The sequence below is a fragment of the Aulonocara stuartgranti genome, assembly GCF_965226115.1.
Source record: "Aulonocara stuartgranti genome assembly, chromosome: 16".
Taxonomy (NCBI): domain Eukaryota; kingdom Metazoa; phylum Chordata; class Actinopteri; order Cichliformes; family Cichlidae; genus Aulonocara; species Aulonocara stuartgranti.
The window spans coordinates 6,696,716-7,566,521 of record NC_138952.1 but is presented as its reverse complement, the minus strand read 5'-3'; the positions used below and the strand labels follow the sequence as shown (position 1 = coordinate 7,566,521).

At 40.7% G+C, this 869,806-nt stretch overlaps 47 protein-coding genes and 3 long non-coding RNA genes across 85 annotated transcripts; 21 read left to right on the top strand and 29 right to left on the bottom strand.

Annotated features, from left to right (window-relative positions):
• Positions 1-25,652: 25,652 nt before the first annotated feature.
• On the top strand, positions 25,653-31,447 carry LOC309690612 (uncharacterized protein). Its single transcript, XM_082507774.1, has 2 exons — positions 25,653-29,727; positions 30,295-31,447. Exons 1-2 carry the CDS (start codon positions 26,384-26,386, stop codon positions 30,857-30,859), a joined length of 3,909 nt encoding a protein of 1,302 aa, XP_082363900.1. The 5' UTR covers positions 25,653-26,383; the 3' UTR covers positions 30,860-31,447.
• A 9,669-nt stretch (positions 31,448-41,116) lies between these two features.
• Positions 41,117-52,611, top strand: cops8 (COP9 signalosome subunit 8). Its single transcript, XM_082508728.1, has 7 exons — positions 41,117-41,247; positions 41,907-41,977; positions 42,125-42,173; positions 43,565-43,697; positions 51,059-51,166; positions 51,286-51,348; positions 52,045-52,611. The coding sequence occupies exons 1-7, from the start codon at positions 41,176-41,178 to the stop codon at positions 52,122-52,124; spliced, it is 576 nt and encodes a 191-aa protein (XP_082364854.1). The 5' UTR covers positions 41,117-41,175; the 3' UTR covers positions 52,125-52,611.
• Positions 44,651-46,747, top strand: trim63b (tripartite motif containing 63b). The gene has a single exon (XM_082508727.1). It carries the CDS (start codon positions 45,348-45,350, stop codon positions 46,398-46,400), a length of 1,053 nt encoding a protein of 350 aa, XP_082364853.1. The 5' UTR covers positions 44,651-45,347; the 3' UTR covers positions 46,401-46,747.
• A 20,082-nt stretch (positions 52,612-72,693) lies between the features above and the next one.
• Positions 72,694-173,289, bottom strand: LOC309691610 (collagen alpha-3(VI) chain-like). Of its 5 annotated transcripts, XR_014272069.1 has the most exons (46): positions 172,995-173,289; positions 165,457-165,571; positions 162,365-162,961; positions 159,956-160,549; positions 158,505-159,128; positions 157,818-158,405; positions 91,892-92,503; positions 91,075-91,695; positions 90,320-90,910; positions 89,574-90,185; positions 89,115-89,449; positions 88,317-88,395; positions 88,072-88,217; positions 87,895-87,987; positions 87,751-87,804; positions 87,546-87,617; positions 87,414-87,440; positions 87,266-87,310; positions 87,102-87,155; positions 86,957-87,019; positions 86,615-86,680; positions 86,381-86,434; positions 86,256-86,291; positions 86,110-86,172; positions 85,910-85,972; positions 85,765-85,827; positions 85,402-85,464; positions 85,175-85,229; positions 84,978-85,009; positions 84,796-84,858; positions 84,426-84,488; positions 83,887-83,919; positions 83,727-83,763; positions 83,594-83,605; positions 82,984-83,477; positions 82,790-82,892; positions 81,883-82,584; positions 81,634-81,736; positions 81,480-81,535; positions 80,929-81,189; positions 79,983-80,057; positions 78,835-79,020; positions 75,429-75,488; positions 74,466-74,651; positions 73,216-73,575; positions 72,694-73,158 (listed from the first exon to the last, which is right to left on the bottom strand). XR_014272069.1 is itself a non-coding variant. In XM_082509395.1 (44 exons), the coding sequence occupies exons 1-44, from the start codon at positions 165,023-165,025 to the stop codon at positions 73,535-73,537; spliced, it is 9,354 nt and encodes a 3,117-aa protein (XP_082365521.1). In that variant the 5' UTR covers positions 165,026-165,040; the 3' UTR covers positions 72,694-73,534. The 5 variants fall into 5 exon arrangements, 1 of the variants encoding a protein (XP_082365521.1); XR_014272070.1 differs by lacking the exon at positions 162,365-162,961; XR_014272071.1 differs by lacking the exons at positions 165,457-165,571; positions 172,995-173,289 and adding an exon at positions 164,449-165,040.
• LOC309690408 (collagen alpha-3(VI) chain-like) lies at positions 94,599-103,868 on the bottom strand (the record flags this gene model as incomplete). Its single annotated transcript, XM_082507442.1, has 10 exons — positions 94,599-95,221; positions 95,482-96,081; positions 96,302-96,895; positions 98,285-98,877; positions 99,085-99,703; positions 99,963-100,562; positions 100,815-101,414; positions 101,674-102,273; positions 102,526-103,125; positions 103,346-103,868. 10 exons carry the CDS (start codon positions 103,866-103,868, stop codon positions 94,599-94,601), a joined length of 5,952 nt encoding a protein of 1,983 aa, XP_082363568.1.
• On the bottom strand, positions 104,142-107,177 carry LOC309690407 (collagen alpha-3(VI) chain-like; the record flags this gene model as incomplete). The annotated part of the gene is made up of 4 exons (XM_082507441.1): positions 104,142-104,758; positions 105,013-105,612; positions 105,833-106,432; positions 106,655-107,177. The coding sequence occupies 4 exons, from the start codon at positions 107,175-107,177 to the stop codon at positions 104,142-104,144; spliced, it is 2,340 nt and encodes a 779-aa protein (XP_082363567.1).
• Positions 107,391-111,360, bottom strand: LOC309690406 (collagen alpha-3(VI) chain-like; the record flags this gene model as incomplete). Its single annotated transcript, XM_082507440.1, has 5 exons — positions 107,391-108,101; positions 108,329-108,921; positions 109,140-109,733; positions 109,922-110,587; positions 110,838-111,360. The coding sequence occupies 5 exons, from the start codon at positions 111,358-111,360 to the stop codon at positions 107,451-107,453; spliced, it is 3,027 nt and encodes a 1,008-aa protein (XP_082363566.1). The 3' UTR covers positions 107,391-107,450.
• On the bottom strand, positions 111,578-112,429 carry LOC309690405 (collagen alpha-3(VI) chain-like; the record flags this gene model as incomplete). The annotated part of the gene is made up of 2 exons (XM_082507439.1): positions 111,578-112,283; positions 112,424-112,429. The coding sequence occupies 2 exons, from the start codon at positions 112,427-112,429 to the stop codon at positions 111,633-111,635; spliced, it is 657 nt and encodes a 218-aa protein (XP_082363565.1). The 3' UTR covers positions 111,578-111,632.
• LOC309690404 (collagen alpha-3(VI) chain-like) lies at positions 112,179-113,287 on the bottom strand (the record flags this gene model as incomplete). The annotated part of the gene is made up of 2 exons (XM_082507438.1): positions 112,179-113,103; positions 113,275-113,287. The coding sequence occupies 2 exons, from the start codon at positions 113,285-113,287 to the stop codon at positions 112,430-112,432; spliced, it is 687 nt and encodes a 228-aa protein (XP_082363564.1). The 3' UTR covers positions 112,179-112,429.
• LOC309690403 (collagen alpha-3(VI) chain-like) lies at positions 113,243-114,095 on the bottom strand (the record flags this gene model as incomplete). The annotated part of the gene is made up of 2 exons (XM_082507437.1): positions 113,243-113,949; positions 114,090-114,095. 2 exons carry the CDS (start codon positions 114,093-114,095, stop codon positions 113,299-113,301), a joined length of 657 nt encoding a protein of 218 aa, XP_082363563.1. The 3' UTR covers positions 113,243-113,298.
• LOC309690402 (collagen alpha-3(VI) chain-like) lies at positions 113,845-115,542 on the bottom strand (the record flags this gene model as incomplete). Its single annotated transcript, XM_082507436.1, has 2 exons — positions 113,845-114,769; positions 115,020-115,542. 2 exons carry the CDS (start codon positions 115,540-115,542, stop codon positions 114,096-114,098), a joined length of 1,197 nt encoding a protein of 398 aa, XP_082363562.1. The 3' UTR covers positions 113,845-114,095.
• LOC309690401 (collagen alpha-3(VI) chain-like) lies at positions 115,761-119,128 on the bottom strand (the record flags this gene model as incomplete). The annotated part of the gene is made up of 5 exons (XM_082507435.1): positions 115,761-116,466; positions 116,631-117,286; positions 117,537-118,129; positions 118,336-118,982; positions 119,123-119,128. The coding sequence occupies 5 exons, from the start codon at positions 119,126-119,128 to the stop codon at positions 115,816-115,818; spliced, it is 2,553 nt and encodes an 850-aa protein (XP_082363561.1). The 3' UTR covers positions 115,761-115,815.
• LOC309690400 (collagen alpha-3(VI) chain-like) lies at positions 118,878-120,575 on the bottom strand (the record flags this gene model as incomplete). Its single annotated transcript, XM_082507434.1, has 2 exons — positions 118,878-119,802; positions 120,053-120,575. 2 exons carry the CDS (start codon positions 120,573-120,575, stop codon positions 119,129-119,131), a joined length of 1,197 nt encoding a protein of 398 aa, XP_082363560.1. The 3' UTR covers positions 118,878-119,128.
• LOC309690399 (collagen alpha-3(VI) chain-like) lies at positions 130,869-146,071 on the bottom strand (the record flags this gene model as incomplete). Its single annotated transcript, XM_082507433.1, has 17 exons — positions 130,869-131,575; positions 131,740-132,395; positions 132,646-133,238; positions 133,447-134,093; positions 136,109-136,694; positions 136,903-137,549; positions 137,777-138,362; positions 138,570-139,216; positions 139,444-140,036; positions 140,255-140,848; positions 141,103-141,695; positions 141,903-142,549; positions 142,777-143,369; positions 143,605-144,228; positions 144,455-145,071; positions 145,279-145,925; positions 146,066-146,071. 17 exons carry the CDS (start codon positions 146,069-146,071, stop codon positions 130,925-130,927), a joined length of 9,927 nt encoding a protein of 3,308 aa, XP_082363559.1. The 3' UTR covers positions 130,869-130,924.
• On the bottom strand, positions 145,821-147,518 carry LOC309690398 (collagen alpha-3(VI) chain-like; the record flags this gene model as incomplete). The annotated part of the gene is made up of 2 exons (XM_082507432.1): positions 145,821-146,745; positions 146,996-147,518. 2 exons carry the CDS (start codon positions 147,516-147,518, stop codon positions 146,072-146,074), a joined length of 1,197 nt encoding a protein of 398 aa, XP_082363558.1. The 3' UTR covers positions 145,821-146,071.
• LOC309690397 (collagen alpha-3(VI) chain-like) lies at positions 147,782-150,577 on the bottom strand (the record flags this gene model as incomplete). The annotated part of the gene is made up of 4 exons (XM_082507431.1): positions 147,782-148,445; positions 148,672-149,288; positions 149,495-150,141; positions 150,548-150,577. The coding sequence occupies 4 exons, from the start codon at positions 150,575-150,577 to the stop codon at positions 147,805-147,807; spliced, it is 1,935 nt and encodes a 644-aa protein (XP_082363557.1). The 3' UTR covers positions 147,782-147,804.
• Positions 150,714-153,922, bottom strand: LOC309691611. Its single transcript, XR_014272073.1, has 4 exons — positions 153,338-153,922; positions 152,654-153,235; positions 151,941-152,537; positions 150,714-151,764 (listed from the first exon to the last, which is right to left on the bottom strand). It is a non-coding gene; the product is annotated as an uncharacterized lncRNA (long non-coding RNA).
• Positions 173,290-201,348: 28,059 nt separating the features above from the next.
• Positions 201,349-256,198, top strand: mlphb (melanophilin b). Of its 6 annotated transcripts, none has more exons than XM_082508835.1 (16): positions 201,349-201,449; positions 204,256-204,427; positions 230,941-231,162; positions 232,530-232,669; positions 234,789-234,830; positions 236,761-236,813; positions 239,689-239,781; positions 240,205-240,346; positions 240,659-240,906; positions 245,238-245,321; positions 247,434-247,730; positions 248,453-248,602; positions 248,706-248,774; positions 249,089-249,137; positions 249,742-249,836; positions 253,411-255,459. In XM_082508835.1, exons 2-16 carry the CDS (start codon positions 204,303-204,305, stop codon positions 253,435-253,437), a joined length of 1,836 nt encoding a protein of 611 aa, XP_082364961.1. In that variant the 5' UTR covers positions 201,349-201,449; positions 204,256-204,302; the 3' UTR covers positions 253,438-255,459. The 6 variants fall into 6 exon arrangements, with proteins under 6 accessions (XP_082364961.1, XP_082364962.1, XP_082364964.1 ...); XM_082508836.1 differs by having other exon boundaries at positions 249,742-249,831; positions 253,411-253,455; XM_082508838.1 differs by lacking the exons at positions 249,742-249,836; positions 253,411-255,459 and adding an exon at positions 255,969-256,198.
• On the bottom strand, positions 216,766-220,211 carry LOC309691244. Of its 2 annotated transcripts, none has more exons than XR_014271918.1 (4): positions 219,750-220,211; positions 219,354-219,392; positions 217,561-217,650; positions 216,766-216,946 (listed from the first exon to the last, which is right to left on the bottom strand). It is a non-coding gene; the product is annotated as an uncharacterized lncRNA (long non-coding RNA). The 2 variants fall into 2 exon arrangements; XR_014271919.1 differs by having other exon boundaries at positions 219,888-220,210.
• Positions 256,199-267,763: 11,565 nt separating the features above from the next.
• Positions 267,764-272,609, bottom strand: LOC309691527 (ras-related protein Rab-17-like). The gene is made up of 5 exons (XM_082509239.1): positions 271,965-272,609; positions 268,746-268,897; positions 268,529-268,654; positions 268,329-268,422; positions 267,764-268,009 (listed from the first exon to the last, which is right to left on the bottom strand). Exons 1-5 carry the CDS (start codon positions 272,143-272,145, stop codon positions 267,879-267,881), a joined length of 684 nt encoding a protein of 227 aa, XP_082365365.1. The 5' UTR covers positions 272,146-272,609; the 3' UTR covers positions 267,764-267,878.
• A 2,493-nt stretch (positions 272,610-275,102) lies between these two features.
• On the top strand, positions 275,103-325,342 carry lrrfip1a (leucine rich repeat (in FLII) interacting protein 1a). 7 transcript variants are annotated; one of them, XM_082507158.1, is made up of 29 exons: positions 275,103-275,208; positions 275,290-275,721; positions 296,190-296,276; positions 302,023-302,040; positions 302,184-302,255; positions 304,686-304,727; positions 305,147-305,197; positions 305,394-305,429; positions 306,269-306,328; positions 306,411-306,452; positions 306,553-306,606; positions 307,905-307,982; positions 309,331-309,414; positions 309,960-310,022; positions 310,630-310,707; positions 312,033-312,125; positions 312,637-312,663; positions 312,767-312,892; positions 313,370-313,441; positions 314,019-314,189; positions 316,399-316,491; positions 316,719-316,811; positions 316,984-317,076; positions 317,181-317,325; positions 323,140-323,189; positions 323,305-323,419; positions 323,514-323,593; positions 324,144-324,248; positions 324,349-325,342. In XM_082507158.1, exons 2-29 carry the CDS (start codon positions 275,632-275,634, stop codon positions 324,454-324,456), a joined length of 2,226 nt encoding a protein of 741 aa, XP_082363284.1. In that variant the 5' UTR covers positions 275,103-275,208; positions 275,290-275,631; the 3' UTR covers positions 324,457-325,342. The 7 variants fall into 7 exon arrangements, with proteins under 7 accessions (XP_082363284.1, XP_082363278.1, XP_082363279.1 ...); XM_082507152.1 differs by lacking the exons at positions 302,023-302,040; positions 302,184-302,255; positions 304,686-304,727; ... (4 more) ...; positions 324,144-324,248; positions 324,349-325,342 and adding exons at positions 309,594-309,638; positions 318,914-322,798 and having other exon boundaries at positions 307,905-307,964; XM_082507153.1 differs by lacking the exons at positions 302,023-302,040; positions 302,184-302,255; positions 304,686-304,727; ... (4 more) ...; positions 324,144-324,248; positions 324,349-325,342 and adding an exon at positions 318,914-322,798 and having other exon boundaries at positions 307,905-307,964.
• Positions 325,343-326,381: 1,039 nt separating this feature from the next.
• tyw5 (tRNA-yW synthesizing protein 5) lies at positions 326,382-329,888 on the bottom strand. The gene is made up of 8 exons (XM_082509392.1): positions 329,716-329,888; positions 328,270-328,424; positions 328,016-328,085; positions 327,897-327,941; positions 327,656-327,793; positions 327,472-327,559; positions 327,043-327,159; positions 326,382-326,968 (listed from the first exon to the last, which is right to left on the bottom strand). Exons 1-8 carry the CDS (start codon positions 329,794-329,796, stop codon positions 326,661-326,663), a joined length of 1,002 nt encoding a protein of 333 aa, XP_082365518.1. The 5' UTR covers positions 329,797-329,888; the 3' UTR covers positions 326,382-326,660.
• Positions 329,889-330,115: 227 nt separating this feature from the next.
• On the top strand, positions 330,116-337,449 carry maip1 (matrix AAA peptidase interacting protein 1). 2 transcript variants are annotated; one of them, XM_082509393.1, is made up of 5 exons: positions 330,302-330,892; positions 330,980-331,051; positions 333,566-333,692; positions 336,256-336,403; positions 336,487-337,449. In XM_082509393.1, the coding sequence occupies exons 1-5, from the start codon at positions 330,524-330,526 to the stop codon at positions 336,563-336,565; spliced, it is 795 nt and encodes a 264-aa protein (XP_082365519.1). In that variant the 5' UTR covers positions 330,302-330,523; the 3' UTR covers positions 336,566-337,449. The 2 variants fall into 2 exon arrangements, with proteins under 2 accessions (XP_082365520.1, XP_082365519.1); XM_082509394.1 differs by lacking the exon at positions 330,980-331,051 and having other exon boundaries at positions 330,116-330,892.
• Positions 337,450-339,182: 1,733 nt separating this feature from the next.
• On the top strand, positions 339,183-358,548 carry pgap1 (post-GPI attachment to proteins inositol deacylase 1). The gene is made up of 26 exons (XM_082508626.1): positions 339,183-339,483; positions 342,405-342,558; positions 344,768-344,943; positions 345,102-345,273; positions 345,369-345,529; positions 345,710-345,762; positions 345,842-345,908; positions 346,048-346,153; positions 346,288-346,346; positions 346,980-347,063; positions 347,222-347,271; positions 347,424-347,475; positions 347,556-347,633; positions 348,328-348,403; positions 348,493-348,566; positions 348,649-348,700; positions 348,780-348,846; positions 349,199-349,304; positions 349,391-349,429; positions 349,545-349,729; positions 349,901-350,131; positions 350,211-350,346; positions 350,800-350,850; positions 351,093-351,304; positions 352,105-352,209; positions 352,291-358,548. The coding sequence occupies exons 1-26, from the start codon at positions 339,352-339,354 to the stop codon at positions 352,427-352,429; spliced, it is 2,817 nt and encodes a 938-aa protein (XP_082364752.1). The 5' UTR covers positions 339,183-339,351; the 3' UTR covers positions 352,430-358,548.
• A 1,278-nt stretch (positions 358,549-359,826) lies between these two features.
• On the top strand, positions 359,827-406,943 carry hecw2a (HECT, C2 and WW domain containing E3 ubiquitin protein ligase 2a). 5 transcript variants are annotated; one of them, XM_082508624.1, is made up of 30 exons: positions 359,827-360,680; positions 370,899-371,520; positions 376,830-376,937; positions 377,166-377,260; positions 378,482-378,548; positions 378,964-379,133; positions 379,452-379,591; positions 379,738-379,838; positions 379,927-380,780; positions 382,294-382,588; positions 382,717-382,809; positions 383,124-383,274; positions 384,091-384,197; positions 384,528-384,652; positions 385,483-385,668; positions 385,755-385,889; positions 387,725-387,827; positions 387,915-388,011; positions 388,157-388,240; positions 388,654-388,736; positions 390,492-390,612; positions 392,303-392,416; positions 393,005-393,157; positions 395,594-395,692; positions 396,265-396,394; positions 396,478-396,624; positions 399,855-399,969; positions 401,577-401,662; positions 402,107-402,219; positions 403,397-406,943. In XM_082508624.1, exons 2-30 carry the CDS (start codon positions 371,142-371,144, stop codon positions 403,506-403,508), a joined length of 4,563 nt encoding a protein of 1,520 aa, XP_082364750.1. In that variant the 5' UTR covers positions 359,827-360,680; positions 370,899-371,141; the 3' UTR covers positions 403,509-406,943. The 5 variants fall into 5 exon arrangements, with proteins under 5 accessions (XP_082364750.1, XP_082364747.1, XP_082364748.1 ...); XM_082508621.1 differs by having other exon boundaries at positions 387,707-387,827; XM_082508622.1 differs by having other exon boundaries at positions 359,827-360,835; positions 387,707-387,827.
• A 2,759-nt stretch (positions 406,944-409,702) lies between these two features.
• Positions 409,703-428,041, top strand: stk17b (serine/threonine kinase 17b (apoptosis-inducing)). Its single transcript, XM_082508956.1, has 7 exons — positions 409,703-410,245; positions 416,992-417,204; positions 420,148-420,286; positions 421,411-421,537; positions 421,871-421,919; positions 422,993-423,172; positions 423,554-428,041. Exons 1-7 carry the CDS (start codon positions 410,124-410,126, stop codon positions 423,771-423,773), a joined length of 1,050 nt encoding a protein of 349 aa, XP_082365082.1. The 5' UTR covers positions 409,703-410,123; the 3' UTR covers positions 423,774-428,041.
• A 155-nt stretch (positions 428,042-428,196) lies between these two features.
• Positions 428,197-432,807, bottom strand: cUnh2orf69 (chromosome Un C2orf69 homolog). The gene is made up of 3 exons (XM_082508957.1): positions 432,090-432,807; positions 431,151-431,389; positions 428,197-430,810 (listed from the first exon to the last, which is right to left on the bottom strand). The coding sequence occupies exons 1-3, from the start codon at positions 432,366-432,368 to the stop codon at positions 430,333-430,335; spliced, it is 996 nt and encodes a 331-aa protein (XP_082365083.1). The 5' UTR covers positions 432,369-432,807; the 3' UTR covers positions 428,197-430,332.
• Positions 432,808-432,929: 122 nt separating this feature from the next.
• ftcdnl1 (formiminotransferase cyclodeaminase N-terminal like 1) lies at positions 432,930-438,893 on the top strand. Its single transcript, XM_082508958.1, is given in 7 exon segments — positions 432,930-433,210; positions 434,175-434,309; positions 434,585-434,680; positions 434,961-435,116; positions 436,920-436,939; positions 436,943-437,108; positions 437,919-438,893. Coding segments are annotated over 6 exon segments (990 nt in total). The 5' UTR covers positions 432,930-433,210; positions 434,175-434,194; the 3' UTR covers positions 438,356-438,893.
• Positions 438,894-442,437: 3,544 nt separating this feature from the next.
• On the top strand, positions 442,438-544,888 carry LOC309691069 (nck-associated protein 5-like). 4 transcript variants are annotated; one of them, XM_082508599.1, is made up of 14 exons: positions 442,438-443,134; positions 461,901-462,036; positions 472,010-472,100; positions 475,053-475,223; positions 482,108-482,176; positions 486,102-486,140; positions 487,733-487,852; positions 513,323-513,502; positions 513,617-516,462; positions 517,916-518,030; positions 519,865-519,940; positions 529,422-529,808; positions 533,726-533,821; positions 538,603-544,888. In XM_082508599.1, coding segments are annotated over exons 2-14 (4,221 nt in total). In that variant the 5' UTR covers positions 442,438-443,134; positions 461,901-462,007; the 3' UTR covers positions 538,605-544,888. The 4 variants fall into 4 exon arrangements, with proteins under 4 accessions (XP_082364725.1, XP_082364727.1, XP_082364726.1 ...); XM_082508601.1 differs by lacking the exon at positions 529,422-529,808; XM_082508600.1 differs by lacking the exon at positions 533,726-533,821.
• Positions 544,889-555,557: 10,669 nt separating this feature from the next.
• On the top strand, positions 555,558-580,072 carry LOC309691083 (ly6/PLAUR domain-containing protein 1-like). 2 transcript variants are annotated; one of them, XR_014271879.1, is made up of 4 exons: positions 555,558-555,770; positions 560,702-560,830; positions 577,904-579,859; positions 579,939-580,072. XR_014271879.1 is itself a non-coding variant. In XM_082508619.1 (3 exons), exons 1-3 carry the CDS (start codon positions 555,722-555,724, stop codon positions 578,143-578,145), a joined length of 420 nt encoding a protein of 139 aa, XP_082364745.1. In that variant the 5' UTR covers positions 555,558-555,721; the 3' UTR covers positions 578,146-580,072. The 2 variants fall into 2 exon arrangements, 1 of the variants encoding a protein (XP_082364745.1); XM_082508619.1 differs by having other exon boundaries at positions 577,904-580,072.
• Positions 580,073-582,828: 2,756 nt separating this feature from the next.
• gpr39 (G protein-coupled receptor 39) lies at positions 582,829-622,281 on the bottom strand. The gene is made up of 2 exons (XM_082508610.1): positions 621,006-622,281; positions 582,829-585,134 (listed from the first exon to the last, which is right to left on the bottom strand). Exons 1-2 carry the CDS (start codon positions 621,787-621,789, stop codon positions 584,635-584,637), a joined length of 1,284 nt encoding a protein of 427 aa, XP_082364736.1. The 5' UTR covers positions 621,790-622,281; the 3' UTR covers positions 582,829-584,634.
• Positions 622,282-623,800: 1,519 nt separating this feature from the next.
• Positions 623,801-642,547, bottom strand: LOC309690847 (solute carrier family 35 member F5-like). 4 transcript variants are annotated; one of them, XM_082508237.1, is made up of 16 exons: positions 642,380-642,547; positions 639,857-639,961; positions 639,271-639,437; positions 638,849-638,998; positions 637,699-637,761; positions 637,529-637,610; positions 635,865-636,055; positions 635,668-635,749; positions 635,475-635,562; positions 633,727-633,791; positions 633,501-633,605; positions 633,247-633,406; positions 633,005-633,095; positions 632,583-632,737; positions 631,275-631,375; positions 623,801-629,237 (listed from the first exon to the last, which is right to left on the bottom strand). In XM_082508237.1, exons 3-15 carry the CDS (start codon positions 639,403-639,405, stop codon positions 631,294-631,296), a joined length of 1,449 nt encoding a protein of 482 aa, XP_082364363.1. In that variant the 5' UTR covers positions 639,406-639,437; positions 639,857-639,961; positions 642,380-642,547; the 3' UTR covers positions 623,801-629,237; positions 631,275-631,293. The 4 variants fall into 4 exon arrangements, with proteins under 4 accessions (XP_082364363.1, XP_082364361.1, XP_082364362.1 ...); XM_082508235.1 differs by having other exon boundaries at positions 639,271-639,441; positions 642,380-642,546; XM_082508236.1 differs by lacking the exon at positions 642,380-642,547 and adding an exon at positions 641,988-642,367 and having other exon boundaries at positions 639,271-639,441.
• Positions 642,548-643,152: 605 nt separating this feature from the next.
• Positions 643,153-658,849, top strand: sympk (symplekin). Of its 2 annotated transcripts, none has more exons than XM_082508234.1 (27): positions 643,153-643,331; positions 643,549-643,599; positions 643,906-643,971; positions 645,584-645,637; positions 645,722-645,795; positions 645,895-646,021; positions 646,129-646,378; positions 646,461-646,631; positions 646,821-647,060; positions 649,090-649,241; positions 649,327-649,477; positions 649,571-649,790; positions 649,926-650,076; positions 650,167-650,402; positions 651,094-651,175; positions 651,466-651,579; positions 651,678-651,825; positions 652,283-652,443; positions 652,616-652,724; positions 652,809-652,909; positions 656,322-656,412; positions 656,488-656,589; positions 656,673-656,860; positions 656,943-657,119; positions 657,218-657,328; positions 657,497-657,655; positions 658,555-658,849. In XM_082508234.1, exons 2-27 carry the CDS (start codon positions 643,582-643,584, stop codon positions 658,714-658,716), a joined length of 3,615 nt encoding a protein of 1,204 aa, XP_082364360.1. In that variant the 5' UTR covers positions 643,153-643,331; positions 643,549-643,581; the 3' UTR covers positions 658,717-658,849. The 2 variants fall into 2 exon arrangements, with proteins under 2 accessions (XP_082364360.1, XP_082364359.1); XM_082508233.1 differs by having other exon boundaries at positions 643,154-643,331; positions 643,491-643,599.
• Positions 658,850-658,972: 123 nt separating this feature from the next.
• adat3 (adenosine deaminase tRNA specific 3) lies at positions 658,973-664,427 on the bottom strand. Its single transcript, XM_082508247.1, has 2 exons — positions 664,340-664,427; positions 658,973-660,913 (listed from the first exon to the last, which is right to left on the bottom strand). Exons 1-2 carry the CDS (start codon positions 664,349-664,351, stop codon positions 659,864-659,866), a joined length of 1,062 nt encoding a protein of 353 aa, XP_082364373.1. The 5' UTR covers positions 664,352-664,427; the 3' UTR covers positions 658,973-659,863.
• Positions 662,303-664,882, bottom strand: alkbh6 (alkB homolog 6). 2 transcript variants are annotated; one of them, XM_082508249.1, is made up of 2 exons: positions 664,792-664,882; positions 662,303-663,285 (listed from the first exon to the last, which is right to left on the bottom strand). In XM_082508249.1, exon 2 carries the CDS (start codon positions 663,278-663,280, stop codon positions 662,576-662,578), a length of 705 nt encoding a protein of 234 aa, XP_082364375.1. In that variant the 5' UTR covers positions 663,281-663,285; positions 664,792-664,882; the 3' UTR covers positions 662,303-662,575. The 2 variants fall into 2 exon arrangements, with proteins under 2 accessions (XP_082364375.1, XP_082364374.1); XM_082508248.1 differs by lacking the exon at positions 664,792-664,882 and adding an exon at positions 664,340-664,428.
• osgepl1 (O-sialoglycoprotein endopeptidase-like 1) lies at positions 663,753-667,926 on the top strand. 2 transcript variants are annotated; one of them, XM_082508246.1, is made up of 8 exons: positions 663,753-663,963; positions 664,808-665,014; positions 665,118-665,505; positions 666,483-666,687; positions 666,768-666,916; positions 667,337-667,467; positions 667,560-667,631; positions 667,747-667,926. In XM_082508246.1, exons 2-8 carry the CDS (start codon positions 664,827-664,829, stop codon positions 667,829-667,831), a joined length of 1,218 nt encoding a protein of 405 aa, XP_082364372.1. In that variant the 5' UTR covers positions 663,753-663,963; positions 664,808-664,826; the 3' UTR covers positions 667,832-667,926. The 2 variants fall into 2 exon arrangements, with proteins under 2 accessions (XP_082364372.1, XP_082364371.1); XM_082508245.1 differs by lacking the exon at positions 663,753-663,963 and having other exon boundaries at positions 664,611-665,014.
• Positions 667,927-668,184: 258 nt separating this feature from the next.
• fkbp7 (FKBP prolyl isomerase 7) lies at positions 668,185-674,760 on the bottom strand. The gene is made up of 4 exons (XM_082508618.1): positions 674,491-674,760; positions 674,077-674,228; positions 671,737-671,864; positions 668,185-670,544 (listed from the first exon to the last, which is right to left on the bottom strand). The coding sequence occupies exons 1-4, from the start codon at positions 674,718-674,720 to the stop codon at positions 670,383-670,385; spliced, it is 672 nt and encodes a 223-aa protein (XP_082364744.1). The 5' UTR covers positions 674,721-674,760; the 3' UTR covers positions 668,185-670,382.
• A 593-nt stretch (positions 674,761-675,353) lies between these two features.
• Positions 675,354-717,362, top strand: LOC309691074 (glutaminase kidney isoform, mitochondrial-like). Of its 2 annotated transcripts, XM_082508607.1 has the most exons (18): positions 675,354-676,971; positions 684,624-684,720; positions 684,974-685,095; positions 688,414-688,543; positions 689,792-689,871; positions 691,578-691,741; positions 693,281-693,339; positions 697,876-697,908; positions 699,918-699,976; positions 700,547-700,613; positions 701,461-701,511; positions 701,862-702,038; positions 703,164-703,295; positions 703,779-703,871; positions 713,815-713,876; positions 715,030-715,106; positions 715,394-715,457; positions 716,321-717,362. In XM_082508607.1, the coding sequence occupies exons 1-18, from the start codon at positions 676,658-676,660 to the stop codon at positions 716,466-716,468; spliced, it is 1,929 nt and encodes a 642-aa protein (XP_082364733.1). In that variant the 5' UTR covers positions 675,354-676,657; the 3' UTR covers positions 716,469-717,362. The 2 variants fall into 2 exon arrangements, with proteins under 2 accessions (XP_082364733.1, XP_082364734.1); XM_082508608.1 differs by lacking the exons at positions 713,815-713,876; positions 715,030-715,106; positions 715,394-715,457; positions 716,321-717,362 and adding an exon at positions 705,394-710,728 and having other exon boundaries at positions 675,359-676,971.
• Positions 717,363-723,126: 5,764 nt separating this feature from the next.
• LOC309691546 (signal transducer and activator of transcription 1-like) lies at positions 723,127-733,975 on the bottom strand. The gene is made up of 24 exons (XM_082509268.1): positions 733,827-733,975; positions 732,878-733,005; positions 732,550-732,694; positions 732,361-732,456; positions 731,867-731,944; positions 731,696-731,774; positions 731,059-731,147; positions 729,603-729,754; positions 729,335-729,499; positions 729,148-729,240; positions 728,556-728,615; positions 728,392-728,421; positions 728,216-728,303; positions 728,063-728,104; positions 727,794-727,877; positions 727,574-727,675; positions 727,348-727,483; positions 726,645-726,697; positions 726,482-726,558; positions 726,221-726,360; positions 725,871-726,041; positions 725,596-725,653; positions 725,432-725,504; positions 723,127-724,178 (listed from the first exon to the last, which is right to left on the bottom strand). The coding sequence occupies exons 2-24, from the start codon at positions 733,003-733,005 to the stop codon at positions 724,029-724,031; spliced, it is 2,289 nt and encodes a 762-aa protein (XP_082365394.1). The 5' UTR covers positions 733,827-733,975; the 3' UTR covers positions 723,127-724,028.
• A 1,602-nt stretch (positions 733,976-735,577) lies between these two features.
• Positions 735,578-756,801, bottom strand: stat4 (signal transducer and activator of transcription 4). 2 transcript variants are annotated; one of them, XM_082509270.1, is made up of 24 exons: positions 756,646-756,801; positions 756,359-756,543; positions 753,462-753,597; positions 749,480-749,578; positions 747,943-748,035; positions 747,778-747,856; positions 747,604-747,689; positions 747,337-747,488; positions 745,907-746,065; positions 744,842-744,934; positions 744,696-744,755; positions 744,566-744,586; positions 743,140-743,230; positions 742,980-743,024; positions 742,197-742,280; positions 742,010-742,108; positions 741,291-741,426; positions 739,165-739,217; positions 738,880-738,974; positions 737,949-738,085; positions 737,576-737,767; positions 737,424-737,469; positions 737,220-737,325; positions 735,578-736,485 (listed from the first exon to the last, which is right to left on the bottom strand). In XM_082509270.1, the coding sequence occupies exons 2-24, from the start codon at positions 756,484-756,486 to the stop codon at positions 736,462-736,464; spliced, it is 2,214 nt and encodes a 737-aa protein (XP_082365396.1). In that variant the 5' UTR covers positions 756,487-756,543; positions 756,646-756,801; the 3' UTR covers positions 735,578-736,461. The 2 variants fall into 2 exon arrangements, with proteins under 2 accessions (XP_082365396.1, XP_082365395.1); XM_082509269.1 differs by having other exon boundaries at positions 743,140-743,233; positions 756,646-756,800.
• A 1,805-nt stretch (positions 756,802-758,606) lies between these two features.
• wdr75 (WD repeat domain 75) lies at positions 758,607-775,938 on the top strand. Of its 2 annotated transcripts, none has more exons than XM_082509266.1 (21): positions 758,607-758,770; positions 759,034-759,163; positions 762,034-762,099; positions 762,614-762,713; positions 763,129-763,253; positions 764,030-764,100; positions 764,519-764,635; positions 764,746-764,834; positions 765,347-765,505; positions 765,745-765,804; positions 767,222-767,337; positions 767,417-767,592; positions 767,709-767,866; positions 768,081-768,261; positions 770,278-770,369; positions 770,565-770,660; positions 771,617-771,786; positions 772,788-772,847; positions 774,312-774,458; positions 774,570-774,661; positions 775,371-775,938. In XM_082509266.1, exons 1-21 carry the CDS (start codon positions 758,685-758,687, stop codon positions 775,582-775,584), a joined length of 2,505 nt encoding a protein of 834 aa, XP_082365392.1. In that variant the 5' UTR covers positions 758,607-758,684; the 3' UTR covers positions 775,585-775,938. The 2 variants fall into 2 exon arrangements, with proteins under 2 accessions (XP_082365392.1, XP_082365391.1); XM_082509265.1 differs by having other exon boundaries at positions 767,709-767,875.
• Positions 775,939-781,715: 5,777 nt separating this feature from the next.
• Positions 781,716-792,048, bottom strand: slc40a1 (solute carrier family 40 member 1). Its single transcript, XM_082507996.1, has 8 exons — positions 791,618-792,048; positions 791,442-791,509; positions 791,000-791,159; positions 790,496-790,611; positions 785,269-785,395; positions 784,664-784,909; positions 783,931-784,566; positions 781,716-783,150 (listed from the first exon to the last, which is right to left on the bottom strand). The coding sequence occupies exons 1-8, from the start codon at positions 791,649-791,651 to the stop codon at positions 782,834-782,836; spliced, it is 1,704 nt and encodes a 567-aa protein (XP_082364122.1). The 5' UTR covers positions 791,652-792,048; the 3' UTR covers positions 781,716-782,833.
• A 7,551-nt stretch (positions 792,049-799,599) lies between these two features.
• asnsd1 (asparagine synthetase domain containing 1) lies at positions 799,600-803,749 on the top strand. Its single transcript, XM_082507150.1, has 4 exons — positions 799,600-799,675; positions 800,571-802,036; positions 802,292-802,473; positions 803,384-803,749. The coding sequence occupies exons 2-4, from the start codon at positions 800,630-800,632 to the stop codon at positions 803,628-803,630; spliced, it is 1,836 nt and encodes a 611-aa protein (XP_082363276.1). The 5' UTR covers positions 799,600-799,675; positions 800,571-800,629; the 3' UTR covers positions 803,631-803,749.
• LOC309690235 (glucose-1-phosphate adenylyltransferase) lies at positions 803,644-807,485 on the bottom strand. The gene is made up of 8 exons (XM_082507151.1): positions 807,152-807,485; positions 805,879-805,968; positions 804,766-804,845; positions 804,558-804,673; positions 804,367-804,464; positions 804,166-804,234; positions 804,033-804,091; positions 803,644-803,862 (listed from the first exon to the last, which is right to left on the bottom strand). The coding sequence occupies exons 1-8, from the start codon at positions 807,341-807,343 to the stop codon at positions 803,742-803,744; spliced, it is 825 nt and encodes a 274-aa protein (XP_082363277.1). The 5' UTR covers positions 807,344-807,485; the 3' UTR covers positions 803,644-803,741.
• Positions 807,486-809,217: 1,732 nt separating this feature from the next.
• Positions 809,218-815,480, bottom strand: cnot9 (CCR4-NOT transcription complex subunit 9). 2 transcript variants are annotated; one of them, XM_082508953.1, is made up of 8 exons: positions 815,137-815,479; positions 814,794-814,979; positions 813,829-813,944; positions 811,749-811,858; positions 811,546-811,655; positions 811,338-811,436; positions 810,224-810,315; positions 809,218-809,476 (listed from the first exon to the last, which is right to left on the bottom strand). In XM_082508953.1, the coding sequence occupies exons 1-8, from the start codon at positions 815,152-815,154 to the stop codon at positions 809,308-809,310; spliced, it is 900 nt and encodes a 299-aa protein (XP_082365079.1). In that variant the 5' UTR covers positions 815,155-815,479; the 3' UTR covers positions 809,218-809,307. The 2 variants fall into 2 exon arrangements, with proteins under 2 accessions (XP_082365079.1, XP_082365078.1); XM_082508952.1 differs by having other exon boundaries at positions 811,546-811,858; positions 815,137-815,480.
• Positions 815,481-815,542: 62 nt separating this feature from the next.
• usp37 (ubiquitin specific peptidase 37) lies at positions 815,543-831,901 on the top strand. The gene is given in 25 exon segments (XM_082508955.1): positions 815,543-815,702; positions 816,537-816,759; positions 819,850-820,000; positions 820,882-820,970; positions 821,058-821,173; positions 821,284-821,361; positions 821,579-821,670; positions 821,772-821,865; positions 822,687-822,842; positions 822,956-823,087; positions 823,239-823,362; positions 824,695-824,942; positions 825,023-825,140; positions 825,393-825,472; positions 825,613-825,777; positions 826,080-826,133; positions 826,268-826,415; positions 826,501-826,758; positions 826,760-826,798; positions 827,372-827,458; positions 827,870-827,930; positions 828,213-828,328; positions 828,657-828,726; positions 829,550-829,688; positions 829,786-831,901. Coding segments are annotated over 24 exon segments (2,877 nt in total). The 5' UTR covers positions 815,543-815,702; positions 816,537-816,585; the 3' UTR covers positions 829,874-831,901.
• ybey (ybeY metalloendoribonuclease) lies at positions 830,364-834,439 on the bottom strand. The gene is made up of 4 exons (XM_082508954.1): positions 834,023-834,439; positions 832,689-832,820; positions 832,503-832,571; positions 830,364-832,204 (listed from the first exon to the last, which is right to left on the bottom strand). The coding sequence occupies exons 1-4, from the start codon at positions 834,230-834,232 to the stop codon at positions 832,109-832,111; spliced, it is 507 nt and encodes a 168-aa protein (XP_082365080.1). The 5' UTR covers positions 834,233-834,439; the 3' UTR covers positions 830,364-832,108.
• A 142-nt stretch (positions 834,440-834,581) lies between these two features.
• On the top strand, positions 834,582-847,600 carry mcm3ap (minichromosome maintenance complex component 3 associated protein). The gene is made up of 28 exons (XM_082508951.1): positions 834,582-836,725; positions 836,877-837,124; positions 837,305-837,386; positions 837,489-837,645; positions 837,737-837,927; positions 838,019-838,158; positions 838,977-839,174; positions 839,320-839,588; positions 839,695-839,857; positions 840,599-840,756; positions 840,907-841,130; positions 841,270-841,493; positions 841,735-841,835; positions 841,942-842,073; positions 842,268-842,381; positions 842,862-843,014; positions 843,120-843,317; positions 843,408-843,476; positions 843,559-843,693; positions 843,776-843,929; positions 844,220-844,484; positions 844,571-844,668; positions 844,794-845,184; positions 845,281-845,547; positions 845,781-845,910; positions 846,149-846,334; positions 846,880-847,030; positions 847,108-847,600. Exons 1-28 carry the CDS (start codon positions 834,904-834,906, stop codon positions 847,267-847,269), a joined length of 6,582 nt encoding a protein of 2,193 aa, XP_082365077.1. The 5' UTR covers positions 834,582-834,903; the 3' UTR covers positions 847,270-847,600.
• Positions 847,601-847,870: 270 nt separating this feature from the next.
• Positions 847,871-862,868, top strand: lss (lanosterol synthase (2,3-oxidosqualene-lanosterol cyclase)). The gene is made up of 22 exons (XM_082508606.1): positions 847,871-847,976; positions 848,427-848,595; positions 848,756-848,894; positions 849,981-850,089; positions 850,470-850,591; positions 850,679-850,775; positions 850,986-851,121; positions 852,847-852,955; positions 853,800-853,918; positions 855,298-855,395; positions 855,542-855,569; positions 855,941-855,997; positions 857,153-857,224; positions 857,766-857,816; positions 857,962-858,111; positions 858,570-858,666; positions 859,041-859,146; positions 859,508-859,573; positions 860,836-860,916; positions 861,057-861,227; positions 861,357-861,435; positions 861,697-862,868. The coding sequence occupies exons 1-22, from the start codon at positions 847,963-847,965 to the stop codon at positions 861,814-861,816; spliced, it is 2,190 nt and encodes a 729-aa protein (XP_082364732.1). The 5' UTR covers positions 847,871-847,962; the 3' UTR covers positions 861,817-862,868.
• A 1,307-nt stretch (positions 862,869-864,175) lies between these two features.
• On the top strand, positions 864,176-865,116 carry LOC309690576. Its single transcript, XR_014271753.1, has 4 exons — positions 864,176-864,204; positions 864,293-864,368; positions 864,462-864,634; positions 864,959-865,116. It is a non-coding gene; the product is annotated as an uncharacterized lncRNA (long non-coding RNA).
• Positions 865,117-869,806: the final 4,690 nt, after the last annotated feature.

Below are 869,806 nucleotides of genomic sequence, written 5' to 3'. Positions count from 1 at the left end.
TATAAAGTAAAGCTGCTCATTGTCACTTGTATGTAAATGTATATTCTGAAATCTAAATTAAGATCCAAAGCAACTGGCAGAAACTGAAACTAAACCACATGAGGATAGTTTTTCATTAATAAGAAGACCCAAAAGCATCAATGCAGCTTTAATTTATGCTAAATGCTCACAGATGTTGGAGGTAAGACACAATATCATTACACAGCAATGTCTCAGGAAATACTTAAAGGAATCTTTCTAACCCACCTTCTGTACTATAACATGGTGTAGCCTTCAAAAAATGTTATCAACTGAAGAATAATTCTTCTTCTTTAAAACTATTGCAAAATGTTTCCTGAATAGGCAACAGTGTATTTATATTCCCTAGATCTCTGTTACCAAACTGCCCCCCTGGTGTTTCTTAACCCTTTCCTCCCTGGAAGTCTCTAGAACATGAGTAGCTGTATCCACTATTCAGGGACATCACTACCACTAAAGTGAACACAGCACTGTTGTCTGTCGTTCAAATTTGGTAGAGTTGTAGATTTTGTTTAACAGGTTCAATAATCCTGATGTGATTTATTCGTTGCTATAAGATGAGCGAAGAGTAGAAAACATGGCCTGGTTAGTTTAAATAACATCAAAGTATGGATCCTGTCATGCTGGTTCAGGGTGACAGTGGTGGCCCTTATTACTGACTGACCAATGTATAAACACCAGAGCCTATTGTTGACAAACATGTCCATCCCTTTGTGACCACAGTCTCCATCTTCTGATGGCTGCTTCCAGCAGGATAATCCACCATGTCACAAAGTTAAAATCACGTCAGACTAGTTCATTGAACATGGAAATAATTTCACTGCACACAAATAGCCTCCACAGTCTTCATCATGGATGTGCAGCAGATAAATCTGCAGCAAATTATGTGACACTATCAACTCCTACTGAATATATGCCATAAAGAATTAAGGCAGTGGGTAGTGTATATGAGACACACATTTAGCAACGTGTTATTCATTGAGTTATAGATTTATCCCTTACATTTTACTGCTGCCAGTCTTAGTGTCAAGCTTTAGAGGAAAAAAATGAAACAAATAGCCACATGTGTCCTTTAATAATAACTACAGCTCTGACCACAACTCCATCTTCAGAGGTCACAAGCAATTTCCTGGGCCCTTTCCTTGCTAAGACAAGAAGGCCCACAGCTTGGCATTTATGGGAAATATCTCCTGTATAGTACTTCCTTTTTTGTTCCAGGTTGTGCTATTATATAAAAATGACACTCATAAAATGCACTTCCTGACAACGTCTGCGATCCATAATTTAATCAAAGCATCAGTGCAAGCAAGAAGCTATTAACCACTAACAAACTAACCTACCTTCAAACTTGACCTCCATTACATTTTAAGATACTCAGCATGGTTGGAAGATGTCTCACATATTTGTAGGTTACACTTAAAAAGACTGAACATGAGTGACATACGACTAATACCTCTCCACAGTACAACGGCAGCAAGCTGTAGTTTCCAGTTTTTGTCCTCTCTGCCTGCTGATCTCAACATCAATAAGTAAAAGCACTTTGAAGGCAACTGCTAGCACTCACTTGAAAGCATGTGTCCAGTTTTAGAAAGTGGGATACGTGATCGTTTGATGCATGAAGGTCAAGATGTGAGAGGAAATGTGTCACTGTCCAACAGCTACGCGCTAAAATGTCACCAGGAAGTGCAAATGTGTACCCAGGCAGACAATAACAACATAAAAAACGATGAGCTGTAAGTTCCTGTAGTCACATTTTTATAAATATATGTCTTATGGATTTTGATTGCTAAGTTTAGTGTCCACGGTGTACAGAAGTAGCATCTGGTAGATGGAAAGAAGGGACCTCAATCTAGTCATAGCCTTTCTTTAGCCCAAAAGCCACCAAATATTGGGCTAAATTTAGTCAGACTGATTCTGTCCAAATTTAGCCCCCAAATGGGCTGTTTTGTTCTCTATATAGCCCCAATACAGCCACTAAATCAGGATTACATTCAGCACAGCAAAAACATAAAGTTAAAAACATGCAGTTTCTCATCTTTCTATGTCTTTCAAAGTCATAAAATTAGGTTCTTTACAACCAAAGAAATCGAAGGTGAAAAGAAGACATTTCAGGGTTTTGCAAAAATGTGTTAAGAGAAAACAAATCCTGAGCATTCAAAGAACTTGTTTTATACTCCACAGCACAAGTACTGGGGTAAATTTGGGTTCCAGTTTCCAAGACACTTCTGCAGGAAGAGGGGGGCATGGAAAAATTAGAAGCTTTTCCCAGCTTTATCACATCTCAGCTTGTAAGCAGAGTTATGCATTCGGCTTCATAGCACTTTTACTCCTGTAGCTCTATTTTCTATGTGCAAAACAGGTAGCCTTGGTGGTCAGTGCTGAAAAATCATTTCAGCCAGCAGCTCAATATACTGGATTTATATGAGATTTCACACACTTATGAAAAATGGTGAACTGGTGCAGTGTTCCACAAATGAGAATTTGGGTTTCAAGAAGTCATACTACTTTTTTAATCCATTCTTTAATTTTTACATGCATCTAGAAAAGAAAATGTACACTATAGGTAGGGCGTGAGTGGTTTTGGATCAATTTACCCATCCAGATTTTGTACATTTTAAAAATTAATTTCCAGAAAATCTAGAGGTGAACATGTAGACAAAAGTGCAACTCGTCACAGTCCAACGGAAAATGAATGAAAATAGTGTAAGAAATGGAAATAAGACATCTGTGTTTAATTGTGCGAGTAGTGGGTACAGGCTGTAATGATGGCATAACAATGAGTCAGCATGAATAGTACCAGGACCCTGAGCTGAAATACTATTTGGAATTAATTTCTTCTATTTTTCATCTATTAAGCCCTTCTGGACATAATGCATTTGACTTCTTTGTCTCTGTGCGGTCTGTCCTCTTAAAAAAAAAAAAATCCTGTCTATCTTGCTTTTTGGATGTTTGCCTGTGTGTTGTTTGTTCTTTTGGTCATACATTTATTTTGATTGCTTACAAAATGCTGCCTTCTCGTCTTATATAATAAAATATTCCAACCTACCTGCCTTCTCTTAGAGTCATGCTTTTTAGTCTCATACTGAGCCATTACAGCAGTAATGGATTTTGCCTTCAGTCAGAGGGTTTTTTTTTTTATTATCATTATTATTATTATTATCTTAGAAAATGGACTGCATAAAGAAAAACTGGGCAAAGCCCCAAGGTCTGAAGAGAAAAGCCAATGCAAAGTGCCTCAAACCTGCATTTTTTTCTAAAGGCCTAACTGTTTAGAAATCTATGGGAAAACTGCTTTCTCTGGATATGACCTTACCAAGCACTTTCCTGGTGAGTTTAAGGTCCACATCACCGGTTTAAGATCTTCTTTAATGCAAAATGATGTACTTTTTGTAAACACTGTGCCCCAGAGGATTAAGCAGGGTGTGTTCAAGAGTGCAGCTATCTTCTAAGTCACAAGCGGGACACGTATGAGTGTGCTGTCAATAAACTGGACGTGGCTCTGATGGAAAGTTCGAATGAAACTTTTCAGTCATTGCCCCCAAATTCTGGAATGACCTCCCTGCCCATTTTATGATGCCCCCAATGACCAAGGACAATATGAATAGTTTTCACGAATTTCAAACTATTATTTTGAATGCTGCACATGGTCTGCAGTGACTGCACCAGAGTCAATGCAGCATAATCTGACAATGTTCCAAAGAGCTATCTTGTGATGTCTGATGTGCTTGGCTTCCTCAGTCTTCAAGCACCCTCATAAATGTTTGATGAGGATGAGGTCAGGTGACTGTGGAGGAAATTAAGTCAGCACTCCTTCAGGATCTTTGGTCTTCAAGTACTTCTTCAAAGCTCAGAGGTGTGCTTGGCCTCATTATCTTGCGACAATATGAAGTATGACCCTTCTCATGGAAGGGACATACTCTAATCCCTTATCTGTCCAAGGTCTGTGTGTGTGTGTGTGTGTGTGTGTGTGTGCGTGCGTGCGTGCGTGCGTGTGACAGGTGGAGACTGCCAATTGGCCAATTTGGAGGGGATCACTGGATGGAGAGCAGCCTCTTAAACTCCGATTCTGCCCTCTCCTTGCCTCTTTTGCACTCAACATTGAGCAAACAAATGGTTTGCCATTTGGTTTGTGTGTTTCTGTCGGCAACAGAGTCCCAAAGTTGAGTTGCAAATTCTGACATCTGTGCCATTAACTCAAACCTTCTTGTGAACAGACTTTGTAAATAGTAAATACTGAACACAGACTGTAAATATTGAGCAGTTTACAGCAGGTTAGTAGGAGTGAGAAGCCCCTTATGTTGAAATAATTGTTAGGGAAGAGTAGGGATCATTTGAAACTTCTGTTGCTTTGGGCATTGCTCTCCTCTGAAGTAAATAAACTGCATCTCAGCATCTTGAATAGTTCTCTGCCACTGGCCCTATGTTATGTTAGACAATAACATGATATGTTATTGTCTAGATTACCTCTAGGCCAGGGACATAACAGTAGCAAGTGTGCCTCTAATCTCTGTGCAGGCTGACAGACCAAATGGGTGTTTGCTATCTTAGCTGCTGTTGTTGCGTCACCACTTCAGCTTTCTTTACTGCAACGTCACTGTAAAGATTTAGACTTTAAAACACAGTGGTTGGAGCTGTTAAGTGTGGCAAAGTTGAAAAGATATCCTCAGCTTCAAGTTTCCCCAATCAATAACTCATAGTTAAAATGCCACAGAAACACAAACGTTTCTCTCCAGCAATATTAAACAGCATGGGATACAACCAAATGTTGCAGCTCACCATTTGAAACATCAGTGTTTGCTTGTTATACTGCAGGTCTTAGTCTTGAAGGGAAAAAGCCTTTTAAATATTCAAAAGTTTGCATTTAAGGATTTTGTTCATTGCAATGTGTAATGTGTCGTACATCGATGGTTTTTGTTTGCTTATATTAGAAGACTTAGAAGGCTGATTGGGACCCACACCCAGTTTCACACCTTGGCTCAGGCGATTAGAGGATCATCAGGGTACTCCCACTAGGTTTATATCTGGGACTCTCCACCATTTGACTTAGAACTGAAGAAGCTTCTCGGATGAGAGGTGAAACGTCTTCAAGTAACTTAAAGAACTCCAGACGCTTTTTCTTTGCAAGCTCCTTTGATTAGAAGACTTAGCTTGGATAAAAAGATAAAAATTGCTTTTGCAGCCAAACTACAGCCTTTTCTTGAACCTAGCCAAGTAATTTTTAGTGCCCTAATATAACCGGTAGAGTAAAAATTAAAGCAATAAGCACACAGAAATAATGCAAAGTGCAATATGTCAAACGTGTCCGCACTCTGCAGTGGTAATAAGGAAATAATGCTCCCCTGCAAACTTGAGGTGCAGCCACATCTGTAACAAGTGAAAAATGAACACATGAACATTCTGATCAAAATCAAATTAATAAACTTTTTGTTATAACTTCATACAAAAGAAAATTTAAAAAAAACCCTAAACTGTGTGAAAAGTCTTCATTAACTTTGTATCAAAAGCTGATTCCTGACATGAACCAGTCTGCACTCTGTTTTGGTTCAGACTCAACCGCGTCTGCAACCCAGGAGGAAGAGCTCTCAGTCAAATGTGATTTGGAAAAGGAAAAGAAGGCCAAAGTAAGAGCATTTTCTGCACACTCTACATTCATCCTCTCTCACTGGAGGACACAAATGTGACCGCACAGTCAAGCAAGCAGATATCCAGCAGCTGCGTTTTCCCCGTATCCACCTTCAACGTGCACATGCTGAATGGTCTGTCCCTTTAAGTAAAAAGAAAAGTCAACGTGGTTTTCCCAACATGCTTTTATATCAAGCCTGTTACAGGAGATCAGCTGCTGTGGTGGATATGCTGCAGCTTACAATAAGCTGATTGTGTGCGCTCTGTCCTGCCACACTGACCGTGCCCTCATGGGTGCCAAATGTATCCCTCTGACTCCTTTCTAATCTGTGGCCTGCGGATAATGTGCCTGATGTTACATAACAATTTTTTTTTCTCAGACCTCTTCTTATTTGAATCACACTTGCAGTCAGTTTATTTTTGTTTCTTTTGATTTTACTATATTTATCTTTATTTCAGTGCTTTTTTCCCCTCCCTGTCTCATTTGTGTTTGATCATTTTTAGACACCAAATAGAGTCTAAATTTGTATTCTGAATCCAGCACAAAAATGCAGGTTCACTAAATTACTGCTCCAAAGAGGCGCATGATCTTCCTCTACATGACAGCAGTGCACAAGTTTGACTGTCCACTCAGAAATTCCTTTTACTCTGTCTCATCTGTTCCTCTTCAGCTCGTGTTCATACGCAGCATGGGTATGCTTTCAAGGTATGATGATCGATTCCTCTTTGATCTACATGACAGAATTCTGCCCTGCTGATGCAGGAGGAAAAGCACCAGGTCCTCGGTCAGAGAGTGGTGCTGTGTCAGTCCAAACCTGACCTCCTGATGTCCCAATCTGTCCATCAGTCTGTTGGACCTACTTCCTTCAGTCAGCTACAGGAAACAGAAAAGCGAGGTGCATCTCTCCTTCACTTCCCTCTTTTTCTTTCTGATCCCTTTCTGGATGTTTTTTTGTATGTTCTGCAACTGCCGCATCTTTTTTTTCTCAGCTTTTCAAGCCTAGGCGAGAAAATGCTATTTGCACACACACACACACACACACACACACACACACACACACACACACACACACATCTGATGTGTTACACTTGAGCCAACCCGCGCGACAGCCGCTCACAGTCATTAAATAAATCTCCACCCCCACCACCCTCAAAGCCAGACGCCGTTATTTGTGTCCAATGTTTCCATTAGCAGTATACACATCGACTGATGCGGATTCTTGTTACCTCTCATACAGAGGAGAGATATTAGTGTGAGATTGATGCAACTTCTCCCCCACCGAGATGACACAAACAAAGAGCTTGTCTCTTCTCTTTGATGGATCCCTGGAGCTGTCAGTGCAGCTGGAACTTTGCAACTGGAACTTAATCATTGGAACTTATTTATTTATCTCACATCCTGTTATGGGAAAATGTTTCCCCCTCCAAACAGTAAATTATTACCACATACTTTATGGGCTGTTGCTGGGGGAAAAAAGATTTCCTGTGCATCTTTTGAGCCAGTTATTTACATATTCATGTAAATTACACCAACCACAACTTCCCATCATGCATGTGTCTTCCCTTGACCTGATTTGGTTAATTTGACAGTTTTTCGAGATAAAGTAATTTTAAGTTTTTGTTATTCTTTCCCTTTCCTAATGCATATTTGCAGTCTGAGCACAAGGCCATAGAAACAGGAGTCTGGATTGATGTACTTCGGGAAACCCAACTGAGAAACCAGTGATTGGTTAAATGCTGAACACATTAGCATTCCTATTACCTTGTAAAGCGAAGGGTTGGAAAATCATGACAAATGCAGAGTAACTTTTGTGGACACCACAATCCAAACCACCAGCAAGCTTTCTGCAAACATTTTAATAAGATTTGCAGTCATATTTACTTAGTGTTTGCCAAGTAATTTTGGTGCCTATGCCAGATCAGGAGAAAGTCGAAACAATGAAACACTGAGTATATATGTAACACATGAACATATTATTCTGGAGGAAAGTCTTGAGAACTAGGCCAGTGCCTCTGCCAGCTCCAAAATGAGTGTTACGCAATATTTTTTTCATGTATTTTTTCATGTAGCATGCTTTTTGTTTTGTATATGTTTTGGACCAGCAAATCTGCTGATCAGAGGGTGTACAAGAGACCCTGCCAACCCTCTAATTTGCGGCAACTGCCTTGACTTGTAAGTGTTCAACCTCTTCTGAAGTTGTACTTCTCTAACTTTACTACATCTAAACTTACCTTACATTTAAACAGTGCAGAGTTCACTTTCTGAACAGGCATATTTTAACCAGAGATGAAAAAAATAACCCACCGATGAAGCAAAATAAAAAAAGAAGTACAAAAATTTTAGAAAATTAAAGCTCCTAATCAGGACATCAAATGAAGCATCCTGGCTGTGACATACTCCATCACTTTGTTTCCCACTCAGTGGTAATTAGTAACCATTGTTCTGCTGGGAATTAAAGGCTGTCATATTTTTCATGGTGGCTTTAAGTGGAGCCTCAAACAAAAACCAAAACTCATTTTTGTTTGTCATTTTCATATGTGAAAGTGCTTTAAAACATACATCAAAAATATTAACATGGAGAGAAATGTTGATTTACTTTGTTTTAACATGATTTTGTGCTTTGGACCATCACATTTAAAGCTGCGAGACTGAAGAACTTCCTAGGAATTTTTATATTCTCATCACATGTGCCATTCATCTACAGGACCTCCTCTCTATTTCTGCTCCAAGAAAGTGCAGAATCCCAAGCGTACCCCCCATGCTTGGACTTATACCATCACCACACCTCTGACTCTCTTCAGAGACCACTGTCTCATTCATCACCAATGATCATTAATGCATTTTACATAAGGCCACCAGTCATACAGACCTATCCAGCAAACATGCACCCTTGGTGCACATGAACCCTTGGTAGCGGGTTACATAGTGTGGACCTTGATACTGGCATGAAATCTAGGGTATTTAAAGGACCCACAGCTTACTAACAGTATGCCCACACTTTAGCTGGACTTCCCTACTGGAGGTCCACCCAGGCCTCATACTACAGTGTCTAGATGTGCTTAGAAAACCTTTCCTAATAAACTGGCATGATATTTGTTTGATCTCTTTTAGAAACGAGTTAAAATAAAATCACCCTGCACATTTTATGGGAATGTACATTACAGTAAGTGACAGAGAAGACAGAGATTCAGCCTTGAACCCACAAAAGTCATAGCAAGGAATCAAATTTCTCCTTTTGTGGCTTCTCTGCACCATTTGGGACGGGCACCATGGCACACTTACAGTCTGAGTGCAGGCCGACAGAAAGTGATTAATGCCCAGGTCTATTTAAGACTTTTTGTAATTACACAGAGAATGGGGGAAGAGGAACTAAGTCTACAAAGCCCTCACAGCAAGACGTGTGTGATGGATTGAGAACAGACCCTGTGACACATGCACTATAGAAAAATTTTTATTATATTTTAATGATGTTTGACCTAGTATTTGAAAGAATACTGTGTCATAAGTACAGCTTTGGAAATTGGATATCTGGTCTGATTAAATGAGAATAAAAGTGTATCACAGTGGGAGCAAATGATAATACATTTGATTCAGTCTTTTTCATTGCATATTGAAAATATGTATTAAACTGCAAAGCCTTGTCTTACAATCCCATTTTATTGAAATTGGCCATGACTATGAAATGACTTTGAGAAGTTGCAACAGCATACTTGATTTAAGAACGCAAAGTCTAATCTTTATAAATTTTGGGCTTTTATAGATTATAAACCCAATTATATGAATCACTCACTTAAACTGACATGCGGGAGCCATTATTAACTCTCCAATGGACTCCAAAGACATCCTGTAAGCTTTTGTAAGGCAGTATAATGTTTTCTCACAATTACTACACAATTACAGGGATTTTTCTCTGCTCTTTTTATCAGTAGATATTTGGGTGACTAATACAGTGTATTCTGTCCTGCTGAACATTTTCAAGTCCTTTGTATCCCAGAGTTTTAGGTTCTAATTGTAGTTTCTTGTCCTGATCCAGTTCATTGTTGTCCTCTCTCATCCCGCTATAGCTTAGTTCCATGAATGAGCTGTAAGCAGGCAGAAAAGCAAAGACATTATTAAACTTCAGTATTATTTTTGGCACAGTTTGTGTAACCACTAAAAGGTTAAAGCATGAAAAAGTCAAGATGATCAACCTGAACCTTATAGGGGAAATGGACCTAGTTTACACCCTCTAGTGAATGTGGGATACTTGCAAAACATATATGAAACATTCATGGCTCTGGAGAACGCTACTTGAAAAGTAGTGGTATTTTTAGACCTCTGTAGCTTTTCACCCATAATTGTACAAGTGTGGCACAGATTGATATTTTTATCTCAAGTTATATTTTGGAATGTGTATGGTGATGCATTTACATCCAAAGGCATCACATTATGCTGTTTTGTCACATGACAGCATCTCACCGTTACACACGAGGGATGTTTTGGTGTTGCTACAGCAATACTGGATGCTGAGAGAGAAACGTCATACTGGGATTCACAAACAACACTTGTAACAAAAACACATAATATGTTAAATTTACTGAGTAAAGTGTATGAACTAACCAGTCAACATACATATCTACCAGTGAGGCACCAACAGGGATAGAAAACCTAAGTGACACCTTAGGCTTTATAGTACTTCCTAGATATCTTTCAAATTTTCTTTTCATAGTTTTAAAATAATTTATTACATGCGTTCATGTCCATGCGCCATGAGAAAGACAATCTCAGTCTCAAACACCTCTCAGGTCCCACCTCTTACATACAATCTCATCACTGTGGTCTCTTTGTAAATACTGACCATACTTTTTACTGACCTTTGATTTCTTCCTATGACTAGAGAACACTAGCTGCCTTGTTTTGCCATCAGTGAACACACCATTGTGAAATCTATCTCTCTTTTATAAACAAAAGCCAAATCTGACCATCATCACTGTAACATAAATCATTATATATTAAGATGAAGATTCAGCCAGAGTCAATTAAAACAGAATGTTGCTTATTGAAATGATACAGAGCCAAAACAGCTGTTACCTTTGGCAAAAGTACATTATTAGAGAAACACCTTAAAATACTGATTTGTTGGGATTTTTTTTTTTTTTTTTTTTCTTCTTAGCAAGAACTTTAAAAAAAAAAAAAACAACAACTTGATTTTAAGAGGAAGAAAACTCCAGCAGAACCAGGCTCAAGGAGCAGCCTCTAGTCACAACTGGTCGGGATAAAAGAAAAGCAATAAACAAGAAGCAATAGACCTTAACGCCAGGATAAACTTTGGTTAGGCCCCAGTTAAACAGACCTGTCAGCAACCACCAACCGCTAAAATGTGTATTCCCCAACTTTCATCCACAACTGCCGAGAAAATGCTGCAGATTTCTGCCAGTTGCTGCTTCTACTGTTTTCACAGAAGTTGAAGTAGTGAAACTGCGTAAACTGCAATGCATCACACTTTTCATAGTTTCACTCCTGCTTGACCAGTAGCTGGTGAGTGTTCAGGGCGTTTTTTCAGCAAACTACAGGCAATCAAAGTAATCAGAAGGAGATTTTTGGAGCACATTCGTCATTCATCTAAAAATTGGCAACAATCTGAGAGCAAGTGCACCTCTTCCCCCAATCAAGAGAGCCTTTTTTCCCCATCATTTTTACTAATACTAATAATTACTGTATGTCTTCTTTCCTTTAATGTCCATACACACAGAGATCAAACCCATAGTTATTCGTAGTGACTGTCTTTGGTCTTTGTGCCAGCGTATTCACCAACAGGTTTTCAAACAGTAGGAGGTCACTGACTGCTCTGATGACCAGGGGTATTTGTTAATCCACATTTAGCACCATTATTGTAATCATAATCCGTAATTTAAAAAAAAAAAAAAAAAAAAAAAAAAAAAAAACAGGAGAATACAGGCAGTCAGTGGTGGTGTATCATTCCTAATAAAAGCCATGCTAACTTAAGTAGGTCTCTTAGTATGTCTATTCAATAAAGTTTCAAAATATGGATGCATTCAAGCAACTTAAAAACACATATCACCTGCCAAGAGTTCAATTATCTCTCAGTATTAAGACGCTTTTCTGCAAACTGATTGTGATTGCCTGCCAGTGATCGGATCAGGTATAAAGATTCCTGCTGACTAGCCCATAACACTTCATTACTCAGCTCGTGAGTATAAAATAAAACAATAAAACACTGAATTAAATATGAGTGACATCAAAGTAATGTGTGCCTCTGTTCTGAAACATTCACTTGTACACCTGGGTGTTTGGAGACCTGTACTCTGGGACCGGAGCTGATGCTGTCTAACTGGTGCACTCACACTTGTTTTCCCACTCATTACTTACTCGACGGGTGTGAAGAAATCTCTTGTGCTGCATGAGCTCCAAAACATGCTTCTCAATGCATACTATCTTGTTTTATTATTTCTCTGATTGCTTTGGAGTGTGCAGCGTGACACAATGGTTACACCAGCTGAATTCTTCGCACTTGCTGTCTATGATTGGCTCAACTTACAATACAAAGCACCCTGACTTAATTTTTTCTTGTCAACACATTTGAAAAGAAATCAGTTGGAGCTTTCTGAGCCTGAGAGTTAGATGATTTCTGCACCTTTCAGACACGTCAAATGATCGCTAACAATCCAATTCCCCAACTTTTGCCTCTGTGCCCTTCATCCGGTTGTTGTTCTCACTTGCAGCTATTTCTGTTTTCCAAGAGTTTTGTTTCTTCAACTTCCACAGACATGAGATGCAAATTAATTAGCATCATGCACCTACATTATGTCTTCATAAATTTATGCAGAACTCATTTGTGCCTTTGTTTCTATTTTGGGCAAGTTCATTTTCAGTGTTAGTGTACTTCTCACAAACGCAGCTCTAAAAATAAGGTGTCTTCAAAAGATGGCAAGGTTCAAAAGAGATTCTTCTTTAGATAAATTTGAAACAATGCCATCTGGCCAGTAAGAAGATTTCACAAGAGGGTTTAACTTAAAACACACTTTATTCAATCTTGCTAGTTTTATTCTTATTGTGAAAATCACAGGTTCACATGAAGGTGACAATTGGCAGGGAAGTTAAACAGGAATATTGAGGGCAGGACCCATAACCAGTCAGATCCTTCCTTAACTAATAACATCAAGTTTCAAACCTTCAAGATCTTCAAGACAGCCCATCTGCTTCAACCTAAGCAGGGGATCTTGACTGTGTTTCTATGCCTAAATGTATTGAAATTAACTCATTGGATATTTGTGTTAACGAGTAGTCGATCAGATGTATCTTATAAAGAGGCCGGTGAGTCTGTGTTGGTATTCTAATTAACACTGACAGAAGAGACAATGTGTGCTTTGTGGTAGGATTTGGATTGTCCAAAGTCTGCCCATTGAAAATATATAAAAGCTAGGTTTTTAAAGGTGATCAGGGTTAGTGTATTAAATGGTATTGTCAGGAGTCAGAATAGAAACTGCTGATGTGCACAGTGGATCAATAAGTCTTCTAAATTGGAGGTAAGGGGACCTTTGTAAATTTGGCTACAGAACAAATAGGTATTCAAGGTTACAGAGCAGTTAAAAAGAAACTAAAATCGACTCTCAGCTCAAACACAAACACACTTTTCTGTTAAACAGAAGGGCAGCCTTCCTACTGAGGCTGTTAGTGTCACGACTAGGGGCAGCAGTCGCGTGATGTGTGGAAAGGAGGACTCAAATGCAGCACTTATTAGGATGTGAGGGTGATTTATAAAGAATACCGAACATAAAGTGGGGATGGCAAAACAGAACTAAGGATGAACTAAACTTGGAGAAAACTAAACTATAGAGCAGCAAACTTGAACATGCAGGGGCTTCACGAAGTAATGTAGCGTACACAGGGTAAAATGATGAACACAGACGACGCGACAAGGATCACAGGCAGACACGCAGTATAAATACACACACCAGGTAATTAGGAAATGGCAGACAGGTGGGGACACAGCTGGAACTAATGGACATAACGAGACAAACCTACAAAGTAAAACAGGAAACTCACAGACTTTTTTACACTACCAACTGGGGACATGAACAGAACACAGAGGGGAGGCACAGGTAGGGATGATAGAAACATACAACTCAAACCCTAAGAACAAATACAAAATCAGAATAAACTAGAAAAATGATAATAATAAACTTAAAGCGCTGGGTCACCGACCCAGGACCATGATAGTTAGACTGGGCCCATGTGGTTTTATGGTTACAAAACCCCAACTGTTTTGGTACTTCAGACCCATAGCATCCAGTTCCAAGAAAACTCATGTTAAACTATCAGACCTTCAAACAAAAACTCAGCATAAAACAAAGACAGCCTGCAGGAACACAAAATACAAGTCTGAAAGCTATTTTATATTTACTGAACCAAAACAGATGTTTAATACTAACTGAGTCTGTGTGCAAAAAAACTGCTGGATTTGACACATTCCCTAGACTGATTATTACCAGCCTAGTTCATTTAAATTGTTGACCTTTTTTAGAAGAATGTGGTTGTTTTAGAGGTCTCACCATTAGCACAGTGTGCTAAAATTTAAAAAGAAAAAACGAATTCCCAAAGAAATGAGTAGGACAGCGTCGGAAATCTGTCAGTTTGGGAAGAATTACCAGACTATTCTGAGCCTCTGAGTTGGGGTTCTCACTGATGATGGCTTAGCCTTAGGCCATCAAACAGCTGAGGCGCATCTGATTTAAACCAGTGTATTCTCACTTTGGAATCAGTTAGAAGTTGAGCTGTTAGGTTAAAGAACATATCTCCACTGCTACCTCTATGAAAGTAACAGGGAAACATGAATTTTGCTGCTTGATCAAAAATCCAAAAAGAAACAACTACAGTGAATTAAAGCTGGAATAAATAAAAGTCCACAGACAGAGGTCAACAAAAGACAGAGAAATTGTAGGGTTAGGGGCGGAGCTAGAGTATCAGAAAATCAGACCTACTCATTTTATAGGGTTTCACTTTTTCACCATGCTGAAACAGAAACTTTTTACGGCAAAAATGCAAGGCCAAAATGGAAAAAATAGTTCTGAAACCATCCTTATTTAACATGTGCTAAAATGTAACCCCATCCCTAAATGGACAAGGTGGATGTTAAGACAATCAAATGAAGAGGAAACCTGTCAATTGTATATCAGAGATATTTTGTTTCAAGACAACACCTTCCTCATAAACAAATAATTAGGATGCATCAAGCAGCCCAGGGAGTGAGACCTTTCAATATTAACAGTTTTTGCAGGAATGTTTTCTGTGTCTGTGCTACCAGTAATTGAAAGTCTGTCTGTGCAGTTATCTTCAGAGAGAATTTAAACATCCCCATCAGTACCCTCATATTCCTCTGTTCATCTCCAGATGGTTCAAGTAGAGTGCAGATAAGATTTTGCATTATTGATGCACTCTGTTGGATTGTCATCAATAGCTCGGGCCATCATCGCTACCGGGGAGCCCATTTACTGTAATGTATGAATTGATGAGCACAGTCTTTGATTTGAGTTGACACACACTGAGCTGCAGTGGCCAATGGCAAACATTCAAGGAGACTCTGTTCAGTCCGCTGCTGGAGAGCAGAAAATAAAACAGCTGGAGCAGAAACAGCAGCAACACTGTAATCCACAAAGAGATGTATTTTTTCTTTGAGTCCCTATTGCATCAGCATTCTTTTACCGTGCTGAAATGTATCAGTGAGCCTTGTGTTTAAACAATTTAAAGAAGAGATAAAAGTTCATCTTTCTAGTTTTGTTACAGGGAAATATCTGCATCACTGAGTTACAGGGAAATTTCTGGGGGAAAAAAACAACTCATTAAACGAAAAAAATGCTTTGGTACCAACAACCAGAATATAATATATTTTATTTATTATGTCAGTGCGAACTTGTTAGCAGACAAGCTGAAAAACAAAATCACTGCACAGAAATAGCCATTACAAATAGCACTGAATGAATTATCTGCACCACGTCCTTATTTATAAATGTCAACACAAACTAAGAAAAAGAAAAGAAATTTTCCAAGGACCTCCCTACAGAAAGTAGAGCAAAGATGCTACTAACACTTTCCATGTTGGTCAAAATTTGGGTCAGTTGGAAATCCGTTCTAAGCTAAGGATAATCTTGAGGCTTGCTGAGGACCCTGTTGTCCTAAAATCCAGGCAGTGCATTCAGCTGCTATTATGTGTCTTGGTATGTGAATGTGTTTCTGCGGATGAGATGGAAACTCTTATGCCTCAAACACGTCCAATGATTCTCCAGATTCTGCAATAAAATTAACATCAGCGCAGAAAATAATAAATGTTATAATAGTGTCAATGACTCAAAACTAAAACATTTTATCTCAGGCAAAGGGAAAAGTATTATTCCCAGCTGAAAATTATAGTTACTTCCATTAACACTCAACCAAATATTATTTTTAAATTTGTGCCATGATCTTCTTGTCTACAAGGAGAACTCTGCATTCTATATCCATACTAAATCATTCCTTTCTGAAGGTATCAACAGTAATATTTAAATCTAATAAGTTTAAATATCCAGGAATCAGGGTGCAAAATACCCACCACGAGTAAACTGTTGAGACACAGAATTTTATAACCAAAACAAAGGTCATGACCTCAGAGATAGTTGTGTGGTTAACCAGCTGCTTGGAAATGAATCTCATACAACCAAAAAGTGTTTTATAAACTCTTATTTCTTATGCACATAAAGACTTTACTGTGTACCAGCCTTTTAAAAGATAATTCAAGTCTTTCAAGCTTTCAAAACACTGCACTTTTCATCAGCAACCTGAAATTGTGCAGGCTGTGACAAACTGCAATCAATTTTAATTAGGCTATTTTCCTCTAAAAGATCTCTGTAGTGCCAAATAATGTCATATTTAAATGCAGTGATTCGTCAAGACTTCTCTCCAGAATCAGTACGGGATGACTTTTATTTTTAGAAACCTTTGTTCCCACAAACCCAGAAGGCAGAATCAAGACTCTCTGACCACTTCCCCCACAAAATGAAACACACACATACGCACAAGTACCCGCCTCTGCATGTGTTTATGTGTGTCTATACAGCTTTCAGGTCACTATCGCATTTTATCAAGAAACGCATGGCAAGCCTTGTGTGAAATCAAAAAGCTGCACAAATTATTTGTGTGTGTGTGTGTGTGTGTGTGTGTGTGTGTGTTGGAGGAATAGACATTGATAATAATAATATGTAGGCACATATGGCTGTACACGTGTACACACAAAGCTTATGAGAATACCTCAAAATATACTTAGAATGCAAATAATTTACATGTGAGTTCTGCACAATACATTAAATCCACCTACATTAAATAAAGGAAAACTAATAATTTATCTCTGAAAGTCTCAATAAGTGAAGAATACTTACTTAGACTTATATTCTCCCATGCCTTATGTGGCATATCGGGGGGCAAACAAACACCACCAGGCTCGATCTTGTGCCCAGGCTTGTTCGATGTCTTTAGGTCTTGATGGAATGACCTTTGCCAGGTGTTGCGGGGGACGTCCTCGTGGTCTTTTAATGCCCAGGGGTTGCCAGCACATCGCTGTTCTTGTAATCCATGCAGAGGATATGGCCGGCCAGTCGGAGTCTTTGGAGTGCGAGGATGTTGTGAAGTTGTGCCACTCCTTCACAGGACCTCCGTGTTGGTAGTGTGGTCGGTGTAGCGGATCTTCAGAATCCAGCGAAGACATCGCTGCTGAAAGACGTCGAGCTTGGTGTTGATACAGGCCGACACCTTCCAAGTCTTGCTGGCATAAATCGCGGTTGGGATCACGATCGAATTAAGCAAGCGGAGTTTGATCTTGAGGGAGATGGTCGAGGAGGACCAGACCTTGTTCATCCTCCGAAATACCGCAGCTGGCTTTCCTGACATACACCTCCGCATCGCCGTCTTTGGAAATCATGCTACCAAGTTAGGTGAATTTCTTCACTTCTTCTAGCTGCTGTGTCCCAATGTAGATCCCCCATCGTGGGTCCTTGGAGCTGACGTGCATGATCTTCGACTTTTCAGAGCTGATCCTCAGGCCAATCTTACCGGCTTCTTTTCTTAGATCGGTCGTTCCTTGCTGTAGCTTCAGCTCGTGTTCCTCAAGTAGGGCGATATCGTCAGCGAAATCGAGGTCGCCAAGACGGTCTTGGCCAGATCAATGGATGCCAGTTCCTATACGGGCACCGGCTTTCCGCATGACGTAGTCGAGGGCAACAAGAAAAAGCAGAGGTGACAGGATGCAGCCCTGCCTGATGCCGGTGGTGATGTCGAAGAAGTCAGTGTGGCCATTTCTGGTTTTAACGCAACAGCATGATCGCAAGTACAGGTCATTGAAGATGTTGATGAAGATGGTAGCGACACTATACAAGTGTAGGATCTGCCAAAGCGAATCGCGGTGGATGTTATCGTAGGCCTTCTTGAAATTGACAAAATTGATGGTGAGTTGTTGCTGGTACTCGACGCACTGTTCGATTATGTTTCTTAAGGCAAAAATCTGTTCCGTGCACAATCGGCCGCTTCAGAACCTACCTTGCTCCTCTCATAGACGTTGGTTGAGGGCACTCCTCAGTCGTCGAAGGAGGACGATACAGAATAGCTTGTGTTCTGGGGACCTCTGGATGTCTGGAGTTTTGATCTCCTCCATACCCGCTTCACACCCTGGAGGACGGGGCTGTGGCCCCCCCACACTCCCTAGCAGATCATTACATGGAGAAACCTTTGGAATGCAAGCATGCTGATCCACACAGGTATGCACACATGGGTATTCACAGACGCGGACTAAAGCTTTCTTGGCTGCTGCCTCAAAGCACACTGTGCGCTGTCTATCTTGCGTGCTGCACAATATCGTTTATTACTTAGTAAATACTGATATCTATGACTAGCTAGTTTATTGTGATGGTGCTTTGTTTTCTCTATTATTATGTTGCTCTTTGTTGTTTGCTGTCTCCTCTGTTTGTTTTTGTTTGTTTGTTTGTTTGTTTGTTTGTTTTTTCTCCATACAGGTGACCCAGGAGTTTTTTTTGGTTTTTTTTGTCTCTTCTCCCCTTTGGTTTTCTTTCTTTCTCTCCCCCTCTCTCTCTCATTCATTCCCCCTGTCCTATTTATTAAAAAAAAAAAAAAAAAAAAAATGACAAAGGATGAACTGAAGCTCTGCCATCACGTAATGTCGCATACTGCTGTTTCTGATGTCATTTAGAAAAAAAAAAAAAAAAAAAAAAAAAAGAATAGCTTGCCAGGCACAGAGAGGAGGGTGATGCCTCTTCAGTTGGTGCACTCAGAGGTGTTGCCCTTTTTTGGTAGTTTGACTATGGCGCCCTTCCGCCAGTCCTCCAGCACTGTGCCACTTTGCCAGCACAGGTTGAACAGGGTCGTCAATTCTTCTACCATGGCTTGGCCGCCGTGTATCAGGAGCTCTGCTGGTATTTCATCTAAGCTGGCCGCTTTGTTGTTCTTGTGGCTCTCGATCACGATCTTCACTTCCTCGATGGTGATTCTGCCAGTGTTGAACCCAAGCTCATCTTGTGCATTCTCCACCTCGAAATTGTACGTCTTGGCGGGCTCTGGCTGGTTAACCCTTTAAGACCTACCATAGAACCAAGTCCGCCAGAGCTTATATTATATTTTTACATGCTGTGGAGCCATTTTTGGGAGCATTTCAAGTTGCTATACATCAATACAACCATTATAGCCCAGATTTTAATAATATGTATTCATTAAGTGTATAGTAATTACATAAATTGCAAAAAAGTGCAATAAACTACAAAAAAATTGAAAATCGTTTTTGATTTTTTAACATATATTTGTAGTTAGAGAAATTTAAGAGGCTTATCCCTCAAAACTGTAAATACAAAAAAGTTGCACAAAATAGTTTCCCACCACAGGAAATTTATTTTGAGTGTCTTCATAGTTTTATTTTTGAAATACACCAATTTTTATACACTGCAGGAAAAACGAAAATAAATATTATACTGCAAATTTGCAAAAAAGCAGCATATGCATCAAAATAAACTATTTCCAGCAGTGCAATATGAGTCCTAAGCATCCCAGAAACGACACAGAAAGTCATAAAGTCAAAGATAACTTTTAAAAAGAGCAGTATAGGCCCTGAGGCCCTGATCGCAAAAAAGACTACATTTCCGCGAAAATGACGTCACTTCCGGTTTCGGGCAGGTAATGGCGGAAATGCAAAAGTTCGCGCTGACGTCTATTCCAACGTAGGAAGTGTTATGGACAGCTGATCGGATCGGTAAAGCGTGTTTCTGGAATATTATGTTTTTGTTCCTGCAAGCGCTTTTTATGCAGTTTTTGCAAAGCTTTATGTGGAAGGAAACCGTGACCTAGGACAAGCTGATGGCATAAGATGTAAGTACAACTCTTCCGGTTTCATATGCAAAAAAAATTTTTGCACTAGCTTACGTGGTTGCAGTGCTACTGGGATTTAAAAATAGTTACGTATAACAGAGCGTTCCCGCTCCGATCGGCTCTAAAGGGTTAAGGGTCTCTTGGAAGTGTTCGGCCCATCTTTTGTGTTGCTCTTCTTGGGCGATCAGGAGCTTCCCATTTTTGTCCTTGACCTGGACGTTTGCATTGGTCCTCGATCCTGTAAAGGAAGAATTCAAGAAAAATAAGTTAATTTAAGTAGCGGTGTTATTTACTGTTAAAAGGGAGTTTTTCCTTCCCACTGTCGCCAAAGTGCTTGCTCATAGGGGTGCTTAAGTGCTTAAAACCAGCATTACTTCAAAAAGCCAGCAGGGGGCAACTCCTCTAGTTGGTTTTAAGTCTAAATGTATAGAAGTCAATGAGAAATAGACACTACTACTGTGACTTCAGAAAACATTTTCATGATAAGTATCTGATCTCAGTTGAGAGATTCAATGCCAAATAAAAACAACATTATATAATTTTATAAACTTTGCACCCATAAGTGTTTCTCTGGGCTTCATAATGGAATGTTACTAACAGGGTGCAGTGAGTCTGTCTACATCCATCTTTTATATAAAAGCTATGATACTGATTGTTTCAAATTGTTTCAAAAGAAATTTTTAAAAAATAAGAAAATAAGTAGGATTTTTTTTTCCTGAGGCAAATGCTGGGGCAGGGCTGCTGTGAGAGGAAGCACAGCAGGGTGGAAAGCTGCAGGCTTGGCAGATGCATCATTTCCCCACATAGCGAAAGGGCAGCAGATGTTGTCTACATTTCATCATTCTTACCTCTGCCACTGTGTACAGGATGCTCCCCCTGTTCTACTTTAGGCTTTAGGAAACAGCTGATCATATTTTTTTTTCTTTTCCTGTCAACAAATCCAGGAAAAAGAACCAACAACAAAGAAGTCCTACTAAAGAGTCCTGTCCTAATCTAGAGCCTGACTTCCCAGTACGCTGTCCAGTAGATCCCTACTGTCATGCCAGAGCTATTCTGCTGCAGTAGAAGACACATTTGTTTTGAAATTTGTCTCAAATATTGTCCAAACAATTCTGTCACTGTACTTATCATAGCACCAGTGTGTATTACAGTATTTGGTCCCTGAAATATTTGTCCTGAAACTGTAAAACACACCCAGGACTGAACCAGCAACCTATGCAGCAATCAGTCTTGGGGTCATTGCTCAAAAACATTAATGTATTACACATTTACTTTTTACTTTTTTTTTTTTTAAGATAATAATGTACTGCTCTTATTTATTCCGGCAATAAGATAGATTGGTAGATTAATTGCTCTGCAATCACTGATGGAATCACTAGTTACTAATATAACAATAAACCTTTCATCTACCCACATATCTACAGTAAACTCTATTCTAATGAGAATATCATTAAGATCCTTCTTTTAGCAGCCTGCTTAAAAAGTGCCACATAGCTAACATCAAAGTCTGTGACAGGCGACCATAGAGCACAGAATAATGTCTTACTGTAGCAGCGAGTTATTTACTGATGCACAGTCCTTTTAACTTTTGCACATTTGGCCGTTTAACTCTGTGGGTTTGATCCTTATAAGGGTCAGAATCTTCCTATCCAAAACTTAATTCTAATGTGCACTAACACGTGTATGTTCCAAATGGCAATAAAGTGTCTGCTTTGTTCTTTTTTAGTTAGAAATGAAGTGATGAAGAAGGGAAATTGTTTTCCATGCAGTAAGTATTCAGTAAGTATTCAGAGGCCTATGAGTCAGCCTAGTAGAAGCTTGGCAGGAAGAGATTAGCACCATCCAGAGAAATGTCAGTAAAATAACTGTTAGCAATGTGAAGCCGGTGTGTCCATAAGCAAATGTATCAACTTTGAGGCAAGTGATTGAAGCAGCTGGAGCAAATGATATTGTTGAATTACATATGACAGGGTGCTAAATACAACAGAGGGCCATTTATGCAACTAAGGCCTGGAATATCCACAAGCTGTCAACTAACAGCTACAAAGTGATGCCTAACAATGGTGACAAAGCTGTAGGTATCACTTTTCAACAACTCTATAGAGTTGTTGCTTTTAGACAGAGCCATTTGCTCTCTGCTTCCATATTCCTTTTGCCAGTAGCAATGAAAAAGGAAACTTGTGCTTATCTTTAAGATGCCAGCATCTGACAGTATGGGAATAAGAACAGGTTGTTTTAACAGGATGGTTGGATCAGTAACAATACTAGTATTTTCTTATCACTTGTCTGTACTGTTGGTGACATCTGTCACCATTTCAAAATCCCCTTTTTGAACTTTAAGTCTGTCTTAAGTACAGATAAAGCAAATAAAAAATGTTCTCAGAGACAGTGCACCAATAGATTAATTCAACTTTGACTGTTAGAAACTTTAAGCAATTGCAGTACTTGAAGCTACCCACACATGCATTGAAACATATAACTTTAAGGAAAAATCTGAGATAATTCCACTAAAAATCACACTAAGTTTAACGTGATGAGGCATTAGGCAACATGTTTTGAAGTAAAAAGCACTTAACTGTGAATTATTTTGCTTTGCATGCTCATGTTGATGTGTTTCTCACGCATTAAAGAATAGGAGCCATTCAGAGAGCAGTTCAAGGGGAAATTATATACACATCAAACATGTTTCATTTTGTCAGCTTTGAAAAAAACATTTTTTGGAGCACTCTAACACACACTCAAAAGCACACACTCAAAAGCACACACACACACACACACACACACACACACACACACACACACACACACACACACACACACACACACACCAAAACAGTAAAATCATAAATATTGCATGTCTCTATCGCTTATGGGAATATCGGAAAAATCTTGACATGCACCCGCCTACCATCTGTGAATCTCAGCCCATAGAAACGGCTTTTTGAAATGTGCCTTTCTTGGCATGAGAACACAACAAACTGGAGGATCAAAAGAGTTTGGGATGCGCCAAGATGAGCTATGATATGTGGTTGCACTAAAGTGAGCTTCTTGTTGGATCTAATGCATGACAAGTGTAGGGAAACTTGATAGAGTTGTTAAGCAGTAAGACTTAGGGAGAAGTGCACTTTCTTCCAGATGAAACTGTCTAGATCAAGGCCTTTTCCTTTGACTCGTCCAGCCATTACTGAATGATGAGTTATTGTGCCTTCAAACTTCTGTTTGTAATTCTTTGTCACACTTAATCCTCTGGGATTTTATGTATTCTGTGTGTAACCTTCGTGGCTAAGATACGGTAGCGGCAAGCTGTAAGATTCAAGGTGGGACAGCGTTCACTAAGAGACACAACTACATGATTGGGTTAGTGTACAGAAACATCTGTGCCACATATGGACTAGAAGTCCCCAAGTCCCAGTGGGAGATACCACCAAAGGTGGTTGGGAGCAACAGAGCTAAAGTCCTTTGGGTCTTTGAGTTCCAGACAGACAAGCAGCTGCTGACCAACCAACCAGACATAGTGGTGGCTGACAAGGGGCAGAAGACCCCAGTTATGAGAGATGAGGCATCCTCAGTGGACTGTCCTCAGCCCTATTATGCTATGAGCAAAAAAGTTGGGATTATGATTATGCTCACAGCGCAATATTTTCACTGGAGTGAAACTAGGCAGCAAGTAAAATCCATGCAAAAGTAAGTGCTAAAATTAATTACTCACTGGAACTTCAATTTCTTGGTTGACAGCGTTGTGATCTGGAATTTGTGTATTTCCATGTAAATGCTCTTCATGAGTGGATATGTTGTCAAGGATACATAGTATTCTTTGTAACGAGTGTTTTTTTTACTTAGCCTGTAAAAAAACACATCATACCTGCACTTCGGCTTTGCTTATCTGTTTGGTTGTGTGCCTGTAACATGGAGCAAAGGATTTGAAAGTGTGCTAAACCGTCAAAAAACAATATCTGCTAGTAGTGTCACATTGATGACTTTTACAGACCCAGAAAGCAAGAGGCTATGTGCTTAATGTGTTAAAAAAAATGTGGCAGTGCAGTGAGACTGAGTTGCACAGAGGGAAAGAGACAGGATCCATGCAGGATGGAGGCTGTGACTTGTAGAACTGATTGTAATATTTGGAAACAGTCTCACTTGAAGGAGAGGTGAGGAAGGAAGTTTTTTTTTAATGGAAGGTTGAGAGGTGCCGGAGGAGAGTGCACCAGCAGATGAACAAGTAAATTCTTACTCCTACAGGTGTCAGAGGTAACTAAGAGCCAAGAGATTCTGAATTAGCTGAGGAACAAGTGTTCCAGTCACATGATACAAGGTTGGCCCCAGGCTTCACCAGTGTGGCAAGAAACTGAGGCAACCTGCGACTGAATAACAGAGTTTAAAACACAAACCTAACTCCTTAAACTGCCACATCAAGACATCATATCCACTTCACTGCCCATGCCAAGATAACTTGTAGGGGACAAAATACGTATTACCACATCCTGAACACTTAACAGTAAGCTAACAGTGAAATGAAAGTATCCTTGAAATAAGACTCTGCAAACTACAAAGTAAGAACTGATGATATGAATTTCCAGCCTGTGGTGCAGCCCAAACTTTCACAAGTCCCCTAGGCAGTATCCCCTTTTTCTTCGAGGTATGGAAGCTTTTATTTATTTATTTATTGTCAGCCAGAGGCACCAAAAGTAGGTAAATGCCCCAAGAAAAACAGAAAGTGAAAATGGGAATATTCAAATGTTTGACTAATTCAAAAGAAAACCATTTAATAAAACATGTTTGGCCCTGATGGTATTAAATAAAATTAGGTAGAACTATACTTGAGATATAAGCATGGATTAAAAACGTGACTGAATTATTTAAGGTTGATTTTTTTTTCCCCTTCAGGTCCTGAAATCACCAAGAACACCATATTTTTAAATAAAGTTCTGAAGATAATAAGAGTAGTAATTTGTGCAGACTTAAAAAAGAGCAAAGCACTTTGATCATGTGCAAAGGTGCACTTTGTTTCTCCTGTTTGTTGGTTTTCTTTATTCCTTAACTCTATAAACTAAACGTGAATTTTCTGAGAAATCATACTTAATAACAAGCAGAGGAGCAGCTTGACTGAAACCCTTAAATCATCTACGGGAGCACTAGGAAAAGTAAAACAAATAAGACTGCAGTGACCCTGATGTGGGATGCATAGCAGTAACACACAGTTTGACCTGTTTTCATATAAATGTCTCATTTTGTAGAAAGTCAGGGTATATTTCTCGTCTGCTGGGACCAAACAGTCAGTGTGAATGATTTATAGCCTACAGCTGTGGGGACAATACACCTGAATGAGTTAAATGGGGCAGAATTAGACCCAACACAGCTGAATATTGATGCTTTAGTAATACTTGTTAACCTAGAAGTCTTCAGGCTGAAAGATTGAAAGATTGAAAGATGGAAATAAATTGTCAAATGGGAGACAAATTAAGAAGTGGTCTGGTTAAAGGATAGATGGATAAATTAGCATGAAAAGTGTCTTTGTTGTAGAAAGAGTGTTCAGTTTCTGGGCCATGGGAATTGTAGCACAGTAACTCAAATAAGTTCATGATAACAAAGAAAAAATTATTAGAAAAGTGTGATGGCTGCACTTACAGCCACACAGTGGTAATATCACCATGTTAGTGTAGAGGCTTATAAGTAACATTGCATTCACATTTCTTTCTTTAAATATAGGAATTTATTTACAGAACAATAAATAACTGGTTTTGGTTTAGAATTCATTCACATATCCACATAACGCTGCATTCTAAAATAAGTGCGCACATTTTAGTTTACACTGTTATGTATGATTAATCTTTTGTTTTCTGAGTTACCTTAGTTGCAGCTGTTCCAGTCCCTTGATTAAGGAGCCAAGAGGTGGAAAAGGGGCGGAGCGAGCTTTAAAGGAAGGCTACAAATTGGTTCACGCCATAACTCAGGACCATGGGGGGGAATTGGAGTTCATTATGTTTGGTTTAGTTAGGTTTTGTGTGTTTTACCCCTTTTCCTGTTTTTGTGGGCTGATCAGCCACTATTTAAGTTTCCCCTTTGTCTCATTAAGTTAGGTCAGTTTGTTTGAGTTATCAGTTGTGTTGTTAACTTTGAGTAGAGTTTTGTTAGTTTGACCTCTTTTATGGGCCCAAGATTTTGATTCTTTTTGCATGAGTTAACCAATTATGTTTTTTGGGTTAAATAAAAAAATCATTTTTTGGACTTTAACCTGTGCCTAAGTTTCCTTCACTGCTCGGTCCATCACAAGTGGTGTCAGGAGTGGGATCAGCAGTTGAAGGCACAGGATTTTTTTTTCTCTTTTTTCCCCTCTTCACTCATCAAGCCATGCACAGAATGGGAAGGAGTGGCAGAGGAGCAAAAGGAGATTGTCAAAACCAGCCAGTTGGAGTGGTAGAGCAAGTAGAAGGAGGAGAGGAAAATGGAGCCTCTGGAGGGGTGGATAGTACTGAGAGCCAAGGTAAGGAGCCGACAATGTCAGAACTGATTTCCATGCTTCGTTCTCATATGGGTCAGCAGGAGGCCCAGGAAGCAAGAAGAAGGGAGGAGTTTACCCGCCAGGAACAGCGCTTTAGAGCACTGCAACATCAGTTTCAGCTGTTGCAGGTAGAAGTGCAAGCTCGTACCTCCCCGGTCCCTGAGCCTCAAATGGAGGTCTCTGAGCCTCAAATGGAGGAACCTGAACAACCAGAGGTAGAGTCCTTTGAAGAGGAGGATCCTCCCTGTGCTGGCTCCAGTAATGAGCAAATACATCCTCAGTCAGGTCAGTCTCGCTTTTATGAACCCAGGCTGGAAAAATTGACAGAGGAGGATGATATTGAACATTTTTTAACAACATTTGAACGCATGGCTGTAGTTTGCCGGTGGCAAAAAATGGACTGGGTTTTTCATCTGATTCCTTTACTCACTGGCAAAGCAAGAGGTGCGTATGTTCATATGGATATGGATGACTCTCTAGACTATGACAAAGTGAAAGCAGCTATCCTTCAAAAATATGACATTAATCCTGAGACATATAGACTGAGATTCCGTTCACTGGAGGTAAAACCTGATGAGAATCCAAAAGAACTATATGCAAGATTGAAAGAGTTATATGAGAAGTGGGTGAAGCCAAAAGGAAAAACGGTGCATGAGGTTAGTGAAATATTAATTTTAGAACAATACTTGAGAATGCTGTCTCCTGAGTTACAGATATGGATTAAAGAACGCAATCCAAACTCTGCAGCGGCGGCTGCAGAGCTGGCTGATGTGTTTGTGGCGGCACGGAAAAAAGGACAGTCATGGAGCCACACAGCATGGAAAATGAGAGATGGTTCAAAATCTGTCCCTCACTACCAGAAAGCAGGGGTGAGTAAGCCTCCAAAGAGCCAGTCTGTCAATATGCCGTCAAGACCTCCACCCAAGACTGTGATTTGTTATTTGTGTGGGATGGAGGGCCACACAAAACCTATGTGCCCAAAGGATTCTACAAAAATAACTCAGATGTGTTTTGTGCCCCGACAAAGTGTGGAGCCTAAAGTGGAGTTTGAGAATGGTTTCAAAATGACCTTAGTTGAGGTTGATGGGAAACCATTAAAGGCCCTTGTTGACTCAGGAAGTACTCAGACTCTTGTGCACCGAGACTTTGTACCCGCAAATAAAGTTAATGTGGAGACAATCCCTGTTCGCTGCATTCATGGAGATGAGAGATCATATCCAACAGCAGATCTGTACATCAAGGTACAAGGACAAACGTATATTCTAAATATTGGTGTTGCAGAGAATCTGCCATTTCCAGTAGTGCTGGGTCGAGATCTGCCTGTGTTGTTTGACTTGCTGAATCCTAGTCATACATGCAATGTTGCAGTAACAAGAGCTCAAGCTAAGAAGAAAGAGGAGTCCCTACACCCACTCCGTGCCTTGCCCTTCTATGATGCGGACATAGAGACTGCACCCGGGAAGTCTCGTAAGTCACGTGGACAGAGAAGGCAAGAGAAGTTTCTACATACTGCTGTTCGAGAAGCTCCTAGCATAGAGCCTGAGTTACCTTTGGGTTTCAAAATCCCTGTTAATATTATTGAAATGCAACATGACGATCCATCTCTAACATCTCTGTTCCAGAAAGCTGCAGAGAGGAACCAAGGAACTAAGCAAGATTTGAACAGCAGGGGGGAGTTTCTGCTGAAAGATGGCATTCTGTATCGTCAGCAGGGTTCAGCATTGCAGTTGGTGGTTCCTACAGCAGTCCAGAAGGTGGTGCTCTCCTTGGGACACTCCATTCCATGGGCTGGCCACTTGGGAAAGCACAAAACCATGGCCCGCATTAGAAAATATTTTTATTGGCCTGGTGTGCGCTCGGATGTAACACTGTTCTGTAAAAGCTGCCCTCAGTGCCAGAAGTCTTCTCTTAAAATCCCCTCCAGAGCTCCTCTCCAGTCTCTACCAATTATCAGCACTCCATTTGAACGGCTAGGAATGGACATTGTTGGTCCTCTAGAAAGGAGCAAGGCAGGCAACCGTTACATGCTGGTTGTGACAGATTACGCTACAAAGTATCCAGAGGTCTTTCCTTTGAGATCAATAAAAGCCAAAGCAGTCGCCCTCTGTCTCATACAGTTCTTCTCAAGGGTTGGTTTTCCTCGTGAGATTCTTACTGACCGTGGCACTAACTTTATGTCCACTTTGTTGAAGCAGGTGTACCAGCTCCTTGGGATTAAGAGCCTGAGGACAACGCCATACCACCCTCAGACAGATGGCCTAACAGAGCGCTTCAATCAGACTCTGAAACAAATGTTACGCAAATTTGTCAATGAAACTGGTACAGACTGGGATCAGTGGCTGCCCTACCTCCTCTTTGCATATAGAGAAGTACCCCAGGCTTCTACAGGTTTTTCACCTTTCGAACTATTGTATGGCCATGAGGTACGAGGCCCCTTGTCTCTTCTAAGGGAGACTTGGGAGGGTGACCAAGAAAGATCACAGGCTGTCAATGTTGTCTCTTATGTTGTCCAGATGCGGGAACGGTTGGAGAAGATGACGGAGCTGGCCCAAGCCCACAAAGCGGAAGCACAGCAGCACCAGAAGGCCTGGTACGACCAGTCAGCTCGGCAAAGATCCTTCAGTCCTGGTGAGAAGGTGCTGGTGCTTCTTCCAAGTGATGACAGTAAGCTGTTAGCAAAGTGGCAAGGGCCATATGAGGTCCAAAAGAAACTTGGACAAACAACCTATAAGGTCGCTATTCCAGATCAGCCCCGCTCCAGCAGAGTACTGCACATTAACCTGCTTAAGGAATGGGTGGAGAGACCAAAAGCAGATGTCTTTCTGATCCGGGAGGTTTCGGAGGAGGAGGAAGTGGATGATCAGTATCTGCCAAAACCCACTCCTCAGGACCTGGATCTAAACCATCTTCCTGAGGAAAGACAGGCTCAGGTGAGAAACCTGTGTAAATTAGATGTGTTCAGTGAAAATCCTGGTAGAACGGACATTGTGGAACATGACATTGTGTTGAAAGATGGAGCTTCTGTGAGGAGAATGAGTTACAGGATACCTGAGCGTCTACTGATCCCGTTGAAAGAGGAGATCGACCTGATGTTGTCACTAGGAATCATTGAAGCCTCGAAGAGCGAGTGGTGCCACCCGGTGGTCCTGGTGCCAAAGAAGGATGGCAGTATCCGTTTCTGCATAGACTTCAGGTACCTGAATGCAATATCACAATTTGATTCATATCCAACTCCCCGCATTGATGACATGGTTGAGCGTCTTGGGAAGGCCAGATACCTGACAACAATAGACCTCTGCAAGGGTTATTGGCAGGTACCACTGACTAAGCGCTCAAAAGAGCTGACTGCTTTCCGGACCCCGTGGGGCTTGTTCCAGTTTAAAGCCATGCCCTTTGGACTGCATGGTGCCCCGGCAACATTCCAGAGACTGATGGACCAGATACTGTCTGATTTTGCTGCAGCCTACCTTGATGACATAGTGATTTTTAGTTCTACCTGGGAAGAACACCTGAAACACCTGGAGAAGGTATTGGGGCGTCTTCAGTCTGCAGGGTTGACTGTTAATCCAGCTAAGTGTGCCATTGCCAAGGCTGAAACTGAGTACCTTGGGTTTGTGATTGGAAATGGAGTAATAAAACCTCAAGTCAATAAGGTCACCGCCATAGAATCCTGTCCTTTGCCAGAGACCAGAAAACAGCTGAGATCATTTTTAGGTATGGCAGGATTCTATCATCGGTTTATCCCTCATTTCTCCGCCAGGGCAGCTCTTCTGACGGATCTGACTGGTGCCCGAAGTCCCAATAAGATCACCTGGACAGAGGAGGCTAAGATGGCTTTTCAGGACCTACGACAATCTCTGAGTAAGAGCCCAGTGTTGCACAGCCCTGATTTTGAGAGAAATTTCATTCTTCAGACTGATGCCTCAGAGAGAGGATTGGGAGCTGTTCTGTTACAGGGACCGCCTGGAGAGCGTCATCCAGTGGCCTTCATCAGCCGAAAGCTGTTTCCGAGGGAAGTGCGATACTCAACCATCGAGAAGGAGGGACTTGCCATCAAATGGGCCCTGGACTCCTTTAGGTATTATCTTCTCGGACGGGAGTTCATATTGGAAACAGACCACAAGGCTCTTCAATGGATAGAGAGAATGAAGGACACAAATGGAAGGATCACGCGATGGTACCTTGCAATCCAGCCATTCCGGTTCACCATCAACCACATCCCCGGCAAGGATAACTGCACTGCAGACTGTCTCTCTCGCTGTCCCAGGGAGAGATCTGAAGAGGGGGAGTGTGTGATGGCTGCACTTACAGCCACACAGTGGTAATATCACCATGTTAGTGTAGAGGCTTATAAGTAACATTGCATTCACATTTCTTTCTTTAAATATAGGAATTTATTTACAGAACAATAAATAACTGGTTTTGGTTTAGAATTCATTCACATATCCACATAACGCTGCATTCTAAAATAAGTGCGCACATTTTAGTTTACACTGTTATGTATGATTAATCTTTTGTTTTCTGAGTTACCTTAGTTGCAGCTGTTCCAGTCCCTTGATTAAGGAGCCAAGAGGTGGAAAAGGGGCGGAGCGAGCTTTAAAGGAAGGCTACAAATTGGTTCACGCCATAACTCAGGACCATGGGGGGGAATTGGAGTTCATTATGTTTGGTTTAGTTAGGTTTTGTGTGTTTTACCCCTTTTCCTGTTTTTGTGGGCTGATCAGCCACTATTTAAGTTTCCCCTTTGTCTCATTAAGTTAGGTCAGTTTGTTTGAGTTATCAGTTGTGTTGTTAACTTTGAGTAGAGTTTTGTTAGTTTGACCTCTTTTATGGGCCCAAGATTTTGATTCTTTTTGCATGAGTTAACCAATTATGTTTTTTGGGTTAAATAAAAAAATCATTTTTTGGACTTTAACCTGTGCCTAAGTTTCCTTCACTGCTCGGTCCATCACAAAAAGCAAAGACAGAAGAGAATGGTTGTTTAAAATTGAATTCATAATCGTGAGTACTGATTTGTATGCAGTACTGCACCGAAAACCTCTCTGCGATTACTTTGAATGCTTGCAGATTGCTGCAGTTGCCTCCAGTTCGAATAGAAAACATTGACTTGTCTACAAAGACTTGCCAGCTTCTCAGCAAGCAGTAGCAAAATTTAACAAAGTGCAATGCAAACCATCAAAGTAAGAGCTGTGTTTCAGCACTTCAACTCACACATTTCAGAATTTACCTTGAATGCAAAATATCTCAGCTTTTGTGTTTGTGTAACCCTTTTCATGACTTCACTATCACATGTTGGCAAATTTGCAGGCAAACTAATGTTTTCCATGCAAACTAAAGGCAAATTCAGCAATTGCTACTGCAAATTTCACCTAGCAACTGCCAGATACCACTCACCAACTCCATCAACCTGTGATTGCAATGGTGTCACTGAACCGTTTCTAGGCTTGGATGCATAAAGGAAAGCAATGAAATGAGCCAGAAGTAGAAGCAACATTGAGAACTGGTGACAGCTCCCATCCAGATCCCCCAGAGTACTTTTTACAAAGAACAATGAAAGGAAGAAGGTCTGAAATGAGAACGTAGTTGTGTAATGTAGGCGGGAGTTTATTGATCTCTGGGTACTGAACTCCATATAAAATAATCCTCAAATTTATTAAGCTTGATTATTGATTTAAAATACTGTTTGCTGTAACACTGGATTCAGATCCTTGTATTTCTAATAAATCATATGCATAACACATACAATGCCAACTTGAATTTACCAGCTAATGGAGAAAGGGATGACAATGTACATGCATTAAGAAGATTTTAGATTAAACAATGGTCCCTTTTTAAATTAAAAGGCACCATTATATATAAGATTAGTACCATGTTGTATTAAAAAAGACCTTAGAGTAGTGATTGATGAACCGATTGAAGTATTTAATGTGAAAAAGTTGAGTCATTTTTCAATAACATTACATACAATCTGACTTCTTATTGCAACCAGAAGAGTTGACCCCCTACTGTTCACTGGAAGTAATTCATGTAAATTAATTAACTGGGTTTGCTGGCAGTTATCACTGACGCTTTAGCTATTTCCTTGGAAAGCAAGGAAATAGGTAAAGATCCAAAATTGACACATGTAACACGATATTTTTTTTAAAATATGAAAACGTTTTACAATATCCTTTAAATTCCAAGGCTGAGATATTAAAACTAGTTTTCATTCTGATTGATTCTTGCGCTGAAATAGCAGCTTATAGTCAAGCTGTGTGTTCAAGTGGTTTTGAAAACCTGCAAACAAATTGCACAGAGCGTTCAACAAATAGCTTAATCAGTCAAGCAGACCCCCAGCCCTATCTGGCATTTAAAAAGTGGACACTCCGTTCAAATAATAGCCCAGAGGTTACAAGTAATCATCACAGAACAATTCTCCTGTTCCCCAAGGAAATAACTCCCCAAAGCAGCTGCATTGTCCTTTTCTGTAAGCCCACAGAGTAATAACTCAGGTCGACACAACAGTGTTCACACAATGTAAAGGGGAGAAATGACAAGACTGTGTGATTGGCACGTTGTTTTTCTTCTTCCTCTTTAATATTCTTTATTGAAAGAGTTATACAATAGGGCGCATATGAGGCATTATGAGAACAAAAGAACAACAGAGACATAGCAAATTCAAAAACTACCAGGCTGACCTGACCAGAAATAACAAAGCTAGACAACTGTTCAAGAGGGTTAAAACAACTGATATTTTGAGGGGGGTATCTTTTTAAATGATCTGAATGAGTGCATCTACCCCTGTGACAGACTGGCGACCTGTCCAGGGTGTACCCCGCCTCTCGCCCTATGACAGCTGGGATAGGCTCCAGCACCCCCCCGCGACCCTGAAAAGGATAAGCGGAAGCGAATGGATGGATGGATGGAGTGCATCTACAGGGTGGGCAATTTATATGGAAACACCGTAATAACATGGGAATGGTTGGTGAAGTTAAAGTCCTGTTTGTGACACATTAGTAGGTCTATATGTGAGGGGGCAAACTCCTCAATCTGGGTGGTGACCATGGTGGCCATTTAGAAGTCGGCCATCTTGGATACAACTTTTGTTTTTTCAATAGGAAGAGGGCCATGTGACACATCAAACTTATTGGTAATGTCACAAGAAAAACAATGGTGTCCTTGGTTTCAACATAACTTTATTCTTTCATGAGTTATTTGCAAAGTTCTCTTTGTTCACAGCCATTGACATGTCGAAGAGGTTAACACCTGAGGAGCGGATTGAAATTGTGTTTATATCTGGTGAACGCAGTAACCGGGTCATTCCAGCAAATTTCAATGCAAGACACCCTACGAGACCACCCATCTCCCATGCTACAGTTAGCAAACTGCTTGCTAAGTTTCGTGAAACTGGTTCAGTGTTGGATTTGCCAAAATGTGGACGCAAGAAAACTGTCACTAATGAAGAAACATCAGTGGCTGTCTTAGCATCATTCAGCAAGAGCCCACAGAGTAGCACTCGCCACATGTCGCAGTGGCATTGGTCGAACATCCGGATATTAGCTACTCACAAATGGCACCCTTACAAACTCCAGCTACTGCAGCATCTCAACGAGGGTGACCCAGATCAGCGCACAGAATTTGCAGAATAGGCAAAACAGAAATTGGAACAGGACCCTCAGTTCACGCAGAAGATTTTGTTCAGTGATGAGGCAAACTTTTATGTGAATGGTGAAGTTAACAAACCAAATCACCGCTATTGGTCTGACACTAACCTACACTGGATGGATCCCTCCAAGACTGTTGGAACAACAAAAGTGATGGTTTGGTGTGGTATATGGGGTGCAACGATAGTGGGTCCATTCTTCATCAATGGAAACCTGGATATTTGAAATTGCTACATGATGATGTGTTTCCCTCTTTATGCACTGAAGCTGGCACGTTCCCTGAGTTTTTCCAGCAAGATGGTGCACCACCACATTATGGGTGCCAGGTCCGAGCATTCCTAGATGAACAGTTTCCTGGAAAGTGGATTGGTCGCCGTGGGCCAGTTGAATGTCCCCCAATGTCTCCCGATATGACCCACTTAGACTATTATCTTTGGGGTCATCTGAAGGCAATTGTCTATGTTGTGAAGATACGAGATGTGCAGCACCTCAAAATATGGATATTGGATGCCTTTGCTGGCATTTCTCCTGCGGTGTTGCTATCAGTGTGTGAAGAGTGGGAGAAGAGGGTTGCATTGACAATCCAACACAATGGGCAGCACATTGAACACATTTTATAAGTGGCCAGAAACTTGTAAATAACTCATGAAAGAATAAAGTTGCGTTGAAACCAAGCACACCATCATTTTTCTTGTGACATTACCAATAAGTTTGATGTGTCACATGGCCCTCTTCCTATTGAAAAAACAAATGTCCATATAAATTGCCCACCCTGTACGATCTCCCTCTACAATCTCCACCATTGTCATCAGCCTCATTATCCCTAATAAGAAAACTGGTGTTGCTCTTGGCAGTTTGCCTTCTACCAGAAAGGCTTTCTGAGTTGGTAAATACTGTGACTCTGCAATCCAGCTTAATCAAGTAGCTTTGGTATCAAAGCCTCATCTACCAGTAACTTGAGAAAGAAAATGAATACATTGAAGAAACTGATGTAAACTGAAGTAAACTATTTAATTTACCAGTCAGGCCCTGAGTTTGGGATAGTGACTGAAGAAGGAGACCTGTGGTATAGGCAGTTTATGATTCCTGTAGGCTCAGAGATAGGGCTAGACACTGATCAGCTTCAAACCTGGCCAACCCAGACCTTTCTGTTTGGACCTGTTAACTGGGGTAGACTATTTTATTTAAAGACTACATGAAAATACTCTGCAGATTAGTGCAAAATAAACAGGTCAGTTTGCTGTACTGTGATGGTTTTAAAGTATAGAACAGTGTGTGACTGGTGTACAGTGACTTTGGTGCAAGTTGGGATACAATCAAGTTTAGCAGAGATGAATCTGAAGTTAAGCTGATGATGTTTAGATGGTTCATACCAACTTTAAACCATCTAGTAAACAGTTCTCCATCCCCTACACTGACTGAAACATATGCGTACATGTTGTTGGATTGTGTACAACAAAGTTTTGTATATCCACAAAGAGCAGTGAACCTCAGTGCATATCCATATCAGCTGATCACAGCCTGTACACTAAGAAAATTAACCTGTTGTAACCTACTTTTCCCCACACTGAGTGGCTACAACTGATGTTAGGGTTCCCCACATGCTGAATCCCACTTTAACCTCTTCCCTACTCCCCTTTTCCTGTTCAGAGGCAAAGTCACCCACTACAATGTAGACAACAGAAAATATAGGGTTTTTTTAAGCTTCCTTCTTTTCCTTCTGATTCAAGCTGAATATAACTAATATTAAAAATTAGACTAAAGTTTGTATTCCCATCTTCTAATATTATTTTGTTATTGGATAAGTAGCTTTGCACAAAACATTTAAGATGTTTCTTGTTAAACTGGACACAATAAGGTAATATTTGGAGAACATGAGACACCTGCATTCATTTTTGTTAAGTGAAAATAAGCAACCCAACAATTCCTCTCAGTGCATCCTTCTGCCCAAAGACTCAGTCATGCATTCAGCGTCATTAAACTCTTACAATTCAGAGATCAAAGACCCATTTTCTCAGTTATTTATAGAAGCCTAGCAGCTCTTAGTTGTGGAACTAAAGCCACACAACATCACATCATTAACAGTGTTTTCTCTTACAAAAATCACAGTTATTTTTATAATAGGGTGTTTATCTCATGGTCCTGGATTTCCGACGTAGGTTTTTGCTTTGGGACTCCTTTGGAATTCTTCTGCCTTCAGGGTCTCTTTTTGTTTGGCTTTCTTTTGGTCCTTGGTTTGTTGTCTACATTTTGACTTTAATTTATCAGGACAATTTCTGTTATTATTACTGAGTCTAATTATCCCTCAGGTTTCTGATTTCTCTTTTAACTTATGATCTTTATATTTTTCCAGTTCTACGTATTAATTATTTTGTTGTGTTCACTATAGTTGCCTGTGTTTTCACGTTTCATTTTTCCATTTACTTCCTGTTTTTCGATACGTCATCAACTTGAAATAAAGGGTCGCTTTGTGTTATTTCCGCCTGCCTTTTGGAGCCTGAATTTGGTACCTCAATCTGCAGGACATGACGGTTTATGAGGCTCTTAAGATGAGGGATTTTTTTTTTCATGTTTTCCCCATGTCAACATTTGATTGAGTCAGAGAGTCTCAGTAATGTCTGGAGCTGAATCATGCACATATATAAAGAATTAAGAACATCAAAAGTCCTCATGAATTCCGCTGATGCAGCACATGGGGATTTCTTCTCAGAGCTGAACACTGAGATATATTTAGAGAGGAGAAGCTAAGTAAATAAAATCTGTTTTTATTATTATTCTTTATATTCTATTCTATGTTATCCACACTTCAGAGAAAGAAGCTGTTCTGATGTTCTTTATGTAGTTCATCGTGATTCATTCATGTGTTTATGGGATTCTCTTTCAGCATTATTAAACTATTAAGACCACTGCTTTGCATTTCTTTGATCCTTTCCTTTGGCCTACAACATAACAGGGATTATGGTCCCTATATACTTTATTGATTTATTGAGGATTTGACAGGAGGGTCAAGGTAGTACATCTGAAAAGTCTTCTAGGTTTTCAATAAGTGGCTGCTGAGAACTGTAGTACTGTGATTGTAATGTAATGGGAAGTTCCAGAACGTTGAATTTGTCTGCACTGGGTCCTGCTTAAGAGTCCACATAATTTATTTTTCTATTTTGCATGCAACAGTAATCTCAAATAAATTGGTCCATATGTGTTGTTTTACAAGATATCTATTATTTCCATAGAGATTAAAAAGAGCTTGTGAAGCTGATAAATTGATTAGCGCATGTTGTGTTCCAGCATTGATAAAAACAAATATTTAGGAGGTTGTGACCTCCAAAAATGAATTTTAAAAATCTCAGATTTGTCATTATAACTGGATTTTTTAAGTAATTTAAAAATGTTGTAATTAAAGTGTGAAAAAGATGTCTGAGGGGTGGTTTTCGTTTGTTTTTACACATTTAGTGTTCCTTAAGATTGCAAAATACCACCCTCAATGCAGATTAAAAAAAAAAATCAAAAGCTTGGAGAATGATAAATTTTCTATATCAACAGTTCAATATCTATCTAAATGAAGAAAAGACATGAGAGCTGTGTCTCAGTTGCCAAGCTAATTTTTTAGAGGTTGAGGGGATAAAAAGGTATGTGTAGTCACCACCATCAAAGGCAAAGAAAAGATCAAAAGGAATTAAAATAGAGGAATGCCCACCACTGGCAGGAAGATCATTAGTTTTTTTTTTTTGTTGTTGTTTTTTGCCTGTCCCGTTTGGCTCTTTTGCCATCAGAATTGTTGTCTAAAGGCAAAGAAAGATGCCCAACGGATTTACTTTACCAAATTGACCATCCCAGCCTTGCCGTAATGGTCCATTTGATTCACCTTTTATTGTTTATTTTATTTTCATTTAGTGACATACGGGACAGACTTGACTGGGGGAAAGAAGGGGAGAAAGAAAGAGGGAAAGAGAAACAGCTGAGAAGAGGGACGGGGGAGAAGGGCAAAAGACAAAAACCAACAGAATGGGCAGAAAAAAAAAAGAAAAAAAATGCATATATCGATCACCTGGGTCACCTGCTGAGAAAGAAAAAAGAAAACAAGCAGAAGAGAACAAGAGTAATAGAATAAACAACATCACAATGATATATGGGAATATGACAGTAAATACTAAATATTAAACATTATTGTGCAGCACATAAGATCAACAGAACACAGTGTGCTTTGAGGTAGGAGCCAAAAAGGGTGTAGTTTGTGGGTGTGATCACCTGTGTGTACACCTGTGAGCATGGACGCGCTTGTTTTTGTTTTTTAAAAGGTTCCTTCATGTAATGATCTGCTAGAGGGTGTGGGGGGGGCCACAGCCCCGTCCTCTAGGGCATGAAGCAGGTATGGAGGAGATCAAAACTCCAGACATCCAGAGGCCCCCAGAACACAAGAGACCAAGGAAGACCAACAGAGGGGCAGCTGCGCCACTGTCCCAGAAAGAGCTGAGGAGAGTCCCAGATGAGGGCTCACTCAGCAGCCGCGGAGCAGAAGCCAGGGGGAGTTGCAGTGACGCGCCCGTGAGCTCCGCCGGCAGCCAGCCGGGCTGGGAGTGACGGAGCCCCAGGCCGAGAGGCCGGGGGCACCCCACCTCCGAAGTGGCCCGAGCGAGCCCCAGGCTCTAGGCCCCGATAAGCGGCCGCCAAGGAGTGAGCCGGTGTGTACCTTGACGCCCATCCCCGGACACAAAGAACCACCAACGCACCGATGTCTGAGGGAGTCCACCACTGGCAGGGGAAGTGGTGGTAGGGGGAGATAGGCCTCCAAACCTTGGAGGGCCTGAGATGTCCCCAGAGAGGTGGCGCCTGACACCCAACCTGACATATAGACACAGAAATACAGGCACACACATATACAAACATCCATTCCCACCCTCATGCTCTCATATGCACTTACTCCACACCCAACCAACGTGGAGACAGACATAAAGAGACGCTGTACACACGATCACAGGAAGATCATTAGTGAATTCAAAGAAAAAAAAGTATCTCTCAGCACTGGGAGTGTTATTTAAAGAGTGATTGTTTCCCTGGTAGAAGTACCAATAAATGTAAACTTGCATGTATATCTTAAAGTTGACAAACTACAGCATTTAATAATAATGACAAGAACTTTTATATGAATAAAACTCATTAAACTCTAAATTTACTTAAAGAAACAACAGTTTGTTATACATAGCTTGTAAGATTTTGCCCGTTTATAATATATTTAAGCTTGTTTGCAAGTATCACGTTTTCACAATCTAGTAAAAAGCTGTCATCATCTTTCATTGTCCACAAAAATCTTAGTATAGTTATGTGTTTGATGAACATTGTAGGAGTTTTCTAGATTATTTTTAAAGTGTTTTCCTCTTAATCTTTTGCCCACACAAAAAGTGTATAAATGTGCTTATTTATTCCTGATATTAGGACAATTACTTACTGTCAGAAATGGTAAATGGCCTGCATTTGTATAGCGCTTTTCTAGTCCCTAAGGACCCCAAAGCGCTTCACATTCAGTCATTCACCCATTCATTTACACACTGGCGATGGCAAGCTACATTGTAGCCACAGCTGCCCTGGGGCACACTGACAGAGGCGAGGCTGCCGGACACTGGCGCCACCAGGCCCTCTGACCACCACCAGTAGGCAAACACGGGGTTAGTATCTTGCCCAAGGATATTTGGCATGCAGTCAGGAGGCAGCCTGGGATCGAACCACCGACCTTCTGATTAGTGGCTGACCTGCTCTGCCACCTGAGCTACAGCCACCCCAGAAGATTACACACACAACAGTCCTCTCTGCACAGGTGACAACTAGCCAGCAAAACAACACCTGGTTGTAAGCTAACATTATGGCTGCTAATGTAAGGCTCCAGTGTTCTAAAAATCACACATATCCCTCTGATAAACAGTTTGATTGCATTGATTGCAGTCTTCCTCTGTGTAATTCAGACATGTTTGTCATACAGCTAAAATATGTATTAGGGCAGCTTCAGGGTGAAATTTGTTGAACTGACAAGTTTTTCCTTGTCACCAATGGCAAGTACTTAATTTTTAGTAATCTTTTTTTCAGAATGCCACAGCTCTGAGTCCAGCAGAGTCCAAGATCTCCATTTTGAAAAAAAAAATAAAAATGAGGCCATAGCATATGATTCACATACCCAGTGGCGGTCCTAGCCTGTGTGGCTCCCTGGGCAAACACTCCCTCTGCCCCCCCCAAACACACACACACACACACACACACAGACAGACATACACATAAAACATATTAAGGATTGTACATAAACATAAAACTGTTGTTGGAGCCATGCTGAATTTCACCAGAAAAACACACACACACACAGACATGTGAAGAGAGAGAGAGAGTGCGCCTAGTATGCAAACAGCCACCAAACAGCCATCATAATTCATCATACAATGAGAACAGAACAAATCAACAATTGACAATGATTAATTAATATTAAAACCTGTAACATAATGTATTGTTTGGAGTTTAGTCTGTTACTGTTACTATTTTTACCATTTCTTCTTGGAGCATGTAACCCACATAATTTCCTTAGGGATTAATAAAGTATTCTGATTCTGATTGTTTCAGAATACATGACCTGCCATTATCCAATGACACATCTGCTTACCTGTATCTTGTGCTCGTTTCTCCTCCTCTTCCTTTCTCTTTTTTCTAAGCTGAAGACATGATGGCTTTGAACTTTTCTTGTCCATCTTCCATTGGTTTTAATTTTACACTCTAGTATGAACACCCATCCCTCAACCCGAGGATCACCACAACATAACCTAATAAACCTACGCCTTAGTTCACTTTGTCTAGGGTTTATTTAGAGGATTTCGCACAACCCAGGATTCACTGTAGTTTGCGTTTTGGCCAGCAGAGGACGCGGGTGATCACACACCCGACGTCGGACTCGTAATAATACGGCGAAGACACCAAAGAAGAAGAAGTAGAAGCAGAAGTTTCCGGTGCAACAGCTAGGCATCATCATGCCTACTGCTGTGATTATGGAGGAAAATTTTGATAAACTATTAGAGCAGTGTGAAGCCCAAGAGCTTGAGGTAAGGACTTTGTGATCTTAAATATGAACAGGAAGGTCGCAGAGATTTTGTGGCTTTGAAAGCAGGATGGGAACGCTGCGGTTTTTAGATATATTAGGCTACCTTACTGGCTACGAAACCTAGCCTGTGTGTAGCCTACCTTAAAGCTCTGTGAAATTAACTTATCAAACACGTTTTCTCGTAGGCGAAACATTCTCATGTTAAAAATGAGATATAGGCTGTAGCAACGTGTTCATGTTGGACTGCTCTTTGCTTTACCTTTGCCTTTACTTGTCAGCAGATAGTAGGAAGTTAGCGATCATAATCTCTCCGTTAAATTGGAACATATCTGCAGGTCATGTGTTTGATTTAAGAACCTTTAAGTCTTATCTGTGTTGACAGTCTGTCTGTCTGTCTATCTGCATGCAGCCTACGGACTGACAGTTTATAGTATAAGAATAAATGAGCGAGACTAGTACTGTAATGTTAGCAGGAGCTAAAACTATTAACTGGACGCTTGCTGTTGGCTGGGTGAACATCAGCGACTATTATTTTTTCTTTATTATGACAATAATAAGACAATAATAATAACCCGTTTTCTCTGAGAAGTAACATTTGTTCAGTTTTCCGCTTGTTTTAGTTCCAATGTTTAATCGCACACCTGCATTTCTTTGTAACAGGCTCCAGGGGGCATTGCAACACCTCAGGTCTACGCTCAGCTGCTGGCGCTCTATTTACTTAATAATGACATGTAAGTCTCTGATCTCTATGTATTTATAAAAAGAAATACATTTAAATCTATATTTGGGTCTCAGATTGCAGGTAGCTGATTTAGTTGATGAGACCCTTTTTACTGCCTGTATCTGTATTATGAATGTGTTGTGTGTTTTCCTAACAGGAATAATGGCAGGTATCTGTGGAAGAGGATTCCCCAAGCAATAAAATCGGTAAGCTTGTTAAAACATGTGTAAACATTGCTAAAAAAAATAACATTTGAGCATGTAAATGTGAACAGTAAATGCTGTTTACTTTAAAATCCAATGTTGGTTTTATTACATTTTTCAAACCTACTCATACTGTCATGTACACAGTTACTAGACACTTTGTAAGGTGCACTTTGCTAGTACTGGATGAGCCCTCTTTTGCCCTCAGAGCTGCCTTAATTCTTTGTGCATTCATAGATTCAACGAGGTGCTGGTTTTAGAGGTTTTGGTCCATGTTGACATGATGTCATCACACAGTTGGTGCAGATTTGTTGGGTGCTTATCTCTGACATAAATCTCCTATTCTGAAACCTCTCTAAACGCTGTACTTGCTTAAGATATGATGACTGTGGAGCCCATTTGATTAGCCTTCCTATCAGTTCGAAACAGTTTGACCATTCTCCTCTAAACTCTGTCATCAACAAGAAGTGGCACTCATTTGATTTTTCCTTTTTTCTGAAAATACAGTGTAAATCCTAGATGAAAAATCCCAGCAGATCAGAAGTTTCCTAAATACTCAGACCAGCCCATCTGACACCACCAACCATTCAAAGTGTCTTGTATTACCATTCTTCGTCATTCGAATACTCAATTTGAATAGCATTTTGTCTTTGTCTCGTCTTGTGTGAATGCACTAAGTTAATGTCATGTGACTGGTTGATTTAATGAGTAAAGACAAACTCATGGATTGGAGAAGTCCTTTAATGACTGAGCAGCCAGATCCATCATAGCATCACAAAGGGATGGCACAAGGAGCCAATGGTGAGAGGCTAATAAAGATTTCTTTTTCTAGTCCCTGTTTGCTTTGGATCAACTGGAGGCTTTTCATGGAGCTTTCAGAACAATATGATAATAAGGAATTATATTCTAGCTTCAAATTAGAAGTTAGAAATGTATGGTCTGTGTTTTTCATCACCTTTTTGCCATTGTGGTGCCTGCATCACATTTAATATTAAGGGCATACCACCCTGACACAACCAGTTCCATGTTTCTAGAAAAATTGCTCAACTTTAAATGTAAGTAACTAAAAACATATGTAATTGGCATTTTCACTTGTATTGCAAAATGATCTTAAGTCCTGGCAGATCAATTTGCCCCACAGGAAAACTTTTTGGACCTGCTTAGACAACCAAGAGAGCACTATGAAATAAATGGAATTATGGTACTGCCAATCAAGTCATGACTTCTTGCCAAGTCCAAGAAAAGACAATTTAAGGATGATGGAACCATTGTGATCCAACAGTGTTACATATATATTGGGCTGTGAATGTTCTTCACAGTAGCATTAAAGCCACTACCTGGTCAAGTGTTGCATTCTGATTGTGTTTGAAATGCTTCTCACTTGTTTCCTGCAGGCAAATCCTGAATTAGCAGCTATATGGGCAGTGGGCCAGCGTATTTGGCAGAGAGACTTTCCAGGGATCTACACAGCCATTGCTGCTTATCAGTGGTCGGAGAATATTCTTCATGTCATGGAGGCCCTTAGAGGTAACCAAAAAATGTTAAGAACACTAGTTGACTTCTCGTGCCTCACGTTGACCTGTTATTACACTCTTCAGATTAATTATGCTTCCAAATATTCTTTATCTGATATATAAATTTGGCTCTGTTGAAACTAGGAACTAAGGCAACATGTTCTTTCAGCAGGTTTAAGTGAGTTCAATATTTTAAAAAAGTTTCATAAATCATTTAGAATAACTGCCAGCAGGGGGCAACAGCTGAACCCAGTCAGGGCTATGAGGCAACAAAGCAATGGGAAAATAAACAGAAACCCTCATGGTCATGAAGGGTACATCAAATAACCACAACAAGATACTTGCATATTAAGAAGGTGGTTGCGTACCTACATATTTTTCTGTTTTTCAGATCACCTTCTCAACTTCAAAGGAAACATCAGGTCATAAAGTTATATCATCTGATGGTCACAGTTCTAGCTGCATTTGTATCATGTGTCAATTACATTGTGCAACAGTTTAAGAATAGCTTCTCACTTATGTTTATGACACTGTGTGTTGATCAGATATTAATGCTCAGAACAGTATGTCATAGCACAGTTAAGCAACCACTGGTCATAACTGCTTAGTAGATGTGTGAATAAACATTAACAAAAAATGTGCAACAGTCAAGAGCTGCAGCATTTATTCAAGATTACATTTTTTTGCAATCTGACTGTACTTCCAGGCACTTAATGTACTGAGTGTATTCATGACCATCATACAGCTCACACTAATTAGAATATTGCATAATATACATTTCCAAACATATAAATTAATCTGAATATTTTTAATAAATCTGTTTAAATCAAAGCCACAAAACGAAGACATTAAATATATTGAGAACCTAAAAAGTAATAAAATATATTATCATCTTACCTTAAATTTAATTTAACAGTCTCACTAAATTGTGGATTTTATTATTAAACTCATCAGGTTCCAGTGCTGAAGAATAAGCATTGCAAAAGAAAGAGACTAGCAGGTAAATTATCATTTAGAAAAAAGAGGCTTAAATGTTGTGTCCGTGGTAGTTTAATAAACATAATTGATCCTCAGCCATTTGCTTTTACCGGTTAGTTTAATTTAAAACGTATGAAAATTGCTTTTCTGTACAGTCACTCCATTTACTAAACAGAACCGGTTACATAAATTGGCACATTGAGCAGATAAATGAAAAGAAATCAAATGGAAAAACAGCCAAGTCACAGGATCTTGACACAGACTTGTTTACCAATAATACTGAGCCCTCTTTCTCAGGTCGAGCTCCTCTGAGCCGGTCACATGGACCCTGTTTGTCTGTACTCAGTTGGCCACTTGGGTCACTGTTAGAGGGGACTCTGCGCCCACTGGGGCATGTGACACATGCTGCAATGGGTAGGAGGGGGAGTTTCTGTGAAAAGATCCTAGGCTAGCAAGCGGGTAGGAATGCCTGGTGGAAAGGATCGGGTGTCACCAGCTGTGAGTGTGCAGTATAAAGGACAGAGCCGCTAGCTCTCAACCAGAATAGATATCAGCATTTCAAGTACGGCACACCAACAGGAGAAGTTCTTAGACGCTGTACTCTCTTTTAGCGACTCAGCTTTTAGCTTTCTCCTTGTGAGAACATAAGACTTCCTAGTCTAGGTGTACGCATAAAACTTACGAAATGGACATCCAGAGGACAGGATCTGTAGTTCGGCCCCCCAGCCCCATGGATAGCCTTGAGAAGCAGCTGAGCTGCCCCATCTGCCTGGACATGTTCACGAAGCCTGTGGTCATCCTGCCTTGCCAGCACAACCTGTGCCGTAGCTGTGCCAGTGACCTCTATGACTCGCGCAACCCGTACCGCTTTTCTGGTGGCGTCTTTCGCTGCCCTACCTGCCGGTTTGAGGTTGTGCTCGACCGCCATGGTGTGCACGGGCTTCAGCGAAACCTGTTAGTGGAAAATATCATTGACATCTACAAGCAGCAGCAAGAACTAAGTGGCAGTGGAAAGACAGAAACCAACCTGAAGCCTAAAGAGTCCAAAGAGCCAAAGTGCCAGGAACATGAGGATGAGAAAATCAACATCTACTGTGTGACCTGCCAAACACCCACCTGCTCCATGTGCAAAGTGTTTGGCCAGCATAAGGACTGTGAGGTGGCCCCTCTAACAACTGTTTATGAGACCCAGAAGGGTGAACTGAGTAATGCTATCGATACGCTGGTGACCAGCAATGGTCTCCTGCAGTCTCTGCTTAATCAGATGGAAGACGCCTGCCGTGCTGTACAGGAAAACGCTCAGCGTGCCAAGCAGGGCCTCGCTGAGCGGTTTGATCTGCTATATGCTATCCTAGAAGAGCGTAAGGGCATTTTACTTGAGCAGATTGGGAAAGAGCAAGATGAAAAGGTGGCAGCTCTGCGGGCACTGGCTCAGCGTTACGGTGAGCGACTGCAGGCCAGCTCAGAGCTGACTGATTCGGCTGTGAGGGCATTGGAGCAGAGCGGAGCTGCTGAGTTCCTGTTGGCTTCGAAGGGCCTTATCACACAGACCAAAGATGCAGCCAAAGCCTCACTGGGGGAAGAGAGGCCCGAGCCAGGCTTTGAGAAGATGGACCACTTCACTATATCAACGGAGCATGTTGAAAGAGTCCTTGGAAAAATGGACTTTGGAGTGGTTGGAGATGATGATGAATTTGAGGATGCAGAGGAAGAGGAGGAGGAAGAAGAGGAGGAATGATGAGAATTGGAAGTTGTTTTGAACTTAAGTACTCTTGAAGGTGTTTTGAAATAGGGCAGTGTTTGTCTTGAGGACTGAAATATTAAGGAGGTGAAAGAGGATGTGGGCTGAAACTGTTTGCCCTGTCAGTGCAATATCTAATTTCAGTGTCATATTCATTCTTTTTTTCTTAAGTTCTTTTTATACTTTTGTACCTCTAAGTCTGTTAAATGTAGAAACAGGTAGTATTTAGGAATAGTTGTTATTTTAGATTTCCTTTCTCACTTTTTTTGTGGAATTGGTGATCAACTGACCTCGATGTAATCACCAAGTCTGTTGTTACTGGTAATAAACCTGCATGAATTGAAGCAGCAATGTTCTTTATTTTTAGCTCAATGTAAGCCCAACTTAAAATATTGATTTATTTATATTAAATAAATGGGGCTTAAAAGGAAAAAAAAAAACCCTACATGACTTAGGATTATTTTGGTGCTACAGACTTTTGGAGTGCTTCCATCCAAATGGTTCCCAGTCTGTTGCTGCTCTTACTTGGCAGTGGACTGTATTTAAAAATAAAGCCCCTTGCCATGTCCTGTCTGCTTTGCCTTTGCTGGTGAAAAGTGGGGGCTATTTTTAAGAGGTGAGATGGTGAGAGGTGATAGCTCACCCTGGAATAGACTGACAGGGAAGGACAAGCCAGGTCCCGTTTCTCCTGCATAAAACTCCCATCCTCCCACTCACTGATGTCTTACTCAGCACCTCCAACCCAACTCTGAAGTGTCAGAGGGGCATGCTAAGAAAGGCCTGTCCAGTTGCCACACAAGTCATTCTCTAGCGGCCAAGAGGCCATGGTAAAAATATACATCTTCCCTGAGGCTGGGTTACAGAAAAAACCCCTTGAGATGATCGGCCTTGTTGGGTCAGGAGCATTTGAATTTACAGATGGTCAGCTGCCAGAAAGTTGTTCCAACACAAGAAGCAGTTTTATAAGCTGTGTCTCTTTTTAATAGGAGTTTTTAGCATAGTGATGCACAACAAAATGGGTTTCATTTGGATTTCTTGATTTAAGAGGTTGTTTGAATCAGAACAGTATTTAAATAAATAAGGATTGTGGCTATTTGATCTCAGGCCTCCATTTCAGGGACGACACAGAGGACACCCAGTCAGTTTTTATAGTCCAACATATTTTTTTTAGTTTGTTTTTGGCTAAGCTTTTGTTTTCAGTGCAGTTTAGTTTGTCTACAAAAACTTTGTCTTTATTCGAGTCACAGTTACAGTTTGTTTTTTAAGGTTCAGGAAAAGAATTATTTAGAATAAGCTTCTGTAACATTTTAGTGAGACAGAACACCTCGCCAGAATATGATTATGAATTATTTGTTCAGGTCCCCTGAATCTTTTGGATATATTTAATGGTCCCCACCACACACAAACCCAAACACACACTGATCTCAATCAGTAGAATCACACCATTCTTCAAGCACTCTTCCTTTACATAAATAAAGATTTTTTTTATTTTTTTAATAAATTAATGGAAGAAACAAATTGGTGTATATAATGGTCAAACTTCCCTAGAGCTGGACCCACAGATCATCATCCCCCCCCCCCCCCCCCCCCCATGCTGAAACGCCACCTACAGTCATGACTTTGGTTAAAACTCAAGCGCAGCTGTTGCGTAAACGGTGTTGACATATTTTCCAAGACATGTGTTCAGCTTCTTTTTGCCTCTTTTCGATAAGAGCAGTAACATTTAGGACAGGAAGCTCGTTGGACATCACAATGGGAACGCGCTCTTGACAATCTCCGGCCTTCCCCTACACAGCTGTCTTTTCTCATCCCACTTGTTATTGTTACTGCTGCTAACGGCTGCAGCAGACAGGAGGATGATTGTTGGTATACACACAACCCGTTGCTAGGCTATAAAACACCAAAGGCCATAACCCCAAGGCACTTGCGTGATAGCTGCTGTAGCAGCAGCGAATACCTGCCAGCGTATGTTGTTTTTGAGGCCCTGTCACTCCTACAGTAATCTCCACAGCACGTCAAGTCAGGCTAGATAAACAGGGCAGTTTGGAAGCTGAAGCCAGAGCCTGCTGATAAAGTCTTCAACGGGTCTGTGGTGTGAGCTTATTTGTGATTCGGCTTAAGCATGCTTCATTTAACAGATCTTTAATTAAGTGTACTTGATTGTGGAATTCATTTTAGCTCAAGTCAAAGTTTCCTGAACAACAAATGCAAGATTTCACTTAAAGCAAACCCAGATGGTATGATGAATTAAAGACAATTTTTTTGTTAAGACTAGCTTTGTTTGATTTTCCCAGAGCAGTTCCTGTTAGAGCTGCGTGTCATTGTGTGTTTGTTTGGGCTGGGATGAAGTGACTTGCCAAACACATACAATTACCACAAGAAAGGTTAAAAATCTGCAAAGTCAGCAGAGTGAGAAACAAAGAGCTTCTTCCAAGGTCAGTGCACTGTCTAGTTTTAAAGAAATCAGCATCAGAATTTGTTAAGTTCCTTTCCCACCACATCTCTGAAATTTGGTCCAGGGGGCGTTGTGTAATCTTGCAGATGGACAGAGAAACAAATACCCTTACTTGACATTTACTCAGGATGTAACAATGTTGAAACTAAGACTAAAGCCATGATGCAGCTGTTCAGTTTTATTAGGATGATACGTCTCATACTTAAAACATGAAGTTGGGAAAACGCATTACTGATGATGTATGCATAATCAGTAATGCGTGAATGCATGTTGGGAGTGACAGATCTGGGTTATGGCATAAGTGAGACAGTACAAAAGATGGAAAATCCTCTCCAGCATTGACATTTCAGTATTAAGTGATGCCCCAGGGATGAGATCAGTGATGCACGCTACATGAGTGCAGCTGACCATAGCAGAACAAAGCCTCTGAATATCTATAAAACTAATCAATTACCTTAAAGTGTTAAAGTCAGTGGAAGAACACAAATTATTGCCTGAAAATGCAATAATGATTGGGCTTGAATTTATTGCATTGCATATTCAAAATGGAAATAGTTTGATAACCAGATTTCACTATTAAGGACCAAAGGCAGTGATAAATCATGTAAAAATAATAGAAGACAAAAACAATGTTCCCCCTCAATCCATGGAGAAATCAGTGAGTGATCCCAAGTGACCTGCAAAAATCATCAGATTTTGTGTACATCAGCTTTACTTTTTTCATTCAACCCATGCAAAATATTTCCAGAGTTACAGACCCTCAGAGTGCAAAGGTGTGGGTTGAAATTTGGAGCTTTTTTTTTTTTTAATCCGCTTACTGGTCCAGGATTTTAACTGCATGAGTACCAAAGAGATCCACATGACCTCTCCAGAGTTGAGGGAAAAATAAAAAACACATTAAGTTCTGTTTAAAAACTGGAGCCAAATCAATTTTACACCCACACTAAGGGTCATGGTCTAAGGAGAAAATGTTTCTGTCCAGCCCTGTAACCAGTTTTGAGCAACATTTTAATGGGATATATCATAGTTGAAATAAACTGCACCAGTTTAATGTCCACGAGAAGAAAAAAGCTTTGGTACCATAAATGTTTAATATGTTTCTGATCAGAATCAGAATCGTGTTTATTGGCCAAGTATATGTGCAGACACATACAGGGAATTTGGTTCCGGTAGATGGTGGCTCTCAAGCACAGTGATGTAAAACAAACACACACACACACACACACACACACACACACACACACACACACACACACACGTGTCTATATATACACATTACACATACATACACAAAGCTGTGTAAACCAACTATAAATAACGGATCTAAACTTATATACATAAAATACAGAAATGAATGAGGTGGAATGAATACTACAAAATGTACACAAGGTGCAGCTGCAGTCTGGCAGTGGGAGCAGTGTGACAGGTCAACTGTTAAGAAGGGAGATGGTGAGGGGAAAGAAACTGTTCCTGTGTCAGGTGGTCCTGGTCTGCAGGCTTCTGATCATTCAAAGGGGGGAAAAAACTCTAAAGTGTGATTCATGAATGATTGCTAGCTTGTGAAAACAAATTATACAAGCCCCCCCCCCCCCCCCCCCCCCCCACCACCACCACCACCACTACACACACACACATTTTCATACTAGCCTCATCGTCCAGCCACAGTTCCTTTTGGGTCAGAATAATTTTCCTTAATGTATTTTGACAGTCTGTAATTCTGGCAGGTTTCATAGCATGAAGGTAAAACTGTACATGGCTTTTTAAATATAATAAAGTTGTGCTCAGAGGGAAAGATCTATTCAGAATACTTTTTAAGTACATGTTTCATATGTAATTTAAAACAGCCTGTGAATATAGATTATTTGTGCTTTGTACGTTATGAGATGAACAGTCTGTTCAGTGGTTCATTATAATCTGATGTGTTTCTGGTTCTCAGAGCTTTGTTCCTTAGAATATAATAAATCACTCCTGAAGAATTGTTCGTCTCAGCATGTGACCTCCTGTGCTGTTGCTCATTAGAAGTGCTGTTTACACGAGACATGTTGCTTAAATATCATGTTAAAATGCTGTAACATCATACTCTCCTCGTGCCTGGAAGCTCCCAGCAAGTTGCCCTGTTTGCTGTGCACTTTAAATAGAACCAGAGCCTAGATTTAGCTCATATGCACTCCATATGCACCTATCTCATACGTCTTCACAGAGAGCACACGGCAGCGGGCGTACAGCCTTGTGGCCCAGGCGTACACTTCCATCGCAGCGGAGGATTTTGCTGCCTTTGTGGGCTACTCTGTGGAAGAGGCAGTGAAGGGTAATGTTATATCTGCTTTTTTTTTAATCAGTCAGTAATCTTGCTCTCAATTTTATCACATTACTTTATACAAAGTTATTAAGAATTTTTTTTTTTTCTTTTTTCCCCTCACTTCAAAGGTGTGGTGAGCCAAGGCTGGCAGGCAGACGCCAACACCAGAATGGTGATGCCCAAAAAACCAGGTAGGTGGCAGTGTTGCTCTGTTAAACTGCGACCAGGATGTACCCAAAAGGAGCATCCAACTCCCAGGCTTCTCCTCCCCGGGGATTTTATTAGACACATAAAAATGCTGTGAGCACAGATTTAGGACTTGGGTCATGCTGACATTGTTTTTCCTTGAAATTCTTGAAGTATGTGATTATCGTCCATATAGCCCAAATTTTATCACGGTCACATGTCCGCGATTCAAAGCGTCAAGGCCTAATCCACGGGTTTGTTGATTTATGTGGACATACCAGGGGACATCTGTCTTATCTGTAATCATCAGAACTTACTGCATGACTGAAGCATCTGCTGCACACATGCATGCATGCATGCAACCAACCAACCCACCCACATGAATCCCCCAACTTTCTTCCTTAGTTTTTATTGGCTCTTTTAGTTGTTGATCTCACACCAGAAACGATTCTATTTAAGATGGATGTAAAAAAATTGTGCTGGCCTGGCAGGTAGTTGTTGTTTAACAGGTGAGGAATAGTCTTGAGCTCACTTCTAGATGTGAACAGTAGGTCTAACTCGAATGAGCTGAGCTTCAGAGTCCGAGCATGTGGGCTAAAGAGCTAAAACTGAAAGGATGTAAGAAGATCGATAGCATTTGGCACAAGAGGAATCTCCCTCTGACTCAACTTCTCCTCCTCCGTGTCTCTCTCCTTCAACAGATCCTCCCCCTGTCTCGTTGGTTCCAAATGAGCAGCAGTTGGCCAGACTCACTGACTACGTGGCTTTTCTTGAGAACTGATAACCCACCACAGCCACTGCCACCCGTTTTCACCCACTCGGTACTGAGGGAGAATACAAGACTCTTCATCCTTCCTGCAGCCCTGGTTGAGACGTACACCCACCCCACCCCCCATCATCTTGCATGATTTCTCTGGGACATAGCTATTTATGTTCAGCGACTAATAAACCCTCTGCTCTTGATGTGTTGAAAATTTCAGACTGTGATGTTGTACATTTTTATGCTCTTCGCGAACCCACCTGATGTCTAGATTTGGCCGTTTTTCAAAGGAAGCTTCATTTTCCCGTCACCAACTAATTCTTTCCTCCCAGCAGAAATACACAAACCAGCTTGTACAGTCCACTCCTTCTGTTTTAGCATTTAAAGTTGGCCTTGATATAAATGTCATCGGGTAACAGGAGTCTTGGCATGCATGCATCACCGTACGGAGACCTCATTTTGAAATTTTATGTTTTGACTGGTGAATAAATATTTTGCTGTTTCTATATTTCTCGTACTGTTCTTCTGAGTTTTGTCTGTAATTGGTGTTGTATTTCAGAGTCAACATTCACTGTAAATGAAAGTTTGTTGTCTTCTGTGGCCCAATATGAGGAAGCAGCCCTGTATTTATGTATGATTATGGACCACCAGGTAAGTTGATATTGGAGCAAATGGATATTTATACCCCAAAATCACATAAATTGTTCTGGAAAATGAAACGAGTTGCAGTTTAATCCTGGCGGTGGAAGGCAAAACTTTAAACACACAAACATTTTTTAACATCTCTGCTAAATATAATAAACTTCTAAAGTGATGCTTTCTAATTAACATCAGAGAGCTCACGGACATTTTTATTCTGTGATGTCATATCTGGCTGCCATCTGTTCCTCACTGCTGCAAAATAAAAGCCTGTATAAGGCCTCTCTGTTCTGTTTTGAGGCATAATTTGAAATGTGCACTTCTCCTTTACTTTGTAGTCATTTCAGCTTTTATTGTAGCTGGCACTGGAAGGGAGAGGCAGCCATTTGATGTGATTTAGTGTGAAATCCTGGACATCGGGGCCATTCCTTGCACTTTTGTGGTTGCAAGGATCTCATTTATTTCATGGCATGGTTTGCTTTGTTTTGAAAATGCCACATTGGACACGACTGCAAGCATGAAAATTGCCCGTCTGTTTACATTTGCTGCTGTGTGTCCTTTTAAGTCTGTCTCGGTCTACAGATTTGCAGCATGTAAAGGGAACTGTGAACTTAAAGATACTTCTCAGGGACTGGCACTGAACCAGCATGACAGTATCCACCAGGTTTAGTCAACCATAAGGATATACACACAGATGTGTGTCCAGCAAACTATTGTGCATAAACTGCCTAAACTAAGTAAAGAGTGCTTAATTCGATTTATATCAATAATTAATGTAGTATTAAGCTGACTGGAAGTTTAGTGACTGAGGGGTCAAACTCGAGGGCCGGTGTCCTGCAGGTTTTCGATATCACACTGGGTCATCACACCTCCATCAAATGATTAGTTCATTACCAGGCCTCTGGAGAACTTCAAGATATGTTGAGGAGGTAATTTAGCTATTTAAATCAGCTGTGTTGGATCAAGCACACATCTAAAACCTGCAGGAAAACAACCCTCTAGGCCTGGAGTTCGACATCTGTGAATTAAGGAAACACTGGCTCATGTGAAATCCAGGGTTTGGAGTTTTGGGTTATTCTCACTGTTTGTGCAGGATTCAGCTGGCAGCAGAGTTAGCACTGCCCATACGGGCCAAGGACACTGTCACGAGAGGAAGCAGCCAAGAATAATTCGTATAGTGCTCACTGTACAGAAAACAAACTAACACCCGCGGAACCACCGTGAATGTGCATTGCAGCGTGGCCGGTTAGCTCAGTTGGTTAGAGCGTGGTGCTAATAACGCCAAGGTCGCGGGTTCGATCCCCGTACGGGCCAAGGTTCTCCTATTGGTAATTGAATATGTGACGCGTCGTGAGTTTTCCACGTTGTGCATGATTTCACCGACATGCAGTTCAAACAAAGTTTGTTTTGTTTTTTCAGGTTAACTGTTACAAGGACACCAGTCTTTTCCTACTTGAGACGAAAATGCCTGTATTTACGAGTTTTAATAATTAGGGTTACGTTTTTAAGTTATATATTAAGTTTAAGTTATATATTTACACTTAGTTGTCAGGCTCCTTGTAATGTTTAATTTGTTTGTGTACCTCTCTGCGCTTTTTTTTTTATGATATTGTATTTAATGGAGCTGGGGTGTTTTCGGTTGCCGTAACATTAATTTCCCGTCTTTTAAAGGTAAATACATTTTAAACAAGTATCAAAAGCAAAAAATAAAATGGCTGTTATTGTTGTGAGCAAGAAGCAAAGAGATGGCCACATGATCCAGGATTTCAGCACTGTGAAGCTATGTAATGCTTCTAGCCAAGACCCTCTGGCTTTTAACTAACTTAGAAAACATTTCAAACCATTTGTTTCTGGAACACTTGTTAAATGGAAATAACCATTCTTGTAAGGTGACTCCACCCACATCATGTGTGTATTTTATTTTATTTCATGCAGGGTAAATTTTGCCTTCCAACCTGCCAGGTTTATACTTTCAGGGACAACGCAGCCCAAGACTTTGTTTTTTTCCATCTTTTTAAAGATGTCAAAAACAGAGTTTCACTGAATAACTTTTAAAAACTCTGACTATTAACACAGAGTAATCTGATGTATGCAGAACACAATTCTCTAGGTTCATATGATACACAGTGATGCCAGTGCTTTGAAGTAAGGGCACAAGGTCACACTGTGTTTCCAGAATTGGCTCTGTGCTTTTACTACCGTGGGTCAACGTTTATACCTCGTGCTGGTTCAGATTACTGACACATACATAATGCCATGTGGTATACATGGCCTCATATCTGCTATCTGCATTACAATAATAAATTTGACCTCAGTGTTCTCATCTACCTTTAACTGATCCATTTTTGACACAGAGCTCTCATGTAGGAAGATTCTACAAGCACTGGTAACTTATTTTTAGATGAGGTGATCTATGGACTGAAAGTGAATGGAAAGTCACAATGGCAACTTTCAATTATCCCCCTCAGACTTCAGCTTCTTTTTCTCAGAAATCTTCGCAGTCATAATATAAAGTAAGACACTTTAATTTGTCTACATATTGTTACTGTAGTAAGTGGTAGCACTCGTGGGAAGGGAAGCCAGGCCTCATATGTTTTCTCAAACTTCAATTGTCATTTTAATGAAAGCAATTTGTTTAATGGTTTCGGCCATTCTCTGCTCTTCTCATTTCTCACTGACTGTAAAATGGACCACATGAAACAGCAACCCTCTGAATGCCACGGTGAATATGTGGTGAAACACAGTTTTGCACTCTCACAATCTGAAGGCTGAGCAGGACTCCCTTGAGATGAGGCTCTGTTTGTCAGATGAAGCCAGCTTTGAATTTGATTTTTTTTTTTTAGGTTTTAAGTAAATAATAATGTCACTACACTGCAGCTACAGCAGTTAACTCGTCATGGTAGGTGTACACCAAAACCTGAACTTCAGTATGGAGAGAAAATTTGGACTGTCAGTATTAGAATGTGACATGTGCCAGTGCAGTAGTAGCACAGCAGCAATTTCACTGGCTGTGGCTTTTTTTATGACAATAATTCCCGCACACTCAGGCACTACTGTACTTACTGACCTTATCAACTTAGAGGAGGAACATTTGTGGACACAACAGACTTTTCAACCCAGCGAAAAGGATTCTGTGAATGACTTGGTGAGGATTTCTACAACATTCACAGTGGTTGTGAGCAAGTCTGTCTTTGCACACAGGATGCTTTTTCACTCTTTTTAAGTCCACTTCTTGTACACAACCATTTTCAAAGCAATGGCATTTTTTAATACACAATTTAACACTGTTCAATGAAAAATGCGGGGATAAAAAGGCAACAAAGGATGAACCAGCGTTGTGTCTTTACTGGCATTTCTTTGGTTGAATATATGGAAAATTGCAAAGATAAAACAGTTTGACAGACATAAAAATAGTATTTTTGCACCATCTAGGTGATTTTGAAAGAGCTAGCTGTGTCAAAAGGAAACAGAAAAATATACAACACAGCACCTGGACATTGATCCATCGGAAGTTCACAAACACGGCATAAGAAATTGTTTCAATGAAAGGGTGACTGTCAAGAAACCTTTGCAGCGAAACAGGGAGAAAAGGTAAAAGCCAACGGAACGTGATCAAACATGGACTGGACTACCCAGAGCACCGACTTCAATATTATCAAAACAGTGTGAGATCGTCTTGATGAAGGAGAGAAGAAAAGACAGAAACTTTTTTTTTTTTAAAGACGAAAGAAACCTAGAGAAGTATTTTTGAAGGCTATTTAAAGATGTTACAAGAAAGCTGCCAAAAAGAGTTCAGACACAGTTGAAGAATAAAGGCGGTTATACCAAATATTCACTTCCAAGCTTATTAGAATTGCTCAAACTCAGCTTTCCCCTTGTATTCTGTATGTCCATATGTTTTCACATGTTTCAGTAACTCACTGCACATATTTTCTTTGCAAAATATAAAGAAACGAGGGGTGGCTCATGACTTCTGTGCATTACTGTATAATTGTTTTAAACAGTCAGGAAGCACGTATTTATGTATTTCCAGGTTATATTGGACATACTAAAATGTTGCACAGATTTTTCAGCTTCACTGATCAAGAGCCACGAGTGTTCTGTAACACACGACAGCTGCTGCTACAAAAATAATCGTCAGCTCTCCATACATGCAAATGCTGTCCACATTGCAGAACACTTTGTCTTTCACATTTTCAGTTCGGCATGTTTCTTTTGAAGAGGCTGAGATAACTGTTTCCGATTCCATGTTCAACCCTCTCATTGTTGTTTGCAGTGAGTCTCTAGACAGTTTGCAGATTTTAGAAAGAATTAACATGAAAAAATAGCCCAAGGAAAGACTGGCAGACATCTGGATGTTCCTGTTTTTGTTGTTAGGGTTTTTTTTTTTAATTATTATTACATTTTGTTTTGTTTAAGAAAAAAAAACCCACAACAGCACTTGAGTCACTGGCTCAGCATCTTTTGCACAGCTGCTTATGTTTAGGTAGGAACTGTTGTGGGTGAGGTCATTTTTTCCAGGGGTCAAAAGTGACTTCTTCCTCACATGATGTTACAGATGACTGCACAGATGAGTCGAGGCGCTTTTCCTTTTAGAAGTCTGTATTTGTTTACTGTTTCTCAAAATCAGTGGCCATTTTCAAAGCTTTGTGCACTTATTTCACCAGTTATTTTCAGTCTAACTTTTCATTTCAGTGGTCAGTGGAACATTAAAAATTGTACTTAGAATCCCCAGTAAAATGATATAAGTTCTGACAAGCTCTTAAACACCACTGGCTGAAATATGATCCCTTTCTCCATGTTTCCCTTCTGCTTCTGATAAACAAGCTTCAGTGAACAAGCTTCATTGAAGAGTTGATAGATCAGCTGAATCAGGTGCATTTCCTAGGTACTGTGTCAGGTATTTGCTGGATATTTTCCTATTTCTAATGGATGTGACTGCTGCTGCTGCTGCTGCAAAAAAAAAAATTTAAGGCCTGCCACTTCACCTTTTGTCCTCCATTAGTCCAGTTTTCTCATTGCTTTAAGCATGCACTGCATACCGTGTCAAGATATATATAAGTTTTCAGCTAATAGCTTTCTGGGAATCACCTTGTGGTATAAATAATTTTTTCAAGCTGTGAAACTGTTATCTTTGGCACAAAAGCCCAAATCTTTCGTTAAATGTGAAAACTATTTTGAATGAAAATTGAATTCATGTAGTATTTCCAACATTCGCCTTACAAAACTAGGATAGGCCCAAACAAAAAATGTGCACTGAGTATTTTGACATGTGGGCTTCATAACTTAAAAAAAAAAACAAGTTTCATAAAATTAAAGCTGACTTATCTTAAGACATAGTGAAAATAAAATCAAACGATCCCCCTACAATGTAATTATAATCTGATCACACATTTTTTTCAAAGTAATATGGGCTGATTAAACTTTGTGATTGTTTGTAATCTGTTTGCCTAAACAGTTTCATGTAACACTCAATCCTGCTCAGGTAACTATAAGAGCTGCATGTCACAGCCACTGTGCTGATAAACCACTGAAACTAACTTGCTGCTGTTTTAGGAGCAATCACAGGAACCGGAAGCCTGGTTGTTGATTGATGATTGATGAACTGACTGCTCTGAAATTCGGTGGGTGGTTCTGTTTATTTTATTGTAACATGTGCAGTTTGAGTCTGGTGACACAGACGTACGAGGACAATCATAACTTCTGTTAGTATCTGGATCAGGTGGAGACAATCTGTTCAGCAGTCTCATGATAGCTGTAGAGTGTTTTTACCTCACAGGGAATGCCTTGGATGTGAAAAGAGATTACATAAAACACTGTGTACTAATATGACCCACTGGGGGGCAGTCTTCGCCAACACTGTGATCTCAAAGTGAGCAAACTGATACAATAAATATTGTTTGCTATTTCCAGATGTCAAAACGTAAAAGACCATAAAAGCTCCCATTAAAACTAGTAGTATTTGGATAACAGCATAAAAAAAAGAAAATTCCTCTTTTTTCACGTCTCTTCTCGCTGCTCCAACTGCAGAGGGGGTGTTGTTTAAAATTTCATTAACAGCAGTAAAAGATCTTTCACATCCACACAAAAACTGTTTCCATGTGGGATGATGAGTCATAAGCATGAGACCAGAAGAAGACTCCAAGAGGATGTGGGAGACTGAACAGAGGATGGTGATGAGAAAAAACAAAGAGGATCAGAAAGGAGGAGGAGGAGATGAAAGCTGGGGCTGTGGGAGCCAAAGTGAAAGAGCTGGTAGATGTGAGGAGGGCAAAGGGAATGTTACAGAGGCACTGCTACAGGAGTGCCAAGTGGAGAAATCAACAAAAGATAAAGAAATAAAATTATATCATTCTCATGACTAGCGCAGCTGTTTCCATGACCATGTGACCTCAGTTAAGAGTTCCCAGATAATGGTCCATGGGGCTCCAAGCCCTCACATGTCCAATCTAAGAGATTTCCTAATCTGCTATTAAAAGTGGAGATATCCTGTAGGAGCAAACTTGGCTTCGACTGTGCCTCTGCCAGCCAAACTTGAATGGCTCTTTTATGAGTCCACCTTGTTTCATTCATGTCCTGCTCCCAGGGACATGACCTTCTGACTTTAAGTAATTAAAGAGGAAATTAAGGTAGGAAAATGAATACAGATCACCGGTAGAGTAAAGGGAAGACAAGCAAAAGTGTGTTGTCATTTAATACAGCTTTAAAGTTGACTTGATTTTAAAAACAAAACATTTTTAATGCCATTCATTATAAATCACCACTGAGTGCCAGAAGTCTTTTTTTTAAACTAGGACAGCTTCAGTGTTACACAATGCTTTCTGAAAAGTTTTAAGCTGAGGGAATGACATGGCTAAGGGCACACAGCAGACATGGCTCTTGCAATATGTGAGTCTCAGCCAGCTGGAACATTCATAATACACTTCTACCCCAACTGTCTGCTTTAGTTATATTTGATAAAAACTGTAAATTCTAGATATTTGGGGGTTTTCTGCTTTAAAAGAAAATATGTCTGGCAAAAATCCATGTTTATCATGCTGCAAACAAAAAACAACACTGAATGTATCCCACTAACATGTACATGTTTAAAAAAAAAACAAAAAAACAGAAATGGTAGAAATTACCAGTATTCCTAGAAGAATTTCACTCCTAACCATAATTAGGCTAAAGATCAATGCTAACCGTGCTTGTAGCACCTGTCATGTTGACTGGATGACTAATAACTCTTAAAAATGAAAAAAGGAAAAAAACAGAGTTTTTAGTCAGGCCAGGTTTTAATGGTTTTGATGGCTGGGGCCCAGTTTAGGGAGTCAATAAATAGCTGAAGCATGCAAAACAAAAAGGCACGCATTAAAAAACTGTAGTATTCTAATTCTAGTGCACTGTTTTGTATGTTGTTTGTTTTTTAACCATTAGTGCCATCTGTAACCTTTTTTAAAAAACAGGAAGTTAAACTCCTGGCATTAAGTAACTCTTTTGCATGAGTGTCTTTGACTTTGGATTTTTGATGGCAGAAGGAAAAGCTGTGCAGACCCCACTCCAAAATGCTGTACACAGGTTCAAACCATGCAGCCTCTTGCTTTGACACAATAGCACAAACCACTGTTCCACCCAAGAGTTATTTATGAGCATGTGGAAGGTTTAGTCTATGCTAAAAATGAAAATTGAAGACAGAAGCTCATTTTGTCTCATATGACATTAAATGTCAACCTATGACGTACCTAGAGGAAGGAAAGAAGGAAAGAAGGAAAGAAAGAAAGAAAGAAAGAAAGAAAGAAAGAAAGAAAGAAAGAAAGGGTCGTATTGACATTTGCTAAAGTTGAAGGTACACACTAAGCTGAGCACAGTCACTGAATCACAGCAGCTTAACAGACTGTGACTCATATAATTCCAGCTGTGCAGTTTTAAATTAGTTCTCACAACCTGCATGATGGTGTGATTAATAAAAGCTAAGTAGATATGGTGAGAATCATGTAGTTTATCACCAAGTGTTTGAGCTGCATGCTTCAGATCCTGTGTCAGAGTTTGAGGAACAGCTGCAACCAATATGAAGATGTGTGCAATACTAGAACTTAGAGGTGTTTTGGGAATAGTTTGTTTGGCTCACATCTACATTAATTACAGAGTTTTGCATTGTGTTCTGAGACAGACTGAAATATATTGTGTTGGGTAGCTGCTGAGCTGGCACATGTGCAGATCCCAACTTACAAAGACCAGAGGACTGCAGAAGGTCCCACATCATGTGAAGAAGAGTCTATGCATTGCAGTAAAAACACAAAGGATGTTTCAATGTGGACTTCTAAATGAAATATTTTTCCTTGTATTTTGTTTGCTGTAGCTGTATTTGTTCATTGGTTTCCTGCTTAAGGACCAGAGTATCATACAGTGGGTTGTTGACTGACTGGTGCAAACATAAAGATGGTGTGTTTTTGCTCATTTTTTCTGAACATGTCTCCTGTACTTGCATCCGCCATAAAATCTATGCCTATGACTTACAGTCAGCCTTTTCTTCTGGAAACCACCTCACCAACACAAGTGACAACCATAATTTAGCTATTGCTCACTCTTGCAATCCAGGCAGTTAGTATGCACTAAACCAGAATTAGAGGAATTTCAATGCAAAATAGACCAGACCGAATCTGGGTAAACATAAAAAGGAAAACTGAAGATTGTGGTTTACTTTGCTTCAAATTCAACAAAGGTGAAAATCTGGACTGCAGACTGTTATGGAACAAGTCTACAAAAACCACTTCCAGAGCATCTGCGGACATGTGACTTTGCACTGGTTGGCAGTCTGGAAATAAACCAAAAAACCTTAACTGACAGAATGAGCTGCTCAAATAAAAGCTGTACTTGTTTTCTGGACTTGCTGTGCGAGTGCCCCTCCTTTTTAAAATGATTGTTTCCATTTGTGCACGCCTACTTGAAGTTGACTTGTCATTGCAACTTTTCTATGGGTTCCTGTAGTAGAAGCATATAAGCAGCCCTGTAAACAACTAAAAGTATTTTTGATCAACTATGGGACAAGATTTCCTGCAACAATGAAGTGACTTGTTATCGTAAACATTCCTTCCTGTTTTCTTTTCTGAAATCAAAGCAGATTAATCTTAATTAAATTATCTACTTTGCAAACACTTTTCACACTGATGACTCAGGATGGAAGGAATGTTTTCCTGACAGACAGGAAATGGACGTAAGTTTTACTGCTGTCTGATTAAAGTACCTCAGCATGAAATGGAAAAAGGAAGGGGGGGGAACCATAATGGCAACAGTTTGTCAATTTGTTGGCTAAACAACAAATCTTCGATTTTTGTTCCTAAGACACCAAATCACTATAACGGAGAGAAGGGTTTTATGAATTTTTCACTCAGTATGAAATAAAACTGGCTTTGCAAAAATTAGACTGCTCCTGGAAAAACAAGTGGATAATCATCAATGAACAAAAAAACTCTAGGAATATGTTTTTAAGGGTCTGACAATCAATGCTAAGTTTAGCTTAAAGGCTCTGGTGGTTATAATGTTGACTTCTTGTTAGGTAGTATCTGACAAGAAAGTGAGCTATGTCATACTAACACAGTAGTAACATCGCTCCTGTGCCACCTACAGACTGTATATAAAAGGATTTATTTGTTAGTGTATCCATTTTCTCCCACTTGTCCAATTCCAAGTCACAGGAGGGGCTGGACCTAATCCCAGCTGTCATAGAGCAAGAGGTTGGGTACACCATAGACCGGTTGGTAGTCTGTCACTGACACAGACAAATAGGCAACCACTCACTCCAACAAGCAATTTCAAATAACCAAATAATCTATCCCTTCATGACATCTCTGTAAACTCAACCTGCAGCAGGTGCAGAACATGACCCAGATGCAGATGATGCAAATGATCTTGAAACAATCATGTTAGTGACTCTAAATGTATGGCCTCACATCTTCCATACTTTTGAAGGTCTAACAAATTGCCCTTAGCTTTTGGCTATACAATAGAGATGGGTAAGAAAAATCTGCCAAAGGACCAAAGGTTTTGAACCAGCCTCATACAACAGGTAGAGAAGCCATAAAGAGATTTAAAAGTCAACACTAACATTTTCAAATCAGTTCCGATACATACTAAGAATCTAGTGTGCTTGACAAACACAAACAACAGGTGATGTTGTTACCTCTTTGTTCTTGTTTGAAACCCAAACTGTTAAACCTGCAAATAAGTATAGATAAAAGATGAAGAATTACATTCATAAAGTTTCAAATTTCCTCTTAAAAAGTGAGTTCCTAATGTTTTGGTTTATTGAAAATCTTTATCATTCAAGCTGTCATCCACATACAAACACAGGAAGCTCTGTTGGACATGCACCTGAACAGTGTAATGAAGTGTTTTGACTTGAAACATTTTCCTGGCAAACTGCACACGACGTCAGATTTCAAGCATCTGTCGCTCTTTAAACAACCTGAGGAACGTGATGGGAAAATACTCCTTAATCTGTTTCTCTTCCACTGGAAGCAGCTGAATTCCTCTTGTGGTGATGTTGCTACCTTACATGGAGGTCAGGGACCTCAAGGAGTCAGTCACTGTAAATGATCCCAGTTCCCTTTCCCTCAGTACTAATCAGTTTGTAGCCTCTGAAGTGAATTGCGGGCAGTTTCTTAATCATCCTCAAAACCCTGTTTCTTTCGTTAACAAGTATTGTTGGGTCAAGAGTGCATTTATGGTTTTAATGTGAGTACAGGCAAAGTGGTATGTAATCAGTAAGAGCTGCACTGTGTTTGTTGTTGTAAGCCTCGGTGGGATTTTACTGCAAGATTTAACTGAACCAAAGGAAAAGGTTATGAATGTAGAACTCATTTGTGGGAAGAGATCCCAACTTTATAACAGGCGGTTTCAGTTATTTCAGAAATTATATAGTTATCTTTGTTTCATGGAGCATAAACATAATGCATAATTGTCCTCATCATAAAATCTCTCAAGTGCCTACAATCCATTGTTACTCCCAGATTTTTCTGATTAAAACTTAAATATTTAGAGTTTAAAGAAAGATTTTCAGTGTTAAGTGGCATTTTGCTCTGGTAACAATAGCTCATGAAAACAACTGGAATTATGTGCTTTGGCCACGATCTAATGTGAATTACATTTCTATTATTCTATTAGGGGATTTTTTTTATTAGGGCAGATGCAACTCCCTAAGTAGCAGGTTTATTGTACAAAATAGGGACGTTCCTCCATGACAAACTTCTTGTTCAACTTAGCATTAGACATCAGAATCACACGAGCTTAACTAGCCTTCTACTTTATTGAGAAATATCTGATCTAAATTATCATCAGACTGTGAAAAGACTTCCACGAGGAATCTCTCAGCCCCACATTTACTGTAAAATAATTTAGTCTAAAAGGGGAACATTTTTCCAGAACTTACTGGGGAAACTTTTGTTCCTTCTTTTGCCTCAGAACTCTTTGGTCTTTCACCTTAGACATTTAACTTGCCAGAGCCAAAGTTCACCAATCCAGAGAGATTTACAGACTGTATGCTCAGCATTTAGGCTGACCATGAATGAACAATAGCAGAAAGGCGTGCTGGGGATCCTAGAAAATGCCCATTTTGAATTCAAGTAGGCACTGAGGAAGGGAAGAGCTGAGTGTCCTTGTGGTTTCTTATGTGACTCAGAAGTTGCAGATAGCAGAAGTGCATTTATTGCTCTGCTGCTCAATGTGAAACTCATTACAGACCCCTGAATTTTATGGCTCTTGTGGAAAGACGCAGAGCCAGCAGTATGAGTCATCAGTGGATGCATGTGTGCTGCTACAGCAGTAAAAAATCCTCACTCCTTTCCCCTCCCCTTGTTCTTTTGGCCACAAATGTTATAAAACCTCCAGGGACGAAGCAGGGCTCCCACGCTCAGAGTTTAACCTTGCCAAGTTCATCAGCTGGAAAGTAGTTGAGCAAACCAGAAACATAATCATTCACCAGGATCACTTTGTCTATAAGACCTTATTAAATGTACTTTTGCCTGGCTTTCCTAACATCAAAACACACTTTGAACCACCAATTAGTATTTCACTCATATTCAGAAATGTTAATGCAGTTCAGGCTGGTTTTTCAAGTCCAGACCGCACATTTTTCAGTGATTTTCTTCAGTTTAAGTTTGTGGCTCAAACTTCAATGGTCTTCCATCCAACAATGTTTATGCTGGCTCTCTCATGGCCTCTATATAAATCATCAGCCTGTATGAACTGACCGCACAACCACAGGTTTGGTAAATGCACCATATGGTGGAGCCAAAGGAGCTGGTTGAGAGAAATAAAAGTGACTCCTCATGATAATATGCTGTCATAAAGTGGATACAAAATTGTTTGAGATCGGGTTCAAATTGCTCTTGTTTGTGATTCAGAAAGAAATGAAAAGGGGTTTCAGCGGAATGACTAAACTTTACAGGCAATTTGAATACACAAGCAGAAATATTTAACTTTTAGTGGTAGCGCACACTGTATGAGCTAATCCATGAAAATGAAAAGATTTACTTCATGCATATTTGGCAAAAGTCATCTTCTCAGATGGACAGACACCTGTGATATTTCTGTAGCTTTAGATCAGTTTTATTTTCACACTTTCAGTCATGAAACTGTATTCTTTAGTTTCACAACAGACCTCAAATTTCTGTCTCAAACCCACCTGAATTTCTAGGATTTTCTGAAAGTTTTCTAAGACTGTCTTCACAGAATTCTACTAAAATGTTCTGAAGCATCTGAAAATGCATCATTGTCCATTTGTCCATCAATTCATCTTTGTTCTCCTTCTTATCTAAATAAGGGTGAGAGTGTGGCTGAAGCCTACCAATAAATCATGAGCTGTCACAAGGCAAAAGGCAGGAGAGGTCGTCAGTTTGTGGCTCGGCTGCAGGAGAAGGTTGGAGCCGTAGGTTCAGGTGTGGTGTCAGCGGAGGCTGACCAGAACCTGATTGTCATGGCTGTGTGTAGGCAGGCAGGAAAAAGGACCCAAAATGCAGACTTGCTGAGGCGGAATTTAAACTCAAAGTCCACTGCTTTATTGCAGGCATAAATCAGGAAACGGAACAGAACAGAACGATGAGGGCATGAAAGTGAAACACACAGGCCAGAATGAGGGTACGACACCACGACGAGCAGGAGCAGACACAGACACTAAATACAAGAGGAAATCAGGGCAAAGGGAAAACACCTGGAAGACACAGCTGACATCAACTAACAGACAGAACTGGCAGACGCCAAACTAGAAACACCAACGTAGTGCACAGCCTGTCAAAGTAATGCAGGACACAAACTGGCACAGAACAAAACCAATACTAAACACTAGAAATCTCAAATTACAAGAAAATGATAAAATAACAATACACAAAACACTGGGTCACCGACCCAGGACCGTGACACTGATGACTATTGTCTGATCATGCCTTCTGTATTTGAGTAGGGTGTGCAGAGTGAAAGGATGCAGCTGGAAAGTTGCACAAAGGAAACATATTTTGTGGTACTGTAAATAAACATCTTTGAATGTGTACTTTCTCATGCCACATGCACTTTAGAGAGCATCTTTTATCTTCTTCAATCCAAACATACATTTTCTTCTATGCTAACACTAGCTAGCATATGGATAGGATATATAGGATAACACTAGCTCACACAGATTCCATATGAATGATTTAAACCTAGAATCTTCTTGCTCTTAGGCAATGGTGGTAATCATAATACCATTCTGCTGTCCCTTACTTTTTTCCATGTCTTGAAAATTCTGACTAAAAATTCCCATGACATGCAATCTGCAGTTCACATCTACAAAACCCCTGCAGAAAACACAGGATATGAACATTTTTTAGGCCCAAAGAAAAGTCACCAAAGTAAAATAGTACATTTTGAATGAAAGGCTCCAAAGAGCTAATGAAAGGATTGCTGCTTTTTCACATTCTCTATGACCCATTAATTACCTCACTATAACTGAAAGAATAGTTTCCTCTGTCACACAGTTCTGAAGTTATTTGTTTAGTTCAAATTCTGCCTTGTAGCTGCAAGTTGGAAGACAGTGGTTTGCTTTGGCCTGTGCTGAATGCCCCGGCAGTGTATCACAGTGAGCCGCTGTCAGTAACTCACTCCATGCTATGGAAACTCTGACACACAATTACCAGTTTCTGTGTCGTTTTTTCTACATCAGTGAGGTCTGGCAAGTTGGTTTTAACTTCTGTAGGTCTAGTTTTACAACCTGTGAACTTGCAGTGAACAAAGCCCTGTGTTTAAAAACAAAAAAAAGACTTAATCTGCGTGGGTGGCATTCCCTCAAGTATTAGTAAAAGGTGATCTATGATCCAGGAAGCTGTATCCTACATTTAGGTCATCTACCTTGTGAAATCATTACACATAGTGTATTACACTGAGCATTTGTCCCAAAATTAAAGAAACTCTGCCAAGATCTTCCTAATATAGCTGGCTAAATATATATTTGAGTCTTGAGTCTGGAGACTGAATGTGTCACTTGGATGAGTGTTAAAATGCAGTATCCAGATAAACAGAATAAACTTTTCGAGAAAGAAGAGTTAGAGAGGCAAGATTGAGATGGTTTGGATGTGTTAAGGAGAGATAGTGGTTATATTGGACAAAGGATGTACAATATCTATTTTCCTCCTGCCAGCCAGGATATTTGATTATTCATCAAATATCAGTGTAATTTTTGTCCTCGTGCATTAGTTTTTGTATCTTGTTTTTGGCAGAAAAAAAGTTCATGAAAACTATGGTAAAAATTGTGAAATGACCCCCCCCCCCCCCCCCCCCCCCCCCCCCACACACACACACACACACACCAAAAAGAAAAAAAAAATTCTGATAGCCCATTCGGAACCTTTATGTATACATCACATTATAATCTGTGTAAAATAACTTCTTAAAGTCTATTAAATTCCATAAAACGATCAATTTTATTTTTCTACATTTGTGTTTTTTTCCATGTTAACTGTTCGAAAAAGAAGATTTAAAAAATGAAATATACTGTTCAGAAGTCACTGCTGGTGGCTGGATGAGTTACTGATTCATTGCATCAGCTCTTGCATATTTGATCAGTTTGCACCACAGTGTGCCATCATTGCTCAAAACAAACCATTTACTCTGATAGATATAAAGGAGAAAAATGACAACTGTGACAAGTGTGTTAGTGATAAACTCCAGAAACATGCAACCCACAAATGTGTATATTCAGTATCTCAGAAGAGGATTACATGTGTACATCTGAATTTTAGCCTCAAGCAATGTAACCAATCTTTGACACATCAGACCAAAAGTACAAATTCCCACCCATGTAGAGAAAAAGACAGCACTGGTGTAAATACATCAAGTCTCACCACTAATTGTGAGCAGTTGTTTTTAGTTAAAGAACTGGTTTTGAATTATTGTCCTCTAGCGGAATGTTTGTGATATGCTAACAAGGTCTGACTGTATGTGATGTTTGTCATTCAAAATACTTTAACTAAAGCCTTAACAGCAAAGCGTGGAAAACCAAAACAACTAGATCATAGGGTGAGGTTTTTGTCTATTTATGTATCATGTCTGGAGCAGTACTTGTAAAAAAAGAAAAGAAAAGAAAAACGTTATATTTGATTGGTGTGGCCTTTTGCAAATAGAGTATTTAGCTACATATAAGTAGATATCTGAACATCACCCTTATGTGTTTGCTAAAAATGACATTCCAAAGTGTTAATCTGCTGGTTAAACTGCCTTCACTTTTCTTTCCAGTCACTCTTTCCAACCAAAGGAGAATTAGAGGCCCATCTCTGAGTACCACTACTGTGCTCAGTAATGGGCTCTGCCATATTCTATATTGAAAGTAGCCAGTTGGCATGGTTCGGTCATCTGACTTCGATGCCTCCTGGGCGTTTCCTGGGTGAAGTATTCCGGGCATGTCCTGTCCCAAGCAGGTCCTTGGCACACCCAGGATTCACTGGATGCAGGGGTAGCTGTCTCTGCTCAGACAGCTGCCCATGCAATGCAAAAAAAGATAACCAGCAGAAAATTGATGAATGAATGGATGAGCACAGATTGTGTATAAAAGCAAAGCCAGTACAGGCTTGTCTTAAACCAGGATTCTTTGTAATGACACTCATGCGTCACTCCTATGTTTGCAAAAAAAAAGTCAAGAGTATTAAAATAAATGGGTAAACCGCCCTGTGATCTGAGTAACAGGAGCTGAAGAGTTTATGGGCTCAATTTCTAGCTTCAAGTTCTATAAATATAAAATGACCATTTTGTAAATTTTGGTCCTCTAAGAATCAAAAACATCAATAAAACTGGGTGTGAACCTTGTCATCACAAGCATGAGGACATGGCTCAGTGAAACCAACAAAAGGACATCATCTACAAAAGGCAGAAACTGGACTTTGTTGCCACTGTTATGTCATCAGTGAAACTGCTCAAAGTTGGCAGATACAAAGATATTTGGCACAGTACTGATTAGTAACCACTGAGGGTTAAAAATATTTCAATCCAATAAATCAATGTCTTGATGACTGCTGGAGTGAGGGACATGATTGGCAGGTGTTTGGGGAATGAACTGTAGCCATGTTCCATCTGCTAGGTTTCACCTGAGCTAATTTTAATTACTGAACTCAAGCATTTTAGTGAAATTACTAGGCTAATAATATGGCTCACTGTGCACTTAACGTACCATCCAAGGAGTTGGTGCTTCGTTTCTGTGGACCAGGCTTGTTAACCTTAGGTGACCATTTTATCTGTCATGAGACAGCCTACGCTACTGATGTGTTGGGTGAGTGTAGCTCAGGATGTAGAGCAGGTCAGCTACTGATTGGAAGGTTCGTGATTCAATCTCTGTCTGCTCCAGTCTGCATACTAATATCCTTGGGCAAGATCCTAATCCCAAGGTGCTTTCTGATGCATTTATCTGAGTATGAACCTTTGATAGAAAGATTATAGGGGAAAAGTGCAAGGTGAGTGAGGCAAGTTGTATAAAGTGCTTTGAGTGCTCAGATAGAGTAGAAAAGCACTGTATAAGAATCATTTCATTTAACATAACTTAGCCTCCCATTCCGTCATTCAAATATGGTCATTTCTAGCTTAAAAGAACTATAATCTCAATAATGATAATATGAATCTTTTTTTAAGATGAACATTTAGTTTAACTTTCTGTTACTAATGTTACATTCTGTTGCATAATGGGAAACGAGGATGGTTGTGGTAAGATACAGAATGATGATGAAAGAACTGATAATATTTAAAGACCCCATGAGTGATGACATCTGGAGATTTTGCTGTGGCTGAAGAGAAATCACATCTGCAGACTTTTTATATTCACACGCTGTTTGCATTTCTCCTCTCCTTTGTATGCTTATGAAAGATTATCTGATCACTTTGGAATCTTTAAAGCTTGCAAATACAATGTGTTGCTTTAAAAGTTAAAAAGAGAAATGATCTATGAAATGATTTACGGATGCATTACATTCACAGAATCACAAAGGAGTAGAATAAAATTTCAGTGGCTGCCCTGAGAATAAATCAGAGATCATAACTGTCAGAGACAATTAATTGTAAATATTTTGATTTTTATTGTTTCTGGGAAGTAGTCGGGATTTTAAGAATATAGTGCTGTATAAAAATAGGATAGTTATTAATCACTGACATTTTCACCATACTTGTGAAGATAGGATGAATTATTAGAATCTGTCAGTTATAAGGATTAAGGATGCAACAGGGCTTCCATAAAATTTGGTTCTGAGCTTATTGTTACTGGATTGGAGATGCTGCAAGCTGAGCTGAAGATGAGCTCTTGTTACTGTTCAAAATCACAGCTCTATCATGAAAATACAGGAGAATCTGATAGATTATAACAACTCAACTGTAGAAAAAATATTTCATAGGAAGACCTACTCAGCAGCTATCTGAAAAAGATGGAGGGTTAAAATCTAGTCTTGTAGAGCAATCTCTGGAGGGTAAGGGGTTAACAAAGGAAAAAATATATATGTGTAAAACAATAAACTTGCTTTGAAAATATTTGCAGCCAACAGGATAAAACAAGTTGAGTCTAAGAATCTATATTTCTTATTGATGCTCATCAGAAAAAACAAATGAACTGTCTTCCATCAGCTATCTGCATGCAGAGGTCTGAGGAGTCTTCCAGGAATGGTGACGTTTTTTGTTTTTCCCAGACAATTGATTTGTCACCTCTCTACAGTGATAGGCAGTGATTTCATACCTCTTGATCTCTAATCTTGAATACTACCTGCTCTGGAGCAGGTTTTGTTCACCATGTTGATACATCCTGTTGTGAAGAGAAACACATCTATAGTACAAAAAAACCCAGGGTTAGGCCCGAAGTCAATAACCCCAAATCCAATTCATAGTACAGCCCTAATGATACTAGGTTTCTGTGTTTACTTTATGTCTATATTAATGAGTTTTAGATTTAGTGCTTTCTTGGGGTTTTTTTTTTTTTTTTTTTGGGGGGGGGGGGGGGGTTGCATCTACTTAGTTGTAACAGTTTTAGTGCTATAGTAGTAACTGTTATGATCTTTCTGGTGTTTCTGCTTCCCTTATTCTGTGTTTATTCCTTGGTCCTTTTCTGTTTCCTTGTTTCTTATGTCTTTTGGTTATTTCCTCTTTTACTGTGAAAGTTTATTTTCCTTTGCAGTGCTTCCTGTCCTTCTCCCCCTGATTGTCTCGTTCCAGGAACTGTCTAATCCCCAGTTAGCCCTCCTCTAGTGTGTATGCATAGTTCTATCTTCCTCAGTCTCTTTGTTCTCTCATCTGTTATGTTACCAGTTGTGCTGCCTGAGTTTTCTCTGAATGTTTTACATTTCTCTTGTGTTTTTAGTTCTTCACCATTTGATTCCTCTTTGCACAACCATCTGGGATTCATTCTGACCCCAATAAAGATTTGTAGTTTATGATAATCTGACATCATATATTACCAAAAATATGGGGGGTCGGGGGTCAGGGGAAGCCCTACTCAGCAGCTATCTGAAAATGGTGGAGGGTTTGGATCTAGTCTTGTTAAAGAGATTGCCTGGGGTCTAAAGGATTGACAAAGAATTAAGCTTGCCACAAAAAAATCAACCTAAATTTTTAGACAAATACTTGGAAAAATAACTAAGTTAACTAAGTCTACAATCCTAATGGCCACTAATTCAACTGAAAGTAAGTTCAGCACTAAAATGCTAGGTGCTTGTTGTTCTGCTTTTCTCTAGTTAATGCAATCAGATTGCCAACTAAAACTCTAAACCTCAGTACTTAAATGAGCTGTGGCCCCCTGATAGCACTGTCATCTCACTGGAGGGCCACTTTAGTGCTCAAGTTGTACAAAAATCTCCGAAAATATAGTGTTTTGTTTGTTTGTTGTTTTTTAAATATATTGTATTGCAAGACAAAACTGCAAACGTGAATGCAATTTTTTTCCCTCACTCTTAACTGAAGCCTTTCATTGAACTATCAAATAAACACATTGTTACTCTCTCTCTCTGACCAGACACGTGGCAGGACTTCTGCTATAATTTTGTTCATATTTAACAAAATAAAAATGCAGTCATAAGTGTACACAGTAGTTTTTGACTGGCAGTGAAAACTGTTTCCTTTACTCCAACTCTCTCACTGAACTAACACAGCCAGTCCCTCAACATGTATTCTCTGCTCATATTGTCTTCATATTATATAATGTTTTGTTTTACTTACGTTAACATTGCACTCAACAGCAAACAAGTCCTCCTTAACAAAAAATGTAATTTCAAGGGCCAAATTGCATTATATTTCTTCATGTCAATATACAAGTAAGTACGGTTGAAGTGGGCCGCAAATTTGATACCCCTGCTCTAAATCATGCTACTCCAATGAAGTAAACTATCACTTTGCAAATGAACTTCCATTAAACACATCTCTGTGTGACATGAATGTCTAGCATTTTACTGCTGTGCAACATTTAATTCAAAACAAGAAATAAAATGAATCAGTTGCTCATGTTTATTAGAAAGTCTAATTCATTTTTATTTCACCCTTTCCCACATGGAACATAACTTTCTGCAAATCCAAAATGAAATGAAAAATAAAAACAGCTTGAAAAGTACATTCTGTTTCTCAATAGCTGGAAATCTTGTGTTTGAGGCAACGGATCCAGAAGTGCACTAAACATTACATTAATGTTGGCATCCCAGCAGTTGGTCGCTGTCTTTACATACACACACGCTGCCACACTAGACTTGTGTAAACATTGCTGTGGATTTGGTGACAGTGAAATAGTGAAATAATCCACAGGGATGAAGTGAGTTTAAAAAAAAAAAACAAAACAATGCTGCTATGTGAATCTGGAATGTAAAAAGAAGACTTAACCACAATATAAAAAAAGATTACTGCTTTAAAATCCTTCATGTACTGAGTCATTGCTAAACACTGTCCAAGATATTCATACATGTTTCTTGTTTAAGATAGAACTTTATTAATCCCTCGGGTGGGTTCCTCTGGGAAATTCGACAATCATAAATCATAAAACTGAATTTTAAAAAAATATGAAAACTGTGATCGTTCAAGAGAACGTGATTTTACAAAACCAAATCCACTAAATAACTTCTGTAAAACAAACATATCATGTAGCACCAGTAGGTTAAAACAAATCATGCAGCAAATTGTGTTGCTTCCTTCTTGTTGTGAAAAAGACTACTTCAAGAGTTGGGGGATAAAGTCCATGTTTGTGGAATCCAGTGCAGCCACCATTACTTTATGCCCATTTTGGATGGTTCTCCTCAGAATCTGCTAAATGGAGGTAAGAGCTGGCCATGTCTGTGACTTTCGTCCTATGTTTTTATTGTAGCAATGACTCTTTGGTTCACTGGTTCTGGGGATGAAGGAAGAAGAAAACATGATTAAGTCCTTTGTATTTGACAAAATTCCACGTGTATTTCTATTAAATCTCTATTTAATCACTTGATTCTCAAGAGACTGTCTAGAGAAGTGTATGTGTTATGCTAGCAGCAACTAAACATCAATTTATTAACTCTATTTCTATGTAGATGCTTTACATTCAACCAAATATGGGCTAGCTAATTTGGTCATTATTAAAAGCATATTTAGATAAGGAAGGCAGGGGAGTTTGTGCTTAAGCCAGTTAAGAAAGGCTTGAAGATACAATTTTCTGCAACATGATAACAACCATTTTTCAGTGATAAGTGTGATCAACTTGTACTCCTTCAGAATGATGGCTTATGACTTTTAAACCTATTTTATGGGATTGTGTTGGGCGTCTCCTTGCCCATGCAAACAGTGAAATGGTTCATAATATTGTTTTCTGAGCAGCGGCTCTTTTTGGTAAAAGAGTGAAACATAGCTCAATATCATTATAAGCTATAAAACTTTATTTTGTTATAATCAGCCTGTTTTGTGCTGCATTTTAACTCCTTACTCCAAAGTTTTTTCCTGATCTGGGGTCAATTCCTTCCAAAAAGTCACAAAATTCATTTTTAGATACAGGAGAGAAAAATAAGGGCATATTTTCATTTCTGCTAGATTTGTCTTAAACATATCTGTGACAAATAGTTAAACAATAAGCCATCTGAAAGATTTATACATCTAAGATGATTCATCACATGATTTGATTTACTTGTGCTTAATGTCTTGTTACATTTACTGTGACATTTAGCGCAGAACAGCAAGCTGATTTCAACTTTTCCATTCATTAAATATGACCAGTCCCTACTGAGAGAAGAGTACTACTAACAAGAGGAGTACCTGGTTTTCCACAAGCCTTCACACACTGCTCGTAAGTGTCGAAGCGATTCTGGTTTCCACCACAGCCACCGTACCAGAAGCGCATGCAGCTCTTGTTGGCAGCATCGTAGTGCCACTTGAGAACAAATTTGGCACAAGTACCTTCTTCTTGTGGAAGCTGGCAAATGTCCACAGCTGTAAAAGCAGCTGGGAAGAAAATGAGAAAGAATAGTATTCAGTAAAAGGATGAAAACATGTGCAGCTAAAGGTTATGCGATATGTGCTAAATTACACTTTAAATATGAGATTTGGTGACTGATGGGATCAGCAGTTTTCCATATGAGATGAGATATGTGGACATATAGGTAGATAAAGGTTTATAGTACATTTCCTAGCTGTGAGTATGTGATGGCAGTTTACTCCAAAGCTGATAAGTTACTGATGACTTAACCTTGTTATCTAATAAGCCTTCTGCTAAAAAAAAGTAATGAATCCTTGAATATAGCTTTCTTTCCATTAATTTTCTCCATGTGACTTGGCTCACGCCATTGAGAAAAAAACATAACCTTGGCTTGGTTTTTTATTTGCACCATCAGCCATGTTTAGAGAATGTGAAGGGCAGTAGAGGATCCAGATGCCCCTGAAGACATAGTATTAATTGTACTGCAAAGTCAGCACAGCGTACAGCAGTGTGGAAAATATACGTAACACTAATATTACTTCCAAAGCCAGTGGCTGTTATGTATATGTTTAATGATGGTCTAAAAAGGTTTGATATGGATTTGCTTGCTTAAAACTAGACCAAAGGGAAAGTTTATTTTCTTCTGGTTAATATTTGCATACCATGCACATGCATTTACATCAATTTCAGCTAATCAATAAAGTGGGTTGGCAAGGAAAGCATGTGTAACATAATATTTTTGGAAAGAAGTAATCATGATATTCAGGTCTTAATATTGCCAGTGAGTGTATATTGGAGCTTACCAGGATCTGGGAGGACCTCCACCTGTTCAACTTGCTTCACCATTGGCTGAAGCTCTCCCACTGTGAAAATACAAAAATATTACCGTGGTTTAACCTTAAAGGGGCAGATGTTGTTATAAAATACATAAATAAATACCACAACATTTTTCATTGGCTGTTTCATAAGCTCCCACCCCTACTACCTGGTTTGGATGCTATTAGACTGTCTCAAAGTGAGCTGACTCCTGAAAAACTAGCTTTAGACTAGAAATAATTATTTCTGGTGTCTATGACTAGTGCCTCATTTTTAACAAGGTTTTGATTTTAAAATAATCTCTAGCAGCTTGAACTATATTAAAGGGTGCATTTTTAGGAATGACAGATGGTTGCAACTAGGCTAGGTTGGGATCTGCTAGACTTCAAACAATGGCCTATTCATGAAGTAGCTGTATGATAAGCCTTTCTATGAACTTTTGCGAGATTTCGCAAAAGTTCATCTTCATTTTTTTTTCTCCCATGTCCCTTGAGGGGCTCCGTAATATATGTCAAAAATGACAATTTAAATAGTAAGTTTTGCATATCCAGTTGAGGCCCATGTTGCATACGTTGCATTAACCAGGTGATGGCACACTCCCACTGAAATCCTGACAACATCACTTACCCAGAGGTGGGTAGTAACGAGTTACATTTACTCCGTTACATTTACTTGAGTAAGTTTTTGAAAAAAATGTACTTTTAAGTACAGTGTGTGAATGTGTGTGTGAATGGGTGGATGACTGGATATGTAAAGCGCTTTGGGGTCCTTAGGGACTAGTAAAGCGCTAGATAAATACAGGCCATTTACCATTTAAAGTACCTTTTTTGCACGATACTTTTTACTTTTACTTGAGTACATTTGTGAAGAAGAAACGGTACTTTTACTCCGCTACATTTGCAAAATTCGACTCATTACTTTTTTAAAAATAATTAGTTTAACACATTAGATAACATGCCACCAGTGGAGTTTCCGGTAACCTTTTTACCAATGAGATGTGGCCATGCAGTCACATGACCAGTTTGAAACTGTGGCGGGCAGAGCGATCCAAGCGTTTCAAAGTAGCGGACACACGGAAAGAAGAAACATGAAAACGTGGCAGAGTCTATGCTAGAGCTGAAGATGATGAACAGCATTTTCCTCACATACAAAGGATGTTTCGCTTAAAAGCAGTACAAAAGAACAGGTATGTCTTCAGTGTCGGTGTCTTCAGTGAGAGCCAAAACAAACCAACTTTTCAGCATGAAACAACTCAACTCGTGTAACCTGAGGAAACGGTAAGTTCTCTCTAAATATCTTTTTAGCTGTGGTAAGCTGGATGTCAGTCTTATGTTACAGCAGCTGTGTCGAGCTCGAGCTGCGAGTCATATTTTCGGCGCTACGTTGTAGTGAGATAAGTTTGTGGGTGTTTTGTGCAGCTTCGGCTGTCCTGTTAGCTGCTCGCTGGTTAGCCTATAAGCTAACAGCTAGCCTGGTTAATGACACTGGAGTTCCACGAACATGCAAACAGCTTGTCTCTACTGCTTAAACTGTTAAAACAGAAGGCAATACTGCGGCTGACAGGGTTTATTATGCGAAACAGCAGCTTGTTTAGTTTAAACAGTCTGCATTAAGCTGGTCAAACACTGCGATTTTTTTTAGTCACGTTATTCCGCTTCTGCTCAAACTGTACAATTAAATAGCAGAGGTTAGAAGTTCATAGGTCACGATGCAGGGCCTGATGCTCTGATGCGACCTGAGTGCTCAAACTGTGCATCCATAACATAAAGCTTATCATACAAAATCTGTCTCTCGCTCTCCCTCTTTGTGTCTTTCACTCACACAGACACACCACCACCATCAACTTTGCTAAATTACTAATGAAAAACATTGACCAGGCAGCTGCAATTGAGCAGCAATGTCCATCCAACTCTTTTCATGGTTGTTGTAGTCGTGATAATTTTGTGAGGCCACATTGAAAAGCCTCCGATACGTAAGCGTAGAGCTGCCACCCAGGCAAAAGAAAAATAGAGCTATATCATGTTATAACGAACAATATACTTTTCATGTTTGTACAATATACATAATTATCACGTTCGAAAGGTATATTGCACGAACATGAAAAGTATATTGTTAGAACAATAAACTTTTAACGTTATAACGTGATATAGCTCTATTTTTCTTTTGCCTGGGTGGCAGCTCTAGCTTACGTACTCGGATGAGCTTGCCTCATCCTACAAGTTGTGCCTCAATCTCTTGTGTCCAGATCACACGCTGCACTGACGTGCTGCTCCACCTTTTCACTTTCATTTCTGTGTTTGTGTGTGCGCAGTGTGAGAGGTTGCGTTGAGGGGCGACAGGATTTCAAACAGGTTTGATTATCATGGGACCATATGATTGATGATTGGGAGCTGGTCGTGAGGTGTTAACTGCTTTTCGTTACCCCATGTATACTACACGATGCACACACGATTAAGGCAAAACTCGGGCCGATCCCCAAAATGGTTGCGCGAGTGAAAAATCGTCTCAAAATGGGCCAAAAATCGCACAGTGTATGCCCAGCTTTTGGAGGCTAGCTCCAAACAAACATCTGCAGCTTGGCAGTGTATACAGCACTATAATGACCAGACCTACCGTAATTGTCGGGCTATAAGCCGCTACTTTTTGCACAAGCTTTGAACCCTGCGGCTTTTAGTCAGGTGCGGCTTTTCTGTTCCGCTGTTGTACGGCACTACGTTGCCTGGCGGAAGGGCATGTGATCAGACACACAGTATCGGGGTTCAAGAGTGGTATGTTGGTCACATGTCCATCCGCCAGGCAACATAGTGCTGTACAAGTAGCGTGAAAAACAAACTTCAAAGTAGCGCTATGCATTCAGCGGGAGTCGTGGATGACGAGCGGCGATAAACTTGCGAAAAGCAAGTTATGCTCAACTCCACCGGTGGAATCTGACAGCGTGGAAAAGTGTGCAAACATCCATGATCACCAACGGATTTCGAAGGGCTGGACTGCTGCATGATGGAGAGGAGGACACCGCCATGGCCCTTCAGAGGGTGTTCGACTCTGACACTGACCGGTACCGGTCCGTGACTCGTTTGGTACCGGGCCGCGAGAGTTGAGGCTCAGGTGTGAAATGTATGGTTTTCAGGGTTTTTATCGGTTTTCAGCGTTATTTTGTTACCGTTTTTATCGTTAACTCAGCTTTCCTGGGTCTTTTCACGTGTGTTATGAATAAATTTTCTTTTTTTCGGTACCGGAACTAGTTTTATTTTGTTGTATTTATCCGCAACACCTTAAAGGCCGGTCCGTGAAAATATTGTCCGTGGCGCAAAAAAGGTTGGAGACCGCTGTTTAAAGTAATGCTACTCTTACTTGAGTACAATTTTTTGATACTCGACCCACCTCTGCACTTACCTGACCTCACGCAGTTTTTCAAGCAGAGGGCCTCACTGTCGAACCTATTTCCATTCCCTCCACAACCTCCATACCAGAATTGTACACAGAACCCGTTCTTTCTGTCAAAGAACCACTTAGCCTCATAGTCTTTGCAGGGCATTCCAGGGTCATAGTCAAGCGAGCATGGGCCTGCCAATTCATTAACTAGAACATGCAGAACAAAAAACAAACAAACAAACAGATAGCTGTGATATAGCAGTGATGGAGGACAAATAGAGAAAGAGGATGCATTTGTGTGAGGATTAGATGAACAAATACAGCATACAACAAACTGTAAGCTTTGAAAGTAGCAAGTAAACAAATGTATTAGAAGTTCAGATGTATTTGAAAGGGGTTTTAAATTAGTTTAAGTGCCTGCAGAGGAAAAGAAATGGCATTCAGCATGAGACTATATCCACTACATGGGAGTCTGGATAATTGCAATATATTAGAAGAGGTTTTGCTTATTTAAAAAATAAAAAAGTTGTGATTAGAATGAAAGAAGATTATTTTTAAGTTTTCATGGATGGATCTGACAAGTTAGTTGTAACTAAATTCATTAAATGTTAGTTACTTTTGTGTTTTCATGCCTTAGTTGTGCTCTAAATTCTATGCCTTTCACAAGGACCAACAGCTATAAGGTTTCTTTTCCTTTGGTATTTTCTGATGAAACAAACTCCTTCATAGTGCCACACATTTTACCCACAAGTGCATTGTTTGTCACGATACATAAGGGAAAAGATTAGATTAACAAACCGAGACACTAGGGCTTAAACTGCCGATTTTGTAAGGTTTTGTAAACAACTTGCGGTGTATCTTTGCACGTACTAGTGACTTGATAAATAAAATATTAGTGCAGTAGTCCCATTTGATATTGCTGCATTACAGAAGACCACGATCTTTGACTTGAACCTACAGGTTTTATTTACATAGCTAATATAATACCTTGGAAACCCAGCAAAACACAACTCTATGGGGGCTACTTCGAAGATATATTACTGGCCCATTTTGATTACAGGTCCAATATACTGGTATTCCGATATATGGCTGCTAATTATATAGGAAATGTTATAAAAGCAAAGAAGTTTCCAAGCAATATACAGACACAAGCATGCAAAGTTACTCACCAGTTTCTGGTGTGTCCAGGGGTGTGGTATTTGGAGTACTTGTGTTTTGGCTGGCAAGCTTATGCTCAGCTGCTTCTGTGAAATAATAAATAATGTATTTGTCAATACAACTTTAAAAATAGAAAGCATGCAATAAATTAATTTATTTAGCTAGGAAAGGGCAATTCTTAGGGTGTGTCTGCGGCTTGAGGTGGTCCCTAAAACCAAAGAAGCTAAAACAAGCTAGTTCATTTTATTTTGCCATTTTGGGGAACTATTTAATTTGAATCACAGGGTTGGGACAGCTGTGAAATCAAGACCAGTGTTACATGGTGTTAATACAAATGTTAATACCAATGTCCACACATATTACAGTTTCCTCCTCCTGTACTGCAGTACCTATGTGGGGTAATCTGTATTCAAAGTATGGTAATCTGGTAGAGGTTGTATTCTATTCCATTCGGGGTAATTTATTTCGAGTCAAATCACACCAGTTGCCTCAGGGCACTTTACATTGCAAGGTAAAAATCCTACAGTGGTTTAAAAAAACAAAACAAAAAAACCCAACATCAAACAACTCTTTATGAGCAAGTACCTTTCAGCAAAAGATTGTTCCAATAATGAATGTACATGGTATACATCAGAATGCAGACACTTTTGTTTTGTTTATGATCTAATCACCATTAAGTTATCAGGCCTGTGGTAATTAAAAAAACAAACTCTAATATACTGAGAATTATACACCCCTAAAATTTATTAGGATACACAACCTGTAATGGATAGTTACATCTGTAACAGCTTGAAGCTAGCTCTTTTTAAGTGGTCTCCATAAGAGCTTTTGAAGACTTCCACATTTGTGCTTGTGTACTTCTGTACCCCAATGGCATGTTTACAGTTGAATATGCAACACATGCAAAATATGAATGAATAATTTCTGAAAAAGCTAAAGCTGTCTTTATAAACTCACTTGTAGTAATGACGCCTTTGAGAGTAGAGACAATTTGGCCCTCGGCCGTGTAAGCTGTGACTACAGCCTGATACATTTGAGCACTTTCCAAGTTGTCCACAGCAAGCTCTGTACCCGACACATTGGTCTTCAGCACCAGTGCATGGTCATGGAGCCTCACCACAACAACCTCAAAGTAAACAAAGAGCTTTGCATCTGGCCTGCTCCAACGCAATTTCAAGCTGCTGGAGGTGACATTAGAGACGTGCAGCTCCTCTGCATCTGTGTGTAAGAAAATAACAGAAAAAGAGTATGTTGTAGTTGTGGTGGATGATGTCAACAAATGTTATTTTGCTGCATGGCCAAGAAGCATAAATTTATAAGTAATCTTTACTTTGTGAAGCATGATAAAAGTAATATTCTAAAACAAGTGTAAAAATATTATTGAATTATGGGCAGGCAATTTTAGCAGTTAGCGACAGTGTGTATGACTTAAAGTGACCAAAGCTGTCAGTACTTCTAGCCGAAAATGCAAAAGTAGTAAAGAAAAATTTGTTCAACAACAGTCTTACCCTTGTGCTTTCTTTCATGAACTGCTTGGTGATTTTCATGATGCTTCTGGTGTTTCCTACAAATGTGGCAATGTTAAGGGAAAAAAAATTGTAAAGAAAACCACCAATGTTTCCAGCATTAATAATACAGCATTACAAAAATTACAAAACTTACTCCACTTCCTGTGATGGTGTGAAGGGGTTTTTTAGTGGCTGGTCATTCTGAAACCACTTGCAGTTTTTGGAGACTTCAGGGGACATGTGGAAAGCATTTTCAACTGAAAAGCAATGCAACATAGAACACAACTAGTTCAGGATTTGTTAGACTGATGTAACAAATAGAATCTATTCTAAAATATTAAAAAAAGAAAAGCAAAAGGTATTGAAAATGTATCATGCCCATCAAAATATATCTTGAACTTACTACTGATATACTTGGGCAGTAGCTGGCCAAAGGTCTGGATGTTTCTGTCATAAAAGTCTGAGCTACTCTTCAGCTGCTTGAAGAAGACATCTGAAGGCTCGCTGGCCATGTTTGACAAGACACTTGCATCCTTAGCACTCAATGTTTCACCTACACCAAAGATGACGAGGAAGTAGCCCCTGCACTTGACCTCAGTGGCAATGCGTATCAGCTGCTCCTGGTCTTGTTCCACACTTCCTGTCACAAACAGTATGAGTACCTTTTTGTCACGTTGTACAGGTGCCTTCTCAAACACTTGATCCACCGTCCTTTCAATTGCCTCTGCGAGTGCCCGGCCACCTTCCAGCTGGGGTGTTTTCTCTACCAGGAATTTGATAATATCTTGTGCTGAAGTGTGTTCAGTCAAGCCAATGTCAACATGAAGGGGGGACCCAGATTTGTTATTTAGGAACTCATAAGGTGCTTGCTGAATCACAGACACTCTGGCGTGGTTAGCAGATGATGTGGGATTTGAAGACACATGAAGATGCTCTACCATGTAAGATATATAGTGTTTAATCTCGGCAAAGACAGTTGGGTAGGTAGACTCAGAGCTGTCCATGACAAAAGCAATGTCAATGTCGACATCTGAGGTGAAAGATCTCCTATCTCGGCCAGCCGTTGGGGGAACATAGTCACAGATTTGGTCCGGAGAGCAGAAATCTTAAAAAAGAAGAAATAAAATTGTGCATTTTTTTTCCTTTACATGGACTGAGACAATCTGTATTCAACAGTTTTTCATCTAGTCTCTTTTTATACAATGCTTGGAAAAAAATGGCTCTATTCTTAGATAAAAGTACATCAAAATCTGACAAAATAAAAGTGAGAAGCTGTTTCATAAATACTAATCCACCCAAACAGGTCTTACCCAGGCAGACATGGCAGTTCATAACCTTCTGGATGACTGAATTGTACTGTGGACTATTAGCGTTGGGAAGGACAATGACCTGGGCCAGTGCTGTGTTGTTGGCCTGGTATACAAGGAGAGGAAAGTTATAAGTTGAATACAAACTGATGGCCTATAAGATTAACATTTGCTTTGGCTGTATGTTGTTATGTTACCTGCACCGCTCTGGAGAGTGCTCTGTCCTCCTGTCTGACCAGCAGCAAAGTGGCAATTCCAGCATTGTGAAGGCGGAGGGCTGCACGAGTAATTGCTTGTGGCCGACCAACTTGATCACCTACAAAGAAGATGGCTACCTTCCTTATGAGGAAGCCACTGCGTATCCTCTTGAAAGTGTTCTGGGCCACAAAGTTCATGGCTGTTTCCAAGTTGCGGGGCTTTCTTGTCTGTGGGATCTGAAGTCCTTCAATGTGTTCCTCCAGGGCACGTTTCTTCATGGCATCAGCAAACCGGACCTCAGTGGTGACTTCGTTGTTATACAGGGTCAAAGCAACACGAGCTCCTCTTGGACAGTTACTTTCAGCGATTGTAATTTTTCTGACTATGTTTAGGACTGTGTCACGCATGTTGTTGAAGACTGGACGGCCAAGGCCTTGTGAGATGTCGAGGGCAAAAGCCAGCTCAGTGGGGTAGAGTGGGCATTCCTGCTTACCTAATGATGTCAACATAAAGGATTTTTGTTCTCACTGTGGTTGTGGATACAGTACATAAACAAAAAGTCTAAGTCGAAGAAATTATTATTTCATTAGCAAATCATTTTGCACTTACCAAAGCAGCAAGCTGGTAAAGAAAATTGCACAGAATATGGTAAGATGTTTCATGAAGCACACAGTGCATAGGCATTAATAGTTCACAAAAATAAATTAAATCACATTGCTGAAAATTACTAAATTATACTTACGACAATTGTCTCTGATCTTTCTGACAAGGTCACATTGCTGAGGGAACAAAGAAACCACAGAAACATTTCTTTTAAAAAAGGCTGTGATGCGTAGAACTGAGTAAAGTTATGAGAATTATGCTCTGTTCAATGCAGTTCACACAAATATCTGATCAAATACCACAGCTCCTTGTCCTCTTTGTCCTTTGATACCCTGTTAGAGAGAAAACAGGGTATCAGCAACTAAATAAACATCCAGCCTAGGGGTGAGAGTTACAGCCAATATAATTCGATTCAGTTTTATTTATATAGCGCCATATCACAACAACAGTTGCCTCAAGGTGCTTTATATTGTAATGTAAAAGCCCTACAATAATACAAAGAAATCAGAGAAAACCCCAACAATCATATGACCCCCTATGAGCAAGAGCTTTGGCGACAGTGGGAAGAAAACTCCCTTGTAACAGTAAGAAACCTCAGAGAGAACCAGGCTCAGGAAGGGGGCAGTCATCTGCCGCAACCAGTTGGGGGGATAAGGTGAAGAGCTTACACTAATAGGTTATAAAATAATATAAAGAAATTGGCCATAACTGTGTATTTAAACATGAAACACCTGTATCTAGGCAAAGTTATAAATGAACTTGAAATAAACTTGTTGATGACATAATGTCATGCAAATTAAATTCACGCAAGTTGTAAAATAGATTTTTTGATGCTTACATATGGCCCAGGATATCCAACTTCTCCCTTTTGTCCCTGTGTACCAATATCCCCAGAGACTCCCTGGAAATAGTTAACAGTTAGGGGAAAGAAAGAAATTCACATTTAAAGCAGTTCAGATGTCCGTACTTTCAAACAGACCATCAGTCCCTGTACTTTGCTATCTTCAAACATAAAACAAATGTGCATGCAAGTCATTTGCTGCCAAGAATGCATGATATATATTTAAACCAAAACTTCAGAACCTGTCCTCTACTTCACAACAGCAAACACATCTGCTCAGCTGAGATCTGGAACAAAGCTGGGGCATCTGATGAAACTGTAACAGACGTGTATATTAACCTTATTCAAATGTGGACTTAAAACTTACCCTCTGTCCACGATTTCCTCTGGATCCAGGTCCACCCGAGGTGCCAGGGTCTCCAGCTGCTCCCTGAAATGATGGATAAAAAGAGGATAAATGGAAATGACGAGTATCTAATAATAAGTTTACTCATCTGAGGAAAACACAACAGTTTGTTTTAAAGGTTCACTGCTAGTGTTCTGCATTACCTTGGGACCTGGGAATCCTGGGAATCCTTCATCTCCCTGTAAAGAAGAATCACATATGCATTAAGTACTCTTTGTATAAAACTGCAAAAATAATTTTTATTTTGGATGCATCAGAGCCATCACCCTGTATACAGCTCTATTCAACATTACAGAAGGGGTTGTTATCTTTAATTAGGCATGTTCAGTTCACAAATCACTTGCCTTTCTTCCTTTAGGCCCTTGAACACCAAAACCATCTCTACCATCTTCACCCTGTAAAAGAAAAACATATTTTAATTCAAAATACTGGGGTAGCAGAGGGAAAACAATAGCAACGCTATCATCTTCCCTCCCCCCCCCCCCAATTAAACAATAATTTCTTGCTCAATATTCAGAAAATTTACATTCAGTAACATTGCAATAAAATAAGATGATTTGCTCTTACAGGCTCTCCAAAGGGGCCAGGTGGTCCAACATCACCTTTAGGTCCTGGTTCTCCTGGCTCTCCCTACAAAGATATGAAGATAATGAAATACCTTTAGATGTAAGGTAAATGTCAAAGTGATGAATAAAGTGTGACTATATATATTTAATATGATTGGTTTACTATAGATTTAACTAATAACATGTGCTTGTTTTGCAAGGAGATCCTTAATGTTTTCTTACAGTGCTTTCTGGTTCACTGAAATAGACTCCACATGTATGTCCAGTAATGTGATAGAGCTTGGCTTAAGCCAGTGTGTTTATGATTAAATCAAACTTGTTATGAAAGAACATGAGCCACTCCAAATTTAGTTCCATTCAGTACCTTGCGGCCAAGAGGTCCTCTTCTACCTTTTTCTCCACTAGGACCTGGGGTACCTCCAGGACCCTAGAATAGAAGAAATTAGAACATTAAAATTAGATTTTGAATGCAATCAACATAGAAAATTTGACCTATTGTATTCACTCACTCTAGGTCCAGGATTTCCATCTTCTCCTCTTGCTCCTGGTGCACTATTTGGTCCAGGCGGACCCTTGGAAAAAGACAAATCCGCCATCAGTGATGCACCACTTACTTACATATTAGAGCTGCAGTACCAGTTCATGAGACAGACAGACAGACAGACAGACAGATATGCACCAAAATAGGGTGAGAAGATGACAAACTTACCCTTGGTCCATCAATACCAGACTCTCCCTGCACACCAGGCGATCCAGGGCCTCCAACATTTCCCTTTAATGATAATGCAGAAAGATGTTACTGTCATTACGAGGGCAGGTATTAAACTCTATTTTAACAATGAAAAAGGCACTTACAGCTGGTCCAAGTGAACCTCTTCTACCATTGGGTCCCTAATGAGGAATGAGTAAATTAAAAAAAAAACTTCATTAACATAATCTTTGGCAAGTAAGTGATCAGAAAAGACAGTGAAAGCGTTTACCCTTCTTCCAGGTTCACCAGGGCCTCCCCTCCTTCCATCCTGACCAGGCTCTCCCTGTCATACAGGACAAACATCCCAGTGAATTAAATTCATGCTGAGAGATATCCAAAAATAAAATAAAACAACAAAACAAACGAACAATATACAAGAGATATTAAGCCTCAAAAATTAAATTGAGTACAGAGATGCAGAATTTATTTCAGCAGCACTATAATTAGCTCAGGGGGGTATTACCGCTGGTCCAGCATCACCAGGGTCTCCTTTGGGTCCTGCCTGGTTGTTATCTTGTCCAGTTGTTCCCTATTAAACAGAAATCACTCTTTCAGTCGCTGCTACATCCAAACACCAATAAATACAAATTTGTCTTAAAAAAACCAAACAAAATAACCATATTTAAACATTGCCTTAATCACAAGAACTGTATTCATTAGAAAGTAAGTATGTGCAGCTTCACATGAAGCATTAGTAACACTCTCTTCTTACACATTCCTTTCTCACATACTATGTATGCATGCAAAATAAAAGTGATGCACATAAAATCAGTCAAAAACTATGTCATAATAATCAGCTTCTTACAGGGTTTCCTCTGATTCCCTGTTGTCCTATGTCTCCTGTTTGTCCTTTGGCACCTTTGGGACCCTAAAAAAACAAAAGAATTTCTCAGCATTAACCATATTCAGTATTAAGAAAAAAAACAACCCAGATGCATCTAGTCACTCACTCTTCTGCCAGGGTTTCCTCTTTCTCCAGGGGGCCCAGCCACACCACTTTTGCCCTAAAACCAAATCAAACACAGCCTTTAAAGCTGATAATTTTATATGATTTTGTATGATTAATTGTTAATATATGGAACACATAGCATAAAAGACAAAATACATGACTCACCTCTTCTCCATTGATGCCATCAAGACCAAGTTCTCCAGCTTCACCCTGAAATAAGGGGGCAGTGGGTTAGCCTTTTTTTGTCAGAATGTAAGAAAGAAAGAAAGAAAGAAAGAAAGAAAGAAAGAAAGACAGAAAGAAAGAAACGTACCTTTTCTCCTGAGTATCCACGAGACCCCTAAATAGAAATAAAGAGTGTTAGATTATTGTATTCACGAACAAAACAATATATAACAATTAAACCATACAACTTGAATGGCAGGGTTAATATTAAAGGGCTTACCTTGACACCTCTCTGGCCAGGACATCCTTGGAAACCCTGGGTTCCATTCACACCAGGAGGACCCCGTTCTCCCTGTATTAACAGAACATGACAACAAAATTCACTGACAAAATACCACAGAACAGAATCTTAAGAAAGGACACAGAGAGGTGATAAATGAAGAAGATAATAGAACAACAACCATAAACAAAACATTCAAACTTACAGGTCCACCTTCATCTCCAGGATGTCCTTGACTTCCTGACAATCCTGGACCACCCTGACAGACAAAAACAAAACATATATAAGCTTTGTAATTAAAAACAAAATCTCCAAGTATAACTGAGGGGTATTTTTTAGGATAAGATACCTTAGATCCAGGCTGTCCAACTCCTCCTCTGTCTCCTCTGTTGCCAGTACATTTGCATGGCACTCCACAGATCTCTCTTTCTGCAATGTTGTCCTGTGCAGTAAAAGAAAGCATTTTCAGTTTATGGGTGTCATAAATGAAAGGCATAGTTTTTATGTATTAATCATCAGTACCCACCAGTTCTTCCAGAAGCTCATAGTCCAAGTCCATGATATTCAGTCTTAAGGGTCTTGTGTACCTGAAGCCACGACCAAATTCTAATAGCGACGCCTCTTCCAAATTGGGTACCCCCTCCAACCCAACCAGAATGAAACTGTTCACTCCTGTTTTCCAAAACGCAACATATTTAAGTTCACTAATTACCTTTGCGATTTCAGGATAGATAATACCTGAGTGCACTTTATGTTTCATCATCTTTTTACCTGACAGCCGAAGCTCCTCAACTCGCCTTTTCATTTCAGCATATGGAGCATCAATACCATCAGTCAGATGAATAACAACCTTCAGGGGAAAATAGCAAAAATACAAGTTTTATACTTTCTTAATTTTCAAGTTTCCAATAGTCTTTTCACTGTATAAACTCTAAAGTTTAAACTCTACAGTTTGGCAAAAAGGTTTTTTAGCCTTGATCTTATTCTTTAATATTAAAAAAATACAATTAATATACACTGGCAGTGACCAATTCAAGGACAAACCTAAACAACTGACCCCAACAATGAGGGGATCTGGCTGATTTCATGTGAAATTTTTACTTTAGCTCCAGGAAAGATTCAAGGTCATGGCATACTAAAGCTATTCTGATGGTATATGGTGTCCCAGGTAAAAACCAACAACCTAAAAAAAGCTTTTGGTTTGTTTGTGTTTTTTTTGTTTTGTTTTGGGGTTTCTTTGTTTTTTTGCTTGTTTTGTTTTGGGTTTTTTTGAGTTTTGTCGGCAATGTCTATAGGTCAAACTAACTCAGCTCAATAATTACACTAAGTTGCTAAACCAATCAAGTCAGATTATTAATACATGAATGAAACGTTAACTAAGAAGTGCACCAGTTGAAGCAAATGCACAAGAGAAATTTTATGACTCTTGTGACAATACATGACATTTTCAACATCAACTTGAGATATACATTATTTTAGCAGATATTGAAATATTCCTAGAATAGCCCTGACACCGACACATGTAAACTGCTTGGGCCATTTCTACTTTAGTATATTTGAGTAACTAACCTTGACAGTGTCATCCTGTCTGACTTTGAATCTGTTGGTGTAAGCTGATATGGTCTTGCCATTGAGAACAAAGGGGCCACGACTCCGCAAAGCTCTGAAAGCCTCAAATAACTCATCTGGATTTGTTGTGAAGTCCAGCTGGACCGGCTCAGAAGCAGAATCCATGGCCAGCATGCCCACTTGTACAGATGGAATCTGCCCATCGGAGCAGCTAATGGATGCCATTTTGGAAATCCTCTGCAAAATAGCCTCCATCTTGCTCTGGAGGTTGGTCTGAGAACTGAAAATATTCTGGGCGGACACATCAAATCCGACCAACACTTCTATATTGGAGGCTGTAAAACATAATATTATTTTACCTTAGACACTTTTGGTCACCCCAAATCATGTGACAACCTTTAATCATTTAATTTAATGTATCATCGACAAGCAAGAAACACATAATATTACTTCTCTTACTTTTAGCAAGTTCTTTCGCACCGACACACAGCTTCCCTTTTACTTCATCATCCAGAGTTTCCAGGATTTGTTCATTGAGCTCTGAGAGTTCCTGAACGGTACTTGCTCGAGCCACCATGGAAGGTTCACTTGCCAGGTTTTCCAACTCATTCTGAATGTTGCCCACTCCCACTGCAAAGACTCTCACACCTTTATTCTTCAAGCCAAGCACTGCTGATTTACTGTCATCAGCTGAGTTTCCTCCAGTGACAGTTATAAGAATTTGAGGAGTGCCCTCATCAGCCCGACTGCCCCTTTGTTTAGAAAAGTAAACATCTTGAATAGTGCGAAGGGCTGCACCGGTGTTCAGTCTGCGTCCACCTTTGTACTCTATTTGACCAAGAGCATTTAGCATATCATCCCTGTTACTGTATGTGTTGAGGTAAAAGCCATCATTGACATCTTCAGCATAATGTGCCAAGCCAATCTGTAAGTTATCTCTCTCAGTGAAGAACAGATCAATTAAGTTGTTGATAAAAATCATGATTTCTTTGAAGTCCTCACGGCCCACATTAATGGAGCCATCCACCAAAAACACTATATCAGCCTTTTTAGATGGAGGCAGGCCTGGTGCTACAAGAAGGGAAATACAGATATGTTAAGATATGTTTATATTGAAAATATTTACCTTGGTTTTTAGTCCAAATCCACAACACGTCCTAATCATTCTAGGCCCTGTAAAATGAGTACATTTTAGTGTTACTTACTTGGAGTGTCATATCCTGGTGTATCCTCAACAACATTCAACCTGTTAATAAACTTGTCCTTTATTGTTGGCAGGTTTGAGAACTTAGAAACCTGAATGACATCAGCGGAGCTCTTGGAAATACTCATCAGTTGCCTTGTGTCAGCACGATCAGCACCAATACCAATACAGTTAACTCGGGAGGTCTTGAGCAAAGGTCCATAGAGGGAAACATCTTGGGGTGAACGTCCACCTGTGAGAACCACAAGATGCTGGGAGGCCTCAGTTGGTCGAGCACCAGCAAAAGAGTTTAACTCAAAGCGCAGAACGTGATCAATAGCATCAGCCAGGTCTGACGATCGTCCACCCATCTGACGGAGTCTTCTGATAGCAGAGAGAACAGCTGCCTTGTTGTTGTGTGAATTGAGCGAAAATTCAGTTTTAACTTTGTCTGCATACTGGACAAGAGCGACACGAATTTTATCGGGCTGCACATCAAGTTGTTCAACAATTTTGAGGATGAAGTCACGGATGTGAGCAATCCCTTCAGAATCTGTATTATCTGAGCCATCAATTAGGAAAATAATGTCCTTTTTCCCGAGATCTAGAATGACTGAAAAAAAAAAAAACATAACATAAGGAAAGAAATGCCTCCATAACAGTGAAGGTAAATTATAAAAAGCAAATGATGTAGACAATCAGTAACTGCCTTTAGCACTTTCAGTTGAACTTAATTGGAGTCTTAAATATACAGAATGATTACACACTATTTCTTACCTTCTGGGACACGAGTATAAATTTCAATGATATCATCGGTGGATATTTTCTTGACTGAATCAGTAAGCTGTTTTTCCACCTTTGAAAAATCTCTCAAGCTGTCAACTGTATACACAAGCTCTGGCTTCATGGAAATCTGTCTCAGTTCATCTTGGTCTGCATTTCTTGTACCAATGGCCAGAGGTGCTATCAGGCTTTTCTTGAGTTCATTGGCTGAGCTGGATACATCATCAGTAGATTTGCCAGCCGTAACTAGAATGAGGAATTGAGGCACACGTTCCTCAAGACGGCTTCCGCCTGATCTCTGGTAGACTCTTCTGGCGACAAACTCGAGAGCACGTCCTGTGTTTAGATTATTTCCACCTTTGTTTCGAAGTCTCGACACGGCCTGGAGCACTTCATTTTTTGTTGAGTGTGCATTCAATAGAAATTCTATCTTTGGATCATCGCTGTACTGAACCACTGAAACTCGGACCTTATCCAGTCCTACATCCAGCTTCTCCACAACTCTTCCTATCATATCACGGATGGAAGGGAATTCACTACGCACTGCTGTTGTGCCATCAATAAGAAATACAACATCCCTTTTTTCTCCTCCTGTGGGTACAGATGGTACTGGTGCTTGAAAGGAATAGAAGCAAAATAACACAGTCTGATTACTAATCCTGAATGGAGAGTTCCTAATAGTGTACACAGATAAATATATATAACATACAGTATGATTTGGGGTATAATTCTAGCTTTAATATAGTAGTAACACAGTAATAATATAAATGAGGACTGTGTTAACCTGTAGATTTTATTAAATTCAATTTACCTTCATAAGTTGGGAACTCTGGACGCAACCTGCTGATGTCATCATCTGACAGCTCAGTGAGTTTGTTGATTAATTCTTCTTGAACTGTGTACAGGCCAGGAAGGTCATCTATTACGTGGGCGTAATTGGAGATATACGACACCACCCTCAGCTCTGTGGGGTTCACATCCCTGGTCCCAATGCTGAATGGAAGAACTCTAGATTGTTTAAGAGAAGAAGCTGCACGACGGACATCATCTGTAGAAGGCCCACTAGACACAACAATAACAAATTGTGGAACACCATCCTGTTTTCTGCTACCCCGTGCTGCTGTCAGAATATCCTGATTGAGAAACTGTAAGGCCTGACCCAGGTTACGTTGTGTTCCACCTTGCTTCCTCAGTCCCTTGATGCCATTCAAAACACCTTCTTTGGTTGTATGTGTGTTTAAATACATATTAGCCCGAGCAGTGTCACCATACTGGACCACACCAACACGGATTTTATTTTCGCCCACATTGAGACTCTCGACGACCCTGCGGATAAACTCCTGGATGATTGGAAATTCCCTTCCAACGCCATCAGATCCATCAACGAGGAACACGACATCCTTCTTGGGGCCCTGTGATGCAGCTGGAAAAGACAGAAGTTGATATTAGGCTCAGTTTCATCAATGTATGACAATAAAATGGTCGTATTGGTGGTAAATTGAGCCTACATCTTTTTTTATCATGAAGATTCTGGTGCATATTCGAAGAAATAAGTCACTTTTTTCCTGTTTTTGACAAAAAAAAAGTTGTATATCTCTTAATATATCTTACTCATTTCCAAGTTTTTCAAAACTTTCAGCTAGAAAGTTTCATAAAACCCCAAATTAGATCAAATTACGAAAATTTTACATTTCAACACCGGTTCTCCAAATGAGAAACTCAAAAAAATTAGACTTTAGGTATGACCCCAAATGAATGAAAAGAAGGCCCTTTTAAAATGTTCTTCTGATAATCAAACATTCTTGAGAGCTCTATATTTAAAAAAACAAAACAACAACATAATTTTACGTCACCCAGCAGCCTAAAGCTGTTGCAGCATAACTAACGGAGGATTCAAGGTCACCTGATCCAGGAAGTTTTTAGGACAGCGCAACACTAATTAATTACAATAGTCCAGCCTAGGAGTAATAAATTCAATAACTAGTTTGTCAGCATCACTCCGAGACTTGATGTTTTTATTTTTGTTTATTCATTTATTGCACAATTGCTGCAATAAATTTAATGTGCTGAATATGCACATTAAAGGACGTATCCTGGTCAAAAATGACTGGACAAGAACGTTTGATCTGTCTTGTGGCATCTATTGTAATACATTATTGGTTTGTAAATCACTGCACAAAAAATGCCTGAGACATTGCCTGCATTTTAATGTAAATAGTTATGTATATATTTATGTTGTTTGCAAAATTTGTACATAAGTTTTTGAAATTAAATTTATATTTGACTTTCAAGTTGGGCGCCTCCTGGGTGAGGTGTTCCAGGCATGTCCCACCGGGAGGAGGCCCCGGGGCAGACCCAGGACACGCTGGAGAGATTATATCTCTCGGCTGGCCTGGGAACGCCTTGGTATTCCCCCGGATAAGCTGGAGGAGGTGGCTGAGGAGAGGGAGGTCTGGGCCTCTTTGCTTAGGCTGCTGCCCCCGCGACCCGGCCCCGGACAAAGCGGATGAAGATGGATGGATGGATGGACTTTCAAGTTATGAAAATGATCTGTTAAACATGTTTGTGGGTATATTCAGAGAGACAGACAGATCCTATTTAAGTTTAATTGCAGGACTTTATTGAACAGTCTCAAAGAATAAGAGCTCAACAGAGCTCTGACTAATTGTCAGCCTGGCTACAGTGGTGAAAAGAAAACTGGAGTTGACTTGGTTTTAAGGATCATTGGTTAACAGTAAGATATCCTGGTTATCCAGAGATCTCTACAGTATAGATAAATTTGTATAGATAGCAACATGTTTTCTAGAGCTTACATGTTACCTGCATTAAAGTATGTGTGTGTCTGTGAGTTATACAAGGGACTCAATCACTTTTGATTGCAAACTGTCTTCATCGGTGGAGCCTCAGCATTGTAATCAGTTAGAATTCATATGCATTATTAATCATTTATAACACTTTTAATGGCATTATGAGATAAAAGAAATGAGTGGGGCTAGAATTTAGGCAACTACTCTGCATGTTGGCACATGGCATGTGACAAATTGATTCATTTCATGTATAATGATTTATATTATTAAATGCTTTTAACTATAGTAGTTCAAAAAGTGACAAATTCTACAGATGTAAAAGACGTGAGGTTATTTGGTGAAAATAGCAGTGAAAGAATCGTTGGTTTAATGGATAACAAACTAAATAAGATTGGTGGCTGGGGGATAATAATGAAAACTGCAGCCTCAAAAGACAATTTAAAATGAACTTCAACAATAAGAAGTTCAAAAGAGTGATTGACAAAAAATTAAATATCGTAGCTTAAAGCAGATGATGGAAAGTTCTGTGTTCTCACAGAAGTTCAGACGATCATACTATGTTCTCAAAGTCTTAAAGACAATAGCCTGGCCAACTTCTGTTTAAGAAAGACCAAAGCATGCTTCCAACTGGTTTGAAATGCACCAGAAAATCACATTCATTTATTTGCTTTTCCTCACTGTAGCTGAAATTAGTAACTTTTGGAGCCAGCATTAGGATGTGTCTGACAACGTACCAATTATGGTTGGTAATTCTGGGGTGACTTCAATAACTGCAACCTCCACAGAGGACTCAAGTTGCTGTTGCACTTTGGGTAGGTCAGTAAGTTCAGACACAGATAGAGCATAACTGGGCTCGCCAGTTATGGTCTGAAGTTCTCTGGGGTCAGAGCCTCGGGTTCCAATTGCAATGGTCAAGACACCCAGCTGTTTGAGAGCAGAGGCTGGTTCATCAATACTGTCAAATGATCTTCCACCAGTGATCAATATTAGGACCTGCGGAACTCCTGATGGTCGCCTGCTTCCGGCAGAGGCCGTGAAGACGTTATCCTTCAAATACCGGAGAGCTGCTCCAGTGTTGAGGGGTCGTCCGCCTTTGTGCCTCAAACCTCTGACACTGTCAAGGACCTCTCTTTTTGTGGTGTAAGTGTTCAGATAGAACTGGATGGCTGGATCGCTGCTGTACTGAACAACCGACACACGGTCTTTGCCATCATCCACACTGAGTGTGTCTACTTGTTTTTGGACAAAGTCTCTCATAGCTGGGAATCCACTTCTAGTAGCATCAGATCCATCCAGCAAAAACACCACATCCCTTCCTGCTGGCTGTCTGACCACTAAGAGACATGAGATTTACCATATGTTTAACTTGGTCAATCAAATATTTTGCAGCTAAAAAGCACCATGGTAAAAGTGAACTCTTTCTTTACAACCACAACTATTTTGTAAAAAATCAAACAAAAAAACAAACAAAAAAAGAACTAAAAAAAAAGAAAAAACAATCCACTGGCTGATTAAACACAGCAAAACCAAATGATTTCTTTTCACACTGTTTCCTACAATGATACTGGACTTTGAAGATGGGTCATGTTCTTACCAGTCACTGTTGGGGTTAAAGGTGTGACCCTCATTGGCACTGTGCTCAATACAGAAGAGAGCTGTTCTTGAACATTGGGAAGGTCAGTGAACTCAGACACAGATACAGCATGACTGGGCTCGCCAGTTATGGTCTGAAGTTCTCTGGGGTCAGAGCCTCGGGTTCCAATTGCAATGGTCAAGACACCCAGCTGTTTGAGAGCAGAGGCTGGTTCATCAATACTGTCAAATGATCTTCCACCAGTGATCAATATTAGGACCTGCGGAACTCCTGATGGCCGCCTGCTTCCGGCAGAGGCCGTGAAGACGTTATCCCTCAAGTACCGGAGAGCTGCTCCAGTGTTGAGGGGTCGTCCGCCTTTGTGCCTCAAACCTCTGACACTGTCAAGGACCTCTCTTTTTGTGGTGTAAGTGTTCAGATAGAACTGGACGGCTGGATCGCTGCTGTACTGAACAACTGACACACGGTCTTTGCCATCATTCACACTGAGTGTGTCTACTTGTTTTTGGACAAAGTCTCTCATAGCTGGGAATCCACTTCTAGTAGCATCAGATCCATCCAGCAAAAACACCACATCCCTTCCTGCTGGCTGTCTGACCACTAAGAGACATGAGATTTACCATATGTTTAACTTGGTCAATCAAATATTTTGCAGCTAAAGAGAAACATCTTGAAATTGAACTCTTTCTTCGCAAGCACAACTATTTAAAAAAAAAAAAGACAATCCACTAGCTAACTGAACACAGCAAATCACATTTGGTTTCTTTTCACACTGTTTCCTACCATGATACTGGAGATTACAAAGGAGTCACGTTCTTACCGGTCACTGTTGGTGTCATGGGTGTGGCCCTCACTATCACTTTGCTCATTACAGAAGAGAGCTGTTCTTGGACACTGGGAAGGTCAGTGAACTCGGACACTGACAGAGCATAACTGGGCTCATATGATATTTTCTGCAGCTCTCTAGCATCTGAGGTCCTAGTTCCAATGCCAATCACATAAATGCCCTGCTGTTTGAGAGCTGAGGCTGGGCTATCTACATTGTCAAAAGACCTTCCCCCAGTTAGTAAGATCAATATCTGTGGGACACCCTGCAGGCGTCTACTTCCAGAGGAGTTTGTAAAGACGTTGTCTCTGACGTATTGGAGAGCTGCCCCAGTGTTTAGGGGTCTTCCTCCTCTGTGTCTAAGCCCTCTGACCGAGTCCACCACATCCTCCCTTGTGGTATATGTGTTCAGATAGAAATGGACCCCTGGTTCTCTGCTGTACTGGACCACAGAGACATGGTCTTTGTTTTCTCCCACATTGATTTTCTCCACCACCCTCTCTACAAAATCACGCATGGCAGGAAAGCCATTCCTTGTGCCATCAGAACCATCCAGAAGGAATACAATATCTTTTCTGTCACGTGAAGCTGAGAAAAGACAGTAGGACAAAAAAATGAAAACCTTTCACAAAGCTTGTGAGATTATCTTTCACTGGCACACTAATATTTTAACAACACTAGCCTGGCCTACTTCTGTTTTAGAAAGACCACAGTAGGGCTGCCACGATTTGTCGACTAGTCACGATTACGTCGACTATCAAAATCGTCGACGACTGATTTAATAGTCGACGCGTCGTTTGAAGCTTTGTAAGATCACAAAAGAAGCAGGAATAAGTGGCAGGATTTAAGAGTGTAATAACGGACTGAAACAGAAGATGGCAGCATTGCATGTACAAGGATGTCAGCTACCGTTAAACCCCGAAGAAGAAGAAGAAGCAGCTGTGTCCCAGAATTCATAGCGCGGCCCAGCGCAGTTTCCAACAATGGCGGCAGTTGGTTAGTTTTAATGTTACTCTTATTATTCTTTCTGGGTCACAAAATAAACGTTTAACATATTTTCAGGCGAGAATGTAGCTGTGTAAACCTCAAATATCTGCTCAGTTTATCAGGACACCACATATTTTCAAAAGCGCTCCAACGTTTTCGGAGACATCTGTTACCCACTAGCTCGTTAGCGAGCGGGGGGCTAGGCTCACTAGCGCCGTGAGAACACGGGACTCCCCGCAAATCGTTTTCAAACCCACCGCCGTCTTTCGCTACTCAGGTTAAATATATATGAGTCACTTAGATAACTTAAAATGTTATTGTTTGGCTTTTTTTTTTAGTATTTTATTTGTTCCTGAGTAAATCAGTTTGTCTGAGATTAAAGTTATAGTTTTTACACAGCTGAATAAACGTCAAGCAGACAACTGATTATCAGAAGTGTGAGATGCTCCAGAATATACTCCAGTGTCCTGTTATATTTTAGATAGCAAGGAGTTTATTAAACTTCACCGAAACAATCCGCAAATTTCATTAAAATTTAATAAACTATCATCTTGTCTTTATTTTTAGTTAGCACAAACCTTAATCAGAATCAGAATACTTTATTGATCCCTGGGGGAAATTATTTTTTGTTACAGTGCTCCATTTTAAACCAACATTAAGACAAGACAGACAATACGCTAACTAAGAATAAACACTTAAAGCTGTAAGCTAATGATAGTTATATAAGAGCAGATGCTGCTGGTGCAATAAGCTGTAGTTTTGTGTCCAATGGATGATGATCTGATTAGTCGACTAATCGCAAAAATAATCGATGACTAGTCGACTATCAAAATAATCGTTTGTGGCAGCCCTAGACCACAGCATGCTACCAACTGGTTTGAAATGCACAAAAAACCTATACACACATCAGATTCATTTATTTGCTTTTCCTCACTGTAGCTGAAATTAGCAACTTTTGGAGCAAGCAATAGGATGTGTCTGACAACGTACCAATTACGGTTGGTAATTCTGGGCTGACTTCAAAAACTGCAGCTTCCACAGAGGACTCGAGTTGCTGTTGCACTTTGGGTAGGTCAGTAAGTTCAGACACAGATAGAGCATAACTGGGCTCGCCAGTTATGGTCTGAAGTTCTCTGGGGTCAGAGCCTCGGGTTCCAATTGCAATGGTCAAGACACCCAGCTGTTTGAGAGCAGAGGCTGGTTCATCAATACTGTCAAATGATCTTCCACCAGTGATCAATATTAGGACCTGCGGAACTCCTGATGGCCGCCTGCTTCCGGCAGAGGCCGTGAAGACGTTATCCCTCAAGTACCGGAGAGCTGCTCCAGTGTTGAGGGGTCGTCCGCCTTTGTGCCTCAAACCTCTGACACTGTCAAGGACCTCTCTTTTTGTGGTGTACGTGTTCAGATAGAACTGGACGGCTGGATCGCTGCTGTACTGAACAACCGACACACGGTCTTTGCCATCATCCACACTGAGTGTGTCTACTTGTTTTTGGACAAAGTCTCTCATAGCTGGGAATCCACTTCTAGTAGCATCAGATCCATCCAGCAAAAACACCACATCCCTTCCTGCTGGCTGTCTGACCACTAAGAGACAAGAGATTTACCATATGTTTAACTTGGTCAATCAAATATTTTGCAGCTAAAGAGAAACATCTTGAAATTGAACTCTTTCTTCGCAAGCACAACTATTTTTAAAAGAAAAGACAATCCACTAGCTAACTGAACACAGCAAATCACATTTGGTTTCTTTTCACACTGTTTCCTACCATGATACTGGAGATTACAAAGGAGTCACGTTCTTACCGGTCACTGTTGGTGTCATGGGCGTGGCCCTCACTATCACTTTGCTCATTACAGAAGAGAGCTGTTCTTGGACACTGGGAAGGTCAGTGAACTCGGACACTGACAGAGCATAACTGGGCTCATATGATATTTTCTGCAGCTCTCTAGCATCTGAGGTCCTAGTTCCAATGCCAATCACATAAATGCCCTGCTGTTTGAGAGCTGAGGCTGGGCTATCTACATTGTCAAAAGACCTTCCCCCAGTTAGTAAAATCAATATCTGTGGGACACCCTGCAGGCGTCTACTTCCAGAGGAGTTTGTAAAGACGTTGTCTCTGACGTATTGGAGAGCTGCCCCAGTGTTTAGGGGTCTTCCTCCTCTGTGTCTAAGCCCTCTGACCGAGTCCACCACATCCTCCCTTGTGGTATATGTGTTCAGATAGAACTGGACGGCTGGATCGCTGCTGTACTGAACAACCGACACACGGTCTTTGCCATCATCCACACTGAGTGTGTCTACTTGTTTTTGGACAAAGTCTCTCATAGCTGGGAATCCACTTCTAGTAGCATCAGATCCATCCAGCAAAAACACCACATCCCTTCCTGCTGGCTGTCTGACCACTAAGAGACATGAGATTTACCATATGTTTAACTTGGTCAATCAAATATTTTGCAGCTAAAAAGCACCATGGTAAAATTGAACTCTTTCTTTACAACCACAACTATTTTATAAAAAAAACAAAAAACAAAAAAGAAAACAGAACAAAAAAAAAAAGGAAAAACAATCCACTGGCTGATTAAACACAGCAAAACCAAATGATTTCTTTTCACACTGTTTCCTACAATGATACTGGACTTTGAAGATGGGTCATGTTCTTACCAGTCACTGTTGGGGTCAAAGGTGTGACCCTCATTGGCACTGTGCTCATTACAGAAGAGAGCTGTTCTTGAACATTGGGAAGGTCAGTAAACTCAGACACAGATACAGCATGACTGGGCTCGCCAGTTATGGTCTGAAGTTCTCTGGGGTCAGAGCCTCGGGTTCCAATTGCAATGGTCAAGACACCCAGCTGTTTGAGAGCAGAGGCTGGTTCATCAATACTGTCAAATGATCTTCCACCAGTGATCAATATTAGGACCTGCGGAACTCCTGATGGCTGCCTGCTTCCGGCAGAGGCCGTGAAGACGTTATCCCTCAAGTACCGGAGAGCTGCTCCAGTGTTGAGGGGTCGTCCGCCTTTGTGCCTCAAACCTCTGACACTGTCAAGGACCTCTCTTTTTGTGGTGTACGTGTTCAGATAGAACTGGACGGCTGGATCGCTGCTGTACTGAACAACCGACACACGGTCTTTGCCATCATCCACACTGAGTGTGTCTACTTGTTTTTGGACAAAGTCTCTCATAGCTGGGAATCCACTTCTAGTAGCATCAGATCCATCCAGCAAAAACACCACATCCCTTCCTGCTGGCTGTCTGACCACTAAGAGACATGAGATTTACCATATGTTTAACTTGGTCAATCAAATATTTTGCAGCTAAAAAGCACCATGGTAAAATTGAACTCTTTCTTTACAACCACAACTATTTTATAAAAAAAACAAAAAACGAAAACAGAACAAAAAAAAAGGGAAAAACAATCCACTGGCTGATTAAACACAGCAAAACCAAATGATTTCTTTTCACACTGTTTTCTACAATGATACTGGACTTTGAAGATGGGTCATGTTCTTACCAGTCACTGTTGGGGTCAAAGGTGTGACCCTCATTGGCACTGTGCTCATTACAGAAGAGAGCTGTTCTTGAACATTGGGAAGGTCAGTGAACTCAGACACAGATACAGCATGACTGGGCTCGCCAGTTATGGTCTGAAGTTCTCTGGGGTCAGAGCCTCGGGTTCCAAATGCAATGGTCAAGACACCCAGCTGTTTGAGAGCAGAGGCTGGTTCATCAATACTGTCAAATGATCTTCCACCAGTGATCAATATTAGGACCTGCGGAACTCCTGATGGCCGCCTGCTTCCGGCAGAGGCCGTGAAGACGTTATCCCTCAAGTACCGGAGAGCTGCTCCAGTGTTGAGGGGTCGTCCGCCTTTGTGCCTCAAACCTCTGACACTGTCAAGGACCTCTCTTTTTGTGGTGTACGTGTTCAGATAGAACTGGACGGCTGGATCGCTGCTGTACTGAACAACCGACACACGGTCTTTGCCATCATCCACACTGAGTGTGTCTACTTGTTTTTGGACAAAGTCTCTCATAGCTGGGAATCCACTTCTAGTAGCATCAGATCCATCCAGCAAAAACACCACATCCCTTCCTGCTGGCTGTCTGACCACTAAGAGACATGAGATTTACCATATGTTTAACTTGGTCAATCAAATATTTTGCAGCTAAAAAGCACCATGGTAAAATTGAACTCTTTCTTTACAACCACAACTATTTTATAAAAAAAACAAAAAACAAAAAAGAAAACAGAACAAAAAAAAAAAGGAAAAACAATCCACTGGCTGATTAAACACAGCAAAACCAAATGATTTCTTTTCACACTGTTTCCTACAATGATACTGGACTTTGAAGATGGGTCATGTTCTTACCAGTCACTGTTGGGGTCAAAGGTGTGACCCTCATTGGCACTGTGCTCATTACAGAAGAGAGCTGTTCTTGAACATTGGGAAGGTCAGTAAACTCAGACACAGATACAGCATGACTGGGCTCGCCAGTTATGGTCTGAAGTTCTCTGGGGTCAGAGCCTCGGGTTCCAATTGCAATGGTCAAGACACCCAGCTGTTTGAGAGCAGAGGCTGGTTCATCAATACTGTCAAATGATCTTCCACCAGTGATCAATATTAGGACCTGCGGAACTCCTGATGGCTGCCTGCTTCCGGCAGAGGCCGTGAAGACGTTATCCCTCAAGTACCGGAGAGCTGCTCCAGTGTTGAGGGGTCGTCCGCCTTTGTGCCTCAAACCTCTGACACTGTCAAGGACCTCTCTTTTTGTGGTGTACGTGTTCAGATAGAACTGGACGGCTGGATCGCTGCTGTACTGAACAACCGACACACGGTCTTTGCCATCATCCACACTGAGTGTGTCTACTTGTTTTTGGACAAAGTCTCTCATAGCTGGGAATCCACTTCTAGTAGCATCAGATCCATCCAGCAAAAACACCACATCCCTTCCTGCTGGCTGTCTGACCACTAAGAGACATGAGATTTACCATATGTTTAACTTGGTCAATCAAATATTTTGCAGCTAAAAAGCACCATGGTAAAATTGAACTCTTTCTTTACAACCACAACTATTTTATAAAAAAAACAAAAAACGAAAACAGAACAAAAAAAAAGGGAAAAACAATCCACTGGCTGATTAAACACAGCAAAACCAAATGATTTCTTTTCACACTGTTTTCTACAATGATACTGGACTTTGAAGATGGGTCATGTTCTTACCAGTCACTGTTGGGGTCAAAGGTGTGACCCTCATTGGCACTGTGCTCATTACAGAAGAGAGCTGTTCTTGAACATTGGGAAGGTCAGTGAACTCAGACACAGATACAGCATGACTGGGCTCGCCAGTTATGGTCTGAAGTTCTCTGGGGTCAGAGCCTCGGGTTCCAAATGCAATGGTCAAGACACCCAGCTGTTTGAGAGCAGAGGCTGGTTCATCAATACTGTCAAATGATCTTCCACCAGTGATCAATATTAGGACCTGCGGAACTCCTGATGGCCGCCTGCTTCCGGCAGAGGCCGTGAAGACGTTATCCCTCAAGTACCGGAGAGCTGCTCCAGTGTTGAGGGGTCGTCCGCCTTTGTGCCTCAAACCTCTGACACTGTCAAGGACCTCTCTTTTTGTGGTGTACGTGTTCAGATAGAACTGGACGGCTGGATCGCTGCTGTACTGAACAACCGACACACGGTCTTTGCCATCATCCACACTGAGTGTGTCTACTTGTTTTTGGACAAAGTCTCTCATAGCTGGGAATCCACTTCTAGTAGCATCAGATCCATCCAGCAAAAACACCACATCCCTTCCTGCTGGCTGTCTGACCACTAAGAGACATGAGATTTACCATATGTTTAACTTGGTCAATCAAATATTTTGCAGCTAAAGAGAAACATCTTGAAATTTAAATCTTTCTTCTCAAGCACAACTATTTTGTAAAGAAAAAAACAATCCACTAGCTAACTGAACACAGCAAATCACATTTGGTTTCTTTTCACACTGTTTCCTACAATGATACTGGACTTTGAAGATGGGTCATGTTCTTACCAGTCACTGTTGGGGTCAAAGGTGTGACCCTCATTGGCACTGTGCTCATTACAGAAGAGAGCTGTTCTTGAACATTGGGAAGGTCAGTGAACTCAGACACAGATACAGCATGACTGGGCTCGCCAGTTATGGTCTGAAGTTCTCTGGGGTCAGAGCCTCGGGTTCCAATTGCAATGGTCAAGACACCCAGCTGTTTGAGAGCAGAGGCTGGTTCATCAATACTGTCAAATGATCTTCCACCAGTGATCAATATTAGGACCTGCGGAACTCCTGATGGCCGCCTGCTTCCGGCAGAGGCCGTGAAGACGTTATCCCTCAAGTACCGGAGAGCTGCTCCAGTGTTGAGGGGTCGTCCGCCTTTGTGCCTCAAACCTCTGACACTGTCAAGGACCTCTCTTTTTGTGGTGTACGTGTTCAGATAGAACTGGACGGCTGGATCGCTGCTGTACTGAACAACCGACACACGGTCTTTGCCATCATCCACACTGAGTGTGTCTACTTGTTTTTGGACAAAGTCTCTCATAGCTGGGAATCCACTTCTAGTAGCATCAGATCCATCCAGCAAAAACACCACATCCCTTCCTGCTGGCTGTCTGACCACTAAGAGACATGAGATTTACCATATGTTTAACTTGGTCAATCAAATATTTTGCAGCTAAAGAGAAACATCTTGAAATTGAACTCTTTCTTCGCAAGCACAACTATTTAAAAAAAAAAACACAATCCACTAGCTAACTGAACACAGCAAATCACATTTGGTTTCTTTTCACACTGTTTCCTACCATGATACTGGAGATTACAAAGGAGTCACGTTCTTACCGGTCACTGTTGGTGTCATGGGTGTGGCCCTCACTATCACTTTGCTCATTACAGAAGAGAGCTGTTCTTGGACACTGGGAAGGTCAGTGAACTCGGACACTGACAGAGCATAACTGGGCTCATATGATATTTTCTGCAGCTCTCTAGCATCTGAGGTCCTAGTTCCAATGCCAATCACATAAATGCCTTGCTGTTTGAGAGCTGAGCCTGGGCTATCTACATTATCAAAAGACCTTCCCCCAGTTAGTAAGATCAATATCTGTGGGACACCCTGCAGGCGTCTACTTCCAGAGGAGTTTGTAAAGACGTTGTCTCTGACGTATTGGAGAGCTGCCCCAGTGTTTAGGGGTCTTCCTCCTCTGTGTCTAAGCCCTCTGACCGAGTCCACCACATCCTCCCTTGTGGTATATGTGTTCAGATAGAAATGGACCCCTGGTTCTCTGCTGTACTGGACCACAGAGACATGGTCTTTGTTTTCTCCCACATTGATTTTCTCCACCACTCTCTCTACAAAATCACGCATGGCAGGAAAGCCATTCCTTGTGCCATCAGAACCATCCAGAAGGAATACAATATCTTTTATGACACGTGAAGCTGAGAAAAGACAGTAGGACAAAAAAATGAAAACCTTTCACAAAGCTTGTGAAATTATCTTTCACTGGCACACTAATATTTTAACAACACTAGCCTGGCCTACTTCTGTTTTAGAAAGACCACAGCATGCTACCAACTGGTTTGAAATGCACAAAAAACCTATACAAACATCACATTCATTTATTTGCTTTTCCTCACTGTAGCTGAAATTAGCAACTTTTGGAGCCAGCAATAGGTTGTGTCTGACAACGTACCAATTACGGTTGATAATTCTGGGCTGACTTCAAAAACTGCAGCTTCCACAGAGGACTCAAGTTGCTGTTGCACTTTGGGTAGGTCAGTAAGTTCAGACACAGATAGAGCATAACTGGGCTCGCCAGTTATGGTCTGAAGTTCTCTGGGGTCAGAGCCTCGGGTTCCAATTGCAATGGTCAAGACACCCAGCTGTTTGAGAGCAGAGGCTGGTTCATCAATACTGTCAAATGATCTTCCACCAGTGATCAATATTAGGACCTGCGGAACTCCTGATGGCCGCCTGCTTCCGGCAGAGGCCGTGAAGACGTTATCCCTCAAGTACCGGAGAGCTGCTCCAGTGTTGAGGGGTCGTCCGCCTTTGTGCCTCAAACCTCTGACACTGTCAAGGACCTCTCTTTTTGTGGTGTACGTGTTCAGATAGAACTGGACGGCTGGATCGCTGCTGTACTGAACAACCGACACACGGTCTTTGCCATCATCCACACTGAGTGTGTCTACTTGTTTTTGGACAAAGTCTCTCATAGCTGGGAATCCACTTCTAGTAGCATCAGATCCATCCAGCAAAAACACCACATCCCTTCCTGCTGGCTGTCTGACCACTAAGAGACATGAGATTTACCATATGTTTAACTTGGTCAATCAAATATTTTGCAGCTAAAGAGAAACATCTTGAAATTGAACTCTTTCTTCGCAAGCACAACTATTTTGTAAAGAAAAAAACAATCCACTAGCTAACTGAACACAGCAAATCACATTTGGTTTCTTTTCACACTGTTTCCTACAATGATACTGGACTTTGAAGATGGGTCATGTTCTTACCAGTCACTGTTGGGGTCAAAGGTGTGACCCTCATTGGCACTGTGCTCATTACAGAAGAGAGCTGTTCTTGAACATTGGGAAGGTCAGTGAACTCAGACACAGATACAGCATGACTGGGCTCGCCAGTTATGGTCTGAAGTTCTCTGGGGTCAGAGCCTCGGGTTCCAATTGCAATGGTCAAGACACCCAGCTGTTTGAGAGCAGAGGCTGGTTCATCAATACTGTCAAATGATCTTCCACCAGTGATCAATATTAGGACCTGTGGAACTCCTGAGGGCCGCCTGCTTCCGGCAGAGGCCGTGAAGACGTTATCCCTCAAGTACCGGAGAGCTGCTCCAGTGTTGAGGGGTCGTCCGCCTTTGTGCCTCAAACCTCTGACACTGTCAAGGACCTCTCTTTTTGTGGTGTACGTGTTCAGATAGAACTGGACGGCTGGATCGCTGCTGTACTGAACAACCGACACACGGTCTTTGCCATCATCCACACTGAGTGTGTCTACTTGTTTTTGGACAAAGTCTCTCATAGCTGGGAATCCACTTCTAGTAGCATCAGATCCATCCAGCAAAAACACCACATCCCTTCTTGCTGGCTGTCTGACCACTAAGAGACATGAGATTTACCATATGTTTAACTTGGTCAATCAAATATTTTGCAGCTAAAAAGCACCATGGTAAAATTGAACTCTTTCTTCGCAAGCACAACTATTTTGTAAAAAAACAACAACAATCCACTAGCTAACTGAACACAGCAAATCACATTTGGTTTCTTTTCACACTGTTTCCTACAATGATACTGGACTTTGAAGATGGGTCATGTTCTTACCAGTCACTGTTGGGGTCAAAGGTGTGACACTCATTGGCACTGTGCTCATTACAGAAGAGAGCTGTTCTTGAACATTGGGAAGGTCAGTGAACTCAGACACAGATACAGCATGACTGGGCTCGCCAGTTATGGTCTGAAGTTCTCTGGGGTCAGAGCCTCGGGTTCCAATTGCAATGGTCAAGACACCCAGCTGTTTGAGAGCAGAGGCTGGTTCATCAATACTGTCAAATGATCTTCCACCAGTGATCAATATTAGGACCTGCGGAACTCCTGATGGCCGCCTGCTTCCGGCAGAGGCCGTGAAGACGTTATCCCTCAAGTACCGGAGAGCTGCTCCAGTGTTGAGGGGTCGTCCGCCTTTGTGCCTCAAACCTCTGACACTGTCAAGGACCTCTCTTTTTGTGGTGTAAGTGTTCAGATAGAACTGGACGGCTGGATCGCTGCTGTACTGAACAACCGACACACGGTCTTTGCCATCATCCACACTGAGTGTGTCTACTTGTTTTTGGACAAAGTCTCTCATAGCTGGGAATCCACTTCTAGTAGCATCAGATCCATCCAGCAAAAACACCACATCCCTTCCTGTTGGCTGTCTGACCACTAAGAGACATGAGATTTACCATATGTTTAACTTGGTCAATCAAATATTTTGCAGCTAAAGAGAAACATCTTGAAATTGAACTCTTTCTTCGCAAGCACAACTATTTAAAAAAAAAAACACAATCCACTAGCTAACTGAACACAGCAAATCACATTTGGTTTCTTTTCACACTGTTTCCTACCATGATACTGGAGATTACAAAGGAGTCACGTTCTTACCGGTCACTGTTGGTGTCATGGGCGTGGCCCTCACTATCACTTTGCTCATTACAGAAGAGAGCTGTTCTTGGACACTGGGAAGGTCAGTGAACTCGGACACTGACAGAGCATAACTGGGCTCATATGATATTTTCTGCAGCTCTCTAGCATCTGAGGTCCTAGTTCCAATGCCAATCACATAAATGCCCTGCTGTTTGAGAGCTGAGGCTGGGCTATCTACATTGTCAAAAGACCTTCCCCCAGTTAGTAAGATCAATATCTGTGGGACACCCTGCAGGTGTCTACTTCCAGAGGAGTTTGTAAAGACGTTGTCTCTGACGTATTGGAGAGCTGCCCCAGTGTTTAGGGGTCTTCCTCCTCTGTGTCTAAGCCCTCTGACCGAGTCCACCACATCCTCCCTTGTGGTATATGTGTTCAGATAGAAATGGACCTCTGGTTCTCTGCTGTACTGGACCACAGAGACATGGTCTTTGTTTTCTCCCACATTGATTTTCTCCACCACTCTCTCTACAAAATCACGCATGGCAGGAAAGCCATTCCTTGTGCCATCAGAACCATCCAGAAGGAATACAATATCTTTTCTGTCACGTGAAGCTGAGAAAAGACAGTAGGACAAAAAAATGAAAACCTTTCACAAAGCTTGTGAGATTATCTTTCACTGGCACACTAATATTTTAACAACACTAGCCTGGCCTACTTCTGTTTTAGAAAGACCACAGCATGCTACCAACTGGTTTGAAATGCACAAAAAACCTATACACACATCACATTCATTTATTTGCTTTTCCTCACTGTAGCTAAAATTAATAACTTTTGGAGCAAGCAACAGGATGTGTCTGACAACGTACCAATTACGGTTGGTAATTCTGGGGTGACTTCAAAAACTGCAGCTTCCACAGATGACTCAAGTTGCTGTTGCACTTTGGGTAGGTCAGTAAGTTCAGACACAGATAGAGCATAACTGGGCTCGCCAGTTATGGTCTGAAGTTCTCTGGGGTCAGAGCCTCGGGTTCCAATTGCAATGGTCAAGACACCCAGCTGTTTGAGAGCAGAGGCTGGTTCATCAATACTGTCAAATGATCTTCCACCAGTGATCAATATTAGGACCTGCGGAACTCCTGATGGCCGCCTGCTTCCGGCAGAGGCCGTGAAGACGTTATCCCTCAAGTACCGGAGAGCTGCTCCAGTGTTGAGGGGTCGTCCGCCTTTGTGCCTCAAACCTCTGACACTGTCAAGGACCTCTCTTTTTGTGGTGTACGTGTTCAGATAGAACTGGACGGCTGGATCGCTGCTGTACTGAACAACCGACACACGGTCTTTGCCATCATCCACACTGAGTGTGTCTACTTGTTTTTGGACAAAGTCTCTCATAGCTGGGAATCCACTTCTAGTAGCATCAGATCCATCCAGCAAAAACACCACATCCCTTCCTGCTGGCTGTCTGACCACTAAGAGACATGAGATTTACCATATGTTTAACTTGGTCAATCAAATATTTTGCAGCTAAAGAGAAACATCTTGAAATTGAACTCTTTCTTCGCAAGCACAACTATTTAAAAAAAAAACACAATCCACTAGCTAACTGAACACAGCAAATCACATTTGGTTTCTTTTCACACTGTTTCCTACCATGATACTGGAGATTACAAAGGAGTCACGTTCTTACCGGTCACTGTTGGTGTCATGGGCGTGGCCCTCACTATCACTTTGCTCATTACAGAAGAGAGCTGTTCTTGGACACTGGGAAGGTCAGTGAACTCGGACACTGACAGAGCATAACTGGGCTCATATGATAGTTTCTGCAGCTCTCTAGCATCTGAGGTCCTAGTTCCAATGCCAATCACATAAATGCCCTGCTGTTTGAGAGCTGAGGCTGGGCTATCTACATTGTCAAAAGACCTTCCCCCAGTTAGTAAGATCAATATCTGTGGGACACCCTGCAGGCGTCTACTTCCAGAGGAGTTTGTAAAGACGTTGTCTCTGACGTATTGGAGAGCTGCCCCAGTGTTTAGGGGTCTTCCTCCTCTGTGTCTAAGCCCTCTGACCGAGTCCACCACATCCTCCCTTGTGGTATATGTGTTCAGATAGAAATGGACCTCTGGTTCTCTGCTGTACTGGACCACAGAGACATGGTCTTTGTTTTCTCCCACATTGATTTTCTCCACCACTCTCTCTACAAAATCACGCATGGCAGGAAAGCCATTCCTTGTGCCATCAGAACCATCCAGAAGGAATACAATATCTTTTCTGTCACGTGAAGCTGAGAAAAGACAGTAGGACAAAAAAATGAAAACCTTTCACAAAGCTTGTGAGATTATCTTTCACTGGCACACTAATATTTTAACAACACTAGCCTGGCCTACTTCTGTTTTAGAAAGACCACAGCATGCTACCAACTGGTTTGAAATGCACAAAAAACCTATACACACATCACATTCATTTATTTGCTTTTCCTCACTGTAGCTAAAATTAATAACTTTTGGAGCAAGCAACAGGATGTGTCTGACAACGTACCAATTACGGTTGGTAATTCTGGGGTGACTTCAAAAACTGCAGCTTCCACAGAGGACTCAAGTTGCTGTTGCACTTTGGGTAGGTCAGTAAGTTCAGACACAGATAGAGCATAACTGGGCTCGCCAGTTATGGTCTGAAGTTCTCTGGGGTCAGAGCCTCGGGTTCCAATTGCAATGGTCAAGACACCCAGCTGTTTGAGAGCAGAGGCTGGTTCATCAATACTGTCAAATGATCTTCCACCAGTGATCAATATTAGGACCTGCGGAACTCCTGATGGCCGCCTGCTTCCGGCAGAGGCCGTGAAGACGTTATCCCTCAAGTACCGGAGAGCTGCTCCAGTGTTGAGGGGTCGTCCGCCTTTGTGCCTCAAACCTCTGACACTGTCAAGGACCTCTCTTTTTGTGGTGTACGTGTTCAGATAGAACTGGACGGCTGGATCGCTGCTGTACTGAACAACCGACACACGGTCTTTGCCATCATCCACACTGAGTGTGTCTACTTGTTTTTGGACAAAGTCTCTCATAGCTGGGAATCCACTTCTAGTAGCATCAGATCCATCCAGCAAAAACACCACATCCCTTCCTGCTGGCTGTCTGACCACTAAGAGACATGAGATTTACCATATGTTTAACTTGGTCAATCAAATATTTTGCAGCTAAAAAGCACCATGGTAAAAGTGAACTCTTTCTTTACAACCACAACTATTTTATAAAAAAAACAAAAACGAAAACAGAACAAAAAAAAAGGAAAAACAATCCACTGGCTGATTAAACACAGCAAAACCAAATGATTTCTTTTCACACTGTTTCCTACAATGATACTGGACTTTGAAGATGGGTCATGTTCTTACCAGTTACTGTTGGGGTCAAAGGTGTGACCCTCATTGGCACTGTGCTCATTACAGAAGAGAGCTGTTCTTGAACATTGGGAAGGTCAGTGAACTCAGACACAGATACAGCATGACTGGGCTCGCCAGTTATGGTCTGAAGTTCTCTGGGGTCAGAGCCTCGGGTTCCAATTGCAATGGTCAAGACACCCAGCTGTTTGAGAGCAGAGGCTGGTTCATCAATACTGTCAAATGATCTTCCACCAGTGATCAATATTAGGACCTGCGGAACTCCTGAGGGCCGCCTGCTTCCGGCAGAGGCCGTGAAGACGTTATCCCTCAAGTACCGGAGAGCTGCTCCAGTGTTGAGGGGTCGTCCGCCTTTGTGCCTCAAACCTCTGACACTGTCAAGGACCTCTCTTTTTGTGGTGTACGTGTTCAGATAGAACTGGACGGCTGGATCGCTGCTGTACTGAACAACCGACACACGGTCTTTGCCATCATCCACACTGAGTGTGTCTACTTGTTTTTGGACAAAGTCTCTCATAGCTGGGAATCCACTTCTAGTAGCATCAGATCCATCCAGCAAAAACACCACATCCCTTCCTGCTGGCTGTCTGACCACTAAGAGACATGAGATTTACCATATGTTTAACTTGGTCAATCAAATATTTTGCAGCTAAAGAGAAACATCTTGAAATTGAACTCTTTCTTCGCAAGCACAACTATTTAAAAAAAAAACACAATCCACTAGCTAACTGAACACAGCAAATCACATTTGGTTTCTTTTCACACTGTTTCCTACCATGATACTGGAGATTACAAAGGAGTCACGTTCTTACCGGTCACTGTTGGTGTCATGGGCGTGGCCCTCACTATCACTTTGCTCATTACAGAAGAGAGCTGTTCTTGGACACTGGGAAGGTCAGTGAACTCGGACACTGACAGAGCATAACTGGGCTCATATGATATTTTCTGCAGCTCTCTAGCATCTGAGGTCCTAGTTCCAATGCCAATCACATAAATGCCCTGCTGTTTGAGAGCTGAGGCTGGGCTATCTACATTGTCAAAAGACCTTCCCCCAGTTAGTAAGATCAATATCTGTGGGACACCCTGCAGGCGTCTACTTCCAGAGGAGTTTGTAAAGACGTTGTCTCTGACGTATTGGAGAGCTGCCCCAGTGTTTAGGGGTCTTCCTCCTCTGTGTCTAAGCCCTCTGACCGAGTCCACCACATCCTCCCTTGTGGTATATGTGTTCAGATAGAAATGGACCTCTGGTTCTCTGCTGTACTGGACCACAGAGACATGGTCTTTGTTTTCTCCCACATTGATTTTCTCCACCACTCTCTCTACAAAATCACGCATGGCAGGAAAGCCATTCCTTGTGCCATCAGAACCATCCAGAAGGAATACAATATCTTTTCTGTCACGTGAAGCTGAGAAAAGACAGTAGGACAAAAAAATGAAAACCTTTCACAAAGCTTGTGAGATTATCTTTCACTGGCACACTAATATTTTAACAACACTAGCCTGGCCTACTTCTGTTTTAGAAAGACCACAGCATGCTACCAACTGGTTTGAAATGCACAAAAAACCTATACACACATCACATTCATTTATTTGCTTTTCCTCACTGTAGCTAAAATTAATAACTTTTGGAGCAAGCAACAGGATGTGTCTGACAACGTACCAATTACGGTTGGTAATTCTGGGGTGACTTCAAAAACTGCAGCTTCCACAGAGGACTCAAGTTGCTGTTGCACTTTGGGTAGGTCAGTAAGTTCAGACACAGATAGAGCATAACTGGGCTCGCCAGTTATGGTCTGAAGTTCTCTGGGGTCAGAGCCTCGGGTTCCAATTGCAATGGTCAAGACACCCAGCTGTTTGAGAGCAGAGGCTGGTTCATCAATACTGTCAAATGATCTTCCACCAGTGATCAATATTAGGACCTGCGGAACTCCTGATGGCCGCCTGCTTCCGGCAGAGGCCGTGAAGACGTTATCCCTCAAGTACCGGAGAGCTGCTCCAGTGTTGAGGGGTCGTCCGCCTTTGTGCCTCAAACCTCTGACACTGTCAAGGACCTCTCTTTTTGTGGTGTACGTGTTCAGATAGAACTGGACGGCTGGATCGCTGCTGTACTGAACAACCGACACACGGTCTTTGCCATCATCCACACTGAGTGTGTCTACTTGTTTTTGGACAAAGTCTCTCATAGCTGGGAATCCACTTCTAGTAGCATCAGATCCATCCAGCAAAAACACCACATCCCTTCCTGCTGGCTGTCTGACCACTAAGAGACATGAGATTTACCATATGTTTAACTTGGTCAATCAAATATTTTGCAGCTAAAGAGAAACATCTTGAAATTGAACTCTTTCTTCGCAAGCACAACTATTTAAAAAAAAAACACAATCCACTAGCTAACTGAACACAGCAAATCACATTTGGTTTCTTTTCACACTGTTTCCTACCATGATACTGGAGATTACAAAGGAGTCACGTTCTTACCGGTCACTGTTGGTGTCATGGGCGTGGCCCTCACTATCACTTTGCTCATTACAGAAGAGAGCTGTTCTTGGACACTGGGAAGGTCAGTGAACTCGGACACTGACAGAGCATAACTGGGCTCATATGATAGTTTCTGCAGCTCTCTAGCATCTGAGGTCCTAGTTCCAATGCCAATCACATAAATGCCCTGCTGTTTGAGAGCTGAGGCTGGGCTATCTACATTGTCAAAAGACCTTCCCCCAGTTAGTAAGATCAATATCTGTGGGACACCCTGCAGGCGTCTACTTCCAGAGGAGTTTGTAAAGACGTTGTCTCTGACGTATTGGAGAGCTGCCCCAGTGTTTAGGGGTCTTCCTCCTCTGTGTCTAAGCCCTCTGACCGAGTCCACCACATCCTCCCTTGTGGTATATGTGTTCAGATAGAAATGGACCTCTGGTTCTCTGCTGTACTGGACCACAGAGACATGGTCTTTGTTTTCTCCCACATTGATTTTCTCCACCACTCTCTCTACAAAATCACGCATGGCAGGAAAGCCATTCCTTGTGCCATCAGAACCATCCAGAAGGAATACAATATCTTTTCTGTCACGTGAAGCTGAGAAAAGACAGTAGGACAAAAAAATGAAAACCTTTCACAAAGCTTGTGAGATTATCTTTCACTGGCACACTAATATTTTAACAACACTAGCCTGGCCTACTTCTGTTTTAGAAAGACCACAGCATGCTACCAACTGGTTTGAAATGCACAAAAAACCTATACACACATCACATTCATTTATTTGCTTTTCCTCACTGTAGCTAAAATTAATAACTTTTGGAGCAAGCAACAGGATGTGTCTGACAACGTACCAATTACGGTTGGTAATTCTGGGGTGACTTCAAAAACTGCAGCTTCCACAGAGGACTCAAGTTGCTGTTGCACTTTGGGTAGGTCAGTAAGTTCAGACACAGATAGAGCATAACTGGGCTCGCCAGTTATGGTCTGAAGTTCTCTGGGGTCAGAGCCTCGGGTTCCAATTGCAATGGTCAAGACACCCAGCTGTTTGAGAGCAGAGGCTGGTTCATCAATACTGTCAAATGATCTTCCACCAGTGATCAATATTAGGACCTGCGGAACTCCTGATGGCCGCCTGCTTCCGGCAGAGGCCGTGAAGACGTTATCCCTCAAGTACCGGAGAGCTGCTCCAGTGTTGAGGGGTCGTCCGCCTTTGTGCCTCAAACCTCTGACACTGTCAAGGACCTCTCTTTTTGTGGTGTACGTGTTCAGATAGAACTGGACGGCTGGATCGCTGCTGTACTGAACAACCGACACACGGTCTTTGCCATCATCCACACTGAGTGTGTCTACTTGTTTTTGGACAAAGTCTCTCATAGCTGGGAATCCACTTCTAGTAGCATCAGATCCATCCAGCAAAAACACCACATCCCTTCCTGCTGGCTGTCTGACCACTAAGAGACATGAGATTTACCATATGTTTAACTTGGTCAATCAAATATTTTGCAGCTAAAAAGCACCATGGTAAAAGTGAACTCTTTCTTTACAACCACAACTATTTTATAAAAAAAACAAAAACGAAAACAGAACAAAAAAAAAGGAAAAACAATCCACTGGCTGATTAAACACAGCAAAACCAAATGATTTCTTTTCACACTGTTTCCTACAATGATACTGGACTTTGAAGATGGGTCATGTTCTTACCAGTTACTGTTGGGGTCAAAGGTGTGACCCTCATTGGCACTGTGCTCATTACAGAAGAGAGCTGTTCTTGAACATTGGGAAGGTCAGTGAACTCAGACACAGATACAGCATGACTGGGCTCGCCAGTTATGGTCTGAAGTTCTCTGGGGTCAGAGCCTCGGGTTCCAATTGCAATGGTCAAGACACCCAGCTGTTTGAGAGCAGAGGCTGGTTCATCAATACTGTCAAATGATCTTCCACCAGTGATCAATATTAGGACCTGCGGAACTCCTGAGGGCCGCCTGCTTCCGGCAGAGGCCGTGAAGACGTTATCCCTCAAGTACCGGAGAGCTGCTCCAGTGTTGAGGGGTCGTCCGCCTTTGTGCCTCAAACCTCTGACACTGTCAAGGACCTCTCTTTTTGTGGTGTACGTGTTCAGATAGAACTGGACGGCTGGATCGCTGCTGTACTGAACAACCGACACACGGTCTTTGCCATCATCCACACTGAGTGTGTCTACTTGTTTTTGGACAAAGTCTCTCATAGCTGGGAATCCACTTCTAGTAGCATCAGATCCATCCAGCAAAAACACCACATCCCTTCCTGCTGGCTGTCTGACCACTAAGAGACATGAGATTTACCATATGTTTAACTTGGTCAATCAAATATTTTGCATCTAAAGAGAAACATCTTGAAATTGAACTCTTTCTTCGCAAGCACAACTATTTAAAAAAAAAAAGACAATCCACTAGCTAACTGAACACAGCAAATCACATTTGGTTTCTTTTCACACTGTTTCCTACCATGATACTGGAGATTACAAAGGAGTCACGTTCTTACCGGTCACTGTTGGTGTCATGGGCGTGGCCCTCACTATCACTTTGCTCATTACAGAAGAGAGCTGTTCTTGGACACTGGGAAGGTCAGTGAACTCGGACACTGACAGAGCATAACTGGGCTCATATGATATTTTCTGCAGCTCTCTAGCATCTGAGGTCCTAGTTCCAATGCCAATCACATAAATGCCCTGCTGTTTGAGAGCTGAGGCTGGGCTATCTACATTGTCAAAAGACCTTCCCCCAGTTAGTAAGATCAATATCTGTGGGACACCCTGCAGGCGTCTACTTCCAGAGGAGTTTGTAAAGACGTTGTCTCTGACGTATTGGAGAGCTGCCCCAGTGTTTAGGGGTCTTCCTCCTCTGTGTCTAAGCCCTCTGACCGAGTCCACCACATCCTCCCTTGTGGTATATGTGTTCAGATAGAAATGGACCTCTGGTTCTCTGCTGTACTGGACCACAGAGACATGGTCTTTGTTTTCTCCCACATTGATTTTCTCCACCACTCTCTCTACAAAATCACGCATGGCAGGAAAGCCATTCCTTGTGCCATCAGAACCATCCAGAAGGAATACAATATCTTTTCTGTCACGTGAAGCTGAGAAAAGACAGTAGGACAAAAAAATGAAAACCTTTCACAAAGCTTGTGAGATTATCTTTCACTGGCACACTAATATTTTAACAACACTAGCCTGGCCTACTTCTGTTTTAGAAAGACCACAGCATGCTACCAACTGGTTTGAAATGCACAAAAAACCTATACACACATCACATTCATTTATTTGCTTTTCCTCACTGTAGCTAAAATTAATAACTTTTGGAGCAAGCAACAGGATGTGTCTGACAACGTACCAATTACGGTTGGTAATTCTGGGGTGACTTCAAAAACTGCAGCTTCCACAGAGGACTCAAGTTGCTGTTGCACTTTGGGTAGGTCAGTAAGTTCAGACACAGATAGAGCATAACTGGGCTCGCCAGTTATGGTCTGAAGTTCTCTGGGGTCAGAGCCTCGGGTTCCAATTGCAATGGTCAAGACACCCAGCTGTTTGAGAGCAGAGGCTGGTTCATCAATACTGTCAAATGATCTTCCACCAGTGATCAATATTAGGACCTGCGGAACTCCTGAGGGCCGCCTGCTTCCGGCAGAGGCCGTGAAGACGTTATCCCTCAAGTACCGGAGAGCTGCTCCAGTGTTGAGGGGTCGTCCGCCTTTGTGCCTCAAACCTCTGACACTGTCAAGGACCTCTCTTTTTGTGGTGTACGTGTTCAGATAGAACTGGACGGCTGGATCGCTGCTGTACTGAACAACCGACACACGGTCTTTGCCATCATCCACACTGAGTGTGTCTACTTGTTTTTGGACAAAGTCTCTCATAGCTGGGAATCCACTTCTAGTAGCATCAGATCCATCCAGCAAAAACACCACATCCCTTCCTGCTGGCTGTCTGACCACTAAGAGACATGAGATTTACCATATGTTTAACTTGGTCAATCAAATATTTTGCAGCTAAAAAGCACCATGGTAAAAGTGAACTCTTTCTTTACAACCACAACTATTTTATAAAAAAAACAAAAACGAAAACAGAACAAAAAAAAAGGAAAAACAATCCACTGGCTGATTAAACACAGCAAAACCAAATGATTTCTTTTCACACTGTTTCCTACAATGATACTGGACTTTGAAGATGGGTCATGTTCTTACCAGTTACTGTTGGGGTCAAAGGTGTGACCCTCATTGGCACTGTGCTCATTACAGAAGAGAGCTGTTCTTGAACATTGGGAAGGTCAGTGAACTCAGACACAGATACAGCATGACTGGGCTCGCCAGTTATGGTCTGAAGTTCTCTGGGGTCAGAGCCTCGGGTTCCAATTGCAATGGTCAAGACACCCAGCTGTTTGAGAGCAGAGGCTGGTTCATCAATACTGTCAAATGATCTTCCACCAGTGATCAATATTAGGACCTGCGGAACTCCTGAGGGCCGCCTGCTTCCGGCAGAGGCCGTGAAGACGTTATCCCTCAAGTACCGGAGAGCTGCTCCAGTGTTGAGGGGTCGTCCGCCTTTGTGCCTCAAACCTCTGACACTGTCAAGGACCTCTCTTTTTGTGGTGTACGTGTTCAGATAGAACTGGACGGCTGGATCGCTGCTGTACTGAACAACCGACACACGGTCTTTGCCATCATCCACACTGAGTGTGTCTACTTGTTTTTGGACAAAGTCTCTCATAGCTGGGAATCCACTTCTAGTAGCATCAGATCCATCCAGCAAAAACACCACATCCCTTCCTGCTGGCTGTCTGACCACTAAGAGACATGAGATTTACCATATGTTTAACTTGGTCAATCAAATATTTTGCAGCTAAAGAGAAACATCTTGAAATTGAACTCTTTCTTCGCAAGCACAACTATTTAAAAAAAAAACACAATCCACTAGCTAACTGAACACAGCAAATCACATTTGGTTTCTTTTCACACTGTTTCCTACCATGATACTGGAGATTACAAAGGAGTCACGTTCTTACCGGTCACTGTTGGTGTCATGGGCGTGGCCCTCACTATCACTTTGCTCATTACAGAAGAGAGCTGTTCTTGGACACTGGGAAGGTCAGTGAACTCGGACACTGACAGAGCATAACTGGGCTCATATGATAGTTTCTGCAGCTCTCTAGCATCTGAGGTCCTAGTTCCAATGCCAATCAGATAAATGCCCTGCTGTTTGAGAGCTGAGGCTGGGCTATCTACATTGTCAAAAGACCTTCCCCCAGTTAGTAAGATCAATATCTGTGGGACACCCTGCAGGCGTCTACTTCCAGAGGAGTTTGTAAAGACGTTGTCTCTGACGTATTGGAGAGCTGCCCCAGTGTTTAGGGGTCTTCCTCCTCTGTGTCTAAGCCCTCTGACCGAGTCCACCACATCCTCCCTTGTGGTATATGTGTTCAGATAGAAATGGACCTCTGGTTCTCTGCTGTACTGGACCACAGAGACATGGTCTTTGTTTTCTCCCACATTGATTTTCTCCACCACTCTCTCTACAAAATCACGCATGGCAGGAAAGCCATTCCTTGTGCCATCAGAACCATCCAGAAGGAATACAATATCTTTTCTGTCACGTGAAGCTGAGAAAAGACAGTAGGACAAAAAAATGAAAACCTTTCACAAAGCTTGTGAGATTATCTTTCACTGGCACACTAATATTTTAACAACACTAGCCTGGCCTACTTCTGTTTTAGAAAGACCACAGCATGCTACCAACTGGTTTGAAATGCACAAAAAACCTATACACACATCACATTCATTTATTTGCTTTTCCTCACTGTAGCTAAAATTAATAACTTTTGGAGCAAGCAACAGGATGTGTCTGACAACGTACCAATTACGGTTGGTAATTCTGGGGTGACTTCAAAAACTGCAGCTTCCACAGAGGACTCAAGTTGCTGTTGCACTTTGGGTAGGTCAGTAAGTTCAGACACAGATAGAGCATAACTGGGCTCGCCAGTTATGGTCTGAAGTTCTCTGGGGTCAGAGCCTCGGGTTCCAATTGCAATGGTCAAGACACCCAGCTGTTTGAGAGCAGAGGCTGGTTCATCAATACTGTCAAATGATCTTCCACCAGTGATCAATATTAGGACCTGCGGAACTCCTGATGGCCGCCTGCTTCCGGCAGAGGCCGTGAAGACGTTATCCCTCAAGTACCGGAGAGCTGCTCCAGTGTTGAGGGGTCGTCCGCCTTTGTGCCTCAAACCTCTGACACTGTCAAGGACCTCTCTTTTTGTGGTGTACGTGTTCAGATAGAACTGGACGGCTGGATCGCTGCTGTACTGAACAACCGACACACGGTCTTTGCCATCATCCACACTGAGTGTGTCTACTTGTTTTTGGACAAAGTCTCTCATAGCTGGGAATCCACTTCTAGTAGCATCAGATCCATCCAGCAAAAACACCACATCCCTTCCTGCTGGCTGTCTGACCACTAAGAGACATGAGATTTACCATATGTTTAACTTGGTCAATCAAATATTTTGCAGCTAAAAAGCACCATGGTAAAAGTGAACTCTTTCTTTACAACCACAACTATTTTATAAAAAAAACAAAAACGAAAACAGAACAAAAAAAAAGGAAAAACAATCCACTGGCTGATTAAACACAGCAAAACCAAATGATTTCTTTTCACACTGTTTCCTACAATGATACTGGACTTTGAAGATGGGTCATGTTCTTACCAGTTACTGTTGGGGTCAAAGGTGTGACCCTCATTGGCACTGTGCTCATTACAGAAGAGAGCTGTTCTTGAACATTGGGAAGGTCAGTGAACTCAGACACAGATACAGCATGACTGGGCTCGCCAGTTATGGTCTGAAGTTCTCTGGGGTCAGAGCCTCGGGTTCCAATTGCAATGGTCAAGACACCCAGCTGTTTGAGAGCAGAGGCTGGTTCATCAATACTGTCAAATGATCTTCCACCAGTGATCAATATTAGGACCTGCGGAACTCCTGAGGGCCGCCTGCTTCCGGCAGAGGCCGTGAAGACGTTATCCCTCAAGTACCGGAGAGCTGCTCCAGTGTTGAGGGGTCGTCCGCCTTTGTGCCTCAAACCTCTGACACTGTCAAGGACCTCTCTTTTTGTGGTGTACGTGTTCAGATAGAACTGGACGGCTGGATCGCTGCTGTACTGAACAACCGACACACGGTCTTTGCCATCATCCACACTGAGTGTGTCTACTTGTTTTTGGACAAAGTCTCTCATAGCTGGGAATCCACTTCTAGTAGCATCAGATCCATCCAGCAAAAACACCACATCCCTTCCTGCTGGCTGTCTGACCACTAAGAGACATGAGATTTACCATATGTTTAACTTGGTCAATCAAATATTTTGCATCTAAAGAGAAACATCTTGAAATTGAACTCTTTCTTCGCAAGCACAACTATTTAAAAAAAAAAAGACAATCCACTAGCTAACTGAACACAGCAAATCACATTTGGTTTCTTTTCACACTGTTTCCTACCATGATACTGGAGATTACAAAGGAGTCACGTTCTTACCGGTCACTGTTGGTGTCATGGGCGTGGCCCTCACTATCACTTTGCTCATTACAGAAGAGAGCTGTTCTTGGACACTGGGAAGGTCAGTGAACTCGGACACTGACAGAGCATAACTGGGCTCATATGATATTTTCTGCAGCTCTCTAGCATCTGAGGTCCTAGTTCCAATGCCAATCAGATAAATGCCCTGCTGTTTGAGAGCTGAGGCTGGGCTATCTACATTGTCAAAAGACCTTCCCCCAGTTAGTAAGATCAATATCTGTGGGACACCCTGCAGGCGTCTACTTCCAGAGGAGTTTGTAAAGACGTTGTCTCTGACGTATTGGAGAGCTGCCCCAGTGTTTAGGGGTCTTCCTCCTCTGTGTCTAAGCCCTCTGACCGAGTCCACCACATCCTCCCTTGTGGTATATGTGTTCAGATAGAAATGGACCTCTGGTTCTCTGCTGTACTGGACCACAGAGACATGGTCTTTGTTTTCTCCCACATTGATTTTCTCCACCACTCTCTCTACAAAATCACGCATGGCAGGAAAGCCATTCCTTGTGCCATCAGAACCATCCAGAAGGAATACAATATCTTTTCTGTCACGTGAAGCTGAGAAAAGACAGTAGGACAAAAAAATGAAAACCTTTCACAAAGCTTGTGAGATTATCTTTCACTGGCACACTAATATTTTAACAACACTAGCCTGGCCTACTTCTGTTTTAGAAAGACCACAGCATGCTACCAACTGGTTTGAAATGCACAAAAAACCTATACACACATCACATTCATTTATTTGCTTTTCCTCACTGTAGCTAAAATTAATAACTTTTGGAGCAAGCAACAGGATGTGTCTGACAACGTACCAATTACGGTTGGTAATTCTGGGGTGACTTCAAAAACTGCAGCTTCCACAGAGGACTCAAGTTGCTGTTGCACTTTGGGTAGGTCAGTAAGTTCAGACACAGATAGAGCATAACTGGGCTCGCCAGTTATGGTCTGAAGTTCTCTGGGGTCAGAGCCTCGGGTTCCAATTGCAATGGTCAAGACACCCAGCTGTTTGAGAGCAGAGGCTGGTTCATCAATACTGTCAAATGATCTTCCACCAGTGATCAATATTAGGACCTGCGGAACTCCTGATGGCCGCCTGCTTCCGGCAGAGGCCGTGAAGACGTTATCCCTCAAGTACCGGAGAGCTGCTCCAGTGTTGAGGGGTCGTCCGCCTTTGTGCCTCAAACCTCTGACACTGTCAAGGACCTCTCTTTTTGTGGTGTACGTGTTCAGATAGAACTGGACGGCTGGATCGCTGCTGTACTGAACAACCGACACACGGTCTTTGCCATCATCCACACTGAGTGTGTCTACTTGTTTTTGGACAAAGTCTCTCATAGCTGGGAATCCACTTCTAGTAGCATCAGATCCATCCAGCAAAAACACCACATCCCTTCCTGCTGGCTGTCTGACCACTAAGAGACATGAGATTTACCATATGTTTAACTTGGTCAATCAAATATTTTGCAGCTAAAAAGCACCATGGTAAAAGTGAACTCTTTCTTTACAACCACAACTATTTTATAAAAAAAACAAAAACGAAAACAGAACAAAAAAAAAGGAAAAACAATCCACTGGCTGATTAAACACAGCAAAACCAAATGATTTCTTTTCACACTGTTTCCTACAATGATACTGGACTTTGAAGATGGGTCATGTTCTTACCAGTCACTGTTGGGGTCAAAGGTGTGACCCTCATTGGCACTGTGCTCATTACAGAAGAGAGCTGTTCTTGAACATTGGGAAGGTCAGTGAACTCAGACACAGATACAGCATGACTGGGCTCGCCAGTTATGGTCTGAAGTTCTCTGGGGTCAGAGCCTCGGGTTCCAATTGCAATGGTCAAGACACCCAGCTGTTTGAGAGCAGAGGCTGGTTCATCAATACTGTCAAATGATCTTCCACCAGTGATCAATATTAGGACCTGCGGAACTCCTGAGGGCCGCCTGCTTCCGGCAGAGGCCGTGAAGACGTTATCCCTCAAGTACCGGAGAGCTGCTCCAGTGTTGAGGGGTCGTCCGCCTTTGTGCCTCAAACCTCTGACACTGTCAAGGACCTCTCTTTTTGTGGTGTACGTGTTCAGATAGAACTGGACGGCTGGATCGCTGCTGTACTGAACAACCGACACACGGTCTTTGCCATCATCCACACTGAGTGTGTCTACTTGTTTTTGGACAAAGTCTCTCATAGCTGGGAATCCACTTCTAGTAGCATCAGATCCATCCAGCAAAAACACCACATCCCTTCCTGCTGGCTGTCTGACCACTAAGAGACATGAGATTTACCATATGTTTAACTTGGTCAATCAAATATTTTGCAGCTAAAGAGAAACATCTTGAAATTGAACTCTTTCTTCGCAAGCACAACTATTTAAAAAAAAAACACAATCCACTAGCTAACTGAACACAGCAAATCACATTTGGTTTCTTTTCACACTGTTTCCTACCATGATACTGGAGATTACAAAGGAGTCACGTTCTTACCGGTCACTGTTGGTGTCATGGGCGTGGCCCTCACTATCACTTTGCTCATTACAGAAGAGAGCTGTTCTTGGACACTGGGAAGGTCAGTGAACTCGGACACTGACAGAGCATAACTGGGCTCATATGATATTTTCTGCAGCTCTCTAGCATCTGAGGTCCTAGTTCCAATGCCAATCACATAAATGCCCTGCTGTTTGAGAGCTGAGGCTGGGCTATCTACATTGTCAAAAGACCTTCCCCCAGTTAGTAAGATCAATATCTGTGGGACACCCTGCAGGCGTCTACTTCCAGAGGAGTTTGTAAAGACGTTGTCTCTGACGTATTGGAGAGCTGCCCCAGTGTTTAGGGGTCTTCCTCCTCTGTGTCTAAGCCCTCTGACCGAGTCCACCACATCCTCCCTTGTGGTATATGTGTTCAGATAGAAATGGACCTCTGGTTCTCTGCTGTACTGGACCACAGAGACATGGTCTTTGTTTTCTCCCACATTGATTTTCTCCACCACTCTCTCTACAAAATCACGCATGGCAGGAAAGCCATTCCTTGTGCCATCAGAACCATCCAGAAGGAATACAATATCTTTTCTGTCACGTGAAGCTGAGAAAAGACAGTAGGACAAAAAAATGAAAACCTTTCACAAAGCTTGTGAGATTATCTTTCACTGGCACACTAATATTTTAACAACACTAGCCTGGCCTACTTCTGTTTTAGAAAGACCACAGCATGCTACCAACTGGTTTGAAATGCACAAAAAACCTATACACACATCACATTCATTTATTTGCTTTTCCTCACTGTAGCTAAAATTAATAACTTTTGGAGCAAGCAACAGGATGTGTCTGACAACGTACCAATTACGGTTGGTAATTCTGGGGTGACTTCAAAAACTGCAGCTTCCACAGATGACTCAAGTTGCTGTTGCACTTTGGGTAGGTCAGTAAGTTCAGACACAGATAGAGCATAACTGGGCTCGCCAGTTATGGTCTGAAGTTCTCTGGGGTCAGAGCCTCGGGTTCCAATTGCAATGGTCAAGACACCCAGCTGTTTGAGAGCAGAGGCTGGTTCATCAATACTGTCAAATGATCTTCCACCAGTGATCAATATTAGGACCTGCGGAACTCCTGATGGCCGCCTGCTTCCGGCAGAGGCCGTGAAGACGTTATCCCTCAAGTACCGGAGAGCTGCTCCAGTGTTGAGGGGTCGTCCGCCTTTGTGCCTCAAACCTCTGACACTGTCAAGGACCTCTCTTTTTGTGGTGTACGTGTTCAGATAGAACTGGACGGCTGGATCGCTGCTGTACTGAACAACCGACACACGGTCTTTGCCATCATCCACACTGAGTGTGTCTACTTGTTTTTGGACAAAGTCTCTCATAGCTGGGAATCCACTTCTAGTAGCATCAGATCCATCCAGCAAAAACACCACATCCCTTCCTGCTGGCTGTCTGACCACTAAGAGACATGAGATTTACCATATGTTTAACTTGGTCAATCAAATATTTTGCAGCTAAAAAGCACCATGGTAAAAGTGAACTCTTTCTTTACAACCACAACTATTTTATAAAAAAAACAAAAACGAAAACAGAACAAAAAAAAAGGAAAAACAATCCACTGGCTGATTAAACACAGCAAAACCAAATGATTTCTTTTCACACTGTTTCCTACAATGATACTGGACTTTGAAGATGGGTCATGTTCTTACCAGTTACTGTTGGGGTCAAAGGTGTGACCCTCATTGGCACTGTGCTCATTACAGAAGAGAGCTGTTCTTGAACATTGGGAAGGTCAGTGAACTCAGACACAGATACAGCATGACTGGGCTCGCCAGTTATGGTCTGAAGTTCTCTGGGGTCAGAGCCTCGGGTTCCAATTGCAATGGTCAAGACACCCAGCTGTTTGAGAGCAGAGGCTGGTTCATCAATACTGTCAAATGATCTTCCACCAGTGATCAATATTAGGACCTGCGGAACTCCTGAGGGCCGCCTGCTTCCGGCAGAGGCCGTGAAGACGTTATCCCTCAAGTACCGGAGAGCTGCTCCAGTGTTGAGGGGTCGTCCGCCTTTGTGCCTCAAACCTCTGACACTGTCAAGGACCTCTCTTTTTGTGGTGTACGTGTTCAGATAGAACTGGACGGCTGGATCGCTGCTGTACTGAACAACCGACACACGGTCTTTGCCATCATCCACACTGAGTGTGTCTACTTGTTTTTGGACAAAGTCTCTCATAGCTGGGAATCCACTTCTAGTAGCATCAGATCCATCCAGCAAAAACACCACATCCCTTCCTGCTGGCTGTCTGACCACTAAGAGACATGAGATTTACCATATGTTTAACTTGGTCAATCAAATATTTTGCAGCTAAAGAGAAACATCTTGAAATTGAACTCTTTCTTCGCAAGCACAACTATTTAAAAAAAAAAACACAATCCACTAGCTAACTGAACACAGCAAATCACATTTGGTTTCTTTTCACACTGTTTCCTACCATGATACTGGAGATTACAAAGGAGTCACGTTCTTACCGGTCACTGTTGGTGTCATGGGCGTGGCCCTCACTATCACTTTGCTCATTACAGAAGAGAGCTGTTCTTGGACACTGGGAAGGTCAGTGAACTCGGACACTGACAGAGCATAACTGGGCTCATATGATAGTTTCTGCAGCTCTCTAGCATCTGAGGTCCTAGTTCCAATGCCAATCACATAAATGCCCTGCTGTTTGAGAGCTGAGGCTGGGCTATCTACATTGTCAAAAGACTTTCCCCCAGTTAGTAAGATCAATATCTGTGGGACACCCTGCAGGCGTCTACTTCCAGAGGAGTTTGTAAAGACGTTGTCTCTGACGTATTGGAGAGCTGCCCCAGTGTTTAGGGGTCTTCCTCCTCTGTGTCTAAGCCCTCTGACCGAGTCCACCACATCCTCCCTTGTGGTATATGTGTTCAGATAGAAATGGACCTCTGGTTCTCTGCTGTACTGGACCACAGAGACATGGTCTTTGTTTTCTCCCACATTGATTTTCTCCACCACTCTCTCTACAAAATCACGCATGGCAGGAAAGCCATTCCTTGTGCCATCAGAACCATCCAGAAGGAATACAATATCTTTTCTGTCACGTGAAGCTGAGAAAAGACAGTAGGACAAAAAAATGAAAACCTTTCACAAAGCTTGTGAGATTATCTTTCACTGGCACACTAATATTTTAACAACACTAGCCTGGCCTACTTCTGTTTTAGAAAGACCACAGCATGCTACCAACTGGTTTGAAATGCACAAAAAACCTATACACACATCACATTCATTTATTTGCTTTTCCTCACTGTAGCTAAAATTAATAACTTTTGGAGCAAGCAACAGGATGTGTCTGACAACGTACCAATTACGGTTGGTAATTCTGGGGTGACTTCAAAAACTGCAGCTTCCACAGAGGACTCAAGTTGCTGTTGCACTTTGGGTAGGTCAGTAAGTTCAGACACAGATAGAGCATAACTGGGCTCGCCAGTTATGGTCTGAAGTTCTCTGGGGTCAGAGCCTCGGGTTCCAATTGCAATGGTCAAGACACCCAGCTGTTTGAGAGCAGAGGCTGGTTCATCAATACTGTCAAATGATCTTCCACCAGTGATCAATATTAGGACCTGCGGAACTCCTGATGGCCGCCTGCTTCCGGCAGAGGCCGTGAAGACGTTATCCCTCAAGTACCGGAGAGCTGCTCCAGTGTTGAGGGGTCGTCCGCCTTTGTGCCTCAAACCTCTGACACTGTCAAGGACCTCTCTTTTTGTGGTGTACGTGTTCAGATAGAACTGGACGGCTGGATCGCTGCTGTACTGAACAACCGACACACGGTCTTTGCCATCATCCACACTGAGTGTGTCTACTTGTTTTTGGACAAAGTCTCTCATAGCTGGGAATCCACTTCTAGTAGCATCAGATCCATCCAGCAAAAACACCACATCCCTTCCTGCTGGCTGTCTGACCACTAAGAGACATGAGATTTACCATATGTTTAACTTGGTCAATCAAATATTTTGCAGCTAAAAAGCACCATGGTAAAAGTGAACTCTTTCTTTACAACCACAACTATTTTATAAAAAAAACAAAAACGAAAACAGAACAAAAAAAAGAGGAAAAACAATCCACTGGCTGATTAAACACAGCAAAACCAAATGATTTCTTTTCACACTGTTTCCTACAATGATACTGGACTTTGAAGATGGGTCATGTTCTTACCAGTCACTGTTGGGGTCAAAGGTGTGACCCTCATTGGCACTGTGCTCATTACAGAAGAGAGCTGTTCTTGAACATTGGGAAGGTCAGTGAACTCAGACACAGATACAGCATGACTGGGCTCGCCAGTTATGGTCTGAAGTTCTCTGGGGTCAGAGCCTCGGGTTCCAATTGCAATGGTCAAGACACCCAGCTGTTTGAGAGCAGAGGCTGGTTCATCAATACTGTCAAATGATCTTCCACCAGTGATCAATATTAGGACCTGCGGAACTCCTGAGGGCCGCCTGCTTCCGGCAGAGGCCGTGAAGACGTTATCCCTCAAGTACCGGAGAGCTGCTCCAGTGTTGAGGGGTCGTCCGCCTTTGTGCCTCAAACCTCTGACACTGTCAAGGACCTCTCTTTTTGTGGTGTACGTGTTCAGATAGAACTGGACGGCTGGATCGCTGCTGTACTGAACAACCGACACACGGTCTTTGCCATCATCCACACTGAGTGTGTCTACTTGTTTTTGGACAAAGTCTCTCATAGCTGGGAATCCACTTCTAGTAGCATCAGATCCATCCAGCAAAAACACCACATCCCTTCCTGCTGGCTGTCTGACCACTAAGAGACATGAGATTTACCATATGTTTAACTTGGTCAATCAAATATTTTGCAGCTAAAGAGAAACATCTTGAAATTGAACTCTTTCTTCGCAAGCACAACTATTTAAAAAAAAAAACACAATCCACTAGCTAACTGAACACAGCAAATCACATTTGGTTTCTTTTCACACTGTTTCCTACCATGATACTGGAGATTACAAAGGAGTCACGTTCTTACCGGTCACTGTTGGTGTCATGGGCGTGGCCCTCACTATCACTTTGCTCATTACAGAAGAGAGCTGTTCTTGGACACTGGGAAGGTCAGTGAACTCGGACACTGACAGAGCATAACTGGGCTCATATGATATTTTCTGCAGCTCTCTAGCATCTGAGGTCCTAGTTCCAATGCCAATCACATAAATGCCCTGCTGTTTGAGAGCTGAGGCTGGGCTATCTACATTGTCAAAAGACCTTCCCCCAGTTAGTAAGATCAATATCTGTGGGACACCCTGCAGGCGTCTACTTCCAGAGGAGTTTGTAAAGACGTTGTCTCTGACGTATTGGAGAGCTGCCCCAGTGTTTAGGGGTCTTCCTCCTCTGTGTCTAAGCCCTCTGACCGAGTCCACCACATCCTCCCTTGTGGTATATGTGTTCAGATAGAAATGGACCTCTGGTTCTCTGCTGTACTGGACCACAGAGACATGGTCTTTGTTTTCTCCCACATTGATTTTCTCCACCACTCTCTCTACAAAATCACGCATGGCAGGAAAGCCATTCCTTGTGCCATCAGAACCATCCAGAAGGAATACAATATCTTTTCTGTCACGTGAAGCTGAGAAAAGACAGTAGGACAAAAAAATGAAAACCTTTCACAAAGCTTGTGAGATTATCTTTCACTGGCACACTAATATTTTAACAACACTAGCCTGGCCTACTTCTGTTTTAGAAAGACCACAGCATGCTACCAACTGGTTTGAAATGCACAAAAAACCTATACACACATCACATTCATTTATTTGCTTTTCCTCACTGTAGCTAAAATTAATAACTTTTGGAGCAAGCAACAGGATGTGTCTGACAACGTACCAATTACGGTTGGTAATTCTGGGGTGACTTCAAAAACTGCAGCTTCCACAGAGGACTCAAGTTGCTGTTGCACTTTGGGTAGGTCAGTAAGTTCAGACACAGATAGAGCATAACTGGGCTCGCCAGTTATGGTCTGAAGTTCTCTGGGGTCAGAGCCTCGGGTTCCAATTGCAATGGTCAAGACACCCAGCTGTTTGAGAGCAGAGGCTGGTTCATCAATACTGTCAAATGATCTTCCACCAGTGATCAATATTAGGACCTGCGGAACTCCTGATGGCCGCCTGCTTCCGGCAGAGGCCGTGAAGACGTTATCCCTCAAGTACCGGAGAGCTGCTCCAGTGTTGAGGGGTCGTCCGCCTTTGTGCCTCAAACCTCTGACACTGTCAAGGACCTCTCTTTTTGTGGTGTACGTGTTCAGATAGAACTGGACGGCTGGATCGCTGCTGTACTGAACAACCGACACACGGTCTTTGCCATCATCCACACTGAGTGTGTCTACTTGTTTTTGGACAAAGTCTCTCATAGCTGGGAATCCACTTCTAGTAGCATCAGATCCATCCAGCAAAAACACCACATCCCTTCCTGCTGGCTGTCTGACCACTAAGAGACATGAGATTTACCATATGTTTAACTTGGTCAATCAAATATTTTGCAGCTAAAAAGCACCATGGTAAAAGTGAACTCTTTCTTTACAACCACAACTATTTTATAAAAAAAACAAAAAACAAAAACGAAAACAGAACAAAAAAAAAAAGGAAAAACAATCCACTGGCTGATTAAACACAGCAAAACCAAATGATTTCTTTTCACACTGTTTCCTACAATGATACTGGACTTTGAAGATGGGTCATGTTCTTACCAGTTACTGTTGGGGTCAAAGGTGTGACCCTCATTGGCACTGTGCTCATTACAGAAGAGAGCTGTTCTTGAACATTGGGAAGGTCAGTGAACTCAGACACAGATACAGCATGACTGGGCTCGCCAGTTATGGTCTGAAGTTCTCTGGGGTCAGAGCCTCGGGTTCCAATTGCAATGGTCAAGACACCCAGCTGTTTGAGAGCAGAGGCTGGTTCATCAATACTGTCAAATGATCTTCCACCAGTGATCAATATTAGGACCTGCGGAACTCCTGAGGGCCGCCTGCTTCCGGCAGAGGCCGTGAAGACGTTATCCCTCAAGTACCGGAGAGCTGCTCCAGTGTTGAGGGGTCGTCCGCCTTTGTGCCTCAAACCTCTGACACTGTCAAGGACCTCTCTTTTTGTGGTGTACGTGTTCAGATAGAACTGGACGGCTGGATCGCTGCTGTACTGAACAACCGACACACGGTCTTTGCCATCATCCACACTGAGTGTGTCTACTTGTTTTTGGACAAAGTCTCTCATAGCTGGGAATCCACTTCTAGTAGCATCAGATCCATCCAGCAAAAACACCACATCCCTTCCTGCTGGCTGTCTGACCACTAAGAGACATGAGATTTACCATATGTTTAACTTGGTCAATCAAATATTTTGCAGCTAAAGAGAAACATCTTGAAATTGAACTCTTTCTTCGCAAGCACAACTATTTAAAAAAAAAACACAATCCACTAGCTAACTGAACACAGCAAATCACATTTGGTTTCTTTTCACACTGTTTCCTACCATGATACTGGAGATTACAAAGGAGTCACGTTCTTACCGGTCACTGTTGGTGTCATGGGCGTGGCCCTCACTATCACTTTGCTCATTACAGAAGAGAGCTGTTCTTGGACACTGGGAAGGTCAGTGAACTCGGACACTGACAGAGCATAACTGGGCTCATATGATATTTTCTGCAGCTCTCTAGCATCTGAGGTCCTAGTTCCAATGCCAATCACATAAATGCCCTGCTGTTTGAGAGCTGAGGCTGGGCTATCTACATTGTCAAAAGACCTTCCCCCAGTTAGTAAGATCAATATCTGTGGGACACCCTGCAGGTGTCTACTTCCAGAGGAGTTTGTAAAGACGTTGTCTCTGACGTATTGGAGAGCTGCCCCAGTGTTTAGGGGTCTTCCTCCTCTGTGTCTAAGCCCTCTGACCGAGTCCACCACATCCTCCCTTGTGGTATATGTGTTCAGATAGAAATGGACCTCTGGTTCTCTGCTGTACTGGACCACAGAGACATGGTCTTTGTTTTCTCCCACATTGATTTTCTCCACCACTCTCTCTACAAAATCACGCATGGCAGGAAAGCCATTCCTTGTGCCATCAGAACCATCCAGAAGGAATACAATATCTTTTCTGTCACGTGAAGCTGAGAAAAGACAGTAGGACAAAAAAATGAAAACCTTTCACAAAGCTTGTGAGATTATCTTTCACTGGCACACTAATATTTTAACAACACTAGCCTGGCCTACTTCTGTTTTAGAAAGACCACAGCATGCTACCAACTGGTTTGAAATGCACAAAAAACCTATACACACATCACATTCATTTATTTGCTTTTCCTCACTGTAGCTAAAATTAATAACTTTTGGAGCAAGCAACAGGATGTGTCTGACAACGTACCAATTACGGTTGGTAATTCTGGGGTGACTTCAAAAACTGCAGCTTCCACAGAGGACTCAAGTTGCTGTTGCACTTTGGGTAGGTCAGTAAGTTCAGACACAGATAGAGCATAACTGGGCTCGCCAGTTATGGTCTGAAGTTCTCTGGGGTCAGAGCCTCGGGTTCCAATTGCAATGGTCAAGACACCCAGCTGTTTGAGAGCAGAGGCTGGTTCATCAATACTGTCAAATGATCTTCCACCAGTGATCAATATTAGGACCTGCGGAACTCCTGATGGCCGCCTGCTTCCGGCAGAGGCCGTGAAGACGTTATCCCTCAAGTACCGGAGAGCTGCTCCAGTGTTGAGGGGTCGTCCGCCTTTGTGCCTCAAACCTCTGACACTGTCAAGGACCTCTCTTTTTGTGGTGTACGTGTTCAGATAGAACTGGACGGCTGGATCGCTGCTGTACTGAACAACCGACACACGGTCTTTGCCATCATCCACACTGAGTGTGTCTACTTGTTTTTGGACAAAGTCTCTCATAGCTGGGAATCCACTTCTAGTAGCATCAGATCCATCCAGCAAAAACACCACATCCCTTCCTGCTGGCTGTCTGACCACTAAGAGACATGAGATTTACCATATGTTTAACTTGGTCAATCAAATATTTTGCAGCTAAAAAGCACCATGGTAAAAGTGAACTCTTTCTTTACAACCACAACTATTTTATAAAAAAAACAAAAACGAAAACAGAACAAAAAAAAAGGAAAAACAATCCACTGGCTGATTAAACACAGCAAAACCAAATGATTTCTTTTCACACTGTTTCCTACAATGATACTGGACTTTGAAGATGGGTCATGTTCTTACCAGTTACTGTTGGGGTCAAAGGTGTGACCCTCATTGGCACTGTGCTCATTACAGAAGAGAGCTGTTCTTGAACATTGGGAAGGTCAGTGAACTCAGACACAGATACAGCATGACTGGGCTCGCCAGTTATGGTCTGAAGTTCTCTGGGGTCAGAGCCTCGGGTTCCAATTGCAATGGTCAAGACACCCAGCTGTTTGAGAGCAGAGGCTGGTTCATCAATACTGTCAAATGATCTTCCACCAGTGATCAATATTAGGACCTGCGGAACTCCTGAGGGCCGCCTGCTTCCGGCAGAGGCCGTGAAGACGTTATCCCTCAAGTACCGGAGAGCTGCTCCAGTGTTGAGGGGTCGTCCGCCTTTGTGCCTCAAACCTCTGACACTGTCAAGGACCTCTCTTTTTGTGGTGTACGTGTTCAGATAGAACTGGACGGCTGGATCGCTGCTGTACTGAACAACCGACACACGGTCTTTGCCATCATCCACACTGAGTGTGTCTACTTGTTTTTGGACAAAGTCTCTCATAGCTGGGAATCCACTTCTAGTAGCATCAGATCCATCCAGCAAAAACACCACATCCCTTCCTGCTGGCTGTCTGACCACTAAGAGACATGAGATTTACCATATGTTTAACTTGGTCAATCAAATATTTTGCATCTAAAGAGAAACATCTTGAAATTGAACTCTTTCTTCGCAAGCACAACTATTTAAAAAAAAAAAAGACAATCCACTAGCTAACTGAACACAGCAAATCACATTTGGTTTCTTTTCACACTGTTTCCTACCATGATACTGGAGATTACAAAGGAGTCACGTTCTTACCGGTCACTGTTGGTGTCATGGGCGTGGCCCTCACTATCACTTTGCTCATTACAGAAGAGAGCTGTTCTTGGACACTGGGAAGGTCAGTGAACTCGGACACTGACAGAGCATAACTGGGCTCATATGATATTTTCTGCAGCTCTCTAGCATCTGAGGTCCTAGTTCCAATGCCAATCACATAAATGCCCTGCTGTTTGAGAGCTGAGGCTGGGCTATCTACATTGTCAAAAGACCTTCCCCCAGTTAGTAAGATCAATATCTGTGGGACACCCTGCAGGCGTCTACTTCCAGAGGAGTTTGTAAAGACGTTGTCTCTGACGTATTGGAGAGCTGCCCCAGTGTTTAGGGGTCTTCCTCCTCTGTGTCTAAGCCCTCTGACCGAGTCCACCACATCCTCCCTTGTGGTATATGTGTTCAGATAGAAATGGACCTCTGGTTCTCTGCTGTACTGGACCACAGAGACATGGTCTTTGTTTTCTCCCACATTGATTTTCTCCACCACTCTCTCTACAAAATCACGCATGGCAGGAAAGCCATTCCTTGTGCCATCAGAACCATCCAGAAGGAATACAATATCTTTTCTGTCACGTGAAGCTGAGAAAAGACAGTAGGACAAAAAAATGAAAACCTTTCACAAAGCTTGTGAGATTATCTTTCACTGGCACACTAATATTTTAACAACACTAGCCTGGCCTACTTCTGTTTTAGAAAGACCACAGCATGCTACCAACTGGTTTGAAATGCACAAAAAACCTATACACACATCCAGTGTTGGGACTAACGCGTTATTAAGTAACGCGTTACAGTAACTACGTTATTATTGTGGTAACGAGCACGGTAACTAGTTATTATGCCAAAATCAGGAACGCGTTACTCGTTACTGGGATTTAGATAGGGTCGTTACTCGTTACTTCGAGTGGTGGCTATCGCGGAGCTTCCACAGATTCAGTAACATTAGCAAGTGGTGGAGGCAGCAGGTGGATGAAGGAAAAGAGACCCGAGGCTTCCGCCGGTCCAAGTGTGACCTGAACTTCAGGTAAGAAGTTATGACCTGCAGTCTCTCTGGGTCAGATATGAACCAAGTTTAGGTGGAGTTCATTTTCGTTATTCTGACTTTTTCCGTACTGCGTGCTAGCTAGCATGACGGAGTTTCTATACAGCTGGGTGGTGCTATGTTACTGATGTTGAACTTTATTTTGTTCATAAGTTATTACAGTTGCCAACCGTCCCGTCTGGTATTCAGAGAAATATTACGCGTTTCTTATTGAGGTGAAAAGGAACAGTTTGTCCCGTAATTCAGCTACAATGAAAAAGGCACAAAGCTGGAGTTATTCTGTCTTTGCTGCACAGCTGCCTCTTCTCTCATCCTCTCCCCTCCCTCTCCCATTTCTACTTCAATCATGAAACTGATCAATGATCAGCTGATCGGCTCTCTTGTTTGTTTATCGCTCACTTTGCGCCGAAAGAGGAAACCAGCGGATGTCGCGCTAAACAGCAGCAGCACGTTTAAGCTTGATCAGCTGTTGTTAGAATTTATTTAATATTAATTTCTAGTATCAGCTGATGTTTGCTGGAGCCACAGCTGTAAACCTGCTGGTCATGATATGGTTTGGTTATGTGATGAGAGGGAAACATGAAGATGAAACCAGGAGATGTCCTTACTGAATCATCAGAGCTGTGATGGAGAAACAGGTTTACCTTTTAGGTGACATGGATGAGTTGAAGGGAAGTTATGAACTGTTTCTGACAGACAAATAACACCAGGATCCTTTTCTAAGCAGCTGACAGCTGGTAACTGTGCAGGGGCGGATCTAGCAAAGTGTTGCCAGGGGGGCATGTAGGGCATTAACAGGGAAAGGGGGGCACAAAGAAATACTTTTCTTTCTTATTCTCATTTAAAATGTCTCGCTTTTAAAAAATAATTATCTGAATCTTACAACAAACGATTGATAGATTGATGCATATATACCATCAGAACAGTGAACATCACTGTCACAACTGTTTATTTTCACTCAAAGGCTTTATGATTTTTCCTATAACGGTGGGCCGGTCTCTAGTCAAAATGCCCAGGTCGATTTTTTTGTCCCAGTCCAGCCCTGTATGCAGCTCATCTGCAGTCTGCTGTTTCCTACATCTTCCTATTCAGAAGGCAGAATTTCTGAGTTCTGAGTACAATCAAAGCACCACGACTGCAGTTTTTGTGTTGGATGTAAAAGGCGCACATGACGCTGTGACGTAGGCTAGAATCATGGCAGCAGTCAATGACGGTCCAGGCGTGGGGTTTCTCTCGTGGAAATGTGCACATTATCTTTTCCTTTCTATTGGTCGGTGGCACAGTGCACTGTGGCAAGTAAGCAAGCTAGAAGGTTGGCAAAGTTATGGAAGAAACACATTAACAAGAGAATTCTGAGTAAAACCAAAGTTACTTTCCCTAGTAACTAGTTACTTTGAAAGTAACGAGTAACTTGAAGTAACTGAGTTACTTTTGAGAGAAGTAACTAGTAATGTAACTAAGTTACTATTTTAAAGTAACTTACCCAACACTGCACACATCACATTCATTTATTTGCTTTTCCTCACTGTAGCTAAAATTAATAACTTTTGGAGCAAGCAACAGGATGTGTCTGACAACGTACCAATTACGGTTGGTAATTCTGGGGTGACTTCAAAAACTGCAGCTTCCACAGATGACTCAAGTTGCTGTTGCACTTTGGGTAGGTCAGTAAGTTCAGACACAGATAGAGCATAACTGGGCTCGCCAGTTATGGTCTGAAGTTCTCTGGGGTCAGAGCCTCGGGTTCCAATTGCAATGGTCCAGACACCCAGCTGTTTGAGAGCAGAGGCTGGTTCATCAATACTGTCAAATGATCTTCCACCAGTGATCAATATTAGGACCTGCGGAACTCCTGATGGCCGCCTGCTTCCGGCAGAGGCCGTGAAGACGTTATCCCTCAAGTACCGGAGAGCTGCTCCAGTGTTGAGGGGTCGTCCGCCTTTGTGCCTCAAACCTCTGACACTGTCAAGGACCTCTCTTTTTGTGGTGTACGTGTTCAGATAGAACTGGACGGCTGGATCGCTGCTGTACTGAACAACCGACACACGGTCTTTGCCATCATCCACACTGAGTGTGTCTACTTGTTTTTGGACAAAGTCTCTCATAGCTGGGAATCCACTTCTAGTAGCATCAGATCCATCCAGCAAAAACACCACATCCCTTCCTGCTGGCTGTCTGACCACTAAGAGACATGAGATTTACCATATGTTTAACTTGGTCAATCAAATATTTTGCAGCTAAAGAGAAACATCTTGAAATTGAACTCTTTCTTCGCAAGCACAACTATTTAAAAAAAAAAAACACAATCCACTAGCTAACTGAACACAGCAAATCACATTTGGTTTCTTTTCACACTGTTTCCTACCATGATACTGGAGATTACAAAGGAGTCACGTTCTTACCGGTCACTGTTGGTGTCATGGGCGTGGCCCTCACTATCACTTTGCTCATTACAGAAGAGAGCTGTTCTTGGACACTGGGAAGGTCAGTGAACTCGGACACTGACAGAGCATAACTGGGCTCATATGATAGTTTCTGCAGCTCTCTAGCATCTGAGGTCCTAGTTCCAATGCCAATCACATAAATGCCCTGCTGTTTGAGAGCTGAGGCTGGGCTATCTACATTGTCAAAAGACCTTCCCCCAGTTAGTAAGATCAATATCTGTGGGACACCCTGCAGGCGTCTACTTCCAGAGGAGTTTGTAAAGACGTTGTCTCTGACGTATTGGAGAGCTGCCCCAGTGTTTAGGGGTCTTCCTCCTCTGTGTCTAAGCCCTCTGACCGAGTCCACCACATCCTCCCTTGTGGTATATGTGTTCAGATAGAAATGGACCTCTGGTTCTCTGCTGTACTGGACCACAGAGACATGGTCTTTGTTTTCTCCCACATTGATTTTCTCCACCACTCTCTCTACAAAATCACGCATGGCAGGAAAGCCATTCCTTGTGCCATCAGAACCATCCAGAAGGAATACAATATCTTTTCTGTCACGTGAAGCTGAGAAAAGACAGTAGGACAAAAAAATGAAAACCTTTCACAAAGCTTGTGAGATTATCTTTCACTGGCACACTAATATTTTAACAACACTAGCCTGGCCTACTTCTGTTTTAGAAAGACCACAGCATGCTACCAACTGGTTTGAAATGCACAAAAAACCTATACACACATCACATTCATTTATTTGCTTTTCCTCACTGTAGCTAAAATTAATAACTTTTGGAGCAAGCAACAGGATGTGTCTGACAACGTACCAATTACGGTTGGTAATTCTGGGGTGACTTCAAAAACTGCAGCTTCCACAGAGGACTCAAGTTGCTGTTGCACTTTGGGTAGGTCAGTAAGTTCAGACACAGATAGAGCATAACTGGGCTCGCCAGTTATGGTCTGAAGTTCTCTGGGGTCAGAGCCTCGGGTTCCAATTGCAATGGTCAAGACACCCAGCTGTTTGAGAGCAGAGGCTGGTTCATCAATACTGTCAAATGATCTTCCACCAGTGATCAATATTAGGACCTGCGGAACTCCTGATGGCCGCCTGCTTCCGGCAGAGGCCGTGAAGACGTTATCCCTCAAGTACCGGAGAGCTGCTCCAGTGTTGAGGGGTCGTCCGCCTTTGTGCCTCAAACCTCTGACACTGTCAAGGACCTCTCTTTTTGTGGTGTACGTGTTCAGATAGAACTGGACGGCTGGATCGCTGCTGTACTGAACAACCGACACACGGTCTTTGCCATCATCCACACTGAGTGTGTCTACTTGTTTTTGGACAAAGTCTCTCATAGCTGGGAATCCACTTCTAGTAGCATCAGATCCATCCAGCAAAAACACCACATCCCTTCCTGCTGGCTGTCTGACCACTAAGAGACATGAGATTTACCATATGTTTAACTTGGTCAATCAAATATTTTGCAGCTAAAGAGAAACATCTTGAAATTGAACTCTTTCTTCGCAAGCACAACTATTTAAAAAAAAAAACACAATCCACTAGCTAACTGAACACAGCAAATCACATTTGGTTTCTTTTCACACTGTTTCCTACCATGATACTGGAGATTACAAAGGAGTCACGTTCTTACCGGTCACTGTTGGTGTCATGGGCGTGGCCCTCACTATCACTTTGCTCATTACAGAAGAGAGCTGTTCTTGGACACTGGGAAGGTCAGTGAACTCGGACACTGACAGAGCATAACTGGGCTCATATGATAGTTTCTGCAGCTCTCTAGCATCTGAGGTCCTAGTTCCAATGCCAATCACATAAATGCCCTGCTGTTTGAGAGCTGAGGCTGGGCTATCTACATTGTCAAAAGACCTTCCCCCAGTTAGTAAGATCAATATCTGTGGGACACCCTGCAGGCGTCTACTTCCAGAGGAGTTTGTAAAGACGTTGTCTCTGACGTATTGGAGAGCTGCCCCAGTGTTTAGGGGTCTTCCTCCTCTGTGTCTAAGCCCTCTGACCGAGTCCACCACATCCTCCCTTGTGGTATATGTGTTCAGATAGAAATGGACCTCTGGTTCTCTGCTGTACTGGACCACAGAGACATGGTCTTTGTTTTCTCCCACATTGATTTTCTCCACCACTCTCTCTACAAAATCACGCATGGCAGGAAAGCCATTCCTTGTGCCATCAGAACCATCCAGAAGGAATACAATATCTTTTCTGTCACGTGAAGCTGAGAAAAGACAGTAGGACAAAAAAATGAAAACCTTTCACAAAGCTTGTGAGATTATCTTTCACTGGCACACTAATATTTTAACAACACTAGCCTGGCCTACTTCTGTTTTAGAAAGACCACAGCATGCTACCAACTGGTTTGAAATGCACAAAAAACCTATACACACATCACATTCATTTATTTGCTTTTCCTCACTGTAGCTAAAATTAATAACTTTTGGAGCAAGCAACAGGATGTGTCTGACAACGTACCAATTACGGTTGGTAATTCTGGGGTGACTTCAAAAACTGCAGCTTCCACAGATGACTCAAGTTGCTGTTGCACTTTGGGTAGGTCAGTAAGTTCAGACACAGATAGAGCATAACTGGGCTCGCCAGTTATGGTCTGAAGTTCTCTGGGGTCAGAGCCTCGGGTTCCAATTGCAATGGTCCAGACACCCAGCTGTTTGAGAGCAGAGGCTGGTTCATCAATACTGTCAAATGATCTTCCACCAGTGATCAATATTAGGACCTGCGGAACTCCTGATGGCCGCCTGCTTCCGGCAGAGGCCGTGAAGACGTTATCCCTCAAGTACCGGAGAGCTGCTCCAGTGTTGAGGGGTCGTCCGCCTTTGTGCCTCAAACCTCTGACACTGTCAAGGACCTCTCTTTTTGTGGTGTACGTGTTCAGATAGAACTGGACGGCTGGATCGCTGCTGTACTGAACAACCGACACACGGTCTTTGCCATCATCCACACTGAGTGTGTCTACTTGTTTTTGGACAAAGTCTCTCATAGCTGGGAATCCACTTCTAGTAGCATCAGATCCATCCAGCAAAAACACCACATCCCTTCCTGCTGGCTGTCTGACCACTAAGAGACATGAGATTTACCATATGTTTAACTTGGTCAATCAAATATTTTGCAGCTAAAGAGAAACATCTTGAAATTGAACTCTTTCTTCGCAAGCACAACTATTTAAAAAAAAAACACAATCCACTAGCTAACTGAACACAGCAAATCACATTTGGTTTCTTTTCACACTGTTTCCTACCATGATACTGGAGATTACAAAGGAGTCACGTTCTTACCGGTCACTGTTGGTGTCATGGGCGTGGCCCTCACTATCACTTTGCTCATTACAGAAGAGAGCTGTTCTTGGACACTGGGAAGGTCAGTGAACTCGGACACTGACAGAGCATAACTGGGCTCATATGATAGTTTCTGCAGCTCTCTAGCATCTGAGGTCCTAGTTCCAATGCCAATCACATAAATGCCCTGCTGTTTGAGAGCTGAGGCTGGGCTATCTACATTGTCAAAAGACCTTCCCCCAGTTAGTAAGATCAATATCTGTGGGACACCCTGCAGGCGTCTACTTCCAGAGGAGTTTGTAAAGACGTTGTCTCTGACGTATTGGAGAGCTGCCCCAGTGTTTAGGGGTCTTCCTCCTCTGTGTCTAAGCCCTCTGACCGAGTCCACCACATCCTCCCTTGTGGTATATGTGTTCAGATAGAAATGGACCTCTGGTTCTCTGCTGTACTGGACCACAGAGACATGGTCTTTGTTTTCTCCCACATTGATTTTCTCCACCACTCTCTCTACAAAATCACGCATGGCAGGAAAGCCATTCCTTGTGCCATCAGAACCATCCAGAAGGAATACAATATCTTTTCTGTCACGTGAAGCTGAGAAAAGACAGTAGGACAAAAAAATGAAAACCTTTCACAAAGCTTGTGAGATTATCTTTCACTGGCACACTAATATTTTAACAACACTAGCCTGGCCTACTTCTGTTTTAGAAAGACCACAGCATGCTACCAACTGGTTTGAAATGCACAAAAAACCTATACACACATCACATTCATTTATTTGCTTTTCCTCACTGTAGCTAAAATTAATAACTTTTGGAGCAAGCAACAGGATGTGTCTGACAACGTACCAATTACGGTTGGTAATTCTGGGGTGACTTCAAAAACTGCAGCTTCCACAGAGGACTCAAGTTGCTGTTGCACTTTGGGTAGGTCAGTAAGTTCAGACACAGATAGAGCATAACTGGGCTCGCCAGTTATGGTCTGAAGTTCTCTGGGGTCAGAGCCTCGGGTTCCAATTGCAATGGTCAAGACACCCAGCTGTTTGAGAGCAGAGGCTGGTTCATCAATACTGTCAAATGATCTTCCACCAGTGATCAATATTAGGACCTGCGGAACTCCTGATGGCCGCCTGCTTCCGGCAGAGGCCGTGAAGACGTTATCCCTCAAGTACCGGAGAGCTGCTCCAGTGTTGAGGGGTCGTCCGCCTTTGTGCCTCAAACCTCTGACACTGTCAAGGACCTCTCTTTTTGTGGTGTACGTGTTCAGATAGAACTGGACGGCTGGATCGCTGCTGTACTGAACAACCGACACACGGTCTTTGCCATCATCCACACTGAGTGTGTCTACTTGTTTTTGGACAAAGTCTCTCATAGCTGGGAATCCACTTCTAGTAGCATCAGATCCATCCAGCAAAAACACCACATCCCTTCCTGCTGGCTGTCTGACCACTAAGAGACATGAGATTTACCATATGTTTAACTTGGTCAATCAAATATTTTGCAGCTAAAGAGAAACATCTTGAAATTGAACTCTTTCTTCGCAAGCACAACTATTTAAAAAAAAAAACACAATCCACTAGCTAACTGAACACAGCAAATCACATTTGGTTTCTTTTCACACTGTTTCCTACCATGATACTGGAGATTACAAAGGAGTCACGTTCTTACCGGTCACTGTTGGTGTCATGGGCGTGGCCCTCACTATCACTTTGCTCATTACAGAAGAGAGCTGTTCTTGGACACTGGGAAGGTCAGTGAACTCGGACACTGACAGAGCATAACTGGGCTCATATGATATTTTCTGCAGCTCTCTAGCATCTGAGGTCCTAGTTCCAATGCCAATCACATAAATGCCCTGCTGTTTGAGAGCTGAGGCTGGGCTATCTACATTGTCAAAAGACCTTCCCCCAGTTAGTAAGATCAATATCTGTGGGACACCCTGCAGGCGTCTACTTCCAGAGGAGTTTGTAAAGACGTTGTCTCTGACGTATTGGAGAGCTGCCCCAGTGTTTAGGGGTCTTCCTCCTCTGTGTCTAAGCCCTCTGACCGAGTCCACCACATCCTCCCTTGTGGTATATGTGTTCAGATAGAAATGGACCTCTGGTTCTCTGCTGTACTGGACCACAGAGACATGGTCTTTGTTTTCTCCCACATTGATTTTCTCCACCACTCTCTCTACAAAATCACGCATGGCAGGAAAGCCATTCCTTGTGCCATCAGAACCATCCAGAAGGAATACAATATCTTTTCTGTCACGTGAAGCTGAGAAAAGACAGTAGGACAAAAAAATGAAAACCTTTCACAAAGCTTGTGAGATTATCTTTCACTGGCACACTAATATTTTAACAACACTAGCCTGGCCTACTTCTGTTTTAGAAAGACCACAGCATGCTACCAACTGGTTTGAAATGCACAAAAAACCTATACACACATCACATTCATTTATTTGCTTTTCCTCACTGTAGCTAAAATTAATAACTTTTGGAGCAAGCAACAGGATGTGTCTGACAACGTACCAATTACGGTTGGTAATTCTGGGGTGACTTCAAAAACTGCAGCTTCCACAGATGACTCAAGTTGCTGTTGCACTTTGGGTAGGTCAGTAAGTTCAGACACAGATAGAGCATAACTGGGCTCGCCAGTTATGGTCTGAAGTTCTCTGGGGTCAGAGCCTCGGGTTCCAATTGCAATGGTCAAGACACCCAGCTGTTTGAGAGCAGAGGCTGGTTCATCAATACTGTCAAATGATCTTCCACCAGTGATCAATATTAGGACCTGCGGAACTCCTGATGGCCGCCTGCTTCCGGCAGAGGCCGTGAAGACGTTATCCCTCAAGTACCGGAGAGCTGCTCCAGTGTTGAGGGGTCGTCCGCCTTTGTGCCTCAAACCTCTGACACTGTCAAGGACCTCTCTTTTTGTGGTGTACGTGTTCAGATAGAACTGGACGGCTGGATCGCTGCTGTACTGAACAACCGACACACGGTCTTTGCCATCATCCACACTGAGTGTGTCTACTTGTTTTTGGACAAAGTCTCTCATAGCTGGGAATCCACTTCTAGTAGCATCAGATCCATCCAGCAAAAACACCACATCCCTTCCTGCTGGCTGTCTGACCACTAAGAGACATGAGATTTACCATATGTTTAACTTGGTCAATCAAATATTTTGCAGCTAAAAAGCACCATGGTAAAAGTGAACTCTTTCTTTACAACCACAACTATTTTATAAAAAAAACAAAAAACAAAAACGAAAACAGAACAAAAAAAAAAAGGAAAAACAATCCACTGGCTGATTAAACACAGCAAAACCAAATGATTTCTTTTCACACTGTTTCCTACAATGATACTGGACTTTGAAGATGGGTCATGTTCTTACCAGTCACTGTTGGGGTCAAAGGTGTGACCCTCATTGGCACTGTGCTCATTACAGAAGAGAGCTGTTCTTGAACATTGGGAAGGTCAGTGAACTCAGACACAGATACAGCATGACTGGGCTCGCCAGTTATGGTCTGAAGTTCTCTGGGGTCAGAGCCTCGGGTTCCAATTGCAATGGTCAAGACACCCAGCTGTTTGAGAGCAGAGGCTGGTTCATCAATACTGTCAAATGATCTTCCACCAGTGATCAATATTAGGACCTGCGGAACTCCTGAGGGCCGCCTGCTTCCGGCAGAGGCCGTGAAGACGTTATCCCTCAAGTACCGGAGAGCTGCTCCAGTGTTGAGGGGTCGTCCGCCTTTGTGCCTCAAACCTCTGACACTGTCAAGGACCTCTCTTTTTGTGGTGTACGTGTTCAGATAGAACTGGACGGCTGGATCGCTGCTGTACTGAACAACCGACACACGGTCTTTGCCATCATCCACACTGAGTGTGTCTACTTGTTTTTGGACAAAGTCTCTCATAGCTGGGAATCCACTTCTAGTAGCATCAGATCCATCCAGCAAAAACACCACATCCCTTCCTGCTGGCTGTCTGACCACTAAGAGACATGAGATTTACCATATGTTTAACTTGGTCAATCAAATATTTTGCAGCTAAAAAGCACCATGGTAAAAGTGAACTCTTTCTTTACAACCACAACTATTTTATAAAAAAAACAAAAACGAAAACAGAACAAAAAAAAAGGAAAAACAATCCACTGGCTGATTAAACACAGCAAAACCAAATGATTTCTTTTCACACTGTTTCCTACAATGATACTGGACTTTGAAGATGGGTCATGTTCTTACCAGTTACTGTTGGGGTCAAAGGTGTGACCCTCATTGGCACTGTGCTCATTACAGAAGAGAGCTGTTCTTGAACATTGGGAAGGTCAGTGAACTCAGACACAGATACAGCATGACTGGGCTCGCCAGTTATGGTCTGAAGTTCTCTGGGGTCAGAGCCTCGGGTTCCAATTGCAATGGTCAAGACACCCAGCTGTTTGAGAGCAGAGGCTGGTTCATCAATACTGTCAAATGATCTTCCACCAGTGATCAATATTAGGACCTGCGGAACTCCTGAGGGCCGCCTGCTTCCGGCAGAGGCCGTGAAGACGTTATCCCTCAAGTACCGGAGAGCTGCTCCAGTGTTGAGGGGTCGTCCGCCTTTGTGCCTCAAACCTCTGACACTGTCAAGGACCTCTCTTTTTGTGGTGTACGTGTTCAGATAGAACTGGACGGCTGGATCGCTGCTGTACTGAACAACCGACACACGGTCTTTGCCATCATCCACACTGAGTGTGTCTACTTGTTTTTGGACAAAGTCTCTCATAGCTGGGAATCCACTTCTAGTAGCATCAGATCCATCCAGCAAAAACACCACATCCCTTCCTGCTGGCTGTCTGACCACTAAGAGACATGAGATTTACCATATGTTTAACTTGGTCAATCAAATATTTTGCAGCTAAAGAGAAACATCTTGAAATTGAACTCTTTCTTCGCAAGCACAACTATTTAAAAAAAAAAACACAATCCACTAGCTAACTGAACACAGCAAATCACATTTGGTTTCTTTTCACACTGTTTCCTACCATGATACTGGAGATTACAAAGGAGTCACGTTCTTACCGGTCACTGTTGGTGTCATGGGCGTGGCCCTCACTATCACTTTGCTCATTACAGAAGAGAGCTGTTCTTGGACACTGGGAAGGTCAGTGAACTCGGACACTGACAGAGCATAACTGGGCTCATATGATATTTTCTGCAGCTCTCTAGCATCTGAGGTCCTAGTTCCAATGCCAATCACATAAATGCCCTGCTGTTTGAGAGCTGAGGCTGGGCTATCTACATTGTCAAAAGACCTTCCCCCAGTTAGTAAGATCAATATCTGTGGGACACCCTGCAGGCGTCTACTTCCAGAGGAGTTTGTAAAGACGTTGTCTCTGACGTATTGGAGAGCTGCCCCAGTGTTTAGGGGTCTTCCTCCTCTGTGTCTAAGCCCTCTGACCGAGTCCACCACATCCTCCCTTGTGGTATATGTGTTCAGATAGAAATGGACCTCTGGTTCTCTGCTGTACTGGACCACAGAGACATGGTCTTTGTTTTCTCCCACATTGATTTTCTCCACCACTCTCTCTACAAAATCACGCATGGCAGGAAAGCCATTCCTTGTGCCATCAGAACCATCCAGAAGGAATACAATATCTTTTCTGTCACGTGAAGCTGAGAAAAGACAGTAGGACAAAAAAATGAAAACCTTTCACAAAGCTTGTGAGATTATCTTTCACTGGCACACTAATATTTTAACAACACTAGCCTGGCCTACTTCTGTTTTAGAAAGACCACAGCATGCTACCAACTGGTTTGAAATGCACAAAAAACCTATACACACATCACATTCATTTATTTGCTTTTCCTCACTGTAGCTAAAATTAATAACTTTTGGAGCAAGCAACAGGATGTGTCTGACAACGTACCAATTACGGTTGGTAATTCTGGGGTGACTTCAAAAACTGCAGCTTCCACAGAGGACTCAAGTTGCTGTTGCACTTTGGGTAGGTCAGTAAGTTCAGACACAGATAGAGCATAACTGGGCTCGCCAGTTATGGTCTGAAGTTCTCTGGGGTCAGAGCCTCGGGTTCCAATTGCAATGGTCAAGACACCCAGCTGTTTGAGAGCAGAGGCTGGTTCATCAATACTGTCAAATGATCTTCCACCAGTGATCAATATTAGGACCTGCGGAACTCCTGATGGCCGCCTGCTTCCGGCAGAGGCCGTGAAGACGTTATCCCTCAAGTACCGGAGAGCTGCTCCAGTGTTGAGGGGTCGTCCGCCTTTGTGCCTCAAACCTCTGACACTGTCAAGGACCTCTCTTTTTGTGGTGTACGTGTTCAGATAGAACTGGACGGCTGGATCGCTGCTGTACTGAACAACCGACACACGGTCTTTGCCATCATCCACACTGAGTGTGTCTACTTGTTTTTGGACAAAGTCTCTCATAGCTGGGAATCCACTTCTAGTAGCATCAGATCCATCCAGCAAAAACACCACATCCCTTCCTGCTGGCTGTCTGACCACTAAGAGACATGAGATTTACCATATGTTTAACTTGGTCAATCAAATATTTTGCAGCTAAAAAGCACCATGGTAAAAGTGAACTCTTTCTTTACAACCACAACTATTTTATAAAAAAAACAAAAACGAAAACAGAACAAAAAAAAAGGAAAAACAATCCACTGGCTGATTAAACACAGCAAAACCAAATGATTTCTTTTCACACTGTTTCCTACAATGATACTGGACTTTGAAGATGGGTCATGTTCTTACCAGTTACTGTTGGGGTCAAAGGTGTGACCCTCATTGGCACTGTGCTCATTACAGAAGAGAGCTGTTCTTGAACATTGGGAAGGTCAGTGAACTCAGACACAGATACAGCATGACTGGGCTCGCCAGTTATGGTCTGAAGTTCTCTGGGGTCAGAGCCTCGGGTTCCAATTGCAATGGTCAAGACACCCAGCTGTTTGAGAGCAGAGGCTGGTTCATCAATACTGTCAAATGATCTTCCACCAGTGATCAATATTAGGACCTGCGGAACTCCTGAGGGCCGCCTGCTTCCGGCAGAGGCCGTGAAGACGTTATCCCTCAAGTACCGGAGAGCTGCTCCAGTGTTGAGGGGTCGTCCGCCTTTGTGCCTCAAACCTCTGACACTGTCAAGGACCTCTCTTTTTGTGGTGTACGTGTTCAGATAGAACTGGACGGCTGGATCGCTGCTGTACTGAACAACCGACACACGGTCTTTGCCATCATCCACACTGAGTGTGTCTACTTGTTTTTGGACAAAGTCTCTCATAGCTGGGAATCCACTTCTAGTAGCATCAGATCCATCCAGCAAAAACACCACATCCCTTCCTGCTGGCTGTCTGACCACTAAGAGACATGAGATTTACCATATGTTTAACTTGGTCAATCAAATATTTTGCAGCTAAAAAGCACCATGGTAAAAGTGAACTCTTTCTTTACAACCACAACTATTTTATAAAAAAAACAAAAACGAAAACAGAACAAAAAAAAAGGAAAAACAATCCACTGGCTGATTAAACACAGCAAAACCAAATGATTTCTTTTCACACTGTTTCCTACAATGATACTGGACTTTGAAGATGGGTCATGTTCTTACCAGTCACTGTTGGGGTCAAAGGTGTGACCCTCATTGGCACTGTGCTCATTACAGAAGAGAGCTGTTCTTGAACATTGGGAAGGTCAGTGAACTCAGACACAGATACAGCATGACTGGGCTCGCCAGTTATGGTCTGAAGTTCTCTGGGGTCAGAGCCTCGGGTTCCAATTGCAATGGTCAAGACACCCAGCTGTTTGAGAGCAGAGGCTGGTTCATCAATACTGTCAAATGATCTTCCACCAGTGATCAATATTAGGACCTGCGGAACTCCTGAGGGCCGCCTGCTTCCGGCAGAGGCCGTGAAGACGTTATCCCTCAAGTACCGGAGAGCTGCTCCAGTGTTGAGGGGTCGTCCGCCTTTGTGCCTCAAACCTCTGACACTGTCAAGGACCTCTCTTTTTGTGGTGTACGTGTTCAGATAGAACTGGACGGCTGGATCGCTGCTGTACTGAACAACCGACACACGGTCTTTGCCATCATCCACACTGAGTGTGTCTACTTGTTTTTGGACAAAGTCTCTCATAGCTGGGAATCCACTTCTAGTAGCATCAGATCCATCCAGCAAAAACACCACATCCCTTCCTGCTGGCTGTCTGACCACTAAGAGACATGAGATTTACCATATGTTTAACTTGGTCAATCAAATATTTTGCAGCTAAAAAGCACCATGGTAAAAGTGAACTCTTTCTTTACAACCACAACTATTTTATAAAAAAAACAAAAACGAAAACAGAACAAAAAAAAAGGAAAAACAATCCACTGGCTGATTAAACACAGCAAAACCAAATGATTTCTTTTCACACTGTTTCCTACAATGATACTGGACTTTGAAGATGGGTCATGTTCTTACCAGTTACTGTTGGGGTCAAAGGTGTGACCCTCATTGGCACTGTGCTCATTACAGAAGAGAGCTGTTCTTGAACATTGGGAAGGTCAGTGAACTCAGACACAGATACAGCATGACTGGGCTCGCCAGTTATGGTCTGAAGTTCTCTGGGGTCAGAGCCTCGGGTTCCAATTGCAATGGTCAAGACACCCAGCTGTTTGAGAGCAGAGGCTGGTTCATCAATACTGTCAAATGATCTTCCACCAGTGATCAATATTAGGACCTGCGGAACTCCTGAGGGCCGCCTGCTTCCGGCAGAGGCCGTGAAGACGTTATCCCTCAAGTACCGGAGAGCTGCTCCAGTGTTGAGGGGTCGTCCGCCTTTGTGCCTCAAACCTCTGACACTGTCAAGGACCTCTCTTTTTGTGGTGTACGTGTTCAGATAGAACTGGACGGCTGGATCGCTGCTGTACTGAACAACCGACACATGGTCTTTGCCATCATCCACACTGAGTGTGTCTACTTGTTTTTGGACAAAGTCTCTCATAGCTGGGAATCCACTTCTAGTAGCATCAGATCCATCCAGCAAAAACACCACATCCCTTCCTGCTGGCTGTCTGACCACTAAGAGACATGAGATTTACCATATGTTTAACTTGGTCAATCAAATATTTTGCAGCTAAAGAGAAACATCTTGAAATTGAACTCTTTCTTCGCAAGCACAACTATTTAAAAAAAAAACACAATCCACTAGCTAACTGAACACAGCAAATCACATTTGGTTTCTTTTCACACTGTTTCCTACCATGATACTGGAGATTACAAAGGAGTCACGTTCTTACCGGTCACTGTTGGTGTCATGGGCGTGGCCCTCACTATCACTTTGCTCATTACAGAAGAGAGCTGTTCTTGGACACTGGGAAGGTCAGTGAACTCGGACACTGACAGAGCATAACTGGGCTCATATGATATTTTCTGCAGCTCTCTAGCATCTGAGGTCCTAGTTCCAATGCCAATCACATAAATGCCCTGCTGTTTGAGAGCTGAGGCTGGGCTATCTACATTGTCAAAAGACCTTCCCCCAGTTAGTAAGATCAATATCTGTGGGACACCCTGCAGGCGTCTACTTCCAGAGGAGTTTGTAAAGACGTTGTCTCTGACGTATTGGAGAGCTGCCCCAGTGTTTAGGGGTCTTCCTCCTCTGTGTCTAAGCCCTCTGACCGAGTCCACCACATCCTCCCTTGTGGTATATGTGTTCAGATAGAAATGGACCTCTGGTTCTCTGCTGTACTGGACCACAGAGACATGGTCTTTGTTTTCTCCCACATTGATTTTCTCCACCACTCTCTCTACAAAATCACGCATGGCAGGAAAGCCATTCCTTGTGCCATCAGAACCATCCAGAAGGAATACAATATCTTTTCTGTCACGTGAAGCTGAGAAAAGACAGTAGGACAAAAAAATGAAAACCTTTCACAAAGCTTGTGAGATTATCTTTCACTGGCACACTAATATTTTAACAACACTAGCCTGGCCTACTTCTGTTTTAGAAAGACCACAGCATGCTACCAACTGGTTTGAAATGCACAAAAAACCTATACACACATCACATTCATTTATTTGCTTTTCCTCACTGTAGCTAAAATTAATAACTTTTGGAGCAAGCAACAGGATGTGTCTGACAACGTACCAATTACGGTTGGTAATTCTGGGGTGACTTCAAAAACTGCAGCTTCCACAGAGGACTCAAGTTGCTGTTGCACTTTGGGTAGGTCAGTAAGTTCAGACACAGATAGAGCATAACTGGGCTCGCCAGTTATGGTCTGAAGTTCTCTGGGGTCAGAGCCTCGGGTTCCAATTGCAATGGTCAAGACACCCAGCTGTTTGAGAGCAGAGGCTGGTTCATCAATACTGTCAAATGATCTTCCACCAGTGATCAATATTAGGACCTGCGGAACTCCTGATGGCCGCCTGCTTCCGGCAGAGGCCGTGAAGACGTTATCCCTCAAGTACCGGAGAGCTGCTCCAGTGTTGAGGGGTCGTCCGCCTTTGTGCCTCAAACCTCTGACACTGTCAAGGACCTCTCTTTTTGTGGTGTACGTGTTCAGATAGAACTGGACGGCTGGATCGCTGCTGTACTGAACAACCGACACACGGTCTTTGCCATCATCCACACTGAGTGTGTCTACTTGTTTTTGGACAAAGTCTCTCATAGCTGGGAATCCACTTCTAGTAGCATCAGATCCATCCAGCAAAAACACCACATCCCTTCCTGCTGGCTGTCTGACCACTAAGGGATATAAAGTTTTCAACATGTTTATCTTGGCCTGTCAAATGTTCTTCAACATAAAGCCATTTATTCAACTCACACTCATTGTTTTCTTTTTTTCTTCTTTAATTAGAAATACAGTTACTGATTAATTTTTACTCACCTCTAATTCACTTGAATAAAATCTACATATTAAAATTAACGTATTAAATTTGACAAATCATTTAAATTCTTACCTCCCATTGTTTCCCCTTCAACTGCCATTTTAGTAAAGTGGCTCTTCAAACTTTCCTGAATTCGAGGCAGATTTACAAAGTCTGGGACTGAGTATTTGAAATTTGGGTTTGATGAAATCATTTCCATCTCAGCTGAATTGGACATTCTTGATCCAATTGCAAATGTAGTGACACCTGCTGTTTTAAGCATACTTGCTGGTCCTCTTGGAGAATCTCTTGATCTTCCACCAGCCAATACAATAAGTATTTGTTTGATTCCTTCATCTTGTCGACTTCCAGCATTTGGAACAAAGACATTATCCTTCACAAATTGCAGTCCTGCCCCAATATACTGTGGCCTTCCACCTTTGGGTTTAAGACTTGTAATGTGCTTTAGGACATCAGCTTTTGTTTTGTAAGTATCCAGATTAAAGTTAAGTTCAGCATTGTTGCTATACTGCACAACTGCAACTTTATCTTTTCTTTGGTCCAGGTCAAAGCTCGCAACCATTTTGGCAACAAATTCACGTATGGCACTGAAACTCATCCTGACATCATCAGATCCATCAATGAGAAATACAATATTTCGTTTTATGCTGGAGCTTGAACCTAAAAAAATTCAAAATCATGTAAATTTCTAAATGTTGTTTCTAACCAATTCAACAGTCATCAAATTACTGTTGAAGACACTTCAGCATGAGGTTTACAAGGTTTGTATTTAAATAATATTAAATGAGATATTTGTTTAATCAAACTTCATATCATCAAATGTTATTTTCACTTACCCACATGAGGTGTGATAGTACTTTTGAGAGAGGATATGACAGACAGCAACTGCTCTCTCACATGAGGAAAGTCAGAAGTATTCTTTATAAAATACATTGCTGTAGGAGCTAATTGTTCCATCTCAAACCTATCAGCATTATTCACACCAATGCCAAAAAGAACAATTCCCACATTTCGGAGCCTTTCTAATGGACCTAAGATTTCATCATTTGAATTTCTTCCACTGAAGAGTATCAGTATCTGTGGGACTGCATGCAGTGCTCTGCTTCCAGATGAAGCAGTGAAGACATTATTTTTCACATAATCAAGGGCTACACCAATGTTCACAGTGGACCCTCCTTTCAGTTTCATGTTGTCCAAATGATTAATGATATCATCTTTCATTAAGTATTTGTTTAGAAGAAACTCAGTTGTGGGCTCTGTGCTGTACTGGATTAAAGCAACTTGTGCTTTTCGTGGCCCAATTTCTATTTGCTTGACAAACTCTCTGACAAATTCCAAAGCTTGTTGTTCACTTGGTTGCATATCATCAGATCCATCAAGAAGAAAAACAATATCAGCACTCTGGAATCCTGTTTCTGCTGTCACAGATGTATCTGAAATGGGTTATGAAATATTTTACAACATTTACCTCTTACATATAACCTAAATGATAATCATGATATGCAATCATGTCCAGAAGGAAGCTATTATAAATTGTTGTTACTCTTACCAATAGTTGAAAATTCAGTTGTTTCTTTAGTGCCCCTCAACATGGCTTCCACTGATGGATCTAAGCTTTGTAGATTATTATAGTTTGTGACATAAAAATAATGTGCTGGTGTATAGGAGATAGTTTGCATTTCCAAAGTATCAGCATTCTCCGTTCCAATACTAAAGGTTTTGATGCCATTGTCTTTGAGTGATTGTGCTGGTCCTCTGACATCATCTCCAGATCTTCCACCACTAAAAACATACAGATACTGAGGGACCAAGTCTGCACGTCTGCCTCCAACTGAAGCAGAAAAGACGTTGTCTCTGACAAACTCCAGTGCTTTTCCAATGTTCAGTGGTCTTCCAAATTTATGTCTCATTGTTCTTATGGAATTGAGCACATCATTCTTGGAAGAATAAGAATTCAAGTAAAAATTAACAGTGGCATCACGACTGTACTGAACAACAGCCACTTGGTCTCTATCATTGCCCAAATTTAAACTTTCCACAGTTTTTTCAATAAAGCTTCGTATTTCTTCAAAACCATTCAGTGAGTCATATGATCCATCAATGAGAAACACTACATCATTTTTCTTAGAATCTGCAAAAAAAAAAAAAAATGTAAACAGAATGTGACAATGACGGTTTCTGAAAATCCTCCAAACTCTCTTCTTTACTAGATAATGAAAACATTGATTCTTACCGAGACCTGCTGTGGGAGCAATTTGTTCTACATGGTGCAAAGCCTCTCTTATCAATGCCAACACATCTTCCTGAACACTAGGAAGTTGTCCATATTCAGCAACTGGGAGCGCGTACTTGGGTTCATGAGCTATTGTCTGTAGCTCTAGAGTGTCAGCATCAGATGTCCCAATTACAACTGAAATGGCACCAATTTGCTTCATCATTCTGGCTGGGGTTCTTATGTCATCTGCAGATCGTCCACCAATCAGTAGTATGAGTATCTGTGGAATTCCCTCCTGACGTCTACTACCAGACATAGGGGTATATACATGTTCCTTCAAGTACTGGAGAGCAGCTCCAATGTTGTGAGGATAACCCCCTTTGTGTCTCAGACCATTTACTGCTTTAAGAATATCATTCTTTGTTGAATAACGACTCAAGTTAAAATTAATCTCTGCAGTGTCACTGTACTGGACCACAGCCATGCGATCTTTGTTTATATCGACGTTTAGATGCTTTGTTATCCTCTTTACAAAGTCAATAATATCTGGGAATTTTTGCTGAGAATCATCAGAACCATCAAGCAAAAAAACAATGTCTCTTCCGTTGGGATCTGTAATCAAGAGGAATTTGAACAAACTGGTTGATGATGACATTGAAAAATAAAATTGTTCTTGTAAATATGCATTTATCCTGCATACACAGCTTGTGCTTCAATTACAACTAATCAAGCAAAGGATTCTGTCAAGCAAAAGATTTGAGTGTGAAGGAGTTCATCATCTATCGTTCACCGAAAATAAGGGATTTCATGTCTGCAACAATCTGACAATCCATTAAGTCGCGCGCCCAGTGTAAGAGCTAACCATTACAACCTTACCGTGCGATGGTGGTTTGATGGCAGGGTTTTTAATCTCCTTCATGGTAGAAATGATTAGTTGTTCAATATCTGATAGATTATTGATATCTGCTGCATGGAAAGCACGGTCTGATTTTTGTGCAATAGACTGAATCTCAAGGGTGTCTGCATGATCTATTCCAACCACAAAAGTTGTTACACCCATTTCATTCAAGTTTTCAGCAGCATTTCTGACATCATCACTGGAACGTCCACCAATTAAAAGAATCAAAATCTGGGGGACACCTTGCTGGTGCCTACTTCCAGAGGAAGCTGTTAAAACATTATCCTTGACATACTGCAGGGCTGCACCAGTATTGAGGGGTTCACCTCCTTTATGCCTCAACCTTCGCAAACTGTCAGCAACATCTTGCTTTGTGTTGTATGTATTTAGGAGAAAATCAACAGAAGGTTCTCTGCTGTACTGCACTACTGAAACACGATCTTTGTTTTTGTCCACACTGAGTGTCTCCATGATTCTTCCAACAAAGCCAAGAACAGCATTGAAGGTTTTCTGCATTTTATCAGAGGAATCCAGTAAAAACACAATATCACGTTGAATGGGTTCATTTTGACCTGCAGGATCTTGACAGAAATGATGATGCTAAGTTAGAGTTAAGCATTATAAGACAGATAGACCATGAAAACATCAATAAAAAGCCTTACCTAAAGGACTTTGTGATTTTTGTCTTGGCTGCTGCCGAGGAACCCTTTTTAGAAGTGACACAAGTTGATCATTCATTCTCTCAATATCATCAAATTGAGTTATGGAGAAGGCATAGGAAGGGTCATGTGCAATCATTTGGAGCTCAAGTATGTTTGCATTACTGGTACCCACACAGACTGGAACAATTTTTTCCTGTTTTAGAGCAGCAGCAGCACTTGCAACATCATCTTGAGATCTTCCATCGCTCAGCAGAATCAATATCTGAGGGACACCTTGTTGATGCCGACTACCTGAGGACTCGGCAAAAGCATTTTTTCTTACATAGTCAAGAGCTACCCCAGTGTTGAGGGATATGCCTCCTTTGTGGTTCAAACGTTGGATTGCACCGAGAACATCTTGTTTTGCCATGTAGGTGTTCAAATTGAAATGTGTCTGTGGATCTCCGCTATACTGAACCACAGAAATACGATCTCTGTTCTCATCAACTGTGAGTGTTTCTACCATTTGTTCCACAAAACTCCTTATTGCTGGGAAGTCACTTTGTGTATTATCCGATCCATCCAAAAGGAATACTATGTCTCTTTGAGGAGATTCTAATTCAGAGAAAGAATATGAAAACCTCGTTTAGCAGTCAAACATAAACATAAGCCAAAATGTACTGTAGTGCAATAATTAGCCATTATGTTGTTGGCAAATATACTAAAACTGGTAATGAAATTCAAAGAATTATTGTTTTAAACGATGTGTTAGATGCAACAATTTGTAGGAAAACTGGCTAACAAAGAAAGATATTGAGAAATTACAAGCTAAGTAGCATATTCATCTTTCACGCATGAAAGATAGATTAAAGCCAAACAAGTTCTTTTGTTCAAAAGAACATATTTTCAGTCAATGATGTGATTATCACTGGCTCAAGGGAGAGCTTAAGAAAAGAAAGAAAAGCTCTCTGGAGTACAAGAAAAAAAAAGGATGGCAGCCAACCAAGAAGCAAGTAACACGTAAGATGTGTCTGGCCAGTGAAGAGAATTTAACAAATGTGAAACTGAATCAATGACATTCTTCAGAAAATAATTCAGTTTCATCACATTTGAAATTAAGAAAGACCAAATGAGCAAGAACAGAAACAGCGAGTCAGTTTAAATTTAAATTATATATTACATTTGTTTCTTACCTACAACAGTAGCAGGCTTAGCTGATATTTCTGTCTGGACAAATGCTACTAAATCTGGCTGAATGGACAAAATTTCAGCAAAGAAAGGCAAGTTGAAAACATATCTGGAGGAGAAGGCAATTTTTTGAAGTTCCTCTTGTCCAGCATTTTTCATTCCAATTGCAAAAGACATAACACCGATTTGCTTTAGTCCAAATGCAGCTCTGGAAACATCATCTTTGGATTTTCCCCCAGTGAGCAAAAAAAGAATCTGAGGAACTCCCTCCAGGTGTCTACTCCCAGATGAAGTTGTGAAAACATGGTCTTGCACAAACTGTAAAGCAGCTCCAGTATTGCGAGATTTCCCTCCTTTATGTCGAAGACTTCTTACAGCATAGATAATAGCTTTTTTGGATCTGTGAGTTATTAGGTTGAAGTAAATTGAGGCATCATCACTATACAGTATAACGCCCACTCGAACCTTATCTTCGCCAACGTCCAACTCTTCAACCATTCTTCTGACGAACTCTCGAATAGCTGGGAGACCATTTCTGGAGTCATCTGACCCATCAAGGAGAAACACTATGTCCCTCCGTGTGTCAACTAGATGATACAAGGATGGATAGAAGATTTGCGAATTACGCATTTGAGATGTTCTAACAGTCATGCATATTTATTAGCATGAGCAAGTCAAGCTCAGTGAAAAAACTGAGCTGTAAAGATGTGAGCTATTGCTCTGAAAAGTGGGAAGAAAAACATCTTTTTACCAAAAAAGATGTATAAGACATTTGAATGACTGATCTTCCAAGTGACTTCAAAGTAGTAAGTGAAATGGACACTTGGAAAGAAAAGATAAAACCGAAAAACACACCAAAATTTATTTCTTTTTCAGCTAGAATAGGCTTTTTAGTGAGAACAATCATGAAATTTACACAATAGAAATGGCTTAAATAATGGGGTGAATAATTACCAAAATCACCAAATAAAATTTTATCAATCATTCGAGTTTAGGGTTAGTTTTATGAGAAAATGCAACTGTGCTAAGGAGTAAAACTTGTCCTGATGAAATAATATTAGCTTATACACTGACATGACAGCTTTGTCTTGAGTGTCTTTGTGTCTGTTCAGTGAAATAATAAGTTGTGACTGGACTGAGGGTAATTCAGAAACCTTATATGTGAAACTAGGTTTGAGCGCAATCATTTCCAACTCTGATATTTTGGCATCTCTCACTCCAAAATGTTATGTAAAATGTAATGTTCTTTAAGAGGAAAAGCTGGGCTTCTTGCATTATCAGTGGACAGTTTGCCACTTAATTAAAATCTGGATGATTCCTTTTTAGTCTTCTGCTACCCATGGAGGAAGTAAAGACACTATGCATCACAAACTGTAGAGCTGCACCAATATTATGGCATGTCCCTCATTTGTGCCTTAAAATGTCTATCGCATTTAAATTGTAATTCTTTGTCTTGTGAGAATTTAGATAAAAGCTGACCTGAGTGTTATCTGCAAACTGAACCACAGACAGTCTGTCTTGGTTCTCACTGATATAAAGGTTCTCTGTTATGTTTTTAATGAAGTGTTTAATGTCTGTCAATCCATTTCCAGTGTTATCAGTGCCATCAACTAGGAACACAATATTTATTTTTACAGCATCATCTTGTGTTAAGACAACAATAAGAATCTAATTAAGATTAAAATGGGGTTAACATAAGTTAGATGAGATATAAAGCACCAAAAATTGCAGATTTTGTGAGTTCCGGACACCCGAAAAAAAATAATCTTACCTTGCTGTAGGACGACCTCTAACTCTTCCCTTGGTAGGCTCACATAATTATTCAGTCTTTGCGGTATGGTGCTGAGCTCACTGAATTCCTTAACGTTGAAGGCAAAAGAAGGGTTGTGCGAGATGGCCTCAATCTGCTTTGGGTCTGCGTCCTTGACACCAACACCAAACGGTACAACTCCATCTGTCTTCAGTGCTCCAGCGGGTTCCCTTACATTATCCGTAGATCGGCCTCCAGTCAAAACAATCAGAAACTGAGGGACATTTTGTGCAGCACGACCACCATAACTGCCAGACAGGATGGTGTCTTTCATGAATCTCAGAGCGGATCCTGTGTTTAAACTACGTCCACCAGTCACTCTGAGTCCTTGGACAGCTCTTATCACTTCATCTTTGGTTTTATAAGTGTTAAGGTAAAAACTTAGAGTTGGCCTTTCACTGTGTTGAACCACTGAAACTCGTACCTTGTCATCTCCAATGTCAAGTGGTTCGATTACTTTAATGATAAAATCCTTTATGTAGGCAAAATCTGCTTGAACTCGATCTGTGCCATCAATGAGGAAAGCAACATCTCTTTCAGCTCCAACAACTGAAGGAAAAAAATACAATACACATTTATTTATGTTTTGCCAGATATACAGTTGATCATATTTTTATTAGACAAAGAAAACAGAAATTCCAAACTAACCAGTTTCCTCTTGGAATACTGCCACGTCGGTATCGCCAACCACTATTACCAACTCTGGCATGATTTGTTCAGCAAGGCCTGGTAAACCAGAGAAGCTTCTTGCATGGAAAGCCAAAGTTGGAACAAAGGCAACATTCTGGAGTAGGGCCTCATCTGCTTGTCCAGAACTGACGGTGAAAGTCAAAACACCAGCCAGAGCCAACCTGTCAGCCACAGATTTAAGCTGATCTTGGGGTGGACCACCTGTGATCAGAACCAACACCTGCTGGACTCCTTGCCTTCTGCGTGACCCCCTTGATGAGTGAAACATGTTGTCCAGGGCATAATTCATGGCAGCTCCTGTATTCACAGCTGAGCCTCCGGTCAGCCTGAGTTGAGAGATTTTTTCTACAACCTCTTCCCTGGTCCTGTAGTTGCTCAGGTAAAATTCTATTTTTGGACGCTCAGCAAACTGCAGGAGACCAATCTGGACCCTGTCAGGACCTACATCAAGTTGGTTGATCGTATTGATCATAAAGTCTCTCACATAGGGCAAATTACTGCTTCCAACATAGTTTGAGCCATCCACAAGAAAGACAATGTCTCTGACCATTTTTGTAGTCTCCACTATGGTTTCCTCCGTCACTGAAGAAAAGCACAAAAAATGTATTAATTACTCTCTGTGTAATGCCAAGAACATGTGCTTTCAGTAATAGTGACGCATTGACTGTTGCAACATTTCTCTCTGTGCAAATGAAGAATTTAACATGTAAAGTGCCCAATATTTATTACTTCAATTTGTATTTTTTTAACAATTATTTACAAATATAACAGTGAAGAATATTTCAAACCACAAAGACGTAGTACCAAAGTAGGGAAAAAAATGCCAACTAAACATTAAAAATGTCACTAACACAACTACTTACTCAGGATCAATTTATATTTTTCAGCTGGCATGAAACTGACTCTTGTGTTTATACTCCACACAAATCACAGAATTATCCTAGTTTTCAATTTTGAATGGAAACTTTTGCTTTAGTTGTTTTTCCACATATTTATTCAAAGTTTTCCTTATCTATCACATTTATCAAAAGTTCATTTTAGTCCTAGGTTTCCCTTTCTAATTATCCTGAATTTCACTGAAAGACAAATCATTACTGACCACTTGAAATGAAAGCAACCAGACTTGTTTTTGATTTCTTAAACTGGACTGGACTTTCCCCTGTGACATTAAGAACCAACTCTTTGATCGACACGGTGGCTCACATGATTGTAGAGTGGGTTAACGACTATCAGTAACAATTCCAAGGGGATAACCCCACCATGGGTTAAATACCTCGGGCTCGCCACAGGTTTTTGACCTGAAAAAGACCCTTGGGTGAGATCGAAATTTCTTCACAAACCAAAGGGTGTCCTGTTGCCTTCATTTCAAGCACTTAGGGGCTCAACAACCTATATAGATGTAGCATTACCTGTTGTGGTGGGTACTCCTCCAGCTAAAGTAGAAAGAGCACTTATCATTTTCTCTTTCTTGGTTCTAATCAGTGGTCGTATATCCTTGTCGTAGAACACAGCATCGTCACTAATGGCAATCTGCTTCAGCTGCTGCTCATCAGCTGCCTTTGCGCCTGCAGCCAAGGTCAATACACCTAGTTCCCTCAGGGCACTTGCAGGTTCTTCCACGCTGTCACTGGATCTTTTGCTGGTTAACAACATTACAAGCTGGGGTACACCCTGCTGAATACGGCTGCCCTTCTCTGGCTGCAACATTCTTTCCCGGACAAAGTTCAAGGCTGCTCCGATGTTGACTACCTGTGCTGGTCTTGGTTTGATAGTACTCAAAGCAGAAATGATTTTCTCCTTGGTCCCATGGGTGTTGAGATCCATCTCAACTCTCGGGGAAGCAGAAAACTGTGCAATACCCAATTGAACTTGATCTGGACCAATTGGCATGCTTTCCACAAACTCTCTGATGAAATTCCGCACATTGTTAATGTTTGCTGTTCCCATTGTACCGTCAATAAGGAAAATGATGTCTCGATTTCCAACTGTTTTTGACTGAATAACTGGAAAAAGAAACAACAAAGAACATTACAGTTAGGAGGGAATATTAGATGCTATAATAATCGGTCTATAAGACTAAGTTTTTGGCTGACAAAACTCTGAAAATATATTCTGTTAATAAATGTATATTTTGTATTTGCATTAAATTATTTGGCATGAGGGTAAAGTATTACTGACATGGAAAAAAGTAGGACAAATTCAGATGCCTTCTAATAGACATCAATTACAATTTACAAAATGTTAGAAATGTTGTAACAGCTATAGATCAAGTGATAAAGTGATTTATTTTATTTCCTGAAACCCATATATTTTTATATTTTTACAAAGTACAGCTAGTGTGCATGCTCCTTTGAAAATAAGTTAAATACGCTAAAACTATCAGATTTTAAAAATCAATTTAAACTGCATAAATAATACAAATGCACAAAGCTCTTTCTGTTAACTGATTTAACTAAGATGATCTTATGCCATTGTTAAAAATATATATTGTCTAATAAACCACATTTTGAGCAACATACATCCTAGTTACCTAAAAAAAAAAAAGCTGTAACTCTTTGTAAAATGTAATTTAAAAAGGAATTCGATTATCTGCTAAAAGCTTAAATTCTGCATTTAATTACAATGATTACAACCTATCAGATACTGAAACTGAGAAATTTGTTTATTGAAAACTACATTATCATTTTGATTTTCTTTTTTCCAGAATCACTCTGGGAAAAGAAGTTGCATCAAATGATTATAAAATAGCATCCCAGAGAGTTAGAGACATTCACTGCTCAGTGATAAACACTTCCACAATTTGAGAATACAATTTCTGAACACAAAATTGAAGAAATAATAAACAATAAAATTTGGATTTCAAAATCTACAGGTATTAAATATTACATATTAAAATATTCTGAGAATCCAAAGACATTTTGTGTAAAAAGGTTGAGGGCCAAAATCACAATGGAACAGTGGATTACCTTTGTAGTGAAAAATAACTGCTGATAAGACTTGTGAAAAGTTTTAAACACATTAGAATCTTACTATTTGCCCATACATTGTTGCCTCTTACATTGAATCTTTTTAATGAGAACATATTTTCCAGCAACATAGCTTTGTAGTAAAAGAGCTTAGATGCTAAACTGGCCTTCCTGCAGTCCAGACCTGTACTCAATTGAAAACATTATGAAATAAAACAATTACAGAAAAGGCCACTGCTGAGCAGATAAAATTATTTACCAATCTTGAATTCACAAAAACTGACCTACAAGACAAGCTAAACATATATACAATCAATTCCAAAAATGTTCTCAGTTTCAACATTTGATATGCTGTTTTTATAATGATTTCTTCTTATTGACATCATATTCCAACTTTTATGGAAACACAAGCACCAGACCTACATACAAATATCTTTTTCTTATTAGGCTGTCTGGTACTAATGACATCTTTATCTTCATCAAACATTTATGTAAGTTAACCCTCTCAGGCTCAAATTAAGTTTTTTGTTGCTAATGCACAACCAAGTCCTGCAGTGGTACTTCTGAGTAAAAGAAAACCTCATAAAATATGTATGTGGGGTAATCAGGTTGTTAGTTTTTAACTGTTGCAAATCGGCAACGTCTGCCTTGAGAGGGTTAATGGAATGGAGTCAAATTTCAAATATTTTTAAAATGGTAATAAGACTTCTAAGTGTTACCACTTCTGTTATAAACTTAAAATTAGGGATATAGAAACTAACCTACCATGTGCACTATAACATATCAATTGAATTATGAAGTCCCCTTCCACAACCGTAATGCCCCGCCAGGGTTTACTGAGAAGTTACATACCTTCTGTGAACTCATTCTGAACTATAATAATGCGCTGGATCACCCCGATAATGAGTGGAAGCAGTTGGTCACCAATGTTTGCAACTTCTCTGACATCAGAGGCTGACTGGACAAAACTTATATCTGTAGCAATTGTATCCAGATCTGCAGTGGCAGTGTCACCAATCGCCACGCCGAATGTGATAACACTGGCCCTCTTAAGAGCTCGGTCACCAGCACCAGTATCATCAGTGGATGGCCCAGCAGTGATAACCACCAACATCTGGGGCACACCCTCGTCAGCCCTGCCCCCAGATGTTTCACTTAAAAGGCTCTCGGCCACTTCCTCCAAGGCAGCCCCCAGGTTAGATTCATCGCCCCCTGTGTAGGTGAGGGCTTTCACAGCATCCAGGAGTGATGATTTGCTGTAAAAGCTATTTAGATAGAACTTTATCTCTGGGCTGCTGTTGTACAGGACCAAGGCCACCCGAACAGTGTCCCTGCCCACATCAAGGCGCTCAATGATTCTCAAAACCAATTCACGCACATAGGGGAAGTTTGCTGCTCCAATGTTCTGTGATCCATCAATTAACAGTACTAGGTCAGCTGTGTCTTGTGCTTTAAGGAGAGAGAGAGAAAACAAAACAAAATGGAACTTGTGAAAGCGTTAAATAAGTGAATCTGAGACAGAGACATAAATCAAAGAACTCGTGCTAGCTGTGTCATTCAGTGAATAAATCAACAACACTGCAAAACATCATACTGCATGTTGGCTGAACCAAGGAGATTTCCTAAAGTCCTGTAATTTGTCGATTACTTTGCTCCATAGATTTTTTTTTTTTTACTTGAATTCAATTCTAATTACAGTAACACTAGAATTTATGTACAGAAAAGTCACAGTGTTTAAACTTTTTCTTATCTACATGTCTTCTGAACAAAAATACATTTTTCTATATGTTTTGAGACAATGTTAGGTCTTAGAGTTGGATGTATCTCACAGTTTTCTATGGGAATAAATTGTGACAGAACATGATCTGCTATTTAAAATCTGGAGCATCTAGGAACATAAAGAACTAAAAGAAAATCTGCAGATGGGCATAATGCATTAAGAATTTCCATTCTAGAGGAAAACAAATGATTAAATATATAAATAGATATAATCTTTTATGATATTTAATATTTAAAAAATAATGTAATATGCCCATTTGTATGAGCTCCGCTGAGTTCAACCACTCCATGCAGACTCTTGTTACAGACCTCAGATGACGTGACCAGTCATGACCCTGTGAACCATCCTTGGTGCCTGCATATTTGCAGTCATTGAGACGTATGATTTTGTTTAAAAAGAGCAAAACCACATATAATGGCAATGCTTCATTTGAAATGAACATGTACCCTTTGGATATTTGAGTATCTTAAATTACCATTCTTCATTACCGTTCGCCTTTCTTATGTCATTAAATTATGACAGCAAATAGATTAGGCTATTTAAAGATAAAAACATTCTCAAAGTGCTTCTACAGGTCAAGGATGTCTCCAGACAGGTTCATCACTGTTTCAAAAACAGAATATTGCACATATTTTACACAGATAGACATTGTGATTGAAAAAAGACAAACACACATGTGCAGGACACATAAGCAGTGGTGCATGGTTAGCTATTGTTAAAAGCTCACAGTTTGATTTTCGGGGGCTTTAAAAGCTTTTAAAGTGTCCCAGAGACCTTGTTATCTTCCAAAGGTTTTAGAAGAGGACACTGGGGAAGATCTGATCTTCTGAAAATGGCGTGTTGAATTATAACAGAAGCCATTTCAGCCTCTATCAGAGACCTACCTTTTGCAAAAGTACCAGGTACAACACCTAATGCAGTAAAGTGAACACATGCAAATCGTACTGTGATCTTTGAAGCATTAGAGGTATATTACATGTTGAAAGACAAATCAAAAAAGTGGTGTTAATGTTGCAGGTGAACAGTGGAAGGTTACTGTGGTTAAAAAAATCGTTATGTTAATTATAAAAAGGTCCAGTCACAGCCGCATGTGCAGCAGCTTCTTTCTGCACATGTAGACATTAGTATGGTAGTGACGCTGGTCCCATTTCATTACCTGTCCCTCCTCCAGCCACAGGGGCCTCATTTGCCACAGGAAACCCCCCTGACTGGGTCACTGCATCACAAAGTCCCACAACTAAATCTTGAATTATACTCTGTAAGGCTGGGAAAGTGTCTACACTGAAAACGTGAGTGCTTTGAGGTTGGCTAGCCATCTCCCTGAGCTCCCAGTCCACTGCATCCTGAACTCCAACTGCAAACATCTCCACGCCTGCCATCCGCAGCACTTGAGCTGGCTCGGCAACATCATCCTGCGAGCGGCCGTCTGTTAGCACCACCACCACCTGGGCGACTCCGTCAGCAGCACGGCTGCCCGAAGCAGCAGTCAAATGTGTATGTATCAGAAAATCCAAACCCAAGCCAGTCCGCGTGCCCCCACCACGGTAAGACATAGCCTTGATGTGTGCCAGGACTCCCTGTGCAGTTTTGTAGCTGTTGAGCTGGAACTCAGTGTGAGGCCTGCTATTGTACTGTACAAGGGCAAATTTAAACCTTTCTCCTCCGACCTGGTGCAGAGATTGTATCAAGGTGTACAGAAAGTGTCTGACATGCTCAAAGTTCTCTTGACCCATACTCCATGATGAATCCACTAGAAAGTACATATCAGCTGCCAAACCTTGTGCACAATCTTCCAAAGGGAGTGTTGGGAGGACAAAAGTAAAGACCAGTGAAAAGATGCTAACAAAGTGCACAATATAAATGTACTTCAGTTTGATAGCATCAGTCTGTTTATGTATGTTTAATGTGTCAAATGTATCAGACTTACTCTACTATAGTATCTCTTGAGGTTTTATATTCTAAGTTTTATGTCCCATTTTGAGGTTAACTGTTTGCATTCAGTCTTGAAAGCATAATACATGTAAAAGTCAGAAATGCAAATACAGTTTTATAATCCCTTTGCTTGCATTTGATATTTAAACACTTGCTTATTGAGACCCGGTTCTATCATCTGTAAAATGAGTGCTGCTGCTGACTGCAATGAGATTAAATTAGTTAAACTTACCTTCATCTTCCTGGGCATCGAGTTTAGGAAGAAGTCCTGCAAGCAGGACGACCAGAAGAGCACGTAGCGGTAGCAAATGATGACTCCTCATCTTCAGAAGAAACTAAGAAGGCACCTGTGAAACCAGAATTAGCGAAATATGAGCTATAAAGCATGAATATAAAGTTTATTAACCATAACCATAAAAGAGGTTTTGACACATGGTCAGTGGGCACAGGTGACTCTAGGCAGTGACTGTTAGCTAGGCTTCAACTCAGCAAATTCATGTACCTGAACTGGACCTCTGGTGGTGCTTTTCTAGAATGTTGACAAATAATATGCTTTAGTGTTCAATTAATTGCACTAATAGCTGGTTCAAAATATCTGTGTTCCAATTTTGGTGTGTGGAATGCTGTGTGTGGGAGATGCACCCATTGTACTAGCTGAATGTAGCCTAAAATGTGGTCATGTTGCCTCTTTAATTTCCCCATTCCAAAGCTATCTTTCCAAGGGAATAACTCTGCGATGAGTTATTTTCATTGCACTGTGCGTACATTTTTGCGTGTACTGATGTACATTCATGACAACCTATTTCCACAGTAAGTGAAGGAGCTACAGCATGTGCCGGAGTGGAGAGGGATGATGATCAAAACCACCTGTGAAAATTACCATCCAGTGTGCCTTAGTAATAAACTCTGCCTGGCAGGGACTCAGTTTTCCAGCTCACAAAAATAATGTGCTCTTAAAAGCGGTATTAGACTGGAAAGTCTGGTTTCACAGAGGATGTGCTTTTTTTTCTACTTAGTTAGATTTTCCTTCATTATGATGAGCGGTAACATCACAGGAAATGAAAGAGAGGTCACACATGGTTCACTTAGGACCTTATGAGACCTAAGCGCAAAGAAAGGTCTCAACCCATCAAGAGCCTGAAAAGACAGATCTACAGGTACAGGCACACACACACACACACACACACACACACACACACACACACACACACACAGTGGAGGACTTGTCTTTGACATGATTCATTCCCATAACCATCATAACCCATAAATCCCAGCCCACAACTCATTCAAAGCCCTTCATGAACAGAGAAGTCTGTACAGCTTTTCAAGATCCAAGAGCATAAAAGCAAAGTGCAAAAATCGTATCTAAGAAGAAGCTGACAGAGCGGAAATAAACATATGCTTGTAACATCTGCATGACTCACCACTCAAGAAGCATTTCAACTCAAGGAAGTGAATGCAAAAACAAAAAGGTTAATACTTACGAATGAAATGGCACACATGGCCTTTGACCAATAAATTCTTCTTCATTAAGGTAATGATGGATATTAAACCAAACCCAGAACAGTCTTTTTAATAGCATCAGAGCCTGTTAGGAAAAGCGCTAAAAGCTCAGCACTCGGTGGTTAGGTGTGAGAAAAGTCACATTTTGGATCATAAAGGGTTTATGGTAGATGTCTTTAGTTTATAAAAAGGGGAGGTCTTTTTCATGTCAACAAAGTTTGTATTTTCCAGTGCACAAAACGCAAGCTAAATAAACAGACAATTGACCTCTGGTGGAGAATGCAGATATAGCACCTTTTATAATAAAGTAATATATATCAAATTTCTCCAGGGATTGTTTGACCTTGATCCTGTGGTCTTTGTCAAAAAATCTAATTTTGAATGAGCACCCTCAATAGGGCCATTTTCTACAGTATTTTACATTTTTCTTGTTCTTTTTTGTTTGTTTTAGTCAGCTGGAACTTGGCTAATGCCATATTTTATTGTTAGCTTATTTTTATTGTGCGAGCCAGCATATAGCTGCCTTGTTGAAGTTATGGAAACTCCTCTAGATTTCCATGCCATGCATGAGCCCTTAAATCTGATCTTAAAAATGTCATGTGGTCAATTGAATGCCAGGTAAAAGCATGTTAGTAAGTTTAAGTGGATTATGCAGCAACTATTTGGTCCAAAATTAGTAGATATTGAAAATGAAAACACAAAAGAAGAATTTTCTGGCAAGGTGTTTAAAAACAACATTAAATTACATCAAGGCACTAGTGTTAGACTTGGAAGAAAAAGCCAAAAAAGTACTATGTCTGCTACAGTAGATTTAATCTATAATGAAGTCTAAACACATTGTACTCTATGCAGAATTGCAGGCACTGAGTCATGGTGTTTACACTTTGCTGTGCACTCTGTTTGTGCAGGCCATGTTTTGCAGATGACCATACAACTCTGTATTTGTATTCCCATCTTAGACAAGTGAGCCAGTATGACCTTTCAAATGCAAACAAAACATAACTTTTCAAAAGTTGGCCTGCAGATGAATGCTGGTGAAGGAAATAAAACTACTGAAAACAGCTGCAGAGCTGTGTCACACAAATAATATCAATCACATTTATAGGGTCAGTGTATAGTGCCCATAAAGTCCACGTTTGGAGTTATTCCTTAAATTTTCAGCATTAGTGTTTGCTTTATGAAACAAACATATACAGTATATAGATCAACCACATAAGGGAAGTGTAAAATATCCCCGTAGTCCCCAGATGCTGTTACTCTCCATATTGGGCTTAAACCAGTAAGAGCATTCATTTCAAGGAAATCTAAGCTGCCTTGGACACTGCGGCAGATGTTTGTGTTCACCCATGTGATTTGGGGTCACACAAAAACCACTGCTCTGAAGAGTTCAGCCAGGCTCGTCCAGTGTGTGAACACTATGGCTTCCCCTCATCACCGCAGAGGAAAACATAGCAGGGCAGGAGAATCTTGTTTTCACTGATAGAAGCAACCAAAACAATGGCAGCACGGGGGACAGAGCATTCATGAAGAAAATTAGCAACTTAAAGCTGCAATTTTTTCCCACTTCATCTCTAAAAACAAGCTGAACAGTTTGTTTCTGGCATGCTACCATCAGGTCCAGGTTTTGATAGCAAACAACAGAGCGCTAATGGAACGTCCAAGCCACAAAGAACAAACAGGGAAAGGTGCAAAAAGGCTCATCAGTGAGCCACTGAAATCAGCACACATTATTCTTTGTCATTTAATCTACTGTGAAGTACACACTGGAAGAGTATCTCTCTGTGGGTTTAATGTGAATAGAATCTTTAAAAATACCATTAAAGTTGTGTTTGAATAGAAATGAGCCAGTAACTGCAATAGCTGTTTTGATCTTTGTGTAGCTTGTAGCCCATTACATATCTTTTTTTCACAGCTTCCACTGGGTGGCGCCGATGTTTAGCCTTTTTACATTTTTAACTTTAGCAAGTTTATGATATTTTAGGTCATTCAACTACCTATATCATCTAGTGTACCTCGGTATGTGTACTTCAGTGAATATGCAACATCAACACTTTGTCTGTGATCAAGTCACGACCATGAAGTGTCAGACTGAAAACACATGCTTTAAGTTACACAAGCAGAAACACTCCACTTCACAGTGTATACAGTCGATTTACATTTACAGAAGATATGTGCTGCAATGTGCCTGCGAACCCTCTGTAAATACAATCGCAGCTGGTCCTCACACACACACACACACACACACACACACACACACACACATATATTGGGGGGACATCGGGTGGCACCCACTCCTTCATAATAGTGCCCCACCCACCAATGTCATTAGATGAGAGTGTGGATAAAACCAACAATGAAATATAACTATGTATGGTAACTTAAGTAAATTATGGAAAGTTTTAAAGTACAAGTATTTTATCAAGTAATGCTTTGTACTTACATTCCAACATATTTTCAATGTAAATGTGTACTTTGTACTATAGTGAGGTTCATCACTTGATGTCATGTACACATTACTCAATAGCTGTCTGCCATAGTTGATGTGATGCAACCATTTGCTGCTAGGGGAACATGTACTCCCCTGGTTGGCAGTGGTTCCTGGAAGAGCCTGGCTTACACTGGGATTTCACTCAAATCAGTTGGAAAGAAGGTGCTGTACCAAAAACCTCCTGTGTGATTATTGGTTGCTAGCAGATTGCCAAAGTTGCCTGTAGTTCCAACTATGAGCCCAGCAGTAGTAAAACTTGAAAAAGTGTGACACATACTGGAAATGGAAAAGGTTTGCCTTAAAAGTAAAAGCTGTGGCTTTTGAAACATGTTGACAGCGCTGAGGCACAACTCTTTACATTGAAGATGAACATTCTCCATTTTCACTTTGTGTTCCACTTTTCAGTTTTACAGCAGCTCGGAAAATACCCGGGCAGTTTTTGTAGACAGGTTTGTCACTGCTATTCAAACTACCACCTGTGAAATAAGCTAGTGACCAAGCAGGTTTTTGCCAATCTGTTAGGGAATACACCTTTTTCCCTAGTGACAAGTGTAGACTTACATTACTGAGACTTTCATTATCCCTGCAAATGCCATCACACTCCAAGCACCACTCACAACCATTTGGGACAAACTGTTTCCACCAGTATTTAGGCCTCTGTTACAGAGGCGTTATTCACTTCATCTGGACAACCTGGCAATCATGTTGACATGAATGATTAAGTGGCAGACAAGTTAATGTAAATGGTCAGTGGTCATGTGTCTGCCAAATTTATTATTTTAGATTTAGAATTATAAATCTAATGTATTATGGTGTCATATGTTAGAACTACAAAGTAACTAAATAACTAACTTAATAACTATGTCATTAAAATCATAAAAACTGTGACTCTGTAATGTAATTTGTATGTTTCTACATAATGAGCACTTTTATTTTACTCACTTTAAGTATAGTTAATGCTGTTTAATTTTTTGTACACCACACACACATTCTCAATGTGGATCATATTAACCTATAGGTTTTCACCATATGATGGCTTGTTTTTGCTCCAGCCAAGCACTAAACACTCAACGATTACAGATTTTAAAAACCCGTGTGTTAAACAGTGAACCTGGCCTGAAGTATACAAATTTAAGGCCCTGTGTTCAAATTAAACTATTAAAATTAATGTTGATGAAAGAGCTGCATTTATATAACACAGTTGGCATTTAGCCCTTACAGGTATATTTGGGACATTAAGTCTTTTACTTTGAAATACAATACTATCCTAACTTTAAAATAAAAGTGAGCCAGTGTCAATGGCAGTAGCATGTCTTCTTACATCACCTCAACTACTGGGAGCCACACATGATCTTTCATCTCACTGTATAAACAAGATGTTGTTATATTTGCTCCATCATACTAGCTAATGGTTTCCATTAATTTACTTTAATATAATTGAGTCATTAACTATAAATCTACACGTGCACTGCTGGAGAAGAGGGGGAACATTCTAACTGTTAGTTTAAATAAGCAAATAGAGGATAAAATCCACCTAACAGGAAACTTTAATGAGAAATCCACACTTTAATGAGTCATAATAAAGGCTGAACCAGCATCTACACTTTTATATCTTTCTTTTATTGTTACATTTAATGCCACTGCCAATCCCCACAAATCCGTTTTTAAGGCCTGCTCTCTATGCACAAGATGTATCTTTTATATCAGATAAGTGAAATCACAAGGCATGAGATTCTTACAAGTGTTCTGATCGTGAGGTGGTGCTACACCGCCACTCGCTGGTGAACAAATATCACTTGTGACTTTGTGCTCCAGCATGTAAAAGTCAATCCTGCATCTGTGAGGACCTGCACATCCAACCGCACGCCACCCCTCAGCTGTAAGGATGCAATGTGACATGTGTGGAGCAGATGAGAGGAAGATCAATGATGAAGTTAAAAAGGCGGGAGGGGGAGGCTGGCTGAACAGGCAGTTCTACACAGCTGGTGTGTGTTAGACCGTCTGACACCTGGCAGATGTGTGCTCGATCTGAGCCTGTTCACATATTAAACCTGACACTCCTGTAGCATTGGTAAAGACGAGAGAGATGCACACGCTGGATCAACTTGTAGCCAAGGAAAAGGTCTGTTTTAAAGCCTGATTTCCTTCTGATATACCTTTAAGCTGACCTGTGCAAGTGATTGCACTATAATTAATCTGTCTGCACGCTTGCAGCCACTCAAACGTGCTTTCACCAACCAGAATATGCTTCAGATTTCTTACAATTATTCATGGTTGCCTTCTTAAAAAGAGAAGATTGGGGTACTAAATCCCTGAGACTAGAGCATTCTGAAAACTCTTCCAACTTTCCAAACATCTGCACTGCATCACGGAAAAAAAGAGACAAAAGCTGGAGAGAGCAGAGCAGCTATAAAACACATTAATCGTGATTTATTCTGTATATCTAAAAATCCCTTTTGTTAAGAATCGTCCCGATGCACCACTGCCAATAAAGGTTTTGATACCAGCTTACAAAGGGAGCTGCAGCACTGTCGTAATGCTGGTAGTAAATCACGTCGAAAAAAAATTCAAACACATAAAACCAAATCTGGAGCGCACACCAAGTTTCCTCTAGCATATTTGAATCGCGACCAAGCTCTTCCTCTCTGTATCACAGCAACGGGTTTACACGCAAAACACACAAGTACGTGGAACAGTAGCTCATGAGAATTACTCATGATCATTTTTCCAGTGCATTCTCATTACGTTTGGATTCAGAAGAATATGACAAGTTAATTCATCAAATCCCACATGGATACACTGAAACACTGCTGAACTCCTCCATCTCCGCTTGGACAGTCGTACAGGAGAAATGGAAGATTAATGACTCACACCTGGTCAACTAAACCCTGCAGCTCCCCCTTCTACCACCACCAGCACCACCTCTCATCCACCCACCAATAGACTAGCCCTCTTTTGGCTCTCCTGGTGCATCTGGCCAGAAGCATGGAACACTTAGTTCACACTTTTCCACTTGTGCACTGGTTTCAGGGAGGGTGTGGTATTGGGCTGCAGCGGAAACATCTAGCCATTCGACTATTCTTCATTAGAGCTCTCATGTGGGTGGGGAGACTTTAAAATTTGGTTACTATAAGAATCCCCATTCGATCTAATGGAACAAATTATCCTGTTCTATCCTCAAAGACAAAAACAGTAGTCCTCACATCTTGATATTAGTTATTTAGTGAAATCGCAAAGCATGGTGCTTGTGGTTTTACTTGCTTAAAGGATAATTGTATATCATATGGTGCAAAGTAATGCCTTATTTTTCAAGACCTTATGTAGCATCTCTGGGATTTTACACCACATATTTATTTGACATTTATAAAGCAAAGACAAAAAAGTCACACAGAAGACAAAGTTTTAACAGAAGGGGCAAACATGCTTCTCTCTCCACTCACATGTATCATTCACTACATTGCTGAGGTCTCCTCCTTCACCCTAACTGCGGCTCACCTCTTGCCCTCACAGCACTCTCACCACTAAAGTATAGGTTTCAGTGTTAGTGCTAAAAGCATGCTGTTTGATATTTATGAGGTAGATGCCAGAAAGTCTTGCACAAACCTCCTATTATCTCACCCATCATGACTTTACATGTTCTGACTTGAAACTATGCTATGGTCAATGCACTATATATAATCATGTAAAGTGCAACTGAGGTCAAACTTAAAGTAAAAGTAAAATTGAGCGAGCATGCAAACTTTTTCTGCAACAACACCACCGGCACATTCAAAACTTACCCTGAGCTGAAGTAGCTGTACTCCACTGGATTCGTTTTTGAGGAAAAATGATATCAGTTATGTAAAACGACTGAGAACTAGACTACTGGGCATTATCCTCCTGGTAAATTCCCTTCGCTGGCTTTTCCAGCACCCCCCGAAGGAAGGTAGCTGAGCAAAGCAGTAATAAGGCCACTGATAAGAGATGCAGAGAGAGAGACAGAGAGAGGTCGTGAATGAAGAGGGGAAATGGTTGAGAAAGAAAGAAACAGGCACCCTCCCGGTCTCAAACCAGAGGAGCTGTGGTGCTGAGTTCAAGGCTGAGATGGGACAAACTTCTAAACTCCTGGAGTTCTGCCATCTCTCTTCCTCCGCCCACTTTCTCTAAAAAAAGAAGAAAAAAAGGAGGGAGAGGAGAGAAGAGAAGAGGGGGAGAAAAGAAGTAAATGAAAACCAGACACATGGCCCTGTTTGGTCTGGATGGAAGCAGCGGGGAGGATGATGTCACACATCTGGAGTGGGCTTTTCTCTTTACCTTTTCCTACATATTGTCATTTCTTCCTCTATCTCTGCAAAGCCCCTTTTTTCAAGCCTTTGCCATGTCAGCTAACTTGGTGTTCATTTGATTTTGAGATTTCGAATTGTCAATGCATCCTCCTTTTGATGTTGGACTCAAGTGACTCAAGTAAAAGCACAATGCAGTTTAACTAGCTTCCACCAATCAATCTAGTATTGTCAATGACTTATTAGAAGCTATGTCATTTTCTACTGTCTAGACAGCTGATGAAATGCACTGTGTGCGCTGGCCATTAAGTTTCACTAGCTCACCAGTAAACATAAAGCACAGTCAGGACAGTGCACTGGCGCACACTAAAAATTTGAGTCCTGCTAATACATTTTATTGCTCTGCAGCAACAAACTAAAATCAGCCATGAAGCCACGCATAATGACACTGCTTATGAGTTCATTTGTGTAACCACTGTGTCACAGGATGTATTTCACGCTGGAAAACTGAGAGAAGGAGCTAAAAAATGAACATCAACATAAACAATGTTGGTACTTGTTTCTGCTGGATGTGCATGTAGCCTGTTTGCATTTTTCTCTCCTTCATCTTTTTTTTTTTTTAGCATGCAAGTTACAGCAGATGCATGAAGCTGGTTTCTCCAGAATCAGTGGAAAAGTATAGAAACATACCTTATAACAAAAACTTGTGCAGGCACAAGTAGTTAGAAAGCTAAATTAGCACATACAGAGCCATGCCATATGTATTTTTTTGAAATTCTTTTAAAACATCATTGTGCCGTGCCTGTCCAGCTACAAAGTACACTGGTATTTTATCAGCAAGCAGCCTGTTTGCTTCTTCTTGTATCATGTTAGTACCTAACATATACAGGACGAAGAGACATATAAAGGACTTTTCCACTAAACTGCCACAAGTTAGTAAGCCTTGAGAGGAAGTACGGAACATTTTTACTCAAGGCGTAAACAGGAGGTCTAGTTAGAGATTTCTCAGTTGATCATGATCATGTTAGCATTTTAGCTAACTTAATATTTTTCTAGCCGTCAACTGTGTTCCTGCTAATTCACAATAGAAAACCTTTGCAACAAATTCCTTAAAATAAATGCTGTGTATCTCAAGCGGACACAGTTAGCAACTAGCTGGCAAACACACTGGGGCATTTAGCCATTTAGCAGCTGAAGAGATATATTTTTCTTGAGGAGAAGAAGAAGAGAATAAAGCTCAAAACATATGAATAACATGAATGTCTCTCATTTGTGTCTTTTCTGTGCTAAAATGCATGTTTAACAGCACATTTACCAAATAAACCTATTACTTGTTACTGCTGTAGATAGCATGATCCTGGAGTCGCTAGAGTTGGATGAAATATTTGAATTCCAAACCCTGATCTTTTCATGGATCATTTATATCATAAAATGATGCAAAAAATCTTAGAACGTGCAGATGTTACATACAAAATGTGCCCAACCATTTGGATGCAAATGGTGGACCACTCTTAAGCTGTGCTATGCTGCAACAGTTAGCATTTTCAAGTTGTTGGTAGAAATTTGAGTTAATAGACAGTGAATATTAGGACTCTGTGCAATGTTGCTGTTAAGCTAAATTTATGACAAAGAAGGCAATGAACTTGTGAAGAGCTGAAACCCCATATCAAGCAAGAACTGTAGAATATTCTGCTTTCCTCCAGTCATTGGCCTTCTCACTTACCAAAGTCCATCCATCCATTCGCTTCCGCTTATCCTTTTCAGGGTCGCGGGGGGCGCTGGAGCCTATCCCAGCTGTCATAGGGCGAGAGGCAGGGTACACCCTGGACAGGTCGCCAGTCTGTCGCAGGGCCAACACACAGGGACAGACAACCATTCGCACTCTCATTCACTTGCACATTCACACCTAGTGGCAATTTGGATTAATCAATTAACCTATCCCCACAAGCTGCATGTCTTTGGACGGTGGGAGGAAGCCGGAGTACCCGGAGAGAACCCACACAAACACGGGGAGAACATGCAAACTCCACACAGAAAGACCCCGGCCTGATGGTGGAATTGAACTCAGGACCTTCTTGCTGTGCGGCAACAGTGCTAACCACCATGCCACCGTGCTGCCAAAGTGCGTATTAATGACAGAAACAATGACAAAACCAAAGTGTGTATTTAAAAGAGAGGTTATTGAAACACAATGAGAACCATGTTCCTGTTGCAGTTTTCTTAAAATGCATTGTTCACATTATATTTTAACATGTCTTTGAACTGTTTTCACCTAAATATAGTCATTAATTACTCAAAAATCACTGCAATCTGTTTTTATAATGGGATAGTAGTCTGGAATCCATTATAAGGCAGTGGACTAAAGTGGATGTTAAAAAGAAAGGACTCATCATCACTCTTCTAGCTGAACTCTTAAAATGTTCAGACCAGATGGAGGGAGGATTGCTGTCGCATATTTCTGCCAGGGAGTTAAAACGGACTTTGCTCCTGGAGGTCAGTATGCTGCATCTGACTTAATTCCCTGATATCTGTGGGGGAAAAAACACTAGTAAGTGGAGGTACAACAACAGTTGATTATAAGACAAGATAACCTTTTATTCCACCGAGCTCTGTGTGCAGTCACACTTCCACAAACTGCATCCAAAAAAGGGATTTGAAAATGCACCATATGGAAGCATTTATAACAGTGGAGCAGTGCATCCATGTTCTGTTGTCTGAAGGTCATTACTCACACCACCAAAAATTTCCTGCAAACTCTGCACTGTTATGGTGCTGCTAGGCAACCCCACTGCTATAATATTGTGTGAGTAACAAGTTGTTATATGTTCAGAGAGGAAGTGAAGATGGATAAGCAGCAACTGTCCCAAATACCAAATGATGAATGAAACTGCTGACAAAATTCTGGGTTCTTATTAAATTCATTCATGTATGTTATAAGTTAAGATCAAAGTGAGATGTGGGTCGGTTGAATCCAAATATTCCTTCATCACAGAAAACATGTCTTACATATATTCCCTTGTGAGTGAGCAGTAACTGAACACAGACCTCTCACAATCAAAGCATTCAATAGTGTCAGTGTGAAAAGGACAGCTAATTATATTGTTGGCTGATGCTAATGTCCTGCTTACAGCTTTGAACAATTGTCTGAAGTAAGGCGATACTTTGATGCACACCACCAAGGTGACTTTGTGAAAGTGCGGCTCATTGTTTCTGTCATTAACTACCCGCAGGTAGAGGTGGGACTCACTTAACCTTTAATCACATCAAACAAAAACCCAAACAAGGGGGCACTTTCTTCGGCAACCAGACAATGTTTTGGGTGTGACTTTGGTAGGTTCTTACAGTATATGGAAATTATGAAAGGCCCTGTAAAACACCAAACACACATTCACTGTTTATTTTATTCACAAATGAAAGCATGAGACTCCCTTTCACATAAGTGAAGTATTCAAACTGCTTGCTTTCCATTCCTGTGAAGGCTTTAGCATTAGGAACAAACTGTTCATTGGCTTATTTGGGGGAATGTGTTGCTTTCACCAACACACTTGTTTCCAATGGAGCATAAGCAAATAAAAGGGAAGAGGAGTGCTGCCCTTACGTCACTCATACTGTTTCCGAGGAAAGTATTAATAGTAATAACAGTAATGTAGAAGTTCAAAGATAGTAAATCCCACTGAGGATTTTTACCTTTTTAAAGCTTCCTCACATTGGGCATTACCATATAACCATTACAAAGGCATAGGTTTTTTTTTTCCAAGTCTTGTAAAAAAGTAGTTATATTCTTTTTATTTTTACTTAAATGCAATTCTAAAATGCCTTCTGTGTTTGTTAGGTTTACTGAAAGCTTTCAAAACAGCCCCCAAATAGGCAAATACAATGTCAGCCTGAAAAATAAACTTTATATGGAAAAATTTCATTAAAGTGTACATTATGATTAATAAAAATGTATACATTGTCCACCATACATGCCATTCTTGCTATATTAATGGCTCTACGGTAAGGGAGTAAGATTTTAGGCATATGAAATTCAGTTCAGAAAACAAGGATCCAAAATTAGCCAGTTAGCCTGACAGTTAAAGTCAGAATCCAATGAAATCTGGGGAATATCTCCATACTAACTGGTTTTCCTGGTTTCCATACTGGTTTTCCTATTCCTGAAAATGGTATAATCCTAACTGGCTTTCCAGTGCGTTCCATTTTTTTCAAGGAGTTTGACTCAGTACCACCCAATGACTCATGAAAGTATGAGTTGCATGAAACCGTCATTTTTCTTTATTCCACATAAAAACCTATGGTGTCTTCTTCGTGCACCAAATCTAACAAACAGCACACTTCGAAGTGAACCGTGTATGTACTACATCACAAAAAAGGTCTACATAATTCACAGTTAATTTTTCAGTGCACATGGTTGACCTAATAATAGTATAATCAGAGGTGCTCTTTGCTGTGCCAGAACTCTGGACTCCAAAAACAAAGGGTGGGACTTTGAGAGACTTTTTTTCTGTTTCCAGCAGGTGGCCTTATTCAAAATCCAAGCTATCATTTATTTCCTGATGTTGGATATGGCCATCACATCTGGACACATGATGGAAACTATTTAAGGAAATTCTTCTGTGCTTTGACTTGAATAACTGACTAAAATGCTGAGTAATCATTCTGCTTTCGCTTGACAGTGATGGAGCCTAGGCTTGCGCTTAAGACCTCTTAAGTTAAATATGTATGTTTTCATCCAGGTGTGTCATATACTCCATGTGTTACATTGTTATAGACAAGGTGTCCTTTGTCTACAGTAGCTAGCAGTGGGAATTGATGAGAATTTAGTCATTACAAATCAATTATCGATATCACTTATGGATTAGATTCTTTGTCAATTATCTTCTCGATTCTCACTGGGTTCTCACTGACTCCGCTGTGAGACTCACCACCATCTCTAAGCAGCATATCAAAGACATTACATTCATGCATGCTGTGTGGGCAAATGTTTGTCCAGGTTGGAGGTATTTCCCTTCTAAGCACACTATTGCCTATTTTTTTATTTTTTTTATTTTTTTCAGTTTCCACAATCTTATTCTGTTCACTTTATTTTAAAGGACAGGTTACACACCAAAAAATACCAAACTAAACTTTGTTACCTTCAGGTAAGAAAAAAAACCCTCCTTTAGATCATTAACCCTGAAAGATTTATTTTGTTTGATTGTTTTCTTAGCCAAGCTGACACACAAGGAGTGACAAACCTTTATGCATTAATTCAAGTAAGTACTGTATATTTTCTACATAATTTATTTAATATACTAACCAGATTGCTCCTAAATCCAAGTGAAGTGTTGCATATTAATCTTAGAAAGTTGGAGTGGCCTTTCTTTGTTTTCCTTTGAATAAAGACGTATCTGGTCATATATAAAATCAGTGATTTGTTCACTATTTCTCCTTACTTCTGATGTAATATATTTTGTGTGGAGGATGATATTCTTTTAATTTCAGCAAAATTAAAAGAACTATTACTGCCATGCATTTTTAAATATATATATAAACAAGCTTTCTTTCTGAAATGAATACATACAAATAATTCATAAAATTAATCTCTCTTTTTTCCCTCTAAATGGCGTATAGTGCTTTGGTAATTACCATTAGTTGTATACAACTTTTCATGAAGTACAGTAGGGTCATACTCACTGTACGTTAGGGCAGCACAAAAAATATTATTCATTACATAACCAGTGTTGGGAAGTTTACTTTTTTTTTTTTTTTGCCTGTCCCGTTTGGCTCTTTTGCCATCAGAATTATTGTCTAAAGGCAAAGAAAGATGCCCAACGGATTTACTTACAAATTGACCATTCCAGCCTTGCCATAATGGTCCATTTGATTCACCTTTGATTCACCCCCCCCCCCCCCAGCAGTTTATGTAACAAAGTCATACTGTGGTCATGTGATTGGTCAAGTCGCAAACCTTTTGCATGCCATGAACTGTGGAGCTGCTGCCTCTAATAAGCAGTAGATACAGGTTACAGATGTGTGTGTGTGTGTGTGTGTGTGTGTGTGTGTGTGTGTGTGTGTGTGTGTGTGTGTGTGTGTGTGTGTGTGTGTGTGTGTGTGTGTGTGTTCAGGTGTTGAAGTAAACTGCCTACAGATGGTAAAGGAGGGAGGTTGAAGGGAAAGAGAGTGAGGAAACAGACTTATCTCTGCTAACAGGAATGTCTTAGCAAGCTGTGTTGTTTTGTTATGTCGTGTGTGTTTCTGAGTGCAAATGTGTGTTTTTCCTTATCCCTGCACTCGCTTGAGCATGGTGTTTTGCTATTGTGTGAGGGTTTGTGAACTATTTTGACCATTAAAATAACAGCATTTTTGTCAAGCGAGGTCATTCTGTCCAGACGGTCGGCCCTGGCTTACTCTTATGGTTGAAAATGTCGAGTACTGATAAAACGAGTCGGCAATTAAGTTGTAGTGTGTTAGCAGGTATTAGTACATTCTATTATAGTAGAAATAACACCAACTGAATGGTGCTTTTCAAGCCTTTTTAAGCCTTGAAACACTGTCCACTGAGCGTAAACCCATACAAAGTTCAGTTTTGTATGATTTCATATTCTGTAAGTCCTCCAAGGTTCTATTGTCTCCGAAAATGAGACCGTTTTTCTTTTTCCAGAGTCACTCCATTTATTCAGTTGTTCACATTGTTTGGTACCTAGAAAAGGGAATAGCCGTCCTCTCTATTTTCTCTGGAATTTTCATAACTGATTTCAAACAGAATTGTGTAGTGAAAGTGAGCCAATCTAAACCCTGGTGGTTTCATTATTGTGTAGCCATTACATAACACAATAAACAACCACTTCATTATTAAAAACTTCAAAGTTAACAGCTTCCTATTTCCGAATTATTTTTTTTTTTTTGTGCCTGTCCCGTTTGGCTCTTTTGCCATCAGAATTGTTGTCTAAAGGCAAAGAAAGATGCCCAACGGATTTACTTTACCAAATTGACCATCCCAGCCTTGCTGTAATGGTCCATTTGATTCACCTTTTATTGTTTATTTTATTTTCACTTACTGAATACGGGACAGACTTGACTGGGGGAAAGAAGGGGAGAAAGAAAGAGGGAAAGAGAAACAGCTGAGAAGAGGGACGGGGGAGAAGGGCAAAAAACATAAACCAACAGAACGGGCAGAAAAAAAAAAGAAAAGAAAAATGCATATATCAATCACCTGGATCACCTGCTGAGAAAGAAAAAAGAAAACAAGCAGAAGAGAACAAGAGTAATAGAATAAACAACATCACAATGATATATGGGAATATGACAGTAAATACTAAATATTAAACATTATTGTGCAGCACATAAGATCAACAGAACACAGAGTGCTTTGAGGTAGGAGCCAAAAAGGGTGTAGTTTGTGGGTGTGATCACCCGTGTGTACACCTGTGAGCATGGACGCGCTTGTTTTTTTTTTTTTTAAAGGTTCCTTCATGTAATGATCTGCTAGAGGGTGTGGGGGGGGCCACAGCCCCGTCCTCCAGGGCATGAAGCAGGTATGGAGGAGATCAAAACTCCAGACATCCAGAGGCCCCCAGAACACAAGAGACCAAGGAAGACCAACAGAGGGGCAGCCGCGCCACTGTCCCAGAAAGAGCTGAGGAGAGTCCCAGATGAGGGTTCACTCAGCAGCCGCGGAGCAGAAGCCAGGGGGAGTTGCAGTGACGTGCCCGTGAGCTCCGCCGGCAGCCACCCGTGCCTGAGTGACCGAGCCCCAGGCCGAGAGGCCGGGGGCACCCCACCTCCGAAGTGGCCCGAGCGAGCCCCAGGCTCCAGGCCCCGATAAGCGGCCGCCAAGGAGTGAGCCGGTGTGTACCTGGACGCCCATCCCCGGACACAAAGAACCACCAACGCACCGATGTCTGAGGGAGTCCGCCACTGGCAGGGAAGTGGTGGTAGGGGGAGATAGGCCTCCAAACCTTGGAGGGCCTAAGATGTCCCCAGAGAGGTGGCGCCTGACACCCAACCTGACATATAGACACAGACATACAGGCACACACAGATACAAACATCCATTCCCACCCGCATGCTCTCATATGCACTTACTCCACACTCAACCAACGTGGAGACAGACATAAAGAGACGCTGTACACACGATCACACTCCCCAAGCGTACTCTACAAACCGGGTCTAGGTACCCTTGCCCCTGGAGGGGGGAACTGCACCCAGACCCAGGTGGTGTTACCCTTTTCCCTGCGGTGGGGGGAGGCAGACCGCCCCGACTCCACAGCAGCAGGAAGGCCCCACACTCCAGACCGCAGTCGGACGGCCAACTCCTCCTAGCCCCCCCGCTCCAGCAGGTCGCAGAGAATGGGGGTGAGAGAAGACTCCAAACCTCCCTCCACCCGCTCATTGTAGTGTTGATGCATGTGTGTTCTAAGGTGCATTTAAAACCCAGGAGGGCATGGAGCTACCTGCCAGAGAGCAGCAGGTAAGCGCATGGTCCCTCCTGCTAGCCCTCAATGTCTACGTGTATTTAAAAATTGAGAGGTGGGCAACGACGCCAGGGGTGGGGTGTACACCCTGATGGTACTTTGGATTCCGTGTATCGTGCCCACCCCCAAGATCCTATATGTATGTGTAATGAGAGTGTGAGTAATGTGAATGTCTAAGTTGTGGGATAAAATTGAGGCAGAGGCAGCCAGAAGGGGACAGACGGGGGGGGGGGGGGGGGTAGCCTCCTCTGCACCCTGGTGCCATACCCCTACTCCAAGGTCCTGCATGTGTGGGTGGTTGTGGTGGAGCGGGATTTTAATCTGGACTCCCACCCTGACAAAAAGTGGGCTACTGGAACAAGAACGCATTGGTGGGCAAGAGACGAAAACAGATAGGAGAACAGCAAGGCTGGAGACGGAGCAATACTGGAAGAGCATATGGGAGAAGAACGCAACCCATAACGGCAATGCTCAGTGGCTGGTGGATATGAAGGCAGACCACAGCGACCTCCCTGAACAGGGTCCAGTAACCATCACAGTGGCAGATATCCAAGAAAGGGTCTCCAGTATGAAGAGTTGGACAGCACCAGGGCCCGACATGGTTCACGCCTACTGGCTAAAGAAGCTGACTGCACTCCACGAGGGTCTGGCAGCACAAATGAACCAGCTGCTAGTTAACGGGAGACACCCGGAATGGCTAACCGAAGGTCGGACAGTCCTGATCCCCAAGGACCCCAAGAAGGGACCGGTCCCCTCCAACTACCGACCAATAACCTGCCTCAGTACTACATGGAAGCTCCTGTCAGGCATCATATCGGCTAAGATGAACAGGCACATGGGTCAATACATGAGTGGGACACAGAAAGGAATTGGCAAGAATACCAGAGGCGCAAAATACCAGCTACTGGTAGACAGAACAGTCAGCCGAGACTGCACGACCAGACTGACCAACCTGTGCACTGCCTGGATTGATTACAAGAAGGCCTATGACTCAATGCCCCACAGCTGGATACTGGAATGCCTAGAATTGTACAAGATCAATGGGACCCTAAGAGCCTTCATCAGGAACTCAATGGGGATGTGGCGTACAACACTAGAGGCCAACTCCAAGCCCATAGCACAAGTCACCATCAAGTGCGGGATCTACCAAGGAGATGCTCTGTCCCCACTGCTGTTCTGCATAGGCCTGAACCCCCTCAGTGAGATCATTAACAAGACTGGCTACGGATACCGACTACGGAAGGGAGCAGTTGTCAGCCACCTCCTGTACATGGATGACATCAAGCTGTATGCCAAGAGTGAACGAGACATCGATTCACTGATCCACACTACCAGGCTATACAGCAATGACATTGGAATGTCATTCGGACTGGAGAAGTGTAGTCGGATGGTAAGAGAGGGAAGGTAGTCAGAACTGAGGGGATTGAACTACCAGAAGGGAACATTGCAGACATAGAGGACAGTTACAAGTACATGGGGATCCCGCAGGCGAATGGGAACAATGAAGAAGCCGCTAGAAAAGCTGCAACCACCAAGTACCTGCAGAGGGTCAGGCAAGTCCTGAAGAGTCAGCTGAATGGTAAGAACAAGATCCGGGCCAGCAACACGTACGCCCTGCCCGTGATCAGGTACCCTGCTGGGGTAATAGGCTGGCCAAAGGAGGGGATAGAAGCCACTGACATAAAGACAAGAAAGCTCCTTACCATGCATGGAGGGTTTCACCCCAAGTCCAGCACCCTGAGGCTGTACGCTAAGCGGAAGGAAGGGGGCCGGGGACTGGTGAGTGTCAGCACCACAGTCCAGGATGAGACAACGAACATCCAAGAATACATTGGGAAGATGGCCCCAACTGACCGAGTGCTCAGTGAATACCTCAGGCAGCAGAAACCCAAGAAAGAGGAGGGAGACGAGGAACCATCATGGAAGGACAGGCCCCTGCACGGTATGTACCACCGGCAGATAGAGGAGGTGGCTGATATCCAGAAATCCTACCAGTGGCTGGACAAAGCTGGACTGAAAGACAGCACAGAGGCACTAATCATGGCAGCACAAGAACAAGCTCTGAGCACAAGATCCATAGAGGCTGGGGTCTATCACACCAGGCAAGACCCCAGGTGCAGGCTGTGTAAAGATGCCCCAGAGACAATCCAGCACATAACAGCAGGGTGCAAGATCCCGGGAATAACATCGGAGATCTCTGTCCAGAAGAGCGCAGTCCTGGGAACAGCTAAGATACTGCGCAGGACCCTCAAGCTCCCAGGCCTCTGGTAGAGGACCCGAGCTTGAAGGATAAACCGCCCGCAGGGGCGTGCTGGGTGTTTTTTTATACACACACACACACATACATATAAACATATATATAACATATATATAAACACACATCGGGGCGATCATGGCTCAAGAGTTGGGAGTTCGCCTTGTAATCGGAAGGTTGCCGGTTCGAGCCCCGGCTTGGACAGTCTCGGTCGTGTGTCCTTGGGCAAGACACTTCACCCGTTGCCTACTGGTGGTGGTCAGAGGGCCCGGTGGCGCCAGTGTCCGGCAGCCTCGCCTCTGTCAGTGCGCCCCAGGGTGGCTGTGGCTACAATGTAGCTTGCCATCACCAGTGTGTGAGTGTGTGAATGTGTGTGTGAATGGGTGGATGACTGGATATGTAAAGCGCTTTGGGGTCCTTAGGGACTAGAAAAGCACTATATAAATACAGGCCATTTACCATTTTTACCATATATAAACACATATATACATATATATATATAAACAGTCATGTGGAACTAAAGGTTTTCACATGATTCTATGCAGACCTGTGAAAAACTAATTACACCTTCTGATTCTGCAGCTTTTCGAACCATCTTTAGTGGTAGATAGATTACTGTGAGCAGCAACCCGCAGTAATGGATTTCTGCATAACTTTATCGGTCTCTCACATCACTGTGGGGGATTTTGGTCGACTTATTTTACAACGTGGCTTCACTTCATTTAGGTCCCACCACAGCAACTCAATTAGTTTGAGGTGTGGACTTTCACTGATTCATTGCAACACCGTAAGTCTTTTCTTTCTCAGCTACCTTGTTGTAGATTTGCTGCCGTGTTTGGGATCATTGTCATGTTGCACGACCCAATGTCAGCCAAACTTTAGGTTGGATTTAAATGTAAGGACTGCTCAGCGGGATTTGATAAACTGAGATTTTAAAGTTTACATGTAAGTCATTCTTAAATCTGTATATGATGTGAAGTTGTGTTTTTCATATTGTGAAACTTCAGCAAAACAAACTGAACTTTGTGCTATTTAAAGGGTGCATTAAAATGAAGGATAAACAGATTCGTTTGCTGTATTACTATGATGTATTTAAAGTAAAGAGCATTGTGTTGAACTGTCGCATAGCAGCTGTGGTGTTCATGGTCAACCTTCACACCAACTTTATACTGTCTATTTAAAGACAGCATAAACAGTACATTGTCAGTGTAGAGCATGGAAATCAATCAAGACAACTAATGAAAACTTTGCTTACATCTTGCATTTAGGTGTGTAAATCCACAAAAAGCAGTAAACTTCAGAGCAGCAGCAGAGGTCAGCTGGTCACAGCCGATACACTAAGAATATCTATGTATTAATTTAGGGTCCACCTTACAATATAAAGCACCCTGAGGCGACTGTTGTGATTTGGCACTGTATAAAGAATTGAATTTAATTTAATTGAATCTACTGACCTCTCAATAGAAATTATTGTGAGTTGTGATTTTTTTTTCCCCCATGCTTGGTCTTCTCTGCTAGTGTTGGTCAGAAACAAGGTCAAAAACTATTTATACTATTTATACAAGCCGTTTCCTCTTTGGGAATAAACCCACCCCGTATTCTGTCTTAACGCTGTTGTGGAATTACTTATCACATCATGCATCTGTTTGGTCTCAGATCCTTAAAAAGCTGTGCTTCATCTCAGTTATCTGCTGGGCCTCACATCTGCAGGGATGGTCAGGGAGAGGCAGAGAATCTTGTGGCCTTATGTTTTATTCAGCTTCATCATCACAAACTTCAAAGCTTTAACATCTGACAAAGTTATAGATAAACACTGCAATATGCAATCATTACAAAGGTAGGAGGCAGGAATGAACAGTCTTTTATTTTGCTGTTTCCACACAGTAGGAGGTTCCCACTTACCTCTGCTTTGGCATTATTATGTCTTTTATTTGGACATGTTGTTTTGTTTATGAGATAAACAATGGCAACCATAACTGGAAAAGCATGGTGAATGTCCTTTTTATTAAGTCATTCTACTTAGAGCTAAAATATTCACCTACAGTACAGCCTTCTTTATATGATAAATAAAAGCATTTCTGTCACATAAGCATAGCCTGTAAGATGCAAATGATTTGTGCTGTAATTTTTAACACCATCTACAGGGTCACTGGGAAATAGAGGAATTCTAACAAATCAAAACTAAATAGGAAGCAGGGAGGGAAAGCAGCTGGCCGAGAGGAAAAAAACAATTTAGGCCAGCAAGGAGTTATAAAATAGAAATGTGTTGCACACATGAGGAGCTCAGCTGCGTACCATTCTTCAGTGATCCCATTTCCTTTGATTTCCCTTGCTCTTATTGGAATTAACCACTGATAACCTGGAATTGCACCAAGGAGTCCAGATGAGTGGTGGACATCATACTGTTGTGGCCTGAATCTTTATCTGGTTTCATCTTCTTACAGTTTTGCATTTTTCCTTTTTTCCTTTCCTTTGCTTTGCTTCCCTTTATTTTTTTATTAGTATCTGCTTAACATTTCTAAATTATAATATGCAATTTCTCAGGAATTCAGATGTTTGCATATAAAAATATAAACACAGCATTCATTTTCATTTTATTTACTGTATATACAATATTGCTTATATGCTTTTTGCTTAATTTCACACAATTGTGATAACTTCTCTGGTGTGTTTGTACAGACACCTCAAAGCATTAAAGTTAAGCATTTTGCATAACTTTTCTTTAATAAGTGGAAGATGTATTAGGGGAGGGAATCTGAGTTCTGATAGTAACCTTATAAACACTCTGGTCAGGTTTTGAATGATAACATCAAATCGCCGTCTTCCACTTCTGGTCGCGTGGAGGCCAAACCAAACATTGTTATGTCATCATCCCAAGCTGAAATATCATCACTGGGATCTTGGTGAAAGCCCCCATTAACAGAGTTCAGTTTTCTTTAGTGCAAAAGAGGACTGGAGCCCTCAGTTGTGCTAGCAACTCTATGAGAATGTACTGTGGCAAAGCAAGTAATCTGCTGAACTTTTTAATATTTACATTACCTGACAGGATGTCATGCACTAGTCTCTGGACGCTGCATTTTGAAGCCTCAGCATGTTTTATCATGTTTTGGAGCCACAAGTGACCATAAGACGGTGGAGAGGTAAGTTACAAGCTAACTGCTTGAGCATCAAAAACAGCTAGTTAGTGCTAAGTAACAGACTTATGTACTAAGTACTACAATGTCACTCACCAAAGGTTGAGCACAAACTTTCTACTACACCATAAGCCATATAATGCCATCAGATAATTCTATTAAAAAAAGCTAAAAAATGCACATAGTCAAAAGGCCCTGTTCAGTGACCTAAATTTCAGAAGTGAGGCCTAGCAGATAGCTACAAGCCACAGTTCTTTGGATGTGCACAACTATCAATCAAAGCAACAAACTTTAATTTAAAAATATTCACCCTGTTCGTGCAGTTGCTATGAAGTGAGAAACAAGCTATAGACCTAAACCAGTGTTTTCGGTTTAGTATGTCCACACGCTGGCTTCCTTTCTCAGTAACCTTGATGGCTGCTGCTGCACAGTACCACACAGGCAGTCAAAAATATGTCAGTTTTCTTTAATGAGTACTCAAATGGATTGAAATAAATGCATCGGACCAACAGAAAGTCAAAGGTTGTGGTATCAAAGCATCTTCACGCAAACCACTGAAGTGCCTTGAGGCTTCAACAACGTATAGCGTTCAGTGTTTGCAGACATGTATGAGGCTGTTGTAGCTTTCTGCAAGAGCAATGTCAAGAATCTGTGGAACAACCAGAATTCTATTGCTATTACTGTTTGTGCCTTGAATAGAGCTAACAAAGAACTTCACAGCAGACGTTGTCCACAGTTCACACTTCTCTTGTACTCTGTTGTGGCTGTTCCCTTTCTATCGCAATCTCAATCTTTGAAATTCAGTCTACACAGCATCATCTCCCAGAGGTGCTGCACCTTTACTTTGTTGGAGGATTACATGCTAGTGCGTCTCTGTGGTATCCATGTTGTTGAATTCCAAGATTCCTTCTATTCTAGAGCAACACAAACATGGGATCATGTATCAGAAGGAGTTCTGGCTGCTTTTGACATTGTAATAATCTGCATGTGTACAGTATAAAAACACGTTGTGCATATGTGCTGTGGTGGTGTCGGCACTTCAACACAGCAAGAAGGCAATCTTGCATGAATAGTTTTATGGCAAAATCCAATGAATATGGCATGTAATCTGATTTATTAACTCCATATGATGTAATACATTCATACATTTTGAATCTTCACTTTAGTAGTAAACAACGTATGCAAAATAGAAAAGATTTGAACAATGAAAGTAAAGCCATTATACAACATAAAAGATTTTTAAGTGCCTCTTGTCAGGGATTTTATTTGGAAGCTTTCAAAGGAACAAGTCATTCCCTTCCAAGTGTCTCTTTGCTAACATGGGTCCACTGTTCTTTTTCAACAAGGCCTCAGTAACACGGGCAGTCACGTGATGCGCACATATTTCCACCCATTTTGGTTTGGAAAGTCATTCTGGAATATTCTTCTCTTAGTTTTCCCATGTCCAACCTCAGACCGCCGTTACACCTCTTCTTACATGACAACTGATGGCACAGCTGACCACACCTCCTCACCACACCACCTCCTCGCCACACCACCCACTCAATCTCACTGGGAGGTAAACTCAAAAATTGGACCAGATATACTCAAATCAAAGTTACAGAGGAGACTGATTATGTTCTGATGAGTTAATGCTATCAAATGTTTTCCATTAGGTTTTGGGGGGTAACATTAACATTCAGTTATTTAAACCAGCTTTTAAGCAAATGTCTACTCTGCAGAAAAGCAGTTACTTGGCTCCTGCTTGTCCCCACAGAAGAGGCAGAGGCTGAATGCCTTTCCAACACTTAACTGTTGCTGTAACGTGGTTCTGGTGTCTCACATGTCCCTCTTGCCCTGCCAAGTATGGCCACAGAGTCCCCCTTCCTCCAGTGCTTCTCTGACTCACAGATCCGACTGAACAATGCCTACCATTGAACTCTCAACGCATGTCTTTAATTGACAGCTGGAATCTATTAATGCAGAGTCCAGTAGCTATGACAACTCCACAATAAATCACATACATATTCATGATTGGAAATACATTTTCGGCCTCATTGAAGATGGAAACGTGGTGGGACTCTGTCACAGTCCTAAGCTGTCCTGAAAAGGCCCTTCAGAGCTGCTGATGTTTACGAACTGACTCATTTCACCGTCGTGTTTTCCCCCCGTCGTCCATGAGTGGTACTTACCTTGAAAAGTTGTAATTTCCATGATTTGGAAAAATGAGTTGCCTTGTTTGACATCTGGAAATAATTGTTACTCATCAGGCTTACAGTTGCGTTCCCTCGTCTGTCTTAATGTAACATGCGGTGCTGACAGTGTTTTGCACCATGGGGATGGGGTGATTAGATAACAGGACATGACTGTTGACACATTTAAAATTCATAGCTACACAACCCCCTGTTTAGTTTTGTTGATGTGACAAACATGCCGTTTTCACACTCTTGCTTTAAATCAATCTAAAGTTGCTGCAACAGGGATTGTAAACCAGCTGTCTGCAGCTGGATAATCGTTACAGTCAAGAATGACTCATTTTTAAAAGAGTCTCCAACTCACCATCATGGCATAGAGTATATCAAACAATATACACCATGTAATCATGAAAAGCGGAAACTATGTAGTAAACAGCATAGTGAAGTAGAGGGCAAGAAGCCAAGCGAGTGAAATAGCAAGTGGAATAATATTTAAGTCTGAATGTTCCGCCTTAGAGGTTCATGTAGGGGAGCAGCTGTTACATAATGTGGCACAAGCGTGGCAAACACTTTGACATGGGAGGAAAGCAAACACTGCTAGCTACTTCAGGATGGCACAGAGTTCAGTGATAGATCTTTGGACCCTCTGCCTCTCATAAATGACTTTGGCTAATTGTGGTAAATCACCATCTCACATCCATCTGAATCCAGATCCAGAAATAATTAGACATTAGAGAACATTAGAACGAAAGAAGCAGGACAGAATACACATGTGTGAATGAGAGAGACACAGGTGGAAAGGTAAAGATGCAAGGAGCAGAGGTGGTGACTGTGGATGAGTTTAAATGGCTGGGTTCAGACATCCAAAGCAAAGGACTGTGCACAAGAGAGGTATGGAAGACAGTGCAGGCAGGGTGGAGTGGGTGGAGACGAGTTTCAGGAGTGATTTGTGAATGGTTTTAGATGGACGAAAAGACATGTAGCTGAGCTAAAGATGTTAAGAATTGCATTGGGAGTGACCAGAATGGATGAGAATAGAAATGAGCACTTCAGAGGCACAGTTTGGAGACACAGTCAGAGAGGCAAGGCTGAGACGGTACATACATGTGCAGACAGATGCAGACTGCAGTGGAGATACTGGACCAAGGATGTTGAAGATGGAGCTGCCAGGCAGGGGCAAAAGAGGAAGAGCTGAGGAGATTTATTGATGTAGTGAGAGTTGATGTGGCAGATGGGGCTGTAGGGCATAGGGTAAGGTGCAGGCATCTGCTGTGGCAACCCCTCACAACATGTGGGTTGCCCTAACTTAATCATCTTAAGTAAACAGTACTTAATTTTTCTTTTTAAGGCAACGAGTTTAAAAAAAAATTTTACATTTCTGGAAACTAATTACATTTAACAGTGTATAGGGAGCCAAAAGAAGAAGCTAGAACATCAACAACAATGGAGTGTTTCCAGGTTGCTGATGAGAAAATTAATTAAAGTTTCAAAGTGTTTAAAGCCAACTATAAAATTCATTATACCCATCATATCTAGATCACATAATAAACACTTGCCTTTAACCTGAGCTGATGAGCATTTTAACAGTTAATCAGTGACCCATGGTCATGAGCTTCACTGCTTGGAACCTCAGGCTCAATCCTCACTGGACTCACCCAGACCACAACCACTCGCCTTTCCCCGTCCAGCTCCTCCAATGCGTAAGACTTTTAACATTTTCTTTTTTTTTTTCATTTATGTTTTTGAAAGGCACAGAGACAGTACAAGAACAAGATACATCATACAGTTGTTTCAAAAGACTTTTGACATTTTCATCTGGACTTTGCTCACTACTTCTCAAGACCACCCTGATTCCCTTTTCCTTCTGTTCCTAGTCCATCAACTCTCAAGCCACAGTTTCCCTGCCAAGCCCAGCCAGTTGTTAAGTTCATGTTCCCAGCCTTCCTGCACTAGTGTTTCATAGCTCATGTCTCTTGTATTCTAGCTTGCTAATCACAGTACCTGTTTTTGTTCTAACCTGGTTCATAGCGTTAGTACTTGGTCATTTTGTTTTCCACCTCTTTGTAAATAAAGTTTTCTGGATTCTTAGCTCTGAGCCTTCATGGTGAATCGGCTTTTGAGTCTGTTCCTCACTGCTGGCGACTGAGCCGTGACAATTCCTGGTCTCTTTATCCTGCTGTCAGCTTTACTTCCTGCCTCTGTCAGTCCTACCTACTGCTTAACTGTCTGCCCAACCCTCAATATTTTCAACTGTCTTGAATTTGTCACTTCTGCTTCTACTTGGTGTCTATAATCCCCCTCTCTTTCTCCTGCAAGTAACTAGATTGTCTTTATCTCATGACTTACGGCATTTCCATTGTTCCTTATGTTTTTCTTCGTGTTTCTAACTGATCACCATAACTTTTTGGACTGTCGTTTAATGTTGCCACAGTTGTCACAGTTGACAAATGTAAGGGACTTTCTATAAATTATTCTGCTCTCGATAATTTTCCTCACTAAAATTTAGCCTGCATTTAAATCACTGTTCATTGATTTAAACGTGGTCATAACAGACACTTTATTTATCAGTTAAGAAATTAGAAAAAATTAAAATAATAAGTCCACCTACCAACAATCTTTTATTGTACATGAAAATTTAACAGGGAAGGTGGGTCATAGTTAACCAAAGTTGGTATGTGAGGTAAGATGGATGTTAATACAAGATAGTTTGGTTCATTGCAATCCTGCCATCATGATTTAAATATCCTGGATGGATGGTGACTATCCGTGTAGAGAAATTGTGAATGTTCTCCCAGTATCTTGATAGATTTCATCCAGGTGTACCCACTTTGTCTTATCTTCCTGTGACTGGCAATCTGTCCAGGATATTCTCAGCTCTAACAATCATGTCTTCTTCACTGTCTTCTTCTAAATGTACTGGCAGATGAAGGCTGTTTTGAATGTGGTATATGTTTTAAATCTTACTTTTTTGCAATGCAATAACCCGCTATCAGCTTATTGTACACTTTCACACAGTGCACCAAGTTGTTTGTCTGGTTCAGTCACCGTCATCACCGTTTTGAAGTTAAGTGTCTTTTGAGAAGGAACATTTCATTTCTAAGTGGCTCTTCAGCTTGCTGTGAACAATATTAGAATTTGCCAATTTCCTGAGACAGATGATGCAGTCAAGCTGAAAGCTAATGAAAACTCTTCTCACCAGCTGAACATTGTATACTATAAAAAATGAAAGTGTTTGTCAGAGCTGTGATAATCCAAAAATCCTAATTATGCTGGTCTGAGGCCCACTGTGCTTGTATAACAATTGTATCTTTCAAGTCATATCGGCTCTTTGTATTTGCAGACATGGAGAAGCTGATTCATGCAGCAATTGCCTCATTAGTGTAACTCCATTTATTCATGGCTCATCAAGAAAAATGTCTCCATCTGCAGTCACTACAGAAAGTTGTTGCCAGCCTCCTAATCCTCTCCAAGGGATGAGGCCATATTTTTTCTTTCAGTCCCTTCAACCCTTCAGTGGTTTCTTGCCAGCTTTACAATTTTAAGTGCACCCACAGACTGATCACTGCTGAAGATTTTTTGGCCTTGATCCTCTTACCAGATAACTTGGAAAGAACACATCTGTTGCTCTCAGTAACCCAGTGCTTTTGGAGGAAGCATTGGTGGGAACAGTGGACCCAAAGGATACCCGGATACAGAACATAAAGATTTTCCAACGTCACTGTGTTAACTGGATGTTCATGCATCTTGCACCACACCACTTTCAGCTTTAAACTTGTATTGCACAGTAATCTGTATCCAAACCTCTAGAATCTCTAGGCAAGAGATTTGTGGCACGTAAAGACTTAAAGTTTGATTGGAGATCTACTGAACAGTAACAAATGAGCAGTAAGAGGTCCCAGAATTCTGAAATCTATCAGAGTAGGGTTTCAAACAACACTTTTCTAGTCTTACTGACAATAGCCAGACCTTGAATCAGGGCCGTTCATGCATCATCATGCTGCTGAAGTAAAAGGAAACTTTTAAAGGTTTTGATGTAATTTGTGATTGTGCTACATCTAACGTTAAGAGCTGCCAGGTCTTCATAAAGATAAAGGACTTTCTCTGGTGTAATTAAAACAATTTAAAAAGGGACAATAGTTTTATACTTACCAATAAGATAATGTTCAGTCATATGAAAGCAAAGAGAAGAAAGCTGGGGCATTTCCCAAAACTTCAGACTTACTTTGTGGAGTGTATTACATGATCGATCATACTGAGAGCTTCTTCCAACTATTGCACGATAACAAGCATAAGAACGCTCAGAGGCTTATGAGTCCCAGAGTGCATTAAAAAGGTATGATTCATTTTCCCTAAGCAGTGTAGAAAGAGAGGCTGAGCAGCACACTTGACAGCATACTTAACAAGACAAAGTATCTTTAAATTGAACATTTTAGCACCAGAGTGTGGGTGCTGCAGACCAAATGACAAAAACACCTTTTGTAAATGCTGTCCAGATGCCGGGAACAAACCGATGACATCATTTTTTTTACTGACATGTCAACAAAAAATAAAACTGTTTACGAATCTGACACACCATCATTTTGGTTCGGTTTAGGGCTTTTTGGAACAACTGCGGCCAGGATTTAAGGAAACCGTGGTCATTGGCTGGAAACAGTAATCAAACCAAGTCACATGTTCAAATCTTCTGTTTTTCTTTTAGACAAACAAAATTCACAAGTCGCATCGCTTCTGCGTTGATTCCTTTTTGGGAATTTGCTTAAATAACATAGCCTGTAGTTTTTCTAAAGAGGACAGTCAGAGGTTAAGTAAAATACCTCTGGATTTTTTTACACTCCAAATATGTGACACAAAAGTACAAAAACATTCATGCAAAAAAGGAAATGGAAAGGGAGATTTTTTTCACTCTCTGTTGTGTGGAATATGTGACTGCAGCACTAAAACTGTCTTTAGAATGAGCCTTTGTCAGTTGGTCCAAACAGATTTCACATAAGAAAAAAATGCAAGGACAGCCAGCAGTGCCCAGCTGGATGTGTGAAAGGAAACTTTTCCAGCTAAAGCCTCTGCAGTCTTAAAACAGGGGATTCCCATAAAACTACTGCTGCGCTGTGTTTCCCATTAGAAAGTGCATAAAGAACCTTTTAACATTACAATATCTTTATTCTAATCTTGGTGTTACTTTACTTAAGAATGATTCAATAAAAATTCACTAAGTGAAAAGACAGTGACCGCAATATTAACACTCATAATAAAAGTGGGCTCCTATTTTACCATCTAATGCTAAATTCTGGAAACAGAACCACAAACCTTTCTGATGCAAACAAGGATTGTGCTCACTCCCTGTCTGCTGGCTGAATCTGATGACGGACATGATGTCAGTACAAATTTCCATATTCAAATTCTAAGAAATAAACAACAAAGAGAAGTGCATAAATTAGTTTAATTAAGTTTATATATATATATATATTAAAGTTGTTAGTGTATGTTAGAACATAAACTGCCAAATTTATGAATCAAAGTGCCAAACTGACATAAAAAAATCACAAATATATACAAGAGAAAAACTCTGAAATATATGAGAAACAACTGAAACTATAATGGAAATCATCCAGCAGTCTGTGGTAGCGAGTGGCATCTATTTTGCTGTTGTCTGGGGGCAGCATTAGTGCCAGAGATGCCAGCAGGATCAACAAACTGATCCACAAGGCTGGACTCATCACTGGTCAGAATATGAAGGCGTTTGAGTCAGTGAGGGTCAGGAGGTCAGTGAACAAACTACTCTCCATCATGGAAACCCCATCACACCTGCTCCACTCCAACACTTCTGAGGCAGCAGAGCTCCTTCTTCTCAGGCTAATTTAGGAAATCATTCCTACCAGTATCAGGTTTGTTCACCTGTCACATCCTGTGACAGGTGAGGCATAAGATTACAAAGATATTTTTGTGTTTTAACTTCATGCAACTAGTTTTCTTACATTTATAGTGTACATATTGTTTTTAATGCAATTTGCACTTCTCTCTTACACAATGTCAGGCTTACTTTTACTGTTTTTAACTAACATTATTTTTACCTGTTTCTTTAATCACATTTGTAAATATATAAATTCCTTACCAGGCACTGGTGACACTTTTATTTTAACTGTGTTATGTATTTGTTGTTTGTTTTTGGCTGTACTATTTTTACTCAAACTCTTTTTTCATGCTGCTGTAGCACAAAAACGTCCCCTCTGGCTTCAATCTGTCTGTCCATCTATCCATCTATCTACAGATACGGTTAGCCTAATTGTGAATACATTAACACAAGGAAGATGAAATTGTTCTCAATAATTCATATCCCCAGTGGACAGAGACAAATATCATAACAAAGCAGAAAGAAAACTGCAAAAACAGGTTAAAACTTCAACTCAGAGATGATCCAGTTAGTTCAAGTTAGTCATTAATGTGATGCTGCATGCTTTGGATTATATTCTAAGAACTTAGCACTGTCACGACCATTTATTTAAGCTAACTAAAAGCCAAGATGACTTGAAGTTTGTATCTGTTCAGAAAAACACAAGACAAAGTAGTGCAGCATGTAAAAAAGACCCAGCAACACATGATGAGGTCCATGGACACATGCACACATGCACACACACACACACACACACTTGGACACAGAGACTCAGCTGATACTTCATCAACTTTCAATTTAATATAGAGAAAAACTTTCAGTGAAGGCATGACTCCCTTAAATTCCAGGGCATCTGAGTACGTTTCCTGCTGTTACAGGCTTATCGCAGCATTGAAAACAGGACCTTTCCCTACATGCTTTCCAGTGTGTACAGGAAACAAGGCCCAGAACTCCTGAAAAACCAGGAAGAGATAATCAACAGGTCCATGTCAAAGTAAATTCTTAATCAAAATGGGCCTAAATTCAAACAATAGTGAGAAGAGGCATAAGGAGAAATTCTTTCACTCTTTCAAATAGTTTGTTTTCAGTTTTTCATTCCAGATTTTTAAAAAGGCTAAATGGGGTCATGATCTCTGTGGCTTCAGTTAAAACTTAAAAGTTAAAGTGGAATAAATGCAGTAAGAGGTATTTATCACAAACTGTATATAAAAAGACTTCTTCTACATTTAAAAAGTGAAGCTGATGTGCAATTGCCTTAAATATGCATTCTTTCTAATGACCAGAAGAGGGCAGTCCATATGATTGCAAGTTGTTTATTTTTGTTTGTTTGTTTTTTAATGCTGATGCATTTGTAGGATACGTGAATATTATTATTTTTTGGGGACTCACTCAACAAAAAAATATCTTAAAACTAAATTAAATAAAGGCCACACACTAGTAGGTTGTTAAGAGCTGCCATTTCCATACCTTGATCTAATCAATGTTGTTAGCTAACATGGCTTAAATAAAGACAGTACTTTAACATATGATTTACTGATTAAACTGTCTATTGTGGTGATGTCAAAATAGACTGTATAAAAAGATAGACACATCCAGCATGACATGAACACAAGTCCCATTGAAGTTAAGACATAAGTTGCCAGCAAAGCATAACCTGTTTAATTGACTGTTGTAGGAATTTGTCGATAAAACAATTTTTTATTTTTTTACTCCGGTAAAGGCTTTAATTTTTAAAAGGCACATCATAACATACTCCGTTTAATTTTAACCTAATAAGCTATTAAGCTCATAAAGTCATTAGGAAAAACAGCTGTGTGTCACGGCACTGAGTCTGCCACCGAGTGCTTTGTGTTTGTGTTTAATTTATAACCCTTGATTATTGTTATTCCTGGTTTTGAGTTCTCTTGATGGTTTTTTGTTCATGTTAAATTTTTTTTCCTGCTTCCAGTTTCAGTTTTCTGTACCTTCTCCGTGTTTCACGTCTGGTTATTTTTTGTCTCTGTGCTTCATGTTTCCTTTTTTTCCAGGTCTGTCATGTTTCTATATCTTACTGTCTAGTTTGCGTCTTTGTGAATTGTCTCATTTTTCCTGTTCTACAGTCTGTGTCCTGTGTCTATGTTTTCAGTTTTGCTTCCCCTTGGTCTCATTATGTTTGATTGGGCACAGCTGTGTTCCCTCCTGTTTCCCATTCCCTCGTTACTGCCTCTTGTATTAAAGCCCTGTGTTTTCCTTGCTCTGTGTTGTGTCGTTAACCTCCATGTACTGTATACCCGCTCTGTGCTGTGTGTTCCTGGTGAAATTCTAGCAAGTCCAGTTTAGTTTCTAGTTCATGTTTGAGGTTTTTGGTTTATTTTATAAAGTTAATTTCTTATGACAAGTTTCTCCAGCAAATAAAGTTGTGTTTAGAGTTTAAGTCCCATCTCTGAGAGTCCTGCATTTAGGTCCAATCCTGCCTGCCACACAACACATATGATGACACTATAGAGCATTATCTCAGAGTTCCATGTAGAATAAATAAAATTTACAGATCAGATTTTTGTTGTTGCTCTTTTTTTTGTTTGTTTGTTTTTATAGTGTGACACAAAATTAGATCATGGCAGATGGTCAGAGAAGTTGTCCCTTTGAAAAGAACGCAAGTTCAGTGTGCTTCCAGATTGAATTCACTTTTTAGACCCTGAAGCTATGTCCCTATTTTCTGCTCTCCATGTGTCTCCCCCTGCTGGTGATTATAAACAATGCATGTTTAAGGCACTTTTGCATTGACTTCAAACTACATCCATCATATACCTTCTATGCAACATAGACACACATACTTGCGAATTATTGCTAACTGATTACAAAATTGGTAGAATTAAACTCATTAAAACCAGCTTCTTGAATTTTATTTATCTTGCAACAAATGGTAGCATTTGTCAGATAAGACAATTAAATTTCAAAAGGTAAATACAGCTGAGATAGTTCAAACATCAAGTGAAAAATTAATGGTATTTACTGGTGTTTATTAAGGCTGCTTAGTTTGTTTTAAATATGTGACCTTAATTGCATCCATCTGAGCAGATTTTGAAAGATCGCCATCGTGTCCATTTAAATACAGAAGATGAGAGGAATTTATAAACACAGCGTAGGTTGTGTTTATTCAATTGTACGAAAAGTTAGAGGATGATTCATTTTAAACTTACAGCATTGTTGCTAGACATTTCTGCATTCATTTGTCACCATATGTAACAAAGTATTAGTATAACAACTCACTATAAGTTAATAAATAAACTTTCTTTTTGTAGGACTTTTTAACACAAGCAACAGTCACAAAGTGCTTTACTGAGGTAAACTGATACAACTAGTCGGTACCAAAGGCAAAGTGAATACACATAAATCAAGCAACACAACACAAAACACAAACACCACCCTAATGCCTATATGAACAGTTGGGATTTCAGCTGCTTTTAAAACATGTCACAGAGTCAAGGGTGCGGCGAAACAGACTCGGAGCAGTTCCATATTATAGGCGGGGGCCTAACCTCATAAGTCGATAAAGGAAAAACTGAAATTTAAACCTGACAGGAAGCCAGTGCAAAAGCTTTAAAAGCAGGGTGATACACGAAGACTTATGAGAGTGAGTTAAAAGCCTTACAGCGGCATTTTAAACAGACTGGAGATGATTAATAGATGCTTTATTCAGACAAGAAGTGCATAATCCAAAAGTCCAAGCAAGAGGAGATGAAAGAGTATACAGGTATCTCCAGTTCATTTTTTGAGACAGTTCTTAGCTCAACAGTATTTCTTTAATGAAAAACAACAACAACAAAACCAAAAACAACAGCATTTTAGAGACTTAATATAAGCATCAAATGTCAAAGGCTGATAAAAAGTTAACCCAAGGTTCCACATGTTATCTTTCAGACAGGATGAAAAGGACCCCAATCACTATTTGATTTTGCCAATAATGTTTCAGGAGTGATAATTTGTCACTCTGTTAAGTGGCAAAAAGTTATTTGCCATCATTTAAAATGGATAACTTGTCAATTTGTGAGGTTTAAAAGAGAGATATAGTTGAATGTCATCTGCAAACAAATATTAAGAATTGACTATACTACTATACTATGACCTAATGGGAGAATATACAATATAAATAACAAAGGACTTTCAGATCCTTGAGGAATGCCATATGTTAGACAAGCAACACTCACCAAAAGCTTCCCACGAAAACCAAATAGTTTGAAATGAACCAATCCAAAACAGGGCTGGAAATTCCTATCATGCAGTTGAACGTATGGATCGGGATCTGATGGTTAATGATATCAAAGGCTGAGCTGAGGTCAAGCAAAACAAGGACTGATCCCTTACCTTATCTGCTTATCTGCAGCCATCAAAATGTAATTTGAGACTTTTAGTAGAGCAATTTCACTGGATTTCTTAACTTTCTGAAATAAGAATGAAATTTGTGAGGAATATTGATCATCTCCAAAACATTCCTTAATTGTGTCCCAACAACCTTTTCTATAGGGCTGGCCTTTGCCCCTGCAACTAAAACACTTGAAAAGGTGAAGCTTTTACTTTTAAGGCAAATGTCTCCATTTGTGTCACATTTTTCAGTTTCATTCCCACACTTATCAAGTGTTGGCAGACAAGTCGCAAACTACATGTAACCGCATCAAAATGATAGTGACCAAAACAGTCACAAGGTTTTCTGTGCTGCACCATATTCCTATGCCTACATATATATAACTGGCAGAAACCACTTGCCAACTGTGTAGGGAATGCACATTTGTCCAGATCAAAAGCCTGTAAGAGTAAGCCCATCATGGGCAATTAAAGTCCTCTTCAGTTCAATATTTGCTGGTGTATATTCAAATTGTTCCAAATTTGGCTCATCTTTGAACAGACAATTTTTTATAAGCCAAACGTTATTCTAGTATGTAATGTGCATATTGGGCTAGCTCAGCCTTTCCATGTCTTGAAAGAAACTACTGTATGTATATATGGATCCACCCACTGGAATGTAATAAAGTCACAAAAATGTGAAGTGCAAAAAAAATACTGTGTTCATGTTTATTTATTGCACAGGGAACTTATAGGGACTAGTGGTTGCACAAACAAGAAAATTGGATTGCTGAACCTGTCACATGGCTCAAATCAGCCCTTTTGGTAATACACACATGAGCTGAGGGAAGGAATGGGAGAAAATCCTATGTTTATAAGAGGAGAATGACATAAATGTATTACCAAAGAGAGGTCCTCTCAGTTCAGTCCCTGTTGATTTTCACATTCAGTTGGATGCTTTACCTAATCATCTTGTCTTTGTACATTCTCATCATCATCTATGAGAAGTTTCTCCAAAATCGTGTGACTGTAATGATTTCAACACAAAATAAGCACTTCCAAGTTGTAGTTCAAAGCATAAAATGTTTGGCTTTGTACTTGAACCTGATAGCTTTCTAACAAAGAAAACTGATCCACCTGCTGTATTAATAACAGGCCTACAACTATGTTGTGTTTCTAAGTACTCTTTAAACACGGCAATGCATCAATTATTAACAGCAGTGATGCTTTTTGGGGGGGGGGGTTGCTTTTTTTCCCACGTTAGAAGATCAAGTGTTTTTCTTTTCAAAACTATAATGGAGGATATCGGGTATTAATTAAGTAAGGTTAATAGCTCTGTAGTCATGCATCACACTTTCTCATCTAACTCAGGATCCACTGCATGTGACTGGCTTTAATATAACCTCCCGATCACAGCATGTTCTGACCGTCCTTGTGATCTAATGCTCCCAAATAATTGCTTGCAAATTGATTGATTACCATTATTGAGCTACTTTCCTGACAAAATAGCAGGTCCAGTATATTTGAATAATGCTATGGATGAGGCCTGGGGGGAGGGCAAGCTTAAAGCCAGACCTTTTGAAGTAAAGTCAAAGAAGGCGGAGAGGAGGCTGTCTCCCCGGCTTTTCTTCCTCTTGGTTAACAAGACATGTGATTAGCATTGCTGTCTGCTACTTAGTTTTTGCCCTGCAGTCAGCTTTGTCTGCCTTTAGAGGAAACACTGCCTGCAGGCAACTAAACCACCACAAAGGTAAGTCAGTGTCTTGTTAATGTGTTCATATCTCCTGATTTGTAAGAATCGTGTTACTTTAATTGTCAGGGTTTTAACTTGTGTCATTGGGGCAAATGTATGTCTTGAAAAGTTTTAACTTTTAATGAAAGACACATCTTTTATGTTTTTTAAAGTCAATTTCCTTTAATCTCCTCAGAGGTAGCATAGGTTGCAAAGAGTGTAAACTGACTTTATGAGAAATAAAGAACTTGTTTGCTATCGCTACAGTTTCTTAGAGCAAATCTATCCCAGGATTAATGTCTCCAAACCTGCTGTAAAACCTTCCCTTTGCAAACATAAGGATTGCTGCAAATCACCTGCACCTGTTGAATACATTGCAGGAACAATAATTTCCCTGAATTTCATTTCAGAATATGTTCAGTTTACAGACCTCAGAAAATAGGATTATTAAAAGTAAAGTGCCATACTGATTGCTTTTGGGAATTTTTAATCTTCTTATTCACTTCTTTACAATGTTTACTTAATACAGCACAGCGAAATCAGTAGCTCACACCCACTTAACAAATACACGTAGAGGTAGCATAGCTCGCCTGTTAACATGTAAGAGTTTAACTGTGGGAAAACTGTGAGAAATGATGTGTTCATATTCTACCATTTCAATGAAACTTGTTTTTCTCTCAACTGGCGCGCTTGTTTTTAACATTACTGCCCACTTGCACAAGGAGAAATTAGATTTGGTTGGCCAGTCACGTGATGGAAGAGTTGTTCTTGCATGGCCTCTGGAAAACAAGACAATTATGTGACCATCCGGAACATTCCTTCACTTATTTATGTGTATCATTCTGTCAGCTTGAGTGGCCTTACCTCATCCTCTGAAAGTAATGCATTCTGAAACCGAACCATGTGAAATATTTTGTCGAGGCTCCATTATAACAGAAACTTGATTAAAATCCTGCAGTGATGTAATTGTTGAGCTGTGCCAAACCTTTCTGGATCACAGGACAGATCCATGTGGTTGAGAAGGTTTAAGCTCTTAATATAGTGGTCTCATATGTTTGGGCAAAACAGTGAAAAATGAACTTGACAGTAGATTTCCCCATAGGACATTGTTTTCAGCTCTTGAGTGACAGCTTGAGTGACTCACAAACACAATAAAGCTTTTCTATGAAGACAGGAAGTAAATGTACTATACTGTAGAGTAAAGTCCCATTTTGAGGCCTTGAAACCTTAGAGCATTTTGACATTTGCCAAAAGTAATCACTATAGGGTGGAGTGCAGTATTAGTATCAGTATCAGTTAAAGCCAAGCAACAAGCCCTGGAGGTTTGAAAGTGACAAAGACTGCAGTTCTTCTATTGGACATTTGAAGCTAACTCCAAAAGCAAGTCAGTCACCACAGACTGCCGTAAAAATCATTAAAATGCCCAACTTTACAGAATATATGCCCCCTGCGACAAAAAGTGTTTTTGCTTTTAGTTTCTAGTAGCCCACATTCAGGTTTATTTGCTTACATTTCCAGTGGAGTTTGCAAACCAAACTTTAACATCTGTGGTCTACTGGGTCTTTGCAACCCATTGAGGATTATAGGCTTAGGTTTTAGTTAACATGTACTCAGTTTGTATAGAACGTCACCTGTATAAACTACCCAAGTAGAAAAAACAGCTCTTTAAACAGGAAACACTCCAATTCCAAAACGTATGAGAATTCATTTCTTTCTGTAAATCTGCCCATTTAGCATTGTGGCTAAAACAAACAGGACACACACACTAGCTGGGTTGACGTTGACCTGGTGGATCTTAAAAACTGTAATAGTTGGTCAAGTATTCACTCCATGCGAACACCTTGCAAATGCTAGGTTGGGCCTTTCTTTACTCTCAAATAGCCTCAGCTCTAAGTGTCATGGATTCAACAAAAAGAAATCTGAAGTTCTTGTTGATTGCATGAACTTCATTTGTCTTTTGTCCAGATTTGTTCCAGCATATTCCTGATTCTACTGGATTTAGATCTAATCACTGGGGAGGCACAGTCTACTAAGATTAATTAGGTCATGTTCATGAAATTAGTTTGAGATGACACATTCTCATGCTGGTAGAAGCCATCGGAAGACAGTGGACTGTTACCACAAAGAGATGCACATGGTTAGCAGCAATTATCTGACAGGCTCTGGCATTCTAACCTCAAGTGATTGGTATTAAGGGGCCTAAAGTGTTCAGTGTAGACTGGTGACACAAGGCATAAATACAGCCTGAACCTCATCATATGCAACAATGCTTTTTAAAGCCAAAGCTGGCATCTGGAACTGGTGCAACTCTCTAGATTCAGTCCCATATGTCTTTTTGTAGCCACTATAGGAAGAGAACATTTTCAGCACATGCAGGGATGACTTAATAAATCTGAACCTGACCTTTAATAATAAAACAATCTTTTTCTCATACAGTAGTGAGACAGGATATGTAATGCATATCCACGACCTGTGCTGTTTGGTTAGATTTTGCAAACTGAGTTCAGTGAGTCAGTTCAGAAAGCTGTTTATTAAATTCCACTTCCACTCTCCACTCACACGTACGTTGGACTTGCAGGGACATTTACATGCAAACTTTGTTTAAAAAATCTGTTTTAAACACTTAGCTTGCACTAATAAACATGACGTGATCAACCCCAAAGAATGTGATAGAATTTGATCACTCACATGTCATGCTATAAACCTCATCATTCAGAGTTTATCTTAAACGTTACAATGCATGCAGAAATGTTCCTATATTGTTATATGCCACGGGGTGCTATTAATGCTGACTAATGACTTAAACTACTTCTGTTTGTTACAGCCCAAAACCAGGGAGATTGCTAGTTTGCAGGCATCGGGTTCACAATCATGCCTGGCAGCACTGCAGGCAAGAAGCTTGATCTTTCCAAGCTCACAGATGAGGAGGCTCAGCATGTGTGGGAAGTTGTCCAGAGAGATTTTGATCTGAGGAAGAAGGAAGAGGACAGGCTTGGGTAAGTTCACTTATTTCTCTGTAATTTGTCATTGGTGTAGATGTCTGGCTGGTGTTTATCCAACTGAATTATTTGGCAGCAGTAAATCATAAACTGTTTAACATTATCTACCAATTTCAAGATGGTTGGAGTTTTTCCCACTAATAGGTTTATCTTTAAAACTCAACAATAAAACAGACCCACATTAAGTTACACAAACGATTAAACAAATTGAATTAAACTTCTTTGAAATGAAATCTCTTCTACTATTAGATCTCCTCTTGCTCTTGTATGTATTCACCTTTATAATTTGACTTGGTAAATTATGGGACTTTATTCTGCTACCCTAATCTATCCCACATGCGTATGCTGAATAAGGATTACATGATTATTATATGTGAAACACTTATTCTTTTGACTTTCTTCTTGGTATTCTGAGACCACTGTATTGCAGTGTTCATTGCCTCTCAGTGACAAATGCTTCTGTTGATCCATAGAGACAGTTCATGTGTTGTTTTAAAAGTATGAAGTTTGTTTTGTTTTTTTCAGTGCTCACTGTTCATTGTTGATTATTTAGGAAATGAAGCTCTGCATCCAGTCAGCTTATTTAGCTTATTTAGTTTCGGCTCATTATTTTTGCATCACTGGCCATTTTCAGTCCTGGGGTGAAGAGTAAGGTGGTTTTGTTGAATCTGCTGGCATGTTTCAGTTAGGCCACATGTCATTTGGCATGTGCCCTTTGGTGCGTGGCTCACTGGGTTATGTGATTAATGAGACTGGGCTGTCTAGTGTGATCTCATTCTGAGGTGTTGCATCAGGGCATTTCGTCAAATGTCATGTGCATCATTACTCACAAGGTGTTTTTTAGCTTTAGTGCCTTAATGCACTGCCCTTGGTAAAACGGCCTGCCTAACCGTGACTTGCCTCATTTTTGTGACCTGCACTCTTAACCTAAGGATGTTGAAGGAGTTACAGTGGTTCAAAGTTTAACACCCAGGTGATTGTGAGTCCCATCATGTTTGAAACATGACTTTTCCACATTTTATTTTCACATTTTTGGCAAAGATTAATCTCCATCCAGGTCACAACAACTCGTTTAGGGTGTGGAGCTAAAACAAAGCCCCACCCTAACTCCAATCCTCCTCCTAATCCTAGATCCTGTGACCTGCTGGATGTGAAGAGGTTAAAGTAGTACCGTTTACACCAGTAGCCCACCCATTTATTCGTATTCATAAAACAGAATAGCTCTAGCTTCTGATACATTTCAGATTAGACTGGCCTATGGTAGTGGAAACCTACAAATCCTCTACCTCCATGTCTATTTCATTTGTGAACTTTCACTCCATCCACAGTTCATATAATATTATTAAAGCTGTGCAGGGTAACAGCTGCTGAACAGACACCGGGCAAACCTGAACAGAAAGTTTTTGATGTGTGCCATTTTTTAACTATGGCCGTCACTTGTACAGTATGCTGGGAATCTATTGCTCTAAGGCCTCAAAAATAGAAAGCAGACGAGGTGTATGCATCATTTTCAATTACAACATCCTGAATGATGATTATAGACTTTTTTCCCTCAATGACTCAAAAAACAGCTTTAAGGTTAACCAGTGCCAAGTCAGCACTAATTGCCTGTCAGCTGGTCAGCCTCCTGTTCTTTTTCAAATTTGAACACACCAGACACGAAGCTCATATAAAAGCCTCTTTTGAAAAGCAGTCAAACACCATTTCTTTCTCCAGAGCGAGCAGCTAGCCGTTAGATGTTCAGTAAACCGCAGACGAGACACACACAGTGGTAAAGGGTGTGTGCTGTGCACCTGTAGTACACACGTATAAGAGTTGACAGACATCACAAGATTTTTTTAATTAATTTTTCACAGCACTAACATAGGTATATCACACTGTATATATTTGAGTGTCATGTAATCAGGCTGTGTTTTGCTTGTGTAGAAACGTGAAGTCCCTCATTGACATTACACAAACACCAGCAATCAGGCACGAATCAGAATCAGAATCAGAATACTTTATTGATCCCTGGGGGAAATTATTTTTTGTTACAGTGCTCCATTTTAAACCAACATTAAGACAAGACAGACAATACACTAACTAAGAATAGTACAATATATACATATATATACATATATATACATATATATATATATATATATATATATATATATATATATATATACATACATACATACATACATACATACATACATACATACATACATACATACATATGTAGCAAGTACATAAGCTAAAATAATTTAAGTTGGTTATGAATAGTTGGGCTAATTCAGAAGATATCAGATTCGGCTCTAGGAGGTGAGTGAAGTACAATAAACGTACAACCACAGATATTGTGATTACAATTGTTATTTATAGTGAAAATAAAGTGCAATTACCAAACACCAATATTTACAAAATCTGCAGACAAGGAAAAAATAAAACAATTCAAGCTTGTAAAATATCCGCTGCACGGCAGTGCAGGAACCTCGTCCAACCTCTGGCAACAATGTCCATAAAGTTTATTTCATGAGTGATTTAAGTCCAACGCGTATGACAGTCTAGACAGGTTGAAATTTGAAGTAGGATGATCAGCACTAAGATTCCAAAGCTGAAATCTCAGAAGTGAGATTTAGGGGACTAAACCAAGAGGGGAGAGTGTAGGCCGCAGCAGCCTCCTACCAGACCGCAGGAAGTTGTAGCTGGGGTTCTGGCTCGTTGGGCCTAGCTCGCCATCCAAAGTAGTGGTGTCGCTGTGGTCTCTCCAGAGCACCACTAGCCTGCACATTCACTACGTGCGATGTCACATACGAGCCCCACGCATCTACCCACGGCGGTATCAAAATACTGTTGCTTCCATCCGCTAACGCCTCTCCCCCGCGTCTTTTCGAGACGACAACCCGGAAGGCATATATCGGTGCCTCGCGAATGTGATTGGTCACAACAGGCATGTGCAGACACGCGCCCTGACGCGTCGCGATGCCTTCACGGGCACGCTCCCAATTGGAATTTAAAATTTCGGCTTAGTTATAGATGCAGCTCTTTTTATGTGGGTTACATCCTCCCCGCCTTAACCCATGCACGTCCCGTCGCATGTTAAACGCTAGACAACGTGAACAGACGAAGGACGGCTAGCATTATGGCCCAATGCATCGGAAAGACTATGCAACATCGTTTGAACAACGGAAATCAGAGGATTGCCACGAGTGAAATAGTGAAGTCGGTCAGGTGGTGCTCTTTGTCGTTGTGAACGTCTTAGCCCGTCACCTATGTCAGTGTCCTGCTCAATAACACTAGACTCTGCAGGAGAATCTTCAACAGCAACGACAGGAATGTCGACAAGTATGTCTCCATTTCCAAGTAAATTTTCAGGTAAGCCATTTCTGTTGTCAGGGTGACTTTCACCAAGTTCAAGTAGGATGTCTTCCACATCAGAGTCAGATTGCTCACCACCAGACTCCCCTGCTGGAGGAAGAACACTGGACACAGAGGCTGGTTCCCCTTGCACTTCCACTTCAACTGAAGGATCCAAAATCAGTGGTCCTAGGCTCCCACCGTCAGATGAATCTGGAAAATGATTCTGTTTTTCCACAGTGAAGTGCAACGTTGGAGGATTAACATATAATGAAACCAAGCTTCCTGTATCCTCATCCTCAACCAGAGGTTCTGTGAAGGAATTTAAATCCGGGTTCTGCTGCCGAGTTCTTGGCCTGTGAGGAAGCGATTGCTCTGGTGATTCCAAGTTAACCTCACTGCCCGTGAGGAGGCCGCATGGAAGGAGGAGGTCGCGGTGAAGGGTCCGCATAGGTCCATCGCTGTTCTCAGGTTTTACCTTGTAGACCGGGAGGTCCCCAGCCCGATGGACAACTACATAAACTTCTTCCTCCCATTTATCTGAAAGTTTATGCTTCCCTCGAAGGCGGACGTTCCTCACAAGCACACGATCACCTGGTTCCAATGCTGATGGTATCAAACGGTTGTCAAAACGTTTCTTATTTCGGTCGGCAGCCTTTGTAGCGTTACTGGAGGCAATACTGAAACTTTCCTCCAATCTCGATTTGAGTGATTTAATGTACTGTGAGTGACTCTTTTGCTGGGATTCCCGCAGTGGCAGATTGAACGCCAGGTCCACAGGTAGACGAGGTGTTCTACCGAACATGAGTTCGTAAGGAGTAAACCCTGTAACCTCGTTCCTGGTACAATTATAGGCGTGAACCAACGGTTTCACATGCTCTTTCCACCTTGTTTTTTGTTTTGTCTCCAAGGTCCCCAACATTGCCAGCAACGTCCTGTTGAATCGCTCCACTGGATTTCCCCTCGGATGGTAAGGGGTTGTACGGCTCTTCTGAATGCCTGCAAACTCACACAATTCTTTTATTAGTCTTGACTCAAAATCTTGCCCTTGGTCGGTATGAATTCGCTCAGGAATGCCATAATAAATGATATAATTCTCCCATAAACACTTCGCCACAGTTCTTGCCTTTTGATTGGGTGTTGGAATGGCAACAGCGAATTTAGTGAAATGGTCAGTCAGGACTAAGATATCACGAGTGCCACTAGTGTCAGGCTCAAGAGCAAGAAAATCCATACACAAAAGCTCAAGGGGTCGAGATGTTTTTATGCTGACAAGTGGAGCAGCTTTTTCCGGCAGGGCTTTTCGGCGCACACAGCGGCCACAAGTCTTAATCTTCTGCTCAACATCCTTTGCCATTTTAGGCCAGTAGAATCTCGTACGGACAAGGTCAAGTGTACGTTCAATCCCCATATGGCCCATATCCTCATGGAGGCTTTTCAGGACTGATGGTCGCAACTCCTCTGGAAGGACAAGCTGGTATGAAAGGTCTCCATTGTCCCGTCTCCTCCTGTACAGGACTCCATCCACCAGCTCCAACCTGGACCATTCTCTGAGCAGGAACGGAAGTTCAGGGAGCTCAGCTCTAGCTGTTGGTGGAACCCTCTCCCCCGTCTCAAGCTGGTGAATAAGCTCTCGAATGCAGGGATCTGAGTGTTGTTTCTCTTTGATGTTAAGAGTAGGAACGACAGGCAGCCGATGACAGTCCTCGGAACAGTAACTGTCAGGGATGGTATCCATTTGAACTGACAAAGACTCGACAAGTGTGAAGCCAACCTCACCGCAGTCACCCGGCCGTGTGGCTCTGACCAAATGACTTTGGCAGATTGCTCTCACAGTCTCTTCCGGGAGGGCATCAGAATCAGCTGTGTGTTGAGAAATGAACTGACGAATGAGTTCATGGTCATTAGAAACTTCATCATTGGAGCAGGAGTAAGGTCGCCGCGAAAGCGCATCAGCGTCACAATTCTGTTTGCCAGCTCTGTACAGAAGTTTAAAGGAGTACGTTGACAATGCAGCCAACCAACGGTGTCCAGTAGCGTCCAGTTTAGCTGTTGTCAAAACGTAGGTCAGTGGATTACTGTCCGTCACCACTGTAAAATCTGCCCCGTACAGGTAATCTTGGAATTTCTCGGTCACACTCCACTTAAGGGCGAGGAATTCCAACTTGTGGGCTGCATAACGGCTCTCACTCTGCGACAATCCGCGGCTAGCATAAGCTATAACCCGGAGTTTCTCCTCTTGCTCTTGATACAACACAGCTCCAAGTCCGGTCACACTCGCATCGGTGTGCAGAATGTATGAACGAGACGGGTCTGCAAACCCAAGAACCGGGGCAGTTGTAAGCTTCTCAATCAAGGTTTCAAATGCAACTTGACAGTTGGTATCCCACCTCTCCCCGAAGGGTTGGTTTGGCCTGTAGGTGGGTATCTTGTGAGCTTTCAGGGTCTTTGATCTTTGAACTGGAGAATATCCACGAGTCAGGTCATTGAGGGGTTTGGCAATGACGGAATAGTCTTTTATAAACCGGCGGTAATAACCAGCGAAACCCAGAAAAGATCTTAATTGTTTCAGAGTCTGGGGAACCGGCCATGTCTTGATGGTCTCTATCTTCTCGGGATCTGTTTGAACTCCTTCCTCAGAGACAATATGACCCAAGTACTTTACAGACTTTTGGAAGAATCGACATTTTTCCGGTGCCAGTTTCAGCCCATATTCCTTCAACCGGTTCAGGACTCTCAGCAGCCTTCGTTCATGTTCCTCAAGAGTGTCCGAATAGATGATTAAGTCATCCAGGAAAACGAGCACTTCCTTTAGGTGAAGGTCCCCCATGCATCGCTCCATCAAGCGCTGAAAGGTGCTTGGGGCGTTGGTAACACCTTGAGGCATTTGGTTAAACTCCCAGAACCCAAGAGGAGTCACAAAAGCAGTCTTTGCCTTGTCTTCCTCCTCCATCTGGATCTGGTAGTAACCGGACTTCAGGTCGAGCACTGAAAACCACTTAGAACCAGTGAGTGCTGAAAAGGATTCCTCCAAATTAGGTAAGGGGTATGCATCCTTGATGGTTTGAAGGTTTAGTTTCCGGTAGTCTATGCACAGCCGGACCTCACCGTTCTTCTTCCTGACCACCACGATAGGCGAAGCAAAAGGAGACGATGATTCCCTTATAATGCCGGCTTCCAGGAGCTCACGCAGGTGACGGCGGACAGCTTCGAAATCTTGTGGATGGATTGGCCGGGCACGTTGCTTGAATGGTGTATTGTCATGGAGTGGAATATGATGTTTGACAGCTGATGTACATCCAAAATCCAAGTCATGATGCGAAAAGACCTCCGAGATGTCATTCAGCTTGCCTATGACTCGCGTCCTCCATTCAGGTGACAGTGGAGAATCACCAAAATCAAAGTTCAGGCTGGTGGTAGTGTTCCTGACTGGAAGATGGGTCACGCGATGTTCAGACAAGATGCAGTGGTAGGTTTCCAAATCTGCAATGACACTGTGAGGTGGAATGAAGGTATCTTGCTCCGACTCATTCGTAATAACCACAGGAACCTTGTATGGAGAAAGAACTGGGAAGTTGATGAGACAACTGCTGATGCACAAACCCCCAGGTAAGGTGGAAGCAGGATGCTGTAGGAGAACACTCTGGCTAAACAACGGGGTGGAAACTTTGGCAGAGCCCTGGATGACAATAGTGCGGCCGGCCGGAACACGCACTGGAGCTTTGCTTAGTAGCCTCACATTCCCAATGCTGCCATTCTCCTTCTGCTTGTGTGACAGCTGTAGTGTTTTCAACACCGCTCTGTACCCATGAGTGCTAGGCTGATAGCTCGGATGCTGGTTAAGATGCTGTTCATACAGGGGTTCCAGGGTGTTCATCCCAATTAGCACAATAGCGGGGACGTCAGGGTGTACGTCCGGAACAACTAGAGCCAATGTTGTTACCTCATATTCTTCACCAACAAAATCTCTGGGGAACTTGACGGAAACCTCAATGTATCCAAGATATGGAATGGTTTGACCCGCAGCACCTTCCACCTGGAGAAGATCATGGAGTGGTTGAATTTGTTGGTCATGAAGATGATTGTTGTAAAAGGATACAGGTATTGTAGTAACCTGTGATCCTGTATCAAGCAGGCATTTCTGTGGATGGCCTGCTAGGGTCACCTCTGTTGTGCATCTTGACCCAACTAACCCATGAGGTAACATTGTAGTTGCCTTCGGACAAGTGTGTAGGTCTACACAGTGAACAATTTCCTCCTTGTTCCTTTCCTCCTTTGCGGGACAATGTGGATCCTGCACAGTTCCTGTACGTCCCATTACAGGAACTGTATCTAGTTTAAATGTCCAGTTGATGAATTCCGCTTCTGCCATTTTGGTTTCCTTTCACTGAACTGTTTGCGTTTTGTATTGACCAATGCAGGATTGGGTCTGTTCTCACACTGTGGTCTAATGTGTCCATCTTCCCCACACCTGAAACAGAAACCAGGCTTGGGGTTAGGTGATATATTCCCCTGTGTATCCGTCCTTTGCTTCGGGTGCTGCTTTGGAACAGGAGTACAGGACTGGTGAGACTGGGAGGCAGTTAAGGCGGCAAGTTGCTTTTGTATCTCCGCCATCTGCTGGGTGAGAGTGGACAACGCAGCACAGACCCCCTTTTCTTCTTCTACTGCGAACTGAGCTTGAGCTGCAACTCTGTGTCTTGGTGTTCCCAAATGTTGCTTCATCCTCAGAGTTTTGCTAGCTTCTCTGTCTTCTTCAGTCCTTAATAGGAGTAACAGTTCTGCAAAAGAAGGTGGGTTGGATTTTCTCTGCTTCAGCTGAAGCTCAGAGATAAGATTGCTATCCCAACATCCCCTACAGAATTGGCTGAGCAGGTGCCTGTTCACTTCACTCTGCTTGACTCCTCCCCGCTTGACAGCTAAACTCAGGGCCACCTGAAGTCGCTGTAGGTAGCCGGATGGTTTCTCACCCGAGTTCTGCAGCGTGTCCATGAACTTCGCATAAAGTTCTTCCCCGTCCTGTACAATTCCATAAGCAGAATCAAGATGTTGAATATAAGTCTCTGCTGGTAGGTCGGGGTTAAGGTGCTTGATTATGTCCGCTGCAGGTGGTAAAAGACTATCAAGGATGTGTCTGGATCTTCGCAGTTCTGAAATGGCTGGATCCTTTAAGATGAGATCCACTCCAGAGCGCCATGTATCATAGTCCACCTCATGCTGTGGGTGTGGCAGTCTCCCAGAAAACATGCGCAGCCTATGGGAGGCACGTATGTTTACATCTTCGCTCTTTACTATATGCTCCACAACATACCTCTGTACTTCAGGTGGATTCAACTCAGCTGCAGACATGCTGGTAGAATGTCCTTCTGTTGTTGTAGGATGTAGGGCAGCTGAAGAAGTGACAGGGCTAGCCATGTTGTGGGTTTGTCGATCCGGAGTGGCAGCCATTTTGTGTTCAGATGCGGCAGTGCATTCCTGCTTGAGCCCTTCTGGTTTTCCTGGGCGCAGTTCTGAAACAGCTCCATTTATTTGGGTCGTTAGTTCTTGGAGAACTTCAGCAAAATCCTGACCAGACAGTTTTGCTACTTGTTTTAAGTCAGCTAAATAAGTCTTAGTCTTTGTGCACCCGACAGTAGCCGCATAGATTTTAGACAAGCTTTTTATATGATATTCATTATTTAAGGGCTTAAATGTATACGGCAGAATCGGACCCAATAAATCAAAAGCAGACCCCGTTTTAAACTCAACAACGAGCATATTATTAAACTCAGAGCCGGGTGAGTTTATTGGCACGGAGCGTTCAATAGCACCATACTGGAGAAGAAAATCTTCAACCTCCTCAACCACATATGCGGGGACGCCACTGACCAACACCGCGTTTGGTATTTTAACACCTAATGACTCCAACAAGTCCATGTTCATAGTAATATGGTGAGATAGTGAGACTGAATGTACACAACAATATTATACTTGACACAACCTCCTGGCTGGTTCGCCACTAATTTGTCTTATGTAGCAAGTACATAAGCTAAAATAATTTAAGTTGGTTATGAATAGTTGGGCTAATTCAGAAGATATCAGATTCGGCTCTAGGAGGTGAGTGAAGTACAATAAACGTACAACCACAGATATTGTGATTACAATTGTTATTTATAGTGAAAATAAAGTGCAATTACCAAACACCAATATTTACAAAATCTGCAGACAAGGAAAAAATAAAACAATTCAAGCTTGTAAAATATCCGCTGCACGGCAGTGCAGGAACCTCGTCCAACCTCTGGCAACAATGTCCATAAAGTTTATTTCATGAGTGATTTAAGTCCAACGCGTATGACAGTCTAGACAGGTTGAAATTTGAAGTAGGATGATCAGCACTAAGATTCCAAAGCTGAAATCTCAGAAGTGAGATTTAGGGGACTAAACCAAGAGGGGAGAGTGTAGGCCGCAGCAGCCTCCTACCAGACCGCAGGAAGTTGTAGCTGGGGTTCTGGCTCGTTGGGCCTAGCTCGCCATCCAAAGTAGTGGTGTCGCTGTGGTCTCTCCAGAGCACCACTAGCCTGCACATTCACTACGTGCGATGTCACATACGAGCCCCACGCATCTACCCACGGCGGTATCAAAATACTGTTGCTTCCATCCGCTAACGCCTCTCCCCCGCGTCTTTTCGAGACGACAACCCGGAAGGCATATATCGGTGCCTCGCGAATGTGATTGGTCACAACAGGCATGTGCAGACACGCGCCCTGACGCGTCGCGATGCCTTCACGGGCACGCTCCCAATTGGAATTTAAAATTTCGGCTTAGTTATAGATGCAGCTCTTTTTATGTGGGTTACACATACATACATACATAAGTCACTCATAAATAAATAGTTGGAAAAGAAACATGTGTAGTTGTAAGAAGAGTGAACACTGCTTACCCAGTGGATTTTGAGTTTAATTCTGGACATTTATCTGTGCTTTGTGCAAGATTTTTGTCACGGGTGTGGTAAATTTTGGACATTACAAATATATGCCCACTACTAAAGCACCAGCATGTTTTATCAATTAGAAATTCAACTTTTTGGTTTAAAAAGAAAGTGGACAAAAAAATCTTTATTCAAATTTAACTTTGAACAGAAGCCAAATCTCACATTACCTTTCACTGCACCAGGGCCCTCACATGAATAACATAGATCTCAAATCATGTTCCGCTATAAGATCTATTTATTCTTAAAATATGCATCCTCAGTCAGTTCGTTTGATGTAAATTGAGCAGATATGACACACTGACAGGAAAAAGCGATCAGACTAATTTTGTTCCACATTCCCAACAGATGATTGAGTCATTTGATACTAATTCACTGACCTCCTGCTCACACGCCTTGTTGGCAGCATTGGCGGATGGTTTAGAAATCAGGCTATGGGAGGAAGACGTTTTACAGGAAATTTTCACTTCACCTGTGGATGATCAGTGCAGGGCAGCAGCAGCAAAAGTCCCCATTTAAGAGGTTAGACCACAAATGATATAACAGCCATTATTATTTTTTTGTTCCATATAACTTTCACAAAACAAAGATTAACAAACAGTAATAGAAATATTGCCTATAAATCTTGTGCATGGTTTTACCCTAAACTGCAGTTTCTTCTTTTGTCTACACTCGGCTTTAGAAAGGTTTCACACAGATGTAGTACCCTTTGTCTGCACAGACCAAAGTAAAGTAATTTGCAGACTAGCGGTTGCGGCAGATCGACTCGGTCTCACTTTGAAGATGTCACGTTGTTCTGTCTGTTCAGCACCACCTTAACAATGTAAAGCACAGATTAGCCTGTAGCATCGTTTCTGACATGCAAGGTGGTTCCAGGGGTCTCTCAATGACTGAAACAGGCATAATTAGACCACAGAAAAGTGTGCTCCAATTGGTTTCATCACTGTCGTGAGGGTAACAGAGGAAATGCCAGAGGAACTTCTTGCAGATGGAAGAAGTTTGCCTTTTAATGTGAGGCAGCAGTCTGAGAACCCCGGCCTCAGATGATGTAGCCTGAGTTTGTACACTCACAGATGTTTTCACACCTCAGCAGTATAGCTCTACACTGAAAAAAAATTGGAGTGACATTTACTTAAAAAAAGCTAGGCAACTTTTTCCACACAGAAAGTGCTTGTAATCTTTACTCGGGCTATTTCTAAGTAATATTTACTTACTAGAACCATCTATTTTTTATGTGAAATACACAAGTAAATTGCACTGGCAATACTCATCTATAGGTTGTAACTTTTACTCAGAATACCATTGCATCCAATTACAAAACCCAAGTGAACATTGCTGATATTTCTTTGTGTTTCTTACTCATCTTTTCTTTGTTATATTCTATGTAATTATTAAGTAATATTTATTATGAATGTACTAGTTAATATTAATCGAATTGAATAAATATTCTTATTATTCTATTAAATAATAAATCAATATTTTCCAAAACAAATATTTGCAGCTTAAGAGACACTTTTATTTCACAGTTGAAATGGCATAGATATATTTAAAATATCTACATAACATTATAACCACAAAAAACATGGCCATAGAACTTCTTGATCGCAAATTTCAAAACAGAGCATATACACATATACAAAAAAAAAACAAAACATGCTATTCAAAAACTCAGTGTGCACTGTCCCCTTTCTTCTAATCAACTTTCAGAACACATACATCAACTCTGTCCATTAACAGTTGCAATCACTACCTTTGCAGACATTCTCAGAACGTTCAGGACAGAAAGAACTTGTATAAAACTGAGCAACATTTGAAATTACTGTCAGAAAACAGACAAAATGCAAACAAATTAATTGTACTGGACAAAAGCACAAATAACACTGGAACACTCACGCTAAAAGTTTCTTGTGGAGAGACTGGACCTTTGGTGACATTTTAAGGATGTCAAGCTCAAGAAACAGCTTCTGAAATACCTCAAACGTATATTTCAGTTTCAGTGGGTAACTTAAGTTGACAGCATAGGTGACACCCATGAGCAGGAGGCAAGCGTTTGTCACACTTCCGCAGTCCTCCAGAATTTCTGTCCCCTCAATGATGACCGACACGTTCACAGGATCTTGGTTTTCCTGTGCCACATTGGGATGGATTACGATGATCTTCATCATGTGATTACTGCAGTCCTCTTTCAATGCTTCTTGGCTGACGTCCTCCTGTGAAAACAAACAAACCACAATTAGAAATAACTAGAATAGATTCCAAGTAAAAGAAAAGGTTAAGAGAAAAAAAATGTAAAAATAAAAAAGAGGTATACTCAATTTAGTATACTCAAATCAAACAATATTCATATGGCACTTTTCATACGTAAAGTTACAGAACGTGCTTCACAGAGGCTGACCCTGAGACAAAGAAAATCCCTTTTGGGGGCCATCCAGCCTGGAGCTGTCCATGGGACGGCACGCGTGTTGGTAGACCAGAACCATTAAATCATTAAAATAGGTTATAAAGGTATAATCAAATTAAATACTCTTTTGCTCATAAAATAAAGTTAATAAGTGATCGTTAAATAGTCAGAAAAAAACCAGACAAAAGGCAAGTTAAGTTTAAGGCAGATAAGATAAAGATTAAATATGATTTAAAAAATAAAGGGTAAGAGCATAAAGATTTAAGAAATTAGTTAAAAGCCTGATTGAAAATATTAATCTTGAGTCTTTTTTAAAAAACATCACGAGTGTAGAGAATCTTTGACCTTCAATATATCATCACAAGTGAAGACCAGATTATAAGGTTAGACAATTTTAATACAGTCATTATGATCATCAGATACCTGATGGTCTTTGATCAGCTCCTCTCCACTCTCTCCAAGATACTCAACTAAGCAACGAATGATAATGTCCCTTCTGCCATCGACATGATGCTATTAAACCCAAAAAGAAAATTTATTGCAGAAAATACACAACATAACATATGTAACATACATACATAACAGCACATACAGATGTAAACAGAAAGTTACCCATGGAGAATGTAAGCCTGCAGCTACATTCTAACGTTGTGAAGTGTACAACTTAACATGAATTTCTCAACGATGTGTGTTAAGACAAGAGTCCAGTGCATGTCATAATCTGTGGGTCCAGAAACTGTCTCTGCCCAGTGAGGAAAGTTTTCTGCCTCATCACTGGACATGCAAATGAATTTTTTGCAACATATCAGTACCTCCTATCACAATATTAACCAGTCAACAAATCCTGCCACAGAGTGCGCCCCCAAATTATCTGCCACCACACTGACCACAGTCCCTTTAATGGCTTTCCCTAACGCTGGAACAAAAAGACCATCTTTCTCCAAGCTTTGGATATCTGTTAACAGTGGCTCTAAAACTCGCTGGAATCCAAACTGCTTGGTGTCTTCAGCCTTACACAGAATTGCAAGGTAGATTGATGTCAATGTGGAACGTAACTGCACCGGAATGTTTCCCAACACCCAATAGACAGCTGTGACTTTGTGCTTTTTTCGAGATGTCCCAAGAGGATTACATACCTCAAAGTCATCAATGTACAGGATCCATCACGAAATGTCTGGTACTTAAAGTCATTTTCAGTTTTTTTTTCACCTTCAAATGTGTTTTCTTGAAAAGACTTACTTAGGACCTGCACCAAGGAGGGCAATATTGGGACATACTGGAAGGTTTTGCCCTTTTTTTTATCAAGTATGTGTTCTTCTGGTTCAACAACTGAAAAATGCTTCTTCATAAATTCTCTTCTCTTGTAATAAGTTGTGAAAGGGCCACCTGTCCCCAAGGCAGTACTTATAGGGTGTGTCTCACAAAGATTTTTCACTAAATCTGAGATAATGGCTGGATCCAGATCACAGTTATGGCTTTTCAAGGTGGACACCACCACATCTCTTAAAAGTGGACCAGATGCAGAGGTGGATATAAACTGAAGCTCATCTACTATTTCATCAATGCATTTGTTTGGGACATTGAACATGCTTTCTAACTTTAAAAATAGATGGCCAAATTTCTCTTTTATATCTTGAGACAACTCCTGTGGTTCCCCATCCCAAAGCTCTAAGCTCTCTTCCACATAGGTCTCATCCTGAGCAAACATGGGTTCATTAGGTTTGCTTTTTAATACTTCAGTTTTAAAATCCTCAAGGGTGTGTGACTGGTGTTTTCTGTGTCTATGTGTAGCAAAGGTGGAATAAATATTTGTACTGAAGTTGCAGTCTTTGAAGACACATGCAACTACTTCAAACTTCCTTAAGTGGTTGTTAAGATGCTCAAAATACTGCTTCTCTGAATTAAAAAAAACAGAGCAGCAAAGTAGACAAGTAAATGAAAGAGGTCCACTTTGTGTGACCATCTTCACATGGTGTCGAGACAAATGGGTCTTAAGGGCATTAAATGTTTTAAACGAGCAAGGGCAATCAGTGTGAAGACAAGGGACTGACTGGCTGCGACCACCATTTCCATGCTTTAGTCTGTAGTGTTTTAACAATCCCAACCTCTTCTCTGACTCAAAGCTACATATCTTACACATCCATCTCATGTTGTGGCACCTTAAACAGACAAATTATGTGACAAGTTAAACCTAATCGTTACTAATTTGATCTTACCTTGTGGAGTTCAAATTAGCAGTCAGAAGGTCCTATGTTCTGTAAAAAAAAAAAAAAAAGAAAAAAGGTTATCTATATGCTTTTCAACTAATTTCTACTAACTCAAGGATGCACACTGATATTAATTTTTTTTTTTTTTTTTTTTTTTTTTTTTTACATATGTTAGTTCGGTGGCAAATTTAAAACAGGTCAATATGAAGACTTGAGTGAAATCGAGTGCGTATATCGTTTTTTGTTTTGTTATTTTTCAAAATACACCTCATGGCAGCTGTGCAGCAATTATTTTAAACTGGACCGTGGTCGTTTTATTCACAAAGACGTTAGTTAAGGCAGCAGGCGTGTGTTGTTTAGGTGGCCATCTAAGCTGTAAAGTGCTGTGGGAAATTCTGGACATACCTCCTGCCAGGAAAGTTAGTCAGCAAGTCTAGCAGGAAAATACACTATTTGCTAGCGCAGCTTCTTTCAGTGCGGAGAAACTGACTTAAGTAGGTGAGCCAACAGGAACGTACAAAGTTTGTTCCGCTTAAAACTTACATTCATGGTTCTACTTCTTCCCATTTCCGTCAAGTCTGCCAACCGTCGAAATGTGAACCATGGTATGTCTGAAGAAAGACCGCTCAAATGTGGGGAGGGGCTTTGACGTCATGCTCCGAATGCAGAGAAGGTGGCCATATTCACTGATGTCACTCCATTACATTTTACTTGGAAATATCAACTAATTAAGCCAATGAATTGGTTTAGTGAATATTACTTGGATCGAATGATTCAATTTACATACAAAACTGAGGACACATAATTACAAACAATCCTCAAGTAATGCACTACAAGAAAAACTGCTATTTTAAAGTAATAGCACTGAATTTGTATTTTTTTGTAAAATTTATATAGCTAATTGAAATAATAATTACAGGGCCAAAAAAACATTTTTTTCAGTGTAGTATAGTAGTATAGAAAGTATAACTTTATGCTATTCACATTGGTAGTGAGTAGTATAATAAGTAAAGGTGTATTTGCTTCTTATTTAAAAACTGTAGTAGGCAAAACTTTATGAAAGACTTAACATTTCTAAAGAGTTCAGAGTGAGTAGTCGATCCTATAGCCAGAATTGTGATCTACAGTTTTTTTAGTATTCAAGTAACTATGAGTGTAATGTTAAAATCGGATCCATATGAATTCATGAACCTATTCCACAGCCATGCGATTTAATGTGTACCCTTCCAGATTTTATCTTTATCAAAGTGTTCTCTTCCATGCCTGGATTCAGGACAGCCTGCTCTGTCATGTGAACAGTTACTGGTTTGAAAGAACTTATTTTAACCTTTCAGCATCCTCGGGGACCCCTGATAACTTGTGTAGGGGTAAAAGTGTGCTCGTATGGGGTTTTGTTTGTATTTGGGGGTTTCAAATCAAGTCTCATTCATTCATTTTAACATTAAAGTTTTTCTGTTGGAAGATTTTTCATCCTAACAGACCGTAAACCAGACCAAGTGGTGTTAATGAATGAAAACAAAACAGCACCAGAAAAGGCAAAGACCAATGTAAGATCATGTGACTGTGCTATCTGGCACCACACCCACCTTCTAAAGCAGGCATTTGTAAATGCTGTTGTTCCTCACGTTGAAAAGCTAAGAAGCTAAAGGGGTGTCCGAAAATTAAGGTTGCCACTTTTGCCTCACAGCAAGAAGGCTCTGGGTTCATATCCATGGGATGGCGGGGGCCTCATTGTGGTGCTGGGTTTTCTCCAGGTACCCCACCTTCCTTTTACAGTGGACAGGCATGTGTTAGGTTAATTGGTGCTTCTAATTTGGCAATAGATGTGAATATGAGAGTGAATTGTTGTCACTCTGTTAGCCCTCAACATATTGGTAACCTGTCATACTCTGTAGTGTACCATGTGTTACGGCCCTAGCAGGGCCTCTCTCTCTCCTGAGGGTGCCTGTGTGGGCGTGTCCCACTACCTCCTGCCTGAGGTGCCACCTTTCCCTCCTGTACAGCTGACTCCCATCAGCAATTAAAGGTATTTAAGCCCAGAGCAGGGTGAGCTCTGGGCCAGAGTGCCATTTTGTGTGGGTACAGCTAGTGAGCTGAGTGTTTGCGGTGGTTTCCAGCTAGTGAGCTGAGTGTTTGCGGTGGTTTCCAGCTAGTGAGCTGTGCATTGTGGTTTCCAGCTAGTGAGCTGTGCATTGTGGTTTCCAGCTAGTGAGCTGCGCTTTCCTTTTGACTTTGTGCTTTATTGACCAACGCCTGAGTTTTGTTTGTGTTTCTTATATGGTGATAGCGGCTTGTCCGTCTCTTTTAGTTGAACTACTTCAATAAAACTGTTTTATTTAACTGTTTTGCCTCCTTGACTCCTTTTTCTGACCCGGTCACTTTTGTTACTTCCCCCTCACCGCCTAGACCCCCCAGGGGACCGTGACACATGCTTCTCACCCCATGACAGCTAGGAAAGTGTGTAGCACCCTTGTGAGTCCCCCAGACTGGATGGATGGTTCCTGACTCAGCAATAATGTAGACATATAGTGGATGGATAGTGCATCAACAGTTACTTCAGATGATTTTTTTCTGAACATATCTAGGCCAAGTCTCATCAGAATCACTCGTGCTAATTTGGAAAATGTGTGTATTTCTGCAGTTTATTATTTTGTTGTTGCAGCCAGAGAAACCTGAATTGTCTGGAGTCTGTTAAAGTGCTTTTGCCTGTCTACAAGTCCATAATAAGAGTCTTTTTGTCACTAATTTACTTAGAATACATTAACAGTGAACCTTCGTGTCTCCAGTATAAATTACCCAAAATAGAAGGCAATGAAAAGCGGGATGGACACAGACTACAGGACACGACAGTTTTAACCATTTGGGTTGAGGTCCCTGCCAATGTTCTTCTTCAGCTAGTTGTTTTCCATTTAGATGAGCCAGTTGTTTGCTTCTCAGGCAACTGTTGTTTTCATCCGAGTCCTCTGTGGTCTATAAAAAGGTGCAGATTTTCATGTGGTTTACATATAAAACTGCCCACGCCTAAATCGTGCAAAACCACATCTACTGGATGGATCGCAAAATGAAATATTTTGGCAATGATTTATAATTTGCTTTGTTCACTAAAATAACAGACATCAACACACTTCCTAAGTGACATACCTTTATTTTAAGTAATTGTGTTGTGTAAACTACAATCTCACAATATGTGTAGCTGTAAAACTTTATTTTTTTGAGTCACATCTTATTGTGAGAATTTTTAAAAAAGCATGCAAAATGAGACAATAATACTGCACTAATCAATATTTTATTACTTACAGTAGATCAAATGACTCTGTGCAAGGAGAAAAGATTTATCTGGAAAATTGTTGTTGTTAACTTTACAAGGCAATGTCACTGTTTTGGTTTTTATATGCTGGGGGTGGGGGGGGGTTGTTCGTTTTGTTTTTTACATACTTATACCATCTCTCATTCTTTTGGTTTTCTGGTCTGTCAGTTTACTTTTTGGTTTCACTGTCAACACACATCAATCAGCTGTTTCAGCTGAAGTTTTCCTCTGGTGTAGTTGGTGTGTTTTCCCTGTTTCTCACCCAGCTGGGATAGCCTCCAGTCCCACGAGATTCAGAACTTGAGACGCAGTTAAGAAAAGGAAATGGGGGTATTTTTTTTTTGTCTGTTGTAAATAATGCACTTATGTAAAAAAGAAATTGCACCCTTTATAAGTTCTAAGCTCATATTTTCACCAAATTAACTCAATTCAAAACCCAATATTCACCGGGTTTTAAAATTAGGCAAATATAACATTAGATAGACACAACATGTGACATGAAACACAGTGGCATTATTTATTTAACAAAAATTAAGGCAAAATGCAGAAGCAGTCCAAGAGGATAACTGCAGTCCAATCAAATGCACATGATTTATTGAACATCAGTAGATGTGAGCACCTCTATAAAAGATTTTTTTTATATAGCATATTTAAAACAACAATGGCTGACCAAAGTGCTGTACATTTAAAATAATCAAAGGAGATTAAAGCATGTGAAGACATGGCAAAATTTAAGGAAAGAAGCATGAACTGAGAAGATTTGAATAAAAAATAAGACAAAAGTAGGAGGTCCTGATGTGAAGGGGCAGTTTCTTCCACAGTTTAGGAGCAGTCACAGCAAAGGCTTGATCTCCTCTGTGCTTTAATCTGGACCTTGGTACAGCTAGGAGCATTTGGTCCACAGACCAGTTGTATACTAGTTCAAAAGATCATGGGATCTGCACACCCGCATTGCGAGGTTGCAATGCGAATATAAACAAATAATAAAGTCTTAAAATTAATTTGAAAATAATTGGCAGCAACTGTAAGAATGCTAGTATGGGGGATATGTGGTCTAGGTGAGATTAAATGAACACATGAATAGCTCTCTCAAAGTCTCTGAAACAGGGGAATGGCTTCACTTTTGCAAGTAGCCAGAGATGAAAGAAACTGGTTTTGATTACAGAATTGATCTGTCTATCAAAGGTTAGATTACTGCCAAAGTCATAGTGGTCACAGGGACCAAACTCAACGACCTCTGTTTAAAGCCATCCATGCCTTAACATCCTCCAAACAATCTAGTAAAACCTTCAGAGGACTTAAAAATTTACATTTCAGTGGTAGGTAAATCTGTGAGTCGTCTGCATAACAATGAAATGAGATGCCATATTGTTAAAAAAAAAAAATTGAGCGCATAGGGAGCATAGGGGAAAAGGACTGGGCCAAGAATGGACCCCTGGGGGACCCCACAAGAAAGTGAGGTTTTTGAGGATGATGTATCCCCCAATATAACAGAAAAACTTCGGTGGGACAGATAAGATTTGAACCATTCCAATGCAGTCCCTTTGATTCCAACACAATGTACAACTGAGAGAAAATAATCCTATGATCTATATCAAGGGCAGCATTGAGGTCTAATAGTATTAAAATGGCAATATCTCCCAAGTCAATAAATGTTAAAAGGTCACTGAAATGTCAGTTTCAGTGTTGTGGTGAGTTTTAAAACCAGACTGAAATACTTCACTAATGCCATTTTCATCTTGAAAGGTCTGGAGGTGAAGAAGGACAACTTTCTCCAGGACTTTAGAAAGAAAAGGCAATTTAGAAATTGGTCTGAAGTTGGATAAAACTGTTGGATGCAGATTTTGCCTGACTGAAGACTGCTATTGAACATGGAAATCAAACTCATACTCCATCCATCCATTTGCTTCCGCTTATCCTTTTCAGGGTCACGGGGGGCGCTGGAGCCTATCCCAGCTGTCACAGGGCGAGAGGCAGAGTACACCCTGGACAGGTCGAAAGTCTGTCGCAGGGCTAATACACACGGACAGACAACCATTCGCGCTCACATTCACTCCCACATTCACACCTATGGGCAATTTGGATTAACCAATTAACCTATCCCCACTAACTGCATGTCTTTGGACGGTGGGAGGAAGCCGGAGTACCCGGAGGGACTCATACTCACATTATCAAAAACATCTTTCAGTAAACAAGATGGAACAATATCCAGAGTACATCTTGTGGGTTTCAAGTTGTTGACTACTTCATTCAGTAATGAAAGTAGAGCACTTTGATTTTTTCTTTTCATTTCTAAGTCCAGATCTCAACCAGACTGAAATGCTGTGGTGGGACCTTAAGAGCGCTGTGTATAAATGAATGTGTGCAAAGTCCAATGTCCTGAAGCAGTGTTGTAAAGAAGAGTGGACGAAAAGTCCTCCACAATGATGTGAAAGCCTCAAAGTCACATAGAAAACTATTATTCCAAGTTATTGCTGCTAAAGCTGGTTCTAAAAGCTGCTGAATCATGGGGTGTGCTTAATTTTTCATTCACTGCTTCTTCAGTTCGATTCAGCTTTTGTTAAATAATCACAGGGTGTAATTATCCCACGTGTTGTTGTTAAACTGTGGTTTTATTTTTATATTAGAGACTTGTAAGCAGATAGAACCAGATAATTTCTTTTTAGGTATTAATATATAAAACCTTAGATTTGTAATATGATACACTGCACTTTTAGTGTTTGTTTTATTTTTAGATGTCTCCTTTTTCACGTATTTCAAATAATTAGGTCAGTTCCTGTACTCCCAAAAAGTACTCCCAAAAGCTGAGGCTGCAGCCCGCTTGTAATAATTGGTTCTATGCATGCATGTATCTATTGTCTTGGATTTTAATGATGAGAGCACATATCCCTAATATCCCTACAACCTGTCTTAGGCACAGAAACCTCACACGCCTGCTGTTTATGAGGAGAAGCCAATCAGAGGAAAGTTGACCTAAAGTGGGTTAGCGCTATTTCAACAGACTGTTTAAAAGTCCAAAGGGCAGCATCTGCTTCTTTCCTCAGAAACTATTATTTTCCAGCCCTAATCCTCTGTGTATGGGTGTCACCCTCCCTTTTTATGTCTCACTCCTGATCTTTTCCAATTGCTTAGATCTAGTTTACAGCAACTTGTCAGATAGAGCTGAGTCAGCAGGAGAATAAAAGATGATGATGTTACTAAGACTCTCTACACCAGCTGAGTTAAGCTAGACAGAGTCAGATTTATGCGAAGAGCCACAGAGAGAGATCGCCATGTATGGGAACAGGCAGACAGCTATGAGGACTAAAGTAACTAACTGAACGCCTGGCTGCCGCACCCGGATTCCTGAGCTTTGCCGGTTAAGCAAAAACTCTGCACTACCTGCTTTTAATCAAATACTGGAGAGTGCTGGGGAATACACGAAAGTTTTCTATAAACGCATAAGCATTTAAGCATAAAAATGCTTAAATGTTTAGAAAATTTGTTATTTCATTCATCTGTTGTTTTTATTTTCTTCGAAAATGAAATGCCTGTAGCCTATCCTAGCAGTCACGGGCCTAAAGGTACCAGAGAACCCAGGTGAGCACAGGGAGGACATGAAGCATGCCCACACAAAGGCTGGGTCAAATGCAGGACCTTCTTGCTGTGAGGGCACAGGGCTAATGCTGTATCACTGTGCTGCCCAAGTTATTTCAACTATTTTTATTAAAAACAATTTAATGGCCCCCTTTGTTTTACTTATTTTAATACTTTTATAAAATAAAATATCACTGAAGAAAAATATAACACTCTTTGAATCTTACTGTTTACACTACAGAGGTACATACAAATACTCTGCATATACTTGTGTGTTTAATAGCGTTTAAATATTTAGGTTCTATTAATCTGGATATTTACAGTTTATTGAGAAATGTTTTTACTGTTAGTACTAGTGAATATATTATTTATATTAGCAATGTGTCAAAGTTTTGTTAGCCTTTTGCTTATTGTTGGCAGTGCTTTTTGTATTTATTTATATTACATATTCAGCTCTGTACAATTACTTTACAGTACAGCACTTTGGTCCTGTGCTGGGTATTTTAAGGTTCTTTATAAATATAGTTGAATTGGATATTTTATGACTGTGCAGCATTCCTTAAATGATTAGTTCATGTATCCAATAATACCTGTAAAATGTAGGCTAGTTATTGACTAGCTCTTATATATGGTCACTTTCATACCCACCAGTGAGACAGTGGGACAGATTTGACTATGATCATATCTGAGTAACATGTCCTTCTCAGATAGCAGTAAAAGGTGTGTACACAGACTGTATATCAAAGATGGACTTGCTCATTTGACCTATGACCTCAGTAAACACTTTTTCTGATTAGAGCATCAATAGCTAGTGGTCCTATTTAAAGCCAAAAAGTACTTTAGAGCAAGTGCAGCCTGTAAGTGCACAGGTCCCTGACATGATTATTGAAGAAGATAAGACAAAGCTCATAGTTAAGTCTGTTTGGAGAATTGGACCCAATGAGAAGATCGGCTTAGAAATCTAAAGAGTGAAATAGACAAATCAACAAAGACTGATTGCACCAGTGTGTAGTCCTGCTCAGCTCTACTGAAGAATCAAGCCCCTTTTCGCTCATTGTTTCAGCTATGTGATCTGCAGGTTATAGTTTTGTCATAGTCTTGCTACTGTAAAGACATTCAGCAGGAAACATGAGCTGAAAATAAAACAAAATTAATGGTACCAAGCTACAGAAAGACAAACTTAGCAGCAACATTTCTAAATATTTTTCTCAGGAGCCGATCAAATTTTCGAGGTAACCGTTCAAATGGCTCTTAATCAAAACCTTTTGTGCTGTTGCTGAAAGTCTCCATTGCCCTTAAGTATATTAAAAAAAAACATTAACTGATGTAATTTTGAATAATTACTATAGAAACTTGTGAAGTGATAATTTCTTGTGCTTTCACGACCTTCATCAGTCATTGGAACATAAAAGTCTTGTTGCAGTTTTTTGGGAGCTCCACTTATAAACTTCTGCTATCCTCCCCTCTTTGCATGCTGCTGCACTTGTCTTTTGATAGTTGACTTTGCAAGTCATGCCCTGGTGCTTGGCAGGTATGGTAGTTGCCTACAGCACACATGTGTAGTTGAAATCATAGAAGGGCATCTTGTATACCAGATTTGTGGGATTTCATGTTTCAGAGGAGGGTAGATTTAAGAGATATTACTTTTAAATCGCACTGCTAGTGGCCAGCAGCTGTTTCTGCAAAAGGTTAAAAGAGGCTTACAAAGTATCCCATTCATCCCAATGACCTGGGCTATAATTTAAAAAGCATGGCCTTTAAAAAAAATAAATCTTTAATAAACAATAAGCATCCTCTCATCCCCGGCGGGTGTTTTGCCAGACTCCACCCATGCTGTGTGACATTTGGGAGTTGTTATCTGAATTTTTCCACCGCACTACTGTTAGCATCCTTCAGCACCGAGTGAAGCTGTTACTTATCCAACAATCAGCAAAAGTCTGAATTAAAAACGTTGCAGAACAAAATGATCTGACTCAAAGCAATGAAGTCATTGTTAACACACATGCAAGCAGATTCCAAGCCACGCAGAGAAGAGGAAAGATTTGAACAGGAAGAAGGTTAAAACTGATTAAAACTTTACAACAATAACAATATCAAAAGTTTGATAATTACAGCAATTACAATGTAATTTTAACAAAAAAGTCACAGTGAAACATTTTCCTCTTGCTAGAATTTTGTCCCGTTACTGGCTTTTCAGTGTAGCAGGCTGACATGATTGTTTTTGAAAAGAGGTGCCAAATAAAGCTATGTGTTGCCATCCATGTGCTGACAGCCATCTCTTTACTCGTGTCAGCCAAAATTTGACTCATAAAATCTTTTTTTAATGCAGCAGTATGAGGTTTGTTTTTGCAGCTATAAAAACACAAAGTGAGCAATGAGTTAGAAATTAACCTTCAAATCTCATTCATGACAGCTAAATGTTTATTATTTGAACATCTGGGGGGAAATGTGTTTTTTAAATTGTCTCGGACTCAGCGGTGTAGGCTATGGTTAGCTTAGCGAAGCATAAATACTTGAGTCAAAGGGGGGAACTTTGTCCGATGGTGTCCAGGGACACAAAAATACACCCAAAGCAGCAGCAGCTAATGGTCCACAGGATTCATGAGTTGAGTATTTTGGAAATGGCGTGAGGGAAGTCCAGTTCTGCCGTAAGACTTTTGACCAACCAAAGTACAACTGAACAAAGATATGAATGACCTAGCATCAATGAATGGCATCAGGACTTTTTTTCAGACGATGATCAACCACATAAAGGAAACACAAAAAGCTAACCGTCTTATGACTTTAACTGTCTGCAGGTATGTTAGAAGCATTTACAAGTTGGCTATTTACTATGACCTCAACCAATAGTAGCAAGAGGATTTTTTGTATTGTGTAGAAATGATTGATAAGACAACAAAGTCAAGGTGTGTGTTAGTGTAGTTCTGCAGTGTCTTATTCTAGATGTTGGATATGGACTGTCAAGAACTGCAATCTGCAGAAGGACTGATCACATGACATGGAGGCTATTTCACACAGATATGAATATAGGTATGTTTTGTCATGCCCTTGAGCACAAAATGGCTCATAGTTACTGAACGTAACCAGTGTTGCAATTTGTGATGGCCAAACCCATCTCCACACTCTAAAGTTGGTAACTCTTGTGTATTTTCATTTCTTCATTTGAACACAATAACACACTTTAGTTTCCAGTAAGTTTATTGATTGGTTTGGATACATTTGTTCTATTTGTAAGCGCGCACATATAGTTTACTTATTCATACCAGTTCATTGCTTTGTTTGATTTTTAACTAACCTTTGTTTCTTTTACTTCTTACCTGCCATGATCCGTGAGAGTTGCCAGACAAAAGGTGATGGCCAGGGTTTGAAGCTGTTAAATACAAAGAGGGATAAATGGACGGCACCACCACTTCCTGCTGAAGGGGAGAATGTATGTTTCCTTTCATTAAAAAAAGCTTTTGTATTTGATTAGATATTTGACTTTAGGGTTTAGTGGTTTTTGATTCTCTTCTTTGATCTTTAGTTTGTTAACAAACTAGACTATGCTGCATCATTTTTGTGGTTTATGATTGTGTTTTGTTTAGTTACCACTCGTGTGTCATAGTGGTCTGATCAGCCATTATATTTACCCTTGTGTGTCATTTCCTGTTTAGGTCAGTTGTTTGTTTGGCCAGTTGTTTGGTTTGTTAAGTTTGCAGTTCTTTGACAGAGGTGGGTTTTGTTTCTTTTACCTCTTTTATGACTTCAACATTTGTTGCTTTTGTAAATATAATTTTTGGGGTTAAATAAATGAAAACCCTATTTTTCTAATGACTCCTGCTTTTCCAACTTGGTCCATCACACAATGTATTCTGGTAGAATTGCAATTCAAGTATTACTCAAAATCTGCAAAAACCTGAGGTCTAGCAAATTCAATACAAATCAAATTTGTCTCATGCTTTTTGTATTCTTTAAACTTTTAAACCAACCGCTACCGATCTAAAATGAAGACGGATAGATTTTTCAAAGGAGCCACAATATTAGCTCTTGCCTGAATCTGTCTGTCATCTATAGTTACACTATGTAGACGTGTGTGTGTGTGTGTGTGTGTGTGTGTGTGTGTGTGTGTGTGTGTGTGTGTGTGTGTGTGTGTGCTTGTTTTAACCCATATCTACTTTAAGTGAAAGTGGTGTTATTTATTAAGTGTTTCTCCATTTTAACAGATATAATTTTAAATGTCATTATTAATGACCAGCAGCTGGATTTCGCTTTATCCGTCTTATACCGATCATCTGGGCTAAATTTTAATAAGTTATATCGGCAGTTTATGGGTATATCAGTCACACTTAAAAGCCAAATATGCACTTTGACTAAATATATAGGAGATCAGTGTGTTAAGTGCCACAAGCATTTAATAGTCAGTTTGGATGGATCCCTGGAGTAAAAATGTGAAGTAATTTTCTCTCAAGGATCTCTTGTACTGTATGTATAACACTGTTTTCCCATGCATTTTCTGCTTTGTCTCTTTACAAATGCATGAAAATGACCTGCATGTTTTTAACCCACGACTATTTCTACATTCATAAGTCATACAGTAAATTGGTTAATGTTATATCAAATGAACCAGATGTGAAATAAAACCTTCTACCAGGCCTGGAAGATTATTTGTTTGTTGACAGTCTGCCTTCTTGTGGATATGCTAGCCTTTCATATTGTTGTCTTATTTGTTTTCAGGGATCTAAAGACCAAGGTTGAGAGGGAAGATACCAAGAAAGAGTTGCTGGGGAACCAGACCAGCCTGACTGAGTCTCATTGCATTCGATGTCTCCAGCCTTTTAAATTCCTGCTTAACAACAAGCATCAGTGCCTGGACTGCCAGCTCTACATCTGCAAGTCCTGCGGCCGCTATAACAAGAAGGAGGATGGCTGGGTGTGTGACACCTGTCACATGACCAGGTAGGTAATGACCAGTGTAAGAATAATTCAAAATGGTCATTCAAACTAAGTGTCATGTTGAATACAAGAAATCATATATTTAACTGTAACTATAAATGCAGTTCAAGTTCAAGTTTTAAACCAGTCATTTGTGGACAACACACTGTCTCCATGAGCTTCATAAGCTTTGTGCTGACATGCCTTTAACCATGCTTAATAACTTGACCAGCGAGCTCTGGGATGTGTACCTGGGAAAGCACTTAATATGTTAGAGCCAGAAAAAACTAAAGTCAAAAGAAGATTCCTCTGTTAATTTTCAGCGGGATTTCCTTCCACATGCATACATGGAAAGCCAGAGGTGGAGAGTTCAGCAGCAAGACACTCTACAAAGCAGGCATTAATCATAGTAAATGTGACAGAGAGTAGGTCAGAAAAAGCATGAAAAGAGGTGGTGGGCTGCAAAGAGGCTTGCAGCGAGCAGCACTTTTGACAGGTTCAAGAAACATAAATAGCACAAACTGCTCTACATGACAATTGTCAACTGGTTTTGTAGATGGGTACCAGCTCTTCCATCTGCTGAACTGAGCGACTAAAGCTGAGATTGTGTATTTCTGGCCTGAACTGATGCTAAGCTTGATTTGCAAGTTGTGGTTTGCTGTGGCAACTCGACATTTCTAAAAGTGAATTTATGTTTTTAGGACATTGTGTTCTTTCTTGATAAGATGAATAAAAATGAGCAAATAACACATTCAGATTACTAATAAACAAAGAGGCAACCCATGTCCTGTCAGTAGTTAAAGAGCTTTGAGGCGACTGTTGTTGAATCAAAGGTTAAGCGTCAGGTTCGATGTGCTTTGATGGATGTTTGGCTGCTTTTTAAACAGATATTTAAAAAATCCTTTTTACTGCTTAGGCTCTGCTGGATGCAGCGATAGATTTCAATACATCCTGCTTGAAATCAGCTCCATATGGAACCATGATACCATTGTTTGTTGAGATGAAGCTGCATACTAAAAAGTTCTTTAATGGAGCTTGGCCAGTGTCTGGAAAGCATCATGCTATGTATCTCATGCTTAAACCTGCACACTGCTGTTTTATAGCAAAAGAGCAAAATACAGCTCTTTTTGCTGGCAAGTCTGTATTCCCACAAGTATTTTCTATGTGATATTATGGGATAGTGTATAAATTGGCCTCATTTGGGGCTCATTTCTCACCATGTGTTCTCATTTTAAACGTTTCACATGTAATGTTATACTTGAATTAATAAACAAATAGAAGAAAATCTCTTAATATAAAATGCATATGCATTCATTTTCAGAATGAACCTCATCTGTGAATGACTTCTTTAGCATCTATATTTTGATTCCTTCCATTCTTCTCACTTACAGAGTACTCAAGATCGGTACTTTGGAGTGGTACCATGAGAACGTCCGTGCCCGTTTCAAGCGCTTCGGCAGCGCCAAGGTGATGCGTTCCCTCTTCAGGAGGTTCGACGGAGAAGGCAGCCGCTCTCAGAGTGACTTAGGAGGTGAGCAATCCACCTTCTGTCTGGTTTGTTACTTCGTTTCAAACCAAGCTTATGTCTGGAATGTCATAATCCTGGTTCTGCTGCTGAAAATGTGCATTTTTGCCAGTCAGCGTACTGTCACGGTGGCCTTTAAGCAAAAAGATTAACACCCCACTGACTAATTAGAAACTGCTTAGTGGTTAGCAGTCAAACACTTGCTGCTCTGGGCAGTTGCCAAGTAGGGAATGTCTACATGAATATCCAAACAAGTGCAAATAAAAGGTTACAAATGTGTTGTAATGTCAAGCCTCAGGTCAAGGTGGCTTTGAAGAGGCAATCTTAAGAAATTTCCATCTGTTCCACTCATTTCTTTACAAGCCCTGAGGAGAAGCTGCCGGTCAAAAGTTCAATCTGCCAGAGTCAGAGAGCACTGACTCGAAGTCATGGAAGTCTGCTTGAGCTTACCATGAGAAATCCCCACTAAATGAAAGGCTTCACTGAGATTCAGCAGCTGCATACTATACTGCGGCTGCTTGGAAAATATGCATCACTCCAGCTCGACTGGTAAAACGTCACCGTGACGATCGCCATCTCATCTGTGAACTGTGTTTGAGTTCAAGAATTGGAGTTGTAATGTATATTATTATATTTCACTGGACAACAAAATGCAAGTTCTTCACAGTGATGCACGCAGACTGAAAGTAATGCTGTGCCCGGGCCTCTGCAATCATCAGATCTTCTCCATCAAAGAAAACGGCAAATTAGAGAATATATTTTGAGACAATAGTGTTTATGGTGTTTGCAATGGCGCCAATCTTGTGGTCCAAGACGCTTTATGTCACCCTTGTCCTTTAATTTGTCAGCCGTCTTTGTATGAGCATCTTTATTTTTCTGACACTAAGTCACCAGAAGAAAGTTTCTGCTCTCTTTCTCAAATATTAGCAGGCTGCCAGATCTGTCACAGGGATTTAATCTTCCATCTTTCCTGTTTTTCCTGCTTTCTGGCTCCTCACAGCTGTATCTATCTTTTGTCGTCAGCTGACCAGGATGCTTATTCTAACTCTGCCCTGCGGGAGATTATTACCAGAGATACTAAGGTGGAGGAAAATGCTGTTTGTTTATTGTGTGCAGCTCAGGTTTAAAGTCTGATCCAGTGACGCTATTAGGCCTCATCAAAACCATTTTTCCTCTCTTTTTGAACTTGCTCACGCTGCATTTTGAGGCCACACCCACAGCATATGATACAAGTGATCCTTGAAGCATACTTTATGTCAGTTTCAAGCATTATTACTCACAACAGATTACCCTTTGAGATCACAACATCAGGAGATGAGCGAATGTGATGAATTATATAGAAACAGCCGAGACCTCTGGTACTGTTTACGCTGAGTCACCCCTGAGGATTTTGGGAAGGAATACAGAGCAAGTTGGTTGGCCGATGCAGCTCCCGTGGGCCTTGTGATAATTCACTCACATGTCTCCCATTCTGTGCCTGGAACTGAAGGATTCGGTCCTGCAGGGCTCGTCCAACCAGAAGCAGAGCAAAAGTGGAGGGAGGAGGACAAAATGTTTGTCGTGTATGTATGTGGAATCTAGCACACAGTGTCCACAGATGCAAGCTGTAGCCGTGAAATACAGTCATAAAAATGCATGTTAACAGATGTATTATGTTTAAAATGAACTCAGCATGTGACCACTTGGACTGAAATCAACATGCATTTCCACACATAGGCACACATTCTTTTACTGTCTTTTTGCTGTATGCATTCTATGGTCCGCTGGGCCCCCAGAGCTCGGAGGGTGTCATCCTGTCCTCACACTCTTTGCTGATACTTACAAAAGAGTCTTGTTCACATACAAAAGTCTAATTCAGTCCACTGGCTAACTCTCACTTTGGCTCTGCCGTTTAATGCTGCTACTGCTGCTTCTGATTATTGTTTTATGTGGAAAGTATAAGGACTACCTGTATTATCTCAGTTTGCTGAGCTATTTATTGCAGTTAATAACCTAATGTCATTACGTCTAGATTTGCAATTAGGAGAACAATGTGATAGTAATTACAGGAATCGGATCACTTATATGAAACTATAATTAAATGCAAATTAATAAGCCATGTGCGCGCTGCTCTTCTGTTTTCCAGAGCCTCGTGAGTATGACACACAGAGCATGCCTGAGGTCCACAGTAAGTATACTGAAAAGGTCAGATGTTGTCACAAGACAGAAATATGTTTGAATTTCCAAAATTTAAATATAACCAAAAGGTGCTTTCATTATTTTAGTATATTCTGCTTTGATTTGGTAGCGTATTTAAACTGTTCTTAGCTACAGCTCTGCTTTAAGCTAAATGCTAACTCACTCACTCATGAAGTTATGTGACATTTTATTATCGGATCTAATAAACATTTGGGAATTCTCAGTAAGATTGTTTTATTTTATCCCCTTTAAAGTTGTGGTTTATTTTATTATTATTTTATTTATTTTTATCTATTTATATAATTATCATTTCATTCATTTATTTCTTTATTTTTGGTAATTGTGCTCCTGATTATCTTCTGTCTTCACCAATAAGGCACCATCTTGGAATGTGCAATCCATCTCTCAGAGTGAAAACAGGATTTTCTTTGCATGCCATTGAGAAATATCCCATTCCTTAACTTTGAGAAACACTGCTTTTACATTTTGTTTTGGGTTGTTACCCACTTCCACCGTTAATCTCTGTCCAGTCAGTTTGGCAGCATTTGACTGAGGCTATACTTCACAGTTCATCCTGCTGCTTCTACCAGCAGCTACGAAACTGCTTGTCAGTCAATTATCCAACTACACGTGATGATCTACAGAAGCAAAGTTACAAATACATGTAGACCTCACATTTGATCAAAACGATGAATGACTCACTGGGTCTTCTATAAACATGATCAGAAAGCTCATTTCTAACTTCTATTCACTATTTTCAGAGATTTGTATGAGTAATGGACTCATTCTGTGGTCAGGCAAAAAGTTTCTGACATTAAGTTGACTGAATGTCAGATATAAAACTCGTTCAGTGAATCTGTTCAGTTATTGCTTCCAGTGCATTACCTGTTTGCCTGGCTGTGTTTATTTGATTGTAATTGTACAACAGAAACTTTTAAGGCAGGTTCTGTTTTAGTACCTGTTTTGTTTTCATTTTGATTCACCTTAACTGTTCTAAATAAATCTATTTTTCACCATTTTACCACTAACAAGAGTCAATTTGAGCCCACTTATTTTTCCCCTAATTCAGCCCCATGTGTGGTCTCTATGGATACATATATTTTTTTAACTGGTACCTTAACATTTAACAGGAACATCTGTGATGATAATTGTAAGCATAACGATACAGTAAATAAGAGAGGTTCATTTTCGTTCATTTACAACGATCCCTTTGGTGTTTTTGAATGCCTCACACATGCGGTGGGCACAGCGGTTTGGGAACAGACCTAAAGGTTCTGGTTAGTCTGGCACAGTCATCTGGCTCCCATTGCCACTGGCATATCAACAGTAAAAGAGCAGAGCCAGGGAAGGTTTAGTCAGAAAGACTCAAGAACATAAAAAGTGTAACTTATGTTACGAGGTTATTGTAGTTGTATTTCCACAGTTTAGTGTGTGTCACGGGGTTTTTTTTTCTGCAGATAATTTCTGCAAAATGTAGCAAAAGCCCCAAAATTAGTTCAGCAGTTAACAGTAAGAACTAAAAGACTAATCTAAAAATATGAATATTCATCTTTTTCTGCTTTTATGCTCAGTGTAAAGTTTTTGTTGTTCCCAGCATTTTCTTCCCTCTTTCTCGTGCTGTATTCAAGAGGGAACTGTTACACACTGCAAAAATGCAGCTCCCTCGTAAACGCTCTCATAAAGAGGGACTGAAACACAGTCCATAGTGTTTCTGCTTTTGCTTTCTCTTGCTGTACTTTGTAAACAAGGTTCACACTGTAAGGTCAAAGGCCACTGGTTAACAATAACAGAGGTCTCTGTAGTCTGGAGTGACTCTGGTTTCAGTCACATGGTATCTTTGGAAATGCATGCACACTGGAAAACAAAAAACCTTTTTTTGGTTATTCTAACACTGCCATGTCTTCCTTCTTTGTCTATAGGTGCATATGGGGAGCACAGTATGGATGCAACAGACTCACAACAACACCAAAGGGTACGGCAGCTCATTTTTAAATCATTTTCATATCTTAAAAGAACTAGCAGTAGATTCCCCTCAATTTTAACAACTATCTGAAATCGTTTTAAGGGCAGCCTTACTAAATGTTTGAACAATGTTGAGAGTTGGATGGAAAATGAAAAGTGAAATGAGGAAACACCTTCTGAGGTCATAGTAAAGACATTTGTTTGGATCTAAATTTGGTTAAAAGGTGGAAGGACACAGATTCCTCCTAAAACTCATAGATTAAACTCAGAGCCTTCTTCCTGTGGAGCAGCAGTGCTAACCACTGCAATAACTTGCTGGCTTATCATGTTACATCAGTCATTTTTGACTGTTCAGCTCACAATGCAGCCACAACTTACATGTAGATTTTATACATTTATGCATGTTGTTAAGCTTTGTACAACTCTGGCAATGCTGGAGTCTATTCCAGTTATCACTGAGCAGGATGCACCCTGGACAGGTCAGCAGTCCATCACAGTGCTAACTCATAGAAAACAACAATCATTCCTATTTTGATGAGGAGAGATCATTTAAAAGAACTGAACATGATTTATTGAGATAGACAAATTGTTGTCTTAGATGAGTAGACTGGTAACCCATCACAGCAGAACAGAATCCCAGTGGCCTTGACGCTGGTGGTGAAGATGAAGCCTGAGGCTTGGGTGCAGCTCTGAGGGACTCAGGTGAGGTAGAGATGGGGAGGAGGCGGGTTGAGCAACTGAGAGTCTGAAAAGAAGAATGATGGAGAGCACAGGGTTAAACCACGCAGAGTGGAGGCTGATTGGCTCAAAGAGTAGTGATGTCAATATTGAGACTGACAGCGTGGGAAACTGGTAGTGATGTAATGGACAGACTAGCAGCAAGGAAAGCAGGCAGATGGGTGATTATCTTACTGAACGCATGCAGACACTTCACTAATGTTCACACTTACAGTTAACATCCACAGAGAGAACATACAAGCTTCTGGAGTTGCCTTATTATTCTGTTAACACATTACATAAAAAGACAGCATGCAGCTGTGTTTCAGGTTGTAAAGTTTAAGTGAGTTTGCTGCCAACAGGAGCGACTCAATTGATGTGCATCATAAAACAAAAAATGAATTTAGTGTGTGCAGAGAGAAAATCATTTGCAGGTATTTTGTTATTTGCTGATGTGACATGTGGAGATCTGCAAGCATTTCCTAAAACAAGAGGCAATATCCTGTTTATTAGTTACTGGGAATTTAAGTCAGGTGTGATCAAAGCTTATCTGCAAAACAGACAACTTCACTGTAGCTTAATTTTGCATCCACATGTTTGCTCTTTTTTTCTTTAATCAATGGAGTTTTTGCACGAGTGTGCGCTGGTCAACACTAATTCCCACTGATGGCTGGTTCCTGATAAAAAGCAGAGGTGCTTTCTTCACAGGTTATCTTAGTGATCTAGGCCAGCCCCTCGTGAAGGACTGGAATGCCTGGCACGGGCAGGCCAGCACTGGCTGCAGAGTGCAGTGGGGAAATACCAAGCTGTCATATATAAAAGAGTCAGACCGGAGCTGAGCAAGCCTTTGGTTTAGAAAATAAGGGTGGGTGTGGGGGCACTGATTCCACTGGAATTCATCATAAAATGAAGATTACTATTGTTTATACCACACTCTGTGTGTACTGTAGAAGTTAAGCTTTGTTTATTTTCAATCATTGTGCTGACTGTTGAGAAATGACAGGACTCCCAGGCTCTGCTGGGTCTCCGGATGCATTTTTTCCAACCCTTGCAGTTTTTTCTATATATGTTTATCTTAAAGAATCTTAATTTTGATGGACGTTACAGAAACAGATTGCTGTTCACTGGATCCCTCGTTCAAGTTTCTTTTAGACACAGTGCCCTCTGCTGTTCCAAACAGCCTAATGTATTGAACCTTCTGACATTTCCCTGTAAGGAAACCGGCTCACATTCTGCCTGCTCAGAGAAGCTACAGTTCAGTTTAGATAGTGTTTGGAGCTGGTAGAGACTCAGTGACCCTGATGCTATGTCAACACTGGAACATGGATATGCACCCTTAAATCAAATTTCCCTAGAAGATCCAAAGAACCCATGGTGTGCGTCTCTCATTTCAGCATTACTTTTAACTCATTTAAAATATTTACCCACGTGCATGTATCTGTGAATCATGCACCGGCACCAAAAATAAATGAATAAATAAAACAAAAGATATAAATGTAATAACATAAGTATTAATCATATTTATTTTACTGCAGACCTGAGCTTTTAAGTGTTATGTATGCCCTATTAAAACCTTCCTAAAATATTATAGCCTTGTTGTTTTTAGCCAGGTATTTAAGTGTAACTCTACACATACACTTAAAGCCACACAGAGCTGCTTGTTAATGCAAATCTTTAATTATCCAATTATAATACATGACAGCAACATGATAATGAGTTCATGTTGAGTTCATCTGAGTCCAGTAGAGATGTGATGGAGATATGATGATATCATCTAAAAAGAAATGGAGGTCCAACCCAGGATGAACTAGGTGTACCTAACAAGGTGGCCTGTGTATTTGGACTATTGTTGGTTAAAAGGAAAAAAAAAATGTGACTATAAGCCCCATGGGAAGCAATTAGTGCTTAGTATTTGGTCATCATGCATAAGTAAAAGTCCACTTCTGTCTCTACAAGCAATACGAATCTATTATAACAGGCTAATTAGCAGTAGAAGGTATATACTTGTGTTAGTTCTGCTACAGCGGCAGTACATTAAAGGGCGACAAGTCAATCACTTTCTGAGTGTATGGAGCAAACAGCCTTTTGTCATGGCAGAGGTTTATCTCTTTACGCTTTCCTCTCTCCTCCCTGCTGACGATGGTGTTTCCCCTTCATGTTCTCCAAAGATGAAAAAGGTCAAAAGGAGGTTAACTGTTGATCCCATTGATTTCAAACTGGACGTTGACTACCTCAGCCAATCAAGAGGACCCTCAAATGAGGTACAGGCTAGACAACTAAACTAACCACAACTAGCATCCCTCCAAAACAAACTAATCTGCATGTTGTAATCCATAACAAAGACCATCTGCCTCTGCACTCTGTCTTTGCCAAACATTGTCTGTGTTGGCTAGACAGTACTGTATTAGCACTGTCATCATTCATTCTCGTATCTGGCCACAATAACCCTTTTTGTGTACATCCAAATGTTGTGTGTGCAGACATGGACACATCTTGTCCATTTATTAGCTGAACAGATTTTCTAATGCAGTGAACTGTTTCAGGTGGTTTTTTCCTGCTGTAAATGTATGCTGTTTGGACTGAATGTGAAGCAGCAGTAAATTTAGGCTTTTCCTACTTGAGCCGGAAAAGCAGCAGAAGTCAAAGGGAATAACCTGCACACAATTCTCCACTCTTACCTCCAGGAGCCGGGTGATCGTGACATCATGGTCATGGATGTAGGCGGGAGGAAGTCGATGCTTGCTGAGGCAGATATGGCCACCGTGTTTCATCAGATCATGGATGAACAACATAAAGAGCTGGACCTTGAAATAACTCCACAACAAGGTAGAAATTAGATTCAAACAAACAAATAAAACTTTTTTTAAAAAAAAATATTAAAATAATCAAGGAACTTATAAGTAACACAAGAACTTGTGTTACTTGCAAATAAAACAAAAATAATTGTTTTATTTGCAATTGTAACTGGAATTGTTGAATTTAGTAATTAAGTAATTATAATGTGCTAAACTGTTGTTTGTTACTTTGTAATGAATAACTGATCAAAGAAAAATACTTATAATACTTATAATACTTAGCATTGTAGTTATTTTACTGCTGGTATAATGGCACCTGTGACAAAGAGGTTGCTTTGCACAGATGACCTGGTGTACTCAGATAGCCGGACAATCCCATCCCGCTCCATCTCCCGGCTCAGCTACTCCTCGTGTGGCAGCGGCAGCATCGGAGGCCCTCGATGCAGCAGCAGCGTCTACCTGCCTGGCCTTGAGGACTCAGAAGAAGAAGAGGATGAGCACTGCCAGCCGTACCCACTCTACCATTTGCATTCAGGCCTCTGCCGCCAAACATCTCAGGACAGCCTGAGCTCAGCCAACCATCCGCCACAGGTCTTTCATATGCCTCATATTAACATCACACGAAATGGTCATTACATTACACTCATTTAAGACACTCATAAATCGTCTTTCACGTCTGGTTTCTGTGAGTGGAGGAAAGTTGCTGGCTTATTATATACATTTTGCCTGCATTCCACACCAATGAACACAGCCAGACATTAAAACGTAAAGCTGTGAGATTCCACATTATTAACGATCCATGTGGTTTTAATGATGATCATAAAAGTTTAATGCCCGTGTTTTGTTTTTTTTCTTGGATAATCTTTATTTTTGTGCTCTGTTCACTTTGTTTGTTGGTAGGGGAAATTGGAAAAGGGTAGGCCTGGTGAATCATTATAAGGAAAGCAGAAAAATTCAGCTGATGCAGTAAAATCACATGGTTCAAATCTGTGATCACTGAGACATGGTGTTGGATTGATTGAAGCAGCTCAGAATAACTTTCAGTAAATTGTTGTTATTAATTCCACTCGGGATTATGAATTGAACTGCAGTCATAATCTTTGGAATCATTGTTCTGTAGCTGTCAGATAGATGGCCTCGCATCATTCAATGACAGCAAAGTGCCCGACTCCAGTGATTGCAAAACAAGCCCAATTCAGCCCTACAGAACCGCGCTGACAGTGTATATGAGATTATATGAGATGTTTGTGCTGATATACTGTGCTTGGTTTTCCCCAAACATTGTGCTCTTTATTTATGGACAAATATCTCCACTTTGGTCTCGTCTGTCCAAACGACATCATCCAGAAGTGTTGTGGTTTGTTTAGATGCTGAAGCTGTACTGCCATGTTCAGAAGAGGCTTTCTCCTGGCGACCCTTCCAAAAAAGCCATACTTGTTCCGTCTTTTTCTAATTGTACTGTCATGAACTTTAACATTTAACATGTCACATGAGGCCTGTAGAGTCTGAGATGTAGCGCTTTGGTTTTCTGCAGTTCCTCTCAGCATTGCACAGACTGACCTTGGGATAAATTAGTTGGGACGTCCACTCCTGAAAAGACTGTTCTCAATACTTTCTAACTGTGAATAATTTTTCTCCCTGCAGAATGATGTCCCTCATATTGTCCGGAATGACCATATTTTGCAGTTTATCAGAGGTTGTATTCATCTAATTTTAAAACCTGCATTGGTCAAATGGGACAACAAACTGTAGTGTTAACATGATAAATTTTATCTTGTTTTGAATGGGTTGTATGGGTTCAAACTTCATACCAAACTCAGCATTTGATCTGATCTGGTACATACATTAATTGCAGTGTCGCTTTAGAGGCACAGTTTAGAAAGAACACAAATAACAAGCTGATATTTTAAGCCTTTCAAGCAGTGCATGCTGGAAGTCGGACACAAGTTCTTCAGTCTGACGTGCTGAGTGATGTCGTGGAGACAGCTGCTAGATCAGAGGGAGGTTACATGCATTACATCAGTGTCTATTTATGTGTTAGTATTAAACACAGTCCCTGGAAAGGATTGAAGCAGTAACCGTGGCCGTTCTGTTCTTGTGAAGCAGATAGAAAACAGACTTTGTTTACCATTAGTCTGAGGAGGCTGCTTTGCTGACTGCTGTCACTAATCAATATGTCTGGATTTATCCTTGTGAATCTCAGTTTTCAGTTCATCTGTCTTTGAGGTGATTCAAACACAGTCTGGAGTTTATATGGAGGTATAACTCGAGCCATAAAAAGATTCTTTGCAGTTTTTAAAGATAAGGAATATAAAAACAAAGAAAGCAATTAAACTCTGTGATGGTGAGTAGCCATGAAAACAGAAGGAATTATCCAGCCTACCTGTCTCCCTGCGCTGATTTATACCTTCGATAAGTTGTGTCATGGTAAATTTGTCTCACAGCTGGGCAGCACACTGAAGAGACATGCAAACAGGATACAGTGGAAAACATACAGCCCAGACATGTCTTTGTCAGATATCAAAACCAGACGTGACATTTCTCATCTGACAACAGTCACTCATCTTGCATACAGGTGCTGCTGTCTGTTGTCTTGGTATTGATTTGGAGGCCAACAATAGAACCGAGTGACATCAGCAATTTGATTATTTGTGGAACATCAAGATAAGTCAGCAAGCACAGACTGTATAAGCCCAGGGCACATGTGAGGTAAAAACTTTACGGTATGTTTAATATACAGAAGAGGGAAAAATTAAAGGAATAGCCTGAATGAAAGAGCAGAGAAGCATAACACATGTGGACACTTCCAAACAAGGCACAAAAGCTCACTGATGAAAATCATATGAATCATCCTCTGTGACCTCCAGTCACCAGATCTGAACCCAGCTGTATGAGATTATGGATAGCAACACCACGTCAATCAAGCCAACCAAACAGTTTTATGGTAAAACCTAGTCATTTCACAGTCCCTGAAAACTTGGTCTCAGATTTCTTTATAAATTCAACAAATAATCAAACAACAGTCAAAAATATGCAACATATATTATGGAATCTGACTCAAAGTCTTGAATATAAGTCTTGAGGACTTTGCTAACATTTTGTTATCAATGTTTCTACATCAGTGTAGCCAAAGAGACAACAAGCAACAAGTTATAGTCCACCTAGAGGAGGTGTACACATGTCATTGCATAATTAGTTTTGCAAGAATTCCAAAGATGGGAGTGCCACAGGTGGTGTCCTGTTAGCAAACTCCCAACATCCTGCAAGAAATAAAAACACAGAGATAAATATAAAACCTAGAGTAAATACATACCTGCTCAGTGAAAACAAAGCAGTTAATGGAACTGAGAGTTCACATAATATTATCCATTATCAATATATGGGAGTGTCTGAACTTTGCATTCAAATATTTGCACAGCTGCAATAATTACAATTGGACTTCCCTCTTGCACGGTCTGCAGGCATCCTGTCAGCTTCTAAATGTCACCCTATCTTTATATGTTTACATGGTTTTAAATGAGTACATTTATAGATTTAATAAAGACATTAAACACAACTGGTCAACAGTGCTCACTACTGCGTCGCAGGTTTATTCAGGCTTATTCTGTATAAAAATGTCCAGAACTAAAAAGAGGAGCCAGTACAGCTCTGCCAAAGGACTCCTCCTTTGGCTCCATTGATCTGTTGACTTTCCTCATGACTTTCTCAGTCATTAGTTTCAAGGTTTTTTTTACAGAATATAATGTCTATATGGATTTGCTTTACAACATCACATATTATAAAACTGTAGCTTTGTCAGATTGGCTGTGGCTACAATGTAGCTTGCCATCACCAGTGTGTGAATGTGTGTGTGAATGGGTGGATGACTGGATATGTAAAGCACTCTGGGGTCCTTAGGGACTAGTAAAGCGCTATATAAATACAGGCCATTTACCATTTACCATTTCTCATTTAGGGCCACACCTCGCTCATCACATACGGTTTCAATAAAAGAACAAACAACATAGCAAAATGTAACACTTAGAGTGGCTACTTGCATCTTTTATTTACAGTCAATGGTGACAGAGTAATGACAACTCATGCTTATGCACTGATGAAAAGAATGAACAATTATAGAAAAAAAACCTTGATTTTCCAGTGTTTTTTAAAATTGTATTTACTGTCTTTCTCTTTCTGCCTTTAACATCAATCCCCCCTGACCATCTGAGAGCCATAATGCACCACAGCAGTTAAATAATTATGTTTAGGTTGTTAGTATCAAGAGTTTGGATTTTTTTTAGGAGGTTGAATTTGGATGAACTGTGAGAGGAATTTTTCTTTTGGCAAGACATCAAAGGTGCATCAGATGACTGTCTGCTTGACTTCCTGACCTAAATATGATTCTTCATGTACCAAGGAGCGATCTCGTGTAGAGAAAATATTATTCCATTATGGCCAATTATCGAAGGGAACATTTAGTCTTCAGTTTTGTACACGAAGAGCATTTTGTGCAGTGTAATGTGAATTTGGTTAAGTACTTTTAGTTTAAATATATTTTTCTGGTTTCTTTCATCCAAGTAAATTTAGACATTGATGAAATATGGTGAAATCAGATTTGGGGACGAGTTGATATCCAGACAGCTCACTCTGATGAGAACATGTGAAACTGTAGCTTAACCATCTGCATATTTGGTGCCACTGTGTTTTGATTGGTTCAGTATGAGTCAGAGTGGTTTAAGACATGCATTTGCTTTCATAGCATAGATGTGAGCAGTACCATTTAAACCATTAAGTGTCCAGTACTTTCATGTTTTGAAAACTATACATTTTTTGTAATGTTCCTTACGTTTTGTGTTATTTTGGGGTTTGTTTGTTTTATGAATTAATATTTCTTAATTCTGCCTCTATATGTACTTTCATTTATTTCTTCCTTTCTTTCTTAGATCACTGACATTAACAGACGGATGTCAGCAATTGAGACTCTTCTGAACCGCTTGGAGCAGAAAGTCACCTCAACATATGACCAGGTAAATCTATCAGGTGTCAAGAGTACAGCTGCCAAAATTTCATGATCAGCATCTCAGCAGCAGCCTAGAAAGAAATGAGTGAAGCTTAAAAGACTGAAAGAACCTGTTTACATCTATAAAGCCATGGTTAGAGACACTGTGCAGTATTTTAGCATAACAATGTACAGACTAGCGGATTTTCAAATCACTTAAAGCCTAAATTTACATGAAAATAGTTAAGACAAATTACATCTATTTTATTTTATTTTTATAAATAATTTTCTATTTTGAATTTGATGCCATGCCAGTACCAGCTAAAAGTGCACACAAACTTCACTTTTATTAAGTCACAATTTGTCAGGGTCATGGTTATACTTGTTATACCGCCCTCAAGTGGCCAAAACAATCAGTGCAACTTTAAGACAAACACACTTGATGTACCTGCATGAAAACTTGATTTTTTTGAAGGTATTTTCTTTCAAATAAAGAAAACTAACTCATTGTTCATGCATTGTGCTAAAGAAAGGAGACACACACTTACTCATATTTCATCATCCTCTAATCAAATGTGTGATCTCAGTGGGTTCAGTGTCTGTCTTTAATTGGGCCGTGAGCTCTCAAACCCACATCAGTATCATCACAGACTGAGCCAAGCCGCAAAAACAGCAAACCAGAAACGAATGTAGAATTTAGACTCAGTCGCTAATTAGTGGCTATTCAACTTCAAGTGAGAGCAGCAGTTGATTGACTCATGCTTTTCCTCTTTTTCTTGTGGCAAAGCACAGCTTAAATCAATTTGCATATATCTTATGTTCTGACTGTTCTGTCTGCACGCGATAAGTCTGCATTAATGTCCATGTGATCAGTGAAGGAAAAACAGAGTTCTTGTGCTTTCAGACATCCATGTTCCAGTTCTTGTTTAGGATCATTACCGAGTGGTCAGAACACAGCTGGACAAATGAATGTGTCTATTGTAATCGGTACACTAAGCTCTGCCCACTTTCTGTTGTATCTGTCTATTCTATTCGAATACTCCACATAAATAAGAACTACAGGTACAACAGATGCACAATCTTCCAGTTGAAAATCGTTGAATGATACATGAGAAATTCAAATGATAACCCTATATGCGTGTTCTGAACATGCTAGGTTAGAGGTTAGGACTTATAGACCCTAGTTTAAGTCTAGCTAAGGATCCTTGTTACATCTTCACAGTCACACATTGGTTAGAAATGACACTTGTCTTTCATGCAAACTGAAAACAAGTTGTTATGGATCTATGAATCTCCTAAAGCAAGAATATCAGTTGAGACGATAGCAATTTATCTTAGCGACTTTCTAGTTTGTAGTGAGATTAAGACAGATTTGTTTCTGTGAGGGGCCAAGCTGGCCATCTCTCACTGCAGCACAGAGACTCTGCTCTCAGTGATAGTGCTGGAGAAAAGTTTGGTTACACTTTACTAGGCCTAAATGCTGACAGTGCTCATTGCCACACATGCAACAAGGTTTTTGCACATGTGGAAAAAATTTCGAGCATCCTGTGGCACTCCCCGTCACTGTTGTGGGTATGTCTGTATGAAGCAGTGAAGCAAAGTGATGTAAAACTATGTCTAAATGAAGTGATGGAGCCACCAAAGGGGTTTGCGTTTAGCCTTTTCATGAGCAAAACAATGCTAGTGTGCTATTATACATTAGGCACCAATCAGATCAGATTAAAGCAGTGCTCTCGTGTTTGCAATGTGAAGCATTTGTCAAAATAATATTTGTAAGTGAATAATAGATAGAAGATGGTTGATTGGAAGTCAGGGGAAATCCTGCAAAGTTTCCCTCAAATCCAACGAGTATGTTAGGTTATAATTACATGGACTGTACCCGAGGCCACCAAAGTACACTGCAGTCTGTTTGTTTTTGGCCTGGAAAAGAAAACTGGAGTATGAAAACAGAAAAACATAATCAGTGATGGAGCACTTGTGTATTATACATCATGCATTCACTCTAGCAGTACATTTTAAATCAGTATAACAATTCCCATTAGGTTGACGATCCAGTCATTCAAGATCCAAAGTAAAAACATTAACCGTATGCTGTGCAGATTTGTCTCAGTCACATTGTCTGTGCTTTGTTCCCAAACAGACTTCTCCCACTCCCAGCAGCACCTCTCCTCTTCCTCAGTGGAACGAAGTGGACCTGGAAGAGCAGCAGCTAAGACAGAGGTTGCACGAGATGACAGACAATATCAGTGACCATAGCCTGACCTCTGATGATGAGGACGAGCCCGAGAGACCACATTCCTCCCAAGAAATCCTAGCATGGAGGAGCCCACAGGCGGATCCAAGGCCTTCCAAACTACCTATCAGACCAACATCCAGAGCCAGCATCGTGGTCTCCAGGCTCGAGGAGGAGCAGCCTCAGCAGACAGAATCTCTGAAGGTACAAATTCTGTGGCATTTTTATAAGAAATCAGGTTTTTTTTATGTACGCGCAAGCATTCATTACCAGTTTGTTTACTGACAGAAAGAGACATAAGCCGTGAGCATCTGGCTTGCTGCACTTACTAAAAACAGCATGGCTCATGAAATTCCAGCCGACCTCTGCTGGAAATCGGTTCAAGTGCACACTGGAATCATAAATCAAGTCACTCAGGCCTTGGGTTTATTTTTCGTCTGCAACCATCACTCCCAGATTGTCGGAAAAAGAAGACGAATTAAATTAATAACTTCTGCTTAGCTGCCGTGCTAAGTTTCCTCAACTGTTTTCACTGGCAGTTCCTTCCATTTAAGCTGCAGTGCACTGATGAGTCATGATGTTTTCACATCACTTCACTACAAGTTTGTTCAGCCAGCATTAGCTCAATTAATTTAATGTATTTAAAGTATCAGGTAACACTGGCTTTTAGTATCAGGAAAATGGACGTGGGACCAAACTTATTGAGCCGGTGGTCACGAGGAAGAACTGCAGATTTTGGTACATTTGATTTTACATAATTTTTCAGACCCCACTGTAAGCAGGTACCAATCAAGTGGCACCATTTAGCTATCACATAATTTGTTAACATGACATCATTTCAAATTTCATTAAGTTTTTTTGTTGTTGTTTTTTTTTTTTTACCTGAAAATGAAAATTTTTGCTTTCTGACTGGACTTGTCTTCCAGGCTAATGACTCCTCTGAAAGCCTGGAGAGGAAGGGTCACCCCCTAGAGGAGGGATCAAAGGCAAGCTTCAAAGGATCAACTGCATTACTGGTTGAACTGGAAGACAAAGTAGCTCAAGCAGCAGCTAATGTCCAGAATGCCCAGAGTGAGGTGAGGGTTACATTAAAGGCTAAGTAAAGTTTGATTTGTATTGAAAATGCAAAGAGATGTAAAGTTGTGGCACATCCTGTCATTTCTTTCTTTTTACTCCAAGGTGTCTGACATCGAGAGCAGGATTGCTGCCCTGAACGCTGCCGGCATGTCCTCGGATAAAAAAAGAAAGGTAACACCATTATATCACTGAGTTTCATATCCAAAACTGTTATGACAGAAAACATTTGCTTATACAAAACCCTTTTATGTTTGTGTGAAATCAAACAAGTGGACACAGGCGTCATTCTTAGAGCCAACGTGTTTTATGTGGCACGATGGTCTTTGATTTGCCTCTCAAAATAACCACAGATGTGATTTCTATGAGTAGGTCTGCCTATGATGAACATTTGTAAAGCATCGAGGTGCCAGAATGCTAATAGAATAAAAGTTTTCCCACATCCTAAATTTATGTTTTTTCTCCTTGCCTTCTGCTTTGTCTTGCAGTCCGCAATCCCGATCCAAGCCAGAAGACTTTCCTACAACTTTCCCACAAGTAAGAACTGACACTGCTGCCCCTGAGATCGATCCCCAGGGCATCACAGCTAACTCAGAACATCTTAACCTTTTGAAACTTAGAACACATGATGAGCTGCTCTATAACTCAGTGAACACTGTGTCCTCGTTATACTATGGCTTTAATTTTCCCAGCTGGATAGCACTTCATCTGATTCATTGAGTGGAGACTTACCATGTGTCTTGTACTTTAAACAGTATTGTGTTTTTTTGTTGTTTTTATAAAGAATAGGGAGTATATCTAATTTTTTAGCATATTATGTTATTTTTTTTATCTTTCTTTGCTACTGAAAAGTTCTTTTTAGGCCAAATTCAAGTCAAGTGCTTTTGTAACCTGCTCTTGGACTTGGTGCCAGTTGTTATTTAAAGTTTATAGAGTGTTTCTAATTTACTTTCCCATCAAAGTTTTCCAATAAGCTTATTTTCAGCATCCCACATCTGGGATTTTGAAACATCACATTTGTTTCTAACTATTAGATTCTGGACTGAATCCCAAAAAGAGCCATAATTTGACTTTTAACTGTGCTTTGATAAAATAGAGCCTGTAGAATACAATGTACAATGCAGCTGATGTATGTTTCCAGACCAGGTGGACAGGTTTACCAGGAACTCCCTCTACAGGGGCTCACTGACACAGAGGAACCCAGTGGCAAAGGCCAAGACCAGGGCTGCCTGTGCGGTATGACCCCACCCTACGGTGCTGGGTGCTGTGAAGAGTTCAATTCCCAAACTACATAAGTGCCATTTGGAGAAAAAAAAAAAAGTGCTGCAACAAAACTGGCATTCGATGCTTACCAATTTTTTTTATGTGAGAAGATTGATTCCACTGTCATAGTTAATTTTACATTAAGTTGGGAGATCTACAGCCGTGAAGCTAAATTTGAATGTGTACTGTGATGATATTTTTTAACTTTATCTTGTGGTTGTTACAACTTCCTGGATACGTTTAGGAAAAGCAACATATTTAGGTTCAGGTAAAGGTCCGAAATGTAAAAATCAATGTGGAAACATGCGGCTGATTTATCTGAAGGCCACCAGATGGCAATTGGAGTGGTGTCAACAAAACACTCCACTACTAGACGTCTATAGGAAAACAGATTTCTCTCTCTGGAAATAGTTTACTGCTGAGTTTATGGGCTCAGTCACTAATTTTGGGTCATATTGAATAAAAAGATTAAGTCTGCTTGTATATATAGGTAATACAAGGTTTCAAAATTGAAAATTATGTGTGGTATCAAAGCCGATTTATGAAGTTATGAATCACAAGTGATTAGCCAATGAGCAGTCACAGTCAGGCCTGCCCTTCCTCGTCGCATCCTATTTTTTTGCAAAACATGCACATTTTGAGGCTTCAGAAAAGGTCGACTTAAAGCAGTGGGTGACTAATCACACTGATCTTTTATACTAAAATACGTTTTTATACAGTAATCGATCCAGGCTGGGGTTTAATACCACCTTTAAAAAGTCAAATCCCTGCTTGTGCAGTCTCCCTTAATTACTCAGTCAGATCCAGCCCTCACTTTCAGAAAGCTTAATTCAAGGTTTTTGTAACTTGTCAGTCAAAAAAAGCTGCTTTGTAAACCTGCTCACTGTGCATTTTGTCCCATGTCATGAATGAATATGGATAAATAAAAAAACAAAATAAAGTGAAACGAGACTCCATCTGAAGGTGAGGATGCTAGAGATGCTCCTGAGCTGCTCCAGTGGATTTGTGCAAAGTTTAAGGATCCATGAAAGTGGATATCAATCTTCTCAACTAACCTCCATCACAAAACGTGGATTCATGCATTTTCCCAAATGTGAATAAAAATTCCTTTAGTAAAATGCCTTGAATATCAGGAATGAACTCTTCACGTGCTGATCACACCAGGCTTTCACTGCTTGTTTGATTTGAGCTGCTGGTGGTTTCTAGCTTTGTGGTGTTTTGAAATAATTTCATTTTTTAACGCATTTCCTGCTTTTTTCCCCCCAATCAAGTGCACACGTTCACATTTCCTGAATCATGTTTTTGTTGGTAAAGGAAAGAGTTAAATCTCATACTGGGTTAAAATTACTTTGTCTGAAATTAAGTGCATACGCTGGGATGTTTGATTACACAATATAATGGTGGAAAATCTCAGGGTAATTTTGATAAGAGAGAAAAATAATGGCATCAGTGATTATGTGGCTGTTTTGAATAATATAATTGGCTTCCTGCTTGAAGAAATATGCATGTCTGCATTACACTTTGTCTCTGAATTGAAGGTACCTAAAGTCAATGATAAGAATTTTAAAAAGAGCCAGAAACAATATTTTCTGAGGCCTCCCTTGTTAAGAGAAAAAATGTGAACCTTAAATCACAGGAGGTTTTTTTGGTTTTCTTTTTACTTTTATCACTGTAGGAGCCTCATCCAGTAAAATATATCTCATTTTCAACACAGCGTATCGTCCAGTGTTCATGTCACGGTCTGGCTGGCAGACCGTGGGGATGTGGGGGAATGAGGACCCAAAACGCATGGTTCTGCGATGCAAACAGTGCACTTTATTTACAGTGAAGGCTGTAAACACAATAACTCCCCGATGCTCCCTTGAATCCCGTGTGTGTGCTCCCCTCCGACGTCTGTGCTCGTGCTCCCCGCTGTTGTGTTCTCGCACACCCTGTGCGTGCTGCCGTTCTGGTCCACTCTTCCACCTGGAGGGAAAACCACAAAAACAGCCATCAACACCAACCCCGGCGGGCATACACGAACTGCACCGTTGTACGCTGACTGACTGACACGCACGCGCACACACGCACACACGCACGCGCGCGCACACACACTTGGGTAGACAACTCAATGATTCCGCGCCGGTGGGAGCTCCAACACTCTCCTAAGTAGCTCCCCCGACGAGCCCTGATGACCAACAGATGTGTGGCAGGAACTTCAGGTGTGGCCAGTCCTCCTGCAGGGCCACACCCATACCCTGCCTGTACATATAATGAGTAGAACACCGAACAACACAGCATAGTGCAGAAAAACACACATTCCCAAATAATAACAACAACACTAATAATAATAATAATAATAATAATAATAATAATAACGGTCCATCCTGCTCACGGACCCCCGAGTCCTCCAGAGCCGGGTCCGTGACAGTTCAGCAGTCCTCAACCTAGTCATAGCCAGAGCAACCCCAATATGAACACACTGTAATTTGATCAGTGCTCAGCTTTTGCTCTACACACTGTTATACTTTGCAGAAGCATTATAAAGCATGTAAAAACGTGCTTATTTTCTCTTAAAAGTGGACATATTCTGCCTTTCCTTATTTTCTGTAATTAACATCATATACATCCAGGTGTTTGACTTCATATTAAATATGCCCCAAGTTTGTAATAACGTGGTCCGCATGTGTATAAATAATCCCTGTAACACAAAAGCTCAAGCTTCAGACACCTCTAACCACTGTTTCTAACAGTTTTTTTCTACTTTTGGCTCTGTATGATGTCATGGAGAAAGAATGTCCCTAATTTGGTCATCTCAGACACAGAAGCCCCACCCACCTGCTTTTCAGATCTTTACCAGAAAGCTGTCTTATGCTACAGCGACAGTGGGTCCACTTTGCTTTTATATATGAATATACAACCAGCTGTCAACCAGTTGGGTTGAATCCCCATTGCAACAAGATGCATTGCTGAAAAATCAAAGTGACTGAAGCTAATTACAATTGTTTACCAAATGCATACAAATACAGTTCGATCAAAGCCCAACCACTGAATTCGCCTATTGACAGGAGGTTTCCGCCGTCTTTTAACTTCAGTGTGGCTGAGGCATTAGCAGGAGGGTGGTCTTAAAAGGACAACAGCTGAAGTAATTTGTTTCAGACAGACAATGAACTGGCGGGACCGAGGCTCATTAGATAAATAAAATAAACAAGATGAACAAAAAATATTTTAAACTGTGATTCACACAAAGCTACCCAAGTAGAATCTAAGAATAAAACTATGCAGTTGGAAGTGAGCATCATAGGTCCACTATACTACGCTGTACATCTGTTGTCAATTTCGTGTTCCTTTCTTCAAGCCTGAGTAATCATTCACAAACCTCACAGCTTGCATAATGGCTCATAAGTCATCAGCAGGTTTATAAATATTTCTAACATGTATTAAACACATATTGATCTTTTGTCTCGATTGCTTTGAAACAGTGATTTCATTAACCCAATCAAAGCATTAAATGGCTGATTAACCATAATACTAGTCAATCAATATTTTTGTCTCGCTTTTCTTGCAGAAACCAGTAATGACCCAGGGCTCATGAGGAGGAGGCTGAGTGTTATCTGACTGACAAGTCTTTCAGTTATTACATAATGCTTTACACACTGGAACTGAGCAGCAAAACATGAACTATTCACAAAAGGCGTGTTTTTGTTCTTTGAAACAAATGCATTTGAACTGACACGTGGCAACCAACAAACGGAGATCAGAGATCAATCAGTTATCTTTTCCTGACCATAGTGCAGTAGTTTATGTTGCCTAGACATAACAATGTAGTTTTGGAAATTTAACCAGAATCCAAATTAAATCCCTTTAAAGCTGGAGAAACATGACTTTGTGTACATATGAATAAGAATCTTAAATATGATATCAGACTGATGAAAAATCTTGTTCATGAAATTCATGTGCGGTTACACGGAAGTATATAAAATTTCATGAGGAACTTAGAAATTGCCGTACGACTATGTTGGTTTAGGTTTCCCACATAAATTGCAGAACTTGTCAAATGAGCAGTGGAACAGTGGGTCTTCTAATCTTCTTACATTTAACTTTAAAAGGTGTGTTTTTGATATTGCTGTTGTTTTACAGGGCTAAATCCATAAAGTATGTTACACGTGACATGCACTAACATCTGCCTCTAAGTATAAACATTTACAGAATTTGTATACACTAACATGCAAGTTAACACATGCATTTGCCTTAATGCGCAAAAGCACTGATTGTACTAATCTGGAATTTATAACTGGCTAATTCATCGTTGTGGATAAACCGAAATATGCATTGCGTGCTTTAAATGCAGTTTCAGCAAACAGAATCAAGCCAGTGAAAAAGAGGTGCAAATCCGAACTGTAAATCAGTTTGAATTAGTCTGAAATTTTCACACACAAAAAAACATATAGATAAATGTATATTTTTTATATATTTTTTAAAAGTTCTATTATTAATAATCTACGGTGTGTTGGAAAGTTTAATTGATTGTAAAATTAAACTGATGTCACAGTGAGAAGAGCAGGTCTGATGTGATTGTTTTATAATATATGACATTTATGTAAGTTAATGAATAAAATGTATACGGAATATATAGAAGTACACACTGTATGCATTATGGTGTTGGAAAATATTTTTATATTGGATTAATAAATCATGCACATTCATTTTTAACTAAATCTTTGAAATCAATATTTTTATGTAATCTCAGCATATATGGAAAAATTAATTATAAGTGCAATTAAATATGCATCTTTTTTGTCTTTGAGGAGTTATAGTGAGTGAGAGAAGTCAAAACATTGTACTGCTTGTCAGATTTCAAGGTTTTTATGATAAGTTGGAATTTCCATCATTCACTAATTTGTCACTTATTGTAAAATTTTAGCTGGAGCATCTTTGTTGACCATAATTTATAGGTTCAACATTATCGTGTATTCAATAACATCTGAAACTAAACACATCAGAAGAGTGTTTACTGAGATCGTGGCCTTTAGAAGGAATGTGGGTTGACTTCGATTTCACGTTTCAAATTTGGAAGCTATGTCCATCTTCTATATACAGTCTGCAAGGAGAGATTACTCGCCTAGCTTGGACTAGCTAAATATTGATACTATATTCCAATTAAGCTAACTGATCCCCAGAAGTCCTACACACTGCCCTTTCAGTTGAATTTATCCAAACCTTTGAAAACAGCAGTGTTTATTTATAGGCTGTACAATGACATGTCTTCGGAGATGACAAAGAATGTATCCATGATGTAATGATAAACTGGGTGTGCACTGTGTAAATAAATGCATATGCTTTTATAAAGGGCTGGAGACTGAACGATGCGAGGAGGTTCACAGCCTGTGAGCTTCACAGTCACAGAATTGCTTTACTTTATGTATTACAGTTTAAGATCACCATTTGTAGCCACTGGAGAGAGAAACTGACAACACGTATTTATTTGACTTTTTTATTGATTTGATTTATTTACTTTTCTGAATCACCATAAAGATTGTTTCAAGCCTGTGTTAAATTATCACTTTAATTGAAATTATTTGCACCACTGGTCTTATTAAATTATTTACAAGCTAAACTGTTGTTTTCTGTCCTTTTTTAGCCATTGGCGTAGATTATTGTATCAAGCAGCAGCTTTCATATCAGTATAATCCAATCAAAACCTTAACAAGTCACACCTTTGCTCTTGGTTCAGAGCTTTTTCATAGTGCCTCTTTGTTAACTGAATCTCCAGGGAAGGTTTTATCTCTGCGCTATGGAAAGAACAATTTAAATAGAAATATACAACAATCCCACATTTAAACGTTGCATTAACTTTGTATATTTGTATATTTTTGATTAACTTCATGACATCTAAGTTAAAATAATAAAAAGCACTAAATAACCAGTAACAAAAAGCTTGGTAAGACTATAGCAGCTCATTAAAATAGATTATGACAAAACGAAATAGCTCAATTAGGTTCAACCCAAAAAAGCTCAACTAAACAGAACAAAAGACAATATAACTTTTAACTAAAATTCTAGATGCAATAAAATAAAATGTCTATGTAGCGTTTGATTTTTTGATTTTTTATTTTTTTTAAAAAGATCAACTGTGGGCTCCAACAGAAGAAAAACCTCCAAGCTGATTGTTGTGTTGACTGAAAGCTGTGCTGCCATTCTTGCACGTGCATGCACTACATATTCTTCCTGAAAGGTGGGTGACATCAGCATATCAACATACCGCTGCCCCTCCTGCTGCATATAAAGAAATGATGACACAGCTGATAAACTGACACCCGGAGAGACCCAGACCTGAGAAGCACAACCCCTTTATAGATCAGGTGAGAAGAATCTGAACACTCTTTCTCTTGTAGTCTTATTTCAAGCCATAAATTTATTTTTCTTGCCTTTCCTGCCCAGACAAAGTCCTACACCTGTTTGCGTCAGCTGACTCTTACTGGGACGTAGCAAAGCAATCATTGAAGTTTGGTTCTGCAGGTCAACATGTTTCGAAACGGTAAGTCTTCACATGTGTTCAGTATCTCTATTATGCCTTTCAGTTGCAAAACCAAACTGAGGATTGTTTGGCTCTGCAGTAATGCAACCATGTGATTAAGACAAAGTAGAGCCAGAGAGTCTGAGTAAGAGAAAAACGGGGGGAAAACTGCTTAAGCATCAGATGTGTTATTTTTGACTGATCCAATCTGCTGATTACATTGTTTGCTTTCCTTGATCCAGAGTTTACTCGTTCTTCATGCTGTTTTCAAACAACAGTAGAAAACCAGTTATGCCATTCGCTTTGAGGCCATGGAGTAATTAAACTTAATCTAAAGTTGGCTGTGGAAACTTTGATTGAATTTCCATAATATGCAGAAGTGCAGCTCAATCAGTAATTATATTTTCCATTTGTGTCAAGTGATGCTTCTTTGTATAAGCAACAAATTGACAAACCCAGCATAACGGTACATGTGTGCTTTTTTTCTGCTGCAGATGGAGCTAAAATGAGGGTGTGTGTGATGCTGTTTGTTGTCTTGCTGTTGAATGGAACTCTGAGTGAATCTCAGAGAGATGGCTCTGTCATTATTAGAGGTAAGGGTTCCCCTAACTACCCTTATCATTATGTTATTTATCCATGACTTTTTATTATTTCTGCTTTTCTTTGTTCTTATTTGATTTAAATTTCCATGTTTGTCAGTCAAAAAAAGCTACTTTGTAAACCATAGAATCATTTTGGAATCTTGTCGAGAAAAATATATATGCATTTAAAGCAGTACAGAGGTTAGAGTTGCAGTTAGAGGAAGGCAAGCGGAGACTATGATACATCCCCAACCCCTGCAAAGAAAATTAAAATCAATAAATAAAATAAAGTACAAATAAATCGTCCTTCACAAACTGGACCAGATTAAAACATACCACTCTCACAGCCTCTTGCTGCATTTTTCTTGGCTGTAGAAATATATAAATGTTATTGCTACTATACTTAACTCTATTTACAATTTGCTAACAGTGACAATTAGTTTCTTAACTTAAATATCTTGGCTGTGGAGGTTACTAAGAGAAAACTTTGAGAGTGGTCCTCTGTACTCTCAAAACACTGCTCAAAACTGAAGTCAGAGCAGGGAAAGCAGAGACAGCAGCAGGTTTTTCTAACATGCTAGTGTCCCATCAGTCTCCCATCAAAAGCCAGATTTTTATCTACAATGCGTAAACAGCTAGAAAAAGCTGCTGGCCTCACAAGTTGACAAGCTACGGACATTGTTAAGAAGACACAGAGATGCCTGTGAGATGCCTACCCTATAGAGATTTCATTCACTCCGTAATCAAGCTGAATTTATTCAGCTTCCAGAGACAACAGCCAGCTGTGGTCACAAGGTGGCAGTGATGTAAAGAGTGGATCCAAACAGACATGGGAGAAGCATTATGACAGAAACCTGTCTGACATGAAAGGAGAGATATGTTCACTTCATTTTTGTATTTCACTTAAAAAGCAGTGCTTGCCCTGCTTATCCTGATTGAACACCACTGATTTAACACACTATGATGTAGCGGTAAGTGAGGTGCAAAAATAAGTCCTACTATTAGAAATGCACAAGTCTAAGTTCTGTCTTACAGATCAAGTGCAACCATCCCCATATCTGACAATCTTGTAAACATCTTGGATGTCTGGAGTTTTGATCTCCTCCATACCTACTTCATGCCCTGGAGGACGGGGCTGTGGCCCCCCCACACCCTCTAGCAGATCATTACATGAAGGAACCTTTTAAAAAAACAAGCGCGTCCACGCTCACAGGTGTACACACGGGTGATCACACCCACAAACTACACCCTTTTTGGCTCCTACCTCAAAGCACACTGTGTTCTGTTGATCTTATGTGCTGCACAATAATGTTTAACATTTAGTATTTACTGTCATATTCCCATATATCATTGTGATGTTGTTTATTCTATTACTCTTGTTCTCTTCTGCTTGTTTTCTTTTTTCTTTCTCAGCAGGTGATCCAGGTGATTGATATATGCATTTTTTATTTCTTTTTTTTTTCTGCTCATTCTGTTGGTTTTTGTCTTTTGCCCTTCTCCCCCGTCCCTCTTCTCAGCTGTTTCTCTTTCCCTCTTTCTTTCTCCCCTTCTTTCCCCCAGTCAAGTCTGTCCCGTATTCAGTAAGTGAAAATAAAATAAACAATAAAAGGTGAATCAAATGGACCATTACGGCAAGGCTGGGATGGTCAATTTGGTAAAGTAAATCCGTTGGGCATCTTTCTTTGCCTTTAGACAACAATTCTGATGGCAAAAGAGCCAAACGGGACAGGCAAAAAAAAAAAAAGACAATCTTGTAAACATCCAACTGGCAAGTTTCACGTAGGGTACTGATTTCAGCTGCTTTAGCCTTGCAACAGTTGCTGCATATTTCCTTTGCGACCCACCTCCACCACAGCTCCTGGAGTTGATGCTGCATTTTTCCAATGCCTCGTATCTGTTGTCATTGAAGAGCAGGAAAGTCCAAGAATAGAACTATACCACCATATAAATTACTAGATGTGGAAATATCATTCTTTTTATGACAGTTTGGCCCTGACTAAATTATATTAGTGCTGCCAGAGTTAATCTCGTTAAAATGACGTCAACGCCACATTAACGCGGCAAATCTCCGTTAGCGAGTTTGTGCGGATCACCCCGTGCCAGGGGCTGCACGGCGCTAATGCGTTTTACATGCTAACAACACTAACGCATTGATGCCATGCAGCGTTTAACGAGATTAATGCTGACAGCACTCATTTTTGCAGAAGTAAAAAAAAATCTGAATGGAGTCTAGTAAGTTGACAGATTGGAATAGGGATGGTGAGCTACTGTAATATTCTATATTTCACACTACAACGCTGTCAAGAACAGAGTAACTGTAATCTCTCTTTTTCTTAACTTAACATCAGACAATACATCAAGCCTGTCTGACCTGCTTAAGTGGTCTATTTCTGATGGTGTTGGTCATTTCAGTGGCAGTAAGAGCAAAATTTATTCAGACATTAAAAAGTTGTCAGTCTGAGGCAAAGACTGAATGTCAGTTGTCTCTGCAGTAATCTCCAATAAACAAGTGTGTACCCAGTTTACAGTAATTGAATTCAGTTTGTATTTACATGCGCAATAGCGGTGGAGTTTCAGTTGCTTTTATAGAGAGAATGGGACATGATGATATGATGATTTAAAAAAATATTTAAATGTCAATTTAACCAAAAACAGAAACAAAAAAATATGAACAATGTTTTATTTATTTTTATCCAGTGTTTTTATTTTTCAAATAGCATTTTCTATGCTAAAAGACTACAAAAAACATATAAATTTTGCTTTGCAAATGAACGTTCAAGAAACAATCATAGATCCAAAACATTTGACAAAATATGTTTTGTGCAATCTTCAGTGTGACTCTTTCTGAATGAGATCCAGCCACTCATATAACAATCTGGCATAGTTTTAGCATGTTCCTTTCCAGCCTTCTTAAACTGTGACATGTGCCACATTTTAAGGTTTAAGCAATTATTCTCGAGCGTCATAATTTGAATTTCACAAGTCCCCAAACAAAAAACTGATTTTCTTCAGCTTGTCATCTGTCTTTTTTTTCTCTTTTGTTTTTGCATCTGTGTTGCTCAGATCCAGATATCAGTGCCTCCTGGTACACAGGCAGGGGGATCAGACCCCTTGGGAGCTTTGGTCGAAAAGCTGCAAGAAGAAATGAACTTCTGGCTTTCATCACAGCAAGAGTTTATAGACCAACAGCTGACAGTGGCGTTTGGATCACACAATGAGAACACTGTGGATCATTGAATAGCTGCTATGCTCTCATTTTTTTAGGTTAAGTAATGGAATTGGTCTTAGATTTAGGAGTTTTCTAACATTACATTCAGTTATTTTCTGTAAATTCTGTATAAATAATTTGTGTTTTCTGCTCTACAAGCATGGGGATAAAAGAACATATGTAAGAAAAGCAACATGTAAAGTTGAAAGTGTTACAATTAAAGGAATCCATGAATTAATGGAACATATATTCTGACCTCTGAGACTGAAAAGGTTTGATCAATAATGAAATTGTTTGTTTTATGATAATGGTCTATGACAGAAATGCTCCAACAAGAACTGACAACAAAACTGGATGAAGGCACCATGTAATACAGATACTCTTCATACAGTGGCTTGCAAAAGTATTCAGCCCCCTTGAACTTTTCCACACTTTGTCACATTACAGCCACAAACATGAATCAATTTTATTGGAATTCCATGTGAAAGACCAATACAAAGTGGTGTACACGTGAGAAGTGGAACAAAAATCATACATGATTCCAAACATTTTTTATAAATAAATAACTGAAAAGTGGGGTGTGCGTATTTATTCAGCCCCCTTTGGTCTGAGTGCAGTCAGTTGCCCATAGACACTGCCTGATGAGTTCTAATGTCTAAATAGAGTGCAGCTGTGTGTAATCTAATGTCAGTACAAATACAGCTGCTCTGTGATGGCCTCAGAGGTTGTCTAAGAGAATATTGGGAGCAACAACACCATGAAGTCCAAAGAACACACCCGACAGGTCAGGGATAAAGTTATTGAGAAATTTAAAGCAGGCTTAGGCTACAAAAAGATTTCTAGTGATGGCCAAATGAAGCTTTCCGAAGCACTGAAGCTTGTATTGAAAAACGGTTCATTACTCGAAGCTTTTCAACACAGTCCTCTCCGGTGACATCTGGTGGTGAAAATTTTGAAGAGCAGCTTGAATCTGCAAAATAAAACGGACTGCTCAATTATCACTGCTCACTCAAGAGTGGAGTTCTCTCTGATATTGGGCCACCGTTCCGTTGCTTTGAACATGTAATTGGTTTTGTTTTCTCGATTGGGGGGCTGAAAAAAATGTAATGCGTATTTGCGTAATACATTTTGATCAATAAACTTTCCCTATTTAAACATGCACTATGGTGTGGCCTTTCTTTGCTCATAACTCCTTGATGTTGGTAAATACAATAAGTGAGCAATATATATAATATACATATGAGAATGCACAGCACATTATGGAGTATGCCCCTGCTGTGAAGTCCTGCCTCCATCTACTTGTCGTTTAATCACTGGACAGCTGGACAGGTTCATACAAAATATTAGATGAGGCCAATTGTCCTATACATATTTTTGACCTAGGGGTGGGATTGATTGTGAACTGGAAAGGGAAAATGCTTAGGGAGCTGAGTACGGCTGCATCGTCACTGATTTGTAGAATCATTTTTGATTCGATACAGGATCCGATTCAATTTGATTGGAATCTGGAAAGTTTTGCCTCAGTCAGAAATATTACAATTCTGATCATTTAACAGTATATATCCATAATTTCGTATCTATTAAAAGAAAGCTGACACATGTGAGACTTAATTAGAGATGTAAACAGAGAGTTATGAAACCTGCAGCTGCAGAAGCCAGCGGGGAAAAAAAGAGGCAAACACAGCGCGGACCCGACGACACACCAAAATCTGACTCTGACGCGTCGGGTCCGCGCTCTGTGTTCACGTTTGTATGCAGAATCCGTAAACCTGCTCCCAGTTACTGTTTTAGCTGCATGGTGTTTGACGACATGTTGTGAGGTTTAACCTGAGATGCTGGCGTTTCAGGCATAATAACGTTAATTTACAAATCGACACGGGATTTTAATGAATCAATATCACTTTATTCAATTTAGCATGGATTGTAATCAGAAAAGCGATAATCAAAACCCACCCCTAATCAAGAACTTGCAAAGTAAAAACATGATCAATGTAAGGTAGCCCTTTTGTTATTTACATTTAAAAAGAGGATTAGTGTTACTGTGCGCTGGCTGAGTCTGTTTCTTTTCTTAGAAATAGTTTCTCCTGCCCTGGAGAAAATCCACTTGCATGGAACAGAAGAGGCTGTGGAGTGCAGGAACCACACTGCAAGCTGGTAGATATGCAGGTATTCCTGGGTCCTGCAGACTATCACCTAAAAACAATAAACAAAATGATTTTCTAAACTGTAGCAATGTAATGTACGTATAGTGTCAAATACATTGTTGTAGTCTTCATTAGCTTTAATTCACATGGAAGTGTTCCTAAAGTCATATGCTGTAATGATATTTACATTATGAAAACATGATTTTGGACATTTCAAGTTTTTCACTTCGGCAGATAAAATGAATTGAGCAAAATCAACTCAAAATATTCCCACACGCCAGAATGTCCTCTCTTCCTCGCTGGCTCCATATCTGTCAGTGGAATGATCACCTCTTCGCTCTCTGTCACCATCAACACACTCCACGAATCCCGTGGATGATTCACTTCCTTATGTAGCCTGGTCTCAAATATCTATTTTAGACACTACAGGTTAAAAGGATATAAATATTGTCATGTAAAAACTTTATTGTAAATATTTCATATGTGTTAAAAAAAAAAAAAAACAAGAGTTCAAATGCATTAAAAACGTGTTTAAAATCACAATAAATAGAAGTCAATTATAATTTAAGTGTTCATGGAGTTAAAGTTACAAGAAACCCAAAGGTTTGTTATCTAATGTAAAACAAGGAAAACTTTGTATTTGCTTCAAGTTGTTTTACAAGCTCATTTTGGGTTGTCAATCTTGTATTTGTTTTATCCCATTGGTTGATGTAAACCTATTGTCCAATCAGACGTAAGGAAGGCGGGATCTAAGTGAGGCGAAGAAAAGAAAAACTAAGCTAGTGAGAGTCGGCAGCAGCACGTTACCGGAGGAAGTTGTGTACCAGAGCTAACGGGAGAATAGTCAAAACAATAGCCGTGGATGCAGAGTCTATGTTCCTGTTATGGACTGTTTTGCCCTGTGATGAGTGAGTACTGAATGTGGAGTTAGCATTGAGCTTAAACGGAATGTATAAGTACTTAAAATGTATGATGTTAATCGCGAGTTAGCATGTTAGCATTTTAGAGCCTGTATTAGCTATGTATGCTGAGTATGTAAGCTACAGATTACTCTATGGAACTAAATATTAATCTCTAATGCACAGTGGACCGAGAGGAATTCTCTGGACCCTTCTGCTGTGGATAGGATTTCCGTGAGTTTGTCCCAGTGTGCTCAGCAGCCCATGTATGCCGCTAATTCCGACCACGTTGCCGAGTGGAGGCCGCATGGTCACAAACCGAGCCTGCCCCTCAGCTTGTCCTCGCACTTAGCCCGAAGGATTTGTGAGTAGCCACGAGCACGTGCGTTTTGTTTTCTGCTTGTTTATCAAGCGAAGCGGCCATTTGTGTTTTTTCTGGCCCAACGAGCCCGAGCAACGATCAGGCCTGCAACGGTTTCAGTACATGAGCTCTAAAAGGTTACAAATTTGAACTGAACTAAAAAGGGGAATATCTTGGATAAATGTGTTGTTTCTAAAACATTGACTGTGAATAGAGGAAAAAACCATCCAATTGAATTGTAAGGAAACACTTCAGAACTTGGAATATTGTATTTTTTATTTTTATTTAAATCATACTTTGTTTTGACTAAATCTTACATGTTGAATTTAAAGTTTTGTGTTGTGTCATATTTATGATTTACAGAGTTTATAAGTGATAAGGGTTACTAAAGGTAAAAGAGAGGTTTAACATGTTAGATAAATTCATTATTCTTAGTGAAGATTAGACAGAACTCCTTATTTTCACTAAGTGGAGGCACCGCCAACATTAAGATTTCTAAGTACAAAGGTTAAAACTGGTTAGCTATCGTTTCTCCTGTTTACCAATAAAATAAGTAACGTACCCAGGGCCCCGCTCAGACTACTCTCACCATCTTAACCGAGGGTTAATCCAGAGCTACTTGAGTTGGGTGCTACACTTATATCCGTTTGAATCAGGTACCGAAGCAGTTACGTGCGTAATGAAGCTTCGGACGTCACTGGTCACGTGACTTTTGCCAAACGAAGCAAGCCTCGACACAGTGCTTCTGAACCAGTGTGTTGTTTTTTTCGACACACGCTCCGGAGCGTCAGCTTCAAGCGGGCCATCACTAGCCTCAGAGGTTGTCTAAGAGAATATTGGGAGCAACAACACCATGAAGTCCAAAGAACACACCAGACAGGTCAGGGATAAAGTTATTGAGAAATTTAAAGCAGGCTTAGGCTACAAAAAGATTTCCCAAGCCTTGAACATCCCATAGAGCACTGTTCAAGCGATCATCCAGAAATGGAAGGAGTATGGCACAACTGTAAACCTACCAAGACAAGGCCGTCCACCTAAACTCACAGGCCGAACAAGGAGAGCGCTGATCAGAAATGCAGCCAAGAGGCCCATGGGGACTCTGGACGAGCTGCAGAGATCCACAGCTCAGGTGGGGGAATCTGTCCATAGGACAACTACTAGTCGTGCACTGCGCAAAGTTGGCCTTTATGGAAGAGTGGCAAGAAGAAAGCCATTGTTAACAGAAAACCATAAGAAGTCCCGTTTGCAGTTTGCCACAAGCCATGTGGGGGACACAGCAAACATGTGGAAGAAGATGCTCTGGTCAGATGAGACCAAAATTGAACTTTTCGGCCAAAATGCAAAACGCTATGTGTGGCGGAAAATTAACACTGCACATCACTCTGAACACACCATCCCCACTGTCAAATATGGTGGTGGCAGCATCATGCTCTGGGGGTGCTTCTCTTCAGCAGGGACAGGGAAGCTGGTCAGAGTTGATGGGAAGATGGATGGAGCCAAATACAGGGCAATCTTGGAAGAAATCTTGGAGTCTGCAAAAGACTTGAGACGGGGGCGGAGGTTCACCTTCCAGCAGGACAACGACCCTGAACATAAAGCCAGGGCAACAATGGAATGGTTTATCACAAAACATAGACAAGATCTAAATCCAATTGAGAATCTGTGGCAAGATCTGAAAACTACTGTTCACAAATGCTGTCCATCTAATTTGACTGAGCTGGAGCTGTTTTGCAAAGAAAAATGGGCAAGAATTTCAGTGTCTAGATGTGCAAAGCTGGTAGAGACATACCATAAAAGACTGGCAGCTGTAATTGCTGCAAAAGGTGGTTCTAAAAGTACTGACTCAGGGAGCTGAATAATTATGCACACCCCACTTTTCAGTTATTTGTAAAAAATGTTTGAAATCATGTATGATTTTTGTTCCACTTCTCACGTGTACACCACTTTGTGTTGGTCTTTCACGTGGAATTCCGATAAAATTGATTCATTTTTGTGGCTGTAATGTGACGAAAAGTTCAAGGGGCCGAATACTTTTGCAAGCCACTGTAGATAACTAATGGCATCCAAGGCAACAGTTGCATAAGAGAGAGAGCAAGCAACCACCTGACAGCATTACCTTAAGTCACCCAAAACAGGTTACACACACACACAGGATTCTATTGGGTTTAAATGGCACTTCTAGTGTGTGTTTTAGCATTTAAAAATAATTCTTTGTGAGTTTGCAAAAATGGAAATATAATGTGGCAGTTTTTCTTTGGAGGCTGGTAAATCATGACTTCAACCACTCAGCTAACCTATTCATGCCACACTTCTAAACTTTAGCCAGTTTCTTAACAATGGTTTCTGGCATAAAGAGGAATGCTTCCCCTAGGTCGGCTCTGGCAAGTCGTGATAGCAGACCAACAGAAAGCAGCCAACCTTGAAATGATACTAAAGTGCAGTTACTGTTAAAGCAGATCTTTTTAATTACTCAGTGATTTGCAGAATGACTTTGCACAACAAAGAGCCCTGGTTCCATTACACAACTTCTGTACAGCTTTGGCACAAAGGCAATTCAGCTCACTGCATTCTTGATTTAATCACTAGTGAACCTTTGTCCACATCTTCACCACTGAGCATAGGCTTAGTGTTGTTTATTGCTCAAAAGTTTCAAATGAAGAAAAGTTTGGCTAAGATCACAAGAAAATGTAGAAAACATCTGCAAATATGAAACAAAGGAGGATTTATACACTAAATCACAATACAAATGACGACTAAATCATCCTAGTTTTATTTTCCCTCTATTTCATCTCCTCTGCGTGAGGCTTTTTTTTTTTTTTGTTTCTGTGAACTAAAGAACTGGGCCAGGGCTCTGTCAGAAGTCCTACAGAAGCTTGGTTTCAATCAGCATTAAATAGCCTCATTTATACTGAAGATTTATCATTTTAAATCACTAAGCAGTAAAAAGTCCAAATTTGAAGCCAGCATGTGGAGAAAAACTGCTGTGTTTGTGTGAAGAAAACGCAGAAGAATGTTATGCAAGAGCAAGTGACTTAATCCAGGAGAGAAAAGTTGCTTTATGGGGCTGTCCGAATACCACCAGCAACATTATTTTGTTGAATGCATTTGGGAGTCTTTTAAATCTTTAATTCTATTGTTTGTTTTTATTATTGATTGTTGGATAATTTAATCCACAAACCTTGGTTCAGCTGAGGAGAGGAAAAAATAAGGGTCCATGTGCAAGTCTTAGTTAAGATTAGCCAGCTGAATCCATAAAAAGCTAAACTAAAAACAACACACTGAGCAACTACCAGACAAGTGACAGAGAGTGAAGCCTAGTGTACTCCCAGCATGGATGCAGCTTGAGCCAAAAAGTCCGCTTTTCTGAGTTTAATTAGAAGTGGGGGTCCGTGTTGGCTAACACTATTCAAGTTTTCACACCTCTAATTTTAAGTCCATAATTTTTTTAACGCTACTAACTTATTTATTTGTGCTGTAAAGTTGGACATTTTAACATGGGACTGATGGGGACTGAGACTGACTGCTGGATCCTCAGGTGATCCTTAGAGTATCTGTAGTTTTTATTTTTTTATTTTTTTAGCAATGACTTCATCTTGCAGTTTATTAAATTGGAGGTGGGGGACGCGGGGGTGTCAGTCTCTCCTTGCTTATCAATAAAAGTCACCAGCCTACATTGATTTGTAATGTATTTTATAGATTTTAGAGTGTCTGCTCTCAGGATGAAGTATGGAAAGAACAGAAAATAAGCTCATTTGCAGTAAATATTAATTGTGTCACTTGGAAGTTTCTTCAGTGTTAAAGTGATTCATTCACCCTGCAACATTCAAAGTTTTAAATTACTGGAATATTGTACTTCATAATACTGTAATAATTACCTCTATTGTGCAAACCACACTCAAATGAACTGTGCTGGGGGATCTCCATTCCAGTGTGATTGCATGCCAAAAGTAACCAGGCAAGAAAACACAGAGTGGAGGCAATCAGTGCCAGTTCAACATCTGGCACGCAGACAGGCTGAGGGGGTTTACTGCCTGCTGGAGGCTGATCCCAAGCCCACTGAGAAGAATCAGAAGAACCAGTTTACTGAATATGACAGTGAAATAAAACAAACTGAGACTGTATTCTTGTGTTCGTCTTAGGCATGTTTCAGGATAAACAGCATTTTGTGCTCCTAACCAGAGTCAGAATCAAAAAAGGAAGAGGACCACAAATTCCAAAATCCACAAGCATTTTATTGTCATGTTACGTATCCCATCTTTGAAATAATTAAGACAAACAGAAAGACACAACAGAAACAGGCAGCCAAGCCACTGGCAGTCATATAGCTTAAGGTCCAACTTTGCAGCAGGATGAAAACAGATTGAACGAGTCTCTGTGCTGCAGCTCCACACTCGGCATCTCCTCCCACTCTGTCAGACCTCCCTGCTGTGCTCCAATGCACTCGAACACTCTGTGGGCTGAATCAGAGCTCTGTTACCACAGACATGAAACTCACAGCTGTATTATATTACAGCGGGAACATGCAGACATTTCAGAGGCCAGACTTTGAAAGAAAAAAGGCAAAGAAAACTTAAACCTCTGACCTGGACTTATGTAATATTTAATAGTTCTCATACTGCAAGTTAGTGCCTCATGTTGGTATCTACTGCCATCTACTGTCCTTTCTTAGGATACTAGGATATTTATGTTGTAAATTTTAATCCTAATACTTATTATTAGTAAGGCTTCCTGTGAAAAAACACAGCAGGAATCTTTCCAGTGTTTCTTTTTTCTTACCTACGGATTGCAGCAGCTCGGTGACTTGCTCTCCAGAGAGGGCTGAGGTCTCAGTGAAGTACAAGCCCTTGTTACTGGCTAGACTTTGTCCTTCCTGGAGGAAGAAATCAGAACTGCTCATCACTGAGTTGGACTCTCTTTACATGTGACTCTGTGCAGGTAATAAGATTACAGGAGCGTGCTTGTCTTTGTCTGTATACCTCCAGTGGCACTTGCCGATTGTGAGCCAGATCTCCTTTGTTGCCTACCAGCCATATAACAGTAGATCCTGGTATGTACTGTTTCTCGAGCTCTTTGAGCCACACCTGAGCTCTGACAAATGTTTCCTATGATGACACAAGCATGCTCAAGAACAAGACATAAAGAGAAAACCAGTCGAGATAAATCATTTCATAGTCAGGTGTGTCTTCGTTTTACCCTTTGCGTGATATCATAGACCAAAAGTGCTACGTGGGCTCCCCTGTAGTACAGCGGAGTGACGCTGTGGTATTTTTCCTGGCCTGCCGTGTCCCAGATTTCAAAGCGAAGAGTGGCATTACTCAGACGCACCAACTGGGTAAGGTAAGCACCTGGAGGAATAAACACCAAAGGAGTGGATGTGTGAAATTAGAAAAATTGTATTTACATTATTATCATGATTATTACTGAAGTCTTTGTGAAAGCTGTAAATTTTTAACATATGCTGACTGGTCACTTTTTAAGCTACACAAAGCTACTGCTGGCTTGGACCTTCCCTTCAAAGCTCAGAGATTTTGGTCCATGATGACATGATAGTGTCACACAGTTGTTGCACATATATTATGTGAATCTCAGTTTTCACCATATCCTAACGGTGCTGTATTGGGCTGAGATCTGGACGCCATGACATGGTTAGTAGCAATACTCAAGTAGGCTGTGACATTTAAATGATGCTCTGTTGGTACTGAGGGGCCAAAATGTGAAGAAAAAAATCCCCCTAACTATTACAGCACCACCACCAGGCAGGATGGAGGATGTTGTCTGCACTAAACTATGACCCTACCATCCAAATCCTGCACCACAAATAGAAACTCATTAGAGCCGGCAACATTTTTAGTTTTCTTTTGTCCAGTTTTGGTGATTTTGTGTGAAATGTAGCTTCAGTTCCACATTTGTCGCTGACACTCAGTGTGGTTTTCTGCTGCTGTAACCCATCTTCAAGCCTGGATGTGTTGTGCATTCAGAGATGCTCTTCTGCATGTCTTGGTTGTAACAAGTGATTATTTGAGCTCGAAGCTCAACGCAGTCTAGCCATTCTCCTCTGACCTCTGACAGCGACAAGACTTTTCTCTGGGACAAGACTCCCAAAGAAGTGCAGTTTACTGTACATATCCTCTTTTTCAGATTATTCGCTGTAAAGCCAAGAGATGGTTTTGTGGGAAAATTTCAGCAGATCAGCAGTTTCTGTCATTCTTAGACCAGCACGTCTGGCACCAGCAACCATGCTACTTTGCGGTACCGGTTCGTGAGTCATTTGGTACCGGGCCGCGAGAGTTGAGGCTCAGGTGTGAAATGTGTGGTTTGCAGGGTTTTTATCGATTTTCAGCGTTATCGTTAACTCGGTTTTCCTGGGTCTTTTCACGTGTGTTATGAATAAATCTTCTTTTTTTCGGTACCGGTACTAGTTTTATTTAGTTGTATTTATCCGCGACACCTTAAAGGCCGTGAAAATATTGGCGGGCATAAACCGGTCCGTGGCGCAAAAAAGGCTGGGGACCGCTGTTTTACATCATCAATTGATTATTAGAGACATTTTTATATATTAATGATGAAAATGTTCAGCTCTGTGCTGGAATATTGAATTTCTGTTGTGTTAATTACAGGCAAAAAGTGCAATTTATCACAAATTCTCCATGATATAAAGATACGCAAATAAATATAAAAAATATAATGACAGATTGCAACTTCAAGAATGAACCAACATAAAGTACTGTATCTTAAGGTGTTTGGCTTCTACATGAGCTAGCTAACACAAATGTTTCACCACTGGATAAAGAGTGGAGAGAAACTTTGTATCAAGGCTTTTTACTTACTTACTTACTTAAAAAAAGTAAAAAGTCAAGTTAAAGTAAGTAAAATAAAAATGTATGGCTTTAGTTTATGTCTCAAGTGTCTTTGTCTGGCATGAAACAAGATTTGTTGAAAGTGGTATTTTTAATGACTCTGAGCCAACTGCCTTCACAAAGGGTTTTTACGGTAACGTCTATTCTAAAATGATTCAATCTTGCCCCTGACAAATATGGCAATGAATTAAAACCAAAAACTAACAGAAAAAATCATTAAAACTAAACTGAAATCAGTAAACCCAGTCTGGAAACTAAACTGACCTGAAAATCGAAATTAAAAAACTATAGCCACATGAAAAGAGTTTTAATAGGACTAATTGCAGTCCTGTGATAAACTAACACAGTTGGATTAAGGTCTGGACTTTGGCTGGATCATTAACTGTCACACAGATGGCCTCACCTGTGACTCTAGAATACTTTGTTACACAAAACACTTCATGATAAACTCAATCACTGCGAGGTGCCCAAATCATCAGCCCCCCACCACTGTGCTGACAGCCGATATGAGGTATTTTGTGCTGATATGCTGTGTTTGGCTTTCTCCTAACATGCTGTTAGGCATTATCATCAAACTTGTCCACATTGGTGTCAGGGGACATTGTTCCACAAGTCCTGTGGTTTGTTCTGATGCAGCTGTGCTGACATGTTCTTTTAAGAGAGAAGAAGTTTTCTCTCTGCAGCCTTTTCAAACAATCCACACATGTTCAGACTTTTTCTAATCATGCTGTCATGAACTTTAACCTTTAACATGCTAACTGGGGTCTATAATGTCAAATGTGGAACTTTTGGTGTTTTTACAGCTTTCCTAAGCATTGCAAAGTCTGACCTCAGGGTGAATTTGATGGGACGTCCAGCCCCGTGAAGACTGTAGCAGTGCGTTAACACACACTTGAATACTCCAGAACAGCAAACTGCCAAAACCTCTTCTTTTATAGAAGTGCTCACACCTACTAGCGACACCTGGGTCCAACTGTCCATTTTAATTCCAGTGGAAGCAGCAAGGGTGTGCTCAGTTTACACAGGACTGTAAAGAATCCTTTGTATTGATTTGCAGTACAAAGGCACAACACCCCCTCACTGAAAGGGGTCAAAGGTTGAGGTTTTTCTCTAATTGGTCACCCAGCAGCACAATAAACACATGTAGCTGTGTCTTTATGTTATTTAGGCAAGACCAAGCTTAGAGCACCGGCATAACCTACAGGTTTACATTCCACGTGTGTTACTCCAGGTCTGCTGAATTTTCCTGTAAAACCTGCTGCTTTTACACAGATGCTTTTTGTTTGGAATCAAATTAAAAGCTAGACACAAATATATTACTTAGTGACATTTAAAGATGCTTGTAGGTGGGTCTTGGTTTGTTAGAGGAAAATAGAACACACTGGCTATTTAGTTCTGTTTCTTATCAAAGCTAATTCTTAAGCCAACATGAGAATTGCATCAGTTTTCTCATCCACAACCTCAGTAAAAAAAAAAAAAAAAAAAAAGCTGATAGTTGATTCACAATGTTACATTTAACCACTGCCATCCACACCTCAGAGTGTCATGAACTCACAGCCTACAGTGGGCGATGTACTCCTGAACTCATCCTTGTTAAATCGCAAAGCCAGACTCGACTTTCCAACACCAGAGCTCCCCAGCAGGACCATCTTAACCCTGAGAGTATGCACTGGTCTGCGCAAAGTGTCACTGTATTGCTGGGCCCCTCCGTGGACTCTTGGGAGCGTTTCCCCCATGGAAAAGCTTAGTTAACTCCAAAACAGGAGGTAAAAAAAAGTCCAAAAAGGGTCCTCAAGTCCTGATCCAACTCTCCTTTTCTTTAAAAACACAACAGTAATTTCAAAGAGTCCAGACAAGCTGAGTCGTCTTGCTTGTTGTGAAAGTGTGTGACTGTTCCAGCTTCAGCTTAAAAAGAAAAGTAAAACTTAAGTCCAGAAATGTGAAGCCAGCAACAATAATCTCACTTCCTTAAGCACACCAACTCCTGACTCGTCTTAAAACCTCCCTGCTATCACATGCTGTCTCATTGATTTGAACCCACATGGACAGACTGGCTTGAAAAAATCAATGGCCACATTTCTTGTTGGGAGGGACTTGTACTGCATGCAAATATAAACTTATAGGAATGTCTGATATGTCTGCAAAGTTTTGTTTTGCTTCAAAATGCTCGTAAAATTACAGAAACTCAGTGGATCCTCTTTGTGCACAAACCCTTCAGATCATTGTGTCAGCACATTTTGCTGCTGGCCTGTTTTCCGGGTTTTATCTCCTTGTAATTCTCATTTTGAACAGCTGAGGGCAGCATTGTATATATTACAACTTTGCTCTAATAGTAAAGCCTCTTCACTGCGATAAGACGATGTGTAGTGGACAGTTTGATATTCTTCTTCTTTATTTAGACTTTTTAAAGAAATATCACAACTATGCTCAATTATCTGTCCTTGCCATTTCCCCCAAAAGTTTCTTATTGTCTCAGGAATGTTTTCAATGCTTTCCATCAAAGTTTAGAGGGGTTAAAGGTCAGGAGACCCTGGAGGAAGCTGACAGCCTTTTATCTGTGCTGATTTTGGTCATGGATTATTTACTTGGTAAATTCTGGATGTGTGATGAATTTGATGTTCTCGCAGTGCTCTGTACTGATATTTTCTGATGGTCACTTCTGGTCTGTCTGACTCGACTTTGAATACAACTGATTCAGTTTCCAGAAAGTGTTTTGGAGCTCTGTGCACTGGACTCCTACAAATCCAGAGTCCAACTCTGATTTGACTCAGAGAAAGTCCCTCTTTGTTCAGAATAACAGCTTGACCCCTGATACTTCCCTTCATCCTCATATCTTGTTTTTGGTCACAGTGTTACTTAGTCAGCAAAGTTCTGTTCTGTTCTGAAGCCAAGACACATTTATATCACACGAACAATGGCTGCTGGCTGATTTATTTTTAAAAGCTTCTGATGAGTCAATCTAATGGACGGATGCAACCTAAGGAAACCTGACATGTGTAGAAAGGAAACTTTTAAATCTATTCCTTTTCAACATGAAAACATTTAAGATTTTTGGACATGGTGACACTTCTGGATGGATTTCTGCATCTTAAGAGATACCAGTAAATCATATCTACAAGAAACAGTGTGTACAGAAAGAACTGTCTTAAACAAAGTGTGTGAACACACCTGAATCACACATTCCTCGACTGTATGAATAGTCTCAGAGGGCGACTGCATATTTCAGGAGAAAGTGTGTCCACATTACAACAGTTGCAAATAATAGTACAGTGACACCAGGGGATAAAAACAGCGTTTCATGAGATCACTATACACTCACACACTCAGCTGGGAGCACATTGTATTTTAGGGGTGGTGGCAGGCCTTGTCTGTCTCTTTAAGAAGCAAGAGGCTTTTTAGAGCTGGCTGGTCATTATTAAAAATAGCAGAGGGGCTGTGAGAGAGTGAGATAGTGCATGCAGGAGCTGTGGTTTCTGGCAGAAGTTGGATGGAGTCCAGTCCATAGATTGGTGCTGCATTCATACGCTGTGTGGAAAATTCTCAACACCATTCTGCTAGTCCTTAAAGAGCTATAACATCATGCACTGCTTCATTGGTGCTAGTATCCAAACTGTAACTAGATCTTAGAAAGGTAAAAAGTATTGTCCTACAGAAGTTTGACCTCTCTAAACACTTTACTGCTTTTGATCTCAGCCACTCATTTCAGATCATGTTGAAAAAGAAAGAAGTCTATTTTGACACGTGTGTGTTTCAGAATGGAGGACTATCTGTGGTACGCTCTTGCCAGTGAGCAAGTGGTTTCACAGTCAGACCCACCCTGCCTCATCACATCCATTTTTAAAAAAACAACAACAACATGGTGACTGAACTGCAGAAACCAATGCATGACATTATGGTAGCTACATCCATGAGTCGCTATGACTGTGAAGCTACATGCTCATTGGCTAATGATTCATGACTGAATTGTTAGTCAGTGAGAATATCCTGACCGACCACTCCTGAGAAAGTTCATCACCGTTCCAAGTTTTCTGCATTTGTGTATAATGGCTCTCACTTTGGTTCAGTGGATTCCCAAAGCTCAAAAACAGCTTTGTAATCCTTTCCAGACTGAATTTGACAAAGTGAAACAGGCTAAAAGATCTCAAAAAGCAACACATCATGCCACAGTCTAGAGAAGAACCTGAGAAACAGACAGGATTAAAGTGAGTTCTTGATTCAGCAGGTCTGCCATTAATCAGGCCTGAGTGTGTTTTGTGAAACTGAACTCGGCTTTCCAAAAAAATGTGGTTAATCACAGTTAACATATGTAATGCATACATATATTATAGCTTCTTGTAGCTTTTGTCTTAGATAGTTTTCCACTATTTTACTCACTTTTGGTATTCTTTAACTAACTTTTTGTATTTCTTTTTTTTTTATCATTATTATATGTGACCTTACAACGCTCTTGTGCCACTTTTATTTAAACTATATATATTTATTGTAGCGTATACTATTTTTATTCTTTATCCTGCTGCTGCAACACAATATCTGTCTATCTGGACTTCATTTGCATGGACCCCATTCTTTTTTAATCTATTATATCCATTATATTAGAAGTTCTCTGCATCTTCAAAAGTGTCCAAACTCAGTGTCATGGTGGCTTCCATCGTCGCTCCTTATATACTGTCTATGTGAACTGCGCAGTGGCCATGTTTCCGACAACATGTGAAAGCAGCTTGCCGGAGCACAACCTTTGAAGTTTTTCAGGGAGACTTTGCTGCAGTGAATCCGACAGGTGGTGGAGACACAACGCTGCTGTACGAGAACGAGACTGCAATCATATTTTCACACTGTGTTTTTTCTACAAAAATAATCTTCTACTTCTTTTATGTTTACAGTGACAGGGTCAGAAACACCCTAACAGCACAGGAGCGACGCTCAGGTGATCATTTGTGACCTGAATGCGCCGCTGCACGTGGAGACAGCGCGCAGCTTTGTGAAGCAGACTCGTCGCGAGCTCGTGAGTCGCTGCAGAAACACAGGAAGAAGTGTGAAGACGGATGTATGACAATGAGGCACGCTGAGAACCGGAGCAGGCAGCCCGGGTTTGTGTCACTGACTCCGCGTCTTTAACTTGAAATCTGTAGAAACACATGAAACGCACGAGCCGCGGGTCTGTGTGGATTACCGAAGTCTGAATTAATCGGCACCAAGTGGATTTAAGCGTTTAGGGGAACGACATGGGGACCCAGGGGACAGGACGGAAAAGGTCCACTAAAAAGGACAAAACGACGGCAGAGGACCATGCCCTGAACCTCATAGCCAGAGAGGTGAGTGAAGGGGAGACAATAAATCTTTACTGAGGGGGGTTGGAAGCAATAATGTAACTTTTAAAGAGCCCCCAAACCTATTTAATCACACTTAATCACACTTAAAGGCGCGTTCGCGTTTTTGTTCCTTATGAAAAAAACATTTGTGTGTTTAATGTCTGACTTAGTGTTTCCACATGTGTAATATTGGTCATTGTTAAAAATACGCAGACATTGTCCCCAGTTTTTTTGAACATCCCTTTCACCTGATACCGCTGCAGCAGGGGCGTTTCCAGTGGGACACGGGGCCCCTCATGAAATCGGTATTTCATCAGCAGTGTAGATATTTGCTGGCTGCAATTTTCACATTTCTGTGCAGAGGGTATTAGGTGACTGTACAGGAGTTTAAACGTGGTTTTTATTGAATAACGTTTTTCCAAAGTCACAAAAGAACTATTTAGAACAGGGTTGGTCAAACTGCCACAGCTAAGGGCAGTCTGGGCCCCTGTAAGGAAAGGAACACGTTTTGTGAACAGCTTGATTTTTAACATGATGCACATAGTGGAGTTTAGCAAAACTCAGGACTAATTTCATCACATCACAAATTTTTTTTTACACACATGTGGAGTGACATATGCTGAAATTGAGTAAAGATAGAAATACCAGTTTATTATGAATCAATAAGACAATGCCTCTTTCCTTATTTATTTATTTTTTGGCTGGAGGCTGGGGGTTTAGCTTCCCTTTCAGGACATAAGGGGTCAGGCTGAGATGACTGACAGCTGGTTCTGGCCCCCAGAGCAATATTTTCCCACATTGTAATTCAGACACAGTAAGTTCAGGTATTTTTGTGAAAAAAAACATCTGCATAAATAGTTTAATATATTCTAAAGTGAAACAGAATGGCGACAGCTATGATATATTGTGTTGCAGAGATATCAGCTGAAGTTGAAAAGGGCTAGGAGGCTGCGTAATAACCACATGGTGGTGCAGTGAGTCAGAATAGCATCTGATTCATTATTCCAACATTATTCCAACTGGTGTTAGTGCAACGTTTTTACAGAATTTATGTTCCTGCCATACTTGGCTAATGATCAGTTTTTTATAAACATGAACACTAGGGCTGCCACGATTAGTCGGCTAGTCACGATTACGTCGACTATCAAAATCGTTGACGACTGATTTAATAGTCGACGTGTCGTTTGAAGCTTTGTAAGATCCCAAAAGACGCAGGAATAAGTAGTAGGATTTAAGAGTGTAATAACGGACTGAAGCAAAAGATGGCAGCACTGCATGTACAAGGATGCCAGCTGCCGTTAAACCCCGAAGAAGAAGAAGCTGTGTCCGGTATCATAGCTGTGTCCAAATTCAGGAACTGCATCCTCCTGTGGCCGCATTTGTAGGCCGATTACGTTACAGCGACACGAGGAAAACTGTCCAAATTCGAAGACTCCGACAAATGTGCGCTTCATTTCCCCAGATTTGAAGGATGGGTTGGGTGTATACTTCGTGGCCCAACCTATCCCAGAATTCATAGTGTGGCCCAGCTGCCAATGGCGGCAGCTGGTTAGTTTTAATATTACACTTATTATTCTTTCTGGGTCACAAAATAAACGTTTAAAATATTTTCAGGCGAGAATGTAGCTGTGTACACTTCAAATGTCTGCTCAGTTTATCAAGACGCCACATATTTTCAAAAGCGCTGCGATGTTTTCGGGATGTCTGTTACCCACTAGCTCGATAGCTAGCCGGGGTTCAAGGCTCACTAGAGCGTGTGAGAACACCGGACTCCCGGCAAATCGTTTTCAAACCCACCGCCGGCTTTCGCTACTCAGGTTAAACTGTAAGCTAATGATAGTTATTAAGAGCAGATGCATGCTGGTGCAATAAGCTGTCCGTTTTACGTCCAATGGATGCATGATCTGATTAGTCGACTAATCGCAAAAATAATCGGTGACTAGTCGACTATCAAAATAATCGTTTGTGGCAGCCCTAATGAACACAAAAGCATTACGTCATCTTTCTGATAGTACATATATAGTATAAAATAATTTCAGATGGACAAAAAAAGACTGCAGTTCTGGTTAAGGAGGATAGCTCTACCAAATCTTTATGGTAAAATGCTTCCACCACACTGTACAATACATCTGTCAATATTGTCTAGCCTCCCGGTATGTCAGTCAGGCTCAAATTATTATAAATTCTATCAACATAACCATAATTGTAATCCACAGCTGATTATAATGGCTTGCTCTACTTACATGAGAAATTATTTCATGTGCTGACCTGCAGGAATTGTTGAGGTCTCTTTCAGTACTACAGAACTGTAGTTGGCAGTCGCACGTTGTTGTTTCTTAGCAGGTGCCGAAGTCATGTTATGACAGGTTTACGCTGCTTCAAAGTTCCTAATCCTTTTTGTTATTATGAGACTGCGAGTGAAGGATAAATCTAATGTTTTATAGGAGAAGTAATGCCCAGTGGGTCTTCAGGACTTAAGCCAACCTGTTTGAAGCGAACACTTTGCTCCTCTGAGGTGTAAACCTTAAGCTAAGTATCGATATAAAAATTTAGCTTCAAGATGAACTACAAGAAACGGTAAAACCAGACATTTATTGTTACTAAGCAACACTGTGGCCCCTTTGAGGATGTAATTCTCTTTATTTATGAAAAAACTGAGGATCAGACATTCGGTTTATTACTTTCCCTGCTGAAAATAACTTTTCATATTCTGTGCGGCTCCCGGTGAGCATAGAAAACCTCAACTCTCTGTTGTCTGAGCATGATTCAGAGCCACTTGTCTTCAGTTAGGAGGAAGTTGGGTTTTTGCTAACACAACCCGGATGTTTCAGTGAATTTGCATATCATTTCTAACAGTCACACTCTCTCGTCTATTCTTCTTCAAAACCGTGAATGGCCATGGTTGGGCAGTTGGAGTGTTTGAATGTTGTCTTCTCTTTACTGCTTATTTGACTGTTTACGCTGCTGTGGGGAGGCTGAGGTTGCACATTCCTGTAGCTGGTAGTGGTTTCTTCTTGCTGCAGCAGTGTTACCCGGTTGAGGTTAGAGGAGCTTGACGGAGCTCATGAAGCATCAGCAGCAGATACGGTATCTCCGAGGAGGAGATTGTCCGTGATGGATGAATCGCATGTGTTTGTCGGGGTTGGGAGGAACGGCGGCGGGTTGTTTTCTGTGTCTTTAAGCAGCAGCTGGGTCGAGTCCCTCACTGGCTGTCCTCTGACAGAATGGTATGTCAGTGCTGATGAGTTGGCCCACTCTGCAAAGAAGCTTTAAAAATAGATGCTCCTGGAAGATCAGCTGTTGCTGCACCCCAGTTTTAGAGCGAGTCTGTGGGTGGGGGTGGGGAGTGGGGGGGTGAGGGTGGTTGTTGCTCGCCAGCTGGCCGTCACACAAGCCTGAAAGGAAGAAAGACTCTGCACAAGATAGTGCAGCCAGCTAGCTGCGGCTTATCAGAAATATTATCCTGTACATTTACAGTATTAGAGAGTGAGAGGAAACTGTCAGTACTGCAAACTTGACTACTTATGGAAGAAATGGGAAGAGAGTAGACAGCAGGAAGGAATGTGAGGAATGGATATCAGGGCATTAGTTATACTGTGCTTTAAGGGAATCTGATTCCTGTGTCTGTCAAACAGTTTGAATCATGCTGTAAACATTAATTTGTACTGTAGCGCAAGGATAGAGGATGGCACGCTGAACTGGGCGATCTCTCTTTAAATCGTAATAAGATAGATTAAATTAATTGCCTTAATGAAAGTGATATTGAATCTTAAATATTGTGATTATATTCTTTTGATTACAGCAAAATAATCTATGAACTAAAGAAACCCTGAAAATGATTTCCATGTAGATGCTTTAGTTACAGGTGCTGGCTCACAGTCACAGGAGGATGCTTGAATTAAACGGGGTGATTGCTCATGTTAATCGTAACACTCCACTTGCACTTGCTGTAGTGTGACCAATCAAAGTTTTCTGCTGTGATAAAGAGTCGAGGGTATCAGTCAGTCAAGCAGATAAACTGAAGTCTGTCATCTGGCTGCTCTAACAGCAACCTCTGTCAACTCTGATTTAGCTTACTCATGTTACACTGGTTTGAAATGCTTATTTGCTCAGCAGTTATTACCCACAGAGGCCGAAGAGCAATCCCACTGAGTTGAACTTTTCCACGATGAAGCTGAAATTTGTCTCTGCTGTGGGAGTGAAGTTTGGTTAGGATGGTGTCATCAGGCCAAGATTTTAATTTGGGCAATACTTTGGTTTTAAAGTAATATTCCCATCGACCTCAGCAGATATTAGCAAGCTGTTGATGTGTCGTGTTTCCCGAAGCTTTAGATTTTATTTGTATCAGTGGGGATGGGAAAAATTCTCAGTTATAAATTTCTCCTCTGCTTTTAGTCTATTAGTATTTCTTGACAAATATGTACCTGACCGATGTAATCAGCTGCTTCTCAACTAATGCTATGTACACAAGTATTTTAATAAATATACACTTAAAGGGCGTTTTGGATCAATGAAAACTGAGCTTTTCAAAAGTGTTCAGACTTTAGAGAACTTTTGATTGGCCAAAAATATGTCCACAGTTACTGTTATATCTGTTATATATACATACTGTTAAATATGCTCTGTAGTTTCTCAGAGTGCTCAAGCTTGTAGTGGATCTCCAAACAACGTCTTTACAGAGGCAGGTGATCAATGTCAAAGACACTGACAATGAGATGCTTCCCCAGCTGAGAATCTGAGGAAGAGCTTCAAAATGAGAGTCACGAGTAAACTGATTAAATTAATGTCACATGGGTGGCTCCAGTGGGAAAGAAAACACTGGGTGTTTTCTCCTCACGCTTAGGTGTAGGCTTGTGGTCTTTTGTTATAAGCTGGTTTAACCTGCAGCAGCTTTTTAATTTGGTCGTTAGAGACTGATGAGTTGATTATAAAGCTCGGAGGACAATTTAGTAAAAAGGATTATTCAAATCCTGTAATACTGCATGTTAGTGGAAGTGATTTCAGCTTGTTTATCTACAACTGTCAGTCCATCATCTGCTTACATTTTGTTCTTCTTCTAGGTTTTTGAACCAGAGGTCATCAGCACAAATTTGACTGCATAAAATTGTTAACAAGCTGTCTTTGACTGTAATTCAAAAAGAAACAAGCCTCATTGGTCACATATACAATCATACAGAGTACAACATGCAGTGAAATGCGTCGTGTCTGAGCTGTGACAGGCTGCAGAAGTAGCCGCGCCATTCCAGGGCTTGGTGTTTGGCATGGGGGGCCTAGCCAGGACCCTTACTGGATACTGGAAGGGAATCAAACTTGCGACTTCGGCTCCAAAGGTGTGTGGTCTTACCACTACACTATCCAGCTAAAAACAGTATATAGACTAAAACAAGGAGGTTTTACTTTTTGCCAGGCTCCTGCTGTGAATAATAGTGTTCTCTTCATCACTGTTACATACAGGTTACACTTACTCTTTGTACCATTATTTTGGTTAACAAAGGTGTTATATGAAAGTACAGACTGGCCCATGTTTAGCTTCAGTTTACGTCTTTTCAAGGCAGGAAAAAGATGTGGAAATAAAGTTGTAGCACTTTTGCCTTCACTTTGTGCTAACAGCTATAGTTAATTTCAGAAGGTTTTAAATGATCTTTAATCGGCAGTTTATACTAATTAACTTTAAAGTTCAGATCATGGAGTTAATGAATAATTGTTTTAAATAATGGTTATTATAATTATTGATCATAATACTTGTTATTATGGTTTTTTGCCATAATTGGACAGTCTGGGTTGACTTTGTTGAAGTTGTAGTGACGTGTGTTATGTACCTTTACCCCCAGTGTACCAGCTATTCCCCTCAGGTTGGTCTACTATCGATTTTCACAGTTATGATAGGAGCACTGGAATTTGGCCAGAAACAGACTGTGGTAAAGACTTTTCTGCAGTATGAACTACACCAAAGATTACACCCAGCTCTGTGTGCCTGAGCCTAAATACGTACCTGAGTCTGTTTGTGTGAACTTAGTTGGCCTGTGAATTCTGTTAAATTTTAGTAGAGAGCACCTTTGATAAATATTGACTGTAAGTTTAAGCAGCTTGTATTCCTAAATTCCAGTCAGGTGCTGGAGAGTCAAAACAGAGGCTGATATCTTCATGACAAGTAGCAGAGTACAGCCAAGGTTATTTACTGCTCTCTCTCTCACACACACTCACTCACTATTTTGAGGTTATTAGTTTTCATTCCTCAATCTGATCTGGACGACGTGGATTAACACACACATGAACAATTGAGGTCCATAGAGCTGACCTTCAGAATCATTATTCGCATTATAATCTGATAATGTAATGAGGTCAACTCTATTTCAGATACTTTGCTTGTTTCAGAACAGCCAGCTGTCAGACCTGGCCCACTGAGCTCAGTTTTAACAGCTGGAAGTCTGAGTACATCTCAGTGCAAGATCTGGGTGAGAAATTAAGACGGCTCATTGAATGATTCTACAAACACAGAGAATGTAAACATGGTTCTGTGCAAACTGTGAACTGAATATAAGCATTTTTAGTTCAGGACCAAAATTGTTGACGATAAAAAGGCAGAAAAAAACATTTCAGCTGCTTTTACAGCTTTTTTTTAGCATCAGAGTTGGATGAAATTTGAAGGTGAAGATTGAAGGTGTCCTTACTAACCTTCCAACTCTTAATTTAATGCCAGCTGCTATACGCTGGTCCCATTTCGAAGAATAATCTACAGAAGGACCTGAAACCATAAGAGGTCGTTACAGTTGGTGCAACTGAGTTTAAAAATTGAGAAATGCTACTTTTGATCCTTGTGATTGCTTTGGACTTTGTACTAAAAGTTGTTGAAAGCTGTTTTGCAGCAACTGCCTTGTTTTGTTGAAGTAGTTAATACATAATGTCACTTGTTGACTATATATAATGTAATTAAGTTCCTCACTCTGTGGATGACTCTGGTAGTCCAACTTCTGCTCTGCAGCCTTGATGAGCTCAGTGAAGCGGTGCCAGCTCTCCACCTGCTTCAGATTCTGGTTAAAGCAACCATCCAGTTCAGAGAGTCACTCCAGAGCAGAAGAAGGGGAAACTTCACTAACCTTTAGACCAAGGCATTCGAATTGGAGTTTGTCTGAAGCATCTTGAATGACATTGAGGACTACCGTTACAATTACCTGAGCAGCCATCTCCTAAAGAAACAGGAGACAGAAAAGGATAAAGATAGCTGTTTTGCAATGATTGATAATTTCAAAATAAGAGCGAGGAGACTGTCTGATAATAAATCACATTGGTGTGTTGAACAGATGGAAAAAAAATCTGAATACATTTAAGAATATTTTGTCAATATAATCAGATGGCCCTCCCATTAAAACATTGACTTGTTTTTGTACAGCAGATGAATTTGTGTTTATTTAGGTAGAATTGAATTAAATTGAAAAGGAGATTTTTGTTCTCATAGAGACTAAATAAAGGATATAATGGTCCCTGTTGGTAGGGAACACACACACGCCCATAAGCACAGAAATGATCTTGCTGTTCTTGGATCGTTTCCATTAATGCGGCTAAAAATGTTTTAGCTTGGCGGTAGAAGAAAAGCTGAAGGAGCAAACTGAATTGTCATTGCTTTGAGTGCAAGTGAAAACTTGTCGCCTGTAGTAAGTACAGCTATAAAAACTAGTGCAGAGTTGCTGGTTGATTTGTAGTTTTTCCAGTCATTACTCTGTGTGTTGGTCAGTTTAGCACTTTAGTCCACACCAAACTAACATCTGTTGGATTTATTACCATGAAATTTATTTCTTACTCAGGATGTCCAAGATATTATGTCACTGCAGTTTGTTCTACATGATGATGTTAATTACATCACATCTAATATTGTTTAAGCTTCCAGGACAAAAACTGCTTTGACATGTTGCTTCTTCAGATCTGTTTCTCTCTGCTTCTCACAGACACAAGGAAAAAAGGTGTGTGTGTGTGTGTGTGTGTGTGTGTGTGTGTGTGTGTGTGTGTGTGTGTGTGTGTGTGTGTGTGTGTGTGTGTGTGTGTGTGTGTACGGAAACAGGAAACAGGAGTACGTTGTTACTGACTTGGGAACTTTGTGGTTAGATCACTGTTTCCTTTAAGTTGACTGCGTTGGAATGCTGCTGGTCTGGAGCAGCAGTCCTCCCAATATAGAAGTAGACTACTTTAAGGAGGTGTGCATCATGCCCTTATGTATACAAGTTTCCTGAGGCTGTGTCTGGGTACAGCAGGAAAAAAGAGAGTAAAAGTGGAAAGATGTTACTGGTACAGAAGGTGGTACTGTGATTTGAAGTATCATACTATTAGATTAGATGTCTATTTAGATTATTTTCCTAGAAATTTCTTGCTAAAGCCTCCTTCTCGATGTCATCAGATACCTCATGAAACATTATAAGCATAACTGATTGTAGTCTTTTCTCTTAGCCACACTGTACTGAGTAACTGACAAAAATATTGTGCGGTTCGAGCCTCGTATTAGGCTAAACAGTAGACAATATGTAAAACCACTGCAGGAATACCAGGTGATGGCGTAATTGATTATCACTGTATTATCTTAGAATCTCTCAGGGTTAAATTAGAGAACAGTCCTGCCTCTGTGAAAAGCTGACAAAGTTACTGTAAATCACTTCAGAGAACAAGCATGTGAAACCGTCCCAGCCAAGTCTGAAAGGACCATGGTTGCGTACTCGCTTGGAACATGTTCATGATATCCTGTTGTGAATTAAGCTCAAATCTCAGGAGTCCACTTGCGCTGTTTGGAAAGAGATGGACCAAAAATTTAAAGACCAACAAATCAGGGGTGGGCGTCCTGCATTTTGTATCATAAGTCAGGTTTGTACTTAAAGGGAATTGACATGAAAGATATTTTCAAATGTTTTCTTTTTAATAGGAGTGTTAGATGATGTATGCGCCAGAATGTGTTATGGAATAGTGATAATATCAGCCAGCCTGGCCTTTAACCGATATGGCACAACTTGTTCAATGTTGATAAAAGCAGAAAGGTGACATTCTTTGCATACCAAGAAAAACTGTTTTTGTGCCATAATGGTTGATGATTTGGTATAAACTATGAAGAATGGCTCCAATAATCTCAAAAAAAACCCAAAAACCCTGAATATCTCTGATGTTTAACCTCAGTTACCAGTACCAGATCCATGATTCTGCATCACTTACTCCACAGCAGCTTGTCCGGCTTTATGTTGAGACTCTTGTCTGCAGGAGTTTAAAGAGACAATCTAAACTGGGGATTAACTTGCCAGGTTGGCCCTGCGTGGATCTCAGAAGCTCAGTGAAGCGTTTAAGGAATTGAGTATTTAGAGTGGATTAGTCTGAGCCCTGATGATGATGAAGAAGATGAAGCCCACCACACAGTCATCTAGGGACCAGGCCAGAAAGCCACACAGTCCCTCAGGCAGAAACAGCCGAGTTAATCTTTAATGCTGGGGGCACACATTCATACAGTGAAGGCCACCAGTCAAAAGGCACGCTGAATAAATAGTGCGGTTTTGTAATTCTGCCTCTGTTCAGAATAAACACCCAATTTCAGTTGGGCGCTTGAGGTTTTTTCACTTTTAAAACCCCTTCAGTTAAGGTGTTTCCAGCAGTGAACACCCATTATACCATGAAGTACTCAAACATTTTTTTTCTATAAACAATTACGTGGATGGAGTTCCTGATATGTGAATATACAAAGTGCTGGCTTCAGTTCAGTTTGCCCTGCCTGACTCATGTCTCCATAAAAGGAAGTGGCTTGCTTGTGTGTATTAGTTTCCTCTTGATGACATCACCATGTGCACGGCCCAATGTAGATTGTTATCACAAACTCCTTCCTGTTTATTCCACAAGGCTGAGTTTCCTCCGAAGTTCAGGGAGCGAGGTGGGAATTGGAGAGAGGTTTGGGTGGGGTAATTGAGTGCAGATATAGCAAGTTATTAGATCAGGTAGATTTTTGGGTGGGTGGGGGATGGGGGATTGCACTTAGACCAAAAGAGTAGGCCCAATGTAAAACGCTGCAAGATACATCTGCAAATTCCTGAAGATCCTGAAAAGCAGCTCTGTGACCAAAACCCTCAGTACAGCTATGCCAGCATAATGCAGCAGCATTAAGTTACTGATTATTTGCTAATGACTCAGACGGACATCACCATTATCAGCGAGCTAACTGTCGCTGGAGAAACATGATAAAGCACCCAAGGTGTTCAGCTGGTTTTCAACCTTCCGAGTCCTAATCCAGTCAAGCATGTGATCAAGATGTGGTAATGTGAATGGAAGTGCATAAACCACATAGGCTCCATCCAGATATTGTATATAAAAGATGGACGTAGGGAAATTTAAACCTCAACTTTAGTGTTTTTGCCACCACCATGTGGATTTATGGGAGCCAGATGTATTAAGACCACATTTGGACCTGAGTTTGGAGATCTAAGTTAACCGCTAATGCTAGCATGCTTGGCTAACAAGCTGTATCCATAAACTGTATGAGTGCCACATTTTTGGTCAGGTTGTTTTGTTAAACACCAAAAACATGGCTGAGAAATATATTCAATCTTTCAAATTAGCAGAGATGAGGCCTAGCAGCTACAGCCACCTGATGACACACCTGCTAATCAAAGCATCCATGTCGCCAAATTTACAGTTTTAATAATATCGAACCTGCTCAGCTTCCACCTCTGGTGGAGTTGTTATAAATAAGGAAACTATTCACAGAGGTCAGAACTAGGGCTGCTCGATTATGGCAAAAATGATAATCACGATTATTTTCACTGAAATTGAGATCACGATTATTTGACGATATTTATTTCGTCCGCCAGAGCTTATATTATTTTTTTACATGCTGTAGTGCCATTTGTGGGAGCATTTCAAGTTGCTATACATCAATACAACTGTTATAGCCCATATTTTAAAAATGTGTATGCATTAAGTCCATAGTAACTACATTAATTGCAAAAAAGTGCAATAAACTACAAAAAAATTGAAAATCGTTTTTGTTTTTACATATATTTCTACTTGGAGAAATTGAAGAGGTTTATCCCTCAAAACTTTAAATACAAAAAAGTTGCAAAAAATAGTTTACAACAACAGGAAATTTATTTTGAGTGTCTTCATAGCTTTATTTTTGGAGATACAGCAATTTGTATATACTGCAGGAAAAACAAAAAACAATCCTATGATGCAAATTTGCAAAGAATGTGCATGTGCATCAAAATAAACTATTTCCAGCAGTGCAATTCGAGTTCTAAGGCCTACAAGTAAAAAACTACATTTTCCGCAAAAATGACGTCACTTGCGATAGTTCACGTTGACGTCTTTTTCAATGTGGGAAGTGTTAAGAACAGCTGATCGGATCGGCAAAGCGTGTTTCTGGAATATTATGTTTTTGTTCCTGCAAGCTCTTTTTATGCAATTTTTGCAAAGCTATATGTGGAAGGAAACCGTGACCGAGGACAAGCTGATGGCATAAGATGTAAGTACAACTCCTCTGGTTTCATATGGAAAAAAATTGATTGTGCTAGCTTAGCGTTCAGGTTCTACAGGGATTTAAAAATAGTTACACAGAACGAGCATGCTGCTCTGACCGGCTTTAAAGGTTTAACAATAACAATGTATTGAATAATGACTTTAAAAAATAATATAAAATAGTGTGCAAATACTGATAACAGTGCAAATGTTTGCAATATAAGAAATAAATGAAAAATGTGAACTTTGCAGTGTTGCTCTGTGGTGCAGCTACGACACCATAGCAAAGTTTACACACTGTGTCTACTTGATCCACGTCTGACTCCGCGAAGCCATAATGTTTCCACACCACTTAAGTTTTTTTTTTTTACCTCTCTTTTCAACCAACGGCAGTCCACTCCTCTCCAAATAACTTCTGCTTAGCTTTCCGAGCTTCCCTCGGGTCCTCTTAATTGTTGTGACGCGTGTTCGAAATGCAGAGCAGTGCGCTTGATTTGCCACATGGAGCAGCGCGAGAGTAAAGCATGAGGGAGGGGCTAATAATCGGCTCAGTCATTTTTAATGATCGTTGAAAGCCCAGATCGTAATCGTGATTAAAATTCGATTAATTGAGCAGCCCTAGTCAGAACCACAAGTGACCATTAGAGAAACTACAGCTTTTGGCACTTTTGCATTGGAATTATTTTTTTGTTTTTTATTTGTTACCTTGTATTTTTTCCGAGAAGTCCCTTTGAGATCAAAATGTCTGTATGGTAACAGACATGCAACAAACATCATGTAAAATGCAGCTCATATTTTATGATACACAAATACCCACAACAAAAACACTCTTAGCCTCTTAAGAAAAACAACCACACTTCCTTCATTACATTTATTCCTTCCTTTAAACTCAGCATTAGATCAAAGCTGTGTTTCCTGTAAAGGTATTGCCTGCCTGAGGTGTGTGGTAAGACAATGCAGATTTCTACAGATCTATGAAAAACCCAGCAGGTCATGTTTTAGCTGCCACAGGACCCAAAGGATCCACTTCCAACATACTAGTGCCAAACACTTCAGGATAGCCCCAGTGGTCATATGTCAGTACTCTGAGGTGTCAGAGCTGAATTGCAGTATTACACGGGTGGTTTTACTGTTGTGGCTGAGTGCTTGAAATCTGTTGATGACCAGTAACATTTTTTTTCACTTCTCTTGGCCCTTTAGCCTGCTGACCTTTCAGCATCGCAGTTACATCAGATTCATATTTGTCAATAACTGCATGCATGTAGCCACCACGCCTCTACAGTACCATATTTGGTTAAATTATAGTACACTGTGTCACTGTGTCTTTTTTAATTTGTCCAAAGCATCACTTGTAACAGCTTTTGATGATGGGCAGTAGTGACTCTGTTGTCCTGAGTTCATTAAATCACATGAATGGAAAAGAATCCTAAACTGAGATGATCAACCACATGTTCCTTTGAGTGACAGAGGAGCATGTGGTTGTTTGTTTTGACTGGTTTGCAGTGTGATGAATAGGGAACAGGAGCAAGTATCGGAAAATAAACTTTATGTGCCCTGTTGGTGTTGAGCTCCCTGACGCAACAACTGTTTTTGTGGTCTCTTAAGCAAACCCGATCATCCTCCGTTTGTTGGTTTCACTGCCCACAGGCAAGCAGTAAACAGCTTTGTTTGAAAGTGTGATTTAATTAAGAAGTATATCAGCATTTGTAAATAAACATGTCACAGAAATTACTCTCTGCAACAAGTCTCCTGTTATTCACTCACAGAGCTACATTTTGCAACTTCCTGTGAGGTGTTGTTTTCCCATCATGCTTTAGTGGCACTGGGAGTTTCAACATAAACTGTTGCTGCCTGAAGCGCGGTGGTCAGGCAGTAAGAAGTGTCCTGATACTCCCACAGAGAAAAAAAAAACAAGAAGATAGATTATACCCAGTTGGAAACGTATTAAAATAACTTAAACAGGCATCATTTACAATATGTCAGTGACTAGTTTGCAAACAGAGTGTTTGTATATCATTTAAAGTATGCACAAAGTGCTGAAATGTAGCTCTGCCGGTTTTATCTCATGTCCTCGGTGTTCAGACCCAGCTGCCTCCCTCGTTTTATTTTTAGACATGTCTGAAGCATATACTATTTATTTTTATTCCTGGCCTGAAGTAGCTTGCCCAGTGGCTGACCACTTTGTTTGCAATGCTGAGAGCTGTACAGCTGCTCCATATGTTTGTGGTGCAGCCTGGGGTTTAGTTGCAAGGCTGTGTGAGCAGAAGCAGGCAGGAGTTTTCCTTTTTCCCCTGGATGTTCTGTACTTAACCACAGTTCATTAACCCTCTCCAGGCAGATGTTGCAGATTTGCAACAGTTAAGACCTAACAACCTGATTACCCCACATACATGTTTTATGAGTTTTTTTTTACTCAGAAGTACCATTACAGGACTTGGTTGTGCATTAGCAACACAAAACTTAATTTGGGCCTGAGAGGGTTAACATGTATGGGTGGAGTGAGTTTTAATCAAGAAGTGCGATGGTTGGACACTCGGCATTTTCCTTTCAAATTTACATTTATGTGGTTTGTTTGATAATATAATTTAATCAAGTGGAACCAGTTATTATGACCTCAGTTGTTTGGGTTTGTCATTTATTGGTCAGACTGTTGTCATTTCATAATGACCTTAAAAGGCAATTATATGACAAACTAAGAGCTTTCAACACAGTCTTGAATACAGACTGTATGTAGAGGATGGATGTAACCTTTAGCCTTTGACATGTAGGTTTGTTTTTTTTTAAATCCAATGGGGCCAGTGGGAGTGTGTGGATTTGACTTAGAAATATGAACCCGGTGGGCTCATATGGTAGTGACCTGTCAATTACAGGTTAGGCCTACCTGAAAGAGTACACGATTTTTTGTTGTTGTATTTTTTACAGTAAATGGGACCAAATTCACAAAACTATAATTGAGTTGCATTAAATAATAAATGTTATTTAATGTTATTTAAGTACCAACATTAATGAACAACATAGACATTTTCTGCAGTCTGATTTGTTTTTGTTGTTGTTTCTTAAATCAGTCGCTGTCTACGGGTCATGTGAAGGAATTTTTGCTTAAAGCTCTACATTCATCTTTTTCTGTCATTGGATGTATATTTAAAAAATAGCAATGTCCCATTGGTTTGTTGACTCGTGTTGATTGGCCATCTTAGCTTTTTGAAACCAGATATCATAAATAAGGGGTGAAACTGAGTGACAAACCAATGAACTCTACACATGGTCACTACACACCTATAAGGTAGTTACTTCTTTCTCATAAGGCCAGCCCACTGTAAAGTAAACCTTCTGTTAACCTCTATTCTGTACCTAATAGAGAACATAATACAATATATAAGCAGAATCATCAAGATCAAGACGTTGTTTACTGATGCTATAGGCCCATTTTCCCACAGACTTCTATAAGGAGTTTTAATAGCAGTCATCCCTTTCTGACCATTAGAAAGAATTAAAACTTGATGGCAAGTTAAGTATTTTTTGTTTTGGTGCTGTAGTTCTTCATGGTCTGTATTTTCCTCTGTGAGCACATGTGGAATCGTCTGCTGAGCTCATCAGGTTTGGAAACAACGGCTCGATTTGTCCATTTGTGACGTCCGTTGAGTTGACTCATGTCTATGGCTTCATAGTAAGCTGAACTTTCTTCCAGCCACTCCCTTTTAGGCAACATCTGAGGCTTATAAGGTTCTGCAAAGAGGAAATAAACTTTTTTTGGTACACTTAGTCATCACCCTCACCGTACAATGAGCGAACTGTGTGTGAATCCACCTAATGATCCCTTCTCATTTTAAACACAGTCAAACAGAAATCAGAGTTATTTCTGTGCTCTCTTTGTGGAGCCTGTCAGCACTCGTGGTCATTAGAATAACCACCCAACTTTGGCTGCTGAAGACGGGCATGCAGGGCGTGGGAATCCAGCTTGCTGGAGACAATCAGACTAGGTTGGCATTCGGCTCTTGAGGACTTGGTGCCCCGAGAGGCTGTCAGGAGACTCAAGGGATCAAGTTGACAGAAGCCAGAACTATAAATTTGACCTCTCTAGGTACTTAAGTAACATATTATTATGATTAAAATGGAATAAAAAAAACAAACTCTGCAACTTAGAGCTAGAAGGAGGCTATATAATCTTCCTTTACGCAGTATGTCTTAATGAACCTTCATTAAACTAGGGGGTGAATCATTGTTTTGGTTTGGGGGTTTTTGCAGCTACGATTGTGGCTTCTAATGATTGTGAAACTATGATTATGGGAATAAAATTATTATTATTTTGCATTAATTTTCTCTCCAAATCTCTCATTTGGTCTTACACAATAAATTGCGCTCATCAATTAAGGAAAGATGATGAAAATACTGTGTGTGAACTGTCATCTCTTTTTCAACCCAAATTATTCTATTTATTTTCCATTTGAAATGTATTTAAAGTTTGAGGGTTTATAACAAAACAAACAAAACAAAGTTAAATCCATAATGCTTGTTAAGGTGATGAATAGCTACATTAAATGTCTGAGATTGCCATAATTGACCAAAATAGTAATTTATGATTTTTCCACTGTGAAGTATTCCCACTTAAACTTGTGTATTTTTTTCTTCTGTCGCATCTCCAAATCACTATAGAGCATCCCAGTTTTGCACTGAACTAGCTCACTGTCTCTCAGGAGGGCAGACAGCCCATTGACATCATGCTGAATTAGAACAGTTTGATAGAACCAGAGTCCATGTAGGTCGGTATAAATAGCCTTAGAGGAGGAAAGAGAAAGGAGGTATGAGTGTGTCTTTTGGCCTAGTTATGTGCATCTTTTTGACTGGAGGCTGATGCAGCATACACTTGCATGGAAAGATGACCCAGTCTGTTACAGCTGCTCGCATCATGTTGGATTACTTTAACTGAAAGCTGGTACCCCGTTTAACTGTTTATTTTAACTTCAGCTTTTGCTTTTTTTGTGTGTCTTGAGTTAAGCTGTTGTGTGCTTAAGTACTGCACTCTATGGCCATACAGTAAAAGGAAGGCAGTAATGTGGTCATGATGAAATAATTCACACCTCTTAGTGTTGTGAAGGTTTTTGAAGGGCGGGTGTTTGAAAGGCGGGTTCCTTTAAGCAGTTTGTGTCTGAAATTTGACTTTCAAAGTTTTAAAACTGAACAAGAAGATGAAAGAAGGTCTCTTACCTCATCCTGAAATGAGTGAATTTTTTGTTTTTCCATATGAAATTAATAATTCCCGAGCTTCCCAAGCTAGGCGAACACCTCAAGCATAATACACTCATTTGTCCTAAAACATATCACAAATCCCGGGAGTATAAACCGTTTTAGACATAGGATTGATAACCTTTAATATAAATTAATCAAAGAAATAGACTACAAGTTGGAATTGAATGAAAGTGGATAGTGGATGTTCATATTAAGCATGACCAGAGTTTCCAGTAATGAAGATGAATGCCAGTAATGACCATGAGCCTAAAGCTTAGCCCTCAAACTCAGTTTTAAACAATTTTTCCTTCTCTTGTCTCTGTATGATGTCATGGAGGGGATACCCCTAAATATGAGCACAAAGGTCTGACTGTGAGCACAGAAGCCCCACCCACCTGCTGTGCAACATTTTAAGATATGTAACCAATCAGAAGAAAATGTATTTAACGTGAGGGAGGAGCTAAAATGACTCATTTCAAATAGAACTGTGAATCATGCAAAACTACTTGAGTAGAGTCAGAAAAACGAAATTTGCAGACTGAAATTAAATGAAAGAGACACTTCAACCAGTGCCGATACTGATTTCATCCCTTCATCACACCATCTTTTAATATTTAGCCAGTGCAAATATGAGTGTGATACAGCAAACAAACATGTGACCTGTTATATGTAGTTTTCCCAGCTGGCCTGTAATTAAAGGCACCAGTAAAACAAATTGGTCTACACAATAGATGCTGACTGCAAGGCAACCTTTGTGACTTGACGGGAAAGTCTAATGCAGTATGCAATTGTTCACATTTTTCTGACACTTATTGAACTGAATTGTGTTGCATTGTGTACAGCACTATGTGCCCACCCATAAAAATATTTCCAGCGATTCATGCTCCCTAATCTGCCTGTTGCAGGTCTGTTTTGCTCTTGTCTTTGATCTGAATTAAGTTGGTGGTTGAACTATTGAACAACCTCACTGACAGAGTGGATAAAAAGCACTTCACCCCAGAGCCTGCTGTTTGATGGAGCAACTGTGTACCAATGCTAATGGAAGTTTTTAAGTGCTGTATTTATGCTGCTCGAGGTCAAACAGACTAATGCCATGTTACTCTTCTGCCACCTCTAATTTCATGGAAGAGAAAATGTCTAAGAGGGAGTTTATGTGTGCATACATAGTGTAGATGGATTTGTGTCTTAAAGCTTTTGGTAGAAATGCAAAGAGTCCCAAGGACAGTGAGCATTGACTTGGAGGAAATGGCACTTATGCAGGCAGTGAGTGCAGCACAGAGTCAATATAGACTCCTGCATCATCATTTTTAGGAGCCTTTCAAAAAATTCTTTATAATTAAGGCGTTTTGTTTTGGGCTTTTTTATCATTATTTAACAATGTTTAGTTATTTGGCAAGACCTACTCGGGACAATTCTTTTGAGTTGGAAGTTCCTGGAATGCATTATGGTGACATGGCTCGCATTCATGTGCAGGAGGTGCTCGGCAAATAGACACAGTTCACTGCAGGGCAAAACGCATCTCTACTGAGGCAGCGACCAGCCTGCTGTTCAGATATTTCAATCCTCTGTTGCCCGGTTCCATACCTCCAAGACATCTTAAGAGCAGATTCAAGCAGATGGTCGCTGTGTGAGTCATTCTGTACACTTCCTAGCTCATAACTTCTATCAAGCAGCCATAGCATCACGGGGATCTACACGCTAAAAAAGCAGGCTTTAAGTACCGGTAAGTCATGAATGCTCACAGCACTTCAGTTAGTTGTAGTTCATATTTTCACCTGCAGCTTTGCTGATCAAGTCAGCTTTAAATCCAGATGTTTGCTCGTATAATGACAGCTGTCAAAAACGGCTTATTGGTGAACCAGCGGCATCCATGACCCAGCATGTATAACAAACAGATGCCAGTTTCAGTTTCTGTAATATAACTACAGCTTTACTGTGGAGGAAGCCTGGGAGGAACTGCTGTGTGTCTGTTTTTGGTGAGCTTCACCACATCACCACACCTCGCAAATGCTGCAGTCAGTTTAGTGTTTTATTAGTTTTGAGATTAATAAATGTCTAAATGTTGTACAAGGTTTCCTGCAGAAAGCACTCACACTGAATTTTTCTTTTCCCCCTCAAGTGTGCACTTTAAAGTTGTTTAAATAATGCAACAAACAGAATTAAACGCTGAATCATAAAATAGTCAAGTGACATAAGTGGAAGTTTTGCCCACTCATCACTTCCCAAATGAGACTCTGTGTCATGGCAAGGCATCAAAGACACATGAACTTTAACCTGGACAATTTCAGAATGATACAGGAATATAAAAACCTGGATAATAAAGCAGGATAGTAACAAAGCGAGCGTGCAAGTGTTGCTGACGGCATGAACACAAGCTGAATAAAAGTGACTGAATAAAGTTTGCTCAGCAAGCACTGCTGATACGCAGCGAACATGCTGACATACAGACCAAATGCTGTTCTTTCTTTTAATGTACATATTCAGAGAGCATCTTCTCTTCTTTGTGCAAAGGAGAGGAAATTGTTAAAACTAAAAAGTGAAAACAATGGACTAAGTGATGCAGTTTGAGCGTGAACATGAGTAGAGACCTGCAGAGATGTTGCGTAAAGCTTTAATATCCCTGAGGGGCCGTTTGCTTTATATACTCTAGTCCAACAGATTACAGAAATATAGTACAAGCTCCTGCTGTCAGAGGGAAAGGGCCACGATTGGTTTAAAGAAGCAGCATATGGAAGAAATTACTCTGTGTCTATTATTGGTGCCTTCAGGGAGCTCAAACCTTTGCCCTGATGGAAGCATCTGGAGAACAACATGTAAAGGATGCTGGGGGCCAAAACAATGATCTGTGCCTTTGATAAGATCCTCATTTCATCTCATACAGAGGCTGAAGTTTGCTAACGGTAGCGCAGGAATCTAGCTTGACAGTTTGCTCCCATTTTAAGACTGAGATGAATGTGCTTCTGTTATCTGCGGTGCAGAACGTCAGTGTTGTTGATGACAACACAGATTTGGCCAAGCTTGTTTGTATCCCGTGGTGAAGCTTTTTAATGAATGCAGACACGTGTATGTGAGTCCTGAGCTGAACTTTGTTGATAGCGTGCATGTGTGTGATCGTGCTTTCTTCTGAAACCAACTCTGTATTTAGTGTTTTCCTGTTACTCAGTCATGGTGACTGACATTGGGGAAATGCATTAGTGCAGCGGTATGAGCTGTTACAGTTACCCCGCCTAGAGGCTGCAGCCGTGTAGTGTCTACCACAAGTTAGAGGAAGGAAATGCTTACACACACGCACACTGTAACACACACACACTTGCAGCACACACTCTGAGAGAGAGATCCTTTTAAGGGAAAGACCCTGCTCTCGCCTGAGTGCTGAGTGGAGCAGAGGCAAGTCTTTCAAATGTACGGGGGCCTAGGAGTCTCACTAGATTGTCTGCTTCTAAATAAAGTCCATGAGATCTGTTCAGAGTTTAAATGATTCTTGATGTCCTGTGTTTATTCACTGCTTTATTGACTGGTTTTTAGGGGCTGGTAGTGTCCCCCTGTGATATTAATCTTCAACTGTGTGACTGTTTTTATTTCTGTTTCCCAACAATGTGTCACAAAGTTCCCAAACTAACTCTGTCAAGGAACTGGAGCTCTGTTCACATTTGTGTTGACAATTTATAGATGTATAGATGTGTGTGAGTTGGACTAAGTCTGCTGCTATCTAACTTCTCCTTTTTTAATTTTCTCTCTCTGTGTTTTTATTCCCCCCCCCTTTCCATCCCAAGGCCGAGGCCAGGCTGGCAGCAAAGAGGGCAGCCAGGGCAGAGGCCAGAGAGATCCGCATGAAGGAGCTGGAGCGACAACAGAAAGAGGTATACAAGTCAAAATACCCCATGACATGTGACACACGATATGGCATAATACAAAACTTCATGTTAGGACAGATATGCAAGATTTTACATCTGTAAGAGTTTAATATTTCATGCTGAATCTAAACAGCGGAGCACTGATGGAGTTAAACAAGTATTTCTGCTGTCTGCCAAATGGCTAACACTGTTCTGAAAAACAAAAGGATTTAAGCAGACTTGTTGTTACTAGACACTTGGTTTTGTTTGGACCGAAAGCATTTCCGGTCAGCTCTGCTTTCTGCTCTTAAGCTGACTCTTTGATCCTGTGGGTCAAAGGTCAGAGGAACTGTGACTGCAGCACTTAGGAGCACTGCTGTCGAGATCCAAGCAATCCTTGCCGTTCATAGAAAGAACATTCCTGTGGATTTGAGTTGGATTGATGTAAAAATGTAGTTTAGACACTGACTTTTGATTGACTTCTTTAAAATTCCTTCATTAAAAAAACCTCCAACATCTATAGATGATGTTGTTCAACACACTGAATTTATGAGTTGATTCGAACCATAGAACCATATAATTAAGATGGACGTAACAAGCAGGAAGTCACTCATTAATCTTTGGGCTCCCATTCTGTAGCCTCTAGCTGAGCATGTTAGCAATCTTGGCCTTTTGAAACCAGATAAGGGTGGGCTCTAAGGAGTCAACCCCTGCTGGACATGTTAAAGAATCCAGCTTTAAGGCTTTCGGAAAGGGAAATTACATCTATTATTTATGTACTAAAACAGTGCCCCCACCTATACACAAACATCTCGTAACAAACTAATTCCTTAGTTACAAGGTTTCTAGGTTGGCTAAATATCCAACAGCTGATACTGAGGTTAAATAACCATAGCAAACGAGGAAGTCCTCCAAAGTTCTCACTAATTACTCTTTCAACAAAACCTTTTAAAGTTAATCTCATCCCACGCTGATACAGATATTGACACATGGAAAGTTTTTGAGTAACATAAAATTAGAGCTTTTTCTTCAGACACCACGGAGCACATTTCCTGTTAATTAACCGTCACATGTAAAGGGCTTCTTCCAAAACAATCACAACAGTAATTTGCATTATCTGTTATAAACTGTACACCTTTGAAAGGTCAGAAAGTCTAACCTGCAGAGTTGGTTGTTATTGCATTTCTATTTTTGTGGCTTTGTCTCTTTGGTTAGCTAAATACAGTACATAGTGTAACACTGACATAACTTATTCCAGATATTAGTAGCCCCGTAATGTGATGCACTACCTTCCTGGGAAGTAAGCAGTGAATTAAATCTTTGTTTTTTTATTTAACATGTCCATTTTTACCAATGTGTTGTGGAAAACTTGTACATGTCTCGCAAAAAGAGCAAAGAACCCCATAAATCTCTGTACTGGACCCTCGGCAGCTCCAGTGTCGGTGCTGGCGTCCGTGCTGTGTTCTGAGTTGTGTTGAATCAGGTGCAGCGCTGAAAGGTGTTTGGATGTGAGCTCAGTGCTGTTACATGAGTTTTTCTTTCTTTGGTTGAGCACCTCTGATCTGAACCACGGGGAGTCTCGCTTTTCCGAGCTCACTATTATTAGTCAGTAGTAATCCTGAACACATAAACAGACTACAGACTGCCTAGCACCTGTGGAAACTCAACTCAAAAGTTGCTCAGTTTCTGTGTGAAGGGATTTTTTTATTTGTTTGTTTTAAAAAAGCAGAAGAATAAATGACAGTGAAATAATTGTCTGCTGTGGCAGACGTCAGTCACAGTTTCTGTACTGTTGAAGCATATTTCTGGAAATTCAGTCGATAAACTTTATTTCCTGTGCTGCTTGCGCACACGGACATGGAATCTCTGGGGGTGTTCTGGCTTTCTCGCACTGTGACGTTAGCAGACACCCCTTTGGATTCTGTGGGTTTCAGGCTGGAGCCACAGATGCTGCATCAGATTGAGATGTGGGGAGGTTGAAAGCTTCTTAGCTACTTTGCTACATCCCTCGAGCAGTTTTTGTGGGTGCATCGTACTGCAGATGGAGGCTGCTGCCATCAACTCCTGCAGTCACTGAGTGCTGTGTTTGCTCCAAAACAATAAGTGCCTTCATAATTTCAAGTGACTGTCAACATTAAACTTTGTGTGACCAGAGTTCACTGTGATTTTAGTAGACAACATGCATGTGCTTTCGCAGCTTCAGCAACCACCACATTAAAAGAAAAATTCCATAAACCTTTTAGGCAAACAGACACAGAGCAAAATGAGTGCCAGTTTAGCTCACTGGTTGCGCAGGCACCCATACATGCCTTATGGCCTGGGTTACTGTGAAGCCCCCCCTTGTGCAACCCAAACACCTTTGACCCCTCAGGGTATAAACACAGAACCTCATAACCACAATGTTAGCAGCAGATCCTTCAGTTTCATCCATGTCACAGACACTTGGATACCGATCAGCACCGTGGGCTTTTTGGTCACGGAACCATTCCTGGGCTGTGTTTTCAGTGTGGCTGAGGGTGTTATTACACTGTAGGAGACACTCAATGGCACAGACTGGTGGCCTCAGTAATGGTTAGGTGGGACAGCATCCATATTAATACCAGGTCACTGCATTATACTGAGACAGTCCGATGTATGTTATTCACAGAAATTAGTATTTTACATCAAGCTGAACCTTTTATGGCTCGTCAATATGGAATGCCTATTTTTAAAAGATATTTTTAAGATTATTAGTAATTATAATATTAATTTATTGTTATTTCACCAATCAAAACACAGGTGTCAAGCCTGAACAATAATCTTCTGCATGTACGCACACACACACACACACACACACACACACATCGGTCACATATGCCAGATTAGTGGTCACTGGCAAGCTGAGTGTGTGTGTTTGTGTGTCCTTTTAAACCTTTTAGCCGAGTTCTAAAGTAGCTTAGCAGGTTGTGCTCTGTGGTCCAGCCTGCAGTGGAGCAGTCGTTGTTGTTATTGTTGTTGTTGCCGTATCGTGGACGCCAGCGATGGGTTGCTGTGCTCTCGGCCACCTTCTGGATTTATGGATGTTTCCTCATACGCTGAAGACAGAAATTAGGAGTGGATTATTAGCAGAAGCTTTGCAGCATTAAACGCGAGGGGAAATTCAAACCTTGGTTGCTCCGAGTGCTCTGAGCTCAAATCTCAGCGTTCTGTCATACCATCAGCCTGCCTTCATGACTGGTCATGGTGTTACCTGTTGACCGCTGAGGGATGCGACCTTTCCTGGTTTCCTGAGGGCAGCAGGACGGCCGGGCGGCGGCTTACCAGAGGGGGGCTGAGGGCTGCCCTCACCAGGCGCCCAAAAACCCCTCCAATTAAGAAGGTGCGCTCGGTGAGTCAAAGGGGACCGGTGCTGGCATGTAGGCTGATTGTGTAACTCAGTTGATGAATGGGATTATGACGGTGCCTGGCTCTCTTGCTAATAGGCTGTCCAGACACGTAATAAGAGATAAGTAAGCAAACGAGATCCCTCCAGTCACTTCCTAATCTGATTAGACTGGACACTGGTCATTTTTGTGCAATATTACGCTCTTTGGAGTTCAACTCAAAATCAAATTCTCTTTAACTAGATTGTAGTATTGTGATTGCTTTGATCTTGAAGCAAGATCAAAGTTCACAAGGTCAGAAGCATCTGAGGTTCTAACAGAGGAAGTTTCTGGAAGATGTGTGCAGAACATTAGAGCTGTGACTCTGTAACGATATGAATTATAGCGATATTTATAAATAAATCTGACCTTTATAACTCACTTTCACCTTCTTGAAGTTTAGTATGACTTTCCTGAGTCGACAGCATATCTGTGAGGTTATCGTTGTGGGGACGTGGCTTTCCATTTCAGGTTAATTATAGATTAGGTGAGGGCAAGAGGCCGTTCTCCATTGATCACCTAAAAGTGCTGCTGCTACTACAGCGATGCAGCGGGCAGAGCGGTCATCTGCAAATCACTTTGTGATGACCAGAACTGCAAAAGTGGCCAATCCATTTATTGGGCAAGTATACAAGGGAGACAGTGGTAGTAAATCTGGATTAAAGCACTGGGGTAGAAAGTACGTCATTGAGGGTGGGGTGTGTTTTTAGTGTGTCCTGCTGTCAGCAGAGTTTTTGAAACAAACTCAAAAAGGCAGTGTGTAGGGTTGTTTTAAATTTAACAGGCAATGTGTTGGTCTCACTGGTGAAGGAATGTATGTGGGAGATTTTAGGAAATCTGATTGCAGTCTTTCCGTTTTGTCCCGTCACGTTAACATCAGCAAAACACTCAAAGAATGAAGGAAATTGGAGGCTGCAGAGATCTTTATTTTACTTTAAAAGTTTGCCAGCACAGAACATCTCGAATAACAACCACTACCAAAATAAATAAAGCCAAGGTTAATTGTATTTATCGGAATAGTCAAACAACCTTAATTTTCCGTAATTTCCTCAAACATTCCAAATTTCAGATGGCAACACCCCCAAGTGACGCAGCACATCGACCACAGGAAACACTAAGAGGGTCTCAGCCTGGCTGGTTTGATTTGATCTCTTTAGTCTGCTTTTGATAAAATAATAACAATAATAAAAAAGGTAACACTTATAGCAAAGGGTTAGGAGCACAGGTTCCTGGACCCCAGAGGGTTTTAGGGGTTTTTGTTTGTTTGTTTGTTTGTTTTTGGACATTTTGTACAAGCTGCTGATATATTTTCATTTTTCGTCACCCAAAATTACAATGACTGGGTCTCCACACTGTACTGTGTGGTCTCAAGAGCTCTGCTGATGATGTCCAAGCAAATGTGCAAACAAACAATTTTGCACTAAGAAAGAATTAACAACCAAATATCTTTTAAAATCTGGAAGGTAATTTCAGGGGGATTGTTTTGTTTTTGTTTTGTTTGTTTTTTTACATCAGCAGACTTTTTTTCAATAGACAAGCATCATCTTCATCATCATCTAAGGCAACCTTCAGCTTCCTGAGGGGAAAAACATCAAGTAGCTTGGAAAAGCAGTGAGCTTCAGCTGCAGCATTTTGGTGAAAACATAAAACACACATACTCCTTGTTTTATCTGTGCATATTAAACAAGCAGAGTGTAACTGAAATGGTGACCTTTCACCTGGTTCACTGTTTCCCTTTTGTTTCTTCTCTTTATTCTGAGATGAGTCAAGATGCAGCTCAGGGCTGCATCTTTAATTTTACTGCATATGCATTATGTCTACACAAGCATAACGTTTATTGTCCTAGGTGTCAAATCTACTTAACCTAACAGGACAGCTTGAGATGTTTTGTAGAGTTACCCAGGAGCTTATTTTTTATGGGGGTTTTTTTTGTTTGTTTTTTTTATTTGGAGAACCACCTTGTGGTTGTGGTTCTGGAAGCCCTCTGTACCAGGATCTCTCGAGGTCACGTGGTTTTCTCTGCTATGTAGTCGTGGTTACACAGACTATGTGAAAGTGACATTGTGGCACTGGCACAGCTTTCCGTCACTGATACCAACGTTACAGGAGCATGGGAAAATGCTGTGAAAGTGCGTCTCACAGGTAGTTAAATCTCGGGTGAACTTGTGTTCTTGGGTCAGTTCCTGCTGTGCAGCGGGGTTCTTCACATACCTGAGCCTCGTGCTCTTTTTCCTGCATGCTGTTTTGCTTTTCGCTTTCCAGTGTTTCAGTTTTTTTCCATCACTTATCTTTTTTATGTTGATTTAATTAAATCTTTCCTGTTTGTTTTTTTCGCTCTTTCTCCTCTGTCGCTGTTCGGTGTTGCTGCTTAGATCTTTCAGGTGCAGAAGGTAGGTTTACTCTTCCTCATTTCTACTTCGCACATTTTTGGATTTAATTTGATCATCCTCGATGTGTGCTTCAGATCGCACCCTAGAAAAAGATGGAACAAGTTACCTGTTTTATCTTGCCCTCGTTTCTTGCCTCTCCCTAGAAATACTATGGCTTGAACACCAAATTAGATGACCGCGTGGACAACAAATGGGGAGATATTGAACAATGGATGGTAGAGTTACTGTGCTGTGATAACAACACTAACAGATCTGCATGTATTTTGACTTTTCCATGTGCCCAGTCTGTGTTTGAATTCTCAGTCATTCCTGTTGAGCCTTTAAAAAAAAAAAAAAAAAAAGATTATAAGGAATCAAAGCTTGAACATTAATGATAATCCACTTATTAAAAAAGCAGGGTGACCATCTGGCTTTGAATCAGCATGACCATCTGCCCCGCTGATGCGAGACTGCATGGGATTTACTGCGTTGAATTCACTTACTCAGTATGACTGTGCAGATTATTTAAAGGGTTTGGCACAGCAATCACACTCTGTGTGTAGGAGTAACTGTTGACTAATTGTGATGTGTAATTTTAGGTTGTGATGAGAATTTATGCAACGGTTTATTGCCAGCAGTATCATAATGTTTCAGTTTGAACAGTGTTGGCATGTGGCGAAAATTGCATGAGTGTCAGCTGGATTACTGTTTGACAGCTGTGGATTTAAAGTGTGCATGGATGAGCCTCTGTGAGCTTCCTTTTACCCAGGTTGTGTCACTGTGTCAGTGGCCATGTTTACATGTGTCAAATTAGAGCTTCACTGTTTACATTGACCCTAACTGAGCTGATCTGATCCTAATGTGCGTTTGCATCATGTGTCAAGCATTTAAACAGAATAAATCATTTTGGAATTGTCCAACTTTCTGGGAATAGTAGAAATAGTAGTTGTGATTGCTGTAAACAAACACCGCTCTCTGGATGTCTCCTTTTTTATCGTCACCTTGCTGCATCGTATGGGTTTCAGTTTCTCCCTTCTCTCACATTTGTCACTTTTTGAATGCACCTACATTATGTTCACTAAATGGTAACAGACATGCGCAGTAAGGATAATTTCACTTTGAACATCGGAAGTAGGGGAGTTTCTGGCAAAGAATTTCTTAGTCGACTAAACAAGAAAAAGAAATTAGTCTAAAACTAAAAGACTCGAGATATCAAATTAAATTTGAGGATTGTTTAATGGTCAATGTCAAAAACTGTCTAAACAACGGCCATTGAAACTGTTAATTAATCTGTTCAATACTGAATCTTACTTTAAACTCTGCTTAATCGGGTGGCACCTTGCATTATGTGCATTATGAACATTGCATGTTATGCTCCACACAATGAAGAAGTTAAAAAAAAAAACAAAAAAAAAAACACTTAAAATAAATATTTTATGATATTAAATATGATGTCAAAATGTTTTACTAAAAAGTTGTTCATATATTACTAAAATATGACAAATTAATGTTTGAAAAAACTACTAAAGAAAACATTGTGATTGAAAAGAATAATAATAATATTAACACAAAGATCAGGTCCTATATTAACAGACTTACATTTTTCTACAACTATGTCGAGGCTGCAGCTCTATATAGTAGCAAATGGCTGTAGAAATGTAAACAATTAGCAATTAGCAACAATTACTGGACTAGTCGACTTATCGAGAACATTCCTGACTGGAAAAAGTGTTTACATGCACACCTCTCTGATTAAGGATTGGTGTAACCTACCTGTATCTAGGTAGGTTAAGCTACGAAGGTGTGTGATTGGGTCAAAATCTTCCAGTTGGTGTGTTTAGGTGAAGCATTTCTATTCCAGTCAGGTTTTTTAACTGGTTACTTGTGTCCATGTAAACATGGCTGTTGTCTTGGTATAAAATATGCATCGTTTGTATTGTACCAATAGATTCGGGTAATAAAGATGATGGAGTTTGGATAGTGTTTAATCACATCTGAACCCAAATATTGTGATTTGTTTACTAGAATAAAGAGGGTTTTTTTAAAATTACTTTTTTATTTATTTGGCATAATGTCTAAATTCCAGAGAAAAAACAAAAGGGAGGCACTATTTTGTGGTGCTGTTCAGCCCTGAGGAAGAACCACTTAAGCTGACCATTCCAATGCACATTTTTTCTTTGTAGACTCCAAATTGAGCCAATAAAAACATAAAGAAATCTGCTCAAATAATCAGCAATGGACTAATAGATATGTTCTAATCCACATCGTAACGCAGTTAAAAGGTGAAAACAGCAGTGCAGTTAAATCTAATTTATCACCTGGCAAATACAAATTGCATGACAGATTCCCTTTGCTTTAAATTAACTATCAGTTCTTCAGCAAGTACGCAAAATGTATTTATATAGCACTTTTCACAGATAAAAAATTTAGTGTGATAAAAAATAAAATAAAACATAACAATGTAAAGCAACACAATAAATGACTTTGATCTCTTTGTGGTGTTTAAATGTTTATCTGTCCTGGACTCTTCAAAACACATTTAAACGCTCAAATGACACTTTCCTCTTTGGTCGTCTGTCCTGTTGATGTTTGACATCTCTCTCCTACCTTTCTACCCCCTCCATCCCTTCTCTCCTCCATCATCACCCCTCCCCTCCCTTATTCAGGAAGACAGTGAGAGGTACTCACGTCCTTCACGGATTCACATGGTTTGTAGTCCTCTCTCTCTGTTTCCACCTCTTCATGCTTTAACTCCGTAATCTGTTGTCTTTTACCATGAAAATGTCAGTGCCGGACGAACACAGCACAGACTAACTAAATTAGAAGTTATATGCGGCTTTGTGTTGGTCGATCCAGCAGCATGTTTTCATGACACTTGAATCAGGCTCATACTTTAGGCAGCTCTCTGTTTTTATTCATCTGAGTAGAGCGCTGAAGGAAGCAGTGGTGAAGTTTAGATGAGGTTTGTTTCTGTCTTTAGGGTCACACCGAAAGCTGACTTGGAACCATGTGTGTTTGCAGCTCGAGGCCTCCTGTCAGAATCTCATGTTTGGAGTGTTTGCAGATGTAAGCCATTGCATTCTCCGAACCCTAACCATCCATTTCACTCTCTCGCCCTCTCACGCAGCTCTCAGACGACGATGAGCGGATGTCAGTGGGAAGCCGAGGCAGCGCCAGGGTCAGTATCACAAACAGCTCATGTAATTTTAAAAAACAAAAAAAAACAAAGCCTCCTTTATTCTTCTCCTATCAGTTATTCTCTTTGCATTTTCATTCACAAAAACCGACCCTCTCCTCTGGAGACAGTGTCAGTGCTGGATAACTTGGCAAGCTGGTGTTAGTGTGACATGATGATGTTGTGTATTTTTGCACAGTCGGATCTTGATGCAGTTGGAGCTTATGGTGGAGGGGTAAGAGCTGACAGTGTCTGAACACGAGATGGATGAATTTGAACTGCTTTTCCCAGAGATATGTTGTGAATTGTTTGCTTTGACTAACAGTTGGTTTGCAAGTTCCTGCAGTAACTCAAATAATAGTAATACAAAGCATGTTTGTGTGCCAGACATTTAAGTTATAACACACAGATTAGGTCTTATTGTCTGTTCTCATTATCCATCTGCCTATTTCTTTACTTTATGATCAGATGTTTGAGTAAACCTGTGCACGATGTCGCAAATGATGCATAAACCCTTTTAAAAAGATGTAACATCGAGGGCGTTGTAGGCCTCCTCTACGCCAAGCAGCTGGAGCTGAAGCTTGTTAAGCCTCTAAGCCTTGTAAAACTGCCAAAATATTTAAACTCCACGGCAATTCCCTGGAAGGCTTTTTAGCATTATCAATCACTAACCTCCCAAAGCAATTTCCAGAGTTGCTCATTGAGTTCTTGTTTGTGCTGTTGTAGAGGAACTTTGATTACCTTGGAATCTGTTGAGGAGCCATCCTTCTCCAACCAAAACAAACTCTGCACTATTTTAGGCTGTAGTGCAGCTTGTTCCTGTGCTTCGTAATTGTGGAAAAATTCTTCTTACTAATCATTCTGCCGGACATGCAAGATCCCGGATATTTGGCTCAGTCATTTTATTGGCTGAATCAGTTTTTTATTGTGCCACTAATCGCTGTGTGTTCAGTGTGGAGAGTCATTTGTGCATGAACATTCGGTAGGCAGCTCGGTTTGCTTCTGCACTCTCAAACCTGTCGTCCAAACGGCTCTGTGTTATACTTCTCTGCTCTGCTTCTCTTCACTCTCAAGGGCTCCTCCTCACATAAGAAGTCAAAGAAAAAGAAGAAACATAAGCACAAAGACAGAGATGTATGTAAAAGCTCAAACTGCTGCACACATGGCACAAACAGAGTTGGTATCTGTGTGTTTCATTCTGGTTCTTGATTCGCAGAGAAACGGCTGTGATGACGAATACAGCGTCATATCTGACAGGGTCAGTAGCTGTGTGTCAAACTGATTAAAGCATTCAAGCTGATGTGGGGGGGGGGAAAGGTTTATGCAGCATCTGCTCACAACTTTCCTCTTTCTGTCAGAGCTCAAGACTCAGTGATGAAAGCAGAGTGTCTCGCTCCAGGCTAGACCTCACGGTGCGTGCTGTCCATCTCTGATCCATGCCGCCAAACAGCCTTACGCTGGAACAATATGAGAGATCTGCTTTTGCTTATGGCTTGATGAGCCAGCTACACCTGCCGCGTGTTAAAACTTGTTTGTTGACAAAAAATGCAGAGGCAGATTGAGCTGATAACAATAGGTTGTAAAGCAGGATGTCACATGTTGCCACAAGGCAGGAAAGTATTTTAGTCATTTTAATGGTCTTTGCAAACTGCAAAAAGTCTTTGCAAACTGCAGTCAGAAAGAGAAAAACATTTAAATTTGTCTGAGCTACATGTGCGCTTCGGGACAATTTCCAGCGCTGTGGCAGGTTGTAGATTAGAAATTGTCCAAATTTAACCTCATTTACATGTGTTTGAGTGTCAAACTGACCTGACCCTCATGTCACTGCTGTGGGAGGACTGATCATGACCCAGAGGCATTGCAACAGGAGCACAACTGCAAGCATACCAGTGTTTTGTTCAGACCAGCACAGCTTTCACTCACAATCCACCCTTCACTTCAGATTTGGCTCTTCCCAGCTTGGTGAAAATCAGCTTAAATGGGGTTGCTTTTTGGACATCCTCAAAAAATGAAAGCTTCATACAGGTGGTTAGAAAAGGGCTTACAGAAACAAAGCAGCTGTACTCAATGGAGAAGGTGAATTTTTTTAGTAACACCTTGTAAATAGAGTTACTTCTAATATTGCTTCTAATAACTTTATTTGTCTTTGAAAACTCCTTTGAAGATTACTGTTAGTGGTCAACTATTACAGAAAGGTAGGCAGTAACAAGCGTAAGATAAAAACCTGAACTAAAACATGACAAACAGGGTGTAACATTTGTGAAACCAACACTGAAATTGTTATTTGGATGTCCCGTGTGGAGCTGCTGATCTTGAGCGTGTGTAAGCCGTGAAGATCGTTCGGATAGTGAATTAACTGGAAGAGCATTCAAATAATGGAAGTTATTTTTTGTTCACGATTGAATGATTAGACCAGTAACAATAAGATTTCCTTCCTCATTTTTTTTTGTTATTCATCCCCCTGAAAAATAACAAAACACAAATTAGGAGCTCTTATGACTTTAATTAAAAAGCTGAAATATAAACACTATTATACTGTACTGTCTCATTTTTGTGTCTGTTTGGCCACATTTGTATGGGACATGTTAGCTTTCCTTTAAACATGACAGTTATTTGCTTTACTTTGAACACTGCATGCGTTGGTGATGATGTGAGTTCAGATTTTGCTGGACAGTGTTTGATGGTATCACCTGTGTCTCCCGCTTCTCAGAGCTCCAGACTGAGCGATGACAGCCGGCTGTCTCGTGTCTCCCGATCAGACCTGCAGCTGGTGCGTGGCTCTGCACGCCGTCCACTCGCTGTCCGAAGTTATGACTAATAACCAAAGTAGCCGCTGACGGTTTAGTCTGTTTATTTTAACTGAAATATTTGTGTAGTGTGTGTGGTCTAACAAGTTCTATTACTCGCTGGTGCATGGTTAGATGTTACTGAACTTGCTGATGTGGTGTTGAAGCCTGGGCAGCTGTCTGCCTTTGAATTTAAAAGAAGCTTCAAACACGACTGTGACATTTTTCCTGCAAAGAGTGGTTATACTGTGCAAAACTCTTGAGTCATCCTTCTTGTTTGTGTTTCATGTTTCTTGGAAAATAGTTGCAGGAATCTATAATCTAAAATTTATAAAGTAACAACGGCTTGTTTTACTTTCAACAAGCTTGAAAGTTAGTATTTGTTGTAACCACTTTTATTCTTCAACACAGCCTGAACTCTTCCCGTCCAGGTTTCCTCTAATTTCTTTGAATAGTCTGCAGGAATAGTTCTCCAGGCTTCTTGAAGGGCATTCAAAGCTCTTCTTTGGATGTTTTAGCCTTTGTGTTCTGGTCTCTGTCAAGGTGATCCCCTACTGCTTCAATAATGTTGAGGTCTGGGCTCTCAGGAGACCAATCCATCACTGATAGTGCTCCACTATGTGTTTTTCTATTCAGCTATGCTTTTACTGCATTGGCAGTGTGTTTGCGATCATTGTTGTACTGAAATCGAAATCTGTTTCATGTTAAATTTGGATTCATCATTTGATTACAGATCATCAGCCTTTTCTCACTGTTTCTCTTCATTAAGAAAGGCTTCTTGAGAGCCACTGAGACATTTTCTGATGAGGCTTCACTGAACATAATGTGTTTTTTGTGACAGGCTGCTAGGAGTGCCTAAATATACAATTTAAAACGGGCTCTTTGCTAAGTTGTCTGTTATATGTAGACACAACTGGTTCATCTGTTGAGTTAGGTGTCTTTTTAATGCTTGAATAATAATAGGTCAGTCATTAATGGCTTAACGAACAGGCACAAGGACTGGACTGAAAATGAAAGGAAAAAAGCAGCCAATAACTTCTGAAAAGAGAAGATTATCAGAAAACCTGAAGAACTTTAAAAATATAAGAATGCCTGGTTCTTCAAAAATATGAAGAAGGCTCAAGACTTTTGCACAGTACCGTAGTTTACAATGGTACCAAAGTGAAGTCGGGAAGGAATACCCTTAATTTTGTGTGTGTGTGTGTGTGTGTGTGTGTGTGTGTGTGTGTACTGCTGCGCTCTTTTAAATGCTGCTTCAACACACAGCTGTGTGACCTTCTGAACCTCCTATCAGTTTTTCTCTCGTCTCCCTCTTATCTCTGCTCATCACTCTCGCTCTCCTCATTTCAGGCCTCTTACGCTTCTTCTGACTTGTACAGCCTCAATGGTCTGTCCTCTTCCAGAAACCCAGGCTCAGCTTTCAATGGTTACCAGGTCTGTATGCAGACAAAAGCCAGACCATCAGAAAGACACACGCACTTACCCCCCAAAAAAACAGTTTTCTGCTGCTTCATGATCGCCGGAGCAGGACAGCAGAGCTTAAAGTTAAATGTTTATTCATTTATTTCTCATGCAAGCATCATTGTTCCTTCCTTCTTCATCCCTTCTTGCAGTTCTACAGGTCACTCAGTCAGTACAGCCAGGAGCTTTATCGTAGGGTTGGTTCATTTCCAGCTCACCTTTTTCACCGCTACACCTCCCACTCACCTTCGACCTGCACTTCTCCACACCAGCATGTGCAACTGCATCTGAGTTTGTTGATCTCAACAGCAAAATATTTCAGTTAAAGGCTTCCTCACAGAGCACAGTTTGAATCAGGCACTGAAGGCAGCGGTCACTTTTTTTTTTTTTTTAATCCACTGAGCAAAATATAGAAATATAGAAACCTTACAGTCTGCTCACACTGCTGAGGTGTGACCCTGAGCTGACCCTGTGTGTGTGTGTGTGTGTGTGTGTGTGTGGGTGTGGGTGATGTCCAGAGCTCCTTATATGAAGACAGTCTGTGCAGTGGGTCGCGGCGAGTCATCAGCGCCGGCTCTCATGTAAGATGTTGCTGGAATTGTGGCGTTATTTGGTGTGTGGTGGTGTGTTCAGTTTGATGTGTGTTTAAATTAACTTGCATGTGCCAATATGGTCTGGATGGATGTTTCTAATGGTTACCTGAAAGGAGAGTGAATCCGGGTGAGCCAGTGGATGTAAATCATCTGCAATTGGGCAAATGATCTGCTTTTTAAAAGGATTCGTGTATATGGCATGGGTATCATCTTCTTGTTTATGGGCAGTAGTAATTAATAGGAAGTCACACACACAACATGCATTTATAGTTTTTTATAGAGAAGGGCATGCATGAATTAGCACAACTCAGATCTTAACAACAAATTGGACACAGACAAGAGTAGGAGGTACAAACAAGTGCAGTGAAGCAGCATTAACAACACATTTTGATTTAGTTTTAGAGACTTTTACCTAAAACATAATTTAGTTTAGTCATCATTTAGGATGTACGTTTTTTCTGCTGCATAAGAGATGTTGAATATGGTAAAGCTGAAGTAACAAAGAAGGGTAGATGCATGTTATGTACTAAAGGCACCATGTGAGTGTGTGCATGGTAGTTGGTGACAGAAACATGACGACGTTTTCTCTCTGCAGCCTGTAGAGTACACTAGTTATCGCAGCTCCGGCTCCAGAACCTCCAGCAGGGCCGGGTCAGCCCGTACCAGCCCAGTGGTGAGCCTCTCCTCCTCAGACACGCGTCTCCTCATCCTGGAGTTTGAAAGGATTTAGGCTGCATGCCATGTGGACATAACATTAAATGACAAGATGCTTTCATTGACCCATCGTGCATTTAGACTGAAACATTTAGCTCATGATTCACTGTTTGGAGGATTTGTTCACTCAAAGTGTGTTCAGACAGACATAGAAATATTCACCCCTTACAATCCTTACTCCTCCCATTTCCATCAGCTCCACTCCGTGTGCGAGGTGGTGTACTTGCAGTCAAAGTGAGCAGGGAAAGTGGAAAATAGCTCAACCATAAATAAGAGCGGTTTGCAGTAATGACTCTCACAGGGAGCTAAAATCAGATTTAAAAAAAATATTGTTTATTTAAAACATTTCATGTCATTTATCTTGGGCATGTTGATATTTTATTTTTGGCCGGTGTTTGCTGAAGTTTCTACCAGCTCTGCAGCACAGATGTGACCCACAGACCATTTTTGGGTGTCGATGGCATAAAGAAGATCCGGAGTCTGTGGCAAAATCTCATGGCACAGTGTCAGATGATTTTTCAGATATTTCTAACTCTCCTAGCACTTAAACTATGTTGAGTATTTGATCTGAATGCATCACAGTTAACACTGTCTGCAGATATCTCCAGCATGAAAACATACCAATGCTCCGTATTTAGAGTATAAACAAAAACTCACTCCTGGTGAACTTGTGGAGCGTAACTGCTAAATACATACCATCAAGTTTATCAGTAATGTGGAGATTAACTCCCTGAAGGTCACAAAGGATAATCCCTTTCATGCCTGAAGTGTGGGCTTGGTCCAGAGTGTGTGATCATCGGAGTGGTCGAGTGAGCTTTGGATCAGCTGCAGAGCAGTTCCTGACTGGGACCATCTGTCACCAGCTTGCAGCTGCACAGAGTACTTTAAGTGAAGCATTTTAGTGACAGAAACAGTCCCACAAATGTTCCTCTTTTAAATTAGTGCCATCTAACTTATCACACACATCTTTATGTAGCAATGTGCTGCAGAACGTGCAAACTTGTGTAATAACAAGTTTGGTTTTTTGCATTTTTGGACAGCACAGTGATGTCTGTGTTTTTTGTTATCGGCCCTTTTTTCACACATCCAGGTTTTAGAAAATAGGAAATGAAAGTTAAATACACTGATGAATAACCTTTACAGCACTGATGGTGATTATTAGTGGTAATTTTAGCCCCTGCTGTACTTTTTCAATTAGTACTTTTAAAGTTTTCTGAAGTCTTAACATTCAATGAGTGTTTGGCTTCTTTGTTGTTGTGTTGTGCCCCCTGGTGGCTGTCGCAGGGCAATTGCAGCTCTGTTGCCAGTTTTTTGAGAAGCAGTAGCAGTGGTCTTCCCAGGGACCTGGACGATGTCACTATTCCCGACTTTCCTGACGTGAGTAGCTTTGCACCCGCAGGCCGAGGCTGTGATGTGAGCTGAGTTCCTGCCTGATTTCTTATATGCCGCCTGTTTTTTGGGGGGTTTTTCCTTTTCCTTTTTAAACTAACTTTGTTTATTATTACTGCAAAGACAGCGATTGCTGTTAACTGGGTTTGTGTGCGAAGTTAATCTGTGTTGAAACTGCAGTTTCTGTGTGTGCTGTTGTTTTTTTAACACAGATCTGCTGTTAGTTTGATATTTTTGAGAGAGCTTTGACATCACTCTGATTAATCATTTGCACGCTGCTACAGAGATGAATTTGTGCTTGTGAATAGATGGCAGATTCCAGTCCTTGGAGGTTTTTGTATGGTGTGTTGCTTTTTATCAGCAGATGTGAAGATAAATCAGTGCTACGGTAGCTGCAGTGACGATTGTGGGACTTCCTTCCTCCCTCAGTTCATCCTCTTGGCCCTGTGGTCTCTCATGTGCCTCTGATTCCTCTGACTGTGTTTATCTTTCTCAACAGGTGGAGGACAGAGATTATCTTGAGAAGGTGAGAAATGCACTTTTTTGACAGTTATGGAGAAGACTGAATGCTATTGTTACAATATGTTTGGATGTATTTTATGTAACAAATTTCTTTTTCGTTGTGTCAGGGATCTCGAGCAGCTTCAGCCTTAACAGCAGCCACGCTCACCTCATTAGGAGGGTCGTCCTCCCGGAGAGGAAGCGGAGAAACGGCTTTAACTGTAGACGCCGAGAGCTCCATACGAGAAATCAAGGTACAGTCCTGTAGACAGAGAGGATTGTGTTAATAGCAGGGATGCTTCAAAACAGTAGCTGGACATGTCCCAGTTGTTTTTTTTATTGATCGCTATTGTTAAAAGATAGTTTGATTAAAAGCAGAAAGACTCATGTCAGAATGAATCGTGTTTTCCTAGCGCAAAAGGCGATGGAATTTTTAAAAACTACATAAAAAAAGCTTTTTTTGCAATAAGCCAAATTTTTAAGACAAAGTTTTTATTTAAACTGTTTCTTTAAACAGCCTCTGAAAAACATAACTCAGTTACTCAGTCATAACAGCCGGGCTAGCTGTTTTGTCAGTTTGTGTCATGTTTTTACCGTTCTCGTTGTCTTTGCGAAGCTGTCCTCTCACGGTGTTAACTGTTCACCAAACTCTCTGCTTCACCTTCACTGCTACTGTCACGCTGTGCTTCTCTGCTCACCTCTGCTGCTGCTGCTGCTGCACTCTTTACCAGGAGATTCACGAACTGAAGGATCAGATTCAGGAAGTGGAAGCCAAGTACACTCAGAACCTAAAAGAAGTCAAGGTATAAACCTGAGAGCCTTTCATATTGTTAACTAACTGGTTTGCCTCCCCTGACTTGAACTGGTTATTGTGGTTTTCTTTTTGCTTTTATGGCACACTGGGTTGAAATCCTTTCCTCTGAGGCTTCTGCTAATACAGATTAATAACTTGTGGAGAGAGTGTTCAATTCTTCCTCAATAAGTAGGAGTGAAAGGACACTAATTAGCAGTCCTTTGATGTGGCTCAAATACGTTGCATGCTAACTGTGACATCTGCATGTGGTCTTTCTTTCTTTTGATGTGTGTGCATGCATGTGTGCTTAATTTCATTTTCACTTACAGAAAGTACATAATTCAGACTTTAATCTAAATTCATTAGTGCAGTTTTATTAACACAGTGCTGATTCATCAACCGCAATCTCATGGAGTGTTACATAGTAAAATAAAAATACTGTATATATAATGGTGCTAGCTGAACAGCACATGGCGACGGTGGTGAAGAAGAACCAGGTTCAGGGTGTGCCAGCCACCTGCTGTTACCGGTTGGAGGGTGATGAGCTAGCAACTGTGATAATCCTCTATCCTTTGTCAATGCATCAGGATGCACTAGCAGAAGTGGAGGAGAAGTATCGTAAGGCCATGGTGTCGAACGCTCAGCTGGACAATGAGAAAAACAACCTGATGTACCAGGTGGACACGCTCAAAGACTCACTCATGGAGCTGGAGGAGCTGCTAACTGAGTCACGCCGAGAGCACGAGGAGAAAGTCAAGGTACGACAGACTGTCTTTAAAACTGCCATTAATATAAAGTGAAGAAGCACAATATGTCATTTTTTATGTTGGATCATAAAAAATTATTTATTCTGTACATTAGCGTGTCTTGGCTCATGTGACATCTCCTGTCAAAGCCAATAAATTCTGTTTAGAGTATCAGCTGGCCCCACAACTTCATAGCCATCTTTACTGAAGAGCTCTTTAGTCTGCAGAGAACTACAACATCACAAAATTAAGGATGTCATGGAACAGCTGAAAATCTAGAACCAAAGCCTGCCGCAGTTTGAATGTTTTAGTTTCCCCAAAGCAGACATGTCTGAAAATAGACACGCAGAGAATCACTGCAAAAAAAGTAGACTGCATATCCAAAAAATATCTACATAGCTTCCACGTCTGGAAAGTGAATCAGTGCAAATCCCAAGTACAGGCACAGGGGCAATGTTCCCTCTAATTTTTCATGTGTCTGAGCGAACGCACAAACTCCCTGAGCAGTCCCTTGGACCACTGTGAGCAACAGCAGACGTGTGCACTGTGGTCACGCCAGCATCGAATCCATCCCAGTTACATGGCTTATTAAAATAATCAAATTACAGCAGTTATTTTTATGTTAGACTACTTTTAATTAACTGCTTTAGCCCACTTACAATGAAAATGAAAAAACAAATCTTGTTCATGACCTGTGTAGTTTGTTAACACTATTGGAAGTAAAAATAACTTGAACTCCAATTTTGAAAACACAACTTTTTTTTTTTTTTTAATAAAGCTCTGACTTGTATAATGAGTATGAGTCTGTGGTCTGGGAGAGAGTCTGTAACTCTCTGTCTGCAAAATACAGTATATAATGACCAATGTTGGGCAATTAATTATATAGTTACTTCTTCAAAAAAGTAACTGAGTTTTGCAAACAATAAAGTTTTTTGCAGCTGTTTACCTAAAAATGCTGCCAGGGCGTTTTTTTTTTAAACAAACATTTCAAAATATTTACAGAACAATCAGCTGTTCTGCATCAAATTTGATGCCACACAAATTATTTGTGCCACTCCAAAAAATAATTTCTGTCCGCTATGAGATAAAGGAGAACAAAAGCCTGATACCTGCAGGCCTGACAACAGGAGATGTATCACTCCTGTAACACCTGTAACAACTAAACGCCATGTTTTGATTGGTCGACATGGTACATGGACCAATAGGAAAGAGTGGGGTTTTTTGGTTTTGTTTTTGCTCACAAGCGGAGAGTGATTTTGAGCGTTTTCCTTATAAAATGCCGTTTTTACTGTTTCTTCCCGCAGTAAATATAAACAACAATAGTATTCAGGAAGAAAACCAAACATTGCATATTTTTTATCATAACTTTGGTTTTACGTGGCCTATCAACACAATTTAAAAACTGGTATAAAGTCCGCACTTTTTCCGTCAATTGTTCCGTCTGTCCTCCTCACATCTCTAAAGGTTGTACACGTTGTCATTAACGTGGCTTCACTCCTCATCAGCCGCTTTGCTAGCTAAAACACCGGTGTCGGCACATAAGGATGCTGTCATAGCCTGTCAACAACGTTGATTAACTGCGTATATACGAATGTGAATCATGTGATTGGCTAGGCTATGGGATAAGGTGGCATCGTTCTAATCCCATACTGAAGCAGCCAGTCGCTTACTGACTAACACTGCCAAACAGAATTGTTAACAATTTACTTTAATTTCAATTCAGGTTAGATTTTTTTTTTTTTTTTTTTGTGCACAACGCAGATTTTTTTCTGCGCAGAGACCGTGCCAGCAGTGCGCAATTGCGCACGCGCGCAGCTTAGAGGGAACATTGCACAGGGGGACATCTTTTATCTAAAGTATCAAACAAGGCTCTGACATCCTAACTTCTAATAAGAAGCAGTACAAAGGTTTCTCCTGGACAACCCAGCATCTAACAAGCTTCATATAACCCTTATGCACCGAGTGTTTTAAAGAGGTTTGAAACAGAAGTGATGCTGTACAGTCAGACAAGGAAATCATAACTGAGCTTCATTGCTTTTTATTACACCAAAGCAGAGCTGATAAGGTTGCATTAGGACATATGAGACATGTGTATTGTCAGCTCATTAAATCAGTATTGGTATCCAATAAAGGTGTTGAAATTCCAAAAGCAGCTGTGCTGTAATGTTTTTGTGCCCTCTGTCAGTTATTTGGCTGTTAAACTAAATCTTGCTCCCTACAGGAATACGAGCGAGAGAAGTATGCCCACAGCGTGCTTCAGTTCCAGTTCAATGAAATGAAAGAGACGCTAAAGCAAAGTGAAGAGCTCCTAAACGTGAGTACCCCCCATCACCCACTCATTATGAGTGTGAAGCGTTTTGCAGATTTCCATATTAAAAAAAAAAAAAAAAAGTCTGTCCTGTACCTATACTCTCTGTCACACAGAGAGGCTGCATGTTGGGGTGCTTTTCACAGCTTTTCCTTCTTTTCCCGCACAGTTGATACCTGCTCTGCTTTACTTTCATTCTTTTACACCTTTGCTTTCCTTTCCCTGCTGTTTAGGAGATCCGTCAGCTGCGTTTGAAACAGGAGGGTTTTGTTAGAGAAATAACTGATCTGCAGGAGACTGTGGAGTGGAAGGATAAAAAAATTGGGGTATGGCCTATGAGCCAGCAGTTTTTCATTTAATCATATTCAGCTTACTGACATGAAATCAGTATCTTCTTTGCATCACCCTGAATGCCTGTTTTTACTTGTTTTCACTTCTTGCACACTTTTAACTTTGTTTTGCACTCTGCAACACTTTTGGGTGGGTGGCTCTGCTCAGGCCTTAGAGCGACAGAAAGAATACACAGATGCAATCCGAATTGAGCGCGATGAGCTCAGAGAAGAAGCTGTGAAGCTGAAAGATATTCTGAAGGTACTCAGTGTGTGGAGAAAAAAAAAAACCACTGTAAGCTTTAGTTGTTTGGGAATTGCTGTTCTGGTGCTTTCCGATGCTAACAATTTATTCTACCTGTGCAGAAACATGGAATAGTGTTGGGACCTGATCTGAGCATCAATGGGGATGTTGACGTGGCAGAAGCTGATGAGTCCTCCAGTGTAGACCCTGCTTCCCAACCAGCTCAGGAGTCTCAGACGACCCCAGCAGAGGGGAACAGCATGCTCGGTAAAACCCACTGTGGAATTAAAAACTTCCTTCCTTCTTACTGCATGGCTCTGCGTACAACTGATGCAAGAGTCTCATTCCAAAACAGTAACGATGAAATAGAACATGTTTTTCTACTATTGGAGTCAGATCTGTCAGATTTTGGAGTGAACTCTTCAATTCCCAGCTTCATGCGTTATATATCACTTAGACTCTGATTTGCACTGATCTGTTAAGGATAAGCTTGGTGATCCTCTGTATTTTTCTGGTAAAAAGGAAAAACTAATTCACTAATCGAGCCTTCATCAGTTACTCACTGTCCAGAAGCGTTAGTCCTTAAAAAGGCTAAAACCATTAACCATAAATATATTTTTTTTTCTCTATAACATAAATTTCCATCGTTGTCCATGAACTATTTAAAACACATTCATGTACCACACAGTTGTGGCAGAGTGCATGCTCCGTCTGTGGACGCTATAAAAGATGTGCACTGGTTTGACTGGAGCAAATATGAGAAATTTTATTTTAAGTTTAAGTTTGGCCTTTTTTTTAATCTTTCACTAAAAAGAGGCATACTTCTTCAGGATACTGGAGTGCTAAGTCATCAGCTAACACTAGAAACTTAGCACAAAACATCACACAGAGGCTTGCTGTTTAGTGCTAAGTTGAATATTAGATGAAGTACTAGAATTTCAGTTATAAAAACTAGAGCACGAGCTTACTTCTTAGATGGATTTTAAGACTCAGCAAGCCATATGAGTTTTATTTTTAGTGACCTGAATTAGCTGAGGTAAGCCCTAGCAGCTACAGCCGCACGTGTATGTGTCACTCTGTCGATGAGAGTGGCCACGCCCCTAATAATGCAAACTTTAAGCCTTAATCCGAGTTCACGTTAGTTAATTTAAGAAATTCAGCCTTCATTCAGTTGTTATAAAGAGATAAATTAGTACCAGTCTGTAAACACGTTTCTCTTCTTCTGCAAAGTTTTGCACATTATCGGCTAAAGCGAAGTCAGACTGTAGTGGGAGACAGGCTGACATATTACTGAGAAGCAACTAGAAACATAACGAGAATCACCTCTCTAAGCTTTTCCTTTAAAATATCATCCACTAACAGAGTTGCTTTTTCTATATCATCTTCCATTACTAATGCTTGGCTTTCATGTAACTCTTGCACCTCAGTCACTTTCACCAGAAACACATAAGTGTTGAATCACGACTAACTTTGCTAATGCGGCTGGTGTTGGTGTGTAAATCCTGATGCATCCTACAGTGAGAGGGTTGAATGGACTTCTTCTTAAAAGTCAACATCTGGTGTGTGTAGCGAAAATTCAGTTGGAGTATTCCCTTCTTCTTTTCTCTTACATACTCGGGATCAGCAGCCTTATTTTGATTTTCCTCCTGCCTTTCTTCTTCTGCTTCTTTTTTTTTCTTCTTGTGCTTCCTGGTCATCTTGGCGCTCTGCTTCTCTTTCTGGCCTTTGAATCAGCCAGGTGTTCTGCCTTACCTGGACTTCTGCTGATGCGCTTCCTGATGAAGTGTTGAAAGTCTTGTCTTAAGCCTACACTTTTTTGGCCTTCCATCACTGTATGCTCTTCATGATCTCCCAGGCAACACAGAGGAGACTGAGTTGAGAAGTAGCAGAGAAGAGGAAGAAGTGGGTCCAGAGCAGCAACAAGAAATGCACGAGAAAGCCAAAGAGAATCATATGAGCTCTGATCTTCTCTGTAATGCTGCTGATGTTTCCACACTGAAAACATCCAGTGAAGAACAGCCTCAAGAAGAACAAGAGACATGCTTACCTGCAGAGAAAAACAACATTGCAGAAAATGGTCTCAGTGAGGACTTAAATGCAGAAATCAGTGACTCTCCTGGTACAGAACCCAGTAGCTTTGAGCTGAAAGAGATTGTAACAAGTCCTGATGTTCCAGAAACAGAAATGTCTGAGGAGGTTAATTTAAAAGAGACGAGTAGTCTAAATGTAGTCGAGACAGATGCCAAAAGTGTTAGTGTTGACACCAGTGAGGTGCAAGACAGCAAACAGGAAGCTGTTGAGAAAAGTAGTTTAACAAGTACTGAATTATGTCCTCAACAAAAAGTTGCAGATGTTGCTCCAAAAGAAGATTTAACCGATGAATCCGTTCCAACTGCTTCCAACATTGAAGCTCAACCTGAGCCTGAAAATGCAGAAGAGGCAGAGAACGATGAGGCAGAGGAAACGCCCAGTAAATCTCAGCCTCAGGGTACTCCTGCTTCAGGGAAAAAGAAGAAAAAGAAGAAGAGAGGCAAAAAGAAAGGAGGGGCTCAAGACGACAAGACCAAACAGAAAAATGAAACGGCGAATGAAAAGAAAAAAGACAAAGAACCAGCAGGAAGTAATGATGGATCTGCTGCAGAACTTACTGTTGATGGCTCTGTCACTCAAACCTTTAAGGAATCAAAGATGGATCCAGTCAAGGAAGAGCAGGACAAGCAAGAAACTGAGGAAGTCAATGCAGTGGAGCCGATCGAATCCAGTAAATGTAAAGAACAAACTGTTTCAAATGAGTGTCATGAAGAAGAAACTTTGGAAACAAACACAGTAGAAGAAGCAGAAATGGTAGTACCTGCTCAGGCCATTTGTGAAGCCCAAAAAGAAGTAACAGTGGATCATGTTAAGGATGAACAGAACCAGGGACAAACTTTAGAAACAAAGGCCACAGATACAGTAGAGGCAGAGGAACCTACTCAAAGTTTGTCTCATGCAGAAATTCTCGTGGAAACTGAAACAGACTCCAAAATTGATGATGAAGACACCAAACAAACTTTAGAAACCAACAAGATAGAAGAAATGGAAGAAGTATCACCTTCTGAAAACCCTTGTCAAACAGAAACGCTCAGCAAAGTAATAGTGGATGATGTTACAGAGGAACAGAATGAGGAACAAACTTTGGAAATAGAGACTGACAGGGCAGTAGAGACAGAAGAACCCACTGAAAGTTCTTCTCATTTGGAAGCCATCAAGGAATCAATAGAAACAGATTCCAAAGAGGGTGATCAAGAGGAGAAACCAATTTTGGAAGTAGAGACATTAGAAGAAGTGGAATCTGTGACCTGTATTGAAGACAGTGAAACTCCCAGTGAAACAATAGCAAATCACGTTACAGAAGAACAGAATGATGAAGAAACTTTGGAAACAGAGACTGTAGAATCAGTAGAGGCACTGAAAAGTGTTGAAACTCTTGAAGAATCCAGAACAGATTCTGAAAAAGATGAACAAGACCACAAGCAAACTTTTGAAACAGAGAAAGTACCGGAAATGGAAACGGCAGCAAATCCTGACACAGAGGCCAACATCTGTACAGCCGAACTCAATTCCAACAGTGCAGAAGGCACTGATGGCCTTGACAAAGAGTGTACGTCCAGTGTAGATGATCCTGAAAGGGTCGGTATCTCAACTGATGGTGATGCCATCCATACTGATCAAACAGAAGAGAAAGTAGAGGCTGCTGATGACAGGAAATCTGACAGCACGTCTAACAACACTGAAAACAGCCATGAAACGAGCAGCAACACTGAAGGAGAATCACACGTTGCAACCAATTGTGACGTTGCTGCCAATGACTCAGAGTCTGCTTCTGAGAGTAAAGACGACACATTCATCCTGCCACCGTCTGCTGATGACTCCCCTATTGGTTCATCTGACATGGAGCCATCCGAAGTTATAAACTCGGGTACAGATGACCCTCCCACTGACGTTACCAGCGAGGTTCCTGAGGAGTCCACTGATGGGGAGCCAAGAGCAGAGACTGAACAAGAATGTCCTCCTGCCATTGTCACATCTCCACGTCAGGATGGTGATAATTCAGAAAACAAAAATCTGGAAGAACCCAAAGATTTAGTTAATCCAGATGAAAAAAGCAACAGTTGTGATGGTGCATCATCAACAGAAAGCCCTGAAGCCTTAAGCACTGAGACTGCAGTGCAGGACGAAGAACTAAAGGTCAGTGCTGCTGTCGTGTTAGATACACCACAGGCTCCAAAAGAAGCTACTGAGACTGGTTCTTCAGCTGATCTGGAATCGGCTGTCGTGGAAGATCCCCAACATAAAAACGATCAACATGAGGAAGCGTCATCCTTGTCAACTGAGCAACCGCATGAATCCAACAAAGACCAATCTGAAAATAATAATCAGTTGGAGAGTGAAGGGGAAGAGGATGAGGAAGATGAAGGGCAGTCTTTTGATTTTGATGACATGGATATCGAAGCAGCTGAAGAATCGACTCGTTCCCAAAATCCAGAGCAGGAAGAAGTTGATGAGGGAGTTGAATTAACAGCAGATGAAACCAACGATGGGCTGTGCCAAAGTAATGCCGAGTCAAATGAAAACAAGCCAGCTGAAGGCAATGATGGAGGCAACCAGGCAGATAAAGACCCAGATATGGTGCCTCAAGAAGACCAGAACTCTGTGGCTCATGAGGAAGCTACCTCAGAAAAGGTGGAAAATGTGTGTGAAGAAGAGAAAAACACACATAAAGAAGAAGCCAGTGAAGAAGACCAGCCAGGCAAAGCTTCAGAGGAAGTCTCGAGCGCTGGAGCGCTGGGAGCTGTTGCAGAGAACATTAACCAGACTGTGTCTTCATCAGTAGAGGCAGGGATAGATGTGGTCAAGAATGCATTGCAGGGTGAAGATGCGAATTTACCAAATAGTGCAGACCAAGTGGGCAGCAATAAAGGGGCAGCACAGTCAGGGAAGGAGTCAAAGAAGGGTGGAAAGAAAGGCAAAGGAAAGGGCAAAGAGGAATGTAAGATGTCGTAGTCTACAGATGTGCTTAATATGCCTTTACTATTATTTTACTGATGTTTAGAAAGCGGTTTAAACCTCAAAGCACTTTGATTCTTTCCAAATAAATATTGATGTAAGTTTGTATATTTTCTTAATCTCTTTTCATTGAGCTCATTTGTGCAAACAAAACAATTTGTGGAAAGATGAAATTCTAAACTGTAAGGTAACTGTAGGTTTATACACATGGGCCATGATGCACTTGATATAACAGGTAACATTTCTTCAGATATTGATGCACATTTATTTTGCTGCTTGTACCATGTCACACATCTCTGATTATATTGCTCTCCAACGGTTCTGCTACAGCATCATTGCATCTCGGTGCAATTTCCGTCATCTACTTATGTCATGAGTCCACAACAAAAATAAATATTAATGGGTAATTGTTATTAAGACTTAAGCTAACAAGCTCGAATATGTTCTGTCCATGTCAGTGTTTAAATGAGTTTAAAGCCATTTTTGCTTTCACAAACTCTGCACAGAACATGTATGTTAGTGTCCGTTTCTTTTTTTTTTTTTTTTTTTTGGCACTAAATGGAAAACAACTTTGAAATGCTAATAAACACCCTGCTGTTACCTGTTTGAAATGTTGCTCTAAATAAATGTTTTTTAATGAGATTATTTTTAATTAGATATGTTCATTCTTCACATTTACACCTAAATATCATTTTTCTAGCTCATTGTGTGTTGTCATGCAGTGTGACTATAGTCCAGGAAGCTGTGTGCTGTTGCACTGACCCCTCCTCTCCACAGTTTGTGCATGCTAACACCCCCCTCCCATCCCTCACACACCACTCCATCACGCCCTCATTGGATGCCTGCTCTGTTGCATGCATCAACCCCAGCCCCCTCCCTATCATCTCTCCGGGTCCTCCCACCCCTGGTATGTGATCTTATTTTCCTTTTTAAGATGGAACAAAGTCGTTGTAATTATTAAACAGTTGCAAATATGCTGCGATTCTTTTTTTTTTTTTTTTTTTTTTTTACCTAAAACATGTGCTTTAATTTCAGAGATTCGCCTGAGGAAACTGGTGGATGAGCGTGAGAAAATGATAGAGCAGGTGAACAGGTTTATATTTCTATAAGTCTGTCTGGCACATCTGTATGAATCTTACTTCTCCAGTTGCACCAGCGCCTCCGGTGTCTTGTTTTAAATTCATCGTTTGTTTTGTACAGGTAAAGAAACTAAAAGCCCAGTTGGAACAGAAAACTCAGAAGAACGGCACAGACACCAGCCCAGACGCTGAAATTATTGAAAATGGAAACGATCCAAACATAATGGAATTACAGAGTAAGTCAAATAAATCAGAAACAGCCTGCTAGTTTTTAAGTTCGTGTCTGTGATTTAAAAAAAAAAAATTAATCTCTTTTTAAATTCCTTCTAGGGGACTCCAACAGGCAGATCAGCGAGTTGAAGTTCAAACTTGTGAAGGCAGAGCAGGAAGCGACGGCATTAGAACAAAATGTAAGCAGATAAAAATTATTAAATATACTATGTGTGTTTTATTTTGAAATTTCAGCCACTGCTAATCAGCTAGCTCATTTCTCTCTCCCTGCATGCAGGGAAGGTCTGTGTTTAAAGGCCCCCAGTGTCAGATGGCTCTTTGTGATTCTTTGGTTCTCTGGTCAGACCCCAACTCCTTATTCTGCTCTCCATCTACATGTAGCATTGGATTAACAAATTCTCCACCTGTATGTGGGGTTCCTGATGGGGAGCTGAAGCTCACCATCTGCAGTTTAAAACTCACTGGAGAGGGAGCTGAACCAGTAAAACAATGAACTAACCAGTCTGACAAACACAAGATGAAATGAGCTGGGGCTTCTGCTTAGCACTAGCTGGATCTTGAAAGTAAAAGTTGAAAACATTTCAGACTTAATCTCTCAAACATATTTTAATTGGCTTTTCAAGTATGGAGTGTCAAAGTTTTTAAATTTTCAAAATAAAATGCTTGCTTTTAGCACCTTTAAAGACTTAAATGCTGAGCTTTAAATCATGGATTTTCTTTGTTGTGCAGGTGACCAGACTCGAGGGTCAGGTGACGCGCTACAAGTCTGCTGCCGAGAACGCTGAAAAAATTGAGGACGACCTGAAGGCCGAGAAACGGAAACTCCAGAGAGAGGTAGAGTATCGTTTTCTCACCCCAGAATTACAAGCTGGATAATCTAAGAGGCTCTAATTCAAAGATAATCTGTTCTCTTTCCTCCTGTTCAATCCAACAGCTGCGATCGGCACTGGACAAGATTGAGGAGCTCGAGTCCAACAACAGCCACCTTTCTAAAAGACTGGAGAAGATGAAGTCCAGCCGCGGCATGGCGCAGACTCCATAGCACCAACTGCAAGCAGCAGCTTCATCGTGATTTTAACCAAAAACTGGCTTAAAAAGGGAATCATCCAGTTTTCTGGGTTTCTCTTTCAGCTGCCTAATAGCAACTTTAATAAAACACAAAAAAATCACAGTTATCCACAGAATAGAGAACACCAACAAGCCATGTGCCATTTCTTTGTTTTCTTTCCGATGAGTGTTTTTCGTAGCATCATGCACACACCCAGAAAGTACATGAAGGAACTGAGGGGTGCGCCCGTTCGTGTACTTTCATTGTGACTGTGGTTGAACCAGAACCGGGCCCACAAAATGTTGCGCTTCCTCCCCCAACTCTCTGCTGCTCTTCACCGAGACGTTTCTTCTCCTAAGTCAAACTGAGGGAAGAGACATTCAGGACGGTGCACGGCGCCGTTAGCGACGGCTCAGACTGTTACCTTCAGCTTCGTGTTGTTGTTTTTTTTTTCTTTTTGCATCCAAAGCCAAACTAGTTTTAAAATTGGGTTAAAGTCTGGGTGTTTGTCAACTATGCAAGATGGTTTTTGTAGCACCTCAAACATGATCTGATCATTCAGAACATTTTTGGAGTTTTTCACGTAGCCAGCAGTTTACTGAAAGTTTTTGCCCACAGCGTGTATCCGTCTCCTTCTGGGAAACAGTCGTATCTCGGAGCTTTTTCCTGCTTCACGTAGTCGGTCACTGGTTGGCTCTTGTGCACTCACGTAAAGGCTGAGACTTACTGACGAAATGTGACGACAGGGACTCACAAAGCGGTGTTAGCAGGAGATACAGAGCACACTGGGGAGATGCTGCTTCACTGTTTACAGAGCTTTAAACTGTTTGTAAGGAAGCAAAGAACTGTAACCTTCGTGCAATAAAAAATTTAAACTGAACCATTTGCTGTTTTTCTATTTAGATGTGCTTTTAATGCACTGGTAGCATGTTTGCGATCATCGTCATGCTGAAAAATGAAGCTGTTGTCGATCACAGGCTTGCCAGATGGTACTGAACGTCGCATCAAAATCTGACTGTACTTTTCCTTGTTAAGTCCATCAGTTTTGACATCTCCAACACCACTGACTGAAATTCAGCTTCACACCATAACAGAGTGTTTTATATTCCTTCAGAATAGCTTCTTACATCGACCTGTCCACTGAGAGCATTTCTGACCAGGCTTCAGTGGAAACTAGACTTTCAGCTGATGCATTTCTCACGTCCTGTGTCAGGTGTTTGCTGGAATTGTTTCTGTTTCTTAAAAACATGCTTTTCAGATACTGTTCATCTGCTACATATAGGTCTTTAGGCCTGCCACTTCTTTTGTCAAGTTTCTTCAAATTTTTCTGTTAACCTGTTGTCTTTGGCATCTTTTCTGACAGGCTGCGAGTAAAAGAATACCTAAAGATAAAATACAACTTGCCGTTGGCACATTACCAGTTAATTTCTTTAGCTAGGTGCCTAGCATTAATTGTCCTAAATAACAAATAAGTCAAAAAATACTGGCCAACACTAGTTCTACCCCTCAGCCTCATAGGAGATTAATACATCACCTTTTTCTAAAGTTATGATTTTCAGAAAAACCTTGAGGTTAAGGTCACTTAGATTCGAACTTGTCTGAGATTTTTAGTAGCTGCACCTATGGTGTCACTTTGAAGTTCGTACGTCATTTGGTTCTCACATTATCGCATTCGCAAACTTGGGTGTCTGCTCGTCTGCCCGGCAGGTTGACAACAATACCTCATCAGCCTTTTACAGCCAAAGGGTAATAATGGAAATGGTCAGGCAGTAGGACTGGACTGAAAATGAGTGAAAAAGCAGCCAAGCAAAACTCTTAGACAGACCTTTAGAGAGCTGGAGGACCATTGTTCACACCCACTTTAAAAATTTACAAGAAAGTCTGACTCCTTAGAAGCAAAATATAAGAGTCTGCTCAAGACTTTTGCACAGTATTTTATCTCTCTTCATGTATCACCACAAACATGGTCAAGCTGTCAATTGCCATTCAGAAGTGGCCACACCCCTTTCCATTCAGTCTTTAAGCTTTATTAAAGGAATAAACAGGTGAGCTGCATCCATGTTTCCTCTGTGGACTGTCTCATTTTTCAGCTCCACTTTCAATTTTTTGTACACAACACACAGTCAAACTATCAACAGTCGACCTCCCCGCTGAGCAAAGCAGTGCTGCTTTACTGGATACTTCACATGTCTCAGAACTCATCCAGGTTTAGTAAATGGACTGCTGGGTAATGTAGAGTTCTGCTCCGCGTCTATTTTCCCGTCGCAGTACGTCCTCTTCTGAATGCGCTGAATCATGCGCCGCCCGTAGAAGTCCCGATACTCTGCTGGCAGTTCATCCAGAGTGTGAAGCGCCCTCTCCAGGGCCTGAAGCGCTCGCGTTGCAGCCACGGGGTCTTTGTTACCGTACGGATCCTTCTTGTCGTAGCTGTCTGCAGGTAGATGGCGCCAGAAGATATTAACGCCCACTCCAAACTGCAGAGCGAGCGTGTTGTGAAACCACAGAGCTGTGGAAAACAGGGACGCTGGGTTCAGTCGTGTTTCATGTTTGGCTGTAGGAGGAATGAAGCACTCCACCTACCGGGGATGAAAAGCAGATCTCCGGGCTCCAGCACGCACTCGTATCTCTTTGCTCTCACAAACTTAGGAAACCGCTTCAGATCGGGGGCGTCAATGTCCAAAACCTCTGACTTATCGCCTAATGGGAAACAATGAGAAACACGCTGCTAACCAAGCTCATGCCTGTTGGTGGATAACTTTAACCTGCGTCTTCAAAAACCAACATTTAGCAACCTGAATGCTAAACCAGTAGGTACTTGTTCTTCTAATGTGTTCGAGAAGATCCTGCAGATATCTCCCAAAACAGGCAACTCATGGCAGAATCATCTGCAAAACCTCTTCATGTGATTTTGGTGCCAACTGTCCCTTTACTAAGAGTGGACACAGTACATGTGATACTTTTTCAGCATTAAACCTAACAGGAAGTCCTGTTTTTTTTACAGCCACTAACCTGACAGGTAGAGGTGCAAAGCATCCTGGGGGCTGTAGAGGACCACTCTCTTTGTTCCGGTCACCTGAGCCAGCAGGTTGTCCATCACCTAAAGAAACCAAAGTGCAAAAAACCAAGAAGAAGGGACCGTGCATGTTTAGAAAAATACACCGACAGTCCTGCAACAGCTACCTCTGAAACTCACATCGTAGTGCGTCCACAGCTGCAGACCACAGGAGCTGATGCGGAACACGCTGGAGAAGAACTGCTCAGGTTCAAAGAAGTCAGGTGTGTGAAAGTCCTCCGCCAAGCCCGGGAACTGTTTGCTGAGCTCAGCCGGTTCCTGCAGGAGAGAAGAGAAAGCTCCTGTAGTTACGACTTGCAATGTACACCCCAAAAAAGTCATCAGGCTCCATTCTTTGTGAGATTGAAAGTCTTCTTTGTACCTTTCGGACGTCCTCCCCAAGCGAACGAAGGTAGTAGCTCTCATCCTGAAACCAAACCCAGCAGTTTCTCATTAAAAGAATACATTTGTGTATTTTATTACGTGCTCTCTGATCCTCACCTCACACAGGAAGAAGTCAGAGTGTTTCTTCTCTGATGCTCTTCTCACAAATTCATTAAATGGCAGAGTCCTGTCAACGTGGAGCACATGACAAGTGTGGAGATTTATTGCTGTCTGTGTGTTTACATCTATCACTGTGAGGACGTATTGGCTCTTTGTAGCTTTAAAGAGCTGTGTGACACTCAGAGCTGGTTTAATAAAATGCTCTATTCTTAAAAAGCAATACAAACTTGTGTGTGTGCACGTCAGCTTACTTGTAGGCAAAGTTCTTGTGAAGGAAATCCATCTGGGGCACCGTGGACACATGAATCTTTACCTCCTTGTCTCCTCCTTTTTCTCCAAGATAGTCAACTGTCCACTTCTCCAGACAGGGACCCAGAGACACGCCTCTGAGAACAGCCGGTTGACGCTGCAGGGATAACAAACCCGAGGAAACACTTCACTCCAGTCTTTATTACTGATTTCAAATTAACGTGCCTACGATCCAAAAGTTAAGCAATTTACTTGACCCCCACTGGACAATTGAAGATAACACAGTCCAATAGCAATAAAAACTTTTTCTCTGTACCAACATGATGATCCTTTAAAGAGCTAATTGATAAAAACCGGCATATGTCAGCATGGTGTGCAGTGTGTCCTTAAAAAAATGAAAAAAAAATGGACAAGTGGAGGACAAAAGAAGAAGCAGTTTCAGCGGCAGTTGCAGTATACAGTGTGTTAGGTGGATGAGTTGTACAGGGAGATGGTCACAGGCAGGAATGATTTCCTGTGTCGTTCAGTGGTGCTTTTGGACTAGACTGAAACTTCATCCAAAGAAGAGCTTTGGATGTCCTTCAAGAAACCTGGAGAACTATTTCTGAAGACTACTTAAAGAAAGCTGCCAAAGAGAGTTCAGGCTGTATTTCGGAATAAAGGTGGTCAGAAAAATGTTGAATTTAAAGTTTGTTAGAATTATACAAACTCCGTTTTTGCCTTATAAAATGTGTTTTATACACATTTGAATACACATACACATGTGTGTATTTGAATAAATTGCTGCCCCTATTTGCCATGTTCTGGGCAAAATACAAAGAAATCAGGGATGGCTGAGACACTGCACAACACTGTGTGCATAAAAACTTCCCTGATAGCAGTGAAGTATTAGTAACAAAGTCCAAGTTGATTGTTTTTACTGTGAAAGTTTTTCAGTTGTCTTGCATTGTGTCTGGAAAAGCTTCACACTTTTTCACAACCAAATTAAACCTCAGCCTAAACAATTTGTTAGCTTGAATGCTGAAGATCAGCTCTTTGATTTTAGGAGGGAGAGGAAGTGAAATATACTTTCTCAGCCCTCACATCCCTTCAGAATAAACGTCCGTTTACCTAGATTAGGATATAAATCATTCAAATTATCTCTAGCTGCGTCATTAAAGCAAACTACACGTAAATGAATCGATAATAATGATCCAATACATAATTCATGTGATTCTCCATAAGGAGCACTTTCAGTATTTAAGAAAATTTTGATGTTAAAACTTGGGTATTTTTTACTTTTATAGTGTATTTTCTGTGGCAATAAGAAGTGGCTGGATTCTTTTTATAGAGCAAGCTGTAGTGGGGAATTAAATATGTACGAGCGAGTGTGATGGTGCTCATGTGAACTGCTGCTGTCTCTTTTTCCTGCGGCCCTGCCCTCGTGCAGTGAAGCACATCCGTCTCACCTGTGGATAAATGTTCCTCAGAAACACCTCCCTGTCTACTGCTGCGAAGACCGGCACAGGTATTTTCTCCTGGAGCTCCATTTAACATGATTTGACGTAGAAAGTCTTCAGTCAGTGATTGTAAACACTCACACTGGGTGTTACGTTATCAAAGTTCCCCATAGAAACGAAAAATAACTGTAAAAGTTGGCTTTAAAAGAAAAGCGGAATAAACTTTAAATTATTCGTAACTGCTAGGCTTATTTTAATGATATTAAAAAAACTGCGTCACTGTGTGTTTTATGAATATCTGTTTGCAGGTTTTTAATGTGTGACGTGTTTCTAACCGGAAGATAAAAGAGGATGGACAAGAAAGCTTCGCCCAGAGCAGATATGGGAAAAGACCGTCCACTTCCTGTTAATTCCATTGTACATAAACTAGCTGTGGGTCAGCAGGAGGAGCAGCAGAGGACGCACTCAGGCTGGTCCTTAATATAAATGATCATAAAACAAAAAAGCCCATGTTTGTTTGTTTGTTTATTTTCACAAATAGAGCATCAATAGTGTGTCTCACCTAGATAAAAATGACGCTTATGTCCGTTAGCTTTTCTTACGGGAAGCCGATTTGCTCACAAAACGCTAGCATTTTGCTAATGCGTGCTGATTGGTCGGTTATTCCTCAGTAGTTCCAGTTTCCAAGCGATAACTAAATATTGGAAAGGTCGGTAAGCCAAAGGAAAACGTTTACCCCGTTAAACTGACAATGTTGGCTACAAACGTTAGATGCCTATCTAGCGAGCGCCCCCTATGAAGTCCCGAAGTTCAAAGAATGGCAGTTCTTCACTTTATCAGACGCTCTCTGGCTTCAGCAAACCTACGGAAAAAGATGGCGCTGCCCATGTTAAGAGGTTGTTTCAGGTTGCAGTCAACATTTAGCTTCAATCGCCTGTTTTTAAAAGAGCGACTCGTCCTGAACCGGCTCGGTAACAGGCGACTACCTCCCTGTTCTCCCGCCGCTGTCGCGGCAGCGGTCCGTCGCTATAGCTCGGACCAGGGAGAGCAGAAGCACCAGAAGGTGGTGGTGGTCGGCATCCCGAACCCCTTCATCTGGTTCCGCACCCGGATTTACTACTTCCTTATCAGGACGTACTTCGACAAAGAGTTCAGTATAGAGGAGTTCACGGAGGGGGCGAAGCAGGTGAGTGGAAGGCTGAGCTGCAGAGCCCAGATTTCCTCCGTGCTGTGTGTTAATGTGTTATTAATGATGGTGTGCTGTTTTCTGCAGGCCTTCTCTCATGTTTCCAGGCTGCTGTCACAGTGCCAGTTTGAAGCCTTAGAGGGCCTCGTAGCTAAAGATGTGAGTGCGCTAAATACACCCGCATCAGGCACAAATTCACTTGGTAACAGAGGAGAGGACCACAGGAAATGAGAGCATCGGTGGGCTGTTACAGAGCTTAAAGAAAATGTTGCTAAAGTAGCATAAACGTGCAAGAGCTTTAACGTTATAATTTGTTTAAAGTACCTGCAGTAAATTATGCAGAGTCGTTTAATGCACTAAAACAGGAGGAAGAACTGAAGATCGTCATTAGGAGTAACCAGGATTAGAAATGAGTACATCAGAGGGTCAGCTCAGGCTGGGCTGAGATGATTTGGACGTGTGCAGAGTAGGGCTGCCACGATTAGTCGACTAGTCACGATTACGTCGACTATCAAAATCGTCGACGACTGATTTAATAGTCGACGCGTCATTTGAAGCTTTGTAAGATCCCAAAAGCAGGAATAAGTAGCAGGATTTAAGAGTGTAATAACGGACTGAAACAGAAGATGGCAGCACTGCATGTACAAGGATGCCAGCTGCCGTTAAACCCCGAAGAAGAAGAAACTGTGTCCCAGAATTCATAGCGCGGCCCAGCGCAGTTGTCAACAATGGCGGCAGCTAGTTAGTTTTAATATTACTCTTATTATTCTTTCTGGGTCACAAAATAAACGTTTAACATATTTTCAGGCGAGAATGTAGCTGTGTAAACCTCAAATATCTGCTCAGTTTATCAAGACACCACATATTTTCAAAAGCGCTCCGACGTTTTCGGAGGCGTCTGTTACCCACTAGCTCGATAGCTAGCCGGGGGCCATGAGAGCACCGGACTCCCGGCAGATCGTTTTCAAACCCACCGCCCTACTCAGGTTAAACATATACAAGTCACTTAGATAACTTAAAAATGTTATTGTTTGGCTTTTTTCAGTATTTTATTTGTTCCTGAGTAAATCGGCTGAGTTTATTAAACTCCACCGAAACAATCTGCACATTTAATTAGAATTCAATTAACTATCATCTTGTCTTTATTTTTAGTTAGCACAGACCTTAAACACTTAAAGCTGTAAGCTAATGATAGTTATATAAGAGCAGATGCTGCTGGTGCAATAAGCTGTACTTTTATGTTCAATGGATGATGATCTGATTAGTCGACTAATCGCAAAAATAATCGGTGACTAGTCGACTATCAAAATAATCGTTTGTGGCAGCCCTAGTGCAGAGGAGGGACAGTGGATATACTGGGCAAAGGATGTTGAATAAAGAATTGTCATGGATGTAGTGAAGGAGGACAAGATGAGGGTTGGTGTGACAGAGGAGGATGCAGGATATGGGGTGAGGTGGATGCAGATCCATCTATTTGCTGTGGCAACACCGTTTCTGTTTACTGCACAGTGAACTTACCACATCAGACTGCCACAGCCGGTCTGAACCAGCTCTGAAGCTGGAGATGTCCACATTAATAAACCCTGTTAGGGGACTATTAATGTGTGGGAATGTGGAAGTGTCGTTGTTTAGCTCTGTGGGATAAAAAATTTGCCATATGACTTATTTTTATTTTGTTCTAACTGATAAACATTGGATGAAGCAGGGCTGGAAGGTAAAATGATCTCACAAAGGTTGGGCTGCGGCAGGCCCAGAGGACGGCAATTCAGGAAATTACCACAATCGCCAAGAGATCGTGGCTGTCACTGAAGTGTGAAGGGCTGCCAGTCACCCTGCAATCACCCAGGTCTGATTACACTGCAGGGTATCTTGTGATAAGAGGCCGGGGTGTAAACAAAAGATGACGTGAGGTACTATTGGAAACATACCCGAGTTGTCAGCAACATCACCCTATCAAGTCCTATTAAACAAACAGAGACACTATGGAAAAGTTCACTCCTGTTTCCTCTCTGGACAAATCTGCTTAGTTGTTGTTTCACTGGTTGGTGAAGTTCTGTTAAAGAGTATCGTGCTGAGGGATTTTTGTTTTCTCTGACTGAGAAAACAAGGATAGTACACCTTCTCTGGGTGGTAAACAGTCGGTCACATGACCATAGGAGCATACCCTCCTCGAACATGACGACCTTCACGCTTTATTCATAACTGAGACCGTGAACTCATCTGGAAATTACTGCTGTCACAGAGCGAGGTAACTAATCGCTGTGCAGACTTATTTACAGTCAGACAAGCAGAGCAATCGCCCCCTACTGGCCATCAAAAGGAATGCAGGTTTAAGGCTTAGCATTGGCTTCATTTTATTACACCTGTCCATCTTTTAGACTGACTGCTAGTTTGTGTTTTGTGCTTCAGGTAGAGAGCAGAGTAGCAGAAGGTTTGACAGAATAGAGACGTATGAAGGACATCTGTGTCCTTCTAAGTGCTTCTAAAATACTGTAAGGTGATTTAGATAGATTTAAATCACCTTAAGAGACTCCAGAGTAAGACTAACTCCTCAGGTTCAGGGCTTTGCTACTAAATATGCAATAATCAAAACATCTGGCCTTGTTTTAAAAGATAAACTCAGGATTTTAAAGGCTTTTTATTTTGCTTGTTCTAAATTTCTCAACCATACAGCTGATTGGGAAGCTGGAGGAAAAGTGCAACCTGCTGCCTTCCGACTATAAGAAAGCACTGTCTGCAGAGCCCGATGAGATCATGTACACAACCCCCGGGGATGTGGGAATCTTCTACGATGACAACGGTAAGCATGAAGTGTCAGGATTACTGGCAGGGTAAGACTGTCTGAAAGGCCTTAAACCTGCTTGTGAGTTTCCTCTGAAGTCTGAGGACTCAGACTGTGCTACAGACATCCAACCACCCACAACACACCCCAAAGAAAGAAGCACTGAGAGGCCTTTTAAGGTTTTGATAAGTTGACTCCCCCTCGTGCTTCACAGTGGTTTGATCCAATCACAGAGAGACAGACGCTGGAAAAGATGAGAAGCTCGGGTGTGGGGCGGGGGCTTCACGGTCACTTTGCTTCCTATTTTGGCGTCTTCTATTCAAGACATGTGGATGTCTTTTCTGACTTGCAGCAAGTCTGCAGACGTTAGTATAAATGTTTACGAGGCTGTGATGATGTCACAGTTGGCGTGTGCAGCTGCGAATGCTGTGATCATAAAGAAGGTTTAAAACTGGGGTGACGTGTTCCTTCCTTAAGATGAACATGCACCATGTTTGTTTTCTTTTTTTTTTCTTTTTTTTTCTTTTTTTTTTCCGCCTGTCCCATTTGGTTCTTTAGCCATCAGAGTTGTTGTCTGAAGACCAACAAGGATACCCAATGGATTTACTTTGCCAAATGGATCATCGTGGCATTGCCGTATTGGTCCATTTGGTCGATCTTTGTTTTTATTATTTATTATATTTTATTTTCAGATGTTACAGACGGGACAGACATGAGTGAGAGATAGGAAAGGGAGAAAGAAAGAGGAAGGAAAGGAAAAACAGAAGGGGAGAGGGACAGTGAGAGAGGGGGGGAGAAAAAAAATAAAAATCTCCTGGATCATCTGTTGAGAGAAGAATAGAAAACAAGCAAAAAAAGACAAAAAAAAACCAAAAACAAAGCAACATACTAAACACAACACCATCGCATTAATCTAGCTAAGTGTAAACAGCAGTAAATACTAAATATTCAATGTTGTTGTGCAGCACGCAGGACAGATGTGCTTCGAAGTAGCAGCCAAGAAAGGTGTAATTTGGGTCTACGAGCAGTGAACACCCGTGTGAATACCTGTGTGGATCAGCGCGCTTGTATTCCAAAGGTTTCTCCATGTAACGATCTGCTAGGGAGTGTGGGGGGGCCACAGCCCCGTCCTCCAGGGTGTGAAGCAGGTATGGAGGAGATCAAAACTCCAGACATCCAGAGGCCCCCAGAACACAAGAAACCATGGAAGACCAACAGAGGGGCAGCCGCGCCACTGTTCCAGTAAGAGCTGAGGAGAGTCCCAGATGAGGGTTCACTCAGCAGCCGCGGAGCAGAAGCCAGGGGGAGTTGCAGTGACGCGCCCGTGAGCTCCGCCGGCCGCCAGCTGTGCCTGAGTGACCGGGCCCCAGGCCGAGAGGCCGGGGGCACCCCACCCCCGAAGGGGCCCGAGCGAGCCCCAGGCTCCAGGCCCCGATAAGCGGCCGCCAAGGAGTGAGCCGGTGTGTACCTGGACGCCCACCCCCAGACACAAAGAACCACCAACGCACCAACACCTGAGGGAGTCCGCCACCGGCAGGGGAAGTGGTGGTAGGTGGAGATAGGCCTCCAAACCTTGGAGGGCCTGAGGTGTCCCCAGAGAGCCATGTTTGTTTTCACTGGTACAACAAAGCCTCAGATACTGTATTAGTCCACAGCTGAAAATAGTCCCCAGCAAACACTCTTGTTGTGGTTGTGGTGGACTGCTGAGTGCAGCAGTAGGAAGCTTTAAATACAGAAATAGATGTGTATACTTGTTATACACTATATCACCAGTACGTACGTTATAGTGAGCACTCACTCACCCATCCAAATCAGTCACTTCCATGTCCACGGGAGTATAAAATCAAGCACCTAGAATGGATTCGAGAGGGGGGAGCTCACGATCAATGATCTGAAATGGGTTTCATGGTCGAGCAGCTGTATTTGCTGTATTAGAGCAGGGGAGACTTGTTCTCTGGAGTGATGGATGACACTTCTTCTTCGACACCTACCGCTAAACTCAGACTCATCCATCGGATTGATGGAGGAGTTTGGGCCAGGTGACAGTACTTGTCTGACTGCATTGTACCAAGTGTAAAGTTTTGTGGAGGGGGGATTATGATGTGGGGCTGTTTTTTAGGAGATGACCTCAGCCTTTTAGTTCAAGTGAAATGAACTCTTATTGCTGCAGCATACCAAGATGTTTTTGTCAATTTTATGCTCCCAACTTTGTGGGAAGGCATAGGCATGGCTCCTCCTGTTCCAACATGACTGCGCACAAGTGCAAACAGCGAGGTCCATAAAGACATGGATGAGCGAGTTTGGTGTGGAAGAACTTGACTGGCCTGCACAGAGTCCTGACTTTGAGACTGTGAGCCAGGCCTTCCTGTCCAACAGCAGTATCTGAACTCACATATGTGCTTCTTGGAGAATGTCCAAGCCGTGGGCCAACATATTAAACCCTATTGATTAAGAATGGGATGTAACGCAAGTTCATATGTGTGTGAAGGCAGACAGTGAATATTTTTGGCAACATAGTGTATATGTGCAATGAGATTTACCTGTATAAATAAAGGTGGAAATGAACTGTTTACGTTTCCAGGTAGGAAGTTTGTCAGCATCCTGATGCGTTTCTGGTATCTAACGAGCGCACGCCTTCCCGAAGACTCCATGGAGGGAACTCGTATCTTCCAGATGGCCATTGGAGAAGGAGAACCAGAAACTAAGAGACTGCTTACTGCAATTTATGAGTGAGTATCTTTTTTTTTTATATTTCTGTACATTTTTCAGTTACTTGGAGTCATTCTGATCTTTCCTTTTACCTCTCTGACAGATTCCAGAGGGAGTTTACTAAAGGAGTTCCTCCAGACTGGACCATCACCAGGATAGAGCACTCCAAGCTTTTGGACTGAGGCGGTGTTGAAAGAAAAATAGTCACAGCTCAAGATTATCCACACAGGGGGGAGTGAGACACAGCTCCTCAATGAAAAGGACTAAGTTGGATTTTTCCACAATTTACTTAAGCAAAGACACAGGAGCCAATCACAGCCGCTCTACTAAATACCACCTTGGACTCCTGGTTTGTTTCCTCGCTCTTTCATAACGTAGAAATTAGAGTTTCAAGCCTGATTTGGCTTGTAACCCCTGCTCTCAAAAGTCGAACACTTTCAGGAAGAAAGTGTTATCTTCCAGTTAACAGTCATGTGATCCCAGATGGGTGGGGTCTTCAGACAGATTAACAGCGACCAGCTGATTTGAAATGAATACATTGTGATGGTGCTGATGCGATAAATGTCTCCCAGCTCAATCTGACCTAAGTCTGACGAAGTGACTGAAACCACTGAGATTTTTTTAATCTTTTTTCAGTCGTTGATCTGCTGCTGTGTATTCTCATCTTTAAAAGCTGAACGCATTATGAGATTAAACACTTCATGTGAAATCATTCCTTGAGAGAAAACACTCACTGTTTTTCAGAGAAGACCGACCGACATCTGCTTCTGTAACTGTGGAGCTGCGATCAGGATGTATGTGGCATTTTTTTTCGTTTTTGTTTTTTGTCTCTGATTTATTTCCTGACCCTTTGCCTTCAGGAGTTTTTGGAGTATGAACCTGCTGTACATGTGTCTCTGATGGTTAAGGCAGCTTCACAAAGCTGCAGCAGACTCGGTTTTATTAAAGATTTGAGGAATGAAGTGTATGCTGCTCCTGTGCAGTTTATGACGCGTTTGTTGGTATATATGATGACAGCATGTTTGTGGATGTTCTAGGTTTTTAAAAAATAAACAAAACTATTGGAGAGGGGTGGGGTTTTTTTTTTGGGTTTTTTTAAGGAAAGACTACATTTCCAAAATTACAAAACTGAAACCTTTTAAATAAGAAAAATCTAAAGTTTTTCTTAAAATTTGTGATTTCAATCGCAGAATTAGTAAAACATTTTATTTTTTTAGATTGTTTTCATATATTCGTTATTATGTATATAGATTTTAATTTAATTATTAACATATTTTAAAATTTTCTGCTTCAAAAGTATAGCCTAGCTGATACAGTCCACACAGGCCAAGGACACTGTCACTAAAGCAAGCAGGCAAGAATGATTTGTATTGCGCTCACTTTACAGAAAACAAAAAAACCCTGTATGAGCCACAGTGAATTTATAAACATTGTCTATACTTAGATTATTGTCGGCATCTATCAGAGCTTGTGTTTAAATTCTCTTGTTGTTTGCTTTCAGACAGAGGAGCTCTGAGAAACACTTTGTAGCACACATTGAATACTTTATATCTTTGGCTGCCTGATACACTCACGCGATGGTTTTAAACTTGATTATATACACCAATAAAAACCTACTGGCCCGTACGGGGATCGAACCCGCGACCTTGGCGTTATTAGCACCACGCTCTAACCAACTGAGCTAACCGGCCAGGTGTTAATATGTGCCCGGTCCCCGCACGCCGAGATTCTTACGTTGTCAGCAGGACTCCAACTTTTTCCTCTTGTCCGTGTCAACGGAGTCACTCATTAATATACAGGGCCGGTTAGCTCAGTTGGTTAGAGCGTGGTGCTAATAACGCCAAGGTCGCGGGTTCGATCCCCGTACGGGCCAGTTTAAATTTATTGGGCAGTTTTGGTATGTGGATAAAAAAGAGAAGAAACAGACAATATTGCCATTCTGTCGCAAGATACACTGATCTACACCAAATTTGGACCCAATAGTGGTGTCAAATATTAGAATCATCACAACAAAGACTTAAATTCGAACAACTAAAGGCTGCTTTATAAGATTAGTCTCGGCAAAAACTAACTAATGCACATACATATCTTATACTTATTCTTCTATTATACTCTTATATTAAGACTTCTTAATTAGATGCGCAGTTAAAGCCATGCATGTGTGCATGCATATGGACATGGGAAGAGGCCTGAATTACACAATCACACAGAAACAGCCCAGTCAGGACATTATTGCTGTGAGGCAACAGTGCTTACCTCTGCGCCACCACCTTGAGAAAAATATCACAGACACACATATGCTTGTATTTTGTCTTTAAAAAGAAATTACTTTTGAATTTCACTTTGGATTAATCACTTTAAGAAGATATGAATTTGAGATTCATTTTGAGACAGATTTATTGTCTCAAAATGAATCTCACGAGTCTCAAAACTTTTAAATTAAAGAAAAAATTTTGGGGTTTTTTTGTCTTGGGATTATACAATCAGATTTTCAAGGGGGAGAAGGGCATGGTATTGGTATTTGTCTTTTAATTTTTTCCAGTTGGCAGCTGCCATGAATGCTGTATAATTTGCACTTTAATTTTAGCTTTGAAATTGTCACAGATTGACTAATGTTTAATTGCTTGAAAAAATATATACATATAAATAAAGGTAATACTGTTAATAACACACAAGATGATAAAATTTGAAAATAATAAGAAAAAACTTAACAACAGCTGCTAAGCTAAGCGTAGCTATTTCTCGCGTGAAACGTGTGACTTCCTATTTGCTCTCTCATTGGTCCATTTCATTTAGAGCTTTACACCCATTGGCCGGCCGAGCTGCCACTCTTTGGGTGTGCGGCGTGTGGTTCCTGTTGTGAGCTTCAGCCGGTGTCTGACAGCCTGGCGGGGAACGAACAGAAGGAAAATGGAATCGTGTAGCTCAGACATCAGTGAAATTTAAAAGCCACACTCACGGTGGAAGCATGAAGCTCGCCGCGGTGGCTTTTTACGGTTTGGCCGCGGGGCTGCTGGCGGTCGGCCTGCGAGAGTTGCTGACAGGCTTCGAGGAGAACAGATGCAGTATGACCTATATGTTTGAATACCCGGAGTATCGGGTGAGTACTCAGCTAATTAACTCAGAGCATTCCAAAGACCCGCATATCAGCCATCAGTTAGGTATATTCGGTGTGCTGTTTAAGGCAGAGGCTGGTTGTGTGTCGCTAAGTGGCTTCTTATTTTTATTAGCGCGAATGAATGTTGGTTTATGACTGCCAGGTGTGTTCTAAGCTAGTTTCTGAAGGCTGCTAGCGTTAACTGAGGGAGAAAGTAATGTCAGGTGCGTGGCTACCCTATCAGTGTGTGTGGTCGCTCTTTGTCCTCCCTGACAGGTGTGTGAGTGTTTGTTTGCTGAGGTTTAGGTTAGTCGGATTATTATCAATGCAGCTTGAATTAACTGCTGATGCTTGACCCCTCTCAGCAGGTCACCTGCAGATCAGCTTTGCACGATATCGGACATGGGTTAAATGCACACAGGTCCAAGCCTCGTGAAAGTAGTTGAAGTGGTCGCCTTCCTCTCCTCTATATGCGCACTAATGGGTTCATCTGTCCAGAAGTGGGGCACAGCTGGAGGCCATGCGCCATGTGGGCATCAGCCTGAGTCCACACAGTTCAGGAGTGTGTGTTCTGTTAGCGAGAACAAGGATTCAGAGTCCCACTTTATGTAGATATGCTTAATGTGCACAATGGACAGAGTATCGGGAACAGAGTTCCGAGATATACAGGGCGGAAATGTATGGAGGTCGAAGACGGCCAAAATTTAAAACAAAGTCTTCAGAAAATAAATTGACATGATGTTAAAAAGAATAAAACAAATGCATCCATTTTAAGATGTGATATAAACTAAAAAGATATTTCTATGTTAACTGGCTTCTTTATTTATTTAATTTTAAATTAATAAATAAACAAAACCTTATTTACCGTTATTTACCTTTCGGTTTAATTTTAGTGTTAAAGGATTAACATTTCAAATACTTGAAAGACAGAAACAAAAGTCCCGTTCAAGCCAGCATATGAACTAGCAAGTCATAGACTACACAGGTGTAATGCACAGACCCAGATACCTGCTAACTAGGACTAATAAAATAGACACCAAAGCTACACCACTTGCCCCAGCAGCAAAACGTGGTGTAGAGGTGCAGTTAAGTCACTAAAATTAGCAGAAGTGAGGCCCACCAGCCAGCTGTCAGCTACAGCTGTCTATATTGGCACACCGATCAGTCAAACTGGCCATGCCCTTAATGTTAAGGCTTCAAAAAATAAGAACAGTTGAGTTAAAAAATTTCACCCAGTACAGTTGTTAAAGGAAGAAATTATCTATTGACAAGCTGTAAACATCTTTATTTCTGCTTTAAAGGTGGACAATTTAACACTAGAGTCAATGGGGACACAGTTAGAGCATCTAGTGGACATTAGAGGAACTGCACCTTGTAGTATTTTTGTGTTGGCTCAGTGCTTTTGCCACGTGGTTTTGACATCTCACATATGCTTCCCAGATATATTATTAACTTCTTTTGAAAAATGATCTTATTTTAAAACTGTCTGTAAGGTGTTTTATTTTAGATAGTCTCTTTGCTCTTATTTTGAAAGGTCAGCAGGTGTGTGTATGTCTGAAAATAACTGCTACAATATCCCACCATGAGACATCACATGCACGGTTACTTTATTTTAAACATCAAAGTAAATGGTCCTGACTGACAGCTTTATTTTCAGCTCTCTAATCCCCTGACTCGAGAAGGCCATTTCTGTCGTGAGCCGAGTGTCGATCAAACGGCAGGTGAAGAGATGACACTTTGAAGGACACCGCCCTCGTTCGTTTCGTGAAACAGAAATTCATGAAGAAATGTAAAAAGATAACAAAACAGCCAAAATTCACTTCACTTCCAGAATTACAATGTTAATGAGACATTGTTACCAAGTGTTAACACCGTTTATAAGTCAGTTAATACAAAATGTATCCATTTACTTTCAATAAAATCCCCCCTTTGATAACTAAGACATTTAGAAGTGTCTCATTTAGACACAAAGCCCTCAAATTGATGTCACACATGACCATAAAATAAACTGCACTCAGGTGCACAGTCTCATCACCTTTGGTTTAATGTCACATCCATAAACCTCTAATACAATCTAATATTTCTTTGTCCCTAAAAATTAGGTTATTATAATGTTTTCACAGGTTGGATCAGAAGTCTTTGTCTTATAAAATTAAAGTGCCTCTATTGTCCCAATAAACAGGTTAGTTTTTAGGTTAGGGGGTCACCATTTTGGTACAATAAGTACATTTCATTTGAAAAGGAAATATGGAAATAAACAGGTTTAAGAAAACGATCGATGACCATAAATTGTTTTTAAATCATGCTACACTTTAAAAACATGTCAAATTTTAAATAGACATTGGCGTAAATGAATAAAGAAGCAGTCAGTAAGTTCAGTTTTTTTGTTTTTCTTAGTCATTTGAGGACTTTTAATTTTGACACTTTGGGCCCTCCATAAAAACCAAGTAAACGTATTTATTTCTTATGAATGTTGGGCATTTCATCAGAGTGTCAAACTAAAATGAGAGTTAGCGCTTTGTCATACTGCAGCTCCCCAAATGACTTGTACCTGACAATCCCAGAATGTCCTGTTAAAAATTTCTAGGGGAAAAAATGAAATTTTAATAGGACTTACATAAAATTTCAGCTCCTTACTGTCCATACTTCCGTTCATTTCAAACACCCCACCTCCCCAACAGAATTATTCCCTTAATGGTCAATACAAAAAGCTAGTGTTATAGTATATTTGTCACTTTTAAACATTAAGGATCAGCTGTACTCATGCTCAGTGTTTGCGTAGGTGCTTGGAGTAAATCAGCTGTAGATTACATGTAGGCTCAGCTGTAGTTGCTTTATAGCAAGCTCTTTGTGATGTAACTGTGACAGCAGGCTAATGAGCTGTGTGAGTTTTTGCCTCCTAACCGCTCTCCGTGTGGTTTCAGCGTGTGGCGCTGCCTCGCCGTGTGGCCAGACTGTACCCGGCCTACGGGCTCTACCTGTACGGAGAGGGTGTCTACGCCCAGGAGACCCGAGCACTCAAACTCACCGGCGCCCCTGTGCTTTTCCTGCCTGGAAATGCCGGAAGTTATAAACAAGGTAAGAGTGCAAAGTTGATAATGGTCCAGTGCTTACATTTAAACTATCATGAACGAGTGGGGGAAAAAACTGAGAAGTTAAGTTTTGTGCTACAGCAAAGACAAAGGAGAAACGGAGGACATCAAGCTTTTTGTTGAGTCATTTCTGGCTGAAAAAACAAACTGAAGTTTCCTTCACAAACAGAAATTTTTGTCTTTGTGATGCTTGCTTTTTGCACATGAGGGGTTAAAATGTCCAAAGTTAGTGTTGTGTTTGCGCTGTGAAACTAAGGGCTGTTTTCTTCTTCAACAAATGACATTCCTTGTTAAGAGACCAGGGAATCGTGTGGTCTAAAACTACTTCCTCCCATGTATTTGTACTCTGACACATGAAAAAAACTGCAAAACCAAAAGTTGGTATGATGTGTGACAGTCTCTCTCTGCTCAGCCAGTTGTCATCAAGAGTACCTCACAGCCCCCAACTCACTAAGAGGAGCATCGCTTGAAACCTTTTAAAAGCATAAATTTAACCTGAATAGAAAAATGGTGGGAGGTTTTATAAAGGTGAAATAGCATAAAAACTATTTCAGACCACAGCTGTATATCTGTTTCCATACTGTTGTGAATATGGATTGTCAGACAGCGGCACCTGCTTGAGCCTGCTGGAGTTTTTCTTCCTGTTAAAAGGCAGGTTTTCTTTCCCACTGTCGCCATTTGCTTGCTCAAAGGGGTTTCTTTGATGTTGGGTGTTTCACTCATTCATTTTAGTGGCGTCTTTATCTTCCAATATAAATCATCTTGAGGCAACTGCTTTTGTGATTTGATGCTATATAAATAAAACTAAATTGAACTGGATGTTGTGGCTTGTTTTGTTTTTTTTGTTTGTTTTGTTTAACTAGGAGGTTTTTATCTTATTTTTGTAGTCGTATAAAATGAGCAAATATATTTATGAAGAAAAAAAGAATTCAGTGATGGATGGATTTGAAAACAAAGTTCTGAACATTTTCTTGTAAGAAAGCTCTAAAAAAAACAGTTGGTGAAGGATTTGACTTCACTCGAGGACTGGATTCATATAGTCCACAAAATTTATGTTATGTAGAAACTGACATTTAATTGAAGACAGGAAAAGGCAAAGTGTTGGAAATCCTGGGGCGATTATGTATCATCGTTTAGAGTAAGCACTAAATTAAGTTGGTCAACAATAACTTGTGATGCTTCAACCCCCAAGTTGCTAAGTCATGTTAGTATTAACTTATTTACTTCCTTAATTAGGTTTATGGGTCTTGAAGCTGGTTTGAAGTGTTGGGGTATACCATATACATCCCTGGTTTCGAATAAAAACTCATAATTTGGAACACAAGCATTCAGTTTTTTAACTTTAAGTAGATGCTCAAAGCTTTTTGCATTATCACATCGATCAGGATACCTCAGTGTGTTTTTCTAATCTATTCATCATGAAAAACTGGTTCAAGCACATGTTTTCACAGTTTGCGCTTGTTTTTTGCTGTGTCGTTATTACGGCATTTTAAACGCGTCACCGAGCCTCACTGCTGTACTTCTCTTAGTATCATGAACTCACTCACTGTAGTTTAATCAGTCCAAAATAATAGAAATAAACCTGTGAGTGGAAACAGTCCTCAGCACATGTGCTGTTTATTCCTGCTGAGTAGAATTTGCTCAAACCTGCAATGCTAATGCTAAATAAAATGCAGTTAATAGGTGAATATACTTTTTAATAGTTTAAGAATAAATGTGCACTGCATTTTATAATATAATTTATTGTATATTAGATTTTTAATTCTTGGGAAATTCTAACCTGGAATCTTCTGGTGACTTCAATATTCTCTCCAACTAATAACTCTTGTTGATGCAACTCCTTTCTGAGATGATGGTGGCTATCCATTCTTTCCACCAGCTGTGTGTAGGAGTGGAACGCCCCCGCTTTTATTCCTGTGAATACAAACAGATTTTGCTGTTACTCTGGTGGTTTTTTGCTGCCCTGCATGCAGTATTCCTCAACATTTCTTCTCCTGCTTCCATTTTCTGGCTTCCATGATCACTTTTATCAATAATCCAAAGTCTGAAAAAAGAAAATTATAAATAACTCTTGCAGAGATTTATCTGATCAGATGATGCTCGATAGCTAAGTAGTACTGACCCCACAGCTGCACCACATCATTCAGTTTAATCCTCACTGATTTAACACCATCTGTGTTCTTCTGTTGTTGAAGCTCGATCTCTGGGCTCAGTCGCATTGAGGAAGGCTGAAACCATGGAGGGAGGTCTCCACTTCAACGTGTTCACTGTGGACTTCAACGAGGAGCTGGTGGCGCTTTACGGCGGCAGTTTGCTCAGGCAGACGCATTTCCTGCACGAGAGCATCAAAGCCATCCTGAGGCTGTACAAGGTTAGGCCTTGAATATCAGACTGGGTTACTCCAAGTGACGGAGAGAGAGAGATTATAACCGGTCTTCACCTAATATCAAATTTAAAGTGAAGGGAAACTAAGTTGAACTCTACACACGCCAGAAGACTTGAAAATTTCACGGGTTTTTATCTCTCCAGCACCTGAAGACCCCACCTCAGAGCGTTGTGCTCGTCGGTCACTCCATGGGAGGAGTGGTGGCCCGGGCACTGTTCACTTTGCCTCGTTTCAACACTAACCTGGTCAGCATCATCATCACCCAGGCCTCCCCTCACCTGGCTCCAGTGCTGGCCCTGGACCCGTACCTGCTGGGTAAGAGTTGGTCAAACCTGCTCAGTTCGACTCGTTCATGTAGCATAAACAGATTTCTACAGTTTTTTTTTTCTCTGCTTGGTTGCTGTGTGCAGATTTCTACTCTGCAGTCAGACAGAAGTGGGTTAACCAGGCAAACAAGCTCAGGAATGTCACAGTTTTGTCCGTCGGGGGTGGTTATCGTGACTACCAGGTCCGCTCCGGCCTCACTTCCCTGCCGTGTCCTCCAGGAGACCCGAACAAGCTGTCACTGGTGGTACGATTTGCTCCTGAATAAAGTTTCAATTCAGCCCTTTTTCTCTGGTTCCTTTTGGTATCGTTCTCACTTTGGGACTATTTGAAGGAAAAGTTCTCATTTTGTGTTGTTTTTGACTCCAAGTGCTGTTTTTTAAAATGTACTTTTGTATCTTAAGTTTTTCGTCTTGTTTTTACCAAGGTGACTGCAGTTCCCAGGACGTGGGTGTCTACTGATCATCTGTCCATTGTCTGGTAAAGGACTTTTTCCTTTTTTGGAGCCATATTTAAATATTACTAAAATTATTTATGTTTGTGTGTCTTTGTGTTTCAGGTGCAAGGAGCTTGTTCTTGCCACTGTCAGGGCGTTCTTTGATCTCATCGATCCTGAAACCAGACAGGTGTGAACAACAACAACATGTGTTTTCCTGCTGAGGAGACATGAAAGACAAACCTCCATCAGAGAGAGTTGGGAGATGGGAATATTTAAAGCAAATGAATAAATCTGACAACCTAACTTAATCAGTTTATTCTTAACAGTTCACAGAAAACTCTGAGAAGAAGTTAGCTGTGCTGAACCATCATTTCATTAAACATCCCGTGAGGTTGCCTGGAGAAACTCAAGAGACACCAGTCTCCATTTCAGGTCTCCATCTCTTCTTTTATGGTTCATGGCGACAGTGTAATACACTTGCATCCAAAGTTTCGCTGTACCTCACTGTGCATTAATGATGAATCACTAAGATCGGTGTCCTGTTGTTTGTCTGTTTTCTTTTCCAGATCTTCCTGATGCATGGAGTGAAGTTAACACACTTCGTCTGGCTTACAGCACACCAAAGGTACAACAGAGCCTCACCCATCTGTAATGATGATTAATAATTGAATGGATTATCTGCCAGTAGCTGATACAAGTTGTAAAAGAAAGTTATTTTTAATGTATAAAATGTATCTACTCGGTAAAAATGAAACCATCTGGAGTGATGTCTAATCCATAGACTGTATGAAAAAGATGGACGTAGCTTACAGGTCTGAAAAATGAAACCAGTGCAGTAGTGCTTAAAGGCCATGAGGGGGCGGGGCCTCCTGTTTCAAAAAGAATTCTGATTGTATAGAAATTATAAAATTACTTGTGACCTCAGTAAACATGTTCCTGATTCATTGTTCGTGATTACAAGCGCTACTTTAGAGTCTTATCGAATATAACACAATGTTTATTGTGTCAGTTATCGTCTCATTAAAAATAAATGAAAATAAGATAATAAATCAGGCTGTGCTTTACGGTGTGACTACACTGTGCTTGAAGAGTACAAGTATGAGCGTGTAGCGTCCCATAAACGATGTCTCAGTTAAACCCACATGTCGCACTTCACATCTGGTCATGGCTACAAAACAGGATTATTTGACTAATTAATCTGACAAAACAAACAAAGCGATTACAGTAATCATAAGTGTTTTGCTCTCTGTTTGTACAGGAAGGTCAACCCAAGTTCTTCCTGTTTGCCCTGTCGAGTCGCAGGAAAGCCTACAGCCATTTCTACTGCCGGAGCAACAACCTGGTGAGTTACTACCATTTGTTTTTGAGCTGTAAGAGCTTGATAATATTAACATGTGTAAGAGTTAAGGCTAAATGCTTCATATTTAGTGCAGGAGAACCAAGAACATCTTTTTAAATTTGAAACCAAGTGAAAAGAGATTCTGATTTATTGTCCAACAGGAGATGACCAGCTGGGTGTATGGCTGTTTGCAAAAGAATGGCTCATCATGGTAAGTATATCATTAATGTCAAGCTTTTCACACCACCTTTATTCTCAATAAGCATCTTTAATATTTTTCTCCAATGTGAAAAATGTGATGGAGTTTGTGGATGTGTTACACAATTATTTATTTCTGTTTCTTTTATGTCTCTTTTCCTCCAGTGTGTTTGCAGCGGATCTGTCTAAGGGAACTGAGCTTTTGCCTCCCTACAAGGTAACTATGGTCTAAAAGAGACTCCATTCAGTTCAGTCTTTATCCCATCAGCTGTCCTAACAGTCTGTCGTCCTCCTCAGGTCCTGACTCTGAGGCTCAGTGACTTGTCGTCTTTTACTCATCTGTTTGTCTCGGCCTCAAACCTCAATGGCAAGCAGGTACTTCAAACTAAACAATGACTCAGTATTTCAGATTAACCTGCAGTAAAAATGTTCTGGTCTGTTTGCCATTGTTATACTTCTACTTCCATAGCCTATATTTGAAATGAGGAGACCAGTGTTGGCTTGTTTTATTTAAACTTTAAGCTCCATATCATCTTTCTGGCTGTAGATTTTGTACACAGCTTTCCGAAGAATAGCTGAGTTTAGTCATGAGTGTTTGTGGTCAATGTGCACAAGTCCACAGTGGCATCAAAGGATTTAAAGGGGTTTTTTTGATATATAAAAAGCTGAAGCTGTTTTCACTCCTTTTACCGTTTTAAACCTAACAGAGGTGAAACTACAATGGTTCACAAATTCTGCTAAGACTAGCTTTAACCTCCTAGTTCCATAGTGTAAAGTCTGTGTGATGTCCAATTTAGCCCGCAGATGTTATTGTGCTGTAAATTTACCGTGAGCAAATGGATTTGATGTGTGCTGCGTCCTGCTTGCTCTACTTGGGCAAGCCTCTCTCAACTAAACCAAAAGCAGTGATGGAGGTGATCCAGTTGTATGTTACATGCTGATTCTGACCTGATCTGTGATCAGCCTCAGACTACCCAAAAACAGAGGCCAGAAGAGGAAGAAGCCAAACAAACAAACCCCCCTTTTTTTAAAGAGCTTGTCAAGGTGTGTGTGTCTGTCTGCTCTGCAGTTCACGGTGGAGTGTGAGTGGCAAAGAGAAGAATCTCAGACTCTGTCTGTCGCAGTGCCGCATGTCCTGTCCTTCGGTGAGTAATCTAGTAAAACCGATTCACAAACTTTTTAAAAAAAAAAAAGGTTGGTTTTTTTTTTCAGCAATTGTTATTTGGGTTTTTAGGTTTGACCTCGAGTGATGTTACAGTTAACTCCTCTGGACTTCTTCACACCATCGAGCTGCAACACTTTCACCAGGTAGCTTTCACTGTGTTCTCAGGTTCTAGTCAGGATCAGCTTCCCTGTTTCAGCTAAATTTAAAACTCCTCTGTGTCTCCAGGTCTATCAGGCTTTCAGAATTAATGTTGCAAGCCAGTGCAAAGTACAGAAAGGTGAGTGTGTGTTGTTGGATCAAGAGGCTCATGTGCTCATGCTGTAATGTAATAGTGGTGACTGATTGTGTGTCTGCAGACAGATTGCCGAGCGTGTACAGGATAAAGGTGCCATGGTTTCGAGAGGACTCGTTAACCACGGTCAGGTGAGTTTCTGAAGTTATTCTTAGAGACTATGTTTAAGTAACCATGGTGAGCCAAATGCTTTTATTTTCCCTCCACATTTTGGCCCGTCTGATGTCAGTAAGATCGAATTTCCCACTGCGGTCATGCGAGAGCGCAGAAGCCTGACCCACCTGCAGTTCCAACCTTCTGTTTGGGAGGGACAGCCAATCAAAAGAAAGTTTACTTAAAGAGGTTTTACATCTGCTTGTTAGAGACAGAGGATGAATTGAGGGGTTTGACTTAGACTAGTACCAGTAAAACAAGAACTGTTTTTGACCTATGATGAGTAGCTTTTCTTTTAACCTGTCATGATTGATGTGATCTGTCTGCCAGCGTGCCATCAGTGACGGAGATCTCAGGGATGCTCCACACAAGTCGTCCAGACAACATCTCAGGTGCACTCCTGCAGCTCCACACTGCCCCCAACTGCCAGTATAAGGTACTACCTTCCAGCTACCAGAAAGAAGGTCGAGTCTTCTTCACATTTGTTGTGACAAACTGTTAAATATTTACCCTGTGACTTAGGTCTCCATAAGAACTTCGTTACCCAGGGTGCTCGGACAGGTAGGAATTGCCTTGTTTTATTTATTCCGGTGAAATTAGGGGCATCGTGGCATTCGAATAAATCTTTCATCTTTAATTACCAACTTGATTCACGCTGTGGCATCTTATCTGACAGATACTGAGGTTCTGTGGTCACATGGTACCAGTGTACACAGCTGTAACCCTCCTTCTGGCCTGTGGGGGGCAGGTGTCCTCCATCCTGAAGTCAAGGCGAGCTGCAGACATGAGTCAGATGGTGGGCAAAGGCCTGCAGCCCCACAAAGTCAACCTGCCTGTGTATATTCTGCACATCGCACTCAGGTAAGCTTAGTGGTTCTAATATGAAGCTGAGTGGGAAGGTTATTTTTTTTCTGGCCTCAGAAAAAACTGACTGTGGTTAAAACCGCCTCGGCCTCCTGCTTTAATTTAAGATAAATTTTCATATAACAGTCAAACGCCTCAGGATGGTTTTCCCTTCTGTCCCCCCCACAGCTGTAGCTGCTTTCAGGAGGTCTGGTCCATGCTTTTCCTCCCCTCTATGGACACACTCCCTCCAACCTTCCTTGATGTGGCATTTCATGAAGAGGAGACACCAGGTGAAGAATGGGTTCACCTCCTCTCCCCTCTGCTGTATATTTTTGGGGCAGCTGTGGCGTACTGGGGCAGCGCTCTACTCAGACTTGTTATCCGGCTGATCTCGTTGGTCTTGGCTCCATTGCACAGGTACCGAGGTTCATTCAAACATTTGAAACTGGCTGATTGTCTGTTTGTTCGCTTGAGTTTTAATTCTTTTCATCTGCAGGCCGTCTGTCTCCAGAGACTGTGGCACCCTGCGGCTGCGAACCCAGCTCCTCATCACGCTGTGTCTGACTGTTATGGGCGGGACTTCCTGTGGGGCGTTGTCGATATTTGCCTCCTTCCTGTTCCACCTTTATAGGGTGAATATTGATTTAATTAAATTATTTATAATTCTGCTGTCCAGAGCTGCTTAGCAGGTAACACTTCCTGTAATTCAGATTATAATGAAGGAAAAAAAGCCTTAAAATATCTAATATTTACCATAAATTTACTTTAAATTTGATTATGAAGATAAAAACAGTGCTGGGCAGGTAAATTTTGTGAATCCGGTTTTAAAGCTTTTGGGTTTTTCATGAGACTTTCTCAGGAGTATTCAGTTTGTCTTTGTCTTGACCAAACACCAAAGCAAACAGATTTTCTAGTGTATATTTTATGTTCTTAAATAGATATTTAAAAACCATGAATTGTATTAATTTATTTATTTTTTTAAGTGGTGCAGGAGCCTTTTGTGTTGCATGGACTTCCTCTGTGGAAACAAACTCTGTTTTGAAGTTTCAGCTGAGCTGCTGTTTGTGTTTGTTTGTTGCTCTCAGGTTCTGAGGCTGCAGATGACAGAAAGATATTTGAGACACATGTTGAATCTGGTAAGATGTTCAGGTTTAACTAACATTTATGTTGTAAGATTTTCATTTTTCTTTCATATCAGGCTGTAACCGTACTTAATTTTGCTGCAGTGATTGAGTGAGTGACTGGCTGGCAACGGCCTCAAGTGGACAATAGGGGAACTGCAGTTTATGGGATTCCCACATCTGCTTATTTAAATACAGATTGCCAAACTGTTATAAACCAAGCTTTGTCTGATTCATCTCCTCTGGTGTCTTTCCAGGCTCCCCGGAAGCACAAAGAAGCTGAGAATGGCACAATCGATCCCGAATGCTTGAGCAGGTCTAAAGAAAGCAACGGCACCCCCTTGCTGTCGGAGTGCGCCCTGCAGGAGGTGAGGGATGACCTGCAGCTCCACCTCTGCCTGTCGGCGCTTTTCACTCTGCCCGTCATGCTCAGCGGTCCCTCGCTCATCCACTGGATCCGTAACCTGAGGTATGTGAGAGAAAGATGCTGCTCTGCACATCAGCGTTAATTTCTCTGAACCTCACAGTTGATAAATAGATGCTAACTGTGCAGTATGTTTGTTTTAACGCACATGTGCAGTAGCACAGTGACTACAGCAGTCTCCAGTAGAGTGTCTGATTTACAAAGGAAGTCTACCTGAAGTTCACCCATGATCACACAGCTGCTGCTCTGGCTTCAAGCAGACAGCCGAGGGAGCAAGCTGTTATGACTCAGTGTGTGCGGAAGAGGCCGAGAGATAAATAGGACTGCATAAATCATTTTTTTATTATTACATTACTTGAGTAAATTAAGTCTGAAGTTTTTATATTTATTTATTTATATATATATATATATATATATATATATATATATATATATATAAAAATAAATAAATAAATTATGCTTGCAGCTCCATTACTGTACCCTAAACTACTTTCCTTGCACACAGGGAAGCATTTGATGGGTAAATGTGTGGATGTCATGGAGGCAGAGTTCAGGGCAGAAACCGTCATATCCTTTGGATTTTCCCTGTAAATTCACATTAATGACTATTTATTATATTTAAAAATGTTACAGAGTGCACCTACTTGGTTGTTTGCATAAAATGCCTAAATGTCTGGACTTGTTATTTGGGTTTTTAGGTTTGACCTCGAGTGATGTTACCGTTAACTCCTCTGGACTTATAAGAATATGGGAACTGTATGCTTAAATAAACACAAAGGTACAGAGTGTGATCATTAGGATAAGTAGTTCCATATTAACGCTCTCTGTTTGTTGAACCTGTGCAGGTATTCCACCCAGCTGAATCCCGACCCTTGCTGGCCATACATCGTGCCTCTAATTTTTGTCTACATGCTGCTTATTAACTGTAACACTTTAAAGCTCAGCAACAGGTAGGAGCACACCTGCCCAGCACACACATTCCCAGTGAGATCCTTCATGCTAACAGTTAACTTGTTCTTCATGTTTTTCAGTAAACTGCTGCCTCTGACCTCCTGCCTCCCTCTCCCCTTGGCCATCATCATGGTGACTTTCTCTCCTCTTCACCTCTACAGAATCACCTACTTCCTGTTGGCGTCACTCATCCCGCTGGCCTTGTGCTGTCTCCTCTGACAGCACCGGGCTGGTTTCAGTCTCCATCTCCACCATAACATGCCTCTTCTTAAGTCGCAGCCTGACTCTCTGAGGCTGGTTGAGGACTTTCTGTACCGGGCTGCTATGGAGCGGAGCCATAGACATACATAGCCTGGTTAACTTCCTGCTCACTGTTAGCACTAAAGGCTCCGTGGTGATTACACAGGGTGTTTTAAAAAGAGAGGGTGTAATGGCCTCAGAGCATTTGGTGCAAATATGGCTCTGTTGGATTGTCCTGAAACCATGTTTGCCTTACTCTGTATATCTATAGCTCTGCCTTCAGGGAGCGCCAGCTCCACAACCAGTGAAGCTTATGATATGAGAGACTGTGGAAAGGGTGTTACTGTTATAACATGATGTTGTTTCTGGTGTCAACAGTGGCTTTGTCCACTGTGGTCACTGTGCTGTAAACTCTTACACTGCCTACTGCTTAGCAACGACTTACAGCTCTAACTGTTACCTGCTCACTGTCGTAGTACCTCCTCTAAACCAGAGGCAGAGTATTACATTTATTCCGTTAGAGAAATCCAAAGCAGGCGTGTTTATGTTCTCACCTATTTGATGCACAATATTGGCAAAATGAAGGGTTGCACTGAGGAAGGCTTGTGTACACGTGCAGGTTTGGGGGCGTCTTGTTATCCAGAGAAAGTCTGAATCTCCATGATCTCTACTACACCTGATCAATAAGAAACATTCTACTTCCTGTTTATTTGATTTTTGATTTTAAAAGGTTTAGCTGCAATTCAGGGAAGGGTACAGCAGGGGGAGCTCATGAGATAGTGTAAGAAACTAAACAAACTAAAAGAATTTTCACCAGATTTTCAAACATATGGCGGATCAAAACTGCTAAAATAATAAATAGTAAATCTGTAACTGAATTAAAATTATATCAGATGCCTAAAACAAATATTCATTAATTTATAACAAAGTAAATAGAAATTTTTATTTTAATTTCCCATATCTTATTTTTTTCCAATTCCCTGTTACCCTTTTATGCCTGATGGGGTGTTGCTGTCACACCATGGGGCAAGCGGGCAATGTGGACACCCAAGTTTGTGAATACGAAATCAAGTTCGAAGTTCGAAATCTCAGTGAGCTCAAACTCGAGGTCAGAAATCAACTATTCTACATATCACCTGGGCATTCATTATTATATTTTGCTTTAATTTTGGCAGTTTCAGTGCTCTGTAGAACAAATTTATCCGTGCACGTGTCAGACTTTTTAGGGTTTTTTTGTTTTTGCTTTTTTAAAAAAAAAAAAAATATTACATGTCATTTTGAGAAGGAAGTGAGCACTTTAAAGGCATTGCTGTAAAACGTGTTCAGAAATCTCTATGTGCCAAACTCGCTGTAATCCTGTTGATGGGTTAAAAGTAAGTTAGACCAAAATGCCAAGGAATTTGAGAGATGAATGCCAAGCAGAAATAAATTAGCGTTTTAAGGTGGAACAAATCATAAATATTTCATTATGGGCATACAATCACATGTTCATTCTATATCAGGTGTGGTTGTTGGTGTTTTGAGGTGTGTTGTTTCTGTGTACGTTCTCTGTGATATCCGGACCTTGAATCCTGGGATTGGAAGTAGAATTTGCTTTTTGCTGGTGTTGTGTTGAGTTTAGTATTTATCTTATGTTTGAGTGTTGGTTGAAGTTTTTTGTTTTCATTTCATATTTGAAACGTTGAAAAAACATAACATAAAAGAACTTGTAGATTTGGATTTTAACAATTTAACAAGGAGAGGATAGAGTTGTTTTGTTTTTTTTGCACTGTCAGCGAAAAAAATCAAACCAACCCCATGTTATTTATCTTGGCACCTCCTGACTTCCATATTTTTCTTTGTTTCATTACAAACCCTTCAGCTTCCTGCTGAGGATTTAAATATTCTAAAACTGCTCACAAAAGTTTGTTATCATTAATGTTGGTGTGAACCAACATTAATGATGGTGCATTGATTTGGGACTATTTTCAGTTGCGGATTATTACAAATTTAATGCTCTAGTTGCTTCCTTCAGCAGCTGCACAGAGTGTGAAGTAGAATACAATGGATACGGGTTGAAAATATGAATGAAGTGAGACCTTTTACAAGAAATATGACAGAAATAAGACTTTAGTTTTAATGAGAAGAGAGAGCATCTGATATGTTGAAGCTTTTGAATGGAAAGAGTCATAGAGAAAAAATCTGTTGCCACAATTACTTCAAACTGTTATCATTGCTGAAAACAGTTTTGTGTGTGTGTTTGAGTGCTGTTATAACATGTAGGCCTGACTTTTTGTTGCCTTTTTGTTCAATTTTTGTTGCCAAATTTACATTTTTAAGCCAGTTTCACTCACACTCGTTTGACCTTAAATCAGTTTAATCAGTTAAAATGTTTTTTGTGTGATAAATATATGGGTGTTGTGCTCCAAGATTACTTAACAAAAAAAAGGGAAACATGTTGTCAAACATTATTTTGGCTGCTGGCCAAAACATATTCAAGTTCGAAATGGGGTAATGTGTCTAAAATTGGCTGTAATTCCTCAATAGCTTGGAGATTACTTTTATTCAGCCCCTCGAATTAAAGCAGAGAGAGTCTACTTTAAGCCTGTAGTCACTATGTCACTCTAACTTGAATATGTTTTATTCAGTAACTAAAATAAATCAACTTCAAGCATATAAGAAGCTAGCTCTGAGAGTTTGTATTTCATGTCATACCTTTCTCTCTGGAAAATTATGAAGGACCAAAAATGCTGAAATAATAACTTCATAAACAAATAAGATATAAAATGCGCTAAAATTAATAAGTAAAAATTAACGTAAGTATTACTTAATTTATGGCACATTTTATAACATTGATTTTTTTTTTCATTTTATTTTTAACTTGTGATTTAATCTTCCATTGTTATTAGTTTGTAGTTAAGTTATGCGTTTGGAGGTAGAAAGGAAAATTATCTGCATGACAGTGCCATCATTTTTATGAAGAAAAAAATCAGTTTTAGCTAAATAAAGATGAAATGAAGAAACACGTTTGTGGAGATAAATGGAAGGAAAAAATTTAATGGAAATAAATAAATACTATATAATTGATATTATGGGAAACAATATGGTGACAAATATGTCGCTCTTTTTTTCATTAATTGAGTTGTACAACTTTTTACTTTTTTAATCTTTATAATTTGATCTTTATTCATTGCCTTGTTGTACATGAATTTTGACAGCTTCAGCCCTCCGTACTAACAGTGTCTTATTTTATTTCTGTCTTACATCCTGCTGCTGCTGCTGTGCCTTTTTGCTTTCTTGTGTAAGCAGCAGTTTGTGTTCAGATCTCAGCAGCTTTGTGCTGGCTGAAGCCCTACATTGAATGTAAAGCATATATCACTCCTTTGTGTCCACTCGCAAAGCTCCTCTGTTTTCTTTACATTTTATTTAAAATGTGGGACTCTGTAGTAACTAAATACTAAAGATTTAGGGACCAATCAAGCTCACAGTCAGAAGTCAACACGCTCTGCAGAAACCGCTGTTCCCAATGTGAATGTACCTGCACTGAATGTCTCTGTGTGTTTGAGTTTATACAGTGGTGTAAGTGTTCAGCTTTTCTCTGCACTTGTGAGTTTTTGGTATAGTATTAGTGCTTTGAGATGCACATCGTCTGCCTCGCTGTGAATCGGTGGCAAACACAACTTTGTAGAACAAATTAGTAGCGATGAGAGTTATGTTTTCTATAAATAGACTTGTGACTTGTATCGGTGTTCACTGTGATCACGTCCTTCCACATGCACTCTCTAACCAAGTAATCCACACACAGACAACTGCTGTTCTGGGGACATTTTGCTATTTCAAATTTGGTGGGTTTTGTGTTTTTTAAAAATGTGATGAAGCTCTTGGAATACATTCAACATAAAGTTAAAACATTTGGATTGAAATAAAGCAGGAAATCAAATTCTCATTTTATTTTGTTCTATTTTGAAATGCTGTCACTTGAAACCAGTGTGCCAAACTGATGCATTCTCTTTGTAGAGCATCTGTCATATATATGAATGTGCAGCATGGCTTCAGTTCAGGTAAAAGGACCTTTGCATAGAAGGGCACGTTATTCCTCCAAATCTCTCTGTGGAAGCCTCCAGAAAAAAAACCTCAATTTGTATAAATTGCATAAAATAGGCGCAGGAATTGCTGCCACAATGTCTCCTATTATAGCCAAAATCGGCAGTTAAAGTGGACCTTTTCTTATTTCCAACTTCATATTTTTTATTCTTGGACTCCTCTGTAGCAGCTTTGCATGATTTACAGTTCAAAGTAGTTCTTTATCTTACACTGGGCCAGTTTTAACTCCTCTCCCTTTAAGGCCCTCATTAGCAACAGATTTGAAAAAGCAGGTAGGTGGTTCTTCTATGTCCCCAAATTTGGATGTACCCTCTTTATGATGTCATACAGTTGCAAACTTAAAAAACAAAACTGTCTGAAACTGAGTGTTCTGAGCAGTCTTAAGATGGTATTTTCAGAGAACGGGGATTATCTCTTTATTTGAAAGTTTCATCATGCTTGGTATGAAATACAGGAAAGCAGAATAGAGTTTATAACATCCTAAATGTCAACCTGTTCAAAGTGATTATTATTATTATTTTTTTTTTTTTAGGCATGCAAATTTGTGTGAACAGCTAAAAATATAAGCTTTTGTTTGTTTGTTTTCTCATCCAGCTACTGACACATTTCTGTCATATTTAACAGGATTACTTTCTTCCAGGGTTCCAGTCAGCAGCTTGACCTCTCCTCTTCCTCTTATCTGCGTTTTCCTAATTTCATTACACTCGGTAATCTTCCAGCTTCTCCTGCTTTCTGAGCATCATTTATTTTAATGTTCGGAGTGCTGGTAGCTGCTTACAGGAGCTTGTGCCTGCTGATGGTTGGGAACGAGTTCATGAACTTTTGAAAATGGCATCACCCCATCCTTTCATTATGTCTCTAAAGATGCTCATTGAGGTTTGAAACATTAGTAAAAGTTAAATAGAGGTCAAGTCTTTTGCAAGGTGTCGTTTTCATTGTCCAGAAAGATTTGTTATAATTTCAGTTTCAGACATCAGTTTGTCTTCTTGCTGAACTGAACCACAGTAAGAGAAGTTTTCACCAGATTACTGCATCCCACTGCATCTTTCTTTCTTTTTTTAATGAGCTTGCTTCTCTGGCTCCCAAGGTGACACTCACTCTGATTGATCTCTGGAAACATCCTTCGTGCAGCTGCCAAAACCCGAGCTGCTTTTACCCCTAAAAACAGACTAGAGGCTTCAAGATGTCGCAGTAATTTAAAGTCTTAAAATCAGCCATTTTACTGGTACTTACTGTAAATTCAAGTGTTAAAAGTTATCAGCATTTGCAGAAACTTTGATTTTATCTGTATTGTGCTGAAGAAATATGAAGTGAAGCTGAACTGTGGCCTGGCTGTACTTTCATGTACGTACCAAAAGAGGGAGCAGCGAGTTAGTGTAACCTTGCATTTAATCAATAAAAAGCACATTCCTATTTACAGTGGCAGCCAAGGAAAAGGCTGGTAAACTGCTGCCCCCTGGTGGTGAAAGTTTTAGTCGTATTTCCCAGAACAAACACAAAAACCTTTAAACGACACACATCCTTGATCTCTTTTTTTGCTGTTAAGTGACAGCCAAAGAAACAATATCAGAGACAGCTGATTGTTTTTATTCATAATCATCTTCTGTACAAACTTGTGATGTTTAACAGTGTTTACCTGGTGATATGAAATGTTCTTACTGCAGTCTATAAGTGCTTTACAGTTCAGTGGTTCCACTTGTCTTGCTTCTGCCTACAGTGACTTTAATACCTGTAACCTCCTGCTAGCTGGTCCTCGTTGTGCAGAACTAGTTAGTCCTCTAACACATGCTCATACATCAGGCAGTTGGAAACGCCTTGTTTTGTTTATTCACGTTTTCTGAAGAGGCTCTGGCGTGGACGAGTATTTAATCCTCAGGTTTCTGTGTTGGTGTGTCAAAATCAGTCGCTTTGATGTTTTTTATATCTCTCACATTTTTATCTGATGTGACTGTAAATGAGCAAACTGTGCAATTTTTTTTGGCACTGTTGTTGTTGGAATAAAACCGCGAAAATGACTCTTTTTGTTTTTATTCTGTAGTGATGTGATTAGTTATTGTTACAAAAGCATCCTCGGGGCAGTAACAGCTGAACTTACCTTGAGGTATCCAGAGACTTGCTGAGACATCAGTGTGATTAAGATCGATGCTTCCCTGCTCATAAAATTTTAAATTTGGTATTCAAAAGATATTTATATGGAGGGCCAAAACTATCAAAATGAAGTATAAACTAATAAACAACACATTTTAGACATTTATTTTTATTTTATTTTTTGCAGTTTATTTTATTTTATCTATTGACTTCTCCATTGTATTTTCCTTTCAATAATTTTGATATTATTTCAATCCATCCTTACATACTGCTTCAGTCATACATGTGTTTTCTTTTGAACATCCATCTATTGAACTTTCTGTGTTTATAATTTGACAGTTTTTGTAAATCAGGGCGCAGCTGAAATAAGCTTTTATTGTGATTTTAATGTGACTAAAACTATTTTAAAAGTAGTGAATGATGATTAGTAGTAGTATTTCAGGCTATACCTATAACTGTTGACCACATATCAGCGTCTCACCGGAAAATACTCTTTACACTTTCATGCAACACCAAAGATTAGTATGTAAGAGATGGGCATGAGGGCACTAACTAGTCAGTGAAGTCCTGTTAAAGCCTGAAATGCAGCGTTTTCTCCACAGTCATCTTAGCTTTTCAAACCAGCATACAGCCCTAAAGTATGCCCTGTTTTATCCTCCTTTTTAACTCTAATGGGAGCATAATTTGCAAAACATACATCATTCTGTATTAAATTAGACCTCAAACTGCAGACTTGAATCATAATGTCATGGATCAGGCCAGCTGAGGGCCATCTTCCCTACACAGCAGGATTATTTTTTTCAGCCAGAGCAGTCTCCCCCTGCTGGTCATCAAAGCCCATGCAGTTTTTAAGAGACCGGTTCACCGTTTCTGCATTACCTTCTTCTGTTTCAGTTTGGCACTCTTGCTGCACGCCTTCTATACAGTCACCAGAGGACTGTGTGCCTGCCATCACCTGTTTATCTACAATCTGAATCACATTATTAAAGGAACCAAGTCAGTGTTTCTACAAACTCCACTCAATTTTACTTAACAAAAAAAAAGTCTCTAAAATGAAATCGGTTATACCTTAATGGCTACAGAGTTTTGGTGATACATACGGAGAGCTTCAGAGGCTGAAAGCAAAATAAATAAATACATAAAAATTTTAAGAAGTTTCTAATTTTTGAATATTTTCATAATTCATAACAAATTTTAAGCCTAATCATTTTTTGATGCATTTATTTAATTTTATTTAGTAGTTTATTACATTAAATTCGCATAAATGAACCCACCAAATATTACTTTCTTGGAAAGAAAAACAACTATATTAACAATATTTATTATTTATAACTGCTACAGATGTTTGGGTTTTTTTGCGGGGGGAGTAAAATTGTTATATACGTTTTTAGAGGCCCGTGAAACATGAATTTGTCATCTTGTGATATATTTTAAAATTTTATTATTCTTTGATTTTGTCAGACTTGGTCCTCTATAGAGCTTAAACGTTTTTAAATATAGTGCTTTAGTACTGTGTGTGTCTGTGGTGCAACTGTGGTGCAACTGTAGACAGGTAGACAACACTAAGCGCAGTCTCACTCTCTCTCTCGGTGGGACGTGTCCAGATTCACGCCCACTCTGGCATTTTCCCACATTAATATGCAGCGTATATACTGTACGTTATCGTCAGTCAAAAAACTACATCTCAGGCTCGATGATCTTCTGAAGAAATCCCTCCGCGCCCTGAAGAGGAGAAGTCGCTCCTCTGCAAACACCCTGCCGTTACGCCATCCTCCGGCAGGCTACGCTTTTCTCGTCCCTTCCTGGACTGACAGCAGCTGCTCAGCCCAGTCAGGTTTTGAGCATCTGCTGGGACTGCTGGGAGGACGTCGGCTCAGACTGCAGCGCACTGCGATGCAGAGAGGGGGGCACTGAGGCTGTGATGCCGGAGCTGTAATCCGTAAACCTGTGCGGACGGAGCGCAGGGTGGAGCTGGCGGAGTTCGTGCGCACACCTCTGGAAGCTGCTGCCGAAGAGGAGCCTCTGCAGCGCCGCAGCTTTGCACCGGGAACCCGCCTCGGTACGTGACTCCGAAACCGAAGCTGCCCCGGATCCCACAGGGAGGGGGGCTGTAGCGCGGCACCCCGCCCGTCTCGCCTCATTTGGACCGCACGGACCTGAGCCGTGATATTCGCGCACGGAACCCACCGAGCAGCCCGCACCTCTGCGCCAAAGGTAAGCAGCTCCGCGAGGCGCGGGGGCGCGTGCAAGCGCTCGTGGCTTCCAGCAGGCAACGAGAGCCTGTTGATGACGATGATGAAGGTGCTGCTTAGAGTAGCTGAACGCGCCGCTGAAGCGCCGCAGCACCGACTCCGCGCTGCTGTTCGATCGATTTCTGTGTCACGCGCGTGTCTCTGCACAGACAGAAAGGGAAAAATGACGTAGGGAATTCCCACAGTAATCCAATAGCGCGCGGCGACACCTGCACATTCCGCCAGTGCGGCGCGGCCTGCTGCCGCGCGCGGCCTCGCCAGCGGCGCGCGCGCGGACTGAAACGATTAAAGTTGGATGCGAGCCGTTATGTAACGTGATTCTGCTGACGCGGTTCGCCATGAGCGGGGGTTACCTCCACGTCCCCGCGGCTCGGGGGTGCTGCTCCCTGTTTACGTCCACGGCGGTTCAGCTCAGCCCGACGGGATCGATCTGAATCACAATCCATGAAAGTGCAAAAACATCACCTCGTGTGTCTCTGCACTAATGAAGTCCTCACCTGTTTATTTAAGGCAGAAAGTATTGGGGACATGTGGCAACATGTGGGCTTGAATACTCAGTCTACGTTTAATTTACCTGATGTAATTTTACATGCACATTTGAATTTGTCTGTTTAATCCGTAGAGGATAAAGTTGTTGTTTCTCACACTCACAACAACTCCGTCACCACTGGATGTAGCTCAGGATGCTGTAGGGCCACAAGGCTTACCTCTTTATGTAAGACTGTACATGATTTTTATGCCTCCTCCCCCTGTCCCACACACTGAGGCACTGCTGCACTCTTTGAGTGGCTCAGATATTCAAAATTCAGTATTTCAGGGAATGCCAAACCTTTAATTTGCATCATCAAAGATACAAAATTCGTTTAGTAAATTATACTCTTATACTTGTTGTCCCACATTTACTTTCTTGTCATTTGGTCACACTGGTACACTGCCATGGTGTGCCATTTTGTGGCCCACAATGGGGGCTACCACATTAGCTACACACACCTTCAGAGTGGTCCAGTCTGACAGTGTAGATGCGCCAGCAGTGGGTTTAGTGGATCAGTGTTGAACACCAATGCTCCAGAAAGGGTCAGGGTTAGAAATGTGTTTCTAGTCCACGAAATAAATTGTGGTTGAAGAGTGTGGGACAATACATGAATGATGAATCACATGAGTCACATTTAACGACGTGATAAATACAAACATTCATGTTTCCATCACTGGTTTGTGGGATAAGCGAGCGGTGACAATTTTATGATAGAAACTAGTTATTTTCTGGGTCAGCTTCCAGTGTGATGATGAGAGGCAGTTTTGATTATGTAGCTTCACATCACAGCTTAGCAAAAAGCCTTTCTGACTTTCAGCCATCAGGTAGGTAAACAACCCCACAGCAGAGTTATACTGTCCCATTCAGGCCCCAATCCCCCCATAGTTCCCCCTTTAATTTCAACATATTTGTGGTCCTAATTGAGTTTTGCTGTTGTGGAGCCTGCAGTGTCTTTGCTAAATTCCCCTTTGGGAGCAACTTTATTATAAATTGTTTATGCTTTGATCTGCTTTCAAGGTAGGGGTTTGGATGAAATCTGCAAAGCTGCAAGCACGCTCAGCTTTCTCAAAAATCTGATACTTGAAACAGATGCGTTACCCGAGATGAACTGGAACATGCAGAATTTCTGTTTTGCTCTTGCAAAGAAAAGAAAATTTCCTCACTTGACAGAATTTGACGAGGTTATGGGGGGAGGTTTGGTCCTGATATCTGTCCTGACTGAGACCCTACAGAGTCTTTAATGTTAGCTGCACGTAGGTCTACTGACTGAGGACTCAGTATACAAAGTAATTTGTAAAAGTGATGTGGAAAAACAGCATAAACTATCTTTTTGGCTGTTTCAGTTCTACACATGCCTCTTAAATAAAGTACTGTAGTAAATGCATGTGTGTTGTAATTGTTCTTCGAAAGCATATTAATATGGGATAAGTGTGATTTTCCCACTTTAATATGAACTGGATACACAGTACATTATGATTGGTGAAAAAAATAAAGCAGATGTGCTGCAGTTTGGAGAGAAAACCCCAACAATCAGATCATTTCCTGTTAGCAGCACTTAGTGACTGTAGGGAAGAAGAACTTCCTTTTAACAGGAAGAGACTGACAACAGAGCTGGGATCATGAAAGGACAGCCATGTACTGTGACATGCTGGGGATGTGAGAGGAAGATGAAAAGAAAAAAGGCAAGCATAGAGAGACCATGAATAACAAACAGGTGATATGGCTTTTTGTTTTGTTGTCTACCTCACTTCCTGTTTATTTTGAAATCTTAAATGCGCTTTAGTGAAGTCATGCTTTAATGAGGTCATGCCATTTTTCTTCTATACCTCTCTATCTTAGACCGTATGTTAAAAATGGCTACTGTGACATCACCTTTTGGTTTTAGACTCCATATCTTGAATCATTTAGTCTGCCACCATGTTGTCTTTTTTGGAGCCAGAGTTGACCATTTCTGGACGAGGGGTTGGAGTGCTAAGTTATCAGCTAATGCTACCAAGCTTGGTTATCAGTCTGCATCTATAAACTGGACAGGGTTATGTGCAGTCACAGATATCTACAAATTAAAGATAAGTATAAGACTGGAGGTCTCCTGATGTTAAAGAGGGAGTTCTTCCACCCCACAGTCTCCTAAGTCTTGCTCACAGGGAAACGTCCAATCGCTGGGGTTCTGGTGCTGTATGAATGAAAACGAGTTGGATATGATATCTTCAAATAGTATCATAGCAACAATTCAAATGGTATTTAACCTTTTATACAACTTTAACTATTAGTTAAGCGTTAAGGCAGGGTGTGCAGTTTTGTGGTTTGTAACAAAGTGAAGTGGAGCTGTATGGTGAGAAAGAGCTGGGTTATTGTTATCATTAAGCACCCTTATTGAGTCTTTTTTTAGATGGTTAGAAATAGAAGGAGACGATACGTCAGATGTTAAAATGGGCGAGGGATAGAGGGCTGTGTCACCCTGCAGTGATGTCACGAAACGGCTGACTGCTTTATGTGCAGGTCATCATTAATCCATGATTAACTTAACCCGCGAATAGCCAGCTGTCTCCTTTGGTTATTATAATTGTTGGTTTCGCAGATATTCACATTTCTGTAGCTGCTCTGTTAATATGAGATTCCTCTGTGGGTCTCAGCCTGATGCGCTAAGAAACTTTAGGTTTTGTGCTCGAATTTTAAGCATTTGGCTGCACAGCATAAATTTGTAATGATGGTCTGCACAGTCACCGGTGAATGAAGATGAGGAGTTAAAGTAAATAAAGAGAGCAGAATACAAATGCCTCGAGCGCAGCGTCTGTTTACAGTTTTTACACATCCACAAACAACCCACATTCCCATTTATAGTAAGCATTTTAAACTCGGAGATATCAATCAGCCTTCCAGCGTAAATGCTATTTTTGACTCCCCGAGGCCTGTCACATGGAGGGATACCCCCCCGAGGAGTGACTCATCCTGGACATTTACTCCCAGGGCAATGTGTTTAGAGGGAAAAAATACCCCGAGTGGGACAGCGCTGCACTTTTTCTGGGAAGTGGGAACACACCGGCACTGAAATACGTGTTCGCTCAGACTGACTCACAAAGGTGCATCTTCCAGTTTTAAACCTTTAAACAAAAGCATGTCTTCATCCACCTTTAGGGTCATCATGGAGCTCAGGGAGAGGATATTTTATGGTGCTGCATCTTTCTTGTGGATAGAAATAAGTGCTTTTAGTGTGTAAAAGTTATTTTTTTTGTGCTGGTTGTGTGATTTGTTCCTAACTTTGTGTGCCAAAGTATGTGTGTGTCAGCAGAGGGACCCCTCTGTGCCCCTGTGGAGGTGACTGCAGCACTTTACAGCCTGACAGAACGGGCACCTTGGGGAGCTGGCACACACACACACACACACACACACACACACACACACAGGCAGAGAAACAGAGGGACAGTGAGTGAGAGGTGGAGAAATCCCTTTACTGACATCATGGCACCTACAGCTCACGGCACGTATCCAGATGGTGAAACGCAGGCGGTGAATTCAGCGATTATTTTCATTATTGATTCGTTTTAATGTTTGATGACCTGAATATTTTCCACTGTTAATTGTTTTCACCACCGAAGATCATGAAACTGGTGAAACTTGACCATCACAAAACCCGAAGTGATGTGCACGAGGTGTAACGGTGTAACGGGTGCATCTGTCTACGAGAAAATGATTGGTCGACAGATGATGTTGGGTCAGAGCTCCTTACGGGCGCCTATTTGAGCTCCGTGTGTGTGTCCTCAGGTCCAAGCCAAAGAAAAGCCTTGCTTGCACTTGTGTGTCAAGTACACAGACACTCAGATACCTGCACATATGAAAACACCAGAAAAGCAGCAGCAAAGGTTTTCATTTCTGATTGTCAGTTGTAAATTTTTTTTATAAAATGAAGCAACAGCTGTGCATAGACTGTATATAAAAGATGCACACACTTCCAGGTCTGAAAAGTGAAGTCAGCAGGGGGCGACTCCTGTGTTTGCGAAAACAAAAATTTATGATGTTCTGATGGTTTTATGGTCTCAGTTTTCAGTTCCAAGTCTTATTGAAAGCAGCGTGATGTTCATTTTGTAATTTATGATCTCCATTAGCGTTCACAAATACTATAAAAATGCTCAGCTCGAGGCTTCACAGCAGGACTTCACGAATCAGTGGGTGGTTGTCCACAGTTTATCCAAAAAAGTGTTTTTAAATCACTGTATTCATTTTAGAGGGGGAAAGAAAATAGTTGGTTTAGCTGCACAACATGAAGAAGTAAGTCAAGTACAGTTGAATGTGCAGATCTCTGGAGGACTTAATTTTTGATCCTGCAGAGCATCTATCCACGGGTACATTTCCTATAGAGAACAAAACTTTTTGGTTTTTGTACAAGGATTTAAACATGTTTAAGCAGCCTCGAGTGGCCATGAGAGGAACTGCACTTCAACGGCAGCTTTATTCTTCAGGCCCAGAGGTTAATGCAGATGTGGTGGGACCACGAATTGGCCTTAAATCCATCTGTGTCTTTCTTACTGCCAAGTAAAGGTTTAGTAATTTGCTCAGTAACAGATGGTCACTGTCGATTTCAGAAAATGTTAATCCCACTGAGTAGAGGTGCGTTTGCTTGGGAGTATTTGCAGCGAAGGATTAATACACATTTGTTGCAGGGTATTTGCAGCAGGACAGTGTAACTTACGTGAGATAATGTGAAACAACAGAGTTTAAAGCAACAGCAAATCTTGGTAGAGATAGAGCTCAACCCCAGCTTTACCCCTTACTGTAGTGTCACTTTTTGAAGTTGTTCTGTTACTTGCTGTTTGAACCAAAGCTCCTTTTTAAACTCAGAAAAAGATCAAAAATGGGGTTACAATAGACTCTTTTACAACTTTAACTATGTAAGAAGGTTTTGTACAATTTAATAGGTCACGGACTTGACGAGTAGAACCCCATATTTTTTATGACTGGCTAATCTATTCTGGAGGTTTGCTTCTGAATGCCTGTTAGAATGTAGTTTAATTATATGAGAGCATGTTTTATAGCAGGTATGTGCAGAATCTTAGAATTCTGACTTTAATCTCAGAATTTTGACTTTTTTCTCAGAATTCTGAGATTAAAGTCAGAATTCTGACTTTTTTCTCAGAATTCTGGAAAAGGAGAAGAAAAAAGATGTGCCCACTTTTTTTTTCTAGTCCCCTATACTGCATTATTTCTAATGGCCAGCAGGGGGCGACTCCTCTGGTTCCAGAAAGCAGGCAGATTGTATGGGAGTCTATGACAAAATGAGCCTCCTTCTCACTTTCTTTAATGAGCTCTATAAATGTCTTGCTAATGAGTTTATGGTCTCAGTCACTAGTTTTAAGTCTTATTTAAAACAACATGATGTTTTTTCAGTAAAATACGATCCCATTTAAAGTAAAACAGACAATATTTGAGGGTATACTTTAAGGTGGGACCTAACTTATGATTGGCAGGTGCATATCACTTTTTTTTTTTTAAAAAGCAAGATGGCAGTGACTAAAATGTTCAGCCTGACATTAAAAAAAGCTTTTATTTAAAAAAAAAAAACTAACACTGACATTTGTGGTTTTTGTTTTTAAGGTGTCAGAGTCTCGATTCATGTTGGAAACTGCCATTTTGATCAGTTTTATAGGCTTTTAACTGTTAGTGAGGAGATATGTCTTGACAGCAGAAGCATGCTTTTTAGTATTAAATGAAAGAAAGGCAAAGAAAGTGTAATGAAATGGCTCACTGGTATGTTTTTGAACTGTGGTTGTGACAATAAGATACATGAGGCTTTGGAGAAGAAGAAAAGTAAATCCAGAATCTAACTAAACTAAACTCGATCAAATTCATTAATTGTTTAACCAGGGGAAAACTCATGGTGTGCGTGCAGTAGAGCGGTGCATGTGCCTTGTGTTGAGAGAACTGTGAGCTGTGCAAAGGGAGATGTACAGCCATAATGCTTCCATGGTGCCTGTCAGTCATGCCTGTCACTTGGGACGCTGGAGTTTTCCAGCTTCACAAACAACACTGAAAACGACCTGCCACGAAGAACGGCACGACAGCGATACCTGAATACCTAAACCTGCCATCTGGTTTTGGGAGCGTTCTCTGAAGAAACTCTTTTTGACAGGATGCGAGAAAACAACTATCCAGCAGAGTCTGGCACACTCCATCACCTCCTTTGCTGCAGATGTGTCTGCTGTTAGTATTCAGCGCACAGCGGTGCACTGTACAAAGTATTCAGTGCCTAATAACAGAGCAGCGCTCAAATGACGGCATTTGAGACATTTATCATCCCTGAGAAAAGCTGTTTGATTTTGGGGTTCTCATGCAAGGCTTTATCTATATTCACCTTCCTGAGAATCAATCGCTAATCCAGGTCAAACTGTGCAGGGCCGGGCTTCGGGATTATAATGGGAAGCAGGAGTCTTTTCAAAGAAAAAAAGCACCGGAATGGGTCCAGATTACTTAATGCTGTCTCCTGAGGTCATGGTTTGTTCTGTGCTGTTTGGAGCTGCTGCACGCACTCCTCATCCTCTCTATTTTAGTGAGCAGCCACGGCGTCTCGCGCTACACATCGGGGTTAGACAATGCCTGGCAAGAACTGCAGGAGGGGGCCGATTGGACCACAGGAGCGCTTACATAACCACCAAGCAGCTTCATATCTATTTATTTTTTAACTGAAGATGCCTCTGCTTGCTTATGAATGTTACCTCTCTCCCCTGCTTGTGCTATATGACTTTGGCCATGTGAGCACGTGATCTGGATTTACGTATTCCTGCATCTGTGATGAAGGTTTTATTCTGCCATAAATCCCTGTACGAGATCTGGGCTTGGTAATCTCGTTGAGTCAGGGACGTCCAGGCTTTCCTCATGACAAATGCAACAGATCTTATTTCAGCATCAGGCCCGGGATATTTCAGAGACACGCATGAATCACCTTCAGATTGATTTCCTGCTTTGCATGGTCAAGAGTTTCAGCTTACCTCATGGTCTTTGAGTGGAAATGAAACACTAATGAGAATGTAGTGAAAGACAGAAAGGAAGATGGTATTACTGATAAGAGGAAGCATTTATAATAGCAGCTGTGTGAGGTTTATACCCACTGTGAAGACTCAGTGTCACTTTCAATTTGATTCTTTTAGTCAGCAAAGAAAGATGGAAGTAGACAAAGTAAAGGAGAGAGCGTATGGCTGGAAAAAACACACTAAAATCAATGTTTAAGGAATATTTCAACATAATTGGGATGGTAAAAAAACTCAAACACCCTTTTTCTGTGCTCCTATATGGAGGACCAAAACTGCCAAGATTACAAATAAACTTTAAAAAAAAAATCCATAAATACAAAAATCAAATAACTTTACTATTACTGTTGACTTCATAGTTAACTAAACAGTTTAACAAATAATTACATAATATTTAGGAATATCACAATACCAAAATACAAGTAGAATTACGTGATTCTCGATACACTAAAACAAAATGATTGTCCCAGTGCTTAAAGATAAACTGTTTTATTAAAAGTCATTTTAAATCGCTGACATAGTGACATGGAGCAAAGCTGATTTCACAGTGCCAAATGAAAAACCAGAAAACATACGCTGATACCAAAACTTTTAGCCTATATCAGGAGCTTTATATAGGGGAGAGCAGATATTTGGATCGATCCGCCCACCTCTAGTTTTTACTACAGATATGATTTGTCTTTCAGGTGAGGGGTGTTACTCATACATATGTGTGAATGCATCTATGTGCACCGTGAAATAAGACCAACATAGAATTAGATAGTGCTGTTTGTACTTTAATTTATGCCATGAACTTTGTGACAAATACGTAACTCAGATGAGTTCCCAGCTTCATTGTGCTGAACTCCAGCAGGTAACTTAGGTGAGGTTCAGGTTAGAGTGATCCTTTAAGACGATGGAGCCGGGCAAGCAGCTGCATGGGCCACCATAGGGGCAGCCTGGTCAGCGAACTAACCAGTAGGGAAAATGTTAGATAGGACCGTTGCAAGCTATTTATTAGCTAGTTATTATTAGTCATTAACCAAACTTTCAGAATAAAAGCGTGGTGATTATCCAATAATATGCATGTACATTTGGGTGGAAGTTAAGACTGCAAAGGTAAAGAACTGAAATGTCAATGTATCTATCTATCTATTTTTTTAATGTAATAGCCTACATTTATTTAAATTTTGGGGTGCATTTAATGGCATAATTATTTACTAAGTCGTTTATTTATTTATTTTTCTCCATAGTTCTTTACAGTCATTTTTATTTTTTGGTCCAGATTAAAGAGCAAGCAGTGAGTTGTAGACCTGGTTGGCAGATTAAGTTACTTCTGGAGACTCGGTTTCATTTCTTTGACCTCCACCAGGTCACCCGCATCCTTTCTGCAGCTGGAGTTAGGTTTTGATTTTAAGCCAAAAGGTGTTACCTTTCAAATTAAATCTCATAGACATAGTTTTTGTTTGAGTGTCACAAATAAGAGACGTCCTACCTGTAACCCTAGCAGGCTGCAGTGACTTATCATAAGATAAAATGAAGCTCAGACCATCTAGTGATTCTTGTTTTTTTTTAATACCATTAGTCTGACAACCTACTTTGAGGTCTGCAGACGAGCTGACAGTTTTAAAATGTTACCAGCGGCTCGGTTCTTGAGGCATACTTCAAATACCACAGATATCAAGCTTAGCTGAGACTGCAGCCCACATTATTTTCCAGTGACTGCACCAGGCATGCGTTAGCTAAATATTACCAAACCTTTTCTGCCCTTAAGAAAAGAAACACACACACATTTACCGCTAATGCTCCTCAGTCTAACTGATACCAGCCTCCCCCTGGCTAGACTCTGAAGTCACATGGCATCCTTTCTTTAAAAACAAAATGGCTGTGGTTGAGACTCTGACAGCGCTCCCAAGACACTTCCCAAACTGGCATCTGCTGATTGAAGAGCTTCCTGGGAGGCAGATACAGCTGCTTGTCGCCTCTCTCCTTTCTTTTACTGAGGCAGCCTACACTGACTGAAACCTTGTTGTAGACACGTGTGTGTGTGTGTGTGTGTGTGTGTGTGTGTGTGTGTGTGTGTGTGTGTGTGTGCTGTTTTAAAGATTTCCTTTTCCAGCGGTCTCGTAGAGATAATGCATTCCAAATGAGATCATTTCAGCCTGCTCTTCTCCTCATGTGGGCTGAGTGTTTCTAGCAGAGAGAGCGAACACACGGTACGCATCGTTCATCATTCAAAGAAGTAAATAGTGCATTAAATTAATGAAAGAAAACTTAAAATGAGTGTTGGAATGGTGATGTTGGAAGAGGAAGGTGCCGGGTTACTTGTGTCTGTGACGGCTTCTTTGACAGCAAACAGCCGCTCCGGTGACGGATGTTTGTTCAGCCATTTGTTGATTGCAGTTCGCGCCGTGCAATCACTGCTTTTGTTGTGCCGGAGCAATTTTGTAGCTCACTGAGTTTTGTCTGTCTTTCTTTTCTTTCTCCATCCTCAGGTTCTTAATGCCACTGGATAACATGAACTAAGTAAAGAGTCGACTGTTTAGCTTCATTAAGGGACGAAAACGGATGAAAATGCACAGCTTTGTGGATCAGGAACCCACACATCACTTCTAGACAAGAGGCAGATAAATCAGAAACATGTGTCATCGCTTTGGTGACCGTCCGTCTCAATAAGAAGCTCATCTCTGCCTCTACTTCTCGGCTCTACTCATTAACTGCTTTCACTTGTTGCCAACATGCGTCCTTCCCTCGCCACAGCGGTCCTGCCACCCAGGACCCGTTCCCACAATCCACCCAACCTGTCCGTTGGGGGCCGCGAACACCTGTCGGCCCCACGAAGGCGCAGCCCGCATCTCCGGCACACCCTCAGCCCGGAGAACCTGCGGACTCTGGCGGAGAGGGGCGGGGCGGCTGTAGATACCGTGTCCGTGGTGAGCAGCCCCATCGGGCTTCCGCGGGCAAACAGCGACACTGACCTGGTGACATCCCAGAGCCGGTCCTCGTTGACAGCGTCCACTCTGGAGTACACGCTGAACCGTGGCCAGAACCTCGTCATATCCTGGGACATAAAGGAGGAAGTGGATGCTACAGACTGGATCGGGCTGTACCACATCGGTAAGATGATGCAATGGCAAGTAAAGGAACTTTAATTTGTGTCAAATCTCAAGTCAGTGCCTCCCAGCACATTAAGAAACATTACAATATGGCTACATTAGAAAATTATTGGATTCAGAAGGAAATGCAGCAAGGCGATGATCCTGGTATCTAAACATAGGTAAAAAAGCTGTTTAATAAAGCCGCCTATCCAACACAGTGATACAAGCCTTGAAAATTTACACAAAATGCACTTTTTAAAGTTTTCTCCACTAAATTATGAGAAAACCAATCAATCATCCAGGCTACCAGTGATTTTTTCTGCTCATCAGAGACATTAAACTGGGGCATTTCATTCAAACTATGTTAGATCACAAAATGTTGATGCTCAGAACTGCTTATAAATAAAAAATGTGCGAAAAAAACGGATTTGGCTTCAGATTGTGAATTCTGTTGTGTGTGTAAAATGGATCATAAATTGAAAATGTCATGTGGACTTATCTCCTATACTTACGACTAGGGCTGGGCCATATTATACCGTTCACGGTAATACCGGTATAATGTTAGGCAACGATAGGAAAATGAAATATCGCGATAGAATGGGAGTAAAACGCCCATGCCTTTGTTTTCATACGCACATGGCCGATTGTTGAGTGAAACAGATGAACCAGAATTGGTTTGTAAAAATGGTGCAACTTCAGTGATGTGGAACTGGTTTGGTGTTTGTCCGTCAGATACACGACAAAGCACATTTTTTTTGCAGAACATGCAAGCGGCCGTTGTTATTGTCATATTTGTCGGACTAAGATGCTCTTAAATCTGGGAGTAATCTGGGTCCTAAACTCCGTATGCTTCAGGTCAAACAACACTGCAGCATCACTTAGAGTTAAAAACTGTCTAAATTCTTTCATCTTTAATAAAACGATCAGCATTGCTGCTTTACCAGGTGTAACTATGAAGTTTAACTTCCAGGCATCCATGAAAACAAAAGTTATTACATTTAACGGAGTTAGAAGTTAGCAGGAAGCTAGCGGAAGTTAGCTCGCTAGTTTCGCTAGTTACCTAAGCATGATATTGCATGTTCTGACTGAGAGATTTCTGAAAAAAATCAAACATACAGCTCTGCTATCACTTCCAACATAAATGAAGACAGGAAACTAAACAGCAGTGACGTTTGTAGGGTTACTGAAGTTGGGCTAGCTGGTATATAATGATGTGCTACGTGATCGCTAGCGACACAGCTATGTTAGCATAACATAAACAGTGAAGCTGGAGGACAAACACTAACACTTTTCCACTTATAAAAGTTAACGTGAAGGTTCCTCATGGTTAGAGACAAATGCAATCGCATGGCAGGATGCTGTAAACGGACCAAACTTCAGTCAGGAGAACAACTGAGATAATCCATCCACAATACGAGGTTAGTCATTAATATACTGCAACAACATGGGAATAGAGCAGCTGCCAGAGAATTCAACATTAATGAAACAATGGTACAGAAGTGGAGGAAGCAAGAAGAATGAGTTTAATAAAGTTTGATTTATCTGACTGCTTTGTTTCGCTTAATGTGCCTTATAATCCTGGGCACCTTATGGTCCGAAAAATACATACTGCACACTGCAGTTTAATGTTGCAAAGCACCTCTTTTTAACTTCAGTGGATATTATACATGGTTATGCTCAGGATATGTCAGCCCATTTCTACTGGAAATGCCTTTTGGTTAAACTTTCAGCAAGGAATTTGCATTTGCACTGTTACATTTTTATAAAGCTTTAATGTACATAAAAACCAGCTTCTTGTTTAAGTGAAAATAAATGGAAGGTTGTCTTTTTGCGCTAGTAATGTTGTGGAGTTGTATTTTGTCTCGCATCAATTATATCGTCGGTTATATCGTTATCGCAAATTTTCAAATATATATCGTGATAAATATTTTTGGCCATATCGCCCTGCTCTACTTACGACATATCCTGGAGAGAAAAAAAAGATTACATTTCTGTAACTCTAAAATATTACACTTAGCTTGAGCACAGAAGTTTGCTTGGTTTCATTAAATATCCTAAAGTTACTGTAGAAAAGCAATCAGCTGATTCTGAGGGGGTCAGATGGGAGCTTTTCTCAGATTTAATCAGTCTTATATGGGGTGACCTGAAAATGACACACGTCTGGGACAGCTTATCTCTCAGATCAGTGTTGATGCTGTTATAATGCTGATATCTTTGCAGAGGCGAGGTGTATGTGCTCAGACAGTAGAGCAGGTCCACTGATTGGAAGGCTGGCGGTTCGATAGTGTTCGACTTCATCTCAGGGCACTGTCATTGCAGCCTAAACTGAACTTAAGTTTTGCATATTAATAAGCTCAACACTGGTGTTAACGCAAGGGGTAGCAGACCTGTTTATCCACTGTGCTCTTCTGAGCTCATCTTTGTAGCTGTTTTTAGGTGATGCCAGCCCCGATGGCTTATCATACAATCTACTCCCTTTGATTTTAAAAGTAAAACACGCCTGGCTTTCTGCTTTCCATTGTTAAAAGTACTGCTAATACCCAATATAGACCTGGAAGGGTGGATAGAAGAGGTGGTGGCATTATATGTCAATATATGTCAAATCCATTGCTAGTGACTCTGTAACTCTGACAGTCCATAAAGGTAAAGGCTATCAACGTGGGTGTCACATATTGGTTGGCTGTTACAGACCCCACTCGCCTCAGATGTTTTTCTGCAGAAAGAGTCCTCAGCTTTCAGGGTATGCTGGATTTAGCAAATACAGGGCGTAGAAACTCAGAGTCTAATCCAGAGTTAGTTTAGCTGTTCAAATTGTTGTCTTTATATTTAAGAATTTGGCAAAAGTATAAAAAACTAATATACCACTGAAAGGAAACTAAATTAGATTATAACACTCAAATCTACAGTTTGATTGCTCTGGACGTTTCGGTAGGTCGATAACTAGCTCTAAATTTTGAGATAATAAACTAAAATTTTGACTTATGGTTAAGAAAATGTGTTTTCTTTATTGGCCTCCATAAATTTCTTCCCACTTCCCACGTATGTTATCAGAACGCGCCAGCTAAATGATTGTTTTTCCCAGTCACTTTAACTTTTACGTGTATTTTTACCACTGAATCTGTTTTGCTGAACTCTTTGGCAGCTCGCCGTCATTCAGAGCTGACTTGACCCTGCGTGTCCTCGAAGCTTTTCGGCTGATCCTGATGTTTTGTTATCGAAATCTGTCAATAGCTTGGTGCAGAGTCTCGTGCAGGAGCTTCCAGCAGCGAGTCAATACTGAAACATTAGCTGTTGAGACTTTACACCGGGCCTGGAGGCTGAGTCAACGTGTCACGGCTCTGCCTCGGTGTACGATAACACACACACCATCACAAAGCATGCACGAGCCGGGTGGTCTCCAATAATGTCCGCTAATCCTGCTTAGAGACAGGAATCTGACAGGGAGGAAATCCGTCGACCTGAGTGCTGAAGAGGGCTATCGGGCTCACGTAGATCTGTCCACGATGGTGAAAGCTAATACAGGAATCAGAGTGTGAAACCAGCACACCGGTGATCAGTCCACTCTGTTTTGATCACGTAGTAAAGATCCAAAAGAGATCTGCTGCTCTGTGATTGAAAGCAGATTCTTATTCTTATTTTTTTATGTCTGAAAAATCTAAGTGTGGTGTACTGTCCACCATGCGTGTTTACACACTGCTGTGATCTCAGCTTCTTAACCCCCTCTTTCAAGCTATTTTTATTGGCTGTGCACACATGGCTGGTATGGGGCTTATGGGAAATGGAGTATTTCTAATGGTGCTGAGGTATTTAGCACAAATATTAAAAAGTGCACAGAAGCGAAGCTTGAAGTTGCTGGTTGCTGATGTGTGTGTGTGTGTGTGTGTGTGTGGGCCTAATAATAAGCTGTAAGTATAAACATCCAAAATTGCACCGTGATCCAGCACACACATCAGGTGCACACACAGGTAACCATTAAAAAGTATCCCACTCTTGCACGTCTTTTAAGACATAGCAGGCTAGAATCTGTGCAAATATACAGAATATTTTACCTCATAAGCCAAATTTTGCTCAGGATACAGCAGTCAAATGCCCTTTTGGAGCAAAGTTAGTGTGAAATTACTGCCTAATGATAATGTTAACCTGCTGCACGGCAGCTCATAATAAGCCAGAGTGTTACCTTCATCTGGGTGCACAGATATAATACTCCAAATTGGCACCCCGTGGTTTAGGCGTTAAATTTCCTAATGAGGGGCTGCGAGGACATTAATCAGGGTCAGATGTATGCATGAGTCTCTTCTGCGTCATGGTGAACCCAGTTTCCAACTCAAGTTAAATTTTTGTTTCTAACATAGTTTTTGAAAAATATTCTGACCACATTAAACACGGGGATCTCTGCCACGGTCATAAATTTGCCTTTTCATTGTTCACTGAAGCAAATAATGAACGTTGTCTCTTTACCCCAGATAATTACAAAGTGACGTTGAGGGAGAACTCCAACTCTGAGAGCTGTTCATCAGCATGATGGACTGTGTTAGTGATGGATAATGAGCTTCAGAAAACAATGGGCGCCTTTGGTTTTGGAAAGGTCAGACAAACCTGCCGCACAACAGACGGCAGTAAATTCTGGACGGCGTGAAATTACTCCTATAAAGGACTCGACTTCGTGATGGTTTTAACTTGTTTACCAGGCGATCAGTTTAATTTCTGTTGACCTCTAAGACTTAACCCATCTGGATAAGCTGATTACATTTTCCAGACATTTCCTTCCTTGTTGGAAGACCAGGACTTAAGGTACTAAAGGGAAAGAGGAATATTAAGAATTAAATTGTTTATCGTGCTATGGTTTTACTGGTCTGGCCCACTTAAGACCCACTTCAGAGTAATGTGGATGTCTCTAATCAGATTTCAGGACAATTCATTTATTATTATTGAGAGATTTCACATGCAACCATACCAGTAAATGCTAACCTCCCGGCACCCGAGGTAGCATCAGGAGATCACTAAAATTGTTAGCATTCATCCCTTTGGATCCAGAAATGACTGCTTAAAGTTTAATTTCCATTAAATACTTGGATATTTTAATTTGAATGGCAACAATGGACCAACAGACACACTGGAATTTATACAGCCTGAAGGGTGGGTTACAACAAAGAGTTCAAACTCTTGCAGAGACAGTGGAACAATACTGCTGCACATAAAATGTTAGGGATAAAATGTGGTAGCCAAACCATCCAGCACATGTTTGAATTCAAAAGCTTTATTAGTACGCCTTTACTCAAACGGATGTGTCTAAAGCAAGAGTGAACTAACACATTTACCCTCCTGCAGATGAAACCAGTCCATCCAACGTGTGGGACTGCAAGAACAGAGGGGTGAATGGCACCCAGAAGGGTCAGATCGTGTGGAGGCTCGAGCCCGGGCCCTACTTTATGGAGCGTAAGTTGGTTATTGAAAAGTATCTCTGCACTTCTTGCAGTTCTTGCTATAAAATATTTAAAATGATCTAAATGGCCGCCAGTGATGATTTAGACCTCACTGAGTGTAAAAATTACCTCCAAATCAAAGGAGAACATTTAGAATGAACCTCCAGGTGCAGCTGAGCTTTAAAGATTTTTCCATGTGATGTTTTTAAAGGGCTGTAACTCTTTTTTGCTTCCTCTGCAGCTGAGACAAAGATCTGTTTCAAGTACTACCACGGAGTGAGCGGAGCCCTGAGAGCCACGACCCCGTGCATCACTGTGAAGAACCCAGCAGTCCTGGTGTGTGAGGGAGGGATCGCACTGATCAATCACTCTGAGATTTATACATGTGAAGTCTGGAATATGGTGGGGATAGCTGGTTATGATTATTGTGATTGTAATAGCTCCAACCATAAAACAACAAAACAAACCAGACTTAAATATCATTAATGTCCCCTTCAAGTTCATATCCTTTAACACCTCTGGACTGCATCCAGCTGTTTCTGTTATTTGTGGATGCTTTCCTGGGATTCCCGTTCTTGGTATTTGTACGTATGTGTGCTGAATTTCGTCCTCTGTATTAAACGTGAACTCTTGAATTTCTGACAAAGCTGCTGCGCAAAGTTGAGATCTTTACAGGAGGATTTTGCAGCAGGACTCCTCTCTAACAGCTCTGAATGGTGTTCCCACGGCCTTCCTGACCGGATGTACCATGTTTCCGCTTGGACATTGTGGAGCTCAAACTACCATTTGATCGCTGAGTCGGAGACATGAAAGTTGAGTCAGTAGGAAATCGTCTGTGAGAGTTTTTTGACAGCAGTAATGGAAACCTACCCTTCTTTACCAGGCGTGGTTCTTTGTCACTTCCTGTTTTTAAAATAAAACCTGAGTTGAAGACTCATGGTTGTGACACACCAGGAGAGAATCCCAGATGCTCAGATGGAAGCGGTCAGAATGGACTTCCAGGATATGACCTAAAGCAAGCAGCAAGCCTGGAAGTGCTCCTTTGAAAGGAAGATCAGCTTTAACTCAGGAGTCGTGGACCTTCTCCAGTTTCTGAAAATAGCAGATGTGGGTGGTTTTTGGATATTTCAGTATGCAGGACTGATTTTGAAGCCATTTATTTCACGTTTCTGCACGTTGAGCTATCAAACAATGAACTGCCTTCATTGGCTCACTGTCTGCCTTAAGAAATCCTGTTATTTATCATTCTCAATAATGGAGCCTCACGGTGGTTTATATGGCATGTTTCATACTTTTCAGTTGATTGATGACTCAATATTGAGTCGTCTGTGACCGTAATCAATCCCACATAAATGCTGAGATTTGGCTCCTCGCTGATGCACTGCTGTCTGCGTTCAGTTCTAATTTATTCCCTCAACCTTCAAAGTCGTGTCCACAGTTATGATTTAAATTCCTGTGAATTCAGTAGGACGTGTGTGTGTGTTTGTGGTCCTTGGAAAATATGTGCTCCATGTGTTTTATAGCATCTAAAGTGTGATGTTGTCTCTTCTATCTCAGGTGGAGGGGCTGGCTGAGCAGGTCGGAGTCGAACATCCTCGTAAACTGATCAGCTTCACTTTGACGGGTGAGTTTAGCAGTTTTGCTAAATGCCTCTTTGCAAATATTTCCAAATCTGGAAGAGCCACACCATAAATCCCAGAACAGATGCTTGGATTTTAACGGAGTGATCCATCTTATCTTCATCTGTGTCTTACAGTCCCTTTGGGAAACACTAGAGTAAACTCGAGTAAACACAGAGGCCTTGGTATTGAAGGGTTTTTTTCCCCACCAGAGAGACTCTGAAGTTTTTATCAGTTTCCCAATGATGATATCAGGTTCAGTTTAATTAGTTTAAAAGAATGGGATGTCCACCTCACTTACCCAAACCACTCGCCTTTGTTAGCCATGATGCATCTGCAGGTCAAGCCGCGCACAAGCAAAGGAGCGAGAACAATCCTTTGCTTTGATATTCGTCTCTCTCGTCATCTGTTTTGTTGCAGACCTGCGTGCTACTGGCCTGAAGAAGGGGATGTTTTTTAATCCTGATCCGTACCTGAAGATGTCAATCCACCCAGGGAAGAGGAGCGTGTTCCCCGTCTTCAGCCATCACGGGCAGGAACGCCGATCAGCTATCATCGCTAACACCACCAACCCCGTCTGGCATGGAGAGGTGACGTCGTTTAAACTTTTTCAAGCTCTTTTTGAATGCTACTTTGCACTACTGTTAATTAAATGCATTTATATTAAAACAGGGGACTATATCATGCCACAGGTTTTGATAGACTGGCATCCAGGATTGGTATTTAATACAGACTGATATTGGTCTGTTTTTGGCTTTTGGCTAACCTAAAGATAAAGTGCCTTGAGTTTTCTGCTTGCACCCCATAATCTCCAGTAAGACTGTCTTTTTGAAATACTTCTAGCATCAAACTCATGATGTGTTTCCCTCTTTCTTTTTTTGCACATCGATGCTTTTGCCTCTCTGCAGAAATACACATTCGTGGCCCTGATGACGGACATCCTCTACATTGAAGTGAAGGACAAGTTTGCCAAGAGCCGGCCGATCATCAAGCGCTTCCTTGGCCAGCTTACGATCCCTGTGCAGCGGCTCATTGAAAAAATACCCGGGTAGGTGGAAAATGTGCAGACACAGGCGAGTAGGAGCTCACTCATAGAGTCACGCACACATAAACAGACCTTCATGTGTACTTTATCTGTGTGTGCAGTGTAAAAGACACACAGGTCTCTCTTTTTTTGCTTCTTTAACTGTGCAGAGTCCAGCCGGTCAGTTTCTCTCTGTGTCGACGCTTGCCCACTGAGCACGTTAGTGGACAGCTGCAGTTCAAAGTTGAGCTCACCTCGACAGGACCGGATGGTAAGTTTGCCTCTCAGCTGTGGTTAAATATTCATGACTTCACACTTTCTTGGAATTTGTTTTCACTAACATGTTCTCCCGGCTGTAGGTGCCTCTCCTGACTCCATCATCGGTGTTTCATCCTTGAATGGAGCTCCAGGGACTCCTTCTGATGATGAAGACCTGCCTCATCACCTTCCAGGCTTGGTCTCAGCAGGCCCCTCTCCTACGGGCTCCCAGGGCTCCCAGGGCACGGGGGAAGGCGCTACCGCAGCCTGTCTGGAAAAGGAGCTGCCTTTCATCGGAGCAGAGGGCAGATTTGGGGATACTGAAAGCATTGCAGGTCATGAAATGCTCCAAGGGTCATTCAGTGAGAGTCTGGATGCTATTGAGGCCCCTAAAGGACCTGGTGAACGACCTCTGGGTGCCGCCTCACCTAAACTGCGCTCTAGTTTCCCGACACACACAAGGCTGAGCGCCATGCTGCATATCGATTCAGACGAGGATGAAGAAAGATCCGGAGCCAATGACATCACTCCGGTACCCCTGTCGCCGCTGCTAATGAACGGAGAGCCTCCTGATGCCCGTGGTACTGATGAAGACGACACTGAGGGGCAGCAGGAGCCTGAGCGACCGGTGGGGTCTGTGTTGGAGGCGGGGCCAGTGGGTGGAGGTGCTAAGGCAGAAGACACGGCCCCCGAGGCCCAGGCTGCCGCAGAGGCCGTTGCTGGCACGGACTTAGAGGATGTTTTGGAGCAGGATGTTTTTCTTGAAGTGGAAGAGGTTCCATTCACAGAGGCTGCGTCCCATGATGCTTTGTCAGAAGGTGGAGACGCTCCTGAGCAAGGAAGGATGGCTGGCGAGGAGCCCTTATCAGAGATCGATAGCTGCTCAATGGCAACAGCCCCCCAGACGGTCTTCTCATCTTCAGACAGCTGTCCAGTCACACTGACCACCGCTGTGGTGCGTTCACGGGAGCAAAATTTACTGCTTTGTTTGAACCATTCCTGCAAAAACATTAAAACACAAAAAGTTATTCATTCCAAACACCAGAAGTATTTGTTGAATTTAGATGCACTTCACACACAAACACAGTGTCACTGCCTAAATCTGCCATCGGGGAGCAAAAGAAGTTAACTTGCTAGCTAAAAGTATATGAGAAACTTACTCAGCTTTTCACACTGCTGATGACTTTATGATCTCAATTGCAATTGGAAGTGTAGACTTTTTTGCCACATCCTGTTATAATTTGTGGTCATTGCCAAGTTTTTAGCAGCCAGGACTGTCCATATCCAGATGAAACCCCAGTAAGCTTGGTTTGCGTCCTGCGTCCAAATACTGGATGGATATGGCACACTGATGGACATATCTGCTAGTGCATCTAAGAAAACTAAAAGCACAGTCCTCTTGTAATTAAACTCTAAATTTAGATTCTAGTTAAATGTGTTTATTTCTGCTGTAAAATCTGACATTTTAACACAGCAGTCTATAAGGACTGAGTCACATTTGGAGCCAGCCTCCAGTGGCCATTCAAGGAACTGCAGTTTTTAACACTCCCACACTTTTAGAGTGGACAGCTGGTAAGTGTGGAAAGTCTGCTGTACATTTAATTAATTACTAAGTAAAGTTCACCGAGTGTCTGAAAAATTAAGCAAGGAAGTGCCTTTGTCCCCCAGCAGGGGGCGACACCTCTTCTTTTAAAAAGAAGCGTATGGGAAGATGATCCTTTGGCTGGCTTGCACTATAACCACAGCAAACACTTTCTTAAAGAGTTCACGGTCCCAGTTATTTTGTAAATTCAGTCTCATTTAGAATAAAAAAACGAAGATAAGCAGCATGTGCTGGCCCCATCTCTGACGTGCAGTGTTCTTGGCTTCTCGTCAGAGCCACACCTCGATCATTGAGGCTTAGCCAAAGCACATCAGAATATGAACATATATGTCAGATATGACAATATGCCACTGTGGTTAAATCCTCTGAAGAAGAGTTTCTCCATTTGTTTCATTTTTAATGTGCAGCCCAAGTGCCATTAGTTTTCCCGCAGTGCTCAAACAGAACAGCAGGATCTTGTGGTTCTAGTTCTTTTATTAAAGGACACAGAGATCTAATGCACCACTGCCACCCTGCTTTCACTGTCGTGTGGTGGGCTAATGCTGTACACAGGCTCATGGAGGTCTTTTGTCTGTCTTGTATTGTCCCTATAGAGATGTTCTGGGAACAGACTGTGAGTGGGAACCAGTGATCTGTTTCCATTTTCCACTGAATTTTTATCACAAATCTTCCATGATTGTTTCTTTTTGAGATGCGACGCCTACGCACTGACACATATTTGCATGGAGTCAAACTTTTGTTGCCCTGGTTACGGAGCCAGCTCTGCCTCATGCCGTGAGATATGGACTCCTTTCATATCTGTATATATGTGACTGAATGATTTTGTGATTATTTTGCCATCTCTTTAAACGCTTATATTTTCTAGGAAGCAGAGGAGGGAGCAGAGACCGCCATAGATCCAGGGGGAGACATAGACTCTGCTGCACCGCCGACCAATCAGGCTGTAGATGGTGAAGGGCAAGGTGCCGCTGCTGAAGCTGAAGCACCGCCGCCGCCACCAACTAGCGAGCAACAGGAGGTGGAGGAGATCAGCGTGAGGAGGCTGAGTCTGCAGGCTGCAGGGGGCGTGGCTGAACAACAGGAAGGCGAGGCAAAGCCATCTGAGGAGGCGGGGTCTGCAGATTCAGAACAAGTTACCACAGAAACAGAAGGAGAGGAAGGTAGTACCGTTTACACAAATCTCCAAAAGTCGGTCACCACAGTTTTTGTTGGACATTACAACCCATGACATTTTCATCCCGAGTTAAAACAAAGTTCCCTCTGTGTGCTGTGTGTTTCCTGTGCTCAGGTGCTCACGTTAATGGACATCCTGTGCGTTCACTTCCTTCTGTGCGTCACGACATCCACCGATACCAACGTGTGGACGAGCCTCTGCCTCCCAGTGAGTGTGTGTGTGTCTGTATGCCCTGTACTGTTCAGTGTGCGGCAGTGTGTGTTTCTATTCACGCGACCGTCCCGTGTCCACATCTGTTGTTCACATGCGTCGCACTGAGTCAGCCTGACAAACACTTTGAAACCCCAAATCAGCCACAGAATGACATCATGGATGCAGTGATTCCCGACGTAAACACACATTTATCCATTTTCCTCATTTCAGATTAAAAATTAAATTCCTGAAGTGTGTTACTTTCAACAGTTACATTCAGTTCAAGCCATTAAACACCTGCTTTATCTCCATTTTTAACTGCCTCTCAGACTGGGAGGCCCGGATCGACAGCCATGGGAGGATTTTCTTTGTGGACCACGTCAACAGGACCACCACGTGGCAGCGGCCCACCGGACCTCCTGCCCCACAGGGCCTGACCCGCTCCAACTCCATTCAGCAGATGGAGCAGCTGAACCGCAGGTGGGCTTTGAGGAGAGAAATCATGAACTTTCTCCGAGGACTGGGAGCTTAAGGAGGACTGGGATCTAGATAACGTTAAAGAAATCAGTTTACCCCCCAAGTAACTGTAGTTTAACTCAAGAAATTAACGTCTAATGCAGATAACACAAAAAGTCAATGGCATACAGATGCAAAAGTGGGTGGGTCCTGAGTTAACCTCTTCTTAAATTGCGGTGAGTGATACAAGTAATTATCAGTAAGAGTACAGGATGCCACTGATTGACATGTGACACTGTTAACTACTGAACCAAGGCCTGAAAGCTCCTTGAACACCTTTGTAGATGTTTAATGGGTGACCAAGCTTCAGATTTCTGTCTCTAGAAACTCCCACAGATGTTTTTAATCACTTGTTGTTGATCTAAAGTAAAAGAGATCCAGATGTTTTCAGAAACATATTTTCCTAATGGAAGAAATATTTTCCAGACGGTCCACTGTTTTGGTCTTTTTCGCTTTGAGGTAACAGATAACAGGTAACCTGAAGCATCTGGAAGTGTCCAGTGGTGTGAAGTGGTGCAAATCCTTGATTAAGCCAAGGGTTCCTATCTTTAAATAGAAAGTGGGTTCTAAATAAAACAGTGAGACCGATCTGTGTATGTTGGTGAGACCTGCAGATATCTCTTTGTTTTTGTTTTTTATAATCTGCCTGTTTTTAAGCTAATGTACCTGTGAATAAACAGAAGTTCTCACACTTTCAGAAGAAGAAAGCTTATGCATGCTTCATTGTCTTTGCTTCCTTTGGGGAGCAACTGAAAAGCTAAAGTCACTGTTTGATGACAGATATCAGAGCATCAGGAGGACCATCACCAACAGCGATCGGTCAGAGGAAAGCTCCGTCGACCTGGTTCCTGAACCTGAAAGCGAACTGATGCCACACTCCATTTCTGGTTAGTTCATCTCACAGACAAATGCAGTAATTAAAGGTTTCATTGACGAGAGATTTTACGAGGAAACATTTGTGCAATTAAATGAGTCACCTCTGGAAGATGATTCATCCTCAGAACTGCTACTGGTAGCCATGATACTGTTATTTGTTATGAAGAGATGTGAGAAGAGCAGCTTTCTTTGTCATATCACTCATGCAGAGTTGTAGACGTGTGATTACTAACTGTCTTTAAACTCAGCACGTGCTATTAGAGCGTGTTTTCCTGACATAAGCTGCTGTGGTCGGTTTGGTTGGTGTCTCGGGCTTTGACTGGATGTCGTTTCTGTTTCAGAATACAGACGAGAAAGCGGCGTCGCGCACTCCAGCGGCCGCTCGCGTCTCTCCCTGCTGCTCCAGTCGCCCAGCGCCAAGTTCCTGTGCAGCCCCGACTTCTTCACCGTGCTACATTCAAACCCTGTCAGTCCAACACACCTGTAGAGCAGATCTAACATACGCAAGGTCACCAAAAACCATTTAGGCTCATGTTTCTGCTTAGCTATCCTAGTTTCAGAAACTAGTAGTTGACAGATTACATCGTCACCTGTTACTTGTTACAGATCGTTTTCTTTTCTTCTGTATATGTATGCCAGCATCAGTGACAAGTGATCAACAACACGTTACAATGAGGTCATCAGAGTCAGGCTGTTTTTCATCTTTTCTTTCTTCCATGCTTCAAACTAAATCTGAGCAAACATCTGGAGTGGAGATGTTGGGAATTACGCACACTCTGTTCTCATTCAGTTAGTCATACTTCCCTGCACAACATCACAATAAAGTGATTAGAAAGAAGAAATTATAAGTGTAGTATTTTAAGAAATGGGCCAGGATCTATAAAGAACTCCAAATATCACATCAGCACATTGACATATTTGGCTGGGGTCATAAGGGACCTCTGTCAGGGTAGTCACTAATATTAGGGATATTGAGACTCTTATAGTCTGCCCCCTTTAGCTCCATGTGATGTGTTGACGTTAGTTTAATCTGTTTCTTCTTCCTCTTATACAACATAAAGATCTTTATAACTTCTGCTTTTTAACTGCTTGAGCTGTTAGAAAACTCCACATTCAACTCCATGTACACTGTTATTTTCAAACCTGATGTACTGATACTGCACTAATCATGTAGGAAAAACCCTGAATAACAGTATGTCTCAGATAAAAAAGGAAAATAGCATCATACCACTGAAATAACCCCACTCTTGTTTCTCTCATTGGTTCTCCTGTCGCTTCCTGATGACCTCCCCTCAGAGTGCCTATCGCATGTTTACGAGCAACACCTGCCTGAAGCACATGATCAGCAAGGTGCGTCGAGACACTCACTTCTTCGAGCGCTACCAGCACAACCGCGACCTCGTCACCTTCCTCAACATGTTCTCCAATAAGCAGCTGGAGCTTCCCCGGGGCTGGGAGATGAAGCACGACCACACTGGGAAGGTATGCCACGCAATGACGCCCGTTTTCACCTTCACTGCGCTGCGTGTGACATTTTCTGATTAGTTTATGTGCGCCTCAACCCTCAGCCTTTCTTCGTGGATCATAACTGTCGCTCCACGACCTTCATCGACCCGCGGCTGCCCCTCCAGAGTTCTCGCTCCACCGGGCTGCTGGCCCACCGCCAGCATCTGAGCCGCCAGCGCAGCCACAGTGCCGGGGAGGTGAGAGACTCGCCATTGCTGCAGAGCACTCATTGCCTGGAGCACGCTTAGGGTTTGCATGTTTAGAGAGGCCAGTTTGAACTCTGAATGTTGGCGTCACCTGTGTTGGAGCCATCAAGGATGCGTCACAGCAGCTTTAATATAGAGTAAAAAGTGCCACAGAAGCTCACTTCTAGTGTATATAACAGCATCTCGTAACAAGAGTCATGTCAAGGTATTATCAAGGTAGTAATGCTCACTATTAGAGGGAGAATCTCAGATGTGTCCAGCTGTGTGAGATTCTGCAGCTGCGGTGTCAAACATAAGGCTCCGAGGTCTCAAATCGGACCCATCTGATGGTTTCTAAGGTGTAAATAGTGCAAAAGAAGAAAGATGGTCTAATTTTTGGACTTTTGTCTTTATTCTGAACCAGCAAGAACGATGTAGAGAGCTGGAGGTCAGTTTGAGAGCCGTCTTAGTGGCAAAGATGTTACCAGTGGCTTGGAGTAATAATAATAATAATACTTTTTATTTTTTGGTGCCTTTTAAAGTACTCAAGGGCCCTGTGCAACACAAAATTAAAAAGAAGACCAATATTGGTGTTGAGGAATCGGGATCCAGTGAAGCTGATGAGAGTAGCTGTAATGTGGTCAGCAAACTGGGTGCAGCCGATGACTCTTGCTGCAGTTCTGTCCCATTTGGAGACGATTGCAGGGTTTTCTGTTTTGGTGGTCCAAAGAAAATTACAATAATTACAATAATTCAAACGAGAGGTGACGAGGGCATGAGCCAGGACTGTGTGACAGTAATATATCAAGGTAAGGTAGTTAAACAAAGGAGAGCCTGCTCGTGACTTTCCTTGTAATGACAGTAGACTAATTGAACTGAAGAAAATATTAAAGAGAAATGAGATGACTTCCTGGGTTAGACTTTGTTTAAAATAAAAAGTGGATATGACAAATGAGAGTGTCGCTCTATTAGTGCTACCTGTGGGGAGAAATCTGAAATGGAAGCATCTGGAATTCAACATGTAAAGGATGCTGAGGATCTAAAATGATGCTCTGTGACACGTGCAGTCATAACGTTTAGCTGTTTTTATGGGGTGAACTCACAGTTTATATCTGCAGTATTAAGACGCTCCAAACTCTCCAGCATCATTGCACCAGGTCTAGACTATTTTGCATACATCTGTTTGCTTCTGACACATGCACATGAAAATGTGTGCGTCTAATGTGATATCGGCCGGGCTGTAACAGCTTCAACTCTTCAGGGAAGGCTTATGGGAATTTTTGGACATTCTCCCAGAGGCACATTTGTGAGGTCAGACACTGATGTTGGATGAGAAGTCCTGGCTCACAGTCCCCACACCATATTCCCCCCCTCTACTAAACTTTACACTTGACACAATGCAGTCAGACAAGTACCGTCTCCTGGCAACCACCAAACCAAGACTCATCCATCAGACTGCCAGACAGAGAAGCGTTCATCACTACAGAGAACGTGTCTCCAATGCTCTAGAGTCCAGTGGTACCGTGCTTTACAGCATTGCATCTGACACTTGTGTTTGGTAATGTAAGGCTTGGCTGCAGCTCCTTAGCCATGAAAACCTTTTCCATGAAGCCCTCTATGCACATGTCAAGGCAGACGAGCTAATCTGAAGGCCATATGAAGCTTGGAGGTCTGTAGCGTTTGACTTGGCAGAAAGTTGGTAACCTCAGTGCTTTATGCCCCTCAGCAACCGCTGTGTGGGTTTATGTGGTCTACCCCTTTGTGGCTGAGTTGCTGTTGTTCCCAACTGGTGGGTCGGTCCCAGAACTAGGATGCGACCTGAACTGTAGTGTTTACTGTTGTCACAGGTGGTGGATGACTCTCGCCAAACCAACCCGCCCGTCCTGCCCCGCCCCTCCAGCACCTTCAGCGGCTCCAGTCGGAGTCAGTACCACGACGTGGTGCCTGTGGGTGAGTCGGACAGACTTACACTTCCACGTGTGGATGCAAGAATAAAGTGAAATCACACATGCTGATTCTCTCCTCTTTTTCTTCCAGCCTACAATGACAAGATAGTGGCGTTTCTACGGCAACCCAATATATTTGAGATCCTGCAGGAAAGGCAGCCTGAGCTCGCCAGGAACCACTCGCTCAAGTATGCCTCTCTCTCAGTCTCCATCTCTGTCTCAGTCCGGCCTCCCGCGCCTCCATTATCGCCATCAGTCAAACTGAACACGTTTAACCTTTAATCTTGATGGACTGCATCTGGTTAGCCCCCTAAAGTGTGTGTGTGTTTGCAGGGAGAAAGTGCAGTTTATTCGCAGCGAGGGAGTCAACGGCTTGGCTCGCCTCTCCAGTGACGCTGACCTCGTCATACTGCTGAGGTGAGTCCTGCAGGTGTGTCTGTGTGGGGACAGAGCCTGCTGGTCAAAATGATCACCACTTATGAAATGTCATAAATTGGTACCTTGTGTCACCTTTTTGCCTCTGAAGTAAAATATTTGTGGACATCACACATGATTATTTGACCTACAAGTAGTATTTACAGTCATAATTATGTGCTGACTCATGTGAAGCGGCTGGCTTTGCAGCCTGCCTGATTTTATATATAAGCAACCCGCAATATTGCATTCCTGCTACCGTGTGTGTGTGTGTGTGTGTGTGTGTGTGTGTGTGTGTGTGTGAGAACTAACGCTGCCTGAAGGCGTATCGTTTCCTTTGTGCTGTCTGACAGTGTTCTCTCTGTGTGTGTGTGTGTGTGTGTATCTCTTTCTCTCTCTCTCTCTCTCATCTTCAGCTTATTTGAGGAGGAGGTGATGTCATATGTACCGCCATTACTCCACCCAGGTTACTGCCTCTCCTCTCCACAGAGCTCCCCCGGTGAGTCTCTGTCTCACTCCTTGTCTGCATCAGCCCAGCATTTATTAAATTCTCACTTTTATATAATAAAAACTGTAAAATGAAAATGTTCGTGTATATGCTGTCTTACATAATAAACTTTTTTAACGGTTTATAATCAATATACCTAAATTATATGAGTAATGATGAGTAACTACAGCATATTTATGGTGTATTTACTGTGTCATCACAAGTGTAACTTTGACATGTTATGGTGTAGCTCCTGTGCAGTTGTAGTCATTGCAGTAAAATTATGTTGTATCTATGGTGTAATTACCCGCAGCTATGGTGTATCTGCAGTGTAACTGTTCTGTAACTTCTGTCTTGTTACATTGTAACAGCGCAGTAACAATGATGTAACTGTGACGTTGCTAAAGTGTAACAACACTTCTGAGTCTGGATATCTGTTGGTCTAATGTCCAGTCCGGGAGATTTTAGTCTCATGTCTTCTTTCACCATTACCTAGAAAACCTGCTGATCTTGTGATCCCATAATATTTGTAAAGAATGCCTCGGATTTTTGGTAAGGCTGTAAACATGTTTATTTGTGCTTTAAACTTGACTTTTTTTAAATGGGAGTCTGTGGACTGACTCACCTTTAGAGTCAGCCTCAAGTGGCCACTAGAGGAACTGCACTTTTGAGACTTCTGATTGGCTTTATTTGCCTCTGAGGTTCTTGCTTATTCAAAGTAAAAGAGACAGAGAAAGAAAGCGAGAGATGATTTCAAGACAAATCTGTGTTAAGAGCTGCAGATGCTGAACACAGAGCTCACTCTCCTGCCTGGACACTGTGTGTTGATGATTTGGGATTAAAGTAGCATCCTTTAAGATTAATCCCACCACACAAAGTCAGCTGTCCAACCTCAATATTAAGATGAGAATGAGTCTTCATCCTGGTTTCAATCTGGAAACTGTGTCTGTAGTTTTGGTTTTCTTGGCCTTGACTTCCAGTTTCGATCCACGTTCGGATATAAAAGCACCAAGGTACTTTCAGGCTTTAGTTTTTATGTGTGGTTTTATCTGCGCTGACCCACCTTCCATATTTGGAATATATTTTATCCCAAAGCTCCACCAGGCTGTTCATCTCTTTTTCTTCTCCTGCCAGCCCACCGGTGTTGCTAAAACATCCTCCCCCTATGCTGTCGATGCTGAGAGTTTCAGACTTATGCTCCAGCATTTTGTCATAATTCTCTGCAGGATGACACTGAAAGGAGACAGGAACAGATAAAGGGAGCCACACACCCTGATAGAAAACACAAAAAGCTGCAAAGCACTTACCACCTCTCGAAACAATGCATTTAAGAGAAATGTTTCGATAAAAATCCAGCACACTTTATTCAAAGAAGCTTTTTGGAATGCGTCCTTGTCAGACTTGGTTCAAAACAAACATTTTCTTTGCAGCGCTGTTATTCGTGTTTTTCTTTTCACCTCTTTATGCTGAGCTGAGCTCTGATCACTGAGATGTGTATTTGCTCTAAAATTAATAAAAGCTTTAACAGTCTGATACAAAAAAAATCCCCCCAAAACAATCCAGGATTAACCTGCATGCGCTATTTCTGATTGTCTACACAATCACTCAAGCTTTACTCAATTTCTGCTCGGGAACATTCAGATTAAATTTTATTTCTGTCTCCCTGTATCCATTTATCTGTCTTTACATGTCTGTGCTCCTCTTTTTGTTCTTGCTCTGTCTCTTGCTTTGCATTCATTGTGCTTTTTACTGTCATTTACATCTCAGGTACCCAGAGAGCTAATGCCCGCGCCCCGGCTCCCTATAAACGAGATTTTGAGGCCAAACTGAGGAACTTCTATCGAAAGCTGGAGACAAAGGGTTATGGACAGGGACCGGGGAAAGTCAAGTAGGTCTAAAAGCTCCAAAAAGATGAATTAATGAATGCTGATTTCTAAATGAAAATAAAAAATGTTATTTATGAATAAAAACTGCATGTTCTGTTCAAAATCATAAACCGGTAGGAGGGCGAATTAAATTTCAGGAGGCACACCATCACGGGTTTAGCGTTAGGTATAACCCTAAATTTAGGCTTTACATATACACTGCTCAAAAAAGAATTAAAGGAACAGTATGAACATACCTCAGACCTCAATAGGAAAAAAATCATGCTGGATATCAATAATGATATGGACTGGGTAATACGTGAATGTCACATCGTTTGATGGAAATTAAAATGATTGACTTATAGAGGGCTGAATATAAAGAAACCCCAAAAATCAAAGTGAAAAAGTGATACTATTCCATTCTGATGAAATTGAATTGCACCAACTAAAAATAGTACTTCGTAGTTTCTAATGCCCCCATAATCCTAATGAGAGGACGACTGGTGTCCTGGGGGATCTCCTAACAGATCTGGACATCACTGAGCACCTGGTCAGTCTGAGGCAAAGCCTCATGGCATTGGATGGACTCACACAAAATGCTCAAGAGGAGTTCCTGCGAGATGAAGAACAATTCCTTCATCTTGCAGGAACTGCCTGCATACTCTTGCAGTCAGGGCATTTGTCATGCACCAGGAAGAACCCAGGATACAGTGCGTCTAGCATGTGTTTGGCAGTGCTCGTCCTGTTCCTTCCTGCACAAAGGAGCAAATACTGGTCCTGCTGATGTGTTGAGCCTCCTACGGGCCTGTCCAGCTCTCCAAGAGTACCTGCCCATCTCCCGGGATCTCCTCCTGCTCTTGAGCCTGTAATGACATATTGATCATCACTTTATTTCTAAAGCACTTAAAAAACAACATAACAGCTGACAGAAGTGCTGTACAAGAAATGAGAGAACAAGAATAAAGCAATTAATCAGCTATAAGTTAATTCATAGAACCTAGGGAACATTTGAAATAGTACAGGCACATACGAAGGGTAAGAGTTTAAGACAGATAACAACACTGGATTAAAAGCCAAAGAGAAAATGTCTCTTTTTAAACGAGTTTTAAAGTCAGCAACAAATGAAGACTGCCTGACTCGTTCCACATTTCAGGAGGCAAAACTCCGAAGTCTCTGTCGCCTCTGGATTTATAAAATATCTCTAAAATATTGATGTGCCATCCTGGAGGAGCTGGACTACCTGTGCAACTAGGGTCCAGGTATCACCTCACACTACCAGTAGTGACATTGAACCTAGCAAAATGCAAAACTAGAGGAAAAACAATCAAAAAGAATGAGGAAGGAAAAAATGTCAGTGGCCCCCACCTGTAAAACCGTTTGTGTTGTGGGGGTTGTCTCACTGATGCTCCTCTAGTTCACCTGTTGTTAATTTCATTAACACCCCCTCTGACCATATCAGTATCCCAGAAGTTTAGCTGACTTGATGCTATACTCTGATTGAAAGGTGTTCCTTTAATGTTTTATTTTCAGCAGTGTATTTCAGTCCGGACTATTTTAATCAAAAGATGATTGTATGTTTTCATCGGTAGTGGTTTATAGTTGGCGCTCTGTTTCTATAACCGTGCGTGTGTGTGTGTGTGTGTGTGTGTGTGTGTGTGTGTGTGTGTGTGTGTGTGTGTGTGTGTGTGTGTGTGTGTGTGTGTGCACCCCCAGGCTCATCATACGCAGAGATCACCTTCTGGAGGACGCCTTTAACCAGATCATGTGCTACTCCCGTAAAGACCTGCAGAGGAGCAAGCTTTACGTCAGCTTTGTAGGCGAGGACGGGTCAGAGAAACACATTTACCTCCATTTCATTGGCGTTACTGTTCTTAATAACACGAGATGTTTGCTCACCTCATGCAGGGTAGAGTTTTCTGTTCTCATCTCAAGTTTCAAAGCATAATGTTTAACGCACATCGCCACAGTGCAGGAATGATTGTTTATAACATCAGCATACAGGATTGCAAAAATGAACTGAACAGGCCCTTCATCGTACCAGCCAAAAACCGAAAATCGACCTCATGTTTCAGTTATTGTTTCACCTGCGCTGACTGTGTACATGAGAGAGAGAATCTAGGACCGGAAGAATAACTTAATAAAGCTTTTATAGTCAGTTTAAATAAAACAAAACAAAGGAGACATTGTGTCCCTTTAAAAAAAGGTCAATAGCAGGAAATTAAATGTCACCAAATTTAACAACAAATCATTTTATATGCCTGTACCCGTCTCTTGTTTCCAGTGCAGAAGTATCGTGATTGTGAGGCTGCAAAATCCCATAAACACTAAATGCGTTCCTCCTCTGATCCAATCATCGGCCAAAGTCATCAAGGTTCATATGCATGTGTACTCTCATTTTGTGTGTGTGTGTTGCAGGCTGGACTACAGTGGACCCTCCAGAGAGTTTTTCTTCTTGGTCTCTAGAGAGCTGTTCAACCCATACTATGGGCTGTTTGAATATTCAGCTAATGACACGTACACCGTCCAGATCAGCCCCATGTCTGCCTTCGTGGACAACCACCATGAATGGTGAGGTTTCTGTCAGCCTGTGATCTCTGCCTGCCTGTTTGTTTGTTTGTTGCTGTGTGTGCTCCTGTGCTAAATCTAAGGTGTTAATTTTATCTGTCCTGAATGCTGATCCCAAAATGGAAGCAATTTGTGGAGAGCTGTGTGGAAATTTGGATCAGCAATCTGTCACAACTCAGTTTTTTTGCTCAGTGGCTGTGGATGGATGGAGGTCTGAGTAACATGAACCACAGACTATAGTATTCCTTGCTACATTGCAGATTTATCTGTAAATTTATATTGCCGGAATTTCATTATATCACAGGTTTCTGTTTCTTATACCGGTAGGTATTTTTTTTTATTATTTTAGATTTTAAGTGGTTATAATAGGTTTTATAATAATAATGGATTGCATTTATATAGCACTTTTCAAGGCACCCAAAGCGCTTTACAATTCCACTATTCATTCACTCACTGATAGAGGCAGGCTACAGTTGTAGCCACAGCTGCCCTGGGGCAGACTGACAGAAGCAAGGCTGCCATATCGCGCCATCGACCCATCTGGCCATCACCAGTAGGTGAAGTGTCTTGCCCAAGGACACAACGACCGAGAACCGGCAACCTTCCGGTTACAAGACAAACTGCCAACTCTTGAGCCACGATCGCCCCATGAGGTATAAGAGTGTAGGGAGGGTTTATGTGGCTTAAATATATATATAAAGGTATACTGTTTATGTGAAAGCTGGATGCAGCCACCATGATATCGCTCACCGGTTTCAACAACAGTGTGCTGGCTGCTGCCGTGTTACTTTTTTTGGAGCCAGAAGTGACCATATTTAGTATCAGGTAATGTTCACTAGCTTTTTTAGCAAGCTGCCTCTGTAATCTTTTTCAGTGTATCAGACACAGATACTTGGTAGTTAGTGCTAAGAAACAGAAGAATAAAACACTGGTCCATTACATAAAAGAACTGCACCTACCAGTGCTGCCGGTACTTCCTCTGTGTCAGAGATATTATATTGTGTATTTCTAAATACACAATATTTGTGTATTTCAAAATGAGTACATTCACTAGAATCAGATCTATCTATCTGATTCTAGTGAATGTACTCATTTTGAACACTGCTATGCAGAACGTGAGCAGAGAGAAAGCGAGAGAATTTGATCTATTTGCTGTCACATACGTTGTAGAATGTGGCTCTGCCTCAATACCTAAACAGGAAAATGAGCACAGTTAGGGGTTGAAGTGGGATATGGCAGGTGGGGGTACCCTAAGATCATTTGTAGTGCTGTGACCACCAATCCAGATCATTCTGGCCCACTTTAACCCCAGAGTATAGCACCATGAATGGTGGACAAGTTATGTGGTTTTTGCTCTTTCATCTCTTTGTAACCGATAAGCACAGATACACCGATAGGATTCTCTTTTATGTGTCATTGTTTCCTCCATTTAGCTTCAAATGTGTTTGATGTTTGAAGGCGTGCAGGGCTGGGAGATAAATACTTCCCTCAAATGTATTAAACCTAAGACAGTAGATACTATAGATATTTATGTAAAGATATGGGGAGTAAAATAAATACTCTAGTAAAGTACAGATACACGGAAATTCTATTTAAGTACACCTGGTGGTCCGGTAGGATGGACTCACTGAGTTTCTTGTTTTTTTTCTTTTTTTGAAGAAGGATCTTTACTAGAATTTCACTCACCGAACCTTCTTGAATTGCCATGTTATTGACACCATATTTAAAGCAGTTACATCCCTAGATTTAAGCTTTACTAGTATCCAGATAGTGAGTTAGGAGGAAAAATCAACTCTCATGCAGCTGTGATGAAGTTGGGGATTGGTTATAGAGAACAAAACTGTTTTTGTATCAGGCTGTAAACATGTTTATTTTTGCTGTAAAGTTGGACATTTTAACATGGGAGTCTATGGGGACTGACTCACTGCTGGAGCCAGGCTCAAGTGGCCGTTAAAGGAACTGCAGTTTTTGTTCTTTGGGGAAAGTTGTTTGTTATATCGTACATGATTAGAGGCAATTATCAAGCTAAACCTATGTTTGAAAGAACAAAGACAATTTTCTGATGTTATAGAAGTTTCACAACCAGATAGAATCGAGAAGCATCTTTAAAATATGATGCAGATACCAAATTGTTTGTTATCTTCCCTCGTGGTTGGGATTTGTTCTGCCAACTTCAATCTTGTTCTCACAAACCATCTTTAAGATTCTTATTTGTTGTCTCTATTTGTTGGGTCCTCAATCAAGAGAGTTTTAGATATCATAACATGAACATAATGTGTGGAAGGTGCAGCAGACTATGGCACAATGTTTTTGCATCCGCAGGAAAAGATGTAGAATCTGGTTCCTGTGTTGTTTAGACAGTGTGAAAGAAAGCGAGATCACTGCGGTCCTGATGTTGCTGCTGTCTGTATTCACACATATTTTCCATGTTTTATGCAGGTTTCGCTTCAGCGGGCGCATCCTGGGGCTGGCCCTTGTTCATCAGTACCTGCTGGATGCCTTTTTTACCCGTCCTTTCTATAAGGGGCTTCTTCGCATGTAAGTGCCTCAGCCTGCTTCCATTCATTGCAAGTCAGCATTCAGGGTAGCAGCACTTCCTCCCTGACCAAATAAGACCTTGAATGTTTCAGTCAGTCAGCAGCTGTCTGCTTCTCCTGTCAGTAGGAGCAGCACCCTTATTAAGCTTTGTCCAAACAACCTGAAACGCTGCCAAATGTCTGCAATGAGGACAGATGCTGTATTAAATGTGTTCTTAACCTCTCGGGCAGCAGCGATCTGTTCTTAGCTTTATCACCATTAGTGCAGAGATAAGCATTTATCAAATGAAATGTCATATGTTCAGTCCAATATAGTGCTGAATGATCTTAGTATAATCAACAAAGCAAGTGAACGTGCATATTTTCCTGACAGTAATAACATGTGGAATGACCAAGGAATGAAAATTATGCAAAAGCATTCAAAAGATCAGCAAAAGATTTGACACATACCTATGCTTCATCTCCATACTTTGTATGATTAACCTTCAGCCTCACTTGTTAAAATCAGCTGACGATGATTAACGAGCAGGTCATCCCCACCTGTTGACCCCGCTGTGACCCTTATTCATGCAGCCCTTGTGACCTGAGTGATCTGGAGTTCCTGGATGAGGAGTTCCATCAGAGTCTGCAGTGGATGAAGGACAATGACATCGAAGACATGCTGGACCTCACCTTCACTGTGAATGAGGAGGTCTTTGGACAGGTGCGTCTTCAGTCTGTGGTGGCGCCCTGGAACAAGAAAAGCAGACCGCAAATTTTATGTGTTATTCCTCTGTAATTCTGCAGATCACAGAGCGAGAGCTTAAGCCGGGTGGGGCTGGCATCCCTGTGTCAGAAAAGAACAAGAAGGAGTATATTGAGCGAATGGTCAAATGGCGCATCGAGAGAGGCGTGGCCCAGCAGACAGAGAGCCTGGTCCGAGGCTTCTACGAGGTACAGTGCCGGTGTTACAAATGTTAGAGGTGTCAAAAAGACAAGATAAACAATGCTAAAATCCTCAAAGGGGTTTTAGGGGCATCCCCAAAATCCAACTAAAGGCCTCAAATAAATGCATAACTAAATAAATAAATACAACTTTATTTGTGTGGCATCTTTCACAACAAAAGTACAGAGAATTCCTCATGTGGGAGGACAAATTTCCAAGGGTATAGGCCTGAAAATTTCTGGATCAGATTTAAAGATTCGTCAGCTGCTTAACAGTTGAAATTCAAATTATATTTATGGATTATCTGAGTGGAAGCATACAGATAAAGAACAAAAATGGGACCCAGGATTGAGCCCTGGGGGATGCCAGAGAGTCTGAGGATGTAGGGGGAGGACAAAGCAAGTCTTGCATCCCTAGTACCAAAACACCATTCAAGGTAGCTTATTAGTTTATGATGGTCAGCCATATCTATATCTGTATTTGATTAGAGAAACTAATTATTAATTTATCTACAGCTTTTTTGGCCATTTTCTGTATAGATATTGTTGTTTTTAGTCTACAATTGTGTGATTAAAAGGGGATCTATCATGCTTAGTTCCATCTTTGCTTGGTCAATCAGTTCATCTTCTGGCTAAAATAAGCAGTTTTAGCTCTTCCCCATTCTTCTGATTGGCTGCTCCTCGCATGCAGAATGTTTGAATTAGCTGGGAGGAGCTTTTGCACTCTAAACTACCCATATAAGGATATCCCCTTTTTGTGACAACATAGAGATCCAAAAATAATAAAAAAGAGTGTTTAGTTCTGTTTTAACTTTCAGCTTCTGGTTCACAGGGATTAAGAACATGTATATGTATGTATATGAATAACATAAGGGAAAGCATAAAAGGTCCATTTTAAATGTGAAATGGCTTCTTTTTATCTTAAAGTGCTCACGACCGAGACTTTAGATGGCCCGTATGAGCAAGGGGACTGATTTAATGTTTTTATTGGTACCTGAACATAATTTTAAGTACTGACTTGAAAAATGCTTGTGCTTTATTGATGCCATGAGCCCCAGTTAAAATAACAATAAGTACAATTTTCTCCTTTATAGCACATAATAGGTATTATCAACCCCATCGATCAATACCGGTGACACAGTATGGCTGCGTCATTGCAGTAGCTGGCTGAAAATCCTCTTTCTTTTTGAACCAGTGCTAACCCAAATGGACATCTGGCATTTGCAGCAGTGCACGATGATGCAGCTTCAAGTTGAAGGGCTAGATATGCTCACGATAATGCCAAAGGAGCAAATGACAAGTTAGCATTTAAGCGATCTACACTGTGATGTGCTAACTCTTTACTACATGTCTGTGATGTTAGCTCTCTTGTCATTATGGGCATTAAAGTAATTCAATGAAAAAGATTACCTGGAGGTACCTGTTGTGGTGCAGTAATGGCAGCTAAACCTGTACTCAAAATCTTTTGAAATATTGACAAAGCCGAGAATGCTTTCTAGTTAAAGTGCTGGTGTGTTAAGGTTTTAGTTATCCATCTCGCCTGTTTTATCTAGAGGGGTTGTCAGAGTGTTGTTAATCTTATTATTATATGAGAGCATGGATAGCAGCAGTGGTGTAATGTAACTTACATATTTTTCTCACAAGTATTTCTATACTCTGCTACTTTCTACTTCTACTCAACTATATTTTGGATGCAGTATTTGTACTTTTTACTCCAGACCAAGTATTTTTAAGGCTCCACCGCTTCTTATTTTGTAGATTTTTAATATAAGCCTACTCATATATAACTCATATATAATTCTGCATTGGTTATGCCCCAGTAATATGATTCTGCACAATGAGTACTTAGATTATGTTAGATTACATTAGGCACTTTATGTAAACACTCACTGGCCGCGTCAATAAATATTAAGTCTCTTTCCAGAAATCATCAGCTGTACATTTACTTTAGAAAATCCACCCATAACAAGTGGATGCGCTACTTGGGTAACAAAAAACTTAATGTGGGACAAACAGTAAGTGTACTGATCCTGAGAGGCATTCAACATATGAAGGGCATGTCTTCTGAATGTGTGAAAAGGTGCTGAAATTTAGTCTATGTTTGTATTCTCCTTTATGCCTCAAATACCTTTAAAACTGTTGTTGCTGCTTTTTTGCCTAGAGTTGTTTGGGTTTCAGTGAGGATCCATCAGCTCCATGCTTCTGGAGATAAAAATAAGAAAGGGGTCTATGTTATGACCACTTTTCCTTTTATTTGTGATCATTTTCTACAAAAATCTGCATAGCTTTGTGTCTTTGTGATCACTGATCACTAGTGACAGAAGGCAATTTGTTAACCTGCGGAGATCAAACGTGACAGCCTTTCATTAAAAGCTTTTAATGAATGAGACTTTAAGAAGAGGGTCAGAACCAGAGCCAATCAAAATGTGGGACAGGGAGACGAGAGATAAAAATGCTGCCCACCTGGTCACCCCGTGTGACTACTGACAACGTGACAGAACATGAAACATTAATGGAGTTGCTCCTCGGCTGAGCTGTATTATCAGATAGCTGCACTCTTCTTTTGCTTGGCGGATGTAGATAGAAGAAAGAAAATAGTTCCTGCACAAAGCTGCTCTCAACAGTTTGTAGACTTTTATTTTTTATTTTTTGAGTAACCAGGTCATTATTTCTGGACAGAAACATAGCTGCTGAGTTATTAAAATGGATTTTTTTGGTAACATAATGTAACTTCTACCATTTATTACATTCAAGAGAAGGCAGATGTCTCCAAAACTTGGCAGTCAACGGCAGAACAATTTAGATGGATAAACAGCGCTGCAGGCCAAAGGAAGAATATGTAGCTGTCCCTTTAACACTCCAGGAAAATAGATCTGATAGCCTGCTGTCATACAAAGAGAAGACAGAGTGATGAGGAGTGGGTTGTAATGTCTTTTTATGTCAGTTTTTTTCCTCCTTTTTTAAATAAACAGTATAAGCACAAACCCGCTGCTTTAATCCCTCCCCTGGCAAGTCGACAGACATCCAGGCCTTTGTGCGCCCTGCTTTTCTAAATCCATAATTTACTGTAAACAAACTGATGGAAACTTTTCCCACAGTGATGTGTCACTGCACAAAAAGGATCTTCCGCCAGCAGTCTGATGTAGGTGGGAGGACTGTGATAAATAAATTGTGATAGATAAATAAATAGGCTGTACCGTGTTTTCACCAATGTTTGTGTGTGTGGTTTGGTTTGTTAGGTGGTGGATGTGCGGCTGGTGTCGGTGTTTGATGCCAGGGAGCTGGAGCTGGTTATTGCAGGCACCGCAGAGATTGACCTGGCAGACTGGAGGAACAACACAGAGTACAGAGGAGGTATGGAAGGGGGGTGGGGGGGGTGGAGGTTGGGTGCAAGGAGGTGGAGGAACGTACTGACAGCTTAGCCTAATGCATGCCCCGCCTCCGGTCCTGCAACATGTTCATTCACAAGTGTGCCACAGCCACTAAACCTCTGCTCTGAGAAGTATTTCCTCATTCATTCATCTCAACTGGTCCAGCGATTTTAACACTCGGGGAGATGCAAGGAAATAAGACTACACACTACTAATAAAAACCATAAAAAAAATCCATCTTCACCCCGAAGAAAGTTCAAATAGGTGCATCTGTTTAAATGTCTCTAGCCCCTAAAATGAAGGTGGTTGTAATTCAGTTTTTCTTTCTACTGTTTGAGGGACACAAGCAGTCCTACCTATTTTGTTTCTGATACTGACACCTTGGCTTTGGGTGTCTACAGATATCAAATACTGATCCAAGACTAGCTGTATTCATGAGAATTATTCTTGTATGTGTATGTAGGCATCCGTGTCGGCTTAAAAACTGAAAAACATATATAAACATTTGCAAATGCATAGAAATTATATTTATTAGTGAAATTATGCTTGAAAATGGAATAAAATGAGTTAAGTGGCACAGACACATGACAGACCTTTATGTTATAGTGAGTGTACTGAAAAACTTTTGCAAACACATAAAGAAAAGCTGGTGATCAACAAGTTTATAATATCTCCAAACTGTTCATGCTTTGTTGCTAATTTAGCTCCGCTGTGAGCAACCAGTACACTGCTGCTCTCTTGTCGCCTTACAAATACAAGACAGCCACCTTAAAAGGGTTTTATGTTGAAAGGTAACAACCCTACAATATTAGAAAATATTAGAGAAAACCCGAACGATCAGACCCCAGTGACAGTAGGAAGGAAAACCTCAATTTTAATAGGAAGAAACCTCCAAAGAACCAGGCTCAGGGAGGGGTCGATAGCTGAAGCCTCTGACTGGCCTCAGCGTCAACTGACTTTGAAGAGGAAGAAGTTTGTTTTGGTCTATATATGACTGCACCAGTGCCCAACTTAAGATAAGGAAGGATTAATTCGAACAGAAAACCATACAAAGCTACCCTAGAATAAAAATTTGAAGTTTGAAATGAACTGAACAAAGCCCCTTTAATTAATCTGAAAAGACTGAAGCCTTACCTGAAATTAATCAAGTTGTTTTTCACAATATATAATAATTCTCCTGTGAACAAGTGATTAAATTTGCAGGGTAACAGCTGTACTGGACTTCACTTAATGTTACTCTGCAATAAGCTTCAAACCTTTGGAGTTATTACAGCGTATGCGGTGTACAGTCAGGCTGCAGGTGCCGGTGTCCAAAGCCATCACATTTAAAGGCTCTTTAGGGTTCTGGCCAGCAAAGTTGAAAAGGCGCCAGCAGCTGAGAGACAGAACAAAACTCGAGCTGACAATCGGCCATGACTCAGTGTCAGGGCGCTTTTAATGGACGAATCGACTGAGACGCACCAAACCGCTGTGTCCATCAAACATTAAGAAGCAGAGCCAGCTCACAAACCTCAGGAACAGGGGGACGGACGCCCTTATTATTTGTTATTCGTCTGACTCATGCACCATCGCTGTCTTATCTCCCCACAGGTTACCATGACAACCACATAGTGATTCGCTGGTTCTGGGCGGCTGTGGAAAGATTCAACAACGAGCAGAGGCTGAGGCTGCTGCAGGTATATATATTGTACATATATTTATTAGTTTCAGATGTAGCCATTCTTGTATTTTGCTTGTTTACATTATTGTATTTTGCACAACTCTGTTGCTTGTGAAGCTCGCACACAAGAATTTCACTCACATGTGCTGTACCAATGTACCTGCACATGTGATGTGACAATAAAAGTGATTTGATTTGATTTTGATTTGATTTGAGGTAGGGCACGAGGGGGAGCGCATGCACACAGGATGCCCCCGTGTGGACACCGCCTGCAATTACATTTTTTAATATGTTTCTAATTCTCCAGGAATGTCCCATTTATTTAAACAAGGTGTATTCAGTTTTCTGATTTATTTAACACTGAAACAAAGAACCTGAGAGTAAGTGAAATAACCCAAACTTTTTATGGCCTAAACACTGACTACATTTCATCCTTTTCTTGACTCTCTTCTCTCCTCAGTTTGTGACGGGCACCTCCAGCATTCCCTATGAGGGCTTTGCCTCACTACGAGGAAGTAACGGACCTCGCCGATTCTGCGTGGAGAAGTGGGGGAAAATCACCTCCTTACCCAGGTAACCTCACCTTTTAGGGACTATACAAAAATGAATAATAGCAGAGACATTGTAGAGTGAATCTTTTCAAAATAAAATGTCCATAAATATGAACGCTGATCAAACAGGTATGAATAAGGGCTTTAACGGGCTGTTTAGGTTGTTAAGGCTTCATATACGTCACCTCTGTTACTTTTTTTGTAAAATATGATGGGAGAGATACGACACAATTTTAGGGCGTAAACACACTTAAGAATTTTAGTGGATTTATTTATGTGTTTCTCTATGGGGGACCAAAACCGACAATTTCAAACAAATATCTAGTAAACAAATAACTCAAAAGAAAACTTAATTTAAACTTAACTTAAAAGAAAATTTAACTGCCATTAAATCACTGAAAATACATAAAATAATGACATAAAATTTAAGACAAATTTATATTTCTGTATTCATTCGCTTCTTTCTTAATTTGATATAATAGGATATCAAATTAATTATCATACAAATTTGATATAATACGTATGACATTTATCTACCTTTTTAATGCCTTTTTATTTATTTTATTTTATTTTTATCATATTAATTAATTAATTTTTATTTGTTTTTTTTCTATTATTTTCCCCTGGCTTTTGCATACATACTGACATCATTAGACTAAAAAAATGGAAAATGTAACAAAAAATAAATGTTTAGGGGCTCATTACAAATGTTAAAAAACATAGATGCAAACATAAAAAAACAGAACCATCAATTTATGTCACATTTTATATAATAACAATTTACATACATTTTTTTTGGTTTGTTTCTAAGACAAATAAAATATTAATATTGTTAAAAATATATTTTTTTAAGTGAAGTTTAAAAAAAAAAAAAAAAAAAAGCAATACTGTTTCTGATCAAAGATCATATTCTGATTTTGACGTTCATTCACAGCGTTTTAATTCATTATTTAAATGTTGGGTTTTTTTGTATGTTTTTTGAATGCAAAGCACTTAAGGTCAACTCTATTGCTATTTCTAAATGTTCTCTATAAATACAAGTGACTAATAAAGACGCAGCATACCTGCAGCTCTGTAGGGTATAAGTGCAGCAGTTTTCTTTTTGGGTGTATTATTTGACAGGAACAAAAGCAGAAGAAAAATCTAACAGATGACTCATCTCATCATCTGTTTCATAAGGTCTCGCTGTGTTTCCACAGGGCTCACACTTGCTTTAATCGTCTGGACCTCCCGCCCTACCCGTCCTTCTCCATGCTCTACGAGAAGCTGGTAACCGCTGTCGAGGAAACGAGCACGTTCGGCTTGGAGTAACCTCAAATTGGCCGACACCCAGGAGAGAGAACCATCTGGAAATCTGTGTTCCTCACTTAGAGGCATTAAAAATAAAACTAATATCCTCAAAAGGCAACTAAACCCCCCTCCCTTCCCCTCCCTGGATGACGCTGCTGTTTTTTCCGACTGGCTTTACATCACTCGGCACGCCGGCTTTGCTCTGATTCTCCACCTCCGACAGCTTCAGGACAAAAGACGGAGAATCGGAGGACGGGTTGAAAAGCTGTACAGTACAATTTCTTGTTTTCATGGTAACCTTTGTTCACTGAGCCACATGTGTGCTTTATCTCTTTAGTTAATGGCCTTGGTTACTGGATTTCTAGCACCTCCTCCTCCACCTCCTCAGAGACAGCTGCTCCAAAAACCCACTGAGTTCCTTTTCCCTTCTCTGGACCTCAAAACTGTGCCCGTCCCGCTCCGGGGCTGCAGTGATATGAACTATAAGACACACCAATCACCTTTGCACAAATACACACTTAAGCATTGTCTTTGTATTATGAGTGCAAACCAGTGTTTTCCCCGAGAGTCTTCATCGGCGCGGGAAGAAGTGACATTTTAGTCTTTAAACCGAACGCTGGCTGCTTGTTCGAAGAGAGGGGACACACTGGTGTGCACAAATACACACTGAAAACACACCTGTTCTCACAGTTTAGAACCCCAAATGAGCTGGACATGGAGTCGCAGGTCATCGGCGGTGCTTGTGCGCAGCGTCAGTGACACATTGTGGTAATGACGGCAGGTTTGAGGTCAGGACTGTTACCTTCAGTTACTGCGACACCACAGCCCAAAAACATAAAAAAAAAACATGTGACACATGAACGGTTTCAACAGAAGCGCAAGGTTCCTGTCTTACAACACATTTCTCATGAGCAATAGAGGGACTTTCTGACATAACACACAAAGTCCTCCCCAGCCAGTGAAAGTGATGAATGTACCAAACCAGTGACTGAATGTATGAACCTCGAGCAGGAAACAGAAGTTGAAAGGTTTCAACATAAGCGTGACTCGGTTTGTTTAAGCACTGATGATTTATAAATGCAATGATGGCTCATGAGATGCATCTATGGTGCTGCCAGCTTGCTCGGGGGATCAGGGCTCAAATGAAAGAAATGCCAAACTAGGTCACAGGTCGTAACATTTCCTGGGAGGAAAACATTTTACTGATAACAACCCTCAAAAATAACCCAATTCCTTGATTAAACTGATCATTGGGCTCATTTTTATGGTTTTTAATGGCTTTATTTGTGTTTATCGCATCTATATTCTTTCATTTACCAAGGATGCATATTTTAAAGTGTTTTAACTTAAATATTTATCTTTTTAAATCATTTTTTATGCAGAAGGACATCTCAGTCTGTTAGCCATGCACTAACATTAGTCACTGCAAAACATCACAATGCAGTAATTAGGAGGAGAAAATTACAATCATATCAAATTTTATGCCGTTAAAAAATATATATATATTTCACTCATGTAACACTTTTCATGGTTGGACCAATAAGATCCCCAAAATGATAAAATAGAAGTCACTGATGGAGTGCAGTTGTGAGGAGAAGACAAAATGTTTTCTTTGCAGCTCTCAGTTCAACTCAGACTTTGACAGGACAGTGGAAGGTCAAAATAATGGCATATACCCATCACTTTTTACATTTTACACTTAACTAATCATCACAAAAAGCAGATCCACGATTTTAAACATCATGTATAGCAATTACTACTGTTACTGCTAAAGTAAAAGAAGGATTTAGGAATAAAAATCCACATTTTAAGTATCAAAAATAAATTTCTGGTATTTTTAGAAAACTAAACTGCTTGAAAATTGTTTAAATTAATTGCATTATGGTGCTTTTAAGTTGCATATAAACCTTTGCTTTCATAGATGTGCAGCATCTGAGGTCCAACTCCCCTGAGCAACGCAGTGGCCGCTTTGATGCATCGCTCTAGTGAATGGCTATTAGATGTACCATGAGGCATTGGTGGGATTATTTTAGTGCCTCTTGGGAATGAAGTTTTATTTCTTTGCAAACATGTGACCAGATCCAAGCGTCTCACTGTAGGAGCTGCAGTTTTTAAAACAAAATATCAGATATCAACACCAGAGGGCAGCAAAGTCCCACTCAACTCAAACAACCAGTGGTCTGGTCCTCTCTGAGTGGCTTCCTGACCAGGGTAGATTAAGATGATGATGATGGCCTTGTACTTTAGAACTTGTTGCATACAGTCCATGCCAGACAGTAGTTTTGTCTCTGAAGCATGTGATCGAACATTGAGTGAACTCACACACACAAACTCATTTTCTACAGGGTGCATGCAAGATTACACCTACTGTACAGAGTCCTGTTGGAGTTAGACCACAGGGGCTGGAATAGTGGTAGAGATCCCCACCTGCGATGCGACATGTGTGGGCAGACTTTTGTATCTGAGCCCCGCCTCCCTACCCACACCTCTCGCCCACCCCCGCCCTAATAATGCATGCAGGATCTTCCTGGTCAGCTCCGTGAGCTGGACCTGGTAGAAACTCCTAGGTGGCGTTGTGTTATAGCTCGATATTGCATGCTGAAATAGTGCAACACACTGTCCTTACTAGCTTTTTTTGCATGAGGATATTGCTATACATTCAGACAAAGGGGTGAGGGAGCTGGTTAAATTGTGCCACTCCAGTTGTGGCGCTCCGGTTGTGGCGCTCCACCTGAGGCGTGCGCCCTTGTGCTCACCTGGCACTGTCGTACCTTTAGCTCGTGGGAACAAGGCGGAGGATGATGGTGTTTGTTAGCTCTCTCCGTGACAGTGGAACAGCGAGTATTTTGGCAGCATGCTTCGAAAACTTCACATGTGCGTGTCTGCCTGTCTCAGTCACAGGCTGATGGTCATGGTTCATTGCTGAACAGGTAAGGGATCAATAGGGCTGCTTTTGATTTTGTGAGAGCACATGTATGTGTACCATGTGTGGAGTCCTGTTTGTCTCTTTGTATATAAATGTATATGTATGTCTGTCCTGTTGTGTGTTTAAATATATATATTTTGCACCGGATGTACCAAAGGTTTGGGGCTTGCAAAGTCAACCATTAGGCCTGCTCTCTATTTCAGTCGAACAACCACACATTCCCCCCTCCTCCCCACCGCTGTTTCTGGCTCACAGAGCATCACCTCATGTTTGCTTGAGGAGCAGATTTGTGGCATGGGCAGCGACGCTTCACGTTAGGATATTCACCCGGTTGGGTCAGTTTCGGTTCACCATCAATTTGAGGCTTTTCAGGTGCAGATGAAGACTGCTGCACCGCTCGTCTTTCTGTGTACATCTGACAGGACCCGGCTCCAGTTTTCAGAATTCCACTCTATGCAAAGCTCCTGTATGTGTGTGTGTGTCCATTTCACTCCAATGATTGTAATAAAAGAACAAATGGAAAATTTTTATGAATGATTCACGATCTTACTTATCTTTTACTAAAGTTATCTAATATACAGTGGCTTGCAAAAGTATTTGGCCCCCTTGAACTTTTCCACATTTTGTCACATTACAGCCACAAACATGAATCAATTTTATTGGAATTCTGTGTGAAAGACCAACACAAAGTGGTGTACACGTGAGAAGTGGAACAAAAATCATACATGATTCCAAACATTTTTTTTTTTACAAATAAATAACTGAAAAGTGGGGTGTGCGTAATTATTCAGCCCCCTGAGTCAATACTTTTAGAACCACCTTTTGCAGCAATTACAGCTGTCTCTACCAGCTTTGCACATCTAGACACTGAAATCCTTGCCTATTGTTCTTTGCAAAACAGCTCCAGCTCAGTCAAATTAGATGGACAGCGTTTGTGAACAGCAGTTTTCAGATCTTGCCACAGATTCTCAATTGGATTTAGACCGTGTCTATGTTTTGTGATAAACCATTCCATTGTTACCCTGGCTTTATGTTCAGGGTCGTTGTCCTGCTGGAAGGTGAACCTCCACCCCAGTCTCAAGTCTTTTGCAGACTCCAAGAGGTTTAGTAGGCAGGGATAGCTCAGTAGGTAGAGTGGTGGCCCCATGATCGGAAGGTCGGGGGGTTCAACTCCACTGAACAGCTACCCTGAGGTACCCCTGAGCAAGGTACCGTCCCTGCTCCCCGGGCGCTGCATTGGTGGCTGCCCACTGCTTCACTGGGCGAATGGGTTAAATGCAGAGGAACTATTTCCCTATGCGGACTAACACATACACATTATTACACATTTCTTCCAAGATTGCCCTGTATTTGGCTCCATCCATCTTCCCATCAACTCTGACCAGCTTCCCTGTCCCTGCTGAAGAGAAGCACCCCCAGAGCATGATGCTGCCACCATCATATTTGACACTGGGGATGGTGTGTTCAGAGTGATGTGCAGTGTTAGTTTTCCGCCACACATAGCGTTTTGCATTTTAGCCAAAAAGTTCAATTTTGGTCTCATCTGACCAGAGCACCTTCTTCCACATGTTTGCTGTGTCCCCCACATGGCTTGTGGCAAACTGCAAACGGGACTTCTTATGGTTTTCTGTTAACAATGACTTTCTTCTTGCCACTCTTCCATAAAGGCCAACTTTGTGCAGTGCACGACTAGTAGTTGTCCTATGGACAGATTCCCCCACCTGAGCTGTGGATCTCTGCTGCTCGTCCAGAGTCACCATGGGCTTCTTGGCTGCATTTCTGATCAGCGCTCTCCTTGTTCGGCCTGTGAGTTTAGGTGGACGGCCTTGTCTTGGTAGGTTTACAGTTGTGCCATACTCCTTCCATTTTTGAATGATCGCTTGAACAGTGCTCTATGGGATGTTCGAGGCTTGGGAAATCTTTTTGTAGCCTAAGCCTGCTTTAAATTTCTCAATAACTTTATCCCTGACCTGTCTGGTGTGTTCTTTGGACTTCATGGTGTTGTTGCTCCCAATATTCTCATAGACAACCTCTGAGGCCATCACAGAGCAGCTGTATTTGTACTGACATTAGATTACACACAGCTGCACTCTATTTAGTCATTAGCACTCATCAGGCAATGTCTATGAGCAACTGACTGCACTCAGACCAAAGGGGGCTGAATAATTACGCACACCCCACTTTTCAGTTATTTATTTGTAAAAAATGTTTGGAATCATATATGATTTTTGTTCCACTTCTCACGTGTACACCACTTTGTATTGGTCTTTCACATGGAATTCCAATAAAATTGATCCATGTTTGTCGCTGTAATGTGATAAAGTGTGGGAAAGTTCAAGGGGGCCAAATACGTTTGCAAGCCACTGTATGTCAACAACAAACTGTGTTAATGGTACCAAAGTATATCATGAAGGAGGCCTCACCCTGATTAAACACTCCTCTACTAAACCTGAGGTTTCTGTCCAAGTAACAAAAGGAAAAAGGATAAGTGAAGCTACATTAATATATTAATGATGCAGATATTTAAAGATATCAGATTGGAATGCATGCAGTAATGAAAATTTGGTTTAGATGCTGAGGGCTGTGTTAAGCTTAGATCATTGTTAATAAAGGTACACATTGTACATACACAGTGGATGGTTTTATGTGGAAGCAACCTTGTGCGAGAAAGAGAAACACTAGATGAAATGGCAAAAATAAATAAATTTTAAAATCTTATAAGTTCTGATAATTTTGTAGAATATTTTGTCAAATTTGTGAGATATCAAATCTAAATTTCCATTGATATAATTTAAACTTTTCATCTTACAAATGTATTTTTGAAATAAGTTTTTTAGTGTTTTTAAAGACACACGAGCTAAGAGATTTAAAATCTTGAAAACTGAGTTCATATGTGCAAGACCTAGATATGCATTTTCTATTTCATGATTGGCATTTTCCATCTATAATTACAATAAGTCACCATTATTAGATAGTATGTCAAGGTGATGAAGTGCTATTATAATAAAATTATTGTAAAACTGAAAAATCATATCACACATATATACCATATGTCTTATATTTATAATAAAAAACAAACAAACATTAAGCTTGTTATTTCACAAATATTGTAAATTAAATTAACTCTCATAAGTTGGACTTTGACAGTCCAACTTTTGAGTATTAAGATTCATTATTTATTTATTTTATTCATTTATGTTTTCTGAACTTCGAACCCGCTCCTTTAGTGACATGAATAGGCTGCCATATCTCGGCCGTGTCCAAATTCAAACCTTTCAACTGAACGCAAAAGCAGTGCGCATGCGCACTGACGCGTCGACGACGTTGTCAAACAGGGATGTGAAAATGATCGCAAACTGTGCGGACAAACTCAATGAGCGGACTAACAGCCAACCGCAGCGGCAGCTCGGATAGGTTTTGTGTTAACAGCCCATGAGTGCGGACTTTATAGACCCAAGCTTCGCTTTTCTTGAGCTGAGGAAAATCGGTTTAAGTCACTTTTTAAGTGCCGTCGAGCTAACTTAGCGACAGTTGAGCTAGCCGGGGAGCTGGAGCGGCGCGCGGTGACCGGCTGAGCTAACATTAACATGTAACTACGGCGAAACGAGCAGTGGTAACGTTAGTTTAGCTCATTTTCACCGTTTCTCTCACTTCTGCTCGGCGTTTGGCACCGTTTTCAGCCGGGAAGCAGCACCGAGGAGGAGAGGAAGATGTCTCGGAGGCGGCTGGACAGTCGTAGCGGACTCTCCGCCGGACTGCTCGGCGAGATTCAGACTCCGATCAGCACGGAGCCGCTGGAGACTGTGTACGAGATCACCGGGGAGCTGGGCAGGTGAGTCCGCCAGAGAGTGCACCTGCTGTATATGACACCTGGGAGCTGTACCTGACACTATACAGTCAGATATTTACAGATGAAACTCAGTTTCTGTATTACTATCACTTACTAAGAAAGGGTTACTACTTATAAGTCTTTTGTTGTATTTATTTAGTACTACATTTGTGAAGTACAGGTACAGGAACGCACCGTCCAGTGCCATAGAAGGTATCAGCTTTACTGTAGACATGTAAATACACGGCTACTGATATAGGGAAAGTCAAATATCTCAAAATCACCAAAGTAAATGTCAGATGATAGGACGGATGTTTCTCTGGTGGACAGATGCGTCGCACTGTAGGAGCTGTGAAAGATTTCCCATGCCTGTTGTGACAGTGGAGCTGAATCAGTTGGAGACGGGGACAATATATATAGCCTACCGGCTACATCTGTTATTAGTGTTCTTTTCAGTGGTGTAGAAATAAGAAGAACTAAGAAATCAAGTGTTAAAAACATGGCGTGTGCTTACATTTCCTAGTAGGTGCACGTCAGTGTTTTTCCAAGCATTTCTTTATTTGACTGTCATTGCTTTGAAGATAAAGCAGAGCAAGAAGGCACATGTATGCATGTAACTTGCTTCTTGTTTGTGTCTTTCATAAGTGAACTTTACACAGTCTGGTTTCCAAAAAAGGAGAAGTAGACACCTGACATTTTTAAAGATCACATAACCCTCCTACTAAATATTCACCAAGCTTAATTTAGGATTAAACAGTACCTCTTCACTAACGATCACTACACATCAAGCACCCTTTTCCCAGAAAGAAAAAGAAAAAAGGTCCTTACTGGGAATAACCTTTAATGCAAGGGCTGACTGGGAATATTAGGTTTGGAGCATTGTATTGCTTATGTATCTATTTATATTGATTAAAATAAAGAGCATGCTTGTAACAATGCTTTCTCAGGTAAATGCGCTCTCAATCTGTGCATCCAGTATGCTATGAGATTACTTTTCTACTAACGGATAGGCTGTAAAATAGTGACTCCTGCATAGATAGATAGAATATAGATTTTGAGGGATGTTTGAAACTATTAGGCTGATATATATCCCTGGCTGATATAAAGCTAATATATATTATATTATATAATATAATATAAAACTAATATAAAACTTTGTATCTGAAGGTATTTAAAGTCTGATGTTCTTTAAAAGACACAAAGTTATTGCTGTTATAGAGCACAAACAACACTCTACCTAGTCGAAAGTGTGCATGACCAAATACTGGGCTAATTGTGCAGTTTCACCTAAGTACACATGAGCTTTGTACCGAATCATTAATGTATTCTTGAGAAAAGAGGTTTTTAGTCTGTTTAGTCTCTCGAGGTGCATGTGAGTAAAATGTGTTGTAGGCTTTCAAAGGGGTTTTCGTTTACAATCTACGTACAGCAAATATTTTGCCCACTTTAAGCAAAAAAAAAAAGTTATTTATTGAAATTTGTGATTGCTACATGAATTATGGTTAATCTTATACAGCAACAAAATGCTGTTCATAAACATAAAATTTTCATGTCAAAACATTATGTTTTTGAATGAAATTAACCAAGACGATACACCTATATATTAAAAATCTGAAACTTGGTGCATCCTCTGCTCTTCTAAGACTGTTTCAGGACTCCTTACAATTACTCCTTACAATACCAGAGTTTTGGAAAAATTTAGTGTCAAGCTTGTCATTCAGTTTTTTGTGAATATAAAATACTTGGTGCTCAGCAAAGAGGCAAAAATAACAGTAAAGTCATAAACTTATTTTTAAAAGGTAACACACAGTGTAGTCAACCCCCAAAGGCTGTGTTTTGAGCAGGAAAAACCCTGAAGTTGTGTTACAGTGAGTAAAAACTAAAGTAGTAAAAATATCACACTCATTTTAGTCCATGGGACTAAAAAGTCCTGTTTGATCTCTAAAAACACGCCAGTAAATATTTCCCTTTCTTTTTAACTGCAATGAAAAACAGTCTGAAAACGTTCAGCTGGTTTAGGACAAAGGTTCAAAAGAGGCTGCAACCTTTTCCCCATGCCCTTCCTGTACCAGACTACAGGAAGTAGTATTTAATTTGGAAAACGGTTAAACAGCCTAAGAGATGATCAAATAGATCTCAGTATTCTGTATTTACTGACTCAACTGTCATTAGATGTATTTTAAAATTTACACACCACCATGGAACGGGTTAAATCTGTCACACTTGAGTTTTTCTGAGTAATTTAACTTTTAAGACATTTTCACAGTGTGGAGTGAACCTGTATCTCCACAAAAGAAATGACAGTGAACAGGAAAATCTAAGCTTTTAGCCATCAAACGGTGTTAGACAAGGGCCCTTTGGTAGGCTGGTAATGGCCTCTGTCACCACTGGCCTATGCAACAGCTAAAATAATCTAAGCCAATCTTAACAAGAATTCCCAGGACTTTCACCGCATGAAGTATTTCTCAACTTTTACAAGTAATCATACCTTATTAAGATTCTTATGATTAATTGCAGGAATTCATATTCACAACCAGTGGCTGGATTTTAACCTCTGTGCAGAAAGGTTTAATAGCTCTAATCTGCTCTTAACTGGCAGGTGCAGATTTCCAGAAAGTTCCGCCTTTAATTACAGTTTGTGCAAAAGAACTCTTACATCATGTCTGCAGTTTCCTTCTGATATATCTGTTGTGCCAGTGATGGTGGGGTGTAGTTTAACCGTTAAATATTGATGGCTTTATAAGGGTAAACTTGTCCCACTTACTATGACAATTTTCCACACTTTGAAAAATTCAGCATGTTTCAGATGAGTTGTGACTCAAAAAGCATTCCTGTTGAAACCACACCTACAATAACAGTTAACAGTTTTTAACATTTACTACAACACAACAAGGAAATGCACAAATCCACAAAGACTGTTACATAAGACCTTAAAAAACTTCTATTTATGTTTATGTGAAGTTGCATTCCAGTAAAATACTGTATATATTGCCCCTGACCACATTTACTTTGTAGTTACCTTAAAAAATAAACCTAAAATGTCCTGTTCTGCTTTAACTTGAGGCATAAACTGAGACAGAATATAAACATTAGCAGAGGAAAGGTTTGGGATGAGGATTTAATTGTTGTCATGTTGAGGGACCCAGATGGGTGGAGACAAATGCCATACATGGCAGGAAGAAGACCCCAAAAACTGACCAATTCTGAGCCAAGAAAACATCAGAAATGATTGGTTCTCAACGTGAGGTTAGTCATTAATATGCCACTGTGTGGTTTACTCACTATGAAAAAATCCTAATCCTAATATTAACATGCACACTGAAATCTTTGTTGGCCCAAGAGTGATTCGTTTGTCCAGGAGACTAATTATTAGTGTATTAGTGCTAATATGAAGGAGTAGAGACCAAGAATGATAATTGGATAGTTAAAACATAAAACAGGGTTGTCATTTAATAAGCAGGTAGAGAGAGGCAAGAGGTTAAATTACAGAGGTTAAGACTATACAGCATGAAAACTGAGAAAAAAAATTATATTTACTTCTTTTCTGCACATACTCTACAGAAAATGTTTTTTTTTTTTTAGCATTGAGTGTTAATAAACAGGAAGAGTTGAGCAAATGTGCTACCTTGTCACATGAAAGAGGAGGTCTTGCATGACTGTTCAGATAGAAAAAAATTTTAAAAATCCCCAAATTTGGAAAATTACCAGGTTAGCAAAATATTAAACATAGCCCGTAACAAACTAGATTATATGAAGTAAAAACAGCTCAGTAAAATAAAATAAGATAGCTCAAGAAGGAGCTGCAACAACACACATTTGAAGGACAGCTGATGTCACTTATCTGTGTATTCATGCTGATACACTGACCCTAACTTTTTGCATGTGCTGGCTGAATAGCTCAGATCGAGTCATGCAGTGTAATGCACTAAGTTAATGGTGATTGGACTCTGGACTCTAAGTCTTAACACTCCAGCCTCTGACCGGGGAGGTGACTTTATTGTACAGTGGGAAAATATGAAGCCTTGGTATAAAAGGAGACCATTATCATGTGTTTGTGTACGAGCCATGGCAACCGCAGGCAGCTGATGATCATATCCTGACAAGCCCGAGGTGTGTTTGAAGTCATTATGCGTCACGCAGAGCATTAAAGTGTAGCTAGTGTTAGTCTGCAGGAGGAAGGAAACAAGTACATGTGGAAAGCAGACTTAAGAAAGCAGAACCGGCTTGGGTTACTTCTGCTCGCCACTTTGTTTGCAATTTGTTAAAACAGGAAGTTCTGATGTGAAATGTGTTAAAACTCAGTGATGAGAACATGGCTGGCACAAAGGTGTTAATCTTAAACTGTAGTAGCTCTACTTTTGAATTTAAGGTAATTTCCCAGCTATAACTAAATCCCTAAACAAGGACCTTTCACTGTGTGTCCTTACTTATTTATTTATTTGTCAGAATGAAGCTTAAATGCTTCTGTTGGTTGTTGCTGTTCATGGAATTAATTAAAAACACATCAATCATCATTTGTCTGTGTATTTGAAATGACTGTAACGTGAGATAAGATCTTGATCTTAAAAAAAAAAACAACCCCCCAACAAAACACCTTTTTGGCAAGTGTCTTCAGAGGGAGCTTATTCTGTTACATCTCCTCTTCCATTGGTGGATGTTCGCATTAAACATGGTTAAAGTTTCAAATATTGAGGTCAGTAATCTTGTCAGCTGAAAGCTCAGGCTTCGGACTGCTCTGAACTCTGTTTCAGGCCGGTCTTTCTGCCCTTGGCTCTGTATGATGTCATTGAGAGGGAATATCCCTAGTATGACCGTTTCAGGAGCAACACTGTTGTTTACAAGGTGCAGCCAAACAAAAGAAACAGGTAGTTGAGTTGTAGAGACTTTTCCTGCCTCAGAGTCGGCTTTTCACCAGAAATCTTTTCATTTTCCTGCTTATTAAACTAAACCAAACTACTTCTGACCATTTAATATACATAAATATCTATTCTACTTAAATAATTGAACTCCCTCGCTAACAAAGCAAAGCAAATTTCCTTTAAGCAGGAAAAGAATATGTACAAGAAGACATGAAGGTTTAACATGGTGGAGGCTTATATGCTATCACATGATGTGCAGGATGTTTTAGCACAATTCAAAGAACTCCTTCTGGGTCTGTAACCTAGAAAAGTTAGGTTTTCCTAGAGAGCTGAAATTAGGGCTGTTATCTGCACAGCTGGTAACAAGGTGAACTTTAAACAAAGTTTAAAATACGTATTAAATATTAAAATAGCTCTAAAATGAAGTTTAATGACCTAAACAAATGGTTACCACGGTGACAAAGCATGGCAGTAGGCTGTTGGAAATGTACTAGCATTAGATAACACTCCCGCACACAGAACCTGTTATCTAATGCCATTTCTGTATTTGTATAACACCTTTATCACAAAGTCACTTACAGATATTATGTTGTAAAGGCTGGACCACATACTAATCAGCATTTTCTGCATAAAATGAAACATATTAATCATTAGTTATATTTGACTTATATTGGGGAAAGTTTGCGGTGAATCATGTTGGAGATATTTAGCCATCTAAATTAATCTTACAGTGGATAATGGCTCAAACCACAACATCTATCAGGGTTTTTCCTGCACAGAAAAAAAAATGATGGAAACAACCAAAGAAGCTTTCGTTTTACATCAAAGGAAAATCACCAGCACTTTGATAGACAATTTGTAAAAATATCTGAAACATTTTTTTACGCAATGGACAAAAATAAAAGGAAAGAAAAGTAAAGATTTCTCTTAAGTTGATGCCAAAGGCCAATTTGTAGCCTGGAAAAAAGCCTGTTTATATACACTTATATGTATATGTATAAGATGGTGTAATAACCATGACTTGACCCATTGGTTTCTGGCATTTGTGCTAAAGAAAAGACTAAAAAAATCCTAACCAAGTTCTTCTAGAAACAACTCTAAATCAAATCCAGGTGGTTATTTAGAGCCAGATGAATAAATCTAAATAAATGGTTACAACTCCAATATTAATAAATGGAACCTAACAAAATGTGTTTAATCAAATTGATATTACCCCATAATAAGGTTTAAAAAGCTGGATTTAGTTATACTTACACCTCGCATGAGCAGAATTTCAGAACATAATGGCCTTGACCTAAATGCATGGTAATTCATGTCCTGGATATGTTAGCCAGGAAAAAAAAATACATTTACTGACATCTTTACTACAGCAAGAATTAGAAAGAAAAATCTCACCTTATCGCTACAGCTGAACCCAGAAACAGACAAAATGTTTTTGGGTCTGTTTTATCCATGACCTTGTTCATTCCCAGAGTTCATTACCAATGGTGAGTGTTGAAACATAGGATGGTAAATGTCCTATACAGAGCCTACATGACTGCGAGGGCAGCACTAATCCATCTGTCAACCTCACACCCCACAAAATTCAAACCCTGTAGGGTTATCATAAAAGAGTAGAAATAACTACAGAGGCCACTTGTCTGTGTAGCAGGCTGTAAACATGTTTATTTCTGCTGTAAAGTTGGACATTTTAACATGGAAGCCTCCAGTGGGTATTAGAGGAACTGCAGTTTTTTCAATTGGTTTTGATTTTTGACTATGGAGGTTTTTACTTAAACTTTATAAAAGTTTTACTCAGGCATTTCCTGTTTAATCAATATAACTGTAAAAAAATAAATTAAAACTCAGCTTCAGTTTGTGTATTCTTGTCCTGCTTTTTTTTCCTCTCAGGGGCAAGTTTGCTGTGGTGAAGCGGTGTGTGGAGAAAACCACAGGAAAAGCGTTCGCTGCCAAATTCCTAAAAAAGAGGAGACGAGGTCGTGACTGCCGGGCAGAGGTCATCCATGAGATGGCTGTCCTGGAGATGGCACGTAACAACCCCCGAGTGGTCAACCTGCATGCCGCTTATGAAACGGATCACGACATTGTCTTAGTGCTGGAATAGTGAGTTCACACAAACTTTCTGCCTGTTTTATTTTTATATATGCTGCATCCTATTTAATTCATACATTTTACTTGAGTGCTTCTATTTTCCTCAAATACGCCAAGCCAGCAGTGAGATCCTGTAAACGCTTGTATGAGGGCGAAGTCCTGTTTGTCAAGTCCTAAGGAGCTGCTAAATTAGCAAACAGCTCATCCTTCATAACAGGTTTATCAGGAATAGGTTGAAAGCTACAGCAACATGCTGGAAGCTTGAGCTGAAGGTGACCTGAACCACCGTCCTCTTAGTCTTGACCTCTTAACCTTTCCTATTTAAAAGCCCTTTTCAAATGAATGTCACGTCCTTTGTCTGTGCCGCCATTTGTCTTGTCACTTTGTACAATCAAAACTGAAACTGGAAGATTAGATATGAGAATACATGAGGACTTGTTGAAATGAACTGCTCTGTTTTTTCTAACCACACCTGTAATTGTCATTGGAGACACCTTAATCCCCTCCAAAGTGCAAACATGGTAAACAGCTCACTTTGTTGATCTAAGACAGTCTGGAAAATAATGGCCTGGTCCTTGTTCCAGAAAGCAGCTTCAGCAGTATTCGAAGCCAACTTTAAACTCAGAAAGTAGAAACTCCTGAGGTTGAGTCTGTATTCAACCTGAGATTGTGCTTGAAAATCAGATAGATCCATCGCCGCCTGGATCTTTGATACTCAGATTTGCCATGGCAATGGCTAAATAAATAGCAAAGCCTCCATTTTGATGCAGTGATAATAGAAGTATGGACAAGTTTCTTTCTTAGGCCTCAGTGCCAATCAACCCAGAGACTGAGTAGCAACCACTGGTTACTAGGGAAAAATCTGTATTCCCCCAGCTGTTCAGCAAGCAGTCTGGAAGCTGCTGAGTGCTGCACCAAATACATCCCTGAAATTGCTTTAGTCGCTTGCCGATTGCTGTGGTTGGTATTTGTTTCCATAGGAAACTCCCTGCTAAGCAGTCGTGAAAAGTGTGATGCAAACTGGAAACCGAGACACTGTGCCTTCAAAGTAAAGACTTTCTGTGATACAGTTAATACATTAGATAATATGTTTTAAAGACTACTGACCAACTTCTTCCAGGAGCAATTTGTTGACAATCTGCATTTTCCAGCATGACAAAGCTCCGCTACAAACCGGAGTGATAATGTTTTGGATCTATGAGTCATAATGTATAAAACAGATTGTGAGGATTGTTTTTGTTTTTATCTTTGCCAAAGACGTACCACAGTTCTTTCTTATTTTGTCATGCAGGATTTACATTGAACCTATTCTGTAACAGCCACAAATAACAAGGAAATTGTAGGTTTCTGTTACAGAACACCGCACAGAGTCATTGTGGGCTGATTTTGTTAAATGGCGTGTGTAGTCACAGCTGTCTTAGAAAGATGCAGATTAATGTGCTCTAATATGAGCTTTAATATCGACTGTATGAATGAAACCCAGCATCAATCAGCTGCTTCAGGTGAAGCAGGAGGAAGGAGTCAGAGAGGAAATCTGCCGGCAAGCAGGTGAAATTCAAGTTGGCTCGTTTTTATGGAAAATAAATCCCAGCATTTCCTGCATCTCAGTATAAACAAACTCAAGGTTTCTAGAACAGGAGCAGTAATCGATCATGCGTGGCAAAAACTTGCTATGTAGTGCACCTGTTTAGAAATGTCTTTACCCGCATCCTGCTGTCTAGTTTCTGCTTTCTCAGTTTCTCCACCTCTACTTTTGTTAGCATGTTTTGAATTCTTATTGAAAGTCTTTCTCCGTCCGGCTATTTTTACTGATTTATCTCTCATCTGTTTACTTTTCCATTAGAATTCCTTGTTCTGGATCATAGATGCATTCCTCACCTGAATTATTTCATTCAGTCTCGTGCAGTTCCCTTATTCTTTATCAATATATCTTTATTTCATACCTGAGTGTGAAGACGCTGCATCAGCCAGCTGCCATTGCACATGCAATGGTTATTTACAGCTAACTGAGCTAGAAACTAAAATTAGGTGCAACACTTTAATTAAATGAAATATAATAATAACAAGAAAGTAGAAATGAGGCCTAGATTTGACGTACTTACAAAACTAAGTAAATAAAAATACATGGGACTTATTTTGATTTACTTCTTTTTTTTCTTTTAAATGTGGTCCAATTTTTCAGCAAATTAAGTTTTATTGAGGTTTAAGTTTTAAATCTTTCATTACTTTATATACTGCCGGGCAGATTAAACTACAGGGTAAGTCAAAAAGAATCATATGATTTGTAGTAAAAGCTAAAAGCTCGCAGTAAACACATGGCTGAACATAAAGCTCTACATACAAAACTTACAGTGTTTACAGATGCTCAGTGTGTCCCCCTCTGGATGCATGGCATGCCCATACAATAGTCAAGCTCGTCACGTACTTTTGTATGTGTGGAGTCTATGCAGCTACTACTGACAGAGTGCTAACTACTGTCAACCGAGTGAAACTTGCGAAAAACAAACCAGAGTTTTCTCTTCAGCTTTAGGCTTGTTCTTAACTCGTACCGACATTTTGCTTGCGATTACAGCAACAAGGATAGAAATTCAAATTCAGAAATGGCAGTTAGAAGCTTGAGTTATCTGAGGTGTAGTAAAACTTTCTACTTGTACATTTTAGCGCTTCAGTCTTCATTTGTGTGCCTGCAGTGTTTTTGGGTTTTTTTGGTTTTTTTGCAATGACTAAGCAGGAAGGAGGTTCTCTTTCTCAATAAAACCTTACCACAACATGCAGGATCAAACCTGCGTCCCTCTGGCTGTGGGCTGGAGACTAAAACCACTGCACCACCCTTTAATCCATAAATGCATTTTTGTTTTCTCCTGTGGAAACTCTAACACACACACACAGTCTGTATCAAACTGGTCTGTGTTTCATATTTCACCAGACATTCCTTCTTGTCTCCTGTTCATGCAGTGCGGCCGGTGGAGAGATATTTGACCACTGCGTATCCGACGAGCTGCTGCCCGAGGCCCAGATCACGCGCCTGATCAGGCAGACGCTGGAGGGAGTCCACTACCTCCATCAGAGCAACTTGGTCCACTTAGACCTCAAGGTATTCAGACACATCCAACCAAAGTGAATCTATTTTTAACCGTTTACTCAACTCACCACAGACTTAACCTTAAGTACTCGGGTGTTTCCCTTCTCTAAGCGCTCAAAATCCTAAATTCCTTTTTTAATGCCACAGTTAAGCCTAGAATCAGGATTGTAGAGAGCATGGAACTGACTTCTGCTGCAGTGACAGCAGGGTGTGAAGAGTTTTGTTGCCGCTACATCAGGGTCAAATCGAGTGTCCACCACCTGAGCCCCTAAGAATCAGCTGATTTTTTTTTTTTTTTTGTATAGGACTACAAAATTAAATCTACATGTTGATACCAGGATCGTCACACACCTCTGACTCTCCTGGGCCACAACAATGGATTAAATGTGTGGGGTTTTTGTCTCAAAAATTCAAGATCTTGACTAAATACCAAATCTTAGCAAATGCCTTTGTTAAATGTGTTATTTTACTCATGAGGGTGGGAATTTTACATGTCAACATAAAACTGTCATCACTGTCAGGAATACTTGTCATTTGACCCACAGGTCCTTTAAAAAGAAGTATTGTATTGTCCTAAAATCAGTTTGGGTGAGTGTGAGGGACCAAGCTGGTGTGGCCTGAATAAGACAGATAATGTTGTAGAAAGTGAGTTTCATTTCACTTTTTTCTTTTTTACAAGCAATTTGAGCCTTTTAAAAGACATCGGCTAATCCCAGACCTGATCAAAGTAATAAAAAACAGTGATACAGCAAATTAACTTCTCAAACAGCCAAACTGAACTGACACAACAGAAAAAGGAGAACTTATACTGGCTGACCTCAGTGCATTTACTTTAAACGAGCATATTTTCAGCTTTCATGTGTGCAGATTTGGTCTTAAATTTCATTTCAAGTTAAATCAATAAGTCTTATTTATACCTGTGAATACCCTATGATTACAGGACAGTCACATACAGCACTAAATGTTCTCAGACTGTTTTAAAGAGAATGGCGCAATATCATAAGAGTCGTTTATTTAATTAAATAACTGTTTCCTGTGCAGAGACATTCATCATGAGGTGAATTTTGCAATCAGAAATGAGTTTTATCCCTCGAGCACTTCCTGCTTTCACTTTGTTCCCTCTCTGCCTCTCTCAGCCACAGAACATCCTCCTGACCAGCCTGTCGCCTCCAGGAGACATAAAGATCGTGGACTTTGGCCTGGCACGCAGACTGGGTGCGGTCGGAGAGCTCCGAGAGATTCTTGGCACACCTGAATACGTGGGTAAGCTGACGCTCATGAAACAAAGGCGGCAGCGGACATTTCACACATATTTATAGACAAACATCAGTCAGATTCACAATAATAAACTATATGTAAATTGTCAATGTTGACTAAGAAGAGATCATGCATTTGATCAATTCTTACCCAACATGTGCATTTTACTGTGCTAGCTCCTGTGAGAGTGGATGAGTGACACACCTATAAATAAATGCAGAAAGAACCATGAGTCAGTAATTAATCTGGGAAATTACACAGAGATCTTTTCTCTTCTCACTGTTGACTGACAGCTTTTACTTTTTTTCTTCTTTTTTTCTTTTTTTTTTTTGTATTCAGCTCCAGAGATCCTCAACTACGAGCCAATCACAACGGCGAGTGACCTTTGGTGAGTATATCTGTACTAAATGGGCTATGGTTTAACCCTTTGGAAGGAGCGGTATCACCACTTGTACTTTGCCACTTCCAGCATGAAGAGAAAGTAACATGAACTCCACCACCAGGAGAATAAAAGCTGAGCTTAAGCTGCGTACGTGCTGGAAGTGACTCTCAGCGATGTGGTGACCAGTGACCACAGCACAGGAAGTCATTTTACATCGTGGGCCACATGCAACCCACTTTGATCTCAAGTGTGCCAGACCAGTGAAACTCTGCTTTTTGTCAGAGTACAATTTAGTAAAGTTTAACCACATGTGTAATCCCTGACATATTTTAAAATAAGGAAAGAAGTTCAATTTAAGGAATATATCTCAGTTTTTCCACATGGGAAAGGAATGCTGCTTTAAGCTTAAATTGTAAGAAATAAATGTTTAAATTTACAGATAAAGTTCTGTTAGCACTTTTGCAGACTGTCCTACCATTTATAAAACAACATTTTTGTCAACTGACAGAATGTCTTCTTTTTGGAGTTTCTTTTTCTATGGTAAACCCACTGTGAAAATAATACATTTCCAAAGTAGATGGTGAAAAACCAAAACACTTTTTGACATTTTATTGTCTATCTATTACTGCTCTATTACTTTGACTTTGGTGTAGTATGAATGGCCATAGGTGAGGTTGAAAAAAAAAAGTATAAAAATACGGTTAAGTCTGGAAAATGTAAAGCAAGCCACAAATTTTAAAGCTCATTCCAGCCTCACATTTCCTCACATTTGTGGAGCTGTAAGTGAATTTAAAACGTAAAGTATTTACTTGGGTTGATTTAAAAGAATTGGTCACTGTGAACATAAATCTAAAACATATGCAGCTTCATTAGAAAAACATCACAAACTGGAAATGAAAGTGAAGGCGATCTTCGGCAGTGTGGGTATTAATGTAATGCTTCCCACTTCTTTTGTGGCAAATGCGATGAGAACACATCGTTCTTCTTATTTGTTTTTCTAAGATTATTTCAGATATTTTGCTTGTGTCATTTAGCCTTCAGACTCTCCATGTCTGATATGTCCTGTGTGTGTTTCTCAGGAGCGTGGGCGTCATCGCGTACATGCTGGTGACGGGCGAGTCTCCGTTTGCTGGGGACGACAAGCAGGAGACGTATCTGAATGTTTCCCAGGTCAATGTGGACTACAGCAGGGAGGCCTTCTCCAGGGTGTCTGAGCTCGCTGTGGACTTCATCCGCAAGCTGCTGGTCAAAGCACCTGAGTGAGTAAATGACAATCTGTGTGCGAGAGTCTGTGTGCGAGTGTAAGAGTGTGGGTGTTTTAACATAACTTCCATGTAACAGAGAGATGAAAATGAAAACATAGCTGTGAACAGAACCGTGATGGATGTTTTTCCAAGTCACGTCATGTGTTGTTTTAAAGTTTTTCCACTGGTGTGTGATGGATTCACACTCATCAGGCAGCATGCTGGGCTAAGTATGATCTCATCAGAACTAGTATGTCAAGAAGAACCTGCTGGTGTTAATCTATAAAGGAAGAAATCTGGTTGAAGGAAAGATCAGATTGTTCAGTGAAACACCAGCACCTCGATCTCTTTGCATGAATGTGTCTAATCGATGGACTGTCTCTGTTTTGACCGTAGGGACCGGCCCAGCGCCGTCGACTGTATGAGTCACCCCTGGCTGTGGCAGCAGCCGCAAATCTGCATGAGCCCGGAACCCGCCGCCACCGCCTTCCGTACCAGGAGCTGTGGCACAAAGTGGGCGGCCCCTCACGAAGACTTTGAAGACAAGGAAAACTTCCTGGAGTCATCCCACTCACACGCAAAAAGGTTTCGCTTCGAGGAGGATGCTGACTTTTGAAGCTACAAAAATGATAAGAGGGAGATGAAGATGCAGCGGTGATCACTTCTTCCTCTGAGCTTTTAAATTGTTTTAAGTCTCCTGGAAACCAGCAGCGTGCCGGCCACCATTCACCGTTCTGTTTATACTGATCTACTCAAACCAACCAAAGATAACCGGCTAAACTCTGATGTGTCGCTGTTCATACTGTACAGTACGTCTCAGTTAATGCGGTGTGTTTAACCTCAAGTATTTAATTTCCTGTCTTAAACCCACTCTGCGCTGATGAAGGCTGCTCCGGAGGACTTCCAGGGGAATCTATGCAACATTTCTGGTGCTTCTGAATTCTTTGCCTTAACTGTTGGAAGTTGACTCACCTGGAGCTGCTTTCGGTTGCACTTGTGCTTCAGCTGAAATGTGTGATATAGAGATTAGCGCCTCTGCTATGAGGAAGTGAGATCATGTTGTTCTTTGCATGTTTAAAAGAGGCAGCAGCGTTATAGTGTTTCAGGTTTCTATCTGTAGATAAAATCCGCTGCTGCCCGCGTCAGGGTAACTTCTCTGTCGCATCAAAGTCAGATAGCGGCCACATTCGGGCCTGATCAGGCCTGCTTTTGGCTAGTTATAGCAGCTGCTTTGTGGGCCAGATGTGGCCTGGGAGACATGGTGGAGTTAGGGTGATGCTCCTTTGACATCTGCCTTGTGTAAGGTGGAATCGGTGCCAGATGTGGACCACATTTAGGACAAACATTCCTTAATAGTGCTGCAGATAAATCCTTCAGAAATGGATACAAGCAACAACATTAGTGGAGTTTTTTTCCCCCCTCTGGAATTCACTTACCAACTTAATTTTTTCCATTTTCCAGCCTATTAATATTATTAAACAGATTTTTAACCATCAAGGTTCAGTTTCAAAGACTTCCAGGTTTTCAGCATTCTTACCGCGAGGAAGTTAAATAGTAAACTAAAGCATCCCTCCAGAGTTCCTGTGTCTCATTTTTGTTTTTAACCATGAGGCAATTTAACCATAAAAAAAACAGAAAATATGCAATGAAGCCTTTATCAGCATGGATATCTTATAGTCAGTCTTCTGAGCCAAAATTGAGTATCGGTTAATAAAACCCACTATTTCTACACTCCCACAGCCCTGTTTGCAAATTATTTTGAAAATAAGTTTAGATACGCCACAAAGAAGCTTCTGAAGTCAACTTCTACATGATTAGAGGGAAAATTTTGACTCTAGGATATTAAAAAGGGACAGGTCAGAGTAACATTATCTAAAAATAGTTTTGGTACCTGTATCCACTCGTGAAAGAGTTTGCTGCATGATTGCCTTTAAACCTGATGTCAGACTTGGATTTTCTCAACATATGCTTCATACTGAGGGTTTAAACGTAGCTCAGGGTCTTATAGAAAGCTCTTTAAAAAAAAAATCTAAATATGCACCTTTCAGTGTTAATCTGCATTTAGGTTATTATGAAATTTCTGGCTGGAAGTGTGCTGCAGTAAAAGTAAGTATAAAGGGGTGAATCAGCCGAGTGGGCCGTGCCCGCACTTACTCAAATGATTTCCTCCCTGAGCTGCGAGTTCCTCTTAGAGGAGAAACTTTAGCACTTAGTGTGTGCAGAGCCTTCACTTAGACCTCCTGCAGTCCTCCGCAGGTCCGGGTGCCTCAAGATTTCATCTCAGGGCTGCTGCTCACTCTTTGTTTTCTATTCTTAATGTTATTCTCACAAGCTGATTATTATTATTATTATTATTGTAATATTTATGTGCTGGACTTCTATTTTTTATGTAAATAATGCACTCACGTGTCTTATAAGCAGAGATTCAGGTGATGATGAAAGGAAGGATTAGTCAATGAGGTGGTTCAGGAAAGTGAAGTCAAAGTGGGGAAACAGAGAGGTGTCAGATGGTTTTTAGAGAGGAAAGAGGTGATTAAACAGGAAGAGTGAGTGTGGGAAGAAGTATTTCCTGATGGTTGCTTTAAGTTGTGGAGAGGTGATGAGAAAGTAGGGATGACTATTTCACAGAGGAGCCAAGGTGCCACCAGCAACAAATCCTGACCTCAGACAGTGGCAGCTCTCAACCTCCAGAGAAAACATTCCTCTGGTTTTATTTTTAGGTGCCAAACCCGAACGGGACCACACTGCGTGCGTTTGTTGTTGCTGTCAGCACAAAGGCCTTTGTGTATCTGTGTGTGTGTGAGGAGGCTGGGCCGTGCTGTCGTCCTTTATAACTGGAACGCCACACTGTAAAAGAGCAGACTGCTGTAAACGGAAATAAGCTTGAATCCATCTGCTCTGAGAATAAAAGGTTTGGAGTTGGTTAAATCTGCAGAGCAGGTGGGTCTGACGTCACTTTGGTGCCGACGCTCCATTGGACCATTGTCTCCATCAGACTCTTGCTGTAACCGTCGTGTTGTTTTTGTACAGCTGCTGTTGTTCTCGCGTCACTCGGCGGCCTCGGAGTGTGCGAGCGCTCTTTGTGTCAGTGCCGCTGATGTCACTCAGCATTCCTCTTTGTTGTCTTGAGACTGAAGGATTACTGTATGTCAGAATGAAACCTGCCACAAGCACAAATAAATCAGATCTACCTTTATTCTGCTTTTTATGTTTTGGGTTTTTTAAAGTATGAGCGTTCTGATTGCATCTGAAATAACTAAAAAAATAATTTGTATTCTGATTAGCTTCAGGCTAATGTTAGGCATCACAAAGCAAACTGGAAAAGCTCATTAAAGACTGTAGAAAATAAATGGTGTCTGTGCTTTGATGTTTTTCCAGCTCCACGCTGCCCCCTGTTGGCCCTGCAGAGCTGAGAGTTCATACTGGGTCATACTGTGTCAGTGTGTACCAGTGAGCAGGCACAGACTGGAAACCAGTAGCTCAGTAACTCTCAGCAGTGTTTCCCAACCTTTTGGAGCCACAGTACATATTTCACATTAGAAAAATCACACCGCACACCAACAAACAAATGTCACAAAAAGCATATTGATAATTTTTCCCCGCCCACCAGGTATAGCGGAATTGGCTCAGTTTGTCCCAGTATACCTTTTTTGCTTTCTTCTGACCACTAGTCATGCTAGGGCCTTCATCTGGGTCAGAACTTTCTCCAGGACTCATCTCAGATTGACTTTTTCCTTTTCAAATATTTATCTATTGCTATTTTGCACTGCACAGTCTTACAGCGTGACTAATTTCTCCTTCTGTTTTACTAGGAATTGTCAACCCATTTAATCAGAGCAGGTACTAGTTTTTTGTTGTATTTATCCGCGACGCCTTAAAGGCCGGTCCGTGAAAATATTGTGGGCATAAACCGGTCCGTGGCGCAAAAAAGGTTGAGGACCGCTGACTTACTAATCGGATAGAACCAGATAATCGTCCACAGCACACCGGTTGGGAAACACTGCTCTAAAGGGGTCCTGATATGTTATGTTTTTACATATTTTTGTCAAACACGCACGCACGCACCCCAACAACAGTGGATGCTGATTAAAAATGTTTCAAACACTTCATATTAACCTTTTAATATACATCATCTTTATAGGGTTTTTATGTCACCCATGTGTGTGTGAATGGGTGGATGACAGGTTGTGGAAAGCGCTTTGGGGTCCTTAGGGACTAGAAAAGCGCTATACAAATACAGGCCATTTACCATTTACCCACCATCAGTGTGAATGGTAGGAATCGGGCTACAAAGACTAATAAAGGCTCATATATGGAAGCTGATATCATGACCACTGCACCATGGAGCTAAACACTGGAGGACCAAATGTGAGCTGCTGTGCTCTTAGCACCAGTCCCAAGCCTTGTTAAATATAATGGATCAGCTCAAAGTACCTTAAGAGCTTCTTTCAGTTCAAAGGTCACCACAGCGGGACAATCGGCATATCTGAGTTGGCACTAGCAGAGGCTGATCCTACATACTCTTCCTCAATCAACCCTCCCAGGGATATTTGTTGGGTACATGTAACAGCTATATAAAAACTGATGACCTTTGTTCCATGTTAGAATAATTGTTTCAGCTTTGCATTTTAATATTTAAATACTTCATTGATTTGCTTCAAGAACTCCCACTCAGTGGACGTCTAATGAGATAGTCCAGACAGTAAGTTTCTTTGACTGTTACAGCCACTAAATGACATTTTGAGAGCATGTGACATAAATAAGGATTATTTTAACTGACTCATACAGCAGTACAGAGTCTAAGAACAAAACCAATCAGAGCTGAGCTCCTTTAAAAGGTCAAATCCACTCAGTTTTTTTGTTTAAAAAAAAAAAAACACAGCACAACATACAGCGAGTAGTAAACAATGGAATGCATCTGAAGTTACATTCAGCAGAACGACTCGCAGCCATCAGCAAAGTGCAAAGATGCTATTTAAGCTCATACAGAGATCATACAGATGGATGTACAGTGCATGCTGCCCTGCCAGCTACCAGAAGTCCTACAGGAATAATCCACTTCATTAATTGGACACAGCAAGCAAGTTTACAGATTTTTTTTGTCCTTCTCCCCACCCAGTGTCATAAAAACATATCACATCTGCCACCATGAGATACATTCAGATCCAAAAGTATCTGGACAGGGGGTCCATAGATGGTTTTGGAGATATTAGCTGTAAAGATGTCCACCTTCACCTAGAACTAGATGGCACTCGCCTTCTAGTGTTTGAAACAACCAACAGCAACATCTGTTTCCACTAATTAGACTCATCCAGTTTCTACCAGTTCTTTGGGTCTAAGTCACAGGAGCAGTGACCTAAACGAAGACGCCAAGGCCACACATCCTCGCTGTACCACCCAAGCCAGCAGACATGATCTATCCAAGCAGTCGTGGGCCTCAAAGTTATCCAGGACATCCACTACACCTCAACCAATGCCTTTAAATGTGGCAAAGCAGCTGCTCTACTCAGACACCCCCAAAAGCCCAAAGCCTTCAGAGGAAGCTCATTTCCACCTCTGGTGTCCTGGACACCTTTCAGTCAGCATCCACAGCTTGTGGATGTAGGTGTAGATCATCAGCTCGCTCTTCACAAAAAACAGATCAGTACAGCATCCACAGCACCAAACCCCACAGCCTCTGTTCTGATATTCTATTCATGAAAGCTGTAAACAGAATCAGCGTCAAAGGTCAACCCTGAGGGAGTCTGGCTTATTGATGGAGAAGTGAACCAAGCTCTCGTTGCCGCTGCAGGCTCCAAAGTGCTTTTAACAGCGTGCCTGATATCCCGGAGTCCAGGAACACCCCCTACAGGTCACCCCAGCCAAACCATCCCAAAGTCCACAAAACACATGTAGACTGGTGTGGAGAACTCCCACACACCCTCTCTGAAAGGAGGAGTCACGACCCACCTACTCAAAGATCCAAAAATATGATAGGTGATTTATAGAGTTCCATAATATTTAAAAGAAGACAGACATCTGTACAGCTCACCCCAAAGAAATTCAGGCCAGAAGAGAAGCACCCAACTGTCATCTACAGATTAATCACATGGTGCGATTCAGATTTAATCAAAGCAAAAAACTAAAACTGCCCCGCTGCCCAAATACTAAAGCACCTGAGTGTTCCTTCTTATTATTGCATTTTACTGAAAACAAAAAACAAATCTGTGCAGATGGACTTTTTTTTTTCTCCAGGAAAACATAAAATCTGATATTTTAAAAACATTTATAGTAAAATATGAAAGTTTTTGGTTGTTGTTATAGTTGTACCGTTTAAAAGTTGATTTCCAAACGTGATGACAGAGCTGACCTATGAGCCCCATGGTCTTCATCAGCAGAACATCCTGTGCTGATGAAGACCATGTGAAATGTGACGGCTCCAGAATACGTAGTGAACACACCTTGAAGTGACTGTGTGTCAGAATAAAACGTACTGCAGCGATTTAAGAGGAGACCCTGCAGGCACTTTTTTTTTTTAAGCAGTCTGCAATTTACACACATAACTCGTTGTGAGATAATTAATCTTAATTAAGATTTTTTTTTTTTTAAAGTCTGGTTTTGGAACTTCAATGGCTTCAAAAAGTGAACAGTTCTGCTAGCCTGCAGTGTCTTATCTTAAAAATATAAATCTAAACTGGTTTTTTGTCCTTTTTCTGACTCGTCATTAATGGAAATCCACCATCAGCATCAAACTGAAGGAATGAACTCAAACACTTTAAGTGTCTGCTTGTTATTTCATTACAGTTAAAACACAATCAGCAGATATTCCTGCTGATGACGTCCACCCGGAGACCGGATTCTCAAACATTCATGTGTCTAAAATGAGCTCAATGCTAGTGCAGGTATAGAAAGAATGTAAGAAGCTTTTCTGCTGCAGCTAAACACGCAAACAAGTTGAGTTAGAGAAACTAACCGGATATTAACCAGCAGCTCGGCAGCAACATAAAGTCTGAGCAAATGGAAAAGCTTTCATTTAGCCTGAAGGACTTTCAGAGGAAGACAGTGGAGAACAGAGGAAAGCTCGTCCCACCTCAGGGTTAGCGCGTTTAACAAACCAGCATCCGACTCATCTGAGCCCTTAAATCTGAAGGTTTAAGGTAAGACCAGCAATAAGACACAAAGATCACATAAAGCGCTCAAAACTCCTGGATGACCCTGAAGTGGTTCTCGATGGAGGGCGGCTCGTCCTTGAAGTGCAGCTTCTTGCTTGGACACGCCCCGAACTCCTCCAGAGTTTTGATGAAGTGTCCGTGCTCGCGGCCCACCCAGGCCCGCATCGGGTCGCACACCTCGTAAGGGGTCACGTGGGCATGGATCGACACGCCGCTGCCGGCCAGCTCCTTCAGGACCTGCTTGTCTGTCACCCAGGTCTCACTGCCCCCCGGGTGGCCACCATCCAGCCAGAACATGTCAGAGATGTGCTTGACGAAGGGTGACATCTGCGGATCAGCACGGGCCCCGGGCAGCTCGTACACCATCTGGTTCAGGACCACGCAGCCTTTGCTGAAGCCCACCAGGGTCAAGGAGAAGCCTGAGGGGATGCTGTCAGCGCCGCCCTGTGGTTGGAGCGGGTCTGGCAGGCTGGCTCGCTCCATGCCGTGGCTCAGCAGGGCCCTGTGGTCAGAAACGCTGCTCAGACTCAGAGAAAAGATCCAAAATCATCTCAAAGAATTACAGCAACATTTTCCTGTCCTTCACACCTTTAGACCTGGTCATGTTTTCCAAAAACATAAAATTTGGAAAACTGGGAAAAGACACGGGAAACGCGTTCACCATTAAATTGCCCTTTTCTGTGTCATCATCTGTGAGCTAGATGATTTAGCTTGCAGGTGGCTTTAAGCCTCTACACCTTTCTTAATTTATTCTTAACTGATATACAGGCCGGATAAAATTTAGCCAAAGTAATCAAGTTAAATAATATCTCAACAAGACAAAATGAGCTCCAGTAACAAACCTGAGGTGGTGAAACGCTCCAGAGTCAGCAGAGTATGGAGAGTGCTCCGGAGCCCCGAACATGTTGCTCTCCACAAAGTTCTGGTAGCAGCTGAACTTGTGCAGGTACATGCGCGAGGCTCTCACCACCCACACGTGTCTATCAGGGAAACGGCAGCCCAGAGTGAAGGCGACCCTCTCCAGGCTCCAGGAGAGCCACTGGGCACCCTCAGGCTGCAGCGCCATCTCCTCCTGGAAGTTCTGCACAGAGAGAAATGAGAAGTTTTACAACTGCTTTTTGCAACATAGAGGTCCTACATGATCTCAGAACAAGAGCAGCACAGCTGAGTCCTGTACTTTTTCCTGACCATTTTCAGGGGAATAAAGCCTGAAGCCACATCCGAAATGTCTCACTGTAAGAAAAGGCTAAAGTATGCGAAACCACACAAGAACTGGACTGAAAATGAGTGGCAACAGGGCTGATGGAGTGATAAGTCCTAATATTTGGTTCAAATCATCATCAGTGTGTACGGAGGAGATCAGGAGAGAGTTAGCACAGTGAGCATCTATCTGTAAAAGAAAGTGGAGGCTCTGTCATGGTTTAATTTCAGCCAGTGGTGTTGGAAATCTCGGCAAAAGTGAACTGTCAGATTTTGATGCTCCATGAAATACCATGGGGAAAAGGTCTGATTGGCAACAGCTTCATTTTTCAGCATGACAATGATCCAAAGCGCACTGCAGAGGCAGTAAAATCATACCTGGACAGAATCACACACAATGGAGCACTATCAGCCATGGACTGGCCTCCCCGCATTTTTATTTGGTTTGTTGAAAGAAATCATTGACTGATTCCAACATTAAACACACAGGAGGTGGCACAGAGCTGCCTCAGTAATCGTATTCAGTGATTAATTTCGCCATGGCAGCCATGTCCACCTGAGACCTTCTCCATCACTCTCACCTGAATATCCCCGTGAAAAAACACCGCGTGCCGGTTGTTGCTCTTTTCCTGCTCCTCCGGGTCAGGCCGCAGGAGCAGCAGGTCGTTCACTCGGTTGGGGAGGTTCCCGGGCACCGCGGGCAGCCTCTGCAGCTTCTGCAGCTTCTGCAGCGGGGTTCCCGACAGTGCATCCCGGCTTGCCGAGGCGTGGAGCCCCCGGAGCTCGGAGGGTGACGTCGTCATCGCTTTGGCCGCAGTTATTAAAGTCAGGTCCAGTACTGCTGCTCGTTCGGCTAGCATGGACTCTAAAATAAGAAAATGAGCTGGCGTTTTTCCTCATCTGCGCACTCGCTCCATGCTGCTGTCAGTTAGCATCACATTATCAGCGGGTAGCGCCAAACCGGGCCACACAGCCTTATTATACGCAAACAATTACAACTACACGACGTCTACAACCGCTGTCCGCCTCACATTACGACACCTGCGGAATAAACGTCCAAGATTTACTTCACTGTCACAGTTTTAGAGTCTCCTTTTGTCCACAAAGAGGCGCTGTTTAACAAAAACAAACCCACCGAAATAACAAACGACTGCAGTGACAGGAAACGTACGCGCTACTGCGCATGTGTTGAGTTTTCTCGTCGGTAGGAATCGGATGAGTCCCTCCTTTGTATTTCCGTTTTCGTCCGCGCGGTCTAACGACGCCAAGGGAAGAACAAAGCAATCGTATAAAACACCACGTTTGTGGTGAGAAACGTGAACTGTCATCGATGTGAGCCGAGGATATTTATGGATATAAAACATAAATAAAATTGACACTGATTAAACCACTAATTAATTTTTTTTCGAATGTTTTCATAATTTTATGGAATTTGTATTATTTTCCAAAAATAATAAGTAGGTAACAGCATGTCCAGGAAAAAAATATTTACACCCCAGACCTTTTTTATTTTTTAAAAAAATACATACGAGGACCGCACATACATAAACACATCTCAAAATGTCTATGGTTGGGATCGGGGTGGAACCATCTTGTGCTGAGACTTCCAAAGTTTAGCTGAACACATAAAATGAACGTGTTTACCTTTCCGTGGATCTTGATGTGGGTGGGTTCGCAGCGGCTGCGCTGAAGCGAGTGCAAAGTGAGTGTTTTCCCGCAGAAATAGTTTATATTGCCCCTTTTTCCTTATAAACGCTGCACATACTTCAAGTGTGCCACTGACATGTTTGGTTCCGCCTGCATAACACAGCAAATTAGTTTACACCAGGCTGGACTTTGTACATGTTCTACAGCTGTGCAAACAGCTGTGCAGACACAATGGGTAAACCATTGCACCGCCACTCGGCTTAATAATTCCTATAAACTGCACTGAATAATTATATGACTGATAATTAACCATATAAACTAATCAAGGTCATTCTGCACATAAGAAGAGTTCCATTCATCTGCTGGAAGGTAACTTCAGCTTTTAAACACACTGTGCAGCAGCTTATATTTATTGGAGAACTTTTCATAGCCCATGTACGTATTCTGTTGCTGCTTGAGTATCCATGTTACACTTAGAATTGCATTAAAAATCAAAAGTATTATTTCACTGCTTCATTTTTTGATGGGATGAAGATGCAGCTCTATGAACTGTACCATTTATCATCAAACAGTTGAAATAAAAACAGTATTTCCTGAACTTCTCAAAGGAATGAGCTCAAAGAAGTGGGTGCAACAGCAAAAACATGGGGAAAATGTCACCTGGCTGGTACTTTGATACATGCTGGGATAATTACAAATTTTAAAATGTAACTAATGCAGCCATTTTTAGCTCGTACCAATTGTACCAGTTGTCAAGCACAGTGGTGGAGGGTTGGCCTGAGTTGACCATGAACTCTTCGGCATACCAAAGTATTGTAGAGTGAAATGTGAGGCCATCTGTCTGACAGATAGAGTTGGTCATCTGAAACGGGTAAATAATGTTAAGGATTTTTAAAATGTTGTCATATATGAACCCTTGGAATTGAAAGAATATGGACTTTCTTTTTCCCATGATTGCGTTTTATTGGTTACACATTCAAATTTTCATCTAATGAGTGGCTGCATTTCTACTTTCCCAGTTCTGCATACCTGATAAAACATGGCCTCGAGCTCTTTGGGCAGGAGACTGGTGGCGTGTCTCCTCAATGTTTCTGAAGCTCGCAGGAAGGATCTGGTGGAGACGGTGGCCAAAGCAGCGTTGTACAATACTGAAGGTGAGTTCAAGGTACCAGCGGAAAAAAAAGTTTGAATTTCAACACGAGCTAACTGCTGGTAAACTATTTACAGCCTCAGTTTGAAGGGCAAGCCACTACATATACCCAACTCTTAGCTGTAAAATCACTGCCTGTACGCAGTTATGTCATCCATGATGGCGCCAGATGATAATCAGATAACCACCCTACTCTAAGCACTAAATTTGCCCTTTACCTGTAAAATATAACCTGTTATTAGACATTTATTCACATGTATTGTCTTTATTGTGCTTCAGGTGTGAGGCGTGAGGGGACCATGGTGTTAAACATCTTTAATGATTATGACTACAACCGCTCTGTCATCACTATTGTGTCCAGCATCGACTCGATCAGTAAGTCCTCTTTGTATTTGTGCTTCTAACATGTTCCATATTCACTCTCTTGCTCCTGAGAGATGGATGAATGGGTTCAGCTCCAGCTTCCAATCCTTTAATAAGCTTTGTGAGGGATTTAAAGACACATAAAAAAAACCCAGTAAGAACCTTTTTCTAACAAGGATCACAGAGAAAAAAATCATTTCTACGAATCCTTGTTCGAAACACGACAGCCTTAACAGTGAAAGCAGTCAAAGTTTGCAGCTTTTATTTGGTGTTGTTTTTTAATGTTTTCCAGGGGAGGCGATCCTGTGTGCATGCGAGAAGGCGTGTGGGTTGATTGACATGCAAACTCATACAGGAGTCCATCCATGCATGGGCGCTGTTGACCTCATACCCATCTACCCACTGGGGGAGGAGGTGAGGGCAGAGGACTGTACTAAAGAGGCGCTCGGTATGTGTTTCACAGTGTTCCTGAGAGTTAATGTACCCCTGAAACACTGTACCCTCCTTAAATACCCCGTCATCAAATGAAGTGTTCATTCAAACTAATTATTGTTTGACTAACCTTCTGAGTTTCTCCATTAATTCACCTAAAATTTTAAATCATGCTTTTTATTTGTTTTTGTTTCTAATGTCTCTGTAAAGTACTTTGAATCACCTTGTTGTTGAATTGTGCTATACAAATAAATTTGCCTTGCCTTGCCTTGCCTAAAAATTTAGAATAGAATAGAATAGAATTCAACTTTATTGTCATTGCACATGCACAGGTACAGGGCAACGAAATGCAGTATTTCCACTACTACTCATACTTTTAGCTAATAATTCCTGTGTTTATTAACCCTTTAATATTCAACTGCTAACCCTACTTTCATTCATAGTTTTTGTTTTGCTATTTCAATTAATCGATACTTTTATCGTATGTTTTTAATTGCTAGTAAGCTTGTAGTTTCAAATATTTATCTGTTTAGCTAACATCATTTAATTATGTTTTAGCTAATAATTTCAACTTTTAGCTAGATATCCTTTAGCTAAGTATTTAAAACTTTTCATTTATAATTTTTACCCATTTGAAATATTTGTCTGTCATGTTAAGCTAACAATTTTATTTGTTAGTATACATTTTAAGATGACATTTTCAACTGCTAGCCCTTTAACCTAATTATTATTTAGCTATTTCAAAAGTTAATAGTTGGATATTTCCCCCCTTCGTTATAATTTTAAAAAGCAATTCTAATTATTTACTAACAGCACATTTTTGGCTAATGATTTTAACTGCTAGCCTTGCTTTTTTAGCTAGCGGTTTAGCTAAAAAAAGGTTTCCATACTGTTAGCCAGGTGAGTTATTTCAACAGTTATGCATTATATTTGTTTAAAATTTGAATTTGTTTATTATATGAAAACTTCTCAAAGGTTTAGTTGTTATTTTATAAATTCAAGCCTTCTCCCTTTCTTTCCAGTCATTATTTAACTATTTATTTATCTACCTATTTAAATCATTTATATATTTGAGTTACCCTGTTGCTACCGCTGCTAACTTTTCCAGTAAAATATTTTAAGATCTACTTGTTATTGCATTTTTTTTTTAGATTAGTTGAACACAACTTCCCACATAACCCTAAAATCCTATCTAACATGTACCCCTGGTTGGGAATCACAGCTATATTTTAAATCCTCACTGGCTGTCAGTGCTCGTAATTTATTTTTAGCTCTTTAGACAAATATCACATGTGACTTAAAATAAATTCTCAATGTGTGTTCACAGACATATTCAGCAGGGTGTCTGTAGTTTTTATTATTCCTCAGTACATTTTCGGTCATGAGCTCATCCACTGTGTCTCTACAAGCATGTCTCACCTGCATGTAGCTGATAATGTGACGTCTTTTCTATTTTCTTGGGCTGTTGATTACTTTCACAGTTTACCAGCTGACTTCGCAGCCATGTGTCTATCTGATAATGAGCAATAACTCAACACTTTGCCCTCATGCCTGCAGACTGCACTCTGTATGCTAATCTGTGTGGTGTGATTGAAAAATGGTAATTGGCCAACCCACTAACAAGCACTGTATTCATGCATGCATGTAATAAGCAGCCCATGTGTCCGTATTTTCCATCCGTCTGAATTACATTCCCGCGGGTGTGTTTTGGTCCGTCACGGTCTTTGCACCTTTGCGTTTCTGAATTTGTGTGCACGTGATGACGTGCACTCCGTATGCCAGTCAGCTGAAATGTGTCTGTGCTCTTGCTTGGGCTCAGCTGTGGCTCAGGGACTTACATAGAGGGTCCGGGGCACCAGTGCCTTCCTGTTTGGCTGGGCAGACTTCCCCTTACAGCGAGGGCTGGCGCACAGGAGGAAGGAGATGGGCTGGTTCAAGAAGATGCCAGACCTGCGGGCGATCAGGGCCGACGTGGGGCCGCAGCCACAGAAACGATTCGGCCTCACAGGTGAGCCAGAGGTAGCAGGTAATGAAGGTTAGAGTGTCTCTTTGGTGTGATTACACAACACAGGTGACTTTATCTTTGTTTGTTTGTTAGTCTGACCACAGGCTGTCTCCCTTCTCTATTCTGACCTTTGAAAGGAAAAATCTGAAAAGTTCTCACAGCTAAAAAAAATAACATTGACGTGTTACCAGATAAAAAGAAAGTCAGGCCACTGAGCCTGTTAGCACATTCTGAATCTAACTAAAAGGTGTTAAGCATCAGATTCACACAGCCGAGGTATCCTGTTGTTGCCTTTGCAACATTTAGTCTCTATTATAAGCACTGCTGGATTTGTAAAGAAAAAAAATAATTTACTGGAGGCAAACAAGACAGGAGATCGAGGATTCATAGTGTTCCGGAGAACATCTGGTGAACTACATGTACCAAAGAAGTCGTCACTATCCAAGAAAAATGACTGTCAACCAGTTGCCCTCACTTCACATCTGATGCAGAGCTGGAGAGACTAGTCCTGGCTCACCTCACACCACCTGATAGACATGTAGTCTGTAAGACTGGGCAGTGCTCTGTCTGACACGGGGGACTGTGCTGTGTCCATTCCTCTTCAGCTTTCAGTACAGCTTCTGCCACTCTGACCATTTTTTAGGGCTGAGGACTGCAGAGCACTAGTAGAACAATCTGTTTCTGAATGTGAATAAGACTTCAGAAGGAAGAGGATTGCTATGCAACTTTTGTCTCACTAGTAAAAATCTGCAAAAAATGTTGTTATTGATTTAAAGAAGCTCCTTTAGTTCCGATTTGTCTGATCTCCTGCAGGTGTCGGGGCAGGTCCCTACGTCATGAACTGCAATGTCACAATTGACACCCAGGACGTCTCTTTGGGGCGCAGCATCGCCAAAGCCATCAGGGAGTCGACGCCGGGAGGCCTGCCTGGAGTGCAGGTGCTGGCCCTACCACACGGGGGCGCTGTGGAAATCGCTTGTAATGTGGAAAGCGTGAAGGGGACCCCGCCAGATCACCTCACCGCAGGTGAACCCTGGCCGTCTTTCAGCATCGGCGGCGAGTCGTACTGTCACGCTCCGGCTTCCCTCATCACGGCGAGGGTCGCCGAGCTGGCAGGGAGACAGGGGGTCAGCATGAAGGGCACGGCCTTGGTGGGGTTCACCCCCCGTGATTGCAGGGGCCTAGCAGAGTATGCTCTGTCTCAGGGGATTGCCGAGTTCTGGAAAGAGCAGCGCAGGATCCGCATGTGAAAACAAAAACTAAAGTCGATAATCTGTGATAGATTCCGCCTCCGTTACCATGGAAACTGACTGTTATTGAGCCCTCAGGTACCACCGATGCTGCTTTATGTTCTACCGCTGCACAAATACAGTTTATAGCATCAATAGTTTTTCTATTTGAAGTAATGTTTGAGTCAGGAGGTCTTCACTTTCAGGGTTCTCAGATTTAGATTTATGAACCTCTGTGTTTCCCCAGAGCAGGACGAACCCCTGATATAGCAATATATCATATTCCTCTCCCTGTGATATGTCATCAATACACTAAACTTTATTAATAAAACATGAGGCATTCTGTTGCATCATCTCCTCCCAGTTTGACCTACAGAGTCACTATTTTGTGACTCCTCGCTGTGGTGCCTGTTAAATAAATGAGCAAAAAAGTCAGTCAGAAGAACTGAAAAAACAGATAAACTCACCGAGGGAAACTGAAACATTGAGTGATGACTGATCAGTTTGTGTGATTACCTTTAGACTAAAAACATCACATTTAATAAAAAGTTTAACAGTTGATGCTTTTCTTTTGGTATTTTTTTCACAAGTTCACATAGAGTGCAGTGGAGTTGGAATGACGGATGGGGTCAAAGGTGAGGGTGCTCTGAGTTCCTTGTTTGCAGAGGTGATGGACAGGTCGACGGGTAAGGTCAGGCATTAGCGTCTGTGAACTGTGACGTTGGTAGACGACAGACAAAGTTATAGAGACAAGGCTGAGAAGGTTTGGACAAAGGATGCTGAGGATGGAGCTGCCAGGCAGGAGAAGAAGACGCAAACCTCAGAGAAGATTCATGGATGTAGTGAAGGAGGACATGCGGATGGTTGGTGGATCAGAGGAGTATGATAGGAATACTGCAGTGACCCCTAAAAGGGAGTCACCAAAAGAAGAAGAAGACATACAGTTATGTAACTCCATAAGTAGATTTTAAATCAACCAAACAGCATGTGATTGAAGTGCAGAATGTCAACTTTAATTCAACGAGTTTGACAGGAGTGTTGAACCGTTTATGAGTTACTGCCACTTTTATACTTTTGGTGGGGTTTTTTTTTTTTCAAGAGTCTGTGTAGAATAACACACCTGACCTCTGAATGCCTTCCTGCTTTGGGAGTATTTACTTCAAAGTCTCTGAACTTGCCAAAGAGTGAAAACGGTGACATTTTGAGCGTGTCGCTCTCCAGAGTGAAATTGGAGACAGCGCTCTCCACATGCATATGTGTCATATCCTGTTTGGAGCAAATAGGACGCTTGTGTTTACTGATGAGTCTCTGCTGATGAGTTTTTTCCCATCATTTTTTTTGCCATGCGTGACTCTGTGGGAGAGTCGCCATCTGTGTGAGAAACGGCTATTTTTGTCCCGCGCCCGTTTAAAGCCTACCGAGTTTTCTGTCCTTTCGTTAAATTTTCAGAGCTCCTGCTGCACGGGATTAACCCTTTAATGACAAATCTGGCCAGAGGACAGGTCAAGAATTAACTGGGGCGAAATGATTCCTGTCATTTTTACATAAGCGAGCACTGTGAGGGTCATGTTTTTTGACTTTTCCAGTGCTTTCAACACCATCAGGCCGACCCTCCTGGGTGATAAGTTAGCAGCGATGCAGGTGGATGCTTCTCTGGTGTCCTGGATTGTTGATTACCTGACAGGAAGACCACAATATGTACATCTCCCACAGTGTGTGTCTGACAAGGTGATCAGCAACACAGGGGCACCACAGGGGACTGTCCTCTCCCCCTTCCTCTTCACCCTCTACACCACAGACTTCAGCCACTGCACAGAGACATGCCATCTTCAGAAGTTTTCTGATGACTCTGCGGTGGTTGGATGCATCAGCAGGGATGATGAGACAGAGTACCGGGCTGTGGTCGACTCCTTTGTCACGTGGTGTGAGCAGAATCATCTGCAGCTCAACGTGGCAAAGACCAAGGAACTGATCGTGGACTTCAGGAAGACCAGGAAACACTTGACCCCTGTTTCAATCCAGGGGGTCAGTGTTGACATTGTGGAGGACTATAAATACCTTGGAGTACACATTGACAATAAACTGGACTGGGCTAAAAACACCACAGCACTTTACAGGAAGGGCCAGAGTCGTCTCTATTTTTTGAGGCGACTGAGGTCCTTCAACATCTGCCAGAAAATGCTGAGGATTTTCTATGAGTCTGTTGTGGCCAGTGCGATCCTCTATGCTGTTGCATGCTGGGGGAGCAGGCTGAGGGTCGCAGATGCCAACAGACTTAATAAACTAATCCGTAAGGCCAGCAATGTTGTGGGGATGGAGCTGGACTCCCTCAAGGTGGTGTCGGAGAGGCGGATGCTGTCCAAGATAAAGACAATGTTGGATAACACCTCCCACCCACTCCATGACATGCTGGTCAGTCACAGGAGCACGTTCAGTGAGAGACTGAGATTACCGAAAAGCACCACTGAACGACACAGGAAATCATTCCTGCCTGTGGCCATCTCCCTGTACAACGCATCCACTTAACACACTGTTTGCTGCTACAACTACACATGTTTCTTTTCCAAATATTTATTTATGAGTGACTTATGTATGTATGTATGTATATATATGTATATATTGTACTATTCTTAGTTAGTGTATTGTCTGTCTTGTCTTAATGTTGGTTTAAAATGGAGCACTGTAACAAAAAATAATTTCCCCCAGGGATCAATAAAGTATTCTGATTCTGATTCTGATTCTGATAATGCACTGAATAGCTGCAGAGTAATAGAGTGAAGGGGGTATGGGTTTGGTTCATTATGTTATATTAATCTGGGCTATATGGAGGTAAAAAGCCTCAGAAGTGTTTAATTTTATGCCATATGGAAGGGAAATCTAAGAGCCCGTAACAATCTAATCTACATCCATAGTGGGCGTTAAGCTGTTAAGCTTTACACCCAAACGGTGGAGGGGTGATTCACTGAGTCTTGCATGGAGAGGGACGAGCTTTGGCATCAGGGCTTGAGTTTACTATGCTTTCGTTATGTTGTGTAATTTTACAGGTTTTCTGCATTCAATGTGACGTAAGGTTGCAGCGAGAGGCTGAAGACTTGCAGTTTTTGTATCCCTGTGTGTTTGGATTAGCTTTCTTGCTGTGTGAACGGTCACCCATTTGTATGTCATCCAGCTGAGGCTCTTAGTCACACAGGCATCGCAGCCGTGCAGCTTCGTTTCATCTCTCTCTCTCTTCTGCATTTAGACACACATGCATTTACTCTATGGGATGCCACACACACACACACACACACACACACTCGGATACACTCTGCCTGACAGACTTGGGAGCATCAAGGCCTTATCTAGGTCACAGCATAAGCCCAGAGGTATCCTGTTCTCCACACACACGCACACACACAGACGTATGAACGTACGTTTTTAAATTTGCAGTCAGAGTGACGTGTCTGGAACATTGAATCTATTTTGACTCATTCCTCCTCGGTTAACAGGGAAAGGATTTTTTATTTGGATTTCATATTTGTGCACCCCCTTCTTCTCCCTCCCACATTAACCTCGTTTTGTGACTCAGTCAAGCGGCTCTCATGATTGTCACAAGGCCATCATTTCCTTGATTAAGCACTCTTCCGTCTGCAGATCCCGGAATCAGAGATGCTTTGCCACCGAAGCCTGAACGAAATGTGTAATCTGCTCGAAATAAAGGCAAATTTCTCTTTGCTTGCTGCTGCAGAGGCACCATAGGATGCCTTTGATTTGACTTAGCCTGACAGTGTATCATCCGAGATGCAACCAGGTGTCACAGCACAGAAATAGAGCTTATTTCTCCGCTTCAGTCTTCTATAAATATTCCAAAGCTCTCTTTTCTCCTCCCCCCTCCCTCTTTCCACTGTTTGTCCATTTTTATTCTGCCTCCCACATCTTCCCTTTCCCCTCTGCTCCTCTTCTATAACGTGGAGTACTGTGGCTCACTCATCCCTCCTCTCATTTCATTCCTGCAGAGCTGTCCTTCCACAGATTTCCTTCAGCCTCATGGTTAATCTCATCTAAGCAAGTGTTTGCTTCAAATATAGGAACGTTTACAAAGACGGGAAAAAAAAGAGGCCAGGCTCTGATTTTTATCTTTAAACAGTTAGCGCAGGGTGCCGTCCTCCCTAACCTATCAGTGGGAGAAGTAAGAGTGCCACCTATGAAGTCATTAGTCCCCCAACCCCCATCCTGAACACATGTTCAACATCCTCTGGGCACAGGCAGAGCGGAGTGCTGAGACACAGCTGAGAATTAGAGAGGAAGAGCGGGAGAGAGAGAGAGGAAGAGGGCGCAGTGAAGTGGAAATATGGGTGAGCATTAGAGAAAGACAGAAATAGAGCGATAAAGCAGTGAATTAGGCAGAGGCAGGGAGAGGAGGAGGAGGAGGAAGAGGAGGAGGCAGTCTTTCACTGATGCTTGATGCAGTTAGATTCTCATACAGCAGCAGAGAGCCGTCGTCGAGCGTGGATGAGAGAACCTCATGGATTTGCTCCCGTCTGAGTCTCGGTGGAATTCATTGCATCCGAAGCAGCTGCAGACGGAGGAGGAGGAGGATGCTGCGACTGCGGCTGGATGTTAGGATCCATGCGGGCCTGTGATGTCTGCGTTCTTCTTCAGGATGACTCTGACCCAGATCGTGGAGTCGCGGCACTGCTCCTCCTCGGGTGGTCTGCCGATGTGAGGCGGACGAGGGATGCTCTGGACCTCGGTGGTCGCCGCTCAGCCTGCTGCCTCTGCTGACATCTGTCTCCGTGGATACGCACAGCAGCTGGAAGGGTGAGGACGCACAGCACTGACCTGCGCGCTGAAATGTCATGCTCATTGGTTTTCTGTGTGTGTCTGTGTGTGAGTGTGTGTTTAAATACCAGGCTTCCTGCAGATTCTTAAAAATTAACAAGGTTTTGAATTCATTAATCTGAAAATGAGGCCTTATAGGTTTCAGGATGTCTCACACCAGGCTCTAAAGTCCTAAAATTAAAAAGATGTTAATCGTATAGTGCAATTTTAAAATCTCTAAAATACACATGTTTTAAATAATGAGAACATCAGGATATTTGATCAGAAATAAATAAACTGTAGAAGAGTGGAGAACATTTAATATGATTTCCAGGCCCCCTGAGCCTCCATATGGGTGTATTACTCAAAAAGAAGCTGCATAAGTATTTAAAGCTCAAGAATATGAAAAAAAGGTTGCTAAGACTTTATATCCAAAACATCTTTGTACTGTGTTGAAGAGATACCTACTGAAGGTGAACTAGGGTCAGGCTGTACTTTTATGCCATGCAAATTAGCACCACTAGATGGTGTAGTGAGTCAACCAGACAAATCATTATTTTTGTTTCACAATTTACTCTTGAGGAAATTTGGGCGGAGTTAAAAGGAAATATTAAACGTTTAAAAAAGCAGCAGCAGATCAGAAATATCTTTGCACTAGATGTTAACTGCTGCCCCCTGCTGGTGAAAGTTTTCAGGTAATGAGAAAAAGTACCTTTCAAAAGTACCTCTGATAGGTACTTTTTGTAAGGTACTTTTGTGAAAGGAAGCATGTTGACCCTTTACCTAGAAGTCCCTGTTTAAGTACAGATACGTTAATACCAAATTATACTTAAAGTACCACAAGTAAAAGTACCCTACATACATGAATATGGTAAATGGTAAATGGCCTGTATTTGTATAGCGCTTTTCTAGTCCCTAAGGACCCCAAAGCGCTTTACACAACCTGTCATCCACCCATTCACACACACATTCACACACTGGTGATGGCAAGCTAGATTGTAGCCACAGCCACCCTGGGGCGCACTGACAGAGGCGATATATATAAGAAAGATTGGTCCATATGTTGTTGAAGCAGTAAGTCTGTTACCTTGCTTGACAGAAGAAGAATGTATAATTATTTCCCACCACTGAATAAACAAATTTGTGTTTCATTCTTCTGTAAATTAAACCCACTTTTAAAAATCCAGTTAATATTTTTAAAACCACAGTCTGGGTGTTTTTCCTTTTTGTGGAGGTTAAAAACTCTTTTACGCAGAGGCAAATACACAACATAATCAGATTTTCATTCATGTGAATATCGCTTTAATGTTGCATCTGGAGATGATTTTACTTACTGTTTATACTGCTGGGTAACTTTATCTAAAAATAATACAGCATCATATATTTTTAAGCCTGCTAAATAAAAATGAACTAAAGCTTTACAATAAATGCATCAATACTTGATTGTTCCACCGCTGGTCCTAACAAAGCTCTCATTGTAAGACTGACTGGCTCGCTCTAGTCCAATAGGATTGGTTGTCAGGCTCTGGTCACGCGCCAATCAAAATATCCAAAATGCAGGTTACTGAAAGCAGCAGCACTTTCTGCTAGCAAGCAGAGAGATGGAGTTTAAGTCCAGTGACGTCTGGCCTTTCTGCATGACCAAGTATCGCTGGGTAAGATACTGAACCCTGAGTTTCCTCCAGTGCATTGGTTGGAGTGTGTGAGGTTAGGTTAAATGAGTTTAGGCATAGAATGTGTGTGTATGAATGGGTGAATGATGCTTGCAGTACAAAAGCTCCATCTATATTACATTTGTATTAATGTGCAGCTGTGTTTATGACTGAGTGCCATCTCAGGGAACGTATGATTGATGCACATGACAGTGACACACATCATCACTGTAAGTGTAATGCGTCCTTTCAGTGCGGCGCTTTAAGCTGACCTTATTTCTTACTTGTTTCTTGTGCTGACTATAAGAGACTGTAAGAACTTAACACCAGATTATGGTGTTCCCGGAGATTATTTAACATGGTTACTTAACAGACTTTGGATTAATTAAAAAACAGGTATGTCTCTTTAATTAAGTGAATTTCCATTAACTTTAATTATAAAATCAATGAAATATCTTAATAAGAAGTGATGTCAGCCTGCCACGGCCTGCTGGGGAGTGAATCTGGACTTTTATGGAGGGACAAAAGTGAAGGAGAATGTGTGAAACCAGACAAAACCGTGTTTGTTGATGGACTAGAAGCCAGAATTGTGAGCGAAAATGACAGTTTGATGAACTGCGCCTCCCTCCATCAGCTCCATTACAACATAGGACTTGAAATTAAACATAAATGGCCTCGTTCTCTGTGATATGAGATGTGGAGGATGAAGAAAAACCTAGCAGAGCTTTCTTTACTTGTCGCATCTAAACGCACCAAAAACACCCAACAACCTGAAGGAAATGATGTAATTTTCTCTGGTTGTGTCAGCTGTGATGTGGCATTAAAAACAGTGTTAGAAATTTTAAGTGTTTAAGCTGTTTTTAACCCTGAATACATCACAAAACATCACCTGCAGTGCTGTGCAAAAGTCTTGAGCCACCCCTCATTTCTTGATATGTTGTTGATATAGCTGCAGTGATTTATTCAGATACGTGCCAACACACATGAAAATACAGGATTTAAGGTGAAAACAGCGTTCTTGCCAATTCTAATGACTTTGAATGTCAATATTTAGTATGATCACCTTTATTCTTCAGCACACCCTGAACTCTCTGAGGCAGCCTTCTTATAATTTCATTAAATAATCTTCAGGAATAGTTCTCCAGGCTTCTTGAAGGACATTCAAAGCTCTTCTTTGAATGGGGAGGCCAATCCATGACTGATAGCATTCCACTGTATGATTCTTTATCCCAGTATGATTTTACTGCACTGGCAGTCAGTTTGGAATCATTGTCATTCTGAAAAATGAAGCTGATGCCAATCAAATGCTTTCCAGATGGAAATGTATGGTGGATCAAAATCTGATGGTGCCTTCTTGCATTCGTTTTCACTGATATTGACAAGATGTCCAACAGAGCCTCCCCCTTAAGAATGGCTTCTTGGCAGCCACTGAGACCATTTCTGATGAGGCTTCAAGCCAATGTCTAAAGAAAAGATTTGGAAGACCTTCAGAAAGTCTGGAGATCTGCTGCTCTAAACCAATTAAAAACAAAAACGGTGCAGAGTCTGGCTTCTTGGCAGCAAAATATAAAGAAATAATGGGTGGCTCAAGACTTTCACAGTACAGCAGCTCCAGTTTCATGGCTGTGATGACGAGTATGCATGATCTGTGCAGAATAGCTGCATGTATAATGTATGGCCTGGGAAGTGTCATGGAGAGCAACAAGTCAGTGTGCTTCCCCCAAAGTGCCAAGAAAAGTAGGCTAGGATGGCACAGGCGGAGGAGACCCGGATTAATAATTTACTCGAGTCCTTTTTTAAAAGCACTTGGCTTCATTCTGCTTGAATGAAGAAGAAATCCTATTTGTTTTTCTTCCTGGAAAAGATTTTGATTTTATGATTTTACTCAGATGAGATCGCACTGATCCCAGGGAGCCTCTCCTCCTCCTCAGCGGAGCTCAAATCAGTTCATTCATGTTTAGTGAAAAAGACACACATCAAGTCACATATCAGCTCATCAGAAATTCTAAAAGAAATTAGCAGTGGGTGTCACTTGATCAGAGGTCAGATGATGGTGAGCGTAGGAGGCTGATTTCAGTTAATGTGATGTTTTCTGTCTACAGTACTGGCACGAATCTAGAGAAGCAAAGAAGTTTGTTTTATTTTGCGCTCTGTCTTTATTCATCATGTATTTATTTATAACATTAACATGTATTCATCACAGTGGGTTGTCAGGCTCTTGATAAGAAGCTCCCCGGGTATGTATTACTCATAACCTTATCAGCATTTTGCAGTCACAGACACAGACGTGTCAGTGAGTCAACTTATAAGTTTAGAATTCATAAATCATACAACTTCTTTAAAGGAGCTATCATCAGACAAAGATTTTTCTCTTTATTTGGGCTCTTGGTGCAGAGGCGGACAGGAAGTGGATACGTGGGTGAGAAAGGCCATGACGTGCAACAAAATTCCCCCCAGCCGGGGGTTGAACCAATAATAATTAGGCTTACAACAAGTCCCCCGCTCATGTTCATGTCTGAACAAGAAACACAAAATGTCCTTTTACTCCTGACCACCTGATTGGTTGGGCAGTTTTTACACCCCAGGCATCATCGGGAGCAGCAGAAAAACTGAAAAACTGGAATTATTAATAACTTGTCTACAACTTGTCTTTTGTGTTTGCAAAGCCGTCCCGTGGCCTGGATGCTTTGGTCAGCCAGTCATCAACAAGGATAATGCCCCTGTTAAACATAATGTCACCAGCTGTAACTGTATCATCTCGCTCAAAATACTCACTCAGTATATAAAGTATTCTTCCACTGTAGAGGATGTGTATTTTTCCTTTTCTTGGCTCTGTCTGTACACATTTAGACTCACTTGGATCAGCTCCAAGTCCAACATCAACAGCTCAGTTCCCTTGTGATGGCACAGCAGTGCAGACTCAAGTATAGATACAAACAACATTAGCCACTATGGCGTACACGCCCCCAGGATAAAAAGCAGGACAAAAACATGGCTGTAGCTTTCAGGTCTGAAAAGTGAAACAGTCTGTGTGCCGTTCATTCACCAATAATCTGATGTAAAGATGGTCGACACCAGTCAATCCAATCCAAATCTGGGCCACATTGTCAGGTGTGCGAGTCCACATTTACTTCCTGTAGTTACATCCAAAACTGGTCTGCACACATTGAGCGATATAAGAGTTTCGTGGTCGTCTGGACTGTAACAGCAGTGTTTTCAGTGGCTATTTAAGCTCACTGCTGTGGCTTCTTCCTGCAGGAAGAGTTAAGCAGGAAGGACTTCAAAAAGAGAGCTAATGTGACAGCTGCGAGTTACAATAAATTGGGAAAAGTAAACAATTAGGTCTTGTCCCTCACGGCGATAAAAAATTACCACACAGACCGAACTGTCACACTGATGCAATTACTCCACTGATAAGTAAGACACTTGTAATCTCACCACATTTACATTCACTTATCTCCTCAGCTCACACTCATTTAAAGACATATCAAAGCTTGTTACGTGTATATTTAATGGATTTATTTAAGATACATATTTAAAAAAAATAGAGTCCAGCAAGCTGCATTATTTGAGTCACGGCAGCGGCATGGCTGACCTCATTTCAATGTACAAGAAAACCTTTAAACAGTGTATGTAGAGTAGCTCCAGGGCAAAGATTCAACCATTGTCTGCTGCTGCATCTCTTCCACGGCTGCCACATAGAAGCAGATACTCTAAAACATCTGATTGGGGGAGTGTATGAGTGCCCCGTACAGCCACATAAAAGGGGTCAGCGGTAGCCTAAAGGTTAAAGAAAAGGAAGGTTTTATTGGTTCTATCGGTGCTCTGTATTATAAGGCTTCAGATCGAGAGTAGCCTCTACTTTTTAAGATATCAAGAATAAAATGAGTCGGTGAGATCAAAGATTATTTTTGCCTAAATTCAAGATAGAAACTCACAGCTGCTACTGGCCAGATCCCAAACCAAAGTTGTGCTGCTGGTTAAAAACATCCAAATTTAAAGCAAAAATAAAGATCTTTAACTGCAGCATGGAGAACTTGAAGATATTTAGCTCAGGCCTGATTGGCTACAGGTGAACCTAATGAGGGCGGGGCAGACAAACACATGAAGGGTTAGCGTAGACGACTTGACGTCACTCCAGTGTTTTGGGGAGAATATTTAGATGAGATGGCGGTGTGCTGTAATCAGCTGATACCTGATCATTAGTGCCAGGGAAGAAGATGCCAGAATTTTAATCACCAAAACTGAAGCATCGACTTGTTCTTAGTACATTTAACCACACATGCAGGCAACTGGGTGGATACAAGTAAACCCCAGATTGGCTCTGGGATGAGACCCCCGATACAAACTCAGTCCTGAGGTCCAGTTCAGGGACTCCAGTTATCTGAGGTGAAGCCTGATAGCTAGAAGCTACAGTTGCATGTGTAGCCATCCACCTGACAGTCAAAGTAGTCAATTCCTGCAAAAGCATTATTTACAAAATATCAGCTTTTTTCCGGCAGTCATTAAAAGAAAATTTTGATTGATTTTGAGAAAAAGAAGTTGGGTATCCTGCCAGCAATTGAAAGAATTTCAGTTTCTTTGGCTTCAACTCTTAGACTTAATCAGCTCAAACATTTCTCTACACATTTCCTTAAAATATGCTAATTCCATGTACAGTGTTAGCTTCCCCACCGAGCAGCACATACGGTTTTCACTTTCTTTGACAAACAGCTCTTGAGTTAAAACACCTGCTGGTAAAACACTCCCCAGTTTCATCCATTTCAGATGACGGCAGGGAGACCGTAGCTACAGCTAGCTCTCAGTCTACAGTCAGTCATCTCCCCGCCACCAAAAACCATTTCACACTCTCTGAGCAGGCCGGAGGAATGATGAGCTGGGAAAGGGTGGAATGAGTATTTTAAAGTGGAGCTGAGCACACCTGAGTCACATCCCTGCATTTTTCTTCAGCGTTCCCACTCAGAGAGGATAGCACAGCTGCAGTGATGCTGAAAGCCTGCAGGGCCCCTCGTCGATAGGATTCCCGAGGCAATTCAACAACTCCGGTTAACGTTTGGTTATTTAAACCACAAAGTCTACAAACCCAAGGTGATGGGAATTTGCACGTATCACGTGTCTTTGTTTTAATTGATGGTATCTGAAAGCACCATTGAGGTGTCCTTTAAGTGTGCTGTGAGTCACCTCCTGCCATGATTAGCTTTCCCAGTATTTTACCTTCATTCACTGATGTATTGGTTGATTTATTTTGCCCAGCAGTGTTAGGTTTTTGGTATTTTTACATCAATGGAAAAAAAGCACATCTCTGATCTGTACAGTAGCACTAACTGTGTGAGCACAGTGTGGATGACTGATTGTTGTTTATGGGAAACAGTTGATTCTTCATTGCATTGTGCTGAATCGCTTCCTGGCCTGGTCATGTAAAAAATAAAATGGTCTGTATTTGTATAGCGCTTTACTTGGTCCTAAGGACCCCAAAGTGCTTTACACTATACACAATCATCCACCCATTCACACACACATTCACACACTGGTGATGGCAAGCTACAGTGTAGCCACAGCTGCCCTGGGGCGCACTGACAGAGGCGTGTAAACTAAAGAAACAAAAGAATACCCAGACACTGAATGAGCGGGTGGGTTTTAACCTACTGCAACGGTTTCCACAGCAGGAGGATGCTGGCAGTGAGAATGAAAGTCCAAAAATCAAAAAATAGGTGGTGGGAATACACGGTGAGGCAGACAGCAAGACGAGCGATCAAAAGGAGAGCAGGCAGAGGTCGTTCACACCAAGATAAGTGCAGAATGATCCACAGGACAAAGAAGCTGAGAGGATTTAAATGAACGAGTGATTGAGGGAGAGGAAGCAAGTGTGGAGGACAGCACAGGTGAGCCTGATCAGGCCGGGATGGACGATTACCAAACAGAGGAAGTAAAACCGATAACGCAAAATAAAACAGGAGAATCCAGAACCACGATAGGCGTTTGTCATTTGCTGCCTACGCTTCGCCTGAGGTGGAAAACTGAGTCACCACGAAACCAGAAGCTACGCAGATTTTGGTGTAATATGATGAAAAACCAGTGATGAAGGAAACGCAGCCAAAATAAAACTGAAACTTATGTTAATGACTGAAAGGTTTTTCTCAGAGAGTTTTCCATCTATTTTCTATGTCACAATAAAACTGTAGCTCAAAGCAAGGCGTCCAGTCGATGTATGCTCACTAAACGATTGATTATTAGACCAAAAAACATCTGAAATAACAGATAACATTGGGGATTAGGACTAAAGGAGAATATGAAGACTAAACGTTAACTTCTCTTTGTGCTCAGTGCATTTCCTTCCTTCCTTTACATTGGTAAAGCAGTGTGCACTGTCACCTCACAGCAAGAGCGTCCTGGGTTTGAATCCGGCCGGCTGAGGCCTTTCAGTGTGGACTCTGACATCCAGAAACATGCATATCGGGTTACGTGCTGAATGTGAACTGAACTGATTGAACTGTCCAGGGTGTACTCCGCCTGTCACCCTGCAGCCCTGTGACCCTGAATTGGATGAAGGCTTAAAAAAATCGATGGATGGGAAGATTGAATAAAATAAAAACCTCTTAGCTTTACGTCCCACACAAGTTTGTGCTGATCACCATACACACAGGCTGTGATGCGAGATGTATAGATCCCCCTCTCCCTGGCCTCCACCTCCAGCCGTGTCCCTGCAGACCTCTGGTGTTTGAACATAAACATACTATGGGCTCATTATCTGATTTTTGCTGTAACAACTGATGACTGTGGCATTTTTGTTGGCTTGAAGCCTCACTTTTGATCAGTGCAGTGTGGGTCCTGGAGTCACAGCAGGGAGTAAATGAAAAACATGCAGTGAAGCTACGTGGAATATGATTTTTGTAGAGACGCTGACCTTTAGTTAACCAAAAATTAGTGTATAAATCATGGGAGTGTGGCGTGAAGTGTTTTTTGGAGTGCAGACCAGATTAGTGAAGCTTTAGATAACTTTAGGAATTTAATTATTTTATTTGTACAACATTTTCTGGAACTGCAGCCAAACTGTTGTCTAGAGAAGAAGAAATAAGCCATGAGCTTTGGTGGAAGATAAATTCCAGTAAATCTGCATTGGTATCGTGTTTAAGCTTCAGTGTAATTACACTGTTCGACAGAGCGAAGCTGAGAAAGAGCTGAATCATTCCCCAAATTTAAAAACCAGTTAAAATGATGAAGAATCTGTAATAAATAGCTCTGCATCAAAGACTGAAGACTGACTGTTTGCTGCAGAATCAAATTGGAGACCGGGGGACGACAGAATGGTTACAGCACTTCTTCAGCATCAAGGACGCATAAAAAAATAGCTTAGTGCTAAAAATATCTCACCCAAGGACTATTTATGGGATGAAAGCAGAGAGGGATGCATAAAATTTCCATGTTTACCAGATAAATTACAGTCCTATACTGCCGTGAAGGAGACGGAGCCGTGAAAGGTTCAGCGAATAAGTAATATAGCATCACCTGTTTATGTTTTTTTTTTAGCTTCACGCACATTCGATTTCTCAGATGAATGAAACAGATCTTCCAGTTTGCTTTCTGTCAGTATATAAAAATAATGCTGTTTAATGCACAAAGGCGTAAAAGGTCTGAGTTGCCAGCTTGCACTTCCAGTCACTTCATTTGCTCGTACAGTCACCGGACTGGCTCGCAGCTCTATCAGCAGGATGTGATTTTAGGGGAGAAGTATGCCTTCATTCAGTACCCAGGGGGCACTTTGAGCGAGCGCCTGTCCTAATTCATTCCTACATCAATGCCAGAGGCTGAACCGCTGCCTTGATTATACCAATTTACCCTCCCACCCGCCCAAAAGGAAGACATGTAATTACCCTATTTACACTGGAGAGCTTTCCTCTCCGAGAGCGGCCAAAGTAAACACACGCGAGCTTTGTTTCTTCTTCTGCATCAGATGACAATAAATGTCAAACTGTTTGTCTCTGTGACACAAAGGCAGAGAAATGTGATCAGCTCTGGGTGCATGAGGAGATGAAGTACTCTAATGCGCATGTGCTATCTAACTTTGGCTGCTGTGGCACAATCAGATTACAGCTGTGCTTGCTTTACAGGTAACTTGATTTACTTTAAAGTCGTTACCCTCACAGTGCTGTTTGTTTTTATTTAACCTGTCTTTATTTAGAAACCTTTCCCTCGTCTCCACTGAATAAAGTCTGTCTTCAGAGGATGTTTAATGCATGGCTAAGGGACAAAAGGAAAACCACAGACAGGACCTTTTTCCATCATCACAATCTTCCTAAAAAACAGATGTGATGAGGTGGGATGGGTCACAGATAATCCTCCATTCTACCTTAGCAAGACTACCCCGGGTATTTTATTTCTACTTCTTACATTTTAACATAAATATCTGTACTTTCTGCTTTTTACATTTTCAAAACAGACTTGTTACTTTAGGTTCCGCAGTTTTCATTTATAGCGTTTTGGGGGGTTAAAGTGGGCCAGAAAGGCGTGCAGGTGTCTGTATGTTGTGAGCATCTAGGTAGAGCTCCAGAAGAGGAATTAGCATTTTACACGGCATAATGTTCCTATCAGCTCAACAAACATGCAAACATGTTTGTGTGCACTTTGTCACACAGTGTGTTGCTAGCTAAAGGTCCAGCTGCTGTATTTTACGGGGAGAGAAAAGAAAGAAAAGAGTTAACTTCGCTAAGAAATGGAGAAAGACAAGAAAGACAGAACTGGAGACGAAGAAGAGAGGTCGGATTAAAAGATGCAGACTGTTCAGTGACACTTGATAGTCTGCAGATTATATGTAATATCATAATTTTAATCACATATTGGACTTATATATAATGTGTTTTGATAAATCATATATTTTAATTTTATATAACGTCCTGCAAAACAAACTAAGCTATTCTAACTTTGTGATATTCAAATGTTGGATAAAAATACTGGCTAGTTTTGTCCAGGATAAACAGGTAAGCTTGCATTAATGTGGTGAATTCACAGCACAGCATTGTGTGCACAGTGGCTGTGGTGCTCATGGTCAGAGTTAGGTTACATTAAGTGTAGCAGAGATGAATTTGTATTTAAGATATGATGCTTTCAGTTTTCACTTTATATGAACTGTATCATTTGAATTCAGTTGTGTAAATCCACTCAGGTCAGCTGATCACAGCCTGTACACTATGAAAATCTACTGAAGCTCATATTAGGAATTAATTTGAGCCATTACTATTTTGGTAAATGCACTGGGTCTTATATAGTGCTTATGTAAGTGCTTCTATCTAACATTCACACACATTCATACTCCCATGGATACATCAAAGAGCAACCTTGGGTTGGTTTCTTGCCCCAGGATAGTTGGCATACAGATTAGTAGGTGACCTGCTCAACAACCTAGCCCACGCTGAGTCACTACACAGGTCTCAGTGTTCTCCCACTTGCCAAGTCTCACTTTTAACCTCTGATTGTACTAATTTTTCTGTTTAGCTGTGGAGGCAACCTGTAGGCAACAGAATATATATATGAATTCTCTTTTACTCCTTGTGTCCTATATAACAAATTGAAACTGAGTCTTGTGCCTCAGGGAGCTACTTTTTACTTTCTTACTTTGAGTACATTTCAGGGCCACTACTTTTTTCATTTTTACTTGAGTAAAGAAGTCGAATCAGTACTTCAGCTTTTACTGGAGTATTTTTTAACACTAGTATCTGTACTTCTACTTAAATCCCGAATGTCTGTACTTTGCACCCTGCCAGAGAGTCACAAATACACAACAGCGGCAGAACCGATGAAAAGTTTTACAGTTTTACTGGTGTTTACGTTTCCTGCCACCATCTTGGATTTTTAACTTTGGTTTAGTGAAGCATGGTGGCACGGTGGTTAGCACTGTTGCCGCACAGCAAGAAGGTCCTGAGTTCAATTCCACCATCAGGCCGGGGTCTTTCTGTGTGGAGTTTGCATGTTCTCCCCGTGTTTGCGTGGGTTCCCTCCGGGTACTCCGGCTTCCTCCCACCGTCCAAAGACATGCAGCTTGTGGGGATAGGTTAATTGGATAAATTGCCACTAGGTGTGAATGTGAGTGCAAATGGTTGTCTGTCCCTGTGTGTGTTGGCCCTGCGACAGACTGGCGACCTGTCCAGGGTTAACCCCGCCTCTCGCCCTATGACAGCTGGGATAGGCTCCAGTGCCCCCCGCGACCCTGAAAAGGATAAGCGGAAGTGAATGGATGGATGGTTTGGTGAAGCAGCTCTGACTTTTCATGTATTAAACCCAAGTTTTGGGGCATTTCAGATTAAATTTCGGATTTACAACTCATTCTGGAATCCACATTTTTGCAACCACAACTATCGCCCTCTGGTGGCCTTCAGCTAGAATTTAAGGTTTAAGACACCTCTGCATTGGCTTTATGTTACTGGAAGCTACAGCCACATTTATAAGGAACCTTTATTGTCATGTCATGCTACAAGTTTTATGAGGAAAACACAAACATAAAGACAAAGTATGGAACCAGAAATGGACATATTTGGATAAGAGGATAGAGGGCTACACTATCAGCTGTCTTGGTTAGCAGATGTGCTCCACAGATACACATCTGCTAATTAGTGCTAAGCAACATCTGAAGGTAAACCTAGGATTCTACTCACTAAAACTGAAGTATGGGGTTCTTGCATGGCCTTTTAGTACAATTAACCACCCAGCAGACTACATTATTTCTTCGATAATCCATTAAAATGCTCTGGAAGGCACTAAGAGCACAAATAAGATGAATAAATCCAGTTCAGTGATTTAACAGAGATTAAATCTAAACAAACTGACCACACCCCAAATTTAAGCTTTAACAATATCCAGATGGATGAGCTATTTAAAAAGAACAGTTTTACAGCAGCTGGATTTTTCTGCTGTGAAGTTGGACATTTTAAGCCCATGAAGGCATCCTGATTTCAGTATAACTGGATAAATTGTGTTCTTCTCTTTTTTTGGTCACTGAGACAAAAATAGTATTTTTTGTGTTACACATGCACTTTTATATTGTGTTCAACTCGCAGCATTGTTTTTTTAATTTGCAGCAGATTTCTAAATCCAGATGTAATAAAAGGTCTAACAGTTGGGTGGGTAATTTTGAAGTGCTTTTTTAGATTACTGTGCATTCTTGCTACCCGAATACTCTTGTGCCCACCCTCAGCTCTTTATATCTCTGTCGTGAGGGGAAGTCTCTATTAAACCCCTGCTGAGACCCATGAATTGAAACTTCCCGCTGTTTGTACCGAGTGAAAACAAAACTGACCTCTGTTGGTGACTCTTAAAGTGCTTTGAGAGCTCAGAAAAGCACTATGAGAACCAGTCTATTTACCATTTGTTGCGTTGGTACAATGATGCACTCTCGGCCAAAGAACTGCATGTCACTCTGTGTATTAACAGAAGGAGTCTAATAATAGACGCCCTGCAGGATATAATCGGTCTATAATGATGTCAACTCATAGCTTCCTCTTGTAGTATAAGTTAATACTAGGTGCACTTAGTATTTTATACGTGTTTTATTTTTATTAAAAGTTTGGACACTGTGAACAGAATCATAAACCTGTATTTTATTTATAATAGAACATAGAAAACATATCAAGCGTTTAAACTAAGACATTTTACTGTTGTATGAATAATATGAGTTCATTTTGAATTTGATGGCAATAAGACATCTTATCAACGTTGGAACAGGGGCAACAGAAGGCTGGAAAAGTAAGTGGTACTAAAAAGAAACAGCTGAAGGGACTTTTTGGGGCAGAAGTTCACCAATCTGCAAAAAGCTGTTTGCAAATTGTGGAACAATTTCAGAATGATTTGCACTTTTGTGACAGCCTCCTCATTGGTGGGTAAAATACATACTGGTCCTGAGTGAGGGGCTGGTGAGTGAGGTGTCAGAGCTAAAGATGCTGAGAGTTTCACACATCAGACTACATGAGAGAGACAGCTCAGGTCGAGCATAGGCAAAGTTAGAGGGACAAGGCTGAGATGATTTGGACATGTGCAGAGAAGGGAGAGTGAATATATTGGATAATGCAGGGCAGGAGGAAAACAGGAAAATCTCAGAGGTGGTTCATGGATGTAGATGTAGATATGAAGGCGGAATAGAGAGGGTTGGACACTCTAAGGGAGCAGCTGGAAGAAGAAGATGAATGAAAAAATAAAAGCCAGTCTTGATGATCGTGACCTCACAGTGGAGAGGTTTGTAGCTGAGAGTGAAGAGGCTGGGATGAGAATTAACACCTTAAAGTCACAGCTGGAAAATGGACAGCAGTGAAGAGTAGCTGCTGCTCCGAACTGAGTTTAAGTCAGGGGTGCCTCCAGAATTTTTTCCATCAGGGTGGCCCCCCCCCCCGGGCCCCCTTTGGTGGCGCCCCTGGTTTAAGTATGAGGAGAGTGAAGCAGGAGACTCATCGACTGCTGTGGCATCAGCAGGTATGTGGAAGCTGTGCTGGTCTGTAGTGGTGAAAGTAAAACTCTCGATTTACTGGTTGTTCTACATTTCTACTCTCAGGCCGCGAGCTCCTGTGGATACTTGAGGTGGAAATGAGCTTCTTCAGAAATGTGTCTGGGCTCTCCCTTAGAGAGGTGATGGTGAGCAACTTGGTCATTTGGGAGGCGCTCAAAGTAGAAACGGCTACTCCTCCAAATCAAAAGGAACCATTTGTGGTAGTTCAGACATCTGAGCCGGATATGGATGCCTCTTAGATGATGTGTTTTAGACATATTCTACTGGGAGGAGGCCCCTGGAGTAGATCCAGGACATGCTGGAGAGATTACATCTCTTGGCTGGCACGGGAATGTGTCAGTGTGTCCCTGGATGAGGTTAAGGAGGCGGCTGAGGAGAGGGATGGATGGATGATCATAACGGTTCAAATAAAAAGGGGGTTTAATACAACATCAAATAAAAGGCACAAAAGTAGATAATTGCTTTTAAAATTTGTCTTGAATATGAATTCATTCATGCAAATAGTTTTGGCTTATTTTCTTGACCTTTCCCCCCCCCCCCCTCCCCCACATTTAAACTGTGGCAGTTTTGGTCCTCCATATACACAGCTCACTCCTCATCTTTTATTCTGGTGTTTACGCTCAGAAACAAACAGAAATAAAGATAAAATATCATAAATCGGGATCACATGTCATTCTGCACCACGTTTGTTTAACATGTATGTTGCATGACTCTGAGCTCAGGACAAAAGTCACATGATTCCTTTAGAGATGTCATGTGACTCCAGATTACTGAGGAAAATGAGTGAAGAGCTCCATCTGCTGGACAGCTATTGAAAAACATGCTTATGTTTCTGTTTTTTCTCATATAAAATTAATATTCCTGTCCTGTATTCCTCGCCTATGGTTGCTCACATGTATGTCTGCAATACTTCAACACCAAACTATGGATGAACTGGTCACTCTGTAACACTCTGGTTTGGAGATGTGAAATATGTTTCAGATATTTGGAGTTATATATTTAAATATTTTGTGAAAAATCACTTAAATCAGATTCTTCTATAATGTTAAGAAACAAAAACATCGAGCTGGACCACATGAAGCTTACATTTGTTAAATTAGTGTGCGTTACCTAGAAAAGCCACAAGGGGGCGCCAGTGTTCGGCAGCCTCGCCTCTGTCAGTGCGCCCCAGGGTGGCTGTGGCTACAACGTAGCTTGCCATCACCAGTGTGTGAATGTGTGTGTGAATGGGTGGATGACTGGATATGTAAAGCGCTTTGGGGTCCTCAGGGACTGAGTAAAGCGCTATATAAATACAGGCCATTTACCATTTACCATTTATACAGCTATTTTATGGCACCATAATGAAGCTGTTTTAGAATTATTACAGTATCACAAGACAGAATCTACAGGGGGGAAAGTGTTTCTGAATAAAGTGCAAGTAAAAAATGAACCTAATAACTTGTAAATCATTTATATTCTATAGTTAAATAAAAATAAAGTGCAACATTTCAGAAACATTAAGACAGCAGAAGATTTCTCTCTCTGCTGATCTTTAAAAATAAGTATTTTTACAGGCTTCAAATCCATCTTTTTGTTTTCCACTGTTGTTTTAAAAATATAAATTTTAAGCTCCACACTCTCGTGTAACCTCAGTTTATTAAATCACACGTTTCTGTCCAGCCGACCTTCTCAGGGTAAAAAGAAAAAAGGGTGCACCTCTGAACCAGTTCTGTTTCCCACTGCTGTGACATGAGGAGTGAAGCTGTTGCTCTTCACAGTTCAAAGAATAATAAAGCTGCCCTGACGATGGTGCCTCAGCACCCTCAAAACCTTCATAATTAATTAAGAGTATAAATTATAAACACTCATGTGCTGTCCAGCTTTTTTTTTTTTAAATAAAATAAAATAAAGAGGAGCTTCAAGGTGTATTTTTCACAGCACAGATCACAGCATTCATCAACATGATCTGACCCAACCAACTTCTGTGATTCTTCATTGTCAGACTTTTTCTCTGCTGCTTTGTCGCATTTTTAAAAATATTTTTAAATATGCAAAAACAAGAAATACGTTTGAGCAGTCCTCAGGAATAGTTTTCCAGGCTCCTCGAAGGAAATTCAAAGGTCTTCTTTGGATGTTTCAGCTTTTTATTCTGTTGTCTGTCAGGATGATCCCACAGTGCTTCAATAATTTTAAAGTTGTGCTGTAAAGCTGTTGTCAATCAAACTGAAACTAAAAAAGAAAAGAAACGAACAAACAAACAAACAATCTTTGAAAGAGCTTCTGAAACCTGAAAAACTGTTGCTCAAGAGGACTTGGGCGCACAAGATAAAGAAATGAGGGATGGGTCAAGACCTTTGCGCAGTACTGTATGTAAAGTAAATCACAACAGCTAAACTGTAAATCAAAAAGAGATTTTAGGACTGTTTCCTTTGGATTTTGTGTCAGAAGAAATTTATATTCCCATTCTTCTTTAAGAAAATAAAGAAGAGAAAGTTGTCCTCCATGTGATTCTTTCAGCAACAACATTTTTTCAAGTCTTTGGCCTAAATGTCCTGAAACATTTCAAACCTCAGTTATCCTGCTGCGCATCCACTCAGCAATCACCACTAGATGGCAGCCTTGAGTCAAACTTCACCATGTTTGCCAGTTTCCCTCAAATGCTGATTTATATCCCGAAGGCCTGAAAAACCTTGATTAACATTTTAAGAGACCAGTCCCGTCATATTAGTTCACTTAAGACCAGTTCCTCCTTCGCATGCTTTAATGGGTTTGTCCCTGACTTTGTATGAAAACAGTGAAAACCCTCCATCTTTATTCTCTGATTTTACAAGCTCCTGCTGGCTACAGGAAAAACAAACTGTGACTGCAATTCATTCTTTAAAAGAACAACACTAATGGGAGGAATAATTAGAGGAGAGCCATTAGTTTTTTGACCTTTTGTAGTGGCCCTGTTTTGACTCACATTCTGATTCTCTAAAAGTCTGCAGTTTTAATGGAGGCAGTGCTCTTATGCTTTTGTCCGCTTGTATAAATCTTTTCCACACAGGATATTTTGAGACTTTACAAAAAGAAAAGCACAAACTCACTTTAGCTGATAGATGTGTTTGATGTGTTTCTAAAACACACATTCGATTTTTCCATTTTAACAATTTGACACATCTGCTTTGTTACAGTTGTGGTTGGAAGTCTTTATCCACTCATCGTGGGCATGAATAGTAATTTGGGGCTTTTTCCAGGCTGGAATGATTGTGCAGCAAACATCTTTAATGACTTTGAAAGACGAGAATTGGGTGCACAACTTTGAATATATGTAGGATTTTCTCTAAATGATAATTGCCCACTAATATTTGGTTAAACTTCAGCACATTGCACCTTGACCAGATACTTTTGGTAGCCATCAACGAGCTTCTGGCATTGTTCTCGCTCGATCACTGGTTTCCTGGCACAGGATCCCTTCACCCCCCCTCTCCCCTCTTCCTGCTAAAGGGGAGTTCTTCCTCCCCGCACTCACTAAATGCTGCTCATGAGGAAGGAAAACCTGCTGCTTGGTGATGTTTCCTCTCTGATATTTTAGTGTCTTCACTTTGCAAAGTAAAGCACCTTGATGTGACCTTTCTTCTGAATTTTTGCTTTATAAATAAAACTGAATTGAATTCAAGCAAACTTAACAAACCACCCTTTAAAAGTGAAAAAATCTCCATTTAATGTAGATGGGCACATATCAGTGCACACGACACGGGTCAGGTAAAAAAAGGCATGAACATTTATGTGCAGAAACATATTAATAACACCCTGCATTACTCTTCTTCTTCCATGTTTTTATTGGAATGCTAACAAACGTGTGAATCTAAATATTCAATATCCATATTCTTCTGCTGGATTCTCTTCTGCACTGCAGCACTGCATGGTGGAGGACTGCTGATGCAGTCTGATTGGTAAAGTGAGTCACAGTGAGCCAAACCTGTGGCTTGAGGCTTCCACTCATGCAGAAAAATAGAAATAAACCCACTCAGCCAAACTGATTATTTCTGTAATAGCCTGGAAACTGTTATCATTATGCTTAGCTTCCTCATATGGCTGCTTAGACTGACTGACACTAAAGAAGAAATGAACTTTTCTAGATGGAAAATTCCCATGAAGTTGATGCAAAACGAGACAAACAAACAAACTGGAAATCCACTTATTTATGCCAGGTTTATTAGAGCTATGAGTGCTGCTGACACGAATATTGGCCACGCTTACTGTAAGTGTTAAATTCTCCCGGCCAGCAGCTTTTTTTTCATTTGAATACCATCCAGACAGGTAAACACCCAAAGGAGCAGCCATGAGGTATTATAGTCATTATAATATTTACAACACCTGAACTTTTGCTACCATGACAACATGCTTTTTCTTCTTCTTTTTTCAACATGCACAGTACATGGGTTTGACATGACAGATTACCCCGAGGCCCTGTTTTAAATGTCATGAGTAGGAAGTCCAGCTCACAACCTATCAGCTGTGGGGCAAACAGGGATGAATAATTTAAAACTACAGTGTGTAAGCTGAACAAAGGAGAAATGGGGGGGGGGGGGTTGATGTTCAGTGGGATTATAGTATGTGAGATTAACAACAAGCTAACTGTGTTTACTCCTTTGCCCTGCAGCTACACCATCAAGACTGATCCGTGATAATAATCCCCAGCTGGAGAACAAACAACATCTGGGTGTGGAGAGAAGGGAGAGGGCGAAGCCTCAGCTGGGTGGGCGGCAGATGGTGACAATGCAGCAACACTTCTCCAGGTAGCACAGTCATCACGCTGCACTCACACTACATCCTCTCCTAAGACTGTTTATGAATGTTTTTGAGGGAGATGCACAAAGTGTATGGAGACTGTGTGAGAGTCTAAGAGGGCTTATGGACTACACAAACTATGACGTGGCTTTGTGGGGACTGTCTCACCAGAGATTGCAATAATGGTTTGCCCCAAACGTCCCACTTTGCAGTCTTCTTTGGGCTCCATTTGGGTTTGGTTGACAGTGTTCACTCATGGTAAATGCAGCTGCCTCTGCCATAGGCTGTTCATATAACATTTACTAGCAGTGCAACCGCTCTTTCAGTGCCATAAGTATCCCACACTGTGCCTAAATTTATCTGCTATCATATCATATGTGGCTGTCTCAACTTAGCCATAGCTTTCAGGTATGATGTGACATTTTGGGCCACATCTAGCCCCCAAAAAACTAATCACTGACCATTTGTTGACTCTGGCGTCTCCTCCCAGAGGCAGCCGCATACCAGATGACCAAACCACCTCAGCTGACACAAAGAAACACCAGTTCTGCTCTGAGAGCCATCTGGATCTCCAAGGCTCACCCTATCTCTAAGACTGAGCCCAGCAACCCTACAGAAGAAACTTATTTTGTCTGTTTGTATTCATCCTCCTGGAGCAACTCTAAAGTTTTTGCATGGAAGAAAGAAGTCTGGAATACTCTGCTTAGCCTGTTGCCACCACCTTCTGACTTTAGACAAGTGATGGATGGATGGATGGATGGATGGATGGATGGATGGATGGATGGATGGATGGATGGATGGATGGATGGATGGATGGATATGACTCAGGATAAATATGGCTGTCTTAATCCAGCCACAGTTCCACATTGTATTGTCTAAGTATCTGAAGTGTTGTAACATCTGAGCCACTACTGCTTCAATTTGAAACCACGTCATGACTTTTGACCACATCTGGCTCATCCAACAGCTGTCATGACCCATATCGAGCACGGCTCATGACTTTTGGGAGAGCCAAAAGTAGGCCTGAATAGGCCCAAATGTGATGGTCTTGACAGCAACATCATTACATCCATATATTGCCTGCTGCTTATCTGGCTAACAGAAGCTAGCTTGTTTTTTCAAGATTTTTTTTTTTAGAGGAACTGCACATGTGACCAACAGTGCTGCATTCAAATGCCACCAGTCAGTATCCAGAGCTAGGTGTAGACAATTAGACCCATTAATCATCTACACCTTTATTATATTACATTACAGTGTAATTACTTCAGTGCCATTACATCACCACATAACAAGCCAGTATGTCACTTAGGGTTGCATGAAGTTTTTTTTTTTTAAACTTTTCAAAAAGTTTCCCCTCTAACATCGCACCTCATACCTCAGTTTATTAAAATCCATTGGCCACAGCCCATAAAAAACTGTCCAGTTGGGATGCAAACAATCTAAAGCATATCCATCAATGCTCGCCACAGCCCGATGTGACGAACCACTGGGCTTCTGCGGTGTCGTCCAGCGGTTTCATTAAGGTAAGAGCCCACCGCAGGTCGTCTTTGAAATGAGAAGAATCTACTCAGTTTTAATGGAGTGCCCCACACTAAAAACTCAAACTCATGTCCACTTATTGATCTCCCCTCCTGGCATCTGATAAAGGGGAAATAATAACCAAGCATTATGTCCAGCCAACTGTTAGGCTACTGACGGTGCCCCGTCATCCGAGTTCGATCTGCATATGCTCAGCGAGGTGTGAGATTAGGCCTCCAATATTTGTGACCGTAAGTTAATTCCCTCCCCTGCTAAGCAGAAGATATTTGATCTGCTGCCCAATATTTAGGAAAATTACAGAAGATATTAGCCATTTTTTCACTCTCTCTCTGTCCCTGATAGATAGCAAAGTGTCAGGCAGTTAAAAATTATAAAAAGAAATAAATAATTCTTAAAATCAGAAAATAACAAATGAAGCATTCACTAAATGTCAGGGTTTTAAAAACAGCTTTATTCAGTCTTTTTTTTTTATCTTGTTACACGTCTCATCCAATGCAGTGTTTTGAAATAAATCCTGCCTCTCAGTGTTCTGTTCATTACACTAATTTTGCATCCTCTTTAAGCTGAGCTGCTAAAGCTCTGCAGGATATTTTCAGTCTCATCTTTTATTTACAAAAACATCTTTATGAGATAGCTTCAAGTTCCACTCCATCTAATATTTGATTAAATTCTTCTGTATTTTTATATCTCCTATTTTATAAAACAACTCACATGGCATCAAAACTGCTAAATAACACACACATCATCATGTAGTCGATGTAATCCAGCTGCTGACTGACAAACAGAGCCTCTGTGAGAGGATGCCACACTCACACTTAACAGGATAACTCAGTGAGCTGAAGATAAAGACTGTGAGCTTGAGTGTATTACACCAAAGTAGGGAAAGGGGTCATTACTTAAGGGGGAATGTAGGCCATTCATTCATTCATTCATACATTGTTGTGCGTGATAGCTGAGGGTCAGGCTTTGGAAAGTGCAGCCTGTGGCAAAACATCACAAAGCGGCAGCAGCATCATCTGAGGGGTGAAGGAAGAGTCACTGAAGACCAGTATCTGCACGGCTGCTGGAGCAGTGTGACACACGTACTGTAAACACATGCATGACTACACATGTGTGTCAGTGGATGGTGAAATAATAAAAGACAATTTCATCTATCCAGATGTGTAAAGTAACATTTTTAGATTGTTTTTACTCCCATAATTATTCTTAACGCTTTGTTATAAAGTGATAAACTTCTGGTGTTATAGAATGAAGCCAAATGAAGCACAAGTACCAAAAACTGCAGTTCTTCTACTGCCCAGTGAGTCAGTCCCCATAGAACCCCGTTTTAAAATGTCCAACTTTACAGAAAGAATAAACATATTTACAACCTGAGACGAAAACATTTTGGTGCCTATGGACAGTTTCACGCTTTTATGACAACTGTACAAGGACTAAGTGTTCGATAACATGTTTTAAATTTAAGGGCGCGGCTGTTTTGACCCACAGGTAGGCACCTATAGCTGCTTTGTTTTTCGTACTCTCATGTTGGCTGGTTTGGATGATTTTTAAGGGCATTAAATAACAAATAATATGGCTTACTTATAATTACTACTACTGTCACACACAGTTGCTAAGCAAGTTCTTGTTTTTAGCATTAGCTAATAACTTAGCATGGCATCCTCATGGCATTGGTCAATATCCTGCATGTGGTACTGGCACATTGCACAAACTTCACCTCCAATCAGTAGCTGGAGTTGAATCTTGGACACAACTGGGTGTTCCAATGATTTCAACAGGAATCAATGGACAATGATTCCAAACACACATATCACACATCAACCTGGTTTTGGAATGGATAAAGCAGGCTAATGTTTAGCTTCTGGAATAACCTTCCCAAATCCTTGATCTCAACCCTGTTGGAAATCTATAGACTGTGTTAGGAAACTAACCAGTTTAAATGGATTCTTCCAATTCTTCCTAGATAAGTAGTCAAATATCCATCCATCCCAAGAGCATTCCATAATACATTCTGAAAAGTGTTGTACGACTAATGGTCACTATCCAAGCACTGCATCATGCATCGTGCTGAAGAGTAGAGCCTCACTACTGCCTAATTCACCCTTGGTCTAAAATTGAAGCCCCAGAAGACAACTTTACAACCAATCGGTGACATCACAGCATCTTTTGAAGTGTAACAATTATAATCTCTGCACAGTTCAAACTCTCAGAATAATTTCTGTCTCTTGACAGCAGCTTAAGTCTGATAATTTATCTGAAGTCACAATAATTTCTGACCTTTGTACCCCCAGTAAATATGGGCTTGCTACTTTAAATCCAAATGATAATTGAAAAGCCTTATAGGTCTTCTGCTGAACTCTTTTATTATGCAGTCTTCTTCAACAGACAACAAAACAATGAGCACCACATTTGTATCAGCCGTTTCAAAAGAATGCAGCTGTAATAAATAGGCGAAGATATTGAGGCTTTTATTATGCAGAGGTCGTATTTCATTGTTATGCTATGTGTGACTGTTGTGGATTGATTTGTAGAGGTAATCGTCAGGAGGAGTCGGTGTATTATACGTCTGAAATCGAGAGTAATGAAATTCTTTAGGAGCTGATTGTGAGAACAGCTACCTCGACAGCTGCTGAATGAAACCAGAGCTTCTTTCTGGTGTATGGACTGACTCCTGTCAAAGAAAAGGTCTATCCAGTGTAACAATCCAACCCTGACTACAGTTTAAAACGGAGGGACTGGGAGTGAAAAGACAAAACAGGAAAATAAAACAGAGTAATATGTTTAAGGAATCCAATCCTGTTTCCTGAGCTCGGTGGGCAGCAGCTCTGAAATGAGGTCTGCTGGACAGTCAGATGTCTCAGCGATGAGTCTGCGATGGCGTGGCATTTACGAGAGCTCGTTATGACAGAGCCAGACAGGGCGAGTGCTTGTTTTTTTGAGAGCACTCAGCTTCACATTATATATTTTGAACACGGCCCACAGAGAGATCCTTAGACCCACTTTCCCTTCAGCGATGGACTGATGACTCGTGCAGCTAGCCTCATTTCAAATGACCAGCGGTCAGTCGGAATGCAGCGTGGCGTGAGGGAGGACCGATTGGGAAGAAAGTGGAGGCAGTAAAAACAACATGAATTTTGATGGGAATCAGGTGGACCTCGTGAGGAGCAGATGTAGTCTTATGACAATTGGATTATGCCTTTATAACCATGTCTTTCTGGCCCAAGTGTGACCCACATGTTCTGGCACTGACTCAGTACGAGTCTGCCAGTTAGATATTAGGTGTGTGGGAATATTTGAGCCATACCTGGCCAAGCCAATACGTGAAATAACCCTTAGCAAACATAGCATATGAATTTCGGTCTACATAACATCTGGCAGTACTGTAACTAAGCCATAAGTCCTAAAGATGTGAAGTTATAACTGGATAAGTCACCAGTATAATTTTATGTCACTTTTAATTATATAAGATAAACCAAAACAGAAAATACTGGAGCCTTGACAAGCCAGTGACAGACTGGCAACCTCTTGCCCTATGACAGCTGGGAAAGGCGCCAGTTCCATGAAATGGAAAAGTCATAGAAAATCAATGGAAGATAAGATAAATTTGGGAAATTCCTGTGTTAAAGCGACTAAAGATGTAAACACAAACACTAAGAAAATATCTTAAAAGTAAAGAAAAGCTCAAATAAACTCAAATAAATACACATAAAAAATGTAAATATATAACACAAAAGTGTCTCATTACAGTTATAAAAAGTTCCATTAAGAAAGATAAAAACTAACATGTTGACAGGACAGCATACCGAGTCCAAAACCACCAAAGGATGACATCTTCATCCATCTTTTATACACAAGTCCACAAGCCAAGTTTCAGGAAGATTATTAATTTTCCTAAGTGGTCACATGACAGGCTGGGACTGTTGTGGAAGGCTGAGTTTAGCTTATTTGTGTGACCCTCCACAACAGTCCCAGTCTTTCCCAATCGACAAGCCCCTAGGAAACATGATCTGAACTTTATTTCTCCTTAAATATGAACTTTAAGTTTAATCATAGTCAAAGGACATCAGTATATCTTTGTGAAAAGAATTAGCTGACTATCTATAATTGTCAAAATGTCAAAGTAAAAAAATAATTTCTTCCTCAGAATGTACTCGTGTATGACCAGGAAGTCACTACCGTACATATATATAAGATGTCCTAGCAAAAGCACTCCATTTGTTTTAAAAGAATAATCATGTGTCATTATACAAACTCATTCAAACTGCAGCGTTTAGCTTCATAGCACGGTCGATTTTGCAGAGAGCATTCATCGTGTGGTTGTTCATGAATTTAATGTTTCATTGAATTTTCCATTTGGTGGATGCAGTAAGATCCAAAGTGCTTCACTTAAAGCACCACAAGTGCAGTGTGGGTAGTACCGGCAGGATTTTAACCCCCAACACTTTACAGCACTGATGGTCTGCTGAAGCTGTTGAGCAACATACAGTGGAATCTGCATTTTACATCTGGCCTCTCAGACCGCATGTATCCAGATTAAAATGCATTTTTCTGGGCTTTAAACTCAAAGATTGCTCGAATTCAGTATCATCCCCTCCCACCACCATCCCACCCGCTGTTTTCATTTTAGCTGAGCTTGTTTCAGGTCAGTGGCAGTGACTGAAGAGAGCAATGCCAATGAAGTGCTCACAGTCGGCAGCCGGCGCTAATGGCTGTGCCGCACACATCTAACAGAGGGAAAGGCTGGCCTGGAAGTGACAGGGCAAAATGTCACTGCGTACGACATTACGGAGGCATGGTCAGCGTCCATCAAGCATACATAGCTCCAGGGGAAAATAATTACAAAAATAACAGTCAAAAGCTACACAAATATAGCTGAAGCCCTTTGAAGAAATGTCAGCAGCGCTTTTATGGATGGCTTGAAATAAAATCAAACATTAAAGAAAATCAGTAATTGATTGTTAATTTGTCCTGCCTGTGGATACTCTCATGATTCACATGAGTCAGCTGCTACCAGCCAAAAAGCTCTTTAAGAACCTTTGTTTTCCCCAAACTAGTGAGTTTTGTAAAACAGCTACACCACCAGATATAAGATAAGATAGAAGATAAGATATGTCACTTCATCTAAAATAAAAAACATAATGTAAAAGATTTTACCCATTGGTATGTAGATTCCTGTTTCTGAAGCCTCAGCCTTTTGGTCAGCGCCATATTAGCTCTATGTAGAATCGTGTGGAGCTTGATAGTCAAGGCTCCTACTGGGTTAGTCATCAAGGTCTATCCTAACAGATGGGTGTTATTGTCTTAGGCTGGTGCTAGGTAGCTCCTTCTGTTACTGAGAGGAAGACAAAGTGGAGGTAGAGAGTAGAGCAAGGCTTTAGCTAGGGATTAATCACGCTGCTGTTATTGTGTATATGCTGCTGTTATTGTGTATATATTTATTTATATTTCTTCATACATTCTTATATAGTTCTATATTGTGTATTTTGTTGTACAGTTATTTTATTTTCAACTTTAATTTATATATTTTATCTTATTCTCCCAGTTAAATTTACCCTTCATTCTAATTTGTGTTGTACAGTTATTTCATTTTTAACCTTAATTTATATTTTATTCCTTCCTAGTTAAATTTACCCTTTTTAATTTTTCATATTTATTTCCTATCTTATTCATAGCCTTTTCCTTTTTTGTTTTCTTTAGGTCACGAGCAGTTGTCCAAGCATTTCACTACATATCGTACTGTGTATGACTGTGTACGTGACAAATAAAATTTGAATTTGAATTTGATTAGTGTTCGCTAGCATTAGCCTCTTTGCTCACGTGTCATATTAGCTCGGATGCTCATCTTGGCTAGAAAAACAGACTTAAAACAAAATGTGCTAATTAGGACAAATGATTCCTTCAAGTGCCCCCTTTTTTTTTTTTACTTTGTTTGACTGTGGATAGTACTGATGACTGATAGGACAAGATGGACCAGGAAGTCAGTAGCCAAAGCTATTGCTGCTTGCTAATACACCAACTCTTTAGAGTATGCTTTAATTTTTCATTTTTAGATGGACAGGACTGTATTTGTATAAGAGGGTACCACTGAGGTGTTGCTAGATAAAGTTACTGTAGCAAATAACAAGAGAAAAAACAAGTGGAAAGAAAATTAACTAATCCAAAAGACATGCTATCTGACATTTATTTTTTAATCAGGAAACAACTGTATATAGTAGGGGTTTTTTTTTAAGAGGAATTAGCAGACATTTGAGAGAGTAGCTAATGCAAGTGCTGGATATCTACCTTAATTAACAGGGGGAAACAAAATCCATTATGCAGAAAATCTATATTGTAGCACAATCTTGTGTTTTGTTTTGTTTTTTCAAGATTGATGGAACCATAATTGGACACTAGCTTTGCAATGGAAAGTTAGTAGCTAATGCTAAGTGGAAAAACCTAATGACTAATTGTGTTTACAACTGTGTAGCAATGCCCTAATAACATACTCTCTCTTTTTTTTGTGTTTTTTGAAGTTAACATCATGTTATATTGTAGAGGACCTAAAAAAATTATGTCTTGTTATTAGTTGTGGAAAACTGTCCTCTCAGTGGCAGCTTATGCAACTTATGTCAAATTCTCATGCAGCCAACATATAAATTATAAAGTGTGGAGATGTTCTATTAAAGATCAACTGGTAACAGCTTCATATTCCCTGTTCTACACCTTTGCTTCCAATTAGTGAACTTCATTACTTTGTCCAGCAGCCTGGAAAAGTTACATTGTATTGCAGACATGTTAATGTCTCTACTCGCTATCTGCCTTATCATTAACTTTTAGATTAAGGAGAATTTGGTCAGTGACCCAAATGTTAAGGTGTAACCCCATTATCAAAATTTAAACAGAGGATGGAGTCTTAGTCTGAGGTTAGTTTTAATATATGAATGAACAAAAAGTAATAACAACTATATTTTTCCAGTATGTCTGTCTCCGAAATGTGTTAATGAAATTGTTTTTATAAGCTGTATTGGCATTATGAGTTAAGGGGTACAGCAGGTCATCTAATAATCAGAGATTAAGATTGGTTGTTTGATCCACAGCTGCTCCAGTCTGAATGCCAAAGTATACTCAGGCAAGACACTAAGCCTTGTGTGAATATTAGCTAGAAAGCACATAGAAAAGACAGAAAAACACTGCTGGTATGAATGGGTGTGAATGCTTAGAGTACTCCAGTAAAATTTAACAGTACTATATAAGAACCAGTCCATTTACCATTTACTGTCAGTGAGGTGGCCCATCACTTTGGTCCAGTTGGGTTCTTTTAAAGTTTTCCTGGTACCCAGATGATGAATCCAGTGATCAGTCTCTGACTTTCCTTCAAGTTTCTGTGAGATGTGTTAAGAAAATTTTGGTTACTAAACAGTTGTCTTATTGGTTAATCCACTGCCTGGAGCGGGTTCAATGACTTAGATGAAATGGATGCTTGGTTAGGAATTCTTGTTGTCACATGTAAATGCAGTTGATTCAGAGTAGTGCAATTTTTCAACATGAAGAGGTTAATGTTGCAAAATTGTGCATTTTAAACTAAACCTTCATGTTTTCCTGAACCTAAACAAGTATTTTTGAGGCTTAAACCTAACCTTTCACCAGGGTCTTGGATTTTTCTACGCATGTCCCCATTGTGAGAAAGGTGCAGGCTTAGGTGGGCATCAATAATGTTGCCGCCTGTGCCCGTGTCCAGTATTTCCAGTTGTGAGAAGAGTCTGAAGCGTTTCCTGCTCTGTGCTACATGTGAGAAAGGGAAACTTTAGGCCCTTTTTTGGCGATCATGTGTGAAAAATGTAAAACACCACAACAAATGGTATTTGGTGTCAGCGGCTGAAAAGTCTAGCTGTATCCCAGACACCAAAATGCACCTCATGTATATCTCAGAGAAGTTAGGGTTTTTTTTAACAGCACTGCAGAGACTGAGTTGCCCACAGAGGCCAATGCTCCCTGATTCTAACCAGTGATAGCAGGATAACATAGAAAATGGTAATAGGGAACAAGATATAAAAACTATTTCCCATTAAACTGAGATTAGATTTTAAGTCATGAGTTTCACAGAGCTGCTAGCAGGGATATAACCTTACTCCCTCTGTTCAGCAGCCTCCTTGAGCACTTCTGGAAAGAAACCAAGTCAATTGAGAGCCATAGAGGTATAATCTCTCTAGTTTTCACTGGGTCTCCTCCAGGATGAGGGCTGGGGGGTTCCGGGCAGCGCTTGAACCACTTCAGCTGGCTCAAATTGATGTGGAGGAGCAGCAGCTGTGCCATAAAATGTCTATGGTTAAAATGTATTCTAAAATATAAATTATCCACAATAATAATTAGCCTTTTACATGTCCTGCAACACTTAATTGCAATTAATTTATCTCTCATTAAGAAGATTATATTTTAACAGGTTTGTTTTCTTCCTAACCACAGCATGGAGGAGACGGTGCGAACGCTACTACAGAACCAGGACTCACTGGAAGGGCCCAAGGTGGACCCACTGGACCTAATGAAAGCATACAAGGTACCAACACACTTTCAGTCACAAGTTCTTTCTTTCGGGTATGGAAGTTTCAGAAAAATCTGAAATAATGTGAAACAGACAAATTACAAACATTATTTGCAATAATGTCTTGAACTCTAACAAGAAAATAAATTAACAGATGATATTTTTCATTTACTATATAGATGAAATACACGGGGTGATTTACTTTTAGATACACTATTGATCTCACTTTAAAATTCCTTTTTTGTTTTTAATCAAGTTTATAATACATTTATGCTTTGTGTAGAAGTGGGTGGTTGATGTGGTTCATTTTCATGTGCTTGCTGGAGTATTAAAAAATATATATAATAATGGACACTTTGCTGGGATGATGCATAGTTTTAAAACCTGCTGTACGCATGGGAATATCCATCCATGCAACTGCATATGACTAGGGATCAATGAATACATTTAAAATACTTTTTCCACACAGTCTTTTTAGATATTTGTGTTTATGAAAAAATATCGTGTTTATGGAACTACCAATAATGATGCAATAGTTTAGCTTGCGGGGGTCTGCGTTGTGTCTCCAGATAGATCCAAGTCCCCACAATGCAATAATTTTATTGTGTTGTGGGAACACAGAGTCACACATGCTCCAGATCTTCAGCTTTGATGTTGTTTATGAGTAATGTTGGTGTGGCTAAATGTGCAAATCACAGGAGCTAATGAACCGTATAGCAAATGCAAACAAGTCTCATAATTAGGAATCTCAGCGTTATCCATCTTGTCCTTTTCATACTTCGATCCATCTTCTCCTGTTTGAGTCAAAGCTTTTTTTAATGTTTGTATTCTGCAGTTTTATACTAATAATGCAAAGTGAAAGATGATGCATCATTGTATTAAGGGCCAGCCTCATGTGCAGGCAGTTTATCATCTATGAGTGATGCTCCAAAAAACACATTAGAGTGCAAAATGCATGAAGCTTAGATTGCTTGAACTGTGTGTATCAACCAAAACAGTGATGGGAAAAAGAAAAGGATGTCCTACACTGCTACATATACTCCATGTATTGTATGTTATCTTCTTCTCTCAGCGCTCACTTTAGTAGTCACCACAGTATTTCTAGGATCTTTTTGTGTCACAGCATCCCCTGCATGCCCTCCTTCACTACATCCATGAACCTCCTCTGAGGTCTTCCTCTTTTCCTCCTCCCTGTCAGACCCATATTCAACATCCTTTGTTCAGTATATCCTTTATCCCTCCTCTGCACGTCTACAAACCATCTCAGCTTTGACTCTCTAAATTTCTTTCCAAATCCTCAAAACCAAAGAGTCTCTCTGATGTATCTATTTCAAACTTGTCCATCCTGGTCAATCCCAGTGAAAGTCTGAGCATCTTCAGCTCTGCTTCCTGCCACTGTCTCCAAACATCTACATACAGTACTTTTATATTCTATGTTGTAAACTCCATTTACTCTGTAACTGAGTATCAGTAAAATGATGAGAACATCACAGAGGCAGCTCAGCTCTTTTTAAGGTCTTAACTTATATCCACTGAAAGTGTGGGAATTATTTTCTCTGACATGGATTATCACTAATCTCAGACTAAATACTTTTCCCAGTTGAAGTTTAATTGAAAGTTTTCATTTAGTCTAAGACTATGCTTGATCCATGACTGGGAAAAAGGCTAAGTGCTACTTATTTCACTGCTAAATCTGTTCTAATACCATCTAAAGAATAGGGACTGTTTACTACTAACATGTTCTTATTCCTGACTTTCCTAGAGTAGCTTTGCATGATTCACAGTTCAGAATAATCCTTACATTACATAATTTTCTCTGGGATCGATAAAGTATTCTGATTCATACCATAATAATAATAAAATAGTAAAACAGAAAAACCATCTTAAGTGTTGTCAAGAGCATGTCAAAGCAACAGGAGGTAATATAACTCTAACCTTGAAGAAACGTTGACCAGTCCAGTCCACATACAATAACACATTCTGACATGAAAAGAGGAGATAAAAGCCCTTTTTTTTGGAGACTATTTTTTAGGGGCACATTTGTGGTGAAGAAAGTGGAGAGAGAGATGGAAGGCACAAACTGTGGTCATGTGGCATACCTGCTCACCCACTGAGCTAAACTAGCATCCCAAAGGTGCACACCTTTGATGCTGACTTTGTTCGTGTCTAAATGCAGAAACTGAGTCTTTGAAAATCTTCACTGTGGCAGGAGTTTGTGAAAAGCTCAGTTTTCAGTGTCCAAAATGCCGTTCATGTGTCGACAAAAGTCCACAGCACACAGAAAAAGTGCCAAAATACACGTGTACGAGTACAGACAATCCATTATAGCCCCTCCCCCTTTATGCCAACTTTATTCTTATTGGCTGCCACTCGCAAACAATATGTGGGTGGAGTTTCTGTGCCCATAGCCAAAGCTGTGTGCCTTAAATGACCATAATAGAGATATCTCATCTCTATGACATCATAGAGGGCCAAGATTGGAAAAAAAATGTGTGAAACTGAATGTTTAGAGCAGTGTGCCGTCTGAGCTTTTGTCTCACAGGGATTACGTCTACATTCTTTGACCTTATTATTTTAAACCTTAGCCATGTTTAATATGAAAATCCATCCCAGTTACAGGTAATATGAGACAATCAAAAAGGAAAAAGCACAGTGGGTCTAATTTAAGTGTAGATAAATGGTATGGAGTTCCCCAAGACTCCATTTTGGAGCCTCTTCTTTTTAATGTCTACATAATCCAGTAGCCTAGAGCACTAGCTGGCACATTTTAGCATAAATAATAGAAGTTTAATAAATCTTTGAAGTGAAGCAGAGCAGCTTTATTTATGCAGTGGCTGCAGCTCTCAGTGTGCAGCTCATCAAGATTTATTGCTCTTATAACTGGAGCTTTATGGAATATGGAGCATTTAGTTTTCATCTCTTTGTGACTCCAAGGCATGCATGTTTGATATGCTCTCTGCTTTCCAGGACAAACTCCTGGAGGAAATGTGGAAGCAACAGGACAGTCTGGAGGGTCCCACATCTGCCACACCAACAACAGAGATGTCCACCTCGCCCGAGGCCGGTGGTGGCGACGGCGGTTTAGAGGACAATTCAAAGGACAGCAATCCCCTGTTGGAGCGGCTCAGAGCGCTCGAGGTAATAAAGTGGATTGCACGGTCCAGTTCTTAGGCTTCGTCCACAACTTTTCACTTTCACCATGTCAGACTGAGAAATATGTTTAATTAAACATATTACATTTGATGGTTAGAAATAAACAGGTGGCATTGGATGAACATAACTCTGACTGCTGTATCTTTATGTAGGAAGGGTTATTGAGTAGGTGTTAATGGTTGCAAAATTATGTGGTTGTAGGCCACCCCTAATGCTTTCACCGTGACCGGTTAAGAATATAAACTATGTGTTAGTTTTTCCCACTCTCAAAAACAGTGAGGTCAACAGCAGGTAAGCCGATTGTGCTGTTATAGCTTCAAGATGCCATTCACAAGGTGTCAGACAACATTATGTGGTGATGAAATGTAAAAGTGTTAGCCGAAGCCTAGGGTGCTTTACATTATTAAAGAAATCAGAAGAAAAACTCAAATCTCCCAGAAGCAGGGAGCATTAAACACATAGTTTTTAAATGTCTATGTTATTCAAGTCAGCCTCTTAACACAGAGTTCCTGCACCATTATTAAAAGAAAACGAAAGCAATGCTTCTTAAGACCTTACGCCATAAGAACCCAGATCCATTTCTCCTTTAAATTATATAGAACATAAAACAAAGCAACCACGAGATTCACATGACACTGAAGTTAATTTCTTTGGATTTCTGACTTCTGGGCAGAAAACACAAGTAATGTGAAAAAGTCACTTGAATTTAGGATTTTCAGTAATTGTCAGCAGGGTTTCTGTCATACCCAGCAGCTGCTGGCCCTAAAATTAGCATTAGTTCATCTTATTTTCCTGTTTTAGGAAAGCCATTTGATAATGGCGCTACATTTTTTTATTTTGGTAGGTAAGTCACATTTATATATGTGCTATATATATTCAGCTGGAGCTGAAGAAGTTAAATTTGATGGGTGGTGCATAGTTAATTGAAAACAATTAAAACTAGGTGTTGTAAACCGTTTGGGTGGGTCATTATGTGGGACACCACAGAGCCTGTGGACAATAATGGAAACAGTTCAGTTTCTCTGTGATTGTTGAAGGTTTTTAAGTCCTTGTATGAGCACTGCTGATAAATAAAGTTAAAGACAAAAGTGGCATCGTTGGTTTTCTTGTGTTATAAATAATAGTTTTGTTGATCTTTACAAAATCCAGAGTTTTACCAATAGCGGTTTTCACAGATAAAAACAAGATGAAACAGTGGTTGGAAATTGAAGCACAACCAGAATTACCAAAGCTGCGATCTCATTGCCTCTGAAATGGCTGCTTTGAAGACAAGACCAGTATTGCAACCAGTCACAGTCAGCCGCCATCTTCACAGTGACTTTGGTGAGTCCGAATGGCAATAAGATGCGTTCGTTCTGTCAGGCTGGCAATTACATGCAATTTGTTTGTGATAATAAATTATTAACTGTGAAAAATTGGTCAGTTATCTGTCACTTATCTGTTTTCATCTTTTGCAAATCTGTTGTCCAATCACATCCAAAGAAATTACCATTAAATATAAAATCACTACTTACAGCCAGAACCACAGATTCTTCCCGATAGTGACAAATCTGCTGCAGTGTGGGAGCCCAGCAAACTTGCTATCACCTTGTAATAAAATGATGAGTTTGAGCGTGCTGAACTATCAACCATCTAGTTTTCCTTGTCGTAGGGTGGTTGCCATCCTATTTTTACTCTAGTGCGACTGGGTTATTGTGTAATAGTAGAACTATTTTAGTAGTATAGCACCCCCTAGTGTTACAGACCATGTAATTACACCCTAAAATAAATTTATTTGATACGGATTTACTAATATATAGAAATTATAGTCAGTAGCAATATTTTTAACCAATTTAAAACCTATTTAAAAAATTTCCTTTCATTTCAAAATTTAAGACTTTTTAATGACCCATGGGAACCCTACATTAACTAGGTTACACGTTACCTGTTCAGATTTAGATTTAGGGTCACATTTTTGTATGGCATTTTCAGTTATTTCGCATATTCAGAAGGAAATCTTGTTGTCCAATGGCATGTACGAGACTTTAAATTAACACATAAATCTTCTAGTTTCTGAAACTATGCTTTTTTAGCATGTGGACAATGTGCAGGCATAACCCTACCCCTACATGGTTTGCCAGTAACCTGGTGGATGTTAAGGGGTAAATTGAATTGCTTGCAAATGATAATTAACAGCCATTATATGTTGCTCAGAGCATCCAAGTCTGTATGGTGCTTTCATTTTTTTTAAACAGTGAGCAAAGCAGAAGAAAAACAAGCACACACATCGTGTTTTGTAAGGCCTCTGTCCATCTTTGAATAGGACAACAAAAGAGGCTCTATTATGTTGAAGCGCGGTCCTAAGGGCACAGAAACTGCAGAAGACAAAGGAGTTATTCATATCCAGGAGGTGATAATTAAAAGGCTGCCAGGGTAGTTAACATTTGGAGTCAGTGTTCCAGTGAATGTACAGTATGCACCCCCCCACCCCCCGTTACATCTTCCCTGCTGAATAGGTCATAGGACTCGCCATCTGCTGAGATCTCGGGCAGCCATTATTGATGGAGCTTATATCCACTGAAAAGCCTCACAGAAGAAAAACAGAGAAAAAAAAAGAGTGAATTCACTCGGCTTTGCTTGTGTTGTTCTGTTGGCTGTTCAACACAGTCTCACAGCAGTCCATGAAATACTCATGAAATTTAATCTGCTGCTGCTTCAGGGATACAAATTCTTCTTTTTAATGGGGTTACTGATCATACATTTCTTTCTTTTTTAAAATTTAACAGTTTTCAAAGTTTTAAATTTTTTTTAAACCTGTTGTATCAAGAAATGACTTAAACAGAAGCTGTCTGACAAATTGAAATAGGCAAAAAGATCTGAAAAAGCAACACATCTATCAGTATGGTAAGGGTTATAAAACCATTTCTTAGTCGTTGGATTCCGTTGCACTACGGTGGGAGCCATTATCTACAAATGAAGAAAACTTGGACTGGTGGTGAAGTGGCCACAGGAGTAACTGGCTGACTAAAATTATTCCAAGAGCACATCAACGAGTCAGGAGGTCAAGGTCACAAAAGAACCCAGAACAACATTAAAGAACCATAGGTTTATCATGTCTCAGTTAAGGTCAGAATTCATGATTCAACAATAAGAAAGAGACTCTGCAAAAATGGAATCCATGGGAGAGTTCAAGACAAAAATCACTGCTGACCATAAATAACACAAAGGCTCATCTCACATTTGGGAAAAACCATCCTGATGATCCCAAAGACTTTCAGAAAATATTCTGTGGACTGACAAGAAAAAGCTTAACTTTTTGGAAGGTTTGAGTCCCATTACATCTGGATTGTAATGGGACTCAAACCTCATACCAGCAGTCAGACATGGTGGCGGTAGTGTAATGGTCTGCGGCTGCTTTGCTGCTTCAAGATGACTTGCCGTAATTGATGGAACCATGAATTCTGCCTTTTACTGAATTCATGATTCTTCTGAAGGAGAACGTCCAGCCATAAATTCCTGCCTTGAAGCTCAGCTGCTCTTAGCCTATGAGGCAGGACAATCATCTGAAACAAAACAGGAAGTCTGCCTGAAACCAAAATTTGAGTGGCCAAGTCAAACCCTGGAGGTAAATAAGAATTGAGCTTGAAAAACCTCAGATGTAGGTCGAGGCTGAAATAAAAAATTCTGCAAAGAAGATCAGGCAAAAAATTCCTCCACAGTGATGTGAAAGACTTGTTGCCAGTTATATTAAATGCTTGATTACAGTTTTTGCTCCCAAGGGTGCCCCAACCAGCTAATAGAGGCCAACAAGGGGGGCGATTACTTTTTCACACAGTTTGGATAATTTATTTCCTTTAACAAATTAAACTGCTTTCTTTATTAAGTCAAGTAATCTTTGCATGGCATAAACATTTGTTTGGTGATCTGAAACATGTAAGTGTGACAAATATGCAAAAGAATAAGAAGTCAGGATGCTGGTGGATACTTTTTCATAGCACTGTACAGTATGTGTGTCTAATTTTGCATCCAGCATGAGTTTAGTGATTTCCGGCATCAGTCCATGCATGATTTGCAGTGATATTTTAGTGAAAGTTAATTTTCCTTGGTAATAACCTGGTCAAAGCCTGTATAACGAGTTTGTCATTAATGATGGTTTTTTAAAATAAAAGAACACCTTAAATTGCATCAATTTTCCTGCCTACTCTGATGACCCTAAATGGATGATTCGGAGTGTGTTTTTGTGGCTTTCACGCTGTTGCTTCTTCATGGTGGCTGCCTTTATTTTATCCACATTGTAATTAAACTTTAATGTCAAACTGAAGAGTGAGAGAGAGATGCACATTAGAGAGTTTTCAATTTAGGTTCAAACTACTTTCCAGTCATTATGGCACACTTGGGCACCTTCCACATAGTCCGCCACAGAAAGTAAAATATTTGCTTTGAAAACCTCCAAAAAGTGAGAATATAAATAATAAAAACAGAGTGAACCGACTTTCTTCTAACTGAGGGGAACTGCTGAACTGCTCAGCTCCTCCACCAAGTCTGAGTTTTCAGTGAAAGTTGACAGTTAAGTCTGAAACACTGATTGATGTGATGGTTTCTGCAGATCGAACAAGTTAACGGTGCACAAACAAGGACGAGGGAGCCCGACTGTAAGCGCGCTGCCAAACATTTACAGCTTTGCAAGTGATTTATCTGTACATGCAGGATCACTTTGTGGGGGTTTAATATGTTTCGCAGATGCAAAAACAATTTATTTCAAGCCAGATTGATTGACACCTATAAACTTTTTTTTTTACTTGCAATCTACACATTGACACATTAATCCATCAGGCTCATTTGTAAAGATGGTGTAATGCAACTGCAAGAGCAAGTGTGAACTCATAACATAACAGGCTGAAAGACTCAAAGTACAGTACCAGAACTTGCTACGCACAAACGCACAGCTTGTATTTGCAAACACTATAAGACATGCATAGGACTGTATGTACTGCGATACCAGCAGATATACTTCATGCAAGTGTAACGTGAGGGTTCACTAGATGGTTCGGAATCTCTCTGAATAATTAGGAACAGCAAGATGGAGACGGATAACTTTTTAGCAGCCGCGTTACTCTCAGCACACAGCAACAACAACCCACACTTCCTGTGTGCCGCCCTCATGAATACTTCACTGGCCTCTCAGAAGCCAGGAAATCTTATACTCAGATCAAAACAGGGAAAACAACCAGGTAGATATAACACATACTTATTACATGTTTGAACATGCATGTCTAAACATTCAAACATGTAAACATGTAAATATCAAAACACGTAACCACCAAATAGCTACATAACTAGCTTTATAACCTTTGTAAACACCTCTTTGTATATCAAATTAGATTTAAATTTACTTCTACACTTTACACAAGTATCAGTATAATGACAATTCAGTCCAGTTCAGTTCATTTATATAGTGCCAAATCACAATAACAGTTGCCCAGTTGCCCAGACATGAAATTTCCCACTCGTGGGACTAATAAAGGTATCTTATCTTATCTATCTTATCTCAAGGTGCTTTGCATTATATATAAAAAAAAAAACCTTCAATAAGATAGAGCAAACCCCAACAATCAAATGACCCTCTATGAGCAAGCACTTGGGGACAGTGGGAAGGAAAAACTCCCTTTTAACAGGAAGAAAGCTCTGGATGAACCAGGCTCAGGGAGGGGTGGCCAACTGCTGTGACCAGTTAGGAGCGAGAGGAGGAAGACAGGACAAAGACACACACTGACACAGCCAAGCTGCACAAGACACAGCAGCCAATGCCAGACAGATGCTAAGTTAGAGCTGGCTAGCTAGGATTCATAGACAGTATGAAAGATGCCACTCAGTGGTTATGAAGCTTCAAGATGTTTTGTCCATCGCCATCTTGTTCTTTAAACCAGGTGTGACCAGCGAGTCTGACGGGTGGACTTCATTTCTAAGTTGACTTTAGCCGGCGTGGCTTCCTGTAGATGCTTTAACCAAACGGGGAATTTAGGCACTTGGAGCAGAAAGTCACAGATCCCTCTAACAGTCTATGTGAAGGACAAAAGGTCAATGTGACCTCAGTCCTCTTCCAAAAGAGTCGGGGGATGTCTTATTTATTAAGTTAGTCAGTTTAGACTTCAATAGAAAATGAGGGTTTAAAACATGACAAAGCTACCTAACCCACATTTAAATCTCCAAAGTTCTCATTTTAAGAGTCAAGTAAACCGTTTCCTCACGCCTGAAGCCAGTAATCAGCATCATTTCAGCTGCTGAAATACTGTGTTGTTTACCTCTGCCTGCTGCACAGGGATACAGGTGGTGTTGATCTGTGTGGGGCGAGTTCTTCTTTGAACTCTGTTCATTCCTGTGATCAGCCATTTCTGTGATCTTCTGTGAACTTGTTGTTCCGAGGAGTTGCCCACAACACTAAGTGAAAACAAGCCAGCTCAGGTGGCCTGGCCTTTCAGATTTACAAGAATAATCACTTGTGTAGAAAGTCGCCCGCTGAGTTCCCAGAATGGTGTCGGGCCTGAACCTCTGTCAGTAATTGAATTATAGCTGAGGTACCTCAGGTCAGCCTCGCAGACACAGTGAGGGTCTGCAGGATTAAGTTGGGATGCCTGAAATTTAAGGCATCGTTCATTTACGACCATCTCTCTCCAGTGAAACCAACAAATCCAAGTGCTTCAGGGAGAGTACTGTCTAGATAGACAACTCACCTCCATCCAGAGAAAACAGCATCAAGACCTTTAACGTTTCTCATAGTTCTATAATTAATCACATTTTCTATCCTACATATTTTTGTTTATTTTCTTATTTATATGAGTGCGTTCAGAAATTATTAATGCAGTTTGCATGCGTGCGTTTTGTGTCTGCAGGCAGAAAACTCGGCTCTGTCGATGGAAAACGATAACCAGAGGAAGCAGTACGAACGCTGTTTGGATGAGGTGAGTGCTCCCACACTGCAGAAGATATACAGCATGTATTTACAATGAAATCACACTTTTATTTTTCATTAATAATTAAGGCTTATAAGGCTTATAATTAAGGCTTATATTTGCACTGATTTGTACCACCAAAAATGGTCATTCTCCAGTAAATGGCATTTTTAGGGTCTGAAAAATTTAGCTGGTATACAGTACCAACCTACAGTGAGTCAGTCCTCATAAAACCCTAAAAAGACTGCACATAAAAAACAGAAGTTTACACCGTTACACGTTTAGTTACGAGATCTAATGCTGGCTAGCTTGATAAGCAGGCTGCATCCATAGACTGTACTGGACTGTCCATAGACAGACAAAGTCATAAAAGACATAATGAAACTCATCTGTAATTCTTATCAGGTCTAAAAATGAAATAAAAACAACCTGAGATGAACAAAAGCACATGACATATGACACAGAGTCATTTATTGAACAGTAATCAAGCCAAAATGCAGAAGTAGGTGTATGGTAGCAGAATGCTGAGGACGACAGACATCAGCAGTGATGCCCAATCAGTTCTGCAAAGGGTTATAAGGTTCTTTCCAAACAATTTGAAGTCCATCATTCTCCAGTGAGAAGGATTGTTCATGAGTGGAAAACATCAGGACAGCTGCCAGTCTTCCTAGGACTGAACGTCCCAACTAATTTATCACCAAGGTCGGAACAATGTAACGCTCAGAGAAACTGCAAAAAACCCAAGACATCAATCTCGGACTCAGTTAGATATATGTAAACTTTAAAGGGGCCTCCCTTGGTGGAAAGCAAGTTAAGAAAAACCTCCTTGTGATTGCCCTGCGTCACCTGCAGGTTAATCAGCTTATCTGCAAGCACTGCCTGACTATCCAGTGTTTGCAGACAAGTCAGCATCTTCCAGCCAAACTGTTGCAGCTAAACCCAGCAACCTGCTAGTGATCAAAGAAATTCCAAGGAAGTTTTTCTCGCAGCACCACGTACCTGTTTGCAACCAATTTCACCTAGCAATGCCCAGCAACCACTCTCCAACCAATCAGGGGATACTATTTTTCTGAACAGGTGTGTGTGACCGAGGCCTGAGTTTGTCCTAATGCTGTGGATGCCCTGTATATACTCTGGATGCAGCTCACTGTGGTAATTTACATGTTGTTTTCACATCAACAACCTTTCCAATTCCAACCATCCAAAAGGTAAATGAATGTAGAGAGGATTATTTCTTGGAGTGTAAGATGAATTACCCCCCCCCCCCCCCAAAAAAAAAAAAACCAAACAAACAAAAAACTAAAATGTCCACACAGTGCTGTCTACTTCTCAGGACTCCGACAGTCTTGTGATTGTAGCTACAGCAGGAGACGCACAAACACACTTTGTTTATTATGAGCACTGGTGGAGTCTACAGAGGGATGCCCAGGGCCCTGTGCTTCGTACGTCGCTTACTACATCCAAGATCAAATGAAACATCCAAGACCAAATCATTGCGCTAACTCTGAGCTCGCTATTCCGGTTCCCCGAACACACCTGTTGTTGACGATTAGTATAGCTGGATGAAGTAATGTGAGATCACTGGGTGGCCCAACAGGGGCTACGCATCGATAGTAGAAACATTGATCGGCAACCCTTTGATTGGTCGGCGAAAATGTCGAAGGAGCGCGCTCGGTATTTTTCGGCAGCAGAGCAAGAACTCTTGAGTGAGGGATTTCAGGAGTTTCAGAGTTTAATTAAAACGCAAGGGAACACTGCAAAGGCTGCAAAAGCAAGGAGCGAGGGCTGGCAGAAAGTTGCTGACAAATCAAACTCGTAAGTAATTCAATAATAACAATAATAATGGAGTGGATTTATATAGCGCTTTTCAAGGCACCCAAAGCGCTTTACAATGCCACTATTCATTCACTCTCACATTCACACACTGGTGGAGGCAGCTACGGTTGTAGCCACAGCTGCCCTGGGGCAGACTGACAGAAGCCAGGCTGCCATATTGCGCCATCGGCCCCTCTGGCTAACACCAGTAGGCGGTAGGGTAGATTTATCATATCACACCATATTATCCAATATTATATTACATTATATTATATTATAATATGTTATATTATATCCCCTTTCACATTAGAGCCACAACAGGACCCACTAGAACATGGGAACAAGTAAAAGTGAAATATAAGAATATTCTACAGAATGGTAATATTTATCACTTATATTGCTTGTCGTCTCTTGGAAAGAGACCCTGGAATACTCTGTTTGTTTGTTCATAACAGCAACCAAGAAAAGGGCAGAGCAAAAAAAAAGACAGGTGGTGGTCCTGCACCCCCTCGTCAACAAGTTGGTTAAGTGAATAATACCCTCACGGGAAAATCGATATCTCTCTATGAGCACACTGTCGCGCTGAGCTAAAGGATCCTGTCTGTCCCGCAATATACGCTGAATTCTGAGGACTCTCCTTATCAATCTTGCACCTTCCGCAATGGGTTGCTCGCGTAAACGGACAGGATATGACTGCGACAGACTTCCCAAATCCACCTTCGCTTTTATAGCCGTGGTCTCTCATCTTGATTACACGAAGTAATTTACAATTACTACTCTGAAATATGAATTACATCTGTAATAATCACATACATGTAATAGAATGTTAATAGTACATTTCCCTTTTTTAGGGAATGACCTGTATGTATCTGTGTGAAATCAATAAAAGGATCAAGTGCTGCATTATCTTTGGTTACAGTGATGTTATTTATTTATGGTGAAACAGTGGTGGAATATCGCTGTTGCTTTCGTATGAATGACGCGGGCATACCTGCGTGGCCGCGATCTAATCCTGTTTACATAAAGTAAACCTGCTCCCCAGCAGGTTTACGCTTACGGCTCTGTTGCTATGACAGCAAGTCCCGGATGGGCTTCGGGGAACCGAACGATCCAGGATCACGCGAAATCGTCAACAATCTAATCCAGCTAACTCACTTAGCGCGGTACGAAGCACAGGCCCCAGATCTTTAATTGAAGTAGACAGACAGCAGAGCTCCTGGCGATATGAAGAAGTGAGTCTCGGCGTTCAGGAGCACGGACTCTCACCTCTAACACGAGGCTGTCTAACTGCACTCCTTCCCTCTGACAGCACTTTGAAAGTCTCTCCATCTTTTCCTGCATCTCTCTCCAGCCACCACGACAGTGCCACTTTAGTTTTTTAGCAGCCTTCACTAATGGGCTTGGTACCATGGAGATTGCTGCCCATGAGAATCTGTCTGAGGACAGATATTTCAGAGTTTCTGCTGTGGGATTAATTTCTCTGCTACCGCCACCGCTTCTGCTGCTTTTCAGTCTCATTATGCAGATGATTTTTTTTCTTTTTTTTGGGGGGGTGGGCATTGAGATGGTTTCCTGTCATCATCTGAATGAGCTGAGGCAAGGCGTTTTGATAGAAAGATGAAAGAGGTGGAGGGAAATAATTTTGTGGCCCACATACAAAAGAATCAAAACATACTTATTATTCCAGTGCCAAGATATATTGTATGCCTCCACTTCAGAAATCAAAATAAGCAGGAAAGAAAGCGTTTCAGATTAGTCTTCTTCTTCTTTTTTTAAAAATCAATCCATACAACTGAGCTGAACTTTTTCTTCTTCCTGCAGAAATTCACACAGAATACAGAATGAAAAAGTTAGGACATCAACATTAACCATGTGTATATTTTCTGTGGTCAGACATGCAGTAACCGCGGGCAACAGCTGTGTGGTTTCAACGAGCCCGACTCTGATGCAACGCCATGTCAGTTTGTCCTCACGGCACCGTCCACGCCTCTAAATCCTCATTTTTGAACTTTATTCTCGGTCGTTTTACAATCTCTTTGCATCTCAAAGTCACAAAGTTCAACTCTTAAAATAATGACCAAACTTTTTTAAACACATTGTTCCTTCTCGTCTCTTTCAGGTGGCTAATCAGGTGGTCCAGGCTCTTCTCACGCAAAAGGTTTGTACATTGTCGGAGCATTACGGCTACCGTAGTCAGGAGCCTCACGGAGTAATCCGAGACCAAACTCCGCTTCAGGTCCCAAAGTCAAACAAACACTGCGGCATCACTGAGAGTTAAAAACGATCTAAATTCTTTCATCTTTAATAAAATGATCAGTGTGACTGCTTTACCAGGTGTAACAATTAAGTTGTACATCCAGGCATCCATGAAAACAAAATTTATTAGAGTTAGAAGTTAGCAGGAAGTTAGCTCGCTAGTTTCCACCTAATCATGATATACCATGTTCTGACTGAGAGATTTCTGGAAAAATTCAAACGTACAGCTCTGCTATCACTTCCAACATAAATGAAGAGAGAAAACTAAACAGAAGTGACGTTTGTAGTGTTACTGAAGTTAGGCTAACTGGTATATAATTATGTGCTCTGTGATCGCTAGCGACACAGCTATGTGTTTATGTTTGCATAACATAAACACAGTGAAGCTGTAGGATGAACGCTAACTTTTTTCTACTCGATAAAAGTTCAGTCAGGAGAACAACTGAGATAATCCATCAATAATACGAGGTTAGTCATTAATATACTGCAACGACACGGGAATAGAGCATCTGTGAGAGAATTCAACATTAAAGAATGAATGATACGGAATTGGAGGAAGCAAGAAGAATGAGTTGAGTAAAGTTTGACTTATCTGACTGTTTTGTTTCGCTTAATGCGCCTTATGTATGAAAACAGACCCGTTCATTGACAGTGCACCTTATAAACCGGTGAGCCTTGTGGTCCAAAAAATACGGTAAATTACACCAGGACCATTTCAGAAGCAGTCTTTTTTGAAAATGTACTCCATTCCTGCTCTGTGCAGCTCTACACAGGCTCCTTAAAAAACAGAACCAGCACTATTTTAAGCAATGACAACCTGAGCTCTGTTTCTGGGTCTCTGCGGCACTGAAATACTGTCTTGAGTGGACACGATTCGATTGAGCACCCGCAGTGGAGTCAGAAAGAGACGCAGCCACGCCCAGGGTATTCTCAGGCAGGCTGCACGCTGTATGCTCTGTTTATTATGACTGGATATGTAAAGCGCTTTGGGGTCCTTAGGGACTAGTAAAGCGCTATACAAATACAGGCCATTTACCATTTACCATTTATCATCAAATATTCTCATTTTCTCTTTCCCTGGTCTCGTTCCTGGACCCACTCTGTGGCGAAATCCTGTAAACAACCCTGGCAGAAGTACCCTGTCATGACCAACAATGCTATACACAGAAAGTCTGATATTTAAGTAACATATGAAGGGTTTTGCTGTAAGTTTATGTGAAGAATGGTCACAGAGGCTGTGAGAAATTGACTATAGTTTATAAGTATACTTCATGCGGTATCATGGGGGTTTCGCCACCTTAGCCCCCCTCTTAAGTCACACCTCTGTAGGTCCTCCTTTCCAGGTTGCTCATGTTTTCGAGCACCATCATGTGCATCTTTAGTTGAATACACCGTCGTTCCCTGTGGCTGCTAAATTAGCATCTGATTTACGTGTATGTCTCTGAAGTGCCACCGTCAGTCGCCGTCATCTGTCCATTTTGTATTTGTTTCCAGGACCTCAAAGAGGAGTGTGTGAAGCTGCGGACCCGTGTGTTTGACTTGGAGCAACAAAACCGCATACTGAGCGTGCTGTTTCAACAACGTGTCAAAATGTCCACTACTCCCGTCTCCCAGGTAGGAGCACACGGCGCCGCGGATACAAACACAAACTGACAGAGCTAGCATGCTCCAAGGCTGTTTGAATTTTACATGAGCAGCGCTCCACTTCTAAAGGTTACTAACTTTCAGCGAGGACCACAAAGACAGAGAAACCCGCCCTGGATGTGTTCAAATGAACTCACAGAGAGGTACAGCGGGTTTACAGCTGGATTTATATCCTTCTTTCTGTCCTAATTAGTGTCGTTTTTGTCACGGCTTCATGCTCGAGTGCACTGTACGTCCTCAAACAAGGATTACCGGCCCTTACCCTTCTCTTCTTTTATGCTAATTATGCCAGACTTTAGCCTAATAGTGAGGCAGACCTCTCACACAGCTGTGGCAGGAAAGTAGTGGTGCAGAAATGGGAGACAGAGGCGAGCATGTTTTTCTAATTGGAAAACTCCTGAGGTTAAAACCTTAGCTTTTTTTTTTTTCCATTTTTTCAGTTAGCTGTGATGACAGTTGATTGCTCAGTTTGTTGACCTCCATCGCCAGCTGTACTGTATAACTTCAAAGATGCACATAAACTTCTTTCATGTCGAAAATGACTAAAATCTTAAGGTCTTGCAGTGATAGACCCAAAGAGAATCATAGCATGACTGTTTTAGCTTGTTAGCTTTTAGCAGTTAGCTTTTATCAGCAGGTTTTCATCTTCTGCACAGCTTTTAAAAATTAACACAATAAGCCAGCAACACATGAACACAGAGGGGTTAAAGGGCAACTATTGGTCTTACTTTCTTTAGGTAGTCTCTAATTTTACTCCAACTGAATTCTAATATTACTTTTTGTCACCTGGAGGCACTAACCAGCGACTTAAGCTAATACATTAGCCTAGATAAGGCGGGGAACACGAGGATCACAGCAATCCCAAAATTGAATTCTGTATCAAAAAAACAAAACTGAAGTTATAGCAGCACAGTAAAGTTCAATAGTTTGGTAATAAATGAAAGAGTTAACCCTGACAGGAAGCCTTTTGACTAACAACCCCTGCCTCACCCGGCCAATTAAAAGTGCCACCTGCATCGGGACAGTTGGGTGGGCGACACTAATGTGAACATTTTGCTAATAACAGTTTCAAATAATCTGGACATGAAAGCGGGTTAGAAGTCACATTATCAATCACAGATGCCAGTAACAGCCAAGCTCAGGCTTGTTATTTTGTCAGTTTCTTATTAATAATTGAGGTGATTCAGCTAACAGAGACTGTTTGTCCAGAAGGTTTAAAATCATATGGTTTGGCGTAAGTCAGGGTTGAGAAATCCAATCTTAATTAAAACAGACTAGAATGAAGTCATTTATCAGCTTTTGGTACTCATCTTTGGTATTATCTCAGCATCAGAAACATTAAATAATCTTAAAAACTATTTTAAGACTTTTAAGACCTTTTAATGTCTCATTTGTTGCTGTTATATCTTCCAAACAAAAGCATTTACAGATACAGGCCCAGAATGTTGTCAGCTGTTAGTTTCATGCTGTCTGAAACATGAAACAAAGCTTTGTAGGAAGCCTAGTTATTGCACCAGCAAAAATCTTTGGAAAGAAGCTTTGGTTGAGACAGAATAAGACAAAAGGCAAGACTATGCCGAGACAAACACTGATGAAATTGGAGGCAAGCTGCAAAAGTCAAAAGAAAATTAAAAGCATTTAAAGTAGTTATGGGAACATTAGTAACTGTCTGTCTTCATTTGTTATTTATTGACTAAATTTATTCTTAATTGCTCTTATTACACCTATCAGTGAGTGAAGCTTTAACTAACAAACTGCACAAACAGTTTTTTTCTTTCCCAGAAACAGTGACAGGCTTCCCCATACACACTGCAGAGGGCTAAAAGGAAAGTGAGGCTTAAATGAGATCATTTTCAGCATTTAGAAATAAAGCAGCTCATTAGAAACCCGAACAGATGTGAAGCTGAGTGCAGAACATTCCTTTTTAAACACTTCTCTACATCTCAGGTCAGCTAACATGACAGCAATAATAAAGTTTCTTCATCTGAAAAAAATCAAAATATTATCTTTTTCATTTTTGTGATGTTTATTTTGATTGAAAAGCATCAAAGGTTTAAAAAAATGATACATTTGTGCGATCCAGAGTAATTCTCATTATCGAAGTCATCAACCTCAATTCAGAACAGCCGAGTCAAAAATATTTTGCTTTCTAACTGCAGTGGAGATCATAGCCTACATGTTTTTAGCATGACTTTAAAAGTTCAAAAAAGCTCATAATGCAATGTACATAATTATAGATTTATGTGTTACAGATATAAAATTAAACAAAAATAAAATAAAGGTATTAATGCCGTGTTTAAGTTCACTCTGCACAGACCTGTTAATAATTCAGTTTCAAATATCCAATCATTTGTTTTCCTTTTTGAAGTTCAGAGAGTTGCTGTAATAAAGTAATAGAGTTTGAAGCTGATATGAATAAAAAGTTTAAAAGTTTATGTTGCAAAAGAAAATATTTTTCTAAATCAGGATTTTATGAGAATAAAAATTAAAATTACAGGAAAAGTTTCCTTCTTGGGATTCATGCTAGCTTATGTTAGCTTAAATTGTGCACGTTTCCATACATATTAACTGCAGAGCAGAGTTAAATCTCCCCGAAGGTAAGAAATGGATTAGCTGGTGTGGAGGAGGGTTGCAGAGTGGCTTGCAGGTGTGCAGCTGTTGCAGTATTCTGGGCTCGGGTCTGTGGCTTATTGAATCTAGCATTAGGGTCAGTCATGACGCTGAGGGCACGTCATGGAAGCGATGGTCCCCTGTGTAGTTTAATTTTACTTTTCATGCAGCTGTGTCGGCTCCACAGGTGTCTGTGTTTTTTATTAGATGTGAGTAATCATGCTGACAGGAGCCACATGTCTACTCTTCTCAGTGCCAAGTAATAATGAGTCTGAGTGCTGTTCTCTGATGGGCTGACTCATCTGCAACTGATCAAAGTCACGGTCGGCTGTGTCACACTTTCCAAACAGTTATATCAAGTTAGATTTAATTACTCAGCATGAATAAAATCTCTAACTAATTAAAATCTCCTAAACTCCTAAACAATTTGAGCGTTGAGAAACTGAACAGCCAACGATAGCACATGTTCTGCTAGACGAGTTCAGCTGGTCTACACAGCAGAGATGTGTTGCAGTGGAAAGAAACAAAAAATAACAGATTCATGAAGTTTCTCTGCTGTTCTGAGGTCAGCTGATGATTCTCCCATAAATAATTGACTTTTTTTTTGATGGACAGGTGCTTCTGTTTGTATTTCGAACTGACTGCTGAATGCAGAGATGGCAGAGCACGGTTTGTTACCCTTTATTTGAGCCCTGAATTCAAACAGGTTTTAGCTCTGCTGACAGAAACGCGTTATTAGCGTGCGCTGAGGATCTCTCGCTGTCACTGTACCAGCAGGAACGCTCGTGCTCATTGAAGCCAACTACAAACACATGACAAGTGTGCTGTACTGCTGAATACCTGCTCTGCAAATCACTGTGCAGCGGGCTACTACACCACACACTTTGATTAATTCTAGAAGGCTGCAGCGATGCCGTTCTCAGCTTTTTGGGGTATTCCTTCACTTCTTTCAGTTTTGATTTAGCATTCATTGAACAGAAAACTCTCAAAAAATGTGTAATTTGTTTGCAGATTTGATAAAATATTTGTTGTGTTTTGTGGATTGACGCTTTCAGTCAATCCACAAAACACGCACTTCCTTCAAAGATAAAAGTAAGACTACTTAATATACTTCATTTTTTGAGCAAGATCCCTTTGATTTTGTGTGATGCCACCACATGTCTTTTATAGATTTTGTATCTAGCCATTTTCCTTCATCTGAATTATTTCATTTCTATTTTGCATCTTCATGTTTTTCTTTCTTTTTAACTTTATTTTATTCAGCCTTTTCATTTTCATCTAGACTGTAAGCTTTCTACTTTCACCTGCTTTTCAAAGCACTTTATAAATTCTTTTTAAACAACCCTTTATTATTATTTAAACTGATAGCGGTTTTCCTGTGCGCACAAAACTCATTCCTGTGGAAAAATGTGCACATGGACATGAATTTTTTCGTTTTCCAGACTTTAAATCTGATTTCTACCAGCAAGAAAAATATTTGCACCCAAAATTCTGATTTTAAGTAATCTTATTACATACCAATCACATTTTCTTTAATGATTCGTTTTTTGAATGAACAAAACTTGGATTTTATATAATTCAGATGCATTTTATTCAGAATTATTGCTTCATTGCAAATTGTTTGGATTCCTCCATCAGCTGACGGGGGGCTCATCCTAACGAGCGTGGGTGTGGTGAATGGATGTGGATAATTAATGGATCCTGACCATGCTGACGTCTTACTGCACATGCAGCTCAACACTGTCTTAAACATTTGCACAACATCTGTATTCATTGTATTTCTTATTAATTTACTGGCTCCATACTGTAAACGTTGCTGGTTCAATACCAGCAGGAGACACAAATCCCCTACGGTGTTATGTCAGAAAGGGTGTCTGTTGTACAAATCTGCCAAATCATACATGTGGAGCTACCTGCTGTGGTGATCTTGTATTTATTTCATTAAGCTAACTTGTTTTTGATGTTTTGGCTGCTGGAAAGCAGTTAATTTCCCCACTTTTGGGATAAATAAAGTCTTTCTTTTTATATCTAATAGCGACAGGAGACAGGAAGGTGGGGGGAGAGAGTGGAGATGATGAACAGCAAACGGCCTGAGGGGGAAACAAACCCAGCTGTGTGCTTTTCTGTTAGTTGTGTCTCTCAGTCATACTCTCAGGCTGAGCAGCATTAGGGGTCTGTCCTGAGACCCTGACCAGAGGCATGCCCTGACTGGTATTTGGACCCTCAATCTGCAGTAACTAATATAACTACTATACCATGCAGCTGCTGAGGGGTATTAAAACTTTAACACCTGGAAAAACGAGCAGATTCCAGCCCAAGAAGCCTTAAACTGCCAGGTCTCTGGAAATCATACATATCGTGCCCGGACGTGAGAGACGAACTTCTTTCATTTTCTCCTCCAAGTCTCAAAATTATTCTGCATCATTATGTGAAATTAGATCAAACATTTACAGGAAATTTGCACATTTCACAGTATGTTATATTAAACATACTAGGAAAGTCTTTTGGTTACTGAAGCCAGACAGAAGAACAAAATTAGAGCAAAAAACAAACACAACCGATTAAAGCAAGTTACAAACCAAACTCAGTGACCCAGTAAGGGTCAGGGTTATAAAAGCCTTCTATACTTAGAACATCCAAACTTCACAAACTTTGTGTGAGACTTTATTTGGCTAAAGCAAATCCTAACTGTACCCTCAGAGAGGTCGCTGGTGACCTGGTCGATGTTGAGGTTAAAGGGGTGAAATCTGAGTGTGTGGGGCAGAGGCGTGACTGACAGCGACAGCATGCTTTTCTACCTGCTGGGTACTGAAATAGTGCTTTGGATTGGTCTTGAACAGACTTGCGGAGGAATTTAAGCCAGAGCAAAACTCCTTGAATCCTAATGACGTGAGTTTCTGAGCCTCATGCTGTAGTCGTTACGCAGAAAGCAGGGAGGAAGTTTCAAAAGGTCTTTTTGGATTATCAGAGATCGCAGCATAATTCCTCCCCTCTGACAAACATTGGGGTCAGGGGACCAGTCTGCTGTCACAGACTGAACTGGTAATTAGCAAAAACATATTTCTTCAATTTCCTTCAAGGAAATTTTACAGGAAGGTCCAACAATTCCCACTCCAGGCTGTTAAGCAAGCTGCGAGCTCAGCAGAGTTGGACACGCCGTCCTTCATCTTTAACCTTTTCGTTAAAGGTCAGACTGGCAGAAGAAGCGTCTGCATCTCTGCAGAGATGCTCAGCTGCTTGTGCTGGAAAGAAGTACTGTACCTACAGACTTTTTCCTCTCATTAAACCCGACTTCTTGTTAATTTGGCTGCTCGTTTTGTGTTTGCGTGTGAAGTTTATTGAGTTGAGTTTGTTTCTCGAGCTTCTCTTATCAGAGGATCGACTGTTTGACCTGCAGTCTGTCTCTCCATCCTCCGCCAAACATTTTCAGCCGAAATTCCACTGATTAAACTCTCTTTCCTCACATTAATCACTCAGCTAAATACTTATTAGATCATTCTCGGTCCAGAAAATAAACTTTACTGTCATCTGTTTGTCAGTGTGGATGTTGAATCCCAAACTTTTGTGCTTTGGATGATTTTTTTTTTTTTTTTTTTGTGGCAGAAAAAAGTTCAGAATATTAATAACCCAACATTGCTGGCAGCATGACAAAAAAAAACTTTTATGTGCCAAATGCCAAGCCTTTGATTCACTAATGCAGCATTCCCAGTAATCCAGGAGGCTACATTAGTAGTGTAAGATAATTATCTCACACCGCCCGAAGCTTGAATATTAACCGCAGTTGTTATATTTATCTCCAGTAAAGTCACAAACAAAAGTTTTGAGAACAAGACTTGCATTTTAAATGATTGATTCAAACTTTGTGTCTGTCGTCATCTGGAGAAAAGTTACTGATGAGACCTCCCACTGTGCAGCTAAGCAACAAACTTTTTTTTGTACTTCTGACTTACTGAAGAATTCACTGAAGGTGGAGAGTTTGCATCTTAGTCGTGGTAAAGAAAATGCTTACTTAAAATCATAAAGACAGATACAGAGTAGATGCTTTCCAACCATTTTCTACTGCTCATCCAAGCTTTTCCCCACTCACCTTCTCCAGCTCTATGACGAGAAACCAAACCAGCTCAGAGACATAACCTCTTCCTTGTGTTGTTGCTCTGCCCCAGGCTCTCTTGGTGGAAAACCCCAAAACACCTCACCTGGGAGGTGCTCAGAGTCCTAGTGCTCTTTCTATCTCAACTGACTAATGGAGTAGCAGCTCTACTCTGTGGCAACATCCACCTGTTTCTGTCTCCCACAGCTCAGGGCCATAGGTCAGGATGGGGTCAAAGATTAACCTGTTAATTGACAGCTTTACCTCCATCCTCGCCCTCTTCACCACCATAGCCTGGTATCAATCCATCTGACATTCTTTGACTCCACTCACGTCCCACTCCTTCAGCTTATGCCCAGTTTCGGGGATTGTCCCTTTTCTGCGCCACGTGGAGGTGCCCAAGCTCATCCTGCTCATCCGGTGTGAGCTGGAGGTTGTCACTGGCTGAATTCAAGAGAAACTACACCAGCTGCAGAAAGCTAGAGACGAGACAAAAGACTTACTGACTGACTTATTGCCGGTAACATGAACCAAGGTGTCGCTACAGGAATGAAAGAGCCCTCAAGTAGGATGACTCAATAATAATGAGGATAAAGGTTTAGATGGTTTGGAGATGTCTCATTTAGAAAGATAGATACTTTATTGACTCCATGGGTGAAAATTCTTGTGTTACAGCAGCATGAAAAAGAGTAAAAAAACTGACCGATTAGATTTTTTTACCAGGAGGAGCTGAACAGGTGGCACGTCTGCACTTGTACACCTTAAAACACCTAAACACCTAAAATCTATACTAAATAAGACCTCTCTACTCAAATCATGCACGAACTGTTCACAGGCAGTTTAGTTTGTGTCCATCCTTCTTCTGCTACAAGAATGAAAACGTGTCCAGAAAGTGCAGCTTTGCAGTGGCTGCCATCTGTGATTTGATCTTCTACAGCACTGATTATGTGGGTTAAAGTTTTGAAACCCAAAATGCTCTCCAACTCAGTTTTTCTCTGCAGTGACGCTTTTCTGTAGAAGTGACACTTTCATTTAGTTCTTGCAGTGCCATAAGGGTGACATTTACCCAAAATTAGTCTACTGACATATTTATATTTGATATATAAGCTAGTGGGAATGATTTTAAACACCCTCATAGTTCCTAACCATCTCTGTGGTGCACAGTCGGTGGCATCAGACACAAATATTTCATGTTCATTATTATTTTGGGTCCCGTCTTTCTTTGTCATCACCTGGTGTGGTGATGAGCTCGGGCAGCAGAGGACCGGTGTGATTACAGCAACAAAAGATCACGGCCTTCGTACTTCCACAAAGTGGGAGCAAAGAGGCCAAAACCCATTAGCCCCTGCACTCTGATCCAGCTGCAGAGAGCCCTTGAAAAAAATGAAATGTGTCATTTCATTGTCCCCATAGCGGAGGGACAATCAGCGATGTGGAGAAGGTAATGTGGAGGGCTCTGATATTGGAGACATGACACTCTGGCTGTGTATCAATTTGTCGGGTAACACAGGGGTAATTATGTATGAATTATTGAAATGGAAAATTTGTTTTTGACTGCGAGTTGTGCTTGTTAGGTTCCGTAATCACTACGACAGCACACCTGTTCCCCGTCAGGTTGACTGACTCCGAGTGAGGTAACAGCAACGCCGCTCACAGCTCAGGAGATAACAAACGAGAGACAAAACAAATCGTTTTTTTCTCTAGCTGTTAGTCTGCTGTGCCTTTTACTGCAGGACCACTAGAGCCAAAGGAGAACAAAGAAGGAGATGCATAAATAAGAAAAACATTTCCATGTTCACAGGTACCTGCTCTGATTTATATTGTCCTTGTTCATACATTTATTTTTAAGATGATCACCCCTGTAGAGATGATTTCTACTGCAGGAACTATCAGGTGGGACTTTCAGGATCCTTATTGAGGGATAAAGAAGTTCTGAGAGATCCTTCAAAAGCTCATTGGTGTGGCTGCTTAAACTAAGAGATGACCAATTGTATAAACTCAGCAAGCTACCAGAAGCAAGATGGAAAAAAGTCTGAAAAGGAACAATGAGGTTATTCAGGCTCTTTTGGGGATTTTTTATGCTGCTGATGAGGTCTCAAGAGATTTAGAGTCTTAGAAAGAGCACAAGGGAGAGTGAGAGGCGAAAACAACCAGAATTTATATTTCAGTCAACAACTCTCATCTCATTTAATCCAATTATTATTATTCATTCAGAAACACACTTTTATTACACTTGCCAACAACTACAACACTCAGGTGCGTCCGCCTCCCCTGCAGCGGCACCGCAGACCACGCCCCACCACAATACTTATAGCGGCAGATCCAGATTATCAAGTGTTTTCCAACATAAAGGTCGTCTCACTGGGCCAAATTGAATCCCTGCCAGCCCACGGAATCCACTGTGGTATGTCTTGACATAACCACGTGAAGTCCCACAGCCAACAAACACGTCAGTCACAAAGTTGAAACAGGAGTGGGTGACAAAACACCACTGTACAGGTGAAGGGGAGTGCTTTAACTTTGTAACTTTATCTGCATGAAAAGAAAAAAACACGAGCTTTATAGTGAAAATTATCTTATTTTGATAATCGCTCATTAACAAAAATCATGACTGATTTTAAGACTTGATTAATCACCCAGTCTTAGTGGTTGATTACTTTAGGCTTTTATTTCATTACTTGTTTCTGCAGTGTTTGATACAAAGTGTTTGCTGGACTTTCACCCAGGCAACTGGAGTTTGAGTCCTATGTGGCCATTTGTAGGCTCGTTTACTGTTGTTTGAGTGTTTCGCATCGGTAACTTCCTCCTGTGCGTGCCCAACCTCAGTGAAATAAACACACAACCTGGGTTCTGTAGTCAAAATTTCCCTTTAAAAAGTGCAGTCAGTAATTTTTTTTAGGTTATTTAATTTTATGTAGTACTCATAAATATACACAGATTAGTGTGTAGTCATGTTGACCAGCATTCTCATAAACTGGGTGGGAAGGAAATCACCATCACAGCTAATCGCATTTTACGTGCGTGGCTAGAAACTGGCCACGACCCTCCCATCCCCAGACAGCTGAAAAGAGCCTTAAACAACAGCTGCAGCTGGTACATTATTTCGGCTAATGTTAGGTTCAAGAGTCCTAAAAATCAAACAGTTTCATTATATTCTCACATTGTATAAGAGGTTATTACTAAGTGTCAGAGCCCAGCAAAGTTATATTCACTTTAGACAATTTCACTAAGAGCAGCTAACAGAAGCTAACAGCTGCAAATATAGCAGCACTTACCAACAGAAACGTTCTTCTCTGACTCTTTGGCCACGTCTCACTCCTTTACAACCTCTTCCAGAGTAAATAAAGGTGCACACTTCTTACCCGGCATTGACAGCTGAGTTAAACAGTTGATTACACCAATTCACTTTACACAGACAGAGAGAAGCTCCAGATCCAGTCAAAAAATCTGCAATTTACTGAGATCTAAATTTTACACACTGTAATTTTTAAAATAATTTTCCATTTTAGTTGATGTTCAGCTGGTTAATCTCACACATGTGCAGTAGTCCCTATAGTAGCCCTATAGTATGCTTAAGGACCACTATGACATGCGGGTACACGCTGCCAGTGCCTTCTTTTCTTCTAGGATCTGGCCATGACAGCTCTGGCTGTTTTTTATTAAACAGTTGGACTGTTTACAACAGCATCCTTGCCTACAGTTGACTCTGTGCCAGAGAGCCATCACCGTTAAAAGTCTCACTGCTCTGTCACAGGGTCGTCTGTCTCCGTGTTATTACACTTCAGCCGCCGAGCGATACTCGAGAGAGACGGTGATGCGAGGTTGTTTAAACAGTGGCAGGTGTTTCTTTCCTCAGATCAACTTCCTGGTAGAGCTGCAGTGACAGATAAAGGCAAATACATAATAAAGTCAAATTTATTTGACCCTTTGAAGGGCTTCAAACAGCATTTGATTTTGCAGTTCTGTGAAGTCATATAACAAAGTCCAATTTATTTTTGAAGTGCTGGAAAATGCATGTAGATTTACAAGACAGGTGCGATCTACAACACAAACAACAGCTTTTCTCAGTAACCTCTTTTGCATACGGTTCACAAGCACAGATTTTCTGCTTCTAACAAAGCTCAGAAAGCTGAACTGGAAATTTGCAGTCATGTAAATCAGTGTTAACTTTCTTTAATCAGCATTTTTTTTTAACATAAATATTAACGATATTAAATATTAAAGTGCGGCAGCACACCTATATGGAAAACTGAAACTAATAAATGTATATAAATATTAATAATAAGAAGAAATAAGAAAAGAGACTTCTGTTTTCGTGGAAGACCAGGAAGCAGGACAGAACATTATCAGAAAAGAGAGAAGTACGACCTGAATTGTGTGACTGAGCCCATGAAGCCATCAGGAAACTGTTTCCACAGGTCAGCACAGAGAACCTGAAGTGTTTTTGCAACCAGAAGAGGCACCCCATGGTGGCCATTGAAAAGAATTCCAGTTTAAGGCACTTAGGCATCTCTGTGTTAAAACACTCAAGTTTACAGCAGAAATACTCATGTCTACTGTCTGCTACACCAAACAGTTTTAGCATCTAGCTGTCTACTAAGTTTAAATCTGAATCTTTGATCTGGACCTCTCCAAGGTGTTTGTGATGCTGGAGCTTTTAAGAGCACTTTCTAATGCAATTCTATGACAAACAATCTAACCTGCTATTAATCTGTTACTTTGCACAGATTAGCAGTTATCCAAGTCTGTGCTATGGACCTGTACACTTTGTGGGTGCAGCTTTCTAATCACGTATGCCTGCATTAGCTGATAACTTAGCACTTCGCTTCGCTTGAAAGAAATATCAACTTATATTGAGACATGAAAATGCAGAGTCCATGTTATTTATACACTCACCGGTAGGAGCACAGATGAACCAGTAAATCACCAGATTCAACCTTCAGGCTGAGCTCCGACTTCACTACAGCAACAAATACAAAAGTTAACAAATACAGAATCAATTTAAAGCAGAAATATAATTTTTACATTTTAAATAAAGGTTATTTTGATATCTGCGGTGCACTTGATATCATATTTGTTCATTACCATTTATTTACCAGGCCATTTCATTATTGTTTTATTTCACAGTTTTATTTCGACAGCTTTGGTCCTCCATACACTTCACTACCTACAGTACAGTCAGTTTGCCTTGGTTTTTTTCTGTCGTTTCACTCCTGCTGACACTAAAATGAGCTGCATCTTTTGAGCCCAGCAGGCAAAACTCAGCAGCAGTGAAGACCTGAAGGTGAGACAACAAAGAAAAAACAGCGAGCTATGAATGAGGGAGAAGTATTAACAATTGGAAGCCTTGTAGATGAGGAGGTGGATGAGACAGTGGTTTGAATGAGGCTCGATCAGAGAGGATGGAAGCTGTTTTTAAGAGACCCGAGCGCAGAAAGCTGGTCTGAGGAGCGGCTGAATGAGTGTAACCTTGCTTTGGGCAGCTTTGAGAGATGCATGGACGAATTCTGATGAGACTGTGAAATTGAAAGTGAACTTAAGAGTCCATGGAAGCTTAAGTACATTGTCCTTGTGTCTGAATGGTCTGCTGATCAGCGGGCTGGTTCAGCAGCAGTGAAAATGGCTTAATTGCAAATTACCACTTCAGTGCCTCGGGCATGTCATGATTTTCACACTTTAGGTTTTAAATAGACAGCAAATGTAAAACAAGGAAGGGGAAATGGAAGAATTAGGATCCACATATCCAGTCCAATGGAAAACCACCAATACATTGATCCTGCTGTATTGTGTGTATCCACAAATTCCTCTGGATAACCTGATGTTCATTCGCATTCAAGTACACTCTCCTGCTGTTGGAAAACCCACAGACTGTAAATAAAAGATAGATGTAGCCACAGTCACTTTACTTTTGGGTTTTTTGAGCCAGAAGTGACAATCAGGTGTATCTTCTTCAAGTTAAACCTATGGCTGAGATATAACACTTAGACATGAGTGCCAACTCTCACTTTTGAACAACAGAAACAACCACACTTCTTAACTGTTGTTAAAGAATCATTTACATAGACTGTATATACAAGATGGACGAACGCTCCAAAAGGCTCTAACAACAAAAACAATCTGAGGGGAAGTCAAGCAGACAGCTAAATTATACAAACTTTTATCCCCATGCAGAGTGAGTGGGTGGGCTTATATGGTGCATTTATTTAGAGGTCGCCACAGTGGATCATTGGCCTCTATCTCCTTCACTACATCCATGAACTTCTTTTGTGGTTTCCCTCTTCTCCTCCTGCCTGATTCTGGCCCCAGAATAATTCCTGGAACTGCTGCTCCCAGTGCAAACCAGTATAGATCCTAAGATATATACTGGTATTGGTCTGCTAACAGTACCACTCAATGTTTAAAGAATAAAGACGAACACGTGTTTGCTTTTAGGGCAAAACTAAAGAAGTCACCAGATCACCGGATTTGTCAGTATCTTCTTATTTTTATCAGGTTTTCTTGTAGCTCTAACATTTATTATTCTTTTATGTCAGATTTTTGTTACTGCAAAGATGCCCGAGGCTGTAAACATGCTTGTTTCTGCTGTAAAGTTGAATATTTTAACATGGGACTCTATGTGGACTGATTCCCTACTGGACCCTCAAGTGGTCATTAGAAGAACTGCAGTTTCTGGCCATATACAGTAGGTGCAGTGGACGTCTTCAACCTTCCCTGTGATGCTCACAATGACCCATGGCTGCAATGCTGGTTCATTCAGTCTTTGAGAGTGCAGTACCTGAAAACCACACAGACAAAGTTAATTTAAAGACAAAAACTCTAATGACCCAAGGCCGACACAAATGTGTTTTATCTACTTTCAAATCCATTTATCATAAATGTAACAAATAAAGTGTATAGAAATTTAGCACATACATGTAATTTTTAATCTTTTTATGTATCCATCTATAGAACGCTGCATGTTATATTCTAAATCTGCCTCTTTTTCTTTTTCAGAAACCCGCCCGCAAAAAATGAACCTAAAGTATGTAAGGCAAGGATGTAATCACTTTCAACAGGGAGAAAGCATAAAGTTCGACTTTAAGTGACAATTATGAATCACTTAATATGAAAAGGAGATTCTGCAGGGCATTAACCAATGTTTAAAACTAAAATAGAATGTATTTTGAGTTACACGGGACATAAACAAGGAAGCAGGGTGTATAATTAGGATTATTTATAATAAATATGAATTAATTAGTGCAATTTCTTTAACCATAGAGAATGACTTAATCCTTCAGGACAATGTCACATCAGTGCACTGAACTCACTATGTTATCCATCTAACAGAGCCTCCATATGTTCTCACTGTAATTTCCCCCTCATGATTGAATTTATGCTAGCACTAATCTGAATGTTCGGGGGAAAATCAAACGCATTTTACCTACGGTACTCAAGCTGACTTACCTTTGTTTGAATGACGGCAAATTCACAATGTGGAGGCTTAAAAATAGCTAAATCTTGTATCCATCCTTGGTGAATTGGATGTGTGCCTCCAAACATTTATAATTGCGAAATTGTTTCGCCGTGTATGTGCTGACTCCACAGACAAGGTACGAGAATATATCAGGCTAAATCAATAGCGGTTGGTCTTCAGGGTTTCTACTCCACTGCCGTATTTCATACGGGTCAACATTTCCAATGCACGCTATTTTTTGCAAGTAAAGTCTCTTTGCATCCGGACGCAATCTGTCTCTATAACATCCTTTTCTTTTGAGCTGCTTTTAAGTTTGATTCGTAGCAATCTTCCTTCCAACACATAGTGTTTGTTTTGATTCGTGGCCTGCTAAAATGGTGCTGCGCTCCCACAATGCATTGCAGCGTGACGTCAACTCCAAAGCCCTATTGGCTTCATTGTTTTTCGCCTCACGTGTAGTTTCTTTTTGAATAATTTTACACCAATTATGTATTAAACGCCCAGCTGAAAGTAGTCTCCAGGCCAAATCCAATATTTAGTTCTTTAAACAGTTGAAAACTTCAATATCCTGCTGTTTTAAACAAGAACTGAGCTTTCGTTTTAAAAAAGAAACCTTTTAAGAACCTTTTTAAAGATTTAGACCTTCAGATCTAAAAGTTTCAGACTGAAAGACAGAAGAAGAATTTTTAAAAAGTAGTGGCATTCATTTACATTAACAAAGAAAGCTGACTAGCTCTTTAAAGTCAGAGCAGTAATTAGCTACATGATGAGTTTGTAAGCTGCGTCTCCCAGGCTGATCCTTTCTTGTTTGATGTGATCATTGGTGTTCATGTATGATCTGCTGCACCGAGATCTTAAGGATTTCCATTAGTAAACCTAACATGAAAGTGCACGGAGTGGCAGTGCTGTGAGGTGCCTGGGATAAAAGCATTGGTGTAATAGAATATGCTCTGTGGAGAATCCTCCATAAGCTGCAGACCAACCAGCTGACACTGAACACACTGTATTATTCTGACTGAGAGGCTGGATGGAAGCAGCGATTCGATGATTTATTCATGCACACAAGTCACACAAGAGGCCTCCCACACAAGTCTGTGAGCCCTGTCTTTACACAGTGATTATAACTTTAAAATACCCCCCATGTAGATGGTTTCCAGTCCTGCAGAGTGTATTTAGGACTGCACTTTAAAGTTAGAAAAAAAACAACAGCCTGTTCAATGGGAGAAGCACCACCACTCTTTAGTATTAATCCAGCGTTCATAATGCAGGCTTATATTACATTGCTACCACTCATAGTTATTCTGATGGTTATTTTCACTGCACCACGCAGTGAAGGCTATTCAGTGTCCAACATTTTCCCACACAGCCCTCCTCCCCAGGCCAGTAGATCAGAGTTTTACTGCTCCACAAGAAAAAAAATCACTCCTATGTACACCCACTATTATTATTTTATTTATATATGATTTTATAAAGCACTTAATGTAGTGTCCCCATATGAGGGAACAGGGTCTGAGGAAAGTAAATAGATTTGACTAAGTACCTTAATTTATAAAAATAATACTTCATAATTTATTAGTAGATTCATATTTTATATTAATCTAAATCTGCAGGATGAGTCCACTTAAATGTGTGGAGTGAGTGTAATGGGCGCGCTGCAGGTATCTCTTCTGCAGAGAGAGAGAGTGGCCGCTGTTGCCCTGCAGCAAAGTTTACCAGAAATCTGAGCTGAGTTTACCTGCAGACGAACACTTTCACTTTCAGGTTGTCTCCGATTCAGCTGAGCTGTTGGAACAACTGTTTAGGTTTAAATACATCCACTGCATGTCTGGCAGCTTCAAATCACACAGGAAGTGTTTCCGAAGCAGCAGCTATCGTATGCATGGGGTCTTTTATTTTAAAAATTGATCACATTCTCTACGTCGTTCCTGTATGAGAAATCCACAGACTGTAAATAAAAGGTGGACATCACCACTGTTACATAAATGTGATGTCACTCTGCTTTTTGAAGCCCTGGCTTCAAAGACTAAGTAACTGGAAGGTATTACCTGTGGATGTGAAACCAGTGTGGGGTTGTCATGACTGACTGTCATTCCAGAGCAGGAGCACCGCTTCCTTCTTGTTATTGTTGATTTATATACACTGTAACTATAAACTGTACTTCAAAGATGGCTACAGCTAGCATGATGTACTCACTGGTTTGAAGCCTCAGCATTAGCATCCTGGGTTTTTTTTTTAAGCCTGAAGTGACCTTTTTTGGACAAGAATGTAGAGCAACAAGTTTTGATGCAAAGAAACATCCTTCGCAGTGTCAGGTGGAAACACCATCATCAACCTGAGTGGGCGTGAAATTCAGCATAGCTGTGCCAAATGTGTTTCATAGTGATAAAGAACTCTTATTGAAGGTTTGAAATGTGATCAGAGGGGACATCTGTGACCTGGCTGATGCAACCCCTCACTCATAACTGACTGATGCAGATACCGAGGTGCCAGCGGCTGACCAATCAACCTTCACTGAGACTATGTTGAACCCTTAACATCACTGATGCTGAGAGGCAAAACCTCGACATTCCAACTTCCTAATTTCTTCACCCTGTAAGGAGTGTTTTGTGTACGAGTTAACAGAGACCTACAGTGACAGTTTGTAGATGGTGACTGAGTAAACAGAAGGGTGAAATGATAACATTAACCAGAACTTTTCAAACCTTATTCTTTTTAAACTCTTCACCTGCAGTTTCACCAAAGATTCTGACATATTCACCACTTCTTGAATGTCTCGTCAGAAGAAAATGGACCAAAAGAGCAAACGGGGCTCAGTTACCTGCTACTGAGCTCCTGGATCTCACCAGTGTGACAAGTTAAGAGTGTAAACACAAAAGTATTTCTTATATGCACAGATATTTAGACCATGTATTATATATATTTTTTTATTTATAAGAATAAAGGATTAAGAGCTCATGTACTAATTTCTTTTAATGTTGCTTAATGTGGAGATTTAGCTTTTCATTTGGTTTTCACACCTCTCAAATTAAGGTTCAGGGTTGGTTGGTTAATGTTTAGCTGTTTGAGTTTGTGCTAGAGTTTCACTTTAGTCTCTCACCTGTGAAGCTATCACCAGTCAAACTGACAGTATGGATGTGATGGGATGGAAGAACATCTCCTTGGAACCATGTTTTCATCTGAGGAGAGACATCAGGTGTGCTGTAACAGTCAGGCAGATTCTTGTAGGCCAGCACTGTGTGTGGAAACAACTTGGATTTGTTGTTTATTCCTCCCAGTGGCTCTACAGATCTATTAAAGCTGAGAAAGAAGTAGAGAAAACATGCAAGCGCTTGCTCGCAGGAACAGCGATCCGAACCCTGCGGCGAGCGCAGAGCGTGTCACTTCCTGCATGAGCGCTCCCTAAGAAGAAAAGAAGAATCATGTTTCATCTAAATGAACGCTGTAGAAAGTCTGATCTCCTGCAGCAAGACAAGAGCGCGGTTCAGCAGTTACACAAAACCGAAGTGATTTCAGCTCTTTCATTTACATACATGTAGCTTATTTAGTTATCGCCTCACTTTTCCTTTTAGCTTTTACACAAATGCTCTCTTAAGCTTTCCTCTTAAAACTTTGGTGAAAATCTTTTTATTTAGAAAATTTTCTAAACACGTTTGATGCATTTGGTGTTTTTGATGTGCTGCTGTGATGAAGGTAACTTGCAGACTGCCAACAGAGCAGTTTTATGAATCAGGGCAACGTCTATTTCTGTCCCTACAGTCTACAAAAGTGTACCTCACAGAGCCTCAGGACTTTATTTCCTTTATTTTATATCAACTTTTTATGACTTTCAAGAATTCTTTAATTTTTACATCAACAGTGCTTAACATCTTTATTAGACCGCCTGTCGTAAAAACAAGGAAATACAAATAATTTACTTTTCTATCAAAAAGTTATTTAAAACGAAAGCTTATATTATTATTTATGGAGCAAATAATAAACCGAAATCACAATTTTATACCCAAATTTGAGGCGGCACACTGGACTTCTCAGTCAGAATTAAATAAAGCATAGCTTTCAATCACTAAGGCAAATTTTTCTGTTCAGGAATTCAAGCTAATTACTGTAATTTCTTAATAAAAAAAATAATAATCTGCTTTTTTGGGGGGAAAACATTAAATTTGAAAATTCATGCATAACAACAATAATTATATTTTGGCATTAAAAATATCATTAGGATTAAAAAGCGTTCACATACTGGTGGATTAACCGTTACAGAAACATTAATGGTTTTGGTGATTACAATACTGTTAATTGAGGGCAGCTGTGGCATAACCCATACACTGATGGTGGTCTAGTGTATTTATTAAACACATTGGATAAGTTGTTTCAGTCATTAGGACAAAAACTCCAAATGTTAACAGCTCAGTTTTTTCACCATCAATCGTTTAGAAAAATTATTTAAAAGAAAATGTGCTTCAAGAAAACAAAACTAAAATAATGGATTTTCTGAGACTCTATAAAGACATATCCAGAGAACTTCTGAAGTTCTGTCCTCTTTTATGAACTTTTTAACATGGCAAGTATTTGTTTGCAGCGTCGGTTCTGTCGTGGTCAAAAGGAAGTTGCCTTCTTCTTTGTCAGATTTTTTTTCCAGAGTGGGAAAACCATCTGAAAACATGAAGTGGAAAACCCATTTCCACAGCCCTCGAGTTTGCCCTTGACTTGAAGCCGAGCGCCGCTCTGATTGAGGGTTTTGTTAAACTGCATCACTTGTGTCAAATCTCAGATACCCCTCGACATACTGACTGTAATTAGTTTTCAGATTAATCCGCACGCGGCCAAATGTGGCTTTCTCCCACACTGTTCTCAAAGTAAAGGCTATAGCTCGGATAATCAAATAATAGGTGAATATCAATGAAAAGACCAAATCACATTGGTCCCCAGCTCCCCCATGCAATTATTTCCTATTCACATTAATTATTGCTAACAGATGACACTAATGACTTCGAGAGGAAGCTGGCCTCGGCGGCTCTCCAAACGATCGATGCCGTTTTAAATAGGGTCACAGCACTTGAACCTTTGGGCCTTCTGACTGAAAACGGCATCTGCAGTATGCCAGCGATTCGAGTGCCGTAACAGACTTCCACACAAGATCCTTCACAAATAAGATAACCCGCCAGCCATGAAATTTAAGTCAAACTGGGGTCTTCCATAGTAGATGATATCATCTTATCTACGTAGTTTATTTACAGTGAAAGGAAAAAAAACCTTTGGGTAACTCTGGTACCCAGAGTCCATATTTTAACCTGCTTAACTGTCATAATACATTTATAACTCATGAACTTTGTGGCGAGCCAAAGCAAAGAATGCATAATTCTATAATGTTTGACATCTAGTCTTGGCAACCAGGAATTGGGCCATCAAGACCTCCTCCGCCCCTGACTGCCATTCAATGCACACTAAATCGAAAACCCATGGTTCCTCCTATGGGTGGTGGGCCTACAGGAGGCTGTGCCTGTGGTGAAGCCTGACCACCTTAGCTCAGGGGGCCCTGATGCTCTGGGTAGTGATCGAAAGAATGTGACTGAAGATAATGTCAGTCTTCGGTAGTAATGACTCAGAAGAAGAGGATCAAAATTCAGAATGCATTAGGAAGACTAAAAGTTCAAAGTTCAGACCTTTAATCCAGGGCAAGGTCATACAGCACGGACGAGAGGTGAAGTCCAAAAACAGGAAAAAGCTAGCGGTCACGTAGCACATCATTATATACCAGCTAGCCCAACTTCAGTAGCCCTACAAACATCACTGCTGTTTAGTTTTCAGTCTTCATTTATGCTGGAAGTGATAGCAGAGCTGTACGTTTTAATTTGTTTCCAAAACCCCGCAGTCAGGACATGCTATGTTGTATTTAGATAGAAGCTAGTGAGCTAACTCCCTGCTAACTTCTAACTCCGTTAAATGTCATAAATTCCGTTTTCATGGATGCCTGGATGTTAAACTCAATTGTTACACCTGGTAGAGCAGAACGCTGATCATTTTATTAAAGATGAAAGACTTTAGACAGTTTTTCAACTCTCAGTAATGCCACAGTGATCGTTTGATATATGGACCTGCAGCAGAGTTTAGACCCAGACACGGCTAGTGACGTCAGACTGAACAATCGGATAGGACATAAAAACGGGATACACAAGTCTTGTTAGACAGCCCCTTTTTAAAGACCTACAAAGCCCACCTCATGAGGTTGAATGGAGAGCTGGTTCATATTGTTCACTGAAAAGGTGTGTGTGTGTGTGTGTGTGTGTGTGTGTGTGTGTGTGTGTGTGTGTGTGTGTGTGTGTGTGTGCGTTATCTATGTGAGGACCGAAATCTACATTCTACTATACTTGTGAGAACCAACTGTCATTTGTGAGGACACACAATTGGTCCTCACAAGTTTGAAGGCCTTTTTGAGGCTTAAAATGTGGTTTTAGTGTCAGGGTTACAATTAGGTTATGGTTAGGTATTAGGGTAAGGGTTAGGCGTTCATTTTTAATGGTTAGGGTTAGGGTAAGGGGCTAGGGAAACCATTATGTCAATGAAGGTCCTCACTAAGATAGCTGAACGGGGCTGTGTGTGTGTGTGTGTGTACTGTAGATGTACTGCTTCCTCAGAGTTGTTATGAAGGGCAGGGATAGCTCAGTAGGTGAGTGAATGTTGTAAATGCAGACAGGAATTTCCCCACGGGATCAATAACGTATACATTATTATTAATATTATGAAGGGGGACGCTTTCCAGGCAGGCCAAAAATACGCTTAATTCTGCAAAGTGGCGGACGCATCTCAGTGAGGCTTTAATCCGGCCAGTTCTTGCAAAATTTGTTTTCTTGAACCTAACCTTGTCATACCCGAATCTAACAGCAAGTAAAAATAACATCAAAAAAGTGCAAAACACAGCAGACACAAACCAGATGCAGAAAGCTGCAGCAGTTTGACAAACGTAATTAACTGATTCCGCAGGAAAGAGGACAGACTGGACATCCATCAGTATCTTTAAATATGGAAAACACTACACTCTGAATCTGTCATGAATCGCTGTGCGGCAGGCAGGAGTCGGACCCAAAATGCAAGACTCACAGACTCAGGGGATGAACTCAAAAACCACAGCTTTATTTGCTGGTAGGACAAACTAAACTAAACTGGGAAACAACAAACTAAGAACTCACAGAGAGACACAGGGAGATCCACACACAGCATGAGGGACGACACGACACTGACTCAGAGAAACACAGGGTTTAAATACACTGGGGAGTAACGAGGGGAATGAGACACAGAAGGAGGGAACACCTGGGAGCAGTGTTGGGAAGGTTACTTTTAAAATGTATTCCATTACAGAATACAGAATACATGCCCCAAAATGTATTCTGTAACGTATTCCGTTACGTTACTCAATGACAGTAACGTATTCTGAATACTTTGGATTACTTAATATATTATCATGCTTTTTACAACAACGTGAATGTACTATTGCTGTGTGATTTATTACTATTACTGAAGGTCCGCACGACTCCGAACTGTAGTAAAGGGACCTCTGACTAATACGGCGGGGTCCCTGTCGGCTCGTAGCCGAAAAATAGCTTTACTTTGTTGTCTGGGTCAACTTTTCTTGCGAGAGACAGAGAGAGGCGTTGAAAGACTGCTCCAACGGAACTTATTGTTTTCGGAGGAAAACACGAACACAGTGTACAGTCGAGTCTTAATAGCTTACTTACAACTGGGCTCGTCAGGCACTCTTCTTGGCTGCAGTGGTTATTATTATATTTACATGCTTCCAGCTCCCGTTTTTGCTCGATGACAACTCGTACCTTTCCACTCCCCTTTTTCTCCCTCCTCGCGCTCACAGACACATAACGTGTATGGCAGTCCATTCTCCCTGCAACACGGACTACACTGCCCATGATGCCACATTCTTTAGAGCTATGCTTGTAGCATTCTGCCTGTTAGCTTAGCATAACAACAACAACAACGAAAAGGCGCTCTCTCACCCAGGAAACACACAGTCGCAGAGAGAGCGAGAGCGCGTCGCCATGTAACCATGGCAACCGTAACGCTGCCGCCTGGAACAACAGAACGTAGCTGTCAAACAAAACCCAAACAGTCCTGACCCTCGACTATATGAAACAGGAAAGTACCGCAGTGTAATCCATTTATTTCAACAAAGTAACTGTATTCTGAATACCACATTTTTAAACGGTAACTGTAACGGAATACAGTTACTCATATTTTGTATTTTAAATACGTAACGGCGGTACATGTATTCCGTTACTCCCCAACACTGCCTGGGAGAAATCAGGACTGACGAGACAAGCAAAGCAGGACACATTCACATAAGACACGGACCTTCAAAGTAAAACAGGAAGGATCACAGAGACGCGAACTTGACACAGTGGAGACAGCAACTAAGAAACACAGAGACATAAACCATAAGGCAGAGGACTCTAAGAACTGAAAGACACAGAGGGGAACTCAAACATGCAGACACAGAGGGGACACAGAGAAACATGAAGGGCAAGGGATCGAAACTAGAAACCATAGAATAACTCACACAAGTACGATAATACAAACATCACAAAGAACTAAAAACGCTGAGTCAGAAGACCCAGGACCGTGACAGTATCAGTAAACCAATCATTCAAAAGTTGCCCGTTATTACAAGAAACTGGGGATTTTACTCCAAAATAAATTGCGTGATAAAATATTCAGTTTCTATTAAAGCTTTCAAAACTTTCCTTCAAACCATGTCTATCTCTCTTAACCTTTAATACAAGCATTTTGCATTAGCTGGAGACTTTTTAGGGAAAATGCTCTGTGAAATTTTCTTTCTACAAAATTGCATTTTTGTCCTTGCGACAAACATTCATCACGCAGGCACATCTGGCACAGGCACAAAACTTGCTTTCAGAAATATCACCAAAGGACTCATATCAAGAGTGATATGAGTCAGTGGAATAATGTGAATGTTGATTTTGGTTCATTTTCTAGCTTTTTAGCCCTCACAGGGGCATCATCTTCATCTAACAGTCATTTGTCTTTATGCAGCTGAAATATAAATGAACAGCAGAGACACCAAGAGGCTCTTGGCACAGTTAATAGCCTCCCTTTGTGTCAGAATAGAGGCATTGTTTTAAAATGTCTCATTCAGCAGCTCTCACAGAGATCATGGTGCACCTGTGAGACTAGAGAAAGATGAAAACACTCAGCGTTTTTAAACAGGAGCCATCTGACCGCAGGAGTAGAAAATGTCATCCCATTCTTCAATTAGCCTTTGGATGGAAAGAGACAGCGGTGTATCCAGCATATTGATTCTTTTAAGGACTGTGACGGAGACAAATGGAGAGCGAAGGGCCGTCCAAGAAACACATAATGTCACGAATTAGGTGGATGAACACGTACTGTGTTCACCAGTGTGAATCAGAGGATGAGCTTATAACACCCAGCAGTTGGCGACCTGCTGAGGGTTGGGTTCGGGGTTGAGTTTAAGTTTAATCACACTGACAGTTTTTAGAAGATCTTACCTTTCAAATGAATGCTTACACTTTCATTTCCACATTACAGTGTGGCGAGGCATGGTTTGTCAATTAGCTCATCATGCCTCCCCTATTAAACGTGCCGGGACCTAAGGAGTGTTGTTGTTGTAGTATAGTGGATCGCAGGTGAAAAGCTACAGCCGTGAGTTGTAAATACGACAACCTGGAATTAATAAAGGGTGTTAAAGTGCAGTATGTGGTTGGATCTGTCATTCCCGTTACAGTTTTCCTTTAAAACATCCAAAAGGTAAGCTTTTAAACAGGAAAAATTCCATGACTGTTATCTCAACCCAAACCTATAACTGTAGATGGATCACAGGTGAACTGATAGTTGTTAGGAGGTTAACATCAGGAGCCCCACTGCAAAAATTTTAGCTGCAAATGAATTGAATATATGAATAACTGACCAGCTGCCTCACCAGCTAGTCTTCCATACCACGATTGGACTCCAACTCTCTGATCTTGGATGCATTTTACAATCGATGTCTTTGTCTGTCATTTGGGCTCTCTGAGCTCTCTGAGCCCAAATGAACCAGTTCCAGTCAGAGTGCTAGAACCTCACAATAAAGCAAGACAGGACAGGAGGCTCACTGGAGAAGCAGCTGAATGTTAAAGAGTATGGACAAAAGAAGGAAGCCACGTACACGTTATATACCCCTTTGGAGATATAACAGCTCCACTCTTTTAGAAAAGCTGTCTACAAGTTTTTGGAGTGTGTCTGTGGGAATTTTCGCTCTTCTCAAAGATGTTTGACAGGTCAGCCCTGGAACAACAACCCTACAGGATTCATGCTTCATATAGGATTCAATGTTTTGTCCATATAGTGCATGAGGGATCACCCCAGTGCTGAACCCAGGAACTGGCAAACCATTCCAGGTCCCTTTTAGACTTTTTTCAGGTTCCCCGGGCAATGTGCCAGCTGTGGTATGAAAAAAGGGGGGATATGGGTGATATTTGTGGGTTAATTTTATGATGTTTGCAATTATTTTATTATGACAGTATATGTTTTCCGTTGTTGACTTATTATAAGTCTCTTTTGAAAAACTGAATTGGGAGTAACTACTGTCTATACTGGTGGGCGTTGCAGCTTTTGTTGACAGTCTTTTGTATCAGGTAATGGTGGTGAGGAAGCAACAGTGCCTGTACTACCAGACACCCAACAAAGACAGTGTGTATACTTTTAACAATTGGAGTACTTTTCTTAGTTTGACTTTTTTCTTCAGATTTGGCCAAACTGATCTGTCCTGTAAATGAGGTGCAGTAAAGGCCCTCCATTTGTGCTTTCACCACTCAGCCATACCCCACATGTACGATGAATTTTTCACCGGAGCAGTTGTCTCTTTATTGTGTTTTTAAGGTGCTTATTGTAAATCGCTGTGCTTTAAACCTTTAAAATCAACCTATCAGCGGAATTTGAAGAAACCATCCCTATGGCTTTATATGCCATAGGGACATATAAAGCCATAGGGACATATAAAGCCATACATCTAGTATGCTTTGTGTTGAAAAAGTACGACCAAGCTGCACGTTTGTGTAATACCAGTTTGCACCACACAATGTTGAAGTGTGCCAGTGTGAACTTTATTTCAATGAACTTTAAGTCATTATGAGCACATTCTTATTTACAATGGTGAAATGATAGGTAAAGAAAAGTACAAAATAGCAGCACACATCAGAAAATATTCTAGCACACCCACTAGAAAAATACTACCTTTAAATTAACTGCAAGATTTCTTCTTTTTCAGGAGGTCCAAAGGAATGGAAAAGCAGGAATTCCTGCAGGAAGGTGGCCCAGCCTGCTGAGTCTAACGTGCCCACGCAGCAGTGGCAGCGGCAGTGGCAGTGAGCTTTCACTCTCCAGCGCTTGCAGTGAATATTCCAGTGGCTCCCACACTTGGGCAGAGGGACGTGGCTACTCAAAGCAGGTTGGTATCATTCACCTTCCATCCATCTTCTTTTTTGTTTGAAAAAAATGTAATTTGCAAAAGCTAATTATGAATGCTATTTCAGTAATTGCAAATATATCTTTTAATACATAGTGTGCCTCAAGCCGAGACAAAAGGATGAGTACTGGTTCAGTATCCAGCAATCACTCCGCTGCTCTGGAGCACACAGACCTGGGATGGAAGGAAGGTCACATTTTGAAAGGCCTGAAACGTCTTCAAATGTCCAACTCCAAGGGGACTTCCTCCCTTCCATCTGTACCACACTGCAAAGACTGTATGACCTCAAACGAGGGTATATACTCACTTGGTGTCAAGTTTGCCCAGCGAGGGACTACAGCCAAGCAAGTAGCCCCTACAAGTAAACCTTTCAAAGCAGAAACAAGGATTTCCATTGTAGACTCTGATGATGCGGATGACGAATTGCCTAAAGTACCAAACAGCGAATCCAGTGACCTGCCAGCAAAAGAACTTCTAAGCTTGGACAAGTTGGAGGTCACTCAGGAATTTGAAGTAGATCCTGTGAAACTTTCAGGGAACTCTGGTCTGTTTCCTTCACCTGTCACAGACAACTTCTTATTTCTGGAGGGCCCCACAGTCAAACCTGGTGTGAGCCCAACTGATAGCCTTACACATCTGGAGGAAATGAAGATAGATTCACTAGAAAAACATAAAGGCGTAAAGTTGAGTGACAGAAACAATAACCAGGAAAGATCCACTGACCGTAAATCCAGGCTTGATTATGTCAAAGGACAACAGGGAAGAGCGTCCTCCAAACAAGTGGAAGTGGGAACAGGTGATGTTGGCTCATCAGTTCAACATACTGTACCAAGAGCTCTGTGCTGCATGAATGAAGCCAGGCAGCGCAGCTCCTCAATGGAAGTTCCTCATCGCAGAGACCCAATAAGTCAAGCCGGCGGTGACCACCAGGACTATTCCGCCTCAGAATCTCCTCAGAGGAAACCAAAACCTCAACTCTGTGACTCAGCAAGAAAGGCTTTTATTTTGCGGAGCAAGAGTGCAGATGGAGGACCAGAGCAACAAAAGCACACACATTCTCCTCTACATCAAAAGCTTATCAAGGGTCAAAGGCCCAAAGGACAGCCCAGCCCTAACCCTACAGGGAGCAGTGCCCCTAGCAAAAGGACAAATTTAAATAAAGCCCATGGTTCAACCAAGAGCACATTATCTAAAACTGAGAAAGATGAGGATAATTCAGCATCATCAAGTTCCAAGTCTCTTGAGAAGATGCAAAAGTGCTCACCTCTTGTTTCTCCCGTGAAACATTCAAAGATATTTAAGTCTACAGGGGTCAGTGATGGCTTAAAGAGTCCCACAAAATCACAAATAGCCAGACTTCAGTCAAGCAATGACTCTTCAGAAGATGGTATCTATGACAACTTACCATGCTCTCCACGAAAACAGCGACGTCAGGACCATGACTGTGACTCAGAACTCAGATCCCTATCCCCGCCGCGACCCCCAGGTCGAACTACTTCTCTTCTTCTCAGACCTAGTAGTGACAGCTTTCCCAAAGATCAAACATCTCCAGGGCAGGCTCAAAGTTCAATGACTGGCCCAACCAAGTTGCATATGCATCAGGTTTCTTCAGTCGTACAACCTCAACAATCCAGTGCAATACTAGATGGTCAACATGCAGCCCCACAAATGGGTGCTGAAGGTAAAATGTACCACACCCATTCATCTATGATACCTCCTGTTGTAGTTCAAGAATCACAATCAGCTTCAGAATCTGTCCGGTTATCTACAGACAGAGCTACCATCAGCTATATTGAAAATGGCGTTCCCTCTGTATTGCCAAATCAGAGCGTCTTGCAAAGATCCCAACAGAGTGTCAGTGAGCCAAAACTCTCGGAAGTCTTACCACCAGCATATTCTAATGCATACTACCATCCACAGACTTCCTCTTCAAGAGCCGTAAAAAGGACTCTTCCTGTAAATGCCAAATCTCACGAGGCAATCGCTGGACAAGAAGCAAATACCTTCCTCATTTTCGGAAGGCAAAACAAGGACGATACGAACCCTTCTGGAAAAAGCATCCAGACCTTTCAGACTTTCACGTGTGACCCCCAGACAATACATGAATCCAGCACTCATGATAACACCCGCAGAAAGATTGAGACCCGTTGCAACTCGCTAGATTCTGAGCCTTCTGTCCAACCTGTTGTGTCAGACAGTGGTGTAATGCTAGACTGGGGATTTGACGAGGAAGGCTGGCTGTTCAAACGGTCTGTATCTGTTTCTACTAGACCTCCTCTTAAACCAGTGCTGGGCATGAATGGGGCCAAAGCTCGTAGTCAGAGCTTTGGTGCACGCTATATGGACAGACCAAGCTTCAACAGATCTGGAAAGGTCCGCACACAGATCAAAACACACTCAGGGAGCTCCTTGAACTCTCTTGGTGATGTCCTCCCAGGAAGTATGAGCTGCTCCAGTAGCTACCACTGTCCAATGAATCGATCCCTCTTAAACAACTTTTTGATTGAAGAGGGACTAGCAGTTCCTTTACATCTGGGGTCCTCCAGTGAAAGACTCCAAAGTCTCAAACTCCAGCGTGAGCAGGCTAGGCGACTTCAGATAGAGCAACAGTTTTCGAGCGCCTTCGGGGAGCCAGTTTCTGAAGAGCCTGAGAGACAAAGCACCATAACTACAATTGAAGAGAAAGTGATGCTCGGCATAGAGGAGAACTTGCACAAGTCTCAGGAACAAGAGCGAACCAGTGAGGTGAAGCAAAAATCTGGATCAAGCTTAGCAAGTTGGTTCGGCTTTCGTAAGAGTAAGCTTCCTGCTCCCAGCAAAAAGGTTGATCCACCAAAAGGAAAAGACGACAAGAGGGAGCAAAAGATCTCATCGCTTCTGGGCGGAAAGCAGACAAAGTCTGACAAGAAGAGAGACAGAAGAAAAAGTGATGGAAAAGACTGGTAAGAAAGCTGGTAAATCAGTGATAAAGGTCATGTTTTTCAGGTTTCCCACATGTCACAAAATCATAAAAATGGAAATTATCTTAGCTTTCCAATAAATCTGCTGTAGGTAACATGCATTTTCCCACCTCAATTGATAAGCATTTTTTGTTAACAAGCAGTGATCAGTGATAGAGAATGTGAGGCTTCATGTCGACAGCCATATACCTGCTTTGGTGTTTGTGATTGCACAGACTAGTCCACAGAGACTTTGCCCTTTAGGCAGACTTCAAAGAAATATAACAGGAATGGCTTATCTTGTCATAATGAAGAAAAAGCCCTGCCTTTCTCTTTCAGGCTGAAATATTTTTGTTCCTATAGTAGTTTAATAAGATATGGCTAAGATCATGTTTTAGCATCCATCTACAAAAAGTCTTCTTAAAAATATCTCTCAGTATTGTTTTTTCCCCCTTAATTTGTGTTGCCCTCACACTTTATTATTAATAACTGGAGTACAATTATTCTGAAATTCTAATGTTACTAAATTACCAGACTCTCTATGTCTGCACATTCTAAATACAATTTTAACTCATGTGCTGGAGTAACACACACACACACACAAAATTAAGGAGGAGTGTGCAGCTCTCCGTACAGACTCACCAGCTGAATGCTGAATGAATTGTTATCACTACGATGGCCCTGAGGGGTCAAACACTCTCCAGCTTAACAAAAGCAAAAACACCAGCAAACAGAACACTGTAGTTTTCCTTGCTGGTGTTTTGTTAAGTTGCAGTGTGTATATAACAGATGTTTCATTTCAGCTGTCCACAGTAAAGATCTGACACTCAATAAAACAATGAGCTGCCACACATGTGCAGCAGGGAGTTGATGACCAACCTTGCTGAAAAGATATTAATCAATTCAAGCTTTGCAAAACTGCCTGAGCTGGACGTTAGAAATATGTCTGTTGTTGTTGTTGAGGTTTACATCAATAAGGATGCTGAATAATATACAAAGTGAATCAAAATAGGTGTATTTTGCTTTATTTTGTATAGTAGTACATTAGTATTAAAAGAAGTATACGAAAAACCATTGTCACATTTTTTCACTTAAATTCAACCATATACACAAAAGCATTCATTTTGATCTTTAAATTGGTGCAGAGACCCCGTTTTGACTCTTCTCTGCTTAATAAACTAATTACTGTACTTTTGAGATCTTCACTGCCTCTCACAGTTTCATATATACAATTGATTCATAGCTTTCCTGATTCAGATGACACGGGTCATTTTTTATCAAATGGTCAGACACATTTATGAGCCTCCTTAGCCCTGAGACCTGTTCATACAGAGGCTCACAGCCAGGTTTCAATAGATAGCGGGGTCATTTATCAGCCGACTCACCCCGGGCATCGAGAGTCAATATCACAAGATTTCAGTGTGTGGTGGCGTGTTGACAGACTGTTTTCTTTCAGCTCTGTGGGGAGAAGAGAGTCTCACGATGCAGTGCGGGCATGCATCTCAATGCCCTGCCCGGGTATGTCCCTGAGTGAGATACAAGGACATGCTGACATCATCGGGGACCCGAAGGTAAATTAATCCTTAACTAATCCAAGCAGGCAGTGATTTTATTAGCATGAGATGCATCACAGCAGCAAGAACTGTACCTTTAATGTCCGGGAAAAAATGAAGAAATGGATGAGAGGTGAATTCTGAAATACTGATACAACATTCAGCTGTTGCTTCGGTTGCCGCTGAGGCACTAAACAGAAAACAGAAAAGATTCACAGCCACCAAAACGCTTCCTGCCTCTGGAAGCACACTCACATACTGATGCTGGGTCAGGATCCCTTCAGGTCACAATGTGACACAAAGGCACACAGCTCCCTCCTGATTGTGGGTTTTTCTATACAGGAACATTTGCTTTGAGCAACCAGTGTTGATGAGAACCCAGAGACAAAACTTCAGGTTTTATGTCATGGGGTGAGAAGATGTTGTTCAACATCATTTTGTTGGAATCCTTCTTTGCTTTATAAAAAAGTGTAAAAACCAAAAAAAGTCAGCACGAGGAGGGTGGAGGTATAGTGGTAGCATTAGTCTGATTAAGGAGCAAGTCATTTTCTGTGAGGACTTGGAGACTGTAATAGCTTTGGTTAAATACAATACAAGATCTTAACCCAAACACTGCTTCTAAATTTTTATTTTACTAACAATAGCTGTTTGAGTAGGATTTTGAAAATACACCCCTGTACAACATGTGCAGTAAGGTTTTCCAACCATTTTCTTTCTTTTTTAGTGCGACTGCATTGACAATGACAGCAGAGCGCATTTGGCTGCAGTCTCTAGGCATTTGAGGAAATCTATAGGTCAGCCTTGCAGAATAAAAAAATAATGCTATAGGAGTGCCCAGTCAGTTAAAATACGACATCAGTATGCGCTGACCAAAAGCCAGATTTTGTTCAGTACTTGATTGTCAGCTGTTTTAATAAATGAGCTAGACTTCAGTTCAAATCCACAAACCATTCCTCCAAACTTTCTGGGAAGGACCCAAATGCAGGATGGTCCATCAAAAAATGAAACCTAAACACATAAAGAAGAAACATGAAGGAGAAACCGACAGGGAAACACTTTAGAAACTGAAACTTATACTAATAAAAAATAAATAAATCAATATTTGGTCTGACCACCGTTATTCTTCATCACAGTCTGAACTCTCTCAGGCAGATTTTTTGTCATTTCATTAAGTAGTCTTCAGGAATAGTTCTCCAGGCTTCTTGAACGACATTTAAAGCTCTTCTTTGGAAAGCCTGAAGAACGATTGCTGAAGACCAATTAAAAAAATTACAAGAAAAATATTTTTTAAGAAATAAGAGGCAGGTAAAACATGTGTACTGTACTTTCTTGTCACAAGTGCCCTGTGTAAGGGCTTGTTTTAGCCACATGCTGAGCTTGAATTAAGTTTCTTACTTTTATTTTGGATCAACTGACTGTTTTTAGGGAGCTTTCAGATAACGAGTCCAGGCTATAAGTAGCAGATGCATGGATTAGCTTTTCAGCTTCACTCTGAGACAGGACGCTTCTGATTTTGACAGCACTATGCAGATAAAAGAAAGCAACCTATTTGTTAAATGCACAAGCTGAAGGATGCATCCTGATCAAAAATGACACCAAGGTTACTCATCATGCTGCTGCAGACCAAAGTAATGCCATCCAGAGTCAGAGACCATGTTCTATTAGAAGGAGAAGATTACATGTCTTTAGTTTCACTCATTGAGTTGGTTCGTCTAACATGGTGTGAGCTCAGTGATTTCAGTGGAAACGTATGCAGTGTTTTCTAAAAGAAACATGCAATGAAAAATTGCTTAATGTACAAATGTATAAAGTTTTAATATCTTTGTTTTTATTTTTCTTCAAAAATACAAAGATGCAGATGATGAACAGAAGATCTGACGGTGAAAATGGATCCACGGTGAAGAGCCCGAACCAGGATGCAGTAATAGGTCAGACTTTTCTCTCCTCTGTTCTGTCACAGTCTCCTTAAATAGTTTTAGAAGCCTCTGACTCGGTACCAATGTAGCAATGTTAATGTGTCTTTCAAACAATGATAGCATTAAGGTTTCATCTGTGCTTACCGTTTTACAGTTTGCAGACAGAAGTGAAGACCAAATTTGACACACATGTGTAAGTCATGAACATGATAAATATGCCATGAGCAGTCAAGCAAACATGCAAAATGCTAAATTTTGTCAGTTTGTGCTTTTGCCGCCACCATATCTCTGTTCATGTTTTTTTTTTTAAAATCGGAGCAAATCATTCCACCGTGGCTTTACACCATGCAGACTTTGCTCTTTAACGGTAGGCTTAACCACTCATCTTCACGGACTCATGCACTAAAAATCTGCATGCCCAGGCTCATCAAATCAGGATAAACGTATTCACTCGAGCTTACTCATGGCCAGTTTTACTGTGAGTGGTGGATCCATGATGAATCTGCTTCAGCTGTTTTGATTCTGTGGACCAAACTGCTGCTGCAACCAAAGACAGCTCACTGCCCTGCAGAGGTGTGAAGCCATATGACGACCATAACGCATGGCTGACACACACTTTTGCTTTCATTCTCACACTGCCCAAAAAGTCTCCAGATAAAAGGAGAAGCTTCAAAACCAGCTCTTTATGAAAAAAAGATTAGCTTGAACCTTTTATTTTAGTCTTCACATTTAGTTTTTGTTTTTACATCTCAACACCACAAAGATTGGAGATTTTCCCCACCTATGTCCATATCTATCCTTTAATTTAACACCTGCCTGTTAGAGATTATTAATGAGACTTACACCTTGCAGCTTTACAGGTATTGTGCACATGCATGTCTGCTTAGTGTAACTCTGTAAGTATTTAAATTGAACTGAATTCAGTGGTCTTTATTGGGATGACTGGATAAAATATTGCCAAAATAATGCAACATTAGCATAATAATACACACCATTAAGATCATATAGAATTTGTTAGGAAGTAAAAGAACATGGGAGTAAGAAGCCTGTTCATTTGAGTCAGTGAGTGAGTTAAATACAGTTTGATTACATATGAAGTAAAAACACACACTGTAAAAAAAAAAAATTGTAATATAAAAGTATTTTACTGTGTATTTTACAGTTTTGTAGTGTTCTTCTAGAATATCATTAAATTTACATAAAGAGACTGTGATTTCACATTTCAAATGTAAATTAACGTAAAATCACTGTAAATGTAATAAAACATAATTTCTTTGTTTTTTAAATGTATCTGTCTGTACATATGCATATTTAGTAGGGCAATCGTGGCTCAAGAGTTGGCAGTTCGCCTTGTAATCAGAAGGTTGCCGCTTCGAGCCCCGGCTCGGACACTCTCGGTCGTTGTGTCCTTGGGCAAGACACTTCACCTACCACCTAGTGGTGATGGCCAGAGGGGAATTATAAAGTGGAATTGTAAAGCGCTTTGAGGTTCTCATAAAGCGCCATATGAATGCAATCCATTATTATTTAAACCAACTGTTAGCTGTATGTTTCTATACATTTAAGTATTATTATTCATTCATTCAGTTTATAGGTAATTTCATTGTTTAATCACATTAAATTGTTCCTAATTTAATGTTTAAAAGCACTTGAAAAAGGCAAAATCCCATGTAAAATTAGGGCAACAAAGTGTATTTTCATTACTGAAAATAACCGTATTTTCATGGGAAAGTTATTTTCTGTTATTTTCTGGTATTATTTTGGTGCCCCAGCTGCTGGAATATTACTGTTTTTTTAGGATTTTGTTTTTACATTGTGCATTTGTGAGCAGCATAGACGGCAAGTTTGAGCTGAAAACTAATTATTAAGGTTATTATTGTCCCGTGGGACTTTTTTCCCCCTCTGAAATACACCTCTGCACTGTTTAATGTTCCAACACACACACACACACACGCTCGCCCCACCATTTAGTCCAACAATCTCCCTCCAACTGATAGCTGAAAGTTGGTATGCTTGCCATAATAAGATGGGGTGCAGATGTAATTTTCTCATGCAGAGGGCTGCATGGGACTGAAATTTCAATCTTAATTTAATAATGTTCAAATTTGGGCACACGTGTGGGAGAACGCTCCCTGTAGTGGATGTTTCAGTCTTTGATTCAAACTGGACTATCTCAGCAGCTGCTGGATGGGACGGCAGTGGATTTCATGCATCTGTATACAGTGTACAGATGGATCCTGGTGACTTGGTCAGTCTATACCTTTAGGAGCATACTCAGGCAAACTCTGGTAACTGGCATGTGAGAAAACAAGAAAGATCTGCAGTACATCCATTTTCCAGTTCACCTAACATGCATGCCTTTGGACAGTGGGAGGAACTGGTAGTATCTGAAGGAAACTCATTTAGGCACAAGAAAAACATGCAAATTCCACATACAGAAGATCCCAACAGATCTGGATGTTTCGGTGTAGGCGTAGACGTTTAGTTTGCTTCTTGAACTGCAATTACATTTTTATAATCTGTTATTTTTTTATGAAGCAAGGCCACAGCTGCAAACATGGGTTCATATGGGCAAATCAAACTAATCTCTCTCGTCCCTTTTTCCTGTTATCTGCTGGTTAAAAATTTAAAAATTCTGCATTTTGACCAGTTTGGTCCTTAAAGTTCTGGACTGACTGTCCCACTGGATCTGTTCTAATTACCCTTTTGAAAACAAATGCACAGACACATTAGGCTGGAGTGGGTTTTTTTACCTGTGTGATTTAATACCAGAGAATCAAGAACATACCAAAAACACTCATGTTCTGTGCTAGGCTTGGATTGCTGCTCAGTAATAATTCGGTGTAGATGAAATCTCTCACAAAGCAAGTTTAAAAAGCATTTAAGCCTGATGCTTACTAACGAGGTGAAACTAAAGGTGTCAATTTATTTAAAAGCAGGCGAGTGGGAAAGAGATAACAGACGAGGAGTAAAACTTTATTTGGCTCTTTCTGCCTTGTGGTCACTCACTAAATTAGAAATAGCGGCTTATTAAACTTTCCACATCACTCCAGTGGAGGACCGGTGACAGACCGTACTGAAATTTCATTGGCCAGAGTGACACCATCGGCGAGGCACTGCAAATATCAAGCATGTTTGATACGGACGAACGCTTGCCCTCGGGGGTTAATCACCTCGTTAAAATTTCAGCGCTGCACCAGCTAAGCACGATCAGCCAAACTACTACTGAGTGAATTAAGTTTGCCTTCAGCTGTGAGCTGAATTATACCACCCAGACTCCAAAATGCTGGGCCTGATGCAGACTCGACAGAGCAGCTTTCAACTTGATGCATTAAAGCGAAGAGGCACAAAACAAAAATACCACAATTAAATTCTCATTTTCAGTCTCATACTTTACTGAGAAACTTTCTGGCTGTGCATTGAAGCCACTAGAGTTTATCTTAGCCACTCCTCATCAAACTGAAGTCTTATTTTAAAATCCAGCTGAGATAAAAACATGTTTTTATTACCCCCTTGTCATGGTCCAACTCATGAGCCATGAAAAGTAATGGCAGAGACACAGTTTAATGCAAATTTGTTAACTAAAAAGAGGCAAAAACTACAATTTTATTAGGTGTGTAAGTCGTCAGGAGTGCTTGAATGTTAACTGTAGGGTGGAGTTTTGTATAAAACCTCAAATAAAAGGTGCACGGTGAATGGAGAGGAAATATTGTGACAGCCAGCTCATAAATGTGCTACAGAGACCAGCCAGGTGCTCCCAGCTGCACTGATTACCAGGAGCCTGCAAGGCAAAACAAAGGGACAAACAAGGGAATGCATAATGCAGGACAGGTTGCTGCAGCTGGGGCGTCACACGCCTGTAAAATTACATGTCTTAAAAGTTTTAAAGTTGTTTGCATGATGGAAATGGACTGGTATTTATTTGTCAGGGTGCGCTCGCGAAGCATGCAGCTTCATAGTCACATCCACCTTCAAATCACCAAGCTCAAGTATTCATAACGGGCAACATCACGGTGGCTACGTCCTTCTTTTATATAGTCCATGTGTTTATCACCAACCAAAGTGCTCATATAACCAAACTAGTGAAACGTGCCACTGACCCGATATGGATAGTCATATGCACAGCTAATATCTGGACAGCATGCGGCGAAACTTTGAATTGTTCGATCCACTATGATATGATTCGTTTGGTTGTTGTCAGGATCTCTGCGGCAGGAGCGGGGCATCCATCATCTTTGCCATAGATTTGCAGCATTCATGGAGTGCCGTATCTGCTCCTTACATAATATCTCCCTATATAACTTACTAAACTATATCATAACGAGTGTGCTGCTCGTTCTGCAGGTAATCATTATTGCCTAATAACAATAGCACCAATAATAATCTCATTTTATAAACCAAAGATGCAAGGCTGGTCATGTAAAAAGGTGCAGGTTTATCAGCCAAGAGACCCTGTTTCATGCCCTGTTTGACTCTCTATTAGCCCTTTTAGTCCTGACTTGGGTCAGCTCGGCACAACTCCATTAAGTCCATTAGGTTTTCGATTAGGTCATAGTACCTGGCACAAAGATCCAAGCAAATCCAAAAATGTGATGTCAACAGACTGCATGCCACAAATTGGCTAACCTGTGGCGTCACCTGATGAGTCATAAGACTTTCTCCTTCACGAAAATCAAAACCGCCCTTTTTGACACTCGGCAACGAGGAAAATAGCTGTACAGAGTCTCGTGAAAAGTCACACACCGAGAGGCAGGTATAACATCACCTTGGCATCCACAACATTTGTGTCGGATACAAATGATGTCATGGGATGTTTGGCTACGTTGTTATAACGAACGTGGAAGTGAGCTCATGTTTGAGGCCACTTCCATTCCCACTCAACAATTAGAGAAAAGTTTAGAAAAAAAAAAGGTTTATATTTGTGATTTCAGAGTATTGGGAGGCTGGGCATACAGAAGTGAGTGATGGCAAAGGAAAAGGCTTTGTATGTAAGGCTGGATGCTAAGGAAGGTGTTGATTGGCTAGGCAGAGAGATCAAGCTGGAAAGAATGTGCAGCAGGTTAGGGTACAAACTCCTTTAACCTCTTAAACCCCAAGCCTAACTGATCTCCTGCCTTTTGCCCCCGTATCAGGGGGCGTTGGGGCTTAAGAGGTTAACCAGCTGCATTTGTCTTTAAGCACCATCCAAAGGACAAGATTACACATGAGTACATCAGAGGGACGACTCAGGCTAAGATGGTTTGGACACGAAGTTAGAGAGGCAAGCCTGAGATGGTTTGCAGAGAAGGAATAGCGGATGTACTGGAAAAAGGATGCTACATATGAAGCTGCCAGGCAGGAGGAAAAGGGGAAGCCTGTAGAGAAGATTCATGGATGTAGTGAAGCAGGACATGCAGACTGTTGGTGTGATAGAAGAAGATGCTGGGACAGGATGAGATGGAGGCAGATGATCCGCTGTAGCAACTCTAAAAGGAGCAAGACGACTGGATTTCCCCTTTCTGGTCTGTGTTTGAATTATTTTTCTGTGATGAGTTTCTCTTTTACATTCAAGTCAAGCTTGTCAGATTTTATTTTTGTTTTCAAGTTGATTTTCACTAACAAGATGCCCTTTACTGAGAGGTGTAAATTGCTGCCCAGCCTTTTGACCTATTAAGATGTGAACCTCAGGGATGTCAAACTCATATTACATCATGGGCCACATAAAGCCCACATTGACCTTAAGTCAAACCAGAGAACCAGAGAAAATGCCCCTTCTGTCAGTATGGAGAAATTTAACTATGCATTCGATCTCAATAAACATAAGAAAAAGAACTGCAATTTCAACAGTATTGAACAGTCTCAGTTTTTCAATGTGATAACGAAATGCTGCTGATAAAGACAATGAAGTGAAAGCAATCTGCAATCTATTTAAAAACAGAAGTTTTTGTTAATTCACAGTAAAACTAAAACAAATAAAATAACATTTTTGTTTTTATTTTGATCCTATGGTAAAAAAAAAACATAAAAAACAAAAACAAACAGTTTCTATAAACAATAGTAAATAAAGACTTTTCTGTCATTTAGTTGTTTATCTATTGCTTAATTATTTTAATGCAGTATGAATGGCTGTTGGGTGGTCTTCATCAGTAGGAAAGGCTGTAAAACCTATGAAGAGATTTTGACAATTTGATTGTTGTTTGACACCACTGCCTTAAACTTATCGAACACATACCCTTAAAGATGACCTATTGTGCTTTTTCAATATTTTATGTCATATATAAACTATTCATATTAAACATGGCCAGTGTTTCAAATAATGAAGTCAGTTTTTGTGCAAATAATCCCTGTGAGCCAGAAACTTATATTTTAGACTCCATTAAATGCTCCAATTCTGGCAGGTTTTTTTCTGTTCTTGGCTCTGTATGATGTCACAGAGAATAAGAAGATATCCCTAATATTGTAATCAGGACCCACATTAGTCCAAACCAACTACTAAAATAATTTGTCAAGTGACAGCCAATCAGTTTGCTTAAAAGGGGAGGAGCTAAAATGGTTGGCTTTGAAGTATGAAGTCGGGAACTTCTATAGTGAGTAAAGGATTATTTTGAACTGTAAATCATGCAAAGCTACTGCAGTAGAGTCAAAAAATGAAAATACAGAGCTGGAAAAAGCACAGTAGGGACACTTTAAGTGAAACTTTTCTGCTTAAACAGAAACCATGTCATATTATTTTTATGTGTATGCTATATAATTTTTAAATACTAAGTACTGCACTGTTATCTTGTGACATTAAGCAGCTATTGATTGTTCTCAATACAGCTGAGGCTTGTTGTAAGCAATCAATTCTCAGCCTCTGTGATCCTGCCTTTCTAAAGAAGACTTCCAACCTAAGACCAGACTAATCAATAACATTTCTGTCCTACTTCTCCACAGTTCAATTATTTGTTCTTGTTTGTTGCTGCATGAGTACAAGTTGGCTGATTTAAACATAGCTACTTAAAGCTATTATTTAATATGAGGAAGCTGCAGTGGATGACTGTAATCGATGTTAATGTTTTCCAGCTGAGGCTGTAACTTTAAAGAATTGCAATCTACCGGTACTGAGGTGTTTCCAGAGCTTCTAGTTAAAATGTAACTTAATGTTTTTCAGCATTATTGATAATGGTTTTACCATTCCCCTTTCCACATTTGTCTATTTTCAAACATAGCATGACTTTTAATGTGATCATTTTAAGTTCTCAATTAATCGGGGCACAACAGCTTAAAATCAGAATTAGAAAAAAATGAAGAAAAACAGGCTTGAAGAAACCCAGAGGAGCACTCAAAAGTCTCATGCGTGCACATCTTAATTAATAAAGGGGGCACAGCTGTTGCCTCAGCTCCACAGTGTGATTGCCTACAGGCTTCATGCTTCAGGCTACATATTAAAACATGAGTCTGCATGACAACAGCTTGAAGAAATATTTTCTTATTTCAATGATGTGCATGCTAGATGAGTGACTGGAGTGATTCATGTTGTTTTTGGTTTCCTATGATTTACAAAAATGGTTCTCTGATGCAAATGTGGCTGAACAGTGATGCAAAAGCTAAAAAGTCCAGTGCAATTTCTGCATATATTAGTCTTAAATGAGTTAGGCATTTTGTTGTTAATGCACTGAATGTTGTATGAACCTTGTATAACAACTGAGAGACCAGTAAATACCTGAATATCTGTATAGTTAGTTTTAAAAAATTACTTGTGAGTTAAGTTGTGTAGCTAAGTTACAGCCTCCTGGAAAATTGCCATCATTCTGGCTATTACTGTATAACATAAATGTTATAAATCTTTACTTCATTCTATTACATAATTTACTGATGGATTAAAAACAACACTGACCTTACATGCAAGTAAGTATCATGGATTAGGTTAGCTGATGAAGTTATTTGCCAAGTCATCCACTTAACGTTTCCACTCAGATTCTGTGAGCAGTAACGTTAGCAAGCAAGATGTGGTTAGCCATCTAGCCATAGCATCTAACATAAGTAATTGGATGACTTAGCTGACCACTTTAAGACAACAGTTTGCTGTGTGACATAGCTAGCAATTCATCTGTGTTAGCAGAAATACTAGTGTTAACTAATATTAACTGCCTTTCTCATTAAGAGGAAAGACAACTTAGCATTACATTTAATGGTAAACATCCTCCATGATCTAATATCATGTTCATGATACTGTACTTTTCCCAGATGGTCAAATCCTTATTTGGCCAGGTAGCTAATTTTATCTTATCTCAAACGTGGGTATTTCCTTGTCTCAAGGGGCCACATGAGAAACTGGTACTGTTGTTCACTGTTGTGAATAAGCTTATAAAGAGATAGCATTATTACTGAGTTTAACTGAGTTCAGCTTATTGGTGTGGCCCTTCACAACAGTCCCAGTTTCTCATGTGGCCACTTGGGTAAAGTAATTGCCCACCCTTTGCTTATCAGCTAATCCAAACAGATTCCTTGATAGCTTGATTTAGTAGCTATCTAGCTAAACTTAGCTTACTTTCTTACTACTGTTACTAGCAAATTTCTACTTGAAGCAACACCAGTATTTATTTTTTAATTTATATTCTGAGTTTGTCTTTGCTGTGCTGGAAGTTGGTGCTTTGATGATTTTACTGATTAGTGTACTACATTTATAAGCTAATATTAGCTAATGCTGCTTACCAAAGCATTACATCCTTTGAATATTTGTGGAAAAGGGCTCATTTTTCAAGTTACTTTATATTTTCAACAAAAAGTGCTTAATACATTTAAGAATTAACCTTACACCCGTTTAAATAATGCATACAACAGAACCATTTTTATTTAAGATTTCAAATATTTTGTTAATTAAATAACCCCAGCAGCGTGCATTTGTATTTCATGTCACATGCCATTGTGTGCATTTCATATTCACCATGTGACCAGTGCATGCTAACAGTCAGAGCCATCAAACAATATCTGTAAAATGAAAGCAGTGGTTCAAGTGGACCCGATTTGGCTGAGTCATTTTCTGCTGGAGAGCAAAGAAACCATTACCCTGCCTCACACTTATATAATTAGATTGGACTGCTTTTTGACTTGGCTTTTAAGGCTTTTGAAAGTTAGACCGTGAAAGAGAGGAAGGAAAAGACTAACCATGTGTTGCAAATGACCAGAACACAAGGATCGAGCTGCTTAAAACAGGCAAACAGTCAAGTTATGTGGTAGGAATAACAAGGAGGCACGAGAGAATCAGTTATGATACTGCAGAGAAGATCCATTATTATTGATTGATAAAGCTGCCCTCACTGTAACAGCTCCTGGAGACACAAAGTCAGCTAGAGTACCAGATAAATGATTAACAATAGGCCTGTTAGTATCTATATTCATGTACCGTACATATTTATTTTAAAGGTTACTTTAATGCCACTTCAACCATGGTCACCCCTCTGTCTCATTCCTGATGTTCTCCCTTTTATTCCCTCCACCCTGAACCACTTCAGCTGTTCTCCTTGTGCCGCAGGCTCCGGCTGCAAGATGCGAACGTTGGACAGTGGAATCGGGACCATCCCCCTTCCTGAATCCTGTTCCTTCTTCTCCTCCATCCTGCACCTCCTCCCCAAATCCTCATCAACCCCAGAGCAATCCCTCAGTCCTCCCAGTGTCCTTGGCTCCTCCAGCGAGGACGCATCTCCTTCCCCGTTACCCCGGTGGAGAATTCCCTCCAGCTATAAGGACGGCAGCCATGCAGGGGTGCCAAACTCTCTGTCCGATTCCTCCATGACCCATATCCAGTCAGTGCCTTTCCCCACTGTGGCCTTCCTCCAGCCCATCCAAACCCCGTCTGAACCCATTATGACCTCTGCCAGTGTGTGTGAAGCCCAGAGCAGGCTACCCAGAGCACCACAAGGTACGGTAAAATGACCAAAGGTACAGCTTTGAACTTTGGACTGCAGGAATAAAGCTTATAGTAATGATGGAAACTTTTATGCTCTCTTACTTAATCTTTCTTACTTGTAGCGTTGCTGGTATAATGTTCCGAGTTTGATCTATGTAACAAACACTTATCTTATACTTGATGTAACATCCACCAGATCACCAGCAATCCATTTAGAGTGGGTTTTGGCTAACATTTGGCTTTTTCTGTGGAAATTCCACCTGTTTGGAAGTGCCCAAATCCAAATGGAAAATCTTTTATCTGGAAAACTGCAAATTCCAAAATTTATGAGAGTAAAATATTGTCTAGTAATTTCTCTGTTTAGCATGTGGCTAAAATAAAACCCAACCATCACCCCAGACAGGTCACTGGTGACACAGTGAATGTAAAGAGGTTAACTCCTCTAAGGTATACGTCATCATTAGTTATGACGCAAACCCCTTTAGATGTGTCTATGTTGGAAGTGATTCACTCATGTCTCATCGCTTGGAAACTGTCAGTTGGTCACGATCAGATATTCAAGGCCACAGTTGCCTAGGTAACAATCTATCGTATTTACTACCAGGTCATATGTAAGCAGTATCCTGAGATATCATTGGTAGCCATTCAGTTTCTCAACTAGAAGGTGTGAAAACTTTACCTTAGGTCCCGCCCACTTCGTGTCACCAGATTTTTTAACATCACCAAACATCATCAACTTTCTTTGGTCTGATCACCATGTTGATCTCTTTCACTCTGCGGATGCAGCGTAATCATAAGTCTCTGTTTTATAACAGAGTAAAAAGGAATTTTTTTGAAAGACATGAAAAAAGTTTGATGGATGTTACAGTTTTTTTTTTTACTCCTGACATTTTTTTAAATGATAAAAATGACATATTATGATAGAATACGTTTAGGGTTAGGGTTTGAGTCTTCACCAATGACGACTCAGACCTCAGAGGGTTAACCCTGTGTCTTGGCAACAAATACAATGGCTTTCTTTTTTTTATTTAAAAGTTTCTGATATGTCTCAGTTGTGGTTTGTTTGTTTTTCTGTGTCCTGATGGTCAAGACTTTTTGGACACAAATCTACTGTCTTGATATCTTATGGTTAGTGGTTGAGACTTTTTATCTGTGAGGACATGGATCTAAAAGGGATGCATTTCCATCGTGTTAGCACACAAGCGGATTGGGATATAGGAAATTTAGAGGACAGGTGAGGACCTTGGACTATTTGTGGGTATCCTCAACCTGTTCCTCAGCAGTATTTTTGTTGTCATTTGGCAAATCATCATCCTTAAATCAATTCCTGTCACCAGGGAGTGCCCCTTGTTTTTTTAAGGTTCCTGCACCAGATCAAAGATTTCTAAGACATTAGTAAATAAAACCAAATGCTATGAAATTAAGGCAGAATAACAACAAAATAATTTGGTAAAAATTAGGTACTTATTCAATTGTCCAAAATGAAATAAAAATTCATTTTAATGGGTGGTACAATATAATCCAGGTGAATCCCAGGACCTAAGACTTTCCAGTAGAACACTTCTTCATATCAGTGTTATTCACTTCACCTGTCAGTGGCTTTAATGTTGGTCTAAGTAGGCACTGTGATTTAAAAAGATGATCTTGCTTTTTAAAGCCTCTTAAAGAACAGGCTTTATTCTTGACATTTACTGCTCATTTCCTTTACAAAAGACATATCCAGAGAAAATCTTGCTGAAGGGAATTCATTATTCATGTATCTATTGAGCACTTAGCACATAAGGAAATTTCCTGAAGATCCACTCACATTTATCCACATGTTCTCTGCGTTATTCAAGGTTACCGGGGAAATTGAAGATTCAAAGTTCAATATTTACCTTTATATAAAAGATTGCTGGAAGCGATCACGGTGTCGTTACAACAAGCGGAGCCTTTATCATGGTACTGAGAGCATATTGCACACATGGCCTGCTCAGTATGCTAATGACACGGCATGTAGAAAAAGGAAAAACAAAGAAGCAGGTTTACATTTTGAGGCGGTAACTTTTAATCAAACGAGAGCTTAAATGAGAACTTTTGATGGCTGACTTTATAAATTAACAAGTTACTTATATAAGCTAATATTAATTACAGCTCATTCATCATTTTGAAGTGCTATCTTTGGCAGGGTTATTAAGATTTTCAGCTGAAATTAAAAGCACTTTTTTTCCCTTTTCTTTCCATGGTGAACTCTACCATTCCCTTACTGGTTTAGCCAGTTTTTCAACCAGTCAGCACTTTACCTAACACCACACGCTGTTGGCATTTTTGCATAGCCAAAGACCTACATAAGCAGACACCAAAGGGATACCATAAATACCACATCACACTATAGTTCACAACTCATTTGTTCCTTTTTTATTTTCCTTGTTTCCCCCCAATCCCCTTTTACTTTTGTTTTTACTTGCTGATTACGTTTAGATGCTCAAAAATCTTTTTTTTATAGTTTATAAATCAAATATGATTTGAGTTAAATACATTTATTCCTAACAGTAACCCCTTTACGGTGAGAAATTGGTTGTAGCGGAGAAACCAATCAGGGAGAGAGGCTGATGCAAAATTAACACAGGAAACAAAAGAAACAAACGTTTTAATTAAAAACAGGAAGTAATCAAAGGAGATTGATAGGGACATGAATAATAACAAGTACCCAAGGAAACTTACTGATAATGGAGGCTAGAAGACCTACACTAAACATCAAGATAAAGTCAGGGAAACACAGGAGGACAAAGACAGAAAGATGTGACAGAGGGATGAACAGAAGGGAAAACACTGAGGGAATCTTAATAGAAACAAAGACAAAAGACCAGGAACCAAAACATAGGATGCAAAACTGAAACTAATCATTAGAACAACCACTGGAAATAAAGCTTGTGATCTACTAGATTGTTGAAATCAATGCAGGAAACCAGAAATCTGCCAAACACAGAAGTCAAACCTTTAAAACAGTTGTAGTAAGAATAAAAATATTTACCTGGAATTCCAAACCACAAAATAACAAAAATCCAAGGACTGTGACAGGTCCTCTTTCATAGGGTCCATATTTAAAAGTTGGAGGACTTAAAGTAAGTCCCAGATTTGTCACCAGGACAAACCTCCTTATCAGGGAGCAATGGGTTTTGGACTTTGTCTCTTTATTATTCAGACACCAAGTCAGTATTTGATGCCCTGAGACTGAGGATATGTTAAACCTGCATTCTTGATAAGCAAACAGTTGAGAACCTCCTTTTCCTCATATTTCTTAAGAAAAACTGTTTAATTTTAATACAAAGAGCTTATGAATTGGATCAAAATGAAGGACCATCTTTTAAGATAGACAAATTTTAGATATGCTGACTATGAGAGAAAAATTAAAAGCAGGTGAAGGATGAGGGAGAAACAATAACTTTTTTAAAGGACTCATAGTTGAATTAGTTTGTATAGATAAAAAATGCCTCAGATCGCTTAACATATGGACCATTTAGCTTGGTTAGACATTGTCCAGAGGAGCAAATAAGTGAACAGTTAATGTCTCTGACTGTTTTTAGGTGAAATGCATATTTAAATGTTTGTCTACACAGGACATCCCACAGTCAGAACAGTTTTATTTAAGCATCCTAAACTGTCACTCCCTATCTGAAAAACATGTCTTCATTTGCATTATTTTTCACATGTGAGGTGGCTGTTTGAGCCAAACATTTACCGTCTTTCTGGATGTCAGCTGCAGCTCCTTTAGCGTTTCTTAGATCTGCTGCCACTTTGAATTCAGGATGATAATCGTGCTCTCTTTGAAGACGTCAGCCTGTCAGCGTCAAGCAGTTCTTCTAACTCCACATTTGAGTCTTGTTCTTGACATGAGTGAGAACATTGAGAAAACAATGTCTAAAATTAGTTTTATTTCATCCTTTCAGGTGGATTGGAACCAAAGAAGTTGACCTATATTAAATCGAAAACACGAGCCACTCCGAGCCAACAGAAAGAACAGACGAGACTTCAGCTGGCCAACTGTAAGACACCACATTTATTTAAGAGATAGTGTATAGTGAGGTCCATATATTTTGAACACTGGCAACTTTTATTTTAGTTATCCACAATAACAATCCAGTTATAGCTATGTGGTGTGATATGCCCTTAAAGTGCAGACTTGTATTTGAACAAATATGATTCTGGACTAAGTGTAATTGGGAGCGTGTGATCCAAACGACTGAAATATTTAACCGCAATATATAAATAATTTATAATATGACCTTTCTAATGTCGAGGCTGGTAAACCTAACTCCTGGAGAATTTTCTTCACTCAGCTAAATGTTGCGAAAAGAGTTTTTCTTTAGAAAAAGAGAGAAATCTTTGTTGTATGATTCACGGAAACAATGCTTCCCAACACACTTGGAATAATCTCTGGACCTTTTACTAGTTTAGTTTATGAAGAAATATGAAAGAAATCTCTAATGCTGGTCCATTAAACAACATTTAACTCATTCACTGCCAGCCATTTTCAAATCAGGTAACTCCCCACTGCCAGGGTTTTTGAGCATTTTTACTCATTTTTGAAGAGCCACAGAAAACTGTGTGTTATGATCATATAAACGCTGAACCTACCAAAATGAAGAACAGACTCTCTTCTTTCATCCAAAAAAAAATATTGTTTCTACCATTTTCCATTCTTTAGTAATCAGCTGTAGAAGAGAGGTGGGTTCCACCAAAAATGCCTGTTTTGACCAAAAAAAGGGAGAAAACGAGCTTTTTGTGAAAAATACATTTCAAGCAGAAAAGTGCCTTTGACACTAATATTTCTTGCTTTGTGACGAGGTTGTATTCTAGCCCCTCCCATTGAAAAACGTAATTGACGTCTATAGACGTCAATGGCAGTGAATGAGTTAAGTTAACTGAACAGGCATATTTGGACAACTTGCATGAAAATATGTGACTGTGTCAAGCTTTGCTGCGTGGTGGGCAGGATGTAGGACCCAAATGCAGGAAGTAATGGGAAGTAAACTCAAAGAGGCAGCTTTATTTTGACTGTAAACTGTAAACTTTCTGTAAACTAGAAACTGGGACCAAAAACTCCAACTGTAAACTAGGAAACGGCTAAGAACACAGAGGGAAAAACACAGCATAGTGAGGATGCAATGCAACAAAGGGCAAAGGAAAACACAGGGCTTAAATGCACAGGCAAGACGACGAGAGGACCAGAAATCGCGAGACAAAGAAAGTGACATTAGGCAAGGACTATCAAAATAAAACAGGAAGCATGACATCACATAGACGCAGACTTGACATGGAAACAGACAGTCTCTGGAACAGAGGGAATACTAAAGCACTAGACTTGGGACACAGGGAAAACATGGGAACAGAGACTAACCACAGGCTGAGATAAACACTAAGGGAGAGAGGACTACGATCCCTGAAAACTAAAGAAACCCAAAAACATGAACCTCAGTAATCAAAGAATATAATTCCATAAGTTGAAACACAAATACCGTGACAGACAGTATGTGCAGTTTAGACAGTCTGCACTTAAAGCTCATGGCTGAAAGTCATATAACTGAAGCTTTAATATGTTTTTGCACACAGCTAGAATAACACATTTAAGTCAGTATCTAAAAATATATGAATTTTTAACTGTATGCATATTTTACATGATACACAGTTTATTTTTATTTTCAGATTACCACCACCGAAATCCAGTGAACCAAATAATTCATTTGTAAAACATGCACTGAACCATTAAAACACATGGCTTTTATGTGTAATGAACTTTGATCTGTAGCCTTGGAAAATGCAAAATTATGAACCCTCCAACTGCCGGGGTCACAAGGACTTTTAAGGACTAAAAACAGTGTCAGAGTTTGTTCTAAGTACTGAAAATTACATACTATTAAGTTGATTTTAACCCACTGAAAAGGTTTACTGGCAAGTTTCATTAAAGTTTCATACTTTTTCAGTTTTTATCTACCAAAATAAATGTGAACTCTTCTTTCGGGAGACTCGTCAGACACGTTCAAATGCTGCCTTTAAAACCTGTCACTGGAGCTGGCAGTTATAAAGACAGACCAAGATTCAGTAATTTCACTTTTTCACACTGCACAAAAAAAAGACTAATAACTTTTTCTTTCAAACTACACTTTGCTTTCAAGCCCATTTTCATCCCCACTGAGCAGAAAGCACGCTTAATGGTAGCAACTGAACACATGACTAACACAAGTTTGCCAAACATCATTTGCATCTTTCTACACTACATTAACGCTGGCATTTACAACGGTTGTGTGTGTAGTAGTAGGTCGTGAGATGTGCCTGTGGGTTAAAAAATAGCCACAGGTTATGAGCAATCACAGCAAGATGCACATAAAGATTCATGAATACCTTTTTATTTATAGAAACACACTCATCGAAGTGTTTCACACTCCTCAGCAGCCCATTTCCAATATCTTTATGCAGCGATTACAGAGAAAAGGTTGAAAAATAACAGGAAAAACCAAAACAAGTCCAGAACAGTTTCTCAGTCCTCTTTAGTAATTATTCTGCAAGTATCTGGAAGTCTGCTGGAGGGATTAAGACCATTCTTTTAAAAGATGTTTCCTCATGTGTTGCCAGTAAAATTCCTCATTAGTGTTTGGCTGTGTTAGGATCTAGTGACTATGAAGGCCATAAATGCTATTCACATCTTTTTCATCCTCATCAAATCATTCAACAAGCCCGTGTGCCATTTTGATGGGGGATCTGATGACCAGGTGCACCACTTTATGTAAGGCCCCATAGTGTGTTAGGCCCTTGTCGCCTTCGTCACACAAACTGAGACAATGACCCACATTGTGGTGTTGGTTCAAAAATTCATAAGTTAACACTGCAGGAGTGTCACTTTTATCCAGTGACTGTGAGAAAAGCAGTGAAGGCTTTCATGATATGTCAATAATTCCAAAGAAAGCAGGTGGAAGTAAAATAACTTGTTTGGAAAGCCAACAAAAAAGTTGAAATTTAGCTGAGTTATGGCAGAAAAGGCACATGTCCTCCAGCTGTTATCATGATAGCAGACAAAAAATAGCTTTGCTATCATGTCACAGGTATTGCTGGGCAATGAAACAGTCCAGTTCAGTAGATTTATTTGGCACATGTGGCTGCCTTAACAAGTGGACCTGAACTATGATGGCATCACATTGTAAGGGTCAGGGATTCAGGTTTTTCCTATTGATTTTTCACCCACCTTTATATTCCTTGAATCAGACTAGTTATCAGTTTTGTTTCAGACTATGTGTGGAACACGTCAGGAACACTCATCAACATGCAGTGACGGATGTTGCTGTTTTATCTTTGCCCAATGGGATCAGATCACAGTTGTCCTATTTCAATTTAAACCACATTTTATCCCAGATACATCTTATGTTACCATAATTTAAGGTGCTTAGGAATCAGTGACAAGACCTGCTGACATTTTTTTTTGTGTGAAATTAATTCTCTGTATGCAGCTGCAGTTGAGGAACATAAAGTGGAACCTTAAGGCAATGTTCACTCCTCAGCCACTTTATAACCAGCAAGCAAAGTCAATGCAAAAGATCTACCATGTACTTTTATGCCCTTTACCGTATACAAAATAAACCAAACCCCACTCTTTATAGAAAAAAGCACACTGAGCTACACAAGCAAACACAAATTATAGCCTGTCCACAAATATATGAAATTGTGGCTCAGAATTAAAATAGCAAGTACAAAGCTTCAGTTTAGTTGCAGATGAAGTTGCTGTGCTGGTGGACATGGCTCAGCCCAGCTCTCAAAAAACTGCTTATAAAAAGTCACAACCTCAACTTGTATAAAACCGTGAATATCCATAAAAGTTGCTTTATGTACCTGAGAGTGTGAGGTCACTTAAAATCACAGGAAAGACACTGATAAAGAGGTAGTGTCTGCGAAAAAAGCTGAAATTACAGTGGATCTCTGTGGGGCAGTTTAATGGCAGTCCTCTTACTCCAACGAGTCTGCTGGCTTTGAGGAAGAATTTTCATACTTTTTAGAGATAAAAGGATCCTTGTTAAGTAAAAAGTGTGAGCTCAGCAGGAGGCTAGAAATACAAATTTTCAAAGGACTGTTTCTGCTTTTCACAGTCCACACTGTGGGCTCCAGAAATACTATGCAAAAAAAAATAGTGTTTAAAATTGTTTAACTTTTTTATCCTTTCATTAATAATAAATAGATCAATAAATAATAAAAAATAAATTAAAGCGCATGACAGTAAACCGTTAAGTCATTTTCCCTGCTGTAAATTCGTACTTTTGTTTACTTTTTTTTGCGTATCTTTCTTTTTTTGCAGGTATTGCTTATATATTTGTAAACTTATTTATTTCTCTACCCTCTTTTTATAGTTTTACATTTTAATGCATTTCTGTATCAATGTGCAAAAGAAGAGGCTCTTATTGAGTCAATTTATTGGTTGATCAATAAAGTTTTATTAATAACTTTTTTTTTATTTCTCCATTCAAATGTAAATTCAAATGCCAAATGTGTAACAATAAATGCAGATATTTATTGATGCTATTATTTTGGTAACAGTTTATCATTTTTTACAATTATTTATTTATTAGTTTTTGATTTTGGCGGACCCTGCTCTCTATAATTTTTCCCCAAAGAAAGCCTGTGAGCTGATTAATCATCTTTAAAGGCATTTCTTAAATATTCCATTATATTATTATTATTAATCACAGTTTGGGCTTCTCCTTTAAACTAGTCTCATTTTGGATATTGTTTGTGTGGTTCAGAGATCCACTATCTCACTCTGCTCCACACCTTCTCTTTTTAGAGTTTCTGAAGCTGGATGAGTCAACTTGAAGAGAGAAATCATGCGACTGGGTGGACTTATCGCCGAGCCACACATGGAGGACCTCCAAATCCCACAGTTTGGATTCTGTGTCCGGATGAAATGCTCAGAAGTGGGACAAAAAGCCAGCTTGGCATTGTTAGGCTTCCGCCTCTGCTCAGTGTAGCGTTAAGATACCGAGAAGCCTTTCAGGTGTAGCAATGAACTGTCTGGCAGCCATTTTGGAGGTCTGCATCTTGTTTGGCATCAGCTGTGAGCAGCTGATTGTATTTATCTGCAACAGACTTTTCTTCACAGAAAAACAGGTTTTTTTCTTGAAAAAAAAGTTTAAAATGTACATTTAGCATGTTTAGCATAAAAGCTACTGTAGCATTAAAAAAGAGCTACCTATAATCTCAAAATATTCTAATTGTGGGTGTGATCACGGACTATAAAAACACAATGGACATAGCTATGATTAGTCACCCACTGGTTACCAAAATCCTGTATTTGAAACTTCAAGTGCAGCAAATTCATTGTCACCATCTTAACATTCTCAAATCTTAAAAACCTATCATACATTTGAAAAATAAAAATAATTTAAAATAGACGGAACCCATAAACTCATCAGAAAAGCACCTACTAAAGTCATAAATCAATGGAGAGGAGTTAACATGAGTCAGAACTAAATTAAAGGAGTTCTTCCCACTGTCTTTCATACACGCGAGTCTGAGGAGTTGCCCCCTGCTGGCTACGAGAAAGAATGCAGGTTTAACGTACTTCCACATTGGTTTCATGTTTCCAAGCTGAAAGTTACATTGATAAAGTAGAGCTTATGTTAGTAACAAGCAGCTGTTTTTCACATATTAAAGCTTACTTGTTAAGCTTATTTAAAGTGGTCATGAAACGCTGCACATGTAAAGGCAAATTTAGACATGGAGCCCTGCTCTCAAAAACTGACACAGATGTAAAACTGTCTGTGAAGCTTGATTTAAGAATTAAGTGCTTAGAGTTAAAGTTTTAAAAACATGTTTATGCCATCTTCTGTTAGTACGGAATATTATGTCACCAGCTTGGCTAGTTGCTGCTAACAGCGACCCTGATAAGGACAAGCGGAAGAAAATAGATCAGAATCAGAATCAGAAAGGGGTTTATTGCCAAATGTTGAGCAGGTTTACAACATTAGGAAATTGCTGCGGTGCTTCAGTGCAAACATGACAGTATAAACAGATGGATATACTGTCTGCTTTCACTCTCTATTTCTTAAGCAATAAGTGGTTATTTTTTGTTTGACTGTCTGCATTAACACAGGAAAATCCACCTGTTAGCTGTAATTTTTGGGTTTGTAAAGCACTTTTTTGAGACCAGCAGACCAGACCGCTTGGTACACTCAGTCAGACATGGAAAAATCAAGAGTTTCTGACTCCAGCTTGTTGGTCCAGTGAACCACCTGACTCAAACAGGCACTCCTCCACACTGTCCTAATTTCTAAAGTGCTTTACAAACCTGAACATTACAGCTAACGGGTAGGTTTTTCTGTGTCAGTGCAGCTTGCCAATCAGCTACGTAAGAAATAGAAAGTGAAAGTGGACAGTATATACTTGGTTTTAACATAAAGCTCATTGTTGCACCCATGGGTAGCACAAAAGTGACCCCCTTAGATTGATTTTTATTGTTCGTGTCCTTATTTTTTCCACATTTATTGGTTCTGTACTGGTTAGCTAACATAAACTAATGTAAGTCTGTTGACCACAACCAACCAACCAAGTGACATAATGTTCCCAGTGGCACTAAACACGTTTTTAAAACTTTTACTTTAAGCTTTTATTTCTTAAATTCAGCTTCACAGGCAGTTTTACATCTATATCAGTTTTTGAGAGCAGGGCTGGTGGTATAAATTAGCCTTTATACATGTAGTGTTTCATGTCCACTTTAAAACGGACCTGACAAAACCATTTCCGTTATTTTAGTCTACATACAGCATTCATTCACAACAGCGATCTACCAATTTTGATAATTTTTGAAGTCTAACTGCATGTAGCATCAATGCAGCCCACAGAGACTGTGATTAGCATTTTCCATACTGTTGTTTCCTCCTATGCATTTCCAGTTTCTGTTTCTTCTGTTCCCATTTTTAAAATTGACCGGATGAGAAATTTGGAGAGAAACGCCGCTCATAGACTATGCCATAGGCTCTACATGGATTCAAAGCAGATGTGCAACAAATCTGTCTGTACTGTTAAATTCAGTTTTTCTCCACAACATTTCTGGATTTGGACGCTGTAGCTCGAGGGAGCCATGCTAACCGTCACTGTTGAGCTTCAGCAAAACTTAGAGGATTGAATACCGGGTGAGTCATGTAGGCTGTGACAAACAAACATAAGCGTTTCACCTGCAGACCTCCATAATGGCACTGGCTGTCTCTCCTTAAAGGTCATGTAGCCACATTTATTTACATTTCCCAGCCATGTGTGAACATTTTATTAAAGATTTAAGATTTAAGTCTGCTCCAGACAAAATGACGATCTAAGCTAGGATACATACGTAATATATTTTCCCATGGGCCCACCAAAACTCGAGATTACAGTGTTATCCTATGTACAGCACTACCTACTGATTGCCATTTACCTGACTGAGTAATGTGATTCTCTAAAGTGTGCGCTAACTACTTTTTATTGTCACTGTGTTAATATCCACTTGCATGCACTCAGCCTCTATAATTTACTCTGATCCCAGTGATGCTTCATATGGCCTGTTTTATTACAAGAAGTTTTTTTAAAAAAAGCTTAAATATTATTTCACATACTCCGACACTGTTTTGTAGGTAAATGTTGCACGTTTCATTTTGAATTTAAACTCCTCACATGTGAGCTGCTTTTTGTGCGTTTCCACAGCTATGACATCAGGACAAAGCAGTGAGTTTTGCATGTAATCTTAGAGTGGTAACGCACTCAGTTGTCAGCATGCTAGCTCAGGGAAATTTATTGTCTCTGGTTGAAGCTGTGGGTTAAACTTTAATACGTACAGCTCTCATTAAAGCATGTGAAGAGATCCAACAGGGAGGATTCACATGTACACGTTTCTGTCACAGCAACAAAAGACCAGTTACGTCTTTTTTGCTGGACTGAACTCTTCCATTGCTTTGCTCATATTTAAGGTAAACTAAAGAACTTGTAAATATATTGAGAACTTCAGCTCTTTGGACATCCTGTTTTATGGGGCACTTGTAAAGTAGTCCAGAACAGGGGAAGCTCTATGAAGCTAATGGTGAAGGACATTTACATTTTTAGGCTCCAGCAGAACATCTTTATTTCTGGACTAATTCAAGAGACCCTCTCTAGTTTTTACAAGAAATATAGTAGAACAGCTTCTTAGCGTAAGCAAATCAAAGCCAAGAGTTCCACCACTGATTTTGGGAATGTAGAACGTTGCCACAGTTAAGATGCGCTTCAGCCGGAATCACGTACACGTGAATCCTCTCTTTCCTGGACTTAATATTTTCCGCGTCATAGTTTGCACGTTTTATCTCTTTAAGAAGTACACTGTGTCCTGTTCTTCTCTCTTTTGTGTTACAAATATGACTAGCTCACTGTTTGGTGTTATTTTTTTAATAAAGTGACTCAGATATCTGGCAGCAATTCAAGGGTTGCACTTTTCTAAAATTTTCAAGGCAAGCAAAAGTACAGAGACCCCCCCTTATTTTTACTAACTCGAGAGCATCCCTTGTGGAAATCAACAGTGTGACAGTTTTCAATTACACGGCAAGTTTTTTAGTCGAACTTTTCGCAACTTATCAAAAGCTAACAGTTCTACCACTTTCTTTTCAGAAAGTAGAAGAACTCTAAAGTCACATACACGTGAATCCTCTCTTTCCTGTCTTGATCTTTCCCGATTGCCACTTCTTTTCTGCACATTTTAGTGATGGGTCGTTCGCGAACGAAATGGCTCTTAGAGCCGGCTCTTTGACGTGAATGACGCGAGCCGGCTCCTTATCGCGAGCCGTCACGTGGTTTTTTTTTTTTTTCTTTCTCTCAGCCTCTCTCTCGCACTTTTTTTCCGCTTCACTCTGCACGCGAGCCTTGTGCTTTATGCTGGGCAGAGGGGGGAGGGGCGGTAGTTACACTCAGTAGCACAGGAACAGAGCCAGAGAGAGAGAAAGAGAGGCAGGGACAACAACATTAGAAAGGTATAGTAATCATCCACAACTATTTTCGGTTGCAGATGATGAAGGATTGAGAAAGTTTATTCATGCAGGTCCATATGACAGAGAATATGCATGTTCTTTTAGTTTTCATATTATAATTTATATTTAATTGTGTTGTGGTTTGCAGTGTTTTATGTTCTTTTCACTTTAAATTTGTGAAAGGAAAAAGCTGAAAATGTAAATAGTTAAAACTTGAAATGTGAATAGTTGATTTTTGTATTAGATGATTTATTTATTACATTTTATGTGGAGTGAATAAATAAAAGTATATTTACGGTGGCCCCTAGAGACAAAGCACATACAAACTTCAAATCACGTACGAACTCTGAAGCATGTACAAACTCCAAAACACGTAAAAACACGTACAAACTCCAAAACACGTAAAAACTCCAAAACACGTACAAACTCCGAAGCACGTAAAAACTCAGAAGCATATAAAAACTCAGAAGCACATAAAAACTCAAAACACGTACAAAAGAACAACAGAAGTGCTCCAGGATGCTGGGCGCAGTGTTGAGCCTTTGTTATCTTGTGGCTACACAAGCCAGCAAGTACCAATGACCGGATTTGGTGTGTGGTAATAACAGGTAAATGAACTTTTTTTTAAATTATTTGAATATATATATGAGTGCCTGTGTATAAATACACAAACAATACACACATGCTTTCAATTGTGTAATTTAAGTGATCTAGTAGCTCTGCTTTGGAAGTTCAGTTCATGCTAGAAATGTGTTTTGGAGTTTGTACGTGTTTTGTCTCTAGGGGCCACCACATATATTTATATATAAACATATATAAATAAAACCACTTGTTTTTACGTTAGTAATTCCTCTTGTGCATAATTTTATATTATTGTTAATAATAAATTAATTAAAGCAACAAAACAACCTGAAGAGCCGGTTCGGAGCCGAAAGAGCCGGCTCTTTTTAGTGAGCCGAACCGAAAGAGCCGGTTCTCTAAAAAGAGCCGGAAATCCCATCACTAGCACATTTATCTGTAAGATATCTGAGTCTCTGTCTTTAAGAAGTACACTGTGTCCTTTAATCTGCTGTTTTTGGTGTTCTGAATGCATCCCGGCACATTTGACGATTTTAACCCACCCGTCCCCCTGAACTTTTATCGTTATTTATCATGTGTAGATATTTGCCGAGATGCATCTTTTCACACCATCAGTAAGAAACTGATTGCATATACAGAACATGAATGCACCTGAATCTACATATCAGACTCATCAAGGTGATGATAGCCATATTCTTTTCACATGATGTATAGCTACAAAGCACCGCACATTATCATCAGTATTAACTGTATTTACCTCTTCTTTGTTGATGGTAATATTTGTAAAAATGCAGCAGTAGCAAAACATTTATATGTGTAATAAATATGTAGCGTGAGACGAGGATCAGGGAACAGATTGGCTGCACTGATACGGGTAGATGAAGCATGGCGTCTGTGTTTTTAAAACAGCTCGCATCACGAAGAGCGTCACTCTCACAAGGGTTGTATTTTTCTAGCATTTACTCCGATGTCCTGTATTTGTACCTTGCACTGATGAGTGTATTTTGCCATTTATTAGCACTTGTTGTCACTCACTATCACAGTAACTCTCCTCCTAAATGTCTTTATATTTCCAGAATCCAAATAATAACAGTAATGTTCTTGTGTCATCTTATCAGTACAAACTGAGAGTTGTTTATTACTGATATTCTTTGTTTATTGTCAGAGAAAAAATAAACGATTTCAGTACTGGGACGACATTAAGGACGTTGTTTGTGTGTTGTCATTGAATTGCTTTGGCTGGTAGAGAGGAATCTAGATAGATGGGCTACAAAATGAAGCCCAACCAGCTGATGGTGTTATACACAAGTCCAACATATCTAGGATGTCTTTGCATCAACTGGATTCCTAACATCAGCAATTGGAAGTCTGCATTTGGAAGTAATGGAGCAAATCAAATTTGAGTCATACTGACAGTATAATTATTAATTAAAAATGTCAACTGGTTAATTTTAAGCATTAACAGCTACTTGTTTAGGTCTTGGCATTTAAGGGTTATTGGGTTAGGTTTGGAGTAATTCTGGTTTGGGTTAAAATGCATCGGTTTTCAAGCTCTTTTCTTGATGAGCATGTTGGTTCCTGCCCACTTTCCCTGGAAAAAATACATGCTTATTACATTAAATACATTTTCCACATTACTTACGAATTTGTCCTTTTACATGAAAAACTATTGTTTTTTTCATGACTATTTCACATTTTCTCATGAGACCCTGACAGACATGGGGAAGTCTACTGCCAGCTGAGGAATGAACTATGAGCTATTACGCTTATCAGTATTAGGCTACAGCTGTACAATTAGGACATTGGGGAGGCTGGCAGATTACAATGGTTAGTCCATTAAATTAAGATTTAGATTTGTGTAAGACTTTATTTCAGCTTTAGGCCTGGTGATGTGTAACGGTATGAATTATGTTGATTAATATTTTTTACTCTCTCAGAGCCCACAAGCTGGGGTTCAGTATTCAGGGTCATCATGTGATACGTGGTTAGGCAGACAATTTAAATGCATAAATACAAGGATAGAGAATTTGGATTTTTGGTAATTATTGGATGGGAAATTGCCATGTGAGATAAGATGTGGTGCTTTTTCAAACCAAGTTAGGGAAGTTAGCTTTTGCGGCTGATAGTTAATGAAACATAACTCGTATCATCAGTTACAATTTGTAAAAACTTGGCTTATAGATATGTAATGACATCTACTATTAACACATTCCGTATATGAAAATAGTGAGGCAGAGCAGTTTGTAAAAAATTAAAGTATCTTTAGCCATCACCCTGTGTTCAAAGGAAGGAAGGCCCATGCACCACGATATCTGGAGTGTAAATGGTCCATGACTGCTAATCACAGTTATAGTGAACTGTTAATAATATTTTTGTGTTATTTCAAGGTATTGTGATTGTTTTAGAAGGTAACAGTGCCATGGCCTGTAATTTATACAGTTGTGGTCAGAGGTTTATGTGCACTCATACAATCGTTGGCATGAATGTCATGATAGTTTTGGATATTTAATTATTTCTTTGAACTGTTCTCTTTCTAGAGAGGAAATAGAGTACAGCAAACATCTTTAATGACTTAAAAAAAACAAGAGTCGGGTGTACAACCTTGAATTTATTTAGGGTTTTCTCTTAACCACACATGGTCAAAAGTATACATACAGGATACATACATATATCAGAAATATGAGCCTCTTTTCAAGCTTTCTCTTGATGGTCATACTGGCTCCTGCTCACTTTTATGGACAAACACGTTATTCATTTCCTATTTAAATTCATTACTCACTTATTCCTGTCCCAATTCATGTATGGACAATTCATGTCCATGTACATGAAAAATGATTGTTTTTTTCATGACTATTTCACATGGGTAAGTAATGCCAGCAGAAGAATTAACTCTCTAAGCTATTACGCTTATCAGTATTAGACTGCAGCTGTATAATTAGGACATGGGAGAAGCTGACAGATTACAATGGTTATCCCATTAAACTAAGAGACAGTGAGACAGTTTTATTCTTTCAGCTTCAGCCCTGTTGGCGTTTAACGGTCTCAATCATGTTTTAGTATTTATTCTTAACTTTTAAAATATTAGTGTGTGCACAAATTTGATGTGTGGTAAACAGAGATGGGCAGTAACGCGTTACTTTTTTCAAGTAATGAGTAAAGTAAGGGATTACTATTGCAAAAAAGGTAACTAGATTACTGTTACTTTCCCGTAAGCACACTGCGTTACTAAAGCTGTGATTTTTTTGCGGGAGTGTCTCATGACAATGACGTAAGCGAGTGCAACGTTGGTGGCAACAGCTGTGTGCAGATCAACAATGGATAATATATCGAGTGCGGGAGAGAGTATGAGCGTGCAGCATTTAACGCATGGAAGTACTGACCGTACTTTGAGTTTGATTCCGTAAAAAGTGACAAAAACATTAGCATCCGCTGTACAGTGCGTGGGAAGAAAACTTCTTTTTGCAGCGAAAAAAACCCCCAAACCTCCGAGCGAGCACCGAGTGCGCTGCCACGGAATCTTCCACTGACCGCTGCGACACACCTGCACCAGGGCAAACATCCGCCTGCCCTGCTCCTGCTATACAGCTGAAAATAGAGCAACAGGACTGAGTCTTTGATTTTATTTATTTTCTGCTGTGTTTCACTTGCATTTATTTGAAAGAGTGAGTGTAAACACAAAAACCTATTTTATTTTATGTGCTGGAATGTGCAGAAAATAGGTTTAAATGTTAAACAAATTTCTTCCAGTCAGAGAGTGTTGTATATAATTACATTTTTGCTTGATGCATGAAGTTAAAAGAATAAAACTAATAAAACAAGTTTTTAAAAGAGACTTTTCCATTTGATTACATTTTGTATGATGGATTATGCAGAAAAAGTAGAACTGGGCTGAAAGATCTATGGCTTTATTACGTATTCAGGTTGTAAATCATGTTTTTAAAAAGCAACTAAGTAACTAATTACTTTTTGAAAATAAGTAATCAGTAAAGTAACTGGATTACTTTTGGGGGGAAGAAATCAATAATTAGTTACTGATTACTTTTTTCAAGTAACTTGACCAACACTGGTGGTAAACAAGTCCTTACAAGTGTTCTGTTTAGGATCACGTATTAATCCTTATAGAACAATAACACTGATTTAAAATTGCTTGCGAATTTCATTTTTCAGGGTTACACCTGAAGTTACCTGGATAAGTGTGACCGGTGTGGTTCTGCGTTGTGTCTGACGATAAAAGGTGAAAGAAAGAAAGACCTCCAAATAAATAGCTTGCCCACTCCAGCTCCTATGACCAAATACAAACAGTGGGGAAGAGGGTTAGCTCAATCCACCACAACTTCCAAGCTAGCAAGAATTATCTATTCATGTTAGCATTCACGTTCCCTAGAACACATATGTGGCACACACATTTATAGCATCTAACAAAAAACAGGCATAATGATGACAATAATTGAACTAAAATTGCAATCAGAAACATCAGGGTGGCTAAATATGAATTATATGTGTGTTTTACAGTGTTGGAAAGAAATGACACCAACCTCTCCCACAGGGGAATTGTAGAAAAGGGGAGAAGCAAAAGATGTACACTGTATTTATAGGGTTGCACCAAAGAAGAACAACAATGAGGAGGGGCTCTAACTGATAATGAACATAACTACAGGCTTGGAGGTCCTAAAAGTCAGGTATAAAAGGAACGGTTTGGGGGTTTACAACACATTTTGTGTTATTATGACAAGATGTGATTTATGACCCTGTTACTTAAGCACCTAATCCTGTTTTGTAGCACAGGCTTCTGGTCTGGAGCAGAATGAATGTTCAGAATGAGATCCTCGTGGCTCCTGGATAGTGTCCTCCTTTGCAACAGCTGTACAGTTGGTCTAAAGAACACAGGGCCACAAAATATAAAAAAAATTTAAAAAAAAGTTTGAAGTACATTAAGCACAACCCAGTGATTTGTGACAACCATCATCATTATACCCACTGTCTCTGACTGAAGTACACCCTTATGGTGTCATTTATATCTCAGTGTTAACTCTGCTCTGTGTGTGGAAGCCCTGCAGAGGCAATTCAACCATCTGAGTCTAGCTTACTTTTCTAACTGTCTCACAACAATGGAAACAGTTTAAATATAAATTAATAATAAAAAGTAAACAGTTTGCAGAAAGCCAATCAACATGTCACAGGCGCTGGAGCAGAGCTTCTCAAGCTGGGAGCAAATTCCTGCTGGGCATCCAAACACTGTGTTCACATGAAAATGAAAATACAAAGTCAAATGAGGAATGATCCTTATCAAACTGGCATTTATATGTTTCTTAAATAAAGAGTACAGTACAGCTTATGATTAATAATGAACAGACACTTTTACTGCAACATATGGAGTTATGTTACACATGCAGCCTGCTTCAAAAATAATCCAGAGTTATCTCATTTTTCACAGCCACTCAGTTTATTGTATAGAAAGATGGTTGCTGTCATTATTAACTCCCCACCTGGTTTCTAAGATTCAATTTTAGCATTTTGGCCACGTTGGGTGTTTCTGGAGCCTGGGAAATAGACTTGGATGAGAAGACAAAGCGCTGAGTTTTCAACTAATGAATGCTAGACAGCTTGATACCAGCTGTCTCCATAAAACACTCAAAAGCAATAAATAAATCTTAGAATTTTTCTCAGCATGACAGGAGCACAGACTTCTTAACAGTCTGTTAGTACAAATAACTGCACAACAAGGTATATTATTCTTCTGATAACTGCATTAGAAATTATCCAAAAGGCACCGACAGCACAAACACAGTATAGAGATGATCCATTTATAGCCGCCTGTGTCAGGCCATGCCCCTGATTTTAAGCCTTAATGACCTCCAAAAGGATCTGTCTATTATTAAGAAGAAACTGTCCATAGATACAAAATTATTAATAAAAAAATATTTTGTACAAGCTGCAAACATCCTGAGATGACTGTATTACTGATATAATGAGGCTTTGCAGAGATGTGACCACTAACCATTAAGTTGTTCGTCATTTTGCACATGTGACAATTGTGGTGACAGTGTAAGGTTGACATTAAAAAAAAGGCCTGGGCTTAGAAACTGGTCTGCAACAATCTGGAAACTGCTAGCCAAGTGTGAAAAAAATAAGCAAAAGAAATTAGCATTTCATTAAAGTCCCAATCATGCAAGCCCAGATACCTGCCAGTGACCCCCATCTGTTCCTACTCTCCAAGCTGCAGTGAAAGTGTGAAAAGTACAATGCAAACTTGAAATGGGAACTGTTTGCCTTCAAAGTAAAAGTTACACCTTTTAAAACATACAGGCTGTAGTGCTGTTTGAAGACAAACCTTTTACATTTCTGGTAGTAAAGCATTTCAATTTTTATTACCACTGGGCTAGCAGTTATCGGGTATTTGCCGACAGGTTTCTTCCTGTTAAAAGGGAGTTTTTCCTTCCCACTGTCACCAAGTGTTTGCTCAGAGGGGATTAGGATTCTAATTGCTGGGGTTTTCTCTGGAATATTATAAGGTTGCTGTTTTCATTTGGCATTTTAAAAATGCAATTTATTTGAGCTGAATGAGATTACATGAGAAATCCAAATCTAAAAACTGTGATAAAATGAGTGTTTCCAGCTGTCTATGGACTGTTTTAGCGCTCAGGAATTATTTGAACCTCATTGTTCAAACTCTGGCTGAACAATGCGATCATCCACCACTAGAACGGAGCATGTCTATGAAAGGAAATAAGAAACGGCACAACAGGTTCCCTTTACTTCTTTTCTTTTAAAGATTTAGACTGAAACTGAAACCACTCTTATCATAATTAATGTTGCCGCAGGACCATCATTATAAACACAATCATGCGTCTTGAGCTTTTGAAATCTGTTGGACTGACATTAAAGAGTCTTTTGATCTCGTCAAATCTTGAATCAAAGTTGCGATGAAGTCTTGACACCGTGCCTGACCTCTCAGCAGGACAGCGAGTAACTTCACAAAATGTTTCTGGCTTGTCTTTGATTAATATTAATGACACTGAACGGTTTGGCCCACATCATGTTTCCACAGAAATCTATTTTGTTAATACAAATTATGTGCATATAGCTGATGGGAGATGATGCTGGCATAAAAACGAAAACAGGAAAGTGGCTCAAATAAAACCATGCAGCCACCCCCACTCTGGCTGTGGGTAACATTTGGGTATTTGAGGTCTCAGGCCATCTGGTTTGGTTTATTCTCTGAACTCTAAATCCCCTTTAACTCAAACCCAACACCTACAGCACACGGTGCCACCACACTGCTGCCTCATACTGTTCTCTGTCCAGTTTTCATGCTTTTAATCACACATTTTTAGTTTTCCTCCAACCAGGTGAGGACATCCTGAGTCTTGGACAGAGCTATTATAGGAATCTTGTTCACAGCAGTGGAAATCTGCAGAAATCTGCAAAAGTATAACTATAAAGTATCAGGGGTGAGTCTAGAGTGGGGTGCTGGGGGTGACACCGACCCTCCCATTGCCACAACCAAGTATGGTAGTACATTTACTTACACAAGTACTTCGCTTACGTACAGTTTTAAACATAGAATACTAATATTTTATTGTGTCATTTTGTCACTGCTGTTAATGTGAGGTTTTAAAAAATAAAAGTAAATTTCAAACTACCAAAAGTAAACAATAAAACACTAATGAGGTTAAAGTACTCAAGGGAACTAAATAACCATAAACTAAGTAGCAAAACGCTGCTTTCTGGTGCCGATGTGCTGTCTCTGTCTTTGCAGAGGATGTGGCAGTAAAATGTGTCATATTAAAGGTGTTAATAATTTTACATTGAATTTTGTCACACTTAAGGGTTGTGATGTGATGTCATTACTCATTTTTAACGTTTTCAAATGTTTTAATTATTATAGCAAATAAATGAACATCATATAATCAGATCCTGGTTGATAATCTCCTGATGTGTTGCACCATTATTCTGCATCTGTGGCTCTGACCACATGTGCTGATGAGATTGAGGAAATAATATTTCATAAAAGCCTTTAAAGTTGCCAAAGGAGTAACACCAGTGACAAAAAGGCGGTGCATGTGACAGATGTAAAAAGGAAGAAAAATAAAATAAATTAAAAAATATCTTGGCATTCCAAAATTGGACATTTCTGTAGAATAACCAGTCTTCTTAAATTGGTACCATACGAGTATCTGCAAAAAATCTCAGATGAGTTTGAATCTCAGTGACCTCAGAGGGCAAGCTTTCTGAAAGTCTTGTGAATGCAATAACTTGAGAACAAAGTGACAAAGGATTTTAAAATTGATATCATAGATTTATCTATTAGGAGGTTGAGCACTGGTGGCTGCCAGTATTTTTCTGCATGATAAATGCTGTTGTACTAAAAGAAAGGAATCTGTCCGCATGACTCTTTGAGCTATAAATCTAAGAAATATTTACAGATAAATTACAGAAAGGTTTCCAGTAGCTCATTGCTCAGACTGTCCTGTAAAATATCAATTTCTGTGTGAACCCATTGTAAAAAAAAATAACCACACACACAAAAGAAACAAAAAACAGGAAGATTTCCATAATTTAATTAGTTAATTGCTGTGGTGTAGCATGAATGGCCATGGTGGACATCTTTATTTGGAGGAAAACCTTTAAAGCTACAAAACGTATTAAACAGCTAATCTTGTTAAAATAAATGTAAAAATGTAATCAAAAAATGTTCCTTTTTCTTCTCAAAACTTCCAACCTTTGAAACAGCAGAGTAAGAACACATTAGCATGTTGTTTTGCAAGTCAAGTTTAAATGCAGGCACAGCCTGTTCGATCCCCGGGCTCTCTGTCCTGGTCATTGTGTCCTTGTGCAAGACACTTTACCCTACCGCCTACTGGTGTTGGCCAGAGGGGCCGATGGCGCGATACGGCAGCCCCGCTTCTGTCAGTCTGCCCCAGGGCAGCTGTGGCTACAACCGTAGCTTGCCTCCACCAGTGTGTGAATGCGAGAGTGAATGAATAGTGGCATTGTAAAGCGCTTTGGGTGCCTTGAAAAGCGCTATATAAATCCAATCCATTATTCTCTTTCCTAAGTACTTCTCAAGTGTCCTTCACACTTTTCCTTGACCTCATGATATTTTCCATCAGAATCAAGGAAACGTGGTTAGGAAAAGGAAGTCAGAGAATTATTTTTGGACTATTTGAATGTACCCAGAGTAATAGAAACTTAAAAACACGACACTGCTAAATCAGAAAATCACCGTCTTTTAACATGAATATTTGATTTAACCGTGCCAGCTGATTCTGAGCCTGTTCTTTCATCTAACTGTGTGATTGTTTTAGGAAAAAGCTGTGGGTTTTCCCAGCGATTGGCCTGAGCTGGAACTATGAAACAAACAGACTGGATTTAAAATCCTGTCCATGTGACTGCAGCATTTGTGGCTTAGTCGAGTCTGTTTGTCATTTTGAGCAGGTTCCCAGTTTACGTTCACACTTCTTCAGCACGTTACTTTTGAAACATGAACACGTGAGAAATATTTTGTGTTAGTGTCTCATTGCTCGGTTACCACATCTGTCAAGGGCGGTCCATTAGATCCAGAGTGGGGGGAATGTGAAGCTATAAAGCGTGGAGCCTGGTGCCAGCAGAGAAACTTAAAATATTGGACCTTCCCGCAGCTCAGGAAGCATCAAGGTTCTTGTAACCTTGCACGGTTTGAGCTGTCAGAGCGAATGTCCCAGCGTCTTCCTCTTTTTTGACATAATGATTTCCTTTTGATGCACAGCAACCAGTTTAATAACATTTCCCAAAGACACAAAAGTCTCATATTTCACAGGCAAATTGGGTTCATTTTGGACTTTTTGTTTTCTTGTGCTCTTAAGATGCTGACCACACTCTGCATGCACGCCGAGGGATCTTTTTTCCCTGATCCGATGGCCAGTCATCTTTGATTAGTGTTGCTGTTTTAAAAGGCTCGGTGCATAATGGCTCCCAGTGTGCCATCAGTCACGTTAGGATACTCGGAAGCTGCCATAAAGAGAAACTAGAGCTGCAGCACACTTGGCTAAACTTACTGCTGATGCCTCAAATTTAGTGAAGTACAAGAAGTGGATGAATTTGAACTCATTTTTACTGACAGAGTTCCTGGGTGCAGCAGAGGGAATGCAGTCCTGCTGGCTCCATCGAGCGATGACCTTCAGCTCGCACTGTGGCATTTGAAATGGCTCGGGTGCCAAAACTTGCAGTTCTTCTGAGATTCACTTGAGGCTGCAGCAGTGATTCCGTCCCCATAGACTCTTATGTTATGATAAACATGTTTACAGCCTGATACAAAGAACAGATTTGAGATTTGGGGGTAGTTTTCCTGTTTGATAACTCTATAGTGGATGAAATTTACTGGTGCTAGTCTGAAGACGAGGGGCTCAATGAACAAACCAACCACAAACCTGGAGGAGAAAACATGTGAGATGAAAGTCTGAGTATCTCTGCCTGTTGCCCCTGTAACCCACTAATGGCTTTTAAAATTTCTCCTCTTGAAATTTGGACCCATTTTTCAGCATTTCGACAGCTTGAACAGCTGCCCGTTATGCCTCTCCCTCTCACACCGGAGAGGTTTCACTTTAATTATCTACCTGGACGTCTCATTTCTGAGTAAAAACCTCCTTGGGTCGTTGCTGTAAATCTTCTCATTCCTTAAAGCGTAACTTAAATGACCGTCAGCTAATTTGAAGTTCGACCAAAGAAGGGATTCATAGCATTTAATTGTGTCTTAATGTGCAATTATCCAAGTTTCAATTAAGCAGATTAGCGCAGTAAATCACAAACAGCCTCTCAATGCATCACAGACACAGATTATAACGGGTTGATCGCACCGAACCTGAGTGAAACTGCTGGAGTTTAGACTAAGGATTGAAGCCTCCCTCCTCTGAGACCTGGAAACAGTGACAAAGCATGACCGCCTTTGCTGCAGATCAGCAGTTTGCCCTCATCTGGGTTTGTTCTGCACTGAAATCCTCTTACTCCGCGTGCAGGTCTGTGCTCTCGGTGGACAGGTTGATACGAGGGCTAGTTCACCCACGTTTCAGCTAAATGTGAAATATTAGCCCACCATGTACGGCGCTCGGGAGACTGATTCATCTGTAGGATTTGTAAAAGAAAATCCAGACGGTTTTTACCACCCCAGAGTTCTGCAGACAGGCTTATTTGTCTTTGAAAAGCATCTGAAAGCTGCTTCGCCTGACCAATACTGAACCGGAGAGCTCCTCCGTTTACAGTTTTACAGTCTGTTCACGTTTAATCATCCAGGGTTTGTTCCCATCTTATGACACGTGAATAACAGCAGCAGTTTGTAGGAGCTCAGACAACTTACAGACCACTTTAAAACTTCATGTATGATTGTACCAAGATTAGTGGTGTCAAACACGTGGCCCGATGGTGCCATTTTATCATAGTTTGAATGAAGCTTTCCACAAACTGTACCCGTGACCTCCGACCTCTGATCCAGTGTTTGTGGATCATTTGCTGGGTCAAAGTCTGAAATGGAGCTAAAACTTTTGGCGAAGTGATTCCTATAACTCACGAGATTAATAAATCTGAGTAGGGACTTTGGAGGTCAAAGCACTAAATCTGTGACACTTTATCGCCTCATTTCTGTTTAATAATGAGCCATAAATATGAGACTGTTGTTATTAGGAGCCATCAGAGGGATTTAAGACAGCTGGAAGAGTGAAAACTTTAATTATTTATGTCAGTAAGTCGATGTTTGATTCCCGTGATGAATGAGACTGAACACAGGTGAGAAAATATCCACATACTACTAGTACTACTACTACTACTACTGTGAATAGTACTAACAATGAGAAGAAGCTGGTGAAGCAGAACTTTATTCCTGAGGTGGAAGAGGAGGGACAGTTGAAGAATACGAAGATGATGAGAAGTTTGTGAAGAAGAAAAAGGAGGAGTAGGAGACTGAGAAGGAGAAGGAGACAGGAGCTAAGAAGGAGACAAGAGATGACTGGGAAAAGGAAGAGGAGGAGAAGTGGCTGGTGAAGAACTTTGATCCAGAAGAGGAAAAGAAGAATTAGGTGGAAAAGAAGGAAAGGAAGAAAGAACCAGGACGAGAAGACTAGGAGAATGTAAATAGAGGAGAAGAAAAGGAGGTGATGGAGGAGGAGAGTGAGAAGGTACATGGTTAAAGTTTCTTTACCACGTGGTGCGCAGTGTCTCCGTGCACGCGCCTGTGTGCGTGCGCAAGAAGGATAAAAGCGCGTTGGAGGCGCGCGGGAGGCGTCAGGCTCACCATGCCAGGCTGCCCGCTGCTGCTCCGTGTCCGCACCTCCGAGCTGGCGCGCCTCCGTCTGTCGGACTCCCGTGCGGAGTCTTACTGATCCGCGGACGATGCGGCTCCTCGCGCTCTCCTCTCTGCTCCTGCTGCTCCTCGGCTCAGGTATGGAGGCTGTTCGCTGGTGGGAGACAAACCGGGAGGCTCTCTGCTCCTTTTTCTAATGAGACTGATGTGGATTTACTCACATTAAACCTTTATTACTGTAGGAGGCTCAGTCTGCACGCGCGGACTGTGCGCTCCGGTGCGCATGAAACGATCCAGGTAAGTTTAGGCGGAGAGAGAGAGCAGAGTCAGGGGCCTCTCCAGGGTCTGGAAAGGAAGAGAAAAAGACGCAAAAACAGAAATTTTCATCAGAAATAAACACAGAGGATGTTTTTCAGCTGCACGTGCAGCTCTCATACGGATTTATAACGTGCAAAATGTCTGCACGACTCTTTAAACAGCGATTTTTGAAAATTTAATAACTCATTTAAAAGTATTAAAGTAAAAGTCGCAGTCCTGTTTAATAGAACAAAAGTTTCTGCCTAGAATATGCTTAAAGTACTCAGTATGTACAAAGGTACAGTCGTACATACGTGACATTACTATTGGCTCATTAATGTGTATATCACTTTAATGTTTTAAGTGGACAGGATTTAGTTTTAACTATAAAACTCAGCATCATATATATTCATATTTAAAACATGCAAATTACTAAATAAACAAAAAGTAAATAATAAAATAAAATAAATGAACGGAGTACAATGTGCAGTACAGTTATGATCAAGTTGTCCAGCAAAGAAGTTGTTAAAGGTACTTTTAGTAAAAACCTTCAACACAAATGTAATGAAAGCCTTTGCCACGAGGTGGCAGCATTTTAAAGATAAGTTACATTTTAGAAAAATGTTAAAACAGAAAATGTTCTTGTAATTTTCTGCCAGAACATTGTTTTTTATTCATGTATTTATTTTTATACACATCTCCATAAATAGTACATTTTAGTAAATTCAGTGCAAGGTTAAAAAAAAACTATAGTTTTTTTTTTCAAGATTACACATTGTACTGCTGTAATCTGAATATCTATGCCTTACAGCACATTCAATAGAACTTAAACAGATAATTATGTATCAAATTACTTAAAAGTTTTTATTTTTATTTAGATTTTATTTGATTATTTTGACTTATTTTGATTTCAGATTAATTTTTACCTTCTTAAGATTTTTTTTCATATTGCATTTTATTTTATTGAGTTCTACATCTTATTTTGCCAAAAATACCCTAAAATATGTTTGCTATGTTTAACTTAATGTTTACCTTCTCTAGCAAGTTTTAACAAATTTGTTTAAATAAAGTGTAGTTAAATAACATGTATATAGAAAACAAATGTATTTAATAAGTTAAAAAAAATTACACAAAAGAACAGATCACAAATGGGAAACAATAAAACAAAATAGATCAAAAGGAAAAAAAAGAAAACACAATTGGATAAAAAAGTGATTGCGATAAAGTTGTTCATCCCAACCATCATTAAATTCTTCTTAAAAATATTTATGTTTTGCTAATTTAAAGAGACCATTTCTGTTTTATGCTACCAAAATAAGGCTATGCATAAAAATACCCTGATTCTTGTCCAGAAGTTTAGTTAAAAGTAACGCTGTGCAGTTTTGACTCTGACACACTGCACCACCTTGTGGCTGATAGTGGTATTACTGGAGAGTACAGCCTGGCCTTTTTTCAAAATCATACAAACATCTCTGGAGCACATCATGGACATCACACCACAGCTGCTGTTTCTTCATATTTTTCTGCTAGTTTCAGTTAATTTTTAAACAAAGCACATTTAAACAGACTACATTTAAGCTGTGCTTCAGTGCAGTCCTTCAGTAAACGTGCTGGAGTACACTAGCACCGATCTTACTGTGCTGCACCTCTTGTGCAATCCCCACCAAAAAGCCAGAACATAGTAATCAGTTTTTCTTTTGGAGTTTCATATCTTAGTGGTTCGAAAATAAGAGGAAATGTTTAAATAGCATATTACTATGAATAGTATTAGGATGTGTTGTCTATTAGACAGACAGAGGTAGCATAATAACTATTTTACAGGATTAATGATGCATCACATTTTTTCCAATACACCATACTGAATGTTGGTCCAGCAACATCGAGTGCAAACATCAACCTTTGTTTCAAACTGACCTGAATTTCATGTGGAGGTGATGAGAGCTGGATCTACAGTGCACGCTTTCCATGCCTGAAGGCAGCGAGGAGCAAGACCAGGAGCAGGCTCATCATTTTTCCTGCATTCATGGGTTTGTGCACCGTGAATCCATCCCCTGGGGTCAGACTGTCATCGCACAGTTTTACAGTGAAACCCCGAGGTGTCGCACGGAGAAGGAAACCATGTGCACTGTGGAGCCACGTTGAAAACACAGGATTTGAAAAACACAGTGTTTGCTCGCCACCTGGACTCTTCCACTTTCAGAAAATGAAAAGTAAGCTTGAGGATCACTGTTCTGACACACTGAAGAAGCACCAGCACCCAGTATAGTTCGAGTAGAAGTACAAGAAGACAGAAAAACACTTGCTGAAAATGATCCAGAGGTGCCCGAGAGGTTGATTCAGAACAGGATAATACATTGTACATTGTCGTGTTTTTTATCTAAAACAAGGAGGAGAGGCAGCTTTTCCTTAGGGTTAGTCAGCAACATCAGCAGCCTTTCTAAAATAAAAAGTGCACAATAAGTCACCTGGTTTTTAGACTTTTTAAGAAGAAAAGGATCCTTCATGGTTACTACCCCACCTCCATGTCCACAGCACTAAAGGAGACGCATGCAGCTGCTGCCTGATACAAAAAAATCCTGTAACTCATAATTGACATTCTGAGATTAAAACTGCTGAAGAAGAAAAGACCTAGACTAGTGATGTCGTGGTGGTCTTTCATGCTTTTATTGTGTAGGGACAAATGCATGTGCACTTAAAAATGCCGAGCAAGACTTGTATATGGAAGCATGTGTACCCACACATTACATACATATGTATTTATACCTGTAAATGTTCACATGCATGGATATTTGCACAACAGCCAAATAAAATAAAAGAGAAGTGAGTACTTTTACATTTCAGAATATTTCTAGTATCAAATCATTCTCATTAAAGAGGTAGTTTATCTAAACCTGCGCTGCTGCTGCAACATGAATCTCCACTCCAGGAGTGGATTTCGTATTACAGCGGTGCTCCTCTGAACATCCAGTCCAGCCGGTGATCAGGGTTATTAGGATGCCATCTTCGAACAGGCAGGATCAAAGTGTGGCTGTCCGAGAAGATCCAAATGTAGGAGACACACTTTTATTGAGAAACAGGCAGCGTGGCAAACAGTCCAGATGTGGAACAGGCAACACAGCTGTTATTGCTTTGGGTGTTTTCTAGTTGTGTTTTGTTTAATTTTTATGTTTTTTTAATTCATTTTCAGTAGGTTTGCTTGTTTCAGTTTAGTTTTTAATGTTTTAAAATCTGTAGTTTATATTGTAAGGAACGCATGTGCTGGAGGCACAATAGAAGGAAAATAGAATAGAGTAGAATAACTTTATTGTCTCATTAATGAGAAAAGGCACAAATCAGTGAATTTATGATAAAAACAAAATAATGGGTCTCAGCCCACATTCATACTTATGCATTTATAGAACTATACAACTATAGAAATACATCCCACCATGTTATTATTCAGTATACTGATTTTTTGGGGGGCACAAATGACCCTTTATACACCTTTATGATAGCTAGAGGCGTCCTATAACCTCATCCTGAGAGCAGTAATTCAAGATTAAAGGAGGCTGTTCATGGTTATCAACAAAAGACCGGGCTTTTCTTAAGACAGTGTGGTGATACAGCTCATCCAATGAAGTTTATTGGAGACAGCAGGAACAGGTATTACATTAGAAATACAGCTTAATCACAGCTTGTAGACTCAAAGTATCAAACACATCCATCAAAGTCTGATCATATAAACTCTAAAAAGCGTTTTAACTCTATGAAATGAAAGTTTTCCCCTACTTGTAACTATTTGTTTTTCAACGTTCATAAATTTTCTTGGTCACCCCTGACTGCAGCAGGTGGCCGCCCCTCCCTGAGCCTGCATCTGCCAGAGCTTTTGTCCTTGGAAAAAGGGAGTTTTTCCTTCCCACTGTCGCTAAGTGGTCACTTAAAAAGGGTTGTGTGATTGTTGGGGTTTTCTCTGCGTTATTGTAGCAACTTTACAATGCAAAGCCCCTTGAGGCATCTTTCGTTGTGATTTGGCGCTGTATAAATAAAATTGAGCTGAAATTGAAAATCACCAAAGAGAGGAGATGAAACTGATAGAAAAAGACAAAAACATGAAATTATCCAAAACCATGACTCTTCTTTTTATAGAATTTTTTTAAAAAATAACTTGTAGTTAAAACACAACATGAGAGGAGCCTGAGGAACGAGCAGGGAGATGATCCATGAGTCAGTCAGCCACAGAGACATGAGGATCTATGTGTAGCCTATACACTTTTCCCATATGTTAATAATCCTGAGGTGTGGTGTTTTAGTGATGTGTAAGACTTGAAAGGTGCTGTGTGACTGATCCCCGTCTCTAGCGTGTGACTCGCTCTGTTAAAAATATATCTTCTCAGTTATGAAAAATAGATTCAGGTTAGCGTGCTCATGACCTGCACTGGATTTCTGCCGGAAATCTGTTTATCCTTCGCTCCCAGTAAATAAGCCCCCTGAAGGACACTCGGCGTAAACAAGTCAGCTTCACTGTGGAAATGGACAAATATGAGCTATCAAAGGGAGACATGATGAAATGTGCTGCTAAGATAAACGTACCAGCAGCAAGGCAGATAAATAATTGAGCATTATCTGTCACACAGATTTGAAACAGCGCAAGTAAAAGGCAGAATATTTAACAAAGTAAAACTCGACTCCACTTTGAGGTGAAACTTTCATGATAAAGCTGGAGGAAAAAACAGTGTCGAGGACCTTGTTGGGGTGAGTTATCGTGAATGAGGGGGTTTCTGTGTGTGTTTCAGGGCTGGCTCTGCAGATCCAGTGTTACCAGTGTGAGATGACGCACGACTGCTCCACGCCAGAGTTCATCGTCAACTGCACCGTGAACGTGCAGGACATGTGCCAGAAGGAGGTCCTGGTGAAGGAGGACGGTAGGTCATGACCTTGGTGTAGCGGATTGGATCTGCGTGGTTATGTGGAGCTTTACAGTAAAACTTTAATAGAATCCCAAACTCAAATATATAAACTAAGAATTCAGAGCGCACAACTGTTCCCCGTGTCTCCAGGCAGGATTAGCGTGTTTGTGTTGGTGGGCGCTTAGGCAGTTATATTTCCTCAGCCGGAGGAAATCTTGTAAACAAAAGGCCGTTTTGAAGTGACGCCAAAGAAACAGTTTGTATTTCTGGCATGTTTTAAGGCTCCTCTCTTTATGCAAAGACAGGAGAAAGACAGCTCTCCAGGCGCCACCGCCGTCAGCTGAAATCAAACTGATCTGAGGTCAGCGAGGACAGGGCCCTCACCACACTACGACTATCATTAGAGGATGAAATACTTAGCTGCGGGGCAGCTTTCATGGATATAAACTGTGCCATTTTCATGTGAGAGAGAGATGTTTTGCATACACAGACAGCTGTGTCCTTTGTGTGAGATCAGACTTTTCTACACCTCATATCCTGCGAATTATAATCCAACAGAGCCTGACAGATAAACCGCCAGATCTGACGCTTCGGACGATATCAGCTCCCTGCAGATACACTGCTAGCAGTGTGCTGGCCTGTAAGTAATTGAGGTCGTGTGAAAGAAAGAAGAGTTTTATGGACTTGGAGGGGAAATAAGGAAAGAGCTGGAGCGAAGTGGAAAAAGGGAAGAGGGAACAGGAAGTGATCAGCACTGGAGTCTAAAAACACAAGAGGGTGAACAGGGCGCTGTAGGCTAGAACAGGTTAAACCAACTGTTTCAGTTCTAGAAAAGCTGATCAGTTAGCTCAATAAACTCGGAGTATGTTCATCCTGAGTTTATAATGACCACCAATTTAATCCAGTGGACTAACGAGACCAAAGAATCTGAACGATCATGTTTATCTTAACAAAACCGGAGAAAGGAGTCCACTCATCCACTCAGTCATCATTTACCCAATGGAAACTTCCCTTTATAGACAATAATCATGAAGTAGGACCAAAATGTATTCAGCTGAAGCATCTCAGGGATGAAAATGATGATAAAAAGATGAATAAAGGTGTATTGGGGAGCAATCGTGGCTCAAGAGTTGGTAGTTTGTCTTGTAATCGGAAGGTTGCTGGTTCGAGCCCCGGCTCAGACCGTCTCGGTCGTTGTGTCCTTGGGCAAGACACTTCACCCGCTGCCTACTGGTGGTAATCAGTGGGCCCGGTGGCGCCAGTGTCCGGCAGCCTCGCCTCTGTCAATGCGCCCCAGGGCAGCTGTGGCTATAATGTAGCTTGCCATCACCAGCGTGTGAATGTGTGTGTGACTGAATGTAGTGTAAAGCGCTTTGGAGTCCATAGGGACTAAGTAAAGCGCTATACAAATACAGGCCATTTACCAAGTAACACTGCTGGAAGAAATAACATGATCCTGAGACTTACATGGCACAGATTCAACAAGGTGCTGGAAACATTTCTAAGATTTTGATCTATGTTGACATGATAACATCACACAGTTACTGCAAATCCATGATGTGACTTTCCTGTTACACCATGTTCAAGAAACCAGTTTAAGATGATCTGAGGTGTGTTATCATGCTGGAAGCAGCCATCAGAAGATGGGAACAGTGTAGTCATGAAGGGATGGACACGGTCAGTAGCAACACTCAAGGAGGCTGTGGTGTTTAAACAATGCTCAGCAGGTGCTAAGAGACAAAGTGTGCTGAGAAAACATCCTCAATCAAAGAAACTCTTCTGCACACCCTGAATGTAATAAGTAGTTATTTGAGTTGCCGTTGCCTTCCTACCAGCTCAAAACTGGTCATTCTGATCATGTCTACATACACGTTAACTTGCTGCCACGTGATTGGCTTATTAGAAATTGGTGTGGTGTTAGAAATGAGCAGGTGTCCCTAATAAAGTTTTATGTGAGTGATAGTTTAAAAATAAAAAAAACATTGTGCAGTGCAGCCACAGTCCATCGTTTATATCCAGCTTGTGGTTTCAGTGTTTGAAGTTCAGTGACGTAGAGACCCACAGTATCTGTGATCTGCGGTTTCAGGTGCTGGTTGGACATGGCGGCTTGGATTCTCTCCCCCTTATTCAACATGTTTTGCAGCTGCTTTCTTTTCAGAGTTGTGCATTTGCATCGCTTTTGTTCGGCTCACATTATTCGGAATAAAGAATGTGCAACCTTGTTATGAAGGTTTCAATGTCATTTAAAAAGCGAGCTGACACTCGGCTTTGACCGTGTTCAGTAAAGGCTATTCAGACTTGAAGTTAGCAGGAACGCACAGAAAATCCCACAAAAACCCTGCAGTGTTTACATGCCTATCTACTAGTGAGAGCACGGGCACTAAAGGTCGCTCTCCCTGAGGTGTCCTTCATTTTAATAACCAGTGGAAATTGGAGGCGTGCATGCATGCGGGCGGGTGGTGTTGTTACTCCCTCTCTCTCTCTCTCTCTACAGCTGATGAGCAAACTCAATAAGTTCCTGTCTTTGGAAATGTGGATCCCAATTCAAAGGGCGAGCTCGCTGCACTGTGGTGTCGACAGTTCTTTAATAAGAAAATTTCTGCATGAATGCTCATGTACGTCCCGGCTTTTATCTCGCAGTGTTATCATTAATGCTGCTCTGCGAGTACAAGGAGAGCTCGGGAATCCGACTGACCGCACCTTATCGCTGTTTGCAGTGCAATAGATGGATTCACAATAGCAACGGCACCTCCGAGCGACGTGTACAAGTGATAAGAATGGAAATTTGTGCAGCTGTATGATTCTTACACAGTACACTTGCTGTGAGATTTCCGCCACAAGTGTGCGACTTTGCATGCTCCTCAGTGCAGATGTAGGAGCACATCCTCGGCTGGGGCTTGAAGATCAGTGCTTCTGTATCTGGAGGGCGTTAAACAATCATCTGCTTTCTTAAAGGCAGATTAGAAAGGAAGGAAATTTTCAGGCCTGAAGAACAATTTTACACCCCCTTCAGAGGCACAGTCTAGAGCCAAAATCTGCTTTTTTTGTTCACCATGATTTTTCTGTAACCAGCATTCATTGTGATGGCAATGATCATAGATTCTGAAAAATGTTCCAGGTTAATGTTTGACCTGGACCTAATAGAACAAGCATCAATGTTTAAACTTCTTTTTTTTTTTTTTTCTGCCTGTCCCGTTTGGCTCTTTTGCCCTCAGAATTGTTGTCTAAAGGCAAAGAAAGATGCCCAACGGATTTACTTTACCAAATTGACCATCCCAGCCTTGCCGTAATGGTCCATTTGATTCACCTTTTATTGTTCATTTTATTTTCACTTACTGAATACGGGACAGACTTGACTGGGGGAAAGAAGGGGAGAAAGAAAGAGGGAAAGAGAAACAGCTGAGAAGAGGGACGGGGGAGAAGGGCAAAAGACAAAAACCAACAGAACGGGCAGAGAAAAAAAATGCATCTATCAATCACCTGGGTCACCTGCTGAGAAAGAAAAAAGAAAACAAGCAGAAGAGAACAAGAGTAATAGAATAAACAACATCACAATGATATATGGGAATATGACAGTAAATACTAAATATTAAACATTATTGTGCAGCACATAAGATCAACAGAACACAGTGTGCTTTGAGGTAGGAGCCAAAAAGGGTGTAGTTTGTGGGTGTGATCACCCGTGTGTACACCTGTGAGCATGGACGCGCTTGTTTTTTTTTAAAGGTTCCTTCATGTAATGATCTGCTAGAGGGTGTGGGGGGGCCACAGCCCCGTCCTCCAGGGCATGAAGCAGGTATGGAGGAGATCAAAACTCCAGACATCCAGAGGCCCCCAGAACACAAGAGACCAAGGAAGACCAACAGAGGGGCAGCTGCGCCACTGTCCCAGAAAGAGCTGAGGAGAGTCCCAGATGAGGGCTCACTCAGCAGCCGCGGAGCAGAAGCCAGGGGGAGTTGCAGTGACGCGCCCGTGAGCTCCGCCGGCAGCCACCCGTGCCTGAGTGACCGAGCCCCAGGCTGAGAGGCCGGGGGCACCCCACCTCCGAAGTGGCCCGAGCGAGCCCCAGGCTCCAGGCCCCGATAAGCGGCCGCCAAGGAGTGAGCCGGTGTGTACCTGGACGTCCATCCCCGGACACAAAGAACCACCAACACACCGATGTCTGAGGGAGTCCGCCATTGGCAGGGGAAGTGGTGGTAGGGGGAGATAGGCCTCCAAACCTTGGAGGGCCTGAGATGTCCCCAGAGAGGTGGCGCCTGACACCCAACCTGACATATAGACACAGACATACAGGCACACACAGATACAAACATCCATTCCCACCCTCATGCTCTCATATGCACTTACTCCACACTCAACCAACGTGGAGACAGACATAAAGAGACGCTGTACACACGATCACACTCCCCAAGCGTACTCTACAAACCGGGTCTAGGTACCCTTGCCCCTGGAGGGGGGAACTGCACCCAGACCCAGGTGGTGTTACCCTTTTCCCTGCGGTGGGGGGAGGCAGACCGCCCCAACTCCGCAGCAGCAGGGAGGCCCCACACTCCAGACCGCAGTCGGACGGCCAACTCCTCCTCCTAGCCCCCCCGCTCCAGCAGGTCGCAGAGAATGGGGGTTTAAACTTCTTTCTGATAATTCATTGGACAAAGCTTGAAAAAGTGCATTCTGGGTAAACTTTTAGGGCTCATTTTGCCATGTGAGATATCAGCTGCTCCTTTGTGCCTACATTTAGATACCATACTTGTGTTTGTCTGACAGCCTCACGCCGTTATACTCCAGTAATTTATCTCATTTTTAACTCTCACCTGATGCCTGCCTTTTGTTTTCCATCATAAACCAATGAAAAGCTAGTTCATGAAAAGGGAAGGACCCCCCACCCGATGAACAGCCCTAAACTATCCCTGTTAAAGCACCAGCAGTCAACAAAACCACATGCAGAGCAAACATCTTTTCCTATGATGGCAGTTTTTTCTGCTGGGCAGCATGAAACAAGCTCTGCTTCCCGTCTTCTATTACTATAATCATCTTTCTCCTTTGATTATGTCTTGAGAAAACATAAAAGGCTGTGCTTTTAGCTTGGAGACGGATGTTTATCGCCCGTGTATTTAAAAAAGGAGATGATTGTCACGCTCCAGTGGGCCACCTTTCATTTCAGAGCTTTCTCCTTTAATGGAGGGGAGTCGATTTACTGTAATAAATGATATGAAAGTGGTCACCCTGCAACTCCTCAGAGGCAGTCTCAAAGAGACGGTAGATTAGTGTAATGGCACACAAACTCATACCAAAGAAAGTTTGCCATTAAAGTATTTTTGCTGGTGATAGTGATAAAGTATTATAATAATATAATTAAAGGTTTTGATGTGGAAATGTCACAACAAAAGAAAGTGAAAATACTTCCTTGGAGCTCACTGCCTGCAGGTGGCGCTATAGGGTTTGAGTGTGATGTGTGTAGGGTGACGGGACACCCTGGAGGTCCGACCCTCAGCTGCTGAGGTTAGCTACTGGTATGTGAAACTTCACCGCTCTGGCAGGGAAGCAGCCCAAACTGGTACGTTGACTGATACCAGGTAGATATACTCAGACTTACCTCAACACACAGCTCGGGCTCTGAAACAGTGTCCTGGAAAAAGCTGGAGCTGCCCTCGATGAGAGGAGGCTGGGGTGGGTCTCCTACTATCCCCTTGGTTCGCTGCCAGTATGTTTACGTTTTTCTTGGTGAATGATAAGGTTGCTTCTTTGGATTTGGTAACAAGTCCTGACTGTTGTTTGCACTTGTTTGCAAAGCAGCAGTCAGGAGCACCCAGTCTTCTTGGAGTTCCTGGTTGTTGTGCTAGAGGATGCCTCATCTGCAACTCCATTGTCGTGCTGGATAACTTCAATGCAATGACAGAGAGACCTGGAGGAACGTGAGTGGGAGATCTTCAATTTCCACCTTCAAGCAGAACTCCAACAGCATTCTGAGGAAGGCTTGAGACACTGATTCCAAATGGAGCGTCTCATTAATCCCACTGGCACTCCTTCCATGGAGGAAGCAGGGGACAAGGGGGAGGTGTGTCACCCATCATTTTGCAGCAAGGTCTTACACTGGTGAGACTGCCATTCAGAGTTGGACTTGCTGATTTTTTTTAGTAAGGGGAGAATAATTTTTAGCCAAAGTATGAAAAAGGGTCATCTAAATTATCTCAAATTTGGCACTGCAGTTACTCAGGTAATCAGCAACACTTTTGCCAAATTTGAAGCTGACTGTATCAATGAATGGACAGATGTTACTGGTAACATTTTGCTTTAAAATATTAATTACACCTTTCAGTAACTAAAATGAGCTATTCAGTTGATTTGCCATTATTTGAGGTTCAGAGAAAGGATTGATTTCTGGCTATCTTGAATAATAATAAAACAGTCCTGTATCACGACTATTAAAAGGTACCCAGCGACTTTTCTCTTTGTAAGTTAATCCAGCTGTAGTGATCAAGACAAGAAAAACAGCACGCTTTTTACTAAGGAAACAAATGAAAACGTGCAGTTCAGCTGGGCAACATTATTGCTTAAAACTGTCTTCAAAAACATGTTTAACAGCCCATAGATGATGATCACTGCTGCGCGCTTTAGTCTTGCCGTCACACTAAGCATGTAAAATCTTCACAGAGGCAGCTGACTAAATGAAGCAGCGATGGCAAGACGAATAAGCGCAATTATTCCCCCTCGGATTCCTCTGAAAATCAAACGACAGTGGCTGATGTGTGGCAGTGCAGCACGTTAGGCAGTTGATGAAGGCAGATAACTAACATGTCACCGGCTGAGCACAAAATCATCTTGTTTTTTTTTTTATTGTTGTTGTGGAGGTTTGATTTCACCACCTGAAGCTGCGGTGTCTCATCTCTGAACAGGTTTTTGAGTTTTATGTGCACAGGTTCAAAAGTAACCACCAAAAAAGAAATTCACTGACAGTATTTGAGTCTGAGCAATTCCTGGATTTCCTGTTTTTGTTCTTTAAAAGAGATACAATTCTGTCCAAAAGTCAAAAGTTTCTTAGGAGAATCACTTTCAGATACTGTTGATTGTAGATAGGTCTTTAGGCCTATCTACAATCTTTCTTTTGTCCTCCACTTCTTCAGCTTCCTCAGATTTTGTAAGGACACAGCACACCATGACAATATGTGCCACATTTTGGGGTAATAACTCTTTGTAAATCCTCTTCATTTTGCAAATATACTATTTTGTGTCTGTCAAACTCTATTATCTTAGGCATTTTTCACATATTCAACTAAATAAACTGGAACAAGTAACATGTTTTTGCAACAGGTTGAGAGTAACAAAATCCCTAAAGATACAATTTAAAATGGGTTCAAACACAACACTGGTTCATCCCTTTAGTTAAATACCTTTTTTATGCTTCAATGATTCAGAGGTAATCTTTCAAGCATCTGCCCCAACAAATACCACTCACACGAATTAAACATGAAAACACAAGATCTTAAAAAGTAAACTGAATCAAGCAAACTCAAAACTAAACTGACATCAAAATGAAATAAAAGTTATTTAATTAATGGAAAAATGTAAAAGTATTATAACCCTAGAGCCCCGATGACTCAGAGCTGTAACACCAGACTAATTCCTGTCAATGGGCCGGTTCAGATTATGTAACGACGGCTGATGACCCCAACCCAGCCACCGCTCATCTCGACAAAGAGACCGCAGAGCATCACGGAGCAAGATGGAGACAATGGCGGCTTCACCCGTGTCTGCCTGATTTCACTGCTTATCTAAATTAGCTTCGGCTATTCAGAAAAGTTAATTTACTGTATCAGAGAAAATGAAATGAGACTGTGGTTACTCTCGGAAGTTTACATTCATTCTGTTAAATCGAGGGAGCGAGGCTGCTGAAGTTTGTCAGGGTGAGGTTTTGTGAACCATTATTTAAAGGACTTTAAAATGTATTATTATTTCTAAAAGGAAAAATTACAGGTCATACATTTTTGCACACTGTGTGGTTACTTGTGTAGCTCATGAATTTGGATGTTTTATCACAGAGCAAACTGAGCAGGCTGCAGTGATCCTGAATGGTAAACAGCATTTGACCACATGTGATGTGGAATTCTTTAACAGCAGGGAATGAACACCGACCAGCACAATGTGTGTGACGCCGGTGCCTGGAGAAAACAAAAAAGCATTTGCATCTGTATTGTGACTGTGTCTACTCTTTCAGCCATATTGACATTCATTGTCCGCTTCATGTAGTCAAATGTGTAAGGCTGTGTATATATAACTTTGGACACAGCCAGACGAGCTCGTTCATGACATTTGGACTTCACGTTTTGAAGCCTCAGGACTTGTTAATGGTCAGTGTGCTGGTTGTTGTTGGGTAACAACTGTGTGTCAGCCAGCCAAGTAGTAAAAATGGGACACTAACTTCTTTGTAACAAGGAAAAATCAGTGGTTCCATTGAATATTATTTAGTAAAAAAAAAAAAAAATTGCTGTTGATGAGAAACTGGTCGTCCAGAGGTTGAGCATGCGAAAGAAAAGCAGTTGCACATCTTGCTTCGCCGGAGGCAACTTATCTCCAGAGCATCGCAGACCGACTTAGCCTTCTGCTATTACTCATAGACAGGTTCCCAAAGGTTTGCAGACAACTGCAAACAACTGGAATCAGTGTGTGAGTGGTTGCAAACTAATATAATGACGAACAGTACTTGTAGCAGCTATCTGTGTTGGTGACATTTTCAATAGGGGACTCAACACCAATTGGTTAGTATCTAATACACTCAAATATAAAAGGCTGCTGAGTGCCTCATTCTGCAGTTTAATCATCAACCTGTGGAGGAACTTCTGAATTTCAAGTCTGTGGTTTGACTCTAAATGTAATTAGTTATTAGACTGAATTGAATTTCTGTTTACTCAAAGTATGCAGATACTACCACAGTTCAGCAATGTACCGAATCACAGCACAGGATTATCACAAACAGACTGCATGTACCTGCCAACCTGATTCAATAGCAGACTGATTCCACCTTACTCCTGTTTTGCTGTCTTGGCACACAAAAGATGCTTTGAAGATAGCAGCTAACTGCTCTGGTCCCACATCTTTGTTCGTATGGCGTTGCTAGCAAATTGCTGCCGTTGCGCATATATTAAATGGAGATGATTTTCATAGGTTGTTTTAAGGTCACATCTTGAAGTATCTTTGGGCAAAATGTGGAACCACAAGTTACCCCAGATGTATTTATCAGTGCATGGAAAAGTGCTTAGACATAGATAAAAGCATTATGGAAGTACTAGATCCACTTGTAATCCACTGTATATGGATGGACCACTAATGTCAAGGTTGTAAGTCATACAAAATGCTCACTTTCTCTAGACTTCATCTTCTTCTACTCGACTTCTGCACACCTTTGAATTAGGTAATTACTTGATTCTACATCCTTCACCAAAAATATCTGTTGTGAAATTCCACCGTCCCCGCTGACCATTTATCTCGATGACATCTTTACTTCAGCTCGTATAACATCCGCTATCTCATTTCACTGCCTCGTCTGGTTTGATTTAAATGGACAATAAACTCTATAGAGCAGACTCACATCACTCTGTCTCCAGTAAGGAACTGTTATTTTGCACATGTCAAGGTCACTGGCAAAAAACCCCAAAACAAAAGCATTAGCGTTGATCCTGTTCTGTGCTTCTTTAAAGTGTCAGTGAATCGCTCTTTTTTTTGGTTAAAAAGTCATTTAGAGGAGTAGCTGAAGGGTTTCCAGACACTTATTGGATGGCTCGGTCCTCCCTGTGCAGCCAAGCATGCTGATTCTCATTAGACTTCTTCTCTCTTCATCCTTTCACCCTTTTTGCCATAAATTAACTCAACAGCATAATTTAGATTGAAGTGCTGAATCTTTGGATCCCCACGCACAAATTAAACGAAATCCCACCCAGGCGCTTCAGATGTGATGGAGTGTTTACCTGATGTGCCACGTGAGCTTCATTATGCTGATATCTGCTCCTGAAATGTGGCACATCAATGCATATATTCTCCACACTTAAAGCTACTACATACAGAGTGTAATCAATACTCAATACTCAATTACAGAGCATGATGTCTATAAAGGACTTGTTCAGAATTTCAACTAGAAGAGCCCCCCTGACTGTGTGTGAGCTCAAGGTAATCGATAAAACATTATATTATATATATTATATATTAGTTATAGGTTAGTGGGCAGTTTTGCAATTAAACAAGAAACCTCTGTGATCTATAATAGACTCTGACTGCTGCTCTTCAACTTTTTTATTCATTAACATGTTTAAAAATAAGGAACATAAAAAAATTTGGTGTACAGCTGCATTGCTGCACTGAATCAGCTCATCAACAGCAACTCCTTATCTCACAGTACAATCCAGGGGTATCTTATAGCTACAATTTAAATGTATAACATGTTAGGAGATCTCCCACTCTCTTGATTTCTGGTTTCATAGTAGGCTGAGGGAAACTTCTATTTACAAATAATTACAGACTGCTAACATGTTGCTGTCATTTTGAATGAATCTTTGTGAATGAGCACAATTTGCTGACTCAATTTGACTCAACTGGCTGCCAGATGGTTGTTTTCCTGTTATAATCCTATTGAACACAAAGGTTGCTCAGTGCAAATGTATTATTTAAATGTAAATTTCTAACTATGTAGGCAGCAACGTGTGACTGTCACTGGTTTATCACAGTTAATTGCTGTATTATTACATATAAATTTAATGTAATTGCCAACTTGACCCAATATGATCTGTTAGCTGACTGCTCATCTTATGGCACCGTTTATGGCAGGTTTCATTGACAGTGTTCATGTGCTTGACAAAAAAAATATTTTTTGTAGCCAAAAAATAAATAAGTTAAGTGAGATAACTTCATCTTATCAGGTTCAAAAATGCAACTGCCCAGTGACGTTGTCTCAGCATTCAGTTTGCATTAGCCAAGAAGCTAGATAACGTAATTAAAAAATCGCTAGCAAATTAATATGAGTAACCTAGATTGGGCTAAAAGCAAATCTAAATGGATAACATATTTATCATATTCTTAAATTAAATAAAGAAAATATTTTCCATTTTTTTTCCAGAAGACAGTGTTGGTAATTACAACATTTCCCCAACATTTTAAAGCTATGATATCATAACAACATGATTGGTCAGTAGCAATGTCATGGACCTTAACTCAACCTAAAAGTGTTTTGTACTCTATGGGACATTTTACCATAGACTACAATAGGATCAGATGTCTTTTTGCACATGTATCACCCACTTTCACATTGGCTGCACAAGATCTGCTCTTCCTCCTGAGCTACAGCCACCCCAATTTTTTATTTTTAATTTCCATTTATCACGCTTTATAAATGCTGATACTGACATATCAGCAAATTGCTAATATTGGCTGATTACACTGTCTCACTGATAAATCAGCTTTGCAAAATGGCTTTCCTTAAATGGGGTTTCTAGCTGTCCTCATTGAACATGTCTAATTCTGGCTCCACGCTATGTTCATTGCAAGCCAAACTTTACGCACCATGGATCTATTAAATTTTGTTAGGCCATTAAGCCTGATGTATGTAGACTATAACACGGGTGGGGGCCCAGATTACAAAATAAAAGTAACAAAGAAAATAAAGCAGCAAGAATGGCCCCATCAACATCAAGATACTTAATGTGAGTGACAGATCGTCTTTATTGAACTTTAAATGAGAAAGTTAAAAAGCTCCAGAGACGAGAAAAAAATCAGTCAAAATCTGACAGGGTGTGAAAAAATAATAAAACCTGAAGCCAGATTAATGAAAAACTGTGAGTGACATGTACAAAAAAAAAGGGTTGAACTAATGATTGCACACAGAGGGTGGTGACTGGTCTGGAGTTTAAATAAAGCTTCTAGATGAAGGTATGAATGAAGATGAAGGAGCTGAAGAGGAGTTGAGGCTAGCACACCAATAAAAAACCTGTGACTGAAATGGGAAAAACCATCACATTTGTTTTCTTTGTCAGTAATATCCCACTTTTATTAACGCTCATTTTCCCCTGACTGAACATGTTACCCACTGTTTCCATCTTCAAATTACTGCTCAAAATATTAAAATAAAAAAAGACATATTGACTCTGTTCCTCAGGTCCAAGCATCAAAAAATGACTCATCTTTCTAACATGCTGCTGTTCCTTGTCCGTTAGCTTATTTATTTTTTGGCAGATACACGCACCCAAAAACTACTCAGTCACCATTCTTGGCCTTGCCAGGTTTTTATCAGCACTATTCATATTTAGCGTGGCTTGGAGCTGCATTTTTAAATAGCATTAGAAACATACTAGACCAGGCATGATGTAGGAGCTTAAAGCAGGGGGGGGGGTTGTGTATAAAGTTGCAGTGAGATCAGATCGTAGAACGGGACATGCTCTTGAAGTGTTTCTGAGGTTACAAACAGTCTTTTTTTTATTTTTAAACAAAAAAAATTCTGAGTTTGTTTTAAAAAATATATCCGTCCACTAGTGATGGGATTTCCGGCTCTTTTTAGAGATCCGGCTCTTTCGGTTCGGCTCACTAAAAACTCTTTTGGCTCCGAACCAGCTCTTCAGGTTGTTTTGTTGCTTTAATTAATTTATTATTAACAATAATATAAATTATGCACAAAAGGAATTACTAACGTAAAAAAAAGTAGTTTTATTTGTATATGTTTATATATAAATACATGCGGTGGCCCCTAGAGACAAAACACGTACAAACTCCAAAACACATTTCTAGCATGAACTGAACTTCCAAAGCAGAGCTACTAGATCACTTAAATTACACAATTGAAAGCATGTGTGTATTGTTTGTGTATTTATACACAGGCACTCATATATATTCAAATAATTTAAAAAAAAGTTCATTTACCTGTTACTACAACACACCAAATCCGGTCGTTGGTACTTGCTGGCTTGTGTAGCCACTAGGTAACAAAAGCTCAACACTGCGCCCAGCATCCTGGAGCACTTCTGTTGTCTTTTGTATGTGTTTTGGAGTTTGTACGTGTTTTGGAGTTTGTACGTGCTTCAGAGTTCGTACGTGATTTGAAGTTTGTATGTGCTTTGTCTGTAGGGGCCACTGTACTTTCGCTCTCTCTCCCTCTCTCTCCCTCTGGCTCTGTTCCTGTGCTACTCAGTGTAACTACCGCCCCTCCCCCCTCTGCCCAGCATAAAGCACAAGGCTCAGGTGCGAAGTGAAGCGAAAAAAAAAGTGCGAGAGAGAGAGAGAGAGAGGGTGAGAGAAAGAAAGAAAAAAAAACACGTGACGGCTCGCGATAAGGAGCCGGCTCGCGATAAGGAGCCGGCTCGCGTCGTTCACGTCAAAGAGTCGGCTCTAAGAGCCATTTCGTTCGCGAACGACCCATCACTACCGTCCACATCCAAGTGTTGTCAAGACCATCTTAAAGCAGCAGGTGGCGATGTAACTCCAACCGTGAAGAAATGTTGACCATTCAAAAGTCCTTGTCCACACTTTAACACTGAATCCAAGTTTTCCAAACTCTTAACTCTGGCAGAAGTTTTCCAAAAGGTCAGTTTTCAGTGATCCAAAACATCAAAAACAAACAGCCAAAACGCATAATAAAAGCTATAGTTACCAAAATAGTCGTGTACGTGTAGACGCATCCTGACATTAAGAATTCCAAACCCAAGTTATAAAGACAGCTTTGAAGATTATCCTGAACTCACCATGTCCAGTAGTTCAGAAAAAATCTATGCCTTTAACCTGTCATATTGAACGTCATTTAAGGGACACAGTACATGTATTGATTTCGTTGGTCAACAATTTGAGATCCCAGTTGTAATAGTCATTGCACCTTACTTTCACACCTTAGCTGTAGAACTAAATCCTCATGCTGATGATTTATAATCAAACTGGTAATTTGTTAGCCAAAATATGTGAATGAGTAACAACGCCCACAAAATATTTAGCAGTGCTTGCAGAAGGGTTCCCGATGTCCAGTGTATAAAAAATTGAAGGATGCACAATTTAAATGAGCAAAACCAGACCCTTTTCTTTCCAAGATCCTTTAGATCAGCGGTCCCCAACCCCCGGGCCTCGGACCGGTACCGGTCTGTGAGTCGTTTGGTACTGGGCCGCGAGAGTTGAGGCTCAGGTGTGAAATGTATAGTTTTCAGGGCTTTTATCGGTTTTCAGCGTTATTTTGTTATTGTTTTTATCGTTTACTCGGTTTTCCTTGGTCTTTTCACGTGTGTTATGAATAAATTTTCTTTTTTTTTCGGTACCGGTACTAGTTTTATTTTGTTGTATTTATCCGCGACACCTTAAAGGCCGGTCCATGAAAATATTGTCGGGCATAAACCGGTCCGTGGAGCAAAAAAGGTTGGGGACCGCTGCTTTAGATGATGTCCTGAGCGTTGTCAAAAATGTCTTTAGCTTTATCGGAATCTATTGAATTGTGTGTTAAACCAACGGGCTCAACCCCTGGGCCATGGACGGGGAGTTGTTTGGTACGGGGCTGCAAGAGTTGAGGCTCGTGTGTTCATGGTTTTCAGGGTTTTTATCGTTAACTCGGTTTCCCTGGGTCTTTTTCCGTGTTGTAGTTGTGTGTCTTATTTTGAAAGAAATATTTACGTGTTACTATAACATTTTAGGGTATTTTAGCGACACCTTAAAGGCCGGTGCGTTAAAATTATTGTCTGACATTAAACCGGTCCGTGGCGGAAAAAAGGTTGGGGACTGCTGTGTTAAACTATATGTCTGTGATATTTAAGGACTTTATCATTCTTCCTTCCATATTTGGTGGTGGCTCCAATAAAATTTAAATTTAGGTGGCCATTAAGTTGCATACTGGACATATGTTGAACTTGACCATGTATAAATACAAATGGAGAATGTAAAATTTCATTCTCATGATGATGATGATGACATAAATATAACATAAAAATATTAAAAGATCTGGGATCTATGAAATATTTTCTTTAAACATGCAAATGTTAGTAATTGCTATTTGGGAATGTTCGTGTAGAGATCGTCAGTTTTCCATTTCCCTTGTCGCACAGTGTTATTCCAGGTTTGTTATTCCTGGTTTTTAACACTCCAGCAGCTAAAATTCAAAATGTAAACAGGGCTTCAGTCAGATTTTAATCTGCAGGCTTTGTGAGAGGATGAGACCTTTCCCTCCAGAGCTCTGTAACATTTCACACTGTGTTTCCCCTGGATTAGTCTGCACCTTCGGGGACCTCCACTGATATTTGCAGTGTAGAAAACATGGAAGGATGCACAATTTAAATGAGCGTACAGATCTTTGGGTGTTACTACACCTGCATCAGTTTCACTTGGGTGGAGAGAGGAGTGAAATATTACAGGGGTTACTGGAAGTTCATGGTCTGATTTCTAAATTTCTTTAAAAGAAAATGTCACTAAAATGTTAAAGCCTCCCCCAAGTAATCTCATAAACGCCTCTGACTTGTTCTGGATAAATAAATAACGTGTCCGTGTATACAGCGAAAGAATATGTGGAAAAAATTACCCTCTTTTATTCCCCTTGGCTTTTATTGCAATGTGGATTATTTTGTTTTTATAACTTCATATAAAACTGTGCCTGAAATGCTTTTCAGAAGAACTTTAAACATCGAATGCAGTCACTTGAAATGTCTGTAAATATAGTTTTAAAGATATTTTATTATACTGGATCTATTTATTGTGAACTGGACACTGCCTCAAGGTCGAAAACGTTCTCTCATAAAGTTCTCCTTCACAAAACAAATGAACAAGCTTGGATGGAACTCTTTACAGTCTGATACAATACAATCTAATAATTCAATGTGCTTCATTAATTTTGATTGTTAAATGTATTTAATGCTTTCACTGTCAGTATGTGAACATATTGTACAACACGTTCTCTTAGAGCAGGTTGTGAGATAGTCACTGTTGATTTGTCTTTCTTCTATTTTTGTGTGTTCATGGATGCAATTTTTTAACTGTGCAAAGTTTTTATCTTTTAAAGCACAAAAATTCAAAATTTATACCCATGAGGAGTTGGTGGTGGAGCAAATATTTTTTAAATTATCACTAAAAACTACTTTGGGAGATGTACGCACACAAAACAACTTGGATTTGGAAATTTTGAAAAAAAAAGTCTGCTTTGCTAGGTTTGAAAAACGATTGTAGTAGTTGCCACTTCTGTTTAAAGACTTTCTGTGGTTTGGTTTTCATGATCCAACCAACTACGATCTGTCTTTTCTGGCTGGCTAACATTTTCCTCAGACAAACTGTAAGACAGCCACAGACACATAAGCTGTCTCACTTGGCAAAATACTGTGCCGAGTGCTTTTTTTAAACTTATCTCATCAGTTTTAAATTATTTTGTATGCTTACATTATGATCTAATGGTCAACAGATTCACATAACCTAGCTAAGTTAAAGCGAGAGAGTCAAACAAATAGTCTGATCAGGATCGGAGGCTAAACTGCTGCCAAAATCCTGAGAACAAATTAAAGTGCGTTAGCTGGCCAAATTATTTCATTAGCTAATGTGTGCTATGATATTAACGATATGTGATATTTAGCTACTGTGTAATGCTAACATTTCATCTCCAAAATGTTGGTCAGGGAATGACATCTTCTTACTAATTCCATATTATTGACCACACAAAACAGTTCTCTATACATTTCACCCTTAGACCTCTAGTTTATGTTTTAGATTTGCTGCATGCAAACAGTATATATATCTTCATAATCAGATTTTCCTATACAATAATTTAAACACCTCATCAACGCTGCTGGTTGCTGGCTTTTCTATATCAGTCGCTGGTTACTGATTCAAGTGAAAACAGATGTTAAAAGGAAAAAGTACAGGCAGTAATTTATTAATTTTTGTTCACAATTGCAGTTATTTACACACTTGAAGGTGTTTTTCAAAGACGCACAGGACAGCTAAGTGTAATGACTTGGCTACGTTAAGAGTTGTTTGTAAAAGAGGTGTTGTAATCATGTTTTCCTTCAAGTAGATGAAAGAACAAATTCCCAGTTACCCATCTCCATCGCAAGCTTTAATCCTCTCATTACGAGCCTAATGCATCCATTTATGTCCTCATTTCAGGTGTGCACTACCGAAAGTCCTGTGCCTCATCTGGAGCTTGTCTTATCGCCTCTTCTGGTTACCAGCAGTTCTGCACCGGGAAGCTCAACTCGGTCTGCATCAGCTGCTGTAACACACCGCTGTGTAACGGACCACGCCAGAAGAAGCGACCCCAGCCATCTGCTGCCATCACTCTTAACACGCCACGGCTTCCTGTGCTTTCCTTCAACATCATCATCCTACTTTCCTCTATCCTGTGCTGACAGAACTTTCCTAAGATGTGCGTTGAAACAAACTGAAACTGTACAAGCTCTGCCCTACATGCTTTGAAATGTATACAAGAGAAGGCTTTTTACAGCATTTGTTCTTGAGTCCCGGCTTTCTGTTGCAACAAAAACGACACAATAGTGAACAAAGTTATCGCCATGTGTCATGTCGTGAATATGGGTAAGATGTGGTGGATAAAACGGCTTCCAGCAGAGGGTTCATGAACGTCTGCAAGGTGGAAAAAGGCAAACAGCAAAGATAGCATGTGTAATTTCCAGAATAAATCTCTTATTTCTGCTCTATGCTCTATGAATAGGAAAAAACAAGTTTTGCAGTGTATTCACCAACTGAAACAAAACATGTATGACATCTCCCAAATGAACATGACTTATTTAACCTCTTGGCATCTACCATGTTGTTAACAAACCACTTAGAGGTGCGATTAGAATTGGGTTGGAGAAGAGGCTGTTACCTTTAAAATCAGTTCTTTTTATGGGGTTTTTGCCTTTATGTTCTGTTAATTTGGTATAATTTGAACTAAACAGGTTCTGATTCCACATAAAGTTCACTAGTGACCTTTTGGCATTGAGAGGCTATTGGTAAATTAAATGATAAACAAATATAAAATAATAGAAAAACATTTTTTTAATTTTAACAACATTTCAGCCTCTTAGCAGGTGTTTTACAGTGTTTGGCCAAACAGAAATTTGATAAACACCTTTGAAGAAGGCACAAATTTGCCGTGGCATCATTTCAATTAACAGTTATTTCCTTCCGGATTTTCATTAATCATTTTTCCAAGATCTTGTATTGATGATGGCAGAATCACTAAAGTACTCTCCAGCATATCCCAAAGATTCTCAGTGGTTTAAGATCTGGATTCTGTAGTGGTCAATCCATCTGCGAAAATGATGTCTCATACTCCCTGAACCACTCGTTAATTTCCTTAAGCCTACACAGCTCTTTGGTCCTACTCCCTTGAGTACTTTGGGGGTGGAATGCTCTGACTTCACAGAACATTTACCTGATTGCTGATCATGATCTTTTCCAGCCACATTTCTTCATTGGAGATGACGGTTCACCACTGTCCTCTAAGGTTTTGTTTTGTTTGTTGTTGGGTTGTTGTTTTTTAACACATTGGACAATACTTAGCTTATTTGACTCTTATACTTAGCATTTGACCCTTTTGAAACTGAGTAACATTATTTCCACAACCACAAGATCTGTCCCCAGATGAGGTTGGTTAAGAAAACAGAAGCTACTGGCTCCAGTTAGGGTTGTAACTGTAACTGTTGCTGTACTAATTTTCCTATTTGCTTAGTCAAGTGGCTTTTTGTTGGCCAGGTAAAATAAGACCATTATGCAGTAAGTATGTAGTAATAAGGGTTGCTGAACTTGTGACTGACCAGGACAATAAGAATAAGACTTCAAAGTGCTGGAGAGGTCATATAAATCTTCTCAACACAGCAAGCCTTGACTCCGCTTATGTCATGGTCCCCGTGCCTGCTCGGCTGGCCCTGTGTGGCTACATGTTATGTTTTGTCTTTTCTCTCTCTCCTCTCTCTCTGCTCGCTGCCTGGGCGGAGCTCATTGTGAGCTCCCGGCCTCCACCACCTGTAGGCAATCACCTGTGGCTCCTCACCTTGTTTGCTCCCGCTACTTAAGGCAGTGACTGAGAGCACCTCGCCGCTGGACTATTGAATAACGCTCGTCAGTGCTACTTTAGCCTCAGCCAGTTTTGAGCTCTGTCCGTGAAAGTTCCGTGCTAACCCTTGTTCTCTGTATGCAGATTTCTCGTGTTTGGTTTGGAGACTCTGGACGCTTTTCCCGACCCCGCTCTGCACCCCTGGGAACCCTGGCCCCCTTCTCCTTCACCTGTATATAGTGCACCTGGAGTGTGTAAATAAACCTGTTTTTCTGAGATTTCAGTCTGCGCCGAGTCCTCCCTGCTCCTCCGTGACAGCTTAAACGTCTAAGGTTCGCTGTACCTGAAATTTGTTCCCATGTTGAGTTTATTTTAAAGATTGAGATGAGCAGTCACTATGTGGGAAACATCTATGTGCAAACTAATGATACAACAATAAAATCTGCAAATATTTACTTTGAATTTAAGCAGAAAAAAGTAATTACTTGATTTAAATTTACTTTATAAATTTAAATACTGCACAGCTATGATGAAGCTCAGGGTTCCACCTGAGGATGGCTGCTCTTTAACAAATGGTTTAAACTTTAAAACTGTGACTCTGTTTTTGACCACTGTGTGACGTATACAGAGTGATTAATGCTGTTTTTGTGTTGGTAATAATTAATTAGTTTTCAATAATGAATGAGGTTATTTAAATGCGCGCACCCCTCTCTTTTTGGGGATGCTCGTATGAATCCTGCTGCTTTAGGTCAGTGGTTTTCAAACCTGTTCTGGCATGCCCCATACCCCACAATTTTTTACAACCCTCAACATTTTTATCTGAATAAGTATATTATGTAAATAAAGGTAAACATAGCATTAGCATACTCTTAATTCCAATTAGTTTCATTTTGTATTTTCCCCTGGTTCTACATCCCACAGTTTGAGAACCACTGCTTTAGGCAAAGGTGCAAATATGTGATACCTTTTAAAGACTTCTCAAATAGCTGCAAGCAACAAACACAACTTCAGATCCTCGGGATTCTCAGCAGTAATGTCCTGACCGAATAAGCTAGTTTAGGCCTCTAAATGAAACAAAGTAAAAAAATGAGACACAAAGATGGATGCAGCCACTGTGATGTGACCAGTTGGACTGCATATGACCCAGTGTATATTTCTTTTTGGCTTTAATTTTACTGTAACTTACAAATTAAAAACATTTTGTATTCAGTATGACTTAAAAGTAGCCACTGAGGCCATACTGTCATCAGGAAATCATTTTTTACTGAGGTCATAGATCAGAGGTCAGAAACCTGTGGCTATTTTGCCCATGTCCAGTGCCTCCCTCTGGGTTTGATAAAAAATTAATCTGTATATGGAAATAAATATAATAAACACAATGTGATTGCTTTCACTACCAACAGATCTTTTTACTTAAAACAAATCTGATTTTCCTTCACTTCACAAATGTTCTCTTTGGTGGTTAATAAAAAAAATAACTAACTAAATTTTTATTATCCTAGTTCTATAATGTTATAAATTCAACATGAATGTGGCATTATTGTTATGAAAATGCAAAGTTAAAAAACCAAATAGTCATACAAAGTAACTGCAGACTTGTTTTAATTATTTATACCTATTCATAATGTTGATATGCTCATTTATGGCTCAGCTCCCTTTTGATAATAAATATTGCTGACCCCTGTCATAGATCAGGGGAACAGAGGGCCATTTTTCATACACTTCAATACAGTGTGACTTCTTTTTCCAGTCAGCCATTAAAAATAATGCCGCTTTGAGGCACGTTCTGCCCTTTTCGGACCTATTTAGTCTATCCTGAAACCTCAATTCCTCGTTGAAATTTGCATTTTTGTGCCATTGCCTCCTCTCTGTGTCTGCCTCGCTGCCTAACGATATCAGAAACAGTTGTGTTTGTTTCAGGAAGGGACCACTTCACCCAATTTGTTTATGTAGTTCTCACTGTTTCGGCCACGCCTCTGTGTTTTGTGCTCTGTAATGTTTACAGGAAAATGTTGGCACTAAAATGTGGAAAAATTGTGAGTGACAGTTCAGAGGGTGCAGTGTGTTTATCACTATAAATAAAAAGCTGTTTTTGTTGGTAATTATCTTACTGTCACAGTGATTTGGAAAAAAGGAGGACAGCACCAGCTCAGCTTTCTAGGCTGCTCCAAAAAATATCCCAAATCTAATCCAGTTGACTGTGAGATGCAGTTAAAAGCCTGCTAAACAATAAAAAAAATTAATTAAATACACTGACTCTACTCACTGACTTTACTGAAATGTTGTCAACTGTGTATATACAGGGATACACAGACAGAAACATATACTTTAAGTTAATCAATGTTTTTGTTATAGTGCATATAAAATCATCACAGAGGTATTAGAGCTAAGATGAGGCTGTTCTCCTTGGGATAAAGTCAGACATGGCTGGACATTCATCTCAGGAGTCGGCAGGTAGCTGCATAGATGACTAGATAAATTTAGAAAATAAGTTTTAGGATACACACAAGCCAATTTCATAAATGTCCTTGATAAAATAGCCATTTAGACTGTAATGGAGCAGTACGATGACTGATGCGCGCACGAGAACAGACAAGAATACAGATCAAGGAAGGCTTACACTTCAGCACGCATACCTCTGCAGACGCCTGGGTGAAGCATGTGATGGTGGCAGGTAACCCAGATGCTACACAGAAAGCAGAATGATGTTATAGTTTGTTAAATGGAAATATTCAGTGTCTTCTGCATATTTGAGACACGCAAATGATAAGAATTTAAATATGTATTTATGTTCTTCTGTGGTGAGCTGAATCTAACCTTTAAGCGAAAAGGCTGTATATGTCAATGAACATTTCTGAATTCATTTCACCTGCTTTGGTGCAAATCAAAGTGACAACAGGTGCACTCGAGAGGCAACGAGATGACCCCAGAAAAGGAGCAACACCTGGAAAACTGCTCCTGTGGGTTCTTCTCCAGCCCTGAGACAGAGACTTAATGCCCAAAGTGATGATGAAATCAGTCCGATTGACAGACGTGAGTTGGGTAGTATAATTTATTTAACTGAGTAATAGCACTGGGACATTTGTGTTTTTGACACTGAAAAAGGAAACAGTATTGGGATGATGTTCTTGTGTAAAAGACAGTTTTAAGATGCTAAAAGTACCGTGTAAAGGTTTCTTAGTTCAGTTAGGAACACTTTAGTCTAAAGTCACGTTAATTTATTTGTCACAATGAATTGAATTGTTCAAGTTCAAAGATTAGTTGCATAGTTACATTTATTCCAATATAAAAATGTATCTAAGATATGTACATACCTACACATTACAGAGTAAACAAATGAAATAATTAGGAGCCAGATTTAATCCTGAGTCGGCACAATTAAAGTTTCACAGTTTCTCATGTTTACGGCACAAAAACCAAAAGATTTCCCAACTTAACTCAGATTGTGAACTCCCTCTCTGTAATCGAGCTGGGTCGTGAACTCAGTTACTGCATTTTGCCAAACTACTCCAGGTCTAAACCGACTCCCCGTCAGGTCTAAGCATCAGTGAGGTTAGTAGACTAACACATTCAGTGTTAGTCTACTGTTAGAGTTCACCATTAAATATAAATGTAGAAACAGTCTAGAGTTAGTACAACCAAGTTTAAAAAAAAAAAATTCTAAAAAAAAAGTCACACAAATGTTCTGATTCAACACTGCAGCAGAATTCACCTGTAAGTGCTTTATATTTAATTCAGCTGCTGGCCTTTCACTCATCTTAAACATCGATTGACTAATTAACTTACACCTCTGGTATAAAAACTACGGACGGAACCACAGGGCACTTCACCCTTTGGTTTGTAAAATCCTTTTATCCTCTTTTCTGACGCTAATAATGATTATTATTTATTATTTATAAAATGCACTTAATGTTTTACTCAGTATGACCAAAAACTAGGTCATAAAGCCAGCAAAATATTATAGTCGCCCCCTGCTGGCCATTGAAAAGAATGCAGGTTTTTGTGTCGACTTCGCTTTTCAGGCTTCAAAGCTGGGCCCATCAAGTGTTACACCAAAGTCCAGCTATTCCAGATTAGCCAGAGACTGTGAGGTGTTGGCAAGTTAATATTAACCCCATTAGAACCCCAACATCATTGCATCAAAACACTTTTTCTAAGTTACTAATTCTAACCACTAGATTTCTATTTTTAATTTTTATTATAGATTCCAACTTTGACTACTCCCTGATTTGGGACCTCCCGCCCTTCTTGAACATAAAAGGAAAGCCTGACATGGATACAGCAGCATTAAGCGCCAGATGCAACATCAATTGAACCATATAAGGGATTAAAAAGCAGAGCTAGGCTTGTTGTGGTTTGCAAAGCAGCTTGCAGCTACTGTGCTAAAGCTAAGTACCCTAAATACTATTTCAGATTAATAGTTGATTGTGACCTTGCACTGACATCATGGCCTACCATAGCTAACAGTAGGGTTAATCAATGTTAAAATCCATTGCTATTTTACTGCATTTGCTCTTCTTGAAGGTTGGTGATCATAATGTGACTTTCAGTTTCATCTGTGGGCCAAAATATTGATAAAAAATCCCCTCTCTGGAATGCAGAACACAGACTACAGTCCTTAAACCCTCCAGTCTGTACCTTTAATTTTAACTGAAGCTCTGGGGTATTTAAGATTCTATATTATATTTTAACATTATCACTGGAGGTAAATGTCCTTTCGAGACACCCTGTGCTATGTTTTTTGTGTACTCAATAAACACAGCACAGGGTGTCTGCTCACTGAATACTTGTTACTGCATCCATGGATAAAGCAGTTTCTCCCACTGACTCGCACAACAGGCTATATTTCCGACTCTGATGGTACATTTCTATTCTTGAGCTCCAAGATTTGCTCTTCAGTCCCTATGATGGACGTCTGAGTATCCGTGCCCAGTCCCGAGTCATCTTGCGACTGAATTGTCGTAAAGGATGAAGGTGTTTCCTCTTTGGCGACGGTGGTGCGACTCGACCTATTTCGACGCAGTGACTTCAGCAGCAGGGGGCGTTGAAGGGATTGCATGGGGGCAGCCCTGAACTGCACGGTGGACTGATTTTTATGCACGATGGTAAGGTGACACCGCAGAACCTGCATGAATACGTCCCTGAACTGCCGCGAGGACAGGTTGTAGAGGAAAGGGTTGAGGACAGAGCTGAGGTAGAAGAAGGTGTCGGCCACGGGGTGGAGGATGACGTAGCTCCGGAAGTAGGTAATGGTCCAGTTGGATTTGGGCATAGCGGCCATCATAAGACGGCGAATCTGGTTGGGAAGCCAGCATACCATCAAGGATCCAACAATGAGAACTAAAGAAAAACACAAAAAGAATAAATATAAGAGAAGTGATGACTTTTTTAAAACTCTCGTGTCTGTCAATATCATATAATAATTTTAAAAAGACAGGAAACAAGACAACATTTAATATGCTACATGTTTGTTAAAAAGAAAATATGTTTAATCAAACTTACTCAAAGGAAGGGTGACGAGCTAAAACACCACCTTTATTCTTTAAAAAGCTATGTTCTTGATATTTTACTTTATTCATAACAGTTTTTCACCTTTATTCCCAAAAAAGTATTTCAACTTTACCCTTGAAATGTAATACCGGTATAATGTTGATAATGATAAGAAAATGAAATATCGCAATAGAATATGGGGGGAAAGCGCACGTGCAGTGCCTTTGTTTTTATACGCACATGGAGGAAAAAGCGTGCCGGCGACGGGGAATGAGAAGGGCGAAAGCGGATCGTTGAATGAAACGGATGAACCAGAATTGGTTTGTAAAAATGCTGCAACTTCAGTGGTGTGGAACTGGTTTAGCTTTCGTCCGTCAGATACACAACAAAGCACTATTTTTGGTAGAGCATGCTAGCGGGCCATCGTTATTACCGTGTTTTTCGAAAATATGGCACACTTAAAATCAATCCTTTGATTTTTCTGAAAATCAACAGTGCCCTTTATAATCCTGTGTGCCTTATGTGTGAATTCTGGTTGTGTTTACTGACCTCGAAACAATTTTATGTACACGGCGCGCGAAAATCTGTCAAATGTTTTAGTACGACTTTGCTAAGCTACGAAGCCGCACGGCTTGATGGGTTGTCGGAGCATTACGGCTATCGTAGGCAGGAGCCTCGCAGAGTGATACGTACTGTGCTTCAACATAATATTACCGTATTGTGTGTGTATAACCTCTTTTTAAGTTTTGTGGATATTATACATGGTTATGCTGAGGATATGTCAGCCAGTTTCCACTGGAAATGCCACTGTCAGCAAGGAATTTGCATTTGCACTGTTAAATTTTTATATAGCTTTAATGCACATTTAAAAAAAACAGCTGCTTGTTTAAGTGAAAATACATTGATGGGTTTGTTTGTTTGTTTGTTTTTTTTGCACTAATAAAGTTGTGGAATTGTAAAGTATTTTGTCTAGTGTCAATTATATCGTCAGTTATATCGTTATCGCAAATTTTCAAATGTATATCGTGATAAATATTTTTGGTCATATCGCCCTGCTCTACTTGAAATGCAATCCCAATTCCAAAAGAGCTGGTAAATGGTAAATAAATTCTCATAAATTCATAATTTATTCACAGCGTAACACCAATCAAAACTGAGAAAATTTAGCTGATGTTTTATCTATGCATTGCAGTTACATTAATAATTAAAATTGAATTATACATATTAGTGCATTTGTGTCAATTTATTTTAGAGGACAACTTTAATTATTCGTTATGTAGATTGGTTAAACAATTTATTTTTATATATTTATTTAAGTTTAGAAATCTATAAAAAAATTGCTTGACACTACAAATTATATTATTTATTATGCAAACTTTTTTACAGCAAATACAATAAACTTAAATATTTCATATTATATATAATAAAAAATGAGCAAACAAAAAAAAAAAAAAAAAACCAACTGATTCCAGTTTTGACTTTTTCTCCCGCTACACCAGCGCTGATGTGGAGGTCTGAGCGGTGACACCTATTCAGTCTGACGTCACTAGCCGTGTCTGGACCTAAACTCCGCTGCAGGTCCATATATCAAATGATCGCTATGGCATTACTGAGAGTTGAAAAACTGTCTAAAGTCTTTCATCTTTAATAAAATGATCAGCATTCTGCTCTACCAGGTGTAACAATTGAGTTTAACATCTAGGCATCCATGAAAACGGAATTTATGACATTTAACGGAGTTAGAAGTTAGCAGGGAGTTAGCTCGCTAGCTTCTATCTAAATACAATATAGCATGTCCTGACTGCGGGGTTTTGGAAACAAATCAAAACGTACAGCTCTGCTATCACTTCCAGCTAGAGCTGGGCGATATGAGATTTTTTTCATATCACGATATGTTTTTTTCATTTCAGGCGATAACGATATCTATCACGATATAAGCCAAATAACTATATTTGTAAGATTTAAATGTGCCGTTGCTCACAAGTAAAATGTGAAATAATCAGCAGCTTGTTTTGATTTAAATATTTATTTCCCATAACAAGTTCAACAGGGTAGATGTACTTAAGGAACATGAGACTTTTTCAGATAAATAAAGGCAAATATTGCAAACTACACAAAAGGCAGCCACTAAAGCGTTTAAGTTTCAAAATAGAACAAACGAAACAGACTAAATTGTCAATTCCACTTAGAAACAAAATATTAATTCTAAAAATAAATCTTAGTTTGTTTTACAGAAGAACAGACAAAACTGACTAACTTTTGTCAATATCAAATAAACTGAGAACTAAAAGGAAATTCTCAATCTCTCCTTGTTGTATAGCTTAGCTTTTCAAACAGTTTTAACAGTTACTTTAGTCTGACAAAAGCCGAATGACGAATTAGCGCTTCCAGTCAGAGACTGAGGCTACGTCCACACGTACACAGGTATTTGTGAAAACGGAGATTTTCTGTTTTCGTTTTAAAAAATAATCCCGTCCACACATAAAGGCAGAAATGAAGGAAAACGCTGCTATGAACATGCCAAAGCAGCAGGTGGCGCTAGATTCCTAACCGTGCAGAAATATTGGCCAATCAGAAGTCTAGAAGCCTCGGTGGGAAAAAGTAAACAAAGCTGGGGCATAGAAGCAGAACAGAGTCGTATGTGTGGACGGACAGTAACTGTGTGTATATGTAAGCATTTAAACACTGCAGAGAGTAGAATTAACAGTAACAGTATTGTAGAAATTCATTTCACCGAAACAATAACGTGGCGCACAGTGTGACGCATGCACCGGTTTATTGTATTTCCAGACTTGCTTTCGGCACAGTTTACAGTGCACGCTACTCTGTTTTTTGTCAGACTTGAAATAGCCGAAATACCTTCACACTACGGAACTTCTATGGCTCTTCCATTCGACAATCTCTCCGGCGTTGGAACCATCATCTGTTTTCTCTTCGGTCACGCTCGGTTGATTTTTCTAGTCGGCACACTCATTTCCTCCATTACGCGCTGGCTCCATTACCCGCTGGCTGCTTCCCAAACAAACACACGTGCGGCTTGGCACTTGTGCTGTACGTAACAAGTCACGCGACGTGACACTGCGGCTGTGATTGGTTCGGCTCTGCGCTACTTAATTTGGATTGGCTGACCTTTTTTTTTTTTTTTTTTTTTTTTGAGGACAAGAGCGGCGAGGTCTATCGCGATAGCTTAATTTCTCTATCGAGTAAAAGTTATATCGCGATACATATCGTTATCGTTCTATCGCCCAGCTCTACTTCCAGCATAAATGAAGACAGAAAACTAAACAGCAGTGACGTTTGTAGGGTTACTGAAGTTGGGCTAGCTGGTATATAATGATGTGCTACGTGACTGCTAGCGACACAGCTATGTTAGCATAATATAAACAAGCTAACTTTTTTCCCACTCGATAAAAGTTAACGTGAGTGTTCTCGGTGGTCAGGAACAAATGTAATCGCATGGCAGGATGCTGTAAAAGGACCAAACTTCAGAAGAACAACTGAGATAATCCATCCACAATACGAGGTTAGTCATTCATATACTGCTGCATGGGCTGGGCTGTAGTTACATCCTACAGCCCAGCTCCTTCGGTTTTAAAAACCCAGGTTTTAAAAACTGAGCTTAAATAAATTAGCGGTAATAAAAGCCGAGGGAGGTCAACAGGGATCACTGACTGTTTTAGGAGCTTTTTGAGATTAAATAGAAGAAAATACATAACATTAAACATGTTAACAGCACAAAAGCCATATTAAACGCAGACTACTTTAGGCCCGGAAGTAGGATTCGTCACGTCATCACTTAACAATCAGATTGTTCAGGATGATGACAGTCGCAAATTTGTTCACCAACCTTGTCGGTAGTAAAATATTATCTGAACCAGTGTTAGTTTGTCTTTATCTTGCGAGCTGGTTGTTTACATTAACACAGAATTATTTGACTCTATTTCTAAAGCTATAAGCTTCACATCATTTGGATCTTAATGGATCAACCTACATTTTCATGCACTGTTACGTGCCAAGAGATGTGGCTTTGCTTTTGTGTTCTATTTATCTTTCAGGTGTCAAGCCTCCACCTATTGGCCAGTTCGAAGTTGATTGGCATGTGTCTATTGGCTGGTCTGGGCCCAGTTGGCCAATCACACGCCAAGGATCACTACAAATGAGCAGCTCCCTGGCCAGCTGGTGGTTGCTGGCTTCTCCTATGACAAACATTTGCGAACAGGTGTCTTTATATTATGTGTGGTGGGAGGCTGGGCAGGTAAGCTGGGGTACCCTATACACTGATTGCAGGTGTTAAACTGTTAGACACACTAGGGTATGTGGTTGATGCCACTTTTGTATGTTTTCACTGACCTTTTGTCGAGCAGCTAGGTAGGCCTTTTGTTTTGCATTTTTGTTTTAGTTAGGCCCTGGGAGCTCTCGACCTCTTTTTGTTTTATTACTTTCTTTGATTTGGTTCAACCGCCCAGTCCTCCTCCCCCACCTTTTTTCTTATAGATTCCACTAAATCCTGCCTAATTCTTAACTGTCCTGTTGTCATCCTCCTCCATTGATTGTGGTTGTCCGGTGTTGCTGTCTCCTTCCTGCCTTTGCCACCACCATGGTGGGGGGGACGTAACATGCACAAATCAATCCACAGACCTAATGGGAGGTTTCCTGTTTTAAGTTACAATCCATTCACATGGCAGCAATACAATGACATTTAATAAATGTAAAAATATACAGAGAGCACATTTAAGTGAAATATCTGAATATACCACTGCAATTACTCACACTTCATCATTCATGTCTGAGTCATGCCCTGAACTCTCTGAAAGGACAAACACACCCTCGGTCTCTCTTCTGCTGTTTATCCGTCTCCCTACAGTGTTTTTAATGGGGATTAAGCTTCAACCAAACAGCCTTTCTGCATTCACAAAATTATCTGATGTGAGACAAATGCTTCCTGCTGAGGAGCACAAACATAAACACATTCATGTATAACACCATGTCCAAAGACGCTGGGTGGAGGAATCATCCATCCTGATATTATTAAGAGATGAAAAGGGAGAATAAAAAAACTGAAAAATCAGTCTGTGTTTCTCACATGCAGACTAAGTGCACTCATTAGTGTTTGTTTATAAAGGTTCAGGTTCAGTTTAATGCTAATCTCAAGTGTCAGTGAGCTTTGATCCCTTGCAGCCTGTCTTAAGGTTTGCCAGTGATGTTAGAGACTTTATAAAGAGATGTCAATAGTTCAAAATAAAGACATCAAGGGCATTGCCTCAGAAAACCTGACAGAAATTTGGGAATTCTGGCAGCCTGAAATGCATTTTAATGGGCCTTTTGGGCTGAAGTTCCTCTGTTTTATATCCCATCTTATCTTAGACTAAAAACATGAGCGCCTGAAGCATGTGTCGTGTTTTGTTTTGTTTTTTAAAAAAAAGCTGCATTAACTTATCTGTCACATTTACAAGCCAAAAAAGTGAAAGTGAATATATGTTGTTTGTTGTTTTTATAGCCTAGCCTCAATGTATGGCAATGTCAGTCTTACAGACGCCAAGGTTTAATGGACCAAATCGACAAACTAAAAGTAGTATGAAAAGACATTTTACTTCACTAAAACTTTACTTTTTTTTAAACAACAGTAACTAAAATTGCATTTTGAACTCAGAAAAGTACATTTTAATTTCAAAATGACCAAATTGGTTATTGCAACCAGCTTAGGGAGGCCCCGATGGGTGGGTCAGCCCCTTTCAAATCATGTTTATGTTTTAACATCTATAATGAACTTCTGAAAAACATGCCCATATTTTAATAATTAACACAATTAACAGAACAAAATAATCAACACAAACTGGAAATGTTTGTGTTGCATTTTTCGGTTGGGGCACACACTTCAGTTTCACTACAGCGCAGAGAACAGCTGGACAGAGTTTGTTACTTCCATTCAAACTATGACCGCAGTAATATGCTAGCGACCAAAGCTAGGGGAATGCACATTTTTCCCTAGTGACAGATGCTGACCAGGGGATCATTTAGCCATCAACCTCTCACAGCAGCTCCAGGAGTATTCACTTTTCCCTTGCAACCGGTGGTTGGTCATTGACTAGTTTTGAGGCCATGACCACCATGTTTATCAGGTCGTTAAGCAGTGATCGTCTGTCAAGAACATGGGTGCATGCTAACACTGAAGTACCTATAACTGATGCTCTACGAGGCTCATTCGTAGACATAAAATGTCCACATATATATATTTACCTTCAACCTGGAATGAAACTTTACCTTCTTTGGATGTGTTTCTCTTTGTCCTTCTTACAGCTGTTACAGAGTTTTTAAAAAATAACTGACAGGGAGCTGTGGTCAGATCCCTGCTAAGCTGAATGACTGAACTGAACTTTTCGGTTGTGGCTGCTGTTGGCGATTTTATCCTGTGTTTTAAAAAATGCAGCTTGCTAATCAAATATATCCAAATATGGTCACTTCTACCTTCTACAAAAACGTTAAGGCTTCAAAATACAGAATCCAGATGTCCGCCTTTAATAAACAGTTTGCTGTCTGTTTTTGCTGACCCCATCAGATGCATGTGTCTTATTTTCCAGACACAGACACTAATTTTTCACGACGCCCTGCAGCTTCATGTCGGGTCTCGCCATGTACAAACACAGCTTCGCTGCAGGACCTGAGGCTGGTCCACCTGCCTGCTGATGTGACTTGGAGTTTGCTCTCTGTTAGGAAGGATCAACCCCAGAGCCACGCATGCTGTTGCCTAGCAGGGTCACTGGTCTCATAAAAAACAGGTTTGTTTGTGGGCAGGCTTTTAAACAACGCAAACAAGAGGTGATGAAGAAATCTGAGTGGAAAGCAGCACTCTGCATCATGTTTGTCGTCAGCCAAACACTTTGTGGTCTGCAGGGATTCCTCTCAGAACAATCATCAAGTTTGAAGAAAACAAGCTACAGACAGCATCAGCCCCCAAGTTAAATTCTTTTAATGCTTTAAGATAAAAGGAGGCAAAAGAGAGAAAACACTCACATGTATGGTATTGTTCATTAAGGCCAGCTGTACCGTGACCAGTCTGAATCAATACCAAGAGATGTCACCGGTAATAACTCTAGTTCTGATCACTTTCAAAGAGGAATTCAAATCAAGGTTTGTGAAGACAGTAAAGACAGAGGGTTCATCTGAGTGAAAGTACAAAGAGGAAGAAAGTGAGATGAAGACAAGTCAGAAGAAAGGAACACTGCTGGAATACAAAAATAAATGAGCAGGCAGAGGTGACGGACACAGATAAAAACAACTTTAGAGATTCATGTTGCTCTGAGTCATTTCTCCTTGACACTTTGGTAGATAATTAGACCCTCTCGGGTAATTTAAAGTGTCTTTTTATTAAAAATATCTGGAAATATATTCTCTTTATGACCTTCTCCAGATTCCAAAAACAATTTGGTCAGCTGGCCAAAGCAATTTATTTAATAAGTGACAACACTGTCATCTTCACCTTCAGAGCGCACTGAGAAAAGGGTTTGCAGTCAAGTGTGAAGGGAGGCAGAAAGAGAATTCAAGTCTGATTTTATGGTATTATGTTAAAAAAATGGTGGATTAATCTAGTTGAAGCTGGACCTTGAGAACCGAAGGAGCATCCAATTGATTAATGGGTTGATGAGGTCATAACAGTAACTGCAGGTGTTGTACTAGAAAGCTGAAGTCAAAAGTGAGGGTTTACCAATGATCTATGTTTCAACTCTCAGTCCCTGAGGGTTTGGGCTAGTTTTGTTCCGCAGATTTACTCTCTGAATTTGGTCCCTGTGATTTCTGGGTTTAGTCTTTGGTTTTGAGCCATGCGTTTGGTCCCTGCAGTCTATAGGCTTGGTCTCTAAGGTTGGTCCCTGTGGTCTCTGGGTTTGAGCCCTGCGTGTGATCTCTGGTTTTGACTTTTTATTGAGTTCAAGTCCAGAAACAAACCAAAGTTCTTGCTAAATCCAGCTAGACCATCAATAGGAGCACTAGCAATAAGCAGATGATCAGAAGATTAAAATGAATGACAAAAGCACAAGAAAGGAAATACTTTGTCAGGTTTGCAAGATAATCAGAGATTTTCAGGTTGAATATTTTTTGAAGATGATTTTCAAATGTCAGTGAACAAAAAAGGAGAGTTATAATTGATGACAGTCTACTGCAAAAAATGAAGTCTTGTGTGCTGCAAATCTCCAGATCCTCCTAGTGTGGGAGGATGATGCATTTTTGAGCTCTGGCATTTCAAAAGTCTGCAGAGGGGAGGAACTGTCATTAAAGGCTGAAGATCTGATCTAATGTTGAATCCTGACATGTTTTTATTTTCAGATATTAAAACAACTTTCTAATGGAAAACTGAAAAACTCATATTTGCAGCACCCACCTCCCTGTGTTGTCTCAAAAAGAACAACATCTAACTAACTGTAGGCAGCACAGAGAAGATCAGAGACGCCACTGTGTACTTTCACAATGAAACAGTTGAATAAACAACAATTCTCCAATTCAGTTTCATTTATTTAGCTTCTCCTATTTCTTCTTTTGCTGGAAGACAGTGTGATTTCACAGCGTTGATAAAGAATTTAACTTGACTTTGACAGATACGGTTAAAGACAGCAGTTACCTGATGCTTAAAAAGTCCACGGTTGTATGTCAGGTCTGAGACTAGAACTAGAGATGAAACAAGGATCCAGGCTTATTGTAAAGCAGGGAGTCGTGTCTGTCAGCAGTCATGGATTTTTACATTTTTCAGCACTTTGTGTTATTTTTCTGTTCAGTGTGAGACCCCTTCCTTTTATAAGTCAGTCTGAAACTCAGAGGAAAAATGTTGCCCATCCCAGCCATAAACTGATGATTTCCACCAATCTGACATTTGTTTTGGATGAAAAATGCAATTTCATTCAGGACTAACGGTTAAAGCACATAAAACCATACACATTTATAAATCTAAGCAGCTGGATGTGGATGCACTCCAAGTGTGTTCATGTTGGAGACTTGCAGTGCCGGTTCTCCTGCCAGGAACTGCCCGGGGCCACGAACCCTGTGGGGCTCCCAAAGCCTCAGGTTCAAATCTCTAGGATTGTCAGTCTGGCTTTTAATTGCTTGTTTCTTTTGGCACTTTATAACCAAACCTAGCAGGTTTGGGGGTTGTTTTTTTTTGACTGAATATTACCAATACTGCTGAGGATTGACTGTTTCAGCTCTAACTGGGATAAGTGCACACATTTCTCATAATATGCGTCTCCAGTGGGTCCTTCCAGTCCTGCTCCACTAACAGTGGGACATCATAGCTTTAAAAAAATGCCACTTTCCTACACTTAAATTGATGAAGACCTGCCATCCTTTATCCCACCAGCCTTATAAATGATCCTAACTGTTCAAATGAAGGCACTATAGATATCACACACTCCACTGATTCAATTTCAGTAAAACCTGGAGGGATGATACATCGAGGCAAATTTTTTTTGTACTTTAAAACCTGCAAAGTTCATATTTCCAATATGTTGCATTAAAAATGTAACGATGCAGCAGGTTACGGATTGGATGCATCATCGAATCCTGGCAGCAGATCATGAAGTGGCCATATCTCTCTTTCTTTAAAGGTGTTTTTTCCCCCTATAGATCTACCTATCACATCGGCTCGCTGATCACAGCCGAGACGTTCACCTGGCAATATGCCCCTGAGTCAGAACAGATCAGTAATGTCTCTGCAGAGGAGTTAGGATGCAGCTGAATATGTGATTGCATGAGCCTTCCTTCATGTCATTGATAAATCTTTATTGTTTTAATGTCACTCTCTTCACGCTGAATGCACCTTCCTCAAAAACTCCAATCTCAGCTGATGCACTCATCAGTGATGTTCCCGAACTTGTTGACATTAAACACCCACACACACTCTCACTGTCTCTCTGCCAGGCAAAATATAACTGCCTGCTAATTAGCAGGCAATTAAAGGAGATTATTGGAACAATTAATTGTCTGTCTTTTTGTTGTAATTGGAGTGTGTTTGATTGAGCTTCCCAGTTCCTCTGTGCATCTCACAGCAGGAGAAAAGGGGGCGAGCCGAGTCTCTGCCTGGCGTAAGTATGATTTACACTTTTAATAAGAGCTAAAAAAAGAGAAAGAAATCAGACCGACCGCTGCCTCATTTACATGGAAAATCTTCCCCTTTCAGACCTCGGATGGGTTTTTCTGTGTAGCTCATACAGGAAATACTGTGGTTTACACACTCGCCTAACAAGTGAAAGCTCCATGGGAGGACACACAAATCCCTTTGGGAGTGTGTCATTAAACTAGCCCCATTGAATAAGGTGAATAAGGTGAAGAGAATTAGCTTTTTGAGATTTCCTTACCTGCATGATTGAGCCTGCATCAAGACATGTTGTAAACCTGAATTTTTTTTTAACTGACCAGCAGGGGGCGCCTGTAAAAAGACTCTTGGCTGCATTAGTCTTCAGGAGAATAATTTGTTTATTGATTTATCGGTTCCAGGAGATGGCTGCCCCTCCCTGAGTCTGGTTCTGCAGGAGGTTTCTTCCTGTTAAAAGAGAGTTTTTCCTCCTCGCTGTCACCAAGTGCTTGCTCATACGGAGTCATCTGATTGTTGGCGTTTTCTCTGTATCATTGTAGGGTCTTAAACTTACAATATAAAGCACCTTGAGTCATCTATAGTTCTGATTTGGCTCTATATAAATACAATTGAACTGAATTGGCTTGAATTTATTGATTTGTTTGTGGCCTTTTTAAAAATATTGCTAATTACTCTTTTATTCAGTAAAACCGGAAAGGTTTTACAAAATTTTACAGTTCATCAGATAACTGAATGATCCCAAGTTTACTGATTAGCTACACCAAGAGGCTTCATAACAGTTAGACAGCTGCAACCCACAGCTGAAAAACGCAGTTTACTAATCTATCTGCTAATATGGTCACTTCTGGCTTCAAAATCCAATAGGCGACGCCATGCTGTAGCCCGTAACTTTAGCAGTAACTCTGTTATCAAACAATTGCCAACAATTCTTGGCGGAAGGGGAGGGAAGGCCTAATAATTAGTTAATTATTAAAAACAAATCTTTTACAATAGTCTCATGGGTGTTATAAATGCTGTTTTAGATTTTAGATGCAATTTCAGAGCGAAACAAACCACTACAACATCCCAGTGAATCAGTGAGAGTATCAGGACTGGGTCACACCTGAGTCCGCCTGATAATCAGATGAATATTCAGCACGGGGAGAAACTCTGAAACTCATTTTAAAACTTTTGCAACTGATTTGACTCTTTTAGAAATCCCAGAAGCTGCATAAACCTGCACACGGATGCTCAGCGAGCAGCTTATAAACACAAAATTTCTCCCATAACTCGGGGGGTGGGGGGGATTTTCTCAAATAGAGGGCATCGCCACATCGCCGGCGCCCTTCATTTCCATGACTGGAAACAGCTCAAAGACAAGAGCTGAATAATCGAGAGAAGTGAAGTCTTTCACCAGTATTTGTTGATAAACACCTGATTGATGACTGGATCTCACCGGTGACGACGGTCCTGATTGCTTACTGATTTAAAGCTTATGTCAAATCTATACAATTACCCAACTGAAGAGTGCTAATGAAGGAGAAGATGAGCATGGAGTGAAATTATTCAGATCTGCTTGATGAGGGTAAAAGTTAACGAATGAGCTTATTCACTTGTTTGATTATGCAGCTGATTTCACTTTCAGGAGCTGTTTGTGGTGTGATATGAACATCAATGGAGGAGCTTATATATGACTTACATTTTCATATTGTATATGAAGGAAATGATTATCAGAAAACAGATCTTTCTTTTCCTCCATGTTTTCTGTTTGTTTCCTCTTTTTCCCTTGCTTTGCCTCCAAATCTTCCCTTTCCTCTGTGTCTTCCTCCTTGGTTTTACTTTCTTTTGCTTCTTATTTTACTTGCTTGACCTCCATGTTTTCCTTCTGTGTTTCTTCTGTGTTTTATTTTGCTTTTCTTCTTTTGTTTCTATTGTTTAGCTCCTTCTTATTCCTTGTGTTTCCTCCATATTTTCCATTGTTCTTGCCCGTTTCCTCTTGGTTTTCCTGCTTGATTCCCTTGTTGTTGCTTATTCTTTTTCTTGCTTTTCCCATTTTATGTTAGGCTTTGTTGATTTTGGATCATTTAGTATTTAGTTTATGGCACTAGTTCCCTTTCCCTTTATTTGAAGAGACTGGTGATAAAAGGAGATTTTTTTTAACCGAAAATTTCTAGTATAAAACTTGATATTTAATTAAACAGCCACAATTTTAATCATTTAGTATGTTTCAAACACACATCGCATGAAAAACTGCACATTTAATGACTTCATATTAAAGTGACTTCAATCTAACCACAAACCACTGCTGAAGCAAAAGAAAATGAAACTGACGTGAGAAAATAATCCTGCAGCTGTCTCATTGATCTGGTTAGATTTCTCCTCAGACGCTGGATGAAGTCGGTCCTGTGGATAATAAGCCTAAGAAACCTGTGATGAAGGCAAACATCATCAAAGTCTGCGACGCTGAGAACAAATTTCCCTTGAACCCAGAGACTATCAGACACAAGCATAGTGAACGATTTCCTCCCACAGAGAGAATAAAGAGGGTTTTTGTAGATTGGAAATTTGGGCTTATTAGCTGCATAATAATGAGATTCTGAGATGCCAGATGGGCGAGTTTAACCAGCAGGCCAGCTCAGATAGTGCCAGGTAGATATGAGCCATTAAAAAACATCCTTAATTGCAAATATGCAAACATTAGTCAAGATTTTGTGGACTAAATTGTGTTTCCTTCACAGCAAACATCCTTCTGAGAGGTAGAAGGTTAATTTAAACCAAGAACAGTGATTGCAAATAGTTTTCACAAAAGGGCAATTAAGGCTGTTTCTGCACAGCGCTGAATTCATTAAATGTTATCCATGAAAAGCAGCTCACACTGCAAAGATCTAACGGCAGTTATGAGTCTGTCAGGCACAAACACAACGATCCTTCCTCAATCAGCCACAAGAGGAAAGCCACAAAGAATCAATCTGACGGCTAACAGGAGATCCTGCGTTATTAAACCACCTGAAACACTGAAATCAGTCACACAGGAGTGTTATTCATAAAGGAGCTAATCACCTCAGAGCACATTTACTCAGCCAGGCACCAGAGAGTCGTGTTTGCCACCCTGATAAAAAATATGCACATGTCAATATATAAATACAACCGTGTGTGTTAGGGACAAAGACGGAAAAAAACATAAAAATATATGGAAAAGAAAAGGAGGGAAGGAAAAAGAAGACAGGAAGAAAAGGGAAGAAAGAAGCTAGAAGGAATGGATGGAGGAATGAAAGGAAGGGAGGAAAAAGGAAAATGCTGAAAGGAGGTAAGAAGGAAAAGAAAGGGAAAGGGGAAGAAAATGAAGAAGGAACGGTGGAAAGAAAAAACAAAGGAGTGAGGAAATATACAAGTGATGAAGGAAAAACAGGAAAGGAAAAAGAACGGAAGAAAAAGAAGAAAGAAGGAAAAGAACAGGAAAAAGGAGGGGAAAGTTGGGAAGGAGGGAAAAAAAGAAAATAAAAAGAAGAAGAAAGTGGGATCAAAGGAGGCAGAAAAAGATGGGAAGAACAATATAAAGGCAAGGAGTGAGTGAAGTTGGAGACCGAAGGAAAGAGGAAAGGAGGAATGCAAGGAAAGGACAGAAGAAAAGATGAAAGGAAATATTCAAGGAAGAAATGAAAAGAGGAAGAAAGAAAAAGGAAAGATGGGCAAGAGAACAAAGAAAGAAAGGGAAAGGGGAGATGAAAGAAAGGAAAGAAGGACAGAGGAAGAAAAAAGGAAAGAAGGCACTAAGGAAAGAAAAAGTAGGAAGTAAAGTTTTCATTTTGTCTAATTCAACATTTGGCTGTAATAAACGCCAAAGTTGTGCTAGCCAAACTTCATCTCATTTAATATGCTAACCAATCTACTGAGCCAGCATAAATATGGTCATGCCTGGAAAATAAATAAATAAATAACTAAATAAAAGACTGTAACGGCCAATAAACCACACTGCTTAACACCCCATTTTTATTAACCGGTCCTTCATATATTTATTTTATAATTACAATTATGAAGAAGGATCCCATAAACATCCATTTTAAATGTGTTTTATATTCTGCTTTCATGTCATGCAGCTGATGCCATTAATAGCGAGAACGAGCATGGAATATGTTTTTCCAGCCCCGTTTTGGTTGCCAGGGAAGTTAAACGCTTGTAAAACAGCTGCTGCTGGTGGTTTTGTAATCTCCCAATTAATCATTTCATGGATGCAGATGATGTTCTGCCTGTTAAAACGGCTCCACCACAGCTGTTGGGTCTAAGCTCCCAGCGCAAAGCTGCCTCTGACATTAGAATTACTGCTGAACAACAGTTCAGTTAATCAGACGTTAAGAGAGTTCATAAATGGTTTAGACGGTTCTCAGGTTAAATATCTTGATCTTGGTTAACAATGCCATGAATTAAATGTTAATTATTACACTCTGTATTTTCACTATCAGGTTAACTATCTACAGATTTACAGTATACCTGAGCAGCACCAGTGATCAGCATACAGAAAAAGATTTGATGATAATATGTACTAGTATCCTAAATTCTTAATAAATGCTCCCAGATGTTTAAAGGATGTGATCTGATGAAGAATACATAGAACAAACTACACGCAGAATAAATCAAGATCAAGATACACCTTTAGTAGATAAATGGTATCAATTTAAAAGTCCTATATGTCACTTTGTTCTGGAGTTATTGCATTCACAAGCTTGGGTGTTCATGTCGCCCCCTCGACTGAGTGACTGCAGCACCCCATCAGCCTTTTACGGCTAAGGGGGTAAAAATTAACTTGGGAAAAATTGATAACTAAGACTAAAAAAAGTTTAACTCATTTTAAGTCATAACGAGTAACAAGTTCTAGACTTGGAGTCAGGACCCAGACCACAACAGTCAGCTCTATTTAAAAGGTTTATTTTATAGGTGTGAAGTATTTGGAGTTGGTAAGAACTTCAGTTGAGTATTTGTCTGGGAACTTCATGGAAACTGGAATGACTTGAGTATGAAAGCACTTTTTCAATTTCATAAATACCAATAAATCTAGGAGACAACTTTTTGGAGAAGCATTTCAATGGAACATCTTTGCAAGATAGCTAAACTTTCTAACCTGGCATGCAGTAAGGAGCTGGGATCCTCCGCCTGTCTACCAGGCACAAGCTTGGACACAAAGAGGTAGGTCGAAGCATTTACTTGTGACCAGTTTCCAGTTAAGAGTTGATGGCAGGCCAGAATCTTCCAAAGGTAGGGAGTGGGCATGTAGATGTAAACAATAAGCCTGAGTAAATGAGGTGAGGGAGGACAAGTGCAGTGGCTGCCTGGACCACGACAAAGTAAAGACAGCAAAAATACCGACTAGTATTACAGCTATATCACCGAAACACATGAGAAAGATTACTGCGTCTTCTATTAATTTAGTATTTTAATGTGCATAACACAGTTTTATTATGTCGCCTGCAAGTACTGACTAAAAATAAAAAAGATTTGAACCATGAACCCCAGCTGCACCACCTCAGAGCTGAAGTCGGGGAAAATCCTACGACTGCACTCAAGACCAACTCCGGCTAGAAGTACTACTTCAGCTGTAACACACTTGCCCAAATCTGATTACTTTCTCTGAATTCATTTAAAAAAGTGCAGCACTGAGAGTGCTTGTAACACCGAACATCCAATCACCACTCTCAACACAGTCCTGCATCAATCTCACTGATGCTGGAGAGGATTTCAGACTGCAGCACATGTTGGTTTTACTCTGATTAAATTGAGATGTCATAACAATACCTTATTGATTGGATGCGCACAATAACAACACTTTGCCTCCGTATCCTCCGTCATCTAAACAGCTTGAGAAGATTAGCCAACTTTCAGCCTATGCTGCTTTTTGACCATACTTCTATCCAGTTTCTTAACGTCTAATCCAACATAAAGAAAGCAGAAGAGCTCAGGTAACACTTGGCATATCTGACCCTCATTATGCCCCAGGCAGAGGTGAAGAAAACAGAAGGGTTGCATTAGCTAAGCTATCATGTTCGCTCATGTTTACCCGGAAAGGGTTGAGGAGGTGCCTCAAGTGGTTCTTCTTATCTCCTTTACCCATCCCGAGGTGGTTGTTACGAATAATTAGACCCGCAGACAATTGCAAAGTTTAGTTAAGACTCAGTTAAACTCAAGAGATGGTATACTTTATTTTTTCCAGAGATGGGGAAGTTTGAGGTGTCAGCTGGTAAAAATGAGGATAAACACAGCAAACATATAACAAATAACTAAATGGAATTGTGTGTAGTTCAATCAAGTAAAATACATTATGTATAAAAATAATTCTTTTAATCTAGTAAAGATTTGCCTGAAATCAAAATGAGCACAAGAAAAATAAGTAGAAATTTACATAAAAACATACATTTGATGACTATTTTATTATATTTATATTATATTACTATTTTATTTTATTATATAAGAATACAATATTTCAGTCATGTCTGATGTTGTTTGTTTGTTTTTTTACACATAAAATAAAGATTGGTATTCATTTAAATCCTCTGAGATTTATATTTGATAGTAAACCTTTAAATGTAATGCTGCTACTGGATCAGTGCTCTTATAACCAGGTACCATCGATGCCATCTTTGAACTTGACTGTTGATCCCTTAATTAATTATTATTATTACAATGCCTTCAGAACCATAAACACACTGAGTCTTGTGTACAGTTTGCCCTCGTGTTTGTTTAATGATTAGATTTTTACCGGCATGATTTATTACACAAGTCCTGCTGGCCATCTGTCACCTGTCCACTGATAAGGTATGGTTGTGGTAATGGTTTTATCCTCATTAACGGTAAAGTGATCTGAACGGGCATTTTTGAATCAATGTCAGAACTTTACTTTTTTTTTTTTAAGTCAGGTTCAAATAAAAGTGTTGTGTTTCTGGTCAGGTGATTAATGTAAGTATGACATTCAGTCTCCTTTGAGCTCTGTTTGGGTGTCCAATAACTGAGCGAAACGTCACATTATTTAGGATATCTAGTAGCAGTTTTCAGGAGCTATAAAGCTGCTAAAGTTTATTCAGCGGCTACCTGTGGCATGCGGGATGCTCAAAATCATCTTTAAAGCTCATATTTAAAAGTTATCAGTAGAAGCAATCTCCTGTAAAGTCTGGTTATCTTTTGTTATTTTATGTTATCTTATCTTACCATAGACATTTCTGTTGTGGTCTAAAATAATGTTCAGTTAAAGATTAAAAGTAACTACAACACTTCAAGTATACATATGTAGGCGAGGGGGTAGTATGAAGAGGATAACAAAATTTGTCAGGTGGGAAAAGTTATCACTTCTTGTGCACCAGTGTGACGAAACATCAACAGTTGGAACTGAAAAAAGGAAGTCAGGGTAAAAGGCCTAAATGTCCTGTAGAGGCCGGCTTCCACAGACTCACATGTTAACCTCCGTGCAGAGGTTTGCCTTCTCCGGCGCTGATAATTGGCATCTGTCTTGTGTTAGTGACGTAAAAGATTTAATGCGACATGACCATTCAAACAGCAGTCGCTTTCTAAAACATCAGATATGTATCGGATTCAGTACCACATACGAAAGTGACCCAGATGAAAATATCAGATTTGTGCTGTTCAAACTGTCATACCATGATCGGATACGGGACGCCTAGGGTCAAAAAAGTCGGATTTGATGTGGTTTCACCTGCAGTGTGAACGTAGCCTTAGAGGTGTTCAACATGAGGTAGTTTGTGTAATTCCAGTCACTGAAGGCTTTTACAAGAGCCCTATATATTCACATTCCTATCCATTCCTGATACACGCCACAATGGCATCTGGGTATTTCTAGATGTGCCACGACTCAGATTTGTATTTATTTTATTTTTTTACTTTATTTTTATTTATTTTTAGGAACATTAACATTTACACAGACACAGCAAGGGAAAAAAGGAAACAACTAAGTAGAAAATAAAAAAATAAAAACAATGGCTATGTGAAGTTACTAAAATGTAGTTTTTCCACTTGGAGACACACCGTGCATCTTGCTCGTTTGTATACACCCCCACACCCACATCTGTGTACATACTCACACACACTTTCAAGTATCTACATTACATACATAATACATATCTACATGTGCATACATGCATACTCATGTATGTATACCCTTTTACACATTTTTGTGCATGTCTATACAAGTGTCCATTCAACATCATAAGGAATTAAGACCAGTCGAGCACCAGAAATATCAGGTTAAATGAAAATAGAATGGGAAGGGGATGAATAAGATCCTTTCCCTACATTATTCACAACCCTTTTGCATACTCGAAAACCATTTTGACCAGTATCTTTGAAATTTGTCTTTACAGAGTCTTAGAGAAAAGGTCATCTTTTCCATTTCACAGATATCTTTTACTATGGCTGACCACTCTCCAACCGTCCTTGTCTAGCCATCTTCTAGTTATTGCTTTTTTACTTGCTGCCATCAGATTTGTATTTATAGTGTATATTTGTATCTAATACATACAAATCTGAGTCCTGTGAAAGTAATGAGTAATGTGAAAAGGAATGGAGCCTGGACACTCCCCTGTGGAGCACCCCTGCTGCTCCTTAATGTCCCAAAAATACAGTTCCCCAAGTCTGTGATCCGGGAAACAAAGACTATGAAGCAAGTAGAGGACAGCATCCTTCACTCCATGTGTGTTGTTTGTATGCAAACTACAGCAGATCATGTTTGTTTTTGACCTCAAGTCTCACTTGGTGCAGAATCAGGTGTTCCAAGGTTTTCAACATGTGTGCATTTTTCATTAGAGGGCTCCAAGCTAGCACCCCTTCTGAGAGAGACTTAGTCTACTACAAGAAAGCATGGAGCCTGAATCAGAGGCAGGAAGTCCTGAAATATAATTACAGTATTTATGGCCTACATGAATACTGTTCATGTACTGAATACTGCAGTTCATGTATTCATAATAAATACATGAACTGCTTTTAGCATCTGAGACAGGATGTTTCTAATTTTAGAGTGTTGAAGAACCTCTGTCTGTCCAAGATGACTCCAAGAATCATAAGCAGCAGCCCTTTGGAGGGGACATGAAAAATCTAAAAAATAGTCCCGTTTCTTTCAACTCAAGGACTTAGTTCAACTTGACTAAGACTACCATGACCTGGATGACTGACAACCTCAGAGACTAGTGGAGCTTATACAAAAAGCTCTACTTATGATATCAGATTTCAGAAACCTGAGAAATCTCCAGTAACCAGCTTTAAAAGTTGTCACACCCAAAAGCTCTAGCTAACAGACACTTGAGAAAAACACAGTCTTCAGTGGAGAAAAAAGAAACTCAGAGGCAAACCCCACAACAGAGAATCCAACTTAACTCTAGAATCTGAATCACTCATCATCAACTCCAACAATTGGAGTTAACAATTTGAACCAGAGCCGATGCAACACATGCTACGCCACCTGCTCCAGGCAGAAGTCCTGACAACATGCCAGGTGACACAGAAACTAGATTCCCATAGATTCCCATGAATACAGGTGTGCTTTTAATTTTCTTGGCCTGTACTTTGGTGCTTAAATAAAAACATCTCTACATTATCTTTGCATAACGGTAGGAAGACAGCACCATAATTCATTGTGGCTGCAACACAAGAATGATTACAACAAATGGAGAAAATTGAGCAAAAATGGCATGTTGGCTGGTTCATCAGTCAACCTACAGGGCACTTCCTCTCTGCTAATCTCCTGCTTTTTAATTGCTTTGAAACAGTCAGTGTGATAAAGATGCCACGTTTCTTTGAGTTAAAGCTCCTTGAAGCAGTACGTCCCACAGGACATTAAAAAGCTGCTCCAACCCCACCTGCTCACCCCCAGCAACTTCCTACAAAATAGTCTTATCTCAAGAATAAATTTGCAATGTCACGGGAAAGGGGTTTACCGTTTATTGTCATTAGGTGTAGAGTGGTGGTCAAAAAAATTATTAATTTAAAATCGAATCAAAACTGAAGTGGGCAAAAAATAAAGATGTATGTGATAAATAGATGAGTGTATTCTAAAAAAGGATGCAGAAGATGGAGTAAACCATCAAGTGATTTTTAATAACTAATCATTTTATCTTTAAAGTTCAACAGGTGAGAACATTAATCTAAGAAAAACACCAATCGGGACAATGTTGGATGGATCACTTACCTCTCTATGGATGGTCTGGACTGGCTATCCGTCTAGAGCTGGGACATTAAACACTGACTGTCCTATATCTACGAAACTAAAAGTTTCAGTTAATTCATGACATTTTTAGTCTTTGTTACTGTGTAGCAATTATATTATATTTGTGTACTTTTAACTTTTTTACCCATCACCTAATTACTCCGGTGTAGCATGAATGCCCACTGGGGAGGTCTTTATCAGTAAAAATAAAATAAAGTCCAAAATGTATACGCTCCTCACATTTTCCAAAGACACCCATTGGAGCTGGATTAAAGACAACGCTGAACCAATTCTGAGCCCCTGACCTTATGTTTGACACCCCACGTCAAAAGCCTCTGATCCTAAGAGTCTTATCCTAATAGAAAATACATAAATGGTGTCGGGAGACACACCTTGCTACATCGAACTCAGACCTCACATACCTCTGATGATGCAACTCAGCTGAGCAGCCGTGTTAATCGTCTGCAGTCAACAGCCACACCCGCAGTCCAAGCATTGAGTAAGTAGTACAAGATATACTCTAATTATAGCTAATAAGTTACAGACATAGACCTCTGTTCCAACAGATGCTTATTGAGTCACATTAAGTACCAGATGATCTAAGGGTTCATTTCTTATGGATTCATTTAATAATAAAAAAGGAAAAATGACAAACCACAAATGAATCATGTTAGTTCAAAATATTGAAAACAGATATCAGTCTAAGATCCTTTCACACACACCAGTCTTTGCAACCTTTAGTATCAGTGCATGCCACCGTATAGCATGGTGCTGTAGAGCAGATAAGTAAACACACCCACGCAGTACAACAGTGAATTCCCTTCTGAGCGCTGACACACCCCATGAAGGTGCACTCACTCTAAACTATCTGCAGATTTGTCTCCCAGGTGGTTCGCTGAGTGCAGTGCTGTCACTCTCAGGATGGCTTGCCTTCAGCTATGTTGGCTGCCACGAGGCCACGGGGGCCCAGGATCTTATTACTAAACTATGCAGCTGTCACTCAGTGCCGAGCATACGATGGAGGCTAGGAAGGATGAATGGCAAGGCACACAGCGAATCCTCCCCGAGGTTTATTTTATATTTGATGATAAAAGGGTTTGAAGGAGGCCACCCGAGAACCGTAAACAGGCCGGCGGGGAGTCAAGGTATCTAGTCAAACACAATAAATAAGCCCAATCGATCCGAAGGAGAGAGGTTCATGGGTGGCAATTGGGCTGTCGCCGCACTTCATGAGCTATGGCCCTGCTGTGGCAGAGTGGTGGAAAGTGTCTGATGGGAACAGGTAAGAAATGCAAGGCCAAGAAAGCTGTGAATTATTCTAAAAGAAAAACACACCCTTACACATTGGCTTCTCTTCTCCTCTGCTGCCATCATATTATGTTTATTTGAAATTATGGTGTAAAAACAATTTCCTTCTTCTCATTCTAATTTTGTGAATGTACAGTGGTATCGGTACAGTGGTATAATTGCCCAAGTCTGACTATTTTGTACATGACTCAGGCATTCACACAGTATAAATGATGCTGGAATAAAACTAGGTCATCTCTGGGTACCAGGTGTCATAAAGCCTGCTGAAATACTACCTGAAATTAATCCCATACATTCCCATCATCTCATCTCTTTTGTCCCTCACAGACAATATAGCAAGAGAAAAAAAAGAAAAAAACAAGTAATCTAACCAGCAAGTCTCACAATTCTTGATGATGTTTAACACACGCTTGCCACAACATTATTTTGATATAAAGAACAAAACTGTACTATCAAACACTCTCAGTAGTGCTTAAACACTAACATCTATTTGTTTACCTGAATTGTTTTATTCTATCCCATATTATAAGACAGATTTGATTAGCCAGCTATTTTTTTTCTTTTTTACTTAGCTCCACCACGTGAACTGTATTTTGGTTCGTTCTAATGTTTGCTGATAAAATAAATCCACATCAGCCCCAGAAGTTAGGATGAAATTAGCTGCCATAATCTACTGACGACCGTCGGCAGGAAGACGGATGAAACCAATATGACATCATGCACTGGTTAGTGAAGCCTCAGACTGAGCCTGTTCACCTTTGCTATCTTGGAATTTTGATTCCTGATGCGATGAGTAAGGGGTGGATATGACTAATGGCTCGGCTTACTCACAGTTGAGTAAAAATAGGCCGGCAAACCCCTTGCTACAAGGAAAAAACATGGTGGCTGCCCGGTGATTGACTGAACTCTTTTTGCTGTAGTTGCGGCAGCCACTTTTTGATCCCAAGGATATTACAGGTTGCCTGGTAGGAGGCAACTTGTCTCCATAAAGTCGCGCTAAAACTGACCGGATTCTCAGACTGGCGAAGCCAATAATTGCTGTTTAATTTATAAATGCAGACAGAATGACAACACACTGGAATTCATCTGAGTTAGTTTGCACAACTCTTCTGCAATGTGTCTCTTTGCTGTTTGCTAACTGGCTGTATTTCTATATAAAAGCCAGATTATCAAGCACCTATGTAATTTCGCAGTTAAATCACCATTCTTCAGTACTACCTCACAATTTGTAGAGGAAACTGTTGAAATCTATTAAATTCTGGCTGAACTAAATGCAAGTACAGTGTTCCCTCGTTTATCGCAGGTTTTACGTTCTAAAAATAACCTGCGACAGGTGAAATCCGCAAAGTAGCGATCTTTATTTTTTACAATTATTATAGATGTTTTAAGGCTGTAAAACCCCTCACTAAACACTTTGTACACTTTTCTCAGACAGGCATGAACAGTTTCACACGTTTCTCTCTTGTTTCAACACTCTCAAACTCCAAGCCTTAGTAGAATAATAAATCCAGTATTATAGAATGAAACCAAAGATCAAACCCTGTTTTCAAGTCCAGAACATGGGAATAGAGCAGCTAATTTAACATTAATGAATCAATGGTACGGAAGTGGAGGAAGCAAGAAGAATGAGTTGAGTAAAGTTTGACTTATCTGACTGTTTGGTTTCACTTAATGCGCCTTATAATCCTTTGACGTTGACACTGTTGTGTTGTCTTCTGCTAGCGAAGATTTATATAAATTTGACAAGTTGTACAGGAGACACGGCAAGAGATTGATTGAAAATGGTCTACAGCCAATCAGGATGCAGAACACAATGCACTGTAAAAAAAAATGCACACCAAAAAATCCGCGAAACAGCGAGGCAGCAAAAAGTGAATCGCGATACAGCGAGGGACCACTGTATGTTCATTTGAATTTCTGGGGCTTTATCACAGTTAATTACCATTAACACAAACACATTGCATGTGATTACCAACTTGACCCTATTCACCTGCAAACTGACAGCAGATCTTACGGCTGTATTATCGCCATCTTGATGCACCAATATCAGCAACGGTCTTTGGTCTTAGCAACCACAGCAGCTGGGAGCCAATTTATAACAAAAACAATTTGCCTGAAGTTTTTTACATAGAAGTCAAAGACCGTAATAAGCAAAGGAAGACTCAAACTTTAAGTTACAACCAGATTTTTAAAAGAAGAATAAAGCATTTCATACATGTAAACGGCTGCTTTAAGCATGTGTAGCAAAGTTCTTTCTCTCTGTTTCAGCCAATCAGCCTCTGGAGTGCCGGTCTTTGGTCCAGAAATGGCATTAAAATGGAATTACTCAATGCCAGCTGACTTTTTCTAAAATTTATGGAGCGTATCTAGAGTGCACTTTACACTTTATGACATTTTTTAGTGCAACGAAATAACTGATCACTGTTAAAATGGACAGCTACAGTAGATAATTGGCTAAAAATCATCACAGATTCATAACATGGAAAGACAACGTTCCCACTCAGATGAATAAATACACAATGAATAAATACGCAATACATGATGGACAAAAGGTAAAATATACATGTTGAGGTTTGGAGGAATTTGAGGGTTCACCTTTTATAAAAACGGAGCGATCCAAAAACAAGACACAAAATCCAGATCTCTAATCACAGTGTGCCAAACAATCCACGTGAAGGTTAGGAAACAATCCAAAAAGAAATCCAAGAGGAGAACAAACATGAGAAGATGAGAAATCCTGGAAAGCCTGACAACAAGTACTAACAAGACCACATTCGAAGTGACAGATTGAAAAGGGTGTAAGTTTACAGGGTATATATTTCACTGATAGGAACAAGAGTGGCAGGATAACAAATGAAGGAAGCAAAGTGAGTGCAAGGAGACTTGGGATTACAAACCAAAATAGGAAATGACTTGAAATAAACCCGCAGGAGAGTTTGCTGATTCACAGAGCGAACACATCCATATTTTGGAGGAGGTGGAGGTGTGGATGTGGGATAAACTAAACACAGGACTCCTGAGACTGAGGTTTATGGAGACAGCCAGCAGACCTCGATTACCATCCTGTTGAAAATTTTGTATTCTTTTTGTTTTAGTTTTTCCTTTTTTTCAGTTCCACCTACTGGTTAGGTTTATGTACTAACACCTACTTGAATAGGTTTGGGAACTATAGTGAACTTGGGTAGGTTTAGGCCAGGGGAGGGCAACTCCAGGCCTTGAGGGCCTTTGGAGCACTTCAAGACATGTTGAGAAGGTCATTCAGCCATTCAAATCACCTGTGTGGGATCAAGGACACATCTAAAACCTGCAGGACACCGGCCCTCGAGGCCTGGAGCTGCCCATCCCTGGTTTAGGCATTAAATATACTTGAATGGGCTCAGGAATCAAAATAAAGTTGGTGTGGTTCAGGAACTCTCTTTTAGCGCCTAATATTTGTTTTAATCAGGAAACCCTGATGTTGAAATTCTTCAGTTTGAGAGCAGATGTTTTGTCACTTTAACTGAAGATTAATGCTAATGTTGTATGTCTGTGATTTGTTTTTGCTAAGCTCTAACACATGAGCCCTGCTGCAGCCAAAAACTTTAGCCCTCACAGCTCTTTTTTTTCCTAAGCTCCATCACAAGTGGCCCCAAAGGTCAAAGGTCACAGGCCAAAAGCCAAAAGCAGCTCAATAGAATTAATATTCATTTTACAAATGCTGGCTCTCAAGCAATTAACCTTCTGTCCTGGACGTGATGTGCGGGCAACTTAACGTGGATGTTCCCTGGTTTTAATTACTCTCCAAAGTCGCCGGGCCCAGCCGGGATTTGAAAGTTATTTCAAAGTAAAGTGCATCAGCGGCAGGAACGGGAAACATCTGACATCAGCGTTTACGACAGAGTGGAATCTGTCACAATAACAATATTCAAATGCAAACTGGGATCATCGCTGCAGTCGATAACAGACGTGACCTCAAAGTTATATTCAGTAAAATGTAATATTCCATTACAAAGATGATGAAGTCGAGTCTGCAGTGGTGTTTATGCCCGAGCTCTTATGAATTTTGTATTAGTAAATATTGAAGTTTTTTTAAATCATGGTCAGGTGATTTTCTTTAGGAATCATGAAAATTAGTCATTCCTAATAAGACTCAAAACACCTTCCTTTAAATGTGGATGCAATAAAGTGAAAAATAAAAACTGACTTGAAAGTGAGCCATAAATAATATTTTTTTTAAACCCAGAAAATCCCCCCTATATCTGTTCTCATCAATATTTATTTATGCATCAATATTCTAGTCTGTTGGTAATAAGTGGAGGAGGGTGTAGAGTTGGAGTGTGTGCTCTGAACAGCCCACACGATTCCTGCTGAAATTAAGTACAAGCAAACTGTTTGCATAAAAGACTATCACACACTGAGGAGTGTCATTACACGCCGCCTGATTAAAAATCATTCAGGGCTGTCGAGTTTCAGTCTCAGACTTGCACTTTTTTCTTTTTAACAGCATTTTTTCTGTGCACCTTTTTTTTTTCTTTTTTTTATAGGATATAAAATGAGAGACTGAAGCTCAACAAACTCAAAATGCGTTTCTCGTATCAGCAGTGGCTTTGCTGGAAGGTGAACGCTTTCGGTAAACAGCCTGAAAACAGCAATAAACCTCAATTTTGTAATAAACATGTCTGATACATGCTGAGACTCTGAAGCAGGGAGCGTTACTTTGGTTACAAACACAATTTTCTCCTCAAAATCCTTACTCTTAATTTTGCAAAACACTACAGTATTCATGACTGCATGGTTTAGATATGGTAAGTAGGCTTATTTTGAGACAATAGGCAAAAACTCAACTGAAGCGCATTACAGAGAAAAAGTGAGGCATGTTCTTCAGACCGAATATATGCATTACATCTCAGTTTTTCTCTGCTCTTACTCATTATTCACAGCCCATTCGAGCCCTCACTAAGAGCTGAATTTCTCCAAATATTAGGTCCATTTTTCAGCTGATTTAAACACAGAACGTGGGGAGAAAACTGAGTAACTCCGGAGCATTTCTCATTGTTACTGAGAAAATGAGAATTGCATCACACTCATCTGCCACTTTATTAGGTACACCCAAAGGTGTTCTATTGGACTGAGATCTGTTGACTGTGGAGACCATTTAAGTACAGTGAGCTCATTGTCATGTTCAAGAAACCAGTTTGAGATCATTTGAGCTTTGTGGCATTTGTGGCATGCACTCCTGCTGGAAGGAGCCACTGTGGTCATTCAGAGATGGACAACAGCAACAATACTTAGGAAGGCTGAGGAGTTTAAACAGTGTTTAGCGGTGACTAAGGGACCAAAACTTTGCTAATAAAATATCCCACGTACAACCACACCACAACCAGCCTGAACTGTTGATAAAAAGCAGGATGGATCCATGCTTTCATGTTGGTTGCTCTAAATTCTGCCCTTCTACCCTGCCATCCAAAAGTCCAGCCGAAATCAAGACTCATCAGATCAGCCAACACTTTTCCAATCTTCTGTTGTCCAATTCTGGTGAATCTGATTGCATATTAGTCTTTTCTGTTCTTAGCTGATGGGAGTGTTGTAACAGGTGGTTATTTGCCTTACAGTTTTCTTCTTATTAGTTTCAAGCAGTTTGCCCATTCTCCTTCGTCATCTGGCATCATCAAGGCATTTCCACCCAGTGAAATGGATATTTCCTCCTATTTGGATCATCTTCTATAAAACCTACAGATGTTTGTGTGAGAAAATACCAGCAAATCAGCAGTTTCTGAAATACCAGCCCGTCTGGCAGCGACAACCCCGCTATGTTTAAAGTCACTTTTCCTCATTCTCATACTCAGTTTGAACTTCAGCAGGTCGTCTTGACCTACATGCCTAAATGAACTTGAGTTGCTGCCATGTGATATCTGCGTTAACGAGAAGTTGAACAGATGTACCTGATGGAGTGGGGGGAAAAAAGAGAAGCAGATTAGGCCCACTTTAAAGGCCATTTCCAGTATAATATTCAGCACTGTCTGCCAATCCAAATGATCATGACTGCAATCCTTTAATTAACCAGGAACATGTTGATTTTATGTCCTTTTCATTCTCACATCACTTTCACTATGTCTGGCATCATCATCATGCCCACCTTGTCACCATCGACCATGAGGTAATACCAGTGAATCCGCATTCAGAGTCACATCGACACAGAAGCACAGAAACAAATTGTGTCCTATCAGGAATTTAAGCCACACAGTAATTGTGACTAACGGATAAAAACCCACTTTATGAGCTGGTTTTAATGCAGCCGACCCTTCCTCGTTCATTTATGTGAGGACAAAGATTCTGTCTAATACTTATTATGTTATTAGGCTAACAAGGGTGTACAATTGGCCAGTAATTGAATCAGACCACAGTGGGAGTGAAGCAGTTTTCTGCTCAGGACAACAGTGAAATTATCAGGTGATAATAAAACCAGAGACCTGGAACTGAAAATATCCTGAATGTGAATCTGTACTTTCAGATGATAGTGGCGACCGTATCTACTTGCTCACGATTCTCCTCATGATCTTTGGAGGCGGGAACTGCTTTTCTTAAATAAACGAGTAAATTATAACATCTATAAGCTTCTAATTTCTCTTAATTTTTTATTTGTCAAGTTCTTCGAGACAAAGAAAAACCTGAGCAACATAATCTGCTGCCTCTCCTACACTAACTACGGCTCCACCAGGTCGACTGGTTGTCTTGTGCTGCAGAGCTCGATGAGCTCGGTGTGGTGGGGAATTAGAATAGCAACCTCATGGAAGCATGTGACAGGAAGTGATATTCAGGATACCTCCTGAGTGCTTTCCAGGTGAGGTGTTTTGGGCATGTCCTGCTGCTTTGATCTTCTGTAGATCAGTCTTCTGATCCTGAGCAGAATAAGAGACCTTTGATGTCGAAGCAGCGAGCGATTCCTGATTGAGCTGCACATTTTTTAGAGGCGGGTGAAATATGCACAGAATGCACAAAAGTCTAACAATTCTTAAAGAAGAAGCCCAATGAACAGTGAATTAGCCTTTAATTAGCAATGCTTCACTTCTGCATTCTCACCTTTCTTTAACCTTTGTGTCCCTTTTGAAATAGTGAACAAGTTGATGTGGTTGGTTCTCAAGCAGTTATTTAAATGAACCTGTTTAGGACGAGGGGGGAAATCCTTCCTCTAAACTTCTATAAAACTCAAAGGTTTGTTTTCCAAAGATAAGTGTTTTACTTTACCATGAACTCAAAGAAACTTTCTTTTATGCACAATGCTTGGAAACCACGGGTTAACGTGTTTTGTAACTTCTAAGCTTATAAGTTCTTTTTAAAGTTCAGCATTTCCCTCAGAAGAATGTAAAAAGAAGTGAATGTAAAGTAGCATTAATGACAGTTTTCAAGGCATAGACTTCAGTTGGGCAGCTTGCCCATATATGTAACAGCCACCAAATTATTTGCACTTCACTTTGAGTAAATGTCGTCTAAAAGCATGTCAAACACAAAGCCTGACAAATGTTAACAGTGTAAAGTACGTCTTACACTACATCTTTACATTCCTACAGGTCCAGTGTAAAACTCTCCATGCTTTCATGTAATCCCTGGCTTTAACCAGACTTCTGCAGCTAGTACAAGTCTGCACTTTGATACAAAAATTACATGTTCTACTAGTTGCTTATGAAGATGTGTACTTTGAGGCACAAGACCTCAATCTCCTCATAAAATCTCAGTATTCTTGGTCAGTTTCCCTCTCCCTGTCTTAGCCTGCCACAGACTGTAAAATGAGGATGGACAGAGCCACCCCGTATTTTGTGGAGTCCCAGTTTGAAGCTTGGAGTTGGGTCTTTTAGATGTGTTTTTCTGGAGCCATCCATGACCATATATGGAGGAGAAGATGGTGAGCAAAGACATCCATCCATGAAGCCCATACAAAGACAGGTATACATACTAATTACTGCTAACAGACTCAGAGAACACTCCAGTGTCAATGGAAAAAACTGGACCATAGACAGTCTGAAGTCATGGCTTGTTTGTTTGGTTGGGGTTTTTGTTTGCCAGATTCTATTTTAAAATGCTCCAAAAGGCACCCACAGCACATCCAGGGGTCAGAATTCAGGGACTTCAATTAGCTGAGGCGAAACCTAGCAGACAGCTAGTAGCTATAGCCTGTGTCGAATACACCTGTCAGTCAAAGAGGCCACGCCCCTCATAATGTACACACTTTAATACAGTTAGAAGAGGAAAGTTATTTAAAAACAAAAATCACCCCTAAAATGAAGTCGCAACCTTCAGAACTGAAAAATGAAGACAAAGCCTCAAGAGTCAAAAACTGCAGTTCCTGTAATGACCACTTGAGACACACTCCAAAGATAAGCCAGTTCTAACAGACTCCCAATTTAAAATGTCCAACTGAAATAAACATGTTTACGGCTTGCTGCAAGAAACTGATCCTGGAAACCGGCGGGAACTGAGTGAGTCCAACATAAAAACAAACAGCCCGACATGCAGACAGTGTTTGCTCTGTTGGTGTCATTTTGGGTTCAGACCATCCTACAGTGTGCTCCAGCTCCATCTCCATTTCCCCGTCCAAATAGTTTAACCTCTGCCTCCAAAAAAACCAACATGGTGGGGTGAAGCTTTAAAATGCAGAGACAAAAAACAAAACAAATCGTGATATCACCTGTGGCTACGCCTACTTTTATATAAAGAAACTGCAGGTTTTTGCACTTTCACCTCAGTTTCTCAGCCCTGGAAGCTGCAGCTTGGTGTAAATGTCGAGCAAACCTTCAGCTCTACATTATCCCTCTCATATCTTTGTGAATTATGCAGAAATTATAATGATAACTGCCACTGGATTGCTCTGACCTGAAAGTGATTTTGTGCATCTTGTTTGTGCAATCATACTCAACCGAGTTATGTTTTAGAGGAGCAGTGTGGTTCACAAATTGCATCAATCAGCCCTACAGGCTTTAAAACACCTTAACTGCCTCCATTAGCTGAGTGTCACAGACTCTGCACTAGCTTCCCATTGTTTTCACATCACACTGGTTCTTTACCTCAGTCCCTCCCCGTCGGCCCCCTTCAGCCTGAAGTAAAACTCACAACAATTCACATTAAAAGTTTTTAAAATGTTTCACAGTATTTATACTTTCAGCACAAAAAAAAAAAGAATAATCGCACACAAACACCAAGGTTATAAAATCAATACTCTGAATGTGTGAGTTTTAGGAGTACATAATGGACTCCTGTGCTGTGATTCAGACACACACACACACACACACACACACACACACAGGTTTGGCTGGCGTTCAATGCCAGGCTGATCCAGCAGGACATCACAGTAGACTGACTCAAACAGAGGAAGGTGTGTTTGTATGCCTAAACCAGTAATGTTAAACCACTTAAATAAACAGACCACCCTGCCCATTTCTCTTAGCAGTGCGATAACCTTGAATGACATCATGTCCTGACATACGTCAGTACACAGTGAAGATTAGAGTGATCTGAGAGTTCAGTTTAGCAATGTTAAAGCACAGTGAACTATGGGAAAGCGACGTGTTGAAGTGAAACACTAATACACATGTGCAGAAACAAATGGCAGCTTCAACTGTCCCAGCTGTACTCAGGCTACCTAATTTAAGGCAAAAACAGTTTGTATAAGTCTAACAAGCTTAGGTCAATATATGGTATGAACGATTTTATATGATTTTAAACGGACTTGAGTAATTTGGGCTGGGCCTGAAGCAGCTACACGTGCCTGTACGCACTGAGTAAACAACACCAGCACTGCTATTGTTATTTTTGCTGTGGATTATGAAGACCAACATCACTACTATCCACTCAAACACCGAGATCTCAGCAGGTCTGTAAATACGAGCAGTAAGATTGCAGGTCAGCAGCAACGCAATATGACGCAACTTTGTGAGTCCGAACTGGTGACAAAGGAGGCGCAACATCCTCAGTGATGTAGCGCACCTTCTTCGTGGTGAATATGCATTACCACCATCAGGATGGAGCTGCAGGGCACCACCTTTGCAAAAATCTTTTCTAGCTCTGCTGAACAAGTCCAGGTGATTCATGAGGTCTTTAATGTCAGTAACTAGGAACTCATCATTGTTGTGGTTATATCTGTCTGACAGCTGCCACACAACACAAATGAGATTTTTAAAAGGATAATAAACACTATAATCCAGTATCATCTTATCTGAATGATTATTGTTATATTGAGAGGAGGAGTAAAAGAAAGGGAGTGCCAGGTGGCTTACACTGAGCCAATCAGCAGAGGGAGAGGGCGGTGCTCTGTGCTGCAAATACTTATCTCAACAGAAACTTTTAACAACTGTCAGTATTAAATGTATTTGCTGGGTTCAGAATACTTCTGTTTCTTCAGCCTCTATTAACCAACCTATGAATGTGACATGATGCTCAGATTTAAACAAGTGTAGGGCAGGTGTGAAATGGCTTGTTGTGATTGGTCAAAATTTCCCCGATAACAAAAAAGTTGTCTTTTACTTTTTTGTAGAAAAGGAAAACATGTTTAGGTTTGTTTTTTTTTAATCTAAAGTTTTCATTCTGAGAACTGGAAATAAAACTTCTTGGGTCAAGTGGGTCAGCCCTGTGATACAATGTTGTGGTGGCAAGCGACCATTACGGTGGGTAAACCGGGGCCTTTAGGCAGCTTTCTGGAATTTCTGTCAGTATATTCAGGAATAGATCTTCAGGCTTCTCAAAGGATATCCAGAGCTCTTTGGATGTCTCTGCCTTTAAATGATCCCATGCTGCTCAAATGTTGAGGGCCGGGCTCTGGGGAAGACACACAATGGAGCACTATCCAGATATGCTTTTACTGCACTGGCAGTGTATCATTGTGTCATCATGCTGCAAAATAAAGTTGCTGCCAATCAAATGCTTTCCGAGGGTATTGCATGATGGATGGATAGAATTTTCATGAAGCTTCAGTGAACAGTAGATGGTTCAGATCACCTCTCAGTCTTGTTTCAGTTCTCTGCAGGATTTTGTCCTCTTTCATAAAAACATGACTTTCAGATACTGTTCATGAGCTGTAGATAGTATTTCAAGTCTGCCACTTCTTTTGTCCCCCACTTGTCCAGTTTCCTAAAACTTTATAGAGCGCATTGAAAACCATAAATGAATTTACAGGTAACGGCCTATTAGGACGAGTCTTTGAAAACTGTGTGTGCTGTATGAGGATTTTATCCAGAGGAATATGCTGGTATTATACAAAAGGAGGATTATTGTGGAATAAAGGTGGACCTCTGTTCACAGCCCAGTTTATTTTCCCCTGTTAGCAGACCAGCATCCACAGTTTTTAAGATATCAAGCTCAATTTAGTCCAATGGTACCAATAACAGCTCGAGTTGATTTAATTTAGGTGAAAATCAGTAAGAAATTGATATTACCCACAATTCTTCATGGATCGACTTCAAACACAGCAATATATGTGGCCTTTGGGGATATGAATACCTAGGCTGACTAAGAATTTGACCCGGACCTTCACTGATAGCACCCAAGATCAAAGGTGACCTTACAAAGACATTTCAAGAAACCATATTGAGTAATATATCATATAAAAGGGGATGGAGAGCGCTATGCAGCACACCTGTCATTATGGTACCCTACGACATCACAGTGAAGCAATAAAGTTTGAATATACCTTAAAATCTCAAGTTTTTACAGCTTATAAAAGTCAAAGATTTCAGCCAGTTGGGCAAAGAACATAAAATGCAATATTTTAGTACGTAATGCTTGAATGCATGTTGTATAAAGTGCTTTAAGTGTTCAGATGGAGTAGAAAATCACTATATAAGAACCAGTCCATTAAACAAAAGCAGGTTGATGTCAGCATGTTTTAATACAAAAAAAAACAAAACTTAAAACATCAAACAGCTCTTTGGGGCAGGGGTGATGGTTAACGCACCCATATTTAAAGTTAAAAAAACCCCAAAACAATTCAAAATGTTTTGTAGGTGTCGCTGGGACCAGGATAACAGGGGTTTAAAAGTTTTATTCTGTTAGTGTGCAGTTTAGCTCATGCACGTCCTGTTTCCTGTCAGTGTTTTGTGTATTTATGCGCTGAGTCTGCTGTATGACTAAAGGGACACAGTCAGTCTGCTGCCTTCACTGCAGAACATCAACATCCGTTAACACCTCCGAGCCTCTCCTTCTTCGAGGCCATTCCTTGCTCATATTCAGTGGACCCAGACAGAGCACACAGGACGTCCAACGTGTCATTATTCCGCAAACTCTGCTGTTAACATGTAGTCTGGGTTAGGCAGGTGCTGGCATGCCTGACTGCTCTGGTAGAAGAATTCCTCTCTGTGAGGTGTTTAGTGAGGTTTCACCCATGTTTTTGTCTCTTGTGATGATTTCATGTCAGTTTTTGAGTGGGAAGTATTTTTCTTAAGAGTTAAAACACGACCATGGAGCATTTTGACTTCCTCAACTTCAAGACTTCACACTGGGCTGCATGAAAACATCTCTTTGCAAGGCTAAGAGCTTAATAGAGATTTAGCTTTCTGGTGGAAGTCCATATTAAACATGGTCACACTTTTGGATAACAGACAAAAAGGTCTAAACACTCCGTTTCAGGCAGCTTTTAAAACTCCTGGATCCTTATGATGTCATAGAAAGCAGATATGCTAATAAACTCCACCCACATGCCATTCAAACATGTTCTAAATGAGGAGCAGCCAATCAGAAGAAGGAGAGAAGCTAAAATAGTGTGTTTGGGGCTGTGAGGCTGCTCCGACTCCTAGTTTAAGGCAAAGGATGATTATTTTGAACAGTGACTCATGCAAAGCTACCCTGGAGTCCAAGGATAAAAATTCAGAGCTGGACATGAGCAGAACAGCTCAGCATTAAACAAGCCATGATTACTATTACAGGCAATTTGTGTGCAGCGTGTTTGACACACCCTAAACAAAAGCAGCTTGTGCGTGTCAGTGTGTGACATCAATCATTTTCATGGTCAGAACAAGGGAAGAAGACAGCCCAGACTCATTTTTATTACTTCCTCTTGTGGCTCAGAGACAAAGTGGTGTTTTTACTGTTGGTGTAAACAAGCGGAGAGACTGCACATCACTCATGTAGAGCACGGTGCACAGTGTGTACAAAGAAGACCCTACTTCACTGTTTATGTTAACATTATCGAGAAATTTAGACTCGGGAGAGTTCAAGTAGACTCAAGCACTTTGGTAAGAAAAGTCCACCTCTTTAAATTAAGCTGATCTTAAACTTAGATTTGTTTTCGCTCCTCCCCCTTTAAGACAAATTTCTTCTGATTGGCTGTCATTGCAAACAAAAGGTTTGAGAAGCAGATGGGTGGGGCTTCCGCACCTGAGATGATCATATTAGGGATATGCTATCCCCTCTTCATGCCATCATACAGTAAAGTACATTTACAGTTTAACTGTGCGTCCTTTAACTAACCAATCAGCATGTAGCAGCAGAATGCCAGTCTTCTTTGGCTGTGTTGTTTTATTTGAACTAAAAGACTTTATTGACATTTTATTTGTTAAAAACAAATTCAAAAATTTTGGATTTTTGTTGAGTTGTTAATAATTACTTTGTTCCAAAGGTCAGGGCTCAAACCGGGCCACTAAAGTGACTTCGATAATATTCCCAGTACAGTAATGCCAGCCCTGACACTGTCTGTGTGAATTTTTTTTTTCTTCCTTTTTTTTTACTGCAATTTGTACGTGTACTTACACTTCCATGTCCTGGGGGTATATTTTCAAAGGCTGTTTGTTCTGGTAATAAAATAATTTAATAGGAAATGATATTTTGTGGTATTTCCACTTTACAAATGATGGCGAGGACAGTTCTAGAATAAACTCAACGCTTAAAGAAGGGAAAACTTTGGACAGTGTTTTTAAAAAAATTAATTTAAGCTGTTGTGATTTTTTTTTTCTGGTCCAGCCCACGATGGTTTTTTACCATTTTGCGGCACTGCCATTGGTTGCGGACTACCTTGTGATCGCCCTCTGCTGCATGCCTGACTGAACTGCAGCCAGGCAGTGGACTGGCGCATTCTGGTGTCATGATGTCGCCGCTTCTTCCACGTTTGTGGCATCAGATTCAAATTATTTTACAAATTTCTGCAGCTTCATCGGTTTTAAGACATTAATACAATACAATACAATACATTCCAACTTACCAAGAAAAACTATGGTCTGCTTCCTGGCTGACTTGACCTTTGAACTTTCATTGTGGATTGCTCTTTGATTTCCACTGGTGCTTCCTTCAATGAATCCCATTGGCTTCTTCAGGACCACGATCATAGCTCGGCACATGAAAGCCACGCAGACCAGCACGATCATGTACACGATGAAGGCAAAGAAGATGCTGATCCTGTACATCACCCAGTGCTCCCTCAGGTTGGTGCAGAAGGTCAGGTTCTGGACTGGGGTGCTGCGCGTGACTGGGATGTGCCCCTGCGTTCCCATGGTGATCAGCAGTGGCAGGGCCACGAGCAGGGCCACGACCCAGGCGAAGGTGATTAGGCCGGTGGTCCATTTTCCTCCCAAGGTTTTAAAGCGAAAAGGGTAACAGGTGGCGATGTAGCGCTCAAAGCTGAGCGTGGCCACGTTGAGGATGGTGGCATAGCTGCAAGCCTCAAACAGGAAGTTGTAGATCTTGCAGAAGGCGTTGCCCGACGCTGACGAGAAGGGGAACCAGATGGCACTGTAGAGCTCCACCGGCATGCCAATGAGAAGCACCAAAATGTCAGAGCAAGCCAGACTCACCATGTGGTCAGTGACGTTCTTCTGAAGGTAGCCCTTACGCTTTAGCACCTGGGTCACTCGGATAGTGACTGAATTACCCACAATGCCCGTCACCAGGATGAGGCTGTAGAGGACCGTGAGGAAGATTTTGATCCCATATTTGGGTTCAAGCTCTTGCCAGTTCTTCTCCTCTCCTCTCTGCACTTCCTCATTCATGGCTGCAGACTGGCGCGTCCAGATTTTCCAGGTATTGCTTTTCTTATCAGTCCTGCTGCGCGCTCTCCTTGCGGGCCGGTTTTTCCTGGAAACAGCTTAACTTTGTCTCAAAGTATTCCCGACTATCGCAGAGGTGGGAAACACGGATCGCTACGCGCACTGTGGAAAACTTTCTAAACAAAAACTCCGCAGTTTACCCGGCGTGCTTCCCCAGCCCCGGCCACCTCCTTTCTGCCTTCATGATCAGGTAGAAGTATCCAGAGAGTTTCCGCCCGTGCGTGTCCTCCTGTGGTTTCACCTGTGAGTAAGTAAAGTGTTGGGCAACATTTAAATTGCGCTGATTTCCTCCTCCCTCCGATGAGAACAGCCCAGTTAAACATCAAACACGAGCGCGGGTCTGGTTTCACCCCACACACTGTAAGAAACAAAAAGCAGGTGGGCCAACGAATAAAAACAAAAAACGAAGCAGATCAGCAACAGACTGCACGGCTCTGCTGACTTTACTCGGCTTTGTAAAGGAAAGAAACACGGAAGGTAATGTTGACATGACATACAGTTCAACATATGAAGCCCACAGAACTTTACTTCTGTTTGGGTCAAGTTGAGCTGATATATTATTACAACACTGTAAACACTTTGTAAAGTAAGTAAGTAAAGTTTATTTATTAAGCGCTTTTCATAGACAGGTAGTCACAAAGCACTGTACACAAAGATTAAAATAAAGAGTACGATATAAATGTACAATATACACAATATAAGAGGTTAAATGTAAATTAAAAATGTAAAAAGCGTTGGTAACCGAAGGCTTGTTTAAACAGTAAATTAAAAAGGTGGACAAACAGAAGTTTACGTGGTTGTTTAGTTTCAATATTAAGTTCACAAACTTCATAATTCAGACTTTTATTTAGTTCTGTTTGGGTCATGTTGTCCCAAGTTTTCACAACTTTATTATAGTTGTTGGGTCAACTATAATAGGTTAGTTAGCCAGGCTGTTGCAGTGGAGTAAGTCATTATTTGATTTCTCAGTTAAAGAAATGAATAATCTCTAAATTTTATGGTAGTATTCTTTTTATGGAGATAATGACAGAATATCAACCAACGATCCAGAAAACACACTCTTTATATAAATAAAAGATGTAGATTTATTTTCACATCATTACTACTTGGTGGAGCAACTCTAACATAACATTACAACACTGTAAAAAGAACAACAAGTTGAACTTTTTTTGGGGGGAGGGGTTCTCAACTTCCTAAAAATGCTGGGCAAGCAGAAGTTTACTTTGCCATTTAGTTGACAAAACATACACGCAGTTCAAAATATTAAGCTGCCTGAACTTTATAATTCACACTTATTTACTTCTGTTGGGCCAAGTCAGCCTAACATCACAACCCAAACATTTTATGCACAAACATTTATTTTATTTTAAACAAATATGCAGATATTTGGAATGATGGAGGCAGGTGCAGGAAATTTTCCACAAAGACTGAAGTGTCTCTCTGATTTCTTTGTATAGTCCATATCTTAAACTGATTACTGATTAATGGAGCACTGCTGAAACTGTCCAATCACGGGTCAAAGGCAGCTGGAAACATGTCTGATAACACTGACAGTATTGAGAAAGAAATATAAATATTTTCAGTCCCAAGTGGTTCTGTGTTGAAGTTGCAATTTCATGATTAAAGTTGTTGTTTTTTAAGTCAAACAGCTGCCACAGCTGCTACACCATCTACAAAATGTCTTGTGTTGAACTTTAATCTCCACATTTTCACTTTTCTTTATCAAAAAGAACAAGAATATGTTGTTCGTAATGTAGCTCTAATACTCTTTTTATAGCCCGGTAATCTGATTATGTGTATATAGCTATAGGAGTGAAACAGGTTGTAGTATTTACTTTCCAACGTCAGCGTACTTGTTTGTTCCTCTTTCCCTTTTGTTAAAAGCTCTGTATGTTCTCTGTAATGAATCAGGCGTCTGCTTTGAGCTGAACAGCTGGACTGTTGAATTTGTGTGTTCATTCATTCACAGATTTTAAATTCATGGCATTATTTGCCATCTCATCTTGTTCAGTTAAACATTAACATTGACAATGTTACAGTGCATCATCGGTCCTAATGTGCCTCCTTTACACATCCTCTGCCTCGAGTTTTTAGCGAGAATAGAAGCAGCAATTGAAACGCTGTTCAGTTCAGTACAAATAAACATTTAAGATTTATATCGAGCTTGTGCTGAAGATAAAAATGAAGTTCCTGCACAATCAGAAATCCTGAAAACGACTTCAAACAGGACAGAAATGTGCACTTTTAGCCACAGTTGTTCATTTGGATGACGGAGAAGTCAAAGGTGGAATAAACTAAATATGAAGGAGGTGAGTTCATCACCAGGCCCGGGGAAGAAAATCTGACTGCTTTTCTTCCTTTTTAAAGGTAATCAGTGATGAATGCGGGGCCATTCTTTCTCTATAAACATGAAGTACACTCGAGTGCATAAACCCTAAAAGGATGACTCCTTGAAGTGATGAAGGCAGGCTGAAGCAGATTAGATAAAAGCTTTGAGGACCTTCTCGCTGTGATTGAGTATTGTCAGATACCGTCAATTAAACTGCCGAGCTCCATCGAGCGTCACTGGCAGCCAGATGTTAACTGTCAAAACTAAAATTGAGGTTGATTGTTCATTATGGTACTGATGCCTCTTAATTATGTGACATTGTGTTCAGGCTCCAGTTTGTAGATCTCAGTAACGACAAACTGTCCGTTTGACTTTGAGATCATGAGCAGCATCATGAGGCGAGGAATCATCACAGCTGTTTGAGGTTAAAGGAAAAAAAGAGCAGACATGACGTGATAAGGACTCAACTAACAGCTGATTATTTTAAAGGGAAAAAAAAGCAGCCAAACGTCAGACACAAGGCCGACTTTCAGCCTACGCACAGTTCATATTCCTAAAGTGGATAAAGTGAATCATGAGTGAAACTACAGATAATGTGCAGAACATAATTTTTTAGCAGTTTTTCACAACCCACTGTGCAAAATAAGCAGGTCAAATATCTAAATAACACCAAGACTGGGTTAAAAACCCACAGGAAACAAAGTTTTTTTTCAGGCTGCAGAAATGAGGAAGATTTCCCTTTACATCCAATCTGGCTAATGAGTGAAAGGAACTTCCTCCTCCCAATCACCTCTGCAAACTCCAAACAGGATGTGCACAAAACTTCAGGAAAAAATATTTAGTTTGCCAATTCATTCCGGCCATTATCTTCTCTCTCTCTCTCTCTCTCTCTCTCTCTCTCACACACACACACACACACACACACACACACACACACACACACACACACAGTCTTTTTATTTTTGTTAGCAGTGAAACACAGATGGTGAGAACTGCAGTCAATCTAATGGCCACTAGAGGCTGGCTCCCATAGACTCTTATTTTAAAATGTCAATCAAACATAGGAGTGAAACAGAAACCCTAAAAGGATGACTCCTTGAAGTGATGAAGGCAGGTTGAAGAGGATTAGATAAAAGCTTTGAGGACCTTCTCGCTGTGATTGAGTATTGTCAGATACAGGCTGGCTCCCATAGACTCTTATTTTAAAATAGAGAAGCAAACATGTTATTATAGCTATGGATGGTTTCTCCCTTCACATCTTCACATATGAAAATAATTCTGACCTATGTGTACACTCTTTATTTCTACACAGTGCTGTGCAAAAGTCCAATTTTTTTTATAAGTTGCTTCCAAAGAACCAGAATTAATCATTTCTGAGAAGTGTGTGTTTGATAAGTTCCTTAACACTAATCTATGAGTCATTCAAGTGGAAAGAAAAGCTCCTAACTCGGGGATGAACCAGTGTTGTGTCAACAAATAAAAGGCAACCTGGCAAAGAACCAATTTAAAATAAACATATCATTTGTTCCCCCCCCTTTTTTTTTCAAATCTACAAAAAACCCAAAAGATAAGTTTGAAAGACAAAAATTGTATTTTCTGCCAATGCAGTAAAAGCATACCAGGACAGAAAAACAGTGGAAAACTATCAGTCATGGATTGGGCTCCAAGTCCAGACCTCAACATTATTGAAGAAACCCGGAGAACTAGAAGACTAGTTAAAGGAATTAAAACAAAGCTTCCTAAACAGTTCAGACTGTGCTGAAGAATAAAAGGTGGTTATACCAAATATTGACTTTTAGTCTAGTTAGAACTCTACAAACTTTTTTTTTTTTTTACCTTGTATACCGTTTCCATCTTTCTCCACCAAAATATAAAACATTTACATTTGTAACAAAGTAACTTTTTCAGCGTTTCATAAATAACGAGGAAGGGAAAAAAAATCTAATTTAGCAGGCAATAGTCAAATAAAAAAAAACAACTTTTTTTCTCCCCTCTGGGTTTGTTTTTCTTCGTTGCTTGTTTGGTAAATAATAAGAGAGGAAAACAATGTTTAACATGAAAAGTTCTGTTTTGTATTCATTGTAAACAGTTTGTTTTCAGTCTTCTTTTTTTCTTTCTAAACTATATCCACAAATTCACCATTAAAATATTTTGAATAAAAAAAACAAAACAACTTTTAAACTTTTTTTCACTCGTAACGTCCAGCAGGGGGCGACTCCTCTGGCTGCAAAAATAAAGAAGTTGGGTTGTATGGACGTCTATGGGAAAGTAAACTCATCAGAAAAGTATATATTCACACTTACAGCTGTCATGCTTCGTACAGCATGATTCTTGTTTTGTAAATCATGGACACATAAGAGTCAAAGATAACCCAGGGTCTGCTTTACCTTACCAGTGCAGTGTGTTGTTTACTTGTCAAAAAACAAAACAAAAAAAACAAAAACAACCCCCCCCCCCAAAAAAAACCAAGATGTCAGCAATGAAAATGTCACATCTGGTTAAAATTTACACAACTGAATAAATACACCCTCAAATGCAGATATTTAAAAGATATTTTTTAATAGTGCACCGAAGTATGAAAACAAGAGTTGCAAAATAAGACTATTCAAGAGCTTAGGTTGGTATAAGGTTAGCCTTCATTTAGGTTGTATAACATCCTCAGCATCAAAGACACTTTAAAGACAAAGATAACGCTCAGACAGTAAAGACAAAACAAAGAACCTGAGAAAGAAAATCAGCACTCCACGAGCACCATGATAAGACAGAAATAATCAACGCTTTTCAGGAACCATAGACTCTCAGTGTTCAAACCTGAAGTCGTGGCTGAAAGATGGGACTGACTGATTGGCAAAAAACACAGAAAGTGCAATAATTTTTCTGTCACTTAAAGTGCTCAACTCGTTAATTCACCCTCACAGAACGGCTATTACCTCCTCCACTCGAAACGCTCAGACAGAGACGAGTGCAGGGAAAAAAAAAAAAAAAAAAAAAAAAAAACAACACCATGAAGATGCACATATTTAAAAGGATGAGGGGAACAACATCAGCAGCTCAATTCCATCGGTAGTGCTGACATGACCAACGCTGAGGCTGATGACAGAACAACACGGCTCCTTCTTGTCACATAAAATCACAAGCACAGTAAATATTTTTTCTTCACTTAAGATGTAAAATAAAATCACACACAGTCCAGTTCAGGTGGTGAAATATCAGCGAGTTTTGGCTGCAGAGCGAAAGCTTCCTGTGGCGGCAGTCGTTCCAGAAGACACGGATATAAAATATGAATCTTTAGTGGTCATTTGTAGGTCAAAAATAAAACAGTTCCATGTACATGTTTCACTGTGTACACTATTTACAAACCTTTTTAACAAAGGAAACTGCAGACAACTGTTTTTATTGCACGAAGGCGATCACAAAGTTCGGTGACTCCAGTCTGGTTTGATTTCGGTTGATCTCCCCTTCAAGGTAGTTTCCTCAGGAAACACTGGACCTCTTCTAACACAACTATAAGCCAAGAACACTCCTTTAGTATCCAGCTCTGACTGCGTACTTTCACTTCTGTGTATCCATTAGTGTGCCTGTTTGTTCCAGGGTGCCAAACCTGGCCAGTAGGTGGCACTGCGAGAGAAGATTGTGCTCTTAAACGACCTGAGTGTCACTGTGAACACCCCAACTTTAAAAAAAAAAAAAAAACAACTAAATAACCTGACAGACGAACTTAAAGTGATGAGAGAAAGAGTAAAGGCAAACGTGCCAAATGCTGCTGTTCTTTCATTGTCCACTGGAGCCCCTGGACGCAACCTCCAAACCTTTCTTGTGCTGTTTGAGGCTTCTGGAGCATTTTAATGCAGTTACCTCATTAATTATAAGGCTTTCTGAGAGTTGCAGTCGGTCCAAGAAGTTAATGCATCAGTTGAGTGAAGTTCTAGTGTAACCGAAAAAGCTTTGGCTTTCGATTCCTCCTGTTTTCCCGCAGCGTGTTTCAAAAGACTGATAAGTTCCTGTTCCGTACTGCTCAAAGTCACTGCAAGCTGATGAGGAGGGCAGGAAGTCAGACACAGGAACAGCTTAAATTTAAAAATAAAAGATTATGGAGTCGTTAAACGCTCCCAGTGTGACTTGAAGCCGTGCAAAGGACGGAAGAAAACAGTGTCATGGACACGTATCCGACAGATTCCTCGGGTAAGGCTTCAAAATGGGTGACATCACCGTGGCTACGTTGATGAATTCCTTGTGTGTAACCCTGTAGATGCAACTCTGTGCCCTACCTGGGACGATGTGATCTAACAACCGTGTAAACTGTCCCAAAATCAAATGCAAACAATCAAAACAGGAGGAACGTCCAAGGAGTCGGGGTGCTGGAAGAGGTCCAGAGTTTCACTCAGAGACGACCTTAAAGGGGAGATGAGCTCAATCCAAACTTGACGTGGGTTTTTATTTTTAGGAGCAGAACTTTTTTTGAAGGCTTTCTATCCCATTTGGAGCTCGTGTTTAGAATCCAGCACTGAGAAAACAAGACGTGGTGCTGTCCTGTTCGGCTGTAGTGTTGTCTGTCTAGTGTTTATAAAGTGGAGACACAGAGGTCGCTCTGACTACCCGAGCCGCCCCCGCTGGGTACCAGGAGCTCGTCCGTGTCCAGCGTTTCCAGTTCTGCCAGATCTCTGGTCGTGAAAACAACTCAACAACAGTTATGCGTCACAGGAACCATTTGGAAATAATAACAACACTTTGTGTCCAATAGATTGTCATTTCTTAGGATCCTTCAGTAGACCAAAAGGAAGTCTTCTCCCATATTAACGGTTTAATTTGGCAATATCACTGATAATGAAGCCCTGCATCTTGAGTGACGTACCGTTTCTTTCTTTTAGACAGAAAATAAGCAAAAATGAGGAAATCTTTAGTCTGTAGTGTTGGATGGAAGCGTGATGATAAAACCGAGCTTCCAGAACTAAATCTGAACACTGTAGAAAATAAATAAGATGTAATGGGAGGCACTGGGGGTACGTTCAATGTCTCTGAAAGCTTCCCGATTGTCAGTTCAGCCAGATCCACGATGGCCGCCCTGCAAGAGAGAAGAAAAAAATGTTGTCAGAGACAAAAACTGTGCGCTTACAGAAACTCAACATAACAAAAACCTCCTATTTTAATAGGAAACGCTTTCACTGCCAGGCTTCAAGAAAACAAAACACAAGACAAAAAGAAGACGTTTTATACCAGCAGTGATCACACCTCAGCCTGCTGAAGCAACACTGATTAAACACGCCTTGAAGGTCATCAGTTACAGTAGTTTACCTGAAATATCCCACCTGCACAGGTTGTAAGACCCCTTTACATTTGTGGATCAACACTGTGTGTCCTCTTATATTATTTGAATATTTTTCCTTATTATCATACTTGCATTGAATAAATTATCCAAGTAAGTAAAATATAAAACACTTTGCCCGTGTTGTTGGAAGGTGGCGTTGTCTGAGAATACAAGAGTTTGTGGCACTGTTACATGATGAGCTGATACTTGATCTGTAATGAAATAGTAAGATCAGCATTTATTATTGGGTGACAGTCCTGTTAGAAACTGCACGCTGAGGTCAGATCCCCTCAGCTCTGCTGCGAAATCGAATCATATTATCGGCTTGTTTAGGGAACAAACCTGTCACAGGATTTTGCATTAAAGTGGAAGTTTTTTTTAGGCTGCCAAGCTCAAAGCAAAGTGTGGACATATTATAATGTGTTTTTGAGGATGAGACGTGAAATGAAATAACATCTATTCCTTATGGTTTCCTTTTCTTTTATTCCCTTTGCCTTCAAACTACACTGAGGACAGAAAAAAAAAAAAAGTGGAAAACCGAAACAATGAGCTAAAAAGAGACTAAAAATCCAATACGTTTCTATTTGGATTTCTCATTGTCGGTTTTCACACTGCAGAGGAAATTTAGGTTAGAAGTAACTATGAAGGACCAAAACTGCCAAAATCCAAACTAAATAAATGTCTGAAAAGAACAATAATACACCAGTAAATCCTCCAAAAATATCTTTATCAAAATCATTTATGACACAGATTACTATTTTAATTTCCCTCTGTATTTCATTAACTTTATTTTAATTCCCCTATTTATGTAATTTCCAACACATTAATTAATACTAGGGTTTCTTCTTCTAAAAAGAAATCCTACCTTCCAGTACCATTTTCAGATTGTTGTTATACATTTTTGCCTTAGTTTGTTCCTTACTTTTATTGGCGATAAATAAAATAAAATACAAAATTAACTTAAACACTTAAATCTAAGAGAAATGCCAGGAATAAATTGTTCTATTAAATGGGGAAAATAGTGAAGTTTAGGACAAAACATGCAAAATATGTTTATTAATCTGTCACAACTGAATTGAATTTTAAATTTAATTGAATTTGGTCTCTTTAATACAATATTAATACTGCTGGTGAATTATATTTTATGCTAGTGCATTTTGTGGCAATACATAATTAATTAATAATAATTGTGGCCATAAGTTATATTAAGAATTCTAAATGTTAAAAGAAGAAAATTAAATTCATATTTTAATTAAATATCCAAAGAAAATACGAAATTAAATTAAAGAACATTAAATAAATATAGAAGACAAACATAATTTTCAAAAGCAATTGTGTTTTTAATCAAATTACTTTAAGTTTTTTTTATTTTTTTGAACACTTTAGGGGCAAGACAAAATAAAATTAGTTTACTTGCTTTAATTAAAAAGCAAATAAGGATCAAGGGAAAAAATAATACAAAAATATATACTACATGTACAAAATAGAAAATTAAATAGGTAATTGTATATTAAGAGTATTTATTTGTAACATTTGCGCTGATTTAATGGAATATTTATTTTGCTATTGCTGAATGAGCGAGTCTCTTATTTGTTTTTGTTTATTCACATTTTAATTTGGACAGTTTCGGTCCTCCGTATCCTGCAGCACCATCAGTCAGTCAGAGTACACAAATGACTACTTTTGATTTGTTATTCTTTCAGTCTAAGATTGACTCTAGCAGCCTTTCACAAACACAAATACAGACGTAAACAGCGCACAAACCAAGACCAGAAAAGGTCGAGTGGGATTTACATTTTGTTTGACTGCCGGATCACGAGCAGAAGCTTCCTTCGCCGGGGGAGACGGTGTGGAGGGGAATAAGGCTTTCACACTGCTCGCTGTCATCTGGCAGCCTGCGGATGGAGAAAACAGGATGTCAATCATCATCACAGTCGTCATCCTGACAACCATCATTATTATTATAATCACCGCTAACCAAAAAGCAGAAGAGCGCTGTGCAGAGAGGTTAGTCAGTGAAGCATGTACAGCTGATTACAGACTTAACTTAGCAAGACTGCAAGCCACAAATGGACTGCATTATCCAAAGTGTGTGTCAGAGTGAAGGTCAATCCATTTTTAATAGGTCACACACCACAGACGCACAACAACAACTCACTTTCTTTTTACAAACTTAAAAGCTTTGACTTCTTAAAAACACCAGGCGTGTGATGACTCACTTCCTGCACAGGCTTCAGAGTACATTAGCTTTGCCTGCTCTCAGGTGTGTGCACAGCTACAACTTCCATCTGCCTTTTACAAACACACAAGCCATTAAGCAGCTTTTTGCAGCTGCATCACAAATGACACAGCCGCTACATTTGGAGCCTCACTGTACACAAATAAAAGTGGATAATACAGACAATTTGTGCCCATAAAGTCCAAAAAGACTCATTTGTTTCAAATGATGTGCTCTATTTTTGCTTTGTTTTTTCATTTCACTGATGTTCATTTGCTTAAATAAGAGTTTGAACAAACGCGGTATTGAGAAATTAAAATGCATTTGGCTCTAGTCAAAGTGTAATTACATTTATGGTTATTCATCCCAAAAAAAAAAATAAAAAAATACAAATAAAAGCAAAATTCTGCTCAAATTTACTTATTTTCCCAATATTCCACCAGCCTGTAAGTTTTTTGTTTTATATATTTTGGTCATTCTTACAATCACCAAACAATTACACTCACTACCTATCAAATTATCAAGCATGTGGTTGCACTAACTTGTCACATCTCAAAGCACTAAGATGACGACGGAGAAAAGGCTCCTGTCAAGCTGGGTGGGCACGTCCATCTTTTACGTACAGTCTGTGTTCCGGAGCCAACCTTATAAGAGGAGTTTCAGTTTTCTACACTTCCTGACTTGGTTTTCCAGCCCCGGAGCATAACTCCTAATCCTAATTTAGCTGTTATCATATCTGAGATTATTGTCACAATCCATGAACAGAGTTGCTGCTGATAGGAACGGCTTTCAGCAGCATTTCCTCTTTTCATGCACCGTGGCTCACCAATGGAGGCCTTAAAAGAAGAAAAACCCTCTGATGATAAATGTTTATAGTCTCGTACCTCTGAATGCGATGCTTCCTGCAGATGAAGGCGTAAACCCTCCTCAGCCCCACCAGCACTGGGTCCCAGTTGTTGTAGTGACATAAAAGTGTGGCGATGAAGAAGGAGAGGAAGACAGGGACCGCTCCGGCAAAAAACAACCATGAGAAACGCACCTGTCGACACACACACATATGAGGGGAAACTAATTTAACACAATCCGTGCCATTAAAGGTGTGGTGTGGAGTGTTTTCCATGCATTAAACATTTTATTCTGTGATTAAAGGACCCTTATAAGAATGAATCACAAAGAGTTAGTTAAAATAGATAAAAGTACTTTAAGTAAACCCATTCGGAGTCATTTAGATACAATTTTGACAGTTTTCTTGCTGATTTCACACAAAACCAACAAAATTACGTACAATTTTATCTCAAACTCTCACCTTCTGCATGCAAATGTCAGCCATAATGGAAAGTGGGATGGTGAGGCTCAATGCCAGAGTCCCAATTAGAGAAGATGTGAGGAAACAGCCCCTGAGGACACAAAGACTCGTCACTAAAAATCACCACTTCTCTGAAAGCTATACATTATTCAAACACAACTCCTCGTGGCCTTCATGGTAGTGTGAACGTTGATGATTTGGTGTCACTATCGTGACCTGATACAAAATGTAACCCAGCTCACCAGAGCCAGAGGAACTCGGACAGAACGGTGCCGATGAGGCCGTTTATGAGGATGTACGTCCACACGAGTTGGCTGGGGAGCTCAAAGGCCTCGAAGCCGGTGTAGTGGAGCAGGAGGAAGCCAGGCCACAGCAGCAGCAGGTTGAACAGACCCACAAACCCTGAGAGACGCACAGCACACCCCAATTTAGACAACTTCATGGAGTGAGACTACAGAGGTGACCGCTGAGCCTTTAAAACAAACACTTCTCCTACCAAAGAACATTGGGATGTCGAGCTTATCCTCCCGATCCACTCGCCGCTTGATCATTACGATATAGACGGCATAGAGCATCGCCCCAGCCAGCGACCACAGGGAACCTTCATAGAAATACAAATCATTACATTAGATGTGTTTTTTTTGTATTACACCAACAGACTAGGAACAAGGTGATGCCTGTACGAGGCCTCTGTGATAAAGAAAAAGTTGGAAATCACTGACCGATGACTCCTTTCCCATCCGAGATGTCCATGCTGGAGAGACTCACGAGGGCAACGCCTCCCATGCTAAACAAGAGAGGCACTGAATTAATCTCACAATTAAAAACGAACATGTTAAAAATAGAAAACGCAGAGAGAGAAAATATAACACAGCTACAATGCTCAGATTTTCTGAAAAACACAAAACTGTAGAAAGAAATGAATAATGTGATGATTTTCTTAATCAGGTGCAGCACAGGGTTTAATCAGCAGTAGGATCAAACAGTCAGTCTCTCTGAAGGAAAACAATCTGCCTCTAACCGAGCGGAAACAAAGATGGTTGAGAAAGAAAAAAAAAAATCACACTATGAAATAAAACCAGTGAATCTGAGAGCACAGCCAGTGAAGAGCGTGAAAAATCTGCTATTTTCAACAACAACCCATTATTATCGAGTATCATGCAAAAGTCTTGAACCACCCTTCATTTTTTATTTTACTTCCAAGAAGCCAGATGGTTTTCAGCATCAGTTCTCCAGCTGTCTGAAGGTCTTTCAAAGCATTTCCTTCGACATTGACTTCCTTTTCGCTCACATTCACTCCAGTTCTTATACCTGACCATTCTATGTCTAATCAATGTCTATTAACCTGTTTTAGGTCAAACCTTTAGGTCTAATTAATGCAACTCTTGAACCAGTTGCACACTCAAAAATTCCAACAGTTTCTGAAAGTGTCAACTCTGTGCTTTTTCAGCGATATATACGGTAATCCCAGGCAGGGCAGCACATCCAAATCACGGCAAATAACAGTAAAAAGCAAAAACTTTTTTTTTTCTTTTTTAAAACTACTGTAAAAATATCTGTTTTCTGTAGAGCTCAGTCAGTCTTCGTCTTTGAAGGTTCCGATTTTACGGTAGTTACAGAACTTGGAAGAAAAACATGGCAAAACGCCTGTCTGACGTCAGAGACAGGTTAGGCTTCAGAGGGTTAAAAAGTTCCACAAAAGAATACTAAATACCAAGTTCTTGTTCAATCTGCCAGTTTATGTGTCTGTGATGCTAAACTAGCATCCTCTGAATGAAGTGTGTTGAGCAGGTTGTTCGATGCTAGAAATGAAAAAACAGAACTTTTTGGATAAATAAATGCAGTCTGAATGTTTAAAATAAATAAATAAATCAGCTCTGACTGCATTTTTTTTTTTTTTTGAAAGTGAAAACGAGTAAATTTTATTCATTTTACTTCAGAGGCCAAACTTTAAAAAATAAAATGAAAAAATAATTTGAAGCAGAGCTTGAAGATTTCCATGAATCCAGTAGAGCTGGATGGAAAAGGTGCAGCCGGAAGACCAGATTATGAAATCTGTGTGTTTTGGTTTGTGCAAAACACAAACAAGCTAAGAAAAGAAGAGCTACATCTCCTCCAGCAGAGATGACAGCTTATGACTTTTATTTGTTTTGAATCAGCTGCTTAGGAATATGAAGTTAACAATACCCAATAAGAAAGGAGCTGAATTTATGATCTGAAATACTCCTGAATGAACTAGACCCGGTGGTTTCAAACATATGGTCCGAGAGCCACAAACAGCCCACCAAATGGGCCATTCGGCCAAATGTAAAAGGAAGGTGGTTTTTAACGGTATTTTTATCAGTTTTACAGCCTTCTTATTGACAAAGTAAGTTTGTAATAGATAGAGGACAGAAACTGAGGTGTTTTTTAATTAAATAAGAGGTCTCCCACAATGCTTTTTCTCACCCTCCGCGTGATCCGGCCTTACCTCAGAGCCACGGCTAAGAGCTTGGAAAGGGTGAAGCGGTCGCTGCTGTTGCTGGGAAATATGGCTGCCAAGATGAGTGTAAACAGACCTGAAGAGGAAAAGGAGACATTCAGAAACGATTTAATGCAATGATCCATCATCTTTGAGATGTTAGTGCTGTAATGTACACGGAGAGAGAGAGTGATGGAGTTACCTGAGGTGGAAGATAAAATGTTGACGATTGCAACCTGCGTGTCGGACAGAGCTTCCTGGTAGGACAGGTTAGCCAGGAACCACTGTGAGACAAACAAAAACAACGATGAGGCCTGTGATAAAACACAGTTTAATTTGCCTCATAAATCCAGCTCTGATAGAAAGTCGGGAACTCCAACTCCTCTCACTGCTGCTCACCACAAAGCAGAAGAAGAAGCTGATTTTGGCCACGTCAGTGATGGTCAGCTTGCCCACGGTGCGCAGCATGGCCTCGTGGTCCTTGGCAGCGGGGTAGGACATGCGCGACAGCTTGGCCTCCAGGGCCTGAGTGGAGGGCAGCTGGCGCACCTCCATGATGTTACTGAAACGCACCCGCTGCTTTTTGGATGCTGGGAATAAAGAGACAAGACGTATCTTTAAAGGCTTTAATGTTTACTGCTGGACACACCTAGTTAGGCTCTAAAGCTGCCTCCATCAAAAGCAGTTACCCTCTTGGTGCAGCAATACGTATAATACTGTGTCTTCTCCACACTTTGACCCTACGATCTATCTGCTGTAGGCAGAATCTGGACTCATCACTGAACATGTTCAGGTTCTAATGCACATGTTACAGACATCACCGCAAATGGGCTTAATGGTGAAGGGCAATCCTGGCTGCCTTATGAGACCAGAGCCTGGCTGTGTGCAGTCTGACCTGGCTTGTCTGGGTAGAGAGTCATCGGCCATATCGTCCTGCAGACCTTGACTGCAAACATGTAAAAGACTGCCCTTGGTTCCTACGTGCTGACAGAATGAGGAAACGGTCTTCTTGTGTTGTCTGACTGGAACGCCAACTTTGCAACCCATCTCTCTCAATTTGGAGAAGATACTGGTGCTCACTCCAAATAATGCTGTAACTTGGTTTTGTGGAAAACCAGCATGAAGTTGTCCTATAGCATTGGCCATGTCCAGATCAGTAAAAGGTTCTGCTAATCAGGAGCCAATCAGGCAGCTGTGGAGTACCAGTAGCTTTAAAAAAAGTGACTGGCAGAATAAGCCATTTGTTATTGGCAGAGAACTTGGTTTTTTTTCCACGAGCACAACCCACATACTTAACTCTGCTGCTCAATCCACAATGTGGCAGAGAAATAAACAGGCTTTCCAACAGTATGAGATTCATTACCAAGAAACATTGTTACAAGAAAGAAAGAAACAAACCGCCTTACTTTTTATGCTAATTTTATGTGTGAGGTTTTTTTCTTTTCAAAGTTTGACAAAATTTGTCTCATTCAATGTGTAACATGGTGTTTGAGTTTATTTCCAAAACAATCCTGTCATCTTTTTGGCATTTAATCATTCAAGGTTCATTAATATTTATTTTTAATCACCCTGGATTCCCTCTGGATTCTTCAAAATTATCTCCTCACACGTCGCTCTGAGCGCTTCCCAGAATGTTTTAATTTCATAAAAAAACATCACTTCCAGCTTCAGGTGCCACAAACATAAACACAGGAAACGAAATCTCAGTAGAAACACCAAAAAAACCATCACCGTTTACCTTGTCACAGCTTCCCATCACAGCAGTTAAGACACATGATTGCTTTTTATGCTCATCTTCATTCGTTTGTGAAGGCGAGCATAAAAAAAAAAAAAAAAAAATCATTGTTTCTTAACTGCTCTATCAAACAGACAATTTGAGCATAATTTAGTTTTGTTAGTCACTGAAAGCAAAGGTCTGAGGGACACAACGTTTTCTTATATTTGCACAGCTCAGCACTGCCCTCTGTTGGTCAGAAGTTTTAACTCCTAATCAGTCACGTCTGGGTGAAAGCTTCAGAAGCAGGGATGCATTTTTAATGAATGACACAAACATCAGTACTCACAGGATTCACAGTCTCCCATTAAACAGCTCGAGTGCTCGGTGGGGATGTCCTGGAACTTCACAGGGACGTACAGAGGCTCACTCTGCAAAGGTGTGACAGAAAGCCAGCTTAGGTACAGGTGCAGGAAGATTTACTCGTGTGTAGTACACCTGCAGTAATAAACGACGTACCAGACAGTTGTTCACAGTGGAGTCAGTGGTGCAGGGTGTGAAGTAGGCTTCAGCATCAGCAAACTGCAGAAAGGTGCAAATCAAACATCAAAGAAGTCAAAAGCAGAAGATGTCAGACTGATCTTCAGCTTCGTAACAGGAAAATTATATCATTCTATAACTTTTAGTTAATTATCGTCATTTTTGTTCATGAACACAAAGAATGACAAACATAAATGGAGATAAAGTTAGAGCATAGAGCATTTGGCAGGTTTGCAGCAGACAGTGGATATAATGGACAAAAGAGTTGAAACAAGGACAACCACAGAGAAGATTCATGGATGTGATGGAGGAGGACATGCAGAGGGTTGGCATGTCAGAGGAGAATCCGAGGGATAGAGTGAAATGGAGGCTGAAGGTTTACTGTGATGAGCCCACAAGGGAGCAGACGCAGGGGGTCTTGCCTGTATTTTCTGATCTTTTCCTTTGTGAAATGCTAAACTTTTTGTGCTGCTTTCTGAGGTAAACATGAAAGAAAAATACTGGCGAAATCCAATGCTACGCCTCAGCTCACCTCACAAGATTTTCAGAAAAACTGACCTCTGACCCTGACCTCGAGGTTGAAGTCACTGAGAATTGTCTGAGATTTGTAGTAGAAGCACCTGTGGTATCAATTTGAAACCCCTACGTAACCTCCTTCTCGAGTTATTGCATCAACAAAGTTGGGTGTCTCCCTGGAAGAGTTTAAAGCTCTTATAAAGACTTATGTTGATGTTCCTAAGCCTTTATTTTGCCTCCTGTCTGTTTGCGTTGTCTGACACAGTCATATGAGCTTGCCAAGCAGGTCTCAGTTTACAGAGAGATTTAAATCTAAAAGGGCGTCCTGGTCAAATAAAGTTAAAACTAAGTACAATTCTGTTTTTTATAAACCCCTACTCTACAAACATACAGGCGGAACTCACCCCCTGAATAAACATGTTCAAAGGGTCAGTTCCCCCTGAGCAGAATGTTTGCCTCACTGACTCGTGTTACGATGAAGAGCAGCGAGCACAGCAACATTTACACTGATGAGAGTTTTAACAAGAAAAGAGCTCAACAGACACCTGTCACCATTAGAAAAGTAAAAGCATGAAAAACAGCCCTTAAATGTGCGCTGAAAGTGTCCACTTACGAAGGCGGACCGGCGGCGTTTCAGGGTGCCCGTGCACTGCTGCCTCCACGGCCGCCACAGCAGGAAGCCCAGCAGGTACAGCACGAACATGGACGTCTTGGCGAAGGTGCTGAAGAAGGGCTTGTTATAGTCCTGTCGCTTGAAAATGTACTGCAGAAGGAGTTGTTTCATAAACTTAATTTCAAAGGTTGAAACTCACAATTTAAAAATATTTAACTGCAGTTTTTCCTCATGAGATGTGAAGGAAGAGCATCACAGTCAGGTAAAGTTACTCCAGCACCATCTGGTGTATCTGCGCCTCATTTTAAAGCGGGCCTATTCTGCTTTTTTCTGCTTTCTGGGTCACATTAAACATGGTCACCGTTTTATTAAGCCTTTTCAGTGTTTGGCTCCAACATCACAGGCATGGAGATCAGACTTACCGAGGTCAGCTCGGAGGAGGCGACCCAGATAACATCCACCAGCAGGAGTATCACCACCCCCAGAGCCATCCGTCTCCGCTGGGCTGCAGAGCTACCCTGAGAGCTCATCCGGTTCATGATGAACACCCACTCCATCGGGACGGTGAGAGGAGAAATTCAGAAACTGCCTGGCTGATGACAACATCAGAAGACAGACAGAAGACTGTGAGCTCCGAGGTTGACCAACTATAAACTTCCCAACTATTTACCTTAGATTTTTTTTCTACTTTAAAGCTGATGAACCTGTTCTAAACCTGTTTAAAAAGCTGCCATTCAACATTTTAATCACTAAAAACATCTAAAAAGTTATGAAACCACACAACGAGAGACTTCAGTCTAACATATCAACCAAAACCTCAATTTTGAATGTGGCTAATCTAGTGTGGAGTCTTTTAATCTGGAAGTGGAAGTTAGACAGACAATGCAAGACATAAACAAACCTTCAGAAAACTTTTGCCCAAACAATAAGTGTGTTAGTGTCTGTAAGTTTGCCTGCAGCCAAATGTTTAACGGAGTAAGGTTATCTTTTTACCACTTCAACACCCACCTGGTCGCTGCCAATAAGTAAACTGTGAATTTTAGCCAGTCTCTTTGAAGGTCAACTCAGATTCTTTGTTTCAGCCAGTTTAAGTTGAGACTCGCAGTTAAACACCTGCAAAAAAACAAACAAATGTCCATGATAACATATTTATCTCTATCCCCTATATTTGGTGACCTCTGTTTCCTTAATGATGAGTTTGACAAGTCAGTTTATTTCAATAAAGATGAGGTTTGATGACCATTAGAATAGTTTGTGTAGCTGCACAGGCAGAGACCAGCCTCACTAACTTTTGATTCAAACCCAGTTATTTTGTTATATAAAAAGTCTGAAATATGACACAAACCAATCAGTTCAGAAAAGAACTTCGAGGGTTGCTTCTAGTCAACTTTCAAAGGGTAAAGAGTTAAACGCTGCACAGAGAGCAGACCATGGATCTGTATGAAGAAAAGGAAAATATAAACTTGAGGCTAAAGTCCCACAAACTCTGACACAAATCCTCTTCCTGATGAGGACGTGAGCATCTGTTAACCAGCCCAAAGAACACCTCATAGAAAAATGCTGCGATGGAAATAAAGGCTGCATATCTGAATGCTCATCGCTGCCTCTGTTAACTGCTGAACGATGAGCTTTAGGTGTTTGTGAGGGGTCTGCAGACACTGAGCTTTAACAATTCACTACTGTCTTCGTGCTAACATGCTTATCATGCACTTTACAGTAATCATGTCAAAATTAAAATGCTTAACTCTTCTCTAATATTTTACAAATTTAAAGACTTAAACTTTGGAGTTAAACCATGGATGCATTGTCCAGCAGACTGTAACTTAAATACTAAGAGTTCACCTACAGCTCGATGTGACATGAAAGCTTTATTACTTCTTTTTTTTTTGTTGTGAGTGTGTTTTAGTCTGAGGTTAGAGATGTAGTTGATCTAATTTTACTTATTTGTTGTCTCTGAAACTCTCTTTTTAACCTACTGTGTAACCTGAGGTGCACCTTCTTAGAAACGTAACTACACGTCAGGTCAAAGCAGTACACAACTACCGTTATTGGCCTGTTCAGTGCCACTGATTACTCTTGGGCATTTCCAGCCACTTAACAATTATTGTCTCAATATAAGGACTAATAATCATAGCATCAATATAAGGACTCGCAAATCTCAGCAAATTCCTGGAGGGAGACTGCTCAATATACTGGACGACATCAGGGAATGTTCAAAGACTTGGAAAAACAAACAAAAGCATTTTGTTTGTTTCTATTGACCGGAGAACATGTACAACACCAGGGCACACAAGGTAATTAACACGTAATCCACTGATACAAGCACAAATGCCAACAATGACATTGGCCAATTACACGTTACATCATAGGTGCTACAAACACTCCCTGCAGATATCTAACTCAAGCCTTACCAGTAACACTTTTTGTGATCTAACTACTAATTTTGACCTCACAAATTTATTTTCTTTCACATGTCATATTTTATTTTACTGAGAAACTCTACTTTGATTAACTTGAAGTGATCAAATTGATGGCAACTTGACTTAAGTTTCTGAAGACACTAAGTCTCATCTGAGAGGCAACTTGAGTTCAGAAAGCTGAGAGGAAGGCCTGTGCATTTACCCACTAGAGGGGCTGTTACCTTGGAGGACGTTGTTGACCCATCCTGACTTTATGAGACTCGTTAAGGTCGCACTAGACAAGTTGTGAATGGAGAATCTCTTGCTTTAAAAGGTGGCTGGTGGACAGGCCACCAACGCTACTCTGTGATGGTCTCCTTCACTGAACAGATAGACTTAAGATGACTGAGAACCTACACAGACTTTGTTTAATATTCTACCTGTTGTGTACCATATGTGAATTTCACCACATATATGGTCAATAAAATCCACACTGTGTTGAAATGAAGCGAACCATATGTTATAACAGGGCTTTTTACTACCATCGAAACACCATACGGAGGGATAGATTTCGGTAAAATGGTGCTCATGGCTCCATTTTCAGACAGTAGGAGACTATGTGTAAATAAACTTTGTTCTGCTTGTTTTTCAACTGTCAGTGGGCATGCCCCGAACTTTAAAAAACACACTTCAGAAAACTTTTTAACGATTACTAATGAAAGACATTAGTCTTCACTTACCTGAGCTTTAAATCCAACTATCTGCCAGCTAGCTACGCGTAGTACATCCAGAGAGCGTTGGCAGTAACTCTTTAAGGTACGAACAGGTAAGCTGCTGGAAACACGACCTCCTCAAAGCTAGCCACTCACGGCTTTTAAGCTAGCTAATTTATTACCTGTTAAATTCTGACAGTCTGGAGGTCGACAGGTGTCCCGACGCTTTACTTTATAACTTATCTGGACATCTACTCCAGTTCATTGCCCACAGCTCAGGCTGAAGTCCACTTATTCAGTGTACCGCCGTCGCAGGTGTGCTGCGTTTAGCTGCTTGTTTACCTATTAGCATTCTAAGCGCTAACTGGCTTTATTGAAAAATGAAAAAGAAACAATAGTAAAATAAGATTTTTTTTTACCCGAATGTGAGAGTTTAGTTTGCGCCATTATTTAAGCGTCATCCCATATGCTCCGGAAATCCTGACAAAAATCACAGCTTTGACCGATAAAAATAGTCACCAGCCCAGCGGTTGTAAACATTAGCTCAGCCTCCTGTCAGGTGACATCACTTAACGGTGCAAGGAATTCTGGGGTATGAAGTCTTAAGGGGAAAATGTTTGTTTTTTCATACGGTATTTATAAACTCTCATTTTCTTGGTTATTTGTTATAGATGGGTGTTTTCACCTTTGAAAATGTCTTTTTGGAAATTAAATTGAGCAAATTAATTCAATTTTACCTCGGGCTGTGGAGAAAACATCATTTACAAACACAAATAAAAATAGGAGCTTCAAAGAGGTGGTGCTCTGTAGTCTCTACTGCTCAGCCACAGGCGAGAAACCATTTGTGTCATTGCACTATACAAATACAATCATTATGCATACTTCTTACTAATTTATACATACAACAATATTATACTTAATATTTTGTTATTTATATTGAATTACACTGTAAATATTTTTTGTTCATTGTTTCTGTATAAATTGCTCTGATGTGTTCTCATTCTTGTTGGCTTTTAATTCCGTTTCACCTCATCTGTGTAAATGTGTCGTAAATGTGACGAAAATGAAAATCCTTGAATCCTTGAATATGAGTCCTTGAATGTTAATTTTATCTGAACAGCAGGTTTCTGTTGTTGTAGTGGCGCAGGTGTCTCCTCTAGTGGCCGTTGTTTTGTTTTTTTTGCGCGTGGTTATTCCCAACCGTCGAAGAAGAAGCTTGACACCGCTTTTTTCGGTGAAACATGGCTGCGTCCATTATGAGCTAGAAGAGTTTTAGTGCTTTAGCTTAAGACGCCTCCTGCGTTTATAAGTTCTTGACACCCGGGATATTCAGTTGTTGTTGGAAGAACAAATTAAAGACAGAGTTAAACGGTAAGTAGCTTTTGCACATGTGTTTGCACAAAGGGAGTTAAAGCAGCTCCCGCCGTTAGCACAAGGCTAACAGGAGCGTCTTATTAAAGGCTAATAAACAGCGTTTAGCACTCTGGTATAATAACACAGATAGCATCCTTATTATTCGTGTGTTTACAGGATCTTTGGAGCATGTTATCACCAGCGTGAGGGTCACAACATGGACTTCTCTTCACAGGAGGGGGACTCTGAGGCCCCCGCTGTCATCGATATGACCACTAGCGAGAAGGTACGTTTTTGTGATCGCTGATAAACATTTTAGGGGAAGATTTATGGATTTTATGGTTTAAAAACTGGATGAAATCACAACAGTTGTGATTATAATAATGACGACCATTTTCAACGGCAATAGACCACTTTTTTGCCAGAATGAAAAGCTTTTTACAAAAAGGGGTTTAAAGGTCTTACATTTACCTTGCTGAAAGGTGCAGCAACAAGTACACATACAGTAGGTTTGTCCTAAATTAGAAAATCTCTCAGCTGTGCCTTTATTAAATCAACTGTAATGTAATGGGGGTCTGCCTTCTCCTTCCAGGTTGTGGAGCTCCTGAATCAGGCTGCTCTGATACCCACAGATGAGAAGCTGAATGTGCTCAAACAGGTTTGTAGCTTGGACTTTTTAACTCTGTGATACAAAAGACCGAGCACGGCCCTTACCACAGGCTGTGGAGAAAGGTAGAGAATCTAAAGATATTCAGATTTTCACTGGGAGTGACCAGAAAGGACAGGGTTAGAAATGAGTTTGTCAGAGAGAGGGACAGCTCAGGTTAATCACTTTGGAGACAAATTTAGAGAAGCAAGGCTGAGATGGTTTGGACATTTGCAGAGGAACAATAGTGGATATATAAGACAAAAGATGTTGAAGATGGAGCTGCCAGGCAGAAGATAAAGAGGAGGACCTCAGAGGAGCTATATGGATACTATACCATACCAGCTTTATTTATAAAGCACTTTAACATAAAACCAGGGTTCACAAAGTGCTGTACATATACAAATAGCATAAGCATAAATAAAATAAAACATGTTAAAACAAATTGAGTCAACCCCTTAGAGGGTGCCAAAGGCTTCAGCAAATAAATGTATTTTAAGAAGAGTTTTAAACTCAGAAAGAGAAGAGGCCTGCCTAACATGCAAGGGCAGATCATTCTACAACTTTGGAGCAGCTAAAGCAAAAGCACGATCACCTCTAAATTTATACTTAGTTTTTGGCACCTTAAGGAGCTGCTGATTGGTGGACCTAAGGGAACGGGCAGGGGTATATGGTTGTAGTAGCTCCGATTTAAAAACAAAGAAATAACTTTAAAAACGATCCTAAAAGGTACAGGTAAATGTACAGGTAGGATGTTGTAAAGAGATGTGACAGAGTAGGATGCAGGGATAGGATGAGCTGGATGATCCCTAAAAGGTGCAGCTGAAAGCAGTTTGAGTTATTGTAGATGATGACTTGGACTTGCAGGCTTAAACAAACTTTTTACTGTCAGCATATCTTTTTGGATCTACCATCAAAAAGCTTTTCTTTTTTTTACCTACACCAGGCTGCTGGCAGAAAGTCACATGTGTGATATTTTTGCTAAACATGTATAATCATAAACTCTATAGTGGAGCCATTTTGGTTTTCCTGATTTTCTGTCCCATACATGTTTTCCAGCAATGGATGTTTATATTAAACATGTACAAAATTTCCACTAATGAGGTTGTGTATGTGCAGGTAATCCCTGTGAGCAAGAAGGCTTCAGACGGCTCTAAACCAGGAGTGTCAAACTTGTTTTAGAGCCCAGTTTGTTTTTAAGAGTGCCAGACCAGTAAAACTATTGTCCTGTAACCTACATGAAAAAATTGTTCCTGTTTATTTCACTGTAAACAAGTTTAACTATACACTACTAAGGTGCCAGAGCATGGTGTTGAAGTCTCACCCATATCTGCAGATGAGATATTCTAATTATGAGGGGCAGCCAATCAGAAGAAAACTGACTTAAAGGGGGAGGGGCTAAAACAACAACAGAGAGGACGAACTTAAGGGCTGCACAATGGATTGAGTATAAGGCAAAAATTGATTATTTTTAACTGTGAATTGTGCAAAGCTAGTCTAGCCGAGTCCAATATAGAGTTGGAAATGATCAGAAGATCTCAGTGCAACCGTGTAGACTGGTGTCTAATCCACTTACACAGGAATGCACAAGAACATTGATTCAGTACATGCATTTAACCTTTAGGTCCAGGAACTCATCATCAACAAGGATCCATCTCTTCTCGACAATTTTTTGGATGTAAGTAAGCAAGTATTTGTCTCTCATAACCAGCTGTAGTTTCATTTAAATTTGCCTCATTTTTGTTTTGTTTTTTTCCTGTAGGAGATGATCGCTTTCCAGACAGACAAGTCCATCGAAGTGAAAAAGTTTGTGATCGGCTTCATCGAGGAGGCATGGTGAGTTTTCAGACCTGCTGTTGTTTTGTTTGTTTGGGGGTTTTTTTAAGTCAGGGTCAGCATTTGAGATTTTTTACTGTTTTATTATCCTGCTTTCAGTAAAAGAGACAATGAGCTCCTCCTCAGACTCATCGCCAACCTGAACATGTTGCTGAAGGATGAAAGTGTGAATGTGGTGAAGAAAGCCATCCTCACCCTCACCCAGCTGTATAAAGTCACACTTCAGGTACAAAGAGTCAGATTTACCCGCTTCGTTTCTACCATTTCTTTCTTTATGCGATCAGTTTCTGTTCTTCACTTCATCTTCATTTCCTTTATCTTTTCTTGTCTCAGTGGTTGGTGCGCTCCAAAGCCGTGTCAGAAATGCAGGAGGCGTGCTGGGATCTTGTCACACAGATGAAAGGGGATGTTCTGGCCTTGCTGGACTCTGAGAACGACGGCGTTCGTACTCACGCCATCAAGTTTACCGAATCTTTAATCATTACTCTTTCACCACGGACGGCTGACTCTGACGTCCCCAAGCGTCAGGAAGGCGACATCAGCCTGGACAAAGTTCCCACAGATCACTCGTACATTCACTACGGTACAGATACTGGACTAATGTCATGTGTTGAGGTGGTGACGTTCACCTTTTAAGGCTGATGTCTTCGCTTTTTCCCAAACAGATGAGCTGTGTGAGGAGGGAAAGACGGCGCTGGAGAAGCTGCTTAAGTTCATGGTCCACCCGGCCATATCCAGCATTAACCTCACCACAGCGCTGGGCTCACTGGCCACCATCGCTCGCCAGAGACCAATGTTCATGTCAGAGGTGGTGCAAGCGTATGAGACATTACACGGTGAGTTCTTCTCAGAATTCACACTCACTCTTTAGAGTGTTATATCGGCCTGATATCAGTTCAAAGCATGTTTTTCCCAGGTTTGATAACATCAGAGGATATATTGCTTTACTATGACCTCTCACAGTCTGGCTGCAGCTGCTAAATAACTCAATTACAAGATGTTTCCTCTACACTTTCATTTTTCAGCAAACTTGCCCCCCACTCTGGCAAAGTCTCAGGTAAGCAGCGTGCGAAAGAACCTGAAGCTCCACCTGGTGGCGGTTCTCAAGCATCCCTGCAGCCTGGAGTTTCACGGTCAGATCAGCATCCTGCTGTTAGACCTGGGAATGCCCCAAAGCGAAATCACCCGCTCCACGCCTGTGCCACGAGAGCAGCGAAAGAGGCCTCGCCAAGAGCAATACACCGAGGGAAAGAAGGTCAAGATGGGTGAGTGGTTTCAGGCTAACCTGGATCCACGGATTGTGATTAAACTTGGTCGGATAGTTAATCGACAAAGTGCACTTCAGTTTAAGTTGTTGTGGTCGAAGTCTAATCGTTTGGTGCTAAAGAGCAGCTTCTGTTCATGAATTATGTTTGAGACATGAAATGGTATATTTGTATAGCGCTTTACTAGTCCCTAAGGACCCCAAAGCGCTTTACACATTCAGTCATCCACCCATTCACACACACACTTTCACACACTGGTGATGGCAGCTACATTGTAGCCACAGCTGCCCTGGGGCGGACTGACAGAGGCGAGGCTGCCGGACACTGGCGCCACCGGGTGAAGTGTCTTGCCCAAGGACACACAACCGAGACTGTCGGAGCCGGGGCTCGAACCGGCAACCTTCCGATTACAAGACGAACTGCCAACTTATGAGCCACAATCGCCCCGGCAATGAAGAAAAAACTGAGTGCGCTCTGATCATTTAACAGCATGTTATAACAACCCATTAGCACCTTAAGAGGCTGATTGAGTGTGACTGCATTTAGGAAATAGAAATTTATCACTATCGCTTTCTAAATTAGAAACCCATTGTCTAATCTCTTAAATCCAAAATCTGAACCAGGTGAAATAATGTGTAAATTAAAAGTGTTTGTAATCTCAAAAATAGCTGCAGATTAATGATGAACAGCCTGTGTCTGTAGCAGAGGTGTTAACCATGCAGCCTGGGGTAAAGAAAATGCAGTGAAATCACAAAAACCTTCATATTCTCTTTTTTTTTTTTTTCTTTTTTTTTGTCCCGTTTGGATCTATAGCCATCAGAATTGTTGTCTTAAGGCCAAGAAAGATGCCAAGCGGATTTATTTTACCAAGTGGATCATCATGGCCTTGCCATATTGGTCCATTTGATTGACCTTTATTATAATTATGAATTTATTTTATTTTCAGTTGCTACAAACGGGACAGACATGACTGTGGGATAGGACAGGGAGAAAGAATGAAAGAAAGAGAGGGAGAGAAAGAAAACCAAAGGGGAGAAGAGACGGTGAGAAGGGGGGGAAGAGAGAAAAAAAAACAAAAAACAAAAAACAAAAAAAAACACCTGGATCACCTGTATGGAGAAAAAAACCCAGAAGAGAAAGCAAACAACAAAGAGCAACATAATAAGAAAAAAAAAAGCACCATCACAATAAACTAGCTAGCAGTAGATATCAATAGTTACTAAATAATAAACAATATTGTGCAGCACGCAAGATAGACAGCGCACAGTGTGCTTTGAGGCAGCAGCCAAGAAAGCTGTAGTCCGTGTCTGTGAATACCCATGTGTACACCTGTGTGCATACCTGTGTGGATCAGCATGCTTGCATTCCAAAGGTTTCTCCATGTAATGATCTGCTAGGGAGTGTGGGGAGCCACAGCCCCGTCCTCTATGGTATGAAGCAGGTATGGAGGAGATCAAAACTCCAGACATCCAGAGGCCCCCAGAACACAAGAGACCAAGGAAGACCCACAGAGGGGCAGCCGCGCCACTGTCCCAGTAAGAGCTGAGGAGAGTCCCAGATGAGGGCTCATTCAGCAGCCGCGGAGCAGAAGCCAGGGGGAGTTGCAGTGACGCGCCCGTGAGCTCCGCCGGCAGCCAGCTGTGCCTGAGTGACCGAGCCCCAGGCCGAATTGTGGATTCACAGGAATAGTGAATTCACTAGAATTCACTATTCCTGTTGTGGTGGTGTCAGCATGGCTACACATGAGCAGAAATGTGTGAAAAGCACAAAGTATTTTATAGCTGTATTAAAGCACTTTTATTTAGTTTTAGAATTTTTGTAGCTTTTTCAGATCTGCTGTAAACTGTAGAGCATGTTTAACCCTGGAGAACCAATGGGGTCAGGTCAAATTTGACCCCATGGGTTCTCCAGGGTTAATGAGAGAAATGTCATTTAACATTAACATTTTCAGACTCCAGTCTAAAGGAAAAGCTGGTAATTGTGCAAAAAATAATTTGGATTCCTCTGACCTTTGTCTGCCTGCATTCAGAGCCGGCACTTATTGAAGATGACGAGGACAAAGAGGAGCCCGCCCCCCTCTCGGTTCCGAAGCCGGCCGCTGTTCCCGTCGCTCAGTCCGCCATCGACCTCACGGCTGAGTTCCTGCACCCGCTGCTCACCCCTGAGAACGTGGCCAACCTTGTAAGGACCATTTTTATTCTGCTCCCTTTCCTTTTAACCCAAACTGCCTCACAGCTCACCTCACACCCCCTGTGTCTCTCTTCAGGTGCTCATCAGCATGGTCTACCTGCCTGATATCATGCCAGCCTCCTTCCAAGCCACTTACACACCTGTGGAGTCAGCAGGCACTGACGCTCAAATTAAACATCTGGCCAGGCTGATGGCCACACAGATGACCGCCGCAGGGATCGGTCCAGGTCAGAAGAAGAAGCTTATGTGACCCATCTCTTAAACTTGAAACCCTTGACAGATGAACTGAGATGCCACTGTTATCTGTGTCTGTCTCGCAGGACTTGAGCAGTGCAAAGCCAGAGGGGAGGGCGCTGTTAAAGAGGAAAATGATGACGATGTTGGCTCTAAAGACATCCTCATCAAACGCAAAGTTCCTGCCGTGATGGTCGGGCAGGCCATTTCTGTGGTCGGAGGTTACGCAGAAAAGGCTTTACCGGAAGTTCCAGCCGCGGTGGTAAAGAGGCTTCCGGAGCCCATCCTTCCATCTGCACAGACCAAGTGAGTTCAGGAAATGATGCAAGGTCTACAGTTTAAAGATGTTTCTTTACATCACATCTGGAAATTAAGTGGAATAATTTTTTTTCTCCAAAGCTTCTGAATCATTGTTGATCAGCGAGTTTTACGTTGTTTCAGGATGACCGGAGCAAGCGGCAGGAAAAAAGTATTTCGACTTTCCGACATCGTCCAGCAGCTATCGGACAGCCAGATCGAGAACTTGACCTCGAAGGCGGTGAAGCGCATCCTGCATTCTGAGAAGGCGATTGCTCAAAGTGGAATGTCTCATGTGAGTAACCCCAGCCAGTCGTATAATCACTAAGAAGCAAACAACAAAAACGAAGCAATGATATGACCTGGTTTGAAATATGTGCGGCAGGTCCGGGTGAAGCTCCTCTCCCGGCTTGTGACACAGTTCGACGGGATGATGAAAGCTGACGTGCTGGACTTCATCCTGGACGACATCAGGACGAGGAGCGACCTGGCCTTCTCGCTGCTCTATCAGGAGTACAACACCTACCTCAGCCAGCTGCCGTCGGGGCTGCTGGACAGCTACGACCACTGTCTGTACACGCTGCTGTCCGGCCTGCAGGAGAAGCCTGAGCAGAGAGACGGGTGAGAGCACAACACTCTTTACTGCTCCTCAATGCAGCACAGAGCTCCTCCCACTGTTGTCTAGAATTACCCAGCATGCCATTCAGTAGTGTAGTTTTATGAATGTGCAGTCAGTCGTGTTGAAAATATTCTCTTTCACAGATTATCACGTTCATCCAGGTTTATCCTGTTGAATAGATAGTTGTGACATATTAAATGTTTTATATTAATGTTTACGATTCACAGGAGTCCTGCACCAACACTCCACAGCGCTACTACTGGCCAATAATATATTACATCTGCTTGCCAATAAAGTGGCATTCATATCCCTCATCCCCCATCCTTCATTCATGATAATGTCCCACTTTTTGATTTGGCCTGCGAAGGTCATAATAGAGAACTGCTGAACCCCGAACATGTTTAACAATCAGAGCAGAAGTTGTTTTGGTGATGTTCGAATTTCATAAGTAAAAAAGTAAAATATAAAAGCGTATTTTAACCTTAAATCTCCTCCTATTTTGTTCACTGTCACACAGGGAATATGTCAAGGGTTTTTATTGTGAAAGGCAGGGACAGGAAGAAGCGCTTTTAATATTTGCACAGAACAAATCTGGTTTCTGGCACAGATATAGAAATAAAATTTAGCTGAATTGATCTTCTGTTGCTAAACCTGCTTTCAGTTGAGTTACCAGCTGATTTTTGACCGTTTCAGACTTTTCACCAAACTGGTGCTGGAGGCGCCGATCATCACAGAGTCGGCACTGGAAGTCATACGGCGTTACTGTGAGGACGAGGTAAATGGCGGCACCAGTATAATGCTCCTCTTGACTGACATGGGTGGATATGATGGCATATAGTGATGTGATTGGATGATATTTATCAGCTTGGTTTCATCAGTTTTATCTTTTTGAAATGTTAAAAAAACAAAACACGCATTGTGATGAAGCGCTGATGCGCCGCTTCTTCCATTAAAACCTCAGAAAGCAGCACCAAGCAAGGTGGTGGACCATGTTATATACATCTATGGATTGTTGGGTTTGTTGGATTGTAGTTAACGTCCTGTTAACTGTGACCTGTGTTTCAGTCTCGGGTGTATTTGGGCATGACGACGCTGAAAGAGCTCATCGTCAAACGTCCTTCGAGGCAGTTTCAGTATCTGCACGTGCTCCTGGATCTCAGCTCCCATGAAAAGGAGAAGGTGGTGTACGCGTCTTCACCCTGAAATTCCCTCGGGTAGTGTTTTTAAAAGAAAATGTCATATATTTTTCCTTTTTTGGGGGTTTTTTTTTCTCTCAGGTGCGAACCACTGCCTTGGCTTTTCTGAAGCGCATGTACGAGAAGGACCATCTCAGGGACTACATCGAAAAGTTTGCCCTGAACTACCTGCAGCTCCTGGTTCACCCCAACCCTCCGTCTCTGCTCTTCGGGGCCGACAAAGACACAGGTTTGCCTTCAGCATGCACTCAGCAGCCCAGCTTAAAGTTAGGGGTGTGGCCGCTTTAACATTTGCCATTCCAGCTAGTGACCACACATTGAATCTGAACTAGAACTTTTTTGTGCTGTTGATGCTTTTTGGAGCATTTTTAGCTGTTTGCTGTTTCTGCTTCAGTTAAAGTGGGAAAAAAAAAAGATTGCTAGCATTGGCTAATTAGCAAATAGCCCGTTAGCACTTTACAATTTTGTACAAATATGGCCACGTCTGGCTACAAAAAAACAACATTATAGCAGCCTAAATGCTGACATTAAGCTGTCCAAGTGTGGAGTACAAAACCATCAGGAGATGTCACAGTGGCTAAGTCCATTTTTTATATACAGAGTGTGTAAGAGTAGCATTTTAGGTGCTTACTAAGTGAGTTGTTCAGACTTTTCTGACCTCCACTCTGTGTTTTTTGCTGAGGCAGAGGTGGCTGCTCCCTGGACTGAAGAGACTGTGAGGCAGTGTCTGTTCCTCTACCTTTCCCTGCTTCCTCTGAACCACCGGCTGGTCCACGAACTCGCCAGCGTCTACACCGAGGCCATCGCTGACATCAAACGCAGCGTGCTTCGAGCCATCGAGCAGCCTGTAAGTCACTCCTCACTTTCATTTCAAGCCCTTTTCGGATTTTTGATTCGCCATTAATTTATATCAAGACTCAAAGTTTGTATAATTAGCAGCGTGGCTGCTGTAAGTAAGAAGTAATGCTCATCTTTCTGAATGTTATTATCAAGTCCTCTTCTGTTCTTTGTTTCTGTAGATCCGTGGGATGGGCATGAACTCTCCTGAGCTGCTGCTTTTGGTGGAAAACTGTCCTAAAGGAGCGGAGACTCTGGTCACTCGATGCCTGCACATTCTCACAGATAAAGGTAAAAACAGGAACCGCAGAATCCAGTTGAATATGCCCCCGTTCTTCTGCTGATGGGTAACATAATTTTTCTCCCTCCACTCAGTGCCTCCATCTCCAGAGCTGGTGGAGAGGGTGCGAGACCTTTACCACAAGCGGGTGCCAGATGTTCGATTCCTGATCCCCGTTATCAACGGGCTGGAAAAGGTAATGATTGTTCTTCATCATCAGGTGAATGACGACAGGTGCTAATTTGGCTTTGTAGCTGTTCATGAACACACTCAGGGCCACTTTTGATGTTTTGTTTTGGTTACGGTTTATTTTACTTTTTATTTAATTATAATTTTGGACTTTTTTTGTGGTTTATATATATATATTTTGGAAAACTGTAAATAATGACCAAATGGCAAAAATAATAATTAGTTGTTGTAGTGTTCATTTTAAAAGGTTTTATTTAAGCTTTTTAAGACAGCCAGGATTTTGTCTGTTTGTACACACGGTCAGAAAAACTTCTGAATTTGAACATATTCAGGTACAAAAACATTGAAAAATCACTGATTTGTGCGTACACACTGTCAGTAAGTAAAGCCAATGAGATGACCACAATAGTTATTGTTGCTGAAGATACACCACGGATAAATATCAGAGCTCACCTGTGAGATGGAGGAATTCCCTCTAACTTTGAGCAACAGCAAAGTGAAGGATATCATCATCATCAGAGCTCATAATTTTTCTGGTTATAGAGCCTCCTTCCACCTTGTTACATTTCTATTTCTATTTACTTAATTACCAAAAAAAAAAGAAAAGGGTAAAAGATTAATTTATAGCTAATATTGTTATTTTGAGTTCTTTTAGACCATGTGTATTCCAACCTGGCTGGAGCCTACAAAGCCACACCCCTCCCCCACATTGGACAATCGGACCATCTCTCCCTGTTCCTCACACCTCGGTATTCACCACTCATCCAACGTGTGAAACCTGCTGTGAGGACAATTAAAGTGTGGCCAGAGGGGACAGACGCAGTGCTCCAGGACAGATTTAAAAACACAGACTGGAATATGTTCACCCACACAGACCTGGACCAGTACGCCTCATCTGTACTGGATTACATCTCCAAAACCACAGACAGTGTCACCACCCAGAAACGGATCACCATGTACCCCAACCAGAAGCCTTGGATGAACCGGGATGTTCGTCTCCTCCTGAAGGCCCGCAACACTGCCTTTAGGTCAGGAGATGCACACGCCTACAGTACAGCCAGGGCTAATCTAAAGAAGGGCATCAAAAAAGCCAAACACCATTACAAAAAGAAGGTAGAAGAACACTTCTCCAACTCCAACCCCCGACGCATGTGGCAAGGACTCCAGACCATCACAGACTACAGGACCACCAAACCCTCCCCCGCATCCTCTGATGTCTCCTTCCTCAACGAGCTCAACAACTTTTATGCTCGTTTTGAGCGAGGGAACCCCACAACCACAACCAAAGCAGACATGACGCCAGACCACCAACCTATGACTCTCTCCCCCACCGATGTAGGAGCGGTGCTGAGCAGGATCAATGTCCACAAGGCTGCAGGCCCTGATGGCATCCCCGGGCGTGTTCTCAGAGCGTGTTCTGGGGAGCTTGCAGGAGTGCTCACAGACATATTCAATCTGTCCTTGGCCCACGCTGTGGTACCGGCCTGCTTCAAATCCACCTCCATCATCCCGATACCCAAAAACTCCAACCCATCTTGCCTCAATGATTACCGCCCAGTAGCACTCACCCCCATCATCACTAAGTGCTTAGAGCGACTGGTCCTAGCACACTTCAAATCCTGTCTCCCCCCCACCCTGGACCCCCACCAATTCGCATACCGCCGGAACAGGAGCACAGAGGATGCAGTCTCCATCGCAATGCACTCTGTCCTCTCACACCTGGACAACAACAACACCTACGCCAGAATGCTGTTTATAGACTTCAGTTCAGCGTTCAATACAATCCACCCCTCACAACTCATCAGGAAACTGACAGACCTGGGTATCAGTTCCCTCATCTGCAAATGGTTACTGGACTTCCTGACCAACCGCCCCCAACATGTCCGGCTGGATAACCGCTGCTCATCTACCATCACAATGAACACCGGTGTACCACAAGGCTGTGTGATGAGCCCTTTCCTCTACTCCCTCTTCACCCACGACTGCAGACCTGCTGATGGTTCCAACACCATCATTAAGTTTGCAGATGACACCACGGTGATTGGCCTCATCAGTTACAACGATGAGGCCGCCTACAGGGAGGAGGTGGATCGTCTGGCTGAGTGGTGCGACAGAAACAACCTGCTGCTTAACAGCGAGAAGACCAAGGAGCTCATCGTGGACTACAGGAGGAATGCTGACCCACATCCACCCATCCACATTAAGGGGACGGCTGTGGAGCGTGTGAGCAGCTTCAAGTTCCTGGGAGTCCACATCTCCGAGGATCTCACCTGGACGACCAACTGCTCCAAGCTGGTCAAGAAGGCTCACCAGCGCCTCTTCTTCTTGAGGACTCTGAGGAAGAACCACCTGTCCTCAGACATCCTGGTGAACTTCTATCGCTGCACCATCGAGAGCATCCTGACCAACTGTATAACAGTCTGGTACGGGAACTGCTCTGCCTCGGACCGGAAGGCGTTGCAGAGGGTCGTGAAAACTGCCCAGCGCATCGCCGGAGCACCACTTCCTACCATAAAAGACATCTACAGGAAGCGGTGTCTGAAAAGGGCTGGGAAAATCATCAAAGACCCCAGTCGCCCATCACATGGACTCTTCACCCTCCTGCCCTCTGGGAGGCGCCACAGGAGCCTCCGGACTAAGACCACCAGGTAGCGGAACAGCTTCTTCCCCACAGCTGTCAGACTCCTGAACTCTGCCTCCTGACATCTGACCCACGTTAAACTCATGGACTGAACATACACACACCCACACACAATGGACAACTGTACCCTCAAACACAATAATAACATGGACTGAACCACCACTCACAACCACTAGCACTTTATATAGCCTCTGTAGAAACTATCTACACCCTCACTTATCTTAACTGCACTACTGTATAGCTCTGTGTAAATAATCATTCTGTACATTCAATAATCTTTAATCCTACAACTGTTTACAACTTGCATAGTTCCCATTTCTGTATAGCTGTATATCCCAGATTCTGTAAAGTTATTTATTTCATATTCTGTATAGTTTTTCATATTTATATCCTGTTCATATCCTGTACATAGCTTGTACTCACTACAGCCTGTACATACTTAGTTATAGAATATTCACAACATACTTCATACCGTGTACATTATAACATACCATAATAGACCCATTTCTGTAATATACTCACATATCTATATTATTGCTAATATATATTGTAATATATCTATATCACTAAAGCACTTCTGGATGGATGCAAACTGCATTTCGTTGCCCTGTACCTGTGCATGTGCAATGACAATAAAGTTGAATTCTATTCTATTCTATTCTATTTTGGCCTCCATAATCGGACTGTGGAACGTGTACTATGAGAACACCTTCAGTGAACCGTTTCCTGTTAAGTTTGGGGGTTTTTCAATCTGGTTTTTCTTGTTTTTCTCGTGCAGAACGAAGTCATCCAGGCTCTTCCCAAACTTATCAAACTGAACCCGATTGTAGTGAAGGAGGTCTTTAACAGGCTGCTGGGGACTCAGCACAGTAAGAGCCCTTCATCACTTTTCTGTCTCGTCTAACTCCTGTGGTGGACTGAGATTTGACTTTTGTGTTTTGCAGGTGAAGGGAGTTCCTCTGTGTCCCCGCTCACTCCAGGCGACCTCCTCATCGCCTTGCACAACATAGACTCAATCAAATGTGACATGAAGTCCATCATAAAAGGTCAGTGAGTCCTCAAACATGGCGTGTCGGTCGTGGACAAACAAACTGTTGTCAGCGTTTAATCTTCAGCATCTGCCCGACAGCTACCAACCTCTGCTTCGGCGAGAAGAATGTGTACACATCTGAAGTTTTGGCGGTGGTGATGCAGCAGCTGATGGAGCAGAACCCCCTCCCCATGCTGCTCATGCGCACTGTCATCCAGTCTCTCACCATGTACCCCCGACTGGGCGGCTTTGTGATGAACATCCTCTCCCGCCTCATCGTCAAGCAGGTCAGCAACACTTTGATCTTGCAGGAAACCAGAGAAGATCATCTGCTGAAGCTAATCTTCTTCCTATTATTTCGCCCTGCAGGTGTGGAAGTATCCAAAGGTGTGGGAGGGATTCGTGAAGTGCTGCCAGAGGACAAAGCCGCAGTCGTTCAGCGTGCTCTTACAGCTGCCGCCCGCTCAGCTCACGAGCGTGTTCGAGCGCTGCCCGGAGATGAGGGCGCCTCTTCTGCAGCACGTCCACTCCTTCACGCCTCACCAGGTGACAGCTGCTTCCACATTTACACACCTCTGAACATTTTACTTCACCCTGAACTTCCATTTCAACCCACTTTCTTTTTTTTCTCTCTGTGTACATAGCAAGCGCACATCCCCGGGTCCATCATGGCGGTCCTGGAAGCAAATAAAAAACCAGAGCCGAAGCCTGCAGAGCCGGTCGTAGAGACAGATGTAACAGATCAAGAGCTACAGGTGATTTTTGAATGTCTTGAATTAGGGCAGTTTATAAACATATTGGCCATCGCCAATCTGTAAAAATTACATTTCCATCCAGCACTGCTTCTTTATTTCTGGTCAGCTAGCTTTTACCTCTTGGCTCCATTATCTCAATAATGCAATTAACGTGACATCTTCCTACAGATGGAAGCAGCTCCAGCTCCTTCAGTTGTAGAAGAGGCACCAAAAGAGCCAGAAACAACAGTCCAGCTGGAGCCCGTCACTCAGAAAGATGAAGAAGAGCCGATGGAGCAAGAAGAGTCTGAACCAGCAATACAGGAAGAGACACTTAATATCTCACAGGTAAAAAGGAAACTACGACAAGTTAAAGGCTTTAAAAGCGGCTTCAGCACCAGAGGTAATTTAGATTGCAGATAATACAAAAGGTCGGATGTTTGAGGTTTTAAAGTAAATATAAACTGCTGTGAATTGAGGATTTATTTTTATTGTAGTGCATAACTGAATTCAAGTTTGGTTAAAACTGAATGTAAGAAAGCAAAATTTTATTTAAGAGCACAAAGGAAACCTTGTTGCTTGCTTCCAAAAAACAAGCACCAATGAAAAACATCTAAAATAAAAGGAGTGCTAATAAAAAAATAAAGATCAACAAAAGTCCTGAAAAATAAAATAAAACATGCATATAAAACATAAAATTCATTAAAAAAGCAAAAATCTGGTAAAATAATAACTAGAACAGGAAGTAGACCACTGAAAAGGCTAAACAGGAATACCAGCTGTAACTTACTTACAACTCCAGCTCTGGAAAGTCATAAAATTTAGCTCAAATAACCAGGAGTTCTAAAAGTTTGAACGTAGAAAGTTAATATCATCCTGTATATATTCTGAAAGTGTGTCAGCAGGGCTTAAATAATCAAGTTACAGTGAAGTATACAGTTGAGTATCATCGGGATAGTTTCAGTAACACACTTCTTTTAAGTTAAACTGTAGTGGTCCTACAGTTGAACCCTGTGGAATACCACATTTCCATGAGCTAAAATTTGCAAAGGAAAAGCTAAAATCACAGCATTAGCTAAGATAAAATCCAATCCAGTGCTAATCCAGAAAAAGACACTCTGGCACTGTCACAATTTAATCTCATGTCTTTAATAACTGTGACGGTGATGTTTCTTTGCTGTGGCTGGATTCTTAGGGCCCTGCATGCCATTCATAGGTAGTCGTTTAATGCTTTTGATTTTCTCCAGGTGGAGTCGGAGGCTGAGACCCCGGTACCTGAACCAGAACCAGTAGAGGAGCCAATGGAGGAATCTCAGCCCGAACCTTCAGAGGAGCCAGAGCCCGAAAAAGACACTGAAGCTGATGACGTCACAAAGGAGGCCGGAAACACCAGCGAGGATGTAGAATAAGGATGCACTCAGTTTTCAGGATTTCTGTTTTGTATTTTGTATTTGTAGGAAGAATATCAGCTCATTTTGTGTATGGAAAGCATTCCACGTCATAATAAGTTGGTAAATAAATCAGCACACTGGTTTAACGTAAGTTTTGACGCCGTTCAATTACTGATCAATGTCATAAATCTGTAGTGCACCTCCCACAGTCCAAAGACATCCATTTGAGGGTTAATTGGCTGTAGGTGTATGTACATCCTCTCTATACGCTTCCACTCCAGCTCAAACACATTAAAGGTACTTTCAGTAACCACTTTCTGCAAAATGTAGCTAAAAATTCAACCACCAGGGGGCATTGTTTACCAGTTTGTTTGCTTTTAAAAAAAATACATTTAGCTGTTGAATTTTCTCTTTTAGCCTTTATTATGTTTCCTTATGAGGTCTTTTAAATACATGTGTGATTAAATATTGTGGGACCTTTGAGGGAGAATTGAGGAAACATCAACATCTAACATCCACATCTTGATCTCTAAAGAGCTGCATTGGGTGTTTCGATTTAAATAACTGCTGTAGGTAGTGGTTTTGTGGCGTAATAAAATCTCTAGAGATCTCTCAGTGTGGGCAGCTGTGCGAAGAAGCTTCCAGGCGAAAGCAGAGCTGATGTTCCGATATGCTTTGAAGGTAAAGGATTTAACCACTGCAGTAAATCTAATTGACCACTAGATGGAGACAAATACACAAGTTCTTTATCTGGGTTTGGATAAAAAATGTAATAAAAAATTTCTCACTGGATCTCTGATACAAAAGCATAATTAACTCAGTAGATGTTGAAGTTTATCTCAGCTTAAAACATCAACATTTTACAGACTTGTGATTAACAGGTATTTATATAATGAGCATGTCCTGATTAATCCTCATTTCTGACTCCAGTCGTGATCATAATTTAACTGGACTGAATGTTTGATTTAACTCATCAGGAACATGTTTTCGGAAGCCAAAAACCAAAGGGAGACGTGGCTGTCTTCTCATTGACTTCTACAGGATCAGAAGTCTTACAGCGTCTGACGAGTCGCTGCCCCCTGCAGGCCATTAGAGAAAATGTAGCTGGCTTCTCTTTCATGTCTGAGTTTTAAATTCATTTCCAAGGTGTAATAAAAAGTTGGCTTCATTCTCCTCTGTCCTTTTTGATGTGGTCATCCATGCTGTGAAGATCCTCACACTCCCTGCTTAGAACTCCTCTGTACACCTCGAATCGATGGTTCAGATCTTTCTGAGTGTGGATTTTGAACTTTGACCCTAACGCCCCGTCAGCTGAAGTGACTCCGTAGAAAACCCTACCGATCCGAGAGTGAACGAGGGCCATGGCACACATCACACAAGGTTCCCTCGTCACGTAAAGGTCGTACCCGGTGCAAATGTACGGCTGAGTGCCGTTCTCTATCTGGGCCTCCGTTTGAACTGAGCTCGCTGAAGTAAACCTGCAGGCGGGGTAACTGTCAAAACCATAAAACCCACCGCCCTGACTCCGAGCTACAAGGTCGATGACGACCATGACAGCGTGATGAAGAGGGTGCTTGCGTCTGCAGTCGTGGCCGACTGCAATGATCCTCTCCGTCTTTGGGTCGACCACCACAGCCCCGATGGCCTCCATCCCCGCCACGCCTCCTTCTCTGGCTGCAGTCACAGCGGACGCCATGTAGGCGTGTATCCTTTCCTTCTGATGGTGGCTGAAGAGCTCTCCTCTCAGGGCGACTGTCACCTGCTTGTCCTCGTGAAAGGACGTGGGCCAGTGTTGGCTCGCTAACTCAAACTGGGGTCGGGTCAAAGGGGCACGAGCGGGAACCTTAACCACAAAAGGCTCGCCCAACCCGTTGCAATTTATTCCACCTGAGGGCAGCAGAGAGTCAATGCTAACCACCTGCATTTTTGGCACATCACTGACGAGGCACACGAGGACTTCCAGGGGGTGGGGTCTCTCGCTGCACGGCCGCACCCTCTTGACGTGCTGAAGGCCGCTCAGCGGACAGAGGCTGTTCAATTCCCTGACGAGCCGAGACGTCTCCTTCTTGTCGAGGATGGGCGCAGCGTACACCTCCACCAGCTCGACATCCTGCGACTGCTCATCTGACAGGACTGGAAGGGCGACCCAGGAGTCGACATCACACGGCGAGCCTTTCCAGCGCTTCATCGGCGGCTCTGATCTCCCGGTATCGTCCTGTCAGCACATGACAAAACCTTCAGTTACTCATCAAACCTGGCTTCCAGCAGGGACGGCTCTCCCAGAAATCATGTTTGCAGGGTTTTCCTCCAACCTTCAATGTTTTAACCTTCTCAGTGTGGTGGGAGTGAAGATGGAGATATTGACATTTTTTCCCATAAATCAAGCCATGTTTATTAAAAAAAAACTGCAAATCTTTATTTAATAAATAATTAAAATGAAGATTATTAGTATTGATTCAAAACCATCCTCCCAAGTTGAGCTTATGACAAATATAAATAACAGGGGAGTTGCACTTTAAAGTAAATATGTAAACACTGCCCCCTGGTGGACAACCTACATATGACATCATCTCCATTATGTAGTTTCTAACTAGGAAACACACCTGTATACACGAGACAAATTAACAGGTACCGTGAGGGGTTTTGTATTTCTCTTATCTCTCGTTGATCAACAATAAAACATGAAAACTCAAACTGACGTTCATTCACATTTCTTCATTTAAGCAAAACTGTGTTTTTATGGATTCAAACCACCTCGAGTATCTCTGGGTCCACGTTACTCTGATCTCCAAAATGTTTCACTCATTCTGTTTAACTCCCTTTACGTGGTGGCGTAATAGCCAAAACTTGAAGTCATGCTTTTCTGATCAAGTGTTTCACACTGTTGTGGAGGAACTTTGACCCACCCTTTCTTTACAGCGTTGGCTTCAGTTCTCTGGTGTTTGCAGACATTCATTTATGCACAGACCTCTAACACTGCTCAGATGCAGCTTTGCTAACTTAAGCCGTGCTGCCATGTTCTTTTTAGAGAGAAAAGGCTTTCTCCAGGTAACCCTTCCAAACAAAGCATATTTCTTCAGCCTTGAACTTTAACCTTTAGCTGCCTGAAGCCGGTTGGGTCCGACATGGAGCTCTTGGATTTTTTTTCTCTAAGTATTTCTCAGTCTGACCTTGGAGTGAATGTGTTGGGGTATCTACTCCTGGGAAGATTGTTGGATTGTGTTAACACACCTGAATGCTCCAGACGATAGTTATTCCGAATTCGTGTGGAAGCGATGAGGACATACTTAGTTTTCACAGCACTGTTTCTTCACTTTTGTTCAGTTTATGTTAAATAATGAGACAGTGTAATGTGTCATGTTTTGTTGCTCATCTATTTAAATCATTTTAAGACCTGCTGATACGTAAAACCACAGGAATGGCCGTGCTTGTTTAATCGCTCTGTCCACTACTTCTAATGGAAGTTTTGCATGACCTGTGTGACTTTAAAGTTCAGCTCTTTGAGTATCCGGCCTCTGCTGGACTTTTAAACTGTGTCTCACGCCCATGCTGGCAGCACATGGCGGTGCATCACTTTACTAAGACAGACTAACAGACTGGTGGATGTGTTTGTAAGCAAACCCACGGTGCACACACCGCTTATGGTCGTATTTATTTTCATCTGTCACATAAACAAACATCTGATGAACTCCAAATAAATTATTCCAGGTGTGAAAGTGCATCAGATTACTTGATTAAAACATAAAACTTAAAGACTCAGTGGTGATCAGTTCTGGTCGTTTTACACACAGATGCTAAAATCCTTTTAATATTCACTCGGTGAATCCATCTGAACTAAAACTCCATCACTGTGCTGTAGTGTCAGCTCTATCGCTCTTCATCGCTTTCCCAGCATCAGCTTCGTCTTGATGACCTTGGGCACGTGCCGTATGGTCAGAGACACCCTGGTGCCTCGGTTCAGCTCCTCACCCAGTTGCGCCCCGGCGGCAGACAGGTTCACCACCTTCTCGGTCAGCGTGTCCTGCTCGCGCCCCTGGATACCGTGAAGGAGGCGCTGGTACATTTCATCCTGCAGGATGAGAAGGCTTCGTGGCCTTACCAGAAGCGAGAACAGGAAGCGGCTCTCCGCTGTCTGCGGTGCGGCGCCCTCAGTGCTGCTGAGCGGCGTATAGAAGTCCAGCAGGGTGTGAGAGCCCAGGCTGATGGTGGTGACGGTGGGGTGGTACAGCGGCCCATCCTCGTGGGGCATGATCCCCTCTCCTGGTTTATACTCATTCACCAGCACGTGATTGGCCGTTTTCCCACTGAACGTGCCCAGAGACGAAATCTTCTCACAGTACGTCTGGAGCCAATCGGGAAGCCGCTCTCCCAGCATGCCTTTGGGGTGTGGTAACCCTCCCCAGTTCTGGAGCCTCCGGCCCGACAACTGAGTCCACTTAGTCTTTGGAGACCTGTAGACCTGCTGGAGGAGGTACGACTCCTCGTCCTCAGATATGAAATCTGGAACACAATACGCTGTGGGCGGAGCTTCGCTTACGACAAACTGCTTCAACTCCTCCAAAATACATGCTGGGCGCTCCATGCCTCCTTAAGAAAGTTAACATGAAACTCATTAAAACCCAGAAAAAAATAAATAAAAATAATAAAGCAGTCTTTCTGTGGTTCACTAATATTTATATTAAATTAGTTGTTTTTTTTAAAAAGTTTAAGTTTATTAAAATGAATTAAATACATTTATTTTATTTTAAAAAGGTACATTTTCAGTTATTTTTATACTAAATTAATGAGAAGTAATGAATACTCTGCTGCATTCCCATGTTTTTTCTCTAAAATTACAATTGAGATTTATTTTCCCCTTCCCCTTAGACTTAAACTTACTTTAAAATTCAGATTTTTATTCATAAAATGAATGAAATTAAAGTTGTAAACTTGTGAATTTTAATCTCTGAATTTCTGTCCATAGAGTTAGAAAAGCCTTTTTTTTTTTTTTTAAATCCGATGAATTTCCTCTCTGTGTCCACAGCCCATCATACACGGAGCTTCACTCAGACTGAATGATCATTAAAACCTTTCACTCACTCAACAGCAGGCTTTTGTTTGTTCTGCAGTTAAAAACAGAAAAATTCGAGAAAAACAAGAAAAAGAAACACGACGCTGCCTTTAAAGTCGCGGGTCACGCGAGCTCCAGTGTCGTAAAAACTTTTTTCTCGACATCCAAATCCGATGATTTTTGGTCAGCAAAAATCAACAACACCAAGCTTTAAAGTTAGTGTGCGTGTGTGTGTAATTGCTCGTTAAATTAAGTGCTAAAACGGCGCTGTGTGAGTTTATGACTCCGTGAAAGAAAGATAGATAAATAATAGTTTTATTTAAGTCAAATAAATTCTTATGAATATTGTGCCTTTGTAAAAGAATTCCTACCTTTCACATTAATATCGGTTACATTTTTATTTCTTGAATTATTTACCGCAAAACAGAAATCCGACATTCTGTGTGGCCCCAAAGGCAACGCAAAGGCAAGTTTACTGTACGGAAACGGGCGATTTTGAAAAGAATTCCGGGTTTAGAGGCTACTCGATACCTGCAGGAACTCTAAAAACGGCACACTGCGACGGAGAGCATGCAGAAGAACCTGATTTACCTGGTTAGACATAAATAATCTGATGAAAATTCCGTTTCTTCAGGTAAAATCCCAACAGCCCGACGCCATCCGCAGTAACGCCTTTGTGCACCGAAATAAAATGTCCGGAAGAGAAAGAAGCGTCGACTTTTTGGACCTGTGCCTTATTTTTTCGAAATACGTTTTCTATTATTGAGTTTATAGAAATGTTTTAAGTAGTATTAATGCCAAATTTGTTGATTCGCCTTTTTGTTGTCAGTTTTGTGTTTTTAATCACAGAGTTTGGGGTAGTCGGAATTATTTACATGTAGCACAGCGAGACGAAGCAGGACAGAAACTTGGGTTAACCCACGTTTTCTGGACAGATACAGTTGTTTATCATGCTTCCTGAACTCTAAGAACTTATTCATGGCTTACCATTATGTTAGTTTAATGTCTGGAGGAACTGCTGTGAAGTCACCCTGAGGTATTACCTGCCTGTCCTCACAGGTGTGACTAGTTCGGGAAGATGTTTCGCAGTAAAGTGAAGGCTCTGAGGCTGCTGCAGCTCGGATACACACTCCGTCACACTGCTTCCTGCTCTAGGTTGGTTCTGGGCATCGAGACCAGCTGTGATGACACGGGAGCGGCTGTGCTGGATGAGACTGGCGCCATACTGGGAGAGTCTCTGCATTCACAGAAGGAGGTGCATCTCAGGTAGGTGTCAGAGGTCAAGGTCACTGCTTGTTAGGGGCTGTAAAAAACTGGCAGCGATCGTCATAGATAAACAGAGTAACCTGACATGCTCTCAAACCTGCAGGACTGGAGGCATCATCCCTACCGTGGCCCAGCAGCTCCACAGGGAGAACATTGAGCGTGTGGTCCAGGAGGCTTTGGAGAGGAGTGGCGTGGCCCCAAACCAGTTGGCCGCCATCGCCACCACAGTGAAGCCCGGGCTGGCCCTGAGCTTGGGTGTCGGACTTGAGTTCACTCGGCAGTTGGTGAGGCGGCATGACAAGCCATTCATCCCCATCCACCACATGGAGGCCCACGCCCTGACTGTGAGGATGCTCCAGCCCGTCAGCTTCCCCTTCCTGGTGCTGCTCGTGTCCGGAGGCCACTCACTCCTCGCTGTGGCCCGGGGAGTTGATGACTTCCTGCTTTTGGGTCACGCTCTGGATGAAGCTCCCGGAGATACTCTAGATAAAGTGAGACCGTAATGACATACAAAACTAATTTACATGTTTAGGATAGACTAGAATCCCGTTATTTGTAAGTCCCCTCTGTAAGGGCCTGTGGTCACTTTGTTAAGAAGTCCCAAATTTGAGACTAAAAACAGCGTTCATACACGACCCCTGATGTTCGAGGTGTGTCAGTGCAGCGCAGAGGGTGGTATTGACCTGTTAGTCCAGGGTGGCAGGAAGTGAAGATGTGACCTTTACAAGCATTTCATCAGAGCGGGGCTGAGAGCTACAGGTCTGAGGTCATTAACCCGGCCTTTGTAAAGTTATCAAGGTGTCGTCCACATGATGAATTAGTTTTGTGACATTGCCACACACACCTGTGGGGACCAGTTGGCATGGTGACTGCAGACTGAGAAATGTTAGAGACCCTGCTGTCTGACAGACTCAGATACAGGGAGACAGATTAGGATTTGGGATCCTGGAGAAGGAAGTCCACAAAATCAAAAGCACAAGAAGTTGAGAAAATCTTTCACTTCCAAAACACAAAATCCTGATTTTTCATGTCCGTAGTGTGTTTTACATAAAAGTGATCCAGGATAGGGACCACTGGGGAGGCTGGGCTCAGGAAGGATCAATGAGAGAACCTTGAGTCCTTTCACAATAAGAGCAATACTGAAAATCAGACGAAAAATTTTTTTCAGTCTTCATATATAACCATTGGGGTTATCTTTATCTCCCCAATGGTTATTCATATTCCATTAAATGATAGCTTTTTGTAATTTTACACATTTACTTCTTACAATTTAAGCTCAAAGAGACGTGCTGACAGATTTCTCAAGATATTTCATTGATTAAACGTGTAGTTACATTTCTGTATACTTCAGCAAGAGGTGTTTCACTGGTCTAGCCCACATGAGATCAAAGCAAGAGAGTTGCTGGAAGTTTGAGAAACATCAACAGCCTCAGTTCTTTATGCAGATGAAACTTTTTGTGACCTACAGGTGGCGAGACGTTTGTCCCTCGTCAAACACCCGCAGTGCTCCTCGCTGAGCGGAGGCCAGGCCATAGAGCTGCTCGCTCGGGACGGCGATAGGACGAAGTTCTCTTTCAGGACACCAATGGGACAAACGCACGACTGCTGCTTTTCCTTTGCTGGACTCAGAAATCAGATTACGATGACGATAATGAAAAAAGAAGCAGAGGAAGGTACGAGCCCCGTTTCCCCCATAACGCCTGCAGCAGCGATTCACCTCTGACTTTTAGGCTCTCCTCCCCTCCCTCTGTAGGTGTGGAAGAGGGGACACTGCTGAAATGTGTGAATGATATTGCAGCTGCCGCTCAGCACACCGTCGCCGCCCACCTGGCGAAGCGCACACACCGCGCCATCCTGTTCTGCAAGGCAAACGGCCTGCTGCCGCCGAGCAGCCCCACCTTGGTGAGTTTGCTGGGATATCCCCACCCACCTGCAGCCAGTCAGAAGAAAATTGTCTCAAAGAAGGATTATTTTGAACTGTGAATCATGCAAAGCTGAAATCTTTAGAATGGTTTTAAAGCTTCCTGAGCTTAAAGTGCTTTAACCTTAACTTTTCTTTCTATAGTCACATTCACCTTTCAGTCACAGGATCATTACCTTACCTTATTTTGTCTCATGTTCACTGGTGGATGTTCATATTAAACAAGATCTAAATTTCTGGTAATGAGGTCGGTTTCTGTACAAACGATCCTCGGGAGCCAAAGATTTCTTCCATAGATTTAATAAACATGTCTCTGTTTGTGCTGCTTTCTTATAATGTGTTCACAGTGAAAATAATATAAAGTAAAACTAGTCCTTTACTTTACATTGATTTACGTTTAGGTGCTTTCTGGGGGAGTTGCGAGCAACCAGTACATCCGAAAAGCTCTGACGATTGTCACGGAGATGACCGGTCTGCATCTGATCTGCCCTCCTGCAAAGTTCTGCACTGACAACGGAGTGATGATTGCATGGTGCATTTACTGTCCTGTCAGCCAATCGGATTTAATTTTCTTAGATTAGGATGAGAAAAACATTTTCCTTAATTTTTCATTTTTAAAACTAGGAACGGCGTGGAGCGGCTGAGAGAAGGAAAAGGGATCCTGGCTCCAGATGTTGACGTTTGCTACGAGCCAAGGTCAGTTTATTTATTCACGAGGTTTATTTTATTGTTCTTTTAAGTTTTCTTTCTAAAGTGTGTGTCGTCCCCCCCCGGTTAAATCGACACTGGCTCATCGATGATGTTGTTGCAGGGCCCCGCTGGGCGTTGACATCACAGCGGAGGTGAAGGCCGCCACGATCAGGCTGCCACCCTTAAAGATGAAGATCCCTAGCTGATGTCATTGTCATTGCGATTTCCCAAAGCAGTGTATAACAGTACTGTATCTAAAAAGGACATTATACAGATATTTATTAATAAATATTTTTTCTGAAACTGGTTTTGTTAAAAAAAAAAGTATTTCTTTTATTTATTAAATCTTTTTACTTTTAAATGTTTTCATATTTATTTATAAACGTTTCAGTAGCTAGATGGATATTTTTTGTCCTATTGATTTATTAGTGAGTTGGTTTTTTATTTAGGATTTTGGCACTCTCAGTCCTCCATACTAAGGAGGCTGAATACAGATTTTCCTCCTCTTCGTTCATCTGTTCCCTCTGCATACACACAAACACAGATCTGACCACACCAAGACAAAAACACAATTTTATTATCAGTTATGTTCACTTGTGTCACAGTTCATTCTTTTACACACAGATGTTTACAGACGTGGTTTCTGAGAGAAACACTGCTGATCCGGGGAGCTGTGAGGCCCGGAGGCAGCCGGGATCCTCTGAGCTGTTTGTTCTTGTGTTCATCTTAAAAGACTTTATCACATGGCTGATTGCAGGACGTTGTGCAATCCTTCGGTTTTGGCTGAAAGTTGAATCAAAGTTCAGAAAACTTGAAGGAAAAAAACCTTTAAATGGCAAAATATATAGTGGTGTTTGCACATTTTCACAGGTGCTGCACATATTCTTACTTTCAGACTGAACTCGAGCTCGCTCAGCTTTACTTGTTGTCTGCTTCCTAAAGGAAAAATCTGCCCTAAAACAACATTTGGAGCTCAGCCTATCCTACAAAGCAAGTAACTTTAGGTTAAAGTTGGAGGTTTTCAGCAGTTCACTTCTACCATGAGTGCGCTGCCATGGTAACCTATGCTGCAGATATGAAATCACCACCTTCTGACCAATCAGTTCTCCTGGAAATCCGTCACCATTCCTAGAAGACCTCGGAGTGCAAACAGCAAGAGAGTCTCAAGTTTTTGTCTTTATCTGATGACCGTAAGTAAAAAATGGAAATTCTTGGAAGCAAATTTATTACTCGCCTTTCTGCCTGTTTGCTACAAACAATTCAGTCAACTTTATTGTTCTGAAAGCTTTAAGATAGTATGACAGGGCGGCTAAGCCATGCACACCTTAAAGGCTTGACCTTTTTGCCAGTTTGAATTTTTTTTCTATTTATTCTTTACTTGCTCTTAGAACATTAAACAGTGCAGGCTGCAAATGAAAGAATAAGGCTGAGACTGTGGTACGTGCATCCAAACAACTTAATTTAAAGGAATAACTAAATAATCTTCTGTCTTAATAGAACAGCTCTGAGTTTTCAGAATTTTACTACCATACGGCTCTTTTCTTCTCACACACTGCTGCTGTCATGTTTCCATCGGCATTTGCTGCCAGTACACCTGTGCATGTTCGCGAGTGGTCAAATCCTGGCTCTTTCATGTGAGCATACTCATACCTAGACTGATAAACCCCAGGATGACTTATCGAGACGATAGCCACCTAGCCTGATTAGGTTAAGTGAAGCTACATAAGGAAAAGATTGCTTCGTAGAAAAAGGCCCCAGAATTTTAATCCCATTTAGTGTTTCCATGTCACTACTGATTATTTGGGGGGCCTCTTTTACCCATTTTCCACCGGAAGCAGCCCTCAGATGTTTCCTCCTCAGCCCAAATTTCTGTTAGAAACCACAGACTGTATAGAAAATGGTCTGCAAGTGCCTTAAACCTGAATTTGTTTCAGCAGTCACCAGAGGGCGCTACCTGTGGTTTCACAAAGACAGGTCCTGTGAAATCATGGGCATGCTTCAGCTTTAACTTGTTTCTGGTGAAGAGCAGCCATTAGCCTTTTATAAATTTCAAAGACTATATTGGCAAATATGCAAAGAGCTCCAGGCTGATCACACTTGTGTGGGGTTGTGCTGGTCCACCTGGTTTTTCAAGGACTGACCATTGATTATGGATCAGATTAAGATTTATGGGGTTTCCAAACTCTTGAGTCAACATTTTAAGCTGTAAAATGCACAGACTATCACCAAACTGAAGCTGATATTTCAGGATACTTTTACTGTGGTCAGTCCTTAAAAAAAGCAGATGGACCAGCAATAGCAACGGCTGATTTCAGAGTAGCTAAGTCCATCTTTTACACGGTCTAGAAACACTGGAATGAAGGGTACTCACACCAGTGACGATGTGGGCTGGTTCTCAAAGGCAGAAATGGCTTCACGTCAGTGGGAAACAGGTAACAAGTCACTGGCCCATTATTTCCACCGCAAACATTTTCCAAATCATTACAACGACAAAATGGGTCAAAATAACCGCTAAAGAGGAAGAAACCCCCTCACATGCTCGCTTCTGCAGGCCTGAATTTACATGTTCAAAAGGCTTTGCGGGAAAAACAGGAAACTTCCAGATGAAGAAGAAGTGGTGAGTCTGTTTGACGGAAAGTGACTGAAAAAGTGTACACATCTAACAGTGGAAGTGTGTGTGTGTGTGTGTGTGTGTGTGTGTATTCCCTTTAGTTTCCTCTCTAAATAACACACAAACTAAAAAAAAAACAAACAGTGCTAGAGCTCATCATGCTGATAAATGTTATACTCCTTCGCACTGATCACGCCATCTCTGTCGCCGTCGTTCTTGTAGAAGATATCGTCTATAAGCTTCTCGTAGAAAGGGTCGTCGCGCGGCTTCCCCCCTTTTTCATACTCCAGCTTCAAATATTCTTTCACCTGGAAACAGAGAAACACCTCAGAGTAAACTCTGAATTTTAATAACGCCGCCCTCACGCTGTGCCTGACAGGAAACGTATCACATATATATATATGTTATAGAAACCTCAGCAGCTGGTTCTCCTGTTTTCTTTCAGTATTACCCATCCAGACAACATGCGTGCTAGAAGCTTCTTGGTACTGCAGTTAATAATTTAAAGATAAAATAGAGATAATGAGCATAATATGCAACCTTTATTCTTTATGAGGCGACTATATGTGAAGGAGTGGAAATATGCACTATGATAAACATGCAAGGTACATAATCTCAGGTAGGGCTGGTGAAAACAGGTTGATGTGTTACTGCACTGGCAGGATTATTAGTCAGATTATCAAGTTTGGGATAATTTAAATTTAAACCACGAGATCAGCCTCTGCAGAAGTAAAGACGCGGGTTTATTTTAAGAAAACCATCACTTTCTGTTCCAGAATCACATGACAGGAACAAGATTGTGTTTGTGAGTTTGCATGAAACTGGAGACTGCAGGAGATTAGCCGATTCTAACGTAACGGGACATTTCGCCACAGAATCACATATTTTTACGCTGGACAAAGGGTTTTTGGCTGGTTTTTTTTTTTGGTTGAACCCCAGTTTTTTGCCTTTAATGCCACACGTTTACCCACATACACCAGAGTGGTAGAGTCGTGTGCGAAAAGAGACCAACTAAGCACATTTCATGTAGAGCTGGATCCTGTTTTATTACATAACAATCATGTAGTTTGTTCTCTCAGTTTCATGACTGGTATTACAGAGAAACAAATTTGTAGGAAGGTCTTTTCTATGCATGTTTAAGCTGCACGCACACAGATGGGCCAGGTGCTAATTTGTATCTCCTAATAACCCTGATTTTCAGCATAAAACAAGCCCATTCTGCTCGACTGCTTATCTGATTCTTAAGATATGATGACCCTGTTTCCAGGCTCTTGCCTTATTAATGTGCTGCAGTTTTTTGTCTTTTCACTTTTCTATTCAGTCATTTAGGACTGAAGGTGCATTCAGACCTGGAACTGAAGACTAATGTCCGGCTGAATAAGTGGAATTGGGATCATCTGTCATCGGATTACAGAGGACTTATTTTATGATAGAAAGCATGAGCTGAACCAACTGTGTCCTTGCTTTTATTGTAATTACCAGGTTATAAAATAAAGTTACCTCTGCCTTTGAGAGACTCTTGTCTTTATCGAGGTCCATCCTTCCAAAAGCCTCCATGGTGCGTGGTCCCTTGGACACAGAGAGGACCTCCACCTCAAAGACCACGGTGGCATTAGGAGGCACCGGACCTGTTTAAAACATCAACATTTTAAATGACCGATGATTCATTATCATTGAAGAAGTTTATCAGATTGGTGGCTCAGCTGCTGATTTCAGATTTTTGTGCTGAGTTGAATAAAACAGCAGATACCGACAGAGAAACATTAATCACTGAGTAACATGGTAGTGACTTTAATCAGTGCAAAATATAAAGGCATGGAAGTACGCAGTAGGTTTGGTGCATTGTTTGTACTATCAAGAAGAATAGGTGTGTGTTTAAAAATGTGATTTGAGAGCAAAACTATAGACGCTGCTCTGAAGCTTAAAGAAAAATATGTGTGTTGAAAATGTGAATCTAAAGGTTTACACAAGCCCCAAGAGACCAGAAGATTTTTTTAAACTGATCTTATGTAAAAATTCATGTACGGCTGCTTACGTCTGTTTTTACCCCATTAAATTACACAATGCAGAAAAAGTCTAAAGTGTCAAAACTGCAGTTCCCCTAATGTCCACTTGAAGCTCCAGCAGTGACTCAGTCTCCATACACTTCTATGTTAAAATGTCCAGACTTTACAGCAGAAACAAACACGTTTACATCCTGATACAAAATCTGCTTTGGTCTCCATAGCTAATTCCCCCTATGTCACAGCTCTGCAACACACAACTGCATCTTCAGCATGAGTAACTATGGACATTACAATCTGTTACAAAAGACACGATGTTAATGAAAGATGTGAGCATGATGGGACCAAGTATACTTGTGGAACTCCAGGATGGTAACTTCAGGCACAGGAAGCCCTGCTACTACCATTTACAGCAATATTAACCCAAACCTTATAACCTCTGGCTCCACCCACTAAATTACATTAAGGCTAAGTTTGTATTATGTGAGCCGTCGCCTCTAATAGTAATTATCTGACAAATAATATGGCTTGTGTTGTAGTACAATCTTCCTCTTCAGTGTTTACAAAGTGAAATTATGTTTGTTTGTTTTTCATCAGTCTGTTTAGTAGCTGTTTGGGAAAAATCATAAGTCCATGTCCATGTTTTTGACCCAAACGTTTTATGGTTACATATTATTCTGCAGTATCTTTAGATTTTCTCACCTTATGCTTTAGATTACAAACCATTTCTCTTTTATTGCCTAATAAAGACACAAAGGTACCTTGGAAAATGACTGCCATTGGTTAAAATCAAACAAGATAAAATATGCTTTATACGAGCAAGAGAGTAAAAGAATATTAGATTGACATGCAGTTAATGTACAGAGAATAACAGAGGGTACAGAGAGAAGAATCGGTGAAGCTCTGTTTCAGTGTCTGTGGGTCATTATAAAGCCAACTAGTGCAGGGGGCAACTAAAACATGCACTCTAAGCAGAAGAAACATTTCTTTCACACCCAAAGGGTGAAATGCAACATCCCAGACTGAACACACCACTATCAGAGGACTGTAGTTAGTATTAATCAAAGAATCAACTATTACTCCTCCAAAAGTTCTCCAACACATACAAAGAAGAAACGAAGAGGAGACCTTTAAAGATCTTTGCATGCTTACAGGACATGCCATGTGGAGAAGAGTAGCAAACACTGCGAGGGATGTGATCTCCCTTCAGTTAAAGGGCTGTAAAAGAAGATAAGACAGCATGAAGGCAGACCTGCAACAATCAACTAATATCACACAAAACAGAGTTGAGAAAACACAGCATATGTATGTATGTAATGAATAATAAAAAAGACAGATGCTGCTGTAGCTCATTTTTGAAGCAAACACTAAGATTTTCTACTGATTTACTTAAACTTAATTTCTTCAACGCTTTCAAATCACTGAAACAAAGTCAACTTGCAGAAACTCAAAGCTCATGGAAAACATTTTTATTTACATCTCAGGACTTTTTAGTTATTTGTTTAAAGAGGTGTCCACATTTTTACACAAGTTGTACTTCTCAACCTCTGAAACAGTCATATAAAGGCCTCTATGGGTCTTCACAGTCACTGCTTAATGGATTATTGGACCCAACAGAAGCACACAGACAGAAAATAAAACAGGACCGAGAACTGAGCCCTGGGGAACACCACAACAGGAAATGATAGAAGCAACTTAAAACTCAGACTGCTGATAACCTTTTAAGGCCTTACCTTGAGTATAACTGAGTTTTCATGATAAAAACCTTAAAATCACATCCCCAACCTTGTGGGGAAATACATAATCAGCACACCTACCACCACCTAGATGTTTTTACCTTTGCCCTTTTCTCCAAATGCCAGGGTTGATGGGATGGTTAGTTTTCGCTTCTCTCCAGGACACATGCCCATCATCCCATCATCCAGTCCCTTAATGACTTGTCCCACACCCAAAACGAACCACTGAGGCTGTCCATCTTTGTCTGTACGACTGAAACAGAAATAAAAGCAGAGACAAAGAACATCAACAATCTTTGAATAAGTTTGACTAAACGTGCACTTTAATTTTGGTTGCTTTAAACTTAAAATGAGGAATGTTTCCAATCCCTTTACACTTTAACATACTTAAAGCTTAAATAGAGCTTCAGCATTTTAAACACACATTAAAGAGGACTTTAGGATTAAGTATGCATTCATTACTCACTCCAAATTAACATCGGACTAACACATAACTCTGTTTTCAAAGCACTGACCTGCAGTAAAACTGGGAACCATCTTTGGCGAGGAACCCATCGTAGTGAGCATTGATCAGATCTCCTCTCTTGCTCCTTTGGCTGCACTCCTCTGGTTTAAATAAAACTTCAGTCTCCACTTCTCCGTCCAGCTCCTCTTCAGCGGCCGAAACTGGCCGCAGACTCAGCCCTGCGGACACAAACAGGCACACTGTGCAGCTCAGTAACCTCCACATCATGCCGCTTTGCATTCGTGGCAACTTCTGAAGGTGACGTTTGAACACTGAGGAGGACGTATGAGACGTTGGCCGGAATACCCTGAGTTCTGACTGCCAGGGGATCAACCTGGGTTGGAGAAACTGCGCATGCTTTTCCTGACAGACTATACCGAGGGCAGAAATGCTGCTCTCAAAAGGTACTGGAGCTGCAGAATTATTACGTAAATAAAAACAAACAAATAAATAATGTGATGTTAATTCTGCATCCGAAATCTTACATTAAAGCTGTATATTGCTGTATAAAACTACAGAATACGTGCTCATTGCAAAAGTGAGTGTTAGACACTTGATTCCCTGAATTTGCACATTTTGCTTAGTTTGCGCCTTTTCCCCGAATCCACTGAAATTTTGCCTGAAGAAAAGCAATGGCTCCACAGGCTCAATATGTATGATAATAATAATTATTTTATATAATAATTAAAATACTCAAAATCACAATCATTAATTAAAATCTAATTATATAAGTATAATTTTAGTCATAATTGCTAATATGTAATAATCATTATTATTTTGTTATTGTTATTAATATTATTATATTATTATTGCGTACAGCACAATAATAATAAACTGAAATGCACACATCATCATTATTATTATTTTTATTATTATTATTAGTAGTAGTAGTATATGCTTTTTTTTACACTGTGCCACAGTGTATCATCTTCTCTTTCAAATCAGCCCTCTGCATCTCCTCCTTCACAACATCCATGAATCTTCTCTTTGAGCTTCCTCTTTTCCTGCCTGGAGTCTCCACATTCTTCCTCCATGCTTCAAACTGCTCAGCCTGATCTGTACCTCTGATGTACTCATTTCTAATCCTGTCCAACCCGCTCAGTCACAGTGAAAACTTTAACATCACTGTCCTCATACTTGTCGTGCTCCACGCTCACATACTTCTTTGCCTCACGTCTGTAGAGGTCTTTTTTCTGCATGAAGTCATACTGCTGCTTGCAGATACTCAACCTTCTTATTAACATAGCTTGAATAACTATTTCCCATAACTTCATGGGAAATACTTGATCCTCTTCTAAGCTGCCCTCATGTCATCAACTTTATCCATCTGTAAGTCAACTTCCCTCTCTCCTGGACACCTTCAAACCTCCACAGATATGTCATCTGGACCAGCTACCTTTCCACTCTTCATCCTCTGCTAAGCTGCCCTCACATCCTCCTCACTAATCTTCTGCACTTCCTGATTCACAAACTGTCATCCTCTCTCATTTTCTTCATTCACCATCTCCTCAAAGTACTCCTTCCATCATCTCAGCACACTCTCGTCACTCATTAGTAGATTTCTGTTAGGATTAATTACCCTAACCTGCTGCACGTCCTCTCCAGCTTCATATGCCCTGCCAATCACTACAAATCCTTTTCTCGCTCCTTAGCGTCCAGCCTGACATACAACTCATTATACGCCTTTTCCTTCGAATTCTCTCTTGTACTTTTTCATTCAACCACCAAGTCTCCTTTAATGATAATAACAACTACAAAACCACCATCACCAACAATAATAATAATAATGATAATGATACGGAATAATAAGGAATGAATGAATCTAATAACATTCTAATAAACCCGGTAAAAGCAGCGTAATTAAGCCACCTTTTCTCTGTAAACATGTTGTAAAAACATAGTCATATATTGATAGGTCATATATCCGATGGTGCAGTTTTAAAAAAAACACAGAAGAAGAATTGATAGGGTACGTCATAATTACTTAACTGTATTTCCACCAATAAAAAGCTATGGGGCGTGGCTGTTCCGCTCTATATACTTGTGGAAGCCGGTGTCTGTGAGTCATCGCCGCTCGGACAGACAACTTGCTTCGAATCGCTATTCAGAAGCCTCGCAGATTCTCTCGGATTTATTAGGAATCACGAATTTCTCTCTCATTGCCCGACAGGATTGAGATGTTACATTTTAGGTCCTCGACAGTGCTGAAGGAGTTGTTTGAAGCCACCCTCAAGCGTCCCTTTCCCGTCTACCGAGAGAAGACCTGGTTGCCGACAGGCTCCCGCTGCTTCTGCTGCCTCGGCGCCACCTCCGTTGATGCCAGAGCCACATCTGCTCCTCTGAAGCTCCTCAATGCCGCCGCGCACCGCCCGGCTCTCCGCACCGCGCCCCGCGCCGCCTCTCTCCGCTCCTACTGCGTGAAAACCGAAGCCGAGGAGGTAGAGGAGCAGCTGAAGAAGGATGGAGCCGGCGGCGAAGCGGACAGCGACAAGTAGGTTTCAGTAAAATACTTCTAGAAGATCTCCGGGTTGCCCGCTGCCATGCCATGACGTCGCATCTGGCGTCTGTGCGTGACGCGATCGGATGCTGCGACCGCTAACCGACGCGAACACTTTTTAATGACCGCATTAAATGTCCCTTTATTTAAAATGTAAATGTTTACTTATTTTTTAAATGTGATTTTACAGGTTTAACCCTTCATTTAAGATTTTAAATAAACCGTAATAAATAAAAAAATAAGCTAGCTTGTAGCCTGTGTGGGACATCAGTGGCTCTCGGGCCATGTGCGACGTGTTCGCTCCACCGGCTTCGTTAAAGGTGGCGATAAAAAATGTTCACGTCTTCAAATACTCCGCATCAGGGCACTTCCGCTCTACCGGGATTTTGAGTTGACCACGCCAATCTGTAAGTGTTGTCCTGTTAGCTGCCTGCCCCAGAGGAGATAATACTCAGCGGGGGCCAACAGTTGTGAAAGTGAAACAGCAGCAGGCCGTGAAGCAGAGGGTAAAAAGGTCCACACCGAGGCTTCAGGAGACCGGGTTCAGCTTCTCACTGAGCTACGATCATCCACATGCACGTGTTTTTATTTTAGTTTCGCTCGCTGCGACAAGGAGTGCTGCTGTTCTGGGGAGGAAGCAGAGCAGGTTCTAGTGGTTTCTACTGTGACCTTCACTAAGGAGGTCACATTTGGAGCGTTGCTGCTGCTGCTGCTCCACAGGTTATTTATGTTGAACTTAACAGACTCGATCAACTCCCTGTAGAAAACAAAACAACAACAACAACAACAACAAAACATGTATTTTAACATAAAACCATTACAGCATTGAATGAAGGACACATTATGCTGTTTATATTTATCCACATCCACTTAATGACGCATTACAATAGTCCTGCCATTTTTTTTCAGTTGATGGGCCTAGTTTTAGCGGACTATATCAAGTAGAAATAAAACCGTATCATTTAAAAATTAGATCTGCATTATGATTTTAGGATGGCTGTGACTCTAATAGGGCACAAAGCCTTCACTTCTGAGTATTGTAGGAAAGAAGAAAAGGTAATTTTAGTCATTTAAAAATGGGAAATACTGTAAAGTTTAAACATATTTCACCTCAAATAAAGTACAAAAGAAATATTTTGTTTAAAAATTGGAATTACTAATGACGTCTCTGCAGTTTTCACTAGTTTGGACTTCCTTGTGTTGCCATATGTTTGACCTTACACAATACCAATGCCACAATTTACAAACTGATGAGAAATGCAGGAATTTTTGGTGTCTTTGGTAAAAATTCACAAGTTTTCCTACTAAGTAGCAGCCCTGCAGCTGTCATCAGATAAAAAAATGAAATCCTAATGATTGAGTCTTTTTTGGGGGGTTAAATCCACATCTGTGGCAGCCTCCAGCTGCCTGCCTGCAGCCACGTCGTTCCTTTTGCAGCGAGCTGGAAAAAATTCATGAGATATTTCCTGACCTCGAAATGAAGACTCACATGGACAGGGTGGCGTCACCACACAGATGTACGATATTGGTTTTTGCTTTGCTAATGCACATGTTGCACTCCCAAGACACTCTTCACATAATCCCTCAGGGTCAGCGGGTTTCCTGTCTGAAATAATGAAGCTTAATGAAAGCAACACAACATGCAGTTATTGCTCTAGCTTGTAGTCTTTGTTTCTCAGTGCTTTAGATAAGAGTAGGTACAGCTACTGCAGGAAACCCATCAGGGAACCCGTATCTAACACAGGCTGATGTGTTTCCTGGAGTAGCTGGTCAAACCAAGCTGTCATCACATGAAGAGTGGCTGAGATGTGGATATTTTTAGACTTGATGTCAGTATGTGATGGAGACTATCTCAGTATTTTCTATGAAATCAAGTGTGATATGTTTATTAAAACAGTGTGATTAATAAATAAAGCAAAAAAATGTAATTATTTGGTAGTGATAAGGTTTTACAGTATATCACAGCATTACTGCATGACTGAGACATTGCAGATGAAATCATCATTATATACAGTCATTAAATATTTGGCACGGGTGCGTTCACACCGAAGGTGAAGCAGGATTTCTCCTTCTGTTATTTGCATGAGTACAGCAGGGTTGCATACCCACGAATATTCAGCCAGTGAGGTAAGGAGGAAAAGCTAAGTCAGGCTGCAGTTGCACATCTTAAAAAGTCCTGTAATCGCACACTTTTCTCTGAAACCTCTTTTATTCCTGTCAATAGAAAACTGAAATTGAACCAGTCTGCTCCACCAGTCCTCCGGCTGCATCCGTAAGCCCCGCCCTCAGTGAAATGAAGCCACGAAATGAAGCAAAACAAGTCAAACTGTCTTAAAGTAGATGGCCAGCAGCTGCCTGATCTGAGCCTGTAGCTGCAGAAGCTTCACGTGATGGCAGCATCCATGTAAAACAATGGGTTAAATATTAATTGCATTTACCGGAGGTCTGGTTAGGTGTTACTCTGATTTTTGATGTTGGCAGATATATGAGCACTATGGTGTGTCTACTCTTGTGTGACTGGGTGTCCAGAGGGCAGCCGTCATTGCTAAAGCACTCCTGATGAAGCAGAGCACAGAAAGAAGACTACTCTTCAGCTCTTGTTTCCAGGAAGCTCTTGCATGCACTGGTGAGCAGTCATCCAATTGCAGATGGACTGAGCCATCTGTCCGTGAGGATTTTTACAGGGACAAATGCAGACAAACAAGGTGTTCAAGGCAGTATTCAGCCCTTACCCATCTACTGGTTAAACACCGTCTGGTGGATTTGCTCATTTAGTTCAGCTCATGTTTGCTGCTGACAACTGTAAGACTCGGGCACTTAAACCACTGGACTCTGTGAAATGGGGCTTGTTCATTCAGTCATCTGTGGACCAGTCCAAGGGTTTCAATAGGGCTTGACACTGCTGTCAGTTTTTCTGCTTAAGTTAGCTTTGAGTAAAGTAAAGATTCAGCCTTTATCTACTTCCTGCTGCTTTAAACTACAAGGTGAACCTGGAGTACTTGGAAAAGTGTATGAACAGAGACTTCAGGTGGCTGCTATCCAAACAAACCTGAGACTCCTGCATGTGCAGCCAGCACTGCAGTTCCTCTGATGTCCACTTGAGGCTCCAGCAGTAAATCAGTCCCCACAGACTCCCAATGTTGAAGTGTTTACAGCAGAAGTCCTGATGCTCTCTGTGGAGGTTACTATGTAGTACTATTTGACAGGTTTCTCTGTGGGAAGGATTTAGCTTTACTGCAGTTGTACACAAATACAAATACACACCACCAAATGACAATGGAAATCTGCACGAAACAAAGAGTTAAATATGGTACAATAGGGCTGCTCAATTAATCGAATTTTAATCACGATTACGATCTGGGCTTTCAACGATCATTAAAAATGACTGAGCCGATTATTAGCCCCTCCCTAATTTATCCGCGACACCTTAAAGGCCGGTCCGTGAAAATATTGTCGGGCATAAACCGGTCCGTGGCGCAAAAAAGGTTGGAGACCACTGATTAAGAGGACCCGAGGGAAGCTCGGAAAGCTAAGCAGAAGTTATTTGGAGAGTGACTGCCGTTGGTTGAAAAGAGAGTTTAAAAAAAAAACTTCAGTGGTGTTGCACACCATTTTATATTATTTTTTTTAAGTCATTGTTAACCCTTTAAAGCCGGTCAGAGCAGCACGCTCCGTTTTGCGTAACTATTTTTAAATCCCTGTAGAACCTGAACCGTGTAAGCTAGCGCAATAATTTGTTTTGCATATGAAACCGGAGGAGTTGTACTTACATCTGATGCCATCAGCTTGTCCTCGGTCACGGTTTCGTTCCACATATAGCTTTGCAAAAATTGCATAAAAAGCGCTTGCAGGAACAAAAACATAATATTCCAGAAACAGGCTTCGCCGTTCCTATCAGCTGTTCGTAACACTTCCCACAGTGAAATGATGCACATGCTGTTTTCTTTGCAAATTTGCATCATAGGATTGTTTTTTGTTTTTCCTGCAGTATATAAAAATTGCTGTATCTCCAAAATAAAACTATGAAGACACTCAAAATAAATTTCCTGTTGTTGTAAACTATTTTTTGCAACTTTATTGTATTTAAAGTTTTGAGGGATAAGCCTCTTAAATTTCTCCAAGTAGAAATATATGTAAACAAAACAAAAGCGATTTTCAATTTTTTTTGTAGTTTATTGCACTTTTTTGCAATTTATGTAATTACTATGGACTTAATGCATACATATTATTAAAATATGGGCTATAACAGTTGTATTGATGTTTAGCAACTTGAAATGCTCCCACAAATGGCACTACAGCATGTTAAAAAAAAAAAAAAAAAGCTCTGGTGGACTTGGTTCTATAGTAGGTCTTAAAGGGTTAAATAAATATCGTCAAATAATCGTGATCTCAATTTCAGTGAAAATAATCGTGATTATCATTTTTGCCATAATCGAGCAGCCCTATGGTACAACCAGAATTTTAAACTCATGATCTAAGATGACTTAAAACATCCAGAAGCAGGTTTAGGTAGAAGTAACTGCTTCCTCCTTTATTGATTAGCATTATCAGTGATATCAGCTCTTAAAGATAAAGTTGAGAGGCTTGTGTCAGTTATGTGAGCTTGATTGAAAGCATCCTTATGTTCAATAATTCAGTCTGGTATGGTAACCTGACTGGGGGAATTAAGAACAAACTGAACAGGATTGTTAGAGCTGCTGGAAAAATTACTGGTTGACAACAAATTTCATTGGTTAAGCTGCATCATCAGGCTGTTTTAAGGAAAGCCCAGCCTATTTTTGATGACCATGAACACCCTCTTCATTCTGAATTTGAATTAATCGCCTCAGGATAATGGTTCAGGACACTTTTAGCTAGTAAAAAGGTGTATAAGGGATCATTTATGCCAATAGCGATAATTAGATGCTGTGATGTATATTGAACACTAATGTTGAAACTTGAGAAACCAATGAGCGGCGTAACAGTGGCTAGATCCATGTCGATGTCCAGTCTGTGGTCACATCCTGTTTAAACCTCTTCTGTGATGGATGCTCTGGTAGATGACTTGAGAATCCCAAGTGGAGATTTATTAGTTTTGATAAATGAATGAATTCAAAAGTTAAATGGGCCTCATCATGACTAATGAACCCACACTGATGTGTGGAGTTTAATTACATGAAGCCGCCCTCGTGTTTTCTGCCGGCTCTGCACAAAATGCCGCCATGTGGCTGCTGCAAGTTTCAGAGCAGAAAGATCTCAGTGCAAACCCCTCCTCCACAGAGTCTGAATGACTGCTCAGCAGCGTGAAACACATCAGAGGGCAGGTTGTGCTTAAAAGTGTCTCAGATTAGCACATGTGAGAGTGGAGACTTTATCTTAGATGCATATCGCATGCAAGTTTCCTTTCGACTGTGTGCTGTTCTTATTGTTGCTGTGCGTGCAGAGGCAGATGTCGGGTCAATAAATCTCTTGAATCATGCATGCCCGACTGACGGCATTTCAGTCGATCTGGGTGTGTTTGCACACGTTTGGCTGTCGTTACCTCGGCTGAATGTGGAGTGTTTACTCTGTGGAGAACAGGAAGAGATGAGAGGAAGGCAGGGAGGAGCGCAGGGTGAATCCTGGGATTTTAAATGGTGATGTGGCTGTTGGCAGAGCTAAATCTAGTCTGTGCAGTGCAAAGTTTTGGTGGCTCATTTATTTATTTCCAGGTTAAATTTGTTGGTGTCTTGAAAAAAATCCAGATGTTTGAATGCTTCTCTGTGCCGAGCTAACTTTTCTCCTCTGCTGCGGTGTCATCCCGGCGTGTGAACGAGCCACAGTGTTGGTTTTATTAATCCAAGAGCCTCCGAGGGCTGGACGGGACCAAAGACGGGAGAATTCCTGGAATTTAGGTCTGATCCAGACACAACCACCAAACCTGTGTGCAGCGGTCACGTAGTTTGGGGGTTTATGTAATTATAGATGCTTCTATTGCAACATTATTTAAGTGGAGACAGTGTACACTGTTTAATGCATTAGCTCAATTCAGTGAATAAGGAAAAAGTATAAATGTGCATGGACTTAACCGTTGCACCAGAATATGGCAGCACATACACACAAGGACACACTCACCAGACAGTTTATTAGATGCACCTTGTTAAAACTGAATTTGCCCACTTTTGCCCTCAGATATAATTTCACAATATCACAGCACAAATTCAACAAGTTGCTGGAAACATTGCTCAGGAATTTTGCTGAGCAATGTTGCTGCAGATTCATGATGTCAGCCTGCCATTCCATCACGTCCCAAATATGCTCTATTGGATTGAGCTGTACCAAATATTCCTCTAAAGCTCGTCTTCTCTTCCTTCCAAAACCATTTAAGATAAGATAAGAAGAACTTAATTTATCCCGAGGGAAATTCTTTTGTCATACACATGCACAATGCAGCAAGAGAGACAGGAAGAGAGTAATAAGATATACAATATGTACAATAGAATACAAGTATACAGTAATATGCATTAGGATGCAAAATATAATATCGAATAACTGTAGCAAGTAACAGTATAACTATATCCTGAAAAATAAATAGCTTAGCTATCAGTGCAGGTGATTGTAAAAGTGACATAGTTTTGTGCAAATGGATACAAGAGTAGCAGCATATGATGGGGAGATGAAACAAACATTCAATGAAAAAACTGTTGGGTGATATTGCACGGTCTGAATGGGAACAGAATAGCTTGTTATTAATCTTCAGGAAAATCACCTACAGAGTGAGGAAGAGTTGTATAATTTTATTGCCTCCGGTACAAAGGATTTTCTGTGGCCGTCAGTTCTGCATTTCAGGGCAATGAGTCTTTTGCTGCGTGTGCTCCGATGATCCATCATGGAGGCGTGCATGGGGTGGGAGGGGTTGTCCATGATACAAAGAAGCCTTTTTAGCATTCTCCTCTCGGACACCTCCTCTAGGTTCTCCAGTCTGACACCCAGGACAGAACCAGCCTTTTTAATCAGTTTGTTCAGCCTGTTGGCATCGGCTGTCTTCACCCCACTGCCCCAGCACAGCTGCAAAGAACACAACACTCTCTACCACAGAGTGATAGAACATTGTCAGCATTTTCCTACAAACATTAAAGGACCCGCCAAAATAGGAAAGTAATTTTCAACTGTAGAGAGCATGTTAGACAGGCTGCCATCCGAGACGGCGCCGGAAGTATCAATTTAAACTTTGTCTCCGATACAAACAGTCATATTGTTTATAGTACATCTGTCATCTCATCTCCTCATGAATCATCATCATTGCTGTTTCATTTACATCTATAAAAGGATAGACTCAGTAATGTGGCGTTTTATAAAGAGTAAAGCCGTTTTTCGGATTTACTGTATAAACAAACACACACACCTTTTGTCACTAACGCTTGGCCTGCTTATTTCTATTAGATCCGTCACTAATGTGTAAATGGCTGTATCAACAGCCAAAGATAAGCTCTGTGTTTACACTGGCTTGAAAAGTGAGAATACGGTATAGTGTGGTTTGTGTTAAAGGGCGATTCTGCTGTGTGTCAACGACCCTGAGAGGCTGCAGTTACTTTATATCAGAGCTCGTGTGTAAAGTGCTTTTAGGTGACGATACTGCTTTGGGGACTTAATCATTGCCTCCTTTCTGTCTTTTCTTTCTATCCCAGGAGAAGAAACGCAGGGATTCTCCCGAGTTTGGAGGATTTGCTTTTCTACACAGTGGCCGAAGGTCAAGAGACGATTCCTGCTCACAAATTTCTCACAGTAAGTCCTTCAGATTCAGTTTGGTCACATACATTCAGAGTTATTATGGTGCACTGCAACTGGGTGTTAGGAGACATGTTACTTAATTGAAATAAATAAATTAAAACATAAAAACTAGAAACCTGCTGGTTGGCTGTAAACTTACATTTTTCACTCCCAGAATTCATGTGAATATTTCATCCAAACAGTTTTGACTTCTGTGTTAAAAATGTGAAAATATTCACCAAAAACGTCTTTGTTTAATTAATTTTAGGCACTGAAAGCCACGGGGCTTCGTTCCGGAGATCCCCGACTGAAGGAGTGCATGGAAACACTGAAAGAAACTCTAAAGAAGACTTCAGATGGCGTTACACTGGACAGGCACCTTTTCAAGAAGTGAGGCTGCTCGTTATGGTGTTATTTATTTTTTATCTCCACCTTTTTCTTCATTTTTTCAAGGAAACTGCACTGACAGCAGCCTCAAAAAGAATTCAGCACATGTTGATGGTCGTGTGTTATTAATAAGCAAATTCAAGTATTTGAATTTCCTTATTATATGAGTACAAAAATATATTCATCAAGTGGGAAGTAGGCAGTTGATTGTGCAGAATTAGTTTAGCTTTTCATTCACAGGGCCTGCTCGATCAGTTATTTAACGCTATCAGTTACTCACTTTAAAGCATTCATTTTTCTTCTTTTTTTAAAAAAAAAAAAAAAAAGGATTTCCTTAAAATTAACATATTTAGCAATATTTTGCTGCAGTGAGTGAAAGCCTTCATTTCATTGTAGCATGAGTGAAGATTACGTTTTCTCCGGCTTTCAGGAGGGGTGAAAGCACACCGCTGTAAATAAGGTGGTGCGCTTGATTTGTAACCCAAAGTGAACAGAATGTGAAATTGTGACTGTTTTCTTTGGTCTTTCTAATTGTCAGCCAGAAATTACTGAACATTTTCTTCATGCTTGCAAGCAGCATTAGAAAAACAAGGGAGTTTTTCATTCTCATTTTCGAGTGAGCTACTGTCACCGATGACATATTACCTACTTCAAAGTAGGAATATATTGAAAGAAGGCGCCAGGAGCAGCAATAACAGTGACACAGCACAAGTAAAATGTGAGCACAAAAGTAGTACAGGCAGTGTTTTCCCTGGAAATTTTAAGTAAAAGTAAAAAATAACTGCTTAACAATAACTGAAATAACTTAACCCTGTAACTCGTCAGGTGCTACACAACATTGTCACATAGTGAAAGTGAAAATATTTTCTATCAGGGACAGTTTATTTTGGGTTGAGCTTTTTCAAATTCAAATCAAATTCAAATTTTATTTGTCACGTACACAGTCATACACAGTACGATATGTAGTGAAATGCTTGGACAACTGCTCGTGACCTAAAGAAAACAAAAAAAGGAAAGGCTATGAATAAGATAGGAAATAAATATGAAAAATTAAAAAGGGTAAATTTAACTAGGAAGGAATAAAATATAAATTAAGGTTAAAAATGAAATAACTGTACAACACAAATTAGAATGAAGGGTAAATTTAACTGGGAAAGAATAAGATAAAATATATAAATTAAAGTTGAAAATAAAATAACTGTACAACAAAATACACAATATAGAACTATATAAGAATGTATGAAGAAATATAAATAAATATATACACAATAACAGCAGCTGTACAAGTATTAACTGGAAATGAAGAATATAGTGACCAGTGTTGTGCAAAACCAAAGTCCAGAAAGTCCAGTGTGTGTGTAAGAACCATATGTGTGGGTCAGTACTGTGTGGTGGTGTGATTGAGAGACCGTATCGCCTGCAGGAAGAAGCTCCTCCTCAGTGTCTCTGTGTTGGTCTTCAGGGAGCGGAATCGCTTTCCTGACCTCAACAGAGAGAACAGTCTGTTGTTGGGATGGCTGAGGTCCTTCACGATCTTCCTGGCCTTGGTCCAGCACCGCCTGCTGTAGATTGAGTGCAGGTCAGGGAGCTCGGAGCGGATGGTGCGCTCAGCTGACCGCACAACCCTCTGTAGAGCTCGTCTGTCCTGCATGGTGCTGTTCCCGAACCAGGTTAAGATGTTTCCCGCCAGGATGCTCTCTATGGTGCACGAGTAAAAGTTCCTGAGCACCTTGGAGGGCAGTTGGAAGTCTCTCAAGCGTCTGAGGTGGTAGAGACGCTGTCGGGCCTTTTTCACCACGGTGTTGATGTGACAGGACCATGACAGGTCCTGCGTGATGTGAACTCCGAGGTATTTGAAGCTGTCCACTCTCTCCACTGGGCACTCGTTGATGACGGGGGTCTGGTAGTTCCTCTCCTGCTTAGTGCTGAAGTCCACTATCAGCTCCTTTGTCTTACTGACGTTTAGAAGGAGGTTGTTCCTCTGGCACCAGTTCTCCAGATTCCTAATCTCCTTCAGGTAGGCCGTCTCGTTGTTATCAGAGATCAGGCCCACCACGACGGTGTCGTCAGCAAACTTGATGATGGTGGTGGAGCTGGTAGTGGCCACACAGTCATATGTGTACAAAGAGTACAGCAGGGGGCTCAGAACACACCCCTGGGGGGCTCCAGTGCTGAGAGTGGTGGAGGCTGAGACATGTCCGCCCATCCTTACTGCCTGTGGTCTGCCAGTTAGGAAGTTGGAGATCCACTGACACATAGATGAGCTGAGTCCCAGATGCTCCAGCTTGGTGGTGAGTGTGGAGGGAATTATGGTGTTAAATGCAGAGCTGTAGTCTATGAAGAGCATTTTAACATAATTCCCCCTTCTAGTGTCCAAGTGAGTGAGTGATGTGTGGAGGAGATGAGAGATGGCATCGTCTGTGGAACGATTTGGACGGTAAGCGAACTGTAGTGGGTCCAGTGTGTCTGGTAGTGAAGAAATGATGAAGTCTCTGACCAGGCGTTCAAAGCACTTCATCACTACTGAGGTGAGGGCTACAGGTACAGAGTTAGTATTTTTTTAAGTACTCATAGTATAAATATATACAGATATGTATTAATGTGCAAATTATGTCTTCCAACAAATTGATGTGTTTCATAAACTTACATTTAATCCATTAAAAATATAGGAATGGGTTTGTGGTTTGTGGAAGCCGCCATGTTCCTCCACTATATTTAAATTCAGTGGCTGGGAAGTATATCAAGGTGGAGGAGGAGAGAGGTCGTAGGCGTTCATGTGCTCGTATAGCTCTTTAATTTCTGCCTGCACTTTCAGACTCAAGATATGAAGCATCTTAACTATGTGTTGTTGGGGAAGGGGTCCCATTCGCCAAAGAAACAAAAGCACAAAGGAAACATAACACCGCCAGCATCTTAATAAAATGTTGTCCTCTTCCTCCTCACCTCAAACTCATCTCCTGAAGTCACGTCACTAACACACAAAACGTGCGATGTATGGAACAGCCCTCGTTTATAAGATTTGGGGGTTTGATTCAAACATAGTTGTCAGTTAAACTGATCCATCCCAGCTGGCGCTGCTGCTTAGCTTTGGTTACTTCCTTCATGGTTTTACAGTGTGTGAAATCTCTCATTCATCAGTGTGTGCGCTCATGTTGGATCAGGCTCCTTCCAGGACAAAATGAGCTGCTGATCAAACTGTTCTGATGAAGCTTCTTCATCAAACACGTCACAAAAGTTTGTCAGACTTCAGGGTTGCAAACTTTACCTCCAGTTGCATGCAGTTCCGATGTTTTAGCATGCTTTCTGTGATTTATTCATCAGGTGTGTCCAGAGCAACATTGTCCTGCTCACTCAGGCCTTCCGCAAGAAGTTCGTCATCCCAGACTTCCAGTCCTTCACCTCCCATATTGATGAGCTGTATGAGAATGCCAAAAATCTCACTGGAGGGCAGGTGTGTCCTTAGATCCATGGATTTTTCTTTCTCTCTGCATCATGGTTATAATTTAGCCATTACCATCAGTCTCTTCTCAGGTGCAGTCGAAAGTTTGGATCAGTCGAGCCTCGAAGGGAAAAATCTGCCCTCAGACGAGTTAAAGGGATCTTTGAGGCCGCTGTGAGCTAGCTGTCACTTTCGCAGAAGAGTGCAGGATTTTCACTGACAGCATATTTCTGTTTGCGTCATCTGTTTGGCGCTCGCTGTGAAAACTTTCAGGCATTCAAAACAAAGTCAGCAAAGTCATAAAAAGGAGAAATATCGGCTAATATCCCTAAATTAAACGGAAAACTAACAATCTAATAGAGGGCTGTTTACTCCAGCAGGGTTGTAGGAGGGAGGATGTTTGACCTGTTAAACTAAAACAATTTTTAAAAAAGCAGAGGCGAAATTAGTGGCTGTGTTTAGTCAGTTTGCAAACATCCATCTATCAGAAATACAGACTCAGCCCTGGTTATAGTGGTCTGTATTTATAAGGTGTCACATCAGATAAATGACCCGTTCCTTGTTCCTTTGAACAAAGAGGAAATAATCACTAACAAAAGAAAGACTTAAATAAAATATCATCCTAAATTTAAACATCAGTATCAATTCACAATTTCAGTCGCTGCTTCCCTAGCTGTGTTTTCCTGTTTGTAAAAGTCTTCTCTGTAGAAAAATGGCGGCTTCTAAGCCAAACTGGTGCTCTGCTAGACCAGATGAAGACTTTCTTTTTATTTGATAAGAATCTGATCTGATGTTTCCAGCTCATGTTTTTATTCCTGGACTCTTCTAGAGTAGTTTTGCATGATTATTAGTTTAAGGCGATCCTTATATATCTTATATTGGGCCTCTGTGCTAACCTGAAACATTTAAGCCAAGAGTAGAAAGAACTATTTAAAACGGACTCTTTAGAGCTTTTAACTCACAGAAACTACAGGTGTTTGCCGTGTTTAATATGAAACTGTTTTTAAAGGGAGCCTTGTTAGTCTGAATAATAAGAGTGCAGGAAGTGAGCCACGGTCATGATGGTAGCTGAAGGTAAATTAGCATGTTGTCCTAATTTAACTTATTTTGAATGACCGAGGGTGGATTCTTCCTTCTGAGGTTTGTTATTGTGTATTACCAGCTCTGTGTGTGTGCTGTGTGCTGAAGCCTGAGCCTCGGCAGACGTCAGCAGTGTAAGGTGACCTGCCTCCTCTCTCACCTGCCTGCCCTCTCTTTCAGGTTGCAGACTACATTCCTCAGCTGGCCAAGTTCAGCCCCGACCTGTGGGCGGTTTCTCTGTGCACGGTGGACGGGCAGAGGTGAGACGCTGGTAGCACATTAATACTTAATGTTCGCTTAATGGTTCTCACACACTGTTGCTGTGTGAAATCGCCATGTTCAGCTATATGCTGGTTAAATAATAACACAATAATGTTCCAGGAGTGAAGTGAGGAACGCTAACAGGACAGTTTTTACGCATTGTTTTTTTATTAAAACCTCAGGAAACCTGGTTAATGATTCTGAGATGGTGCTGTGTTTTACTCTGTCACCTTCATCTTATCTTAAGATTTTTTAAGACCTAAAGAAAGAAGAAGAAACAGAAGTTTCCACAGCAGATCGGTAAATTCTAACTGCTGTTTTTTGATTGGATTTACCTGTTGATATGCAGTCCTGCCCTTAATTGTGGTCACGAGCTGTACAAAGTGACTGAATGAATAAGGTCAAGGATGCAAATACCCGAAATCCTAACATCCTTACTGGAGTCATACTGGGTTAGAATTAGTTGTTAGAGTTGGTGGCACAACCCAAAGAATAGTGATGGTGTTACCTTTGATGTAGTTGCTTTGCAGACTAGGGGACTAGGCCTGTGATGGTGATTAAAACACCAGTAAGATGGAGTTAGACTGTTATCAGGTTGCAGTTAAGCAAAGTCAAGTTGGAGTTTCATGCAAACTGTTTTTGATAAAATTAACTTTAAATCAATGAAAATCGCAAATCTGTTGGTGTCTGCAAAATCAGAAATCAGAAATTCACATTATTTATTTACATTTAGATTCCAGCCAGAACCTCAAAGATCTGAAACGGAATTTCTTCCACAAATAGCGACAAAGCTGCTAAAGGACAGCAATTTAACTGCAGAATGACACCGAACGCTCTTACACAGGAATGTAATCAGAAAACAAGCAGCTGAGTCGAGTTCAGTTGCTTGTATATATGCTCATCTCCAAAGAGATGCTGACATGTTGAGCTCATCGCACAGACTGATTTAGATGAATTGCAACTTGTTGGTAATCTGCGTTTATAAAGTCAACAGCAGTTATCTGCAAGTCTTTACCAATCTGTGAGAGAATGGTTGCTAGGAGACAAGTTGCAGCCCACCAGGGCGACCTATGCAATCACCTTTATGCTCAGACACGGTCACCCAGAGGTTAACTCTGTTGGACAATTAATCTTCAATTGGCATAGCTCCCTGCAGCAGGTCATTGACAGCAGAAATAAATCATTACAGTCACCAGGCAACCGCAGAAAAAAAATTAAGGTGTTATATTACATAATACGTTATAGTACCTGTTTTAGTGCAGTAATCTTTGTGAAGGTCAGTGTTTATATTTCAGAGAAGCATTAGATTAACCAGTTTGTTTGTTTTTTAATTATTGTATGGCGGTCCTGGTTCAAGCTGGTTAAAACTGTTGATTCTATCCCACTTGTATTTCCCAGAAAAGACAAAACACGTGTAAAGAAATAACCATTTCTCAGTAACTATGTCAGGAGGCGTTCTGATCACCCTGTTCTCTGATTAGTGCTTGTAAACTTTCATAAAAGTTTGTTTAACAAACCTTGACAGTTGTAAAGATAACGGTTTTGTTTTTACACAGTGTTACTTCAGTTTATCGTGCCTTTCCTACAAATTGTGAAACACTCACTGTTTTCACGTGTCTGTTCTGGCTTCTTCTTGTCTCTAATCACTGAACCCGCAGCCTGCGGCCTGCTCTGATAACGTCCTATCTTTATGTTTTTGTTGCAGACATACGGTGGGAGACACTAAGGTCCCCTTCTGCATGCAGTCTTGTGTGAAGCCTCTGAAGTATGCCGTCGCCGTGCACGACCACAGCACGGAGTACGTGCACAGTTTCATCGGGAAGGAGCCCAGCGGCCTCCGCTTCAACAAGCTCTTCCTGAATGAAGATGGTGAGTTGTCTTGGACTTTTTATTAAACCTTGTCCTCCAAGTAAAGCGATGAAGAGCTAGTGCAGGGTACAGGAAGTTGGTGGAAGACTTAAGTGGTAGATATGATGCGAGGGTCAGATGTTCTTAAATCACAATGAGTCAGAAATCCAGCGAAGCAGCCCCCTCGCCTGGCCACATGTCTTGGCACTCTACCTTTTTGTAGGGTTAAAAACATGCAGGCCTATGTTGACCCCCTGAATAGGTGTTTTTTTAACAAGTCTGTGTTAGCTGTTTTTTTTTACATGCCCAAAAAAGCCAGCAAAAGGGGGCGTGTGTTGCTTTTGTGTGTAGGTGTGTGGAAAAACAGTTCAGCTTATTAAACCTCAGTCACATGGCTAATAAAGACTAAGGGCTTCTTTTATCAGGACGTGCGCTTGCATCTCACTGCGATGCTTGATGGGGGAGGCTATCACGGCCTGCCATCGCTGCTCAGCTAGCTGTAGCATTGGTTAGAATGAGTGTGAGAGCTGTGAGTAGTCAGATGCATTGTGGGAGAACACGTGGTTGGGTTGTTCAAAAATGGGCATTTTGAGAGGAAATGCCAGAATCCCCAGGCTGAGGCTCACACTGCAGACATGTCATGGTCACTTCCTGTGTTCTCCCGCCTTCTGCCAGGGCAGCCCTGCAAGGGGATAATGTTGTGTAAGCAGATCACATGACCACAAGGAAATTCAGGTGATGTAAGCGTTCAAGCTCTTTCAGAGATCTGAGGGAGGAAAGTGCTGGATTTATTTTTCACTATGTCCCTGTCCACGCCTCCACACACTCACACAACACTGTAAACACTGCACTCCTCTACAGTAGTAACAACAATAAGTTTTAAACTTGTCCATACATACAGATGGTTCTCACTGGGCTGTGTGATGTACACAGAGTCCTGACGGTTAGAGTTAGATCATCAGCAGCATACCACAGATACAGCAGCAAGTTGCAACACACTTTGTCAGCCCACCAGCACATTCCTGCATTTACAGCTACACAAACATCAACAAGCGGCCAGTTGCCATCAAACAGTCAGGTTGAAAGTTACACTTTAGATACAGTAGGCCGCACTTTTCTTTACACATTACAGCAAAAATCTGCCCTGTGGGTGGTTTTTAGTAGGCCTGGACTGTTTTTTTTCTTAATCTTTGTTAGTCCACTGTATGAACAACAAAAACTTGCTTATAAACACTTAACAGTAGCATTACATATATATACATATATACACAAAACCTACAGAAGTATAGTTCATTTCTTTCTCAGCTCCTTAGACTACATACATCTGTTTTTTTTGCAAGCTACATAGAGACTTGTTCGGTTTTATACTTCAAATCAGATATTGTGACTGTTTCAGCTGCTACAGCCTCCGCTGTGTTTCTCTGTATTATCTTGAGTCAGTGTTTACTGTGTATGCACTTGACCCTCGTGTTCTGATCTGTGTATATGCACAGCTCTCAGGCCGAATGTTTGCACTTTGATCCTTCGTAGCACGCTAACGGAGCTCTCGTTGTTTTGCAGATAAGCCGCACAACCCGATGGTGAATGCTGGCGCTATTGTTTGTACTTCACTCATAAAGGTAAAAGCAGTCACACTTCGTCCTCCTCCTCTGTGTGTTTGTGTTCGTTTACGTCCAGTCTGTGTGTCACTTCCTCTCAAACCTCAGAAAATTCCTTGTAATGTGGGCGTCACTGAGCTGCTTTATCAGTGAGGTAAAATGAGGGGTAATGTAAGGCTGTGGGTCTGGGGGTTAATTAACCTGCTTTTAATGATTTACCTGCCATTTCCTGACTTATTTAACTGATTCTTGTGAAACTCATGATTTTCTTTCCACTGTGTTCTCGTGTTTACGACTGACTCAGTTCGAGGTATTTGTAAGTTACTGCCCTTAGGCGTGTGTCCTGTTGTGGTGATTAAAAGTCTCGTTAATCCCTCCTGAAGGACACTTAGCTGCTCCAGCTCACACGCTTCAACCACACAGACTAAAAATAACCTGCACGGAGAGCAAGCACAGGTTAAAATGCACACCTTCAGATTTTATCTCAGCCTTAACGTAGATTCAGTAAGTTTTCTGGTGAGAGATCAAACCAGCTGCAGCTCACAGTCTGACCCCCCAAACAAAGGAGATATTAAACCTGGCTTAAATGCCAGCTTTGTCATAGGCTTTTCCTCTGGCAGAGTTACATTTAAAAACACTTTAAAGCCTTTCAAGTAGATGTTTGACCCCCCTTTATTGTGTCATGACTCACTTTAACGATCGATTGCTGCAGCTTTTTCTGGAGGTGACCTATTTTTTTCTGTCCCCAGCACTTAGACTTTATCCTGTATGACTAATGAAGTGATTCATCCCAGCTGCATTGATATATTGCCAAAGCTTCAAGGTGTTACTTTTAGTTTTTGTTGGACTTGAGTGGAAGCAGTCCAGAGAAGGAAGCTCTTCAGAGTGATTTGGATCTTTTTGTATTTAAAGGTAGCTCAGGTCTGTGTGTTTTCAGTGACCACATGTTATTGTAACATTGTTCATTCGATCTTTTTTTTCTATTTGTGCTTCTTGTTCATTTTCACCCTGCAGATGAACCGTTTTTAAAGTGACTACACTTTGCCTCGTGATCTGTTAGCTTCACATTAGAGGGACGTTTATCACGCAGCTTTTGCGTCGCGATTGAAAAACAGCAGCTGAGCAAAGGGGAGTGCAGACTCTTAACACTCCTAATTTAAATCAAAGCAGAGGACAAAATTAGTTTAAACAGAGACAGCAGCAGGCTCATTTACAAAAATGCTTTTAGACTAAACGCTGTCTTCTCTCCGGTCCTTTGGTCCCGAACTGAAATAAGGCAGGACTCCACGTTTACGACAAAAATAGTAATCACGTTTATTTACTGAAATTTAAAAAAAATGTCTTTTTACAGGGGTATGAATTTTAAATTTAAGTCAAATGAAAACAAATAAACGCAGGGACAAAAGAGGCGGAGAAGGTGAAGTGACACACGGTCATCACATTAGGGAGTTTAGGTGAATATCTGGGAGACCTGCATGGTAGACGAGCAGAAAGCAAAGAAGAACCGATGGAAAAACCACAGACTTTTTGAACTTTTGAAACAATAAACTTTGCACTGTATTGTAAAATCGTGATTTTAATTAGATTTTGATTAATTGCACTGCAACCCAGAGGCAAAGGCAACTACAGGAAATGTTAATCCCTCTAAACCATTAATAATCTGACCTTTACTTTCTGTAGATGGATGACCAAACATTTGTTCCAACTCTGCTTTATTTGAATTTAATTGCATGACTTTGTGCTTTTAAAGAAAAGGTAGAAAAAGGGAAGAGCTTGGTTTATAACAAAATAAGAGCATCGCAGTAAAAATGAACGAAAAGAAGCTAAAATGAAAACTGAAACATTCGAGAGAGCAGATGCCAGAGTAACAGTCACAAAAATCAGTCATCAGATGGACGAACGCCTGCATGTCATTTTAAATGTTTGAATGATATAAAATAAATCTGCAGATAATCGACTGCTCTGTGTTTCAGTTCAATGACCCTGGTGTTATTGTTGTGTTTCACTCTCTGCTCTTATCAGCTTTGTTTTTAGCTGCAGGAGGAGGTAGAGCAGGAAACCCTGTGATAAAAGCAACCCACAGCTTTTAGCATCAAGAGCTGGATCGTTTTTCTCAGGACCAAAACAAACTGTTTGTTTTGCAGGCAGTTTATCATTCATGTGTCAGAGTCACTAAATGCTTCCTACTGAGCTGGAGTCTGGACATGTTTAGGTTAGCCAAAACACTCTTAAACCAGGGAAAAATAGGCTGCACTGATTCTCAATTAAATTTTGGCAATAAAAGCCTCCACACATTGTATTTTGACACCTCTGTTATGTTTAAACTGTAAAGCACGGACAGAGACACCCATCAGACCCATTAAACTGCTTCAAAAGTTTGAATTTGCACCAAAATCAGGACAAAATTTTTTTTTCTCACTACAGTTTATCCTTACTGTCATGTGACATTACAGCTTTACTAACACCATCAACCCAGTCATGCAAAGCTCTCACACGGGATTTCTTTGAGAAGTCAGAAAGTAATCAGGAATACAAGTAAATAACAATAATTTGGCATCTTAATAAAAAAAAATCTTCTTTACTATTTTCTCTTTTTTTTTCCCTTTCTTTTTTTTAAAATAATAAGTTCAAAAATTTATGGATAACGATAATAATTATATTTTATCACTAAAATACAGTTTAGATTAAAGAGCTTTCACATACAGGTGGATTAACAATTACAGAAACATAAAGAATCATTTAGATAATTATAATACTGTTAATTGAGGGCAGCTGTGGGTTCCAGCTTACATTGGGTTTAAGCCACAAATTTATTTATTTTTTTAAAAGTAAAGTGCTGAATATTATGCATAAAAACTGTTTTAAAAAAAGATGAACTTAAACATTTGGAGTCAGAAGTTACCAGACTTGAACAGGAGCATAAACTGTATGGGTGCAGTGCACAGATAGCTGCTAACCGCTGAATAACATTCAAATAAAATCCTCTAATTTCACTCATCTAAACTGCACCATCCTTCCTGGATGGTCTGTTAGTACAATTAACTGCTCAGCCGCCATTTTTATTTGAATTAAAGAGACTCCAAGAGCACAAACACAGGCTGAGGTGAAGCCTGGGAGACGACTTGCTTATATCAGGCTCCGAACATTATTTCTGCTGTAAAGTTGATTTAACGCGGAAGTCTGCAGGGACTGGCTCGCTGCTTGAGTCGGCCTCAAGTGGACGTTAGTGGAACTGCAGATTTTAACGCTTCAACACCGGCTTGGTTGAACTCGCTGCTTCTTGAATCATAAAACTTTTACTGAACATGTCTGGACTCCAGCTCTGCAGGCACGCTCGAGTTAACATTAACCTCACTAAAGTCTGAGCTGATCAGGTTCTGTGTTTTTGAACCACCATGTGATACAAAGAGGACTTCCTTAGACGCTCACAGCCGTCAGACAGGTTCAGTCACAGCTTTCTTACTAATTAATGATGCAGTTTGAAGTCCTCAGGCCTTAAACTCAAACTCAGAACATGTGTCTGTGTCCACATCGGCTCATCAGTGTCTCTTTTTTTTAAATGTGTTGCTTTTGATTTTGATTTTAACTGTAAAGCCGTTGGTGAGGTTGCACAGTTAGCCTTTAACCTTCGGTGGGGAAACCCGCCGTGAGGCGCTTGCCGTGGCAGTATGCCCCCAAACTGTTGTTACATGCTGCTTGAAGGCTACATGTTGTTGCTGTTTTTGTATGTTGCATATTTTGCAGACTTAGGAACTGTGGGAAATAATGACTGCAGCAGCAGGTCAAATGACGTTGGTAATTTTTTCTTCCTTTTCCATATCTATCTCCTCATTCTCTCCCACTTCCCCTGATCCTCTTCCTCTCCCTTCTCTCTATTTTTTTTATTCTCCTCCAATCAGCTCTGTAGAAACTTCATGTAGTGACTCTTTAACATCTCCATCAGTGCCACAGTTTTAAAACTCTACAAGTAAAGTTAAAACTGGTGCTACAGCACTTTAAATGTGCATGTGTGGCCATGTTCTTTTGTTTTGTTTTTCCTTTGCTGTGTTTTCTCTGCGGGACATCAGCGAGCTACAAGCTGTGACGAAGGCCAAACCTCCCTCCCTCTTCACCTCAAATATACACACACTCACACACCTGCACAGTGTTAACTTATAATACACACCTGCCTGCATACACCCACATCTTGCAGACTTACTGTAGAAACATGCACACAGTCAGGAATGTCATACATATTAAAAACAGGTTTGACTGTTTGGATTGGAATCAGTGAGATGTCATGAACACGTCTGCTAAGTCTCCCTTCAAACTTCCCTCTTTGTAATCTATCCGCAAACTGATCGCATTAATAGTTTGTTGAACTCTTGGCAAAGCTCGTGTGATTTTTTTACACTTTATTTGTAATCAGATCTGTTCATGCCTGCTAATTATGTAAATCTAGTTGGTCAGAATTATCATTTATCATTTTATAAAATCTTTTGTGATGTGCTTTATCCTCTGAGATTTCTCTCTATAAATGAACCGTGCTAACGACTCTTTATTTTGTTTTCTCCGCAGCAAAGTGTAAGCAACGCAGAGAAATTTGACTATGTGAGTATTGGTCAGAGCTCTGACCCACAAGTATTTAAAGTTCATTTATATTTTCTTTGTCAAGGTGTGATTCGTTCATCTAACAACGTCATAACCTGATGTTAAAATGTGAAATAAATCTTCTTGGACACTTTATTAGGTACACCTTTTCAAAGCACAACTCTCTAATCAGCCGGTCTGCTTCGAGCTGATGCGTCAATATAGAACAGTAGCTCAAATAACACTTACAGTTACAACCAAAGTATGCAGAAGAGCATCTCTGAGCCTTGAACCAGCTTGACCAGCTCAGCTACTGCAGTGGAAAACCACACCGGGTATAACTTCTGTCAGCTAAGAACAGGAAACTGAGGGTACACTTCACACAGACTCACCAAAACTGGATATACCAGATTGGAAAAATGTTGCCAGGTCTGACGAGATAAGACTCTATTTCTGCTGTGGCAGTCAGACGATAGGGTCAGCTGTGGGATGTGGTAGAATGGGAGATTCACATTATGTATGTACAGCTGATAAATCTGCAGTAACTGTGTGATGCCATCAAGTCAACATGGACAAAAATCTCTTGTTGAATCTATGACATGATAAATAATGGCAGATCTGAAGGTGTACCTAATAAAATGACCAGTGGATGTATAAAAGCGACATTGCTCATTTGTTTCAGACTCCTCATTTTGAAGGGTCAACCTGAGCATTCGCTGCCACCAGTGTTGGTCAAGTTACTTGAAAAAAGTAATCAGTAACTAATTACTGATTACTTCCCCCAAAAAGTAATCTCGTTACTTTACTGATTACTTATCTTCAAAAGTAATTAATTACTTAGTTACTTAGTTACCTTTTAAAAACACAATTTACAACCTGAAGAGGTGATAAAGCGATAGATCTTTCAGCCCAATTCTACTTTTTCTACATAATCCATCATACAAAATGTAATCAAATGGAAAAGTCTCTTTTTTTTAACTTGTTTTATTAGTTTTAATCTTTTAACTTTATGCATCAAGCAAAAATTTAATTATATGCAACATTCTCTGACTTGAATAAATTAGTTTAACATTTAAACCTATTTTCTGCACATTCCAGCACATAAAATAAAATATTTTTTGTGTTTACACTCAGTCTTTCAAATAGATGCAAGTAAAAAACAGCAGAAAATAAATAAAGTCAAAGACTCAGCGGTCCTGTTGCTCTATTTTCACCTGTAAAGCAGGACTACGGTAGGCGGAGGTTTACCCTGGTGCAGGTGTGCTGCGGTCAGTTGAAGAATCCGCGAGTTTCTCTGTGAGTTTCCCATTACGTCGTTGCGCACTCGGTGCTTGCTTGGAAGTTTAGGGTTTTTTTCGCTGTAAAAAGAAGTTTTCTTCCCACGCACAACGGACGCTAATGTTTTTGTCACTTTTTACGGAATCAAACTCAAAGTAAGGTCAGTACTTCCACGCTTTAAACGCTGCACGCTCATACTCTCTCCCACAATCGATATGTGATCCATTGTTGATCTGCACACAGCTGTTGTCACCAACGGCGCACTCGCTTACGTCACTGTCGTGAGACATTCTCGCAAAAAAACCACGGTTTTAGTAACGCGGCGTTCCTACGGGAAAGTAACGGTAATCTAATTACCGATTTTGCAATAGTAATCCCTTACTTTACTCGTTACTTGAAAAAAGTAACGCGTTACTGCCCATCTCTGGCTGCCACTGTGTTGGTTTTTCTTGTAGCCATTATTTGAGAGGCTGGTGAGCACCCTCAGCACCCCTCCTCCTCATAAATGTTTTTATTGGTGCAGTCAATGCTCTCGTGTAGGAAAGAGTCAGTACTCGTGAAATCAAACATTGAATTTTCTCTTGAGGTTTAATTATCTGCACCTCTGTGTGTGTTGAATAGGTTTAGAGGGACTCTTGATGTTTTATATGTGCTGTTTAGCTGGCAGCTCTTATCATTTGTAGTGTTTGACCTCCATACATGAACCTCTGGATCATTTTTTCATCTCTACTCTCCTCCTGCTTTCCCTCCAGGTCATGAACTTTCTGAAAAAGATGGCGGGAAATGAGTATGTGGGTTTCAGCAACGCCACGTAAGTCCTCCCTCCACATCGCCTCCTTAAAATCACCCAAGTTTACTTATCCTTGCCCTGCAAACCCCCGAACCGAGCTGACCTAAACACCACCGTAATAACCTTCACAGGCTCATTACAGGAAGCATAAACTGTGAGAAACACCTTAATTAACTGGGATCAAATTAACAAGCACACAGGCCATGTTTTAAATGGCTTATGTTCACGAGAAGTCAGATATAAGCAGGACTGTCTTATAATACCTGCTCAGAACAACAACAATAATAATTAATCGTGTAAAAAAAAACCCTTTTCTTTATACAAAAAGGCTGAAAATTGTTTACAGAAACATGATTTTGGTCCTCAGTGACCCACATCTGTTGTGTGCTGAGGATTTCCACAGGTGCTGATGAGGTTTTAAAGGTTTGCATGATTTATGACGGCTCGTGTTGCAGTGTCATCACATGATTGCGTGAGCTGTGGTTATGTTGTACACATGAAGGCCGAGGTCTGTGAATACCAGCACAGCACTGAAATAACACACACACGCTACCTTCATCTGTAATGGGAGTGCTCTTCTTTGTGTGACAGATTCCAGTCTGAGCGTGAGTCAGGAGACAGGAACTTCGCCATCGGCTACTACCTGAAAGAAAAAAAGGTTTGTCTTTGTGATTCTCCTCTCTGAAAACCTGGAGAGAATTTAGAGTTTAAACGAATCGGGCCTCACGTTTCTGCTTATTTTGCCACTGAAGCTTGAAAGTTTACAGCCAGCAGCTCAGCATGTAATGCTTCTCGCCCCTTAACTACGTTCATGCATAAATGAGAAAAATCTGCATATTTTTGATTCAGCTGATTGTAACCCTCCTGATTTGCCTTTTGGTAGGAGTCAGCTAAGACCCCTGAGACTTTTTTTAAACGTATGAATGGAAAAACTGCAGCATCAGTTTAGAACAGAAAAAACCTGGTGGTGTTGTTCTTATCTAGGACACAGCAGCCTGGTTTTTGCCGGGATCACAGATCAGTAACATAAATACAATCAAACAAGGTGAGCCATGTTCTGGCCGAGCTCCTCGTTTGATTAGCGCGAGTGCTGCAAGTTCAGCTGGACTTTCCCAGAAATAAACTCATCTGCAGATGCAAGACAGCAAGAAAGACGTCAGTCAGTCACCGTGTGTCCAAGTCCATGTGTTTCTGAGGAAAGAACAAGATGAAAAGAGTTTTGGGATTTTTTTTTTCCTGTGAAGAAAACAACAGTTATTCTTTGAAACAGTAAACCTTTGATCAGGTGGTCTGGTGTAAAACGAGTCTTTAATGGGGCTGACGGCACTCGTAAGCTGTGACGGATCAAAGATGATGGAGAGATGATGGATGCATATTAGAGGAAGTGGAGACTGTGAAACACATATTTAAAGGGTTTCAGCCCTTTGGCTCTTGTACCTGATGCTTTCAAGTCTCTTCAGCATGAGAGCATGGTTATTAAATGTTTTTTTTTCTCCTCTCTGCAGTGTTTCCCAGAGGGGACAGACATGACCTCTGTACTGGACTTGTACTTTCAAGTGAGTGTAACTTTAGCTTCTTCCAGTATTTATACATTTTTAATGAGAGGATATCATTAGATTGTTTTCCTGCTTCATTGCTGAGCTGCTTCCTGCTATTGATTTTTATCCTCAACAGTAAAGCTTCCTGACCAGTTGTTTCCACCACTTCTTTCAGCTTCTTTCTGTGTGATACATACATAGCTTCCAGACCACGAACAGATGGTTTTACCTCTATATGCTGTTCCAGTATCTCCCAAACCAATCAGATGGATTTATTTCCATCATTTCCACCCTTTACTTTCACTTTTCTGTCACCTCGTTTTGTAAATCAAGGTGCAGTAACAGAGTTATTGTCTCTGCCTCTCCAGCTCTGCTCCATTGAGGTGACATGTGAGAGTGCCAGTGTCATGGCGGCCACCCTGGCCAACGGGGGTATCTGCCCAATCACGGGCGAGCGCGTGCTGAACCCAGAGGCGGTGAGGAACACGTTGAGTCTGATGCACTCCTGTGGCATGTACGACTTCTCAGGGCAGTTTGCTTTCCATGTGAGTGAAACACAACACGGGTTACTGGTGTTTTGATTTATTAACTGTTTGTATTTTCAGAATTTTTAATTAGACTTGGAACGATGATTGTTAAAACTGCAGGAATATGCAATTTATTAAACAGCAGTGCCTAAAAATAGTTCAGAGTGCTTCAACAAGCAGACAGTAGCACTACAGGTGATTTAAAAAAAATATAACAGTGAACAAAAACCTTAAATAAAGCACTGCAGATATTAAACAAAATAAGAGATGATGTCGAGGAGACAAGGCTTCATCAGGTGCAATGATCATCTAAACTGAGAGCAAACAGGGAAAAAAGTTTGAGTGTTTGTCCTTAAAAATGGACATAAGTGTTCTGGAGACATACTCAAGATGTGGATCCAAAATAAATAGTTTATAGCTGATGATATTAAACTAAAAAAACAAATTCATGAAGCTCAGGTGAAGTTTTTTCACACTTGTTTTCTTACGGAGTTTAGCATATTGTGGAGCTAACGTTCTTTTTTGAAGCATGGGTTGTTGTTTTCGGACAGTTTTGTCTTTAAACATTTCTGGTGCAACCAACAATTCAAAATGTAACTAAGCTTCCTCTGGTGATAATCCAGCTCTGCATAAGCATGACATTCAAAATCCATCCCAGTTAAAACTGTTAAACATAATGAGATGTCTTTTGTTACTTTTAAAAAGCACCACAATTGTATTAATACTGTTAATACAGTGTTTACTGTATTAACAACCCTCAACCGAAGGGCCCATGTGATTGGATATCAGATTTTAAAGTCGTGATAGTGTTAGATTATCTGTGTTAGGTAGTTTTAACCATATGAATTCTCACATTAAACCACAGCTAGAGTATCTCAGAGGAAATGATCAATAAACGAGGCACAACGACTTTCATCCTGAGTCGGTGGGAAATGGATTTCTGGACTCTGAAACTGAACAGAAAAACGAAGGCACTGTTGCTTTGGATCTGACACAAAAAATCTAAATAACTCTTAGGGATTTCTGAGAATATTCAGTGTATCGTGAGATTTACCATCGCTGTGTTGATGTACTTTGTCACTGTCGTGCTGCTTCTGCACACACAGCCAGCCTTTCTGTAACTGCTTTGTTTCCCTGCTGCAGGTCGGCCTGCCTGCCAAGTCTGGAGTATCAGGAGGGATCCTGCTGGTTGTGCCCAACGTGATGGGCATCATGTGCTGGTCGCCTCCGCTCGACAAGCTGGGCAACTCGGTCAGAGGGATCCAGTTCTGCACGGTACGTGATGCCCGGAGAATAAACACTCCGCCTCGAGACAATATTGCACCTCCTTGTTTATTAACTTAAATATTTTACAGCAGCAGAAGGAACAGAATTGCTTTTAGGAGCTGAAAGTGGCCTTTCATTGCAGGGATGCTCTTTCCCATTAGTGTGGTTCATATTCGAATTCGAATGAGCACCCCGGCTACTTTGCATTGAAGTCTAAGCAGCAGTCATTTTAGATCAGACCCAAAACATTAGCAGAGTCTGAACCGCTCAGCGTCACATTAACACACACAAGATGTAAGACTTCACTTTTAATTTTAATTGAATTTTGTTTACGTTTTTGTTTTCTTTTCATTCATCCATCATCTCTTTTGTTTACCTAGTCCAGGGTTGTGGCAGGGCTGGAGTTTCCCACCTCTCACTAGGTGGCAAGACACCATTTTAGCTTTTCTCAGCTGCTTTGTTAGTTTTAGTCTTTCTGTCTTTGTATTTCAGGACCTGGTGGAGCTTTTCAACTTCCACAACTACGACAATCTGAGGCACTTCACCAAGAAGCACGACCCTCGCAGAGAAGGAGGCGACCAGCGGGTAAGGACAAACGCCGCCTCGTCAGGCTCATGTGACAGCACACCTCTCCAGCAGCTTCCTGTAGTCTCAGCTGTTTGCACTGACCTCCATAACTGCACGCACAGTAGCCCCTAAACTGTCCCTGTTCCTCCTTCGGGTGGAAGAGCTGCATAAAGTGAGTGGAGTATATTCGTTTACTGCATATATTTAACATACAAGGAGCCAAATCTTCAGTTAAAAGACACCTGGAGCCAAACTCAGTCTGATCGTTCAGAACATGTCTGGTAGATGATGCAGTGTTTCCCTCACATTTTACATTCAGAGTGCCCAGAACCTTTTTCTGAGGAAACTAAAGTATTTCTTCAGACCGTAGCGTGCACTTCCACAATGGTGAGCACTGGTGAAGCTTTTTTCCGTTACTCTGCTGACGTAGCTGCGGCTTTTTCCATCATGTGACTTTATAAAAACTGGGGTCCAGGGTGCATCCAGGCTTTCGCCATCTCTACTTTCTGTTTAAGCAAGTAAACACAAATGGGTTGAAATGATCAAAAATTAATGTTCTCTTTTTCTGATTAACCACCGTGGTTTTTTTAAAAGCTCTAGCTCGCTTCCTCAGTACGACTAAAGAACTAAACAATAAAATGCCTAAAAAAAATCAAGCAGCGAGCATGTCGGATGATGTGAACCAGGTGTAATAACGGCAGGATTTCGTCAAGTCTAAAAATCTGAAAGAAAACTGTTTTGCTCAGGTGGATGGTCACTTAGTGTCCTAAGTGTGTAGTCCTGAGTCACCTGAGCTACAAATGTAAAAGTGGAAAAAGACGATTTTGTGGACAGATTTGTTTGCTGAGTTACTGACTTACTGCATAATCTGCTGCTGGACTTTAATCACAATCTATTGATTAGATAGAATCTAATCTATTGTATAAAAATACTACTTTTAAAGTTTCTATAATGCTATATGTCAAATTTACTTTATTTATTATGCCAGCTCTTTTACTTTGATTCCTTCTGCTAATGCAGGCGCAGAGCTTTATAGCTACTCTGTGTCAGAGTCAGCGTAAATATGCTAACTTATTGTTACATTTTGTTGGTAATAACAACAAAAATGTAAACAATTTTAGTTTTATTAATGCAAAAACGAAGAAGAAGAAAGTGTGGTCTTACTGTGATGAAAATGCCCCGCTGCAGAGTCACATGTGGTTAAAGATTTAAATTAACACCTGCTGTTGAGCTGTGTTTCGGTTACTATAGGGCCTAAAAGTGTTTTATAGCTCTATAAACAAAGATGTCTGACCCCTGGTAGGGATATAAGTTGTCAATATGAGCAAGCAGGTGTGTTGTGTTATTACATTATGCAGTATTTTCGGTATATAGTGCTCCATTAACACTGCTGAATGTGTGGGAAACACTGTGAAAACTGATGGCACTGTGAAAACTGATGGCTCCATTTTACTTCCAAGTGTTGCAGCGATCCACCCAGCACATAAACGCAGGCAGAAACGGAGATTTGAGACTAATTTATTATCCGTGTCAATAACAGCAGCAGACCTTCGGACCTATGGATTACGAGAGCCTCCAGCAGGAGCTGGCTCTGAAAGCCCCTCTTTGGAAAAAGGTGTCCCCCGCTGAGTCGAACGAGGACAGCTCCACCACTGTAGTCTATAGGATGGACAAAGTCATCGAGTGAAACTTTTAAAACAAACAAACAAACAAACAAAAACAGACGCCCCCACCTCGCCTGATCTCCCAACAACGCGACGGCATCGTCTCCTCACCCTCATATTTATGTATAAATTATGTAGAGGATTATTTATTGCTGGTGAAGCGGTTACTAGGAAACTTGTTTTTGATTTTGTCTGTGCTGGAAAAATGGGATCAGCTTATTATTATTATTATTATTATTATTATTATGAACTCCAAATGACCTCCATTTGCTTCGTTGCCTTCGCTCTCGTTTTATCTCAACACACTTTTATCTTTATTTTCTTCTTCATCACGTCAGAGTTTTCTTTTTAACAATGTCGGCTAACGCTGCGTTCACTCTACGACCCAAAACAACAGCTGCTTGAGAGTAAACACTGACTTTAAATTTAGGGGTGTGTTACGAGTGATTAAATGAATATTTTGGCCGTGATTGATATGTTTTATTTTCCTGGTTATTATTATTATTATTATTTTTTTCCCACTTTTGTGACATTTGGCTCCTCGATTTAAAATATAGATGAAGAACATTAACAAATGTCATTCACAAGTGTTGTGTTATTTTGCAGATCTTTGTGTTTTCTGTTAAAATAATACTTGATTTGTGCCTGCTTCCATTTCTTTGACATTAACTCGACTATGAAACAGACAGAAGTCGTGAGGACTTTCAGCTCGAGTTGAGTTTGTTTGTGTTTGATGATGTGGTTGATACTAACAGAGGGCAGTTTTCTCGCAGTCAGGTGACAAAAGCATTGGGCTGTTTCTTAGGTTTGACTTGTTTGCCTGCAGCTTCCTGACATGCTTCTGAATTCTGAGGAAGGAAAGGCGAGTAAAGTCAGTCGTGTAGGTTCAGTTAAAGTCTCTCGTGGCTTCATACAACCATTAACTCCCTTGCACAGCTCACAAAAGTATGCAAACACGATGTCTCCATGTAGAAATAAATCTGCTAAATGTGAATGCAGCATTTATTTACTACAAAGGTGACGATTCATGTCCCTCACCTGAAATTGCGTCGGAAGTTCTGCGAGCAGATGGAGCTGGCACTTCCAGAAAAAAATCAGACGTACTAACCGTGGATGAACTTAATCTGAGGCTTTTATCTGCTCTAGTCCAGTTACAGGATAAAGTCATCAAATAAAACCCTTTTTCTCAGCCACAGTTCATTTCAGTGATGACCAAAGCGATTATCGAGTCAAACACGAGCCTGCTGGGTGTGCGAGTGAGCTGTTAACCAAAAAAATACAGCATGGCTAGCTTCACACGTGGAGTTGTTTCCATAAGCAGCAGGTCAGTGAGAAACAGCTGAAGGAGAACGGATCACATGTTGGATGTGCCGTCACATGCCATTATTTATGTTTGCATTGAGTTACCGCTGTTGTGCCATGATGCTTTTACTGTGTGAGACTGCAGGAATTTATGAAAGTCAAAGGAAACAATCCGACTAAAAGCCGTCTGTGCACAGCAGTTTCTGCAGAACTCCACCTGCAGATCAGATTGTAAGACTCTATCTCACTACACTCTTGCCAGATTCTCATTAATAGACACAAAATAAGTTTCTGTGCACTACAGTTTCATGAGGGACCGGCACTTGTGCAGAAATGTGGCTAAAATCCTGAAACACTGCAGCCCCATCAGCTCACCTGTGCCCGTAACACATCCATGGCTTTTACATGAATCATGTAGCGAGCAACTATTCCCTCCCTCTGACTTCCCGTGTTGTGTTTTACTCTATTACATCAAAGTACCAGAATTACTAGTATTAGTACAATTACTGTTGACCAGAAATACGCTGAGCTCAGCTCGAAAGGTTCCTGCTGAAGTTTTAGTTCTGAACTAACATCCACCTTTCTGATAACCTCTCCGCCTGGCTGTCCAAGTACATTAATGCTCCCAGCAACCCGTCAGGTGCAGGATGAAACATGATTTTTGTGTTTGTGTGGCTTAAACAGCAGTAAGCCACCTGCCACAAACTTGAAGAAATCATGTTAATTAAAACCAGATCCGTTAATCAGCAAAAACAGCTGAGTGCAGGTTTTGGTGGGTCTCTTCAGTAAATCCTGACTGCAGGATGGTTAGTGAGTCTGGCCCTTTCAGTTTTAGAAGCTTTAGTCTGCTGAGGAGCTGCTCTTCTCTATATATGTCACTGAAAACTTTGTTTAAAATAAAAAAATTCATAAATCTGTAGAAAAGAGGTGTTAACCGGTGTGTGTCGATGTTCCAGCTCGAGGAACAACGTTCAGTGTTGTTTGGGAAGTTTTCAGAGTCTTAGTCTCGTCAGTTTAGGCAACATTTCTTATTTCTGGATGTTCGTAGCAGCAGGCGTGTGTAGCTATCAGCTGTGCATCTGCACACGAGTGATCTTCAGCTGCAGACCAAAGAGTGTGTTTGAATTTTTACTTCAGACGTTCCGGGTTTATCTCACGAGCTCCTCTGTAAATATAAGTACTTGCACATAAATGTCGCGCCAGCGGATGCCTTAGTTTCTCTGCACCGTGAAGCAGGAGGAGGTGTGTGTTTATTAATCACTGTTGAAACTGAACATGTGTTTGTAGGTTTGAGCTCAGAGCGATGCTGCTGGAGCCGTTACCACCATGTTACTACTGTCATGGCAGGTTTTTGTTTTTTTTCCTTTTTTGTTAAACTTCTGCTGGTCATGTGGGTGTTACAGGTGAAACGTATTCAAAAGCCTCAGTCATCATCAGTGTTGCTGGATTATTATAATCTGAAGATTATTATCACATAAAAAAGTTATTTTCTCGTGTAGTGATCAAATGTATGAACGCTTAAATGAACTCCCCCGCATGTGTTGTTGGTTGTGAAGTTCGCTGTTCGACTGATTTTGCTGATTTTAGCTGAATTGTTAGTTATGAAAAATTGACACTGCGTTTAAAATGCAAATTATTATAAAGAGATTTTTAAAAAATATATAATTGCCAAACAATTAGAGAAAATTATGATGTAGCTGCACTTTATTTTTATTTTTTTAGTAAAACTATTGAATGTACAAACTCTTGAGTTACTGGAAAACCGATCTAATGAGGAGGCGATGCGTATGCCGGTTTAGGCTACACAGATCCTGGGTGCTGAGCATACGGAGATAAAAATACTGTGTAGCTTGAACCCGGTTTAACGTACAAAGCTCATTTTATTCCCATTTAAATCAACCATATGTGCAGAGTTTTTCCAGAGTGCGTGACTTTTACGAGCAACCAACCACTCGCTTGTTTTACTTCCCTCACATGTGAGCGAGGCCTTTACCATAACAACAGTTCCCTTTTTTTGTTTTTATGGACGTTTCATTAGTCAGTTCACTAAAAAAACTACACTTTTAAGACTAACGTAATTAATTGTTTTAGGACTTGATTAAACGCTGCGCAGCTCGTCGGTTTAACAGAAATAGTTTATTTTCCTGATTCGCTCGGTCTTAGCTCGGCATTTCCTTCTTTTGGCCGTGAGCGAAACGAGTCACTCTCCTCTTCTTTAAAATATTGACTTTTACATCTTTGATGCTCAGTTCATTGGCACAAAAATCTGAATTTGAGAGCCAGAGATAAAAACTAAAGGGACCTGCATTGGGGGGAGACTAAACCGATCCAGCCAATCAGGACTAATTATCAATCGCATCTGTCCTTCTTTGTTTTGGAAGAATAACACATAAACCTTGTGTTTGTGTTATTCAGTGTTGGGTGTAACGCGTTACTAAGTAACACGTTACTGTAATTGAATTACTTTTCCACTGAAAAAGTAGAGTAACTGATTACTGTTCATTTTTAGGTATTTTAATTACAGTTACTTACAATGTACTTGCGTTACATTGTAAAATAATTAAACTCGCTGAATATCATTATTTAATTTCAATAATTTATCTTCTAAAGGGTAAAAATAAACTCTGCCGCTTTAACATCGCTGTAGTGCAGCTGCGCGTCATTTCGCACCAGTTTGCTGCTGCATAGTCGTATTCTAAAGCGGAAGATGTCGGACTCGGCTGAAGCGAGTGGCTGTTTTATGAAATGGACATATTCCCGTCTCTTCACTTTTCTGAAACAAGCAGACAAGAATATTACAGTAATATGTAAAAACTATCGGCTGCTGTTAATAGCACGAGTAATCTACTGAAGCGCCTGACAGGAGAGCACAGACGAACACTTCTGAGTGATTCTTGTTCATCATCCATGGATAACACCGCGGCAACTCCTGCTAAGCAGGCAAAACCTGATTTTACTTCAGCAGCACAGAAAGCGTCTGAAGGTCAGCTTAAAAAAATAACTGCAGGCTACATTGTGGAAGAGATGCTACCGCTGCGTACTGTAGTCTCCGTCTTTAAAAGAAGACTAAGAAGTATTTAGTTAAATTACTTATTGAGTAATTAAGTTACTTTTCAGACACAGTAATTAGATAAGTATTTTAAATACAATATTGATTAAGTAATTAGTAATTAATTACTTTTTTAAAGTAACTTACCCAACACTGGTGTTATTCTTCAAAAAAACAAACAAAAAAACCCTGATTATTCCGATCAGAATCATGACAGCGGGGCTTTTGAATGCAGCGTCAGTGGAAATCATCAGATCTGTATTATGAGTCTGTGTAAAGCTTTGTTCGGTTTGCACCATGAAAGTAGATAAAATGAAGAACGGCTCGATCCAAACCCGAGTGTTAGAAAATCAAAGATGATTAAATTCTAATGGTGCAAATTTAACAAAAGGACTCGTCTTTGCACAGACCTTCATGTCATGTATGAGTTTGTTTTCTGTTGTCTGCATGATTTTTTTTTGTCAATTTCCATGAATTTTCATCCTTGTTTGAATCCTTTTCACTGTCTCTCTTTTGTTAATTTGTGTCTTGAACATGTGTGTTATCCCTTTGTAAATTAATAAAAGATTTAAAAGTGATCACTACCATCAAAGTTTGGTGACCTCGGAACTGTGAGGTTAGATTTTTATATAAAGACAAGCAGAAGATAAAATGAGCTGCTTCCTGACCTGAAAATGTGAAACCAAACAGTTCCCAGCTCACAGCTGTCATACTTTTATATGTTTCTGTTTGTGAAGTCTCCATGAGCTGCCTCTTTGTTCTGGACGTGCAGACGTGACAGTAAAAATGGTGTCGATATTATTTTTGTTGCCTTGTTGTTTCTTGTATTAAATGAAATAAAGCATCTGTTTTAAATCGTCTCCCCATCTGAGCTCGCAGCGTTTCTTTAACAGAAAACACCCTTAACTTGAAGATTCATGAAGTCGTCCCTCTTTCTAAGGTTTATAAATCAGGACATAACCTAAGAATTCACCACATTATTCTAGTTATGTAAATATAACCTCACTGCTTCCACTGAAATTATCAGCCAGGTGCTGCTAGTTAAAGCACTTCATTAACTGCTCATCAGGTGTGAGTGGAGCGTTCAGGTGTGTTAACATAATGCCTCAGAGGAAAGATGGCAGTGATCAGAGAAGTACCTGTTGCTGACCAGCAATCTGGAAAGGATTGTAAGACCAAATGTTTTTAAATCCATTGTAATACAGCGTGAAAAATTATTCATAATTGGTAAACATTCAAGACAGCTGGTTCAGGCTGGCCCAAAAAAGATCTCACAAGCATGGATTATTTGGAAGAGCTGCCAGGAGCGTCGTCTCCCTAATGAGAACGTTGCAGCACAGCTTAGGTTCATAAAGCTGCATCTAAACAAACCAAAAGACTTCTGAAACCGAAGTGGAAATATTTTGTCGACCAAACAGCACGTCAGCACAGGCACCTCATTCCAACAGTCAACCATCAGTACTCCAGTTTTACTGCATTCTGACAGACACGCAAATGCATTTACGGCTCGTCTGCAGGTGTTTTTGTTCACATGGGTTTTAAGGTGCCTGGTTTACCTTTTAGAGAGACATTAGAGAGTTAATGCTTTTATTTTTTTAATTCGATTTGTTTTTCAAATGTCACGTGTGTGAGACTCTGTCTTTTGATTATTCTGAATATTCTGCCTTTACGTACTTGCACCTCAGTAGCCATCTTGGTTAATGGCCCCACTTTAAGTTAAGGTTGAAGCTTTGTTTGCTTTTGTAAACATAAGATAAAAACTTGTTCATCCAGGTGATTTAGTTTTACTTTAATTTGTGTTGTTTTGCACGAAAGAACAATTTTTTTGTGCAAAAATAACAAAAAACACCTCATGAGTCCTGTACTTGGGAAGCTTGTCTCCTCAAGCTTATCTTAGTTTGGTGACATGATCAGAAATTTGTAGCTATTTTAAATAGATTATACAAAAAAGACAAAAAGTTTTTTTTTTGTTATTTCCAAATATTTCTCAGGTTAGGGGTTTTAAGTATATAATTGTTTTATCAAATATAATAAATAAGTGAATAAATAAATGAGTGAAATAAGCTTTAGTTTCCTTTTTATAATCGTCACACACACCAGTCCAGTTTTTATGGTAAGCTAAGCTAAACTTGCGGGGCTCCGTACTAACTACAGCACACACAGTCACACCCATCGATTGATGTGGAAAGAAGTCACAGCCAGCAGCTCCTTCAGAGCACAGAGAAGCTAAACGCTGACCTTTGAGAAGATCGTCCATGTGAGTGCGCAGTGACGTGTCACATGACAGCAAGGAGAAAAATAGTTCTCAGGTGTTTTTGAAGGACCACCATTCCTCATTTTTGTCATGTCACACCACATAGGCGTGTGACTTTTGGCTCCCTGCCACCAGCAAAACAAACAGATCACAGAATGAGGCTATACTGTACCTTTGGAGAGGTGAATGTTTGGAGGATGTGTTGATGTTGAATTAAGCTTCCTGAAGGTGACAAGCAGCCATCTGTTACTGCATTCATCAGTACTCATTTATGTTGTTTTGCACGAAAGAACTTTGGGTTAAAAAAAAAAGGCCCAAGATAAAATAAAGAAGGATTATTATGGACTGTGAATCATACAAAGCTACTCTGAGAGGTAAATGCTCCTGTCACATTCCAAGCCTAATGTTAGTTAATATTACCTAATTCAATGATGTCGAGTTCAAAAGTACCAATAAAAATATTTACTCGTGCACATTTTTGCCACAAATCAGAAAACTGTATGTGCTCATGTTTATTTTAGCCTCTCTGATACAATTTGCATATTTTCATTGGACTACCAAACGAGGACGAGGTTAGGACAACAAAATCAGAAGATTTCACTCAAAGGCCAATTTGTACAAACCAAGGTTAATTTACTTAACTAAAACTAAAGAAATAAAACTAGATGTGAAACTAGTTTACCCTGTAGAGAAACATTATGACACTGGACAGTTACAGGCTTTGTGCGAGACTGATTATTTTTTGAATCTCAAACACAAATTGTATTGAAAAGATGGTTGTAACCATTAGCATAAACATTTTTTTAAACCAGTCCTCACAAGTGAATGAATGAGTGAAGCGCTGCCTGCAGTAAAACAGAAAAACACTAATTAAAAATAAGAAAATCCACTCTGGAATAAACTGAAGCTAAAGTGAAAGAAAGACTAAAAGTCTAAAAGAAAACTATGAACACTGCAACGACTCTGGTACAAATGAGTACATCTTAAAATAGAAGATTATCTGAAAACAAAACATGATACTGTGGAGCGAAAAGATCAGAATAACAAAATACAGAGATGGTCAAACTCTTAAAAATGTCCATTTTAGGCTGTTTTGATGAATATCTGCAGGTTTTCTGAGTCCCTGTCTCTTTTTTTCGATTGTGTAAATCTTTTATTTGGACCAAAACTTTACGTTTCTTCAGCTCTCTCCTCACATAAATAATCCTGTTCAGGAGAAACTCTCCCAGCAACCCTTCTGATAAAGGATTAACAACATTAATTCACAGACTGTAGCTCTGACAATGTGAAATACTAAAAACTGAATGTTAATGATTTGATTTGATTTTTTTCTGTAGAGCCCTCTCCATGTTTGTATTCTTATTTTCTTCACATGTTTTACTTTGAAGTTTTGCTCATAGGAAATGATTCATTCCTGTTTGGTGGTAAGTTATGACCAAACCGTGGATCTGTGATTGAAATAGTTAGTGCTGTTGAATTATAGCATTGTGGTGATTAAATGACTAATTTCTTCCAAAATAATCATAAAAAATAAATGTGTGATTGACTTCCTTTCAGTGCTGCTTGAGATGTGTGGCGTTAGATTAGATGTGTGTGGAGTAATTCCTTCGTGAGTCTTTCAGCTCTTATGCAGCTGCCTGTGTGTTTTGGTTTAATGGTGTGACCCTGAAAACGTCCCGTTTCCGTCCACAGGTCAAGTCTGTCATCAACCTGCTGTTTTCCGCCTACACTGGGGACGTATCAGCCCTGAGGAGGTGAGCAGCTCACACAGCTTTTAATAAGAGAGCAGTTCAGATTTAGTCACGTCTCGCCCCCCCAGTGGAGCTTTTTAATAACATCTACATGAAAGAAAGACTCCTCTGGCTGCACGAGGAAGCACCTTGGTGACCTCAAGTGGCAGAAAAATGAACTTACAGGTGTCCCTGTGGAGTTTTTACATCTGACCTCATGAAAGTCTCATGAAACGTTTGCACTATTTTCAAAAATAGTTTAAAGTGTGGCTCTGCATCCATGTTTGCAGCCTTCTTCACCTGTTAACGATCAATTTTGAGTTAAGGACTTAAAATATTTTTCATCATTTTTTTAATCTACAAGAGTCTGCAAACAAACATGGATGTCGTTTTATGGGCTCGGTCTGGTTGTTAGACTTTTGTTTGGAAAGTCGTGTTTTCAGGCTGTTACAAAGAAGTAAATTTAACCTGATTTCAACAATGAATTCACTTTTACCTGTTGAGTAATTTTATGCTGGTTAGAGGTGTGTAAATGGGGAAAGAAGCACTGTGAGGGCGACTAAGATTTCACCATGGAGATTAAGCCTCACTTATCATTTTAATATAGCTGTAAAACCTTCTGTAAACCTCTGTGATGCTTCAGCGTTTGTTTGCTTTGAAAACTCAAAGGATCTAAAAATGATGAATGTCAGAGTGACCACGCCCCTCAATTTAACCCTTAAAAAATATTATAAGCTATTAAAATATTTCCCCTCCTGTAAACTTGATATGAAGGTGTTTTGTATCAGGCTGTAAACATGTTTATTTCTGCTGTGAAGTTGCACCTTTTAACATTGGAGTCTGTGGGGGCTGACTCAGTGCTGGAGCCTCTGGTGGCCACTAGAGGAACTGCGGTTTGTGGCTCTAGCCCTGCTTGGTTATTTGAAACTTCTGGAAGAAACAGAAAACAAAAAACTGCTCCAAAACTGGACAGGAAGTCATAAAACAGAAGGAAATCGTGTATCCTAGATCAGCTCTCCATATAAAATGTATTATTGCTGCTTTCTGAAGGTAATTTCCTAGGAAAAGATGTTTCAGGCTGTAACACCAGGATGTTCTTTAACCTCCAGCCTGAGACTGAACTGTGCAGCAGTTAGAGGGGCATACAGAGTTGTTTACTGGTCCTTTGTGTGTGCAGGTTCGCGCTGTCATCCATGGACATGGAGCAGAGGGACTATGACTCGAGGACGGCCCTGCACGTTGCAGCAGCTGAAGGTAACATTCAGCCTGAGGTCAGTCAGTAAGTAGACACAGCTCGCCCTCAAATACTCTTTAAAGTCTGATCCTGTGGTCTGGAGCTGTTTCCATGATGTATATAAATTACATATATGGAAACAGCAAAGTTTCAAGGTAAGAAGTAGACATAAGATACAGACGCTGCAGAAAAATACAGTCTTTAAGAGGAGTTATGCATCAGGAGAGCCAATTAAAATCAAGCATGCACCCTTTTCACAGTATAACAAGGTAAAAGTAATTTGTAACATCTGCCCTGCTTCCATTAGGACACATAGAGGTGGTTCGCTTTCTGCTGGAGGCTTGCAAGGTGAATCCAGTACCCAGAGACAGGTGAGTCTTTACTACCTGTATTTATACTGATTATAATAATGAGCTTTGAAGCAGAATTTCCAGCCTTTGAGAAAAGTCTCAGTGTGGTTAAAAAATAAATAAAATTCATCCTCCAAGCTCAGATTCTGATAGCTGTGGAGAACCAAACGTGCCAAAATCATAAATAATATAAATAAATGAAACATTTTAAATAATAATAATCTATTTTTGTATGCTAAATTATTTATTCACCAGTTTACCATCAGTTTATGTGTATTTATTTGTGTAATAATTTCTCTCCTATTATGTAAATGAGGCAGTGTGCCACTGGGTTGGCCACAAAGAAATCTGTTGCTTCATTAAATAATAAATTGTAAATCTGAATCAGAAAGGTTTAAAATATAGAGGCTAGAATTCTATAAATAAATTATTAAATTGAAGCCAAATAGTATTTGTACATTTTTTCCCCTATTTTGCAACATATTGTAGTTTTTTTTGTGTGCGTGTCTTTTTTGCTAGGCTAGGCAAACTCCTTCTAAAATAAATAAATTGAGAAATTGTTGTGAAGGTGAACTCATGCAATATCTAATAAATGCCTACACATATTTGTTATTTATTATTAATTTATCTACTATTAATTTTAGTCCTAATCTTTTGTCCTGTGACAGCTGGGAGAGGCTCCAGCCCCCCTGTGTCCCTGAAATGGATAAGCAGAAGAAAATGGATGGATGGATGAATATTAATCTTGGTTATTAATTTCCTTTAATAGTTTCTTTTAATTCTGGGTGTTTTCGGTCCTCCATACCCACCTGCAGGGTTACATCTCTCTTTTTTTTATCAAACATAAAGTGTATTCTTTAACCTTTTAATTTGTTTTTGCACAGATGGGGAAACACGCCAATGGATGAGGCGGTGCATTTCGGCCACCACGACGTGGTCACCATGCTGCAGCAGTACCACGAGAAATACAGCCCGCCCTCCGATGACGAGCACAAGACTAGCCCTGAGAAGAGCCTGGACAGCCTTCTGTGAGACCTGCTGCAGGTTGCTACGGAGGACCGGAGGAGGAAAAACTTTGTAGCCCAACGCTCAGGCTTCTGTTGAATTATTTAGCTGCTCTGCTGTGATTTGATTTTTGGCCGTAAATGGTTGCTTGTTCACGTCTATCGAAATGTGAGCGTGAGCGGCTTAAACTCATATCTAAAGTGTTTACGGTATTACTCCTGTAATCTCACAGTACTGTAAACCACATTTCTAGGATGTACCTTGTACTAGTTTAGTATTTTGTTCGTTTTACTCTCACTGTACATGTGTTGTAAACTGTGTGGAAATTATGGTGGAAATTATGCGATGTGTAGTTACGGGTGTGCTTGATTTACATTCCTGCCTCTGTGCTCATTTGCGAGGTCACCAGCAGGTTCTCAGAGATTGTACTCCAGAATGTATTTTTCAGTGGAAAAACTTGCAATAGAAACAGTTTGTATTTATTTCAGACTTTCTAAAGATGGAAATTCATTTCAGAGCGTGTGAGACGGACAGAAGATCGTGTGATTTGTTGCATTTTGTAGTTTATTTTGTCAGCATGGTTACATTTGCGTATTTAATTTGGGCGGACTATAATATCAATATAATGTTGATTGGCATACATTTTAGGGCAATGTTTACAGTGACAACCTGATCTGGTTTTGTGCGGTAATTCTCAGACATTATTTTCAGATGTTTTCTTTCCACATGTGGAATATAGTCATTGTTTTTAACCTGTGAAATTTAATTTGCAAATATATAAACATGAACAACACGTACGATAATTATAATCAAAACTACATACTTAAATTTAATGTCCATGTGAGTGTTTTCATGGTGTCAGTTGGAGTTCATGTATTTCATGGAAAAATGCCAAATAAAAAGCTGGAATAGAAACCTCTATATGATTGTGTTTCACACGGTGTGGTTTAGGACGTGGAGTGGGTTGTCGACTAATCTATAGGTTTGTAGTTTGATTCCTGGCTCCTCCAGTCTGAATCTGAAGTGTCTTTGAGTGAGATGCCAAATTCTGAATTTTCATTGATTCAGCTATCAAAGTGTTCGGACAGAGCAGTGATACCCGAACGTCCAGTTCCAAATTGTGCATGTATACTGGGAGTCTTCTTTACACAGAGGAGGTAGTGACAGAGTAACACAGGCTTCTGTACTGGGAACAATGCTTTTTACATGACACTGCATACGTTTTCGTTGCTATGCAGATGATACCTTTATCTATGACATTAGATAACACAAATTCAATAAACTAAAAACATTTTTTTAGATGACCTCTGAATCCTGAAACACTAAGATTACTGTACTCAACCCTAAAAAAAATTATCAGAAACAGGGTGTCTAACCACATATTTACACTGGATGTCATCACCTTAATCTCCAGCAAAACTGTGAGGAACCAGGATACATCCATCAACATAAACATTAACCAAATATTGGAGTGCTTTAAAATTACTTGAAATACACTGAGCATTAAGTATTTTCGAATAATTTTTGATATGATTTATTCATTTTTGTTGAATTTGATTCTTGACTTGTGACCTCTGTAAACAGGATTCTGGTGAGTTTATAATCTTAATCTGTAGTTTAGAAACTTAGTTAATAACTTAAAAGAGTGCGTATTATTTAATGACTTGTGACTGACAAGTTGTCAGTGTCTTCAGTTTGCCAGTCAGGACTAGACAAACATCTGATGCAAATTTTGTTTTCAAAACAAGACCAAGAGGCCATGCGGGTTTTCTCGGCCCTGGAATTCATCCACCCATCAGTTGACTTAACCACTTATTCAATTCAGTGTCAGAGGAGGACCGTGATCCCAGAGCAGCCACAGAGCAACAGTCGGGGTGCACAGTCATCCAGTCACTTATTTTATTAAAACTAAATATACCGGGGACCACTAGGGGGACGTAAGGAAGATGGCAGCATAAACCTGCAGTTCCCGGTCAAAACTCGAAAGAGAACCAGAATTCGAATATTTCCACCGCTAAACCGTGTAATAAATGCCATGGAAGGTGGAAGAAGGTCAAAAAGACAAGGAAACATTAAGGATTTTGTGAAACAAGTGGAGCTGGTAAGAGGGGGCAACGCAGACATGTCCGAGAACAGCGTGCAAGGCGAGCAGATGGAAGGAGATGTAGCTAGCCACCCTCACGCAGACTTCCAGGACATCATTAAGGAAATTCACTCACTTAAAGCAGAGTTTAAAACCGAGTTTGCCACGTTTAAGAAAGACATCACACAAGAAATGAAGGACGAATTCGACAGCTTCAAGAAAGACATTAATACAAAGCTGGCAGAAACTGCGAACGAGCTAGCTAGCCATGAGACCAGACTCGAAGAAGCTGAGGAAAGACTGGAAGAGATGGAAAGGTGGAATTTGGCCGCAAAAGACGCTCTAATCCAGTCGCTTCAGCAACAACGGAATATTCAGACGAAACTGGCTGACTTGGAAGGCCGTAGCCGACGGAACAACATTCGCATTTTCGGCCTAAAAGAGGGCTCTGAAGGAAACTCTGTGCTGCAGTGTGTGGAGGACTTGTTGAGAGCTGAGCTTTCGCTCCCGCCGGATTCTGCTCTAAATATTCAGCGGGCGCACAGAGCTCTGGTGCCAAAACCCGGACCAGAAAAACCTCCGCGATCGGTGGTGGTTAATTTTCTTCAGTTCTCAACCAAGGAGATGGTGCTGAAGGCAGCGTGGAAGAAAAAGGTTGTACATCAGGATAAGCAGCTTTTCTTTGATCATGACTACTGCCGACGTGGTTCAAAAGAGGAAGGAATACGCTGGAATTAAGAAAGCCTTAAAAGAGAGAGGAATTCGCTTCCAGACGCCTCTGACCAGAATCAGGATCCACTGGGAGAGCGGCGCCAGGACATATGACAGTGGCCGGGCGGCGGCGGAGGAGCTAAGGAGGAGAGGAATACAGGTGGAGGTGCCGCAGCGGAGCGGGGAAAGCACGATGCTGGAGGAGCGACTGCAAAATGCATTGGGATGGCAGCGATCTAACACCGAGAACTTATAAGTGAGGATACAAACATTTGAATCCGGTGGAAATGACTGAACAGTAGAACTCTGAAACTAAAGGTTCATTACTCTGTTACTTTTCAAGGCAAGGTAGACCGGAAAGTGGTAGGTTTTCTTTTCTTTTTTTTTCTTTTTTCTTAAGGAACCTATGTTGGATCTCACGGGGGCCCCTAATCTGAAAGGGATATACCCCACGAACCACAGGGACGCTGTGGGTAAGAAATACGTATTTTCAGTTTCTCTTAAGTTTCTTGTTATCTTGTTCCAAGTTCTTAGAGTTAGTGTGGGATGCTATGATAGTGATAAGCCAAAAATAAAGCAAAACTTAACAGTGAAAAGATGAGGAATATAACGCTGGTGTCAATGAATGTCAATGGGATGAATAACCCAATTAAAAGAAGCAAAGTGATACTCAAAATGAGAAAGCTTAATGCCAATGTAATATATCTTCAGGAAACACATTTGTCGCAGGAAGAGCATGATAAATTGAAGAAATTTGGGTACAGAAATTCTTACTATAGTACTTGCAAGAAAAGTCGTAAAAGGGGGGTAGCAATACTTATTAAAAATTCAGTTAATTTTGAATGTTCTAAAGAAATTCGGGACAGTGAGGGGAGATACATTATTGTAAGAGGTAAACTAGAAGGGGAGGCGGTGACACTAATCAATCTCTATATTCCCCCTGAGAGCAACCAACAAAATGTGAAGACTCTACTTACTACAGTCATGTCAGAATCTGAAGGGATTGTGCTGTGTGCAGGAGACTTTAATGTGGTATTCGACCATAGAATTGATACAACAAGCACAAATAGAAGCAAAAACAGCCTGGCGAGAATGGTTAATACATTTATGAAGGAGCATGGAATGGTAGATGTATGGAGGGAACACCACCCACTGGATAAGGAGTATACACACTACTCAAAGACTCACAACACTTACTCAAGAATTGACTATGTCTTAATGAACAGATGGGATCTACACAGAGTAACTGAATGCACAATTGGAGTGGCAGATATTGCTGATCACTGTGCCATTCATTTAAAGCTAAATCTAAATAGTAGGCGTAGAAATACCTGTTGGAGGTTAAATCTGAGCTGTCTGAATAATAAAGAAACGAAAGACCAAATCAAGAAAGATATAAAGCAATACATAGCGGAAAACTCCACTGAAGAAATTAGCCCAACGGTGTTTTGGGATGCATTCAAAGCTGTGCTCAGAGGGAAGCTTATTGCTATAACTTCAAAACAACACCAAATGAGGAAGGCCCTGTACCTAAGCCAGGTGGAGGAATTGAAAAACACAGAAATATTATACCGAACAACTCGGAATGTTCAGCTCCAAGGCAGAATTAAAACACTAAAAAAGGAAATTGACAATATATTGACTGAAGAAGTGGAAAAAAAACTTAGATTTTTGAAACAGGATTATTATGAGAATGGCCCAAAGGAAGCTAGACTGATAGCACGGCGTCTTAGACAGCAGCAAGCTGTTAATACAATTCACAAGATTAGAGACCCATCTACAAATAACTTGCAGTATACCCAGGAAGCAATAGAAGAAACATTTAAGAAATATTACGAAAACTTGTATAAACAACCATGTTCCTCAAATAAAGATGAGAAAACTGCTTTTCTTAACTTCCTAGACTTACCACGTATTGGTACGCAGCAAAACAGCAAACTGACTGCCCCCATCAGTCATGAAGAAATATCTAGAGCAATTTCCAGTCTGAAAGCTAATAAATCACCGGGGGCCGATGGGTTCCCCTCAGAGTGGTACAAGAACTTTAAGGAGGAGTTGATACCAATGCTTCAATCATCATTCAATCATACCCTTGCGGAGGGTGTAACACCTCCCTCATGGAGAGAGGCGATTATCTCAGTAATCCCTAAAGAGGGAAAAGACACCGAATATTGTAACAACTACAGACCCATATCGGTTCTTAATGTGGACTACAAAATATACACATCTATAATCGCTAAGCGATATGGAGCAATTATGACAGACTTAATTAATGAAGACCAAACTGGCTTTATCTCAGGACGTAGAACTCAAGATAGTATAAGAAGGACCCTCCAAATAGTTAACTCGATACAAACAAAAAAGGGCAGTGCGGCCCTAGTAAGCCTGGATGCAGAGAAGGCTTTCGACAGTGTAGATTGGAACTTCCTATATGCCGTGCTTGAAAGGTTTGGTTTTGATGACGGTGCTGTGATGTGTATCAAATCTATTTACCAATCTCCTACAGCTCGAATTAGAATCAATGGCAGCCTAACGGAGCAAATCTCTCTCGAGAGGGGTACCCGTCAGGGTTGTTGCCTCTCACCTCTTCTCTTCACTCTATATATTGAACCCCTGGCACAGGCCATCCGACAAAGTGAGGAGGTGAGAGGAATAAGTATTAAAGGGGAAGACCACATCATCAGCTTATTTGCAGATGATATCATACTCTACCTAGAAAATCCAAACCAAACTTTAATTCCAATGTTTAATGTAATTAATATCTTTGCTGAACATTCGGGGTACAAAATTAATGTGACCAAAACTCAGATACTGGCTTTCAACTATTTGCCATCTGAAGAGGTTAAAAATAAGTTTAGACTGAACTGGACTGCAAAACAAATGAAATACTTGGGTGTAACCGTGACTAAACAATTGAGTGACCTTTTTAAAACAAATTATGATAGGCTGACCACTCAGATTAAACACGATCTAAACCGATGGTCAACTCTTACACTAGACTTTAGTGCAAGAATCACAACAATAAAAATGAGTGTCCTCCCACGGTTATTGTACCTTTTCCAATCTCTGCCAGTTAAGATCCCAGTGGAAAAATTCAAGGACTGGGATAGGCTCATCTCTAGATTTGTATGGAATGGTAAAAGGCCTAGAATAAAATACACAACATTACAACTATCTAGGAAGCAGGGTGGTGTGGGACTCCCTAATCTAAAAGATTACTATCATGCGGCCCAAACCAGACCGGCGATAAAGTGGTGTGATCAGAACTTTAATGCTAAATGGAAAGATATTGAAATAAAAGTACGGGATGTCCCAGTCCAGACTTTTCTTGGAAATGAGCAACTTAAGAAAACCTTACAGCATTTCCTTGATCCTATAACATCCCACACTCTAGAGATATGGTTTGGCCTAGTTAAACAAAGTAAGTTGGAAAGGGAGGTTAAGATGTTAAACTGGGCTGCCTATGTTGTTGGTGATATACTGAGTGCTCACGACCCAGGATTCAGGAAGTGGGAACAAAAAGGAATAACAGCGATTTGTACAGTAATGAAAGATGGCCATTTGATGAGTTTTCAAGATTTAAAAGATCGGTATAGTCTAGAGAAAACCAATTTTTACCAGTACCTGCAACTCAGAGACTACTTTTCAAAGGAAATACGAAGTTCGCGTACGTCTTATGGCATCCTGAATTGTATAATTAAATCATACAGGGGCCTCCAATTCAAGGAGATTTCTGTACTATATAAAAATCTAAGAGAGAACACGGCAACATCAACTGAATACATAAAAAAGAAATGGGAGCAGGAAATAAAAACTGATATCTCAACTGAGGAATGGTTAGGTATGTGTGAAACCCAGAACACAACGACTAACTCAAGATGCTGGAGAGAATTTGGGTGGAAACACCTTACTCGATTCTTTATTACACCAAAAATCAAAAGTAAACAGACTCAAGACAGTTTGCCATGCTGGAGAAGATGTGGTAACATGGAAGCACATCATACGCACGTGTTTTGGGAGTGCCTGAAACTGCATAATTTTTGGAAGAACGTGAGTCTTGTAATAGGCAATATCTTGGGCTACCAATTACCACACAATTTTAAAACTGTATATCTTGGGAATATTAGAGAGTATGTTCTGTACGACGACTTGTATTTGACAAAAATCCTATTGATAGCTGCAAAGAAAGCTATAACAAGAAACTGGTACAAACTGGCTCCGCCTTCATCACAAGACTGGTTAAATATTGTTGGAGAAATCTATGCAATGGAAAAAATGACTTACATTCTCAGATTAAAGGAAGATATTTTCGTTGCTAAGTGGGAGAAGTGGACATTGTATGGCACCAAGGAAAATTAATGAACGAACAAAACATTTAAGGTCTATGACTCTGTATATCTATTGATGCATGCCTGTATAAAAGTACATATATAAGCTGGAGTATGTATGCTGCTGTGCAAAGGCAGGCATGCATACGGTAGTTGATTAGAATTGGCACCCACACCTTCTGTTCGCTTTAGTTCTGTTTTGTTTTGACTGTGTGCTTGCATGGTTATTTCTCCTGTAATGCAAAACATGTCTATGTTTAAACTGTGACAAAACTATCAATAAAAATTACAGTGTCAAAAAAAAAACAAAAAAAAAAACATACCAAATATACAGCACAGTAAGAAAAACAGAATGTGAATACAAACTTTGAATTAAAATCTCATACACATTGATTGTTGCTATTTTTACAGTACAGCTTTTCTTTTCCAGCAAAGTGCAGCGTGTGATCAGCAATCCAGCAGATTTTAGCTGAAACTAAACTGATCGACAAAGAGGTTTTCAGGCGATGATGTCTGTAACGAAGCTAAAGTTGGGCAGATGTCCAGCTGAGATTCCCAGGACACGACTGGAGCAGGCGAGTCGACAATAAAAGAGAGGAGTTCACTCAAGCTGGCCTGCAGTGAAACACAGAAGGTTTAGTTTAAGTTAGCTGCAGCAGGAAAGGGATAGGGTTTAAACCTGGAGATACTCAGAAGGTGATGCATGTGATGTGATGCATTCGATGTGTTGTGATTTACTTGCAACAGAGAGAGAACATTTAGGCTACGTTCACACTGCAGGCAAAAGCGCATCAAATCCGACTTTTCTGACCCTATGCGACCCATATCCGATCATGGTATGACAGTTTGAACAGCACAAATCCGATATTTTCAAATCCGATCTAGGTCACTTTCGTATGTGGTACTGAATCCGATACATATGTGTTTTAGAAAACACTGCTGTTTGAAGTTTGTGACATGACTAGTCGCATTAAATCTGTTTTTTACATCACTGACACAAGACAGACACCAATTATCAGCGCCGGAGAAAACATCGCGAACGCTTCCTGGCCATCCAGTGTAGATGTCAGTGAAGCTGTTGGGAAAACAACGTTGGAGAAACGTGAACATTTTATTTGTACTGTATAATCTGCAGATTCTGACAGAAATCTGCAACTATCCTTTGAAGCACCGCTCCTCTCTAAAACAGCAATAAGGATCATTATTAGGCCATATGTAAATAACAAAATAACTTTATAACTTAAAGCAAAATTGGGAAACGTAAAGTCCGAAACAAGTCTTTATATTAAGGCCATCAGTCAAACAATACTGTTTGGTCTGGGTCTAAACAGAGCGCGTCGTGTGTGACGTCTTCTTTTACGCATGCGGGCCGCTTTGAGGGCCGTGAACGGTTCACACTAGAGCGTGTTTGCTGTCACATTTTATTTTTAGTGTGAACAACCAGACAAAAAAAATAAATAAATAAATCGGATTTGATCAAAAAAAAAAATCGGAATTGAGCATTAAGACCTGCAGTGTGAATGTAGCCTTAGTCTCCTTTAAACATATTTTTTTCTTGTGGTCTTTTATGCAAATAAAAGAAATGGCTGTTTGAACACGGCACAAAGCGGGCTCATTAAAGACAACCTGTAAATTTTGAAATTATCACTGGAGGTACAGATACAGTGTTGGTGAGGGAAAATTACTGTGTGATCGTTGGGATCTTCTGTCGTACGTCACTTTTAGTATTCATGTTTTCAACAGGCTACAGCTAAATGGTAAATAAGCTGTTCTTAAACCAGATCTTTAACGAGATCCAGATCCCAACGAATTAAGTCTATTTAAAAGGGCTGCGGGAAAATAAACCTAAAAAGAAATAATAAACCTACACTTCTTTCCAGGTCATTGTCCATTTCCATCATGTGGATCTCATTGGGTGGAGAAGGAGGTGGCGTAGGATCGCTGTACAAAAACAAACAAAAAAAAGATTGTAATAATGAATAAAAATTAAATTCAGACACACTGCAGAAGCATTTTTGTTACTGTTACTTACTTTGATATAAAAGAAGGTATTCTGCGGTGATATCCATCCCCTGAAGGTTCTGATGTTTCTGGGTGGACAGATAGGATTGAGCTCATTACACAGAAAGTAAACTGGATCATCTCAACATTATTTGAAATGGTAAACACTTTATGACAGAGTTTATCTTTATCTTATGACAGAGTACCAGACAAAATTTATATTCACTGTTTTCTACAGGATTTTTATTTATTTATTTATTTATTTAGTTGTAATTTTCATGGAGGAAGTGATGTGAGAGGTGATACCGGGGGATTTGTAGCGTCCGAAGGCGGTGTCTTTGGGGATGTCGGGGTAAAGATAGACCAGGGGATTTCTGCTTCGCTGGGATGCCAGACTGTAGCGGTAAATGATATCTGGCAGAGGTAACACCAACAGCTCTTTCTTGGTGTATGGCTGTACTGCATGCACATGAGGCTCTACAGGGGGAAAAACACATATCAATACAAAGCAGGACAAACCACTGCAGTCAGCAAACACACAATTTAAGGTAAATATACTTTATAGTGAATACATAATTATAACTATTCTATTTCCTCCAGCAGAGTTATTTAAATTGTCCTCAGTGGGCTCAGTGAAGACAGACTCAGAAACATACCATCGTTGGAGTGGTCGACCCAGCTGAAGGTGACGGCGCCGTCTCTGCTGCTCTCACTGAACCGGATCAGAAAAGTACCGGCCTTTTTTTCCTGCAGCAGGAGGCGTGTCCTCTCCCTGCTCACGAACCCCATGATGGATCTGAAAGTCGCACACAGGAAACGCCACACCCTTCCACATTAGCACATCATCCGTATATGACTGTAATACAACTTTAAGAAATGTTGCTAATCTAAGTTTGGATGTCAGTGTGAAGTCGTACCCATCACGCCAAAGATCCACCAAGTGTTTCTTGATTAAATCGAGGATGCCATCGATCCAGATCCAGGCATTTTCGTTCTGCCTCACAGGAAAACAAAGAGTCAAGCCCCTGTGTGCTTGCTGTCAGACTCAAGGAAACTACAGGAACTTATCTTAAGACCCACCTTGGAGAAGCTGCTCCAGAACACAGGATCATCATCATCTGCAGCAGCACCAACTGTTACATTTAAAAAAAAACAAAAAAAAACAAACAAACAAACACATTACCATAAAGTGTTTTATAGTATTTATAAATTTTAATATTAGATAGTATAGTACATGTGTAATCATTGCACTATTTGTTTGTTTGTTTTTACCTGTGCACATATTTTTTATTCTTCATGTGCACGTTCAAATGTTTGCACATCAGGGCTAAGCTACTTTGTATTTTGTGCTAAGCCAACTATGTACTCTGCTTTTTACTGTATGCTACAAGCTAATAATGTATTTTCCATGCTAATCTATGCTAACAATCTGCTTTGCATGCTAATTGTATCATTTCAGTAAAAATAATAGTGATTTCCAAAATGCGAAAAACTATTTTTGTACTGGTCAGTACTGATTTTATATAAAAATATACATTTTTTAAACATGCAAGTAAATATTTTTTTTACTTTGATCCTTAGTGATATTGTTTTTCAAAACCAAAAAATATACAGAAACGTCAGGCTTTTAAGACTACACACAATATGCAAGATATATCTTTATATACACAGCTTAATAACTAAAATGAGCTCTAAAATTAACTCCCATCAACAACGCAAATGAAATATAAATGTCTTTTTAAAAAGTAATTGCAAAAAATTAGCTTAGATTTTATTTACTTACCCATAATTTTGTCTCTTAGCATGAAGAGCTGCATTTCATCGAGCCCTCGTTTGCCAACGGTCAAAAACTGCCAGCTCAGCACCTGTGACAGCTGCTCCCAGGTGAGAGGAGGAGGATTCAGGAACAGTGACAGGTCCTAAAGGGAAAAGTCACAGAACCACAATGAAGTTTCCTGACTTGTCTTAACAGATGTTACTAGTGTTTGTTGGCTGTAACAAAATTTTACCCAAGGTTCACTGGTGGACACCATGTTCCACCACATGATGGAGGCCCAGGCATTGGGGACTTGATTCGTGCTGGAGATGACGACCACGGGCAAGGAGCTGGCCTGGACCGACAGCAGAGGAGGAAACCAGTCAATAAAAGTACAAACCCTCCACCACAGCAACCATTTTTAAAGATCAGGACTAGAGAACGCCATCAAAGCTGAAGTTCATGCTGCTTACCTCGATGTTGCACGTTTGTCCTGCGTACTGAAACTCTGTCACAAACTTGATGATGTGCAGCTCTTCAGTGACTACCAGATGGTTCTAAGGGAAAAGAAAGAAAGTAACATGAGTAAGGCAGCAGCTCACGTCTCTAGTATTTACCTCTGCTTACCCTCAAGATTTTCCATCAAGATTTATAGGACTACATACTACTGAAACGTGTACAGTATAGTAATGCTCATAAATGCTCATGTGAAAAAATACAATTTAAAATAAACTTCTCTTACCGCAGATGAGCTTTTGCTTCTTGATTTTCTTTCCTTGAGCGACTGAAAAAATATAATTTTTTTATAAGAAACTACAAGCTGTACTGTATAAAAGAACATATGAATGCACAATGGTTAAACATAAAGCTTTGTTAACGTTGAGGATTTTCATACCATGTGCCCAAATTCTGCCATCAAGCCTCCATCTGTGTCCTCGTCCAACACCTTACAGTCGTCTCTGTTGAAATCAAAGAGACGGAACCTGCGACAAGTACAAAAAGCATCAGTACTCATTTATTACAGAAATATAAACTTTCATAAATGTATATTTCAGATTTTAGTCTACCTACCCTTTCACTGTCTTGGCTTCTGCAACATCCCTTATTTTGGTGGGGAGAAAAAAGACAAAAGGTTTAAAATTTAAAAAAGGTCTTTTTAAAATAAAAGTTCAAAAAATAAATATTTCCATCTGAACTCTATGCCACTCTTTCAGACCAGCTTTTCTTTCACTTACTTGTCAAATACAGGTTTGACTCTGAACCTGCATTTGAATTCAGGGATGTTTGCCAGGAACCTGAAAAGAGAAAAGACATTTCTTTATGTTTTTTTAGTTTAGCACTGGTTATTTTGGGCCCAGTAAACACGTAAAAAGGTCTAAGTAAGCTCATAAACTGCTTTCAGTCAAAATGTCTCATCTCAAAACGTAGCTGCTAACTCCTGTGCTTGTTAAGAAACAGTTTGTCTGTAAGAATAATTAGCAGGTAAAAGGAAAGTATACCTAATGAGGTCCATCTGAGACCTCAGAGAGAAAACTGCAGTCAAAATAAGATGAACGTCAGTTTAATAAAGAAATGTTTTAGTTTTGGGGATCAGACCTGACCCTAAACTGTGTAAAGGCCACAGAAAACTGTGGGCAATATAAAGTTTTCACTGATTTTCACATTTGACCCCGTTTTCCCCCAACATTAAACTGCTAACAAACAGACAGACAAACAAAAGGAACTGATTACATACTCCCATTACATTGAAGCGGTGAGTGACATGAAGTCCCAGCTGACATTTGGGTTTCTCAGACATACACGTGTATAAAGTCAGTGCATGCTTACCTCACTGTGATACTGAACTGCACCCCGGTCTTCAGTATCAGAGGACGCTGTGGAAATTTCTGCATGACGGGCTGTTTCTCCACCACCAGAGCGCTGCAATGCCAGACCACAACAGAACATGTCACTATTCATACTGTTGGTGCATCAGTGTGTGTGTGTCTATACATGTAAAAAAAGAGTGACTCACTTTGTGACTAGTTTTATTAACAAGGACAGCCCAAATTTCTCCATTTCTGGGATTGAAGTAGGGAGGCAGAAGGCAGGGTCAGTGCTGCTGTATTTGCTGTTCTGGTCTTGAAGTTTCTTCAGCTGTTCGCAGACTCCTAGCAGCACTTCGGCGACAGTCGAAAACCTGCACACAGAATAAAACAGGCACAAGTGCTGAGTGTAAAAAGTCAGAGGAAAAACAGATTCTCTTAGACATGCAAAGGTGAGCAGAACAAATGAGCTCTAACCACTTGTCCAGGTGGTCCAGACTGGTGTCATCTTGACTTCCAATGCAGGCCAACTGCTGCCTGCGCTTCCACTCTGGCAGCTCCACATCAGTGAGAGTCGCCACAACCTTTTCTGTCTGCTTTAAAATGTTAACCAACTGATGCAGCACAATCTGCAAGACAAAAAAAGAAAAGATTCATATGTGCGCATAAGAGAGGGAAGAGGTTTCACCATCTGACCAGTGCAGACATGATCTCTCACAGCCCGCAATAAAATCTGAACACAGCAAAATAACAGTTAAGGAAAGGTTACCCACCGTAACCCAAGGTTCTATGAGTATAACTCTGAGAGCTGTCATCTATGTTGCTGTTGGCTGTATCAGCTTATATGACTTATTTGCATTTCAAATGGCAACGTCTGAAAGGGGAAGACTGCTACGCAAAGTTGACTTAGTCCTACTGCCTATAGGTTGCTGGTTTGTTCAACCAATCAGTGCAAGGCATTTCCACCTATGTTTTTGCTCAAAAATATTTCCCCAGAAAAACAATGTTGCATTTAGTCATGATTTGGCAAGCTGCCAACATCAACATGACGCCGTGACAACATTGCTCCATGGTCACAATGCAGCAGTAACGTTACAGTACAGTGTAAATGCGATGTCACATTTATGCTGTAAAAACATTTACAATTACAGTTTTGTAATGTTACTGCGACCTAGTTTTACATTTCATGCTAGGATTAGGTAATTATGTATTATGTAATTTGAAACATGAAGTAGAACAGACCAATAGCAAATAATAGATGTTTCTACTAAACTGCCCCAACCAGTTTGTTTCTAGATTTCTATGCAAACAATCATGAAAGAAATCTATGACATGAACATTTTCTATGAAGCTTTCATAATAATTGCACAAAATATCAAAATGAATGTGGTTTATCCATTTAGACTAGTTGTTGTAGAGACCCACCCTTTGGCACATCCCAGCACACCCACTCACTTCACCAGATGCACCTTGTTTAGTTCTCTCACCTTTGATTGGGTGTGGTGCTTGTCCTCAATTGCACTCACCTGTCACACATTATATGTCACACATTATATAAGGACTGCATTCACTTTTGGCTCACTCCTTCTTCACTTCCACATGGGGCGGCAGCTGAGGTGAGGTTCTATTTGGGTTTTATTTTATATCTTGTTTAAGGGAATGAGTAACTTAAATCTGTTTTCCTGTTTTCTTTCGGCTGTGGCAGTCCATGTGTGTCTTTGTTTCCTTCCTTCTTTGCCTTATTTATTTGAGAATAAAAGGAGAACCCGGAGAATAATTCTGAATTAGATGGCTGCTTATTCTTATTCTAACCGGATGAGCCCATGATGCTAATTGCTTAAGCCCTGAACCTTCCTTCCTTCAAAACACTAGTTTACACCACTAATGCCAACATTTCATCAAACATTTACCATATTATTATTATTTATCATACCTCCTTTCTTTGTGTTATGGAGACTGCATGTTTCTGACATGCCTGATCAACAATATGTTGGGACTGGGTCATATCAGTGTGCTCCTCCACTGGAAAAGGAAGACAAGACACTTGTGTCAAAAACAACTGAGTGACAAACCAGACCTGCCAATCCTGCCAAGCAACTCCTGGGCTGACAAATGGGACTGAACTAGTGGCCACTTGAGGTTGACTCTGACAGTGAGTCAGAGTCCCCATAGACTCCCATATTAAAATGCCCAAATTTACGCCACAACATCACCTTGTTTTCAGCCTGTTACAAAAAACAGGTTTAATCTTTGCAGATACTTCCCTCCTTCCCTACTTTGACGGGCATGGCCAGTTTGACAGGTGACAGAGGCATCGGTAACTGTCAGATGTCTGCTGGGCTTCCGCTCAAATAACTTGAGTCACTGCAGTGTTTGTGCCTTTTTAACGATGGGCAAGGGCTGTGTTGAGTTACGGCCTCAGTTTTGATTAGTGAAATTTCTAGGATTTTATTACTAATCACACTGCTAAAATTAATAATTTAATGTCGTCCACACTTCAAAAACCAGTAGGTAATGGCATGGCGACTATGTCCATCTTTTATATACAGTATGTGGTCGTGCTATCGTACCTTTATTTTGCCAGGCCATCAGAATATAGTCCAGTTTTTCATTCAGACCCTCCAGTGTCTTGATTTCCTTCTTGGTCTCCTACATTAGAGTAAAAGTGCATTGGTTTAAAAACCAAGAGGAAAACATTTATCCTTCTTGGAAGGCTGAAAATAAAATCCCAGTAATCTTACCAAAGTCTGTCGCTTCAGTTCATTGACTTTGTCGTCCAACTCGCTCCAGCTTTGTTGCATGCTTGAATTATTGCAACTCTGACAAAAACAAGAAGGTTCTGTCACATGTTTGCAATTATTATCAAATATTTATTTATAATTAAAATTTATATTTACTTTTCCTTTCCTCTGGTTGTGATCACAGTTTCGCTCTAACGTGTTGCCATATTTGCTTTGCTATGACTCACAATGCTACGTTTTCTGTTAGCATGAGCAATTTTTACAGTTCCACCTACTCACTGGTCCGGGAAAATGTATTTCTGCCGTTAATTGTAACTCTCTCTATAAGCAACCCAGGCACATGTTTACAGTTAGTGTGCATCAAAGTTATGATTCTACTAAAATCTTTTCATATCTACTTTTGGTTAACTGCAGTGACCTTGGGACAGACCTGTCTGTGTAAATATGACTTAGGAATGAAACCAGGCTCTTCATTAGAACAGCATTTAACTGACCTGAGGCTGAGAGACCGAAGCCAGAATTTGCTTTTCCTCCTTCAGGCATTCAGACAGAATTAGGGCCAATTTCAGCGGCTCACCCTCGAAATGCCCCTAAGGAGCAGAAAGAACCACGCAACTCATTACTGGAAGTGCATTTTCAAATAATAAAATTTTTTTCTGCACAGAGCATCATATCTGTTCTACCAGCAGGTAGTCCTTCATCCTGGAAAAATCTGGCCCCTGCAGAATATTGTTCTCCTGAACAGAACGATACCACTGCTCTTCTAGAAACACCAGGAGAGCCTGGAAACAGGTTCTGGCTCTGTGCTCGTCCACAGCTGCCGAATCCCTAATGCAGAGAAACAGAAGATTTAACTGCAGGACTGCATCTGTTTGCATGTGCTGAAAAACAATTTACGATTTCACAATCTTCCTTACATCATACTGTACAACTTACTATATTATTAAGTTAAAGCTCTTTAATCTTAGACCATAACTATTTTCCCTGCTCCTGCATCCAGCCCCGTCTTACCAGTCCTGGTTCTCGATCCAGGTGCTCAGATAGTGGCGAATCTCTTTGGGAAATCTTCTCTCGTACAGCTGGCAGACCCGGCTCTGGAGTGCAGAGTCCAGCTTCAGAAGGGCCTGCCACTGAGCCATCTGCAGTCACAAAGACACGAACCTCTTTTTACGAGTTCAGGGCCTCTGATTGGTCCACAGATGTGATAGGAGTCTTTACCGTTATTTTCCTCCATTTTATTAACAGAAATACATCTTACGCTAGAGTAATTTAAGATAAAGTTTTATATAGATTAAAAATCTGTTTTTACGTGTGGCCTGGCCAAGAGGGCAGCCATGACTATAACCATATATAATCATACAAATATGACTGACGCTCACTGAAAATGTGTACCGCCAATCGTCAGATCACATGCTGTAACAAGTGAATAACAAGTGCAGTTTCAAAAGTGATCACACTGACAGTTTTCTTAGTCCTTAAAAGCTGACTTAAACTCCCATGCAGTTATATTTATCTTATTTATCAGCCAAAGGGAATGTCTGTGGACACAGAACGTGGAAATCTCAAAATAATTCGAATAAGCACAGCACCAAAGTGAGGTGTGAGTAATGATGACCTGATTAGTTTTATGTGTTTATGTAATGCAAAGCGATTGTGGTGGCGTATTGATGTCGCCAGCTATCGGTAAATATAATGTAACTGAGCTCACTGGAAAGTTTTGCCCCGCTCTTTAATATAATCGGAGGGGATTTCCAAGAAATGCAACAACACCGCAGCAACTTCAAGAACCGAGGATTTTCATTTATTTACATTTGCCTTTTTAACAGCTTTTATCAGACAATTACCTACTTCTAAAAATCAGGATCGCGCACATTTTGGAGGAAAAGTGGGCCATAAGCTGCGCACAAGGCTGCCCGCAATAGAACTAAAGTTGTTTCTTTGCGCAGAAATCATGACTTACCTTGGTGGGTGGCTCTTTGTCGGACAGGTGAAAGCAGGACAAAAATCACAAGCGACCTCCAGCCTTCTGATCTGGCTGTTAATTCTTGCCTCAAGAACGAGGACGCGAACTTCCGTTGCACACGCCCACTCACACTCACCACGTGATTCTCCAGAACTCGTCCTGCTGAGTGCGTAAAGCTGGAGGCCGCACAGCTCGACATCCGGCAAGTCACAAAGTAAAGAAAAAATAACAACAGCCAGATGTTGAAACCCTGAAAACAGCTGTTTTCTGTGCAGGTTTCAGCTCAGTTTGGTGGGCTGTTGCACATCAGCGCGCATGAACCCGTTTTTATCCGTTTTTTTCCACAATACTTTTTCTTTCTGCACATTTCTATTGCACTGTTGTGTCTGCACTGTCTTGTGTCTGTATCGGTCTGTACTGTCTGGTGTCTTTGTTTTGGATTTTTGCACCTTCTTTTCCCCACACTGTTAAATCCCTGTAGTCTCTTCCCAACAACCTTTTTCCTATTTAGAAACAAAATTACCCTCTACAACATGGGTCTCACACTGGCAGCCCGGGTGCCACTATATTGACGTGAAGAAATATAATGCAGCTTGGCTCTTGAAGTTACTTTTTTGTTAGGGAAGATTTGTTTGTTGAGTGCAATGCTAAAATAAGTTATTTAAAAAGCAAAAAATGAGTTAATATGAAGGCAGTATAAGAGAATTATTTGTAAGGAAAACTATTTTCACTAGCAGTCAAAAACTATGTCTGCATTTCATAAATACAAAAGAAATTACAGCAGAAGTGCTGCCAGATGTCTGGACAGAGTTCCAATGTGTTTATTTGGAAGTTCAATGAAAGGCTTAGAGAGGGGAGAAGGAAATTCGTTCACATTTGCAGTTTCGTCTTGTTGTACAATATTTGAAATTTGAAAAAACAAACAAAACACTGGGAATATTTGTGGGTGTTTTCTCATTCGTTTGTCCTACTTGAACACTAAAATGGTCCTCACATGACAGTGCCAGCAGTGGCCCACGGCTCATTTAAGTTTGAGAACCCTGCTCTATAATGTAGGCAACAAAAAAATAGAGCTATGTTTTATTATCCTTTTTTCTGCTCATGTTCTATTTAACTGATTTAAGCTGAACACATTTATTAGAATTAAAATTTATACTGAAATCAAGTTTATACTATGTTATTTTATTATTAATACAGCACAAGATTCAGTTGCCTTTGTACAAAAACAGCTGGTAGAAAAGTCCTCCAAAGAGCTACTTTTACATTCTTACTTTGAGTAAATATCAGAGACAGTACTTTTTTACTTGAGTAAAGAAGTTGAATCAGTACTTGGATTATGTTTTAAACACTAGCATCTGTACTTCTACTCAAGTACAGAATGTCTTACTTTTGGCACCTGCGTTACTAATCTGAAGATCCAGGGTTTGATCCCTCGGTCCTTCAGTCTGCATGCAGAAGCATCCCTGGACAAGAACAGACACTGAACCCCCATCCATTCACTGAAAAATGCTGTAGCTCCACCTACCACCCCCGCTTCCATGTTACTTTTCTTTAAACTAGAAGTGGCTATATTTGGATGAGAGGATGGGGAGCTGAGCTTTCAGCTCACAAGTTTCCTCCATTACTCACACAGGTGTAACTCACAGAGACAGAGTCCAGAGGTCAAATTCTGGGACTCAAAGGAGTGGAAATGCCGAAAAGACATTTAACACCTCCCTGTGTCTGAACACACCTGTCAGTCAAAGCACCAAGATTTACTTTTTATTTTGGCATTTTTGATCTTCTGTAATACAAAGTTGTACTTTTTAAGTCAACATATTCTTTAAAAAAATGTTCAGCCATGCTGTTGCATAATAACCTGACTGTGGTCAGAGGTTCACACATACAGTAAATAATCTGATTAGGAGTAATGGGGATTCATGAATAACATGGTATAAATAATGATTTATTCTTTATGATAATAATTTCTGAGCAGCAGCAGCAACACTGAGACACCTCAGCCGTGTTTTTTGCTGTTGTTGTTTTTTTTTGTTTTGTTTTTTTTTTTAACTTCCGCAAGAACCCAAATACAGCCTCACCCTTCAACAATCACCGAGAATCACGTGATTCTCCAGAAACGCCGTAAGTAAAAACCGCCAAGCAGCAGCAGCTGTTACATGCCGACGTCTCACTTCCTACTGCTTTCGAAATAAAAGCACAAAACCTCGGTGCTATTTCAGTGAGGTGGCCAGCAGGGGGCAGGAGAGCTGAGCGACTGTGTGAATGAGTTAGACAAAGGGAATCAAAACACTGCGTGTATTTAACTTTTTTGCCAATAACAAACAGGTAAAAGAGACAGATGCAGACATAAAGTATCAAAATAATGTCAACTACAAAAAACATAAACAAAACATGTTCAGATTGATTTATATACAATTCATTTCTTATAGAAAAACATGACTGAACATGCAAAATATTAAAGGCACAAAACCAGCATGATACAAACTTTTCTTTCATGGACAACAAAGCAAAATATGCTTTAAAAACACATTAACCACAAACTCTGTAAAAACAACACCCTCACGGGAGTCACGATATTGACAAAGGATTCAAAGAAGCTCCAGATGCAGATGTTTTTTTTTCTTCCCTCTTTTTACTCTGAATACGGAGAGCTCATCTGTAAACGCAAAAAGAAGAAAAATATTAGCAGCATAACATCGGGACAGATTCAACAAATTCTAAGATTAAGCAAAAAGCAGTCTTCCGTTTCAGCAAGGCTAATCAGAGGCAGTCTTCAATTATTTAATCTCAGCCTGCGATCACAGGTCAACAAGAAATGTAATCTGATTACAGACAGACTGTCGGCAAACACAAAAAACAAACTCCATTTAATCCAAACTTAAAATCCTAAAACATTGACTTCATGAATATTCACATCATGTCATGTGAGACAACTTTCCATCAGTGTGATTGATTACAACACAACAATTCATCAATCACTGATCAGTGTGCCATGTTTCAACAGTGTTTGCAGAAATGTCTCTGCACTGTTCTCAGTCTTTACGCTCAGGAGTTAACGATAATAAAAATGCTTGCTATAAATACAGAAAATATACAAAACCCAGCTTTTCGGCGTTTGCCACTTTGGTCCTAGTCGCAGTAATGTGTAATCTCTAACTTCTGATCTTTTATAGACTACGTTGACTTGAAACAAGCAGAATAATGAATTTACTGTTTTTATTATGAGGTTTCCAGAAGTTTTCCACATTTGACCTTTTTCTATTTTAGCTCTACTGCACAGAGCGATAAGAGTTAAGAGTTATAAGACACATACAGTGTCTTATTCATTTACAATAATAAAATGCATATTATTACCAGTATTATCCACTAAGTACAATAATGTAAACTTACGGTGTCGATGTCGAAGCACAGGTGCTCATTGAGCATGTCAAACTCTCCAGGTGTCATCGGGGGCTCCGGAGACTGACACGACCGCGGGGTGGTGCTCGCGTTGGAGCTGAAATACATTAAAAGAGACATTAAAATACATTTTGCCTGTTTTTGAAATTCTGTTTAAGGTTAACTGAGCTCGACTTGACTGAAATATTAACTCACCGCATTTCTGAGATGGGGATCAGGGTTGATGGGATGTAAGGATGCACTGGAAGTTTAACAGAGGTTTATATTAATATTTAATTCGACCTGAGAATTAGCCTGAGAGTTTCCCAGCAAAAACTTGAACACTTCACCTCATAATTAGATCTTACCTTTGCTGGGCTGGCTGTTGTAAAGCCGCCCGAAGGCCTCGTCTTTGGGGATGTCGGGGTAGAGGAACTTGAGTGGGTTTTCGGGGACAACCCCGTCTGAGATTACTTTGTAGTCTCGAATGATGTCGGCGAACGGGAGCGCGCTGAGCCGGTTTTTAGTGTAAGGCTCCACAGAGTTAAACTTCACCTCACCTGGTGTGAAAAGTTACTGTTAGCAAACTTTGTTGTCCACTGTCAGCAAAGCAAGTAAAACCGCACAGATTTTCTATCAACAAAGTTTATTTAACGGTCTTATCATAGTTAAAGGTTTGGTATACATTTGCATTTTATTACCACACGTGGTCTGATGATGTTGGTTTATGGGAAATCTCACCGTTATCGCCGTGCTCCACCCAGGTGAAGGTGATTCCGCCGAGGTGGCTCTCGCTGAAGCGTAACAGGAACGTGCCTGGCTCTTTGTCCTTCAACAAGGCTCGCTCCATCTCTTTACTCACAAATCCCATGATGTAGCTGCGGAGGCGGAGAAAGACAAAAGAAATTTAGGTTTTTGGTTTCAGCCAGTGAGATCTGTTGTCCAATTTCACATTTTAGATCTGCCATTCATACGAAGTTTATCCTAATGCATTTTGAAGCTGCACATTTCTAAGACAGGGTTGTAGTCATCCATTAGACATCCATTGATGCTATTTTTTTGGGATAAAGCCTTTATAAAGGCGTCTAAATTTGGCTGACATACACACTTGAACTCATAATAATTTCTGTTGATTCAAACTCTAAAAAGACAAGAAATCCTCCCAAAAAACCCCTTAAAAATTAAAAAACCTCTAACTACTAAAGCAGCAGCATTAACAATAGATGTAAGCATTAATTACCTAATAGAAATGTATATTTATGCCACATTTTGTTTTCATTTAGTTCTGTATTTACATTCCATTTGAGTTTCCATGTATTTGTCCTTTCCATTTCCTTCTATGCAAATGAGGGCTTAAACTTGTCTCTGATTGGTTAACACCAGATGCTGTGCTCACGGCAAGAACGCATATTGATATTAATAAATTTAATGAAAATTTATTTTATTGTAATGTAATATTAAATATATTAATATTTTATAAATGTATCTAACTGTTCTGTCTTTCCCAACTGATGTTGGCAGTTTTGGTCCTTCATATATGTTAATGATAGCGGTTCATGTATCTAATAACCCTTTCATCTTTTTGTGGAGTTGTTTTTGTTTGTTTGTTTGTTTGTTTGTTTTTAGAAACATTTTCTGTTTATGATCTTTCAGCCGGGACACGATGACCTACTTCTCATTCCAGACCGGCAGCAGGTGCTTCTTGATGAGCTCCAGGATCGAGTCGAGCCACATCCAGAAGCTGAACGGCTTCCCTGGAATATTCTCCTGTATGATTGGAAGAAAAGAGAGTGAGAACCTTCTCGGAATTTAAATTGAAATTAGATATGATGTGGGATAAAAATACATGACCAACATTAACAACACGGCAGAAGGTTTTATGACTGCCACTAGATGGCACAATAACACAGAAAATAATGGTACTATGCCGCTCATGCTCATATTATCTAAGACTCACCTTGGAAAACTTGGACCAGGACACTTGATAGTCGCTGCAGGAGGCATGCTGACCTACAGAGACAAAGAGAAACTATCATAAATGGCCGTCCCAGGAAAACAAGGTCAGCAGCTTTTTAGTTATTCTCTGAACTTGTTTTAGAAAATTCTTTGAACTCTGTGAGCAGCAGCACTAATGTACTAGTGTGACCTTCCCCGTGTGGGCATAAAGTGGTTTTACTACAGTTTCCGAGACAAACAGCATGTTGTCATGAAGCTTTGAGGTACGAGTTCTCATCAACAACAAACCCACCGAATCAAAACGCAGCGCATACGCAACGGCCTTTCATGGTGCCTTTTTCATAGGCTTCAATGGTAATCTGGGAAATTTCAATAAAAGGTAATATATCTTTCCTCCTGGAGCTTATTTATCTCATAGAGCAGGGTCTGTGGAATGATAATGAATATAAAAACCTGGTCATCTCTTCCTGCCTATGTTACATCCCGGTAAAGCAAAATTTTTAACCAAACAGGTAAAGGAAAGGAAAAGGATGTTTAGCTACAATAAAGATGAAAGTACAGAACCAATGTGAGAGAGAGAGAGAGATCTCAGGGTTTGTTTGTTTTTTGCCTTAATTCATTTATATTCATACAATTTACTATTTTCACACAGTGGGATGCTGAGCAGACAGATCAGGAGCAGGCGATATACAGCGGGGTGTAAAACTGTCTGCCCCATTCCTGATGTCCTTGTGTTTTGCATATTTATCACACTTAAATGTTTCAGATTATACAACTAATTTAATATTAGAGAACACAGCACGAGTAAAATATTTAAATGTAAATGATTATTTCATTGATTAAGAGAGAAGTTATCCAAACCCACCTGGCCCTGGTTGAAAAGGTGATTGCCCCTTTTGTTAAATTGTGATTAACCACATCGTTTGGAAAGCAAAGTTTAGCGTCACTAAACAAACTCAGGCCTGATTACTGGCAGACCTGCTGAATCAAGAAATCACTTTAACAGAACCTTTTTGACAAACTGAAACTAAATACCTCAAAAAGCAACTTATCATGAGCAAAATGAAGACTGGAGTGGCCTGCTCAAAGTCCTGACCTGAATCCAATTGAGAAGCTGTGGTTTATGCTGGAAAACCCTCCAATGTGGCTGAACTGCAACAATTCTACAAAGATGAGACAACTTCCTCCACAGTTATTAGGTTTAGGGGGCAATCACTTTTTCACGCAGGGTCATGTAGGTTTGCATCTTTATCCCTTAATAATAAACACCTTCATTTAGAAACTGCATTTTGTGTTTACTTGTGTTATCTTTGTGTATTATTTGAATTTGTTTGATGATCTGAAACATCAAAGTGTTACAAGCATACAGAAAACAGAGCATCAAAGAAGCTTCAGCTTCATTTTTAGCTCCTTTGATTTGTTGGGATCTGATTGGGTTAAAAAAACAAAAAAACCGCTGTTGTTCATCACCTTTAATGCTACTTTTGGTCTTTTAGAGTGATTTGTTTGACTCATCAGACCAAGCTCCCTGTTGTTTCACGTGAAGTCTGGCTCAGCTTGAAGCAAACGTGTTTGCTTTATGCATAAACTTGAGGTTGAGCGAGTAGCGGAAGTGGTCAGCAATATATAAGAACAGCCACGCTGGAAGGGTGATTCACTGGATTTAAATGAGGTAAGGCTTTTCATTTTTATAGACCCTCTGATCGCCCCTCAGAGTTTCTCTGCTATGCTGACTTTGACTTTATAGCTGGACCAGTCTGATACTTGGCTCGAATAACGTTTCTGGTTCTTCCCCTTTTAAACTGAGCGACTTTCTGGAGTCTCTGCACCACCTACATGCTTGAATATCTCTGCTGGCGTGTGGTTTCACAATGACAGAGGTGTCGCTTCACCCTCCATAAACAAGTAAACACTCTCCCACCTCTCTTTAGATGTTTCTGCCTTCAGCTTTAACTTTCTGTCCTAATTAGCTTGTTAGCTTGCAGTTGTCTTAAGTATAATATTTTACTGTTTGCTGTGTTGGAAGATGTTTTTCCAGGTTAACGACTTTAAAGCCACATTTTTTTTAATGTATTTTTTCTTAATCTTCAACCTTTGCGAAAGAACAAAACTAAAAGACAAACATACCAAAGAGCTTTTCTCCCAGCATGGTGAGCTGCTCTTTGTTGAGGCCTCGCCCGGCAAAAGTGGAGAACTGCCAGCTGAGGACCTCAGAGAGCTGGCTCCAGCTGGCCCGAGGAGGGTTCCCAAAGAAAGCCAGGTTCTGTGGAGGAAGATGGAGAAGGTGAGGGAGGCTGTGAAGCATAAAAAATGAAAACAAACATCTCCAAAACAGCTGGAGAACATGAGCTACAGTTACAGAAGAACCAGAGTAAATGGAACATCAGCAGAATTTGTTGTCACGCTCTGGAAGTCAAAGACTTGGAATTTAAGTCAGTTTTCTTCTTGTTTTATTTATGAACTGATGTTAAACTCAGGAGATGGGGGTGAATTGCAAGATTTATTTGTAATTTATGTCATTTTGATGCTGTTAATCGTGCATCTGTTTTGGGAAAACCAATTTTAGAGACTTGAAAAATGCAGAAATGCCCTGTGAAGATCCGCACAACAGAGGTCGACTGAAAAAATAAAATCTGTGTTTCTTTCTTTATTATTTTATTTTATTTTAAAGATAATAGAAATGAATTTATAAAAACAAAGGCTTTTAACAAAGATGTCCAGGTGTGTTCAAATAAGTTGAGCTGAAAGTGAGGTTATGTTTGATTCAGCTCAACTTATTTCATTTAAAACTTAAACTTTCAAATGAATGAATTTTCTGTTTTTAGAAGAAGTCCAGTATGGCTCACCCTCGGCTCATCAGTCAGGAGGTTGTACCACATGACGGAGGCCCAGCCTCCAGGCAGCTGGCTCACATTGGAAATCACAACGAGCGGCAGGGAACACGTCTAGAAAATAAAAATAAATATTAGTAAATTATTTTGTAAATGAACAGCAACAAAAACAAGTTTGAAATAGATCTGCTCTGCTGCTGACCTCCAGGTCGATGGTGAGGCCCTGCACCGTGAAGCAGGCCTCAAAACTGAGAGAGTGAAGTTCTTCTGTCACAGAGAGCAGGCCCTGAAAAATAAAACACTGAAACATCAACTGGCGTTCAAAGGCAGATTCATTGAATATGATGCACAAATCCATCTGAAGCAGCATTAATGGTCACTGCGGAGGACAGAAACTGCCAAATCAGGAGCAAATGATGCTATACATCAATTAATATGTCATTAAATACATTAAATATTAATTAAGCCTATACATTAAATAATTTACAAACTATGGCACTGATAGTTTTGCTTCAATATTTACTTACCTTTGTATTAATTCCCTAATTTATCTACTTTCCCATTCAATGTTTACATTTATTTAAATGTATTAGTTACATGATGTATTTCTGAACCAACCATGAAGCATGGGGTTGTGTCATGAAGGGCATCCAAAAGCAGCTGAAAATCAATTTAGGTCATATCTTATAAATGAATAAGACCTATATGGATTTAAAATAATGATTTATTTACTTTAGAAATACAAATAAACACAATACACTGCAAATAATAAAAATATAATAAATAAAATAGAAAATTTTATGGGAAGAAAATACTACAAATAGTACAAAAAATGCAAAAGAATACAATTTTTTTTAAAAATCAATTTAGATTATTTAAAAAAAAATCCCTACACTTTTTGTGGACTTCATTAAATATGAACTTATTTACAGAGTCTCTTTTATTTGGCAGTTTTCGTCCTCCGTAGATCATCTACATTTCTTACCTCGTTCCCTTTGGTGCCGTTGATATATTTCTTCTCTTTCAGCTGCTGTAAAACACAAACTCTGAGTGAGATGACTAAACACCATTTTAAATAAATGGTTAAAGGTTCAATGAAAGAACCAGTTAAACAACTGTCAAGATTTGTTAGAGTTTTGTCCTACCAGATGTCTGAACTCCACTGAGAGGCAGCCGTTTGAGTAGTCCTCAATGTCCATAACTTTAGTGTTGTTGGTCAGGATGAAAAACTGACGACTTCTAAGGAGAAAAGGAGAAAAAACTTGATTTTCTTATCAATGTTTACCAGCATCCATCTATAAGATGGACTTAATTCAGAGGATGAAGTGTTTGTGGATTGTTTTAGACAATAACATAAACCATATTTAAAATCTGTATGTAGTTTTCAAAATAAAACACTCCACTTATTTTACTGTAAAGGTTTTTAAATCAGGGCGATTTTAAGAAGGTTCAGCTGCAGACTGTCCTTCCTGCAATGTATAACACCGTATATAATCTGTCAATACATGTATAAATCTAAAACAGAGATCTATAAAAGAAAACCAAGCTGATTACATTTCGCTGTAAATTTTTTTGTTATAATTTGCGGATGAAATCTTTAAAGCCCACATATCTTTATGGATTTTTGAATAACTGACAAGTCAATAAGTTATAACAAAGTCAAGTACATTATGCGAGTGTTTCCTGTCTTCCTATTTCCTATTGCTTTTCCTGTCTGTTCCAGGCTAACACTACCAGAAGGTGGCAGTAAACACCAGCTGTTTAAACAGCAAAAATTGAAGAAGTGCTACTTCTATAAAAGTGAAGTTCAGGCAATTGGCTTTTAATGAACATCGAGTATTTTTGCTTTGTATCCTACTGAGAACCGAGGAAAAAAGCAAGAGAACAAGTAAATCTATCACGGCATGCCTGTATTCATTCACATCTCAGAAAACATTCTCAATCACTCACTTTTCTTTTCTTTTTTTAATCCATTTGCTTTCAGTAAACTCCTATAGCTTTTAAGGTGACTTTAACCCAATAATATGTTTTTTCTGCATCTGGTTTTACAGGAAGTTAGAGGCAAAGTTCCCCCGAGGTGCATGTTTGGTTTCCAAGTGCTTTTTCAAACCATATTTACACCTGGTAACGCCAAACAAATAACACGCCAGTGAAGCCATAAAACAGGAAGCTTTAGGGCTGATTTTGGCTTTTAATCTTTAAGTTTTTACCCCCTTACAGACATTTCATTATTTTTTTTCCAGTCTTGAATTTGTATGATGTTAAATCAGAGTGGATATCCCTGTATGAATACCTCAGGCACAGATGCTCCGCCCACCTGCTATTCAAACCTTTTGCTTTCAAGGGGGAGCCTATCAGAAGTTGTCTTAAAGAGGAAGAAGCTAAAACAGGTTATTTCATGTAGAGAATTAAATGAGGGGGTTCTAAGGTCCAGTATTAGATAAAGTAGTATTATTTCACTAAACCATGCCTAACTACTGTATTAGCGAGCAGATTAGGTTGCTTTTAATCTGGTGCTGTTTCCTGTTCTCGGACATTTAGTAGTAGCACGCTTAGACAGTTTGTACTCACACTCTGCCCGGGGGGAGGTCCCTGCAGAAACACACAAGCACAGCACACAACATTTTTACCTTATTTTTATTCAAGCAATGAAGACAGGTTTACTGTGGGGTCCATTTAATAAGAAAATTAATCATCTTACTTGTCAAATGTTGTTTTCACTTTCAGCTGATAATCCACTTCTGGAAGTTTAACCAGGAGTCTGCAAGAAATCAGAATAAACTGAAACAAACTGCAACCCAACAGCAGAAACAAATCCTGAAACAACAAGATGTCACATCACCATACCTGACTTTGGTGGTGAACTGTACTCCAGTCTTAATGATGAGGGGTTTCTGTGGATGTGTGGGCATACATGGCTGCTTCTCCACCACAAATGAACTGTGAAAAAAAACCCACACCTCGATTTACAATTTCACTTTAACACCCCGAGCTTGAGAGAGAACATTCAAACCACAGCTGGCCGTGTTCCTCCTCCGGTAGTTACCACCTTTCGGTTTATTGTCTAATGTGTTGTCAGAAGCTGAAGCAGAGGAGGAAGTCGTGTTTTTCATTTTTCAGAGCACTGAAAGTTGTTCTGCACAAAGATGAATTGGGCTGGGATCCCTTGCACTGCTTATTACACATCTGCATCTCCTCCTCTCCCGTGTGGCATCCCTCAAGGCTCAATCCTGGGACCACCTCTGGTTTCATTATATAGGTTATCTTTCGGCTAATAACTTAACAGCTTCAGTGGTATCTAGTACCATTTCTTTCTTTCTTATCTCAGTGAATGTGTCACTAATTAATTAATTGTCCTTTATCTTACTCCTGGTAAAACTGGGGTTTTTGTGTTAGGCTCTGACAGTTTCTCTAATGAGACCCAACATTAAATCACTACTCTTATTATTATAGATGAAGCTACACAGCTGTCAACAGGTCATTAAAATCATTTCAAGCTGCAGCAGCAAAGAGATATACACAAAAGAGAATCAATAACTGTGATTCAGCATACTCTAAGTAGATTCTGCTACTCAAACTATTGCACTTTTACTTCAATTTTAGTTTTGTTTAATAAATTAAAAGCATCTAAATACTTCTTTTCATAACAGGGTTTAATTTTTTGTGCAGCTAATTTCAGAGGTGGGAAATAACAAAGTAAAAATACTTTGTTATTGTACTTAAGTAGAATTTTTAGTTATTTGTACCTTGAGTATTTGTTAACACTTCATTCATTTCAAATTAAATATTCTTGTTCTGTGTCACCACATTTAAAAAAAAAATAAAAATCATAGAAATACCCCCACATGCAACACAGATTTCTTTCACAAATGCTAAAGGAATAAAATGTCTTCTGCTGAGCTGTGTTGGTACCTCTTGATGAGATGGTAGATGAGATATTTCACTCTCTCTTCCATCTGAGGCTTTTGCAGGGGTATTGGGTCGCTCTCATAGGTCACCTTCACCACCAGCTCCCCCAGTTTGTCCAGCTGACGCTTGATCTGGAAAAGGCTCTGGGCAGTCAGGGTGAACCTGAGAGAAGCGAAGAATAGGATGAGGGCAGAGAATTTATCTGATCTTTATTTAACAGCATAGTGCCACCTTAAAATCTGTTACCTCTGCCAGTTAGTTACAATATACTCAATTATTTTGCTCGATAGTAAACTACTTAACTGACAACTGACAATTATAGAAGATCGTTTCTGCCACTGAAAAAGAGAAATGGCTGGCAATTAAAAATCGGGGCGATCGTGGCTCAAGAGTTGGGAGTTCGCCTTGTAATCGGAAGGTTGCCGGTTCGAGCCCCGGCTTGGGCAGTCTCGGTCGTCGTGTCCTTGGGCAAGACACTTCACCCGTTGCCTACTGGTGGTGGTCAGAGGGCCCGGTGGCGCCAGTGTCCGGCAGCCTCGCCTCTGTCAGTGCGCCCCAGGGTGGCTGTGGCTACAATGTAGCTTGCCATCACCAGTGTGTGAATGTGTGCTTGAATGGGTGGATGACTGGATATGTAAAGCGCTTTGGGGTCCTTAGGGACTAGTAAAGCGCTATATAAATACAGGCCATTTACCATTTAAAATAAATAAAAAAACAAAGCGTTTTTCAGTCACAGAAACAAGCTTCCACAGTAATTATACTAACGAGTTAGCTATATAGTTAACCAAGTAATATTCGTGTCAAGTTGGGCGACATATAGCATATATTTTACAGTATATATCACAGGGTGTCATATGTACTGGGAAATTAATATTCAATCTATAAATAAATATTTATTAGAAATAATGTATACATTTATTTTTTTGTATAATGAATTTACTTCAGTTTGTGTTGGTCCTCCATATATCTATATAAAAGCAGATATACAAATGGTACTTAACTATTACAAATGCAACAGATATACAACCATATGTCCTGTTTACATAATTTATTAATATTATTTTAGCATTTTTGGGCTTCCATACAAAGTACTGGTTATGGACAAATCAAGTGTGTGATCATGTATGAGTTGTATAGTTTTAATGTTTTATTTGGGAACAGAATGGTGTGTATGTGTAAGTTTGGTGATGGAGTTTTTATTATGAATGAATGATGAATTTTTATGAATTATTATGTCTATTTTTATGCTTAAGGACAACAGATGGAAATTAGCCCTTGGCTATAATCTGGTATGTTTACATTCATGTAATTTTTTTTTTTTTACATTTATGTTCATTAACATGCACTGTCCTAAATAAATAGATAGATAGATAGATAGATAAATAATTAGCATTAGCAGTAAGGATTTCTGACTTTTTGTTGGAGGTCATTACCAGCTCTGCAGCTGCTCCAGCCCGGTGAGCAGAGGACCCCCGATGGCAGCAATCTGCTGCCTTCGTTTCCAGTCCTGCAGCTCAGGGTTTAGCTGAGAGGTCATCAGGTCGTCAATCTCTTTGATCACAACGTCCATCTTTGATAAAATCTCCTAACAAAGGCATAAAATACAGTGTTTATGGCTGATCAACACACTGTGAATGAATTTTTTTATTTGTACACCTGCATATATTTTTGTCACGTTTCAGAGCTTTGCATGTGCGTACCTTCCTTTTAAAGTCAAGCCGGTTTAGCATTTCCTGTAGTCTTGTTACTTCCTGTTTCATCACGTCAGAGTTTCTATCAGTTGATTCTGACACAACCACAAAAACAGTAGTATGAAATAAGAATTCTAAAATAGTAAATGACTTTTTATTTTTACAACTTGTAAAATGGCTCACCTCGAGACTGCAGGGTCTTGTAGCGGAAATCAAAGTCATCTTGCATGTCCTCGATGTATTTCACAGCCTGGTCCATCAACTGGAAACACATTTTTTTGTGTAAAATTCATCAATAAAATTCAGCTTTGTGTTTTCTCCATCCTGTATTGAAGGTGTTTGAGTTACCTGCACGCTGCCCCTGATGATCCCAACTCTGTTGTCCATGTTCTTCTGCCTCTCAAACGCCACAGAGTTCTGCAAAGACTTCTCCAGAGGACCCTGTAAAAAAAAACAAAAAAAAAAAACATTTACAACTTTGCATTTCTGAACAGACTGTAATCTGTAATCTTTATTTACTTCTGATTTAACCATATCAACATTAATGACATGACTCTCTCATATGTCTGTTGGTGCTGCTCCCACAGCATCATAACTAAGAGCTGTTGAAATGTTCAATTCAATTTTATTTATATAGCGCCAAAGCACAACAAAAGTCGCCTCAAGGCGCTTTATATTGTACAGTAGATACAGAGAATGTTGCAAATGTTGTGGTTTTGTGATTCAGGGTCATGTGGGGTTCATGTTCAATACAGTGTGTAATGAATGTTTTTTAAAGTTGCTTTTTTGCCATCTTTAGACAAGAAAACGTTATTAACTTTGGGAAAATTCAGGGTGCCAGTGCATGAATAAAAAACATGTTACTCACTGGTTTTGGTCTCTGCAAACTGAAGACTTAATTAAAGACTGGATCTTCATCATGTTTATGTCTTTGAGGCATTTTTTAACCAATTATCAGAGAAATACCACAGTTTATTTTGAGGTAGAGGCTGTCCACAGCTTTGGGGTGAGTGAATATTCACCATAGTATTATAGTATTAGCACGTAGCTGTGTCTGTGTACAGTTCATGGATGCAGCATGGTAATCAAGCTTTCTCAAGTTAGCTGAAAATTTAGTTAACATGTAGCACAGTGGCTACATGCATCTTTTGTATACAGTCGATTTATTGGACATATCGTGTACTGGGACGTGTTGAATATTTTTCTGGCACATTAAATTTTAACATTGCGTGGGTAATATTTTGGGAACAAACAGCCTCTGTGCACAGAGAATCTCTAAATGTTTAAACTCTAGCTATGAGTATCTGCATATAGAAGACCTCTTTCTTCCTCTGAAACCTGAAACCAGACTGAGTTTAAACCTGCAATAACAGATGTGTTGTGCCATCTGATGTGAGCAGAAGCTGCAAAGCATCACTGAAACGTTTTAAGGCGATATAGTAAACTTCTTTATGACTGCTTTAGTTTTTGGTCTTTACAACGTTTTTTTGCACGGATATTAGAAAGAAAAGGTGTTAATGATGTCTGTGTGCTGTGTAGTGCTGGGGAGGTAGTCCAAGGTGAGTTTATTACTCTTTATTGGCTCCAATAACAATAAAGTTATGGTGCATTAAACCCAAACAGTGAGCTAAGTGAAGCAGCAGTCTCTATGGAACAACCCAGCTTAAACAAACACAGTTATCCTGTTCACGGGAGTAGAAACACTTTAGTGATTACCGTAAAAAGCCAAACACTGATTGTTGGGAATAAAGTGAACTGGCTGGTTGGGAGGGTGGGGGTGTGAAATATGTTTTACAGTGTAGTCTTCCTGGTAGTGGCCCAGATTTACCAGCAGAGACTGTAATAAAGGGACTTTCCCTTCACTGAGGCAGACAATGTGACAAACCTGTTCTTGCATGCAGGCACTGGAGGGAACACGGCGCTCTTCCCTGAGACAGGTGGAGATGACTCTGGCCATTACAGCAGGATTGGTGGCGTATTTCAGCTACAGTGACGCAAACAGAGAAAATTTCAGTTATAAAACCCCCTGAGAAAAAACCTTCGAACCAATGATTTCCTAATGATGTGATCATTTGTGTAAGTAGGCTATAAAACCAACCACAGCATGATCAATACTCCCACAGTGTCTGTTTATCTGTGAAGAAGAGATGAAAAGGAAATCCCTGACAGAGCGGAAGCCCTTTAGTTCAATAACAAAGGAATGAAGTTTAACTGGACACAAAACGAGCATTCTCCGTGAACAGCAGCTGAGTAAATAAAGTCAGATATTTGGAGCTCATCCAGGTTCGACTCTTTAAGGGCAAAGAATTTAACCACAACATTTAGTTAAATATTAGAGAACAGATTCGAGCGTGTGAGCCTCATTTATAAACATGTAAAAGTTGCATAATCAAAATTGTAATGATGCAACTTGCACCATGAGGTTAAAAAATAAAATAAAAGAAGCAACATTAAGACAAACCTTGTTAACCTTTAGCAAATAACCCTAACTGAGGATTATTGTCCACTAGAAACCTTAGATTTCTTAAGTAGGGATAGACTTCAGGGCTCAAATTATTATTTTTGTTTTAAATTGCATTCCCTATCTATGAGTGCCACATTTATTTATTTCTCCATTCAATCTATCCATCTACGTTCATTCACTCATTAGCATTTTCTCCTTTTCTTCAAAGATGTATTTATTTCATTATTTTCGTAATACATTCCTTTTTTGCTTTTTTATGAGGCAAATCACAGAGTTATGCAATGACATTAATCATTAAAATAAGAAATTTAAAGTAAGTAAAACAGTAGAATCAATAGAAACATATATTGTATAAATAAATACCCACATTTATTGGTTTTAAAGTCGTTAATGGCCTTTTGATGTTTTTTGGTTTGTTTTTTTTGCATTTGCTAAATATTGATAAGTGGGATTATATATTTTGTTTCTGTGCCTTTAATGACATATTCTTTTTCGTGAATTCGGTATTCTAATGATGCCTTTAATGGTATATTCATTCATTTTTTTAAAAATCAACTTATTTTTGATTTTGGCAGTTTGGCACCTCCATACATTCCTGCCAGATGCCTGTATCTTTAAATCTCTTTATTTTTAGACTATATATGGCTAATATATGCGGCAGAAGCCACAAACTTTCCGAAGCTGCATATCGGCCTCTACATACATTCAAATGCTCACTAAGAAAAGTACAAAAAACTTCTTCTGGAGGAAGAGGGAAAGTTTTTGTCTCGCCTTCAGGTGTGACTAATATTTCATCACTAAAACGACAGACTGAGGACGCACAAACGCACACACACACCTACACGCTCAGTCTTATGACAGCGGCAGTGATGCACTGGTATCCTTTCAGAGTTTGTACCGTTCACCAAGCTGACCTACATTATTCAGCAAAAATTCACTATAAATACTTCTCCTGCTGTTATGGGTACTTTACAGTCAAACCCAACACTCCTGACATTTTCCCTCAGCAAGCAGCGAAGGTCAGATTAAAAATGTGCGCCTACCACTGCGAGGGATTTCCCCTCGAAGAAAGACCCTGCGTGAACATGAATGGAAGAGAGATTCAAACATGAGCTAAAATCTCTCCTCTGTTACATGAACACATAACAACAACAACAACAAGCCACAAACACCGTCGACTATCGCACAGGAGTAGCTACTTCCTCTAAGAAGTGTTGACACATAACACATATACATATTCACAGGAAGCAGCGGTATGAGCCTCGAGGGTTCATTCTGCAAGAGGTATCTGTCTTTCTTCCAGAATAAAAGCGAGTGACGACCACAACCAAACTTCCTGAGAAGCTCCTCTGGCAGAATATACATCCTCAAAGGGTTCATCGACAGAGAGAATAACTTAAAGCGTTTATAGACAACAATGAAAGAAAGGAATTCAATGTGCAAAAGCTCTTTACTGACTTCAATTGATTAAAACAGTAGCAGCAAAAACAGGAGCTGCAGCTTTCAGGCAGCACACAAACAGAAAGCTGCACATTTACAGCAATTCCCAACTCGTGAGCACGGCAATTATTTTACTTCCCTTTCACCTCAGGCACATGTACACACCACGAGGCTACTTCTCCAAATTGAGGACGCTTTAATGACAACAGTTCAGGGAGTTCACGGCTGAACGTTTTCTCTGTGTTCAGTTTGTTTGAGGTGTGTGGATAAAAGTGCACAACAATAACAAGAAGCCACGGGCAGAGCAGCACTATAACCTACAAGTACTGAGCAAAGAATCCAACATGACCTCTTTTCTGAGCTGTACAAAGGAAACTCATGTAGAAACACCACAAATATCAACTTAAATGAGAATTAAAGCTGCTTAATCTGGACTGCCATAAATAAACTGCAGCTAATTACGAACTTTGCAAAATTCCCACAACTCCTGAATACTTTTAAGTCTGCAAAGTTCAGCTAGAAACTTCTTCTACAGATTTGCATGCAGTTGAATCCATGCTCACAGTTGTGGCTTCAACAAAAAAAAAGAACAAAAAAAAGCCTTTTCTTCGAATGTAATCATGAGAAATGATTAACATGCATATACTTCCTCAAAAACATCCTAAAGCTCCACAGCCTGTGCTGAATCATGTGATTTATGTAAAACTATCAGACTGATCAGGATCATCAGATTTGCTTTAATCAGCACGACACAAACATGAGTCTGATTTTAGATGCTGTGGGGCTCTCTGCTAGTAGCTTGTATTCTTTAGGTCTGATCAGTTGTGCAGAGAGTATAGCTCTGTACACGTCACAGTCCATTCTGCTGCTTATATCAGAAGTGACATCATCAGTAAACATAAGTGACCCGTTCCTGCAGCCATAAATGCCCAGGCCCACACTACCTCCACCATGTTTAACAGATGTTATACGCTTCAAATCAGATTTCTCTCCTTCTCCAAACTTTTATCTTCCCTTCACTCTTGTAAGACTTTATCTTCTTTCAGGACTCCAGAATCCGGCCTGCCTTACCACAGACCTCACCTGGCCGTTAAGTCATCAGTCAACTGTCCAATTACTTTTGAGACTCTAAAAATATAACGTGTGTATAAAAATAGCTGTATCTCCTACACAGTTAATACAGAAATTGTTAAACCCCTTGAATTAAAGCTAAAAGTCTGCACTTCAGTCAGCTCTTAACTGTTTCATTCAAAGTAGTTATTTTTCAGTAGTTTTGAATTAATATTCATTTATATTTTTGGCAGTTTTAATCCACTATGGATAACAGTAATATTAATATTAAATAAGAAACTCAAATTTTTATTTTTGGCAGCCACCATAAATAATGTTAACTAGATAAATCACTATTAATTGAATATCAGCATGTATTATTAATATTTTTTATTTATGTTAACTTTTTGTATTTTTGTCATTTGCAATCTTCCATATAAAAATACCAGTACCTAACTAACCAGCTTTTCCTCCATATGCGATTTGAAACCCATATCTTTGTCATCTTTCTGCCATCACCGTGTGCCGAACGGTCTCATTCACTGCTGTGTAAACATGTATGTGACGCTTTAAAAGCACGTGTTGAGCTTTTATCTTTCCACATGATCACGTCTTAGTAAAAATCTCACCTGTTTCTTCTGTAATATGTGTCAATAAAACTGTGTGAGTAGAGCATACACACTTCCTCTATTTACACTACATCTGTCTGTCAAGGCTGCTTTCCAGTATGGGGCACATTAGGGTGACAGTTGTTTTTGTCATCTGTGGAGCACTCAGTAAGTGCATCATGTGAAAAAACAAGCATGTAGCTTCTAGCCTGTCCTAGAAAACAGGAAGTCTAACAAATGTTTGTGTTACAAAGGCAGATCTGAAGTGCTGAGAAATTAGATGTCTGGGGGAGAGGTGGACTCACTTGCAGCTGCTGCTGGATTATTTTCATGTTGTGTCGTTGCAGAAAGTTCTGCTCCTGCGAGCGCACCCTCTCCAGCTGGGTCAGCAGGTTGGTGAAGAGCACGCCAGCCATCGACTCGTCGTTCACCGCGGTGTCCCTAAAAGTATACAGAGTGACACATTCAGGAGATTCAGAGCAACAAAACCTGTGAAGAACAAAGAAGTTGCTTTACCACCTACCACAGACCTACAAGGTCTTGAATAATCAGGCCCCATCTTATCTTAATGACTTTAGAGTACCGTATCACTCCATGAGAGCCCTTCGCTCTTAGACTGCAGTCAGACCAGTTGCAGATGGCTGCCCCTCCCTGTGCCTGGTTTTGCCAGAGTTTTCCTCCTCTTAAAAGGGAGTTTTTCCTTCCCACTGTTGCCAAAGCGCTTGCTCACAGAGGTGAGCAAGTTGTTGGTGTTTACTCTGCATTATTGTAGGGTCTTTACCTTACAATATAAAGTGCCATCTGGGAACTGCTGTTGTGATTTGTTACTATATAAATAAAACTGAATTGAATAGTTCCTTGCTCAAGAGTCAAAAAAATAGTGGTACTTTTGTCCATCCATCCATTTTCTTCCAATAAAGGGTTGGAAGACAATGGATAGGCTGCGCTCACCTGCAACCACCATGGACAGGTGCCAGTCTGTCATAGGGCTAACACAGAGAGACAGACAGCCATTTACACCTATGGGAAATCTAGAATCATCTGTTAACTTAACCCCACTAACTGTATGTCTTCGGACTGTGGTGTGGGAGGAAGTCAGAGTACCCAGACAGAACCCTCACAGACACGGGGAGAACATGTCATGCCCCCAAAAAACCAAAAACTGCAGTTCCTTGAATGATCACTGAAGCCAGACTTCAAGAGTAAGTTTGTCTTCTTGGTTTTTCTCTCTTCTCATGCCGATAATGATGCCGCCACAGCTCTGTACCCTTCATTCCAGTACTTAGGGTGCGAATTCCCCTGCAGTATTCTCGTGAGCAATAGATGTCGCAATTGAGACAAAACTTCCACATTCGCACTGGTATTGTCTCTTCAACCCAGCAGAAGCACAATGGACCATTTTAAAGAAATCGACAGCTGCAGGACCGGCTGACACGACACCAACATGGTGGCTTGCTACAGCAGGTGTGACATCACTTAGGCGTACAGCGCCGTTCGCAAGGGGATGAATGGCGACATAACAGGATCCTTCTACTCCCAAGTTAAAAATCATAGACTGTATTTAAAAAATAAATGTAGCTACCATTACATAACCTATTTATTTCTGATATATGCATTTCTAGACTGAACTTAACCAATAATCTTTGAGGAGAAAAAGGTCTTTTAAGTTTTGAAAACAACAAGAAACATGTACCTTTTCTTTGTATAAGAAAAAAAATAAGAAAACTATGAAAAATTATGTCTTCAATACATTTCTTGGACTTTTTAAATTGTATTTCTTGTGGAATAAAACTCAAAGGTTTGTAGCCTTATGTACATGTTATTTAGTGAAGGAATGGAAGAGCCTTCAGGCAGGTTCTCTCAGATCTGCCCAGCACCGTTGAAAAATGTACTTTAACTCAGACCACAATCATTCCTAAATCCTGCTGAAACCGAAAACTAAAAGCATCCATTTACTCTCCTTTTAGCTAAAAGCAAACACTCTGTGGGTGATAAATGATCACTGTTCTCGTTGATAAGGAAGAAGGTGCAGCTACAGCGGGTTTTTCACTGAAAAGAGCTTCCTGTAGGAAATGAGGTCTATGACGTGAAGTTGTGGGCTGTAAAACCAAGAAGTCATGGTTTTGATCAATCAGCTTCAACTGAACAAAAGTATAAACTCAGCGATTTGAACTCAGCTTTGTCAACATGTTTTTGATGCACAGGTGATCGTTTATGTTTGCACAAACTTTCACTGAGCTTCAGAAGACGTCTGGATCAAAAACTCCTGCTTTTCTGGATTTAAATTTAAAAAGCCTAGACCCATTAAAAATATAGATATCTATACACTTAAAATATTTGATAGACAATATTTCTGTCTTATTTTGCTTCAGAACTATTACATAGGATTATTTCCTTGAATTATTTATTCATCCATTTTAATTTCAAGTTACTCATTTCTAAATTATTATTTTTTCATCATTTTGCCTTACTCCATTTTTCCTCAAGTATTTTTCTTAAAGAATATTTATTTAGACATTTATGCTTTATTAAACAAATATAAACGGCTGACATTGTGAGTGTTTATGGAGGTGATTCTTTGCCAGCATATTAACACCAGACTCATATCCTAAATATATTTTCATATACTTATTATTTGGTTATCTTTAGTCTTATGTACAAGGTTATTATAGTCGACTAAAACTAATATAAAATGAATAAAATAAATATTTGAGTTAACTGAAATAAAATAAAAATATGCATTTTATTAACTGAAGATGATAACTCCATGTGACTGAGTCATGGGTTTATTTTATACTTACATTACAAAAAATAAAACTGATACTAAAACTAAACCATCCCCACCCTTTGGAAGCAAACTACAACTTAAGTTAAAGCACAAATAAAAACTCACTTATATAAACTGCTATATTACAATCATTACAAAGAAAGAAGAATGAAAAGACAGACATATTTGGTAAATAGTAAATAAATAGTTCACAATACTTTGATAAAAAAGAAAAACATTAATATTACATGTTGTGTACTTAATTGCATAATTATTTATGTACTAAGTCATTAATTTGTGTATTTAGTTAATGTTAATTTTGGCAGCTTCAGTCCTCCATACCATGTGGTCTTTCAGCCTATGAAGACAGCTGCCTTTTTTTGTAATACAGACTTTTTTTCCCCCACACTTCTTTGCACATAGATGAAGACTCACCAGTCCTGAGACTCGATCCAGCTGGCCAGCCCCTGCCTGATGTCCATGGGGAAGTTATCGTCATACAGGTAATCCACCTGCTCCAGGAGTCTGATCTCCAGCTGTTGAATCTGCTTCCACTGGCTCATGATGCTGTGCCTTCGGACACCACGCGATGCACACACCCGTTATCACCAAAGAGTGCTCTAAAAACATGAATAACATGTTAAATATTATCTAAAATTACGGATTATTTATTGTATGTAATTATTTGATCGTTTAATGTCGCTTCTCCTCGTGTTTGTTACCTGAGATGTTTCCGCGCTGCCTTCCCGTCAGCTTTCATCTACCATGTGCACTTGTTTCCCTTGCGCTGACTTTCGTTTTTTATATGTGCCTCTCAGATCAGGAAGCGACCTCATTTCCCCTCAGTGGCTGTTCTCAGGTACTCAGAAGGCCCCTCCTCCTCCTGCCAATCACACACTCAGAATGATCCTAAACTTTTAGACAGGTAACAGGTGCAACTAGAAAAGTGATACTGTAAGGTTATATAAAGAAACAGACTAAGTTAGAGAAGTAGCTGAAATGAATGCATCATATTTATCTCAGCTGATTACATAAATCTTTAGATAGGTAATTAATGATCAAAAATTACTTTCAGCTAGATCACAAATTAATGATAAACAGTCTAAATGACCAATCAAACATAATGGATAAACCATAAACTGATGAAATCAGTGACTGTAAACAAACTTTTATATAGTAATTTATGGAAGTTTGTTTGCACCAGTTTTGAGTTATGTATCTTAGAATTTCAAGTTAACAGATAGCAGAAAATATGAATTTTTTTTTTTTTTTTAAATGGTGGAAACAAGCATCTATAGGCAATTGTTGAATTACACTAGCTAGATTAAATTATGAGTTAAAGGTGATAAATTATTTATGACTAGCTGATAAACTGCTTGCTAACAGTTTGCTAACGTTAAACCATTATGTTGCTTTTGAAGCTAGCAGTTAAATTGGCATTATGACAAAGTATCAAATTAAATTAAATTACTAGAAATGTTGATAGGTTTTGTTAAAGTTATACCAAGTGGTTAAGCTGTCTAACACTTTTAACTGACAGTTAAAATGGTTAGCTAAACGCAATGGGTGAACCATATACTGTAGCTAACTTTATCTATATTCTTAGGCAACATTTGACATTTAAGATTATTATACCAATAATAAAATAATTTACAAACCTTTTAAAAAAAAAAAAATCAAACAGTTCAAAACACAATTAATGAGCCATAAAGTGTTGAAATGTGTTTTGATTTTGATTCTGCTGCAAAGGCAACTTTTTAAATACCTTGGTTAGTAGCTAAACTAACAAACTAAGAGTAACACAATCGATTAACACCTGTTATATTAATAGCTGAGACTGTTAACTAAATACAGTACATAAACCACAGAATGTATATCTTTAAATATATTGCTAATTTAAATCATAAATTAAAATATGTGTACTTTGCTAAAGATACAGTTAGCAGTTGTTCCTGTTAATTTTTCCATATTATGTACTGGGGTATATTTGTCAGGGGCAAAATCTTAGTACATTCATTTTTTTTTTAAATCAATTAACACTTATTTTATTTTCTGTCTTTACCTTAATAAGACATTTATTTTGTCACTCTCTACATTATTGGCTTACATACCATTTATTCACTTTTAGTCACTTACAGTTATTTATTCACCTTTCAGTCACTTTAATTTTAAAACTGTGTAATTTTAAAACTGTATATTCTGTGTATTTATTATTTCACTCTTATTGCCTGTTCTTATTGTCCTTATCTTCATCGTTATGGTGCCTTGTTGTTTGTTAATTGCCCCTTGGGAATAAATAAAGTCTTCTGATTCTGATTCTGTTTTTAATTTTCCAAATTCTTCCCTGATAAATAAAGTACATCTAATCTTACCTTATAACAAAAAAGCTTATGAAACGTAGAATGACTGATTAGGACAGAACTATACAAAAGAAGTGGCACATTTAAATAGAAAAGTTTAATAAAATTCTTGCTGAATAAAAATATAAATGCAATACAATAAAGAGCAAATAAAAACTCTAACCATTAAATAAACATTTTGTGGTATGACACTTTCTGCATATGTAACAAAATGGCAGAGGGTGGGAAACTTTTAAATACAATTAAAACATTATTTATTATTTATTAATTTGAAGTCATAAAAGTGCCCCGTGTATTTCTTACTGTAGCCCTCCTATCCAGCAGGGGGCGCGTGTTAAACGGAGTGGTGCTGACCGAGTGAGGAGCAGCGCTCAGAGGTGAGAGTTCACTCCGGTAAAAACATGGTTGAACACGGGGATATCCGCGTGGTTCACTGCGGCGGCAGTAAAATAAACTTCAGGGATCCTGTGATAACCCACGACTCCAGGTGAGCGAGTGTTTTAATCTGCCGATGTTTCATATTTAGTGGAAAGGTCTCGCGCGGTTCGTGTCGTTTGTGTTAGCCTCAGAGCTGAGGCTGTTAGCATTAGCTTGAGAAGCTGCTGGATGTTCCTGCTGCTGTTTACAGCATAGTATCAGCAGCTCGTCTCAGCTCCGTGACTCTGACTGAGCCACAGACCAAGACTGAGCTGTGTCCCGGTCCCTACATGTTTGTTTGATGTTTGTTTCCTCATATTTGTATCGCTGCAGGTTCCTTCTGTGCGCCTCCGGAGAGGCTGTGAAGGTGTTCAGCACCTCCACAGAGGAGTGTATCCACGAGCTGCGGGGTCACACCGGGCTGGTGACAGGTGTGCTGCTCAGACCCTCAAACCACTTACAGGTACAGTCACCTCTCCACCTAGAAAAACGACTTTTTTCAAGACGTCTTTATCCAGAAACTCGCTGATATTCATTTAATGTTAGAAAATACAGGAAAAGCAGAATAGCTGCTGAAGCCACTTTTTCTTTACGTGTAATTATTTATTTATTAAGTTTAGTTCAATCCCCCAGCTCTGATCAAACAAGAATCAGATCTCTTTTTATTTTTTTTATTTATTTACTTACTCATTATCCTCATTACTCACTCTGTTGGTTCAGGCCAGAGGCAAAGTAAGTAAACTCTTGATTTTCTGTTCCTGAAAGAGCCCTAACTTAAACTCTGAGTCAGTTACGATTAGTGGTGCAACGGATCCAAGATCTCACGGTTCGGATCGGATCACGGTTTTAAGTCAGGGATGGGATCAATTTTCGGCTCAGCAAAAAAAGACAAAAATTTAACTCGCCATTTACTTATTTAGGTATTTTTTGCCTATTAAAAAACATTCAACTCAAGACTCATTCCTCGCAGTTATATAAAAACAAATTAAGGTGCAATATAGGGCAGTACAGGTCTTTGTATCTACCACTCCGTGGTAATATAATGAGCGGTCACAACGCTTTCTGTTGCCCTGGAGGTCCACCCATTAGGGCAACAGAAGATGCCTGGGACAGTTCAGGCATAACTTTAGACTTTTCGTGCTCATACATGCTTGGAACGATCTGATCACTGAAGTGGACGCGCAACAGGATATCATAGCGTGGCTCAAGCACGTTCATCATAGTTTAAACCCCCTTGTTTTACACAACGGAATACGGCCTCACGTCTGCAGCTAAACACTCCAATAGCTTTTGTAATAGCTTTAGCCCGGACGGATTGGGCAGCAAATGGCGCAAACTCCTCTGCTCCTCCTGGACTGCTAGCACTGGCCATAACTATGGCTTGACAGACTGACCACGCGTACCATACACATACTTTTTTTCCTTCTTTTTCGAATCTTCGGATCACGTGTGTGCCAAACCGTGGAGTGGGATCGGTCCGGATTACGGATCAACGGTGATCCGTTGCACCACTAGTTACTAGGGCTGCCACGATTTGTCGACTAGTCACGATTACGTCGACTATCAAAATCGTCGACGACTGATTTAATAGTCGACGTGTCGTTTGAAGCTTTGTAAGATCGCAAAAGACGCAGGAATAATAGCAGGATTTAAGAGTGTAATAACGGACTGAAACAGAAGATGGCAGCACTGCATGTACAAGGATGCCAGCTGCCGTTAAACCCCGAAGAAGAAGAAGCAGCTGTGTCCCAGAATTCATAGCGCGGCCCAGCTTAGTTTCCAACAATGGCGGTAGCTAGTTAGTTTTAATATTACTCTTATTATTCTTTCTGGGTCACAAAATAAACGTTTAACATATTTTCAGGCGAGAATGTAGCTGTGTAAACCTCAAATATCGGCTCAGTTTATCAGGACACCACATATTTTCAAAAGCGCTCCGACGTTTTCGGAGACGTCTGTTACCCACTAGCTCGATAGCTAGCCGGGGGCTAGGTCACTAGCGCCGTGAGAACACCGGACTCCCGGCAAATTGTTTTCAAACCCACCGCCGTCTTTCGCGACTCAGGTTAAATATATATGAGTCACTTAGATAAATTAAAAATGTTGTTGTTTGGCTTTTTTTTTTTTTTTTTTTAGTATTTTATTTGTTCCTGAGTAAATCGGTTTGGCTGAGATTAAAGTTATAGTTTTTACACAGCTGAATAAACGTCAAGTAGACAGCTGATTATCAGAAGTGTGAGATGCTGGAGAATATACTCCGGTGTCCTGTTATATTTTAGATAGCAAGGAGTTTATTAAACTTTACCAAAACAATCTGCAAATTTCATTAAAATTGAATAAACTATCATCTTGTCTTTATTTTTAGTTAGCACCTTAAAAGCTTAAAGCTGTAAGCTAATGATAGTTATATAAGAGCAGATGCTGCTGGTGCAATAAGCTGTAGTTTTACGTCCAGTGGATGATGATCTGATTAGTCGACTAATCGCATAAATAATCGGTGACTAGTCGACTATCAAAATAATCGTTTGTGGCAGCCCTACTAGTTACCATGGAAATTGAGCCTGGGAACCATTCCTGGTACCTGACTCCTTCCCTCTTGCTCCTCATACCCTCATACACTCACCTGCTGCTTTATTAGGTACACCTTTGGACCACCTTTTGTCTTCAGAGCTACCTTACTTCAAGGCACAGATTCAAAAAGCTGCTGGAAACATGCCTCAGAGATTTTGGTCCATGTTGACACGATAACATACAGATGTGTCTCTTGCAAATCCATGATGGAAATGGCCTGTTCCACCACACCCCTCAGCGATAACTCTGGGTTTACTGAGCTAATGCTGATCAACGTTTCTGGGTCCAAAAAGTTGGCTTTTAAGACTTTGAGTTTGTCCATCCATCCATCTTCATCCGCTTTGTCCGGGGCCGGGTCGCGGGGGCAGCAGCCTAAGCAAAGAGGCCCAGACCTCCCTCTCCCCAGCCACCTCCTCCAGCATATCCGGGGGAATACCAAGGCGTTCCCAGGCCAGCCGAGAGATATAATCTCTCCAGCGTGTCCTGGGTCTGCCCCGGGGCCTCCTCCCGGTGACTTTGAGTTTGTTAAACCTCCTTTTTAGCAGGACCCTATTTTTTTCCCTCACTTATTTTTTAATTGTTTTTATTCTCTGTATTTTTCTTTTTATTATTATTGTTTTTGGGTTGTTTTTTATATATATATTTCTATATATTTCTATATATATATTTCTATATATTTCTATATATATATTTCTATATATATATTTCTATATAAATACAGTTCATTGTTATGTCTCTCACTGTGCTTGTGTTGTGCTGCAGGTTTACTCTTCATCACTAGATGGCACTCTCAGACTCTGGGACTTCACAGACGGGATTCTTATTAAGGTTGGACGTTGAGTCTTGTTGTTTCTCTCCAGTCTTTTCTGTCACTGTGGATCATCAAACTCCAGCTGCAACACACACTTTCCTATTTTCTCTGTTTATAAAAGTGAAATGAAGGGTTTATTTATTATTAGGCAGCCCTCAAACAGAGTGAGCAGGGCACCTGTGATCAGTCTGCGAACATGCAGATGATGCAGATCCTGTTCATGATAATAAAGGAAATGTGTTCTATCTTCTGTGCTTTGACTGCATAACTGAATTTTCTTGAGCTAACAGAAGTTTTTTGCATTAGTTCTGAAAGATTTCCTCTCGATGTCCTTGTGGGTGATTAATTTAACTAATTATATATATTTTTTGTAAATGAACTCTCATATAAATGAATTGTTTCACCTTAAATTAGCTACAAAACATGGAAATTCAGCAGAAAAAGGAGTAGAGGTGTTTATGATGATGTTTGTGGGTCCAGTTTAAGAGCCCATGTTTCCAAGATGCATGACAGCTGTGCGGTCTCTTCTAGACTTGTGTCATTGGATACCCAATCTACTCCTTCTACGCCTCTGCCAAACATGAAAACGTCATCTTTATTGTTGCATCCATGCCGAGTGACAAAAGAGCGGGTAAGTGTGACATCAGAGCGCCATTCAGACTCCATTTGTGAAGTAAAGTTTCTAGAACTCAGTGTGAATCTGTTGCACCACCGTCTGAGGGGTAAAGGAAGAGTCCCCAAACAAGGTTTATTAATAAAGTGTGATATTTATTTAATCGCAGGCTACTGCAGGGTGACCCAAGGGGGAAAATAGCAGAGTGATGCTTCTCAGGGCAAGAAGTCAAATATTAAGAAAAAACTAGCCACGCAGATGCCTGTATGTGTCATACCTCTTCATGTTGAATGTTATTGCTTGTTTTGGAATAGTTTTAATGTGTTGGAGTCACCAGGTCGTCCTCGAACCAGCTTTAATATGTGGGAAGAAGAAGGTTTTTTTAGAGGTCACTGAATGGGAATGTGTGAAAAAGGCTGATTTGTGTTTGCAGAGCGTTTCCAGCTGGTTGCGGTCCATCTGCCACAGAGTGGAGATCAAATGGTGGAGGCTCAAGAACTTTCTGCCGTACTCAGTGGCGTCAACCCCAACCCAGCAGCCATCGCCTTTGGCAGAGGGGTACGTACATGCCGCCACAGCTGATACCAAGAACTGACTACTTCGACTTAATCTGTCAGGAACTTTAGTTTGACAACTGAAGTTTCTCGAGGAAACGGTATTTTAGAGGGGAGTATATGAGAGAAAGCTAATGCTTCTTCACTGCAGATTATTTTAGTGAATTAATGATCAGCTGTTCCCAGTGCGTCCCTCGTCCTCCATTAGCTTTCAGCTCCTTCGTCTTGGACTGCAGCCTGTGTTCTTTGCTAGCCCAGCACCACATGAACCAGTTCTTCCTCTGCTACAGGCTCTGATTGGAGTGACTCTACAGCTAATCACAGAACTATAAAAACAAGGACAACTGTTGCGAGCTGCATCCCAAAGTGTAGAATGATGTTGGAGTCGGTCTGACTGCAGGATTTTTTTTGGGGAAAGGTGCTGGGTGGTACTGAGGCTGGCAGGGAAAGAACAAGGCAGTGAGGAGTGGAGGTTGAGGTAACAGGCTAGCAGCGCTGCAACTTTCAAAATAAGAGCCAGGGATTGTCCACTAGTCAATGTTGTCAGAGAAAATACAAATTATTAAAGGACCAGACTTTGGTGACATGAATGTGCCAAAGAAGTCTGCCTGAGGAAGCAGAAATGTGGAGCTTGTGCACACTTCAGGGTGTTATAAGTCCAAAACTCTTTATCATTGTACTTCACTGTGTTTAGCAGACAACAGTTCAAACGTTACTTCAGACTGAAGTGTTTTAAATCCAAATGTGTCTGATGCTTATCGCCTGCTTTAATCTTCACAGGGAGAATTTATTGCTTCAGTGAACGACTTGCAGCTGGAGGTCTATTTCTTCAAGAAGCAGAAGTCGTACAGGTGAGAGTGAAGATGGTCACTGGAGGTGACTTAGATTTTTAAAATTCAGGCTCCTATTATTTATTTCTCCTGTTCCAACGCTGAATGATTATTTTAGAGTTTTGTTTAAGGCTTCAGGCCGCTCTGAATGCTCAGTTTCACACAGGAGAAAAACGTCTCTTATGTGGTCATATCAGTTGTGTTCTGTTTGAGAGGTAGAGCCAATCAGGCGAAAGTACTTCAAGTGTCAGAGATTGTATATTATTTAAACTTTTACAGCTGCTGGGCTAGATGTTAATTTTAAAAGGTTATCGTGTTAGTTTTATTTATTTATTTTTGTCATGGAGAGAAGCAGTGCTGCTGTCACACATGACAAAGGCCATGTTGTGTTGGCTGATGTTCAGTAACACCAAACATCTGTCCTGGTGCTGGTTTTTAGGTTTTTCCTGAAAGAAGACAACAAAAAGGGTGGCTGGAACACATTCACATGCGTCGCCTGTCACCCGAAAGATGACTGCATCGCCACGGGACACGAAGACGGGAAGATCCGCCTGTGGTGAGGGACCTCGACTGAAACAAACGCAGATTATCGATGATCCAGATCTTAAACTTCTGCTGGTCGCTGGTTTTGCGTTGTAAAACTGACATTCCTGCTCATCCTTTTAGGAGAAACTTTAACCACAAGAAGGAGTACACGTACTCCACTCTGCACTGGCACCACAGCGCCGTCAGCTCGCTTTGCTTCACTCCAGAAGGTATTCATAGCTGTATTATAGTTATTACCTGGTTCCCACGATCGTTAGGAAGTCCTTAATAGTCTGAAATTGAAATAACAATTAAAATGGCATCAAAATATCTTATATTATACCTTTTTGTGGGTATAAAATTTGCAGAAGTTGTGAGAGTCAGTAGAATAATTTTAAAGTTGTTTGCTTAACTTTCTTTGTGCTCCTTTATTTTTAGTAACTTGGATCAAAACAGTAGGGGTGATATTTATTTATTTATTTTTAATCAAATTATCAAAAGCACAATAAGAAAAGGAAAACACATCAACTAAACTCTAAAAAAAGGACTTTCTAAAAGTAAAAATATTGTAATTTTCTTGAAATCATCCATTTTTGCTACAGTTTTTTTACAGAAAGTGTAAACCAACTTACTAACACAGCAAGTTCCACATGTATATATTCTTCCAAGGAACAAGGAAACAAACAGAAATCACTCCTCTGTGTGTTACGGTTTTAGTTATGTATTTATTTTGTATTGTCAGGGACCAACCTGCTGAGTGGAGGTGTGGAGTCTGTGCTCGTCCAGTGGAGGTACAACCAAGAGAGCGAGCGGGACTTCCTGCCCCGCCTGGGTGGCGCCATCACTCACATCACCGTCTCACCTGATGGATCGCTATTCTGTACCTCACACAGTGACAACAGTAAGGAGTCTCAGCCTGCAGGATTTCAATGCAGATACGCACAAATTATTGTCAGTGAAATTCAGTGAACATGGTCCATTCTTTCAAATCAAGTCGTGCACCTCTCAGATTTCACTAAATTGATTTCAGAGCATTTGAGTCACTCAAATAAAATGCAGTTAAACGGCTCAGGTTCCAAACTCATTTTCTGCTTCAGCGATTTTCTTGTTTATTGAAGGTTTTGTTTCCCTTCCTTATAGAGATCACCATCATCCAGAGTTGCGTTAAAGTGTCTGCTGTCATTCAGGGCCTGGTCAAAGGTGAGTACATACTGTAAGGTGACTTTTGAGCATGATGTATGTATAAATAATAAACACTAGTGTTAATTTAAGATGTGCTTTATTGATCCCTTCATTATAGAATGTAAAAGAAAGGAAGGCAGTGAGACAATAATTCTTTGCTTATTTTCTAACACAACACAAATTTTTAGCATCAGTAACACTGCTGAGGTGTATCTGACACTAAAAGTGATCCTAAAATGTGCGTTTGCAACATGTTTTTGAACCTGCATGAACATGAGCATGACTTTGAAATGCCATTGTTGGAATTTGTCACACAAATTGAAGCAAAATAAAGAATTGTCGCCATAGTGCTGGAAATTAAGTGAAAGAGCTCAGCGAATGACAGTTTCAGAATGATGCCGTAAGGAGTTTAAATATAAAATAAATTCAGGTGTGAAGTGGAAAAGATTTCTGCATCGCTCGGGATCAACATGCGGTTACCACAGTAACTGCGTCAGCTAACGGAGGAATCCAAACAGTGTGATTCAAATTGAAAAGGGCTGTGACGAAACGATACCACATTCGAGTCCATTTGCATAGGTGTATTCCCACACAGAGTGAAGGATTATGGGTACACAGCCTACACAGACATCCTCCACTAAACCAGCAGCATGAATCTCAAAGTGGATAACGCTGCGTGTAGGTGGAGTGGTTGGAACAGGAAAGCTGAGTTCACCATGCAGAGAAAACATGGCACAACAGCACAACCAGCAGACAGTGGAGATGACAGTTGGCAACGCTGAACATAGGATCAACACACGATCATCTGTGAGCAAAACACAAAAACATTCCTTCACCACAGCTAGTGCAATCCCAAATTTTCTCTCAGTTTAACATCTCATTGTCTGCTGGAAAAGTCCGGAAGCTAAGCACGGACATCAGTGTTCCCGACGGTCATAAATAAGGTCACTAAACTCATATTATTTCACATTTCTCACAATGATCGCTGGAACGGTCACACACTCAATGTGGTGGACAGCAGTCAGGTAATGTGCGCATGATGTCACATGAGAAACCACCACACTGAAGAAAAACCACAAGTAGATTTGAAAAACAAAGTGCAAACCAATTAACTTTATCTTCACATAAAACGCAAAAAGAAATAGAAATTTACTTTGTTACCATGATAAAGGTGTTAAAACAAAAGAAGCACCAAAAGAACCCATTTGAACAAATGCACCAAACAGGGAAAACCAGTAACTGTTATTGACTGGTGATGTGAGACTGGAGGAAATGTAGTTTTAAAAAAAAAAAGTACCTTTTGAGTTTCTTTATGCATTCATCACCTGCCAATAATGTGTTTTCATAATTAATGACATAAGTTTGTATCAGAAAGAAATAAAATAATGTCTTAGTATGTGGGGTTAATCCTCCTTAAACCTGTTTTCTTGTTCAGGCGACAGCATCGGGACAGACTTGATGATGGATCCTCGCAGCAAAGCTCTGGTGCTAAACGGGAAACCCGGACATCTGCAGTTTTACTCGCTCCAAAGAGACAAACTGCTGTACAATGTAAGCTCTCAGTAGGTCTCACACACGGGTGGATTTGAAAGTGTGGAAACTAGGTTAACATTGTCTGTTTCTCCCACAGCTGGACATCGTGCAGCAGGAGTACATTCATGAATCGGGCCTACAGCAGTTCGAGGTGGTCAAAGCGGCGTTTGACGCCTCTGGCTCGTGGTTGGCGACGGTGGAGGAAAGACATCAGAAAGCTGCTGAGCTGGAGCTGAACCTGAAGCTGTGGGCTTTCGATGAACAGACGCAGAGGTACAGATGTTACAGCTGTTTGTCTGTGGGCTGCAGGCTGCAGGGTCAGTCAAGGTTTCTCTTTCATGTGATGAAAATAGTGTAACAATAACCAACCACACCCCTGTCACATGCAGTTTTGTGCTGAACACGACCATCTCGGCCCCCCACGACGCCCAGATTACCGCCATGTGCTTTTGCCAGCCCACCGACAGCCAGACCACCCTGCTGGTCTCCACCAGCAAAGACGGACACTTCAAAGCCTGGCAGCTCGCTGCTCCAGCCCACACAGAAGGTACAGACGGTAAGCAGTCAACCGAAAAAGCCAACCACCTAAATTCTCATAATATTAACTGTTTAATGGAGGTTTTTAAGTTTCTACCAGTGTGCTTTTCAGAACATCACGTTGAACATGAGGTTTAAACCAAATTAGGCTTGCTTTTCTTTCCCCTTCACACAGTAATTCAGCTTATGTCTGTCTCTCTCTCTTTGTTTCCTCTGACTTGCAGATGAAGGTCCTTCCTGGTTATGTGATTTCGTCAGTGCCTATCACGGCCTGGTGCCCGAATGCTGCAGCTTCTCGGCTGACGGCTCTCTGCTAGCCGTCGTCTTTCAGGAGGTGGTGACCGTGTGGAGCCCCTCCACCTGGGAGCTCCTGACAACCCTGTCGCAGCCGCCGGGAGCTGTCAGGTCAGCGCGTAGACTCATACAGAACGGGTCAAATATCAGCACCGTCACGGTGACCGGTTTAAGCTTGTAGCGTTAGTTAACCCCGTCAAGTCTCCTCATTCCTCTTCAAAGAGCGTAGACACACACAGAACGGGTCAAATATCAGCACCGTCATGGTGACTGGCTTAAGTTTGTTACAAGTGAATAGTTTGTTACAAGTTATTATCAAAACTTGCACAAGTAAAAAGCCAATAAGAGGAATTCCCCGACACATCTGTGTAAACCTGTTTATCAGGTTTAACTGGTGAAGATGCATCTCTTCAGCTGCTGCCATCAGTCAGACAGATATTTCAAACAGACGCGCTAAAGTTAGAGCTGTAGGCTGACAGACCAGTTGTTGAATTTGCCAAAATTTGAATTTTTTTCAGATTTTTTTGCATTATTATAGATTAAGCCGTTAAATAATGTGTCGTAGTGTCATAGAGGGTTTAATAAAGTATTTTAAAAAATTAACTGAAGAAATGAGATAACCAAGTTAAAGTCCAAAAATGTTTCCTAAAATGTCAAAACCTCAAACTTCACAAGCAGTGACATCGCGCTCTCATTATTTTCCATTAATTTTAAGTTAAAAAATGTCAAATTGAATGTGTGTTGTTTAGTAACGATTCACCAAGATCAGTCACACTCCATGTGGTGTTATAACCACACGTTAAAGATGGAAAAGTGGTCAGCATCACTGGCGGGGCAAATTTCACTGGCTGACCAGCTGTGGTCGCGCCCTCGGGCGAGAGCAGGGGGCATTATCCTCGTAGCTGAGAGGTTTGCTGGACGAGGATTTGTGTCGTGGTGCTTTATTTTCAGTTCAACCATTAAATGACTTTCTCTGAAAGCGGTTTTAGAAATAAGTGCACCATGTGTGCTTGTAACCACGGTGATGATTCACAAATTAGTATGCATCAGCGCTTTGGCTGTGTCCATCTTTTATATACAGTCCAGGTGAGTACGTAGTGTAGAGTTTTTGTTTTAGAATAGAATAGCCCTTTATTGTCACTATACATGTTATTCACAGTGTTTACCGCTTGACAGTAAAACCTGTGCAACTCAAGCAACAGTGGACATTTGGCTAAAACGGGGGATGTGCTCCAACGTTCACTGCCAGCAGCTGTTCTGAATGAGTTAAGCAGGTTTTCCCGACAGAAGTTCAGAGCTTTGTTTCTCAGAGCACCGAAGGATTTTTAACCTTCTGTGCAAAAACGAGCACTGTCGTTTCGTAACACTGCTCAAGTCTCCAAAAATGTTGGCACGTTTCCCCCTCAGCTGACAAGAGGCCCACAGAGGTCACTGAGGACGTGAAACTACTGCTGCTGGTTTCTGTACCACTTTTTTGAAATAATCCCCGAAAAACAGAGTCAGCTTTTAGCACGTTTGTAGGAAAAACAAAAAGAGATGACTTGCATTAAAATGAAGGAAACAGAATGTTAAAATCACTTGAATATTCATTACTGGACATTTATTTTTGTTTCCTCTCACATGAATCTCAGTTTGTCTGAACTTAAAGTGCGTAAAAGCCTCTCTGGCCAAAAAGTCAGTCACCCTCTGACAGCTTTCTTTAAATAAGCACACAGTTTCTGTGTAATTTCAAATTCAGATGTGAAGAGACGGACAGATGTTTAGACAGCTGCCCGTTGCTACCCCTTACATAACCACCACCTATAGATGTCCAGAGCTGAGTCACCAGATCTCAGTCATTAATAATGTTTGCCCTCGCCTGCTGAGGGATAATTATAATTACAACACTTTACCTCATCTGAGTTACTTTAAAAGGAAAACATTTGTTTTTATAATAGGAATGTCTGTTTGTGATTTTCTGTGCTCTTAGCTCTGAGTGGGTCTTTGCATGTTCTCATTTCAAGTTCCTAAGTGCAAAAGCTAATCCTGAGAAGTATGCGTGGTGTGAGGAGCTGGTTGGTTGGGAACTGCACTTCAGATTGTTTAACCACGAGATAAATAAAAAGGACCTTTTTTCCCCTCCATTAGTGATCTTTGTTTTGGGCGACTGAGCTGTTCCAAGTATCTGCTGGGAACCACCGCCAGCAATCTGCTCTGCTGGAACCTCCTCACCTGCTCTTGTAAGACTTCCCCCTATGTACAGACTTGCTCTGTGCAACTTAAAAAACTATTTTTATCCCAAAAGTCTGAACAGATTCTAACATATCCTTAAAACTTAGGCTCTCAGATATGAGAGGTCTGTTGACTGGTTAAAAAAATTGCATGTCTCCATCTGTTTTTCCCCTCCATGTCTTCCTCTGTGTCCGATTTGGCAGTGGAGTGGACCACTTCCATGGATGTCACTCGGCTGGTGGCCGACCCCCTCTCCGAGAACATGGCTGCCTTTTGCTATCAGAGCGGATCCACTGACCGTAAGCTTCAGACCGTCCACGTTAAAACTGCACAAAAGGCATCTGAGAACTCTAACTTGATTGGCTCATAGTGGTGCTGTAACCTCAAGATTGGACCCAACAACGAAGTCCAGTTTAATTTGACTCAAATAAAAAGGCCACTCTGGTTCCTCAGAATCAGAATGGCCTTTTAATGCAGAGTTTAGACACGAATGAGGAATTTGTCTTTGAGTCGTTGTCCAAAAAACAGTCGTATAGATTGGTGTATATATAGTGTATGCATTTCCCTCACAACAGACAGACACACGCACACAATTAGAATGCATACTAGCTACCTGCAGATGTAAGCATGGAAATTAAGAAATCTCGCAGAAAAGAACCAAACTGTGTTTACTCACAGCAGCAAGTCAATATGGAGGACCGAAAGTGCCAAAATAAAAATAAAATTGTAGTAGTACTTACTTTTCAATAATCCCACCAATGAAAAAAAGAAAAGATCAGATATGTTTGGCTTGATTAGTAAATTATTCTGCCACCAAATTCATCAAGAATTGATATTAAAAACTAAATGTTTAAGTAAAATGTGACTTAAACATATATTAAACTGAGGGTTTTATTTCATTTTTAATTAATCCCCGATTCATTTTTACTCATTTATTTGGAAGTTCATTAATTTAATTATGTATATATTCACCAATTAACAATGGGAAACTTAATTAGCAAGTTAATAATTAGCTGTATTTATACAGTCTTAAATAAATGCACAGGCAAAATAAAATTTTAGCCCACATTTAATAAATAAAAAGACTAAATGTGATTTTTATGTTATTTTTGATGTATTTAATGACAGGTTAATACATAAACCTAATTGGTAACTCATCCAATAATGTGGAAGATAAAGGTGCTGTCCACACACACTTTCTTTTGTGACTTTTTGAATCGTTTTATATCACTGTTTCTCTCTTTCCTGCTTTCAGTGTTTGTGTTCAAGCCCAGCGAGCCTCGGCCACTGTTTTCCCATAAGGCTGTGTGCTCGGGGAAGGTGACTCAGGCCGTCTTCGCTCCCAGGGAGGAGATGCTGGAGAGCTGCGAGGAGAGCAGCCAGTGGCTGAACCGCTCTCAGCTTTACTTCCTCACTCAGCAGATGGTAAACAACATTTCAACTTCTGCTGAAGAAAAACAGAACGAGAAGTCGACATAAATGCTGCTTATGTGCCGGGTCGGCCTGTTTTTTATTGGCAGGGAGAGTCGGTTTAAATCATAAACACTGCTTTTTATTACTGTAATATAAAATATGCAAGTATATTTAAGGAACTCTGTTGGATTTGAGTCTGAAAGAAAAACTCGTGAGAGTTGTGAGTGCTCTAAAGCGAGCGCTGCACCTACAGGTTGTTTGGCGCCTTGCTTTGTTGCTAATTATAAGGTCAGTCAGGTCACTAAAGGCATGGCGTGTCTTGCAGGAATGTCATAGCTCAATAGCTCAGCTCTTTTAGAGGCCCCCCCCCCCCACCCCCCCCCGAAGCCTGAAGAGTCTCTCTTCTAATTTTAGGACAAAAGATGAGACCTTTACATATGTGACATTCCTACACCTCCATCTGACTGAAGGTACAGGAGTGGCTGTAGATGTGAAAAATTCAGCTTTACAGTCCTCTGAAGGTGCTTTAGAGGTGCTTCCAGTATTTCCAAGGGGGAATAATGAATGTGGCAGGCACAGGTGTTTGAAAGTTAAAGGACAAAAATGGCTCCAGAATGAGTCCCAGCTTTACCGTCCTGAGTTTTGGTGTCTGCTCAAACAGCTGTTTTTTGTTGTTGTTTTTTTTCACTTTCCAAACTGACTGACAATCTGTAGTGTATCTGTGTAAAAGCTTCGTCCCTGCGGGACTGAACCTGAGCTAGTTTCCACAGCACTGAGAATCACTCTGGACTTAGTGGAGAGATAAGATACTGGCCGTTTATCCCTCCCGGGTTGCAGATGACCTCGTAACTGATAGTTTTTGTAAACATCCTTATCTAAACTCAAAGTGTCTGCAGTGAAGAATTAGTTTATACAGTCAAACCAAAGGAAAATTATTTGATAAATAGTTTATGAAACGCTTTCATCGTGATAGAAATAAGTACTTTATGCTGACTGTGGACTCTTCCCTGCAGGATCTTATGACATTCACCACCAAAGCCGAGGAGGACAGGCTGCTGGCATCCAGCAAACAGGTGAGCTCCTCCCATTGGTTTTGCACCAAACATTTGGACTTTTATTTGACCTTGTAACACATTTTTCACTTTAAAGTAAGGACCTGCCCACACACTTTGATCTGATTGTTTTTATGTTCAGAGCTTGTGTGAATTAGGGGTCAGTGCAACCACAATAATAGACTTGCTGTTCAGAACTTCCTGTTCCAAGTGCTGGGTGGTGTTTATAAAACAGCAGTGAGCTGGAAAGGTACTGCAGAGGGTCTGAGAAGGTTTTTACAGTAAATATATTATTTAGGTAAAGTTTACCTGAAATATTTTCTTATAAAACAAGAAACTGAACCAAGGTGCAAAATTAATCAGAGTTATTCTTAATTTTCTGTTTGGAGAAAAGCTCAGAAGAATCAGTGAAAACACAAGGAAGGAAATACTTCGTCTTCAGCCTGTGTGCAGCTGGGTTTAAATGCTTGGTTGGGGCACAGAGGAAGATCTTGAGATTCTGAAATGAGCCGTGGAAGTCTGAAATTTAGGAATGGTCGTTTTGCAGTTTCCCACGCACACATTTTACTTTGGTGGGCCGCTGGGGCTAATTTTAGCATTTATTATTTAAGTAGACACTAGAGAAGAGAGGTCTGACCTCTGGCTGTTGAAAGTTCAGTTGCTCTTACTGTCTCCTATTTTAACCACCAGCGATGACAGTCCTCCTTTTGCTGTGAGGAGCTCCTGCGAGCTCCTACTGAGGTGGAGGACTCAGTAGGATTAAACAATGCTAAAAGTGTGTGGGGTAGGATCTAAATCTGTGGGAAACAGCTAATAAAGAGGCCCGTGCAGTCTCTCCATTAATCTCCACGGTTTACCATGGGGTGACCAGATCCCAACATGTGTGGGGTATGTTAGTAAGACGTGAAGCACGTGTTCGGTTTAAATATGACTGTTACAACTCCCTCACTGAGTAAATATTGTAAGAGGAAGCCAAAGTTCAGTCTTGTGTCTTCTTACTCATGTTTTCTCTTTTCATCCTAATAAGGTTTAAGTTGTTGAGGAGGACAGAAGATGAATAAGCTGAGTAGTTCCACATAAAGCGGGACACCTGGCCTCACAAAGCCTAAACATGATGGAGATTAACCCTAATCTGGTCACTGGCCACCTGGTAGAGGTTAAATTACCCAGGATGCTGCATACTGGGAATGTTTAGTGGTTTTGAGCTATAGAGAGACCAGAGTTGATACCTGAGAGTGAACAGTGAAGTAAAACATATCAAATAAAAGTCAAACTGTGAGCTGGACTGAGGATTTGTTCCATTTGTTTTCTTCGGGAAGGAACCCGGAGGGTGAAAGAAGTCCATTGTTCTTATCTGAAGTTACAAAACCCTCCAGTGAAAAAGCCATCTGTTGATCCAGCTCCTTTCCCAGCCTCAGATCTGAGAAATGCTCCTCTGCTCTCAGTTTCTCATTAATAACACGTTTCTTGCTTTCCCCTCTCAAGCTTGTGATTGACGACAGCGTAGCCATGACGCCTTTCTATCTGCTGTTGGGGAAACACAGACAGCAGCAACAGGAGCATCAGGACTCCGACAGCAGCCTGTGGGCGGAGAGAACGGCGCTGCCGCAGACCTCTGCCTCCATGAAAGAGGTTGGTTGGTTGTCCCTCCAGGGATCCCGTCCCTTTTGTGCTGTACATAACCACAGATGATGGCGTTTTAAGACTTCATTGTTGTTGCTATTTTTTCCCTTTTTTTCCCAGCTCCTGCAGACCCCAGCTCACGTGCTGCCCTCCACCTCATACCTGTGCTCCATGTTTGTTCAGTCTCTGCTCATCTCTGTCTCAGACGCCAGGTCAGTAATCCAGCTTTTACTGAATAATTGTTGAAGCCGCTGCAGTTGTTTGTTTCCTACTGAGCGTATACACAAGATGTGATCAGACCTAAAAAAGTCAGAATCCATAACTGGTTTAAATTTGTCAGATTTTCGCTCAAGATCATCTTCCCAGGTATCTGCAGACAGCTTCTGGCATGGCTGCTATTTGTAGATCTCTCAGTGAAACAGAAAACACAAAAAATGCATTCAGCAAGCAGGGAAAAGGTTTTAAAAACGATCCACACATCAGTTTAAAATAAATCAACATCAGACTTAAGTGCAGCACCCAGACTGGAATACAGACTAGACATGATGTAAAAGTGTAAATATTTATAAGAAAGATTCATAATGAAAACCTTTGAGAAAAAAAATGAACATTTTTTCCTGGCGAAACTTTAAAATGAGATGCCAGGGCTCGGTCTTAAAAGGCGAGAGACTGGGCAATATTAGCATTAAGAGAAGATGATAAAAGATTATTCAAATTAGAGTTTTAGATTTTCAGACTCTTTTAAGCCTCGTTTGGTCTGATGATCTCAATGTGGATTAAGAAAATATAATTGAAACTGAGGCTTCACATGATTCAGCAGCACATGTGAAACTGAGGTCTGTTTATCTCTAAAAATATGCTGAGTCACATTGGTGTTGATAATTTTTTTGGGGGGGGATTTTGGTGTTCTCGTGGCCTCAGGGAGGAAAAGGCACATGCAGAAGAGGAAATGGAGAGCGAGAAAGAGGAAGAGGACTCTGAGGAGGAAATGGAATCCAGCAGGTCCAAACCGGAGCTGGCGGCGGCAGCGGCGACAGAGTCGGACACCCCCGCTCTGACAAAGGCTCAGGCGAGAGAACTGAGGAGGGTGAGGAAGCTGGATCACAGCTGGCTCGCAGGCCTCCTGGACTCCTAACCAGAGCCTGTACGAGGTTTCCACCAGCAGCTCGGACGTTTTCTGTTTTATACCATTAAGTCAAAGTGGGCTTCTTCCACTTTGTCTCCCTGACTGGAAACAAATCTCTGTGCAAACACAAAGCACATATTTGATTACACAATCCTCAAGTCATTATTGGACAAGTTTATGACATCCAAACAATGGAACCCCTCCCAGCTTTTCCTCCGCTGTTGTACAGCGAGCGTGAGTTTCCACCAGTTTTCTTGCCAAAACTCTGGACTGAATTTTTGGTCTGGATTCTTTTCAATCCTCAATTGTTTTGTCTTATTCTTTTTTTCTTTTTTGGAAAATAAATATTTGTACCAAACCAGAGTTCTGCTGCTTCTAGGTTTTTTTTCACTAAAGCATAAAAATATTTCCTCTTATCTGTTCTCTCAGCATGTTTTCATGTATACAAAAAGCTGCAGTATCTGCTGTTTTTGAGAAATGTGACATTTCCACTGTTGATGTTCCAGCTGCAGAGAAGCATCCCCGCCATGCTCAGCATGGTGGTTTCACAGCTTAAGTACTCCATAAGTGACACTATGAATAGGTGTTGAGTTGATCTGATTCTCCTGAACTTATGAAGCAACAAGGCACCAAAAAAGCACAGGATTTTGACCCACGTTTGTGTGCTTCAAAGACCCATAACTATGAAAATATTCACAGTATGAAAGGAAAGTTTTGGCTCCATTAAATATAATGAAGTTGCTGAGAATCCCGACTTCTCTTTAACCATCCAAACGTCGCTGCTGTTTTAGTTTTCGCTCTCCGTTTACGTCCAAAGTTATAGTAGAGCTTTTTTTTGGTTGTTTTTTTAACTTCTAGTGTTTTAGAAGTCGTCCCGTTATAACATGGTTTATCGTCTTCATTATCTAACACACTAATCCAGACGGGTCATTTCATCAGGAAGTAGGATTTATTTATTTATTTTTTGCTTTGTTTTAACTCCATTTTATTTTGGAAAACACTTATCTTTCCGGGGAATCTGGAAATTGTAGCTACAGTTATAACCTTGGCTACACTCCTCAAGTAAATGATGGATTTGGGTTTTTTTGTTTTTTGTTTTTTAATATAGTTTCCAAGTTTATATGACTTTCAGTATCTTCAGAGTTCAAGCTGTTTTCCATTATCAGTATAATGAAGGGTAAAGGTCATATATGTAACTTTGGTTGTATATGCTTGTGAACCACATTCAGTTCTGCTTTCACAAAGGGTCACAATAACTTGTGACCCTTTTAGTGATGTAAAGGTTGAATAGCTGACGCATGGGCACTGCTGTTGTTTTTGATCAATGCCCATATTTTTGTGTGACCTCCAACCTTGAAATGTCTGATTACTGCTGCTATAAGGTTTGTTCGCACTCTTGAGTCCTGAAGTCTTGAGTAAGCTGATTTCAGGCAGAGCTGCTGGTGTTTTTTGGGTTTTTCCCCCCCAGGATTAGGGATGACGGTGCAGTTTCACATCAGCATCTTTCAGTTCCTTTCCTGATCAGGTGCTGCTGAAAAATTATCTGTTTCTTTTCACAGTAACTGATCAAACCGGGTCATTCTCATCTAGTCGTAAGCTTTATCCGTCACCTTTATTGACTCATTATAATTGAGGGATTGTAAAGCTGAGCTGGTATCTGTAAAAACACTTTGGCCGCTGTGACCGTGTCATTATAAATTTGACCTAAACTCCAGTACAAATTCAGTGTAATATTAATACTTTTACAGTATAAACCAAATCCAGAAAATCCCATGAAGGCTTTGTAAAATATAAGTGAAATATAATTTAAAAATAGAATGAAATGATTTGCAAATCTCATAAATCTCCTGGAGTGATTCATAATAAAATACAGAAAAGAATTATACAAATCTAAACTGGTAAAATGTACTATTTAAAAACAAAATGAGCTCATTCGTTTTACAGTACTGGAGAATCTTTACCTTGACAGTATAAAGTGCCATGAGGAGACAATTGTGATTCATAAATAACATTTCCTGGAATAGTTCCTGTGCAGGTATAGTGACCGTTAGGAGGAAATCACGGGACATTACCTGGAATCAAATTATGACTTTTTGTTTTTCTGAGCTTAAAAAAATATATTTTTGTTTTAGCTTAACAGATTTTTTTTTTTTTTAATGCTTTAGGAAATAAAACTTTCTGTCTTGCAAAGGGTAATACAAGATACTTGATATTACCCTAATGGCTGTTTGCTAATCTCAAAGCTATCAATAGTTAGCATAACATCAAAAAAAGTTTGGGTGGGAAAATTTTCCTGCAAAACTTCCTGCACAGATACAGTGATTCTTGGGGGAGAATGTTTTTCTTTTCAACCCATTAACATGAGACCTGGTATCACTTCCATGTCTGTTTGCTAATTACAAGTAGTTGGCATAGCAACTGCCGACAGCTTTCCCCCCCATAAAACAAGATAGCTTTCTGGTGGGAAAACGTTCCCTCGGATGTCTCTGCCAGTTACAAAAGTATCCACATTTGGAATGCTAACTGCTGACAGCTGTAAAGCGAAATATTTTGAGAGTAGGAAATTGTTCTTGCACAGGTAGTGATTATTAAAAGGAAGTAATAACATTACCTAGAATCAAATTATATAATCTAATCATTGATGAATCCAGGTGATCATGGAAGAAATGATAGTTTAATATTTGACAAATTTAGTTTTTGTATATATGGTTTTTTGTATATAAATATACACTTAAAATTATTGAAACCTATTCCGTTTCGTTGTGTACCAGCTATTCTGGAAATGAAGCTGTAACTGTAATAAAGGTGTTCAGTGTATAGGTGGATATAGAGTTAAACACCTGATTACTGACTTGTAAAATTGAGCAATGTGAACCTCTAACACTTGACTTTATCAGCTGTAGGAGCAGGCACTGACGATTTCTTTGCAGATAGAATAAAAGTTTCATTTCTTTCCTGAAAACTTTCTTCAAATAGGTGAACACAGGGTTTGAATAAAACACACCTGTTGTTTAAGGCGTTTTCAAGGAGATAATATTTATGCTGTGCACACTTATCTGGAGACCTAGTTCTTGTCTGTAGACATTGGACTTTCACTAAGGTCAGAGGCCGGTTCTCTCCTAATTGTACAGTGATTAGGTATAATGGTACCAAATAGTGAATAGACAAAGTAATTTGACAGTAAAGATAAAAAAAAAACTAAACAAAACATGTTCACATAATACAGTTTAGGCTGGTTCTCAACTCACTGAACGCCCTGTCAGCTGGGATCCTGCACTAACATGACTCCTCATGTTCAAATCTATTAACATAAACCCATGTTAAACTGGATCAGACTACTTTTGTTGTTTCATGTAGCATATCATTGACTCAATCTCTCAAAAATTCCAAAACATTTCTGGATTTGTCTGGAACCATTAGCTACTTATATTTTCAAAATGTAAAAATTTACCAATGTAGCCATTGTTTCAGTCTTAGGAGGCATTAGAGAATTTTTCATTAGAGAATTTGAATCAAAGGATACATTTCAAGGGAATTGAGGAGGGTCTAATTTACAACTTTTTCGTAGCTTTGTTTCAAGTAAAATCGGAGAGCTTGGATAACTCAAACATGATCCATGCTGCTTTAGTGGTCGAATGACAACTGCAGCTCTGCATAATTCTAGAAAATCTGCTCTCATCTCATCATCATGAAAAGCACAGGGTGTCAGTGGTGGACCTGCCAGTGCTGGTATGATATGGCAAATGGGTTTCAGGCTGCACAGTGCCGAGCAGCGAGGACAGGACGCGCTACAGGACGCTGAGTGATGAGGCCACTCTCATTAAAGTTGAAGCTCGCTAATGTGCCTGAGCCTCAAATGCTCATTTGTTGCTCATGTTGTGCAAATCCAGCTCACTCTTTTGTGTTGAAGTTCAGGTCACCTGGCTCAGTTCAGCACCGGCTGCCTGGAGAAAAAGGAAATTAGCTGCTAACTCTGCTGTGGTATGTGACCTCACACAGTGGCAGCCAAGGCCAAGACTGGCACACACACAAACACGACTTTACAGAGAAGTGATTGTAAAGGTTTTCTTTATTTAAGACATATCATGCACTACAACCAATACAAACCTCCTGATATTCAGGGGAGTGTGATTATTACACAAAAAGGATTTCTTAATGATTTGGTGCTTTTATTCTATCAAACTACAATAACACTGATATATAGAGTTTTATTTATATGTATATGTTTGTAGAAAGAGATGAAAGCAATAAAATACAGATGTGCTCAAATGAAAAGGAACTACAGCTTACAGAAAAAAGAATCACAAAGTGTTGACACTACATATATAAAAATGTAAAAAAAAAAAAAGTTTTCAAACAGCACAACAACAGTATACACTCTGATTTTCTGTTTTCCAATTAAGTTTGTATCGACTCACAGCTAAATATATTTACATTAGAAAATATAGCATTCATGACCATGTGGGATATTCCTGAATCAGCAGACCTGTTCTGAGAGCTGCTTTTGTTCCCGTGCGCAGACTGAATGTGAAGCAGGTGGAACATGAAAATAAAGCTCCTCCATCCTGTTTCACGGGCCCTACAAAATGGCCCTCTGTTCTCCCACACCTGGTGCGGTTAACTCGCCTTCCAACCCAAACACGTCTACCCTCCGCGGCTGGGGTGTGGCGAGTCTGGTTTCCATTAAGGCGTGTGAAATTTCGGAGGTTCAGAGGTGGAAAGGATACAGGTAAAAATGCAAGGTAAGCAGACAACATGTTATTCCACTTACAACTGAAGGGTTGACTCTACGGGGAACAAAATAGACCTTTGGGGCTTTCAATGCTACGCTCTTTATATAGATATTTCTGTATTATAGTGATTCTGTAAAGGTCTGGAAACATTCATTAAAAAATTAAACTTTTTAATTTGTTTAATCACTTCATGGCAAAAACGGCATGCAGAAGCGCCAAAAATCCCTAAATGGGTACGTTTTCAACCCCGGCTGAATAAAAGTTGAGGGTTTTAGTGCCATAAAGTGATTTCAGATAAGACCTGCTGACTCAGATCCCTGAGTAGCTTTTTGAGGAAACGTGGGAGCGCCTGAGGTAAACCGAGGCTGTTTTTCACAGGAACTCGGGTAGGTTATTTTTCCCTCATGACCATGTGGTAGTAGTGCTGGGTGTTGCAATATGTGCCGTAGTACCCTCCCGCCAAACAACGACATCTGAAGAGAGAACGCATTACTGTGCATGGTGCGGAGGGTTTTGGGTGAAGTCGGGACTTCAGATTTGTGCAAAATCATATTGAACTAATGCCTGATCACGCATTAGGTGTAAAGACAGAAGTCAATCACGTAAAGTGCCTGAGTTATAGACAATCACTGGAAAAAAATCACTCCAGAGAACTCAAAAGACTAAGATGTTCATATGAATCCATGCTAGAGCCGTTCAAGTTTTAAAAAACAAAAAACAAAACTTGTGGAGGTAAGGGTGGTATTCTGAGGGAAAAAAATGAAATAAAATAAATGTAAAAAGAAATTTGGAAAGAAACTTGGATATATCTTCTTTTTATTAAAGTTGTAAATCTATACAACACTGTATATCTTAATATTCTGTAAGAGTTTTAATTTCTCATTAATTTTAGCTTAAAAACATTATAATCAGAATCATTACGACTTTTTCCAGATTTTAAATTTTTTCCAGATCATAAATTTACAACTTCTTTAAGAGAACTAAACTAAACACATTCGAGTCCAATTGTAATCTTCATAAATGTATGACTAAATTCTCAAAAAATATATTTTTCTAGTACACACAATAAATTTATTTTTATTTTAGAGAATATAAAGAATTTTTTCTTTAATGTCAAAATACTGTTTTTTTTCTGATAAATTTGCAATTTTAAGAGTTTCTTCTCACAATTTTAAAATGTAAATTTTAGAGACTAAAGAGGTAGTTTTGTAATCTCAAAGAATACCTAAATTTCTTTGACTAATTTATTACTTAATCTCAGGAAATCTTGACTTTTCTTCTGCATTTGTGATTATGCAGAAGATTATTATGCAGTTGTAATTTTTTCACATATTTATGACCTCTTTTTTTCTAGACAACTTTCTCAAAAATTGTATTTCCCATAAATTTACAACTTTTTTTTCTCTCTTTTCCTCGTAAGTGATGTCCGTTTTCTGGCACTTTTGTGTTTTTGTATATTCATATTTGTTTTAGTGTGATTTTACAGCTTTTTAGTCTTGGAGTTTCTTTCCACAAAAATTCACCACAATCCTAGAACGGCCCTAACACATCTTCATATAATTGTAAACTACCAGAAAAAAAAGATTAGATACAATCTACAAGTGGGTTCAGATACAGTAAGATTTTCACTGGATGCAAAATATTGTGTATATTTGGAATGCTTAGACAGCCAAAACTGGTTTCCCTCACTTCCTTTTAAGCCATGTATGGACTTTAACTTTGGTAACTGCGAGCTATTGATAAGGGTGCATAGGATGTTTGTGTTTCATATGGCACAACTGCAAGCACACAACACAATACTGATGATACAGTCATTACAAAAACCACCGCCTGCATTTCCTGAATAAACACAGCTAAATGCTCAACACCACACATTAAAGAGACAAGATCCCAGTTTTCTGTTTGGTTAAATAAAAAGTATCCACAACCTGCTCATCACACACACGTATATATATATGTAAGCCAGCACAGAAAGAAGTCTATGAGAGAACAGTGAGCGGATGCAGCAACAGCACCAACGAACCCAAACTGAGAGGCAACCCGAGTGGCGTCCTGACTGTCAGGATCTCAGCTTCCTCTATGAGATTTCTCTCTCATTCTGCCCTTTTTTTGCTGAAGCACCTTTTAGACATCTTTACAGCTACATGCGGGCTGTTAGGTGGAGAGGATTTTACACTGCACTGTCCATGATTTCTCCAACAGCACCCAGAAGCGATGGACCCCTGTTGGACAGCGCATGCATGTGTTAAGGAGCGTGGATCCATAGGTGTATGGCTGAGGCGCTCATCTGACTCCCAGACTGAAAACGCTACAGAAACCCCTGCATTATCTAAACTTTCACTACTTTCTAACACTTTCTACTCCTCTGCTACTGCTAATGGTTAATGGCTACCGATAGCATGTTGTCTACGCTTTACGTTAGCACTCTGCCAGCTACAAGCTAAGATGTTAGTGAGATAAATAAGATGCAGGGCTAGTGTAAGGTTTGAGATGTATGTACCCAGGACAGAGTCTCTTTAATGGGATTAGACGGTGGTAGGAAGTGAAGGATTGTCAACTGCCTCCACCTTCTGCTCCGGCGAGCAGCAGAGGAAGAGGCGGTTGCCCAGGCTCCTGAAGGCAAACCGAAAGTACATCATATGGCCCATGGCCACAAAGGAGACAGAGATGATGACCAGAAGGCCAAAGGCCTCTGGGTTTGGGGCCAGAATCACCATGATGAAGTGCAGAAGGTCTAAGAGGTAATTCATGGAATTCTGGACGCCGTTGATCACACCTCGCTCTGACTCGATCACATTCTCCTGGATGAGCTGGGTCACTGTCAGGTCAAAAGACCACAGACCTGCAGGGCAGAGGCAAAGATCAACAGTCAGCTCTAATAATCTTTTTATATCCATAATAAAACCGCTTCAGTACTCAACAGTAGCTCTACTAGGAATAATGAGGCAATATTACTGGCATCAAAGGTTGCAGATACTGCAGAGGTCCTGTGGGACATTCTTACAAGTTATATAACAGTCCAACTTGTCAAGCTGCTTGAGTCACCTGTCTGGAAGTGATAATTTTGAAAATTTGCTATCTGGTCAGAGGAAATGAACATGCCAATAAAGCATGAGCAGCAGTTCCTGAACACTCCAATTTCCTAACGAATAAAATAAACACACCTAAGAAAATGGACATCAGCACTTTGGGGTGCGTGGACCTTTTTTATTACCAGTGTTATGACTATAATGTGCAGTGAGACCTTCCCTGGAGTCCACTTAATAACTGCTTCTGGCCCTACACTGATCATCTCCAGCAGGTGTTTTTATAGAAATTTTGTTTGGAAGACCTATCAAACAACAGTATGACCGACCCTGTTGTTGCACGACTTGAAATACAATAGTGTAGCATAAAAGTACAGTCGAAATAAGAGAGAGATGCAAGTCAAAACTAACAATGTTTTTTAAGCCTTTAAAATTCTCCAAACGTCCACTGACTCCTGATTTCAGACGTATTCTTCTCCATCTGGACTCGGCCACTAATAGCTGGCGTACTAATCCATTTTGGTAAATCTCTGCACCGCATCTAAAATACAGCAAGTATTCCCAGATTGGGAAAAAAAATAAACTACTTCACTCACCAACTCTAGCAGCAATTACGCCAGCAAACAGCAGACTAACAGACATGTAGGACTGCATAGGTGGCAGCTCTTGGGTTGGTGCGGCAGTAGTAGGCATAGTGATGTTTCCACCGGTCAGGCTGTGGACAGCTTCAGGCAGGGTCTTCTCTCCAATCAGATGGGTGTAGAGGTCCTGGAAGGGTGAGACGCTGAGGTCGAAGGGGCTTCCAGGAGCGAAGACTGAGATGACACACAGTATGAGGCAGGAGAGCTGGGCCATGCCGGAGATGAAGCCAGTGCGGATCAGGCCACACTTCTTGCGAACCCAAGTGAAGGCGACGGTGCCGCAGATGCCCGAGATGGCCGAGGCTCCCATCAGCAGACTGAGCACCGAGCCATTGAGGCCCTGTGTGTAGGCGTAGCCTGTGGTGATGCAGTCAAAGCCCAGCACCGTCATGTAAAGAAAGGCCAGTGAAAGGCCGGCGAAGAAGATGTTCTGGTTGTAGTAGGCCACCCAGCCGGCCTTGAAGGTGCGCACGGGTTCAGCCATCTGGTAGCAACAGCTGCGCTGTTTGGGAGAGTCAGACTTGGCAACAACGGAGGTTTCGTTCATAAGTGGCTGAGATGACTCCTCGGGACTCTGGCCATTCTCCAAATCTGTCAAAGGGCAGAATAATGGAGGTTCTCGATTACCAAATCTAAAACACAGTCAGTTTTATTCCCCAACGATACAAACAGATAATGCTGCACTTACCTTTTGTAGGGCTGAGCTGTTTGAGCTCCTGCTGCTGCTCCTTCTGTCCAGCTTTCACAGCCAGTGCGGGCGTCTTCTGGTAGACCTTCCACAGCAGTGCGTACTCCACACACATGGAGCACAGGTTCCAGCCAGAGATGAAGCCACAGCCAACGAAATGAGAGCCAAAGGCCATAATCTGGCCCACTAACATGGGAGCCAGGATGTTGGTCAGCTGGTCAATAATCCGCACTGTGGCATTCATATCTGTTTGACAAGGGAGTGGAAGTAGAAGCTAGTTAGTTTAACAGCTAATTTAACACATTGATATAAAAAAGCTGATTATGGTCTTAAAATTCGTGTTTACAGTAATATAAACTAAGAACTAGCACAAGCGGATTGATAAGGGTCAACCAGTTCAAAGTGTTGTGCACCATGTGACCAAATCTTTCTAGCAGCTTGTCACAATGAATGGAAAACTGCAGTGACATAAAAAAAAAGAAAAAGAAATGTGAGCGAGTCAGCATCCGGGGTTCAAAGTCCTCCCAGCTGAACATATGACCTGATAACAGATCATATGAGGCCTACATCTGAAGATAAGCCACCAGTCGATAGCAAACACCTACCTGCCAACTTGCTGCTGTCCTGACCTGCTACAACAACCACCCAGTCTCTCTGGATGGTAATGGACATGGCCGTGCTGGCAAGGTTGGCAATGTTGGCGATGGTGATGACCAGGATGTAGCAAGTTGTCTGAAAATGATTAAAAAAATGTAACAGTAGTTTTATATTTGGACTGACTTTGTGTGATAAAATGACAAATACTCCCATGAAACATGAAAAACTAAGAATCGGATAGATCTAACTCCCTCATGTCATCGAATTCCATTGTAGTCCAAAAACCTCAGTATTAAGCCACAAAGCTACACAGTTCAGTCCTTTTCGATGAACACATATTTGAGTTATGTTGATTTACACAATCTCCTCAAGACCAACAAACTCAGAGGAAAAAAGGAGACAATTTAGGTTCAACTGGAGCGGCTATCCTTGAACCGAACTGGTGGCCTATGTCACCAGCTATCAGTTACCTGTAAAACAATCTTGAGATCCCTTCCTAGGCAACTGAGCTGCCATTCACACCTCCACCACTGTGACCTTAATGACTCACAAACGTCCTCACACGTCTGGGCGTGTCTTGACAATTTCCAAGATCACAGCCCTATAAGAAGATAAACACCTGCAACTCCTCAGCCTTTCAGATGACATGAAACACCTAAAAGGAGTCCAGCTGCCTTCAACTAAAGCATGATTATTTTATATATTCTAAAATAATATATTATTATTTTAGATTATGATTTTTATTTAACGTTTAACATTTACAAGGTCATCCATAAACCCATCAAGAATTCAGGTTCGAGTTCAGGTTAACATCTTTTTTGGAACACCCAAAAAGAAAAGCCTGCAGTCCCAAGCTTGATGTGTACCTCGTGGCATGTTCTGGTTTATGAAAATCTGCCTATTTAGCATGTGGTTGAATCTAAATCCAATACGGGGTTTGGTTGGAGTGTCAGAGAAAGTACACATGAGTCCACTGTTGCTTTTTAGAGGATAGCTAGAGCCAGCTTTAGCACTGATTCTCCAACTCTTTGGATTTCCAATGAAAGAATTAACACCATTAACTTAATTTCTCGATCTGTTGGACAGCGCAGTCTTAAGCTTTATTTTACCTGTCATCCCTTTAAATCACTGAATTTCACCGATTTTTTTCTGGGCTATGGTCCCCTTTTCCATGTTTCCCATTTAAAATACTGGGACAAAATCTCCCATTAGAAGAGACATTTATGTTTCATCACTGATGGATCTGTATTGATCCATACTGATTTGACCTTTGACTTAAAAAGGAGTTGTTTCTAGGGTGGAGGAGGGGTCCAAAGTAGTCATTCCTGTTCCAGTACAGCTGCACAGTTTAGCCAAGGGAACAGATAAATATATTTTTAAAAAAGATTCAATATGCATGTTTTTATTTATCTAGCTTGCCTAATTTTTGTGCCTTTGTGAAATTTTATCACAGGGTTATACTCTCCATTTTGCAGTCATTTATGGTCATGTTTGTTTCTGCTGTGACGGTTTAAGGGGGGAGGGGCAGTAGGAAATATGAGACGGGAGAACAAAAGATAGAGGCTAGAGCTGACTGAAGGGCAGAAAAAGCTTCCCAGCAAGTGTTCAATCATCTAAAAACATACTGAATAGACACCAACTGACCCCAAATGTCTAAGTCTGATGACAGGGAAGCTAGTCCTGACTAACCTGGGGGGGGGGGCATCACCCGGACCCACTAAGCAGTCTACCGAGGGGAAACACCACCAGAGTAATTATTAAAGATACGATGAGGCTAAACATAAATTACGTGGGTCATTTTAACTGGCTGCAAAGCATGGACCAGATCCCTCAACAGAAGGTGTCAAGGGTAAAGGGAACATGAGTTTCTCAACTTTTTCTAACTCTCAAAATCCGACCTGATTAGCTCTTTAAGAATGAAATCAAATGTCAACCGTTCCCACTACGTGTCAAATCAATAACTTCCTGTTGAAAAAAAAATCTATATCATTAGTTAAAATTAAAAATTTCAGCAGAAACTGCACATTTTTCTGAAGCAGACTCTGTTTGTGGGTCTGTGCATGCATTTTCACACAGCTGCTCTGGTCAGTATAGAAACAATAAAAAAACAGAAATGCTTCAGCAGGCCCAGCCACATTTCTCTCTGTGTCATGTGACTGGCCTTGAACAACCTGCTGACTGCACAGCGTTCAGCAAGACACTAAATCTCCTGTTTCACCAGTCTCTCACCACCTCCACCAGCACTCCGACAACAGCCAGCCCTCTGAACTCTCTGACCGCTAGAGAAATAGCCCCATTTTCCCACAGATACTTCAAACACAAAAGAACAACGCTGGAGGGCTTCTGTGTTTCAACCCGACACCCAAACCCGTCTCCTGTGATGAATGGAAACTTGAACAGTTTGCAGTTCTGGATCTCTGGATCGCGGAGATCAGTGAGGGAGCTCCTGTTTAGTCACATAGCTCAACAAGTGTAAAAAAGAAATAACTGAAACACCTGGTCCCCAGTAGCTTTCCTGTTGTAGTATGTATGTACTCGTATGTTAAATCTACTGCAGGCTTGAGAATCTACTTGTTTTCTAACCCCCTTTACTCAAGATTCAAGATTCGTCTTGAAGTGAAATCAAACTTTAGAGAAAGTCATTGCTGACTTTCTCCTGGAAGTGTTTCACTTTTTAACTGTAATGCTTCACATCTGCATTCAGGGAGAAAAACTGAAGTCAGGTACAGATTTAGCTACAGAGAAGTTTATGTGGACACTCTTGGATCAATGCATTAATAAATAAATAAATCTGAGTAATCCTCCACATGACTCCTTCAGAATCAGCTAATTATTTCAATCTTAGTTTATTTAATTGATCCAAAGCAAATCTTTACCAGCACACTTTGAATGTTTTCAGAGTTGCTGAACCTGTATTCAAATTTTTGGATTTTTCCAATATTTTGAGCCCTCATACCTTCATAATCAAACGAGATATACATCTGAAATTTTCAGGGCTGAAAAACTCTGTTAAAACTAAAAATAAGTCAACTTCACAGCCACTCCAAGTGTCACAATCTAAGGAAAAAATCTCATTTTTGTACAGTACTATGAAGGTGATTTACGTCTTAACGTGCCATGGTAACCTGCTCCAGAGCACGTTAAGTTTCAGATGAAAACCAACAGGTATGAAATTAACTCCTACTGACCAATCTTCAGAAAACAGCATCACCATTCCTAAAAGATTTCATTACGAGGAGAATAGGAGCATTTTAATGTCTTTGTGTTTCCCTGATAAATATAGATCTTTTGACGCAACTTTATTTCATTTTGTTTTTTTTATCTGTTGGCAATCAAAACTCTACAACAATTTTATTTTACTTTAATCGTTAACATTTGATCATAACCAGGACACCTCCACTTTAATTGCTGACATCATATCTAATGTGTAAACTACATTTGAATATTGATTTTGTATTTAATCTTTACTCTCAAACCCTTAAATAGTAAAGACTCCACAGCAGGAAAAAAAAACCCTCAGCCTCAGCCAGAAAATAATTAAGTGTAATTAAAATTTTTATTTTACTGCTCTGTACACTAAAGATCAGAATAATGGTTTTCTGCATTAACTGTTTCTTTTTAACAACAATGTTGCGTTTTGCTGTTATATTTAAAAAAAAATGTTTTTTAGAGATTTGTGATCACCATTTGATCATAATGTGATAATGTCTCTGACTGGAGTAGGTGACACTCATAGGGATTGCTTTCTCTGGACGAGTCATATGATCATGTGAACGTGCAGGTCTGAGGTGATAACCAGCTTTGTATGATAAACTCTTTCGTAGTACAAGGTGCTGGATTTGCTATGAAACACGTAGCAGCTTATCACCAAAGCTTATCAGCTTTCGCTTCTTCAAGTTACATCCTGAAGAAGACAAAAGCTGCTACGTGATGGTGTAATTTACAAGTACTTCAGTTGTGTAAAATAAAGGCCTTAATTAATTTTTCAGACCTACCTTGTTCCCTTAAATGAGCACCAATGGTTTAACGGACATGAGTAGTGCTACCTGATCCAGGTACAGTTTTTAACAGAACTTTAATGTGAATATCATTGGTACTTATAAAAGTTATGAGGGATTAGAAATTTGGGATAAAACTCATTTAACAGAGTGAAAACGGGCCCACTCCTGTGTACTCTGAGGGCCTAGAAAATATTCATAGTATGAATGTATGAATGTAAGGTTCCCAAGGTTCACTGAACTATGGGAACCTTTCTCGGATTTGACTGATTTTATTCAGAATAAACTTCATGTAAACTCAGTTCAAGTGCCATGTTTTGTCCAACTGCCTCAAGAGCGGCGTTATTTATTTTAAGGAGGAACTGATGACAATAGAAAGAGTTTTGCAAATATGAATACTGCTATGTCTTGAAATTTTAACTTGCTTTGGTGTTAACTGTTGGGTCTTTCCCTTGAAATCATGAGCAGAGAGAAAGAGGAAACTTAAATGAGGAATTATTGATTTCTTATTTATTATAAAAACAGAAGTTCAGTCTGTTAGAGAGAAATTTGTACTCATCAGCAGTCATGTGTACACCGGATTAGATTTGAAAGAAAAAAAGTTTAAATATCTAAATAATTGATTGGTGTACTACAAACTAATTATGTGTATTACTCATTTTCACTTTCACATTTTACTGTTTTTCCGCTGTTAACTGTGTTTGAATTATTTGATATATTGAAGTGAATAGGTGCTTTTAGTTTGCATTAGAATAAATTATCTGATAGGCCTCTTTCTTTTTAAATTTTCTATTAAATTTTTTTTTTACTATTTTTGATGCTTCAGTAAGTATCTGTGGGAGTCCACTTCAGGCTGTGTCCTGATAGTCGTTTGATAAGACAGGTTACACCCACAAATATTTTAGAAACAGGCTCTTTCTACTGCTTTAAAAAAAACCACTAAAGCATTAAATACTCAAGTGTAAATTCTACAGATTTTGTTCATCGATTTGCTTATAATAAGTTTATGATTTCAAGATGATTAACTTGAGTTCAAATGAACATTAAAAAATTCTAGTGGAGCTGTTGCAATCCTCTGTGGATAAGCTGTGCTCACTCCATAAATCACACTGACAGGGGAACTCGCATCAGTGAGTGAAAGTAGGAACGTTTCAACCTCAGCTTAAAGAAAGGAGGTAAAAATGCTTTCAGTGCAAATCCCCACCAAAACAGGTTGAAACAGGACAGGGGATCTTACCAGAATCCATCCATTGTAGAGCTCCGTGAGCTGGTCTTTGAACTGGAAAACAAGCATGAGGAGGACCCCGCACGCGATGACACAACTGTTCTGGACCAGCAGCGAAGTCTGGGCCACTGTGGAAAGACCACGACAGGCATTAGGGACAGAGATCTGATCAGACACAACACATTCATTATGGTGCAAAGAAGCTCATTTCATGTCTTTGCCAAATTCTTCTGTGTAATTATTTTCCAGTTTAACTGTTAAATGTCTGTGTTCAAGGGAATTCATGTTCACAGTCAAACACCTGGTTTTACATCCCAGACTGCAGTAACTATTTACAGTTTTCTTTGTCCTTGGCTGACGGTGTTGACTCAGGGCAAGCTACAGGTCCTGGCCCTTATATGGGCCAAATGTCAGAGGTGTTGTGACATCTGACCAGCAAAAAGAACTGCCAGAAACCCAATTCAAGCCCACCAAACTGAGCCAAAAAGTGCCACACATAACCCAGATTAAACTTACCTTTAAGCCTGGGGTTTTTGTCCACCCAGTCCCCGATGATGGCTCCCAGCAGGAGCACCGAGCCAGCCACCACCAGCCCATACACGGCAGTGAGCAGCAGGCTGTTCCCGTACAGCTCCACCAGGAAAACTGCCACAGCGAAGTTCCACATCCGGTCACCCTGAGGAATTTAAATTCAGATATTCAGATATTTAAAGCTATTTGTATATAGAGTACTGTGTGGCTAGCTGCAGGTGCAAAAATAAGTGAGTTTGCACAGTTGTAATGACATATAAAACAGCAATAACAAAACTAATAACGCATTAGGTTTGATTTAACACTGGATGGCCACAAATAAATATAGTCATCAAGGTGAACATGCATACATTTACTGTGTGATGTCAGTTAGATGGACATGAGCATGGTTATAATACAATGCTGGTTATAAACAGTGTGTGCTCACCCATGTTGACAGAGCGTGGCCCATGTAGATGAGAAATTTGGCCGAGGTGAAGAAGTCTCGGGTGGACTCTGTGGAGAAAACATGTTACAGCTGGTGTTCGATACCCATCTGTGACACTCAGGCTCCTCTCCTGGGAAATATTCAGTAATTTCTCCTGCAACAGAAAAACAACTCACCCATGCACGTCTTTTTAGTTCCAGAGTTATCCATTTTAAAGCTCTTCAGATAGAAACAACCGGCTTGATATGTCTAATATATATTCTCTCTTTTCTGCTAGATCCCCTTTTGTAATGCAAAAGGAGGTCGACTCCGACTACCTCTGCACCTAACTGACACAATAACCGGAAAAAACAAAAGAAGACACGGCGTTTCTCCCTTTTTCTCCTCTCCAAACTTAGCTATCACTGTAGCTGAAGTTGGAAAGAAATGATTTTATAGCCCGAAAGGCCGGGTGGGTCGCAGGGACACGAAACCGGGAGACGAGCTCCTGTCAGCTGGGCTCCTGTGGACTGTCTGCTCGGCTCTGCTCTCCGCAGCTGCTGCTGCTCTGTTTACGACCCGCCTCGAATATACCCCGCGCGGTCACGTGACTGCCCTTTCTTTACCCCTGTGTCAAAAACAGACGCGGTCCTGCCTACTTAAAGAAAAAAAAAAAGAAGAAAAAGAAAAAAATGCACTATAGGAGCAGAAAATGGTGTCATTGTTACCTTGTTACAGTTAAACCCTCCGGTTCCTCTCACAAAGGTGAGCTTCGGTTTTAAATGCTCCCCTCCTCCACTTGTTTACCTCCTAGCAACATGCATGATTATTTACTATTATTGTTATTCTTGTTATTCTTGTTATTATTATTATTATTATTATTATTATTATGATGATGATGATGATCATTATTATTGAAAAGAAATTTAAGTTTTATACAGACATTTAAGAAAAATAATAAAGATATAAATAAGGAAATTAAACTGTTGGGTAACTATAATGGACACGAAATTGAAATTATTAGCTAATAGCATGCATGACAGTTAAAATTGTTAGCTAAAAAATACATTAACAATGTTTTTATCTTAAATATTTTGAAAGACAATTAAAAAAATGTGAATAGTAATAAATGTGTTGAATATAAGGCTTTCCCTCCTTGCGGGGGTTCTGCAGGTTTCTTCCTGTTAAAAAGGAGTTTTTCCTTCCCACTGTCGCCAACTGTCTGACCATAGGGGGTCGTCTGATTGTTGGGGTTTCTGTCTAATATTGTAGGGTCTTTAGATTATAAAGCAGATTGAGGCCACTGTTGTTCTAAATTGGTGCTATATAAATTAAACTCAATTTAATTTATTGAAAATGGATTACAATGAATATAGAACTGCCTAGCAAGGAAGAGGAAGACCACAGAGGAGGTTCAAAGATGCAGGGGGGTTGTGTCACAGAGGAAGGTGCTAGGGATAGGTTAAGATGGAGGGAGATGATCCGCTGTGGTGACCCCTAAAGAGAACAGCCGAAAGAAAATCAGGAGAATATCAAGGCCTGTTGAAGTTTTAGATTGAAGTGACCACTAACCAATTATCTGCCATTTTTGCTGTGACCATTTGCCAAAACTGGTTGCCAGGGAAAAATCTGTATTCCTCAACCAGTTTCTCTGTGGTTGCTTGAGGTTGCTGAAATTAGTCACAAAGAAGTGCAAATTGCTGCACCACAAAAATCTTTGCAATCGCTTTCTTCTCTAGCAGATTGCAGCAGTCGACCGTAATTTGCATGGAAGACACCGACTGCAAACACTCACCAAAGTCTCTCCAAACATCTATGAAACTGTGAAAAATGCAACAAAAGCACAAACAGAGAAAATCCGTCTTCAAAATAAAAGCACCACCTTTTGAAACATGTCTGGAACACAGAGGCACAACTTTTACTTTGAAGGTGAATGTTTTTTGCACTTTTAAAAGTTTTATTTCAATTTTACTATTAGTTGGAGGGTGTTGTAGACAGTTCTGCATCTTCCATTCAAAGTACAACGAACAGCAACAATCTGCAATCATAAGGATGTTTTTGGAGCAGCACCTTCTGTGTGACTGATAGTACCAACAACCACCAGCAACCACTTGCCAGCTTCTGATCTGATATGGTAGACAACCCCAAAGCATATTTTAATAGATATTAAAATACAGTTAAAATATAGTTGAAAGGATTAGAAATAAAACATACTGGAAAGTTCTGCATCAGCAAAGATGGTGGTGAAAGCGTAAAAGTCAACAAACTGTTTAAGCATGTGTTTTTTTTATATGACATATATGTCATTATAACAATTTTATGTTCTGGTGACCTCAATAAAGTTAATTTAGATAACTGAATGAGTGGCAAGACTTGCTTCTACAACACAGATTTTATAAGTTGTTCACAGATCCAGAATCCAATGTGGAAGTCCCTTAAACATGATTTTCTGTTAATGGCCAGCAGAGGGCGACTCCTCTGGTTGTATAGTTCAGCAGTCCCACATGAAGTGGAACATGAAGTTCACTTTGTAAATTGTGTTTTTTATTGGAGTCTGAAAGAAGCATAAACCACAGTTTGCTTCAGCATGTGATTAACAATTCTCTGCACGCATGTAGCTTGTGACATCTGGTTTCAAAACGGGAACATAGTGAAGGTGAAAATGTTCACCCTGGACTTTGCTCAACATTATGATGTCACAATTTCTTTGGCCATCTTTGATATGCAGTCTATGGTATTTAAAGTTACATATTGTATATACAAGGCATTTAAATGCTTTAAAACACTTACATAAATTTTAACTGATGCATTAAAACACCATGACGCATGTGTGACCTACACATTTGTACCGTTTCCAAATATTATTAGTGCTTCATTGAAGTATAAGTATTCTTTTGTGAAAATATGTTAAAAGTTTTAGATCTAGTATGATTCTTTTGCATGCCATTCTTTCTTTTAAATTGAATCAGAGAAAAGCCAAAGACCAAGGGAGAGCAGAGTTATATCAAAGGTTAAAGATTAATGGAGCGTTTTCTGCCCACGTGATACCACATACAAAAGAAACTTTTGGTTATTGCGCTGACCTAGTGGAGCTGTTTACCTCCTGCTTGCTGCTGCAGGTGAGTTTGGAGGTAAAACTTGTGTACATAGTGCACATTCGGATGACTTGCATTCGTGCACTTTGTCAACAGAACAGTATTACAGCTGTAATTACAGCTTGCATGGATGAAGCCTCCTCGGGCCGCAATAAACACTCAGTGAACACCTGCATGTATGTCTCTTTTAACTGCACATTGTATGAACTCTGATCAGCTGAGTGAGACCCTCACTGAAACATCATGACTGCTCTCCAGTGACACAGTTTAGGTTTTTTGAGGTTTTTTTTAGCACACTCCAGTGAATAATACCCACACATACAGCCCTGTATTGTGCTCGGTCCTGTGGGGGCAGGTTCTATGTGGCTTTCATATTATACCACAAAGATCAAGTGCTTTACTTTTGTTGGGTTTGATGCAAATTTAGAGCTGTTGTTTTTATCCATTTGCAACACAAAACTTTGCACAAACTCAACTAAACCTTCCAGTTTTACCACCTCAGCCCTGCGGTGTTACGAAAGCTTAAGCATGAAAACAAAAATGGACTCTGTGAAGCTCCTAATCTGTCTCAAGGTCAAAAACACCCACAAACACACTGAACGCAGTCCATCAAAATGACATGTGACAAAGCAGAGCCTCTTTGCTCTTTGTGGGAGGATCTCATTGCAGTTCTGTTGGTTACTTAAATCCTTGTTGCAAAATTACTCTAAAATCTGACGACCGGTTGCATCACATTCTGGAGTGTAGAAAGAAAAACTGCAGCTTTGTGATGCATAAAAACAAATGCATCTCCAGAATTCTTTATAGGTGAGCATTCACGTCTAATTTGGCACTAAAGTATTGTTTACGATGTCCAAAATGCTTGTGATGTGTTTTAATGATCTTCATCTTCTTCCTTTCATAAATATTATTGCACTGGGTAAAGTAGTATAAGCAGGAGATGGTCACTCATTTCCTGCTTATTTATAGGCATGAGAAAAGTTTATTCAAGGCTGGATTTCCAAGAGAAATCAAAGAGCAGATGCCTGAGTTGGATCTGTCCAAAGGTTGCAAAACTGCTCCAAAGCACAATTCTACATTCAATGATACAGCTTAACCTGAGCAGAAATATAAAACCAGAAATCCACTGTACCAAGCTAAGATGTAATCTGGTTCATGACCTCTTTAAATCTAATATTTGAGTTGTCTGTGATGCAAACTGTTAATTCGTGGTTTTAAAAGTTGCTAACTAGAAGTGGATGGGTTTTTTTTTTTTAACTTTCTGCAAGCTGTGTAATTTGTTAATAATTTTATTATCTTATCCTTGTTAATACGAGCACCTTCCACTTAGAAGAAATGTGAATAAGATATTAATTTACCAGGTTATCGGTGTCCTGCTTAGGATTATATAAATACAATGCTCTCACTGGACTTTCCACCTTTTTGGAACACCCAATGGAAAAGTTAATAATAGATGAACGGTAGTACTAAAATAATAAACATCACAATTTCCAGTTCCTGAAAATGTGCTTACTTAGCATCTGATAAGAGGTTAAAGGTTTTATACATTTTTTGTATGCTTCATTAAAACTATTGACATTGATCTTCTTGTCATGATCCTGACAAGACACCTGACTTTCATTTGGATATTACTTAGACAAGCACTGTCCACCTAAAATTTGTTTCAGACTAACTCTGCACTTGTATGGAAATAGCACCGCTGCATGTCTGTGGTCTCCTCCCACAGGACAATGTGTCCGCCTGCACCTTAAAACAGCTCGAGGAACATAACAAAAACGTCGTACCTACCACCAGTGTCACCAGCAGCCACTCTGACGCCACACTTTAGTTTTGGACTCAGCATTCATGTTTGTATTTTTTCCTTCTCCATGTTTGTTTTCTTGAGTTGGAAGTCTATGGAGACCTAAGGTATCAGATAACACTAGTACAGTATTGCACAAAGCTGCTGCAGCTCAATGAACTTTAATTGTATAAAAATAAAGACTGAATATAGACAAGGGGGTGAAACGAACCCTTGCAAACACAAGTCAAAGAGTGAGAGGGCTTTGATATTGATGCAATTAATAAACTGCAAACAGGCCATGATGGAGAGGTATATTTCAGTAACTCAGAGAAGATAAAGCAGTTGGCTACGGCTCCTTGTCTCAGCACATTCCTCAATCAAACTGGACACAGCTCTAACTTTGAGCCTTATCGAAATCTAGCTGGATGACTTTGAAAAATATTAACCTACTAAAAGCTTATTATGGAGGGTGAAACTAATCAGATAGACCAAAACTGTTTTTTGTAGCAGGTTGTAAACTTGTTTATTTCTGCTGTAGAGTTGGGAGTCTATGGGACTTGACTAATTTATGGAGGAAGTCTCAAGTGGCCACTAAAGGAACTACAGTTTTTGGCCCTAGAGCACCACCCTGCATTCCAGAAGACCCAAAGGGGATCCCCCTGAAGATGCCACCCCCCGGGAGGTCCTGTGTTTAAGAATACTTGGTGGTTTTGATGTTGAGTTTTACCATGATAACTGGTAATTACTAACAAATCCACTAATTTACAGACACAAAGAGAATCAGTGCAGCTTCTTTTAGCCCAGGTTCCTTCCAGTAGATTAATCCAGCCCTAAATTTAACTCTTAATGTGTGATCCAAGCAGGTTGGAGGTTGAGTTATTTTAGGACGAAGCTCTGTGAATGCACATGAAAACAAATGCAGTGCATATGCATACTGTGCTGTCTCATTGCATGAGGGAGCAAAACTGACAGCGACAGGTAACATAAGCACGTATTTTGAGCCGGGTGATGACAATAGGAGCTTCAGTTCCTTTGTGATCTTTTACAGAGCGCCCAACCGTCTCAAAGCCTGCACACACTGAGCCGCTACAAACAGATTACCAGCTCCACTATTAGTGGGCCGCTGTGTCAGGGAGCTGTCATCAGCGGTCAGGCGGCTGCTCTGTCATTTTGTGGTCATGTGACCGGCAGGTACGTCTGTCCCTGAAGGGATCCCGGGATGTGCAACAACAAGCTGTGTTTACATCAGCTAAATTTGTACTCCTGGATAAAAATATTTGGATGACCTGCCTCTTGTGGCTCAAAGTTGTCTCACATTTACCAGCCGCAGCTAAAGAAGGGATCCAGGTGCAAGATGGGAAATCTCTTATTCATCTATTCTTTATGCTTCTCCTCTTTTTTTGTGCTCTGTTGCAATGAAGGTGTTAAAGAACAGCTCAGTCGTATTTCAACAAAATCTGATAAAATCCAAATACCCGAGGCATGGCTCTTGAGGTATCAAGGTCACAACACCTGATACAGAAAGATGACCAACCATCTGAGTGACCAAAGAAACAATGGTCGTAATCACCGTTTTGGGAGCACAACAGGGCTGTGGTCGGTTTAGTTTTTGTGGATATAAGGCCAATGAGTTTTATATGTGCCTGACAACTCCACCACAGAAAAATAAACATCAAGGGTCACAGTCTGGCCGGCTGTGGCAACCTGTGGCCGCTGTTCCTGAAATGACAGCCCTCGCTTTCAGGGAATGAGACTGCAAACATCTGACAGCTGTTTCCGATCAATAAGGCATTGCAGCTGAGTGGACAGCGAAGCAACGTGAGGCTTCAGGCAGGTGTGTTTGTCAAGTTTAAAAGGTGCTTGACGGATTTGGCCTAAATGGCCTAAATGTCATTAGGATGAGTCTAGCTAGCTCAGCAGAGCCACAAATTCACCTTTATAGACCGAATGTCAGGTGTGCTGTGGCATCTAGCCCACCCGACATCTGCAGTAACCCAGAGTTTGTGATGTGTGATCTGCATATTTGCTAACTGAAGACGTCCAGATTAGACCCAAGTGTGTCTGCTGTGTGGGGCAGGTTGACATCTGTGGTCCTAATTGAGAGAAAAGTGACAGTCATACCTAGACCTCACTTTCCCCGGGCACATTCTCCAGCTCTTTTAGGACGGTCCAAGCCGGCTGAGAGACATAATCGCTCCTTCATGACCCGGGTCTATTGAAGGGTCTCCTACCAGTAAAAAAAAAAATGCCTAAAACACCTCACCTAGGAGGAATCCAGGAGGCATCCTGGACATACATCACCTGAACCACCTCAGTATGCTCCAAACAAGGCTGACTTTGATAAAAGCCTAGTGAGATGAACATAGATAGACAGCCATGTTTAAGTGAATGGACTTTGGCTTATTTTGAAACTGACTGGTTTTGGTGCACATTAAAATAATGTTAATTAGATAATGCTTCAAGGTAAGTGCCAAAACAAATGCCAGGGGTTTCAGGCTGGCTACCTTTGGAGGTTGTCTTAAAGTCTTAAACTTAAGTGGTTTGCTCTTGTAAAAAAAAAAGAAAACAAATAGAAAAAGTAAAAAAAAAAATTCGACCATGCACAAATTAATATCTGTATTTTTTGATACAGATGAATGATTCAGTTGAATGGCTATATCACCGCCCACCAGCAGGAGGCAGTAGAGTTCAAACTGTGTGAACATTCAGCACCCGGAAAAGCTTCATTCTGGTTAGACGCATGAGCTTACTCTGTATGAACCAGGTTTGGTTTTATTAATAAAAACTCTGGACAGTTTTTTCTACGTTTCTTCGCACCATCATGTCTTCAAAAAGCTGCAGCAGTGACGAGCAGTTTGAAGGACAGGCCGCAGTAAAAGAAGAACTGAACAAGAAGGTAGCGTTAGCCCAAACATGCTAATACGGCTAATGTGGCTGTTACAGACCACCGGATGTCTCCCAAATACATAGACTTTTGGTTATTTTCGTTATATATAATTATTCTGCCGCTTCTGTTAGCTTTATGTGTCTTAACAGATTCAGATAGTGTAGTTTTTATCGGTGAAACTTTCCGTGTTACAGATTAAAGAGCAGAAGGTTCTTGTGGACGAGCTCTGCAATCTGAAGAAAAACAGGGTAAGTGGAGGAAGTGGAAAGTCTCAAAATTTATTAGATCACATCATTATTTGTGCAGTTATGATGGGAAACACGCAAATCACATGGGTTACTATGTTGTTAGGCTGGTGCAGTCATGTGTTTTGAAAGTATAAATGTGGATTAATGCAGATTGTTTCCCCCGCAGAAAGTCTACATCCAGCAGAGGAACAGTAACATCTTCTTTGTGGGAGAGAGGAGTCAGACACTCACTTCGTGCAAAAGTAAGATGATGGAAATGTCTCTGGTTGAGAGGTGAAAACTTGGAAGTAAAGATGAACAAAAATTCTAAAAAAAAAAAAAAATTGACTGAGAGTTTATTATTTTTGAAAAATGTGATACATTATGTGTCAAACAGGGTAGAAGCAAAAAACAGATTTATCCTGCTTTGTTTATTTTTTAACATCCATCCATCCAATCGTTTTCTGCTGCTATCCAGGATAGTGGGAGACTGGGGGCAGTAATCTAAGCAGAGAAGGCCAGACCTCCCTTCCCTAAACACCTCCACCTGCTAATTTGGAGGAAGACCAATGTGTTTCCAGGCCAGCTGAGAGATGTGATATCTCCAGTCTGTCCTGTATCTATCCCAGGGCCTCCTCTTTTAGTACATGCCCAGAACATCTCGTCCAGTCCAGAGTTCTTCTGAACAAAACTCCATTAGATTTTCAAGAATATGTCAATCAAACTTCAGGTGTCGTTATCAAGACAAGCTAAAGATTGAAAAGTCACCGGCATCACTGTGGGATTGTTTCTGAGCTGCATTGTTTATTTTAAGTTTATGCATGAGAAACTGCTCAATAAAGGACTTTTTTCAGACGTAGGTTTGAGAAATATTTGCAGTGAGGTAAAAACAAACACTGGAAATGTTGGAAAGTTTTGTTATTCTTGGTTGTCTCAGTGCTTGGCTGTTTTTGTGTGTTCTGTCTTTGCTGGCTTTTCCTGTATTTGCTCATTTTGAATTTGATGCCAGTAAAGTTGGGAACAGGGTCCCCCCCTTTTTTTTTTTTTTTGTTTTGTTAAATAATTAAACAGTCAGCAGCGTGTTTTATGCCATAATAGGCCTACAGTGAAGGCACAATGTTATGGCATCATGTAACTAGTGCATTGTTCTGTTTCCAGAGGAGCTTGATTATATGAAAAAGGAACTTCAGGATATCTGAGGCCACAGCAACGCCGCGATGTGTGGGATCTTCTGTGCGCTGAGTCTGGCGTCCGCTCACTCTCAGTGGAATCAAAGAGTTTATGAACATTTAAAAAGGAGAGGGCCCAATTTGAGCCAGGACCTCGCCATCACAGGCTCAGATCTCAGCTATTGCTGTTTATTCTCTGCTCACGTTCTTCACATGAGAGGTCTCCTCACTGCTCAGCCGCTTCAAGACGCCGCCGGAAACATCCTGCTGTGGAATGGAGAGATTTTCAGTGGCCTGCCGGTGACGCCAGAGGAGAATGACACCACGGTTTTAGCTCAGCGGCTATCATCCTGCAATGCCCCTTCAGAGATTCTCACTGTCCTGTCTGCTATTCGTGGACCATGGGGGTTTGTTTACTACCAGAAGGCAGGAGACTACCTGTGGTTTGGCCGAGATTTCTTTGGTAGGCGGAGCTTATTATGGACATTTGACGCAGAGGCCGGCGAACTGACTCTAACTTCTGTGGCTGCTCACACTTCTGGTCCCAAACAGTGCGTGTGGCAGGAAGTCCCGGCAGCTGGTGTGTTCAGGGTTAACCTCAAGGCGGCAGCAGAAGCTGGCTGTGTGGCATTTGAGGTTTATCCTTGGGCTCATGCAGAAAGTGATGTCAGTAATGACACCATACCTCAGGTGTTGGAGTCCATCCCGAGAGGTTGCAGTGCTGTGATGAACCAGTCAGGTCTTGAACTCTCTTCAGCTGTTCCACCTATGAATGTGTCTCTTCCAGAAACATTAAATGATACAGAAATTCACTCAAACTCATGTCTGTCTGTGGAGGATCTGGAGAAGCTGCTGGGCAGTGAGGAGAAAACTGATGAGGTGAATCATCTCATCGACGTTCTCAGCGAGGCAGTGAGGAGACGCGTTCAGTCTCTACCTTTCAGGGCTCTAAACCTCTCTCCTCCTGCTATTGACTGTGCTCGTGTTGCCATACTTTTCTCAGGAGGCATTGATTCAATGATCCTGGCTGCTTTAGCTGACTGTCACGTACCTGCACATGAGCCTGTAGACCTGTTGAATGTGGCCTTTAAACTACAGGAGCCCAAAAAGCAGAACGAGTCCCCGAGAAAGCCCAAAAATAAGCCCATAGATTTAAAAGCTGATCGGGGAAATTCCCAAGTGTTGAGCCCCTTTGACGTTCCTGACAGAATCACTGGAAGAGCTGGGCTCAGGGAACTACAAGAACTGAACCCTGAGAGGAAGTGGAACTTTGTGGAGATTAACGTAACGCAGGAGGAGCTGCAGGAAAAGCGCCTGGTGCACGTCTGTCACCTGGTGCATCCGCTGGACACGGTGCTGGACGACAGCATCGGCTGTGCTGTTTGGTTTGCTGCAAGAGGAGTGGGATTCATCGCGGAGGGAAACCACCAGAGGCCATTCACGTCGTCGGCAAAGGTGACAAAGAGCGGAGTTTCTTTTGTAGGAAGGAGGGTGTGAGAGCTCAGTATAACTTTTTTTTAATTTGATGAAACTGTTGTTTGAGGAGGATTCTCAGGAATAAAAGAGTTTGGGTCATAAATGGTGTTAAAGGCCAGTTTAAGATAGATTAGGATTATTGTGAGCTAGAAAAATACAGAGCTGGTGGAAAGCAGAATTATTCCACATTTAACTTTAAAAACTTGTTATCAGAGACGTTTCTGATTTGTGCAGGTCATTTTGACCGGAATCGGAGCAGATGAGCAGCTGGCTGGTTACTCCAGGCACCGAGTCCGGTTTAAGACCTCTGGACACGAAGGCTTGATCCAGGAGCTGGCCATGGAGCTGGGCCGGATCTCCTCCAGGAATTTGGGCAGAGACGACAGAGTGATCGGGGACCATGGAAAGGAAGCTCGGTAGGTCTGCAAGTGAAGCTTGTATTGTCTGTGTGGTGGGTAAGATGTTTATTTTAATGAATCTGGGGTCTTTATAACATCCCATGTGTATCCTTGATGTCTAACAGATAGGTGGTTTTCCTTCCTGATGTTTAAAAAAAGAAAAAAAAGCACAGCTTTTACTAATTTTTATCATGTTTTTAAAAACATTTTACTGCCACCTGCTGTCAGTAAGCGGAACCACTCAGGGAAAAACTGAAATGAAAACAACTTAAAATAATATTTTTGTTCATGTCTGGTTAAAATTTAAGCAGCATGCCGTTTCTGTTTGAAGGATGTGCCGTCCGTTTCTGTGAATTTTCTACAGGCAGAGATTTTAAACTGAGGTGTCTGTACACTGATAATGAAGCTAAATAGCTCATAGCTTTAATATAAGGTTGTAAACTGGAATGGGTTTTGAAATTCTGGCCGATACGCAAATTATATTTAAAAAAAAAAGAAAAAAGATTTATTATGATAAAGTCTCAGCTTTTTTTTCCTCTAAGTTTGAGCTCTTTAAATACCCGAAGTGGAATAAATGTCCTCTTATTTGCAGATCAGCTGGTATAAGTTTTATTTGTCAATAAGTGCAAAGAGCACAACAAATTGGATTTTTTAGTGTAAATAAACATTTTTGCCAAATTATGATTCATTTTTTCATTTAATCACATAATTGAACTGAGAGGCATGAACAGTTAATACAGCTCGCCTCCACAGCACTGTGTAAGGTGGCTTAAAAAAAATCACAGTGGGTGTTTTATCTCTTGTTATTCTTAAAAAATTCATGTCACGTATGAAATCATGACTGGTGTACTGGTTGAAACTGCAGCTCAGTGTAGAATTTATTTTGAGCACCGCAGATTAAAGGCGCTCTCCTCTGTGGACTCTGCAGGTTTCCGTACTTGGACGAAGACGTGGTGAGCTACTTGAATTCGCTTCCCGTGTGGCAGAAAGCCGATCTGTCGCTTCCTCGAGGAGTCGGCGAGAAACTCCTCCTGAGGATGACGGCAAGGCGACTGGGCCTCGGTCAATCGGCCGTCCTGCCCAAGAGAGCCATGCAGTTTGGCTCCCGCATCGCAAAGATGGAGAACAGCCGCGAGAAGGCCTCGGACAAATGCACAAGACTCCACATTGTTTAGATTAATAAAATAACATTTATAGAAAAGATTGATCATAAACTTAAAGGTGTATTTACAGTCACACACGATAATTTTCTTCTTGGATCAGTTTAAAAAAAAATAAACGTCCTTTTACACCATGTACGACTCAACGTCCTGAAGTTTTTCTTTGAAGTACAGATCACATTCAACATATGATGGCAAGTTTCCAACATCAAAACGCCCAGAAATTTCCTGAATGTAAACAGGTTTCCTGAAAAAAAAGAATACAACAGTCTGCCATCGTCTAAGCTTGAGTGTCATTTAAGTATATGAAAAATACAAGAACAGATTCAAAATGAAACCCTGATTCCTTCTGAAACACACAAAAAGCGGAAATTATTTATTTGGAGTAAAACTCAGATTTCTCCCAGCTGAAATTACCTCGGGATGAGCCAAGACACAAAGTTTCCGGGAGCGTCTTTCTCTGTGATTGGAGCATCCTGTGGAAATATTAAGCTTCTCGTTAATAATAAAAACACAACTTAATTGTGGAGTGTCGGCTTATTTCGTTTACCTTCTTTTCCTCAAGGAAAGTGTCCAACAGACGAAGACTTCTTTTTGAAAACACGTAGAAACAAGGGCACTGAAAACCAAAAATAGTCAGCTCTGTGTTCTGAGTCCGGGTAGTAAAGTTCCATCTTTCATTTACAGTCTTTAACCCTAAGATCCCTGAGTGTATATTTTACCACATTCTGACCATTTGTGTTGAACTTACTGCTCTCCTGGACTTTGTCTCTGAGGGAAGAGGCTTCTCCTTCATACAGAGGACACGAAGATCAGTGTCTGCCTCCAGGATTCCATATTTCTGGGTTTCTGAACACACAAACATAAAATACAGAACTAACTGGGAAGAAGACGCAAAGCCACGGCTGATGTTGGACACGTGAACGGCTTTATTAACCTCACCCTCGTCTCTGCACTGATACGACAGCACAAGGCAACTGTCTTCACACTTCGACTGGACATCAGAGAACCTCTCTTTAACTTTCCTGAGGCTGAAATCTTCTTTGAAGAGGGTGTCACTGTTCAGGATGGACAGGGAGAGAGCTACATCTCAGAGCTGTTTACACACTCAAAACTACAGTTTACCATGAGCTAAGGAACACAAACTTACCCTCCGATAACTATGACATGATCTTCTATGTTAAAGTGCTTCACAGCAAGCTGCAGGCAGGCCACGGCGCCCAGTCGTTCCTGGTGAAGGACAAATCAGTCCAGGTAATCAACCAGATCTGAGAAGAAAATCCCTGCCTGACATCGGAATCAACAGCTTACTTAATGTAGAAGAGCTTTAGCATATTTAATGAAACTATGCAAAAGTTTACCTTCATTAGATTACTGTTACTTACTTACTTTCCCGTAAGCACGCTGCATTACTGCGTTACTAAAACCGTGATTTTTTTTGCGAGAGTGTCTCATGACAATGACGTAAGCGAGTGGCAACAGCTGTGTGCAGGAGAGAGTATGACCGTGCAGCGTTTAAAGCGTGGAAGAACGGACCTTACTTTGAGTTTGATTCCGTAAAAAGTGTCAAAAACATTATCGTTCGCTGCTCACTGCATGGGAAGAAAACCCCTAAACGTCCGAGCAAGCACCAAATACGCTGCCGCTGGAATGTGAAATTTACAGAGAAACTGCCAAATTCTTCCACTGACTGCTGCAGCACACCTGCACCAGGGCAAACCTCTGCCTGCCCCACTCCTGCTATACAGGTGAAAATAGAGCAACAGGGCCGCTGAGTCTTTGATTTTATTTATTTTCTGCTGCGTTTTACGTGCATCTATTTGAAAGAGTGAGTGTAAACAAAAAACTATTTAATTTTATATGCTGGAATATGCAGAAAATAGGTTTAAATGTTAAACAAATTTCTTCCAGTCAGAGAATGTTGCATAGCATTTAATGCTTGCTTGATGCATAAAGTTAAAAGATTAAAACTAATAAAACAAGTTTTAAAAAGAGACTTTTCCATTTGATTACATTTTATATGATGGATTATGCAGAAAAAGTAGAATTGGGCTGAAAGATCTATCGCTTTATTACGTATTTAGGGGATAAATCATGTTTTAAAAAGTAACTAATTACTTTTGAAAATAAGTAATCAGTAAAGTAGCAGGATTACTTTTTTCAAGTAACTTGACCAACACTGCTCAGTGCTGCGGGGCATGTGTAAAAAAATCTTTAGATTACAGGTCAGAGGACGGTATGGAAGCGGAGTGTAAAGGATTACATCATTGCTTGTCGTCTGGTCGCTGAGGATCTGGACATTTGTGAAATTTGTTGCCCATTCTTCAAACGCCCTGAGGTACAGAGTGTTGGTCTGTGGAGATCAGCAGAGGATAAGAGTGGGTCACAGACCTGCACGTTACTGATCATTATCATAATCATTACATCAGAAGAGAAGGTACTCACTACGTGATTGTTGTCACTTAGTCAACTATAAATAGATCAACAATCAACAATAACAGAACAACAATGAATCAATGTTATTTCAATGTCAATGTCAGGTTTCATCAGTATTTTAATGTTGTTTCAACATTGATATTTCATTGACATTTCAATCCTGACGATTCTGATGGATCAGATGAAAAATCAACATCAGTTCAATGTCTCCTTGCTGTCTGGGCTGTGCCTAACACTTTATCTCTATCTATTTAACTAACATGTAAAGTGAATCAGGGAACTATCTTTGATGTGTTTGTCCACCAGTGTTGGGAAGGTTACTTTTAAAATGTATTCCACTACAGATTACAGAATACATGCCCCACCTAAATGCACATTACTGTGCATTTAGGTGACCATGATGAGAGAGACAGAGAGAGTCTGGCTCAGATGCTGGCAGTTCTCGCTGCAGTCTACCGGTAGCATCTCCTTTCAGGCCAGGATAGACGAATGTCACCGAGCAGTGACTAAGTTTGAGGTAAAAGACTTGCACCCATTTGCCACAGCAGATGCCCCCGATTTACGGTAAGTGAGTGTGTTTAATTGTAGGCAGGGACATTACTGGATATTCTTGTGTAATTGCTACAGAAGAATATTTATTTTATTATTTTACATTTACAATTATTTTTCCTGGGGACCCTGTGACACCCCATTAAAGAGCCATAGGCTGGATCTCTTAAGATCTCACTGTTGGGTTTGTAAGGCCATGTTACTCCTAAATTTCTATCTTGTTCAAAGAGAAGCTATAAAACAAAGTTCTAAGCTAATCGACCTTAGTGTTCTCCTTTTTAAAAAAAAAGAATCGATAAGAGAATCGATAAAGAATCGAATCGTTAAACAGAATCGAAAATGGAATCTAAATGGTGAAAATCTTATCAATACCCATCCCTACTCATATTTTGTATTTTAAATACGTAACGGCGGTACATGTATTCCGTTACTCCCCAACACTGTTGTCCACACATATTCAAACCTGGTTTATCATTTTAACAGTTACGCAGAGTCGGATCAGATTCCTGTGAAATGGAGTCAGTTATTGGACCTAGTTACTGGTTATTTACCACGACATAGATGGTGTCCACGGAGCCGGACACTGTCAGCGCGTGGATCCAACGTGAGCTCAAAGGGCACCGACCGACGGGCAGCAGCGGCTTGGCTACGTGCGCCAGGTGGGCGAACCTTCCGGTGGTGTCCGCCAACACATCCCTCTGGAGCCTGGTTCCGTACCCGGCGGCGAGAATCACGGCTTTCATTTGAACTCTGTAATCCGAAGGGCTCCCGGCGAGCTGTCAGGTGCTTTACGGGGAAACTCAACGGCACATTAGCGGGTATAAACCGAGAGAGCAAAGTTTGATAACGTCCATAGATCAACTTCTGGATATTCTCGCGAGGTTAGCGTCCAACTAATGGCAGGACGCTAGTTTTTTTTTTTAAAGAACTTTATTTATAATCAACAGTATAACATACAAGGCACCATCATTAATCCGAATATGTAATATCCTCGGTTGAGCGTTACAACGACAAAAGAGGAAGAAAAAAAAAACAAAACAAAACAAAAACAAAAAAACAATAAACACAAAGCCAAAAAGAGTTAGAACAAAAAGAGAGAACAGTCATTGAAGGATTTAAAACCAAAGGAAAAAATTTATATGAACAAAAAAGGGCAATCATGATCATTAAATAGGGAGGTTTCTTTTTTAACATAGATTAAACTTGTTAAATAATACAATAAGTTTATGAGCTTTCTTGTTATTCACAAGTTTCAGCGATTTAGCCCAGAGTTTAAAGTCATTCAGCCATCTGTTTATACGTGGTTTAGCTTTAAAATATCTGCATTTGTGAATAAATTTTTTTCCCAGTAACAAAAACGTCCTAATCAACAAGTCAAAATCTGCATTCTCAGCAAGTATTCCAAATTTTATTACTGTCATCATCAAATGTGGTAACTGAATTCTCCTGAACTGTAGCCAGCTCCACATGTCAATCCAGAAGGGGTGCACTGATTCACAGTAGAAAAACAAGTGATCCAGACTTTCAATATCACTGTCACAAAATGTGAAGGCGTTCACATCCAAGTTAAATTTCCGTTTTAAGAATTCATTGGTTGGATAAACCTCATTTATGATTTTAAAGTTAACCTCTTACTTTAGGGGAAAGAGGAAGTGAGATATACTTTCTTCTTATTGCCTTAACCTCCATGGTGGATCCGTACTGTCCCCTCAAACACTGAGACCATCGCTTCCAGTTGCTACTTTCTAAATTAAAAGTAATTCTCCGAGGAATTTCACTGTAAATAAAGATTTGTAGGATTTTAGCTGTTAAACAACAAAGCCGCAAATAATGGAACCATTTCAATTAAAAAACTCAAAAAGTGCTTGCAGTCGTATTGAAGACATATTGCAGTCGTATTATTGAGCTATAGATTGACAGTCAAATTCCATAGATAGTCTAATCACACATAAAGGGCACTGCCAGGGGCAGGAGTTTGGTGTAAAATTGTTTATTTGTGAAATATTGCCAACAAGTGCTGTCTAGCTCAGAGATTTATTCAGAACAGAAACCTTTTTTCTTTACACAAATGTGCCAGCAAATGTACAGAATATCACTGTATTACTAAACTGCTGCACATACCAGTGTGCACATCTGGAAGTAGTCCCATTAGAAACACAACAAACAAGAGTATGTATGTAATGTGGGATGTAACTGTAGGATCCAGTGATAGCAGGATATTTACAGCCAGTACCATCTTATTTTAATTTACCAGTAATCTGTGGTGATAATTATGGCAAAATGTATTTGTAGTTACTGCAGCAATAGACACATTTTATTATTAGTTTGTCTGTTGTTTCATATAAAAGGAATGCATTTTAATGCATATTTATTTACTTTCTAAAAAGTAAACGTCAGTTAATTTCGCTGTTAACAGAAATGCAGGAGTGTTACTGTTTTCCTTTTTTCAACCGCAAAATCTCCTACCTAAACATTTCTTTATCAAGCTGTTTCAAGGAAAACATCAGCCTATGTATCATTATTGGATTTTCAAATATTCACAAAAGTCTTGGAAATCATACAGTCTGGGTTCCTATAAAGAAGATGTGGAAAAATAAATGACCCAAGAGCAAAAATATCTTCTTCCATCATGTTGTTTACTTTTCAGTCTTAGCACCACATGTGACAGAATACAAATTCAAGTCCGTTTGTGTCTCCTGTGAATTCTTCACTGCGGGGCCAGCGGGATGCCCCGGGCGTCGGTCACTTGGCCCTCCTGCAGGTTTTTGACCAGCTGAGCCAGCCAGCGTTTGGTGGTGGTGTCATCCTTCAGCACCTGGGCGAAGGTGCTGTCCTTCAGCTGGTCGGGTAGACACTGACGGAGTGCCTCTCTGGCTCTGAGGAAGGAACAACACAAAACCTCCTTTTAATATCACTTCAAATGAAATTGAACTTCAAACTTGATGAAAACACTCAATGAAAGTGCAGATATATTTTTCCAAATAATTAATGTCAGGTTAGAAAGAAGAGTAAGGCAAAAACAAAAAATCATCAGAATAAACAAAAATATAATATTCCTAAACGATGAACAGCTTCAACATGTAGTGCATTTTTCTGTCTATGTAGTTATTCCCAAGTGTTTCAAGTAAAGCTGCAGCTATTACATCTAATACAACCTGTTACCATGAACTGTTTTTACACACATAAACATCTCATGGTGTAAAAACTACCAGTGTATTTTTGCAATAGCTTCTTCTAGTGGCAAGCTGATTGAAGTCTTCAAACAGCGAAGCCAGTGTTATACAGCAGCGGTCCCCAACCCCCGGGCCTCGGACCGGTATCGGTCCGTGAGTCATTTGGTACCGGGCCGCAAGAGTTGAGGCTCAGGTGTGAAATGTATAGTTTTCAGGGTTTTTATCGGTTTTCAGCGTTATTTTGTTATCGTTTACTCAGTTTTCCTTGGTCTTTTCACGTGTGTTATGAATAAATTTTCTTTTTTTTCGGTACCGGTACTAGTTTTATTTTGTTGTATTTATCCGCGACATCTTAAAGGCCGGTCTGTGAAAATATTGTCGGGCATAAACCGGTCCGTGGCGCAAGGTTGCAAGCACACAATAAACTGCAACAGAGTAAAGATGCTGTACCTGAGATTATCTGAAAGGCGAAGGTAGCAGCGGACGACGTGCTTCAGCAGCCGAGCTGATGGTTCTTTGGAGAGCTGCAGCACCATTTTACCCTGAAGATGCAAACATGATGGAGACAACAGCTACAGTTACATCCAGCAAACAAAGATCCCGACCCACACGCCACAAATCAACAAATTATTATTTAAAGAAAGCACTCAAACTACATTTGAGTTAAAGGTCAGTGTGAAAGCCTCAGGAAACTCTTGTTAATGTCTCGATTTATTTGACTTTTTTCCCTCCTAATGATTTCACCAGGTTGCCCACACCTCACAGTTTGAGAACCACCGAACTGGATCAATATTTTTATTCTGACTGAAGATTAAAGTTCAGCTGTGAACACGTGACAGGATTTTACAGCGTGCTGTTTACACATCAAAGGTAATGAATGTGACATGGGGGCATTTTCTTCTGTCCTTGGTACATTTGATCAGCCCCCTGTATATGGATTACATAAATCAAATCAGTGGAGTGCAGTAAATATTGTTACTATGCTGCTCTCAACTTCTCAAGGGTTTATTTTTTTAAATTTATTTTATAGGCTCAATCATGTGACATGAACCATGCTGCACGCCACTGCAGCCTGGGCTAATTTGTGATGTCCGTGCCCAGTTGGGTTTTTAAAACACCAAAAAGAAACATAAACAAGAGACTCTAGGGTTCGAACTGCAGTGCAACGAACTGATTCCTTTTGAAAAATCAAGTTTAGTTTTAATATGAAGTTTACGTTCTGAAGTATTTCATTTGCTGATAATGACTGAAAATTAATTGTTAAATTTTTTTTAACTGTGGACCATTTCTGCTTGGACATAATTGACAGCGAAGTAAAGATATGACTTGATGCAGATTTTCTTCTGGTCAGTTTGTAAAAAGCTTTGAACAGACAACTGGTTTTTAAATATCAGTCTGTGCCTGTTTATTCCGAACGGTTAACAAAAGTTTTTAATTCTGTCTGGACTTTTCAACAAATTACAAACAGAAATCAGTGAGACTAAACCATCTTCTTGTAATCGATGATGTGTCACAGAAAGTCTATCTGATCATGTCCATGCATATCTTTACAGCAAACACTTACAAGGATCATTGCCACATGGGAGAAACGCTCATAAGTCTGGCATATGTAAGCCAGCCCTGTGTCATCAAGCAGTATCTTCTGCAGTATGAAGGTAGCAACCTGAAAAAACAAACATGCGTATAAAGATTTCTCACTAGTAGGTGTCAATATTATGCTGCGGGCTATCTGTAAAGGTTCAGACTATTTTAAAAACAGAATAGCTCCGTACCGTCTTAGAGAGCTCACTTCCTGATTCCATAATGCGGAGACAAAGCGGGATGATTTCAGTTGTGAGAAGAAAGTTAATCACTTCTTGTTCATCTGTTTTGACCAAGGCACCTACATTAAGTACAAACAGACATCTTAATACCTGTACACACACACTTTGAATGATAAAAACTCTTTTCATAATACAATGAGAGGAGAGCATACCTATGACTCCAAGGCTGGTGAGGCGCAGGTACTCGAATGGGCGCGTTTTGCTCACAGTGTGCAAAAAGGGATAAAGGAAAAGGGGAATGTGGGCTGCGAGGAAAGCCGACCTGGCAAGATATTAAAAATTAAAAGAAAAATACTTTTAAATCAGTGTAACCACACTCATATCAAACACATATACCGGACCATAAGGCGCACTGTCGATTAACGGGTCTGTTTTCATACATAAGGCACACCAGATTATACGGTGCATCAAGCGAAACAAAACAGTCAGATAAGTCAAACTTTACTCAACTCATTCTTCTTGTTTCCTCCACTTCCGTACCATTGATCCATTAATGTTTAATTCTCTCACAGCTGCTCTTTCACATGTTGTTGCAGTATATTAGTGACTAACCTCATATTGTGGATGGATTATCTCAGTTGTTCTTCTGACTGAAGTTTGGTCTGTTTACAGCATCCTGCCACACGATTGCATTTGTTCTTAACCCTCATGTTAACTTTTATTGAGTGGAAAAAAGTTAGCGTTCATCCTCCAGCTTCACTGGTGGTGGCCAGGGATAGCTCAGTAGGTAGAGTGGTCGCCCCATGATCGGAAAGTCGGGGGTTCAACTCCACTGAACGGCTACCCTGAGGTACCCCTGAGCAAGGTACCGTCCATACACACTGCTCCCCGGGCGCTGCATTGGTGGCTGCCCACTGCTTCACTGGGTGAATGGGAACTATTTCCCTATGGGGACTAACACATACACACACACTGTGTTTTTGTTATGCTAACATAGCTGTGTCGCTAACGATCACAGCAGTGATGTTCGTTGGTTTACTGAAGTTGGACAAGCTGGTATTTAGTGATGTGCACAGCTCGAAGCCGACCGGGAGGTTAAGGCACGATGTGCCTTTTCCCCCCCGGTTATAGTGGGCCTTGACCTCCTGTTAGCTTCGAGATGGTGGGTAACAGACGTCTCTGAAAACGTCGGAGCACTTTTGCAAATATGTGATGTCTTGATAAACCGAGCAGATATTTGATGTTTACACAGCTACATTCACGCCTGAAAATATCTTAAAAGTTTATTTTGTGACCCAGAAAAAGTAATATTAAAACCAACTAGCTGGTGCCATTGTTAGAAACGAATTGGCTGGGCCACGCTATGAATTCTGGGATAGGTTGGGTAACGAAGGATACACTGACTCGGCCTTCAAATGTGACCTGCGAAGCATACCAGTGCAAGATCTCCGTTTGTGAGATCTTGCAAACCGTTTGTGGGATCTCACAAAACTTCATCTTAATTTTTTTTTTCTCCCATGTCCCTTGCAGGGCTCGGTATGGTAGTGATAGCAGAGCTGTATGTTTTAATTCTTTCAGAAATCTCTCAGTCAGAACATCCTATATCATGTTTAGATGGAAACTAGCGAGCTAACTTCCTGCTAACATCTAACTCTGTTAAATTTAATAAATTCTGTTTTCATGGATGCCTCGATGTTAAACTTAATTGTTACACCTGGTAAAGCAGCAACACTGATTATTTTTATTAAAGATGAAAGAATTTAGAAAGTTTTTAACTCTCAGTGTTCGTTTGAATTTGGGACCTGAAGGGGACGGCGTTTTGGACCCAGATACTCAGTCTGTGAGGCTCCTGACTACGGTAGCTGTAATGCTCTGACAATCCATCAAGCGGTGCGGCTTCGTAACTTACTAAAGTCGTACTAAAACATTTTGACAGATTTTTGAGTGCCGTGTACCACATAAAATCGGTTCAGTAAGCACAACCAGAATTCATACATTAGGTGCACCAGATTATAAGGTGCACTGCTGATATTTGAGAAAATTAAAGCATTTTAAGTGCACCTTATAGTGCAGAAAATTAGGTACTTTCATTTAAGGCTTAAAAGCCTTGTTTGTATCAGTGAAAAGAAAAGATGAGGTAAAACAAAAAAAGAAGCATGGTTGTAGTTTAGTTTCCTGAAATTCCTGATTGAAACAGAACAAATGAAGGCAAAGTGGATAAAACTCAATCTGCTCTGTAGTAAAGGTTTTTCTTTAGTATTACACAATTAAAGCTTCCAATTGTCCCCTTACCGTGTCTCTGGGTGTGAGGCAACACATTGCAGGAGTGCCAAGGCGTTGCACACTCTGTTAGACTGATGTGCTGTGAGTGTCGGTGGGTTAATGGATGGATAGATGTTCACTATTTCCTACAAAGAGAAAGGAATGCATCAATGGTGCACAGCAAATGACACTGGGCAAACAGAACTATAGAGATGATGGATTACTCCGTCATCTCTGTGGTATTAACTCACAGGTATTAACTCAACAAGTGGTATAAACTCTAATGGTAGGTAGAGATTAAAAAAACGCTTACAACCATTTCAAGACCTAGTGCCCTGGAAGTCTTATAATTCAGGTCAAGTTTTAAAATATACTAAGAGCTCTTAACAACAAGTACCAATGCAACATATTATATAAATAAAAATAATATAGCAAAACAATTCAGAGTAATGAAGAAGCTCACTTCATGCGAGTGGTCTGTAAGGCCTAGCTGCCATGCAAACATGGCATGACTTGTAGTCCCTGATGGTTGTGCTGAATCTTTGTCAAGCCTATGGCATAGCTTATGTAAGTAGCCATGTTGTCAACATCATTTATGTGTTTGTGCATTATGTGTTAATTAGTGTGTCTTCTGGTGTTTTATATGTGGAGCCAGCCTACAGGAACAAATAAAATGCTGGTACTTTATTACCTCTATATCTTTCTCCAGTAATTTGTTGACATTTGTGAATCCTTATATTGAGGAGATGATGTTATTCTGTCACTGAGAAATTCAAAAACTAAGATGAAATTAACAGTGGGAAATCTATAGCACTGGGTAGGCCAATCACAGTACGTGCTCTGGATGCTGTGTGTATTAAATTTCTAGAAGGGTGCATGTCCAGTTATGCCATAGGGTTAAAGATTCAGGTTTGTGGTTCCGATGTAGATTTGAAGCATAAAAAAATAATAAAAAAATCCTGATTTCCAACTGGTAGAGAGGCAACAGATCTTACCTGCAGGAGAGCAGCGATAGTGCCACAGGAATGCCAAAGCATCGGTGCCAGGTCTGGCACAGATTCGCGTTTCTTGCTGAGCTCCAGCAGGGCATTCTCTCTGGTCTCTGGGCTGGACAACTCATTGATCCACTGGTAGATCTTTTCCCGGTCTACCTGAGCCAGGGCTGTGACATTAGATACAGCCTGCAAAAGGCAAAATTAGTTTAAAAAGCATGTCGTCTTGGGTCTGTGTTTGAGAATGGGTGGTCGATGTTTAATGTAAATCAAACAAAAGGATGAGGAAGCTCCATGTTAAGACGGTTCGAGACTTCAAAGCAAAGTAAGGTGAAATTACACTCACCGCTCCCGTTGCAAGCATTCTCCGAAGCTCTTTGTGGCGTCTTTATGTCGTTATAAACAACTAAATTTGATTAAGTGTGGTGAACGTGGTTGCAATGCAAGTAAGTTGGCGTAACTAGCACAAAGCTAGCCCGAGCTGGCTGCTAAATGTCCTGGCCTATGAAGACAAGTACCCGTGTACATTAACATAACTTCAAATTCGCCGAAATAAGGGGAAAGGGAACACTAGCAGTCTAATTTGTGCGCTTTAAACCACACTAATTAGCTCAAAACTAAACGTAATTCATACTAAAACTAAAGCGAGGCTTAGCTTGGCAGAGCCGTGGACAGCCTTGATACAAATAACTGAAATATCGCGAGATGAAAATCTTCGGTCATTACTTCCGTTGTAAATTTTCACATTCCCGCCATCATCGCGCAGCTCAGCGACGCGTCGTGTGCTGCTCTGCTGTCAACAGCACCGGAGAGCAGGTGAATGCCGGCAAAACAAACTTTCTGCCTGCTCAGCAGCTACAGAAGCGACACCGGACTTTTAGAAGTTTGAAGACAAGCTCTCGTCATCGATAGGTAAGTACCTGCTCGGTGTAATCGCAACGCGATACGCTTTCCATCACCAAATTACAGACTAGCAAATTAGCCAGTTAGCTAGCGTCCGTTAGCTTGTTAGCCGAGGTGCTAACGTCGGCCTCCTCCATCCCATTCAGGGGCTGCGGACGGGCATACGACATTATCCGCATCCAAAGGGGCTTTCTTACTTTTGGCTAGCACCTTTTCTTGGAGTTGCCGGTTTGGACAGGTAATTCTGTGGGAGCATCGATGCCTTGAGCTGAGAGGGAACATCCCGTGTTGTTGTGCACGTACCAGTCGTTGGCTACCGCGACTCAGAGTGGCCGTTAGTTTGGCTAGTTTGATGGCAGATGCAAACATGGGCTTTTATTGAAGCTGCTAGCAAAGAAAATCACAAGGCACGAGCTGCCACACGCAGCCAAACAAGCTGTTTTATTTGTCAGAAATGCATTGCGAGCGTGCTGTCCGCTTTTCTGCTGCGAGATGCTGCGCTGACTCCTGTCAGCTTGTTTTGGATGGTTTGTACTTTCTTGTGACTTTGACAACGTGGGTTGCCTGCTCTCGTTATCTGAGCTCAGCCTCGGAAACTTTGAAGTTGCTTTCACCGAGACGACTACAGGTGATATTAGTGTTATTACAAAAAGAGGTGCTATGTTCATTTTAGTGGCTGCTTCTGTTCGTTAAGCTCATTATTTTCCTGCAGTATTTAACTAGAGTAATCAAATTCAGAACTACCTGACCATTGGTTTAAACTGCTCCTGCTGAACACATTCAGTTGTTATAAATATAATGTGCTCAGATTGTGTGACAGCGGATCCAATTTGTCTTTTTTAGGATTAGTTTGAGTCCCAGTCTCCCAAGTGCACCAACGGGATAGAAAGCCATGGCAACTGTAGTGCCCAAACTCTCCAGCGCTGGGGCTGTGAAGATCCGTTTCACCAGTCTGGACCTGGGCACCACCAGGTGGAAAGAAGGGACGTTTGAGATTTTGGAAAAGGACAATAAAGTTAACCTCTGCCTGAGATTCAACTGTGGAGGAGCTTCCAAAACGTTCCAGGTATTTTACTGTTTTTTTTGTGTTTTACTGTGTTTACTGTTGTTTATAAGACCCCAAAAAATGTCTTACTTTCACATTGGTCTTTATTATTGTCATTTTTTTGTTAATGTCCTAAGAGGTACTGATTTCGATTTTAGTGGTCCTTTTGATTATGATCTAGCAACCTTTTGCACTTCATCCAGATAGAGTATTGTTTTATCTGGGTCAGCTGGCTCAGAAGGTACTGTGGGTTGCCTGTTATTCTTGGGATTGTTGTGTCAATTCACATGTCAAAATAAGATTCCTTGGGGTGAGTCATGCCACCGCCTTATTTTGGTGTGTAAGAGTGAATGAGTTAGATGAGAGGAACGTTTAAAAAAAAAAAAAAAAAAAAAAAATGTAAGAATGCACCAGACTTGCAAATTAAACAGCTGATTTAAAAACAGAGAAAAAGACACTGAACCCTCATAATCCTGCAAGAAACCACACACAAAAATATTAGGGGTGCAATGATACTCGTATCAATATTGAACCGTTCGATACAGTGCTTTCCGTTCGGTACGCATATGTATCGAACAATACAAAAATATTAGGGGTGCAACGATACTCGTATCGATATTGAACCGTTCGATACAGTGCTTTCGTTTCGGTACGCATATGTATCGAACAATACAAAATTTTTAATTTATTTTATCAACTTTTCTTCTGACGATGCTGTCTGTGTTGAGAGCTCAGTGGATCTGCGTTCGACTACTCCGCCTAGGCTGCACTGTCAAGCGCAGATCCACTGAGCGCAGCACAAGCTAGCAAGACAGAAGCTAAGCTCGTTGCAACATGGCAAATTGAACCTCCCCCACCCTCATTCAGATCTGGCGTTTGGAACTATTTTGGTCTTCATGTGAAGTATGACCCTGAAGGTAAGCGCGTCATGGACAAAAGTAAAACAGTATGTCGGATGTGCCACGCAATGCTCAATTACATGGGTGGGAACTACTGCGTTAGCGCAGTTTGCTCGTTAACGTGTTGACGCAGTCCAGCCCCACGCACGGGGCGATCCGCGGTAGCTCGTTAACGGAGATTTGTCATGTTAACGTCATTTCAGATTAACGCTGACAGCACTAGTGGGAACACAACGAATATGACTGCACATTTACTCCGACATCATCCTAGTGCAAAGACAAGTGGAGGCAGACAAAAACAACAAGCACGCATGTTACAAACTTTACCTGAGTCATTTAGACAGCTGTTAGCACATGATTCTCCTTATGGGGACCTGATATGTTTAATATGCTGCTGAGAGTATACCCCAGAAGAAGCGTATAGTATAGCTTTTATTTTGGAAAGCCATTTGTCTGTAATAAACTCTCTTTTCCAAAGATGAGTGATTTCTCGATCAGATAGGTTTATTTTTTTTATTACTTTGTTGTTTCAACAACATTAAATTTAAAAACTACTTCTGAGTTAAAATATATATTTATAATTTTAATAAATGATAAATTAAAAAAGCATATATATATATATATATATATATATATATATATATATATATATATATATATATATATATATATATATATATATATATATATATATATATATATATATATATGAGATAGAGAGATAGATATAGATAGATTTTTTATTTATTTATTTATTTTTTTGAGTTGCTTTCTCGGTTGAAAAGACTCCTACTAATGGATGGCTAAATGATGATATTTCTTTTTAAAGCATTACAGGAACAAACTTTTTAAATGGCACCCCATAAATCAGTCTTACATGTCTGATTCATGTCAGTACTAGAAGAATCTAAGCTGTCAGCTTTGAGGCATTATGCAATGAATGAGCAGTAGCTCTGCACTGAAGCCATGAATGAACCGGATTAGAAACATAATCTCACCCATGGCACATACCAGGGTTTGTTCAGCCCTCGGGTCAAGTGTTTTTAATGCATGCCTGTACTTCTTTTAGATGATCCCATATTCCAGAACTAAAATATTTCAGACTGACTGATGTGATTGGGTCTAAAAAGAATAATTAATATTACCCTTCCTCTTATTTTGAAAGTTCAGTTGCTGCTAAAACAGCTAGCTTCCTGTCCTCTTTTTCCCTACTAGTAAACCTCTTGTTTTTGCAGTTCAACTTAACCACTCCTATCTTAGTCCTTATTCTGCTCTGCTGATCTGCTGTGACCTGGTGGGTCACTCTGACCCAAACCTGCATCAGGAGATAAACTGGTTCATGGCTAGTAGGCCATGCAGGACAAGGACCACAGCATCTGCTGCTGTTTAACTCTCCCCTACTAGGAGTAACCTTGGATGCTCTTTTTTTTTTTCTTTTTCTTTTTTTTTTTTTTTTTTTTTTAAAGATTAGCCGTTTCTGTAATATTTCAGGCCTGCTTATGGAACAAAATGCCTGGGTTTAAATTGGAAGTTATTGAAGGTGGTCTCTGCCTATGCAAACCACATATTTATTCAAATACTCAGGTGTCAAAACCCATCTTTATGGGCGCAGGGGAGGTTGTCAAATGTTGTTTTGATGGGGAAAGCGTTAAGACAGAGAGGCTGGAGTTTGTCTAAGAGATCAGAAACTCTAACCCATTCACACGAAGTTTGTTATTACTTTCTTTAATAAAGTGTGTGTGCCTTCTCTCGATCCCCTCCTACCAACACAATATAACTGAAGTTTGTAGGAAAGTCTGGAAAACTTGGAGGCGCTAACACTGTAATGAATCTGTCTTGCTCCATTGCTAGGAAAGTCAAAAAAATTGAAACCCCACGACTGTTATAATTTCCAAACAGACATATAAGAGCTTTTCTGTAATAGTCTGGAGCAAGAGAAGTAAAACAAAAAAAACTTTGTCATCACAGTCAAGTGTTCTGAGTCTCTTGTTACGAAGAACCTCACTCCTCAGATAGCATGATATAAGACCTATTGAAGAAAGTAATAGCTGATAGAGTGAGGTTTGTCATATAGAACTAGTTTGTTCAAAGGTATACTTTATCAACAAGTATGATGTGAGGAGAAAGATGATGACGATGATAATGTATATATTACTATTGTATGTAATAGTAATAATCATGAATCCGAATATTTGCTGTTCTTTGCTCTCAGCTGAACCAGAACGTGAAAAATATTAGCCAGAGTGCCAACCGCATCGTCCTGACTCTGAAGGATAACAGTGTCATCACGCTGGACAAGATGCCTCCACCTTTGGTTCAGAAGACTAAAGAATACCTTGAAAAGCTGAAGCAAGGAAAGCCAGGTAATGACACCCCTGCACATTAAAAAACAACAACAAAACAAACAAAACAAAACTGAAAGATTTTTATTTTTTATTTTTTTGGGAATTAATCCTTGTATGCTCTTCCTGCAGAGAATGGTCACTTTTTCTCTGCAGCTTCATGTTAATATATTAATATTTCTTAAGTTGATGCAGAGTTTCAAGTAGGGATGTGCTCGTCTGGCTGACCAGTCGACTAGTTGTTGCTATTGTCACTAGTTGATAACAGATGTACTAGTCATTTAATCTATTTGGTTTACATTTAATTGATACCCAATGTTAGTAACAGGGTTTGTACAGGTGCTTGAAATCCTTATCCTTATAAATGCTTGAATTTTATTTTGTCTTTTCAAGGTTTGAAAGGTACTTGAATTTCAGATGTTGTGCTTAAAAGTGCTTCAAATTGTAAATGTATTTCATTCACCACAAATAACTATCTGATTGAATAGTTTTCTTATCAGATAGAGAAATAAAATTAGTTGCTAAGTGTAAAAACAAAATTTCTCCACCTGGGCTGCCTTGCACCTCTGCATGTCATCAGATTGCTTGAAGAACAGGATTCATTTGTATCCTATTAAATAAACAAAACATCTGTAGCTGTCATGAAAACTTATGCAACAGGTTGTTGCGAAGTAAGGTGTGTGTTAGTCTGCTTTTAAATCTATGATCTGAATGCTTTATGCATCATGGCAATGCAGCAGTATTATTTTTATTTTTTTTTATTATTATTTTTTTTTATTATTTTCAGTTCAAGCACATAGATTAACTTGAAGTGATGCTGACTCTACAGTGTAACGGGATCATTTTTATGCTTTTTTTTTTTTTTTTTTTTTTTTCCCCTGAACTTTTTGTTTATGCTGCAGTTTTAAAATCATCCCTCGGAAGTGCCAACTTCAGTGTGCTCGGGAACAGATCTGTGAAAAATGAGGCTAACCCGTCCGGGGAGAGACAGGTGATCAAGAATGCAATAACAATCTTAACTTAAACACATGTGGACAAACGTACATGTGTTTAACTTAATTCCTCCTGGTGTGTTCAGACGACACTGAGGCGGCAGAGCGCAGAAGGCCGGGAGGACACGACACCGAGAAAACCTCTCGGCAGCCCGAGCAGAGCGGCTTCCACTCCCACTCGCACAGGACTGTCTGAAAACAGGCAGGCTGGGAATTTTTAGACTGTATTACACAGAATAAATTAAATTAATTTATGAATGTTTAATCCTGCCCCATTTGGCATGTGAATTATTCGATGTTTCTGTTTCTCAGGAGCGAGAAGAGAAAGCGACTCCTCACTCCTGATAACGACCTCAGTGAGGATTACCCAAAGGAAAACGACTCCTCGAGGTATAATCAGCACTGAATTGCAGTGCTGTTGGTGACTCATAGGATGACCTTATCTCTGCAGCCTTTTGTCTGAACCACTGCCTGTTTGTTTTTTGCAAATCTTGTGGCGAGATAATTAAAACTGTAACTGGTAATCAGTAGGTCGCTACTTTCATCGGCAAAATACGAACCTTGATTGATAGACTTTATTTTACTGAATTTGAGTAACATTTTTCAGCAACAACAAGGCGACTTCTGACCCCTCCTCCAGGAAGTTTCTTCTGAGCTGCAAAGAAAAGCTGAAGCAGTCAGAGGAGAACAGGAGCTCAGGTAAACCCAGCAGCACCACCTTTTTGTAATCTAGTTGCACAGCATTCTCTATGCAAATTTTTCCCAGACACTGATACACTCATGTGCCTCCTTAACTGTAGCTCCTCTTGGGTCAACTCCCCTTCAGCCATCATCTTTCTACGGCAGCCGATCTGCGACTAAAGACTACAGCCAGAGCCACTCTTTTCTGGACAGGTGAGTTGCTTCATGGCTCAATTAAAATGCAAAGCAGCAGCAGTTTGAACCTAGGATCAAGAATTTAAAAACAGTACTATTTGATACTTATTTAAAGGGAACCTTTTGATTGTTCTTCGAAGATGACTTCTACAGTACCCGCCCTCCATGCTAGCTTTGGCTTTCTGTGATTCTTCTATTTATAGATTATCTCCCACTTTGCTGATACCTGGTAGCTAGTAGCCATCATGTGTTTTGTTTCAAGGTTACAAACAGCTTCTAACTGCATTATCGCCACTATGTGATAGTGCATTATATCCTACCAGGCAAGGGAAAGTGAATATTTTGACATAAAATATAGTCACATAAACTATGATTTTTTTTTTTTAAAGATCTTAACTGTCTGTATTTTAGTTAATAATTTTTAGATAATTTCAAGATCATTAGAATACTTGTGAGTTGTGTTCCTGTAATTAGAAAGAAATCTAAACCTAGAATTAAAAGTACGTCTCCCAATTTGTCTTGATTGACTTAGATATATATTTATGAAGATCCGAAATGAAATCTTAGATAAGAAAAAATCAGGTCTAAAGATTCTGTCCCAGATCTAATTTCAAAAGTGAATTACTTTCACAAGGTTGAGCCAAGCTTTCCCACCTGCCTGCAGACTTTTCCAAGCTTCCTGCTAGACTGATGGTGGGTGCTTAGAGTGCTGGCTTCAAACCTGGGTAGGTTTTGATTAGTTAAAATCAGATGAAAGGAACCAGTCATCTCCTTGGCTCAGGTGATAACAGGGGAGAACATTTCTATTCATCCAGTGATTGATTTTTAAATCTCCTCAGGCCATCCAGTACTGCACAGACCCCCACAGCCAAAAGGAGCCTCATGCTACCGAACCACTCCACTCCCTTTAAGAAGGTACGACCCTCCTTGGACTACGGTGGCTGGAACAAGCAGAGGCCCTCTACCCTGGCACAGCCTCAGGCTCCACTGCAAGGGTACAGATAAGCCAGCTCCACTTGATATGAAATTAATTTGATCCATGACACCAAATAACAAGGGAAAAATCAAAACAACAAGCAGTTTTTGAAACTTCTGTTATTCATTTAAGATTTTCCAACCTGGGCAACACCTGCTACATGAATGCCATCCTGCAGTCCCTCTTCAGTCTCCCCTCCTTCTCTAATGACATGCTGAGGCAGAGCATCCCATGGAAGAAGTTGCCCATCAATGCCTTGCTCAGGTACTGTATTATATTATTATAGGTTGATAGTAACTGTTGTTTGTTAACAATACTCTGGATTGTTGTCATTTTTAACATAGGTGTTAAATGACACAGGAAGCAGTTTAAATGAACTTTGTTATGATCAGTGTCCTGTCTTCACTCTGTGCAGGCGATTTGCTCACCTCATGGTGAAGAAGGATGTGGCCTGTCCAGAGACGAAGAAAGACCTTTTGAGGAAAGTAAAGAGTGCCATCTCCTCCACAGCGGAGCGTTTCTCTGGAAACATGCAGAATGTAAGTTTCCCACTTAAACTCATGTATATGACCAGGTATGCTTTTCAGTTGAGATTGTGTGCCCACATATGAAAAGGGACAGCAAAACAAATCTTTAAATTGCACCTTTGAAAATTTAAGAATAATAGTGTAGAGAATAACTTTTAGTAGAAGGTTTATGTTTAAAGAGCACAGTTTAGAAATTAAACAAGTAATATAGGTTTGCTTTTCCCAGTGTTTTCTCTAACTTCTTCCTCTTCCTCTAGTCCCAAATTACAGTAAGACTGTTTATTATTAATGTTGAGCTCATTTTGGGCTCAGAATACCTGCTGAAGGACAGTCTGCAATTCTAATTATTATCTAATTAGTAATAATTATCTAATTATTACTCTGTGTGTTTGGACTGAAGATATAATGTATTTGCTCAAAAATTTCTCTGGTGCCACAGCTAAAAATTGAACACAGACTACAATACCAAAAAAAAGGTGTGCATATACAGTAGTGTGTAGCACAGTAAAATACAATACGACACAACAAGTGTCCAGCGAGGTAAAATTATGTGAAAGAGGCTAAAAACAAAAAGGAAAGTGTTTTAAAAGTGATAAATAAGTAAAAATCTAACACAGTAGAACATGTAGAAACATGTGATACAGTACAGAGCTCAGCAATTCAATGATAATGTAATTAAATAAAAGCTGACTATAATGCAATCAAGTGACTTTAGAAAGTGTCTCAATTTCAAAGCGAAAGTAAAGCAAATATGAGATGGCACGCTGGTTCAAATTATGACTTTTGGCTTTCAAAGGAGGATCCCCCCCCCCCCTTCCCATCCATTTCTGTTTGAGGCTGCCTGCTCATAGTTTTGTGATAGATGTGCATCATCACAACTCTGTTGTTTTTTTGTTTATAACATTCAATATTTAGTATTTACTGTTATTTACACTTATCTAGGTTGTTGCTTTGATCTCTGTATTGTGGTGTTCGCTTGTTGTTTGTTTCATTTTCTTCTTCTTTTAATAGCTGTTCTAACAAATTTTCTCAGTGTCTCTTACTGCCCCCCCTCCCCTCTGTTTTTCTGTCTTTCTCTCTCCCTTTCTTTCTTTTTGTCTAATAATAATATAGATCAATCAAGTGGACCAACATGGCATTGCCATACTTTCTCCACTTAAAAAAAATAAATCCGTTGAGCATCTTTCTTCAGACAACAATTCTGATTGCTAAAGTACCGACCAGGAGAGGCAAAAAACCCCCCCCAAACTAAAACACACAAAAGTTAAATCTTTCAGGCTTATGGTTTAAAGTGGCTGTGAATAAAATCCTGTTTTAAACCCCTACATGTTTCTTGTTTTTCAGGATGCTCATGAATTCTTGAGTCAGTGCTTGGACCAGCTGAAGGACGACGTGGAGAAGATGAATAAGAGCTTAACGAACGAGGCCGCCTCCTCCTCCTCATCTTCTGTAGTGGGTGAGAATGGTCTGGAGGGAACGTCATCGGCAGTCAAAGCAGAGCCTGGTGATGAGGCAGACACCTCGCGGATCTACACCTGCCCCGTGGCGGTCAACATGGAGTTTGAGGTGCAGCACACCATCACGTGCAAAGGGTGAGGCTGGTCTCCTGCCTATCATTCAAAACTCTCGATGAAGGTGAAAGGTGTTTGATTCCCTCTTTGTTGTGTTGCAGCTGTGGCGAGGTGGTGAACAAGCGAGAACAATTCAATGACTTGTCCATCGACTTGCCGCGAAGAAAGAAGACACTGCCGCTTCGCTCCATCCAGGACTCCCTGGATCTGTTTTTTAGGGTGAGTCACTGGTCCCGTCATCCTGATGCCCCCCATGTTGGATCAAAAATGACCAACAGGGTCAGAGGAGTGCACTTATTAGCTTAGTATGCGCAATGAGGCTCAGGCAGGAAAAAACACTGTAGCATTTTAGTTTGCAGTTTACAAACTGAGAGAGCCTTTGTGAGGAGACACAAAAAATAGAATTTCTTTCGAGACAAGCATCGGCTGGATGTAATTTCATATATAATTAGTTACTTTTTCTTTTTACAGATGGAGGAAATTGAGTATTCGTGTGAAAAGTGCAACGGGAAATCAGCGACTGTTACGCATAAATTCAGTAAACTACCCAGGTATCTACAGTCTGTTTAAACACACACAGTAAAGACACGCAATAAACACTAAAGATACAGCACATATGGAAAACATTGAAAGCATAACCAGCTTATGGAATAAAAAGAATTTAAGTGCCTAAAAACCTTTGTCTTCACAGAGTGCTTATCCTACACCTGAAACGGTACAGCTTTAACGCTCAGCTGTCTCTAAACAGCAAGCTGGGTCAGCAGGTCTTGATCCCACGATACCTGACCCTGCTCCCCCACTGCACCGAATCTACAAGACCCCCCATCAGCCTTGGCTGGAGCCCTCAAGCTGCCTTGTAAGATGGGAGAAAACATTTTAATATGCATACAAATTTAATTCTGTGTAAATACATTAGATGGCTGGAGTGATTTCAGTTTTAAAAGGCCAATTGGCAATGTTTTGACATCTCCTGCAGCCATGATTTTTCATGTTGGTTTAATACCCCAGAGACGACTACATGTAATAAAGTCAGCATTTAGTTTGCAATTTAAAGGAAAAACATGCAAATATTGCTCCTTTAAGTAAAACTTAACAATCAGCCTAGAAGTAGAGCTCCAATAGCAGCAAGAGTTTTATTTGCCTTTGTTTTTCTCAAAGGTCCAGAACACTTAAAACGTCACAGTTGGTCAACTCGTCCACAGCGCCTCTTCGGTAAGTTCTGCAACACTTGCAGAGGAAAAATGACTTTTGTGCTTTAACAACCTCTTTAAACAATGTGTTATCTGACTGAAGGGTTTTCTGTTTGGGCTTATGAATTTATTTGCTGAACATGTGACTTTGTGTAGTAGGATCGTAGGGAAAACTTCCAACTCCAACTGTACCTCCATCCTTGTGGACTCTGACTGCGAAGAGGGGCCTAACAGGAAGGTGAGCGCGAGCCGCAAGCGACGCCTGAGTATCTGTCTGCCTGACGACGATGATCGCGCTGAAGAGGTGAGCATCTGCTTTTACACTTTAACAAACAGAATCCAGCCTCCTCTGGCATCTTCTGTTGTGACACAGTTTAATGTGTTTTCAGAGGGGGGCAGCAATCGATTCAACAGACTTCAGTGGCATCAATGATGATGAAATGCTGGCGGCTGTGCTGGAGATTAGTCGCCAAGAGGCCGGGCTCTCTGCACCTCCTCCTCTGGATGATGAGCCGACAAGCAGCCCGGACACCGGGTTTGGGGACACAGATGCACATGACTTGGCCTATCACGCAGATCTGCTAGAAGCAGATAGCAAACAGCCCGCAGGTACTCTAACGGGATATTTAAGCAGAGACAGTATGAGTTTCAAATCTATTGCAAGATTTCTTAACAGCAAAGATGATGGTAGATGTACAGCTTTCAGGGGAAACAATGACTGCGGTACCCCGGCCTAACTTTCTTTTTGAAGTCAATCCGGACCTCCTCTATCGCCGCAAACTCAGCCAGCTGTGAGTCCTGGTGCAGTCTGGGTGTTCAGTGCAGCGGCGGCGGAAAAATAAAAAGGCGAGCAGGCGGTGCTGAACATTGGACTTTTGATGCTGGCTAAGAGTGCGTGTCTGTGTACTTTTGACAGGGAACTTCCCTCCGTGCCATACAGAGGTTGGCAGCATCGACTCAGTATTTATTCAGGGCGAGGCAGGACGTGTCACTTTCCCCCCCCAATACCGCACAACGCCATGTTTGTCACAAACATTTAAGGAGGACCGGCCTCATTAAGCGACATACTTGACACGCCTTTAGAGGGCGCCGTTTCTCTTCTTTTCATTCTTCTGTGCGGCGATTAACCTCGTATAATTGGACTTATTTCCGCCACCTGCTGGGCTGGAGTGAGTGTACAGTACAGGACTTTATTCTGCAATATTGCAAAAACAGAGTTTGTACAAGTTCTAATGAACTTTAAAGTCAATATTTCATAAGCTGGACTGGGTCCAACAGTACAATCTGGATCAGGAGAGAGAAGAACAGGAGCTGCAGCAGGCTTTGGCACAGAGCCTCCAGGAGCATGTAAGACCAGAGAGAGACTGTGTAGCATTTAACACATCTGCAGCTCAATTGTTTTCATATTTCAACACAGTGGAGACACTTTGATGCACCTAAATGGAAAAAGTGCTTACTTTCAGCTGCTGAAGAGAGAATGGTTGGAGCCCATCAGAAGGGATGCTACATTTACATCCCTCTGACCCAAATGGACCTTTGTATAATCCAATGTAACACCTGAGTTTGGTGCACCAGTTCTACCAGTGTTAGATGCTCACAACAATTTTTTTTCTAGCTTCCAGTAATGGTGACCTTCCATTTGCTGTTAGATTACAGTAGATCTCTCATTATCCTTAAATATCATTGACTACTCTGAAGTCTTTCACCAACTAACAGACCTGATGCAGGAAAATAAAACTTATGACATCATCTCTACAGGAAGCTCAGGAGATGAGAGAGGACGATGATTTGAAGAGAGCCACTGAGCTCAGCTTGCAAGGTAAGAAATACAATTTACTCCCAGGAATCGTCAGCACACGCTTATTTGACCAACTGTGTTCAGCTGATTTTTGTATTGTGATGGTTGCTGTTGATCCCGCTCAGCTGGCAGCAGTGTGGCGATGTAAATAAGACTGAACGCAGCCACTAAACAAAGAAATTTGACTGGATATTTGCAGATCTGTTTAGTCAGCACAAACAAATGTTTAAAGTGTTCTTTAATCAGACTCTGAGCAATGTGAAAATACTGCACCGGCGTCATCATCTCCTCCTCATTCAACAGAGTTTAACAACTCCCTGCCCGATCTGCTCTGCTCGGATGATGACTCTGGCAACGAGGATGTGCTGGACATGGAGTACACTGAAGCAGAAGCCGAGAACCTGAAGAGAAACGCAGAGGTATATCCAGCTGGCACACAGTGTAAAATGCTGCAGAGCACAAAAAACAGCAAATAGTTTATTCACCTTAAATACAACGGATGTATAATCACTATGCAAAAATAAAAACAGTGTTTTACAAATGTAAACCTTAATAAAGGGTCAGTTTACACACCACAGATAAAGTCTTAGATAATCTGCAGGACACTGAGTTGATTATGAATCAGAACATGGTGAAATACACGCACTGATTAAGAAACTGCAGAATAAGTTAAATAAAGCAGCAGACTGATGATAACTTATTGGTTGTGGCCTGCATTAACCTGCCTATGTATCCTGTAATCCACAGAGTGGGGAGTTGGCCAACTCGTTCAGACTCATCAGTGTGGTCAGTCACATCGGGAGCAGCTCCTCCTCTGGTGAGCACTTGTGTTTGTTTGTTCCTCCGAGTTTAGGTCCTCATGTGTTTTGACAGTGACAAATTATTCAGGAACAATGAAGATGAGTCAAAACTGTGTATGAACACTTTAAGGAACTGCTTTGATGTTTACGCTGCTTTATTTATATCCCTTATTATCTCAAATGTCAATGAAGAAATTGGCAGCCAGAAAAAAAGTTTATTTATATTAAGAATCCTTAAATTATCAGGGAAAACATTGCTGGATGAAACTGTGTGGTCTTTACTTGGTGTGGGTTTGTGGGTCTCTTGCCTTTAGTTTTGTCTTCAGCAGTAAATTTTGTGAGAGCCTCAAATAATGGTCAGCACCTTTCAGCAAAAACATGATCTAGCCTGTCCTGATCTGATATTAGATGATGAATATTAGCTGACCAGGTAAAACAGAATTGAAATCTAAGACATTAGCTAACTTAATGGTTGTAGGTTTTAGGAGGAGCCACTGATAATGTGGCTATAAAAATGTTTTGTTTTTTAATCTTTCAGGCCACCAACACAGTGGAATTTAAAAAAAAAAAAAAGAAAAGAAAAAGTATCATTGTCCAAACACTTATTTACCTGACTGTATACTAAAGCTAGAACCATAAAGTTAGCTCATGTGTCAGGCAGAGGTTATATTTGTCCAATAACTTTGGATAAATGCTGGTGACATCATCCTTGTCTATACGTGGATGGCGTGGGTGTGCCCTCTGTGTCTGTCGCTGTCGTGACTATAGACTTCAAGAACCAAATGCTTGCTCTGTGAACAAATATTGATAGATTGTTCCCCATCTTTATCTTCCCTGTAGGCCATTACATCAGTGACGTGTACGACATGAAGAAACATTCGTGGCTGACCTACAATGACCTGGACGTGTCTCGCACGCAGGAAGCAGCTGTCCAGCGAGACCGTGACCGTAGCGGATACATCTTCTTCTACATGCACAAGTGAGTGTGCAAGTCCTCCTGTCAGCTGGTTATAGATGTCACTGTAATGATGTGAGATGCCCTGCTAATAACACGCTGCTACCTTGTGATCTCTCAGGGATGTGTTCGAGCAGCTATCTGAGATGGAGAGATCTGGAGCCGGAAGCACCTCAGAGGCAGGAAGGAATGTCCTGCAGCCCCTCTGAGCGCAACGTCTTTGGACGCCCACCCACACTCAACCACAGCTGATCCTGTTAGATAAAGCTGCCCTGTGAATCCTCCTATACTACTGATTGCCGTCCCTTTTAGGTAGCCTTCAGGCATTTCCTTTTTCCTCTACAGATCACTAAAGGCCAGGATAAAAATAACACCTGATGATGCCGACACAGGGGCTGACCTGTCAAGACTCTTTCAGATACCAGAAATGCAGTTAAAATGTTCCGTGGATCAATTTTTGCCTCCGTGTTTTTGGGGCTGGAGTCTTTCTTTGCTATCATTTTATCAACGGTTTTGTAAGGTTTAATTTTGTTGTTTCTTTCTTAAAGACTTTTCTTCAGACTTTTACTTCAAACTATCAAACACTGGGCGCTCCTGGTGCTTTGTAGATTGTATGTTTGCAGACCCCTTTATTTCCCATATAAGCAAAATAAAGATATATTCTATGTTGGAGTATAAGCTATTATAGAATTTAGAGGGTTGTTGTATTTAGCGGGTACATTTGGTGCAATATTTGTTACTGGCACAAACTGGTCCATTCAAAACAGCTTTCTGTCCCACAGTGTGGATGTCTTCCCAGTTGCTTTTTGTACTTCATGTGCAACCTGATATTTTTTTGTGTGATTATTTCCATATTTTAGAGGTGTGAAAGAACGTGCATTCATTAATATTTAACTGAGCTTTTCTCAGTTGATCACACTTTGTTGTTTGTTTGGGGTTTTGACCTTGTGCCTCCCAAGAAAAGTTTTATAAATATGTGCATACAAGCTTTACTTTGGAAAGTCGCACAACCTTGTTGTTTTTGAATGTTTGTCAAATCTGAAACAGTGTGCAAGTCAGAGTTTCTTCTATAAAGCCAACAGATTTTTATATTTATTGCATATAGAAGGGGGTTGGTTTCTCTTAATTAGCCCAAAATATGAGCCAAGGCAAATGGAAGTCATTACTACTTTATAACCAGAGAAGATACAGTACCTGTTGCATAATATCTTTTATTTCAACACCTTTAGAACAAGTGTTAAGCATTTAAAGTGCCCCTGTTATGCTCATTTACATGGTTAAAGTGTAACTGTGGGATTAAACGCCTTATTGTTCAGGGAAGGAACCCGTTATCTGCTCCGTTTTAGTGCCTGTCCCTTCAAGGCACCTGTCTTCTGCTCTGATTGGTCAGTTGATAACATTAATATTCTCAGACTGACTGTTAAAGCTGTAGCCATGTTTGGAAGACGTTTTTACCTGTAAATACAGTCGGAATCACCTGTTGATTCTTTATTTCAAAATGTGCCAAACTCACTGCTACTAGGGCAGTACATCGTGATGTAGATTCGTTATGGACTACAAACAATGCCTTTTAGCAGCTCTGTGTTTTTGTTTTAAAGCAGTTTCACCCTACAAGTATTTATTCAATGATGGAATAAATAAACAGTAGTGAGTGTTGGAGATGCTGGATATTTTCACTTCTGTTTGTCTTCTGGTCTATAACTGTAGGGAGATTTTATTTTATTTTTTAATTTTAAAAAGCATAAAAGGGGCACTTTATGAACCAGTTCCTGTCAGGCATGAAATATGTGGAATATTCTGTTTATTACTGGGCACCGACTGTGTAACTTTTATTCTGTGAAAGGAAAAAAAAAAAAGCTCACTCGTACACATGCTATTATAGACTTAATCTGTACAGCAGATTATTCCCTCAAATTAGCACAACATGGCATTAATTTCAAAAATTAAATCACTGCAGACCAAATTTGACACAACTTCTGTCTTTATATTTGGGGATTTTAGGAAGTGTGCACTGATTAGCCGACTTCCTGTTGCACCACGCTGTGTTAATTCTCCAGGTGTTTTAATGTCTGCATTGATTGACGTTTCTTAAATGCCTCTCCTGAACATGCTGTCCTACACGCAGTGTAAAGAGCATAACATGTATTAGTGAAGTGAGAATGAACAGCTTTTTCTACCCTTCATACACAACCGACTCTTCCTAAAGCAGATTTTAATAAAATATTCCAATGAAAGAACAGATGTTTTTTGGTGTTTGAAACTCTTCAGCAGAGCTCACATCAAGTGTTTTTTCAGGAGGTCAGACTGTTTAGTGACAAGTCATTTTATAATACAGACTGTAGTGGGTGTCTTCAAATAAATATAAGAACCACAACAGTATAGAAGCAGTTTCCACCATCACATAGTGCAATATTTAATCTCAGGCCTGCAGGCAGCAGTCAGGGTCACCTGTCCTGACTGCACCTCTTCATCAGGGGGTCTAGGTGTCGGCCTGTGAGTCTGCTGTACTCGCTCAGGATGTAGTTTTCTCTCTGCTGCATCTGCAAACATGTTACACCTTTAATCAACATCGAACATCCAGACATCACACAGTTTGAAGTTCATAAATTTGGTATTAAAAAAAAAGAAAGAAAAAAAGACTCAGCTCATATAGATCTACCTATGGATGACAGATTAAAGGAAAAAACTGAGTCTTTGTAGATGTGATGATGGAGGCATCTTCTAAGGACTTCTAATGGGTTGTGATCTTGTGACTTGAGCACAAAGTGTATTTCCATTTGAGCTATAGTCTGAGTGGAGGAATGAATTTGGACACAAAGCCACTGTCTCCTTACAAACCTCAGTCCATTCTTCCTCTGTCTCGTGCCTGTAGCCCAGCAGGTGGCAGATCCCGTGCGCAGTGACAACCTGAAACAGGAACAATGAAACAGTTAATCACAGAAAATGGTACTGCTGTGCTTCATTTGGAAGCATTGACGGATTACACGCATGAGGGACAGGATAACTTAAGTTACTGTTTCATACAGTCAGCGCTCCATGCAGATCCAGGGATTCCTCCTGACACTGCTTCATCACAAACTCCACCCCAAGGAAGATATCTCCAAGGTTCAGCTCGTCTCTGTGAAGGGGGCAGGGCAACTTCCCGGGCCTCAGGTCCTTAAATAAACCCCCACAAAACACACAGATATTTGAGTGGAGAAGTTACCCCAACCCTGCAGATTGTGTTCATGTCTTTCCCACAAGATAGCACAGTAGGTCAACTTAACCTCAATTTTAACTAGTTAAGTCTTGAGTAACGCTGCACCCTAGTGGTGAAAGTTAGTTAAATTCTGTAGAGGGTAAATAAAAAGAGGCCCTTTAAGGAAGCTTTCCAAACTGAGTGAAGTGATCAGAGAGATGTACTACTATGCTGAGCCTAGAGTCAAAGTTTTTAGTGCCATGAAGGTTGCTCTCTTTTATTTTATTTTATTTTTTACCTGGCTATATCACCATGGTAATATATGCCAAACAGGTAACCTGGTGCAGACCAGTAAGGTTCACAGTTTTGGTTTAAAATAGATGGAAAGCCACCAATTTCCGTCCCTGAGTGAATATTAAATAACATTAATATTAAAGGAGCTACTAAATACAAATAGATGCCCAAACAGTAAAATAATGTGCATACACTATCTCTCTTTCAAAACTCTTATTCACCTCATGCCGCTTTCCATAGAAGATAATATGGATGATTAGAAAAGGACACTATTAGCCATGATGCAAGCATTGGGCAACAGTTTTGACTGAAAGCCTTTTACACAGCATACGTGTAAGATCTGTAGAAATATTTTGAGCTTAAAAAATACTCTTCAGACTCATCTATGCCTAATGTAGCCATTCACACCAAAGGCATAATTTTACTGTACCAATGCCATTTTTTTCGGCCAAGCTTTACACAGTGGAAAACTGATACTGACACATGGCTGACAGTTACAATGAAATCAAATCAGCCTTCAGCTTTCTAATTGGGGTTGTTTTATTTCCCTTTCAGGATGTGGAGGGCCAGATTAAGATGGTTCACAGCTGCCTGTGACCCCCTGACTGTAGTTTGCCCTACAGCTCTTGATAAGTCCATTCAAAGGCTCTGCTTGCCCATGCTGTTAGATGGTGACGTTGATGAGTCACAGAAGAAGCAGCTGGACGACAAAGGAGGCTTTTTCTGAAGCTCCATTTGGCCTTTGAAACTTTATGAATCTTTTATTGCACACAAAGCAGTGTAATAAATCAAAAACAGAAGAAGACGTCCAGAACACACCCCCACCACCACCAGATCTCCACTAACAGAAGTGTGTTCATTCAAAACGTTTAGCTGCCATGTTTACCTCGTAGAATGGGAAAGACAGGACATCCGTGGGTGTGTTCTTCTTCCTGTAGATGTGATTGATCTGCTGCATCTTCTGGTTGTCCACGCAGATGATACCCAGGTCGAACTTCTGGATGCCCAGTATGTGTCTCAGCGTGACCACGTCCCTGCGCAGCCTGGCGCGCCGAAGAGGCACCACCTTCTGGAGGTTCCTCAAAACTACTCCCATTTTAAACAGCCGACACGAGAAGAGAACACAGCTACGGAAAGATCTCGGTACATAGGTGAAGGTTACCCACTAACCTATCTCCTACCTGGCAGCACTTTATTGTCGGTTGGTGAGCTTCGCCGTTAGCCACAAGCAAACTGTAGTCTCCGAGGTGACACGAATGCAGTCCCCGGGAAGTAGATAGTGTAGTTCTTTTCTGGTTTATACAGCTCTGATAACCTAATTTACATTCATGAAATATATTCTTTCTTTTAATAGATATGGTCGCTTATCTGTTAACAACCGCCTCATTGGCCATAGCGGAACGAATGGTTTAGCATTACTAGCAGAAGGAGGACTGATAAGTTTGTCGGACCGGAACCGGATTTAGAAAAACGTGAGCCAAAAAAGCAACACAAAACAGTAAAAGGTGGGATCTTTTTTGACGCACTTCTTCGGGTATTCCTATAATTCTGTTAACTGGGGAACTTTATGAGCAGCCAAACAAACTTTACTAAGTAATACTTTCATGGTGTTAGCCTGTGCTAGCAGTGTAGCTACGAGTCTGTTTTCGTCTCTTTTTTTTTTTTTTAATCAGCTTTTAAGCTTAAATTCTCCTCAGGCCGGAACTGCCTTACTGCTTGTTGCTATTCGAATGCTTAAAAACGTTAACATAAAACGTTATTTGAGCCATGAATACACCCAATCCGTTCGGTAGTGCCCATGGAGGAGCTTTCCAAGTCCCGAGCAGCAGCGTGAAGCCCAGCTTGTTCTCGTCATTTGGGCAGCAGAGCTCCAGCACACAGGCCCCGCAGAGTGTGGGATTTTTCGGTCAGCCGCCCCCTCAAGGAAGCAATATGTTTGGACAAGCCCCGGCCTTTGGACAGCCATCTGCGCAGACTTCAGCGTTTCCACAGCAGTCTGCCCAGGCTTCAGCGTTTGGACAGCCATCTGCGCAGGCTTCACCGTTTCCACAGCAGTCCGCCCAGGCTACAGCGTTTGGACAGCCATCTACGCAGGCTTCAGCGTTTGGACAGCCATCTGCCCAGGCTTCAGCGTTTGGACAGCCATCTACGCAGGCTTCAGCGTTTGGACAGCCATCTGCCCAGGCTTCAGCGTTTGCACAGCCATCTGCCCAGGCTTCAACGTTTGGACAGCAATCTGCCCAGGCTTCAGCGTTTGGACAGCCATCTGCCCAGGCTTCAGCGTTTGCACAGCCATCTGCCCAGGCTTCAACGTTTGGACAGCAATCTGCCCAGGCTTCAGCGTTTGGACAGCCATCTGCCCAGGCTTCAGCGTTTGGACAGCCATCTGCCCAGGCTTCAGCGTTTGGACAGCCATCTGCCCAGGCTTCAGCGTTTGGACAGCCGTCATCAGGAGTAAGCAGCACGGGTTTTGGGGGTGGCACAACACCGGCTTTTGGACAGACTGGAGGGCCTGGTCAGAGTTCAATGTTTGGGCAAACGCCTGCTTTTGGGCAGGCTTCGGGATTTGGCAAACAGCCACCAGCAATCGGCCAGCAGCCCTCTGGGTTTGGCAGCCCACTGAGACCCACAGTGAGTCAGCCTCAGCCTCTCGGGTTTGGACAGCCATCATCATCATCCACCACTGCCACCACCAACGCCAGTCTGCTTGGGCCAGGTCAGAGCAGGAGCTTCGCACCATCTGAATTTAGTTTCAGGCCAGCCAATGAGGCACTTTTCAAACCCATCTTTAGTGCCAGTCCCGAGCCAACCAACCCCCCAACCACTTCACTGTCCAACTCAGCTTTTGGTGGGTCCCAGACAACCTCCAGCACCACCACCACGGCTGGTTTTTCTCTGTTGCCTAAGCCTGGGTCTTTAGGTTTCAGCTTCTCTGAACCAGCCTCAGCCCCCTCTATCTCCTCTCAAAGTAACCCACTAACAACTGACAGCAGTAGTGGTCCAGCTACCACTCTTCAGTTCACCTTCTCCCAACCAGCCACACTCACCAGCTCCAGCACTAAGGCTGCCACCACAGAGCCCACCACCCCGTCGTCTTTTAGCTTTACACCCAAAACCCTCCAGCCTCAGGCATCGCAGCTTTTTGGAGGAACAACTTTTGGTCAGCCCTCAGCTTTTAGTGAAACCAAAACCAAAGAAGAGGCTAGTACAGATGTTAAAGTCCATACTGCCCAAGGGGACATCAACATATTTGCACGGCTTGGCAAAGGCACCAAGCGGAAAGACGATCCACCAATCTCCAGCACCGGCCTTGAGAAATCAGCTGTCCCTGAGGAGGATGTTCCACCTGAAGCAGAGTCACCGAGACATCCCCCAAAGAGGCCGCTGATGAGGTCGCGTGACCCACCAAGAGGATTAATCAGCCGAGCATTGAGCAGTCTTCGTAAGGATGGTGCTAAACCAGTGAGGCGGAAGGCTGCAAACGAACCGGAGAGGGAGGATGTCCAAATTCAGAGTGGTGACCTCTTTGTAACTCCACCTGCTGCCCAGACACTGACCAAAGATGTGCAGGATAAAGCCGAAGAATCAGGTGAGACATAAAAGTCATATATACTATGCATTAGTAACAAATGTTCGAAGGGTCATGACAAAAATCTTTCATCATGCAAAGTACTTCTAAACAATTGAAGACCAGTTTACTCGTCAGTGCTTACAATGACTGTAGTGATTTTTCTCTACAGATTCAGCAAAACCTTCAGAATCAAAGGTCGCAACCACGACCCCAAATAAACGTGGCTCACGCACTGAGAGCATGGACAGCCTGAGCGGCATGTCTCCCACCGACTGCACCTCACTCATGTGCAGGAACGTCCCTTCATCACTCAACAGAAGAGACACGATCGAGAAGCACTTTGCTCGGTTTGGGAAAGTTCACAAGATTATCTGCCGGCCCGCCAAGAACCTCACCATAGTGTACTTCAATGACCACGTGAGTCACCTCTTTGTACCCTCAACATCTTAAGTTAGAGGGTATCAACAAAACTGGCATTCAGTTTAACTTTTCTCTCTCAAGCTTCTACTCTTTTATTGCAAGTATTTTGGAGTTTCCTATTCTACTTTATAGAGTGTAATGTAGATTTTTTTTGTCTTTTCCCATCATCTCTTCCAGGCATCAGCGGCAAAAGCAAAGAAAAAAGGCAAAATGCTGCAAGGAAAAGAGCTTGTCCTCCTGTGGCAGAGAAAGAAGCAGAGTAAATGCAAACATTTCTTTAAAAGCTAGTTTATTTTGGCAAAAATATCCTCTAACACAGAGTGATGGTTCTTCTGTATTAATGTGTAATGTTATGGAGCAGGTCCAGGGGAGAAAGCGGGTAGATCTGGAACTGGAAAGGAGACATCAGAAGGAGAAGGCCAGGAGGACATGGAGTCAAAAGCGGGTTCTTCTTCACCACTCCGGAGACCCACCCTGAGACCTCCCACACTCAGCAGCACGGTGACCTTCAGCCGCAGGTAACACAGCACCTAATTTTTACTTCACCAATAAAGCTGTCATGTAGTATGAAAAGTTTCCACAACATCATGGCTCTCTCACATGTGTCAGCTCCCCAGTGAAGAAACCTTCCCCCGTAAAGGCTCTACAGTTTGACACTGAACCTCAAAAAGAGAGCAGCACCAGCCAGAGCTCCGAGCGCCCGGTCCCATCCTCTCTCCTCCCCCTCATCGGGCAGGTGGCTGAGACCGCAGAGGACAAATACCGCCTCCTCGAGCAGAGAGACAAGATCCTGCGTCAAGGCAAAGCCACCTCTCACATCAGCCATTATTAACAGAGCTACAAAAAATAAAATAAAAAGGTGTGAGACATTTAGTGCTAATGTCTTTACAGGCCGGCCAAAGCGGACAGACCTCCACCTTTCCAAGGTATTTGTGGGGACGTGTCCTGACATGTGTCCTGAGAAGGAGAGGTACATGAGAGAAACTCGGAACCAGCTCAGCGCATTCGAAGTCATTCCAAGCACAGAGACGGTAATGTCTTTAATATCAATATTAATATTATTTAAAATATTAAATTTGACCTAGAACTCCATGTTTAGTATTCAGAAGATTCTCTGGAGCACATTTAGATTTAAACGCTTTATTCACTTCATCTGATTGCACTAATTGGACGTTTGGGTGCACAACATTGTAAACATATCTGCTATTCATAAATAATGAATGTGTAAATATCTGTTTAGGCTTAGTGATAAATAATAAAAAATATGTATACACTGGAGAGACACTGCAGACTAGAAATGTCCAACTCACTTAAGTTTGTGGGCCAAAGAAAGCCTCGTATGATGCCCGACAGTCAAACAACTAAATGTTTAAAACTTTTCTTTTAATTTAAACAAAAATTTGCTAAAAACTTTCAAATGTAGTGAACTGTCGATTACAGAACTGATGATGAACCGCCTGAGATACTTTTAAATGTCTTCTTACATGTAATTAAAGTACTGTCATATTTTCACTTTTCACCCAGTGAGGTGATGTTAACATTACCTCAATGGGTAGTGCAGAATGAAAATGTATTGGCCCAGGGCAGCCCCAGGACTCACTGGAAAGGTTATACCTCTTGGCTGGCTTGGGAATGACGTTTTGTCCCCTTCCGATGAGATTAAAGAGGTGGCTGTGGTGAGGGAAGTTTTGGCTTCTCTGCTTAGACTGCTGCCCTGTGACTCAAACGCTGATGGATAGATGGATGAAATGGTTGTCAGTGTTTTTTGTAGCAGGCTGTAACCTGGTCATGCAAGGAAATTAGATTCTTCTTGCTGTAAACAATTTTTTCTCCTTCCGTTTCTGACCAGGTGGATCACAAAGCCGCCATCAAGGAGTACAGCCGCTCATCAGCCGACCAGGAGGAGCCCCTGCCCCACGAGTTGCGTCCTTTGCCGGTGCTCAGCATGACTATGGACTATCTGGTGACGCAGATCATGGATCTGGGCCACGACAACTACCGGGACTGGTACGACTTTGTCTGGAACAGAACCCGCGGCATCCGCAAGGTAGTGCTTCAGATGAGCTGCTCCAGCTATACTTAATTACAACTTCAAAAAAGCTGTTTTGTTTCTGGAGGTTTAGGTGGGTGATTGGTGTGATTTAGTCATTGCTGTGGAGAGACTGATCCTCGTCTCCATCTCTCACTCACAGGACATCATCCAGCAGCACCTCTGCTGCCCACAAACGGTGTCACTGATTGAAAAGTGCACCCGCTTCCACGTGCACTGTGCCCACCACCTCTGCGAGGAGCACATGTCAACGTTCGACCCCAAGATAAACAACGAGAACATGACCAAGTGCCTGCAGAGCCTGAAAGAAATGTACCAGGACCTGGCTACGCGTCACATCTTCTGCCCCCGTGAGCCGGAGTTCCGTCAGTACAGCGTTCTGCTGAAGCTCAACGATGGGGACATCCTGCGGTCAGTCACGGAAACATATACAGAATATACCCATTCGGTGCTCCAGCGAGCATTTCCTCTGTAATTTGTAGCTGCATCTCACACCTGACCCTTAATCTCCACGCAGTGAGGTGCAGCAGTTTCGTGATGAGGTGCGAAACTCCACCGAGGTGAAGTTTGCGGTGCAGGCGTTTGCTGCCGTCAACAGCAACAACTTTGTTCGCTTCTTCAAGCTGGTGAAAGGAGCCTCGTACCTCGCCAGCTGCCTCCTGCACAGATACTTCAACCAGGTCAGAAACTGCCTGGAAATCATGTCTGAATCTTTCTCAATGAGGTTGTTTACGCACTTTTTTCAGGGATGCTTCAATTGTGACACTTTTGGATCACAACCTAAATTTGCTGATTAAATCTTTGTTGCTCTTATTATTATTTTATTTTGTTTGTGTTGTTATTCATCTCCTGCACTGTGCCAGGAAACAATTTAATTATTTGATCTTTTATTCAGCACAAAATGAATGTGCCATACCAGATAATATTTTTATTTCCTGATATACTGTAGTCATCAAGCCTGATGGACTTTTTAATGACTTTTTTTTAAATGAGTGAGAGAAGGTTAAAATAGAGGATTGCAGTAACAGGATGGCAGCAGGTTGTTATAATGCTTACACTTGTGTTGTAAGCTCGTGCTGTATCTGGAGCGCACGTCAACCAGCTGACGACCACCAAATCCCAGTTAACCAACTTCCTGTCAATGTAATTATTATTCCTGGAACTGTATGATGGCATAATGGTTGTTAGCAGCTGTAGCTTATATCTTAAACAATCCTTAAAAAAATATGATGCTTAACTTCAGCATGGAGATTAATTTAGATCTGGCAGGATATTAATTAAAGGGACAATATTTTAGTTTTTTGTTGGTTGAAAGGGTCAGAACAAATATTGATGTGTTGGAAAAAGATTTGGTGCTCATTAAAATAATACAGTTTTTTGTGCGGGTGTTGAAAACTCCTAAACTTCATGTCTGTGTGCAGGTCAGAGCTAAGGCGCTGAAGACCCTGAACATGGCTCACACTGTGGGTCCCCGCTCAACTTTGTTTCCTGTTAATGACGTCGTGCGGATGCTGATGTTCCGCACCACTGCAGAAGCGACTGACTTCGTCCAGCAGTACGGCCTCAACGTCAACGACGGGTGAGCGTCCATGCCACTGGTTTCTCTCTCAGCTCCTTTCAGTGGAATGCTGTGTTTCTAAGGTCGTATTGCAGACTTATTGCATCGGCAAGACCACCTTAAATAGCCTTTGATTTAATCTCGTTTTTGTGTTTTACGTTTTGTCTGCAGCATGGTCGAGCTGAGTCGAATAGCCTATCAGGAGCCAGAGCTGCCGCTATCCCAGAAGAAGTCTGAAGTGATTCTCGCTAAGAGAACGGTCTTGATTGGGGAGGTGGTAAACGGAGGGCCCCTCCCGAACCCTCCCCAGCACACCCCCGTCTGCAGCTTTGACTCCCAGAACAAATACAGAGGAGAAGGAGGCTTGATCGAGGCCACGCCATCCCAGTTTAAAGGTTAACATGTTTTATTTTCTCCAGTTGTTGCACGCACGTTAGGTTATTCTATTTCTGTAAAACTCAACTAAGAATAATCATTTGATCACATTCAGGAGGCGAGGAAGTGAATTCTTTGATGCCTGTTTTGCCGTTTCAGTTGTTGGTGACAGAATGGAGCTGAAGGCGCCACCCAGTGGCGAGCTGCTGTCTCAGGTCGTACCAGTCAAAGCTCCCGATGTTCCCGCTGCCTTTGGGCCAGCTGCAGCTATTATGGATGAGACGGGAGAGCTCTCGACTCACCCAGCTGAGCCCCAGCTGCTATTCCAGCCTGTCAGACCCCCGTCACCTCCACCCAAACCTCAGCTGGTGTTCAGTGATGAGGTGGGGAAGAGTTCCCAGCTCTTCATAGACATTACTAATTCTCATTTTCAATACAGACCGTTCTCTAGTAACTCTGTGTTTTTATAAGCAATGTAGATATTTTTGCAATTAAATTTAGGATTGCTCACTTAAAATCACTTAGTGTACCTTTAACAGTAAAGATAAAGAATTAATATTTTCCTTCCTTCTCTTAAAAGATTATAAGAACTCATTAAAACATCTTTTCTGTCGCTCGCTGCAGGACATCATGGCTGAGCTGGATGGTGTGGTAGAAGAGGTGGTTGATGCAGCAGTGAGGGAGATGGCTGAGGCCGGCGCCAGCTACGCTTCAGCAGCGCTCAAGTAAGCTTATCATGAAAACCTGTGATTGCAGTGTGTGGGAGGAAGTCCTCCGGTTAACGTGATTGATAACTGGCTGGGTTTTTTTGTTTATTTTTGTTTTGTGCAGGGAGAGCAGCGTGCAGGTGGAGATGATGGTGAGCGAGGTCCTGAGGCAGATGCTACAGGAGGTGTCTGCTGCCGAGATCAAGCTGGAGCATGAGCGCATCGCTGAAGAAAAACGCAAGCTTGAAGAAACCAGGTTGGTCTGCCAGCAGCTGGTTTATAACAGGCGTATCACCGCCCTGGGTTCAGTTAGGAAAAGGGGAAAATATCTTCTACTCTAACAACAGACTCGTGTTTTCCTAAGCCGCAATTGTGACTCTGTCTTAAATATTTTGGGCTGTTTTTGCCACGACTAACCCTGGTCTGTTTTTCCTTTTCTGTCTGTATCAGGAGGCGTCAGGAGCACGAGGCTTTCCTAACTCAGTTCAGCTTCTCTCTCTGCACAGAGGTGATGCACGAAGTGCTAGATGAGACCATAAAGGAGACCGCCGCATCTGAGATCCAGTAAGACTTAAACAGATCTGACCAAATGTGTAACTAAGAAAAATCTGTTATGTTAATTTTTGACCTGAATACAGTCGCTTTCCACGATACACGGTTCAAAATAATCCTTATTTGTCTTTTTTGGGCTTTGGCACAATTTTCAGTTCATCCTATGTCTCAGAGAAGCTCTTTTAGCTCCTGCCATTTAAGCCAACTGTCTTCTGATTGGCTGACCCACAAAGGAGGTGGGCGGGGCTTCTGTTGCAGATTGTGGAGAATAGAAAAACCAGCCCGACACTGAATGTTTGAAGAATTACTTACACACGCACACCAACCTCATTATTTAAGACTTGTTTCATATTTATTATGAGCATCCACTAACTTAACAGTATGCATGTGACAGAGGATGAGGACGAGTGGACATGCAAAACAAAAAGAGGAATGTCGTGACGTTGGAGCTCTTCGAGTGGCAGACATTAACTTAAAAAAATTGTTTTTCAGAGAGGCATTGAATGAGAAAGCAGAGCGGGTGGCTAAATGCACAGAGCAGGTGTGTGTGAGTCTAGTTGAGGAGACTCTGAATGCAGACATCGCTGTGTTGGTTGAAAACCTGCTTGAAGCAGAGCTGCAGCGTATCCACAAGTACATCAAAAGGTAAAAACATGGATAATGAAGGCACACGAGCAAAACAAAACAGCACCAAGAATCCCAGAAACGTCTTTCTGCAGTTTTTAAATATTCTTCTTCCTCATCTACCAGGTGGCGTGACGTGGTGGCTGTTCGCCGTCAGCTGAAGCGACAGATGCGAGGCTTTCCTGCAGCCCCTTGCTGCGTTGACCCTCGCTTCAAACTGAAAGCTCTGGCTCCCAGCGCCCCTGCTCAGCCCTCCATAGCAGATCTGGCTCGTGGTTTGGTCAACCTGGGAAATGCTGGCATGTTGGCGCTCTCCAGCACCAGGTGTGTGTATCTCCTGTCCTCTCCTGTCTCCTGTCAGTGTTGGACGATGAGCACAGTTCCTTTGCTGTAACATGTTTTCTGTCTGTCCAGGTTGTACGATATGAGACGAGGAGCAATCCACCAGATGAGAGTTCACTACTACTTTCAGCAGCTGCTTGAGTAAGTCCTGTTCCTGTGTTTGTTCAGTCAGCAGTCCGTGTCACAAAGTGTCATTTTGACCTGTTTCTGGCGTCGCCCTCAGCGAAACAGTTTGGGCGCCTCTCGACCTCCCGGCGCTGGTGACGGAAAGCATCCCCAACGCACCCGAGCGAATCTTCTGGAAGGCCGTCGTTCTTTTACCCAGCAACCATGAGAGCGTTGCCAGCGTGGCAGACAGGTGCTCTAATGCCCTAAAGATATTCTAGGCCCGGTTTTCTATGAACATTTCACTGATTGTGTCCTGTCTGTTATGATTTCAGGATCCTCTCTGACTGGCTGGAGGTGAAGCTTGGTGGGCATAAGGAGTCAGAGGGCAGGGAGGAGCAGCCAGAGGGCACCCTGCAGACACTGACTGTCACCAACACGCTGCAGGAGAGCGGACAGCGCACTCACAAAGTCCACATTAGCATCAAGGTCAGATCACGCGGGGCATGCAGAAATAGAAATATGATTATTCAGAGCAGAGCTGTGCTAGAATCACAATAGACAGGAGCTTCACGTTAGGTTAAATGTTTTAAGGCTGAAGCTGAAAGGCTTGTGTGAAGAAAAATAACTAGAATTGGCTTAAAGGGTAAAGAAGAAGCAGCTTTTTCAGGGACATAAATCATGTTTTGCTGAGATTAAAAGTACCAGAAGTCCGTTAATGATCAGAAAAAAAAAACGGTTAGGAATTATATTTTAATATTTCTTTCCCCACCCCGCAGGTGTCTCGAGGTCCGCTAAACGAAGACGGCCTGTCAAAAATGGAGGAGAGTTGTGAGCTCCAGGGGACGAGTGCCCTCATCATGCTGCTGCCCGCCCTGCCCACTGTGGAGCCTGATCAGGACGAGCAGGACGTCCCGCTGTTGTCCGCCTTGCTTCAGCTCAAACAGTTACAGCAAGCCAGCGCCTGGCACTGCCCACTGCCACTCGTCATCCTGGTACCAGGGCTAGACGGGGGCGCTGCTGATACACAGAAACTTGTTGAAGGTGAGAAATGGTAGTGAAGACAGCACGAAGAGATTTCTGTAGTAGTTGGTAAATGAGTGTTTTTAAAAAAGCTTCATCTCTTCTAGCTCTGAAGCTGCACACACTGGTGACGGACGGCCTGATATCGGAGTATACGTTCTTCTTCATACCAGAGACCACTAATGATCTGCAGGGATCCAAACAGGTACGCATTTGCTCCTTTGCCATCATGGAGGTTTTTTTTGGTCTTGCTTTTTTTTCGGTCTTGCTTTTTTTTCTTTACTGACCTTCTCCATCTTCTCTCCGTCCTGTCCTGTTGTTTGTCTTCAGATAAACCAGGCCGTGCGCTGGCTGGCTCTCCGTACTCTGCCACCTTTCAGTCTAACCTGTAAGACCCTAGTGGAGCTCATTGAGTCCACCTTAAGTCATGAATTCAGTCCCAGAGTTTACTCCCACCGGTTGGAGCGAGCTACCGCACATCTTCCATCCCAGGATCCAGCTCCTGTCGTTCAGCTTTACAACGCAGTCCTGACTCACGTTGCTGATAAAGTGGCATCTCAGGAGCTCTGCGGGCTCTCATGGCCTCCGGGCGAATTCTGTCTGCCTGACATGAGGGATTTTGTGCCTCATCTGGCCTGGAACTCCTACCAGCACCTGGCCTGGCTGCGGGAAATCATCCTCAGCCTGCAGCTGCCAGAGTGGGAGCAGCTGTCCGCAACAGGTCAGTTTCACACAGAAAGAGATTTATCTTCCACAAAGATATTCAGAGGTTAATAATCCTATTTTATATATTTAATCATCTTATTTCTCTCTTTAGACTCGTGGTCTGAGCTGTGCTCCTCCATCTTTCGCTACGCCGCTAAGATCCCGGTCTCACGTCGCAATCAACCCCTCCTCATGTCTCGACTCGAAAACCTTCTGGAAAGAGTCAAGTTAAAGAGTCGGCGCACCCGAACCCCCGGATACGCTGGAGAAGACGATGTATGTGTGGACTTCAGTTTGATTCCTTGGGATGACGTGCTGGTGATCTGCATTGACCACAAGCTGAAGGACTGGCAGATACCTAAACCACCTGTCTGCCAAGGTGAGGACCATGCTGCTGTAATTAATTAAAACTAAATTTGAGACTAACTAAAACCATATAGAGCACTTAATAAAGTTGCCAAATACAATAAAAATGTAAAGACAATGTCTTAAGTTTTAGTCTTTGTCAGTTTGGTCTAATTTTCTGTGGAAGATCATCTTAAAAAAATGCCTATTTTCCACTTTGCTATTGATGTTTTTGACCCATAATTCCTATTTATTGTTTGTTTTAAGATGCTGTGACAGAGGATGGAGAGATCCTGGTTTATTTCCCCAAATACTCACTGAAGGGCTTCCAGCCGCCCGAGGAGTGGACGGAGGCCATGAGGCAAACTCACAGAGAGAAGCAGCAAGAGAAGGAGGGGTAAGGAGGCCCAGGAAAACCCCACAGGTTGTCAATGCCTCTGAGACATGCGCATCTTTCTTTTAATCTGACAGCACCTGAATGTGCAACACTATTGTGCAGTGCATGAAGCAAAAACTCATACTCCCCAAAAACAGTCCTACTTAAATGCTCTAAAGCCGGCGTCATGGTGGCATCCTTGGAGCGCCTCCTTTGCTCTTCCTTTGTTCCTAATTCCTCCGGTTTTCTCCCTCCTCAGGGTGAGTGCAGCTGCTTATGCCACACCCACCACGGCGACCCTCAGGCAGAGGTTGTTCCACAGTCTGGTGGAGCCCGTCGAGGCTACGTCAGCCCCGCTGGACATCACCCACACGCCCACGCCACCGGAGCTGCTGGCCCACAAAGTCCTGCAGAGCTTAGAGGAGGAGAAAGCTGAAAGCAAGAGGTATACCTACATCACTGCATGTGATGGTCATGGATTAGGGTGGTGGGGCTCACACAGGTAGGGAGTTTTAGCCCCAGACTAGATTTTTATGACCATAAGGCCATCCCACACCCACCAGTTCAAGTGAACCTCAGTGAACCTCATGGCAGTTTGCAAAATCATCCCAATTTTATTATAATGAGAATTTTCCACTTCTTTTGTGTCCCCTATGAGCAACTTTTCATCTGCTGGGTATCCAGGAGCAAACCATTACACCCTGATTCATTTTCTGCTGCGTTCGTTTCATTTTTGATTCAATATTAATTAAGAAGTCCCTGAAACCCTTGCGCAGATTCAAAAGGTTCTTGTTGACTGAAGATTGTTTTTAGCCATCTCTAGTGGAGCTAAACTTGAGAGCAACTGAATTTGGGCCTGAAAGAAAGAAACAAGAGCATTGTAATCAGAATGAACTCATAATCATCACAAGTCAAAATTGTGATTTTTAAATTGAAGTTTGATTGACTGGGGAGTCCGACAGTAAACACACCCTCTCTGCCTTTCTGCAGGAGCATGGAGCAGCTTCAGTGCTGGGTGGATGGCGACCCTTTGGAGCAATTGACCACCCCGCTTTTCCTCCCATCCTCCACCCTTCTGTCCATGCCCACCACCATAAGGCACACCCCCACAGCCAGGACTCGAGAGGCATCTTTCACACAGGTACGACTGTTTCCCGACACTGAAATAGGTTCGCTGTTTAAGCTGCTACAGATAAAGAAAATCTTTTATCTTTCCAGGAGCCTGATGATCCTTTGGAAAAAGTGACCCGGCGTAAGACTGCTCCTGAATCTTTGACGTGGCGACTGAAGGAGCTGGAACGCCAGATTTTGGCAAGCCAAGAGGAAGAACTGGCCTGCAGGCTAAAGCTGAGCGGCATGCTGAGCATCGTCGATGACTGACAGCACTTGAAGCAAACAGAAGTGTTTGCATCTTCATACCTGTCTGTGACATGATCATCACCTTTTCATCTCAGTGTGGTCGGGTTCACGGACTACAAATAGGAGTGTGGGTTTTTTTTTTTGTTGTTGTTGTTGTTGTTATTTTAAACATGAAAATGTATATTTTTAGCACTGGATTAACTTTGTAACACTGACTCCGGATTTATTGTTGTTTATTAAGAGTGTCTCTGTGTAACTAGCACATTAAACGCTGGGGATTGAACTCCTTTAATCCCACATTATTATTGAATATATAATTGTTGAATAAAAGTGGAATATTTTTCTTGTAAAACCGTTTGTCATTGTTATCATTGCTTTATCACTGTCCAGCTGTGAGCCACATGTGTATGTTTATCTGAGCAGCTCTATGATTCCACGACCTCACTGTAAACTCCGCCCATTTCCCCTCCCACTCGGTTTGTGATTGGAAAGCCGAGTCTCTGCTCATGTCTCTCCATGTGGAGAACTCCTCGGACGGGCCTCGCATGGCCTCCTGGGAAGTGGAGTCTAAGATGTACTAAACTCGCTGCACTCGCTGCCCTCTCAGGACTACAGTTCCCGTGGAAACACTGGAAGGGGCGGAGCTTCGGGAGCTCTTGAGATGAGATTCATTCACGTATTTTAGCGGAGGGTTTGACTGATCTGACAGCAGCTATGACTGAGGGAACGTGAGTTTTTGGCTTCTTTCATTTAACAACTATGAGATTTTAATTTCAGTGAGAATTTTACCTGAATAAATAGGACGATAATAATAAATAAATCATTCATAGTGCACGTTTTTGTCGTAACTCTAAGAAATGTTTAAGAAAACATTAGTGAAATGTACTTGTTAATGAGCTCAGGAATTATAAAGACTTTTTAGAAAGCTAAAATTTGGGGATGGGATGCGAGAGGTCGGAGCCAGGTCTTACCTGCTCATGAAACAGGTTGACAGTCAAGTGTTTAATAACCTTTGAGCATTTGAAAATGGGGTCTGTATGTAAAATTGCTCTAATTTATAAAAATGAAACAATATTTTGTTAAATCTCTTGAAATCAAGCTGGAAGTCTGCACTTCAGTCACATCTGTAAAAGGCAATCTACAGAAGTGTTTCCTTCTTCAAATACTCTTTCTGCCAGGCACCTGCGGAGGCGAGGGGGGCCGTATAAGACGGAGCCAGCCACAGACCTAAGCCGCTGGAGGCTGACCAATGTGGAGGGCCGGCAGACGTGGCGGTACCTGGAAGATCAGGAGACCGCAGACAGAGAGCAGAGCATGCTGGAGGCCCATTCACTCGGCTTGGACACGGTGGGCTCCTCTCAGTTGTTTCCCATCTTTTACAGCTTTTGAGTTGACTGTTTGGCTCTTACTGGAAACTGGATTTCTCAGAGCGACACAGTAAACTTGAGTATCTTTAAACTTTGTGGATGACCACGGTGGGTAGTAAGATCACTGATTCTCTCCACAGAGTAAGTTCGTGTCCGACTCTCCAGCCGCCCACACTGCTGTGGACGCCGCAGTGAAAGGCATGCACTTCTACAGTCAATTGCAGGCCGAGGACGGTCACTGGGCAGGAGACTATGGAGGGCCTCTCTTCCTGTTGCCAGGTGAGTCTAGTCATCCTCCTTATCCTGATGTCTGTAGTGACCGTGCAAAATAAAGTGAAGTTTCTCATTGCATCATTGGAGATGTTCCCTGTAAAGCACTGCCTTTACAGGGAACAGAGTCTTGTCTTCAACCTCCAGTTGTGAATGTAATGGTAGAAAAATAAAGGTGCAAATTCAGTACACATTAATGTATTTATGGCAGACTAACTGTGAAACCCAGGAAGGTTTGAACCCACCATTTATTTATTTTTGTGTGTGTGTGTGTGTGTGTGTGTGTGTGTGTGTGTGTGTGTGTCTGTGTGTGTGGCAACAGTTTTAACCTTTGCACCATCAGTGACGGTGATGCAGAATGAATCAGCAGGAGTACTGACAGGGACTAGAAAGAGAGAGCATCACTTGTATTGGTTTCTCTCCATTGACTCCCTCTTATATTCAGAATTTAGTTTAAAATCCTGCTCCTTACATACAAGGCCCTGAACAGTCAGGACCCATCTTATCTTAAAAACCTCATAGCTCTCAGACTGCAGGCTCACTTGTGGTTCCTGGGATGTTAAGAGTAGAATGGGAGGCAGAGCCTTCAGCTTTCAGGCCCCTCTTCTGTGGATTCAGGAGACAGACAGCCACTCTGCTTTTCAGATTTAAGATTAGGCTTAAACTTTCCTTTATGATAAAGCTTATGCTTCAGGCTGGATCAGCTAACCCTGAATCCATCCTTAGTTACGCTGCAATAGTCCCAAGCTGCTGGGGGATTCCTATATGCACTGAGTGTTTCTTCTTCACCTCTTTATGCACCACTATAACACTGAATCTTTAGCAATTATTAACGCTGGCTCTCTGTGCCATAGTTTGTCTTTTGTCCATCTCCCTCCTCGTTCACACAGATAACTGTCCCTCCCTGAGACTGGTTCTGCAGGTTACCTGTTCAAATGGAGTTTGTCCTTTGTTTTGATTGTTGGTGTTTTCTCTGTATTAGGGTCTTCAATTTAAAATATAAAACTGCTTGAGGTGGCTGTTGTTGTGAATTGATGCTATATAAATAAAACAGGGTGTGAGGGATTTCATGTCTCTGTTCGGGTGCTTCCACAGGTCTCCTGATCACCTGCCATGTCGCTAAGATCTCTCTGCCTGAGGCTTGGAAGAAGGAGATGGTGAGGTACCTGCGCTCAGTCCAGCTCCCTGATGGAGGCTGGGGTCTGTAAGTCAACAGGGTTTTTTTTTTTAATATTCTTTTAATGTTCATATCACCATACCAACCTTATCACTCATGTGGAACCGATATCAGTAATAACTTGGATTCCAACCTGTTATTACATCAAAACTCTTACCAGATTTAAATAAGAACCAAATACAGAGACAAACAAACAAATAAGAAGCACTGAGACACAAAGACTAACACAAAACACGATGGCAGGAGAAGTAGAAAGACATCAAACACATTTAACAGCACATATAACAGAGAGGCAAGTTTAGTGCTGCTAAACTGCTCTAAAATGATCCCAGGACAGCACGTTTCCAAAGTCAACTTCTCAAGCGCTGATCACAGCAGCAGTGAGCATGTGTGTGTCACTTCTGCAGACATGTTGAAGACAAGTCCACCGTCTTTGGCACAGCGCTGAGTTACACCTCACTTCGGATCCTGGGAGTGGATCCCGATGATCCAGACATGGTTCGTGCCAGGAACAACCTGCACAGCAAAGGTCTGTCATGTTCAGTGTGCGTTTTTCTCCATGGTGTCATGTTTTCAGCTGCAGTGTACCATAGCGCTCTGTGTTTATCTGGTACAGGTGGAGCAGTTGGGATTCCCTCGTGGGGTAAATTCTGGTTGGCCATTTTGAACGTCTACAGCTGGGAGGGAATGAACACGCTCCTGCCTGAGATGTGGTGAGTGGGAGATGATTTCCAGACTCGTGTGCAGCTCTGTGGCCTCTCACAGGTGTGTTACATGAAACAAGAGTTTAACCCTCTGCGGCGTTGTTGGTCATGACTCTGACCCTGACTTGTGGTTTTTCTAAGTAGAATGGAAGTCAGACTGATCATTTTCCCTCAAATATAAATGTTCCAGGATTCCTGACGTGTTTCTGTCTCTTCCAGGCTCTTCCCCACCTGGATGCCGGCCCACCCCTCCACCCTGTGGTGTCACTGTCGGCAGGTCTACCTCCCGATGAGTTACTGTTATGCCGTCAGACTGGCCGCAGACGAAGATCCCCTGGTTCTCAGCCTCAGACAGGTGTGGAGTCCACCGTGTTCCACATGGGGGCGCCATGCTCCAACACAGTACGGCCAAACGTATTCAGTGTTGTGCTTTGCATCCCAGCTGTGGCTTACCTGGTGATGTCATGTGGACATGACATCCTCTTAAAGTTTAGCACAAAAACATTCCTGCTGTTACTGTAATTAAACCTGATCCTCTTTGCCATTAATGATAATTAAAATAATGATAATATTAGTAAATATATCAGCGTTAGTAAAAATAGAGAATGACTGTGAGCATCTGTGGAGTTACCTGCTGTACAGGTAGGCCTGTGTTTTAAAAGGTTTTCTAGGTTGATTCAATTAATCCTCAGACAGTCAGAAATATTATAATTCTGATCATTTATCAGTACTGATACATATGAGACTTCATCAGAATTGTGAACATCACAGCAGATGCCTTTGTGTGAAAGTAACTGAGAATAAAACAGAAAAACATGAAGGAGATTTTTCTGGCCTGGCTTTTTATAGCAGATAACCTTAAAAAATATTCTGCAATATTCTGTAATTTTGCATAATTTTAAAAAGTTTTAATTTCTTCAGTATTGAACAGCAGAAATTAGGCTTTCTTGTCCGAGGTCCTTTAAGTGAAAAAAAGAAAAAGACTTTGCTGTAAACAATGGTAGACTGTTGGGTAATAAGCGAATGAATAATGCAGAAAACAGAGATTTGAGACGGGAAACTGTTCTTGAAGTAAAGAGAGAGAGAGAGAGAGAGAGAGCTGTGCAGGAAGTGTGATTTTTTTTATTGTGGTGGAAGCAAACCAGCAAAACTCAGAGGGAATTCATGACGATGTTTATCAAATGTGAAGCGCAGTTTGATGCTTCTTTTGCTGCTGGCTCGGTGAATTTTGGTTGGAGAGAGACTAAACCTGCAGCTCAGAATCAGCGCAAAAAGATGTAAACACAGAGCAGACCAGACGCATCAGAATCGCTGAGCTCCGACGGCGTGTCCGTCTACGGGCCGTCGGGTGAGAAAGCCGAGAAAGACAAAGCTGATTCTGATGCGTCGGGTCCGCTCCGTGTTTACGTCTTTGTGTGGAATCCGTGTACCTGCTCTCATTTGCTGTTTGGTGGTTGTTGAAATAGTTTTGTGAGCTTTAATCTGAGAATTTGGCGTTTCTGGCAAAACACAGTTATATTTAAAAGTCAATTCAGGATTTAATGAGTCGATATCGCTTTATTCAAGCTACTCACCTCCCTCTTCCACCTGCACTTTCAACTGGACCACGGCCGATCAGAGAGGTCCCGCCCCTGACTGTCTCTGATTGGTTTAGTCCACGATAGGGGCATAACGTGTGTCTGTTGTTGACCACACGAGATTTTTTTTTGTTACCCAAACAGTTGGTCGCACTGGTGTGACCAAAGATTTATTTATTTATTTATTTTTAGTCGCATCACTGAAAAATTTGGTTGCATTTGCGACCAAATTGGTCGCACTCTAGAGCCCTGCCTCTCAGTCCTTCTTTCCTTTTCTTATTTTAGTTTCGCTCTCGCTTTTTATGTTTGTTTTCTTCCTTTTTTTTTTATATCTACCTGTCTGTCTGTCTCTTCCTTGTTCTTATTTTTTAGGCTGAGGTTGGAGTCTAGGAGAATTATGTGAATAGAGTGTGTTCCTGTGCCTGTGTTTTGCCTTTAATTGTTCTCTTCCTCTGTAGTCTGTATGTATATCAATAACATGGGCCTTGTTCTTTGTGCTATAGGAGCTTTACGTGCAGGACTATGCTTTTATAAACTGGCCGGCGCAGAGGAACAACGTGGCAGCATGTGACATGTACACACCTCACAGCACACTCCTCACAGTCGCTTACAGTAAGTCTGACCTGTGAATACCTGCCTCCAGAGCTGCACATTTAAAACAGTTGGGTTGTAATGACTGCTAAGAAAAAATGGACTAACAGATGTTTTGCACAACAGCAAAGCTTTCAGCAGCAGATATGAAGGAAAGAGAAACTGCTGAGTCTGTGTTTCCACAGGCTCCGCTAATTTAGAGACTTATTCCTCATGGAGAACGAAAACAAGACAGAACATCTTCAACCGGTCTTTTACTCGCTAATGAGGGACGGCTTGGTCAGAACCAGGCTGTGGAGCTAAACGCTCCTCACCTGTCTCCAAACCAAGTCCTTCAAAGAGCAGCTCTCCTCACAGCTATTTATTGACAAACTGTTACAATACACATCACAACACAAGCACCTCCCACCGTAAAACCCCCCAATGGTTCTAAAAGACAAGGCACTATGTGTATGTGTGTGCACGTGTATGCATGTCTTTGCATGTGCAAGAACGTGTGTGTGTGTGTCATGGGGGTGCGTTTGTGTGTCCTCCTGCTCACCAAAACGATCATAAAAGCAGGAAGCTTACAACACAAGAAACAGATCTTTCAGATAAGATGTGCCTAATAAAACCCACGTCAGCCTCCCCCAGCACCAAATTGGCTGGAGAAGTGGTCAGAGACAAAGGAATGTCTTTGATCACACAGTTTAAAACAATGTAGAGATGGTAAGAATAAAAATTACAACATTTAACAATTTACTTTAATAGAAAAGTTTTGTCTGGAGGGTGTTTTACACAGTGAGGATGGTAATAAGTGTTTTCAGTGGGTATTCCCCTCCACTCTCTTCTCTAACCCTGTGACTTTGTTCCTTTTGGCCTGCAGTGGTGTTAAATGTATACGAAGCCCACCACAGTACCACGCTGAGAGGAAAAGCAGTCAAAGAGCTGTATGATCACATCGAGGCCGACGATCGCTACACGAAATGCATCAGCATTGGCCCGGTAACTAATACACAGATACTCGAAGCAAAGAACACAGATTTGTGGAGTTTGAGTTTCTAGGTGCAAAATTTATTTAAATCATCTTATTTAGGCAAGGCAAGGTTATTTATATAGCACAATTCAACAACAAGGTGATTCAAAGTGCTTTACAGAGACATTAAAAACAAAAACAAATAAAAAGCATGATTTAAAATTGTTAAAAAACAAACAAACAAAAAAACAGTATATAAAATCAGAACAGTAGATAAAATCAGTACCGTAGTTAAAATGTAAGTTTGGAAATTTAAGCTTAAAAGTGTGGATTTGGTGCTTTATTCAAATGCAGCTGAGAACAGGTGAGTCTTCAACCTGGATTTAAATAAACTGAGTGTTTCAGCTGATCTGAGGCTTTCTGGGAGTTTGTCCCAGATATAAGGAGCATAAAAGCTGAATGCAGCTTCTCCGTGTCTGGTTCTTCTGACTCTGGGAACTGATAAAAGACCGGATCCAGATGACCTGAGGGATCTGGAAGGTTCATACTGGGTCAGGAGGACACTGATGTATTTTGGTCCTAAACCATTCAGAGGTTTATAGACCAGCATCAGAACTTTAAAGTCTATCCTCTGACGGACAGGCAGCCAGTGTAAAGACCTCAGAGCTGGACTGATGTGGTCCACTTTTTTGGTCTTAGTGAGGACTCGAGCAGTTCTGAATGAGCTGTAGATGTCTGACTTATTTTTTTAGGTAGACCTGTAAAGATGCTGTTACAGTAATCAAGCCTACTAAAGATGAATGCATGGACTAGTTTTTCCAGGTCCTGTTGAGACATCAGATCTTTTATCCTTGAAATATTCTTGAGGTGATAGTAAGCTGACTTTGTTATTGTCTTAATGTGTTTTTGTAAGTTTAGGTCTGCATCCATCACTACACCCAAATTTCTCTCCTGGTTTCTGATTTTTAGGTGTATAGATTGAAGTTCTCTGGTGACCTGTAATCGTTTTTCTTTGGCGCCAAAGACTATTACTTAAGTTTTGTTTTTGTTTAGCTGGAGAAAATTGTTACACAACCAGTCATTAATTTCCTCAATGCATTTACCAAGAGCCTGTACAGGGCCTTGGTCTCCTGGTAACATTGTGATATATATTTGTATGTCATCTGCATAGCTATGATAGTTTATTTTGTTGTTCTTTATAATCTGTGCCCGTGGGAGCATGTAAATGTTAAACAGAAGGGGTCCCAAGATGGAACCTTGGGGAACTCCACATGTGATACTTGTCTGCTCAGATGTGAAGTTACCTATTGATACAAAGTATTTCCTGTTTTCTAAGTATGTTTTGAACCAACAGTGTAAAATAAAAAGAGCAACGTGCAGTTAGATATCTGCTGATGGTTCTCCTCAGATCTCCAAGACTATCAACATGCTGGTTCGCTGGTATGTCGATGGTCCCTCCTCTGCAGCCTTTCAGGAGCACGTGTCCAGGATCCCGGACTACCTCTGGTCAGTCAGCCGATCTTGAACAGTTCAGTAATAAAACAAACCAAACTCCAGCTTCAAGAACAACTTCAACTATGCAACATACAGAAAAAAATCATTTACAAAAGGTGTAAAACTGATAAACTTACTGTAAGTTCTCTGTGTACCAGGTTGGGACTGGATGGAATGAAAATGCAGGTGAGAATTTGTTCTGTCTTTGTTTTACCTCTTTAACATTTGAAGGTGTGTTTCTGAGGATCTCTGCACCTCCAGCTTGCAAAAGAAGAAAGAAGAAACTCTTTACTGAGCCTTTATTAAATCCATATTATTCTCACAGCAGAAAGATGTCATTAAGTGTGAGATATAGAGGAGAATGGTGCATCACCGATGTAGAAAGAAGAATCCATAGAATCAGTTTTGCCGACAGCTAAAGTTCAGGTGGTGCATTAATCCAAAGAATAGCCCAAAATCTACTTGAATACATAAATTTATTGCCTTCTAAACACATTGTTTTAGTTTACTTGTTTGTTTCTTGCTTTGGGATTAATCCAATCTCTTTTCTGACACAGGGGACGAATGGATCTCAGCTCTGGGACACCTGCTTTGCTGTGCAGGCTTACCTTGAGGTAAGACAAAGATGACCTCTAATGCTTACAGTAATTTCAACCAAAGCACATTCATGCTCATATGTAAAACCCCTCCAACAGCCCTCCATCTGTATTTGACAAGACTGCTTAAAGAAGTGCTGCCATTAATTAATGCTTCAATCTTAAATATGAGCAGCCTATCTCTAATAATTAGCTCTGTTCCACAGGCCTTCAAGCTGGCAGTAGTTAAATCATTACTTAATCATCCATCCCTTGACTGAGCTGTCTTCGCTAATTATAGGCCAATCTCCAACCTTAATTTCATATGGAATTCAAATCCTTGAATTGTCAAACAGCTAACAGATCATCTGCAGAGGAATGGCTTATTTGAAGTTTCACTCAGGTTTCAGAGCTCATCACAGCACAGAAACAGCTTTAGTGAAGGTTACAAATGATCTTCTTATGGCCTCTGACAGTGGACTCATCTCTGTTCTTGTCCTGTTAGACCTCAGTGCAGCGTTCGATACTGTTGACCATAATATACTATTATAGCGATTAGAACATACTGTAGGTATTACAGGTACTGCACTGCAGTGGTTTTTATCATATCTAACTACTAGACTCCAATTTGTTAATGTAAATGGAGAGTCCTCTTCACACACTAAGGTTAGTTATGGAGTTCCACAGGGTTCAGTGCTAGGACCAATTCTGTTTACATTATACATGCTTCCCTTAGGCAGCATCATTAGAAGGCACAGCATACATTTTCACTGCTATGCAGATGACACCCAGCTCTATCTATCCATGAAAACAGAAAACAGACAGCAATGTCTTAAAGATATAACCTGGATGACCTGGATAACTTTTTGCTTCTAAATTTAGGTAAAATGCACGTTATTGTACTCAGACACAGCTGTGTACCCAGAATTGGGCCCTGAGAAACTCCACATATGAAATCAGTGAGTAAAATTTGATGAGAGTCGAACTAGTCAAACACTGAGCCAACACATAGTCCTAAACGGGACGTCACAATCAACTTTGTCAATAAATATTATCTGGTAACAGAAATGTTACCTGTGTAATTTAGTCCGAGATCAAGACGACCTTGACGAGCTGTTTTAGTGCTGTGTTTGACATAAAAACACATCAGGAAAACTACTTTTGTGTGTTGCAGTTTTGTTTTGTTTTTTTCAGGCAGGAGCTCAGGACGACCCAAAACTAGCTGAATGCCTTCGAGACGCCCATCAGTTTCTCACTATCACACAGGTACAGCAAGGAGATGCACTTTATCCACCGAATGGCTTTGATAATGAAAACAAATTTTTTTGTGTTCTTTGCATATTTATGTGGTGTCTGAATAATCTGAAAAACTAGCTTCTGATTGGGATAATTCACCTAAACATTAAAGTTGGAAACCAGAAAGTAGTACACATTGTTTTAGTAGTATATTTTAGTTTTTCTTCCAGAAATCAAAGAATCCTGAATTATAATCTATGGGTGAATTCCCTAACAGCAATGATGATGATAGAAGTAATACCTTTTAGTGAAAAATGTTTTTTTTAAACTTTATTTGGAGAAACGTTTGCAGATACTTAAGTGATTTTAATCCGATTTGACTGGTGATTTAAACATGCAGTTTCTGTGTCCTGATGACCATTGAAATGTAATTGTATGTTTTAAGATAACGGGCCAAATACATGCTGCATGAGCTTCTAAGATGGCCCCAAGTTTCAAGACTTCATCATTTTATTTTGACACTTTAAAAAATGTTTATTTTAAATGGCTGACCAGTTTTTCGCTCTTACAGATCCCGGAGAATCCTCCTCAATATCAGAAGTACTACAGACAGATGAATAAGGTACAGATATTATCACCCTGCAGTCGCTTTTAACCAGTTTATTTATCATTGTTAAATAAATCACTCGAATGTGCTTTGACGAAACATAAACCGTCTTAAATTTAGCTTATGTGTATAAGTAAAGCATGCACTGCATTTCTTTCAGGGAGGTTTCCCCTTCAGTACCCGTGACTGTGGTTGGATTGTGGCCGACTGCACTGCAGAAGGCCTGAAGTCACTGATGCTGCTGCAGGAGCTCCACCCCTCCATCAGGCAGCCCGTCCCCTCTGAGCGTCTGTGTGATGCCGTCAACGTGGTGAGTACAAAAAAGGAGGACTTAGTCAGTAAGCCTTTTTTTTTTTTGTTTACAGTTCATACTCTCCACATCCTGTTTGTGTTTTATGCCCCACACATCCCAGAGATCTGCAGGTCTGCTGCAGCAGGCTTCTGCTCGTATTTTAAATGAACCAAATAAATACTCAGCTCTTAAACTTGACTGTAATTTCTAATTGATTTTCTAGGTTTAACACTCTAATATTACCTTATGTTGCACATTTGACCTCTAATGCCTATCGTATTTTATGTACAGCACTAACTGAAATAAATGTTGTTGAAATAAATGTGGAGTGTTGAGAAAAATTGAGAATATCTAAGGCTTCCTGTGAAATCTTGCTGCCATTTCATTTTAAACGCAATTGGAGTGCAAACTGAACTGAAGACCCCGCCCCTCGTCATCCTCTTCTTCATCTTTTCACCATGTTTCTGTTTTTGTAGCTGCTGAGCATGAAAAACACAGATGGTGGATTTGCCACATATGAAACTAAGAGAGGAGGGAGACTCCTGGAGCTGCTCAACCCCTCTGAGGTTTTCGGTGAGTGTGTTGCCAACATCTTACTGAAAAAAATGTCTCTGTCTAAAAGAAACTTTGATTTCAAAGAGTCATGTGAGGAGGAGTTCCCGGCAGTTGCTGGGAATGTCTGAGTCCCTTAAACTGTAAATATGTAGATATGAAAAAGGGAGGCAATAAATATAAACATGACATTTGGAGAGTGGAAACCTTTGTTTCCATTGCGTACTGAAAATGTGGCAATGACCTTTCCAGTAGCAAAGGGGAGAAAGTCCAAGACTGCCTTATTTTCCATTGAAAATGAGGATGCAGAACATGTTGTGAAATGTTTGTTTTTCACTGTTATTTTGTGCCTTGTCTGTCTTTTTCTTTTATCTCTTACGTTCATACACAAACAGGCGACATCATGATTGATTACACATATGTGGAGTGCACCTCAGCAGTTATGCAGGCTCTGAGGCATTTCCAGAAGGTCTACCCTGATCACCGTGCCGAAGAGATAAGGTATAAACACGTTGTTTAGAGGTATGCTATCTCCTAAAACTGTTTTCACACATGCACTGCAATCCTGAACCCTTGTGTACATGACTCGACAGACGGGTAGGTGACAGCAAAGGCTGGACATTAGCTACACTTACTGCCATCTTTTCTGCTCCCTCTCATAAACCCATTGGAGCAAATGTGTCCACAGTGTGAGATTCTTCTGTAATTGTCCAAAGTATTAGCAGGGCTTAAACTAAAGCTGACCTAATAAAATGAGTATAAAACCAAACTGTCTTTTTCTGAAAATATCTTGAGCATATGTGTTTTCTCAGTTGTCGCTTAAGTTCAGGAGGATCCTCTGAGTTTGCTGTGTCTTCTTCAGGTCGACTCTGAGAGAGGGGCTGGAGTACTGCAGGAAAGTTCAGAGACCTGATGGATCTTGGGAAGGGTGAGGCCAAAATTAGAGATTTATTACTGGATCTCCTTGGTAGATTTTATATATGAGAGCACCCAAATCCAGAACATTAGAGACAAATTTGTAAAAAACACAAACAAAAAAACAAAATAATAACATAGACATGAAGTTTGTCAGGTTTAGTAAAATCAGCTAAGCTCAAGTCATTTATGTGGTTCTTCAAAACCACAAAGGAATTAGATCACCTGAGATTTATTTATTCGGTGTAACCGTGCATTGAACTGAGAAATTACACTTTGGAAGAGAAAAAGTTTCAGTGCTATTGTTACAGAAAAAATTAAAAACACATCAAGTAATGACCAAGTACACTGAAAGACAACAATTTTATTTAAACAGCGCCAAATCACAACAACACCTCAAGGTGCTTTATATTGTAAGGTAGACCCTGCAATAATACATACAGAGAAAAACCCTACAATCGTATGAGCCCCTATGAGAAAGCACTTTGGCGACAGTAGGAAGGAAGAACTCCCTTTTAACAGGAAGAAACCTCTGGCAGAACCAGGCTTAAGGAGGGGCGTGCATCTACAGTGACCAGTTGAGGTGAGAGAAGGAAGACAGGATAAAAGACATGCTGTGGAAAAGAGCCAGAGATTAATAGCAAGTATGATTCAATGTAGAGAGGTCTACTAACACATATTGAGTAAGGCAACTGAAGAAGAAACATTCATTGCATCATGGGAATCCCCCAGCAGCCTACACCTATTGCAGCATAACCAACGGAGGATTCAGGGTCACCTGATCCAGCCCTAACTATATGATTTAGCAAAAAAGGAAACCTTTAAGCCTAATCTTAGAAGTAGAGATGGTGCATGTCTCCCGAATCCAAACTGGAAGCTGGTTCCATAGAAAAGGGGCCTAAAATGTTACTAATGTAACTCTTTATTCTCCTGGACAGACGGATGCCACAGACTTTCCTAATATTCCTAAGACAAGATGATGAACAACTAACATGAATCAGTAGCATGCAGGTGCAAGTGCATTAAAGTGCATTTGTAAAAAATGCAGCAGGCTAATCCTTATTGAAATGTGAAAGAAAAACTATTACACCAACTTTCAAAGCTGATCAGGTGACAGAACGGTGCAGCTAATGCTTGTGAACAACAGGTGAAACCGATGAGTAGAACATGAAGTTAAAACAGACAAAGGCAGGAAGTAAAATGATATAAAGGTGTGCAAGGAAAGCCCCAACTATACTGTGAAGATGACTTTTACATTCCTGTCTCATTGCTTAGTTCCTGGGGAGTCTGCTTCACGTATGGGATGTGGTTTGGCCTGGAAGCTTTTGCTTGCATGGGTCACGTGTACGAGAATGGGTAAGATGTAATCACTGACTTTTATACACATTCTCCTACGTTTAAACCGCCCATTGTTCTCCAAAACTTGCTGAACAGCAATGACCTTCTGTGACCTCTAGCCTACATATTTCTTTTTGTATCACATTCTTTGTGAGCAGACATGTGTGCGAAGAGGTGCAGAAAGCCTGTCAGTTCCTGCTGGACCGGCAGATGCCAGAGGGAGGATGGGGGGAGGACTTTGAGTCATGTGAGCAGCGTCGCTACATCCAGAGTGGCTCCGCTCAGATACACAACACCTGCTGGGCTCTGTTAGGGCTGATGGCTGTCAGGTAACAAAGAGCAACTCACCTTTGGGCTACTGACCAATCAGAAAGAGTCAGAATAAAGATGTGATGTGAGCATTGTGTTAATCGGGTTGTTTAGTTTATGTAATGCATGTTGTGTGTCTGCATAACCAGGCATCCTGACAGGAAGTCCATTGAGAGGGGAGTACAGATGCTGATTGACAAGCAGTTGCCCAACGGAGACTGGCCACAGGTGACTCTCTGCCTTTAAAGGGACAGCGCACCCTAAAAATCAAACACAAATGTCTTCACTCTGTAAAGAGACTTAGCTGCTTAGTTTTTCAAAAGCATTGTTTTAGTGCTATTGGCCCAACACAGCGAGTGCCATCTATATGACGACGTTACTACAGCAGATATTTCCAAAACTGGACATGTGTCCCTTTAATCCCTGCATTGATGACCATGTGAAATACAACAGGATTGTTAATGTGTTGTTTTTCTTCTTCCTTTTCAGGAGAATATTGCAGGTGTGTTCAATAAAAGCTGTGCCATCAGCTACACCTCATACAGAAACGTCTTCCCGATCTGGACCCTCGGCCGCTTCTCACGACTGGCCGGGAAGGTCAAGCTCTGAACAGACTGCATGCCAAAAAACATCAATGTCTCCAACAAAAAATAGAAAAACAACATTTACTGGAACACATAATCTCTGTTTTTAAGTCACACCTGAAATGACTCAATGAACATGCACCATTGATGTGTTTCAGCTGCGAACACGTTTCATTCTTTGAATTACTTCCTGTCCACACAGCCAGAGCTCCTCCTTAAAATCCTTTCTCAGTCTGATCTTAAACATTCATGTACACAAAACAGACTCCTGTCGATGTCGCCTTACATCCCCTTTTACTTGTAGTTTACTCTTTATTTGATCTTAATAATTAAAAAAGAAATACAGAGTTTGGCTTTGTCATCTCTTCCTGAAGTACACAAAACATATTGGCAGACGAGGGTGATGAGGAAGAAACAGTAGAGGAAAGACTCACAGAGATTTTTCATTAACAGGTTCTATGCAGTCAGGAGGGTTTCATGATCCCAGCAAAACTCAGTAACACAAAGCACTGCCACCATCACATCTCATGATGTTTTAACATTTATTTACGCTCACAGTCAACTGTTTTCTGCAACAATGCCTGCATCCCCTACTGCAGCACATAGCCGAGGTTATTGATACCAATCCTACCATTATGTTTTCTAGGCTGAAGTCCAGCAGCTTGTGTGGTAAAGAGTTAATTTATTAGAAGAACTGTGTGTCAAGTGTACAAAAAAAAAAAGCCTTGTGTTGTGGCTTGGTGGCTTAGTGGGAGTGTCACTTTTGGGGGAAAAAAAGTGCACTTGGAAACAAACATAACAAAGCTTCACAACTGGTTAATCCAGTGTGATCCATCTTGATATTTGTTCAGAGTCGGAGGCGTGACAACATGCTAAGAAAGCAGGTTTCACTGCATCTTCTTCAACTCTGTAAAAATATAATATCAGTGCCAAACGAGGTTTCAGGTTAACCTTTGTTTGTTACCTGAAAGGACGGACCAAGTATATTTGGAGGTATTTATAACAATGGGCAAAATCCTCTAAAAGCCAAGTTGGTGAATTCAAAAATAATTTTTGTGTAATAATTAATCAGCTGAAAAAAGCCAAAGATAAAAACCCACTCTGATGATGGTTATCAACTTTATATATCAAGTTTCTGCCTCAGGATCTGTGCACGCTTCTTGGTGTATGCTCTGTGTTCCATTAGAGGTATTTAACACCTGTACTGATGTATTTTCTGATGATCTGAGTAGGTGGTGATTTCATACCTGCTGATCTCTAATCTGGAAACTAACCTGAAGCCCAAACCAGGTAACAGGAATTCAGCTTATCCAGGAAACGTCAGGGTAACCCCGGGCTTTATGTACAGAGGTGGTTCACTTCTTACCAGGCTCCTGAATCAATTCTCCTAAAATAGCATTACTGTTTCTGAAAGATGCTTCAGACCTCTGCGAGGAGATTAGGAGCGTCAAGTGTGTGTTTCTCTGATGGGCATAAAATATAAGATTTTTCGCTAAAATTTGAATCATTTTAGCATTTATATACGATCCTGAAACTGGACATCCAATCTGTGCCAACCTCCAACCTCTAATTTGCATGCTTGAATTCTGAAGTTTAAACATAATGTTTACTGTCAAACCCTTAAACAGCACCAAGTCTGCAGCTGAGAGAACATCCGGCTCCATTTTATCACCTCAGTGGTAAAATAATTAACTGGAATTAAAATGTTTATTTTAATGTGCAAATAATGAGATGAATGGTTTGCTTTACTCACCTGGGAATATTTAGCATTTCACTGTCATATTTTTATGGTCTTTCTACATTTTTAATTACCATTTCATCATCGTCATCTGACAATGTGTCTGACTGGAGATGGTGACACGCATAGGGATCATAATCATATGATCATGTCAACACATGGGAAAAACTTAAATTAACTTAGTGAGGTGATAACCACTTTAATTCCAACTGCCAATGTTAGGATTGAACTTATGAATGCAACACCTTTAAAACAGTATTGACTTGAGTATGTAGCCCTGCAAACGAAACAAAAAACTATTATAAAAGATAAATTATAAAAAAAACTTTCTCTGAAGTTCCTGTTTCTAAGGCTGTACAGATATAATATAACATATATAATCACACCTGTTTTGCATGAGAAAAATGCAGGAACAAACAGCCCTGTCAATCACACTGTTCACTCACAAAGTACTTAAGCATGAAATCGAAGCGCATTTGTGTGTTACTCTGACCCATGTGTTCTTACATCAACATGTAATTCTGGTTTTGTCAGTATGTGCATGGTCAGTTGCAGACTATAACACTATATTTGACCTTTAAATGGGCGTTCAGCATACTTCAGGTTGAGGTGTGGCTTTACATATAAAAAGTGGCAGGTGACAGGTGAGTCAGTGGATCAAGTTACCAGCACACAGTAAGTTCAACACTGAATCTCTGCTGATTATCTTGTATGCATATGTGAAGAAAGAGTTTGTATATGTTGTATTTTATTTTGTGAACAGGTTTTGGTGAACTCACTCTGATCTGAACTTACAGGGTGTGAGGTTTGAAATTTGGAGATGTCTGGAAAGGGAAGAGGTAAAACACATAGCTCCCATCATGTGTGTTTTCCATATCTTATACATATTTAAACATTTTAATGTTAAAAGATGAATTTATGACTAATTCTAGGCGGGCATTGTCATGAAGGAGGGCATGGACATGGCCATGGTGGTGGACATGGTCATGGTGGTGGACACGGACATGGCCCTCATGCTCATGGATGTGAGAAGAAGCACAGGCGCCGGCACAAGCAAGGACACAGGCACCTCAAATGCCACAAGAAGGGGAGGGATTGTCACGGGGTGAGTCTGAATACTGCAGCAGTGCAGATTTGATCCACAACAGGAAGTAGATGCTATTGAGCTGAAAGTGAAGCATGACATGTTTGTGTAATACAGCCTGAAAAATATCACTGAAATAATCTGTTATTCATAAGATGTGTTTGGATGGTTATCAGCAGGTGGCAGGACAGCAAATGCACACTTTAAGCCAATTTTAAGGATATTTTGAGGTCATAAGTGAAAAATAAACCCCTCATCCTAACCACTCAGCCAAAAAGAGTTAACCACCCCTCAATTTAGAATCAATGTGAGGACTTCACCAAATATCATCTGTCTCTTCCCCAGGACTCCAGCAGCTCCTGCAGCAGTGACTCTGACTAGATGAAGATTTCTGGGGGGACCTGAATGGAAACATTGCTATTTTATACTTTCTGCTTTTAATATTACATTTTTTTAACACATGTAAGGAACAAAAATAAACATAAAGAATATGTAAAACAGAAGGTTGCTTCCCACATCTATAAAAACTGGATGGTTTGTGGAGTATCATTTTAAGCCTTGAGCTTTGCCATGCTTGCCTTGTTTTTTGAATTAGAACATGACAAGGGTGGCTCAACCCTACCTGAGAAACTGAGGAAACTGCATTCTCACTGGGTAGCAACCTGCCAATCACAAGGCAGCTCCGCCTTAAAGCAAAGCCTTCATCAATCTCTCTTTTAATTGGAACATGACTTTCAAAAAAATATTATGTTGTAGAGCTAACCATAAAGTCATGTGTAAAGTGTTTACTGAGGTCATAAATCAGGCTAAGGCTACGTCCACACGTACACGGGTATTTTTGAAAATGCAGATTTTTCTATGCGTTTGCACCTTTCTTCCACACGTAAACGGCGTTTTCGGTCACTGAAAACTGAGATTTTTAAAAACTCCTGCCAGGGTGGAGATTTTCGAAAACTCCATTTTTGCATTTATGTGTGGACGAAAACGGAGAAAACAGTCAAAGGTGTGCGCCTTTTTTGACGTCAGGTTTCGGTTCTACAATGGCGGACTTAGACAAAATAAATTTACTGTTCTCTGCAGTGTTTAAATGCTTGCATATACACACACAGTCCCAGACTACCTCTGGTCAGTCAGCCGATCTTGAACAATTCAGTAATAAAACAAACCAAACTCCAGCTTCAAGAACAACTTCAACCATGCAACATACAGATGGAAAAAAATCATTTACAAAAGGTGAAAAACTGATAAACTTAAGTTCTCTGTGTACCAGGTTGGGACTGGATGGGATGAAAATGGTGTGAATTTGTTCTGTTTTTGTTTTACCAGTTTGAAGGTGTTTTTGTGAGGATCTTTGCACTTGCAGCTTGCAAAAGAAGAGCCATAAAACTCTTTATTGAGCCTTTATTAAACCCATAATATTCTCTTGGCAGAAAGATGTCAAGTGTGAGACATAGAGGAGGATGGTGCATCATCGGTGTAGAAAGAAGAATCCATAGAATCAGTTTAGGTGACCGCTGAAGTTCAGGAATAGCCCAAAATCTACTTGAATACATAAACTTATTGCCTTCTAAACACATTGTTTTAGTTTAGTTTCATGCTTTGGGTTTAATTCCATCTCTTCTCTGACACAGGGGATGAATGGATCTTAGCTCTGGGACACCTGCTTCGCTGTGCAGGCTTACCTCGAGGTAACATATAGATGACCTCTAATTCTTACAATAGTTTCAGCCGAAGTACATTTAGGCTCATGTGTAACAGCTCTTCTACTGTATTTGACTCACCACCTGGGGACAGGGGAGGGTCCTCAGCTAAAGGAGCTCATTTGCATTAGTATTCAGTATCCACCCAATGCTTTTAATTACTTAATTAAACACTTTAAACAATCAAGTGCTACATGTTGTTTTTGTAGTATTTATTTTGCTTCCAGATCCTGAGATGACATCAGAGAGAAAGTCAAAGAATCCTGAATTATAATCTGTGGGTGAATTCCCTGGCAGCAATGGTAATAGAAGTACACCCAAATGAGAAACATTTGCAGATATTTAAGTGAATTTAATCCAATTTGACTGGTGATTTAAACATGCAGCTTCTGTGTCCTGGTGACCATTGAAATGTCATTTTATGTAGATAAGGTTTTAAGATAATGGGCCAAATACACGCTGGATGAGCTTTTAAGATTGTTATCAAGTTGCAAGACTTGATTAAATTCAATTCAACTGAAGGTGCTTTATATTGTAAGGTAGACCCTACAATAATACATATACGAAAAACCCAACAATCATATGATCCTCTATGAGCAAGCACTTTTTTGACAGTGGGAAGGACAGGCTCAGGGAGGGGCGGCCATCCACCGTGACTGGTTGGGCTGAGAGTTGATCACAACAGTTTTTATACTGACACTTTCAAAAACCTTTTTTTTCAAAGTGGTTGAATTGTGGCCAACTGCACAGCAGAAGGCCTGAAGTCACTGATGCTGCTGCAGGTGCTCTGCCCCTCCGTCATGCACCCCATTGCCTCCGAGCATCTGTGTGACGCCGTCAACGTAGTGAGTCTGCAGAAAGATATAAAAGGAGGACTTATTCAGTAAACGTTTTTTTTTACAGCTCATAATGTCAACATCCTGTTTGTTTTTATGCCCCACACATCTGCATCAAACTCTCAGAGAGCTCCAGGTCTGCTGCAGCAAGCTTCTGCTTGCCTTTTAAAAACATTCAAATAAACTTTTTGTCTTATTCACAGTGAATCTTTCCTTTTAGTTAAACTATTTCATCATATTAACAGGTAACGGGTGAGCAGAGCCATCATTGATGGTGATACAGAAGCCTGTAGCAGGAATACTGACGGGGGCTCCTGAATACTCAGTACCCATCTTATCTTAAAAACCTCATAGTACTGTATCATTCCATTAGAGCACTTCACCCTCAGACTATGGGCTTACTTGTGTGTAACTCATGACTCTAATAAGACAACTTAAAAGTATCGACTAGTTGCCAGGTTTGAGAGGATTACAATAGGAACTGAGGTGAATGTGAAATTAAATGTCTGGAGGCAGGAAATGAGCGACAATGGTTATTATTTTGACAAGTGAAAATAAAACAAGATTTCAACAATAACAATAATAATAAGCTAGCATCAGGAAAAGAAAAAAAAAAAACCCAGTCCTGCTGAGCTCAATATTTCAGTTTCTCCTTCTTTGGTCATTCTTTTTTAATTTAGTTCCCTTTTTGTTTCGGTTTGGTGGTTTAAGTTGTTAGTAGTTGAGACACAAAGACTAACACAAAACACTGTCGGCAGGTCTTCCTCCCGATGAGCTACTGTTACACCGTCAACTGACCGCAGAGGAAGATGCCATGGTTCTCAGCCTCAGACAGGTGTGCAGTCCGCCTTGTACCACAAGAGGCCGCCATGTTCTAACACAGTACGACCAAACATATTCAGTGCTGTACTTTGCATCCCAGCTGTGGCTTACCTCACCTGGCTGTATGTGGACATGACATCATCTTAAAGTTCAGTAAAAAACCACTCACAGACAGTGAACCTCCTGTTGTTACTGTATTTAAACCTGATCATCTTTGCTCTTAATGACGATTTAACTAATAATGATAATGTTAGTAAATATATCAGCATTAGTAAAAATACAGAATAATTGTGATCAGGAGTTACTGCTGTACAGGTAGGCCTGTGTTTTAAAAGGTTTTCCAGGTTAACGACTGGTTTCCAGTTTATTCAACAGAGTCATCAGTGGTTAGAATGAGACTAAAGTTAAATTATACAAAATTCCTTCCCTATTCCTAACTTCCATAAATACTCAGCTCTTAAACTGGACTATAATTTTGAATAGTTTCTTACGTCGCTCTTTTTTGGTCAGAGGGCCCGGTGGCGCCAGTGTCCGGCAGCCTCGCCTCTGTCAGTGCGCCCCAGGGCAGCTGTGGCTACAGTGTAGCTTGCCATCGCCAGTGTGTGAATGTGTGTGTGAATGGGTGAATGACTGAATGTAGTGTAAAGCGCTTTGGGGTCCTTAGGGACTGAGTAAAGCGCTATACAAATGCAGGCCATGCCATTGACCCTAATGCCTGTCATATTTTATGTATAGCACTTTGAAATAAACGTAATTGGAATAAACGTGGATCATTCTGAAAAATTGAGAATATCTAAGGCTTCTTGCTGCCTTTTCCAATTAAAAGCAATTAGAGTGCAAACTGAACTGAACACCCAGCCCCTCATCATCTTCTTCTTCATCCCTTCATCATTTTTCTGTTTTTATAGCTGCTGAGCATGAGAAACCCAGACACAGTGGATTTACCATATATAAAACTAAGAGAGGTGGATGCCTCCTGGAGCTGCTCAGCCCCTCTGTGGTGTGTTGGGTGAGTGTGTTGCAAACATCTTACTGAAAAAAAACATGTTCTTTGTGTAAAAACATTGATTTCAAAGGTTCATGTGAGGAGGAGTTCCTTGCTGCTGCTGGGAATGTCTGAGTGACTCAAGCTGTAAATACATAGATATGAAAAAGGGAGGCACTAAATATAAACATGACATTTGGAGAGTGAAACCTTTTTCCATTGCGTACTGAAATGTGGCAACAACCTTTCAAGTAGCAAAGGAAAAAGTCAAAGACTGCCTTATTTTCCATTGAAAATGAGGATGCAGAACATGTTGTGAAATGTTTGCTTTACACTGTTACTATGTGCCGTCTCTGTCTTTCTCTTTTATCTCTTACGTGAAGTGTTGTGCACATCACTTGACAGACAACCAGGTGACAGGAAACATAAGGCTGGACATTACATTAGCTACATTACAGGCTACATTAGCCATCTTTGCTGCCCTTTTAGCTCCCTCTCGTAAACCTAGTGCAGCAAATGTGTCCACAGTGTGAGATTCTTCTGTAATTGTCCAAAGTATTAGTACGGCTTGAACTAAACTTAAGCCAACCTAACAAAATAAGTATAAAATCAAACTGTGTTTTTCTGAAAATATCTTGAGCACGCATTCAGGTCAACTCTGAGAGAGGGGCTGGAGTACATCTTCTTGTACTTGTGTCGTGTTTTCTGTAAATAGATCTAGCTGCTGAGGTTTTTAGAAGTACTGTTTTAGTGCTTTGAGCCATCTTTAGTGCAATTTCCATCTACATAATGATGTTACTTCAGCAGATTTCCTGCTTAAAATGCTGTCTCTGTATGATCCTCAAAAAAC

Coding starts and splice junctions, on each gene's coding strand:
- wdr75 (XM_082509265.1), top strand. CDS start 758,685: ATGGTTGAACACGGGGATATCCGCGTGGTTCACTGCGGCGGCAGTAAA. Junction 767,593..767,708: donor TTCGATGAACAGACGCAGAG/GTACAGATGTTA, acceptor TGTCACATGCAG/TTTTGTGCTGAACACGACCA. Junction 772,848..774,311: donor TGCTGGCATCCAGCAAACAG/GTGAGCTCCTCC, acceptor TCCCCTCTCAAG/CTTGTGATTGACGACAGCGT.
- cUnh2orf69 (XM_082508957.1), bottom strand. CDS start 432,368: ATGCTAGCCGAACGAGCAGCAGTACTGGACCTGACTTTAATAACTGCG. Junction 431,390..432,089: donor TTTTTCACGGGGATATTCAG/GTGAGAGTGATG, acceptor CTCTCTGTGCAG/AACTTCCAGGAGGAGATGGC. Junction 430,811..431,150: donor GGAGCGTTTCACCACCTCAG/GTTTGTTACTGG, acceptor TTCTGACCACAG/GGCCCTGCTGAGCCACGGCA.
- LOC309691069 (XM_082508599.1), top strand. CDS start 462,008: ATGGTGACAATGCAGCAACACTTCTCCAG. Junction 472,101..475,052: donor ACCTAATGAAAGCATACAAG/GTACCAACACAC, acceptor TCTGCTTTCCAG/GACAAACTCCTGGAGGAAAT. Junction 482,177..486,101: donor ACGAACGCTGTTTGGATGAG/GTGAGTGCTCCC, acceptor CGTCTCTTTCAG/GTGGCTAATCAGGTGGTCCA.
- stat4 (XM_082509269.1), bottom strand. CDS start 756,486: ATGAGCCAGTGGAAGCAGATTCAACAGCTGGAGATCAGACTCCTGGAG. Junction 743,234..744,565: donor GACCTCCCCCCGGGCAGAGT/GTGAGTACAAAC, acceptor TTTTCTCCTTAG/AAGTCGTCAGTTTTTCATCC. Junction 738,086..738,879: donor CTGCCGGTCTGGAATGAGAA/GTAGGTCATCGT, acceptor CCGCCTCCGCAG/CTACATCATGGGATTTGTGA.
- LOC309691527 (XM_082509239.1), bottom strand. CDS start 272,145: ATGGGGGAAACGCTCCCAAGAGTCCACGGAGGGGCCCAGCAATACAGT. Junction 268,898..271,964: donor TACATCGCCCACTGTAGGCT/GTGAGTTCATGA, acceptor TTATTCCTCCAG/GTGCTTACCTTACCCAGTTG. Junction 268,423..268,528: donor ATCGGCAAGTGCCACTGGAG/GTATACAGACAA, acceptor TTCTTCCTCCAG/GAAGGACAAAGTCTAGCCAG.
- cnot9 (XM_082508952.1), bottom strand. Junction 811,859..813,828: donor GCCTCACACCCAGAGACACG/GTAAGGGGACAA, acceptor ATATCTTGCCAG/GTCGGCTTTCCTCGCAGCCC. Junction 811,437..811,545: donor GAAGTGAGCTCTCTAAGACG/GTACGGAGCTAT, acceptor TTGTTTTTTCAG/GTTGCTACCTTCATACTGCA.
- mlphb (XM_082508835.1), top strand. CDS start 204,303: ATGCCTGGCAGCACTGCAGGCAAGAAGCTTGATCTTTCCAAGCTCACA. Junction 231,163..232,529: donor GACACCTGTCACATGACCAG/GTAGGTAATGAC, acceptor TCTCACTTACAG/AGTACTCAAGATCGGTACTT. Junction 249,837..253,410: donor AGACCAGGGCTGCCTGTGCG/GTATGACCCCAC, acceptor CTTTTCTTGCAG/AAACCAGTAATGACCCAGGG.
- sympk (XM_082508233.1), top strand. CDS start 643,531: ATGGACTTCTCTTCACAGGAGGGGGACTCTGAGGCCCCCGCTGTCATC. Junction 643,600..643,905: donor ATATGACCACTAGCGAGAAG/GTACGTTTTTGT, acceptor TTCTCCTTCCAG/GTTGTGGAGCTCCTGAATCA. Junction 650,077..650,166: donor CTCAAAGTGGAATGTCTCAT/GTGAGTAACCCC, acceptor TATGTGCGGCAG/GTCCGGGTGAAGCTCCTCTC.
- LOC309690235 (XM_082507151.1), bottom strand. CDS start 807,343: ATGAAAGCCGTGATTCTCGCCGCCGGGTACGGAACCAGGCTCCAGAGG. Junction 805,969..807,151: donor TGGACACCATCTATGTCGTG/GTAAATAACCAG, acceptor TGATCTCCACAG/ACCAACACTCTGTACCTCAG. Junction 804,846..805,878: donor ACCAGACGACAAGCAATGAT/GTAATCCTTTAC, acceptor GTCCTTCACCAG/GAACGACTGGGCGCCGTGGC.
- trim63b (XM_082508727.1), top strand. CDS start 45,348: ATGGACATCCAGAGGACAGGATCTGTAGTTCGGCCCCCCAGCCCCATG.
- fkbp7 (XM_082508618.1), bottom strand. CDS start 674,720: ATGCAAAGCGGCATGATGTGGAGGTTACTGAGCTGCACAGTGTGCCTG. Junction 674,229..674,490: donor GGTTCCCAGTTTTACTGCAG/GTCAGTGCTTTG, acceptor TTTCTGTTTCAG/TCGTACAGACAAAGATGGAC. Junction 671,865..674,076: donor ATTTGGAGAAAAGGGCAAAG/GTAAAAACATCT, acceptor TGTTTTAAACAG/GTCCGGTGCCTCCTAATGCC.
- LOC309691074 (XM_082508607.1), top strand. CDS start 676,658: ATGTTACATTTTAGGTCCTCGACAGTGCTGAAGGAGTTGTTTGAAGCC. Junction 700,614..701,460: donor ACTACCTGAAAGAAAAAAAG/GTTTGTCTTTGT, acceptor TCCTCTCTGCAG/TGTTTCCCAGAGGGGACAGA. Junction 715,458..716,320: donor AATCCAGTACCCAGAGACAG/GTGAGTCTTTAC, acceptor GTTTTTGCACAG/ATGGGGAAACACGCCAATGG.
- LOC309691546 (XM_082509268.1), bottom strand. CDS start 733,005: ATGGCTCAGTGGCAGGCCCTTCTGAAGCTGGACTCTGCACTCCAGAGC. Junction 729,755..731,058: donor CCATAACACAAAGAAAGGAG/GTATGATAAATA, acceptor TTTGTCTTGCAG/ATTGTGCTGCATCAGTTGGT. Junction 726,559..726,644: donor TCTGGAGCAGCTTCTCCAAG/GTGGGTCTTAAG, acceptor CCTGTGAGGCAG/AACGAAAATGCCTGGATCTG.
- gpr39 (XM_082508610.1), bottom strand. CDS start 621,789: ATGAATGAGGAAGTGCAGAGAGGAGAGGAGAAGAACTGGCAAGAGCTT. Junction 585,135..621,005: donor GCAGACCATAGTTTTTCTTG/GTAAGTTGGAAT, acceptor GTTTTTCTTTAG/TTCTCATTGTTGGATCCTTG.
- LOC309691610 (XM_082509395.1), bottom strand. CDS start 165,025: ATGGGTCAAGAGAACTTTGAGCATGTCAGACACTTTCTGTACACCTTG. Junction 92,504..157,817: donor AGAGGTCGTCCTACAGCAAG/GTAAGATTATTT, acceptor TGTCTTTTCCAG/CTGCATCACAGGGCCCCAAG. Junction 85,828..85,909: donor ATGGAAATCCTGGACCTAGA/GTGAGTGAATAC, acceptor CTTCTATTCTAG/GGTCCTGGAGGTACCCCAGG.
- maip1 (XM_082509393.1), top strand. CDS start 330,524: ATGGCAGTTCTTCACTTTATCAGACGCTCTCTGGCTTCAGCAAACCTA. Junction 330,893..330,979: donor TCACGGAGGGGGCGAAGCAG/GTGAGTGGAAGG, acceptor TGTTTTCTGCAG/GCCTTCTCTCATGTTTCCAG. Junction 333,693..336,255: donor AATCTTCTACGATGACAACG/GTAAGCATGAAG, acceptor TTACGTTTCCAG/GTAGGAAGTTTGTCAGCATC.
- ybey (XM_082508954.1), bottom strand. CDS start 834,232: ATGGGAGTAGTTTTGAGGAACCTCCAGAAGGTGGTGCCTCTTCGGCGC. Junction 832,821..834,022: donor TGTCTTTCCCATTCTACGAG/GTAAACATGGCA, acceptor GGTTTATTTAAG/GACCTGAGGCCCGGGAAGTT. Junction 832,572..832,688: donor ATCTGCATGGAGCGCTGACT/GTATGAAACAGT, acceptor TTCCTGTTTCAG/GTTGTCACTGCGCACGGGAT.
- stk17b (XM_082508956.1), top strand. CDS start 410,124: ATGTCTCGGAGGCGGCTGGACAGTCGTAGCGGACTCTCCGCCGGACTG. Junction 410,246..416,991: donor ATCACCGGGGAGCTGGGCAG/GTGAGTCCGCCA, acceptor TTTTCCTCTCAG/GGGCAAGTTTGCTGTGGTGA. Junction 420,287..421,410: donor TGGTCCACTTAGACCTCAAG/GTATTCAGACAC, acceptor TGCCTCTCTCAG/CCACAGAACATCCTCCTGAC.
- LOC309691083 (XM_082508619.1), top strand. CDS start 555,722: ATGCGGCTCCTCGCGCTCTCCTCTCTGCTCCTGCTGCTCCTCGGCTCA. Junction 555,771..560,701: donor CCTGCTGCTCCTCGGCTCAG/GTATGGAGGCTG, acceptor TGTGTGTTTCAG/GGCTGGCTCTGCAGATCCAG. Junction 560,831..577,903: donor GGTCCTGGTGAAGGAGGACG/GTAGGTCATGAC, acceptor TCCTCATTTCAG/GTGTGCACTACCGAAAGTCC.
- asnsd1 (XM_082507150.1), top strand. CDS start 800,630: ATGTGTGGGATCTTCTGTGCGCTGAGTCTGGCGTCCGCTCACTCTCAG. Junction 802,037..802,291: donor CATTCACGTCGTCGGCAAAG/GTGACAAAGAGC, acceptor TGATTTGTGCAG/GTCATTTTGACCGGAATCGG. Junction 802,474..803,383: donor GACCATGGAAAGGAAGCTCG/GTAGGTCTGCAA, acceptor TGGACTCTGCAG/GTTTCCGTACTTGGACGAAG.
- slc40a1 (XM_082507996.1), bottom strand. CDS start 791,651: ATGGATAACTCTGGAACTAAAAAGACGTGCATGG. Junction 785,396..790,495: donor TCTACAATGGATGGATTCTG/GTAAGATCCCCT, acceptor AATCATTTTCAG/ACAACTTGCTACATCCTGGT. Junction 783,151..783,930: donor CGTAATTGCTGCTAGAGTTG/GTGAGTGAAGTA, acceptor TCTGCCCTGCAG/GTCTGTGGTCTTTTGACCTG.
- osgepl1 (XM_082508246.1), top strand. CDS start 664,827: ATGTTTCGCAGTAAAGTGAAGGCTCTGAGGCTGCTGCAGCTCGGATAC. Junction 666,688..666,767: donor GAAAAAAGAAGCAGAGGAAG/GTACGAGCCCCG, acceptor CTCCCTCTGTAG/GTGTGGAAGAGGGGACACTG. Junction 666,917..667,336: donor CGCCGAGCAGCCCCACCTTG/GTGAGTTTGCTG, acceptor ATTTACGTTTAG/GTGCTTTCTGGGGGAGTTGC.
- lss (XM_082508606.1), top strand. Junction 851,122..852,846: donor TGGTTCTCAGCCTCAGACAG/GTGTGGAGTCCA, acceptor TTTGTGCTATAG/GAGCTTTACGTGCAGGACTA. Junction 855,570..855,940: donor TGGATGGAATGAAAATGCAG/GTGAGAATTTGT, acceptor TTTCTGACACAG/GGGACGAATGGATCTCAGCT.
- lrrfip1a (XM_082507152.1), top strand. CDS start 275,632: ATGGGGACCCAGGGGACAGGACGGAAAAGGTCCACTAAAAAGGACAAA. Junction 306,607..307,904: donor GCTCCAGGCTAGACCTCACG/GTGCGTGCTGTC, acceptor CCCGCTTCTCAG/AGCTCCAGACTGAGCGATGA. Junction 312,893..313,369: donor GCTCCATACGAGAAATCAAG/GTACAGTCCTGT, acceptor ACTCTTTACCAG/GAGATTCACGAACTGAAGGA.
- pgap1 (XM_082508626.1), top strand. CDS start 339,352: ATGAAGCTCGCCGCGGTGGCTTTTTACGGTTTGGCCGCGGGGCTGCTG. Junction 345,763..345,841: donor GATCATCTGTCCATTGTCTG/GTAAAGGACTTT, acceptor TTTGTGTTTCAG/GTGCAAGGAGCTTGTTCTTG. Junction 350,132..350,210: donor GTCTTGGCTCCATTGCACAG/GTACCGAGGTTC, acceptor TTTCATCTGCAG/GCCGTCTGTCTCCAGAGACT.
- alkbh6 (XM_082508249.1), bottom strand. CDS start 663,280: ATGGAGCGCCCAGCATGTATTTTGGAGGAGTTGAAGCAGTTTGTCGTA.
- tyw5 (XM_082509392.1), bottom strand. CDS start 329,796: ATGGAGCTCCAGGAGAAAATACCTGTGCCGGTCTTCGCAGCAGTAGAC. Junction 327,942..328,015: donor CTGACTTCTTCCTGTGTGAG/GTGAGGATCAGA, acceptor GTTTGGTTTCAG/GATGAGAGCTACTACCTTCG. Junction 327,794..327,896: donor TTGGGGAGGACGTCCGAAAG/GTACAAAGAAGA, acceptor TCTCTCCTGCAG/GAACCGGCTGAGCTCAGCAA.
- LOC309690612 (XM_082507774.1), top strand. CDS start 26,384: ATGCACAGAATGGGAAGGAGTGGCAGAGGAGCAAAAGGAGATTGTCAA. Junction 29,728..30,294: donor CGTTTCTGCATAGACTTCAG/GTACCTGAATGC, acceptor TTTCTCCGCCAG/GGCAGCTCTTCTGACGGATC.
- cops8 (XM_082508728.1), top strand. CDS start 41,176: ATGCCTACTGCTGTGATTATGGAGGAAAATTTTGATAAACTATTAGAG. Junction 42,174..43,564: donor TTCCCCAAGCAATAAAATCG/GTAAGCTTGTTA, acceptor TGTTTCCTGCAG/GCAAATCCTGAATTAGCAGC. Junction 43,698..51,058: donor TGTCATGGAGGCCCTTAGAG/GTAACCAAAAAA, acceptor ACGTCTTCACAG/AGAGCACACGGCAGCGGGCG.
- hecw2a (XM_082508621.1), top strand. CDS start 371,142: ATGCGTCCTTCCCTCGCCACAGCGGTCCTGCCACCCAGGACCCGTTCC. Junction 392,417..393,004: donor AGCTTTGTAGGCGAGGACGG/GTCAGAGAAACA, acceptor TGTGTGTTGCAG/GCTGGACTACAGTGGACCCT. Junction 396,395..396,477: donor ATGAGGAGGTCTTTGGACAG/GTGCGTCTTCAG, acceptor GTAATTCTGCAG/ATCACAGAGCGAGAGCTTAA.
- mcm3ap (XM_082508951.1), top strand. CDS start 834,904: ATGAATACACCCAATCCGTTCGGTAGTGCCCATGGAGGAGCTTTCCAA. Junction 845,185..845,280: donor GGAGCAGCTGTCCGCAACAG/GTCAGTTTCACA, acceptor TTCTCTCTTTAG/ACTCGTGGTCTGAGCTGTGC. Junction 846,335..846,879: donor GAGAAAGCTGAAAGCAAGAG/GTATACCTACAT, acceptor GCCTTTCTGCAG/GAGCATGGAGCAGCTTCAGT.
- LOC309690847 (XM_082508237.1), bottom strand. CDS start 639,405: ATGGAGTGGGTGTTCATCATGAACCGGATGAGCTCTCAGGGTAGCTCT. Junction 635,563..635,667: donor CATTTTATCTTCCACCTCAG/GTAACTCCATCA, acceptor TTTCCTCTTCAG/GTCTGTTTACACTCATCTTG. Junction 633,407..633,500: donor CGACATCCCAATGTTCTTTG/GTAGGAGAAGTG, acceptor TGCGTCTCTCAG/GGTTTGTGGGTCTGTTCAAC.